Below are 1,153,433 nucleotides of genomic sequence, written 5' to 3'. Positions count from 1 at the left end.
CTTGGAGCCACAGCACTTGGGATACCCAGCCTCCACTGGGCACCAGGCTGCCAGGCTGTCCTTCCATGTTCCCAGCCAGTCTGAGTCCACCACCTCATGGTGTAAATGAGACAATAATAGGTTCTTCCCTGGAGTCGGTGCTGTTGGTGCCTCTTCCAGATCCCCGTACTTGGTCAGCTCATCCATTTCCCAGGCACTGTAAACGCTGGCTGCAAATGGCGTGCAGATTGCAAATGGCGTGCAGATTGCAAATGGCGTGCAGATTGCAAATGGCGTGCAGATTGCAAACGGCGTGCAGATTGCAAATGGCGTGCAGGTACCTCCTTTCCCAAAGACTTGTCTTCTGCCAGTGGACGCTGCCCTGCCTAGGAGTTACACAGCTTATGCACGCACCCCCAGAGAGGGCAGCCCACATCAGTGACTGACACTGGTGTACAAAGGCTGATCTTCTTGCCTCCAGCTGTGCAATAGAGTTTAGACTCCAGAGTCTTCCTTGGATCAAGCCAAAGCTAGACTTTCTTGAGACCACATCCTCTCCTGGCCCCTACTCCATGACCTCACTCCCCTGTCTCTGAAGAGCAGGCCCTCAGTAAATCCTGGCCACCTGAATCCTTGACTCAGAGTCTGCTTCCTGAGAACCCAACCTAAAGATACTATCTCATAAGGTTATTGTGAGTATTAAATGAACTAGAGAGATATGTACATATCTTCCTACAGCAAGGAAACTCTCCAAATCTGTGAACTTCTATTGCTTTTAAGTACCGTTAGTATTGCTACACAAGAATTCTGTTTGTCTACCAGCTAACACTCAGTTGAGAAAGTGCTACATTGGGTGAGTAGGGAATCAGTCCAGAGGAAAATTAATTAGACAGAAAGTAGGTTTACTTTTAAATACAAAGAATCCTGGTATTATCCCCAGAGAAAATGTGGAGGAAACTGGTGATGTTTGATTTGAAAAAACATGGTGACGTGTCTCCATTATCTTCAGATTGAGCTATCTCTAGGGCTGCGGTCCTGGGGGGCCAGGTCGGCGGGTTCCTCTTTCTGTTCAGTGTAAGGAAGAATTTCCAACAATCAGAACTTTCTAACAAAGGAGGCGTGGTCTCACTCCACCATGAGCTCCCTTTCACGGAAGCAACTAAGTGGAGGCTGGAAATGACAAAAATTCCAGCCCGGGGAGGGAGTTGAATGAAGTGACCCCTACAGGACCTCGTGGTGCTAAGACTTCTGAGTTTTTTGAATTCATGGGTTCCCAAGAGAGGGGGTTCACTGTCGGCGGCTCCACCCACACAGTGTGTCCTGCCCCGTTTCCTTCTTCCCCACAGAGTGTGCTCGGGTGTTCCACACGGGTGGGGCAAGGCTGGTGCTATGTGGAAAGAACTGGGAGAGGCTGGAGAACCTATACGACGCCTTGATCAGCGTGGCTGACCCCGGCAAGGTAAGGTCTTCCAGCAGTCGGCGTGGGTAACTCCTGGGCACTCCCAGCCTCCACTGATCATTCAGGACCAGCTCTTGGACCAAGTGGAGGAAACTTGGTGATTGCTTTGGGGAATGTGAGGTAATGAACTCAATGACCTTGGCATAGGGTCATGTTTGCCATTCATAAGGGGTTGACTTGTTTTGACTACCCACCATGACAAAATCGTGTTCTGTAGCCACAGCCCCTTGCCCTGACCCTATATAACTCAAACTCAAGAAGGATCCAGAAGACAGAGGATGTTACAGGTATGGGCTGTGATTACAAACACAGCCATTTTTTTTTTAATACCTTAACTGACATCTCCATCAAAGAAACCAGACAAATGAGATCCCTTCCCGAGAAGTCTCCCAGAAAGTGAACACTTCTTTCAATGAGGCCGCAGTTTCCAAAGGTTTTTCTGGAGCATTGGTCAAAGAGCTCCCTTCAGGATACTTTTTTCGAATCTTTACCTTTGAGGTTGCATTTGGTGGTTAGGAACAGCTCAAAGTAATTCAGGGGTAAGTCTGATATTTGAGGAGATGAATCAAACAGGACAACACAGAATGCCCCAAAGTGTGTTTCTAGGGATGTGATGAGGCACTGGGTAAAAGCGAGGGTTTGTGGTCAGTTGTGTGAGAAACACTGAGTTAAGCTAAGCTTGTCCAGTTTCTTCACTGCAGGACTTTTCAGAGCCTTTAATATGCCAATGTGCACTGTGTATCTCCAAGAAGAACTTGGAGAACAGTCTGTGTTTCCCAAGCAATTTTGACCACAGAACCCTCTCTTCAAGGGCATATCTCAGGACTAGTCTTTGTCAAACACTGGGATTGCATTTACCACTCGGTGTCATCAATTTTCCCATCTGTCCACCCTCCTACACATCCCTGGATCAACAGAGTCAATGCAGCAAGTGTCTGGCTAAACACAATGCCTGGCACTTAGTAAGCAGATGTTTCAAAAATATTGTGTTGAGTGTATGATTTTAGTTTTCTAAAATGTGGCTATGAAGTCCTGTGATGGATTTATTTATTTATTTATTTTGCAACTTGCAAGCCAGGTTGAAAAGCAATTTCCACAAAGGAGCTCAGAACTGTTAAAAGTAATGATGTCACCCCTGGAATCATTGCCAACCTGCAAAGGGACTGCTGCGAAAGGCGATATTCGTTTATCAGTTCTGGAACCTTGGCCAAGAGTTTAGACTTATTGCTGCATATTCACGTCAAGATTTGTTGTTTTTGCCCTGGTCCCCAAGAATGAATTCTCTGGCAATATCCTCCATCCCAGAATCATTTCTGCTTCTTCGTCTTTTTTTTTTTCAGTCATTTCATGATCTTTGAATTTCAAAATGGGTGGCTTTTAGATCGAGGGCTCCCAAGGTCTGCAAGAGGGAGGAGATCCCACATACCCTGACTCTGTCATTGGTTCAGCAGACATTCACTCCAAAGCTGGTCCTGTTGGACCTCTCAGACATCAGCTGCGTCCCAGATGTGGCAAAAGAAGTCCTGGATTGCTATGGCTGTGTAGACATCCTCATCAACAATGCCAGCATGAAGGTGAAGGGGCCTGCCCATAAGATTTCTCTGGAGCTCGACAAAAAGATCATGGATGCCAATTACTTTGGCCCCATCACATTGACAAAAGGTCTCGTAAGTTTGACTTTCCAATGGGTATCTGGGCCACCAGATTCCACAGAGGGCTCTGTTAAATAGCCAGACAGTCATCCTATTCTGTATGGAATTCTCCAGTCCCCTTAGAAAATTCCCTACCTATTGGGTGAAAGCTTTCAGCATTCCCATTTTCAATGTTTATGTAGGAAAAGGAACCCAGGAAGTATCTGATTGGCATATTTCAACCACCCTCTCTGTGAAACCCCTCTCCCCACCCAAGCTTTGCCCTTTTACTTCTCTTTCCTTATGTCCCTGGCTTCCCTCCAATTCGACGTCTCTGAACAATTGTCTCATCCTCCAACAATTGTCTCAACAACTGTGTACATTCTGCTGTATCAACCTTGCGGTTGATCTGCTTCTAACCATGACAGTTGGTCAAAGGTAAAGATTCTGTCCTCAGAAATGAAGAAGAAAAAGGACTTATTACCAAATTACAAGAGACCCAGTATTCTGTCAATCCCTCCACAGAAACAGGGAAGGCAGGAGGCTGTCTCCCTTTAATGAATAAGACGGTGATTCCTATGTGAGCCTGTCTGAAGGGCCTAGGAGACACCCAGGTGCAGATTTCTCACCACTAAGTTCAAACGCCGGTCTGAAGCCTGGGAAATGGGGCTGGAAATGACCACAGAGTAGAATGAAAAGTTGACAGATCATGAGGTCAGAAGTTCGAGACCAGCCTGGCCAACATGGTGAAACCCCGTCTCTACTAAAAATACAAAAATTAGCCAGGCATCATGGTGGGAACCTGTAATCCCAGCTACTCAGGAGGCTGAGGCAAGAGGATCATTTGAACCCAGGAGGCTGAGGTTGCAGTGAGCCGAGATCACGCCATTGCACTCCAGCGTGGGTGACGGGCTGAGACTCCGTCTAAAAGAAAGAAAAGTTGAAGCCCCTGCTCTCCAAAAAAATAAAAGTTTATCAAAGTAGAAGCTCAGGGGGAATGTAATGTGGAGAACGTCTCCATTTAGGGAGTGGGGTGTCCTGGCAAGGTCTAAGATCTAGCATGATCTTGCAATTACCGTCTCTACAACCAGCTCCCATGCTGGACACCTCTAACAATCGGATTCCGAGTGCTAAGACAGATGAAGAGAAAGAAGCATTTGGGGCAGAAAGATGACTTTCCAGAGCTTCTAGAATGGTGTCCCAGAGACAACAGTTTCCTCCAGTCCAGTCCCTGTGGGCACAGCAAACAGGCCAGCACAAGTGTGTCATCTATCAACCTTTAACAGAGACTGTTCACTGGCATCAAAGCAATGAACAAAGAAAGTGGAGTGGAAAAGGGCCAGACCTGGTTTCTCTTCCTGGTTAGCCCTCACTAAGGACCCTGGGTCTAGTCCCTAGCTCTGGACCTCAGTTTATCCATCTTTTTTATTTTTTTTTCTTTTCTTATTTTTTTTTTTTCCGAGACGGAGTCTCGCTCTGTTTCCTAGGCTGGAACGCAGTGGCATGATCTCAGCTCACTGCAACCTCCACCTCCCGGGTCCACCTCCTGGGTTCAAGTGATTCTCCTGCCTCAGCCTCCTGAGTAGCTGGGACTACAGGCACCCGCCACCAAGCCCAGCTGATTTTTTGTATTCTTTTAATAGAGACAGGGTTTCACCGTGTTAGCCAGGATGGTCTCCATCTCCTGACCTCGTGATCCACCCGCCTCGGCCTCCCAAAGTGCTGAGATTACAGGCGTGAGCCACTGCGCCCGGCCCAGTTTGTCCATCTTTAACATGGAGGTGCTGGGTTTCACAGATCATTCTGAAAGTTGACTCTTTGAGTATTGTCTTTTCACTTTTTGCCATATCCCCATTCCGCCTGTACTATTATTAATTTAATATCTTTCTCTGAATTTTCTCATTTTTAAACTAAATTCACTTTAGGAGGAAATCTGTATAAAACCAACACAAATTTAAAACCTCTTTCATTCTCAATAAATAAAGGGCAACCTGAAAATTAAACAAAGTAAGTTCTCCCAAGGTAGCCTGAGAACGTCAGAATCTTCCCTCTCTTTGTTAAAAGATTAGCACGTGCAAGAGAGGTGTTAAAGACGTACTAGAACCATTGTGAGACTTCCTTCTTCCTTCTGGAGGCCATAGTAGGAGAATTGAAATGGGAATGACTTTCTCACTACTGAGATCAGCATCTGTTCTATTCTATTGGGTACCACACGCACTACCTGAGTGCAATATGCCCATGGAACAAATCTGCATGTGTTCCCTCTGCATCTAAACAAAAGTCGAGAGGAAAACACAATAAATATAAACATGCCTTTAATAAAAAGAAATCAGTGTCACTAAATGCACATTGGTGGGAAAGCACCAATTTAAAATCACCCAGCAATTCACCAGCCCACACTTCAGGAACGCTGGATAAACGATTGCAGGGTTCATTCCATCTCTGCTGCCCTGCTGCAATCTAATTACCACGGAGGGAGCGGAGCCCCATGATGGAGCGGAGCCGGGGGAGGGGTCTGCCGGCGGCTGCCTAACTCAGTCACAAAGTTTTAACCATGACTCTTTGTCCTGTGTTTTCCAGCCCTGCTTCCCAACATGATCTCCCGGAGAACAGGCCAAATAGTGTTAGTGAATAACATCCAAGGGAAGTTTGGAATCCCGTTCCGTACAGCTTGTAAGTTGCTAAGATAAAAATATGAATCTTCTGTTGTATGTCTTATGGTATAAGGCAGGAGCTGTTATGTCTAAGACTAGGCAGATGGTCACAGGGGAAAGGGTCCAAGGATGACACCATCTGCTGTGTTTTCTTTCATCCCTATGGTTCCTATTTTTTGAGCGCCTACAGCATGCAAGTGGCTATGGGAGATACTGAGATATTAAAGATAAGCTCCCTCTGTCTGTGAAGCTCCCAGTCTCCTATGTGGGCAGGACATGCACTAGGTGAACCTGACAATGCCAGGTGAAGGTCACGCTCCTGACAAAGATGCACAGTCATAGCTCCAATGCCCCTTCCTCCATAAAGATGCCCTTGAAGGTCAGGGAAGATTATCATTGGGAAAGAGAAGGATGGGTGCACATCACAAAATGGGAGGGCAATGGAGACCTGAGGAAGGAACCAGGAAAAACAGAAAGGGGCAGAATTCAGGGTGGGGGCAGCTCCAAAAATGAGTGTCCTTTCAAAAGTTCAAGGAGAAGGACTTCTAGGTGTATGTTCCTGGGATCTAGCTGGAAAAATTCTGGAGCCATTTCCACATCTGATGAGCTAGTTCTAAGAGGCAGGGAACATGCCATATACATTTCTTCATGACCCACACTACCATGTGCAAATTAGGGGCTCAGTAAATATTTGATGGGTACAAGGGTAGAAGGGAAGAAGGGAGGGAAAAAAACGAGTAGCTCCCCATATGAATTTGCTCAGGCTGCCATAACAAAATACCAAGGCTGGGGCTTACACAACAGAAATTTGTTTTTTCATTCTGGAGGCTGGAAGTCCATGATCAAAGTGTCGGCAGGGTTGGTTTTCTCTGGAACCCCTCTCTCTGGCTTACAGATAGCTACCTTCTTGCTGTGTCCCCACACAGTCTTTCCTTTGTGCATGTGCATGTCTGTTGCCTCCTTGTATGTCCAAATTTCCTCTTCTTCTTCTTCTTCTTTTTTTTTTTTTTTTTTGGAGACAGAATCTCACTCTGTTGCCCAGGCTGGAGTGCAATGGCAAGATCTTGGCTCACTGCAACCTCTGCCTCCCAGGTTCAAGCGATTCTTCTGCCTCAGCCTCCTGAGTAGCTGGGACTACAGGCACCCACCACCACGCCCAGCTAATTTTTGTGTTTTTAGTAGAGACAGGGTTTTACCATATTGGCCAAGCTGGTCTCAAACTCCTGACCTCAGGTGATTCATCTGCCTTGGCCTCTCAAAGTGCTGGGATTACAGGCGTGAGCCACCACACCCGGCCCCAAATTTCTTCTTCTTATAACAGCACCAGTCAGATTGGAGTAGGGCCCAGCCTAATGGCCTCATTTTATATTAATTACCTCTTTAAATATCTCGAAATACAGTCACATTCTGAGCACTGGGGATTGGGTTTCAGCATACAAAATTTGGGAGGATTGACAACAGAATTCAGCCCAGAACGCCCCCTCTAGTAGTGTTTTACCTTCCTTTTCCCATTTGCCTTAGCTAGTTTAAGCCTACTGTGCTGTGAGCCTGTGATGTGGGAAAACTTGATTACTCCTCCATGTAGTAACCTCAATGGGAATGGCGCCAGGCAAGCAGGTGGCACCATGCCACAGCGTCACTGGGGGCCCAGGGTCATGCTAAGTCATTCCATCAACACCATCTTCTGGGTGGTCACAGCTAGGTCCCTGCTGGCAAGAAGAGGAAAGAGACTGTGGAGGATCCATGCCCAATGTCCAAAACCCCAGGCTGGCATTGGACATCCCATTGCCCCCAGGCTGGCATCACCACTGCTCACGTCGTACTGGGAGAACTCAGTCACACCTAAGTGCAAGGGACACTGGGGAGTGCAGTGCACTTGGGGGCCCAGGAAGAAGGGAAGAGTGAATGGGCCACATACAGCAGTCTTTGGCACATCCCGCATTTTCCTCTCTTCCCCAGCCCACTTAGGAATCTCCCCACTGCTCCTTGTATTTTTAAACTTTGTTATTTTCAGCAGCTGGGTGACTTTTCACCTTCCTTGCTTCCTGCCTTCATTCATTCAACAAAGTGTTTCAATGCCTAAAGCCAGGTGATGGGGACACAGAGACAACATAACATAGCGAGGCATGGGCATGACAATGGGCCCTTTGACCACTGACCCGTATTGGACAAATGCACGCATTTCCTGGGAATATTTGCAAAACACAGCATTGGGGACTCAGAATTCTCTCAAGGCTGTCTCCACCCCCATCAGCCACGGTCTGGCTTCTCTGCACTGAGAAATTGAGGGGCACAGAGTTTCCCACGTAAATGTCATAACTGAAGCGATGCCACCCTGGACTGGCCCCAAATTCTCTTCTTCCTCTGAATCTGGCTTTGGACAGACACAAGGGGCTGGCGTGGGAGTGACCTGGGGTCTGCTGACTCAGAGGTTTCTTTCTTTTGACCAAAGGAACGCAATGTCCCTGAGCACCTCAGCACAGTTCCTTTACCATCCACTCAGGCAAGGAGATGGGGGCTCTCAGGCTCAGAACCTGGCACACAGACTCGAAAGGGGATGCAGCCTGCCATGTGTCCCTCCCGCTGCAGGCACCCACCCTTTTCCTGCATCAACCATGCCACATGGGGCCGGGCACAGTGGCTCACACCTGTAATCCCAGCACTTTGGGAGGCCGAGGCGGGTGGATCACTTGAGGTCAGGAGTTTGAGACCAGCCTGGCCAACATGGTGAAACCCATCTCTACTAAAAATACAAAAATTAGCCAGGTGTGGTGGTGGGCACCTGTAATCCCAGTTACTCGGGAGGCTGAGGCAGGAGAATTGCTTGAGCCCGGGAGGCAGAGGTTGCAGTGAGCTGAGATCGAGCCACTGTACTCCAGCCTGGGCAATAGAGCAAGACTCCCTCTCAAAACAAAACAAAATAAAACAAAACAAAAAACACCACGTGGAAAGTCACCTGTCCATGTATCTGCCCCACTGATGAACTGAGTACTCCGTGAGGCCAGAGCTGCCTCTGTCCACCTCTGGGTCCCCAGCTCCTCACCCACCAGAGCAGGGGCTTCACTGTTGAATACTGAAGGAATCAAGGCATGGTGGATGAATGAAAAACAAGCTGGTAGACCTTTTTTTGTTAACACTTGCATTGGCGGGTGTAATTCACATACCACACTATGCATCCATTTAAAGCGCATGGTTCTGCAGGACACGGTGGCTCACGCCTGTAATCCCAGCACTTTGGGAGGCCAAGACAGGCAGATCACCTGAGGTCAGCAGTTCGAGACCAGTCTGGCCAACATGGTGAAATCCCATCTCTACTAAAAATACAAAAATTAGCTGGGCATGGTGGTGTGTGCCTGTAAACCCAGCTACTCAGGAGGCTGAGGCAGGAGAATTGCTTGAACCTGGGAGACGGAGGTTGCAGTGAGCCGAGATCGCACCACTGCACTCCAGCCTGGGCGACAGAGTGAGACTCCGTCTCAAAAAAAAAAAAAAAAGGCCTCATTGGAGAGAACTGGAAGCTTGCTGGTCATGATGTCAGGGAGACCAGGAAAGGGTTCTGGTTGAAGGCATCTGGGCACGGTGGTAGGAACCACAGTACATCCACCTTCTGCCCCTTCCGCCTCTGACTGACATCCCTAAAATGTGAAGTTGGGGTGCATCACACCCCAGATGTGGCTCTAACTTCCCAAAGGTCTAAGCAATGTCCACTCCCTTCTTTTTGGAATTCCTGGAATGATCCTTTTTTGCCCAACCCATGGCTTCTATGATTTGAACTGAATTTGGTGAGTGGATGACTTGGATGGGCTCTCGGAGGAGAAGGGAAACAGGAAGGGAGAGGGGATATCTGTGATTCAGGCTCACTGCAGCCACCAGCTGGCCCCAGACCCTGGACAAGTTTCGTAGGCATCAGCCTTCCCAGGAAGGAAGGGGAATTCATGTTGGTGCCAGCATTCTGTATGTTTTCTCATTTGATCTTCACAGTAATTTGGCAAGGGAAATATTACTCCCATTTTAAAGATAAGAAAACTGAGTCTCAGAGAGGCAAAGTGATTTGCCCAAGGTCAGGTCACACCACCAGCAAGTGGCTAAGCTCAATTCAGTTCCAGCTCTATGTCCACCACTCCCGAGGGCTCTCTGTGCTCATTTGTAAAGTGAGGGGCAGATTCCTGAGGACCCTCTCAGCTCTGAGCTTGCAGGAAATGTGTCTGTGGGCCCCCCTGCTTCCAATGCGCATGCCCACCGGGAAGCCGGGCCCGGGAGTGTCCTGCGCCCACCTCCGGATGGTTTCTCCTGCAGACGCTGCCTCCAAGCACGCAGCCCTGGGCTTCTTTGACTGCCTCCGAGCCGAAGTGGAGGAATACGACGTTGTCATCAGCACCGTGAGCCCGACTTTCGTCCGGTCGTACCACGTGTATCCAGAGCAAGGAAACTGGGAAGCCTCCATTTGGAAATGTGAGACTTCAGAGGGAAGCTGGGGCCCCTGGGAGCCTCGGGAACAGTCCGGTGTCACTGGGGGGTGAATGACCTTCAGATGGGTACTCCTGAATCATGAGTCTGGGGGTGGGAGTGGAAGAGGCTCAGCAACCCCCAACAGCAGGGCGGGGGCCGCAAACCTTTAGGCCCGAGGCACCCGGTAGACAAAATCCTCCCTGCAGCCTACGGCCCATGCGCCCGCTGAGCTCAGCCACTCGGCTTCCTCTGCCACCTCGGCAAGCAACTGCCTGTCTCTGGACCTGTTTCCCAGATGTCATGGGATTGAAGAACTTTCCTGCTCCCCCTTTCCCGTGCACAGAGTGGAGACCGAGAGTCTAAAGCCAGGCCACCTGGGCCCGGCGCAGTGGCTCACGCCTGTTAATCCCAGCCCTTTGGGAGGCTGAGGCGGGCGAGGACCACGGGGTCAGGAAATCGACACCATCCTGGCCAGCATGGTGAAACCCCGTCTCTACTAAAAATACATAACATTAGCCGGGCATGGTGGTGCGTGCCTGTAGTCCCAGCTACTTGGGAGGTTGAGGCAGGAGAATCACTTGAACCCGGGAGGCGGAGCTTGCAGTGAGCCGATATCGCACCACTGCAGTCCAGCCTGGGCGACAGCGCGAGGCTCTGTCAAAAAAAAAAAAGTCTGCACTGGAAGCCGGCCTCTGCCACATATTAGAGGGTTGGACGTGAGCAAGTCCCTTAATCACTTCGTGCCTCCCTAAGAGGTAGGTATTGCTATTGTTATTTATTAGTATTATTATTTTCATTTTAGAAAATGACGGATACTAGCAATAGCAATACCTACCTCTTAGGGTTGTTGGGAGGACTGAAGGTTCTGGAATAGCAACCAGCCCTTCTATCTATCAGTGCACCTTATTATGGCCACTACTCTAGGATACTCTAAGCGTACAGGCGCTACACCTTGCCCAAGGCTTCCACCTTGAGGAACCAAGATGATCCAAGATAGGGGGCAGACCAGGGGTTCCAGGATGCTTTTGACACACACAGCTTCACGACCGTCACAAACAGCCCCTTAATCCACCTGGCACCTTCTTAGATCCTAACCTCTTTTGCATCCCTTCCCCCACACATAACCGCCCTGCGAAATTATCAGGGCAGGACACCAGGTCCACCTTATTTAAAGACGAAGAGGCAGAAGGAAGCCCAGAGAGTGGAGTGTCTCCCGCTGGGCGCCGTGGCCCGCAGGTGACGGAGGGGGCCTGGAACCTGTGACTCCGGGGACAGCCCACGCTTCCCGCCCCCCAGCCTTTGTGCACGTGCAGGGCTCTGACCAGCCGGCTCCCCACTGAGGCCATAACCCCACCCCCAACGGGGGCCGTTCAGTCTTTTTCAGGAAGCTGACCTACGGCGTGCACCCCGTGGAGGTGGCAGAGGAGGTGATGCGCACCGTGCGGAGGAAGAAGCAAGAGGTGTTCATGGCCAACCCCATTCCCAAGGCTGCCGTGTACATCCGCACCTTCTTCCCGGAGTTCTTTTTCGCCGTAGTGGCCTGTGGGGTGAAGGAGAAGCTCAATGTCCCGGAGGAGGGGTAACTGCAGCAGGCCAAATGGGCCACCCCTTGGAAATAAAGGTTTTTCTGGAAGGTGCTGGTGCTTCTGTCCTGTGCTCTGCACTGGGGGCCCTTGCAGCCCCACCCCTCATCTGTGTGGGGTCTCTCCTTGACAGTGAGGATGGCCTGGAGCCAGCCCAGAAGCTACGTAGCCTGGGGTTCTCCACGTTCCCAGGTCAGACTTCCAGAAGCTTCCCTGCTCTGTAGGGTGACGACTCAGCAGGAAACAGGAGCTGCAATGCCTCTAACCCCCACATACACACACTCACATTGTATGCCTATGTGCTCAGGAACTCAGTCTGAAAACCACCTCCATTGTATACAAGGCTGACCTGGCCACTTCACCTCCACCCACGAGAGCAGGACTGGACGACCCTTTAGAACAGTGCTGCAAGGATGGAAATATTCTATAATCTGCGTTGTCCAACATGGCAGCACTGGCCACATGTGGCTGCTGGGCACTCGAAACGTGGCCCTCTGTGTCTGAGACACTGAATTTGTAATGCTATTTAATTATAATTAATTTAAACTTGAATAGCCACGTGTGGCTAGCAGCTCTAGAGTTAGGGGTGTGTGAGAATCAGCCCCTTCCAGACTGATTTCATTGGCCTCAGACCCCTCCCAACCCCATCCCCAGCTCTCCCCTGCACCCCCGCCCCCACCATCCCCACCCACGCAGCTAAGCTGGAATTTTAGCTTCCACATTGCTTCTAACAAATGCGGAGAACCTCTGCCCAGGTATCCACCTTATTTCAGCCTTTCCTTCAATTCTCAAAGCAAAAAGCATTTAAAACGCCATGCTCTCCTTGGAGGTGGGCACTTCGTGTAGTCTCCTTTTTCTTATACAAAACCGTAAATGAGGGCGGGCGCGGTGGCTCACGCCTGTAATCCCAGCACTTTGGGAGGCCGAGGTGAGTGGATCACCTGAGGTCAGGAGTTCGAGACCAGCCTGGCCAACATAGGGAAACCCCGTCTCTACTAAAAATACAAAAATTCCCCGAGTGTAGTGGCATGTACCTATAATCCCAGCTACTCAGGAGGCTGAGGCAGGAGAATCTCTTGAATCCAGGAGGTAGAGGATGCAGTGAGCCAAGATCGTACCACTGCACTCCAGCCTGGGCGACGGAGCGAGACTCCATCTCAAAAAAAGAAAAAACAAACCAACGAAAACCAGTAAATGAATCTTGGACACTCGGAAAGCATAGGGTACCTTTTTGCACTAATATTGTAACGACTCAAGCTTTTCTAATATTTATAGATGAAAGAGGGCAAAAATTTCTTCCCTGAACCTAAATCATTTACAAAATGACATATATAGGGTACACATATGCACATCTGTAAATCCTGATTTAGAAAGCAAAATGCCCAGGATCACTGATCACCTGGAGCCCAGCCTACCCCAGGACCAGGCTGGTGGTCCCGTCCTGCGACCGTGGAGGCATGATGTCAGGTCAGAACTTAGGGGGTCACCGAAGCAGGCAGGCAAGGCAGGCCTGGAGCCTGCAAGGGAACTGTCTTTTGAGAGGTTGTTGTTAGTGGGTGGAGGGTATATTGGGGTGCTCAGGACAAAGCCAACAGAGGGTGGGTAGGGGCTGCAATCGCGAGGAGAGAGGCCTGAAACTTACTTGGTGACCAGAGAGTAGGGATCCAGCTTTGGGACAGGAGCAGCTGGGGCCAGGGTCACAGCAGCCAATCCTGGGACACACCAAGGGTGGTATGCCAGCAGAGCATGGCCACGACCCAGATCCAGGCTGTAGGGTCCTTACCTGTTCCCTTTAGGACTCTGCCTGGTCACAGGTGAGTTCCAGGCTGAGAACACCCCAAAGGGATGGAGCAGGGGCAGGAAGGGACTGTGTCGGGAATCGTCCACACTGGCACTGAAAGCCACGTTCTGGGAGAGTGAGGACTCTGAGGCAGGGTGACAGCAGACACCTGGGATTCCCCAAAAGAAGCCACCTGGAGCAACGGACCACGAAGGACTCTCCGGTTTAAGTGGCTCTGCTCCACTGATCCCCTGCCAACTGGCAGAGGGAGGTCAGAGACTTGCGGGTGGACCTGGCCAGTCTACCTGGTGGGCAGCCTAAGCGCCCTGCCGTTAAATTTCCTGTCCACGGGCTTTGGCCTCCCTCTGACTAAATGCTCCCTGGTGATTTCAGATGTCCCTGCGCCCACTCAGGCCCTGATGCGCTCTCAGGATGGGGTAGCTCATTGGCCTATGAATGAAAATCCACAATCCTTATCTTGAAACATAGTGGGGGTAAAATAATTAATTAATTAATTAATTAAATGCCATGCAATATGACAAATAGCCACCAGGTGGCACTGTGTCTCCAAACCAATTTTACAGCTCATCTCTCCAGGAAACCCTTCAGCACAGCAGCAGTAACCCACCTAATTACATTCACAATTTCCAATGGGCCTCCCCTTGCAAGATTCCATTAGGTCTTCGCATCAGCCTTAAGTCATTGGAAGGGCTGACAGACCCATTTCACAACAAGACAACTGAAGGTGATTATGTTCTATGAGACACAGCTGCTCTGGGCAGAACAAGGGCAGTTAGCTCCTGGGACCCAGGAGGAGTGGAATCCAGACCCCAGTAACTGCCCCAGACCTTAAAGGGACTGTGCCAAGACACTGCAAGGTGTGAAGCAGTCCTCACACTCCACATAGAGAGAAAGACAGGCGGTTTTCTCCTCCCACCCCAACCACCCATATCTACAAAAGGTTTAACATTAGAAAATGTGGGTAACCTAAAGAAGCAGAGAGACAAAGCAATCAGTTGCCCTGACAGCCACTGTTCACAGCTGGGCTCTTCTCTGGGGAGACCACACACAATCTTTTTTTTTTTTTTTTTTTTGGCTGCAGTGCAATGGCGAGATCTCGGCTCACCACAACCTCCGCCTCCCGGGTTCTAGGGATTCTCCTGCCTCAGCCTCCTGAGTAGCTGGGATTACAGGCATACGCCACCACGCCTGGCTAATTTTTTTTTTATTTTTTATTTTTTAGTAGGGACGGGGCTTCTCCATGTTGGTCAGGCTAGTCTCGAACTCCCAACCTCAGGTGATCTGCCCGCCTCAGCCTCCCAAAGTGCTGGGATTACAGGCATGAGCCACCACGCCTGGCCTTTTTTTTTTTTTTTTTTTTTTTTCAGACAGAGTTTGGCTCTTGTTGCCCAGGCTGGAGTGCAGTGGTGTGATCTAGGCTCACTGCAACCTCCGCTTCCTGGGTTGAAGTGATTATCCTGCCTCAGCCTCCCAAGTAGCTGGGATTACAGGTGCCTGCAACGATACCCATTTAATTTTTTGTATTTAGTTGAGACAGAGTTTCACCATGTTGGCCAGGCTGGTCTTGAACTCCTGGCCTTGGGTGATCAACTCCCGCCTTGGCCTCTCAAAGTGCTGGGATTACAGGCGTGAACCACTGCCCCTGGCCCAAGACCAGAATCTTTACAGAGAGCACACTTCTTGGAGCCTCAGGGGCCACCCTAGATGTGGCTGTAAGAAGACCACACAGATGAAGACACACAGCTGGGCATAGCCACAACCAGCGCCTGGAACCGTCTGTGCCCCTCCAGATGCTGTGAGCACTCCACCTCAGTGCTGGCACTTGTGGCCGCTGCAATAGGTGCCCTTGTCTGTTGGCTACTGACCGGGCTCAGCCACTGGGGCCTGGCTGGCAGGGAGAGACTGAGGCTGCAGTGGCAACCTGCCATTGAACCACTGGTTACCCTCAGGAGCCACTCCTGCCCTTTGCCTCTTAGGGCCTAGGGGCATTCATGGGTCCTGGCTGCTGCTGGCCCTGGGTGCTTCTTTGTCCTTTCTTGGAATCCCTTAATCTTGACAAAATCTTTGCGATGCCCCTTCATTAAATGATCCCTAATCACCTCGTGTTATAGGATGAATTCTGTCTCTCCTATAAAAAAAATAGGATTTTCTAACCTCCAGTACCTTAGAATGTGACCTTATCTTTGTGAGGCTGAGGCGGGCGGATCACCTGAGGTCAAGAGTTCGAGACCAGCCTAGCCAACATGGTGAAACCCCATCTCTACAAAAAATTAGTAGAGCGTGGTGGAGGGCGCCTGTAATCCCAGCTACTCAAGAGGCTGAGGCATGAGTATTGCTTGAACCTGGGAAGCAGAGGTTGCAGTGATCCAAGATCGCACCATTGCACTCCAGGCTAGTGACAGAGCAAGACTCTGCCTCAAAAAAAAAAAAAAAAAGGTTGGTGTTCCTTAAGTTTAGTAGTCGTTTCATAAGTAATCTTTTATTATTCTTTAAACCATTTGCATGCATGATTTACACTTTCATATTTATGACATATTTATAATTTCCTAGGGTCTCCATCAGGTCTGCCTCATCCTATGTATCTTCAGTAAGGACATGCTCATTTTAGATAATGATATACTTCAAGGGGTTACCTAAGGAATAACCTGGGGTGTGCTTAAATATCCTCCACCTTTGATCTGTCTACAATGTAGACCCTGTAGTCATGCCAGGCCAGCTACGTGTACTTGTTCAACTGAGAATGTTCCAAATGCTTTGAAAGAAAGCTGTTCAAAAACTTGATTTGGCTAAAAATTTGCACTAATCTCTAGCCACTAAAAGGGCCATACCTCCCTACAGGCTCTAGAACCTTCTTTCAGATCAGCCACAAAATTTCACCCTTCTTCGCTTCAAAGTCAGCTCTTCACCCACCAGTTCTATCTACTAAGTCCTTCCTGCTTCTCTGAACTCCCCAGAGACTCAACATGTTCCCAGAAATTTAAACTGAAGGCCAGTAAGGAAAAAATCTAGTGTATCACATCCTAAGTGCACACGGCCTGTTTCAAGGGCTTGATCTGTACTTGGAGGAAAATGCTGAAAGGGCAAGTTAAGGCTCGGAGGAGTGAACAGTGGAACTTGGCAAAGTGCTGTGAAATGGGAAGTGAAGGGCAGGGTGGTCTGTGCCAGCGTCCCCACTGGCCTCTCCTCGGTCAGAACTCCTGCCGCCATGCTTCCACAACACCCCAGAATGACACGCTCAACTCTCCTTGACTCCTTCCATGAAAATAAAAAAAAACTGTCCACCTAGGAAAAGTATGCCTTTTCATTTCTCTGCTGTATATAACAGGACTCTCTCTCTCTCCATATATATGTGTGTGTGTGTGTGTGTGTATGTGTGTGTGTTTGTGTATATATATTTATTTAATAAAGAAATATATCATATATAAAATATATAATATATAAATATATCATATATAAAATATATGATATAGAAATATATGTGTATTTAATACTATTTTATGTTAAATAAATATATGTAAATACATAATATAAATATGTATTATTTATACAATATATAAATATGCTATTATATAATATATAAGCATATTTATATATTTATGTATATGTTTAATTAATATTAAGTATATATTAATATTAAGTATAATATATATAAAGTTATATTAAGTATATATAAATGTGTGTATATATAAATACATAAATATACATATATATATTTGATTACTTCAAAACTTTTAGATCACATCTTGCCAAAGTCTTCCAGGGTCCCTAGGCTCTGCTTCCACATCTTAGTGCTGCTGCAGAGGTGTGCTCACCCACCAGAAAGCCAGGGTCCCAGGTGTCTTCCTCCAGACCTCAGGGTAGGTGCTCCCCAAAGGAGACCTGACTCCTCTCACGCCCAGCTCTGCAACTCATGGTATGTACTCTGCAGCTTCCTGAGCGCATTCAGGTTCCTCCCTCGTTGACAAACTTTCCAGCATCCATAGAGGCAACTGAGGACACCGAGGGGCCTTCCTCCCAGCTCGGGAACAATGAGGAGGAGTAAATAACAGACATCACATCGGGGGGAAAATGCCATCTTTGGTATGTTTTTAAATGGAGCTATTTCTTATACACCGTAAAGCGCACAAACTGTACATATAGAGCTCAGTGGATTTGTCCACGTGTATGCACCCATGTAACCACCATGCAGATCAAATGATGGAACTTTCTGTCACCTCCGAATATTTCCTCATACCTAGTCAACCTCCGCCCTCAGAAATAACCACCAGTTTGACATTAATCACCCACAGGTCATTTTTAGCTGTTCTTGAATTTTGCATAAGTGGAATCATAGAGTATACACTTTTTTTGTGCTTTGCTTTCGTCACACGATTTCTACATGAGTCATTCAGGTTGTATCAGTGGTTTGTATTTTTTTGTTTTTTGTTTTTTTGAGAGGTATTCCATGATACGAATATTTCACAACTCATTTACCTCTTCTAGGGATATTTTCTATTGACCTGTAGTTGTATTTATTCGTTGTGTCTTCTGCTGTGTCCGTTCTGCTGTTAAAAACTATCTCCTCAGTTCCTTAATTTTTTTTTTTTTTTTTTTTTTTTTTGAGATTGGGTCTAGGTCGGTCACCCAGGCTGGAGTGCAATGGAGCAATCTCGGCTCACTGCAACCTCTGCCTCCTAGGTTTAAGCAATTCTCCTGCCTCAGCCTCCTAAGTAGCTGGGATTACAGGCACATGCCGCCATGCCCAGTTAATTTTTGTATTTTTAGTAGAGATGGGGTTTCACCATGTTGGCCAGGCTGGTCTTGAACTCCTGACCACGTGATCTGCCCACCTCAGCCTCCCAAAGTGCTGGGTTTACAGGTGTGAGCCACCGCCCCCAGCTCCTTAATTTCTTTTTATACAGAGTCTGGCTCTGCTGCCCAGGCTGGAATGCAGTGGCACGATCACAGCTTACTACAGCTTAGACCTCCCAGGCTCAAGCAAACCTCCTGCCTCAGCCTCCCAAGTAGCTGGGACTACAGGCACACACCACCACACCTGGCTAATTGTTTTTTATTATTTGTAGAGACACCATCTCCCTATGTTGCCTAGCCTGGTCTTGAATTTCTATGCTCAAGTGATCCTCCTGCCTTGGCTTCCCAAAGTGTTGGGATTATAGGCATGAGCCACCACACTCAACCTGAGTTCTTAATTTCTGACACTGCATTTTTTTTTTTTTTTAGATGGAGTCTTGCTCTGTTGCCCAGGCTGGAGCGCAGTGGCACGATCTCGGCTCACTGCAAGCTCCACCTCCTCGGTTCACACCATTCTCCTGCCTCAGCCTCCCGATTAGCTGGGAGTACGGGTGCCCGCCACCATGCCTGGCTAATTTTTTTTTTTGTATTTTCAGTAGAGACGGGGTTTCACTGTGTTAACCAGGATGGTCTCGATCTCCTGACCTCGTGATCCGCCCACCTCGGCCTCCCAAAGTGCTGGGATTACAGACCTGAGCCACCGCGCCTGGCCTCTGACACTGCATTTTAATTTCATTTTTAGAATTCCCATTGGCTATCTTTATTTTTTTTATTTTTTATTTTTTTGAGATTTGAGTTCTCTGGTAAACTTCTCCACTCTTTCATCTGTTTTCCTGAATTAATTCAAGTTATTTTAAAGTCCTTGTCTGCTTATCCTAATATCTTATTGAAAACTACATTGTAGGCCGGGCGCGGTGGCTCAAGCCTGTAATCCCAGCACTTTGGGAGGCCGAGACGGGCGGATCACGAGGTCAGGAGATCGAAACCATCCTGGCTAACACGGTGAAACCCCGTCTCTATTAAGAAATACAAAAAACTAGCCGGGCGAGGTGGCGGGCGCCTGTAGTCCCAGCTACTCGGGAGGCTGAGGCCGGAGAATGGTGTGAACCCGGGAGGCGGAGCTTGCAGTGAGCTGAGATCCGGCCACTGCACTCCAGCCTGGGCGACAGAGCGAGACTCCGTCTCAAAAAAAAAAAAGAAAACTACATTGTATATGTTCTTCATTATACAAAAGTTTCACTGTAGCATCCAGCTCAAAGCAGTTAAGTTCGAACCTGAAACTGCTGAGTTTCTCTGTTTAGAAGTTCTAACAAATCACTCTGGTTGCTTCACAAATTTATCAAGGGGTTCTTTCAAAGACTAAATGACCCATCATTTCCTTAAATAAGCCATTTCTTATTAGGGTGATGTGGTTGCCATGTTGTGCTTGAGAACATTCTGGCTAGCGGCATTTCAGGGCTCCCATGAGGATGTTCAAAAATGAAATAGATGGGCCGAGCACGGTGGCTCACGCCCATCATCCCAGCACTTTGGGAGGCCAAGGCGGGTGGATCACGTGAGGTCAGGAGTTTGAGACCATCCTGGCCAACATGGTGAAACCCCGTCTCTACTAAAAATACAAAAATTAGCCAGGTGTGATGCTACTCAGGAGGCTGAGGCAGGAGAATCGCTTGAACCCGGGAGGCAGAGGTTGTAGTGAGCTGAGATCGTGCCATTGCACTCCAGCCTGGGCGACAAGAGAGAAACTCCACCTCAAAAAAAAAAAAAGAAAAAGAAATGGGTGATAGTTTTGCTACAGTGAGTCATAAAACAGCAAAGTCAAAATATTCCATTCCAAAGTATGCCTGTATCTCTACCCCCACCCCAATTCTTTACCCAAAGCTTTACTCTATACTCCAGCCTGGGTGACAGAGCGAGACTCTGTCTCAAAAAAAAAAAAAAGAAAGAAAGAAAAAGAAAAAGAAGAGCTCTGTGAGCTCTGGCTGTACTTTACTCCCTGATTATACTTGGCACTAGAACATGGTGCTCATTATGAATCTAAGAAGCTTGTTGCCCTGCCTCACATTGATACAGAACGTCTCATTTGAAAAGGTAGATCGGTCTATTTTCGCATTCACTTCTCCACATCACGAGGAGGCAGAGAAATCAAATATTAATCCAGCCTAAAGAGGTTAAAAGTCACTTAACTAGTAAATAGCCCACTCAAGAGCTTTGATTTCTAATCTAGGCTCTCTTCTCCCCAACTAATACATTGTCTCTATGGAAAATTCCAATAAACATACTTTTCATGTCACGGTGATAATTTAGCCCATGTTGATGAGGAGCTTACAGTCCAAGGTTAAAAGAAGTTAGATAAACATCTCAATATATTTTAACTGTACAAGGCTGCATGCTGGATATACCAGACATACATAGAAACCTAAATGTATAACAGTATGTAGGCTTTCACCAGATAAAAGGAAGTGACTAGAAAGTGGCTTGTTTAGGTCATGGAAGAAGATCAGAAGGGATGGGAGAGATGGATGGAGCACTGGAGGATTCAGAGAACGGTAGAACTGGAAGGGGATGTGGCAAGAGGGCAGTTCTGTTTTATAGATGAACAACTCAAGGGCTAAAGAGGAAAAAATGGCATGCTGAGATAAATCTGTTGAGTAGATGAAAGGGAAGTGGTTGGGCTGGGAAAAGCAGGATGCAAGCCATCTAATGAATGGTTCTGTCTAAACTTGTGTGGGAAACAAGAAGGACTAGAGAAAAAAACGAGTGTAGAATTAAATAAGGGGGAATGGGTGGGAAAATGGCAGACTCACTGAGGGTGATGGTCACTGTTTCTGTGTTGAGGGCTGTCAGCAACTGTGTCCTTTGACAGGGCAGGAGCATCCAGCGGACATCTGTTTCTGGCGTCATCTCTGGAACCAGAGTTTTCTCCTCCTCCACTCTCTGACAGTCCCCAGTTTCTGCTTCCTGTCCACTCCTTTGACTGAGTTGTTTTTATCCTGACCCACATTAATCAGCCTGTTGCCTTGGATCCTTCCCTCGCATATCCTATCTTTATCGTTTGTCTTTCCTTCCTGCCTGATAATCCTGGAGGAGTCGAAACTTATAAAAAAAAAAATTTGAATTAGAGGCTCTTCATCGGTTGCCAGGTAAGGTCCCAATGCCTTAGCCAAGCACTTGGACATTGACTGGCCCAAATATGCCAGCTTTGTTCCACTCCATTGCCCAGTACATATTCTACATCCTTATCAAAAGACATGATTTCCCCTAAACAATCCCACCCTTTCATAGCTTCATGTCTTCACTCCACCCAGAGTGTCCTCTGCTATAATCCCCATCTTTTGGAATCCATGATTTTAGAGATAAGCACAAACGATAGATGTCTATTGCTCTTACCTGCCCAGCATTCGTTTTCCTCTGATTTTTCAACAGGAAACACATCTTTCTTCCTCTTAGTCATATTGTCTGCATGTCACTGATCCTACTCCTGAATCCAGTGGTAACCCATCACTCAGACCTAGCATTTCAGCATACTACTCTTGGCCACGGTGTTGAAAAAAAAGGGTGGGGTGGGGGGGGTCATCGGAATTATCTCAGGCTCATCAATACCAATCTCAGGACTTTGACTAAAATTTTAAGAAAAATAACCACAACCTTTTTTCCTTTGGGGTGGCTGATTTGGCAGAAGTAAGTCTAAGCAAAAGGAGAAATTTAAAGATGTAACTAGGGCATTGGACTTGCTTTTGCCCTGAGAATATGTGCTGATTCTAGGTCTTCAGTTTTCATGACTTTTGGAGCATGAGAAGCAGAAAACAAACCCCAGAAACCCCCAAATAGGCAGGCATATTGTGGTAGACTAGATTATCAATCATGTTGTGATAGACTAAATAATTATTCACAAATATTAACTTTCTTCCTGTAGTGGGATTGTAAATCCATGCCCTTTGCCATGGAACTTTGGGATGCCATCCAGTAAATGAAGGAGGGTGAACAATTCTGTCTTTCTGATTTGAGCTTTGGGCAAGTGATTTGCTTGGATCAACGTCCGGTGAAGCCTGCTGTGGCTGACCTGTAGATACATGAACAAGAAATAAATGACAACTTCACAATCAAAAATAAGCCCACAATCAAAAATATAACAAGTCATAGTAAGTGAGAAACCATAGACAACAGAAACACAAATTAGAAAACAACTGTGCTTAGTATGTTTTAAAAAGTAAAAGATGAGTCTAACAATGTCTTTAGTGAATAACAAACTATAAATGACTATTATAATTAAAAACCAAAAACTTCTAGTAATAAAACAACAAAGAAAACCCACAATATGCTTAAGCAGAAAATATTGCATAGTTGATTAGCAGACTATTAGATACGTCATAAGAAATTATCCAGAATATAGCCCAGAAAGGCAAGGAGATGGAAAATACAAAAGAGTGTTTAAGAAGTGTTGAGTAGGCCGGGCGCGGTGGCTCACGCCTGTAATCCCAGCACTTTGGGAGGCCGAGGCGGGCAGATCACGAGGTCAGGAGATCAAGACCATCCTGGCTGACACGGTGAAACTCCGTCTCTACTAAAAATACAAAACTTAGCTGGGCATGGTGGCAGGCGCCTGTAGTCCCAGCTACTCGGGAAGCTGAGGCAGGAGAATGGCATGAACCTGGGAGGTGGAGCTTGCAGTGAGCCGAGATGGCGCCGTTGCACTCCAGCCTGGGCAACAGAGCGAGACTCTGTCTCAAACAAACAAACAAAAAAAGCATTGGGTAATCCAACTTTTTTTTTTTTTTTTTTTTTTTTTTTTTTTTTTTGAGATGGAGTCTAGGTCGGTCACCCAGCCTGAAGTGCAGTCGTGTGATCTCAGCTCACTGCAACCTCTGCCTCCCAGGTTCCAGCAGTTCTCCCGCCTCAGCCTCCTGAGTACCTGGAATTACAGGCACACATCACCATGCCTAGTTAATTTTTGTGTTTTTAGTAGAGATAGGGTTTCGCCATGTTGGCCAGGCTGGTCTCGAATGCCTGACCTCGGGTTATCCGCCCACCTCGGCCTACCAAAGTGCTGGGATTACAGATGTGAGCCACCACACCCAGTCTCCAACATATTTCTAACTGGAGTTCCAAAAAAGAGAATAGATAGACATAACAGGGCAGAGATAATATTGGAAAACATAAATTAACCAGTGCAGGACACAAATCTTAACAAATTACTTCCTTTTATAAAAAAATTATTTTGACTACTCCTGGATCTTTCTAAATACATTTTAGAATCAGTTAGTTAATTTATACACACATACACATACAATTGCTAGGGTACTGATTGGGATTTTATTTAATCTATAGATTGGTTTGGGGAGAGTTGACATTATAATAGTATTCAGTCTTCTAATCCACAAACATAGCCATTCAGCGATTTAGGTCTTTAAAAATTTCTCTCAATAACATTTGTAGTTTACTGAACAGAACCTTTATATTCTTGTTCCATCAAATAGCAAATAACTAAGAATAAACACAATAAAATATAAAGGTTCTATTCAGTAAACTACAAATGTTATTGAGAGAAATTTTTAAAGACCTAAATCGCTGAATGGCTATGTTTGTGGATTAGAAGACTGAATACTATTATAATGTCAACTCTCCCCAAACCAATCTATAGATTAAATAAAATCCCAATCAGTACCCTAGCAATTGTATGTGTATGTGTGTATAAACTAACTAATTGATTCTAAAATGTATTTAGAATTAGAAAGATCCAGGAGTAGCCAAAATAATTTTTTTATAAAAGGAAGTAATTTGTTAAGATTTGTGTCCTGCACTGGTTAAATCTAACCACTGATATAAAAATATAATAAGTAAAATAAAATGTTAAAGTAAACAGTAGGATATAAATAAGACATAAATTTTTAAACTATTATTGAAGAAGGAACAAAGGACATTTGATCTGACCAATAATAAAAGACAGAAAGGAAGTAAAAATAAGTCCAAACTATCAGAAATCACAGTACATGAGATAGAGTTAAATTTCCCATTAAAAGATGGAAATCATCTGATTTAGGTTTAAGAAAAAAAATCAGCTGTATGGTACTACAAAAGACTCACCTTAAAAATGAAATATTGAAAGATACACTCGTCAAATGCTAACAAAAAGAACACAGGTGTAACAAAATAATGAGCAAAATAAAATTTAAGTAAAAAGGAGATATTTTATAGTGACAAAATACAAGCAAAATAGATAAATCAGGCATCTGATAGTGTTTTTAAATATATAAAGCAAAAACATAAGGAAATACGGTGGAGAAATCATAATAATATCGAATAATAGTCTTCTCAAAAATCAATAGATCCAGTAAAAAAAAGTAAAGTGTTATGAGTTTTTGATTAATCAATAAATTTGATGTAATAGTTATTTATAAAACTTGTACTCACAGAATACACATTTTAAAAACACTTTAAACATTTACGAAAAATAACACGATCGTTTCATGTTATTGAGAAATTAACATTTATTCCTAATTTAAGAAAATATTAGGCAAAGGTCTCAACTTCTTAAAGGAACATAAAGGAAGGATATTTACAACCAATATCATTCCTAAAAGGTAAAACACTAAAGTCACAAACTAGACGTGAATGTTAGCTTTCATCACCACAAATGAGTCAATACTGTTGGTCATAACTAGTACAGAGAAACAAGAAAATTAGAAGTATGGACACTTAAAAGGAAGACACAAAATTAGTATTAATAAGAGAATCACTTATTTAAAAAAAGAAATGAGCCTGTAATCCCAGCACTTTGGGAGGCCGAGACGAGCGGATCACGAGGTCAGGAGATCGAGACCATCCTGGCTAACACGGTGAAACCCCGTCTCTACTAAAAAATACATAAAACTAGCCGGGCCAGGTGGCGGGCGCCTGTAGTCCCAGCTACTCGGGAGGCTGAGGCAGGAGAATGGCGTAAACCCAGGAGGCGGAGCTTGCAGTGAGCTGAGATCCGGCCACTGCACTCCAGCCTGGGTGACAGAGCAAGACTCCGTCTCCAAAAAAACAAACAAACAAAGAAATGAATAGCAAAATCAAATTGACCAGACACAAGATCCAATTTAAAAAAGAAAAAAAAACAAAAAAAAGAAAAACAAAAAACAGCCGGGCATGGTGACTCACACCTGTAATCCCAGCACTTTGGGAGGCCAAGGCAGGTGGATCACTTGAGCTCTGGAGTTTGAGACCAGCCTGGGCAACATGGGGAAACCCCATCTGTATGAAAAATACAAAAATTAGCCAGGTGTGGTGGCTCATGCCTGTAGTCTCAGCTACATGGGAGACTGAGGTAGGAGAATCGCTTGAGCCCAGGAGATGGAGGTTGCAGTGAGCCAAGATCGCGCCACTGCACTCCAGCCTGGGAGACAGAGTGAGACTCTGTAACGCATGTACAAAAAAAGCCATTTGAAAATGTAATAGAGAAAAAGATTCCCTTTCCAATGGCAATGAAAACTATCAAATATGTGGGAATAAATATTAAAAGTCATGCGCAAGACCTAGGTGAAGAAATACAGAAGGACATGAATAATTTTCTCATTCATGAAAACTTGAATTAAAGAAAAGCATAACCATTTCCGTTGCTCCCTTAAACGAAACAAAAAATGGGATAAAATGAAATGCCCATCAATAGGAGTTAAGTAATCCTTGCTACCTGTAGTACTATAGGACACAAAGCATCAGTTTTTCTTCAAATTTTAGTCAAAGTCCAAGATTGGCATTGATGAGCCTGAGACAATTCCTATGACCTCCCACCCCTCTTTTTTTTTTCCAACACTGTGGCCAAGAGTAATATGCTGAAATGCTGGGTCTGAGTGATGGGTTCACTGCTGGATTCAGGAGTGGGATCGGTGACATGCAGACATATGACTAAGGGGAAGAAAGATGTGCTTCCTGTAGAAAAATCAGAGGGAAAAGGATGAGGTATATCCATAAAAGACAATATGAAAACATCTCCAAGTTATAAAAGCACGTTGCAAAAAAATACATGCATCATGTTCTCATTTATGTATAAACATACCTACAAATGAAAATTACATTTTCCTTTATACAAGAGGAGTGCACAAATAAAACATAGAAATATGGAAGAAACACTCCAAACTGGTGATAGTGACTTCTGGGAAAGGTATTGGGACTCTGGCTACATTGTGCGCATGACATTATTTATTCTTTCAACTCTTCCATGTATTTGAAATTTTTTACTATGGTCATACATTGGTTAATAGTTAATAAAAAGCAGTAAACATTTCGTATAGAATATAGGGCATTTTCTCTTCTTTTGCAAGGATATTCACTTGTTTAGGAAATCAAGAGGCCAATTCAGACGCAAAGTTTATCTGGTTTATGAGAAAAATACTAAGAGGCGGTTCCGTCTGTTTTTGTGTTTACAAAACCACATCGTGACTTTGCAATACCAACATATAAGATATTCTTTTCCCCTTCTCTGTGTCTGTGTTCATTTTCTTTGCTGCCCACTACTTCTGAGTCAACTTCCAGCCAATATGGCAGGCTGAATGGAATCAAAGGACTTCTTCCTCTGATTCCAGAAATAAAACAACAAAATTTTTAAGATATAGGAAAGCTCAAAATTAAGAAAGGGATCTCTTCAGGTGCCAGTAAAAAAGGAGAATTTCAAAGTCAGACCAGTGAACAGAAGCCGAACAGCACAAAGGACTATTGGAACTGAATACCAGTTGGGCATTTTGTCCCTACAGACAGAGTTAAAGGAGTATTAGCTCTGGAAGGCTGGAGGACAGGACACAGAAATTGAGCTACTTACAGAAAGATGAGACCCTGTAAGAGATGCCCATTCATTTATAAAATAAGAATGGGAAAAAATTTACTTGTTGCCAGGTATCAATGTATTGCCTTCTAATTTAGGCTTCACTGTCGGCTCTATGAAAATTGATCTGTGCCCTGTCTGGGCGTGGTGGCTCCACCTGTAACCCCAGCACTTTGGGAGGCCGAGGTGGGTGGATCACAGGGTCAGGAGTTCAAGACCAGCCTGGCCAACATAGTGAAACCCCATCTCTACTAAAAAAAAAAATACAAAAAATAAGCCAGGCGTGGTGGCAGGCGCCTATAATCCCAGCTACTCGGGAGGCTGAGGCAGGAGAATCACTTGAACCCGGGAGGTGGAGGTTGCAGTGAGCTGAGATTATGCCATTGCACTACAGCCGGGGCAATAGTGTGAGGCTCTGTCAAAAAAAAAAAAAAAAAAAAAGGAAGAAGAAAAAGAAGAAAAAAAAAATAAAAAAGAAAACAACAAAAAAAGAAAATTGATCTGAGCCCTTCAGGTATTTTCCATTTCCAGATAGTATGATGTCAAGTTTTGTCAGTAGAGGGCGCTGGAGAGGGATTTCAGCCTGGGTGCTGGGGTGCTTCTCTCAGCAAACCCCTGCAGTACAGACAGGACTTCCCCAGTGCCCAGCTCCTGCAGCAGAGGCAGCATGTCCAACAGCAGGTTGCCTTAATGCAGGTGGCTTTTCCAATATCCAGCTTGTGCGGTGCATGGCAGCCAGCAGCTTCCCCAGCAACCTCCTTGGAGTACTGTATTGGAGTGCCTCACGGGAGATACCTCCTCTGAATAGCTTCCCCTACAACATCCTGGAAGGCAGATTTCAAGCCTGCCAGGGTGCAGTACCACTCAACTCCCTCCAACCAGTGGACCATAGATTGGCACCCCAGTCCTGGGGGGATGTAGGGTCTCATCCCTGAATACTCTATCTGAGCCCCTAGAGGTATATCTGCTATTCCCTCCCTCCCTCCCTTCCTTCCTTCCTTCCTTCCTTCCTTTTTTTCTTTCCTCCTTCCTCCCTCCCTTCCTCCCTTCCTTCCTTCTTCCCTTCCTTCTTCCCTTCCCTCCCTTCCCCTCCCTTCCCCTTCCCTCCCCTCCCCTTCCTTTTCTTTCCTTTCCATTCTTTCTCCGAGTGTCACTCTTGTTGCTCAGGCTGGAGTGCAATGGTGCGATCTCAGCTCACTGCAACCTCCACCTTCCAGGTTCAAGCGATTCTCCTGCTCAGCCTCCCAAGGAGCTGGGATTACAGATGCGTGCCACTACTACGGGGTTTTACCATGCTGGCCAGGCTGATCTTGAACACCTGACCTCAAATGATCCACCCACCTCAGCCTCCCAAAGTGCTGGGATTACAGTCGTGTGCCACTGCACCCGGCCCTCCCACATTCTTTACAATCTTCTTTACTTATTATGAGCCAATTCCTCAATAATCTATTATAGTATTGTTATGCTGTAACATGTTGTAATTAATAAGGTATATTTATATTAAGCTTGTTTGAATTACTGTGTGGTTTCTGTCTCCTAATTGGACTCTGACTGATACTTGTAGCGCCAAGATCAGGGACTGAGTAAGGGAGTGGAAAGGAAACAGTGTCACCTTTCTCTGTGCCAGTCTGGTTCCCAGGAGAAAATCCAACATCCACACAAACAGGAGAAAGTCGAAAAGTGTCCCTCTTTCCTTCCCCTTTGAAATCCAGGGTCCTGGCAGGGAAAACACATCACAGCTGAATTGAAGAGCTCTCTCGTTTTAAGAGAAAATTAAGTTCTTCCCAAGTTTTCCTCATCATAGAAGAATTCCCTCTGCAGGTGCCTTATGTCCCAACCAAAACACTCATTTTTGTTCCACATTCTTCCTAAGTCCCTTAAGATTTACAATGCTCTCTTTGATTAGAAGGTTATAGACACAATAAAAATGAACATTTTTATATGTTTGGCACTATTGTGAATATTTCCAATGAGTGTAATCCTCATCACAATCAGTGAGGCAGGTTGCCTCATCAACCTCATTTTATACATGAGCAATTTTCCAAATCCTGCATTTAGTAAATAGTGGATCTGGTCGTCGAATCCAGAGCCTTAACCACTTCCCAGTACAATCAAACAGTTGTCCGAGCTAGAAGATCCTCCTTCTACATATGCCATATAATGAAAATAAGACACAGGGGGATGAGGTGACTTGCTCAAAGTCACTGCAATGAGCACGTGTCTGGGACAAAAACTCACCTCCCATTCTTTGGTTGGTCTCTCTCCAGTAGTCGCCCAGTCCCCTCAGTGCTGTTCTAAGCCCTGTAACTTTTCTTTTTTGAGGCAGAGTCACACTGTTGCCTAGGCTGGAGCGCAGTGGCCTGGTCTCGGCTCACTGCAAGCTCTGCCTCCTAGGTTCACGCCATTCTCCTGCCTCAGCCTCCTGAGTAGCTGGGACTACAGGCGCCGCCACCACACCTGGCAATTTTTTGTATTTTTAGTAGAGATGGGGTTTCGCCATGTTAGCCAGGATGGTCTCGATCTTCTGACTTCGTGATCCACCCGCCTCAGCCTCCCAAAGTGTTGAGATTACAGGCGTGAGCCACTGTGCCTGGCCTAAGCCCTGTAACTTTTGTTTAACCTCTTACATGAGGTTATCATAAGCCCTTTACCTAATAGAAGCCCTACTCTGAGATTCCTTTATCTTCAGGAGTATTCTGAAGCAATGCTTCTTGTGTTTCACGGGGCTTTCATCAGGAGGCGGCTTGCCGGGTTTTGGGTATGGATGCGGGTGTCTGGTCTTCCCCTAGGCTGGTAAGGAGCCTTGTGTTGACGGTGTCTCGCCCAGCATCCTCAGTCCCTGAAAGGAAAATGAAGACACCGGGTCACCTACAAGAGGTTGTCGGCCGGGCACGGTGGCTCACGCCTGTAATCCCAGCACTTCGGGAGGCCGAGGCAGGTGGATCATGACGTCAGGAGTTTGAGACCAGCCTGGCCAATACGGTGAAACCCCATCTCTACTAAAAATACAAAAACTAGCCGGGCGTGGTGGCACGTGCCTGTAATCTCAGCTACTCTGGAGGCTGAGGCAGGAGAATCACTTGAACCTGGGAAGTGGAGGTTGCAGTGAGCCGAGATTAGGCCATTCCACTCCAGCCTGGGCGACAGAGTGGGACTCCGTCTCAAAAACAAACAGGTTGTCGTGGAGAATATGTTGTCTAGGTCTCAGGGGACAGCACATGAGAGAAATGGGAATGTCAAACCCAAGCAGACACATGCCATTCTGAAAAGCTTATCATTGATACTCAGCTCAAGTGGTTCATTCATGGCAAACATCGGAGAAAATTACAAGGCTAATAACACACAGCAGTAGTCGGCATCTGCAAAAGGGCAGGCCACATCCCCAAGAAGCTCCCTTTACATTCCCGCATAACCACTCTCTTTCTCCAATACAAGATATCTTTAAATATGCAAATTCCTTCACACCAGAACATAATTTAATGTAACAAGACAAAGATTTTCTCCTAGAAGATATATATAAAGAATGATGTTCAGGACACTATTTCTTTTTAGGACATTTTTGTTTTCAGTGACAAAAGCTTAGAAACAATCTACGTCCAGGCACGGTGACTCATGCCTGTAATCCCAGCATTTTACAAGGCCAAAGCGAGAGGATCCCTTGAGACCTGGGGTTCAAGACCAGCCTAGGCAACAAAGTGAGACCCCCCCCCCTTCAATCCCTACAAAAAAAATTTTTTTTAATTAGCCAGGTATGGTGGTGCATGCCTGTAGTCTCGGCTACTCAGGAGGCTGAGGTGGGAGGATTGTTTGAGCCTGGGAGGTCAAGGTTGCAATGAGCCGAGATCATGCCACTGCACTCCAGCCTGGGCAGCAGAGTGCAACCCTGTGTCACAAAATAATAATAATCTAAATGCTCCTGAATTGGGGGATAAACTATGGTTCATTTGCATTAAGAAGTTATAAGCAGCATTTGAAAATAATCTATAGGGCAGATCTGTAGAGATCTGGGAAAAGCTCCAAAATTTTAAGTTAAAAAAGAAAGCAAGTAGCAAAACAATAACTTTAGTATGGTGGTACGTAACTAAAAACCAGTTAGGCTGGGGGCGGTGGCTCACGCCTGTAATCCCAGCACTTTGGGAGGCCGAGGCGGGTGAATCACGAGGTCAGGAGTTTGAGACCATCCTGGCTAACACGGTGAAACCCCGTCTCTACTAAAAATACAAAAAATTAGCCAGGCGTGGTGGTGGGCGCCTGTAGTCCCAGCTCTTCAGGAGGCTGAGGCAGAAGAATGGCGTGAAGCCGGGAGGCAGAGCTTGCAGTGAGCTGAGATTGCGCCACTGCACTCCAGCCTGGGCGACAGAGCGAGACTCCACCTCAAAAAAAAAAAAAAAAAAAAAAGAAAAAAAGAAAAATTACAAAAGAAGGTAGAAATGTCTAGGACAGCATGGTGAGTGAGGTGTTCATTGAACTGGCCCCTCCAGCCTGAAAACAACTTCACAGATTTCCGCCATCTAGAAGCCAGATTGAATATGCGGACTGATCTCTGAAAGACAACTGAAAGCAAAGAGTCACGCATTAAAATTGCCAAACTCAAAGATCACTACATCCGTGGAAGTAAGGAGAGCAGGAGGTTGGGAACTTATCTCTGCTGCCAGATTTGTACTTCGCCTCTCTTGTCTAGATAGCTCCCTTTTGTGGCAAAATCATGCTGAAATAGTTTAAAAATTTACATACAACTTATTATTACGTTTTTCTCTATTTTTATATCACTTGTGTTTCAATAATATTCATTTATCATAATATTTTAAACTTCCTTTTTTTTTTTTTTTAATATATAAAGTCTCACTCTGTTACCCAGGCTGGAGTGCAGTGTCATGATCTCAGCTCACTGCAACCTCCACCTCCCAGGTTCAAGCGATCCTCCCGCCTCAGGCTCGTGAGTAGCTAGGATTCGAGGCATATACCACCACGCCTGGCTAATTTTTTTTATATTTTTAGTACAGACAGAGTTTCAGCACTTGGCCAGGCTAGTCTCAAACTCCTGACCTCAAGTGATCCACCCGCCTTAGCCTCCCAAAGTGCTGGGATTACAGGCGTGAGCCACCGCAACTGGCCAATATTTTAAGTTTTCAACTGTATTTTATCTCTTTATAAAAAGATTAGATTTGGGGGTACAAATGCATGCTTGTTACGTGGGTATATTGTGTAACAGTGGGGACCGGGCCTCTAGTGTGCCCATCACCCAAATACTGAACACTGTACCCAACAGGTAATTTTTCTTTTTTTTTTTTTTTTTTTGAGACGGAGTCTCGCTGTGTCGCCCAGGCTGGAGTGCGGTGGCCGGATCTCAGCTCACTGCAAGCTCCGCCTCCCGGGTTCACGCCATTCTCCTGCCTCAGCCTCCCGAGTAGCTGGGACTATAGGCGCCCGCCACCTTGCCCGGCTAGTTTTTTGTATTTTTTAGTAGAGACGGGGTTTCACCGTGTTAGCCGGGATGGTCTCGATCTCCTGACCTCGTGATCCGCTCGTCTCGGCCTCCCAAAGTGCTGGGATTACAGGCGTGAGCCACCGCGCCCGGCCAACAGGTAATTTTTCAACCCTCAGTCTCCTCATGCCCTCCCTGCTTTTAAAGTCCCAGTGTCTATTATTTTCATCTTTACATTCATGTGTATCCATCATTTAGCTCTCACTTATAAATGACAACATGAGATATTTCATTTTCTGCTTCTGAGTTAGTTCACTTAGGATAATGGTCTCCAGATTCATCCATGTTGCTGCAAAGGATATAATTTCATTCTTTTTTTCTGGCTGCATAGTATTCTGTGATTCAACTGTATTTTATCTCGATTTTTATCATTAAGATTTAATGATATAAATGATGAGACTCATTGCTCTTCACTTTTTTCCTGCCCTCTTCATCTTTCATGATATCTGTTAGAATTCTATGGTCAGCCAGGCACCGTGGCTCACGCCTGTAATCCCAGCACTTTGGGAGACTGAAGTGGGTGGATCAACTGAGGTCAGGAGTTTGAGATCAGCCTGGTCAACGTGGTGAAACCCCGTCTCTGCTAAAAGTACAAAAATTAGCCAGGCGTGGTGGCAGGCGCCTGTAATCCCAGCTACTCAGGAGGCTGAGGCAGGAGAATTGCTTGAACCTGGGAGGCAGAGATTGTAGTGAGCCAAGATCACACCATTGCATACCAGCCTGGGTGACAAGAGCAAGACTCCATCTAAAAAAAAAAAACAGGAACCCTATGGTCATTTGCTTAAACTGTTGCCCTCATAGAAAGCAGATTCTGACCATCCTACAACCAATTGGATGACCCTGATCATGTTATTATGTTGAACCCCATGAAACTGCCATTTTGGTAGGTCAAAAATAGTCAAATATATGGCTAGGCGCGGTGGCTCACGCCTGTAATCCCAGCACTTTGGGAGGCTGGTATTTTTTCTTTTTCTTAAAAAAGAAAAAAATAGTCGAATGTGATCCAAAAGCAGAATATAAACTCTCTGTGTCTCCACCTCTACCCCTGCAAAGTGGAGCTACCAGTGTTATTTGTGTCATAGGAATGTTTGAAGCATAAATGAGTTCATTTATGTAGAGCCCTGGTAGCAGGTCCTGGCATGTAGTAGTAAACGTTTGTTGGTGATACTAGTGGTGGTGGTGACATTAGTAGTAGGAATACTAAAGTACTTTCTGAGGCCTTGCAGAAAAAGGAAATGACTGGATCACCAGTGAGACCTGCCATCTGTCAATCCCCACCCATAGAGGCTGGAACTAAAGAAAGCAACAGTTCCACGGAAACTTTTTTTTTTTTTGAGACCGACTCTCACTCTGTCGCCCAGGATGGAGTGCACTGGCGCAATCTCGGCTCAGCGCAACCTCCACCTCCCAGGTTCAAGCAATTCTCCTGCCTCCGCCTCCTGAGTAGGGATTACAGGAGTGTGCTACCATGTTCGTCTAATTTTTGTATTTTTAGTAGAGACGGGGGTGTCCCCATGTTGTCCAGGCTGGTCTCGAACTCCTGACCTCAAGTGATCTGCCTGCCTTGGCCTCCCAAAGTGCTGGGATTACTCGCGTGAGCCACCACACCTGGCCGAGATCATACCTTTGTAATCTTTTCCAAATAAATGGTGTTTTATTCTTTGCAAAGTGTAGTCAGTTATTTATTCAGTGTTAACAGTTCGCACTGTTAACTAATTTCCTACCTCACCACTGCTTGATGGGTATTACCGTCACTTCAATGTAGAGGAAACGCTGGCTCAGACAGAAGAAGGAACTTGTCAAGGTCACAAACTAGGGAGTAGCAGGGCAGGATGTGAGTCCACGTGTGGCCGATTCCAAAGCACGTGCCATCATCCCTTTGCAAATGCAAACTCTTCAGCTTTAAGAGATGTGTTCCTAAAACACCCTGTGAGGTGTCAAATGACAGTACCGTAATTCTAGTGGTGTGCTGGTCTTGTGCTCTCCAAGAAAAAAAAAAGTCCCAATTTGTAACGTTTGCTGATTTTATTGCCGTAAATAATTCCGCCATGGCTGATTTCAAGACGCATGAAGCTCCTGAATCTTTAACACGTGGTTCTCAGGAGCTGCTATGAGCCCTCCACAGCTCATCACTGCAGAGCTGCCGTTTTACTGATGAACAAACCAAGGCCCGCGAGCATCCATTTACTTGCCATAAGGCCACATCACTGATAGCTAACCCTGGATGGAACTTAGGACTTTTACTAAAAGACCGTTGAAGGCTGCCACGACTCCCCTGGTAGACACCATGCCACGTAAGGAAAGAAAAGCACCGCTACTGAAGACAAACCCCAAAATACCTCATTGCAAAGGGGACCGGCCGGGCGCGGTGGCTCATGCCTGTAATCCCAGCACTTTGGGAGGCCGAGGCGGGCGGATCACGAGGTTAGGAGATCGAGACCACGGTGAAACCCCGTCTCTACTAAAAATACAAAAAATTAGCCAGGCGTGGTGGCGGGCGCCTGTAATCCCAGTTATTCGGGAAGCTGAGGCAGAAGAATCACTTGAACCCGGGAGGCAGAGGTTGCAGTGAGCCGAGATCGCGTCGCTGCACTCCAGCCTGGGCCACAGAGCGAGACTCTATCTCAAAAAAAAAAAAGAAAGAAAAAAGAAAAAAGGGGGTGGGGGACATGTTCTTAAAATTTGATCTTTTTTTTTTTTTTTTTTTTTTTTTTCAGTATTCTCTCACTAACTGGGGTTCTTCATCCAGAAAATGGACTAAATGGAGGGGCCTAGATAAATGAGCAAAGCAAAGAGAACATCAGAAGAGAAGAAGAAAAAGATAAGATGGGTGAAGATGAAGAAATGTCAGCACAGGTGGGAACTAAATGGACTAAGAGAATAATACTTCCCGTGTGTCTCCCACCTCTTCTCCCTGCAGCTCCACCTCGCTGTCTTCCGATGAAGACCAGCATTTCCACAGGGTGGGCACGTCGTCATACACAACATTCGAATCTCACATTTCCACCACCAGAGAGGAATATGGAGTCACCACTTCTGGCCCTCAGGCTAAAAACATACTTCCGAATAGCCCATGGGTCAAGAGAGAAATCAAAAGGGAAATCAGAGGGTACTTTGAACTGAATGGAAATGAAAATACAACATGGAATTTGGAGAATCAGGGAAATGTATGACACTAAATGTCTATATTAGAGAAGAAAAGGGCTGGGCGCAGTGGCTCACGCCTGTAATCCCAACACTTTGGGAGGCCAAAGTGGGTGGATCACCTGAGGTCAGGAGTTCCAAGACCCGCCTGGCCAACATGGTAAAACTCCATCTCTATTAAAAAATACAAAATAAAAAAAAAAAAACAGCCAGGCGTGGTGGCGAGTGCCTGTAATTCCAGCTACATAGGAGGCTAAGGCAGGAGAATCACTTGAACCTAGGAGGTGAAAGTTGCAGTGAGCCTGCACTCCAGCCTGGGCAATAAGAGCAAAACTTCAAAAAGAAAAACGAACGAACGAATGAACGAACGAACGAACGAACGAACGAACGAAAGAAAGAAAGAAAGAAAGAAAGGAAGGAAGGAAGGAAGGGAAAAGAAAGAAAAGAAAGAAAGAAAGAAAGAAAGAGAGAGAAAGAGAAAGAAAGAAAGAAAGAAAGAAAGAAAGAAAGAAAGAAAGAAAGAAAGAAAGAAAGAAAGAAAGAAAGAAGGAAGGAAAGGGGATCTCAGATCAATTACATCAGTGTTCACTAAAAAAAAATAGAAAAAGTAAATTAAATCCAAATTAATTAGGAGAAAGGATGTAATAGACATAAAAACAGCAATCTCAGAAATGAGATATAACTCACACACACACACACACACACACACAAATATCAAGGAAACCAAATGCTGGTTCTTGAAAAGATTTTTTAAAATTGATAAACTTCTAGCCAGAGTAATCAGGCAAAAAAGAGAGAAGACCCAAATTCCCAATATCCAGGATGAGAGAGGTAACATTACTACAGATTAGACAGATTCCCACAGAATAATATTGGGATTTTTTGTTCCAGTACATTGAACAGCTTAGACAAAATTTGCAAATTCCTTGAAAGATACAAACTACCAAAAAATATTGATAAATTGGACTGTTTCAAACTCAAAAACTTTGCTCTTCAAAAAACTATATTAAGATAATAAGAAAGCAAGTCACAGGCTGGGAAAATATATTTTCAAAGATACTTATGAAACAAGACACAGGCTGGAAAAATATACTTCAAAGATACTTATGAAAAGGACTTGTATCTAGAGTATGCTGGTTGAACTGGCCATTTTTCCAGTACCTGCCTCAAAAGTTTATCATGTATTAAATGAGTTAATATCATAAAGTACTTAGAAGAGTGTCTTGCCCACAGTTAAGTACTATATCAGTGCTCCTCAGCGGTAATTATTAACTGCGATCTCTGCAGCTCTAGGATGAAATCAAGTCAGGACGTGCTTGATTAGCTCACCATTCCTCAGGACATCATGCTGGTGGTGCCTCACTGCAGGTGATATCCTACTGATGAGATGTAGCTAGAACTGTAATTATATGACTCCTATGGGCTATGGCCTCTCCTCCTCGAGACTTCCTGGCTTTCTTCTCTGACCCTGTGGGCCCTTGGAGCTTTTGGCACTACCTGTATGACTGCTCAGCCCAAGATTCTGGACTTGCAAGACCTTCCTTCCACTAGTGGAAAAGAGCAGGAGTGGAGGATTAAGGAGGCGGGCCTCAAACCTGGGAGACACTTTAGGAGTCAGGAATGGGCTGTGACCATCAGACCAGTGACCAAGTGTAGGAGATTGGTCACGGTGATGGGGAAAATTGTAGAAAGATGCAAAGTTTCTTGGAAGGCCAAGAGGTTTTACAAAGCTTCGGAAAAGGATTTGGCTGAAGGCAGCCAGGTTCTCTTATTCGTTGCCTGAAAGCTTAGGTTAGATAATAAGGGGATGTAAAGAAACTGATCTAGATAAGTTCGTTTACTTAGGCCTTGGAACCTGGCCTTTTAAAAATGTTATTATTATACTTTAAGTTCTAGGGTACATGTGCACAATGTGTAGGTTTGTTACATAGGTGTACATGTGCCACGTTGGTTTGCTGCACCCATCAACTCATCATTTACATTAGGTATTTCTCCTAACACTATCCCTCTCCCAATCCCCACCCTACAACAGGTCCCAGTGTGTGACGTTCCCCTCCCTGTGCCCATGTGTTCTCATTGTTCAACTCCCACTTATGAGTGAGAATATGCGGTGTTTGGTTTTCTGTCACAAGGAACCTGGCCTTTAAAAATCCATGCAGGACTGCTCTCTCTGGGGAGGGCGACCATGCTGATTACCCACAAGTGTGTTGACTCAAAGCCTTTGTCATTAAATCTGTGCTGAACAAATGCCCACAGGGCCAGCTTGTCGAGGCCGTGGCTGCTGACTCTTCACAGCACCCTCCTCGGGGTCTGTAAGTGGCCCGGTCCCCTAGCCTGCTCTTTCAGTGGATATCTGTGTCTGAGTGCCTTCCTTCATCCGTCATTCGGCCAGGGTCTGCAGGTCGGACCTGGCAACCAAGCCTCAGACAGCAGGAATAGACTCAGGTGAGGATCTGAGCTTCCAGAGAAAGAATGGGAGGCCCCTTTGGCCATCCTGAGCTAGCTCCATTTCTGGCTATGCTCCTCTCTGGCTCAATGGCTTTCGACTTTTCTCTAACTCCTAGCTGGAAATCCCCAGGAGGATCTTTGTGATAGGAAAAAAGCATCCAATGGTTCTCCCATGCTTTCTCCTAAAGGATCACTTGACCAGAAGCCTGCAGCCTATCATCAGATGCATGGCCAAGGTTGGAACCATGACCCAGGTTGGAACCATGACCCTATTGCTTCCAATCCAGGCAGAAATTGGACTCGACCATTTCCCATGCTCTGTTCTCACAGCCTTCTACCGGGTCCTTCTAGAGGGAGAAGCGACCTCAGGGAAGGGGATGCAAGGGTGCCTCAGGCATCCTTGTTGCAGACCCCAGATGGATAGATATCTATCAGGGGTCAAGTGTAATTACCTCTTCCTGAACCTCCACGGTTCAGAGCCTAGAGTAAATGTGTTACAGAGAACACTGCTAAGGCCTGGGACCCTCTCATGATATCCCAACAAACCAAGACTATTCTAAAGGCTGAGTCCTTAGCAGAGAGAAGCCAGGGAGGTGCATCTCTGCGTTCCAATCCAATCTCTTGGAGGAGGAAGAAAGTGAGACTGAGCTTAGGAAGAGCATGGAAACTGAATGTGACAAATTGCTCTGAGAGTCAACAGAAGAGAAAGAACCAGATAAAGCAGAAAGACTCCCAGACTCCTGTTCACCCAAGAGGACTTGGACAACCATGTCTTCCACAGTGCCTAAGTGTACATCGGCGTAAGACTTGAAGAGAACATGGACTTCTTTTGCAATGCAAACACACAGGTTTACTGGTGTCCATATTGCCCTCTGGGGTCAAGTGGCTGGATCTTCTTGCTTTCTCTATTATCTCAGTTCTACCTTCTAACTGTTGCTTTGATCAAAGGTAAGTTGTCTTTTTCACTGGGGTAAAAAAATGGACTCCATTCTTCCTTGTTGTTCTGTTTTTTTGGTTTTTGTGGTTTTCTTTTTGAGACGGAGTCTCAGTCTGTCGCCCAGGCTGGAATGCAATGGCGCGATCTTGGCTTGCTGCAACCTCCACCTCCTGGGTTCAAGCAATCCTGCTGCCTTAGCCTCCTGAGTAGCTGAGATTACAGGTGCACGCCACCACGCCCAGCTAATTTTTGTTATTTTTAGTAGAGACAGGGTTTCACCATGTTGGCCAGGCTGGTCTCGAACTCCTGACCTCAGGTGATCGGCCCTCCTTGGCCTCCCAAAGTGCTGGGATTACAGGCGTGAGCCACCACACCCAGCCCATTCTTCCTTCTTATGAAAAAAAAAAAAAATGTAGCAGAGACATGTCAATGAGTCATACTAATATGTATGAGGGAAGACTTAATTCTTGGGATCAGGTGTCTTGAACAAATGTTTCCCGTCAAAAAAGGAAGTATTTGCAGAAAAAGGACTGTTTAAGTACAAGTGACCTCAACTGTTGGGCCCCAGGCCTGGGGTCAGGCTTAGCAGCTTCTAAGTCAGAAATGATAGGATATTTGTAAGAGTCGCTACTGAAGAGTGTGCAGACCTTTAGGAAATGAGACAGTCCACTAATTATCTGTCAGGCAGATGTGGAACTCACGCCTTTTCAAGTACAAGCCCTCCAGAGAGAGGCCTGAGGAGGCTTCCGCTTCTTTAGAAAACAGCAAGGCATTGGAACGAAAAGCACTTTTAGATTTTAGAAAGAATTCAAGTAACTACTTTCTGATAGCAATAGCAAGCAACGAACCAAGTTTACTCAGCAGGAATGAAACAAGGTCATTTATCAAACCTGAATAATTCAGACAGCCATGTGTGTTTCATGGACAGGATTTTATTAAAATTGTACATAGATCTCATATTTAAATTAAAAAAATGAACATTTTTTTCTAGTATCAAAATAGTTATTTTTAAAATACCTTGAAAAACTTTAATACAATTTGTAATATATTAAATATTCACCTGAACTCTCAGCCATTTATCTCCCATCTCTGTCTGCTAGAATCTTGGCTTACCATCACTATCATTCTTTTGTTTTTTTCTCTTTTTTTGGTATCTTTAATGCTTATCCCAGAAAAGCATTAAAAATAAAATATTTTTATTTAAGTCCACAATGTTTAAAAAAAAAAAGAAAGAAAGAAAAAGGAAAAGCCAATGACAGTATTTGACATGACATTGAAGATTCTTAATTAACCAGGCTCACTTTGTTTGCCCATATCCAAAGCTCTTTAGCAAATATCAGTTCTTGCCCTGAAACTGGTAATACTGACCCAATAGCATCCTCTAGTGGCCAGACTGTAGCAAAGCACCCAATGATACAGGAAGGTTTTGGACCTTGGGTTATGTGGACCTTGGGTGTTAGAAGTCTAGATATGGAGACCCCCCATACACACACACACACACACACATTTTTAAGGGATTACAAGACAACTGGCCTCCTGGAAACCCACTTTCAACACAAGCTGCCTACAGTTGCTTGGCAAAGTCCCCAGAACGCCAGCAATACTGATGACGCTCCATCAAAAGCTGGACTCAGGTAAGGTTTTCTTTCGACCTAAAGAAAGAGTGTGGTATTTGACCCTCTGAAATGTGCCATAAGAAGCCTGCTCCCCTGGAACAGTCCTTTGTGACATGCCCAGTGCACTGCCTCTCGGGGCCCTGCTGGCTTTACGAGGGAGGCGGAGAGAGCTGGGAGCTGACCACACATCCCTCTCAAGCCGGCTGCCCAGGCCCCTGGCCAGGCCCTCTGGGATCCTGAGGGCAGGAGGTGAGCCTGGAACCTGCCCGTCCACGGCAGGACTCAGCCTGCCACTCACCAGGGAGACGGGGGGCACTTGTGGAGAGACCTCTACCCTCTCACTCCTCCTGTTCTCCTTCTTCCGAAACACAGACCTCAGAAGCGTGAGTGTCCCCTGCAGGGGTCTGTCTAGCTCAGAGGTGCCTCGGCGACTGTCTTTGCTGTTTCCAGAGAATCCCACATAGGGGGAGGGGGGGCTACTCTTGCTTCCCATCTGGAAGCTCTCCTTCCAGTTCATGGCCTTCTGGCCCTCCGGTCGAGCTGGTTTCTCATGCTCCGCTGAAGGCATCACAGTGAGAGGCAGGTCAAACTTTCTGGGAAGCTTGATGTCCTGCCCTGCATTTTCTTTGAGTTTCCTTGCTGTGTTTGGACCATCCGAGTTTCCAGGGGCCAGACAGTGGTTGGGTTGAGCTGAGGGACAGGGCACCCCGGCTGGACCTCTTTCGATGGCCCGCCCACCATCTTCGCTGTTAGCAGGAAGGGTGAGGTTGGACCTCGGCGATGCTGACTTCTCATCCTCACCTGCAGTGCCCGTCAACAGCGACACAATGGACTGGCTCGTGGACCGAGGCCTTCGTCTGGATTCCAAGTACTCCACCAACTCGACAGAGGCGCCTGATGGTTTCTCCTTGGATCCAAAGGACCACCGCAGAGGCATGGTCTTGAACGGTCCCTGCTTGGCTCGGGAAGCGGTAGGTGCCTTCATGCTAATGCTTCTGCCTTTCACGCCCCGCACCAAACGCCTGGGCTCCAGCCCTCCTGAAAGCGACAGAAAGACTGTCAGTGTACAAGCCACCCTACAGCTAAATGCCAGTCATCTAACGTTCACTGAGCACCGCTGATGTGGGGGGCGCTGTGCTGGGCACTGGAGACACAGCAGTGAAGAAGCCACAAAGGGTTCCCGCCTTTGGGGAACAGCCATGGTTTCACCCACTCTCCCTCAATATCCACTTACACGTTTGAAGCCACAGGGTAAGCCAGTGCCAAAGAAGGTATCTACATGCTGGGCAGCACAGACACCTGGCAACGCTCAGTCTCACGGGCATCTAGCCCTAAGAATGAACATGAGTTTCATCCATCTTTAAATATTCCCAGGAAACGGAATGCCCAGCAAAATTCTGCTTTTCTAGGTCATATTAGGTCCTTGTATTTTTCAAATGCAAGAAATTGATCTCCTACCCCGGGCTAAAAAAGAAAAAAAAAATTGTATTTAAAAAAAAAAAGGGCAAAAACCGCAATTACTTTTGCACTAACCTATACAACTTGTAAAAATATATACACGTGCATGTATTATGCATGCATGTGAAAACATACAAATAAGAATAGAGAAATAGATGCCAAAAACAAGGTGTGGATAGGGCCATGGCAGTGCTGTTTGTGATGGATTTTTTTTTTCTTGTTTCCTATATCTCAGCATTTCTAAAAGGAACATGTACAACCAAGGTTATGTATTTTTGCTTAAGAAATTCTCAGTCTTGGGAGGCTGAGGCAGGTGGGTCACAAAGTCAGGAGTTTGAGACCAGCCTGACCAACATGGTGAAACCCTGTCTCTACTAAAATACAAAAATTTGCCTGGCATGGTGGCACATGCCTGTAATCCAAGCTATTCAGGAGGCTGAGGCAGGAGAATCGCTTGAACCCGGGAGGCGGAGGTTGCAGCGAGCCGAGATCATGTCACTGCACCGCAGCCTGGGTGACAGAGCAAGACTGTGTCTCAAAAAAAAAAAAAGAAAAAAAAAAAAGGAAAGAAATTCTTAGTCATCAGTCACTGTACCACCATTAAAATGCCTTGTTTTGGCTGGGCGCGGTGGCTCACGCCTGTAATCCAAGCACTTTGGGAGGCCGAAGTGGGCGGATCACGAGGTCAGGAGATCAAGATCATCCTGGCTAACATGGTGAAACCCCGTCTCTACTAAAAATACAAAAAAATTAGCCGGGCGTGGTGGCAGGTGCCTGTAGTCCCAGCTACTTGGGAGGCTGAGGCAGGAGAATGGCGTGAACCCAGGAGGCGGAGCTTGCAGTGAGTGGATATCGTGCCATTGCACTCCAGCCTGGGCAACAGAGCAAGACTCCGTCTCAAAAAAAAAAAAAAAAAAAAGCCTTGTTTTACATGATGCCTGCAATCACTGAGAAAGAAATCTTCAGCTGAAACACACAAAATTCACCTGGCACAACTGAAACACACAGTCCACATGGCACAAGGACAGTCACACACATTTGGAGAAACGTTGCAAGGTGACCTCTGAAGTCTGCCCCACGGGTGGCCACTTCACTGTGCCACTTCATCATAGTGTTTGACGGTGCTGTGGACTGAAGGTTTGTGTCCCCTGAGATTCATACATTGAAACTCTATTCCCCAAGATGATGGTATTATAAGGTGGTAATTAGGTCGTGAGGGTGGAGCCCTCGTGAATGGGATTAGCGCCCTTCTAAGAAGGGGCTAAAGAGCTAGTCAGCTCTCTTTCTGCCATGTGCGGACACATGAAGCTGTCTGCAGCCCGGAAGAACCTCTCCAGAGCCCCATCATGCCGGCACCCTGATCTCAGACTTCCAGCCTGCAGGACTGTGGGGAAGAAATGTCTGTTGTGGATAAGCTGCCCAGGCGTGGTATTCTGTTCTAACAGCCTGAACGAACTATGAAACAGAGAAGCTCCAAAAGGGAGCAGAACTGCTGCCATAAAAAGCCCCCTGTTAGCGGCACAACCAACACGATGTGTGACACAGAGGGGCCAGGGATTGTCAGGTGCGCGGGTGAGAGCTCAGGAAGGGCAAAGGAACGAGGTGCAGGGGAGTGAATGCTGCAGGAACGCAGGGGAGGCAAGGTGCACATCAACCAAGCACCCCTGGAGAAATGGTGGGAGTGGGAAGAAGCAGAATGCCCATTATCTCCGAAAGGAGTTAGAAAGCATCTCAAGGATTTGACTTTCCAGGTTTTTCATAGAGAATGTTTTATATATATATATATATATATTTTTTTTTTTTTTTCCTTTTTCTCAAAGCATTTCTTTTTTTTTTTTTGAGACGGAGTCTTGCTCTGTCGCCCAGGCTGGAGTGCAGTGGCCGGATCTCAGCTCACTGCAAGCTCCGCCTCCCGGGTTCAGGCCATTCTCCTGCCTCAGCCTCCTGAGTAGCTGGGACTACAGGCGCCCGCCACCTCGCCTGGCTAGTTTTTTGTATTTTTTAGTAGAGACAGGGTTTCATCGTGTTAGCCAGGATGGTCTCGATCTCCTGACCTCGTGATCCGCTCGTCTCGGCCTCCCAAAGTGCTGGGATTACAGGCTTGAGCCATCACGCCCAGCCCTCAAAGCATTTCTTTAGATTAGCCAGTCATAGACACAATTTTACCCAAAATACTCTGTAATTTTGGTTTGGATTGACCTTATTAATTCGCAGCCCTTCGGGCGGAAGAAATGTTCTGCGGTCTGAGATGTGTGTGAAGTTTATTTCTTTTTCTTTTTTTTTTCTCTCTTCTACAGCCCTGGGAAGGGCAGAAAGGGATGCTTTGTATTAGCAGGACAAAGCTGTGACTTTTAGCCTTTCAAAATGAGAGCATGTTGCCTGGAGCCCCAGCAGGTGGCGAGAGGAGTTGGCAGCTGCCCGAAATAGCAGTTCTTCCTTTCTTCCTGGTAGGACAGGGTCTGAGGCCAGGGCTGACATCAACGCCTGAGCTCCATTTCATGGGAACCACAGATGCCCACGGAACTCGCGTCTCCTCTTTCTCAAGACGGCAGTGAAAAAGCACCCCTATCTTTATTCTCCTTCCACTTATTGGGCTATGATAACAGGATCTGAGACAGTGACGGCTTTAATAAAATTGAGAAATAAACAGCGTAAGAACAGAAGGGAATAAGAGGCCCCCATGCGCACGTCACACTTCCTCTCTACTAAGTCACTTCCTGCCCAGGGTGGGTGCAAGTCCCGGTACCCCTCCGCTGGGGAGATGGACGAACCTTCTGAGATGCTGGGAGACAGAGGCTGAACACAGTGGTGTTCGGAGACCCCTGGGCACTAATTCTGGTTCAACCCCCACCCCACCCCACTCCACCCCAAGAAGATTCTGTTTCCAGCCAGTCTGGCTTGAATGAGAACCAAGAAGAACCTGGAGCCTCACACTGCATTAAAGACACAGGCAGTTACCTTCTTCCTGAAGGTAACATAAGCCCCGCAGCATTCATAATGTGCTTCTTGGACCCCACAAGAGCCCCCCTACCCATGCAGATGGCGCCAGTGCAGCTGACAGGCACAGTCCCCCGACATCCCCTCCACACCGCAGCTCTGGAGCCAGCAGGTGCAGCTTTGAGAACAGCCACGTCTGTTCCTCTCCCTGGGTGGCCACCTTGATTTCTACATGACTTTTTTATTTTTGCCTAACGAAATACGCATCCATCCAAACTCATGTGTTTTGCGAACAGGGCTGGGGACCTCTTGGTGCCATGCTTAGCATCCCCCCTGCCCTCCCGCGACAGAACAAGACTTTTCCTAGTTGAGTACCTTCTGTTTCTTCAAGGGCTTCCATCATGCTTCATACATCCACCTTCTTACTCCTTCAAAAAATATTTAATAAGCACCTACTATGTGGCAAGGACTGTCTTCAATACTTGGGATACAGTTGAAGGAAAATAATATGATGCACATGTCTTTGTGAGGTTTGGCAAAAGCAGGAAGAATATATGATACCATACGATGCTTCTTTGCTTTTTTTCTCTCTCTCTCTTTTTTTTTTTTTTTTTTTTTTTTGAGATAGAGTCTCGCTCTTGTCCCCCAGGCTAGAGTCCAGTGGTGTGATCTTGGCTCACTGCAACCTCTACCTCCCGGGTTCAAGTGATTCTCCTGCCTCAGCCTCCCCAGTAGCTGGGATTACAGGTGCCCGCCACCACGTGTGGCTAATTTTTGTATTTTTAGCAGAGATGGGGTTTCACCATGTTGGCCAGGCTGGTCTTGAACTCATGACCTCAAGTGATCCACCCGCCTTGGCCTCCCAAAGTGTTGGGATTACAGGTGTGAGCCACCGTGCCGGGCCCCATATGATGTTTCTTGAGCCATGTACAATTACTTCACAGCCTGATGACCATTTCTGCATGGAGGTCAGGGTGCAACCCGGGACAAGCCTACCCCCCAGCTTTCCTCTGGTCCCCATAAGAAAGCTACACCGATGAGTTGAAGCTTCTCCACCTCCGATATTGAACCAGCAGGATGAAGCAGGGAAGAAAAAGGCTGGCTGTCACACCACCAGCCCTTGAGAGCCAAAGCCACTGCCCCTTTCATTACTCCAAGAGCCACTGTCATGCAAGAGAGGGTGGGGCAGAAAAGAAAACAGCAACACGCATGAGGGGGTCTGGCAGTCCGAGAAGAATCAACAGAACCATTGGAGCAGGCCGCTGATGAAACAGAGCCACCAGAGGAAACGCGATGGCTTAAAATGATCAATAAACTTGCATCTCAAGGAAGATACTGAAAAAACAGGGACTGAAAATCGTGACTGACCAAGAGATAAAAACTACAAGGGAGGCCGTGTGCGGTGGCTCTCGCCTGTAATCCCAGCACTTTGGGAGGCCGAGATGGGCGGATCACGAGGTCCAAGTGGCAATTATCAAATTGGATCAGAGCAGCAGAGTTCAAGACCGGCCCGACCAACATGGTGAAACGCCATCTCTACTAAAAACACAAAACCCCGACTCTACTAAAAACACAAAAAATTAGCCGGGTGTGGTGGCGCGCGCCTGTAATCCCAGCTATTCATGAGGCTGAGGCCGGAAAATCGCTTGAACCCAGGAGGGGGAGGTTGCAGTGAGCCAAGATTGTACCACTGCCCTCCAGCCTGGGCCACAGAGCGAGACTCCATCTCGATAAAAGAAAGAAAGAGAGAAAGAGAGAAAAAGAGAGAGAAAGAGGGAGAGAGGGAGAGAGGAAGGGAGGAAGGAATGAACTACAAGGGAAAAGGCAGGAGACTCAGAAGACAGATCCAGGAGACTCAACAGCAAATCACAAAAACATCAAAAGCAGGAGAGACAATCATTAAACAAAAACCAAAAGACATTTCTCTAAAGACAGGCCCGAGTCTGCAGAACAAAAGGCACCCCCAAGTTCTAGGTAAGGTTGAAGAACAAAAACCTGTGCCTAGGCATATTCTGGGAGAATTTCTAAACTCCAAGGTCAAGGGGAGGATCTTAAAAAGCTTCCAACCAGAAAAAACAAATGACTCTCCCATAAACCAAAAAAAAAAAAAAAAAAAAAAAAAGGCCTGGGCTTCTCACCTGCAACCCTGGGGCCAGGGAGGCTGTGGGAAAACAGCTTCAGATGCCTGAGAGAAAATAACGGCGACCCAAGAGTCGTGCAACCAGCCAAGCTGCCATTCACTCCCAAGTGAAAGGAAATACTTGCAGCTGGGCAAAGATTTTGAGAACATATCACACACACTCGAATGAACCAGACCTACCACCTCAACACGGGGGGGTGACAAAGAGGAGAAAAATAGTGGTGCACAGTGGACCCTGCAATCCGGGTACCGTCCACCACCCTATATGCAGGACAGACGGCCCAGAATGCGTCACGTAAAGCTAAGTGCTGCGAGGGGCGTTCTGATAACCGTCTGGAGTAGAAAGTACTAGGCCCTGTCAGCAAAATCTAAGAGTTTGCAAAAGGGACCAGAGGGGGCATGTGAAAGCCTTTCGAAGCTCTCATTTTGGGGGAAATGACAGGGAAAAGAGTGACAACAGATATATATTTCTCATCTTATGGGGGGAAGGAGAGAAGACAGTAGGGAAATAGAGCACCTTGCAGGAAATAATTGGCTTCTAAATACTGAGGCAGAGAAAGCAGCAATTAACAAATTGCTACTTTGTGACCTGAGCAGCAGAACTTCCCAATGAACCAGGAAACAAAGAGCAACACGCTCACATCAGCAACAATAAGGAAAGGAAAAGCAGCAGCAGCCATAGAAAATCTTTAAAAATGAAATGAACAAAATCAAGTTTTGCAGCTGTTACATTAAGTCGGCATGAACTGAAGCCTCCAGTTATAAGACAGCCTCTGAATTTTTGGTAAAAAGAAAACAAAAAACCCAGCACCAGGCTGTTGACCAGAAACCACTTAAAACTAACTCAAAAAGAAAGGCTCGTAAAGCCCAAGAGAGGGGCAAAAAATGATAGCAGGCAAATGGGAAAGAGAGAAGGCAAAAAGAAAGAAGAAAAGGGTGGGATTATTAAACTTGGACAAAGTAGAATTTAAGGTTGAAAACATTAAGCAGGGATAAAGAACCACATTATAATGATAAAAAGCACAATTTATAAAAGAGATCTAATAGTCATAAACCCGTAGACAGTAACAAAGCAACTAACAAGATAAAGCGAAAATTATTAAAACGCAAGGATTTCTTGATTAAAGATACAGCTAGGCTGGGTGCAGTGGCTCACGCCTGTAATCCCAACACTGTAGGAGGCCAAGGCAGGTGGATCACCTGAGGTCAGGAGTTTGAGACCAGCTTGGCCAACATGGTGAAACCCTGTCTGTACTAAAAATACAAAAAAAAAAAAAAAAATTAGCTGGGTGTGGTGGCAGGCGCCTGTAATCCCAGCTACTGGGGAGGCTGAGGCAGGAGAATCGCTTGAACCTGGGAGGTAAAGATTGTGGTGAGCCTAGATCGGGCCATTGCACTCCAGCCTGGGCAACAAGAGCAAAACTCAGTCTCAAAAAAAAAAAAAAAAGATACAGCTATACAGGAAGGTTTCAATATATTTCATTCCTGCCAGGATTCCCAGAGAAGGTACATTTAATAGTTATGACATAAAGTTCACATCCCTCAGATAGACAATATACATTAGTTTGCATGTGCACAGAGCATTTACAAAATAGTAATCATGTACTTGACCACAAAAAGGGACTAATATGTGATCTTGCGGCACGTCTGACTCGAAAAAGGGAATAACTTTTGAAAACCACGTTCTTGGATCACAACCCACAAAAATCAAAGAATAAAGTTGACCAAAATAGTCGAAATAGTTGAGACTTCCAGATAACCTCTAGATCAAAGAAGAAATCAAAACTGAAATGAAATACTATCTGGAAAGTGCTTAAAAAGAGAAAACCAAAACCTTTGAGGCCCAATAAAACCAGAGAGGAAATTTATCATCAGAAGCGCCCATACTGAGAAGCTATGAAAGCTTAACTTTCAGGGCCCCTTATTACGAGGGGGTCTCTGGGAAGGACCCCTAGCCATTTTTTTTTACATGGTCATGATTGTATAAAAATTGCAAAAGTAAGATGTTTCTATGTTCTTTTTCTTATAGAACCTTCCCCTACACCCACCTCAATTATATAAGTTGCAGTCTCCAAAATACTTGGATCCATTCATTTTGATTTAAGATTCCTTCATTATTATGATGTTCATAACCAGGGCTACCAGAAAGGTGGTGTTCTCAGGCTACCAGCATTTCTATACAGAGAGCTGCTGGTGTTTTGCAGTGGTGACTTTTTACTGAGCGGGACTGCTCCTGGGCATTGCAGGACACTTAGCATTCCTGCCCCCAACCTGGGGAATAAATGCCAGTAGTCCACCTCCACTAATTTCGACAGTCAAAAAAACCCAGCTGGGCGCGGTGGCTCACACCTGTAATCCCAGCACTTTGGGAGGCCCAGGTGGGCAGATCATCTGAGGTCGGGAGTTCAAGACCAGCCTGAACAACATAGAGAAACCCTATCTCTACTAAAAATACAAAATTAGCCAGAAATGGTGGTGCATGCCTGTAATCCCAGCAACTCGGGAGGCTGAGGCAGGAGAATTGCTTGAACCTGGGAGGTGGAGGTTACAGTGAACAGAGATTGCGCCATGGCACTCCAGCCTGGGCAACAAGAGCAAAACTCCATCTCAAAAACAAACAAAAACAAAAAAACAACAAAAAAAACCCACTCTCTCCTACATATTTGCAAACTCATGACGGTGGGAAGGAGAAGGGCTACCCACCACTATTTGAAAACTTATATGCTAGATTTGCTAGATTTTCATCTTGCCCAGGTTTAGTTTAAAAAAAAAAAAAAAAAAAGCTGGATTTTTCTTTTTCTTTTTTTTCTTTCTTTTTTTCTTGTCTTTTTTTTTTTTTTTTTTGAGATGGAGTCTCACTCTGTCGCCCAGGCAGCAGTGCAGAGGCGCAATCTCGGCTCACTGCAATCTCTACCTCATAGATATAAGCGATTCTCCTGCCTCAGCCTCCCAGGTGGCTGGGATTATAGGCACGCGCCACCATGCCCAACTAATTTTTGCGTTTTTAGTAGATGCAGTTTCACCACGTTGGCCAAGCTATTGAGAAACTTCTGATCTCAAGTGATCCGCCTGCCTCGGCCTCCTAGTCTTTCTTTTTTTTTTTGAGACAGGGTCTCACTCTGTCACTCAGGCTGGAGCACAGTGATGGGATCTCGGCTCACTCCAACCTCCACTTCTTGGGCTCAAGTGCTCCTCCAGCCTCACCCTCCTGAGTAGCTGGGATCACATGTGCCATCATGCCCAGCTAATTTTTGTATTTTTAGTAGAGACAAGGTTTTGCTATGTGGACCGGGCTGGTCTGAAACTCCCAGTCTCAGGTGATCCACCTGCCTCGGCCTCCCAAAGTGCTGGGATTACAGGCATGAACTACCACGCCCAGCAAACACTGGATTTTTCAAGCATCTCAGAACTTCTAAAACAGGTTTCAAAATCTGTCACCATGTTAGTCAAACCCCAAGAGGAAAAGCTCTCTTAGGAAGCAAGGCGCTTGCAGTCTCTCTCCAAGTGAAAGCGACTCTAGTCTGGAACGTATGTCTAAAAAGCCTGACAGCCAAGACCTGGCACCCAGAGGGAACGGGTCCATTTCAGTCCCACCACTTTCCAGGGGGGAGCTTTACAACCAGGTGCAACTGGCTGCTTCACACCGAGTCTCAGATTTCCCCTTGGTAGGGCTATAAGATCATCTCTCCCAAGGGTTTTGAGGACTGAACTAGTGAATGTGAGTAAAATGCCTGCCAGGGTCTGCAGGACAGTTACCATCCCTCCCCCAGCCCTCTCAGAGGTCTCTGAGGAGTTTTTCTAGAGGTGTACCTGACACCTGTCTGAATGGCATGTGAAAAACTTGGGCCATCCTTTGAAATCGCCTCCTCTTGGGACGGTGTCGAGCACATTTCTCCTTGGGAGAACCGAGAAATGGCCTGAGGGACTTTGCCGTTAAACAGAGCTGGGATGAATTTTTGAGCTTATCATAGGTGGTGCTGACAGGGATGAATGAGCTTGAGAAAGAACATCTTTTTTGTTGTAGACACTATTTTTCTTTTTTTTACATGGAGTTTCACTCTTGTTGCCCAGGCTAGAGTGCAGTGGTGCGATCTCAGCTCACTGCAACCTCCACCTCCCAGGTTCAAGTGATTCTCCTGCCTCAGCCTCCCGAGTAGCTGGGATTACAGGCATGCGCCACCATACCCGGCCATAGACACAATTTTAAATGTACAATCATGAAAATATAAGGGGAAAAGAAATGTCCAGCCAGGACAAGTCAAAACATACTGCATGAAATAGTATACCTGCACAGAAACAGATTTTTTCTTTTTTGAAATGGAGATTTGCTCTTGTTGCCCAGGCTGGAGTACAATGGCACGATCTCGGCTCACCGCAACCTCTGCCTCCTGGGTTCAAGCAATTCTCCTGCCTCAGTCTCCTGAATAGCTGGGATTACAGGCATGCACCACCACGCCCAACTAATTTTGTATTTTTAGTAGAGATGGGGTTTCTCTATGTTGATCAGGCTGGTCTCGAACTCCCAACCTCAAATGATCTGCCCACCTCGGCCTCCCAAAGTGCTGGGATTACAGGCGTGAGCCACTGCTCCCAGCCCAGAAACATTATTCTAAGGAAATCAGACAACTCCAAGATGCACAGACACACTATGAGTGTCATGTCTACTCGTGAAATTCTGGCAGCCCAAATACCACACACTGGGGAATGAATGAACTAACTCTGACACACAAATCACTGTAAACCAGAGGGGCGGACTCAGTGAGAATCTAAAACCACTTGTAGCTTTAAGATCTATCATCCTCTCTATTCAACTCACAAATATGTAACCAGAGTTTGGTACACGCCTGGTACAGTAAGTCTTTGCAGCATCATTGATAGGCCCTTGATAACTTGAACTTGAATCAAAACAACATATAACGAAACCAATTTTCCCATAGACTAATTGATATAAATAATAGTTAAGCTCCTACAGAATATTTCTGGTCCCAAAAGCATCGCCAAACTTCTAAATGAAGACCCAAACCCTTCTACTATTAAACATTGAAATAAACGTGAGCTACGGCTAGGCGCAGTGGCTCACACCCTGTAATCCCAGCACTTTGGGAGGCCGAGGTGGGCAGATCATGAGATCAAGAGATCGAGACCATCCTGGCCAACATGGTGAAACCCCGTCTCTACTAAAAATACAAAAATCAGCCGGATGTGGTGGTGCGCGCCTGTAGTCCCAGCTAGTCGGGAGTCTGAGGCAGGAGAATTGCTTGAACCTGGGAGGTGGAAGTTGCAGTGAGCCGAGATCACGCCATTGCACTTCAGCCTGGCGACAGAACAAGACTCCATCTCAAAAAAAAAAAAAGTGAGCTATACATACATTTAAGAAAAGTAACGAGTAAGATAATGATTTGCCCACTTATTCCAGCTCAGGGTCATGAATGGCAGGAACCAGTCCTGGACAGGCCCCCTCCCATTTCAGGGAGGCTCACACTCACACTGAGACCGTGCAGACAATCAGATCACCTGACGGTCCATCTTTAGGATGTGGGAGGAAACTGGAGCACCCGGAGAAAACCCACGCAGACATGGGGAGAGTGAGCAAACTGCATTCTCCAGTAGTCCCGGCCAGGAATCAACTATTTTTTCTCATCAACATTATAGCGAAATGAGCATTGAACAAAATGACACTATTTAAGGACCTGCTGTATTGCACTGGGTACTTGGATACAATGATGACATAAAGTATAAAGAAATAAGCAGCTGATGGATACACACACACACACACACACACACACACACACTGTGCCCAAGCAATTCCACTCCTAGGCATACACCCAACAGAAATGCAGAGGTGTGGACACCAAGGACATGATCAAAAATGTTCGTAGCAGGACTACTGGTAATGGCTGCAAACCAGAAACAGCTGCGAAACCTAACCACAATACAAAATGTCAACTATTCTTACAACGTAAGGACTTTTTAAATTATTATCATTTTTTGTTTTTTGAGAAGGAGTCTCGCTCTGTTGCTCAGGCTGGAGTACAGTGGCACGATCTTGGCTCATTGCAAACTCCGCCTACTGGGTTCAAGTGATTCTCCTGCCTCAGCCTCCAGAGTAGCTCAGATTACAGGCGCGTGCCACCACGTCCAGCTAGCTTTTGTATTTTTACTAGAGACGGGGTTTCACCATGTTGGTCAGGCTGGTCTCAAACTCCTGACCTCAGGTGATCCACCTGCCTCGGTCTCCCAAAGTGCTGGGATTACAGGTGTGAGCCACCGCACCCGGCTCAATATAAGAAACTTTAATAAGGGAGACGATGAGATTTGTCAAGCAGCAGACGTTGCAGATGGCTTCATGACGAAACTTGCATTGGATTTTTGGAGAATCCATAAATAACTCAAGAAATCATAAATCTGTAACAACTCAGGGTGCTCCCCTTGGTGACCAGGCCAGATTTCTCCAGGTCAGACCACGAGGCTAGCCTCCACAACAGACTCCAGCCCATGGATGAATCTGCAGAAAGGAGGACATGGCTCCCCCACCTCACCCTGCAAGCCCTCTTCTCCACACCCCTGTGTTTGCTTTTTTATTGACAATCGTCAACAGACAACAGTTCGCTCTCTCTCATAAGTAAATTTCTGTGCAGAGAACTATGTATCTGCAAGCTGTTTTTTATTTAAAACAGTATGATTGAGAGAGATACACAGGAGCAAGGTGCTAGAACATTCTGTTTTTTAATCTGGTACATGAGGATGTTCATTTTATGAAAATTTATCAGATGTGTACTTAATATACTTTAAGTAATGAAGGATTAATATACTTTACTTACATATACTTATATATTATATATAATTGTATGCGATATGTAAAGTATACTAATCACAACTATATATAATACTTCTATTAAAATTGTATTTAAAAAAAGAAGTTAGGACCTAACAAGAAATAAGGAACTAAAAAAATAATTTGAACATGTTACCACTTTCTGGCTGAAGGAACACAAAGGCTAAATAAAGATCACACACACACACACACACAAAGACACACAGACACACAGACACACACACACAGGTACAAACAATACACACAAAAACACACACGTACACACTGTCACATACACAGACATATACACACGGAGACACACACACAGACACACACAGAGACGCAAACACAGACACACACACACAGACACACACACACACAGACACACACACACACACACAGACACACAGACACACACACAGACACACAGACACACACACACACACACACAGACACACAGACACACACACACACAGACACACACACACACAGACACACAGACACACACACATACACACACAGATACACAGACACACACACAGACACACACACACACAGACACACACACACACACACACACAGACACACAGACACACACACACACAGACACACACACACAGATACACAGACACACACACACAGACACACACACACAGATACACAGACACACACACACACAGACACACACACAGAGACACACACACACACACACACACAGATACACAGACACACACACACACAGACACACAGAGACACACACACACACAGACACACACACACAGATACACACACACAGACACACACACAGATACACACACACACAGACACACAGACACACACACAGACACACACACAGAGACACACACACACACACAGACACACACACAGATACACAGACACACACACACACAGACACACACACAGACACACACACAGAGACACAGACACACACACAGATACACAGACACACACACACACAGACACACACACAGAGACACACACAGACACATATACACAGATACATAGACCCACAGAGACACACACACAGATATACAGATACACACAGACACACACAGACACACACACATAGACACACGGAGACACACACACAGACACACAGACACACACACGGACACATACATAGAGACACACACAAGACACAAACACACACATAGACACATACACAGGGACACACACACACACCCAAAGACACACACACACAGACACACACAGAGAGACACACACAAAGACACAGACATACACACAGGCACAAACACACATACACAGACATACAGTTCTCATATAGTAACGCTGGTTTTTTTGTTTGTGTTTTTGAGACAAACTCTCGCTGTGTCACCCAGGCCGGAGTGCAGTGGTGTGCTCACAGCTCACTTTAACCCTAACTTCCCAAGCTCAAGAGATCCTCCCACCTCAGCCTCTGGAGGAGCTGGGACAACAGGCACATGCCACCACGCCTGGCTAACTTTTTATAGAGATGGGGGGTCTCACTATGTTGCCCGGGTTAGTCTTGAACTCTTGGACTCAAGCGATCCTGATCCTCCCACCTTGGCCTCTCAAAATGCTGGGATTCCAGGTGTGATCTGACAATGCTCAGCCTTAAGGACTTTGTTTCTGTGGCTCTCCCCTTGTTCCCAGCGCTGTCATCAACGTCTCCCTGGAGACCTGATCATCTAAATGCATCTCTACTATCTCCTACTGAGCTGTCAGCCTGCCTTCCTTCAGTCACCTTGCCTGGTGGGGTGTGCACGCACTGCCACTGCCTCCACCCCAGCCTCTGGGCCACCTGCTGCAGGAAGGCCTTCCTTCTCTCCAGCCACAGCAGATGCTCCTGGAGCTTCTGCCGGAGGGAGGAGTCACCAGAGAGCTACCAGCCTGATGGACTCTACCCATCCTCACCTTTCTCAGCCTTTCAACAGCATTCAGCACAGTTGGATGCTTCCTTAAGATTCTTTTTTTTTTTTTTTTTTTTTTTTGCATCTGTCAACCACGCTCACCTGGTTTTCTTCCCCTCACTGGCTGCTCCTTCTCAGTTCTTTTCTTGGCTGCTCAACCCTTAGATGTTGGAGAGCCCCCAGGTTTGGTCTCGGGTCTTCATTTTTTTTTTTTTTTTTTTTGAGATGGAGTCTTGCTCTGTTGCCCAGGCTGGAGTGCAGTGGCACGATCTCAGCTCACTGCAACCTCCACCTCCCAGGTTCACGTGATTCCCCTGCCTCAGCCTCCTGAGTAGCTGGGATTATAGGCACCTGCCACCATGCCCAGCTAATTTTTTTGTATTTTTAATACAGACAGGGTTTCACCATGTTGGTCAGGCTGGTCTCAAACTCCTGACCCTACGATCTGCCCACCTCGGCCTCCCAAAGTGCTGGGATTACAGGCGTGAGCCACTGTGCCCAGCCTTCATTCTTTTCTAGCTGTACTATTTCCCCAGGGGAGCTCAGCCAGCACCGTTCCATCCATGTGCTGATGACTCTCAAATATTTCTCTCCACTCCCCAGTTATCACGTTGATGTGATGATGTCTTAGCAGGGTCCCCCAACCCCTGAACCCCTGGGCTGTGGACAAGTAGTGATCCACGGCCTGTTAGGAACCGGGCCAGCGAGCAGGAAGTGAGTGGTGGGCAAGTGAGCAAAGCTTCATCTGTACTTATTTATTTATTTATTTATTTTTTGAGACGGAGTCTTGCTCCGTCGCCCAGGCTGGAGTGCAGTGGCGCAATCTCAGCTCACTGCAAGCTCCACCTCCCGGGTTCACGCCATTCTCCTGCCTCAGCCTCCCGAGTAGCTGGGACTACAGGCGCCCGCCACCACGCCTGGCTAATTGTTTTGTATTTTTAGTAGAGACGGGGTTTCACTGTGTTAGCCAGGATGGTCTTGATCTCCTGACCTCATGATCCGCCCGCCTCGGCCTCCCAAAGTGCTGGGATTACAGGCGTGAGCCATCGCGCCCGGCCGCTTCATCTGTATTTAAAGCTGCTCCCCATCACTCGCATTACCGCCTGAGCTCCGCCTCCTGTCAGATCAGCGGGGGTATTAGATTCTCATGGGAACACGAAGCCTATTGTGAATTGCGCACATGAGGGATGCAGGTTGCAGGCGCCATATGAGAATCTCATGCCTGATGATCTGAGGTGGAACAGTTTCATCCCAAACCATCCTCACCCCGAGTTGGTGCAAAAATTGTCTTCCATGAAACTGGTCCCTGGTGCCAAAAAGGCTGGGGACTGATGTCTTCCAGGATTCTCAAAATTACTATGTCAAAAAACCTTGACTTCCCTCCAAAATGAACTGTTCCTACCCAACTTTCTCCCATCTCTTTAACTGTGCAGCTCTTCCCCTCGTTATTTAGACCCTAAGCAAGGAGTTATCCTTGACTCTTCTGTTTCCTTCACACCGCACACCCCACATTGGCAAATCCTAGCAGCTCTAGCTTCAAAATATATCCAGTTTGACCATCTCTTACCTAACATGCTAGTTCAAACCACCACTGTCTCCCACCTGGATATAACCATGTTAGTCTCCTGAATGACCTTTCTACGTCCCCACTCTTGCCTCCCTGTGATGTATTCTCCACACAGTAGCCAGAGTAGACTCTCTAAAAACTAGGAATCAGATCAGCCACTTTCCTGCTCAGAACTCTCCAGCAAGCTAAAAAAGTCCATTTTATGGAGGTATGGAGTATAATGATGGTTGCCAGAGGCTGGGAATGGGGGTGGATGAGAGAGGTGGGTTAATAGATACAAACAGGCCAGGTGCGGTGGCTCATGCCTGTAATCCCAGCACTTTGGGAGGCGGAGGCGGGCAGATCACGGGAAGTCAGGAGTGTGAGATCAGCCTGACCAACATGATGAAACCCCGTCTCTATGAAAAGTACAAAAATTAGCCAGACGTAGTGGCAGGTGCCTGTAATCCCAGCTGGAGGCTAAGGCAGGAGAATCGCTTGAACCCAGGAGGCAGAGGTTGCAGTGAGCCGAGATTGCGCCACTGGACTCCAGCTTGTGCGACAGAGTGAGACTCTGTCTCAAAAAAAAAAAAAAAAAAAAAAAAAAAAGTACAAATACACAGTTAGATAAAATAAGTTCTTATGTTTCATAGCACGGGAAGGTGACCACAGTTAATATAAATAGCTAGAAGAGATTTGAAATGTTGCCGGCACAAAGAAATGGTGTTTGAGGTGATGGATATTGTAAATACCCTACTTTGGCCATTACACATTGTACGCATGTATCAAAGTATCACATGTACCCCATATATATGTACAGTTATTATGTGCCAATTTTTTAAAAACAATGACTAAAACAGAAGCATTAAAAAAACAAAACAAAAAACACACATCTCCACTCGCTATCCACTACACTTAGAAGAGTTCAAACTTTATACCTCAAGCTCAGAAAGGTAGGTTCAGACATGGCCTCTGTCCACTCCTGCTCTCTCTACTCCTGCATGTCTCTGCTTCGGCCACAGCTCTGGTTTCTTCAGTCCCTCACACATCCAGTGCTCACTCCCAGCCTTCACCCTGGAGGGTTCCTCTCCTGGAACAAACCCCTAGGCTTCTATATAAGTCACTGTGTCTCACTCAGGGCTCTGCTCTTGTTATCCCCTAGAAAGATATTCCCCACCCACCCTATCTCCAGGACCCTGTGCACCCTCCCTCCTCCACCCCGGGCCTGGATACCCTCTTCCCTGATTCTCTTTGCCATTCTTCCTTCTTTAAGTACCATGTTCCCAGGTTTACTTATTTATAACAGTAAGCTACACAGGGGCAGAGCAAAGGTACCTGTGGCTGGAGGGTAGAGGATGGGGAGAAGCGGGCAAGGAAGGGCAGGTCGTAGAAGATCCCATTTAAGGGATGAACAAACCTCTCGTAATGATGGACGCTTTCCATTCGAGGCTATGAAGTGACAGGGCTTTCATACAGAGCAATAACAATGGACGTTACAGGAAATGAAAATAAACCAAGCACACGTAACCAACGTACCCTTTTCCTGGTTGCAGAGGCTGTTGGTGAAGATGGGAGAGTCGGGAACCTGCGGCAGGGAGGGGCAGGGGGCAGAGCTCCAGGACAGCAGGCTTCCCCTTGTGCTGCCAGCGTAGCTCCCGAGCCGTAGGAGCCAGTGATCGGACAGGGAGGAGCTGGTAGAGCCTGTGGAGGAAACACAGAGAGGGAGGCTGAGCCCAACCCTAGACCTTCAGAGTTCTAGGGGAGCGCTTCACAGCCAGATCCCCATTCCGGCCCCATCCTTCAGCCCCAGAACTACAGAACCAGAGCAGAACTGCAGAAACCAGTCAATGACGAGGGGGGAAACCTGTGATTGGGTACCCATGTGACGAAGCTTACAAGTTTAGGGAGAGGCATTTGAGCACAAAAGGAAAGTATGGGCCGGGGCGCAGTGGCTCACGCCTGTAATCCCAGCACTTACGAAGGCCTAGACGAGCGGATCACCTGAGGTCAGGAGTTCGAGACCAGCCTGACCTACATGATGAAATCCCATCTCTACGAAACATACAAAAAATTAGCCGGGTGTGGTGGCGGGCGCCTGTAATCCCAGTTACTCAGGAGGCTGAGGCAGGAGGATCATGTAAACCTGGGAGGCGGAGGTTGAAGTGAGCCAAGATCGCGCTACTGCACTCCAGCCTGGGCAACAAGAGTGAAACTCCATCTCAAAAAATAAAAAACAAAACAACAACAACAGCAGCAGCAAAGGAAAATACGTTGACAAGCTTTGAAATGCTTTCCATGAAATTCCTTGTCACCAGCTTTGGCATCCTAAATATGTTTTTTGTTTCTTTTCCAGAGTCAAAGGACTGTATTACTCAGAGCTGTAGCCAGAGGCAGAGTAACAGTATTTTATTACCAGTACCAGGGCCCCAGTACACAGAGTTCAACAGGTAATAAGTCATGTTATAGGAGTGTATCCCAAGTTTAGGGAAACCAAATCTTTTACAACGGGCAGTAAGGACCTTTTGCACCACAGAGATACATTGTCTTTTTTTTTTTTTTTTTGAGACGGAGTCTTGCTCTGTCGCCCAGGCTGGGGTGCAGTGGCCGGATCTCAGCTCACTGCAAGCTCCACCTCCCGGGTTTACGCCATTCTCCTGCCTCAGCCTCCTGAGTAGCTGGGACTACAGGCGCCCGCCACCTCGCCCGGCTAGTTTTTTGTATTTTTTTAGTAGAGACGGGGTTTCACCGTGTTAGCCAGGATGGTCTCGATCTCCTGACCTCGTGATCCACCCGTCTCGGCCTCCCAAAGCGCTGGGATTACAGGCTTGAGCCACCGCGCCCGGCCACATTGTCTTTATTACACTGGACAGTTAGAAAACCTTCTTTTCTCTAATAGGACAGGTTTTTACTTCTTTTTTCAATATCTCCTTCTATAAATGGAAGCTGGACTTGCGTTAGGATTGACTTAGACCTGCTGAGGACTCTTGGATTTATTTGGCCATTTTCTGATAACTGTTAGGAGAAAATCTGCTTAATTTTTTTTTTTTTTAATGCTCTCTTGTCCCAAAGATAAGGACAGTTGGTTTGCAGCATGAAACAAATCACACGAAAGGGTCAGCTTTGGCACTTTCTTTCTCCAGTTCCAAGCAAGTTTGAGGCTGTCTAATAAACGAATTTCTGGAGTGCAGCAGGTTTAAACAGCTCCCTTTGAGAGGCTGAGGTGGCTGGATCAAGAGGTCAAGAGATCGAGACTATCCTGGCCAACATGGTGAAACCCTGTCTCTACTAAAAAAAAATTAGCCGAGCATGGTGGTGGCATGTGCCTGTAGTTCCAGCTACTTGGGAGGCTGAGGCAGGAGAATTGCTTGAACCCGGGAGGCGGAGGTTGCAGTGAGCCAAGATCATGCCGCTGCACTCCAGCCTGGTGACAGAGCGAGACTCCCTCTCAAAAAAAAAAAAAAAAAAAAAAAAAGCTACCTTTCCTAGAAAAGTCCAGGATCCTATATAACTGCCCTGCCTTTCCAACAGGACTGACATCAGTTTATATTACACACACCTAATAAAACCTGCTGTGATATGAGACTAGGAATATGGAATTCCACACTGCCAAGTGTCACCTGCCCTGAATACAAATAATTATCCTTTTCCCCTTTCCTGAATTATCATCTATCCATCCCACACCCTGGCAAATGAACAACTAGTCTGTGCTGCTCAGATTCTACAGCAGCAGCCCGGGCTTCCTCTTTCAGATCCTTGCCAACCTCTCCTGGTCCTGCTGAGCCTCTTCCCAGTTCTTTAAGTGACTTCACCACACCCCCTCCTGTCATGAGCAGCAGCACCTACCTCTCATGGAGCTGCTGGCTGACCAGGGAGGGATGCTGTTCCGCTTCTGATAGAAGAGGATATAAGCCCCTCTGGTGTTGACCTCATCTTCTCGAAGCGGTTCCACCGTGCTGTCATCGTAACTGTACCACTGGCCATCCAGAGAGTTCCGGCAGTAGGCTGCAAAGGTCCCAACCCCAAGTCTCAGTTACTGGAGCCCCAAAAGGTAGGAAGACATTTCCCACTGGCAGAGCTGAAAAAGCGGTACGTTTAAACCAGAATGAGAAAAAAAAAAAAAAAAAAACCAGTCCATTTTTGGCCAGAAACGAACTTTTCTGGAATCAGAAAAGATCAATAGGTTATACCCACGGATTCTTACTGATAACAAGTGCTGTTATTATTTTTATTTTTGTTTATTTATTTATTTATTTTGGAGACAGAATTTCGCTCTTTTACCCAGGCTGGAGTGAAGTGGCACCTTCTCGGCTCACGGCAACCTCCCTCCCCCAGGTTCTAGCAATTCTCCTGCCTCAGCCTCCTGGGTAGCTGGGATTACAGGTGCCTGCCACCACACCCGGCTAATATTTGTATTTTTATTAGAGATGGGGTTTCACCATGTTGGCCAGACTGGTCTTGAACTCTTGACCTAAGGTGATCCACCCACCTCGGCCTCCCAAAGTGTTGGGATTACAGGCGTGAGCCACCGCGCCCGGCCAAGAGTACTGTTATTGTAAGTTGAATATTCTACCCCTTCCTCAGGCAAAATCTCTGATAAAAGGGAGCTCCCAAGTCAGGTAGCCAAACAATAATGTCAGCATTCACCCCATTTCTTCTGAGAAGCTTCAAAATGCTTATCTCTGATTACGTATGCAATAAAAGTGAAGACGAGAATCACAATTGGGCTCATGGCATACCTCTTTCTAAGAACTGAAGTCAAACATCTAAGGAAAGTTCATACATATTCTCACCACTTCTCAAACAACCACAACAACATATCCTTTTCCTTGCCCTCTACGTGTCAGCAAATGACAGCATAACCCAGTAATCCGGAGGTTTGCAAACTTCTCCCGTAAGGGACCAGATGACAAATATTGAGGCTTTGCAGGTCACATATGGCCACATATGTTCTCTGACACACGTTCTGCATGCCTTTCTCCCACTTTTAAAATTGTAAAAACCGTTTTTAACCCATAAATTATTAATAAAGTAAAAAAAAAAAAAAAAACCGGCTGGGCACAGTGGCTCACGCCTGTAATCCCAGCACTTTGGGAGGCCAAGGTGGGCAAATCACAAGGTCAGGAGTTGAAGGCCAGCCTGGCCAACATAGTGAAACCCCATCTCTACTAAAAATACAAAAAATTAGCTGGGCGTAGTGGTGGGCGCCTGTAATCCCAGCTACTTGGGAGGCTGAGGCAGGAGAATCGCTTGAACCCAGGAGGCAGAGGTTGCAGTGAGCTGAGATCGTGCCACTGCACTCCAGCCCCGGCAACAGAGTAAGACTCCATCTCAAACAAAAACAACAACAAACAGGCCCTAGATTGGATCCGGCCCGTGGGCCACAGTTTGCTGACCTCCACAGTAATCCAAGCCAGCCACCTAGGAGTTCGTCTTTGCTCTTGCTTTTCCTTCCACTCCACACCTAGTCCAAAAGCCAGACCTATTGATTCTACTTTCAAAATATGTCTCGAATATCTTGATTGTCAACACCAGCATCTCAGCCAATGGCGTCTCTCACTCAGCCCCTGAAGCACCCTCCGAACTGGAATTCCAACTTCCACTCTAGATCCCTTCTACATATTCTCCATACAGCAGAGCAACTAGTTTGATTTGTACACTAGATTATGTCTTCACTCCTCTGCTTAGAACCTTTAAATGATTTATCATCCCTTTGGAAAAAATGCAAACTCCCATCCATGGCCTAGAGTGTCCTGCCCACTTCTCCAGCCCCACCCTTCGTCACTTAGCCCCAGACGGCCGCACTTCATCCAGGCTCTCATCATGTCTTAAACACACTGAACGCTTTCTGCCTCAGGGCCTTTGCACGTGCTACGGGCTCTGCTCATAATGCGATTCCTCCCATTATTCACATAGCTAGTTGTATCTCATCCTTAGCTCTGAGCCTACCTGTGACATCCTTGGAGAGGCCTTATTATCTATCACAGACACAGTCAATCAGTCGATCAGTCGCCCTTTCAAAATGCCAGGTAGTGAAAGTGCTAAAACGATAAGCATCCTTTTATTGTCTGTCCCCAAAGTGAGACTGAAGCCCCATGAGGGCAGGTCTCGTATTTGTCTTGTTCATTACTGAAGCTCCAGGACCTAGTGCAGGGTCTGGCACAGAACGGGTACTTAATAGATATTTGTGCAATGAATTAATGAGCAAAGATCCTGGATTTCTTTCTAGTTCAGTGTCTTCCAAACTGCCAGTCATCAGCCCATCAGGACACTGGTAATCAGTGCACTTAAAAAAATGTTTAATAAATAAAAAATAAAATATTTTAAAGCTTTTTTTTTTTTTTTTTTTTTTGAGACGGAGTCTCGCTCTGTTGCCCAGGCTGGAGTGCAGTGCCACGATCTCAGCTCACTGCAAGCTCTGCCTCCTGGGTTCACTCCATTCTCCTGCCTCAGCCTCCCAAGTAGCTGGGACTACAGGCGCCCGCCAACACGCCTGGCTAATTTTTTTGTATTTTTAGTAGAGACGGGGTTTCACTGTATTAGCCAGGATGGTCTCGATCTCCTGACCTAGTGATCCGCCCGTCTTGGCCTCCCGAAGTGCTGGGATTACAGGCGTGAGCCACCACGCCCAGCCAAAGCATTTTTAAAATTAATTAATATGTTATTCCGGAACAGAATGGACTAAGGTATATCACATGTAGCAAATGTAATTATCGTGTCATGAAATTCTGTTTTGTCTTAATCTATGTATGTACACATAAACACACATACGCACATATGTAAATAGATGTGCACACCAGGAGGTCATGATGGAACCCAGTGTTTCATTTTGCCATTTAGTCAAGTGCCTCATCATAATATTTTATTTCATTTAACATCTTTTAAGTTTATTTTGATATGTAAAATGGCAAACAAAAATCCACTAAAAACAAAAAATACATCTATGGTGTGACAGCATTTATGTAAAAGTATACGGCAACTTGAAAGCTACCAATTGTTGGGGCCTACAATATGAGAAGCCTCTTACATATTTTAGTTCTAGTCATAAAAATCCCGGGCTGGCCACGGAGACTCACGCCTCTAATCCCAGCCCTTTGGGAGGCCAAGGCAGGCAGATCACGAGGTCAGGAGTTCAAGATCAGCCTGGCTAACACAGTGAAACCTCGTCTCTACTAAAAGTACAAAAAATTAGCTGGGTATGATGGTACGCGCCTGTAGTCCCAGTTACTCAGGAGGCTGAGACAGGATAATTGCTAGAACCCGGGAGGCAGAGGTTTCAGTGAGCCGATATCGTGCCATTGCACTCCAGCCTGGGTAACAGAGTGAGACTCCATCTCAAAAAAAAAAAAAAAAATTAATATCTAATATGGCAGATGGCATCTCAAGGAATAAATCTGGCTTTTCCATGAGTAGTGATCTTGGGACAAATTGGCAACTCCGGGGGGATAAAGTTGGACCTCTTTCTCTCAAGAACATTAAGAAACTCCAAATCAAGGATTTAAATGTAATAAGCTAAAACCAAGTAGAAAACTCAAGAGAAACACTTTTTAATCTTAGAGTGAAAAAGGCTTTCTAATCATGACTCAAAATCCAAATGATTGACAATTTTACCTAGAAAAGCAAAAATAAAAACTTTCTGCATGGCAAAAAATTTCCACAGGAATAGCCAACTGACAGATGTTACACAGGGAACGAATACTTGCAATTTATATTACAGAAAAGAGGTGAATCTCATAGTCCATTAAGAATTAGAGCATCTAGAAATTGATGGGAAAAAGACTAATAATTTATTTGAAAAACAGTCAAGGACACGGATAGACAGTTTACAGGAAAGGAACCACAATGACTCAAACATACAAAAAGATGCTCAAGCTCACACTATTAAGACGCTAAATATTCAACTTACACTGAGATACCATTTTCCTCCTATTAGATTGGCAAAAATCCAAAAGTGTGATTGCACACTCTACTGGAAAGGCTACAGAGAACCAGGTGCTCTCTTACTCTTATCAGAGTGCAAACTGCTATGACCCTTTGTGCAGGACATCTTGTTCATGCTTGTTACAACACAGACACAGCTATTCCAATTCTGAGAATTTATCCCACCAATAAACTTCCATATCTAGAAAATGACATTATCTAAAGGGTTATGACAGCAATATTTTTTTGTGTGTGTGTGTGTGTGTGTTTTTAATTGAGAAAGAGTCTCGCTCTGTCACCCAGGCTGGAGTGCAGTGGTGCAATCTTGGCTCATTGCAATCTCCACCTCTGGGTTCAAGCAATTCTCCTGCCTCAGCCCTCCTAGTAGCTGGGACTACAGGCAGATGCCACCACGCCTGGCTGATTTTTGTATTTTTAGTAGAGACAGGGTTTCATCACGTTGGCCAGGCTGGTCTTGAACTCCTGACCTCAAATGATCTGCCTGCCTCAGCCTCCCAAAGTGCTGGGATTACAGGCGTGAGCCACTACACCCAGCCGACAGCAACATTTGTAATAGTAGAAGAATGAATTGGTCCAACGTCCATCTACAGAGTATTTAATAAATTGTTATATTTATTTAGTGCATTTACATTTATAAAAGAAGATGGAGAAGCTGTCTAGAAATGAGGACATGAAAAGATTTCCAAGATAGATTTTCAGGGAAAAAAAAAAAAAGCCAGGTGCAACACAGCAAATAGTACTTTTACTTAAATCAGGGGGAGGGGAGAAAATACATAAAATCAACACATATATATGTATATATAAAAATATACTCACAATTGCTTGTATTTACATAAAGAAACTGTGGAAGAATAGTACACAAGAAACTACTAAAAATGGTTACCTATAAATGAGGAGGAGGTAGATGAGGAACAAAGATAGAATCAAAACTTGTCACTGTCCATGTTTTTTAGGCTGTGTGAATTTTGAAACATAGGCATGCATTACCCACTCAACACATTTAAAATGAAACAAAAGGCATTTGAGATTTCTAAAACCCTGAAATGTGGTAGAACTATCATACTTCCAAGAAGCAAATAATTAAAAAGGAATAAAAATGTCAAGAGATGAGATAGAAAGCAACAGCTCAGCTTTGAGGGCCCAGCAAGCAGATAGAGTGGAGGTCACACACTTGCCTTTGGCAAGGAAGGGGTTCAACACAGAGTGCCTGGGGGAGGTGGAGGGGTCCAGGGGGGCAGGAAGGGGGCCACCCACCAGCTGTAGCCCCAGAGGCTCAGTATTGGATGTGTCAGGAATCACAAGAAGTCAAGTCAAGTGAGGACTCAAAACAAAACCAAGATGCTCTGAAAAAGAAACCTAAGACTAGGCCAGGCACAGTGGCTCACGCCTGTAATCCCAGCACTTTGGGAGGCCGAGAAAGGGAGATCATTTGAGGTCAGGAGTTCAAGACCAGACTGGCCAACATGGCGAAACCCCGTCTCTACTAAAAAATACAAAAATTAGCTGGGTGTGGTGGCAGGCACCTGTAATCCCAGCTACTCAGGAGGCTGGGGCAGGAGAATCACTTGAACCCAGGAGGCAGAGATTGCAGTGAGCCGAGATCGCTACCACTGCACTCTAGCCTGGGTGACATAGTGAGATTCCATCTCACAAAAAAACAAAACAAAAAAGCACAAAGATTATGTCCCAGACCTGAAGATCACATGTCTGCAGACACACAGGTCCCCTGAACGCAGGTCCCAACACAAGCAACGAGAAAGACCCACAGGGAAGCACACTCTGTGAAATTCCAGAGCACCTGTGATAAAGAACCTGAAAAAGCTTCCAGAGAGAAAAATATATCCTATCCTAGACAAAGGAACAGAAATCAGACTGGCCTGATTCATTCTCAACAGCAAAACCCCACTCCAGACCCCACTCCACATGGAGCAACATTGTTGATTTTCCATCACGGACTTTATGTCCCACCAGGCTATCAATCAGGTGTGGGAATAAAGGTATTTCCTGACACGTAAGCACTCCAGAGGTCAAGCTCCCATCACCCTTTCCTAGGAAGTCACCGAGGGTGTGCTTCCCCTAAATGAGGGAGTTGACACTCATCGACAACACCCTACATGGCTTGGAGACTTGTTCCTATCAAGAATCACTCATCTCGGCAGGGCAGAAGCTACTGAACCTGGAGCCAGGGTGACCCAGGTTTGAAGCCCAGGCTCTGCCATTTAACGGGCAGTGCACACTGTCTTGAGGGAAAAGATGGTGTATGCTGGCACAGACGAGAACAAGTGGCCCGGGTCTTACCCAGGGCTGTGCTGGCTGCAGACACTGCCCTGCCTCCCACCTCGCCAGTCCTTTATTCCCCTTGGACTCTTCTCCCTTTGGTTTTAGTATTAAGTAGGTTCTTTCCTGGCAGGTGGTGGTACACTGTGTGTACAAACACAGACCCAGGAGATCTCTGCAAGGGGAACCTCCCAGGGACTGTGTCCCTTCTGCTGCCAAACCACCGCCCCCCAAATCGGGCATTCTGCTCTGTAACGCTCACCCCAGGAGGGGCCTGGATCTCGCTTTTCATAAGGCAGACACCAACGCTTCTCACGCCTATGCTACTTCTAACTCCCTGCTGTGGTTTTACATCACTGCCCTTAATTTATGTTGGGGCCACCCCGTGGGTTTATAGATGGGGAGGCAGCACGTTCAGCATGGGAAATGACAAGGTCCAGGTTCCAGCTGTCCTTATTTTCACCATTCATGTGTGCACGGGGACTCATTCAGCCATAACACTCTTAGTAAAAAAAAAAAAAAAAAAAAAATCTGAGTAACAGAGATGCCTCCCAAGATACATATGGGCCTCAAGGGATTCCTGCTGAGCTATTTTCAGCCCAGAGAAGTGAGACAGGGGAAGTGGCTGGACAGAACGGTCCCAGCAGTTACAAAGGTGGCAAGGCCTCATCTGGAGCAGGACAGCTGTGGAAGAACAGGCTGGCACCGCACAACAGCATAAGGCGGCCACTGTGAGCTGAAAGCGGTTTTGGTGGCCCCCATAACCCTCACCGTGACCAGCCCAGGCTGGCCCAGTGTAACCCGGCCGTCCAGTGCATCTCTGTCCAATCAGGTGGTCCCCAGCCTGTAACGGCATCCTCATTTCTCTTTCTCCATGGGGGCCTGTTCCATCCATTCTCCAATGACGGAAATCATGCCCTAAACCCCTTAGACTACTAAGGCTCACCCTGATGACCCTCCACGCTATCTGCATGGTGGAGACACTCAACTGCTGCAGCTACCAATAGGCTTCTCACCGTCACTGAGATGCCCTGGTCGGGGAGAAGCAAACAAACGAGACATAATCGAGAAAAATGATCCGTCATGACACTCTCTGAAAGCCCTCAAAGGGATGATTATAAACAATTGAGAAAATCGTCTGGTCATTTGTTTCTGCCCTTCCCTTCATCCGCTGCTCTCAAGTTCCCCAGAGGAACAAACGTGGAAAGTACACCACAGAATACAAGGCCACCAAATCCGGTAAGTAAGATTCCTCACGCTGAATCGCAGATGAGAATGAACGTCACTCTCTCGGTTCCAATAATGACCTCCCATATTTCATATGGTTGAAAATTTGGGTGATAACTAACCTCTGTTTGTTGGTTTATTTGTTTTGGAGACAGGGTCTCACTCTGTTGCCCAGGCTGGAGTACAGTGGTGCAATCATGGTTCACCACAGCCTCAGTCTCCTGGGCTCAAGGGATCCTCCCATCTCAGCCTCCTGAGCAGCTAGTACTACAAGTGTAAGCCACAATGCCTAGTTCATTTTTTTTTTTCTTCATTTTTTTTTGTAGAGACGGGGTCTTGCTCTGTTGCCTAGGCTGGTCTCGAACTCGTGGCCTCAAGTGATTCTTCCACCTCAGCCTCCCAAAGTGCTGGGATTACAGGCATGAGCTACCGCATCAGGCCTAACTTTATATATTCCAACCTCCAACCTAACTCAACGTCAACTCTGTAGCTGGGACAAGGTCCCTTCTGCTCTGGCACATGCCCTGGTGTGCAGTGGGTGAGGGGTCAGATCTCACTAAGTGCCCCAGGGAGCTCAGCATCCGAGCGGCACCCATTCCGGGGACATCTCGAGGCTGTGGCCACAGCTGCATTGGCAGAAAGGCAAGGCAAGGCTCACCTGTGTAATGCCCACCTTGCAGGTTGCCGTGGTGGTTGCAGACGGCGTACAGGTCGTACAGGAAGTCCAGCGGGCAACTGGTGGGCAGGCAGCCCGGCGGCTTCCAGGAAGGCCAGGGGCCCAGTCCTGCCTCGGGGCTGGTGCTTCTCTGGGCCACATGGGGAGCCATGTTGAGTCCAGAAAGCGGAAACTTCACCAGCGTGGAGAGCTTGTTTCTTCTCTCGCCCACCTGGCAGAACCTCTTGAGGTGGATGATGAGGATGTCAGGCAGCGTCCACAAACTCAGCTTCACCATCCCCTGCTGCAGGACTTGGCAGTGCGGACACTTCCAGGCGTCGTCCTGGGCCAGCTGGAAAGGAAACCACCCGGACTGTGAGGCCCCCGCGGCACGTGGCCAACCCACCAAAGGCAGCCAGCCCCCTTCCCGGCCGGGGCGTGGACCCCCAGGGCAGGACCTGCTCCTCCTTGGTGTAGAACTGAAAACATTCATCCAAGGTACAGCTGTGCTGCTGGTGCGCCTGCTGCTGCTGCCACACGCTGTCGGCATCCTGCGCCCGCTCCTCCTGGAGGTTCCCGAACAGGCTGCACGGAGAGGACACCCACGGCGTTCAGGACTTTCCCGCTCCGAGACGGGCTTCGCCTATGTCTCTACTCACAGCAAACCCGCCACAAGGCATCGGCCAGGCGACGCTACCGTGCCCTGTCTATGGGTTCCTGGGGAGCTGCAGGCATCCTTCGGACTCAGCACTATATTCTACTGGAATTCTCTCTCCCCCACCAGCTCCTACAGGGACCAGGTCCTTGGCTTATTCATCTTTGTTTTCCTCACCCTAGCACAGGGCCTGGCACCTAGTAGTTGATCAATAAATACTTGCTGGAGTGAACAATGTCCTTTCTTAAAGCAAGGCTGATGCCCTCAGTGTTACAGAGGTAGCCAAGTGTGGTAATGAGGAGCACGGACTCCAGCCAGAGGGTCTGGGTTCAAATCCCAGCTCTACCAGTGTATGAGCTGTGTGCTCTCCAGCAATTGCTTAACCTCTCTGTGCCTCAGTTTCCACCTCTGAGAAATGTGGATTACAGAAGTACCCACCCCAGACCACCCACACATAGGGTGTGAAGAAGATTAAATAAATCCCCTATACACACGTAAAGTGTTCAGAGCAGTGACTGGCACGGGGTGAGTGGGTGGGTGCTGCGTAACTGTCTACTGTGACTGCGGTTACTACTCTTGACATCACCCACCACCACCACTGTCACTCCATTCCTGTCACTGTTATTTACATACAGAAAATTCTCACTCAGGCATCTCGCAGGAACGGGTTACACTGGCTCAAAGATGTGGGCACCCTGCCTGCAGCCATGCTGGGGGAAGCTGCATCCAGGGAAACCTGGGCACCGAGAGGCCCTGTCTCAGCTCTGTGGGAGGTAAATTCCCTTGAACTCACCGCTCCTTGACAGAGCTATCCCACTCCACCGCCAGCTTGACATGTGGAGGGCCTCCCGGCCTCCTGAGATGCAAAGCCCTGAGAAGAGAACAAGGGAGCCCATCAGAAAACACGGGACCTCCTTCCCGCAGCTCTTCAGGGCTCAGCAGTCTCCCTGCAACCCGGGGACTGATGTTCCAAACAGAAATACCCAAACTGCCTGTAAGCCAAGGTCAGCCATCCTCGGAGGCTGCTAAGTCGGCTGAAGGCTCCGTCTCAGACCTTCAGACCTACCTCATAGTGCCCTCCCCTCACTCCCATGGCAGCCTGTGAGCTCTATAGATTTGGGATTACTTTGAGGAGACAGATCAGCTGTTCCACTGCAGCCGCAGCTACCCTCTCAGCGTCTCCAGGGCACTTCCACTTGACCATCCTACACAAATACCCAATACTGAGGAAGCCCAAAGAGCTGCTACCTTGCCCCCCACTGCAGTGCAGAAGGAGCACCCTTAAGCCCCCCTCCACGACCTAAGAAGTCTTCTGCCTCCAAACCCTCCAGTGCATAGAAAATCCCAGTGCCCTGTCAACCTGTAGCTCTTTCCAACCACTTGGGCCCAGCCCATTTCAGAAAAGGTGGATCAGCCTCAATACAGAAAAGATGGGAAGAGAGCAAAGTGGAGGACATGAGGTTTTATCCTGAAATCAATAGGAACAGACACAAGTGATGGCAACGTCCGCACCCAAAGGAGTGTTTCGAATGTGTTGCAAGGAAAGGGGGATGTCAGATGAGTCCCAAACTATCACTAAGATGATCTGGTAACAGGTTTTGAGCTCATGGAAGGCACAAAGTCCTATGGCTGAGCACGGACAGGTCGGAGCTGGAGTTGTGGCACCTTCCTGAGTGAGCCAGGAGGGAGCGAGGAACAAGGTATGTCTGGGAGTTCTCCCAGCCCGGTGAGCCCTGATGGGTTGGGACAAACACTGATTGCCCCCTCATTTTCCTGTAGATGCAGAGAATCATGCTGCCTCCTCATCCTCACTCCTTCCAAAGGAGGAGAAGTGCCTTATCTGATTGGTGGGATTGTAGAAGAAGGTGGGCTCTACCTCCTGTCATTAGGCCTACCTATGTCCTACAACCTAGCCACCCGCCGTTCTCCCCCATCCGTGCCTTGCGTTTCTTGGAAGCAGCTCTGTCTGGCAGGCGGAAGACAAAGTATGTGACCAATATTCCATTCTGAGGAGACAAACTGGGGACCCCTAGATCTAAGCTTCTTTCTTTAGGTCCCCCAAATTTTCCATTTCCACAATGACGGAGACCTGCCATTGGGGAGATCTGCCTTGGCGGAGGTCAGTGGGTGCATCATTTAATTCTGGGGGAACACATTTGAAAGCCCAAATTGGACTCATTTAAGGATCTAAGCAGGATCCTTAAATCAGTCTTACTAATAAACTTAAAATGTTCATCTCTTTCTGCCTCAATCCACAGTCTACTCTTCGACTGGAATTTAAACATGGAAGTGGAAAAGGAAAACAGGTACCTTCATGCTCCAAGTTTATTGTACAAAACTCCTTAGGACAGGGAAAGAAAGAGGTGTGGCTGTCGCCCAACTTCCCTCTTTACATGGAAATCAGATTGTCACTAGAGGGTGAGATTACCTCCCCCGACCACAGCTCTGATACAAAAAGAAAGAAGGCCTTATTCAATGTTTATGGAGATGCTATTCCAAGAAATGTACAAACCTAACAATCCCCACCCTTAACGGGCCGATAGGCTAATGGGAGGAGCCCACAGAGATCATTCTAATGCACTCAGGAGTCTGGGGACACACACCCCGGGCTGCTCTGAAGGACAGATAGGCAGGACCTGGCCAGAGGAATGACTGAGACCTTAAAAGCAAATGTAACATAAACAAACATTGAAAACTGGGACTTAATTAAACTAAAGAGGTCTGCACAGCAAAAGAAGCTATCAACAGAATAAAAGAGGCAGCCGACAGGATGGGAGAAAATTTTTGCAAACTATGCATCTGACAAAGGACTAATATCCAGAATATATAAGGGACTTAAGTCAACAAAAACAAATAATCCTATTAAAAAGTGAGCAAAGGACATGAAAGACACCTCTCCAAAGAAGACATACAAGTAAGTGGCCAACGAACATATTAAAAACTGCTCATCATCGCTAATCATCAGGGAAATGCAAATGAAAGCTACAATGAAATACCATCTCTCATCAGTCCAAAGGCTATTATTAAAAAGTCAGAAAATAGGCCGGGCGCGGTGGCTCAAGCCTGTAATCCCAGCACTTTGGGAGGCTGGAGATCAAGACCATCCTGGCTAACACGGTGAAACCCGTCTCTACTAAAAAATACAAAAAACTAGCCGGGCGAGGTGGCGGGCGCCTGTAGTCCCAGCTACACGGGAGGCTGAGGCAGGAGAATAGTGTAAACCTGGGAGGCAGAGCTTGCAGTGAGCTGAGATCCAGCCTGGGCGACAGAGCGAGACTCCATTTCAAAAAACAAAAAAGGTCAGAAAATAACAGATATTGGTGAGGATGCAGAGAAAAGAGAACGCTTAGGCACTGTTGGTTGGAATGTACATTGGTTCAACTCCTATGGAAAAAAGTATGGTGATTTTTCAAAGAACTAAAAACTCAACTCAGCAATTCTGCTCCTGGGTATCAACCCAAAGGAAAATAAATCATTGTATCAAAAAGACACCTGCACTCATACATTTATCACAGCACTGGTCACAACAGTAAGGCCATGGAGTCAACCTGAGTGTCCACTGATGGTGGACTGGATAAAGAAAATGTGATACGGGTACACCATAGAACACTACACAGCCAAAAAAAAATGAATTCCTGTTTTTTGCAGCAACATGGATGAAGCTGGAGGCCATTATCCTAAGTGAATGAATGCGGAAACAGAAAATCAAATACCACATGTTCTCATTATAAGTGGGAGCTAAACCATGGGCACACATGGACATAAACATGGGAACAATAGACATTGAGCACTGCAAAATGGGGGAGGGAAAAAGGGGGAGAGGAAAAACTAGTACTGAGTACTACACTCACTATTTGAGTGATGGGTTCAATAGAAACTCAAACCCCAGAATTATATAATATACCCATATAAAAACCTGCACATGTACCTATGAATCTTTAAAAAAAACAAAAGTATATAAGTGAGAAGACAACATTCACCCAAGAAAGTTATAGAAATAAAAATAAATAAAAAATACAAATTTAAGAAATTTTTATCTTTATTATTTATTTTTGAGACACAGTCTTGCTCTGTTGCCCAGGCTGGAGTGCAGTGGAACAATCTCGGCTCACTGCAAGTTCCACATCCCGGGTTAAAGCGATTCTCCTGCCTCAGCCTGCCAAGTAGCTGGGATTACAGGTGTGCGCCACCACGCCTGGCTAATTTTTGTATTTTCGGTAGAAATGCGGTTTCACCATGTTGGTCAGGCTGGGTCTGAACTTCTGGCCTCAAGTGATCCACCCGCCTCGGCCTCCCGAAGTGCTGGGATTACAGGCGTGAGCCACCGTGCCTGGCCCAAAAATTTAATGAATTTTTTACAAAAGTCAGTCAGGGGAACCAGAGGGGAAAGGACACACAGGTGGAGAACTCAGCAGTAGAAGGCAGGGTGTGTGCTGGAAGATCCCAGCACAGTGAGGGACAGGCCACATGGGAGAGGGAGGGCTCTGTAGGCCACCCTCACAAGTGTGGACTTTAGCCTGTGGGCACCGGGAGACCACCCAGTGGTCTCTAACACCAAGGACACTGGACGGATTCAGGTAAGTGAAACAGGAGGCTGCCAGAGCAATCCAGATAGGACATGATCAGGGCCTAAATTCAGGCAACGGTGTCAATGTGGAGAGGAGTGGAGAGATCTGGGGAAGTGCCAGGATAGGGAACAGATAAGACCTGAAAATGGACTGAATGGAAGGACAAAGCAGAAAGAAGGGATCAGGGGTGATGCCAGGTTCCTAGCTTGAGTCCCTGAGTAGATGGTGGTGTCACCATTTAGACACAAAGATGGGAAATGAAAAGCTTTAAGCAAGAAGAGTTCAGACTCACAAGTGTTTAGTTACCCGTGCCTATGAGGCATGTAAGTAGGACAGGCGGGTCTGCAATCTAGAGAAAAATCTGGGCAGGAGATATGGATCTGGGAGACTTTGGCCTAAAGGCGGTAGACAGAACCAAGAGTAAGACCATCCAGGGATGGGGCCAGGCACGGTGGCTCACACCTGTAATCCCAGCACTTTGGGAGGCAGAGGTGGGCAGACTGCCTGAGCTCAGGAGTTTGGGACCAGCCTGGGCAACACGGTGAAACCCTGTCTCTACTAAAATACAAAAATTTAGACGGGCGTGGCAGCGTGCCCCTGTAGTCCCAGCTACTGAGGAGGCTGAGGCAGAATTGCTTGAACCCGAGAGGCGGAGCTTGCAGTGAGCCGAGATCGCGCCACTGCACTCCAGCCTAGGCGACAGAGTGAGACTCTGTCTGAAAAAAAAAAAAAAATCGTCCATAAATGGAAACCAGAGGGCCAGGTGTGGAATGCTGAGACCCAATAATGTTTGAGCATCCAGAGAGGGAGAGGAAGATTTCAAACAGACAAAAAAAAAAAAAAAAAAAAAAAAAAAAAAAAACTCATAGGAGATATATTTCTAGGTGGTGCATACATACAATGGAATATTATTCACCCCTAAAAAGGAAGGAAATTCTAACGTGTGCTGCAACATGGGTGAACCTTGAAAATACGGTGCTTAGTGAAATAAGCCAAACACAGAAGGATAAACACTATGATTCCTGCTACCTGAGGCACCTACAGTTGTCAAATTCATAGGACAGAGAGTAGAGTGGTGGTTTTCCAGAGACTAAGGAAGACGAAGGGGAGGGATGCTGTGTGATAAGTACACAGTTTCCATTTTGCAAGATGAAAGAGCTCTGGAGTTGGATGGTGGCAATGGCTGTATAACAAGGTGAATGTAACAATTCCACTGAACTGCACACCTTAAAGTGGTTATAATGTAATTTTGGCGCCGGGTGGTGGCTCACGCCTGTAATCCCAGCACTTTGGGAGGCTGAGGCGGGCGGATCGTGAGGTCAGGAGATCGAGACCATGCTGGCTAACACGGTGAAACTCCATCTCTACTACAAATACAAAATATTAGCCGGGCGTGGTGGCGGGCACCTGTAGTCCCAGCTACTCGGGAGGCTGAGGCAGGAGAATCACTTGAACCCGGGAAGTGGAGGTTGCAGTGAACCGAGATTGCGCCACTGCACTCCAGGCTGGATGACAGAGCAAGACTCCATCTCAAAAAAAAAAAAAAAAAGGAATTTTTGTATTTGTGTATTTTATCAAAAAGAAAATAAAGAATTTCCTATAGAACAAAGAGATGTTGGGATAGGCATGGAAGAGGCAGGGCAAAGGCTAAATGGAGAGCCCTGTGAAAGAGGTAAAGGTCACTTCAGATGCCAGAGAGAGCTGTACCAGCAGGGCTGGGACTGGGATTGTGGGGTGGGGTGGGGATGGGGATGGGGTGAACAAGGGCCAGACTGTAGTGAGGTGTCCAGTGAATGGAAGGTGTGGGCCAGGAGAGGTGTGATCTCAAGAGGACATCCTTTAGGATGGTCAGCTTGCTGGACAACTCTACTCAATTCTAGTGCTTCTCAAACTACCTATGATAAAAGACTAGTTTGACGGTTTGTTTCCAAACCACTGCAGACCAATACTTTTATAAAAAGAAATAACGGGCCGGGTGCGGTGGCTCACACCTGTAATCCCACCACTTTGGGAGGCAGAGGCAGGTGGGTCACTTGAGGTCAGGAGTTCGAGACCAGCCTGACCAACGTGGTGAAACCCTGTCTCTACTAAAAATAAAAAAAATTAACCGGGCGTGGTGGCACGTGCCTATACTCCTAGCTACTTGGGAGGCTAAGGCAGGAAAATTGCTTGAACCCAGAAGGCGGAGGCTGCAGGGAGCCGAGATTGCGCCACTGCACTCGAGCCTGGAAGACAAAGGGAGACTCTGTCTCAAAAACAAACAAACAAACAAATAAATAAATAAATAAATATAAAAAGTAATGGGGGGTGAGGAAAGACATACAAAATATAAGTTCCTTTTTTTTTTTTTTTTTTTTTTTGAGACGGAGTCTCGCTCTGCCGCCCAGGCTGGAGTGCAGTGGCCGGATCTCAGCTCACTGCAAGCTCCGCCTCCCGGGTTCACGCCATTCTCCTGCCTCAGCCTCCGGAGTAGCTGGGACTACAGGCGCCCACCACCGCGCCCGGCTAGTTTTTTGTATTTTTTAGTAGAGACGGGGTTTCACCGTGTTAGCCAGGATGGTCTCGATCTCCTGACCTCGTGATCCGCCCATCTCGGCCTCCCAAAGTGCTGGGATTACAGGCTTGAGCCACCGCGCCCGGCCTAAGTTCCATTTTTAAAAGAAATTATTTTATCCACCATATTATAGATTACTCTTTGCTTTAACATTCGTAAGTGCTTCCTCTCAAGTTCTTGTCATGGGCTGGTGACAGTCAGTTCATAGGCTGGCAGTCTACAGAACCACTTTGGGTGGCACAGTTCTTATCTCCAAGACTGAGTGTGGGAAGGGGGTTCCTCTTCCTGGGGCTCCCTCTCCCTGGGAGACCCAAGCAGGCCCTTGAGGATCCTTCTCCTGCCTCCCTAACTCTGTAAAGCAAAAGCATGCATCAGCCAAGGAGGATGTGGATGGGGTGTAGGCCACAGAACCTTCTGGCTCACCCGCTACCCTGGTTCCTGGTCTCTTTAGAAGGGGAGAGGCCCATCTCAGTCAGGCTGAATTTGGCTGACCAAGTCAGGAAATCAGAGGACCTTACTGAGAACCTGGGGTCTATGGAAAAATAAAGAGAAGTGCCAGACATTCATTTATAGAGCGGAACTGTCCATAGATGCTGCAACGACCTGGGGATTGTTTTGCAAGGCCACACGCACCGGAAGGCTATCAAGGTAGCAACCAGAGACACAGCCACACTGGCTTTAAGCCTCAGGCACAGTCCACAATCTCTTACAGTTTAGGACCAATGAATTAGCTGTAGAATCTTCACGTATCCTAGGGAGATATTCCTGTTGAATTCAGGAGCACGGCCGGATTGAACGAATTCGGTGTTCTGTTTTTTTTTTGGTTTTGGTTTTTTGAGATTGAGTCTTGCTCTGTCACCCAGGCTGGAGTGCAGTGGCGCGATCTCAGCTCACTGCAACCTCCAACTCCCTGGTTCAGGCAATTCCCCTGCCTCAGCCTCCTGAGTAGCTAGGATTATAGGCGCATGCTACCATACCTGGCTAATTTTTTTGTATTTTTAGTAGAGATGGGGTTTCACCAAGTGGGCCAGACTGGTCTCCAAATCCTGACCCCAGGCAATCCACCCACCTCAGCCTCTGAAAGCGCTGGGATTACAGGCATGAACCACCATGCCCGGCCGAATTTGGGTTTTAGTTAGATCAATCTGGGTTCAAATTTGGGCTTGCCTATTAACTAGCTGTTTAAGTGTGATCAAGTTAACTAATCTCTGAGAACACTGGTGTCCTCCACATCTTTGAAGTGGACATAGTAGTGCCTCTTTAGACACAAGAGTTCAAAGCACAGAATATGCCCAGTGATCTAACATAGCGGCTGGTACTGGAGAGGTAAATGATCAAGAATAACGAACACTACGAGCAATCTCATTGACACATACCCTCAAAGGACTCTAGTAAAATAAGATAGGGTTCATTAACTTACTGAACCTGGACCTTCCCCCTTACCTGTCAACTGCCCAGTGACACAGGGGCCGACTGTCCTTCGGAGACAAATAGCTGCAGGCTACAGAGAGTCCCACAACACGAATGGAGAACAGAGATCCCAGGTTCTGCCAAGACAAAAACAGACATAAGTCATTATGTAGCCCCTATATTGATTTAAATTAGACTCTAAAGTGGCGCATACATTAAAAAATATAATCATTATTTTCCATAGTGTATTTTGAATATTCCCGTAATAATTAGAATTCAAAATTAAGAGACAAAAACCTCATTTTTTTTAAAAGATTCACACTATACCTTGTAACGCAGTGATCTAATACTGTGTTTAATACGTTAAACCTTCCCCCCAAAAATGAACACGGTGTGTTTAAATAGCAAATGCTTAACTGGGGCAGATACTGGTACATTTAATGGAACATAAATCAATCATGTTAATTAACTTTTTTTTTTTTTTTTTTTTTTTTTGAGACGGAGTCTCGCTCTGTCACCCAGGCTGGAGTGCAGTGGCCTGATCTCAGCTCACTGCAAGCTCCGCCTCCCGGGTTTATGCCATTCTCCTGCCTCAGCCTCCCGAGTAGCTGGGACTACAGGCACCCGCCACCTCGCCCGGCTAGTTTTTTTTGTATTTTTTTAGTAGAGACGGGGTTTCACTGTTTTAGCCAGGATGGTCTCGATCTCCTGACCTCGTGATCCGCCCGTCTCGGCCTCCCAAAGTGCTGGGATTACAGGCTTGAGCCACCGCGCCCGGCCTCATGTTAATTAACTTTTAATAGGTAACTTAACCTACTTTATGAAGATGATTATCATCCCCACAATGAGGCAATTTTCTAAAAGCCAGTTCATGTATATTTTACAGGCAAAGTAAATATTTACACATTTTTAAATAAGCCACATAAAGAGATAGCACCTTAGTTATTATTCTAAGATATGTGTTTATCATATTCGAACTTTTCTGAAATTGAAATGAGGCTTACAATGACATATTTAATGGAAGATGCCTCTTAACAATTCAATGCAATGAACAACTCAATTTAAAAAATGGGCAAACATTTGAGTAGCTACTTCTCCAAAGAGGTACAGACGGCCAAGAAGCCCATGAAAAGATCAGCAACATCATTAGTCATTAGAGAAATGCAAATCAAGACCACGTTGAGGCACCACTTCACACCCACTGGGATGGCTATAATTAAATTTTTTTTGAGACATTGAAGTCTCACTCTGTCGCCCAGGCTGGAGTGCAGTGGCACAATCTTGGCTCACTACAACCTCCCCCTCCCGAGGTCAAGTGATTCTCCTGCCTCGGCCTCCTGAGCAGCTGGAATTGCAGGCGCCCGCCACCACGCCTGGCTAATTTTTGTATTTTTAGTAGAGATGGGGTTTCATCATATTGGCCGGGCTGCTCTCAACACCTGACCTCAGGTGATCTGCCCACCTCGGCCTCCCAAAGTGCTGGGATTGCAGGCGTGAGCCACTGTGCCCAGCCTACAACTAAATGTTTTTGTTGGTGGTGGTGGTGGTGGTTTTTTTTTCTGAGACGGAGTCTCGCTCTGTCTCCCAGGCTGGAGTGCAGTGGCGCAATCTCGGCTCACTGCAAGCTCCGCCTCCCGGGTTCACGCCATTCTCCTGCCTCAGCCTCCCGAGTAGCTGGGACTACACCACGCCCGGCTAGGTTTTTTTTTGTTTTTTGGTTTTTTTTGTATTTTTCGTAGAGACAGGGTTTCACCATATTAGCCAGGATGGTCTCGATCTCCTGACCTCACCCACCTCAGCCTCCCAAAGGGCTAGGATTACAGGCGTGAGCCACTGCACCTGGCCTATTTTTTTTTTAAATGGAAAATAACAAGCATTGGCAAGAATTTGGAGAAACTGGAACCCTTATGCATTGCTGGTGGGAATGTAAAATGGATAGTTGGGAATGTAAAATGGATGGTACCGCTGCTGTAGAAAACAGTTCAGCAGTTTCTCAAAAGGTTAAATGTTCAACTACCATATAACCTTCAATTCTCTCAGGTGTATATCTAAGAGTCGCAAGGAGGGGCTTGAACAGATATTTATACACCAATGTTCACAGCAGCATGATTCACAAGTCAAAAGAAAGAAATAACCCAAGTGTCCACCAACGATGGATAGATAAACAAAATGTGGGATGTATACACAACAGAATATTATTTAGCCTTAAAAATGAAGGCAGCCCAGCGCGGTGGCTCACGCCTGTAATCCCAGCACTTTGGGCGGCTGAGGCAGGTGGATCACCTGAGGTTGGGAGTTCGAGATCAGCCTGACCAACATGGAGAAACCCCGTCTCTACTAAAAATACAAAAAAATTAGCCGGGTGTTGTGGCGCATGCCTGTAATCCCAGCTACTCGGGAGGCTGAGGCAGGAGAATCACTTGAATCTGGGAGGTGGAGGTTGCAGTGAGCTGAAATCATGCCATTGCACTCCAGCCTGGGCAACAAGAGTGAAACGCCATCTCAAAAAAAGAAAAAAAAAAAAATGAAGGAAATTCTGAGATATGCTACAACATGGATGACCCTTGAAAACATGACATTTAGTGAAATAAGTCAGATGTAAAAAGATAAATATTATATTATTCTAGTTATATAAGGTACCTAAAACAGGAAAATTCATACAGATGGAAAGTAGAATGGTAGTTACAAGGAGCTAGGGAGAGGAGAAAATGGGGAATTGTTGTTTAATAGGTACAAAGTTTTGTTTGTTTGTTTGTTTTTGAGACAGTCTTGCTCTGTCACCCAGGCTGGAGTACAGTGGTACGATCTCGGCTCACTACAACCTCCACCTCCCTGGTTCAAGTGATTCTCCTGCCTCAGCCTCCCGAGTAGCTGGGATTACAGGTGCCCACCACCACACCTGGCTAATTTTTGTATTTTTGGTAGAGATGGGGTTTCACTGTGTTGGTCAGGCTGATCTCGAACTCCTGACCTCAGGTGATCCGTCTGCCTCGGCCTTCTAAAGTGCTGGGAGTACAGGCGTGAGCCACCACGCCCGGCCAACGTTTTTGTTTTTTAACAGGTATAAAGTTTTTGTTTTGATCGGTATAATGTTTAATAAAGTTTTTGTTGATGATGAAAAAATTGGGGGTATACATAGTAGTGATGGTGATACAATGTTGTAAATGTAATTAATATACACTTATGAGTGGTTAAAACAAATAAAAGTATATATCTTTTACCAAAATTTTTTAAAAAAATCAACGGGGTCTTCATTCAAATAATAGAAACAGATGCTTAAATTTGTCACTGATAATCTCGACAACCAGAAATAAAATAAAATTTTCTTCCAAACTCTGACAAAGGTAAAAGGCAGACGCATTTTCTTAAAAACCGTGGAGGAAAGACAGGTTGAATTAGAGGAAAACAAGAGAAAAGCGTCACAATTCCAGGAAAGAGGAACGACACATGGCAGGACAGAATGACCCGAAACAGACCCAGAGAGCTGTGAGCCGACCCCTTTGGCTGTGGGAGCTGATGTGTGCAGGGAGTATCGGCCACAAGGCTGGTGGGTAAACTGGAACTGGGCTGCAGGGGGTCTTGAGTGTGAAGGGCAGGGAGCTCGTACGTCTAGCCAAACTCTAACCATGTTCTAGTTCATCTACGGCTTCAACAAAGAGGAAATCAACATCTGGAAGTAAGATGACTTCAGGGGCTTTGATTGAAGGTTGGCCACGAAAAGGTGTCCTCCCTAAGGAGAATGTTAACTTAAATCTGGGGGAGAAAGCTCTTTTTCCTCCGCCCCTAATGGAGCCTTGCTGTTTAGATAGCAAAGGCTAGCCACCATCACAGCACCAACGTCTGCATAGAGGCAGCCTACTCTGCCTGCACACAAATAGTGCTGGCCTCACACACCCCCGTTTACAAAATACCATAAAAACGTTTGGGTAGCCAGGCATGGTGGCTCATGCCTGTAATCCCAGCACTTTGGGAGGCCAATGTGGGAGGACTTCTTGAGGCCAGGAGTTCGAGACCAACCTGGGCAATACAGTGAGACCCCATCTCTGCAAAAAATTTAAAATAATTAACCAGGCATGATGGCAGGTGCTTGTAGTCCCAGCTACTTGGAAGGATGAGGTGGGAGGATCACTTGAGCCCAGGAGTTCAAGGCTGCAGTGAGCTACGATCACACCACCACACTCCAGCCTGGCCAACAGAGTGGGACTCTATCTCTTTAAAAAAAAAAAAAAATTGGCAATGACAGCTCTTATTTTTTTCATAACACATGCAAATTAATCCTATCCAGTAAATTGGTCATTTTTGTAAGAAACTTTCTCGTTCTCTATTCTTGGCTAGGGAGGCTCATGTCCAAACCTTCAGTACACATATGTTTAATCTCTTCAGTTCAATGTGGAGACTTCTGAACATATTGTCTTCAAATGACTATATTTGAACCAGTATTTAATACAGTATTAAAAGAATTATGGGTTAAACGGATGAGCTAGGTTGGAAGCCTCACAACCGTCTAGAACACATTACTCCTACAGAAAATCATGTCTGACCATACATTTACCTGTGAAGCTGTGGAAAAGCATCTGCGGCTAAGTCAAAGGTTGTCTGTATTAGGATTTTGCTGGCCTCCTTGATTACTTGATCCATTTCTGAAATTGAAATTGGGCCGGGCACAGTGGCTCACACTTGTAATCCCAACACTTTGGGAGGCTTAGGCGGATGGATCAACTGAGTCCAGGAGTTCAAGACCACCCTGGGCAAAATGGTGAAATGTCTCTAACAAAAAAAAAAATTAGCTGGGTGCGGTGCCACACGCCTGTAGTGCCAGCTACTCAGGATGCAGAGGTGGGAGGACCACTTGAGCCTGGGAGGTCAAAGATGCAGTGAGCCATTACCACACCACTGCACTCCAGCCTGGGTGTCAGAGTGAGACCCTGTCTCAAAAATAAAATAAAGCTGAAATGACTGCAAAGGTATGGAGGCAAAAGTACAGGTGGAGCCGGGCACGGTGGCTCACACCTGTAATCCCAGCACTTTGGGAGGCTGAGGAGGGAGGATCACGAGGTCAAGAGATTGAGACCATCCTGGCCAACATGGTGAAATACCATCTCTACTAAATATACAAAAATTAGCTGGGCGTGGTGGTGCTCGCCTGTGGTCCTAGCTACTCGGGAGGCTGAGGCAGGATAATCGCTTGAACCTGGGAGGCGGAGGTTGCAGTGAGCCAAGATCGCACCACTGCACTCCAGCCTGGTGACGGAGTGAGACTCTATCTCCAAAAAAAAAAAAAAAAAGTACAGGTGTGTGAGCAGGTAAGAGTAAGGACAGCTGAGTTAAATGCTCACATGAAAATGGTTTCATGTATTGCAATAATCAGTAGCTTAAGGTTTGGGAGAAGGCAAAACTCTCACTGGATAGACTGACCTACTTGCAGAGGAGTTTCTAATTTGGGCCCTTTGGTGGATCTGCTCTACAATACATTGAACAAAATGCTTCAGAGATAAAAGTTGGGACAAATGTAGTGAAGGTTTTTAACAAAGTGTTATTTGGTATAAATCCTAAATCAAACATATGGTTTTTGCTGAGCAGGAAGGAGCATGAATTAGGAGGAATTATCTCTGAGATAAGATCTGTGTGTGCTCCAAATAAAAAGCTTTTACTATGGGAATAGTTAGGGGAAAACAGGAATCTGACGCAACTGACCTGTCCCTAAAAATTTCAACATCTTCAAGCAACCATCAGAAAAGTTTCTGACATTATAGGAGCTAAAAAAAAAATCAACAGTTCTTAAACATACTGTTTTTGTTTGGAAACTATCAATCTGAGAATAAATAAACAAGGCAAATATTGTTTTCCTTTGAGTTATCTTAGCTTTTAAAAAATCTGGACAAAATTATTTTAACATCTAGATTTTCATATTTGGACATAATCATTTTAATTTTCCACAGAAATTCTATCTCAAGTCCCTTGAAATTGTTGATTTAAGGCCGGGCGCGGTGGCTCAAGCCTGTAATCCCAGCACTTTGGGAGGCCGAGATGGGCGGATCACGAGGTCAGGAGATCGAGACCATCCTGGCTAACACGGTGAAACCCCGTCTCTACTAAGAAATACAAAAAATAGCCGGGCGAGGTGGCAGCGCCTGTAGTCCCAGCTACTCGGGAGGCTGAGGCAGGAGAATGGCGTGAACCCGGGAGGCGGAGCTTGCAGTGAGCTGAGATCCGGCCACTGCACTCCCGCCTGGGCTACAGAGCGAGACTCCGTCTCAAAAAAAAAAAAAAAAAAAAAAAAAAAAAAAAAAGAAATTGTTGATTTAAACATACAGTTGCAATTTATTACAATATGCTATCTTCTAGGAAAAACTATGGTAAGCCATAAACATACAAAATTGGGAATAATAATGTAAATGCTTAGCGAGTGATGGAAAATGTGAAAAAAAAAACTTTTGTAATGTAAATGCCATTTTCCCAATGGTGTTTTGAAAGATTTAATAAGAAAAAGCTCTGTCCATGAAAGGTATTTTATAATGGCACAAAAGTAAAACACTACAGACTATAAGATGGTTACTTCTACTTGCACACAAATCTAAGTCATTTTATAAAACAGTATGAGCACTCCTTAACAGCAAATTCTCCTCTCCTGAGCTACCCTAAATTCCAACCCTCCCAATACACACACCCACACTCACACATGCACGCACGCATGCACACACACACACACACACCACTGACCTGTACAGGGGCCTCACTCTTCATAAGATGGCGGGCCTTGCTGAGGATAGACTGCTGGAGCTGGGCCCAGGAAACAGCTCTATCTTCCCTTATCAGGAAGGGCGGCCCAAACCTGAAAATCCAAGGAAATCAGGTTATCCCAGCAAAGGAAAAACCAGCAACATCCACCAGTCATGAGTGGTTGTTCTACCCCTGGCTTCCTCTCAATAGGATAAGTGACGAGTTAAGAGCCAAGCACAAAAACTCAACAGCGAAAAAACAAAGAACCCCATTTGAAAATGGGCAAAGGATCTGAATAGACATTTCTCAAAAAGACACACGTAGCCAATAGGCATATGAAAAAATGCTCAACATGACTAATTATTAGGGAAATGCAAGTCAAAACCCCAATGAGATATCATCTTACCCCAGTTAGGATGGCTATCATCAAAAAGACAAGAAATAACAAATGCTGGTGAGGTTATGGAGAAAAGGGAACTCTTGTACACTCTTGGTGGGAAAAGAGACGCTGTGGAGAATAGCATGGATGTTCTTCAAAAAACTAAACATAGAACCACCATACGACCCAGCCATCCCACTACTGGGTATTTATCCAAAGAAAAGATTGTGCACTCCTGTGTTTATTGCAGGGCTATTCACAATAGCCAAGATTCTAAATCAACCTAAGTATACATCAGTGGATGAATGGAAAAGAAATGAAAAAGGAAACGTAATCTATATACATAATGGAATACTATGCACCCATGAAAAGGAATGGAATCCTGTTGTTTGCGGCAAGATGGATGAGGCTGGAGGACATTATGTTAAGTGAAATAAGTCAGGCACAGAAAGATAAATACTGCTTGTACTCACACGTGTGGAATCTAAAAAAGTTAATGTCATAGAAGTAGAGTAGAATAGTAGTTCTACTAGAGGCTGGGAGGGGCTGGTGGGAGCTAGGAAAAGGTTAGGTAATGAATAAAAATTATAGCTAGATAGGAGAAATAAGCTCTAGTGTTCTATAGCAGTACAGAGTGACTATTGTTCACAATAATTTATTGTGTGTTTTCAACAGCTAGAGGATAGGATTTTCAATCTTCCCAACATGAAATGATAAATGTTTGAGGTGATGGCTATGCCAATTATCCTGATTTGATCATTACACACTATATACATGTATCAAAATATCACTCTGTACCCCGTAAATATGTATAATTATGTGTCAATTAAAAATAATGTAAATGGTTTTTAAAGCTAAACACAATCCAAAATTGCCAATCAGAGAATCTTGTAACAAATGGAGACATTGCAATGTAAACAGAGGCCCAGTGATACAAAGCCAGATAGATACTGCTATGTAAACAGATTACTCCAAATGACCAGCTAGCTGGCAAAGTCGCTTCCCCACAGCAGGGAGTACAGTAAGAGAACCTTGGAGCCAGGGGAAGGCAAGACAGAGACATAAATCCAGATGACACAACCGTTGGTTTGGGGTATCAGGAACATTCTCATCACTGGGGATGGTATCCATGTCCCAACATAGTAAGCGCACAGCAGTGAGCTCACGGTGTACAGGATGCTGGGTGAGGCTGCACCTGCAGGCCCTAACTCTGCTGTGGGTACTCCTGGACGAATCACTAGCCACTCACTGCTTCCTGGCCTCGCTGCAGCCTGTGTGAAGACCCAGTGAGGTAAGAATGTGAAACTGTTAAATAAAATTGGCTAAAGCAGAGCACAAGTATGAGGTGATCTGTCTGGACAGGCAAGGGCACTGTGCGTCCATTGTTGTGTGGACAGATCAGTTTACTTAATCCATCCTGTACTGTGCGGCGTTCCAAGTTTTTATTTAAACAATGCTTGCTTATCGCAGGAACTAGATATAACCTTGAACATAACCTTTGAGTGCACAATTATTCCCTTAGGGTAAAGTTCCAGAAGTAGAAAGGCAAGACTAAAGCTCTTTCTTCCCAAATTGTCCTCCGAAAAAGCCATACCAATTTACCTGATTTCCCGGACCCCGGCCCAGAATGAGCATTATCAATTTCTAAAAATTATTTAACAATCTAAAAGGTTAAGAATAGTATCTTGCTATTGCAACCAGAATTTCTTCTACTATAAATGATGCTGAATTTTGTTTCTTTTTTTTTTTTTTTTTTGGAGACGGAGTTTCACTCTTGTCGCCCAGGCTGGAGTGCAGTGGCGCAATCTCAGCTCACCACAACCTCTGCCTCCTGGTTTTAAGCCATTCTCCTGTCTCAGCCTCCCGAGTAGCTGGGATTACAGGAGTGCACCATCACACCTGGCTAATTTTATATTTTTAGTAGAGACAGGGTTTCTCTACTTGTCAGGCTGGTCCCCAACTCCCAACCTCAGCCTCGGCTTTCCAAAGTGCTGGGATTACAGGCGTGAGCCACTGTGCCAGGCTGATGCTGAATATTTTAACCTATGCTTGTATTTCTTCTGTGAACTAATGTCAATCTCTGTGGTTCATTTCACCAAGGGTATTTATCTCCTTAATTTTCGAGAGCTGGGATTTATAGGATGGACATAAATCCTTCGCCTCTCACATGACATAAATATCTTTCCTCATTTGCCCTTTGCCTTTCAAATTTGCTTTTAGTTTAAATTTTTAAATATATTTGAAACATCAGCCTTTTCCTTTACAGCCTCCTGACTTTCATGTTAAACTAGCCCCCACCCAAGGACATAAATATTCTCCCATGTTGTCTTTGTTTTTTTAATTTATTAATTTTTTTTTTTTTTTTTTTTGAGACAGAGTATTGCTCTGTTGCCCAGGCTGGAGTGCAGTGGTGCAATCTCAGCCGATTGCAACATCTGCCTCCTCGGTTCAAGCGACTCTCCTGCCACAGCCTCCCAAGTAGCTGGAACTACAGGTGCATGCCACCACCCCCGGCTAATTTTTTGTATTTTTAGTAGAGACAGAGTTTCACTGTGTTAGCCAGGCTGGTCTCGAACTCCTGACCTCATGATCCACCCACCTCGGCTGTCTTTAAGTCATATTATGACTTCCTTTTCTAGAGTTACCTCTCTAGTCAACCTGAAATTTATACGTGTGAATCCATAGCAGGAGTTAAAAGTTGACTATTTAAAATAAAAAGAAACAAAGAAATCAATTAGCCCAATTAGCCCAGCCTTACCTTTGAATAATTCATTCACTCTCTAGTAATATGAAATAGACCATAATTCTGAAATTATTAAAATATTGTAATACAGGCAGAAGAATATACAATTAAATCAGTCAAACAGAATAGGCCACCTGTCTATAAGTATTTATTGTATGATAAAAATGATATATTTCATATTACTAGAGAGTTGATGAATTAATAAGTAAGGCTGGGCTAATTGATTTTTACAAGCTGAGCTAATTAATAATATTTTAATTATTAGAATAATCTATCATTTTGTTTTTACCAGTTTCTTATTCAAGATACATTTTAGAAACATTTCATCCATCTAACTATAACTTAATGTAATTCTGTCTTTTAAACACTTTATTGGGGCTATATAAGAAAGCTATCTGTTTTTGTATATTTGTTATATAACCCATCAATTTCCTGAACCCTTTCCTTACTGCCAATCAGTTTCCAGTTCTTGGTTTTCTGGACAGACAACCAAAGTATCACCTCTTTTCTTATAGCCAGTTTCTTTTAGCACTGCACCGCCTAGGTATTACAATATAGAATAATAGTGGTGAGGGCAGTAAAAACTGTTCCTCTGATTAATAGGAAGGCCTCTGATGTTTGATGGTTAGGAATGATAATGTTAGCCAAACGCTTAAGGCAGATATTTCTAATCCTCTTAGTCAGAAAGGACCCTACTTCCGGCTCCTACTTGATTAACCTTGGGAATAAATATTTAATTTTACTCTAGACAGGCTCCCAAGCACAGGTCTACAAATCCCAGACACCACATGAAAAAAGAATAAAGTGAAACATACCTGCTAGCCTGCTGCCCTGACCCCACCAAGTTACAGAAGAGGATTAGCACCTTGCTCTCACTGTGGAGAGAGAGGGAGAATCGCTGGCCCTCACGGGCTGCCAGGCGTGGGGAGACCGACAGAGCCAGTGCATGAGCTGGAGGAGAGAGAATGACATTCGTTCATGTTCCTAAAGGAACTGATTTCCTGGGTCAGAGCCTTAGCTTCTCTAGTCCCTCTTTCTCTTTGAGCATCTATTAACCACCAACGGGGGGCCACTAGAGGGTTTTAAGGGAGGAGATAACAAGGTTCATGGCATTTGTGCCATCTGACACCTGGCATACGAACATCAAGAATATGGTAGTGAATTTGCAATTGTGTTCACCCAATAGTTTTTTGTGTGTTTCTTTGAGACAGAGTCTCGCTCTGCCCACCAGGCTGGAGTGCAGTGGCGCAATCTCGGCTCACTGCAAACTCTGCCTTACAGGTTCCAGTGATTCTCCTGTCTCAGCCTCTCCAATAGCTGGGATTGTGGATGTGCGCCACCACACCCAGCTAATTTTTTTGTATTTTTGGTAGAGATGGGGTTTCACCATGTTGGCCAGGCTGGTCTTCAACTCCTGACCTCCAGTGATCCTCCTGCCTTGGCCTCCCAAAGTACTGGGATTTCAGGCATGAGCCACTGTGCCCGGTCATCACCCTATAGTTTTAAAACAGGAACAAGAATTTAACTAATATTTTTCAAGGCACCTGAAAAATACTCCAAAATAATTTTGGTTGCTTTTATGACTTCATTACAGAACCCCAGGGTATCCACTCTCTTAGAAAGCCAACAAAAGAAGTATACAGAGATGGATGAGAATCTCTACCAATGAGGAAGTAGAGGAATTGGACTATCGTCCATTTGCATCTCAGTTCTGAACTGTTGACTTTAAAGGAAAAGATGTGTCCGTCATGATTGAATTTGAAAGGAGAACTTGTTTCACTGGGTTGTAACATAGTCAGTGTCAGTTAATGTCTTGTCCTAGATTCCAATGCCCAGCATCTCCCTGTCAACTCAGAGAACTGCGAACATCCAGTTCCTATAGGCTGCTACCTAGGCCGGCTAAAACATGGGGCCAGGGCATAGGAAACATCTGGGGTATAATGTAACACTGACATAGGGTCCTTTAAATATGGGCCTTCAGGTTGGGCGTGGTGGCTCATGCCTGTAATCCCAGCACTTTCAGAGGCCGAGGCAGGTGGATCACCTGAGGTCAGGAGTTTGAGACCAGCCTGGCCAACACGGTGAAACTCCGTCTCTACTAAAAATACAAAAATTAGCCGAGCATGGTAGCAGGCACCTATAGTCCCAGCTACTTGGGAGGCTGAGGCAGGAGAATCACTTGAACCCGGGAGGCAGAGGTTACAATGAGCTGAGATCGTGCCACCGTACTACAGCCTGGGTGACAGAGTGAGAAACCATCTCAAATATATATATATATGTCTCAAATATATATATATTTATATATGGGTCTTCTTCACTAGCAACTTGGCCAACATGTATCCTGACCTACAAATAAAAAGGACTGTTAGAAACTGACCATGTTAGCCAGTCTATGGTATAGGAAAAACAAGCATTAAGAAGTGGAACTATTTTGTTAAAAAGTCATTTAATAAACTCTTTAACCATGTACTGCTCAAATTTGTAGACATTTTACTTCACACACAAACCTTGACCCATAGGAATCCTGACGGCAAAGATGACTCCAGCATTTATACCAAATGGTGGTTCTCAAAGTGTGGTTCCTGGACCAGCAGCATCAGCATCACCTGGGAACTCGCTTAGATGTGCAAACTCTTAGGCCCCACCCCAGGCCACCCAAATCATATAGTCTGTGGGTAGGGTCCAGAAATCTGCTTGCGCACGTCCTCCAGGTGATTCTGATATTCACTAAGGTTTTGAGAATCCCTGTATAAGCTAAATAATTTTTAATATCAACCATCTGCACACAACAAATGCCAGGGATAATAAGTCTGACTGTTCCAAGTGCTAAAACTGGATGTTTTACGCCTTTGCACCTAAAGAGTATCCTCTGAAACCTGTAACTCATCATAGCCAAATAAAATTGTGTAAAGCACCTGTTATACCTGAGAGAGTCCCCTGGCTGGGTGAGGGAGGAACTTGAAAGGCATACACATTATCTCCCTCTGCGATAGTATTCAGGTCCTCTTCATCAAAGAAAGACCGCTGGAATCCACTGGGATACAGTTCAACTAAGATCACCTGAAATGAGAAAGATCATTTTCCCTCTTGATTTCTGAAAGAGAAATCAACAGGTAAGAAATCTAAAAGTGACTGATAGTCAACACCCATTTTCACCCTTTCCTTCCTTCTAATTGGCTACTTATTTTTAGTAGTAAGGCATAGTAGATATAACAATTAGATTGTCCACAGACATCTCAAGTGCGACAAAAAAAAGAAACTGAAGAAAAAAAAAATCTAAGTTTTACACCCAGCTAAACAAGCATAGAAAAATGACAACAAAATAAAGCCCTCCTCATGTGAACAAAAAGTGAGTGTTTACTACGGAGTGAAAAAATTTCTGAATAGGTTTACTAACCTTTTTCACATGATTGCATATATAAAAAAATATTTTTACCAAACTTTGAAGTAAATAGGAGATGGTTTGGTAGCAGAGTAGAGGGGTGACTACTGTGGTGGCCCTGACTGCCCTAGACCCAACTCTGCTACCCCGAAGGCTGAAGAAATCAGTATCTTAGCACACATAACCTATTCAAGGTACACTGCCTGGGAAGTTCTCTTTCAAAAGATGCATTTCAGGGCTGAGCACAGTGGCTCACGCCTATAATCCCAACACTTTGGGAGGCTGAGGAGGGAGGGTCACTTGAGCCCAGGAGTTCAAGACCAGCCTGGGCAACATAGCAGGACCCCATCTCTACACAATTTTTATTTTTTAAATTAGCCAGGCATGGTGGCATGAGCCTGTAGTCCCAGCTACTCAGGAGGCTGAGGTGGGAGGATCCCTTGAGCCCAGCAGTTCAAGGCTGCAGTAAGTTATGATCACACCCCTGCACTCCAGCCAGGGCAACAGAGGAAAATCCTGTCATTCATTCATTCATTTATTCATTCATTCATAAATAAATACATAGATTTCAGGATTTACAAACCTGAATCAAAGAGAAAACTTGAGTTGTAGGAGAAATGATGAACCAAAGAAAATAGTAAATATTATCGACTATATAAAGCTAAAATAATAACTATTACTACTATTACAGTTGGAGGTAGAGAAGGGATTAAAATACTGGACAATAATATCTAAATCAAAAAGGTATAAGGGGATTTAATGCCATGCCAAGATCCTTGTGTTACATGGGAAGATTAACATTAGACTAGTAATTATGCAAGTTGACATTTTAATAACCACTGAAAGAATGGAAATATAATGTATATGTACTTCATCCCAGAAGAGACGAAATAAAGAAAAATTGCTCAATCTAAAAGAATCATCTTCTAAAAGAAAAAGACTGCTCAATCTAAAAATTGGGGGGTTGGGGGCAATACAAAATAGAAAAACAGGGTAAATAGCATAAGATGACATAAATAAATCCAAATACAGGCCGGGCGCGGTGGCTCACCCCTGTAATCCCAAAACATTGGAGGTTGAGGTGGCCAGATCATGAGGTCAAGAGATCGAGACCATCCTGGCCAACACGGTGAAACCCCGTCTCTACTAAAAACACCAAAAATTAGCCGGGCGTGGTGGCAGGCGCCTGTAGTTCCAGCTACTCAGGAGGTTGAGGCAGGAGAATCACTTGAACCCTGGAGGTGGAGGTTGCAGTGAGCTGAGATCGTGCCACTGCACTGCACTCCAGCCTGGTGACAGAGTGAGACTCCGTCAATAATAATAATAATAATAATAATAATAGAAAAATAAATCCAAATACATATATCTATGATTTTAGATAATATATATGCAATACACTTGCCAGCTAAAGAAAACAAAGCATCAAAACAGATGACTTTAAGTTTCAGTGGAAAATGCTCATCCCGCACTGGCATCCCCAAATGATTCTCATCTCCCTGAACCAACACATCACACCTCTCAAATTCCTGCCGGATTTTTCATGCTCTTAATTATTCAAACGCTCCCTCTCATAGACTTCTCCCTTTTGATCTTTTCTTACGGCCACTTTCTCCCCAGGACTCTCACCCACTGTCCCCGTCTCTCTCCGTCTCTTTCAATAACTCCCCATAGTGCCCTTTAGAGTTTACAAAGCAAGATACACACATTTCCGCCGCTACCTGGGAGAGTCATAAATATTCTAGGAGGGGCGATAGAGGTCAGAGGGATTGATTGGGCAGGGTCAGAAAGGAGCCCACTGGGGTGATGGGGAGGCTGAGGAAGCGTGGAGGTTATAGGAATATAGCTATGAATGTAGAGAAAGCCAGCAAACCACAATCTTCAGGTAGGTAGACGTTATTGTATGCGTGGCATGTCTTCCCAACAAGGTTAAAAATAGTTTTTGATTTGAAAAAAAATCCCATGAGATAGTCAGGGAAGTGTCAATTTTCCATTTCACAGTTAAGGACACAGAGCCAATCGCGTACTGCGTCCAGGCTCAGAAACCTAGGGAGCTACTGAATCACCCTGAGGGCTGTCCCATCCTGCCACATGGCTTAGCGCCACCATGGCCTCCTCCCTGTTCCTCATGAGGGCCCCTCCAGGCACCGTGAATCCAATCCCTTTAGCAGGACTCATTTGAAAAGAAAACAAGTAGAACACAGCCATCCCAGCTTCCCCCAGATGTTCTCTCTCACGTCACACATCCTCAGTTCTCTCAGCAGGTCCTCCTGTTTCATTCACCGTTCCTTTAGTGTCCTGGTTTATATTCCCAAGACTGAAAATACACAGTGGTGACTTGGGCTATGAAGTCAAACCATCGAAATCCAAATCCTGGCTCAGCCACTTACTAGCTAGTGACGTTGGGCAAGTCACTTAACCTCTCAGGGCTTCTTTATTCCCCATTAGTAAGAGGAGGATAATTGTAATGTCTACTGCACAGGACACCTGTGATTAAACCAGGCGTGAATAGAAAGGTCACAGAACAGTGCCTCACAGTTAGTAAGCACTACCTAGGGGTAGCTATTGTTGGAATTATTATGATCATAATCGTCATCGCCTTCTTGGAAGGCAAAGGTGTTCTTTTCGGGTCATTCTGTGTCAATTCAGGGAGAAGTCAAGGCCCAGTCATCCCAGACGCCAGGCACTACTAATCAAACAGAAACTCATGAGTCATGCTGGAGTCACCTGGGAACCACAAATTGGCCTAAACAGCCTAGACAGCTGGCTCACTTAGTATTCTGTCATCCAATGACCAGGCCCCAGTGCAATTCTTTTTTTTTTTTTTTTTTTTTTTTTTTTTGAGACGGAGTCTCGCTCTGTCGCCCAGGCTGGAGTGCTGTGGCCGGATCTCAGCTCACTGCAAGCTCCGCCTCCCGGGTTCCCACGCCCCAGTGCAATTCTATCACACCTCATCTGCAGGAACGCCTCCTTCCTCTGCAACCATCCTCCTCAGGACTGCCACTGTGCTGAGGATTGGCACGGCCAGGCCAACCCGCAGGAACCGCTGGCTCTTAGAGGGGAAGACCAAGGTGACACTCAAGAACCTGGAAAACAGGAAGGGGCAACACCCTTAAAGGACTGACAGGAACTGTGAACGACATTGTTAATGATGGATCAAGGCCGGGCACGGTGGCTCACACCTGTAATCCTAGCACTTTGGGAGGCTGAGGCGGCTGGATCACCTGAGGTCCAGAGTTCGAGACTAGCCTGGCCAGCATGGTGAAACCCCGTCTCTACTAAAAGTACAAAAAAATTAGCTGAGTGTGGTGGCAGGCACCTGTAATCCCAGCTACTCGGGAGGCTGAGGCAGGAGAATCGCTTGAACCTGGGAGGCGGGGGTTGCAGTGAGCAGAGATGGCACCACTGGACTCTAGCCTGGGTGACAGAGCGACACTCCACCTCAAAAAAAAAAAAAAACAGAAGAAAGATAATGGATCAAGTTCAGCACGTAGTTAATCTCTACTTCCTGGTTGTGTCCCTGTACTTGGTACATTGTCACCAGGTGGCAGGGTAGAGCCAAATCTTCTAAGCTACTTTTCCAGCGAGTTGGGGGGAAAAAAAGTATTCGACTAAGAATCACCATAGAGATGTCCGATCTCAAGGCTCTAGTTGTTAAATAGATAAGCTTAAACAAAAACAAACTCCACAGTTTGAAAATTAAAGCAGTCAAGGTGTTTTTCTCAGTACAAACCAACACTACTGATGACATTCTCCTTAGTGAGAGTCTCCTTTGGAAATCGCTTCTCCTTCCCACCAGCATATGAAGGCCCAGTCTTGCAGCCACTGTTTCTCTTGATCTGTACTCCACTAACTGCCCAAGTCACACAGGTAATTAATTAATAGAGCTGGGATTTGAACCTGGGCCGTCTCGCTCCTGAGTCAATGGTCTTAACCCCTGTGCTGCGCTGTGTTAGGCTAGGAGTCTTAGATCATCACATCTATAAGTTGACATTATCTGATGGTGTCACTGATGATAGACAGCATGAGCCATGTTCTAGTATAAGCCAATAGTTATATTTCTAGTGCAGAATATCAGCAGCACAGGATTTTACAGCAGAAAGGGAGATTGAGTTGCCGAGGAAGGCCTTCTGAAGATGTCATGTCTTCAGCTGCATCTTAAAGGCAGGAGATGTCAACAGGCACAGGGTAAGAGAAATGGCACTTCAGGACGTGGGAAACATAAAGAGGAAATGCCTCTGTTCCAATGCCAGAAAAGACGCCCCACATAGGAGCTTACCCACATGCCAGGACACAGTCATTGGCCATTTGCCTTCCTGGTCACTGCGAAGGTTTGGGCTTACCTTTTTTTTTTTTTTTTTTTTTTTGAGGTGGAGTCTCGCTCTGTCACCCAGGCTGGAGTGAAGTGGCCGGATCTCAGCTCACTACAAGCTCCGCCTCCTGGGTTTACGCCATTCTCCTGTCTCAGCCTCCCGAGTAGCTGGGACTACAGGCGCCCGCCACCACGCCTGGCTAGTTTTTGTATTTTTTTTAGTAGAGACGGGGTTTCACCGTGTTAGCCAGGATGGTCTCGATCTCCTGACCTCGTGACCCGCCCGTCTCGGCCTCCCAAAGTGCTGGGATTACAGGCTTGAGCCACCGTGCCCGGCCTGGGCTTACTTTTATAGAACTTGGCCCATGGTGCCTGTTACCCAGCCCTACCTCCACTTTTCTTTGTCACTCATCTTCCCCAAACAACCCTTTTCCTCTTGCTTTGCTCCTTAAAGATATCTTTTTCCTACACCTTCCCAGAGAAGAAAATAGATTTTTGAAATTGAAATAAAGCTGGGGAAAAAAAAAAAAAAAGCAGGTGGCCACAGATTTTCTCTAGTTTGCCTCCGTGTGACCAAGTGAGACCAACGGGTCCGTGCCAGCTTCTGAATGGGCCACAGACCTAAGTCTGGCAATTGTGCCAAACATTCATAATTCCTTCCTCAGTTAGAGAAGGGACACAGTAACCTTTTACTCTGTCAATTTCAATAGTTGAATGTCATCCAGCTATAGGGCTGGTTTCCAGAGAAATGCTGGCTGAGAAGCAAAGGAGAGAAAATGGCAGGTGTGAGGCCAGAAGGTTCCCCGTAATGAGTAAGGATGGAAGTCAAGTTCACTGGGCAAGCCGCGACACTCACGTACCTCGTCTGGCGCAAGGGGATAGGTAGGGACACACACAGGAAAGGATCGAAGGTGTTGCTCTGTTTCAGGCAGTGGGGACAAGTCAAGGAAGATCTGTGAGGGTGAAGAACAGAGGCGAACGTTTAATCACACGTAAACAATTTGGCAGTAAAATTCAATACAGAATTACCCTTGCATTTCCACTCCCAGTGATTCCACTCCTAGGTACATACCCAGAAGAATTGAAAACAGGTGTTCAAATACTTGTATACAGGTGTTCATAGCTGCTCCATTCACAATAGTTAAGATGGGAACAATCCAGCCATCCATCAACAGACAAATGGGTAACAGAATATGGTACATCCACATAGTGGGATACAACTCAGCCATAGAAAGGAATGAACCCCGGTCTGTACAACAATGTGGATGAACCTTGAAAACAGTAAGTTAAATGAAAGCAGCCAGGCATGAAAGGGCACATATTGCATGATCCCGCTTATATGAAGTATACAGAACAGGTAATGCCATAGACACAGAAAGCAAATTGGTGGTTGCCAGGAGCTGAGGGAAGGGAGGATGAGGCTGACTGCTGACTGAGTACCGGGTTTTATTTTGGGGTGATGAAATGGTTAGGAACTAGGAGGTGGTAGCTGCACAACACTGTGAATGTTATGTCCCTGAATTGTACGCTTTAGAGTGTTTAACTTCATGTTACAGGACTTTCACCTCCATTTTTTGTAAAAGGGAAAAGAAACTTTAGGACATATATAAATGCACTGACTATGGGAAGGGAAGCTATAACCCGTCCCCGCCATACAAACCCAGCATGCCAACTTCCAGGCTGAAGGGATCTCAGGGCCACCTCTTCCCCTGCTTCTCAGCCTCACTGTGCCCCAGAACCACAGGAAGCTTTTTTTAAAAATTCCCATGTCCAGGCCCCACTCCCAGAGATTCTGTTTCAAGGTGGGCGGAGAGGGGTCCGGACATCAAAATCTTTCTAAAATCCTGAGAGCTTTTAAGCTCCCCAAATGACCCCAGTGTTCACCCATAGTAGAGAACCACTGACACCACCCACCCTCCTTACTGTACAGAAGAAGAAACAACAGAAGTCACTCCTTAAAGTAATAACTAACATTGCAATAGCATTTACTAAGAATCGAGCATCATTCTGAGCACTGAGCATAGATGAACCCGTTTACCACCCATAGCAACTGATATTATGCCCATTGTACAGAAGAGAAACCTGAAGCACAGCGAGGTTAAGTAATCTGCTGAAGAACACATGGCTCTCAAGTAAGAAAGCTAGGCTCGGTTTCCAGACTCCATGCTCATATCATTCCTGTGTTCTTTAGCAGAAATCAGTGAGGTGTCAATTGGTTCAGAGTAGATACATATAATGTTCATTTATATTCTTTCAACTCTTTTAAACTTAATACTCCCTTACTTTAAAATGGAGCTCTGAAAATGAAATGCAACTTTTTTTTTTTTTTTTTTTTTTTTTTTTTTTTTTTTTTTTTTAGAGACAGAGTCTCATGCTGTCACCCGGGCTGGAGTGCAACGGTGTGATCTCAGCTCACTGCAACCTCTGCCTTTTGGATTCAAGCGATTCTCCCTACTCAGCCTCCTGAGTAGCTGGGATTACAGGTGCCCGCCACCACGCCCAGCTAATTTTTTGTATTTTTTTCAGTAGAGATGGGGTTTCGCTATGTTGGTCAGGCTGGTCTCGAACTCCTGACCTCGTGATCCACCCACCTCAGCCTCCCAAAGTGCTGGGATTATAGGCCTGAGCCACTGTGCCCAGGTGAAATGCAACTTTTATATTCCACATGTACGTACCAACTTTCTTTCTCCTATCATATGATGCAAGGGATTTCTCTGCATGCTACGTTACTAATTGTAAAAATCTACATTAACTTCTCTGAGGACACAGAACAAGACTGCCCTGGCAGTCTGACTCTGAAGTCCATACTCTTAGCACTGTATGACATTCCCGGGATAAGTCAGCAAGTAAAGCCAAAGCTGGTATCAGAACAGGTTTCCTGAGTCCTTGTGGAAAGTGCCCGTCTTGTTTGATTGGTTTTCCACTGAGCAGACAAATAGGAAAATCCAGGGACAAACAGGAACCTAAAGGGGAGGGTGCCGCCTGAGGCACTCCTGGGTGATCTGTCCATTACAAGTCAGTTATCTTGGATACAACTTATCAGACCATCAGCCTGATTACAGAAAACAGGCCCCAGTACTGGACATTCCATCGCCCCTGCTGCCTCAGGTCATTTGCCTTTGGGAGACCCATGGTAGTTAGTGTTTTTGTTGAAAGCACTGTATCCGACAGTGAGCGCCAGCCAGCCAGAAACCCAACATTTCTAGGGTCTCCTCTGCCACTGCATCTCTCCTCCAATCCTTCTCCACCTCTGTCCGTCACGTACCTAGGCAAAAATTGGCCTGAAGGAGATACTTGGGTCATTGGGAAATCCCCAAATTCCCATCTCACAAGTATATAAACCAATGAGAGAGAATGTTTTTCATTGACGTCTTCGTGTTTTTCAGCCTGCTAAAACTGTGCCGGGTTGCATTCTTCTTGAAGCATTGCAACATATGAAACCAGTTCAGGAATATGACTTTTTACATTGAGCCACCAACTGCTATCTGCTAGCAAGCGATGAGTGGTTTGTAGAAAAACAAATAGAATGGGCAGATTTTGTATTGAAAGAATGAAAATGGGCCGGGCGCGGTGGTTCATGCCTGGAATCCCAGCTACTTGGGAAGCTGAGGCAGGAGAATCGCTTGCACCCGGGAGGTGGAGGTTGCAGTTGCAGTGAGCTGAGATCATGCCATTGCACTACAGCCTGGGCGACAAAAGCGAAACTCCGTCTCAAAAAAATAAAAATAAAATAAAATAAAGAATGAAAAAGTATAATGTTTTCATAAGAAACTACAGGAAAGATGTGAAATATATCCACGTGTCAAAGGTTGAGAAATGAGGACAGACTGATGTGACCAACATCTGGAAGAAGATGGAGAGGCAGCTTCACTTTTTTTTTTTTTTTTTTTGAGGCGGAGTCTCGCTGTGTCTCCCAGGCTGGAGTGCAGTGGCGTGATCTCGGCTCACTGCAAGCTCCGCCTCCCGGGTTCACACCATTCTCCCGCCTCAGCCTCCGAGTAGCTGGGACTACAGGCGCCCGCCACCACGCCCGGCTAGTTTTTTGTATTTTTAGTAGAGATGGGGTTTCACCGTGTTAGCCAGGATGGTCTCGATCTCCTGACCTCGTGATCCACCCGCCTCGGCCTCCCAAAGTGCTGGGATTACAGGCTTGAGCCACCGCGCCCGGCGGTAGCTTCACTTTTACAAAAAGCTCTGGCCACGTTGCCAGGCTACAGCAATATACCCCAATGTGGCCTGACGGATGCCTCCGTTCTCCCCATTCGCTCCAGGACATTCACAGTCCTGCCGTGCTGTCTTGCAAGCGCACTCACGGGGCAAAGGAACACAAAATCACCCCACTGCCTTTCAATGTTCACAGGCCCATTTCCCTAAGTTATTCATTCTCCTTGTCAAATTGCTTCTGTTACAAAGCTAACCCTGTCAGTGCTACTAAAACTCAGGGCTGCGGTTTGCTTTTCCACCTGCTACAAATGCCCAGCAATGAGCCCTAGGCTTTGCCCCTGAATTTCTTGTCACTCTGCCCTTTAACTGCTGCCAAATACACACACATCTTTCACCTCAAACCCAGTCCACTTTACCTGCTCACTGGACAGTGGATCTGACGTCTACGCAAACAGCAGTAATTATGCCAATACATAAGCAAGGTCTCACCTTTCGGAGATCTGTTCTGAGGAAGCCTTCAAGAACATCCTTAGAGTTTCTGCGGATAAAGGCTATGAAGGACATGAAGAACTTGCGCGCACACACAGACACACTCCTCCAGCCAAAACTCCAACATAGCCACAATCGTTGGTTGTTAGACTTGTAGACATTCTTAGACTGTGATGATAATCACATAGAATAACTAAATATCTTTGCTACGGTCCAGGATCTTCCACACTCTAGTACTGGAGGTTCCTCTTCTCTCCCTCAACCAAAGTCAACAACTCAGCCCCTTAAAAGGGGTTTAAGGGACGATGCCTCTGAATTAACCCATAATAACACATCCGTCAATTACATCAAGAAGGCTGATGCCATCCCAGGCAAGCCCTCCCCAAGGAGAGGAAGCCAGGAGAGAGTCAGGGACAGCAGGAGCCGCCAGCCAGGCACTGCCACTACCGACCACTGCAGGAAACCACCTCACAGACCTCAAGGCATCCCTGACGGCACCTTGTCTTTATCAGCAGGCACAAAGCAGGCATTTTCAGCCACTGCCAGTTCATCTTTAGCGTGAACACCTTACCTCTTACTCATCGTGCTATAGGAAAAATACCCAAAGGGCACTGATGGTCCATAATATCCAATCAGCTCAAATGTCACTTCCTCGGAAGTCCTCCCCACCCCCGATTCATCCCACGCCAAGTCAGGCATGTACTTCAAAGCACCCTCGAGTGCTCCGAAGCACTCATCAGTTATAATCATAGAAAAACCCAAGAGTCACCGTAAATCCTAGATTCTCATCTCTCCCTTAGTCCCTCTACCCCTCACCACGTTAGCAAGACTGGGGTGAGGGGTTAGGGGTAGAGGGACTAATGGAAAGATGCTGACTCTCCATCCAAACACATACTCCAAACCCCTCCACTTCCCTCCATCTCTACCACCACCTCTGCCGTTCCAACCACCATTGTTCTCCCGCTGGGACCACAGTGGCAACACCAACTGTTGCTCCTGCCTCCTCTCACCTCCCTGCATTGCTCATAAAAAGCAGTTGCTTCTGGGCCGGGTGCAGTGGCTCATGCCTGTAATCCTAGCACTTTGGGAGGCCGAGGCAGGTGTATCACTAGAGGTCAGGAGTTCGAGACCAGCCTGGCCAGCATGATGAAACCCCCATCTCTACTAAAAATACAAAAATGTGCTGGGCATGGTGGTGCATGCCTGTAGTCCCAGCTACTTGGGAGGCCAAGGCAGGAGAATGGCTTGAACCCGGGAAGCAGGGGTTGCAATGAGCTGAGATCATGCTACTGCACTCTAGCCTGGGTGACAGCATGAGACTCTGTCTCAAAAAAAAAAAAAAAAAAAAAAAAAACCAGTCACTTCTGAAACTGATGAACTAGATCACTCCCTCCTTTAACTCTGCAGTGTCCTCCTGTGTCCTTGAGACTAAAACCCGCACACTTGGACTGAAAACCTGCCCTACCAGGTCCCCACCCAACTCTCCAGCCCATCTCCAGTGCATGCTTGTAATCCCAGCTACTCTATTCTTTGGCAGCTACCCTGGGCTTTCCATTCCTTGAACTTGCCAGGATTATTCCTACTTCTGGCTCTTAGCCTGTGCTGTGTCCTCTGCCTGGAATACTCTGTCCCCAGTTATTAAATGGTAGACTCCTTGTCCCTCTGTTTTCAGCTCCACCATCCCTCCGATAAGAAACCTTCCCTGCCCGCCTTATGGAATGTTGGCCACTCCCCCGCCTCCCAAGTGACTCCTTATCTTTCTGCTGATGGCTGTCACAGGTTGTTGTTTACTTGTACATTATCTAACATTCCCCCAGGTAGAATGTGAGCTCCCTGAGAATGGACTGAGTCTTGTTCACAGCACCTACGAGACAACCCAGCACACAGTAGGGCATGAATGAAATCTCTAAAGAATCAACAAGGATTCAGCCGGGAGTTCTCCTCCTCATGGTAACTGCTGGACCAAGCACATTAGCAGGCACTTGAATATTTGAAAGAAGGAAAAAGAGTATGGGGACGAGAGGGGAACTGAACAGAGAAATAGGTGAATGAATTGTACAAGGACACAGATGAATTTGACCTGCTGGCGATGATCGGCGATCCCTCCCCTCTCTCTAACACGCCTTCACCTTATACTCTCCCCTTTCCCTCGTTCTAAATGTTCTTCTTTCTCTTCCTCTATGCTTTTCCTCTGTCTCGTTATTTTTGGTTCTAGCACCCTCTGCGTTGGGCACCTGAAGATAAGACAGATGCCCGGTTGGGCACGGTGGCTCACCCCTGTAATCCCAACACTTTGGGAACCCGAGGCAGGTGGATCACAAGGTCAGGAGTTCGAGACCAGACTGACCAACATGGTGAAACCCCATCTCTAATGAAAATTTAAAAAAAAAAAAAAAAAATTAGCCGGCGTGGTGGCGCACACCTGTAATCCCAGCTACTCAGGAGGCTGAGGCAGGAAAATCACTTGAACCCGGGAAGTGGAGGCTGCAGGGTGCCAAGATCGTGCCATTGCACTCCAGCCTGGGCATCAGAGGGAGAGTCCGTCTCAAAAAAACAAACAAACAAACAAACAAACAACAACAACAAAAAAACAGATAAAACAGATGCCCTACAAGTGGCTTTCATGGCCAGTAGTTTTCAAGACTGGTGACCACAAAATCTAGGTTTCCTCTCTGCATACCTCCTCCTGGAGAGGAACCACATCCCTCAGGAAATGAGAAAGGCTTTCTTCAGGCATGACAGAGAAATCTGAGCTCAAGGGGTGCGATCCTCTTTGCTCTGTACGCTAAACAACCGCAAACAGGAACGGAGAGCCCACAGTCACCCCGGCTGTTTCATCAGGGTCCCCCCGTCCCTGGTGAGGCAGAGTGACAGAACTTATCAAGTGCTATAGATTTTTCTTCACCAGTGGAAAGCAGCTTAGTTTCAAAGACTATTTGGTCTTCCTAAATAATCAGCCTCTAAAGACAGTAATTATACCCTATTTATCTTTTCAGTGGTTATTGAATAGAATAGGAATCCTAAATCAGGATAGTTTCCGGGCAGTTTTAAGTGACCTCTTGCTGTGCAAACACAAAGAAGACACGTCCCCAGAAAGTATGGAAGTAAATGGCTCTAAGTAAGGAAATTCTAGAAGACGGAATAATTATTTCCTCGTTTGAAGATAAGTCAATAAGAGAAGAAAATCACCTGGAGACCTCCAAGAAACCACTGCAGAGCAATGCAAAGGGAAGATTATCCAGACGACTCAGAGAAAAGCACGGCTTTGAAATGATTTACTGCAACATCCAGAAGAAAAATACAAAAAACTATTTTTGGTATCCATAATAGAGAACAGAGTTTCTGTGAAACTGAAGGAGCAGCAGAGAATCACAATGAATGGACAGGGTTAGCTGGAAAAACAACAGAAGAATTGCAAAGAAAGCAAAAAGGCAGGACTTGTACTTTAAAGATATTTCAGGGGACAAATCCTGGTTCTGCCACTTATCATATGTCCGTAGAAAAAGCCCAACCTCCCAGATGTTAATACTCACCCCCTGAGACGTTTTGTAAGGCTTAAAATATCTATAGACACACACACATAGATACATATACATGAATACATATATTGGCAACACACAGACACACACACACACACACACACACACACACACACACACACAGAGGCAAGCATCTTAGAGGTGGCTCTTTGTAACCAATGACTTCCTCATCTAAATCCTGCCTGCTGTGCTCATTCCCACCTTTAAGCTTGCATTTGTTCTTGTTGAATATCTTCCTACCCATTCGTACTTCTATTCATCCTGCAGAGGCCAACAAAAGGCACACTTCCTCTGAGAAGCCCATGGGGTTTTCTCCCCTTTCTGACCTTTCACTGCTGCTGTCAGTGCTTTCACTGAACATTATAATATTGAAACTATTCTGCCTTGTATGAGTCTCTGCACTTTCATATAAAAAAAGCTCAAAGAGAACACATACTTTCTGAAGTCAAAGGCTGCATACGTTTTTTTATTGTTTGTTTATTTACTTATTTTTTTGAGACAGGGTCTCACTCTGTTGCCCAGGCTGGAGTACAGTGGTGCGATCACGGATCACTGTACTCCAGCCTCGATCACAGCCCCGACCTCCTGGGCCCAAGCAATCCTCCTTTCTCAGCCTCCCGAGTAGGTGGGACCACAGGCACGTGCCACACCCGGCTAGGATTTTTTTTTTTTTTTTTTTTTTTGGTACAGATGGGGTCTCCCTATGTGGCCCAGGCTGTATATATATTTTTATATCCGCCATAATGCTTGGAACTCTTGAGCTCAGAATGACTTGTTAAGTTGGGCTCTCTGGAGAGAGAACAAACAGGAAGGGTCTCCCCAACTTCAGAGTGACTGCTTGCTAGTGAGATCCCAGCTCACATTTACCTTCTATAGAATCACCCTCTTATCACCCCCTCCTTCAAGTAAGGTGGAGGGCCCAGGAGCCAAGAAGAAGGAAAAGAAGAAATACTAAAGGTCAACAGGAGTGTGTGCTTAGTCAGGATTTCTAATGGGAGAGAGAAGGGTGTTTGTGGTTTTGTTGTTTTGGCAATGGGAGACTGGTTACCAGGAATTGAGTGTGTGGGCTTGGGTGATACATTCTAAACACATCCCCGTCTTACCTATATTGTGCTTGAAAGTGGCTTTGCACAAAGCTTTCACCTAGAGGAAGCTGAGCTGATGGTGACAGGCAGTTCTCAGAGGTTTTATTGGCTTCAGGTGGAAGCTGCAAAGAAATGAGGAAAGGAAGCCGGATTAGATACACCTCTCGTCACTCAACTGCTTCCAGACCACCGAGCCCATGCTTCCTCTCCTGGGCCCACATCATCCCTTTCTGGGCTTCTGTAGAGTCTCAACCTTCAGTGCTGCCTTTACCATAACTCAAGTTTCTTTCAATCCCCTGACCTCCCAAATTCTCTGGGACAAAAAGTGTGCGTGTATTAAAAGAGCAAACCTGAGCCTGAACCTTGGCGGATGCTCGCTCATTCTCATCAGCCTCACCTGTTCCCCCTGGATGGACGGCCCTGTGCATTATCTCTGTCCCACTCAGCTTCAATGTCTAGGTGCCTCTTGTATATTTCACAGGGTGGGCTTGCCATCACCTCAAATGCATCCACACCAAATATCTCCACCTTCCACCTGCCTGCTAAATCATTCCTGCCCACATTTTCCAAGGAGCCAGTTTCACGTAAGTATTCTCTTTTGCAGGCAAATGAGTCTTTTAGTTTTTCAATTTGGTGCACAAGCTTCCTTCACTCCGTCCATCAGTGCTTGTGTCCTTTACATTCCCCTTGCGTTTCCTCGTTTCCTGTGGCTGCGATAGCAAACTATCACAAACTGGGGGCTGTAAACAATAGCTTATTCTCTCACAGCAGCCATCCAAAATCAGTATCACTGCACTGAAATCAAGGTGTGGGCAGGGTTGCACTCCCTCCAGAGGCTCTAGGTGAGAGTCTGTTCCTTGACTCTTCCAACTCTGGTGGCTGCCAGAATTCCTTGGCTTGTGACCACATCACTCCAGTTTTCAATCCTAGCATCTTCAACTCTCTCTCTGCTCTGTCTTCACATAGCTTTCTCCTGTGTGTGTCTCAAATCTCCCCCAGCCTCTCTTTCAGAAGAACACTGGTAGCATTTAGAGCCCACCTGGATAATTCAGGTTAATGACCCCATCTCAAGATTCTTAATCACATCTCCAAAGTCTTTACCATAGAAGGTAACGATATGATGTGGCTGTGTCCCCACCCAAATCTCATCTTGAGTTGTAATCCTCACAATCCCCGCATGTCTAGAGAGAGACCTGGTGGGAGGTGATTGGATCATGAGGGCGGTTCCCCTATGCTGTTCTCATGTTAGTGAGTTCTCATGAGAGCTGATGGTTTTATAAGGGGTGCTTCCCTTTGCTGCTCACTCTTCTCTCTCCTGACGCCTTGTGAAGATGGTGCCTGCTTCCCCTTCCACCATGACTGTAAGTTTCCTGAGGCCTCCCCAGTCATGTGGAACTGTGAGTCAATTAAACCTCTTTCTTTTGTAAGTTACCCAGTCTCAGGTATTCCTTTATAGCAGCGTGAAAACAGACTAATACAGATTAACATCTACAAGATGCAACGATTAGGACCCCATGTCTTTGGGAGTCATTTTTTAGCCTATCTCACCTCAGGGCTTCTGTGTGCCCTAATGCCACCAACCTCCTCTGGACCCCTACCACTTCCAGAATGAGTTAATCAACCTTTCTCGTTTCCCTAAATTTATTCTTCACCCCCTGTCCGTTCCCTACCACACATGGGACATGATTTTTTGATTAAGGCCCTGTTATGCCAAAATTTCTGTCCTGGAAGATGTCTGTCCCTAAGGGCAATCCCAGAATCAAAGCCACTCATAATACAACGCTATTTAGTAAAATATAAACTTACCTATATAAATATCTATGCAAGGCCCCACATAAAATATGCCCTAGAGCAGCATCTCTCAACTTTTTCATCATTACTCCCCTCATGGAGTCTTTTTAGACAATTTTTCCTGACATTCCCACCATGAAACTCGAATACCATTGATACACTGTGCATGTGTCTATATATACCTTTAGAAGAACAGGCAGGCAGTGAGGTATATGTAAAGACCTGGGTGAAATTAGAGGTAAATGTTGAAGGATTTTAGAAAGCAGATGACAGAACCAGGCAAAAGGAACGCATGTGAAGCGTCTGGGGTAAGGTGTGCAATTTACTTCAAAGTACATCCAAAAAATAAGATGAGGGGAAAAAAGATATGAGTAATGAGTGGATAGAGAGACAGATGGGTAAATGTGTGATAAAGCAAATTTAGTACAACATAAGTTGTAGAATCTAGGTGATGGGGAGGAGTGTTCACTTCATAATTAATTCAACTTTTCCATATGTTTGAAATTTTTCATAATAAAATATTGAGATGAACAAGTTATGAGTGCTCAAAATGGTCATTCTTATATGTCCTAATATTTTATGACACCCAATTTGCCTAGGATACAGGATGTGCAAAGAGAAGTAGAAAACAGGGCTAGAATGTGAGTCTGGTGCCACAATGGGTGGGGACTTCTATGTCCTAAGGGAGACTACCTGGCTCAGTGAACAGCATTGTAACAGGGTCAAGAATGTCCAAATCAGGCTGGGCACAGTGGCTCACACCTGTAATCCCAACAATTTTGGAGGCCGAGATGGGTGGATCACCTGAAGTCCGAAGTTCAAGACCAACCTGGCCAATATGGCGAAACCCCATCTCTACTAAAAATACAAAAATTAGCCAGGCATGGTGGCAGGAACCTGTAATCCCAGCTACTCAGGAGGCTGAGGGAGGAGAATCACTTGAACCCTGAAGGCAGAGGTTGCAGTGAGTCGAGATTGCAGAGATTGCGACACTGCCCTCCAGCCTGGGCAACAAGAGCAAAACTCCATCTCAAAAATACAAACAAACAAACAAACAAACAAACAAAAAGAATGTCTGGGCATGTGCAGTGGCTCATGCCTGTAATCCCAGCACCTTGGGAGGCTGAGGTGGGTGGATCACCTGAGGTCAGGAGTTCAAGACCAGCCTGGCCAACATGGTGAAACTCTCTCTCTACCAAAAATACATAAATTAGCCAGGCATGGTGGCACGCATCTGTAATCCCAACTACTTGGGAGGCTGAGACAGGAGAATCGCTTGAACCTAGGAGGCAGAGGTTGCAATGAGCCGATATCACACCACTGCATTCCAGCCTGGATGACTGAGCAAGACTCCGTCCCAAAAAAAAAAAAGAATGTCCAAATCCCCACACCGGTACTTGATTACAAGTTACTCGACTGCTCTGATCCAGCTAAAAAAGTTACTTAATCTCTTTGCTCTATGATTTCCCAACTATAATAAAGGGATAATGACAGTACCTGTCTGATAGGGATTCTCTGAGTATTTAAAGAGTTTCTATATATAAATCACAAGGCTGAGTACGGTGGCGCAAGTCTGTAATCTCAGCACTTCAGGAGGCTGAGGTGAGCAGATTACTTGAGGTCAGGAGTTCAAGACCAGCCTGGCCAACATGGTAAAACCCCATCTCTACTAAAAATACAAAAATTAGCCGGGTGTGATGGTGCACACCTGTAATCCCAGCTATTCAGGAAGCTGAGGCAGGAGAATCACTTGAGCCCAGGAGGCGGAGGTTGCAGTGAGCTGAGATCGCACCACTGCACTCCAGCCTGGGCAACAGAGCAAAACTCTGTCTCGAAAAAAAAAAAAAGAGAGCATATGTACAAAACACTTAGAACCATGCCTGGCACAAAGCACAGTGTAGGTGGTGGTTGTTATTACACAAGGGGGAGTACCTGATGAGTTTTGAACTCAGGTGGTAGCAACATGTTTGGAGAGATGCTTTAACTTGACAGCTACTGACTCCCAGATGAAGAAGTATAAGTTTGGAGGTTAGGACACAGATTAGTAGGCTCAAGCATTCAGGAAACAACAGGATAAGGTAGAACAGGAGCCATAAAGATGAAAAGGAGGGATGGATTCCAGACACCCGAGGACGTAGCTTCATCAATCAGCCCCTGACTGTGGGAGTGGAGGAACGTGATCAACTCCAAGGATCCAGTCTGGTGCCTGGCAAACCCCGGCTCCATTCACAGAGAGGCAAAGTCAAAAGGAGAGGTGTGTTTGGGACGGGCATGCTGGGTTTGAGGTGACCCAATATCCAGGCAGAGACATTCATGACAAATAGGGGAAGAGCACTTGGAGGAGCTAACTTGGATGCATAGCAGACCCTGGCATATTTTGGCTGCCCTGTATACGCTACTCTTCCTTTGGTAGTAGCAACCTCCGTTTTAGAACCCTGAATCCAGTCCATGCATGGAGAGGGGTCTTTAATCAAGGGTCCTGCCCTCACCTACCAAGGGATAGGCCCATGGCCCAAGCAAGCCACACTGAGATGCTCCTACTCTGAATGTGAATCATGACCAGAGTGGCCAATGGCTGAAAACATTTCTGCAGACTGTGCTGTCCAGGGAAGAGAACGGAGCAGTTCCTGCTGCTGCTGAGATACCCTTAGAGCTGCCTGATTCTTGACAGTTCCAAGTTGGTCCTTCAGCCTTCCCTGTCATCCAGCGTGAGGCTCCTTGGCCTTCTCCTAAGTCCCCTTTCTTGTCTGAGTCAGCTCAAGTCGTTTGCTGTTGCTTGCAACCCAAGAATTTACAATGACACTGAACAGCATCGGGAGAGGCTGTGGACAGGATCACCCAGGGAAGGGCATGGAGAAGGAAAATCCTGAAAGAGGCTGGAGTGAGGGGCAGCAGGGGGTCATTCACAAAGCACAGACAATGAGGTCAAACGCGCTGGCTCTGCTCTGTTAGCTGAATGATACTCAGCCTCTCTCTCTGAGCCTCATTCTACATCTAACACATCAATTTCATGGAGCTACCATTAAAATCACAGGGGATGACCTGCACAGTGGCTCATACCTGTAATCCCAGCACTTTGGGAGGCCAAGGTGGGAGGATTGCTTGAATCCAGGAGTTTGAAACCAGCCTGGACAACATAGTGAGACCTCGTCTTTACAAAACTAAAAAATTAACCAGGTGTGGTGGTGCATCCCCATAGTCACAGCTACTTAGCCGGGAGGCTGAGGCAGGAGGATCACCGGAGCCCAGGAGGTCAAGACGGCAGTGAGCTATGATCACTCTACTGCACTCCAGCCTGGGCAACAGAGTGAGGCCCTGTCTCAAGAAATAAATAAATAAAAATAAAAACAATCTCAAGAGATGACATATATTGTGTATCTTCCCTGCACATAGTCAGTGCTTAATACATGTCAGCTTCCCGATCCTCTCCCCAGCCTCATCCCCTACTTAATTCTGCAAGAGCGGCATATTCTGGAAAGCGAACTGATAAAAACATTGTGTTAGGGTTTCTAAAAGGGTAATAAAAATGTGCCCTCTTTGCAGGATGAAAACATTTGAGGATCAGTAAATTAACAGAAAAGAAAGCGGCCCTTATGGTTTTTATTCCCATTTCAAATAAATCTAGCTACATGGCTTTGCTATGTCTTGAAAACAGAAATAACCTCAAAGAGAAAAAAAAAATCAGAGTTTCACAGAGGACAGAGGCTTTCCTTCTAGGAAAGGGAAAATGAAGTTTCACGCCGGATAATCCCAACAGCTCTGTTCTCTACCTTCAAGCGTACACAGCCGGGCCTCTGCAGGCAGCCCAATTTTCTGAGAGCAAATTTCAGGAGAGGCTTTGACCCAGAGAGATCTTTTCTGGTTTCAATCAGGTCAAACTAAGGGCGGCGTAAGCTCCTCTCTCTAGCCAATAGCCAATAGCTGGTCTTGCCTGGCTGGTCTACTCCTAACACGCCTGGCCCCTTAAGGAATAGAAAGTAGCTGGAGAGATCAAGGCCAGGGAGCCAGGGGTGGAGGGGTCTGGAATCAGGCTGGGCCCTGTCAGCCACATGGGAGTCTGATTTTTGTTCTACGTGCTATTGGAAGCCAGTGGGGGAATTTAAGCAGAGGAGGGACAAGCTCTTACTTCCTTTCTATCTGGCGGTAGTGTGGAGTATATTGCGATAGGACATATTCGAAACTGGAAAACCAATTATGGTTGCTTTTACTTGTGTTTTGAAGTTGTTAAAAAGAATTATTGGCCGGGTGCGGTGGCTCACGCCTGTAATCTCCGCACTCTGGGAGGCCGAGGCAGGCGGATCACGAGGTCAGGAGTTCGAGACCAGCTTGGCCAACATAGCAAAACCCTGTCTCTACTGAAAATACAAAAATTAGCCAGGCATGGTGGCGCACGCCTGTAGTTCCAGCTACTCAGGAGGCTGAGGCAGGAGAATCGCTTGAACCCGGGAGGCGGAGTTTGTGGTAAGCTGAGATTGCGCCACTACACTCCAACCTGGGCAACAGAGCGAGACTCCATCTCAAAAAAAAAAAAGAAAAAGAATTATTGCCAGGCCTTCTTGACTTAAATAAACACAATATTATCTTAAAGAAAGGTCTAGGGGTGGTGCACCACAATGAGGAACAAAGGTTCTAGAGCAGTGGCTCTCAACTGGGTTGGGGGAATGGTGATTTTGTCACCATCCCCATTCCCATCCCAGGGGACATTTGGCAATCTCTGAAGACATTTTTGGCTATCACAAATAGTCAAATGCCTAGTCTAGATGCCTACTAGACTGGCATCTAGGAGGTAGAGGTGCTACTAATGCTACCAGGAACAGGACAGCCATCCTCAGAAAAGAATCAACTGACCACAAACATCCAACAGTGTCGAAGTTAAGGAAGCCTGTTACAGAGTTGAGTTTACTGGATTTGGGTCCTAGCTGGATTTGGGTCCTAGCTCTCTCACTTAATAACTGCGTGACTTGGGGCAAGTTACTTAACCTCTCTGTGATCTTCTCCACCCTTAAGCCCAATGCTTTTTCCTGCTACCAAGAGATAAAAAAGGAAAATGGAAAGGCTATCTATCCCACCTACCTTAGAAGTAGGAAGACCTGCCTGGTATAGCCAGGGAGAGGGGAGGGAAAAAAACAGGATAAGGGCCTTCCTAAGCAGCCAGCAGGAAGAGGTACCACCTATCTCTAAGTCTCCTCTCTCCGCCATAGGAAATTGAGAAAGCACAAGGAATGCTTTAGGGAAAGGAATCTGACACACTGGCTTTGAAATAGACAGAGCCAGGTTCAATTCTATCTCCACCAAGTAGAAGTTGAGTGGCCTTGAGCAACTTAACCTAAATTTCCATTAACTGTAAAATATGAGTTATCCTTGTAATAGTAAAGCATGATGACTAATTTAGTCAATCACTTCAAGAGTTTATTGTCTACTCCGTGTCAGGTAGGGAAAGAAATTGTGCAAAGCATCAAGTTAGATCCCTGGCACATAACAAACATTCAATAAACAGTATCTTTTTGACAAATATATCCTTCTGATTTCAAAATGTGTTCACTATAAACTTGTGGAATCTACAGTATAGTAGACATATGTTTATCTGCTCAGCATTCCTTTCTTTGGGGAAGCAAACTGTTCCATTTCTATAAAAGCTCTCCTTGGCCCACGTTCACCCCCACAGGCATGCAACCCAGCTGCACCCAATTAGAATATTCCATTTTTCTGGCCACATGCCCAGGAATGGACATGTGAACCAAGCTGAGACAATCGGACTCTTCCCTGGGCTTTTTCTGGAATCCCAAGCTCTAAAGACTACACGAGCGTTGCAGAAGGCCATCTTGTTACCATCTGGGCAGAGTCAGTCTGAAAATGGATTCGGAGACAAGGGATAGAGACATAGTCAAAGACCTGGTGATGTCATCTGAGTCCCTGGATCCAGCCCTACCTGAAGCTGGTCTGACCCCTGGACTCGCAAGTTATAAAAGTCAATAAATGCCCTTTTGTTGAGTGAGACTAAGTTAAATTTCTGTCACTTACAACTAAAAGGCGTCAGAATAAGATAAACAGGAAATCATGGCACCCCTAATCTCAAAACCCAGAGAAAACACCATGACCTTTGAATGTGTGGTCCTCCCAGGTTTTACTGGGGTGATTGTTTGCTTTGTTTCATTTGTATGTTTTGGGAATGACTGGGGTGATTATTTTTAAAATAAGAAAATAGGTTTTCAAACCAGACCCCTTGGGCTTGAATCCTGACTCTGTCCTTTACTTAGCTGTGTGGCTTTAAGAAGGTTACCCAATCTCTCTGATACATGAAACATATATAGTTATGTTCTCCTTTTCTTAAAGTTGTAAGTTGACATTTTAAGAGAGAGAGAAAAAAAAAGAAAGATAACAGCTGGAAAACATAAAGGAAACAGACAAACTTCAGGAAAATAATACTAAGCTTCCTGAGCTGTTCATTCTTTATTACGCTAGAATGACGGGCTCCAAGCAAACACTGAAGGGATGGGAAGGTGACGGTTGAAAGATCTAAGCACTTTCCAAGGGTTTTTTTATTTGATTAATGAAAAGGATGAGAATAACGTGTCCAGATTTAAAACAAAACCAAAAAACTGGTAAAACAGTTCTCATGGCTGCATCTGGATCAGCCATGTGATACATCAAAAGGTATGTGTTATTGATTAATTATCAAAGCTCATGAAACTTTTCTTCTATTACAGCAGATTATTCGTGGATGTTGTTAAAATAACTTTGCTCACTCATTGATATGGAATTATCAAAGTTCATGAAACTTTTCTTCTGTTACAGCAGATTATTCACAGATGTTTTTAAAATAACTTCGCTCACTCATTGATATGGTTCGGCTGTGTGTCCCCACCCAAATCTCATCTCAAATTGTAATCCCCATAATCCCCACATGTGGAGGGAGGGCCTGGTGGGAGGTGATTGGATCACCGGGGGCAGTTTCCCGCATGCTGTTCTCGCGATTGTGAGTGAGTTCTCATGAGATCTGATGGTTTTATAAGGGCTCTTCCCCCTCACTCTCTCTCTTTCCTGCCACCTTGTGAAGGAGGTACTTACTTCTCCTTCCAACATGATTGTAAGTTTCCTGAGGTCTCCCCAGCCATGTGGAACTGTGAGTCAATTAAACCTCTTTCCTTTATAAATTACCCAGTCTCAAGTATGTCTCTTTTTTTTTTTTCTTTTCTTTTTTTTTTTTTTTTGAGACCGAGTGTCACTATGTCACCCAGGCTGGAGTGCAGTGGCGTGACCTCAGCTCACTCCACCTCCCACATTCAAAGGATTCTCCTGCCTCAGCCTCCCGAGTAGCTGAGATTACAGGAGCGCGCCACCACACCGGCTAATTTTTGTATTATTAATAGAGATGGGGTTTTGCCATGTTAGCCAGGCTGGTCTTGAACTCCTGACCTCAAGTGATCTGCCTGCCTCGGCCTTCCAAAGTGCTGGGATTACAGTCATGAGCCACCACACCCGGCCTCAGGTATTTCTTTATAGCTGTGTGAGAATGGATGAATACTTTCATAATACAATAACTTCATTCGCTTTTACTTTCTTAAGTGGGAGACAGAGGACTAGCATTAGAGCATAAGCCATCATTGAGCAAAGTCCATAAAGACTGCATCTGAGGTATCAATCAGCTGTTCTTATGACAAATTATTGTAGTGCTTTCCTCCTCTGAAAGGTTTGGGGTTTCATCAAAACCTGGGGATGCTAAATGCACATGTGTAAAAATCATCCACCTGTGTCGTGAGAGGAAAAGTTAACAGTGCTCTGTAGAATACATAACTGAGAAAGCAACGGTAGAGTTCAAATGGTACCATCTGCAAATAATAGGGAACAGTACTCATGGCCTTGGATGACCACACTAATGTACGGAATACAAACCAAAGAAAAGACTTTTCATATTTTGAGCCAAAATGAAACTCTATTCATTATATCACTGGGACAAAGAGAATGAGAAATACTGGAATGGAAGGAAATGCCTTGTGTAAAACAAACACAGCTAAGAGAAGGGTGCAGGGAATGGACTGTGGATATAGTAACCAGACTATATAGGAATCTAAGAATCTCAATTTCAAGATTCAGTTTTGAGGAGCTGAGTCAATATTTAGAGGAAAAAAAGAAAACCCAGTACATTGTGTTGTTTTGAGAGTAACCGACCTTCTCCAACACCGGCCCTCGGGATGAACCCTCCAGGTCCTCGTGTACACGATCCAGCAACCAGAGCAGGAATTCCAGGGCGTCATGCTGGGAATTGCCTTGGAACTGAGAGCCATACTTGGAAACTGCATTCTGAAAGGAAAAAAAGGAAATCCAGAGGTGAATTTGGCCCCTTATACAACCAAACGAAGGCTCTGTGAGCACCAGGTCTACCAAGTGGTCATTATTCAGCCCTGACCTGGGATGACAGCATGCAAACTGCTGGGGTGGAAATGTTCTTTCATGCCAAAGCCCGCCCTTTTGGGGCAATGTCCCCAAACAGTATGAGGGTCTCTGTATATAGGAGAAGATATTTTCTTTCCAGAGGCCTGCTAATGTATGTTCTATCCTTTGAAAACCCAGAGGGTGGTCTCTGTTGAGTATTTTGATACTGTTGACCATCTGACCCACCGAAGCTAACCCTGTGACTGCTGGGGTATGATGCTCCACTAGTCTTCCCTCCATTGGTCTATTCTCATGCTCTCTCTCTCTGTTCACCTAGATGGTGAACAGCCTTCTCGCCCTACTTGCTCTCCCTTGCTGATTTCATTCATTCCCATAACTTCAACTCTTTCTTCTATCAGAATACTGACATTTGCAGTGAAGTTGATTTCCTTAAGTACCATGCATGTAGCTCCTCTACTGTCGCTTTCTAACATGTATGAAATTTAAGGATACAAACTTGTTTCTGTGGTTAGGTCATCAAATGGTTGAACCAGCCGTTCACTACTTTGATAAATACGTATTGAGTGCCAACCACCTGCCAGGCACTATTCTAGGGACCGGGGATACAACAGTGAACAAAACGGATGAAGACTCACTGCCCTCGTGGTGTTTGCATTCCTGGTCCCCCTTGCGCTGTCCTTCTATTAAATTGTGTAGCAACTTTGTCATTTTCTGCATAAATGCACACTCCAGCTTTTAAAAAGTTTATTGCAAAGAGTAATATATGCACATACTAAAAAACAATAATGCAATAAAAAAGGATGATAATGAACTCTTCCTTCTACCTGGCCTTCATCCCATGGTACCCATTCTCAGGGGACAGCCACTTTCAGCACTTCCTTCAGCATCTTTCCAGGGACTTTTGCTATACATGTGTGAGCATGTGGGCATCTGGATGTAAGCAAATCACTTGTCTATGTGTTCACACATGCACATGCACACAGCACACAATGGCTGTGGTTCTCTCTTAGACTGCAGAGCCAAGCCTCCAGTCTCATCCCACGCAGGTCTGTTCTCTGCTCACGCCTGCCAAAGGGACTGGTCTTAGCCAGGCTGAGGACCAGGACAATCCTTAACACTGCCAATCAAATCAGGCGGGCTGGGATTTTTTTTTTTTTCCCCTTTAATTTTCCCTTGAGATTTAAAGGAGCCTTTAGAGGCCAGGTGCAGTGGCTCATGCCTGTAATCTCAACAATTTGGGGGGCCGAGGCAGGTGGCTCACTTTAAGTCAGGAATTTGACACTAGCCTGGCCAATATAGTGAAACCCTATCTATACTACAAATAACAAAAATTTGCTGGGCGTGGTGGTGCACGTCTGAAATCCCAGCTATTTGGGAGACTGAGGCAGGAGAACTGCTTGAACTTGGGAGGTAGAGGTTGCAGTGAGGAGAGATTGTACCACTGCACTCCAGCCTGGGTGACATAGTGAGACTCTTGTCTCAAAAAACTAAAAATAAAAATAAAGGAGACTTTAGGATGAGACAAAGCAAAAATGCAAGATTTAATTAACTGAAATGCTGGGTTTGAGTCTTTTTTTTTTTTTTTTTTTTTTAAGACAGTGTTTCACTCTTGTTGCCCAGGCTAGAGTGCAATGGCACGATCTCAGCTCACTGCAACCTCCACCTTCGGGTTCAAGTGATTCTCCTGCCTCAGCCTCCCAAGTAGCTGGGATTACAGGTGCCTGCCACCACACCCAGCTAATGTTTGTATTTTTAGTACAGATGAGGTTTCCCTATGTTGTCCAGGCTGATCTCGAACTCCTGACCTCAGGTGATCTGCCCGCCTCAGCCTCCCCAAGTGTGGCTCTGAGTCTTTATGCCAATCACATTAGTTTGGACTCTTCCCCCAGGCTTCTCTGCGTGTTGATTCCCAAGTAGGGCTACCAGATTTAGCAAATAAAAATACAAGATGCCCAGTTAGATTTGAATTTCACATAAACAATGAATACGTTTTTAGTAGAAATATGTCCCATGCAATATTTGGGACATATTTACACTACAAAGTTATTCATTTTTTATCTGCAATTAAAAGTCAGCTGGGCATAGTATATTTTTCATCTGGCAGTTCTACCCTCAAACAACCCTCAAACCTATCTTCTTGTACCAACACATTCTCTTTGGGGTGAGCAGCTGGTCCTTCCAACTCAAAATCTCTAAAACCAGCTCATCCTTTTAATGTAGGTGTCGTCTTTCAGGTTCTCCTTCATATCGGTCAGCTGTCAAGCAGTCTGGATGCTGGCTCCCAAATGTCTCCACCCTTCCCCTATAGAAGAGTCTCATCCCAACTGTTGAGTTCCACCTGTAGCTGACCCAGACAATAATATGTACCTAAGGAGGGGCCCAGCCCCTAGGTTCTCCCCTTGCCAACCCACTGACTTCATGGTAGACCAGACCAATTTTCCTACAGCTCAGCTGAATAGTGTCATGCTCTGACTCTAAATCCTTCCTTACTCTCCTGCTCACCACCAAATAGTCCAAAAACCCTCTCTGGTTCAGCCCCAAGCCATATCATTCCATGTTTCAAAGCTCCAGGTAAGTAATCCACCTAGCTGCCCCAAACATGCTTTCCTACTTCTACGGTCTAGACCTTTCCTTTTTTTTTTTTTTTTTTTTTTCTTTCTTTTTCTGAAACAGAGTTTTGCTCTTGTTGCCTGGCTGGAATGCAATGGCATGACCTCGGCTCACTGCTACCTCTGTGTCCTGGGTTCAAGCGATTCTCCTGCCTCAGCCTCCCAAGTAGCTGGGATTACAAGGGCCCGCCATCACACCTGACTAGTTTTTGTATTTTTAGTAAAGATGGGGTTTCACCACGTTGGCCAGGTTGGTCTCGAACTCCCGATCTCAGGTGATCCACCCACCTCGGCCTCCCAAAGTGCTGGGATTACAGGAGTGAGCCACCGCACCTGGCTTAGACCTTTGCTTTTGTTCTTCCTTCCATGTGAAATCCATTCCTCTCCAGTTAATCATGATGATCCTTTAAGCCTGACACTCTTCATCTTAGCCTGGCTATAGTACCTGACACCCTTTTCAGAAAGGAGGTGACAACTTCAAGAAGCCAAGACAAGATAGGGCCTTAAACATGTCCCTCTCCATAAACAGCAATTCCACTTTGGGGGATTTTGCCTTAGGAAATGGGAGATACGGCCGGGCGCGGTGGCTCAAGCCTGTAATCCCAGCACTTTGGGAGGCCGAGACGGGCGGATCACGAGGTCAGGAGATCGAGACCATCCTGGCTGACACGGTGAAACCCCGTCTCTACTAAAAAATACAAAAAAAACTAGCCGGGCGAGGTGGCGGGCGCCTGTAGTCCCAGCTACTCAGGAGGCTGAGGCAGGAGAATGGCGTGAACCCGGGAGGCGGAGCTTGCAGTGAGCTGAGATCGCGCCACTGCACTCCAGCCTGGGCGGCAGAGCGAGACTCCGTCTCAAAAAAAAAAACAAAACAACAACAAAAAAAGGAAATGGGAGATACAAGAAGACATGTCTTCACACATCAAAGTTATCTGGGTGAAAACTTATGACACAGTCAGATGGCCTTAAAATTTATGACTGATGAAATACAAGTGATAAAGAAAATAATAATCTGGTCATAAGAAGAAAAAAACTCAAAAATACATATTGGAGATTGTTTTATGTATATATTTATAGATAGAAAAGTAAAAGACCAGAAAATACATGGCAAAATAGTAGCAAATGGTTATCATAGAATAATGGGATCATGAGCAATTGTTTTATTTTCATTTGTAAATGACAAAGTTTTTTAAGAGTGAACATTGTTCTTTATTTGTCTTTTTCCAGTTATAAAGTATTTGGCAGGTATTTCTCAGAATTCTTTTTAATAACCTCCTGATGACTAGAGAAGTCATTCCCCTAGAAAGTCTATGGAAACAGGCCAGGGGTTGTGGCTCATGCCTGTAATCCCAGCATTTTGGGGGGCCAAGGCGGGTGGATCACAAGGTCAGGAGATCAAGACCATCCAGGCTACTAAGGTGAAACCCGATCTCCACTAAAAATACAAAGAATTAGCTGGATGTGGTGGTGGGTGCCTGTAGTCCCAGCTACTCAGCAGGCTGAGGCAGGAGAATCACTTGAACCCAGGAGGTGGAGGCTGTAGTAAGCCGAGATCATGCCCCTGCACTCCAGCCTGGGCAACAGAGCGAGACTCTATCTCAAAAAAAAAAAAAAAAAAGTCAGTCTATGGAAACATAACTAGAACTGCACAAAGCAGTTCCCAAAAAGTTAATTAGCTTGGGAAGAATGAACTGCAATATTTGGTTACTTATCCCACATTTTTTTTTTTTTTTTTTTTTTTTGCTGAGGTCTGCTATGTTGACCAGGCTGGTCTTGAACTCCTGGCCTCAAGCAGTCCTCCCATCTCGGCCTCCCAAAGTGCTAGGATTACAGGCATGAGCCACCGTGCCCAGCCCTATATTTGGTTATTTCTCTCCTTCAACATGGCATAACTCCATCTGTGTGTATGTTTTCTTTCCCAAACATTGACAATTTTTAACATTTCTTATTAAAATTATTCCTAGTTATTTCATATTTCTGGTTGTTTTATGAATAAAAATCTAATTTTATATGTTCCAAATGGTTATTCCTTTGATTTTCTACCTTCCATCTGATGTAACTAATGACACTAATAAAGTTAAAATAAGGATTTCTAGCATGTTTTAGCAATTTTCTTTCCATTTAATATTTTTTACTCCCTTTCCATTTTATGTCTGTTTTGTCCAGAACTTCCAAAACATAAGAGTGGTGAGGAAGGCATCCTTGTTGTTAAAAAGCCATGTCTCCATTATGTCACTGTTGACCTAAAATGGATGCTTAAGCACATAAGAGAATATAAATTCCAGATGGCTAAAATGTTTAATATAACCATAGAAAAGCTGGTACATAAAATCAAATATTTATCACAAGGTATGATATAAATAAATCTAAATCTTCCAATATTGGGGTAGGGGGAAGAAGGAGACAGTTTTGAGGAAATATTTGTAGCAAATATGCCAAGACCTAAGGAACTTACGGAAACATAAAAACATTGAGACCAAAGCAGAATAGAGAGATGCATAAGAACATTGAGCAGATGGGCCGGGTAAAGTGGCTCACTGGTCAGGAGTTCAAGACCAGCCTGGCCAACATGGTGAAACCCCGTCTCTACTAAAAATACAAAAATTAGTCAGGCATGGTGGCTACGCGCCTGTAGTCCCAGCTACTCAGAAGGCTGAGGCAGGAGAATTGCTTGAACTTGGGAGGCAGAGGTTGCAATGAGCTAAGATTGCACCACTGCTGCACTCCAGTCTGGGTGACAGAGCGAGACTCTGTCTCAAAAAAAAAAAAAAAAGAACATTGAACAGATGATTGATTCCAAGAGCAGACTCGCAACTAGTAAGGAAACATGGAAAAATCTTCCACCTCGCTCCTAATCAAAGAAATAAAAATAAAAAACTATTTTTAGAAGTTTAGAAGATAATGCTATTTCTTAGGATGCAAAGGCACAAGAGCAACGTAATGAACTTTGGTGACTCAAGGGGAAGGGTAGGAGGTGGGTGAAGGCTAAAAGACTGCACACTGGGTCCAGTGTCCATTGCTCGGGTGATGGGTGCACCAAAATCTCTCAAATCACCACTAAAGAACTTATCCATGTAACCAAATACTGCCTGTTCCCCAAAAACCTATTAAAATTTTTAAAAATATGCTATTTCTTTTTGTTCAATAAATTAATAATAAGGGATGAAGATTTATTAACAGCCTGGTGATTATAGTTAATAATAATATATTATATACTTGAAAATTGCCACGGGAATAGATCGTAAATGTTCTCACCACAAAAACGTAAGTATGTTGGCCGGGCGCTGTGGCTCACACCTGTAATCCCAGCACTTAGGGAGGCTGAGGCAGGCGGATCACTTGGGGTCAGGAGTTTGAGACTAGCCTGGCCAACATGGCGAAACCCTGTGTCTACTAAAATACAAAAAATAGCCGGGCATGGTGGTGCACGTCTGTAATCCCAGCTACTTGGGAGGCTGAGGCAGAAGAATCACCTGAACCCAGAAAGTAGAGGTTGCAGTGAGCCGAGATAGTGCCCCTGCACTCCAGCCTGGGTGGCAGAGCAAAACTCCATCTCGACGACAACAACAGCAACAACTCAATATTTAAAATTGAGATGGTGACTACACAGGTTCACACATTTGTTAAAACTTCCTAAATTTTATGCTTATACTGGGTGCATTTCACCATATATAGTTTAGACCTCAATAAAATTGATTTAAAAAGTAAAAATAGATAATAAAACAGCCATACCTTTGCTTTGACTATGTAATTCCATTTGTAGGAATTAAGCTTATGGGAACAATCACAGCTAAGGACAGTGATTTAAATACAAGAAACTTCAATACAGTGTAATACTGGAAAATGGAAACTCTATTTCCATTTTATGTCTTACTGTTTTGTCCAGAACTTCCAAAACATAAGAGTGATGAAGAAGGCATCCTTGTTTTTAAAAATCTCCAGTATATCACCATAGATCTAAAATTGATATGTAAGCACATAAGCTAATATAAATTCCAGGTGGCTAAAATTTTTAATATAACCATAGCTCTCCATACAGAATTGGTTCATTTAATAATATATTAATTGTTAAAGACGCAATTATTAATGATTGTTGTGTATTATTAAGACTAGGAAAATGTAACAGTGCTTAAATGAGAAAAGCAGGATATAAAACTAAAATTTTCAATTGTTTATACTTTGAAACATATCAGTATATTTACAATGGTTATCTCTAGGGGTTAAAATTACAGATGTCTTTTTTTTTTTTTACATTTTAACTTTTTTTTTTTTTACAATGTGCAACATTTAATTACATCATTAGAAAAGCACAGAAAATCAAATATTGCATGTTCTCACTTATAAATGGGAGCTAAATCTTGCGTACACATGGACATAAGGAAGGGAGCAATAGACCCTGGGGACTCCAAAAGGAAGGAGGGAGGGAGAGAGGCAGGGGGACAATGGCTGAAAAACTTCCTATTGGGCAGCGTGTTCACTATCTGGGTGACAGGGTCAAGAGAAGCTCAAACCTCAGCATCACACAATATACCCTTATAACAAACCTGCACACGTACCCACTGAATGTAAAATAAAAATGTAGAATTTTAAAAAAGAAAAAAAAGAAAAGAATTCTAGATAATACCAAGGACAGGACTTTTCTTTCTGTTTTTCAAAGGGAGTCTCACTCTGTCACCCAGGCTGGAGTACAGGGGCACAATCTTGGCTCACTGCAACCTCGGCCTCCCAGGTTCAAGCAATTTGCCTGTCTCAGCCTCCTGAGTAGCTGGGACTACAGGCACACGCCACCATGCCCGGCTAATTTTTGTATTTTTAGTTGAGACGGGGTTTCACCATCTTGGTCAGGAGGCTGAGGTAGGAGGATCACTTGAGCCCAGGAGTTGAAAACTGTAGTGAGCTATGATGGCACCACTATACTCCAGCCTGGATGACACAGAGAGACAGAGAGAGAGAGGAGGGAGGGAAGGAAGGAAGGGAGACAGGGTGGGTGGGAAAAAAATAGAAAGGGAGAGAGAGAAAGAAAAAGAAAGAGGAAGGAAGGAAGGGAGGGAGAAAGAGAAAGAGAAAGGAAAGAAAAGGAAAGGAAAAGACAAGACAAGACTCCTTTAACACAACCTGACGTGGTGTGTCTGCAACTAATTCTCCAGCCTTTCCTCCCCAGCCAAGTGGGCTTTTATTCATTTATTGAACAGAAAGTCTCTCGGCCCCACCTCCTTCCCTGGTTGGCATTTCAGTTCCCAGGTCCTGGAATGCACTCTCCCATCTTCCCAAGCCCTTCGTTGACACCCAATCCTTCAAATTTCAACTCAGTGGCTGGTTACCTCTCCAGGGAAGCTTTCCCTGCCCACCCCACAGGATCTCCCCCAATCAAATCACATTTTCCTGCTGTCACTATCATAGCACCTTGCATTTGTCCTTTCTAACATGTTTCTGTTCCAATCATGTTCCTGTGTGATTATTTCATTAACATCTATTTCTACCTCTAGACCATAAGCCCCTGGAGAGCAGCCCCAGAATCTGGGTTTGTACTCATCACTCATCATGCATTCCATGCATTCCCAGTCTAGTCTCTGGACATTCAATAAATATTTGTTGAATGAATGTTTCCCTATCTGTAAAATAAGAAGAGCTCACCTAGATTTCAATCCATAAGCCTGGATTCTGGGATCCTCCACTCCTCCCTCCAAAGCCGACTACCCAAAAATCCCAGGAAATTCCAGATTGTATCTTCCTCATTAACATATTACAAACTTGATTATCCTTCAATTCCCTGAGGCTTACTGGGAGCTCCCAGACCCTGGGGATTTGACAGCAGGAGAGAGATAGGAAATCCTGGTGAGTCACTGAGGGCTACTCATTTCGGAGTTTGTTTTTTTTTTTTTTTTTTTTTTGAGACAGAGTATGGCTCTGTCGCCCAGGCTGGAGTGCAGTGGCGCAATCTCGGCTCACTGCAAGCTCCGCCTCCCTGGTTCACGCCATTCTCCTGCCTCAGCCTCCCAAGTAGCTGGGACTACAGGCGCCCGCCACCACGCCCGGCTATATATATATATTTTGTATTTTTAGTACAGACGGGGTTTCACCGTGTTAGCCAGGATGGTCTCAATCTCCTGACCTCGTGATCCGCCCACCTCGGCCTCCCAAAGTGCTGGGATTACAGGCGTGAGCCACCGCGCCCGGCCAATTCCGAGTTTTTTCAAACTACTGCAGCCTCTCCCATTGCTGTGGTAACTGGATGGAAATGCATCTAGCACGAGAAAATGTACATAAAGATTACCTCCCTCCCTCCTCTAGGTTTCTGCAGGTGAGAAGGTGTCATGATAGAATAACGAACATTTCCCATGAGGCTGGCACTGTGCTCTACATTCGAACTCACTTAATACAACAACCCCATAACAAGGTAGGTACCACTATGGTTCTATATTAAAGATGAAGAAAGTTGCAGCACAGAAACATCTGGTAACCTGCTCAAGGTCACAAAACTCCAGAGACCTTGCTCTTAACCACTATACCACACTGCCTCTTTCTTAAAAAGCAAATATCACCAAAAAGAGACATTTAGTGACAACCATTTGTCCCACCGGCTGCTGCAGAACAGTGCTTCGCTAATGGAGGCAGGAGGGAGGAAGGTGGGGGTTGGCATCTCACGGGTCACATGGCAAACACTGCTTTCTCAGGCTGAAACTCAAGAGCGGTGATGCTTGTGGAATGAACACTGACAGGTTTCCCCCTCCTCCAAGAACAATCACTAGTCTGTAGGGAGCTTCAGTTCTCTGCCCAGAGCTGCGGGTTTCTTTTTTTTTTTTTTTTTTTTTTTTTTCCAGGAAGTAAACCATGTGCATCAATTATCAGGAACCCTTTAATTCAACTGGGACCCCAAACAAACACCCCGCTTTAACCCCGGGTGATGTGATACAAACAATTTACAACGCCTCAAGACCCTGCAGCATCCCGAGTAAGTAGACCGTGATCTAGCAGACAATAAAATGCAAGCCCGTGCTCATACATTGTAGGGGATTGAATGCGCCTTAAACAAAAGGATGCTATCTCCAAAATAGCACGCTCGCTGCCTTTGCTGGGCACTCAGCACGGTACCTGGCCTGCAGGTTGTCAGATTCCACCGGGCTTGGAATAAAATCCAAACTCTTTACCGTTGCCTCCTACGTCTTACATGATCTGGCGAAACTCATCTGCCTCCTAATCTCCAACGCCACTGGTTTTCTTTCCATATCCCCAGTACTCAGCTCCTTTGGGTCTATGGCAATTGTACTTGCTGTTCCCCCTGCCTGCATCAGTCCTAGAGCTTGCCCAGACCGCATCCTTCTCATCATTCAGATCTCAACGCAAGCATCACCTCCTTCCCCTGAGGCCTTGGGCTTTCAACGTCCCATTCCCCACCCCACATCATTCTAGACTGGAAGCTCTAGAGCGGGCGTTAGAACACTGTCCGGCCCTCAAGCCTTCAATACTTCAACAAATGCTTGTTGAATCCAAAAACTCTGATTACCCTTCAATCTGCCAGCTCACCCCACTCCCTCTCAAAATACCTAGGAGAATTCATTTATAAAGAAAACATAAGCAAGCGACAGCGTAACACATCGACTCAAAACAAAGCCGGTAATCCGGGGCTGAACTGGTCAATGGCATCTAAAGAAGGCCCCAAGAAAACCCCTTCCTGATCGTGCACACACTTTTCAAGAGGCGAAACCAGGGGGCCAGGGCGGCCGCCGGCGCAGCGCTGCCTACCTTGAACTCCGCGGAAAGTTGGGGCGTGTATTCGCGAGTCCAGAGCGCGCGCACCAGCGCCGCCAGCTGCTCGGTGACCTCGGCGCGGCCTGGCGCCGCCCGGTAGCGCCCCAGCGCCAGGAACTCAGCCAGCAGGTCGGTGTTGCTGAGACACTGCACCACGGCGTTCATGAAACAGGTGTTGCCGTGGTTCTTCAAGCCCTGAGCGCCCGGCGGCCGCGCCCCATCGCCGGCGGGGAGCTGGAGCTGGGGCTGGGGTCCGGGCGGGCGCTCCTCCCCGGGGCTCCCGGGGGCCGCTGGAGCCGGGCCCGGGGCGCAGGCGAAGCCCCCCTCACCGTCGCCATCGCAATATCCCGGCTGGGGCCGGGGCGGCGAGTCCCCGGGGCGGGAGCGGCTGCCCAGTGCCAGCAGGAAGCGGCTGAACAGGCGGCGCAGGGAGCGGCGGCGGCGGGGCCGGGGCGCGGGCGGTCCCCCTCCTGCCGCGTCCCCAGGGCCCGGGTCCATGGCTGCCGCCGGCGCAGCTCCAGGCTCGGAGCCCCCGGGCCCGAGGCGGACGAGCGGCCAGCAGGCCCTACAGCTTCGCTAAGGCGCCTGGTGCCGGCTACCTGCGGGCCAGGTGTGCGGGGACGGGGCGGAGGCGGAGCCAAGGGCGGGGCAGCCCCGCCCCGCGCGGGAATCCGGCCGCACGACCAGCCCCCTGCAGGGCAGCGCAGGGCCACCCCTACCCCTGCCTGGTGCCGCCCCCGCGGCGCTGACTGGGAGTCGTCGTGGTCGGGTTCCCCACCCTTCCTTACCTCGTAAACCGACAGACCTGGGTTTCGCCTCTGCTGCTGTTCCTCGAGCAGCCTTCGAGCAGTGGAAATTATGGAGGAATGAACATTCTGAAAGCGCCCAGTAAATGGCAAAGGCCTGGCTACTGCAGGAAGAAAAGGGCAAGGCAGGCATCTCCAGAGCACAGCCTCGGGCGTGGTGAGAGGCGCGCGCTGGGTGCTGTGTGGGGGTGGGGAGCGCTTTTGTGCACCGCTGGTTCCTCCGCAGGCTCAGGTGTGTGCGGACAGGTGTCGCCACCCCCTTTCAGACCGTCTGCCCTTTTAGGGGAGGCAGAGCCTGTGCCTGCACCCGCCCACTCAGGACCCGAACTGGGAGCCACGTGTTGCCCTGTAAAAAAAAAAAAAAAAAAAAAAAAAGCCCCCGAGTGGTTGTGGTTTGCTTTTTTTACACCACAGATTGGGTTAGAATCATTTTCCAAACACTTGTGAAACTTGATCATCCTTGCTTTAATCGGCAAGGAAGGGGGCTCAGAGGGGTTATCGCAACGTAGGGAGGCCGCCCGACCCGTAAGCAGGGAAACCGGAACTCGACCTGGATCTCTGGACTGCCGGGTTCAGGCCCTTTCCAACCTCAGTATTTGCTTACCAGGAAGTTTTCAAGCTCTCAGGCGCGCCCCCTACGCGGTTTCTGGTTCACTCCTTAACGCACAATCCTTGCTGAATGATTGCCCAATCAGAATTAGTTTGGCCTTGTCCCGCCCTTGATTCCCTGGGTAACACTGGGCCCCCCGCCCCCTCTTGATCCCATGCAACTGTCAGGTTTATAATTAATCTGGCAAGATCTTGCAAAATGAGTTTCTGGTCAATTTCTAGCTCAGAAAGAGATCAGCACCATGTGAGACGCAGTATTCTAACGCCCTGAAATGTTACTTGTTGTTTAATAAGTGATAATCATTTATTAAATATTCTTGATCCTGGCCGGACTTGGTGGCTTACACCTGTAATCCCAGCAGCACCTTGGGAGGCCGAGATGGGCAGATCACCTGACGTCAGGAGTTCGAGACCAGCCTTGCCAACATGGTGAAACCACGTCTCTACCAAAAATACAAAAATTAGCCGGGCGTGGTGGCGCATGCCTGTAATCCCAGCTACTTAGGAGGCTGAAGCAGGAGAATCGCTTGATTCAGTGAGCGGAGATCGCGCCATTGCACTCCAGTCCGGCCACAAGAGCTAAACTCCGTCTCCAAAAAAAAGAGTCTTGATCTTTCAAACCGGGTTGCAGCAGTTACCTCATGCAAAAAAAGCAGCATTACTTAAAGAATAAATAACATGCTTAAAACATCAGACTGTACTGTGAATCGGAGACTTGTGTTCTGGAAAATGCCATTATTTACCCCTCTCTGGAAAAAGATACCCGGTTGGGTGATTAATACACAAGGACATAAGGTCCATTTCATCACCCTTCTGGTGGAAAGCACGGAAGAAAGATGTAATGGCCAACTCCAATAAAGCATCTCTGAAATTTCATCTTTCTTTGGTAATTGTCCTGAGATCCCAACACCACACATTTTCTTTGAGAAAGCATGCATGTTTCACTCTCTACCCTGTCAGGAATTCTGCCCATGCTTTAGTACATTCATCACTTAATTCTCACAATAACCTTTTGAGCAGGAACTTACTCTTGCTTGACAAAAGAGAAAATTGTGGCTCAGAGAATTTTTAAGAAGCCTGCCCAAGATCTGGATTTAAATCTGAGGCTAGTCCCGTATAGCTTGACCAATGAAATGACAATTAAGAAGGCAATTCACTTTGCCTTATTTTTACAGGATAATAGCAATGCTGTCTGTGCACAGATCAGGAGGAAGGTCTGTGGGTTTTGCAGAGTTGCAGACAACAAATTATAACAGAAAACCGACAACTGAGAATTTATTCAAAATGTAAGAAGTTCTAATTAGAGTCTGCACAAATTATTCTTGAACATATTTCAATTTTAATATACAATGTAGGAATACAAAATGCATTCTATAAAGAAAAAAAAGTTTGGACTCAAGAACAAAAACAGAGCTGTGAGAAATGAAGACGAGTGTTGGAGTTATCTAAAATCGGTCTTCAACAGGACTGTGTGCAACGCCGTTAGTTTCAAGAGGTGTATGGGTACTTCCATCGCAAAATGGCCCCGTCGGCACTTACGCTAACGATATATTGATTTCCTGGACTTATGCGGATGCGTGTGATGTTGCCACTGTGTCCCACCCCAACGTGAGTCACTTCACCCTCATTATAATCCCAAACTTTGACCAGATGGTCATTTCCACCTGAAAAAGATAAACACGGATATGGCATTGCTGCAATACAAGAGAGAAACAACCCTGATTTCAAATAACTGGATCGTTTTCCACACGGTCCCCGTGTACCTATCTTTGTAATAACACTTTTACTTGATTATAAAAATCTATCTGTTGCGGTAAGTTTGAAGGGGAGGGGGAAATACAGAGAGGTAAAAGCACATTTCATCCCACTACCCAGAAATAACCACTAGTAAAATGTTGACTTGGTTCCTTCCAGTCTTTTATCTGTGAGTATACTGGTATACATATACATTATATATGTGATTGGTATTACACTATGTCTAGTTTGATACCTGCCTTATAGTCAATGTATTTGTGAAACAATTCATTTAGTGCATTTATTTATTTATTTATTTATTTATTTATTTAATTAATTTTTTGAGATGGAGTCTCTGTCGCCCGGGCTGGAGTGGAGTGGCGTGATCTCAGTTCACTGCAGCCTCCGCCTCCTGGGCTCAAGCCATTCTCCTGTCTCAGCCTCCTGAGTAGCTGGGATTATAGGTGCACACCACCATGCCCAGCTAATTTTCGTATTTTTAGTAGAGACGGGGTTTCACCACGTTGGCCAGGCTGGTCTCGAACTCCTGACCCCAGGTGATCCACCTGCCTCGGCCCCCCAAAGTGCTGGGATTACAGGCATGAGCCACCGTGCCCGGCCGCATTTATTTGTTAATATCCTGATGAATCAAAGAGCTTGGCAGGAAATGATAATGATGTTCCAATCGGCGTGTTTGGGCGGTAAATGCCTCTTTGAAATAATGGCTAATTCATTTGTTTTGGTGGGGGGGGGCATCGCATCATGCAATAGTAAAGTGGAATTAACAGACACGTTTAAGACTTCAGAAGGATGCTGGACAGCCCAGGCCATTTAAAGGCCGCATTTCTATTATCAATGCCTACCACAAAAAGCAAGCCTAGCAACCTACGTCTTAGCCTTTATTTGCGCCCTTAAGGCTCTTGTGCAAATGTTTCCCCTCATTGAAATGTGACTTCTGGATTTTTCTTTCTCCGCTACATTGGCTGCTGTATTGGTTGCAGTCTGATTCTAACCAAGTTGCCTTGAGACACTTTTGTGATCTTTTCCGATTCCCTCTGGCCTGGGAGTTCCTTCTAGGTCCTCGTCTAAATAAGCCAGGCTTGGCTTTTTCCTATCCCAGGACTCACCTGTGACAAAGTGCACCCCTTCCTGTGTGATATCCATGCCATTTATCGACCCAGACAGGGAACCTTCCAATTCTCTGATTACTGTCCCATCAAATACTTCCCAGTAAGCAATCTGGAATTCAGGAAAGAAGCATTAAGCAGGACTCAGCTCCGGAGAGTCATCCATGCACACGCTAACAAAAGATGGCTCTACTTTATATAGAAGGGAGCAAAAATACACCACGGGATGATACTGGCTGAAATTATAAATAGACTACAGCAGGGGGTGGCAAAACCATTTTAATATTTTTAGTATTGGTTTTAAATTTGCATTCTATTTAAAGAGATGTTGATGTGCTGATAAACCTGGATTAAGGCAGAAAGGGCTTTTGATAAGACTAAGCAGATTGAGCCTGAAGCAAGCTGTAACAGAAAGAACAGCCTCTGCATCCACAGCTAAGCTTCAGGCCTAGAGAGAGGAAAAGCATTTTCTTCCTTCCCACGGGGGGATGAGCACTCCCCACTCCCTAGAGTTCTAGAGACTGGGCCCTCCCTCTTCCTCACCCCACCCTTATTCCCAACTTTCCCTTCTGCTCCAAAGCACTGAGATATTCCACAGGGTGGAGTTTAAAGAGGAACTGGTAACCTTGGTTCCCTGTTGGGGAGCAGAACTACCTTAGGGGTGGAGAGACAGGGTGCCTAAACGAGGGTAATTTTTTTCCTGAATATACTACCTTTGTACCTTGAACTTTGTGAATGCACAATCTATTCAAAATTTAAATTTCCTTCTCAGGAAAGAAAGCTTCTATTTATGATAGCAAAGACAGGGAATCAACCGAAATGCCCATCAATGATAGACTGCATAAGGAAAATATGATACAGCCAGCCGGGTCCAGCAGCTCACATCTGTAATCCCAGCACTTTGAGAAGCTGAGTTGGGCCCTTTGCTTGAGGTCAGGAATACGAGACCAGCCTAGGCAATATGAGGACACCCCATCTGTACTAAAAATACAAAGATTAGCTGGATGTGGTGGCACACACCTGTAGTGCCAGCTACTTGAGAGGGTGAGGCATGAGAATCACTTGCACCCAGGAGGTGGAGGTTGCAGGAAGTTGCAGGGAGCCAAGATTGTGCCACTGCACTCCAGCCTGGGCGGCAAAGTGAGACTCTGTCTCAAAAAAAAAAAAAAAAACAGAATAAACTTAAGAAAATGTGGCACATATATACCACGGAATACTATGCAGCCATAAAAAGGGACAAGATCACGTCCTTTTGCAGGGACATGGATGGAGTTGGAAGCCATTATCCCCAGCAAACTAATGCAGGAGCAGAAAACCAAACACCACCTGTTCTCACTTACAAGTGGAAGCTGAACAATGAAAACACATGGACCCATGGGGGTAAACAACACGCTCTGGGCACCTGTCGGGGGGTGGTTGGGGAGAGGAAGAGCATCAGGAAGAATAGCTAATGCATGCAGGGTTTAATACCGAGGTGATGGGATGATCTTTGCAGCAAACCACCATGGCACATGTTTACCTATGGAACAAACCTGCACATCCTGCGCATGAACTTAAAATAAGGTTGAAGAAGAAAAAGAAAAGAAAAAAAACAAAACAAAAAGAGTGCTTGACCAGGAATCAGGAGTGCAAACTTGCATGTGCATTTCATTCATTTCTCATTGCTTCATGTTGGAAACGTGCTGTGTTCCAGTCACCAGTCACTATGCCAGGAGTCTGTATTCCTCTGAATCTAGCTAGACATTGTGCATACTATTTCTTTTTAATTTTTGTCTTTTGCTTTTAATGTCTGTTGATGCTTGATCATGTTAACAAAAAAATTCTGGTTTCATAGTAAACGCCTAAAGAGATAGAAAACCATGCCAGAGCCCATGTTTCTCAGGAATCACACCCACAGAAGTACTTGGAACTTGACTGCCTGCCTTCCCAGCCAAAGAAGCCAAACTGATACTCTTCTGGGCAGCCCTAGTAGGGCTCCATCTTACCGGAGTGTCCTCTGCCAGAGATGCCCTTCCCTGAGGTCTTGGCATTGGGTGGGTCTTTCTGTAATTCAGGCCTCAGCTCAGAGGCTGTTCCTTAAGGAGGCCTTCACCCACTACCCTAGCTGAAGGAGCTTCCCCCAGCCCACCGGTATCATATCACCTGTTCTATCTCCTTTCTCAGTCCTCTCACCATCTCATGTCTTGTTCACTTGTTACGCATCGTCCACTCACGGATTGGTTCATGTGTGTATTAGCCAATTCCATCCCCTCCTGCCCAAAATAAATTAGGGAAGTAAGGTTCATGACAGCAGGGACCCCTTGCTTGCTCCAAGGGTGAACATTCCCCCAAACAGAAGCATGAACCTTCACCTTCCTCTTTAACTGGGAAATCTATACCATATGTAGAATTTTTTTTTTTAGACAGAGTCTTGCTCTCTCACCCAGGCTGAAGTGCAGTGGTGCAATCTTGGCTCACTGCAACCTCTGCTTCCCAGGTTCAAGCAATTCTCATGCCTCAGCCTCTTGAGTAGCTGGGATTACAGGCGCCCTCCACCACGCTCTACTAATGTTTTGTAGAGATGTGGTTTCACCATGTTGGCTAGGCTGGTCTCGAACTCCTGACCTCAGGTGATCTGCCCGCCTCGGCCTCACAAAGCGCTGCGCTGGAATTACAGGCGTGAGCCACCACGTTTGACTCCGTGTGTGGATTTTTAGTGTATTGATGAAGTACAGTGCTGAGAGATGAGGAGCTCTATTGCCTTTCTGTTTGAATTTAGTCAAAGTAATAACCGGTTTGGGCACAGCAATTCTACTCCAGTCTAGAAATTCCCTAATAATAAAAACCAATCTATTGAGTACCTACTATGTGCCAGGCCCCCTGCTATAAGCCCCACAGGTAAGCATGACTTTAATCCTCACTCTGTGAGGTTAGTGGTACCATTTCCACTTAACAGGCAGGGAAGTGAAGACACTGGAAGGTGATATGACCTTTCCAAAGTGACATGGCTGATTGATGACAGACACCATTGGAACCAAGATGGTTTGACTTCAGAGCCTGCAGCCTCCACCACAATGCCTCACTGCTTCTCTCTTGCACTGGAAAGATCTCAGCTCTCGCTGGGAGGACTTACCTTTCTGTCTGTTCCGCTGGTGATGATCTGGAACTCCTCGGGGTGATAGCACACACACTGGAATAAGGTGTTGGCTAGTATCATCTGATTCCTCCTGAGACGCCTGGAAAGTAGATTCAAAAGCTGCGAAAGTCGACTTTCTCTTCCCTAGGAAATGTATTCACTATTCAGGCTGGATTTGGTGCAAGTTGGGATTTGGGTTGGTGTATCTCTGTGCCAAACATCTCGTGCTGCCCAGCATGGTGGGGCCTGTATTTCTTCAAAACAGACTTCAGGTCACCCCTCTCCTCTCTACTTCTATGTACTCTCGTTGACCTATCATTGACCACCAGAGGACAACGGGAAGGGCCCTCTCCTAAAGACAGAGCACAGAACTCAACGAGAACCCTTAAGTTCTAGTGAAAAAGAAGCAGAAGAGGCTGAACTCAGAGCCAAACTGCCACCTCCCACACAATGTACTTGATTCTTGAGGCCACCATTTGGAAGTGGAGCTCCTTACAGTCTGAGAAGCAGGATGTGGGGAGAGGTATTTTATTTTATTTATGTTTTCACCATCGATGTATCTTTAATTCACAAATAAAAGCTGTAGCAAGATGTCACGTACACATTTGTACACAGCTTTGGACATACCAGATCATGCATAACCCTCAGAAAACACAAGCCTGTCATGTGGGGATGTCGCAAAACCTGGCACGCTCAACCCTTGTCTGCCTATGGTAAGAAGTCCCTCCCAAGACACCCCCCATCCCGCCCAGGGTGCCCCCAAGAGGGAGCTGGCCTCCTGCAGCTGAAGAGAGCCCGGCCTGGGAAGGGTATTTTAAAAATGGGTATTATGGGCCGAGTGCAGTGGCTCACGCCTGTAATCCCAGCACCTGTGGGAGGTCAAGGCAGGCAGATCACCTGAGGTCAGGAGATCGAGGCCAGCCTGGCCAACATGGTGAAACCCCCTCTCTACTAAAACTACAAAAAATTAGCCAGGCATAGTGGCGGATGCCTGTAATCCCGGCTACTCGGGAGGCTGAGGCAGGAGAATCACTTGAACCCAGGAGGCAGAGGCTGCAGTGAGCCAAGATCATGCCACTGCACCACGCCTGGCCAAGATCTGCATTTTAAACCAGCATTTCAGTTGATTTTTATGTGCATAATGGAACCCCTGCCTTAGATACTGTACCAAGAACTATGTAAATATCACTTCTCCTTCCATAGACGATGTGGTGGGTGGCCATCTCACAGGCCAGGCTTTCCTGGCTAAAAAATGCACCTTCTGCACAGTTGCTTCTCATTATGGAAGTTTTCAAACCTGGTATCTGAGCTGAGCATTTTTAAAGATTTTGGCACGAGAATTCCTGCTACACAGCAGAACAGCTTTAAGGATTTGAGGCAGTCACAAACCATCCATAGAAATAAGTTGAGACACGTCCTTCTAGTTCTATATTTTCCCGGGAGGAAGGTCAGGTATATAGCCTAACACTTCCTACAAGTGTGGTCCTTGAACCAGTGCCCTCAGTTGGGAGCTTCTCAGAAATGCGGAATCTCAGGTATCACATTAAATTTATTGAATCAAAATCTACGTGTTTAACAAGATCCCCAGGAGACACACAGGGCTAGAAGACAAAAGCTTGCTTTGTGGGGGCTTTTTGTTTGTTTGTTTGTTTGCTTGCTTTTTTAAGACGAAGTCTCATTTTGTTGCCCAGGCTGGAGTGCGGTGGCATGATCTCAGCTCGCTGCAACCTCTGCCTCCCGGGTTCAAGCGATTCTCCTGCCTCAGCCTCCTGAGTAGCTGGGATTACAGGCATGCACTACCACGCCCGGCTATTTTTTGTATTTTCAGTAGAGATGGGGTTTCACCATATTGGTCAGGCTGGTCTCAAACTCCCGACCTCGTGATCCTCCCACCTCAGCCTCCCAAAGTGCTGGGATTACAGGCATGAGCCACCGTGCCCGGCAGTGCTTTGTGTTTTTTTAATGTGTTAAGTACACAGTGAGTTCTCATTCCCATCAAGTGTATCTCATATTCTTTGTCATGCATACCTCCTTCCTCCCATCTTTGCACTTATCCTCGTCTCTCTTATGCAGTGATATAAAGGCAGTGCCTCGTAGGAGTGGTAGAGGGGTGATAGGTGGGTGGGAAGAGGGGTTGGAGGAATAGGGTCTGATTCTAAAATAAAAACACAGCAAAAGTGCTTATAGTCAAAAATTCAAAAAGCCACTTTTCAAAAATCCTTTGAGTTACTCCTACAATAAAGTTCATATGCTTCGGTCTAGTTAGTTTGAAGTTAGTCATTCTATGGGGGTGTGATATGCTCAGGGCATAAGAGGTCCCTGGGAATGTGGCCAACCGAGGAGAAAGGCAAATATATGTCCCACCAGCATCCCTCCCCTCCATGGGGAGTTCATGCTGGGCTTCATCTAACTGACTGGAATGATAAGAGGCACTGCCTGCATTAGTTATTTTTCTTTTTTCTTTCTTTCTTTCTTTTTCTTTCTTTTGAGACAGAGTTTCACTCTTGTTGCCCAGGCCAGAGTGCAATGGCGTGATCTCAGTTCACTGCAACCTCCGCCTCCTGAGTTCAAGCCATTCTCCTGCCTCAGCCTCCCAAGTAGCTAGGATTACAGGCACACACCACCACGCCCAGCTAATTTTTGTATGTTTAGTAGAGAAGGGGTTTCACCACATTGGCCAGGCTGGTCTCAAACTCCTGACCTCAGTGATCCGCCCTCCTCAGCCTCCCAAAGTGCTGGGATTACAGGCAGGAGCCACCGTGCCCGGCCTTACATTCGTTATTTTTCTTGCCACCTTTCATTTGGGACACTTAGGGTTGAATTCGTGTTAAGTCAAACCATGCTTCACCGTGTGGACACAGAAAGCTATTTCCCTATCTCACCAGAAACTTCTAACATTCAGTTCTTCCTGGAAATTTTAACCCTTCCCACCAGCATCGATAAACCATGGACAGTCATGAACGGCTTCTGATGAACATCCCTTTACTGTGTTGCCTTCAATAAGATTTCTGGCCGGGCGCGGTGGCTCAAGCCTGTAATCCCAGCACTTTGGGAGGCCGAGACGGGCGGATCACGAGGTCAGCAGATCGAGACCATCCTGGCTAACCCGGTGAAACCCCGTCTCTACTAAAAAATACAAAAAACTAGCCGGGCGAGGTGGCGGGCGCCTGTAGTCCCAGCTACTCAGGAGGCTGAGGCAGGAGAATGGCGTAAACCCGGGAGGCCGAGCTTGCAGTGAACTGAGATCTGGTCACTGCACTCCAGCCTGGGCAACATAGCGAGACTCTGTCTCAAAAAAAAAAAAATTAAAATAAATAAATAAATAAATAAGATTTCTACGCTTCATTTGAATCTTCTCTCATGTTCAATAAACTGTTGGCATGATTGGATTTTGGAGGTAGCACTGCATCCTCCCCATCAAGGTACCTACACAAGGTCCCAAATGATACAAGTCCCATCGGTGCTGGCGGTGACACACTCCTCGTTGTTCCTCTTCACCCTAATGCAGGAGACTGAGGACTTGTGTTCCTTCAGGGCCTCCTCCAGCTTCTGGGTCTGACAGCCTATCTGCCATACCCTCACCTGAAAGCCACAGAACACAGGATCTTGATACATACTTGGGACTTCTGAAGGGATAGGAAAAGGGTCCAAGAGCTTTTTCACCTTTGCTATGCTTGATTTGTGTGTGTGTGGTTTTTTGGTTTTTTTTTTTTTTTTTTTTGAGGTGGAGTCTCGCTCTGTCGCCCAGGCTGGAGTGCAGTGGCACGATCTCGGCTCACTGCAAGCTCCGCCTCCCAGGTTCACGCCATTCTCCTGCCTCAGCCTCCTAAGTAGCTGGGACTACAGGTGCCCGCCACCACGCCCGGCTAATTTTTTTGTATTTTTCGTAGAGACGGAGTTTCACCATGTTAGTCAAAATGGTCTCGATTTCCTGACCTTGTGATCTGCCCGTCTCAGCCTCCCAAAGTGATGGGATTACATGCGTGAGCCATAGCACCCGGCCCGATTTGTGTTTTTTTTAATTCCCTGTCTTCGTCTCGGTTGGGTGGGGTGGGAATGCTAAGTTGAAGGACAGGAATATTCATGTATAAGATGTGATCATCTTCAACAGGGCTTGAAAAATGCTACTAACAATCCTGTACCTGCTTGTACATACAGGCTGAGAAATTTAATCAGACACCTGCTATGCAAGTTGATAATGCAAGGGCCAACACCAAACCGAGTGAAATAATGTCTGTTCACTTCTGCTGATCACTGCTCTCAAATTTCTGGTACCATTGGGAAATTTTGTGGGTACCCAGAGCCATATTTAAACTTTCATGATCAGTTGTTCAATTTTGATCATTTAAAAGCAATGGTTCCCAACTTGACTGAATCCAATACCTATTTTATATCACAAATATTTCCAAATGCCTGTATATCATCCTGGAGTAAAATTCATAGGTAATACAACTACCTACACACAAAATTTAAAATCATCAATATGATGCTTTAATAAAAGGGATAGGTAAAAGGAAAGTTGTTTAGTTAGTATAGTATTCCTTTATTTATTTTTTTTTTATTTTTTGAGATGGAGTCTTGCTCCATCTCCCAGGCTAGAGTGCAATGGCGTGATCTCAGCTCACTGCAACCTCCGCCTCCTGGATTCAAGCAATTCTCCTGTCTCAGCCTCCCAGGTAGCTGGGACTACAGGAATGCACCACCACACCTGGCTGATTTTTTTTTTTTTTTCTTTTTTTGAGACAAAGTCTCGCTTTGTCACCCAGGCTGGAGTGCAATGGTGTGATCTTGGCTCACTGCAGCCTCCGATTCACCGCGCCCGGCCTAATTTTTGTATTTTTAGTAGAGACAGCGTTTGGCCATGTTGGCCGGGCTGGTCTCAAACTCCTGACCTCAGGTGATCCACCTGCCTCGGCCACCCAAAGTGCTGAGATTACAGGCATGAGCCACCACTCCTGGCCAGTATTCTTTTAATGGACAAAGGATATGTCACAACTATACCAGAAAACATAGTAGTCAGACGCTTACACCTTCTTATAATGACTATGTTGGATTTATGAAAAATAAGATGAGCACAAACTATTCTGTTCATCCTATGACAGGGGATTAAGAAAAGGAAAAGAAAACATCTCAAAGAAAAAGGGAAGACTTTGGGGTAGGAAAGAATCTGGGGCACAGAGGAGGAGAGATTCAGAGAAAAATGTGCAAGTAAAAAGTGTTACAGCCTCCTCAAAATAATGGAAAGAAAAAGCTGAGCGTGATCGTTTAAAAATAATGGTCAAAACGTCTGGGTGTATTAAAGAATTGATGCTAGGCCGGGTGCAGTGGCTCACGCCTGTAATCCCAGCACTCTGGGAGGCCAAGGTGGGCAGATCACAAGGTCAGGAGATCGAGACCATCCTGGTTAACATGGTGAAACCCCGTCTCTACTAAAAATACTACAAAAAAATTAGCCGGGCATGGTGGCGGGCACCTGTAGTCCCAGCTACTTAGGAGGCTGAGGCAGGAGAATGATGTGAACCTGGGAGGTGGAGGTTGCAGTGAGCCGAGATCGCGCCACTGTACTCCAGCCTGGGCAATAGAGTGAGACTGTCTCAAAAAACAAAACAAAACAAACAAAAAAAAGAATTGATGTTAAAACCATCACCTGCTTTGAAAGATAAGATGAAGACAATTTATACAACTACGATTCTTGGAGGAAGAGAGCAAGCAAGTCAAAACACTGGCAAAACACCCACATGAATTCATTAACTCTAGTCCACACAGAACACTTTCATGTCTGTATTGTATATGTCCTTTCTGTACACAAATGTATATTCTGTGCACAAATATATATATTTATAGGCAGGGTGCGGTGGCTCATACCTGTAATCCCAGCACTTTGGGAGGCCAAGGCAGGTGGATCACCTGAGGTCAAGAGTTTGAGACCAGTCTGGCCAAAATGGTGAAACCCCATCTCCAGTAAAAATACAAAAATTAGCTGAGTGTGATGGCGGGCGCCTGTAATCCCAGCTACTCAGGAGGCTGAGGCAGGAGAATTGCTTGAACCCGGAAGGAGGAGGTTGTAATGAGCCAAGATTGAGCCACTGCACTCTCCAGACTGGGTGACAGAGTGAGACTCCATTTCAAAAAAAAAAAAAAGGTATATATTTATAATATTAGAACTTTTATTTATGACATATTTTCAGATCTCATCAGAATGTTAATTTGGTCCTGCTTGAATCCTAGCACAAGTGTGTATTTTTAAAAGCAAATAGATGGCTTCCTATAAGGCAGTTGTTCTAAATACAGCGTTACTTTTTCCAGTTTCTGCTTTCAATACCTCCCCTTCCCCACCGCCACTGATGACCCTTTTACAGTCACTGGTGGTGGCGATGGCGGTGACGCCGATCCTGTGAGCACTGTTAATGACATACATCAGTCGGCCTGTCTCTGGGGCGAAGGCTCGGATTTTACCGTCGTTCCATGCTGGCATGAAAGGGAAACAAAAGGCAGGCAGGATCAGTGCACGCACCCTCTCTCCGCAGGCTGCTGGCCTCACTAAGGAGAGGCAGGCCTGGCAAGCGGCGCTGTGGTAGAGGGAAGAGACCAGCTCAACTGAATGGTGGTCATCATAGGCCCCTTTCCCCTCATACCCCACACTGGTCACACCTGGCTGAGGGAAAGGAGTGGTTTGTCTTGGCTAAACCTACCTATAGGTGCATCCCATGCCAAGTGAGGGAGGATGGGGAGAGGGGAAATGAGGGAGGCCCACTCCCACCTCTCCCACAAACCGCAAGACTTGTACACCCAACTAGCTAGATGATACTGTGCCTGAGATATATAATTGAACATTTCCAAATAATTGTTGTCATCCCACCTACCCCCACCTACCCCAGTCTTTCAATGGAATGCTCCTCCTCCGCCTTCCACTATCTTTCCCATCTCAGTAAAAGTTGCCACCACCCAGCCAGTTGCCTAAGCCAACAGCCTGAGTCTTCCTTGATTACCCTCAATTCCACCTACCCAACTCAATCCAATATCCAATCCATCAGCAAGTTTCACCAGCTCTACTGTTAAAAAACATTCAAACCTGACCACCTCTCAACAGCTCCAACGGTACCTCCTTCATCCAACGCACCACCATCTTTCTCCTGGATTATGATAACAGCTTATGCTTGCTTCCATTCTTGCTTACAACCACCTTTTAAAAATCATGTCACTTTCTTGATCAACAACTTCCTTTTTTTTTTTTTTGAGAAGGAGTCTCACTCTGTCACCCAGGCTGGAGTGCAGTGGCATGATCTTGGCTCACTGCAAGCTCCGCCTCCCGGGTTCAAGCAATTCTCCTGCCTCAGCCTCCCGAGTAGCTGGGACTACATGTGCGTGCCACCATGCCCAGCTAATTTTTGTATTTTTAGTAGAGACGGGGTTTCACCATGTTGAACAGGACGGTCTCGATCTCCTGACCTCGTGATCCATCTGCCTCAGCCTCCCAAAGTGCTGGGATTACAGGCATGAGCCACTGCGCCCATTCAAGAACTTCCTTTTTTATTCAAAAAAAAAAAAAAAAAAAAAAGGCTCATGTCTATAATCCCAACACTTTGCACTTTGGGAGGCCAAGGTAGGTGGATTGCTTGAGTCTAGGAGCTCAAGACCAGCCTGGAGGACATGGCAAGACCCAGTCTCTACAAAAAATACAAAAAAAAAAAAAAAAAAAATTGCCAGGCATGGTGGCGTGCACCTATAGTCCCAGGTACTCAGGAGGCTAAAGTGGGAGGATTGCTTAAACCTGGCAGGTAGAGGTTGCAGTGAGTCAAGAGTCCACCACTGCACTCCAGCCTGGGCAACAGAGCGAGACCCTGTCTCAACAAAAATAAAAATAAAAAAGTGGGAGCTGGGCGCAGTGGCTCACACCTGTAATCCCAGCACTTTGGGAGGCCAAGACAGGTGGATCACTTGAGGACAGCAGTTGGAGACCAGCCTGGTCAACATGGCAAGACTCCATCTCTACTAAAAAATTTACAAAAATTAGCTGGGCCTGGTGGCAGCATGCCTGTAATCCCAGCTACTCAGGAGGCTGAGGCAGGAGAATCACTTGAACCTGGAAGGCTGGAGGTTGCAGTGAACCGAGATTGCACCACTGCACTCCCGGCCTGGGCAACAGAGCATGACTCCATCTCAAACAAACAAACAAACAAACCCTTCCAAAACATTTGCCCACTGCATTTAGAATTAAAATCCAATCCAAATTCCTTTATCCTCCACGGTAACTAGTATTTGCACCCACCCCCCCCAAACTCATCTCTTTTAACTTCTTTTACTAGCTCTCCCTGAACCCTTAGACCAACTACCCACTAAGCCCCAGACACACTGGCCCTCTTGCTATTCCTCAAATATGCCAAGTGATCTCCCACCTCAGGGCCTTTGTACTTGCTGTTCCCTCTGCCTGGAATGTTTTCCCCCCAGATCTTCATGTAGCTGGCACCCTCTCATAAGCTTTAATGCCACCTCTTGACCTTAGCAATTTAAAATAGAATGCTAAAGGTAGATCCCATTCAGCAAAGATTTGAGGAAGTGAGGGGATGAGGGAGTGAGCCATGGGGATATCTGGGGAAAGAATATTTCAGGCAGATATAAGAGTCAGAGCAAAGGCTCTATCTAGGCCCAGTGCGTTTGAGGAACTGCAAGAAGAAAGTATGGCTAGAAGGGGTGAGAATAAGAGGAAGAGCTCCAGGTAAGAAGGGGAAGGTGAAAGTGAAGTCACAGGGAGCCTCGCAGGTGACAGGGGGAACTTGTTATTTACTCTTAGAGGGTAAAAGACTTTTGAGCCCTAAATATGGCATATTTTGACTTATGTTTTGTTTCTTTCTTTTTTTTTTTCTTTGAGATAGAGTCTGCCTCTGTTACCCAGGCTGGAGTGCAGTGGTGCAATCTCGGCTCACTGCAACCTCCACCTCCGGGGTTCGAGAAACTCTCCTTTCTCAGCCTTCCAGGTAGCTGGGACTACAGGTGTCCACCACCACACCCGGCTAATTTTTGTGTTTTTAGTAGAGATGGGGTTTCACCAAATTGGTCAGGCTGTTCTCGAACTCCTGACCACAGGCGAAACCCCATCTCTACTCAAAAAAATTGTAAAAATCCGGTCGGGCACGGTGGCTCATGCCTGTAATCCCAGCACTTTGGGAGGCCGAGGAGGGCAGATCAGGAGGTCAGGAGATCCAGACGATCCTGGCTAACATGGTGAAACCCCATCTCTACTAAAAATACCAAAAAACTAGCCGGGTGTGCTGGCGGGCGCCTGTAGTCCCAGCTACTCGGGAGGCTGAGGCAGGAGAATGGCGCGAACCCGGGAGGCGGAGCTCGCAGTGAGCCGAGATCACATAACTGCACTCCAGCCTGGGCAACAAAGCGAGACTCCGTGTCAAACAAACAAACAAACAAAATTACAAAAATTAGCTGGGCGTGGTGGCGCATGCCTGTAATCCTAGCTATGTAAATCAGGTCCAGGTGCGGTGGCTCCCACCTCGGCCTCCAAAGTGCTGGGATTACAGGCGTGAGCCACCGCGCCAGGCCCTGACTTACTTTTTTTTTTTTTTTGAGACGGAGTCTCGCTCTGTCGCCCAGGCTGGAGTGCAGTGGTGCGATCTCGGCTCACTGCAAGCTCCGCCTCCCGGGTTCACGCCATTCTCCTGCCTCAGCCTCCCGAATAGCTGGGACTACAGGTGCCCGCCACCACGCCCGGTTAGTAGAGAGGGGATTTCACCGTGTTTGCCAGGATGGTCTCGATCTCCTGACCTCGTGATCCGCCCGCCTCGGCCTCCCAAAGTGCTGGGATTACAGGCGTGAGCCACCGCGCCCGGCCCTGATTTACCTTTTAAAACAGACCTCTGGCTTCTGGCTTCTATGTTGAGAACAGACTGCGGGAAAATATGCTGGGTGAGAAGAGAAGCGAGGAGACCTGGTAGGAAGGTACCAGAGCAATCTAGGGGAGAGATGCTGGTGGCTAAGATAAGCCGGGAGATAATGAGGAGTGACGGACCTTGGATGTACTTTGAAATGAGCGTCATCAGGAGATGTGGATGTGGGCATAAGAGAGAAAGGGGAGGCAGTGAGGACTCCAAGATTTCTGTCCTGAGCTGCCTTTGCTCTAGATGTAAGGTAAGCCCAGAGCTCCTGGCGGCACCATGTGGAGAAGACATGCGCAGGGTGGGGTAGGGACGCTAACAAGGAGGAGACAGGGCCAAGAAAAGAATGGTGAGGGCCGGGCGCGGTGGCTCACGCTTGTAATCCTAGCACTCTGGGAAGCCGAGGTGGGTGGATCACCTGAGGTCATGAGTTCAAGACCAGCTTGGCTAACATGGCGAAACCCCGTTTCTACTAAAAATACAAAAAAATTAGCCAGTCGTGGTGGTGCACGCCTGTAATCCCAGCTACTCGGAAGGCTGAGGCAGGCGCATGCCTGTAATCCCAGCTACTCTGGAGGCTGAGGCAGCAGAATCGCTTGAACTCGGGAGGCAGAGGTTGCAGTGAGCCGAGATCGTGCCATGGCACTCCAGTTTGGGCAACAAGGGTGAAACTCCATCTCAAAAAAAAGAAAGAAAGAGAGAGAGAGAGAAAGGGATGAAGGGAGGGAGGGAGGGAGGAAGGGGGAAAGAAGAAAGGGAGGGAGGAAGGGGGGAAGAAGGAAGGGAGGGAGGAAGGGGGGAGGGAGGGAGAGAGGGAGATGGGCTCCTGGTGTCACCATTTTAATAGCTGTCCCTAAAGATCCACTGAACTTTTCATTGATGTGCAGCGGCATATGTACTTTCTGAGCACTGGGGAGATTTGCAGATAGATTCAGCATAAGACAATACTAAGAAATTACTGTTTTAAAGGAAAATATTTTTAGAGATACATGCTGAAGTCTTTAGAGGTGGAATATCATGCTGCCTATAATTTATGCTAAATGACTTTGGCATAAAATAATAAATCGAGTTAAAAATAAATTCCCGTTGAAGCATCACTTCGTTTGAGTCAGGTTTTTATCTCTTACACAACAAAAGGGGTCCTCACATGGGGGGCCCTGTCCTCACTGAGGCCACAGAATCCTTTTCAAAATTGAATTTCTAAATCTTCCTACTAGAGAGAAAGATACACGCTATATGCAGCAATGTGGGAGAGGAGAAATTGCTATTTGGTCCTTCCTAGCTCAGAAAGTCTCCCAGCTGGAAGGAAACTCCAAAGAGAGGCTAGATTAGAAGCAAGAAGGGGGTGGACAGTGGGAGGCTGTTCTAGGTTATCCACGCGTAGAGACTAGTATGGGAGGAGAGTGACAAGAATCCAAACCGCAGCTGGAGCCCCGAGCCAGATCTTGACATGTGGACCTTACCTGAAATGATGCTCTTGCCGTCCCTCATGAAGTCGATGCCGTGGCAGGTCATGTTGGGCACGGTGACCCGCAGTAGCTCCCTGTTGGATGATGTGTGCCACACCCTGATGTCCTTCTTGGCACAGGTTGCAAATAGCTCAGCAGTGCCACTGCAAGGAAGCCATCAAGAGATGCAACCACAAAAGACGCAGTTTCCCACATGCATATTTGACACCAAAATGTGTTTCACAAAAATATAGGGAAAGGCTGGGTGCAGTGGCTCAAACCTGTAATCCCAGCATTTTGGGAGACCAAGGGGGCTTGACAGACCAAAGAAGGGTTTTTGGTGATCTGCAAACATGAATTCTGGCACCATTGTCTTTTTCTTTTTCAAAATTTTAATAAAATTGTCTACTTGGCCAGGCACAGTGGCTCATGCCTGTCATCCTAGCACTTTGGGAGGCCAAGGCTGGTGGATCACCTGAGGTCAGGAGTTTGAGACCAGCCTGGCCAACATGGTGAAACCCTCTCTACTAAAAATACAAAAATTAGCCGGGCATGGTGGCACATGCCTGTAATCCCAGCTACTCAGGAGGCTGAGGCAGGAGAATCGCTTGAACCTGGGAGGCAGAGGTTGCAGTGAGCCGAGATTGGGCCACTGCACTCCAGCCTGGGCAACAGAGCCAGGCTCCATCTCAAAAAAAAAAAAAAAAAAGAAAAAAAAAAAAGAATATAGAGAAGGATGCCTTTTATTATCTGAAGGCTTAATGATTGTCTTACAGACCATTTGACACATCATATATAAAATGGTATGTAATGCCCTCTAATCACCTGTGGACCATCTTTTGTAGTCCTTTCTCTTTAGGAAGGCTTGAGACAAAGTTACTCAAAAAGAATAAACTGATTTAAAATTCTCACAAAGTCTTGGTAGACTGGAGGATAGTAAGTAACATTTGTCTTTTTATAAAACTACTTTATTTAGGCCCAATGTGGTGGCTCGCACCTGTCATCCCAGCACTTTGGGAGGCCAAGAAGGGAGGATCCCATCACTTGAGGCCAGGAGTTCAAGACCAGCCTGAGCAACGTAGTGAGACCCTCCCTTCACACAAAAAATAAAAATATATAAAAATTAGTTGGGTGTAGTGGTTTCATGCCTGTGGTCCTAGCTTCTTGTGAGGCTAAGGAAGGAAGATCTCTTGAGCCCAGGGGTTAGAGACTGCATTGAGCTATCATCATGCCACTGCACTCCAGCCTGGATGACAGAGTGAGACAAGAGAACTTGCCTCTAAAAATAAAATGAAATAAAATAAAAACCACTTTATTGAGGTATAATTGACAAACAAAAAGCTGTACATATTTAATGGATATTACCTGAGTTTGGAGATAAGTAGACAGCTATAACATTTCTTGAGATAAATACGCCCTTGGATTACTTGTATTAAAAGAGAATAAAGAAACCTTTTCCTGTAGACAATCTTTTTATTTATTTATTTATTTATTTATTTATTTATTTTTGAGATGGAGTCTCGCTCTGTGGCCTGGGCTGGAGCGCAATGGTCCAGTCTCAGCTCACTCCGCCTCCTATGTTCAAGCAATTCTCCTACCTCAGCCTCCCGAGTAGTTGGGATTACAGGCATGTGTCACCATGTCCAGCCTATTTTTTGTATTTTTAGTAGAGACAGGGTTTCACCATGTTGGCCAGGCTAGTCTCAAACTCCTGACCTCAGGTGATCCACCCGCCTCGGCCTCCCAAAGTGCTGGGGTTACAGACGTGAGCCACTGTGCCCAGCCAAGTAGACAATCTTATTAAAATCTTCAAAAAGAAAAAGACAGAGGTGCCAGAATTCATGTTTGCAGATAACCCAAAACCCTTCCTTGGTCTGTCAAGCTAAAAAAAAAAAAAAAAAAAAAAGGCAACCTGTAAATACAATGTAAATTGCCAATATGTCAAAAGATTACAGATTATTCCAATTTGAATAAGAAGAAGGAATAATATTGGGGCAAAATAAAGTCCAGTTGGTTTATAAGTATAAATTTCTAGCTTGTCTCTGTGGAGACTGAAGCTACTTTTTAGGTTTCAGTACCTGTCAAGCAATGCCTACATTTTTTCATGAACACATTTCAAAAAAGAGTCCTTTTCTCTTATTTTAAGACCTACTCACTTTAGAATTAAAAGAAAAAATAAGTGGATCCCTTCCACACATTTAATGTTGGGGCTCAGTGTTAAAGTTATGATGATGGACTACTTAGAAGAGTAAGTGCTGGAATGAGACAGCAGATGTGATGGGGCTTCTTGCTAGAAATCTTGATTAACATAAATCAAGTCAACATTAGAATGTTAATATTTATTTAAAATTAGAGGCATTTATATTAGATAATGCCTTCAGTGAATGAGCTCCTCCTTCGAGGGAAGTAAGCTCTTAAGGAGGTGTACTCACGGGCCACTCATGAAAATCAAATATCATGAAATGAATGCCCCCTAAAGAACATTCCGGGCCAGGCACGCTGGCTCACACCTGTAATACCAGCACCTTGGGAGGGCCAAGGTGAGTGGAGCACCCGAGGTCAAGAGTTTGAGACCAGCTTGGCCAAGATGGCGAAACCCTGTCTCTACTAAAAATATAAACATTAGCTGGTCGTGGTGGTATGCACCTGTAGTCCCAGCTACTTGGAAGGCTGAGGCAGGAGAATAGCTTGAACCCAGTAGGCGGGGGTCGCAGTGAGCCGAGATCATGCCATTGCACTCCAGCCTGGGCAACAAGAAAGAAACTCCATCTCAAAAAAATAAAAGAACTTTCTTCCCCATCCTGGTTAACATGGTGAAACCCCGTCTCTACTAAAAAATACAAAAAACTAGCCAGGCGAGGTGGCGGACGCCTGTAATCCCAGCTACTCGGGAGGCTGAGGCAGGAGAATGGCGTGAACCCGGGAGGCGGAGCTTGCAGTGAGCTGAGATCCGGCCACTGCACTCCAGCCTGGGTGACAGCGCGAGACTCCGTCTCAAAAAAAAAAAAAAAAAAAAGAACTTTCTTCCAAACTCTCTACCCTTGATGGCCTATCCACTTCCTCAGCAGTCAAGCCTAGTTCAAAACTGAACCATTCAAGTGGTAGATTGTTCTTAGTTTAGGGTCTGAGAGGTTAAGTTCCAGAAAGAACCCAATTGATTGGATCATGATGCAATACCAGGCCCATGTGCTCCCTCTCTCCCACCTAAAATCCCATGAAATGAAGATATTTATATATATAGATGTAGCTATAGATGTACATAATTTTGCCCTTAACAGTACAGGAAAGTAGGAAAGAGTATCATCACATAGGTCAGGAACATTGTGGATAAATAGAAATCAGACAGATAAGACCTGTAGAGAAAAACTGAGCTCAAAAGCATAAGCAGAGAGTACATCTTGTAAGACTGGAGCACTGAACTGGTCACACACATTTTCTCACAAATAACAATTAGAAAAACTGGATGAATTAAAAACAATGACAAAAATCTTAATGACACTAAAAACCTCTAAAATTAGATAGAAATCAAGAAGAGTTTGCTCTTCTAAGAGTGCAACCAACTGGTAAGGGTTTAGAATTGTTAGCATGTGGCTTTCTCACATGTGGGAGCCTCTAACCCCCACAGCTATGGTGGCTGTAGAAAAAGGTGGCAGAAAAACCATAGCCTTCACAGCTAACAATGCTACAGATCAGAGTTAAGGGCTAGAAAATCAGCTGGAATTTAAAGGGGGAATGTCCTATTGGCAAGAGAACCACAAGAATAAGATGTAAATTCTGGTTATAAACACTGCCCAAATCTCTGTTGGGTAGCTAAATTATACATGTATTGGGGGGAATACCAAGAGAAAGAACAAGCAGGCAGAGACGAGAGAGGATTCTACTGGTTTTTTAAATTATTATTATTGATTTTTTTTAAGGACTCTACTTTTAAAGACAGCTACATGGGGTCAATCTCAGAGATTTTTTGTTTTCTGTTTGTTTGCCTTTTTAATTAAATACATTCCCCAAATGAGCTCAGCTTGGATGGCAGGAAGCTGAACCTTGCAGGCTTCAAGTGACACAGCTTGAGGTTAGCATAATATTTGGAAAATAGGGAGAAGTCACTAAAAGAAAGGAAATCATGGAAAGGATGAGCTTCATCTCTGCATAAACCCCTGGGTGACTGCCAGATAATGCAAGCCCACAGAAGAACCCAAGGCCAGGCTAAAAAAGCAGCAGTGGGAAGTCACGAGAATATCAGCTGATGCATACTATGGGGAGGCAAAATTTGCAGTTTGAGTCCATGCCAACAATCCTCAGAGAACAGACTTGCTATAGTGTATTCTATATAATACTGAGTTTTCAACAAAAAAATTATCAAACATGCAAACAAATAGGAAAATGTGACTCAGAAAAAAAGGCAGTCAGAAGCAACTGACTCCAAGTAGACCCAGGTGTAAGATTAGCAGACAAAAACTTTAAAGCAGCTATTTAAAAATATATTCAAAATATTAAAGGAAACTGTCATATCAATAAGTGAACAGATAGGTAATCTGAACAGAGAATTAGAAACTATATATGTAATATTATAATTATATACCTTATAGCAATAATATATTTTTCTATAGGTAAGAAGTACAATAACTAAAATAAATTGACTAGGTGGACTCAATGACAGATTAGAGATGGTTAAAAAAAAAAAAGTCTGTAAACTGGAAGGTAGATTTAATAGAGATTACATAATTTTAAAAAGAGATTTAAAAAATTGAAGAAAAATGAACAGCCTAAAACTAAACACAGATAATTTGAATCTCAGGGGAACAGAAGTGAGAAAAGGTGAAAATTCTGAAGGAATTTCTGATGGTCTTCATTTTTATATATCTAAGTTGCCATCTGTTATCTTTTCCCCCCCTAAAGAACTTTGTTCAGCATTAAAAAAAAAAAAAGAGAGAGAGAGAGAGACAGGGTTTCACTCTGTCTCAGCTTATATATCAGCTAAATATCAGCTTATAGATTCAAAAAGTTTAACAAATCCTAAGAAGGATAAACACAAAGAGAAAGAGAGATCACAGTCAAACTGATGAAAGACAAAAGCAAAGAAAAAATCTTGAAAAGTAAGCAGAAAAATTACATATTACAAAGAGGAAAATCCTAAGAATACAGAATGACTTCTCATTAGAAAGTCTGGAATGATGTATTCAAACTAATGAATAAATAGAAAACAATTGGGCAAGAATTCTGTAACCAGTGAAACTTTCTTCAAAAATAAAATCTAAAAAAATGTTTCCAGATAAATAAAAACTGAGATAATGCTTCACCAGAGGCTTATACTTTTAAAAGATGTTAAATGAGCCAGGCAAAATGGCATGCACCTGTAGTCCCAGCTACTCAGGAGGCTGAGGCAGGAGATCACTTGAGACCAGGTGTTTAGGCTGCAGTGTGCAATGATCATGCTTGTGAATAGTCACTTCACTCCATCCTGGGCAACAGAGTGAAACCCTGTCTCTCTCTTTTTTTCTTTTTTTTTTTTTTTTAATGCTAAACAAAGTTCTTTAGAGGGGGAAAAGATAACAGATGGCAGCTTAGATATATAAGAATGAAGACCATCAGAAATAGTCAAATATGTAAGTAAGCACACAAGACATTTTAAAAGTTTTCTTCTCTTAATTTCTTGAAAATGTTTATGATTCTTTAAAGCAAAAATTATAATATTGCATTGATGAAGTTTTATGCAGTTTGTAAAAAGATTTAATACAAATGTATGAAAGATTACATTAAATGTAAATGGATTAAACATTCCAAATAAAAGCAGAGATTATCAGACTGGATAGAGAAGTAAAAACCAAGTATATGCTGTTTTTTAAGAGATGTACTTGAAATATAAAGACAAATGGAAAAAATAAAAGGGTTAAAAAAAGATTTATCCTGCTAAGAGTAAGCATAAGAAAGCTGTAATGAGTATATTAAAATTATACAAACATACTTCAAATCAAAGAGAATTACTAGAGACAAAGAGGAACACTTTAATAAAAATGTCAATACAGCAGAAAGATATAATAAATAATTAACAACACCTAATAATAGAGCTTTAAGATATGCAAAACAAAAACTGTGAGAAATAAAGGTGAAACTCTATATTTGTTGCTTGAGATTTTAACATTTTTCTCAGTAACTGATAAAAGTGGACTAAAAATCAATAAGGAGAAGATCTGTATGACACTAACTACATTAAAAGCTTCCACAGAGAAGAAAAAATATCTCCAAAGTATATATTGAAATATTCTATTTACATAAAGTTCAAAAGCAGGTAAAACTAATCTATGAGACTAGAACTTCAGGTAGTGATTAAGTAGGAGGGTGAGAGTAGTGATTGGAAGGGGTGTTTGGGGGATGATAAAAATGTTCTATTGCTTTACCAGGGTGATAGTCATATAGGTGTGGTAAGTCACTGAGGTGCTTATTTATGATTTATGTATTTTGCATATATGTTATACTTTAACACAAACTCCATTAAAATTCTTTTTATACTGCACCAAACTATTATTCAAGTTTGAGGGTAAAACAAACATATTTTCAGGTAAGCAGAGACCAAATTTTCTTTCTTTCTTTTTTCTTTTCATCTTCTTCTTCTTGCTTTTTGTTTTGTTTTGTTTTGTTTTGTTTTTTAATAGAAACAGGGTCTCACTCTGTCACTCAGGCTGGCATGCACTGGTGTGATTGTAGCTCATGGTAGCCTCAAACTTCTTCCCACCTTAGCCTCCCGAGTAGCTAAGACTAGAGGCAGTGCCACCAACATGTCCAGTTTATTTATTTAGTTTTGGAAGGATGAGGAGGGGGTGTCTCACCATCTTACCCAGGCGAGTCTCAAACTGCTGGGCTTGTTATTCTTCCTGCCTCAGTCTCGCAAAGTGCTGTGATTACAGGCATGAGCCACTGCACCTGGCTGAGACCAAATTTTCTGTACATAGATTGTTTCTGAAAGAATTCCAAAAAAAAAAAAAAAAAAAAAGAATCCAAAGGGATTGATGTGTTTAAAAAAAAAAAAAAAAAAAAACACGAGAGAGAGAGACTGATAAAACCAAAGATCTAGAATTCCAAATAATTTCAACATAGGACATGGTGGAGGAAAGGTAAAATAAAAATATGCTGAGACTCTTGCCTTTTTGGCAGATTGGATACAAACATTGGTTAACTGTAGTCTTCGATGAAAAACTATATTTAAATATGTATATTAAAAATTTAGAGGTTGACTGCAGTGGTTCTTGCCTATAATCTGAGAGGCCTGTGCTCTGGGAGGCCAAGGTAGGAGGAGTGCTTGAGGATGGCAGTTGGAAATCAACTTGGGCAACATAGTGAGACCCTGTTTCTGAAAAAGAAAAAAAAAAATTTTTTTAAATTAGCTGGGCATGGTGGTGCATGCCCACAGTCCCAGCTACTCCAGACCAGGGGTTAAGGCAGGAGGATTGCTTAACCCCAGGAGTTCTAGGTTGCAGTTAGCTATGATTGCATCACTGTGCTCTAGCCTGGGTAACAGCGCAAGACCTTATCTCCTAAAAACAAAACAAAACAAAACAAACAAATAAACAAAAAAATTCAAGGGTAACCACTAAATGAATACAAATAAAGTAGATAGTTTCCAAGTTGTATGCAGCAAAGATTAAAACAGAACCAAATAAAACATGATGACTACAAGAAAAGACAAAAAAAGTAAACACATTAAATAGAAAAATCTATAAACTTATCAGATAGTAAAAAGTATGAATGAATTAAATTCTATTAAAAGACTAAGACTTACCTAAAACTAAACACTAATAGGTTGAAAATAAAGAGTTGAAAAAAGACAGTACACTCTCTTTTGCTACAATGCACGTTTCTGTAATGAATATTAGCTTACATGCAATTGGCAAAAAGGCAAATGATAGTAAAACCGCAATTATTTTTGCACCAACTTAATAGAATATTACAAAAGTTTCATTGGTTCATGCATGATTTATCTCAGTATAATAATGCTTTGTTATATAAAATAATAGCAACTGAAAACAAAGAACATTAACACAACTAAATTAGTAAGTAAAGGAAGAAAGCAGTTCCATACATTTAGTCTATGTTCTTCCTCTTAGTTTAGTTCATCTCCACAACTCAGCAGCCTCAAGTCTTTTTAAATCTCCTTTTAGAAAGTTACCCTTACTTATTAAAAAGTGAAGTCCTACATTTACTGCAGTATTTCTTTACTTATTAGGAAGTTAATAAACCCTTTCTAACCATGCTAATATTTTATTAACATTGTGACTGGTTTGTTAGTGCTCTGATTACAAAATTGCATCGGTGTTAAGAGGTCTGGCCTAACCACAGTGATTCTCAGCTACGGGTAATTTTACCACCAGGGGAAGTTTGGCAAAGTCTGGGGACGTTTTTTGGTTGTCATAATTGCAGGGAAGGAGCTGCTACTCGCATCCGATGGGTAGAGGCCAGGGATGCTGCCAAACATCCTTTAACGCATAGAATCACATCCACAATACCAAGTTATCTAACTCAAAATGTCAGTAGTGCCGAGGTTGAGAAATCCTGGCCTAATTCAATTTTTCCCAGAAGTCCTTTTGTTGTTGTTGTTGTTTTTAGTACATGAAGTTTAGGTTTTCCAATGAATTTGTTTATTACATTATAGCAAAAATAGCTAATTAGTAAATGTTATTTTAAAAGAATGAAGATGTGGTAATCTTAATATCAGACTAGGTAAAATTGATGGCAAGAGAAATATTTTGAGAGGCCAGGCGTGGTAGCTCACGCCTATAATCTCAGCACCTTGGGAGGCCGAGGCGGGTGGATCACCTGAGGTCAGGAGCTCGTGACTAGCCTGGCCAACATAGTGAAACCCCATCTCTACTAAAAATATAAAAATTAGCTGGGCATGGTGGCACACGCCTGTAATCCCAGCTACCCGGGAGACTGAGGCAGGAGAATCGCTTGAACCCGGGAGACGGAGGTTACAGTGAGCTGAGATCGCGCCACTTCACTCCAGCATGGTAACAGAGCAAGACTCAGTCTCAAAAAAAAAAAAAAAAAAAAGAAAAAAAGAAAGAAAGAAAAGAAAAGAAAAAGAAAAGGAAAAGAAAGAGATGCAAAACCCAAACAGATCAATACCTATGTAAGCAATTGAAAAGATAGTTTAAAATTTACCCTTAAAAAAAGCACCAGGGCCAAACAATTTTACAGATTAATTCTACTAAACTGCTTATTAACAAAAAAAAAAAAAAAAAAAGAGGGGAAAAGGTGAAACCAAAAGAAAACGACCAACTTGCAAATAAAGATTCACCTAATGGGAAAGCACCAGCCATTTTCACTGTTGGAAATACGTGGAAATACCTAATCACAGGGATTCAGGGAACCGAAACCACAGCTCAAGGTCTCAAAAACTGAGGTCTGAGGCTGGGCGCGGTGGCTCACGCCTGTAATCCCAGCACCTTGGGAGGCCGAGGCAGGTGGATCACTTGAAGTCAGGAGTTCAAGACCAGCCTGGCCAACAAGGTGAAACCCCATCTCTACCAAAAATTTAAAAAAATAGCTGGGCGTGGTGGTGCATGCCTGTAATCCTAGCTACTCAGGAGACTGAGACAGGAGAATCACTTGAAGCCTGGAGGCGGAGGTTGCAGTGAGTCGAGATTCTGCCATGGCACTCCAGCCTGGGTGACAGAGCAAGGCTTCATCTCAAAAACAAAAACAAAACTGAGGTCTGAATATAAGTCTTGCTGAAAGTTGAGTATTATAAATTCAAGCTAAGTATTGAGGAAGTTTAGAGCAAAAACTGACCAACTTCATGAAATGAATCTCACCAAAGACAAAATGTGTTACAAAATCAAGTACTGGAACATATGACTGAAGCTCCTTTTGATACCAAAACTGCCAGTAGTTCTTTGTTTTACTTGTGCTGGGTGAATCTAGAAGACCTCAAGAGGTACAAACAAATGACAGGAAAGAAATTTTAAAACAAGTACCACAGATACTTCTTGTCTTAAGACGGGGCTATATGCCTGATAAACCCAATGTAATTGAAAATATCCTAAGTTGAAAATGCATTTAATACACCTAACCTACTGAACATCCTAGCTTAGCCCAGCCCACCTTAAACATACCCAGAACACTTCCATTAGCCTATAGCTGGGCAAACTCATCTAACACAAAGCCTATTTTCTAATAAAGTGTTGAATATCTCATGTAATTTATGGAATACTGTACTGAAAGGGAAAAACAAAATAGTTGTATGGGTACTTGAAATATCGTTTCTACTGAATACAGTTCACTTTTACACCATCATAAAATAAAAAAATCATAAGTCAGGGACTGCCAGTACTAAGCTTTTCCTGGATGGCATTAGGAAAACAGAAAGGTTTTGTCAGGTACTTACCCTTTCCAGGAGGGGTTGATTAGAAAAGTCAGTAGTCTAAAGAAACCCAAATTTGAATTGGAAAGCTAATATAATTGCATGGCGAAGACAATGGAAAGTCTATTAAAATAATTCATCACATTAGAAAAATTTAAGGAGACAAAATCGTAACTGTGTTAATTGATATTGAAAATGCATTCATAAAATTAAATGTCCTTGCATACCGCACCAAATCTCCACATTCTTCTTTTTCTCTTCTACTCACAATGGAAAGACAATATCCTCCACAGCTTCAAAGTGACAAGTTGCTATGAGTGTCTCTTTGAAATCCGTGAAGCTGACACGATAAATGTGCGATTCTTCTGTTCCTACGAAAAACTGGTGTCCTTCTCCTCGCAGTGTGATAGAAGTGATGCCGCCTTGCAACTGAATCTTCCTTTAGGGAGAAGCACAAAGGTAAAGGAGACCCACTCAACCAGTAAGTGGTTATGAGTCGTCTGAAGCCTGTCAGAGGATACAAATCAGGCGTCTAATTTCGGACCTGCCCTCACAGAAGTGACACAGTTGAAAATGCAGGAGTTACTCACAAGTTGGTGGACACATGAAGAGCAAAGCCAGAGGTCAGCGTAGGTTAAAGTAGTCAGGGAAGATTCTTCAGTGAGATAACATTTTGACATGGGTTGTGCAATGCAGGCAGGATTTGGGTAGAGGGAATATTCCAGGCAGGCCTATGGGTACAACTGACCACAGCAACTAACCCCTTTATTAATTTCACTTCTGAAAAATAATCCTAAAATCAGGGGGAAGATGCTTTACGTCAAAGGATGCTATGATAACCCTATCTGAAAGTGTAAAAGGTTGGAAACAACCTAGATAGCCAGTCGTAATGAAATAGTTAAATGATCTTTGGAACATCAGCTTCATAGAATATTTGCTTAAAAAAATGTTCAAAAGATTATGTAGTATGCGTATATGTTACCATAATAAAAAGATTACATCATAATACTCAAAATGTTTATGATGCTTGCATTAAGTAAAAAAAATAGAATACAAAATTTTATTTATAAGTAAAATCATTTCAGAGCTTGTACAGTGGTTCATGCCTGTAATCCCAGCACTTTGGGAGGCTTAGGCAAGGATGACCACTTGAGGCCAGGAGTTTGAGACTAGCCTGGGCAACATGGCAAGACCCTGTCTCTAAAAATAAAAAATAAAATAAAATAAATTAGCCAGGTGTGGTGGTGTGCACCTATAGTCCCAGCTACTTGGGAGTCTGAGGTAGAAGGGTCACCTGAGCCCAGGAGTTGGAGGCTGCAGTGAGCCACAATGTCATCCCTGTCCTCCATCCTGGGTGACAGAGTGAGACTCTGTCGAAAGAAAGAAAGAAAGAAAGAAAGAAAGAAAGAAAGAAAGAAAGAAAGAAAGAAAGAAAGAAAGAAAGAAAGAAAGAAAGAAAGAAAGAAAGAAAGAAAGAAAGAAAGAAAGAAGGAAGGAAGGAAGGAAGGAAGGAAGGAAGGAAGGAAGGAAGGAAGGAAGGAAGGAAGGAAGGAAGGAAAGAAAGAGAGAGAAAGAAAAAAAGTAGGGGTTGCCTTGCCAGAACCTTTAGGAGTTGGTTTCTCCTCTTCTACATTTCAGATTTCTCCCTCTTCCCTTTATAATGAGTATGAATTTAAAAAAAAAAAAAAAGCATATAAATCAATGAGGCCCTAGGAATACAGCCTCTCTCTGTAAGTAATGTAGTTTGAACAATGAAGAATTCAACGCGGGTTCTTGTGCAGGAAGCCAGCATGGGAAGTGCAGTGTTTTAGAGGTTTATTTGGTGGGACACAGAACAGTTAATGGAGAAAGGAAGACAAGTTAAATCCCAGTTCCTGCACTAACTAGAGGTCTGTGACTCTAGGCAAATTGTCAGAAACCTCTGACCTCAGTTTACTCAACCACAGAATAATTCCTCCTTTACAGGGGTTGCAGCGAAGGTAAGGTATGCTAGCCTACAGATGACAACCTCAAGAAATACTGGCTATTGGCATCTGGGAACTTCAGAAGACAAAGTGAAGCCTAGAGATAAAAGGGGAAGAACAGGCTGGGCGCGGTGGCTCACGCCTGTAATCCTAGCACTTTGGGAGGCCAAGGCGGGCAGATCACCTGAGGTAACGAGTTTGAGACCAGCCTGGCCAACATGGTGAAACCCCGTGTCTACTAAAAATACAAAAAAATTAGCTGGGCTTGGTGATGGGCACCTGTAATCCCAGCTACTCTGGAGGCTGAGGCAGAAGAATCGCTTGAACCCGGGAGGCAGAGGTTGCAGTGAGCGTTTTGATCATACCTCTTCCCTTTCTAGTCTCCATGACTTCTCATGTGAGCTGCCTTTTCAATCTACAAAAAGCCCTGGAGGTGGAAATCACATCTGATTTAAGTCTGCACTGTCACACAGGGTTATTTTGGAAACAGTGATGACACAAACCTTGTAATAATTACTTGGAGTTTATCTTCATCATAACGGGATCATATGCACATTAAAAATGAGGGGTTAAAAAATTAGAGGGTTAATTTTCTGTATCTACTTCATACAGCCAGAGACAACCCAACATAGTTTTTTTTTACTTGATTTTATTTTATCTCTTGCATCTTGTATTATTGATAATACTTGAATGTTATTTCTTTCCTCTCCTGGTTTTTGCTATCTTAAGGTTAAGTTTCTCATCACTCCTCTTCTCCACCTCACCTGTATTAGGATTCAGGTTCGGTTGTAAATTAAGAGAGGATCTCTCTCTGTCTGTCTGTCTCTCTCTCTCCAGAAATCAGATTCCAGGTTTTATAAGTGTCTATTCCATGAGGTTGTCCAGGCACCAGGCTCCTGATGAAACGCTGCTCCCAGCATTCTCTGGGGCTGTGGCTTTCAAACTTGAACATGTATAATAACCTGGAATGCTTCCAATATTGTTCTAAAGTCTCCTCCCTCCCTCATTCCCCTTCATACAGGCATGAAACTGGTCCAAAACATTCTCAATAAGCCCTACCTTGACCACTGAATTTAAAATGGCAAAGTATACACTGCTTTTTTATTTAAACAAAAAAATTGAGACAAGGTCTCGCTCTGTCACCCAGGCTGAGTGCAGTGCTGCAATCATGGCTCACTCCAGCCTCAACCTTGAGGTTGATTGATCAACCTCAATCAATCCTCCTGCTTCAGCCTCCTGAGTAGCTGGGACTACAGGTGTGTGCCACCACATCTGGCTAAATTTTGTATTTTTTGTAGAAATGAGGTTTCACTGTGCTTCCAGGCTGGTCTGGAACTCCTGGGCTCAAGCAATGCACTTGCCTCGACGTCCTAAAGTGCTGGAATTACAGGCATGAACCACTGCACCTGGCCTCCCCGCTTCTATTCAAACTGTAATCCCCTTACTCTAACTCCTAATTCATTTTTCTCCATTGTATTTGTCACTAATACTATGTACCTTCCGTGTTTATTTTGTTTCTTATTTATTGCCTTTTCCTTCCTGCTAGAACGTAAGCTCCATGAGGGCAGGGATTTTTTTTTTTTCGCCTTTTTTGTTTTATTCACTGAGATATCCTAAGCACCTAGAATGGTGCCTGGTACACCACGAATGTTCAACACAGATTTCTTTGAATGAAGACAGCTGATGCTCATTTCTACAATGTGTATGCAACTACCCCTGGCTTCCTGGGAGGTAGCAGAGGCCATACAGAGCATGTGTGGGGTATCTCGTTTTGTTTAAGCCCATCCCTCTATGAACTGTCCTCCCTGATCTCTCCATCCCAAGAAGGTCATCCTCTTCTCTGATCTCTACAACATTCATAATATATTTTACTTTATCTGGACCATGTGCTAATATACTGTCTTGTCTGGTAGTGACTTCTTTCATATGTATATACCTTATCCCCAAACGAGTCTGTACGTTCTGGGAGGACAAAGATCATAGCTTATGTTTCTTTATTTTATTAATAGCATCTAATACATTGATTTTGTTGGAGGAGGTGCTGAATAAGTACTTGTTAATGGCAATACATAAGGTTTGGTTTCATTTTATTTTGATTAAATGAGCCAAGAAATGTACATAGCACAGTATCTGGCATATAGAAATGGCTGGTGAATGTTGGCTATTTCTATTATAAATTGTATTCAAATGCATGACTAACACAAAGCTTTGCACATAATAGGTACCCACTGCATAATAAATTTCATTGAATTAACCAATTTTGAACATTTAACATTGGGGGTTATTTGTTGGATAAGTTTATAACATCCCATTCCTTTCATCGCGGCTCAACGTATTAGCTAAATGCAAACTTATGTATTTATTAAATGGGCAGTGTCCCTCTGGATAATAGTGGACTACTTTGGTTTGATTCAACATAAGCTTTTGTCTTTTCATTGGCAAAGAAGCCACCATCTATTGTGATTCCAACTACTCATTCTAACAGCAAGATGAAATTTTTTAACCAAATATCACTTTTGCCAATAGCATCGAGTTGCCGGCTTTAAGCAAACCTCCCTTTAGTGGGTCTCTACCCAGCCCCACTCTGTGAGGCCCAGAACTTACTTGATGGGTTTGTAGCTAGGGCTTTTACAGAAGACCAGGAGTCCGGCTCCAGAGCCCACCAACAAACCCCCCATCTTCAGGCACCTGATAGCTGACACTCCCTGCGGGGAGAAACAGTGTTAAGAAAAAGGCACCAAAATCTCACAAATTACCACTGAAGAATTTACTCATGTAACCAATAACCACCTGTTCCCCCAAAACCTATGGCAATTAAAAAAATTCAAATGTTAATTTAAAAAAAAAAAAGAAAAAGGCCAAATGAAAGATGAATTAAAAGATGGCCAAAGTCATGCCAGTGCCGCACACATTGCCTGGAGGACGTTCATGAAGGTTCTGCTCACGATGCACCCCCAGGCTGACCAAGGGAATTCAATGCCAACACCGAGCTCACTTGCCAGGAAGTAACCCTCCTGGGCCTGCAGGATGCAAAGAGGCTTCATCATGCTTCCTCCCTAAAACCACTGGTGCATTTTGAATATTTTAAAAATTAACACTTTTGGCCGGGCGCGGTGGCCCTGTAATCCCGGCACTTTGGGAGGCCGAGGCGGGCGGATCACAAGGTCAGGAGATAGACCACGGTGAAACCCTGTGTCTACTAAAAATACAAAAAATTAGCCGGGCGTGGTGGTGGACGCCTGTAGTCCCAGCTACTGGGGAGGCTGAGGCAGGAGAATGGCGTGAACCCGGGAGGCGGAGCTTGCAGTGAGCCGAGGTCGCGCCACTGCACTCCAGCCTGGGCGACAGAGCGAGACTCCGTCTCAAAAAAAAAAAAAAAAAAAAAAAAAATTAACACTTTTACATCCACTCAAATACGGCCAAGAGAAGGTATAAGCATAACCTCAGCAATGCTAGTCTCTCAGCTGCCACTGTTTTCACCAGAACTTAATTCTCACAAATGCAAAGGGACCATATTTAACATCCCAAGAAAGCACAAAAGACTCCTTATTGTTTGGTGACTGTATTATCTGAACTACAACATGTACTACGTAAGAGGGGGAAACATATTTAAAATTTAAAGTGCTTTTCAAAGGTTGGGGTGCCCCCCACTACTCACTCCAAAGAAAAAGTCTGATGATGTATGCTGGTTGTTTTATAGCATTCACTGTGAAGTTCTAATTTTAAAATGTGCATGAGCAACATTTTATTTATTTGTTATCATTATTATTTTCTTGAGACAGAGTCTCTCTCTGTCACTCAGACTGGAGTGCAGTGGCATGATCTCAACTCACTGCAACCTCTGCCTCCCGGGTTCAAGCGATTCTCGTGACTCAGCCACCAGAGTAGCTGGGATTACAGGCAGGCGCCATCATGCCTGGTTAATTTTTGTATTTTCTTTTTTCTTTTTTTTTTGAATCGGAGTCTTGCTCTGTCGCCCAGGCCTGTCTTGGCTCACTGCAAGCTCTGCCTCCCGGGTTCACGCCATTCTCCTGCCTCAGCCTCCCGAGTAGCTGGGACTACAGGCGCCCACCACCATGCCCAGCTAATTTTTTGTATCTTTTTAGTAGAGATGGGGTTTCACCGTGTTAGCCAGGATGGTCTCGATCTCCTGACCTCGTGATCCACCTGCCTTGGCCTCCCAAAGTGCTGGGATTGCAGGTGTGAGCCACTGTGCCCAGCCAATTTTTGTATTTTCAGTAGAGATGGGGTTTCGCCATGTTGGCCAGGCTGGTCTCGAACTCCTCACCTGAAGGGATCCTCCTGCCTCAGCCTCCCAAAGTGATGGGATTACAGGTGTGAGCCACTGCACTTGGCCACAACATTCAATTTTAAAACTATCAATATAGCTAATGACTGTATAGGTTTGTGTCTTAATGAATTTTGAATATTATAAAACAAATACCATGCTCTTTCAAGTTACTTTAAACTGAATTTAGCCTGTTGTGGCTCAAAAGACATTTTGTGACTGAGAAGAGAAACCAAGGCTCGAGAATGTGAAGGCGAGGACCAGAATTATATGCTCCCCGGTTTCCACTCCTCACCCCTAACTTCCAAAGTGCCTCAGCAGGACAACAGGATGAAGGCTCGGCCTGTGAGGGGACAACCTGGAGTGAATCTTTGTAGCATTTGTTTGGGGACTTGGGGATGCGAGCGGTAAAGAGTTCAACAGAGCCTCGAAGCTACATATGTGTGATTTCTAAATAAACTTTTTAAAACTACAACTGACGTCATTCAAGTGACGTCATTCAAGTGCACGAGTTCTGGAGCCAGTCGGCCTGGGTTGAAATCTCAGCTCTACTACTTGCGAGCCAGGAGATCTCCAATGGTATGAGCCTCAGTCTTCTCATCGGTAAAGCAGGGATGAAAATGGTACCTATCTCATTAGGCGTTTATGAGGATCGAATGAGATCATGTAAGGAAGGGGTTTTGCACCATGTCTGACACATCAGCATTTATTGACACACACCATTTTTTTGTTTGCACGTTCATGTGTGTGTGTGTGTGTGTGTGTGTACTTTGGAGACAGGGTCTCTACCACCCAGGCTGCAGTGTAGTCACACAACCACAGCTCACTGTAACCATGAACTCCTGGGATGAAGCAATTCTCTGCCTCAGCCTCCCGAGTAGCCAGGACTATAGATGTATGCTACCATGACGGCTAATTTTTAAAAACTCTTCATAGAGATAGGGTCTTTCTATGCTGCCCAGGCTGGCCTCAAACTCCAGCCTCAAATGATCCTCCTGCCTTGGCCTCCCAGAGCACTAAGATTACAGGCATGAGCCACCTTGCCTGGCCTATTTTTGTTTTTACTAGGCTATTTTTTTTAGAGCAGTTTTAAGTTCACAGCAAAATTAAACAGAAGATACAAGTATTCGAGGTTTCCCCAGTACTTCTTTACCCCACAGCTAAAGAGCCTCTCCCATTATCAATATCTTCCAGCAGAGTAGATATATGACAGCTAATAAACCTATGTGGACACATCATTATCACCCACAACCCATTGTGTACATTAGGGTTTCCTCTTCGCATTGTATACTCTCTGTGTTTGGACAAATTAATAGCCACATATATTTACCATGATAGTGTCATACAGAATAGTTTCACCATCCAAAGCATCCTCTGTGTTTTACCTATTCACCCTCCCTCCCCACTAACCCATGGCAAGCACTTATCTTTTTTTTTTTTTTTTTTTTTTTGAGACGGAGTCTCGCTCTGTCGCCCAGGCTGGAGTGCAGTGGCGCGATCTCGGCTCACTGCAAGCTCCGCCTCCCGGGTTCACGCCATTCTCCTGCCTCAGCCTCCTGAGTAGCTGGGACTACAGGCGCCCGCCACCGCGCCCGGCTAATTTTTTGTATTTTTAGTAGAGACGGGGTTTCACTGTGGTCTCGATCTCCTGACCTTTGTGATCCGCCCGCCTCGGCCTCCCAAAGTGCTGGGATTACAGGCTTGAGCCACCGCGCCCGGCCTTTTTTTTTTTTTTTTAAGATGGAGTCTCACTCTGTCGCCAGGCTGAAGTACAATGGCGTGATCTCAGCTCACTGCAACCTCCACCTCCTGAGTTCAAGCAATTCTCCTGCCTCAGCCTCCTGAGTAGCTGGGATCATAGGCACACGCCATGACGCCGGCTAATTTTTGTATTTTTAGTGGACATGGAGTTTTACCATGTTGGCCAGGATGGTCTCGATCTCCTGACCTCGTGATCCGCCCACCTCGGCCTCCCAAAGTGTTGGGATTATAGGCGTCAGCCACCATGCCTATCCTGATCTTTTCATTGTCTCCTTAATTTTGCCTTTTCCAGAATGTCATATAGCTAGAATCAAACGGTGTGTAGTCTTTTCAGACTGGCATCTTTCACTCAGTAATGTGCATCTCAGTTTCCTTCTTTTCCTATAAAGACTTTTCCTGACTTTATAGCTCGTTTCTTTTTAGTACTGATTAATATTCCATTGTTTGGATGTATCCCTTTACTTAGTGAAGGACATCTTGGTTGCTTCCAAATTTTGGCAACTATGGATAAAGCTTCTATAAACGTCTGTGTGCAGGTTCTTGTGTGAACGTAAGTTTTTAGCTCCTTTGGGTAAATAGCAAGGAGTGCAATTGCTGGATTACACGGTAAGAGTATGTTTAATTTTGCAAGAAACCACTGAACTATCTTCCACAGTGGCCATACTATTTTGCATTCCCATCAGCAATGAACAATGGTACTTATTGCTCTCCATCTCTGTCAATACTAGGTGTTGTGAGTGTTCTGGACTTTGGCCATTTGAAAAGGTATGTAGTGGTGTCTCATTGCTGTTTTAATTACATTTCCCGGCTGATATAAGATGTAGAGTATCTTTCCATATGCTTACTTGCCATCTGTGTATCTTCTTCTTCTTCTTTTTTTTTTTTTTTTTTTGAGACAGAGTCTTGCTCTGTCCCACAGGCTGGAGTGCAGTGGCGCAATCTCGGCTCACTACAACCTCCACCTCCCGGGTTCAAGTGATTCTCCTGCCTCAGCCTCCCTAGTAGCTGGGATTACAGGCTCGTACCACCACACTTGGCTAATTTTTGTGGTTTTAGTAGAGACAGGCTTCACCACGTTGACCCCACTGGTCTTATACTCCTGACCTCAAGTGATCCACCCACCTCTGCCTCCCAAAGTGCTGAGATTACAGGAGTGAGCCAACATGCCCAGCCACCATCTTGTATATCTTCTTTTTTTTTTGAGATGGAGTCTCGCTCTGTCCCCTGGGCTGGAGTGCAGTGGCCGGATCTCAGCTCACTGCAAGCTCCACCTCCCAGGTTCACGCCATTCTCCTGCCTCAGCCTCCCGAGTAGCTGGGATTACAGGCGCCCGCCACCTTGCCCGGCTAGTTTTTTGTATTTTTTAGTAGAGACGGGGTTTCACCGTGTTAGCCAGGATGGTCTCAATCTTCTGACCTTGTGATCCACCCGTCTCGGCCTCCCAAAGTGCTGGGATCACAGGCTTGAGCCACCGCGCCTGGCCTCTATATCTTCTTTAGGTGAGGTGGCAGTTAAGGTCTTTGACCCATTTCTTATTGTCGAGTTTTAAAAGTTCTTTGTATAGGCTGGGCACAGTGGCTCACACCTATAATCTTAGCACTTTGGGAGGCCGAGGCAGGTGGATCACGAGGTCTGGAGATCGAGACCATCCTGGCTAACATGGTGAAACCCTGTCTCTGCTAAAAACAAAACAAAACAAAACAAAATATTAGCCAGTCGTGGTGGTGGGCACCTGTAGTCCCAGCTACTTGGGAAGGTGAGGAAGGAGAATGGCGTGAACCCAGGAGGTGGAGCTTGCATTGAGCCGAGATCACCCCACTGCACTCCATCCTGGGCAACAGAGCGAGACTGCGTCTCAAAAAAAAAAAAAAAGGTTATCTGTATATTTTGGGTAACAGTCCTTATTCAGGTATGTCTTTTGCCAATATTTTCTCTCACTCTGTATCTTTACTTTTCATTCTCTTGATGGTGTCTTTCATCCAGCAGAATTTTTGATTTTAAGAAAGTCCAGCTTTTCAATTCTTTCTTTCACAGGCCATGTCTTTGGTATTATAGCTAAAAGTTATCATCAAACCTTAGATCTTCTGGATTTTATCTTTCAGGAGTTTTAGTGTTTTGTGTTTTAGGTCTGTAATCCATTTTGAGTTAATTTTTGTGAAAGGTATAAAGTCTGTATCTAGGCTTTTTTTTTTTTTTTTTTTTTTGGTTTTCCAGTTGTTGAGCATTATTTATTAAAAAGACTATCTTTTTTCCATTGTATTTGCTTTGCTCCTTCACCAAAGATCAGTTGACTGTATTTATGTGAATTCCTTTTTGGGCTCTCTATTCTGTCCCATTGATCCATTTATTTATTCTTTCACCAACACTACACTGTCTTAATTACTGTAGTTTTCTGACAAGTCTTGAAATCTGGTAGTATCACTCCTCCAACTGTGTTCTTCAATACTGTGCTTTCCTTTTAAAAAAATTATACTTTAAGTTCTGGGATACATGTGCAGAACATGCAGGTTTGTTACATAGGTATACACGTGCCATGGTGGTTTGCTGCACCCATCAACCCGTCATCTACATTAGGTATCAATATTGTGCTTTCTGCTCTGAGGCTTTTGCCCCTCTGTGTAAACGGTAGAATAAGTTTGTCTATAGCCACAAAATAACTTTCTGGGATGTTTATTGGGATTGCATTAAATCTATAGTTCAAATTAAGAAGAACTCATATCTGAACAATATTGAGTCTTCCTATCCATGAACATGAAATATCTACTTAGGGCCAGGTGCAGTGGCTCACGCCTGTAATCCCAGCATTTTGAGAGGCCGAGGCAGGCGGATCACAAGCTCAGGAGATCGAGACCATCCTGGCTAACACGGTGAAACTCCATCTCTACTAAAAATACAAAACATTAGCCGGGCATGGTGGCGGGTGCCTATAGTCCCAGCTACTCGGGAGGCTGAGGCAGGAGAATGGCGCGAACCCGGGAGGCAGAGCTTGCAGTGAGCCAAGATCGTGCCACTCCAGCCTGGGCGACAGAGTGAGACTCTGTTCCAAAAAAAAAAAAAAGAAAGAAAGAAAGAAAAAGGAAAGGAGAAATATATATTTAGTTCTTACTTGATTTATTTTGTCACGGTTTTATAGTTTTCCTCACACAGATCTTATACAGCATGTACTTTTATTATCATTGTCATCATCATCATCTTCGTTTTAGTACTGTATGCCTAATAGGTCAATTTTAGTTTAAGGTTTTTTTTTGTTTTAGTTTTCTTTTTTTTTGTTTGAGACAGGGTCTCACTCTGTTGCCCAGGCTGGAGTGCAGTGACGTGATCTTGGTTACTGCAGCCTCCACCTCCCAGACTCAAGTGATTCGCCTGCCTCAGCCTTCCGAGTAGCTGGGATTACAGGCACATGCCACCATACCTGGCTAATTTTTGTATTTTTAGTAGAGACGCTGTTTCACCATGTTGGCAAGGCTGATCTTGAACTCCTGACCTCAAGTTTTCTGCCCATCTCGGCCTCCTAAAATGCTGGGATTACAAGCATAAGCCACCGCACCTAGCCAACAGGTCAGTTTTAAACCTTTCCAATTATTTGCCTTTCTAACCATAAAGCAATTTTTATTTATTTATTTTTTTGAGACAGGGTCTCACTCTGTCACACAGGCTAGAGTGCAGTGGTTTAATCTCAGCTCACCGCCTCCTCTGCCCCAGCCTCCTGAGTAGCTGGGACTACAGGCATGCTCCATCATGCCCAGCTAATTTTCATATTTTTTGTAGAGAGGGGGTTTCACCATGTCACCCAGGCTGGACTTGAACTCCTGGACTCAAGCAGTCTGCCCACCTCGACCTCCCGGAGTGCTGGGATTACAGGTGTGAGCCACCGGCCTGGCCTGAATAAATATTTAAGTAGAGTTTCAAAGTGGGTAAGATCACTTGATATTGAAACGAAACATCTTCAGTGACACCTCCTATCCCTTCATTCCACAGGAATTATTTTCTTTTCACCCATGGAAAAGGTGTCTTGGAACCATTGCCTTGTGGAGTTGACCATCAGACCTGCATGGTTAAGAATTTCAGCATCCACAGGTGACTTAAGTGCAAAAGGTTTGAGAAACCCTAAGACAGCCAGCATCTTTGCTAGAGAGATATTTAGTTCCCAAGTGCTAGGAAAACAAAACAAAACAAAAAATCCAGTAGTTTTCAGGTAGTGTTATATGGAGCCCTTTGGTGGCATCTCAGGAGTTGGCACTGGCAGGCCTCTAAGACTTGCTCTGCTTAACCTGATGTGCTTTGTTTTTATTTGTTTAATATATTAGAATTCCTATCCTATATGAACAGACAATTTGCAAAAGAAGACATTTCTGCGGCCAACAAACATATGAAAAAAAGCTCATCATCACTGGTCATTAGAGAAATGCAAATCAAAACCACAGTGAGATACTATCTCACACCAGTTAGAATGGCGATCATTAAAAAGTCAGGAAATAACAGATGCTGGAGAGGATGTGGAGAAACAGGAACACTTTTACACTGTTGGGAGCGTAAATTAGTTCAACCATTGTGGAAGATGGTGTGGTGATTCTTCAAGGATCTAGAACCAGAAATACCATTTGACCCAGGAATCCTATTACTAGGTATATACCCAAAGGATTACAAATCATTCTACATGCATACGTATGTTTATTGTGGCACTACTCACAATAGCAAAGACTTGGAACCAACCCAAATGCCCATCAATGATAGACTGGATAGAAAGAAAATATGGCACATATACACCATGGACTACTATGCAGCCATAAAAAAGGATGAGTTCATGTCCTTTGCAGGGACATGGTGAAGCTGGAAACCATCATTCTCAGCAAACTAACACAGGAACAGAAAACCAAACACCACATGTTCTCACTCATAAGTGGGAGTTGAACAACGAGAACACATGGACACAGGGAGGGGAAGATCACATACTGGGGCCTGTCGGGGGTTGGGGGCTAGAAGAGGGATAGCGTTAGGAGAAATACCTAATGTAGATGACGGGTTGATGGGTGCAGCAAACCACCATGGCACATGTATACCTACGTAACAAACCTGCACGTTCTGCACATGTATCCCAGAACTTAAAGTGTAATAATAAAAAAAGAATTCCTATCCTAAAAAGAATTAGAAAAACACACTTGAAAAGCTACACTTCAATCTCTTGTAGAATTATTTCTTAACTCTTCTCTACTTACACTATAGTTTTCCCCTCTTGTTATGCATCTCCTTGAATGCTTGAATATTAAATGATTATGTGACTAAGAAAACTCTGACATTTTCCCAGGAACACAGTGCAGTATTTCAAAGTTTCTTGAGAATATCTGCTACGTGGAAAAGTATCTAAGCTTAGTTAGAACCATCTGTTCTGTTATCAGAAATGAGATAGGCAGGTGCAGAACCTAGTACAAGCTTTTAAATTCAAAGTTTAGTAGAAAAAGCCCTAGTGAGTTTCTGGGCTGCTGGAAATAGCAGCACTTATTATATAAAATGATCCTTTGATGGTAGCTTTTTATTTTGGTGTAAATATCAAAGTCTCTAACTGTCCTTTTAACTAGAATTGCGAGGAATTCTGTAAATATAAACAGTTGACTATTTATAGGTCTTTTTCGCGACTTATAATGTCAGCTGAGGCTAAAATCTAAGATCTAGTTAGTACAGTAGACAAAAATTTTTATATAGTTTTATAGATCAAAGAGCACACTTATGTATGGCAATGGGGCTGGAACCAATGTGGTTTAAAATCACAAAGCAACGGGCCCTATGCTTTGAAGAGGTGAACATAAATGTGGTTCTGATTCCCTAATTCAGGACACCTAGAAATGTCTTTACCCTGAATAAAAACCAGGGATGAGGGCATAGAGAACTGGCCAATGTACCTTGCAAATTGAGATGTGGCTTTGGGTCCATCACTGACTTTTTATGTTTTCCCACAAACTCTTTCTTCATTAAGAAAGTGTGCTTTGGCCAGGTGCGGTGACTCACACCTGTAATCCCAGCACTTTGAAAGACCAAGGTGGGCGCATCACCTGAGGTCAGGAGTTCAAGACCAGCCTGGCCAACATGATGAAACCCTGTCTCTACTGAAAAATACAAAAATTAGTCGGGTATGGTGGGGCACGCCTGTAGTCTCAGCTACTTGAGAGGCTGAGGAGGGACAATCGCTTGAACCAGGGAGGCGGAAGTTGCAGTGAGCCAAGATCATGCCACTGCACTCCAGCCTGGGCGACAGAAGAAGACTCTGTCTCAAAAAGGAAAAAAAAAAGAAGTACATACTGCTAGTGAAGGGAGAAAAATGGCAGGGCAGTGGTGATGGTCTCTACTCACCAAACTGAATTTGTCCTTCGCAGGCCCTGCATCTGTCAGCAGTTTAGTCCTGGGGTTCATTTTTAGAATATCTCCAGTCGTGGTGCCAAGGTAGAAAAAGCTATCATCGTCGGCCATCTGAAGAAGCAAGAAAAAGAAATCTTGGCCAGGCGCGGTGGCTCACACCTGTAATCCCAGCACTTTGGGAGGCCGAGGCAGGCGGATCACCTGAGCTCAGGAGTTCAAGACCAGTCTGACCAACATGGAGAAACCCTGTCTCTACTAAAAACAGAAAATTAGCTGAGCGTCGTGGCGCATTCCTGTAATCCCAGCTACTCGGGAGGCTGAGGCGGAAGAATCGCTTGAACCTGGGAGGCGGAGGTTGCGGTGAGCCGAGATTGCTCCACTGCACTCCAGCCTGGGCAACAAGAGCAAAACTCTGTCTCAGGAAAAATAAATAAATAAATAAATAAATCTTGAAGACCCGGATGTCCTCAGTGATGCCCATGAACCCCTGCTCAGGAATGGGATGAGGTTCCTCTGGCACCCCAGGAAGACTTGTAAAGGTGCTCAGGGCTGCTTCTATTTCCTCAGGCTCAAAGATGGGTCAGAACAGCTGAGGGGAGCAGGGTTAGGGCTACACATAGGATGGGAGGAAATATCCAACTCCAATTAGCCTGTGCGTTTCACTTGATGTCTGTCTAGGTCTGATGTTAACAGGCATCCTCTGTCAGTTCAGACTTTTGAGACATCTCTTAAGGGCTCCTAGGATAAAGGTGTGCTCCTCCAAAATTTTGCTTTATCTCATATTTTCCAAAGTCTAGATTCATAAAATGACTATGCATTAAACCAGAGGAATCAGTCCCTGGAGAATGAAGTTATACAGGCTGAGTATCCTTAATCCAAAAATCTAAAATCTGAAATGCTCCAAAATCGGAAATGTTTGAGTGCTGATGTGACACTCCAAGGAAGTGCTCACTGGCACATGTCAAATTTTGAATTTTCAGATTAGAGATGCTGAACTGGTAAGTGTAATGCAAATACTGCAAAATCTGAAAAACATCCAAAATTCAAAACACTTCTGGCTATAAGCATATCAGATAAGGAATACACAACCTGAATATATAAATCCACATTTAAAATATGTTAATAATTTATCTGTATGGAAGAGACTGCATTTCAACAATGGATTTCTTGGTCAGAAACTTTATTTTCAGTAGCAGAAATAGCATCAGTGACATAGGAATGTGCTGTGGGCCCTGAGTGCCACGGGCTACAGTGCTTTCGTCCAGGTGAGGCAGGCTTTGGGTGTTTAATGACAGCCTAGATTCCAGTAAAACAAGGTTTACCTGTGCTGTGTCTAGGTGACTCTTCCCTGACTCCTAAAGGGTGTGGCAGAGGTGAACTTCTTCTTTTTTTTTTTTTTTTTTTTTGAGACGGAGTCTCGCTCTGTCACCCAGGCTGGAGTGCAGTGGCCAGATCTCAGCTCACTGCAAGTTCCGCCTCCCAGGTTCACGCCATTCTCCTGCCTCAGCCTCCCAAGTAGCTGGGACTACAGGCGCCCGCCACCTCACCCGGCTAGTTTTTTTGTATTTTTTTAGTAGAGACGGGGTTTCACCATGTTGGCCAGGATGGTCTCGATCTCCTGACCTCGTGATCCTCCTGTCTCGGCCTCCCAAAGTGCTGGGATTACAGGCTTGAGCCACCACGCCCGGCCAACTTTTTCTTCTTTTTGAAACAGAGTGTCACTCTGTTGCCCAGGCTGGAGCGCAGTGGCGTGATCCCAGCTCACCTCAACTTCTGCCTCCCGGGTTCAAGCAATTCTCCTGCCTCAACCTCCTGAGCAGCTGGGATTACAGGCACCCACCACCACACCTGGCTAATTTTTGTATTTTTGGAAGAGACAAGGTTTCACCATGTTGGCCAGGAGACAGAGTTTTGCTCTTGTTGCCCAGGCTGGGGTGGAGTGGTGCAATCTCGGCTCACCGCAACCTCCGCCTCCCAGGTTCAAGCGATTCTCCCCCCTCAGCCTCCCAAGTAGCTGGGATTACAGGAATATGCCACGACGCCCAGCTAATTTTGTATTTTTAGTACAGATAAGGTTTCTCCATGTTGGTCAGGCTGGTCTTGAACTCCTGAGCTCAGGTGATCCACCCACCTCTGCCTCCCAAAGTGCTGGGATTACAGGTGTGAGCCACCGCGCCAGGCCAAGGTGAGCTTCTTCAGTCAACACCCCCTATGTCTATTCCCCACCTTCCTATCCCCAGCCCCATGTACACACATACAAACACCTTGGCCAGTACTGCTAACAGGTATGTGTGCTAATTGTTACTTAATGCTTGATTAATACTTACTCCAATACTCATGACTATTCTCTTCATCTGTCCTGTTTGGCACTCAGTTGGCCAGATTTTTCTATTTGGAAGATCCAGTTCCCATACTCGAATTGTCCCACTATAAAAGAAAAAAAGTCACAATCAAATGGACACCCATGGAATAATCACTTCATCCCTGAAACTGAAGGGAAGAGATCTAAACATTTTCAAGGCTTCGTTATGGCCTAGTGCACTATGAAAGATCTTTTATTTGATTCTCATAACAGCACCATGAAGCAGGTTTTGTGATCCCCCCTCCCAAATAAGAAAGTGCGGAGCTCGAACACAGCAGAGCAGGATTCACACCCATCTCCCTCTCACTCTGAAGTGCACACTCCCCGCTGTACGGAAAACAAACACACACGTAAGCATGAGAACAAGGGCAGAGCAAATCACAGCTTCTTAAATTTCTTCCTCTTTGTTCTTTTCTTTCCTCTTTCTTTCTTTCTCTCTCTCTCTCTCTTTCTTTCTGGTTTAGACAGAGCCTCGCTCTATCGCCAGGCTGGAGTGCAATGGTGCTATCTCGCCTCACTGCAACCTCCACCTCCCAGGTTCAAGCCATTCTCCTGCCTCAGCCTCTCGAGTAGCTGGAACTACAGGTGCCCGCCACCATGGCCGGCTAATTTTTGTATTTTTAGTAGAGGCAGGGTTTCACCATGTTGGCCAGAATGGTCTCAATCTGTTGACCTCATGATCTGCCCACTTCGGCCTCCTAAAGTGCTGGGATTACAGGCATAAGCTACCACACCTGGCCTTCTTTTCTTTCTTTCGAATTGACAAGTAAAAATAATATATATTTATGGTGTACATCATGAGGTTTATATACATATACACATTGCAGAATAGCAAAATCAAGCTATTGAACATATGCCTTACCTTGTATAATTACCATTTTTTTTTTTTTTTTTTTTTGAGACGGAGTCTTGCTCTGTCACCCAGGCTGGAGTGCAGTGGCCGGATCTCAGCTCACTGCAAGCTCCGCCTCCCGGGTTTACGCCGTTCTCCTGCCTCAGCCTCCCGAGTAGCTGGGACTACAGGCGCCCGCCACCTCGCCCGGCTAGTTTTTTTGTATTTTTTAGTAGAGACGGGGTTTCACCGTGTTAGCCGGGATCATCTCTCGATCTCCTGGCCTCGTGATCCGCCCGTCTCGGCCTCCCAAAGTGCTGGGATTACAGGCTTGAGCCACCGCGCCCGGCCATTACCATTTTTTTTTGGTGGTGAGAATACTTAAAATTAATTCTGTTAGGAATTTTCAAGTATACAATATATTATGAACTATACTCACCATGATGTACATAACCTGTGTCCATCAAAAGATGGATGGACTTTAAAAATGTGGTATATGTACACGATGAAAAGAAATTCTGTCATTTGTGACAACATGGACAAATCTGATGGACATTGTTTTAAGTGAAATAAGCCAAGCACAGAAAAACAAATACTGCGTGACTTTATTCAGCTATGGAGTATAAAAACGCCTAACTCATAAGACAGTAGAATGGTGGTTATCAGAGACTGGGGGTGGGAGAGTAGGGAGATGTTGCTCAAAGGACACCAAATTTCAGTTCAACAGGAGGAGGAGGGCCGGGCACAGTGGCTCACGCCTGTGATCCCAGCACTTTGAGAGGCAAACGTGGGTGGATCACCTGAGGTCGGGAGTTCGAGACCAGCCTGGCCAACATGGTGAAACTCTGTGTCTACTAAAAATATAAAAAATTAGCCAGGTGTGGTGGTGGGTGCCTGTAATCCCAGCTACTCGGGAGGCTGAAGCAGGAGAATCGCTTGAACCTGGGAGGTGGAGGTTGCAGTGAGCCGAGATGGTGCCATTGCACTCCAGCCTGGGTGACAAGAGCAAAACTCCGTCTCAAAAAACAAAACAAAACAAAACAAAAAAACCAGGAGGAGGAGTAAGTTTAAATGTGTTTTTTTTCAAGATATTGAGTTGCAAGGAAAATTTTAAAGGGAAGACCTGTGATGTGGAGTCTTGTCTTCAAGGAAAGAGAAATGAGACCAAATGACTAAAAGCTAAATCAAATAAGCATCTAACACAGGACTTGATCCATGGTCAGTGTTGACTCATTATATGTTGGATTAATCTGAATTAATAATTGTATAAAAATTTCAAGGCCAACATCACAAAGACTTCAGCTAATATTTTAAGGCAGAAAAGATTAATAATCTAAAAATATATCAAGTTTTGGGCTGGGGCAGTGGCTGACACCTATAATCCTAGCCCTTTGGGAGGCTGAGGCGGGTGGATTGCCTGAGCTCAGGAGTTCAAGACCAGCCTGGTCAACATGGTGAAACCCCATCTCTACTAAAATACAAAAAAATTAGCCAGCTGTGGCAGCATGCACCTGTAATCCCAGTTACTTGGGAGGCTGAGGCAGGAGAATTATTTGAACCCAGGAGGCAGAGGTTGAAGTGAGCTGAGATCGTGCCATTGCACTCCAGCCTGGGTGACAGCGTGAGACTCCATTTCTCTCTATATGTGTGTATATATGTATACACACACACACACACATATGTGTATATATGTGTATGTAGATGTGTATATATGTGTATATATATACACACACACATCTATATACACACACATATACATATATAACTATATGTGTGTGTATATATATAGTTTTTGTTTTTTAGCTCCCAGAGTTATGTATATATAGTAAGCACTCAGACATATTTTAAACGTACTGAACTTTTTTTTATTTTTTAAACAAAGAGCTTTTTTCACGGTGTTCCTGGTAGATGTTCTTTGGATTCTGAAATACTGAAACTTGCAGGCTATCTCGCGGGGACAATATGGTGGAACACATGGCATTGGGACCAAGTTAGAGAGCCCGGCATACGTAGGTGCCCTGTCAAACATTTTACTTAAGAACGCTCACTTTCTCAGTTCTCAGTGTCACATGAAATCAAGCCAGACACAGAATGCAGATTGCCGTAAAAAACTTCTTTTATATAAAATTCAAGATTTGAGTCCTGAAGAAACGTTGCTCATGGACATCAGAATGGACCCAGGCCTGCTGCTGAAGGGGTTGCTAAGGAGCAGAAAGAGCCTCATGAAACCCTGGCTGAGTCAAATCGCTCTGCAAACCTGAACAAAGTTGAAGAGCGCCGCCACAGCCCCTGGTCAGTTGCTTTAGGTTGCTTGGTCAATTAGCTTCATTAGCTTCATGGCCTCTCCTCTGGATGAATCGTTCCTCAGGATTAGCCATGGAGCAAATGTAAGTTGCATATCATAAAGCGGGGATAGGAAACAATACAGATGGGGAGCTGCACAAATTCTCTTCTCTGGCTGGAAAGGTAACCAACCACGTGTAACTTTCCCAGATGGGAGGCCACACATGGGTTGAAAAAAAATAGTTCTACCGAGCACATACTTCAACTCTGTATTTTCTGATTTCTTTCCCTTTGGACTGGTATATAAACATTTAAAAAGGATTTCTTCTTTTTTTTTTTTTTTTTTTTTTTAGACGGATTCTTGCTCTGTTGCCAGGCTGCAGTGCAGTGGCGCGATCTCGGCTCACTGCAAGCTCCGCCTCCTGGGTTCAGGCCATTCTCCTGCTTCAGCCTCCTGAGCAGCTGGGATTACAGGTGCCCGCCACCACACCTGGCTAATTTTTGTATTTTTAGTAGAGACGGGGTTTCACCCTGTTAGCCAGGATGGTCTCGATCTCCTGACCTCATGATCCGCCCACCTTGGCCTCTCAAAGTGCTGGGATTATAAGCGGGAGCCACTGTGCCTGGCCCCAAAAAAAAGGATTTTTAAAATTCTTGTTTAACCTTCCCTTCAAACTCCAAACAGGCATCTGTGGTCAGGAGTTGGAGACCAATCTGGCCAACATGGTGAAACCCTGTCTCTACTAAAAATACAAAAATCAGCCAGGTGTGGGGTGCCTGTTATCCCAGATACTTGGGAAGCCGAGGCAGGAGAATCGCTTGAACCTGGTAGGTGGAGGCTGCGGTGAGCCAAGACCACGCCATTGCACTCCAACCTGGGTGACACAGCAAAACACTGTCAAAAACAAACAAACAAACAAACAAACAAAAAACCCTCCAAACAGGGTTCTAATTAGTGAATCTGTAAATTAATTTATTCCCTCCCTTAGGCAGATACTGGCCTCTGTTCAAACTTTGAGCTGGGTCACCATTAGCTGGTTAAAGCTGATCCTGCCTGTAATTATCTTATATGGCTAACAGTCTAACCATCTGAAACTTCCTGGCAGAATTCATTTGCAAACTATCAGATTATGAGACCTCAGTCAAGAGCAGGTGGAAAGAAACATCCATCAGTGGGTGAATTTGTGCAATTGTGCAAATTATTTCTGTGAGCATGGATTGGAGATAATCCCGTCACAAACAAGCACCTGAGAACAGTTAAGCAGGTAAGCAAAATCTTTTCATCAGTAATCACAGAATTTTAAAATAACTGTAGTTAAAAGACTTCCAGCGAAGAGAACTTTTAATGAGTACAAAAACACAAAAACTATGATGTAAGGTATTTATCCAGGACTAAAGACACGTTCCCCCAGATTAAAATGACCACGTTTTCTGTGCAAGAAAATAAAGCAATGTATGAGTTCTGAAAACTCTGAAGGCAGACACGTACTTTCCAGCAGTCACAAACATCTCATCGCGGCACCTGGAGAAGATTACATTGGTGGCATTCCCAACATTGAGGCCGGCTGCAGGGCTGCCGCAGATGGCATCTCTCTTGGCTATGCTCCACACCACCACACTGCCGAAATAAGAAGGACCAAAAAAAACGTCAAAGGGAAAATAGGCTTTCAAAATAAGAAACAACGATCTTAGTGGTTCTAGAAAGAAAAAAACACAATAGGTTACTTAAAAACGAACAATGAAATTACCCCACCCCAACATCTCCTGAACCACACCTCCCAAGTAGCTGGGACTACAGGCACACACCACCACACCTGGCTAATTTTTCAGTTTTTGTAGAGACAGGGGTCTCCCTACTAGAAGACACAACAGTGACACATTAAAAGTTTTTTGTTGTTGTTGTTGTTGTTTGTTTTTGAGATGGAGTTTCGCTCTTTTTGCCCAGGCTGGAGTGCAGTGGCATAATCTCGGCTCACTGCAACCTCCACCTCCTGGATTCAAGCGATTCTCCCGCCTCAGCCTCCTGAGTAGCTGGGACTGCAGGCATGCACCACCACATCCGGGTAATTTTTGTATTTTTAGTAGAGACGGGGTTTCACCATGTTGGCCAGGATGGTTTCGAATGTTGGCCAGGTGCGATGGCTCACACCTGTAATCCCAGCACTTTGGGAGGCCGAGGCGGGAGTTTGAGACCAACCTGAGGTCAGGAGTTTGAGACCAACCTGGCCAACATGGTAAAAACCCATCTTTACTGAAAATTAAAAAATTAGCCAGAAGTGGTGGAGTACACCTGTAGCTCCCAGCTACTCAGGAGGCTGAGGCAGGAGAATCAGGCTAGTCTTGAACTTCTAGGCTCAAGTGATCCTTTTTGCCTTGGCCTCCCGAAGTGCTTGGATTACAGGTGTGAGCCACTGCTCTTATTGCCTAGGCTGTGTGACAACAAGCACAAAACAAATTTGTTTTAAAAATAGATAAAACAAAGGGCACCAACATAGAGAGCTGGCCAAATAGATTCCAGCATATCTGTACAATGGACTACTATGCTATTATGGCAAAGAATGAGATCTATATCTACGTGTACGTACATAGATGTCCTTGGTATAAAGTTAGGCAAAAAGCAGGTTGCATTACAACATGAATACCATGATGACATCAATGCCAAAAGTTTCATAAATAGGTTACAAAATTTAAAAGATACATGCAGGCCGGGAGCAGTGGCTCACGCCTATAATCCCAGTACTTTGGGAAGTCGAGGAGGGTGAATCACCTGAGGTCGGGAGTTCGAGACCAGCCTGACCAACATGAAGAAACTCCATCTCTACTAAAAAATACAAAATTAGCCAGGCGTGGTGGGGCACATGCCTGTAATCCCAGCTATTTGGGAGGCTGAGACAGGAGAATCACTTGAACCCGGGAGGCAGAGGTTGCAGTGAGCCAAGATCATGCTGTTGCACTCCAGCCTGGGCAACAAGAGTGAAACTCTATCTCAAAAAAAAAAAAAAAAAAAAAAAAAAAGGCATGAAAACTATAGGATGTCCACTATAATTGGCAGCTTCCCTTTTGTTTCTTTTCCTCTGTGTAGAAGCTAGATGGGTTGGGTAGAATAAACCCCTGCCATCCATTCAGGGTTGATCCCCTGACTATGCAAACCAGTCAGCAGAACTCCACCCTTCTCACCACAGACACTATCCAGGGCTGGGCATATTGCATTTTTTAGTACAGCAAGGTTTGTTTTCTTTTCTTTCTTTTGGCTTTTCAACATTCTCGAATGTTCTGCAAGCAACTTTTAGGCAGCTTAAAATTATAGAGGAGATTAACGGTTTTGCCAGATTAACCTTGGTTAAGGGGCCATTTCCCCCCCCAAGACCTAGTCTCTTTGACAGGGGGTGGGATGGGGGTGGCCTAATGACCTAGCTCCAAGAATCTCTGGGGGTGGGACCCAGGCATCAGTGTTTTTTAAATCTTTCTAGGTGATTTCAGTGTGCACCAAAGGTTGAGAATAACTGCTTTAAGTTGAGCAAAGGATGTTGGAACTCTTTCCTTTTACTGCAGTGGCCAAAGCCGTGAGGATGCTCAGGCTTTAGACGGGGCTTTCCTCTAGTGCCAAGAAGGTCTAGTTGGATCCCAATGAGACCAGTGAAATTGCCAAGGCCAACTCCCACCAGCAGATCTGGAAGCTGATCAAAGACGGGCTAATTATCCATAAGCCTGTGACTGTCCATTCCCTGGCTGGATGCTGGGAAAACACCTTGGCCCACTGAAAGGCAGACACATGGGCATAGGTAAGCCAAAGGGTGCAGCTGTTTGCCAGAGAAAGTAACCTGGATGAGGAGAATGAGGATTCTGCGCCACCTGCTCTGAAGATACTGTGGATTCAAGAAGATTGATCACCACACGTATCACAGCCTCTACCTGAAGGTGGAGGGGAATGTGTTCAAAAAACAACTGGATTCTCATGGAACATATCCATGAGCTGATGGCAGACGAAGCCTGCAAGAAGCTCCCGGTTGACCAGGCTAAGGCCCACAGATCTAAGACCAAGGAAGTACACAAGCGCCGTGAAGAGCATCTCTGGGCCAAGAAGGAGAAGATCAAGACTTGTCCAAGGAGGAAGAGGCTAAGAAATAGAAGCTCCCCATTTCTTGTCTGTAGATAGCAGTCTTGATGATTACATAGATCAGTCATTAAAATAAAACAAGCCTTTTACTGCTTGCAAAAAAAAGTTGAGCTAAGAACATTAACAGAGGATTTCTGGATACATTTCTTTTTACTGTTTTTTTTTTTTTTTTTTGAGATGGAGTCTCACTCTTGTCCCCAGGCTGGAGTGCAATGGCACGACCCTGGCTCACTGCAACCTCCGCCTCCCAGGTTCAAGCAATTCTCCTGCCTCAGCCTCCTGAGTAGCTGGGATTACAGGTGCCTGTCACCATGTCTGGCTAATTTTTGTATTTTTAGCAGAGATGGGGTCTCGCCATGTTGGCCAGGCTGGTCTCAAACACCTGACCTCAGTTGATCCACCTGCCTTGGCCTCCCAAAGTGTTGGGATTACAGGCGTGAGCCACCGCACCTGGCCAATACATTTCTTATCAGAAAGTCAAGTGGTAATGGGCCAGGGAAGGGGTGACCACTGATGAATGACAAGAAAAGGAAGAAATCTCATGAAAATTTTGTTGACTTGCTATATAGTAAGAGAAGGATTATCGTTATATAACTATACACAAATATAAATTTCCTTTGTAATAAACCTATGAAGCTCAAATAAGAAAATATACATAGAAGTGTACTGAAGTATTAAATCCCATACAAACCTCAGGTGTTATTATTTTTCTTCTACAGATTGTGCTCCTTTGACATTTACATAGGAATATGTACTGCATTGATTGTTCTTCCTAATATATTTTGTTTGTTTTTTTATTTATTTATTTTTAGCTGGAGTCTCGCTCTGTCGCCCAGGCTAGAGTGCAGTGGTGCGATCTTCACTCACTGCAACCTCTGCCTCCTAGGTTCAAGAGATTCTCCTGCCTCAGCCTCCCAAGTAGCTGGGATTACAGGTCCCAGCACTACGCCCGGCTAATTTTTGTGTTTTTAGTAGAGCCAGCGTTTCACCAGGTTGACCAGGTTGGTCTCGAACTCCTTACCTCAGGTGATCTGCCTGCTTCGGCCTCCCAAAGTGCTGGGATTACAGGTGTGAGCCACCACACCTGGCCGGTTCTTCCTAATATACTTTAAATATACTTCTTTTTTTTCAGTTTCCTTTCTGTTCTCTGCCTACCAACTTGACTGTGAGTTAACTCAAGGGCAAAGATCATGTCTTGGCAATGCAAGCTCAAGGCGTAGCCTCTGGAGTCATGCTGCTAGGGTTTGTCTTCCAGGTCTGTCACTCAGCAGCTGGCTCCTTACTTGTCACCTGGCACCGATAGCTTCCACCTCTTGAAACTGATGTGGGACTTAATTTAGATGATGCAATAAAAACCTTCAGGTCATGCCTGCCACATGGTAAGTGCTTTAAAAATGTAGCTGTTGTCTTTCATGACAGTGATGGTGGGGATGGTGTCCTTCTTTTCAGCAATGGATCTCATATCTAATGCACGTTAGAATCATCTGGGACACTTTTTTACAGCTACACCAGAGCTGTACATATTTGTGGGATACAGGGATATTTTGATACCTGTGTACAATGTGTAATGATCAAATCAGAGTGGTTGGGATATCCATCACCTCAAACGTTTATCTTTGTGTTGAGAATATTACAATTCTTCTGGCTATTTTGAAATATTCACCGAATTATTAACTATCATTTTCCTGCTGTATGATTGGATACTAGCATGTATTCTTTCTATGTAAGTGTATGTTTGTACCTATTAACCAACTTCTCTTATCCCCCCACCTCCTTCGCTTCTGCTAACCACTCTCTCCCTCTGCTAACCACTCTCTCCCTCTGTGAGAACTACTTTTTTTAGCTCCCAGATATGAGTGAGAACATGAGATACTTGTTTCTGTGCCTGGCTTATTCCATTGAACATAATCACCTCCAGTTACATTCATGTTGCTGCAATGACAATAGCTCATTCTTAAAAAAAAAAGAAAAAAAGTCTTGGCCAGGAACGGTGGCTCACACTTGTAATCCCTGCACTTTGGGAGGCTGAGGCGGGTGGATCACCCGAGGTCAGGAGTTTGAGACCAGCCTGGCCAACATGGAGAAACTCTGTCTCTACTGGAAAAAAAAAAAAAAAAAAAATTTACAAAATTAGCCAGGCGTGGTGATACATGCCTGTAATCTCAGCTCCCAGCTACTCGGGAGGCTGAAGCAGGAGAATTGCTTGAACCTGGGAGGCAGAGATTGCGGTGAGCCGAGATTGCACCATAGAACTCCAGCCTGGGCAACAGGAGTAAAACTCCATCTCAAAAAAAAAATTCTTTTCTGTGGCTAAAAAAATATTCCGTTGGGTATGGAATATGGAAGGAGCATACCTCAACATGATAAAGACCTTATATGACAAACTCACAGCTAATATCACACTGAATGGGGTGAAATTGAAAGCCTTTCCACTAAGACCTGAAACAAGATATGGATGCTGTCAGATCCCAGGGTCCGGGTCCAGCCCATGCTGAAGTCCGAGGGGAGTGGGTGGATGAGCAGGAAGAACACTTGGGGACTGTAGGCAGGTGGAAGATGATTTTATTCAGCAGCAGCTCTCATCAACAGCTTTCTCACACTGTCCGCCCTGCCTGTGCTTCTTGAGCTGGCAGCTCCCACATACAGCTGCGCAGCCAGCTCTACCCTGGCTTCAGGGTCAGCAGCTTAACTCTTTGTCTCTCTGGGCACGAGTGAGCTGAGCTGTGTCCTGGCTTCCCTTTGTCCATCTGCAAAGATGGACAGCTCTGGCTCTCTCTCTTTTTCTCTGGGCGCCAGGGCACCTGCACAGTGTCCACAGGACAATTATACCTTTAACAGATAATAGTGGTGTAGAGCCAAGTGATGGCCTTTCCCATGTTATGGCTACAAGGCCTGTGTTAGCAGTGGAATTATACGCCTGCGCTCTAAACTTGCTGAGTCACGCAGGATGTAAACATCCTTCCTTGGCCTCTCCTTGACCAAAGCACAGCCATGTTCCTTACAGATGCTCACTCTGGCCACTTTTGTTCAACACAGTACTGGGAAGCTTGTATAACTCTTAGAGCTCAGGCCAATCAAATTGGACTCTCTGAAGGCACATCCAGGCACCAGTGATTCCCTAAAGCTGCCCGGGTGATTTCAACAAGCAGCCAAGTTCGAAAACCACTTTCTTAGGGTATTTTTCTCAGAGGCTTTTCAGACAATGCACACTGAAATATAGACGGGCCAAGAGAGAACATTAGAGGGGACAGGACCCTTGTCACTTCTGGAAATACACCTGGCAGAAAATACGCAAATATTGCACACTTGGCATCTGAGAAAGTATCTTGCATCTGTACAGAACTTAAATAAATTTATAAGATAAAACAAAAACCCCATTATAAAGCAGGCAAAGGACGTGAACACTTTGCAAAAGAAGACATACATGCAGCCAACAGGCATAGGAAAAAAGGCTCAATATCACTGGTCATTAGAGAAATGCAAATCAAAACCACAGTGAGATAGCCATCTCATATCAGTCAGAACAACTATTATTAAAAAGTCAAAAAATAACAGACGCTGGCAAGGTTGCAAAGAAAGGGGAATGCTTATACACTGTTGGTGGGAGCGTAGATTAGTTGAACCATTGTGGAAAGCAGGGTGGTGATTGCTCAGAGAGCTGCAAACAGAACTATCATTAAATCCAGCAATCCCATTACTGGCTACATACTCAAAGGAATATACATATTCTACCTTAAAGACGTATCTGATTGTATATGCATCACAGCACTATTCACAATAGCAAAGACATGGAATCAACCTGAATGCTCATCAATGGTAGACTGGATAAAGAAAATGTGGTACATATACATCATGGAATACTATGCAGCCATAAAAAAGAATGAGATCATGTCTGTTACAGGAACGTAGATGGAGCTGGAGGCCATTATCCTTAGCAACCTAATGTAGAAATAGAAAACCAAATACCACATGCTCTTACTTATAAGTGGGAGCTAAATGATGAGAACACAGGAACGCATAGAAGGGAACACAGACACTGGGGACTGCTTGAGGGTAGAGGGTGAGAGGAGGGAGAGGATCACAAAAAATAACTACTGGGTACTAGGCTGAGCACCTGGTTGATGAAATAATCTGTATAACTGTGACTTAAGTTTACCTATATAAAAAACCTGCACATGTACCTCTGAACCTAAAATAAAAGTTAAAAAAAAAATAAAGAAAATAAGTAAATATGTTTAGTTCATTACCTTCCGTCATCTGGGCCTCCTAGTGATACCAAGTACAAATCATTTGGAGAAAAGGCCAGAGCTTCAATTTTGCCCTTGTGAAGGGACAGCCGAGCAAGCAGCTCTCTTTTCTTATAATCCCACAAAATGATATCTGCCTGGGGGCAAGAACACACCGTCAGATCATAGGGAGGCATTAAAACCATCTGAGGAGATGACTACCCTTCTTGGTGAAAAACAATTAGTACTGTCACTTTTCTTTTTTTTTTTTTGAGACAGAGTCGCGCTCTTTTTTGCCCACGTTGGAGTGCAGTGGCGCGATCTCTGCTCACTGCAACCTCCACCTCCTGGGTTCAAGCAATTCTCCCTATCTCAGCCTCCTGAGTAGCTGGGATTACAGGCACACGCCACCACTAATTTTGTATTTGTAGTAGAGATGAGGTTTCACCATGTTGGCTAGGCTGGTCTCGAACTCCTGACCTCAGGTGATCTGCCCGTCTCGGCCTCCCAAAGTGCTGGGATTACAGGCGTGAGCTGCCACACCCGGCCCGTTCTATCATTTTTCTAGAAATCAGATCAGGTTCTACAAACGTGACAGCAACACAATGGAAACAGCTTTAAGCGGGAACTTTTGTTTGTGAGCATTATCGGTCGCAAGCTGCAACCTCGGGTGTAAAATCATCAGAGTCCTTCACTCGCGGTCTGACAGAATGAAGATGAGTTAAAAGAGAAGTCGAAAGGAAGAAGAAGGAAGAATAAAGCACACTGCCACACAGAACTAGCAACTTGTGGCGGGGTAGTTCTTCTAGGGAGGCACCTCTAGATAAATTGACAATGAGTCGTTTTCACTGTATTCACCTTGAACCCCATGAATGTGACTTGTCCGGAGGCGATGTACCGTCCGGACCTGGAGATGGCCAAGCAGGAGACGTTGTTGCCGTGACCCTGTAGGAAGTTCTGCTCTTGAGTATTTATTGCCTGAATGAGGATTGTGCAACCAAGAGGAAAAATCAGATGCTCCTGGTCAGGATGGCATTTGAGACCAGTGGGCACATGTCCTGAAAGAGAGAGATGCACAGTAATAATAATCAGCTGCAGAAGTGGCTGGGAATTTTCTACTTGAGTACAAAAGACAACACTTTTTTTTTTTTTTGAGACGGTGTCTTGCTCTTGTCGCCCAGCCTGGAGTGCAACGGTGCAGACTTGGCTCACTGCAACCTCCATTTCCTGGGTTCAAGTGATTCTCCTGCTTCAGCCTCCCGAGTAGCTGGGATTACAGGCACCTGCCACCACATTCAGCTAATTTTTTTTTTTTTTTTTTTGTATTTTTAGTAGAGACGGGGTTTCACCATGTTGGTCAGGCTGGTCCTGAACTCCTGACCTCGTGATCCGCCCACTTCAGCCTCCCAAAGTGCTGGGATGACAGGTGTGAGCCACCATGCCCAGCCAACACTTTTAAAATAAGCCTTAGTTCAGCTAAAATAAGTTGGGGAAATAGGTAATTTTATTTCACTGACAACAAGGTTTATCTAGTAATCACTTCTTAAACTTTGATGTTTATAAAAATCCCTGATGGATCTTGTTAAAATGCAGATTCCTATTTCAGGTCTGAGAAGGGGTTGAGATTCTGTATTTCTCATAAGCTCCTAAGTGATGGTGATGCTGCTCCAGCAAGGCCTACGGCCAATTCTCGTAATCCTAAAAAGCGTGAGTGCATGGAGCATGAGCAGCCTGCTTGGGTGAACGCACAGGCATAGGGATAACGGGAGTCAGCTACCTCAGGCAAAGGTTGGGTAAAGATAAAAATTTGGCCTATTTTACTTCACAAAGCATAATATTCTCCAGGTTCATCCACGTCTTTACAAATGGCATGATTTCCTTCTTTTTAAAGGCTAAGTAATATTACATTGCGTGGCCAGGCGTGGTGGCTCACGCCTGTAATCCCAGCACTTTGGGAGGCCGAGGCGGGCGGATCACGAGGTCAGGAAATCGAGACTGTCCTGGCCAACATGGTGAAACCCCGTCTCTACCAAAAAATATGAAAAAATTAGCCGGGCGAGGTGGCGGGCGCCTGTAGTCCTAGCTACTCGGGAGGCTGAGGCAGGAGAGTGGCGTGAACCCGGGAGGTGGAGCTTGCAGTGAGCCGAGATTGCGCCACTGCACTCCAGCCTGGGCGAGAGTGAGACTCTGTCTCAAAATAAAATAAATAAACAAACAAATAAATAAAAAATCAGAGCGAGTCTCTCTCTCTCTCTGTGTGTGTGTGTGTGTGTGTGTGTGTGTGTGTATAAAACATTGTGTGTGCCTGTGTGTGTGTGTGACATTTTCTTTATTCATTCATCTGTTGATGGGCATTTAGATTGTTTCCACATCTTGACTATTGCAAATAGTGCTGATCATAGCGCTGAACGGAACATAGAGGTGCAAATATTTCTTCCATATACTGATTTCATTTCCTTGTACCCATAAGTGGGATTGCTAGATCATCTGGTAGTTTTCTTTTTAATTTTTTGAGGAAACTCTATACTGTTTTCCATAATGGCTGCACCAATTTACATTCCCACCAACAGTGGACGGGGGATCCCTTTCTCCACATTCTCGCCAGCTTGTTATCTTTTGTCTGTGTAATAATAGCCATTCGAACAGGTGTGAGGTGATACCTCATTTGGGCTTTGATTTGCATTTCCCCGATGACTAGTGATGTCGAGTACCTTTTCATATACCCGTTGCCCGTTTGTATGTCTTCTTTTGAGGATTATCTATTCAGGTCCTTAATTCTTTTTTTTTTTTTTTTAATGAACCTGGAGGACATTATGCTAAGTGAAGCCAGAGACAGAAAGGCAAATACTGCATGGTGATCTCACTTAGATGTGGAATCTGAAAAAGCCAAATGTATAAAAGCAGAGAGTAGAATGGTGTTTGCTAGGGGTGGGGGAATGAAGAGATGTTGGTCAAAGGGTGCAAAGGTCCGCCACGCAGGATAAAGAAGTTCTAGAGACCTAATGTACAGCATGGTCACAGTTAATAACATAATAACACTGCATTGTGGCCAGGTGCGGTGGCTCACTCCTGGAATCCCAGCACTTTGGGAGGCCAAGGTGGGCGGATCACCTGAGGTCATGAGTTCAAGACCAGCCTGGCCAACATGGTGAAACCTCGTCTCTACTAAAAACACAAAAAAGTAGCTGGGGGCGGTGGCGGGCGCCTGTAATCCCAGCTACTCGGGAGGCTGAGGCAGGAGAATCACTGGAACCTGGGAGGCGGAGATTGCAGAGAGCTGAGATTGCATTATTGCACTCCAGCCTGGGTGACAAGAACAAAACTCCATCTCAAAAAATAAATAAATAATAATAACAATAATACTGCATTGTATATTTGAAATTTGCTAAAAGAGTTGATCTTGTTTTCATTGCACACAAAAAGTAACTATGTGAGGTGAATATGTGAATTAGTTTGATTGTAGACATCATTTCACCATGTGTATGTATATCAACACATTATGTTATACACTCTGAATTGAGACAACTTTATTTTTTTTTTTTTTTTATTTTTTTTTTTTGAGACGGAGTCTCACGCTGTCGCCCAGGCTGGAGTGCAGTGGCCGGATCTCGGCTCACTGCAAGCTCCGCCTCCCGGGTTCACGCCATTCTCCTGCCTCAGCCTCCTGAGTAGCTGGGACTACAGGCGCCCGCCACCGCGCCCGGCTAATTTTTTGTATTTTTAGTAGAGACGGGGTTTCACTGTGGTCTCGATCTCCTGACCTTGTGATCCGCCCGCCTCGGCCTCCCAAAGTGCTGGGATTACAGGCTTGAGCCACCGCGCCCGGCGAGACAACTTTAATATGTCAAGTATGCCTCGATATAACCAGGAAAAGAATTTTTTTTTAAATTTCGGTTTCATTCTGTGTGCCCAGCAGGTGCTCTGGAGAGCCTGGGACCTTTCATGGTCACGCCTCTTTCCACAGGCAGCTCCCGTACTCCAAATATCTGCCAAGGTAACACTACTGCTACCGTGTTAGAGAAAAGTTTGTTTGCTTGAATGCAATTATTGTTTTGCTTGAGTTGGTAGATTATTCACTAAAATCAGTTTCAGGAGAACAGGACCTTCGGCAAAAATAAAAGACAATACACTGACCAACAACTCTGGGAATGGGCTGACCAGCCTGGTAAGAACAGGGTAGATGACATCTGCAGAAGGCCCCAGAATATTGACTAACTGCCTACCTGAGACTGTGCGAGTTTCATAAAAATGCTTTGATCATTATTTCCTCTAATTTCCCTGATCTAGAGACTCAAGTCAGTGAGGTGATCTTTGAACCCCAGTTTATTGCCTCCCCTGTGTTGCTGGCTTCTCCAATAAAGCTAACCTTCCTTTCACCAAAGCTCATCTCTTGAGTTTTTAGCTTTCAAGTGACAAGTGGCCCAAACCTGATTTTGGTTACACCAAGAACCATCTCAACAATTATAAACCCTCGTAATATGTTTTAATATGAAACAGACCGAGGTCCTCCATTATTACTCACCTATGGTTAGAATTTTTTTGATTGCTCTTCGTGTTTATTTTACAATGTAAACTTTCATGTCACCTTGGCTATTTAAAATTCATGATTGTGTTTTTAGTGAGATAGTATTAAATGTACAGATAAACTTAAGGAAAAGTGATTTTTATAATAATATAAAATACCTCTATTTTAAAAACAGGGTATGTTTCTTCATAAGTCCCCTTTTATGTCTTCTAGTAGCATTTTCCATTTTTTTCTCATAAAGATCTCACTCATTTCTTATTACATTTATTCTTGGGTTTTGAAAAATCTTTTTTGTTGCTATCTCTTTCTCCATCAAAAGAGTCATAAATATTTATTAATATAATCTTCTTGTTCTTAAATGAATGCCTCTTTTATATTGAACTCCCTCTGGAATTTATTTTGGTGCTTTATGTGATTCCTGTAACTAAATGGATTATTTTTGCTCAAATGGCCAAATGTAATTATTGAATAAATGATTCTTTTCATTTTAATTGAGCATTCCTTTTTTATGCAGTATGTTCTTATAATACTAAGGTTTATGTCTTTGGGGTGATCTACTCCTACTAAAAATATTTTTACTTTTTCTAATTGCAGGTTCTTTATAAACAATCATATGGCTATCCATATGGAAAAATTAAACTTAGATTCACAATTCACACCTTACGCAAATAATATCTTCCAGGTAGATCAAAGACCTAAATGTGAAAAACAAGATGATGTATACAAAAAGTGTAAGAAATGGCTTTCTAACTACGACACAAAAAGAGCAAATCATAAAAGAAAGGGCTGATATATTTACCCAGTTATGTTAAAAATGAAAAACATCTAGGCCGGGCTGGGTGGCTCACGCTTGTAATCCCAGCACTTTGGGAGGCCGAGGCAGGCAGATCACTTGAGACCAGGAGTTTGAGACCAGCCTGGCCAATATGGCGAAACCCTGTCTTTACTAAAAATACAAAAATTAGCCGGGTGTGGTGGTGGACACCTATAATCCCAGCTACTTGAGAGGCTGAGGCAGGAGAATCGCTTAAACCTGGGAGTTGGATGTTGCAGTGAACTGAGGATTGTGCCACTGCACTATAGCCTGGGTGACAGAGTGAGACCCTTTCAAAAATAAATAAATTAATAATTAATGACAAAAGACATTGTTATTGGGAGGATGAAGAGAAAAACACAAACAAGAAGATATTTTCAATGTATACAATAGATCATCTCCATAACATACGAAGAACTCCTACAAGGCAATAAGGAAAACATAGGCTTCTCAATAGAAAAATGGGCAAAAGATATGGATGGCCAGTTTATGCTGAAGGAAATTCAAAACCAAATAAATATACAAAAAGAGATGCAACATCATAAGTAACCAGGAAAATGTAAATTATGTCCGAAATGAGATACCATGTCATATCCACCAAAATGGCTAAAATTAAGATGGCTGACAGTACCAGGCATCACTGTTGATGCGGAACAAAGGGAACGCTCACAAAATGCTTGGTGGGAGAGTAAATTGGTCTAATTGCTTTGGAAAACAATGTGTCTTTGTTGATGATGCTTGAACGCGCACATGCCCCAGGACCCAGCTACTCTACTCTTAGGTGTGTAACCTGCCCAGAGATAACTTTGTAACATGCAGGTGTGTATTTCTTCAGAATTATTTTTGTTTTTGCATTGAATAATTATGGTTCTTGGTTGTAAACTAGAAGAGTCAACTCTGGCTAAATGTAGCAGAAAAAGAATTATATGGAAGGAATACATACTGCTCACACCACTGGCAGGAAGTTTGGATCACACTTGAAAAACAGGCAGAACTAATAGCAAGGCGAGACCAAGTGACGTGAACTAAGACCTCTCATGGCCACACTGCTCAATGCTCAATGCAGTATTTGACTCCCAAGATGCTCTGCTCCTTTGCATCACTCCTATAAGAGTGGAACTGCTGAGTGGGAATGTCTGATTGGCTGAGCCAATTATGTTACATCTCTCAACTGACTGCCAAGGAATTAGGAGAGAAACTATGTGCCCCTTTTAGGCTCTCACTAAAGCAATAGAACCAGCTCCTACCTATCTTGGGATACTTGTCAAATAGAATAGTATTCAGATATGGAGTAACTAAAACTACGCATGTCCACTACAATTCATATTCTTTGCTGTCTTCTCCAGACTTACTCACACACACTCCATTTTCTCTCTCTCTCTCTCCTTCTCTCCCTCCCTCTCTGTCTCCCTCTGTCCCTCCCTCTCTCTCCTCTCTCTCTATGCCCTCTCTCTCTCTCAAACATACGTACACTTTAAACTGTAATAGGCTCATATCATACACACTGTATGGCAAATTGCATTTTATACTTAACATGTCTCTAACATCTTTCCTCATTGGTTTATACACATCTATCCCATTTTTCTTAAGGATTATACAGTAGTGAATTGCACAAAAGGAATACAATTTTTAAAATTATTGGAGTGAAATTCACACAACATAAAATCAACTATTTTAATGTGAACAATTCAGTGGCATTTAGTACCTTCACAATGCTATGCAACCACCACTTCTGTCTAGTTCAAAAACATTTCAGGGGCATAATTTTTTAAAACTTCTTACCAATGGACATTTGGGTTGTTTCTTCCAATGTTTCAGCTATTATAGAAACTATCACAGTGAATTTCATTGTACATAATTTTTTGAAAACTTGAATAAGTGATTCAAGTTCTTAAAAGCTCAAAGATTATCCTCATTAAAAATTGTAATAGATACCATAAAACTGGCCTTCAAAAAGGTTGTAAAATTAATACTGGCAATAGTAATTGAGAATCATTTCTTATTCTCACCTTACTACATTACCTTTTTTTTTTTGACAAGGTCTCACTCTGTCGCCCAGGCTAGAGTGCAGTGGTACAATGATGGCTCACTGCAGCCTCTACCTCCTGGGCTCAGGTGATCCTCCCACCTCAGCCTCTCAAATAGCTGGGACTACCGCCATGGCTGGCTAATAATTTGGGGTTTTTTTTTTTTTTTTTGAGACGGAGTCTCGCTCTGCCGCCCAGGCTGGAGTGCAGTGGCCGGATCTCAGCTCATTGCAAGCTCTGCCTCCCGGGTTCACACCATTCTCCTGCCTCAGCCTCCCGAGTAGTTGGGACTACAGGCGCCCGCCACGGCGCCCGGCTAGTTTTTTTGTATTTTTTAGTAGAGACGGGGTTTCACCGTGTTAGCCAGGATGGTCTCGATCTCCTGACCTCGTGATCCGCCCGTCTCGGCCTCCCAAAGTGCTGGGATTACAGGCTTGAGCCACCGCGCCCGGCCAATATTTTGTGTTTTTTATAGAGATGGGGTTTCACCATGTTGCCCAGGCTGGTCTCGAACTCATGGCCTCAAAGAATCTTCCTGCCTCAACCTCCCAAAGTGCTGAGATTACAGGTGTGAGCCACCGCTCATGATCTTTAACAGCATTTTTTAGCTTTTTGAGCTAATAGCCATTTATATTTCTTTGCCCATTACCTATTTACAGGGTCTGTCTGGCCTTTTTTTTTTTTTTTTTTTTTTTTAATAAGGCCCAGGGAGTAAATATTTTAGGCTTTGTGGGCAATATGGTCTCTTGCAACTACTCATCTCTGCTAGTGTGGTATAAAAGCAGCCATAGACAATACATAAACAAACGGGCATAGCTACATTCCAGTAAAACTTTATTTACAAAAACAGGCAGTGGGCCAGATTTAGCCCATGGGCTATAGTTTGTAGACTCCTGATCTATTTTGTTGTTGTTGCTGTTTTTAGTTTATAAGAACTCTTTGTATACCATAATAGGAAAATCATGGGCTACCTACTCCAGTCAACGGATGAATATGACCAAATCCTTAATAACTATAATTTTATTAAATGTTTTTAACACAAATATATTTGGTTTGCTTAAGTAATTCCTGTCAAAATACAATACCTACAAGTGTCTAGTACAGTTACATATTGATACTATAAAGTTAAAGTTCAAGTTTAAGGCCAGTTGCGGTGACTCATGCCTGTAATCCCAGCACTTTGGGAGGCCCAGGTGGGTGGATCACCTGAGATCAGGAGTTCAAGACCAGCCTGGCCAATGTGGCGAAACACCGTCTCTATTAAAAATACAAAAGTTAGCCAGGCGTGGTGGCAGATGCTTGTAATCCCAGCTACTTGGGAGGCTGAGGCAGGAGAATCTCTTGAACCCAGGAGGCGACGGTTGCAGTGAGCCAAGATGGCATCACTGCACTCCAGCCTGGGCGACAGGGTGAGACTCCATCTCAAAAAAAATTCAAGTTGAATAATATAACACTACAGTGAGTTTCAGTGTCGCAATGATAAAAGGGGCCTTGCTTTTGTTTCTAATTTGTTTCCATCTGAAGTCTAAACTCAATCACTTGGCATTTAAGGCCTCTGAAATCTAATTCCAGCTTTTCTTTCCTGTGTTATCCTGCCAGTCCCTGATACTGAAGCCACACCAAGCTATTTGCTGTTCTGCAACCAGGCCCTGCACTCTCCACTTTTCGTCCTTTGCCCCCTCCACCCCCCATAGCTATAACCTGAAATATTCTGCCTTCAATCTTTACCTGCTGACTCCTAGTCAAAATCTTTTCTCCCAAGCCTTATGAAAGTTCTGCCTTTTCTCTCTCTCTTTTTTGAGAGCTAGGATAGCTTTTTAACATAAACACTTTTCAGTGAAGACAAAATACAGAAAACTCAATAACTTTTGTAAACTAAAAATAAAATCCTAAGCTCTCCAATCCCCATGCTGCCCCACCCCAGCCACTGACTGAACAGATCCCCTTTTGGACAAAGGGACCCCCAAAACACCTTAAAGCTGAGTTCCCAGACTTGAAGGAATGGGAGGTCAGACATGCCTCATTATACCCCCTCTCTTTTGTGGTTTAGACACAACTGATCAGCATTAATGTTAAAATAGAGATCATAAGATTGACAGAAACAGACTCTTTGTGGCAATAAGATATCAAAGTATAAACAGGACCTAAGGCCATGCACCCCTCCACCCTATGGCTGGGCGTGGTGGCTCACTCCTGTAATCCCAGCACTTTGGGAGGCCAAGGCGGGTGGATCACCTGAGGTCAGGAATTGGAGACTAGCCTGGCCAACATGGTGAAACCCCGTCTCTACCGAAAATACAAAAATTAGCCAGGCGTGGTGGTGGGTGCTTATCATCCCAGATACTCTGGAGGCTGACGCAGGAGAAAATTTGAATCCAGGAGGTGGAGGTTGTAGTGAGCCGAGATCGTACCATTGCACTCCAGAGCGAGACTCCGTCATCTCAAAAAAATAAATAAAATAAACTATGCACTGTCACAAGGTTTTTCTTTTCCTCTGGCAGCTAAACAAGCACTTATCTCGAGATAAGCAATACGAAAACAACTGCAACCCGTCCAGTTCACAGGCACTTACTAACCGAAGCCCTGTTCAACCCGCCATAAGAACAGTTTTGATTGGACAACAGACTGATTTCCATAATATTCTTCCTGGTAAGAAGATCACTCACCACAGACTGCCTGTGGCCAGTTTACTGAGGCTTCCCACTTAATGTGTCTTCATGTTCTGAAAAGGCCTTTTGACATATAGGACCTAATTGTAATACATTTAAATGTTAGGTCTCCATCCCAAGGTGAACATGGGTCATATATTACATCAATGTTTGTTCAATACACATGTGTTGGGACCACTTTCACGAGTATTCATAGCTCCTCCTATAACCTGATGAATATGTATGTTTGTTTGTTTATTTATTTACTTATATATTTATTGAGACAGAGTCTTGCTCTGTCCCCCAGGCTGGAGTGCAGCGGCATGATCTCAGCTCACTGCAACCTCCGACTCCCAAGTTCAAGCGATTCTCCTGCCTCAGCCTCCCGAGAAGCTGGGGTTACAGGTACCTACCACCATGCCTGGCTAATTTTTGTATTTTTAGTATAGATGGGGTTTCACCATGCTGGACTAGGATGATCTTGAACTCCTGACCTCAGGTGATCTACCCGCCTTGGCCTCCCAAAGTGCTGGGATTACAGGTGTGAGCCACCACAGCCGGCATGAATATGTATGTTTAGACAATCAGTTCAACCTAAAGCTCCTACCCCAACTCCTCCTCCTTTGAAGTGCCTGTCTCTGGCCTTGGCCTGAGGCACGCTTCTCAGCCTGTAGGATGACCACCTTACAGGACACAACCCTTTACAAGAAATAAGTCTCCTCTCCTTTTCTAAATTTGTAGATCTTGTGATTTTTTTTTGTTTTAAGTAAACACACCTGTTTATAGCCCAGATCAAGAAGTAGAACATGAGCACACCCAGAGGTCTCCCGTGCTCCTTCTCCCCGTCTCTATCTCCTGAAAGGTTGTCACTGTTCTGACTTTTATTCCTGTAGATCCAATTCCCTCCTTTTTTTTTTTTTTTTTTGAGATGGAGTCTCGCTCTGTCGCCCAGGCTGGAGTGCAGTGGCGCTATCTCGGCTCACTGCAAGCTCCGCCTCCCGGGTTTACGCCATTCTCCTGCCTCAGCCTCCCGAGTAGCTGGGACTACAGGCGCCCGCCACCTCGCCCGGCTAATTTTTTTGTATTTTTAGTAGAGACGGGGTTTCATTGTGTTAGCCAGGATGGTCTCGATCTCCTGACCTCGTGATCCGCCCGTCTCGGCCTCCCAAAGTGCTGGGATTACAGGCTTGAGCCACCGCGCCCGGCCCAATTCCCTCCTTTTAAAACTTTATATGAATGGAACAATACAATCTGTACTCTTTTGTATCTGGCTTTTTTGGTTAATATTATTTGTTTGTGAGATCCATCGATGTTGTTGTATACAGCAGTAGTTCATTCTTTTCAATTCTTGCAGAGGAATTAAATTGTATGAATACAATATACTACAATTGATTTGTCCTTTCCACTTTTGATGAAGATTTTGGTTGTTTCTAATATTTAGTTATGAGAAAGAATGCAGCCAGGCACGGTGGCTCACACCTGTAATCCCAGCACTTTGGGAGGCTGAGGCGGGTGGATCACCTGAAGTCAGGAGTTTGAGACCAGTTTGGCCAACATGGTGAAACCCTGTCTCTACTACAAATACAAAAATTAGCCAGATGTGGTGGTGGGCACTGGTAATCTCAGCTACTCGGGAGGCCAAGGCAGGAGAATCACTTGAACCTGGGAGGTGGAGGTTGCAGTGAGCTGAGATCGAGCCACTGTGCTCCAGCCTGGGTGACAGGGTGAGACTCTGTCTCAAAAAAAAAAAAAAAAAAAATGCTATTAGAAATAATCCTATATATATTTCTGTTGTGTATAGGATATAGCACTGGAGGATACATCAAAAATCTTTAGGATATAGCCAGGTCAGTGTACTAGCAAGCCAGTCATCCCAGCTACTTGAGAGGCTGAAGTGGGAGGATTGCTTGAGCCCAGGAGTTTGAGGCCAGCCTGCCCAACACAGTGAGATCCCATCTCTAAAATTTAAGAAAATAAAAATCTTCAGACTTTTTTAGACATTTAGATTTTAGACATTCTAAATGTAGGGGATAGAACGAAGGGGAGAGAAGGATGATTGGGGCGAGGTGTATGAATATTAATATGTTTTCTCGTGTGAAGGGGGGTTTTATGTTAATTATATGGTGCGTGAGTGTTCCTCGTTGCATTGTGATGAATATGTGAAGGGAATAGAGGGCTGTGATTAGTATATTAAGTCCTGTTAGTATAATAGTAATATGAGATCAGGAAAATGAGGTTGCAATTACGAAGAGTTCGCCTAGTAAGTTGATGGTGGGGGGGTAGGGCAAGGTTAGTGAGATTTACTGTGAACCATCAAAAGGCTATTAATGGAAGTAGGATTTGAAGTCCTCGGGACAGTAGTATGATGCGGCTGTGGGTGCGTTCGTAGTTTGAGTTAGCTAGGCAGAAATATATGGAGGAGGTGAGTCCATGGGCAATTATAAGGATGGTTGCGCCAGAGAAGCTTCAGGGGGTTTGAATGAGGGAGGCTACGATTACTAGGGCTATGTGACTTACAGAAGAGTATGCGATGAGTGATTTTAAGTCTGTTTGTCGGAGACATATTAAGCTTGTTATGATTATGCCTCATAGGGATAACATAAGGAATGGATAGGCTATGTGTTCTGTTAAGGGGTTAAGAATGGAAGTAAGTCGTATTATGCCATAGCCGCCTAGTTTTAGGAGTACTGCGGCGAGGACTATTGATCCTGCAATGGGGGCTTCAACATGGGCTTTGGGGAGCCATAGGTGTAGGCCATATAGGGGCATTTTTGTCATAAAAGCTATTATGCATGCTAGTCAGGTAAGGTTGTGAGATAAGGTGGTTGTTAGTTTTTGGTCTGTGAGTGTTAGTAGTATAATGTTTAGTGAGCCTGTGTTGTTGTAGGTGTGGACTAGTATAATGAGTAGGGGTAGAGAGCCGGTTAGTGTGTAGAATAGAAAGTATGTGCTTGCGTTGATACGTTCTGTTTGGTTGCCTCATTTAGTGATGATAATTAGGGTAGGAATGAGGGTAGTTTCAAACAGGATGTAGAATATAATTAGTTCTGTAGCTATGAATGTCAGAATTAAGGTGATTTGTAGGGAGATTATCATGGAAAGATAAAATTTCTTTTGTGAGGGGGGTTCGTTCTATCCCCTAATTTATTCTAATAAAAAAGTTAAAGAGCTAAAAGACTTAGCTCTGCAGATGTTCTTAGTAGCATTTTAAAACAAATGCAAAAATGCAAATTATACTAAATTCTCAATAACAGGGCCTTATTTAAATGAATTACGGCATATGTATGTAATATAATATTAATATTATGTTAAAATTATGGCAAGGAGTATATTATTATTTATTTTATTTTATTATTATATTTATTGATAAGGAAAGACTTACATGGCATACTGTTAGGTGAAAAAAAAGTCTGGTTATAACAGAATATATACAGCATGAGTGGACTTTTATTTTAAAAGACTATTTGTATGTAAGTGTATATTCAAGCAGGTCACACCAAAAGTTTACAGTGATATGTTTGAAAAATATAATGAGGCTGATTTTTCTTTCAGTTTTACTGTATTTTTTCGGTTTTCTAAACTCTTCTTCATAAGCATGGCTATGGAATTATCCCTGTATTCTCAGTCCATAGCGTATTATTTTGTGTAGAGGTTATATATAAATGTATATTTGACTGTATGAAAGAATATACATTATCGGCCGGGCGCAGTGGCTCACGCCTGTCATCCCAGCACTTTGGGAGGCCAAGGCAGGCGGATCACCAGGCCAAGGCAGGCGGATCACCAGGTCAGGAGATCGAGACCATCCTGGCTAACACGGTGAAACCCTGTCTCTACTAAAAAATACAAAAAATTAGCCGGGGATAGTGAGTGGCTGGTGCCTGTAGTCCCAGCTACCCGGGAGGCTGAGGCAGGAGAATGGCGTGAACCCCGGAGGCGGAGCTTGCAGTGAGCTGAGATAGCGCCACTGCACTCCAGCCTGGACGACAGAGCAAGACTCCATCTCAAAAAAAAAACCAAACAAACAAAAAAAAGAAAGAATATACATTATCATAAAGCCACCAAGGTAAAAACAATTTGATCATATGGGGTCATTCTAAAAGGTAAAGAAAATCAGTAACTGCCATGGAAGACATTTACCATACGTTTGCGCTTGGAACTCTACAACCACAGCACGAATTCAGTTGTAGAGTTTTCTTGTTTTGTTTTGTTTTGTTTTTGAGACAGAGTCTCCCTCAGTCGCCCAGGCTGGAGTGCAGCTGCGCGATTTCGGCTCACTGCAGCCTCCACCTCCCGGGTTCAAGCGATTCTCCTGCCTCAGCCTCCTGATTAGCTGGGATTACAGGTGCCCGCCACCACGCCCGGCTAATTTTTGTACTTTTAGTAGAGATGAGGTTTCACCATGTTGACCAGGCTGGTCTCGAACTCCTGACCTCAAGTGATCCACCGCCTCGGCCTCCCAAAGTGCTGGGATAACAGGCATGAGCCACTGCCCCTGGCCTCAGTTGCAGAGTTCTATGTGTGTGGTTCTATATTGGCTTAACAAATGACGCTTTGCAACTCACTGTAGGCTGCTCAATTCTTTCTCAATGATGTTGTAACCAGCTCTCAAGATATCTAATGTCCGAAATGTATAAAGCACTCACTTTCTATTGGAGACTGTTAAAGTAAAACCAAGAGTCAAGAGCTAAGTCCTAGAGTACGCTTTAAACTTTAAACAGTGATTGTTCTGCATCCACATTCTTAAAGCTTTCAGGCATCACAACACACATTTTTGAAAAGTTTTGTTTCTCCTAAAATCATTCATTGTTTTCTCATCCCTCAAAAAACCAAAACCCCTCAAAACGAACAATAAAACCCCACAGCTTTTCCCTCCCAGAATCTTCAAAACAATAGGCAGTCACAAATAAGATATCAGCGGAGTGTCCCAGACCCTTTTTCTCTCCGCTTCAGCTCCCCCTGACGTCCCCTTCCCTTCTGTCCTGGTCTGAAATCCTCACCATTTAGAAACCTTCCTTAGGATTAGAGGACCAAGATCATCCCTCAGGGGGTTGCTCAAACACACGTTCCGTCCTAGCCCCTTCTCACGGGTACGCCAGTTGGGATTTTAGCAGATTTCCTAGCTAGTCCCGGGGCCGACACAGACAGCATCCTTCTGTGTGGTTACGAAGGAGCCTAGGGCTTTGTGGGCGGCGTAGAGCTCAGAGCCAGGAAGGGCTGACCTAGTGGCAGAAGGGTTACAACCACCCGTACCCATCCGGCCCGCCTGGGGAGGAGGCATTTGGTCCCTTTTAGGAGCTGGCGCTTGTCAGAGCTGGTAAAAACCATCCCACTCCCTGAGGCTCTCGGATCGAGGAAGTGACTCTCCAAGGCCTTGGGGAGGGTCAGGCTATGCGGGTCCTCCGTGTGTGTCCCTGACCAGGGCTCCTGCCGTTGTCCCACACTGAATTTCAGGTGTCCCCGGTGTCTCACTATTCCTGTTTGCACTACAGGTCCTCCGAGTTCCTAAACCAGCCAGCCCAAAGATGCTGGAGGCCTCACCATTGAAGCCGATCACGGCGTCAAGTTCCAGCTCCGCCACTTGGGCCTCCGGCGAAATTTTGTTATCCATCCCTGGGAGGTTCTGCTTACTTTGCTCTCCGCCCTAGTGGGTGCAGCGTCTTCTGGTCGTTATGGTAACGGACGAGCGCATGCGCGCCAGCTCCACGCCCGCGCAGAAACCCAGCCTGCCGAATTCGAGTTCATTAGCATTCTTGGAAATGAAGGGAGATAGGGACTGGGAGGGAGATAAGGTGGGATTCATCTTTTTTGTGTCTGCTGTTTCTCTGGAAATTTAGGAGATGGCACTAACTGCACAGAACTAATTCCTCCATCCCCTCGTGTTGAGTCTGTGACTTCTTAGTAACTCTAAAATCAAGCACCAAATGAATGGCATTTTAAAAAATATGTAATCAAGCATAGAGGACTGATGGGAAGGCTGCTATAAAATAAATAAATACATAAATATATATATATATATAATTGATACTTCTTTGGGCCCCTGTTTAAAGCAGCGTGAAAAAATATTTTAAATATATTTTTTAAAAGCGTTATTGAGGTATAATTTACATATCATAAAGTTAACTTAAAGTAGGTTGTAGTAAGTTTACGAAGTGTGCAAGTCGCACCGCAATCTAGTGTTTTGTTTGTTGTTTTGTTTTTTTGAAGCAGGATAAATTTTTAAGTAACTGCTACGGAGGTCTTGCAAGCGCTCCCACCTTCCTGGGAAAATGGTTAGTTTCTATTTAACAATTTTAACTGAGCTCAGCTGTTCGCGTCTCTTAGTGGGAGTAGATTGCGCCAGCCAACTGTTCCCAGGGGAGCACTTTCCTTTCTCTGATCATGGTTCTTAGGCTCTAGTTATTCACTTTGCAAACTCCAGGCTCCGGTCGCGCACGGGACGAACTGCGGGGAGTGAGCCGTGCGGGCCGCCGTAGTCAGCTGCTAAGAGCAGGAAGAGTCCGAGCGGCGGGCGGAGTCTGCAGGATGGCACCGGACCCCTGGTGAGCCCAGGGTGAGGGTGGCGATGCGCGGAGGGACCTTCGGGGAAGCCGGGCTTCCGGGGAGCAGGCGATCACTTCGCATTGCCCCTGGAGGTCTTTCGAGATGAGGGGAGGGGCAGCGAGACCCTTCCTCTACTGAGGGGACTCAGCCACATCCCGCCACCCTTGGTCCTTCCAAGGGTAGCTGGGGAAGGAGACCGGGTGGTCAGCTGGAGAGCTGAGGATTTGAGCCAAATCTCTGAATATTTCTCTAGCTTTTCTGGGCTGCATCTCGCTGCGGGGATTTCCCGCCCATCCTGGTTGTGGAGCTGGCCGGTGCAGGCTTCCTTGGACTCCTATAAAAGTGAAGTCGAAATAACCTTTTTGTAGCATGTCTGTCCATCTCGGTAAACCCCCTTATTTCACAGGTGGAGAAACCGAGGTTCAGAATCCATGGTCACCAGCCAGTTAGTAACCAGCTGGGTCTAAGACCTAGATCCTGGGGGCCCTTCCAGATACAGGAACCTGGGAGGGAAATTGTGCGCTTGTTTATAAGGCATTTTGCACTTTCTTGAGTTAATATCATGAAGTCTTTTCATTTAGCAGTAGCTTCTGCAGTAAAACAATAGGTGATAAGGGTCATTTATTTAGCAGTCAATCCCAAGGACTGCTTGATGAAAGATGCAACTTTTGATCTCAAGGAACATATTGTTTGATCCCAAGGAACATATTGTTATTGAACATAGACTTGACCTTTCTGCTTAATAATTAAAAACATTACAGCTCTATAGCGTTCTTGTTGGAATATATGTCTTATGTTGTTATTTCTAATATAGTTTATAATTCTTTAAGTTACCCTCAGCCTGGATGTTAGAAGAATGGGTTCCAAGAACAAAGTTGAGTTGCCTGGAATCTAGGTTATTTGGGTCAATTATTTAATTTAGCAGTGACTTTTTTAGACCTAATTTTAGGCCGGACGCGGTGGTGGCTCACGCCTGTAATCCCAGTACTTTGGGAGACCGACGCAGGTGGATCACCTGAGGTCGGGAGTTCGAGACCAGCCTGACCAACATGGAGAAACCCCCTCTCTACTAAAGATTACAAAATCAGCTGGGCGTGGTGGCGGGTGCCTGTAATCCCAGCTACTCAGGAGACTGAGGCAGGAGAATCGCTTGAGCCCGAGAGATGTAGGTTGTGGTGAGCTGACATAGCGCCATTGCACTCCAGCCTGGGCAACAAAAGCGAAACTCCGCCTCAAAAAAAAAAAAAAAAAAAACAACCAAAAAACCCAAATCCCTAATTTTAACAGTTATATACACCCCTTGATAGAGAATATCTAATTTAGAGAATATTGAAAATTTGCAGAGGAAAATAAATAGCATCTTTAACTCTATAATTTGGAAATAGCCATTGTTTAATTTTTAACAATGAATTTGTTACTTTAATCTGTATTTTATATATAGTAAAACAGCATTTCTCTATGTCATTGGACATTCTTTGAAAACATAATTTTCTTTCTCTCTCTTTTTTTTTTTTTGAGATGGAGTCTTGCTCTGTCACCCAGGCTGGAGTGCAATGGCGTGATCTTGGCTCACTGCAACCTCCACCTCCCGGGTTCAAGCAACTCTCCTGCCTCAGCTTCCAGAGTAGCTGGAACTACAGGCTCATGCTGCCACACCCAGCTAATTTTTTGTATTTTAGTAGAGACAGGGTTTCGCGGTGTTGCCCAGGCTGATCTCGAATTCCTGAGCTCAGGCAATCTGCGTGCCTCGGCCTCCCAAAGTGCTGTGATTACAGGTGTGAGCCACCACACCCGGCCTCATAATTTTCTAATGTTGCATAATAATGCATCACATGAATGACCATAATTTATTTTTCTCCTTATATTAGTTTTTTGGTTTTTTGATGTTTTGTTTTGTTTTATGATTGCAAAGGCAGTTCCTCTGTTCCATCTCTTATTTCCTTGGGCTCCCTGTCTAGAAGTAGGAATTAGAACTGTTGAAAGTGAAAGCATTTATTATTTTTTTTTGTTATTCTCAATTAGTTTGACTAAGTGGCTTTCTCATTAGATTGTTGAAAGTGAGGGCTGAAGGGTACGAACATTTTTAAGGCCCTTGATACTGTGAACTCCAAAGTATCTGAGACAGGACTCAATCAATTTAGAAAGTTTATTTTGCCAAGGTTAAGAATGCACCCGTGTGGATCACGAGGTCAGGAGTTCGAGACCAGCCTGGCCAACATGGTGAAACCCCGTCTCTACTAAAAATACAAAAAAAATTAGCTGAGCGTGGAGGCACGCGCTGTAATCCTAGCTACTTGGGAGGCTGAGGCAGGAGAATCGCTTGAACCTGGGAGGCAGAGGTTGCAGTGAGCCGAGATTGCGCCACTGCACTCCAGTCTGGGCGATAGGGCGATACTCCGTCTCAAAAAAAAAAAAAAATAATAATAACAAATGCACCCGTGACACAGCCTCAGGAGGTTCTGAAGACCTGTGCCCAAGGTGGTTGGGGAACAGCTTGCTTTTATACAATTTAGGAAGAATAATACATGAGTTAATACATGTGAGATTTATGATGGCTCAATCCAGAAGGGCGGGACACCTTGAAGGGGGTGGGGGAGGCTTCAAGGTCATAAGTAGTTTGAAAAATTTTCTGATTGGCAATTGGTTGACTTATTATCAATAGAAAGGAATGTCTGGGTTATGATAAGGGGTAGTGGAGACCAAGATTTTATCATGCAAATGAAGCCTCTGGGTAGCAGGCTTTAGAGAGAATAGATTGTAAATGTTTCTTATCAGACTTAAGACCTGTTTCAGGTTAACTTTGGAATGCCCTTGCCTGGGGGGTGGGATCCATGCAGATGGCTGCGGGTCGAGGAGGCCTTAGAATTTTATTTTTGGTTTACAATACATATTCCTAAATTGCCCTCCACCTTCTTTAAAAACCTATAAAAGGCCAGGTGCGGTGGCTCATGCCTGTAATCCCAGCACTCTGGGAGGCTGAGGCAGGCAGATCACAAGGTCAGGAGTTTGAGACCAGCCTGACCAACGTGATGAAACCCCCTCTTTACTAAAAATGCGAAAATTAGCTGGGCATGGTGGTGCACGCCTGTAATACCAGCTACTCAGGAGGCTGAGGCAGGAGAATCACTTGAACCTGGGAGGCAGATGTGCAGTGAGCTGAGATCGCACCACTGCACTCCAGCCTAGGTGACAGAGTGAGACTCCATGTCAAAACAAAGCAAAACAAACAAACAAAAAACCTATAAAAACAGATTCAACTACAGTTTTACCTTTGTGTTGCTAAAGTCATAGGTCATTGGCACCTCCCTCAGTGTTTAGAAATGGAATAGAGCAGTTACTATTTTAATGGCCTATCAAAACAAGTGGTAAGCTGGCTGTTTAACAGAAGTAGCACGTGATACTGTCTCTAAACTGGTTCTTTGCTAACGTTAATTAGCTTTACCGTCAGGGTAACTTATTTGTTGAAAATTACACTTAAACCTTAATAGTTTTATATTCCTGACTGGACTTTTTATGTTGGTAGCATGGTCTTCTTTTTGTTGATTTGCTTTTTAAAAACTTTATTTTGGAAGGTAAAAGATACACAAACTAGAATAGTACAATGGGCCCCTTCCATACTCACCACCCAATTTCTGTAATTATCAATATTCTGCCATTCTTGTTTCATCTCTGCCCTCCACACCTTTTTTTTTTTTTTTTTTGAGACAGAGTCTTGTTCCGTTGTCCAGGCTGGAGTGCAGTGGCACGATCTTGGCTCACTGCAGCCTCTGCCTCCTGAGTTCAAGTGATTCTCCTATCTCAGCCTCCCAAGTAGCTGGGATTACAAGCACCCACCACCACACCCGGCTAATTTTTGTGTTTTTAGTAGAGACAGGGTTTCACCATGTTGGCCAGGCTGGTCTTGAACTCCTGACCTCAGGTGATCCGCCCATCTTGACCTCCCAAAGTGCTGGGATTACAGGTATGAGCCACCACACCCGTGCCTGGCCCAGATTATGTTTTTTTTTTTTTTTTTTTTTTTCTTTTTTTTAGACGAAGCCTCTCTTGTCTCCCAGGCTGGAGTGCAATGGCGCGATCTCGGCTCACTGCAACCTCTGCCTCCCGGGTTCAAGCGATTCTCCTGCCTCACCCCTCCGCCAGATTGCTTTTCTAAACTAGTACTTCAGGCACCTCTGTGCTTGATAGTGTAATGAGGTTGTCTATTACCCCAGGCCAAGGGTTCCAGGACTTTGCCACAGATTTCAATCTCTTGGAAAACTTTTAAAGCTCCCCACGCCCAGGACAAACCCCATACCAGTTTGATCAGAATGCTGAGGTTGGGACCAGGCATTGTTATTTTTTTAAAGATTCCCCAGTGATTGCAACTTGTTTCAGAACTACTGCTCTTTAGGGCTAAAATAACAACACAAGGACTGGAGTCAGGACACCTGGGAGTTTGTGGCAGCTGTTACATTTCTCATAACCTCTTTAGGGCCTCTCTCTGTGTGTAAAAGTGTCCTCTATGGCTCTAAAATTCTCCTTGAAGTCTAACCTTGTTAGACTGGTGTTCAAGGCTCTGCAGAAACTAGCTTCTACTCATGTCTACCATTTTTTACTTACCAGGCTTCCAGGGCCACCACGCAGCCAAACGTGCCGGACACGTTCCTTTCTGTTCATCTTTGCTTGCTCTGTCTTTCACTACGTCTAGAATATGCTCCTGCCTCCTGTCTGAATAAGAGACCTGTTTTAACCTTGTGGTCATCCAGATGTAACCTCATGGACCTTTTCCATCTGAGCGCCTTGGCCAACAGTAATCTCTCCCACCTCTGAACTCCAGACATACTTACACTTAGATCCCACATTTGGCAGGAGGCAAAACTTACTATATGTGGTTCATTTTTATATGTATGGTCTGGACCCCAGAGCCAGACCTAGGCTCCTCTTTTCATGATAATATGGAGGAAGAAAAGGTGAAATGTGGCAAAGTTGGGAGCAGGACCCAATTTTCCTTATTTAGCCTCCTATTTTCTTAATTCTGTGTTTTCTTATATACTGCTATTTTTCCATACACACACATACATGAATACATATATGAATGATGTACATGTGATATATATGAATATATAGTATATATGGATATCAATGATACATATGTGATAGTATGAATATATGTATCAGTGATATGTATGATATATGTGAATGTGTATGATATATATATGATATATATGTGAATGGTGCTGCTTTAGAGTATAGTGGTTAGTGGTTCAGGATCCTCCCTCAGGATCCTTACAATATGAAGCTCTTAGCATAGGACCTGGCTCAGGTCAGGTACTCAGCTGTGACTATTGCTATAATTACTCTAGTAAGATTCCTAAGGGAATTGATGGGTACATTTTCCTTCATTTAAAAAAACCACTTATCAAGTTCCCTCAGTGTTCAAATGATATGTGGGAATTGGAAGGTTTCAAAAAATATATTGTTTACTCAAGCAAAACTTAGGACATTAGGGCTAATGGGAGTTTCCAATATTTTGTAATAGACTAGTCCTGGAAAAGAATGCTGGTCACGTTAGTCCACAGAGTCCCTGCTTTTTAGGAGCAGACTGCCTGGTAGGAGAAATGAAATGTGTATCCCTGCTTAAGTATTTTCATTTTTTTGTTTGTTTGTTTGAGACGGAGTCTCACACTGTCGCCAGGCTGGAGTGCAGTGGCGCGATCTCAGCTCGCTGCAACCTCTGCCTCCCGGGTTCAGCGATTCTCCTGCCTCAGCCTCCCAAGTAGCTGGGATTATAGGCACCCGCCACCATGCCTGGCTAATTTTTTGTATTTTTAGTCGAGAGAGGGGTTTCACTATGTTGGCCAGGCTTGTCTCGAACTTCTGACCTCGCGATCCACCCGCCTTGGCCTCCCAAAGTGCTGGTATTACAGGCATGAGCCACTGCGCCTGGCCTGCTTAAGTATTTTCTATATGATAGAAAGTAAAAATGCTCTGAGAGAAGCAAAACATCAGGGGCTATTGGGAGTTCACTGTGAACCCTTCAAAGCCTCCAACCCTGAATAACAACTAGAAGCTTATTAAATATTTTGAGAGAATTCTGGCAAGCTCAGATGTCAGGCGGGTGCGGGGCCTTTGTCCCCAGAGCATTTGGTTTTAGGCTAGACAGTACTTGCTGTTCCTGCACCCTAGAGCTGTCCCCCAGGCATCTGTGAGGCCAGCTTCTTCACCTTGCCTCAGTGTCACCTGAACGTAAGTAGCAGCTCCTCATCACTCTCTGTCCCTTTATCCTGCTGCACTTTTCTTCTTAGCACCTGTCAACACCTGACATACTATGTATTTATTTGTCTTATGACTTTCTTTCCCTAAGATATGGGCTTCTTGAAAGAGGGACTGTTTTCATTCTGTTCACTGCTGTACCAGTGCTCAGAACATGCCCAGTGCAGCGGAGGCCCCCACATTAAGAGCCTCGGCTCTGGGGCCAGACAGCCTTGGTTTGCAGCGGGCAGAACCACTTGGGCAAGTCACTTTACCTCCTTGTGCCTCCTTTTCTCCTGTGCGAGTTGGAGATGGTAATGGTACCCACTTCATAGCGTTCCTGTTTAGATTAAGTGAGTTATTACTAACGAAGCCTTCAGAATAGTGCCTGGCACATGGTAAATAACGCTCCAGTCCATGTTGCTTTTACTGGTGATGTTATTCTTCCCTTCTGTTCGAATTCTTTGGCTAGAATGAAAATGTCAAACTTAGGGCAAAGATTTCTTCTAAAGAACCTTATATATTTTCTCTTTTTACGACTTTGATGCAGGTTCTTCACATACGATTCTACTTGTCAAATTGCCCAAGAAATTGCGGAGAAAATTCAACAACGAAATCAGTATGAAAGAAAAGGTGAAAAGGCACCGAAGGTAATATCAGGAGAGAATTAGTACCCAATGATTTGAGTTTTGAGGTCCAAAAACCCTATCTTCCTTTGAGGCTCTCTGTGCACATGTGTGTATGATGATCTCTCTGCTTACATATGTTGAATTGGCAGAACAGCCAACCAGTTAGTAGTTATTTAAACATTGAGACTAAATGAAGCATAACACATTTAAGTTCTCCTGTTTTACTTTAAATATTTCTAACAATTTTATAGTCTAGTTCAAGGGTTAGTAAACTTCCTCCAGATAATAAATCTTTTAGTTTTTGCAGGCCAAGAGACAATGTCTTCAAGTCTTTGAGTTTCTATCCTCACCACAAGGATAGTTATAGTTTTTACATTTTACATTAAAAATGTAAAAACAGGCCAGGCGTGGTGGCTCACACCTATAATCCCAGCACTTTGGGAGGCTGAGGCGGGCAGATTGCTTGAGGCCAGGAATTCAAGACCAGCCTGGGCAACATGGTGAAACCCCGTCTCTACTAAAAATACAGAAATTAGCCGGGCATGGTGGTGCACACCTGTAGTCCCAGCTACTCGGGAGGCTGAGGTGGGAGAATTGCTTGAACCCAGGAGGCGGAGGCTGCAGTGAGCCGAGATTGCACCACTGCACTCCAGCCTGGGCAACAGAGTGAGACTCTGTCTCAAAAAAGAAAAAGATGTAAAAACCATCTTTAGTTATGGGCTGTATAAAAACAGTGATGGGATTTGGCTAGGAAATAGATTTTTGTGAAATCACAAGTTTATACTTGTGATTATGATTAAAAATGTAAGCCTTCGATTCAAATCTAACAGCACACCTTTCTTCCTTATTTTCCCCATTCCAAATTTGTATGTGCTTTCTCTCACACTGAGAATCCTAGTTTCCAAAAGCATCAGTATGTTTTTACTCATATGGTCTATTTTACAGTTTACAGAAAATGGTTTCCGAATGACTGTAAAGTACCGCGACGAACACTAAGTTCAAACTTTGAGTCTTTTTAAGTTTAGATTAATCTACTAAGAATACTGAGGTTATTATGTTCCGAAGTTATGAGAATTTTTTTTAAAGAGTTTAGCTTTCAAGTTCAGGGGTACATATGCAGGTTTGTCGTATAGGTAAGCTTGTGTTATGGGGGTTTGTGGTACACATTATTTTGTCACCCAGGTATTAAGCCTAGCACTTCCTATTTTTCCTGACCTCTTCCTGCTTCCGACTTCCTCCCTCTGCTAGGCCCCAGTGTGTGTCATTTTCCTGTATGTATCCATATGTTCTCACCATTTAGCTGTCTCCTGTATCAACAGAGTGAACAACCAACCTACAGAATGTGAGAACATGTGGTATTTGGTTTTCTGTTCCTGCATTAGTTTGCTAAGGAGAATGGCCTTCAGCTCCATCTATATTCCTGCAAAGGACATGATCTCGATCTTTTTTACTGCGGCATAATATTCCATGTTGTATATGTACCACATTTTCTCTATCTGATCTACCACTGATGGGCATTAGATGATTCTATGTCTTTTGTTATTGTGAATAGTACTGCAGTGAACATACACATGCATGTGTCTCTTTCTGTTTTTGAGACGGAGTTTTGCTCTTGTTGCCCAGGCTGGAGTGCAGTGGTGCGATCTCGGCTCACTGCAACCTCTGACTTCCAGGCTCAAGCGATTCTCCTACCCCAGCCTCCTGAGTAGCTGGGATTACAAGCGCCTGCCACCAGGCCTGGCTAATTTTTGTATTTTTAGCAGAGATGGGGTTTCGCCACATTGGCCAGGCTTGTCTCGAACACCTTCCCTCAGGTGATCCACCCACCTCGGCCTCCCAAAGTGCTGAGATTACAGGTGTAAGCCACTGCACCCCGCCCACATGCATGTGTCTTTATGGAAGAATGATTTCTGTTCCTTTGGGTATATACCCAATAATAGGATTGCTGGATCAAATAGTATTTCTCTTTTTAGTTCTTTGAGGAATTGCCACACTTTCTTCCACAATGATTGAACTGATTTACACTCCCACCAACAGTGTATAAGCATTCCTTTTTCTCTGTAACCTCGCCAGCATCTGTTATTTTTTGACTTTTTAGTAATAGCCATTCTGACGGGTGTGAGATGGTATCTCCTTGTGGTTTCGATTTGCACTTCTCTAATGATCAGTGATGTTGAGCTTTTTTCCTATGTTTTTTGGGACCATGTCTGTCTTCTTTTGAAAAGTGTCTGTTTATGTCCTTTGCCCGCTTTTTAATGGGGTGGATTTTTCTTGTAAATTTGCTTAGGTTCCTTATAGATACTGAATATTAGACCTTTGTCAGATGCATAGTTTTCAATTATTTTCTCCCAGTTTGTAGATTGTTTGTTCACTCTGTGGATAGTTTCCTTTTCTGTGCAGAAGCTCTTTCGTTGATTAGAGCCCATTTGTCAGTTTTTGCTTTTGTTGCAATGGTTTTTAGTGTCTTTGTCATGAAATCTTTGTCTGTTCTCATGTCCAGAATGGTATTGCCTAGGTTGTCTTCCAGGGTTTTTATAGATTTAGGTTTTACACTTAAGTCTTTAATCCGTCTTGAGTTAATTTTTGCATATGGTGTGAGGAAGGAGTCCAGTTTCTATCTTGTGCACGTGGTAGCCAGTTATCCCAGCACCACTTATTGAATAGGGAATCCTTTCCCCATTGCTTGTTTTTGTCAGGTTTGTCGAAGATCAGATAGTTGTACATGCAGCCTTATTTCTGGGTACTCTTTTTTTTTTTGAGACAAGTGTTGCTTTATCACCTAGGCTGGAGTGCAGTGGCATGCTCTTAGCTCACTGCAACCTCTCCCTTCTGGCTTCAAGTGATTCTTGCATCTCAGCTACCCAAGTAGCTGGGATTCCAGGTGTGTGCCACCATGCCCAGGTAATTTTTGTAGTTTTAGTAGAGAGAGGGTTTTGCCGTGTTGGCCAGGCTGGTCTCGAACTTCTGACCTCAAGTGATCTACCCGCCTTGGCCTCCCAAAGTGCTGGGATTATAGGCGTGAGCCACTGTGCCTGGTCAACTGGGTTCTCTATTCTGTTCCATTGGTCTATGTCTGTTTTGGTTACTGTAGCCCTATAGTATAGTTTGAAGTTGGGTAGCATGATACTTCCAGCTTTGTTATTTTTATTTTATTATTATTTTTTTGAGACAGAGTCCCGCTCTGTCACCCATGCTGGAGTGCAGTGGCATGATCTTGGCTCACTGCAACCGCCGCCTCCTGGGTTCAAGTGATTCTCGTGCCTCAGCCTCCTGGGTAGCTGGGATTACAGGCATGAGCCACCACTTCCAGCTAATTTTTGTAGTTTTAGTAGAGATGGGCTCTCGCCATGTTGGCCAGGTTGATCTCGAACTCCTGACCTCAGATGATCCTCCTGCCTTGGCTTCCCAAAGTCCTGGGATTACAGGCGTGAGCCACTGTGCCCGGCCCAGCTTTGTTCTTTTTGCTCTGGATTGCCTTGGCTATTTGGGCCCTTTTTTGGTTCCATATGAATTTTAAAATACTTTTTTCTAGTTCTGTGAAGAATGTCAATGGTAGTTTAATAGGAATGGCATTGAATCTATAAATTGCTTTGGGCAGTATGGCCATTTTAACGATATTGCTTCTTGCTGTCCATGAGCATGGACTGTTTTTCTATTTGTTTGTGTCATCTCTGATTTCTTTTATTTATTTATTAATTTTTTCTGAGACTGAGTCTTGCATTGCTGCCCAGGCTGGAGTGCAGTGGTGAGATATGGGCTCACTGCAAGCTCCACCTCCTGGGTTCACGCCATTCTTCTGCCTCAGCCTCCTGAGTAGCTGGGACTACAGGCGCCCGCCACCACGCCCGGCTAATTTTTTGTATTTTTAGTAGAGACGGGGTTTCACCTTGTTAGCCAGGATGGTCTCGATCTCCTGACCTCGTGATCCACCCGCCTCAGCCTCCCAAAGTGCTGGGATTACAGGTGTGAGCCATCGCACCTGACCCGTGTCATCTCTGATTTCTTTGAGCAGTGTTTTGTAGTTCTTCTTGTAGAGATCTTTACCCCATGGTTAGCTGTCTTCCTAGGTATTTTATTTTCTGTTGGTAATTGTAAATAGGATTGCATTCCTGATTTGGCCCTTGGCTTGACTGTTGATACACAAGAATGTTAGGGATTTTTTTGCACTTTGATTTTGTATCCTGAGACTTGACTGAAGCTGTTTGTAAGCTTATTGAGCTTTTGGACTGGGAGTATGAGGTTTTCTAGATACAGGATCATGTTGTCTGCAAACGGGTAGTTTGACTTCCTCTCTTCCTATTTGAATACCTTTTCTTTTCCCTCCCTCCCTCCCTCCCTCCTGTCTTTCTTTCTTTGTCTCTTTCTCTCTTTCTTTCTCTCTTCTCTTTTTTTCTCTCTTCTCCTTTCTCTTTCTTTCCCTCTTTCTTTTTCTTTCTCTTTCTTTCTTTCTCTCTCTTTCTTTCTTTTTCTCTTTCTTTCTCCTTCCTTCCTTCCTTTCTTTCTCTCTCTCTCTCTTTCTTTCTTTCTTTTCCTTCCTTTCTCTCTTTCTCTCCCTTTCCTTGTCCTTGTCCTTTCCTTTCCCTTTCCTTGTCCTTTCCCTCTCCTCTCCTCTCCTTTTTCCTTTCTCTTCTCTTTTCTCCTCTCCTCTCCTCTCCTCTCCTCTCCTCTCCTCTCCTCTCCTCTCCTCTCCTCTCCTCTCCTCTCCTCTCCTCTCCTCTCCTCTCCTCTCCTCTCCTCTCCTCTCCTCTCCTCTCCTCTCCTCTCCTTTTTCCTTTCTCTTCTCTTTTCTCCTCTCCTCTCCTCTCCTCTTTTTCTCTTGCCTAATGGCTCTGGTCAGGACTTCCAATATATGTTGAATAGGAGTGGTGGCAGAGGGCATCCTTGTCTTGTGCCAGTTTTCAAGCAGAATGCGGCCAGCTTTTGCCCATTCAGTATGATGTTGACTGTGGGTTTGTCATAGATGGCTCTTTTATTTTGAGGTATGTTCCTTGAATACCTAGTTTATTGAGAGTTTTTAACATGAAGTGGTGTTGAATTTTTTCAAAAGCCTTTTCTGCATCTATTGAGATAATCATGTGGGTTTTGTCTTATTTCTGTTTATGTGATGTATCACACTTTTTGATTTACATATGTTGAACCAACCTTGCATCCCATGGATGAAGCCTACTTGATCGTGGTGGATAAGCTTTTTGATGTGCTGCTGGTTTCGGTTTGCCAGTATTTTTTTGAGGACTTTTGCAATAATTGATTCTTTCTTTTCTGTCTTATGTTATCGTTTGTTTCTGTTTTTATTCATTTTCAGGAGTTGCTTTTTCCAACTTTTTAAATTGAATTTTAAATAAGTAAAACATTTACATCGTTCAGAAGTCAAAATTATATAAAAGTGACACTTAAAGTCTTGTTCCCATTCCTCTCTTTTCTACTTTTTCTTAACCTACTTCTTCTAAATAACCATTTTCATTTAATTTTTGGTTTATTCTTCCTGTGTTACTTTTTGCAGAAATAAGCCTCTATGCATGTGTATGTGTGTGTGTCTGTGTGTCTGTGTGTATGTTCTTCCTTCTATATAAAAGATACTCTTTCAGGCTGGGCACGGTGGCTCACACCTGCAATCCCAGCACGTTGGGAGGCCTAGGCGGGTGGATCACCTGAGGTCAGGAGTTTGGGACCAGCCTGGCCAACATGGTGAAACCCTATCTCTACTAAAAATACAACAAATTAGCCGGGCATGCTGGTGAGCACCTGTAATCCCAGCTACTTGGAAGGCTGAGGAAGGAGAATCACTTGAACTCAGGAGGCGGAGGTTGCAGTGAGCCGAGATTGTGCCATTGCACTCCAGCCTGGACAACAAGAGTGAAACTCCATCTCAATAAATGAATGAATGAATGACACACTCTTTCGTATCTTGGTCTTTTCACTCTACATTTTATTTCATATTCCTTATTCTTCTTTAGGGCTGTGTGGGTACTCTACTGCATAGATGTAACATTCTTTATTTAACATGTCTCCTAAGGAAGGGCAATTAGATTGCTTCCAGTCTTGAGCTGCTGTGAATAATGCCGCAGTAAATAACCTTGTCCTTTAAAAAAAATTATGTGCATAGGTGTCTTTGAAAGGTGAGTTCTCAGAACCAGGGCATATGTAATTTTTTTTAAACCTGTTGTGAAATCCCCCCTCAAAGGGGTTGTCACCCTGGGCACCCCACCAGCAATGTGTGAGCGCTTCTGTTTCTTCACAGCCTGGCCAACAGAGGGTGTTGCAAGTCTTCTGAATTTTTCTTAACCTCTTAAGTGAGAAATGGTATTTCAGTGTCGTTTTCAATTTGTATTTCTCATATAATGAGTCAAGTGGAGTGCGTTTTCATATGCTTGAGGGCCATTTACATATATATTCTTTCTGTGAACTGTCTTGTCTTTGTCCATTTTTCTACTGGATTATTAGGCTTTTTAGTCTTGATCTTTTAAGAGCTCCTCATGTATTAGGGAGATTAGCTCCTCGTGATAAATTGCAGTTATTTCCTTTCCTTTATCATTTGACATTTGACTTGCTTCTGGTAGTTTTGTCATGTGAAAGTTTCTTTTGTTTTTTTGCTTTTTTTCTGAGACGGAGTCTCACTCTTGTCACCCAGGCTGGAGTGCAGTGGCATGATCTCAGCTCACTGCAAGCTCCTCCTCCCGGGTTCACGCCATTCTCCTGCCTCAGCCTCCCGAGTAGCTGGGACTACAGGCACCCGCCACCACGCCCGGCTTTTTATATATTTATAATTTTTTGTATTTTTAGTACAGACGAGGTTTCACCGTGTTAGCCAGGGTGATCTTGATCTCCTGACCTCGTCATCCACCTACTTCAGCCTCCCAAAGTGCTGGGATTACAGGCGTGAGCCACCGCGCCCGGCTGAAAGTTTTTTTTTTTTTTTTTTAAATGAAGTTGGCTGTCAATCTTTAATTCTTCCGTATATTTAGTCATATCTAAGTTTTTGCTGTTTCCAGGTTATAAAAAATTTATTCCTGCTTTCTTCTAGTAAATATATGGTTTCATCTTTTGCATGAAGGGCTGTTATCTATTTAACTAGTGTCATCATCTTAGACAGTTAGATTCTTTCTAATTGCAAATGATTTTTAAGTATAGCCAAATGTTGAAATAAATTCTTCAACGTAGACTTTCCGGATTTGGGTTGTATAACATTTTAAGCCTTTGGAACACATATATTGCAGAATAACATTTCTATACCAATTTTGATTATCTTTGAAAAAATCTCTACTAGGTAAAAATCCTATGTTACAGTTTAATATGCATTTTTTGTTACGTCTTGAACATCTTTTCTTTTCTTTTTTTTTTTTTTTTTGTCCAGATGGAGTTTTGCTTTTGTTGCCCAGGCTGGAGTGCAGTGGCACAATCTCGGCTCACTGCAACCTCCGAGCCTCCCAGGTTCAAGCGATTCTCCTGCCGCAGCCTCCCAAGTAGCTGGGATTACAGGCACCCGCCACCATGCCTGGCTAATTTTTGTATTTTTAGTAGAGACGGGGTTTCATCGTGTTGGCCAGGCTGGTCTCAAACTCCTGGCCTCAAGAGATCCTCCTGCCTTGGCCTCCCAAAGTGCTGGGATTACAAGCATGACCCACTGTGCCCAGCCTTGTTTCTTAATTTCAAAGTTTTCTTTTTATATATATTAACTATATTAATTGATCTGGCATATTTAGTATAAATACTTTCTCTATTAACTTGATTTTGTAAGTGACATTGTAAAACGTGTACCGGTTTTTAAATTTTATTTGAAATTATCAGCATGTTTATTGGTGATCTTTTCTAATGAGGGGAGGAGATATCATGCTTAAAAAGGCCTTTTACATACAGAGGTTATATAAATAATTATCTAAATTTTCCTTAAGCTTTTTTCTGTTATTTTGTTTTGTTTGTGTAAATCTTTGAAATACTTGGTGTTTACTTTCGTGTGTCATAGGTGTCTAATGTTATTTTTTCCCCATTTGCTCAATTATGAATTTCTTTCCTTCCCTCATATGAAATAGTTCGTATTTCATTCACTGAATTTTTTTTTTTTTTTGAGACAGTCGCGCTCTGTCGCCCAGGTCGGATCGCAGTGGCGCCATCTCGGCTCACTGCAAGCTCCGCCTCCCGGGTTCACGCCATTGTCCTGCCTCAGCCTCCCGAGTAGCTGGGACTCCAGGTGCCCGCCACCATGCCCGGCTAATTTTTTGTATTTTTAGTAGAGATGGGGTTTCACCATGTTAGCCAGGATAGTCTCGATCTCTTGCCCTCGTGATCTGCCCACCTCAGCCTCCCAAAGTGCTGGGATTACAGGTGTGAGCCACGGCGCTGGGCCTCATTCACTGAATTTTTACACACCCACATTGTTTCTGGGCCGTTTGTTATGTTGCACTATTGAAGCTGTTGGTAATTGCCAGCGTCAGCTATTGTAGTTTTTTATAATCACTTTATTTCTGATTAAGGCCCCTATGAACATGATACATATTCATGGCTTTTATCTTCCTTCATTTATCTTTCTGTCAGAATAATTTTGTAAAACTTCCTTATAAAAAAAACCGACAACTGTGCTGTGCCTTAATTACCACCTCTTCTGCAATAAAAGAATTCCAAATGGGATTTCAAATAGACATGTATGTTTATAGATTTAAATTGGGGAAAAACTTAACATTTTTACAATATTGAGCGTTTCCTTTTGTTTCTCTCAGCAGTATTTATTGCACAGTTACTATGCGCCAGGCACTGTGCTAGATATTTTTTAGATTTTGTTGGTATTGTTAATGAAGTTTTAAAATAGCAATTTAGTCAGGTGCAGTGGCTCACGCCTGTAATCCCAGCACTTTGGGAGGCCGAGGCGGGCAGATCACAAAGTCAGGAGATCATGTCCGTCCTGGCTAACATGGTGAAACCCCGTCTCTACTAAAACTACAAAAAAATTAGCCGGGCGTGGTGGCGGGTGTCTGTAGTCCCAGCTGCTCTACCCGGGAGGCTGAGGCAGGAGAATGGTGTGAACCCAGGAGGTGGAGCTTGCAGTGAGCCGAGATCACGCCACTGCACTCCAGCCTGGGCGACAGAATGAGACTCCATCTCAAAAAAATAAAAATAAAGATAAAATAAAATAACAATTTAAAAAACTCTTCCTAGGTATTACTTAAACTTAGGAATGCCCTTGATATTTTTTCACTTCTTTATGACTAATGACCATACTGAATTCCTCTGCTATTTCGGTTTTTTTTTTTTTTTTGAGATAGAGTCTTGCTCTGTTGCCCAGGCCGGAGTGCAATGGCGTGATCTCAGCTCACTACAACCTCCGCCTCCTGGGTTCAAGCGAGTCTCCTGCTTCAGTCTCCCGATTAGCTGGGACTACAGGTGCCTACCACCACGCCCAGCTAATTTTTGTATTTTTAGTAGAGACGGGGTTTCACCATGTTGGCCAGGCTGGTTTCGAAATCCAGACCTCGTGATCCTCCCACCTCGGCCTCCCAAAGAGCTGTGATCACAGGTGTGAGCCACCGCACCTGGCCTCCACTGTTTTTAATAGTCTTTCAGCCCAGCCTCTACTGTTTTTAATAATCTTTCAGTCCGGGCACGGTGGCTCATGCCTGTAATCCCAGCACTTTGGGAGGCCAAGGTGGGTGGATCACCTGAGGTCAGGAGTTCGAGACCAGCCTGACCAATATGGTGAAACTCCGTCTCTACTAAAAATACAAAAATTAGCTGGGCGTGGTGGCGGGCGCCTGTAGTCCCAGCTACTCGGGAGACTGAGGCAGGAAACTCGCTTGAACCCAGGAGGCGGAGGTTGCAGTGAGCTGAGATCACGCCACTGCACTCCAGCCTAGGCAACAAAGCAAGACTCTGTCTCAAAAAAAAAAAATAATAATAGTAATAATCTTTCAGTTGATTCTCTTAACTTTTCTAAGTAGACTATTATCAATCTGCAAATAATAATAATCTCATCTTCCCTTGTCGTCCTTATATTTTTCATATTGTATTGGTTAGAACTTCTAGAGCAAAACTAAATAATATTGCAGTTAAGGCAATAGTGTTCTATTCTTAGTTTTTCTTTCTTTTTGTGTGTGTGTTTCTTTTGTTTATCATTTCCCCTATACTGTACTAATCATATGTTTATTCTGTTTTTAATCATTAACACCATGAGCTTTATTGCTAGATTTTTCTAACATCAAACTGTTCTTAAATTACTAGAATAATTTCTACTTGTTGATGGTATATGGTCCTTTTTAATGTAATTCTGAATTTGCTACTTTTTTTTTTTTTTTTTGAGACAGAGTCTCGCTCTGTCGCCCAGACTGGAGTGCAGTGGTGCGATCTCGGCTCACTGCAAGCTCCGCCTCCTGGGTTTACGCCATTCTCCTGCCTCAGCCTTCCGAGTAGCCGGGACTACAGGCGCCCGCCACCTCGCCTGGCTAGTTTTTTTTTTTTTTTTTTTTTGTATTTTTTAGTAGAGACGGGGTTTCACCGTGTTAGCCAGGATGGTCTTGATCTCCTGACCTCATGATCCGCCCGTCTCGGCCTCCCAAAGTACTGGGATTAGAGGCTTGAGCCACCGTGCCTGGCCAGCTAATATTTTTGAAAAGATTTTTACATTTATAATTCCTAAGTAAGATTGACATGTGGTTCTCTTTGTCGTGCTTGTTACCAAGGTTATGGTAGCTTAAAATGTGAATTAGGCTTTCCATCTTTTTTTGTGCTCTAGAAACTGTCTTTAATTATGATAATGACACTTTTTTCCTGATTACAAAAATCATTTTCTTATAAAATGTTAGAAAATCCCACTACTTAGATAGAACCATGGTGCTTTCATGTGTTTGTATTTAGTTCCTAGGTTGTTTTTTCTCTGTTTGGGTGATATTTTATTTTATGACTTGATTTTTTTTTCCTTTTCATAAGTTGTGATGGATATCTTTCTATGTGAACAAATTGAGATTTGAGCCATAATTTTTAATGGCTACATACTGTGTCTTTTATCTCCCAAATGATTTTGGTTTTTGATTTTGTGGACTCCTCTTCATAGGCCTGGTGTGTGGGGGCTTTTTTGTTTGCTTCTTTTGCCCTTTTCTCTTTGAGTGTAGAGAGATCTGTTTTCCTTGGTGTTTCCCTACAACATTGTAGGTGGTTCTTCCTTGGTTCCCAGGAGCATGGGGATAGTTCAGGTTCGACTTTTCTTGGCTGCTGGTGCCTTGGAGGTCTGCTGGATGTGTGCAGTCTGGGCCAGCCTCTGGCACACTGGCTGGTTTTCCTTGGTGTGATTCTGCAAATCCAAGGAGGGAGTCCACTTGAGTTATATAATTACTGCTTTTGACAAGGTAGCAAAGGAAACCTGTGGTATTCTGTCTTTTTAACATGTCTCTGATTTCATCCGTGGGTGAATATGTTTTAACTGACACAGGCGGTTTTTTCGCGTTTCCAAATTCCTGAGAGGCCTCTTCTCACCCTCTTCTCCATCCTTTAATGTAACAGGTTAGAGTCACAGACACAAATTTCCTCTGGGATGATTGGAGAAAATTCACATACTCCTGGGAAAAGAGTCATGTGTGGTTAACATTCCTCTTGCATAAAAAGAACACATTGCCGTAAAACGTTTCATTGGGTTGTAAATTTTACCGGTTGTTTAGAGAGCCTGGTGGGGATGGTAATGGGACTTCATGCTTTGTCATTTGAAGCCTGATTGAGAGAACTGTGGGTTTTTGCTCTGGAATGAAGACTTGGGGAACACAATTTCCTGCATAGTTCCAAGGCAGATACATCGGATCAATGGGTAGAAGCTCAGGCCACAGGATTCAGCTGATGGTGAGAGCTCACTGACAGTTTCTAGTCAGTATCGGTGTTCCAGTCTGGCTTGGCTCACCACTTGGCCAGGATGTGGAGCGGGTATGAGCTGTAAGTGGGCAGCTGGGCCAGGGCACCACTGAGCCTCCTTCCAGCCCCGAGTTTGTCGTGAGGGGCTGAGTATCTGTCTCTTCCAGCCCTGGCTTGGTTGAATCATAGCCCGTGAAGTAGTGTTTATGTGATGTAATTTCATGGATTCTGCGCTGTGGACTAGAATACTTAGGATGTGTTCTTTTCTTTTCAGCTTACCGTGACAATCAGAGCTTTGTTGCAGAACCTGAAGGAAAAGATCGCCCTTTTGAAGGACTTATTGCTAAGAGCTGTGGCAACACATCAGATGTATCCATGTAAACATTTCCACCTCTTTTCTAGAGTGGGAGGAAAAGCAGTCGTATTTTAAGAAAGGAAGGAATCTGGGCCACCCAGATTTTCCCACAGCTTGAGGAAGACCTGGTTTCCAAAATATTGCCTGTAATCTTGATTTCTATTTTCAGTGTCTGTTACATGTTTTACAGTGAATATGCTGGCAAAGCAAGACCTACCGAGGGAATTAACTTACTTGGGTGTAACCTGTACAGTTCAGGAAGCTAATGCTTTCCATCAGTGCTGTATTTACGGAGCCCCGCACTGCTCCCTGTCTAGACCGCCTTGACCGTAGCTGGCTACTCCTCCAACAGGAAAACTTCCATGATCATCCTAAGCTGTGATTCTGCTTCTGGGAGTTTTTAGTGATCATTTCTTTTCAGAGAGGCCAATACCAGTAGAAACCATACATCTCTCCCTTCCCCACCTACCCCGGTGTTTATGTAGATGATTGAGATATGGCTTGTTTGCCTTATTTTTCCTCCAGAGGCACAGACACTGCCTCTAGTATGGGAGTTTGAGGGGAAGGGGTGGGGTGGGACTTCCTTGAAGCAAGTTATGCCATCATCTTAACCTCCTACCAAGTGGTAAAATATATATATATTTTTTAGAAATTCATAATCTGGGCCAGGTGCAGTGGTTCACGGCTATAATCCCAGCACTTTGGGAGGCCGAGCACTTGAGGCCAGGAGTTCGAGACCAGCCTCGTCAGCATGGTGAACCCCATGCCTACTGAAAATATAAAAATTAGCTGGGCATGGTGGCGCACACCTGTACGCCCAGCTACTCGGGAGGTTGAGGCAGGAGAATCACTTGAACCTGGGAGGCGGAGATTGCAGTGAGCCGAGATAATGCCACTGCACTCCAGCTTGGCCAACAGTGTGACCGTGTCTCAAAAAATAAAAAAAAGAGAAATTCATAATCTGATCAATTTAGGAATATATACATGACTTGTTACCTATACTAACCCTTTACACCGGAGTGTATATTGGTTTGAAAACTTACCTCAAACTGGTCTTCTCTCATCATTTCTCTAAATTGTCAGTAGTTCATGCCAAAGACCCAATTTTTCATATTTCAGGGAGTGGATACTTCCAGGTTTTAAATATATGGAAATACGGGAATACAACTTTTTAGATAAAACAATGGAAAGTGTTCTAAAAATTATTTTCCTCCATTGTTACCCCTTTATATCACTAGGAAAGTTGGCTTAGTCGCATGATTTTCTAGATATTCAATTATTGATCCACTAAGGTTTAAAATCAGAGTTTAATTTCAAACAATTAGGGCCTTATTTTTAACACAATTGGAATATTCTGAGGTACTTCACCTTCCATGTCGTGTAATTTGTTATGGCACAGTTGGTCTATCATATAAAGGGTTTTTATTTTACCCAAATCAACAAGTCCTAATATACAGACCTCACTGCACCATTGTGCCCAGCTAATTTTTTTTTTTTTTTTGAGAGGGAGTCTCACTCTGTTGCCCAGGCAGGAGTGTAGTGGTGCAATCTCGGCTCACTGCAAGCTCTGCATCCCAGATTCACGCCATTCTCCTGCTTCAGCCTCCCGAGTAGCTGGGACTACAGGCGCCCGCCACCAGGCCCGGCTAATTTTTTTGTATTTTTGGTAGAGACAGAGTTTCACCGTGTTAGCCGGGGTGGTCTCGATCTCCTGACCTCGTGATCTGCCCGTCTCAGCCTCCCAAAGTGCTGGGATTACAGGTGTGAGCCACCATGCCTGGTCTAATTTTTGTATTTTTAGTAGTTTCAAATGGGCAGTTCTATTTCCTCTTCTTTCAGTACTAAGCACTGAGAAGTCTACACATGGCAAGATGTGTGAATTCATGTTAGTGTTACCTAAAGCATATATATTAGAAAGGTAACTACATATTGTTTCATGATATCATATGCATTTGCTTCCATTTAGATAACATTATTAGTCACCTTGTTTATGTGCTAAACCTACTACAAGAAAAATATACAAATTAAGAGCTTTTTCTTTTTTCTATTAATTGCTGCTAGTTATTACAGAGTACTAAGCATACCACAGTTATAATTGACTCTGTTCTAAATGCTTACAGTCTCATCATCTGTTGAAATCTCACAGGTTTTTGGTTTTGTGGTCATCTCAGAATTACTTCCCAAATTATTGAATTAAGGAGTAAGCATCAAAAACACTGAACAAAAGTTATTTAAAACATTACAAAAATATTTAGGGGCCTTAATGTGGATAATTTAGAATTTACTAGGAGATATCAAAAATTCAACTGGAATACAACAACTTTCTTTAAAAGTCTATTTATTTTTTCAAATAATTGATCTATTTCTACTGTAACAACTGCAGCCAATACTAGGGATGGCATTTAACTAATCCACCCCATGAGGGCGCTCATAAACCTGTGTATTTTTAGGGAGGCCACCTTTTTTTTTTTTTTTTTTGAGATGGAGTCTCACTGTCGCGCAGACTGGAGTACAGTGGTGCAATCTCAGCTCACCGCAACCTTCACCTCCCGAGTTCAAGCGATTTTCCTGCCTCAACCTCCTGAGTAGCTGGAATTACAGGTGCATGCCACTGCACTCAGCTAATTTTTGTATTTGAGTAGAGACGGTTTCACTATGTTGGCCAGGCTGGTCTTGAACTCCTGACCTCAGGTGATCTGCCCGCCTCAGCCTCCCAAAGTGCTGGGATTACAGGCATGAGCCACCGCGCCTGGCCACGGAGGCCACTTTTGATGTAAGGGAAAGGAGGTAGTGTATATATTATGAAGGCTTCTTTTTAATTCTCCTTCTGTTCCTCCCATCTTCCCTTCCCCTAACCTCCATCTTCTTCCCAAACATTTAAAATAATTCTCTGGCAGTTATCCTCCAGATTTAAGATAGATAGCAATCTGTGAGTCCTAATAATCTCATATTATTAGTTTTTTTGGTGTTTCCTTCTCTTCTTTACAAAAATAGATACTGAGGCCAAGTTAAACTTTGCACCAAAAGTCACTGATGAAGTTGGAGAGATAACCCAGAATTCCAGCAGAGGATGTTTTTTTGGTTTTTTTGGTTTTTTTTTTTTTAGACAGAGTCTTGCTCTGTCACCCCGGCTAAAGTTCAGCGGCACAATCTCGGCTCACTGCAAACCCCACTTCCCGAGTTCAAGTGATTCTCCTGCCTCAACCACCTGAGCAGCTGGGATTACAGGCATGTGCCACCATGCTCGGCTAATTTTTGTATTTTTAGTAGAGATGGGGTTTCGCCATGTGGTCCAGGCTGGTCTCGAACTCCTGACCTTGTGATCCACCCACCTCGGCCTCCCAAAGTGCTGAGATTACAGGTGTGAGCCACCGCGCCCGGCCCCAGCAGAGGCATTTTCTACACTGAGGAGAGGATTCTTGGAGAGCTTTAGTCATTACCCAGGACCCCACAACTAGGAAATGGAAGAACCAGGTTCAAACACAGGACTGGGTGGCCCCAACGTGAATTGTTTAAAAGCTGAATTTTACAGGCTGGGCGCAGTGGCTCACGCTTGTAATCCCAGCACTTTGGGAGGCCGAGGCAGGTGGATCACCTGAGGTCGGGAGTTCAAGACCAGCCTGACCAACATGGAGAAACCCCGTCTCTACTAAAAATACAAAATTAGCCGGGGTGGTGGCACATGCCTGTAATCCCAGCTACTCGGGAGGCTGAGGCAGGAGAATTGCTTGAACCCAGGAGGCGGAGGTTGCGATGAGCCGAGATTGCGCCATTGCACTCCAGCCTGGGCAAAAAGAGTGAAACTCTGTCTCAAAAAAAAAAAAAAAAAAAAAAAAAAAAAAAAAAAAAAAGCTGAATTTTACTTGAGTAGAAATAATACAGTCAGCTGTCGCCTGGCATGTCTTCAACTCGAATTCTCTATTAATTGTTGTGTTGCTGGACTGCCAAGACAAATCTTGTTTATAACACAAATCTTCAAGAACCTTCTTAACTATCAGAAGATTAGACAGTGTTAACTGTGGTTTATTAGGTATACTTTATGATGCTGAGAAAAATGTTTGTTCATAAATCACCAATGGAGTGACTTTTTAATCCTTTTTTTGAGGCATAATGAATGTTTGGTGACTTTTTTAATGTGAATATTTGAACACCACATTTCCTTACTGTGCTGGGTAGTTGAGAGTTTATGATCCTTAATAAATTTATGCCTTTCTACATTTGTGAACGTGTCCAAAGAACACTAGGAGTTGCCAGAAAGATAAGTCCTATGCAAATGCTTTCTAAACATTGAAATTCATGGAATTAAGGCATGGGATGTTATGCTCTCCCCTGAAAAAGTATTTTTCTCCTGGCAGGAGTAAAAGTCAAGTTAAAATGGAAGTTCTGTGCTTTTGAATCCGTTAGTATGCAATTAATAATCGGAAGTCTTGCAGTCAGAGAGTTTAAATTCTGAAAGGCCTTAACATCTGTTCACAGTGCTCTTTAAGACAGAAACTGTAATTGCCTCACCAGCTGAGAAGAGGTGTATGCTATGGGAGGCCGCATGTGACATTCCAGATAGTACTAAAGAGACTTAGTACCATCTTCTTAGAGTTGGCTTCACAAGAAACATCCTTTTGTTGGCATTTCAAAGGAGGCCGCACCTTTACTTATTTTAAAGAGAATAAAGAAAATCTCTTTACAAAGGGGTTTGATGTCAAAAAGTACTTTGGTGTCTTGGGAGAAGGCCTTTGGAAATAATTTTTAAAAATCTATAAAAGATAGGTAAGTAGGGCCAGGCACGGTGGCTCACGCCTGTAATCCCAGCACTTTGGGAGGCCGAGGCGGGCGAATCATGGGGTCAGGAGATGGAGACCATCCTGGCTAACGCAGTGAAACCCTGTGTCTACTAAAAATACAAAAATTAGCCAGGCATGGTGGCGGGCACCTGTAGTCCCAGCTACTCGGGAGGCTGAGGCAGGAGAATGGCGTGAACCTGGGAGGCAGAGGTTGTAGTAAGCCAAGGTCGAGCCACTGCACTCTAGTCTGGGTGACAGAGCGAGACTCCGTCTCAAAAAAAAAAAAAAAAAAAAAAAAAGATAGGTAAGTAGATAGATAGGTGCATAGACAGATGTGGTGATTACTATGTAACAAACCCCAATGGATGTGGTTGTGGAGAGGCTGACTGAACAGATTTTTTTGTTTTCTTTGTTTTTTTTTTTTTTTTTTTTGAGACAGAGTCTCGCTCTGTCGCCCAGGCTGGAGTGCAGTGGCCGGATCTCAGCTCACTGCAAGCTCCGCCTCCCGGGTTTACGCCATTCTCCTGCCTCAGCCTCCCGAGTAGCTGCGACTACAGGCGCCCGCCACCTCGCCCAGCTAGTTTTTTGTATTTTTTAGTAGAGACGGGGTTTCACCGGATTAGCCAGGATGGTCTCGATCTCCTGACCTTGTGATCCGCCCATCTCGGCCTCCCAAAGTGCTGGGATTACAGGATTGAGCCACCACGCCCGGCCGACTGAACAGATTTTACAGGTATCCCCTGGTAGCTCCAGTGGAGGCAGACTGGCTCTCAAACTCTGTGCCTGTCCATCGGTTTACACTGATACTTGGTAACGTGAGAAAAATAAGGAGAATATAGTGTTTATGTAGTGGAGGTTTTCTGATATATAAGAACTTTTTTCTGACTTAAGACAGGATCTCACTGTGTTGCCTAGGATGGAGGGCAGTGGCAAAATCCTAGCTCACTGCAGCCTCAAACCCCTGGCCTCAAGTGATCCTCCTGCCTCAGCCTCCCAAGTGGCTAGGACTCCAGGTGTATGTCACCATGCCCAGCTAATTTTTTGTAGAGATGGGGTCTTGCCATTTGCCCAGGCTGGTCTCGAACTTCTAGCCTCAAGCGATCCTCCGCCTCGGCCTGCAAAATGTTGGGATTACTGGTGTGAGCCACCATGCCAAGTCTGTTTTCTGATTTATACAGAACTGTTACATGGTTCTTTCTAGTTTTTGGTGTTAAAATCTCCTTGCTTTTTCACCATGGTAGTAAAAGTAGACCGTTTTATTTCTTGTTTTCTTGAACACCCATACCTGGCAAAATGTATAATTGGTAATTCTATGTAAGTTACACCCCCTCAGTTTTTTTGGACATATTACTGGTCCATGAAACCTGAATGTCTAGGCACCACTGGTATAGTGGGAACAACATTGGCTTTGAAAACAGACAGATCTGAGATCGAAGACCAGCTCTGCCACTTACCAAGGCCAAACAGCAGTTTAGCCTTTCTGGACCTTAGTTTCATTATCTGTAATGTAGGAATAATCATGCTTTGCCAGGTTATTGTGCAAGCTGAAGAAAATCTTTTTAAAGCCCTTCACAGGACTAGCCCCCATAAGGGTGGGTGGTGAATAAAAGGTGGTTACCAACACTTACCCTTGGGGAAGTTACCTAACCTCTTTTTGCCTCATTTGTGGAATGGGATGCTGGAAGTCCATCTGGCATAAAGGCTGTTGTGTAAGGATGAGATGATATGCATACAGGGTGCTTCACATATACTGAGTCCTCCTTGAGGATTAGCTGCTACTGATTATTTTATCATTATTGTAAAGATTTCAGCTACCGTTGAGAATTTACAGGTCATCCTTTCTTTATAGAGTTTTTAATCATGCATGGTGGTTATATCAAAACACACAAACAATGATGGTATTAAAATAGTACTTGCAAAATGTGATCAGTGCTTTCAGGAAGGTAAGGACTTGGCCTGGTACATCATAAATATTTATTAGAGTTTGTTGACTTAAAAAAAGAAAGCTGGAAAAGTCTTTTGACCTCTAAAACCTTGAACAGTTCTTTTTTTTTTTTTGGCATGGAGAAGTAATTATCTGCAAACTTCTTCCTTCACCAGAGCAGCTCTTTCACAAAATAAGGCTTACCTAAATTCTATTTTTTTTTCTTTTTCGAAACGGAGTTTCATTCTTGTTGCTCAGTCTAGAGCACAATGGTGCAATCTCAGCTCACCGCAACCACCACCTCCCAGGTTCAAGCGATTCTCCTGCCTCAGCCTCCCAAGTAGCTGGGATTACAGGTGTGCACCACCACGCCTGGCTAATTTTTGTGTTTTTGGTAGAGACGGGGTTTTGCCATGTTGGCCAGGCTGGTCTCAAACTCCTGACCTCAGGTGATTCGCCCACCTCAGCCTCCCAAAGTGCTGGGATTACAGGTGTGAGCCACTGTGTGCCCGGCCTAAATTCTTAAGCCTTATACCAAATATATGAGAAAATCCAGGAGCTGGAGTGGGATTGGGTGTCCTGTGGATCCAGTTGCATATTCACCCTGCTCCATCTGTGGTTCAAATGCTTACCAGGTTACAGCAGAGAAACTGGGCTTATGCATGTTGGTAGTAGGTATTAGTAATATGAAATCAGGATCCCGTTTTATTTACAACCTTACATATCCATGAATTGGCTATAATTACATGTAAAATCAGCATAGCCAAGGACAAAGTACTATGATAGTTAGCTCTTCTCTTCCTTTTCTTTTTTTTTTTTTTTGAGGCGGAGTCTCGCTCTGTCGCCCAGGCTGGAGTGCAGTGGCGCGATCTCGGCTCACTGCAAGCTCCGCCTCCCGGGTTCCCGCCATTCTCCTGCCTCAGCCTCCCGAGTAGCTGGGACTACAGGCGCCGCCACCACGCCCGGCTAATTTTTTTGTATTTTTAGTGGAGACGGGGTTTCATTGTGTTAGCCAGGATGGTCTCGATCTCCTGACCTCGTGATCCGCCCGTCTTGGCCTCCCAAAGTGCTGGGATTACAGGCTTGAGCCACCACGCCCGGCCCCTCTTCCTTTTCTTTATCTGTCTGTTCTCTTATCTTCTTGCTTGGCTGTTCACCAGGTTGGTGGAAGAGGGAGGGAATCCCCAGCACTGGCCACTGACTGTGTGCTGTCCTTTTTTTTGTCTTGAGATGGAGTCTATGTTGCCCAGGCTGGAATGCAGTGGCACAATCTTGGCTCACTGCAACCTCTGCCTCTTGGGTTTCAGTGATCAGCTTCTGCCTCAGCTTCCTGTGTAGCTGGGACTACAGGTGTGTGCTATTACACCCAACTAATTTTTGTATTTTTTTTAGTAGAGACAGGGTTTCACCATGTTGTCCAGGCTGGTCTCGAACTCCTGACCTCGTGAACCGCCCGTCTCAGCCTTCCAAAGTGCTGGGATTACAGGCGTGAGCCACGGCGCTCAGCCTATGTGTCCTACCTTCTGCTTGTCCTTAGCATCACTCAGGCACACTCTTTCCCACTACCCTACTTTACCCAACTGCTACACACCTGTCCACATACATGCTGTATAGATTGTTTCCTGGATGATCCTTTGACCTCTTACTAACAACAACCCTCATATAGCAAGGGTGGTCCATTCATCAATTTATTCTCATTCCATCTCCCTCCTCCGCATCTCCTTATGCTCTGTTCTCTCCATAGATTAAAATAAAATATAAAACAAAGAGGCAGAGTGTTCCTAATTGGATTGTTTTCCAGATTTACAGAGTCCCTGGGAATATGCTGAATTCATATGCACAGTATTGTTTTTATCAGGATTCTAAGAAGTGGCAAAGTTAAGTCAGCACCTCAAGGTGGAGAAGTCCCCGGAATGTTTGGTGGAAAAGCCGTGAGCTAGGGTAGAAAGACCTGGGCTCTCACCTAGCATTGCTGTTAACCCATGCAAGTGACTTAGCCATGCTAGTCCTTAATTTTCTGGTCAGCAAAACAAGAGAATTGGGATTAAGGCCTCTTCTAGCATCTACTGTGTGGGTTTCCGTCCTTTGGTTACTCATCGACAAAACATCATCATCAAGTTTTACTGTTTCTGAAACTGATGTTCTTTGTTTAAATCTGTAACTAGTATCTGCTGATTTTAAAATGTACCTTTATTGTTTTTATTACAAAGCGTATTATACTTTCTACTGATACATTTCTCATTAGTTGTTCCCAGTGACTCCTCTTTCTCTTCCTTATTCTTTTCTGTCTCATCTCATTCTTCATAGTTAAGTGTTGATGGTTGGTAGCTAGTGTCTCAGGCTTTTCTAGGCTGGAAATATATGCATATGTAAATAAGAAATTCTTTTGACTATAAAGGGATTGTATTATACATATGGTTCTGAAGCTTGTGTTTTTATTGATTAGCAGATGATAGAGACAAACATTAGGAAACAATATTCAGTGAAACATCAGTCTCCCTTATACCCTTAATCCCTAGTTGTCTTTCCTTAGAGGCAATGTTTATATATCAGAAATGTTCTGTGTATATATACACACGTATACAGATACGATTTTTTTTTTTTTTTAACAAAGTGGGAGCATACTGTTCACTGTTTAGCTCCTTGCTGCTGCTGTTGTTTTTCCTCTTTTGGTTTAATGTTATGTTTTGTAGATTACTCCATGTCAAATAATTCATGTAAACACTTAGTAAGTGCTCAGAAATGTTAATTATCATTATCAGCCCCCTAAGCAGCTTTCCTATTCTTGGTTTAAGGCTACAAAACATTCCATTATACAGATACACTAGTTACTTACTGATATTTCCAGTGTGGCTATTATAAATAATAGTTCAGTGGACATCCTTGCTTCTAAGTCCTTGTATGACTGTATCTGCAGGAGAAATGTCTGTTGAAAGACTGTACCTTTTACATTTTGTTAGGTATTTAGAAGGCAGTTTAGCAGTTGGTTGAACCTGTTTGCATTACTATCAAGAATATATGAGGCAGCCGGGCGTGTGGTGGCTCCTGCCTGTAATCCCAGCACTTTGGGAGGCCGCGGTGGGTGGATCACGTGAGGTCAGGAGTTCGAGACCAGCCTGGACAACATGGGGAAATCCCATGTCTACTGAAAATACAAAAATTAGCTGGGCATGGTGGCGTGCGCATGTAAGCCCAGCTACTTGGGAGGCTGAGGCAGGAGAATCGCTTAAACTCCAGAGCTGGAGGTTGTGGTGAGCCAAGATCATGCCACTGCACTCCAGACTGGGTGACAGGGAGGCACTGTCTCAAATAAAAAAAAAAAAAAAACGGAAAAAAGAAAAAAGGAATGTATGAGGTCAGGTGAAGTGGCTCATGCCTGTAATCCCAGCACTTTGGGAGGCTGAGGCGAGCGGATCATGAGGTCAAAAGATCGAGACCATCCTGACAAACATGGTGAAACCCCGTCTGTACTAAAAATACAAAAATTAGCTGGGCATGGTAGTGGGAGCCTGTAGTCCCAGCTACTCGGGAGGCTGAGACAGGAGAATCGCTTCAACCCTGGAGGCGGAGGTTGCAGTGAGCCGACATCACGCCACTGCACCACTCCAACCTGGAGACAGAGTGAGAATCCATCTCCAAAAAAAAAAAAAGTAAACACTTTTGTACTTTTGTAGTTTGCATCAAGAAAGCTAGTATGTAAAACTTTGTACTTAGTCCAAGGGTAGCGGTGCCGGTTGTTGACAGACGCCACTTCCCTTTTTGCTTCATGCGCGCCTCTGCGCACGCGCCGCACTCTCGTCCACCTATTGGTGAATTGTAGGTTTCTTTGCGAAGACTACATTTCCCAGAAGGATGGTTTTTGGTTTTAACCACCACTTATGAACTGTTGTGGAAAAGATGTTAGAGATTATCTAGTGTTACATATAAAGAGAGAGAGATCCAAAAAGGTGAAATAACTGGTTCAAGAGCATAGATAATGGTAAGAATAGGGCTACAACTCTGCCTTTGGGGCTCCTGGTCCAGCATGTTTGCTAGAATCACACATTAAAATTATTCTCTTTATAATTTTCTTTACAGATCATGCAATGTATTTAAATAGTGAACTGATGGTAACAATTTATAGAGCAAATCTGTTGCATAAAGTAGCACTTTATAAATATTCTAGGTGTGTTAATAGATATTAACATGGAAGAAAGAGAACAATATAGAGAATTTCTCTCCCCCAGCGCCCCCAGTTTTTTAAACAGAGCATCTTAGGGTATTAATATGTAGGAAAACGCCCTGCAACACTGACACATGTAACTCAAAACCTAAGGAATCACTGAGCCAGGTTGCACCACTGGCAGGAAAAGTCATTTAAATTTGGTCACTGGGACTGGGCATGGTGGCTCACGCCTGTAATCCCAGCACTTTGGGAGGCCAAGGCAGGCAGATCACCTGAGGTCATGAGTTCAAGACCAGCCTGGCCAACACAGCAAAACCCTGTCTCTAATAAAAATACAAAATACAAAACTTAGCTGGGTGTGGTGTTGCATGTCTGTAAGCCCAGCTGTTCGGGAGGCTGAGGCAGGAGAACTGCTTGAACCCGGGAGGCAGAGGTTGCAGTGGGCCGAGATCGCATCATTGCATTCCAGCCTGGGTGACAGAGCGAGACTCTGTCTCAAAAATAAATAAATAAGTTTGGTCACGGGGAGCAAAGTAATATTTACCTGGTATGTTTCTCAGTGAAAGAACTTGTGTCGTGATCCATATCAGTGTTTGTAAGTCCCTCTGTGACAGTCCTGCCAAGGTCCTTTACCTGATGACCTGATGAAGGTGAAAGTCAGAGTAGGAAAACCACAGGAGTGAAATGGTGAGCATCCCTTCTGGGTAGTAGTGATTACAGTCTGTAAAAGCCACAACTGACTTGAAGAGCTAACTTAATAATGTAATAGTTAAAACGAGGTCATTTATTCACCATTGGACCTTAACAAGATGTCTGCAGAACACAGCTTGAAGGGGACCGAAGACAGAACCTGTTGGATGATCTTGTAACTCGGGAGAGACTACTTCTGGCATCCTTTAAGAATGAGGGTGCCGAACCAGATCTAATCAGGTAGGATGTTTTCATTTACAGGGATTACTTGGTGGGCGAAGACTTCTTTGCAGATATTACAGCTGTTTCCTGAATGCCTTACTTTAGGCATTAAATCAATCAAAATCTATTCTATTCATTTATGGTGTTGGACTATAATATTCTACTCAATTTAGTTTTCGTTAATTTTCTAGGTTTAGGAAACCAGGTATGTTCAGCTGAATCCCATCTTGGGTGGAACATACTAAGGGAGACTGTGGGTGAAGTCAGAACATGTCTTTGGCATTCTTTGGTTGAATTTTCTGCTTTGTTAACTGCCTTGTAAACTCCCGAAGTCAGTACTTCTCTGTGTGGGCAAAGGAGTGTTTTGTTTTTTTTTTTTTTAATTGGCATATTGAAAAAATGAGTCCTAATAAGACTGGGCCGGCACCCACAGAGGCAGAGGAGTTGGACCCTCCTCCCCGTTCTTCACCAGTGAGTGATTCACACTTCAAAGAGCCGACAGCTGCTCTGAGCCCGGCTCTGCTGGAAGACCCCGTGGACGGGTCCGGCTTTCCAAGGCTGAGGCTGATGAACCGTAAATTGCTACATCTTTAAAATTGGCCTCCCCCTGTTTCCAGAACTTCCTGAGCTTCATCATGGGAACCATCACAGAAGGCAATGAGCTTGGGTGGAAAGCCGCCTCTCCTCGTCTTCCACGCTAGGGACGATGCGTGTATCTTGGAGAGGAGCTTGTTTCTAGTTAGTTCCCAGTTAGGAGTAGTATGGCTTCCCAAGGGCAGTGGTTTTGGACCCTAGCCATGCATTATCAGACTCCACCTCAGACAAGTGAACCCGAGTGGGATTGGGGTGGAGGGGCAGGGGGCAGGGAGGTCTCAGGTGATTCTAATATACAACCCGGATTGCAAACCACTGCCTAGAACAAGCTGAAGAAAACGAAACTGATTTTCCCGTGGATCCCAGTCTTCTCAGGAGCAGTTTCCAAGGTTCCGTGAAGAAACTGTGAAATACGGAAAGGTAGCTGGGATGTTAAGTTGCTTCTGTGAAGAAAGGAACCTAAGGAGTCGTGAGGGGAGGGTGATACTCTTGGCAGTCTCCTGGGCGGGGTTTAAATGAAGACAGAAGCTTGTGGCGGGCCAATCTACTGTGGTTCCCCATATTTCCCTGGCATATTCAGTCCCAGGGTACAGGGGTGGAGTATGTGGATGAAGGTGGTGTTCCAGGTTGGTCAAAGAGAACAGGGGAGCAAAGGAATCCCCCAAGGTGGAAAGAGTACTGGCGTCTGGGCACAGTGGCTCACGCCTGTAAGCTTTGGGAGGCCGAGGTGGGTGGATTGCCTGAGCTGAGGAGTTTGAGACCAGCCTGGGCAACAAGGTGAAACACCGTCTCTACTAAAAAAAAAAAAAAAAAAAAAAAAAAAAAAAGTAGCCGGGCGCAGTGGCGGCCACCTGTAGTCCGAGCTACTCAGGAGGCTGAGGCAGGAGAATTGCTTGAACCTGGGAGGCGGAGGTTGCACTGAGCCAAGATTGTGCCACTGCACTCCAGCCTGGGACAGAGCGAGACTCTGTCTCAAAAAAAAAAAAAAAAGAACTATCTTTCAGAAGGGGCTTTACACTGAAGACAGTCTTTTTAGTCAAGATATTAATAAGGGCATAGTTAGGACGGGAAGCTTGTTTCATGGAGGAATAGGGGTCATGTAGAGACATGATGGTCAGAAGGGGGCAAAATATTCAGACTGTTCTGCTCGGTAGTGATGAGGCAGTCGTGATAAATAGTCAGTTCCCATTTGAAAAGAGCGTGGACTCTGCTCTTTGCTTGTCATTAATGATGCTGAAGGAGCCAACCTCGGAATTTAGGCCAAGGACCTCTGAAGTTCTCCCACCAGGTCCTTCTGTTTTCTGTTTTTGGACCCAACTTGCCTTTGTCACCTTTCTTCTCTAATCATCTCTGTGTCCTTTGAACTGTAACCGGCTGATAAGCAGCGTCAGCATTACCTGGCAGCGTGTTGCAAACTCAGAATTTCCAACCCCAGTCCCAAAGTACGGAATTAAAACTTGCATTTTAACAAGATCATCAAGTGATTTGAATGCACACTATAATTTGAGAAATATTGCTTTGTATCATTCTTTTTTTTTTTTTTTTTTTTTTTTGAGACAGAGTTTCGTTCTACCACCCAGGCTGGAGTGCAGTGGCACAATTTCAGCTGACTGCAACGTCGGCCTCCTGAGTTCAAGTGATTCTCCTGCCTCAGCTTCCCGAGTAGCTGGGATCACAGGCGCACGCCACAACGCCTGGCTAATTTTGTATTTTTGCTAGAGATGAGATTTTACCATGTTGGCCAGGCTGGTCTTGAATATCTGACCTCAGGTGGTGTGCCCGCCTCAGTCTCCCAAAATTCTGGGATTATAGGCATGAGTCACTGCACCTGACCTGTGTCATTTATTCTTAATCATGGTAGTTTGCATCAGAACACAAGAGAGAATGGAAAAAAAAAAAAGAAATACAAATGTCTAGACCATATACTTGCAGAGTCTCATGCATAGTCTTGAGTGAGACCTGGGCAGCAGTAAGGCTGGGGAGACTGCTGGGTGGATTTAGTAGATGGCAGGGTTAGAACGACTGCTCTATGTCATGATGTACTAGTCATGAGACCTATAGCATGTGTCTGCTATTTGTTTTCTATATGGTAGGCACTATGCTAAGCTCTTTATGTGCTTTTGCTCAGGAGCTCTTTATAGTATCCCATTTTGCAGAAGAGAAACTGAGGCTCAGAGGGTTCAAGATTCTAAAGCTAGTCAGTCACAGAACTTAGATTTTAGCTCTGAACTCGTAACCATTGCACCATAAAAAGAGCTGGATGAGGTGTTAGAAGGACCCAGTTCTGTAGCTTTCTAGTCCCTCAGTCATCTGGGCTTCCAAGTCATTGACCTTAGACTGCGGGTACATGTGCTGCCCATTTTTCATTGTTGTTAGGACCAGATGAAGTGATTGCTATGAGATGGGCTTTGTAAACTCTAAGACCTTTGTAAATACAAGATGTTATTACTGGAGCATTGTGTCTCCATCAGGCTGGGAGGGAGCTCATGCTGCCTCATTGCTTTGGAGATCTTCTGTCCCTGGTGTCATGCCCCTTGAGTGCTCTACAGGGGCCTGGTCTGTGTGACCCCATCATATGCTGCACCTGGTCCTCTGCCCTCCATTCTCCTCTTCCACATCTCGTTTGTTCCGTGTCTGCTTGCCTCCGTGCCCAGCTTGCTGCCTATTGTCTTATTAGTGAACAATCTCGTTAATTCTAGCAGTGGAATCAACGGCTGGCAATGTCCTGTCTTCTGGAGGTATTTTAACCAAAACCTCCTTAAACCCTAGGATTTAAACCACAGTGAATTAGTTGATAGGAATGTTTAGGGAATTTGGCAGGTTATTGTCAGGTGGTGTTTTTGGATAGAGGCCTTCTGAGGAAGACCTCTGGGTCCTGCCCCTGGGACTGCCTTCTGCTCTTCATGCCTATAAGGCTGATCCATGTGGTGGACTACAGCTGTTGCTTGTTGGTGTGTTGGTGAGTGGCTGAGTGGCATGGGGACAGAGATCATACTGGGGAGACACTGTCAAGCAAAGGTAACTGAATCCCTGAGGGTTGAAATAAAGTAACTGGCCAGACCTATTTACATGCTGTCAAGATGAAACCAAGGGCAACATAGAGATTGGTGTATCTTTTCAGGACCAGAAGTCTAGGATAGATCAGAATAAGCTTCTAGAAGAATTCTTTTTAAAAAGAATGTAAGCCCTGTCAGGGAGAAATGACTCCTGTGGAGTGATTTGAAGAAGGTAGACATGGACATAACACACAGTGATGGTCCGTTCCGGATGACGTGGAATCTGGCCAACAGCGGGAAACCAACGTGGCGACTGGACATTGAGCACCATGAAGAAAGAAAGTCATTGCAGATATAGAGAGGAAGGAGAGGGATGTCGGTGGCCTGGAAGGTGAATTTCCCCTTCACTTCCATTGGTGAATCCTTGTTGGGCTAGGATTGCTTTAGACCCAACACCCTAACGGGAACGTGTCTACATATGCTTGTCCAAAAAGTGTAAGTCCTGTGGACATTCCAGAGAAATCTGATCAATAAGAAAATTCATACTAGAAAAAACCACTGTCAAAAGCTATGTAGAAAAGTCCCTGGGAAATCTGCTCAAGGGCCACGAGAACAAATACCCAGCTAGCGTTGCTCCAACTGGTCAGGGAAGATGGCACCATGTGGACTTATTGAGGACCAGCAAGAAGTGTGTGGCTGAGTGAATGCTAAAGCCTAAGTGGACTGCCAGAAGCGGATTTTCTTAGATTTGAGGTCAGAGTTGCTGGTCTTGGATTTCCTTCACCTGCCTATGTGAGAGTATTATTTTTGCCTTCTTTACCCCTAATCCCCATCCTTGAGACCTCCCCTTCTTTCCCCAACTTCTCATACCTAATAGTTCTGTTGCTTGGACCTAGCCTTCTGAGGACCGTAATTCAATTGTAAACGTGACTTGTGCATTATATGACATGTTCAATTACAGTTTGATTGTATCCCCTTCCTCGCTGATTGTCAGTTGCCTGGTCATTTCTAATACCAGCTGTTAGGGAACGCTCAGCTCTATCTATCTTTGGAGAAACTCATTCGTTTCTCTGCCAGTTGGTTTCTGTAGTATCTCCAGTGACTTACAGAGATTTCCTTAGACCTCTCCACAGTTAATTCCCAGTCCCAGGCTCCTCCAAGATTTTCGTTTGCTTCTCTAATCTCGGGATTCCTCCAGCATTTTTCTTTGCTTCTGTAGTTCTTGGTTTTTGGGGGGGTCAGTTGGGTTGCTTTGTCACTTTGTGGGTGGAGGGTAGGTGTCTTTCTCTTAATTCATGACGTCCAGAAGCACAGTGGCCAGAAAGCCTTGTCAGAACTTTGAAATGTTATAGACATGCTCACTGTGGCACATTTTGTCATTAATGCTAGACCATGACCACAACACATTTACTGTTAGAGAACTGGAGTTAATCTGCTAATCAGCATTTCTCTAGTAACTGACAGCAATGCCACAAGATCAGTTTACCTTAGCAGGACTCGCTTGGGACCTGGTGAGCCTTCTTTCCTTCCTTCCTTCCTTCCTTCCTTCCTTCCTTCCTTCCTTCCTTCCTTCCTTCAGCCCCTACCTCTGTTTCCCTCTTTCTCGTTACTTTGTGCAACCCTCTTTTCCTCTCTTTCTTCCCCATCCCTCGTTCCTGAGAACCTTTCCATCCCTCTTTTCCCTCCTTTCTCTTCCTCCTCATATGTGGCCTTATTAGGGAGAGTCAAGTATGGTTGGACTTCAGTTTGGATTAGCATTTCCTTTAAATAGACATTAATGTGGCAATCACACAATTGAATGCGTAACTGGTCATGTGACAGAATCTTAGTTTTACCTTACGGATTACTGGTCATTATTCTAAAGCAGTAAGCCTTGGTCTCAATAAGCAATGGTTGAGTAATTTAGGTTATTTGGAAACTTGTTAAAGAAGTCGCTGCAACAGTGTCTCTTAGAAGAAGATAAGCCCTGTCTCATAAAGCAATGACACAGCTTCTGATTTAAAACCTTCCCGCCCTTTATATTCGAGAGCATTGCTAAATCTCACAATTAGTTAAATCTTTGCCTGTAAAGAGAGGGAAAAAAACAACAAAAACCATTGCATACTCCACTGCTCTGTGACCATCTCAAAGATTATGTGATTAACTCGGCTGCAGTGGGTGGCTAATTGGCTGAGCTTTAATCTTCACACCACCAACTATGCAGAGGATTATAGGGAATAGGAAGTTGTTTAGAGTTTGAGGTAGTAGTTGTATGTCAGGAAGGATATATTAACAAGCAGACCAATTGCTAAAATCAAAAGAAGGTGATAATGAAATGGCTACATTTTCTCAGAGTGCAGATTTTTAAAATTTGATTTTAGAGGTAGACTTTTCTCTTGCACTACTGACAAAACATGATTATTTCCAGTGTCTAATTCGTATCACTGTATTGGTCGTCAAGATGGGCAAAAGAAAAATGTACATTAAATTCTGACATTAAAAATGCTCCTCCCCATTTTAAACCGTTGAATGTTTTATTTCAATTTAAATCTTGGTTTATAAGAAGGACGATTTATGTCCCATAGTACTTAGATTTCCTAAAGAATCATTGATTTGTGCTTCATATTGCTTAATGTTGTTAGCACGTGACCAACCTACTCTTCTGGAAGAAGGAAGTGGCTAAGGAATATACATCCATATCATAAACCCCCTTCTCTCTTTTATTTACGTCCCTGAAATACAGCGACTTCCTCGCTTTTCTGACATGCGAGGGTGTGCTGAAATCAGTACGGATCTGCTTTGTCCTCTTAAGTGAATGTAGGGATAGTTGAACCCCAAGAAGTTATTAAGTGCAGTGAAGAATATTATAATTTCCTGCTAGTTTAATGAAAAATAGGTAAGGAAGCAAAAACGTGGTGAAGCAAACCTTCCTTCATAAAGTAGATCTTTATTGAGTGCCTGCTATGTGCTATACACTGATACTGGAAGTGTAGTGGTAAAAAAAAAACCCAAAACTACAAAAGCACCTACTTTTTGCAGTTGAGCTACGTACGGTCCAGGGAGAGAGACAGGCGTGAAATAAAGAACCATATAATCAGTAAAATATACTCAAAAAAATAGATTATATTTTGAGAGCATGTTAGTGGGAAGCTGATTTAGCTAGGGAGACTACGGTTAATACTTAACTGTTTTGCTTTTTTGGAAGTGTATATTTTGTCTCTTGGTCTTTATTTTAAATACCTCAAGGACAGAGACCAAAGCCTAGCACAATTTTTAATAAATAATTGCGCAATGAATGAGCGTCTTCACACACGTTTCTGTATCTGCCGTAACATCCAGCCCAGAGTTGGGTATATACAGCAGGTGTGTTGTTGATGCAGCACGTTTTTGTTGACGGAAAGGTTGACTGAGCCAGGAGGCGATAGACTGTGTTAACAAACCTGCAAATGTCACACTTTTAATGAAAGCTTTTTTGCCTGCCTCGTGTAAAGTCTGTCACGTAAAGCTGCCTCCGAGATTCAGGTTGCTTCCGTCTCTGGGCTGTGCTCTCATGACACAAGGCCTGCGTGTTCCCCATGACTGGAGAAGAATGAGGGTGTGGAGAACTCACATCCGTCTTCTATGCTTTGGCCTGCAAGTTTCACACACTCAGCCCCTTGGCCATAACTAGTCACGTGGCTCCAACCTAGCTGTGAGGGCGGCTGGGGGATGTAATCTTTCTGTATACTCAAGAGGAGGGTCTGGTGAAGCATGCAGCTTTGTCTCTGCCTCCCTGATTATTTTGGGTAGTTTGATGGAAAGACAAATAGCTTTGGTACATAGTCTTGCTGCTTTCTTCTTGAGCAACAATTAGAATCAGAAGTTACTGAAACCACGCAAGGTGGGCTAAGAGGTGTCCATGGGGGGATCAGTTTGTCATTTATAATGCCTGTTCTTGGCCGGGTGTGGTGGCTCGCGCCTGTAATCCTAGCACTTTCGGAGGCCAAGGCGGGTGGATCATGAGGTCAGGGGTTCGAGACCAACCTGGCCAACATGGTGAAACCCCGTCTCTACTAAAAAAATTAAAAAATTAGCTGGGCATGGTGGTGGGCGCTTGTAATCCCAGCTACTCGGGAGGCTGAGGCAGGAGAATCTCTTGAAACCAGAAGACGGAGGTTGCAGTGAGCTGAGATCGCGCCACTGCACTCCAGCTTGGGCAACAAGAGCGAAACCCCGTCTCAAATTAAAAAAAAAGCCCATTCTTTCAGAGTTCAGAGTTTACTCAGGAAGGGGAAATGTACACAAAGACAGATCACAGCACAGTGGAATTAGTGCAGATGGGTGTGTAGAAGTGTGATGAGGACCAGAAGGGAAGGTTGCTTCTTCAGCGTTCGGGGGAGGAGGACAAAGAAGTCTGGAAAAGAAGGTTGTGCTTATTGTCCTGACCCCACTCTGACTGACGTTTGTTAAGGGGGTGCCTGGGTTTAGTTCTCAAGACTAGTGTAGCAGTTGGCTGCCCTCAACCACGTATAACAGATAACCCTACTGAAAATGGCTTAAATAGGGAAAAATGTCCCATGAAATAAGTTGCAGGTTAGAGAAGTGAGAGGGCTGATTGACAGCCCAGTGGGGCCGTCACGGCTTCAGGTTCTTGCTGTCTCTTCATTTCCCTTCGCCTCCCAATACTCAGTGTTGGCTTTGCCTTCTGAGTGACTCCTCTCGTGGTCTCAGAATAGCTACAGCAGTTCCCAGCCACACTCCAGGCATAACGATAGAAGAGAAAGGAGAATGTGTCTTGCATGAGTAATATAATTCATATGGCTAAGACATCTACAAAGCATTGAACAGGATTCAGTGAAAAATCTTCCCACTATGTCTCCTCCTCCTCAACATAAGTAATTACTCTCAATAAGTTTTGGCATATCCTTCCAGGTTTCTCTTAAGCGCATAGCAGCAAATAGGAATGTATTATTTCTCTCCATCTTTTACACACTTGATAACGTATCATACATAGCATTCTGCAACATTCTTTTGTCACCTGATCAAATATCTTGGAGATTTTCCCAATCGTGACATAAGGTTTTGTCATTAGTTTTTGTAGCCTTATAATATTTCATTGTATGCATTTACTGTCATTTATTTAACTAGTCTCTTATATATATGAGTATTGTTTTCAGTCTTTTCTATTACAAAACTATAGTAGTGAGGGATTTTGCATATGTGAAAGTATATCTCTAGGTAAGTTCTTAGAAGTAGGATGACTAGAGGCTGGGCATGGTGGCTCACGCATGTAATCCCAGCACTTTGGGAGGCCAAGGTGGGCGGATCATGAGGTCAGGAGATCGAGACCATCCTGGCTAACACAGTGAAACTAAATATACTAAAATACAAAAATCTCTACTAAAAACACAAAAAATTAGCCAGGCGTGGTGGTGGGTGCCTGTGGTCCCAGCTACTTGGGAGGCTGAGGCAGGAGAATGGCGTGAACCCGGGAGGCGGAGTTTGCAGTGAGCCGAGATTGTGCGTCTGCACTCCAGCCTGGGTGACAGAGCGAGACTCTGTCTCAAAAAAAAAAAAAAAAAAAAAAATGACTTTAATATTAATAGCAGACATTAATTATCAACAGTTTTCAGATAAACAATAGAAAAGTACAATTTAAAAAACTTGGATTTAAAAGAGCAACCAAAAAGATTTTAAAAACAAATAAATTTGATGAGAAACATGTTACACTTTTTTGAAGAAAATGTTACTGAAAGACCTGAAAAATGCCTTGGAGAGAAAAACAAACAAAAAAATCCCATGATCTTCGATGAGAAAATTCAACATTGTAAGGGATTTCAAGATTTAACACAATCCCAATTTTTTTTTAAAGAATTGTTCTATCTTATGGAATTACATTAGCTGATTCTAGAATTCGTGTTAAAAAATAAGCAAAACTCGGCCAGGCGCGGTGGCTCACGCCTGTAATCCCAGCACTTTGGGAGGCCAAGGTGGGTGGATCATGAGGTCAAGAGATTTGAGACCACCCTGCCAACATGGTGAAACCTCGTCTCTACTAAAAATACCAAAATTAGCTGGGCGCGGTGGCGGGCACCTGTAATCCCAGCTACTTGGGAGGCTGAGGCAGGAGAATCGCTTGAACGCAGGAGGTGGAGGTTGCAGTCAGCCGAAATTGCACCACTGCACTCTAGCCTGGCGACAGAGTGAGATTCTGTCTCCAAAAAACAAACAAACAAACAAAAAAGCCAAACTCTTAAAAAGAAGTTTAATGGCAGATTTGTCCTGTCATATATGAAAACAAAGTATCCATATTTTAAAAATGTGGTACTAGCATATAAGTAGACAGAAGGACCAATGGAACACATTACAAAGTCCAGACATAGATCAAAATACATATGGGAATGTATTCTATGATAATGCAGCATCTTACATTTGAAGATGAGAAAATGAACTACTAAGTAAAAAATGTAGTCAGTCACAAAAATAGAATAGAGCTAAGTAGGAAAAATGTAGGATTCATACTCTTCACCAATTAAATTCCAAATGGATCAAAGATTTAATAGTTATAAAACCACAAAAGTACCAGAAAAAAAACACGAAAATTTCTTTATAACCTTGGTTCACTATAGTTATATATAATAATTACATAAAACTCTACTAAGATATTACTATATAAAGCTCTCTTTATATGTTAGTTTGGAGTAGGATACGAAAGTAACAACATTCTTTGGGAAAGACTGTTGGGAAACAGGCACTCACATAAATTGCTGGCACAAGTTTAGACTGGTTCTACCCTGCTAGAAAATAACTTGTGAAATGCTATAGCAATTACAAATGCACATACCCTCTGACCTAGCCATCCTACTTTTTTTTTTTTTTTTTTGAGACAGAGTCTCGCTCTGTCACCCAGGCTGGAGTGCAGACGCACAATCTCGGCTCACTGCAAACTCCGCCTCCCGGGTTCACGCCATTCTCCTGCCTCAGCCTCCTGAGTAGCTGGGACTACAGGCGCCCGCCACCACGCCTGGCTAATTTTTTGTATTTTTAGTAGAGACAGGGTTTCACTGTGTTAGCCGGGATGGTCTTGATCTCCTGACCTCGTGATCCACCCGCCTCGGCCTCCCAAAGTGCTGGGATTACAGGTGTGAGCCACCTCGCCCGGCCTAAAGTCACTTTCTTAATTCTCTAATAGCTTTTGGCATTTTTTTGTCTTTTTTTTTTTTTTTTTTTTTTTTGTATTTTTCAGTTATTTGTTTTTAAAGAGCAATGAGACACTTCCTGGAAGCTTCCTAATTGACTTTGGCTCAAAATAGAAATAGACTATTGTACCACATGACCATATTATACCAAAAATTATGGGAGAATGGGGTTTCTGTGATTGACTAGCTTAGTTCAGGAGGGAGATATTCTTGAGCTGAAAATGAGGATGAAGTTATGGTCTCTGAGCAGTGGAGCCCTGAAGAAAGTTGAGGTTCTGATAACAAGGAAGATGAGACATAATGATGCTGGGTAGGCAAGTTGTAGTGTATCATCTCTTCTCTGCAACTCCCTAAGCAACTGCAACTCTCTTCTTGAAGTTTCTTCAAGAACCAGAGACTCAAGGTTCAATTCTTTGACCTCATTAAGAACCTTCATTTCTTGTCACTTCTCTTTTCATTGAAATCCCAGAGAGGTAGTGACTCGTTGACCTTTTGGGTTATTTTATTTAGGCTCAAATGAACCTAAGTCATTACTTTGTCTCCAATTCACTTTTTTTTTTTTTTTTTTTTTGAGACAGAGTCTCCCTTTGTCATCCAGGCTGGAGTACAGTGGCACGATCTCGTCTCACTGCAAGCTCCGTTTCCCGGGTTCACACCATTCTCCTGCCTCTGCCTCCTGAGTAGCTGGGACTACAGGCGCCAGCCACCACGCCCGGCTAATTTTTTTGTATTTTTAGTAGAGACGGGGTTTCACCGTGTTAGCCAGGATGGTCTCGAACTCCTGACCTCGTGATCCGCCCGCCTCGGCCTCCCAGAGTACTGGGATTACAGGCGTGAGCCACCGCGCCCGGCCTCCAATTCACTTTTTAAAGAAGCTGGGATGTTTACACCCATCACTTGTCTTCCTGAAGAGGTTTAGGAGAAGTACTTTCGAAGTGCAAGCAGTTTTTTTTTTGTTTCATTTGTTTTGAGACGGAGTCTCGCTCTGTCACCCAGGCTGGAGCAGTGGCGCGATCTTGGCTCACCGCAGCCTCCACCTCCGAGGTTCTAGCAATTCTCCTGCCTCAGCCTCCCAAGTAGCTGGGATTACAGGCACATATCACCATGCCCAGCTCATTTTTGTATTTTTAGTAGAGACGGGGTGTCACCAAGTTGGCCAGGCTGGTCTCGAATTGCTGACCTCAGGTGATCCACCTGCCTCGGCCTCTGAAAGTGCTGGCATTACAAGGCGTGAGCCATCGTGCCCAGCCTGCAAACAGTTTTAACGTGACACATTTATACAGTTTCATAGAGCTGGTTTCTTCTGCAGACAGATAATCTTGTATATATTTTGTTAATTCTTGTTTAATTCTGTTTTGAGAAGTAGTAGCTTCTGGCTTTGTCTACATGTTCTGGAGAGATGTTAGTAGATAATTTGGTGCAAGGACTAATAGAATGACAAAGGGAGTATTTGAAATAGGAACTGACCAGAAACATGTGGAATATATGTTGCCTTAGCACATTTTTTCCACTGTTGATGCTGCATCATCTTTTTTGCTTCACAGTATATCTTGAAGATGATGAGGCAGAATGTTTAGGGTAATACTGTTAACTAATGGTCTGATACTAGCCATATAATGTATATCGTGACCATGTTTTCTTGGAGAGAAAAACTAGGTATGTCATATGATGAAGTATTTTTTTGGGGACTCTTCTTGGTGGAGGAGGCGGTTTGGTTGATAGTGTTAGGCCAAAATGTTGACCATTCCAGTGGTTTATGGGAATGAATGTTTGTTTTTGAAGAATGTTTTTTAAATAGAAATTTATTTTTAAAGTAATTTATTACATTGTTAAACTGTACAAAAGCATAATCAATGAAAATTCAGGCTCCTCCTACTTCTCACCTACAATTTCCCAATTTCTTCCCCAGAAGTAACCACTTTCAACAGCTTTCTGTTTGTGTGCCCTTCTGGAGGGATTCTACATGTGTCCAAGGATATATGCACAGGCCCGTATCCCCAGTCTCTGTTTCAACTTGTTTGTGTGTTTTTTAAAAAAACAGAAATTATAATATAATATGCATTCTTTACTGCACGTCATCTTTTTTGCTTAACAGTATATCTTGGAGATGACGAAGTAGAAGGCTTCAATACTCTTAAATATCTTGAAACTACCTTAGAACTTGACAGTGTAACTATTTGAAGTTTTTAGGTTAAGTATGTTCTCACAAGACTGATTATCACCAGAAGAGATCTCTGTAGCTACTTAGTCCGGATTTTTTTTTTTTTCCCTCACCATGGGATAGGAAAGGAAGCTCTATTAACAGCCTGACTTCCAAATAGAGACTAAATGTAAAGAAAGATTATCTGTCTGGATGACTGATGGAGCAAAGAAAACCAGAGACCTTGAGATCTGAACAAATGGTCATTGCAACTCCATGTCATTGATCAAGTCAAGAAAGGTATCCAGCCATTATCATGTGAAAGAGAATGAAGTATAGCCCGTCCACACGTGGTTAGCAGCGGCAACCTGGTAGTTTTTCTCCTCAGCAGCTTTTAAAAGCTAGGCAACAAAGAAAAACCAAATGAAGAAATTGTAAGGCTGCTATCATAGTACCTTTTTTTTTTTTTTTTTTTTTTTTTTTTGAGACGGAGTCTTGCTCTGTCGCCGAGGCTGGAGTGCAGCGGCCGGATCTCAGCTCACTGCAAGCTCCGCCTCCCGAGTTCACGCCATTCTCCTGCCTCAGCCTCCCGAGTAGCCGGGACTACAGGCGCCCGCCACCTCGCCCGGCTGGTTGTTTGTATTTTTTAGTAGAGACGGGGTTTCACCGTGTTAGCCAGGATGGTCTCGATCTCCTGACCTCGTGATCCGCCCGTCTCGGCCTCCCGAAGTGCTGGGATTACAGGCTTGAGCCACCGCGCCCGGCCCATAGTACCTTTTTTTAAAAAAAATCATGAAATCTGGAGAAATAAGTAAAATGAAAGATGTGTGAGACTTCTACACTGAAAACTATAAAACATTATTTAGGGAAACTATGTAAAACTGAATAGATATAGAGTAGTCCCCTGCTTAAGTGCAGAGGACACGTTCTAAGACCCTCAGTGGATTCTTGAAAGCTTGGGTAGTACTGAGCCCTGTATATGCTATGTTTTTACTTGTGAATACTTACCCATGGTAGTTTATCAGGTAGGCACAGTAAGAGATTACCATCCATAACTAATAGTAAAGTAGAGCAGTCATAACAGTATACTGTAGTAGAAGTTATGAGCGTATAATCTCTTGCTCAGAATATCTTATTGTCTGTAATGTTTTCAGAGTGTGGGTAACTGAAACTCTGGAAAGCAAAACTTTGAATAAGTCGGGGTGGGGTCTTACCATGCTCAGATCTCTTCAGTCTCTGTACCTTGTTCAAAGAGTGGGAGACTCAATATTGTAAAGTCGTCGGTTCTCTCAAGATTGATTTATAGAGTTAGAACAAACCCACTTACAGTCCCCAGCCAGATTTTTGTTTCCATTTTGTCACTTGAGAAGCTGACTACAGCCACTGTTTATATGGTTAATGCAAAAAGACAAGAGCTGAGACAATTTTGAAGAACAAAAGGGCCGGAGGACTCACGTGACCAGTTATCCAGACTCACCTTAAAGCTGTAGTGTGGTGTTAGCACAAGGATAGGCAAATAAACCAGTGGAACAAAAGAGAGGCCTCAGAAGCAGTTTCACATACATATTGTCACCTGATTTATGACAGAGGTAGTCTTTTCAATAAATGGCATTATGTCAACTGGATATCCACATGGAAAAAATGAATCTCTGCTATCACCCTACATAAGAAATAATTCCAAAAGGATTATAGATCTAAATGTGAAGGGTTGAACCAGAGACCTTTTGGAAGAACACAAGAGAACATTTTTATGATCTTGGGATAGCCAAAGATTTCTTAACCAGGCTGGAAAACATACTAACCGTAAAGGAAACAAGTGATAAGTTGGATTTCATTAAAATAAAAAATTCTTTTTATCGAAAGATACCGCAGATATTGAAAGATAAGCCACAGAATGAAAATCTGTATTTGCAGGACATATATTAATATTTGACGTAGGAAATCTATCTTGGATATATGAAGAATCCCTATAAATCAAGAAAAAGGCAAGCAACCTGTTAGAAAAACATAGGGAAAAGACTTGAATTTCACAAAAGAGGATATTGAATGGCTGATGAACATAAGAAAAGGTATTCAACTTCACTAGTCATCAGGTAATTGCAAAGTCAAGTCATGATGTCATACCATTATAGTACAAGAATGGCTAAAATTAAAATGACGGCCATATCAAGTGTTGCTAGGACGTGGAGCAGCTGGAGTTCTCATATACTACTGCTGGGACTGTAAATTGTACAACCTCTTTGGAAAACCATATTTGCTGAAATGAGAAACTATTTGCTGAAATGGAACTATACGAAAGGCATGTACAAGAATGTTTATAGCAGTGCTATTTTTTTTTCTGTTTTTTCTTTTTTAGAGACAGGGTCTTGCTATGTTGTCCAGGCTGGAGTACAGTGGCTATTCACAGATGCAGTCATAGTGCACTGTAACCTCAAGGTCCTGGGCTCACGTGATTCTCCCACCTCAGCCTCCAGAGTAGTTGGGACTACAGGTGTCTCTTTTTACAGTGCTTTTCTTAGTAGTCCCACCTGGAAATAACCCAATGAACATCTATAGTATAATGAATGAATACATCATGGTGTGTTGATACAATGATGTCACACAGCAAATGAGAATTAACAATCTGCAACTATACACCACACTATGGATGGATCTCAGACATCATGTTGAGTGGACTAAGCCAGATAGAAGAGTTCATACAATTTATACTGTATGATGCCACTCCTATAAAGGCGAGACTTACAGTGTTATAAATCACGAAAGTGGTTCTCTTTGGGGAAAATAGTGACTGGCAGGGCTCCTGGGGTTCTGGTAATACTCTGTTTCTTGCTGTGGGTAGTGGTTGACTGTGGATATTCACTTTGTGAATCGTCTTTGAGCTGGGGATTTTCTGTATGTTCTACTTGAATTAAAGAATAAGTACAAATATATGCATTTATATACTACATGTACATGTATTACATGTGTGAGAAGATATGGTTATATTTGAATACATACATACATATACACTTGCGTGCATATGCGTACAGATAACTGCACGCGTGCATGCGTGCACACACACGCACACACTCTCTCTCTCTCAGAGCTATGTCCTGAACAGACCACAAGATGGAGATGTCAGTCAACAGAAGGGCAAACTTAGCCCATCCTAGTTGCTAGATTTTGAAAAGTTAGGGTTTTTCTCCCTGTAAAGTTAAGACAGATTGTTAAGATTGCTTGTATTAATACTTGTTAACTTTAGGATGGGAATTATATCACCCTCCAGTTCTTTCTGTAACCTTTCCCTCGTCCCCCTGTGTCACTGTAAGCCCGTTGGTCATTTTTATATTTCCCCTGTAATGACTGTAGATTCTGCCCCATCCCCACTTCATTTACTCTTGTTTCTTTCTCTCTCTCTCGCCTTCTTTTCTTGCCTTTTTCTTTCATATTTTTTTCTTGTATTTCTCTTTCCCTCTGGAAAAAATGCTTGATTTTGGCATTTCTTGATTTTAGTTTTTATCTCCTATTCTTGATTTTTTTTTTTTTTTAAAGAAGAGGGATGCTTTTAATACCTCTTTCTGATAGTTTCTACTTGAGTTGTCATTTACTTTTGTAGATCTTTGTTTTCCTATTAGCTTCCCTTTCCATATTCCCTCCCTGCTTCCATCATGGGAATAAAATAGGTAATCCACATGATACATGCTCATTATAACAAGTCAAAAAAGCCGGGCACGGTGGCTCATGCCTGTAATCCCAGCACTTTGGGAGGCCGAGGTGGGCGGATCACAAGGTCAGGAGATCGAGACCATCCTGGCTAACATCGTGAAAACCCGTCTCTACTAAAATACAAAAACACAAACACTTAGCTGGGCGTGGTGGCGGGCGCCTGTAGATCCAGCTACTCGGGAGGTTGAGGCAGGAGAATGGCGTGAACCCGGGAGGCGGAGCTTGCAGTGAGCTGAGATCACGCCACGGCACTCCAGCCTGGGCGACAGAGCAAGACTCCGTTTCAAAAAAAAAAAGTTTCCAACTTGTGTTTTCAAGTAAAAATTTTTAAGAAATTAACCTGTTCTTTGTTGAAAATAAAGTAATTATTTCTCCTTTCTTCTCTATTTACCAATCAATTTCTAATATATTACAGTTATCCCTAAGCATACGTGAGTGTTGGTTCTAGGACATGCATGTAGGATACATGTGGAGTGGGGGGTTCTTAGGCCTCAACACTCCCACATGTGTATTACTTTTTTCTTTCTGATACAGTGTTATAACTCAAGAGATCACTTTTTTGGTTTACAAATGAGGAGACTGATTCTTAGAGAAGTCGTTGTGCCCAAGGTAAATCAATGGAAGAGAGAGAACCAGAACTCAAGTCCTCTCATCCTTTGACCTGGGTTTTGTCTCTTGGGCTTTGTCTCTCCTACTTTTGAAATCTTACCGTGATTCCCTTTTATGGCCTCTCATGTATTCCTTTCCCACTGGCTTTGAGTACTTCATCTTTCACACTTGCAGAGACAGTATTACCCTGTTCGTAGGGACGGTATTCCACCAGGTGTTCAAGTGGCGCATATTGCTCAGTTTGCCTTGTGTGATTCTGTGGAAGGAGCAAAGGATTTGGTATTCGGCAACCAGGGTTTGAGTTTTAACTACGCATCATTTTCAGGAAAATGAAGGTAACCATGACTCCTCAAATGGTTGTGACATCCAAATGAGATAAATCTATGTGGAGGCTCTTTGTGAACTGGAAAGTGTTCCATAGACGTTAATGAATGATAGCACTCACCATCTTAGAAGAAGGGAGTACAGAGATAGCAGGCCGTGTGGGGATGTCTTTCTATCTTGCACAGAACAACTGTGGACCATACATGATAGCGTATAGTGAAATGCCACTTTGTGTGGTATGAGCCATAAATGATCTGGGCGATTAGAAAATGGAGAAATCAGTGTGAGGGGGAGGAAGCTGAGAAGATCACGTATTTATACCACATACTTTCTGTCTTGTGTAGTTTCTTGAATCCTGCTCTTTCAAGGGTGGTAGTTTCCATACCATTCTGCACATTGGTGCCCAGCTGATGGCATAAAACTCACCCGAGGGAGCTTATACATTCCTGGGCCCGGCTCGCATAGGGAAAGGATGGCATGGTTAAAAGCATGGTGTTGGCCAGGCACGGTGGCTCATGCCTGTAACCCCAGTGCTTTGGGAGGCCGAGGCGGATGGATCACTTGAGGTCAGGAGTTCAAAACCAGCTCGGGCAACACGGTGAAACTCCGTCTTCATCCAAAATACAAAAAATTAGCCAGACATTGTGGTGTGTGCCTGTAGTCCCAGCTACTAGGGAGGCTGAGGTGGGAGAATTGCTTGAGCCCAGGAGGCCGAGGTTGCAGTAAACCAAGATTGTGCCACTGCACTCCAGCCTGGGTGACAGAGTGAGACCCTATCTCAAAAAAAAAAGAAAGAAAGCATAGGTGTCCATCTTGATAATTTGCTTTCTTCGATATGAAGTAGATGAATTGGTGTAATAATGGCAAGGTTATAGAGGTGGAAATGATGGCTATGTAGGCGGTCCTTGACTTTTGTAAGTCTTGAATGGTATGCATTATTCGTTGACACCCTTTGCCATGGTCTGAATGGTAGTGTCCCCCCAAGATTCATATGTTAGAACCTAATCCCCAGTGTGATAGTATTAAGAGGTGAGACCTTTGGGGAAGTAAGTCATGAGGGCTCTGCCCTCAAAAATAGGATTAATGCCCGTATAAAAAAAGATTGAAGGGAGCTTCCTTGCCCCTTTGGACATGTGAGAACATGTGGAAGGCACCACCCATGGTGCAGAGAAAAAGTCCTCACCAGACATCGTATCTGCTTATGCTGTGCTCTTGGACTTCCCGGCCTCCAGAACTGTGAGCAGTACATTTCTGTGGTTTATAAATTGCCCAGTCTGAGGTATTTGGTTATAGCAGCCTGAAAGGGCTGAGATAGAAACTGGTACCAGAAGTGGATACAAATTTGTACATTGTGTGTTGTTTCTCTCCCTTGTGTACCTTCTTGAATCCTGTCTTTAGAACAGCAATTTCCATATCAGTCTGCACATTGGCACCTAGCTGGTTGCATAAAAGTTACCCGAGGGAGCTCACACCTTCCAGAGGGAAAAGATACCAGGATTGAAAACGTGGGTGTCCATCTCAAAATGTGGTGATTTTAGACATAAGTTAGATGAATTGGTATAATAAAAATAAGGTCACTTAGGTGAAAAATGATGACGATGTAGGTGGTCCTTGGCTTTTGTGCATCTTGAATGCATAAGCATTATTCACTGACGCTCTTAAATGGCCTTTTCATGCCTAATTTGGATTTTTGTATATCAGGTGCCAAACACACATTTCTATTAATATTATTGATGGTGGCACTGCCTGCCAGCCGATAATTTTGTTTCACTGGACTTGCATCTTTGTTCATAGAACAGTGTTGATGTGCACAATTGGTTGAATATTTTATTGCATTTTATCTTTACTTTATAAAATGAGCGAGAATGGAAACAAGTACAATAAAGTGAAAACAGTAATGTTGAGACAAAGATGGAAATCATTAGGCATGCCAGATGCCTAAAGCAAATGTAGATTGCTCATCTCGACTGGACACTCATCGGATTTATCATAACTGGGTTTGGTTGTGAAGAACCAACTGGAAGAAGATGCAGAGTTGTTATTGCAGATGGTGTCAAAAAGGCATGGCTCTAGGAACACCAACTCCTTCATATTATGTAAGTTCTGTTGACCTCTGCACATCTGTTTCTCTTTATATATGTGTATGTATATATATGTACATATATATTTAATTGACATATAATTGTACATATTTATGGGGTACAGTGTGATTTTTTTTTTCCCCCAAGATAGAGTCTCGCTCTGTTGTCCAGGCTGGAGTGCAGTGGTGCAATCTCGGCTCACTGCAACCTCTGCCTCCCTGGTTTAAGTGATTCTCCTGTCTCAGCCTCCCAAGTCGTTGGGACTACAGGCACATGCCACCACACCTGGCTAATTTTTTGTCTTTTTAGTAGAGACGGGGTTTCACCATGTTAGCCAGGATGGTCTCGATCTCCTGACCTCGTGATCCGCCCACCTTGGCCTCCCAAAGTGCTGGGATTACAGGCGAGAGCCACCAAGCCTGGCTTACAGTGTGATATTTTGATACATGTATATATGTGTAATGATCAAATCGGGGTAATTAGCATACCCATGACCTCCAACCTGTATCATATCTTCATGTTGATAACATTCATAATCCTCTCTTCTAGCTATTCAAAAAACACTAAGTTTTCATTTGCTATATTCACCTTAGTATGCCGCAGAACACCAGAACTCACTTCTCCCATCTAGCTGTTCGCCTGCATCCCTTAACCAACCTTTCCTTTCCCCAACCCCCTGCCCTTCCCAGCCTCTGGTAACCAATCTCCTACTCACTGCTTGTATGATATCAACTTTTTTTTAGCTTCCTCATAGGAGTGAGAACCTGTGCCTTGTGTTTCTAAGCATGTTTTCGAGCATGCATCACGTAGTAGAGAAGCTGTTTGCAATAGTTGGCCCTCCTGGATTGTTGTAGCTGAACTGTAACCAGCAGATGGCTCTCAGTCACCATAAATTTGGTAGAGCAGCTCATTCATCTTTTACTTGGAATTCTTGTTTTTTGTATATGGCCCCTTTTTGCCCCGCTTCTACTTTTAAGGTACCATGACCTGCACATATTTAAGGTACAGAAGCTTTCCTTTTGGTTTTGGTTTTTTTTTTTTTTTTTTTTTTTTTTTTTTTTTTTTTTGCTTAAGGTGGCCTGTGTGACTCTGAGGAGCAGTGCTCTGGGATTTCTGAAATTTGAGTTGGAGACCCATAAAAATGATGGCCTTTTCCACCCTGCATTTGTATTCTGTGAACTGTTTCATGAAGGTTTTCATTTAATGTGAAAACTTTTTATTGGTAAATTTCGTGAGCAACGAATAGGAAAAAAATCGGGTTGCTTTTAAATTAGAACAATATTTGATTGTAATAGATTTCAAAGGCGCTATAGTGAAATTTCCTTGGATATTTTCCTTGTTCTAGTTCTTGTTTGTTCTGGACTAATAGGGGAGATTATTTATTCAGTTTGAACAAAAAATATTTTGAGTATCGACTTTGCAGTACACACAGCATTAGGCACTTATTGTCCTTTGAGTATTACCTCCATGAGGTCAGGTATTTATGTGTCTCTTGTTCACTTACGAGTCACTAGATTAGTGCCTGATACATAGAAGGTATTCAGTATTTGTCAGATGGATGGATGGATGGAAGGATGGATAGGATACGGAAAAGAACAGGACAGAGTATTTGACTGAAGGACGTTCACAGTTTAGTAAATATGGCTCCAAATATTCCTATCTAATCATGATCTCTTGAAGGACCAGTTTAACTTTGGGGTTGTTATTAGGTGCTGTGTTGAAGATGGAAAGGTAATGAAAAATTTCCCTTTCCCGAAGTTGTGTCAATTTCTCCAAGTCACACAGGTTTGACAATCTTTATTCCCTATATCCAGTCTATTCACCAACACTTGTGGAATTTCCCTGGAGCCACTATGTTAATTGTCCCTTTCTCTCTGTTCCCTCTTGTCACTTCCCTTGTCCAGACCCCTGTTACCTCCCACCTAAATTACCGCACTGGCCTTTTGGCCCGCCTCTCTGACTGCAGCCTCTCTTCCGTGTAATCCAGTCTGTGTATTGTTGCCAGACTTCGTCTCTAAAGAATTTCTGTCAAAGAATCTATTTCTAATTGAAATTTGAGCCTCTGTGCATCTTTATATTCACAGAAAGAAACTACCAAAAAAAAATTCTGAAAAAGAAATTACCCTTTTATATCATAGGAGCATTTTCAAATCTATAGGCAAGTCTAGTTACGAAACTTTGCAGACTCAGCTCACTCACACCCCAGCAATATCTTCTCTCGTCCTAACTGTAGTCCTCCCTGTGGTCTGTGAATGCTCAAACACTGATATTTTTTCCAGACAAAACAAACATTTTATATAGTCACTTTGACATCTTTTTGAAACGCTAAGAAAGGCTAAAGAAAGCTCCTTCTTGGAATTCACTGCTTCTTCAATTCTGTATTCAGTTGATAAGAACGCCCTTCCTATGAACTCTAACAAGCTTCAACTTCATTTGTCTGTAGAAAGACATGGATTGTCTGTGCACCCCCCCCCGATATTATCATAATTTAAATAATGTACATCATTTTCTTTGGGAGATGAAAATGACATCATTTTATGTCTTTAGAAGTGATCGTGAAACTTTTTGATGAAATCTTGATAAGACAAGATATCTCATGTATTTACTAATGTGGCATTTATTTGATAAGTTTCATTTATTTGAAAAGTTCCATCTTGAAATAATATGGATAGAAATCATTTATTTAAAAAAAAATTCAAGTCTGTTCTAAACTCAGAAGCATAGTATTTAGCATTTCCTTTCTTTAATTTCCTTTGCAGAGGAAAAAATGCCTCTTAGTTGTCATTCCAAAAGTGAGGTTGAGCTACAAGGTGTTTTACTGACTGAATCCCCTTTCAAGTCATTCCATCTGCTCGAACAGTATCAGTCTTTGCTGCTGAAGTCTTGAAGGCAGGTAGCACTTGATTAAGTTTTGCTTTGCTTGCTTTTTAAAACACATTTCAAGATAAAAATGTGAAATGCTTCTCTCATTTTGTTTTTAAGCAAGAGAGCTTAAAAACCTCAGTTGTTTTCCTAGTTCTGGTTCATAAACATTTACTGAATGCTTAAGCTCTGGCATATTCCGAGGCTCTGTTTTCTGGTCCTGGGGATATAAACATAACTGTCATGTGGCCTCTTCCCTCACAGAGCTCATAATTTAGGAAGGGAGACAGATGAGTAAATAACTAACTACAATCCCGCTTGATAAATGCCACGTTAGAGGTTGTGAACGCAGCACCATGGGAATACCAGCGAGTGATTGATTCAAGGGAAGGGGGATGGGGCTAGGGATCAGGAAAGCCTAAGCAGCAGAATTGACATTTGAGTTGAACCTTAGGGGAATGAATAGAATTTTGCCAGATGGACAAAGCGGGTGGGGGTGGGGACACTCCAGACTCATGCAAAAACATGAGAGTGTGAAAGTTTGTGCCTTTGTCTGAGCGGTGGGGAGCAGTCTGTAGGGCTGAAGAAGTAGGGTGTGGAAGCGGGGATGTTGAGGAGATGTCACAGAGATCACTGGGGCCATGTTGTAGCTTCTGGGGAGTCAGGGAGGTTTTTGAATAGGGAAGTGAGAGAGTGAGATCTCTGTGTTAAGAACAATAATTCCTGTAGCAGAGGTAGGGTGATTTGAACGAGGGTGACTGGGGACAAGGAGACCAATCAGAAGGCTGTAACCACGTTGTGCATGAGAGGTGATGGGTGTCTGAGCCACGGCAGTACCAATGGGGAAGGCAGTCAGGGCTTGGATGTGAGAACCATCTCTGAGGGAGGCCTTGTTGGTTGATGAGATGTGGTTAGAGGGAGACCAGAAAAAAAAAATGGCTTGGATGACTTGAGAATACAGTGATGCTGCTCACCAAAAGAGAGAGCATACGAGAAGAAACAGCTTATGGGGTGAGAACAATGGATTTGATTTTGGATATGTTGAGTTTGGGGAGGAATACCCAGTTGGAGATTTTTAAATGAAAAGTCACAAGTGCAGATAAAGAACCTGTAGGGAGATATTATAGGTAGAGACAAATTTGTAAGTCTCTTTAGCACCGTGATTTTCAATCAGGGTAAGGGGTGGGAGGACATGCTTTGCCTGAATGTTTTTGTATGTGGGGCTTCTGTTTAACTATTTGTGTGCTACTCCCCGCAACCCCTCCAGATTCCGGTATTGTCCTGCTAGGGAGGAGAGCACGTTCCTCCCCACCCCTAGTTCAGAATTCACCACCATAATGACTCAAGGGAATGTGTCTGATTTCATTTGTGCTGGGCACAGACTGTCTTTAGGCATTGTTAGCGTCTATTTTTTTTTTTTTTTTTTTTTTTTTGAGTTGGAGTCTCACTCTGCCACCCAGGCTGGAGTGCAGTGGCACGATCTCGTCTCACTGTAACCTCCGTCTCCCAGGTTCAGGCGATTCTCCTGTCCCAGCCTCCCGAGTAGCTGGGATTACAGGCGCCCACGACGACGGCCAGCTAATTTTTTGTGTTTTCAGTAGAGACAGGGTTTCACCATGTTGGCCAGGCGGGTCTTGAACTCCTGACCTCATGATTTGGCCACCTCGGCCTCCCAAAGTGCTGGGATTACAGGCGTCAGCCACCACGCCCAGCCGCTAGCATCTATTCTTAGAGCCTGAAGCCCCTAGCACAGATAGACTTGCCCAGAGAGAGACAATACTGTGAGAGGAGCGGATCTAAATCAAATTCCCAGGGAACCCACATTTCAGTGGCAGGCGGGGGAAGAGGTACCTGCAAATTATAGAGAAGGAACTGTCAGTGGGAGAGAGTGGTGTGGAACTGTCAGTGGGAGAGAGTGGTGTGGAGGAAGCCAAGAGAGGAGAGGATTCACGGAAAGGGGATAATAGGCTTAGCTGTGACACATGAGGCCTGGAAGAGGGGTCTGGTAAGGCCTGGGAAGAGTGTTTGGCAGTGAGGAGGCTGTGAGGGTGAAGATTTTAGTTGTGAAGGGGCAGAAGTTGACTTCAGTGGGTTGAGGAGTGAACGGGGTCAGGAAGTGGAGTTAGTGAGCGTAGGTTAATAACTCTCCATGGAAGTTTGGCTGCAAACAGGAGAGAAGGTCATTGCTTGAGGATTTATAGGATGGAGAAGAACTAGCAGAAAGCTAAAATGATGAGATCCTGGGAGAGTAGGAGGATGAAAGTTATTAGGACAAATGGAGGGCCACTGTAGCTACCTACCTCAGAATTAATTCTAAATCCAGGCCCCCCAGATTTTGCCCACTCTCCACTCTTACGTCACACATGTTTATGTGATAACACATTCCTGGTCCTGGAGCCTCATTCATGTTTTTGCCTTTTCTTGGAATGCCTTACCATCTCTTCCTTTCTTTGCTAAACCTCATGGATTCTTCAAGGCTGCCTTAAATCTCCTCATCTCTTTTCTTTTCTTTTTTAAATAGGGGTCTTGCTCTGTTGCCCAGGCTGGTCTCGAACTCTTGGGCTCAAGCAGTCCTCCTACCTTGGCCTTCCAAAGTGCTGGGATTATAGGCGTGAGCTACTGTGCCCAGCCTCCTTACCTTTATGAAACCTCTGAAGTGGTACAAAGGAAATGCCTTGGGTGAAGAATCACAAGATGTGGGCTGAACCCTTAGCTCTGCCACTAGGTTGGTGGCCCTGAGGAAGCCACTGAAGGTCTCTTTGCCTTAGTTTTCTTGTCAGTAATACCTCTGCTGACTTACTCACAGGGCTGTGTATGATTCACATGAGGTAATGTTTGTGAAATGCCTTTGAAATCACAAAACATATTATAGCACCAATGCGTGATACTGTAATTTACTGACAACTCTCGTTATTGATTTCATTCATTTATTTATGGGTTTTGCTAAAAAAATAATTAATTCCATGTTTTTCTTTCAGTGTCCATTATACCAGCCATAATGTGATAAAGGATGGAGTGATAGATAAGACCTGGTCCCTGCCCTCGTGGGGCTTATAGTCTAGCGTGGGAGACAGAAAGCAAACAAATGCATAATGGCTGGTGACTTCAGTCCTATAAAGAAAAATTAAGCAAGATAAGGAGGAGTGGGGTGAAGGAGTGACAGAGACAGATGCTATTTTAGATGGAGGAGTCTGGGAAACCTCTCTGGGGAGACAACATTTGAGAGGAGATTTAAAAAACCTAATTCACAATTTGCAACAATAGGAAATCATCTTTTGCAGGATTAAAAAGAATATCTGCTTTCTCCCACCAAGATGAGTCTTCCCCACTTACTCGCCAATGTCACTATTAACAAGGGTATCATATCCTCAAGTGTGGGTCAGAAAGAAGGTTGAAAACCATCGGGCGCGGTGGCTCACGCCTGTAATCCCAGCACTTTGGGAGGCCGAGGCGGGCGGATCACGAGGTCAGGAGATCGAGACCATCCTGGCTAACACAGTGAAACCCCGTCTCTACTAAAAATACAAAAAATTAGCCTGGTGTGGTGGCGGGCGCCTGTAGTCCCAGCTACTCTGCTCAGGAGGCTGAGGCAGGAGAATGGCGGGAACCCGGGAGGCGGAGCTTGCAGTGAGCCGAGATTGCGCCACTGCACTCCAGCCTGGGCGACAGAGTGAGACTCTGCCTCAAAAAAAAAGGTTGAAAACCATTGGCCCATTTAGTTTGCTTGTTTTATGGATGAGAAAACCAGAGTTGACAAGGTTTTTGGAATTGCCCAGGAGGGATACAAAGCTAGATGCTCTCTTATTTTAACTAGCATGCTTCATGTTGGTTAGTTTCTCATTTCAATTTGATTATAAACTCCTTGAAAGCAAGAATTGTATTTTCATATTTTTTTTCATATTTTCCTAGTACCTAGAACCATAATAATAGGCACCATCCCAAATGTGAAATTGAACATAAAACCAAGTGAAAAGAATCAAGTGTGCATCCAGGGACACCTACGATCTCATGATCTTACCTACTTTTCTGAGTGAAGGTATATCCATTGCTGGATTTCCTCATAGTTTTGGAGCATCAGCAAAGTAGAAACACCAAACCAGAGAGAAGTGAAGTTAGATAGTTCAGCCTTGGGAATCAGATAACCCTGGGAAATCTTTTCTATGTATGTCCGTGGTGATGTATGTGTGATATTAGTATTAAGTTGTGCCCATATTGTCACTTTTATTTTCTAATAGGTGTTTATATACACGTATGACTGTGGTTCTAGTGTGTCATTTTTGAGATTGTGAAAAAAATATTTTTGCATTGTTTTTCCCCTTTAATAACAATTTTTTAGAAGTATGCACTAGGGCTCACGAGAGCTATCAGTGAATGGGCCAGGCACGGTGGCTCACGCCTGTAATCCCAGCACTTCGGGAGGCCAAGGCGAGCGGATCACAAGGTCAGGAGATCGAGACCATCCTGGCCAACACGGTGAAACCCATCTCTACTAAAAATACAAAAAAATTAGCCAGGCATGGTGGCGGGCGCCTGTAGTCCCAGCTACACAGGAGGCTGAGGCAGGAGAATGGCATGAACCCGGGAGGCGGAGCTTGCAGTGAGCCGAGATGGTGCCACTGCACTCCAGCCTTGGCGACAGAGCGAGACTCCGTCTCTAAATAAATAAATACATAAAAATAAACAAAAAATAAAAATAATAAAATTTTAAATTGTGTATCCCAAAAGCTATATTAATTTCACTTTCAGTTTAGAACTTGAAAGCCTTTGGAAGAATATTGTATATATCAAGAGACAAACCCAGGCAAAACTGGAAGAAAATTTTTGATTCCTTAGACTAAGATTTTAAGCACAGAGTTGGTCTCAAGTGTACTAATTAGCATGCCAAACAGAAGTATGACTTTCTTCTTGTGCCCATATTGTCACTTTTATTTTCTAATAGGTGTTTATATACACATATGACTGTGGTTCTAACATTAAGTGACTCATTCCACCATTAAGTTTAGAGGAGCAATATCACCTCAGGAGCAATATACTCATTTGGATGCTCATAGCTGGTCACTGATGCACTTTCAAAGTATCTTTACATACCTGTGACCCACGTGCATTTGCAGTAAACCATGAACGAATCCCATGTAATTCCTGATTTGAAAAATGGCTCTTGCAAGATGGTGTAAGAGTTGGGATAGGCTTTGATTGTAAATTTTCTTCTTTCCTTCCCTTTTCTATTGCATTCTTCCCCTTTATTTGAAGGTATGTGAAACTGAATAATTATTATAGAGAAGGAATCCAAAATCGTGGCATCTCAGATTCTTGGTACCAATCACATAAAGTAAGGCTTCAGGCTGTGTACAGTGGCTCATGCCTGTAATCCCATGCCTGTAATCCCCGAGGTGAGAGGCTTGTTTGAGCTCTGGAGTTCAAGACTAGCTTGGGCAACATAGCGAGACCCCATCTCTACAAATAATAAAAGTAATTAGCCAGGTGCAGAGGCATGCACCTGTAGTCCCAGCTACTCAGGAGGCTGAGGTGGGAGGATCCCTTGAGCTCTGGAGGTCAAGTCTGGGGTGAGTGATGATTGTACCACTGCACGTCAGCCTGGGTGACTGTGTGAGACCCTGTTTCAAATAAATGAATAGGTGAATGAATGAATGAGACAGGGAGAGAATGATTTCAAAGAAACACGTCTGCCCTTTTGGTAAAGTGGAAGAAAGTCATACTTCTGTTTGGCATGCTAATTAGTACACTTGAGACCAACTCTATGCTTAAAATCTTAGTCTAAGGAATCAAAAATTATCTTCCAGTTTTGCCTGGGTTTGTCTCTTGAAACATATAATATTCTTACAAAGGCTTTCAAGTTCTAAACTGAAAGTGAAATTAATATTGCTTTTGGGATATACAGATTTATTTCAATTTTTTAGTGCCTTCTGTGTAAAAAAAAATGCAACAATTGGTGTTATGATAATAGTTAACATCTTCCAAGTACGACATTAGACAGTGTGCACACATTTTACACATTGTGTCATCCCACGAGAATGCAAACAGCACCTATAACAAGAATCTATGCTTTGTATGGGTGGAGATTTTGGTCTGTTTGTCTATATTCGATTTTTTCTTTATGCCCATTAATGAGAGCAATGCCAACTATGTAATAACTACTAAGTAAATGTTTTTGGAATGAAAAGTTATTGAATCCTCCAGCAACTTTCTGTTCGTATGTTGCCAGTAGGTGATATGGTGTTAGGTGTTCACTCCATATTGTGGGACAGTGTGCATACAGTGAAGGATGATTTTCAGTTTCTGCCTTCTGTCTAGTAGATATGAACCTTATCTATATACAAGGTTAAATAATAGGGTAACAGTTGTTTCTGGATGATATGGGAGATGTGAACAAAGCTAGAAGAATTATGTGTAATGGAGATACGATTGAATATATATACATCACCTGGAGGTGTGCCTGAACAGGGCAAATGTTTAATGCATGTTTATTATTGTCATTGCTACTGTAACATCATTGTCATCATTTGTTTTTCGTTTTTGTTTTGTTTTGTTTTGAGACGGAGTCTTCGCTTCATTGCCCGTGTTGGAATGCGGTGGCGCGATCTCGGCTCACTGCAACATCCACCGCCTGAGTTCAAGCAATTTTCCTTGCCTCATCCTCCCGAGTAGCTGGGATTACAGGTGCCTGCCGCCATGCCTGGCTAATTTTTGTATTTTTAGTAGAGACGGGGTTTTATCATGTTGGCCAGGCTGGTCTCAAACTCCTGACGGCAGGTGGTCCACCTGCATTGGCCTTTCAAAGTGCTGGGATTACAGGCGTGAGTCACCGTGCCTGGCCTATCATTTTGTTTTATTTGACATTTAATAATTATACATATTTATGGGATACCTAGTGATGTTTTCCTACATGTAATATATAATGAGCCAGTCAGGATAATTAGCATGTTCATCATCTCAGACATTTCTCGTTTCTTTGTGTTGGGAACATTCTACATCCTCCTCCTAGCTACTTTAGACTATTATTGTTAACTGTAGTCATCCTACACTGGTGAATAGAACACTCAAACTTATTCCTCCTGTCCAACTATAATTTTGTGTCCCTTAACAAATCTCTTGCTCTCCCCTTCTCCCTACTCTCCCCAGTTTCTGGTGTGCTCTGTTATACTTTTTACTTCTATGAGATCAACTTCTTTTTAGCTTCTGCATATGAGTAAGAACATGCAGTGTTTAGCTTTCTGTTCCTGGCTTATTTTACTTAAGATAATATCCTCCAGTTCCATCCATGTTGCCGTGAATGACAGGATTTCATTCTTTTTCATGGCTAAATAGTATTCTGTTGTGTGTCTATACCACACTTTATCCATTCATCTGTTGTTGGATAGTTCGATTCCATATTTTGCCTACTGTGAATAGTGCTGCAGTAAACATGTGAGTGTGGAAATCTCTTCAATATACTGATTTTCTTTCCTTTGGATAAGTGCCCAGTAGGGGGATTGCTGGATCATATGGTAGTTCTAGTTATAGTTTTTTGGGGAACCCCCATACTGTTCTCCATAGTGGCTCTACTAGTTTACATTTCTACCATCTGTGTCTTAAGAGTTCCTGTCTCTCAACCTCCTCACAAGCATTTGTTGTTTTGTGTTTTTGATGATAGACATTCTAAGTGGAATGAGATGATACCTCATTGTGATTTTGATTTGCAGTTCCCTGACAATTAGTAATGCTGAGCAATTTTTATATATTTGTTGGTGCATTTGTATGTCATCTTTTGAGAAATATTTTGTCAGATCATTTGTCTTTCTTTCACATATTTTGTGTATTTATTTTTTTTTGAAATAGAGTCTCACTTTGTTGTGTAGGCTCAAGTAACCCTCCTACCTCAGCCTGAGTAGCTGGGACTAGAGGTGCATGCCACCATGCCTAGCTCACTTGCCCATTTTTCAATCCATTATTATTATTATTTTTGCCATTGAGCTATTTTGAGTTCCTTATATATTTTGCATATTAATCCCCTGTTAGATAAACAGTTTGCAAATATTTTCTCCTACAGATTGTATTTTTACTCTATTGACTGTTTCCTTTGCTGTGCAGAAGCTTTTTAGCTTGATATAATCGCATTTGTTTCTTTTTGCTTTTGTTGCCTGTGCTTGTGAGGTCTTACTCATAAAATCTTTTCCCAGATGAACATCCTGAAGTGTTTTCCTTGTTTTTGCCTGGTACTTTTGTGGTTTCGGGTTTTACGTTTAGGTCTTTGATTCATTTTGAGTTGATTTTTGCATAGGGTGATGGATGGGTGTCTAGGTTCATTCTTATGCATGTGCATATTCAGTTTCCCAGCACCATTTATTGAAGAGACTGTCTTCCCCAGTGAGTATTCTTGGCACCTCTGTCAAAAATCAGAGACTTGGCTTGGCTGTGTTCACACCTGTAATCCCAGCATTTTAGGAGGCTGAGGTGGGCAGATTGGAGTTTGAGGCCAGCCTGGACAACATGGTGAAACGTCATCTCTACAAAAGTTGTCTGAGTGTGGTGGCATGTGCCTGTAATCCCAACCACTCAGGAGGCTGAGGTGGGAGGTTCACTTGAGCTTGGGAGGCGCAGGTTGCAGTGAATGAAGATCGTGTCACTGCACTCCAGCTGGGTTACAGAGTGAGACTCTGCCTCGAAAAAAAAAAAAAATCAGTTGGCTCTAGATACATGGATAAATTTCTGGGTTCAGTATTCTGTTCCCTTGGGCTGTGTGTTTGTTTTTATGTCAGTACCATAAAAACAGCGTTGTAGTACATTACTACAGCTTTGTAGTATATTTTGAAGTCTGGTAGTGTGATGCCTCCAGCTTTGTTCTTTTTGCGTAGGATCTCTTTGGCTCTTCAGGGTCTTTTGTGGTTCCTTGCAGATTTTTACGATTTTTTTTTTCTATTGCTGTGAAGAATGTTATTGGTATTTTGATAGAGATTGCATTGAATCTGTAGCTTGCTTTGGGTAGTATAGTCATTTTAACAATATTAATTCTTCCAATCCATGAGCATGAAATACCTTTCCTTTTGTCTGTATCCTCTTCAATTTCTTTCATCAGTATTGTGTAGTTTTTCTTTTAGAGATCTTTCACCTCCTTGGTTAAATTTATTCCTAGGTAATTTTGGGGGGGATTGCTATTGTAAATGAGATTGTCTTCTTGATTTCTTTTTCAACTAGTTCATTATTTATAGAAACACCACTTTCGTATTTTCGTATGTTGATTTTGTATCCTGCAACTTTACTGAATTTGTGTATCAGTTCTAAGAGGGTTTTTTTTTTTTTTTTTTGGTAGTTTTTAGGCTTTTGTCTCTATAAGATCATGTTTTCCGCAAATAGAAACAATTTGACTTTCTCCTTTCCAATTTGAATGCCATTATTACTTTCTCTTGTCTGATTACCATGGCTAAGACTTCCAGTACTGTGTTGAGTAAGAGTGATGAGAGTGGGCATCCTTGTCTTCTAGTTCTCAGAGGGAAAGCTTTCACCTTTTCTATATGATGTTAGCTGTGGGTTTGTCATATATGGCCTTTATTGTGTTGAGGTACTTTCCTTCGATACTTAATTTATTGAGAGTTTTTAATTGAGATGTTGAATTTTATCAAATATTTTTTCTGCATCTATTGAGATTATCATATGGGTTTTGTCCTTTATAGTTGATGTGACGTATCACATTTATTGATTTGTGTATGTTGACCCATCCTTGCATTCCTGGGATAAATTCCACTTGATCATAGTATATTATCTTTGTGATGTATTGTTGGATTTGATTTGCTAGCATTCTGTTGAGGATTTTTTGTGTGTATATTCATCAGGGATATTGTCCTGTACTTTTCTTTTTCTGTTGTATTCTCATCTGCTTTTGATATCAGGGTTATTCTAGCCTCTTAGAATGAATTAGGTAGAATACCCTCCCCTTTGATTTTTTGGAATAGTTTGAGAAGAATTGGTATGCATTTTTCTTTAAAGGTTTGGTAGAATTCAGTATGAAAGCCATTTAGTCCTGGACTTTTCTTTGTTGGCAGATTTTATATTATTGATTCAAACTCATTACTTGTTATTGCTCTGTTCAGGTTTTAAAAAAACATGTCTTCTTGGTTCAGTCTTGGTAGGTTGTATGTGTCCAGAAATTTACCCATTTCCTCTAGGTTTTTGAATTTATTGGTGTAGAGTTGTTCGTAGTATCCTGTAATGATTCTTTGTATTTCTGTGGCATCCATTGTGATGTCCCCTTTTTCTTGTCTGATTTTATTTGTTTGAGTCATATCTCTTTTTTTCTTAGTCTAGCTAATGGTTTCTGAATTTTATCTTTACACAAAACCAACTTTTATTTTGTTGGTTTTTTAAATACATTTTTTATTTCAATTTCATTTATTTCTCCTCTGATCTTTATTATTTCTTTCCTTTATTAATTTTGGGTTTGGTTTATTCTTGCTTTCCTAGTTTCCTTGAGATACATTATTAGGTTATTTGAAATCTTTCTAGGTTTTTATCGTAGGCCTTTATTGTTATACAGTTGCCTCATAGTACTACTTTTGCTGTGTCCCATAGGTTGCGGTATGTTGTGCCTCTATTTTCATTTACTTTAAGGAATTTTAAAATTCCATTCTTAATTTTGTCCTTCACTCATTGGCTGTTCAAGAGTATGTTGTTTAATTTCCATGTATTTGTATCATTTTGCATGTTCCTCTTGTTATTGATATTTTCCACTGTGGTTAAATAAGATGGTATGATTTCAATTTCAAAGTCTAAAAAAATTTTTGAGACTTGTTTTGTGTCCTAACATATGGTCAGTCCTGGTGAATGTTCTGTGTGCTGTTGACAAGAATGTATTTTCTGTAGCTGTTGCGTGAAATGTTCTGTAAATGTCCGTTAGGTCTGTTTGTTCTGTGGTGTAGTCTGTCTGAATAATCTGTCCAGTGCTGCGAGTGAGATGTTAGAATCCCCAGCGATTACACTATTTGAGTCTCTCTCTCCTTTTAGAGCTAATAATGTTTGCTTTATATATCTGAGTGCTCTGGTATTGAATGTGTATATATTTACAGTTGTTATATTCTCTTGTTGAATTGATCCCCTTATTCTTATGTAATGTCCTTCTTTGTCTGATTTCACAGCTTTTGACTTGAAGTCTGTTTTGTCTGATATAAATACAGCTACTCCTGCTTACCTTTGGTTTTCGTTTGCATAGAATATCTTTTTCCATACCTTTGCTTTCATTCAGTCTATGTGTGTCTGTAGGTCAGGTGAGTTTCTTTTAGGCAGCATATAGTTAAGTCTAGTCTTGTTTTTTGTTGTTGTTGTTGTTTGTTTGTTTGTTTTTTTTTTTTTTGAGACGGAGTCTGGCTCTGTCGCACAGGCTGGAGTGCAGTGGCCGGATCTCAGCTCACTGCAAGCTCCGCCTCCCGGGTTCCCGCCATTCTCCTGCCTCAGCCTCCCAAGTAGATGGGACTACAGGCGCCGCCACCTCGCCCGGCTAGTTTTTTGTGTTTTTTAGTAGAGACGGGGTTTCACCGTGTTAGCCAGGATGGTTTCGATCTCCTGACCTAGTGATCCGCCCGTCTCGGCCTCCCAAAGTGCTGGGATTACAGGCTTGAGCCACCGCGCCCGGCCTGTTTTTTTTTTTTAATCTAGTTATCCAGTCTATGTCTTTTAATGAGTTATTTAATTCACTTACATTCAAGGTTATTATTAATAGGTGAGGACTTATCTTGTCATTTTATTGATTTCTGGTTGCTTTGTATATCCTTTGTTCCTTACTTCGTCTTATTTATTTTTGTGGTTGGGTAGTGTTCTGAAGTGATAAGGCTTGATTTCTTTCTTTCTGGTTTTCCTTGGCATTTTGGCTCCACCCATGAGTTTTATAGTGTCACATGTTTTTATAATGGCTGTTATGATCTTTTCACTTCCAAGTATAGTACTCCCTTGAGCATTTCTTATAAGACTGGTCTAGTCGTGATGGATTACCTTCGTTTTTGCTTGTCTGTGAAAGATTTTATTTCTCTTTCATTTCTGGAAGATATCTTTGCTACATGTAATATTCTTGGTTGGCAGATTTTTTTTTTTCTTTTAGTGCTTTGAACATAAAATCCTATTCTCTCTTGATTGGTAAGATTTCTGCTGAGAAATCTGCTATTAGTCTAATGGGAATTCCCTCATAGGTGATTTGATGCTTTTCTCTTGCTGTTTTTGTTGTTGTTGTTATTTGTTTGTTTTTGAGATGGAGTCTTGCTCTGTTGCCCAGGCTGGATTGCAGTGGCGTGGTCTCAGCTCACTGCAACCTCCGCCTCTTGGGTTCAAGTGATTCTCCTGCCTCAGCCTCCTGAGTAGCTGAGATTACAGGCACCTGCCACCACACCCAGCTAGTTTTTTGTATTTTTAGTAGAGACAGAGTTTCACCATGTTGGCCAGGCTGGTCTTGAACTCCTGACATCGTGATCTGCCTGCCTCTGTCTCCCAAAGTACTGGGATTACAGGCATGAGCCACTGCACCCAGTCCTTCTCTTGCTGTTTTTAGAATTCTTTGTCTTTGACTTTTGATAATTTGACTCTAATGTGCCTAAGAGGGGTCCTGTTAGAATGGAATCTATTTGGGATTCTTTTGGCTTCCTGGATCTGGAAGCTCCCAAGACTTGGGAAGTTTTCAGCTACTATTTCATTCAGTGTTTTCTGTACATTTCCCCTTCTTTTGTCTTTCTGGAACACCTACAATGTGAATGTTCACTTAATGGTGTTCCCTGAATTATGTAGGCTTTCTTCATTTCATTTTACTTTTTTCTTTTTCCATTTTTCTGTGTTATTTCACAAGGTCTGTCTTCAAGTTCAAAAATTCAGCCACTCATGGTGGCTCACACCTGTAATCCTAGCACTTTGGGAGGCCAAGGCAGGCAGATCACTTGAGGTTAGGAGTTTGATACCAACCTGGCTAACATGGTGAAACCCCATCTCTACCAAAAAATACAGAAATTAGCTGGATGTGATGGCACACCCTGGAGGTGGAGGTTGCAATGAGCTGAGATAATGCCACTGCACTCCAGCCTGGGTGACAGTGAGAACCTGTCTCTAAATAAGTAAATAAATAAATAAATAAATAAAATTCTGCTTGGTCTATTCTTTTGGTAAAGCTTCTAGCTTGTATTTGTTTATTCATTGAATTATTTTACTCTAGGATACCTGTTTTGTTCTTTTTTATGGTATTTATCTTCTTGTTGAATTTCTTATTCAAGTCATGAATTGTTTTCCTGATTTCATCAAATCGTCTAGCTCTATTATCTTGTATCTCACTGTAACATTACTATTTTGAAATCTTTTTCTGTCATTTTGTATATTTCTCTATCATTGGGGTCTATTACACAGGAATTATTGTATTCCTTTGGAGGTGTCATGTTTCCTTACTTTTTCATGTTCGATGTATCCCTATGTTGATTTCTATGCATCTGGTGGAATAGTTGCTTCTTCCAATTCTATGCAGTAGGTTTTGCAGGGAAAGAAATATTCATATGAATGGATCTTGGGGTGTTGGTTTAGTGGGATGCATTGGATTTGGTTCCAGGTGGGCATAGTAGTGTAGTTTTTGTATAGTTTCTTCAACTGTAATCCATGCTAGTGATGTTTGTGAGTGTCTCAGTGGCCTCAGCTGAGAGGCTTTGTGGTGGTGGTGGCATGACTTTGCCAGGGATGTGCTCACTGGGCTATTTGTCAGGTCAACGATGCATGCATTCACATGGTGGGTTGTCCAACTTGGGGTCTCACTTGCTGGGGTTGGGGTTGCTTCCCTTACTCTGGCTGAGGGCACAGTTGCTTGGTTGCTTGGCCAGGCTGGGAGTATGCCTGCCAGAGGTGGCCTGTTGGACTGTTTCTCAGGTTTGGGACATGGGCACACTGCTGCTCAGCTCTCCTGGGGGGAATGCCTGCTGCAGACAGCCCACAGGGCTATTTCTCAGGCATGAGAGGTGGGCATAAGGCTGCTTGACAGCCCTCTGGGCATGTCTGCCGGGAGTGGCCTGAGGAGTTGCATCTCAGACCTGGGATGTGAACACAGGGCTGCTCAGCTGGCCTAGGGGAGTTGCTGCTGGGGGTAACCCATGGGCTGTTTTTCAGGCCTGGGATGTGGACATAGGGCCACTTGGCTGACTTGGGGTTATGTCTGCCAGGGGCATCCTGCAGGGTTGTTTCTCAGGCCCTGATTGAGGTGGGGAGCCTTTCGGTAGGCTGGGGGCATGTCTGTAGGGGGCTGCACTGCCCGACTGTGTCACAGATCCTGGATGCAGGAGTGTAGTCACTGTGCTAGCCTGTCAGTTGCACAGGCCTTCTGCTTGCAGGGGGGTATACAGCAGTTTGGTTGGCTCGAGAGTGGGTTTGCCCTGGGTGGGACTGTTTCTGTGGCTGAAAGTGAGGATGGTGGTTTTCCTTCAGTGCAGGACCAGAGTCACAGCCATTCCTGGGGCCTGGGGTGTGGAGTTCAGCCACCTGTGTAGGTTTGGTGGCATGAAGATGGAGTCCCAGTGCTGGAAAGGTGCAGTGGCTACTGGCCCCAAGAGGAGGGCACACTCCAGAGGGAGCTGTGGTCTGAAGATGGCGCCGTGCTGTAGTAACTTGGCTCATGGGGTGGGTGGGGAGTGGGGTGTACGCCTAATCTGGGGCAGTGCAACTGTACGAATTCCCAGCAGCTCTCCAAATTGGGCTCAGAACTTGCAAGGACTGGGGGATCCTCCTGTAGTAGGGACTGTAGGTATTTGCCGCGGCAGTGGAGGCAGGTGGAAATCTCCTGCTTACCTTTTCCTCAAAGGGAGAAGGCCCTCATATGTCCAGGCCTACCCAATCCTGGTGGAAGAGATGGGGCCACGGAGGCTGGGGGCCTTCATGCTGCCCTTCTAGACTTTCAATCACCACAGGGGCCTCTCCACTTCCCCACTGCAGTCCGGTGCTTTCCCACACTGAAGTCAAATCTTAGCTGTTTATTCATTGCCTTTGTCCTTCCGTAAGAAAGTGGGGGGGCAGGTGAGCACCAGGTGCCTCTAATCAGCCATCTTGCTGATGTCCCACCCACCATTTATTCTATGATTTTTCATGAATCTGATGAGAGCTCTAAAGTGAATGTTCATCTCTTCGTTGAAGTGGTCAGAAGGTGGTGTCCTGGACAAGATGGTCTTCTCAGCTTGGACAGAATGTGGACAGGCAGGGAGAGGAGAGGAGCTACTTGAGAGGAGGAGAATCCTGAAAACATGGGGATTGAGGTGGAAATCATGTGTTTCCTGATCCTTAGATAGCGAGACCAACTGATCTGGTGCAGAAAGGGCACATGGATTGTTAGAGGGAGTAAGGTTAAGATTGACAAATCAGAATGTGTTTATTCTGTTATGAATGCTACATTAAAGTCACAAAATTGGTATTGAAACCCTGCCTGTGTCTGTGAGCAATCAAATACTCCTTTTTTTTTTTTTTTTTTTTTTGAGACAGAGTCTTGCTCTGCTACCCAGGCTGCAGTGCAGTGGCGCTATATTGGCTCACTGCAACCTCTGCCTCCCAGTTCAAGCAGTTCTCCTGCCTCAGCCACCCAAGTAGCTGGGATTACAGATGCCCACTGCCAAGCCTGGCTAATCGTTTTTGTGTTTATTAGAGACAGGGTTTCATCGTGTTGGCCAGGGTGGTCTGGAACTCCTGACTTCAGGTGATCTGCCTGCCTCGGCCTCCCAGATTGTTGGGATTACAGGCATGAGCCACTACGCCTGGCTCCAAATATCCTTTAATGGGAAATTATATGGTCTCTAAAAAAAAAAAAAAAAAAAAAAAAAAAAAAACATTGTAATCTGTAGTGGCAACATTGTATCTGCTTGAGAAATAATATTTGTACCTTTGGGGTCACATAGCCTCTGAGACAAACTTTGTCCTAATAAAAAGGCTACTGTTCAGCCTTCTGTTTTTGAAATTTAAGAACCTCATTTATTACCAACTTCTCTTAGGATTAACTCAAACATTTCTTAGAGGATTAGTACAAATATTATGTTCTCTCATCATCTCTATAACAGGCTGTAATTCTGAGGACCAAGCTTGTGCCTTATTCATCCCTGTATCTCTTCCAGCACTGAATACAGTTCCTGGCATAAACTCAGGATGCAATAAATTGTGTTTGAATTGAATTTTCAAAGCATTCAAGGCTGGCCACCTCTGCACTTGGTGGGAGTAATTTGCATTTGAGCTGCATGTTTTGAGATATATCAATATCGTTTAATATTGTTCTTTAGGTCCAGCCTGATGAGTGAAGAGGCTAAGCGAGGAGCACCCAACCCTTGGCTCTTTGAGGAGCCAGAGGAGACCAGAGGCTTGGGTTTTGATGAAATCCGGCAACAGCAGCAGAAAATTATCCAAGGTACCAAATACCCTGAGGAGTGTGGGCTCAGAAACCTTGCCAGAATTTTTTTTGTTTTTTTGAGACAGAATCTTTCTCTGTCACCCAGGCTGGAGTGCAGTGGCGTGATCTTGGCTCACTGCAACCTCCACCTCTTGGGTTCAAACGATTCTCCTGCCGCAGTCTTCCGAGAGGCTGGGACTACAGGCGCGTGCCACCATGCCTGGCTAATTTTTTGTATTTTTTTAGTCGAGACAGGGTTTCACCCTATTAGCCAGGATGGTCTTGATCTCCTGACCTCATGATCCTCCCACCTTGGCCTCCCAAAGTGCTGGGATTACAGGCGTGAGCCACTGCGCCCGACCACCAGATTTTTTACTGGAACCTTGATTGTTCCTCATCCCCATTGAAAATTGGAGTGAAAACTGCTGGTCCTTTAAAGCTTTTGGCGTGTGCCTCAGGATAGCTGGGGAATAGACAGTTGCTGTCACTCATCTTGGTGGCTCATGGAAGTGGTGACTTTCCATTGGGTAACAGCAGAGACAGCAGATCTGAGTCGAAGTCCGAGTGAATTTGATGCCTATGCTCTGTGCTTTAGCTTCACGACTGGGAATTAGTCTCCAAACTCAAGACTCCATTTTTTGGTGGTTGTTGTTGTTATAAAATATGTCAATTTGGCTTTTCTTTTTTATCTTTTGCCCTGTGGCTTTTTTACTTTTTTTTTTTTTTTTAACTTTCTTATATTTGTAAAATTTCAGAAGTAATGCATGATTGTTATACAAAGTGTAAACAATATAGGAATGTATAACATGAAAGCCCTCCATATTGGTTCTCCAATCTCAAACTGGAAACAGATTAATATGTATTTCCTTAGACCTTTTGTATATATTCACATACATATATTCAATATAAATATACTTACTTTACATAAATGAAATCATGAGATAGTTAGCTCTCTCCATATATATATAATTCCACACCTTTTTAAAACTTAGTATGTGTCGGCTGGGTGTGGTGGCTCACGCCTGCAATCCCAGCACTTTGGGAGGCCAAGGCGGGTGGATCACCTGAGATCAGGAGTTAGAGACCAGCCTGGCCAATGTGGTGACACCCAGTCTCTACTAAAAATAAAATAATTAGCCGCATGTGGTGGCACGCACCTGTAAACTCAGCTACTCGGAAGCCTGAGGCAGGAGAATCACTTGAACCCAGGAGGCAGAGGTTGCAGTGAACTGATATAGCGTGCCACTGCACTCCAGCCTGGATGACTGAGTGAGACTTCAGCTCAAAGAAAAAAAAAAAGACTTAGTATGTGTTATGAACTTTATAAAATGTCAGTATGTACAGCTATATTATTCTTTCTAATTCTGCTTTTTAAAATCAGCTTTATTGCCAGGCCTGGTGGCACACACCTGTACTCCTGACACTTTGGGAGGCCAAGGTGACAGGATGGCTTGAATGTAGGAGTTTGACACTAGCCTAGGCAACATAGTAAAATCCCATCTTTAAAAAAATTAACAAATAAAAAGGAAGAGGGAGGAGGAGGAGGAGAAAATAAATCTAAAATCAGTTTTATTGATATATAGTTGATGTGATCATAAATGGCCTATGTTTGAAGTATATGATTTGATAAGCTTTGACATGTATATATGCCTGTGAAACCATCACTACAATAAAAATAATGAACCTAATCGTTACTCCCAAAAGTTTTCTTCATGCCTCTTTGTAATTCTTCCTATTGTTCCTCCCCGCCATGCTCAGACAACTGCTGAACTGCTTTTTGTCACTATAAATTAGTTTCTATTTTCTATAATTTTATGTAAATAGAACTATACAGTATGTATCTTTTGGGGAAGAAGGGGCTCTGGCTTCTTTGTCTAAGCATAATTATTTTCAGATTCATTGAACTGGTTATGTATATCAGTATTTCACTCTTTCTTTTTGAGACACAGTCTGGCTTTGTTGCCTAGGCTGGAGTGCAGTGGTACGATCTTGGCCCACCACAACCTCCACCTCCTGGGTTCAAGCAATTCTCCTGCCTCAGCTTCCCGAGTGGCTGGGATTACAGGCGCCCACCATCGTGCCCAGTTAATTTTTTTTGTATTTTTAGTAGAGATGAGGTTTCACCATGTTGGCCAGGCTGGTCTTGATCTCCTGACCTCAAGCAATCCACCCGACTCAGCCTCCCAAAGTGCTGGGATTATAGGCGTGAGCCACCATGCCTGGCCTGCATTTCACTCTTACATTGTAGATTTGTATTCCATTGTGTGGATTTACCTCAATCTGTGTATCCATTCACCTGTTGATTAATATTTGGGTGGTTTTCAGTTTTTGGCTGTTACAAAGAAAGCTGCTATTTGCATTCATGTATAAGTCTTTGTATGGACATAAATTTGCATTTTTTTCCTGAGGTAAATACCTACAAGTGGAATGACTGAGTCATATAGTTAGCTGTATGACTTTCTAAATTTAAAACAATTTTTAATTTGCAAGTAAAAAATTATATGGTTTTTTTTTTTTTTTTTTTTTTTTTTTTTTGAGACGGAGTCTCGCTCTGTCGCCCAGGCTGGAGTGCAGTGGTCGGATCTCGGCTCACTGCAAGCTCTGCCTCCTGGGTTCACGCCATTCTCCTGCCTCAGCCTCCTGAGTAGCTGGGACTACAGGCGCCCGCCACCTTGCCCGGTTAGTTTTTTGTATTTTTTAGTAGAGATGGGGTTTCACCGTGTTAGCCAGGATGGTCTCGATCTCCTGACCTCGTGATCCACCCATCTCGGCCTCCCAAAGTGCTGGGATTACAGGCTTGAGCCACCGCGCCCGGCCGCAACACAGCTTTACATGCAGCACAACCACTCTTCAGGATTCACAGTTCCTGAATGGAGCACCTTATAGCTGATACTCATGCATTTTCTGGCATTGTTGCATTTTGACAAGAGAAGCTGTTTTCAGTCGGGAAGAGGATGCTTGTCCCGGAGAAGGTGCTACTTTCAGGGGTTGCTTTAGGTTGGTGTGAGAGGATGCTCCTCAAAGTGTTTGTCACAGTCTCCAGAACAGAGCTTCCTTATGAAGATTCTCACCCTTGGGAAGCCTGCTGGCCGCTGGGGTGTGGGTGGAGTTTAGGGGGAGTGGCAATGCACATTGCAGGTCAGTTTCTTTCCACTGATCTTACCTTTGTGTTTTGAAATGCTATATTCCGGTGGCTCACACCAGCACTTGGGGAGGCTGAGGCAAGCGGATCACAAGGTCAAGAGATTGAGACCATCCTGGCCAACATGGTGAAACCCCATCTCTACTAAAAATACAAAAAATAGCTGGACGTGGTGGCGGGCACCTGTAGTCCCAGCTACTCGGGAGGCTGAGGCAGGAGAATGGCTTGAACTTGGGAGGCAGAGCTTGCAGTGAGCTGAGATCACGCCACTGCACTCCAGCCTGGTGACAGGGCAAGACTCTGTTTTGAGAAAAAAAAGAAAAAAAAAAATGCCATATTCCTCTTTGCTAGCGAGCTTTCAAGGACAAATACAAAAACAGAAGTAATCTTCACACAGAACCCTTATTAGCCTTTTCTCTGCCTCAAGAATCTTGACAATGTGCTGAGGTTGCTATGGCTTTGTCTGCGTCATTGCCAGGTCCTGCATTAAGTGAAAATAAAGAGCCATAAAAGGTCATTTCTAACTTCCTTTAGCCTGTGGAATCCCTTAGCCATTCTGCACTCTAGCTGACCCTTAGAAACTTTGAAAATCATCCCAAAATAACAGTTCACTGGTAGAACATAGTCCGAAGGGCAGGGAATATCTTCCTTGCCTAACCTAGAAGTGAGGCCTCATCATAACAAATTAGCCAGTTTGGCTTCTGTGCCCCTTAAGCTGTAATTTGAAGCGTGAAATGGGCGATAGGCAGAAGATGGGTGGGTGATGACAATCACTTAATGCCTGAAAGATCCCTGAGATAGAAGAAACAAAGGTACTTGTTTCTTGTTTCAAAACGTTTTGGTTATTGTAGACCCTTGTCCCTGAGTCGGATGGATCGCAGACCTTGGGGAAGTATGAAGTGTCTTTCCGCCTTTACCCAGGAGGTCTCTGTTGATGGGGTTTCTTCATCAGCTCCATCTAGTCCTATGGTTTTTCTATAGATGTTCTTTCCAGACTCTAGCAGGAAATTGTACAGTCGTTCTAGATGTCTGCGTTCTTAGGTCTTTCGGTGTTTGCATGTGAAATAGGGCTGTGGAAGGTGGCTAGTCAGACTCCATTTCACACCTGGGAATCTTAGTAGCTAACTTTTGAACCCTTGTAGTCACAGCTTCATGGACAACTTTCTTTGAAGATACCCTTTCTTGTAGCTGTCACCAAGACTAGAAGGATTCCTTTCCTAAAATCTTTTTTTTTTTTTTTTTGAGACGGAGTCTCGCTCTGCCGCCCAGGCTGGAGTGCAGTGGCCGGATCTCAGCTCACTGCAGGCTCCGCCTCCCGGGTTCACGCAATTCTCCTGCCTCAGCCTCCCCAGGAGCTGGGACTACAGGCGCCCGCCACCTCGCCCGGCTAGTTTTTTGTATTTTTTAGTAGAGACGGGGTTTCACCGTGTCAGCCAGGATGGTCTCGATCTCCTGACCTCGTGATCCGCCCGCCTTGGCCTCCCAAAGTGCTGGGATTACAGGCTTGAGCCACCGCGCCCGGCCTCCTAAAATCTTAAAACAAAAATAAAAACATCTATTCTTAAACTTGCTCTGAGTCTTCTAACATAGTGATTAACTTTTTTTTTTTTTTTTTTTTTTTTTTTGAGATGGAGTCTCGCTCTGGCGCCCAGGCTGGAGTGCAGTGGCATGAGCTCCACTCACTGCAAGCTCTGCCTCACGGGTTCTCGCCATTCTCCTGCCTCAGCCTCCCGTGTAGCTGGGACTACAGGTGCCCGCCACCACACCCGGCTCATTTTTGTATTTTTAGTAGAGATGGGATTTCACCGTGTTAGCCAGGATTGTCTCGATCTCCTGACCTCGTAATCCGCCTGTCTCGGCCTCCCAAGTGATTAACTTTTTATCTAGCTTGACCTAATTTTTTTTTCTCTTTTTTTGAGATGGAGTCTCACTCTGTCACCCAGGCTGGAGTGCAGTGGTGCAATCTCAACTCACTACAACCTCCGCCTCCTGGGTTCAAGCGATTCTCTAGCCTCAGCCTCCCAAGTTGCTGGGACTACAGGCGCATTCCAACGCATCTGGCTAATATTTGTATTTTTAGTAGAGACGGGATTTGGCCATGTTGGCCAGGCTGGTCTCGAACTCCTGACCTCAGATGATCCACCCGCCTCAGGCTCCCAAAGTGCTAGGATTATAGGCGTGAGCCACTGCACCCAGGCGACCTAATTTTCTTCTCTTTCATTCATGTATATGTTAAATGTGAAAGGTTCATTGCTTCTCTGTGGGCATTGGGCAACACGACATCAACTATGTTTTTGACTGTGTAAACTCAGAGCGCTCTCTAGTATTGGCCAGGAGGCTTTCTGTCTGGCAGAGACTGTATTCCTTTCTTTTGTAAACCTGGAGGGCCCTCTGTGGTCATTCATTGATTTAAACAAGTGGTGTACATTTCAGTCCTTGATTTAAATATGTTGGTGCTCCGTGCCACTAGCTGGGCTCAGATCTGGGGCAAAGAAATAGGAAAAGAAGAAGTCTCATGTATGTCAAAGACATAGGAGAAGACAGCCATTGGGGTCTGGATCTTGTACTCAATCCAGGAACTGTGGTTGCAGCTCTTAGGGTTGTCCCTTTTTTTTTTTTTTTAAAGACAGAGTCTTGCTCTGTCACCCAGACTGGAGTGCAATGGCATGATCTTGGCTCACTGCAACCTCCACCTCCCGGGTTCAAGCTATTCTTCTGCCTCAGCCTCCTGAGTCGCTGAGATTACAGGCACCCGCCACCAGGCCTGGCTAATTTTTTTGTATTTTTAGTAGAGACAGGGTTTCACCATGTTGGCCAGGCTGGTCTCGAACTCCTGACCTTAGGTGATCCACCCGCCTTGGCCTCCCAAAGTGCTGGGATTATAGGCATGAGCCCCCGTGCCCGGCCTGATAACTTTTTACTGTGGAAAATTTCAAACACGTAAAAGTAGTAGAGAGTGTCAGATAATGACTTTGTCCTACTCATCCTCCAGCCTCAGTGATTTTCAACTTATAGCCCATCTGTTCACATGTATATACCATCCAGTAACCTACCCATCCTACCCGTCCCCTAGGTTATTTTGGAAGCAAATCCCAGACATCGTATCATTTCATCAGTGGATATTCGAGAATATATGTCTAAAATATGTTTGGAAAACTATAGTCACATGCCATTGTCACCCTTAAGAAGTTAACAGTATTTCCTGAATCTAATCAAACACTCAGCGTCCAGGTTTCCCTGATCGTGCTGTGATGTTTTCTTTTAGATAGTTCAATTCAGGATCTAAATATGGCCCATACATTGCAACTAGTTATGTCTCTTAAATTGCTTTAATATATAGGTTCTTTTTCCAACTCTTCTTTTTCCTTCTGCGCAGTTTCTTCTTTGAAGCTGCCTTTGCCCTTTAGTTTCCCACAGTCTAGATCCTGCATTTCTGAACGTCTACAGATGGGAAGTATCCAAACACCTAATAATTTCAAAGATATTTTTTTAAAAAAGATTGTATTGGTTTTCTATTGCTGCTTTAATAAATTAGCACAAACTTAGTGACTTAAAACCCATTTTAAGTCCAATGCGGGTCCCACAGGGCTCAGATCAAGCTGTTAGCTTGATTCCTTTCTGGAGGCTCGTTCTGGAGAATTCATTCCCTTTGTCTAGCTTCTAGAGGCCTCCCACATCCCTTCTTCCATCTTCAAAGCCAGTGAGTTCTCTCTCTCTGACCCTTCTTCATGCTCCCTCTGACAGCAGCCGGGAAAGGTTCTCTGCTTTTCAGGACTCATGTGATTATGTTGGGTCCACCTGGATGATGCCGGCTACTCCCCCACCTCAGATTCTTCCACCTTAATTACATCTGCAAAGTCCCTTTTGCCGTGTGAGGGAATATATTCATAGGATCCAGGGATTAGGACGTGGACATCTTAGACATGGGTGATATTATTCTATCTGTAACAATGATCCATCATTTTTAAAAATTCAAATCATTGTAAGATAGAATAATGACTAATAGAGTATCCTCTTGTGATATCATAGTGACTTGGATTATGTGAAAGAGTAGGGCAGATTTTAGCAGTTATGACATGATGGTAATTTTGTTGGTAAGAAACTACATGGTGGCCGGGCGTGGTGGCTCACACCTGTCATCCCAGCACTTTGGGAGGCCGAGGCGGGTGGATCACCTGAGGTCAGGAGTTCGAGACCAGCCTGGCCAACATGACAAAACCTCATCTTGACTAAAATTACAAAAATTTGCTAGGCGTGGTGGCGGACGCCTGTAATCCCAGCCACCGGGGGAGACTGAGACAGGAGAATTGCGTGAACCTGGAAGGTGGAGCTTACAGTGGGCCGAGATCATGCTATTGTACTCCAGCCTGGGCAACAAGAGCGAAACTCTGTCTCAAAGAAAAAAGAAACTACGTGGTATGGTTTCTTCTTCTTTTTTTCTTTTTGAGACAGGCATCTTGCTGTATTGCCCAGGCTGGACTTGATCTTCTGGGCTCAAGTAGTCCTCCTGTCTTAGCTTCCCGAATAGCTGAGACTACAGGCGCACACCACCATGCCCATGCATGGTTCTTGATTATTTATATTTTTGCAGTCAGCAGCATTGTATTTTGATCCTTGTCTCCAAGATAGCCATACCACCTCCCGTTAGAAATGCCTCTTCAGGACTTGGGGAAGCCCAGGTTGTGAAAGTGATTATTATTACCTCTGCAGCATATTGATTATCTGAATCTTCTGTGTCTTTGGATTGTGAAATGAAAATTTATTGCAGCACTTAAAGATGTGGAGAGAATTGCTAAGCTTCTAAAAATTATTAGAGTGGAACAGAACTTTCAGCTCTCTTTCTCCTGTGTAGTAGATGATCATCAGGTTGCTAAGTCAGATAATGAGTCAAGTTTGAGATTAAAGAGTGTTATTAGTGTATTTTTCATTCATCATCTATGTCTCTACTAAATAAAGCAATTTTAGGAGTTTAATGACTCTTTTCCTAATGGAAACTGGAGGAATCTCCTTTCCTCTTTTTAAATGGTTTTATCTTTTAATCCACATTGACACTTGACCCTCGGTCCTATATATATAGATTATTCATCAGATGCATTTAGAATTTTACTATAACATCAGTCATCCTGTAGGAGCACTTGGTTGAGGATGGATTTATCTTGGAGGCCATCCAGGAGGTTGTTATTAAAGACCAAGAGGACCTCATTATAAAGTGATTTTACTATAAAATGGTCCTTTTGAATGATCCCTAAAGACGGCAGGTTATTTGTATAGTTAAAAAAAGTTCAGAGTGTCAAACAATGTCACGAAGGGGTTCTTACCTCACACCGTTAGTTTAAATAAATTCCAGATGAATTAAAGAGCTAAGTTTAATGGTTTAATTCCATAAAAAGACTTGGAAAAAAATATAAGTAAATGTTAATGCAACCTTGAGTAAGACCTTTGTGATTTCTGCTTTTGTAGATATGCCTTTATGTGAAACAGTCATTTCAAAAACCCTGTAGACAAATGAAGCTGCGAGGGGTATAATGTTACCTTCATGTGGCGTGTTGCGTGGTGAACAAGAGTCATTACACTCAGCGTCACAGTGTTCTCAAAGCACCTGAAATTAGAGGAAGAAAATTTTTACAAAGAGACGACCGAGACCCTCAGTTAAAAAAAAACATATTAAATTTTAAAGAAAAGATCTTGAGTGACTTGAGTTAAACTCACCTTTTTCTTTAAATTTCCAAAAACTCACTTTGCTCTTTAAATTTGCAGAAAGTTTCAAAGTAATACATTTTCATTTTTAAAACAAAAGCTGTTTTACTATACTTTGTTTTGTATCTTTTTTTTTTTTGAGACAGGTTCTCACTCTGTTACCCAGGCTGGAGTGCAGTGGCGCGATCTCGGCTCACTGTGACCTCTACCTCCCACACTCAAGTGATCCATTCTTCTCTGAGTAGCGGGGACTATAGGCACATGTCACCACACCCAGATAATTTTTGTATTTTTAGTAGAGATAGACATTGTTGCCCAGTCTGGTCTCAAACTCCTGGGCTCAAGTGATCTGCCCGCTTCAGCCCCCTAAAGTGCTGGGATTGCAGGCGTGAGCCATTGCGCCCAGCTTCCTGCTTTTCTACTTAAGAACATATGAACTTCTTTCAACATCAAAATATATATAAACAATGTGATTTTCAATGGCTGTATAGTGTTTTACTATATGGATATACTATACATTTTTAAACAAATCTCTGTTGGGCATTTAGGTACTTTCTAATTTTTCACTGTTATAAATATATCACTCTGGGTCTAATCGGGAGAGAGAAACTTGACAGGGAAAGTTGAATGTAAATTGTTAACTATAACAGAGATTAGAGTAATGAGGTATTAGCTAACAAGAGGTCAGAATAACTCTGAAGAATACAGAACTAGCAGGGATAAGCTGCAGTCACCAAGTCTCAGCCTGAGACAGAGTGTCCAGGGAGGAGCCCCAGGCCCCCAGGGCTGAGAGAGGGCTCAGCTGAGGGTCCCTGAATTTCACGGAAGCCCCAGGGGTGCCCTGCTATCAGAACCTCCCGGAGATCTGCCCTCTGGGATACTGGGGGCAACTCTTCATGGGGAAGAACCTCCATGGAGGCGCCTCTGTTATAAACCTGCCCCAGGAGGGTGTGTGCTGGGAGAAGTTGCTGGTTCCGGGTGTTGCTGGCCACTGTGCACTGAAGGGGCCAGGCACTGAAGGAGCTGCAGTTGCTAAAGGAGCCTGCCAAGAGAGCAGGCTGGAGCCAGGAAGCAAAAACTCTGACAAAGGAAAAAAATCTTCAAGGGGCCTTGGTTCATTTTCTTTTTAAAAATTTTTTTAAATTATTTTTATTTTTTATGTAGAGACAGAGCCTCCCTCTATCACCCAGGCTGGGGTGCAGTGGCGTGATCATGGCTCACTGCAGCCTCGAACTCCTGGATGATCTCACCTCAGCGTCCCAAGTAGCTGACACTACAAGTACATGCCGTCGTACCTGTCCAATTAATTAATTAATTTATTTATTTTTGAGATGGAGTCTCTCTCACCCAGGCTGGAGTGCAGTGGTGCAATCTCAGCTCACCGCAAGCTCCGCCTCCCGGGTTCACGCCATTCTTCTGCCTCAGCCTCCCCAGTATCTGGGACTACAGGCGCCCGCCACCAGGCCCGGCTAATTTTTTTTGTATTTTTAGTAGAGACGGGGTTTCACTGTGTTAGCCAGGATGGTCTCGATCTCCTGAGCTCGTGATCTGCCCACCTCAGCCTCCCAAAGTGCTGGGATTAAAGGCATGAGCCACCACACCCAGCTGCCTGGCTAATTATTTTAAGAAAATTTTCTAGAGGTGAGGTCTTACTTTTGACCCAGGATGGTTTTGAACTCCTGGCTTCAAGTGAACCTCCTGCCTTGGCTTCCCAAAGTGTCTGGGATTACATGAGCCACGGTGCCCAGCTTGTTCCTTTTCATAGAACAGCCAAAGAGAGTGAATCTGGAGCTGAGAGGCACTAAGTTGATACCTGGCACAGGAAACAAATGTTTCAGGGAATATCCTTGTATATCTATCATTGCATGCTATCTGAATGTTTTCTTACATACATTCCTAGACTTAGAATTGGCAGGTAAAAAGGTGGTCACAGTCTACACTTGAGAAATACGGCCATCAGTAAAACTTACTCACCTATTATGTAGTATTTGGGAGCTTCTAGATAGTCACAATTTAATTAAGCTTAGATATTGTCATTCTTTCTAATCCTTATAAATCTGATAAGCCAAAGGAAGTTGTTTTTTGTTTTTTAAAAAAATTAGTAGCGATTTCAAAACTTTTATTTGTTCATTTTCTTTTATATTGTGAAGTTCTTGCCTGTATCCTCTACTGATTAAAAAATTGGGATATGCTAGGCGCTGTGGCTCACGCCTGTAATCCCAGCACTTTGGGAGGCCGAGGCAGGTGGATCATGAGGTCAGGAGATTGAGACCACGGTGAAACCCCGTCTCTACTAAAAATACAAAAAATTAGCCGGGCGTGGTGGCGGGCGCCTGTAGTCCCAGCTACTTGGGGAGCTGAGGCAGGAGAATGGTGTGAACCCGGGAGGCGGAGCTTCCAGTGAGCCAAGATCACGCCACTGCACTCCAGCCTGGGCGACAGAGACTCCGTCTCAAAAAATAATAATAATAATAATAAATAATAAATAAATAAATTGGGATATTTAGTCTTTTTCTTATTGATTTGTACATGCTCTTTATATATTAAGTGTCAGAAAGTTTAAGTGTTCATGTTTCCAGATCTTACTTTGTTTTTCATATTTAAAATCTTAATTCTTTTGGAAAGCAGTTTAGTTTAAGGTGTCAGGTAGGTGTTTAATTTTTAAATTTTGTTCAAGTAATGTTAACTCTTTTATCTCTTTTTTCCTGACTGATTTATATATTAAGTTGTGTTACATGCCTGGGTATACTTATGGATTTTAAGTTGTTTTCTTCTAGTTTCTAGTTAGTTGTTTTTCTTTTTTCTTTCAGAACAGGACGCAGGCCTTGATGCCCTTTCTTCCATCATAAGTCGCCAAAAACAAATGGGACAGGAAATTGGGAATGAATTGGATGAACAAAATGGTAAGAATAAGTCTGAGATTGACCCGATTTTCCGTTGACATAAATGCTAAAGGCTTGAGCATTCATTGAATGAGTTTAATATTATACTCATTCATGTACATATACTCACATGTATAATATGTGAGCACATATACTCACATGTAAAGTGGTTTGTCAATGATTGTTACAGTTTAATGCATTGGAATGGGGGTTGTGGCAGATTTAGATTGTAGTTGTTAAATACTATGCAAAGAAATTTGGTTAAAAAGTTTTCCGTTCTCAGTAGCTACTTTTAACAATACTGTGTTTTATGATCCATTCATCCCAAGAGCTTTTCTTTTATGTGGCAGTGATACGCAGTTGCTCAGCACTTTGTACACTGAGGCTGTGTGGGCCTCATATCATCCCCACACCCGGTGGGGTTTGCTCTTCTTCGATCCTGTGTACCAGGCTTCAGGGCAGAAAAGGGTTTGAATATCTTTGTTCAGTGTTTGATGTGACAAGTCTGGTTGGAAAAATCTGAATTTGCAAACTGCAAGCAGGATGGATTGGAGAGAGTTTAAGATGTGGAGGCATCTGCAAGGCTCTTGTGCTTGAGGAGGGCCTGGATAGGTTGTAGGAGTGGGAATGGGGAAGAAATATGGGTGCACGGGATTGCCAGTGATTTTACTGTTAGGGACGAAGTCAGGGAACTTGAGAGGAGACACTGGTTTGGGGGTAAGATGGTAAGTCCGATTTGCATGTGTCTAATTAGAGATGCCGGCGAGAGATCCGAATGGAGGTGTCCGGTTGGCAGTGGGAGATGTACCAGAGCTCAGGGGGAGGGTGGAGCCAAAGAGAAGAGATGGGAGCAGCTGTAGGGTAGAGGTGACGTGTGACAGCGTGGAGTCGTTGAGTGGCAGTGAAGCTGGCATTTACGGAAAGCCTCCACTATGTGCTAAGCGCTTTCATCTGTGTCATTTCATTTAATCTCCATACAACATCACGAAGGCGGCACCCTCCTCACGTGTGAGAGGCAAAACTCAGAGTGGCTTTGGGCCCCCTGAGGCCACATCATTTGTGAGTGACAGAGCTAAACTCCAGCTCACGTCTTCTGATTCTAACGTGACTGCTTTTGCTGCTAAACCAGCTTCCTCTCTAAAGAAGACAAAGTAGGAAGAGAAAAAGAAAAGGTAAAAGATTCCATCTAAGGTTTTAGCTTTTAGTAATACTACCATGATGGAATGGCTTTCAAGAAAGGTTATCAGGTGGGCGCAGTGGCTCATGCCTGTAATTCCAACACTTTGGGAGACCAAGGCAGGTGGATCACAAGATCAGGAGTTCGAGACCAGCCTGGCCAACACGGTGAAACCCCATCTCTATTAAAAATACGAAAAATTAGCTGGGTGTGGTGGTGTGCGCCTGTAATCCCAGCTACTTGGGAGGCTGAGGCAGGAGAATTGCTAGAACCCAGGACGTGGAGGTTGTGGTGAGCCGAGATTGCACCATTGCACTCCAGCCTGGGTGACAGAGCATGACTCCATCTCAAAGAGAAGTTATCATCATGTATGAGCAAGCATCGAAGCCCTGGGGATAGATGAACACCCGCTCTGAGGAGAGGGCTGCACTTCTCAGAGTCCTACAGCAGGCACTTCTGTTCTCCATCCTTGGGAAGAATAAGTTAGTTTATTCCCACAGTGCTGTTCCATTTATCTGTCATAAATCAATTCCATCTGTTTATCATGTCATAAATAAATAGGTTACTAAACCCAATGGAGAAGCCTTCTCTCTTTACAATTCTAATAGTTTCAGCACAGAGAGGACAACTTAGTTCTTGTCCTGATGGTACCAACATGAACAGGCCAATTTATGTATTTGCATATAATTCAGTTATTGGTCAGTTCCTTAAGTGATAGTATTGATAAGAAAGTAAGCTTTATAGGCCAGGCACAGTGGCTCATTCCTGTAATCCCAGCACTTTGGGAGGCCGAGGCGGGTGGATCACGAGGTCAGGAGTTTGAGAGCAGCCTGGCCAACATGTGAAACCCCGTCTCTACTAAAGATACCAAAAAATTAGCCGGGCATGGTGGTGTGTGCTTGTAATCCCCGTTACTCGGGAGGCTGAGGCAGGAGAATTGCTTGAACCCGAAAGGCAGAGGTTGCAGTGAGCCGAGATCATGCTACTGCGCTCCAGCCTGGGCAAAAGACTCCATTTCAAAAAAAAAAAATAAAGGAAAGTAAGCTTTATAGAAAATCTGCCTATCTGATATGCAATTGTTCCTCATCCCAAGGAAATTTAGCCTATTCAGTGGGTGAGACTAGATAGGGCTCTGGCCACCAAACTGATGATCATGTATTGTGATATACGTGCAGGTAAGCTGCAGTGCCTGTGGGTGGATGGCTAACAAGTGATGGTGCGTAATTTGGTGGGATGATTTACTAAGTTCCCAGATGAAAGCACTGTTTCTTTGTCCAGCACAAGGCAATCACGCCACACGTCTTTATCTTGTCTTTCCTCTGGTTTAGTCATTATCATACTTTGCTACATATTAGAATCATCTGGGGTGCTTTTAAAACTCTGAGAGACCAGGCCATACCTGTGTTAGTTTTTTGTTGTTGTTGTTTTCATTTTTTAAATTTGATTTGTAAAATTAGCTTCCTCAGGTTGAAGTATGTTAGTTTCCTATTGCTGTTGTAACAAATTACCACCAGTTTTGTGGCTTAAAACAACGCAAGGCTGGGTGCAGTGGCTCGCGCCTGTAATCCCAACCACTTTGGGAGGCCGAGGTGGGTGGATCATTTGAGGTCAGGAGTTTGAGACCAGCCTAGCCAATGTGGTGAAACCCCACCTCTATTAAACATACAAAAATTAGCCGGGTGTGGTGGTGGGTGTCTGTAGTCCCAGCTACTCAGGTGGCTGAGGCAGGAGAATGGCTTGAACCCAGGAGGCAGAGGTTGCAGTGAGCTGAGATCACACCACTGCACTCTACCTTGGGTGACTGAGCGAGACTCTGTCTCACCACACACACACACACACACACACACTCACGCTGTTAATGTCTTACAGTTCTGTGGGCCAGAAGTTTGATGTGAGTCACACTGGGCTAAAATTAAGGCATGGGCAGGGTGGCTGTTCCTTCTGGACGATGTAGGGGAGAATTCATGTCTTTTGATTTTCCATCTTTGAGAGGTCCAGCCACATGCCTTGGCTCATGACCCCTTCCTCCGTCTTCAGAGACAACAATAGGTTGAGTCCTTCTCATATGGCATCACTTCTACCTCTGACTGCTACCTCCTTCTTTTACTTTTAAGGACCCCTGCGATGACATTGGGCCCACCCAGATAATCCAGGATCACCTCCCCATTTTGAGGTCAGCTGATGAGCACCCCGTATTCCTTCTACAAGCTTAATGGCTCCTTTGCCATTTAACCTAACATATTCACAGACACCAGGGACTACGATCTGGACATCTTTAGGGAGCCATTGTTCTGTCTACCACAGTAATTTTTTTTTTTTTTTTTTTTTTTTAAGACGGAGTTTTGCCCTTGTTGCCCAGGCTGGAGTGCAGTGGTGTGATCTCAGCTCATTGCAACCTCCACCTCCCGGGTTCAAGCGATTCTCCTGACTCAGCCTCCTAAGTAGCTGGGATTAGAAGCGCCCGCCACCACGCCCGGCTAATTTTGTATTTTTAGTAGTGACGAGGTTTCATCCTGTTGGCCAGGCTGTTTTCAAACTCCTGACCTCAGGTGATCCACCCGCCTCAGCCTCCCAAAATGCTGGGATTACAGGCATGAGCCACTGCGCCCGGCCTACCACAGTAATTTATACCAAGTGAATCACAACCTCCAGGGTGGGGCCCAAGCATCAGTAGTTTTTGAAGCTTCCCAGATGATTTCAAGGTGCTGCCAAATTTGAGAACCAGTGCCCTTGTTGAATATGCGGAGTATGTATTTAGTGCTGTACTTTTTATTGGTTCTCATACGCTCACATTACAGATCGAAACCCCCCACATGCACAGAAGCACATCCACATGGTGACATGTATATACACAGCATCACAGTCACCGTCAGAGGTCCTTCGACTCACACATTTTGCCCCCATCCCTTTTGCTGCTTCCTCCACGCCTCCCCTATCCTCATCTCCATTTCATACCCGGATGGCTACATGTGTACATATACACATAGGAGGTATTTTTCCATTCGTTGCCAATGCAAACTTGGTTTCCTCTGCGGTGGCCTCCTGGAGAGAAGGCAGCTATGCTGGTGGTTTGCTAATGTGCACATTCGCTCCTCGGAGATAGGGCAGAGTCAGCCATTTTCTGTCACAGGAACACAGACTCACTGAGGATAAAAAACTATATCCCTGCCAGGACCATCATCAGCTTTTATTCCTTTTGTTAGAGTGAAAAAAAGGCCGTGATAGCTGTAGGTGTTAAGAATGGGGTTGCAGCCCCGTCTGGAGTTTTATGGTGACCTGAGCAATAGGGAGTCAGGGGGGCTAGAAAAGGGCAGCACATTGACTGCAGATATCTGCATGTGATTGACCGGCCTGCTGAATTATTCTCTTGGTTTTCATTAAATGAGGAAAACAATAGGCTAGGTCATTTTGGAATCAAGTCTCGAAATCTTACTAACAAAATACGTTGTACTTAGAGCATAACCACAAAGCTGAAAGGTTGAATTATCTTCAGTTTTGGAATTCAGTTTCCAATCTTCTCATAGAGAATTAAAAAGGGCCCGACCAACCCCAGTAATTACCCTGTTCCTCTGCCAGTGACCAAGCCAAGCGAGGAAACGGATCAGCAGTTAAGTGAAAATCCCAGTGATGACAGACCCTAATGGCCACTGACTAGGGGCGTGGCGAGTGGAGCGCTGAGTGGATGACGTCCCCTCTTGCAGCCACAAATTCTAGTGCTCTTCAGTTCCAGGTGGCCTCTATGGGTGGGAGGGCACACAGGGCTCATGACTGACCACCCAGCTCTGCTCCAGAACCCAGAGTTGTGGTTCTGGTCTCACTCTGTTGCCCAGGCTGGAGTGTAGTGGCACAGTCATGGCTCACTGCATCCTCCATCTCCCAGGCTCAAGTGATCCTCCCACCTCAGCCTCCTGAGTATCTAGGACTACAGGCCTGCACCACAGCACCCGGCTAATTTCAACTTATTTTTTATAGAGATGGGGGTCCGGTGCCCCTGTGTTGCCCAGGGTGGTCTTGAGTTCCTGAGTTCAAGCAATCCTCCCACCTCAGCCTCCCGCAGTATCGGGACTACAGGCTTGAGCCACCACCCCCAGCAGAGCTTCTTAAAAAGAACAGTAAGACAGGCCGGGCGCGGTGGCTCAAGCCTGTAATCCCAGCACTTTGGGAGGCCGAGGCGGGCGGATCACGAGGTCAGGAGATCGAGACCATCCTGGCTGACACGGTGAAACCCCGTCTCTACTAAAAAATACAAAAAACTAGCCGGGCGAGGTGGCGGGCGCCTGTAGTCCCAGCTCCTGGGGAGGCTGAGGCAGGAGAATTGCGTGAACCCGGGAGGCGGAGCCTGCAGTGAGCTGAGATCCGGCCACTGCACTCCAGCCTGGGCGGCAGAGCGAGACTCCGTCTCAAAAAAAAAAAAAAAAAAAAAAAAAAGAACAGTAAGACAAGAAAATGAACAGAACTGGTTTTCTGAGACCTTTTGGTCTGAGCCACCGCAAAGAATCACACCACAAGGAATCACAGAGACACGATCTGAAGGATGACGTCGCACGAAGAATAAATCTCTGCTGGTGCGTGCAGGTCTTTGCCGTCCTTTTGATGCCCAAATATCCCAAATTGGCCAATCCTTTGGGATGTTTCCCTGACAATCTATGAGCAATTCGTTGCTTTCTGGAAGCATAAAATGTCCCAAGCTCTCCTTTTTTCTCTATCCTATCCCTGGAATCTGCTGTTCCTTCAAGGATCCCTGTTTCCTTTGGGAAATGCTGTTTGGAATCTAAGATCTCGGTGCATACTGTACTATACCCATTGCCACTGGGGTCTTGTTCCTTTTAGGCCCTTCATTATCATGATTCTTGACCTTGTATAGGTGACTTATTTCCTTCTCTCTGGAACATGTTAGGATCTTTTATTTATGAGCATGCCTCAAAGCAGGTATATTTTCATTCATTGTGTTGGACGCTTGACACCCCTTACAATCTAGAGATTCCATTCTGGGAAATTCTTTTGTCATTCCCTTCCTTCTGTTTTTCTGTATTTTCTCTTGCTGCAACTCCTACTGGTCAGATTTAGAACTCCTGGATCAAGCCTCTAAGTTGCCTATTTTTTGTCTCTGAGTTACTATATAGTTTTTTTTTGAGACAGAGTTTCACTCTTGTTGCCCAGGCTGCAGTGCAATGGCGCCATCTCGGCTCACCGCAACCTCTACCTCCTGGGTTCAAGTGATTCTCCTGCCTCAGCCTCCCGAGTAGCTGGGATTACAGGCGTGCGCCACCACGCCTGACTCATTTTGTATTTTTAGTAGAGACGGAGTTTCTTCATGTTGGTCAGGCTGATCTCAATCTCCTGACCTCAGGTGATCCGCCCGCCTCAGCCTCCCAAAGTACTGGAATTACAGGCGTGAGCCACCGCGCGTGACCCACTATCTGGTTTACTCATTGTTCTCCTTTCTAATTTGAACAACAGCAGGCCTACATTTTTTACTGAGAGTTATTTCTCTTCTATTTATGAAGCAGAATAGGTATATGTATATATGTAATGGAAGCCAGGCCCAATGCTCCCCTCTCCATGAATGCCTTCTCTGTCTGCCCAGTTACTCCTTCCTCATGAGGTGAGTCACCCAGTCCTGTCGGCTGTGCTTGCTATATATCAGCAGAATCTGTCCATACTGGTTCCTCACCGCCCCTGTCGTCTGGGTCACTGTCATCCTTTAGCTAGATTACTGCAATAGCCTGCTACCTTGCCTCGTGTCTTACTTCCTTCTCAGCCTTTCTCTGCCTTGTTTCAGAGTGTTGTCTTCAGAACACAGATGTTATTACATTATTAGGTTTTTTTCTAAGAGACAGGGCCTTGCCATGTTTCCCAGGCTGGACTTGAATTCCTGGGCTTAAGCAATCTTCCTGCTTCAGCCTCCCCGCTAGCTGGGACCACAGGCATGTGCCACCACACCCAGCTACCTTATTAATTTTAAGTTAGTCTCCTGATGTCTTCCTGATAAAGTCCAGACTGGTTCTCAGTGGTCTAGTCATTGCATTCCCTGTCACTGGAATTACACACCCCACCATACCGACCCACTTCATCAGTTGCACCGGAATGCTAGGCCTGGCCTCTGATACTTTCTTTTTTTTTTTTTTTTTTGAGACAGAATCTCGCTCTGTTGCCCAGGCTGGAGTGCAGTGGCCTGATCTCGCCTCACTGCAACCTCCACCTCTCGGGTTCAAGCGATTCTTGTGCCTCAGCCTCCCGAGTAGCTGAGATTACAGGCACACACCACCACACCCGGCTGATTTTTTTTTTTCTTTTGTATTTTTAGTAGAGACAGGATTTTACCATGTTGCCCAGGCTGGTCCCAAACTCCTGAGCTCAGGCAGTCTACCACCTTGGCCTCCCAAAGTGTTAGGATTACAGGTGTGAGCCACCACGCCTGACCCTCTGATGCTTTCATTAAGCTTTTCCCAGTGCCTAGAACACCTTCCGCCTCCGCCAATTACTATTCCTCCCTCTCTGCTCCCTCCTTCAATCCTTCATACATCTTGCTTTAGCTACTGTCTTATATATTTTTTAGCTTAGGTTGGGCATCATTTTCTCTAAGAAATTTTTCCTTCTTTCGTGCTCCCCTAGAATCCTGTATTTCCCCAGTCATAGCATCCCTCGCTCACTGATTGACATTTACTTGTCTGTGTTCTCCACTGCACTGGAAGCCCCTTGAAGGGAGGCACTCTATCCTATTCATTGTTAGATCTCTAGTGCTAACTCACGTGGCAAATAGTGCTTGATGATATTTGTTAAATTAATGAATATGAATAAGGCTTCAGAAACTGTTATTTTACATGTTTTTCCAGAAATCAGGATCACCATAGCTACCTAAAGTGAACATGTAGAAAGTGTTTACTAACATGGTTGCTAAATTGCATTAAAGCATTTTGTTTGTTTGGCATTGATGAAGATGAGACTATTGCTCATGAAATAGCGATTCAGCCCCACTGTAGAAACTGGCAGACATAGGGCGATACCTTACCAAAGGGGGCCAGTCTCTTATTTTTGCCTAAAAGTACTTGCCATTCCCACTCTGCCTGTGCCCAAGATGCTGGATTATTGAGATCTTACAGTGTAGGCACCACGGGCCAGGCGGGCGTCTCCTGTCTGCTTTGTGTGCCACACCGGGAATCAGAGTGACCAGGAAAATCACTTGTCTCTATAGCGTCAGTCCTGGAATTGAGGAGACCAGCGTGTCCTTTGAATGTGCTAGAAAATATGACTGCTCCTCAAAGGATAAAATACGACTGTGCGCCTCCAAAAAAGGATCAGATAAAGCTTCCGCATAGACGTCAGTGAATTACCATGGTAAGGGGCTGTTAGAACTGCTCAGCTGAATTTTTATGTTGAAAAATTAGAAGAAGAGCGTGGTAGGCTGAATAATGACCCCCAAAGATATCCTAGTCCCGATCCCTGGAATCTGTGAATGTTGCCTTATATGGCCAAAGAGACTTTGCAGATGGGCAGAGTTCAGGTTGCCTTGATGGGTAGATTATCCCGGATTATCCCAGTGAACCCTAAGTGCGATCCCAAATGTCCTTACAAAGGGCAGGCAGAGGGAGTTTGACACGGAAGAATCGGACAGTGCAGTGACTGAAGCAGGATGCTACGCGGCTGACTCTGAACACTGTCCTTTAAAGGAAATATGGAATGATTTGAAGTGGAGGGAGTTCCTGTGACTGCTTGGCAGGTGGAACGTGAGCAGGGAGACACCCTCGTCCACAGCCCAGAGCTGTAACCCAGAAGAGCTATGCTGAGGACTTTGAGTGCATTTCCTGGTGGCATGAGGCACTTCATGGGTCAAGCAGGCTTTTAGAAATTGGCATAGGAGGCCGGGCGCAGTGGCTGACGCCTGTAATCCCAGCACTTTGGGAGGCCAAGGCGGGCAGATCACAAGGTGAGGAAATTGAGACCATCCTGGCTAACACAGTGAAACCCATCTGTACTAAAAATACAAAAAATTAGCCAGGCATAGTGGCTGGTGCCTGTAGTCCCAACTACTCGGGAGGCTGAGGCAGGGGAATGGCGTGAACCCGGGAGGCAGAGCTTGCAGTGAGCTGAGATCACGCCACTGCACTCCAGCCTGGGTGACAGAGTGAGACACTGTCTCAAAAAAAAAAAAAAAAAAAAAAAAAAGGAAAAAGAAATTGGCATAGGAACCTAACACCTGCCCCCTCCAAATGTGGAGTATAGACAGACATTGATGTCAGGTGAGGAAATGGTTTTCTCTATGTGGCTGTGTTGGTCTGAATTCAGGTTTTCTTTATTGAGGTTTCATTCAGTGGACTTTGGCTGGCTGCTAGGATTCATGGAGTGGCTTCTCAAGTCTGCATTTCATTCACAAATAAACTTGCAAATTGCTTTGTCTCAGAGAATTTTGGACTGGAATGAGTTTATGAAGTCATCCTTCTCCCCTACCCCATGCCATCTTTCCATCTTTTGGAAGGACTCCTATTTAGTGATCTGTGACCTAGAGAGTCACCTGTACTTTCTAAGATCTTCCCGGAAGTTGATGTGCAAAGTCAGCAGCAGTGGCAGCAGCTCACCTTTCTCCTGTCCACATTTGTACACATATGTTTGAACGTTTTACTGACTAGCTCTGTAGCTATCCTTTTTCTAGATTAAATAAGCTTTTTCTTTTCCTAATAAGAAAAAGCTTTAATAAACATAGTAAGGTATTTTTCCTAAATCCAAAATAACATATTTGCTTCCTCAGTACATTCTCCAAATTGTTTATTCGCTAAACAAATGTTGAATGCCCATTATGTGCTAAGCACTGTGCCAGAATCCACATATACAGCCGTGGCAACAGACATGGCTCCTTCCCCTCCTGGAGTTTCTGTTCTCATCAGGGAGGCAGCTGCTGGACAGATACTGCACAGATACACAATTAGAGACGGTGGTAACACAGGGACCTATTCGAATGTGGAACAGGAGAACTGGCATAGTTTGAGGGTTAGAAAAGCCTTTCCTGGGAAAATGATATTTGTTTTTCTTTTTCTTTTTTTTTTTTTTTTGAGACGGAGTCTCGCTCTGTCGCCCAGGCTGGAGTGCAGTGGCCGGATCTCAGCTCACTGCAAGCTCCGCCTCCCGGGTTCACACCATTCTCCTGCCTCAGCCTCCCGAGTAGCTGGGACTACAGGCGCCCGCCACCTCGCCCGGCGATTTTTTTTGTATTTTTTAGTAGAGACGGGGTTTCACCGTGTTAGCCAGGATGGTCTCGATCTCCTGACCTCGTGATCCGCCCGTCTCAGCCTCCCAAAGTGCTGGGATTACAGGCTTGAGCCACCGCGCCCAGCCTGGGAAAATGATATTTGAACAGATTGAAAAGGATAAACAGGAGTTACCTGTATGAAAAGCAAAGGGAAGACCCTTGCAAATAGGGAAGGGCATAGGTGAAGGCCCTTTATGCAAAGGAGCATAACATGGTTGAGAACCTTGAGAGAAGGCCAGTCAGTCTGTGTACCCAGGGTCTAGAAAGCAAGGGCAGGAGAGGGGCCAGGACAGCTGGCAGGAGGCGGGGATCAGGGCTTGTGGTATCGGCATGACCGTCACTCTGTGCTACAAAGTAGAGTCAGTGGTTTCAATGTAAAATTACTTAATTTGCTACTTACCGATTCTGCAATTTTGTCTCTATAATTTACTGAAAATCAGGGAGACATAAAATTCTCCCATGCATATAATTTATAACATATATCTATACTTAAATTTAAAATATATGAATATATACTTAATATATATTTGTATATATAATACATGTATATTATGCATACTTTATCTATAACATACATTCCCAGGCTGGAGTGCAGTGGCACGATCTCGGCTCACTGCACCCTCTGCTTCTTGGGTTCAAGCAATTCTCCTACCTCAGCCTCCCAAGTAGCTGGGATCACAGGCGTGTGCCAACATGCCCAGCTAATTTTTGTATTTTTAGCAGAGACGGGTTTTCACCGTGTTGGCCAGGCTGGTCTCGAACTCCTGACCTCAGGTGATCCGCCCACCTCAGCCTCCCAAAGGGCTGGGATTACAGGTGTGAGCCACCATGCCTGGCCTATATACAGTATAGTATATATTAAGTATATTTATTTTTTCATTGTCCCACAGCTGATAGCGTATCTAAACTGAAAGAGTTCAGCCACTTTTAGGGAGAAGAAATAGCCATATTGGCAAGGGGGCATTTATCTGTTCAACAGGTGTTTACCAAGTACCAGCTGCATGTGTGGCTGGCCCCCTAGATAGTGAAAAACAGCAATAACAACTAAAAGTCCCTTCCTTTATCATTCCTACAATCTAGTGTGGGGAGGGAGACATTAAACAAATACATCTCAAAATAAGGCATTTTATCGGATTTTATTAAGTACTGTCAAGGAAAAGGACAGGAGGCTGTGGAAGGGATGGTGAGGAAGAGGTGGCTGTGACTTCAGTAATGGGCCGAAGGGAGCTGATGACGAGGTGGCCAGGGAAGAGTTGCAGGGAAAAAGGGGGATATCTCCTGTGAGATCTCAGAGGCTACAGAGAACTTTGCAAGCTGGAGAAATCAAAAGGCTTTATATTTCTGTATAAATGTATAATGTGGCTGGAAAACAGCACGTCACAAGGATCATGTATGCAGATGAAGTTGTGGAGGAGTCACGAGCCAGGGCGTGGAGGGCTTCGCAGTGTGAAAACCTCACAGGCCCTGAAAACGATGAGGGATTTACATCCTAGGAAGGACTTTGTTTTTTTTTTTTTAGTCAAAATCAGTATTTCTCAGTCAGCATTACATTTATGCGAATAGTAATTTAGAACAGGACTAGGGCTCCATGCTAATTTATACTGTTTCTCCTTTTCATGTATGCAAAGGACTGTAAGTCGGCCTTCAAATAGCATTTCTGGGCTGGGTGCAGTCGCTCGAGCCTGTAATCCCAGCACTTTGGGAGGCCAAGGAGGGCGGATCACCTGAGGTCAGGAGTTCGAGACCAGCCTGACCAACATGGCAAAACCGCGTCTCTACTAAAAATACATAAATTAGCTGGGTGTGATGGCACGCACCTGTAATCCCAGCTACTTGGGAGGCTGAGGTCGGAGAATCGCGTGAACCTGGGAAGCACAGGTTGCAGTGAGGCGAGATTGCGCCACTGCACTCCAGCCCGGGAGGCACAGCGAGACTCCATCTCAAAAAAAAAAAAAAAAAAAGCACTTCTGCGTTCTACAAATATGGATATTTGGTGATTTTATTATCATTAATTTCCTTATATTTTATAATTGCCATTGATTTTTTTTTTCTTTAATCCATTTAGATCCATTAATCTAAATTTCCAAACTTGCATTTTAAACCATCTTCTTCTTCTTGATTTTCTCATTCAATTGCATGGGGATGGGAGAATTATGTTTTGCATGATACCAGTTCTTTTGAACTTGTTAAGGTCTTCTCTGAGGCTTAGAAACAGCTCCAAGTTTGTAACTGCTCAATGTGGGCTTAAGAGAATGTGTGTCTCTAGTCTGGAGGAGACAGGGTTTTACATACATTTATTAGGTCAGGCTTGTTCATTATGTTGTTTACATCTTGCATATCTTTGCTACCTCTATGCATCCTCTATCAGTTTCTGAAAGAGATGTGATACAGCCAGGCGGGGTGGCTCACGCCTGTAATCTCAAGACTTTGGGAGGCCGAGGTAGGCGGATCACAAGGTCAGGAGATCAAGACCATCCCAGTTAACATGGTGAAACCCCATCTCTACTAAAAATACAAAAAATTAGCTGGGCGTGGTGGCGGGCGCCTGTAGTCCCAGCTACTCGGGAGGCTGAGGCAGAAGAATGGCGTTGACCTGGGAGGCGGAGCTTGCAGTGAGCCGAGATTGCGCCACTGCACTCCAGCCTGGGTGACAGAGCAAGACTCCATCTCAAAAAAAAGAGATGTGATAAAATCTCCTTCAAAGTTTGTGAATTTAGCAATTGTTCCATATAATTAGGTCAATTGGTTTTTTTATAAAATACAAGGAAACGTTATTAGGTACATATATGTCCACAATTATTTTATTTTTGGTGGTTATATTTTTTTAACATCCTGGAAATATCTATCTCTGATGCATCTCACCTTTAGGCCTATTGATCTGATCTGATACTAATTTTACAACATAGGCTTTCGTTTGGTTACTCTTTACCTAATAATTATCAAACTTTGTGGTCTAGGCCCTTTATATTCTTTTTTTTTTTTTTTGCTTTTGAGACAGAGTCTTTCTCTGTCACCCAAGCTGGAGTGCAGTGGCACCATCTCGGCTCACTGCAACCTCCATCTCCTGAGTTCAAGTGATTCTTGTGCCTCAGCCTCCCAAGTCACTGGTATTACAGGCGTGCACCTCCACATCCTGCTAAGTTTTGTATTTTCAGTAGAGATGGGGTTTGGCCATGTTGCCCAGGCTGGTCTCAAACTCCTGGCCTCAAGTGGTCTGCCCACCTTGGCCTCCCAAAGTGCTGGGATTATAGGCGTGAGCCACCATGCCTGGCAGGCCCTTTATATTCTTAAAAATTGTTGAATTCCTAAGAGCTTTTGTTTATGTGGGTTATATCTGTTGATATAATGCCATTAGAAATTAAAAGAGACATTTTAAAGTATTTATTTACTTTGAAATAACAGTAAATAATCCATTATATGTTAACATAATTTTTATGAAAAATAGCAATATCTTCCAAAATAAAAAAAATAGAGGAGTCAAATCACATTATATTTTTACAAATATCTTTTATGTCTGACTTTATGAAAGATAGCTAGATTCTCATTTTTGCTTCTGTATTCTATCTGTTGCAATATGTTGTTTTGGTTGATGTATATGAAATACATGTTACACATAAATGTAGTTGAAAAAAGCAGGAGTTTTTTTTTTTTTTTTTTTCTTGAGACGGAGTCTCGCTCTGTTGCCCAGGCTAGAGTTCAGTTCAGTGGTGATCTCAGCTCACTGTCAGCTCCGCTTCTCGGGTTCACACCATTCTCCTGCCTCAGCCTCCCGAGTAGCTGGGACTACAGGTGCCTGCCACAAACTCCCAGGATGGTCTCGATCTCCTGACCTCGTGACCCGCCCACCTTGGCCTCCCAAAGTGCTGGGATTACAGGTGTGAGCCACTGTGCCCGGTCAAAGCAGGAGTACTTTAATAACCTTTCTGGATATTGTAGATATTCTTCTTTGATACTGCACCAGAATTTGACAAGTAGTAATTTCTTAAAGTTTAGTCACAATGCAGAATTGGAAACCATTCCAGTTCATGTTTTCTGCTCTCTCCCATTACAGGCTATTGGTCTGCGTTGCACTTCAGATGAATCTTTTACCCGTGTGTGATTTTGTAACATCATGCATTGAACATTTGGAAAATATTGGTTTACTGAGTTAAGCAGATCTTCCAAACGTTGACACATTTTATTATATGATATTAGAAAAAAGTCACACTTATCTCATCGGGAACGCCTTTCAGTATTGAGAAGCTTCACGTTTTTGGTGGCAGATGTAAGGCTCCCGAGATTCTAATTTCCACTTGAAAACTCAAATTTTATTAGCAGCAGCTGACACTGTCGATTGTTTTCTTCAAAGCCACGGGCTATCTCCATTCATTTACAAGAAAATGTCAAGCAAATATCTAAGCTTTTTAGCTTCCAGTTTTGTCACTCTTCTCTTCCACCTTTTTTGACTTTTATGTCTTTAAAACAAAACCTCCATGCCATCATTTTCAGGGACTTTACAGGAAAGAACAGAGGCTAATGAATGAGTGTATTCAGAGTTGGATCTTTAACCAGAAGTGTATTTGAAGTGTACTGTCAAAATCATTTGTTCTTATTCCACAATGCCCTTTTCTTGCCTTACAGATTCTATTCCTTTCTTGATCATATTGAGAATTTTAAGCAGTTAAATTCTTTTCTGATCTTGCTATTATTAGAAAGTTACTTGAGATGGACTTTCCCTTCGTTGTTTTTGCCTACGTCCCTCTCTCATGTTGATTTTCATTTACTTTGTAATTTTTCTGTCTGTGAGTTAGATTTCTGTATGATTATATGCATTTTATCTCCTGCATTATTTTCTGTAGAGGGTCCCACAGTGGATCCTGGATCATAGAATCACTCCTGTGGTACAGTTTCATGGTTGCTACTGCTAGTATCTTATGGGGACCATTGGTTGCAGACCAATTTTAATATTAGTTTCTTGGATTTGGTGAAAATTCGATTCGTTAGCTTTAGAGAGCACTGGCTGTGACACAGGTTCTTCTGATAGCACTACTGGTTTGGAAGTTATAGATTCTGTTGTTCTTTTAGTGAACTCCTCCCCACCCCACCCCCACTTTTTTTTTTTTTTTTTTTGAGACAGAGTCTAGCTCTGTCGCCAGGCTGGAGTGTAGTGGTGTAATCTCGGCTCACTGCAACCTCCGCCTCCCGCGTTCAAGTGATTCTCCTGCATCAGCCTCCTAAGTAGCTGGGATTACAGGCATGCACCACCACGCCTGGCTAATTTTTGTATTTTTAGTAGAGATGGGGTTTCACCATGTTGGCGAGGCTGGTCTCGAACTCCTGACCTCATGATCCGCCCACCTCGGCCTCCCAAAGTGCTGGGATTTTAGGCGTGAGCCACCGCACCCGGCCCCAGCTTTTTCATTTAGAAAAATAGTTGAGAGACTATATTCATCAGGATAAGTTAGGTTGTTCTGTGGCAACAAATAGCCCCCAAATATGAACAGCTTAAAACAATAAACATTTAAAAAAAATCTTTAAATATATATCCATTATGGTTCAGTGGTGGCCATAATTACTCAAGATCCCTGGTAAGAGGGCAGCCATCATTTCAAACATTGCTGGATACTCCGCCAGAGAGTAAATGAACTCTAGGGGTCTTGTCCCAGCAATTAAATACCCTGACTCAGAAGTGACATGTTAATTTCATTCTCAGCTCATTGACCAGCACTCATCATGTGCCTTCATCCCACCACTGGGAGGTATAATCCTACCAATACGTTTGTTGAGGGAGGAGGGGGACTGGAAACGTTGGTTGAATGGCACCAATGAATATCACAGTGATAATATTTAGTAGTGAAGAGCCAGACCACCTCTGGTACTTTCTAGCTGTGTGACCTTGAGCCAGTCAATTTTTCTCTATCCTAACTTTCTTGTCTATAAGATGGGGATTCATAGTACAGGTTGAGTATCCCGAATCTGAAAATGTGAAATCCCAAATGCTCCAAAATCAGAAAACTTTTGAGCATTGACATGAGACCACAGGTGGAAGCTGTCATATATAAGAACTCAACACAAACTTTCATGCATGCACAAAACTATTGCCAATATTTTCCCTTCAGCCTATGTATATAAGGTGTATATGAAACACAAATAAATTTTGTGTTGAGACTTGAGTCCCAGCCTCAGGATCGTTCGCTATGTATAGCAAACGTTCCAAAGTCCACGATCCCAAGCGTTTCAGATAAGAGACACTCAGCCTGTACCCATGTTACAGTGTTATGAAGATAAAAGAGGTTGATAATGTGTGAATCTCTTAGAATAGTGCCTCAAGCATTCTCAGCACTGCAAAGCTGTTTTCGTTGTAAACTGTGTTCACAATACAGACTTCTTGGTTAAAATGATAGACTGAGCTGATGGCTGAGCCTCCCTACTCCTCTTTCCTTTTCCATGGAAATGTTAGATAAAACATAAAAAACAAACAAACAAACAAACAGTTTTAGGCCACACGCAGTGGCTCACGCCTGTAATCCCAGCACTTTGGGAGACCGAGGCGGGCGGATCACGAGGTCAGGAGATGGAGACCATCCTGGCTAACATAGTGAAACTCTGCCTCTACTAAGAAATATAAAAAAAAAATTAACCTGGCGCGGTGGCGGGCGCCTGTGGTCCCAGCTACTCGGGAGGCTGAGGCAGGAGAATGACGTGAACCTGGGAGGTGGAGCTTGCAGTGAGCTGAGATTGCGCCACTGCACTCCAGCCTGGGTGACAGAGCGAGACTCTGTCTCAAAAAAAAAAAAAAAACTTTTAATATTCTTAGCTGAGCTTGAAGGCAACAAAGGGAGTTCTCCAGGTGCCACAAATGAAGAAACTTACCTACACCAGTGAGTGATTGAAGCCTCATGACCCTCAGAGATAACCAAGCCAGATATGTAGCTTAGGGACCTGCATTCCCACACCCACGTGGAGATGGGAGTTGAGGTTATGGGGCCTACGCATTGCAGGCAGCTGAAAGTGGGCTTTCCAAATAAAGCTAGAAGCTGGGAAATGACAGCTTTATGGGAAAACTAGTTTCCCTCTTCCCCACCCAAGAATGGGATACTCAGGCCACCCACCTTGGGCCACAGCCACCCCCACAGATTTAACATGCATACCTACGTTTACATTTTTCTAACAAAGTCTAAAGAAAATAAATACCTCAGAATAAATCAAGTTTAGAATTCTTAAACTTCACTTTAAACTCTTCGTCTTCTGTTTTGTTTTCAACTGAAGCCGCCTTTTTTTTTCTATAGTCAGGATTTTATTTACATTTACCAACATGTTTTACTGACTGCTGTTATAATTGCTGTATCCATTTCATTACTCAGCTCTTCTCACTGAGTTTTAAAATTTTAAGAATGATAGCTTTAAACACCAAGAAGTTTTAATGTTCATGATTGCTTTTTTTTTTTTTTTACACAAGTGTGTTTATAAGGTTGTGCATTTTTTAATCCTTTGAATGGTACTAGTTAGAACTTTAAAAAATGGTAAGTGTTTTGGCTCCTTTTGTTACTTCTGTTTCTTCTCTAGGTAAGTTTTGGTTTGTTCATCTTAGTCTTTCTCTTTATGCTGCTGTGGACTGAATTATATGTCACCCCCCAAATTCAAATGTTGAAGTCCTAACCCCCTACTACTTCAGAATGTGACTTTATTTAGAGATGGGGTCTTTATAGATAATTAGGCTAAAATGGGGCCACCGTGGTGGGCCCTAATCCAGTATGCCTGGTATCCTTTTAAGAAGAGGAACCTGAAGCCGGGCACGGTGACTTGTGCCTGTAATCCTAGCACTTTGGGAAGTCGAGGCAGGTGGATCTCTTAGGCCCAGGAGTTTGAGACCAGCCTGGGAAATACAGGGAGACCCAATCTCTATAAGAAATAATAATGATGATAATAATAATAATAATAATAATAATAATAATAATAAAATTAGCCGAATGTGGTAGTGTATGCCTGTGGTACCAGCTACTCAGGAGACCGAGGTTGGAAGATCACTTGAGCCTGGGAGGTCGAGGCTGCAGTGAGCCACTGCGCTCCAGCCTGGGCAACAGAGTGAGACCGTGTCTCTCACAAACACACACATACACACACACACACACACACAAAGGCACATGGAACAAAGACACATGCAAAGGGCAGGCCACGTGAGGACACGGAGAAGACAAGCCAAGGAAAGAGGCTTCAGAAGAAATGACCTCTGGCGGGGTGTGGTGGCTCACGCCTGTAATCTCAGCACTTTGGGAGGCCGAGGCAGGCAGATCACCTGAGGTCAGGAGTTTGAGATGAGCCTAGCCAGCGTGGTGAAACCCCATCTCTACTAAAAATATAAAAATTAGCCAGGCGTGGTGGCGCATGCCTATAATCCCAGCTACTCGGGAGGCTGAGGCAAAAGAATCGCTTGAACCCGGGAGGTGGAGGTTGCGGTGAGCCGAGATCGCGCCACTGCACTCCAGTCTGGGTGACAGAACAAGATTCCATCTCAAAAAAAGAGAAAAAAAAAAAAGAAAAGAAGAAACGACCTCTGCTAACATCTGTACCTTGGACTTCTAGCCTCAAGAATTGTGAAAAAGTTAATGTTGTTTAAGCTCCTTAGTCCGTAGCACTTTGTTCTGGCAGCCATTACAAACTGATGCACATGCTTTGGGCTTTTCCTCACGTCTGCTAATTCTTCATTGATTCTTCATATTTATGAATGAAGGACCACGTTGATTCGTATAGGAAACTGCAGTAGGCTTTCTTTGTTCGGGTAGGTTTCGTTTCGTTTTTTGTTTTTTGAGACGGAGTCTCGCTCTGTCGCCCATGCTGGAGTACAAGGAGAGCGATCTTGCCTCACTGCAACCTCCGCCTCCCGGGTTCAAGCGATTCTTCTGCCTCAGCCTTCTGAGAAGCTGGGATTACAAGTACGCACCACCATACCTGGCTGATTTTTGTAGTTTTAGTAGAGACGGGGTTTCACCGTGTTGGTCAGGCTGGTCTCGAACTCCTGACCTTGTGATCCGCTGACCTCAGCCTCCCAAAGTGCTGGGATTACAGGCATGAGCCACCGTGGGTGGCCATTTAGGCAGGTTTATTTACCCACAAGGCTTCTTTCTTGAGTGGGAAGACAGGCTGTGACGTGTACTCTGTAAATGGGCAAGGTATGCCAGTCGACAGGTTTCTTTCTAGGATATACAGTTAGGTAAAAGAGGGCACAAGCAGATTCAGGACCATTTGCTATTACGAAACTAATAACATAAGGAGAACTCTGACCTTGGGGTGACATCTTTTATATGTTTTATTTCTTTTTACCCCTGTGTCTATCCCAGAGGCTCTTGTTTGACTCATTGTCTAGCCTGGACACCAACTCCATGGGCACTCTGCAGGCAAACCTTCCTCTCCAGAGAAGGCTGTTCTGGGGGCTCCAGCTGGGAGCAAGTACTGCAGACTGCAGTGTACACGGGGCAGGGCTGTGGGCAGACTGGCTCAGCTGTTCTGTAGACAGCTCTCCACTCAGATGCCCTGATTCCTGCCTTATAACCACTTCTTTGTAGGCCATCCTGTGACTGCCAATAGCCATTGACTCTAAGCTTGGAGCCTCTCCAAGGTTCCGTCAAAAAGAAAGAGCTGCTTATCTGCACCCGTTCCCCACCCCCAGTTTTGGCTTATTGGTCAATACAGTCCCAACTCTATTCTTCAAGAGAGTCTCCAAAATGATGTCTTCATTGATAACGCTTCTTCGTGTCTTCAGTGCCCCCATGGATTTATTCTTTCAAAAATATCTTGACTGCCATTTCATTGTGCTCTTTGGAATGAAGGAGGCAACCATGTGTGCTTTCTCTACTGTTTTGAGCTCAAAGTCTCTCTCTTTTGCATTTTTTACCAGGTCATAGGATCTATAGAAATCGTTTTGCTAAAACAGCTGGTGTTCTGGAGGCTTCAGTAACACAAGTTTGTTTGTTTGTTTGTTTTTCTATAGAGTCTCGCTCTGTCGCCCAGGCTGGAGTGCAGTGGCATGATCTTGGCTCACTGCAACCTCTGCCTCCTGGGTTCAAGTGATTCTCCTGCCTCAGCCTCCCGAGTAGCTGGGATTACAGGCATGCGCCACTATGCCCAGCTAATTTTTATATTTTTAGTAGAGACGAGGTTTCACCATGTTGGCTGTGCTGGTCTCGAACTCCTGACCTCGTGATCCACCCACCTCAACCTCCCAAAGTGCTGGGATTACAGTCATGAGTCACCGTGCCTGGACACAAGTTTTTTAATATAGTCCGTGAGAGTTGTTTTCTAGGGTTTCTGTAAGTTGAATGATATCTCCACGTTATCATCTGATATGTTCACAGATGAATTTCTCTAGTGATGAGACAATATAATTAGAGATACAGAAGGTGGTTATTTTTCATTCACTTATGGCATTAAATACCTAGGAGTGTAAAGTCAGGTTTTTTCTGGAACATTCATCATTCAGCTATAGGAAGGGGCCAGATTACAGTAACAGGGGCTGATGGGAAAGAGAAAGAGAGTGAGTATGTTATTCCACCAATTGTTCAACATCAACGGGGTATCCAACAATTCAATTCTGACATTACCCAGAGTTAGCGTCAGACTCCACAGTTTTAAGGGCTTGATCCCACAAGACCGTTCCAACTTCAGATACCAGCCATTAACAGCAGTAAAAGTGCCTGGTATCCCCAGGCACTTTTGTCCAACTGGCTATAAAGTGAAGGGTTCCCTGCCAGGTGCAGTGACTCATGCCTGTAATCCTAGCACTTTGGGAGGCTGAGGCAGGCAGATCACGAGGGCAGGAGATCGAGACCATCCTGGCTAACACGGTGAAACCCCGTCTCTACTAAAAATACAAAAAAGTAGCTGGGTGTGGTGATGCGTGCCTGTAGTCCCGGCTACTCGGGAGACTGAGGCAGAAGAATCACTTGAACCCGGGAGGCGGACATTGCAGTGAGCCAAGATTGCACCACTGCACTCCAGCCTGGGTGACAGAGCGAGACTCCGTCTCAAAACAAGAAACAAACAAACTGAGGGGTTCCCATGACCCCCCTTCAGGATTTGATAACTTACTAGAATGACTCACTGAATTCAGGAAAGCACTGTACTTACTATTACAGTTTTATTAAAAGGATCCAATTCAGGGACAGTCAGATGGAAAAGGCATAGTATAGAGGGCAAGGTATAGATAGAGGTTGGGGTGATGGTACAGAGCTTCTGTGCCCTCTCCATGTACCATTCTCTCCTTGTCCTCCAACTCCTGCCACAGCACACTGATGTGTTCACCATCGCAGAAGCTCCCTGAACCTTGTTCCAAGGTTTTTATGGAGACTCCTTTCCATAGGCACGATTGATTACATCATTGGCCACTTGACTGACTGACCTTGATCTCCAGCCTCCCTACTCTCCCTGGGGCATCTTTGGGAGTTGGCCTGAAAGTTCCAGCCCTCTACCCATTGGTTTCACTAGCCCTTTCTTGGAAACTGTCTAAGAGCCTACCATGAGTTATTATCTGATGTGTTCATAGATGAATTTCCCCAAAGAAATTAGCCGGAGTCCAAAAGGACTCATCATGAATAACAAAAGATGCTTCTATCACTCAGGAAATTCCAAAGGTTTTTGAAGCTCTGTGCCAGGAACCTGGGGTAAAGACCAAACATATGTATACTTGGCCCTCTGTGTCTGTGGGTTCCGCATTCATGAATCCAACCGAGAATCAAAAATTTTTCTTTTTTAAATGGATGGTTGAATCTGCACTGAACATGTACAGACTTTTTTCTTGTCACGATTCTCTAAACAATACAGCATAGCATCTATTACATAGCATTTGCATTGTATTAGGGATTATAAGTAATCTAGAGATGATTTAAAGTTATATGGGAGGATATATGTAGGTTATATGTAAATGCTACACCATTTTATATATGGGACTTGAGCATCCGTGGATTTTGTCTATGGAGGGGGTGGTCCTGGAACCAATCCCCCAAGACACCAAGGGATGACTATATTTTTATTATATTACAGTAAGGAAATCAGAGTCTTTGAATCTGCTAACTGTGTAGAAAAGATCCTGAGACACGGCTGGGCGCGGTGGCTCATGCTGTAATCCCAGCACTTTGGGAGGCCGAGACGGGCAGATCACTGGAGGTCAGGAGTTCAAGACCAGCCTGGCCAACATGGTGAAATCCCGTCTCTACTAAAAAAAATACAAAAATGAGCCAGGTGTGGTGGTGGGCGCCTGGAGTCCCAGCTCCTCGGGAGGCTGAGGCAGGAGAATCGCTTGAACCCAGGAGGCGGAGGTTGCAGTGAGCTGAGTTTGCGCCATTGCACTCCAGCCTGGGCGACAAGAGCAAAACTCTATCTCAAAAAAATAAAATAAAAAAGATCCTGAGACACATGCATGGTGTTTCTCCTGTGATTTTGCTGCTAGCTTTAGCTCTTATGATGGGTTTGGCCAGCTTTGAGTCACAAGGACCTTTTGCCCCTTCTGCCCTAGTTCCTCCCTGACTTCTTTCTTCTAGGCCCATATACTGATCTTGACCCTGGCCACGCAGCCAGGCTGAGAAGCCATCTAACTAGAAAGGGATGAGGGTTTTCCAAAGGAAAAGCTGTGGAAACACTTGTCAAGGAAAAGGCCATCTCTCTTCAGGCTCTGGGACAGCTGGCCTGGGTGACTCACCCGGCTTCCTTTCCCCTGAACTTCATTCACCGCTGTTCCTATTTGACCTCCAAGAGGGAGGCTACCACAGGCCCATCCAACTGTAGCAGCTGAATTGGAGAAGGGACTTCAAAAAAGCAAGCCAAAAAGAGAGGCCAAAGAGAACCTCAAAGGAACAGCCAAAGTAATCACAGATGCAAAGAGCAGGTCGCTCTGGAAGTTCTGGAAGCTCTACCTCTTGCCACTTTGGCCCTAATCATACTGTTTCTCCTCCTCGGTGCCTTTGCAGGAAGGGGAAACTTGGTCTCTTCTTGGAGGCTATGGTGGGGTCCCCAAAACAACCTCCAGGTTTAGCGATTTGCTAGGAGGACTCAAAGGATTCAGCTTATACTCACCTACCCACTAAAATGTACTTAAAACCCCCAAGTGAATACTAGCAGTACTCCCGCATTTACTGAGGGACGTGGATAAAGTGGCAAAAGGTTTGACTCACCCCACAAGCACGTTCCCAGCCGAGGTCGAACAAGGTGATGCTCTGACTTTTGTTTCGGCCTCAGAGAGGGATGAGCGGAGGATGGACACTCTGGCTCTGGGGCCAGACAGGCAGGCTTGAATCCCAACTCCGGCTCCTCTTAGTGGGACAGTCTCAAGCAAGTTATGTAACACTTCAGAACCTTGTTTTTTCTTTTGGAAAAAAAGAAAAGAATCTACCAGGATGAGCTGTTTTTAGGATCTAATAGTATAATCTGTGTGGGGTATGTATAGATAGATGTACATGTCTCCCTCAGGAACATCGGTTGAGTCTTTGCTAATTCAGGGTTCATGGTGACTTTATGAAACATAATTACTGTGACTAGCGGGAATTGACTGTAGTTATCCTCATGATTACGATTTATCATAGCAAAAGGATACAAAGCAAAATCAGCAAAGGGAAAAGGCTCCCGGTTGAAGTCCCGGGGAAACGAGGTGCAAGCTTCCAAGCATCCTTTCCCAGTGGGATCCCACAGGGTGCACAGAATTACGCCAACAATGAGTTGTAACAGCATGTGCGACATATTACCAACCAGGAAGGCTCATTAGCAACTCTGTGCCCAGGGATTTTTGACGGTGTTGGTCACCTAGGCACCCTCTGTCTAGCATGTACCCAAATTCCAGACTCCCAGAAGGAAAGCAGGTATTCAGCATGAAACAGAGCATTGATACAGTTTAGGCACAGGTTGCCACTCTTATCAGTTAATAGTGAGTCCCACCCAAAATCCAAGCTCCCGGATGCCAGCCAGGGAAGGGCCACCTTGGCAGCAGTGCCTTGTTAAGAAAAGCAGTTAGAGCCGAGCGCAGTGGCTCATGCTTGTAATCCCAGCACTTTGGGAGGGCGAGGTGGGTGGATCATGAGGTCAGGAGTTCGAGACCAGCCTGGCCAAGATAGTGAAACCCCATCTCTACTAAAAATACAAAAATTAGCCGGGTGTTGGCGGGCACCTGTAATCCCAGCTACTTGGGAAGCTGAGACAGGAGAATTGCTTGAACCCAGGAGGCGGAGGTTGCAGTGAGCCAAGATCGCGCCACTGCACCCTAGCCTGGGCGACAGAGCAAGACTCGCAAAAAAAAAAAAAAAAAAGCAGTTAGATGTTAGGCGTGCTATGTTAGCTTTTTCTGCACAGAGGCCTCCACCAAATATAACTTATTTATCATGTTACTTTTCCTGTGTTTGGAGAATCAATGAAAGAATGAGAATGCTTGATTCCTGAGAAAAGTAGATGCATGCTCTTCAGAAGGAAAAGGATACAGAAAGAAGGTGAAAGCTGCTTAAGACAAATTGTAGCTCTTCAGTTTCATTCATTATTGAAGACCTTTAGCTGAGCTTGGCTCCTCCTCAGAGTTCTCTGAGAATGTGCTTCTCAGAGTGGAAGTTGTTTAGCATATGGGGTGGTGAAAAGGACCGAAGAACTTTGGTAATAAAAACCAAAGCGGCAGGAAGGAAGTGGTCTGATTAGAACCAAGTGCCTGAGCAGGGAAAGACAGCATAAGAAAGGGACTAAAACTGCCGAGCCGTTGTTTCAAGTGATTTCAAATCCTTAAAGGAGCTTGAACCGGAAGGTAATGTGGTCTCCACGGTTTATTTTGGGAAGAGACACGACCTTCTCTTTCCATCTAGACAGTCCTGCCAGGAGGGTGAAATCTTTGAGAAAACATTTTGAATGCAGCGATAAGGACTCTTTATTATTATTTCTGTTGTTGTTTTTATTGTAACCATCTCCAACAGTACTTGGGGAACTGAACTGACATCAAGGTAAAACAGTTCTGTCAACCAATTTGGTTAGTTTGAAATCCACAAGCACAATTAAACAAAAATTATTATGTACTGAAGAATTAACAACTAGTGGTTTAGAGTATGTTTCAGTGATAAGCGTTTTGTGTCTATGAACAAGTGAATTTAGGAGACCCTCCAAGATGTTTCTGTATTCTCTTGGGTCATCTGAACAGCATAATTTGAGGTCCCGTGTCCAAGAGTGACCCTCCTCTCTGCTTCTGGATTCACTCCTAGCTCGTGTAGGATTCATGTTGCTAAACTCATTCCAAACTTGGCCATCTCTAGGGGTGACAATAAGGTGAAGACTCATTTTACCATTTTCTTTTGTCAACCAACCAAAAAGCCCAAGAGTAGCCTTTTTTGTTTTGTTTTGTTACATAAACAGGATTTTCTCTGGTACTTTTTTCTTGCCAGAAATGGACGGAGAGCTTTAGGAAGAAGAACTGGTTGTGTTTATGGGAGATATATTTAGGATGGGCTCCTGGAGAGTTTAGCCTTGAAGCAATGATTTGGGATGTACATTAATAAGGTGATCCTAGTTCTTTTTAATCTTATATCACTTATGAACATGTAACCTGACTAATACAACTGTAATCAGGCCTCAGTTTTCCATGGAAAGGAAGAGAAAGAGACATGGAATATTTTTAGTGATAGGTGTGTGTGTGTGTGTGTGTGTGTGTGTGTGTGTGTGTGAGAGAGAGAGAGAGAGAGAGAGAGAGATATGAAACAACAGATGAGAGACAGACATGAACTTAGATTTGAATGGGAATATATCTAATGACCTAGCTTTAAAGTGGGTCAGGACAGCACTCACCTTGCTCCAGGGAGATTGGAGGCTGACCACGTAGCTCAACGTGCCTCCCTGAGAGTTCTTCTGTGCTCCTTTATCTCCTTGGAACCGCGCAAATGATCACCTCGGCTAAACTGCCCAGCCTTCCCCTAGGTTGAGTTTTAACCATCTGTTGGAGGTGTAGCTCCTATAGAGGAGGAAAATTCCCAAGATAACGATGAAAGCTTTTTTCCTAACCATCTGGCTTAACCTGTACCACTTACCTTGAACATTGAATTTCTTTTTCTTATCCATAGAGGCATTGAGGCACTGGTTGGATTCTCTGGGGAGCAGCCTCAAGGGGCTTTTGTATGCAGGATGCCTATGAGGAGCACCAATGGGATCAACATTTGTGGGAGGGAGCTGGGCAGCAGGATTGGCAGAGGGAGCCGCTGGCATTGATGACAGCTCCCTGGGAAGTGCAGGAGCCGAAATGGCCTTCAGGATTGTCCCACGTTGAAGTCACGTTCCTGGGCTTATATGCCCCAGTCTTGATCAGTCAGTGGATGGGGAACACCCTGGGAAGGCCGTGTCCTTGGGCAGAGCAGCTCTGTGCCCTTGAGAGGCTAGCAGTTGAAGGCGCACTCCCAGCAGCTGAGGCAAAAAGACCTTCCTTGAAAGAGGAACTGTGTGGTGCGTCTCCGTGCCCGCCACACGTGGGATGCTGACCTGCCAGTTTTAAGCATTTGAAAATTGTTAGGTATGGAGTATAAAATCAACCGGGTTGGATCGGGACTGAGTTAACTAGAACACAAGTCTCTGGACGTTATCACCCCATTCCTAACATTTTCGTAAGATGTTTATAAATCCTTGAGATAAAACCACTATATTCCTGGGCGCAGTGGCTCACACCTGTAATCCCAGCACTTTGGGAGGTCGAGGCGGCTGGATCACCTGAGGTCAGGAGTTTGAGACCAGCCTGGCCAACATGGTGGAACCCCGTCTTTACTAAAACTACAAAAATTAGCCACGTGTGGTGGCGCACGCCTGTAATCCCAGCTACTCGGGAGGCTGAGGCAGAAGAATCACTTGATCCCGGAAGGCGGAGCTTGCAGTGAGCCGAGATCTTGCCACTGCACTCCAGTCTGGGTGACAAGAGCAAAACTCCATCTCACAAAAACCAAAACAAAACAAACCCCGCTATATTGTTTCTACACTATTTCTAACCATAGCTGTGTTACATTAAAAATGTGTAATATTGAGTCTTTTCCCCTTGACCTTTTAGAGTTGCATGTGTAGTATTATGGGAGCTATATATTTTAGGACCTTCTGTATTTAAAAACTGTTATTCAGTTACAGCTTGTTTCAAAACAACTGGAATCTGTCTTATAGCTCCCACTACTTCAAGATCCATTCTGAACTAACATTCGTAAAAAAAAAAATAGTGGGAGATGGTAGTTGCTGTGCTGGTTAAAGGCCCTCGACATGACTAGAACAACTGGGAGGGTCAGAGCAAGCGATCCTGGTCCCCGGCCACCTGGAGTTGTTCCTTGTTTCTCTTCCATGCCCTGAGCCACTCTGGAGAGCGGATATAAGCAGCACAGCACCCTCGTCAGGGGAAAGGGTGTCCCTGCACTTTGGTGAAGCAAGAGTGCGTGGAAGCCATGGTTTGGTCACCTTCGTGGTGTTCTTTTCTTCCCCCTTTCCTCTTCCTTTTCCAAAACAAGCGTTTCTCCAGGATGCTCTTCTCTCGATTAACCAAGCATGCTTCCCATTCCTTAAGGGGAAGGGAGAGGTCTTCCTGGCTGGTTTCCTCCAGTCACGGTGTTGTCAGGGAGGGGCGTGGATGGCTATTCACTCTGTTCCTTAACCCAGGGGAGAGTGGAGCCTCTGCAACACTGTTGCAGAGTCCTGAAGCTGGGCACTGCTTTCACCCTGCAGACTCTACAGCAGAGCCTTAGTGATTAAGACAGAGAGCTCTGGAAGCCTCTAGGATTTGGCAAATTACTTAACTTCTGTACGCCTCAGTTATCTCATTTATAAAGTAGGGAAAATAATAGAACCCACCTCACAGGGTTTATTGTAAGGATTAAATGAGTTAAAAGCATGTAAAGGGCTGGGTGCAGTGGCTCACTCCTGTAATCCCAGCACTTTGGGAGGCTGAGGTAGGCGGATCACCTGAGGTCAGGAGTTCGAGACCAGCCTGGCCAACATGGTGAAACCCCGTCTCTAATAAAAATATAAAAATTAGCCAGGCGTGGTGGCACATGCCTGTAATCCCAGCTACTTGGGAGGCTAAGGCAGGAGAATCACTTGAACCTGGGAGGTGGAGGTTGCAGTGAGCCAAGATCATGCCACTGCTCTCCAACCTGGGGAACAAGAGCCAGATTTCGTCTCAGAAAAAAAAAAAAAGCATGTAAAGGACTTAGCATACCACCTAGCATATAGTAAACGCTCGGTAAGTGTGCATTGTTATTGTCAACAGAATGCCTCGTGCTTCGGAGGTGGTTGGTGAAGGTTGGTTGAATTGAGATTCTGCAGGTTCTCATGTAGCTGCCTGGCCACAACACTGTCCTGGTAACCCTACCAGGCCAAGTTTGATGAGAAGAGGGCATATTGGACACAGGCCTGTGTGACTTTTGATATTGGAAATGGGTTTGAGGATTTAATATCACTATGCCTTTTAAGATGACACTGGCTAGAAATCTGTAGCACTCTTCCTGAGTTTTTGCTGTTTGTATGGATTCTGAAGAGCTAGCAAATGTCTCTCCAGTGCTTGTTTCCATGCCTGTGTTAAAATGTGTAAATGTTGGGCTTTCTCAAGAGCCAAAAATGCCTTTCATCTTGGAAGTAGTACTTATCTCCCAGGGCGGTTAATGAATTTAGTCCGCTCTTGGGAAACAGTTTGCCATGTTTTCCAAGGCATCCCACACAACCAGTACCTATTTATGTAATGTTCCTTCCATCTAATTTCCAAGCTTTTTACCTTTCCTATGAATATGAGGGCATGCAAAAGAAGAAAAGAAACTAAAATAGCCGGGCGTGGTGGCTCACGCCTGTAATCCCAGCACTTTAGGAGTCCAAGGCGGGTGGATCACGAGGTCAGGCGATGGAGACCATCCTGGCTAACACGGTGAAACCCCATCTCTACTAAACATACAAAAAGAAATTAGCCGGCCATGGTGGTGGGCGCCTGTGGTCCCAGCTACTCGGGAGGCTGAGGCAGGAGAATCGCTTGAAACCCTGGAGGCGGAGGTTGCAGTGAGCTGAGATCACACCACTGCACTCCAGCCTGGGTGACAGAGGGAGACTCCATCTGAAAATTTAAAAAAAAAAAAAAGATTACTAAAAGAGTATGGTGGTTAAAAGCAAGGGCTTTGGAATCAGAGATACTCACTTCCTCCATTTTCTAGGTGTGCAAGCAGGAGCAATTCACTTAATCTTCTCAGACTTCATCCCTTGTACGTAGACCAGAGGTGATTGCACCTACCTTACGGTTTGGGAGGATTAAACTCAATGGGATCGAAGATATGCAGGGCTCAGCCCAGTGACTGCCCCGGCTCCAGTCCCGGAAGTCCTCCCTAAAGACAGCTATTGTTGCTGTTGTTGTTAGAGTGATCAGATACCGCATAGCGCTGTTCAGTTTTTCATTCTCTGTGATGACAGGCGTGCTGCTTGAAGAAATGTTTGAACTCGCCTTTTCTCAAGTTCAGTTTCACCAGGTGATCCTGCACACCTGTGATATGGCTGATCTCAGCGTATAAATTTCTCCAGCGCACAAAATTTCCTTTTCACCACGCACAATTCATCCCTGATATTAGTCACCGAACTTGGAACCGTCTGGTTTTGATTGGCTAGTCAGGGTTCACTGAGGCAAATTCCTTCCTGAGACTGCTCCATATGTTCAGGAAAGGGAGTGTTTGTGAGCTGCACAGGCAGTAACGTAGACACGAAGCCAGAGGACAGCAGCACGTTGCCATTTTCAGCTATTCCCAGTGGGCAGCTGGGCAGGATGATTAATATTTTAGCATCTTTTTTCTTTGTTTAGTTATAACACAAGAGCTGTTTAAATCACTCTGAAAATAACATGCCTGACATTTCCTCAGTTAAAAAAAAAAAAAAAAAAAGCAACTTCAAGTAATAATCTTCTGCCTATTACTGAGGAAGTGTTTTTGGTGAGAAAGGAGGAAAAATTAGATGACTTTGGGGAGAAGGATAATTCTGAAGAGCTTCATGGTGGAGAATACATTAAAACCTAAAAATCTCAAAAGTGTGACCCAAAGTGTGTGTATAAGAGCTTGAGGCCCGGCGTGGTGGCTCACGCCTGTAATCCCAGCACTTTGGGAGGCCAAGGCAGGCGGATCACTTGAGGTCAGGAGTCTGAGACCGTCCTGGCCAACATGGTGAAACCCCGTCTCTACTAAAATACAGAATTTAGCCTGGCCTGGTGACGGGCACCTGTAATCCCAGCTACTCGGGAGGCTGAGGTAGGAGAATTGCTTGAACCCAGGAGGCAGAGGTTGCAGTGAGCTGAGATTGTTTCACCGCACTCCAGCCTGGGCGATAGAGTGAGACTCTGTCTCAAAAAAAAAAAAAAAAAAAAGGATGAGATTGGCATCAGAGGACACCATATATTCCAGAGGTAGTCCTTGCATGTAGGTCCCTCCCACACACTTGTTTTGAACATTTATGATCTGCTCACTTCTGACACTCTTCATTTATGACACACCCTTGAGATACTTGAGATTTTTCAGCACATAAAGCCCTGAAGAAACCTCAGTGTTTTAAGTACTAGAGCCCCGTGATCATGGTTGGATCTCCTGTTTCAGTACTTTTCCTCCCTTCTTGTGCTATTTTGCTAAAGTTACTCAGCAATCATTTATTCAGCCTACTCTGTATAAGGCATGGAGCCAATTTTCAGACTTTAAGGATTATTCCTAGCGGCAGATTTGTGATATAGGTGTAAACATTTGCCTGGTATCGTAGCTGAATTTCTAAGATAATTGCATGTCATAATTGAAAGATCACAATTGCAGATCATAATTTACATCCCTCACCAACCTTTCTATTTATAGAAGTGCCTGAGAAAATCTTTCTTTCTAAAGCAACTGCTCTTTATGATAATTGCCTCTTTCAGCTGCTGATGTTTAAGAATCATTTAGGAAGATGTGGAGCATATATGGTAACTGTCTCAAAGCAGAATATTTCAATCTTGTGATCAATATTTGACTTTTTTTTTTTTGAGACACAGTCTTGCTCTGTCACCTAGGCTGGAGTGCAGTGGTGCTATCTCGGCTCACTGCAACCCCTGCCTCCCAGGCTTAAGTAATTCTCTTGCTTCAGCCTCCTGAGTAGCTGGGACTACAGGTGCGCACCACCACACCCAGCTAAATTTTTTTTCTTTTTTTTTTTGAGACAGAGTTTCGCTTTTTTTTGCCCAGGCTGGAGTACAATGGCACGATCTCTGCCCACTGCAACCTCCGCCTCCCAGTTTCAAGCAGTTCTCCTGCCTCAGCCTCCCGAGTAGCTGGGATTACAGGCATGTGGCACCACACCTGGCTAATTTTGTATTTTTAGTAGAGATGGGGTTTCTCCACGTTGGTCAGGCTGGGCTCAGACTCCCAACCTCAGGTGATCTGCCGACCTCGGCCTCCCAAAGTGCTGGGATTACAGGTGTGAGCCACCGCGCCCGGCCTAAATTTTGTATTTTTAGTAGTGACAGAGTTTCACCATGTTGGCCAGGCTGATCTCGAACTCCTGACCTCAAGTGATCCACCTGCCTTGGCCTCCCAAAGTGCAGGCGTGAGCCAGCACACCCAGCCTATAAATATTTGGCTTTGAATAGGTGAAAGAAAAGCATTTTGATTTGGAGGAAAGAACTTAATACTAAAAACAGACTCAATGGACTAGATGACAGGGATACCTGTTATTATCAGTAATTCTGTGATAGCAAAACAAACATATGATTGTTACTGTGTATTGGGTGCCCACTCTGTTCCAGGAAAGTACTATAAAGTATTTAATTTATGTAAATTATTGTATATAATATTCACAGTGTCCCTGTGAGTGGTAATAACATCCCCATTTTACAGATGAGAAAACTGAGACTCAGAGAATTAAATACCAGCCTCAAAGCACATAGCTAATAAAGAGGTGAATCTGCTCAAGCTCTAAACCATTAGGCCAGCTCGGCATAGGGATGTGTTCTGGGATGAGGATTCTTTTACATTCCTCGGTGAGACCCCCCTCCCCTCTTGTTAGAACACCAGGGAGTTCTTGCTTTACTACCTTTCCTGCCAGGGTGGATGAATATTCCTCCTTGGACTTTATAAGGCTGTGGCCTAGATATCGAGTCCCTGTCTTCTGGTGTCTGGGAAGTGTGGCGGACCCCTTGGCCACTCCATTTCTTTAGTAGTTCTGTGTCTCTTCCTCAACTTATACTGCGCCAGTGTAGAGGAATCCAGAACGTGCCCCAAGCAGTCCCTCCCTGTACAGATTCACTTTATTAAAAGGGTTATTAATTAGGGTTTCATTGGATGTTTTATTATTCCCCATGCTTTTTTCCTGATGGAAATTATTTCGTCGTCGTTGAGACAGAGTCTCTCTCTGTTGCCCAGTGCAGTGGTGTGATCTCAGCTCACTGCAACCTCCACTTCCTGGATTCAAACAATTCTTGTGCCTCAGCCTCCTGAGTAGCTGGGATTACAGGGGCCTGCCACCATGCCCAGCTGATTTTTTGTATTTTTAGTAGAGACAGCGTTTTGTCGCGTTGGCCAGGCTGGTCTCAAACTCCTGTTTTCAAGTGATCTGCCCACCTTGGGCTCCCAGAGTGCTTGGATTACAGGCGTGAGCCACTGCGCCCGGCCTCCTGGTGGAAATTTTTGAAAGAGAAAAGAACTCAGGGTTGAAATGAGATTTCTTCTTAGAGTAGTCACAAATGACGTCTGCCTTGGTTTGCTTAAAACTTTTAAAACCACAAGGTGAGTTTGTCTTTAGATCACTCCAGAGGCTCCTTTCTGCCTTTTTTGTCAGCCTCAAGTTTCCTTAGGTGAAGGTCTCAGGCACTTGGCCTCTGTGTGACTTAGCAAGAGACTTATTTGTACCTCTCCTCTGAAAGAACCAGCCACTGTCGTGTTTGTTCCCCTGATTCTCTAACCCAGGGGTCCCCAACTCCCAGGCCATGGACCAGTACTGGTATGTGGCCTTCTAGGAACCACTTTGCACAGCAGGAGGTGAGCGGTGGGCAACTGACTGGAGCTTCATCTGTATTTACAGCTGCTCCCCATTGCTTGCATTACCGCCTGAGCTCTGCCTCCTGTCAGATGAGCGGCAGCATTAGATTCTCATAGGAATGTGGAACCCTACTGTGAACTGCACACACAAGGGAAATCTAGGTTGCACGCTCCTTATGAGAATCTAATGCCTGATGATCTGTCACTGTCTCCCATCACCCCCAGATGTGACCATCTAGATGCAGGAAAACAAGCTCAGGGCTCCCAGTGAGTCTACATGATGGTGAGTTGTAGAATTATTTCATTATATGTTATAATACAATAATAATAGAAATAAAGTGCACGATAAATGTAATGTGCTTGAATAATCTCAAAATCATCCCCCACCCACTAGTCCATGTAAAAACTGTCTTCCACGAAGCCAGTCCCTGGTGCCAAAAAGGCTGGAGACTGCTGCTCTAACCCACCACAGGCACCAACTCTCTCTGTGCAAATTCACACTTTCTCCTGGCAGCTGAGCCTGGATAGTTTAGCTACCCTTTGGGCTTACTGCGAATCCACACTTCCTAGAAAGTCAAGACTATCTCTTTACTTTATATTGGCTTCTGTCTCTATCTCCAGCACCCAAAGGAGCAATGTATTCATACTTTTCTTTCTTTTTTTTTTTTTTTTTTGAGACGGAGTCTCGCTCTGTCGCCCAGGCTGGAGTGCACTGGCTGGATCTCAGCTCACTGCAAGCTCCGCCTCCCGGGTTCATGCCATTCTCCTGCCTCAGCCTCCCGAGTAGCTGGGACTACAGGCGCCCGCCACCGCACCCAGCTAATTTTTTGTATTTTTAGTAGAGACGGGTTTTCACCGTGTTAGCCAGGATGGTCTCGATCTCCCGACCTCATGATCCTCCCGTCTCGGCCTCCCGAAGTGCTGGGATTACAGGTGTGAGCCACTGCGCCCGGCCATATTCATAATTTTCTGAGGAAGCTGAACCAGAATCTAGGGTGGTGGTAGGTGGAGGGTGTGCACCCTTGAAAAAAGGTAATTCTGATGCGCACCCTCTCACCTGCCTACCCTCCACTGAAAACCACTCCTCTCCATGTTGACCTCCTGGATTGCCTGCATCCCCTTCCGCTTTGGGATTCTGGGTGTCTGCTTGTGTGTTGGATTGGTTCACTGTTTGGATCTGTCGAGGAAGATAACCTTTTTTTTCAGGAGCTGTGTACATGATGAAAAATATACGGTTCTGGTTGTAAGGAACTCTCACTTTGCTTGGGAATATTATTATTTAAAAACTTATACATTGAGCTCAGTGCTGTCACAGAGGTAAGAATACTGTGGAAAGGCTATAAACATTTTTCCCAAAAGCAGGGGTTGGAAACATTTTTCTTTCCTAGACTGTTGAGACTCACAGGGAAAAAAAAAAAAAAAGCAGTTGATGGCCAAATTAAGTTTTACAGTGGTAATTAATTTAATTTTCCCAACTACCTTATGAGGTTAGTATTATTATTATTATTCCCATATAACAGCTGGGGAAGGTGAGGCTGAGGCAATTTAAGTAACTTGGCCAAAGGCACACAGCTACCAAGTGTCAAAACCAGCATTTGAACCCAGATCAGTCTGGTGACAAAATATGTTCTTTTAACCACCATATACATATTGACTGCCTTTCTACATGATAAAGATATGTTGTTGTGAATTTAGTAGTTTTTTTTTATTTTTTATTTTATTTATTTATTTATTTATTTTTGAGACGGAGCCTCACTCTTGTTGCCCAGGCTGGAGCGCAATGGCATGATCTCTGCTCACTGCAACCTCTGCCTCCTGGGTTCAAGCTATTCTCCTGCCTCAGCCTCCTGAGTAGCTGGGATTACAGGCATCCGCCACCACGGCTGGCTAATTTTTGTACTTTTAGTAGAGACGGGGTTTCGCCTTGTCGGCCGGGCTGGTCTCAATCTCCTGACTTCAGGTGATCCACCTGCCTCAGCCTCCCAAAGTGCTGGGCTTATAGGCATGAGCCACCATGCCTGGCCAAATTTAGTAATTTTTTAAAAAGGTATTCAAAATACAAATACAAATATGACTATGCTTGTCTACCTCCTTTCCCCAGAAAGGCATGGGAGCGATAGTAACATCCAAGAATTACTAGTGAATATTGTGATACGATTGTAGCGTGAGGGAACAGTTGCATTCCCAGAAGCTCAATAAGCATTTCCGAGCTATGAAAGTTTGTTTTTAACCCTTTCATACACTCGGAAGCCCCTTCATCTCCTTTATCATTCCCAAAGATGTATACTCAACTGCAAAATAAGGAGACTTTGCCACTGGCATCACAGGATAGTTACTTGTTGTGTCCATTGTCTCTCAACCCCGAACACGACCTTCTGTGCTCTCCTGTGTGATGCTGGAGCTCGGCCTCTGCAAGCCACATTTCTGCCTGGCCAGCTGCCTCTGTATTTGGCTCTGCCAGTAGCGAGTGCTAGAAGGATGCTGCAAAGCTGGAGGACAACGAAGTGATCTGCACTTCCCATTTGCTTCTGGTGAGCTTCCTGTCTGTGGCACCCACGATCTGCTTCTTCACCCTGGCAGCAGCAGTTCTTTCCCTGAGGCAGCAGCTGGCTGAATTCAGTCCACAGTTTTTTCAACACTTGTACGATCAGCCTCTTCAGGTACTCTGGAGACACTTGTCTCACCTTAGCAGCAGCACCTCCTCAGAAGTTTGAGTTCACGTTCATGGGGACCCTCCTCCAGGCTTTTTATTTTAATAATTCTCACCTCTTCCTTTTATCTCTTCTGCTCCCATGATACCTTAGAGTTCCGTTTTTACCCTCTCACCTAGTTAACAACTTTATGTCTTGTTAATGGCTCTCTCTGTGTTAAATTCTTTCTGTTAAAATAACTGGAGTGATTTCTGACTCTTGATCGGACCCTGGCTGATAACGCCCATATAATTCAGGCCTCTGGTGTTTGGCTTCAGCTTCGTTCATCATATGACATTGTCAGCTGGAACAGCAGTCAGTCTTCTAAGCAGCCTCTGAGGCATACTTAATATTGCATTGGGAATGCTGGATTTCTTTGAGGAACAAGAGCACGAGAACAAACTCGAAGTTAGAACCTCTCGTATATTTTCTAGCAAGTCTTGCAGTGGTCTTCTCAAAGTCATGATTACTTTTGAATTATTTTAAAAACTTATTTGATGTGTTTTTGAAGAATGTGGTAGAAAACAATAGATTTCAACTCAACTCGCCTGTGCTTAAGAGCCAGCATATTGGCCGGGTGCGGTGGCTCATGCCTGTAATCCCAGCACTTCGGGAGGCCAAGGTGGGCGGATCACAAGGTCTGGAGATAGGGACCATCCTGGCTGACATGGTGAAACCCCATCTCTACTAAAAATACAAAAAATTAGCTGGGCGTGGTGGTGGGCACCTGTAGTCCCAGCTACTCAGGAGGTTAAGGCAGGAGAATGGAGTGAACCCGGGAGGCGGAGTTTGCAGTAAGCCAAGATCGTGCCACTGCACTCCCGCCTGGACAACAGAGTGAGACTCCATCTCAAAAAAAAAGCCAGCGTATTTACTCCTCCGTATATAATAGTATATGCAGAGGTAACCATCACTAGAATACATAGTAAAATGCAAACTAGCCTTGGTTTTCTTGGCAAGATTGGTTTAAGTACTGGACCTTTAGTTAAAAGTATTCTGTAAATAGTAACTTTCTGCCCTTCTTGGTATTGGCTACATTATAGTGAATATGATGGCTGACTGTCCAACATCCATCCCAAATTCTTAGCCTATGCCAATCACAGTGAACCTATTCTCCTTGTCAAAAACTGGATTGATAATGGGACAGGTAACCCGTTTCAGCCAATTAAACATGAAGGAACATCTGCTGTAGGGCCTCTGGCAAAAGTTTTCTCCCTAGAAAGAAAGCGACCAGAAAGAGATGTCTCACCTTTTTCTTCCTCTAGAAAGTATGTCTGGATGTGGCACTTGAAACTTCTCTAATTAGTACCTAATGATCATGAGAACAGCCAGCCTGAGGGCAAAGCCCTCATTGAGGCTGGAAGAGCACAGCGACTATGGTAGGCAGAATTATAGCCTCCCTAGAGATATCCATGTCCTAGTCCCTGTAACCTGAAGACGTGTTACTTTACGTGGCCAGAGACTTTGCACATGTGGCTAAGGGTATGGCCTTGAGATGGAGAGAGAGTTTTGGATTATCTGATGGGCCCAGTGTAACCACTGGAGTTCTTTTTTTTTTTTTTTTTTTGTTTTTGAGACGGAGTCTCGCTCTGTCGCCCAGCCCAGGCTGGAGTGCAGTGGCGCGATCTCGGCTCACTGCAAGCTCCGCCTCCCGGGTTCACGCCATTCTCCTGCCTCAGCCTCCCGAGTAGCTGGGACTACAGGCGCCCACAGCCACGCCCGGCTAATTTTTTGTATTTTTAGTAGAGACGGGGTTTCACCGTGGTCTCGATCTCCTGACCTTGTGATCCGCCCGCCTCTGCCTCCCAAAGTGCTGGGATTACAGGCGTGAGCCACCGCGCCCGGCCACCACTGGAGTTCTTAAATGTGGAAGAGAGAGTAAGAGAGTCAGTGTCAGAGTGATGTGACGTGAGAGACTCATGCAGTCATTGCTGGCTTAGAAGATAGAAGGGGCCACGAGCCAGGGAGTGTGGGCAGCCCCCAGAAGCTGGAAAGGCAAGGAAATGGATTCTCCTGGAGCCTCCAGAAAGGAAGACAGCCTTTCTGACACTTTGATTTTAACCCAAGGAGACCTGCATCAGACATCTGACCTCTAAACCTGTAAGATGATAACTTTGTATTGTTTTAAGGCACTAGGTGTGTGGGAATCTGTTATAGCAGCCACAGGAAGCTAGTAACGAAATGGAAAGAATGATTGGTACTTGATGACTTTGCAGAACCTCGGCATTAGCCAACGCCGGAGCAACCCTGCATTTCTTATCATGAGAGACACATTTCTGTGATGTTTAATCCAGTTCGAGTCTCACTTTCTGCTACTTGCAGCCAAAGCTGTCCTAAGCAAGATGCGTACGTACTTAGCAGAGTTCGGTGTCTAAGGCGGACTCTAAATGAGTGTTTGCTGAATAGTGAAAAAATGCAGGAGAAAAAAATAACCCAGAATCCACATCTAAAGAAGCAGGGCTGTTTTCTGATTCATACTAAGTGTAATAACTTAGAACTTTTTTTTTTTTTTTAATAAAAGACACAAAAGATGTTTGGAAAGATGGATAAATTATTTGAATGCTGAGATGGCCTAGAACTTCAGCAGGTGCACTTTCAAATTACCAGATTCATTTCCCATAGTGACCTCCAGGCATTCAAAGTCTCTTTTGTGAAATAACATTTCAGCAGACTCTGTGAACACGCCAGGAAGTGATTATTTTTACAAATCCAGATGATTTCCTAATTTAGGATAGCTCAAGCATAGGAAGAAATGAAGGGAAACATAGACTCTTTTTCCATCTCCACGGAGTGGGAACAGCCCTGGTACTGGCTTGAAGCACATGTTGCTGACAACTATGAAAGCGGTTATCACCGGACAGCTGTTCAGTGGCCTCAGTGAACTCAGCTGGAGGCCCAGCCCAGTTTCAGATCAGAGAGGCCAAAGGTCAAATGGTATTCCATTTGGTTTCCATGCCTTTTCTTCACTACCTCTGGGTTTCAAATTAGTTTTGGTAATTTCTGTTCCAAAGACCGTCCTGAGACCCACAAGACTTGCTTCATCTGCCACCCCCCAAATACACTTGCTTAGCCCCACTTCCTCCCTCTCCTCCCTTTCACCAGCAAATTGTTGTTTTTTTTGTTTTGTTTTGTTTTGTTTTTAAGTAATTCATTTCTGTGGGAAAATAGGGATTCTCTTATCATGATGCCCAGCCCCTGCCCATCTAGTGAGGGCCTTCTCTGAGGGTTGCATATTTAAAAGCCTAACCGCCTTGATACTTAGAATCCCTCCCAGGAGCTGAATCCTGTGTGAAGCACAGTTGGATCGTCAAGGTAGGGAGGAGGGTATGCTGGGAGAGTAAATGGTGCCCCTAGATCCCAGATGAGGATGAGCTGTACACTGCAGATGGGTTCGCTGATATGCCTTCACATATGAGAAATGGTTAGAATCCTAATTAGACTTATTGGTTTCATATCTCCCCCTTACAATATCAATTTGTAAAATTTTATAAATAATTTTGAGAGACTCTTGGCTGGAAGGCTGTTATAGAGTTAGCCTACTTTGTGAATAATATTGTATGTACTGTCTGCAGAGGACATTGACTATTGCTGAAATGTCTGTGTTCCTGTCCGTATTTTAGGTTTCTCCTTTTCTTCCCTTCCTGATACCATAGTCAAAATCTTACTGTTTTTATTTGGTTTTTAAAAAATTATTGCATTGTGATATTTTCATTTGTGCTTTTTTTTCACACCAAGATACCAAAATATTTCCCTTGTGCCTTTTCTTGTATCCACCAAAGCCTTCGCTATTTTTCTTTTGTTTTGTTCTTATTTTTATTTTTTTTTTGAGACAGAGTCTCACTCTGTTTCCCAGGCTGGAGCGCAGTGGCGTGATCTCAGCTCACTGCAACTTCTGCCTCCCGGGTTCAAGCGATTTTCCTGCCTCAGCCTCCCGAGTAGCTGGGATTACAGGCGCGTGTCACCATGCCCAGCTACTTTTTTGTATTTTTAGTAGAGATGGGGTTTCACTGTGAGGCAGGATGGTTTCGATCTCCTGACCTCATGATCCGCCGCCTCAGCATCCCAAAGTGCTGGGATTACAGGCATGAGCCACCATGCCCAGCCTTGTTTTGTTTTTTAAGAGATAGGGTCAGGGTCTAGCTCTGTCACCCAGGCTGGAGTGCAGTGGTGCCATCATGACTTACTGCAACCTCAAGCGATCCTCCCACCTGAGCCTTTCAAGTAGTTGGGACTACAAGTGCACACCACCACACCTGGCTAATTTTTAAATTTTTTGTAGAGACGGGGTTTTGCCCAGGCTGGTCTCAAACTCCTGGCCTCGAGTGATCCTCCCACCTTGGCCTTCCAGAGTACTGAGATTACAGGCATGAGCCACAGTGCCCACCTTAAACTATTTAATCTACTGTTGTAGAAGCATGTACCTGAATGTATTCCTGAGTGTAAGATAATGTTTTGTGTTTCCAAAGAGATGATCCGTCCTCCACCCCCTAGAAAAGTTTCTTTCCCCCTACAATAGTTCCCCCTTATCTGCGGTTTCACTTTCTGCGGTTTCAGTTACCCGTGGTCCACCGCAGTCCAAAAATACTAAATGGAAAATAGCAGGAAAAACAATAAGTTTTTTGTTTGTTTGTTTTGTTTTGTTTTGTTTTGTTTTTTGAAGACGGAGTCTGTCTCTGTCGCCCAGGCTGGAGTGCAGTGGCGCGATCTCGGCTCACTACAAGCTCCGCCTCCCGGGCTCACGCCATTCTCCTGCCTCAGTCTCCCAAGTAGCTGGGACTACAGGTGCCCGCCACCATGCCCAGGTAATTTTTTTGTATTTTTAGTAGAGATGGGGTTTCACCGTGTTAGCTAGGATGGTCTCGATCTCCTGACCTCGTGATCCGCCCACCTCAGCCTCCCAGAGTGCTGGGATTACAGGGGTGAGCCACCGCGCCTGGCCCATAAGTTTTAAATTATGCTCTGTTCTGAGTAGCATGATGAAATCTCTTGCCATCCTTCTCTGTTCCACCTGGGACATGAATCATCCCCGTGTCCAGCATCTCCATGCTGTACGCACTCCCAGTCTATGAGTCATTTAGTAGCCCTCTTGTTTATCAGATTGAGAAAGGATTTGATGCTTTCTGAGGTTTCAGGCATCCACTGGGGACCTTAGAATGTATCCCTGAGGACAAGTGGGGACTACTGTATGTACTTTTAGGGCTGCAGCTGAAATAATCAAATATGATATTCAGTTTATTTAATGATGTATATATAATAATATAGAAAACATATTTAGAATATAGTCATTCCACTTTAACTTCATGACATAGTTTCTTATATACGCCTCCTTTGCACCAGTGTCTGAAGCCACTGAAAGCAGCTTCCCATGGCCTCGCCTTCCCTCTTCTTCAGTTGCCATCCATGGTTCCCCATCCAGACTGAAGATTTTTACAGAGTCTTACCCGTAAGTCCCCTTAGGATAGCAAGAGACTCATGGCACAATTTATTTATTGACTCAACAAATAGTTATTAAAAATCCTCCATAACAAAGACGAGTAGCCGGGAGCAGTGGCTCACGCCTGTAATCCCAGCACTTTTGGAGGCTGAGGTGGTGGATCACCTGAGGTCAGGAGTTTGAGTCCAGCCTGGCCAACATGGTGAAACCCCGCCTCTACTAAAAATACAAAAATTAGCTGGGCGTGGTGGCACATGCCTGTGGTCCTAGCTACTTGGGAGGCTGAGGCAGGAGAATCGCTTGAACCCAGGAGGCGGAGGTTGCAGTGAGCCGAGATCAAGCCACTGCACTCCAGCCTGGGCCACAGAGTGAGACCCCGTCTCAAAAAAAAAAAAAAAAGAGTGGTGACAGGAGGTATACAGTGTTCTTGAAGGTTCTGTACAGCTCCTACCTTCCTGTCTAATTCAGATCTGAACATGGTGGGTATCCTTCACCATCTGTCCCACAATTAGATTATAAATTGGTGTTAATAACAATAGTGTTTTCTCCATGGGGTAGACATAATGATGGTGAGATTACTATCGCAGTAGCAGCTGAGCTGATTCATAATGATCTTTCTTGATTTTCCTGGAGTCTCACAGTGGATTGGATGAACCTACCCTATCAACCAGGGTCAGTGAGTTTCCAGTCATAAGAAATTAACCTTTTGGATCCTCCCACCATTTTCTAGCCATATTGAGTACTAAAGATGAGAATTGTCTAAAAGAAGGCCCATCCTGGCCAGGCGCGGTGGCTCACGCCTGTAATCCCAGCACTTTGGGAGGCCGAGGTGGGCGGATCACCTGAGGTCAGGAGTTCAAGACCAGCCTGGCCAACATGATGAAACCATGTCTCTACTAAAAATCTCTACTAAAAATACAAAAAGTAGCCGGGCGTGGTGGCAGGCACCTGTAATCCCAGCTACTCTGGAGACTGAGGCAGGAACCCGGGAGGCAGAGGTTGCAGTGAGCCGAGATCGCGCCACTGCACTCCAACACTTCAGCCTGGCAACAGAGTGAGACTCTGTCTTAAAAAAAAAAAAAAAAAAAAAAAAAGAAGGCCTGTCCCACTGGGATACTTTGTTATCCGAGTTCCCAAGTAGATTTTTAATCTTAAAATCATCAACAACCGAGGCGGTGCAGAAGTTTATACGTTGAGAACACCCGTCACATGACAACCTTTCAAGGGTTTCAAGTGCTCGCCTACACCCGAGAACCCTTAGTTATTCTGCTTTGTCACACAGAGAGCCAGAGCCACCGCCAGGCTGGGACACCATCTGCCCCAAGTGTTCATTTGGCTTCCGCTGCATCGAGTTCAGCACCATCTCCAAAGCTGGGCACTTCCTGTCATCCACCTGAACCTTTCAGAGTGGCAGTGTGTCGTAGAAGACTCGTTCCTTCTCGCAGGCTGTATCATAGTTGAGTAAGAACTAGTGTCCGGAAATAGAAACACACATTTAACTTCCAGTTGAGCAAAGATTTTTTTTAATTTTTTTCTATTTTTGGTAACTCATGTCATTAAAGATAGAAGAGATTTTTCTCTCATCCCACCTTTCTCCGACATCAATTTTCTTTCTCGTAAGTGCTCTTGTGTTCGAAAGCAGGGAAAGTTAAGCTAATCGTTTCAGGTATTTTTCGATAAGACATGGGCTCCACCAAGAAGCTCTCAGTTACTCGGAGTGTCCAGGGTGAAAACGTCATCAGAAAAAAAAAAAAAAAAGTCAAAGAAGTTACTAAATTAAGTTATAGTTACGAAGTAACTAGAGTTTGAGTCATATCTCAGCCAGGTCATAATGGGGAAATTGCCATTGGAAGGTAGCTCACAGTTACACATTATTATTTGACTCCAGTAGGACAATTCATGCACTTTATATTAAGAGCAATTGCAATCAATGCTTCTATGTTTTAACTCAAACCACCAAGGTAATTTAATTGGATTAAGAGAAAAACATAAAGCAGATGCAGCTCGAATTAAACCAAATACAAAAGAGGAAGCAAATATCAAACTCAAATGTTTTGTTTTGTTGAGATGGAGTCTCGCTCTGTCACCCAGGCTGGAGCGCAGTGGCACAATCTCGGCTCACTGCAAGCTCCGCCTTCCAGGTTCACTCCATTCTCCTGCCTCAGCCTTCCCAGTAGCTGGGACTACCACGCCCGGCTAATTTCTTGTATTTTTAGTAGAGATGGGGTTTCACTGTGTTAGCCAGGATGGTCTCGATCTACTGACCTCGTGATCTGCCTGCCTTGGCCTGGCAAAGTGCTGGGATTATAGGCGTGAGCCACCGCGCCCGGCCAAAACTCAAATTTTCTAAGCAGTGAAACTTTTGTTCAGTTTTCTGAGAATTCGTGGTGTCTGTCTCTCTCTCTCTCTGTGTGTATGTATATGTATATTTTTATGTATATATGAATATACTTAAATTGCACATTTGTTTCTTATGAAGTATTCAAAAATCATTAATCATTTTTGGAAAAAACTAGCAACTTGGATATTTTTCTATTTTTCTTCATTGTTTATTGAAAGGAAAACTTAGAGAAGGGCTTCTTTATAAAGTTATAAAAATAATTTGGACATATGTATCATAGGAGTTAAATTATATCTCTTGGAACAGCAACTTTTACTGGATGCAAAGTATATGTAATATTTTCACTTTTATAAGGCATTAGACACCATGAACCCTGGTACCATTTTATTTAGAAAAAAATTTAAAAACTATGGTACCCAAAGGGAATGAGTGCTTACTTTGGAAAGTTACATTAAACATTGAGATGATGCCTTGTGTAAGTTCTCAAACTGAGATGTCTGTCACCATAGATCACACACTTCGTAACGAAGTGTGATATGGAAAGATGGGACGAAATGGCATTGACTTATGGGACCGTGAGAGAGATACATGTATGTGGAATCAAGTTCTGACCACTCCAAGTCTAGCTTGAAGATGAAGTTAATGGGATCATGGTGTGGATTAGATCTGGAAAAAGTGAATAATTCCCAAGATAAATGCTGGAAGGGAGGGACATTATAAACAAAGGAGAGAATTTTAACATATACGCCAGAAGATTTGAGGGCTTATGTTTGTGTAAGCACCATTGCTTTAAAATAGAGTGAGGAAGTGATATCAGTAAGGCTGTCTTACTCATTTTTGTGTTCCTGGTATTGAGCACAGAGCCCAGAACACAGTCCATGCTTGGCAAACATTTGTTGTGTTACTGGAAGATGAGAAAAGGTAGGACCTCTTATGGAGGAAGGCTGCAAAAGAGGCCTTGTGTCAAGATGTCAGTTGGACTTCCTCCATTGCTGGTTAAGAGCAGGTATGTCTACAAAGTACTGAGAATACCACCGAGAAATAAAATTCCTTCATGCGAAATACTGCTGTGTGAGTGGGAAAAAAGGACTGACTTGAAATTGATCAATGGGTCCTACCTTGCCAGATTATCATGCTGGTGTTTGCTGGAATGACAGAATTAATTAGATTTTTATAAAATAAAACAAATAATCAATTTATGTTATAGCTAGATAAAAATGTGCCTATGCACATCGGTAAAAATTAGAGGAAGTCAGGCACAATTGCATGCTTCGCAGCTACTAGGGAGGCTGAGGCTGAAGGATCGTTTGAGGTTAGTCTGAGTAAGATAGGGAGATCCTATCTGTAACACACACAGACACACACACACCCCTATATATGGGGGCATGGAGAATTTGAAGGAATGTCTATCATTAAAGCATTATTATTTTTTACTACCTTTTTTAGTGTTGGGTTTATTTAGTTAAATTTACATGTAAGGCCAGGCGTGGTGGCTCACGCCTGTAATCCCAGCACTTTGGGAGGCCAAGGAAGGCAGATTACTTGAGGTCAGGAGTTTGAGACCAGCCTGGCCAACATGGTGAAACCCCATCTCTACTGAAAATACAAAGATTAGCCGGGCGTGATGACACATACCTGTAATCCCAGCTACTAGGGAGGCTGAGGCAGAATCACTTGAGCCTGGGAGGCAGAGGTTGCAGTAAGCCAAGATTGCACCACTGCCCTCTAGCCTGGATGACAGAGTGAGACTTCACCTCAAAAAAAAACAAAACAAAACAAAACAAAAAAAACTTACATATAGCAAATTTCATCTTTTTTTAATGAATAATTTCATGAGTTTTGATAAACATGTACTCAAGATATAGACCAAGTCCATCACCTTAAACAGTTCTTTCATTCTCCTTTATTTTTAAATTAATTTTTGAGATGGGATCTCACTATGTTTCCCAGGCTAGCCTCAAACTCATGGGCTTGAGAGATTCTCCAGCCTCAGCCTCCCAAGTTACTGGGACTACAGGCGTGTGCCACCTGTGCTTGGCTCATTCAAACCCCTTTACAGGCAGACCTTCTTCTCACTCCCAGCCCCTGGGCATCACTGATTTGTTTTCTGTCCCTCGAGTTTTGCCTTTTCCGAGATGGAATATAAATAGAATTGTGAAGTTTGTAGCTTTTTGTATCTGGCTGCTTTCACTAAGCATAGTGCAGTTGAGATTTATTCACGTTGTTGCATACGTCCGTAGTTTGCGCCTTTTTGTTGTGGTGGAATAAGTTTGTTGTCTAGCTGTACCACAATTTGTTTATTCATTTACCAGTTGAAGGACATTGAGTTGTTTTCAATTTCTGTCAGGTTTGACTAAAGCCACTACAAATGTGTATGTTTGGATTTTTGTGTGAACAATTGTTTTTATTTCTCGGGTAATCCTGCCTAGGAGTAGGATTGCTGGTTTATATAAGCATACGTTTAGTTTTCTAAGAAACTGATCAGCTGTTTCCAAGGTGGCTGGACCATTTGCATTTCCATCAGTGGTGTATGAGAGTTTCAGTTGCACCTTATTCTTGCCAGCACTTGGCATTGTCGTTTTTTAAAACAGTTTTTTTCTTTGTATCTTTTAAAAAATTGATTGCATTAATATATATTCTTTAATAATGTAGGGAGCTTACCCTTACCTTTCAAAAGCAAAATCATCTGTCTTTCTCTGAGAAGCAAAAAGTTTTGTATTAAGGTCATTTCTGAAAACAATTAGAGTTGGTCCTCATTCATTTGTGGTGCTCACGTTCTGTAAAGTCACTGTGAACACCGAGTGAGCGCATACTGGACCACTGTTCCTAGGGGAAATACAGTGTTAGGGTCCCTCAAGCTCACAGCATTTTCATCAACCAAGTAATGAAACCCTGCTTCTAAGTGTTTCTGTGAAGGACATCTTATTTTATATACATGGATAGGTATAGATAGATAGTGGGTTAACATTGAACTCCTGGGCAACAGGTTGAATGAAACTGACCGAATACATGTATTTTCTCCATGAGGCACATCTCAGCCTTCTTGTGCTTAGGAACACCAAACAGCACTTCAGCAGTACACTTAGGGGCCATGCCATTTAAAACGGCAGAATCACCAACAAGCAACAACAGAAATGTGAAAGACTAAGCAGGCGGTTGACAGGACACTCGTTTGCAGGATGTGAGCTGAGACAAGAAGGCAGGGCGTCGCCTTGCTCAGCCTCAGTTAGGAGTGTGCAGATTGGGTGACTCAGACTTTTTGCAGTTCTGTGCATGTTCACGAATGGCTCTGAAAGTTCCTCAAATATTGTCTTGGTTACAAGTAAGTTTTAGCAAATAGGCAAATTCATAAATATGCAATCCATGAATAATGAAGATCAAACTTTTTTTTTTTTTTTTAGACAGAGTCTCATTCTGTCACCCAGGCTGGAGTGCAATGGCACAACCTCTGCCTCCCGGGTTCAAGCAGTTCTCCTGTCTCAGCCTTCCAAGTAGCTGGAACTACAGGCGCATGCCACCATGCCCAGATAATTTTTTGTACTTTTAGTAGAGACAGTTTGATCATGCTGGCCAGGCTGGTCTCGAACTCCTGACCTCGTGATCTGCCTGCCTCAGTCTCCCAAAGTGCTAGATTACAGGCTTAAGCCACCACGCCTGGCCAACTGTATTCTTATATTTTAGAAAGTACTTAAACTTAGTTCAGTTTAAATGATCTGTAATGATTTGGTTTAATGCCAAACATCATTCATTTTTTTATTGCAATAAATTGATGAGAACGTTAATTTGCCAAACCAGGACCATTTGGTATGAAGATTGCTTTAAAAACTTCTCAAGGCCAGGTGCGGTGGCTCACGCCTATAATCCCAGCACTTTGGGAGGCTGAGGCTGGTGGATCACTAGAGGTCAGGAGTTTGAGACCAGCCTGGCCATCATGATGAAACTCCATCTCTACTAAAAATACAGAAATTAGCTGGGCATGGTGGCGGGCACCTGTAATCCTAGCTACTGGGGAGGCTGAAGCAGGAGAATTGCTTGAACTCAGGAGGCCGAAGTTGCAGTGAGCCGAGATTGCGTCACTGCACTGCAGCCTGGGCGACAGAGTGAGACTCTGTCTCAAAAAAGAAGAAACAAAAAAAAGAACTCCTCAAAATCTTCCCAGGATTTTATCCCCAGGCAAGTGCAAAGACATGCTCTTGATTTTATATTAGAAACTCTTGTGCACCATTCTGCCCTATTACGCACACACTTCATTCTTATAAAGTAATTTAAAATGTTGAACTCTAAAATTTTGTCATAGTAATAGCTAAGGAGTATGTGTTTAAATTCAGAGACAGATTAACGCACTTACCAAACCTCCATTGCCTAAAAATAATTATAAGTTTTCTAGATTGACTGCCAATATAATATAGGCCCCAAAGAAATCACCCCTCTTTACTGAGACAGAACAATAAATTGGTTTTCCTGAATACGGTGGGTAAAGAATCCAAGTTCTTGACCTCGAATATTTCACTGGTAGTGTTCTGTGCAGTGGGGAACAATCAGGATGACATTTGCTGAAATGTTTGAGATTTATAACATAATAGCTTGAGCATATGTGCCAAAAAATGGAAATCTTAAATCCTATCAAATCAAGATTAATTACCTATTAAAATACTAACAAATAGTACAGTACAGGTGGTGTAGTAAGCTGTCTCTCTTCATATATTGTTACAAAACAAACTGTTTTGGCGGTGACATGAAGCATCATGGATCTTCTATCTCACTCTCGGTGGGAAAACGGAAAAAACTGCTACTCAGTCATTCTTGGTGTGGATTTTGGCATTTCATTAGGAAGTGCTATCTCAAACCTTCTCACTGAAAAGCACGTGCAACTCTCTGGAAACTGCTAAATTTCCTGGCTTTGTACTACTGCCAAAAAAACTGTTGCTTCTCCTCGTCATTAACTACTACATATTTATTCCTTTCTTTCTTTGTGGATAGTAACCCGTATAGCACTCCCGTGAAAAAGGAAAACAGTAGTTTGCTTCCTGCTCCTCACCAGCCTTGAAGAAATTAATCCCCTGAGCTAAATGTCTTCTTTATATCCAGCTTTCACTTCACACTAATAGTTTCAACTGTGGACCTGGTGGTAATAGCAGAAATGGTGCAATTATGTTTGTGTTTCTTCATTAAAATGATTTTTGAAAGTTGTGGGAAAATGCTCATGAAATTTTATCATTAAATCTGAGCTAGAATAATAAAGCACAGTGTTGCTAAGCTGGCTTCCAATGAATCGTCAGTCAGCAAATATTTAGTGAGGATCTACTGTGTGCCAGGCGTTCTTCAGGGCTTTAGTGACACCATGGTGAATAAAATAGTCCCTGGCCCCCATGTAATTATTGTTTTGTTATTCTAGATGTCTTTGTTTAAAATATTCTTTAAGGAGGCCAGGGGCAGTGGCTCACGCCTGTAATCCCAGCACTTTGGGAGGCCAAGGCAGGCGGATCACAAGGTCAGAAGATCAAGACCATCCTGGCTAACACGGTGAAACCCTGTCTCTATTAAAAATACAAAAAATTAGCCGGGCGTGGTGGCGGGCACCTGTAGTCCCAGCTACTCAGGAGGCCGAGGCAGGGGAATGGCATGAACCCGGGAGGCGGAGCTTGCAGTGAACCAAGATTGTGCCACTGAACTCCAACCTGGGAGACAGAGCAAGACTCCTTCTCAAAAAAAAAAAAATATATATATATACACACACACACACACACACACACATACACACACACACATACACACACACGTATATTCTTTAAGGAAAGATGATAGAAAAGATGTCAGAAAACGACTATTGAAATAGTAGTGTGCTTAATGTATCTTCATGGTTTATAGTTTGGAAGTGGGTCTTTTATGGTTTAAAAAGCATGCAGAATCTTGGAAAATTTAATGACTCAAACTTATAAAACACGGTACCTGACTGATCTATTATTCAGATTTACAATACAGATTTACTTATGTACCAGTTTTCTTAAGCAAGTAAATATGGCTTCCCTGCTTGCATGGTGTTTTAAAGCTCTTCATTCCGTGAGACCTCCTCCCCTCCCCGCCCTACCCCCGCCACCACCCTTCGCATTCTGAAAGAAACCCAGCAGCATCCCATTCTTCTTTCTGAGGCCCTGAACTGTCTACCTCTGAGTGGCATTAACAAGCTGTACCTTTTCATTTGTTTTTTTACCAGACTCTTTAGCAGTGACATGAAATATCATAGCTCTTCTTTCTCACTAGCAGTGGGAAAAGGACAAACAAAAAAAATGCCCCTTGGTCATTCTCTTTGTGGATTTTGGCATTTCATTGGAAAGTGCCAATAGGTATTCATGTTTTATGTTACTCTGGAAAGCTGTAAGCCAGCCTTCCAAGTCACAAAGCAAACTCAGTCCCTCACGGTTCTCCACACTCAGGTCAGTAAGTTGGGGAACTTTATTCTTCTAGGCAGAGAGCGCATGAATAATACACTTGCAACCTGCTCAGCTTCCCTAAGTTCTCTTTAGCCAGCTTCTCCACTCAAAGAACTACACATCAATCTGTCACCAGTGGTCAGCAGCGCAGCAGAGAGCCAGCGTTATTGTGAACCTACGGTGGAATGACTTGCTTCCCAGCTGGTGATCAATCTGTGTTAGACGGCAACATGTTTGCCTCTACAAATGAGCTGGACCCCTCTGTAACATCTCTCTGCCAACTTTTGAAAGAAAGAGTCTGTTTCAGTTCTTTTCAGGGGTAAAGACAAAAAGTGTCTCCCTTTGCAAAAGCAGCTATTGAACAATCCGTGCAAATATTTACAGCCAGTATCCTAAGGAAATGGTTTTCAGAGGTCAGGAAGTTGCGCTAACAAAAGGAAGAAAAAATATATGTATGTGTGCATACGTAGAAGATAAATCTATTTTGCTTTTCTTGAGTAAAGATGATGTGCTCATGGTTGCACCCTCTCTGGAGACTTCTCCCTTATATATAAAGAGATCTCGAGGTTTAGGACTTCAGCTGACTTCTCCAAGCTCAAGGTGAAATTAGCATCGTGTTACTGCTATGGAAAATGCTCTACAACTTTAATTGAGGTTTATTATTAACTAAGGAATGACCAGATCTAAACCGGAAAGAATTCCACCAAATCAGCGCTAGTCAGAACACACATGATTTGTCTTGCTGATTGTGAACTTTTAAGAGAGGCCTTACTTAAGATTCACTAGGGCAGAGAGGGGCAGGATAATCCAGAAATCATGGCCTAGCAGATGGGCTTTGCGTTGACAGAGTTGAAGAAGTAATAAAGAGAAGAACAGGCAGGGAAGGAGCTCATGCCTGTAATCCCAATGCTTTGGGAGGCCAAAGTGGGAGGACCGCTCGAGGCAGGAGTTTGAGACCAGCCTGGACAACATAACAAGACTCTACGTCTACAAAGGAGAGAGAAAGAGAGAAGAATGTGCAAAAGTACGTGTGAATGAAGAACGGGATGAGGACTGGTGGACAGGAAATAGAAGTGTAAGGGAGGGCTCTGTGTCAAACTAGGTATGATACGGTGCTATGGTATGTTCTGCATAGGTATGAATGAATCCATGATGACAAGTTATTCATCGTGTCACGGGATGACACAGGAAGTTCTTCATGAAAAGGGCAAGGCAAAGTGGAAAACTTTGAGGAAGGGTCAAAAAGGATGGGTGCATATGTGGTATTTGGTAGTAAGAGTTGATGGTCCGCCTTGTCTGTGATCACGTCAACCCACCAGACACACAGATTCTGTTTAGTTGTCATTTAGTCGAGAAATACAAAGGAGCATGGGAATGTTTTGCACCTAGGGTAGGTGGGGTTCCTCATTTCTCCTTAGAGAGTAGGGGTTCCAGACCCACAGAGGAGCCAGTAGAAATAATATAAATGAGTTCGGAAGAAGAGAACTCTGGAAAAGGAGGGTTGGAAATTACCTTGGCCTCAGATTATTGCGCAGTTGGACAACGACTGTGGTTCTGTGGCTCAAGGGAATGGCTCTGTGGCTCAGGGGGAGCCCTAGAAGGGTTTTTTTTTTTTTTTTTGAAACCGAGTCTTGCTCTGTCTCCTGGGCTGGAGTGCAGTGGCGCAATCTCGGCTCACTGCAAGCTCCGCCTCCCGGGTTCACGCCATTCTTCTGCCTCAGCCTCCTGAGTAGCTGGGACTACAGGCGCCCGCCACCGCGCCCAGCTAATTTTTTGTATTTTTAGTAGAGACCGGGTTTCACTGCGTTAGCCAGGATGGTCTCGATTTCCTGACCTCATGATCCACCCGCCTCGGCCTCCCAAAGTGTTGGGATTACAGGCATGAGCCACTGCGCCCAGCCCCTAGAAGGGATTTCTGTGTTAAGAAGTAGTTATTAGATGAGCTTAATGGTACTCTCCAATATCATACCACATGAACCCGCAGCAGACTGTCCCACATTACTGAATTTAAATTTCCTTTGGGATGGGAGACTGTATGTGGTCTATCTTGGTGCTCTCCATTATATACAGTAGGTACATTGTAGATGCTTGATGAATGAGTGACTCTCTCTAGTTCTGTTCTGGGAAAGAGAAAAGAGTTGAAGGGCCCTATAGCTGCTTTCAGTAGTTGATGTAATCATTCAGCTCCAATCGTGAAGATTAGCAACTCATAAGAATAGTGGTGGCTGCCCTTTTGAATATATGATCCTCCACATTCCCAAGCCTGTGTTTGAAGGTAACCCGCAAGGAGGACGCGTTACAGAAGGGCATGATTGTCTTCTCTGATGTTAACTGCCATGATGACTAGTATCTTCCAAACATCAGAGCAGCCCTCCATAGCACCCTGTAGCCCTTTTATCTATGAGATTATCTTGTTCAATCTATAACCAGAATGTCTCCACATTTCATCAGCTTTGGACTATAAATGCATAACACTGACGCCTATGAGGCCATATTAACATTATCATCCATACCTCACTGACTCCCCTCTCTAAATGTTTTAGTGAGTCCCAAGAGGATATCTCACACGCTCTTAGGAGTCCGGCTGCTAATATGCTGTACCACTGCTACTCGTCTCTACCACCTGGAGACAATGCTTGCCCCTCACTGCTGTAACTTGGGACCTCCACTATTCACCTCTTTTGCTCCAAGATGACCGCTTAAGTTTCAGTAAAGAAAATACAGGCTGGGCACAGTGGCTTATGCCTGTAATCCCAGCACTTTGGGAGGTCGACTTGGGCAGATCACCTGAGGTCAGGCATTTGAGACCAGCCTGGCCAGCGTGGTGAAACCCCGTCTCTACAAAAAATACAAAAAATTAGCCAGACATGGTGGCACATGCTTATAATCTCAGCTACTCAAGAGGCTGAGGCAGGAGAATCACTTGAACCCAGGAGGTGGAGGTTGCAGTGAGCTGAGATCACCGAGATTGTGACACTGGACTCCAGCCTGGGCAACAGAGCGAGACTCTGTCTTAAAAACCAAAACAAAACAAAACAAAAAAAGAAAGAAAATATGGCTTTGGAGTAATGTGGATGATGGATAGGAGGGGGTTGGGATGGTAGGTAGGGAAACCAGTCAGGAGGTGGCTTGAAGTAGTTCAGTCATAATATGATGTTGGCCTAGACTGGAGTGGTTAGGGTGAGAAGATAGGGAGAGAAGTGGATAGATTGAGAGTAGGTTTTAAAAGAGGTGGCGGGCGTCTGTAGTCCCAGCTACTCGGGAGGCTGAGGCAGGAGAATGGCATAAACCCGGGAGGAGGAGCTTGCAGTGAGCTGAGATCTGGCCGCTGCACTCCAGCCTGGGCAACAGCGCGAGACACCGTCTCAACAACAACAAAAAAGTAATCGGACCAGTGATTGATTGGGTTCTGCCTCAGGCAGCTGTATAGATGACAATGGCCTTAACTGCCAGAGGGCACACAGGAATAAGACCGTGTGTGACATGTAAAGTGAGAAGACGCTGAGTTCGAAGATGCCTGGGGTGCCCTCAGCTTAGGTATGTCCGAAATAGTATGCTGCTTTTCAATCTGGAGCTCAGGGGAGAGCTATAAACTGGAAATTTAGATCTGAGAGTCAGCCTGTGGATGGTAATCAAAGCCATAGTGCTGAGTATAGATGGAGAAGAGCTCAGGGTCTTAGGGCAGTGCTCTGGGGAGCACCATTATTTACAGGAAGGGTGGTGTGAAGTAGCAGTCAGAAAGGAATGAGGACGACCAGGAGAGAGTGATTAACAAAGTCAAAGATATTTGACTCAATTTCTTTTTTTTTTTTTTTTAGACGGAGTCTCGCTCTGTCGCCAGGTTGGAGTGCAGTGGTGCGATCTCGGCTCATTGCCACCTCCGCCTCCCGGGTTCAAGCGATTCTCCAGCCTCAGCCTCCCAAGTAGCTGGGACTACAGGTGCCCACCACCACGCCTGACTAATTTTTGTATTTTTAGTAGAGACAGGGTTTCACCGTGTTGGCCAGGATGGTCTCGATCTCCCGACCTCGTGATCTGCGCGCCTCGGCCTCCCAAAGAGCTGGGATTACAGCTGTGAGCCACCGTGCCTGGCCGTATTTGACTAAATTTCTAAAGGTCCTGTCTCATTTTAATCTTTTTGCACTCTGTTGTACTCATCTTAGCATTTGCCCCCTTCATACTCAGGGTTACTGATTATTTGAGTACATTTTCATCCCTCTCGTTTGGCCTGAGTTTGAAATGTGAACTCCAGTTTGGAGGTGATGAGGGAAGCATGTGAGAAAGGGTGAGGCACAGGAGTGGAATCAACCCCGGGAGCTGGAGATGGAGAGGAGTCCAGCCATGGTGAAGTGAAAGAGGAGTGGGTGATAGCTTTAGCTTCGGGGAAACTGAAATGCTTATAGGATATGGAGCCAGCATTTGAAGTGTCGGGAAATTACTGAAGACTGTTTAAAATGACTGTAACTGTGCTTTTAAAAAAAATCAGGCCGGGCATGGTGGCTCACGCCTGTAATCCCAGCTCTTTGGGAGGCTAAGGCGGGTGGATCCCCTGAGGTCAGGAGTTCGAGACCAGCCTGGCCAACGTGGCAAAACCCTGTCTCTTCTAAAAATACAAAAATTAGCCAGGCATGGTGTTTCATGCCTGCCATCCCAGCTTACTCAGGAGGCTGGTGCAGGAGAATCACTTGAACCCAAGAGGCGGAGGTTGCAGTGAGCCGAGATCGCACCGTTGCACTCTACACTGGGTGACGGAGTGAGACTCCGTCTAAAAAAAAAATAAAAAATAAAAAAAATTCAGTGATTCACTATGATTGTATTGGGCAATAATGTGAAATATCATGGATGTCATTGACCAGTGGAGATGACTGCAGTGAATTGGGGGTGAATCGTTAACTAAGATGGTGACAATGAGAATTTGAGAGGGATTATAAAGGAGGAATCAGCAGGTTTGGGGGATGGATCTGAAGGGAAATTCAAGGGGAAGGGATGAATCAGAGATGACTCCCGGCCTTTGAGCACATATAACTAGGTGTGTAATGGTACCAATGACAAATCTCCAAATTTTAGAGTTAGGAAATATCTTTCAAATCATCCGATTCCGTGTTTCCCAAATAGGCTGTAAGGGAGTACCCAGATTGGAAACCATTAGATTATAGAAATAATTCCCAACTCTTCTTTATGACTTCCCTTCCTTTTGCCCTGTTCCCAGTGGTATTTTCCATGGTTCTGGAAATGACCTACTTTATGCCACCACTATATTTAGGCTGCAGATTTCCCCTATCCATCCTGACCAAGATTTGAAAAATCCATGTGAAGGGGAACTTAATTACAGAATGCCCTTTGCCATGTGTCTCTTTATTTTCCCTATAAGCTGGGGGTACTTTTGGGGTGAGAATTGAAAAGGAAAAAATGGTAATATGTGGGAGTGTGTTCCAGCTCCAGACTTCCTCCTCACCCCACCGGGAAGGAGTATTGATGGTGCTTTCCTGAATAGAAATTGCAAAAGTTGCCGGGCGCGGTGGCTCAAGCCTGTAATCCCAGCACTTTGGGAGGCCGAGACGGGCGGATCACGAGGTCAGGAGATCGAGACTATCCTGGCTAACACGGTGAAACCCCGTCTCTACTAAAAGAAATACAAAGAACTAGGCAGGCGCCTGTAGTCCCAGCTACTCGGGAGGCTGAGGCAGGAAAATCACTTGAACCTGGGAAGTAGAGGTTGCCGTGAGCTAAGATCGCACCACTGCAAAAAAAAAAAAAAAAAAGCAAAATTTGGCAGAAAGTACAGTAGTGATCATAACAGTTATTATAGTGTAGAGAAGATATGACTATTGAAGATATAAGTAAATTTTGCAGACTGATAACAATTTTTTAATTGTTTACAAATGTCCAGCCACGTTGTATGCTGCTACATTCAAATAAGTATGTCGTTAGACCTTGGTCTTCACCAAAACAAATGCTATGTTCAGATCATGAGAAATAATGGTCTTGCTCTGCTCGGTACTGTTGAAAATTCATCTGTTTTATTTGATTCAGTTATGCCTGCCGCATTGATGAACTAGAATACCTTATCTAGAATTGGGAACAGGCCCAGGCGAAACCAGCAAATGATATCATGTGAAGGACCAGAGTACAGACCTAGGATCAGCAAGCTATGGTTTATCCCATTTTTGTACAGGTCATCAGCTAAGAATGGCATTTATATTTTTAAATGGTTGGAAAAAAAATCAAAAACTATTTTGTGACACATGAAAATTATATGAAATCCAAACCTTAGTGTCCATAAAACTTTTTGTAAAAAAAAGCCATGTTTGTTTGACTGTGTTTTTGTTGTTGTTGTTGTTGTTTGTTTGTTTGTGTTTTTGAGATGGAGTCTCGCTCTGTCGCCCAGGCCGGAGTGCAGTGGCGCCATCTCGGCTCACTGCAAGGTCCGCCTCCCAGGTTCATGCCATTCTCCTGCCTCAACCTCCCGAGTAGCTGGGACTCCAGGCGCCCGCCACCGTGCCCGGCAAATTTTTTGTATTTTTAGTAGAGACGGTGTTAGCTAGGATGGTCACAATCTCCTGACCTCGTGATCTACCCGCCTCGGCCTCCCAAAGTGCTGGGATTACAGGCATGAGCCACCGTGCCTGGCTGTTTGACTATGTGTTACCTATGGTTACTTTTGTACCATAACAGCAGTTTTGAGTAGTTTCAAAAGGGACGTATGACCCACAAAACTGAAAATATTTACCACCTGGCCCATTGTAGAAAATGTTTACCAACCACTGGTCTAAAGCTGTGTTTCCCAAACCTTGATGTGCCAGTGAATTACCTGGGGATCTTGTTAAAAGACATACTGGTTCAGGAGGGCCCAGGTGGGACCTGAGAGTCAGCATTTCTGACCAGCTCTCAGACGATGCGAGAGTTGCTGGTCCGTGGTGCACACTTGCATTTATAAGATATTTAGGAGGTGGGGAAGGGAGACGGGGGTAGTGTGTTGTAGAGGAGAGATGATCAAGTTTTTTAAAGTAGAAATGGGCTTTTTTTTTTGAGATGGAGTCTTAGGCTAGAGTACAGTGGCACAATCTCGGCTCATTGCAACCTCCTCCTCCTGGGTTCAAGCGATTCTTCTGCCTCAGCCTCTTGAGTAGCTGGGACTACAGGTGTGTGCCACCATGCCTGGCTAATTTTTTATATTTTTAGAGATGGGGGTTTCACCATGTTAGCCAAGCTGGTCTCGAACTCCTGACCTCGTGATCTGCCCACCTCAGCCTCCCAAAGTACTGGGATTACAGGCATGAGCTACTGTGCCCAGCCAGAAATGGGCTTTTTATACCTTATTTCAAAGGCCAGAATAAGGACCAGTTGGTGCCAGCTCTGATTTTTACCTTAGGAAGAACTTTCTAATGATTTAAATTCATCATAGAATCACGGCAATGGCCACAAACAGAGGCGTCTAAGAGACTGGGAAAGCGGCCGGCCTGGTGAGATCTCCAGCTTAATTTTTTTGACTGACAATGAAAAGCCAAAGCGAGAGTATGAATTAGCAAGCCAGACACTGAATTGCTTAGAGATATGTGAGGCCTAGCCTAGCAGGGACAGTATTAATTGAATTAATCTCTCTTAAATGGCACAACTGCTGGTTTACCTTTGTACCAGGAATAAGACACTATTGAGGCCTAACATTAAATCAACTCATAAAGAGTAAATGTGTAGCTGTGGGTTTATAATTTAATTTGTGCTTACTGAAAAAGCTACAGTTGTCAGACATCTGCAATTTCATTTTCTCCCTGAGGAGCCAGTTAAAAGATAATCCCTGCCCTTGTTACTCTTCACTTATGTTCATTTCATGCACATCCCCTCCCTGAAAGCTGTTGTATCAGCCTTATGAATGGATGTGTATTTGTAGTTGGATCTTCCAGCTGCAAGTCATTTTAGGCCTGACGAGTGAATCCTCTTGTTAATAGCTCCTTTAAGCAGTACTTTCGGTGGGGGAAAGAAGAGAGAGAAAGAAACTAGCCATTTTGAGCAAGCCGATCAATGTTGGAGACCGTGGCGCATTTAGACAGATGAGTGAGTAATGGAATATTTAAGCAACCTGATATTTGCTATTGATGAATACTTTTAAGACCATAAAACTCATTAAATTAATAGTACAACTGTCTGCTCAAAATTCAGCTAGTGCTTCTAGTTGTGGTTTCATTGTATTTCTCTACTTTGAACGCTTTTCATTTCAGCTTGTCACAGGCCTTTAAAGGCATGATTTATGCTTCCTAATACCCCAAGGAGGTTAAGTATTTTCGTATTTATTGCACAGAAGAGTATTCTGTGATTGCTTGCCTGTCCTAAAATCAGTTTGGCCGGAAAAGGACCTAAGAAATTCTGACCTCAGCTCTGTATCCAAACCAGGAGTCAGCGTTTGAAAAATGTGAGTCAATATCTTGCCCAGAGAGTGTGTTTCATTCCACTAACCTGGGGCAAGAACAGATGGTGGGAGGCAGCAGACAAACAATGCTGCTTTTTCTTTTGTAAATCCGCCTAGATCCCCACATCCCGGAGCTGGGCCACATTGATACAGGCCAAACATCTTTCAGCTCTTTCAGATGTTTCAGGCAGCTCTTCATCATCCACCACGTTACGTTGACCGTGGTCGTAATTGTTATCCTGATGACTAAAACCTGAGTAGGTCAAAGTGTCTCTGTTCTGTCCAAAGCATGTTGGCGATCTTACCTTCACCAGTATTTTTGTGTATTGATATTTTTAAAAATCAGAATCGCTTTACATGCCCAGAGACCTTAGTGTACTTTCCCCATTCTACGTGCCCACTTCCGACTTGCCTTTTATGCAGTCCTTGGTTGTCTCTCTTTTGGCAAGTCAAAAGTGGGGTACATTTTTTTTTTTTTTTGAGACGGAATTGCTCTGTTTCCCAGGCTGGAGTGCAGTGGCGCAATCTCAGCTCACCGCAAGCTCCTCCTCCCAGGTTCACGCCATTCTCCTGCCTCAGTCTCCTGAGTAGTTGGGACTACAGGCGTCCACCACCACTCCTGGCTCTTTTTTTTTTTTTTTTTTTGTATTTTTAGTAGAGACGGGGTTTTACCATGTTAGCCAGAATGGTCTCAATCTCCTGACCTCGTGATCCACCTGCCTCAGCCTCCCAAAGTGCTGGGATTACAGGCGTGAGCCACCATGCCTGGCCAAGGTGGGGTACATTTTAAGAAAAGCATTTCAGGACCAATGTATGTTGTTTCATTCACTTAGCTGGATGGATTATATCCCTTTTGGCTCTTGCTTGCCTGAGAACCAGTGGCTTGATTCCCACAGTCAACCCCTAATGGGTTCCTTCCCTACAGAGTCTGTTTTTCTTTCATCCCCCGCATATACCACTCTCTCTTTTTTAATTGTTTTTAAAATTTTTATAAATTGACAAAAATTGTATATTATTAGGTACAATATATTGTTTTGAAATATGTATACATTGTAGAATGAATAAATGGAGATAGTTAACATATATGTTACCTCATATACTTAAACCTTTGAAAATACTGCTTCTTGTGGCATGATTTGATGCTCAAAAAACTCTGGTTGTTTTCTTATTATCTAAAGGATGAAGTTAAAATTCCTTAGGCTAAGTTGGGCATGGTGGCTCACGCCTGTAATCCCAGCACTCTGGGAGGCCGAGGTGGGTGGATCATGAGGTCAGGAGATGGAGACCATCCTGGCTAACATGGTGAAACCCCATCTCTACTAAAACTACAAAAAATTAGCCGGGTGTGGTGGCGGGCGCCTGTAGTCCCAGCTACTCGGGAGGCTGGGGCAGGAGAATGGTGTGAACTCGGGAGGCGGAGCTTGCAGTGAGCCGAGATCGCGCCACTGTGCTCCAGCCTGGGTGATAGAGCGAGACTCTGTCTCCAAAAAAAAAAAAAAAAAAAAAAATGTCTTAGGCTATTACTGAAGGCCCTCTTTAATCCAACCCTAGTTTTCTTCTACTCCATGTAAGTTTCCTCTATTTCAATTCCACATAGGTCTTCTATTTACCTATTATGGTTCTAGGTGTTCTTTAAGCAGTGGGTATAAAGCCTTATGTTTTTAATTTATCTGGGGAAACAAGGCATGTTTTCACAATCCAGGTAACTAATGATGAAAGGCAGCATGCATGTCGTTAAGCAGAAACTGACATATATGGGTGAACATCACTTGAATCCTGGTCTCTTCAGGACCCTGTCTTTGGGTCTCTCTCACTCTGCATGCTCTTATTGGGGTCCTCTCCTGTTTCTAATGGCTAATGCACATCCTAATCTGCTCCTATGCTCCAACCTTGTTTAGATGTTGATAACATTTCAATCTGTACTTTTCTACATTCCTAGATCCATAGTTCCAACTTCACTCAGCATCTTCACCTGGAATGGTCCTTTAAATGCAACACATCTAAAACCCAGCTCAATATCTTTCCCCACAAACCTCTTCCATTCATTATGTTCTTTATCTTGGTTATTAGCATCACCCTCCAACTTATTTTCAAGGTTATGAGGTAGGAGATCAGCACCAGTTTTCTGAGCACCAGTCACAACCCACTGATTGGAGAAAGATGTGGTCAAAACAGGGGGTGGGGTGGTGCAGTGAAGAAGCCAGCTGAAACCAGCAAATGGTGATGAAAGTGACCTCCAGTTGCCCTCACTGCTTATTAACATAGAGGCACTCCCACCAGTGCCATGGCAGTTTACAAATGCTGTGGAAACATGCATGGGAATGGCCTGAAAGTTATCTTATATGCATCTAGAAACGCCCCACCCCTTTTCTAAAAGATCTAAATAACCTGCCTCTTAATTTGCATGCAACTAAAAGTAGGTATAAATACAGCTAGCCAACAGCCAATACGCTGCTCCTCTGGACACACTACCTGTGGGTTAGCTCTGCTCTGCGAGGAACAGTACCTCTGCTGCACACTGCTGCTCACCTCTGGCTCACCCTTGAATTCTTTCCTGAGTGAAGTGAAGAACCCTCCCAGGCTAAGCCCGCCTTCCCTGTATCAGTTAGACATCTGCAGCCTGACACTGAATTCAGTTGATTTCACCTCTGAAACTCTCATGTTTTTCTTCCCACCTCTGCTGCCTTAATCTGCTTTAATCCCAGACCCTGTCTTCTGTGCCTTGGAAATATGACTGTACCTAGCTGGGTTTCCTGCCACAAGTCTTTTAGTGCTCCACTCTGTCTTCCCCTCTGCTAATGCAATTTGTCTTAAAAACAAATCTAATTGTGTTATTTTCATGCTAAAATCCTCTAGTGGCTTCTTGTCACATTGAGGATGAAATAGCAACTTTAAGATCCTGACATACTGGCTGGGCGCAGTGGCTCATGCCTGTAATCCCAGCACTTTGGGAGGCCGAGACGGGCAGATCACGAGGTTAGGAGATCGAGACCATCCTGGCTAATACGGTGAAACCCGGTCTCTACTAAAAATACAAAAAATTAGCCTGGCATGGTAGCACGTGCCTGTAATCCCAGCTACTCGGGGGGCGGAGGCAGGAGAATCACTTGAACCCAGGAGGCGGAGGTTGCAGTGAGCTGAGATTGTGCCACTGCACTCCAGCTTGGGCGATAGAGTGAGACTCTGTCTCAAAAAAAAAAAAAAAAAAAAAAAAAAAAATCCTGACATACTAAAGCCCGTTTTACCCCCAGGCAGCATCATCTCTTCTGTAGCCAGGCTGACTACAGCAATCCATCTCACCACTGCTTCCCTGCTTCCCTGCTGTTCTCCTTGCTTACGATGCTCAAGAAGAGCATCTTTCTTACCTAAAAGACACACACAGCCATAGTTCAAATATTCTCTTCCCCATTAAACTCTTCCTCACTTTCCTAGGAAGAGGTGGCCCCTTTCTCTGGGTCCTCACAGTCCTCTGTGGAGCAGCTAAAGTTTTCACTATTTTGGATTCCCACCCTCCCTTCCCCCGTTTTAATATCTGTGACCCCCTGAAGGACTTTGTGTGTCCCTTAAGAGAAGGGGCTAAATTTTTTCCCATTCTTTTTTCCCCCACATACAAAAAGCGGTATAGATTTAATACATACAACATGAGGAGTTTGGAGATGGGTGTCTGCCCATGAAACCGTCTGCACAATCTACGGAGGAGGAACTTTTTATCTTCAGCAGGACCAATAGGTAGCTTTTGACTGAGGGAAAGAATGAATGAATGCTTTTCATGAGTGATATTGTGGGCCGAAGAGATTGAGAAAGGCTTATAGTGATGAAGGATCTTTGATTTCATCCCAAACCACTAATTGAGCATCTGTGCAGTGCCAGTGCTCACGACAAAGCTATAAAGTGGAAATTACTATTTCCGTTTTGCTGCTTTTGAAACTGAAGACTTGGGTTATTCGGTTAAGACCGTCTAGCTCATAAGTGAAGGAGTCGTGATTTGAACCCACACTGGCCTGGGGTTCAAGCGTATGCCTTGTCTTCCACATCAAAACGCAAGTGTCAGAGACTAACTCTTAGGAGTGCATTATGAGGGTAGTGATTTTGAGATTATAAAGCACGTGGGAGCTCACAAAGGAAGCCTGTGGTTTTGTAGAGGACTAGAACTATTTTCACAACTGGTTTCCCTGACTGCATCCGTATCTGTGTGGCCTTAATATTGTTTGACTCACGGAGGAAACTTGTTGATCCAGAGTGAACCAGTTCAACTTTCTTCTCCTCAATCTCAAGAGTATTCCATGAACGAAAATGTTTTAAACTGCACCTGAGCTATAAACAATTTACTCTGAAGGTAACAGTGTTAGTATTCCAGTACGTAAACCTTTAGCTAATAAAAATCAAAGTAGCCTAATTTGGAAAGTACACAGAAGGTTAGAGGGAAAGCTTGTAAATGTTTTCAAAGACTCTGTATTTAATTCTATCACCAGCTAGCAAAATAAATAGTCCAGCTGCTAGCCCTGAAACAGACACGTGTTGGAAATGAAATGTTAATAGTTGAAATACATTGGTCATTTGAAATCAAAAGGAACATGAAGTACGCTTTTCTAGTTTATGAGAGACAAGGTGAAAGTTCCCAAAACACATTTGTGGTAACTGCATTTAAAATTGCTTCCTCATCTTTTATTTTAGTGGCTAATACTTTAGTGTGGCGTGTGTGTGACTAGGAGGGTATTTGTTTTTCTTCCGATTTAGATGCAAGGTTTGGAAAGAATGGAGAGTGGAAATCGGGAGATGTTAAATTCCACTTTTCCATGTGTCTAAGTTGTTTGCTCTAGTTTGTAAGCTGCGTGCCAGACTTTTCTGAGGAATGGGAGGTTACTTTCAATAATGTGCTCAGATTGACCTGAGATATTTAGCCAGCACATCTGCTTGCAAACCCTGGCCGTATGTGAGGAGGTTATACTGGAATTAATTAACTCTGTTTGGTATTCTGAAATGTTTGCTTCACATCTTGTTTTACCATAACAAAACTTATAAAATCAATTGGAACTTTTTTATTTTTCCTTAAGAACTTTAAAAAAAAAAAAGGCCAGGTGAAAAAGAGAATCTGAAAAGCAGTTGTTTTCCTGCCTGAAGCAAACTTTCAAGAACAAGCATTAGAATTAGAATTTATTTCTTCAACTTCAACTTCTTCTTTTTAACTTAAAATGATGGTGAAGTTGTAAGTCTTTCATCCATTACGTTAATGCCATTTTTGAAATGTTTGATTTTATTAGAAAATAAGGAGATTGAATTGAGAGGGGTATCCGGTCTGCTGAGATAGTCAGAGCATTACAAAATGTTTTGTGAACCAAAATGTTGTCCTAGGAACACTCTGATTTCAGAAAGGAAAAGGAAGGGAGGTTTCTGGGAAAGCTCTGCAAACATAGCCTTGACCTGTATTTGGAGACAGTACAGCACTCGTGGTCTTAACACCACAATGTTAATGCCAGAACGTTTGGCACTATGTTGTGGCTAACCTACTATTCTTAAATCATCCTCATCTTATTACTTTTCTTAGTAAAACTGGGAAGAGGACTACCTTCTAGAACTCAGCCACAGTACCAGTGTCATGACTGTCTTATCTCTTCCTTAAAACCTGCTACCTGGGGCCGGGCGCAGTGGCTCACGCCTGTAATCCCAGCACTTTGGGAGGCCAAGGCGGGTGGAACACAAGGTCAGGAGATGGAGACCATCCTGGCTAACACGGTGAAACCTCGTCTCTACTAAACATACAAAAAATTAGCTGGGCGTGGTGGCGGGCCCCTGTAGTCCCAGCTACTCGGGAGGCTGAGGCAGGAGAATGGCATGAACCTGCGAGGTGGAGCTTGCAGTGAGCCGAGATCGTGCCACTGTATTCCAGCCTGGGCCACAGAGCGAGACTCTGTCTCAAAAAAAAAAAACAAAAAAACAAAACCCTGCTACCCTTGGCTGCCCGCTCTGGTTCACACCTGTAATCCCAGCACTTGGGAGGCTGAGGCAGGTGGATCACAAGGTTAAGAAATCGAGACCATCCTGGCCAACATGGTGAAACCCCGGCTGTACTTAAAACAAAAACAAAAACAAACACTGCTACCCAATGAGATGCTCAGCAACTCATGATTTATTAAAAACAAGCCAAAAATACTGAGCCCAAGTGTCCATCAACAGATGAATGTGTAAACAAGTTGTAGTATGTACTTACAATGGTCTATTATTCAGCCATAAAAAGAATGAAGTTTTGATATGTGCGATTACATATATGAACCTTGAAGACATTAAGTGAAATAAGCCAGACACAAAAAGACAAATATTGTATGATTTCACTTATATGGAATATCTAGGATAGGCAAATTCATAGAGAAAGTAGATTAGAGGTTACCAGAGGCTAGGGGCAGGGGGAAATGGAGAATTATTACATAATGATTAGAGTTGCTGTTTGAGATAATTTTAAAGTTTTGGAAATTGATAAGTGGTGATGGTTGTACCACACTCTTAGTGTAATTAATGCCACAGAATTATACACTTTAAAATGATAAAATATCAATTTTTAAATATATAATATATATTTTATTGGCATATATAAATATAATTTATATGCAAATAAAAATATATTTTATTTATATATTTATAATATATAATATATACTATGTATAAATATTTATATATGTTATATAATATAAACTTATGTATATAAATATAAATATATATTATATATTTTATAATATAAAAATTATATATAAATATATAATCTTTATATATTATATAATATATAAATAAAATATTTATTTTTTATTTATATATAATAAAATATAATTTTATTTATATATAATTTATTATATATAAATAAAATATATATTATATATAAAACAAAATGTGCCATTTTACCATTTTAGGTATATACATTATATATATATATCTTGAAACAACTTAAAAAATTAATAGTATAACTTTGCAAAAACTATGTAATTATACAATTTAAATGGGTAAATTTGTGGCATGTGAATTATGTCTCAATAAAGCTGTTTTAAAAACCCCACTGAGTATAGTAAGGGACTGGGATGTTCTGGTTTACTGAATGTTCTGGGTAATTAAGGATTAATATGTTTGCACTGAAACTGACCAAGTCAAAGGTACCCTTTCATGAAATATGGGGCTATGAACTTGAAAAACATGTTTTGTGCCTCACTGATTGCATATTCTTTGAATTATGTGTCTCTAGAAATATGACACTTTGCTATCAACAGAGCCTCTGAATAGACCTGTGCTGTCTACTATAGTAGCCACAGGCCACTTGTAGCTATTAAGCACTTATAATGTGGCTAGTCTGAATTAAGATGTACTGTAAGTACAAGGTAACACTGAACTTGGAAGATATGGTGCCAGAAAAAAGGATTCAAAATATCTTGCCAATAATTTCTATATTGATTACATATTGAAATGATAATATCTGGATATATTGGGTTAAATAAAATATGCCATTGTTCCTTTTTACTTTTTCAGAATTACAGACATGGTTCACATTACATTTCTGTCAGACAGGCCTTGTCTAGAAATCAGACTGATCCACTCAGGGTGAACACACCTCAAGAGTGATTCGAATCATTTCTGGACTGGGCACAGTGGCTCACCCCTGTAATCCCAGCACTTTGGGAAGCCGGGGAGTGCGGATGATGAGGTCAGGAGATCGAGACCATCCTGGCTAACACGGTGAAACCCTGTCTCTCCTAAAAATACACAAAACTAGCCGGGTGTGGTGGCTGGCTCCTGTAGTCCCAGCTACTCAGGAGGCTGAGGCAGGAGAATGGCATGAACCCGGGAGGTGGAGCTTGCAGTGAGCCTAGATCGCGCCACTGTACTCCAGCCTGGGCGACAGAGCAAGACTCCATCTGAAAAAAAAAAAAAAAAAAAAAAAAAAATTCATTTCTGGTGACTAAGTAGAATACAAAACAATTGCCTGAATTGGCATGAATGTCAAGAGAATTTACCTCTCCCAGGATGGTTGCCCCTTCTTCTCTGATTCAGAGTTTTTAGAAATGGGAGACTTCGGAAAGGGCCTTCTCTAGCCAGGTGAGAACTCTGAGGAGTCAGCAGCCACTGGTCCTAGGAGTGCAGTTTTATGTGCTACAGCGCTTGGGTCCATAGCACGAGTCAGCTCAACTGAAAAGCACAGGAATGATGTCAGTATATCCTGGAGGTTAGATTGATCCAGAAGCAGTTTTTCTTTGGCCAGAGGAGCAGGAATTGCTGGAGCAGAGTTACAGCCTTCAACAAGAAAGGAAAGAACCTCACAGGCAGCAGATGCGCTTTTCAACTCTATTTTAAGAAAATTAAAAACGACCGCCTGCACCCAGGGCTGTCTCTCCAGGCCAGGCACCCCCCAGCCTCCTAGGACTCTGGGCTCCCGGCAGGCCTCTTCCCTCTGTGTCCACCTTAACAGAGCTCCTGGCTCAGAACTCCACTGTGTCTATAAGCCAGCAGTTGCCACTCTGTCGTTATTTGTGTGTTTAATATCCCTCGAGGCAGCCGCAGCCACGGCCAAGCTGCTTGCCTAGGCTGTCCAAGCATCTCCCTCGGTATTAATTATTCTTTTGGTTAGTGCTCTGGTTACAGAGTTACAGGGGGATTGAGTAGGTCTACCCCAACAGCATTTTCCGCCCCGTTATTTTTCAAGTGCAATTTTTTAGGAGGTGAGATTTTTCAGGAGCATATATATCACATTAGAGCAGACATACCGACATGGATTTTTGTCCTGCTCCTTCAGCAGACAGGTCTCAGGATGTCCAGGCGACCGCCTGCCACACTGGGGAGGCGTATTCCTGGCATCACACAGCAGACTCGGGTTCAGACTGTTGTGCATAGTGATCAGGTGTGGCTGGATCAAGACTGCTACCCCTGTGACATGGTGTGATAGATCTCATGGGCCGCCTGGGAACACGGGTCTGCCACATATACAACGTTATTTCTATGGGAACATGTATTTAGGCATTCTTGAGTTCTAAACAACTAAGCCACGAATACACTTTTGGAATTCATTCTCTTTGCAAATTGGCGAATACCCAGAAGCCTCCACATAGCAACTCTCTTACTTCCACCTGAGGAAATAGGAAATGTGAACTTTGGGAAGCTGAAAGGAGTTATAAAAATCACAGAAATTCAGAGGTAATTAGTGGTGAAATGAGAATTTCAGATTATCTTATTTTTTTGTTTATTTTTATTTTTTTTACGACAGAGTCTTGCTCTGTCGCCCAGGCTGGAGTGCAGTGGTGCGATCTTGGCTCACTTCCACCTCTGCCTCCCAGGTTCATGCCATTCTCCTGCCGCAGCCTCCCGAGTAGCTGGGACTACAGGCACCCACCACCATGCCTGGCTAATTTTTTGTATTTTTTTTAGTAGAGACAGGGTTTCACCATGTTAGCCAGGATGGTCTCCATCTCCTGACTTCGTGATCCAACCGCCTTGACCTCCCAAAGTGCTGGGATTACAGGCGTGAGCCACTGCGCCCAGCCTATCTCTTAACCAGTAAGAGATACACTGGTAATACTAGATGTGTCTCTTACTAGATATAACTTATATTGAATTATTTTGTTTGCTCAGTGTAAAACCTCTGAAAATCTTCAGAGGATAAAATTTACCACCGCCATTTTTTATTTTACTTTATTTTTTGAGACGGTCTCGCGCTGTCACCCAGACTGGAGTGCAGTGGCACAATCGTAAGGTCACTGCAGCCTCTATCTCCCAGGCTCAAGTGATCCTCCCACCTTAGCCTCCTGAGTAGCTAAGACCACAGGCATGTGCCACCATGCCTGGCTAATTTTTTAAATTTTTACTAGAGACAAGGTCTCACTATGTTGCCCAGGCAGGTCTTTAGTTTTTATTTTTATTTATTTATTGTTTTCGAGATGGAGTTTTCCTCTGTGAACCAGGCAGTACAGTGGCACGATCTTGGCTCACTGCAACCTCTGCCTCCTGGGTTCAAGCAATTCTCCTGCCTCAGTCTCCCAGGTAGCTGGGACTGCAGATGCCCACCACCTTGCCCAGCTAATTTTTGTATTTTTAGTAGAGACAGGGTTTCGCCATATTGGTCAGGTGGGTCTCAAACTGCTGACCTCAGGTGATCCTCCCACCTTGGCTTCCCGAAGTATTGGGTTTACAGGCGTGAGCCATTATGCCTGGCGTTGGGCAGGTCTTGAGCTCTTAAGCAATCCTCCTGCCTTGGCTTCCCAAAGTGCTAAGATTACAGGTGCCAGCCACCACGCTCGATCCCCAGTTCTTTATTAGCATAGAAGAAATCCTTCAAAACGTTGAATTCAGCATTTTGGGGCTACGTAGGCCTTGTATCAGAGTAAAAGACAGATCATCTAGGCTCTAATTAACAGGGTGCTTTTTAGTGGTTGGCTGATCGTACTTAAGAGGAGAGAGACAGTTACAGGATGAAGGATGAGATTTGGAGCCATGTTTCAGCTGTGTGCGTGCGTGTGTGTGTATGCGTGTACGTGTGCTTGCATACATGCATGCAAGAGAGATTGAGATTGGCTCATCTGTAGACGTCTAAGCCTTTAGATGTGTATACTGAGCTTTTTTCTGGCCTGGGCTGAAGTCCCTAGCTCCAATATGTGCTAGGGATCTGAGCTTGGAGGGACATCAGTGGACTATTTCAGATTGTCGTCCATGCTTAGCAGAACTTGCGAAGCTGTACAGTTTGTCACTTAACTAGAAGAACTAAATGCTGTACCGCAATTCTTTTGCAACTGTTACTGAAGATAACATCTTAATGCACGGAGATTTTGATCATGATCGATTGTAATGAACATTTTTTACTTGGTTGGCTGTTCACCGTGAAAACCTTTTGGCTGGTAACGTTTAAAGTCCACGTCATGCTCAGTAGCTGAATGGTTGGTAGCAATTATCATTAAGTGAAATTATTAAGTGGAGTGCCCCCACCTTGCTTCAGGTGCACCTCTTAATGACAGAAGAATCATGTCATTTACCATTCAGACATTAACAGTATACATAATTTTTTCAGATATTAACAGTATATATAATTTATAAATACAAATAAATCATCATGTATTATATGATTAAAATGAATGAACCCAGACAGGAGCCTGTGTGATAAGTTATTGAGGTTTTTGTAAATCTAAAGTATTGAGATTTTTGTGACGTTACTGAGATTTTGTTGAATGATGACCTACCTAGAAGACATTATTTCTCTGTACCGTGTTGGATGATATAACGTAGTGTTGCAGACAAAAAGCCAGCTGATTAGAAAGAACATATTGACAAGAGGCCAGATTTGCTCATTATTTAATACAGAAGATTTGAAAAAATATACTTTCTCTTAGAAACTGTGGCCTGCATCCCACCCTATAAAAATCCTGGTCATTCATCAGTATCAGCCACAGGTACTGCCTCATTCATGAATCTTTTCCTGTGTTTCCCCAATTGGAGATGATCTCTTCATCCTCTACACTGTGGCACTTTTAATATCTCTTTTTTTTTTTTTTTTTTTTTTTGAGACGGAGTCTCACGCTGTCACCCAGGCTGGAGTGCAGTGGCCGGATCTCAGCTCACTGCAAGCTCCGCCTCCCGGGTTCACGCCATTCTCCTGCCTCCGCCTCCCGAGTAGCTGGGACTACAGGCGTCCGCCACCTCGGCCGGCTAGTTTTTTGTATTTTTTTTTTAGTAGAGACGGGGTTTCACCGTGTTAACCAGGATGGTCTCGATCTCCTGACCTCGTGATCCGCCCGTCTCGGCCTCCCAAAGTGCTGGGATTACAGGCTTGAGCCACCGCGCCCGGCCCCACTTTTAATATCTGTTGTGTTGTGTGGTGTACTTTGCTTTGGATGATTTATAGTTATTAGAAGTTCGTTTTTTCTCTACTAAATTTCAAACTCCTTAGGGGAAGGGGACTGTCAGATCCTTGCATCCTCGGAAGATACACCAAGGATGTATGTACCTAGGCATGCTCTGTACCTAGGCAGCACCGAGAAAGATGATATTCTCGGTTTTGGATTGATTCCTCAGTTAAATCTGTGTGTAACTTTTTGAAGAAAATGCACTACAAGTATCTACCATGCCCCAGTGACCTGTCCAGAATGCTTCTATGAGAAAGCTGATTCTGTAACTAGAGGTTGATCAAGAATGGGCCAGGCATGACCTCGAGAGAAGAGGAATAAGGATCTGGAAACCAGAGTGTCACAGTGAAAGAAGACGTGATCGAGGGAGAATGGAGATCCTAACTGGAGGCAGAGACAGGAAGAGGCCAGACGCTGCACTTCAGGCAGGTGTAACACAAGGCCCCAGGCAGAGAGAGGGCCTGGAGGCAGGGTGAGTGGGTGTCTGTAGTGCGTTGATCATCTGCCTGTTGATAGGGAGCTTCAGCAGCACGTTTTGGGGACTGAGGGAGAGGGTTGAAGGATAAACTGGTTGAGAAAGTAGGCAGGGCTCCAATCTTGCCAGGGACCCAAAACAGAGCAGAAGCTTAGGCCCTAGGGAACGAGGAATGCTGTCTGTTCCCAGCACTGGGCGGATGCAAAAATGCCTTGCTGCCTGGCCGCCCTGCTGTTATTCTGTTGTCAAGGCTCAGGACTGACGGCCAACCCAGCTTCATACCTTAGGGGGTCGCCCAGCCAGGGAGCCCAAGGTGTTGCTAGAGTTGAGGGGTGGGAAAAATATGGTCTTGGAGCAATTCTTTCACAGCCTGTGGTAGGTGGCAGTTTTATGAGGTCAACACATCTGGAAAATGTTTAGAGGCCATCAGGATGCGTAGATAAACCCTACAAACCAACCTGTCATGGCTGACTTGTGTGCTGAAGACTAAGTCCTCGCCATAGTGAGCTCTGTGGCAGTAGAAGATTTGCAGCGTCCTGTGGCTGACAGATGTTGGTATGCTTCTCCGTAATAATCAGCAGAAAACTAGGATCGAAACTCAGCCCGTGACTGACACGGACGGTGTGTTAAAAGATGGTCTGGTGCAGCGTCTAGCTTTCTGGCAGAAAAAATTCTAACCTATGGCACAGTGTTTTTCTTTTATCTTTGGAGGATCACTGACCTGCTAAGGGTAAAAAAATAAAATAATTGAAAGCTCGTAAAAAGACATAACTCATGTCCGGTTTTAACATAGCATTTTGCTTTGAATTTTCTTCCTTAAAAACATAACGTTTGGCTGGGCGCGGTGGCTCTCACCTGTAATCCTAGCACTTTGGGAGGCTGAGGTGGGCGGATCACAAGGTCAGGAGTTTGAGACCAGCCTGACCGACATGGTGAAACGCCATCTCTACTAAAAATACAAAAATTAGCCGGGCATGGTGGCGCATGACTGTAATCCCAACTACTCAGGAGGCTGAGGCAGGAGGATTGCTTGAACCCGGGAGGCGGAGGTTGCAGTGAGCCGAGATCGTGCCACTGCATTCCAGCCTGGGCGACAGAGAGAGACTCCATCTCAAACAACAACAACAACAACAACAAATAACATTTTCTTCATTATTACTTCTAAAAACAGACTTATAAAGAAGAAAACAGACCACAGTTTCCTCATTTAGCTAACACTTATTGACAGTGCTAATAAAGAAATGCATATTTAAGGTTAGGAATTACACGGATAGTACAGAAAGGTACAAAATGAAAAGTGAACGTTTCTTGTGATTCTGGGGAAAGTTTTACCCAGATATGTACGTATGCACTTATTTATGGGTTATTTTTTAAGGGGAAAGGAATATATACAACAGGCATTGTATGCTTTTGCTTTTTTAGCCTAATTAATCCCAGGGGTGTTTCTTTATCACCACGTACAGATTTACTTGATTCTTCTGAGGAGCTGCGTGGTATCACATAGTATGTATTTGCTGTAATTTAACCAGTCCTCTAATGACAGACATTTTATTTCCGGTATTTTTCTTCTCTAAACAGTGCTTCAGTGACCATTAACACAAGCTGATTTGGAAAATCGCCACTTCTGAAGGTAGATGGTGTAAACTAGGGGTCAGCGAACTTTGTCACCAAAGGGCCAGATAGTAAGCTTTGCGGGCCAGGCCGTGTGATCTGTGTTGCAGCTATTCCCCATTGCAGTTATAGTGCAAAAGCAGCCATGGCTGCAGAAACAGAATGTGGCCTATCCGTACAATGTCATATTATTCAGACATAAATAGGAATGAATACTGACACATGGAACAACACGGATGAACCTTGAAAACATCCTGCCAAACATCCTGTGAAAGAAGCTGGACACAAAAGGCCACGTATCGTATGATTCCATTTATATGAAATATCTCTACCAGGCGAATCCATGGAGCCATAACTCAGATGGGTGATGCCAGGAGCTAGGGAGAGGGGGTGTTCTCACATTGCTGTAAAGAACTACCTGAGACGGCCTTGGCCGGGCGCGGTGGCTCACGCCTGTAATCCCAGCACTTTGGGAGGCCGAGGTGAGCAGATCACCTGAGGTCAGGAGTTCAAGACCAGCCTGGCCAACACAGTGAAACCCTGACTCTACTAAAAAAAATACAAAAATTAGTCAGGTGTGGTGGTGCATGCCTATAATCCCAGTTACTCGGGAGGCTGGGGCAGGAGAATTAGTTGAACCCAAGAGGCGGAGGTTGCGGTAAGCCGAGATCGCGCCTTTGCACTCCAGCCTGGGCAACAAGAGTGAAACTCTGTCTCAAAAAAAAAAAAAAAAAAAAAAAACACAGAACTACCTGAGTGTGGGTAAATTATAAAGAAAAGGGTTTTGATTGGCTCATGGTTCCACAGGCTTCACAGGAAGCATGGCTCGGGGAGGCCTCAGGGAACTTACAATGATGGCAGAAGACAAGGAGAAAGCTGGCACGTCCTACATGGCTGGAGTAGGAGGAAGGGAGAACAAAGGGGGAGGTGCTCCGCTTTCAAACAGCCAGATCTTTGGGAACTCAATCGGAACAGCATGGGGGAAGTTCACCCCCACGACTCAGTCACCTCCCAACAGGCCCCTCCTTCAACATGTGGGGATTACAATTTGACATGAGGTTTGGGTGAGGACACAGAGCCAAACCGTGTCAGGCAGCCATGGGGGAGCAGCTGTTTAATGGGTATGGGTTTCCTTTCCTAGTGAGGAAAGAAGAGTTTGAAAATAGATAGGGGTGGTGGTGGTTCAGTGTTGCGTATGTACTAAATGCCACTGATTTGTTCAGTTTAAAAATGGCCAATTACATGTTATACGAATTTCACCTCAATAAAAGAACACCTAGTTCACAGCCAGGAGCAGGGGAAAGGATAAAGCAGCCAGGGAAACCGAGGAAAGGCATAAGCATGGCTGTGTTCTGATACATTGTATTATAAGCCTTATTTACAGCAAGAGAAGGCATGCCAGCTCTGGCCTGGATGATCTGCCAAAAAAATTTTTTTTTTTTTTTTTTAGATGGGGTTTTGCTCTTGTTGCCCAGGCTGGAGTGCAGTGGCGCGATCTCAGCTCACCGCAACCTCCGCCTCCCGGGTTCAAGCGATTCTCCTGCCTCAGCCTCCTGAGTAGCTGGGATTACAGGCACGCGCCATCACGCCCGACTAATTTTGTATTTTTAGTAGAGACGAGGTTTTTCCATGTTGGTCAGGCTGGTCTCGAATACCCAACCTCAGGTGATCTGCCCGCCTCAGCCTCCCAAAGTGCTGGGATTACAGGTGTGAGCCACCGTGCCCAGCCAAAAAAATGCGAAGGTTAGGTTAGGGACAGGTATAGGATTGAGATGCAAGGACTCGAGTCGGGGAAATGAATTAGGAGGCTATTGCAATAGTCCAGTTGTGTTTCTTCATTTTGGGCGAGGTCACAGAGCCCTCTGAGAAACTGGTAGAACATTGGGACTCGTCTCCATTTCCACCCGCTAATGTACTTACACACATGCACGTCAATGTTGCCTATGAAAATGACCGTCCACAACTCTAAGTTGAGAGACTCTGTTCTGGTTGGGTAAAACGAGAGTGCAAACTCTCATCAATAGACTGAAGACTGAAAATTAGCCTTTGGAATTTTCAAGTAGGTCACTGATTACCTCGGCAGGAACACTGTCCCCGGAATAATCGCGCCTCAAGCTCAGTTGTAGTGGGTTGTGAGTGTAGGAGGATTCAAGTTGTGGGGGCAGAATTGTAGACTTAAGCTCTCAAGAAAGTTGGTGTTGAAAGGAAGAAGGAAGCTTAGTAAGCATGAGCGTGAGGGCTGGTTTAATAGAAGGGAGAGGCTGGAGCATGTCTATGGACTAAGAAACGGGCCAGAACCGAGAAGGTGAAGATGCAGGAGAGTGCTGTGGGTGGGCCACGGTGGCAGCAGATAAGTGAGGGTCCTCCCTGGAGGCGGAGAGGGGACATTTAGAATGGAACTGATAGGCGCCTATAGGTATGGTTACCAGTGGAAGGAAGAGAACTAACTTGGCAGAGTCTTGCCCTTGAGGAAATAATTGATGAGAACACCTGCTGAGAAAAAGGGAGGTGGCTGTGGGGTCACAGGCTTCAGAGAACTGCAGAGGTTCAGGGCAGCTGCTGTGGGCAAGGATTTCTGAGTCCCTGGTGGCTGATGTTGAGTATAATTGATGAGTTCCCAGGACTCCTTCAGTCAACGAATATTTCCTGAGTGTGGTCCCTGTGCCGTGGGGTTACCCATCTAAGAATACGCATTGAGCTCATGCTTTTCTAATTTTTCACCAAGAATGTTGTAAGAGAGACTGTGAGAAGTGTGACTAATTCATCTAAACAGCCCAACACTAATATTACAGAACAGGTTTAAGTGGGTTCCGCAGATTGGTTCTTGATAGTTTAATGCCACTGTACAATACCATGGTAGTTTAGTCAAATGGACAATGAGGGTAACCTTTACACCATTACTGCAAAGTTAGCCTATGTCAAAAGAAAAGATTTCTACACAGATAATTTCCTATTTCCTCTGAAGTTTCCGTGAATCTTACAGGATTTTGCAGTTAGACTGGATATGTATTTCTGCTCACTCTTCTCACCACCTGTTTTAAGCAAAATTCAGGTCCATAAGAGCAAAATAGAGGTCAATGAGCTCAAAAAATACAGTCTTCTCAGTGGAGATTAAGTTTGGGGCCTCATCCTGAGGCCATGACCGTTTATGGACCCAGTGACCAACTCTGCTAACAGAAAGGTTTTCACCCTGCAATGTAAGAAGCTGTTGGAATTCTTAGATAGAGCGTTCTTGATACTTAATATCTACCTCCCATTTGTTGTCCTTTTTGCTGTTGAAATTCAGCTTCCACCCTTCTCCTCTGAATAATCCTAGCCGGTTCCATGTATTTTCTGGGATCTGTAGTCCACTCCCCAAAACACACCTTGTTGAAAAGGTGATTGAATTTAATTGGCCTCTTATAAGGTAAATTCGAAACCATTAATTCTAAAAGCCATTAATGGTGGCTTATGCCTATACAATCCCGGCTTACTTGGGAGGCTGAGGTGGGAGGATCACTTGAGGCCAGGAGTCTGAGATCACCTTGGGTGACCTCAACATAGTGAGACCCTGTGTCTAAGAAAAAATTTTTTTAATAAAATAATGAACTGGGCATGGTGATACATACCTCTACCCAGGACTTTGGGAGGCTGAGGCAGGAGGATCACTTGGGGCCAAGAGTTCTGGACCAGCCTGAACAACATAGTGAGATCCCTATTTCTTTTTTTTTTTTTTTTTTTTTTTGAGACGGAGTCTCGCTCTGTTGCCCAGGCTGGAGTGCAGTGGCTGGATCTCAGCTCACTGCAAGCTCCGCCTCCCGGGTCTATGCCATTCTCCTGCCTCAGCCTCCTGAGTAGCTGGGACTACAGGCGCCCGGAGATGCCTATTTCTATAAAACAATTTAAAAAATGGCACAGGTCTGTAGTCCCAGCTACTAAGGAGGTTGAAGTGGGAGGATTGCTGGAGCCCAGGAGGTTGAGGCTGCAGTGAATGGTGATGGTGCCACTGCACTCCAGCCAGAGGTGACAGAGAGTCCATCTCTTAAAAAAAAAAAAAAAAAGAAAGAAAAATGGGGGGGCAAAAAATGAAAGCATTAATTCTCAAATGTCCCTCCACCCCCCCCTTTTTTTTTTTGAGACAGAGTTACACTGTGTCGCCCAGGCAGGAGTGCAGTGGTGCTATCTCGGCTCATTGCAAGCTCCGCCTCCTGGGTTCAAGCCATTCTCCTGCCTCAGCCTCCTGAGTAGCTGGGACTACAGGCACACGCCACCACGCCCAGCTAATTTTTTGTATTTTTAGTAGAGACAGGGTTTCACCGTGTTGGCCAGGATGGTCTCGATCTCCTGAACTCGTGATCTGCCCTCCTCGGCCTCCCAAAGTGCTGGGATTACAGGCGTGAGCCATTGTGCCTGGCCTATTTTTTTTTTTTTAGAAAAATGGACAGAACGTGGTAAAAGGGCATTTTCCGAGGAGAAAGTAGTCCCTTGCACTTAATTTCTTGAATAAATCCTCTTAGATGGTCTCTGCTGGCACATCGTTAGAACCATCTCCTAAAGGGGATGTATCCTGTACTTACTGTTAGTTCTCAACTTTCACTGCACGTTCGAATCATCTTGAGAGTTTTAAAATCCTAATGTCTGGGCTGCACCCTATACCAATGAGATGTTTTTCCCTCCTGACAGCAAATATGTGGGGATTTTTCCAATACCACTTCTTTGATTCCTTGCCATCATTTGGTTGTGCTACAATCCAGTTCAATTCTGGCTCTAATTAGCATCAGACTCCACAGGTTAAAGGGCTCCATCTCACAAGGCTGCCCTCACTTCAGATACCAGTTGCAAGCACTGGGTCTCCAGTTTACCCGTACTTCTGTCCAACGTGGCTACAGACTGGAGGTTCCCACAACCTTCTGCCAAGTCTGATGATTTGCTGCAACAACTCACAGAACTCAGGAAAATGCTATACTATTTTGTTATCAGGGATACAAGGAACAGCCTGATGAAGAGGCACTTAGGGCAAGGTCCAGAAGGGTCCTGAGCGCAGGAACTCCTGTCCCCGTGGAGTCAGCATGTGACCCCCTTCTGGCACAGGGATGCATTTGCCTACTCAGAAGCTCTCTGAGTCCCATCATTTAGGGGTGTTCGTGGAGGTTCCATTACGTAGGCATTGATTACATCATTGGCCATTTGTGATTGACATCAGTCTCCAGTTTGACTCACCCACCTAAGGAGGTGAGTCAAGAGGTTGGATTTGGGGGCTGAAAGATCCAACTCTCTAATCACATGGTTGGTTCCTTCTGGAGACCAGTCCCCATCTTGAAGTTATCTAGGGCCCCACTGAGGTTCACCTCCTTAGCATAAACTCACATATGTTTATACTGCGGACTTAACAAGGGGTTTGTTATGAATAACAAAAGACACTCCTATTAGTAAGGAAATTGCAAGAGTTTTAGGAGCTTTGTGCCAGGAGCTGGGGACAAAGACAAATAGATTTTTTATTATACCCCACTAACTAAATCAGAATTTCTGGGAGTAGGAAACAGGCAACTGTAATTTTAAAGCTCCTCTAGGTGATTCCAGTGTGCATCTAAATTTGAGAAGCATTGTCCTTGGCAATGGTTTTGTAGGCTTAGCATTAAATGAAAAAAAAAAAAAACCAAAAAACTAAAGCTTTGGCCCTACCTGTGTAATCACCCAACATGTTCTTTTTGCCCACTACACGGACAAAACCAATTCACTGAGACAGCGTTACTGCAATAGAGAAAGAGTTTAATGCAGAGCTAACCAAGCAGAAAGACAGAAATTGATGACTCAAATCAGCTTTCCAGAAAGCTTGGGTTTTCAAGGATAGTTTGGTAGGCAGGGGCCTAGGTAATGGGCGCTGCTGATTGGCTGGAGAGGAACACATGGGGGTGTGGAAAACAGTCCTTGTGCGCTGAGTCAGCCTCTGGGTAGGGGGCCACAGGACCTGCTGAGTCATGAGTCACAGGTCTCGGTGGAGACAGTTGGTTGCCAGAATGCAAAAATCTGAAAAACATCTCAAAAGATCAATCTTGAGTTCTACAATAGTGATGTAATCTATCGGAACAATTGGGATAGTTACAAATCTTGTGACCTCCAAAACAGTGGCTGGTTTTCCTCTAACTATGCCTACATTTTAGTGGAATTCAAGCCCCTCGCATCATCCTAATCTCATGGGATTTCATTAGTTTTTTTCAAAGGTGGTTTCAGTCCCTGAGCAAGGAGGGGGTTTGTTTTAGGGAAATAACTATTATCATCCTGGTTTAAAAATTAAACTGCAGGCCGGGCGTGGCGGCTCGTGCCTGTAATCCTAGCACTTTGGGAGGCCAAGGTGGGCAGCTCATGAGGTCAGGAGTTCAAGACCAGCCTGGCCAAGATGGTGAAATCCTGTCTCTACTAAAAATACAAAAATTAGCTGGGCGTGGTGGCACACGCCTGTAATCCCAGCTACTCGGGAGGCCGAGGCAGAGAATTGCTTGAACCTGGGAGGTGGCGGTTTCAGTGAACTGAGATGGCGCCACTGCACTCCAGCCTGGGTGACAGAGTAAGACTCCATCTTAAAAAAAAAAAAAAATTAAAGTACAAACTAAATTCCTCCCATAGTTAATTTGGCCTGTATCCAGGACTGAGCAAGGACAGCCAGCCTGTGAGGCTAGAAGCAGGATGGAGTCAGCCACGCTACCTTTGTCTCAATGTCATCATCTTTGCAAGGCAGTCTCACCCGAGTCCAATCAAGTCGGGATCTCTGAGAATGAAGCCTAGGTAAGGTATGACTTACAAGAGCCCACATGCTTTTAATGTGCAACCAGGGCTGAGAAGCGGGTGTAATGTAACAGGAAACCACATCAGCACAGCTCCGGAGACACTTGGAGATGGGGAATGAGCGCTCAAGGGAAATGACTGCCTGGAGTGGCCCAAGTGGGGTTCATTATGAAGTTGTAAATAAATCCAGGAGAACTCATTACTGTTACAAGCAAGAGGGGCTAGGACAAAGACTTGAGAAAACTCCAGAAGAGGCCGGGCGCGGTGGCTCAAGCCTGTAATCCCAGCACTTTGGGAGGCCGAGACGGGCGGATCACGAGGTCAGGAGATCGAGACCATCCTGGCTAACCCGGTGAAACCCCGTCTCTACTAAAAAATACAAAAAAATAGCCGGGCGAGGTGGCGGGTGCCTGTAGTCCCAGCTACTCGGGAGGCTGAGGCAGGAGAATGGCGTAAACCCGGGAGGCGGAGCTTGCAGTGAGCCGAGATCCGGCCACTGCACTCCAGTCTCGGCGACAGAGCAAGACTCCGTCTCACAAAAAAAAAAAAAAAAAAAAGAAAACTCCAGAAGAAGAAAGGGTGCCAGCATAGAAGCTGGAAATGGGTTAGTATGTTATCTTGGGATTTGTAGATGAGTTTCAAAGGCTGGGCGAACAGCCTGTTTCAAAAGCCACGAAGAAGCCGGATAAGATGATCCAGAAGAAAAGCCACTGCTTTTGTAACAGTCATGTCCCAGGGTCACTGATGGGTTCACTGGAGTATGTAGAGTAGAAGCCAGGTTCTAGGACCTTATTTGAGGCTACAGATACCAGGAACTTATTAATGAAAGGAAGGTGCAAACTAACACAGGAGAGCACTAGGGAGGGAGTCAACATCAAGTGAAGGATCTTGAGGTTCCATTTTATAATTAGGTTATGACACAAGGAGAGGAACCCAGGCTGATGTGTTTAAAGGCAGAAGGAAAGATGCCTGGAGAAAGGAAAAGAGGTTTGAAGATGCTAGAAAAAGAGGCTGTTGTCCACCAACCTTGTTACAACTGTGTATTGAGGCCTATTGTCCTTCTTCAGGCTGTGGGATGGGGTGGAATGCAGAACTCAGGCCGGGCGTGGTGGCTCATGCCTGTAATCCCAGCCCTTTGGGAGGCTGAGGTGGGTGGATCACCTGAGGTCAGGAGTTCGAGACAGGCCTGGCCAACATGATGAAACCCCATATCTACTAAAAATACAAAGATTAGCTGGGCATGGTGGCGGGCACCTGTAATCCTAGCTACTCGGGAGGCTGAGGCAGGAGAATTGCTTGAACCTGGGAGGCAGAGTTTGCAGTGTGCCAAGATTGCGCCACTGCACTGCAGCCTGGATGACAAGAGAGAAACTCCGACTCAAAAAAAAAAAAATGCAGAACTCAGATATCAGTTTCCAAACAAAGCAAGTATCAAAAGCTGTGTTTTATGACTGGGTAAGAAAGAAGATACAAAATGGACACAAACAGATGGGTGCCTGACTGGTTCTTGTGGTTGACCCTGGGTAGAGCGGTCTCACCCTGTGACAGCTGGGTATCAGCTCTAGTTCTTAGCACCTCAGACAGTTTACTCTGTCAGCTCACCTTCACATAAGTCCCCTAACCCAAAGCATGGTTACGAGACAAATGCCTGTCCTTGAGCTGTTTGTTACCAGTTTGCAATGAGGTAAGTACAACCCTGAGAATAAGAATTCAGACTTTTATAACATTTGGTATTGCCATGACATCCAATTATACTGTTAATGGGCTTGCATTTTGTGGGTTTTAAAAAAATTTAATTTTCCTATTAAATCATTTTTGTTGTATTTTGCAAAAGCTTTTGTCTGTGACAGATTGAAAATGAAAAAAAAAAAAAAAAAGGTCTGCACCACAGAGAGTTTGAGAAGCAGTGTTCCAGCTCCTTCCCTCCAATTTGACTGATGCTGTCTGTGCCTTTCTTAGGGAAATTCTGTAGCTACCACTTACCTTCACTCAGGAGTCTGTGCTGGATTTTTGCCACCTCTTGGATGCTGGCATTTGCTTTCACGGATGGATGGATGGATGGATGGATGGATGGATGGATGGACGGACGGACGGACGGATGGACAAATGGGTAGGTGGGTGGATGGATGGGTGGATGGTTGAGTGGATAGGTGGGTTGGGTGGGTGGGTGGATAGACGGATGGATGGACGGATGGATGGACGGACGGAGGGATGGATGAATGGATGGATTGATGGATGGACAGATGGGTAGGTGGGTGGATGGATGATTGGCTGGATAGATGGGTGGATGGTTGAGTGGTAGGTGGGTTGGGCAGGTGGGTGGATGGACAGATGGTTTGATGGACATATGGATGGATGGACGGATGGAGGGATGGATAGATGGATGGATGGATGGATTGATGGATGGACAGATGGGTAGGTGGGTGGATGGATGATTGGCTGGATAGATGGGTGGATGGTTGAGTGGATAGGTAGGTGGATGGATGGATGGATGGATGGATGGATGCATGCATGCATGCATACATATATTTACAGCTGTCCCTGCAAGTTTTTTTCTGTTGAGGTATACACGAGCCCAGCCTTCCATCTCTCTTGGCAGTCTGCTTCTCACAGTTCCACTTGGCCCCACCTTCACTCAGATGCCCTTGTTCTCTGGCTTCTTTGTATTCATCTGTTTGTTCTGTGGATATATGAGGTGTGGAGGTGTTGGGATAGTTGAAACACTGGAAACTTGGTGGTAGTTTCTCAAGGATTGAAGCTTGTTTCTTTAGATCTGAGGTAGATACGAGTAGGGAAAAAAAAACAATGGAGAGATAAAGGCTGCCATTGAAAACCCTTAGCTCCTATCTGTGGAATTACAATCTGATGCTCAGGAAGCCCTTTTCTGGGTACACAAATGTAAATAACCTACAAGTCTTGAGAAACAGCTCTCCTTTACATTCACAGCTGTGTTCCTAAGAATTCCCAAGAATCACAGCTCCATGTCCCCATGTCCCCCAGCTATCAGCCTAGGTCGTCGACCTGCGGGTCCACATTTTACCTTTGGTCAGTGCTTGCCAGTTGATGTGCAGTAACAGAGGAGGGGGGTTGAACTGCCATCCTCTCTGTCTCCAGTGAAAATACCCACTTAGCCCTGGTCAGTCTGCCTGTGAGAAAAGAATTTCCTACTCATGACAGTTTGGGTGAGTTCGGCTCCCCGATGTTGCTCTTGGCCTGTCTTCCACCACTGGCCTAGTTCAGCTCCCTGTTACCTCTCAGTGCTGTTGCACAGCCTCCTCTCTGCTATTTTTTTCTCTAGTAAGCTCCTTGAGGGTCGGGTTGTGTCTCCATCAGTCATTCTTACACATCTAGGACTTAGCCCAGTATCTGACACATAGTGTCCAGTTACTATTAAGTAGGCACCCTTTGTCCTATTGCAACTTTTCTTCCTAAAGCAAACATCTCATCATGTTCTGAAATCCTCATGAGTTTTTTCTTTCATCATGCCCGTTCTCTACTTCCTTTACACCCCTCAATCTATAGTTCGGCAGTTCTCAACCTATTTTTATCTTCTATCAGAACTCTGAAGACAAATTATATTTACATGCAGAAAGCACTCTGTGAACAAATATGTGTTTTGACAGAAACTCTCAAATGCTGAAAGGAATGAGGGCGCTGAGATAATGTCGAGAGCACATCAGTTATGGTGATCTATGGCACAGAACAGAGAGCCTGGGTGTGGGGGAATGCACATGAGTAACTTCCCTTTTAGGGTAATTTTTAAAATTTGCTGCTATGAGGCCGGGTGTGGTGGCTCATACCTGTAATCCCAGCACTTTGGGAGGCCGAGGTGGGTGGATCACCTGAGGTCGGGGGTTTGAGACCAGACTGACCAACATGGAGAAACCTCGTCTCTACTAAAAATACAAAATTAGCCAGGCATGGTGGCGAATGCCTGTAATCCCAGCTACTCGGGAGGCTGAGGCAGGAGAATCACTTGAACCCGGGAGACAGAGGTTGCGGTGAGCCGAGATCGCACCATTGAATTCCAGCCTGAACTCCGTCTCAAAAATAATAATAATAATAATAATAAAGTAAAATTTGCTGCTGTGATTAGTCACTTTCAGTGTTTATTCTGAACCAATTTTAGATTTATGGAAAAGTTGCAAAAATAATGCAAAGAGCTTTCTTACCTCCCTCACCCCAGTTTCCCTAATATTAGCATCTTACCGCTGTGTTCCTTGGACTATGTATTTGTGTATTTTTTAATCCTCCCTCAACTCAAGTTGACTGACTACTCACTTTTTACTATTAGGACTTTGATATTTTCTTGAATAATGACAAAGATATTTAACTTTTTAGACTTTTGGGTTCCATATACTTATATTCTTTTATAGCTTGTCTATACCACTTTTAATACAGTGACTTCCAACATTTTTAGATCATGCATCCCATTAGTAGAAATTATGAGCAACCCTCTCGAATATTTTTATAATTGTATTTGGAAAATTACATATACTACTGTTCTATATGTTACCTTGCTTCTAAAAAGGCTGAGAGATTAAGGAGTAAATGCAGCATATTAATGAAAATGTCAGTATTTTCTTTCCACATTCCAATGAATCATCTTGTACAACCAAGTTTGCAGATTATTGGCTTGAATTACTATTTTGGCTTAAAATTCTCCCTCCTTTCCTGACAGAAATGGAACCTAGTGAGGAAATGATCCTGTTATGTATATTGTTTTAACATTGATTATCCCAGACCATGTAACATAGGAATTTTTCTGATGTGCAATTTGGAAACAGCTGAACTGCTTTTGAGAATTTTATAAACCAAGTTTACTTGAAAACTTTGTGATGAATTAGGCAAAACAGTTTCTCTTAAAGCAAAGCTGTGGACTGTGTTTTTCCTGGTGTTGAGAACATTAGTTTTATAGCCGGGGATTTTAGGGTCTTCATGCTACAACAAAGACTTTTTTCAGATCTAAGCACGGTATGAAAAATAAGACACTTTGCAAGGTGCTTGGGAAAGTTCTAAGCAGCTCCCAAGTGGGGAAGCCTTTGTTCTGGAGGAAGAGGCCTGACTTCAAGGGTTAATCAGAGAGACATTGAGAACATCATTCACTGCTAGTATAGGTCAGAGAGAAAAGTTCACATCTGGGTGTTACTGACCACCAAGCCCTTTCTTGTGGTCCTTTCAGAAGTGATATATTGTTAAGTATCCCAAGAGTACAAACCTCTAGGGTAGATTTATTGGAGGAAAATGTTCCTTGTCCACATGATAAAGTATATATTTGTTTGCCTTGAAACTCAGGTAGGAAGAATTATGGACTTTGCGGTGGTTGTTATTTGAGCAAATAATGCTAACAAGTAATACTTGCTAAGTGTTCAGATTAGCACCTAACACAGTGCCTGGCGTATTGTAAATGTTTGTTGATTGCCCATGGAGTAAATGAGTTGAGATTTTTTGAGACTGCTTGGTTTTGCTGTGTAACCATTTGTTAAGCTGTACACATAAGTTTTGCTTTTCTCTTTGCGTGTGACATCTCATGATAATGTTTTTAAAACATTTTAGGAAAAAAAATGTAATGAAGTTAATATATGGAGTTTGTTTCCTTTAGAGGTTTATGGATAATATGCTTAAATTTCTTTTGTCAAGTTGAAACACAAACATTAGAGTGTTTGCTTGTCAACACATGGAATTTGGCAATTAATTTACATTTGGAAAACCCATTCCAATTGTGAACATTTTAGAGAACAAGGTTTCCAAGTTTATCTTGCTAACAGCCAAGAACAGCTGCGCTATGCGTAGCATTTCAGATGGCTTCTCTGTGACATCTGCGAAAATAGACAACTCCAGTAACCGAGCGTGCCTGATTGCATGGCACGTTACTTACGACGTATGGGAGCCAGTCTCCACTGTAATGGAAGACAAATGCTGATTTGTACAAAAACACTTATTTGACTTAAATATAAACTCTATTAGATAATGAATAGTAAGGAAGGAAACTTACAGTTTTAGCAAAAAGTGTAAAATTCGCTATTTAATTTTTACTTATACGTGCTTTGAGAATAAACAGATGATTCTTTATCGACAGATGTAATTTGAAATACAAATGAACAAATCAATAATAAGCAATGATGACTTGTCTGGTAGTGATGTTATGACCATTATTATCAGAAATGAAAGAGAAATTCAGAATCCGTGCCATTCATGCAAGCATGAAACAGAATGGAAGATATTTGGGTGGGATGAAGGTAGAGGGAGCAACACCTGCACAGCCATCGCTTTTGTCTATTCTCTTGCCAAAGTGGTTTTTGGATTTCTTTCCCTTGCATTCCATTTCTCCCTCCCCCACCCCCAATCCTTTCGTGCTTACGATTCATAGGAAAAGACAAGATCAATCTTTTAAAAATCAGCTGGCTAATTAGAGGTGACCATGGGGCAGTTTCTAAGTTTATAGATGTTCCAATGATTAACTGTGGTAAAGGAGATTTCTTTTACTCTTGTACAGACTGTTTTAGTTTTCACTAATAAAAGCATTCACAAGGGAGGAACCACTGACCTGACTTCCCCCCCCCCCAGTGCTTCCAATTAGGGATCTATTATCTCATTCCAGATAATTGGAAAAGGATATTCAAAACACGACTTCGTGTAAATATGGTTTTTGCCTGCATTATATTACTAGGAGTTCCGAACACATCTGGAGTGAAGGCGGCCCCAGGGACATTAAAGTGTACTGTTTTGGTTGGCACAGTGACATAATAATATATGCCAATTTGTAATGGCTTTTGGAAACAGGCAGTTTTAAACTCTCCCTGAACTATTCCCCCGAGAAATTATTCAATTAAGTACAACTAAAATTAATGTTTAGCATTTTTTGTTTAAATAAAATAGGCGGCTATAAAGGGAAATCCGTGATTCATGCTGTGTTCTTATTTAACTCCAAAATCAAGCTCCTAAGAAATAATTGAGTGTCCTGGCATCAGCGCCTTTTCCAGAAGATACGTAGCTGGCAGATTCTCCTTAGCACTTTCATGGTATACAAATGATTCTGTTACTATCTAGACAGCTTTAAACACCAGGTGTTTGCCTAGTTTCTACGCCTGCAGGCACCATGGGGGAAAGACTCCTTTTTCTCCTAAGTTGGTGCTGCCCAAACTTAATGGGCATAGGTATCACCCCCAGGTGATATCTTGTTAAAATGAAGATTTCGATTTGTTAGATTTGAGGTGTGGAGTCTGAGATTCTGCAGATAACCAGCTCCGGTGGGGGTGGGGATAATCAGTGGCTGTTGCTGGCTGAGGACCGCACTTGAAATAGCGAGGTTCTGAGCAGTGGGTGGGGGTAGGGGGAACCTGGACTTAACTCTGATTTCCAGTTTGTGGCTTGGCCCGAGTGCATTCCAGTTAGGTAACGATTCTTTCTTCTGTTCCTAGTGTACGTCTTTCCTTATTTCTCAGAATCCCCAGTTCTCCTGGACCTGCACAGGACCCTCACGTAGACTTTTCTGGAAGAGGGTGTTTCTGATTCATTAATCACAGGAGTAATGGCTTCCGTTCTTTTGTTACATGTCTTCCCGAAATCCAGATACATTGTCTACCCCATTTTCTCTGTCCCATCTTTTTGTAGCTGTGATATAAAGAAAAACATTAACCTGACATTCCTTAGTCTATGTTACTAAACACGTAGACCAGAGCCCTGGTGAGTGAAAGGGTGTGTGAGTAAGCGTGGCTCTGCGGTGTTTATCCGAGCATCATTACTTCCAAGGTTTGGCTTCTCAGCTCTTAGGTTCAGAACTTTGATGGTCAGTTTACTCAAGCATGGTCTGATGGAGACATGGCTAAAAATCCACAGTAGGTGAAAGCTCTTGTAAGACTGAATCATAACCCAGGGTGGTTTTTATCCGTATATGAGATATGGTATTCTACAAGAAAGATTATGATGTTTATGACTACCTCACTGGCTATCCCTTTCCTGCGGATAACTAATTTATAGAGAATTACTAGATGGATAAAGATTGAGGCATCCTTATAGTGATCACTGCTTATACCCTTCTGACCTTCCCACCACAAACAAGAGTCCAGAGTGCTGTTTCCTCAGTTCAGTGTGGTGTTCGCTAGACATTTGAGGGCTAAACTATGATTTTTTTTTTATCTTGCCCAAATTCCTATATAAGGGGTCTGGAGAGTCCATACCCCATAAATCATAAATTCTCGTCAGATGGGTTTTATTTTTACATATATCATGACTTACTTTCCAACCTGACTCTGGCATAACACTACAAGACAAGGAAGAAAACTAAAATATTTTACTCCAAAACGTGTCTCTTTGCCATATTTTGAAATGGCCCTGCAAAGCTGTTCTTTGTGGGGGGAACATTTGCATCTGTAAAGAATCTCTATTAACATAGCTGGACCTTTTTTTCCCCCAAACCCTCCCAATCCTAAAGAGATTAACTAAGATCTGAATAGGAAACATTTGTCGTCTCTTGTCTCTAAGGGCAGCTACTATAAGACTTCAAAAGAACTTTGGTCTCCACAATCTTGATCTTAACCTGAACATTCCCTTTCTATCCATCCCAGGTCTTTAGACAAACTCAACCAATTGTCAACCAGAAAATGTTTAAATTCACCTGTAGCCTGGAAGCTGCCGGCCCCCGCCAACCCCGCCCCCTGCTTTGAGTTGTCCCGCCTTTCTGGACCAAACCAATGTATTTCTTAAATGTGTTTGATTGATGTTTTATGCTTCTCTAAAATGTGTAAAACCAAGCTGCACCCCAACCACCTTGGACACATGTTTTCAGGATCTCCTGAGAGCCGTGACATAGCCATGGTCCCTCATCATTGGCTCAGAATAAATCTCCTCAAATATTTTATAGCGTTTGACTCTTTTCGTCGACACATTTCTGTTGTCTGGTTGTGGTTTTTGTTGTTGTTTTTAATTCAAGCTCTCCTTCTTTCTGTTTATGCTTTGTTTTGTCTATCTCCTTCCTATTCTTTGTAAAATACAGTGCTGGGGTCAGGTGAGGTGGCTCATGCCTTTAATGCCAGCACTTTGGGAGGCCAAGGCAGGGGGATCGCTTGAGGTTAGGAATTCGACACCAGCTTGGGCAACACAGCAAGACTCTGTCTCTATTTTAAAAATTACAGATATGAAAAATGTAGTTCTGATCATGGCATTTGCTTGCTAAAACCTTTCAGTGCGTTGTCATTGCCTAAGCAGGGCTTCAGGCCTTTGTGATTTCTGTCATATTGACCTGTTTATTATTCAGTGTACATTCTTCTTTGGACTTAATTTTTTAACATTTAATTTTCACTTTTATCAAAATAATACCTCTATATAGTATGAAAAATCAGAATTAGGCAACTTAGGAGAAGCAGCTCTCCTCGCCTCCAAGTCTTAATCCCCAGAAACAGTGCTTCTGATTCTTTTAGTGGTTTATAGTAAAGTGTCTATAGTCCAATATACACTTGACCCAGGAACTATGCAGCTCTGCTTATACATGGATCTTTTTCAATAAGCATATTGGAAAATTTTTTGGAGATTTGTGACAATTTGAAAAAACTCTCAGATGAATTGTATAGTCTAGAAACATTGAAAACAATTAAGAAAAAGGTATGTAATAAATGCTAAAAATATATGCAGATGCTAGTCTATTTTATCATTTGCTACTATCAAATATACACAGATCTACTTACAAAGTTAAAACTTATCAAAACAAGTACACACAAACACTTACAAATTATGTATGGCACCCTTCACAGTGGACAGAAATGTAAACAAATGGAAAGATGCAGTATTTTTTTTTTTTTTGAGATGGAGTCTCGCTGTGTTGCCCAGGCTGGAGTGCAGTGGCGAGATCTCGGCCCACTGCAAGCTCTGCCTCCTGGGTTCATGCCATTCTTCTGCCTCAGCCTCCCGAGTAGCTGGGACTACAGGCGTCCGCCACCACACCAGGCTAAAGTTTTTGTATTTTTAGTACAGATGGGGTTTCACCGTGTTAGCCAGGATGGTCTTGATCTCCTGACCTCGTGATCCGCCCGCCTCGGCCTCCCAAAGTGCTGGGCCTGAGCCACCACACCCTGCCATGAAAGATGCAGTATTAAATCATACTGCACAAAATGAACTGTAATACATACTGTGATAATGCAATAATTTCATAGTCACCTCCTGTTGCTATTGAGGTGAGCTCAGATGTTGTGAGTATCTGCTTAAAATGCTACTGTATGATGTTAATCATCTCTGTCTGAGCAGTTATCTCTCCAGTAAATTTTTTTACGAGAGTAAAAAAAGTGACCTCTTGAACTTCTCACTTTTTGTGTTTAGTGCAATTATATAAACACTGAACAACACCATGGGACCCATACAATGTGATACTAGTCTCACAATGGACATGCTCGCAAGAAGTAAAGTTATGACATTACAAGGAAAAGTTGAATTGCTTGACATGTACTGTAGACTAAGGTCTGCAGCTACAATTGCCGGCAATTTCAAGATAAATAAATCCAGCATAAGGATAATTATAAGAAAAGGAAATACATGAAGCCATCACTGCAGCTATGCAAGCAGGTGCAAAAACCTTGCACTTAGACCTTTTAATCTCATATTGAAAATGCAGCTATTCTGTGGGTGCAGGATTGCTATAAGAAAGGCATATCTGTACTCTCTAATATAATTTGAGAAAAAGCAGTGTCATTAAATGACAACTTAAAGCAAAAGGAAAGTGAAGGATCTGATCTAAAGCTGGAGAACTTAATGCCGGCAAAGGATGGTTTGATAATTTCAAAAAGAGGTTTGGTTTGAAATATGTCAAGATACTAGGTGAAGCAACTTCCGCCAACCAAGAGGCAGCAGACAAGTTCCCAGATGTTATTAAGAAAATTACTGAGGAGAAAGGATATCTGCCTGACAGATTTTCATTGCAGGTGAGTGACCTGTTCTGATGGGGGCAAAAGCCATACATGACATTTATTAGTAAGGAAGAGAATCCAGCATCAGAATTTAAGGCAGGAAGGGTTAAGCTAACTCTGTTTTGTGCAAATGCATTGGGTTTATGATCAGGACTGCCTTTATCTCTAAAGCTGCTAACCTCCAAGCCTTGAAGCGAAAAGTTGCTCATCTTTTGGTTGTACAAGAAGAAGGCCTGGACAACAACAGCCTCTTTTCCGGATCGATTTCATTGATGCTTTGCCCCTGAAGTCAGGAAGTACCTTGCCAGTAGGGGACTGCCTTTTAAAGTTCTTTTAATACTGGACAATGCCCGTGGTCACTCAGAACCCCAGAAGTTTAACATTGAAGGCACCAATGTGTTCTACTTGCTGCCAAATCCAAGGTCTCTAATTCAGACTCTAGATCAGGGGGTCTCAAGGACCTTTAAGTCTCGTTCCACGTGGTACTCTACCGAAAGGATCGCCAGTGTTATGGAAGAGAACCCTGATAGAACATCTTGAAAGTCTAGAAGGATGACACCATTGATGATGCTATTGTTATGATAGAAAAAGCTATGGAAGCCGTCAAGCCCAAAACAATAATTTCCTGCTGGAGAAAACTGTGTCCAGATGTTGTACATGACTTCACAAGATTTACAACAGAGCCCAACAAAGAAATCATGAGAGAGATTGTGGAAAGGCCAAAAAAAAAAAAAAAAAAAAGTTGGGGGTGGGGGTAGAGGTTGAAGAGTTTCAAGGTAGGGATCTTGGAGAAAATCAAGAGCTAATAGACACCACACCAGAGGAATTAACATAAGTTGACCTGATGGAGATGTCTGCTTCCAAACCAGTGCCAGACAATGAGGAAGAAGACAGAAGCAGCAGTGCCAGAAAACAAACTGATTAAATGATCTGACAGAAGGGTTTCAGGGATTCAAGACGGCTTTTGACAGGCCAGGCACGGTGGCTCACGCCTGTCATCCCAGCACTTTGGGAGGCCGAGGCGGGTGGATCATGGGGTCAGGAGATGGAAACCATCCTGGCCAACATGGTGAAACCCCATCTTTACTAAAAATACAAAAATTAGCTGGGTGTAGTGGTGCGTGTCTGTAATCCCAGCTACTTGGGAGACAGGAGAATCACATGAACCTGGGAGTCGGAGGTTGCAGTGAGCTCAGATTGTGCCACTGCACTCCAGCCTGGCGACAGAGCAAGGCCCCGTCTCAAAAAAAACAAAAAACAAACAAACAAGACTACTTCTGACTTCTTTCATGACTTGGACCCTTCTGTGATAATGTGCACTGAAACTAAAGCAAACAGTGGAAGAAGGATTGGTATCATATAGAAACATTTTTAGAGAAATCAAAAAGCAAAGATGTCAGGCAAATTACATTGTATTTCCATAAAATTACACCAATTGTGCCTCCCTTTCCTGTCTCCCCTTCTACCTCCTTCACCTCTTCCACCTCTACCACCCAAGACACAAGACCAACAACCCCTTTTCTTCCTCCTCCTCAGCCTACTTAATGTGAAGATAACGAGGATGAAGACTTTTATTATGATCCACTTCCACTTAATAAATTGGAAATATATTGTCTCTTCCTTATGATTTTCTGAATATTTCCTTTTCTCTAGCTTTATTGTAAGAATATAATGTATAATACATATAACATACAAAATACGTGTTAATTCACTGTTTATGTTATCCGTAAGGCTTTCAGTTAACAGTAGACTGTTAGTTAAGTTTTGAGGGAGTCAAAAATGTTGTATGCGGGCTGGGTGCGGTGGCTCATGCCTGTAATCCCAGCACTTTGGGAGGCCAAGACGGGCAGATAATGAGGTCAGGAGTTCGAGACCAGCCTGGCCAACATGGTGAAACCCCGTCTCTACTAAAAATACAAAGAATTAGGCAGGCATAGTGGCGAGCTCCTGTAATCCCAGGTACTCGGGCGGCTGAGGCAGGAGCATTGCTTGAACCCAGGAGGCAGAGGTTGCAGTAAGCCAAGATCGCGTCACTGCCCTCCAGCCTGGGCGACAGAGCAAGACTCCATCGAGTAGGGGGGAAAAAAGTGGTGTTCAACTTTACAGGGCGTTGGCACCATAACCTCCAAGTTGTTTAAGAGTCAACTGTAGTTGAATGTCTCTATTTCTAAATAATATGCTGCTATTTCTTAAATGTTTTCAATCTTCGATATCTGTTGACTTCCTCCTAAGGAAGATGTTAATGTAACTTGAAGTAAGCCTACACACACACATTTCCCACTTACCCCATCGCACACACGTCAGTGTTTTCAGTCTTCAATCAGTGTTGATTGTTCTATGACTATGTAAATGTCATTCACAGCTGAGCCATAGTGTGTGTGTACTGCAATTAGATTTTATTTCTTTATGCCCTTTTCTCTAAAGTCATTGATTGCTGCTGTTTAAAACTTTGCTTAGTTGTGTTTATCGACACTTTCACCACCAGTCCCCCATACTTCTGATAGAATTGTGAAATTCCTCTCTATGTTGATAGATTGTTTGTAGGGAACCTGTCAGTTTTGTCTTTTAATTGGAGACTCCTCCCTCCCCTGAGTCCTTTATCTCCCTGGTCCAGTCTGGACAGACTCTTCCGGAGTGTCCCTGTACCACCAAATCCCCTTGTCCCTACAATGCCCTTTGTCTCTTATGGATGTCAGTCCTCTATGTGATGGGTGGGTGATGTTCGTGTCAGGAGGGCTGTGGTGAGGCAGTTACCAGACCGAGGCTGTGAATTCGTGAGGCTCTGCTCGTTGTCTGCTGTGAGCTCACACTTGGGATGGAACACCCGTGGGTATTCTCCGTATCCATAGTCACTGAGACAGCCTCGCATTAGCAGGAAGAAGCAAAACAGGCAGGCACCCCAGATTCCGGAGCAACCCTTTCCTGTTGCATTTTCCCTCTATCGCCCTCTGCTGCTAGAGTTTAGCATCATGCTCACTGCAAAGGAGGAATTCTCAAGAATTCAGCCAGTTAGTGCAGAGTAGGTATTGAAGGGTGAATTTGGAGCTGAGAGGCAATTAATTGTTCACTGACATAGACGAATAAAATACAATGCAAAGTGTCGGTCTCTTGATACATTTTATAAAATTGGGACATTTTCAAGTCAGCAAGTATTTAATTAGTGGGACGCCCCTACCTCATTTTAGTTGCACTGTATTATGTGTAGTGCTTTGTATTTGGATTTCTTCTCTATGCTTGGAAAGAAATGCAAGAAGCAGTGTTGGGATAAAATGAGATATATTAGTAAATGATTTAAAAATACATAAAAAAAAAAAACAAAATACAAGGGCAATTGAAAACGTACATATAATCAGAAAATCAAAGATACATGGGCCAACTGTGGCTCTAAGAGAGCTACCTGTAAATCCCTGCCTCTGGAAAGTGGTGGTACAGAGCTCTTCCCTTCACATCCCCCTTTTAGAAAGGTGAAAACACACCTAAAAAATGTCTGAAGTGTGAAGACTAGGTAGAAAATGGTAGATAAAGGAGGAATGCTCTCTTGTGAAGTAGGGAAAACTTCTTCAAGTTATTTATTTCTTTTTAAAGCAAGAGCACATGGTTAACTTCAGCTTTCTAACTGACAGATGTCATGGTACTGAATCTCTCAGCATCTCAGTTTTACCCAACTATCTGGGCTTCGTCAGAGATCTCCTATAAGAAAGAGAAATACGGGGAAACCAAGGTGATGTTCCTAAGGAATGAGAAAAATGCAGACTATGTTTAGTCTAGAGTTAGACCTGAAATTTGAGACAGGAGAGGCACGAGCTTCTGAGTAAAGCATTCGCATTGAAATCCAGAGACCCGTCTTCTCCTGCCCTAGCACTTATTAGTGGGGTAACTTGGACAAGTTACGTAATCCGTGTAGGCCTCTTCTGACATCTATAAAATACTCTAACAGCTCCCTGTATATTATTCTGGATTGACAGGAGGATCAGATGAGACAATAAACGATTTGTAAAATGGTTAGAGTGCTTCAAAATGGTATTACCATCATCATAACTATTTTTGAAACTATTCATTTATCTGAAATTGAATGAAAACAGAGTATAAGACCTAACTTAGAAATAACATAAACTTTATGAATTTCATAAAAAGCTAGTCTGTTTCGTTGAGATACAAGAGGAAGAACCCTGAAATAACATTCTAGACTTTCTCAATCTCTAATTGTTTTTAGGTTTAAATATTCTGTTCTAACTATAAGAATTTGAAATTAGAATTTGCTCTAAATATTCAATAGCAGGGGCAGATACGGCAATGTAAGGCTGTGATCCTGTTAGCATTTCTGAGTTCAGAAGGAAAGGAAATTTCTCAGGCTGACAGATCCTATTGGATTTGAAATGCAGGCTATCTTTCTTTTTTTTTTTTTTTTTTTTGAGACGGAGTCTTGCTCTGTCGCCCAGGCTGGGGTGCAGTGGCCAGATCTCAGCTCACTGCAAGCTCCACCTCCCGGGTTTACGCCATTCTCCTGCCTCAGCCTCCTGAGTAGCTGGGACTACAGGCGCCCGCCACCTCGCCCGGCTAGTTTTTTGTATTTTTTAGTAGAGATGGGGTTTCACCGTGTTAGCCAGGATGGTCTCGATCTCCTGACCTCGTGATCCACCCGTCTCGGCCTCCCAAAGTGCTGGGATTACAGGCTTGAGCCACCGCGCCCGGCCGGCTATCTTTCAAAGAGAGCAGAGTTCTACTAGTTTAGGTCTAGATATTTCATGAGAGACTCTCTAGAAGCTGGAATGATAAAATAGAGATACAAAAATTGTACAGGGTTTTCTATAATTGTGAGGGGGGAAATGTTAACAAATGACCTTGGCTCACCGTTGGGAGTTGTATTCTTTTTTTTTTTTTTTTTGAGACGGAGTCTCGCTCTGTCGCCCAGGCTGGACTGCAGTGGCGCGATCTCGGCTCACTGCAAGCTCTGCCTCCCAGATCCACGCGATTCTCCTGCCTCAGCCTCCCGAGTAGCTGGGACTACAGGCGCCCACCACCACACCCGGCTAGTTTTTTTGTATTTTTTTAGTAGAGACGGGGTTTCACCGGGTTAGCCAGGATGGTCTCGATCTCCTGACCTCGTGATCCGCCCGTCTCGGCCTCCCAAAGTGCTGGGATTACAGGCGTGAACCACCGCGCCCGGACTAGGGGGGTTGTATTCTGATCCAAGACTTGAGGTTAGATAATCATGATTATAACCAACAAGATATAGCAGAACAAAAGTAACCACTGTACGTTTTTATAACAATTGAAATAACATAGTTTTACTTTAATAGCATTTAAATAATTCCACTGACTAGGCCGGGCGCGGTGACTCATGCCTGTAATCCCAGCACTTTGGGAGGGCGAGCCAGGTGGATCATCTGAGGTCGGGAGTTTGAGACCAGCCTGACCAACATGGTGAAACCCCGTCTCTACTAAAAATACAAAAATTAGCCAGGCGTGGTGGCGGGCACCTGTAGTCCAGCTACTTGGAAGGCTGAGGCAGGAGAATCGCTTGAACCCAGGAGGTGGAGGTTGCAGTAAGCCGAGATCGCACCATTGCACTCCAGCCTGGTGACAGCGTGAGACTCTGTCTCAAAAAATAAATAAATAGCCGGGCGCGGTGGCTCACGCCTGTAATCACAGCACTTTGGGAGGCCAAGGCGGGCGGATCACGAGGTTAGGAGATCGAGACCATCCTGGCTAACCCGGTGAAACCTTGTCTCTACTAACAATACTAAAAATTAGCCGGGTGTGGTGACGGGCGCCTGTAGTCCCAGCTACTCTGGAGGCTGAGGCAGGAGAATGGCGTGAACCCGGGAGGTGGAGGTTGCAGTGAGCCGAGATCGCGCCACTGCACTCCAGCCTGGGCGAAAGAGCGAGACTCTGCCTCAAAAAAAATAAATAAATAAATAAATAATTCCACTGACAATGCAGAAGCCCCCAAGTTATTATAAAATGTATACACAACATACAGACACACTCAACTGGATCATAAATTTGGCCTCATAAGCTAACATGTTCATTTTAGTAACTATTTATTACATATTTACTTAATATTTTGGAAGACACGGGGGAAACGTGAGCGATCTCATCTTTCAAACAAAGCAAAAAAAAAAAAAAAAAAAACAAACCAAAACAGGACAAACAAGACAGGCTTGGGATGTTTGAGCTAATGTCCTCTTTTTCTTTCTTCGACATTTGTTTCTGAATGTTGCAAGAAAGCTGCCAGAATCAGACAGGTTGCACTGCAGACCCAGCTTTGCCACTCCTCAGCTGTGTCACTTTGCGCAAACCGCTTAACCTTGTTGAGCTTGACCTTTAGTAACACTTGCCTCACATGCCAGCCTAAGGAAACAGTACCTTGCTCATAGGAGCCACTCGGGAATTGCTATGATCCCTTAGTAGGTTCTCATTCTTCCATGTAAATAGGGATGCTGGGAGAATGGAAGAAATGGGCCTGCTGAGATTTCTTCTGGAACCTGAAGTTCATATATGTCTATTTGGTGGAAAATCAGTTGGCGATACACCTGAATCTACTGCTGCACTCTTTACTGTTCCATTCATTATCTTCTCTGTTCATATGTGAATACTGTCTTGATTACTGTAGGGTTTTTTTTTTTTTTGAGCTGGGGTCTCGCTCTGTCACCCAGGCTAGAGTACAGGGGTACCGTCTCGGCTCACTGCAACCTCCACCTCCCAGGTTCAAGCGATTCTCGTGTCTCAGCCTCCCAAGTAGCTGGGATTACAGGTGCACACCAGCATGACCAACTAATGTTTGTACTTTTAGTAGAGACAGGATTTCACAAGGTAGGCCAGGCTGGTCTCAAACTCCTGACCTTAAGTGATCCACCCGCCTTGGCCTCCCAAAGTACTGGAGGTTCCTTAAGTGAGCCACCACACCCAGCCAGATTACTGTAGCATTATAGGAGGTCTTGAAATCAGATAGTATGACTTTATTTTTTAGAACAGTTTTAGATTTACAGAGAAATCAAATAGTACAGAGGGTTCCTGTATATCCCACATCCATTTTCCCCTATAGTTACTGTCTTACATTGGCATGATATATTTGTGCAATTAGTGAGCCGATATTGATATATTATTATTAGTTAAGTTTATGAATATTTTCTTAATTGTGACCCAATGTCCTTTTTATGTTCTAGGATATGGCATTATATTTAGTTGCTGCATCTCCTTAGGTTCCTCTGAGCTGTGGCAGTGTCTCCGACTTACCCTTGTTTTTGATGTTGACAGTTTTGTGGGGTACTGCTCAGGTATTTTGTAGGATATTACACAGCTAGAATTTGCCCAGTGTTTTTCTTATGATAACACTGGGGTTATGAGTTGTTGGGTGGAAGACCACAGACAAAGTACCATTTTCATCATATCGTATCAAGATATGTCACATACTGTCAATGTGATTTGTAACTAGTGTTGACCTCGATCACCTGGCTGAGGTGGTGTTCCTTAGGCTTCTCCACTGTGAAGTTACTCCTTCCGCATTTCCACACTGTTCTTTGAAAGGAGTCACTACATGCAGTCTACACCTAAGAAATAGAGAGTTATATTCCTTCTTCCTTGACAGTGGAGTATTTACATAAGTTAGCTGGAGATTTGTCTCTTCACCCTCATGTATTATTCAATCATGTTTTTTTGTTTGTTCGTTTTTGTTGTTGTTGTTGTTGTTTAATTTTTGGAGACAGAATCTCACTCTGTCGCCCAGGCTGGAGTGCAGTGGCGTGATCTCGGCTCACTACAACCTCCGCCTCCTGGGTTCAAGCGATTCTCCTGCCTCAACTTCCTGAGTACCTGGTATTACAGGCACCTGCCAGCAAGCCTGGCTAATTTTTTTTTTTTTTGTACTTTTAGTAGAAATGGGGTTTCACAATGTTGACCAGGCTGGTCTTGAACTCCTGACCTCAAGTGATCCACCCCCCCTTGGCCTCCCAAGGTGCTGGGATTACAGCCGTGAGACACAGCGCCTGGCCTCAATCATTTGTTTTTATCAATATGGATTCATGGATATTTATTTTATACTTTGGGTTATAATTCAAAACGATGTTGTTGTTCAGAATCTTCCACCTTTGGTTATCGAGAACTCTTCTAGTTGGCTTCTGTGCTCCTCTGACATTCAATGTGGGTTTGTTCTCAAATCCATCGCCACATGGATTGTTCTAGCCTCATCCTCTTGCTTGTCTGTAGACTATCACTCCAACAGTGAGAGTTTGGCCCCCACTGTCTGCTAGTCATGTCCTTAGTTGCTTTTGTTGTTGTTGTTTTTCAACACGGAGTCTTGCTCTGTCCCCCAGGCTGAAGTGCAGTGGCACGATCTCGGCTCACTGCAACCTCTCCCTCCCGGGTTCAAGCAATTCTCCTGCCTCAGCCTCCTGAGTAGCTGAGATTACAGGCACGTGCCACCACGGCTGGCTAATTTTTGTATTTTTAGTAGAGACAGGGTTTCACCATGTTGGTCAGACTGGTCTCAAACTCCTGACCTCATGATCCGCCCGCCTCAGCCTCCCAAGGTGCTGGGATTATAGGCGTGAGCCACCGCGCCTGGCCCATGTCCTTAATTGTTTGGTGCCAGTGTACATGTATAGCAGTGTCAGAATCGTTAACCTGTACCCCCATGGGAAACAACTTTACCAACTAGAATTCAGGGCTTATGTGCAAGTCTTTTCGCTTTTAGTCTTATAGATGCCACTCATTTCCACAGCTACTTAGGTCAGCACCTTCTCTTCCCACCTCTTTCAGTGATGTTGTTGCATGCGTTTGTAATACAGTTTGATGCCCTTATAGTCTGCATTTATTTCTGGAATATCCAGACTTCCAAATGATTGTTTTTTTCATGTACATTTATTAAGGTTCACTCTTTGTGCTGTACAGTTCTGCGGATTTTGATACATGCATAATGCCACCTGTCTACCTTTACATATCGTATGGAGTTTTTTTTTTTTTTTGAGGCAGAGTTTCACTCTTGTTGCCCAGGCTGGATGGAGTGCAATGGCCAGATCTCAACTCACTGCAACCTCCGCCTCCTGGATTCAAGCGATTCTCCTGCCTCAGCCTCCCAAGTAGCTGGGATTACAGGCATGTGCCACCACGCCCGGCTAATTTTGTATTTTTAATAGAGATGGGGTTTCACCATGTTGGCCGGGCTGGTTTTGAACTCCTGACTTCAGATTATCCACCCGCCTCGGCTTCCCAAAGTGCTGGGGTTACAGGCGTGAGCCACTGCGCCCGGCCCATATAGATTATTTTTACTGTCTCCCCCAAATTCCTGTGCTTCCTCCTATTTATCACTCTCCCCCTTTCTCCCAAACTCCTGGCAACCACTGATTATTTTACTCTCTCTATAGTTTTGTCTTTCCAGAATGTCATATAATTGGAATCATACGATATATTGTACCTTTTTATGCACACAGGTTGCTAAGAAACACATGTTGATCATCTGTAAATTATTTCATTCAGAGCTGAACACATTATCATCAGGATTCCAGTCTTCTAAAATAATGGAACGTGTTACTTTTTTTTCTTTCCGTTCTTATTGTTGTTACCTTATTAAGCAAAGGTTTTGATGTGGCTTACATTTTTTTAAAGTAAACTTTTCATTGAGGGGCTAGGAAAACGGATGAGGTCTTTATTTATTGAAGCTATTGTAGGGTTGTTTAATGCCTAAGTAATGTACGTAAGGCTTTTTACACTGTTTCCTCAACTTAGAGCTGTTCTACATGTTTTGTTTTTATGCTGATGATAATATTTTAAAATTAAAAGAATATTCTGGGTCATCTGGAGGACCACTGCATTGTGTCTTGCTGTGCAGTTCCAGCCCACATTTGAACTTCTGTGTATAATTGTGTTGGATCTCAGTCATTCTTGGCTGTTGAGAAAAGAAGATATACTTAATATGTAATGAAGTATTTGCTTCCAAGACAAGGCCAAAGCCTGTCACTATGTGCCATATAAAGGACGTCTTCACAGCTGACATAAAGAACAGCAGGACAAACCCAAAGGACCCGTACATTAGCCTGTACCATATTCGTGGATTTTTTTGTTTTGTTTTGTTTGAGACAGTCTCACTCTGTCCAGGCTGGAGTGCAGTGGGGCGATCTGGGCTCACTGCAACCTTGGCCTTCCAGGTTCAAGCGATTCTCATGCCTCAGCCTCCTGAGTGGCTGGGATTACAGGTGCCTGGCTGATTTCTTGGTATTTTTACCATGTTGGCCAGGCTGGTCTCAAACTCCTGACCTCAAGTGAGTGATCTGCCTGCCTCAGCCTCCCAAAGTGCTGGGATGACAGGCATGAGCCACTGCTCCCAGCTGCCATATTCATGTTTTAAGCACAATTTAGGATTCCCGAAACATGCATTGTCTTCAACATTAAATTATTGTGGTTAAATAGAATTTGGATTTTGTAGTTTTCATTTTTATATGAATATTTGTTTTGCACTGTAAAGAGCTGTAAACATAATGAATGTATACTTACATTTATATTTAATTAAATAAATACAGTAACATCAATACCAAGAGGTGTGGAAGAATTTGTTTAAACTTTTTTTTTTTTTTTTTTTTTTTGAGACAGAGTCTTGCTGTCATCTGGGCTGGAGTGCAGTGGTTCAGCCTCGGCTCACTGCAACCTCTGCCTCCTGGGTTCAAGCGATTCTCCTACCTCAGCCTCCCAAGTAGCTGGGATTACAGGTGCCCGCCACTACGCCCAGCTATTTTTTTGTATTTTCAGTAGAGATGGGGTTTCATCATGTTGGCCACGCCAGGCTGGTCTCGAACTCCTGACCTCGTGATTCACCTACCTCGGCCTCCGAAAGTGCTGGGATTACAGACGTGAGCCACCGCACCTGGCCAAATTTTTAAAAACTTTATAACTGTTTGTGCCTCCAGACTGAGAAACAATGGCTTAGCACATGGCAAATTTTTACTAAACATTGGCAGTTGTTGTTATGGTTTTAAATAATATGAGCTTTTCGGCTGGGGGTGGTGGCTCATGCCTGTAATCCCAGCACTTTGGGAGGCTGAGGCAGGCAGATCACTTGAGTTCAGGAGTTCAAGACCAGTGTGGCCAACATGGTAAAACCCCATCTCTACTAAAATGACAAAAATTAGCCGGGCATGGTGGTGGGCGCCTGTAATCCCAGCTACTTGGGAGGCTAGGGCATGAGAATCACTTCAACCCAAGAGGCAGAGGTTGTAGTGAGCCAAGATTGTGTCACTGCACTCCAGCCTGGGCAATAGAGTGAGACTCAGTCTCAAAAATATAAAATAGCTGGGTGCGGTGGCTCACACCTGTAAACCCAGCACTTTGGGAGGCCGAGGCGGGCGGATCACGAGGTCAGGAGATCGAAACCATCCTGGCTAACATGGTGAAACCCCGTCTCTACTAAAAATACAAAGAAGAAAAATTAGCCAGGGGTGGTGGTTGGTGCCTGTAGTCCCAGCTACTCAGTAGGCTGAGGCAGGAGAATGGCATGAACCCGGGGGGCGGAGCTTGTAGTGAGCTGAGATCACGCCACTGCACTCCAACCTGGGTGACAGAGCAAGACTCCGTCTCAAAAGGAAAAAATAAAAAATAAAATGAAATTAAATAAATAAATAAAATGAGCTTTTGGTAATACACTAGTCCAGACTTGGCTGTTTTCCCATTCCCACACTTTGGGAATACATATACATTCCTGCAATTCAGACATTTTGCTCTCTCTCCCCACCCCTCCCACATCCAAAGCAGTGCTTAGCATGGTTGACACTGACTGCCCAGTTGCCCACGCAGTAGACATGGCAGATTCCACACTCCCTTCCTTGCAGTGCTGCCCCCTGTGACAACAGTGTGGGGTTTTTTCTTTGTTTTGTTTTCGTTTTTGCCACTTGCTTTGCTTCTATTGTTTTTGCTCCTCCTGTTCTTTACATACTGTGTTGTCTGAGATTCCACCTTTACCGGTATCTCTCTTTGTTGTATATTTTTAAATTTTAATTCTTAAATTAACACACAGCAAAATTGACTGTGTTTGTTGTTCTGTGAATGTTTACACATGAATAGGTTTATTTAGCCACTACCCATAGTGGGACCCAGAACCATTCCATGGCTCCAGAAACTTCCTTGTGTTTCTTTTGTAAACTGTACTCTCACCCATTCCTAACTCCTGACAACCGCTGGCTGAACTGTCCACTGTCACTAAGCTTTTGTCTTTGGGAGAATGTCATATAAATTGCATCATACATATGAACTTCTTAGTACTGCATTTTTATTTTTCTATTTTGTTATTTACCATAGCCTTTTGTATAGATTGTTTAGTGGTAACTAGGGATGACAATGTACCTACTTAAAAATTTACAGTCTACTTAGAGTCAATATTTAATCTCTTCACATGGAATGTATCAACCTTATACCCTATAGGCCCTTTTGCCTACCCTGCTTTATGGTATATAGTTGTCTTATGTATTATACTTATGTGCATTGAAGATCAGACAGTATAAGTTTTGTTTTCATCCACCAAACATATTAAAGAAGGCAGCTGGAGAATATTTATCCAAATGTTTACCATTTCTGTTGTTCTTCCTTCATTTCAGGTTTCCTGCTGGTATCATTTTTCTTCTGTGTGAAGAACTTCCTTTAGCTGTTCTCTTAGAGTAGATCTGTTGACAACAGATTTTCTTAATACTTCTTCCTCTAGAGAATCTTTATTTCACCTCGGTGCTGAAGGATATTTTTGCTGGTTATAGAATTTTGTGTTGATAGCTCTTTTCTTTCAGCACTTTAAAAGTGGTGTTGTATTTCCTTCTGGCCTCTGATTTTTGATGAGAAATCCAGTCTTTGAAAGCAATGTGGTGTTTTTCTTTGGTTGTGTTCAATTATTTTTTTTTCTTTTTCTTTAGTGTTCAGCAGTTTGGATATGATGTGTTTTGGCCTGGACTTCTTTGTGTTTATCTTGTTTGGGGTTTGCTGAGCTTCTCAAATGTGTTTTTTGCCAAATTTAGAAAACTTTCAACCATGATTTTTTCATGTATTTTTTCTGACCCACACTCTTTTTTCCTCTCTTCTGAGACTCCAGTGGCATGAATGTTTGACCTTTTCCCATTGTCCCTTAGGTCCCTGAAGCTCTATTCATTTTTTTTTTTTTTTTTTTTTTGAGACAGAGCTATCTGTCGCCCAGGCCAGAGTGCAGTGGTGCGATCTCGACTCACTGCAACCTCCGCCTCCTGGGTTCACTCCATTCTCCTGCCGAGTAGCTGAGACTACAGGCGCCTGCCACAACGCCCGGCTAATTTTTTGTGTTTTTGGTAGAGACGGGGTTTCACCAGGTTAGCCAGGATGGTCTCGATCTCCTGATCTCGTGATCCGCCCGCCTCGGCCTCCCAAAGTGCTGGGATTACAGGCGTGAGCCACTGCGCCCGGCCAGCTCTATTCATTTTTGTTAGAACTATCTTCCAGTTCACCGCCTCTTTCCTGTATCATATCCATTGTGCTATTGATCCCATCCAGTGAGTTTTCAAATACGGTTATTGTGTTTTTCAGTTTCAAAATTTGCATTTGATTCTTCTCTATATTTTTTGTTTCTCTGCTGAGACTGTATTTCAAGAGTGTTCACTGTTACTTCTTGGAGCATTTTTATTTTTATTTATTTTTTATTTTTGAAACAGAGTCTCACTCTGTCACCCAGGCTGAAGTGCAATGATGCAGTCACAGCTCACTGCAGCCTCAACCTCCTGGGCTCAAGTGATTCTCCTTTCTTAGCCTCCTGAGAAGCTGAAACTGCAGATGCATGCCACTATGCCCAGCTCATTTTTTATTTTTTGTGGAGACAGGTTCTCACTATGTTGTCCAGATTGATCTTAAACTCCTAGGCTCAAACAATCATCACGCTTCAGCTCCCAAAAATGCCTGGCCCAGTGTTTTTATTATAGCTGCTTTAAAGTCTTTGTCAGATAATTCCAACAACTATGCTGCTTAGCAATGGCATCTTGTTGTCTTTTTCCAGGTTTCTTATGCAACTTGAAATTTTCTGGATGTTCATATGCTGCAAAATTTTAGGTTGTATCCTGGACATTTTGATTATCATTTTATGAGACTCTGGCTGTTGGTTTAAATCCTACAGAGATGTTAGTATTTTTTATTTTAGCAGGCAATTGCCCTGGTTGAGTTGAGGCCACAGGTTCCAACTACCTTTGAAGAAGTTTTCAAAGTCTTTACGGTACTATTTGGGTCTGTCCTACATGTGCAGTAGCCAGTGGCCAGATTGAGAGTTGGGTGGTTTTCTGTCCTGTAGCTCAGTTCTCAATGTCTGTGTATATTATTTGGGGTCAGTTCCATGCATGCACTTCTCAAAGGAGAATCCAGGACTTCATGAACAACTTTAAGGGGTTGCTTTTCTAAGCTCTTCCCAGTCTATGTTCTTCCTGGTACATTTTGCCTCCTGAGGCTCCCTTTTTTTTCCTCCAGCTGAAATATAGGACTTTAGTTATCCTACTCTGCTATATACTTCCCATCTATAGAGCAATAGGTTTCTTTTCTTTCTTTCTTTTTTTTCCCTGTAACCCAATCTAAGTCTGTGGCTTTTTTTTTTTTCCTTGTCTTTTTATTTTAAAGGTTTTTCTAAAGCTACAGAAAAGTTAACAGTATATTCTTCAGGCATATCTGGTCACCCTTCCTTTACTAGATTCACCAATTGTTAATGTTTAACCACATTTGTTTTGCTTTTTTGTTGCTGCATGAGTGAGTTTGTGTGTGTTTATGTACTTTTTGCCCCCAGAGCAAATTATTATTATTTAATTAAAAAAATTTTTTTTGAGATGGAGTCTTGCTGTGATGTCCAGGCTACAGTGCAATGGCATGATCTCAGCTCACTGCAACCTCCGCTTCCCAGGTTCAAGCAATTCTCCTGTCACAGCCTCCCAAGTAACTGGGACTACAGGCATCCACCACCGTTCCCGGCTAATTTTTGTGTTTTTAGTAGAGACAGGGTTTCACCATATTGGCTGGGCTGGTCTCAAACCTCTGACCTCAAGTGATCCACCCGCCTCTACCACCCAAAGTGCTGAGATTACAGTCGTGAGCCACTGAGCCCAGCCTGTAAATTATTTAAACTAAGGTGAGGGTGTCTCCTAAATGCTTCTATATACTTTGACATCTGTCTCCTAATCTATCTCCTAATATTCTCCTGTGTAGGATGTTTTCCTATACAACTGCAGTGTCATTACCATATCCAAGAAATTTAACTTTGATATGGTAATAATGACTAATATGGAGTTTCTATTTAAATTGCTCCCATTGCCCCAATCAAGTCCTTTGTCACTTCTTTTTGAGGGGGTGCTCCAGCAATCAGAGATTACAGATTGCATGTAACTGTTTTGCTTCTTTAATGTCTTAATTTAAAATACATACCCCCCCTTTATTTATTTTTTATTTTTGAGATGGAGTCTCGCTCTGTCGCCCAGGCTGGAGTGCAATGGCGCGATCTTGGTTCACTGCAACCTCCACCTCCCGGGTTCAAGCGATTCTCCTGCCTCAGCCTCCCGAATATCTGAGATCACAGGTATCTGAGAGCCTCCCGAGTATCTGAGATTACAGGTGCTCGCCACCATGCCTGGGTAATTTTTTTGTATTTTTTAGTAGAGGCAGGGTTTCACCATGTTGGTCAGGCTGGTCTCAAACTCCTGACCTCAGGTGATCCGCCTGCCTCTGCCTCCCAAAGTGCTGGGATTACAGGCGTGAGCCACTGCGCCCAGCCTTCCCCCGCTGTTGTTTTTTTTTTTTTTTTGCCATTGACATTTTTAAACAATTCATGCCAGTTGTAGGATTTGTCACAATCTATATTTGTCTTAGTGTTTCTTTATAATTATATTGATGTGAAATATTTTTGGCAAAAAGACCACATAAGGAGAGCTGTATACGATACTTCCCGTTGTGTTGCATCCCATCAGGAGACCTAGGTGAGTTGGTCCCATTCTCACTGACGCTGTTTGCTCACTTGGTCAAGGTGCTATCTGCCATATTCCTTCATTGTACAGGTATTGTTTCCCCAAAGTGCTGGGATTACTGGTGTGAACCACTGCGCCCGACCTGTACATACACTTTTTGTACTTTTCTGTATGTGAGTTATATTTCATAACAAAAAGGTTAAAATTTTAGCATTAAGTATAATAATATACTTAGATTTATGTTTAATAGGTTCATTGCTTATCTTTATATTATTAAAAAGGGACTCAGCCAATTTTGATTTTTTTTTTTCCCTATTCTTTTCAGAAATGGTTATTGAGTTGTATACACACATACTTTGGGTGACTGTTATAATGTTGTTTGTCTCTGAAATATTTTTCTAAGATATATACTTGTGTGCCTGTATCTCAGAAAAATATGTATCTCCTAGGATGGGTGCAGTGGCTGACTCCTGTAATTCCAGCACTTTGGGAAGCCACTGCGAGTAGATTGCCTGAGCTCAGGAGTTTGAAACTAGTCTGGGCAACATGATGAAACCCTGTCTCTACTAAAAATATAAAAAATTAGCCAGACATGGTAGTGCATACCTGTAGTTTCAGCTACTCAGGAAGTTGAAATGGGAGGATCACCTGAGCCTGGCAAGTGGAGGCTGCAGTGAGCTGTGATCACCCTACTGTACTCCATCCTGGGCGATGGGAGTGAGACCCTGTCTCAAAAAGTGTGTGTGTATATATGTGTGTGTGTGTATGTGCTATATATGTATGTATATATGTATATGTAAATGTGTATATGTATGTATATGCATGTGTATATATGTAGATGTCTAGATATGTGTGTGTATGTATATCTCCTAATATATTAGAATAGATATATACATGTGCATATAGATACAAAAGTTTTTGTATATCCATATATGTTCATACACCTGCACATAGAACAGTCTTTTTTTTTTTTTTTTTTTTTTTTGAGACAGAGTCTTGCTCTGTCGCCCAGGCTGGAGTGCAGTGGTGCAATCTCAGCTCACTGCAACCTCTGCCTCCCAGATTCAAGCAATTCTCCTACCCCAGTCTCCCTTGTAGCTGGGATTACAGGCACCTGCCACCACGCCTGGCTAATTTTTGTATTTTTAGTGGAGATAGGTTTTCGCCATGTTGACCAGGCTGGTCTTGAACTCCTGACCTCAGGTGATTCACCCTCCTCCGCCCCCCAGAGTGCTGGGATTACAGGCGTGAGCCACCACGCCTGGCCAGGCGCATTTTTCACCCACAGTTCATGTATCTTTTCCTCTGAATACTTACGTATGTTTTCTGCAAATGGATGTTAGCCCAGCAGGTTCCATCCTCAGGCAGTGCATGTTGGTGCAGCATGGGGCAAATACTCCCAGCCACTGTAGTCCCCCTCCTGAATCGAATGCGTTTTGTGTGTGTTATCTCCTCTCCTTAGTCCTTCTGCCACTTGTTTTGTGTTCTGGCCGTTTGGAGCTATAATGGCTGACAAAAGTGTGCAGGTAATATTGTGTATCTGTCTTGAAGAAATGTAGGCAGACCATTTTGCTGGATTTAAAAATGCATGTTTTATGGCAGCTCAGGTGATTTTGAGTATACAGAGACTAAAGATAGAGAAGCAGTTTAGGGATTTGGGCAACCCTTTGATGTTGTGAAGGGTATCACAAACCTCACTGCAACACGGGAAGAATAAACAAAAAAAGCGGCTGAATGATAGCTAGGAGAAAACTCTGGCCAGAGGCCTGCCTGCCATGGCTTCAGGGCCCCCAAGAGATGCTGGTGTGTGTTGCTCCAAGCACTTTACTGTAACAAACCTATGTAGATGGATTTCTTTTTCTTTTCTTTCTCTTTGAGAAGGGTCTTACTTCGTTGCCCAAGCTGGAGTGCAGTGGCATGAACATGACTCACTGCAGTCTCAACCTCCTGGGCTCAAGTGATCCTCCCACTTCAGCCTCCTGAGTAGCTAGGGCGATAGGCATGAGCCACCATACTTGACTAATTTTTTTAAAAATTTTTTTTGTGGAGATAGGATTTCACACTGTTTGCCAGGTTGGTATAGAACTCCTAACCTTAGCCGGTCATGGCGTCTCGTGCCTGTAATCCCAGCACTTTGGGAGGCCGAGGTGGGCAGATCACCTAAGGTCAGGAGTTTGAGACCAGCCTGGCCAGCATGGCAATACCCTGTCTCTACTAAAACTACAAAATTAGCCAGACATGGTGGGACGTGCCTGTAGTCTCAACTACTTGGGAGGCTGAGATAGGAGAATCACTTGAACCCAGGAGGCGGAGGTTGCAGTGAGCCAAGATCATGCCATTGCACTCCAGCCTAGGTGACAAGAGCGAAACTCCGTCTCATGGCCGGGTGCAGTGGCTCATGCCTGTACTCCTAGCACTTTGGGAGCCCAAGGTAGGCAGATCACCTGAGGTCAGGAGTTCGAGACCAGCCTGGCCAACATGGCGAAACCCTGTCTCTACTGAAAATTCAAAAATTGGCTGGGCGTGGTGGCAGGCGCCTGTAATCTCAGCTGCTCGGGACACTGAGGCAGGAGAATCCCTTGAACCTGGGAGGCGGAAGTTGCAGTGAGCTGAGATTGCACCACCGCACTCCAGCCTGGGTGACAGAGCGAGACTCCATCTCAAAAAAATAAAAATTCAAAAATTAAAAAAAAATAGAACTCCTAACCTCAAGTGATCCTACTGCCTTGGGCCCCCAAAGTGCTGGGATCACAGGCGTGAGCCACCAGGCCCGGCCCAGAAGGATTTCATTCAGTGCTCCATTTCCATGACCTTGTTGCCTGCATTCATGAGATGAGTGAGTGGTCTCTGGCTCCTTGTATGGTTATGTCTTTCTCTTATCTGTGAGTATCCACCTTGGCATGGCTGGATTTTGAATCCTTTGGTCATGGTCTTTGTCCTCACACCTTTTCCACTCACTGTCTTCTAGTGTTTCATGTTTCACAGCAACAGTCTGATGCCAGGTTAATTTTCTTCCTTTGTTGGTAAGCTTCCTTTCTTCCTGCCCACCATTTGAATAGTTGCAGAACTTTGGATTCCAAAATTTGGAAATTTCATGAGATATTTCTAGATCCTTTTTTTTTTTTTTTTTTGAGATGGAATCTCGCTCTGTCTCCCAGGCTGGAGTGCAGTGGCGCAATCTTGGCTCACTGCAAAGTCCGCCTCCTGGGTTCACGCCATTCTCCTGCCTCAGCCTCCCGAGTAGCTGGGACTGCAGGCGCCCGCCACCACACCTGGCTAATTTTTTGTATTTTTTAGTAGAGACAGGGTTTCACCATGTTAGGCAGGATGGTGTCAATCTCCTGACCTTGTGATCCGCCCGCCTCGGCCTCCCAAAGTTCTGGGATTACAGGCGTGAGCCACCGCACCTGGCCAATCCTTTCCATCAGCGTTGCTCAGTGAGATTGTTTTATTAATATGAACACTCAAGTGTTTTATCATTTCAAGGAAAATATTGTTTATTTGGTTATTGTTTTTCCTCCTGTTTTTCTTTGTTCCTGTCTCTTATTTTTTTCTCTCTCTCATTTGTCTTCTCTAACCTTCCTCCGGTGACTTCTGGGAGACTACTCAAGCTTACATGCTAACTCTGTCTCTACTAAAGTTTATAATCTGTTTAATTGCCTTCATTGTGATTTTCACTTGGACAATTATGTTTGTATCTGTGTGTATTTCTGGTAATCTTCACTGTTCCTTCGTGGTGTCTCTCTGTTCTTGTTGCATTGACTTAGTGTGTTTTTAAATCTTGTTTTAAAAGAAGTCAGACATTTTTCAAGGGTTCTTCTCTTTTTTGGGTTGGGGGGATGGATTTTCACTCTTAGGCTGGAGTGAAGTGGCGCAACCTAGGCTCACTGCAACTTCCACCCCCTGGGTTCAAGCGATTTTCCTAACTCAGCCTCCCAAGTAGCTGGGATTATAGGCTCCTATCACCATGCCTGGCTAATTTTTCTATTTTTAGTAGAGACAGGGTTTTGCTATCTTGGCCAGGCTGGTCTCGAACTCCTGACCTCAGGTGATCCATCCTTGGCCTCCCAAAGTGCCAGGATTACAGGTATGAGCCACCCAAACCAGCCAGTTTATTCTTTTTTTTTAAAGGAATTTTATTTTCTAAGGCACAAGGTGAAAGGGAAAGAGAACCTTCTTTTGAAAACAATTGAGATGTTCCTTCATTCTGAGCTGTTTCTTTTTTTTTTTTTTTTTCTCTTTGTTTGTTTGTTTGTTTTTGAGATGGAGTCTTACTCTGTTGTACAGGCTAGAATGCAATGGTGCGATCTTGGCTCACTGCAACCTCTGCCTCCCGGGTTCAAATGATTCTCTTGCCTCAGCCTCCCAAGTAGCTGGAACTACAGGCGCCTGCCACCTCACCCGGCTAATTTTTTTTTTTTTTTTTTTAGTAGAGACAGTCACTGTGTCCCCAAAGCCTGGGTGGTTCCCAGAGGCTCCACTTTGATCTGCTGGAGTTCCTTGCAGCTCCCTGCCATAGGGTGCCCTAGGCAGGGTATTACTTTTTCTTTACCAAGTCACAGATTGGTTTGTCCTTGTGTCCCTGTTCTCTGGAATGTATCTTTTCCTAGCGTACAGTATTATTAGAGGTCACCACCACCCCCCGTTTTTGGTTTCCATTGATAAATTTGAGTATGATATCAATTATAGGGATCAGAGGGAATTAAACTAGTACCCTCAAGAAAAACTCTTTCTTCACTATAGTTTTTTTTAACATTTGTCTTCAAATATTAAAAACATAAGCAAAAGGCATAATAACATAATGACTTTACTACTGCCATTATGAGTCCATTATAGCATAAAAAGACACCAAATTCATCTGAAAATATATAGCAAACTCTCTCCCTTTGTATACAACGTATTGAGGCTGTAATTGAGAGTAGAAAAATGATGAAGTTTTATTGGAGTCAGGTATTTTGACACCATATAATATTTCTTAATCCTTGTGATTCCGTCATTTTTCTGGTATACTTTACATTGTTCCATTTTGTCCATTCTGTGCTGGAATGGCACTCGGTATCTCAAATTAACATGTGATTGAAATACAAGCTCCCGCATGAAACCAAATGCAAGTACTGACCAGGAAGCAAGGTATCAGTTTCTCTTTGGAGGCTCTCTTGTCAGGAATCTGAACTTGTCAGCTGGTTGTTTCACAACCTATACTCTGAAACCTGTATTTAATTTGCTCTTAATAGACTGTGGTTAGGGGAATTCCCACCTTGGTAGTGCGTGGTCTGCAGAGTGGGAATTTCCCGAGGCTCTCTGGCCTAGGAAATCTTCTGAGGTCATCATAACTGACAAGTGGAATGAATCCCATCAAACCAACAGTGGCACTGTAAGTCTATTAAAAAATAATTTGGCAATCTGTTTCAAAGTTTATGAGGCAGTCATAATCACACTTTGTTAAGGAAATGATTAAAAAGAACACAATGATAATGGAGGAAAGAATTTGTAGACTCATTATTTAGAAATACAGAAACCTAAGTGACCGGGCGCAGTGGCTCACGCCTGTAATCCCAGCACTTTGGGAGGCCAAGGCGGGCGGATCACGAGGTCAGGAGATCGAGACCATCCTGGCTAACACAGTGAAACCCCGTCTCTACTAAAAATACAAAAAAAATTAGCTGGGCATAGTGGCGAGCGCCTGTAGTCCCAGCTATTCGGGAGACTGAGGCAGGAGAATGGCATGAGCCTGGGAGGCAGAGCTCGCAGTGGGCCGAGATCGCGCCAGTGCACTCCAGCCTGGGTGACAGAGTGAGAGTCCATCTCAAAAAAAAAAAAAAAAGAAACATTCTAAGTATCCAACAATGGGCCATTATTATTTAAGGAATGGTTATTTTATGGAATGAATATTTTGTAACCATTAGAAATTATAACTGAAGACTGTGTAGCTACATGAAAGAATACAAATGATATCATTTGATGGGGGAGACTTATATATTGCAATTACATGAAAATGTATGTTTTGTTTTTTTTTTTTTTGAGATGGAGTTTTGCTCTTGTTGCCCAGGCTGGAGTGCAGTGGCGCGATCTCAGCTCACTGCAAGCTCCGCCTCCCAGGTTCACGCCATTCTCCTGCCTCAGCCTCCCAAGTAACTGGGACTACAGGCGCCCACCACCACGCCCAGCTGATTTTTTTGTATTTTTAGTAGAGACGAGGTTTCACCGTGTTAGCCAGGATGGTCTCGACCTCCCAACCTCAGGTGATCTGCCCACCTCAGCCTCCCAAAGTGCTGGATTATAGGCATGAGCCAGTGCCCCCGGCACAAATGTATGTTTATGTCAAATTGTAGTGAACATATAGGGGGAATTATGCTATTGTTATACTGGGGTATTTGGATAGTGTTTACTTTTTTACTTTTTTCCTTCTTGTTTATAAACTGCTATTAAATAATTTTTATAACTTAAAAAGTAGAGTTGTTTAGGCCGGGCGTGGTGGCTTATGCCTGTAATCCCAGCACTTTGGGAGGCTGAGGTGAGTGGATCCCCTGAGGTCAGGAGTTCGAGACTAGCCTGGCTAACATTGTAAAACCCTGTCTCTACTAAAAATACAAAAAATTGTCGTGGTGGCGGGCACCTGTAATCCCAGCTACTCGGGAGGCTGAGGCAGGAGAATGGCGTGAACCCAGGAGGTGGAGCTTGCAGTGAGCTGAAATCACGCCACTGCACTCCAGCCTGGGCAACAGAGCGAGACTCCCTCTCCAAAAAAAAAAAAAAAAAATGCCCACTTTTACATACGCTACTATATATAAACTTAGCTGTGTTCAATGCTGAGACAAAGACTGAAGCGATGTGTCCAAGTCCTCCCATCACATTTTTAGGACCAATATTATGCCCAGAGCATCAGGATGTCACAAGATCTGGAAATCACTTCCTGTGAGGATTTGCTAAAGTTTGGATCTAAGTATCTTTAACCTAGAGGAGAAGACCAAGGAGATATACGAGGAAAATTATGGAGGAAAGAACACTGATGCTGTGTTGGTCTAGAAATACTTAAGGGGCGCCTGAAATTTCAGCTACTTGAGAGTCTGAGGCAGGAGACTTGCTTCAACGCGGGAGGCAGAGGTTGCAGTGAGCCGAGATCATGTCACTGCACTCCAGCCTGGGCAACAAGGGTGAAACTCTGTCTCAAAAAAAAAAAGAAAGAAGAAGAAAAAGAAATACCTAAGGTAGAAATTGAGAGCAGGCAGAGTTTTAGCTCAGAATAAAGGACTTTATAATTACCAGAATCACCCTGTAACTCAGCCATGGAACTGATTTTCTCATGAGTTTCCATGTTACCAGTCTCTGGGAGTGTTCAGTGAAAGATTAACCGTCCCACTGCCAGGGATGTTACAAGAGGGGAGGGAACTACAAGGTGATTGCACGACTCTTGCAGGTCTGAAATTTTGTTATTCTAAGGCATTTGTTTTGTCTTGCCTGCCTGCCTGCCTGGCTCCCTCCCTCCCTGTTTCCCTCCCTCCTTACTTCCCTTCCTCCCTTCTATGTGTTTTGACAGCTGTACCCATTTGCATGAATTTCTGTGACCTTTAGAACATTTCCATCATCCCATAAAGTTTCTTCATGTGCCTTTCTAGTCAAGCACACCAGAGGCAACCACTTTCTGATGTCTATTTTGTAGGCTAGGTTTATCCTTATATTTCTTTTTCTTTTTTTTTTTTTTTTTGAGATGGAGTCTCGCTCTATCACCCAGGCAGGAGTGCAGTGGCGCGATCTCAGCTCACTGCAAGCTCCACCTCCTGGGTTCACGTCATTCTCCTGCCTCAGCCTCCGGAGTAGCTGGGACTACAGGCGCCCACCACTGCGCCCGGCTAATTTTTTTTTTTCTCTTTCTTTTTGTATTTTCAGTAGCGACGGGGTTTCACTGTGGTCTTGATCTCCTGACCTCATGATCTGCTGCCTCGGTCTCCCAAAGTGTTGGGATTACAGGCACTAGCCACCGCGCCCAGCCTATCCTTATATTTCTTATAAATGGAATCATAAAGTGTATAATGATTTTCACTTTCTTATTTTTAGCCAACAAAACTCTTTTTGAGATTTGGACAGTTGTGGCATGCATGAGTGGCTCATGCTTTCTGTTGCTGAATAGTATTCCATTTAGCAGATATACCCCAATTTGCTTTCCCATTCTCCTAATGATGGATATGTGGGTGGTTTCTAGTTTGGGGCCCTCGTGAATAAGGTTGCAGTGTATATTTTTGTACAGGTTTTTTTTTGTTTTTTTTTTTGAGAAATAGGCTTTTATTTCTGTTTGGTAAATACCTAGGAGTGAGCTGGGCACAGTGGCTCACGCCTGTAATCCCACCACTCTGAGAGGTCGAGGCAGGTGGATCACCTGAGGTCAGGAGTTCAAGGCCAGCATGGTGAAATCCTGTCTCTACTAAAAATACAAAAATTAGACGAGTGCAGTGGTGTGTACCTGTAATCCCAGCTACTCGGGAGGGTGAGGCTGGAGAATCGCTTGAATTCTTCTGAGTGGAAGCGGAGGTTACAGTGAGCGGACATCGCGCCACTGCAGTCCAGCTCCAGGGCAATAGAGCAAGACACCACTTCAAAAAAAGAAAAAAAAAAAAAAAAAAAAACCTAGGAGTGAAGTTTCTGGGTAAGATGGTTGATACATGGTTAACTTGATGGGAATTGACAAATGCTTGTACAGCACCCTTTGTGCCAAATTTTCCCCCAGCCATTAGTATTGTAAGTCTTTAGTTTGCACACTGTCGTGAGTGTGAAGCAGTATCTTATTGTGGTTGAAATTTGCATTTCCCTAATGACTAACAATATTTGAGCTGTTTTTCATGTGTCTTATGTGCCATTTGTGTATCTTCTTCTCTAAAACATCTGTTCAGATCTTTTGGCTATTTTAAAATTAGCTTTTCTTTATTGTTAATATGTAGGAGATCTTTATATATTCCAGGTACGAATTCTATGTCGGCTATATGTTCTACAAATATTTTCTACCATTCTGTGGCTTATTTCTTAATTTTTGTAATAGTATCTTTGAATGAGCAGAAAATTCCTCTTGATAGAGAATGAGCCATGGATCATAAAAATGCCCACTTTTACTATATATAAACAGCTGTGTTTAGTGCTGATGAGACAAAGACTGAAGCGATGTGTCCAAGTCCTCCCATCACATTTTCAGAAGAATAGTATGCCCAGAGCATCAGGATGTCACAAGATCTGGAAATCACTTCCTTTGAGGATTTGCTAAATCAGATTGACCAACTTGTTTTCTTTTGTGGATAGTCTTTTTATGTCCTGTCCAAGAAATTTTTGCCTACCTACTCCAGGCTATGAAAAATTTCTCTTTTTTTCTTTTAGAAGCTTTGCAATTCTAGGTTTTACAGTTAAGTCTATGAACCATCACAACTTTTTTTTTTTTTTTTTCGGTATAGAGAGAAGAAAGGGTTGAGGTGTTTTTTATTTCCTCATACATATATCCAGTTTTTTCCAGCACCATTTGTTGAAAACACTTTTCTTTCTGTATTTGATTGACTGTGTTGTAGATACCTTTGTTGAGAATTGAGCGCTCACGTGTGCAGGTGAGTGTGCACACACACACGCACACACACAAGTCTATCTGGACTCTCTGTTTTGTTCCATCGATGTGTTTGTCTGTCCTTATTCTAATATCAGACTGTCTTTGATTAGTATATATTTATAATAAATGGTGAATTTTGGTAACATAATACCTCCAACTTTGTTTTTCTTTTCTTTTTTTTCTTTTTTTTTTTTTTTTTTTTTTTTTGAGACGGAGTCTAGCTCTGTCGCCAGGCTGGAGTGCAGTGGTGCGATCTCGGCTCACTGCAACCTCTGCCTCCCAAGTTTACACCATTCTTCTGCCTCAGCCTCCTAAGTAGCTGAGATCACAGGCGTCCACTACCACGCCCAGCTAATTTTTTGTATTTTCAGTAGAGATGGGGTTTCACCATGTTAGCCAGGATGGTCTCCATCTCCTGACCTCATGATCCGCCCGCCTCAGCCTCCTAAAGTGCTGGGATTACAGGCGTGAGCCACCGTGCCTGGCCTGTTTTTCTTTGTTAGGATTATTTTGGCTATTCTAAATAATTTTCTTTGTGAATTTTAGAATTGGCTTGCAGGTTCCATTTTAAAAGCCTGCTAGAATTTTGATTAGGATTGCATTCAATCTATAAAATTCTGTACAATATCTGTCAATTGAAAAAAAATGAACCAATGTCTTTAAAATATTGTGTTCTCTCTTATAAATGACCAACCAATATATGAAAAAAAAAACAAACAAACAAATGAGGGTGAGGATATGTGGAGAGAAAAAGGAACTCTTATATACTGTCGGTGGGAACGTGAGCTAGTATAGCTATTACGGAGAACGGCGTGGGGGTTCCTCAGAAAACTACAGATAGAACTACCATATGGGCCAGGCCAGTTCTCCTTTTCTTAGGCTTTCTTTCATTTCTCCCAGCAATGTTTTATAGTTTTTATTATAGAGGTCTTACACATCTTCAGTTAGATTTATTTCTAAGTATGTAATATGGCTTTTGATGCCATTATAATGAATTTTTTACTTTTATTTTTTCTGCATTGTTTATCACTGGTACATAGAAATATATTGCGTTTTACTATTGACTTTGTACGTGCAAATTTATTAGATTTCCTTACTAGTTCTTATAGTTTTTAAATAGACTTTATTGTTTCTGGGTGTACAATCATGTCATCTGCAAATACAGCTTTACAGCTCCCTTTCATACCTTTTTGCTTTTTTTTTCCCCCTGCCTTATTGAACAATGTGGGACTTCTAATAAAATGTTTAACAGATGCTGTCGGAGCAGACGTCCTTGCCTTGCTCCTGATCTTAGAGAAAAAATGTTCCATGTTTCACCTTTAAGTATGATGTTAGCGCTGAGTGTTTTTTAAATAGATGCCCTTCCTCAGGCCGAAGAAGTTCCCTTTCGTTTCTGTTTTGCTGAGAATTTGTATCGTGAATGGACACTGAATTTCGTCATACCCTTTTTCGGCATTTATTGAGATGATCGTACTATTATCTGCTTGAGTCTGATCATTGTTTTTACATCTTTCTTCTTTACTAATATATGCATTTAGAGCAATAAATTTCTCCCTAAGTACCGCTTTAGTAGCATCCCAAAAACTTTTGTGCTACATTGTTGTCTTGTTCTATTCAAGCTGCTATAGTAAAATGCCATCAACTGGATGACTTATAAACAACAGAAATTATCACCGTTATGGAGGCTGGGAAGTCAAGATCAAGGTGCCTACAGATCTGGTGTCTGGTGAGGGTCTGTTTCCTGGTTCATAGACAGCTGTCTTCATTGTAACTTCACTTGGTGGAAGACATGAGGGAGCTCTCTAGGAACTCTTTTATAAGGTCATAAATCTCATGCATGGAAGGGGATTCATTCATTCATGCGGGCTTTACTCTCCTCACCATTCACCTCCCAAAGGCCCCACATCGAAATATCATCACTGGTGATGAGGCTTCAACGTAATTTTGAAGGCACGCAAACATCCAGTCTATAGCAGTTGTCCTTCGTGCTCATTTCAGTATATTTTCTGCTTTCTCTTGTGATTTCATCTTTGCCCTGTGGGGAAATCGGAGTTGTTTTCCTTGATTTTCAAATAATGACAGAATTTCCCATTTTTGACATGTGTCCTTTCATCATGATGAGAAGTTCCTTTTTATATCTAATAATACTCCTTTTCTAGAAGTCTGTCTGGTCTGTCTTGCCAACTTTCTCATACAAACACTGTGCCTTATAGTGAGTTCCATAGCAAAGTATATAGTTGTGTCATCTTTTTAAAAAAATCTTTCTGAGGGAGGGATAGTGTTAGGAGAAATACCTAAAGTAAGTGACGAGTTGTTGATGGGTCCAGCAAACCGACATGGCACATGTATACCTAGGTAACAAACCTGCATGTTGTGCACATGTACCTAGAACTTAAAGTATAATTAAAGAAAGGAAAAAAAGGCCGGGCGCAGTGGCTCACGCCTATAATCCTGGCACTTTGGGAGGCCGAGGTGGGCGGATTGTGAGGTCAGGAGATCGAGACCATCCTGGCTAACATGGTGAAACCCCGTCTCTACTAAAAAAGACAAAAAAATTAACAGGGCCTGGTGGCGGGCGCCTGTAGTCCCAGCTACTTGGGAGGCTGAGTTGGAGAATGGCGTGAACCCGGGAGGCAGACCTTGCAGTGAGCCGAGATCGCGCCACTGCACTCCAGCCTGGGCAACAGAGCAAGACTCCATCTCAAAAAAAAAAAAAAAAAAAAAAAAAAAAAACCTTGCTTGATATCCTTTGTTTTTTAATTGAAAAGTTGAGTCTGTTTACATTAATGCAACTATTGATACAGTTGAATTTAAGCATGCCAGATAGATATTATATTTCCGTTCTTTTTGTCCCATCTATTCTTTGTTCCTCTTTACCCCTTTCCTGAATCATACATTTTTAGTATTTAATTTTATTTCTTCTGTTAATTTTTATTTTAAAACTGTACCTCTCGGTAGGGTGTGTGTGTGTGTTTTCTTGGTTTCTTTTTTAAGTTCTTGCTTTAGAGCTGAGTTGTTCGATACATGTGGCTATTTAAATTTTAATTCATTGAAATATGAGAGAATTAAAATATGCTCTGAGTATTGTATGGAAAATGAATTAAAATGAATCAGGACTAGAAACAAAGATAAGTTAGGACATTGTTTGTTTGTTTGTTTTTTCCCCAAGACAGAGTCTTGCTCTGTTGCCCAGGCTGGAGTACAGTAGTATGATCTCAGCTCACTCCAAATCCTGGGTTCAAGCAATTCTCCTGCCTCAGCCTGCCAAATATCTGGAATTACAGGCATGCACAACCATGCCTGGCTAATTTTTGTATTTTTAGTAGAGACGGAGTTTTGCCATATTGGCCAGGCTGGTCTCAAACTCCTGACCATGTGATCCGCCCACCTCGGCCTCCCACAGTGCTGGGATTACAGGCATGACCCACCAGCCCATTCATTGTCTTTATCTTTTCATATTTGTTTTATCTTGCTGTATACAAGGCATTCTCCCAAGTGTGGGAGGTATAAGGATGAATAAAAATTAGTTTATATCGTAATCTTCCTGTTAAAGACATGTAAACAAATCGGTGGAATGTAACTATAGGGTCTGTAAGTAAGAGGTTTGTAGGAAGTGCTGCAGGAGGCAAGAAGCAGGAGCGCCCAACTCCTTCCTGTGCCTTTCAGATACGATTCTTTTTGCATGGGTTGCCCTTTTCCTGCTTTTTCACCCATGTAGCTTTCAGAATTCAGCTCACACATCATTCTGGAAACTTCATTTGATTTCCTTGTTTGCTTTACTTAATGCTTTAAGAAAAATGGTGACTGGTATTGAACAACATGTCTCCAAAGCAGTTACTATAAAAACAGGAACGAGGGAGAAGGAGGGAGGGAGAAAAAAAAGAAAAATGTAATAGTCATACATTCCTTGACAGGGATATGTTCTGAGAAATGTGTCATTAGGTAGTTATATCATTGTGCGAACATCATGGAGGGTACTCACACAGCACTAGATGGTAAAGCCTGCTACACACCTAGACTGTATGTATGGTATGACCTATTGCCTGTAGGCTAAAAACCTATACAGCATGTTATTGCATGTAAGCAGTTGTAACAAGATGGTAAATATGGCCAGGCGCAGTGGCTTATGCCTGTAATCCCAGCCCTTTGGGAAGCCAAGGCGGGTGGATCATTTGAGGTCAGGAGTTCGAGACCAGCCTGGCCAACATGATGAAACCCCCATCTCTACTAAAAATACAAAAATTATGAGTCGTGTGCACCTGTAATCCCAGCTACTTGGAAGGCTGATGCAGGAGAATCGCTTGAACTTGAGAGGCAGAGGTTGTGGTGAGCCGCTATCACGCCACTCTACTCCCGCCTGGGCAACAAAAGTGAGACTCCATCTCAAAAAAAAAAAATTCTGTATCCAAACATAGAAAAGATACACTAAAAATATGGTATTATAACATCATAATACTGTACCACTTATGGTACCACTGTCGTAGATGTGGTCCGTCATTGACTGAAACGTCATTATGTGGCACACAAATATATATGCTCACTGTAAGAAATTCAGGCCAGGTACAGTGGCTTGTGGTTGTGATCCTAACACTTTGAGAGGCTGATGCAAGAGGATCTCTTGAGGCCAGGAGTTTGAGACCAGCATGGGTGACATAGCAGGGCCTCATCTCTACACAACATTTAAACAATTACCTGGGAGTGGTGGCACATGCTTACAGTCTCAGCTACTCAGGAGGTTGAGATGGGAGGATTGCTAGAACCTTGAAGACTGCAGTGAGCTATCACGGTACCCTGTATCCCATCTGGGTAACAGAGCAAGACCCTGTCTCTTAAAAAAAAACAGAAAGAAAGAAATTCATGCAACACAGAAAAATGCAAGGAAGCAGGCAGCAGTCACACAGCATCCTACCATCTAGAAATAATCATTATTAGCATTAAATTAATATTATTCACATATATCCCTATAGATTTGTAAATATAAAAAGATGGATACAAATAATTTTACATAGTTAAGATCGTACTATATATGCTATTTTAAATGTTGTGAAGGGCTCAGTTTCACTTAAAAGGATTAGGGTTAAAAAGGAAACGAATTTCACATCAAGGATTCTTTTCTTTTCTTTCTTTGTTTTTTTTTTTTTTTGAGACTGAGTCTCTCTCTGTCGCCCAAACTGGAGTGCAGTGGTGCTATCTTGGCTCACTGCAACCTCCACCTCCCAGAATCAAGCAAGTCTCCTGCCTCAGCCTCCCTAGTAGCTAGGATTACAGGCATGCACCACCATGTGACCAGCTAATTTTGTATTTTTAGTAGAGACTGGGTTTCACCATGTTGGTCAGGCTGGTCTCGAACTCCCAACCTCAGGTGATCCGCCTGCCTCAGCCTCCCAAAGTGCTGGGATTATAGGTGTGAGCCACCACACCCAGCCCACATCAAGGATTCTTTACAAGAGATAGTAATTACTAAAAGATCCCTCAAGCTTAACAAAAAACATTAAAGTTTTGGTGATTTTAAAAGGCTACACATTTCTGTATGATTAACTTTTCAACTGCTCAATATGCCTCACTGCGAGAGATGAAGAAATTAGCACTTTCAACTTTTCACCTTCCTTCCCCACTGGCAACCACTGACTAATTTTTCAGTTGGAATTACATTGTTACTGTTGTGACATTTCTGTAGCTTTCTGTTATCTAATCCACGTTTTGTTTACTCTTAGTTCAGTATTTAAATGGATTTAGTTCTCTCCATCATCTCTTTATTTATCTTTTGATTGGCTTGATTTCTTCATCATGTAGTTTTCTCAAGAAGGGCCCAGGTAGTCCCTGAAGTCTACTATGCTGTCTGTTCCTTTTTTTTTTTTTTTTTTTTTTTTTTGTCGCCCAGGCTGGAATGCAGTGGCGGCTCAGTGCAACCTCTGCCTCCTGCGTTCAAGCAATTCTGCCTCAGCCTCCCAAGTAGCTGGGATTACAGGTGCACACCACCACACCTGGCTAATTTTTTTATTTTTAGTAGAGAAAGGGTTTCCCTATGTTGGCCAGGCTGGTCTCGAACCCCTGACCTCAGGCAATTCTCCGTCCTCGGCCTCCCAAAGTGCTGGGATTAAAGGCGTGAGCCACCGCACCCGGCCTGTCTGTTCCTTTATACTTGAATGACAGCTTGGCTAGGCATAAATTCGGTGGGTCATGCTTTCTTTCCTCTGAACATGGCATTTCTCCTGTCTGCTGGAATTGTGTTAAATCAGTTTTCTTCTTTACTACTATTTTTTTTTTCCTTTTACAATCAGTATTGCCGTTTTCAAAGAATCGACCTGAGTTCTGTGCCTTTTCAATTACTGCACTTGAGATCATTATTGCTAGGAAGAACAACCACAGCTGTGATACTGTGATGTGAACCAGGTGATTTCAGGAATAGTAATCATGTATCTTTCCTTTCTAGAGATAATTGACGACCTTGCCAACCTGGTGGAGAACACAGATGAAAAACTTCGCACTGAAACCAGGCGTGTAAACCTGGTGGACAGAAAGTCAACCTCTTGTGGTAAGAGATAGCTACTGTTTACGGCTCTGTGTCTGTCATAGCTTGTGGATTTACTCTGCTCTGAGTTTCCTGTTTGTCTCATCGCTGCGGGAATTTGGTTGCTCTTCTGATACAGGCAGTGCCATTTGATGCAGCACTGAAATTGCTAAACGAAGGTTAAATCTGGTCAGAATGAAATGAATTGTGTGGAGTTCAGAGGGCGTATCATTCATTTTTTTTTTTTTTTTTAATTTAAAGGAGTCCTTTCTGTATGTTTACAGAGATTAATGGTTTGGGAAATTGTGTAACATTATACTGGTTGGCGGGTTTTAAAGGGGATCTCACTTGCTTTTGTGCTGTCTTAAAATAACCACAAGCTTAATTGAGTTCAAATCCTATGTTTCGTGATGCTGTCTTTGTCAAGTTACTTTACCTCTTGATACCTTGTATGTAAAATGGGGATTCATATGCCAAGATAAAAATCGCTTGGAGGGCTTGCTTAAAATACTGATCCTGAGGCTTTCCCCTAGGGATTCTGACTGACTAGATCTAGGGTGGAGTTCAAGAATGTTCGTTATTTAACAAGCGTACCAAGCAGTTCTGCTGCAGGTGCTTGTTCCGCAGAAATTCTGATGCAGACTTTGGTGAGGTTTAAATTGTGTATTGCCTGTGCACAGTGCCTTGCCCAAAGGTACATGATGATAAATGATGGGAACAGCAGTAGTAATCACAGTGATTGTTTTTCGGTGGTTCGTCTCACAACGGTGCACCAAGTTTCTAAAGCTGACATATTTATGAAAAATAGAATCACAGGCCGTGTGCGGTGGCTCAGGAGTGTGAGACCAGCCTGGGCAACATAGCAAGACCTCTGTCTCTGTAAAATAAATTTAAAAATTAGGAGTCTGGGCAACATGGCGAGACCCTGTCTCCACTAAAGATACAAAAAAAATAGCCAGACATTGTGGCACACACCTGTAGGAGTCCCAGCTACTCGGCAGGCTGAAGAGGGAGGATTGCTTGAAGGTTGCAGTGAGCTGAGATTGTGCCACTGCACTCCAGCCTGGGTGACAGCGTGAGACCCTGTCTCAAAATTAATTAATTAATTTAAAAAATTAGCCAGGCATGGTGGTATGTGCCTGAAGTATCCAAGTTTAGGAGATAAATTTTAGCATCATACTAGCTTAGATGAATTTAGCAAGAAATAACAGATAACCCACCTCCTACAAACTGTTAATTCTTTGTCTAGAAATGTAATGGCTTTGTGAGGCAGCGCCAAACTCTGCCCTAAGCATTGCATGCAGATTCCTCTGGAGTCATGCACGTGTGACCTCAGAAAGCATTGCTGTGTTTCTGGCTCTGTGAGTGTGGACTGGCCTTCCCGCTTGAGTAGGTCCTGGTTAAGCCAGTTTTGTAACACTGTGTCAGGAGTATCACTGGAGCCCAGGAGGTTGAGGCTGCAGTGAGCCATGATCCTGCTACTGTACTCCCACCTGAGTGACAGAATGAAACCTTGTGTCTTTTAAAAAAAAAAAAAAAAGCAATTAAAAAAAAAAAAAAAACCTAGAGATCTGAACAGATATTTTGCCAAACTTTCAGCCTTTTTTAATGTGAAAAATGTAGTGAATCCTCTTGATCGATCCACTTTAGAAGCTCTGGGCAAGGGTCCTTGAGATGTGCAGCTTCAGAAGCATCACCTTCCCTGGCTATGTTTGCTCAGTAAGAAAGAAGGCTAGAACAATGGGGTGAGAGAGAGTCAGGCACATAGAGACTCTGGAAGCTCAGAGGTAGTGGAGCCCCATGGGGCCTCCTTCAGACCGTTTATCACCTCTGTCCTGCCCGACCACCCCGCCCTGTGCTTCTGCTCCTCAATTTGGCTTTATCAATCTTCTCGCATAACTTCTGGCCACAGGGACTTTATTATCTATGCTGGATCCTGAAGCTTTAAAGATGGCGAGAGATGAATTCACTCCCACCTCTCTCATTCTCTGGACCTCAGTTTCCTCATTAGAAGAAAGTGGAGAACTTGGTTGTCAAAATTCAGTTGTATGGACTGTGTCGTGTCGAGTGCTGGCCACCTTCCCCAGCTTTCCATACGTGTGTAAGAGGTGCCAGAGCGTAGTGTCACGAGAGTGGGCTCTGGAGCCTGGCCTCACACCCAGGCTTCACCTCTCATAGCTGCGTGACCTCAGGAAAGCTCAAATTCCCTTCTGCCACGATTTTCCCTTCTTTGAAATGGGGATAATAAAGACATAGACCTCAAAGGATTGTTACGAGAAATTAATGAGTGCCTGTATATAATATATATGTATATATTAGGTTGGTGCAAAAGGAAACATGGTTTTTGCTATTACTGCAGAGACTGTGGCACCAATCTAATATATATATCACTTAGAACCATCTTTGGCACATTGCAAGTGCCATGAGCAAGTACTGGTATTAGCTCTTGTTACTATATGTCTAAAGCAGGAAGACATACAATGTTATATATGTTGTTTTTCTCAGCAATTATGTTGCTAGTTTGGAATGAATATATTCATAGACATGTTGGGATGTTTTTGTGTTTGCAACATAGTAACTCACATGTCACTCATGAAGTCATAATGAATGTAGAATGTTTCTTACACTGTTGCCAATTTCTAATTTGATGTTATTATCTGGTGTGTAGTATTTTTACCCAGAAGTGTCATGTCTTCTGAACTAGACTCTTAAGTGCTGTTTTTTTTTTTGAAAATAGAGAAAAATTTAAGGACTCCCAGAAGTACTAAAATACATTTTTAAAACTTACGTCTATATTTTAAAATAAGTTAACTATACATTTATCTCATGCCTCATTTAATTATATATATATAAATAATCTGTCACAGAATTATATGTAATGATTCAGAAGGAAGTTCATTGGTATAGCAGTGTTAAGTAGATACTGAAAAAAGGAAATTCTTTATTCTTTTTTTTTTTTTTGAGACAGTCTCACTCTGTCACCCAGGCTGGAGTGCAGTGGCACAATCTCAGCTCACTGCAACCTCTGCCTCCCGGGTTCAAGTGATTCTCTTGCCTCAGCCTCCACAGTAGCTGGGATTTGCAGGCATGCGCCACCACGCCCAGCTAATTTTGTATTTTTAGTAGAGACGGGGTTTCTCCATGTCAGTCAGGCTGGTCTTGAACTCCCAACCTCAGGTGATCCACCCTCCTCAGCCTCCCAAAGTGCTGGGATTACAGGTGTGAACCACTGCACCCAGCCACTTTTTTTTTTTTTTTTAACATCCCAAACTGAAATTTATCCAAGACAGTAACTCCCTATTCCTCCCTCCTTCAGTGCCTGGTGACTTCTTTTCTACTTTGTCTCTATAAATATTATTCTAGGTACCTACTGTAAGCGGGATCATATGTATACTTTTGTATCTGGCTTATTTAGGATAATGTCTTCAAGATTCATTCATGTTGTAGCATGTATCAGAATTTCAGTCCTTTTGAAGACTGAATAATATTCCATTTTTATATATATCACATTTTGTTTATCTGTCAGTGGACACAGATTCCACTTTTTGGCTATTGTGAATAATGCCACCATAAATGTTGCTGTACAAATAGCTGCTCAAGTCTTACCTTTTTTGTGTATATATCCAGAAGTAGAATTGTTGGATAAAATGGTAATTCAGTGTTTACATGTTTGAGGAACCTTCATACTAGCCTGGCTTGGTTTTGCTTTCAGCCTCTAAACTCTTACATACTTTCCAATGTTTTCTTTTTTTGTTTGTTTGTTTTGTTTTGTTTTTGAGACGGAGTCTCGCTCTTGTTGCCAAGGCTGGAGTGTAATGGTGTGATCTCAGCTCCCTGCAACCTCTGTCTCCCGGGTTCAAGTGATTCTCCTGCCTCAAGCTATTCTCTCCACCTTTAACCCAGGAGGTGGAAGTTGCAGTGAGCCGAGATCGCGCCACTGCACTCCAGCCTGGGTGAAAGAGCAAGACTCCATTTCGGAAAAATAAATAAATAAATGTGAAAATAATTTTTTTTAAAACTGATAAAGTCAGAGACTTCTGTAGCCTGAGAGGGGCAGGCAGGTGGGATGGAAATTAAGTCCCTGGGCACCCACTCTAATTAGGAAGTGTAATGGGAGACTCTTCCCACAATAAACTGGGACCCCAAAGAGCTATATCCTCAGAGTAAAAGTGAACTAGAACTAAACTTGGCGTGAGGGGTTGTGGAAAAGGCAGGGTTGGCACTGAGCAGAATAGGAGAAGAAAAAGGGGAGAAAATACAATTATTGGAGAAAATACAATTATTGACAGCTTGTGGTCATAGAAAGGCCCACATATGAATTTGCCCCCTGGGCGTACATACTCAGGGTGGACCAGGAAACATCATACCATTAATTTGGTTTAAGGCAGACTCACCTGTTATAGCTCGAGGTGCATTTGGTTTGAGGCAGACTCACTTGTTATAGCTGGAGGTGAATTTGGTTTAAAGTAGATTCACCTGTTATAGCTGGAGGTGAATTTGGTTTCAGGCAGACTCGCCTGTTATAGCTGGAGGTGAATTTGGTTTGAGGCACACTCACCTGTTATAGCTCGAGGTGAATTTGGTTTGAGGCACACTCACCTGTTATAGCTGGAGGTGAATTTGGTTTGAGGCACACTCACCTGTTATAGCTTAAGGTGAATTTGGTTTGAGGCAGACTCGCCTGTTACAGCTCGAGGTGAATTTGGTTTGAGGCAGACTCACCTGTTATAGCTGGAGGTGAATTTGGTTTGAGGCAGACTCGCCTGTTACAGCTCGAGGTGAATTTGGTTTGAGGCAGACTCACCTGTTATAGCTCGAGGTGCCTGGCAAAAACAAATGAAATGCCTCTGGAGGAAAGCATATTTGTTCTAAGATGCTAGGAGTTAACTAAAAATAAATTTCTAAGGGCGATGACCAGCACATGGTCAAAGATACTCTAGCATACCCAGAGACAGCACAGCATGAGTGAGGACCAGCAGTAGACCATGGACATGAATCTGAACAGAATTGCAGTAGTAGGATTACCAGACATTGATTTATAAACTCAATTCCACTTTTTAAAATATATTTTTAAAATGACAAGCTTGAATGCATCTTAAGAAACCCGAAAACTGTAAGTAACATAGAAATTTTGAAAAGCAACCAGATAGAACTTCTAGAAATAATAGGTAACTGAAATAAAAAACCCAGTGAACATATTTGGTATCAGCAAAAGAGAGAATCCACCAGAGGACAAATCAGAAAAAAAAAAGGCATTTTCCATTTAATAAATGTTAGCATCTTGAAGAGAATGCCCAAATGCCAGGCCGTTAAATTATGATCTTAATAAGAAAGACGTTTGAGAGGCAGGGGGTTGGTGCAAGAGCTTCGAGATATAGCGAAGAGTTAACCAACCACCTGCTCTTCTCAAGTGCAAAGCCACATTGGCCGTTTTATATATGAACACATACACATCCTTAATGAAACTGTGCAAGCAAGGTGTACTTTAACTTTGGGGCGGGGGGAAATTAAGCAGCCCAGTCGAGTGTAACTCAATTGCTGTTCACAGGACATTCTATCACTGTTTAACTAAGAGGACTCAGGTGCAGTGTGGATAGCAGCCACCACATCATCATTTTACACAAAGGAGTGTGAAAATAGGTTGTGAATCATGAAATGGCCTTTTGTTTCGCCACCCTTGGCATATCTTCCTTGATGGCCCGATATATCAGTCATAGATGCTTGAGCAGTGAGAGAATTTCTAGTTATGAATACAGACTGAACTGCAAGGGGCCACACAGGAGAGAGGCCCGATGATGAATTTGTTTGTTCAGTTCTTAACAAGGGATTCAAGTACCTCTTTGTGAACCTTTCACTCAGGAGCACAGGCTTTAAATTTTTTACCGAGATCTTTGTGTGGATTTTCCTCCCTTTTCCTCCCCCAGTCCCACCCCAGTGATAGCATCAAGTAGAAAACAATACTGTGTTTTTTTTTTTTTTTTTCTAGCTTCTCAATGCAAATTAGACTGATATTTTCCACGGGTACCTCTATGTATTTTCAGATCTGTTACTTCCATTAAGGACATTTACATAAAAGTAGGATCTTTGTAATTGCAGTTTAAATATTCAGTGTGCCTGGTCCTCATTAGAATTCAAAATAGAGCCTTGTCTGAGTCTGACAGAGGGCGCCAATTGTGAAAGACCAGACTAAGAATTCTGAATGACTCGGCTGGACGGACAGTCTTGCTTCTCAGCATATTGACTATTACGTAATGTTGTCTAAGCACATTTATTGTGATTTTAGTAGCATTTCAGTGATGTGGTTAGAAATCAACCCAGCTGACGTTGCACTGATGCCGTCTCAATCGACGACCATGGGATCTGCCTTTAGCTCATCAGAATGTGATCTTAGGCCGGCGGGGCAGGACCCTGGTTAAGAGCATGCAGCACAGGTGTGGCATCCGACAGTCCTGGGGCACAATTTGGGATCTGCCACTTACAGCCTGGGTGACTTACAGAGCTGCTTGCCCTCTCTAAGTCTCAGTTTCCTTCACTCTAAAAGGAGGGTAGCAATGACTAGTACACGTGATTGTTCTGTAGACTAAGTGAGAACAGTTAGGTGACACAGTGACCAGTACTAGTGAGTCCTCTAGAAATGCCAGCTATGATAAGATGTGGGGTTTAATTCATTTTTGTTTTCTGAGACAGAGTCTTGCTCTTTCGTCCAGGCTGGGGTGCAATGGCGCGATCTTGGCTCACTGCAACCTCCACCTCCTGAGTTCAAGTGATTCTCCTGCCTCAGCCTCCCAAATAGCTGAGATTACAGGTGTGCACCACCATACCTGGCTAATTTTAGTATTTTTAGTAGAGACGGGGTTTCACCATGTTGCTTAGGCCGGCCTCAACCCCCCAGCCTCAAGTGATTGCCTGCCTCAGCCTTCCAAAGCACTGGGATTACAGGTGTGAGCCACCACAACTGGCTTGCTTTTTTTTTTTTTCTTTTTTCCTTTTTCTTGGGACAGGGTCTGTCTGGTCTGTCACCCAGGCTGGAGTGCAGTGGTATGATCTCAGCTCACTGCAACCTCCATCTCCAAGGCTTAAGTGAGCCTCCCGCCTGAGCCTGCTGAGTACCTGGGACTACAGGCACTCGCTATCGTGCCTGGCTAATTTTTATTTTATTTTTTATAGACAGGATTTCACCATGTTGTCCAGGCTGGTCTCAAACTCCTGGACTCAAGCGTCTGCCTGCCTCAGCCTCCCAAAGTGCTGGGATTACAGATGTATGACACTGTGCCTGACCAACATGCTTTTTTTCATATTAGCTCTTTTGAACCTTATAAAACAGGTCAGAAACTGAGTTGTAAGTAGTCTAGTTTATTTAACAGACTTTAGAGCTACTTTTGTCTCTCAGAGAATTATTTTTAATGTTTTACCACAAGCATAAGCAATTAATCTGGAACAAAGAAGGATCTATGCCAGTTCCTTTATTTATCATACTGTTTATCAAGTATATTTCTATTTGTCTATTGCTTTAACTTTTTCTTCTTTCCCTTATCATGGTTCATTGAGGTAAGCTAGTTAAATCACTCGGCCCCCTTTTCCTTTACATTCTAATGTGTCTGTTTCTGTACCCGCTGTGTCATCCTTAATTCAGTATCAATGGAGAAATGCTTTGTCCTTCACCAGTGCCTATCTGCCTTCAAAACCGTCTTGTCCTCAGGTTTTCCCATTCATCTGTTCTCTTCTTCATCCTTTTGCCAGCACAGTTAGTGGATATCATCTGTGTGCCAGGGACTGGGCTAGAAACTGGAGCTAAAAATGTAGATAGGATTGGGCACAGTGGCTCACGCCTGTAGTCCCAGTTACTTGGGAGGCTAGGAGGGGAGGATCCCTCGAACCTAGGAGTTCAAGGCTACAGTGAGCTGTGACCGTGCCACTGCACTTCAGCCTGGGTAATGATGAGACCTTGTCTCATAAAAAGGTAAAAGGTAGATAGGACTTAGAGTGTAGGAGAGAGGGGGACACATGCCGTAAATCACTGACTGCAGGTGGTGCAGACAGGTCTGAGTCAGCCAAGGGCTGAGAGGTTTCCAAGAGGCTGTGACACAGGAGCAGAGTTCTGAAGAATTAGGTAGACAAGCTGCTTCTGAGTCTGGTGAGTGAAAAGCCAAACCAAAATGAGCAGGGAGTATATATACTATGGTCCCACTTAAGGAAAAGGAGGGAGGAAGGGAGGAAAGAAAAGGAGGAGAGAGACGTACATTTGCAGTGTTGGTTAGAGTCTGAAGAGAGGTGTGGAGGGGCACACGGTCACCATTGGTGATGTGGGAATGGGGGGCATGGGCAAGGCAGGGGGCTGGGTGTTGGGATCATCAATGTTTTCTTTTTTTTTTTTTTTTTTTTTAGATGGAGTCTCGCTCTGTCACCCGGGCTGGAGTGCAGTGGCACAATCTCGGCCCACTGTAAGCTCCGCCTCCCAGGTTCACACCGTTCTCCTGCCTCAGCCTCCTGAGTAGCTGGGACTACAGGCGCCCGCCACCAGGCCTGGCTAATGTTTTATATTTTTAGTAGAGACGGGGTTTCACCGTGTTAGCCAGGATGGTCTCAATCTCCTGACCTCGCGATCCGCCTGCCTCAGCCTCCCAAAGTGCTGGGATTACAGATGTGAGCCACCGCGCCCGGCCCATCAATGTTTTCTTTCTGTGCCTTCAGAATATTTTACAGTAAGCCTGTATTACTTTTGTAATTTAAAAATTAAGTAGAATTTTTAAGGAAAAATACTTATTTGCCTAATGTTTTATAACTCCTAGTCATTTTTTCTGCAACTAATTTTTTTTACAAGAGTATGATAATACTGTATTTTTAAATCCTTCTTTTGGCTGGGCATGGTAGCTCACACCTGTAATTCCAGCTCTTTGGGAGGCTGAGGCAGGTGGATCACCTGAGGTCAGGAGTTTGAGACCAGCCTGGCCAACATGGCAAAACCCCATCGCTACTAAGAATACAAAAATTAGCCAGGCGTGATCGCAGGCGCCTGTAATCCCAGCTATTAGGAAGGCCGAGGCAGGAGAATCGCTTGAACCTGGGAGGTAGAGGTTGCAGTGAGCCGAGATCGTGCCGCTGCACTCCAGCCTGGGCAAGAGAGCAAGACTCTGCCTCAAAAACAACAACAACAAACCTTCTGTTTTTTAACATTATGCTATATTTTACTTCTAATGGTGAGTACCATTTTATCAAGTAGCCATACCATCATTTACTTATGGTTTGGGGGGCCTTAGTTTATTCCCACATTTTGCTATGTAAATCATGCTGCATTAAATGCATAGCACTTTTTTTTTTTTTTTTTTTTTTTTAGGATCTTTTTCTCTCAGGTAGGATTTCAATTAGGATACTTCCAGGAGCCAGAATCAGAGACAGGCCCTGGCTGCACTGACTAGAAGGTTATTTGAGGCCCAGATAAGTGACAGCTGCAGGGCCAGGGCACAGAGCAGCTGTACTTGGCAAGAAGGTCCTGGTCTGGATGGTGAGGCCAGAGTTGCTGAACGGTGTCTCTGCCTCTCTTAAGGGAGTCTGAGGAAGAATCTGGTGGCTTTGGCGTCCTCTATGGCAAGTGAGAAGCTGCCCCCTACCAAGAGGTCATGTGACAGGAGCACCTTCAAAACAGAAAGCTTGGATCTGGACAGGGGAAAAAAAAAAAGCAAAAGCAAACAAAAAACCCCCCACATTGTCCATTACAGATGTGTTTCCCAAGTAGATGTATTCAGCCTGAGGGTGTGAACAGTGTTAAGCCTTTTGATATATATTTCCAAATTGTGTTCCAATGATGTATCAGTAAACCATCCCCCACCCCAACCTTATGAGTGGCGGATTCTCACTGAAATCCAGCACTTCTCATCAGCCCTCATTCTCCTGGAATAACTTCTCGTATTTGAGATGGTTCTGTCTGGCAGAAATAGCTCTTCTTCCTTGACTTCTGTGACCCAGCGTTATGTCGAGATTTATCCCGCCACATCGGTTGCTCATTCCTTCCCTTCCTTTTTTCTGTTGAACACCATCGAGAATAAAATGAAGATGTCCTGGTCCCTGACCTCACGGAGGGCTCAATCAAATGGGAAGGCAGCAAACTCAGGGCGATGTGACGGTGTTGCAGGGGATACTGTGACAGGCATCTCTTGGGCATTTGGGGCATCTCTTGGGCTCATTTTTTGCCTTTTTAAAAGATTTATATATATATGTAAATATATAGTTACAGACTACAAGTGCAGACTTCTTACATACGTATATAGCATAGTGGTGAAGCGTGGGCCTGAGCTCATTAGAGAAAGGTGAATAGAAATGTAACGCAGGCCGGGTGCGGTGGGTCACACCTGTAATCCCAGCACTTTGGGAGGCCGAGGCGGGCGGATCACTTGAAGTCAGGAGTTGAAGACCAGCCTGGCCAACATGGTGAAACCTCGTCTCTTCTAAAAATACACAAATGAGCCGGGCGTGGTGGTGCGTGCCTGGAGTCCCAGCTACCCGGGAGGCTGAAGCAGGAGAATCACTTGAACCCGGGAGGCGGAGGTTGCAGTGAACCGACATCACGCCATTGCACTCCAGCCAGGCGGACAAAGCGAGACTCCATTTCAAAAAACAAACCAACAAACAAAAACGTAACACAGGCAGAGAGGAGAAAAGAGCATTCCAGGCAGGGGGAAATAGATGTGAAGAAGGCATTGACAACACCAGGTTTCCCTGAGACAGCCTGTCTGGCTGGGCTCAGCAGCCTGTCTGCTTGCTGAGAGGTGTGGAGATGAAGCTAGAAGGGCTGGGACCAGATCATGGAACCTGTGGTGCTCGTTTTGTTCTCCATAGCCTCTCATTTTTCCCCTCTTCCCCTCTCTCTCTCTCAGAACTACTCTCTCTTATTTATTTATTTATTTTTTTCCCGAGACAGAGTCTTGCTCCATTGCACAGGCTGGAGATCAATGGTGTGATCTCTGCTCACTGCAACCTCCATCTCCTGGGTTCAAGCGATTCTCCTGCCTCAGCCTCCTGAGTAGCTGGAATTACAGGCGCACACCACCACGCCCGGCTAATTTTTTGTATTTTTAGTAGAGACAGCGTTTCACCATGTTGGTCAGGCTGGGTCTCGAACTCCTAGCCTCATGATCCGCCCACCTCGGCCTCCCGAAGTGCTGGGATTACAGGCGTGAGCCACCGCGCCCAGCCCTCCTGTCTTTTGAGAACAATACGTAAGGCTCAGTCCTCTGCTCTCTTTTCCTTGATACATTTTCTTTAAGCCACTTCATCTGCTTTTCTGTTTAACTTCATGGGTAACTCACAGTTCCACATCTCAGACCCAGACTTCACTTGAATCTACCAGCTAGTTTCTCTTGATTGCCCGAAACACCCTTTCCATCTCCACATGTTCTTTATCCCACAATAAGCTTCCTCTTCCAGGCTTCCTATTTTTTCAGGTCCCAAACTTACTTCATCTCTTTAAATGCCTTCAAGGGCCAGACAGGGAAGCCTTCATGCACGAAGTGGGCAGCTTTGATTATCTCCAGTGGCAAACTAGAGCCGTTAACAGCAGATTTTTACTAAGTGGGAATGCAAGCTGAGAATTCCTACCTCATCTGTTTATTGGTTTTAAGAGAAGCCTGAAATCTGGATCTCTAAGTGAAATGTCCCAATATTTTAATGTTGAAAATAAATTCACATTTTAAAAGAATACCACGTGGGCCAAATAAAACATGTCACAATATACTACTTTGGGATCTCATATCTATCTAGGCAGCCACCAGGCCTGTTTGTTCGAACTAGGAACTCTTTTCTTTTCATTACTTTCTCTTCTCCTCATCACTTTCTCTTCTCCTCATCCTTATTTCTGGTTCTTTGTCACAATTAGGTAGTCATTTAAAATAATAATGAAATCTATTTATTAGTACAGAAAAAGGTATAAGACTGTAACTGTGACCATATTTATATAAACTGCAACCCCCACAGGGTTATAGTATAATAATAAATATCGGCCAGAGGGGGCAGCTCATGCCTATAATCCCAGCTCTTTGGGAGGCCGAAGCGGGTGGATCACCTGAGGTCAAGAGTTCGAGACCAGCCTGGCCAACATGGTGAAACCCCGTCTCTACTAAAAATACAAAAAAATTAGCCGGGTGTGGTGGTGCACACCTGTAATCACAGCTACTCAGGAGTCTGAGGCAGGAGAATTGCTTGAACCCAGGAGGCAGAGGTTGCAGTGAGCTGAGATCGCGCCACTGCCCTCTAGCCTGGACAACAAGAGCAAACCTCCATAAAAAATATATATAAACAATAATAATAATAATACAGCAAATATCTACCTAGCTATCGTTTTTCCAAAGATAAATAAGGCGGGTCCCACTTCTTAAGTTGCTCTTATTTTTTTTTTTTTTTTAAAGCATGTCTTCCTCAGTCAGTTTAAACTGTTCCCCTCCCCAGAGATACCTGGAGTATTTTCAATAAATGACTTCTCCATGATGAAGATAATATATACTAAGTAGTGAAACGGTATAGCATAAAACTCTTAGGAGACCTGCTTCTGCTATCTAAGAGAATACTGTGGCACTCTGATGAAGATATTGGCATTGCTGGATATTCGTTTCAGGAGCTAACATGTTTGACTCGCTGACCTTTCTCTCTCGGCGCACTGAAAGCTTCACTCCAGCCTGTGCCCTGCGATTGCTCCTGGGGTTTGGATAATGCGCATGTTAAATGTTTGTGGTCAGAATATCTTTTATATGTGACCACATCGCTGTTGTCTGCTTTGATTTTGCGTCCCTACTGTGGAAAAGCCTGTTTTTCTGCTAACAGCATTTATTCGGGGAGTGGGAATAGGAGCCGTAAGTTCAAATGTTGACGCTTCAGCTTAATCCAGGCAAATTGAAGCCTTTGAGAGACGTGCAAAATTGGAAAACCTTTATTTATAATAGAAGGTGATTGATAGGGGTTGACAGCCTCAGAGCTGTCACCGTGGCCACCTCGGACACCTCCACGCTCTTTGTAATCTGTTAGAAGGCAGTGATTTTTGCTATCATCAAGGGGTCAGAAATGATCACAGAGTAGAATCTTTTTTTGATTATTGTTTTTGCTTGGTGTGGTTTGGAAAGATAAGGTATGATTTCTAAGAGTGGTTTCTGTTCTTATTGAGTAATAATTACACCGTATGGGCCTTGACTGATGATATGACTGATGGACGTGTTTGTGCGTGTTTATAATCCACCTGCTTTCACCCACCTGCTGGGACCAGCAAATGAGGGCTGGGTTTAGAAGTACAGTCAGTTGTCCTGGGACAGACTGAGTTTTGCATCCCCATAGTATGCATCCCTGACACTATCTGTCTACCTACTTAAAGGAGAAAGAGCATCCCAATACCCGCTCAGTACATTTTGTGAACCCAGCCTAACTCGTCAGTTTTCATTACACTCAAGTGCTCACTATTTAGATAAAGATTTTTCTTTCCTATTTGTAAATTGAAATACAATGAAGAATTGGATTCTAGTTGGGACCGAATTTACCAAAGCTGGCTAAGCCTGGCTGGGGAGAGAAGAGGCAGAATCACTTTATGTCTTTTCATACGTAAAAATCAATGGTCCCTGGCCTCAGATGGTTAATTTTGCATCGTACGTATTTTGCCACTGGATGGTCTTTGAGGTTCCATCCACCTCTGTCATCCTCTTTCCTTACTCCTTTGAAGAGAATTAACCACCACCCTGTATACACACGTGCACACACACTAAATCAGTTATGAGCTAGGGGGATAGGCAAGACCTTTGCTCATCCTCTCCTGTCAAACAGGGTAGCCAGCACCAAATTAGATACATGCAGAGTTAAATCATACCTGAATAGGGACTTTTACCTTCAGTGTGTTTTGTATTATTTGAATTTTTTTTTTTTTTTTGCAAACATATATAGTTTTTCTCATTAGAACAAAACAAGAAAGAGAGAATTTTTAATGGAAGATAAGGAGAAGATTTGGTGGGTTTTTGTATGTTTTAGGGCAGGAAAATAAAGGAATAGAATTACAGAGAATCTCTACTTCTTGGTTCTGTGTTCAAAAGTAATTGGTAGATAGAGAGATTCCTTATGTTTTTCTCCCAAGTTGGCGTTATAGCTCTAGGGCTGTTTTTTGTTTGTTTGTTCGTTTGTTTTGAGACGGAGTCTGGCTCTGTCGCCCAGGCTGGAGTGCAGTGGCATGATCTTGGCTTACTACAACCTCCACCTCCCGGGTTCACGCCATTCTCCTGCCTCAGCCTCCCGAGTAGCTGGGACTACAGGTGCCCACCACCACGCCTGGCTAATTTTTTGTATTTTTAGTAGAAACGGGGTTTCACCGAGTTAGCCAGGATGGTCTTGATCTCCTGACCTTGTGATCCGCCCGCCTCGGCCTCCCAAAGTGCTGGGATTACAGGCGTGAGCCACTGCACCCGGCCAAGGCTGTTTTTAGTTACATGTTTATTTGTCTTTTGAGACAGAGTCTCATGCTGTCATGCAGGCTGGAGTACAGTGGTGCGATCTCACTGCAACCTCCGCCTCCCTCGTTCAAGCGATTCTCATGCTTCAGTCTCCGGAGAAGCTGGGATTACAGGCGTGGGCCACCACCCCAGCTAATTTTTGTATTTTTAGTGGAGACGAGGTTTTGCCATGTTGGCCAGGCTGATTTCGAACTCCTGACCTCAAGTGATCTGCCCACTTCGGCCTCCCAAGGTGCTGGGATTACAGGCATGAGCCACTGCGTCCAGCCTAGTTACGTGTTTAAAACTGAGCTGGTAGACACTTTTAATTTTTGAATAAGTTCCCTAAAATTGATGTTTTAGATGCAGATTTTATGCCTTTCCTTCCTTTAAAATTGTAACTATAAAATGAATCAAGTGGAGGCATGCATGGTTTGTAGGGTTATTAAAGTCACGGTTGATCACACATGGATTGTCTTCTTTGGATACTGTCTACATGGAAATGCAAATATCAGATTACCTTCCTGACTTTCCAGTGCTTGCCACTCTGTTTCAGAGGCGCCCAGCTCCTGCCAGTTACTGGTGCACGCTCAGAGAATGAGGCACAGTTTTGCTTGAATCTTAGCTGTGACATCTAACACGGCGTACAAGAAACAATCACTGTTAGAAGTTGAATAGAACTAAACAAAATTAAAGGTGGACTTGTAATATCTTTAGAAATTATAATAATACCTGGCTGCACTGATTTGTGCAGCACAGCTCTGTGCAAAGCATCTCTGCTGGCCACATTTATTGTTCTGTCCGTGAGTAAATCCCTACTCCTGCCGCTCCTCACCATGAAGCCTGCCTTATGGTGGTACCCACGTGAAGAGGGCAGCCCAACTGCAAAGCAACGCCTGCAGTCCAGAGACTCTGCCCTTGTGTCTTATTTAATCCAATGCAGTAGACGCCCACTTGAAGCTGCACATGTTTGAATGAAGCAGGAGGGGTTGGGGTAATTTAAGGGAATCTGTGGTATTTAGAAAATAGATAATTCTCTTTTGCCAAGTCCCTTGGAAATTCAGTGGCATAAGCCCTGGTATTAGCTTTGAAATAACTCCAGATGTTGAATTAATCACTCTTTTTTTTTTTTTTTTTTAATCAGCTCTAGGGATCCATTAATTGACTCCAACAGAACCTGACCAATGACTCGGTATTTATTTTTTTGGCTCACCTTTCCTTTCTGTTTCAGAGCCAGGCAATGACAATTTTCAGTCATTGAACCGGCGTTAAATTCCTTAGAATAGTTGATTTGGGGTTCATTTTTAAATCACTGTTGGCTTTTTCAGCCCATGAGTCTGAACACGAAGGTCAATTTCTCTGGATTAGCAGCAGATTGATCTTTGTATTTAGTTGGGTATCAGCTGTTGGGGACCCGTAGCAGGCACCGGGGTCTCACTGGGTCTCACTTTCTGCAGCCCTGGAGCTGACTGCCGAGCGCTGGGTGCTCAGCCATGATTCCGCCATGCATGCATCTCAGTTGTCCTTGAGAGAGTGCATGTCTGCTGAGCCGCCTCCAAATGTTCTTCGACACTTCGATTCGCGCTCGAAACAGCCCGTATTTCTCTTTTGGCCCTTAAAACGGTCGTTGCTTTCAAAATGACTTTTGGATTTCTACAGTCTTTTTTTTTTTTTTTTTTTTGCAATAATAAATATTGTTTTTCTTGCAGACATGGAATCTTTAAAATTTTTCACCATTTTGTTGATATTTTGGCTGTTATAACTTCTTATCTGGAAGGAAAACAGAAAAGGGTTCTTTTTAAAGTGAGTAAATATAGTAGAGATGGTGGCTCAACACTGTAATCCCAGCACTTTGGGAGGCCGAGGCAGGTGGATCACCTGAGGTCAGGAGTTCGAGACCAGCCTGGCCAACATGGTGAAACTTCATCTCTACTAAAAATACAAAAATGAGCTGGGCATGGTGGTGCACGACTGTAATCCCAGCTACTCGGGAGGCTGAGGCAGGAGAATTGCTTGAACCCGGGAGGCAGAGGTTGCAGTGAGCTGAGATGGCGCCACTGCACTCCAGCCTGGGTGATAAGAGTGAGACTCTGTCTCAAAAAAAAAGGGTTAATTTTACATTATATGTATTTTGCCACAATAGAAAGGTTTTAATTTAAAAAATGAAAAAATACTTGGTATTCCCCATTTCTACTAAATTATGGCAAGGTTAAAATAGTGTAATTTCAAAATTCCTTGGCATCTTCAAAATATTGTGCCATCCTGTTCCATATATCAGGCTCAGGAAACCATACCTCAAAATATGGCCCTTTGACATGCTGAAGTAAAGACACCTCAGGGGCTCTTTGACCTTCTCCCCACTCCTGTCCCTCCATCTTCTGTCCCTCCCAAAGCCAGAAGGAGGCTCTTCTCTGAAGCTCCCTTATCTACCTGGAAACAGGACCCACCAACGAGAAATAAAATTGCCTTTGATCCCTTCCCTGAAATTTCATTAACCAGAGAAAATTAAAACTCCTATCACAACCCGGGCACGGTGGCTCACATCTGTAATACCAGCACTTTGGGAGGCCAAGGTGGGCAGATCATGAGGTCAGGAGATCAAGACCATCCTGGCTAACATGGTGAAACCCTGTCTCTACTAGTAAATACAAAAAATTTAGCCAGGCGTGGTGGCGGGCGCTTGTAGTCCTATCAGGAGGATCACTTGAGCCCTGGAGTTCGTCCCCTGTCGCTGGAACTACAAGTGTGCACCACCATGCCCAGCTAATTTTTATTTTTTGTTGTTTTTTTGGTAGAGATGAGGTCTCACTTTCCTACCTAGGCTTGTCTTGAACTCCTGGTTTCAAGCGATCTACCTTCCTCAGCCTCCCAGAGTGCTGGGATTTACAGGTGTGAGCCATTGCACCTGAAAATTGAAGACTGAAGCACCTTTCTCCCAAGTCGCTTTCAGCTGCTTATTAACAGATGTTTTTGTGTTTGGTCATCTTAGCAGCATGCAAACCAGTTGTCTTATTTTTGTAGCCGTCAAACTTTACAGAGAGGGCTGTTGTGCACTGAGCTACTTATTCTGGAAACTAATGGAAATCCTCTTGAATTTGGGACTTCATGTTAGAGAAACTGTCATCTTCTAGAGATGTATAACTTTATTAATAAAACAATTGAAATCAGTTTGTACTTTTGCAATCATAGCCATAGATGAGACATTGCACCCTTCACTCTTTCTGAAAATGAAGACTTCTGGAGTATTTTAAAATTTTTTTTTAATTTTTTTTTTTTTTTTACCAGTCATCTTTTATTTGGAGGTTAATTCCCATTAGGACATGAAAGGATTCAGCAACGATCGAGATTGTGTTCCTCACGGAGGGGCTCAGGCCAAGGTCATGGGGTCAGGGGGTGGTGCATAGCGTGTCCTCTTCAGTGGTATTTGCGGAGCCGCTCGTGAGATGCTTGTAGGAAATGCTGTAGTTGAAGAGCACGTAGCATGCCAGCACCATGGTAATCCCCGAGATGCTCCCCTTCTTCACGTTAATGTACTTGTTGTAGTACTGGTAGTAACCTCTTCGAAATGCTCCGAGAATGCCACTAGGGCTGAAGTCCCGCATCGAGATCCAGTTTGGCAGCTACCCCAGTTTGACCTCCAGAAGTTTCTTGTCCTTCACTGGGCGACTGACGCCATCTTGGAGTCCTGGTGTCCGCTGTGCGTAATTTTTTATTTTTTTTGAGACAGAGTCTCACTCTGTTGTCCAGGCTGGAATGCAGTGACATGATCACGGCTTCCTGCAGCCTCAGCCTCCTGGGCACAAGAGATCCTCTGGCATCAGCCCTCCCCAAGTAGCTGGGACTACAGGTGCGCACCACCATACTCAGCTACTTTTTGTATTTTTTGTAGAGATGGAGTTTTCTGCAAAACCACAGGCTAGGCTGGTCTCGAGCTCCTGAGCTCAGGCCATCCACCTTGCCTTGGCCTCCCAGAGTGCTGGGATTACAGACGTGAGCCACCGTGCCTGGCCCGTCTTTTTTTCTTATTTTTTAAATCCCTCAGAGAGGTTCTGTCAATAGGGAGCCAATCAGGAAAAAGAGTAACAATACTAGGTGTTTCACTCAGAGGAGACTGAATGCAAACAACTTGTTAGAATACTGTTAGAAGGGTTGGGCACAGTGGCTCACGCCTATAATCCCAACAGTTGGGGAGGCCAAGGCAGGCAGATCACCTGAGATCAGGAGTTTGAGACCACCAGCCTGGCCAACATGGTGAAACCCTGTCTCTACTAAAAATACAAAAATTAGCCGGGCGTGGTGGCACATGCCTGTGATCCCATCTACTCAGGAGGCTAAGGCAAGAGGATTGCTTGAACCTGGGAGGTGGAGGTTACAGTGAGCTGAGATCATGCCACTGCACTCCAGCCGGGGTGACAGAGCAAGACTCTGTCTTTAAAAAAAAAAAAACAAACTGTTAAAAGGATGGAGAGAATGAAAAGGGGAAGGTGCCGTAATCCAGAAATTAGTCCTTGTGTGAAGCAGCTGCCACGCTTAAGCCTAGGAGAACAAAGGTGCGAACGTGCTGCGGCACACCACAGTACTCCTGGGATTGCCGCTCAGCCGGTGCTAGAGATGCCTGGGACCTGGCTCCTGGGCTGCGGCAGAAGCAGACCTGCCTTGCTCGTTCTGGGACTGCCAAAGAGAGGCTGCCACTGCCATGGGGAACGCTGAGGTTAGAGTACAGACACTTGCAGAGAAGCTGCCAGAAGCAGATGGGGAAAGAGAGAGGAAGGAAGAACAACTTCACCCCTCTTCTTGCTTTCTGAACTCCTGACAGTGCCTTATTTTGGCAGAACATAACAGGAAGCCAGCCGGCAGGGGAGCCTGGGAAGGGCAGTTCACAGACTCCAAGCCCCAGCATGACTGAGCAGAGAAGGGCAGGTGTTGAGCTGGCAGACACCAGGTAATACCTGGCGTATAGGCGGCTTAATGGGCACCACTGAGATGTGCTACATGGTTTTTACTGACAATCATCTGAGATGTTTTTCCAGCCTTTGATGTTTCTTTCAGAATTATTAGGTTCTTCATGGACCTGTTGAACTGCAAAAGGTTTTTATGTATTGTCAAGGACCATTTGATTAGAGCCATTCTTAAAGTCATGCCAAACGGTGTGAATTTCTGCAAACCCCAAAATGCAGACCTTGTTTTAAGAGAAGAAACAGTATTCTCACACTGAGCTACTGGAAGGAATGATGCTATTTCTACTGCTTGACAAATGGACCTACCACCTACATATTATGTAATTTTAGATGTGAACAAATGTAGAACAACCGAACTTAATGTCTTCTAGTTAAGTTGGCTTATATCCCTCAGCTACTTCCTTTCTTTCTCTGTAAAAGAGAGAACTGAGAGGTGGTCTGTGAAAACCAATGAATGGGAAGGATCATTGGTCACTCCTGGAAGTTTCAAAGTTGGAGAGATCGGCTGGGCACGGTGGCTCATGCCTGTAATCCCAGCACTTTAGAGGACCAAAGTGAGTGGATTGCTGGAGCCCAAGAGTTCAAGACCAGCCTAGTCAACATGGTGAGACCCTGTCTCTACTAAAGCTTTTTAAAATTAGCTAGGTGGCTGGGTGCAGTGGCTCATGCCTGTAATCGCAGCACTTTGGGAGGCTGAGGTGGGCAGATCACGAGGTCAGAAGTTCGAGACCAGCCTGACCAACATGATGAAGCCCTGTCTCTACTAAAAATACAAAAATCAGCCGGGAGTGGTGGAGCACACATGTAATCCCAGCTACTCGGGAAGCTGAGGCGGGACAATCGCTTGAACCCGGGAGGTGGAGGTTGCAGTGAGCCAAGATTGCACCATTGCACTCCAGCCTGGGTGACAGAACGAGACTCCGTCTCAAAAAAAAAAAAAAAGAAAAAGAAAAGAAAAACAAACTAGCTAGGTGTGGTGGTGCATGCCTGTAGTCCCAGCTCCTCAGGAGACTGAGGCAAGAGATTGCTTGAGCCCAGGAGGTCAAGGCTGCAGTGAGCTGTGATTGTGCCATTGCATTCCAGCCTGAGTGACAGGTGAGACTGCGTCTCAAAAAAAAAAAAAAAAAAGTTGAAGAATTGTCCACAAAGTAGAACCAAAAGACACAGGAAGATATCAAAATTAGAGGATCCATCCAAGATTGAAAGAGCAGGAATGCTACAATGAGAAGACAACAGTGAAGATTATCAAAAGAAACAATGCCAGAAATTTCCCAAGAACTGAGAGGCAGGAGTAACCATATTTATTGAAAGAGTCCATTATCAATATCCAGTTTAAGAAATGAAAAAACAATAAAAGACCCATGTCAAAGCATAACATAATGAAATTTCAGAGCTCCCAGATAAAGAGAAGTTTCTACCCGTCTCCCCAGGGGTGGGGGGTAGGGGACAATAGATTGCTTTCAAAGGATCTGAACTTAGAAGGGCATCCAATATCTCAGCAAAAACAGGCGTGGTAGTTCTGCTGGAAGCAACTGACCCATATTAACCCTAGAAAGAAGATCTGGGAGGCCGGAAACAAGGGAGAGAGGTAAAGACAGCTCCCAGGATGACAGCAGTGGAAGGCTGCACAACAGACCCAGAGAACAGCTGTTCTAGAATAGAGAGCTAGAGCTAAGGGGGAAATAGACGATATGTTTTCCTGCATGAAAAATTACACTGAACGATTGCTGGAGGTTATGAGATTTAGTAGGAGGGATTTCAAGCAATTGACAAAGTGAGGCAATTATTAATTCCAGGAAAACAAGAAGTAATACAGAAATGGAAGCATGATTATAGTATGTTAAGAGTAAATGTAAGCTGGGCGCGGTGGCTCACGCCTGTAATCCCAGCACTTTGGGAGGCCGAGTCAGGTGGATCACGAGGTCAGGAGTTCAAGAACAGCCTGACCAACATAGTGAAACCCTGTCTCTACTAAAAATAAAAAAATTAGCCAGGCATGGTGGCGCGGGCCTGTGATCCCAGCTATTCAGGAGGCTGAGGCAAGAGAATCGCTTGAACCCAGGAGGCAGAGGTTGCAGTGAGCTGAGATCTTGCCACTGCACTCCAGCCTGGGTGACAGAGCGAGACTCCATCTCAAAAAAAAAAAAAAAATGAAATGAAAAAGTGAGGCAATTATTAATTCCAGGAAAACAAAAAGTAATACAGAAATGGAAGAAGCATGATTATAGTACGTTAAGAGTAAATATGTACATAACCATAATAACGTAAATGTTAGATGTTTGATTTAATCAAAATATATTATTCACCTATAGGGTAGATGGGAGATTGAAGAGGTGGAGTACAAGAGAGCTAAATTCTCCTATAATGAAAGAGGAGGTGACTTTTTAATATTTAAAATTGATGGAATTTAAAGATTACGTTACGGGCGTATAGTTTAAAAGTGTGGAGATAAGTAACAGAAGAAACAGCCAAAATACGTGAAAAGTGAATGCCTTTGATGAGAAGGGGAGTCAGAAGGAGCAGGTAGAAATCACTGGTTTTTATTATAACCTTTTTTAAGAATTACTTGACTTTAACTTATACATTAATCATTTTGATAAAATAATTTTTTAAATGTTGAAGCTCTTTGCATTTGAAGGTTCTGTTATATCTTGAGGAATAAATGTACAAATAGGAAACAAAAATCTGTTAATTTAAAATACAGAGAAGGTATTCAGTAAGGAAGAATTTAAGTGACTTAAATATACTTTACGCACCTTAGTTGGATATTTTTAAGGACACTGAATTGCAGAAATCTTGAATTCTACTAAGCAGATTTATAGTTTAGAGCGATATTAGTAGAGTAATTCTGGATCTGGTTTGTGTGTTAGTTGGGGAGAGTAAGTGAGTAAATATATTGATGTTATTGGGAGCTAGGGAGATAAATAGTGAATGAGAAAAGTAATAATCATCTTTATGGTGTTTAGTTAGAATTGGAAGTATCATTGTGGGCACCTAGTTTAAATAAATAAATGAATTGCCTACTTTAACCACTGAAAGCACGTAGAAGCAGTGATACTCCCTTAGTAGTGAGCACAGTTTACACCCAGTTCTTGGTTTCTAAATACTGTTCACCCCCAAAAGAAACCAAGACTCTTTGCAGGAACAACTGAGTCTAAATCTGGGACAGGAAGATATAAGGCAAGCCTAGAACATCTTGTGTCTGAGATCAAGGAAGTGCACAAACAATGGTGGAGTTATGTAAAAGAACACAGGAGCTGACTTATAGGGACTCCCACAGGTAAAATTTGGGGCAGTCACGCCTGTAATCGCAGCACTTTGGGAAGCCAAAGTGTGAGGATTGCTTCAGGCCAGGAGTTTGAAGCCAGTCTGGTCAACATAGTCAGATGCTGTCTCTACAAAACAAAACTTTAAAAACTAGCCTGGTGTGGTGGTGCATGCCAGTAGTCCCAGCTACCAGGGAAGCTGAGGCAGGAGGATCACTTGAGCCCAGGAGTTCAAGGCTGCAGTGAACTGTGATCACACCACTGCACTGTTGCCTGGGCAACAGAGTAAGACCCTGAAAAAAGGGTCTGAAAAAAAAAATGGAGGCAATTGGAGCAGTAGAAAGAATAACAATGATAATGGATTATAAATATTGAACTTGAAAAATGCATCCAGGAGTTCATGAGTTTGCGTATCCACAGTGATACTTAAAAAAAAAAAAAAATGAGAGTAAGGATGGGGAGAGGCTTTTTCTCCCAGCTAAGAGATATTTAAAAAAAAAAAAAAAAAAGAAAAACAGCTTTTGCAACCACCAGTATATTGTTTCAGGATTGACCATCAATGCCGAAACTATTGGGTGAAAAGATATGGGAAGCAGGATAACCACAGTCTGAAAGTATCACCACACAGACTATTAATTATTAAGGAGGAAAGATCCTTGAAAAAAGTGATCAAACTTAGCATCACCAGGAGTATGACAGCCTGGATTATGAGGCCCCAAGTTGTTTTTTTGTTTTTGTGTGTGTGTGTTTTTTTTTAGACAGGGTCTTGCTCTGTCATCCAGGCTGGAGTGCAGTGGCACAATCATGACTCACTGAAGCCTCTATCTTCCAGGCTCAAACGATCCTTCTGCCTCAGCCTCCCAAGTAGCTGGGACTGCAGGCACGCACCACCACGCCCAGCTCATTTTTTGTGTTTTTTGTAGAGATGGGGTCTCACCATGTGGCCCAGGGTGGTCTTGAAATCCTGTGTTCAAGTGATCCTCCGAAGTCGGCCTCCCAAAGTGCTGGGATTACAGGACACGGTACACTGTTGCAAATTTCATGCAGTGTAATTAACACAACACCTACTGTATTTATGCCAAAAATGTTAACTTGAATGAAATCAACAGACACGATAAGAGTAGTTCAGATTGATGGGTGTTGTGCGAGACAAGGAAAGTATCAGTGTCATGAAGGAAAGAAAAAGGATACAAGAATTGTAGATTAAAGGAAACTAAAGAGGCATGGCAAGTAAATACAGTTTCTGGTTTTGATTGGATTCCAGATTTTAAAAACACACACAGCTAGAAGGGGACATTATTGAGTAAATGAGGGACGTTTGAATATGGACTGTGCACTAGATAATGTTGTATCAGTGTTAAAATTCTTTAGATTAACAATGATATGATTTTGTTGGAGAATATTCTTGTTCTTAAGAGATGCATGTTTAAGTTTTTAGAAATGAATAGGCCGGGCATGGTGGCTCATGCCTGTCATTCCAGCACTTTGGGAGGCCGAGGTGGGTGGATCACCTGAGGTCGAGTGTTCGAGACCAGCCTGACCAACATGGAGAAACTCTGTGTCTACTAAAAATACAAAATTAGCCAGGCATGGAGGTGCATGCCTATAATCCCAGCTACTCGGGAGGCTGAGGCAGGAGAATCGCTTGAAACTGGAGGCAGAGGTTGCGGTGAGCCAAGATTGTGCCATTGTACTCCAGCCTGGGCAATAGGAGTAAAAATTGTCTCAAAAAAAAAAAAAAAAAAAAAAAGAAAAGAAAAAAGAAATGAAGTATTAGGTTGGTGTAAAAGTAAGGTGTGGTTATTGCCATTACTTTTAAGTGGCAAAAACCACAATTACTTTTGCACCAACTATCATGTGTTTGCAGCTTACTTTCCATAGTTTCAGCAAAACACACACATTAATATACAGAGAAAATAACAACATTATAATGTCATTGGCCAGGCATGGTGGCTCACGCCTGTAATCCCAGCACTTCTGGAGGCCGAGGTGGGCGTATCACGAGGTCAGGAGTTCGAGACCAGTCTGGCTGACATAGTGAAACCCCGTCTCTACTAAAAATACAAACAATTAGCCAGGTGTGGTGGTGTGTGCCTATAATCCCAGCTACTCGGGAGGCTGAGGCAGGAGAATCACTTGAACCTGGGAGGTAGAGATTGCAGTGAACCGAGATGGTGCCATCACACTCCAGCCCGCGCAACAGTGTGAGACTCTGTCTCAAAAAAAAAAAAAAAAAAAAAAAAGACAAGGAAATAACTACATTATTATGTCATTATTACATATAACTACATTAAAAACATTCATTATTCACCATTTAACATTGGTCTATATAGGTGTTCATTATACTATCTTTTCTGCTTTTCTGTCAGGGGTTGAAATCTTTCAACATAAAGAGTTGGAGAGAAAAAAAAAGGTGGAAAGTATAGACGACAAAGCTGCTTATGGGTTAGTGCTTTAGTTCCCATGTTAATATGTTTAATACGTCTAAGGAGTGAAGGAATGCCTGATGAAATTTCTTTCCAGGTCTGCTACTAATGAGCTCTTTTATATCTCGTCTTGAACGATAGGAAGATTTTAAAAGATAAAAACATTTTAGGCTGGGCGTGGTGGCTCACGCCTGTAATCCCAGCACTTTGGGAGGCCGAGGCAGGCAGATCACCTGAGGTCAAGCATTCAAGACCAACCTGGCCAATATGATGAAGCCCTGTCTCTACTAAAAATACAAAAATTAGCCAGGCATGGTGGCGGGCACCTGTAATCCCAGCTACTTGGGAAGGTGAGGCAGGAGAATCTCTTGAACCTGGGAGGCGGAGTTTGCAGTGAGCCAACATCACACCACTGCACTCCAGCCTGGGCAACAGAGTGAAACTCTATCTCAAAAAAAGAAAAAAAAAAAAAACAAAAAAAACACTTGAGTGTGAGCAAGATGTTGCATTAGGCAAATAAGATAGAGGCTAACTTCTAGGGTCAATCAGAGGAGCCCAGCTACTCAGGAAATCAACACCAACTGCTCTCATTACAGTAGTTCCCCGTTGGTCTTGGCTTTCCACAGTTTCAGTTACCTGTGGTCAACCACAGTCAGTCCTAAAATATTAAATGGAAAATTCCAGAAGTAAACAATTCATAAGTTTTAAATTGCATGCTGTTCTGAGAAGTGTGATGAAATCTCACGCCATCCCACTCCATCCCGCCCTGGATATGAATCATCCCCTTGTCCAGCGTATCCACGCTGTATACGCGGCCCAATCATTAGTCATCACCGCGATCTGCCCCTCACATCCAGCTATGGCCATCATCAGGGCTCTGTGATTCGGGATCACTCGAACCAGATGATCTTGCTTCTGACATATCAGCAGGAGGTCAATAGTAGCCTAACACAATGTCACACTCACCACATCATTCACCCCACTTCCTCTCGTCCCGTAGGCATTTCATCCTCTCACATTATCACAAGAAGGAATACAGTACAGTCAGATCTGTTGAGAGAGAGAGAGAGAGAGAGAGAGACCACATTCATATAACTTTTATTACAGTATATTGTTATAATTGTTCTGTTATTAGTTATGGTTCTTAATCTCTTACCGTGCCTAACTTAGAAATTAACTTTATTGGCCTGGCGTGGTGGCTCATGCTTGTAATCCCAGCACTTTTGGAGGCCACGGCAGGTGGATCTCCAGAACTCAGGAGTTCGAGACCAGCCTGGCCGATGTGGTAAAACCCTGTCTCTACTAAAATTTCAAAAAGTTAGCCAGGCATGGTGGCGTGCACTTGTAATTCCAGCTACTCAGGAGGCTGAGGCAGGAGAATCACTTGAACCCAGGAGGCGGAGGTTGCAATGAGCCGAGATCACGCCAACGCACTCTAGCCTGGACAACAAGAGCAAAACTCTGTCTCAAAAAAAAAAAAAAAAAAGGAAAAGAAAGAAAATAAATTTATTGGCTGGGCATAATGGCTTACCTTACATCTGTAATCTAAACACTTTAGCAGGCCGAGAGGTAGGCAGATCACCCGAGGTCAGGAGTTTGAGACCAGCCTGGCCAACATGGTGAAACCTCGTCCCTACTAAAAATATAAAAATTAGCTGGGCATGGTAGTGGATGCCTATAATCCCAGCTACTTGCGAGGCTGAAGCAGGAGAATCACTTGAACCCGGGAGATGGAGGTTGCAGTGAGCTGGTATTGTGCCTTTGTACTCCAGCCTGGGCAACAAGACCTAAACTCCGTCTCAAAAAGTTAACTTTATCATAGGTATGTATGTATAGGAAAAAAGATAGTATTTGTAGGGTCAGTCCTATCCCTGGTTTCAGGCGTCCATTGGAGGTCTTAGAATGCGTCCTTCACGCATAAGGGACGATTAATGTATAAGCTTTTCTCTGAAGACCTTGGCCATCAGGAAGGTAGGAAGCCAAACCAAAGCATTTCTGACCCACATATTAAGCTTGCATAAGCTCCCTCAGCTGGAAAACTTTGTGAACTTGAGTCCTTACAGTTTAGATTTACATCCTGAAAGTTATCACAGTGTGGTGAAACTGTATGGATGTTTATCTTCTCGCTAGACCTTGAGCTTCCTGTGTGCAGGGACTGTATCTTGCAATTCTGATTCCCAGCAACTAGCAAATGACTGCCTTTGAATTGGATTTATTTGAAAGGCAACTGAAATCATGTGGATGAGGATTTTCTGAGCCTTCAGATTTTTTTAAAGGACTTCCCAGTCTGGAAAGATGAAATTTGAATAGGGATAGATAGTTTATTAGATTACGAATGGTTTGGATAGGCTGCACTTGGATTGGTTCCCATATTCTACAATGTTCATATGTAAAAGAAATACCACCTGTCACACAAGAGAGATTCCTTCAGTTTAGTAGTTTGCAGTTACATACTATCCAGCCACCATTATTTATTTCACAAAAGCCTTCACACACACCATACAATGGAATATTGCTCAACCACAAAAAAGGAATGAAGTAGTAATATGTGCTAAAATATAAATGAACCTTGAAACATTATGCCAAGTGAAAGAAGCCAGAAACAAAAAGCTGTATATTATATGATTTAATTGATATAAATGTCCAGAGTAGGCAAATCTATAGAGACAGAAAGCAGATTAGTGATTGCCGGGGGTTGGGGAGTTGGAAGAAATGGAGAGACACTGCTTAATGGGTATGAGGGTTCCTTCTGGGGTGATGAAGAGTTCTAGATTCAGCCTGGCCAACATAGTGAAACTCAGTCTCTACTGAAAATACAAATATTAGCTTGGTATGGTGGCAGGTGTCTAATCCCAGCTACTTGGGAGGCTGAGGCAGGAGAATCGTTTGAACCCAGGAGGCAGAGGTTTGCAGTGAGCCGAGATCGTGCTACTGCACTCCAGCCTGGGCGACGGAGTGAGACCCTGTCTCAAGTAAAAGAAAAAAAGAAAAAGTTCTGGAATGAGTAGTAGTGATAATTGCACAACATTGGGAGTGTATTTTGCCAATGATTTTATACTTTCAAAATGTTAAAATGGTAATTTTATGTATTTTACAATTTATTTTTAAAAAGGAAAAAAGCTTCCACATATAACTGCTCCATTAGAAACAAGTACGACTTTTCATAAAGAGTCATTTCTCTAGGAGACTCACGGTATTGAACAGCTCAGGCAATTTGGGAAGGCTGAGGGCTTCCTGGTATAAAAGATTCAAAACAGTTTTATATAGAATGGCAATGGGTTATTAAAGTAAACTAGGAGATGTTGGGGATACCTCTAACTTCTGAAGGTGCTGATAAGGAGAGGCATTTCTTTTTTTGTTTGTTTGTTTTTTGAGACAGAGTCTCGCTCTGTCACCCAGGCTGGAGTGCAGTGGCGCGATCTCGGTTTAGTGCAAGCTCCGCCTCCCGGGTTCATGCCATTCTCCTGCCTCAGCCTCCCAAGTAGCTGGGACTACAGGCGCCCGTCACCAGGCCTGGCTAATTTTTCTGTAATTTTAGTAGAGGTGGGGTTTCACCACATTAGCCGGGACGGTCTTAATCTCCTGACCTTGTGATCCGCCCGCCTCGGCCTCACAAAATGCTGGGATTACAGGCGTGAGCCACCTTGCTCAGCACTTTTTCTTTTCTTTTTTGAGACGGAGTTTCTCTCTTGTTGCCCAGGCTCTGAAGCCTCAGCCTCCCGAGTAACTGGGATTGCAGGCACCCGCTACCATGCCCTGCTAATTTTGTATTTTTAGTAGAGGGGGGTTTCTCCGTGTTGGTCAGGTTGGTCTCGAACTCCCGACCTCAGGTGATCTGACCACCTCAGCCTCCCAAAGTGCTGGGATTACAGGCGTGAGCCACCTGTGCCCAGCAAGGAGAGGCATTTCTTTGAGTACATCTCTTCATGTCACTGTCATAAAACTGGCACGACCATAAAACTGGCAAGAACATTTGACCAGATTCAATGTGGCCATCCCTATGGTGTCACTGTGGCCAGTCAGCAAGTTAGAAGCTCTAGGGAGTCTTCTTGCTTCCTGGCCTCCTGGCTTGTGAGTTTATTTTCTTTTTCCTAAAATACTTTATTTGGATGCGTGTGAAATCGACCCTCAGACCTGCATGCATAAGCCACAGGGGACCCCCATTGAGTGTTGGATCAAGTTTTTGAGTTTTGTCAAGAACAGTGACCAGATGTGACCAGGGTTAGTGGTTTGTGGTCATTGCTTGCTAAACTTTTTCTTTCCATGGTACTTCTCAAACGTTCTTAATTTTCCATGACACACCAGAGGGCTGAGGGTTGAGGTTAAGTGGGATGGACAGGCAGAGTGCTGTAAGATGTGTGCTCCCGTGGTAATATTTGGTTTAGTCAAGGAGAGAGAAATGAGGAGGGATAGACAGAGAGATGAAAGAGAGGAGATATAAAAGTTGAGAGAGGAGGAAAAGGAGCCAAGAGTGATACTGAAAGGCAAAGACGAGATATCTCCTGTTGAGAATGCCCTCTGTGTTACTATATGGGATCTGCTTTCCTATGCCATGATTCCTCTTCCTGGTCTTAATAGTCAGGGGCCAGCCAGGCATGGTGGCTCACGCCTGGAATCCCAGCACTTTGGGAGGCTGAGGCAGGTAGATCACTTGAGGTCAGGAGTCCGAGACCAGCCTGGCCAACATGATGAAACCCCGTCTCTACTAAAAATGCAAAAATGAGCCAGGCATGGTGGCGTGTGCCTGTAATTCCAGCTACTCAGGAGGCTGAGGCAGGAGAATCACTGGAACCCAGAAGGCAGAGGTAGCAATGAGCTGAGACCGCGCCCCTGCACTCCAATCTGGGCAACAAGAGCGAAACTCCGTCTCAAAAAAAGAAAGAAAAAAAAAAAAAAGAGGGAATGCATAACCAGGGAGGTAAAATGCAAATATTCCAAGATCCAAAGTTCAAAACATTTCTGGTCCCAAGCGTTTCAGATAAGGGATACTCAACTGTATTTCAAAGTAGCTAAAAGAACAAATTTTAAATGTTCTCACTAAAAAAAAAAAAAAAAGTATGTGAGATAAGGTATATGCTGACTAACTTGATATAATCATTCCACAATGTGTGCAGATATTGCAACATTACCTTGTAACCCATAAATATATACATTCTTTGTCAACTAAAAATAAAAATTTTAAAAAAGATATCTTTGTCTCTACTTCTGTGAAATTATTTAATTGTGCTCTCATTTGGAGAATTTTTTTTTTGAGACGGAGTCTCGCTCTGTTGCCCAGGCTGGAGTGCAGTGGCCGGATCTCAGCTCACTGCAAGCTCCACCTCCTGGGTTTACACCATTCTCCTGCCTCAGTCTCCCGAGTAGCTGGGACTACAGGCGCTTGCCACCTCACCCGGCTAGTTTTTTGTATTTTTTTTTAGTAGAGACGGGGTTTCACCGTGTTCGCCAGGATGGTCTCAATCTCCTGACCTCATGATCCGCCCATCTCGGCCTCCCAAAGTGCTGGGATTACAGGCTTGAGCCACCGCGCCTGGCCTAGAGAGTTATTTAAGCCAGAAGTCACAAATTCAAATGGCAACCAGGTAAAGAAAATGAGAGATGTGCCCAGGCGCGGTGGCTCACGCCTGTAATCCCAGCACTTTGGGAGGCCGAGGCAGGCGGATTACCTGGCATCAGGAGTTCGAGACCAGCCTGGCCAATGTGGTGAAACCCCATCTCTACTAAAAATACAAAAATTAGCTGGGCGTGGTGGCGCATGCTTGTAATCCCAGCTACTCAGAAGGCTGAGGCAGAAGAATCACTTGAACCTGGGAGCAGAGGTTTTAGTGAGCCGAGATTGCGCCATGGCACTCCAGCCTGGGTGACAAGAGCAAAATTCCATCTAAAAAAAAGAAAAGGAAAACGAGAGTTGCAAACCAAGTATATGACAGTCGGGAGTGGCAGGTGCCCCTGGGAACTAGAGCCCACAGAGAGCTTGCTCTTCAGCCCCTCGTCTGCTGCCCCGTGGAACTGTGGCACCAGGATGCCAGATCACCTGCCTCCTGCGAGAGCAAGAGAGAGAGATGATTTTGTGTAAACTTTGCCGATTTTTAAAACACTGACCAGGTTAAAACAACTGCAAATCGGACTTGGCTCCCTGGCTGCCAAGTTATGACCAAGGATTTAAGCATCTGGTTTAAGATGCAAAGTCTCAGTGTGTTGTGTGTGAGACAGTGGGAAGTCAACGAGTTTGTTATTCACCTTTTGGAGTCGCTTAGTTTGATTTTTAAAAATATCACCAGGAAATCATCCAGGAAACTGGAGCTTTAATGGGAAAGTGATATTATGACCTGAGTTGGGGGTGTGGGTGGGCAGGCAAAGCAGGCCCGCATGAGGTGGCACTGTGCACCTTGGCAGGCCGGAGATAGCAGTGTGGGGTCTCAGGGTGCCTGGGCATTGAACAGAGGAGGACTGGGTGATGGGAGGAGAGCAAAGAAAGAAAGAAGTTGGGTGGCTCGCGCCTGTAATCCCAGCACTTTGGGAGGCCGAGGTGGGCGGATCAACTGAGGTCAGCAGTTAGAGACCAGCCTGACCAACATGGCGAAACCCTGTCTCTACTAAAAATACAAAAATTAGCTGGGCGTGGTGGTGGACACTTGTAATCTCAACTACTCGGGAGGCTGAGGCAGGAGAATTGCTTGAATCTAGGAAGCATAGGTTGCAGTGAGCCGAGATCATAGCATTGCATGACAGCCCGTGCAATAAAGCGAGACTCCGTCTCAAAAAATTTAAAAAAAAAAAAAAAAAAAAGGGAGTTTAGTATCAAAGGCAGACTGCCCACCTACAGCATTTTACCTGGAGCCTCCGCGGTCTCGACCCCTTCCTCCTTCCCAAATCAAATGAAGAACATCTCCTCAGCCTAAACGGTGAAATTGTGAAGTACATGCAAGGAAACATCCCGTACTGAGGCAGCGAAAGTCCTGGACTGATGAGCAAACTGGATGAACTTTGCTTTAAGTGGTGGTTGTTATATTTTGTAACTTATTTCATTGTGCCTCTAATCAATTCCTGGTACTTGGGTCTCCTCATGTAACCTATTTATTCTTTTTTACAAAAACAACATTTTTTAAAAGTTAAAGGGAACGGGCGCGGTGGCTCAAGCCTGTAATCCCAGCACTTTGGGAGGCTGAGACGGGCGGATCACAAGGTCAGGAGATCGAGACCATCCTGGCTAACACGGGGGAACACCATCTGTACTAAAAAAAAAAAAATACAAAAAACTAGCCGGGCGAGGTGGTGGGCGCCTATAGTCCCAGCTACTTGGGAGGCTGAGGCAGGAGAATGGCGTGAACCCGGGAGGCGGAGCTTGCAGTGAGCTGAGATCCAGCCACTGCACTCCAGCCTGGGTGACAGAGCAAGACTCCATCTCAAAAAAAAGAAAAAAAAGTTAAAGGAACCTGGGTGAAAATTAACTTGAATTTTTAATTAGGTCAGGCTTTTATTTTTTTACGTCAGTATTAACCTGGAATTAATATTTCTCACCAAAGAACACAAACCAGGACGCTACAGGAGTGGAAGCTTCGCAGCAGAAGGGAGGCCCTATCCGGCAGATGGGGAGGGCCAAGGGAGCAGGAGGAGCGGGTGGGGCTGGCTGAGTTGGTAACAGGAGCAGTCTGTGAGAAGTCTGCTGGCTTATCTGTTCCCAATAGGGAACAGATCTTCACTTTCCCCATCGCAGGTTTGACATCCATCACCACCATGCCTGCCTCCCTGATCTGATGGCGGGATTTTTATAGTGAGGCTCTGAAAAAGTGGAAAGGGAGGTGCATGGGAACCAGCTGTGAAATGATAAATCAAGATCTCTTTAAGATCCAGGATTATTTTGGCATCTTTCACATGAGAGGCTTTAAGAAGCAGGAATATGGCTGAAAGCATGGGATTTCTTTTTTTTTTTTTTTTTTTTTTTGAGACGGAGTCTCGCTCTGTCGCCCAGGCTGGAGTGCAGTGGCGCGATCTCGGCTCACTGCAAGCTCCGCCTCCAGGGTTCACGCCATTCTCCTGCCTCAGCCTCCCGAGTAGCTGGGACTACAGGCGCCCACAACCGCGCCCGGCTAATTTTTTGTATTTTTAGTAGAGACGGGGTTTCACCGTGGTCTCCATCTCCTGACCTTGTGATCCGCCCGCCTCGGCCTCCCAAAGTGCTGGGATTACAGGCGTGAGCCACCGCGCCCGGCCTAAGCATGGGATTTCTTTTAAGAGAGAAAACAGTTACAATGATCAGTTTGGCTGTTTAAATAGACGTAGCTTCATCATGGCTCCAATGTGGCTGTTTTGCACCTGGCAGTAGAGAGAACAGTTCTAATTAACCCCTTTCATCTGATTTTACTGTCTCTGGGTAAACTGAGCCCCATCCGTCATTCCAAAGGCTCCATAAAATCTTGGAGTTGTTGGGAGTACCCAGGGCAACAATGTGGTTTGGTTTCTACGGCTACGTATCGAAGAATCATATCTCCACTGTTTCTTGAACTGGAGCTAAAGCATTTCTGGGTTTTGTGCCCCTCTTGGGGCATGTTTTTCTTAGAAACCTTCTCCAACTCCTGGCTCCAGCTGTCCTTACCACTCAGTGCATCCCGACATTTGCACCTTTTTTTTCTTTTTTTTTTTTTTGAGACAGAGTTTCACTCTGTCGCCCAGGCTGGAGTGCAATGGCGCGATCTTGGCTTGCTGCAACCTCCGCCTCCCGGGTTCAAGCGATTCTCCTGCCTCAGCCTCCCGAGTAGCTGGGACTAGTACAGCTATTACGCCTGCCACCACACCTGGCTAATTTTTGTATTTTTAGTAGAGATGGGGTTTCACCATATTGGTCAGGCTGGTCTTGAACTCCTGACCTCATGATCTGCCTACCTCCACCTCCCAGAGTGCTGGGATTACAGGTGAGAGCCACAGTGCCCGGCCATTTGCACCTTTTATCTGCACATCTGTCTCTTGATCTCCCTGTCATTTCCCGGCACTCAAAAGGTTTAAACCAAATTCATCGTTTGCAACTCCTCACCCCACTATCATAAACACACACGCTACACACACTTGAAACCCAGACAAGAAGCCAGCCCACACCAGTATTTGTGTTTGGCACCACTGTTCTTCCCATAGCTCTAGCTGGACAATTCCTTTCCTATGTGGAGCTCTTTCTCCTCCTCCAATGCCTTCTGCTCCTCAGGCCATAGCACTCCTTGCACACTCAAGGCTCTCGCTTTGCATTTTCTCTGTCACCATTCTCTGGAGGGCTGGACTGCTACAACTGAACCTTCCCAAGTGGGCTTCTTTCCGCTGGTCTCACTTCAGTGCATTCTAGATGGCAGCCACCCATTTGATCATCCTGAAGAGCTACTCGTATCTTGCCAGGCCCTTGTTAGTGTAAACCTTGGAGAGCTCCAGCCTGGCTCTGGAGCCGGGGGTCCCTCACCCCTAGGCCAGGACTGGTACTGGTCTGTGGCCTGTTAGGAACTGGGCGGCACAGAAGCAGGTGAGCGGTGGTTGGGTGAGCATCACCACCTGAGCTCCGCCTCCTGTCAGGTCAGTGGCGGCGTTAGATAGACGGGCGCGAACCCTGTTGTGAACTGCACATGTGAGGGATGTAGGTTGTATGCTCCTTATGAGACTCCAATGCCTGATGATCTGAGATGGAACAGTTTCATCCTGGAACCATCTCCCCCTCCCCCCAGGCCGTGGAAAAATTGTCTTCCATGAAACTGCTCCCTGGTGCCAAAAAGGTTGGGGACAGCTGCCCTAGAGTACACAGCCCACAGTCCCTGGCTCTGGATCTAAGGCTCTCCATGGTCTCTCTACAGGGTCTTGTCTGCCACCTTGTTCCTCTACCCCTATGGAGACCTCCCACTACAGCCAAATCAGTTATTTCTCCTGCCTCAAACCTAGCTTGTCCATTTCTGCTTCTCAGCGTTTGCTCACACAGTGGGCTCCCCTCAGTTGCTGTTCTACTTCAAATCTTGCTTCAGCTGCACTTAAGAGCCATGTATTGGACGGGCGCGGTGACTCACCCCTGTAATCCCAGCACTTTGGGAGGCCGAAGCGGGCGGATTACCTGAGGTAAGGAGTTCAAAACCAGCCTGGCCAACATGGTGAAACCTCGTCTCTACTAAAAATACAAAAATTAGCCGGGCCTGGTGGCACACACCTGTAATCCAAGCTACTCGGGAGGCTGAGACAGGAGAATTTCTTGAGCCCAGGAGGCAAAGGTAGCAGTGAGCCAAGATCACACCATTGCACTCCAGCCTGGGCAACAAGAGCGAAACTCCATCTCAAAAAAAAAAAAAAAAAAAAATGCAACATTGATATGACACAGCAATATATTCACTGAACAAATGCAAAGCCTGCCTTTCAAGATAGCTTTGGAATTCATAAGAGTAGATTTTCTGGAAAATCAGGAGTTAAATGTGCCATCTTGTGAATTTAGAATTTAAAGGATAGAAAGCCATGCTAGTGTTCATCGTGTTTTCCTTTTGCAGATAGATTTAAGTACTATAAATTCCCATTCATTAACATAGCCAGATGCCTTTAATATCTTCTGCTTTTCATTTTGTGAAAATGTTCAATGAAACACATTTTTCAATGGCATTTTCCCAGATCGATGTTAGAGGACAAGTCTGTTCTGAGGGCCATTAATCGCTCAGAGTCTGCATGTTGGGGAAAATCACAGCCCTTTCCAGCTTCGATAAATGAGAGAAGGTCACGGGAGGGAAAGGAGCAGCTGCCCTCTTTGATAGGCTGAGAAAACAGGAGTTACTGGCCTCGGCAGGTGTTTGGAGAATTCCCACACAGGTGCAGATTCCAAATGAACTATTTATTACACTTGGGCTTCTGTGGCATGGTCATCTTTCATCCATTCATCACATTTTTATTGAATCCCTTCAGCAATGCTGTGCTAGGGGGGGATCCCGCGGTGCGTCAGCCTTAGAGTCCTACCTTCAAGTTGCTTAAAGTCCAGCAGGAGAGAGAAAGAAACGCCACAACCACGCTCGTACAAGACAGAATCTCATCAGTGTTTCTTAGTTTCTGAATGACCGATTTAAAGCATTCATAATAGCAGTAAGAGTAAGCAGTATCCATGGCGCTTTCAAAGGTACATAATGTCTCTTTTGGTGCTTCCGTCAATTCTGTGGGCAAGTTTGATTCCAGTCTTGTCTGTCTTACATACGTGATGAGAGAAACTGGGCACATTCCTGGCTCGTAGAGAAAAAGCCCTTTCTGACCATAGGCCGATAGACGGAGCACACAGCAGGAATGAGGAGTCCTTTTACACTGGAGTTAAGTTCCTAGAAGTTTTCTTGATTGGTTGGTTGGTTTTTGGAAGAGCCTTGATTAGTTATGTAATCAAGGATGAGTAGAGAAAGGAATCTAAAGGGCAGCCACATGCCAAGGTTGTAGACAGAGGTGCAGTGTCCAATTCTAGGATTTCTGGGATGGTTCTGGGTCTCAGGATGCTGTAGGCTTGTACTGTGATTCTCTGGCTTTCATATTCAAGAGCTTCACCTGGAATTATTTTTTATTTATTTATTTTTTTGAGATGGAGTCTCACTCTATTGCCCAGGCACGATCTCGGTTCACCGCAAGCTCCACCTCCTGGGTTCACGCCATTCTCCTGCCTCAGCCTCCGGAGTAGCTGGGACTACAGGCGTCCGCCACCACGCCCAGCTAATTTTTGGTATTTTTAGTAGAGACGGGGTCTCACCGTGTTAGCCAGGATGGTCTCGATCTCCTGACTTCATGATCCATCCGCCTCAGCCTCCTAAAGTGCTGGGATTACAGGTGTGAGCCACCGCGCCCGACTGGAACATTTTTAAAAATGCAAACATCTGGGCCCCACACACAGAGATACCGATTCAGGGGGTCTTGGGCCTTGGAAACTGATTTTATCAGGTACCCTCAGATGATCCTGAAATAGGTGGTCCTTGGAAACTGTTCTCTGAAAAGCTGTGCTCTAGCAGTAGAAGAGAATAGACAGAAATCTCACTGTAGAAATGGAGTGGCCATGACAGAGACCGTGTGAGCGGTCCATCCACAGTGCTGCAGGAGTTTAGGGTTGAGAAACAAAACAGATCAGTTCCAGCCACCGTGACTGGAAGACACTTGAGTTAGTGCAGACAAAATGGCTGCCCTTTTGGTAATTTGAAATGAGTAAGGAATTACTTAGGAGTGGAAGGAGCTGAAGCACTGAGGCAGGGGACAGCGGTGTGTCTTCAGGGGATCTGATCAAGTCCCTCCTCAGCTTAAAAACCCTTCAGAAGAGCTGGGCGCTGTGGCTCATGCTTGTAATCCCAGCACTTTGGGAGGCTGAGGTGGGCGGGTCACCTGAGGTCAGGAGATCAAGCCCAGCCTGGTTAACATGGTGAAAACCTGTCTCTACTAAAAATACAAAAGTTAGCCGGGTGTGGTGGTGGGTGCCTGTAATCCCAGTTATTCTGGAGGCCGAGGCAGGAGAATTGTTTGAACCCGGGAGGCGGAGGTTGCAGTGAGCCACCATTGTACAGCCTAGGTGACAAGAGTGAGATTCCATCTCAAAAAAAACAAAAACAAAAACAAAATTCTTTCAGAGGTGCCCCAAGGCCGTCAGGATAAAGTCCAGACTCCTCAGCACCAGTTTCCGTAGCCTAGCAGGATCTAGTCTCAGGCCGAATCTTCCTTCGCTTCCCCCTCCCTTGACCACACCGCACCCTTTCTCAATACACACTTTCTTTTTCTCTCCCATGGACTGGGATCCAGCCACCCTGACAGTTGGCATCCCTGGCCTTCCTTGATTTTGGTGGCCTTGTACACATTCCTGCCTCTACCCGGAATACCTGCCCTCTTTTCTGTCCCACATTTCCCTTTGCTAACTTTTCAGTCCTTCAGGGTCGATTTGGGATGTAGAGCAGCTCAGGTGCAGTATCTGGGGATCTTGTTAACGTGCAGGTTCTAGCCGTGCACGGTGACTCGCGCCTGTAATCTCAGCACTTTGGGAGGCCAAGGCAGGCAGATCACCTGAGGTCAGGAGTTCGAGACCAGCCCAACCAACATGGTGAAACCCCGTCTCTACTAAAAATACAAAAATTAGTGGGGCATGGTGGCGTGTGCCTGTAATCCCAGCAGAGGCAGGAGAATCGCTTGAACCCAGGAGGTGGAAGTTTCAGTGGGCTGAGATCGCACCACTGCACTCCAGCCTGGGTAACAGGGCAAGACTCTGTCTCAAAAAAAAAAAAAAAATGCAGATTCCAGTTAGTAGGTCTGGAGGTCCTGCATTCCTGAGTAGCTCCCAGGTGATGTGGAGTGGAGGCTGCTGGTTCAAGGGTGACACTTCGAGTGGAAAGGTCTAGGCCAGCAGTTCTCTACTCAGGCTACACATGAGAATCACCTGGAGAGCTTTAAAAAATCCAGTGTCTGGATTCCCCCTTCCTGTAAATTCTGATTTAATTGCTCTGGGTATAGTAAATTGGGGTTTTAAAGTCTGCCAGGCAGCCGGGCGCAGTGGCTCACACCTGTAATCCCAGCACTAAGGGAGGCCGAGGCAGGCAGATCACCTGAGGTCAGGAGTTCAAGACCAGCCTAGTCAACATGGTGAAACCCCGTCTCTACTGAAAATTAGCTGGGTATGTTGGCAGGCACCTGTAATCCCAGCTACTTGGGAGGCTGAGGCAGGAGAATCACTTGAACCCAGGAGGTGGAGGTTGCAGTGAGCCAAGATCGCACCATTGCACTCCAGCCCGGGTGACAAAAGCAAAACTCCGTCTTAAAAAAAAAAAAAAAAAAAAGAAAAACCTGCCAGGAGGTTCTGGTTCAATATTCAAATTGAACCAGTATGCTAGAAATTCTTCCCCAAGCCTGGGTGATGATGGACACCTGCGGGGTCCATCGTATAATGTACTGACTTATACTTGCCTGTTGACTGTATCTCTGACTGGACTCTTAGTTACCCAAGAGCCAGAGACTATGTCTTGTTCATTCTTTCATTCATTCATTCAAGAAAGGTTTATGGGGCACCTGTTGTGTGCCATATACTGTGCAAGGTGCTGAAGATACAGAATAGACCTAGTTCCTAGACTCAAAGAATTTTCAATACAGGAGAACCATTGTTTAGCACAATGCCTGCCATGGTGGGCCCTTATTTATTGAGTAAGTGAAGGAGGAGGAGACAGGGGAAGGAAAAATGACAGGGAGACAAGGAAGAAGTAGCTGTCACCAAAGCACTTTGAATACTCAGGGTACCCTGTATTTCTGGATCTGGCTTGAAGATAGGAGGCAGGTGTCAACCAACCCTAAATCACAAAGTTAGACGATTAAGCATTTGGAAGGAGGACCAACCATAGGAGAGAAAAATGTGGCTTAGCGTATGCATACCTGTAACTAAGCAGAATAAATGGACTGGAAACTGCAAAGGGAGGGAGATTCTGAAAGATCTTGTGAGCAGGATTGGTAAATGGAAAGTAATGGTATGGTACCAGATATTACTTATCTCCAGTATGTAAAAGGTCCTTGATAGTCTCTATCTTTAGACCTCTTTTGTAGTCCCTTTTATAAGGGCTTTCTTAAGTTCACTCACCACTTTAGAAACTTTAATGCTCATTCAGGGAGATGTTGCTGTATTTGAATTATTATACTGTACCTGAAAAGTTGATAGTTAGAAGCTTAACTATCAATAAATGAAGCAAACACATCAATAAATAAAGCAAATAATAAAAAGAGGGAGGAGCTCCTAGCCGACGTGAGATACCCAGTAGAAAAATCAAGGCAGTCACACGGAAGGAGAAACAGGAGCCAGGCACAGTGGTGCATGCCTGTGGTCCCAGCTCCTCGGGAGGTTGAGGCAGGAGGATCACTTGAGCCCAGGAGTTCAAGACCAGCCTGGGCAACAGAGTGAGACCCAGCCTCTAAAAAATATAATAATTTTTAAAATAATTGTATTATTATTTTTTGAGACAGAGTCTCACTCTGTTGCCCAGCCTGGAGTGCAGTGGTGCGACCTCAGCTCACTGCAACCTCTGCCTCCTGGGTTCAAGCTATTCTCCTGCCTCAGCCTCTCAGGTAACTGGGATTACAGGCATGTGCCACCACGCTTGGCTAATTTTTTTTTTTTTTTTTTAAAGTAGAGGCAGAGTTTCGCCATGTTGGCCAGGCTGATCTTTAACTCCTGACCTCAAGTGATCCGCTCAGCCTCCCAAAGTGTTGGGATTACAGGCGTGAGCCGCCGTGCCCAGCCCTAATAATTTAAAAAATAATTTTAAAAAGAGATGGGAGGCTGGGAGCGGTGGCTCACACCTGTAATCCCAGCACTTTGGGAGGCCGAGGCGGGCAGATCACGAGGTCAGGAGTTCGAGACCAGCCTGACCAACATGGTGAAAACCCGTCTCTATCAGGAATACAAAAATTAGCTGGGCATGGTGGCACCTGCTTGTAGTCCCAGCTACTCAGGGGGCTAAGGCAAGAGAATCACTTGAACCCAGGAGGCAGAGGTTGCAGTGAGCCGAGATTACACCACTACAGTCCAGCCTGGGTGACAGAGCGAGACTCCGTCTCAAAAAATAAAAAATAAGAGATGAGAGAGAAGAGTAAATGGTCCCTAGGATTTTGAGGCGTATGCTTGGCTCATCCTCTATCCCAGTATGGACATTGAAATAAGTTATCAACCTCCTTTGAAATACTAATGAGCTCTTTTTCTTCCACAAGTCAAGCAGTGTTTTGTGTTCTGGGAAAAAGCCTTTTCTCTTTAATTTTTGTGCCTCAAAGTTTCTTTTTGAAACGGATGTATATTTTCCTGTGGAATTCTCAAGATATTTTTTCATGTGTTTCTAGGGATGACATATTTTAGAAATTTCTTTCCAATCCTCTTAGGCATTGTCTGAGAGTTTTTCTGATGTGTAAAGCTCTCAGTCCTCTTTTATTGCTTCCTGAGCTGTTAGGACTACCTCATTCCATTTTACGTTAAGCTTAACATCTTCCAGGGAATGATTGGAATTGCAATAGGCATTCATTCAAATGTTCAGAACTTCATTTCTCCTACACCCACTTCTGGCTGTGGCCTTGTAGGAATAAGAATGGAGACTAACAAAAAGTGATAGTAAAAGGGAAAACCTTGATGCGTAATTATCAAACATACCATTTCGCCCTAAAGCCTTTTTTTTCTAGCTGTATTTACTACCCATCTAAATACCCAATTAGAAATCAAAAGTAGACCGGGCGCGGTGGCTCAAACCTGCAATCCTAGCACTTTGGGAGGCCGAGGTGGGTGGATCACAAGGTCAGGAGTTTGAAACCATCTTGGCCAATATGTTGAAACTCCGTCTCTACTAAAAATACAAAAATTAGCTGGATGTGGTGGTGGGTGCACATAGTAGTCCCAGCAACTCAGGAGGCCGAGGCAGGAGAATTGCTTTAACCCAGGAAGCAGAGGTTGCAGTGAGCCGAGACTGCACCACTGCACTCCAGTCTGGGAGACAGAGTGAGACTCCATCTCAAAAAGAAAGAGAAAAGAAAAGAACAGAAAAGAAGGAAGGAAAGGAAGGAAGGAAGGAAAAGGGGAAGGAAAAGGAAAGGGAAAGGGAAGGGAGAGGGAAAGGAACCTGAAGTGTAGTGTCTGTTTTCCTAATTCCTGGCATGGTAATTTTGCACCTATCCCCCTGTGAAGTTGTTCTTGGCAGATGGATCTCAATCATTCCCTTAGGCTTCTACTCCCAGCAGAAAGGGTTTTCACCTTGGTTTGCATTCAGCACTTGCTTTTCTACAAGGTGCTGAATCCTCATACCGATAAAGTTCATAAGTCAGGTTTAGAAGGGGTTTGAAATGCTAATTCACAGCTGTTGACAAGTATGAATTCCCATCAGCCTGGAATGTTTCGCCTATTCAAAGTAATAGAGCATCCTTGAATATAATCTCTTTTAAAACCCAGAAATGTGATACCTGGTTGCTTCAAGCTAAGAAAGAGAAAACTTCTCTGAGATGCCCAGAGCAATTTTGTCTCAAGAAATCAATAAACAAATAGCCACATAACCCCCCAGAAATGTTCCTATTGAGCTTTATGTATAGCTTTAGGTATGTATGTTCATGTGAGTTTGTGTGTGTATGTATGTGTGTATGTGTGAGACAGAGAGACCACCTTGAATGCCAGGGTTGTATTAGTGTGACTGTAATTTATTTTTCAAAATTCTTGAGGTAAAGATCTAGCTCATAAATTATCTTTTTTTTAAAAAAAAGCTTATTGAAGGTTATTTCTGATTTTAAAAATAATCAATTTACTGTAGAAAAAATGGTACCATAAAGAACTATAAACAAAATAAAAATTCACTTCCTACAAATCATGACTGTTAACAGTTTGGGTGTATCTTTCTAGTCTTTTTTCTATGCATGCATATAGTGTACCTACATGCGCAATGATTAGAATGTCTCTACCAAAACTCATATTGACATTTGATTGCCATGATGATGGTCTTAAGAGGTGAAACCTTTAAGAGGTGATTTAATTAATCCACTGACCTCATCAGTGGATTTTTTTTTTTTTTTTTTTTTTTTTTTTGAGACGGAGTCTCGCTCTGTCGCCCAGGCTGGAGTGCAGTGGCCGGATCTCAGCTCACTGCAAGCTCCGCCTCCCGGGTTTACGCCATTCTCCTGCCTCAGCCTCCCGAGTAGCTGGGACTACAGGTGCCCGCCACCTCGCCCGGCTAGTTTTTTGTATCTTTTTTAGTAGAGACGGGGTTTCACCGGGTTAGCCAGGATGGTCTCGATCTCCTGACCTTGTGATCCGCCCGTCTCGGCCTCCCAAAGTGCTGGGATTACAGGCTTGAGCCACCGCGCCCGGCCTCATCAGTGGATTAATGCTGTTATCACAGAGTGGGTTACTTATGTTAGAAATAGACTTCCAGTGCTGCAAAAGAAATAGCACTCAAACATACATTTGATTTTCTCAGCAAGGCAATTTTACTTCTGTAGAAGGGTGTGACTCGCAGATGGAGCAATGGCGACAGCACACCTGAACAAGAGAGGGGAAGGGGTTTTTATTCCTGACACAGATAGCCCCTACTGCCGTGTTGTTCACCTATTGGCTGGGGTTGGATCACACAGTCTAAGCTAATTCCGATTGACTGTTTTAAAGAGAGCAGGGGTACGAGTCAGAGTGACGGGGTGAGCAGTTTGTTGGGAAGAACAGTTAGGAACAGGTGACTCAGGTGAGGGCAGGTGACCAGGGGAATAGATGTGAACTACTGATTAGAAATGGTGGAAAAGGTTGTTTATTGAAACTAGGGGCAAGACGGTGAGGAGAACGAGAAAGTTAAACTTTAATTTCTTTTTTTTTTTTTTTTTTTTTTGAGACGGAGTCTCGCTCTGTTGCCCAGGCTGGAGTGCAGTGGCGCGATCTCGGCTCACTGCAAGCTCCGCCTCCCGGATTCACGCCATTCCCCTGCCTCAACCTCCCGAGTAGCTGGGACTATAGGCGCCCGCCACCACGCCCGGCTAGTTTCTTTGTATTTTTAGTAGAGACGGGGTTTCACCGTGTTAGCCAGGATGGTCTCCATCTACTGACATCGTGATCCGCCCACCTCGGCCTCCCAAAGTGCTGGAATTACAGGCGTGAGCCACCATGCCCGGCAAAAGTTAAACTTTAAAATGGAGAACAAAGAACTGAACATGCTGACATATTGATTCTTTGAAGAGAAATTTAGAACTTACTGTATTTAACACTTATCAAGGGAATTCAGCCCCCTTTTCCTGTCTGTTTGTGCTCATTTATGCCTTCCACCCTTCCACCATGGTTTGACCCTCATCAGAGTGCCATGCTCTTGTACTTCCCAGCCTTCAGAACCATGAGCCAAATAAATTCTTCCCTTGATAGATTGCCTAGTCTGTGATATTCTGTTATAGCAGCGACAAAACTAAGCAAACATGCATTGTCTTTTTTATTCCTTTCAACTATTTTCGGATCATATCCTGCATAATTCAAGTCTTCCTTTTCTCACTTCTTGGAGTTGAAACCACCTTTGCAAAATTATGAATGAGACTGTCAAAGAGGTCTAGTTTAAACGACTCCATCTTGCCTCCAACCTCCAAGCTGTCCTTGTTCATTCCTGGGTGTAGGCTGAACTAACTTTGGGAGGAACTTAGTTTATAGTTTCAAAAGTTTAAAACAAAGATGACAGTAGAAAAAATTCCCTTCTTGCCTGGGGACTAGAGTGCTAACATTAACCACAAGATTAGAAGCTATGATTTAGGAGTCATGTAGCTGGAGACTACAAGATTCTGACCCTCCCTAAACTGCTCCTAAGATCAGGGCTTGAGATGGTTTGCAGACTACCCTTGATGGATCAACCGGCACCACCCAGATCGAGAAACCAGTCCTTCTGATCTTATGACTGCCCCCCACCCCACCCCACCCCACCCCTGCGCCCAGGAACTGACTCAGTGCAAGGAGACAGGGATGCCCCATGATTTCGCCTTCAACCCAACCAATCAGCACCCCCCAGCTCACTGCGCTTCCCCTCCCACCAAATTGTCTTTAAAAATTTTCATCCCCGGCCGGGCGCGGTGGCTCAAGCCTGTAATCCCAGCACTTTGGGAGGCCGAGGCAGGCGGATCACAAGGTCAGGAGATCGAGACCACAGTGAAACCCCGTCTCTACTAAAAAAAATACAAAAAATTAGCCGGGCGCGGTGGCGGGCGCCTGTAGTCCCAGCTACTCAGGAGGCTGAGGCAGGAGAATGGCGTGAACCCGGGAGGCGGAGCTTGCAGTGAGCCGAGATCGCGCCACTGCACTCCAGCCTGGGCAACAGCGTGAGACTCCGTCTCAAAAAAAAAAAAAAAAAAAAATTTTTGATCCCCAAATGTTCAGGGAGACTGGCCTGAGTCATAATAAAACTCCAGTTTCCCACTCAACCAGTTCTGTGTTAATTACTGTTTCTCTATTGCCATTCCCCTGTCTAGAGAAATCGGCTCCATCTAGGCAGCGGGTAAGGTGAACCCACTGGGCAGTTACAAATTGGGTAAGGCAAACCCATTGAGCAGTTACGCAGTCTGAAAAATTTCTATGTCTTCCATGTTTTCCAACCAAATGACTGTATAACTTTTAAAAAACGTGTGTGCATTGTATCTATTGACATGACCTCTTGCTTGAAGTAAGTGTTTTTAAGCTTTTATTATAAGTTATTTTGAAAGCTGAAGGAACAGAAAACCAAATACCATGTGTTCTCACTTATAAGTGGGAGATACACATTGGATACACATGGACATAAAGATGGGAACAATAGACACTGGGGACTATTGGCGGAGAGAGGGAGGGGAGCGAAGGCTGAAAAACCACCTATTGGATACTGTGCTCACTGCCTCGCTGAGGGGATCATTCGTACCTTAAACCTCAGGGTCACACAATATACCCATGTAACAAATCTGTACATGTACCTCCTGAATCTAAAATAAAAATTGAAATTATCTTTTTAATCCCAAAAGAGAGCACGGTTAAAAAAAAAATTGAAAGCTGGAAACTTGGACACATGTGTTCATTCTCGGTAGGGAAATACTCTGCTTTAAGAAGTATTGCGTCTCATTCTCATCTTGAAGCCCTTGGGTGTGGCAGCTGAAAGCTTTTAAAGATGGGATGCATTTCCCCAAAGGTAGCCAAAAATATCATTACCTCCCTAGGCAAATACGTCTTGGGTGCTAGGCGCTGTGTTGGGTGAGGTAGGATACAATGGTGGTCCCTGCCCTCAGGGAGCTTACATTGCAATTGAGGGAGGGAAGCGAGATAGTGAACAGTAAGCAGGCACAGATCAATGTAATAATTACCAATTGTGATACAGTCTAGATAGCCAGAAGGCCCTCTGGATGTGGAGACTGAAAAAGGATCCTGTTCTGCATTACTGATTTCATTAACATCATTAAGATTGTCACTAGGCAATGGTTTGGATAACATAAGAATGTTTAAGCACTTATGACAGATGAATGAAACATAGCACCATTAGCTCCATTTGGATGCATTATAAAATAGTCTCCAGTTCCTTGTAACCTTGGGAGAAGTGAAATATCATTACAGATCTAGGTGTCTAGAAGAAGAAAGCTATTTTTGTCCCTTCCTTTTGTGACTCTTGTCTTCCTTACTCGGTGGCTGATGTTGGTTAAGTTAACCAAAGTCAGCACGTCGATCTGATGATTTGTTAACTCCGTCCGCATTGTTCTTTGGTGTTTTGGATGAGGGGAAAATGATGAGATCTCTGCCTCTTAGTCATTCTCCCTGACTCCAACTCAACCCTCGTTCCAATTCGCCCATTTCCCATTATGGAGCAGAAAAGACTGCTTAAGACCTGGTTTATTTACCTAATAAACTGGCTCTTGTATTGCCTGGGAAATGCTAAAATTTTTCAGCCAAGAAATCCTAGTAACAAGCAAACAGAGGTTCAGCAGTCAGGTCTGAAGAAACAACAAAATGAAGGTCAGCTAATATCGCCATTATTCTCCTTCCCGGTGGCCATGACAGCGCTGGGGTTTATTTGAAGATCCCAGACTCGGAATCATTGCCCGCATTGTTAGCCGCCCAAGTATTTTAGGCTGTGCCAACAGTTTCAGATATTAATGTATTCTAGAGATCAGTGAATGAAGAATTCCTCTGCACTTTTTTCCTTTTTAATTTTTTTTTTTTCCTTTCCATACACTTTGTTTGCAGTGCCTTTGTCTGCCAGACGTTGCTGGGCATTTCTAATGAGAAAGCAAAGAATTGCAGAAGGAAAAAGGCAGAGGGCGGGGGAGGGAGAGAGAGAACAGGCGGAGGAAAAACAGGGCGTGTTTAGCACTTTAACAGTAAGGTGACATTTTTACAAGCTAGTCAGGTGCACAGGACTCACTGGGGAAAGCAGCACTGGCGATGCCAATTGAGAGCGGAAAGCGCATTTTTTGGAAACGTCCAATTCATTGATTAGCTTCCCCCAACAAAAACGCACTTTTATTTTTGAACATCATTTTCCCTGCAGGACACCCGGCCTCGGTCCTGCTTTAGTATTCATCCCAGCTTCATTACTGCAGCCACCTCGCAACCCATCCTGGGCAGCTGCTAAAAGGGGGAAAAATTAAAGCAATTCATACTCCTGGTGACTTACTGCTGCAGAATAATTGGTTTCTGTTTGCAAAGAACATTATCACAGCAAAGCCCAGAAAACAGAAAGGTCTGTCTGAGAGAGGGTTTCTGGGGCTAGGGGGGAGGGGGGAGGGAGGGATGTGAAAAATCACATTTCTGAAAAGGCAATTAGCTAATAATTAATTGTTTAATATCGTTCCGTACCAGGATGTGTCCTTATGTGATATACGTACATATGCTGGTTTCGCAGCGTATCCTTTGATACCTCATGGAAATGGTAATGAGACTAAACCAGCTAAAGAGCTCTTTAGACAGTGCCGTGCTTTGGGGGAAGGCCGGAATGAAATGCAGACCCTCTGAGGGCTTCTCCGACACACAAGAAGTCCTTTTGTTTCCTGTTTTATAAACCAGAGGCATGTCTAAAATTGCAGGGAAAGTGAGAGGGGGTGGAAGAGTTGGCGCCGGAGGCCTGGCTTTTCTATATTTAAAAAGAGAAAAAATTGCTAGCTAGTTATTCGTGCCTGGATTTGATAGGCAGCCTAGGCTGTTTTTGAAGTTCTGAAGGAAGGTTCTCTGAAGATGTAAGCGGGATCTGTCTTTCACTTAGACTTAATTAAGAAACTTGCTGGCTTTGTCTGTAGGGGGCCCATTACGCGCAAGCTGCAGCCCCCTCTGAATAGGGGCTCAGCCTGGAAAGTGTATACAAGCCACACCGCCTTTGTATCGTGTTGCCAAACTGGAGGCAGTTCCGCGAGTGCGAACGAGGCTCTGCCAGGGGCCATCCCTTGTTCGTAAACGTGAACCCACGTCCCAAACAGAAAGCCGAAGCCAGTGCACGGGCATTCCCGAGCGGCCTAGAGCTAATACACCTTTTAGAAAAAGATGATCATCCACAAAAAAAATTGGTAGGGGGCAGAAGAGAGGGTATCTTGTTCCCCAGAGCCCTGTTCATACATCGCAAGGACAGACTAACGCACCAGGGTAACCAGCATCCTCGGATCTTGTTCCCCAGAGCCCTGTTCATACGTCGCAAGGACGGACTAATGCACCAGGGTAACCGGCATCCTCGGAGGCTTTTTGTGTAGCCGGGGTCGGGGGAGTGGTTAGAGCCTGGCTCCAGGCACAACCTCACTCCCAACTTGATTTCATCCAGGCCAGGGCCTAATTTTGCCTTGGTCGCTGTTCTCGTAACCTTGAGAATAATTTCCCCCTGGTGGGCTACTGTGGCCTACCCTATTTAGAACAAAGTTGCTGAATGCTGGAGAATAAAGAACAGTTGGAAGGCTGTGAGCAGTGGTTAATCAGCTAATTCGCATTTCAAAAGACACTAATAAGAGGTGATAAATTCAAATAAAGCCCTGGGTATGAGTACTTTACTCACTTGGGAAATCTTACAGAGGGGTTCTCCCTCCTGTGTGTCTCTCCCTGCCCATCCTCTCCCTTTCCCTTGGAAGCCGTGGGACCTCCCAGGGTATCGCACCTCTGCCCTCCACTCCCCTCTTGAGCAAGGGGCTTGCACACCTTCACCTTCCTCTTAGCTATGACCAGCCGTACCCTCTGCTTCAGGATCAGCCCCCTTCGGGGTCTGCTGCTCCCAGTCACTCTGACCCTGGGTCCCCTGAGCCTTCTCCCTCCCCTCCACCCTATTGCCTTTATAGGATCCAACCTCTTTCCTCCCAGATAAATGACAGCTACCTTATTCCCTCATCTCTGCCTCTTCCCCTGCTCTGTCTGGCAGCCCTTGGCCAACTCTGTCCAGTTGCCATTTTCTTGGCTGTGACGGGCCCCTACTGCTCACTTTGGCATTACCGTGCCTCAGGCAGGCAGCTCCAACTGCAACGGCCTGAGTGGTCCAACGGGACTCGAAGTGGCTGGACGTCCTCCCCCATTTGGCACCGAGGTTTTTCTGCCTCTGCTCACATGCCTGCCATTCAGATGGGTGGGCTACCTTGTGGGCTCTTCATAATTGGGTCTTTCTGCTCTTAACAGGCTCATGGCCCCATCCTGGATCCAGCATCCCTCACCCGGTGGCTGGAAAATCACCCAGCCAGCCAAGTGGCACTGTAGAAATAGCCGTGATGCCAGAGAGCGAGTGATTTAGTTTCAGCCAGGAGTTCGTTTCAAGTGTTGGAACATGAGCTTGTCCTGACTCTTTTCTCTTCCTTCAGCCCTGAGCAAAATGTGGAATGCTGTTGCCATTGATTGAACATGCCTGTAAAAGGAGGTGAAAGTAATTTCCTGGAGCATCCTCGATCCAGATGTTTGGTACTTCTGGTTGTTTTTGTTTTTCGTGTTTTGTTTTTGCGAAGGCCGTGATATTTGTGTGGGAACTTTTCTAGGTAGTCTCTAGATTTCAGAATCCCAGAGCACCTTAGTCCCATCATGCTCTGGAAATTCATTAGGGACTCAGCCACCATCTTTTTTCTTTTTCCGTTTTCTTTTTTTTTATGAGACGGAGTCTCGCTCTTGTGGCCCAGGCTCACGTGCAGTGGTGCGATCTCGGCTGACTGCAACCTCCGCCTCCCGGATTCAAGCCATTCTTCTGCCTCAGACTCCCGAGTAGCTGGGATTACAGGTGCCCGCCACCCTGCCTGGCTAATTTTTGTACTTTTAGTAGAGATGGGTTTTCGCCATTGTTGGTCAGGCTGGTCTCGAACTCCTGACCTCAGGTGATCCGCCCACCTCAGCCTCCCAAAGTGCTGGGATTATAGGCGTGAGCCACCGCGTCCGGCCTCAGCCACCATCTTAATTACATGTCCCGAAGGAATGACATTTTATATTTGGCCATGAGTGAGGTGGATTTCCCTGAACTTCAGCCTTGACAATCTGATGACAGTTAGGGATATCCTCACAGCCCTAAGAGGGCCATTGACCCTGAACAGTACAACTGCGAGCTGGCCAACCTCAGCGTTTGTCACCCGTGATCAAGTCTTTCTGCTCAGCACACACCGTGGTTTTCAGTAGCATCTTTCGTTGAATGCTGTTCAGATCCTGAATTATTCATAAAGGATTCCCACGTTCAGAAGGAGTGTGGACCAGATGACCTTGCTGGGACTCAGAAAACGATACCCCAAAGTATAGCACTTTGGCATGCTGAGTACTTGGAACCAAAGGACTTTGGAAGGGCCTCAAAGGCTAAGTCTCTTTCTGACCTTCTCCTGCTCTTTTTCTTCCTTCCCTTTTCCCCCAAGACAAGGCCACAGAAAGTAGAATCTCTCTTCCTGAAGGCAGGCCATGGAAACTAGAACCCAACTTCTCCAACACCAGCCACAAAAACCTAGGTCTGTAACTCTAACCTATCCCCGCTTTTCTGCGTAAGTGCTGGTTATAAATAAATTCTCTGGAGGTGTGGAGGATCGGTTGAGGCCAGGAGTTGAAGACCAGCCTGGACAACATAGTTGAGAGCCATCTGTAAAGGAAAGAAATAAGCCTGGTCAACTTGGAGCCATCTGAGAAAGAGAGAGAGAGAAAGAAAAAAAAGAAAGAAAAGGAAAGAGAGACAGAGAAGGAGAGGCAATGGGGAGAGAGAGGAGGAAACAGAAATAATTAGAGAAGGAAAGATAGAGAAAGAAAGAAAAGGAAAATGAAGGCAGGAAGAAGAGAGAAGGAGGGAGGAAGAAAGGGAGGGAGGGAGAGGAGGGACTGAAGGAAGGAAGAAAGGGAGGGAGAAAGGAAGGAAGGAAAGCGAGGGGAGGGAGGGATGGAAGGAAGAAAGGGAGGAAGGAAGAGGAAATTAGCTGGGTGTGGTGGTGCACACCTGTAGTCCTAGTATTTAGGAGGCTGAGGCAGGAGGATCACTTGAGCCCAGGAAGTGGAGGCTGCAGTAAGCCATGACTGCACCACTGCACTGCAGCTTGGGTGACAGAGTGAGACTCTATCTCAAAAAAAGAAAGAAATTCTCTGCCCTACCTTGTCTGAAAGTAGGCCATAAGACCCGTTTCCAGAGAGGTCCCGCCCTGTATCCAGGAGGAAGGAATGCCTCGGTCCCTGTATCCAGAGACCGAGAAGAATCCAAACTGATGGGCCTTACTGTGCTCCATCCTTCCGCTCTCTGTCCATCAACATTGGATCATACCGCTTTTTTGTCCCATCACATTTCTGCATAGCTGTCCATTCACATCCAGCCTAAGCATAGAAATCGACAGTTTTCCCTGAGTCTTTGGATCTTCTTTTTTTTTTTTTTTTTTTTTTGAGACGGAGTTTAGCTCTTGTTTCCCAGGCTGGAGTGCAATGGTGTGATCTTGGCTCACTGCAACCTCTGCCTCCTGGGTTCAAGCGATTCTCCTGCCTCAGCCTCCCGAATAGTTGGGATGACAGGCATGCACCATCACACCCCGCTAATTTTGTATTTTTAGTAGAGATGGGGTTTCTCCATGTTGGACAGGCCGGTCTTGAACTCCTAACCTCAGGTGATCTCCCGCCTCAGCCTCCCAAAGTGCTGGGATTATAGGCGTGAGCCACCGTGCCTGGCCATTGGATCATCATTTTTGAAGGCTCCTGTGTCATGTAAAACATTGATTAAATAAATCTGTTATGCCTCTGTCTTCTTAACCTATCCTTGTTATAGGAATGTCAGCCATGACCCTGCTAACGGGTGAGGAAAGATACTGGCCTTTCCACCCCTGCAGTCTCCCATATCCCTTCGGTGTTGGAATGCATAAGCACTAGTGTCTTATCACCAGGGACATGTGGCCGACAAGTTCTGCCTCAGGACACAGGACCTGTTTTCTGCCTCTCAGCCAAAGGTCTCAGGGTCGTAACTCCACGAGACTCCACCTTGATATCAGAAAAAGCTCATAGCTATAAGCAACAGAAACCATCTCTGACCACATAAGCGCAAAAAGAATTTATTGAAAGAACACTGAGTAATTTGAAAAGCAAATCACCAAGAAGACTAGGTGATCAGGCTGGAAAACAGGAAAGGAGGCTGGGCATGGTGGCTCACAACTGTCATCCTGGCACTTTGGGAGGCTGAGGCAAGCAGATCTCTTGAGCCCAGGAATTTGAGACCACCCTGGGCAACCTGATGAAACCCTGTCTCTACAAAAATTATCCGGGCATGGTGACAGGCACCTGTAGTCCCAGCTACTCGGTAGGCTGAGGTGGGAGGATCACCTGAGCCCAGGAGGTCAAGGCTGCAGTGAGCCATGATCGTGCCATTGCACTCTAGCCTGGATGACAGAGTGAGACCCTGTCTCAAAAAGAAAAAAGGAAAAGGAAACAGGGAGGAACCAAAGGTGGCTAAAACCAAGACTGCAGCCTCATCACAGACCCATCTAGTGGAGGATCTCATTGACACACTGCTGGATGCCTCTCCACCCCCAACCTTTTCCCACTAGCTAGTGTGGCTAGCGCCGGACACCAGAGACCATAGCTGGAGGCTGCTATTCATGTCCCTAGATAATTGATGCTGCTGCTGCCATCACCAAAATGAATTTTCCACTCTCCTTCCATACTTTAAGCATTACACACTCCAGAGTCATTGCACCTGGCTGGCCACACACTAGCTGGTAGGGAGGCTGAGGAATGCCAGTGTCTGGCCCGTGAGACCCTGCCTCTTGCCAAGACCCGTATGGTGAAGCCTTCCTCAAATGTAAGAAATGGGTTCAGCTGGAAAGCAAACACATGTTCACTGCAAACTTCCAGTCTACTGGGAAGTATTTGCCAAAGACGGAAACCTTCCTGGGCTCTTCCCACTGAACCAAGTGTCTTTACCCAGGACCAACCATGCAATTTGCGCAGCCCATTGCAAAATGAAAATGCAGGACCCCCTTGTTCGGAAAGTATCAAGAATGTCAAGATGGCAACCGCAGAGCATTGAATCAAGCATGGACCCCCCTTTATCATGGGAACCTTGTGTCGTTGCTGAGGTCACACACCCATAAAGCTGGCCCTAGCTTTACCTTAACAGGGCCACAAGTCCATAGTTGGGTCTTGGGGCCCTTATAAGCCCTTATGAATAGTTTGGTTTATCACCATAGGAATAAACAACAGTTGGTTTATTCCTATTCACAACTTGAGGTGTAACTATAATTACAGATGCTCTTTGACTTGTGAGGGGGTTATGTTCTAATAAACCCATCTTAAGTTAAAAATATCATAAGTTGAAAATGCATTTAATGCCTCTAATCTAGCAAACATCATAGCTCGGCCTAGCCTATCTTCAAGGTGCTCAGAACACTTATATTCGCCTACAGTTGGGCAAGATCATCTGGCAACACAGTACATCACAGGGTACAATACTGGTTGTTTACTCCCATGATCACGTGGCTGGCTGGGAGCTGTACTTGCTGCTGCCACCTGGCATCACAAGAGAGTACTGTACCACACGTAGCCCAGGAAAATAGCAAAATTCAAAATTCATTCTCTACTGAATGCATATTGTCTTTGCATCATCGTGAAGTCAAAAATTTATAAGTCAAACCATGGTCAGGGACCATTCGTATCCCTATGTTATAGCCAGAGCAACTGAGGCCAAATAAGAGTGGAGCTGTGATGATGATCCAGCTCTTCTCTTTTTTTTTTGAGATGGAGTTTTGCTCTTGTCACCCAGGCTGGAGTGCAGTGGTGCGATCACGGCTCACTGCAACCTCCACCTCGCGGGTTCAAGCAATTCTGCCTCAGCCTCCCGAGTAGCTGAGATTACAGGCATCCGCCACCACGCCCAGCTAATTTTTTGTACTTTGAGCAGAGATGGGGTTTCACCATGTTACCCAGGCTGGTCTCGAACTCCTGACCTCAGGTGATCCTCCTACCTCAGCCCCGCAAAGTGCAGGGATTACAGGCAGGAGCTGCCGCACCTGGCCTCTTCTGACTCTTAGGTTTCTCTTTCTTTACACCACATCACACTGTGCGCCAGGAGCTCACAGAGTGGAGAGCCGTCAGCATTCCCTGGAATGTTCACCAGGTTCTCTAGGAATCACCCTCCAGATTTGTTATTGTGGAGAAAAGACCACTCACTCAATTTCCAATGAGACTTTGCTTTTCACTGCCAAGAACTGCACTGCAGGCAGGAAGAGCAGTGCTCGTGGGCTGGTACCTGGATGACCCTCATGCTCTAGTTCCTTAATTAGAACCAAAGCACAGACTTCCTTGTACATACACGTACATCCGGGGGTGTGTGTACGTGAGAGACAGACAGATGCCCTGAGATGTTGAGCAAGTCTTTTACTGAAATCCCCATTGTTTCCGTTTTCTCATCTGTTAAAATCCTTGGCCATAATGTCAGATCCACAAATAGGACTGATACCTCTCTGCCCCACTGCGCCCCGTTCCGCCACCTCATTCTTGGGATCAGGGCTCGCCTCCGGCGCCTGCATGCATTCCCATTCTTCGGGTTCCCTTTCTGCCACCTGCTCTGGCCCTCAGTGTCCCCCTTGGGCCTAACTCCTTGAAGGCTCAGCATATGGACTCTGCCAACTCCTGCTAATCTCCGCTTCTATCAGCAAGACGCTCAGGACAGGCTTCCTCCCTTCAGTGTTGTCTAGAGCATTCTGGAGTCACACAATCTCCCTTCACAGTGTTGTCTAGAGCATTCTGGAGTCACACAATCTCCCTTCACGGTGTTGTCTAGAGCATTCTGGAGTCACACAATCTCCCTTCACAGTGTTGTCTAGAGCATTCTGGAGTCACACAATCTCCCTTTCTCTCTTCCCTTCATTTTTCTCCAGCGCTGTATGTGTATGTCTTTTTCTCTTTCTGGTGCCCTGAGAGTCTACCACGGTGCCTTATACAGAGAGGCATTCGGCGATCCCACCATTCTTATTGATCCCACCATTCTTATTGATTGCCTTCTGCAAGGTCCGTCTCTGTCTCCTTGTCTGTTTTTCTACCCTTTCCCCCTTCCCTTTGCCTGGACACAGTATGAATGAAAGACACGTTTTAAGAATATTTGTGGTGTTTATAAAATACAGGGTTATTTGACGTGTTTTTAATTTAAAAATCATAGCTCTTGAAGAAAATACAGCTCTGTTAAAAAGTTATAATGAATTTAATTGATTTTTATTGCTATGTAGACTTTAATTGATTTTTCCCCCTAAGGTTTTCTTTTTCTTTTTTTTTTTTTTTTCCTATTTTAAACCCAAGGAAGGAGAAATTTCCAAGGGTTATTAGTTCATTAGCTGTTAGAAAGAATAATTGATCTGTCAACTCAAAGGATTTATAAGGATTTAGCTCACAAAATTCATGAAAGCACTGGCATCTGTTTAAGTTGTGCCTCAAAAGGAAACATTTTCTGAAGGGACTTCCTTTTACTTTCTGCAAGATAAAAATTAGCATCTCTCTAGCAATGAAAAGGCCCTCTATTTTTTAAGATCTTCCCAATCTTAAGGAGCTACAGTGTTTGTACCTACACCTGAAAAAAATCGGATATAGATTTTGATCACTGAAAGAATGGATCATACATATTATAAAGTTTTTGGTTTCTTCCAGTGTTTTTTTTTTTTTTTTCCTCATAAAAGGAATGGAATATAACTAACATTTCTTCAACCTCAAATGAGAGTTTTGCCTTTTTTTTTTTTTTTTTTTTTTTAGCAAATGCACCCAAATTGGGTTTGGTTCACAAAGGAAAGGCTGACTGCAGGGCTAACAGACCCATCATTAGCCATCCCTGCCCTCTTAAATGGCCTGTCCATTCCACTGCTCACAATATAAGACTAAGGCCGTAAACAAGGGATCCAAGAGAACTCTGGGCAAGAAGCATACAATGCAGTGGGATACATTTCTTTAGCATAAATAGCAGTCTCCAAGGGTGACTGGTGTGAATGGATCCCTGCTGTGAGGGTCTCTGTGCCTTCAGAGGAGATCTGTGGCTTTAAGAGCTCTGGTCCCACCCCCTGGGCTGGGGAAGTGCTCAGCGTCCCCTGCTGGGCTTGGTCCTCAGGCCCCCTGTGGGCCTCCTCCTTCCTTTCAAGCTGTGAGTCCTAAGGAACTCAGTGACAGCTCCTCTTTCATTCCGCTGTGCAAATCCTTGAGCTGTTCCTGGTGCTTTCAAAAGGAAAATATCAGACATTTTACTTATTCTGTCCAGCAGGACCATGGAAGTCTGGCAAGACCCAGGGTTATTCCTGCAGTGAGCCCAGGGGAGATCTTCCTCTTTGTGATGACCTAGAGTAGAAATTCCCTGAGATGACCGGTAACCCACCATTTATACTCCCTCCATCCTTCACATCATGCCCTGTGGGATGCCATCTGGGTACTGTTCTGCTGGCGACTTGTGTACTGCTGGCCGGGGTCTGGATAGCCCGGGGACAGAATGTATACTGATAGAAATAAGTGAATCCAATAGTACATGTCAAAGGTTAATTTCTTAGTCATGAGCCAAAAAGTTCAGGTTCCAGAGTACTTGTTTACTCTGTGAAAATCTTTTAACAGACTTAAATAATACATCTACACAGTTAAAAAAAAAAAAAAAAAAAAATCAGCTGGCCCCTGCTCCATCTCTTCTTATCCCCGTCCTGATCTCCAGAGTCAATCACTTTGAACCATTTTTCCTTTTCCTGTTTTTGGCGATGATTTGCATAGTAATAAATGGTATAGTTATGCTGGGCATGGTGGCTCATGCCTGTAATCCCAGCACTTTGGGAAGCCAACGCGGCCAGATCACAAGGTCAGGAGTTTAAGACCAGCCTCGCTGACATGGTGAAACCCAATCTCTACTAAAGATATAAAAAATTAGCCAGGCGTGGTGGCAGGCGCCTGTAATCCCAGCTGCTCAGGAGGCTGAGGCAGGAGAATTGCTTGAACCCGGGAGGCGGAGGTTGCAGTGAGCTGAGATTGCGCCATTGCACTCCAGCCTGGGCAACAGGGCGAGACTCTATCTCAAAAACTAACTAACTAACTAACTAAATAGTATATTTATATGTGTTATTTTTTCTTTTTCTTTTCTTTTTTGAGATGGAGTCTCACTCTATCACCCATACGGGAGTGCAGTGCCACTGTCTCGGCTCACTTCAACTTCCACCTCTTGGGTTCAAGCAGTTCTCCTGCCTCAGCCTCCCAAGTAGCTGGGATTACAAGTACCTGCCACCACGCCTGGCTAATTTTTGCATTTTTAGTAGAGACAGGGTTTTACCCTGTTGGCCAGGCTGATCTCGAACTCCTGACCTTGGGTGATCTGCCCATCTCGGCCTCCCAAAGTGCTGGGATTACAGGAGTGAGCCACTGCACCTGACCTATTTGATTTTTCAACTTTAGACATTACCTATTGATTTCCTGATATAGATAGGGGTTCGTTCATATGCTATGCATACCTCTCCCCTTTCCCATGACATTATTTTTATTCCTCTGTGTATTGCTATTGTAACTTTAAGTAATACACTTGAAGCTCTATTTCCTTTTCCTGTATCACTGATTATAGACAGTATGCCGTCTCACCTTTCTTCTCCCTCTTCTCTCATCGCTCTGCCCTTCATTTCTATCAGCTGTTGATAATGTTTGCATTCCAATTTAACTGTAGTTTTTTTTGGAGGCCCCACTGGGAACACGTTAAGTTTTTGTTTTTGTTTTTGTTTTCTTGGAAAAGAGTCTTGCTCTTGCTCTGTCCCAGGCTGGAGTGCAGTGGTGCAATCTTGGCTCACTGCAACTTCCGCCTCCTGGGTTCAAGTGAGTCTCCTGCCTCAGCCTCCCAAGTAGCTGGGACTACAGATGCATGCCGCCAGGCCTGGCTAATTTTTGTAATTTTTTTTTAGTAGAGATGGGGTTTCACCATGTTGGCCAGGCTAGTCTTGAACTCCTGACCTCAGGTGATCCACCCACTTTGGCATCCCAGAGTGCTGGGATCACAGGTATGAGCCACCATGCCTGACCACAATGAAGATTTCTATACTGTACCTTTAAGTTTGTTCCAGAAATTAAGAGCCAGTAAATCACTTTCATATTATTATGTCTATATGAATATTATACACTGTAGTACCAGGAAATGACCTATGGTTAATGATATTTCCCTCTCTTTGATTCCCAAATCATAGTCCTTGTGGCAATCAAAGGAGAATGTTAACCTTTATTGTCATTTCTTTCCATCGTTGGTTTCAAACCATACCATGTTTCAATTTGCTAAAGTTTTTTTTGTTTTTTTTTTTTTTTTGAGATGGAGTCTCGCTCTGTTGCCCAGGCTGGAGTGCAGTGGCGTGATCTTGGCTCACTGCAACCTTTACCTCCCGGGTTCAAGAGATTCTCCTGCCTCAGCCTCCCCAGTAGCTGGGATTACAGGTGTGTCACCACACCCAGCTATTTTTTGTATTTTTAGTAGAGACAGGGGTTTCACTATGTTGGTTAGGCTGGTCTCGAACTCCTGACCTTGTGATCTGCTCGCCTCAGCCTTCCAAACTGCTGGAATTACAGGCATGAGCCACAGTACCTGGCCGATAAAGAGTGTGTGTGTGTGTGTGTGTGTGTGTGTGTGTGTGTGTATGTGTGTTTTAACACTGCCTTACGTATTTCTTGGAGTTTCCAATTTGCTTTCATTTTATTTTGAAATTTTTTTTCTGAACCGAATCTTCCTTTTTCTCCTTGGAGACCAAGATCCTCAAACCCTCTGACTTCTTTTTCCAATCTGGGTGGGATATGACTGTAAATCTTGTTTCCTGTGGAACTAAGTGATGCACTGCTATTGCATTTTCTATATTGTATAACTTAAATTTTCCAGGTATTGATAATGCAGTTTTTGCTTTTCTTTAGTTTTTAATGCACTTATGGGTAATTTTTTCTTAATATGTCAACATCTCTTAAAATGCTGCACGATACTAATTTCCACATGGGAAAATTCGTCAGAGAATCTCTAGGGGGATGTATTTATTCATTCATTTATTTCTTGGACTGTTTGCTAGTTTGTCCTTTACTGTTTATTGATTTTCCTGGAGAGCTCCCTTCTCCATACTGTTTTCTGCTCCAGTCCGAACTGGCTCTGCACCACCGTTTTTGAAAGCTGCGTGTCATTCTGGTATTTCTATTCATTGTTATCCTATGTGATTATTCCGTTTCTCAGATCTCATTTCTTTCCTTTTCTCACAGTTTTCACATTTAGTTGAACTATATTCTCAACCTTCTAAAACACGGGGCAAGGCTGGGTGCGGTGGCCCACGCCTGTAATCCCAGCACTTTGGGAGGCCAAAGTGGGTGGATCACGAGGTCAGGAGATCAAGACCATCCTGGCTAACACGGTGAAACCCCATCTCTATTAAAAATGCAAAAAATTAGCCAGGCATGGTGGCAGGCACCTGTAGTCCCAGCTACTCGGGAGGCTGAGGCAGGAGAATGGTGTGAACCCGGGAGGTGAAGCTTGCAGTGAGCCGAGATTGTGTCACTGCACTCCAGTCTGGGTGACAGAGCGAGATTCCATCATAAGAAAAAAAAAAAGTAAAACAGGGAGTAAGAGTGGTATGCCTTATGAATTCTCACATGTGGAAAAATGCTTTATTCCTTCCTCATGCTTGATTGATAGTTTAACTGCGTATAGAATTCTAAATAATAGTTTTTCTTCGGAGCTTTAATGTCTGATCATATCCAATGCTGATGAGAACTCTGACACTGGTCCAATTGGTTTGTGACCTGTATTTATTTATCTTGTTACTGCCATATTGTTAGTTTTTCACTCTGGAAGCTTTTAGGGCCTTTCTTTTGTTGCTGTTCTGAAATGTCAAAACATGGTTAGGGTGTGGGTCATTTACTTTCCCAAGAGCTCTTTCTTGTTCTAGATTATTCCTTCTCCATTGGATGCTGCCATTGTTTTTAGGGGTACAATTTTTTTTTTCAAGTTTCTTCAAGAATACGAACAAGAGTCTTCAATGTGTTGTATTTTGTTTTCAAGTTCTCTTCTGTTATCAGAATTATTTCTGTGTCCTGGGTGGGGAACATCACACACTGGGGTCTGTCAGCGGGTGAGGGGCTGGGGGAGGGATAGCATTAGGAGAAATACCTAATGTAAATGATGAGTTGATGGGTGCAGCAAACCAACATGGCACATGTATACCTAGGTAATAAACCTGCAGGTTGTGCACATATACCCTAGAACTTAAAGTATAATAATTAAAAAAAAATTATTTCTGTGTCTTCTAGAGTCAGTTTTTCTATTTGCTTATTCTGTGCCTTCTGCAGCACACCATAGACGTTGGTCAAATGCATGATGTATCTTCAGGGCGAGTTCATATGTAAGAATTGGGAAGTAGAAAGGCCCATGGGAAGCTCTATATGAATGTGGATGGAGCTGGCTGGCTGATGGGCCTCGCATCCAGGTTGCTGGGGAAACCCCCCATTGCCCCAACCCTGACATGATCCGGAAAGCAGAGGACTCGGTTCTAGGACAGCAGCACCCACCTACACTAGCAGCTCCAGTCTCCCAGAGACAGTTTGCTCGATTTGTGCAGAGGAAACAGCCCTGCTTTGCGGGGACAGATAAGACATGGGCTGCTGGCGTTTTTATCACTTGGTAAGCGGGAGGGTCTGTATAAAGATCTTCAGTGAATCCTGTTTTCAGCCGCCTTTCTCACTCTTGCTCGCCATCTCTACATCTCAAGGGTGTGCTTGGCAGGTTGGTGCTCTCTTCAGTGCGGACTCTTCCTCATGTGTTTTCTAGGCCACAGCTACTTCCTTGGTTTGAGTAGTCAGCCCTGTCTCATTTATGTTCTGTCTCCCAGAAATGTGTAGAGCTCTTTGTTTCACCGCTGGTTCTTTTTCAGTTCTCTTCATTGTTACAGAGCTATGGCTCTCTTATGCCTCTTGTCCTCTCTGTGTTAAATCATAACTTTTCCAGAGTAAATCCCACCTAATGTCCGTTATGCCTTTCATCTGCTCAAATATATCATACAGAAATCTTATAGACACCTTAGTGCGTGAGATAGGAAAAAAGAACCGACTGTCTTGTCCTACTCCACTCTCCTCACCCTCAGTGCTTCACTTCTGACACCAGCTGTGAATGATTCTCCTTGCTCGTCAGTTCTCTGGCGGACACCAATGAGATGTCCTGTAATTTAATTCAATGGACACTATCTACCTGGAATTAGAGTTAAATCTCACAGGGCCCCTAAGACTGTCCTCTACCTTCAGATGTCAATCACAGGTTCAAATGTCCGGAATTTCTCACTGACCAGCTGTAAATTGGGGGTTCCCATAACCCTTTCCTTGGGTTTGATTATTTGCTTAAAATGGGTCACAGAACTCCGAGAAACACTTCACTGACTTTACTCATTTATTGTAAAAGGATACAATGAACAGGCAGATATAAGAGATGCATAGGGTAAGGTATGGGGAGGGACGCAGAGCTTCCATGTGCTCTCTGGGCATGCCGTCCTCGCAGTACTGCCACGTGGTCAGCAACCTGGAAGCTCTCCAAACCCTGTACTTTTGGGTTTTTGTGGAGGCTTCATGATATAAACATGGTAGATGAAATTATTGACCATTGGTAATCAACTGAACCTTCAGCTGCTCTCCTCTTCCCGGAGGTCATGGGATGGGACTGAAAGTTCGAACCTTCTAATCATATGGTTGCTTCCTCTCTTCCCCCATCCTGATGCTATCTAGGAGCCCCCAGTCAGCCATCATCTCATTAGCATTCAGAAAGACGCTTACCGCTTTAGAGATTCCAAAGGTTTTAGGATCTGCTGCCAGGAAATTAAACAAGGCCAAATATATACTTCTCATTATAAATCACAGTATGATACTTAGACAAAGTTCAGGGCCCATCCACATGTCCCAGAGAACATCTGAACTTAGACAAGTCATCAACCGTCCTTTGAGCATGTCCTACAGTAGACATTATAGGGGTGTCAACTGGTGAATCACGAGGTTCATATATTTGGAAAAGGAGATATTTATTACTTTTTTTTTTTTTTTTTTTTTGGAGACAGAGTCTCACTCTGTCACCCAGGCTGGAGTGCGGTGGCATGATCTCGGCTCACTGCAACCTCTACCTCCTGGGTTTAAGCAATTCTCCTGCCTCAGCCTCCCAAGTAGGTGGGACTACAGGTACACGCCGCCACACCCAGCTAATGTTTTTTTGCATTTTAAGGGAGACACAGGTTTTCACCATGTTACCCAGGCTGGTCTCAAACTCCTGAACTCAGGCAATTTGCCCACCTCAGCCTCCCAAAGTGCTAGGATTACAGACATGAACCACCACACCCACCAGCTTTATTTCTTCTAAATGGTTGCAGCCTGTAGGCTGGCCATCCTGCAGGCTGGGAATCATAGCCTCAGATAGAAACCAAAAGCAGGCACTTTGAGAGAGGGAAGCATGAGACAGGAATTTATGCTGAACAGGTTGGCTAAATATACATACTCACCATATTATAGGAGTTATGAATATTTATGAAAAGGGGTGCGTGTGTGTAGTAAACAAATGCATGTGACATGCATCCCACGTTTTCCCTCGGGGGTGGAGACTTAACATTTAAATGCATTAGAATTGGGCTCCTTACATCAAAGCGTGAGATGGAAGACTCAGAAGCATGCTGTGTGCAGCCTCTGTGAACCAGCCAGAACCTGTCCATGGTCCATGGTCTCTTATCAGAAAGGAATGTTGGTCAGTTGGGTAAATCAGCAGTGGAGCAAATCTCTCAAAAGGTTTGTTTGTTTGTTTGTTTGTTTGTTTTTAACTCTTAGGAAAGAAAGCTTTATGGTGGTGATGGAGGGGGTATAATGAGATGTCTGACTTCCCATCTTGTCATGGCCAGGAACTCAGTTTTTTGTTTGTTTTGTTTTGTTTTTTTGTTGTGTTTTGAGACGGAATCTTGCTCTGTTGCCCAGGCTGGAGTGCAGTGGCACGATCTCAGCTCACTGCAACGTCCACCTCCTGGGTTCACGCCATTCTCCTGCCTCAGTCTCCCAAGTAGCTGGGATTACAGGTGCCCGCCACCACACCTGGCTAATTTTTGTATTTTTAGTAGAGATGGGGTTTCACCATGTTAGCCAGGATGGTCTTGATCTCTTGACCTCATGATCTGCCTGCCTCGGCCTCCCAAAGTGCTGGGATTATAGGTGTGAGCCACCGCACCCAGCCAGGAACTCAGTTTTTAAGGCTTCTCTGGGCTCCCCTTGGGCAAGGGGAATCCATTCAGTCACTTGGGGGGCTTAGGATTTTCTTTTTATTCCTTAGGGTATATACAGATATAAAAGATATATTCTCAATCTCATGATCTAATGGGAAGTCTGTAGTATATAAAGTAGAGCAAGACCCAGAATTATGGGCATTTTTAGAAGTTTAGCATTTTGGTTGGAATAAACCTCAAACAAATTGGCTACCTGGCAATCCTTTTCCTCACAGACATTAGAAATCACCAAATGATACAATAGAGGGCATGAAAGTATTAATTCATCCTTCATTCATCAGACATTTTTAGACAGCAAGGAATTACACTGGTTGCTGAGAAAAAATACAGAAGTCAGTAGATCATATTCACTGCCTTAAGAAGCTTAGTTCAGTAGGGGAGTTAAGACATGTATATAAATAACTCTTAAACACAAACCAAAATGAGATCAGTGATGTCAGAGAAATATAGGTAAACTCTTATGGGAATTTACAGTAAATGGAGAGGCCTATAGGTAAACTGTTACGGGAATTTAAAGGAAAGGGAGAGGCCGGGCGCAGTGGCTCAAGCCTGTAATCCCAGCACTTTGGGAGGCCGAGGCAGGGGGATCACGAGGTCAGGAGATCAAGACCATCCTGGCTAACATGATGAAACCCCATCTCTACTAAAAATACAAAATACTAGCTGGGTGTGGTGGCGGGCGCCTGTAGTCCCAGCTACTCAGGAGGCTGAGGCACAAGAATAGCTTGAACCAGGAGGTGGAGGTTGCAGTGAGCCGAGATCGCGCCTCTGCACTCCAGCCTGGGCAACAGAGGCAAGGTGAGACTCCATCTCAAAAACAAAAACAAAAACAAAAAAACTTAGAGATAGAAGTGACCCTTACGGGGTGTTAGCTGTGCACAGGGGATCAGATCTTGTGATGGGCATAACAGCTGGGGGGCATTTGGATCTTTGTGTTCAGCAGATTCCAGCACCTAGTTCCTACTGTTCTCTGTAGCCCTTGGCAGGCAGCTGCAGCAGTAGCATTTCTGTAGGAACTGTCCTGTTGGATTATTGGATCTATTGGTGCTGATTGTGAATCCTCAAAACTTGGTTAGGCCGGGCGCGGTGGCTCAAGCCTGTAATCCCAGCACTTTGGGAGGCCGAGACGGGCGGATCACAAGGTCAGGAGATCGAGACCATCCTGGTGAACCCAGTGAAACCCCGTCTCTAGTAAAAAATACAAAAAAAAAAACTAGCCGGGCGAGGTGGCGGGCGCCTGTAGTCCCAGCTACTCGGGAGGCTGAGGCAGGAGAATGGCGTGAACCCAGGAGGCGGAGCTTGCAGTGAGCTGAGGTCGCGCCACTGCACTCCAGCCTGGGCGACAGAGCGAGACTCCATCTCAAAAAAAAAACAAAAAAAACTTGGTTGGGTTTTCTGTTTGTCCTGAAGGTTTTATAAGCTCCTAATTCCCCTTTTTATAAAAGTCCTCTTTTGCTAAACCAGCTGCAGTGGCGACATCTTCAGTGAAAACCCCTCATCGATATAGTATGTTTTGACTTTCTAATCACCCACCCATGTTCCTTGAGGATTTTGACACTCAATTCACAGTGACCTCTTTTTTTTTTTCTTTTTTTCTTTTTTCTTTTTTTTTTTTTTTTGAGACAGAGTTTCACTCTTGTTGCCCAAACTGGAGTGCAATGGCGTGATCTCGGCTCACCGCAACCTCCACCTCCTGGGTTCAAGCGAGTCTCCTGCCTCAGCCTCCTGAGTGGCTGGGATTACAGGCACGTGCCACCACGCCTCAGCCTCCCAAAGTGCTGGGATTACAGGCGTGAGCCACTGCACCTGGCACACGGTGACCTCTTTAACCCATTTCCCTGGAGCCACGCTAGGGGATGCAAGATTCTACCTTGACGATCTACCCAACACTCTAGGTCATAATTTCTCCATCTCCATGACTGCAGCATGGAGTTAGTACATCTGGACCTGTTCTACCTCTAACTCTAAAAATTCCTCTCTGTGATGTGACCGCCTGTCATGCCACTTTCTCACTCCACTCAGACTTGCTCTTTAACCCGAGTGACCTCCGTCTCATAGTCCTGCCTTGCTCTCCTAACAAATCAGTCCAGCTTGTGTGATTTCTGCATAAGCCTCAACCCAGTGAGTATTCAACAGCCTTCCTACCAGCACTGAATTTCCTCACTCTCTTGACCTGTGCATTTACTATCTTTTATGATATCCCTTAAAATGTCTCATGCTTGCTGGACACGGTGGCTCACGCCTGTAATCCCAGCGCTTTGGGCGGCCGAGGCAGGTGGATCACCTGAGGTCGGGAGTTTGAGACCAGCCTGACCAACATGGAGAAACCCCATCTCTACTAAAAATACAAAATTAGACAGGCATGGTGGTGCATGCCTGTAATCCCAGTTACTCGGGAGGCTGAGGCAGGAGACTCGCATGAACCCAGGAGGCAGAGGTTGCTGTGAGCCGAGATCACACCCCTGCATTCCAGCCTGGACAACAAGAACGAAACTCCATCTCAAAAGAAAAATTAAAAAAAAAAGTCACATGTTTATATAGGTTTTTTATGTGTTGAATAAGAATTTAACACTAACGCTTATAAAGTACTTACCATGTACCAGGCACTGTTTCAAGTACTTTAATGTATTAATTTGTTGAATCCTCACAACCATCCAGTGAGATAGGGTCATGTAATATCCACATTTGCAGATGAAGAAACTGAAGCGCAGAAAGGTTCAGTGATTTACCCAAGGCCACACAGCTGGTAAGTGCTTGAACTGGGCTTCAGACTGACCGTGTTCTTAATAACTAGACTCTATTTATATTCCGTCAGTCTGTTTTAATCACATTTCAAATAGGGATGCCAAGATGTTTGTGCCTCATTTAGTGGATATTAAAAACATTTCTTTCTATTTAAGTATAAATGTGGTTATTAGCTCACTGTTAATATTATATATTGCAGTTTCTAAAAGCAATTATTCATTAATATATACACCAAGTTTTTTTTTTTAGTGAAAATTGTTTCTTTCTCACTTTCCATATTACTTTCTTGCTGTGCATTCTCATTTGAATGTCATTTCTGTTGTGAAATATGTGTCATTCCATTGCAGAAAAATGTTTCAGGCAGCCGCGAAGAGCTAGGAGGATGGATTTTCTGTGTCACCCCACTGACTCCTCCTCTTTCTTTTTTCTGAGATGGAGTCTTGCTCTGTCACCCAGGCTGGAGTGTAGTGGCGCAATCTCAGCTCACTGCAACTTTCACCTCCTGGGTTCAAGCGATTCTCCTGCCTCAGTCTCCTGAGTAGCTGAGATTATAGGTGCGCACCACCACACCCATCTCATTTTTGTATTTTTAGTAGAGATGGGGTTTCACCATGTTTGTCAGGCTGGTCTCGAACTCCTGACCTTGTGATCCGCCCACCTTGGTCTTCAAAGTGCTGGGATTACAGGTGTGAGCCACTGCGCCCAGCCAACTCCTCCTCTTTCAAAATCTCAATTCTGTTCCATCCAGGAATGTCTACTTCCCTAAGTGAAGTATAGCAATTTGAGACATCAGCTAGGGTTGTTTTCTCTACTGTCTTCCAAGATAAGTCAAGTGTAGTATTTAGACTTTGGGTTCCAAAATCAGTGTAGATTTGAATCCCAACTCTAACATGGAGACCTTGGGTAAGTTACTTAACCTCTCTAAGCTTCAGGTATTTCATTTATAAAAATTGGAATAGCCATACTATAAATCAAATGTGAAGAGATCGCCATGGACCATCCCTCCCCAACCCCACAAGATTTATCTCAGCCCATCCTGTCCCACTCTCCTCCCAAGACAGGTGCACACTCTGCTCACACACAAAAGCAGCTCCAAGAATTTTGATAAATTATAACCTTTACTGAAGGTTTTGTATTGAGACAGGGGAGCAGGTTACATTGTACCTCACAAAGCAGATCTTCACTTAAAAACAAAAATCACTGCCTTTTCATCCACTGCTCTTCCCCCAGTACCCTGCTTCTTTGGTCCTTATTCTCCTGGCCCACCCCGACTCACACTATCCTCTCTCCAGTTCCTCTGCTTTATCAGACAGGTGGGGACAAGACTGAATTCCTCCAGGTAGTGAATAGTCTATTAAAGCAGGAAGCAGATGTGTTTCACTCTATCAAAAAGGCTCAGCTTTACTTAGAGAGTTAGCGATTCCTCGTGTATTTCCAAGAGTGAGTTTGAGTGAGTGCACAGCTGTATTTTGGAATGCCTGAGGTTGCAATCTGAATCTGCAATTCAGTAGCTGGGAGTAGAAAGTCAAGGCTGATACTAACAGTCTCAACCATGAAGTTCTCTTATTAGGATTTTGGTTATCAGGGTGCCTTTTTGTGTGTGTGTGTGTGTTTGTATGGTGTTGTTTTTTTCCCCCCCTCTTGCCAGAAAAATGAGGGTTCATTTTCTGTCTCCAGCTCATGGTTACATTCATTTAAGTTACTTTCCTAGACTTTTTCATTCTGAAACATCATTTCAGGCTGTTCGTCAATTCGACTAAGAATTAGAGTCAAGTTAACTATTGACAAATATTTGCTATAAGGAAATACTTCTTACAGAGTATATGTATTTTGTCATATAGATTTGAACATGACTGTTAATCAAATATGAGATGGTTTCTGTTGATATGGAGTTTATGGAGTTAATACAGGGAGGTCAGTAAGACCCTGTTTTCCTAGAGTTATATGTTTACTGGTTTTACTATTTTTACTTTCCTATTTTAGCAAAACAGGACAATATTTAAAAATCTTAACAAGTCTCATGACTCCTTCCCTTTCCTTTAACTTGCTTCATATATGATGACTCTCACTCATCCAAACGACAGAACTCACTGTTTAAAAAGTTAAGTGAAAATTCAGCAGAGTGGGAGTATGTATTGCCTCTAAAGGAGGTTCTTCATTGTCCATTACCCAGGATCCAGTAATGAATGTGTACTATCAGGGGCCAGGGATTTAGGGGGATGAATTTCCCAGAGTTTAATCATTTCAGAAGGCCTCTGAGTGTGACTTTTTCCCCAATAATCTACTTATCTCCGTAATTTACCCCTCCCACCGCATTGCAAGGAAAATGAGTCTCCCAGGTTGTTTGCATGATAAGTAGCTGGGAATTGTGTGAGCCTTTCAAGAAGCAGCCCTGAGTTAATTGTTGCAGCCTGAGCTAATGGTTTCCCATGTTAGCTGGCAGGTTAAGTGAAGAAGAGGGCTTGAAAACACCCTTTATCACAAGTACCATGCATTTGAAAGCTGAAATCTCAAAAATGTTTGCTTCATGAAAGATATTTTCCCTTACAATATAAATGGGTGAGAAAAATGTCCTTCTAGAGATAGGACTAAGTTTTGCGAAGAGCTCTGGATATTGGCTCCTTGGAAGAACTGGGACGGTTGTTGTTTTCTTTTCTTTTTCAAAGTATCCCTCTAATTTGCCACCCCTCACCCCCCTTATTAGCCAAGTCAGAATTTAAAGAATAAGCTGCTTATTGGAAGCAAACAACTAGAAAAATCACTTTTGAAAAAAAAAAAAAAAAAAAAAAAAAAAAAAAAAAAAAACTAGGCTTCCTGAAAATTTCTAATTGTATTTTTTTAGGTTCTTTTTATGTTTATCCTTGGGGTGTTTAACACCACGTCAATTATGTTGGGGCTTTGCAAACGATATCCCAAAATACGGTGCTTTGGCATCCTGTGTACTTTGAACTGAAGGACATTGGAAGGGCTTCAGAAGCAAAGTCTGTTTCTGACTTCTCCTGCTTTCCTTTCTCCCCAAGGCAGGCCATAGAAACTAGAATTTCAGCCAGGTGTGGTGACTCACGCCTGTAATCCTAGTACTTTGGGAGGCCAAGGTGGGTGGATCACTTAAGGTCAGGAGTTCGAGACCAGCCTGGCCAACATGGCAAAATCTCATCTCTACTAAAAATACAAAAATTAGCCGGGTGTGGTGGCGGGTGCCTGTAGTCCCAGCTACTCAGGAGGCCCAGACACAAGAGTCGCTTGAACCTGGGAGGCGGAGGTTGCAGTGAGCCAAGATTGTGCCACTGCACTCCAGCCTGGACAACAGAGTAAGACCCAGTCTCAAAAAAAAAAAAAAACTAGAATTCCTTTTCACAAAAGTGAGTCAGAGGAGCTAGAACCTTTCTCCCCCAGAGGCAGCCATAAAACCTAGAAATATTCCTCTGACTCTACCTGCCTTTCTGGGTAGAAGCTGGCCGTAGAGAAATTCCCTGACCTACCTTGTCTGAAAGTAGATCATAAGACCTTCATTCCAAAGGGGTCCTGCCGTATCCCCGGGAAGGAATGTCACACAGAGAGGCCCAGAAGAATCTGAGCAGACGGGCCCTGCGGGGTTTCCCCACTCAGTCTATTACTATTAGATCATACCCTTTTTGTTTGATCACATTTCTATGTGGCTGTCCACTCTTCATTGAATCTAAGCATAAAAATGGACATTTTCCCCTTGTATCTTTGGGTCTTCGTTGCTGAAGGCCCCCATGTCATATACAACTTTGATTAAATAAATCTGTTGTGCTTTTCTCTCGCTAACCTCCCTCTTCTTGGCCTCTCTGTGTAGCTTTCCTTCCTCCCAGGTGTGGGGCAGAAACCCTTTGGAATGAGGGTCTTCAAGGGAGAAGGATGAGGGTGAACTTTCTAGGTTTTAGAGCTTGCTTTTGGGGGAGAAGAGTTCTAGCTTCTAAGACCGGCTTCTGGGAAGAGGAATTCTGGCTTCTGTGACTCAGAGGACAAAGAGGGGCAGGAAACAGGAGGATGGGAAAAGGTCAGAAAGGCCTTGCTTTTCAGATGCCTCCCAGTCTCCTTCAGTTCGAAGGACTCAGCATGCCAAAATGCCATCCTCTGGGGTATGGCATTCTGATCCCTGATGGAGATCTAAGAATAAGCGATAGTGGGAAACTGTTAATTCCATGCCCCTTCCAGGCCCTAAGAAGTAAGAGGGAGTAAACAGTGTTACTGGAACTCAGTAGGAGAGCACAGCAGACGGGAAACGTGCTTAAAAGGGGATGCAGCCATTGCCAGAACCACTGCTGATGGAAGCAGAGAGTAGGAGAAGCTACCCCAATCCCCCAGCTTTACCCTTTTGACCTCTGACTTCCAGCCAGTGCCTCCACTGGCTGACGCGAGAGGAAGCCCGAAGTCAGGGGAGCCCAGGTGTTGCAGTATGCAGTTGGGGTCAGCCCTCCCCCAAGCAGGGCACAGAAAAGGGTGGAGAAACTGGCCGGGGAGGCAGTCAGGATCATCCGCCTAGTGATGGAATTCACATTTATGGTTTTTTAATTTGTTTTTTTCGGGGGGATGGCAAAAAATAGTTGTAAGTACATAAATTATGCATCACAATGGCATTCATGATTTATAAGACCTTAGTAAATGAGTCATTTTATTTATGTATTTATTTATGTATTTATTTATTTTTTGAGATGGAGTCTTGCTCTGTCGCCCAGACTGGAGTGCAGTGGTGGGATCTCGGCTCACTGCAACCTCCGCCTTCTGGGTTCAAGAGATTCTCCTGCCTCAGCCTCCCAAGTAGCTGGGACTACAGGCATGTGCCAGCATGCCCAGCTAATTGTTTTTTGTTTGTTTGTTTTGTTTTGTATTTTTAGTAGAGACGGGTTTTCACCATGTTGGCCAGGTTGGTCTTGAACTCCTGACCTCAGTTGATCCACCCGCCTCAGCCTCGCAAAGTGCTGGGATGAGAGGCGTGAGCCACCGTGCCTGGCCCTTAATTTGTTCTTTTATTTTGAGTATATACTTCAACCACCACTACGATGAACAACATCTACGCTCAGGAATTTGATTCCCCTCTCCCTGTCTTCTCCACTCCCTCTCCTTCCCTATGTGGGTAACTGCTCTGATCAGGTTTTCAGGTCTATTTCTAGTGTTTATTTTTGCAGATACAGTCACGCATCGCTTAACGACGGGGGTGTGCTCTGAGAAATGAGTCATTAAGTGATTTTGTTGTGTGAGCATCACAGAGTATACTGACACAAACCCAGATGGCATAGCCTACTACACACTTAGGCTATATGGTATGACGTGTTGCTCCTTGGCTCCTGAACAGTGTATTACTATGCTGAATATTGTAGACAGTTGTAATGCAATGATAAATATTTTTGTATCTGAATGTAAATAGTACAGTAAAAGTACAATATAAAGGATTTTAAAATGGTGCACCTGTGGCCAAGCACAGTGGCTCACGGCTGTCATCCCAGCACTTTGGGAAGCTGAGGTGGGAGGATCACAGGGTCAGGAGTTCAAGACCAGCCTGACCAACATGGTGAAACCCCATCTCTACTAAAAATACAAAAATTAGCTGGGCATGGTGGCGCGCATCTGTAATCGCAGCTACTCAGGAGGCTGAGGCAGGACAATCACTTGAACCCAGGAGGCGGAGGTTGCAGTGAGCTGAGATTGTGCCACTGCACTGCAGTCTGGGTGACAGAATGAGACTCCATCTCAAAAAAGAAAAAAAACAAAAACAAAAAACGGTGCACCTGTATTGTAATCTTATGGGCATCTCCATTGTAATCTTATGAGACCACCATCACATATGCTGTCCATTGTTGACCACAACATCACTACGCATACATGACCGTACAAGCAAATCAGATGCATATAGAGGTGTTCCTCAACTTACAGTGCAGTTACATCCCAGTAAATCCATCATGGGTTGAATATACCATTAATTGAGAATGCATTTAATACACTTAACCTACGCAACATCATAGCTTAGCCTAGCCTACCTTAAATGTACCTTAAATTTAGCCTACCTTAAATGTAGTCAGTACAATGACATTAGCCTACAATTGGGCAAAATCATCTAGCACAAGTCTTTTTTATAATATTTAATATCTTCTTTTTTTTTTTTTTTTTTTTTTTTTGAGACAGAGTCTCGCTCTGTCACCCAGGCTGGAGTGCTGTGGCCGGATCTCAGCTCACTGCAAGCTCCGCCTCCCGGGTTCACGCCATTCTCCTGCCTCAGCCTCCCGAGTAGCTGGGACTACAGGCGCCCGCCACCTCACCCGGCTAGTTTTTTTGTATTTTTTAGTAGAGACGGGGTTTCACCGTGTTAGCCAGGATGGTCTCGATCTCCTGACCTCGTGATCCGCCCGTCTCGGCCTCCCAAAGTGCTGGGATTACAGGCTTGAGCCACCGCGCCCGGCCAATATTTAATATCTTATGTAATTTGGTCGGGAGCAGTAATCCCAGCACTTTGAGAGGCCGAGGCAGGTGGATCACGAGGTCAGGAGCTGAAGACCAGCCTGGCCAACATGGTGAAACCCCATGTCTACTAAAAATATAAAAATTAGCCGGGCATGGTGGAGCGTGCCTATAATCCCAGCTACTCGGGAGGCTGAGGCAGGAGAATCGCTTGAACCCAGGAGGCGGAGGTTGCAGTGAGCCGAGATCACGCCACTGCACTCCAGCCTGGCGACAGAGCGAGACTCCGTGTCAAAAAAAAAAATTAATAATAATATTTAATATCTCATGTAATTTATTGAATACTATATCGAAAGCGAAAAACAGGATCGTTCTGTGAGTCCTCACTGTATACAGCTGAAAGCACCATACTGAAGTCAAAAACTCGTTAAGCCAAACCATTGTAAGTCGGGCTGTCTATATAGATATGTAAATTATATAATATACATTATATACAATCATATATAAAATAATATATTTATATATAATTAACATATATCATATATAATATATATTATATAATTGATATATAATTATATATATAATTTTTTCCCCTGTATATAAAAGGTAGCATCCGTACCTAGCACATACCTTCTTTTATATGTGTATAAACTCATACTCATCCGTACCTAGCACATATCTTCTTTTATATGTGTATAAACTCATACTCATCCGTACCAGCACATACCTTCTTTTATATGTGTAGAGGTATAGCTAAAGGATGAGTTCCCAGAGTGGAAATTTTGATCAATTTTACCCGATTGCCCTCCAAAGTGGTTTTATACTCCCAAAACCATTGTATAAGACTGTCGCCTCACGGTCTTGTGGAAAGATTGTGGCACTCAGCATTTGGAATTTTGCCAGTCTGATAGAGGAAAAAATATTATTTCATTGTATTAGGTTGAACCACGTGAAATTACCATTTGTGTAGATTAGAAATCGTAGAACATTGGTAATTCATATGATTAAACCTAAGAGCTTTATTTTGTGTTTTTCTTTTTTCCTTTTTTTTTTTTTTTTTTTTTGAGACAGAGTTTCACTCTTGTTGCCCAGGCTGGAGTGCAATGGCACGATCTCGGCTCACCACAAGAGATTCTTCTGCCTCAGCCTCCCGAGTAGCTGGGACTACAGGTGTGCACCACCACGCCCAGCTAATTTTTGTATTTTTAGTAGAGACGGGGTTTCACCATTTTGGCCTGGATGGTCTCGATCTCTTGACCTTGTGATCCACCCACCTTGGCCTCCCAAAGTGCTGGGATTATAGGTGTGAGCCACTGTGCCTGTCTCTTCCTTTTTTTTTTTTTTTAAATGTATATTAGATCTAATTCACATATAATAAAATTCACCATTTTTCGGTGACCAATTCTATGAGTTCTGAGAAACATAGATAGTTCTACAACCACTACCACCATCAAAATACTGAGTCTTTCCACTACCCTGAATATGAGTTCCCTTGTACTCCTTTGTGGCCGGTGCCTTCTTCCCATCCCCCAGATCCCCAGACCCTGGGAACCACTGACCTGACTTCTATCGCCGTGGTTTTGCCTTTTCATGGAGTCATTCTCAGCCCACTTTCTCCCTGTCTTGTCTCCACCAGTGCTCTGTGGATCCTCGTCTACTTGGTCAAAGTTAGGTCATAGGCACCTTATGGCTGCACTTCAAAAGTGGAAAAGAGCATGAAGTGTGTGCTGCTCGTGTGTCCATGCCTGGGAGTAGGCCATGCCACTTCTGCGCACTCTTAGAGCTTTTAGAGCAGGGTGGCCATTTAAGCACAGTTATGAATTCAGACCATCCAGGGAGTATACAGATACAAATGCAAAAAAATAAGAATAGGTAACTTAAGGATACAATTCAGGACTTTAGATTAAGCCAATTTAAGGAATGCAGGACAAAAAAAGAGGTCAGTGCATTTGAAAGCATATAAACAGTAGGTTGATTAATAAACATAAAAGCTATCTATTTGAAAAGGCAGATTAAATAGGCAAATGTATGCCAAGTATTATGGCAAAAGAGAAAACACAAAAGCACCATATTAAGGATGAGAAGGGGGATATAAACACAGATGCTGAGTTAAAAATTAGAGAATACTATTTATAAATTTATACTAATTAACCGTTCAGTGATCTTCTAGAAAACTTCAAGTTCCCAAAATAGTTTAAAGAGTAATTAGAGATCTTAAATGGAAAGTAACTGAGAAAGAAAGAGGAGGAGTGTACAAAGAATTATCCTCCCCAAAATAGTCTGGTACTAGGCAGTTTTTTGGGCAAATGATTTCAAACTTTCCAGGAAAAAAAATGTCTATGTTATATAAACTATTTCAGAATAGAGAAAAGAAGGAAGGCGTCCTATTTCACTTTATGAATTTAGAATAACTCTTAATAGCAAAACCCAACAAAGATAACATTCACATACAAATCTAGATGCCAGTCTCACTTATGAATATAGTTACCCTCAAATGCCCTAAATAAAACAATAGCAAAATCAATCTGGTTTTCTATTTAAAAAGTAAAGCGCTGTGCCCAAGCCAAATTAATCTCAAGTGTACAAAGAGAGGTTAATATTAGGAAACATATTAACATAATTCACCTCATTAATAAATGGAGTAAAGCCTTATAATCACCTTAGTAGATAATAAAAAGGCATTTAATAGAACTCAGTATCTGTTCTTAGTTGTTGTTGTTACTGTTTTTTTAAAATTACTCTTCAGAAACTAGGAATTGAACGACACTGTATTATGCTAAATAATAACTATCACAAACTAAACATTACTAATCATCTTGCCTAATGGTGAAAAACTATAGGATCAGATCAAGAACAAAGTAAGAATGTACCATCTCATGACTAATATATATCATTAATTTGGAAGGTACAACCTCTGCAATACGCAAAAGAAAGAAACAGAAGAGTAAAAGCCAAAATTAACATCTTACTTGCAAATATTTCCAGTTGTCTACTTGGAAATTTCAAGAGAATCAACTGAAAAACTAAGAACGGCAAGTCCTTTGCCAAAGATAAAATGAATATCCAAAAATTGTTTTCTCGTATAGCACTCATAACCAGGTAGCAAATGTCACAGATAGAGAACAGATTGCATTCACGGTGGCTACAAAAACTCAACAAGAAATAGATCTACAAAGAAAACTACAAAACATTTCTAAGGTTCAAAACCCAACTCAAAACTAGCTGAAGCAAAACAAAAGGGGGAGGGGAGTTTATCATAATTGTGATTTGGGGAGGTTATGACTCAGTTTTTTTAAATAATTGGGGAAATTTTCTTTTTCTTTTTCTTTTCTTTCTTTTTTTTTTTTTTGGAGATGGAGTGTCGCTCTTGTTGCCCAGGCTGGAGTGCAATGGCACTATCTCGTCTCACTGCAACCTCTGCCTCCCAGGTTCAAGTGATTCTCCTGCCTCAGCCTCCCGAGTAGCTGGGATTACAGGCATGCACCACCACGCCCAGCTAATTTTGTGTTTTTAGTAAAGACGGGGTTTCACCATGTTGGTCAGGCTGGTCTCAAACCCCCAACCTCAGGTGATCCGCCTGCCTCGGTCTCCTGAAGTGCTGGGATTATAGGCATGAGCCACTGCACCCTGCCTCATTGGGGAATTTTCAACCCCGGAAATGTATAAACATTGGTGAAACAAATGTTTATCTTGGGTAATTCATGTTCATGCCCTGCCTAGGTTCCAAGATCTCGACTGGATAACCACTTAAAGCTCTCTACATCTCCAAGTGTTAGCAAGCTTAGTTGATTGAGGCAAACTCAAACTGAAAAGAAAGGAGTTTACATTACATTTAGAGTAACAAATAGCCTAAAGTGGTAGCTTCTAGACACAGCAGTAACTCGGCTCCACTGACTGGAAGCAGGAAGTGGTGTGACCAGTATTAAATAGTGTAAGAACAGGCCGAGCTTGGTGGCTCACACCTGTAATCCCAGCACTTTGGGAGGCCGAGGTGGGCGGATCACGAGGTCAGAGATCGAGACCATCCTGGCTAACATGGTGAAACCCCATCTCTACTAAAAATACCAAAAATTAGCCGGGCATGGTGGCGGGCACCTGTAGTCCCAGCTACTCGGGAGGCTGAGGCAGGAGAATGGCGTGAACCCGGGAAGCAGAGCTTGCAGTGAACCGAGATTGCGCCACTGCACTCCACCCAGGGAGACAGAGCGAGACTGTTTTAAAAAAAAAAAGAAAAATGTGTAAGAATGAAGACGGACGCAGGCAATCCCCTCTTTTCCTTCCAAATCATCGGGGTTTTGTAGCTGAAATTCAGTTCCTCAGTTTGTTTGGGAAATGACATACAGACATGGTAAGGTCAGCATTCTATATAGCATATGTTGGGAATTAATCATGTGAGCACATTTGCACCATCTGAAGTTGAAATTCACAAAAGTGTGGAAAACGATTATGAGATATGCATCCAAGAGAAAAGGTCACTGTGCCTACGTGAGTGTGTGTTGGTCAGCAGTGCCATCTGAAGTCCAGAAGCAGATGTGAACCCAAGATGGCTTCAGACTGCAAACTCCCAGGTCAAAGAGAAATGACCTTCAGCCAACAGAGAGTGAACGAAAGTGAGAGAGGGCTCGCAAAACACCAACAAGAGAAAAACCAGGTGGGAAGGTGAGCGCATCTGGCTAATTGGTCACAGACTGTAAATTCTCCTCAAGAATATTGTTTTAAGCCACATCTGCCGCTGCTGCTTAGAAGAGCCTGGATCTTCTGAGGAGTTTCAGAGGAATGCTTACAAGGACGGATGCTACTCAGGCTTTTTTTTTTTTTTGTGAGATGGAGTTTTGATCTTGTTGCCTAGGCTGGAGTGCAGTGGCGCGATCTCGGCTCACCGCAACCTCCGCCTTCTGGTTTCAAGCAGTTCTCGTGCCTCAGCCTCCCAAGTAGCCGGGATTACAGGGGTCCGCCACCACACCCGGCTAATTTTTGTATTTTTAGTAGAGCCAGGGTTTCACCATATTGGCCAGGATTGTCTCGATCTCCTGATCTCAGGTGATTCACCCACCTTGGCCTCCCAAAGGGCTGGGATTACAGGCATGAGCTACCGCGTCTGGCCTGGTTTTTTGGTTTTGAAAGTGGAATAACAGAAGTACATTTGCTCACAGAGAGTTACTTGGAAGAGGGAAAGACAAAGCAGGATGCATGCGGCCGTGGAAGGAAGATGTTGGAAGAGCACTTAGGAAAACCTGAGCGGATTTACTCATCCGCCTTTCCATTGCCAGGAGCTCTCCTGGGCCTGCGGGTGCCAGGGCTGGGCTGGCAAAAGTACAGAGGTCAGAAAATTCCACCTCCACCAACTCACGCTCCACATGTGCTCACACCCATGCTTCCTTCAGTCACTGACACTTTTACTGTTCATCTTCTTATGCTCAAGAGGAAAGGACTCCCATCCGTTCATCCGTGCTCCCACGTCAGAGACACAGTGTGCCTTCCCCGCCAGTGACATTTCCATTTGAAATGGGAACGGAGGAGGAGGCTGACTGTGACAAACAGGAATCTACCAGCAGTGGAATTTTGGGTATCCTGAAGCTGTTTTGGAAGACACTTGGGAAAAGAAAGGACTTCTCTTTACCCATCAGGTCATCTCTGTTTCGGTAACCACTTGATCCACCCTTGAGAGGTCCATGGAGTAACTCTGTTTATAGGAACGCTGCTTAAGATCCAGTGGGGTCCCAAATTGCCCTTCTTTCAGAAGATGCTTCTGTTGCATCCCCAGCTAACAAACACTCATTTATTAAGAGACAGACACTCGCTGTATCACCCAGGCTGGTCTTGACCTCCTGGGCTCCAGTGACCCTCCTGCCTCAACCTCCCAGGTAGCTGGGGCTACAGGTGTGTGCTACCATGCCTGGCTAATTTTACTGGTTTTTTTAAAAATTTCTTTAGAGATAGGGTCATGCTGTGTTGCCCAGGCTGGTCTTGAACTCTTGGGTTCAAGCAGTCCTCCTGCCTCAGCCTCCCAGGTAATGGGAACCATAGGTGTGAGCTACTGTATCCAGCTAACAGACTTTCATTGAGGACTTGCCGTTGCCCAGCCCTGGAATGATGACCTCTACTCAGCTTGTATGAGAAGGCACAAAATGCTGAAATAAAAGAGTTCTTTCTCTCTTTCATGTACCAACCAAGGAAGCGTTTCCACATCCATTCTGTTGCCACCTCTAGTCCTGCTTATGACTCTAAACTTCCTTGGCATTTTAAGTAGATGAAGAATCATTCCATTAAGTGAGAGTGGCAGGAAGGGTGACAGTGATGAGATTCTCATACTCAGTTCTAAAGATGACTTTCTATACTCACTAAACTGCATTAGGAGCAGGATTCACTTTTTTTTTCTTTTTTTTTTTTTTTTTTGCATACCCTCGGCATATCCTATCAGACCGTATGCAAAATGATACAAGGTTTGAACATCTGTCCATCAAATTAGGATTTCAGTTTAATGAGGTAAACCTAAATGAGAGCTGACGTTTTTGGAGGTTCCCTGTGCATTGGACACCGTGCCAAATGCTTCAAAAGCATCCTGTCATGAAGCCCTCCTACCTTCCCTGTGTGACAGATGCCTTTATTCTCTCCATTTACAAGATAGGCAACTAGTAAATGCATTGAGCTTGTCTCTTGACAACTTACATAATATTCTATATGTGTATTATGCTCGAGTAAGATTTATGTTGAGAAACCATAATGAGACGAGGCCCCGAGAAGTTTAGTAACTTGTCTAAAATCACCCAACTAGTGTTAGCAGAGGCCGGATTCAGCTACCACCTTTGTCTCACTTTGGAGCTCACACAGCCCCTGCTCTGTACCGCTCTCCTTTACATTTAATTATAATTAAAATGATGCGGCATGGTAAGCAGTTACTGCAAACAACTGCTTTATATTCACTTACACAGCTAATCCAGCTAATTCTTCATTTTGTCATGTCTTTGCTATCTAGAAATGCCCTTGAATTTTTTTTTAAGTCTTTCCTTTGAACAATTTACTTCCTTTTTTCCTTTCAACCATTTACTAGTTTATTGTTGAATGAATGAATGAATGAATAAATCATGTCATAACATTTACATTTAGACTAATATACATTTTTCGGTTTGAGATGGAGTTTCACTGTCATTGCCTAGGCTGGAGTGCAGTGGAGTGATGTTGGCTCACGGCAACCTCCACCTCCCAGGTTCAAGCCATTCTCCTGCCTCAGCCTCCCGAGTAGCTGGGATTACAGGCATGCACCACCACGCCTGGCTAATTTTTTGTATTTTTAGTAGAGATGGCGTTTCACCATGTTGGCCAGGCTGGTCTCAAACTCCTGACCTCAGGTAATCCACCTGCCTTGGCCTCCCAAAGTGCTGGGATTATAGACTTGAGCCATTGCACCCAGCCTACCTTTTTTTTTTTTTTTTTGAGACAGAGTCTCACCCTTGTCAGACTGGAGTGCAGTGGCACGATCTCGGCTCACTGCAACCTCTGCCTCCTGGTTTCAAGTGATTCTCTTGCCTCAGCCTCCCGAGTAGCTGGGATTACAGGTGCCTGCCACCACACCCAGCTAATTTTTTGTATTTTTAGTAGAGACGGGGTTTCACCATGTTAGCCAGGCTGGTCTCGAACTCCTGACCTCGTGATTTGTCTGCCTCAGTCTCCCAAAGTGCTGGGATTACTGGCGTGAGCCACCACACCCAGCCCCAGCCTACATTTTTAAGATAATATCCTAGATTTGTTCATTTCTTCCATTTGTCCATAAACAATTATTTAAATGTCTGCTGCATGCTAGGGACCAGGACTGTAAAGTTGACTAAGGTAGTCTCTTCTTTCAAGGGGCTCAGAGTCTAATAGGAACAGTTGGGCTTGTTTTAAAAAAAAACTAAGTCAATAAAGTGTTATGGGTTCTAAGATAAGATCCCTTCACATAGAGAGGAGGCATCAAGGGAGAAATGGCCAGGGTGAATGAGAAAGACCTCATAGAAGAGGTGACTCTGAGTTTTCAAAGATGAATTAGTGTTGGCCAAGGGCCAGGGAGGTGGCAGGGCCAGCAAGGCTCACTCCATTAGTCTGCTCAAGCTGCCATAACAAAATACCAGGCCAGGCGCAGTGGCTCACGCCTGTAATCCCAGCACTTTGGGAGACTGAGGTGGGCAGATCACAAGGTCAGGAGATGGAGACCATCCTGGCTAATACAGTGAAATCCCGTCTCTGCTAAAAATACAAAAAATTAGCCGAGTGTGGTGGCAGCGCCTGTAGTCCCAGCTACTCAGGAGGCTGAAGCAGGAGAATGGCGTGAACCCGGGAGGCGGAGCTTGCAGTGAGCCGAGATCGCGCCACTGCACTCACTCCAGCCTGGGTGACAGAGCAAGACTCCGTCTCAAAAAAAAAAAAAAAAAAAATACCAGACGGGGTTGCTTAACCAACAGAAGTTTATTCTCTCAGAATTCTGGAGATTAGAAATCCAAGATCAGGGTACCAGCAGGGTTGGTTTCTGGTGAGGCCTCTGTCCTTGGGTTGCAGACGGCTGCCTTCTTGCTCTGTGCTCACATGGCCTTTCCTCTGTGCATGCTCAGAGTGCAAGTTCTGGTGTCTCTTCCTCTTCTTATGATGGCGTCAGTCCTATTGGACTAGTACCCCACTCTTATGACCTCATTTTTACTTCTATTACATTTTTAAAGGCCGTGTCTCCAAATACAGTTACATTGGGGGTTTGGGCTTCAACATATGAACGTTGGGGTGATACAGTTCAGTCCGTGATACGCTTACCAACACTAGAGTTTCCCTGGCCCCCAGTTCCTCCTGATGTTTCATCAATGAAGTACCCTCCTCTGCACACACGTTCGTAGAGCCCTTTCCCATGCATTCTTCCTGTCCCTGGAAGTCTCTAAGGAGCGATTTCGGATTCCTGTCTGCTTTAAAGAGTGTAAGACTGCCAAAGTGCTTGTTTATGAAACGCCTGGCTTCAGATGTTCCACCCTCACTCAGAGCTGATCATGATGGAGAAGCAACAGTTGCTTTCCATGCAGGAATCTTCTCTTTCAGTGATTCTGTTGTATTTCCACTTTTCCTGAGCCACTGAGGCCCACCGTAGGGTTTTGCACATAGTAAGGGCTCAGAAAATACAAGTTCTCTTCCTCTTTCACTTTATCACCATTAGGCCTTACAGCCAGACTTCATATCTTTCCTTTCCTTCGTTTCTTATGTTATACCACCTCTCTCACTAAGAGTTCTTTGCTAACCCTGGGGCCAAATTAGCAAGATGTGGCCAACAGCACTGCAGTAGACATCAGGAGACCCAAACCCTAGGCCATCTCTGGGCTAGCCATAGAATCTTCATCATTTGCTTCATCTATAAGATGGAGAGAATAAGACGTGGTACTACAAATTGTGACCAAATAAAAAGTTAAACATGACATCTGGGGTTACTGCAAAGCTCAAAATGGATAACATATGTGTCACGGTTCTTTGCAAAGTACAAAGTACTTCAAAATGAATGGCAGTATTCTATTTTTATGCTAACATTTTCTGGGTAGACGGTTGGACCTTCTTACACCTCCTGTCTCACTGTCATCACATATCCAAGGACCTTAATCAGGTCTCTGAGAATTCTTCAAAGCTACCTCATGCCCAAGTTATAATGTTCTCATTTAAAAAAAAAAAAAAAAGTCTCTAAAATTCCACATCTTCTGTGAGGTCCTCATGAGCTGATTACAGGTAGGGGATGACTTCCCCAGGAAGCCGTGTAAGGCAGTGGCTTCAGAGGTTATTTTGAGGGGTCTACAGTCTGACTTTCTGGATTGGAATCCGGCTCCATTGCTTACCAGCTGCGTGACCTTGAGCATCCCTTTGCTCTGTTTTCTTACCTGGAAACTAGGAGTATTCATGGGATCTACCCAACATTAGGATATTTGTGAGGGTTAAATGAATTATAACATGTGTATTCTTCAGAATGATGCTTGGCACTTTGTAAATGCTCTCAGCATTCATTATTATTTTTCTTTATCTACCCGGGAGACATGGAGATCTCTGGCTGCTGTCTCTCAGTGGTTATTTAGTGATTGTACCCAATTCAGTAATATTGGTGAAATGAATTTAAATCTGCTTCACCGACCAGTATCCATGATGAAAGTCATCAGATATTTGTGTTTTGTTCCATTTTCTGTCAGGTTACTTTAATCTGTCTTGAAAATAATCTTCATAGAGTTGCTTGCTGGTTGGGTGTAAGGCCTTGTGTTTGGAGAGAAGATGGCGGGCATGATACCTGAATAGCTAGTGGCATCTGAGGACTTGGGGCATGGGAACTGGGGAGCACATTCTTAAAAACAGCCTGAGAACATTCAGCAAGGGGAAGACTTGTTGGCCCAAGAGGAAACTCTGTCGCTTCCAAACCAGCTTGGTGAAGCAAGATGATTCTGCAAGCCCTAGTAAGCCAGGGCCAGGACTGCGAGCTGTACTGCTGAAGGGGTTCAATGCCAAAGTAAAGAAAGGGGATTCTTTTTAATTGGAGGTGAGAGGAGGAAGCTCCTTCCTGTAGGCCTCCGAATAAAGCATGCTCAAGATTAGCCATTAGCAGGTAGCTGTAGAAATATGAGTGCCTCCTCTTTATTTTGTCTGCTGTCAAGTTATCTTTCTGAAATCTGTGTTGTGTTATGAAAGAGACAAGTTTAATAAACAGATTCTATTTTTGTTCAAGCCGTGGCTTGGAAAAGCACCATAAATCTCTGAACCGGGAACCCACTGGGTTCTGTGTGCCTGTCACTCTCGCTTCCACCACACGGTGGTGACACACCTAAGCGCAGGTCTCCCACGCCAGCAAACACTGAAGCCCCACGGACAGGCCTCCACGGTGGAGACCGTGACACTGACTTCCAGGATGCCTTTGCCCTTCCCTTATATCATTCATACGTTTAGTGCCCATTTCTTTGGCTGAGGTTCTTTTTTGTGTAAAAGAATTGCCCTGTGGGCAGGGACAGAGTCCATCCACCTCTGGGCCAGTCCTGTATCTCCTGGATTCCCAGTGTCTCTGCCCCAGCTCCAGCAGCTTCTTCCTTAGCTCTAGTCCTGGTCTGGTTAGCTGGCAGCACCCCATCCAACACTCAGGAACACATCAACATAGGAGAAAATCCCACTTCTCCTTAGTTCAACTAAGGCAAGGCGGGAGGATTTGAAAGAGAACTTTTCCTTGGAAACACCACCAAAATATACACAAAAGCATAACACAGAGTTTAGCCGGCAGAACCAGACTTAAGATAAAACAGCAAGCAGTAAAGACTGGCTAGTGGAGCTTGTGGACTGTCCAAAGCCCAGTTTCTTCCCCGAACTCAGTCTCTAGGAATCTTGTAGGGCAGTTTAGCAAAGATAGCTCAAATCCTATCCCAAGATAGATTTTATTTATAATTTGTGACCTATGTATTCCAAAGAGGACATGGGTGGTTTACAATAAAAGATGTATGTATATATAAAATCTCAAAGCTGTTAAAGAATAGAAAATGTTGACATGTAGAGGAGAACATAAATAAAATATGTCAAATTCCTAAACTAATACCATATTTGAGCATTAAATTTAGCACTGACAATAGAATCTTGGAAAACCAACACAGAAAGTGAAATATGATGTGTACCACCATGGAATTATTTAATAGGAAAGGAAAGAAACGTACTTTTTTTTTTTTTTTTGAGACCAGGTCTCACTCCCGTCACCCATGCTGGCGTGCAGTGGCGTGATCATGGCTCACTGCAGCTTCAAATTCCCAGGCTTAGGTGATCGTCCCTCCCTCCTGAGTAGCTGGAACTACAGGTACCCACCACCACACCCAGCTAATGTTTTGTGTTTTTAGTAGACACGAGGTTTCACCATGTTGCCCCCGTTAGTCGTGAAGTCCTCGGCTCAGGTGGTGTTTTTGCTTCGGCCTCCCAAAGTGCTGGGAGGTGTGAGCCACTGCGCCCAGCCACAACATACTTTTTAAGAAAGGCAAGCTTTTCCCTGATACTGAATATTTAATCTCAGTAATCGAAGCATGTAATTCTACAGTGATTTTATAGAACACACACAAACTCTATTTAGTTGACAGTAATATTTGTTTGATTCTACTTCTGGATCCTCATTTCTTCCTAGAATTTGTTCCATGTTCACCATGGCTATGCAACATTCCCTTTTTGAAGCTGACCTTAGGAAGTGAGGAAACCCCCAAAGCGTTGTCTTTGTCAGCAGAGGACGCTAGACAAGAATGAGCCTCCCAGGGAACAGGGTCACCGCACCCAAATAAGAAGGATGTACGCCCTGGACTGGGTGGCAACTTTGAGCCTTTCCCCCTTTCCAAATAGGAGCTTTTGGTAGCATCATCAGGGTGTTCATCTACAGGTATATATTGGATATATTGGAAATAACTAAGTTACTTGGTCATAATCTGGAGAACTACGTATGAACTGGATTGAGAAGATGCCCATTAACCAGAGATCTGCAACTTGTACAAAAGAGGCCCCTCTTTCCCTCTCTATACAGTAGCAAGATGTGATTTGAGATTTTTCTCCCTTTGGGAAGGAAGTGAATGTAGTTTTTGGTTGTGCTTGTGAGAATTATGTTTTCATAAATGTAATGTTTGCTTGATATTGTATATACCTGTGTGTGTTTGTGCGTATATGCACACACGTGCTTGCTGAGCAGCCAAGAGGAGAGGGTAATGACTGCATATTCTCTTCTCTCTCTAGCACCCAATACCTGCGTGTTCCATAGCATTCAGATGCAGGTGGCGCTCACCCCCATCCTGCCCTACACCTGCCCTCAATCCACATGCTAAGGCACAGTGGCATGCGTTTGACATAGACTTCCACCTGGTGATGAATCAAAATAACATAATTTAAAAAGACAAATAGTAGTGCAGGGTGTATTTCAAAAGCGAAAACAGAAAGCAAGAGTTACCGGTTTCACCTTCCTTCCCCTACGCCCCACTCTCCAAAGGAAAATACTTTCAACTCTTTCACACTCTCTTCTGGGTTTTGCTTTCTTATTTCTAAATAATGTACTTGTACTGACGTGACTTGATTTGCTTGCAATTCTAGAAGCTGTCTCTTAACTTCCTACTGTGGGACATGATTAATTCTTTCATTGCCCACCCACACACATGCTCAGGCACTCACACTTCTTTCTCTGTGCTACCAGTAAAGTTAAACTATAATTGTTAGTTATCACTCATTGTTTTCATTTTGACCATATCGATATCATTAAAGAGCTGTGTAGTTTATTGTAATTAGATCTCCTTTCTTATGCAATATTTTGGGTTTTATGGAACTTACTGTCATTTTTCCCCTTTTTTTTTTTTTTTTTTTTTGAGACGGAGTCTCACTCTGTCGCCCAGGCTGGAGTGCAGTGGCGCAATCTCCGCTCACTGCAAGCTCCGCCTCCAGGGTTCATGCCATTCTCCTGCCAAAGCCTCCCAAGTAGCTGGGACTACAGGCGCCCGCCACCGTGCCTGGCTAATTTTTTGTATTTTTTTGGTAGAGACGGGGTTTCACCGTGTTAGCCAGGATGGATTTTCCCCTTTGTTTATTATAATTCTTGCCCTAAATTACTACCAAACTAAAAAAAACAAAAATTCTGGGTATCGTCAGATGCACATCAAATAATCTTTTTTATATTTTCCTTGGGGTCAGCTCTCCTGGAGTCCACGTCCTTCTAAACCAGTCCAAACTGGTAGCTGTCTAGGATAGCACTCCTCTGCTAGGCATTCTTCTCAATATCTTCTGGAGACTTTCCATCAACTCTTTCTTCTTTTGGATCCCTTCTTTCCTGGAACTCATTTTCTTGCCTGGTTTACCCCCTCAGTCCTCCCCTAGCTTTCCAAGAAAGAGTACCTGGGAAATAAATTTTCTTAAGATAGTACATGTCCAAAACTGTCTTTATTATCTCCGTTGCTGTTGATAGATTGACTGCATATAAAATTTTAGACTGGAAACAATTTGCACTCCAAATTTTGGAGGCATTTTGCCTTGACTGCTAGCTTCCAGTATTGCCATAGAGAAGTCCAGTGCCTGTCTGATTCTGGAACCTTGTTGTACATCCTGTTTTGCTTTTAGGAGCATCTCTTTAGTCTCAGGATCCTCAATTTCACACAGAAGGCCTTAGAGTAACTTCCCTGCTTACCCCCGTTATTGTGTTGGGCATTTTATGAACCCTTCAGTTTGAAAATTCATATCCTTCAGTTCTCAAAATATTTTCTTATAGCTTTCATGATTATCTCCTGTGTTTTTTCTTTCCTTCTGCTGCACCCCTTAATTGGGTATTGGGTTTCCTAGTTTAATCCTTGAATTTCCTTATTTTCTCTTCTTTCATTTTTTGGTTGTTTTGTTCATTTCTTCAAGTGAGTCTTAAAAATTCTTCCATTGAATTTCTTTATAGCTGCTGTCTTCTTTTTTCACTCTAAGGCTTTCTGATTTTTAAATTTATTCTGTTCTAATTTCATAGATATTATATATTTTATCTCTATGAGAATCATAATTATTCTTTCACATTTTCTTGTGTTCTTTGCATTGTGTTCTTTGTCATTGGATTCCTTTTTCTGTTTTGTTTTTTTCCCCTGTGGGGTTTTTTGTTTTTTGTTTTGTTTTGTTTTTTGGGTTTTTTTTTTTTTGCTTCCCCCCACGACCCCCCCCCCTTCTCAAATGTCTAGTGATGCTTGGCTACCCATTAATGTTAAAGAATGTAGGCCAGGCGCGGTGTCTCAGACCTGTAATCCCAGCACTTTGGGAGGCCGAGCGGGTGGATCACAAGATCAAGAGATCAAAACCATCCTGGCCAACATGGTAAAACCCCGTCTCTACCAAAATTACCAAATTAGCTGGGCATGGTGGTGCACGCCTGTAATCCCAGCTACTCGGGAGGCCGAGGCAGGACAGTGGCTTGAACCCAGGAGGCAGAGGTTGCAGTGAGCCGAGATTGCGCCACTGCACTCCAGCCTGGCGACCCAGTGAGACTCGACTCAAAACAAACAAACAAAAGAATGTAAAAAGACATATGAAAGTTCTATAGGCGTGGGTGGGGTCTGTTGAATTGTAGATTTCACAGAAGCATTATCAGACAGGGGAGGACCTCGTCATTTGATTGGGGATCTCAAATAGGACTATCTGCATTTCTTTTCTCTTTGTTTAGTCCATCGCTGCTGAGAGGAGCCCTGTAGTCTCCCCTAATGAGTGGAAACTTGGCTGTTAAGTGTGTGGGAGCCCAACAGGAGAAGGGGACAGCCAGCTTCTCATGCCCTATGAAACCAGGATTTCATCTCCCTATCTCCAGCCTCTCATCATATCCCTTTCTTCTTCTGTGCCTGTTGCCCCCATGTTTCAAGCTCAGTCCAGTTTCACCTGTGAACCTCTCTTCTGAGAGGATAGGGGAGCGGTAGTTTGCCTGATTGTGTGCGGCGGTGGCGGGGACCTGGGGTGCATCTAGCCCTCATATAGTCTTTAACTGGTCCCCCTGTTTTTAACCTCACCTGCAGAAGAACCTGATGGGACCAGCCCCGCCCCCAAATCTGCTGTGTAGGTTTCTTATCTACTGTAAGGCACTGATGACTCATCCATCTGCTTTCCATCTCCTAACATTTTGTTGCTGTATCTGATTCGATGTCATTTTCTCTCCTGTTCTTTTGGTTTATGTATTTATACCATTTCCTACTAGTAGAGTTTGGGGAGCGGGGAGAGATAACCAAGGGTGTTCAGTTTCCCCACATGAAATCAACACATGACATACACCATTCTTCCAGGCCTCATTACAGCCCCGTGAGATACGTAATGTCATTCCCATATCACAGATAAGAGGCGAAGACCCTGAGAGGTGAGGGCCAGTGCTCAAGGTCACATAGCTGGTCAGTGGCAGAGCCTCAGCTCAAACCCAGGTTCACCTCTGAAGCCCACTTTTTCTACCACATCACCCTTTTTCCTGATTCTCTGGGGTTTCGCTGGGATTCCTTTACCACACTGAACAATATTCGTCAGGAATATACACCACACACAGACCCAAGGGGCCACGTAGTTCAGCTAACAGGCCTTTTTTTTTTTTTTTTTTTTTTTGCTTCCCTTTGTTCCCTGAAGCAATTATTTCTTTATTTCATTTAAAGACTCAGCCTCCGCAGCTGCTGTGGCCAGCTTAGAGTTGTCTGAAGGTTGAAGACGAGAACCAAAGCCGTGAGCTTACAAGCTATCAAACTTGAAAGATGTATTGAGGTGAAGCACCGCTGCAAGAGCCTCCCCACCAAACCTTTTTAAAGTGCTTTTTCTTTCCAAAATGAAAAAGAACCGTTTGTACTACACATGCATAAAATCGTCAGCTCTGGCAGTGTTCAAGACGATATTTTTTGGTAACTCCCCACCCCAACATAACAGACAGTGTCATCTCAAAGCCAAAATAATTGTGTGTGTTGTGCCCTGATATTTAGAAGTCAAAGATCGGTGTATGTGTGTGGGCCGAAACACGTGCCCAGGTTCCTACTCTCTTTCGGAGAAGAGGGCCCGTGCTAACAGTCAAATCACTTTTGTTTTCATACCGAAAATTTAAGTTGCAAATTTGAGCCATGTGGGCAGGGGTTTGAAATCAAGACAGCTGAACTGCTAAGGTGCTTTTGGAGTTCAACCATTTGGATCAAACGTAGACTGACTTCATGGGGAAGCATTCAAGTCGAGTTTTTTCATCCCATCTATGATCTTGCCTTGTTTTTTTTTTTTTTTTTTTTTAAGCCTTACCAAGTCTGCTATTTCCCTCGGCGTTTCCAAAGCGCTGCATATAGCTACTGGCAAGTGTGCGATGCGGTAATATGGGGATTCCAGAAGAAGTTCGTTACAGTTTTTCAGAAGTATCGAGTAAATTAGTCACTTTTGAAGGGAAAATGTGAAGGTATTGTTTGTCTTTAAAGTATTTGTTTTTCTAAGCACAAGTGCCTTAGCAACTGTATGTGAAGACAGGTTTATTTCAGCAGAATTTGTAGTAAACAATGTGTTCATTTATGGCCAGGCGTTGGTACATGTACTAGTTTCATTTGCGATTTTCAGGCATGATATAACCAGCACACAACCATTCCAAAAGACGTTTTGCCTTTTTGTGTTTATTTAACCAAGGTGATCACTGTTTGGGACTACCAGGCTTGGATCAGTAGGCACCCTCGGTCTGCCCCATGCACGAACAGATGGGCATCTCGTTGTCCGTAATGTTCTGGGCTTAGCCCTGGCTTCTGGAGGCCGGCCTTAGAGAAAAGGCCCATCTAGGTCAGACCAGGAAATGCAGTGTTGAAGACACTGAGCAGTCCAGGGCCTCAGGTAGACGGAGATGTCTCAGATGTTTCTCCTTTGTTTTTGTTTTGTTTTGTTTTGTTTTGTTTTATCACTACTTTGGACCTCTACACTGGTTTCTGCTGATTCTAGTTGTTTTATATCCAACACCTGCAGAATAGAGTTTGGTGGCTCAACACCAAAGACAGTGTTTCTGTCCACCAGATGTTGCCTGCGGTGTGTCTGTTAGAAATACAGATTCCTGAGTCCAAGCCCAGGCTTCCTGAAGCTTATTCCCTGAGCCTTGGGGCCTGGGAATCTGTTTTTCTCTCTAAGCCCTCTCCACAACCTGTGATTCGTGGGCAAATTGTTATTATCCATAGTGTCCAGATTTCCCTGATGATAAGAATCACATGATGTTCTTACTAAAAATACAAATTCCTGGGTCCTCTCCCGGAACCGCTGAATCAGAATCTCCAGGGGGGTGGGGCCTGCGAAGCCGGGAGAATGGAACCTAGCATTTCAGAAAACTTAAGGTCCTGAGGCCAAGGTCCCCGGCTGGAAACCATCAGACGAAGTAAAGCAAGCCCCACCCATGACTTTGAAAAACTTTGCATCTGTTAATTAAAACATCGGACTAGGGGAGAGACTGAGAAGGGCCTTGCGTGTTTGGCCCCCAAGAAAGTCAAGTCAGAAACTTGTTGAGGTTCATTTTACCCATTTACCTGTGATATTTCTAGGACTTTTGCAGTTTTCTAATTCTGCTCAGTTGAAGTCTCGATATAAAGTCAATCCTTATTATTCTGCTGATTAAAAGATCTAGAGGAAACTTTAAACTTATTTTTTCCCTGATTATTTCAAAAAGTATGTTTCATTTGCCTTGACTTTTCAAAAACAAGAGTAGCTTTATACGCTTTTAAAGAAAAAAAAACTTCTAAACAACTGTCGTTGCTCATATCTTCTGAACTTTTCTACTTTATCCATATGTAAACTGTGAGCTTCTGAGGGCCAGAAAAACATGTATTGTTTATCTGCATATCTCCAGGGTGCACACTATTGCCTTAAATGAATGCTACATGAATTGAGAAGAAAATATTTTATGTTCTCTGTAGGTTTATTTTGTTTAGCCAAGACGATCAGAGTTAAACCTAACCTTTTTCGCTTATTTGTTTTGGTGGGCCGTCTTGTAGTTAATTATTGGTTTATTAATTTGAAGATTTCCACAAGGCAAAATGCTGATTTTTTAAAAAAGTAAAACTTAGAGACAAACCACACAATTGTACATACCTGAAAAGAGCTGTCCAGATCCCCTGTATCCTGCTGAGGAAATTTCATTGCATAAATGGGTTACTATTAGTTGATGGAAAAATTAAGTTAACTGGAATCCCCAGTTCACTGACTGTGCCAGTTAACTGAGGTATTAGTGTCCTGTTTAAACTCTCCGAGCTATTAAATTAAACGGTCATGACATGAAACCTCAGAAAAGTCTTATTGTTGTCTAGCAAGATTGTGTACAGGTGTTGCTAGCCCACTTTAGAATAAAAAAGGTTTCAGTATTCTCAAAAATCATTTCCTCTCCTGAGGAAATACACCACAGTAAAACAGCCTTTTCCAGTACTGTAATTGCTGGCTTTCTGCTTCAAAAGAAAATCCTCGGATATGATTCAGGTTACAATTTCCATCAGACTTTTCTGAGTAGACTATAATAATTTTGTGTTTGATTAATAAAATAATTCCAGAAATGAATTTCAGAACTCGAATTTAATCCATAGAGACCGAGGCTGTTGGAAACATGTAGTTATTGAAAAACATTGCTTTTAATTTTGAAAGATGCATACAGTTCAACCTTATTAAATGAAAAGAATGTCGTTCTATCCACTGCAAAAGCTCCACGTTCCAAGTTCTGCTGCTACTTTTCTTGAGTTTAGACTTGAACCACAGTGACATGAAAACAGTGAGAATTCTGTTTCTTTTATTTGTTTGTTTGAGATGGAGTCTCGCTCTGTCGCCCAGGCTGGAGTGCAATGGCATGGTCTTGCCTCACTGCAACCTCTGCCTCCCAGGTTCAAGCGATTCTCCTGCCTCAGCCTCCTGAGTAGCTGGGATTTTAGGCACGCACCACCATGCCCGGCTAATTTTTGTATTTTTAGTAGAGACGAGGTTTCACCATGTTGGCCAGGCTGGTCTCGAACTCCTAACCTTGTGTTCTGCCCACCTCAGCCTCCTACAGTGCTGGGATTACAGGTGCGAGCTGCCGCTCCTTGCCTCAGAATTCTATTTCAAACACAGAAGGTTGAATATTTATAGAAAGGAAAAAACCCTTTAGTTTAAGAAAAGTAATTTCTAATTGTCCACAGCTTTTTGTCAGAGTAAAGATATTATTTCATCCGGGGTCACTCAACATCTATAATTGTGAATGCTCTGTTTTTCCTCTCAAGGATACCTGTCAGGTGTCCTGGGCTCTCTTGTCCCCTAAGGTTCTACAGCAAATATGTAAACTGTCTTGCTTCTTGACTTTCTACCCACCTATTCTGGTGTCTTTAGGTATCTACTTGTTAGAGGATATACATGCGCAGTTCTTCAGTTTTGGTAAAGAAAAAAAAAAAGATTCATCTCCATAAAGTGACTGTCTTATTTCAAGTATTCAGATTTGCAAGTTTAGCTCTTGCCTGGATATTTTCTCTCAGAAATTTTCTTTAGGCTGGTTATGCGGCCACCGGGTGAGCAGGAGAATCTCAGTTCTGCCCTTTGTGGCCATATAGGTTGGCCAGAGGAGTGTCTCACAGGGAAGAAGGCTCATTTTCCGTTGGCTGACTTTTTCTTTCCACTGTGATGAATAGCTAAGTCTGAGTTATAAGATGATGCCAGCAGTTTTAAGTGAAGAAAACAGACACCTGGAAACACTAACGTTTCATTCATAAAAAGGATAGCTTCCAGTTGCACCAATTGCGTCCCTTTCTGTTGAACCCTTTCTTACCATGCTTTCAAACAACGTAATATTGGAAGGAATCATGAATGAAGGAATGTACTCTACCGAGGCAAAGAGGAGGGATTATAGTAAGAAAATATCATCAGGCCAGGCACGGTGGCTCACGCCTGTAATCCCAGCACTTTGGGAGGCTGAGGCGGGTGGATCGCTTGAGGTCAGGAGATCGAGACCATCCTGGCTAACACGGTGAAACCCCGTCTCTACTAAAAATACAAAAATTTAGCCGGGCGTGGTGGCGGGCGCCTGTAGTCCCAGCTGCTCGGGAGGCTGAGGCAGGAGAATGGCGTGAACCCGGGAGGCGGAGCTTGCAGTGAGCCGAGATCGCGCCACTGCACTCCAGCCTGGGCGACAGAGTCAGACTCCGTCTGAAAATAAAAAAAGAAAGAAAGAAAAGAAAATACCATCAGTACCAAACAAAAATTTATCAAATGTACAAAAACATAAAATGTCTATCTGGGATTCTCAGATAGAGTGGGGAAATGGAGAAGTGGCATCCGATGGGGCCTCCAACAGGAGACTGGGGAGAAGGCTCCAGGAGATTCCTGGTGGAGAGGCCTCCACCAGCTATCGATGCTAGACCCATACCTGAGCTCTTTTAATTTTTTTTTTTTTTTTTTTGAGATGAATCTCACTCAAAAAGTAGAAGAAAAGTAAATATTGTGCTGTCAAAACTTGCTGGCAGCAATTCCAAGATGTCCAGAACTAGGCTCATGATCTTCTCCAGCCCTGCTTTTCTTCTGTTTTCTATCTCGATGAGCAAGACCACAAACCACTCCGTTTCTCAAGCTAAATACCCAGGAATCATCCCTCCTGCTGCTCAGCCCCCACATCTCGTCCGATGCCAGTTTTCACCGATTCCACCTCCTGAGGATCCATGGAATTCACCCACGCACTGCTTTTCCTTCCCGCAGCGTCACCTTGACCTCAGCTTCTGTCATCTTCTGGATCACTCCTGTCGCTTCCTGCATTGCCTTCCTGTTCCAGTTCTGCCCCCTCTAGTCCATTCTCCACATTGAAGCTGGGAGGAGCTTTGGAAAATGCAGATTTGCGTCTGTGAACCCTCCCCCTCCACCATCACTTCTCCCCGCTGAAACCTCTCAGAGCCTCTCTGTTGCCCAGATTCCTTGTGACCACACCTCGGGCCCTGCGCGATCCACTCTCCTCCTTATCTGCGGCCCACACACATAGACACACAACTCTGCATCCAACATCTTTGTAGTTGTAACTGAGTTGTGCCTTACTGTGCCTCCACATCAATTTCCTTGGAACAGATTCTGCTTTCTTAACCTGTCTAAGCCTTAGTTTCCTTGTCTGCAGAGTGAGAATAGTCCTAGTTGCCTCACAGTAATTTGGCAGGTTCCTGAAAGGTTCTGTTGCTATTTGAGTTAAATGTTTATATTAACATGGAGAGCTGACAGGCACACAGCTCTGAGTCTTCCCATCCAGAAATATGGTATGGATCTGTGTTTGTTCATATTTTCCTTTATGTTCCTCAGGAAACTTGTGGAATTTCCAAAAAGTCGTTCTGTCCATTTTTGTTTATTCCTTTGTTCTCTGTTCATTAGTTTTTTAAAATTTTGTTTCTTTTTTGAGATGGAGTTTCACTCTTACTGCCCCAGCTGGAGTGCAATGGTACGATCTCAGCTCACTGCAACCTCCACCTCCCAGGTTCAAGTGATTCTCCCGCCTTAGCCTCCCAAGTAGCTGAGATTACAGGCGCGCACCACCACGCCCGGCTAATTTTGTAGTTTTAGTAGCGACGGGGTTTTTCCGTGTTGGTCAGGCTGGTCTCGAACTCCTGACTTTAGGTGATCCACCCACCTCGGTCTCCCAAAGAGCTATGATTACAGGTGTGAGCCACTGTGCCTGGCCGTTCGTTAGTCATTAATACATTTTTTTCATTGTATTTTATTTTTTTCTTTCTTCTTCCTTTTTTTTTTTTTTAAGACAGGATCTTACTCACTGTGTCACCTATGTGGAGTGCAGTGGCATGATCTCAGCTCACTGCAGTCTCGACTGGCCAGGCTCGAGCCATTCTCCCACCCCTGCCTCCACAGTAGCTGGGACGAGAGGCGTGCGCCACCACACCTGGCTAATTTTTGTATTTTTTTGTAGAGATGAGGTTTCTCCGTGTTGCCCAGGCTGGTCTCAAACACCTGGGCTCAAGCGATCCACCACCTCTACCTACCAAAATGCTGGGATTGCAGACATGAGCCATCACACCCCGTTGTATTTTCTGATTGATTTTAGCTGCCTTATGAGAAAGGAGTTGGAATTTACTGATGTATTTTAAACTATCCTTTTTACTTTAGTTCAAAAAGGTTTTCTGTGGATTATTTTGGTATTTCCAGGTTAGGTATTCTTGTTATCTGCAAATAATAATTTTGTCTCCTGCAGTTCTTGAAGAGGAAAACCAAAGAGCAGATGGGGTCAGGCTTGTCACAGTGAAGAAGAGGGTTGTTGTTGGCAGCATGAGGGAGACCTGTTGCTACTGGGGACGTTCTGTAGTAGGGAAGACAGTGAGAAGTCTATCATCGTCTAGTCTAGAGCTGGGCACCTGGGTGTGAAAGCAGAGAAGATGGTTCGGAAGCTGTGTTATTGATATCTTAGGTCTTTTTCTACTTCCGTACAACCTTTATTGTTATGACTATATGTTCGAGTTAGTCAACTCTGACAATAAACTTAGAGTTAGTCAAAGCTGGGTTCATATCCCAGGCCCAACACTGAAAAGCTCTGAAACCTTAGGAAAGTTACTTACTGCTTCTGAGCATCAGGTTCATTAATAATAATAATAATAATGGTCAGGCGCAGTGGCTCACACCTGTAATCCCAACACTTTGGGAGGCTGAGGTGGGTGGATCACCTGAGGTCAGGAGTTCGAGACCAGCCTGGCCAACATGGTGAAACCCTGTCTCTACTAAGAATACAAAATTAGCCAGGCATGGTGGTGGGTGCCTATAATCTCAGCTACTTGGGAGACTGAGACAGGAAAATTGCTTGAACCCGGGAGGCAGAGGTTGCAGTGAGCTGAGATCGTGCCATTGAACTCCAGCCTGGGCAACAACAGTGAAACCCCATCTCAAAAAAAAAAAAAAAAAAAAAAAACCCACACACACACAATAATGACAATGATAGTAACCCCAGTTTACAGTGTGATGTGGGGATTAGAGAGGGGATCTGGAAGATCAAGAGCACAGTGCTTGATGTGCAGCAGACCCTCCGTAAATGCTCGCTGTAGTCACACTGCTGCTGTCCTCATCAGATAGTGACAGAGCCAGAGCCCTCCCTTCCAGTGCCCCTTTAGCAGCTCTGGGCCCTCGTCACAGAAGCCCCCACACTCACGCTGCCTCCTGCACCCACCCTGCCCGATCTCCCTCCCGCACCCACCCTGCCCGATCTCCCTCCCGCACCCACCCTGCCCCATCTCCCTCCCGCACCCACCCTGCCCCATCTCCCTCCCGCACCCACCCTGCCCCATCTCCCTCCCGCACCCACCCTGCCCCATCTCCCTCCCGCACCCACCCTGCCCCATCTCCCTCCCGCACCCACCCTGCCCCATCTCCCTCCCGCACCCACCCTGCCCCATCTCCCTCCCGCACCCACCCTGCCCCATCTCCCTCCCGCACCCACCCTGCCCGATCTCCCTCCCGCACCCACCCTGCCCCATCTCCCTCCCGCACCCACCCTGCCCCATCTCCCTCCCGCACCCACCCTGCCCCATCTCCCTCCCGCACCCACCCTGCCCCATCTCCCTCCCGCACCCACCCTGCCCCATCTCCCTCCCGCACCCACCCTGCCCCATCTCCCTCCCGCACCCACCCTGCCCCATCTCCCTCCCGCACCCACCCTGCCCCATCTCCCTCCCGCACCCACCCTGCCCCATCTCCCTCCCGCACCCACCCTGCCCCATCTCCCTCCCCTGCTCTCCGCCTCCCCGTAATCTTTCCTCTCTCTGCTCTTCTTTGGGCTCTCAACCTGTCACCATCACTGCCACCGCCCAAGATCTCTCTTCTGAGCTCCATTATACTGCATATCCGAGAACTTTTTGATATGTCAGCTTAAATCCCTCTGCAGCATATCCAGAATGGCCCCTACCCCTAGTTTTCGGTCTCAATAAATAGCACGCCATTGACCCAGTTATTCAAGGTAGAAATTTTGTTTCCTCCTCTCCTCTCACCATATCCCCCCTTACTTATCCAAAAGGAAGCCGTGTTTCTATTCTAAACTATGTTTCTTTTTTTTTTTTTTCTTAGATGAAATTTCACCCTTGTTGCCCAGGCTGGAGTGAAATCCTGTGATCTCGGCTCACCACAACCTCTGCCTCCCAGGTTCAAGCAATTCTCCTGTTTCAGCCTCCCGAGTAGCTGGGATTAACAGGCATGCACCACCATGCCCAGCTAATTTTGTATTTTTAGTGGAGATGGGGTTTTCTCTATGTTGGTCAGGCTGGTTTCAAACTCCCGACCACCTGCCTCGGCCTCCCAAAGTGCTGGGATTACAGGCGTGAGCCACTGCACCTGGCCCTAAAGTATGTTTCAGTCCCTCTATCTCCGCTGCCACCACCCCATTTCATGTCACCCTCTTACCCGAATGCTGGGATGGTTCTCTCAAAGAGGTCTTGTTGGCTTTACTTGTACCTGGACACCATACCCTCCGGTCCAGTCTCCACACAGTGACATAAATGACTGTCTAACCTAAAGGAGATACTGCCAGTCCCTGCTTAAACCCTTCACTGGCTTCCCTTGGACTTAGGATAAAGTCCAGCTCCTTACCATGGCTTCCAGGGCCCTGCAGGACTTAGCCCTGACACTCTCACCAAATTTGTCTTGATTTCTCTCCTTACCGGCCAGTTCTAGCCACAATGGGTTTCTTTCCATTCCATGAATCCCTAGCTGCTCTGTGCCTACCACTCTGCCTGGCTCTGGCTGGCATGGTCTTCACCCAGCTTTATTTACTTTTAGATCTTAACAGATCACCTCATCAGAAGGCCATATCTGACCACCTCTTATCATAACATCTTGTTTGTTTCCTTCTTAATGCTTCTCTATGATTTATAATCATTTTACTGTGTGGTTGTTTGAATGTCTGACTCCCCCATTAGCCTGTCAATTCCTCAGGGACAGGTTTCATGTCCATCTTGACCCTTGTTGTATTCCCAGAAGCTAACATGGTACCTGGTACAGGGTTGGGTAGAAGCAAACGGAGGCTGACTGGCTTCTGTGTATTCAGCGTAGATGCCTTCATGAGCCATCGAGAGCCTGCCCTCACTCATTCACACCCTGCCCTCACTCATTGAGACCCTGCCCTCGCTAACCCTCAACCACTGTCATTTCCAGCTATCCCTTTTCTTATACCTCCACCCACACCCTGTGTTCCAGAGGACTTCAGGTCTTCTCATATGAGAAATAGCGGTAGGGACATTCTCCAGCGTGACAAGGAAGTTAACCAGAAAATAGTGTATTCCTTACTCATTTTTAAGTCATGAAGATGTTCATCCCCGTTAAACCTACTGACACTGTAGACTCTAGATTTGAAATAGCTGTGGATGTTAAAAGGTGATTCTGGCTAGGCACAGTGGTACGCACCTATAGTCCCAGCTACCAGGAAGGCTGAGGCAGGAAGATCGTTTGAGCCCAAGAGGTCAAGGTTGTAGGGTGTTATGATCACACTTGTGAATAGCCACTGCACCGCAGCCTGGGCAACATAGCAAGATCCTGTCTCTTTAAAAAAAGAAAAAGTGGCCGGGCTCAGTGGCTCACACCTGTAATCCCAGCACTTTGGAAGGCCAAGGCGGGCAGATCACGAGGTCAGGAGTTTGAGACCAGCCTGCCCAACATAGTGAAACCCCATCTCTACTAAAAGTACAAAAAAATTAGCGGGGAGTGGTGGCGGGCACCTGTAGTCCCAGCTACTTGGGAGGCTGAGGCAGGAGAATGGCTTCAACCTGGGAGGTAGAGATTGCAGTGAGCTGAGATCGTGCCAGTGCACTCCAGCCTGGGTGACACAGCAAGACTCTATCTCAAAAAAAAAAGAAAGAAAGAAAAGCTAACTAAAAATAATTTTGTTGATATCTTAGATATCTCAGTAGTGGCCTAAAAGTTCTAATTTCGAAAGTGATGGAGAGCCTTTCAATCATCTTGCTGATAACCCAAAATTTAACAATTAGGAATGTATTCCTCCCAGCACTTTGGGAGGCCGAGATGGGTGGATCACAAGGTCAGGAGATCGAGACCATCCTGGCTAACCCGGTGAAACCCTGTCTCTACTAAAAAATACAAAAAACTAGCCAGGCGAGGTGGCAGGCACCTGTAGTCCCAGCTACTCGGGAGGCTGAGGCAGGAGAATGGCGTAAACCCGGGAGGCAGAGCTTGCAGTGAGCTGAGATCCGGCCACTGCACCCCAGCCTGGGAGACAGAGCGAGACTCCATCTCAAAAAAAAAAAAAAGAAATGTATTCCTTTAGTCAAAATCTGTCCCTCGTTTAAAGCACATACATCGTAGCCGGGCGCGGTGGCTCAAGCCTGTAATTTCAGCACTTTGGGAGGCTGAGACGGGTGGATCACGAGATCAGGAGATCGAGACCATCCTGGCTAACACGGTGAAACCCCGTCTCTACTTAAAAAATACAAAAAATTAGCCGGGCGTGGTGGCGGGCGCCTGTGGTCCCAGCTACTCGGGAGGCTGAGGCAGGAGAATCGCGTGAACCCGGGAGGCGGAGCTTGCAGTGAGCCGAGATCGCGCCACTGCACTCCAACCTGGGGGACAGAGTGAGACTCCTTCTAAAAAAAAAAAAAACAAAGCACATACATCGTTAGCATAGGATATATATTAATTAAACTTCTTTTCTTTGGGACATCTTTTGATTGGGGAAAAAATGAAACAATTACTCACATTTCCACAAAAAAAGGTGGAGTTACTCTAAAGAAAAGTTCCCTTTGTTAGAAACCACGGCAGACTTGGTACCAGCTTCAGAGAAAATAATCCATATCCAGCTCAGTCGCATGTACTGGACCAAAATCACTCAGGGGCTGCTGGCCAACCTGTGGATCAGCTGAACTTGCCCTGCATGCCCGGGGCCCTGTGGCTTGATGGATAGGATCATGGGGTAGGTAGAAACCATAACCGCCTTGACTCACACCTCAGCCAGAACTCTGATCTAGAAAGATGCCGTTTGAAAGGGCTGTAGGCACACCATGAAGCATGACTGGCGAAGCCTTAATAATAACAAAAGTGAGTGTTTATTGAGCATTTACTATGTCACTGACGTTATTGCAGCACATTATATATACTACTTTATACTATTCCCATCTTATTTTGTTTTTTTTTTTTTTTTTGAGATGGAGTCTCACTTTGTCACCCCGGCTGCAGTGTGGTGGCACAATCTCAGCTCGCCTTCTCTGCCTCCTGGGTTCAAGCAGTTCTCCTGCCTCAGCCTCCCAAATAGCTGGGATTACAGGCGTGCACCACCACACTCGGCTAATTTTTGTATTTTTAGTAGAGACAGGGTTTCTCCATGTTGGTCAGGCTAATCTCGAACTCTTGACCTCGTGATCTGCCTGCCTCAGCCTCTCAAAGTGCTGGGATCACAGGCGTGAGCCACCCCACCTGGCCTGTTATCTTCATCTTATAGGTGAGGTCCAGACGGGTTAAACGGTTGGCTCATGATCACACAGAGGGGAAGTGAAGTAGCCAGACAGTCCACTCTCCAGCAGACTTACACCTCTAAGCAAAGAGAAGTTGCCAGGGTATGTAAATAGGTAAGGGTGGGAACAGTTGAACTCTATTGACCAGGGAGAAGGCACTAAAGGAAAGACAGAGAATAGCAATGTCTCCCTGCGTCAGTGAAGCCAGCCCTTCACTTAGAGGTGATGGGGGAAAATAGGAAGGCAGAAGAACTCCACCTAGGAGGTAATAGACAAAGGAAAGAAGTTTTCATGGACGCTTGGAGTGAAAGTGGAAATATACCAAGGAAGGGACCCCAGAGGTCCTGGTGAACCACTCAGCCCTGGTAGGCTGGAGCTCAAGAGGATGGTTGAGTCATCAGAAGTGAAAGAAGTGGAAGTTGTAAAGAGACCCTTGACTTGAACAGCCAAGTAATGATGATTTTGTTGGTTTCTGTGACTTAGGGACATTATAAAGAAATTGTTGGGCCAGGCGCGGTGACTCACGCTTGTAGTCCCTGCACTTTGGGAGGCCGAGGCGGGCACATTACTTGAGGTCAGGAGTCCAAGACCAGCTTGGCCAACATGGTGAAACACCATCTCTACTAAAAATACAAAAATTAGCCAGGCATTGTGGTGCGCACCTGTAGTCCCGGCTACTTGGGAGGCTGAAGCAGGAGAATCGCTTGAACCTGGGAGGCAGAGCTTACAGTGAGCCGAGATCGTGCCACTGCACTCCAGCCTGGTGACAGAGCGAGACTCCGTCTCAAAAAAAAAAAAAGAAATTGTTGTATTCTTGAAGACTTTGTTTAAACAAATGTCTATATCACTCGTGCATTTGAGTTTTTTAGGACTTTTCTTTTTACTGGAGAAAGTTATGAACAAAGCCAAGGTGATCAAATCCCTTCCAGAACAGTGGTTGAGATCTGACCTCCACCCAAGCCAGCAAGCAGGTAACAGATCTGGGCAGGAAGGCCTTATCTGTACCTTAAGAAGACCAAGTGAGGTTAACATGCAGAGGAGGGATGGCAAAACCAGAGTAGGTGGCACATTTGACACTTTTCATAAGAAAATGACTTTCTTGTCTGACTTTTTGGTAGAAAATTCTCATGAGTAAGTACCGGTTATGGTCATTTCCCCAGAGCTAACATGAGACTGTAATGATTAAAATATGAATTGTGATTCAGTTACTCTAATCTTATATTCAGTACCATTCAATGAGACTGGAAAAGAAGCACCCCTTTATATCCAGGAAACTGTCAGAAAGGACCACTGAGAGCAGACTGCAGAGCGTGTTAGACTAGACAGCAACAGAGCCACTGCATTGAGGCCTGCCACGTAAACACACGCCCACTCCCAAACAGCTTGGATTTCCAATGTGAGATGGGAATGGGTGGGAAATCGCCAAGGCAGAAAGGCCTCAAGCCAATTCTGCAATTAGCCAATAGCCCGTACTGGCCTCCACGTTCATTTAGATAAATTTTGAAATCATCGGCAAACTGTGGAGCCAGATTCTTTCTTTGCGAGGAGAAAGTCAGACGGTGTAAACCTGCGTAGCGCCATGAGGTAAGCATGTGGAACAAGCTCTGCTTCCCACCCCCTGCAAGGACACCCCTGACTGTGTGTGGCCTGGCGTGGTCCTCGCTGGCAGTGGGGAGAGGGGTCCCTGCTGGGGCTGGCGACTGGATCCAGGACCTAGCAGCCCTACCTCGAGGCCCTGCTTCCAGGCTCACCTCCATCTTAGCGAAACCTGCAGAGGGGATGTTAATTAGCGAGGACTGGCGCTCAGGGAGTTGGGGGAGCTCTTAGCCCTCTCCCTTCCAAGAAATATGACCTTTTGGACCCAAAAAGGGGAATTGGGCTCCAGTCGCTCTCATTCGAGGCAGTCGGAGTGCTTCCCACGTATCTCATTTATCCTCATGACACCCCAGAGAGGTAAGTTTGTTTGAGATTTATACAAAGTTATGATTATGCCTATAGATTCCAGTTCCTGCCTCTATGTCATTCTAAACCTCAAGTCTCATCCCCATCTCACTTTTCCTAACATAACTAAACCCTTCGGGGAATGAAACGTCTCAGGCTTTCGCCTCGCCAAAGGGCAGTTTCCCCCCCTTCCTTCTTTGTTGTTGTTAAGTTTGATTTATTGCTTCGCATTCTAGCCAGGCTCGATGGATGTTCGGAATATTATAAATAATGTGGATTGAAAAGATTGTGCTGAAACGTTTATTGCATTCTTAGAAAGAGAACAAGGAATGGTGCGGAGAGTGCGGCAGTGGGGAAGGAGGGGCGTGAGGAAGGTGGGAAGGGGAATCCTGCTCCTAGGATAGTTTAGTGTGTCAATAAAAGACAGTGCTCAGAAGGGAAAGAACTTATATTGCAATCATGCTATCAAGAATGCACAAGTGTTCCAGCGGGCGTAAAGAATATACTTCAAGAATGTAAGGACCATAAGGAACTAATCATTAGACGATTCTCTGTCTCATTTCCTCACCCACGGTGCTCAAAGAAGGCCAGCAATAGAGAGGCTGTCTGTGCTTTAAAACTAGCTCGCCAGCACACTAGCTTCGGGGTACCCTCTGGGAGGGCAGACAGCTGTGGCTAGCTGTGTGTGAGTGACAAGGCATCTCCTTGCAACTTATTTTGCACCTTAAAATCTGGAATCTTTATTCTTCAGGTGCTCTAGAAATATAAATGTTATCCAAGGTTGGGATCCCTGATGCGGGGAAATCCACACTGGCTTGCGGGCATCCAGAGATCCCATTTCAAGCTGAAATCCTACCAGCTATTTCCTGCCAGGTAGTTCTCTGGTCCTTGTTCCTTCTCAGGGCCTTTCCTCGGGCTTCTGTGAGGAAGAAGGCAGCGTCCTTAGCGGCCAAGGCCATCTGTGTCAGCCTGATGCGACATAGAAAAGCCCGGCAATCTGGCAGAGATCATTCTTTGAATCCCTCTCTATTCTAAGCAAGAGCGGTCATTTGGCCACCCCAGCTGCTGCTGTTGGTCCCACACACCCCCTCAGAACAGAACTATCTTTGTCAAGAGGAAATGAGGCTGAGGGATATTGGCGTGGGGGTGGATTAGGACAGCAAGAGAGCTTTGTGTCAAACACATCCCAGGCTGCTCCCCTTCTCAGGGTGCGTCATCAGCGGGGACAGTCACTGGGTACCTGCTTTGCCCCCAGGACAGCGACTTTCCCACCAGCTAGGGAGCCCTGGCCCATTATCCATATTTATAGTAGCCAGAGAAAGCCACAGCTGCTTCCATCATGGTAATAGGTGATATTTTACTGTATGGTGTGAAGAATTGCTTCAGCACCAGAGGAGTCACATGGAGGGCTTGTTAAAACAGGTTTCTGGGTAGGACCCTTGGAGTTGAATGTCTGTCTTTTCTTTTTTCTTTTTTTTTTTTTTGAGACAGAGTCTTGCTCTGTAGCCAGGCTGGAATGCAGTGGCACGATCTCGACTCACTGCAACCTCTGCTTCCCGGGTTCAAGTGATTCTCCTGCCTCAGCCTCCCAAGTAGCTGGGACTACAAGTGTGTGCGCCACCACACCCAGCTAATTTTTGTATTTTTAGTAGATTCAGGGTTTCACCGTGTTGGCCGGGATGGTCTCGATCTGTTGACTTCGTGATCCACCCTCCTCAACCTCCCAAAGTGCTAGGATTACAGGCATGAGCCACTGCACCCGGCCGCATTTCTTTCTTTTTTGAGTCAGGGTCTCAGTCTGTCACCCAGGCTGGAGTGCAGGTGTGCCTCTCGGCTCACTGCAACCTCCACTTCCCGGGTTCAAGCGATTCTCATCCTTCAGCCTCCTGAGTAATTGGAATTACAGGCACACACCATCATGCCCAGCTAATTTTTGTATTTTCAGTAGAGATGAAGTTTCACCATGTTGGCCAGGCTGGTCTCGAACTCATGACCTCAAGTTATCCGCCTGCCTCGGCCTCCCAAAGTTTTGGGATTACAGGCATGAGCCACCGTGCCCAGCCTGAAGTTGTATTTTTTTGGTTGTTGTTGTTGAGACGGAGTCTCGCTCTGTCGCCCGGGCTGGAGTGCAGTGGCCGGATCTCAGCTCACTGCAAGCTCCGCCTCCCGGGTTTACGCCATTCTCCTGCTTCAGCCTCCCGTGTAGCTGGGACTACAGGCGCCCGCCACCTCGCCCGGCTAATTTTTTTTTTGTATTTTTAGTAGAGACGGGGTTTCACCGTGTTAGCCAGGATGGTCTCGATCTCCTGACCTCGTGATCCGCCCGTCTCAGCCTCCCAAAGTGCTAGGATTACAGGCTTGAGCCACCGCGCCCGGCCCTGAAGTTGTATTTTTAACAAGCTCTTTGGTGATCTGTGCTCCCGGTCCCAGCTCACACTGTGAATTGCCATGCTGTAAACATAAACCTTTCTGTCATTAGGTGATTTTTGGTAGCTTTTTGAGAACGTCTCCCAATAGAGAGTGATAAAAAAGTACAAGGAATGAATGAAACGTGAACTGAGGCGGTTTGTTCAATACAAAATGGGCCCATTTGGTTGAAATTCTGAGTCTGCATCACCTCTGATAGGAACCCATGAGCATCTGGTGAAATCCCAACATTTCACTCCAATGCAACGCTGTTCATTTAATTGCAAAGTAAGTACAGAACATATTCTCCTAGAATTTTAAATTCAGATCACTAATGGAGAATGTATTGATTTTGAATTTAGCAATACCAACTGTACTTACTTTACTTGAACCCTTTATAGTTCTTTAAAACCACTACTCCTTGATTACCTATTCTGTTGATAGTTTATATGCTTTCATTTGTTCATTTCTTCAATCATTCATTCATTTCTTTAACACATATTTACTGAGCACTTAACTACGTGCCAAGTACTGTTCTAGCTGCTGGAATGTTCCCACGTTAACTACCATCAAGTAAGAAAGTCCTTTGAAATTCCTACTGCTGACTACTCATATTCCAGGTATTATAGTATTTGAGTCTAAGCTATGAGCTGCTATCCAATCAACAAAAACATAAATATATGTTGCATATGTATTATGTGGCCTCTGTGCTAGGCACAAGAGGAGACACAGACATTGGAAACACATGGCCTGTTATTTAACCCCAAAGAATTTATGGGCCATCAGGGAAGGTAAATCATGAATCCAATTAATTGTTAGTTTAACCAAATAGCATGTTAATTTCTGCACTGCGTGTGTTTCGTATACAGAAGCAGCCTAGAAAAGCAGTCCTAGGATTGCCCTGGGCATGGGGGAAGAGGTGTCCCTGAGGGAGGCGTGTTTTCAAGCTGAGGCCTCAAGCCAGTGCCGGTGTGCTGGGTGCGGAGAAGCTGGCAGAGGGCCCCAAAGCAGTGTGAACGATCCCTGCCAAGGCACAGAGGTGTGAGAGAGTGTGGCATGCTCGGAGAGGGAGGCCAAGGCGGGGAAACTGGATCGTTTCGTTAGGAATGTGTCGTAATTCAACTTTTTAATGTTGCTTTGAAATGACTTCTGAAATCTCTGACAGACCATGTTTAATATAAGCCAGCCAATATTGCAAAGCCAAATCTGACCTTTTGGGTTGCCTATCCTACTTTTTTCCAGAAGAGTGGATCAGCAGAAGGTGATGACATCATTTTAATATTATCCTCAAACACCTTTTATTATTTGCACTAGCAGCAGACATTGGAAGGGCAGATATTTTGTGTTCTTTGCATGGCATGTGATACACACGTCCCTGGTATGAGCTCGAATATGCTAATATGTAACCTCTGACACTCAGCTGTGGCCATCAATCTGCCTGTTTCCAGGACGGTGTCTTGAGAGTCTGTTTAAACCCTTACTCTGAAGCATCTTATGGGAAAGGAAGAGGAGAAGGATGTGTAACCCAGTTGCCTCATCCTCAGAAGCGACGCTCCAGATGCACTCATTTCCCAGTCTTTCCGCTCTGCCACAGTGACTCCTTGGACCTCAAATACTTCTACGGATCCTTCTTGCCGATAGAATCCATGCACAACAGCTTTTACACCAACCGCGTTCTAGAATTGATGGCTTGGGATCTTGTCCACTTGTTTTCAGTAGGCTCAGTGGTGGCACTGTTGAATCTGCCCACATCGCCTGCAGGTCTGCGTCTCAGAGCTGAGTAGGGGTTGGAGGGCACCAGTTCTGGCTCTGACTTTTCACTTAGGAACGCCAGCTGTTTGCTGCCACACTAACAGCCAACTATTTGCTGCCACACTGACAGCCAACTCCAAAATGGCAGCCTCCCTATATGAAGGACCAGTTTTAGGGATCCTCAGATAATCTGCTGTTCACAGGAGGATATAGAGTGGCGAATTGTTTGAGGATAGTACTGAACGGGGGGACATCACTGCGGCCTCATCCCCCAAGATGATGGACAGGCTCTTGCACTGTGGAGTGTGAATACACCTGTTTTCCTACCATATGCTCGAGGTCAGGGCTCAGCAGCCTGACCGCCCCTGTTGCCCTTGTGTATTTCCTAGATCAAACTCTAAGTCCCGATGCCACTTTTGGTAAAAGGCCCCTTTTCCACGATCCGGTGACAAGCAAGTTTGAAGTCTGTTTTTTGTTTTTTGTTTGTTTGTTTTTTGTTTTTGTTGTTGTTGTTCTTACTCCACCAATCTTCGTGGTGCCCACGGGGCTCACAACTCTGAGGCTCTCGTGCTGCTCCTAGTGAAAAGTTAGCAGTTGACCAGTGTGCCGGGTCGGTTGCGCCCTAGTTCTGCCATTAAGCAACTCACTGCAGCAATATCCTTAAGTTAGGGTTCCAAGGCCTAGAGAGGAGAGGACATGAGAGGGTCTGGGTAGAAGATGCATATTCCCGTCTGTGAGAACAAATCTGAATGGCCTTTTATTGAAATCCTCTTAATTTAAGCTTCTTTTTTTCTTTGTAGGCGGAGTTTTGCTCTTGTTCCCCAGGCTGGAGTGCAATGGCGCGATAGCTCAGCTCACTGCAACCTCCGCCTCCCGGGTTCAAGTGATTCTCCTGCCTCGGCCTCCTGAGCAGCTGAGATTACAGGCGCCGGCCGCCACACCCAGCTAATTCTTTTGTATTTTTAGTAGAGATGGGATTTCACCATGTTGACCAGGCTGGTCTCGAACTCCTGACCTCAGATGATCCACCTGCCTCTGGCTCCCAAAGTGCTGGGGTTACAGGCGTGAGCCACGGCGCCCGGTGAATGTAAGCATTTTTATACATATAGGTATACAGGCTGTTGGAGAATTTTGTGAGTGCATAAATCTCGAAGTCTGTTTTCATGATAGAGTCTGTAGAGTGAGGTAGAGGAGGTTTTCAAGAAGAGCCTGGCAGCCACGTTTGGTTGCGCTGAGAGCCGTCACGCCCGGCGGCGGGAGGCTGCTGCGTTCAGCTCAGAGGTCCCGCTGGTGCTGTGGTGTCACACAACAAGGGGGATGTGGGCGGCATTGAGCACTGAAGGCCATCACACACGGCTAAGGGTCATAGCACCTTCTATCCAAAGATTGGAGGTCGGGAATGCCACGCTGGTAGCAAGAACAGTTTCCAGCAGGCGAGACTAGCAGCTAATCTCGGTTAAGAAGATACCATGAGCCGGGTAGTACGCTCGGCACTCAGCATTTTATCTCTTTTTGTCTCCGTGATGGCTGTGAAAGCGGAGGGTTATGATTCTCCCGCTTTTCGGCATAGAGGACTGGGTCGCTTACTCAAATGACAGCGCCATGGTCTGAACACGTGCAGTCTGCCCCCGCAGCCCATGGTGTTTCAGCTCTTACACCATACAGCTTCCGAAGACGGAAACCCTGTACTCACACACGCGTTCACCCTTTCACCCTTTCACCCTTTCACGCTCTCTGTCATTTTGCCGCATACGTGGGAAGTGACACACAGTGTTGGAAGCCAGTGGGCCAGGGAGCTTCAGACTGCGGAATGTTGACCACTTGAAAGTAGAGATGACCTTTTGAACACAGGAAAGCCCATTTTTTCTGCCTCGACAAAGGGGACAGGCTTCAGAGGCACACTGAATAACTATGACAGATGTTGTGGTTACTTGGGAAAAGACTCGGCTGAAAGCGAAAGGCCCACGTCTGGCCGCTCTCTCGCCAGCCCCTTATTTTTCTTTTCTCCCACGGCCCTTAAACAGTCATCTTTCTTCTGCCCTCGCCACCGTGGCCGTTGGTTATATATAGTTCACGTCACCTTGGAGGCCAAAGGAATGTGGAGATGAGTTGGGGGCCGAAGTAGCCTCCAGGATGACAGTGGCTCTCCACCCAGAGCACCAGAAGTGGCACTAGTGATCCCACCTTACTGGAAATGCATTTACCCGAATTCTTATACACTCTTGGTGACATCGCGTGTCTACTATTTCATCCTACTTCCACCACCATGACCTGGCTTCCTCTCGATTTCAGCCACCAGCTGGTGGCCAGCACTTTGCAGCTCTCAGCCAGCACGGCACTGAAGTGAAACGGCCACTAATACAGGCAAGCGTCATCAGTCTCAGAAGCACACTTCTCATCTGGGCGTAGAACAGTCCAGAAGGGCCATCTGAGGAAGAGCTGCTGTCCAGGAGGTGGCTCACTGCTTCTCACTTCAGAAAGGACCCCATGTCCTCACAGACCAAGCAGGCTTCAGTTCGCTGGCTGGGGCACCCCTGTTCTGGAAAGTGCTGGCACCCACTGCCAACTTCTTCCTGTCCAACTCTCCTTTTTCTCCACTCCATAATAACACCCCTCTCTGTTTCCAGTTGTCATTACATCACCCTTCATTCCAACCAACTTTCGTAATGTGTTATTTCTTAGCCTACATCTTATTAACGTTTAAGGATGGCAGTTGCCTGATGGCGTGTAGGAAGGCACCCTAGTCTTACCCGCAGCGTTTCCAAATCCCACTCTAGGGTGTCTGGTTTCTGGACCGTATCAGCACTCCCTCCCCAGTACCCCAGGACTCAAGGGAAAGGGGGTGTGTGACTTTCAGCCACTCCGTGTGATGCACAATAGGGCAAGAGGAGCTGGATTTTCATTCTAGCACTTACCACCTTCTAGTCCACTACATTGGTTACTGATTGGGGTTTTTGTCTGTCTTCACACACTGAAGCCCCCCTCCAACGCCCCCAACAAACACACACTAGGATGTCAATTCGGTGAGGCCAGAGCTTCTTGTCTGGTTCATTGTTGTAGCCCCAGTGCCTAGAACAGTGCCTGGTAGGTGCTTAAGCAACATGTGTTCGATCAAAAGCCACAAGGGACACAGAGCATACCAGTGTTATTTCTGCTTTCCCAACCGCGTCAGGAGTGAGGACCTTCTGTTTCATTTGTTGAAGAAACGTGTATGGAGCTGGTCAGTGTGTAATGTGTATATAATGTATACAACGTGGATAGCAAGTGCCTAGCGCCAGTCATGGTGCCGGGCATGGCTCTTGTTAGAAGCACTGTGGTGGCAGGGGCAACATGCATTTGCCCGGGACCTGCCTGAGCCAGGCCCCCAGTCGGCCCGTACACAGTGTGCCCAGGGAAGGAGGGATCCCCAGTGGGAAGGCTCTAAGCGACTGGCATGTTCCATCCAGAGTGCTCTTGTTAGCTTCGTTTCAAGAGGGGGAGCTCTCCTGCCCCCATCTGGGCCCCAGATACCTCTTGCCCTAGAACTGGAGCTCATCTCATATTGACTTTACGACATCTATAGTATGAATCAAAGATTGCTTATAAAATAATAGGATATGTGATCCTGAAAGAGAAGAGTCTGGAATTTGGGAAGGCGGCAGCCTTTTTTTTTTTTTTTTTTTTTTCCTTTTCAGACAGGGTCTCGTTCTCTCACCCCAGGCTGGAGTGCACCGGCACAGTCATGGCTCACTGTAGCCTCCACCTCCTGAGCTCAAGTAATCCTCCCACCTCAGCCTCCTGAGTACCTGGGACCGCAGGTGTGTGCCACCACACCCAGCTAATTTTATTCTTACTTTTTGGTAGAGACGAGGTCTCCCTGTGGAGCCCAGGCTGGTCTCAAACTCCTGGGCCCAAGCGATCCTCCTGCCTCAGCCTCCCAAAGTGCTGGGATTACAGGCGTCAGTCACTGCGCCCGGCCTTTCTTTTCTCATCTTCTTTATTTTCCAAAGTTACTATGATATAAGCATATTGTTTTAAATGCTTTTTCTACTTTAAAATTTAAAACCATGTGAAGCATTACTAGTTCACCAAAGATGCCCAGAAAAGGATTTGCCTTCTTGTTCTTATATTACTGCTGAGAACTGTCGTTTGCAATTTGGCAGAACTTCCCCATTCTGGTTATCTGTTGCTGTGTGTTAAAAATCAGGCTGGGTGCAGTGGCTCATGCTTGTAATCACAGCACTTTGGGAGGTCGAGGAGGGAGGACTGCTTGAGCCCAGGAGTTTGAGACCAGCCCTGGGAACACAGGGAGACCCCATCTCTACACAAAATCTAAAAATTAGCCAAGTATGGTGGCATGCACGTGTGGTCCCAGCTTCTCAGAAGGCTGAGGTGGGAGGATCACTTGAGCTCAGAAGGTGGAGGCTACAGTGAGCCGTGACCATGCCACTGCACTCCAGTCTGGGTGACAGAGTAAGACCCTGTCTCAAAAAAGGTAAAAGATCACCCCAAAATTTGGCAATGCAAAACAATTGTTTTGCTACGCTTCTCAATTCTGTGGGTTAGGAATTTGAGAAGGGCTCTGCTGGCTGGCTCTGGCTCAAGTTTTTCATGCAGTTGTAATATAGTCGGTATAGTGGTGAAGCTGGAACCCAGTGGGGCTGGCTGGGCATCTCTTGACTGTCTCTTCTCATGATCTCAGGGTCCTTCCATGTGGTCTCTCCATTTGGACTAATTGGGCTTCCTTGCAGCATGGCAGCCTTATGGCAGTTGAACTACTCACAGGGTGACTGTCCCAAACGAGCAAGGTGGAAGAAGGGTGTGTCATCTTTATGACCCAGAGTCAAAAGTCACAGAGTGTCACTTCTGCCATACTCTATTGGTGAGGTAGTCACAAAGGGCTTATCAGGTTCAAGGGGAGGGGACCCAGATCCTACCTCTTGATAGGAGCAATGTCAAAGTCACATCGTATGAAGAGTATCTGGATTGGGAGAGATAAATGCCGTCAGAAAATATAATCAGCGAGACTATCAAAATAAAAAATGCACGTACTCTTTGCTCCAGGATTCCATATGTAGGAATCTGTCCTACAGAAATTCGTGTACACATGCACAAAGGTTTATGTTCAAAGATGCTTACTGCAGCATTCCTTTTCATGGCAAAAATTTTGAAATAACCTCAAAGTCTAGTAACAGGGTATCTTTTGAACAAATTAAGGTATAAAATAGTCTGCAGCCACTAGAAAGATTGAAGGTAGGTCTGTGTAAAAGACATTTAAGACAAATTAAGTGAAAAAAGCTAGTCATTAGATACTACTTATATTAGAATTCCACATGAGATGGAGTTTCATTCTTGTTGCCCTGAAGTGCAATGGCGCGATCTCAGCTCACTGTGACCTCCGCTTCCCGGGTTTGAGTGATTCTCCTGCCTCAGCCTCCCGAGTAGCTGGGATTACAGGCATGTGCCACTATGCCCGGCTACTTTCTTTGTATTTTTAGTAGAGGATGGGGTTTCTCCATTTTGGTCAGGCTGCTCTTGAACTCCCAACCTCAGGTGATCCGCCCGCCTCAGCCTCTCAAAGTGCTGAGATTACAGGCGTGAGCCACTACACCTGGCCCTATTTGCTTTTTTAGAGACAGGATCTCACTCTGTCGCCCAGGCTGGAGTGAAGTCAACAGTTATTTCTGTTGGGACTTTAGCCCCTTCAGAGTAAGGAGGTGCAACCGAGACTGGGTGTCCTCAGAGGCAACATCTTGGGACTGTCCTTTCAAGACTAAAGTAGCAAAGCAAAAGCATGCTAGTGTGACTTTTATGTTTTTCCAATTAACTAGACACAAATGGTGATTTTTGCTGATCTCTCTGCTAAAAGATCTTGGTTGCAAAAAAGCAGAAATGACTTTGGCTCGTTTAGGTTAAAAAACATGTCATTTGGGGCCAAGCGTGGTGGCTCATGCCTGTAATCCTAGCACTTTGGGAGGCCAAGGAAGGTGGATCACAAGGTCAGGAGATCAAGACCATCCTGGCCAACATGGTGAAACCCTGTGTCTACTAAAAATACGAAAATTAGCCGGGCGTGGTTGCACACACCTGTAGTCCCAGCTACTCAGGAGGCTGAGGCAGGAGAATTGCTTGAACCCTGGAGGCAGAGGCTGCAGTGAGCCGAGATCTCGCCACTGAACTCCAGCCTGGTGACAAAGCAAGACTCCATCTCAAAAACAAACAAACAAAAAAACATGTAATTTATCTGAGTGATGTTATTTGCGGGAACCCGAGGGATGATTAAGCCAACCACGTATAAGGACAAGTGTGAACAAAGGCAGGGCCTGGGACCTCCTGAGCTAAGTTTGTGGCCCACCCCTCAAGTGTTACCATTACTGTGACAGCCTCAGCTGTGCTTAGTTCAAAATCCAAAATCTCTGGAGAAGAGAACCTGGTTGGCCCCACTTGAGATCCATCACATCAGCTATGCATATGGAGGCAGGGTTAAGTTGAACACACATGGCTACTGGACCACCCCAGGAATATGTTATTTCGAGGTATGGAACCCAGGGGCTCAATTTGGATCTGCCCCATAGTCTTTTGTGTCTTGGTCAAATGATTTCCTTTTAACCACTCAGATAAGCATTTGGTGTATAGACAAAGCCTTATCGTAGCAGCGGTGCCTCTCTGCCCTTGTAGAACTTTGGTACCAATGCCCTGGTGTCTGTCGCCCTGCCAGGTGTCCCTAATTGGTGCCAGGTAAAGTATCCAAATAGGACAAACGGAGGGGTTTGTCATGCTGAATCCACAGCCTGACTGGAAACTTGCAGGAATCTTCTGACAGTCAAGAGGGAATTGTCAAAACAAGATATCCATCACAGAGTTCCTAACTGTCTTTTCAAAGACACTTGAATTTCTGCCAGATTCCAGACAGATTCCCATTCCCAGGGGTAACACACAGCACAATGAAGGGATATTTCTTAGCAAATATTGACGTGCCAGAGAATTGGCATTAAATTACTGGCTCGACAACTCCTAATCTGCTGCTCTCGGTGGCCGATAGGAAGGATTGTCTATTTACAATTGAATTCTGCCCTTGTGGCAATCGCTGAGCTGAGCTAATTTCAAGGATGGGAAATGAATAACACCTTAAGAACACAGATGGGGCCTAGAAGCTATTCAGCACTTTCTGTGCAGGAAGCGGCAATAGTGGCAGAGTTCTTACACGCTCCCTCTAAGGAACGGCTGTCATATGCAGAGTTTCCTGTTTGTGTTGGGCGTGGGTAGAGATAGGGTTGATTTTCTGCCTTTCTCATGAGACCCGCAGATCCATGAAGAACGAGGTGTGCGTCTTTGCACCCATTGGACTCAACACACAGTAGGCGCTCAACTTGTTCAGTTCAGTTCTAGTGTGGGTGAGTCTAAGTCTCTTGGGTAAATCTTACCGGGGCTGTGCTGCTATTCAGCACCGGGGCAGCTTCACCAGCCACTCTGACCCGACTCGCCCTGGCCTGGCTGTGAGCTGTCACCTGTGGTCTCCACTGACGAAGCAGCTGCCTCACCAGAGTCCTGTGGCCATGACATTTGCTGCACGGCCACCTGACGCCCGGCCAGGTGCTCGTGCCTGGATCCCAGACCCCAGATCCCAGGAACCTGCCTTTCCCTCGGCTGTCGTCCAGCTCTCTGCCCGGTCACCCGCAGTCTTAATTCCTTTTAATTTCCTGTTTCTAGGCCAATACCTTTTTTCTCTCATCCCAACCCCCACCCTTTCCAGGTCACCTTCTCCTGATTCTCTTGCTCCCCCTGGCCCCCAGATGTCTCTCTTCACACCATTCTCTTTTCTGACAGTTGCTGCCTTCTTTCCAGTCGATTCTTTCCACGTTTCTGTGTTCCCGCAGAGCAGTGCCTCATCAGCCTGATGCTGGGCACCAGTTCAGGCTGAGGGAATTCTCTCTAGGTGGGGGCCTGGCCTTCTGGGGAGAGGGCTGAGTTTCCAGGGTGAGGAGGGTGCCGGGTGCCTCTCTCTTCCTAGTGTCACCTCAGCACAAACCCGCCCAGGCACATGAGGGACACTGGCCTGGCTTCTCTAAAGGCCACCCCAAAAGATGACAGTTTTGTTTTTTGTTTTTTGTGTTTTTTTGAGATGGAGTCTCACTCTGTCGCCCAGGCTGGAGTGCAGTGGCGCGATCTTGGCTCACTGCAAGCTCTGCCTCCCGGGTTCACGCCATTCTCCTGCCTCAGCCTCCTGAGTAGCTGGAACTACAGGCACCTGCTACCACGCCCGGCTAATTTTTTTTTTTTTTTTTTTTTTTTTTTTGTAGAGACGGGGTTTTACCATGGTCTCAATCTCCTGACCTTGTGATCTGCCCACCTCAGCCTCCCAAAGTACTGGGATTGCAGGTGTGAGCCACCGTGCCCGGCCCTTTTTTTTTTTTTTTTTTTTTTGAGACAGAGTCTCAGTCTATTGCCCAGGCTGGAGTGCAGTGGTGTGATCTCAGCTCACTGCAACCTCTGCCTCCCAGGTTGAAGCGATTTTCCTGCCTCAGCCCCCTGAGTAGCTAGGATTATAGGTGTGCGCCACCACACCTGGCTAATTTTTGTATTTTCAGTAGAGACGGGGTTTCACCATGTTGGCCCTGCTAGTCTCGAACTCCTGGCCTCAGGTGATCCACCTGCCTCGGCCTCCCAAAGTGCTGGGATCACAGGCATGAGCCACCATGCCTGTGACCTTCAGGAAGTTCTGACCTTCAGGAAGCTGGTACTTTTCAGAAGAATTTAGCCAGCCTACATTAAGCCAGCACCGGCCATGTGTCAGGCCCTAGGCTGTTACAGACATCATGCCATCCTCTCGCAGCTTTGGGAAATGTATGTGTTATCCTACGTGGCCCCTGAGGAAGCCCAAAAGCAGAGGTGTTGGGTAACTTGCTCGCAGAGGCTAGAAAGGGCGGGCTGGACTCTGCAGGCCCTTCCTCAGCCCACTGTCCTGTGTTCCTCGACCGCAATGTTGTCTAAAGGCACAGACTGTTACATTCAGTCAGCATGATACAAAACTTGAGATCCAGCTAAGATTCTATTTGGGCGCTGATTGTTTTGCCCTGTAACATGTTTCTTTGAGGAGTCACAGGCACATGTCACAGTTCGTGGCTTGCCATCTTCACCGTGCAGGACGTCCGGGGCCCACCCCGGTTGCCTCCTCCCATCCTAACCTCCCAGCTCCCCCAGTCAGGCCGAGCTCCCTGGTGCTCCCTCCCAGAGAACATGGCCATTCACCCAGCGCCACTCCTGCCGCTGGCCTCTGCCTTCCTGGGCTCACCTGAGGGAGTGTGGGATGGTCAAGCCTTAGGGGTCTCGGCTCTTCTTTTCACCCTGCTTAACTTCAGAGTCCCTATTTTCTCACTTCTAAACTGGGGGAAATTGTTGCCCTGCTAGCCTCATTGTCTGATGGTGAAAACAATATGGGAATTGAGTCCTGTCAACTTTCTGAGCGCACGTACCTAATGGCATAACAGTATGTTGATTCTTTACTTTTCTTTTTTTGTTTGTTTTTGTTCTTTCTTTCTTTCTTTCTCTTTCTTTCTTTCTTTCTTTCTTTCTTTCTTTCTTTCTTTTTCTTTCTTTCTTTCTTTCTTTCCCTTCCTTTCTTCCTTTCTTTCTTCCTTTCTTTCTTTCTTTCTTTCTTTCTTTCTTTCTTTCTTTCTTTCTTTCTCTCTCTCTCTCTCTCTCTCTCTTTCCTTCCTTCCTTCCTTCCTTCCTTCCTTCCTTCCTTCCTTCCTCCCTCCCTCCCTCCCCTCCCCTCCCCTCCCCTCCCCTCCCCTTTTCCTTTCCTCTCCTCTCCTCTCCTCTCCTCTCCCCTCCCCTCCCCTCCCCTCCCCTCCCCTCCCCTTTTCCTTTCCCCTCCCCTCCCCTCCCCTCCCCTCCCCTCCCCTCCCCTCCCCTCTCCTTTCCTTTCCTTTCTGACAGAGTCTTGCTCTGTCGCCCAGGCTGGAGTGCAGTGGCATGATCTCAGTTCACTGCAACCTCTGCCTTCCGGGTTCAAGCGATTCTCCTGCCTCAGCCTCCCGAGTGGCTGGGACTACAGGCACCCGCCACCATGCCCAGCTAATTTTTGTATTTTTAGTAAAGACAGGGTTTCACCATGTTGGCCAGGCTGGTCCCGAACTCCCGACCTCAGGTGATCCACCCGCCTCGGCCTCACAAAGTGCTGGGATTACAGGTGTGAGCCACCATGCCCGGCCTTCTTGACTTTTCTAAGAGGCAGGATCTCACTCTGTCACGCAGGCTGAGGTGCGGTGGTGCAATCACAGCTCACTGCAGCCTTGAACTCCTAGATTCCAGCAGTCCTCCCACCGCAGCCTCGCGAGTAGCTGGGATTATAGCCACGCATCACCACAGCCAGCTAATTTAAAAATATTTTTTGTAGAGGGTGGGATCTCGCATTGTTGTCCAGGCTTTTTTCTTGACTTCTGTTCCTGTGACACTACTGCTATGAATATTATTCTTTTTCTTTTTTTTTAAATTTAAATTAAAGACAGGGTTCCACCATGTTACCCAGGCTAATCTTGAATTCCTGTGCTCATGCGATCCACCTGCTGTGACCTCCCAAAGTGCTGGGATTACAGGCATTAGCCACCATGCCCGGCCACTGTGACTGTTATTTTCATTGTCATTGTTGTTATTTATGCAGCATGGCCGAACGCCCAGGCTCCCCTGCCCCTGGGTTCCTCGCCACCTTTTCTCCCACATAGCTGAATGTGTTATAAAGCCGGGTGCACCTTGTGGTTTGCTTTAACCTTCTCCTCCTCTGCCTGTGACCCCGTCCTGTGACCCCCCCCCTGCTCTGACCTCCACTTCCTCACTGGCTTTAAAAAAGTCTGGGCCTTTCGCAGTTCCTCTCACCTGATGTCCACTTGGCTGTGCTCTGCCAGCCTGCCGACCGCCGCCAGCGTTCCGCCCAGCACAGCTGCCCTTCCTGTAGCTAATAACTGACACAGAGGCTGCCAGGCATTCCACCCTGAACTTCCAACCTTTCCCGGACGCCCGCATCACCGCCGGGCCGCAGCGATTATTGCTCCCTCTGCTTCTACACTAAATGCCACCCAGGTGTTCCTCTGTTTTTGCTACTCTTCCTTCTCTTTTTGGAGAGAGTGACGTTGGATTTCTGTTGTTAAGCTGAGCGACTGGCTCTGGTGCAGGACATTTACGGAGTACCTGCCACCACTAGGCACCCATTTCAGGCAGGGTGTAATTATTATGAGGAGTAATAATTATTGTTGGGAGAGTTACCATTTATTGAGTGCCAGTTATGTTCTAGAAGTTTCATGTACTGTATCTTTCCCCAATCCTCACAACAAGCCTGTGAAGTCAGGATTTTTCACTCTTGTTTCAGAGATGGTAGAACTGAGTCCCAGAGAGTTAAACTTTCCCAGTGTGTCACAGTATACCAGTGGCAGGTTAGAAATCAGATCTTCCTGACTGTAAAATCAGTGCCCCTTCCACCACACCAGACTGCATTGATCTGTTTTTGGAGATTCTATGGCCTAAGGAAGGAATTATTAATAAAAAAAAGAACCTGGTTGGACATGCTGGCTCATGCCTGTAATCCCAGCACTTTGGAAGGCTGAGATTGGCGGATCACCTGAGGACAGGAGTCCGAGACCAGCCTGGCCAACGTAGTGAAACCCCGTCTCTACTAAAAATACAAAAATTAGCCGGGCACGGTAGTGTGCATCTGTAATCTCAGCTACTTGGGAGGCTGAGGCAAGAGAATCACTTGAACCCAGGTGGCAGACATTGCAGTGAGCTGAGATCGTGCCACTGCACTCCAGCCTGGGCAACAGAGGGAGACTCTTGTCTCACAAAATAAAAATATAATAAAATAAAAAATAAATTTAAAAGATCCTAAAAGGTGGAAGGGAGTCATTTAAGAGCAATGGCTATGCTGCAGATACCCTTCGATTCCAGGGCAGGCTGGCTGTGTACGGGCTGAGCAATCTTCACGGCCAGCATATTCATGAAATATGGAGGACAAGCCTTCAAGGCTTCGGCCCTGCCCTGGGGCGGGTGGCAAATGGGCCGAGGCTACACTCAGAGGAGAGCGGGCAGAGACTCCATTGATGAGTCAGATGCAACCCCGCGGAGCTGCAGAGGAAGGCCGGCCCGCAAAACAGAGAAAGGAAACCTGCAGAGTTGGATGCCAGGCTAAGAACAAAACAAACTCAGACAACCAGAGATGACTTTTGCCCAGTGTTTAGAAAGCATCCTTCGGGGGAAATTAAAGTGTAGAACCATGGGGCAAGATAGATTCAAGAAGGGCGTGATCAGAGGCAGGTAGGTCCTCCTCTCCACACCCCCAGTGCCTGGTTTCCCCTAGCGCAGCTGAGCAGCGGCTGCAGGAAGGCTGCCACTGTCACCCCCTGGGTCCCCCGGCAGAGCCCACGCAGCCCTGGAGTGGGCAGGTCTGGGCAGAGACCTCAAGCATAGCCACCATTCTCCAGCCGCTCAATCTGGAAATCAGAATGTAAATACGCTCACCTTCTCTGCACGGCGTCTACTCTTTTCTCCGTGTATTTGCCCAGTCGTGGGATTAAAGGGAACATTTACATGAACTTTTGAAGATAAATATTCCAGTTTTGTCTCTTCTCCTGCTTATTCCCCACCTCAGCTCAGGAGTCTGCTGTGAAAAGTCCGTTTGATCAGTGAGAATCAACTGGTTAATACATAAGCAAATGTCACCTATTGACAGGCACAACTGCCCAAAAAAAAAAAAAAAAAAAACTGTAGGAGTTGTCCCTAAGAAGTGTACTCTGTTCACCTTTAGAGGTTAGGAGCTACAGGCGGGTTGTCAGTTGGCCTAACTCTTGTGGTGTGAAAAGCGAGGCAAACAAAAAGAATATACTTTTTTTTTGTTTTTTGTTTTTGTTTTTGTTTTAAACAAAATCTTACTCTGTCACCCAGGCTGGAGTGCAGTGGCGCAATCTCAGCTCACTGCAACCTCCGCCTCCCGGGTTCAAGCGATTCTCCAGCCTCAGCTCACCAAGTAGCTGGGATTATAGGCACCTGCCATCACGCCCGGCTAATTTTTGCATTTTTTAGTAGAGACGGGGTTTTGCCATGTTGGCCAGGCTGGTCTCAAATCTCCTGACCTCAGGTGATCCACCCGCCTTGGCCTCCCAAAGTGCTGGGGTTACAGGTGTGAGCCACCACGCCTGACCAGAATATGCATTTTGGTTCAAGACAACCAAGAGTAATGGGCAGGTAAAGTGGCTTTCCTTGCAACAAAACCAGATATAAAGATTCCTGGATAAAGCGTCCTTCTTTATCCTCCTCCTTTCCCATCAGCCTACCCACCACGTTCCCCTGTAACTACAGGGCAAAAGTGGCCAACGCGGAGATCTGCTCACTCTCTCGAAAAGTCAGCCTCCAGATTTCTTTCCCCTCCTTCCCCTCCTCCTCCGTGTCAGTAAGCCCTGAGAGCTGTTACCTACACCCAACTTGTGGCAGGGGCGTTGGCCGTCCAAGCTCCGTATTTTGCTGGTTTCCAGCGTCTCACTGGAAAAAAGTATGGACCATGACTCCAGATGAACAATCTTCAGAAAACACCGTTCCTGAGAGACTGTGTTTAATATCCTTTCCCAGTTTGAAAAGGAGTTTGTTTTCTTACATCTTTTTTTAATTGCCATGAGCTGGACTTGTAAATATTGTAAGTGGTTGAGTAATACTCATCTGGTAAACTGACCAAAGGAAATGGACATTTTTTTCCACTCTTGGAACCCTGGCATCCCATGCCTGCCCCTGAAAGGGACTCTTGAGTTATTGGAAGGGAAAATACGCCTCGCCAGGTGCCAGCGGGCCCAGGGCAGGAGCTGAGTGAAGCGCAGAGAAACGATCTCGAAGTCGGGAGTCACACCAGGTGTTCTGTGCTAGGGCTGGGGGCAGAGAGCATTCATTGTTTGAGAAGTTGGCAGCCTCCCAGAAGTTCAACTGTCTTTCCTTGTTCTGAAATGTCAAACATTTCCTTAGCTGGGGGAATGGATGAGTAGACCCCCCTGAGGTTTAAGAACTATTCTGAGGCAGAATAAGTTAAGTTCTGCCTTTCACACGTGACCAAGTACGATGCGAGATCCCATGTCCCTCCAGCAGGAGGGTCGGCTGCGCCCCCAAAACTGGAGCCACCTTCCTACCTCAGAAGAGTCGCAGGCTCTTCCCTGCCTCTGCCTTTAGGAACCGTCAGACCCTTTGTGGTTATGTAGGGGGGAGTGTGTGTGTCTCTTTTTAATGGTGCCTGTTAGTGATACTTACTGAAATATTTGTAGATGACCTATGTCTGGGATTTGCTTCAAAATAATATGCAGGAGACAGGGAGCAGGTGAGGGTTTGCATAAAGCCAGACTGGCCATGAATGGATCCTTGTGAAAGCTGACAGATGGGCTCATCACCATTCCACGTGCCCTTCAGTCTGCTTTTGTATATGTTTAAAATTTTCCATCATAAAAGGTTAAGGAAGGGAAGGAGGGAGGGAGAAAGAAAGAGAAGAGGATGAAGAGAGAAGAAATTCTTTATCCCAGTGTTCCAGCCCCAGCGAGTCTGGGCCTCTCTCCCTGAAGGGACCCCACGCTGTCTCGAGTCAGGAGGCCTCCACTCAAGCTGCACTGGTGTAGGGAAGGGTTAGCGTGTGGGCAGAGGGGTCCTACCCACCTGGATTCCAATTCTAGTTCTTCCTCTTAGCAGCCAGAGGGCCTCAGGTAGGAGAGTTCACCTTCCAGAAGCTCAGCTTCCTCAGATATAAAACAGAGATGAGGGTTACTTACTGTGGAGAATTAAGCCAAGCAGTATACCCATAGCATTTAGCGCCAAACCTGGCACGCGTGACTGTTTCACGAACGGCGTGGCTCAGCTTTCCCTGGCTTCAAAGAGATCCCTGCTTACTCCTTCTGAAACATCCTTCAGAGGAGAGAAACGCCATTCAGCAAGGTGCCAGAGCTGGGATCACATTCCTAGAAAGCCAAACTTCTTAAAGAAAAAGGGATTGCCATGATAAGGTAGATAAACACCTTCTCTTTGACGCAAAGAATCCAAAAGACAGCAGTTGGCTTTTGCTTATCGCTGCCACCTGCCATCTGAAAACGACCTCCTCAGTTGACCCTCAGTATACACCGGTTTACTTAAGCCTGTTTAAAGTCTCCCGCTGTTTGCTCTGAAAGGGTTTGAAATTTAAAAACCTTATTTGTCATGGCTCTTAAAATCCCCCTTTCAATCTTTGGACAAGAACCCAGTTTATCACATCTTATCAGCTTACTGTCCAAGATGTCCGTCACTCAAGTTCATTTTCATTCATTCATTCATTCATTCATTCATTCATTTTGAAATGGAGTCTTGCTCTGTTGCCCAGGCTGGAGTGCAGTGGCACAATCTCGGCTCACCACAACCTCCACATCCCAGGTTCAAGTGATTCTCCTGCCTCAGCCTCCCAAGTAGCTAGGACTACAGGCGTGCACCACCACGCCTGGTTAATTTTTGTATTTTTAGTAGAGACTAAAAATCTGGTCTCAAACTCCTGACCTTATGATCCACCCACCTTGGACTCCCAAAGTGCTGGGATTACAGGCATGAGGCACTGCGCCTGGCCCATTTTCTTTTTTTTTTTTTTTTTTTTTTTTTGAGACGGAGTCTCGCTCTGTCGCCCAAGCTGGAGTGCAGTGGCCGAATCTCAGTTCACTGCAAGCTCCGCCTCCCGGGTTCACGCCATTCTCCTGCCTCAGCCTCCTGAGTAGCTGGGACTACAGGCGCCCGCCACCTCGCTCGGCTAATTTTTTGTATTTTTTTAGTAGAGACGGGGTTTCACCGGGTTAGCCAGGATGGTCTCGATCTCCTGACCTTGTGATCCGCCCGTCTCGGCCTCCCAAAGTGCTGGGATTACAGGCTTGAGCCACTGCGCCCGGCCCCATTTTCATTTTTTATAGATACTGTGTGCCCTGTCATGCCTTTACTGGGGCGTAATTTGTCTAATTTACAGTATCTGTGGTAGAAAAATTAGCAGCTTAAGCACCACTGTATTAATAATAGTTCCAATAGACCCACCCACCGTGTGCTAAAACCGTACTCTGGAAGGTCTCTGCAGCTCTCCTGCAGAAGAGCGTTCTTCTGTCTTCTTCTCTCTGCAGTATTGTGGGTTGGCATTGACCACTTTTTGAATGTTCTTGCACATTCGCCTTCTTGCCACGTTTTCTCAGCTTCTCCCTCTCTGCTGACCACTCCTTCTGTGCGTCTCTTGTCTCTTCTTATCCCTTCCAAAAATTCAACACATTTACTCATTTGTCTTATACACACACACACACACACACACACACACACACACACACACACACACACACACACACACACGGTGTGTTTTCCTCTTTCCTGTGCCAGGGCTCTGTTCTAGGTACGGCGGATATGGCAGTGAACGAGAACCCACAGTCCCTGGTGTAGACGTTCATGTGCCCAAGAGGACAGTCAGTAACTGAGTATCTAAATGATGATTCAAGGCCAGGCGCGGTGGCTCACACCTATAATCCCAGTACTTTGGGAGGCTGAGGAAGGCAAATCACTTGAGGTCAGGAGTTCGAGACCAGCCTGGCCAACACGGTGAAACCTGTCTCTACTAAAAATACAAAAATTAGCCGGGCATGGTGGGTGGGCACCTGTAATCCCCGCTACGTGGGAAGCTGAAGCAGGAGAATTGCTTGAACCTGGGAGGCGGAGGCTGCAGTGAGCCAAGATCGCACCACTGCACTCCAGCCTGGACGACAAAGTGAGACTCCATCTCAAAGAAAAAAAAAAAAAACAAGATTTAATGAGGGTTACCATGGAGACTTAGGGGGGGCAAAGGGGGCACAGGTAACTGGAGGACAACAAAGAGTTCCTTGGGAAAGTGCCACTGAGTTTGGGGGATTAACTAGACCAAGAGTGGGGAGCTCCTGGATGGAAAGGATAGCGCGTGTCGAAGCCGGGAGGCAGGGCCCCTACCTTCCGCATCGGCCTGCCAGGGGCTCCGAAGACAGTCAGGATAGCCCAAGCCCAGTGCGCAGTGTGCGGCCGCAGGGTTGCTTGGTTAGGTTGTACAGAACCCCCTTGGACATTGTAAAGTTTGGATCTCAATTTCAGCCACTGGAGGATTTAAGCAAGGAGGTGGCCTGATCCGCTTTACATTTTGAAAAGCTTGCTGTAGCCCCATCATGGAGCCGGGACCGAGGAAAGCTGTCCCTCACTGCGGGGAGCCAAATCAGGGATGGCAGTGACTGTGGATGCCTTGAGGCCTCTTCCCTTGGACTTCACGCTCGGGGTGTACGAACTAAAACCAGATGTGTGTTTTCCTCTTCCCAATCCGTTGTTGTTCTTGATCTCTTCTTGTCACTTGTTCCGCTGTTCTCATAATCACCCTGATTTGACAATTCACGGTCATTCGTATGGGCCTCTGCTCCGGGTCGTCAGAGCCTCAGTGTGGAGCCTGCCTTGCTGCAGAGAGCTTCTGGGCCCAAGTGTCCTCCCAACTGTGATCCCACCGGAGCCTCAGGAGCAGTACCTCTTCCTAAAACACCTCTCATCCTCTCCCTCATCTCCTCAGCTGCCGGCCCCTCCCTCTCATCTTAGGGTGAGCCCAGGCCCTGGAGTGCCAGGGATTGCCCCCTCCACCCATCCCCGCCTGTGCCTGCCTCCTCATTCCCATTATCTTCTGCTGTTGTGCAGCGTAAACCTTCACCCAGCCAGGACCAAGTTGTCGGCCAAACACCACACAGGCACCAGAATAACCGAGAACTAGTGATGGTCCTGCCCAGGGGAGCTTTTGGTCAACCTGAAGATGTTTCTGGAGCAGAAATCAGTGAAAAGATTTGTTCTTCTGCTTCTGGCAAGAAGATAGACTAAGATATTCTCACATACACACACATACACACAGACACACACCTAACCCTACCTTCTCGCTGCAAGCATCTTGAAATGTTAGGTAAAATAGCGTAACACCACCCACAAATGTTAATGCAGAACTGAATTTACAAGGAAGAAAGACAATCCCTAGACGAAAGAAACGAAGAGCGCATTGAAAGCCAGCGCCTAAGTGGACGAACTGATGCTGCAGATGGGCCATTATCAGTCACCGTGATGGAGAGCAGGAGCTAGCAAGCCTCTGGAAGAGGCCAGGTCGTAAACGGTTTAGGCTGTGCAGACCACAGACGGTGTCACATCTTCTTTTACTTTTTTGGCAGCCCTCCACAAATATAAAAACCATCGTTAGCTCATGGGTTGCACAAAAAGCACACCTAGATTTGGCCCATGAACCAAAGCTGGCAGAGCCTTGAGGTAGACTAGGCTGAGGTTTTCGCCTACAGGAAGACGGGGAGAAACCCTGGGCCCCCGAGAGAAGCGTCTCTCAATAGATTGGATCATCAGAGAAAGAGCCCATATTAGACAAATTCAACCACAGTCACAGGTAGATAACAAAGTAGCTTGCTGTACTTTTTTTTTTTCTTCTTTTCTTTTTTTCTTTTTTTTCAAGACAGAGTTTTGCTGCTGTTACACAGGCTGGAGTGCAGTGGTGGGATCTCAGCTGGCTGCAACCTCCGCCTCCCAGGTTCAACAATTCTCCTCCCTCAGCCTCCCGAGTAGCTGGGATTACAGGCGCCTACCACCACACCTGGCTAATATTATATATATATATATATATATATATATATATATATATATATATGTATTTTGTTTGTTTGTTCTTGTTTTTGTTTTTTGAGACAGAGTCTCGCTCTGTCGCCCAGGCTGGAGTGCAGTGGCACTATCTCGGCTCACTGCAAGCTCCGCCTCCCGGGTTAACGCCATTCTCCTGCCTCAGCCTCCTGAGTAGCTGGGACTACAGGTGCCCACCACCATGCCCGGTTAATTTTTTGTATTTTTAGTAGAGATGGGGTTTCACTGTGTTAGCCAGGATGGTCTCAATCTCCTGACCTCGTGATCCGCCCACCTTGGCCTCCCAAAGTGCTGGGATTACAGGCATGAGCCACCGCACCTGGCCTATTTTTTAAATATATTTTTAGTAGAGATGGGGTTTCACCATGTTGGCCAGGCTGGTCTCGAACTCCTGACCTCAGATGATCCGTCCGCCTCAGCCTCCCACAGTGCTGGGATTACAGGCGTGAGCCACCGCACCCAGCCACTTGCCATACCTTTTTAAGTCTTCTCCATATTCAAAACCATGATAAAGTGCCTCCATGGGTTGAGCTTAAGATTGATACGACCTGATCCACACTGAACCCTGAGGATCTGGGGAGGGGATTCAGGAAGTCTGTAAACTTGGACAGAAAAGCAAATTGCACTCTTATTTTCACAAATGGCTAATTGAAACAGCATTTTCTTTGCTCATGAATGTATGCCACAGACTACAGTAGTGTTGAGCAGTCCTGTTGGCCACGCAACCACGTGACCCTGCACACGTGGCTCTCCCTGTTACTTTCTGAAGCATTTTCATGGACCTCTCCTCCTCTGCTACCCACCTCCCTCGTGGGGCCTTGGCAGGTCAAGGACTCTTCAGTGAGCAAACTTTTCTTGAGTGCTTGCTTTGTAGTAGGCGCTCCCCATCTGTGTTACGCTGCACCTTGTCTCCGCTGGTACCTGGCGCGTGGTTAAGCACTCACTGTTAAATACTAGGCAAGCGAACGCGGGAGACAGTGAGCTCACTGCACTAAGTGAGGGCTGTGTTCACTGGGGCCCACTTCATCAGCATCAGGTGAAGGAACAGGCAATGGTCAGTCCAGGCGCACGACCCAGAGGAAGCAGGGCAGGGCCGGCAGGCAGAGCGGGACCCAGCGTGGGCTGGCGGGGAGGGCCCGTGCTCTCCAGCCAAAAACGTCAGGAAATGAAACTAGCAAATACTAGCAGAAAAAGTGTGTATTAAAGCAAGCACCTCTATCTGTGAATATTTGTAGAAATGGGTGACTTAAGGATCTTAGACTCAAGACAAGGTGAAGCCATGTGGAGAATGGAGAAATGGGTTCTAGAAAGTTCTCCTGGCCGGGCGCGGTGGCTCAAGCCTGTAATCCCAGCACTTTGGGAGACCGAGACGGGCGGATCACGAGGTCAGGAGATCGAGACCATCCTGGCTAACACGGTGAAACCCCGTCTCTACTAAAAAATACAAAAAACTAGCCGGGCGAGGTGGCGGGCGCCTGTAGTCCCAGCTACTCGGGAGGCTGAGGCAGGAGAATGGCGTAAACCCGGGAGGCGGAGCTTGCAGTGAGCCGAGATCGCGCCACCGCACTCCAGCCTGGGTGACAGAGCCAGACTCCGTCTCAAAAAAAAAAAAAAAAAAGTTCTCCTAAGCCCTTGGCCTTATCAATGCGTCATCAATGCATAAACTGATTGGGTAGCAAGGGTGACTGTTGTGAGCAGCTTTTGCCCTCCCCTGTGGTCCACGGTGTTCACAGATGCTAGGGTTGTACACAGAGTTAGGGGCATAGCAGGCACCCCGTCCTGGCCTGAGTGCTGCCTGGGGAGGCCTGGCCACACCCAGGCCCCTGCCTTCTGCACTCACCATCCTGCAAAACCAGAGCTGTGCAGCAGCAGCGCCCCAGGCCGCCGACCACCCCTCTCCGCCTCGTACAAGCCGAAGGTTCAGAGGGAACTGCATCCCTCTGACTCTCTGCAGACACTCAGAATGTGTGAAGCTTTTCTGGCAGGAATCATTAAAAGTAGTATTTTCTGCTCCTCTTTTTCAGGGATGATCATGGTGATTTTACTGCTGCTCGTGGCTATCGTGGTGGTTGCGGTCTGGCCGACTAATTGATGGCAGTAAAGAGACCACCAGCTGTGACGCCTGCCAATGACAGATACAAGCCCAGCACCCTTTTGGTACGCAAAACCTGCTCTCAATAAATTCCCCCAAAGCTCCGACCCCTTGTGCATTGCTTCAGTAAAGACTTAAAGCTCTGGCCGGGCGCGGTGGCTCACGCCTGTAATCCCAGCACTTTGGGAGGCCGAGGCGGGTGGATCACCTGAGGTCAGGAGTTCGAGACCAGCCTGACCAACATGGAGAAACCCCGTCTCTACTAAAGATACAAAAAAAAGTAGCTGGGCGTGGTGGCGGGCACCTGTAATCCCAGCTACTCGGGAGGGCGAGGCAGGAGAATTGCTTGAACCCAAGAGGTGGACCATTGCACTCCAGCCTGGGCACCAGAGCAATACTCCGTCTCAAAAAAGAAAAATAAAGCAAAGACTGAAAGCTCTGGAGAGCTGCCTAGAGCACCGGGCCCAGCGTGGCCCTTTGGGTTTTGACTTGGGTCATTTTGGTGCTGGCCAGAGGTCCCTTGGGGTCCCCTGCCTCATGGCGGCCAGTGGTTTCTGGCCACCCCGCAGTCCTCTGGGCATCCTGAGGCCACTGGATTAATAGGCAGTTTGAAACCTTGACGTCCGGCCTGCTTGTGGAAGCCACGTGTCTGTGCAGGAAATGGGTGTACATTCAAGGCCACGTGTGTCCAGGTAGTGGGGAAGGAGTGAGGTGAGGGCTGTGTCTGAGCGTGGAACCACAACCCTGCTGCCCTGCCCCACCCGAGTCACCCCGCCAGGCTCAGCACTCCTCCTAGGGGTGCCAGCCGCCACTTCACAGAAATATTCCTTTGGGAACTGCCATTGGCCCCGGAAGCACCTTCTTTTTCATTTCCTTGGTGACAATCAACTCTCATCTTCCAGGGCTGACACATCTTTATAAGCAGCCGGGATCAAGTCTGTGGAATAAGGCAGGTGGGGCAGGAGGTGGTCACACTGGAAAGCACTGTGGAGGGTTCAGAGGGATGAGATTGCAAAGTCAGGAGAACACGCTGTTACCTGGCGCCTCGCCTGGCTCCGACAGCCCCGTGTGTGTTCGCGCAGCGCATGTGTACGTGTGTGTGTGTCTCAGAAAGGGCAGACAGATGGGGCAGGCCTGCGGAAGACGCCAGGCCCATGGACGGCTGAGTTCGTGTTAGCAGGGGTCAGGGGGCCAAGCACCTTGTGCTCTCTCTTATCCGCGTAGAAAGCAGGCTGGGCCAGCTGGCCTTGCTCTGCCCTCCCTGACGAAAGGGGAAGGAATTAGGGTTGATGATGGGTGATTTCCAAAGCACAAGATTTCACTGAGAAGAAGGTAGGGGATTCAGAGTTTCTGGTGGATTTGCTCAAAAGGGCATGACCTGAAACCCCCCGTGGACAGAGACACCAGAGAGAGCGCCACGTGTAGCCTGGTGTAATGTCATTTCCTAGGGACTGGGGGCTCCAGGGGTCCCGGGAAGACCTAGGGTCTGGGGGCCCAGACACCTGCCCAGCTCTGACCCCCGCAGACAGGAAAGCCACCGACCGTGGTCTCTCTGGCAAAGGACAAGGGAGCTTTGGAAGCTCTCACGCCACAGGGACATGTGCGGCCCAGAAGCACACCCATTGGCTCTGCTCACAGCTCACTGGCCAGAACTCGTCACCTGGCCTGCTTCACCATGAGGGGACCAGGAAATGTCTGGAAGGCCAAGAGCCTGAAATATGCAGTGAATGACCCTAATGACAACCACACCACTTACCAGCTCAGAGACCACGGGCAAGTTACCTTCCTCTGCCTCTGCTTCCTTGTCTAGGGCATGGAGATGAGGTGTCCTTCCTATTCACAGGGTTGCTGTGAGGACAGAGTGAGTTGGCACACACAAGCACAGAGCGCCCTGCTTGGCTCCGCTGAAAGAAAGTTCCTTCTGGCTGAGGCGGGCAGATCACCTGAGGTCGGGAGTTCGAGACCAGCCTGACCAACATGGAGAAACCCCATCTCTATCTCTACTAAAAATACAAAATTAGCTGGGCGTGGTGGCGCACGCCTGTAATCCCAGCTACTCAGGAGGCTGAGGCAGGAGAATCGCTTGTACCGGGGAAGCGGAGATGGCGGTGAGCTGAGATCGCGCCATTGCACTCCAGCCTGGGCAACAAGAGCGAAACTCCATCTCAAAGAAAAAAAAGAAGTTTCTTCCCCAACCCAAGCCTAAGCCCAGTGGGCCAGATGCTTCCAAGTCTACATCCTGGGGATCCTGCCACATGCTTCCACCTAGTGCAATAGGACGGACTGTTGTGAGGATGTGAGCGTGCACCAGGGCCCAGGAGAACCGCTCTCCTGCCTCTACAGAGCCTGATCCCTGCTTCCAGGAGCTGCCAACACATGCAGACCCAGGCTAGCCTTGGGATGTCGAGGCCCTTGAAGCAGAGTTAGAAGAATGAAATGGGCTGCGTCGATACAGGAGGTGCGAAGGGCTGAGAGGATAAAGAGCAGAGGCAACAGTGAGGATGAGCCATACCACCGGGGACCTGGATTGTCGCAGGAAGAAGGAGGAAGGGAAGCGGGCCTGTTGTAGGTGCATGTGTTCCTGAAGGACAGGAGCCACGCTGGACAGAGGACCAAGGGCTTCTGGCTGGTAAGTCGCCCTGGGATGCGCCTCCTCGTCGGGGTGGGGTGGTTGCTAACGGATCATCCAACAGCAGATCAAGAATCTGTAGTGCCTCATCTTCCAGTCTTGCGCGAAACCCCAAATCTCTACAAACAGCGTCTCCTTGGAGGGAGCCCCCAACTTTGGGGCTCAGGGGAGGCGGCATTGACAGTCTGTTTGACTTTCTCACCTCCTCTTGACTTGCTCAGCACGGAGCCCCGGCAACTCGTGGGGGCGTCTTTGAACCAGAGCCACAGAGTCCTGGCTCAGTCAGACTGAAAGGCCTTTTCAAGCAAAACACTGAGCCGATGTCTGCACACAGCGGCTTCTGTTCTTTTGGCTGAATGGGCTCTAGGCCCGACCCCAGCAGTGCTAGCTGTGTGACCCTGGACAAGTTACTTCACTTCTCTGGACCCACAGGCAGGGCAGGGCAGATAAAAAGCTACCCAGTAGGTTAGAATGCACGGACCTGCCCTCCAGGCTTTGGGCAGCGCAGGCCACACAGGGTGGCAATGGGCCAGGCAGGAAAACCCCGGCTCCCCTTTGCCTTCCTCAAGGGGTGGGTGACATATGAGACTCCCACCCCAAGCAGGCCAGAAGTGGCAAGCATACCCAAGTGGCTGGGATGCGTCCCTTTTGGGGATTTGATGCCTCAAGAGCCACCCTAGAGAGCGTGGCTAATGTAAAGATGGCATTTTCAAGCATGGTTTGAAAGGGTTGGCTTTTCCCCCCTCAAAGCTGCCAGGACCACAGTCCTGGGTGACCCACAGTGAGTGCTTTGGAGTTGGCTGGGCAAGCCTAAAGCCCTCTCTCCAAGCATAGAGAAGAAAGGCAAGGCAGGGCCTTAGTAGCCACCAACCTCGGGTGCCTTTTCAATGAAAAGAAACGTGACTAAAATAACAGTGTAAGTACTGTTTAACTTAACCGATTATTAATTATAAGCATTTTAACTCTTGATACCATATAAAGAAATCCAGATACCTGGGTACAGCTGGTCCTTCTGTTCCATTTAAACTTCATTTTTATTAGTAACTGTAACTAAACCTTAGTTATCATTAGCCCCAGGGTGGATAGCTCCTTTCCAAACCCGCAGGGCCCCCGCCTGGGCACGGCCTCCACCAGTCATTTGTGACTTTGATAGGGAAAATTCTTTCTCTGCTGCCTGCAGCCTTCGGCCTGGCTGGGATTGGGCTTTTTCCATGAGCTAGATCCCTGAAACTCTCCTTCTACATGGCTGATGCAGGTTCCCGATGGCCCCTCTTCAAAAACTGCTGGCAGTTCGAGACCAGCCTGGCCAACATGGTGAAAATACAAAAAATTAGCTGGGTGTGGTGGCACGCACCTGTAATCCCAGCTACTCAAGAGGCTGAGGCGGGAGAATCACTTGAACCCAGGAGGCAGAGGTTGCACTGAGCCAAGATCGTGCCACTACACTCCAGCCTAGGTGACAGAGGGAAACTCTGTCTCAAGAACAAAATAAAACACAAAATAAAACCTGCGAGGCTCCCTCCTGACTAGTCAGAGAGAACTGCTGGCTGGCCAAACAGCTGCATTGTTCCTCCTAGTCAGGAAAGAGTGCCTTAGCCTCCTTAGAATTGTATGCCCTGCTTCTTGAGGTTCACAGTGACACTGACATCTTAAGCAGAGACTAGTTAAGGATCATCTCTTAGCTACTTGGATTTTCTAACCCAGCCTTGTTGAAATTAAGTGGGGTTTTGCCCCTTATTTTAAAAAGGGGGCCAAGACCCATCTTTCCTCCGATTGCTTCCTACAATTTCACAGACTTCCTCCCAACTCCATGTCAATAACAAAAGACACTGACCTCTTTCCAGAAGGGACTTGCCGTCCCGCTGAGGCTCCAGTCAGATAAAGCAGGCGTGTAATCCGTCCATATCCTCTATTTCTTACTGGCTCCGTTATTCTTTTCATTCCCCATTTTTCTTGGCCTGTTTCTTATGTGTCTTTATTTAGTTTTAAGACGAGTGGAGAAAGAGATGTCTGTTCAACAAAATCTGAAACCGAGGGGTGTGTCTGCCACGAGTGGGCATCCCATGCCAGGGCGCTGTCTCTGAGAGGCGGAGCGGGAATGGGCAGGGGAGAGCCTTATGAATGAGTGAGGCTCCCCAATCGCAGCTCGGATGGCTGGGCAGGCCCCACGAAGCCCTGACACTCGCAGGGCTCTGACGTACCTGCCCGCCCACCATCAGGCATTTTTTAATGGATGGCACTGGCTTCTGGGTCCCTGATGGCGATCACCCAGCTTCCTTGTGACTCAGCATTCCCGTCTCTAAAATGGGCTTTTCCCACTACCTTGGGCCAGTCCTTAGCAGCAACCCAGCTTATTTCCTGCATTGAGTTTTGGCAGATGCCCTCTCTCCCCAACTAGAGCATAATGTCCTGGAAGGCAGAGGGGCTGGTGACAGTACATGTTCTAATGTGTCTCTGAGCAACAGTGTGTTTCCTTCTGGCCTTGGGCCTGGGGCTGCAGCCACCCTCACACGGCCTGACTGTGGTGGCGTCCCAAAGGAAACGCGGGCTCTCAGACACACACCTTTTTAAATTTTTTTTTTTTTTTAGTGGACAGAAAAAAGCCACATCATGAAAGTCCTTGAGAACTGGACCCTTGACCTAAAAGGACGAAAGCTGAGAATGAAACTGCCTCAAGTGCATCACAGGCCTCTTAGTCCAGTCTCTCGGTGGGTCTTAAATGCCACCAGTGGCCCCGCTGGCCCTGGGGACCACCGGAGACCCCTGAAAAGGCTTGTGTTTCTCCTTAGCCTGTCTGACCAGCTGAGACCTGGATCTCATCCCTGCCCACCCGCTGTCAGGCACTGTCATTTCAGCAGGGACTTACACCTGAGACTGGGACACCCAGAGACCACTCATGTATCTACCTGCCCTGGCTTTGACCCCAGGCTCTGACAGCCCAGCTCCCTTCCGCAGAGCCAGACCCCCGAGGCGGCAGGGCTGGCCCTGTTTCTTCCTGAGCAGAAGCGAATGGCATCTCCAGTCAGCTCGCTCACAGCAGCGAAGGGGGCTCTCCATACCTTCCAAGGAAGGGCCTGTTGAGCCTGCGTTGCTGAGGGGCTAGACCGGGCCCATTGCTGAGGCTTGCCTTCAAAACAGCTGGGTGCAGAAATTATAGCTTCCTGGTGACGATCGGCCCCACTTTTCATGGCAACACAATATGTTCCTAATGACTGAATTGTTTGTTTAATAAAGAAATCACAACCATTTGGAGGTTTAAATATAGCCTCTCAGAAACCAAGTGAGCTCAGCTCTTGGTGGCTGCGTGATGCTGGCACTGGCCCAGTCTCTGCACCGCACGAAGCCTTTAGCAATCGCTTGGAAAAAAATATTTTGCAAGATCTCTTTCACGAACCCTGCTGTAGTTTCTTGAGTCTACTTGGCTTTCATAGAAGCGGCCAGTTATGTAAAAGTCAGAAACGACCTGCAGGTTCTGAATCAAATGGAGAGGGTCAAAGGTGGCTCTCCGCCCCGGGGGTTGCAGGCAGGGCAAAGTGGAAAGGGACCCCTTTCCCTTCTCTCCGTCCTGGAACTCCAGGGAATGGCAAGGATGGGTCCCTGGAGTGGGGTCCTGCAGCCTGCAATAGACTGTCCCATTCCAGAGCCTTTTAGTTCAAAACAGCATTCACGGCCAGCAAGCCCCTGGGACATTCCAAGCAAAACTGCTCTTTTCCTGCCTTTGAGGGGGTTAGCGCTCTGTCTCTGAGGCTTTGGGTAAAACCCGGGCTCTGACTTGCCAGGGAGTTCTTCGGCCTGAAGCCATAGTCCTCAAACTCCATCCTTCCCCTACCTCCCCACACACCCGCCACCCACAGCCCAGGCCACCAATCAAGACTGCGAGACGGCACAGTGTACAAGAGTTTATTTAATGATATCTGAATTTAGTTCTATCATGTGAGGCCCACATTACAAGTTCCATCTGGGTCCATTACAACTCTAACCACCGCCCCCCCCCGCCCAAAAAAAAGGAAAGAAACTTAAAAAAAAAATCCACAACTTTTTCCATGTCATTAAATATATTCATATATAATAACCATAATATATTAGTATGCATCGGAAAGGGATATTGACGCAAACAATACGTCGTGGTCACAACTAAACATTTACAATTCTGAGTGAACAGAAATCCAAAACACAGGAGGGGGCCGAGGGAGGAGGGGAAGTGCATTTGGGAGGAGGGAATGGGAAGAAACGTCCAATGTCGGGACTGGTTTGGCTTTTGGCAGGGGGCGAGACCCCACAAGTACACATTTTGATCCCCCCGGGTGTGCCGTGGCTGTGGCCCACAGGAATGACTTGTCCATGGACCATGGCCCAGTGGCCCCATCAATGGGTCTAGTCTGTCCACGCTCTGGGCTTCAAGGGGGCGTCCTTTAACTGTTGAGAGCCTAAGCATCTTTCACTTTCCTGAAGGTAGGAACCATTCCCCAGTCCCTTAGGGTCTCTTCTTGAGTTCAGTCTCATTCCAACCTGGGGCAACTCCAAGAAAGTCCGTACCCTTCTCCAGCATGCCGCGAATAAGGCAGAGTTCCAGGGCCTTGGAGCAGCTCCCAGCCTCCCTGGGCTGTGACCCCAGGTGTCCATCCCTCCCACCTAGAGGCCCCTGGGGATGCTGCCTCCTGCCCTGCTTTCCAAGGACAGATGCAGTGGGCAGAGACCAGCCAGCAGGTGAATCCCAGGGGCAGCTCTATGTCCTCCCCCGCAAATCTCCGGCATTACTGCGCGTCCGCAGAGCAGGCGGCTGTCAGGGACACCAGACCACCCAGCTGCTAAGAAAAAGGACAGCTGGGGAAGCCGTTTCAAAAACAAAGACTAATCTGGTATGTTTTTCTTCAAACACCTACATAGCACAATTCTGGTTAATACACTCTTCAAAATCTAGTTCCGTTTTACATCCCTTCCTAACTGTACAAACCGGAACACCTCAGTTCCCATTTCCCTCTGCTCCTAGGCGTGGGGCTCAGGAGTGGAGGACCGCAGAGGCCGGGGATTGCAGTCGGGAGTGGTGGGCTGGGTTCGGGCTGGGTGCGTGGATAGGAAAGGCAGCTCGTGATGACCATACAACCCCAACCATGACCTGGCCCCTAGCCTGGTGAATCTGGTCACCCTGACGCATTCCCCAAGGGCCAGGCCACTGGGTGGACAGCCTGTGGCCTTTGGGGTGCTGAGCTGAAGGGAGGGGCGGGACACTGGCTGAATTTTCCACAAGATGCCTTGTTGCTTGGCGCGTCGCTGGCTCCGTTGCTGACGGGGCCTCAGAAACCACAAGTGCAAGCCCCTCACAGGACACCGGTGAGACCCAGACCCAGGGTGGGATATCGTGGGCCTGCCACAGCCTTTCTGGGCAGGGTGAAGAAACCACACTGGCATAGACAGAAACAGGACAACCGCCCCAGCAGCGTAGTGCCTTGTGATGCCAATGGCACCCAGCAGACCACCTGGGCATCCGAGGGGCACTGACAGCTTGGAGAGGGGCCCTGTCTTGCAGCCTTAGGCTGAATTCAGGGAAGCCAAATGCCCCTTCCCCGGGCAGGTCTGTCTGCTCCCTGCCCCTGAGGCACCTCTGCCAGTCTGTCCTGGAGTCTCTCCAACCACCCCGAGGCAGCCACAACACCTTTCTACCACCTCTTCAGAGCAGCCAAGGCCTGCCTTCCTGGAACCTGGAGCTGCCATGTGGCAAGTCCGTCCCTGTGTCCCCCACCACTTTTCTGCCCCCTCTGAAGATGTGATAGTCCCCATGCCCTACCCCACCCCGGGCTCCTGTTCTCCAGCCCAGATGCCAGTGTCCTCAAGAGGCAGTGGCGAGGGGCTCAGTGGTCACTCCCCCAAAAGCACCTCCCGGGATGCACAGGGATTGGGCGGGTGGGCTGCAGAGCTGGAGTGCGGTGAGGGCCAGCGTGGCCCCGGGTCAGAAAGTCGGGCTCTGGAGTCTGAGCCCCAGTCCTGCCACCAATTTGCAGCATGACCTTGGGCACGTGTACTCCAGTCTCCTTGCTGGCGACAACGGGTCCCTGTCCCACAGGGTTGTCATGAGTACAAGCTGGGAGCATGTGGGTAAAGTGCCTGGCTGCCCAATAAATGGCAGCCGTGATGCGGGCAGAAGCGGGGAAGGCAGAGGGAAGCCACACCACCGGGGGCCGAGCTTCATACTTGGTATGACCCTTTTGAACAGCCAAACTCTGGCCGGGAAAGTGAAACCAATTTCCTGACTGTGAGGGGAGCCAGGCCTCTAATTCAGTGCGCCGGGTGTGAGGATGTGGGCCAGAGGCCCTGGCAGTGCACAGAGCCCAGAAAGGCGGGGAGCCAGGAGGCCCGAGGGCACAGGAATGGACCCGGTGTGAGGAGGTCGGAACAAAAGGGGCTGCCTGCTTGAGGACAGTGTCTCTAGGAGATTTTGGAAGGAGGGCTGGGGCACAGTGGAGGGCACGGGCAGACTCCACAAAGAGGCTGGCTGGAAAGGTATGGTTGTCAAGGTGTGGCCCAGACCAAACCAAGACAGCTGTAGGGGCAGGCCCGGCAGCCTCTGTGCCTTTCCTTGGAGAAGCCAGCATGGCCTCCTTGGCCCCCAGGAACCTGGTCATTCCTGCACCCCCGCCCACCCATGGCTCAGGCACTCTGGTACCTCGCTGAGCCAGCAAACCCCATCCCAGCTCAAGCAAGCCCCCTGCCCCAAGCCAGGCCCAAATGCCTTCGCAGCCTGCAGATTCCAAGCCCATTCAGGCCCTTTCCAGCTGTTGACATTGCTGAGGGGCCTTGCGGGAGCTGATGTCATTACATAAATAGTGTCACTGCCGTAAACCCAGCCAGTGCCCCTTCCCCCTCCCCTGGAAAATGTCATAAAAGGGGCTGGTTCCAAGTTTCCAAAAGGAAACTCTCTGGGAGGTTTTGCGTTTGCGATGCCTCCTCCAACAGGCAGCTCCAGCATGAGGCGGTGACCACCCGGCTTGGGCTTCTCAGGGGTGTCGCTGGGCCCACTGCCCTCTGGATGGGCCAGCATCCTGGGTGAGCCCCACGCTGGGCAGAGGCAGCAGCAGGGGCTTCCTCTCCTCTCTCCACAGGTGAACCACCCACCCCACCCCCAAGACCCCACCCAGGAGGACCCACTCAGCAGGTGGCAGTGGAGACAGAGGCCGCCTGGGGCGTGCTGGCCGGACAGGAGCTGTCCGTTCCCCAAATGCTGCCAGAGCCCTTCAGATGGAGGAGCCCAGGCTGTGACAGCCAGTTGGCCCGCGGGGAACTGCTAGAAGGAAGGGGCCGGGGAGAAAGCGGGGATCCCGTCTGCTGCGTGTGGGGTGGTGGTATGGTCGGTGCTCAGCACCCCGCCCAGACGGCGGGCCTGAGAATTCACAGTTCTCCTCCCGTCCCCGTCTCCGCGCCATCCACGCCCCGCGCCCCAGGGCAGGCTGCCCCCAGCCCCTCCACGGCGGCCGCGCCCAGCCCCAGGGAAGCGCGTCTCTGCTCTGGAAAGAGCCCCGTGAGGTAGCTACGTCTCGTCCTCATTTCTCCAGGGCCCGGCCGGCGACGCACCCCGCCCCGCGCGCACGCGGCTCTCGCCCGGGGCGCGCAGGGTGGGGACCGGGGGAGGGGCCGCCGAGGGCCCCGCCCCCCGCGCCGTGCGGCCCCGCCCCCTCCCTCCCCCCACCTGGGAAAGCCCTCGCGGGCCAAGTCCGCGGCGGCCGGGCCCAGGCGCCCGCTCTCGCTCGGCCCCGCCCTGGCGCCCGCCCGCCTGCTGCCTCCGCGCTAGGCCTTCTTGCACTTGCCCTTCTTCTCACGCTGCTGGAACTTGCGCAGCCGCCGCGCCCACGTGTCCCGCCACTGGATCACCAGGCTGCTTTTGTCGGCCACGATGCCGCTCTGGTCCGGAGAGTCCTCGGCGTTGCCCAGCAGCAGGTACTTCTTGAGGGGCTTGATTTTGGGACATTTGCAGGCGATGTCCCGCGAGCGGATCCACAGGCTCTGGTCACCGCGGCGGATGCGGCTCGTGCCCTGCTTGTACACGGAGATGATGTTCACCGTGAACTTCCACCAGTCCCCCGCCTTGTCCGCCTTCAGGATGTGAATCTGGACGGCTGCAAGGAAGCACAGGCAGGCGGGTGGGCCCCCAGATGCTGTGGCCAGGTCCACCCTGCCTGAGCCTGGAGAGAAGGGAAAGGAGACCCAGCCCCAGGAAATGACTGCAGTGTGTGTCCCATGGAGAAGCGCGTGGGTGGTGGCAAGCTGATCGTAGACCCCCCCCCCACCTGCTAACACCAGGGCCAAGGCCGCTGTTCCAAGAGGCTTCGCCACCCACGCTTTGAGGGTGCCACCCAGCACTGCCGTCGGGACAAGCCATCTCCTGGCCTTGTCGAGACACACTTTGTCCAGGAAGCCTACAGGTGCTGCCCATGCCCCCAGCACTGCGCAAGCTGTCTGCCCAGGGCAGGCGCTCGGGTGAGCGCAATGCTGGCGGGGGAGAGGGAGGTTCCTCAGGGGTACGCTTCTTCAAAGACCCAAGTCACTTTACACCAGACCTCATGACACTCCACACACACAGCCTGGTCCTCCAACCAGTCTCAGAAAACCATAATGGGTCCTCAATGCTCAGGGGCAGAAGATGAGAACCCACCCTTTGGGGTGGCTGTAGTGCCTTTTCCAGAGCCCCGGGGTCCTTGGACTGCCGCTTCCCATGTCTAAGCCATCCCTACCAGGGGGCCTCCCTTCCTCTGTGCTGCCCAAGGTCCCCAGACCATTCCTCTTACTCTAAGTTCTCTGCCAGTATTTTCCCTAGTAGAGGACTTCCCCAAAAGGAGCATGCATCAGAATGCCCTGGCCGGCTTGTGAAAATACACTGCTAGGCCCTGCCCCAGAGCTTCAGATTCAACAGATCTGGGTGAGGCTCTAGAATATGCATTTCTCACAAGTGGTGAGACGCTGTTGACTCAGAGGACAAATGTTCCCAGATGTCATTTCTGCAAGATAGTAAGGGAGACTTCAAAAATAAGAGATGCTACACAAACAAATAAAGGAGAAACTTTGCTCTTACTGCAGGACTTTTCAGAGCCTTTAACCTAAGAATCCTGTATATATATGTTGGTTTCTCAAACAACCCTGACTGCAGAACCCTTTGGTTGGTGCATCTCGGTCACCAGAGCCTCATGGAGCCTTCTTGGGGACCTGCTGGAGGTGGACACATGATCATTGCCCCCAGGCCAAGGGGGTACCTGGAGAGGCCTACTGCTGTACTCAACCTCTGTTCAAGAGAAACAGCCATCCACTCACTCCCCTGCCCCGCACTGTCAGAGCAGGGTCCCTTCCCCTCACACGCTGTAGCCTTCACTAGGCGAAGCACTTTATTCCCCAGGCTGGCCCATGAAGCAGACTTGAGCCCTCCGGAGAAAGGAGCAGCAGCTTGAAGAAACCAAGACACAGGCAAGCTCTGTGGCTTCAGCAGTCACAAGCACATGTCCCCAGGGAACGCCCAGCGATCACTTCCCCACTTACCCCTCCACACAATGGACCCACCCCAACTCAGCCTGCCTTCCCACGCTGGCTGGCTTCTGTCTACATCTCTGGGGGCCACTCTGCTCCTTCACTCGCAGGGCAACCCCCTGTACCCACACATGGACCAGGGGATGGGGAGGGGCAGGGACAGCCAGGCGCAGGAGAGCACTGAATGCCAACCGACTCATCTTTCCAGGGCGAGGGAAGCACATTTTCCCATATTTTCATTTCAGCTGCCCCTGGGCATCCTGAACTTTGCACTCCAGTCTGAGAGCTCCAAAGAATGGCTGCCATGACAACCGTTTCCATGTTTTTGTCACCAAGGGACTCAACAGTCAGTGTGAACTGTGGGGTGGGGGGAGCCCTCCAGCCCAGAGAAGTGGCTGGGCTGAGTGTATTTGACTGGGCAGACAGAGGTCACCGTGGCAACTGAGAGCCCCTTAGCTAAGCAATGGGGGAGCCACCCCAGGCATCCCTGAGCGCCCCACTTTCCTCTCCCCAGGACTGAGCTGAATACGAATGAGCTCAGGATACGGCTGTTTCTGCCGTGCTGGACACCTCAGACCCTTTGCACAGCCACAGTGTCCCCAGCCAGCATGGGCTGAGTGGCCCAACAAGGATGCTGTGGGACGCACCCTGGGCTGGGGCTCTGGGAGAGCACAGCTTTGATCCCAGGCTTAGAGCATCTGTTGGTGCTGTGTGCTAAATGGTGTCCCAACAAATTCCTCTGTTGAAAGCTTAACCCCCTGGGCTTCACAGGATGATTTTACTTGGAGATAGGGTCTTTAAAGTATAATTAAGTACCCATTAAAATTTTACAACATTTAAGTATAATTAAGATGAGGTCATTACGGTGGGCCCATGACCCGTGTCCTTATAAGAGGAGATAAAGAGACAGACACACAGAGGGAAGATCCTGTAAGGACGCGAGAAGGTGGCCATCTACAAGCCAGGAGAGAACTCAGAGGAAAACAACCCTGCTGACACCTTGATCTTGGACTTCCAGCCTCCAGAGCTGTGAGAAATACATTTCTATGGTTTAAGCCACTCGATCTGTAGTACTTTGTTCTGGCAGCCCTAGAAGCTAATACAATTAATCTTGAAGATTCTGGGGATGTTGGGCCTCTGCTCAGGGCCAGGCAGAAGGGCAGAGCTGGCAGAGTCTCACGTTTGCTGAGAAGAGCCTAGAGAAAGAGCTGACTGGAGAAGGCCAAGCCTTAGACTTCCTGCAGAGGCCTCCCAGGGACCTTCTCACTCCCTGGGGTCATAGCAGAAGGGCCGCTGAGCCCTGCCCAGCCCTCTCTGGTCTCTGAGCTTCCCCCCATCAGTGAATGCCTTGGAAACCAGGCGTCGCATCCAAAGCAGCCCCCTGTGCATCTCCAGGCACAGCCACACAGGCCTGAAGGGGACCTGCTTAACTGCGTAACACCAAGCGCAAAGCCCTGAAAGGTACCCTCCCCTGGACACCTTGCTGTCGGGAGTCCAGAGGGATAGAGCAATGGGCATTGGTCAGTCGGGAGAAAGCAACCAGCCTTTGTCCTTCCACCCCCATCAGATCTCAGCAACATCAGGGGTGGGAGCTGTCCTGGCCACAGGGGGCAGGGGCACGTAGTGGTAGGACTCATGATTATGCTGGAAAAAGGCTACATTTCCGCTGCCCTTGGCAACCCCTCTACACATTACACAGCCCACCAAGTATGAGCTACACATGCAGTGCCTGGGCCAAGCCCCTGCCGTGCACATACAGCTGAAAATATTCAAAATGTGCATTGCAACAGTGACCTCAGACAGACCTGCCCTGCAGGTCTGGGAGCACGAGCATCAGCAGCCACACAGCACTCCACCAGGCTGCTGTCACGTCCAACCTACCTCTGGCTTGAAGTGAGGAATGATTGGGATCTCTGGGCTACATGGAACCTGGGGCCCCTCCCAAGCCAGATGTACCCGTGATGTCACCCAACGAGGGGGCTTCACACAGTGGGCTATGGGCAGTTCTGCTCGTCCTAGGACCATGGCCTCAAGGATGAGCCTCTTAGACCCTATCATGGTTTTAATATTAGTATCCCCCCCAGATTCGTCTGTTGGAACTTGATATCCAGTGTGAGAATATGAAGTAGGGTCTTTGGGACATGATTAAATCATGAGGATTTCACCCTGTGGATGGGATTAGTGCCCTTATAGAAGCTGACTGGGCACAGTGGCTCACGCCGGTAATCCTAGCACTTTGGAAGGCCGAGGCGGGCAGATTGCCTGAGCTCAGGAGTTCCCTGGGCAACACAGTGAAACCCTGTCTCTACTAAAATACAAAAAATTAGCCAGGCGTGGCAGCAGGCACCTGTAGTCCCAGCTACTCAGGAGGCTGAGGCAGGAGAATTGCTTGAACCCAGGAGGTGGACGTTGCAGTGAGCCAACATCACACCACTGCACTCCAGCCTGGGTGACAGGGCAAGACGCTGTCTCAAAAAAAAAAAAGGAGGCATACTTCCCATGCCCTTTCCACTGTGTGAGGACACAGCAAGAAGGCAGCATTTCTGAAGCAGAGAGCAAACCCTCACCAGACTCGGAATCTGTTGGCACCTTGGTCTTGGACTTCCCAGCCTCCAAAACTATGAGCAATAAGTTTCTGTTATCAGTCACCCAGTCTAAGGGGTTTTGTGGCAGCAGCCCAGAACTAAGACACACCCATACGATGAAACTCACCCCAAGCTAATTAGCCTCGGCCCTTAGCATGCCTGCATTCCCACTGTCCTTGCACTGATGTCCTAAAAATTGTCTTCAAGAACGCTGGAACTGGGGGCTCTGCTGAGGATCCCCCACCGTGTATTCAGAAAGGAGAGAGATGAGATTGCTCTCAGAAAGGCAGATGGTGAGGTCAGACCAGGGAGATGAGAAGTGTGCCGACAGTCCTTAAATTAGGGACTGCTGGCTGGGCGCGGTGACTCACGCCTGTAATCCCAGCACTTTGGGAGGCCGAGGCGAGTGGATCACCTGAGGTCAGGAGTTTGAAACCAGCCTGGCCAACATGGTAAAACGCTGTCTCTACTAAAAATACAAAAAATTAGCCAGGCGTGGTGGTGGGCACCTGTAATCCCAGTTACTGGGGAGGCTGAGGCAGGAGAATTGCTTGAACCCGGGAGGCGGAGTTTGCAGTGAGTGGAGATCACACCACTGCAGTCCAGCCAGGGCAACAGGAGTGAAACTCCATCTCCAAAAAAAAAAAGAGGGACTGCTGTTGTACAGGAAGAAGTTGCCACCTTAAGTCAGAATGGCCATTCTCTGAAGTGGAGACAAGGAAGTCAATGAGGCAGATGTTAACAGAGCTCCTCAACCCTCCTGCCTGGGGAGGGGAGCCTGGCCTCTGCCTGCTGGTGCTTCTGGTTTTACATAAGTGCTCAACGGCTGCATCCCAGGGTCCACAGCTCAACTTCATCCTCCCTTCCTCTGAGCCCTTGCTGCCGCAGAGCTGACTGCTACAAGTGAGTTGGTGCGCTCTTCCCAGCCGACTCTGCTCAGGGCAGGGATCTGCTGTCAGGGCAGACAAAACCAGGGCTGGGACGTGGGAACTGGAACCCTGGATGCTGAATGGGTTGGGCTGACTGGAAGCCTAACTGAGCCCTGGTGCTCCACCATGGGGAGGCGGCGGGTGCCTAGAGCAGATGCCCAAGGGAAAGCAAGAAGAGAGAGTGCAGTTCCAGGGTGGCCAGGAGTGGCCTCCGCTGTCCTAGACACCTGGCTGAGCTTTGTCTCCTGCCCTTGCAGCCCACGGGCCACCCCACTTCTGTGCAGTAAACCCTCCTTTCCTGCAGCCAGCCACAGAGCTCGGTGAAAAGGCTGCAGGTGGGGTGGGGTGGGGCAGCAGCGGCCCTCCCTCTCAGCATTTCTGGGGTTCACAGGAAGGTCTTTCATGCCCAGAACTCTCAGCCACCAGGGCAGTGTGAGCCAAGAGGACTGGCTTCCCTTGCCCTAACCCACACCTTCCTCTGCCCCACAGCAGACGCCCACATGGGGCTCTGGAGGGCTGGCCGTGGCTCCGAGGAGGTGACAAAGGGGCTGAGGGCCAGGTCCGTGGGGGCCAAAGTCAATAAGGGCAGCCTGCAGCAGTGTGGAGTTGGTTCCGGCCGAGGGGCCAGGGGGCTAGGAGGCAGGTCCAGGGCAGGCTGAGTGCCTTGAGCACTTCCCTTGGTTAAGGAGGGCAGTAGAACCAGAGAACCAGACCCCGGGGAGACCAGCCCGGTCCCCTGGGAGGTAGGCACAGTCAGGCCTGGCCTGTCCAGCCCTGGGTGGCTTTTCAGATGCTGCTTCCTGCGTCCCTGGCTGCAGTGCAAGGTACCCAAGTGAGCATCTAGGTCTCCTTCCTGGGGTACCTCAACTTCCTCAGAGTCCCAGTGTTGACCCATTACCAGGCCGTCAAAGGCAACCTGAAAAATGGGGAGCTCCAGGTCACAGCCTCTGCTTAGATTCCTCCAGAGGGCGACTTGTTGCCCCACGGGAGCCCTTGTCCTCTGTCCAGACCCCAGTCCATCCAAAACCTCCCTCCCTCCCCAGCTCCAGTCCGGGCCCAGGAGCCACCATAGCCTGTGAGCTCTAGGCCTTCTGAGGACCCTGCATTGTCACCACCCCAGAAAGTTAATGGCAGGAGTAGATGGGAACTGACAGATGCCCCTCCTTGCAGATTTGGGGGACCTCCTGCTGGGATCAAAGCTCCCCGCCCAGGCCAGGTTGTAGGAGCTGTCGGGCTGGTGCAGAAGCTACAGATGCTGCTCATTCATCTGCCTGTTGGGAACTGACACATGGCAGGAAAGGCCCAGCCCGGAATAAACAACTTGCAGGCTGGGCCCTGGGGGAGTGGCCGCGGCACAGACTCTGGGGGCTGCTGGCCCTTCTCCTTTCCCTGGCAAGGCCTGAGTGTGTGGGACACCTCCCCGGGGAGGCTTCCTGCCTCCTGGAGGTCTCAGAGATTTATGGGCTGCTCGAGGTGGGCCCCCAGTGGCTCCCAGCAGCTTCCCCCTCCGAAGGAGGCTGAGGTGGTCAGCCTCACCCCTCCCCCACCCAGCCATACCTTCCTGTTGGGCCGGTCCAGCTAGGGGAAGCTTGTCACCCATCTGCCTCAGAGACAGCGGCCAGGACAAATGGGGGGGAGAATAGGAACCCCACAGAAACCATGAAAGCCGCGCAGCCCCATAAATCTCCCGCTGTGGAAAGCATGTCACGAGCTGCAGCTGCTTTCCTGAAACGCAACTCAGCACATGCTTCCCAGGCCCTGCGAAGGGAGGAAGGGCCGCCAAAGCCAAGGTTTGGTCTCAGTGATGCTCATCTGCCCTCTCCCGACTCCCTGCCGGGAAATGTAGGAGAGGGGCCGCCACACCTGGGACACGGGGTCACCGCAAGGGGCCGCCACACCTGAGATGGGGGCGGTCACTGTGACCCCCGCCTAGTCTACATCAAACAAGACAGAGGGCTGGAGGCTCACTGTGGCCAGGCCTGGCAACTGCCACTGCTGCCCTCAGGAGTCCTCAGGGATCTCCTGCCATGTGCCCGCCACCTGGGCCCTGCCCCAGGACTTGAACAAGATGAGGATACCCAACTTAGAGCTGGCTGAAGGTTTCCCCTCAACCATAAGAACAGGATGACCCTCTCTCAGGGAACTGAAAGCAGTGTGGACGCTGCCTCAGTTTCCCATGCTAGGTCCTGGTGCTTGGGCTCTGTTTCTGGGAAGGGAGAGGAGTTAGCTACCTGAGACCATTTGTCTACCTGGGGGTCCCCGGAGGACAGGACATTAGGAGGTCTTAGAATCAGAGAGCCAGACCCCTGGGAAGGAGACCAGCCCTGTCCCCTGGGAAGTGGGCACAGTCAGGCCTGGCCTGTCCAGCTCTGCACCCTGAGGCTCATCAGTGAAGAGATCGGGGGCTGGCACCCTTCTTTGCAAGAGGCTTAAGAAGGGGAGTGGATCTGGGCCCTGCCCCAGCTGGGGCGCCCTCGGCATGGGGGCTGCTGCCTCCAGCACAGCAGCCCCGGGGAGAGCCTGCTGCCCAGGGAGGAAGCTGCAGCCGCCTTCTCCCGTTAGAACGAACTGAAACAGCCTGGCTGCCTCTGAATTCCACGCTTGTTCCCCCGACCCTTTAAGGGGCTGGGCCCACCAGAGGCAGGGACATGGCTGTCAAGAGTCACCCTGGAGGGTGGATAGTGCTCCCCTCCGCCAAGGCCCTCCCACCTCTGGCTCAGCCCCAGTGCTCCCAGGCTGGCTGGATCAGCCAACTAGCTCCTTGCACAACAAAGGCATCGGTGAGGGCAGGGCTGGTGGGACATGCCATCGAGAACCACCCAGGAGGAGGATGGAGCAGTGAGCATGCCCCACAACGCCCCGAGGCCGGCACCCTCAGCAGCAGTGGGGGCCCAGCCTCCAGAGGAGGGAGAGTGGGAAATCCATCCTCCCTTGGCGTGGGCTCAGTCCAGTCCACCTTCAGCTCCCTCCGGGGCTCCCAGAAGGCTTGGTATGGAGAGTGTTTCAGCCAGAGGCCACCAGACCTGCAGATGTAGATTAATACCACCCCCAAAGAGCGGGAGTGGCCTGGCTGAGAACCTCTCAAACACTGCCCATTTCCCCACCAAGGTGCCACCTCCAGCAAGCCCCTTTGCCTGACAGCCAAGAGCATCCCCTCTCCACAAGGTGGGCTGGCATTTCCAGGCCGCTCCCGGGGCACCCTGGTGTGGAGCCCTGTCCCGTGTGGGATGAGCATCCATGCACCCTCTACACACGGGACTTGGCTCGGAACTCCTGTCGGCTCCTAAAAGTCAAGCCATCTTCAAAATCTGCTTCCCTGAGGAGACCTGAAGGAAGTAGCTGAGACCCGGGGGCCACAGCAGGGCGGGGGCGGAGCTGAGTGCTGCTGGATGAATTGACTCAGGGGCCAGGGCTTGCAGAGATGCCTCCCAAAGCTCCTGTAGGCTTCTTGGGAGGCTGGGGTCCCCCCCCCCGGGTACCCCCACAGTATCTCAGAGGCCTGAGCCCAGCACACGCAGAGCTGAGCTGGCAGGTATGTGAAGACTTTGGGACAGGCCTTGGGGAGGAAACCCAGGAACAATGACAGAGGTGCTGAGGTCCTCAGTACCAAAGGCACTCATGCCAGGGGAGGGCCACCCGGAACACCTCACAAAATGCCCACCTGTGCTCTGCGTCGGCAGAAGTGCTCTGTGGTCAGACACACACAGGGCATGGCTGAGCCAGAAGACTAGCCTTTCCTGCCTGGTGTCCCCAGCCGCACACTCCGGGCACCTTGGACAGATCCCCACCCCACCCCTACTCTGAGCTTTGGTGTCCCTATCTGTAAAAGGGCAGGAGATACCATTCATCAGATGCTTCTGTGGCCCCTTACAGCCCTCCCTCTCCACCCCTCCTTCCTAAAAACAGGATGCTCAGAGAGGAGAGGAAAACAGCATCGGGAGAGACAAGAGGAAGCTCCAGGGAAAGGGCAGATGAGGGCCAGGAAGCTGCCCAGATCCCAGGGAGAGCCCTTCTGGGGCCCACCTCTCCCCTGAGGGCTCCCCCTCTGCGGGATGGCAAGTCACTGTGCTGGGAAGGGCCGCATCCCCCCCAGAGCCGCCTGGGCTAGGAGGCCCCAGTATCGCAGCACCCTGCCCCCACCGGGCTCACACCAGAGCGGCTTCCTGTGGGCTCTGGGGCTTTTCTGTCGAGCTGTCATGGGGACCGACTGGCCCTCCCTGGCCAACCTGGTGGTCACCCACATTCCACGACCTCAGGCTGACTCACATGGGCCCAGCTCCACATCTGGCCTCCATATGGGCCTGGCACTCGGGGAGAGGGGGGTCACATCTGGTGGGGGAAATCAGAGGATTCCCCAGGGGCCAGTGACCCCAGGGAAGGGTCAGCAAGCCTCCGAAACACCGTGCCACGTGCTGCTGGCTGGTCTTCGTCCTGTCCCTGGACAGGGGGGCACTGCTCAGGGGAGGTGGCCTCTCGCAGCCATCACATCAGCTGCCTCTGGGCCCACAGCAGGGGCCCTGACCTTGGGGGACAGCCCCCAGGGTGCTCCCCTAACATCTGTGCCCACATCCAAGACATAGTAACTTCATTCCTACAAAGGGGCTGATAACCTGTCCAGCTTTCCGCACTTGAAGGAACTGAGCCTGATCAAGAATAGCCATTGACTCCAAGGTCAAGAAAAGAAGAGAGGGTGCTACTGAAGGGGAGACGGTGCTGCTGAAGGGGAGAGTCCATCATTTGCTGTGAAGCCCCGTGTCCCTGAGGCTAGCTGGAGACAAGCAGTGGGAATGGTGAGACCCTCCCCACTCCGGCTCATTTGATTCCCAGCCTGAGCGACCGGACAAGGGCTGAGCCAAGAGCGGGATCCATCCACCAGCACCTCCACCAGCCCCAGTCACCACTGTCCGCCACGCTCTGACCCACATCAGCTCCGCAGTGAGCCACGGCCATCCCCTCACTGCCTCTTCTCCACGCCCGCCTCCACTCCAGCTGGTCTCCCCACTCACCATCAGGGGTCTTCCTGGAAGCTTCCTCCAACACGCAGCCATGCCCATCACCGATTCCACCTCTGCCGTCACCACCCACCACCACCACCGTCCCTGCCACTATGCCCAGTGCCCGCGCTGCACCATCTCGGACATCCCCAGCACCACGGTGCCCGCTCCCGCCTGTTTGCCCACGAAGATGTCTGTGGCCTCTCCTCCAAGGCTCCTCCAGAGTCAGGGGCCCCGTTGGGGTCCCAGTTCTTGAGTGTTCTAAAGGACTGCCGCGCCTACTCCTGCTGCCAAAGCCTTGCCTCCCGGGTGTGGGAGAGAAGCAAGGTCTCAGCTGTGGAGTAGCTAACCCTGCACATGGTATTTTATCTTGTTGAGTCTCAGTGTTCCATTGACAGGAATGAAAATCCCTCCCTCGCAAGGTGTGTCCGTGGAGATTAAATAAGAATAAGCACCAAGGCTGTGATGTACCCGGTCCGGGGCCCAGCAGCAGGAGGGAACAGTTCTTGGATGGGCAAGCCCCCTACTTGGTTTCCACTGGCTTGGGAGGTGCCGGGGCACACGGAGGGTACGGGGATGCAAATCAGAATTCTGCTCAGGTCCCCAGGCCCACTGCTTCCATGGACCCCCAAGAGAGCACACAAGCACATGCACGTGTGTGCACAGTCACAGTCACACAGTCACAGTCTGTCACAGTCAGTCACAGTCACACAGTCACAGTCACACACGCATAATCACACAGTCTCTCACACTCCTCTCTCTCTCTCTCTCTCACACACACACACACACACACACACACACACACACAGCTGAACAGACTCGGCTCCTCCCCACAGATGCCAACAGAACATCCTCCTTGAATTGTATCCTCAGAAATCATCCTTGTGGGATGTCAGGCGGAATACTTGAGACGAATCATCCTGTGAGAAGCATTTTGATTTTTCCATCTGGTGGTGCCAAAATGTCTTTCAACAAAAGGGGTGACTAATAAACATTTCTGGGAACGAATAACTTTTCCAAGAACTGGCAGAAGTGAGATGATCTCACCTTTCAGAATGGGAGCTGTCTTCCCCCCTTTCTGAGTCCCAGGGAGTAGGAAGAGGCCAGCGGCAGCACCCAGGCCACCTGAGGCAGGGGGTGGGGGGGGTGGGGGCGTGGGTGGGAGCCCCCGCGTGTCCACGTGAGCCGGAGGGGTCAGAGTGGCTTCGGCGCACAGATGCAACTCATGAGGCCAACACCGGCCTCTCTCCAGCCTCCCTGGGCCCCACAGTGCACTGAACACCCGGCTCATACTCTTCTCCCATTTCCCCGTGCTATGCCTAGCTTCTTTCTTGGAGACGTTCCTCCCTCCACCTGGGAGCCTTGCTTTGCCCAGTGAGCACTGGTTACTCAGGCTCCCTCCTCCAGGAAGCCTTCCCACCCTCGCCCTCTCTAGAGAATGGACGACACTCTGTGTGCGCCCACCTCAGGCTGCAACCCGGCCACACCCTTCCTTCTGTGGCTTTTGTCTGTGTCGGTCTCCCCTCCTAGACTATAAGCTCTCCGAGGGTCAAGACTGAGCCTCACACAGATCTACAAGCACAGCACCCAAGGCAAGACGGGGCTCACAGCAGGCGCTCAATGAACGGGCGTGGAGGGGCAGCTGGGGGTGGAAACGGGTGTGCGAGGGGCCAGGACTACTTCTCGGGATGTGCATTGCTGTGACGGTGTATGTGTAATGGTGTGTGCATGTGCGTGATAAGTTACGCCTGTGTGATGCTGTTTGTGTGGTGGTATGTGTGTAGTGATGGGGTGTGTGTGATGGGGTGTGCATGTATAATGTGTGTGATGTGTATAGTGGTGTAGTGTGACATGTGTGTGATATCTAATGTGTATGTGGTTGTAGGCATGTGTGATGGTGTGTGTGATGGGGTGTGCATGTGTGTGATAATGTGTGATGTGTGTAGTGATGTGTGTGAATGTGTGTGATGTGTGGTATGTGTAATGTGTATGCAATTGTATGCATGTGTGATGGTGTGTGTGGTAGTTGTGGCTTGTGATTGTGTGTGATGGTATGTATATCTGATGTATATGGTGTGACGTGTGTGATGTATGTGTGGTATGTGTGCCTGTGTGATCAAGTCTGTGTGATGGTGAATCTATTTGATGTGTGTGGGGTGTGCACGCATGTGTGGTACGTGTGCCTGTACAATAGTGTGTATGTGTGATGGTGTGTGTATCTGATGTACAGGGTGTGAGGTATGTGTGCATGTGTGGTATGTGTGGTATGTGTGCCCGTGTGATAAAATGTGTGATGGTGTATCTATTTGATGTGTGTGGTGTATGTGTGCATGTGTGTGGTACATGTGCCTGTATGATTGTGTGTGGTGTGCATATCTGATGTGTGTGCACGTGTGCCTGTGTGATAGTGTGTGATGGTGTATCTGATGTGTGTGGGGTGTGTGTGATGGTGTGTTTGATGTGTGACGGTGTATCTATGCATGCATGTGTGGTGTGTGCCCCTGATAGTGTGTGAGCATGCATGTGTGATGTGTGTGATAGTGTGCGTGCCTGTGATAGTTTGTGTATCTGTGTTTGATGTGTGGTGTGTGTGTGGTGTATGTGTATGATGTGTGATTGTGTGTGTGCGCGTGTGGTGTCTCTGATAAAGTATGTGGTGTGTGATGTGTGTGGTGTGATGGTGTGTGCATGCATGTGTGCCTATGTGCGTGTGTGCCTGATTGTGTGTGCATGCATGTGTGGTATGCGTGTGATAGTGTGCGTGCCTGTGTGTGATAGTCTATGTATCTGTGTTTGATGTGTGTGGTGTGTGTGTGCCTGTGTGATAAAGTGCGTGTGGTGTATGTGATGGTGTGTATGTGTATGATGTGTGACTGATAGTCTGTTTGATGTGTGGGGTGTGTATGCGTGTGGTGTGTGTGCCTATGTGATAGTGTGTGATGGTGTGATGTGATTGTGTATGCGTGCGTGTGGTGTGTGTGTGTGATGGTGTGCTTATGTGTATGTGTGACTGTGATAGTCTATCTGTGATGTGTGGTGTGTGTGTGCCTGTGTGATAGTGTGTGTGATGGTGTTTGATGTGTGTGGTATGTATGATGGTGTGCATGCGTGTGCGGTATGTGTGCCTGTGAGTGGTGTGGACGTGAGCACAGTGGTTGTGTGAGATGTGGGAGGCAGTGCAGACAGGAGGAGGTGAGTGAGGACGGAACAGTGGAGCTCCCCACAGGAGCACAGGAATGGGATGGGAAGAAGGGGGTGGAAGGGAGATGGGAAGGGAAGAGGAGGAGGCAGAGGGGCTCCGCCAAGGAAGCCTCTTGGCTTGGTGGGGTGTGAGGCGGGGCCTCGTGGGGCAGGGCTGGGATGCTTCAGTCCCCTGGCGGTGGTTTCCGGGACCATGGTTTCAGGTGTGTGCTGTGTGACCGCAGGGCAGGTGCCTCCAGCAGGGCCGTGCTCCGCCTGTATCTGAGCTGCCCCACCGGATGCCAGCTGTGTGGTGGGCACGTGCACACCCACCCACTCCACTCGCCACCTCCTGGCAGAGGAAGGGTCCCTCCAAGGCTGGGCTTTCCTGAGAAGCTGGTAGGAATCACGAATGCGCTTGAAAATAATAAAACCTGTCTTCTGGGAACAACTGCTCCCCGCTCAGCCTCCCTGGCAGCTCTCCTTCAAGCATTTGCAAGAAGAGCCAGATCCCCTAGAGGGCAACAGAGGACTGAGTGCCCCAGGAGAGGGCGGCCAGGTGACCTGAGACAGCCTCCCCACGGCCCCCGCCCCTTAGACACGGTGCCTGCTGTGGGCAGGGGACACGGCCAGGGTCTCACTTAGAAGGATATCATGTGCCCTGGACTACACCTCCATGTGACATGAGGAAACCGAGGCCCCGGCGGCAAAGCTCCCTGTCCAGTCACACAGCAAATTAGTAACCTGCGTCTCCAGAGCTCCCTTCGGTCCTGGGGTCCCTCCAATGTGAGTGGCATGGCAGGGCCTTGGCACTGAGGCCCCCCCACCCCAAATCCCTTTGCCTTGCTTTGTGCCTCCAAGCCCACCAGAACTGGGCTCTGGCTCACTAAGTGTGTGCCCGAGAGAACACGGGGCAGGGCTGGTGCCCCGAGCCCGCAGGCCCCGTCTCATCCGCCCCCACTGCCCCGGTCCGCGGAGCCCCAGACCCGCGCTCTTCAGCCACACAAGGGCAAGGCCCAGCCCGCGAGGCATGGAGGAGGAAGGGGGTCCGGGGCTGCTAGCAGCCAGGCCTGCTCTTCACCCAGCAGGGGCAGCAAACCCGAGGTTCTAATTAGCGGCTTCTGGAACATCCAAGTGCCCTGGGTGAAGGAAATATGCTTCTCCTAATTGGCCCCCTGCCGGGTGTCAGTCAGAGAGCGGGGATTACGCAGCCTCCGAGGGAACCCCTGCCCGGCTCGCCCTGGCCCGCCCGGCCTGGCCTCCCCTGCTCTCTCATCCCCAGGCCAGCTCCCACCTGCCCTCCCCCTGCTGGTCACCTTCTCCCTGGGCTGGCCCAAGTCTGTGTGGGAGGGACACCCCCTTACACACCTTCTCAGAGGGGCCAGGGGCCCAACACATGACTCATGGGAGATTCTCCATAGAGGCCAGCAGAGCCCACTGGGGGCCTCGCCCCAGCCTCAGAGAAACCTGTGGGCCTGGCGTTGTCCTCAGGGCCCCTGCCAGCCCCTGTGGGGCCACTCACTCCTCTCTGACCAAGCACGCTTCCCGAGGCCCTGTCCCCCAACTCTGCAGGACTCCTCTGAGCCCTCCGCAGAAGCCCGTGCAATCCCTTTCCAGACACTGTTCTTGGCCTGCCTCCTGCCTGAACACACAGCCGGAGCTGGCGGTGGGGAGGACTCCCCAATTTTTTTTTTTTTTTTTTTGGAGACAGTCTCACTCTGTTGCTCAGGCTGGTGTGCAATGGCACAATCTCAGCTCACCGCACCCTCCGCCTCCCCAGTTCAAACAATTCTCCTGCCTCAGCCTCCCTGGGATTACAGGGTGCACATCACCACACCCAGCTAATTTTTTTTTTTTTTTTTTTTTTTTTTTTGAGATGGAGTCTCCCTCTGTCGCCCAGGCTGGAGTCCAGTGGCCAGATCTCAGCTCTCTGCAAGCTCCACCTCCCGGGTTCACGCCATTCTCCTACCTCAGCCTCCCGAGCAGCTGGGACTACAGGCCCCCGCCACCTCACCCAGCTAGTTTTTTTGTATTTTTTAGTAGAGACGGGGTTTCATCGTGTTCGCCAGGATGGTCTCGATCTCCTGACCTCGTGATCTGCCCGCCTCGGCCTCCCAAAGTGCTGGGATTACAGGCTTGAGCCACCGTGCCCGGCCAATTTTTTGTATTTTAAGTAGAGACGGGGTTTCACTATGTTTGCCAGACTGGTCTCGAACTCCTGACCTCGTGATCCTCACGCCTCAGCCACCCCGAGTGTCCCCAACTTTTAAGTGACCACAAGAGTCCCAGGAACAGTCCTGGAACCGGAAACACCCCACCACCGCCAGGGCTGAGGAATGCCAGGGACAGTGTTAGTCCTGGCTGTGGAGTCACAGGCTTGGAGCGTGGTGAGGAGGACATGAAAGCTAGCGGTGCCAGAGCCCCAGCCCCCATCATCTCCCCGGGGGGATTCCCACTGTGTTCCCCCCGCCACCTGCTCTTCCTCCAGCCTTGTCTTGCAGCAGAAATGTAGACAGCCAGGTGAGGCGCCTGGGCCGTGGGTGTCGGGGCAGGAACCGGGTAACCACCATGAGGTCTAGAAAGATGAGCATGTGGGGCTGGCCCGCAGCTCTCTGCAGGAATTGTGATGGGAAGGAAAAGCTCAAGGAAGGCCTCTGTGGAAGGAGTGGGAGGCCGGGCCACTGCCTGGCTGGGTGACTGGGCAAGTCACCTCACCCAGCCAGGCCCGTGTCACTGCCTATGACCTGAACCTGAAGTCCACCGTCCCTGCCACCTGCTTCGCTGATAACCCATGAGGGAGTCGGGTGTCGGGCAAAGGGAAGGCTGAGTCAGGGAACAGAGGGTCTGATGACACCTGAGGCTGTGCCCCACCCTTCCCCGACAAAGAGAGATGCCCCCCATTGCCCAGGGCTGCTACAACAGGGCAGGACGCAGGGAAGGCCTAAGGGGCTCCTTCGAGTCTATGAAAGGAGGGTGTCAGGTTCAGCAGAGAGAGGCTGCCTGAAGAGAAGGGGTGAGGGGCCAGGAGAGCTCTGAGGGGCCAAAGTGCCCCCTGGAACATTGTTGGGGAGGCAGAATTCACTGGAAGGAACAAAGTCAGAGGACAAGAAAACCAGGTTGAGTCAACTAGAATCCGGTGGAACACAGGATCGGCTTTGGGCAGTTTTACAAGCCTCATTTTCACGATTTCACTTAAAATCATGAAAAACAGAGCAGAGGCTGCGAGTCGGTGCCTTCCTCCCTGCTCCTAGCTGCCTCTCCACAGTGTAGCTGCTGAAACGGTTATTCAAGACGAAAACCAAACCAAACAGGCGATCAAAACAATCCATCCCCCAAGCAAGCCCACCTAAATCCTCTCCCTTCCCCTCCTACTTCCTTGCTGAGGTTACCCCCAGGCCTTGTGCAGGGAAGGATGGGGAGAAGAGAGGGCTTTCCCTCTGCAACCCGTAACTCCTCGGGGTCCGCTGCTTTGCTAGGACGACAGTGCTGTGGTGCCCAGGTCCGAAGCCTAGGAAAGCTGCAAAAGCCTTGGGTCTCCTGCTCAAGTCCTCATCTCACAGGAGGGCTGCCAAGGGGAACGGGGAGAGGCGTGCCCCATGGCCCACCTCACAGTCCCCAGGGGACACTGGAGACCCAGGGCTGGGAGGATGCAGTCCCTGCAGCTCAGGGGCCGCATGTGGTGTTTGGTTTTTTTTGTTTTGTTTTTTTTGAGATGGAGTCTCACACTCTGTCGCCCAGGAGGCCAGGCGGGAGTGCAGTGGTGTGATCTCAGCTCACTGCAACCTCTGCTTCCCAGGTTCAAGGGATTCTCCTGCCTCAGCCTCCTGAGTAGCTGGGATTAGAGGTGCGCGCCACCACACCCAGCTAATTTTTGTATTTTTAGTAGAGACGACGTTTCACCATGTTGCCCAGGCAGGTCTCAAATACTCACCCTCAGGTGATCTGCCCACCTCGGCCTCCCAAAGTGCTGGGATTACAGGCGTGAGTCACCACACCGAGCCCTGAGCTCCTTTCATAACAACCCGGGGCCCCTACTTCCCTGGCGTGGAGACAGCACTTCCTTTAACTTAATGTAACTGCAAGTTTGATTTCTAAATCCAGGTTTGTTTTCCCGTGGGAGTCGGACGTTTCTGCACTGCCCTGGGATGTATACAGCTTAACGCAGCTTTTAGGAACTGACTGTGGACCCCTGGAGGGCCTTGAACGTCGATGTCCATGGCCTGGCAGCTTCTGAATTGATGCATAATACGTGCCAGCTGCTCTTCTTCACCCTGTGGGAGGCCAGACAGCCTGTGGGGAGTGGGGCTGGATGACTGGGGTCTTACCCTGGCTTCAGTGTGTGTGTTGGGAGTGTGCGTATGAACTCTCACATACACACATACAATAAATGAGAACATTTTAGAAGTTCTCTAGATTCCTTTGGATACCTTTGGGCCTCGTCATTTATTTCACTATGCTAAAAGGTCCTGACCACTGTCCTTATTAAAGAAGAAAGCCTTGTTTTCAAGCAGCTGGCCCAGTTAGGATCTCCATGAGGCCCGAGTCCCAGGGCAGGGCCGCCGGACCCTCACGGGGTCAGGGAAGGGACGGAGCTCAGATTCTGGGCGGTGAGGCCTCCTCCACAGGTGGCCTTCATTTCTCACCCCACTTCTTCCACCGCCATTTCCTCCTTCCTCCCCTTTCCCCACCAGCTTCCTTTGGATGCAGAGGTCACTGTTTTCTGGGAGCAAATAGCATCATCTCCATCTTATGGATGAGGCAACTGAGGCTCAGGTAAGCAACGGGACTCATCCCAGATCCCCTGAGAAGCATATGATTAGGACAGTCTTGGGAAGCTGAGCAGAACAAAGAGGTGGTTCTGCCTTCCCAGAGGTGGCCAGGAGGTACTGGGGCTGGCAGGGCCACTGAGGGGATGGGGGCTCCACCTCCTGGGGCCAGCTACAGATGGGACAGGAGAGGTGGGCTACGTCCAGCTGGAGTGAGGAGGAGGACGGAGGGAGGTGGGCAGATATGGATTGTTGTGGGCCCAGAAGAGGGTGACCAGCCCCAGGCTCAGTCCCCGGCCCACCAGGTCAAGGAGAGGCCCCATGCTAGAAAGAACCACGCCTGGATTCAGGAGCCCTGGGCCTCCTTCCTGGTCTATGGTGGCAGGGCCTCAGCCACCCACGTGCATGCCCTGGCTGTATGCAGGGGCCTTGCCAGTGGTCAGCTGGACAATACTTTTGGGGTTTCTGTTTGCATCCCCCATTCTGAAGAGCCCCCACCACCAGCCCCAGCTCTTTACACACACCTGCCTGCTGGCCTCTGCGGGGCCCTCCTCCTGCAGGCTCCCAGACCGTCTCCGCCCTCCACAACCACCGTGAGGGCAAGCGGACAGGACACACCCTTCCCGGGAAGGGAGCCTGAGGTCACAGGTGACAGCAATGTCTGCAGTCCCCCAGGACTGTCTGCCCCGTAGGTCCGGGCACTGGAACTTCCGGTGCATAGGAATGAGGGCTGAGCCGTTTACAGCGCCGACTTCCGGCCCCGCTACAGCCTGGCGGAACATTTGAAATGCACCGGGGAGCTCCCAGTCCCTGTCTGATCCCCAGAGAGCTTCCCTTTGAGCAACGTGGACTCGGTTCAAATCCCCGCAGTATCATGCAGACACAGAAGACCACAGAGGTACAGCCACTGATCTGTGGCCACACAGCCCATCAGGGGCAGAGTCAAGGCCAGAGGCCAGCCTGGGTGTCCCAGGCTCGGGGCGGTGAAGGGGAGAAACCAGGCCGCTGGGCTCCTCATGCCCCCTGTCTCTGAGGGCCAAGGAGGAAAAGATGAGAAATTCCCAGGCATGGGATCCGTCCGGCTAGTTCCCATCGGTCACAGGGTCTCCACGACCAACACCCACCGGGAGCCAGCTGCACCCCAGCCCCAGCGCCTCGCTGGTCACGTGGCCCCTTCCCATCCTCCCCACACAAGGGGACTCTCACTCACCATAGTCCTTCTTGCAGTACTTTTTCATGTTAATCTTCAGCTTCCCCTTGGAGGCCTTGCAGTAGGAATCGCAGTCTGCAGTGGGGTGGGGGGAGCACAGACAAAAACTAATTAGGCTGGCGATGAATAGGCTGGCGGGCAGAGTAGGAGGCCGCCTCCCTAAATAGCCAGAGGCCTGTGATACCCATGGGCCAGGCCAGGCGGGCAGGCGGCCATTCAGGGCAGGACTGGGCTTCTAAAGAGGCCTGAGGGACAAAGGGCCCCCATCTGACCCACCCACCCCCTCCCTGGCCTGACGAATGCTTTAGCCACCGCCTGCAGCCGCCCTGGCCTCCGTGAGAGTCTCGGGGGGCTCCTGCCACCCAGGGCTTCTGAGCGCCACACAGAATCTCCCTATTCTTAAGACGCAACTGGAGCCTGATTAAAGCCGATAGAGGCCTCATTGTCACCCCGCGCCCCGGGTCTGTGTCAGGCGCTGGCTTTCATGGCGCAGAGCCTCTGGCTGGGGTCAGGTCTCAACAAAAGAGGTCACGGGGGAAATTAGCAGCTCATGAAGCATTAGAAAACCCCTTTGGTGTCCACTCTACTGGAGTGTGCAAATAAAATGCCTGACGAAGACGAGTTCAGTTCTAATGGGCCCTACTGCTGAGAGGCAGGGCTGCTGGGCCTGCGTCCACTGGGTATCACTGGGCGATTCCAGGGCCCAGCCGAGAGCCAAGCAGGATGTGCGGGGCACCAGGGCCTGCCAGCCCTTGGGCCTGTGTCAACCCCCAAATGCAACTTCCTCACTTCAGCCCAACCATGGCCTTTCCCTGCCAGCCATCGCTGTTCTTTGAACAAGGAGACACAATTCCTTCGCTAAGTCTGTGTGTGACAGCTTCACGTGACAGCACAGCCCATCGCAGAGGCCCAGCAAATCTCCCCTGGTCTGCCCTGCCCCCAGCACTCAGCAGGCAGGATCTCCCTTCACTTCTCACAACCCTTCTTTGATGTGTAGGTATCATTCCCATTCTGCAGACGAGAAAACTGAGGCTCGAAGAGGGTAAGCCACCTGCCCAGTGCACGCCGGGTAGCTACTGTCAAGGCTGGCCTGAGATGCCGAGATCCCTGCACTCTTGGTTAGGCGATACTCTGACAGATATCCCCTCAGTGTGAGCGGAGGTGAGCTCAGAGCCAGGGATGAGGAATGCCCTGTATCTTAGCAATTCCCAGACTGCCGAGGGGAAGACCAGCCAGGCTGGCCATGGGGAAGGAGTGGGGAGCTGCAGGGGGCCCAGCCTGTTCTAGAAGCAGTGGTGGCATGGGTTGGTAAGAAGTCGGCTGCGTGTGTGTCCCGGTGAGGGATCAGGAAAAGAGGACCAGGCGGGGAAAGATTCAACATACACGTGCACACACGGGTGACTGCTCCAGGGGTAGGTGGCAGCCTCTGTCCCGCAGACGGAAAACCAAGGTCAAGGTAGGCGAGGAGTGATTTGTGTGGGAGCACAGGGGGAAGCACAAGCAGGAAAGCCGAGGCCTCCTGGTGCCGTCTGCACCCCAACCCAGGGCTTAGATCTACAGGGAGTGTTCAGGCAGCCCTCTCCAGAGCTGGCCTCTAGCGGCTGCTGCCTCCATCAAGGTCATGGGATACACTGACTGATGCCTCAATGAAGATCAATGCAGCTCCATCCCACTACCTTGGGGGCCATGGGTGTGGTAGCCTCCCACTGCTTCCTGTGCCAGCCTCTTGGGGCCCCCAGTTAGGAACCAGTCTGAGGAAATGGGAGAAAAACAGCCCTGCTTCCTGCTGCCTATGATCTGAGCCCTCGGAGCCCCTTCATGACACCCCGGCTCCACGACGCTGGTGGCCACAGTATCCATCCCTTCTGCCATCTGGATGGCTGCTTGGTTGCTGGAGTAGGGATTTCTTGAGGTGCAGGGACTGGGCTGTCCAGAGAGAGTGGCCCTCACTCTACTGTGGCCAAGCCTGAGAGGTTGGATGAAAGTGACGGCAGCCCAAACACGCAAGTCAACGGCGCCATCAGCACCACCAGCACCGTGGCCGCACTTCCCTGTGGTGAACAGCCGCTCTGGGCCGCCTCTTTGCCAGCTCAGGGACAGATGACGCTCACAATGAAGCCACTGCTGGGGCTGAACCCAGGTTGTGCGTAAGTCCTGGCGATTCTGCGTGAGCTGGCTGAAATCCCTTCCTGCTTTCTCCACTTAGGGAAACGCATTGGAATGCAAGCGGTGCCCAGTGACGTTCTCGCAGGGGCGGCCTTGAATCCATTCTCCTTGCCTTGTTATTTGATTGTATTATTATTATTATTATTATTTTACAAAAGCCATCATCCCACACCAGCGCTTTCATTTCCAGTCAGGAGGAAATCCCTTTCACCTGCCTCCTCGCCATGGGCCAAGGCGCACCCCTTCATCTCAGCCTCGTAGATAGCACAGGCTGGGGCAGAGAGGGGGCCTTTGAGCATGTCAGCTCTTCCGAGCCTCAGGGATGTTTTGAGGGAGGGACTGCAGTGCCTGGCTTAGAACTGAGAGCGCAGAAAGGTTCCAGAGCAGGCTGCCCAAGGTAAGCTCCGCCCCAGGGAGGCAGCAGGGAGGCAGATGACTCCTGGGACAGCCTGCCCCTGTCCCTTCGGCGTCACTGTCCCAGCCTAGAAACCTCTACAGCTCTTCTCTCCAGAAGCAAGTGTCTACCTGGGACAGAGACTGCCCTAGAATGTGTGGCATCCATCACTGCCTAATTAGATTGCACTCCCAGGCCCTGCTTGACAAATCACAGTCATCACCCATGAATATCCAGTGTGTACCTCACTAATGGCAGCGACTCCCACCATACTAATGAGGCGCTGGGCACTGTTCTCACGGTTGATGAACTCGTCTTGGCCCTTCAATCAGGCCCCATTTTCTAGATGAGAATCTAAGGCAGGAGATACTGGTGACTCACCAGCTCAAGGTCGTGTGCCCAGTGAGGCAGCCTGGCGGCCGAGCCCCTGCTCTTAACCTCCTGCTCCCAGTCCTGGCTATGCAGCGGCATCACGATGCCTGGGTCCCGCTCCCAGGACTTTCTGATTTCTTTGGTTAAGGGAGTGACCTGAGTGTCTGAATTTTTTTAATGTTCCCCAGATGGTTCTAAAGCACAGCCAGGGTTAGAACCACAGTCTGAACCAGTTGTGAGAGATGGGGACAGTCTCTGCATCCATGATTAGCACTGAGCACCCAGTGTGGCAGAGGAAAGATCCAGATAAGGTGGTTGCTGAGTCCAACTGGAGAGTGCTCAGAGAGAGAACCTCAGGCTGCTTGCCCTTACAGAAAATGACATCAGCCTCTGAGCATTTGGAGTTGCATTTGCTTTTTTTTTTTTTTTTTTTTTTTTGGTGTCTTTCCTGTCAGCTGGAAATTCTTGTCAGATCAGTGTGCTTGTTGCAAAATGTCCCTTACGCCCTTCGCCCTTCGGATTTGCTAGGAAAACAAAGACCAAGCTTGCTAGAATTGTATGTAAAATACAGGTAACTAGGCTTGGAAGGAGAGGCTGAAACATTCTCCCTTGGGTAAAGTAAATAACCTTCAGAACATGGACACTGTGACAGCTATTTGGCTGCTTGTGGACTCTTTGTTTAGGTTGTATTCCAGATAGCTGAGGTCACTGGACAATGGCCCCCGAACAAGGAAAACGTTACTGTACGTTCTCTCTTTATGGTACACACAAAGCTAGAGAGTGCTTCACGACGGACAAACCACAGCTTTAAAATGCAGCTTTGACTCCTTCTTCAAACTGGCATCTACTTGGCAGCCTCTCGTGTAGCTCCTCCTTGTTTTGTTCCAAAATAGCCATAAAGACAATGAGAAAACCTGAACATTCACACTAGTGCCAAAAAACGAAACTGATGATGACCCAACACTGGGATCTGGGAGCAATCTCTAGTAATTAAAGGCAGATGGTGGTGGAATAAGCAAAACCTGTTCAGGTTTTACCTCAGGACACAGCTCTTTGTCTGATGAGCAGAAAGGTCCTGAAAAAAGGGAGGAGGACAGACTGACAAGGACCAGAGAACAAATAAGCAGGAAGTGAGTGGGGGCAGTGGGGACGATCCCTCCTCCAGGGACGGGAAGTTTCAGAACTGGTAGGGACCAGAAGGACGGTAGTACAGCAAAGATCTCACCTTGTATTTCTTTCTTTCTTTTTTTTTTTTTTTTGAGATGGAGTCACGCCCTGTCTGTCATCCAGGCTGGAGTGCAATGGCATGATCTCGGCTCACTGCAACCTTCGCCTCCTGGACTCAAGCGATTCTCCTGCCCCAGCCTCCCAAGTAGCTAGTACTACAGGCACACACCAGCTCGTCCACCTAATTTTTTGTATCTTTAGTAGAGACAGGGTTTCACCAAGTTGGCCAGGCTGGTCTCGAACTCCTGACCTCATGATCTGCCCGCCTCGGCTTCCCAAAGTGCTGGGATTACAGGCGTGAACCACTGCGCCCAGCCTCACCTTGTATTTCTCTCTAAATCATTGCAGAGAATCAGAAAATCAGGCAATGCAGAGAAGGGAAGAGCACTACCTCCACAGAGCAGAAGGAAATCCAGGGAAAGGCTGGTAGGAACAAGGAGCTGAAGACGGAGCTCTGCACCTTCCTGGCCATCCTCCTTAAATCTGAGATGGGAATCCAGCCATTGCGCCAGTACGTGGATCTGCAATTTTTTTCTTCTTCAAAGGACCAAACAGTGAATACTTTAGGCATAGAGGACCATACAGTTGCTGTTGCAACTATTCATCTTTGTCATTTTATGTATGGCTTAAAAACAGCCATACACAATAGGTGTACATGCCAAATGGGCATGGCAGACTAAAAAGAGTAAAATGACACAGCCTCTATGAACTAGCACAAGAAAGGCAGTAAGGGAGATGAAGCTGAGCTGAAACAAAAAGGATGTGTGAAAGAAAAAGTTGGAAAAAGATGAAATCCCTGTAGCACAATTAAAATCCCCTTCAGAAGGGCTGGGTGTGGTCTCACACCTGTAATCCCAGCACTTGGGAGGCCGAGGCAGGAAGATCACTTGAGGCTAGGAGTTCAAGACCAGCCTGGGCAATGCGGCAAAATCCCATCTCTTAAAAAAATGAAATAAGACAGACAAAAAGACCATAGCCAGGTGTGATGGCCACTCGGGAGGTTGAGATGGGAGTATCGCTTGAGCCCAGGAGTTTGAGGTTATAGTGAGCTGTGACTGTACTTTAGCCTGAGTGACACAGCAAAACTCTGTCTCTAAAAATAAATAAGTAATCCACTTTGAAAGCAGCAAAGATTCATGATACTGTAGAAAACTGATCCAGAAACACGGAGAATAAATTGGAGAAACTCTTACAAAATTTAGAGGAAAAAGACAATGTACATATTTAGAAGGAAAGAGCTCACTGAAGTTTTGCAAAAATCAACGAAAGGGGACCAACATCCAGACACAGCTCTGCAAAACATATGAAATACCAGAATAAGAAAAGAATATATACAGATTAAAAAACAAGAACAACAAGCCAGTGAGATGATCATGGAGCAATGTCTATAAGGTCTTAAGGGGAAAAATTTGTGACTAAGAATTTTATACCCAGCTAGACTGTCTTATATGTATGTAGGCCACAATAAAGAAAAGACATTCTCAAATGCGCAAGGGCTCAGAAAATGTTCCAATTATGCATCCTTTTTGAAATAAATACTTGAGAATGTTTTCCAACCAACTATGAAATGAATCAAAAGTAAGAGTTTACAGGGGAAAGTGATGGCATAAACACAAGGTGATGTGATTGACATCTCTGTGCTTACTGGTGATGAAAACTGAAACCAGTCAACACAGAGATGCCAAATTTGATTCTAAAACATAACGCAAATATCAAAATAGTTTTTAACTGTTTGAAAGGGAACATCAGTGTCTCTCCTCCTCCGTCCCCGTGTGTGTGTGTGTGTGTGTGTGTGTATCTATCTAGTTATGTATATATAAAATATTTAAATTTAGTTTGAAACTTCAGATCATATTAAAAACTATGAAGTAGAATGAGGTGGGGAATAAAACCCTTTGTCTTAAGTATAGAGAATGTAAAAGATGCTATTTCATGTTCAATTCTGACAAGTAAGAGCCATTAGATCAACTAATGTTTCTGAAAAACCCAAAGATAATCACAGAACTCTGGCAAAAACAGAATAAAAATTATAGCTAATATGCCAAAAGATAAAACAGAAAAAATGAAAAATATAAAAAGCAATTATGATAAATTAAGAGCACAGAAGAGCAACCACTAAAGACAAAACAATGAAGGTAAATGGATCCAACTGCTCTACTGAAAAACTGAATTTAAAACAGAGTGCTATTTAGGGTAATATAACCAAATAAAATGATTTTTTTTTTTTTGAGATGGGAGTCTCGCTGTGTTGCCCAGGCTGGAGTGCAGTGGCATGATCTCAGCTCACTGTGGCCTCCACCTCCCAGATTCAAGCAATTCTCCTGCCTCAGCCTCCTGAGTAGCTGGGACTACAGGTGCCCGCCACCACACCTGGCTAATTTTTTGTATTTTTAGGAGAGACAGAGTTTCACCGTGTTAGCCAGGATGGTCTTGATCTCCTGACCTTGTGATTCACCTGCTTCAGCCTCCCAAAGTACTGGGATTACAGGTGTGAGCCACCGTGCCCGGCCTAAAGTGTTTGTTTGTTATGAGACGGAGTCTCACACTGTCACCCAGGTTGGAGTGCAGTGGCATGATCTCAGCTCACTGCAAACTCCACCTCCCAGGTTCACACCATTCTCCTGCTTCAGCCTCCTGAGTAGCTGGGACTATAGGCGCCTGCCACCACGCCCAGCTAATTTTTTGTATTTTTAGTAGAGACAGGGTTTCACCGTGTTAGCCAGGATGGTCTCGATCTCCTGACCTCATGATCTGCCTGCCTCGGCCTCCCAAAGTGCTGGGATTGCAGGCGTGAGCCACCGCACCTGGCCTAAAGTGTTTTCTTTTTTTTTTTTTTTTTTTTTTTTTTTTAAGAGCTCACAACTTAAGCAGTAGCAAAGGTGTATCAGCAAATGAAAACAAAAAAATGAACCAAGAGTGGAAATGTTAGTATCAGCAAAGTAGAATTCAGGGCAGGCATGCTTATAGTGGAAAAAAGAACATCACCTAGTAATTAAACAGGGATTTTTTGATGTAGAATAACATCTCATTGAAATATATTAAGCAAAAATCAATAGTAATACAAAATGAAACGGACAGAAATCCTTAGTGAAAGAATGCTAAATTAATCCCAAGAAGCCAAAACTATACAAGCCACATTTCCTGACCACAATGATATTATTTGTTATTAAAGAAGAAATAATGAAAATAAATGAAATGCATTCAATTCTAGGAGTTAGAAAATGAGCAAAACAAAACTCAAAGAAAGCAAAAGGAATGAATTAATAACAACAGAAGTAGAAATTAATATAGTGGAATACAGGAAAAAAATATATAAATACATCCAAGAACCGATTCTTTGAAAAGTCCAAATACAAGCTTAAAAAAAAAAAAAAAGATGAAACACTGTCATGTTTAACTGCAAATAAAATAAAAAGAAAACAGAACTTTAAGAAGTAACAAGAAATAAATTACAAGGCTAGTATATACAACTTCAGCCTAGAAATCTTGGAAATCTGAATGAAATGCAAAATGTTAGGAAAACATAAAGGACCAAGTTAAACTGAGTAAGAGACATGGAATCTGAATGGATAAATAGTCATAAGAGATGTCTGGATAGAGATGGTTTCAGAGGTAGGTCCGTGTAAACATTGAAAGGACACATCAATTTCACGCTATTTGATCTGTTCAGAAACACAGAAAAAGATGGAAAGCGATTAAGACGAAACAGATGACAGTGCTAAAAACTGACCATTTTGCAACTTAAGAAAAGCAGTTTTGTATGATTCAGCCTTAATATAAAAGCTGGCATAACCATATATACACACAGACTATATGGGCCAATTGATTAGCCTCATTTACCAGGAGACCCAATGTTTTATGCCCCCTAGTTTCCCATCCTACCCCCACCCAGCCACTGGGACCCCATCCACCCTGCCAGGACACACTCAGGAGTAACAAGTAAATAGTAGGCAGGATGCCCTGCTGCCCTGCTGTCTCAGTGGAGCCTCTGGAGCTAGGATTCAGGGCATAGGTAAATACTGGCAGCTCTGCAGGGGGTCCTGCACCAGGCCTGCTCTTCTAGCTCACTCTACTCCCCAAAAAGAGACAGAAGCTGCCAGGGCTGGACACAGGCACCGCCTGGCCCCCTACTCGGACGTGCTCTGTCCCAGGGAGAGCCACTGAGACCTGGAGGTCGCCATCTGCCTGGCTCGCAGCAGGCCCATCCTGGCTAGCTGGCATCCTGGCTCCTCCTGGGAGCAGGCTACCCTCCCTTTTATTCCTCCCACCTGCTCCCCTGACCCACCCCCAGCCAAGAGCCAAGAGGTGGCCTGCAGGCCCAATCCCACTGCACGAGACCAATCCTGCCTCTTCCTCCACCTTGGGTAGCTGGCCCCTCTGGTCTGCCTCCTGTGCCCCAGGTGCCAAAATCCTGCTGGGCCAGCCTGCTCGCCGGATCGAGGCTCATCTCTGAGCATATGGCAGGCAGAGACCGGCAGCCATGGTTGAAGCCAGGGGCACCGCATCTGGCACCTCCCCTTGGAGCAGGGCGGGGAGCTGGCAAAGGTCTCGCTCTCAGCAGCCCTGGCCCACTCGCTCGCAACACCTCTGCCGCTCTGCTTCTGGGCTGTCGGGCTTGGGAAGGTGGGGCAGGGGGTGTAATGAGCGAGGGACACCCAGCCAACATGGTCCGTCCTCCCAGGGCAGAGAAACCTGGAAGGGTTGGGTAAGTTGCAGACGCCAAGGGCTGGGCATAGGGGAGGAGCCTCTGGTTCTCCCTGGGCCAGGGTGAAAGAGTTTAAGGGGAGAAGAGCTGGGGCGAACAAGGGCGCCCAGCCAGCTCTGTCCATTTTGGCTGGGCCATTCTGCCCACCAGCAGGTGACAAAAGGTGAATGAGGCCAGTCTGCCCAGAAAGTATGTTTGGTGCTGCCTGACCTGGAACCAAAAAGCTGCACGGAACCCCCGCAGCCAGAGAGTCCAGGTTTCCATGTATTTGGTTTTCAAGGTGCTGCAGGTGTCCGTGGGTTTCATAAGGGGCCATCATGGGTGAGGCATGATGAGAATGGAGGACACTCTCTCCAGGAAGCTGGTTCTTACCTCTTGGTCCTAGGCTGCAGGTGACTTCGTGACTCACCCCACCCTGCCCCAGGTAAGAACACCTTCTTACCACCCTCACCAACAGCACCTCATCCAGGGGTAGAGCCACCTGTCAGGGAGATCTGGGGCCCACAGGCAGCTCTTAGCCCCCACCCATCACTCGAAGCCTGTACTAGTCTCACTGACCCAATCCATCACCCTCAAGCCATACTGGCCTCAAAAGCAAAATGCCCATTTGACTTTGGAACTCTGGGACTTAAAGGTTAAGGATGCCCCAAATGAAGCATCTTCTAGCAATGGGCTGGCCAAGAAGCTTAGCAACCTATGGAAGTAAGTGTCTAGAAGAAAGCCCAAAATGTTTGCAACACAGAAAGCCAAGGATTGGTGTCTTTCACATATAAAGAACTCTTCTGAATCAATAAGAAAAAGACAGCAACCCAAAATTCAAAGGAAAGGAACAGACCATTCACAAAGGAGGAAATAAAAAGGGAACGAGGACATGTGCCCATGTTCAATCTCAAATCATCCAAGAAACAAAACATAAACCAACAAGAATATAGCACTTCCGCCTAGCAAACTGGCAAAGGCAAGCATACACACACTCACACGATGTGACTGGGGCGCAGATTAAAATACGAACTTTCCCGAGCGTGGCTGGCATGGAGTGTCAAAACCCTGAGAACACACACACGCACACTCCAACGCAGCAACCCCACTTCTAGGAATTTATCATACATTCATTCAAACGTTTGATTAAGCACTTCCCACATGAAGCGTTCTGGGAGGCACTGGGTGTTCCCCGAGGCTAATGGAGCAGTGGGTGGCACCACAGCAGGAGGGGAAAGGCCAAAAGCACGAGTGTCATCACTCCCATTCCTGACAGTGACACTCAGGAAATGACAGTGAGCCGCGCACACTGGGAGAGGATGCGCAGGGGCAGGGGGCACAGGTGGAGACCTACTGAGACCCGTTCCAGGAGGTGACACTCAAATGACAAGGAATCAGCCCTGGGAAGTGCAAGGAGGGGCATCCCAGTGCTCAGCAGGTGCAAAGGCCCTGGGGCAGGAAAATGTGAGGAACCAAAAGGAGGGGAGACTGGAGCTGGCAAAAGCTGAGGGTTGCCCAGCCAGAGATGAGGCTTACAGTCTGCAGGGAGTCCCTAGGGCCTTTTCAACAATGGCAGGGGTTTGGATTTTGTTCTAGAATAGCATGTGCACAGAAATGTTGGGTGGTGGGCCTGGGGTTGATTTTTATACTCTCGCTTTATTGTCTTATCTATATTTTAAAATTTACTGCAATGAGGATACAATTCTTGTGTTAGAAACACTAAAAATAGTCTAAGGTGAGGCTCTTTTAATTATTTTTATTTTTTATTTTTTTTGAGACGGAATCTCACTCTGTAGCCCAGGCTGGAGTGCAGTGGCGTGATCTTGGCTCACTGCAACCTCCACCTCCCAGGTTCAAGCGATTCTCCCGCCTCAACCTCCCAAGTAGCTGGGATTACAGGCACCGCCATCATGCACAGCTAATTTTTGTATTTTTGTAGAGATGGGGTTTCACCCTGTTGGCCAAGTTGGTCTGGAACTCCTGACCTCAGGTGATCCGCTTGCCTCGGCCTCCCAAAGTGTTGGGATTACAGATGTGAGCAACCAGCCAAGGGGAGGCTCTTCTTAGTGAGGATGAGGACCATTTACTTACAAGGGGTGGGAATCCTATAGTAAATGACATTTGTATTCAACAAAGTGACATTTCTATTCCCAACCTATAGGGCTTCTGCTGCGGAGAAGTGCTACCCCCTCCCCAGGAGACAGCAGAAGTGTGTGTGTGTGTGTTTGTGTGGTTTCATCCTCTCCCTGAACGCCAACTGTGTGCATGGTAAGGTGGCTGGAAGTGAGGACAGTGCCCTAAGCAGGGTGGCTGGGGACAGCTCCCTGAGGGGTAGCCCATGAATGAGACCTAAACAGTGCAAAGGAGGCAGGGCAAGGAGGTCTGAGGGAAGAGGGTTCCAGGCAGGAAGAGCAGCCTGTGCAAAGGCCCTGAGGCAGGACCAAGCCCGGCATGGTCCAGGGACTGGAAGAAAGTTGGAGTTCCTTGCACGGACGGAAGGAGAGGGGCAGCTGCTGAGAGATGAGTCCAAGCTTGAGGGGCCATGTGAGCTGCATAGGGTTTGACTTCTTTTTTAAATGTCATGCAAAGCCACCTGAGGGGCCTGGCCCGGCCCAGGTCACCTAGGGCTACCAGGTTTCATCACATAGGGCAGAGGCTGGCTTTTGCTTTCTCCCTCTCAGGGACGGGTGCTCCGACTGCCCAGGCCCCACCTCATGCCCAAGGTTGCCAGAACGTGCTCTCCACTCTGTACTGTGGTCACGAAGAGCCAGGGTCAGGGCTCTCAGGAACCTAGACTGTCATTCTGCTGCCTGAGCCACATTCTGTCTCGGGGACTGCAAATACGTATTCAGGTGAGGAAGCATGGATGTGAGTTCTTTATACTGGTGAACTGAAACACTGGGGCCCCTTCCTGCACTAGGCTGGGGTCCTCAGGGCTCTGCTGGTCAGAGCGGGCCCTGGGGCCCTGGCCCCCATCAGGTGCTGCTCAGGGAAGCCCTGCCCTTTCTTTCTGCTGTCTCCCCAGTTGTGGCCACCTTCTTAGAGGGTTCCCTTTGGTGCACCCACAAGGGCAGAAGCAGGGCTTCTGGAGGGTGCACACAGCTGTGCAATGCACACCCAGGACCAAGGCCTTTCTTCCTGTATACTCTGTCCTAGAGAGTCACCCACTGGGATAGCCTCAAACACCAGGCCTGGATCTGACAGGTCCGCTCTGGCCCCCTGCAATATGGATTTTCCATTCTTCCTCAAGAGCAAACCCTAATGTCTCCAATCTAGAACACTCTTCTTCAAAGACTCCCTTGCAGCTCACCATGGCCATGAATCTACTTCTGGCCCCCAGGACGTAAGTGGAAACCTATTGAGCAGGGCTGCAGGGAAAGGGTTTGTATCATCCCATCTGTGATCTGGGGCCATTCACCGTTCCAAGTCTCAGCTTCTTCATCAGTAAAATGCAGTAGTGATGACGGTCATAACTGCTACCCATTCACAGGACTGAGGAGGAAATGACTATGGTGCCGTGAGATGGGGAAGGGGAGGTCAGAGATGGTCTCAGCTGTGTCCTGAAGGATGAGAAGGTGCTGCCAATGGCATGTGATGGGCTCCAGGTGGCCTCTGACTCTGCAGCTGAGAGTGGAGGGTGAATGATGGCAGGCCAGTGGAAAAGGCAGGGCCAGATCCCGGGGCCTCGTGAGGCCAGGAGGAGAGCTGAGATCCCAGACGCAGTGTCCTGGGCCCAGTCCTTAGCAGACACAGGCAAATGGGTTGGTGTGGTGGGATCTGAGTGATGCAGCCCTGTCTCCGGACAGGAGCAAGGTCCATTTACTGGCTGTGCCACAGGCCGAGAGCCCGCAGGGCTGGGGATCAAGAGTCCATCAGGCCCACGGGGGCATCTGCTCCTCCCCTGGAGTGCAAGGTGGTAGAATCCTATTATTTGCAGAATAATATCTGGAAAGAATAGGACCTAAGCCCTTGGGTATTAGGAGAAGCCGGAGGCCATGAATGCCTTTCCCCTTGGCAAATGTGCTTGGAATCGGTCCCTGTGCCATTTCCCCGTGCAGCCTTCCTCTCAGCCTCGGGCACAGGTGGGAAACCTCCGGGTTCTTAGTGCCCATCTCCTGGTCTGGGATTTTATGTCTGCCTCCTCCCCTGGCAAATCAGACCTTGGTGTCCCAGCACCTAGCACAGTGCGGGTCACCACTGACTGCGCAGCGAACCCCTGGCACATACACTCTAATGTATGTGGACATATAAGCTAGACAATTAGCCGACTGTGGTTGCCGCTGTGAGATATCAAGGCTGCCTGGACCAACACACCCACAAACGCAGGCTCCGTAAACAAAAGACATCAGTCAGCACCCTTTGCAATTATTCTGATGATACCCCTGAGACAGCCTGGGTAAAGGGCTTAGGCTTCATTTATTTATTTATTTAGAGACAGAGTCTCGCTTGTTGCCCAGGCTGGAGTGCAATGGCATGATCTCGGCTCACTGCAACCTCCGCCTTCCGGGTTCAAGCAATTCTTCTGCCTCAGCCTCCCGAGTAGCTGGGACTATAGGCACGCACCACAACGCCTGGCTAATTCTTGTATTTTTGGTAGAGATGGGGTTTCACCATATTGGCCAGGCTGGTCTCGAACTTCTGACCTCCTGATCCGCCTGCCTCGGCCTTCCAAAGTGTTGGGATTACAGGCATGAGCCACCGCGCCCAGCTGGCTTAGGCATCTTTTAAACCTGCCAAACTCTTTGACAACAAAGAGGGCACGAGTTGGGCTGGAGAGGGTTTGAGTGGCACCAGAAATCAGAAGGCCATGACACCTTTGACAGATGCTAATATTTGAAAAACCTAGAGCTCTGAATCAGAAGGCTTTTCTGCAGACCTCAGCCTGCTGTCTACGGGGTGTGGGGTATTAGTTGGACAAGAACATCTCTTCCTGGACCCCAGGATACAATCCACGGCTCTGGTGGCAATGGTCTCAGACTACTGATGGGCTTCAGGGCTGCAGGATGCTGGGAAGCGGGAAGGATCCAGCAGGACAGTGGGGGTGGCAGACAGGCAACCAAGGAACTCAAAATGCTGGCTCTGTGACTTACAAAGCTGTGTGCCCTTGGACACGTTGCTGCACTTCTCTGAACCTCTGATGCCTCATTTATTAAGTGGGGGTGAGAGTTTGTAACCATCTTTTAAAGTTCTAGCGAGATGAAGTCCGACATGATAGGCGCTCAAAAAGGTTGGCTCTCGTGATCTTTAGGAGCCACGGCAGAAAACCAATTTCATTGTATGACTGGCACATCCAATTATTTTCAACCCAAAGATATTTCTCACTCAAGTATGTCCTTGATTCACTGAATAATGGCTGACCTCTGGCTGTTTGGAAAAGCAACTCCATCTGCAACGGATGTGGTTCCTCCGCACCACTTGTCACCGTGTGCAGTGATACATTTCTCAGTTCGGTTTGTTTATTGTCTCTCTTCCTCCCTGAAGTCTTCACTGCTGTATCCCCAGGGCCCGGGACACAGAACAAGCCCTCAATAAATATTTGTTGAGCAAGTTCAGTAAAAACGGGCGCAGCTGCCACCACCGTGCGGCAGGCAAAGTGACCCTCAGCCGAGGCAAAGTGACCCTCAGCTGAGCAATTCCGGCACTCCCCTACTCCAAAGGTGGAAGTCACCAGGCTCTGCGAGGGAACCCGCTCAAAGGAGCGAGTCTCTGTAAACAGCAGAAAAGTAAAGGCTCCAGGCAGGATTCGCAAGGGCGGAAAAAGGCCATTTTGGAAAATGCTGCAAAACATAAAAAGCAAAGCTTGGAGAGTGTGGCTCCGTGCCTGGGGAGGAGAGCAGGAGCCGATAAATCTTCCCTCTCCGGGGAGGTTTGAAGGGCTTTCGTGTTTTGTTTGGACTTTAATAACACAGATCCTAAATCCACTGCCTTATGATGAAAATATATTTGCAGATTGAAAAATACGGGACCTTGGATTCCGAGGGAGGCTCTCACAGGAGGAGCCAGGAAGGTTCCGAGGCTGGGTGACCCCCCGAGGATGAAATCCCCTCCCAGTCTGCCTGGCTTGGAAGCCCATCCTGTGTCATTCCTGCCTAGTGCACCGGGACCCCCAAAGGGGAGGCAGGGGGAGGCACTCTGGGGTGGGCTTCTGGGAGGGGAACAAGCCTGTCTGGCTTTTTCTACCTGAGCCGCCCCAGCCCCCTCCCCCCAGGGCAGGGCAGTCTGCAGCCTGGCTCAGGGCTGGGGTGGCAGGGCTGGGAGAGGTCGGGGGCTGTACTGACCATGTGAGATGGGAACTCAACCCCTCTCCTCCACTTGGAACAAGAGGGTGCAAATGAGTCCCCAGCAGGCTCTTTCTTTTTGCTGAACAAGATGGATTGGAAAACAAATTGGCTCAAATAAAGCATGTAATTAGATTAAAGCCTCTTGCCCAGAGCCTTTGGGACTGCAGAAAGCCCTCCCGACTGGAGGCAGGAGACCTCAGCCGGCTGAACCAGCTCCTGGACATCCAGAATGTTCTCTTGACCCTCAGCTGCTCAGCCCCGGTCCTCCCCAGCCAGCGTCAACTCTGCTGAGGAAACTGATTCTACAGAGAAGTCACCCTGCTCTGCCACCAGTCCCAGACCTGGGGTTCACCCTGTTCCCAGCCTGCAGATGCTGCCTCAGCCTCAGAGGGTGGCTGTGCCTCATCCACGTGCCCCAGTTGGAGCTCAGCCCGTCTGCAGCAGGAGCAACCGGAATGGTGATGAGTCTACACCTGCAAAGCCCTCACCAAGGTGCTTTCCACCCAGTGTCCCGGGTAAGCTGCATAGCCACATAGGAAGAGGCAGTTCAGGTGGTATTAGGATGGCAATGGCCATTACACACAGGAGAAAACAGAGGCACAAGTGTTCAGCATCCAAAGTCACTGGCCGGTGGGGGCCCATTCCCTAACACCGGCTGCCTTCCACTCCAGCACAGGATAGAGGGGTCTCCTTCCAGACACAGAGCCATGGGCAACCTGTTCACTCGTGAGTACTGACCCTTAACCTCCCCCCATCGCAATGCAGGAGACGCCCCTTCTCTCTCTCGAGACAGGGTCTCGCTCTGTCACCCCAGTTAGAGTGCAGAGGTGCCATCACAGCTCACTGCAGTCTCGAAACCCTGGGCTCCAGTGATCCTCCTCAGCCTCCCACGTAGCTAGGACTACAGGTGCACACAACCAAACACAACTAATTTTTTATTTTTTTGTAGAGACGAGGTCTCCCTATGTCACCCAGGTTGGTCTCGAAGTCTTAGGCTCAAGTGATCCTCCTACTCTGGCCTCCCAAAGTGCTAGGATTACAGGCATGAGCCACTGCACCTGGCTGCCCCTTTACAAGGGACCACCCTTTCGGCTTCCCAGCCCTCAGGCAGAACCTCTGGGTAGCTTCCCCTACCCCCATCTATCCTTGCCACCATACCCTTCCCCAAATAGTGCCCTCATGTCCATGATGCTTCTTGCCCCTCCTCCCACCGGCCAAGCCTTTAGGAGATAAAGTGGTGTTCACAGCCTTCCAGGGGAAGTGGGCCACATTCAAGAAGTTGCCGCACTGAGAGAGCAAATTTCTCTTCCTGCACCTGTTTCTGAAGTTCCCCATCCAAACGGCAGATGAGTTCTGGCTCTTAATGGTAATGAAAGCCCAGGCAGGGAAGAGGAGAAAGAAAAAGAAGAAAATATGAAACTTGGAGTTCCTATTTTGAAAGGTCTGATAATGAGCAACATATCTCCAGGAAAAAAAAAAAAAAAGGGTCAACAGAGGAAGCACTGATTGACAGCAAGTGAACAGGCAGCACACAGACCGCCAGTTTCCCTACCCAACCTCATGGCAGGCATCACTAATCAACCACAGCACCCTAAGGGGGCCCAGAACTCAGGTATTCCTTACTGATGTCCTTCAACTTCTAAGCTCTGCACCCTACAGTGGCTATTTGGGAGGGTAGCTGTGTCTCTGCCTGGTATGTGAAGGGTAGGGAGTTGCTTAGTGGGGAAGCTGACGCATCCTTGCTATTCCTGATTCACTGTCATTTGCCACCGACTGACAGACTGGACACAGGCCACGGAACCCACCCCCTTGGAACTGAAAGGGTTGCTTGGCTCACGCCTGTAATCCCAGCACTTTGGGAGGCTGAGGCGGGCAGATCACTTGAGGCCAGGAGTTCAAGACCAGCCTGGCCAATGTGGCGAAACCCTGTCTCTACTAAAAATACAAACATTAGCCAGGCGTGGTGGTGGGCTCCTGTAGTCCCAGCTACTCAGAAGGCTGAGGCAGGAGAATCACTTGAACACGGGAGGTGGAGGTTGCAGTGAGCTGAGATGGCGCCACTGCACTCCAGCCTGGGCAACAGAGTGAGACTCTGTCGAGAGACAGAGACAGAGACAGAGAGAGAGAAAGAAAGGGTTACTAAGGGTGGTCTATGCTTGCCATTCCCATTCTCTCAGTCTCCCTGAATCTCCCTCATCACCGATCCTAGGACTGGACAGGACTGCCATCAGCTGAGCCTCACCTGACTTCTGTTCCCCACAGATGGCCTTACTTCCACTTTCTGGCACAGCCCAGCACAAGCCTTCCATCTGTTTCACCCTCAGAACAGCCTTCAAAACTATTGAAGAAGGAGCCCCTCCCCTTCCAAGGCATCCTGGTTCCTTAAAACTTAGAGGGCATGGTTTTTAGAAATCCCATTATGCTGGTTCCTCTTCCTAGCCTCTCTGGTCCTTGGTTCTTTTTCTTTTCTTCCTTTTTCTTTTTTCTTTTCTTTTTTCTTTTTGAGACAGAGTCTCACTCTGTTGTCCAGGCTGGAGTGCAGTGGCACCATCTCGGCTCACTGCAACCTCCGCCTCCCAGGTTCAAGTGATTCTCCTGCCTCATCCTCCCGAGTAGCTGGGATTACAGGTGTCCACCACCACGCCCGGCCAATTTTTTTTTTTTTTTTTTTGTATTTTTAGTAGAAATGGGATTTCACCATGTTGGCCAGGCTGGTCTCAAACTCCTGACCTGCAGTGATCTGCCCATCTCAGCCTCCCAAAGTGCTGGGATTACAGGCATGAGCCATCACACCCAGCTGGCCCTCAGTTCTTGATATGAGAATTGAAGAGACCAATGCCGTTTCCTCCCTACTTTACAGACATCTATGTTGAGTCTGAAAGTGCTTCAGATTCTTTGGAAGGTATGACAGAAACCTCGAAGTGTTGTAAACTGGAGCCACTTATCTGTTTATCTTCATTCTCTGGAATACAGGTGAGAACTAGGCAGTAAGAGGTTCAAACAGTCAAACTACTATCACAAAGGAATTGACACGTTGGCAGGAGGAGGGAACGACTGGCAAACAGGGCAAAGAAGAGGTGGAAAACTATGAAACCACGAAACGCAGATGTAGAGTAATGCAACATCATTTTGAACAGAGGCGAACAGTCCCAACACAGTTGAATAAGACTTGAAACTATAACTGTGAAGACAGCACGATTCCTTCTGCCACGGCTGAATCATCCTGTAAAGTCAAATTATGTTTGTTGTGCATTGCTTAATAAGGCAAAAAAGCTGGTGATACATTTGGAAAAGATTTCCACTCCAAATGTTTTTTACAGTTTTGTGGCATTTCAATGAATAATGTGTCTCAGGTTTCTGGGAACCCTATTTATGGGGAACCACTCAACCCACAACAATGTCACACCATGGTAGATACTGAAGTCCCCCACCCGCAAGACCAAACTCTGCTACCTCCTCACATGGAGAATAAAGGTATCGAGTTTGCTTTAGGAATGTAATGAATTCTCAATACACTCCAGGTACCCACAGACTCAAATGACCCTGTGTGGAAGGTGCTAGCAGAGACACAGCTACCCTTGCAAAGAGCCACTGTAGGGTGTGGAGCCTAGAGGCTGAAGGATGTCAAGAGGCCAGTGGATAGCCTGGACTTCATCCCTGCTCTGCCCAACTCAGCGGGACATATCTCAGGCTTTAACAAGATGCCAAGTTCATCTTTTACACCAATTTTTTTTTTTTTTTTTTGGAGACGGAGTCTCACTCTGTAGCCCAGGCTGGGGTGCATTGGCATGATTTCTGCTCACTGCAACCTCCGCCTCCCTGGTTCAAGCAATTCTCCCACCTCAGCCTCCCGAGTAGCTGGGACTACAGGTGTGTACCACCACGCCTAATTTTTTTTTTTTTTTGTATTTTTAGTAGAGACTGGGTTTCACCATATTGACCAGGCTGCTCTTGAACTCCTGACCTTGTGATCTACCCACCTTGGCCTCCCAAAGTGCTGGGATTACAGGTGTGAGCCACCGTGCCCGGCCCAGTCTTTTGTTTCTTAATCATCTTTTCTCTCTCCAAGAACTCCCCAGATATGGGATTTCTAACTGTTTGCTGCTCCATACTTCCTTCCCAGTTTTAGAGCGCATCCTCCGAGTCTGTTTCCCTGACTCCCTGTCATCCACAGACCAATGGATGAGAGAATCGCAGCCCAGGAGATCAGGCATGGCTGTGGATCCCACAGATCCCCAAGTACTGTATCTGATCTGCTGCTAGGAAGTTTACCTACAGGCCTCCCAGAGAGACTTCCAAAACAATGCTGGTGGACAAAGGACTAACTAGCTTTCTCCTACAAGGGAGGCCACATGTGTGAGAGGCACCATTGAGCTCTATTCCCAGAAGCCAACATGTACCAGCTCCCGTTAGAGCTGGGGAACAGTGGCCTGAGTCCCCTCGGGACAAGTTAACAGGGTTAATTCAGAACCCTCTGGTCTCATGTTCTTCTTCCCTTGGAAGTCAGGCCTTATGGTAGCCCTGAGGTCCAAATCACCCGCTCCATGCTCTTCCTCATGGGAACATGCTCACCAAAACCTTGAGCCACACAGTAAGTTCAGAACTCTTGCAGCAGAGATGAGCTCTGTAAACCCAGGAGGTGAACACAGAGGTTTCTGCCTGCTAAAATGAGCTACCTCCCTGGATGAGGGGTGTCTGATCGAGGGAGTTCCCATCTCTACGAGGGAAAGACATAGAGATCAAATCTGCATCCCAGCCAGAGAAACACCTGCCAGCAGCCTCCCACACCTTCTTCAAGATGCAAACTCTGCCTCATAAGATGAACTTCCTAGAGTTTTTTTGCTAGAGGAACTCAAATTTCCAGCTATGCCACCGGTCCTAAGTATCATCCTCTATTATCTGCCATCTGTGCCGTTACAAAAACAGCAGCCCATCCAGAGGGGCGACAAGACACCTGATTGGACTTGAGGCTTCATTCACTTGGGCCCCAAAGGACTTCGCAGTCTCTTAGTGACGCCTGCCACCGGCTCAGGCCCACGGAAGGTTATGTTGGTATCTGCTGACATGTGTGGATTTAGTTAACAATTAACAATCTGAATTAGAATATTCTATTTCTGTGTCTTTCTCACACAGTAAACCAGTCCCTTGAGGATAAAACTCCCTGTTCTACTCAGCTCTGTAACCCCAGCACCTAGCACAGGCTGTTGGTAAATGTGTGAGTGATGAATTAATGAAGAGAAAATGAATAAATGGACACATGCATACATCCTCTGATCAAAATTCCCAGGGAATTCTAGGAGTTGGCAGGGAGCAGGGAAAATACTAAAAGCCACTATCAAGCCTGGCTGAACAAGAAATCCCCCATTTTCAGCCTGTAGCCCAGATGAGGTCAAGGGAAGGATTTACAGAGCACAGGATCAGTATTTCATAAACCCTTCCAAATTGCAGAAAAGGCTGCACCTGCCTCCATCCGTCTGCGGCCGCTAATCCGCTGTAACAGCTCTGTGCCCTCCATTCTATCTCCCACTCGGCGGGCAGAGTTATCCTGTGTATTCGCCTTTAATAAGCTGAAGCCATTCGGGCGCTGCATTCACTGGTATCTGCTCCCACCAGGCCAGCCCCATGGGGTCTCCTTGTCAGCTCTCCCAGTGAACAGGGGATTTTGTGTTCAGCAGGGAAAACAAAGCTGTCCCAATAGGGAACCAGTTGGCTCTCTATAGGCTTCTCCAGCGAGAGCCAACAGTGGACACAGACTGGAACTGCTGTCAACACTAAAGGGTGATTCAGCTGAGCTGAGCGGGGCTCCCTGGGAAGGTCATGAAAGAAGGATGCTTGTAGTCCTGTAGCGTTCACCCGGCTGCTTGGCTAGCCAGTGCCAATGAGGTCATGCCTTGGAACCCGATGTTGCCTTTGCTTAGCTTGCCTACACCCCAAACCTAGGCAGCTGTCGGGCAAAATACACACCCCGGGGCTAAGACTGGGCTAAACTACTTCCTATAAACACACACAAAGCTCCTCAAAGCTCACCACCACTTCCTGATGCCAAAATGGCAACACCATGATGACAGGTGGCCGCAGATGTCCCTGAAGTCAGCAGAGTGATCAAAAAAGATCTACAGTGAAGACTGTATGTGGTTACCAAACACTACTCCATTCCCCGACTCCCAACCAGGCATAGAGACTACATTACCCAGCAACCCCCTTGCAGTTGGGGTGGTCATGTGACTTGAGTCTTGGCCAATGGGACACATGTACAAGTGATCCTCAACATCTTCAAGCCCAGCCCATAGGTTTCCCATGAGCTCCCAATGTTCTCTTTCCCTGACTGTGGCTGGATGCAGAGAAACCCACAATGACAGGCCCTAGAAGATGGCAGAGCCATGTGATAAAAGGGGCCTGAGCCCCTGAGACTCGGTGCTTGGAAGGGAGCCACCCATCCAGGGCTGTGATGGACTGTGGTATAAGAAAGAAATAGCAGGGCTGGGTGCAGTGGCTCATGCCTGTAATCCCGAGGTGGGAGGCAGATGTGGGTGGATCATTTGAGGTCAGGAGTTCAAGACCAGCCTGGCCAACATGTTGAAACCCTCTACTAAAAATACAAAAATTAGCTGGGCCTGGTGGTGCATGCCTGTAATCCCAGCTACTTGGGAGGCTAAGGCAGGAGAATTGCTTGAACCCAGGAGGCGGAAGTTGCAGTCAGCCGAGATTGTGCCACTGCACTCCAGCTTGGGCGACAAGAGCGAAACACCATCTCAAAAAGAAAGAAAGAAAAAAAAAAAAGAAAAGAAACAGATGGACTATACTATCTGAGCTGTTTGTTACAGCACATAACCTTTCCTGATGAATACAGGGTTGTGAGAAGTAGAGAAAGAGTCTGAATTAGGACAATAGTGGGTGCAGCTGTGGTGGTACGCCTGTTGTCCTGTCCCAAGGGACCCAGGTCACTGTTTCCCAGCCTCTAACAGGAGCTGTCACTTGTGGGTACCAGGAATGGAGCTCAATGGTGCCTCCCACACATATGGCCTCCCCTGTAGGTGAAAGCTAGTTAGTCCTTTGTCCGTCAGAACTGTTTTGGAAGTGTCTCTGGGAGGTCTACGTGTGACCTTCCCAGCAAAAGGTCAGATACAGTACTCAGGGATCTGTAGGATCCACAGCCAAGCCTGAACTCTTGTGCTGTGATTCTCTCGCTCCAGTTCCCCTTGGTCTCTGGTCTTCTAGAGAAGAGATGCGAGAGATATCAGTGAGACTGTCATTACTGAGACCAGCTGGACACAGGAGGGAGGACACGGGACCTCAGAGAATAACCACCAGGTTTTTCTACAGTGTAGGGCTCTTGGAGAGTGGACAAAACAGAAATCCACAGATGGTCCCCAGATTCCAGTAAAACTTCCTTTCCCACCAAATCACTTACCAAGTATAACAAAGGTGGCTAGTGCCCCGCCCAGAGCCCCTTAACTGGGCCTACGCACCCAGCTGCACGCAGCTCACACTTGCACCCTTCTCTGAATGTTTGCCCTTGACGGATGGACACTGCTTTCCCTGGAGAGATCTGGGAGGTTACATATGCCCTTCTCCAGGGCACAGTCCATAGCCAATGGCTGTCCGACTTGGGCAGGTATCACTACCCAGCCCTTTTGCCTGTAAGTATGACAACTTCTTAGATATGATTCCCGAGCTCCCATGGGATCAGGCTGAGGCTAGACTTCCACTGTAGCCTTGTTTTCCCAGTTTCTTCCCCTGCACTCTCCTGCTTCCCTCATGCCCTTACTGGTTTCTCCTGCAAGCACCCCCTCAATAAATCACCCACACAAGAACCCCTGTCTTGGGCCCCCTGAGGCTCTGGGGAGAAAGAAAGCCAAAGACAGCAGGGCCCCGATAACCTGGGTGGATGGGCTGGCATCCCACCCACAGCCATCAACTAGCCTCAAAGAAGAGGAGGGAAGGGATAAGTCCAGGACAATCCCAAAAGGTTACCACCTTCTTGGAGGCTTCTCTGTCTGGTGAAGATGGAAGCTACTCTGAAGATATCTTGGACCATGGGAAGATTTTAGATGCTGAAATGCAATTTCCTAATCCTTGGGCTGAAGGAGGTGGCCTCATAGGACAGAAGGAAAGCTGGTCCAGGAGACTAGGGGAGGGGAAGAGGGACGCTGGTAGATGCCTAGGGCGGCTTCAGCCTGAAGAAAATCTTGAAGCAGTTGTCTCTAAAATCTATTTCCCCTTCCATGAATTTCTTTTCTTTCTTTCTTCCCTTTTTTTTTGTTTTTTGACAGTCTTGCTCTGTCATCCAGGCTGGAGTGCAGTGGCGTGATCTCAGCTCACTGCAACCTCCGCCTCCTGGGTTCAAGTGTTTCTCATGCCTCAGCCTCCCAAGTAGCTGGGACTACAGGTGCCCTTCACCACGCCCGGTTAATTTTTTTTGTTGTTATTAGTCGAGACAGGGTTTCGCCATGTTGGCCAGGCTGGTCTTGAACTCCTGACCTCAAATGATCTGCCCACCTCGGCCTCCCAAAGTGCTGGGATTCCAGGTGTCAGCCACTGCGCCTGGCCCATGCCATGAATTTCTAATCCCTCTTCTGGAGAAGGAAGCTTTTCTAAGCCTCTGTGTCACTCCATAGCTTCCTGCTTAAAAGGACCGTGGTTAAGTGGCAACACTGGTTCTGCCATCGACTCACTGCATGACCTAAAACAAGCCACTGTCCTCCTCTGGGCCCCAGTCTCCCCGTCTGTGAGATGTGCAGGCCCGATCGGATGACCTATCTCTAGGTTCCTTGTGATACTAAGATCCTGAATTTCACTCTCAGGATGCCTTTTTGACAATGCTATGCTGAGGAATGTCTAACAACTGGCTCTGTGGGGAACTTAAAAAAATGTGCTTTGATTTTACCATTTGTCAGCTTCCGAAGTGTAAATATTCCCACCGTGGCCAATTTCAAACTCCCAGCAGGACACCCAGAACGCAGAATTGGGCAGAGATGCACAGTCGGCCCTCGTGAGCCAGTGTGAGCAGGTGTGAACAGGTGTGAGCCAGCTCCACACACCACCAAGCTTCACGTGCCTCTCTGTGCAAAATAATTTCAGACCCCTGCTTCATTCCTGATCTCTGCAAACAGAAGGATTTCTCCTTTCCTTAATCCCACAATACACTGTACTCTCGAGCAGAGACCGCAAAACTGTGCAAATGACACCTGTCACAATCTACCTTAGGAAGGCACTGACCTCTGGAGAAAGGAATGGGGAAGGGCAACGCCCCGCTAGCCGCCTCCCTCCTAGACACCATCCACTGCCCTTACTGAAGCCCTGCCCTGGATGGCAAAGACAAGGCCCATGAACCATGCCCCAGGGCAGAGGCAGGAGACTTGTATCATGTGGCCACACAAACAGCTTTAGGAGCAGAGGGAGAGAGCTGCCAGAGGCAAGTCCTGCTCAGCAGGAGGTGGGGCTGGGGACAGTCTGAGCATAATCACACCAGCCACAGGAGGCAGCCGGTAGCCTCCCGGTCACACCACCACTGTGCTGGTCCTTCCAACTCTGAAGGTCTATCTCCACAAGAGCAAGGCTGCCTGGCAACCGGCTAAACAATGTCCCCACCAATCCCTTCTCCTCTTCTCTTTCCTCCCCTAGGGTTGAGCACCCTCCTTGGTCCAAATTCCCCATAATTTCTTCAACATAGCCCTGAAAGAACCTCCCAGGCACCCCCGCCACTGCCCAGGTGCTGTGTCTGAGACCACGAGGCTGCCTCTGCACCCCAAGCCCTGCCCAGCTGCTGACAGAACAGGGGAGGACAGCGGATGGGGTCTGGTGGCCACAGTGGCCTCCAAACCAGGCCTTCCCAGGCCCCAGCGATTTTGAGCTGGGAAGGGGCCAAATTTATCCTTTAGCCCAACTCTTTCATTTCGCTGGGAAGGCTGGGTCCAGAACTACCAAATGGCTTGCAGAACGCTTTAACTAGAGTGGGGTGAAATACTCAAAACCCATGATCTGCAGTAAAGGATTGCAGTGATGGTTGTTATTATTTAAGTCTGGAGTGGTTTTAGATCTGGCAGGGTATTTAAGTAATGAGACAGACCACTGTGGGTCCTGTCCAACCCCCTGCCTCTGGGACTGGAGGGGGGCTTTACTCACCCCAGTTCAGTGGCTGCGGAGATTAGGGGCGGAGAGACTGTACGCTGAGGGCCTCAGGCCAGGTGTGACCCAGTTGCTACAGGTCCCCTCCCACCACAGCCCAGGACCTCTACAGGACTCTGCAAGGGGTTTCAGGCCGAGCTCTGAGCCTGGGCCACCTGGGGGGGGGGTCTCTGCATCCACCCCTGCCTCAGCCTAGCTCCACAGCCTGCACTGCCCCAACCCCTGCCAGCCTCTGCCAGCAAGGTCACTGTGACAGCTGTGTGACATGGAGGTAGGTCCCAAGGACTCCCATCCTCTCTCTCCCCCTGACACCTGTCACTTGTCCCGTTCCCATCAGCCATGCTCCTTGATCCCCCAGTGGGAAGCGCTCCCAAGAAGGGCTGAATATTCCGCCCCCACTTGCTCCTCTGGCCTCCCAGCTCATCCCTTTATCTTCCTCGAGGCTGGTGGCAGCTCCACCTGCAAAGGCCCAGAGACAGGGGAACAATGGGGGTCCTGAAACCCACCATGCAAATGGCTTCTTTGTGTTCCTTGGGGTGATGGAGGCCCAGGGCGGAAGGGTGGGGGGGCGGTAGAGCTCGCCTGGCCCCACTCACCCCCAGCCTGACCTCTGCCCTGGCCCTTTGTGCACGTCCCAAAAGGGAAAAAGACAGGAAAGAGATGGGGGTGGGAGACGGGGGTGGGAGACGGGGGTGGGAGACGGGGGTGGGAGACGGGGGTGGGAGAAGGGGGTGGGAGAAGAGGCCAGGGAAAGTGAGGGAATGAGGAAGGTGGGGGGTGTAGGAGAGAGATTGAGGGAGACAGACAGCAGAGCGCGAGAAAGAAGAGAGGGGAAACTGACTTGCACAGGCCGCTCAGAAGCAGGTTCTCCTGGCCAAGGGGAAGTAAATGTTAAGCTGAACCCTAGGAAACTGCCATTTTTGTGGATCTCAAATGGTCATATACAGCGGCAATTCCGCACAGTCGGACCTAATACACATGGGCTGTCTGATCTCAAGGCGGGGGGCAGTGAGCAGGTCCCCCGCACCAGAAGAGCCCCATGGCCCCTTGGCTTGGGCTCTGCCTTTCTTTCCTGGACCAGAGTTCTGGGAACCTGAGCTGATGTCAGAAAACCTGGGTTTGATCTAGTGCTTCTTAGCCAGAGGCTCTTCTGTCTCCCAAGGGACACTTAAGTATCACAACTGGCCAGAGGGCAGGTGCTGGCATCCAGTAGAAAGAGGCCAGGGATGCTGCTTTATATCCTACAGTACACAGGGCAGCCGCCACCTCAAAAAGATCTCCAGCCCCCAGGTCAACAGTGCGAGACCGAGAATCCCACGGTTTAAACACCTTAAATAACTGTTGAATGTCTTCCCTTTCCACACCTTCTGACCCCACCGCTCACACCCCACGAAGCCACAGGACTGGAGATGGCAGTGCCTCTTCAAGGGTAGGTGACGTTAACAGGGACAGCATGTACCACACGGAGAATACCTTCCATCTTACATGCCACTTTGCATCCTCAAAAGCAGCCCAGGAATGGCACCCAGATGCATTTCTAAATAGAGTACTTCATATATCACAACACTACATGTTTTGTTTTGTTTTTGAGACAGAGTCTCGCTCTATTGCCCAGGCCAGAATGCAATGGCATGATCTCGGCTCACTGCAACCTCTGCCTCCTGGGTTCAAGCGATTCTCCTGCCTCAGCCTCCAGAGTAGCTGGGACTACAGGTACCCGCCACCACGCCCAGCTCATTTTTTGTATTTTTAGTAGAGATGGGGTTGGATGGTCTCGATCTCCTGACCTCATGATCCACCCGCCTCGGCATCCCAAAGTGCTGTGATTACAGGCATGAGCCACCGCGCCTGGCTAATATTTTATCTTCCAATTTAGACATTCTTCCCACATCATTATATGGCTATCCCATTGCCGAGTAACTCAAGCTTTACTCAAAGACGCGTAGGTTGTGTTTCTCTTTTGTTATTATAAGCAATGCTGCAATAGTCATCTCTGTAGCTAAATTTTGGCACACATTGCTATTTCCTTTGGCTAAATTCCTAGAATTGAACTGAGGGGGTCACGGATACCTTTGGATACACAATGCCAAATTACCCTTCATACAAGTGCCACCAGGTTACCCTCCCACCACCAGAGTAGGTGAGTATCTGCTTCCCCAACCCTTTTCAACACAGAGAATAATTACTTTTTATTTTCCAAAGTGTCATTCTAATCTCTATTATTTTTTGAGACACGTTCTCGCTCTGTCACTCACGCTGCAGTGCAGTGGCATGACAGCTGGGACTACAGGCGTGCGCCAGCACCCCTGGCTTTTTTATTTTTTAGTAGAGATAAGGTCTCATTATGTTGCCCAGACTGGTCTTGAACTTCTGGGCTCAAGCGATCCTCCCACCTTGGCCTCCCAAAGTGCTGGGATCACAGGCATGAGCCACCATGCTCCATCCCTAATAAGCTTTTAAAAGAGTATTCTTGTTAATGTTATTTTTTATTACTAGTAAGTTTAATGCTTCCTATGCTTATTGCCATTTGTACAAATTCTCTAAATTTCTAGTTTGCTTTTTTAACCCGATTACGTATTAGGATCTCTCTCTTATTGAACTGTAAAAGTTCTTTATTACCGAGGACATTAATCTTTGGTCAACCATGTCATAAATATTTATCTCACCTTCTAATTTGCCTTTTATTTTGCTTATAGAGATTTCTGAGATATGGAAGTTTTCCACTCATTATTTTTCGAGATGGAGTTTTGCTCTTGTTGCCCAGGCTGGAGTGCAGTGGCATGATCTCAGCTCACTGCAACCTCCGCCTCCCAGGTTCAAGCGATTCTCCTGCCTCAGCCTCCCGAGTAACTGGGATTACAGGCATGTGCCACCATGCCCAGCTACTTTTTTTGTATTTTCAGTGGAGGATGGGGTTTCTCCATTTTGGTCAGGCTGCTCTTGAACTCCTGACCTCAGGTGATCCGCCCGCCTCGGCCTCCCAAAGTGCTGGGATTACAGGCGTGAGCCACTGCGCCCTGTTCCACTTTTTATTCAAAATCTTTCCTTTTATGCTTTTTGACATTTGTATCATGACTAAAAGGCCTTCCTCACATCAATATTACATTGATATTCCTCTATATGTTATTCTAGAACATTTAAGGACTTATATATTGAAAGTATATAAATCTTTAATCCATTGGTGATATACAGCATATTTTGTTATTATTGTAAATAGCCAGTTTTCCCAGGACAATTTACTGATCGATTCATCCTTTTCCACACTCACAATCACAGCTTTACCATATGCTAAGTTCTTATGTTTACATTTGAGTATGTTTCTAGACTTTTTTTTTTCTAGACACAGTCTTGCTCTGTTGCCCAAGCTGGAGTGCAGTGGTGTGATCTCGGCTCACTGCAACCTCCACTTCCCGGGTTCAAGTGATTCTCGTGCCTCAGCCTCCTAAACAGCTGGGACTACAGGCGCGCACCAAAAAACCATGTCCAGCTCATTTTTGTATTTTTTGTAGAGATGGGGTTTCACCATTTTGGCCAGGCTGGTCTCAAACTCCTGGCCTCAAGTGATCTGCCTACCTCTGCCTCCTAAAGTGCTGGGATCACAGGTGTGAGCCACTGCGCCTGGCCTGTTTCTAGACTTTCTACTCAGCATTAGTGATCTCTCTATTCCGACACCAGTACTACACTCATTTAAATAATCCTGTTTACAATATCTTTAAATATCTGGTAGGGCAAATCACCCTTCATTAATCTTTTAAAAAAATTATTGGCAATTCTCACCCATTTATTTTTCTGGCTGAATTTAGGAATCCTGTTTCATGTAATTAGGATTTTGACCAGAATTATGCTAATATACAGATTATTTCTGGGAGAACTGACAGCTTTACAATTTTGGGTCTTGCCTTCCCAGAACGTGGCAAGACCCTGCTTTTCTTGTGTTCTTTTGTGTTCCTTGGAAAAGTCTTGTTCTTTTCTTTATAGACATTCTGTACTTTATTGCTACATTTATTTCTGTTTCATATTTTTACTGGTTTTCTAGTTGAGATTTTGTTTCATCATAAAATTGATACGCATTCACTGAGTACTTACTACAGGCCACGTTGACCTTTGCATGTTCATTTTTAATGGCTCCTTGCAGAATTCTCTTAGTTCTAACAACCTTCAGCTGATTCTTTGCCGGTGGAGGCTTTGGGTTTCTTTACGCTCACCCATTCTGGGATTAGCTAATTTGCCTGGCCGGTCTCACCCTGGCTACCTTGTGGCCCCAGGGTCGGAGCTCTGTTAACTGTTCTCTAGTGCTCACCACCTGTAAGCCTGGTCATGCCAGCTCCACGCGCCAACCAACCACACTCACCAGCACCCCTTTAGCTGGCACCTGTAAAAAGCAGGGGCTTTTGACTGGCTGTCCCCTCCATGTCTCTTTGGTTTCAGGTCACCCCTCAGTGGATACTTGAGTTTGTCTTCTTTCCTAGTAGGATGTTACCACATAGGATTTTTTTTTTTTTAATCTAAAATTGACCAAACAACTTAACTTTGGCTGGACACAGTGGCTCACCCCTGTAATCCCAGCACTTTGAGAAGCTGAGGCAGGCAGATCATGAAGTCAGGAGTTCGAAACCAGCCTGGCCAACATGGTGAAACCCCATCTCTACTAAAAATACAAAAATTAGCCAGGCATGGTGGCGTATGCCCGTAATCCCAGCTACTCAGGAAGATGAGGCAGGAGAATTGCTTGAAACCAGAAGGCAGAGGTTGCAGTGAGCTGAGATTGTGCCACTGCACTCCAGCCTGGGTGAAAGAGTGAAACTTCGTCTCAAAAAACAAACAAAAACGTAACTTCTGTGAGAATGGCATGGTAGCCAGCACCACTCATGGACTCTGCACCAGGGCAACCACGGCCAGAATCAGTGATGCTGCCTGCTAGGGCTCGCCAGTCTCTGTGCCTCAGTGTGCTCCTCTGTAAAATGGGGAGATGACGGTACCTAGCTCCGTGCATGGAAGAGATGATTAAATGGTTAATAATATAGAGCATTTGGAACAGTACCTACCACAGAGCAAGCATCTTATGTATATAAATGTTGTCTCCTTCTTCCCTGAGCCAGAATCCATTTATCTTTTATTCTGGGTCTGGTCCAGTCTTCTCTCAGGATAATACTAATCTGATGGTGTGTTAATGACTTCACTGGTCATTTATCTAAATGGCTAACCCAGGACAGCCTAACATCCCATTTCATACCACCCTTTGAAACCAGTGCCTTGGTCAGTGACTGGGCCTCTTGACCAGTGGCCTGGGCTGTCTGCACAGCCAGTGATCCCTGCTCCTCCCAGGGGTCTTATCTGTGGACCCCACAGCTCCCTTTCTGCTATACCGAGAGCCTGAAGCCTCCCTACCTGGGACTCAAGGAACCAGATCCTTCTCAGATGCTTCCAAAAGGGGAGAGAGGCTCAGGCTGTGTAGCCAGAACTCGAAGCCATACACCCACAGCCAAAGGGCTGGAAGACAACAGAGGACTTCCGCCATCCCCTCCGAAGGTTCCCAGTGAGGCGACAGGAAGGCAAGCACGTCCCCCTTGCTGCCGATGCTCCAGTGCCTTGTCTCCAGGACACTCACTCCAGCCCCAGACAAATCAGACTCACTTTACCCTTGGACTGTGACCCAAAGCACTGTTTTGTTTTTTTTTTTTAATTGTGGCAAAATATACATAAGATTTAGCACTTTTTTTTTTTTTTGAAATGGAGTTTTACTCTTGTTGCCCAGGCTGGAGTCCAGTGGTGTGATCTCAGCTCACTGCAACCTCCACCTCCCAAGGTTCAAGCAATTCTCCTGCCTCAGCCTCCCAAGTAGCTGAGATTACAGGCGTGCGACACCACACCCAGCTAATCTTGTACTTTTAGTAGAGATGGAGTTTCACCGTGTTGGTCAGGCTGGTCTCGAATTCCTGACCTCGGGTGATCCGTCCAGCTTGGTTTCCCATAGTGCTGGGATTACAGGCGTGAGCCACTGCACCCAGCCGGATTTAGCATTTTTAAGTGTACAATTCAATGGCATGAAGTCCATTCACAACACTGTACAACTCATCACCACTATCAAGTTCCAGAACTTTTTCATCACCCAAAAAGGAAAACCTGTACCTATTAAACAGCTGCTCCCCAGTCCCTAGCAACCCCTAATCTGCTTTCTGTCTCTGGATTTGCTTATGCTAGACATTTCAGATACACGGAATCATGATATGCAGCCTTTGGGTCTGGCTTATTTCAATCAGCATGATGTTTTCAAGGTTCTTCCGTGTTGTAGCACATGTCAGAACTTCATTTTTTTTTTGAGACATGGTCTTGATCTGTCACCCAGGCTGGAGTGCAGTGGTGCAATCACGGCTCACTGCAGCCTCAACCTCCTGGGCTCAGGTGATCCTCCCACCTCAGCCTCCTGAGTAGCTGGGACTACAGGCGTACATCACCATGCCTGGTTTTTTTTTTTTTTTTTTTTTTTTTTTGTGAGATGAGGTTTCAGTATTTTGTCCAGGCTGGTCTCAAACTCCTAGGCTCAAGCAATCCATCCGCCTTAGCCTCCCAAAGTGGTGGGATTATGGGTGTGAGCCACCGCACCTGGCCATTCATTTCTTCTTATGGCTAAATAGTCCCTGTATAGATATGCCACATTCTGTGTATCTGTTCATCTGACGACGGACAGGTGGGCTGTTCCCACCTTTTGGCTATCATGAAGTCAAGCTCTTGACCTTTAACTGGTTTCTAGTTCTTACCTCTCTGCTTGGTTCAGGCTCTACCATGAGCTGCTAGAAGGCTCTGATGAGCCCACCATGCGGCTCCCTCAGTTGCTCCCTGCCTTGGGCAGTCCAACTTGTGACTTCCTGAGGTCTTCAAAAGCCAACCAAGCTGACTCTCCACACCTGTCCTCACGCCAGCAACTCCCACCCCAATCCCACCTTTCTGGATGGAGAAGCTGGCTCAACCCCTCATTATACCGTGGCATTTGTATTTTTCATGTCAATTTACTGGTTTTTCTTAATTGAGCACTTTGAACAGGCCCTCCACTGAGTCACAGGCTTTACTGAGATCATCCCATTTAATCCTCACAACAGCCCTAGTGGCAGGGTTGCGATTACCCCCATTTCACAGACGAAGAATCCGAGAGAGGGATCAAGCAGCCCTCAGGTCTCAGCCTCCCATTTTAGTGCCCTTTTCTCCCTCTTCTCCCTCCCCACAACCCCTTGTCAATACCGCAGTCAAGTCTCATTAGCTCATTTTCCTGTATTCACCCAACTGATTCCCTATCCTGGTAAACAAAAACCTAAACAAGAGAATAATCCGTGCTTATCCAGGTTGCAGGTCTACATAAACCCAACTTCCTTCCATGAAGTCAAGAGGCCACCGGATGTGACTTCTCTAATGTCAACCCCCACCCCCACCACACAGGCCTGGTAGCACCTGAGTGCTGAGCGTCTCAGAGCGGTTTGGCTGCCAGGCTCTGCGGTGTTTTCCCTTCAGACTACCATTAAGGTAATATGCAAGGGTGCCCATGGTAGCCACGCCCACCCCAGGCTGGGACGGCTGAGGCAGTTAGCCAAAGGCACCAGGTAAGGCCCCGATGGGGTGAGTACCTCCAGAAGACAGGGTTGGGAGAGAGGACCTGGGATCCCTGATGGGAGGTGGAGGGAGCTCAGAAGTTGGCCAGCTCCATGCTCCTGTACCCCCAGAGCCCTGGGTCCAGCTCCCACTCAAAGGCAGCTGTGATCCCTCAAACCAAGGAGGCCAGCACAGGCAGCCCTTCCTGCCTCTGGACCTCTTTGCTGTGTTTCTGCTGCAAGGCCCATGGGCAGTGGGGAGGTGGAATTGGCTGCCATAGGCTCTGAGGGCCAATCATGCACCTCTCCCAATTTCACATTCAATGACATCTCATTGGGTAGCCAGAAACCGGCCAGGGAGGGAATATTGACACCAAGGGAAGTGGCAGATGCTACACATTGGCCCCACCCCCCGCCCCAGGCAGTTGCTAAATATTTACCAGCACCTCCACCCACACACAGGCCTCTGCCTGGGATGTGGGAGAAGTGGACCCTCGGGGGCGGACCCAGAACAAGCAGGCACTTCTGAAGAGGAAACCCCAGCAGGAGGAGCTCACTCCTGCCACAGCCAGCCAGGGAGGGAAGGGCCTGTGGAGCACTGGGTCCGCCCCTTCGTTCTTCCAGAAGGCAGAAAGGAGACGCCATTGCATTGTCCAAGTTCTTAGAGTCAGTGAAGGGCAAACCCCTGGTCTCCTGGCTCCACACCAGTCTCCTCCCACCAAACCAAGTGGCCACCACAAAACCGAACAAACAATTTGCAAATCAAGAACTCCCCTTGAGCTGATAGGTGGGGAACGGGTTGGGGAGGGAAGGCAGGTGTCTGTTTTATCCTTGAGTGCTGAGGTCTCTACAACCAATAAATAGGTGAGTGCCGGGGGAGCTTTGGGCACCATGCCCTTCTTGAGTGGGTGGTCCCTCTCTCCTTCCTCCTTGTTTCCCTCCTGGTCTCCCCGGCCGCAGACCCCCCCCCCCCGCCCCGCAGACACTACGTTCCTTGTCTCCCTGGCCCATGACGGTTTACCAGCTAGCTCTGTGAGCAGGTAAAGAACATTCCGGGAGTGAGCTGGCCCTTCAAGGGGATGAGTTCAGGGGAAGGTTATGTCCATCAGCTTTCACAACAAATTCTCAGCTTATTAATTCTCCTCTGGTACGCAGGCAAAAGCAAACAAGCTTTTCTCCGGCAGCCTCGCACAGAGGCCTCCCCTGTTCAAACACAGCAAGAGTGGACAGGTTTGGGAGCGCTGAGCTCCCAGGCCCCGCTTCCCAGGGGGCCCTCCTGGCCTCCTGCCTGCAATGTCTCAGCCGCTGAGACAAGGTACGCCCGGCCTCTCTGTGGCGGGAGGCCCCACGGTCCAGCACTTGTTGTCCCAGAGATGGTTCCGGTTCTCTGGAACATTCTCTGGGACAGACACCCTGGGTATCCCAGGACCCCCAGAGTAGGGCAGCGCGGGTCTGGTCAAAGCTACAAACATTGCTCCAGGCTTCCAACCTGCTCACTCAGCCTCTCTCTGAGGAAGATACTTTATAAGGATGTTTATTTACTGCTCGCTTCAGTTTAAACCATACTTTTAAAGGTTCAGAATGAGGAAAGGAAATAAACAGTAACAAAGTCAAGCAGTCTGAAAAGTTAAACAACCCAAAGACGACATTTCAAAGGAGGAGGCTGCAAGTATTTATAAGCAGCTGCTCCAGAATCTTTTGTCTGGCGGAGCCAAGAACCTTGGACGTTTTATACCAGCTTCTTGCAGCCTATGTGGAAACCTCATGACATCCCTCCCCTCCACATCTTTCCCCATTTGCCCATTTCTGACTTGGAAGGGAAAAACTCAAAGTCAAGGGTTTGTGAGAAACCCAGAGTCAAGCTACAAGGACTAGAGAAACGGGGGGAGTGAGAGACAGAGACGGAGATGGAGATGGAGACAGATCTTTAAGGTCTGTCTTGCTTTTGCATGAGCTGTGGACGCAGCCCCTGCTCAGAAGCCTCAATCCCCCGCAGTGTGCACAGCCTTAAGATCTCGTCCAGGTACGTCTCAGTTAGGCAAGGACGAATGTCACATCAAGGAGAGCAAGAATCGAAGTTCTATTTAAGTCTCTTCTACCTTCAAAACTGCTCTCCCCTAGAGCTGAACTAATTGAGGATGTTCCTGTGAAATGTGCTGTGACACAGACAGCTTCCTCCTTGGCTCTGTCATCTAGTCTCCCTGTCATGCCGCTTCCTTCAATCCCTTCTCTTCGCCATTTCCCCTGCGTGGGGCTCAACCAAAGGCCCCTGAAGGCTCTGCAAACAACGCAAGACAGAACTGTCTCTGGCTTTCCCCGCGCTGCCTCTGGCACTCCCTGAAATGCATTTCTGTCCTTTCCTGTTTGCTGGCTGTTTGTGGACCATGCCTGTACAAGTGCCGAGTCTGTCTTCTCTCAAGTTCCCAGTGCACTGCCAATACTCTCCAAAATCCAGTCTGTATCCTAAAATACTCAGGCGGCCACGCGGGTTTGCAAGCTCCCCCATACCTCTCTACAGTCGTTTCTCAGGGAGGGAAAGGGTCCCCAGCGCCAGCATGAATGTCCATGCTGGGGTGCCTGTCACTTTCTGCCCTCTTACCCCAAGGACCAGTACACAAAAGCCCTGTGTGACCCCAGGACCAGGACTGTGGGTACAGGCCTGGGCTGCTCTCAGCAGGGCATCCGGCAGGGCTGTGCCCTCTGAGTGCCCAAAGCCAGAGCTATGCAACCCTTCTTGTGTCAAGGACTGTTGAAGCCTGTGGACCCTTCCTCAAAAAAACATTTCTCCATGCTAAAATAAAACACACAGGTCTACAAAGGAAATTAATAGTTCTGAAATGCCGCTGCCCAAATATCTTGAAAGAACCAGATGGATGGTATGGTTACGTTACGCGAGTGCTTCCTGATTAACGATTATAAATCAGGATCTAGCAGCGGGTCTAGTAACTTCTGTCGTTTTGAGAAGCAATAACCAGCATGAACAGTATTTATGATATCTGCAGCAGCTAGAATGTGATGTGAAAACCGCCGTGACCTCTGCTGGTGACCAAGGTGCAGGCTCGGCCGCATGCCGCGGTCTGCGGCCTCTCTTTGCCATGGAGGAAATGCTAAATTTTCAGTTGGACGCGAATGAAAATGAAGATGTGATTCTCCCCCACGCCCACCTCCCAGGCCCCCTGCATTCTGCTTCTGTGCTCCTGTGCCCAAGCCTCCTCCTGTATCCCCAGCACCTGGCTCCTTCCTTCTCTGCAGCCCCAAGAAGCAGTGACAGGCCCTCAGCTTGGAAGGTGCTGGGCTGGTGGGCAGCTGGTGGACAAAGAGAAGGAGCTCAGTTTTTAGGGTTCCAGGCTTGGGAGAGAGGCACCATTAAAATCTCCTCCATTTGATTCTCAGAGGGAAAGTCACAACATAGCGTCCTGTAGCTCCAGCTTCTTCAGTGCAACCCAGGGGCGCCAGTCATTCGGAGCAGACCCCAGATAGCGGTTAGAGGAGTCTGGGCTTCTGAACGCCCCTTCCCCGTTAACCCACCCCACCACCCCGCCACACAGCAAGAGTGGGAAATTAGAAGCGAAGGGGGCAGTTTACCTTCAGGCTCCTCCACGCTGCTGGCTGTGGTCGTCGGCGGCGCTACGGGGATCTCTTTGTGAGGTTCAAGACAGGAGTGAGGGGAGGGGGATGGTGGAGAGAAAACAAGGTAAGACGACATGATTTTTTGACTTTAGAATGAGCCCAGCACAGACTCCTCCCAACCTCCTGGGACCCTCCCCTCCATTTCCCATTCCCTGGCTCAAGAAAAGTCAGAGGAACAGAAATCAGCAGCGGCATCCTGGGCAGGTGGTGTTTTTCTCCTTTCGCCTAGCAGGGGGGCGTGAAGGCAGGAGGGAGGCGGCAACACAGAGCCTGGCCTTGCCCCCACCCCCGGGCCTGACATCAACTCAGCTCCACCCCTGGAGGGGTGGAGAGGGGTTTCCCCAGGCCACTCTCCTCATCGTGATGTGGCTACTGGGCCCTGCTCATCTCTAAGCTCAACTCACAGGTGGAGAAGGAGCCATGGCAGGACGGCACGCAAGGCGCTGGGAATCTGCCCAAAGGAAAAGGTTTCTCCCACATGCAGAGAAGTGTTGGCAGCACGGCCCAGGTTCCGGCGGCCTCACCTCTCAGGTGCTAAGGCATTTTCTTAGTGGGCAGCATGGGACCAAGAGTGCAGATCCAAGGGCCTCATAAAAGCTTGTGTGCTTCGTGTTGATTATTCTCTATCTAATACTGCAATTTGGCCAGGTGCAGGGGCTCACATCTGTCATCTCAACACGTTGGGGGCCCAGGGTGGGAGGATGGCTTGAAACCAGGAGTTTGCAACCAGCCTGGCCAACAAAGCAAGACTTTGCCTCTACAAAAAATAAAACAAATTAGCCAGGCGTGGTGGCACGCACCTGTAGTCCCAGCCACTCAGGAGGCTGAGGCAGGAGGATCCCTGGAGCCCAGGAGTTTGAGGTTGCAGTGAGCTATGATGGTACCACTGCACTCCAGCCTGGGCAACAGAGCAAGATCCCGTCTCAAAAAGTATATATAATAATAAACATTTAAAAAGCAGTTGGTTCCTACTACCTGCCGGACCCCACCCTGTGCTCAAGAAAGGAGAGGAGGTTCATCCAGTCCCCACTGTTCATCGGTTCAGCAGCCTGGCACTGAAGCTCCGGCTTCCTCTTTCTGGACAAGGCCAAACCATGGACCAGAAGTCCCTAAGAGGAAGGGACTCACTTCCCCTGGTGAGTGACCACGAACCCCACTGATGGTAGCCACCGTCTGACTCTTTGCAGTAAAACTCTGACTCCCAGATTCTAGATGAGCTAGGACTTGAGGCTTGGTGGAGGGACATGGCCTACTCAGGCTGGGAGGCAAATCTGAGAGGCACCGGAGGCATCCTCTGCTCCTTTAGGAAGTACAAGTGGGGGACACAGCCCTCAATGTGGGGTCAAATCTTGACCTCAGGCAACTGTATTAGCAACAACAACCCATAGGTGCCCTGTCACAATGGGTGATTAGGAAGCTGGACCTAAAAAGCCACCTGGTCCCAGCAGAAACATCCCGGAGGCAACATCTGAATGGTCCAGTCTAATCCCACAAGTCTACAAATGGAGCCGAAGCCAATGGCCGCAGAGCCACTGTGACCACCACCCTCAGCGCCTGAGGTCGGCCTGGCTCTGGGACGCCCATGCAGGGCCCATGGCTACGCAAACTGGGACAAAACAGGGCACGAGTCCCTCAGGCACTGTCTGGGACCTGTAGCTCTTCCCTTGGGAAGAGCACGCGAAAATTCCAGGATGGAGCCCCAGGTTGCCCGGTAGGGAGCAATGCTCTCGCCAGGCATCAGCCCGCCCTTTGTGAGAGGAGAGGAGAAGGCACAGGCTGGGAAGTGTGAGTTCCCAAGGGTTCAGCCTCTGATTCAGAAACACCAGCTCTCATGTCTAGGCTTGATTTTTCCACTTGGGGATTTGAAATGTTGGTTCTAACCATTTCTGAGCAACCTGAGAACGCCTAACTCCCTGAAGAAGACCTCAGTTTCCACCCCCGCCATGTTTTCCGAACCCCAGATCTCCTCCCAGCTGTCTAAAAATGTTCACCTTGCAGAATGTGGATGGACAGAAGGATTCTGACAAACTGTAAGGCTGACAATTGGAGGTTGTCGTGAAACCATTTCAACCTGCGCTGCCCTGGATGGGTGCTGAGCCCCCTCTACCGAGGCGTGGATCCTGGTCATTTGCTATTAGCGAGCCCCTGAGAACAGCTGTGTGGAACGCCGCAGGGTTGCTATCATCCTTCATTAGGGCCACAGGTGCGGTGCATGGAAGCCCTGCCTAGCTCCTCTCGAAGGCCCTGGGCTGTCGGTCCTTTCTGTTCTGAACCCACCAGGGGCAGAGGGAATGCCGACATTCCGGCAATAGTGACAGCAGCACGCCTGGAACGGACCCACCCCAGATCCAGGGTCCAGGTAGACAGTGAGAATGGGGCCAGTGCTGAGGACAGCGGCTTGCTTTCCCCCAGAAACAGGAAACTCAGTGTTTGTCAGATAGACAGCCTCAGACGGGCTGGCTCTGCTGAGCCCCCAGTGGCTTTTGTAAGAACTTCTATGAGCTTGCGGGGGGTCTCCCACGTGGACTCAATGAGCGTGAGACCGTGAATGCAGGAATGCACACTGACGACAGAACCCACTGAACGGGCCAGGCACGGTGGCTCATGCCTGCAATCCCAGCACTTTGGGAGGCCAAGGTGGGCGGATCACCTGAGGTCAGGAGTTCAAGACTAGCCTGGCCAACATGGCGAAATCTCATACTCTATTAAAATAAAGACAAAAATAAGCGGGACATGGAGGCATGCACCTATAATTCCAGCAACTCGGGAGGCTGAGGCAGGAGAATCACTTGAATCCAGGAGGCTGAGGCAGGAGAATCACTTGAACCCAGGAGGCAGAGGTTACAGTGAGCTGAGATCGTGCCACTGCACTCCAGCCTGGGCGACAGAGTGAGACTCCGTCTCAAAAATAAAAGAACCCACTGAACATCAGTGACCAGCATCCTCAAAAGCTCACTGTCCTCCCACAAAGCCAGAGACTTGAAAAGCTGGTGTCCTATACATACTTATGCAGGGGGCGATGGGTGAGCGGCTCTGCTGGTAGCCTTTGGCGCAGCGGTTGCAAGTGATACCCGTCACGCCGTCCTTACAGGGACACTGGCCGGTGGTCTGGTTGCAGGTTTTGCCAGCGGCACCCACGGGGTGGCAATCACAGGCTGCAGAGAACACAAAATGGGAGGGTCAGACAAGGGGGAAGGGGCCAGTGCATCCCCCCCCAGAGCCCTCCCTACCCAGGGGTGCCTCCATGGACCCTGCCCTAGAGGAAGAGCAGCAAGGGAGAGCAGGCCCAGCCAAGCCCAAACACACTCCGGAAGCTCTGACACTGGCCACCCGCCTACCTGGAAACGGGGACTGAAAACTAAAATGGACCGACCTGAAGAGACTGCTTTGGCAGCAGGAAAGTGAAGTGCGGGAGCCCTTTGGAAGCCCAGGAGGAAGGCTTTCAAATACTTTCTGGGGAAGGCAGAGCCCGCAGCCCTGATCGCGCCTGGGTGGAGGAGTCAGGATGTGAGGGTACACCTTCCCTTGACAGGGTCAGCCTATGCGTTTTCACTCTGTCCTCAACCAGCTCCCCGCCCCCAAGTTTTCTTGCCGACCCAGGGCGTGGGAGGAGTGGGGTTTGAGGCCTGATGAAGCTCTGGGGTTTGCCAGGTTAGAGGGAGTCACAGGTTCTCAACCAAGAACGCAGGTGAGAGCAGTTTAAAGGAGCCAGATTAGGCTCCCCCAGCTGCTGCCCCCCACCCCTGACCCTGCTTTGCAGTCAGGCAGCCAAGGCAGCCTTCTGAATCACAAAAACCATACACTGTAGCACTAGAAAGGGTCACAGTGATCGTTTAGTTTAAAGGCTTGATTAAATGTGCAAACAAAGACGGGAGAGGTAAAGGAAACTCCCAGAGCCTCACAGGAAGGGAACAGCCAGGCTGGGAGGCGAAGCAAGGCTGGGATTCTCAGGCCAGCAACTACGGCTCCACAGAGCAGGGCCCCCCACCTTCCTCCTGGGCTTAGAAAGGGTGGAGAGGTAGGGTTGCCCACCCCGTCATGCTTCACGGAGGCTCTGTCGCTGTGTCCTAAGGAGCCAGTTCCAGTAAGAGAGTAGCCACAGGACCGCAGGAGGATGTCCCGCCAACACACATGCTCTGGGCATAGAACAGCTATACCTGTAGGCACAGGACGCCAGCGTTCCCTGCTAAGTCCTGCCTCCCTGAAGCTAGGCGGTGGCCTCAGAGCGGTGGGGAAGGGGAAGACCGAAGGAAGGAGGCAAACGTCCTAGCCACACCCCGCCCAGGAGGCTGGAGGTGGGGAGTCGTCTGCAGCAAGGCGTCCTGCAGCCAATTCCAGGTGTCCCCTGGTGGCTGCTAACGTGTTCCTCCTCCAAAAGGAGGAAAAAAAACCAAGAACGCAGGTGAGAGCAGTTTAAAGGAGCCAGATTAGAACTTCCCAGCAAGCACTGCTGGGCGTGAGCACGGGAGTCCGTGGCTCAAAACGTGGCCTCTCCCAGCCCAGCTGGCCTCGGGCCCAGGAGTGGCCAGTGAGGATAATTACGAAGAGGAGGGAGGGAAGAAAGTGGAAAGGAGAAGAATGTGAGGAACTGTTTGTTGAAGTTGTGTTTGGACATGCAAAAGCTCCTGGAATCACTTGGAGTGATGGTTCTGGGACTGGGGGTGCCCCCGTCAGGTGGGAGGAGGGTGGGGGCACAGGCCCTGGCACAGGGGCAGCCTACAGGGCTCCCTGCCTGTGAGGCAGATGGAACTGCTGCAGTCTCGCTACTACTTCTCATAGAAGGCCTTTTTTTTTTTTTCTTTTGAGATGGATTTTCACTCTTGTTGCCCAGGCTAGAGTGCAATGGCACGATCTCGGCTCACTGCAACCTCTACCTCTTGGGTTCAAACGATTCACCTGCCTCAGCTTCCCGAGTAGCTGGGATTACAGGTGCCCACCATTACGCCCGGCTAATTTGGCTAATTTTTTTGTATTTTCAGTAGAGACAGGGTTTCACTACGTTGGGCAGGCTGGTCTCGAACTCCTGACCTCAGGTGGTCTGCCCGCCTCTGCCTCCCAAAGTGCTGGGATTACAGGCGTGAGCCACCGTGCCCAGCCAGAAGTCATGCCTTTTGCTAGGAAATCGTCTTAGATGTACCCTAAATTCAAGTTCATTCTCTGTTGTCTTTTTCACTCAACACTAAGAAAAGATTCAGCCTTGACGGCCCATGGAGGCGTGCAGAGGGGGAGGAGGGGAGAAGGGGAGGCTGGAGACGGCCTCTGACCTTTCCCTATGGCCTCTTCAATTCGTCCGTGGTAGGAAGGGAGATGGAGGCAGTGCCTCTAAGTCGGCCGTGCGAACGCAAAGGGCCACAGCACAGGCTCCTACCGCCTTCGAAGGCCCTGATGCAAGGCGTGAGCATCAGGGGCTCAGGCCAGCTGACCTCCCTTAGCCAGCTGGTAATCCTAAGATTCATGCCAAGACATTCTCCCCTCTGAGCTGATGGAACACAGCTGTGGACCAGTAACTTCTGAATCCTTGGACTTGGCTGAAGGGAGGTCACCAAATCTTGCTCGGTCACTGCACGTTCAGAGCCACGTCACACGTGGACACCACCATTGGCCCAGGTGGTCTTTATCTTGGCGGCGGCCGACCCAGAGCGGACTCTGGGTGGAGTCAGGATGGTGCATTGTTCTGCCCCACGGCCCCTGACAGCTGGTGACCTGCTCAGCTGCCTGGGCTGGCACCGGCCGAGGTCTGGCGGAGTGAGGGCCGTCCTGGGTAACGGCAGCGCCACTGTATCGGCTGTGTGCAGCAGGCGCTTCCTAAGGGCCCACCCTTTGGTTCAACACAAGCTGATGCTTGCTGCTGATGTGTTCCTCCTCCAAAAGGACCAAACCATTTCCAAATCACTCCAAATCGCTCTCCGAAGATTTTGCAAGAATCTGCCCTATCTGTCTGGCGTATGGAGGCAGCAGGCTGACTCGTGTTTCCACACCAGCAGATCATTGCTCTAGGAAGGGAGGCAATCAGGGTCCTAAAGGGTCTGCCCAAGGCAGAGTCTTCTTCAGCAGTAGCCGCCCCGCGCAACTCCTGCAAACTCCTTAGCACATCCACACTCTCTCATACGCGTCGAATCCCTTGGTCCTCGCAACAGCCCTCTGAAATGTGCGTGACGGCACAGAGGAGACCACGGACGGGCAAAGAAAACTGCAGGAGAAGACCGGGGGCCGTGCAGAAAGGGCCTGGATCTCTGAGGGAACCACCCTTTCTAAACGGCCCCCTTTGTATTTCTTGTTCTGCAAGGAGAAATAAGCTATCTTACAATACGAAGTGGGTTTTCTGTTACCTGTACCCAATGCAATCCTAACAGACGTGCCTGGAATTCATTCTCAATCCCCAAAGGTCCAGCCAAAGGACCCCAAAGTAAGAACTTTTCCTAAAAATTCACTAATTGAGATGGCCCCCATTATACCCTCTGTGCAAAGGGTGAGTTTCAAGGTGTAGGCAGAGTTGACAGATGACAATGCCACACTATGGCCTGGAAAGGGAGAATCTGACTGGCTGAGGCCAAGGGAAGGGTCAGGCCCTGGCTCTGAGGAAGAGAAGGTCAAAGTCACCTCGCTATAGCGCTTGACCCTGAAATACACACAGACACAGACACATCAAAGTGCCTACTAGGCCGGGCGTGGTGGCTCACACCTATAATCCCAGCACTTTGGGAGGCCCAGGTGGGCAGATCACGAGGTCAGGAGATCGAGACCATCCTGGCTAACACGGTGAAACCCCGTCTCTACTAAAAATACAAAAAATTAGCCGAGCGTGGTGGCGGGCAGCTGTAGTCCCAGCTACTCAGGAGGCTGAGGCAGGAGAATGGCGTGAACCCGGGAGGCAGAGCTTGCAGTGAGCTGAGATTGCGCCACTGCACGCCAGCCTGGGCAACAGAGCAAGACTCCATCTCAAAAAAAAAAAAAAAAGTTCCTACTAACACAGAGAGACTCACGCATATTCCCAGAAACACACAGATACAAGCAGACTCCTACTAAATCTCCCTCCCTCTCTCTCATCTACACACACTGACACAAACACACAGATTCTTATCTACAAACTCACCCACACACAGACATATACTCAGATCCACAAAGCTACACACACAGATACAGACACACACGAGGCAGGGAAGGGGAGGTGTGGAGTGAGCTGGGGAGAAGGTGGAAGTTAGGTGAGTGGAGGTCTTTTCCTTTGCAGGGGAGGGGGCGGTCCGGTGAAGGAGACAAAGAGAGAGCCTCCCTAATTCCTCTGAGAACGTGGTCTGGGTCAGAATATCTTCCACCACAGGAAGCCGCTGGGTGGCTTCCATGTCCCTGGAAGTCAGCCACTTTTTTCAGAGGTCGGTCAATCCCTTCCATGGCAGGTCACCCCGTGTGCTTGGAGCAGGCAGCACCTGGCCATGGGAAACAATGTACCCGGGGAGTTTTTCCATAAAGAGAAAGGTGAGGCCAGACGGAAGCCCAGGTCCCTGAGAATGCGGCAGGATCAGGTTTCCCATGAACACGGCAGGCTGGAGAGCCTCCCAGTGAAGCAGAGAACCCAGGCGGTTCTTGCTCTGGGTCATGAGACAGGGACAGACAGCTCAGGTGTCCCAGGTGCTTTCAGACAGGTAAGAGGGGATCCGGGTCTGGCCCTCACCCTCCCAGTGAGCCTGGGTTAGTGCCTTTCTCTCTCTGGACCACCGGTGGCTCATCTGTAAGGACAGGGGTCTCCCTCTAAAGTCCCACTGAAGCGACTTACAACTTAACAGGCTACGGTTTTTGTCTAACTGCTGGGTCCAAAGGAACCAGGGTGGCAGCGCCCACCCTTTGCCCATTGCCCCTCCTGCTGCCGTTCCTCAGTGTCTTGGCAAGAGACCAGGGGAAAGGGATCCTGTTGCAGGGCACAGCAGGCCTTCCGTACACCCCTACTGCTGGCCCTGCCTGCACCAGCACCCACCTGCATGGTGTCAGAATCTTGTTGAGATTTGGTTTGTCGGTGAAGAGAGGGGGTACCTAGGGACTTCTGAGAGCCCTGGCAAAGCTGACCTGGATGGCAGGTGCTTCTCATCCTCAGCTTCTTGTGCCCAAGTAGCTGCCTCTCCTCGCTCCCTCTGACACTCTCTGAAGGGATCACTGAGGCTCCTGGGCTCTGCCAGGGAGGACACGTACTCCTGAGCCTGGCACTCTCTCCACTGAAGCACATGCTGAGGCTTTCCCGAAGTCTGTCCTGGGCTCCTATCCAGAGGTCTGGCTGCTTTTCCTGAGGACTCTGGCTCCAGGGACTCTTGGGGTCGGGTAGAATCTTCAAATGGCAGCAGTCCAAGGCCATGTGCCCATGGAGGACAGGAAAGCCAGCTTGGCATGAGCCCCTCTGGAGCAGCTTCAGGTAGGACAGGGGAGACAGGACAGCCCCAGCCTCCACCCCCACTTCAGATACCACCACGGCCACCACCCAGGCCTCTGGCCAGTCTTGAAGTTCAGCTTCTGGCCTGACCTTGTGCTATGGGCTAAACTGTGTCCTCCCTTCCACACACATGCTGATGTGGGAGCCCTAATCCCCAGTACCTCAAAGTGGGATGTATTTGGAAATAGGGGCTTTAAAGAGCTCATTAATTTAAAGTGAGGTCACTGGGGTGGACCCTGATCCAACATGACTGGTGTCCTTATTACAAGAGGGCATCAGGACACAGATGAGTGCAGTGGAAAGACCGTGTGAAGACACAGGGAGAAGACGGTCATTTGCAAGCCAAGGAGAGAGGCCTGGAGCAGATGTTTCTCGGAACAAAACCAGCCCTGCTGACACCTTGGTCTTGGACTTCCACCCTCCAGAACTATGAGACATAAACTTCTGTTGTTTAAGCCAATCAGTCTAAGGCACTCTGCAGCCTGTGCTGACTAACACACCTGTGTGGAGCCTCAGGTAAGCATCTTCTTCTCCAGGACCCTCCCAGGCCTGTCCTGTACTCATGAGAAGGAAGACTGCCCCACCACTCCACCAATGAACTCTTTCATCCCCTGGCTCCCTGTGGAAGTCACCAGCTTTGTGGGAGGAGGAAAACCTTCTCCATGGTAGGCCATGTCTCTGAGGGCCCCCCAAACCCCCCGCAGGCCAGCAGAGCAGCTCTCGGCTTCCGTGATCTCTAGAGCCCCTGCTGGCTCTGATTCTCAACGGGACTCACAGACCATCTGAGGGCTGTTCTCAAAAGGGTACTGGCTGAGGCCTTGAGCAGGAAGTGCTGCAGGTCCTAACGGCCCTCGGAAGGCTGGCATGGGCTCAGAGAAGGTAGCCCTGCATAAGAGATTCTGCCAGGAGCCCTACCCCCTCAGCAGCGCCCTCCTCACCTGTACAGCATGCAGGAGATGCCCTGTTCCAGTCCAGAAGAAGAAAGGGCTCACACAGCAGGTGCTGAAGGCATCCCTCCCAAAGTCTGATGGGAAACTCCCTTCCTCGTCCTCACAAGACTTCCAAGGGACAGAGGAACACAACCGACAGATAAACCACCCTGCCCTGAATCCCGGGACATTGCCCCAGCAGTGAATGTGGAAATCTTGTCAAGTTTCCCCAGGGAGGGCTGATCCCTGGAGCCTACTGTGAGGCTCCATGTGACTCCAAGGGCTGCACCTGCCTATGGCCCTCCTGGGTTGGGGGGAGACAGTCTTCTCTGCTTTGAGTAGGACCAGTCTGCATAGGTAGACACGATCCGCAAAGAAAGTAGGGGTGGATGGGGCCCTGTGGACAGGTCCCAATGCGTGGGCCTGGCTGCTCTCTGGCTGCTTGTGGAGCTCAGGGAGGGCGACCGCAGCAGCATGCTTGGTGTAGTGAGGACAGTCCGCAGAGAGAGCAAGGGCCAGCATCTTCAGAGAAAAGCAGGATCCAGAGGCTCCCCAGGTCCCCTTATCTCTTGTGGGTGTCAGGCCTCTTGGGGGAAGCCTGGTGGGACCCCCACTAGAGGTGACACTGGAGAGATTATATCAGGCACAAAGAGGTGTCCAGGCACCCATTTCTTCCCCACTCCCCAAAACAGGGGTGAAGGATCAGCAACCGAGAGAAGAAACACGGGAAAGCCAGCAGGGCACTCTGGAATGGAGGGGACCTAATGTAACGTGGCAGCGAAGACCAGACAGGCAGAGCTTTTGGAGGCGGGGCAGAGAGGCCAGGGGAGGGGAGGGAGTGCTGACCCAGGGAGACTGGTCTCAAGTGAGTTCAGAGCTTTGAGGTATGGGAGATGGGGAACAAGGAGGCCCAAAGACGCAGTGTCAGAGAGTCCTAGGGAAGGAGTTTCTTCTTATTGCTATTATTTAATTTGCATAGAATAAAATTCACTTTTTTGGTGAATGCGTTTTTTTTTTTTTTGTTTTTTTTTTTTTGAGATGTAGTTTGACTCTTGTTGCCCAGGCTGGAGTGCAATGGTGCGATCTCGGCTCACTGCAACCTCTGCCTCCCGGGTTCAAGTGATTCTCCTGCCTCAGCCTCCTGACCTTAGGTGATCCACCACCCTTGGCCTCCCAAAGTGCTGGGATTACAGGCATGAGCCACCGCGCCCAGCCCTCGTGATGGTTTTCACCTGCAGTTCCCTAATGACTAAGGGCGTTCCATGTATTTATTTGTGATCGGCCCGTCTTTGACGATGTTTCTGTTCAAGCGTTTTGTCCATGTTTAATTGGGTTGTTTGTTCCTTGTTGTTGAATTTTGAGAGTTGTTTACATATTTGGGATTCAAGTCCTCCATCAGATGTGGGATGTGCAAGTATCTTCTCATCTGTAGCTTGTCTTACAGAAGGAGCTTCTTAAAAGGTGAGCCTGGCCAGGGGTGGTGGCTCACACCTGTAATCTCAGCACTTTGGGAGGCCGAGGTGGGTGGATCACCTGAGGTCAGGAGTTCGAGACCAGCCTGACCAACAAGGATAAACCCCGTTTCTACTAAAAATACAAAATTAGCCGGGTGTGGTGGTGCATGTCTGTAATCGAAGCTACTCGGGAGGCTGAGGCAGGAGAATTGCTTGAACCCGTGAGGTGGAGGTTGTGGTGAGCTGAGGTCATGCCATTGCACTCCAGCCTGGGTGACAGAGCAAAACTCCATCTAAAAAAAAAAAAAAAAAAAGTAGTGAGCATGATACATCAGTCAGATCACTTTTCTCCTTCCAGCCTTCCAGTGCTGAGTATGGAACCTACCTCCTCTTCAGACACCAAGGAGCTAACTACCCACCCCTTTCTCCATCTCTTCTCTTCTGACCAAGGGCCCACCAAGCCCTTTCCTGTTTCCAGACTTTGGTTCTTCCTGGAATGTTCTTCCCTCAGCTTCCTCGTGGATGTTTTCTCCCCAAGTCCCAGGTCTCATCTTAGATGTCCTGTTCGCAGGAAGCCCCTCCAGGGCCACCTCGTAGTGCAGCTTGACCAGTTACTCTCTCCTTCCACCCTGCTGCTTTCCTCCATGTAACTCGCCACAATCCGTCATTATCTTTCTTCTTTTCTTTCAACTTTGAGAGTTGTTTACATATTTGGGATTCAAGTCCTCCCTCAGATGTGGGATGTGCAAGTATCTTCTCCTCATCTGTAGCTTCTTAAAAGGTGAGCCTGGCCTAGCACGGTGGACCAACATGGAGAAACCCCGTTTCAACATGGAGAAACTCCCAACCTCAGGTGATCCACCCGCCTCGGCCTCCCAAAGTGTTGGGATTACAGGCGTCAGTCACCGCACCCGGCCAAGATATTTAAATTAAAAAAATTTAAATGCCCACCCTCCCGGTTTTCATCAAGAGAATCATAAAAACTATTTAAATTCATTGATGATCAATCTCTCTCTTCTTTGTTTATTGTCAACTTCCCATCAAAAAGCAAGCCCAAAGGCCCGTGTCTAGCACGCAATAAGCGCTACACAAACATGTGCTGAATCAAATGAACAAACAGTCTTGTTGCTAATCTGGATGTAACTCAGGCCAATCTGCCGTCCTTTCCTGGTGGGGAGAGGGAGCATTTTGCTGCCCCTTGCACATCTGGAGGAACGAATGAGGAGGCAGGTGGGACGACAGTCCCCTCACATCCTAGGTCATCTGCAATCCAATGCCCCTGCACTCTCCACTCTTACATTCTCTGTGTTAAGGAGGGAGGGAGGATTGCTGAAATCTGAAGATAATCCCCAAACGTCATTTCAGCTGTCTGTGTCAACCTCCTCTGAAGCTATGCTTTCCTTTGTCCCCGCAGTTGCTAATGAGGCACAAAAGAATTAATGTTTCAAGTTGCACAACCTCTCCTTTCCCTGCCACTTTCGGATCAAGGTGCAGATGGCAGGAAGTGGAGGGGGGAGAGGAGTCCCATAATCCCAAACTGGGTTATTTGACACTTCGTGATCTAGTTAACTATAGTCACCCTGCACCTGTTTTACAGCCAAGGAGAAAAGCACAGGTCTTGCAAATGATTCCGTGTGTGTGTGTGTGTGTGTGTGTCACACAAGCTTGGGGCAGGAAGGTAGGGCTGTATGACACAGTGGGGGAGGAGCAGGAACCTGGGTTCTGTGTCTGTGCCACAAGTGAGGCAGCTCAGGCCAGCTCAGGCCTCCCATTAGCCCTAAGTCCCAGTCCAATCAAGGAGTCCCTCAGATGCTGCCTGGTCTTTCTTGGCACTTCCAGAGTCAAATCTGGATGTGCACAGCCCGCCCCCACCTCTCTCTGCTGGGTCTCCACAAGCAGCTGTGGGGCACATCTCTGCCCTTCGACTTGCCATCTTTGCTCCCAAAGCATGGAAATCCTTTATTGAGAGTGTGCAACAGCATTAGGGCCAATCCTCGGGGCCCCGCCCAGTCCCGTGGGAATTGGCTGCCAAGTCCACACCGGGGCTGAGCCCTTCAAGCAAGAGGGGCCGGTTCTCCCGAGGGCCACCACGCACAGAAAGAACTAAAGCAACCAGAGAGTCAAAGGAAGCATATCTGCTTTGTGTGTGTGCCGACAATGGCAGTGCGTTCTAGTTTTTCTGTTTTCCCTGACTTGCACAAATAATCCTAAGAGCTGCCATGTGTGGAATGCATGCTACATGCCAGGACGTCCTCCACATCATCTCATTTAATCTGCACCATAGCCCTAGGAGGGAGTAGGGGCTATGATCCCCATTTGCAGATAAGAAAGCGGAGGCTCCCAAGAGTAAGTGTCTTGCCTCCAGAGGTGGAATCTGGACTCTCGTCTGAGTAACTCCAAGTTTCATGCTTTTCAAAGCTCTGCATCCCAAACCTGTTTACTACCCCCCTGCCACCCGCCCCCGGCCCCACAAGGGCTCTCCTGGCAACAAAAGCCTGAAAGACACTATTTCCTCAAGTAAAATTCCCTTAATGCTCTGGCCAAACCCAGAACTTCCATTAACTTGGGGAGCTCAATAATCAGGAGCCTTTTCTGCTCAAACACAGGAACCCCTGGAAATCCTCCAGGAATTTCTTTTTCTTTATTTTTCTTCTTTTTGAGACGGAGTCTCGCTCTGTAGCCCAGGCTGGAGCGCAGTGGCGTGATCTCAGCTCATTGCAACCTCTGCCCCGCTCAAGCGATTCTCCTGCCTCAGCCTCCTGAGTAGCTGGGATTACAGGCACGCGCCACCACGCCGGGCTAATTTTTGTATTTTTAGTAGATGGGGTTTCACCACTTGCCCAGGCTGGTCTTGAATTCCTGACCTCAGGTGATCCACCCGCCTCGGCCTCCCAAAGTGTGGGGATTATAGGTGTGAGCCACCACGCCCAGCCAATCCTCCAGGAATTTCTATGTGGCATCTGGAGATAAGAGTGGTCCTGAGAGATGAGAGAACTCACATCCAGGGAGGTGAAAACGTGGACGGCCCAAGGACGCCCAGGGAATGAGCAAGCTGGGCCAGGAAGATTCCGTTTGGCACAGTGTGCCACATGGGCCGAGTCACAAGATCAGGGACTCTTTTCATCTATAAAGCCTGCAATAAAACCACCTCCACCTAATTTCCTGGCTCTACCAGCTCTTCTGAGTCACCAGATCACACACTTCACTGCTACAAAGAATCGTCCTATTGTATCCTTACGTTCTCCTAAGACCTTGACTACTTAAGAAGCAGGTGGAATGTGGAATGTCAAAGCTGGAAGGGATTCAGAGGCCAGCAGCCTGAATATAATCCCACAGATGAGGAGACTGAGGTCTCGAGAGGTCACCAGACTTCTCTGATACCCTATAGACTTTGAACATGGAGCCAAATATGTAGGTAAGGTTTTTGATGCCCATGTCTTCCAAGGGAAAAGATGCATCCACAGAGATCACAGTTGGAGTGAAACTCTTTCAGTGGGAATTCTCTCTCCCTAATGCAGTATCTACGGTGTCAGTTTCTCCCAGTAGGTACTAACCTTACCTGGCCATAATGAAGGCCACTCCTTATGTTGGGGTCTCTGTCCTCAAAGCTGGAGCCGCTCCAGCCACTAAGTACCTTCCTGCCCCAGATGACCAACCCTTTTCCCTGTACCCCCCCCCAAAAAAAAAACATGAAAATGGAAATACAGGTAACAGAAATGTGACAAGGGACCCACATATTGAAATGGTGCCCCTGAGGCTTTTATAGGGTGGGTGGATAATGACTTAGAGTCAGGAAAGCCAAGAAGGGTGGGGGCCCGGGAACTTTGCTGCGCTGTGAATAAATCCACAATTGATCAGATCTAAATATACATATTCACGCACACACATGCATGCACCATCTATCTGGCACTGAGGACTGTCTGATCTTGTGCCCTAATCAGGCTGCACTAGCTAAGCTCCCAGCCTTGCCCTGTAAAACTCTTTTTTTTTTTGACACGGAGTTTCGCTATTGTTGCTGAGGCTGGAGTGCAATGGCGCAATTTCGGCTCACTGCAGCCTCCACCTCCTGGGTTCAAGCAATTCTCGTGCCTCAGCCTCCCAAGTAGCTGGGATTACAGGCATGTGTCACCACGCCCAGCTAATTTTGTATTTTTAGTAGAGGCAGGGTTTCTCTGTGTTGGTCAGGCTGGTCTCAAACTCCCGACCTCAGGTGATCTGCCCACCTTGGCCTCCCAAAATGTTGGGATTACAGGCATGAGCCACCGTGCCCGACCAAGATTTTTAAATTTAAAAAATGTAAATGCCCACCCTCCCAGTTTTCATCAAGAGAATCATAAAAAATATTTAAATTCACTGATGATCAATCTCTCTCTTCAAAAGAATAAACCTGGGGTCTAGGCTGCCTACAAGTCTTCCCTTAATGCCACCAAGAGCGACTCACCATCCTCATTTCTTATTTTCTGTGGTTCTCAGTGTCAGTGACACATTAGAATCTCCTGGGAAGCTTTTCCAATTCCCAATGCCCAGATCGCATCTGGACCCATTAATTAAACCAGAATTTCTGGGGGTGGGTCCAGGCAGCAGTATTTTCAAATCTCCCCAAGCGGTTCCAACATGTAGCCAAGGGTGAGACTCAGAGCCTAAGTTACAGGCAAATAATGTGACAGACAAATACTGCTGATGACGCCATACAGTGAAGGCAGACAATCACGAATGAGAAAGTCATGGGGCGCTCCCTGTACACAGTGGCCCAGGGAAACAGAGGGCGCAAGACTGTGGTGTTCATATCCTCCTCATTCCGCAACCCTTGACTGAGCTGCTGGAAGAAATAAGGGGTGGATGGAAGTAGCAAGAATGTCCTGGCAAACATGTGAGGATGACTGCAGGCTTTTGCCCTGGCTAATTATTGCATCTTCTTGCTTGGGACTCAAGCACCTTCCTAGCCTTCATTTAACCACATGGGCTTGAAGCAGGGAAAGACAACGAGAGAAGGAAACAGGCAGCTCAGTGAGATGGAATGCAGGCCCTTTGTACAGGGATGCTGGATGCACTGGTTAATTTCTTAATTCTCATCACAATTCGGTTCACAGGAGACTCCTGGAATGTCTTTATCCATCACAGATGGTTTGGGAAAATGATAAATTAATATTGTTATCAATGGGGGCAGGGCTGAAATGGTTAAATAGTAACGTCGTCTTCGGTCGTCTTTGCCTGCTCAAAAGAGAAAACGCCCCCAAAGTCCATAAAGAAGATAAATGGTAAACAAAACCTCCTGTCTTTTGACAGATTCCAAGACGAGTATCATTCACAAACAATCCAGCGGAGAAAAGGGAGAAATTTATCTCATCTGACTTTATATAGGACAACAGCTCGCACCATAACGAGGCCATCCCAGTGCTGTGAAATCGCACTGAATAGCTGGAGAGTGCAGCCGCCTGTTCCCTGGGTACGTTTATTACAGTCCTTTGTACGCGCCAACCCTGCCAGCTCTGGTTTGCTTCTAAACCAGGGGAGGCGAGAAATAACCCAACAAATTTGTTGCTACGAAACCACCCAAATGGGGCAACTACATAGTAACGTTTGGAATCTGATGCCCTTACTCCAGGCTGTTCTTGTCTGGGTCCAACCCTGCTCTACACTGGACAACGTCCCCTAGTCAGCCAGTCACCAGCAGAATATGGGTGGCCTCGGCTCCCTGCCCAGGCTCTGAGAAGTCAGGGGTAAAGAGGCCCCAGAGGCCGTTCCCAAGCCAATTTGGGAGTCAAGAACCCCTGCCCTTTGCCCCTGTTCCCCTGTGAAATTCATCTGAAACAAAGCAAAGAAGTGCAGCTCTCACCTGAAGGCCTATGGTGGGGCTCTGGGAAGTCAATCTCAAAAGCTGGGGCCTAACCGGCCAGACACGGTGGCTCATGCCTGTAATCCCAGCACTTTGGGAGGCCAAGGAGGACAGATCACCTGAAATCAGGAGTTCAAGACCAGCCTGGCCAACATGGTGAAACTCCGTATCTACTGAAAACACAAAAATTAGCTGGTTGTGGTGGCACGCACCTGTAATCCCAGCTACTCGGGAGGCTGAGGCAGGAGAATCGCTTGAACCCTGGAGGCGGAGGTTGCAGTGAGCCGAGATTGCGCCATTGCACTCCAGCCTGGACGACACAGCGAGACTCCATCTCAAAACAAACAAACAAACAAACAAACAAAAAAATGGAGCCTGGAGGCAGCACCATACCTACAAAATTTCAGAAGCCTCTGAGAGAAAACGGTCAAAGATCAAATACTGGGGAAAAAGTGCTTCCACCCAAGGAACCATTTCCTTGAACCATCTGGCCCTGGGAACACAAGGCAGGAGGCGCTCGTGGTGGTGGTGATGGAAGGGGGTTGACCAGGAGACCCCTGTGTGAAGATCTCAAGGGTACACATCCCTCCCGCATCTGAACTTCTCCTAAAGATGGTTCCCACCAAGATCTCAGGCTCTCTTTTTGGTGGGAACTGTCCCACCTCCCGTAAGAGCTTGACACCAGGAAAGGAAAGAGCTGAGGGGAAAGATCCGGACTTTCCAGAGACGTCTATCCTGACCAATCAGATGACTGGACCTCCTGAGTCAAATTTTTCCTCACTAATCAGAGAGCAGATATTTTCTCGCCAATCACGAAGCAGAGACCTCCGGGCAATGCTTTTTCTCACCAATCAGAAAGCAGAAACCTCAAAGTGCTGTCTTTCTCACCAATCAGGTGGCAAGTTTTTTAAAGTGTAGTCTCCTATCACCAATCAGGTGACAAGTTCCTTGAAGCACTGTCTTTCTTCACCAATCAGATGGCAGTTTCCTTGAAACACTGTCATTCCTCCCCCATCAAGAGGCACTAAGAGTCCCAGCCTTTCCTGCCACATTTCCTCAGTAGAATTTGCCTGTGTCTTTCTGAGCAGAATCCATCTGTAGATTTTCCCGTCCTGTGATTTATTCTCCCAGGGTTCCCACCAAGGCCAACGCAGCTGATGTACAGGGCTGGGAAGGAAAACACAGCCACCTAGGCTGGCCACAGTGTTGGAAATCATAAAACAAGAACGCATCCTCATCTATTTGCATCTGACCCTCCTAGAAACCAGTAAAGGAAGGTGGGCAATAACATGCCATTCAGCCAGAGTGGCAGAGCCCCAGAGAATGGCCTGCGGGTTCCCGGGACCCTGTGGCTTCCTGCCATCTCTCAGTCTGAGTGGTGAGAGGCTGCAAACAGCTCTTGTCCCTACCCACAGCAACAAGGGGTAGGTGGAGGTGACCAGGGCCCTGCCCCTTTTTACCTCTCCGGGAAACATACATTTCTAACCGGGCAGCAGAAACTGGCATGACAGGAAGTGACCAGTGCCCTTTCTCACCCAGACCTTCTCCCTCTCAGGCACAGGACTGCCCACCTGAGTGGCTGCTGTTGGTATAGTTTCTTGGCTGAACTCCCAAGAAATCTATGTGCAAGACAGCTGTTTACAAGACCCCTGGCCTCAATTTCTTCTGTAAAAGAGAGACAACAAACACTCTGGGCACAGGCAAAGGAGCTGGATACCTTCCAACTATGTTCTCTGAAAGGCCAGAGCCATCTCTCCCGAGGCTTGTCCTGGTCACACCTTTCTGCCATTGCAGATGTTTCTCGGGCCCCTTTGCCTGGGCCACCTTCCCATTCATTCTCCGCTCAGTCTTCTGGGGAATTCTCACCTAAAACCGTGATTTTTTTAAAAACATGGAAGCAGCCCAGCTACCTTTCTGCTCATGTTTCTCTTGGCAACCACCAGAGGCAGCCGTAAGTCCACAGACACAGAAGGACACCTTGCTTGAACTAGGGCTCATGCCTGTGCATTTGCAATCAAAGGGATTTCTCCTGGAGGAGACAGACTGGGAACCTGTTTATTTTATTTTGAGAAAAGTGTTCCACATAAGCAGGGCTGGGTTGGATTCACGAGCCCTGGGCTCAGAAGGGCACCAGCTTGGTGGAAACTCTGCTGTCCTTGTTTCAAAATTCTTAATAGCTTTGGAATAAGAAGCCCCCTACTTTGTTACTTTCTTTTTTTTTTTTTTCCAAGACAGGTTCTCTCCTTCTCCTCCTTCTCCTCCTCCCCTTCCTCCTCCTCTTCCTCCTCTTCTTCCTCCTCTTCTTCCTCTTCCTCTTCTTCCTCTTCCTCTTCTCCTCTTCTCCTTTCTCTTCCTCCTCTCCTCCTCTCCCCCCTCCCCCTCCTCCTCCCCCTCCCCCTCCTCCTCCCCCCTCCCCCTCCTCCTCCCCCTTCTCCTCCCCCCTCCCCCTCCTCCTCCCCCTCCTCTCCCTCCTCCTCCCCCTCCTCCCCTTCCTCCTCCTCTTCTTCCCCTTCCTCTTCTTCCTCTTCCTCTTCTTCTTCTCCTCCTCTTCCTCTTCCTCCTCCTCTTCTTCCTCCTCCTCTTCCTCCTCCTCCTCTTCTTCTTCTTCCTCTTCCTCTTCCTCTTCTTTTTTCGAGACTCTCACTCTGTCACCCAGGCTGGAGTGCAGTGGTGTGATCTTGGCTCACTGCAACCTCCGCCTCCTGGGCTCAAGCTATTCTCCTGCCTCAGCCTCCCAAGTAGCTGGGATTACAGGCGCGCACCACCCGGTTAATTTTTGTATTTTTAGTGAGGACGGGGTTTCACCATGTTGGGCAGGCTGGTCTCGAAGTCCTGACCTAGGGTGATCTGCCCATCTCGGCCTCCCAAAGTGCTGGAAGCCCCTGTTTTCATTTTGCACTGGGCCCTGCAAATTATGTAGTCGGTCCTGCACACAAGTGCCCAACATCTGGTGGACTTCCTGTTAAGAAGATGATACTTTTGCTTCATCCACACGCTAAGCAGTGGCCACAGAAGGGTTTCTCTCCTGCAGCGCACCACCTGGGCCTGTCTGCCATGGCTTGGGACCCTGCCGTGTCAGAGTCTACACAAGTCCAGGTCAGGACCCCACCCATGCTGAGGTGTTGCCCACCAGCCCTCAGAGGTAAATATCTTCTGGGAAGCCGTGTTCATGGCAGGCCCTGGCCCTAGGCCATAAGTTTTGGAGCAGGAAAGCCTTGGTTCCTGGAATTACCAAAAGCTTTTGTGGGGTGGGGGGCCCCACTTCTCACCCTCCAGCATCACTGAATTCCCTGGCATTTCATCAGCTTCTCTGAATCATCTGGCCATTGCTTCATTTTTGTTGGTAGGAGAAAAACAAACAGCAGAAAGTTAAAACATTAGTGCTTGCTTCAGTGGACAAAAATAGAGTCTCCCGTCTCCTTTTAATTTTTTTTGTTTTTGTCCTAAGAAGTAAAGCTATTTGCAGATGGATTAAATGTTCCTTCTGAGACCCTGCCCCTGAAACTGCCGACCTCGCTGGGACTGTACGTGTGTGTGTGCGTGTGTGTGTGTGTGTGTTTCGGGGGTGGGGGAGCGAGGGGCGGTGCGCGCACATCCAAAGAAGTGCGTCTGCGTGCATTTGGTAAAAGAGAGTCCTTTGTCCCGACGGTAAGCCTGGCGAACATGACTCGCGGTCCTCTGGTATGCAGCACACCTGTGCAGAGCAGAACCCCAGGAGGGGGAGGGAAGGGAGAGGTGTTGGCGGCTGCAGCCCTGCACCCTTGTAGGGGATCACACCTTCTCCTTTCTTCTCCTTTGAGCCATGTCTCCATCGCCCCTTTGTTTTGGCTTACACCTCCAAATACCAGGGAGGCCTTTGTGTGCGTGTGTCTGTGTGTGTGTGTGTGTGTGTGTGTGAGAGAGAGAGAGAGAGAGAGAGAGAGATGACCTCAGTCAACGCCAATTTGTACACAGACTGCAAGAAAATAGAAAAGGAAGCGAGGAAGGAACGGGAGGACTGATATTCCCAGGGTCTCCCCAGCTCCCCCCGCACCCCGCCACGCGTCGCCCACCTTTGCAGGCCTTCCGGTGGCTGATGGGCTTGCCCATGTCGCGGTAGTAGCCCTCTTTGCAGTAGTGGCAGTGGCGGCCGGCGGTGTTGTGGCGACAGTTGAGGCAGACACCTCCGCTCTTGCGCCCCGAAAGCTTGTAGAGCTCCATGTTGAAGCGGCAGCGCCGGGCATGCAGGTTGCAGTTGCAGGCTGCAGGGGAAGACCGAGAGAGGTGTCAGCTGCAGGGGCGCGGGGAGGACAGGCACCCATGGGCGCCGAAGGAAACCCCACCCCCCCCACTGCTCCCTTCTCCACTAGCAGAGCCAGGCAGGCAGACGTGGGCTCCAGGAGCTCCTCCTCGGCTCCTCCTGTTTATACCCATAAGCATGTATTGGGCACGTAACAGTACCACGGCTGAGGTTCTCCCAAAATTCCTATGTTGAAGCCGTGACCCCCAGTACCTCAGAATGGGACTGTATTTAGAGATAGAGTCTTAAAACAGGGCCCTCAGAGTGGGCGCTACGCCAGTATGACTGTGTCTTTGTAAGAAGAGGAGACGAGGACACAGAGGGACGCGGGGAAGCATGTGCACGGAGGAGAAATCCCATGAGGACATTGCCAGAGGGCAGCCATCTGCAAGCCGTGCAGAAAGGCCTCCAGAGCAACCAACTCTGCCAACACCTTGATCTTGGACTTCCAGGCTCCAGAACTAGGAGAAGTAAACGTCTAGCGTTTCAGCCCCCAGCCCGTGGCACTTTGTTGTAGCAGCTGAGCAAACTACTGAGGCTCCTGCCACCAGCCTGGCCTCCCCTTCTCCCCCTCCTCCTCGTCCACTGAGGACTCTGGGGCCTGCACACCATCGTTCTTCCCACCTCAACCTGGCCGGCTTCCGGAGGCTGCCCAGCCCTGCTCTGGGGAGAGGACCCCCACATCGTCCACGATGGCTCTGCTCCACCTGTTCCCTCCCCATGAGCATTGCTCAGGACTCAGCTCCCTTTCCCCGCCCACCCCTGTGCCCTCCTGGTCTGTCTCCTTCACCACTCATCATCTCTGCGCTCCCAACTCCCAAATCAGTATTTCCAGTTTCAGGTCTGGGGTCTCCACTTGAACCCAGAGTCACCTCCTCTACATCATTGACTCCTTACCATCCTGCCCTCAGGTTCCCTGTGGCTTGAGCTGAACCTCGCAGGCTCCCCTCTGCATAATCAGCAGAAGCAGGATTTATTTTTGTTTGTTTGTTGTTATTTTTGAGATGGGAGTCTTTCTCTGTCACCCAGGCTGGAGTGCAGTGGCCCGATCTCAGCTCACTGCAACCTCTGCCTCCCGGGTTCAAGCGATTCTCCTGCCTCAGCCTCCTCAGTAGCTGGGATTATGGGTGCGCACCACCACGCCTGACTAATTTTTGTATTTTTAGTAGAGACGGGGTTTCACTATGTTGGTCAGACTGGTCTTGAACTCCTGATCTTGTGATCCTCCCACCTCAGCCTCCCAAAGTGCTGGGCTGACAGCCGTGAGCCACCACACTCAGCCCAGAGCAGGATTTCTAAGCACCAAAATGAGGGTGTCCATTGGGATCAAGTTGAAAGCACTCAGCATGGCCTTCAGGGCTCCAAATAAGCTGGTCCTGCCTCGCCGTCCAGCCCCTCACTCTTTATGCTCCAGTGATTCCAAACTTTGGTCTGTTTCTAGAGCCATGTGCGAGGACCCCTCGCCTGCCTCTCTGGGGCTTTGGACATGCTGTTCCCTTTCTCCCAGGACACCCCTGTTTTATCTGGCTGCCTCCTTCTCATCCCCCAGGTCTTGGTTCCAATGTTACTTCCCAGCCCCGCTCCACCCCACAAGCCTGGCATAGGCACCCAGCATGGCCTCACATAGCTTTCCTTGCGCCACATCAGGATTGCCTGTCACCTGCCTTCTTCTTTAGGCTTCCAACCCCAGGGTACTCCAGCACAGGTCTGGCCTCTTCTTGTTCACTCTACAACATGGTTTCATGCTCAGTGTGTTCTAAATCACATTTGATGGAATTTCTAAAGAAATACATGTTGGGATTTTTGTTTTGTTTTTTGTTTGAGGGAGGGTCTCACTCTGTTGCCCAGGCTGGAGTGCAATGGCACGGATCTTGGCTCACTGAGACCTCTGTCTCCCAGGCTCATGAGATCCTCCCACCTCAGCCTCCCGAGTAGCTGGGACCACAGGCATGTGCCACCATGCCCAGCTAATTTTTTTTGTATTTTTTGTAGAACCAGGGTTTCACCATGTTGCCTGGGCTGGTCTTGAACTCTTGGGCTCAAGAGATCTGCCTGTTTCCGTCTCCCAAAGTGCTGGGATTACAGGCCTGAGCCACCGCACCCAACCTAAGAAATATATATTTAATTCATGCACTCGATAAACAAAAGCAGGAAGAGAAAGGAATACACTCCTATTTCCACCAACCACAGTTGCTGCAGAGATCTTTCCTTTTAGGCTTAATTAACATTTGTTCAGTTGTGGAGCTATTTAATTCTTTCCTACAGACATAGAAAACGTAGATCATACTTTTACACATCTAGTTTTATAGGTCTTTTTTTTTTTCATAATAATGAACATTTTCTCATGTCAAATACTGTTCTTCATGATGTTTAAAAGTCGTCTGGGCTGGGCATGGTGGCTCACACCTGTAATCCCAGCACTTTGGGAGGCTGAGGTGGGCAGATCTCTTGGAGTCAGGAGTTTGAGACCAGCCTGGCCAATATGGTGAAACCTCATCTCCACTAAAAAATACAAAAATTAGCCAGGCATGGTGGTTTGTGCCTGTAATCCCAGCTACTTGGGAGGCTGAGGCAGGAGAATCTCTTGATTCTGGGAGGTGGAGGTTGCCATGAGCCACCATTGTACCCCAGCCTGAGCCACTGAGCGAGACCCTATCTCACAAAAATTAAAAACTAAAAAATAAAAGTCGTCTGGCACTTTTAAATGCCTTGGAGTCGAAGTGGAGGCATTTAAAAGAAGGACCTCCCAGGGTTGGACAACTATAGGCCGTTTCCCATTTTTCACTATTATAAATGTTAACTACCTTTGAACGTAAAGGTAACCACCTTGAACCACCTTTGAACATACATATTTGTGCTCTGCTCTGATGAGTGTTGTAGCGCAAATTTCTCTAGATGGAATTACTGGGTTGAATTTTGAATCTACATGTTTTTATATTTTTATTATTTATTTATTTATGTATTTATTTTTTTGAGATGGAGTCTCGTTCTGTAGCCCAGGCTGGAGTGCAGTGGCATGATCTCGGCTCACTGCAACCTCCGCCTCCTGGGTTCACGCCATTCTCCTGCCTCAGCCTCCCGAATAGCTGGGATTACAGGCACCTGCCACCACACCGGACTAATTTTTTGTATTTTTAGTAGAGACGGGGTTTCACTATGCTGGCCAGACTGGTCTTGAACTCCTGACCTTGTGATCTGCCCGCCTTGGCCTCTCAAAGTGCTGGGATTACAGGCATGAGCCACCGTGCCCAGCCCTTCTACATGTTTCTAACATTGGCTCCAAACTGCCACACTGCCCTCAAGAGAGGCTGTATGGCTTATACTCCCACCAGCAGGATATGAGAGCTCCTATTTTACCACGTGCTTGAAAAGAATAATATGCATTTGGTATCAGCATTCTTTTTAAAAAATCTTGGCCAATCGGTCTGAGAAAACACATACACATACACACATGATTTTAATTTGCGTGTCTTTGATTACTAGGAAGGTTGGACATTTCCCCATGTATTGTTTTTCTATTTATATTTCTTTTTTGTGCATTGCCTGTTCATGCCATTTGCCCAGTTTTCAAATAAGGTGGGCTTTTTTTCATGCTGTCTAGTGATCTTATGTGGGAGGATTAAACATCATTTGTCTTTTCTGCCATATAAGCTGTAAATATTTTTAACAGTTTCTCATTCACATGTTACTTTAATTTGTGATCTTTAGAAAAACATGTGCCTCTTTAATTTTTCTCTCTGATGTTAGGACAAGCTTCTTTAAGTGCTCTTCCTAGAGTCACTGCCAAGTCACTCACCCATTAGTCATTCCATTTACAAATAGAGGTGGACAGGGCTCTAGAGAAAGCAGTGGGGGATGCAGGAGAAACGACAGCTCCTACCCTGAAATCTGAAAGCAGCCAGAAGCCAAATTAAACCAGGGGATGAGTCCCAGAGCCTTGCTAAGTGTCCTCCAGCAAGTGTCCCCAGGGCTGAGTTCAACCAGGTGCAAAGTAAGAGGCTGCAGCTGCACCTTGCCCTCCCACAGACAACTGTCACGCCTATGCACACTCACTCTCTTTGGACTCACCCTGCCAGACAAGGGTGACAGGGGCCTGCTCAGAGAGTGAAATGACCAATCAGCCCAGGACCACGGAGCTAGTAAATTCGGGGTACAAGATGGGAACCCAGGCCTTCTGGCTCCTGGTTCACTGGCTCAGAGGAAAGGACCCTTATCACTGGAAGTAACAGCTGGCCTAGACTACAGTCAGAATCTAGATCTTCCCTACAAGCACAGAAATCACAGGACCTGGAACACCTGCCTGGGGACAGGGATCTGGAAGGATCACCCAGGCCTCACTTCCTCAGGCCTCCCTTGTACCAGGAAAGGCCTGGTAACAGCATCATCCCGTCCTTCTTGGAGGCAAACGTCCTCCTCCTGCATTTCCCAGCGGGGACTGCCCTAACCTTTGAGCCCCGTCTGGGAGCTCAGCCTCCACTTTTCCCACCCCAAGAGGAAGCTGGGGGCTGGTAGCTCTCTTCCATATGCACCTTATGCCAACAAAAGGTTTTTCCTAAACAACTGGTCACACAAAAGAAAACTCTGAGGCGAACATCAAAAGGCAGGGGTCCCTTCCCTCCCCTTCTTCTTGGAGCTGTCAAGAGACATCAAGTGGCAAATGCCCATGCTCAGACTTCTGCAAAGTATTTTACAGCTTGTTTTCTTTTCTCTTTGTTTTATTTTCTCTGCACAGATGGAAAAAATGCATTGGGCGAAGCAGCTCACATCTGGATCCCTCAGCTCCACAGAGAGGCGTCACCCAACTCCCGGCCTGTCCCCAGCCCCTTCCTCAGAGAGACACCTTAATCCTTCGTGCCTTCCTGTTTATCTCCTGCATCTCTTGGAGGCAAAAATATTGGGTATTAGTTTCATTATCAGATTTCAAGGCAGGGAGGAAAGGGCAGCTTTGTGAGAACAGAGAGGTCAGCCCAGAGAAAAGGGGGTTGGGGGCGGCAGAGACACTCTGAGGGACCAGCAGGGGCAAGAACAGAAGCCCTGCCTAGGCCTTTGAGGCTCTGCCTCTTATCCAGGGGTACCCCAGCCACCCGAAGACACCCCAAGCTTTGTGCTCCTCTTTGGCTATCATGTGAGGATCACCAAGGATACATCACATGTGGCTGCATTTCAGACCCAGGGCATAACGAGCTAAGGAAGGTAGGAGGGGGAGAGTCCCCACTTTCCAACCAGAAACCCAGTAGGGAGACAGGCCCAAGAGGTGGGTTCCTATTTTCTTCCCCCATCAAAAAGTTCTCTAAGTCCTATTTCAACACATGCCTGTGGCCACTCCTTACCTCTCAACATTCCTGCCTTTCTGCCCCTCTCCCTCTCCCACCAACCTGGAACTGCCCAACCCCTTCCCACTCCCCTAGGTCAGATCAATTCAGTGCATACTCACAGTGCTCTAGCTATGTGCCCAGTTCTGTGCTACAGGCTATGTGAGATACACAGGTGGACAATGCACTCTCAACTATCCATGAGTTCCCCATCTAATGGAGGGAACAAACTCATGTCAGAAAATATCTGATCAAGTGGGACTAATCTCTCATTAACTGTGTTGGTTTGTTGAGGAAGGGATAGTGTTTGCTCTTATATCCTCCAGCCCACAGAAAGCCTTCATTCATTTTTGTTGTGCAAATGAGAGAGAGAAAGCAAACAAGAGAGAAGATGGATGGATGGATGAATGAATGGAAGGATGAAAAGGTGGATTAATAGACAGATGGATAGATGGAGGGAGAGAGGGAGGGAGGGAGGGAGGGAGGGATGGATGGATGGAGTTGATAGGTGGGTGGATGGAAGGATGGATGGATGAATGGAAGGATGAATGGATGCATGAAATGGATGGATAGATAAATGGGTAGACAGATGCATGGATGGATGCATGGATGGATGGATGGATGGATGGATGGATGGACGGATGGATGGATGGATGGACGGATGGACGAAAAGGTGGATGGATGGACGGATGAATAGATGGAGGGATGGAGGAATAGATGGATGGATGGAATTGATAGGTGGGTGGATGGATGGATGGAAGGATGAATGGATGTATGAAATGGATGGATAGATAAATGGGTAGACAGATGCATGGATGGATGCATGGATGGATGGATGGATGGATGGATGGATGGATGGATGAATGGAAGGATGAAAAGGTGGATGGATGGACGGATGGATAGATGGAGGGATGGATGGATGGATGGATGGATGGATGGATGGATGGATGGATGGGGTTGATAGGTGGGTGGATGGATGGTATGAATGGAAGGATGAATGGATGGATGAAATGGATGGATAGATAAATGGATAGACAGACGCATGGATGGATGCATGGATGGTTGGATGGACGCATGGATGGATGTATGGATGGATGAATGGAAGGATGAAAAGGTGGATGAATGGAAGGATGAATAGATGGAGGGAGGGAGGGAGGGAGGGATGGATGGATGGATGGATGGATGGATGGATGGATGGATGGAATTGATAGGTGGGTGGATGGATGGATGGAAGGATGAATGGATGCATGAAATGGATGGATAGATAAATGGATAGACAGATGCATGCATGGATGCATGGATGGATGGATGGATGGATGGATGGATGGATGGATGGATAGGTAGGTGGGCAGGTAGACAGGCAAGCAGGTATGTATAGAGACAGTTAGATAGTTAGACAGGTAGGGCAGACAGAGGATTTACTGCCTGAACCACTCCCTGACAAGGCATGGCCTTGTGACATCTGATTGTTGCTTTCAACTATTTTAACTCATCAATTTAACTTCTGTCTGCTCAAGCAGACTGCTGTGCTTCAGAGAGAAAAACCCACATCTAAGTCCCCTGGACCCTTCCTGGAAATCTGAGTAGTGTCCTTGCCCACAGAGACTGAAGTTGCATCCATTGCTTTTGATGAATTTACCAAACCATAGGTGTTGGCCCGCCCCAAAAGGCCCTGACGAACTCACTCTCAATCCTATCAGGACTACACCAGGCCCAGAAAGCATCCAGCAGTCATTGGTGAGCAGTTTCCAGACCATGTCTCTCAGGGACTCTGGTCCTGACTCCCCCAGACTTTACATGGCCCAGGGGCTTCTCACTGGAGCAGGAAGGCCATTCAGTGATGAGTCTCCTCAAAGGCTCTGGTCTGGGCCCCGGTACCCCACGGCAGCCCTCCAGCACACAGGATCACCATGTCCTCTCCCTTTCAGAGTGGTTCTTTTCAGAAGACTGACCATGTTATCTCTGTAGCATAACAGCTGAATTCTCCAAAAAAAAAAAATTAAAAAAAATAAATAAATAAAAACTCACATAGGCACCATCACAGGCTGGAGGCCCCAGCCGTTGGCTGCCTGCGCACCGGGACAGGCACTGCTCTCAGATCTGTCATGATTGTTGACACATTTCCACATGTCCAGGCCACATGAGCAGGTTGGGGCATGCATGGCAAAAACTTGCAGGGCTGGGGGCGGGCACTGCTTCCCTCACCAGCTCCTCTGCTAGGTAAGTCCATGGCTGCTGGGTAAGGACCAGGAGACCTACTCAGCATGTGCAACTCACAAACTCCCTGAGGGAGATGGGGCAGTGGTTCTCAACCGGTGGCAATTTTGTCCCCCACTGGACATTTGGCAATGTCTACGGACATTTTTGGTTATCACGACTGGGGAGGGAGGGGCTGTTTGCATCCAGGGGATAGAAACCAGAGAGGCTGCTAAACTTCCTACAATACACAGGACAGTGCCCCGCAAACGGAGTCTGCCAAATGTCCACAGTGTTGCGTTTGAGAATTCCTGGGTCAGGGAGATCATGACGCTCACCGCCTCCGGGGTATGTAAATATTTATTTCCCACAGCCTAAGATGCTGTCCTCTAAGTGCAAACTCTGAGGCTTAGAAAGCTGCGCCAAAAGGGCCGGGCGCGGTGGCTCACGCCTGTAATCCCAGCACTTTGGGAGGCCAAGGCGGGCAGATCACCTGAGGTTGGCAGTTCAAGACCAGCCTGACCAACATGGAGAAACCCCGTCTCTACTAAAAAATTCAAAATTAGCCAGGCGTGGTGGTGGGCGCCTGTAATCCCAGCTACTCGAGAGGATGAGGCAGGAGAATCACTTGAACCCGGGAGGCACAGGTCACGGTGAGCCAAGATCATGCCATTGCATTCCAGCCTGGGCCACAAGAGTGAAACTCCATCAAAGGAAAGGAGAGGAGAGGAGAGGGGAGGAAAGCTGCTCCAGGAGGTGACTGTCATTAACTCCTTCAACAAAGCTTTGACTGAAGCCTTTAAAAGGGCCAGGTGCTGGTGTGACAGACGCAGGCAAGATGGAGTCCTGTACCAGGGTGCTTCCTGTCTCAGGGGGAGGCGGACACTGGTCTAGTAATTGCACTGTTTTCAACGGTGACCAGAGCTGTCAAGACTAACACTCAAGGAGGCCGTTCTTCTGAATCTGTCTGGAACAACGGGGAGAGGACAGGGCCTGAGGAGAGTCGGAGCACAGACAGGATATTCTGCCAGCACTGCCCCAACTATAATGTGCCTACGGTCACCTGGGGATCCTGTGCAAATGCAGACTCTGATGGGGAGGGATGGAACTGAAACTCAATGGAAAAGAAACCAGTTGGGACGTGACCCACTGTGTGGACAGACAGCCTCTGCAGGGAGGTAAAGGGAGGTTTGACCGCGGGGGTCTGTGATGGGGCAATGGGTAGAAGCCTGGTTTCAAGAGAAACTTCTCCTTAAATGACTGGCTCAGAATCATAAAAATACTTGAGAGTTATTTTTAAGACTTTGAGGTAGTCTGTATTTCCTTTATTACCCTGCTACTCCATTTGGTATGCTGTTTATTTAGAAATTGTTCAGCTCCTGTTTATAAATTTCAGGTATTCCGCCCCCAGTGTGTTTTTCTGAGCCCCATTTTCAGCGTCTCCTGAAATGGCTGGGTTGAGCAACCCTGGCTGCCCACACACCTAACTCCTGCCCACACCTGGGGATCATTCTGAGCCAGCCTCTCAAAGGGCTCCTTTAGGAAAAGGAGCCGAGGCAGGACTGGCCCAAGCATTTCTGGGACTCACAGCCCTTTGTGTCTACAGGTGAGCTGGGCATAAGAGAAACGATCATATACGTACATACATTTATAAAACAATCCGAGCCTAGACTTAGGTTTTACTTCACTATTAGCAAATCTGGTAGGGCATGAATTTATCGAAGCATTCAACGAGTATGTACTGAGCCCCTACTTGGTGCATTCTGGGCACCATGCAAGGTGCTGGGGACGTCACAGTGAGCAGGACAGACATGGTCCCTGCCCTGGCAGGGTTGGTGGAGCTACCTGGGCATGCTAAAGTCTGGTTAATGCTGCTTCTGCTGTGGCCTCACTCCTAGGTCCACCACTATCCCCCAAACACAGGCTTCAAGTTCGTCACTGGAGACATCAGCCAGCCAGACACAATGCAGCAGTGACCAGCCAGAGGGAGTCACGAGACTGGACGACTCCTACGAGGACCGTGAGGACATCACACAGGAGTAATTGGTTCCACTCAAGGCTCTAGGGTTTGCACTCATTGAGGGTGCCACGTTTCAACCATTTTAAAAACCACTGACAAACATCTCCTAGAGACGGCCAGGAGAACTGCACAACTCGCTTGTGTGAAAGAAAAGTCAACAGGCAGAGTCAGTCTACGCTGGGCATGAGAGCCAGGAGAGGTAAGGATGTCCCATGGGACTCTCTGGAGTCCCAGAGACCATGTGAGGGAAGATGTGGCACTTCAAGATGCCACAAGGGCACCCAAACAGGACCCGCTTCTGCCTGACTGCCCATTTGTTGCTTCATTCAACAAACATGAACAGAGACCTTGGAAGTGCCAAGCTCTGAGTGGGAAGCACACCTGCCATAGGGCTGGCGTTGCTGCATTTTCCTCTCTCAACAGACCACGGCCCCTTCTTCCTTCTCTTGAGCTGTGGTTTTTAATTCAAGCAGCTACCACACCCCTCTCAAGGCCCCAACCTGTGATGCTTCTCCAGCCTGGGTGCACAGATTCACCAGCATTCCCTCCTAAGACACAGGGAGCTGAGAAAACCCTGGAGTTTCTTTTTCTTTTTTTGAGACGGAGTCTTGCTCTGTCACCCAGGCTGGAGGGCAGTGGCAGGATCTCGGCTCACTGCAATCTCTACCTCCCAGGTTCAAGCGATTCTCCTGCCTCAGGCTCCCAAGTAGCTAGGATTACAGGCACCCGCCACCACACCTGGCTAATTTTTTTGTATTTTTAGTAGAGACGGGGTTTCACCATGTTGCCCAGATTGATCTTGAACTCCTGACCTTAGGTGATCTGCCTGCCTAACTGCAACCTCTGCCTCCCGGGTTCAAGCGATTCTCCTGCCTCAGTCTCCCAAGTAGCTGGGATTACAGGCACCCGCCACCACACCTGGCTCATTTTTGTATTTTTAGTAAAGACACGGTTTCACCATGTGGGCCAGGCTGGTCTCGAACTCCTGACCTCAGGTGATCCACCCGCCTAGGCCTCCCAAAGTGCTTGGATTACAGGCATGAACCACTGCGCCTGGCCACCCCCCAGAACTTCTGATTCTGTAGGCTGTGCGTGAGGCATGATGATGGGCACCTCACAAGCTCCCAGGTGGTGCTGATGCTGCCCATCTAAGGGCCATACTTTGAGAACCACTAGTCTAGATCACGCAGAGGAGAAAAAAGCTACCGGAAGACAAGAACCTAGGATCTCACAGTGTAGAGAGGCAGGGCATAGGCGAGTGTAACTATTACTAACCAAGATCAAACACAATGGCTACACAATGGCTACAACCTCACAAGCAAGCGAGAGGAAAGAGAGCTTGGGCCTGATGTGGGAAGCCTGGACTCTAGCTCCGGCTCCACGACTCCCCCATGTATGTGACCCTGGAAAGTCCAGTGGGCCCCTCTGAGCCCATTCTCCTATGTGAAAAATGAAGACATTTGGGTCTGATGATTTCTAAGTTCTTTTCTGGCCCTAAAAGTCTAACTCATGATACTCGAAACTCCTGCAGGGTAGGGGACAGATCACAGACTCACATCAGCATGGAGGCCTTTGGGAGGGGACCCTGGAATTCAGAAGTGGGGTGCTCCAGGCTAGGTAATGATGCTGTAAAGAAGCCTCAGGGTGGGACTGGATCAAGCAGGTGACAGGGCTGTGGAAAGGACACTAAGACCACCTCCAGGCAGGGGGTAGATCACAGCTGGGACTCGCCATGGCCCTGGGGTGGTGGTGAGAGGATCCTACAGGCTTCTCCCTTGCTGAAAGTGGAGGTATGGGAGCCTTTCCAGGGAAACCATCAGAGGGGTGTAGCCAACAGGACTGATGACCACCTGGGTCTTTCAGAGAGAACGGGTGTGCAGGATCTTCTCCAGGGAACTGGGCAGAGGAAACTATTTTGGGGGAGAAGAAAGGAGTCTACTTTTGGGCATGTGGTGGCATAGCAGGGGGATTTAGCAGAGGGCAGTGAGCAAGAGTGTGTCCAGAGTTGGTTCCTGCCGGTGGATTTGTGGTCTCGCTCACTTCAAGAATGAAGCCGTGGACCTTGGCGGTGAGGGTTATGGCTCTTAAAGGTGGCACGGACCCAAAGAGTGAGCAGCAGCAAGATTCACTATGAAGAGCAAAAGAACAAAGCTTCCACAGTGCTGAAGGGGACCCGAGTGGGTTGCCACTGCTGGCTGGGGTGGGGGTGGCCAGCTTTTATTCCCTTATTTGTTCCGGCTCATGTTCCATTTCTGTCCTATCAGAGTGCCCTTTTTTCAATCCTCCCCGTGATTGGCTACTTTTAGGCTCATTGGTGTGTTTTACAGAGCACTGATTGGTGCGTTTTACAGAGCGCTGATTGGTGCATTTTACAGAGCACTGATTGGTGCATTTTACAATCCTCTTTCTAGCTACAGGGCACCTATAGGGGCGTTTTACAATCCTCTTGTAAGACAGAAAAGTTTTCCAATTCCCCACTGGACCCTGGAAGTCCAGCTGGCTTCACTTCTCAATAGGGACCCTCCGTGGTCAGCCTTGGAGGCCCCTGAAGCCAAGTTCTCCCAGAGAGGAGCCCACACACTTCTCTTAAGTCTCTCTTTCAGAAGCAGGCCTGCCGGGCCACGCCATTTCGTTTTTAGGGTCCAATTTGAAAACAAAATTTCTGTCCACCCTCCATTCCCCCTCCCCCCGACCACCTGTGCTTTAACGCTGATACCAGAAATGACGTGGAAGAGGGGTGGATCCAGGTGGTAAGAAAAATGAAAGAAAGTGGGAAGTGTTTTGGAACCTCAGTGCCTGGAGTCACAGTCGGAGTGGGATGGGAGGCTGGAGTTCCCGGCCTGCCAAAGACAGGCTTAAGATGGTTTCTGATAAAGTCCCGGGAGATAAGTGGCCTGTGTTTGTCGAGGGCTTAGGGAGCTTTAGCCAAGTCTGAACACAAAGGGGCCTTCTGTCAACAGTCCTTCAGGCCACTAATAGGGCTGAATAAACACTACAGTAACAAGTTCTTCACACCTGTGGGGCTTGGGAAAGGCCCCAGTCCCTTTGTCAAGACGTCAGACAAAAGGGCTGCTAGGAGTTTGCCTCCCGCCCCACAGCCAGACCCTCCTGGGCTTCTGGGGGAAGGGACTGGGGTGGGGGGCAGATAAGTCTTAAGTCCGGTGAGTCCTGTCCCCTTCTTCAAGCAGAAATGTCCAGGGGAGACCAACTGATGAAACAGGCTGGCAGCAGACAGACGGGAGAGGGCATTTCGTGGGGTTTGGGATCAGGGCCACGGGCAGGATTAAGCACACGGAGGTCACAGGCTCGGCTCTCCAAAAAGCACAGCCCAGGCCCTGTGGCTCTTTCTCCCGCTGTGCTGGGCACCCGCCACCCCCCCCCCACAGTGAACAACGGGGGCCATCCCCCAAATCTGCCTGACCTCGTCATCATTTTTTCCACTGTCTTTTTTTTTTTTTCTCTGTAAACATCTTAGCCTTTTCTATCCCCTGCCTTTTTTTGGCTGCCATGCCTCCCCCTAAGGCTTTGAAACAATCCCTTCCTAATGAACATCTCCCAGGTCCTTGCTGCAAAAGAATCACTCAGGGTTCCTCCCGCACAAACATCCTCCTCTCGGCCTGCCCGGCGGGCCAGCCCCTCTCTTAGAGGAAATGCCGAGGAGGCTTCGGTAAGCCCTGAGCAGTCATCAGTTCTTTGTCTGCTGCGTTCCTCAGATCCTCCCTCCACGTTCCAGTCCGGAGCCTCTGCCCCAGGCAGCGGGTGGGTGCTCTCCCTACCACCTCCTTCGGGGACTTCAACCCGGCCCTCTATGTGCCATGCGCACCTCTACGCCTTCTCCACCTCCAACCAGCCCTCCACTCCAAATCCCTCTTCAGACATTCCCCTCATTTGTCACTGCCCTGTTCTGGAACCTTCCATGGCTGCCCACTGTCTATGAGATGCAAACTTTCTTGCCTTTCAGGACAGAAACAGTTTCACAATGGAGGTCCAGAGACTGGAGGTCTTGCTCCTTACTTCCTTATTTATTTATTATGTATTTTTTGAGACGGGATTTCACTCTTGTCGCCCAGGCTGGAGTGCAGTGGCGTGATCTCAGCTCACTGCAACCTCTGCCTCCAGGTTCAAGTGATTCTCCTGCCTCAGCCTCCCAAGTAGCTGAAGATTACAGGCGCCCACCACCATGCCCAGCTAATTTTTGTATTTTTAGTAGAGACGGGGTTTCACCGTGTTGGCCAGGGTGGTCTCAAACTCCTGGCCAAGTGATTCACCCTCCTTGACCTCCCAAAGTACTGGGATTACAGGTGTGCGCCAGCACGCCTGGCTAATTTTTGCGTTTTTAGTAGAGATGGGGTTTCACCATGTTGGCCAGGCTGGTCTTGAACTCCTACCTCAAGTGATCCACCCTCCTCAGCCTCCCAAAGCGCTGGGATTACAGGTGCGTGCCACAGCGCCTTGCCCTGCTCCTTCCTTACAATGGGACCCTGCATGAAACCTCACCCCATCCCACCCACTCCTCTCCAAGCTCCAGATCTATCAGCAAAAGGAGGAAGGGGGACAGTGTTCTAAGGGCAAATCCAGGGTCTTGGGGCTGGTGCAGGCTTCCAGAGTTTCCTCGTTTACCCTCTTGTAGAAGAAGAGATAAGAAAAACAAGGTCCCAAGAAGCAAAGAGATGTTGCCAGGGACCTGGCAATAGTTAGACTAACTTTTCACCAAACTAATTCGGAGCTCTTTCCAGACCCCCAGCAGCATGGTGAGGGTGACATGGTCTCAGGCAGAAAGAAGCCCGATAAAACCCTGTGACTGCTGGAATTCACTCCTGAAGGCAGAAAGTTTCAAACTGGAAGAGGCTGTCTGAGCAAAGTTCTCCCGGAAGCTTTTGTTGCCATGAAATTCTCTTTGCTCTGTGACTTGTCCGCCCTGCCCAGATGTCTGGTTAGCAGCTCGGTGGGGTGGCGGCGGGGTGTGTGTGTGTGTTGAGGGGGGGGTTCCTTCCAATCTCTTTTCCCCAGAGGTGCACAGGAGTGCACACACTCCCTGTGCTTTATGAAATGGACACATGAGGGCTGATTTGCCAGCCACGCCGGCCAAGCCTGGCTCCTGGCTCCCTGGAGTCATTTCCCATCTGTAATGGCTCCCGTCACTAAGCCAGGCACTTGCCAGGCTGGAGATTCAAGGCAGGACTCCAGGGCAGTGGGAGAGGCTGGCGCAAGGGATACTTAATGATTTGCAGTTGATTCTGCTCTCCTGACACCAAGCAGCAAAACATGCAATTCCCGGGACACCTTCCCCAGCCCTTTGTTCCCCACGATCCCCATAGGCTGTATCCTCCCTGCTTGACCTTTATTTAATTCATCTCTTTAGTTAACGTTGACTTGGGTTGTAAGCTCCAGAGACCAGCCCGGACTGCAGCCGAAACTATTGCAGGGTTCGATACTGCACACCAGACCCCCGTGTGACCAACAGATCGAGGTTCCTGCTCGTGGACAGGGACAGGGTAAAACCAGGGTCTCCATCTGCACACCGGACCTCCGTGTGCCCAGAAGAAGAAACCAGTGTCCCAATGGGCCACTCCAGGACAACACCAAAACGCCTTCTCAGTCTCCTAATTCACTCTCCAACTAAACTCGGGTTGCCAGGTTGAGCAAATAAAAATACAGAACACCCAGTTAAATCTGAATTGCACAAATCATTTTTAGTAAAAGTATGCCCCAAGACTGGCATGGCAGTGCTACCTCCAGCACACACCAGATCCCTATCCAGCTTGTGCTGTGCCTAAGATGTACGATTTCACGCAAAGGTTTTTTATCAATGGCCACTCTAATGTCCTCAGACTCCACAAGTCCTAGAAGAGGCTAAAAGGGCTCCTCAACTCAACAGGTCCAGGAGAGAATAGTCCTGTTTGGGTTTTTCTTAACTCAAAGGGTTGTCTGATTCTTCAGTTCCTATTTGCTTAGCACCAGCTTGTCCCTCCCTTATCATTTCCCTCTCTCAATCTGCTAAACAAGATCAGAAATCCCGCGCCCAGGAGCACGTGGAGATTCGCGGGAAGGGAAAAGACCCTGCCCATTGGATGACCCAGAAACTGCTTTCCAGTTGCAGGGCCGTCAATGCCAAGCAGACCGACCATGGCCCTCTGCCCCTACCCAGCCTCTCAAGAGGCCCTGTCACTCGCTAGCATGCCCCCACTTCACATGCAAAGATCGCCATGTGGAACCAATCACACTCCAGTTCCAGGAGACACAAGGGGGAGGAAGGCAAGTATGGTCAGAGTGCCCCCAAATCTCTACCCAGACAAAGCCATTTTCGTCATGATATGCTTCGTGGTGAAAATGATCAAAATCTGAACCCCAATTCTGAATCCAGTTATTTCAATCAAACCACTAGGTACAATTCATTTGGAGCTCAGTAAAGTGTCTATGAGATTATAATGAAAGATTTTAGGTGGCCTACCATCAAACAGGATAAGACAGGGAATGGCAGATTCCAGCTGGCCAAAGGAGCTAGAATGGGCCACCCCTGGGAGAGAGTCATTTTGCCATCCCTGGAGACGTTCAAATAGAGGAATACAGTACAGGAGATTCTGGCTCTGGGGAGGAGGTGGAACTAGACGGATCAAGTCCCTTCCAACTCGGAGAGCCTTAGAAGACACACTTTCCTCCTCTGGGATGTCAGATCCTTACAGGTTTGAGGCTAGCATTGGCTTTGCTAATATTCTTTTTTGAGACGGAGTCTCGCTCTGTCACCCAGGCTGGAGTGCAGTGGTTCGATCTCAGCTCAGTGCAAGCTCTGCCCACGGGTTCACACCATTCTCCTGCCTCAGCCTCCCTAGTAGCTGGGACTACAGGTGCCCGCCACTACGCCTGGCTAATTTTTTTTTTTTTTTTTTTTGTATTTTTAGTAGAGACGGGATTTCACCGTGTTAGCCAGGATGGTCTCGATCTCCTGACCTCGTGATCCGCCCGCCTCGGCCTCCCAAATGGCCTTGCTAATATTCTTACACATGAGCTAGTGGGAGGGATGTCCAGTCTGCAAATGACCCTGAGTCCTCGCAGGGAGGGACTGTGCATGCACGTGGCAAGGAGAAGGGCAGTAGAGCTTCCCTGTGGGTAAACGTGGGAAGAATCCAAATGGTCCTTCTGGAATGATGTCCTGAGTTATCTGGTACAGCCAGGGAAAACAGCCTGGGGTCAACTACAAGCTCTTCCTGGTGGAGAGATAGTGGCTCTGCAGCTCAACGTCTTCGGAACAGGCCTTTGGGGTTCAAAAGCTTTAGGGCAGGCTGATCTTTCACAGAGAGGTACTAAGGCAGCTGTCTACCGCCAACATCTCCACACTGATGCCCGGGGGTATTACCCAGAAGTACCAGCTACTGAGTGTTTTGGACATCTCCTCCACATATGGGGACAATAAGCGACCCCAGTGGTTTGCTGGCTCTGAAACTCCCAGGCAAGAATCCAACAAGGGACTGACCAGAAGAGGAGAGTCCTGCGGTGAGTTGGCCCCTTCACTTTCCTCCTCCAAATTGTTTTGAAAGCCAATAGCACGGGCCAAATCCCTCGCTCACTAGCAGTCAGAGACATTGTCCTGCCTCACTCTGTCTCAGCACCCAGAGGGCATGGCTGCCAGGAGCCTCCGGGTGTGTCTAAAGACCTATAGGTCCCCTCCAGCCCTGGTCACCAGCAGAAGGCGATGGGAGGTAGGAGTGGATTGGCTGCTTGTTTCAGGACTGAAGACCATGCACGGTGCTCCCCTCCCTTGAGACCTCACCCCCAAATTGGGCCCAGAAGGAGTGAGGGACTTCTGGGAGCTCTAAGAAAGAAAATGCAGAGAACAATGAGATGAGCAGAGGGCAGGAGGTGCAAGCTGAGGACAGCCTTCAAAGCTGGGGCGGTTCACACCTGCCACTTCCACTTAGCCACCGTAACAGTGACACGTGACTCACCTGGAGCAGTCTCTGTGCACCAGGCACCCCTGGGTCATTATGCTTCAAACCTCCTCATGAACCCTGGATCCTAGTGTCCCCTCCCTGCACCTTACTCAGCTGTTTCCCTCCTGTCTCTGTCCATACATGCCTGCACCACCACTGAAGGTACGGCAGGAAGAGAACTGAGGGATGTGCTTGAAAGGGCATAAGGGCCTCGCAGAGGTCTCCCAAACCCTAGACAGCTCAAGCTGCCCAATTTGTGACTTCAGAAACAGTCTCCTTATCTTCTTTCTTTCAGCCCGCAGAGGCTTGGATGGAAAATGAATACAAACACATCTGTTCTAAACATCCCACATTTTTTTTTTTTGAGACGGAGTCTTGCTCTGTCCCCCAGGCTACAGTGCAGTGGCCGATCTCAGCTCACTGCAACCTCTGCCTCCTGGGTTCAAGCAATTCTTCTGGCTCAGCCTCCTAAGTAGCTGGGACTACAGGCGCCCAACACCACGTCCGGCTAAATTTTGTATTTTTTGTAGAGACAGGGTTTTGCCATGTTGGCCAGGATGGTCTCGAACTCCTGGCCTCAGGTGATCCACCCACCTGGGCCTCCCAAAGTGCTGGGATTACAGGCGTGAGCCACTGCGCCTGGCCAACACCCCACACTTTACAACTTTCCTTTCATCTCATTAAAAGAAGCCAGAACATAAAAAAAGTTGGAGACACTGAGGGCTGAACAGACACTGGGTGAGGATGGCACTCTCATCCCCATTTCGCAGATGAGAATGTCGAGGCCCTGGCTGGGCTCACACACTTCACAGGAGCGACAGGGACTGGACACCTGGCCCACTCTGCTCAGAAGCCTGGCCCTTTCTTCTCCTCCAGCTGCAAATGGGGCGGTGGGGGATTAGTCCTCCCCAGACCTCCACCCTGTGACTCGGTTGGTTTTGTGAGCAGAATAGATCTATTTAAGATACACACTGGGCCGGCTGGGGGCTGTTTTATGACATTAGTTCCCTTCAGGTAGTCTTTGAAAATGTTTTTCCTTACCCTAATATTAGGGGGCTTGGGAACCAGGCAGGTTCCTAGTACAAGTCGGGGTTGGAGGGAACCCACATGTGAACGCCCCACATTTCTTGGCCCTGGTGCTCCTGGCTGCTGTGGATGTGGCTAATTCCCCGGGCGTCCTCTGTAATTCCACAGTAATGTGGATTTAATTGTCCCCAAAGCAGGCCATTCGTCCTTTATTGTGCAGTAAATTTCCCTCCAGAGTTCGGATTTCATGCGCCTGCCTCAGCTGGGGAGCCGGCCAGCCTTGGGGGGAGGCGCACTGTCCTCGACACCGGCGCCCCCCTCCACCTTCTGGCCCTCCCTGGACCTGGAGCTGGAGACAGCTGTGCGGCACAGACCACAGACCAGCGTGTCTGCCTCCTCCAGTGTGCCTCTCCAGGGGGTCCTGGGGTCCCTCCCACTCTTGAGGAAGCAGGGACACTGGTCTGTGGTTCTGTCTGGAAAGCAAATTAACTTGACAAATGCAAACAGGCTGAAACAGTGGGATTCATTAGGCAAGAGTTGGACCGCATTTCCTCCAAGTGCTTGCTTGTTTTGTCAGCAAACCCCACTGAGGCAGGGAGGCAGGGGAGCGAGGTGCTAAGAGGGGGCCTGTTCCAGCCTTCCATCCACCTGTGCGGCCTGCGCCAGTCACCCAATCTCTCCTTGTCCTCTTTGCTATTCAGTGAAAGAACAGTAATTACAAGCACCCTCTTATCAGATGAGATAAGGCCTATAAAACACTTAGCCCAGGGCCCACACCCTCTGGGAGCCTCAGCCTCAGCTTCAGCACAACTTGGAGGTGACAAAGGGGAGCCAAGAGCCGATGCAGGAGTTCAAATCCTGTGTGTCTCAGGCTAGCACTGTGCACTTGACCTTGGGTGTGTTTGGTCACCTCTATGCCTCAGCTTCCTTATCTAGGAATGAGGACAGTAATGGTGCCCAGCTGTCAACAGCGGTTGACCCAGGGAACGGCAGCTGACGTTACGATGGTCACTCCTGATAGCTACGGGAGACCTACTAGATGCTGGACACATGCGGCTACGGGAGGGTCTGTGCACTGGATGGGTTCATTATGGGGAGATGGATATAAAAGAAGGTAACGGCTGGGCGCGGTGGCTCATGCCTGTAATCCCAGCACTTTGGGAGGCCGAGATGGGTGGATCACCTGAGGTCAAGAGTTCGAGACCAGCCTGGCCAACATGGCAAAACCCTGTCTCTACTAAAAACACAAAAATTAGCCGGGCGTGGTGGTGTGTGCCTGTAATTCCAGCTACTCGGGAGGTTGAGGCAGGATAATCACTTGAACCCAGGAGGTGGACTTGCAGTGGGCCGAGACTGTGCCATTGCACTCCAGCCTCGGCAATAAGAGCGAAACTCCATCTCAAAAAAAAAAAAAAAAAAAAAAAGAAGAAAGCAGGTAACGGTGTATTTAGGATCCCATGCCAGGGGAACATCACAAACAGGGTGACCCAGGGGAGACCCTTGGCCTCTGCCGGCCTTAGTCCCTGAGGAAGTAAAGCTAACTCATTGCAAAGGGAGCTCCCAGTTAACACAGACTGTTTTAGCACAGGCGTGATATGGTTTGACCCATATCCACCATTTTAAGAGATTCTCATTGTGACACCCTCTCCTTCCCAGAACGGAAACCATCTAGAACACAGTCAAGGACAACACAGAAGGAAGGACGCTTCTCTGAGAAGCCAAAACAGTTGTCACCAGGAGAGTCCCATCCCTAGATCGTCCTCACTCTCCGTTTACACGGAATTCAGGAGAGAGAACCACAATTTGATCATGAGGTAGAAGACAGAGAAGGTAATGTAAAAACCAAAAAGAGGCCGGGCGCGGTGGCTCAAGCCTGTAATCCCAGCACTTTGGGAGGCCGAGATGGGCGGATCACGAGGTCAGGAGATCGAGACCATCCTGGCTAACACGGTGACACCCCATCTCTACTAAAAAATACAAAAAAAAACTAGCTGGGCGAGGTGGCGGGCGCCTGTAGTCCCAGCTACTAGAGAGGCTGAGGCAGGAGAATGGCGCAAACCCGGGAGGCGGAGCTTGCAGTGAGCCCAGATCGCGCCACTGCACTCCAGCCTGGGCGACAGAGCGAGACTCCGTCTCAAAAAAAAAAAAAAAAAAACCAAAAAGAGCACGGCAAAGTGAGGATGCTGGAGAAGGTGCAGGCTGCCTGGCATGTCTCAATATTCCCCTGTTGCAGGCAAATAAAACAGCTGAGATATATGGAATGGAATGGAGGGCATGATGGAGTCCCTAGAGATGGTGTCATGTAGCCCTTACATTACAGCCCAGCAAAATGCACCCCCGTGAGCTCCCAGGGGATTCCTCTCCCCACCCAGGGCTCAGGCCGGTCCCCCTCGTCCCAAGCTCCTGCCTCCCAGCTTCCTGGCCATGCTTCTGCTTTCTCTCCACTCCTCCCCTTGCTGCCATCCAACGGCATCCACTTGAATAAACAAGCCAGGGCCCCGGGCTCTGGTGTCTGTGGCCCTTTATCGCTACCTTTTTATCCTCTACTCCCGTCCAGACAGATAGCCCTTCTGGACAAAGCTACATAGGGCGGATGGACACTTCCAGAAAACCATGACCACCAGTCTCCCCAGACAGCCGCCCTTCATCCCTCATCACCTCCAGGTCTTAGCCCATCTCTCACTTCCCAGCGAGGCTTGCCCTGACCATGCCACTTAGAACACCAAACCCGCACCCTCCTCTGCTTCCCTTTTCTTTACCGCACATAACCTCTTAGAGTGTACGTGTACTTTAAATATTGATTGTATTACGTCATCTAACGGCAGACACGGACTTTACGTATTGATTTCATTACATCAGCTTATAGCATCTACATACTTTACATACTGATTTTGTTGGTTGTATTATAGCACATGCATACTTCCTATACTAATTTATCTACTGTGCTTCTCTCATCTAGAATGTAAGCTCCATAAGGGCAGACTTGTTGGTTGGCTGGTTGGTTGGTTGGTTCACAGATTAACCCCAGGGCCTAGAGGAGTGCCTGGCACATAGTAGGTACCCAGTAATATCTGTTAAGTCCATGAATGAATAAATCGGTCCTTGAGATTTGTCAGTTTCACCTACCTCCCTATTCCAAACCTTCCCTGCCCCCTTCAAACCTCTACCCACTTCCTAACATCTTCCTTCTCCAGGTCCACACTCCAAAGGTGTGTCCTTACCTCCTATTCTCAGAAGAAAAGGAAGCGGCCAGACAAGAACCCCGGCCACCTGCTGCTGGCTGAGCCTGAGCCTCCTGGTGAAGGTGTGGCCAGCAGCAGGTTGCACGCCTCTGCTGTGTAAGATGTGCAGCAGGTTGTACATCTTCTCTGCCAGCATACCTTTCTTCCCTGATTTAGGCCCATTCCTCCAACTGTTAGTTTGTTTTCTGAGATGAAATCTGGTTCTGTCGCCCAGGCTGGAGTGCAACGGCACGATTTCAGCTCACTGCAACCTCCACTTCCCAGGTTCAAATGATTCTCCCACCTCAGCCTCTCGAGTAGCTGGGATTACAGGGGCCCACCACCACACCCAGCTAATTTTTGTAGTTTTATTTATTTATTTATTTATTTATTTTGTTTTTTATTTCTTTTTTTTAGTAGAGACGGGGTTTCACTGTGTTAGCCAGGATGGTCTCGATCTCCTGACCTCGTGATCCGCCCGTCTTGGCCTCCCAAAGTGCTGGGATTACAGGCGTGAGCCACCACGCCCGGCTAATTTTTGTAGTTTTAGTAGAGACAGGGTTTCACCATGTTGGCCAGGCTGGTCTTGAACTCCTGACCTCAAGTGATCTGCCTGCCTCAGCTTCCCAAAGTGCTGGGATTACAGGCGTGGGCCACTGCACCCAGCCCCAACTGTGTTTTGGGTCTGACCCCCTCTTGCCTCTTCAGGAAACATAAACCATCACCTCTTCCTTCTCTCTTACACATACATCCTCTTCCTCTTGTCCCCTTTCATCCCAACTCCTATCCTAGTTAACACGCTCAGATTGCTCCCCTCTTTGCAAGGCCTCCTCCAAACCCACGTCTCCCTAGGTACTGTCTCTCCCCAGCTTCCATGGTTCTGTCTTCCACTCACTTTTCCGCCCACTCAGGTGTGCCTTCTTTGCCCCGTTATCCCACCAGGATGCCCACACTAAGGCCACCTAAGTCTGCTATATTGCAAATCCAGCCTATGTTGGATCCACCTCTCTCACTAGGCGCCTCGGCAGGCTCGACGGGGTTCCGCAGCTCTCTCTTCCTTTGACTTTCCTGGCAGCACATATGCCTGGTTTTCCTCCTCCAGGGCTGCCTCCCTTTCATGCTTGCCCTTCTCTCCCCACTCATTAAAGCTGGCATTCTTCCAGCTGCACTTGGGCCTTCTCTCCTCTTGCTTCGCTATCTCCCTCGGTGATCTCCCCCAATTCAATGATCTGTCTTCTCAGGGAGAAATGACTCCCAAATTTATATCTCCAGTCCCCAATTCTTCTTTGAGTTTCTGATGTGTCTATCCAACCACCCACCCCACATCTCAGATTGCTCAAAAGCACTTCAAACTTAATGGTGTCTAAGATCAAAGCCATGATATTCCCTCCCAAATCCAGTTGTCTTCCAGGAAACGATGCTTTCATCTACCCACACGTGCAAGCTGGAAATCCACAGTCACCACTGTCACCGCCCACTCCCCTGACCCCATTACCTAATCAATCCATCACCAAGTGCTGCTTACTGTTAATTCTCTCCCAAATCTCGCTCCTTCTTTCCCTAGTCCAAGTCACCATCATCTTCAACTGGCACAGGGGTCACAAATGTGGGCTTTCAGCCTGCCTGACAGCTGGCTGGTGGTAATGAATTCTAGGGAGGGACCACCTTTTCCCTCCTGTGCAGGACAAAGGTCAGAACGCACTGGTCTCTTCACTCTCCCCTCCTACAGGACAGGTTCATTTCTCACTGGCCCTTACGTCGAGAGTGCAATCCTTTAGGGTTGACATTTTGCGTGGCCAACTCCTGTTGGACTTCCCGCTGGGGGTGGGGGAAGCCCTGCCTTTATCTCTGGCCTCCTGGGTCCCATAAGCTGTCAAACAGGGGCTCACTGTCATAGGGGTCTGACCCACACCTGCACACGCACATCTGGCTTCGGTACTTGTTCACCTCCATGAACTCTGCTTTTGCTTTGGGGAACTCAACAGATGCCAGCTCAGGGGTGCATTTTTTCATTTAAAGTTTATGTTTTTGTTTATTTTTCAAATAGTTCAGCCTGTGCTTTGCTTCTATCATTTTCAGAGGCAAAGCACCCATTCTGCTACAGCACCAGGGCGAGGGGTGCAAAGATTGCACTGCAGGTAACACCATTCTTACTTCAGAGCTCCTGCTCTGTGCCACGGTCCTCACAATGACCTCCACCTTTCCTGGTGGCCCAGAGCACACACAGCTCACACTACCCAATAGTCTTTCAGGAGCAAACAGCTCTCCTAGGCAACCTGACAACTGGTCTATGTATGCTGGCTTCAACTCTCCAGTGTGGCCACCACTTATTAAACTGCAGCTAACAACTCATTTGCAGGTCATGAGACCAGTTTAGTGAATCGTGGACAGCATTAAAAAAAAATAGAAGCAAACTGAAAGTATAAGAGTGGACCACAGAGTAAGGGTTGATTAAACTTTTATTTTGGATAGACGGATGAATGAATGGATGATGGATGGATGGATGGATGATAGATTGACGAATGGATGGATGGATGATGGATGGATGAATGGATGAGTGGATGATGGATGGATGGATGATTGAATGGATGGATGGATGAATAAAGGATGGATGGATGAATGGATAGATGGCCGAATGAATGGATGGATGAACAGACGAATGGATAGACGAATAGATGGATGGATGATGGATGAATGGATGGATGGATGAATAGATGGATGAATGGATGGATGGATGAATAAATGATGGATGAATGGATGGATGGCCGAATGAATGGATGAACAGACGAATGGATGGATGAATAGATGGATGAATGATGGATGGATGGATGGATGAATAAATGATGGATGAATGGACAGATAGATGGCTGACTAATGAACAGACAAATGGATGGATGAATAGATGGGTGGATGATGGATGAATGGATGGATGGATGAATAAATGATGGATGAATGGATGGATAGATGGCTGAATGGATGGATGGAGTACACGGATAAGTGAGTAGGTAGGTAGGTAGGTAGATGAATGTACTAGATAATAATTCATAATGGTAAATACATTTTTACTGTGGGTCACAGTCCGAAAAGGTTTAATGTAAATTCCATGGTGTATAGTTATGGTTAGTCCCTGAGGACGAGGGCCATGTCTTCTTTCTCTCCTATTCTCTCACTGAACTTAAAAGCAAACTGGGCTCATAGCAGGCTCTTGGTAAGCACTGAGAGGTGTTATATTAACTGAGTTTCTGGAGATGATGAGGAAATATTTGGAAAACTGGAGCCTCAGAGGGCAGCGTGGACTCCTTCTCTTGGAACTGAAGCCTGTGGGTCCCAGCAAACTCTGTGCCTGGACCATGCCAGGGTTCAGTGAAATATGGTTTTGCTTGGTGCATTGCCTCAGAAGGAGCCAATGAAGCTGAGGGAAGGTACCAGGTGTGACTTCCTGTTAGGGTCTCCCTCTGCCCTCATTCTGCCCACTTTACACCCCCATGGCGTCAGGCCTGGTGCTGCCCCAACTCCTTCCTCCTGCACCTGCTCCATAGCTGGTCAACAGGCCTAAAGCACCTCATTTACTGTCTGATCAGAAAGCCTCCCCAGCTCCACAGAGCCAAAAGGACATGTCTAGATTCCCAAGTTCAGCATTCAAGGCCCCCACAACCTTCCCAATCCCTTCATTGGCATCACCCCCGTGAGCCCCTCCACGAAAGACTATGCTTGGGCCTTGCCTACTTAGTCCCTTTCCCCCAAAGACCTTTTAACTAAATGCCCTCCTCCATGGTGTCCACAGACTTGCCCCAGGATGGCCTTCCCAACCCCCACCACACGCCACGCTGGAAAATGGCCATAGGAGAATAGCACATTCAGGGATGTCGGAGGGGACTTGAGCCCTGGATATATCTGCTCACTGCTGGAGGCCCCAGCCACCCAGGCCCCAGCCAGCAGCCGGAGGACCAAGGGGACTGGTGACCCTGAGCCACCTTGTGAGAAGGTCACCCGTAGAGGGGTCCTAACCAACCACCCAGACTCTCTTCAAGCCCCCATTTTCAGCCTACAGGTCCCAGGTTCACCAGTCCCCCACTCCCCAGCCCTAACAGCCCTGCCCCTCCCTGGTACCTAACACAGCTGCCTGGCCTTATCTCCTCCAGTCTCATCGCGGCACCCGGCACGCAGCTGTCAGCACACCCAATAAGTAGGTGCAGATGGATTGACGGACAAGGAGATGCCAGAGCCCAGATGGGAGTGAGGGTCTGTCTGGCTTCCGTCTCCCATCCACGCAGGGCACTTGGTGACAGCGTGCGGAGAGTGGGGGGACAGGCTGAGGTCAGGGAGAGGCAGCATCTGGGGTCCGGCCACCGAGCCTCGCAGAACACCAACCCCCTGGAAGTTGCACATTCTCGTCCTTCTTCCAGGCCCGCTCCTGCCGGGACACAGCCTGAGAACATCGCAGACACGTGGTCTGGAGAGACGGAGCCCCCACCACTTGTCTCTGCTGCCCCATTATGAGGTCTATTTGAGCTTCCTAGGCCTGGGGCAGTATCTCACCACTAAAATTTATGCAAATGAAATAACGAGCAATTTGGGAAAAGGAATGAAATGCAGCACAGTGATCCAAACCACCCCAGACACCCGCCCAGAGGGGTTTTCAAGTTGAGCAATCATTCTAAAGACGACTTAAAAGTCACTCGCTGGAAAAAAGACATGCCGGGGATTCCTGCAAACTAGCAGGCCCTGTGGCTTCAGAGGGCCGTTCTCACCTCATGGTGGGACAGGGGAGGCTGGGCTGGGAGGGGAGGCGGAGCACATCTGGTTGCCCACTGCACTTCAGGACTGGACCAGCGGGACTTTGGTAGAACCCACCCTGAGCTCACTGCAGGCACGTGGGCCCTGGCCTGGGCATCCCGAAACATCCACCTCATTCCCGAAATCAGACACAGGAAAAACACCAAGTCCAGCCGGGAAGGCCGGAAATGCCAGAAGTGCCCGAAATGCCCGTCAACTTTTTTTTGTTTTTTTTTTTGAGATGGAGTCTCACTCTGTCACCCAGGCTGGAGGACAGTGGCACGATCTCAGCTCACTGCAACCTCCACCTCCCGCGTTCAAGCGATTCTCCTGCCTCAGCCTCCCAAGTAGCTGGGATTACAGGCACATGCCACCACGCCCGGCTAATTTTTTTTGTATTTTTAGTAGAAACGGGGTTTCACCATGTTGGCCAGGCTGGTCTCGAACTCCTGACCTCAGGTGATCCACCCGCCTTGGCCTCCCAAAGTGCTGGGATTACAGGCGTGAGTTACCATGCCAGGCCGCCCGTCAACTCTTACAGGTACAGACAAATGTCCCCCTCCTCCCCGGGGATAGGGCACTCTGTGCATCTGTTCATTGGTTCATTCATTCACGCCACAATCTTCACTGAGTGTCCACCCCATACCAGTTCTGTTCTAGGCACTGGGGACACCGCAGGAATCCAATATTCGCTCAGCAGACATTCACTGCCCACCAGCTTCGCATCATAACTGGCATGGGGTGGGGGTGGGAATACAGAACCAACAGGAGACACGGTCGCTAGTCCCCGGGAGTTCGCAGCCTGGTAGGAGCAGGGGACAATGCATGAACAAAACTCAAATTCCAGGCACTGACGACATGGGACAAAATGCAGAGACGATTTCTAACCCAGCCATCGGAGAGGTCTTCATGGAGGAGGTGTCATTTGAGCCAGGTCTTAAAGCATAGATAGGAGCGGGGTGTATGGAAGAGGGGAGAAAATGAAATTCCAGGCCAAGAAAACAGCATAGGAAAAACGGAGACCACCACCAGGAATCCGGACTGAGGAGTCGCCTTCTGTATTTTTCTCAACGATCCACGCACACCCCTTTTTGTGCGCTGAAGTGATGGGGGCTGACTGTCAAGGCCCTCCCTCTTTCTGCCACGAGGGAGGAGCTGGGCAGGAGTGAGGAAGGAAAGGTCTGAACGCTCGGACTGCAAAGAGCCTGAAATTGTGGCAGGAGGAGAGGTGAGGGCTTGACCTCTGGTCCTCTCCACAGTGTGTGTTCCTGGCTTGCAAGGCTAGGACAGGGAGGAGGACTTCATAAAGACCAATTTCTTCAAAAAAACAATAAAAGAATGAAGCGCACACACACAAAGGAAGCATAATATTACAATCTGATAAAGCTAAGAGCTGGCACGCGGGCGTTTGTTACACTATGCTCTTTTCTTTTCTTTTTCTTCTTTGTTTCTTTTTGAGACAGAGTCTCGCTCTCTTGCCCAGGCTGGAGTGCAGTGGTGCAATCTTGGCTCACTGCAGCCTCCACCTCCCGGGTTCAAGCAATTCTCTTGCCTCAGCCTCCTGAGTAGCTGGGATTACAGGTGCATGCCACCATGACTGACTAATTTTTGTATTTTTTTTTTTAGTAGAGACAGGGTTTCCCCATGTTGGCCAGGCTGGTCTAGAACTCCTGACCTCAGGTGATCCACCTGCCTTGGCCTCCCAAAATGCTGGGATTACAGGGGTGAGCCACCACACCCAGCCACACTATGCTCTTTTCTTCACAATGTTATTATCCTCTACTCTGAAACATTTCAGAATAAAGTAAAGCTAGGCTCCGTTTGGTTTGGTTTTGTAAAGACTGAGGTGTGCAGGGCAGCATTCGCTCTGCTGCCCCCAGCTGCTGGTCTGGTGCTGGAACATTTCCTGCCCAGTCTTGTCAAGCTGTGACTCAGTTTCCCCTCAGTGGGGACTGACTCTAGGAAGATTCCAGAAAGCGGCCTGAGTCATCGCACCAGGGGGACGTGAGGAAATGGGCTTAGAACTTCCCAGGCGGGAGTGAGGAGGATGGGTGTGGAGTGTGAGTAGGCACGTGCACACAGACGTGTGGGCTGGGAGTGTTCATGAGTATGGGCTGGGCTCAGTCAACATGTGCGAAGAGGAGCTCAGGGAGTGAATGGTGGACTCAGGGCTGGAACCCTGGTCTCCTAAATGCCCCTTCCAATGCCCTGGAATGCTGGAAGCCAGAACAGATTGCCAAGAAAGGGCTCTAAGGACAAGTGTCCCACTGTGCCTACTCCAGGGAGCCCTAGAACTTCAACCTGGAGATGAGACAACAGCTAGGAAGAAGTAAGGGTCCAGTCTCTACAGGAAAAGCAGACTCCACACACTAGCTGAACCCAACAATGCTGGGCCATCGTTACAATTCGGGGGAAGTCAGTGGGCTCCAAGAAGCATGGATCTCAGCCAATCCTCTGCATTCGGGACTTGGGAGAGTCTGATGGTCAAGAGGACTAAGCGGTTGACCCCGACAGTGGCGAATGAACTATTGCTGGGAACAGGAGACAAGCCGAGAATAGGAGGAAGGACGTCCAAAGGCTCAGAGGCCAGAGGAAGCCGTGCATGAGAACAACGTTAGTGTGGTCTGGTTGGCGGGAAGGCTGCACGGGGAGCCGCAGCCAGACACGGGTTCAGGACTATGCGAAGAGGCATTGGGTCTGGGGGGCACATTCAGACCCAGGTGGCAGCTGCTGTCAGACATTTTCCAGCAGAAGAGTCACCCTCCTGTAGCCAGTACAGGGCAGCCCAGACAGGAGATAAGGGTGGAGATGGGAAGAACTGGCAAGGTGAGCAAAGACAAAGGAATGGGGTAGAGAAGGGAGGATGGGCCGGGAGCATCAGGAGCTGGGGGACAATGTGGCCCCTTGGTGTGGATGGAGACACCACTGTCCAGGTGCAGCACTCGGAGAATTTGGCCTGGGTATGGGGGTTGGAGGTATCAGGGTGCATGACGATGGGGGTGTCCATTCAGGAAGCAGCACCCCCTGGGTCTGGAACTCAGGGACAGGCCTCCCAAACAAGACCACTGAGTTCTGGAATAAGCTTTCTCACCTTTCTCAAGACCCAGAACCAAAGGAAGGGCAGGAGGAAGACACTTCATTGAGAAGCCCTGGTAGGTTCATTTCAAGTCTGCAAATACCTAGAAGGCAACAGCCATGGAAAGACCTCAGGCCCGAGGCTTAAACTCAGCGGGCTCTGTGATCAGTGACTGTCTCTGCACATTCACCTCGCACCTAGAAGGGTCCCTAGAAGGGCAATGGGCAGCCAACATCTGTGCCCTGAACCTTTGGAACCCCTGAAAGCTCAGGGCTGCCCAGAGCAGAAAGACCATCTATTCTCATGGTTCTCTGCCCCCCGGCCGCATGTTAGACTTACCTGAAAAGGTTTTTAAAAAGTGTGGTCCCCATCGCAAGAACAGAAAACCAAACACCCCATGTTCTCACTCATAGGTGGGAACTGAACAATGAGATCACTTGGACTCGGGAAGGGGAACATCACACACCGGGGCCTATTATGGGGAGGGGGGAGGGGGGAGGGATTGCACTGGGAGTTATACCTGATGTAAATGACGAGTTGATGGGTGCAGCACACCAACATGGCACAAGTATACATATATAACAAACCTGCACGTTGTGCACATGTACCCTAGAACTTAAAGCATAAAAAGAAGAAAAGAATCACACACACACAAAAAAGTGTGGTCCCCACCCCAGAGACTCTGATTAATTAGTGTGGAGAGAGGCCCTGATGTGAGTAGTTCTGTTACAGTTCCAGGTGATTCTAATATACAAGGACCATGCTCCCAATCTAGTCAATCACTGATTTTCCAGTAAGGTCCAGAGAGAGGCAGGTGCAACCCCAGCCGGGCGCAGACACCGGAGGGAGTGCTCTGGGCGGAGAGAGGGTGAGCATCCAGTTATCACTAAGAGGGGCTGGCAAGAAATCAGTCATCTGGGGAAAAGAGGAGCGCTATTATCGGCCCCAGGAACAAACGGGTCCCGGCAAACATATTCTAAGGGGATCCTGTTTATGAGATGAGTGGGGCTTTTAAACATTCAGTGAGGGCCAGGTGCGGTGGCTCACGCCTGTAATCCCAGCACTTTGGGAGGCCGAGGCAGGCAGATCGTGGGGTCAGGAGTTCAAGATCAGCCGGTCAACACGGTGAAACCTCATCTCTACTAAAAATACAAAAAATTAGCTGTGCATAGTGGCGGGCACCTATAATCCCAGCTACTTGGGAGGCCGAGGCAGGAGAACTGCTTGAACCTGGGAGGCAGAGGTTGCAGTGAGCCGAGATCACACTACTGCACTTCAGCCTAGGCAACAGGTGAGACTCTGTCTCAAAAAATAAATAAATAAATAATAAATAAATAAATAAATAAAAGCTGGGTGCAGTGGCTCAAGCCTGTAATCTCAGCATTTTGGGAGGCCAAGGCAGGCAAATCACAAGGTCAGGAGATCAAGACCATCCTGGCCAACATGGTGAAACCTTGTCTCTACTAAAATGCAAAAATATTAGCTGGGTGTAGTGGTGCGCGCCTGTAGTCCCAGCTACTTGGGAGATGGAGGCAGGAGAACTGTTTGAACCCGGGAGGCAGAGGTTGTAGTGAGCTGAGATCATGCCACTACACTCCAGCCTGGCGACAGAGCAAGACTCTGTCTCAAAAAAAAAAAAAAAAAAAAAGAAAAAGAAAAAAAGAAAAACATTCAATGAGAAGGTCCCTGCACACAATGGAAGACCACAGCCCACTTGCTTTCCAGCCAGGACAAGAATTACGCACGGGCCCTGGCTCCCAACGCTGCATGGTTGCCACAGGTGTAGACACTAACTGCTGAGTAACCTAAGGCACCAGCTCAAACACAGCAAGTCACCTGGGAGCGAGGAGGAGAGATGGCCCCGTTCCTGCTGGGCTGCCCAGATCCTTCCTCGGCAAGCCCTTAGGCGAGCACTTGACCTCCTGGTCGTGGCACAACAGGTCCTGTGAATGAGAATCACAGCCAAACTACCTCTCTGGAAGCCTGGAGCTGCCTTCCCTGAGGCCTCTAGTAGATTCTTAACAGGCCAAGGCAGTGAGTGGCATCCCTCAGACTCCTCTAGGGGCAGCTGGCGATATGCACTGTCAGAGATCCCTGATGGGGAAAGGAGAAGGACTAGACAGTTGCCCAGGGCTTGGGAGAAGCTGGTAGGGCTCTCGGTGGCTTGCAATGGGTGAAGGTGTGGTCAGCCATTAAGGTGGAGGGGAGGAGACCTCATCTCAGGCTGTGAGCGTCTACAGTCCATGTAAGGTTTTGGCCAGAATGCTGAACCAACAGCATTTCAAATACTCCAGGCACCAGGCTGGGCCATACTCAGCTCATTTTGACCCTCAGTTAAAGGGAGTTTTGTATTATCATTGTGGACGTGTCATTCTTTTCTTTTTCTTGTTTTGTTTTTTGAAATGGAGTTTCGCTCTTGTTGCCCAGGCTAGAGTGCAATGGTGTGACCTGGGCTCACCACAACCTCCGCCTCCCAGGTTCAATCTCCTGCCTCAGCCTCCTGAGTAACTGGGATTACAGGCATGTGCCACTGCGCCCGGCTAATTTTGTGTTTTTAGTAGAGACGGGTTTTCTCCATATTGGTCAGGCTGGTCTCGAACTCCCGACCTCAGGTGATAAGCCTGCCTCAGCCTCCCAAAGTGCTGCGATTACAGGCGTGAGCCACCGCACCCGGCTGGACGTGTCATTGTTTTCCTTGCTGATTTATTAAACATCCAGGACAGCCTCATGCCAGACACAGTGCTAGGGCTAAAGGGTACAAAGATGAACAGGTTGTGGCAGCTGCACGTGAAAAGTTCACATTCGAGCAAAGGAGTAGGCATGAGAAAGGGAGTAGGTCCCTGCTGGAGAAGACGGATGTACAAGGTGTGCGCTGGGTAGAAGATTCAAGGCTGGTGAGAGATGCATAGGAGTTTTCCAGGATGTCAGGAGTAAGGACATTCTAGGCAAGCGGAACAGCAGAAGCAAAGGTTTGGAGGTGGAAACATGTAATGTTCATGAAAGTACATGGCTCGTTAGTAGACAAAGTGAGAGCAGAATGAGCCCAGAGTGTGAGCGTGAGGGGTAGAGGAGAAAGTGTTCAGGCCATGGCCAGGTGACGAGGGACTGGATGAGCGCTCTGAAGAAACCAGCTAGGAATCTAGCCTTTCAGAGGCCAAAGTGACACGGTCTAACTCCTGCGTGGACAGGGAACTGAAACGGAGGCTGAGACAACCAGTCATTCATCAAACAGGCATCAAGGCCATCCTGGCTAACACGGTGAAACCCCATCTCTACTAAAAAAAAAATTACAAAAAATTAGCCGGGTGTGGTGGCACGTGCCTGTAGTCCCAGGTACTAGGGAGGCTGAGGCAGCAGAATTGCTTGAATCCAGGAGGTGGAGGTTGCAGTGAGCCGAAATCGTGCCACTGCCCTCCAGCCTGGGCAACAGAGTGAGTCTCCGTCTTAATAATAATAATAGCATGAGGGGCCAGCATGGCATAAACCCCATCTCTACTAAAAATACAAAAAATTAGCTGGGCATGGTGGTGCATGCCTGTAATCCCAGATACTTGGGAGACTGAGCCTGGGAGGTAGAGGTTGCAGTGACTAAGATCGCACCATTGCATAGTAGCCTGGGCAACAGAGCAAGACTTCACCTCAAAAAAAAAAGCATCAAGGGAATACCATGGCCGAAACACAGACAAACCAAGCACAGTCCAGCCCTCAAGCAGGGCAGAGGCTAGTGGAGGAGAGGCCAAAATGGACCATTTAAAAGTAGGATACATGCCGCCCTTCCTTCCTTCCTTCCTTCCTTCCTTCCTTCCTTCCTTCCTTCCTTCCTTCCTTCCTTCCTTCCTTCCTTCCTTCCCTCCCTCCCTCCCTCCCTCCCTCCCTCCCTCCTTCCTTCCTTCCTTCCTTCCTTCCTTCCTTCCTCCAGCAAATATTTCTCAAAAGCCTATGTGCCAGGCACAGGGGATGTGGCAATGAACAAAACAGACAAAAACCTCTGTTTTTCATGATTGAAGAGAAACAATGAACACAGCACATTAGGAGACCACAGAGTGTGTAAGACGAGGTTAAGTGTCATGAAAAAATCAGGCAGGAGAGGAGGAAAAGGCGTGCTGAGTGTTGGAAAAGGTGTTGTGGTTTTGTATAGGGTGGTCACAGAGGCCTTGTTGAGTCAATGACATGAAGATAAAGAACTTAAAGAAGGTAAGATGTGAGCCGTATAGACACAGGAAGGGGGAGCATGTCAGGAGAGGAAATGGCCAGTGCAAAGGCCCTGAGGTAAGAGTATGCCTGGCAGAGAAGAGAAAGAGCAAGGAACACACACAGAGAATTAGGGAAAGTGTGGACGAGGGGTGTACACAACCCAGCCTTAGGCAGAGGGGGAACAGAGCAAACTCCCTGGTGGAGGAGAGTCTGGCCTCAGTAGCAACTTGAGAATAAAGCACTCGAGACTCTAAGAGAATCAAGAGAGAACGCGTGTGATAGGTCAGGACAACCATCACGCCACCAGGCTTTGCAAGGTGGGGAGATGGTGTGGGGCTTGGGACACCATTCAGAAGTGGGCTGAGAGCCTGAATCAGGGTAGGGCAATCAGAGAGGAGGAAGAAACCATTGGAGGGGTCCCTAGGCAGACCTAGGGCTAAACACCAGCATGTGAGGAAGAAGGAATTGTTTGGGATGACCCTGGGGTCTTTAGGGTGTCCAAGAGATGTCACGAACCAAGGAAGAAACCCAGAGTGGGGGCGGGTCTGGAAGAACGGACAGATCTGGCTCTGAGTGGATGAGTTTAAGGGGCACCCAGGGGAAGGCTGCCCAAGAGGCAGCTGGCCACCCCCGGTGGGGCTTTGGAGAACAAAGAGGTCTCCAGGGAAGACTGTGAACTCCGCGGGACAGTCACAGAGCCTCTCACACCTGATCTTTAATCACCTCCCCCAGTACTTAGGAAAGGGAGGGAAGGGGTGCACCGTTCCCTGAGCAGTTTTCACCTGCGAGCAAGGCACGGGACTCCTGCCACCTCCCTTAGTCCTCAGGATGATTTCCACCTGACAGTGGAGGGGCAGGGACACAGAGAGCTGGCCTGAGGGACCCACGGTGCTGGGATGAAACACACACTGGCCTCTTGCAAAGATTCTGCCCCGCTCACCTCACCATCTGCCTCGGGGAGCTGAGAAACCCACACGTATGAGCTGACTGCTGTCAACAGCTAGAGAACAGGGAGACAGCCACTGACCACCCTGACCCAGGTGTCACCGGGCTCCCCTGCACATGTCCCAGCAAGCCCTCGATGGTTTTCAGGCACCGAAACATAACTTCCCAGGGCCCCTGATCACCAACATGCCAAGAAGCCACTCACAGATAAGGCCCCTTCCCCCAGATCCAATGCCTGGGCGGCTGGGGGGCTGGAAGAGGCCTACACACCATCACTGGCCTGGGGAAGTCGCAGCTTCCAGACTCTGTTGGGTTGAGATTTTCTGTATTTCATCAATCCCGAGTTGCACACATTCCCACACCTTGCCAGGTCTGCGACCACCAGACAGGAAGGGTGGCTCAGGAGTCACTGGCTGCACACACACGCCCACAGCTGCAGAGTGGGAGACGGCAGCCGGGAGGTCCAGCGACAGCGTGCAACTCTCTTGCACGCTGCGTTATCCACATTCCAAATGGCACGGGAGGCGACCGTGTGGAACACACGGCATCCATAACTGAGAAGCAAACGGAGATTCAGGGGAGGCAGACGCCGAGAGTGACATGCTTTTGTGGGGGGGGATTCCTGATTTCATTTATACTTTCCTTATGACATACGCAGAAGCTTTAGCCTGAACGGAACGTTAGATGGGATGAAACTCGGTCTGTCACTCAGAATGCTGGTGCTCAAAAGGACCATTTCCTCCCCAAGAGGAAAAGCAATCAGACAAATAAGAAGGACCAGTGAGCGGAGGCACTCAGACCAGAGCCAGACGGAGACTCACAATTCAGCAGCTCAGCCATTCCAGCTCCGCCACCTCCCCTCGGCTGTTCCCTCTGCGTGGACCCGGGCTCTGGGGCTTTCCAGGTAAAGTACCTTTTAATGAGGCCGGAGGAGGCCCAGCCTCCCCAGCCACTCGGGAGCCTTGGAAAGTGCAATTCCCTGAATGGCGTCCCCAGCAGACCCCCTCTAAACCCAGTCCCACGCTGGCTTTCAATTTCCTCAGGTCTGAGTTCTGCAAAGACGTAATTGAGGGTGTTAATCTCGCCCTCTCTTTTTGCTGGCCGAGGCAACGAGAGTGAGAGCTGCCTTGGATAGTGTTACCGCGGAGAGGGGCTCGGGGATCACAGAGCCAAGCCCCGATGCTGCAAGCAGAGAAACGCAGGCCCAGCCTTGGGTTACACAGGGCAGCACTGGGGAAGGAGCTGCAGGCCCCTTGGTTCATTTTAAAGTGCTCTTTCTTCTGTTCTGCAACACTTGGGATAAACGGCAAATGGGCTTTTTGCTTCACTCCAGGGACCATTTCTTTTTGTTCTCTCGGTGCATGGAAATCCTACGAAGATTCTGATTTTTGCCACGCTCTGTACTCGGGTTGGGTGAACGTTAGCCAGGCGGCCCCGAGAATGGAGCCAGGAACCCCTCGGAATGGGCAATGGGTCTCCCTCGGCACACCACAGGCACCCGGTATGCCAAGGATCCTGGATTTGTCTTCCTCCCACGATTTGAATCCAGGGAAAACCACCAGGTTCAGCTTTCGGTTTAGACAGAAAAAACGAGTCCAAAAATGGTAGTGTGAGGCAAGAGGGCACGTAGGAGAAGATGAGGTCCAGTCTCACTGCTTTGCACTGGGACAAGGAGAAATGCATGGGCCAAGCACAGCTGTGGGCTAGGGAAGCCCCCCTCGCTGTCCCTCCAGCTGGCTCCCTTGGCTCAGGACTGGCTGCCAGAAGCATCATCATCATTACCCACCTCTCAACACTCCTCCCTGCTTCACAGGTGAAACACAGGAACAGCAGAGGTCGGGCAGCCTGGAATGTTTTTTGTTTTTTTTGAGACAGTCTTACTGTGTTGCCTAGGCTGGAATGCACTGGCACGATCTGAGCTCACTGCAACCTCCGCCTCCCAGGTTCAAGTGATTCTCCTGCCTCAGCCTCCCAAGTAGCTGGGATTACAGGCATGCGCCACCACACCCAGCTCATTTTTGCATTATTATTATTTTTGTTTTTCAAGACCGAGTCTTGCTCTGTCGCCCAGGCTGGAGTGCTGTGGTGGATCTCAGCTCACTGCAACCGCCTCCCGGGTTCAAGGGATTCTCCTGCCTCAGCCTCTTGAGTAGCTGGGATTACAAGCGTGTGCCACCATGCCCAACTAATTTTTCTATTTTTAGTAGAGATGGGGTTTTGCCATGTTGGCCAGGCTGGTCTCGAACTCCTGACCTCAGGTGATCCGCCCAGCTCAGCCTCCCAACGTGCTGGGATTACAGGCGTGCATCACCACACCCAACCAGCCTAGGACACTTTTAGAGGAACCTGAGTTCTCTCTTTCTGAGTCCTAGAATTAGCTCCAACCCAAGCCACTCATGGCTGGTCTATCAATAGAATCACTGGTGGTAGCACATGTTTTCTCAGAGGACTGTCTAGTTCCCCCAGCTGAGCTGCAGGAAGCCTGGGTACCTGGTAACTTGCCTCTCCAGCCCCCTGTGCCCACTGTGGCTTTTAAGACCAAGCACCCAGTGGACGCTGAGTGTGTCCAGGGCTCCCCAGCAGCAGAGCCTGGCCTCTTCTCCTCTGAACCTGCCACCACTCCAACCGTCCCTCACTCCAGCTGCACCAGGCTCCCCAGTACCACAAAGAAGGACCAGGCAGCCATCGTGCCCGCCTTCATCACAGGATCTGTGTCCTCTAATGAGTGGCACCAAGCTCCTCAGTCACATAACCCCCTGAGAAGGACTCATGAGTCACTGCTTTCCTTCTTTTCACTCCCACAAACAACCCACCTAGTTCCAGTGACACTGCCTTCCACATGGATCTCACAGGGCGCCACTTCGCACCATCACCTCTCCTCCAGCCAAGCCCCCGTCATCTCCCACCCGAAAACTTCCAAGGCCTCCTGGCTGCTCCCAGCTTCTACCCCTGCCTCCTACAGAGCGACCAGGACAATCTTATTAAAACACAGCAGGTTCATGCCACCACCCAGCTCAACACACACCCCCTTAGCTTCCCTTTACACCTGGAATAAAATCCTAACTCCCTGTCCTGCCCCCTACAATCTCACTCCCGCCCACTGCTCTGATCCCATGTGTCTGGGGCCTCCCTCGGCCTCCCTGATTCATTCACAGTTGCCCTCTCTCAGGCATTCTCCAGGACATGCATGAGACACATGGTACCCTGCTAACAGCCTCCCTTCTCCCCTCGAAGTGAAAATGAGCCCATGAGTCCTTCAATCAAACACCATCCTGGCTCCCCATTGCCAACTCAGCCAAATACAGCCCCCTCGAGCTGGCATCTGTAACTGTCCACACTGGGATCCCCTCAAGGCCACGACTCCCAGTATGCCTGGTTTGTTCCCCCTATCTGTGCTTGACTCCGCTGATTCCCACCTGTTCCTCTTTAGCCACAGCTCTCCTACCCATCCTCAGAGCTGAACTCCAAGCCCTGATTCTTCCAGAACCTTTCCCCAACAGCTGCCAGCCACACTGAGCCAGGGCAGAAGGGGCCAGGCACGAGCACCAGCCTGGGGAGACCAAACGCAGCGTTCAAACCCTTTCAATGTGCCCAGCACTTTCCAAACTCTCTCTCCTCTTTCTCTCTCTCTTTTGAGATGGAGTTTCGCTCTTGTCACCCAGGCTGGAGTGCAATGGCACGATATCGGCTCCCCGCAACCTCCATCTCCCGGGTTCAAGCGATTCTCCCGCCTCAGCCTCCCGAGTAACTGGGATTACAGGTGTGCACCACCACGCCTGGCTAATTTTTTGTAATTTTTGTAGAGACGGGGTTTCTTCATGTTGGTCAGGCTGGTCTTGAACCCCTGACCTCAGGTGATCCACCCGCCTCAGCCTCCCAAAGTGCTGGGATTACAGGTGTGAGCCATCACACCCAGCCCTCTCTTTTTATTTCCTTTGCAAACCAAATGATAATGAAGTAGGTCTGTGTCACCCACTGCTCAGGATCCTATTCAGTTCATTAAGTGCTATGTTGTTCTCTAATTCTTTCTTAAGGATTTCTCTTGTCTCCACCCCATGTATCCTCCATTCGGTCATCCTGACTCTGCTTCTGCAGCCAGGTTGGCTGGGGACCATGCCTGGCCCTGGCCCTTGTCAGCTAGACAACCTTTGACAAGTCCCTCAGGCTCCCTGAGCTTCAGGTTTCTCATCTGTAAAACAGACAAAACGTTTAATGTAAAGGCTCTGTGAAGATTAAATCAGATAACGTGATAAAGATCCCAGCACAGTAAGGGATGGTAATAACCCACATCAGTATCATCACTTAATACACATTTATGGAGCATCCACGCTGCAGAAGGTCAAGTGATCACAAATATAAAAAAGGATGAAAGAGCCAGGCATGGTGGCTCACGCCTGTAATCTCAGCACTTTGGGAGGCTGAGGTGGAGGGATTGCTTCAGCCCAGGAGTTTGAAGTTTCAGTGAGCTATGATGGCACCACTGCACTACAGCCTGGGTGACAGAGTGAGACCCCCTCTCTTAAATAAATAAATAAACAAATAACCCTCAAATAGGTTCCAGCCTGGGCAACATGGTGAGATCCCATCTCTACAAAAATATTTTAAAAATTAGCCAATCAGCCAGGTGCGGTGGCTCATACCTGTAATCCCAGCACTTTGGGGGGCCTAGGCAGGTGGATCATCTGAGATCAGGAGTTCGAGACCAGCCTGCCCAACATGGCGAAACCCCGTCTCTACTGAAAATACAAAAAATTACCTGGGCATGGTGGCGGGCACCTGCAATCCCACCTACTCAGGAGGCTGAGGGAGGAGAATGGCTCGAACCTGGGAGGCGGAGGTTGTGGTGAGCCGAGATCACACCACTGCACTCCAGCCTGTGTGACAAGAGCAAAACTCCGTCTCAAAAAAAAAAAAAAAAATTAGCCAAACATGGTGGCACGCACCTGTAGTCCCAGCTACTCAGGAGACTGAGGTGGGAGGACCGCTTGAGCCCACGTGGTTGAGGCTGCAATGAGCCATGATTGTGCCACTGCACTCCAGCCTGAGTGACAGAGTGAGACTCTGTCTCAAAAAAATAAAAGGTGGAGGCCGGGCGCAGTGGCTCAAGCCTGTAATCCCAGCACTTTGGGAGGCCGAGATGGGCAGATCACAAGGTCAGGAGATCGAGACCATCCTGGCTAACACGGTGAAACCCTGTCTCTACTAAAAATTACAAAAAACAAAACAAAACAAAAAAACTAGCCGGGCGAGGTGGCGGGCTGTAGTCCCAGCTACTCGGGAGGCTGAGGCAGGAGAATGGCGTGAACCCAGGAGGCGGAGCCTGCAGTGAGCTGAGATCCGGCCACTGCACTGCAGCCTGGGTGACAGAGCGAGACTCCGTCTCAAAAAAATAAATAAATAAATAAATAAATAAATAAATAAAAGGTGGATAAAAGGCCCTCATGGAGCTCCCCATGTGCTAGAAGTATACAAAAGAAACACACATACACAATAACAAGAGTCACTGCTAACATGTAGCATGTGCCAGGCTCTATAAAACGCACACACATGCCAACTCACTGAATCCTCACATCAACTCTAAGAAGCATTATCCCCATATTACAGATGAGGCAACTGAGGCACACAGAAGCTAAGCAATCCATCCAAGTGTCATAGCAGAGGCGGATCGGGGTGTAAACCGATGCCGTCAGATCCCAGGGTTTTGGGAGCTCAGTCCCTTGGCTCTGCCGTCGTGGCTGACCAGGCAAGGACAAGCACTGCAAAAACAGGTTCCTTTTAACTCCCCACGGCATCTGTCACCCTCTATGACGTGGCACAAAGTAGGTAGGTGCTCGGTAAATTAAGCTGTGACTTCTCACTAGGAGGCCTATGTAGGATTCCCAGTTCACCATCAGAGCCCCCCATCCTCGTCACTGTCATCATCGTCATCACTGTCGGAAAGGAAAGCACAGCTGAGTGTGGTCTGAGTGTGGCCCAAGCCCATATTAGGCCCTGCACAAGGTGTGGCCAAGCATCTCTTGGAAGTCTGGGCAGACCACCCAGCCGGCTTCCCACCCACAGGGCCGCTCGGAGTTCAGGAAGTGGAATCCGGAGAGAAGCCGGAGGGAGGAGGGCACACCACGACATGTCTGTCCAACCGACTGTCATGGCAACAGCCCAGGGACGGAGCGAGGAAGCCCCACGTCCTCTGCCACATTTCCACCCTGCATTCCCACCTCGGGAAGGAAAAAACAAGGATTATGCCCGGCACACCCAATTATGGAAGAAAAGCGTCTAGGAGTCAGAGAACATGAGTCAGCAGAGTGAGCCTGGTGATTTTTAAGAAAAATCGATGTGATGATGAGATGTGGTCATGGAACAGAGGGACCTGGTGACACAGACCCAGGCTTTCCTAGGTGGCAGGCACTGCACGACGGTTGGGGTCAGGGGACAGGCCAAAGGTTCCTAAGAAGACTTGAGCATTTGCTGGTTCAGAAGACAACGCCACTGTACTCAGGATCCCTGAAGAAAAACTCTAAAAAAATAATACAGGTGACTTACTCTCACCAGCGAGGACAGTAAATGCTCCCAGTGTTTTCAAAGATCTGGTATAACAACATGAATAACCCTTCACATTTTTCATGGTGTTTTACCACTCACAAAGCCTCCAGACATCCTAAAATGTATCATGAGACTACAAGAATCAGAACTGTGATAGGAACCAAGAGGAAACTTAATCAAACAGAAAGTCCAAAATGAGACCCCCCCGAAATGGGGGAGGGGGGAAAATGGAGAGAAAATGACACACCAGGTAGTAAGTGGTGTAACCATCCGAGAAGAACAATAGTTATACTTGACTTTCATAGCATGTACCGAGATATTTAAATGTAAAAAGTGAAACTGTAAAGATTACTGGAAGAAAATGTAAGTGAACCTTTATGTAATCTTAGGATCAAGAAGGCCTTTCTGAAGCATGATACCAAAAGTAAAAACTGTAAAATACATATCTGATCGATGACAACTTTAACTTTTATATGTCAAAAAGCACCATACATTTTTAAAAGTCAATTACAACCTGGGAGAAATAACTGTAGGACAAAAGATGGATGACAAGTTACTATCTTTCATATGGAAGGTGTTCATCTTTTTTGTAAAACTTATTAATGCCCCCATGGGTGATTCACAAAATACAAACTTGTGAAAAACACTCAACCTTTCTTGTTAATTATCAAAGACAAATCAATGAAAACAATCAAATATCATTTTTTATCTTCCACGTTGGTCAACAGCTTTTTTTAGAGTAATTAATATGCAATATACCTGAGGAAATAAGGAAAAAAATTCACACTCTATAAACTGGTATGGTTTTGCGGAGAGCAAGATACAACACGCATCAAAAGTCTTAAACGTGCTTATTCCTTGAAGATGTACAGTTGTACATCTAGGAATTTATCCTAAGGGGACACCGAGAATGGCACAAAGATCAACTTAAAAGGGCACTCAGCCCAACAAAGCTTAGAGTGGAAAAAATCTGAAAACAACAAAATGTCCACGTTTAAATGCCTGAATAACTGAGTCATGGTACACCTACAAAATGCAATGCAAACACTATGCAGCCATGCAACACTACGAAGCCCACTATTTAATAAAGTGGAAAGATGGCAACAATGTATTAAGTAGAAAGAAGTATGACTGCATATAGGCCTACCAGGCAATAGACACACCACAGGGTATTAACATCCTCACTCTGGCTGGTGGGATAAACTGTTACTTGCGTTTTCTTCTTTTTGTCCTAATCTATATCTTATCATTTTTCTACACCAAAAAGAGCATGAAACATACAATAATAGCATAGTTTATTAAGCAAAAACAAAAGCACAAGATGAGGGGCTGGGGCGATGGATGCCTTAACAACCCAACCACTCCTTGGTGTTTACTAATGCTTCCCGAGACCCACCCTTTCACTAGGTCAAACTTCATAGCACCCCTTTAGTCTGGTCAAGAGTAGCACTGGGAAATAAAGACATTGCCCCAATCCCAAAGCCTCTGATTCAAGTCACCATTTGCTAGTTATGAACCAAACTGTAGAGGATTCTAGAGTTTAGGGGAGTGTTGCTGCTTTCAAAAAAAATGTAACTCAGAAACTAACTCCCCAGAACCCCAAATGCACACAGAGAAAGACAATATCCCCTCTGCACTGACCAGATCATATTCCAGCTCTCCCGTATCAAGAAGGGCACTGGCAAATTGGAGGGTATTGGGGGAGGTGGCTGAGACAACGAGAGCTCTGAAAAGGTCACAGGAGGACTGATTTGAGGAAGTAGGTGTGGGATTGCCTGGGGAAGAAAAGGCGCTATGTGGGGAGGCTCTTTTTTGGAAGTGGGAGCGCAGCTGTGGCATCCAAGGGGGTCAGTTCAGTTCCACTCAGGGACGAACACGTTACTGACCAGAGCTGCCACCCCTGGGCTGGGGCCTTAGTGCAGCTGACCAGCTGACCAGGTGGGGTATGCTCCAGGCCACATTCCTAAGGAGTGGGGTATGGATGGCTGCATGGCTCACAGGCACAAAAAATGTGGGGAGAGGCAGCGGGGCCTCTGCAGAGAGCATGTGAGTGAGCGCCAATAATCACAGTGCCAGAATAATAGTAATCCTGCATATGCACAGAACTGCCCAGAGGTCATAGAGAGAAAAGGAGCACCGGGGCTGAGTGGGGAAACTTACCAAGGAAGCAGGCATTGAGCAGGCACGGGTGAACAGAGAAGATGGGGGAGGAGAGCAAAAATAGAATGAGGTGCAATTGCCAGATATGATACTGTGGAAGGAAAAATCAGCTACCCCCCAGCCCCCTCCCCACACATCAAGGAGAGGGAGCAGCCGGGGAAAAGAAGTGAAAGTCACGGGGAACTTGAACCTGAATGTACACGGCCTCTAGGAAAAGAAAGAGAAAACTATCTTTTGGAAGGAAATGGGAGTTTCATCCCCAGTGAGGGGTTTCATGAACAAGCGGCTGCAGGGATTTTTAATGATGACATCCAGCTCTCCCCTCGACGCTTCCTCCTTTTTCCTCGCACCACATAGCCCTGTATTGAGACAGGGGCAGCCCTCCATTCTGGTCCCACCACTTGGGATAACATTCACCTGGAGGCTTAGTCCTTGAGGTCCCTGATGGTTTTCTCTCTCCAGGGGAGCCAAATGCACCTGAAATGCTGAGGTCAAATCAGAGCTGAGTTCAATCATCAAGGACTGAAGTGACTCTTGGGAAAACCTGAGTATTTTTAAGCAAAAAGAAAATGGAAAGGAAAGCTTAATATGAAGCCGAATGGCCACCTGGGTAGCAAGCAGCTTCCGGCTGTACAAAAACAACATGGGGTTGATGTAAGCACCAGACCACGTCGCTATGATGCTGGGAAGGGGCTGGGGAGTCTCCCTGGGACCCCCACCAACTCTGCCCGCATCAACCCACATTGCCACCAGCAGCCTCTTGGGGGCACTTGCAGATGAACAGGATCCAGATACTAAGCAGCACTGAAGTCATCACTAAAGGCAGCCAGATGTGGGCAGCAGGTGTACCCCACCATAGGGACTTGGGGGAAATCAGATCAGAAAGGGTCAGGTGGGAGTGTGACCTGTTGAGGGGGCGGCAAAAACCATCCCCGTCTCTCCCCAAGTAGGGGACTATCTGAAGAAAACTAAAGAAAATGTGAAGTCATCATGTTGCCTCATGCTTGGACATTTATTCAGGGCCCCCAAAATCCTTAACGTGGGGGAGAGAAACCTAACTTGCCAAGTCTTGGTGCTCTCCCTAATAGGAACTTGCACAGCATTTCCCACGTGCAAGGCACTCCTTCCAAGCACTTTTTTTTTTTTTTGAGAGAGAGTCTCGCTCTGTCACCCAGGCTGGAGTGCAGTGGCATGAGCTCGGCTCACTGCAAGCTCCACCTCCCAGGTTCACGCCATTCTCCTGCCTCAGCCTCCTGAGTAACTGGGACTACAGGCACCCGCCACCATGCCCAACTAATTTTTTTTTTTTTTTTTTGTATTTTTAGTAGAGACGGGGTTTCAGCGTGTTAGCCCGGATGGTCTCAATCTCCTGACCTCGTGATCCACCCACCTCGGCCTCCCGAAGTGCTAGGATTACAGGCGTGAACCACTGAACCCATCCAGACAAGCACTTCTAAGAACTAACTTGTCAATTAAAACTGCGCAAAAGACCTGTATAGATACATCTCCAAAGAACATATGCAAATGGCCAGGAAGCCTGTGAAAAGATGCTCACAATCATTAGCCATCAGGGAAATGCAAACCAAAACCACAGTAAGACATCACATCACACTCACTAGGATGGCTAAAATAAAAAAAGGCAAGGCCAGGCACGGTGGCTCATGCCTTTAATCCCACTACTTTGGGAGACCAGGGCAGGAGGATTGCTTGAGGCCGGGAGTTCAAGACCAGCCTGGGCAATATAGTGAGATTCTGTCTCTACAAAAAAATTTAAAACCTAGCCAGGTGTGGTGTAGCATGCTTATAGTCACAGCTACTTGAGAGGCTGAGGCAGGAGGATCACTTATGCCCAGGAGTTTGAGGCTGCAGGAAGCCATAATTACATCACTGCACCCTAGCCTGGGTGACAGAGACCTTGTTCCTAATAAATAAATAAATAAGCCAGGCACGGTGGCTCACGCCTGTAATCCCAGCACTTTGGGAGGCCGAGGCAGGTGGATCACCTGAGGTCAGGAGTTCAAGACCAGCCTGGCCAACATAGTGAAACCCCGTTTCTACTTAAAATACAAAAACTAGCCGGGAGTGGTGGCATGTGCCTGTAATCCCAGCTACTTGGGAGGCTGAGGCAGGAGAATTGCTTGAACCCGGGAGGCAGAGGTTGCAGTGAGCCGAGATTACACCATTGCACGCTAGCCTGAGGGAGAAGAGCGAGGCTTTGTCTGAAAAATAAATAAATACATACATACATACATACATACATACATACATTTTTAAAAAGACAAATAATAACAAGTGTTGGCAAGGTTGTTGAGAAACCAGAACCCGCATGCATGGCTGGTGGGAACATAAGATGGTTACAGCCACTTTGAAAAACAGTCCAGCAGCTCCTCAGAAAGTTAAAGAGAGTTATGTATGACCTGGCTATTCCACTTCTAGGCATATACCCAAGAGAAATGAAAACACATGTCCACCCACAAATACTCATAGCCAGTATTATTCTTAATGGTCAAGAAATGGAGATAACTAAAATGTCCCTCACCTGGTGAATGAATACACAAAATTCAATATAGGTCTACGATGGACTATTACTCAGCCATGAAAAGGAATAAAGTACTCATAGATGCTACAACCTTGAGACTGGATAAACCCAGAGAATATGATGTTGTGGGGGAAGAAGTCACACATAAAAGGTCACATATTATATGATTTCATTTCTATGAAATGCCTAAAATAGGCAAATCCAGGCCGGGCGCGGTGGCTCAAGCCTGTAATCCCAGCACTTTGGGAGGCCGAGACGGGCGGATCACGAGGTCAGGAGATCGAAACCATCCTGGCTCACCCAGTGAAACCCCGTCTCTACTAAAAAAATACAAAAAACTAGCCGGGCGAGGCGGCGGGCGCCTGTAGTCCCAGCTACTCGGGAGGCTGAGGCAGGAGAATGGCATGAACCCGGGAGGCGGAGCTTGCAGTGAGCTGAGATCCGGCCACTGCACTCCAGCCTGGGCGACAGACCGAGACTCCGTCTCAAAAAAAAAAAAAAAAAAAAAAATAGGCAAATCCAGACAGACAGAAAGTAGTGGAGTGGTTGTCCAGCGCTAGAAAGGGGGGTGAGTGGGAGGAAATGGGGACTGAGTGCTGATGGGCGTGGAGTTTGTTTTGGGGTGATAAAATCTACCGTGGTGATGGCTGCACAACTCTGAATATACTGAAAACCACTGAACTGTATATTTTAAATGGGGGAATTATGTGGCATGTGGATTATATCTCAATAAAGCTGTTAAAAACACACACACTTCATCCTCACATCGCTTTGAGGTAGACACTGACATCCCCCTTTTACAGGTGAGGAAACTGAGACACAGAGCGAGTCAGTAGTGTACCCAAGGTCACACATACCTGGAAAATGGCATAGCCTGGATTTGAGGCCAGGTGGCATGGCCCCATGAGCCATGCTCTTGAGCTTTTCTAGAAATTGCTTGCAGCCCTGAGATAGGGCACCTGTCCCTTTTCACTTCCAACATGAGGGGGACAAAAAGATGGCAGATGGTACCTCTCGGCCCTTTCCAACAAGCAGAGACTCTTTTTCCTACTGTGGACTCTGTCCTCCACCCACCAATGGGGTGGTAGAGGCAGGGGATGACATGTTGTTCACATGGAAGCTTCTTTTTTTTTGAGACAGAGTCTTGGTCTGTCACCCAGGCTGGAGTGCAATGGTGCAATCTCGGCTCACTGTAACCTCTGCCTCCTGGGTTCAGGCAAGTCTCCTGCCTCAGTCTCCCGAGTAGCTGGGACTACAGCTGTGCACCACCTCACCTGGCTAATTTTCGTATTTTTAGTAGAGACAGGGTTTCACCATATTGACCAGGCTGGTCTCGAACTCCTGACCTTGTGGTCTACCTGCCTCGGCCTCCCAAAGTATTGAGATTACAGGCGTGAGCCACCACGCCCGGCCCACATGAAAGCTTCTTGAGGTAATGCTTTACTTGGTCCAGGTGCAGACCCAGGGCTAGTGACCCTGCGAACCGCCTGTCCTCATGCTCCTGAAGAGCACATGTCCAGCTACTGGTGTCATCAGTCATTCCGCAAGTTTCCACCCCAAGGCTGGGTCGTTCCCGGGGAAGCAGAGTGTCCTCTGCCATCCTTCCTCCAGTCTGCGGCCCCTGCCGCCAGGCAGCTCCTTCCCCTGGCTGCCAATGTCCATCTGCTTTATGTCCTCTCTGTCTCCCTGCCCCGTCTCTTGGCTTTCTCTCTATTCACGCGCTGTTTCCTTAGACGCTGCATTTTTTCCTATAACATCATGTCTGATCCAGACTTTCCTAAAAGCACCCTTTCACGCCTCGCAGCTTCCCCGGGTGTCGCTCCCGGAGGCACCCCTCCCCGCCCAGTGGGGCCATCCCAGCCCTCTCCCACCTCCCTCATTCAGGGAGCCACAATGCACATTTTCATATCAAAAGCCATCCCTTGTACCTCGGCCACAAATCCTTCCTGAAAGCAGACAAGATATCCGACATCAACCGTTAATAGGATGTGCTCCATGCTTAACAAATATTTCAATCCCATACTGGTCCTTTCATAGAATGGAATATGCCTTCACCATTCTCTGTCCTGTCTACCTTCTAAATAATACCTTTCCCATCACCTTGGCTGGAGAAGAGAAGAGGTATTTTCCCACAAGTTCTGTGAAAGGACAGTCAGTCCCCAAACAACACAAATGAGCTCTGTACTGAGAGGCAACTGGAAGCTGACCTTCTGGGCCCTTTCTAGGTGACAATGAGAACGTGATGGATGGCAGTGTTTTCTGGGCCCGGTTTTCAAGCCGAGGCAGGCACCGTCTTCCGCAGCCCTGCTATCTACAGAAAGGCCTGGGATTTTAAGCTTTGTCAGTGAAATAAGGGGAAATCAGAGAGATGTGGGAAGAGAAAGAGGGCAGGGACAGGAGGGGGCCTCAGAAGGGACCTCCACCATCACAGCTGCCCCTCCCCAGGTCACAAAAACAAACAGCTAGTAGAGACCCCAGAAATCACCCAGTTCAACGTCTGGAGCAAAAGATGGGTAGGCTAAGGCCCAGGGATGAGAAAGACGTGGTAAAGGCCACACAGCAAGCTGGTGGGTGGGTGGGTGGCTCAGAACTCCGTAGCTGCTTCCTGACCCTCCTGGGGACTCTGCCCACCCCACCACGCTGCCTGCCCACGCCAAGAGGCACCTGTTCTGCGACCCCCATGGAATGTTCCGCAGAGTCACTCGCCTCTGTGGACAAGGGTCTAGCTGGCCCACAGCGGCTCCTCCAGGAACAACAGAGCCCTGGCCGGGACCAAGAGGCAATGTGTTTGGTTAACCAAACAAGATGACGACACCCACAGGCAGCTTTCTGGGGCTCTAAGAAGCTGCCACAATCTGCCCCCGGAGAAACAAATGCAGAGAGGTTGAAGGAAAGGGCCACCCAGCCTGCCCCTGGGGCCTCCGCCCCTTCAGCTCATGTTTGTTTTGTTTATGAGAGGAAAATTCTCCGACTGTTCATAGAGGGCGAAACACGAAGTTCCTTCCTCCACGGCCTGGGAGACGGCGAGTCCGCGGCTGCTGTGGCCTCGCCGGCCCCCCTCCACCGCGCGCAGCTGGCCAAGAGCAGCAAGGCCCATCCAAGGCTGCCCCGGCGCCTCCAGAGACTCTGCCACGGCCCCATCCGTTCGTTGTCTCTGGGGGCTGCGGCCCCGGGAAATGTCAGAGCCGTTTGTCCCCGCCCCGGGTGGAAGGATGAGTCAGGGCACAGACCTTGGCTCTTGCCTGCCCTCTGCTTTCCTTCTGAGGCCTCTGAGTGTGTTTGTGAAGCTGGTGTTTAAATTAACTCCAGTGAACACAATGGGAGGGTTTAGAGCATTTATCAAATCCCTCTCCAGATTTCAGCCGGGATCTGTCCAGCTCCAGGAACCTCATGTGGATGAGGACACTGGTCCAGCCAGGAGCCCGGCTTTCTCTTCCCGACAATGAGCTCTGAGAACGAAAGCCTTTAACTGGTGAGCAGGATGCCTGCATCCCCGGGAGACCCTGGAGAATGCATGTGAGGCTGACGCCAGCTGACGCCAGCATTGCGGGTCTTCGGTGAACACCTCAAAACCACTTCCATTGCCTACTTGCTCACCCCAAAGAGTTGAACATCCTTAAACTCACAATTTTGTCTCTCTCAAAGGCTTGAAGTTACTGAATCGGTTTCAACGTGTTGTCTGTCCCATCCAAATGAATGAGCTCAAGTTCACTAGTTTTTCATTCACCCACTTTCACAGTCCTTTCCCTCAAGAAGCTGAGGCAGATGGAGAGGGGGAGCTGTCACAGAAGAACTGACGAACAGGAGTTTGCACAGGATAGAACGTTCTACTGCTGCCCCGGCCTGGCGCCCCAGCTGCCTGCCCCATCTTCCAAGACTACCATTCATCCACCCAAGAAAAATGCAGGTGGCATCTCACGCAAGTCTCCCATCATGTCAGGTTCTAGAAATACAGACTGCCCTCAGGTGGTTCACAATCCAAAGGCAGAGATGAACAGACAGATGGGAACAGCAGTTTCAAACCAGGAGCTATGAGAGAAAAGAGGAAGAAGTGCTGCCCAGCAGTTTATACTGGTAACATCTTTCATCCCACTTTTATTTATTTATTTATTGTTATTACTTTTTTTCTTTTGAGACATAGTCTCGCTCCGTTGCCTGGGCTAGAGTGCAGTGGCACGATCTCGGCTCGCTGCAACCTCCTCCTCCCGGGTTCAAGCGATTCTCCCTGCCTTAGCCTCCCAAGTAGCTGGGATTACAGGTGCCCGCCACCACGCCCAGCTAATGTTTGTATTTTTAGTAGAGACAAGGTTTTGCCATGTTGGCCAGGCTGGTCTCGAACTCCTGACCTCAGGTGGTCCGCCTGCCTTGGCCTCCCAAAATGTGGGATTACAGGCATGAGCCACAGTGCCTGGCCTCCACTTTTATCTTTTTTTAACTCAAGTAAAACATCAATATATTATTTTGCAAAAAACTGAAACACTACAGAAATAGATGCATTTTATAATTAAAAGTAACTTTTATATACCTTATACACCCTAAATACTTTAATAGAATCATGCAGAGCTTTTTCTAAGTAAGCACATGCACATTTTTTTAAAGTATCAGACTGGTCATACATTTGAATTTTGCCTTTTTTCCTTTACTCCTTTTAAGTCAATAAATAATACACAATATCTGAATAGCTGAATCGTATATATTTCTTTTCTTTTCTTTTCTTTTTTTGAGATGGGTCTGGCTCTGTCACCCAGGATGGAGTGCAGTGGCGTGATCTCGGCTTACTGCAACCTCCGCCTCCCAGGTTCAAGCGATTCTCCTGCCTCAGCCTCCCGAGTAGCTGGGATTACAGGCGCACACCACCACGCCCGGCTAATTTTTGTATTTTTAGTAGATACAGGTTTCACCATGTTGGCCAGGCTGGTCTCAAACTCCTGACCTCAAGTGATCCACCCACCTCGGCCTCCCAAAGTGCTGGGATTACAGGTGTGAGCCACTGCTCCTGGCCTGAATCATACATATTTCATTTTATGTCTATATTAGAGTTTATTTAGCTCATCTCCCATTGTTGGACGTCTTTTTGCTGTTATAAACAACACTGCAGTGAACATCCTTGAACAAAATCTGCCTGTTATTCTGTACCATATGGATTTTGATTCTGCAGCTGGCTTTTTCCTATACTCTTTCCCTATATGACATCTCTATTTCCATGTCACTCTGCTGCCTTCTAGTCTCGGACTGTCCTCTCCTGAGCAAAGTCAGCTTGGATTGCACAAAGGAAGTGTCTTCCTGCAGTCAGAGGGTGCCAATCTCCTGACATGTTCTCCTGGAGCTTGCTGTATAATCATTTTCAGAAGTGGGCTCTTTCAGATACAGCTGATGCTCATTAGTTGTGGTATTTACATTCTATCAAGTTGCTGTGAGTAGTCAGCAAATAATGAACCACTGCTCCCAGGGAAAATACAGGGCTAAGTTCCTGTGAGCCTTTAGTCACAACACTTTCGCAAACTGGTCAGTATATACCCTTGTTTTATGTGTGTTTCTGCTTTAAAAATACCATATATAGGCCCAGCGCAGTGGCTCACGCCTGTAATCCCAGCATTTTGGGAGGCTGAGGCGGGTGGATCACGAGGTCAGGAGCTCAAGACCAGCCTGGCCAAGATGGTGAAACCCCATCTCTATTAAAAATACAAAAATTAGCCGGGCATGGTGGCAGGCACCTGTCATCCCAGCTACTCGGGAGGCTGAGGCAGGAGAATCGCTTGAACCTGGGAGGCGAAGGCTGCAGTGAGCCGAGATCACACCACTGCACTCCAGCCTGGGCGACAGAGCAAGACTCTGCCTCAAAAAAAAGAAGAAGAAAAAAAATTCTATATACAAAACATATCGCTGATTCACCAGCATGGAACTCACAGCCAAAAGCACTACAACTTTTTACCTGAACAAATTGTATCTAACACGTTTTCTCCGTAAAGCAAATCACAGTCTTTTTTTTTTTTTTTTTTTTTTTTTTGAGACGGAGTCTCGCTTTTTTGCTCAGGCTGGAGTGCAGTGGTGCGATCTCGGCTCACTGCAAGCTCCGTCTCCTAGGTTCACGCCATTCTCCTGCCTCAGCCTCCTGAGTAGCTGGGACTACAGCTACCTGCCACCACACCCGGCTAATTTTTTATGTTTTTAGTAGAGACGGGGCTTCATCGTGTTAGCCAGGATGGTCTCAATCTCCTGACCTCAAGTGATCCGCCCGCCTCGGCCTCCCAAAGTGCTGGGATTACAGGCATGAGCCACCGCGCCCGGCCGCAAATCACAGTCTTCTTGAGCTTGGGGATGTTGGACAGCACATTAGTACTGTGGAAGGCGGGGGCGTGCATTTTAAACAGCAAAATCACCAAAAAGCAGCATCAAAATGTGAAAATCGTGGCACCGAGCAGACATTGAAAAGACACTTGTTTACAGTATGAAAGCTGAAATAACCTCGCTGGGAACACGCACACCAGGTAACTCAAATTTTTCACCTCTCTGTGCTCATCGAGAATGACCATGAAATGGCCCTGAGTATTTATTTTGGGGTTACACACATTTTAACGAATAGGTGAAGGAAAGGAATAGTACTGCTGAACCTCATTATCTGTAGATTCCATAACTGTAGAAATGTACTTGGTGTCTCTTTACTTATCTTCAAAAAGGCAGGATCTACAGCAGTAGCTCACAGAGCATCCTGTCCTTGGCCCCATGGAGACGCCCTTGCAGAGGATACAGCCACAAACACAGCTTCACAGCAGTGGGGCACATTGATGGGCACCGCTAGGTTTTGCCTGGCTTCTACCTGTTCATCCAAGAGGCATCTTCCTGGAACCCCCATTGTCTGTTTTCTGGGGACTCTCAATAGATGAAAAATGTGAAAATCCACAATGGCCGTTGACCACTGAATTTTAGTTCAATGGTCAACTAAAATGTTCAGTTAACCATTGAACAACATGGGTTTGAATTACGGGGGTCCACTTACAGGTGCCTCTGCCACCCCTGAGACAGTGAGACCAACCCCTCTTCCTCCTCCTCCCCCTCAGCCTATTCAACATGAAGGCAATGAGGATGAAGACTTTCATGATGACGCATTTCCCCTTAATGAATAGTAAATATATTTTCTTTATGATTTTCTCAATAACATTTTCTTTTCTTGGCCGGGCGAGGTGGCTCAAGCCTGTAATCCCAGCACTTTGGGAGGCCGAGACGGGCGGATCACGAGGTCAGGAGATCAAGACCATCCTGGCTAACACAGTGAAACCGCGTCTCTACTAAAAAATACAAAAACTTAGCCGGGCGAGGTGGCAGGCGCCTGTAGTCCCAGCTACTCGGGAGGCTGAGGCAGGAGAATGGCGTGAACCCGGGAGGCGGAGCTTGCAGGGAGCTGAGATCCGGCCACTGCACTCCAGCCTGGGTGACAGAGCGAGACTCCGTCTCAAAAAAAAAAAAACAAAAAACAAAAAACATTTTCTTTTCTCTAGTTTATTGTAAGAATACAGTATATAATACATGTAACATGCAAACTATGTGCTAATTGACTGCCGATGTTATCAGTAAGCCTTCTGGTCAATGGGCTATTAGTAGTTACGTTTTGGGGGAGTCAAAAATATCCAGATTTTTTACTGCAGAGGGGTAGTCAGTGCCTCTAAACCTCCTAAGTTGTTTAAGAATCGGCTGTATTGGCTCTCTTCTCTGGAGGAACTGTGCCTCCCAGAAGAACCTGCTTCTCCCAGATGCATTTTTCTTCCTTGACACCCCCTTCACCTCTCCTACCACCACCACCACACACACCTACACTTCACTTTTAGGCTAGCTATTCTCTGAGATTCATAGCATTTGCCTAGTCTAGTGGGTCAAATAACGACCCCCAAAAAGACATGTCCATGACCTAATTGCCTGTAAACGTGACCTTACTTGGAAACAGGATCTTTGCAGATGTAATTAAGTCAAGGATTTTGATAAAAGATCATCCTGGGGAGGGTGTGGTGGCTCACGCCTGTAATCCCAGCACTTTGGGGGGCCAAGGCAGGCAGATTATGAGATCAGGAGATGGAGACCATCCTGGCCAACATGGTGAAACATGGTCTCTACTAAAAATGCAAAAATTAGCCAGGCATGGTGGCGCATGCCTGTAATCCTCCCAGCTACTCGGGAGGCAGAAGCAGGAGAATCACTTGAACCAGGGAGTTGGAGGCTGCAGTGAGCCGAGACTGCGCCACAGCACTCCAGCTTGAGCAACAGAGTGAGACTCCATTACAAAAAAAAAAAAAAATCATCCTGAATTTAGGATGCTCCCTAAACCCAATAATGGGTGGCAGAAAAGGGACAGACACACTCAGAGGAGAAGGTCGTGTAAGAGAGAGGCAGAGGCCAGAACGGTGTGGCTACAAGTAGAGAATGCCAGGGGTTACCCGGCAGCCACCAGAAACTGGGAGAGAGGCAAGCAGCAGATTCTCCCTCAGAGCCTCCAGAGCAAACCAGCTCTGCTGACACCCTGACTGTGGAATTCTGTCCTCCTGAAATAGGAGAAGACACCTTTCTGCGTTATTAAACCACCCACTTTGTGGTAACTTGTTACAACGGCCCTAGGAAGCAAGCACACCTAGATAGAAAAGAGGCACGAGGCCGGGCGCGGTGGCTCACACCTGTAATCCCAGCACTTTGGGAGGCCGAGGCGGGCGGATCACAAGGTCAGGAGATCAAGACCATCCTGGCTAACACGGTGAAACCCCGTCTCTACCGAAAATACAAAAAAATTAGCTGGGCGTGTGGTGGTGGGCACCTGTAGTCCCAGCTACTCGGGAGGCTGAGGCAGGAGAATGGCATGAACCCAGGAGGTGGAGCTTGCATTGAGCCGAGATCACACCACTGCACTCCAGCCTGGGCAACAGAGCGAGACTCCGTCTCTAAATAAATAAATAAATAGAAAACAGGCAGGAGGGGCTGGGTGCAGTGGCTCAGGCCTGTAATCCCAGCACTTTGAGAGGCCAAGGCAGGTGGATCACCTGAGGTCAGGAGCTGAAGACCAGCCTGGCCAACATGGTGAAACCCTGTTTCTACCAAAAATACAAAAAGTAGCCAGGCGTGGTGGCAAGCGCCTGTAATCCCAGCTACTCAGGAGGCTGAGGCAGGAGAATTGCTTAAATTTGGGAGGTAGAGATTGCAGTGAGCCGAGATTGCACCACTGCACTCCAGCCTAGGCGACAGAGCAAGACTCTGTCTCAAAAAAAAAAAAAAAAGAGGAAGGAGGTAGGGGAAGGAGAAGAAATTCTGCTCACCCCACCTCACCAGGCAGCACCTCAAGGGATGTCGTCAAGTTTTCTCACGGATACACATCCTGGATACTGAGTCAGGTTGCACCTGGTGGGGAAGCATCATTCTGCATTCGTTTAAGCACTTGATGAAGCAAAAATCAGGTCAGAGGATACAAAGGACGGCAGGGGAAAAGGACAGGAACAGACTGGGAGAAAATAATGGCACCACATACAACAAAGGACTTGTATCCAGAATATACAAAGAACTCCAACAAATAAATAAGAAAAAGACAACCCAAGAGAAAAGACACACACTAGCTATGAATATGCATGTCACAGCAAAGGAAACCTAAATAGCCAATAAACATATGAAAAGATGCTTAACCTCACCAATAATCAGACATATGCAAATTAAATCAACAATGCAAATGCAAATTTAAACCACACACCATCGGAATGGCAAAAACACACAAGTCTGACAATACCATGTGTCAGCCAGAATATGGGCAGATGAAAATTTCCATGTGGAGCTGGTGGGAATTGCTGCAATCACCTCGGAAAACAATTTGACAATATCTAGTAAAGCTGGAAATGACCAATTATGCCTCTTGGTATCTACCCTTGAGAAATCTCATTCATAACCCCAGGAGATAGGGACAAGGCTGCTTACTGCAACATTGTTTATAATGGGAAAAGACTGGGGAAAAGCTGACTGGCCATCAACAGAAAATGGATACATTGTGGCTTGTTTATACAATGGCAACCATATATTGCTTATAATGAATGAAACTGAGTTCTACCTAGTAACATGGATCTATCTAAAAGCACAGCAAGTCAGGAACTGGAACATCTGCTAAAATACCACTTAGATAAAGTAACTCACAGACAACACTGGATTGTGCAAAGATGCATACATGTAATAAAAGTGAAAAATAGAGAAAGATAACAAACTGACTATACTATTTGTTTCTGGGAAGAAAGAAATTGAATGGAACTAAAAAGGAAAATGAAAAGTATTTCAAACTTGGCAATGTTCTCTTATTATTTAAAAAAAAGGTCAAAAAGAAAAGCATTGCAGGCCGGGCGCGGTGGCTCACGTCTGTAGTCCCAGCACTTTGGGAGGCCAAGTTGGGAGGATCACGAGGTCAGGAGTTCAAGATCAGCCTGACCAACATGGTGAAGCCCCAGCTCTACTAAAAATGCAAAAATTAGCTGGGGCTGGTGGTGTGTGACTGTAGTCCCAGCTACTCGGGAGGGTGAGGCAGGAGAATCGCTTGAACCCAGGAGGCGGAGGTTGCAGTGAGCCGAGATCGTGCCACTGCACTCCAGCCTGGGCAACAGGGGGAGACTCCGTCTTAAAAAAAAAAAAAAAGAAAAGAAAAATGTTGAAGAGAAAGATACAACTATCCTGTGAAGGAGATTATTGTAATTTCCTGGACAGTGGGCAGATAAGACAAAGTGTTCTAACAATGCTGAGGACAGAGACGACCACCAGCCAGCCTTGGGACACCTTCCTGAAGGAGTGGCACCAGAGCCTTGAAGGATGAACGGGCAGGATTTGGAGATGGACCTGAGGATGCCTTCTACACCACCCTAGATCTGCTTTCCTGGCATTCTGGACCAGTCTCACTTGCTATGTCTACTGAATAATGTTTTCAGTTCTCGAATCTTAATATAAACCGTAAATGAGTTGAACACTCTCTTTCAGGATATAATGACCTGTACCATGGGGTGGCTGTGGATTATATGATGAGCATCCAAAGGCTGGAAAGCAGAAAACCCTCCCCAAACTTCCTCACAGTAGCCTCTGCATGTGACTCCGGCTCTGCCGATCAGACTTCGACGTGAAGCAGTAGGGAGAGGGCCGGTGTATGAGGCATCCCTTCCTGGGGTGGACTGTGCCAGGGTCATGGTTCTGTGACTGGCTACATGATAACAGCCCCACCACCTGGTTCTGTGACTTCCTGATTGAAGCAGCCCTTGGTGATCTGTTCAGGGAGTGGGTTGGGGAGTTGGTTCCTGAAAGCTCAGCCTAGAGTCTTTTCTTCAGCCTTCTCAACAATTCTGAGAGTTAGCCCAATTCACATGAATCCCTTTCTCCTTGAATCAGTGGATTCAGTCATTTGTAGAACCCTAACTTACACAAGTTCACTGAATGTTTCTTTGTGCCAAGCCTATAATCCTTGATTACATTCTTTTTACTCATGAGCCCACACAGTCCCTGAGCTAAGCAAGATTTCTTACCACTGTGATCAAACTATGTTTGATGAATGAGGGAGCCAGTGAATAGATGGGTTTCAAGCATTTATGACATACAGCAGAAAGAAAATTTAGGAAATGCTATCCAAAAACGTATCAGGCCAGGGTTTGGCAAACTTTTTTCTGCAAAGGACCAGAGAGTAAATATTTTGGGCTTTTGGGGCCATGCAGTTTTTGTTACAATGACTCAACACCGCCACTGCAGTGTGAAAGCAGCCATGACAGTACTTAAACAAATGGGTGTGGCTGTGTGACAATAAAACTTTACTTACAAAAGTAGGCAGCCAGCCAGATTTTGCCCATGGACCATAGTTTGCTGACCACCACCCACTGTAGGCTAAAAATACAATAAAACAATTACCAGAATGACCCCAGCCTGTGGAGAAGTTCAAAGAAGTCAGCCACAACCTGGGCTTCTATATCCTATTTCCAGCTGAATGAGCCAGGGGTCTAACTCAGTGGTTCCACGTTCACACAGGGTTTCTCCCGCACCCCCAGACTTTTTTTCTTTCTTACAGTGTATAATCTGGAAACAGTCATAACTGGGGAGTAAGTGCCCACAAGTCTTTCACATTTTTTTGCAACAGCATAAATCACATTTTATCTGAGCATCTAAGATTCCTTTCTCTCAACTGACTGAGGTGCACAGAATTTCCATTTCAGTCTTTAATTAAAATACAATTAAAACACAAAATGCATATGGAAGTTAAATTGGTACAGACGTTAGTGTTGGGATTACAAAATGTCTCGAAACAGTTTCACATATGGTAAAAATAGCTAGACAAATTTGGCACTTAAAGGATAACTTCTGCCTCAGAATCAGAGAGTTGGAGAGTGTCACAAATACAAATGTACTACAGTTTTACCTAATACCCCAAGTATAAATAAGTATGCTGCTGGGGTCACATGGGGCCTTGACCCAAATTCCACCTCCCTTCTTTTTTTTTTTTTTTTTTTTTTTTGAGACAGAGTCTTGCTCTGTCGCCCAGGCTGGAGTGCAGTGGCGCGATCTCGGTTCACTGCAAGCTCCACCTCCTGGGTTCACGCCATTCTCCTGCCTCAGCCTCCCGAGTAGCTGGGACTACAGGTGCCTGCCACCACGCCCGGCTAATTTTTTGTATTTTTTAGTAGAGACGGGGTTTCACCGTGTTAGCCAGGACCCCTTCTTTTATCCAGATGAGGGACCATGAGTACGTTATCTTTCTGCTGCTCGGCTTCCTCAGCTTTAAATGCGATCAGTATGTGGTTGGTGTGACAAAGGAAATAACCTAAGTTAGCATGGGGTATGGATCCCAGTAAGTGCAAAATAAAGGATCTCTGCTGTGGTGATGATGATGATGATAGTGGTGACGATGAAGATACAACAAAAGGTTTTGAAATGTCATTTTGGGGCCGGACGCAGCGGCTCATACATGTAATCCCAGGATTTTGGAAGGCCGAGGCAGGCGGAGTTTGAGACCAGCCTGGCCAATATGGTGAAATCCCGTCTCTACTAAAAATACAAAAACTAGCCGGGCATGGTCGTGGGCACCTGTACTCCCAGCTACTTGGGAGGCTGAGGCAGAAGAATTGCTTGAACCCAGGAGGCGGAGGTTGCAGTGAGCCGAGAGTGCACCACTGTACTCCAGCCTAGGCGACAGAGCGAGACTGTGTCTCAAAAAAAAAAAAAAAAAAATAAGAAAGAAAGAACTGCCATTTTGCCAGACGGCGAATCAGTGGTCAGAACCAAAACTACACATAGGATATTCCACTCCGTGTGCTAACACCGAGGCAGGCCTACAACTTCACAGTTCAACCATCTTTGGGTGATAATAACTCACACAAAAATTCTGCCCCCAAGATACAAAACACAACCAGATTCGCCATGGCACAAATCCTGAGTGCCAAGAGTCAGGCATGACTGCTCCATCTCACCTGCAAGGCAGGTGAGGTAGTGGGCTGGAAGTCCTTCTCTGCAATTAACCACCTGTGTGATCACAGACAAGTCACTTCCCATCTCTGGACCAGGAAGTGTAGTTTATTTAGCGCTTCTCCAGCTTTGATGTGCAGATTCTGATTCAGCAGGTCTGGGATGGGGCCCAGGAGTTTGCATCACTAATAAGTTCCCAGGCGATGTTGATGCTGCTGGTTGGTGGCCACGCTTTGGGAGTAGCTGGTCCAGATGGTCTCTTGGTTTCCCCACTCCCCATCCCCACCCAAGACTGGCATTTCTTTTTTTTCAATCAGAATACCAGGGTGTGTCTGCTCACCATTCATTTCCTCTTCCTTCCCTTCAACCCGCCTCCCTCTGTCTTTATGCTGCCTACTTTTCCAGCTCACCTGCACATTTGGGGGGATTTAGGGGAGGGGAGGATTCCCACAGTTCCTAAAGAACCATTGACAAATTGGCTGTACTCTATCAACTGCATGAGGTCAAGGAGGAGAGAAAGAGAGACAGAGAGACAGAGACAGACAGAGAAAGAGAGAGAGAGAGAGAGAGGAAAAAAAAAAAAAAAAACAGATCTCAAGGAACCAAACATCTTTTAGAAGCAAATCCTGTTTCTCAGCTAGGCGCCCTCACTCCCACCCCTCTCCCCACAGGAGCCGGGGATAATATCATGAACACTGAAGAACTCCCACGTTTTGATAGATTTATAACAAAGCCGTCTCCGCAGGAAAAATGACTCTGGATTAATGCCTCCTCCATCCACCTGCCAGCTGGGAGCATTCTTTTCTCAGCTCCCAAGTGTTCCTAAGCCTTTTAAGGCCACCACGCACACACACACCAGGCTCCAGATACCTTCAGAAAAGGCCCGGAGAGGCGACAGGCCACCTAACGAAGAAGCCTGGGGTGGGGCGATGCGAAAGGAAGAAAAGCTGGACTTCCTAGGACTGGGCAGACAGAGCAGACCAAGCTGACCCAAGGGGGCTGGCCCGGGAAGTCCAGCCCAGGTGTGATGTCTTCCTGGGGGGTGCTTCCTAAAGCCCAGGTGTCAGAGGGCAGCTTCTCTGGGAATGTCCCTGCTGGGAAGGGGGCTAACGCCACGTCTTTTCATTCTGAAGTGGACGCTCAAAACAAAACACCGGTCCTTGGACTGCCGGGTCTCTCACGGCCCCACATGGCCAGCAGCCTGCTCCCACAGCGAGACCCAGCCATGGGTCACCCCACCCCTGCCCCACTCAGAGGCACTTGCCATCACGGGGGCCTCGGCCTGGCACAGGAACACCTCGTAAGTGTTGAGGAATCTGGCTCTGACTCTGAAATGTCCTATGAGCAGCAGGCCCCTGGCTGTCAGGTCAGGACTGTGGCCAACCTCACACTCCCTAGAATAAAGCCCACGTGGGAAATCCTGCCCTTTCGTGGGCCAAATCGCCTCGCCTAAAGTCTCCCTGTCCCCAGGACCTGACGGGAATGCCGTGCAAGTTCAGAAAAAGGCCAGACCAGGGTGTCGTGGTGTTGGACGTTCGGCTTTGACGCGCCAGCAAGAGAGAGCGGTTTCATGCCAGCTGGACCAAGCACCCTCAAATGTGTCGGGCCTGCAGGTCGGCCTTGTGCCCAACAAGGCTGACCCTATTGCCACCTCCAAGGTCACGCTGGGTCCTTTCCACGTTTTCCAGACCCCTCTGCTCTGCCCTCACAGCTCCCCTGCTGGGCTCCTTCCTAGGTCCCGAAGCACAGGAAGCTTTGTAACGCCCATTGCTTCTGCTCGTGTGTCTTTGTCTGTGTGTATGTTGTGTTATTACTCGGAACCGTCTGTTGCAATCACCTATCGTTGTATTATGGTAAAATGCAAAAGAAATTTACCACCTTAACCATTTTTAGGTATACAGTTCTATGGTGTTAAGTACATTCACATTGTTGCACAATCATCACCACCTCCATCTCCAGAATGTTTCCATCTTCCCAAATTGAAACTCTGTACCCATTAAACACTAACTCTTCATTTCCGCTCCCCTGATGTTGGGCAATCACCACTCTGCTTTCTGTCTGTATGAACTTGACTACTCTAGGTGTGTCCTATAAGTGGAATCATACAGTACTTGTCTTTTTTTTTTTTTGAGATGGAGTCTCTCTCTGTTGCCCAGGCTGGAGTACCGTGGCACCATCTTGGCTCACTGCAACCTCCGCCTCCTGGGTTCAAGCAATTCTCGTGCCTCAGCCTCTCGAGTCTCTGGGATTACAGGCGTCCACTACCACACCTGGCTAATTTTTTGCATTTTTTAGCAGAGACAAGTTTCGCCAAGTTGGTCAGGCTGGTCTTGAACTCCTGACCTCAGGTGATCCACCCACCTCAACCTCCCAAAGTGCTGGGATTACAGGCTTGAGCCACAGCACCCAGCGTGGTACTTGTTCTTTTGTGTCTAGCTTTTTTCACCAGGCATAACGGCTTCAAGGTTCATCCAAGTTGTAGCATGTGTGAGAATTTGCTACCTTTTTAAGGCTGAATAATATCCCATTGTATGTTGTATTAGTCCATTCTCAGGCTGCTAATAAAGACATACCCAAGACTGGGTAATTTATAAAGGAAAGAGGCTTAATTGACTCACAGTTCAGCATGGCTGGCGAGGCCTCAGGAAACTTACAATCATGGCAGAAGGGGAAGCAAACATGTCCTTCTTCACATGGCAGCAGCAAGGAGAAGTATAGGCCGAAGAGGGGAAAAGCCCCTTATTTTAAACCATCGGATCTCATGAGAACGTACTCACTATCATGAGAACAGCATGGAGGTAACCTCCCCCATGATTCAGTTACCTCCCACTGGGTCCCTCCCACCACACCATGGGGATTATGGGAACTACAATTCAAGTCAAAACTTAGGTGGGAACACAGCCAAACCATATCACATGTATAAACCACACTGAGTTTGTTCATTCATCAATCCATGGACATTTAGGTTGCTTCCAACTCTCAGCTCCTGTGAATCATGCTGCTATGAACATGGGTGGTACAAATATCTGTTCCAGTTCCTGCTTTCAATTCTTCTGAGTATATACCCTGTCAATCACTTTTTAGCTTTTTTTTGATATATAAAATTGATTAGAAAATTGCTCACAAAGCATACTGCTCATGGAATTTTCACAAACTGAACATATCCATGTGAATCAGCCTCAGGCCAAGAACCAGAACATTATCGCCCACACACTCACCATCAGAAGCCACCTCATGCCACCTCCTCCACAGTCATTACCCTCCATCCAGCCAGGGTAGCCAATATTGTGACTACCAACAGCATACACTAGCTTTGCCTGGTTTTGCACTCGACATAAATGGAATCATAGAGTATGCATCAGGATTCTTTTACTCAACATTATGTTTCTGAGTTCTGGCCACTTGTTGCATATAGTTATAGGCTATTCATACGTATTCCTGTGTAGCATTCCACTGTATGATATATCACAAGCTATTTTTCTATTCTACTGTTGATGAGCATTCATGGATAGTGTCCAGTTTGGGGCTATTACAGGAGTGTTACAATGAACACATGTCTCTTGGTAAGCATATGGGCACATTTCCAATGGGTATATACCCAGGAGTGGAATTGCTGCGTTATAAGATGGGCACATGTCAGCTTTAGTAGACGCCGCTGATATGGTTTGGCTGTGTCTGCACTCAAATCTCATCTTGAATTGTCGTTCCCATAATCCCATGTGTTGTGGGAAGGACCAGGTAGAGATAATTGAATCATGGGGGCAGTTTCCCCCATCCTGTTCTTGTGATAGTGAGTTAGTCCTCACGAGATCTGATGGTTTTATAAGGGATTCCCCTTCACTGGGCACTCATTCTTCTCCTTCCTGCTGCCACGTGAAGAAGGACATGTTTGCTCCCCCTTCTGCCATGATTGTAAGTTTCCTGAGGCCTCCCTGGCCATGCTGAACTGAGTCAATTAAGCCTCTTTCTTTTATAAATTACCCAGTCTTGGGTATTTATTAGCAATGTGAGAATGGACTAATACAGCCACAGAACTCTTTTTTATTGAAATGTTTATACCCCATGCCAGCAGAATATTTTATCAACACCTGATATTCTTCGTCTTTTCCCATTTTAGGCACTCTGATAGTGCCTTGTGGCTCTAATTTGCGTTTTCCTGATGATTAACAAAGTGGAGCACTGGATCATGTTTATTATTTTCTCTTATGTTTTATTTTGTTGACATAGTCTCTCTCTCTCTGTTGCCCAGGCTGGCGTGCAGTGATGGGTGCAAATATAGCTCACTGCAGCTTCCAACTCCTGGGCTCAAGCAATCTTCCTGCCTCAGCCTCCCAGCAGCTGGGACTACAGGCACCACCTGGCCAAATTTCTTATTTTTTGTAGAGATGGGGTCTCCCTATATCAGCCAGGCTGCTCTCAAACTCCTGGCCTCAAGCAATCCTACTGCCTCAGCCTCCCAAAGTGCTGGTGTGAGCCACCACACTGGGCCACCTCTTATGTTTTAGGTGCAGTTCACAATCCCCCAATAAGAAGGCAAGGCAGAGATTAGGAAGTAATTCTGGCTTGTGCTGTGTTGTATAAGACAAGGCTAAAATCCCCACTCACCTGACCAGGTTGCTGTCATGGGCCCTGGGCTGGATTAGTCTCAGGTGGTCTGCTTCTCAGTCACTGTGTTTGCTCATAACAGGGTCCCAAGGACCAGGACTTCTGCCAAGAGTGCCAGACGTCACAAGGTTGGCAGTGGCGGATACAAAAAGCCAACAATGCTATAAATAAAAGTGTGCAATTCTTCAGAAAACAGTTTCTCTTTGGGACACACATCTCAAACAACAAGGGGAATTCCACAGTCAGTAGAGGAACAAAGAGTAACCCACGTCTGGTCTTGTTTAAGAGTCTCACGAATCAACTCCCCGAACCAGACTGGATCCTTTGGTCCACCCAAATCCAATTTGATTCAATCCAGCAAAAATGTATTGAGGCCCTACTGTATGACAAGCATTGAGTTAGACAATCTCAGGGTCACAGACGTGGAAGACGGTTCTAGCCCTCTGAAAGCTGACAGTCTACATGAACATAACTATGAGATGAAACGTGATAAACACCACAAGTAAGGTATTAACATAACCCAGGCAGAACATAAAAAATTTAATAAAGAGAAAACGTTGGGTTATAGAGAATCAAGGCAACTTCATGGAGAAAGAGGAGTTTAAGATACTCTGAACTACCGGCAGGAGATCTCAACAGTGGGAAACTGGCAGGAAAGGCCCTCCAGAAAGGAAGGAACAGAATGAACTAAAACAAAGAGGTCAAGAAAGTGAAGATTGGCTGGAGAAAGTTTCAGTTTGGCAGCAGAATGACAAGCGCAAACCCCATGAAGAAAGATACTAACTGACAGGATGACATAAAAACTAACCATTAAAACAACAACAACAACAAACTCTATAAACAGAAATAAAAGGCAAACATCACATTGGAGAAAATGATTTGCATCCAAAGGAAGACAAAGGAGATTGTTTACATGAATTCTAGCAATCCTCAAAATGATGAGGTAGTGCCATACACATGACATAGTCCTTACTGACCAGATAAGATATACATGACAGGCTGGGCGCAGTGGCTCATGCCTGGAATCCCAGCACTTTGGGAGGCCAAGGCGGGCCGATCACGAGGTCAAGTGATCAAGATGATCCTGGCCAACAACATGGTGAAACCCTAAAAAAAAGACAAAATTTGGCTGGGCATGGTGGCACACGCTTGTAGTCCCAGCTACTCAGAAGGCTGAGGAAGGAGAATCACTTGAACCCAGGAGGCGGAGCTTGGAGTGAGCCGAGATCGTGCCACTGCACTCCAACCTGGGCAATAGAGCAAGACCCCGTCTCAAAAAAAAAAAGAAAAAAAAGAAAGATATGCATTACATATTGCTGAGCAGGAAAAGCAGGTTACCAAATAACAGAGAGTAAAATGCATGCAAAATTATATAAAATTATACATATACACACACACACACACACACACACACACACACACACACACAGAGCATATATAAGACGTCAAGCAAGATGTTTTGAAGATCTTCCATCAAAATGTTAATGACACTGGGGGTGGTGGCTCATGTCTGTAATCCTAGCACTTTGAGAGGCCAAAGTGAGAGGATCACTTGAGTTCAGAAGTTCAAGACCAGCCTGGGCAACACAGTGAGACCTTGTCTCTATTTAAAAATAAAATAAAATAAAAACACTTTAAAATGCTAATTATCATCGTTCCTAGGTGGAAAGGATTACTCAGTACATTTTTCTTCTATATATTTTTTCACATTGTTTATTTAAAATAATGTATATTATTTTAAATTCAGAAAAAGGTGATTTAATTTTTTGAAATAACATGTGCAGCAATTATTTTGCCTATTACATAAGCGAAGATTTTTTCATAAGAAAGAGTTCAAGATATTCTCGTAATATTTCTGGTAGAAACATAAATGCTTTAAAATCTTTTTGGAGAACAAATTTAAATTTAAAATATGCTTATCTTTTGAACAGACATTTTACCTCCAGGAATTTATTATGAGAAAATTATAAAACTATACAAATATGTATCTATGATGTTCATTGTAGAATTTTTTAGGTAGCGAGGAAGGAAGGAAAGTAGGTAGGTAGGTAGATAGGTAGGTAGGAAGGAAGAGAGGGAAGGAAGGAAGGAAAAAAATGGAAATAACTGAAGGTCTTGGTCAAATAAATTACACTCATAAAGTAAGAGACAATGGGACTTTTTTTTTTTTTTTTTTTTAGATGGAATTTTGCTCTTGTTGCTCAGGCTGGAGTGCAATGGCGCGAACTCGGCTCGCTGCAACCTCCACCTCCCGGGTTCAAGCAATTCTCCTGCCTCAGCCTCCCAAGTAGCTGGGATTACAGGCATGAACCATCACACCCAGCTAATTTTTTGTATTTGGTAGAGACAGGGTTTCACCACGTTGTTCAGGCTGGTCTCGAACTCCTGACCTCAGGTGATCCACCTGCCTCGGCTTCCCAAAGTGCTGGGATTACAGGCATTCGCCACTGTGCCCGGCCAATGAGACTATTAAAATAATGTTATAGAGTAGTTAACAACACGGACAAAGTGTTTCTCATATAGCAAATAAAAAGCCCAGGTTACAAAACAATATGCAAAGCATACTTCCATTTCATTTAAAAAATTTGGCCGGGTGCAGTGGTTCATGCCTGTAATCTCAGCACTTTGGGAGGCCGAGGCGGGTGGATCACAAGGTCAGGAGATCGAGACCATCCTGGCTAACATGGTGAAACCCCCTCTCTATTAAAAATACAAAAAATTAGCCAGACGTGGTGGCATGTGCCTGTAGTCCCAGCTACTCGGGAGGTTGAGGCAGGAGAATTGCTTGAACCCAGGAGGCGGAGGTTGCAGTGAGCTGAGATCGCACCACTGCACTCCAGCCTCGGTGACAGAGTGAGACTCTATCAAAAAAAAAAAAAAAAAAAAAATTCAAGTATAAAGGAAAACGAAAATGGAAATATACCAGAAGAATATATGCTCAATGTTACTAGTGTGTTCCCTAGAAGGAAAGATTTAAGGTTATTATTTTTCTATTTTTCTATATTTTCTTAAATTTCTAAAATTAATATGCATTGTTTTTGGAGTCAGAAAGAAAATGAGTACTAGAAGTTAAAAACAAAAGCTGTCCTGGCCAATGGAAAAGTGAGAGAAAAATCGCTTATCTCCCTAAAAACCATAATCTCCCCCACAACTTACATTCCCACCAGCATCTCACTAACCTCTCTCTTCTCCACACCCCAGCTACTGGGGGTGCTTGTTTTCTTCATATGCAGGTGTGGCTAGAAACACCCAGCATCCACCCACAGGCTGCCCCAGTCCAGATCATATTTGGCCCTGGCTGTGTCTGACACCACAGGAACCTCACAGATGAGGTTCTCACCAGTGCCATGGTTTCAGCAGTCTCTGTTTCCACCTGCAACATCAGACAGGCCAGATATGCTGCAATGACCCTTCCCAGCCATCCTGCAAGACCTGCTCCACAGGCTCCTTAAGGCATTCACCTGCCCCCTCTTACCTCCCAGGGCCTGCAGTTGAGCTCATTGTGAACAGTGATCTCCCGACTGCACAGGTGCCTCCCAGGACATCTGGCTGCAGGCCTTGCTGGAGACCCTGCACTGCCAGGTAAGGCCAGTAAGCCTGTATGGGACGCTGATAATGAAACTGCGAATAAATAGGTAACAAATACGGCGCATCAGGGTCACACGAACGGGTGGCATCAACCTTATGTCTGGGAATGGGCATGGGAGGCATCATTTATCCAGCAAACTTGGAAGTAAACGATGCCAGGTGACAATAAAGAATTGAGCAAAACGTCCACTCTACAGTCACGATAACGGTAGGAAGTCCTTGACTAAAACCCATTCACGCTACTCAACAGAATCATCTGATCCTCATTCAGAACCTATTTATTCTTAGTTTACATTCAGTTTTGAATATTTCTCTTTCTTGGGAGAGGTCAGAGTAAGTCAATCAGGAGCAGAAAATTTGCAAAGGAGAACAAAGACTTACATTTACATGGATGTTCACTGCAGCTGGAACATCTGGAGAAACCTAGGTACACAGGGGACTGTTTCAATAAATTATGTTACATGCATTCAGTGGCATACTAGGGAATCCACTGATTTAGAAAGATTGCTACAATATATTAAGTGATAAAAGCACTTAATTGCACGAATAGTGCGCTTTCTATTTGTGTTCTGGTACAGGACAGATGTGAATATATATCTTCATTTTTTTTGTTGTTTGTTTGGATTTTTGTTGTTGTTTGTTTGTTTGTTTGTTTGTTTGTTTTGAGACAGAGTCTCACTCTGTCACCCAGACTGGAGTGCAGTGGTGTGATCTTGGCTCACTGCAACCTCTACCTCCTAGGTTCAAGTGATTTTCCTGCCTCAGCCTCCTAAGTAGCTGGGATTACAGGCACACGCCAACACACCCGGCTAATTTTTTTGTATTTTTAGTAGAGATGAGGTTTCACCACGTTGGTCAGGCTGATCTTGAACTCCCGACCTCGTGATTTGCCCACCTCAGCCTCCCAAAGTGCTGGGATTATAGGCTTGAGCCACCGCACCAGGCATATTTTCATATTTTTTAACATAAATAGAAGCACACTGCATTTAATAGGTCTGGAAGGGTACAAAATGTTACATTTTCCAGGGTGAACAAGCGTTGACATAGGAGGGAAACATATCTTACAGCAGTGTTTGAATTTCTGACTTTTGACTTCTTATTTTTGTACTATTTGAAATGTTTTCCACGTCTACAAATTATGGCCTCAATTAAAACAATGGTTTATTAAAAGAAAAAGGAGAAAAATAACAGAAATAATCGATAATAGACAGCTTGGGAGCAAGAGAAGAGAAACAAGGAAAGTCTCAGTGCATCAGTAGTGCAAAAGAGAGAGGATGAGTGAGAAAAATAAAACTTGGAACCTGCAAGCAAAACAGATTAATAAGCTCCACTGATTGCTGATGGTACGACTGTATGACAGAATGTTTTTCAATTACGTATTACCAATGACTCTGAAACATCAAAATAAGATTCAGTTGCATTTAACATTCCTTAAGCAGAGAAATTTGAAACACTAAAGACATTCCCATTTAAGTCAGAATTAAAACAAAGACGCCTGCTATTATCATCCCTACTATTTAGAATTGTTCTCAATGGTGTAGCCAGTGCAAGAAGACAAGAAAAGAGAATGAATGGCAGAAAAGAAAAAGGCATAATTATTGTTATTAAAGATGCTATGATGGGCCGGGCATGGTGGTTCATGCCTGTAATCCCAGCACTTTGGGAAGTCGAGGCGGGTGGACCACAAGGTCAGGAGATGGAGACCATCCTGGCTAACCCAGTGAAACCCTGTCTCTACTAAAAATACAAAAAAATTAGCCAGGTGTGGTGGTGGGCACCTGTAGTCCCAGCTACTCAGGAGGCTGAGGCAGGAGAATGGTGTGAACCTGGGAGGCAGAGCTTGCAGTGAGCCGAGATTGCACCACTGCACTCCTGCCTGGGCGACAGAGTAAGACTCCATCTCAGAAAAAAAAAAAAAAGATGCTATGATGATCTATTCATAAAACCCAGGAAGACAGCCCCTATTCAGCGACTAGGCCAGTCACTGAATAAATACATAAAAGCCAGTTTCTTTCATATATAACAATAGCAAACCATTGGAAAATATACTGGAAAATGACACCATTCACCATGCTACAAACAATTCAAAATGCCCATGTATAAACTTAAGAAACATTCAGGGACCTAGATAAGGAAATCATGTGGATACCTAATGGACATATCGAAGTTTCATATGAGAAGATTCAATATTTTAAAGATTTGGCTGGATGCAGTGGCTCACACCTGTAATTTCAGCATTTTGGGAGGCCGAGGTGGGCGGATCACCTGAGGTCAGGTGTTCAAGACCAGCCTGGCCAACATGGTGAAACCCCGTCTCTACTAAAAAATACAAAAATCAGGCGTGGTGACACACGCCTGTAATCTTAGCTACTCAGGAGACTGAGGCAGGAGAATAGCTTGAACCCGGGAGGCAGAGGTTGAAGTGAGCCGAGATCATGCCATTGCACTCCAGAGTGAGACTCCATCTCAAAAAAAAAAAAAAATTATAAAGATTCTCATTCCCTCCACATTCACCTATAAAGTTAATGCCATTTTAATCAGAAACACAGAGGAATTATTTTTTAAGGTGATCCAATCAGTCTAAAGTTCATTTGGAAACAAAATGCAAAAGACCAGCCAAGGAATTTTGTAATCATGGGATTCATGCCCTAAAATAATTAAAATATTAAAACAGTGTGGCACTGGCAAAAGAACACAGATGTGTATCATTGGACAGAAAGAACTCCAGAAACAGACCAAAGAAAATGAACAAACAGACCAATGAGAATTAATACATGGCAAAGAAGCATTTCGGATGGGTTAGGGGAAGGGTAACACTGACAAAGTGAAAGGTTGGATTCTTTACCTTACATTAGCTATCAGATCATTTTAGGAATGGATTCAAGATTTAAGTATAAAATATTAAGCTATGAAAGTGCTAGAATAAACTAAAAAGTAAATGAATACCTTATAACCTCTTACAGAAACGACACCAAAGGCAGAAGTTAAAAATAAAATACTTTTATAAAACTAAAAAGCATTTTTCCACATGAACAAGCACCAGAAGCAAAACTGAGAGGCAGGAGACAAACTTGGGAAAACTGTTTGCAATTGAAATAACAAATAATTTACATCCTCAATATTCAAAGAATGCTCACAAATGAGTAACAAAATATTCATCCCTCAATGGAAAAAATACACAAAGGTCCTGAATAAGCAATTTCCCAAAAAGGGAACACAAGTGGCTAACAGACATATTATTTTAAATGTTCAAAGAAATGCCTACTTTTAAAACGAATATGCTATTTCTTTTCTTTTTTTTTTTTTTTTTTGAGACAGAGTCTCGCTCTGTTGCACAGGCTGAAGTGCAGTGGCGTGATCTCAGCTCACTGCAACCTCTGCCTCCCAGGTTCAAGCGATTCTCCTGCCTCAGCCTCCTGAGTAGCTGGCATTACAGGCACGCGCCACCATGCCCTGCTAGTTTTTGTATTTTTAGTAGAGATGGGGTTTCACCATGTTGGCCAGGCCAGTCTCGAACTCCTGACCTCGTAATCCTTCCGCCTCAGCCTTCCAAAGTGCTGGGATTACAGGTGTGAGCCACCGCGCCTGGCTTCAATATGCTATTTCTTACCATTCCATTTAGCAAAGATTTCATAAAGGACAATACACAGCCTCAGTGAGGTTATAGAGAAACTGCCACTCTTTGATGCTGCTGATGAAAATACAAATAAGTAAAACTTATCTGACAAGCAATTTGCCAATACGTATAGAAGACTTAAAGGGTTTCAAAATGTGTATATATACACACATTTTAATATAGCTACGTTTAATATGTATATACACATTTATATGTATATATTATATTCACACATATATATACACACACACATACCCCCTGACCCATCAAATGTGGTTCTAAGACTCTATCCTCCAAAAAGAACTAAACAGACACACAAAGGTTTAGCTGCAAGAATGTGCATCACTGTGCTATTGGTAACAGAAAAAAACTGGAAATAACCTTCAGACCCTACAGTGGGAAACCCATCAGAATCTGTGGTACATTCATGTACTAAGATGCCAAGCAGTCATGAAAATTACGTTGCAGCAAGAGAGTCAAGATATCAGTAAGTTTTAAAAAGCAGGTTACAAAATAGTATATGTTTGAATATAAAATCCTGTTTGTAGAAACTGAATGTTTGTATGCATTAAAAGGTAAAACAGAAGTGTATATAACAAAATGGAAATAGTACGTATACTAGAAGTTTCTCTGGACAATGGGATAATGAGTGATTTTTTTTCTTTTAACTTGTCCACATTTTCTTTTTTGAGACAGGGTCTCGCTCTGTCTCCTAGGCTGGAGTGCAGTGCCGTAATCTCATCTCACTGCAACCTCCATCTCCCGAGTTCAAGTGATTCTCCTGTCTCAGCCTCCCAAGTAGCTGGGACTACAGGCGCACGCCACCACACCCAGTTAATTTTTGTATTTTTAGAAGAGACAGGGTTTCACCATGTTGGCCAGGCTGGTGTCAAACTCCTGACCTCAAGTGATCCACCTGCCTCAGCCTCCCAAAGTGCTGGGATTACAGGCATGAGCCACTGCACCCGGCCAACTTGTCCACATTTTCTAAATGTTTTAAAATTTACACTGCCAGGCACAATGGCTCACTCCTGTAATCCTACACTTTGAGAGGCTGAGGCGGGAGGACCACTTGAGCCCAGGAGTTCAAGATCAGCCTAGGCAACATAGCAAGACACCATCTCTACAAAAAATACGAAAATTAGCCAAGTGTGGAGGCTCTCATCTGTGGTCTCAGCTACTCAGGAGACTGAGGTGGAGGATCACTTGAGTCTGGGAGGTCAAGACTACAGTGAACTGTGATCGTGCCACTGCACTCCAGCCTGGGCAACAGAGTGAGACCTTGTCTCAAAAATAAATAAATAAATAAATAAAATTTAGAATAAGAAAAATATTTCTAGTAAGTTATTTGTTACTCAAGCCTAGTCAAGAAAGCTTGAGTAACACCTGTGTACATACTATTATTCACAACAGCAAATAGCTGGAAGCAATCCAAATGTCCATGGATGGATGAATGGATACAGAAAATGTGGCTTATCAGGCCAGACATGGTGGCTCATGCCTGTAATCCCAACACTTTGGGAGGCTGAGACAGGCAGATCACTTGAGGCCAGGAGTTCAAGACCAACCTGGCCAACATGGCAAAACCCCATCTCTACTAAAAATACAAAGCTTGGCTGGGCACGGTGGCTCACGCTTCTAATCTCAGCACTTTGGGAGGCCAAGGCGGGTGGGTCACGAGGTCAGGAGATCCAGACCATCCTGGCTAACATGGTGAAACCCCATCTCTACAAAAAATACAAAAAATTAGCCGGGCGTGGTGGTGGGCGTCTGTAGTCCCAGCTACTTGGAAGGCTGAGGCAGGAGAATGGCGTGAACCCGGGAGGCGGAGCTTGCAGCAAACTGAGATCGTGACATTGCACTCCAGCCTGGGCGACAGAGCGAGACTCCGTCTCAAAAAAAAAAAAAAGACAAAAATTAGCCAAACATAGTGGCGCACACCTGTAATCCCAGCTATGGGTGGCTGTGGCATGAGAATCACTTGAACCCAGCAAACAGAGGTTGCAGTGAGCTGACATCACACCACTGCACTCCAACCTGGGTTATACCTGAGTTATACCTGAGTTATACCCTGTCTCACAAAAAAAAAAAAAAAAAAAAATTGACCTATCCAGGCTGGGTGCCATGGCTCACACCTGTAATCCCAACACTTTGGGAGGCCAAAGCTGGTGGATCACTGGATGCCAGGAGTTCGAGACCAGCCTGGCCAACACTGTGAAACCCCATCTCTACTAAAAATAAATACAAAAATTAGCCGGGCATGGTGGTTTGCACCTATAATACCAGCTACTTGGGAGGCTGAGACATGAGAATCGCTTGAATTTGGGAGGTGGAGGTTGCAGATGGAGTAAGACCCTGACTCAAAAAAAAAAAAAAAAAAAAAAAGTAAAGAAAATGTGGCCTATCCATACAATGGAATACTACTCAGTCTTAAAAAGGAAGGAGATTCTGACATATTCACACACATTGGGTGAACCATGGTGACATGATACTAAATGAAATAAGCCAGTTGACAGGTGTGGTGGCTCATGCCTGTAATCCCAGCACTTTGGGAGGCTGAGGCAGGCGGATCACTTGAGGTCAGGCTTGGTTCAAGACCAGCCTGGCCAACATGGTGAAACCCCATCTCTACCAAAAATACAAAAACTAGCCAGGCGTGGTGGCGCATGCCTGTAATCCCAGGTACTCAGGAGGCCGAGGCAGGAGAATCGCTTGAACCCAGGAGGCAGAGGTTGTGGTGAGCTGAAATCACGCTACCGCACTCCAGCCTGGGCAACAGAGGAAGACTCTGTCTCAAAAAAAAAAAAAAAAGAAAAAAGAAAAGAAAAGAAATAAGCCAGTGACTGAAGGACAAATACTGTATGATTCCACTCATATAGGTAGCTAGAATACTCAGATTCCTAGAGACAAAGTAGATTAGAGGTTTCCAGAGTCTGCGGCAGGAAGAAGTTGTTTGAGGTGTGTAGAGTTTCAATTTAGGAAGATGAAAAAGTTCCGGAGATGGATGGTGATGATGGTGAATGTACTTCATGCCACTGAACTGTACACATAAAAGCGGTTAAATGGGCCAGGCGTGTTGGTTCACATCCGTAATCCCAGCACTTTGGGAGGCCAAGGCGGGCAGATCACCTGAGGTCAGGAGTTCGAAACCGGCCTGACCAACATGGAGAAACCCCGTCTCTACTAAAAATATAAAATTAGCTGGGCATGGTGGCGCATGCCTGTAATCCCAGCTACTGGGGAGGCTGAGGCAGGGGAATCACTTGAACCTGGGAGGCAGAAGCAGAGGCTGCGGTGAGCCGAGATGGTGCCACTGCACTCCAGCCTGGGCAATAAGAGAGAAACTCCATCTCAAAAAAAAGTGGTTAAACGTAGGATCCAGTTTAACTTTGGTCAGGCACTGTGGCTTGAGCCTGTAGTTCCAGCTACTGGGGAGGCTGAAGCAGAAGGATCCCTTGAACCTAGGAGTTTTGAGGCTACAGTGAGCTGTGATCCTACCACTATGCTCCAGTCTGGGGGAGAAAGCGAGACCCTGTCTCTAAAAAATAAAGAAAAATGGTTTAGATGGTACATTTTATGTTATGTATATTTACCACAATTGAATAATAATAAAAAGTTTGACACATAACATGTTTCAATTTTTAAAGTTTGGGGGAGGAAAAGTCACTTGAGGGAACCAGCTCATTCTCTGATAATGCCAAATAAATGAGGTGTTATTGTAGGCAGACATAAGCAGCTCTCCAGAGACCTTGCACTTGGCACTGTCAACTCCTCCGCCTGGCAGCCAGTGCCCTCCTCAGCTGGCTGTTTTTCAATCCATCTCCCTTTGGTCAGCTTCACACGCCCTGCGTTTCCCCGCTGCGCCCAGGCTGAGGGTCCCGATGGAGGGGAGGACATAGTCAGCGAGGCCGCCCGGCTCTTGCTCACCCAGCTCCAGGCCTGCCTTAGATGGGCACCCACCCTCAGAGTGGCCAAGCCTCCTCAAGGCCCTGCCAGCCTCCCTGCCCCCTTCTCTTGGCTCCCAGTCCATAGGAGCATTTGACTTTCTAATTCTTCCCTCCTTACAACAAAAAGCTAAATGTTCCCCAGGCATTTGGCCTGGTTTCTGTACCCAAGCAGAAAAATGGCCAGAGAAGGCGGGCATCGGGAAGCCTGCCTTAGCAAGGTCTCCTGAGTGGCTGCCCCCTGCACTCTCAAGCTTTATACACTGGCATCGGTGTCCCCCTCTTTCTGCTCCTAAATGACCAGAAACATCCGTGACTTTCTTGCTCAGTGAGTCACAGAGTCCTTTCCTGCTTTGGGAAGTAAGAAAGATAAAGAGTTAGGCTGGGCGCGGTGGCTCACGCCTGTAATTCCGGCACTCTGGGAGGCTGAGGCAGGCGGATAGCGAGGTCAAGAGATCGAGACCATCCCGGCCAACATGGTGAAACCCCATTTCTACTAAAAATGCAAAAATTAGCCGGGCGTGGTGGCGCATGCCTGTATTCCCAGCTACTCGGGAGGCTGAGGCAGGAGAATCGCTCGGACCCAGGAGGCAGAGGTTGCAGTGAGCTGAGATCGTGCCACTGCACTCCAGCCTGGGCGACAGAGTGAGATTCCATCTCAAAAAAAAAAAAAAAAAAAAAAAGAAAGATGAAGAGTTTGGTAGCCCGGCTCCTACCAAAAGATGATCAATGCCAGAAGTTGGGAGGAGACAGGTGTCAACACCATTCCCCACTCACATACCCATTGCCTGTCCTCCAGCCTCAGCCTCTCCCACTATGTCCTCAAAAGCCCATCTCTCCCTCTGGCCTCAAAAGGATAGACAGGCATATGGGCTTCAGGACTTCTGGGGCATAGAAGGGAGCAGCGATAATTTTGCTTGGTCACTACGCTACTGTGTCCAGATAGCTTGTTAGTGTGAAAGAAAAGAAGTTTGTTTGGCCACTCTAACAAGTCCCCGCCAGAAACTGCAGGAGGTTGGTAGCAGGAGCCAGGCTGTAAAAGGGAGATGAAACCCCCAGCTGGAAAAAGATGATCACAGGCAAGTGGCTGCAGCTGTAAATGAAAAGCTTTGTCTCCAGCGCCGTGGTGTTTGGGGTGAGCGGAGGTAGAAGGGCCCTGAGTGTCCGAAAGCACCCATCATGTTCAAGGTGGTCTCTGCAGGCAGGGGAAGTACAGAGCAGGCGTCCTCAGAAGGGACAATGAACATTTAGGTTCCACCCAGCAGTGAAAAACCCAGCACGGGCAGGGAACAGGGAACATCTGAGACAGTCTTCTGGCAAAACTTGTGCTTTATCAACAAGAAATTGTCACCCAGGACATGGCTCTAATGTGTTTATTAAGGTATAAAAAGTAGAAATTGGAAAATAGCCAAAACATATGCCCTTAACTTTTTTTTTTTTTTTTTTTTTTTTGAGATGGAGTCTTGCTCTGCCACCCAGGCTAGCGTGCAGTGGCATGAACTCAGCTCACTGCAACCTCCGCCTCGCGGGTTCAAGTGATTCTCCTGTCTCAGCCTCCCGAGTAGCTGGGACTACAGGCGCCCACCACCACGCCTGGCTAAGTTTTTTGTATTTTTAGTAGAGACAGGGTTTCACCATGTTGGTCAGTCTGGTCTCGAACTCCTGAACTCGGGTGATCCACCCGCCTCGGCCTCCCAAAGTGCTGGGATGACAGGCGTGAGCCACCAAACCCGGCGCCCTTAACTTAATAGTAAAGCTAGAGCACAGATGAAGCTCCTCATACCTGGTCTTCTCAGCTCTCCACGACACAGGAGAGTCTGTACCCTAAGCTGAGGATCCTGACACCACATCAGTCACCAGCACTCAGATGGCAGCCACCCAAGATCCAGGCATGAGGCTGAGGAGAAATTAATCAGTAAACCCAACCGTTTAAATAGTTCAGACACATCACGCTTTGCAGGGTGAACAGGTGCGAGGGTTTCGTGATGGCTGGCCGCAAGGAACCCGGAGAGAGGTTGTTTCTCTGTATTTGGAATCGTTCAGACTCTTGACACTGGAAGGAGAACAACAGATTGAACCCTGAGGTCCTCCATGCCTGCTTCCAGCCAGCTCGGAAATGGTTACTGTGGCCCAGCCAAGCTGCCAGCCCCGTCTGAAAACCCAAAACCTGCAAAGAAGATAATTGAAGCAGAAAAATCCTCCATCTGTGGCATCTGAACGTGTTCCAGGCTTCCGGGTCTGCCCTGGGGTCTCAGTCCTCAAATGAACAACCCACTCAGGAGCGGGTGGAGGTGGGACTCAGGGAGCCCATCCACCCACCTGTCTGTGGCAACTATTTGGCGTGTGTCATTGGGGTGCTAGGAGCTCCAGAGAACATAGAGCTCACTTGGGAGGGACCTCAGAGAACGCCTAAGGCCAATCCCTTGTTTCATAAGAAGGAGCCTGAGGCCCAGAGAGGAGAAAGGACTGGCCCAACCCTACCTAGTGAGTTGGTAATAAAGCCACACCCAGAACCCAGAACTCCTGATCCCCACTCACTAGGGATCCTCAAAATCTTTAAGAGCAGGACAAGAAGAAATTCCAAGTCATGGAAGAAGTGGCCAAAAGACCCTGGAAACCTACTTGCAGATGGACGCCCACTGCGCACCCACAGCCCCTTGGCACGGCCGTCGGGAGCTGGTCCCCTGTCTCCTGCCTCCTGCCCCCTGCCTGTCCCCACTAGGTGGCTTGTGCACCACCAATGCCAGCTTGGTGAGCTGGGGTTCTGGCCTACTCCTTCCAGCACAGCAGTATGCTCCCCAGCTCTGGATGTGGTAGTCTCATTCCTGTCTCTGGGGAGGAAGGACAGCAGTGGGGAGCATGGGACAAAGTGGCTCCATTCAGCCTCCTGGTCGAATTGGGGTTTCTACATCTGCTCTTGGGTAGACCACAGCCTCCCTGGGGGCAGGATGTCCAAGGAGCATTCAGAGGAGGAATTCGATCTAACCTCTCCTGTTTTGTATTCTGCAAGGTCACGGCCCTCACACAGGGTCAACTGTTTAGAAAGCACAAGTCTGGCTTTATGTGAAAGCCATTCTCGAAAGCTACCGGGCAAATCGGCACAGGCCCAGGGTTCCAAACAAAGGATGAGCAGCTGTCTTGAGAAAAGAGAGCTGAGAACACTCAGCTTGATTCAATCCTCTGGGTAATTGTGGAGAAGAGCACCTGGAGGGAGCTCTGAGGATGGCTAATGATCCCAGGACTCCCGTATGTGGGAGCAATGAATGCTTCAAACTCCTCCACCAAATGACGTCTCCCTGCCTCAGTCTCCCCCTTCTCAGCTCCACTGCCCACTGGGTGCCCAGAGTGATCTTCCTACAGCACAAGCCAATCACAGTCCCCTCCCACTTAAAACCTTTCAATATGGTCTTCCTGTTGTCATCAAGGTGAAGTCCAAACATTAGAAAATGCCAATCAGGGCTTGCAGGATCAGACCTTGCCCTACCCTAAAGCTTCATCTCTCATCCCTCACACGCAGCACTCCAGTCACACAGACCCTCTTTGGGTCCTCAAATGCCCCCAGCTCTCTGTCTCTGTGTGGTTCTGTGCCTGCATCTCCCTTCTCCCAGAATGCTCCTGGATCCTTGTCAGACCCCAGCTCACCTGGCCACCTTCCACTCATCCTTCTAGGGTGGTGGGTAAAATAAGGTTCCAGAACAGACAGCCTGAACTTGAATCCTGAGTCTAACACTGAGAAACTCACTCTGCGACCTTGGTCAAACTGTGTAACCTTTATGAGCCTCATTTTCTTCAGCTCTACAATGAGAATGACACTTGGCTTCATAGGGTCATGGTGGAAATTAAATGAGACAATGTGTGCAAGGAGCTTCGCATGGTGCCAGGCACATAGAAGGTGGTCAAGCATGCTAGCTGCCATGATGCTGGTGGTGGAACTGGTGATGACGGTACTGATGCTGATGGTGATGGTGAAGCTGATGGTAATATTGAGAAGGAGGTGGGAAGTGAAGATGATGATGGTGACAGTAATGGTGATGATGAGAGCAATGATGATGGTGATGATGGCGATGGTGCAGGTGGTGATGGTGATGAGGACGGTGAAAATGACATGACAGTCATGATGACAGCATGATGATGGCAGTGATGGCAAAGGAGATAGTGATGTTGATGACAGTGAGCATGATGATGATGACATCAATGGTGACAATGGTGATAATGAAGGTAGGTGGTCACAGTGACAGTTTGTTTGGTGATGATTTCATTTCCTCCAGGAAGCCTTCCCTGATCCTGCCCCGCAAGTGGCTCAGGTATCTCTTCCTCCTGCTTCCATAGTACCCGTTCTAACCTCTTACAGCCCTATATTGTGACTGCTGGTGTACATTCCCCTCTAGAGTGAGTGCCTTGAGGGCAGGAACCCTATGGTGGTCTCCACTGTATTTCCATCACTTAGCATTCAAACTAACATAAGACAGAGGCTTCAGAAATACCCACCGAATGATCTCAATGTTTGTTTTATTTTTATTTTCAGAGATGAGGGTCTCACTATATTGCCCAGACTGCTGGACTCAAACTCCTGGGCTCAAGCAATCCTCCTGCCTCAGGCTCCCCAACAGCTGGGACAACCAGCATGGACCACTGCACTCAGCTTATTGTTGGTTTTTATTTCTGAAGACACCATAACAACTTAATCTCCCTACACCTACTTCCACTTGCTACAATCAATAAGAAAAACCCTCATAAAAAGAATGGAGAAAATAATAATCTCAAATGAGTAACAAACGGGATACTACCTGGTGTTTATGAAGTGGCTTTCATAAATTATCAACTGGGGCAAAAATGAATCTCACTTAGGCTCTACGGCTTCCCGCAAGAGACCATCTGGGCGATTCCTGCAAAGAGCCCTGACTTGGAAACCCCATGTGTGGTAGCAGTGAGGGCCAGGGAAGAGGAGAGGAGACAGTTCTCCCCACGTGTGCCCCTCTGCCACCCCATGAGAAGCTGAGCTCCGAGAACTGGGGCTTTGGTCTGGTTTGTTCACTGCTGAATCCCCAGCACCTTGAACGCTCCTGGCACATAGCAGGTACCCAAAACCCATTTGCTGATTGGCTGAATGAAAACGGCCGTAACAGCAGCAGTCATTTGAGTACCCAACTGTGTGTAGGCCCCATGCAAAGCCCTCTCCTGTGTGTCACTGAAGTTGGTACTTTTGTTATTTCCATTTCACAGACGAAGTCACTGAGGCTACAGCTGCCGGGATGGTTGGTGATCCTGTGGACATTGATCTGTAGATGGAAGAACTGAGGCACGGTAGCAGAGAAGCTAACTGTCGCCAATATCCATCCTCCACTTCCTTTTAGTTAAGGGACATGCGGCCGGGTGTGGTGGCTCAAGCCTGTAATCCCAGCACTTTGGGAGGCCGAGACGGGTGGATCATGAGGTCAGGAGATCGAGACCATCCTGGCTAACACAATGAAACCCCGTCTCTACTAAAAAATACAAAAAACTAGCCGGGCGAGGTGGCAGGCGCCTGTAGTCCCAGCTACTCGGGAGGCTGAGGAAGGAGAATGGCGTGAACCTGGGAGGCGGAGCTTGCAGTGAGCTGAGATCCGGCCACTGCACTCCAGCCTGGACGACAGAGCCAGACTCCATCTCAAAAAAAAAAAAAAGGGACACGTGATCACCCAGCCAGAGACCATACTTCCCAGGATACTCTGCAGCCAGGTGTGGCCACATGATGAAGTCTGAGGCAATGGGATATGAGTGGAAATGACACGCTCGTCCACTGCACTTCCTTAAAGGAAATTGCTCTCCCTCCCCTTCCTCTCTTTCCCTCTTCCAGCAGGCTGGAATGAAGACAGGGTGCTGGAGGACCAGCTTCCATCAGGAAGCCGAGGACAGCCCCCCAAAGGGTGGCAGAGCAGACAGACAGGGGGCTGGGTCCTGCCCTGGAAGGCAATAATGGGACAGCACTGCCTACTCACCCCACACATCCCCACCACCCAGGCATGAAGTGAGGGAAAGTGGCATCCACCTCGCTTGAGCCAGTGTGTTCTGAGGTCTGGGTGTTACGGCAAATGAGCCTACAGCTACCCAGGAGGTCCTTGCCCAAGTCACACAGCTCACTTCTTTTGTTTGTTTCTGTAGCATCCTGGTACAAGTGCATGAAGCTGCCGGCTCTACTCTCATTGCTCCAAGTATCAGAAAGAAGTGTTAGAAACTGCAAAGAATGGGGCCGGGCGCCGTGGCTCCTGCCTGTCATCCAGCATTTTGGGAGGCCGAGGCGGTCGGATCACGAGTTCAGGAGATCGAGACCATCCTGGTTAACATGGTGAAACCCCATCTCTACTAAAAATACAAAAAATTAGCCGGGCATGGTGGCAGGTGTCTGTAGTCCCAGCTACTTGGGAGGCTGAGGCAGGAGAATCACTTGAACCCAGGAGGCGGAGGTTGCAGTGAGCCGAGATCGTGCCACTGCATTCCAGCCCAGGCAACAGAGTGAGACTCCTTCTCAAAACAAAACAAAACAAAACACAAAAACATTGCAAAGAACACAACCAAAGCCGAAGAGGCCCACAGGAAGGCTGTGGAATGCCCAGAGGTCTCCTCCCACCAATGCTCTGGAGTGGAGCAGGAAAAAGGAGCTGGTGCTTAGGGTGTTGTCCCCCAGATGGAAATCTCTGCAACGAGTCACCCCCACTTCCCAAAGGGCCACCCGGTGACAGCATCCTGTGAAAACAACACTCCGGTGGCCGTTTCTACACTGGAATGAGGACACGTTGGGGTTTGGGTTTCCCTCCCACACAACAACTAGACAAGGCAGCCTCTTTTTATTTAAATCATCCTGTACCTTCATGGAATTTTTCTCTTGCTAACCCCAGCACGTTAGTGAAAGCTACAGGAACATCTTATCTCATGCACGACACGTGCTTCTTAAAAGTTAACAATTCTGCATTTCTACAAACTGTATCCTTTTGGAAACGTATTTCGTAAGCTTTCCATTTGAAAGAATGCTAACATGATCGACAACCAAAAGTGGATCATCACCCCCATGACAGACGCTTTTTCAAACCCCTTCTCCAGCCCAGTGGCTCTCATCAGCCACTCTGCACCTCCTCAATGTGCCTCTCAAAGGCCAGAGCCCAGAAGCAAATGCAATATTCAAAGCAAATCTGTCTCTCCCCAAGGAAGCGAAGATTCATCTCTGTGCCAACTAACAGAAAACTCGACCGCAAATGGCTTGAATTATGTGGGTTTGGGTAACCGAAGGTCCGGAGGTAGAACAGGGTTCATTCAGGGAGGGATCCAGGACTTGGTGTCTCCTATCTGTCCTTCTAGGTCCTCTATGCCTTCGTGGTCTCAATATCATCCTTCAGTGGGTGTTCCCAGTGATAGCAAAGGGGATGTAGCAGTTCCAGGCTTCGTAACTACACACCACAGCATTCAAGGTGAGAAAGAGGGCTAGTTTCCAGAATCCCCCACAGAAGAGCTAGGTACCTTATTTACAAAAGCCTTCAGCCAATGTCCCTTCATGCTTCATTAGACCGAACCAGGTCACATGACCATCCCTGAACCAATTCCCATAGCCAGGAAAATGCTGTGTTTTGATTAATCACATGGCAAGGATGATGGACTCATCCTGACTGGATTACAAAACCATGGACAATCGGCTGGGTGCAGTGGCTCACGCCTGTAATCCCAGCACTGTGGGAGGCTGAGGTGGACGGATCACCTGAGGTCAGGAGTTTGAGACCAGCCTGGCCAACATGGTGAAACTCTTCCTCTAAAAATACAAAAATTAGCCAGACGTGGTGGTGCACGCCTGTAATCCCAGCTACTTGGGAGGCTGAGGCAGGAGAATCACTTAAACCCGGGAGGCGGAGGTTGCAGTGAGCCGAGACCACGCCACTGTACTCCAACCTGGGCGACACAGCAAGACTCCATCTCAGAAAAAAGAAAAAAACACACACACAGACAATCCCCCAACACCAATGGCAGAACACGGAGGACAAGGGATGGAAAGGGTATTGACGGGGGTGGTCAGTGTCCTCTACAACCTCCTGTCTCTAGACACTAGATAACTACGATGACTAAAGCTTACATTGACTTCCTTTGGCAACCACATCCATGGTTGACTCAAATAAATCCACCCCTCAGCTAAAACCCTTGAATCTCACTGCTAATATAAGTATCTATAACATGGTAATGGTAATGGTGCAATTCATTCTTTAGACCTAAGGAAGACTTCAGATTTATCCTCCCAACGTTTCATGGATTTGGTTGGTTCCATCATCTTAGCCAATCAAGATCATTTCATAAACTGATTCTGTCATCCAAAATTTAAAAAAAAAAAAAAAAAGCAAGAAACTCTCATGGCCAATCTCTACTCAACGCACTCGTAGAGTAACGCAGACCTCCTATCCTCTCTGTGAAGCCCCCTGTCCGGCGGCTGCAGCAGGCGGTGTGGATGTGCTGCTCACGGTCCCACACTCTGCCTCGTGCCGGAGCGCAGCTGCCCTCACCAGCCAGTTGTACATGTTTTCAGCCCATTTAAAACAGTGTGAAAAGTGTGGTTGTTTCCATGAAAACTCAACTGTAAAGACTCAACAAAAGCCAGTTACTACATTTACAAAATGCAGCTGTCAAATGAGGTGTAGAGGAGATATCCAAAAAAGATTGGGGCAAAATCATTTTTAAAAATACAAGATGCTGGCCGGGCATGGAGGCTCATGCCTCTAATCCCAGCACTTTGAGAGGCTGAGGCAGGAGGATCACCTGAGGTCAGGAGTTTGAGACCAGCCTGGCCAACATGGCAAAACCCCATCTCTACTAAAAATACAAAAAAATTAGCTGGGTGTGGTGGTGGGCACCTGTAATCCCAGCTACTCAGGAGGCTGAGGCAGGAGAATCACTTGAACCCAGGAGGCGGAGGTGGCAGTGAGCCAAGATCACACCACTGTACTCCAGCCTGGGTGACAGAGCAAGACTCAGTCTCAAAAACAAACAAACAAAAAAACAAGATTCTGAACTCAGATAACTTCAAGCTTATCTGAGGAATCACATCACTTTCATGAAACAAACTGCAGACTGGAGACAAGGTTTGTGCAGGAGACAACACAGAACCCACCCAGCAGACCCAAAGTCGGAGAAAATGTCTTGGCCCTGCAGCAAAGTTGGCAAATGGAAGTGCCCTTCCAGGCCTTACGTAAGGTTAAAAGTGAATTTTTGAATATTTATCTGACTTTCTTCATTGTCCAGCCGACTACTGACTTAAGGCTGAAGGCAACCTTAAGGCATGAAAGTACTTCCTCTATGGCTATCCCACCTCCGACCCCTAGCCTCCTGCCGTTCATATCTGCAAGGGACTGTCATCAATCTCCTCCCAGGAGTGAAGATGTTGAGAAAGGCCCACCTGAGGCCAGAGCTCTCTCTCTGTGACAGCAGTCTTCTTCCAACCTGTCTTGATGGAAGGTGGCACTTCATGGCAGGATGTGTGGATGGGTGGGACAGGTGGGACAGGTGGGTTTGAGGGTGGAGGACAAGAGGTGAGGAGACTATCTGGGTGGGTACGAAGGTCTCCATGCGAACAGAGCTTGGGTGTTGGTGATAAATGGAATGAAACAGGTGCAAACCAAACATCGCATGGGGATAATCAACAAGATTAGGTGACTGGTTGAGACATCAAAGATTAATATGGGCTCCTGGGTGATCTTCATTGGCATAGAGATAACCACAGAGGAAGTACGTTTCCGTCATTAAGATGAGTCTGTAGAAGAAACAGTTTCTCCTCACTCTCACCCTACAACAATCAACACCTCTGGTCACCAAGAAGTGTGAGAGGATTTTCTTCCCCAACAACAAAGCAAACAACTGTGCAATGGACACCAGTTGGGTGTCCTCCAATTTAATTCCGACGCTATCTACCTGGATATAGTGTCAAATCCCATCTGTTGAGGGCTCAGTCCCACAAGACTGCCCCCACCACTTCTGATGCCAACCACAAGCCCCAGGTTGTTTAACTTGTGCTTCTGACCAACCAGCTATAAGTCAAGGTTCCCTTGAGCCCCTCCTCAGTTTCAATTAATTTGCTAGAGTGGCTCAGGGAAACACATTTGCTGGTTAATTATAAAGGATATTACAGAGAATACAGGTGAAGAGATACACAGGACGAGACATGCTCCATGCCCTCCCTGGGACCATCACCCTCCAGGAACCTCCACGTGTTCAGCTATCAGAAGCTCTCCAAACCCTTTCCTTCTGAGTTTTTATGGAGACTTCATTACACGGGCATGACTGATTAAATCATTGGCCATGGGTGATCAGCCCAACCTTCAACCTTCAACCCCTCTTGCTTCATCAGAGGTGGGGCGGGGAGAGCCAAAGTCCAAGCCCTCTCACCCTGCTGTGGTCTTTCTGGTAACCATCCTCCATCCTGAAGCTACCTGGAGGCTGCCAGCCACCAATCAATCATTAGCATACAAAAGACATCTGATCGCTTTGAAGTTCCCAAGGATTTTAGGAGTTGTGTGCTAAGAAACAGGGACCAAGACCAAATATATATTTTGCAATATTACAATCAGATTTCAAACGTTCTAAGTCAGAGATAACACTATTGGATGCTTCTAGAGAGACTGGAACAGAGATGGATAACTGGAACCATCCATCTCTTAACTCTAACGGCGAATGGGATCGCTGAGACCAGAAGTATAGAGGGCTCCAGGGAAGGCAGCAAGGAGGACCAGTCAAGGAGGGAGGCAGACGAGGCCTGAGCAGCAATGAGGAGAGAATTCCAGAGGGGATAGAGAGGTCCATGTGTGCCGTGCTTCAGAGGTCACACAGGGGGCTGCATTTAGCTACCAAGGTCATTGGTCACCTCAGTTACAAATGTCAACAATGTGCCAAAGACACTGGGGAGACGGCAGGGAGCCTGGAAACAGGCCTGCTGGGGAATCTCTTCCTCAGGGAGCCAGGAAACAGGCCCACTGGGGAACCACTTCCTCAGGGGAACCACTTCCTCCAGGGCCAGAAAACAGGCCTGCTGAGGAAACACTTCCTTGGCAGTTAGGAAACAGGTGCGCTGGGGAACCACTTCCTTCAGGGCCCATTAACAAGACTGCTGGGGAACCACTTCCCAGGGGGAACCACTTCCTTGTGGGGGCCAGGAAACAGGTCCACTGGGGTACCACTTCCTGCAGGGCCAGGGAACAGGCCCACTGGGGAACCACTTCCTCAGGGGAACCACTTCCTTCGGGGCCCATAAACAGCTGGGGAACCACTTCCCAGGGGGAACCACATCCTTGGGGGCCAGGAAACAGGCCGACTGGGGAACCACTTCCTCAGGGGAACCACTTCCTTCGGGGCCCATAAACAGGCCCGCTGGGGAACCACTTCCCAGGGGGAACCACCTCCTTGTGGGGGCCAGGAAACAGGTCCACTGGGGTACCACTTCCTCCAGGGCCAGGAAACAGGCCCACTGGGGAACCACTTCCTCAGGGGAACCACTTCCTTCAGGGCCCATAAACAGCTGGGGAACCACTTCCCAGGGGGAACCACATCCTTGGGGGCCAGGAAACAGGCCCACTGGGGAACCACTTCCTCAGGGGAACCACTTCCTTCGGGGCCCATAAACAGGCCTGCTGGGGAACTACTTCCCAGGGGGAACCACCTCCTTGGGGGCCAGGAAACAGGCCCACTGGGGTACCACTTCCTCCAGGGGGAACCACATCCTTGGGGGCCAGGAAACAGGCCCGCTGGGGAACCACTTCCTCAGGGATGGGGACCAGCTAGAAGGGGTGCTAGAGGAAAGAATAGTGTTAAGGAAAAAAGAGACACTGCTCACTATCAAAGCCATCAATACAGACGGGGAGGAGAAGAAAAGCTCCCCAGCCTATCTCATTGTACAGACACATTTTTAAAGGGACTAGAAAAAAGTCCAAAGCTGAGGAAGAAGTGTTTCAGACATTGAAAAAGCTTCCAGAAGGCACAAGAGATGATGTACAAGTTGCTGCAGCTCATCCCCTGGGCATCTCCTACCCCCAAGAACGGTGACCCCACCACCCTGGAGCAGGGTTCTACTCCCTCAGCATAGCAACAGGGGGTCTACAGAAGGGGTCCTTCCATCACAACCTCAGCTCCGGGCTGCACAAAGGATCTGGGGCCCTGTACCATCAAACTTCTGCTGCTTTGGCATCTCAGGCCCTCTTCCTGCCCGTGGGTCTCCTCCCCCAGAACCCAAGGCTGGACGTGGAGCAGAGGGAGACACTGAGGAGTCATTAGGATTGTAGAAGCCATGGGGGCATCCCTAGATGTTCCATTTCTTTCCAGATGGATGCACTCCAGACCTACTAAATCGGCTTCTATGTTCTTCAAAGAATGGGTTCAAAGTAAAAGAGAAGCGTGGAAAGGGGGCTGAACCCTGTCTCCTGGAGCAAACCACATCATTTCTCCAGGATATCGGCTCCAGGAAGACTTTTGTCTGCCTGACTCACTAAAACTTGTTGGAGAAGTTCAGTGGGGCGACTCAGGAGATCACCTTTTCCTTGGAGACGCTCCAGGGACGGCTTCTCTATCCTAGAAGCCCACAGAGTCTCACTTTTCTATCTTATTTGCCACTGCAGGTTGCCCAGAGGTTAGGCCCAGGTACCCTGGTTGACTCCTTCTAAAAGACACTGGGCAAGTCATGTTCTGGAACATAAAACCTCAGCCATAAAGAAGATCTAAGAACAGAAGCTACCCTGAAATGTGGTTAAGGCTGAAGCTGAATGTTTCTGCCAGAATTCGTGGAGACTCTCAGGTACTCATCTTTAAAATGCAGTCGGAAGCCAGAGATTCCAGGGGACAGGATGCTCACGCTCCATCCCTTACCTGCTCCCAGATGTACCAGCCTTTGTGCCAATTCATTCTCCCTCTAGTAAAGCAGCCCCCGTGCATCTGGCTAACTCCTCCCTGTCCTTCCTTCCAGAGGTTGTTCCTAATGATCCCACTGCCCCACCCCCAGGGAACTGCTGCCTGGTATTGGATAGCAACCTGTGCCTCCCCACTGCTTAATCACAGCTTATGATACTTACCTGTCTAACTCTAGACTGGACTGTGAGAGCCCCACGAAAGCAAGGGATCGCCATTCTTCTGCTCACTACTCTCCGCATCACCAAGCACAGTGCCTGATGTAGAACGAGGATCAGTAAATCTTAGTTCACTGGGTGGGTGGGTGGGTGGATGGATGGATGGATGGATGGATGGATGGATGGATAGATGGATGGGCGGGCAAATTAACAAACAATTCTGAGTGTTGACAAGCACTGCTTAACCACCATCTGGGAATGGGAACACAGGAGAGGAGTAATGATAATTAAACCTGTCATGGCAAACATCTTCCTCAGGATGTCCTCCACACTCCCCATAGGGAGCCCAAGACCCCCATAAGCCTCCACAAATACTGACAACCAACAGACGTTCATTGAACACCAGTCCTGCCTCACCCGCTCAGAGGGATTCTTAACTCTCCTGCATGGCTGAAGTTGTGGAGACCTTGATTAAGACTAGAGAAACGGGTGGTTTATACATTTCTTCTGCCTGAAGTTTCTTCCAATGACTCTCCATCATCTTTCCAATTTTCCTGGATATTTTATTAGCAGTAAAGTTCATCTTTCTCAACCTTTTCCCAGTTTGTTTCCAATAGAAGTGTACTTTACTTGTTGTTATTATTATTCTTATAGCACTTAAAGCATGTCCTCTTTGCCTTGGCTTATTTGGTCTTCACAACTACCTTGTAAGGGAATTGGGGATTATTATCTCCATTTTATAGGTGAGGACACTGAGGCTCAGAAAAGCAACATGAATTGCTCAGAGTGCTAAAATGAGCTGATGGTATATGGCCTGGATTGGTAGCCAAGGCTTTTGATTCTCAGCCACTGCCCCACCTCCAATATCCTGTTGCCTCTGGATGCCTTCCCTCTCACCTCTGATTTATCTGAACTTCTGTTCTCCTGGGGCCGTTCCTCAAACAACATGTAGCCCCAAACCCTGTCCCTCTTCCTGGCCAAAATCTACATCATTACTTCCATTTCTTTTTGTTCCTTTTTTTTTTTTTTTTAATCTTTCCATTCCCAACTGGAGAACTGGGGCTGGACATCCATGTTTTAGAGACATTGTATCACCAACTGTTATCGTTCTTTCCTCTGTCTCCTGCTTTGTTAATTCCAAGATGCCCCAAACAGGAAAAAACATGAGACCACAGCCAGTCTGCTGCTCACCCACCTGTCTGATCGTTACCTGCTACAGAGTGGGGCGGGAAACATTTCCAGGAAGGAAAGGGCCAGGCAGCAGCAGGGCCAACTTTCAGCCGCAAAGACACAATCCTTCCCCTCTGACTGCTACACAATGTGAGCCAAATGCTCAGATTCACACTCAAGACACCACACTGGGCATCAAGGTGCTCTAAGTCACCAGGATTTAGGGAAATATGGTGGGTCTACACTGGGCTTCCTAGAATAACTGTAGGGGAACTCCTCCAGCAAGAAGGCACCTCTGACAGTGTGGAACCAAGAGGCAGGGGCTGAGTCCTCAGGGGCACCCCATCCCGGGTGGAGGCACACGGTTGATAAAGTCACACAGAAGGTAAAAATAACTGACTGTCAAAATACCCTGGAAAGTCACTTAAATCAATAATTATGCAAAGTGTGTGGTTTTGTGTATTCAAGTTGAATTCTAATTGTTAGACATGCCAAAGGCTAAGAAACTGTGAGTTAATCTAAAGTAGGGAACCTAGGCTGGGCATAGTGGCTCATGCCTATAATCCCAGTGCTTTGGGACACTGAGGTGAGAGGATCGCTTGAGCCCAGGAGTTCAAGTCCAGTCTGAGCAACACAGAGAGACTGCTATCTCTACATAAAGATTTAAAAATAATAATAATAATAACTGGGCATGCTGGCGCGTGCCTGTGGTCCCAGCTACTCGGAATGCTGAGGTGGGAGGATTGCTTGAGCCCAGGAGTTCACTGCTGTAGTGAGCTATGATTGCACCACTGCACTCCAGCCTGGATGACAGAGTGAGACCGTCTCTAACAAAAAAACAAAAAACAAAAAATAAAAATAAAATTAAACAAAGTAGAGAACCTAAAGGGTCCATGTCCAGGCATTCCCATCCCTCTGTCTTTAAGAAATTCCCAGCTGTGGTCAGTGTGCAGGCTGGTGTGGATGGAGGATGGAGGACTCTGCAGATTCCCCCAACCTGGGTGGATTCCACTACACTTGGACACTGGGCTCATGTTTAACAAAGGTAGTGGCTGTCACGAGGCTTAAAGGGCACACAGTACGGTCGTGCGTCTTCCACAGGGGTCAGGCTCTCAAATCAACTCTCACAAACGCAGCCAGCTGAGGGACCACGGGGAATCACCTCCTTTCTCTGACCAGCAGTTTCTAAAAACGACCTCAAGGAGCCCCAGGATTCAGTGGCCTCACATCAAGGGTGAGCCTGGGGTTGAGGGGTGGGCCAGCCCATGGGGCCTCCCTAATGTCAACCCAAGCAACTCGGCTTTCTTCTGCCCTATCTCATTAGATTCCATGTAGGATTCTGTCGGCTAAAAGGGAGTTTGCCAACCACTGACCCGTTCTAGGGTGGGTTTATTTTCCCCCTGGGGAAACACATCTTCCCCTCACTTCTGTCCTGCCTCTTCCCTGCAGCGCTGGGACTGGCACAAGGCCACATCTCCGGGGACTGCAGGGCCACACACACATCCCTAGTCTGAGGCCACAGGTCTCAAAGCTTTCCAGTCCCAAGCAGCTAGGAGGGGCAATGACGATGAGCTGGGGAGGGTGACAGGCCGTCCCCTTTCATTCCTGTGACACACCAAGGCCAATTCGTCCTAACACCAACCAGACGGGACTCTCACAGAGCCCTATTTTATTTAAGTTTTTTATTTATTTATTTTTTGTTTGCTTGTTTTGTTTTTGTTTTCGTTTGAGATGGAGTCTCCCTCTATCGCCCAGCTGGAGTGCAGTGGCATGATCTTGGCTCACTACAACCTCCACCTCCCAGGTTCAAGCGATTCTCCTGCCTCAGCCTCTTGAGTAGCTGGGATTTACAGGTGCCCACCACCACGCCCAGCTAATTTTTTTTGTATTTTACTAGAGACGGGGTTTCACCATGTTGGCCAGGCTGGTCTCGAACTCCTGGGCTCAAGTGTTCCGCCCGCCTCGGCCTCCCCAAGTGCTGAGATTACAGGCGTGAGCCTCCGCACCCAGCTGAGCCCCATTTTACAGATGGAAGAACTGAGAGAGGAGGTAATTTGACCAAGGCTATCCCATCTCTAAGTGGTGAGCCTGGGATCTGAACTCTAGTAGCCTGGCTCCAGAGTCCCTGCTCTTACTCACCGTGCCTCTCAAAGAGACTCGGTACACAAACCCACGAGGCCCGACCACAACATGTTGAGGCTGACTTTCTGACTTTCTAACAAGCTAGAACATTCCACATCCACACTCACATGCACACATCCCGTTGGGTAAGACCCCCGTGTGTTGGGAAAGGCAGAGTGAGGACGGCTCACTTATTCCAACAGTATTCCAACGGGCCCAACACATTCCTGAGACTTGCTTTTGGGAGTTGCCCTCGGGGACTCCTGAATTTCCCAGATGGTGGCAGCTCCTCAGCCCCTGGACCTGCAAAGGACTTTTGCATCCAACCTCAACCCTTGGGTGTCAAATCTGGTGAACAGGCTCAGGGATCATGCCTGGGTGATGTTGTCTTTGGATAAAATCTGAGGCCGTAAAGGAACAAGACCAGCTTCCCCCCGTGGGGCTGGTAAAATGGCCCTCCAGGCCAGTGGAAGAAGTGTTTCACCTCCCCAGGTGGTTCCTAAATGGACAGGAGAGTCATCTGGATCCGTCCACTTGGGTGTGTTGGGTGAAAAAACAAAAATGTCAGCTCCATTCTTCACAGTCACGCCTCCGAAGCCAACGAGTCATGAACTTGGAGTTGTTTTTCCAGCGGTGCGGATGAATTTCCACTGATTTGCACACTCACTCACCCGCTCCACAGCTCTGCCTCACAAGGAATGACACACATTTTCGAGAAGGCTGGCCAGGTGAGGAGTTCAGCCCAAGGCCACGCGCAGAGAGACGCTCAATGACCTTTGATGAGAATGAGTCACAGCACCAAGCTCCAACCAGAGCGGGCTGGCCGCGTCCCATCCCTAATTCCTCCGAAAAATGCAGTTGCTGAGCTTACACGCCGTCTTGCAAAAAGCCACCTCGCCCCCGTCAGGCTTCCCTCCCGCGCTGGTTCGCGAGCAGCCAGCATCACCGCCTTCTCTCCAACGGTTCCTCTGCTGCCTAAGTGGTGCCAAGACTAATCCCCTAAAGTCTTCACCCACTGATTCCTGGGCCTCCCAGGCCGGTCACTGTCCCCAGACAAAGAGCTCAAGGTACCGAGACACCAGCAACAAGAACCGAGCATCTTCCAGGTCCTGCTTCCGCATGGTTTCCCACTCCTCTGATGTCCCTTGATTGAAAAATGGTAGGGGCCGGGCGCATTGGCTCACACCTGTAATCCCAGCACTTTGGGAAGCCGAGACGGATGGATCACGAGGTCAGGAGATTGAGACCACCCTGGCTAACACTGTGAAACCCCGTCTCTACTAAAAATACAAAAAATTAGCCGGGCGAGGTGGCGGGCGCCTGTAATCCAGCTACTCGGGAGGCTGAGGCAGGAGAATGGTGTGAACCTGGGAGGCGGAGCTTGCAGTGAGCCGAGATCAGGCCGCTGCACTCCAGCCTGGGCGATAGAGTGAGACTCCATTTCAAAAAAAAAAAAGAAATTAAAATGGTAGGAAACAACAGCCCAGGAAAACACCCACAAAGAGGGAGTGCTGAACCCACTACACGAAAGAGGGCCAAGAACCCCAACAGGCTGCCCATGACAAAGAGAATGCCACATTCACTTTGTGTCATTTTCCGAGCCAGGCACCCACCCAGTGGGACCACGGATCTCCATGTCTCCGGAAAGCGCAACCTGGATCAACAGGTGCAATTCCCAGATTCTCTCTTCAAAAACTGACCTTACAAGAGGGCAAATGTTTGCCCTGGAGGGAAGGAAGCAGAGGCTGAGCATTCTTTGCTGGGGTCAAGTATACAGGAGACTTCTACACTCGGCAGGAGGGCAGATGCTGGAGGATCTCTAGGGGTCCTCTCAACCTCTAAATTCAAATGAGTTCAGGAAGACCTGGCACAAGGAAAGACACGTACAAACATCCCTCCAGCTACCACTGAAGTTAGGCTGTGAAGTCGGATTTCCATCCCAGGCGATTCTGATGGGAAAGTTGCCCTGAAATTTGTGCCCTGACTCAATGAACTCCCAGAGTGGGAGGTGATGGAGAACTCTGGTGGGGACTTGTTTGATAAGTTCAATTTCTTCCCAGATGACTCATGTTCAGGTTCAACTCTCTGAATCACCTTGCACCCACCTTCACCGGTGGCTTTGATTCCCACCTTCCACCCCCAAGTCTCGGCGCTCAGGAGACAGGTGTCTGGGGCCCAGGTGGGATACGCGACTTCTCCCAGCCACTGTTTGCAAACACGGCCCCTGTGCACGGCTGCTTGGGCCTTGCCGGGCCTCCGCTGTGCAAAGTGAATCACAGCTGCCAGGCTGCTTTCAATATCCGCTCGTCCTCGCTGGCCTACCAGCCAGACGTTCCCCCCACCCCTTTCTCTTTGAAGAAAAGTGATTTAATTTCAGGAGACTTTGGGGTAATCATGTTATGATCTTCAACATTAACCAGAACCAACTCCCTGCTACAGGAGGGTGGGGAAGGAAAGAGGAAGAAAAAAGTAAACAGTCCCCATTCAGGATTGCCAGAAATGAGAGGAAAAAGAAAATCACAGCAGCTGCTTTGCTGGTTCCCCGGCTAGGACAGGCCTCTGCCAGAAACGGGGCCTCCGTGCCAAGGTTTCTGGAAACAAGGAAGTTGGGCTTGGCAGGGCCTCCCTTTCTACAGGTTAATCAACTCAATTCTGGGGGGAGAGATATTGGTTTTCATTCTTTAGCCTATCTTCTCCTCCCACTTATTCCCACCCCTGCCTCCCACTCACTTCCCATCACCGCTGCATTCCCCAACTTAGGTTACCTGACAGCCTCCTCTGCCAGAAGGCAGGGGGCCTCCCTGCCTCCTCTCTGAGGCGGGCACACAAAGCTACTCTGTGACCAGGTCAAACAGCCACTTTCAATTTTCCTGAAGAGCTTCACCTCCACATCCCTGCCCACCTCTCGAAGCTTTCTGGGCAACAAAATGAGGTTTGATGAGAAGGCCGAGTTGAGAGAAGGCAAGAATAAGTTGGGTAGGGGGTAAGGGTAGAAGTGAGGCTTAAGAAAATAATAATTCAAACCCACAAAATCAGAATAGTGCATCTAAGGGTTAGCTGGAGCCAGGGAGGAATTCTCACGAACAATGGTCCTTCTTGGCAGACAGTCCAAGGGTGTGGTGCTCGCTTGAAAAAAAAAAACAGCAAATAACCCAGGCTCCAGGGCCACCCGGGAGGGGCTGGTGTGAAGCTGGAAAGCTGGGGCTAAGGACTTCATGAAGACCCCCACAAAATGATGGATCACGTGGAGAAAGTGCTCCCCTCGGGGTTCCTGCCCAAGAAGCATCTTGCCAGACCTCAGCTGTGCAAAAGGCAGAGCTCCTACTCCCAGCCCCTGCTCCCCTCCCAACTCTCGGGGCTGCCTGTGTGCTCAGATCCCACAAAGGCATCTACAGCATCTCTCACCCCTCCCCAGGGATGTGGAAACTGCAGCATCTGTCAGGGGCTGTGAAACGTAGCGGCCACCATATAAGGCAACTTCTCACAGTCCCCATCACCTGATCAGACCCCAGCCTCCATTCATATTGCAAGCTGGGACTCGGAGTGTCTTTAGGAATTCTGGAGGGAAAGAAACCCTGGACATGACTTTGGAGACATATGTTTGCCATTTGAGTCACTTTCCAGGGTATGGGTAAAACAATACAAGTGTCATCGGCCACCACCTGACAAGCTCATCACCCCTAGCCTCCATTTGATACTGCTGGCGAAAGGGCATGCGGGCAGGGCCTCCTGCCCATGGGCAGGCAGGTGGGCACACCTTACCTGCAGCTGTAGGACTGGCCCCAGGGGTGGGTCTGAGCCAAGTCCTTTGGCTTCCACCAGGCATGACAGCCTAGGGCTTAGAAACTATACTTCATTTTAGTACATTTTTTGTAAACATTGTTTTATGGGTTTTTTTTTTTAATTTTTAAACTTCATATTTAAAAAAATGTCATTTAGGATAAAGATCAGACGGAGTAGAATGGAGGGATTACAGAGTCTAATTACTGAGAATGTGAAGAGATATCATTATATTAGAAAAGTGATCAAAATAGGCTTAGAGCAAGCCGTGGACCGTGTCAGGAGCTTAACACGGTGGTTCCAGAGGCTGCCCTTTAAATGCCTGAGAAACATGGAAGAAAATCACTCTGTCCGAGGGTATCAGTGTTCGCTCGATCTGTGTTACACCAAAAATAGATCTGTCCCCAGAGAGAGCAGGCTCCCTCACGGCCACTGACAGAGGTGAAAAAGAGCTGGACTCCTCGGTGCTCCGGCCTCTGTGGTTTGTGGTTATTCTCTCAATCTGGAAAGTTCCAAGAGGTTGGAGGAAGTGAGGTCTGTGGGGAATTGGAAGAGCCGTGGACCACAGAGAGGCTCTGTGAAAGCAACGTGGCGGGCACGCCGCTCGGGAATGGTCTGAAACAGTCCCCAACACTATCGGGAAGACCGAACTGTGGGTCCAGCCCCCACAAAATGATGGCTTCGCTCCACAAAGCACATGTGGCTTAAAAGTGAGCTCCAGGACCAGGCGTGGTGGCTCACGCCTGTAATCCCAGCACTTTGGGAGGCCGAGGCGGGCAGATCACCGGAGGTCAGGAGTTTCAGATCAGCCTAGCCAACACGATGAAACCCCTTCTCTACTAAAAATACAAAAATTAGCCCGGCGTGATGGCAGGCGCCTGTAATCCCAGCTACTAGGGAGGCTGAGGCAGGAGAATCGCTTGAACCCGGGAGGTGGAGGTTGCAGTCAGCCGAGATCACGCCATTGCACTCCAGCCTGGGGGAGAAGAATGAGACTTCATCTCAAAAAAAAAAAAAAAAAAAAAAAAAAGTGAGCTCCAAACTAGTGGCAGCTTAGATGAGCTTACTACAGCTTACTTCGCAATAGCACTCGACAAGTAGGGCAGGAGACGAAGGTTCTAATTCCATCTTTTCATCACACTTCACTTTTCCAAAGTCTCGGGGGTTTAGGCTCAAAGAGCCATGACTGCTCTCAGTCACTTCCTGTGCCTCTCTGACCTCTAAATGGTGAAGACAGTTTGGACAAGAGTAGAATAATTTCCTTTCTGGGGAGAAACAAGCATGCATGACATTTTCTGAGTTGTCCCAACCAGTGGCTGAAGTGAGATCCACCCGGAAGGCTCATGAGTGACATTTACTGAGTACTTGCTTTGAACCAAACACTGTTGTAAGTCCCTGAATTAACTCACTTAACAGCAATCACACGAGGGGGGGCAATAATAATAGACAGAAAGAGAAACCGAGTCACAGTGCACCTAAGACATTTGCCCAAGGTCACAGAGTTAATATGTGGTAGAACTAGAGTTTGAACCCACTCAGTGTGGTGCAGGGTCCAACCTCTTAACCCACTAGTCTACACAACCTACTAAGAAGAAGGTGGGTATGTGCCCCAGCCATGACCGTCCCCAGCCATGTGCTGGGGAACACGACCAGACTAGCTCACCCTTTTCTCCCAAAGGCTACCCGCTGGTATCCAGGTTACCCACCAAACCCTCCCAGGAGGATAAGCCACAGGTGGTTCATTTGGCCTGTGCTGTGACATGGGGTCTTGGTACCCTCGCCAAGCAGGCAAAGGTACAACACATCAAGGTCACAAATAGGAGATGAAAACTTTAAATATGTTGTGAACGTGGGGTCAACCTCACTAGCCTTGTCCTAAGGAGCAACTGGAAGCCCCTGCCACGTTGTCCTCGGGCACTTCACACTCCTTACTTCGAGATGCTCCCACCTACTGGTCCTTCCGTCCCCAAATCCCAGTTGGTGACAAGAAGCAGAGTCCCTAAAATGCAGGCAAGGCGAGGCCTCCAAGGTGAAGACTCTGAGCAGTTTAAGGGAGAAAGCTGCTCAGAAAACTCAACCTCCTCTTGAAAAGGAAAGAACCTCCTCAGCTTCATTATTTTGTTTTTAACACAGTGAAAGTGATTAATCCATAGTCAAACCAAAATAGTTTATACACAGGGTCTGCTAAGGGTTTCCTCATTACGAAATATGAAAACAAAAAAATGTTCATTCTTCTGCTTTAAAATAACCAAAAGCCAGTGAAGTGGAAATTAAACTGATTCTTAAAGAAGACCAAAAAGAAATGTCCCTAAAACTTAATTTCCATTCTTTTTTTTTTTTTTTTTAATTCCCATAGCTATAAACTAGTTGAATAGACTTTTAAACTGTTTTAATAGGAAAATTCCTAGGAGGGGAAGTGAGATCTCGGTATCTAAAAGGTTCCAATTTAACAGTTGGGAAAAGTGTTTTAGCAGCTTATTATCCCCACAGGATTGTGAAATTCATCAACACGGTGCTCCTGGTACTGAAGTCTTGATGAACGGTGGAGGAAGCCAGGCTAGGAGGCAAGAGGCTATTTGCAAGGATAGGACAATTCAGCTCTATACTTTGAAGAGCAGATGAGCTGATTCCTGTACTCATGGAGGGGTGGATGCATGTTGAGTGCAAGGCACCAGCTGGGAAGAGAGCCACAGGTCAGTCTGTACTGCCGCCATATGGTGTGGACACCAGACCCCAGCCACTCTCTTTCTTGTGTCGTAGAGCCCCTTTTGGAAATATGATGACACACTATTCCCTCCCAAGGGTCTAACATAAGAAAAGGCCTATTTTTTAAAAACTTGGGCCGGGCGCAGTGGCTCATGCCTGTAATCCCAGCACTTTGGGAGGCTGAGGTAGGCGGATCACCTAAGGTCAGGAGTTCGAGACCAGCTTGACTAACGTGGAGAAACCTTGTCTCTACTAAAAATACAAAATTAGCTAGGTGTGGCGGCACATGCCTGTAATCCCAGCTACTTGGGAGGCTGAGCCAAGAGAATCGCTTGAACCCAGAGGGCAGAGGTTGTGGAGAGCTGAGATTGCACCATTGCACTCCAGCCTGCGCAACAAGAGAGAAACTCCATCTCAAAAAAAAAAAAAAAAAAAAAAAAAATCACACGTACACACACACATAATCTGGCCAGGTGCAGTGGCTCACACCTGTAATCTCAGCACTTTGGGAGGCCAAGGCAGGAGGATCCCTTGAGCTTGGGAGTTCAAGACCAGCCTGGGCAACAGAGTAGGACCCCATCTCTACAAATTTTTTTTTGTTGTTTTTTAATTAACCACCTGTGGTGTACATGCCTTTGGTCCTAGCTCCTCAGGAGGCTGAGGAGAGAGGATCACTTGAGCCTGGGAGGTCAAGACTGCAGTGAGCCATGATTGTGCCACTGTACTCCAACCTGGGTGACAAAGCAAGACTCTGTCTCAGAAAAAAAAGAACATAATCTAATTCCAGTCACACCAAAGAGACATTTCCCTACTCATCAATCCCTTCTAGCCTGGTAGTTTATTCATTCATCCAATGAACATTTATTAAGTGTCTGCGATGAGTTAGACATTCTGGGAGGCCCTAAGGCACTGTGCTTGGAGACGGCGCTATGTTGCTCAGGCTGGACTCCAAACTCCTCAGCTCAAGTGATCCTCCCACCTCGGCTGGGATTACAGGTGCACACCAGCATGCCCAGTTGATGATATCTTCAATACAATCTGAACTCTATGGAGGCAAAGGCTAATATGTGAGTTTGCACGAGAGGTTTTTGGCACCTGAGTCTGGGGCCTCCTGGCTGCCGAGGGATGGACCTAGCTCCCATCCCCCAAACCCAGAGTCCTCACCCCGAGTCACCTGTTGAGGGGCTAGATGGGCAGAGATGCCTGGAAGAACTAACTCCCGATCCAGACCTGAAGATGCTTGCACAGCATAAACACGATGGGGCATGGGAGGCGACTGAAGAAGTGAGGAAGATGAGTGGGTTGGGACAGACCAAGAAGGGCCTCAAATTCCATGTAAAGGAGTTTGGACTTAATTCTGTAAGAGACAGGGGTGGAGAATGGAGTCATAAAGGAATGCAGCTCCGGTGGCTGTGTGAAAGGCTGTGTAAATAAATGCACTGGGGGGCCGGACGCAGTGGCTCATGCCTGTAATCCCAGCACTTTGAGAGGCCGAGGCAGGCAGATCACAAGGTCAGGAGATCAAGACCATCCTAGCTAACAGTGAAACCCCGTCTCTACTAAAAATACAAAAAAAATTAGCCGGGCGTGGAGGTGGGCACCTGTAGTCCCAGCTACTCGGGAGTCTGAGGCAGGAGAATGGCATGGACCCAAGAGGCGGAGCTTGCAGTGAGCCGAGATTGCACCACTGCACTCCAGCCTGGGCGATAGAGCAAGACTCCATCTCAATAAATAAATAAATAAATAAATAAATAAATGCATCCCGGGTGCATTTAAGTCAAATGTACCTTATTCCACTGACAAATTTATTTAATACAGTGAAAACTGTTATCTTATTGTAACAGGAGGCTCAAAGAAACAGATCCAAAACATTGATTATCTTCTATGGCTCGCTCGCAAACCCAGAACACATACTCCTACTTCATACTCAACTTCCACACTTGAAGCTGTATTTAATAGCCTTAGGAGTCATTATCATGTCCACATCCCTACCAACATGCTGTTTTTTCTTTTTTCTTTTTTTTTTTTTTTTTTGAGACAGGGTCTTGCTCTATCACCCAGGCTGGAGTACAGTGGCACAATCTCGGCTCACTGCAACCTCCGCTTCCTGGGTTCAAGCAATTCTCATGCCTCATCCTCCCAGGTAGCTGGGATTACAGGCATGCGCCACCATGCCTGGCTAATGTTTGTATTTTTTGCAGAGATGCGGTCTTGCCATGTTGGCCCAACCTCATTGATCCTCCCACCTTGGCCTCCTAAAGTGCCGACTCCGGCTCAAAAATGTTTTTTTTTTAAATGCAGTCACTCTGTCACCCAGGCTGGAGTGCGACAGTGTAGTCTCAGCTCACTGCAACCTCCACCTCCCAGGTTCACGTGATCCTCCTGCCTCAACCTCCCAAGTAGCTGGGATTACAGACATGTGCCAACATGCCCAGTTAATTTTTGTGTATTTTTAGTTGAGACAGGGTTTCACCATTTTGGCCAGGATGGTCTCGAACTCCTGACCTAAGGTGATCTGCCTGCCTCGGCCTCCCGAAGTGCTGGGATTAAAGGCGTGAGCCACTGCAACCGGCCACAACGTGCCATTTTTAATATTGCTTACTAACATGATCCGTGGTTACATTCCACCATTCTGTATATCTGCTATTGAATTTTTTTTTTTTCTTTGAGATGGAGTCTCCCTCTGTTGCCCAGGCTGGAGTGCAGTGGCACCATCTCAGCTCACTGCAACCTCTGCCTCCAAGGTTCAAGCGATTCTCCTGCCTCAGCCTCCTGAGTAGCTGTGATGACAGGTGCCCGCTACCACACCTGGCTAATTTTTTGTATTTTTAGTAGCGACGGGGTTTCACCATATTGGTCAGGTTGGTCTCCAGCTCGTGACCTTCTGATCTGCCCGCCTCAGCCTCCCAAAGTGCTGGGATTAGAGGTATGAGCCACCGTGCCCGGCTCTGCTATTGAATTTTCTACTTGATCTATACTAAAAGTAGCCAATGGAAGCCTATGATGTCTTTATGATATCTTTTTTATTTATTTTTTTTTTTGGAGACAAAGTCCTGCTATGTTGCTCAGGCTGGACTCAAACTCCTCAGCTCAAGTGACCCTCCCGCCTCAACTCCCCAAGTAGCTGGGATTACAGGTGCACACCCCCATGCCCAGGCTTATGACATCTTTAATACAACTAGTGACTTTCTTGACCAGACAATAATATACATAATTGCATTTAACTATATTCTTAATGTCTTATTGATACAATTCCATTGGAGTGTCCATCCTACTGCTTTCCTCTACATGTATGCATTGTACATATATTTTATACTTTCTCCAGATACATATGAGTGGATTTAATCTTTGGCTAAAGGTAGATATTCTAGTGGGGAAGCCAGGGTTAACAGAATGATAAATGAGGGTTTTGTTCATTCTATGGTCAACTCTGTTAAAGATAATAATGTATTTAAATTAAGCTTTCCTTCTTTTCTTGGATCAGTAGATGATAAAGTGATTACGTTTCTCCGTAATTCCCTAACTTGAGCACAGTCCACAATCTGAGAGGCCACAGAGCCCAGCACAGGGTCCTGCTTGGGGTATTCATGCCTTCCTTCATCCACTGCCGTTTTACTGAGCTCACCGGCTATACCCAGGCCTGGTCTGGAGGCTGGGGCACAGCATCGCAAAGCAGACTTGGTGCTTGCCCTGGGGGAGTTCACAGTCCAGTGTCAGGAGACAGGCATTCAGTGAGTGGACAAATACAAGATCATTTCAGACTGTGAAAACAAGAGACTGTGGTGATAGGAGTGTGTGGGGGTCACTATTTCAGACCAGGTGTCAGGAAGAGCCTGTCTGAGGAAAGCAATTTGAGCCCAAGCCTGAGGGATGAGAAAGAACCAGCCAAAAGTGGACAGAAGAGTGGGAAGAACAGGAGGGCAATGTGGCCAGAGTGTGGGCAGGAAACCAGGAGAGTCAGGCGGGGGTCAGACTGGCAGGGAAGGAATCTGTGCCACAGTCCAACAGAGCCACTCTGGGTTTATAGTAAGGGTACTGATTTTTAACAAGATCACTTAAGGCTGGGCACAGTGGCTCACACCTGTAATCCCAGCACTTCAGGAGGTCGAGGCTGGCAGATCACCTGAGGTCAGGAGTTCGAGACCAGCCTGGTCAACATAGTAAAACCCTGTCTCTACTAAAAATACAAAAATTAGCCAGGTATGGTGGTGCACACCTGTAATCCCAGCTACTCAGGAGGCTGAGGCAGGAGAATTGCTTGAACCTGAGAGGTGGAGGTTGCAGTGAGCTGAGATCGTGCCACTGCACTCCAGCCTGGGCGACAGAGCGAGACTCCATTTCAAAATTAATTGATTAATTAATGAAAATAAAATTAGCGGGGCATGGTGGTGCACACCTGTAGTGCCAGCTACTTGGGCAGCTGAGGTGGGAGGATTGCTTGAGCCTGCAAGGTCAAGGCTGCAGTGAGCTGTGATCAGCACTCCTGCCTAAGTAACAAAGCAAGACCCTGTCTCAAAAAAAAAAAAAAAAAAAAAAAAAGAGATCGCACTGCTGTTGTGTGGAAATGGATCAAACTGAGGAGCTAGTGGAAGCAGGAAACCAAGGAAGGAACTACCACAGCCATCCAGGGGGATGGTGACTTGGCAGTATGAATGATGTGAATGACGTCATGGAATACACTGTGAACAATGTGTGAATGATGACAGTGTGAAGGATGACGTGAAATACACCGAGTAGGGGATGGTGCTCATCAGACTCAGGGAGGAACTGATTGGGGATGGGGGAATGAAAGAAAAAGAGGGATTTGGGACAACCCTCCTAGGAATCTGGCCTGAGCAGCTTGAGGTGCCCATGAGGCATCCATGTGATGGTGAGAAATGGGGAGCTGTGGGGTCTGAAGCTCAAAAGAGAAGTCAGGGCCAGAGAGGTAAAACGGAGAGGTTTGGCATCGCTTTATGTAAAGCCATGAAAATGGCAGAGATCATTTACAGAGAGACCGTGTAGAGGGAAGGGAGGGGAGAACCCTGGGGCGAGCTCCTGGATGTGGAGGTCAGTTAGAGGAGAAGGCTGGCCAGTTAGAGGAGAAGTGGGTGGGTGGATGGATGCATGGATAGAGCATGGAGGAATGAATGAATGGATGCAAGGATTTACATGCAAATGACCCTAAACAGCTACTCACTTTCTTCCCCATGGATTGTTTGGTTTCCACGTACCTACAAACAATATAACCCCTTTCCTGTTCCTCCAAGCAGTGCAATCAACTACAGCTACCCACCAGACCTTGAACAAGCTATTGTAACAAAAAAAGGGACCATTACAATTAGGATGCTTGCATTTCTTACTCAGTAATTCAAAAAATAAATAAATCATACTGGAAAACCCAGTAAGGAAAAGCAAATGAGATGGGTTTCCCTCATTCTCATAAGCAGGTGGAAGTGACAACAGCTCCTTCCTCGAGGCATGTATCTGCCTTGGCTAAAAAAAAAAAATCTTTGTGGCTCACGCCTGTAATCCCAGCACTTGGGGAGGCCGAGGCGGGCGGATCATGAGGTCAGGAGATCTAGACCATCCTGGCTAACACGGTGAAACCCCGTCTCTACTAAAAATACAAAAAACTAGCCGGGCGTGGTGGCAGGCGCCTGTAGTCCCAGCTACTCGGGAGGCTGAGGCAGGAGAATGGCGTGAACCCGGGAGGCGGAGCTTGCAGCCACTGCACTCCAGCTTGGGAGACAGCGAGACTCCGTCTCAAAAAAAAAAAAAAAAAAAAAAAAAAAAAAAAAACCTGCACTTACCTCTTTCATAGCTGAATGTGGAACTTTTGGATTATGGAATAAATCCTGACTTTGAGCTTGGACCATGGAGAAACACCATTTTGTGCTTATTGTAGCAAAATACAACAAAGCTTTAAAAGTCATTAATGGGCCGGGAGCGGTGGCTCATGTCTGTAATCCCTACACGTTGGGAGGCAGAGGCAGGTGGATCCCCTGAGGTCAGGAGTTCGAGACCAGCCTGGCCAACATGATGAAATCCTGTCTCTACTAAAAACACACACACACACACACACACACACACACACACACACACACTCAAATAGCTGGGCCTGGTGACGCATGCTTGTAATCCCAGCTACTCAGGAGGCTGAGGCAGGAGAATCGCTTGAACCCAGGAGGCGGATGTTGCTGTGAGCCGAGATTGTACCACTGCACTCCAGCCTGGGTAACAAGAGCAAAACTCAGTCAAAAAAAAAAAAAAAAAAAAAAGTCATTAATGATAATACCTGTAAAAGACTATAGGATAAATAAAAAATAGTCTTTCTCTTTGAAAAAAAAGAAAACATAGTCTCATCTCTGGGAAAGGATTTCTCAGTGGAAAATAGGAAAAGTAGAAGCTCAAAAAGATGTACTTTCAGATTTTACATAGGCATACAACACATTCTGAAAATGTTTCCCACAATCTTGTATTATTATTATTATTTTTTTTTTACTTAAGGGCGAAGCTGGCAAATGCTGTTAGATTTCTACTACGAGCTGACATTGTGACACCTACAGACAGGCTGGGTGTCAGAGCACCCCATCACACGATACATGAAATGTAATCCCCGAACATAATTTTATGTGCTATTTTTCTGAGGTTTCTCTTGAAAAGCTGGGTGACTTCTTGGGTAGCAGCAATTTACCTTTCACACTTCTGTAATAATCAAGGTGCCTGATTGCCCCGAATAACATTCCAGGTTGTCAGAATGCTTCATGGCTGTGAATTAGCATTTCAAAACCTTTTGAAACCAAGGGTAGGAGGGCTTTTTTTTTTCCTTAGCTAAAGGTTCCCCTGGCTGCAAAGAAGCGAGCGTTAAGTGCACACCTGGAGGAGACTTATTTCTGTATGGGAATACTGGATGGGGGGGTCTCAAAAAATGTGTCAAAAAGCTAGAGCAACATTCTGGCTCAATTATCATACAGCCTGACATTTGCAGAAAGGGTCTAAGTTCAAGTATGCCACTCCGTGTGTCTATAACTCACAAAAACAATCTGAAAATCCCAACACTTTAGGTACAGAAACAGCATTTTCCTAGATGGCTTCTCCAACCCGGAAAGGGGAATAAAAATCTTGTATTAGGCTGTGGCCCCTCATTTGGAATTGGGACAACTTCATTCCAAGGAAGTCTGTGGTCATCAAAATATTACAATGCCCTGAAAGATTTTTTGTTGGCAGTCTGAGCCTCGGGGACTAAAAATCTACTGAGATGCAAGATTGATTCAGGAACAAAACCACCTGATTTAATGAGTGACTGCTCTCACAGCCATATCCAGTGGCCATGGTTTATGCCATTCCGTCAGGCCTGTCCCCTGCTAAAAACTGCTCCTGGCCGGGCGTGGTGGCTCACGCCTGTAATCCCAACACTTTGGGAGGCCAAGGTGGGCGGATCACGAGGTCAGGAGTTCAAGACCAGCCTGGCCAACATGGTGAAACCCCGTCTCTACTAAAAATACAAAAATTAGCCAGGCGTGGTGGCACGCACCTGTAATCCCAGCCACTCAGGAGGCTGAGGCGGGAGAATCGCTTGAACCCAGGAGGCAGAGGTTGCAGTGAGCCAAGACCATGCCACCGCACTCCAGCCTGGGCGGCAGAGTGAAACTCCATCTCAAAAAAAAAACAAAAAACAAAACAAAAAACTGCTCCTGGATGCCTACCGCCTACCAGTGGTTCTCCAAATGTGGACAGACCAGCAGTATCAACACCACCTGGGCACTTGTTAGACATCAAATCCTAAGGCCCCAGTCCAAACCTATCTTTGAGGAAGGGCCCAGCAATCTGTGGCTCTGAAGCAGGCCAAAATGTAATAACCACTTGCCTAGATAAACCCCATCTTCCTTAGCCAGGCCACCACCTTGCCCACACCCGGTCTCTGCTCCATCTCCTCCTATACTCCCCCTGGGAGCCAAAGTTCCAGCCAACTATCTCACTGACACATGTTCCCTAGAAAGGCCAGACTCCCCTTTACCCTTTGGGCTACTGTCACTCATTCCACTCGTCTGCCTAGAATCAGACACCTTTCTCACTCTATTTTTCAACTGCCACTCAAGTCCTCTATTTTCCAGAAAGGAACTGAGCCCTCCCCTTCCTCCTCCACCAGGCCTTCTCCACCTCCCTAGAAACCATGGGGCTCTGTTGGTTGGACCAGAGGGTTCTACCACTACAAAAGAACATGATGATCTTTCCCCTGTGCAAAGCAAACAACCTAACGTGATTCAACCGAGGTCACTGCGGTTGAGTAATTTTCTCAACTTCATGCTTTTTAAATTATACCTTCATCCTAAACCTTTGTTGCCTACTTTTTTTTTTTTTTTTTTTTTTTTGAGACGGAGTCTCACTCTGCTGCCCAGGCTGGAATGCAATGGCGCAATCTCGGCTCACTGCAACCTCCGCCTCCCGGGTTCAAGTGATTCTCCTGCCTCAGCCTCCTGAGTAGGTGGGATTACAGGTGCCCGCCGCCACACCCAGCTAATTTTTGTATTTTTAGTAGAGACAGGGTTTCACCATGTTGGCCAGGATGGTCTCGATCTCTTAACCTCGTGATCTGCCCACCTTGGCCTCCCAAAGTGCTGGGATTACACGTGTGAGCCACTGCACCCAGCCTGCCTACTCCTTTTTATCCCCCTTGAGAGCTAGCTGGCTAATGGCAAAACAGATATTATGATTCCCTGTGCTGTTTGCTACACACCTCCTGAAGCCCAACGTTAATACCATTCATTTGACAGTTACCATGGACATCCTCCACTGCTGGTTATCTTCTGTTATAATATTTACAGTTGACCCCTGAACAACACAAGAGTTAGGGACACCAACGCCCCATACAGTAAAAAACCCACGTATAACTTTTAACTCCTCAAAAACTGAACTGCTAGTAGCCTATTGTTGACTGGAAACCTTACAGATAACATAAACAGTTAATAATACATATTTTATATGTTTTATGTATTAGATACTATATACATATATATACATATATATATATATATATATATATTTTTTTTTGAGATGGAGTCTCTCTTTGTCACCAGGCTACAATGCAGTGGCACGATCTTGGCTCACTGCAAGCTCCGCCTCCCGGGTTCACGCCATTCTCCTGCCTCAGCCTCCCAAGTAGCTGGGACCACAGGCGCCCGCCACCACACCCGGCTATTTTTTTTATTTTTTATTCTTAGTAGAGACGGGGTTTCACAGTGTTAGCCAGGATGGTCTCGATCTCCTGACCTCGTGATCCACCCCTCTCGGCCTCCCAAAGTGCTGGGATTACAGGCGTGAGCCACCGCGCCTGGCCCTAGATACTGTATTCGTACAATAAAACATGTTAGAAAAAAGAAACTGTTATGAAGAAAACTCTAAGGAAGAGAAAACATATTTACTATTCATTCAGTGGAGGTGGATCATCCTAAAGGTCTTCATCCTTGTCATCTTCACACTGAGTAGGCTGAGGAGGAGGAGGAGGAAGAGGAGGGGTGGGTCTTGCTGACTCCGGGATAGCAGAGGAGAAAGAAAATCCACGTATAAATGGATCCCCGAAGTTCAAGCCCATGTTGTTTGAGGGCCAACTGTACGTCTATCATTATGTATCCTACTCTAATGATAATGGCTAGTATTTTGCATATATACACACACTCCCATTTGCACACAAACACACTGTATGCAGTAAGTGTAGTTTCTTCTGACAGGTGCCATTTTTGCTACCGTGACCCTCTCCTCCCTGGCCCCCAGTGCTCCCAAACACGCTCACTCAGCCATACGTGGCCCTGGTGGTTTAGACTTGCCCTCATGAGTCTTCCCATCGGCAAGTGTCTTTTTTTTTTTTTTTTTTTTTGTAATTGAGGTGAAATTCACAAAAGATAAAACAAATCATTTAAAATAGACAGTCCAGTAGCATTTAGCACATTCACAATGTTGTACAACCATCACCTCTGTCTAGTTTCAAAATGTTTTCATCTTCCCTAAAGGAGACTCTATAACTCATCAGGCAGTCACTCCCCATTTCCCCTTCCTCCAGCCCCTGGCAATCACTAATCTGCTTTACCTCTTCTGGACATTTCACGTAAATGTAACCATGTCGTATGTGACCTTTTGTGTCTGGCTTCTTTCACTTGGCATACTGTTTTTGTGGTTCCTCCATACCGTAGCATATCTAAGTTGTACTTCATTCCCTTTTATGGCTGAATGATATCACGTTGGGTGGATAGACCACATTTTGTTTATCCATTCATTTGTTCATTCATTTGTTCATGGACCTGTGGGTGGTTTCCACCTTTTGGCTATCGTGAATAATGTTGCCATGAGCATTCATATAAAAGTATTTGTCCGAATACCTATTTTCAGTGTGAATACCTAGGAGTGGCATTGCTGGGTCACACTGCAATTCTAGGTTCAGATTTTTGAGGACATGCATAAGTTACTCCATCTGCACCTGCTCCATTTTCCCCAGGGTTATTTGTGGGCAGGAACCACACCTCAGTCACCCTCATAGTAAACCCAGGATTCAGCATGTGCCGGCCATGTAGTAGATAGGCATCACCATGAATGATAATATAGAGGGCTTACTGTGTACCAGGTGCTGTTCTATGCACTTTTACATGCATGAAATTATTCAATGCTCATAACAGCCCTCTGAGACAGGTGCTATCATTATCTCCATTGTTGAAAGGAGGACTCTGAAATGCATAGACTTAACTTGCTCAGAGTTACAGGCAGGAAGTGGCTGAGCCTGGATTCAAACCCAGGTAGTCTAACCCCAGAAGGTAGGCTCTTAAACCACTCTACCATCTGCCTCTCTCATGTTTGGCTCCCTTCAACTCCTTAAAGACAAACTCTAGGTGGGGGCAAGCTTCTCGTTACCTGGGGCTAAAAAAAATAAAAATGGTCAAAGCCAGCAAAAGAACTCATGATGGAAAATATCTAGCTCCTAAGAATCTACTGCTATTTTCCATTCTCTTCTCTAAGCTACTTCTTCCCTCCCTCCCTCTTTCTTTCCTTCCTTCTTTCCTTCTTTCCTTCCTTCCTTCCTTCCTGCTTTCTTTCTTTCTTTCCTTCTTTCTTTCTTTTTTGAGTGCCTACCATGGGCCAAGGATCTTACGTGGACCCTAAGCCTTGCAAAAATCCTAAATCCTATAAGGTATCCTATAAGGTCGATATAATAATCCCCATTTTATGGATAAGAAAGGTGAGACTTTTAACACACAATGTTAACTCTTAAGACTTGGCCATGTGGGGCCACTTAGGGCCAGAACACAGAAACCTACATACTTCTATATACAGCATTCAATAGGATGCACTAACTAATGTTCGTATGAATGACCTGAGTCATTAAGAAAGGGTTAGATGACATTTGAGCTCTGTTTAAAAAGGCAGGTAAATATAAAAATGCATTTCAGAAAAATTGTTGTTCAAAAATGATTCAGATGATGCACTAAAATCTCAGAAGTCACCACGACAGAATTCATCCATGTAACCAAAAACCACATGTACCCCAACAGCTACTGAAATAAAAAATAAATAAATAGGATGGACATGGTGGCTCATGCCTGTAATCCCAGCACTTTGGGAGTCCAAGGCAGGTGGATTTGCCCGAGCTCAGGAGTTTGCGATCAGCCTGGGGAACATGGCAAATCCCCGTTTCTACTAAAAATACAAAAAATCAGCCAGGCATGGTGGCATGTGCCTGTAGTCCCAGCTACTCAGGAGGCTGAGGCAGGAGAATCGCTTGAATCCAGGAGGCGGAGGTTGCAGTGAGCTAAGATCGTGCCGCCGCACTCCAGCCTGGGCAACAGAGCGAGACTCTGTCTCCAAAAATAAATAAATAGATGATGGGAGAAACATTTAAAAATTTTAAAAGTGAATTGGCAATGTTTTTACCTGGCCAAATAAGTAGTCTATAATATTTGACCTGTAAAAATACGATTCCCATGAAATTAAAAGTGTGGCACTTAAAGGAGCCACGTATCATTTTCTGCAAAAAGTCCTTACGTGGAACCTGATCATGGGGCCAGCTTCGTGGTGGGGCAGCAATCCCGACTTCCTGCCTCATGGTTTAAAGGAGGATGTTTTGTAAACAGAAACCAGCAGATGAATTTTCTAAAAACAAGGAACAAACGGCAGCCAAAGTATTACAGAATGGAAAATACCTGAGAAATCAATGAAAACAGGGAGATGAAGGAGTGTTTCCCAGAGTGAAAAGGAGGTCACCAAGAGGCAGGCAGGTCGCACAACTGCCCCTGGAAAGCAAACCCCGGGGAAGAGCAGAAAGCAAACAAGACAGTGATAAGCCCGGGCAATCACGAGGAAACAGACTCAGGGGTCACAGGATCTGTGTGCAATCAACCAGTCACACGTAAAACTGAGGATTAAGTGATGAAATTATTTCAGCCAACATACCCCAAATGCTAGCTGTTTATACAGCAAATTCAGTGGGAGCAAAATAAGGTTGCATATGTTGGTCCCAGGCCTCTCTTGACAAACTGTGTCCCTGGGAACCACAGGGGTCCTTTGGTCGTGCTGGGGGTGAAGTGGGGGAGCAAAAAGAAGAGGACAGGGTTCTGCGGGGTGAGGGGGAGAAGGGGGTACACTCCAGCCCCCACCTCAACAACACCTTCTTCAGTCACAACAGTCCGAATTTTGCTTGTTTTCCCCACTGAGTTTCCACTTAAGATTTTGCATGGAGAAAGAATCCTAAGGATAAAAAGCGCTTGCCCTTATAACATCACAGAAGGGCCTCTGTTGAAGGGACGAGACAGGGGGCACACAGCAAGCACGTAGGCATGACAGGCATTATCTTCACTAGCTCATCTCTCCAGCATCTCTTCATCCGTGATGCTGGACCAGTCCCACGCCCCATTAGTTCTTCCTTCAAAAAGCCACTGCCACATCTCACGGGGTAGAGCTCCTGCTTCTAGCTCTGAGCAGAGCCTGGGTTAAGTGCTCACATCATACCCCAGGACATCCCACTCCAGGGTATGTTTCCAGTGAGCTGGGCTGTGGCCTCATTCTGGACGGTGCTCACAGATCAAGAGTGCCCTTCCTTGGCCCCAAACTGCCCCAGGCCATCACTCAGCACCTCACACACTCTACCTGAGGCTGACCAGCTACTAGATCAGAGCTGTTGAGCCAGACCTACTTGATGGTCTCTAACTCAAGATTGTCCAGCCCAGGGACCTTCCCTGCTTCTGCTTTGTACCCAATAGCCACCAACAAACAGAAAGACAGACCACCATCCTATCTAAAATTCTCTCATGGCTTCCCATAGACCTCAAAATTAAATCTAACTCCTCACCATGCCCACAAGATGGCAGCTCCCCATCAAAACCATCAAGATGGCGGCACTCAGCTGGGCACAGTGGCTCACACCTGTAATCCCAACACTTTGGGAGGCTGAGGCAGGCAGATCACTTGAGGGCAGGAGTTTGAGACCAGCCTGGACAACATGGTAAAACCCCGTCTCTACTAAAAATACAAAAATTAGTTAGGCATGGTGGCACATGCCTGTAATCCCGCTACTCGGGAGGCTGAGGCAGGAGAATCACTTGAACCCGGGAGGTGGAGGTTGCAGTGAGCAGAGATCACACCATTGCACTCCAGACTGGGCAACAAGAGGGAAACTGTCTCAAAAAAAAAAAAAAGAAAAAAAAGAAAAGAAAAGAAAAAAGAAAAGAAAAAAAAAAACACAAAAAACCAAAAATTAGCCAGGCATAATGGTGCACACCTGTAGTCCCAGCTACTCTGGAGTCTGAGGCAGGAGGATCACCTGAGCCTGGGAGGTTGAGGCTGCACTGAGCAGAGATCATGCCATTGCACTCCAGCCTGGTCAACGAGAGTGAAACTCAGTCTCAAAAACAACAACAACAAAAAACAAATAAATAAAAATGAGCCAGGCATAATGGCATGCACCTGTAGTCCCAGCTACTCTGGAGGCTGAGGCAGGAGGATCACCTGAGCCTGGGAGTTTGAGGCTGCAGTGAGGCATGACTGCGTCACTGCACTCTAGTGCGGGTGACAGAGACCCTGTTTCAAAAAAAAAAAATGTCTGCCTTCCCATCAAACCCATCAAGATGGCACCCATCCTGCCTTCCTCTCCTCTTCCCACCTTCCTCCCCACTGGCCTTTCCTCTGTTGCTTAAACGTGGCAAGCTCCTTCCCGCACCAGGACCTCCCCACGTCTTCTCTTGACCTGAAATGGTCTCACCTCCAGTCTCCGCAGGGCTGGCTCCTTCTCTTCATTCAGGTCTCGGGTCAAATGGCCCCTCCTGAGATAGGCCTCACCTGGTGCCTTGTCTAAATGCTGCCCTCCAGTCACTACCATCACTTCTTTTACTTCTGCTGCTCAACCCGGATACAGCATCAGCTTTATGAGAGCAGAGATGGCCTGTCCATCGTGGTGCAGGCAGTGGTTCCATTCTGCCTGGACGCAGTGGGTGTTCAATAACCAGTTATTGTTTGAGTGAGTGAATGGATGAGTCATGAATGAAGGAGAGAATGAATAAGTGAATGGATGGACTGAATAAATGAGTGCATGAATCAATACAGCAAGATGGGCAGAAGTGTCTCGGATCAGATAGGACCCACACAGCAGTCCTCAAATCAACACTGTTGCCCTTTCGCTCAGAGAGGCTGAAACCCAGCAAATTCCAGGCCAGCCTCTACCGAGCCGCTCTGTTCGCCATTTAACCCAACCAAGAAGCTGCCAAGAGGGCATGTGTACCCTATTCCTCTTTTTCATAACGCAGATAAAACTTTTACACTGTCCATTTAAACCGCCATTGTTTAGCCCTCCCCTAAGGAAACTTCAAAACTAAAATTCCTTTCTCCCCTCATTTTGCCCCTTTGTTGCGACAGAAATGCTCCATTTAGCATTCCTAAAGGGCCATTAGCATCCCAAAGCTTTCGTTGTGCTGCCCGGCTGGGGGCTTGTGTTCCTGATGGACGGACTCCGGCTCCGGGCCCACCGAGAGGCTCAGGCTGAAACGCAGCCCCTCATCGCCCCTGCCACTTGGCGTAATCTCCCTGCGAGCTCGCCAAACTCACGGTGCTCTCTTATTTCAGATATTTAGCATGTCTTCTCATTCTCCCACTCTTGTTCTGAACGATTTCTCTCCCTCCTCCTTTCTTTCTGCCTCATAAGGGCACCTTTTGATGGATACTGTATGGGGGAAACTTTTTCATTCCAGTAAAAGACCCCCCTCTACAAGGCAAGATGAATATCCCCATTATAGAACAAACAGGGGGGTTTAATCCTTCCCTCGCCGCCCCGCCTTCCATTCACCCTCCATCCTTGTTCAAAGAGAAAGTAGAAGCCAATTCTCCCGTGAGGCAGGTCGGGCCAACCTGGGCAAGCGGCTTCTCACAAGGCGGGCTCTCGTGTTTCCATGCCTCGGGCAGGCCTGAATAAGTGATTCCTCCTGAACTGAACATTTCGGCTCGTCGGGGATCCACTCTGTGTGGCACATTGTTCTAGATAATCACTCTGCTGCTGAAACCAGCTAGTGAATCAGACAAAAAGCCTTCTGGAAATGCTAACCCAGTTGCTAGGTTCTTTCTCCGGGAGAGAGAATCAGTGTTCACTGTCCGCCCTTCGTTCCCATCAGGCGGGAGTCTCCTTTTTCACAGCAGCCTCGCATTTACCATCACAGTATCTAAAATAAATCAGATGTCAGGCACCCCACGGGGATCCCTTTCAAGGCAAACGCGAGACCACCCAGTCCCTGGGAAAGGCAACTCCGCAACCCAAGGCACTCAAGCACATGTCCTTGAGTGACGGGGACTATGTGCCTGACCTGGTGTGGCTGAAGCATGGCCCACCTTCATAAGCCCCAGTTAAGGGAGGCTAGACACTCCCTTTTCACCCGTGAAGCCACAAGCTCCATGAGCCATTTGCTGGCCCTTTGTACAACTGGTCATCATTTCATTTGGGTTAACAGATTTCCTTCATTTCTTTTTCCTTTTTTTTTTTTTTTTTGAGACGGAGTCTGGCTCTGTCGCCCAGGCTGGAGGGCAGTGGCACAATCTTGGCTCACTGCAAGCTCCGCCTCCCAGGTTCACACCATTCTCCTGCCTCAGCCTCCCAAGTAGCTGGGACCACAGGCGCCCGCCACCACACCTGGCTAATTTTTTGTATTTTTAGTAGAGACAGGGTTTCATCGTGTTAACCAGGATGGTCTCGATCTCCTGACCTCATGATCCGCCCGCCTCGGCCTCCCAAAGTGCTGGGATGACAGGCGTGAGCCACCGTGCCCGGCCAGATTTCCTTCATTTCTTATTCGTGCTCTCTAAATAGCCTGCCTCAAAAGCAAGAAGCTGAAGGTGGCTGTCTCTTTTTTCATATTGGTCATTGATGTATTTATCCACTGTCTATGTATTAAGCATCTGCAATGTGCCAGCATCCTGCTAGACCCTGAGGACACAAAGATAACAGTCGGAGTCCTTGTCCTCCAGGGAACCCAAATCTGCTGGAGGAGGGAGGGAGGGGAGAGGTACTCATTTTCAAAAGTTCTACAGCAATGTCCACAGGGGACCTGCTTTATATAGAACTTCTGCTGCAAGACTTAAATTTGGGTGTTGGAGAGGCAAGGGAATGCAGTGACTTTCTTAATTGATTAATTTCTGACAAAGTAATCATTAGTCCAGAGCTTTTAGAACAGCTCTCCCAAACCCCCTGAGTAACACAGTAGCAGCAGGAAGGGCTAATTCCTTTCCATTTTCCCCAGTATTGGAAGAAAGAGAGCGGGTCTAGGAGAAAGGCTTAGGAGAAGGGTCAACACATTTTTCTGTAAAGAGCCAGATAATAAGTATTTTAGCCTTTGGAGGCCACATGGTCTCTGTTGCAACAACTCAGTCCTGCTGTTGTAGGGAAAGCGGCCATAGACAATACATAAACAAATGGGCGTGGCTGTGTTCCAATAAGAGTTTATTTACAAAAACAGGCAACAGACAGAATTTGGCCCACGGGCTACAGTTTGCCAAGTGCATCATCATCCAAGTTCAACAATGAGAAAGAATCAACTTTGGGCCTGGTTCTTAATCCACATAATAACAGCAAAGTCAGTGAAGTCATAAATTCCCTGAAACCAATGCTATTTCAGAAGCAGCTATGAGAGGCCAGAGCTGCCACAGGAATAGAGAGGTGGTAAGGATGTGGCCCCTCAGCCCAAGGGCTCTGTGTCCATCATGGATTAGGTAGGATTTTGTCTGGATACACAAGTGGTACCATACTCTGTACATCATGGAGTCCTGTCCGTGAGTACACAGATGGGTTTATGGGTTTATGTTTATTTGTCTTAGAGACAGGGTCTTGTTATGTTGCCCAGGCTGGCCTTGAACTCCTGAGCTCAAGCTATCTTCCTACCTCAGGCTCCCGCATAGCTGGGACTACTGACATGTGCCACTACACCCAGCTCTAGATTTATATTTTTACCTGCAGCATTGTATTCTAAAGCATGAATACACTGATTTAGTGTACAACCATTTCCTTATTGGTAGATGTTAAGGTTTCTCTCTCCTTCTCTCTCATATATATGTGCAAGTGTGTCTGTCCCAGACTTACTGGTGATTGATTGATGTATCTATTACCAACAAGTCTGGGACAAACGCACTTGCACATGCCTTTTTGTGCACATGTGTGTTTCTCTAGGGTGGGTACTAAGAGGTGGACCTGCCGGGGTCACAGGCAAAGCACATTTAATATGCACTCCGTCATTTCAGTGTTCAATGATTATGCCCTTAACTCAGGCTCACCCTCTTACAAATGTGTCTTTGGGACCAGGAGTGGTGGCTCATGCCTGTCATCCCAGCACTTTCGGAGGCCGAGGCAGTCGGATCACCTGAGGTCGGAAGTTCGGGACCAGCCTGACCAACACAGAGAACCCCGTCACTACTAAAAATACAAAATTAGCCAGGCATGGTGGCGCATGCCTGTAATCCCAGCAACTTGGGAGACTGAGGCAGGAGAATCGCTTGAACCCGGAAGGCAGAGGTTGCAGTGAGCCGAGATCGCACCATTGCACTCCAGCCCAGGCGACAAGAGCAAAACTCCGTGTCAAAAAAACAACCATGAAAAAAACCAAATGTGTCTTTGGTCACATGGGAGACTCAACTAGCAGAACATGGTGGGCCTATATAAAAACATAGATGGGAAGGCTACCTATTTTGCTTTACTTTATTTTTATTTATTTATTTATTTTTTTCTGAGATGGAGTCTCGCTCTGTTGCCCAGGCTGGTGTGCAGTGGCCGGATCTCAGCTCACTGCAAGCTCCGCCTCCCAGGTTCCCGCCATTCTCCGGCCTCAGCCTCCGGAGTAGCCGGGACCACAGGTGCCCGCCACCACGCCCGGCTAGTTTTTTGTATTTTTTAGTAGAGACGGGGTTTCACCGTGTTAGCCAGGATGGTCTCGATCTCCTGACCTCGTGATCTGCCCGTCTCGGCCTCCCAAAGTGCTGGGATTACAAGCTTGAGCCACTGTGCCCAGCCTGCTTTACTTTAAAATAATCAATTAACTGGGGGATGGATAGACACTGGTCAAAGGCTACAAAATCACCTCTCAGTTAGACAGGATGAACAAGTTACAAAGATCTATTGTACAGTCTGGTGACTATAACTAACAAAAATGTATTGTATACTTCAAAATTGCTGGGAGTAGATCTTAAATGTTCTCACTCAAAAAAAAATAATTATGTGAGGTGATGGCTATATTAATTAGCTTGATTGTGGTCATCATTTCACAATACATATGTACAGCAAAACTTCATGTTATATATTGTAAATACATACAGTTTTTGTCAATTATACCTCAATAAAGCTGAAGGAAAAATAATCCATTAAGAAAACCACCCCGGCACATACACATGCTGCAAAGTGGGGAGGGGTTGGAATTGAAAACAGGTACGAGGAGCCCCACCCTTGGGCCTGTTGCACAGTCCCTACTCTGGGAGCACTGGTTCTTATTTACCTCTAACGAATCCGGACCCAGGGTCAGCAACAGAAGCAATCCTGGGAGGGGAGCTCTAAGGCAGGTTCTTGGCATTCCTAGAGTGTTTACCGGGATGGTGGGGCCTGTCTGCGAGCTCCAAGGAGTTGGATTTCTGAACTCAAATACCAAGCCAGGTCTGGCACTGGCCAGGTTGAGCCTTCCTTTGTGTCTGCAAACCCTTTTTGTTTGAAGTCGGTGTAACTTTAAGTGGTCTGCCAAGGAGAGCCTGTGAGAAAGCTCCCAGGCCAGGCTGCCTTCCTGAGGGCCCCCAGGGTGCTCTCTGCCTGCCAGAGCCACTTTCCATCTCGACCGGGGTCAAAATCCCCTCTCTCCCAGGATGCACCTCTTCTCAGCTAACAGGACAGGGGGCTTCAATGGCTCCTTGCCAAGCTGAAACAGCCTAGTGGAGAGGATTGGTTCTCTTGCTCCAGGGCAAGAGGGAGACTGGGAGCTGACTCATGGAGAAAATGCCTCTGGGTGCTTGAACCACAGGGGAGGGCCGGCATTTCCTGAGGACCTGGTAATGCAGGCACTGCAGTTAGCATCTGACATACATCATTTCATTTACCCTTCCAGTGATCCTAGGCGACAGACATGGTCATCCCCATTTCACAGATGAGGAAACCGAGGCTGAGAGGCTCTGGATTTAGCTGGTAGCTGGTACATGACGGAGCTGGAAGTCCAGCTAGGGTTTTTGTTTTTGTTTTTGTTTGAGATGGAGTCTCACTCTGTCACCCAGGCTGGAGTGCAGTGGCGCAATCTCAGCTCACTGAAGCCTCGGCCTCCCAGGTTCAAGCAATTCTCTGTCTCAGCCTCCCAAGTGGCTGGGATTACGGGCGTGCACCACCACGCCCAGCTAATTTTTGTATTTTTAGTAGAGATGGGGTTTCGTCCTGTTGGCCAGGCTGGTCTCGAACTCCTGGCCTCAAGTGATCCACCCTCTTCGGCCTCCCATATTGCTGGGGTTACAGGCGTGAGGCACCCCACCCGGCTCCAGCTAGGGTTTGTATGATTCCAAAGCCCAAGTTCCTTCTACACCAATAGCTTTCAAAGCAGGACTTACGATGCTCAAGGGCAGTGACATTTATTATTATGATTATTTATTTTTATTTTATTTTATTTATTTATTTTTTGAGACGGAGTCTTGCTCTGTCGCCCAGGCTGGAGTGCAGTGGCGCAATCTCAGCTCAGTGCAAGCTTCGCCTCCCGGGTTTACGCCATTCTCCTGCCTCAGCCTCCCGAGTAGCTGGGACTACAGGCGCCCACCACCACATCCGGCTAATTTTTTGTATTTTTAGTAGGGACAGGGTTTCACCATGTTAGCCAGGATGGTCTTGATCTCCTGACCTCGTGATCCGCCCACCTCGGCCTCCCAAAGTGTTGGAATTACAGGCATCAGTCATCGTGCCCGGCCTAAGAAATGCTTATTTTAAGAAGCATTTTCCATTCCCAGAAGGCTTCAAAAAATAAATAAATAAATAAATAAGAGAGAGTGAGACAAGGTCTTGCTATATTGCCCAGCCTGAAGTACAGTGGCTAGTCACAGGCACCATGTCACTACTGATCAGCACAGGGGTTTTGAACTATTCCATTTCAGACCTGGGCCAGTTCACTCCTCCTTAGGCAACATGGTGATTCCCTGCTCTCGGGAGATCATCATATTGATGCTAAACTTAGTGCAGACATCCAACAGGCACAGTGCATGACAGCCCAGAACTCCTGGGCTCAAGCAATTCTCCTGCCTTAGCCTCCTGAGTAGCTGAGACTAAAGGCCAGCCCACAAGACTTTTAAAAAATGAGATAGAATTCACATACCCTACAATTCACCCATTTAAAGTGTACAATTCCATGGTTTTTAGCATGTTCAGAAGGTTATACATCACCACTATCTATTTCCAGAATATTTTCATCACCCCAAAAAGAAATCCCATACCCACTAATGGTCATTCCCCATTTTCCTTTTCCCTCAGTATCAAGCTACCATTAACCTGCTTTCTGACTGTGGATTTGCCTATTCTGGATATTTCATATAAGTGGAATCATATAATATGTGAGTATATGATTGCAATTGGCTTTTTTCAATCAGCATGGAGTTTTTAAAGGCATATCCATGTCCTATCTTGTATCAGTCCTCCATTCCTTTTCATGGTTGGATAATACTTCATTGTATGAATATACCATATTTTATTTATCCATTCATCAGTTGACAGACATTTGAACTATTTCCACTTTTAGACTATCAAAAATAATGCTTTAGCGAACATTTGTGCATAGGTATTTGTGTGGGTATATATTTTCATTTCTCTTAAATATACAGGCTATCTCATTTTTTGTTTGTTTGTTTTTGAGACTGAATCTCGCCCTGTCGCCCAAGTTGGAGTGCAGTGGTACCATCTTGGCTCACTGCAACCTCCACCTCCTGGCTTCAAGTGATTCTCGTGCCTCAACCTCCCGAGTAGCTGGGACTACAGGCGTGCACCACCACACTCAGCTAATTTTTGTATTTTAAGTAGAGATGAAGTTTCACCATGTTGGCCAGGCTGGTCTCGAACTCTGACCTCAAGTGATCCGCCTATCTTGGCCTCCCAAAATGGTGGGAGTACAGGTGTGAGCCGCCGTGCCCGGCTGCATATCTCCATATCTCATTTTATTGTGTTTCACAGACACTACACCTTTTTTTTTTTTTTTTTTGAGATGGAGTCTCACTTTGTTGCCCAGGCTGGAGTGCAGTGGTGCAATCTCAGCTCACTGCAACCTCTGTCCCCCAACCCCGCCCCGGGTTCAAGTGATTCTCCTGCCTCAGCCTCCCGAATGCTGGGATTACAACCGCCTGCCACTGTGCCCGGCTAATTTTTTTTTTTTTGTATTTTTAGTAGTGATGGGGTTTCACCATCTTGGTCAGGCTGGTCTTGAACTCCTGACCTCATGATCTACCCGCCTTGGCCTCCCAAAGTGCTAGGATTACAGGCATGAGCTATCGTGCCCGGCTGCACAGATACTACATTTTTTATGAATGGAAGGTTTGCATCAATCCTGTGTCAAGAAACTTCATCAACACCATTTTCTCAACGACATGTGTTCATTTTGTGTCTCTGTGTCATTTTGGGAATTCTCCCAATATTTCAGACATATTTATTGCTGTTATACCTGTTATGGTAATCTATGATCAGTGATCTTTTACATTACTATTGTGATTATTTTGGGGTACCGCAAACTACATCCATATAAGAAAGCAAACTTAGTTGATTAACGTCGTGTATATTACGACTGTTCCTCTGACCAGCCATTCCCCAATCTGTCTCCCTCTCCTGGGGCCTCCCTATTCCCTGAGACATAACGATATTGAAATTAGGCCACTTAATAACCCTACAATGGCCCCTCAGTATTTAAATGAAAGGAAGAGTTGCATATCTCTCACTTTAAATCAAAAGCTAGAAATGATTAAGCTTAGTGAGGAAGGCATGTAGAAAACCAACAGACCAAAAAGCTAGGCCTCTTGCACCAAACAGCTAACCAAGGTGTGAATGCAAAGGTAAAGTTCTCAAAGAAGTTAGAAGTGCTACTCCAGTGAACACATGAATAACAGGAGGGCAAAACAGCCTTATTGCTGATATGGCGAAAGTTTTAGTGGTCTGGATGAAGATCAAACTAGCCACAACACTCCCTTAAACCAAAGCTTAATCCAGAGCAGGGGCCTAACTCTCTTCAATTCTATAAATGCTGAAAGAGGTGAGGAAGCTGCAGGGAAAACAAATCAGAAGCTAGTAGAGGAAATAATCCATCTCTATCACATAAAAGTGTAAGGTGAAATAGCAAGTGCTAATGGGGAAGCTCACAGCAAGTTCTCCAGAGGGTCTAGCTAAGATCATTGATGAAAGTGGCTAGGTTGGGCATGGTGGCTCACGCTTGTAATCCTAGCACTTTGGGAGGTTGAGGTGGATGGATCACCCGAGGTCAGGAGTTTGAGACCAGTCTGAACAACATGGCGAAACCCCGTCTCTACTAAAAATACAAAATTAGCTGGGTGCAGTGATGGGCACCTGCAATCCCAGCTACTTGGAAGGCTGAGGCAGGAGAATTGCCTGAACCCAGGAGGCAGAAGTTACAATGAGCCAAGATCGCGCCACTGCACTCCAGTCTGGGTGACAAAGCAAGACTCCGTCTCAAAAAAGAAAAAAAAAAAAGTGGCTACACTACACAACAGATTTTCAGTGTAGACAAAACAGCTTTCTATCAGAAGAAGATGCCATTTCATAGCTACAGAGGAGAAGTCAATGCCTGCCTTCAAAGGACAGGCTGACTCTGTAGGGGCTAATACAGCTAGCTGGTGAGTCTAAGTTAAAACCAATGGTCATTTACTATTCTGAAAATCCTAGGGCCCTTGAAAATGTGGCTAAAACTACTCTGCCTGTGCCCTATAAGTGGAACAACAAAGCCTGGATGATAGCACATCTGTTTACAGCATGGTGTACTTAATATTTTAAGCCCACTGTTGAGACCTACTGCTCAGAGAAAAAAAAAAAAAAAAAGATTCCTTTCAAAATATTACTGCTCATTGACAATGCATCTCATCACCCAAGAGCTCTGATGGAGATGTCCAAGGAGATGAATGTTGTTTTCATGCTTGCTAACAACAACATCCATTCTGCAGCCCATGGACCAAGGAGTAACTTCTACTTTCAAGCCTTTATTTATTTGTATTGGCTTTAAGAAACACATTTTGTAAAGCTTTGGCTGCACAGATGGTGATTCCTCTGATGAATCTTGGCAAAGTAAATTGAAAACCTTCTGAAAAGGATTCACCATTCTAGATGCCATTAAGAAAACTCATGATTCGGTTGGGTGTGGTGGCTGGCTCACGTCTGTAATCCCAGCACTTTGGGAGGCCGAGGTGGATGGATCACCTGAGGTCAGGAGTTCAAGACCAGCCTGGCCAATATAGTGAAACTCCACCTCTACTAAAAATACAAAAATCTAGCCAGGCATGGTGGCAGGCGCCTGTAATCCCAGCTACCTGGGAGGCTGAGGCAGGAGAATCTCTTGAACCCATGCAGCGGAGGTTGCAGTGAACCAAGATCGTGCCATTCCACTCCAGTCTGGGCAACAAGAGTGAAACTCCGTCTCAAAAAAAAAAAAAGAAAGAAAGAAAAAAAAAAAAAAAGAAAATTCGTGATTCACGACAGGAGGTCATAATATCAACATTAACAGGAGCTTGGAAGTAATTTCAACCCTCATGAATAACATTAAGGAGTTCAAAACTTCAGTGGGGGAAGTAACTACAGATGTGGTGAAAACAGTAAAAGAACTAGAAATAGAAGTGGAGCCTGAAGATGTGACTGACTCACTCCAATCTCAGGATAAAACCTGAACAGATGACGAGTCACTTCTTATGAATGACAAAGAAAGTGGCTTCTTGAGATGGACTCTACTCCTGGTGAAGATGCTATGAGGATTGTTAAAACGACAACAAAGGATTTAGGATATTTCATCAACCTACTTGATACAGCAGCAGCAGGGTTTGATAAGACTGACTTCAATTATGAAAAAAGTTCTACTGTGGGTAAAATACTATCATGCAGCTACAGAAAAAATATTTAATGAAAGGAAGAGTGAGTTGATGTGGCAAACTTCACTGCTGTCTTACTTTAAGAAATTACCACCCAACCTTTAGCAACCACCACCCTGATTAGTCAGTAGCCATCAACATCAACGAAAGGCCCTCCAACAGCAAAGATTATGACTTGCTGAAGGCTCAGGTGATAGTTAGCATTTTTTAGCAATAAAATATTTTAAAATTAAGATATGTATATGTTTCGGATATAATGCTACTGTACACTTAACAGACTACAGTACAGTGTAAACATAACTGTTTTTTTTTTTTTTTTTTTGAAATGGAGTCTCGCTCTGTCGCCCAGGCTGGAGTGCAGAGGCGGGATCTCGGCTCACTGCAAGCTCCGCCTCCCGGGTTCACGCCATTCTCCTGCCTCAGCCTCCCGAGTAGCTGAGACTACAGGCACCCCCTACCACGCCTGGCTAATTTTTTTATTTTTAGTAGAGACGGGGTTTCACCATGTTAGCCAGGATGGTCTCGATCTCCCGACCTCATGATCCACCAGCTTTGGCCTCCCAAAGTGCTGGGATTACAGGTATGAGCCACCATGCCCGGCGTAAACATAACTTTTATATGCACTGGGAAACCAAAAAATTTGTATGACTTGCTTTATTGAGATATTCACTGTATTGCAGTGGTCTGGAACTGAACCTATAATATCTGTAAGGTGTGCTTGTATGTCTAGGAATGGAATTGCTGGATCATATCATAACTCTATGTTTTTCAGAGGGATTATTTTCTTTTGTTTTTTCTTTTCTTTTTTTTCTTCTGTTTTTTGAGATCGGGTCTTTCTCTGCCAACCAGGCTGGAGTGCAGTAGCACAATCTCAGCTTATTGTAACCTCGACCTCCTGGGCTCAAGCGATCCTCCTCCCTCAGCCTCTCCAGTAGCTGAGACTACAAGCTTATACCACTGTGCCCAGCTAATTTTCATCTTTTTGGTAGAGACAGGGTTTCGCCATGTTGCCCAGGCTGGTCTTGAACCCCTGGTCTTGAGTAATCCTTCCACCTTGGCCTCCCGAAGTACTGGGATCGCAGGCATGAGTCACCACGCCTGGACTCTTATTTGGGGGGTTTTAGAAGGGATTATTTTCTTTTTTTTTTTTCTTTTTGAGACAGTCTCACTCTGTTGCCCAGGCTGGAGTGCAGTGGCACGATCTCAGCTTACTGCAAGCTCTGCCTCCTGGGTTCACGCCACTCTCCTGCCTCAGCCTCCCTAGTAGCTGGAACTACAGGCGCCCGCCACCACGCCTGGCTAATTTTTTTATTTTTAGTAGAGACGGGGTTTCACCATGTTAGCCAGGATGGTCTTGATCACCTGACCTCGTGATCCGCCATCCTCGGCCTCCCAAAGTGCTGGGATTACAGGCGTGAGCCACCACGCCCGACCCACTGGAAGGGATTATTTTCAAGTAGCTATATCATTTTACATTCCCACCAGCAGTACATGAGGGTTTCAATTTCTCCATGTCCTTACCAACACTTGTTATTACCTTTCTTTTTGAGTATAGCCATCCTAGTGAACATAAAGGGGTATTTCATTGTGGTTTTGATTTATATTTCCCTGATGGCTAATGATTTAGTGCATCTTTTAATGTGCTTACCGGCCATTTGTATATCTTCTGTGGAAAAAACATCCACTGAAGTTCTTTGCCTGTTTTAAAATTGGGTTGTCTTTTGTTGCTGAGTTCTAAGATTTATCACATATTCCTTATATATTCTACACTTTCATCACACATGATTTACAAATATTTTCTCCCATCCCATGGGTTGTCTTTTCATTTTCTCGATTGTATCTTAGAAGCACAAGTTTTAAATTTTGTTAAAGTCTACTTTATGTTTTTTTCTTTGATTCCACATAAGAATTTGATTCAAGGGGTCGATGGACTAGTCCGTTGAAATTCTCCAAGGGTTTGCTAAAGATGATATGGAAATGACACTTATAAAATTTAGTTGCATAAAGTTGTTCATCATATTACCTTCTTTTATTTTTAAGTCTCCGCTGGATCTCTAGTTATGTCTCTTTTTCATTCCTAATGTTATTTATGTGTGCCTCCTCTTTTTCTTGACCAATCTTTCCAAATATTTATTGTATTAGTCCTTCCAAACAATCAACTTTTGTCTTGGGTTGATCTTCTCTGCTGAATATTTGTTTTCTGGCTCATTGACTTCTGTTCTTATTTTAATCTCTCCTTCCCTGCCCCCATCTCCTTTTCTGGCTTATTGTATTAATTTTTTTTCTAACTTCTTAAATTAGATACTTAGCTCATTAATTTTCAGCCTTTCTCATGGTTCTGGTATTCTGTGAAACACACTCCTCTCTTTAGCATCCCATCTTTCTTCCATGAATTAATCACCCCTTGGCAGAAGGATGAGGAGAAATGGAGGCAGGCGTGAAGCTGGGTCTCCTGCCCATTTCTGTAGGAAGCGGCCTATGGAAATGCTGTTCCACGGAGCTGAGAGCTCCCGGGGGTGATGTTGGCATATCCCACAGCCAAACCAAGCCATTCGGGGTCATATTTCATGACGGGAGGTGGCACCCCATGTCAGTGAGTCGCTGTGGCCTCGCCATCCTTTCCTTGCAGACTGATTTCTATTTCAGCAAATCCCCTTTGCCAGGCCAAAAGGCAATGAGGCAGATGCTCATGTACAGACGGGAGTGAGCCAAAGCAATAAACTCAGCCCCAGCTGTCGGCTCAAACTGCTCCAGCTTCAGGCTAGGAATCATTCTGGCCTCTTCTTTGCTTCTAATCCTATTCCCAGTTAATTCCATCCCTGGCAGCACTTAGTAGTGAACCCCAAAAACCACCATCCTAGAGTGTGAGCATGGGAAGGAACTGAGAGCCCAACTTCCCCTGTGTACCAAGGAGGAGTCTGAGGTTGGGGTCATAATCCATTCAAGTTCATGACACATTGCATTTTTTTCTGATATCCATACAAAATAACCTAGCTTTGTGTATAAGGCACTCTGCTCTGAATGCTACTTTTCACATACTGTGTTGTGACCCCTGCTTTTACTCTGTGCTAATTTGCCTTAGGTACTTTTGCACGTGTTAATATTTAAGAGGTTGAATGACTTTGTCACTTAATCTGTCAAAGATCGAGTTACGTGTTAAAGACTTCCACTAATATATTTTTGCCCCAAGCAGGCAAAAAGGAAAACAAAAATATAGAGTATCTGAAGAATATAATCACAATTAGATTGAGTCAATACATATAAACATTGTGCCCTACAAACAGGATTCCTCTTCAATTCCTGCCGAACACAGATCTTACATACACATGTGAGATTATTCTAAAAAACAAACAAACAAACAAACAAACAGAAACCAAACTAGAAAATATGCCAGAGGCTGGGGTGTGGTGGCTCACATCTATAATCCCAGCACTTTGGGAGGCCGAGGCGGGTGGGATCACCTGAGGTCAGGAGTTCGAGACCAGCCTAGCCAACATGGTGAAACTCCGTCTCTACTAAAAATACAAAAATTAGCCAGGCATGGTGGCACACGCCTGTAGTCCCAGCTACTTGGGAGGCTGAGGCAGGAGAATCGCTTGAACCTGGGAGGCGGAGGTTGCAATGAACCTGGGCCACAGAGTGAGAGTCCATCTCAAAAAAAAAATTTTTTAAAGTACCAGAAACAGCAAAAAAACTGGACATTTAAAAAAAATTTCTTAAAGGATATAACCCCCTGGAGATGAAAACTCAATTCATAAATAACTCCAGGAACAAAAAGAATATCAAAACTACAATGACACAGTCATTGTAAAAACAGTGACAATGACAGCAGTACAAATCAAAACCTATGGGAAGTGGTCAGCACTACTCTAGAAAGGAAAAGTCATTGTCTTAGTTTTAATGCTCAACAGGAATAAGAAAATAATGTTAGTTAAGCTGAGCATTCAACTCAAAAAATTAGGATAACCACAGAGAAGCCTAGGTAAGAAATTAATAAAGATAAAAAAATGAAGAGAATTAGAAGATGATGCCGGGTGCAGTGGTTCACGCCTGTAATCCCAACACTTTGGGAGGCCGAGGCAGGTCGATCACCTGAGGTTGGGAGTTTGAGACCAGCCTGACCAACATGGTGAAACCCCGTCTCTACTAAATATACAAAATTAGCCAGGCGTGGTGACACATGCCTGTAATCCCAGCTACTCGGGAGGCTGAGGCAGGAGAATTGCTTGAGCCCGGGAGGCGGAGGTTGTGGTGAGCCAAGATAGCGCCATTGTGCTACCTCCAGCCTAGGCAACAAGAGGGAAACTCCGTCTCAACAACAACAACAACAACAAAAAAAAAAACAGAGAGATGGAGAGAGAATTAGAAGATGATAGGAAGGCATGAAAAAATAAGCAGCAGTCTGGAATAGCAGATAAAAGAACCCGCTTTGAAAGCTGACAGATCCTTTTTAATTCCAGCCCTGGGTTTTGCAGCTCTGCGACTCTGGGCTAAATTTCTTAACTACTCAACTATATGTAAAATGGGAATAATTTTGCTCAATTCACAGTGTGGTAGATTTTTTAAATTAGAAAGTGTGTCCAAAGTATTTAGCATAGGGTCTAGCACACAGTGAGTGTTCGTTAAATGTGATCAAAAGTTATTATTATAACTTTCACAAATGTACAAAAAGCAAACAAACCTAGGCAACGAGAGAGTGAGGAAAAAATGTTTGCTAATAGAAATTAGAAAGGTGATATAGCCATATATGAACATTAAAAAATATTTTAGTGATTATTATATACAATGCTTATGCTTGAAAAAGGAAAATCTGGGTAAATGAGTTTTTTTAAAAAACAAATTACCAGGCCGGGCGCGGTGGCTCACGCCTGTAATCCCAGCACTTTAGGAGGCCGAGGCGGGCAGATCACGAGGTCAGGAGATCGAGACCATCCTGGCTAACATGGTGAAACCCCGTCTCTACTAAAAATAGAAAAAATTAGCCAGGCGAGGTGGCAGGCACCTGTAGTCCCTGCTACTTGGGAGGCTGAGACAGGAGAATCGCTTGAACCCAGGAGGCAGAGGTTGCAGTGAGCCGAGATCACGCCACTGTACTCCAGCCTGGGCAACAGAGCGAGACTTCATCTCCCAAAAAAAAAAAAAAAAAAAAAAAACCAGATTTGGCTCAAAAAAATTGCCAGATTTGTCTCAAAAAACAGTTGAAAAATTTCTGAATAAACACATAAGTATGGAGGAAATAAAAATGGTTGTCAAATAACTACTTTCAAAAATGACACAGGGCCCAGGTGGGCTAACTCTAGCAAACCTTCAAGGACCAGCTATTTCTCATGTTACTTAAACTATTCCAGAGCATAAAATAGAATGGAAACTTCCCACTTCATTTTATAAGGTTAAAACAGCCTTAATACAAAAGGCAATAGAAAGTGAGAAAAGTTCAGATAAATCTCACTTTTTTTTTTTTTTTTTTTTTGAGACGGAGTCTTGCATTGTCACCCAGGCTAGAGTGCAGTGGCACGATCTCGCCTCACTGCAACCTCCGCCTCCTGGATTCAAGTGATTCTCCTGCCTCAGCCTCCTGAGTAGCTGGGACCACAGGCACACGCCATCACACCCAGCTAATTTTTGTATTTTTACGGAGATGGGGTTTCACCATGGTGGTCAGGATGGTCTTGAACTCCTGACCTTGTGATCTCCCCACCTCGGCCTCCCAAAGTGCTGGGATTACAGGCGTGAGCCACCAAGCCTGGCCTCACATTTTTTTTTGAGGGACAGAGTCTCACTATGTTGTGGAGTACAGTGGCTATTCACAGGTGCAATCATAGTGCATTACAGCCTCAAACCCCTCACTCATGCAATCCTCCTGCTTCAGCCTCTCAAGAACTGAGACTAAAGAGGCGTGCCATCACACCCAGCCCAAATCTCACTTTTGAATATAGGCATAAAAATCCAAAATAAAATGTTAGTAAAGAATAACACATCACCAAATAGATACATTCCAAGAATACTGGAACATTTCAAACTTAGGAAATCACACAACCACAAGAAGATACTCCTTCACACCCTCCAGAATGGCTATAATCAAAATGATAGATAGTAAGTGTTTTCAAGGGTGTGCAGAAACTAGGATCCTCATATGTTGCTGGTGGGTTCTAGGGTCCTAGGATATATTAAATAAAACAGTACAACTGCCGGAAAACCAATCTGGCAGTTCCTCAAAAAGTTAAACACAGAGTTAGTTGTCTTTTTTTTTTTTTTTTTTTTTGAGACAGAGTCCCACTCTGTCGCCCAGGCTGTAGTACAGTGGCCTGATCTCAGCTCACAGCAACCTCCACCTCCCGCGTTCAAGCGATTCTTGTGCCTCAGCCTCCCAAGTGGCTGGGACTACAGGTGTGTACCACCACACCCGGCTAATTTTTATATTTTTAGTAGAGATGAGGTTTCACCACATTGGCTAGGCTGGTCTCGAACTCCTGACCTCAAGTGATCCACCGGCCTCGGCCTCCCAAAGTGCTGGGATTACAGGCATGAGCCACCACAGCTGGCTGAGTTAGTTGTCTTATAACCCAGCAATTCTACTGCTAGGTGGATACCCCAGAGAAAGCAGATGTCCACACAAAAACCTGTACACCAATGCTCATTGCAGCATTATTCATAAGAGCCAAAAAATGGACACAACTCAAATGTCCATCAACTGATGAATGAATCAAAATTTGATATGTTTACATAATGGAATTCAGCTATTAAAAGGAAATGAAGTACTGATATAACATGGATGAACCACGAAAACATTACGTTAATTGAAAGACGTCAGTCACAAAAGGCCATATATTACATGATTCTATTTATATGAAATGTCCAGAATAGGCAAATCTGTAAAGATCAAAAGCCTACTTAGGGTGTGGGTGCAGATCAGGGTGAGGGATGGGAAGTGACTGCTAATTGGTAGAAAGCTCCTTTTGGGGATGACAGAAATGTTCTAGGATTAATTTTAGTTATGGTTGTACCATCGATGAGCATACTAAAAACCACTTTCCATGGGTGAATTGTATGGCATGTGAATTGTATCTCAGAAATCAATTAAAGAAATTCATTACATTAATAGTCAAGGTAGAAAAATGATATGATCATTTTGATTAATATCTAAACGATTAACATTCCACATATTCTTGAATTATTTTTTAAAAAAGAGCATACTTTGGGAGGCTCAGGCAGGAGCATCACTTGGACCTAGGAGTTTAAGATCAGCCTGGGCAACATAGCAAGACCTTGTCTCTACAAAAATTTCTTTAAAAAATTAGCTGGGGCTGGGCACAGTGGCTCACGCCTGTAATCCTAGCACTTTGGGAGGCTGAGGCAGGCAGATCATGAGGTCAGAAGATCGAGACCATCCTGGCTAACACGGTGAAACCCCATCTCTACTAAAAATACAGAAAATTAGGCAGGCATGGTGGCGGGCACCTGTGGTCCCAGCCACTCGGGAGGCTGAGGCAGGAGAATGGCATGAACCCGGGAGGCAGAGCTTGCAGTGAGCCAAGATCGTGCCACTGCACTCCAGGCTGGGCGACAGAGTGAGACTCTGTCTCAAAAAATAAAAATAAAAATAAAAATAAATAAAAAATTAGCTGGGCATGGTGCACACCCATAGTCCCAGCTACTCAAGAGTCTGAGGTAGGAGGATTGCTTTAGCCCAGGAGGTTGAGGCTGCAATGAGCTATGATTGATCATGCTACTGCACTCCAGCCTGGGCAACCAATCAAGATCCTATCTCTCCAAAAAAAAAAAAAAAAAAAAAAAAAAAAAAAGGTAAGAAAGAGCAACCCTCGCAATAAATCAGGAATAGAGGTCTCTCCATTGAGTACAATAAAGAACATCCATATGAAACTAGCAACAAACAACATATTTAACAATGAAACTCTAGAAATGTGCTCACTTAAATCAGTAGCAATACAAGAGTACATCTTACCATTATTATATATACGATTACTTTGAAGTTCTATCCAATGCAGTAAGACAAGAAAAATAGATAGTACAAGTATTGGAAAAGAAGGGCTAAAATATTCATATATACAGGTGAAGTCATGAGAAACTGAAACAATGTGAGAACGAATCTAAAAAGAGTTCAGTAAAGCTGAAGGTTGCAAAATACTTACATAAAAATGTATATATAGTGCTTAACTTTTCTATACATTGTAATATCCACTTAGAAAATAAAATGAGAAGGAAAAAATTCCTTTCATAATAGTAATCAAAATTATAAATATATAGAAGTAAACTGTTCTGAAAAAATGTGTGATGCCAATATAAAGAAATTTATAAACCTTACTGAATAGCATAAAAGAAGACATAAAGAAATGTAGATGTTCTATACTTCCGAATTGTAAGACTTAAAATTGGAAGGGTATCTACCACACATCTATTGGAATGGCTAAAATTTATAAAAGATCGGCCACATCAAATGCTAATGAGGAAGTTGACTAGAGAAACTAGAACTCTCATACACTGCAGATATAAATGTAAAGTGGTACAACCATTTTGGAAAACAGTTTGACAGTTTATTAAAAAGTTAGACCTACACCTACTGTATCATCCAGCCAATCCACTCTTAGGTATTTGCCCAAGACAGATGAAAGTGTATGTCTATGCAAAGACTTCTAAAAGAACGTTCACAGATGCTTTATCTGTAATAGCCAAAAACCAGAAACAAGCTAAATGTCCATCAGCAGGTGAATGGACAAATTGTGGTATAGCCATACAATGAATACTCCCCAGAAATAAAAAGGATTGAACTATTAATGCACTTAACATGACGGATGAATAAATAACCCAACTAAGCATGGAAGGTGAAAGAAACCAGACCATACATACTGTATGATTCCATTTATACAAAACTCTAGAAAGGGCAAACAGATATATAATGACAGAAGGCACCATGATGGAAAGGGGCAGGAGGGATTACCAAGAAACAGTAGGAAACATTTTGGGCTGATGGATATGTTATTTGTCTTTATTGTGGTGATGGTTTCATAGGTGTATACATAAGTCAAACTTACCAAATTCTACTTTTTATATATGTGCAATTTATTGAACCACAATTATATCTCAATAAATCTGTAAAAAAAATCATCTGGAAGAATCAAAGAGAAACACATATGTACAATTCATGATTTTGACCAGACTTAGAACCTACTTTTTTGATATCCTAAAAGCCCTAATGGGTACATTTAAATAATCGAATCACTACATACAACAGATATGTTGATACAGTTACAATGTTTTCAACTATCACCAAGTTCATTTTAATAACGTTGTCAAATTACTAATGGCATTTGTACTGAAACTTGACAAACTCATCTAAAGCAATAAATAAATATATAAACAAACAAGCAAGCAAGAATAGCAATGAGAATAAGTGAAAATGAACAGATGAATAATGAGTGAATACTGAACCTACCAGATACTGAAATATCCAAATAGATAGGAAGTGGCAGGAAAACAGATTTGTGAAACAAAATGGAAAAATCCAGAAAACAGATCCAAGTTTACATAATACTTAAGCATTTAATAAATATGGCATCTCAAATCAGTGACAAAAAATTATGTTTCTCAATAGTTGTCACTGAATAACTGGCTAAATATTTGATGAAAAAAACGGATATCCTTACCTCACACCATATGTCACGATTAATTCCAGATGTGTGAAAGATTAAAATATATGACTTCGAGTTCTGGCAACAAGGTGGACTGAGGTAATGCAGAACCCCTACCCCTGCAAGCATCTAGAAATACTAGATGAAATGTAAGTTTAAAAAATATTTAATGAATAGCAGATCTCATAAGAAATAAAAGGAAATCCCCAGGTGCTAGAGGGAAGAAAAATCTGAAAGCCAAAGTGTTAAGAGAAACCCTGAGACCCCAGTGATCATGAAGTGTGTGGGAGGAGGGAGGGAACAGCAGGGAGGACAGAGAAAGGGAAAAGACAGACTGATTATTAGACCTGGAAACAGGCTTTAATGCCCTGAGCTTAGGTTTTAGCACCCACACACAGACTGGAGATGAGGCCTCAGGTCTTACAAGCCCAGGAGTTGCAAATGGGACCCCTGCTTTCTTTATCAAATATTTAATGAGCACCTACTTATGCCAGGCCCCCTGTGAACAAAAGAGAATTCTTGGTCTTATGTACCTTAACATTCCAACAAGTGATAGAAAGGAACAAATGGGAGGAGGGGAAAACAGTTAATAACATAATAAATAAGTAAATTAAATAGTGTGTTAGGTGGTATGAGTGTTATGGGGAAAAGCAGTTAGTAGGGGAGGATAAGGGTGATCTCGGGGTGTGTGTGTGTGTGTGTGTGTGTGTGTGAGAAAGAGAGAGAGACAGAGGAGAGAGAGAGAGAGAGAGGAGAGAGAAAGAGAGAGACAGAGAGAGAGAGAATCAGATAGACACAAATAGGGGAGCTGTTTGCATTATAATTAGAATAGTCTGGGTAAGCCTCACTGAAATGATATTTGACCAAAGACTTGAAGGAACCTATGGAGTCATCTATTTGCATATCTGGCCCAGATTTGCATATCTCAAGCCCAGAGTCAGCTGCTGTACCAGGGCTACAAGATGTGTACCCACTAACAGCAAGGAGGCCTGGGTGCTGGAACGGAGTGAGTGAGCAGGAAAGTGCTAGGAGATGAGAATAGACAGGAAGCAGGGGCCAGACCACACAGGGCTTTGCAACCATTGTAAGTGTTCTGGGTGTTCCTCTGGGTGAACAGGGAACTAATACACAGGCAGTTACCTCTGGTTGCTGTGTTAAGAAGAGACCAGGGAGGTTGAGGGACAAAGATAAAGGAAAGGAGACCAGTCAGGAAACTGCGGCTGTAATTGCAGTGGCAAAAAAACCTGGACCTTCCAAATGCCCCCTGGGTCAAAAGGGGACGAAGAATCTTTGTCCATCAGGCTAAGGTGACAGCAAAAGTTTGTCTCTACCCAGAGCTCTGGGTAAAGGGAGAAAAAGCCCTCAGTGAGGGAGAAAAATAAACTCCAGGCCTGGGAAGGTTTAAAGGCCAAGTACATACTCCTCATTTGGTAAAATAATTTTCAAGATGATTAATTACTGGAAAATTTGGTCCTAGTCCAGTGATACCTCTAGAATGTCTGGCAGAATTAATGCAAAATCATATGGATAGGGGCATTTCCATAACTAACAGCAGTGGGATTTCCACGAAATCCCAAATAAAGATAAGCTCACAGTCAGAAAGTACAAAACACATAAGCAAATCATTCATGAGCAAAGGTCAGCAGACAAAACAAGCGAGAGGATCAGTATCCCCAAGAAGTTGAGATCATCCATCAAACTAACAAAGACTACAGGATAAGTTATGTTTAAGACTATTTACAAGGAAATAAGGCTGAGCAAAAGAAACCAGATATTGAAGAGAATATACAGTATGATTTCAATTATATAAAGTTCAAAAATAGGCATATTAAATCTATTGTGTTAGAAGTCAAATGGTGGTTACCCTGGGGGCTTGGTGGTTGGGAGGAGCCTTCTGGAAATATTGTATTTCTTCATGTTAGTGCTAGACACAGAGGTGAGCTCACTTTGTGAAAATTCATACACCTGAGCATTCATGATTTAAAGAGAGAAGACCAGCTAGCCAACACACTGGAAGGAAAAGAAGGGATAGTCCCATGTCCCCATCCCTGCAAGTGGAAGAGCTGGAGAGTGGGAGGTGGGGAAATTGTCAGTAGGGTTGGAGGGTAGGTCCAAGTGAGGTCCCCCAGTTAGAGCCTGAGCAGTCTTTTGAGGGAACCCCAGTGGAGGGGTAGGGTTGGAAAATGTATAATTCAAGTTACAGAGTTGCTTCTGGTTCCGCAGGGAATGGGGTTAGGTGGTTAAGGAAAGACTGAAGAAGTCCTCAGGAAAGCAGTATATTCCACTTGACCTATAGAATATCATTACATGACCTTTGTAACCCAACCCCTCATTTTACAGGAGAGAACTGAGGCCCAGAGAAGTAAAGAGACTTGTACAAAGTCACCTTTGCTTCCCCGTATTATTAGTTTTCCTGACAGGGAGTATGTAGATTAAAGATAAGTGGCAGGCCAAGCAGGTGACTCATGCCTGTAATCTAAGCACTCTGAGAGGCTGAGGGAGGAGGATTGCTTGTGCCCAGGAGTTCAAGGCTGCAGTGAGACGTGATCGCACCACTGTACTCTAACCTGGATGACAGAGCGAGACCCTGTCTCTACAAAAAAAAAAAAAGATAAGAGACGACCTGGCCCAGTGGTGAAAAGCAAGCTTCGAGAGCTGCACTGCCTGGATTCTAATTACAGTTCTGCCATCTGCTAGCTGTGTGACCTCAGACAACTTACCTAACCTCCATGTGACTCAGTTTCTTTGCCTGTAAAATTGTATACAGATATAAATTTGTACAACCACTTTCCACTAAACAGCGAATTTAACCACTGTCTATCAAAGCTGAACAGGTCAGCCATGGTGGCTCACACCTGTAATCCCAACACTCGGGGAGTCTGAGAGGGAAGGATCCCTTGAGCCCAAGAATTCAAGACCAGCCTGGGTAACATAGCAAGACCCCCGTCTCTACAAATAGTTTTTTTCTTTTTTGAGACAGAGTCTTGCTCTATTGCTCAGGCTGGAGTGGAGTGGCACCATCTTGGCTCACTGCAAACTCCGCCTCCCAGGTTCAAGCAATTCTCATGCCTCAGCCTCCTAAGTAGCTGGAATTATAGGTGCACGGCACCATACCCGGCTAATTTTTGTATTTTTAGTAGAGATGGGGTTTCAACATGTTGGCCAGGCTGGTCTTGAACTCCTGACCTCAGTGATCCGCCTGTCTCAGCCTCCCAAAGTCCTGGAATTACAGGCATGATCCACCATGCCCAACCCTCTACAAATAATGTTTTAAAAATAGCCAAGTGTGGTGATGTGCACCTGTGATCCCAACTACCCAGGAGGCTGAGGCAGGAGGATCACCTGAGCTCAGGAAGCTGGATGACAGGAGGCTGGGTGACAGAGACCTTGTCTCAAAAAATGTTATAAATAAAAGTGGGCCGGGCACGGTGGCTCAGCCCTGTAATCTCAGCACTTTGGGAGGCCGAAGCGGGTGGATCACAAGGTCAGGAGATCGAGACCATCCTGGCTAACATGGTGAAATCCTGTCTCTACTAAAAATACAAAAAACAAAAATTAGCCGGGCATGGTGGCGGGCGCCTGTAGTCCCAGCTACTCGGGAGGCTGAGGCAGGAGAATGGTGTGAACCCGGGAGGCGGAGCTTGCAGTGAGCCAAGATCGCACCTCTGCACTCCAGCCTGGACGACAGAGCAAGACTCCATCTCAAAATAAATAAATAAATAAATAAATAAATAAATAAATAAATAAATAAATATTAAAAAAAATAAAAGTGAAACTGAACAGATGCCCAAACCCTAGGACCCAGCAATTCCCCTTCTTGACACACACCCAGTAGAAGTGCATTCAGATGTGCATCAAAAGACATGGACAAGTATGGTCACAGCAGTGCTACTGTTAATAGCCAAAACCTGGGAACAGCCCAAATGCCTGCCATAAGTGCAGTGGAGAAATGCCCTGTGATACATTTATATCACACAATACAGGCCAGCAATGGAAGCTAAGAAACTACTACTACACATGGATGAAGACCACAAATGTAACATGGAGCAAAAGAAGCCGGAATATGATTCCATTTATACCAAGTTCAAAAATAATCAAAATCCATGTACGGTGGGCAGGGGGCATGGTAACTGGATGGAAGCACAGGTCAGCTTCTGGGTTGCTGGTATGCTCTTGACGGGGGTGCTGGTTATGCAAGTGTGTACATATCATGAATAGTCTTTGCACTGGACACATAATTCATGGGATTTTCTTTACATGTGTTACACTACAATAAAGAAGTTTACTTAAGAATAACAAGGCCAGGCGCCGGTGGCTCACGCCTGTAATCCCAGCATTTTGGGAGGCCGAGGCGGGCGGATCACCTGAGGTCAGGAGTTCGAGACCAGCCTGGCCAACATGGCGAAACCCCGTCTCTACTAAAAATACAAAAATCAGCTGGGCATGGTGGTGCACACCTGTAATCTCAGCTACTTGGGAGGCTGAGGCAGGAGAATCTCTTGAACCTGGGAGGCGGAGGTTGTAGTGAGCTGAGATCGTACCACTGCACTCCAGCCTGGGTGACAGAGCAAGACTCCGATTAAAAAAAAAAAAAAAAGAATAACGAGCCCTGATAGAGCTATTATGAGGATTAAATGAGGTAATACGTATAAACAGCTTAGAACTGTGCATAAATCTCACTAATAAAGGCTATCTCACTTCGATGAAGGCTATCGAAATGTGTGCTGATAAAATCCCAAGGTGTAAGATCAGAACCCTACCTCTGGGTCTCCTTCCTGTAACCCTCCTCTGAGCCCTCTTTCAAGGCAGAACACCAGGCTCCTCACAATCCCCACCCCACCCAATCTATCAAGGTGGTCTTGAGGTGAGCCCCAGGACACCAAGGCATCAAAGGCATAGACAGCTTAAGTAACTTACCCAAATCCACACTCCTGGTGGAACTGGAATTTAAACCCAGCCAGTCTGAAGTTCTCTCACCATTGCCCTAATACATGTATCTTGGTATTTCACACTTTAGTAGATAGAATGTTCTGCTCTCTGATCTTGACTTAAAACTAAGTAACTTTCTTTTTTTTTTTTTTTTTGAGCCAGAGTTTCACTCTTGTTGCCCAGGCTGGAGTGCAATGGTGCGATCTCTGCTCACTGCAATCTCCGCCTCCCGGATTCAAGTAATTCTCCTGCCTCAGCCTCCCGAGTAGCTGGGATTACAGGCATGTGCTACCATGCCCAGCTAATTTTGTATTTTTAGTAGAGATGGGGTTTCTCCATGTTGGTCAGGCTGGTCTCAAACTCCCAACCTCAGGTGATCCGCCTGCCTGAGCCTCCCAAAGTGCTGGGATTACAGGAGTGAACCACCATGCCCGGCCAACTAAGTATTTTCTTTTTTTATTTTTGTAGAGACGGGAGTCTCACTATGCTGCCCAGTCAAACTCCCAGGCTCAAGCAATCCTCCTGCCTCAGCCTCCCAAAGTGCTGGGATTACTGGTGTGAGCTACGGTGCCTGGCCAGAACTAAGTACTTTCTACAGATCAGGAAAATCGCAACTTGACTTTCACTTACACGTGGCTCATTTCTTCTGCAGACATCTTCAATTAAAACAAACAAACAAAAAAAACAGCTCTCTACCCCTCACTCAAACAATAAACTGAGGTAAGAAATAGGACTGTTCAGCCCCATTCTTCTCTAGCATTTCCGGGTACCAGGATGCAAGTCTGCCCAAAAACATGGTTTAAGAAGGATTGGGCCGGGTGCAGTGGCTCATGCCTATAATCCCAGCACTTTGGGAGGCTGAGGTGGATCACCTAAGGTCAGGAGTTCGAGACCAGCCTGGGTAACATGGTGAAACCCGTTCTACTAAAAAAAAAAAAAAAAAAAAAAAAAAAAAAACTAGCCAGGTGTGATGGTGGGCACCTGTAATCCCAGCTACTCAGGAGGCTGAGGCAGAAGAATCACTCGAACCCAGGAGACGGAGGTTGCAGTGAGCTGACACGGTGCCACTGCACTCCAGCCTTGACGATAGAGTGAGATTCTGACAAAAAAAGAAAAAAAAAAAGAAGGATTGATTTCTGTGGATTGGAGCGAGAAGCAATTTCCTTCCTCATGGCAGCTCAGAAGGCCAAGCACTTTCTCACCGTGAATTCTCTCCCGGTTCTGAACTATAGAGTGAGACAGGGCTGGGTGTGGGAATAAAGAGTTGGCTGAGATCGACCTGCCCACCTCTGAGGTCTGGCTTCGGGAAGAGGAAAACAAGCCGGCCAAAGGGCTGAGGGCAGGGGGGACGGCCGTGTCCAACAGCTCTGCGCTGGGGCCGCCCAATCCAAAGGTACTTTCATGTTTCAGATGCCAAATTCCGTATCTGTAAACACAATGTGTTTTCTTTTTCATGCTGGGATTGGAACTATTCTTGTTCGGCACTTTCTGCACCAGCCCAAACGTAAGCAGAGCACTGAGGGCAGTGGTTTGTGACGGAGATGAGTCCTTGTCCCGCAATACCACACAGACGTGGTTCTGAGTGGAAGGAAGGACCTTCAGGTGTGAGAAGCCCCAGGAAGCCTCAGGCACCAGGGTCCTGGCCCAGGTTGGGGCATAATTTCTTTTGAGTGTAGGGGTAGTGATAAGCTTTTGTTTCAAAATCCAAGGCAGTTCTGGAGGCCTTGCCCAGAAACGTCAGGGCGCACATTCCGGGGGGCACCCCTCTTTTCAGGGAACCATGGTCTCTCCAATTCTTGGCATGGGAGAAAACAAAAACACTACAACAGAACAAATGCAGAAGGAAAATGTGATGTGGACTAAAATCCAATCCTTCCATGGTACAGGAGCCAAATCCAAAATGCGCTTCCTCTCAAGACCCTCGGCCCCTCCCTGCGCCCCAGACACTCAGCAAAATGCCTCACTCGGGGCACCCACCCGCGTTCAGGGTTAGCGCAAGTGGACACATCTGCACCTTCTCACGTGCACAGCCTCCTCGACGGAAACATATTTCACCTGCAGGGAGGGCATCCCCTTTACACTTCTTTTCTTTTTTTTTGTTTTGTTTTTGAGATACCGTATCGCCCAGGCTGGAGTGCAGTGGCATGATCTCGACTCACTGCAATCTCAGCCTCCCGGGTTCAAGAGATTCTCCTGCCTCAGCCTCTGAGTAGCTAGGATTACAGGTGTGGGCCATCATGCCAGGCTAGTTTTGTTTTTGTGTTTGTATTTTTAGTAGAGATGGAGTTTCACCATGTTGGCCAGGCTGGTCTCGAACTCCCAACCTCCAATGATCTGCCTGCTTCAACCTCCCAAAGTGCTAGGATTACAGATGTGAGCCACTGCGCCTGGTCTACTTTACATTTCCTTACATGCCCAGACCAAACAGAGCCACCTGAACAGTAAACGCTCCAGAATTGTCCATGTATACAAAGCACTTCTCTGTCTGCAGGTTGGAGAAGGGAAAGGGGAAGGTCTTCAGAAGGGGACCAAAAATGGCTGGCAAATAGCTTTCAGTTCATGGGCTAATTCTGCCTAAGGAGTTAGTTATTTTGAGGAGTCTAATATTATAAGATCATTTCTGGACTTCGGAGGAAAGCATGCTGCAATTGATTGCCGTCTGCCCTGGTTTTAGAATGCGGGAGTGGTGGTGCATTTATTTGCTGGGTAGTCACCACGGCCACCCCAAGCAGAAACAGACGAAATCAGAAGCCCTGACAATGGCAATCAAGCAGGCAGGAAGTGTCCCTCACTTGGGGACTTCAAATATGGAATGCAGCACAGCATACAGGCCCTCAGGAAACTCAGAGATCTATCTCATTTCCTTATATAGGACTCAGTTATTTAAAGCCAGCCCCTTTACAGGTCCCTGTAGTCCTCCAGATTGTCTTACTTAAGTGTGGAGTCTCTGGAATGTGTGAAAATTGGACACGACAACCAATAATCTCTCTTATCTTTAGGCAGAAAAAGACGCGGGAAAAATCTAGGAAATCTAGCAATAGCACCAGCCAGGAGGGGGCACGGATGGGCCCCCAACTAAAATATGACCATGTGCACAGAGAGCTGAGACCTCACATAGGCCAGTCCTGAATCCTCCAGGGAGACAGACTTCTAGCACCTTCCTCATCAAGGCACTAGCTGAGTTGGGAAGTGAACTGGAGTGTTACTTTCTGCTTTTAAAGTTCTCACCCAACAAATCTACTTGAACCCTTTAAATAACCCAGAGGTCTACTATGCTTACAGAACCATCTTTCTTCTTTTTTTTTCTTTTCTTTTTTTTCTGAGTCTTGCTCTGTCACCCAGGCTGGAGTGCAGTGGTGCGATCTCGGCTCACTGCAACCTCTGCCTCTCGGGTTCAAGCAATTCTCCTGCCTCAGCCTCCCAAGTAGCTGGGATTACAGGCACACACCACCACGCCTAATTTTTGTATTTTTAGTAGAGAAGCGGTTTCACCATGTTGGTCAGGCTGGTCTCGAACTCCTGATCTCATGATCCACCCGCCTCGGCCTCCCAAAGTGCTGGGTTTACAGGTGTGAGCTACTGCACCCAACCACAGAATCATCTTTCCTCTAGGTCTTCTTCACATGCACCAGTGCACTGCAGTGTGAATTCATTTCACCCTAACTGTAGTTAGTACACTAATCCCAATGACAGAAGGACGGGGGATTGCTGGGGGTGGCCCAGACACAGGCAAGGATGGAGCACAGCTTTCTATTGCTTGGCAGTACTCCTAAACCATAGGTACCCTTTTCCCCCTTGGAGGGTATCTTCCTTCGTGCTCTGAGTGCCAGCAGCTGCCTCTGATAGAACTGTCCATTGTGGAAGAGGCTTGGGGCAGGAACTTAAGCTCTGGGAGAAAAAGAAACGGGTCTGATGGGAGACATTCTGCCTCTCATCAATCACATGACCACAGTCCCTTCTCTCCATCAGAGGGGAGAACTGGCACAAAATAATGTATTTGAGGCTGAATACACACCTAGCCAAGGCCTCCCAGGAGCTGGGGATGAAGAGGGAGCCATATCTCCATAGGCAAAGACTGACAATTGGAATGGGTCTCTGCCTTTTGACAAGGGGGGAAATTCACATAAATTGTGTAACTTTTTTTTTTTTTTTTTTGAGACGGAATCTCGCTCTGTTGCCAGGCTAGAGTGCAGTGGGGCAATCTCAGCTCATCGCAACCTCCGAGTCCCTGGTTCAAGCGATTCTCCTGACTCAGCCTCCCCAAGTAGCTGGGATTACAGGCACGCGCCACCACACCCAGCTAATTTTTGTATTTTTAGTAGATACGGGATTTCACCATGTTGGCCAGGATGGCCTCCATCTTCTGATCTCACAATCTGCCCATCTCGGCCTCCCAAAGTGTGGGATTACAGGCGTGAGCCACCGTGCCCAACCAATGATGTAACTTTTAAAAGGCAAATTAAAATCTACTTCTTACTTTACAACAGAGATCCATTTTTGGAGTAAGGAGGCAAGAATGCAATACTGAACTCACTAAGTTGTGCTACACAAGTCAAACCTCATGAGAGCAGATAGCTTTGAGGTGAACGGCCGTGTCCAGAGGACTGGCCCAGGCAGCTCACTTTCTTTCAAGCACTATTCAGAACAACCGTCCCTCCGAGTTGGCTATAATAGGACACGGCTTTTATGTGATCAGGCTTCCAAACAAACGCTCCCGATACCCCCTGCTCTCTCTGTATGCAACAGTGTCACAGAATAAGCCGAGATGTGCCCTGCAGACTTATCCACACTTAGTCCCGTTTGTGTAAAAGCTGCCCTTTGGTGGCCAGGACGTCTGTTTTTGAAAAGCTTCCGTTCCTTGTGGCAATCTGATTAATTGAAACAAAGCACAGATAAAGCACCTAGGACAATGCCTGGCACTCAGTAGGAGTTTGTGGTCTGTCTTCAGGACGCAACCCCACAACCACCTTCGACGGACATTTTAAACTCCGCAGCTCCCAGGCCACCCAGACCAACACCATGCCTTCTGAGCCTGCAGAGACTACAAGGGCTTCCAGACGACAGGCAAAATGCTGTGGGCTGCTCTACAAGTATTAGGCTTAAGTCCTGAGCATTTCAAAAGCCCTCCGAGACCTCCCGTCTCCCTATAATGAAAGGCACTGCAGAAACCCAAGGTATGATTAACACTTTTGAAAGGATGAAAAAAAAAAATCCTGGCTCACAAAATATCCGTATTTGTGCATCCGTAGATAAGGCTGTTTTATAATCCAGTTCCCCAGAGAGTCATTTATTTTGGTAAAGGCGGTGTGCATCGCAGACACGGTAGAAGCCATCAAGATAACATGAGCAACAATCCAGTGGACTTTTGAAGTGTAAACATAAAAGTCTATTAAGAATACAATGTTGGTTTAATCCCAAGACAAAAAATTTACTTAATGAAAAGCACAACTCATCTCAAGAAGGAAATATCGATAGCAGCTGTGAGCAGAAAACGAGGGGATTCCTTCCTGGGAACATCTGAATTTCAACCCACTGCCTTTCCAATATTTACTCTGGACATAAAGTCTCAAATACTTTTCCGAGGATCTCATTTTTCTACAGGAGGAGGAGGTCAGAGAGAAGACTGGGCAGGGCTAACAGAGAGCGCGGCAGAGCCTGGAAACACGCAGACCCACCCCAGAAGGTTTCCCTGACAAACCTGTCTCCCCACTCTGGGTGGACCAGGGAGCGGCCTCCTTGCCTGGAGGTCCCCGGTCACCAGGTGCTAATGAGGACCCCAGCAGAGAACCTCACTCACGACAGCCCTGTGCCACTGACTCATGTCAACTGTACCTAGCAGCACCACACCAGTGGCCGGGACACACCATCCCCCATCCACCTCCTCTCTTTGGCAACAATACTTTTAGCCACTTCCTGGATTTTTTTCAATACATTCTGGTGAAGCAAAGGGATGGTGAACACTAGGGTAAAAAGAGAAGGCCTTTTTTTTTTTTTTTTTTTTTTTTTTTTTTTTTTTTGCAGACAGAGTCTCACCAGGGCTGGAGTGCAGTGGCGCAATCTCAGCTCACTGCAACCTCCGCCTCCTAGGTTCAAGCGATTCTCCTGCCTCAGCCTCCCTAGTAGCTAGGATTACAGGCACCCGCCACTACGCCCAGCTAATTTTTTGTATTTTTAGTAGAGACCGGGCTTCACCATGTTGGCCAGGCTGGCCAGCTTCACCACCTTTGAGGGAGATCACAGGCCCTGAAATCAAGAAAGACTAGGCCATCAGCAACACCTGTGGATGTCAAGAACCCCCAGGAAAGTATCTAAACCCTCTTATTTCATAGTCCCAGCTCCCAGCTCCCAGCTCCCAGCAGGCCTGATGGCTAAAAGAAAACTTCTTATATACAACTTCATGTTAAGTATGTATGAATATAATATAACAAAATGTAATAAATATAATGTGATGTAAAATATATAATGCAACACAACTAGGGAACCATGCCCAGTTCTAGCAAGAAGTAATAGGTGTGCCAGCTCTTCTCCTACACAGGGATGTATTGCTGCCATTCATTCATTCATCCATTCTTCCATCCACCCATCCATTCATTCTATGGCAAAGCAGCACAGTGGATGCAACAAAGCAAAGCACAAACGTCAGGCTGGAGTCCCAGCTCCACCATCCAGTAGCTCTGTGACTTTGGGTAAACCATCTAATGTCTCTAGGCCATGGTTTCCTCATCTCTAAAAGAAATACAATCACAGTCCCTATAATTAGTATAGTCACAGTGATTAAATGTCTAAATTAATGTGAGTGCTTGGCAAAGAATAAGTCCTCCAAGGTTAATCATAATGACAATAATCACAATAATTACTATAACTATTGAAAACGTTCACTCATCTATAGCTATGTGCCAGGCTCTGGACTAAGCAGCAAATAATTTTAGCCTTCTGATTTTTGCAAGAATCTTTAGTGGGGCATCGGATTTCTCACAGCAACACCTCCAATATAACCTCCCTCTCTTGCCAGGGATGAATGAGGGTGGACGGAAGCACCAGAGCTATTGACAGCATGAGGACATGCCCCCGATCCCCAACCCAAAGCTATGTTTAAACAATTACGAGCATTATGTTGCGGGTACCTACGACTATAAGAGGCCAACCCAGCACGGTGCTTGTCTTGCAGATACATCTTCCACGTGGGTTTTGGGTTACAGCTGGGCAATGCAACGCCACAGAGTGAGTTGCAAAACAAGTTTTCATAAGCTCAAGCCAGGCACAGGCTCATGCTGACAACTCCACAGTAAGATTAAACAGCATGCTTCGTCAGGCACTAAATGCTAACACAGCTCCGACGTCAGGGGGACAATGATTGAAACTGATGTCAATAATTTATGAAACACAATATGGTCTTCAGATGCTCTTTTGAAAAAAGGGAAGGGCAGGGAGGGGGGAAAGGGGCCTAGCAACCCAGGTGGTTTAAAACTGTTCATGCATTTTGCCTTGAATGTACACACACCCCCACCATGCATGGGTACTTCTTTACACAATGAATGTGAATGCACATGTGTATAAAAGCATGTGAACACTGCCGATACATATGGGCGGAAGACAGTATTTAGTTATTCCACTGAGAGCTGTCAAGGCTGTAACGTTATACATAGTCTTGTCTTCCATATTGTTTTGAGGGTTGTTTCTTCCCCCCCTCCGGAAGAAATCCAAAATTGCATTTAAAATATAACTGGGCTTTACGAAAGTTCACATTTTATTCCATAGGGAGCTTGACTTTGAAACAACACCAAAAAGAAAACTGGACCAAAGAAAACATACAGACATGTGCATTTCTTAGTCATCTATAAGGACCATGGCCCTAGGTTGAAGGACTGTTCAGTCAAATGATAATATTGGTAACTTGGTAAATGTTAGGGGGTTTTTGTTGTGGGGGGTGGGAGGGTGCAGGGTTAACCTAGGGAAGGTTACCATTTCAATTTATTATAAATCATGTATCATTATTTTATAAAAGCAAAGACCGAATAGCACAGTAATAGGCCCACTGTTATTAAGACTGATTACAGGAATTTAAAAATATATACTTCTTGACTTTGACGTAGTTGTAAATACTCTGGGTAGCTTGGCTTTGTATGTCAACAGTGTGAAATTCACAAGAAGAGATTATGTTGGGAGGAAAATCTGAGCCTCTGATAGTCCAAAGTTACTTTTGAAGGATTTATTAATGCTTTTTCCTAGCACCGTGCCCTTTAGTATCTCAGAACACCTGTCAAATACTAATTCATTCGCATATCTCCACTACAGGGCCTTTTCATAAAATGCTCGACCTTTCATTGTAAATCACCCCTAAATTGTCCTTGCTGTCTTTCTCTTTTACAGAATGATGGAAAAATCACTAAGACTTCAATTAAGACTTTATGGGAACTTCAATCTGATGTTCCCAGCTACATCTACAAGGTATCAGAACATCTATTCAAAAAGGAAACTATAAATAACTTTAACATAGTTCAATTGGCTTTGCTTTTATGAGATGACTGAATAATTGGCAAGATTTAAAGATACTTTAACTGCTGGGACTTAAAATAACTTCAGTAAAACCCAGAAAAATATTGTTAGCCAATCATTTGTCATGTAGATTATGTACTTATTAAGCCTAATTAAACTTTTTGAACAAAAACGGTTACTAATTACATTAGTTAATATGTTGATTGCTCAATTTAGCCAATAAAAAGAAAAAAGGTCAATCCAATTTGTGTGCATAGTTAGTGTTTTGGTCAAGAGACAAAATCCTAAACTGTAGAGATTATTTCAAGGGCATGACCATCATGATAACAAACGCAGGTTACGTGTCCACATCCAAAGTGACAGCAAGACCTGGGGGTGGATGGTGAATCTGAACAATACCAACGCTAAGACAGATCTTCAAGCCAGTGAAATTTCACCACCGCATCAAGCTTATTCGCCTAAATGTATTCACTTGCATTTGTCCAATTAGACCCTGCTGGTGACAAGACAAAGTTATCTTTCATATGCACATACAAACTAAAACTGATAGCAAAACCCTGGGAATCCCTTTAAATGTCAATAAAGGGCTTTTACGCACAAAGGGAAGAAAAGAAAAGAGGAAGGAGGGGGAAAAGAAGAGATGGGAAAAACCAACATTTCTGAGGGAATTGAGCAGATCAAAGGAATTTTATTCTAGAAGACCACTAAGTCAGAGTGTAACTACTTTCCTCTCTCTCTCTCTCTCTCTCTGCGAAATCTTGAAAAGTGTCTTCAGACTAGTTCTGATCCTTAAAAGAAAGAGGACACACAACAGAGCAGGACACGAGTGTAAAAATGGAGGCCTCCCGTGCAACAGGAGGCGGGAGGCCCAGCGTCTTCAGACCAGGACGTCTGACTGGGCCTCTGCGGCCACCCGGCCCTCCAAGACATGTTTTCCATTCCCTTGCTCAAAACTCTGCATCCACAGTCATGAGGCACAAACTATTCGACAACAACATGACACAATTAATCAGAACCAGATCTCAAAACGTGTGTTTGTGGGGACCAGCAAACTTTGTAATGTGCCTCAGAGGGCAAAGCAATGGAAGAGCCTCACACTGGCTGTTTGAGATGGGGAGAGGGAGAGGAAAAATCTGTACGTTCATAAAGGATGCACACCCAATGGGACATTTACAGACTAAATAATTTTCACTGAAATAAATGTGGGATTTGGAGCTTTGCTTCCCATACTGAAAAAAGTAAGGCGTAGTCTTGCTATCTCCCCTCACCCTTTTTCTTTCCTTTTTTTCTTTCTTCCTTTTTTTTTTTTTTTTTTTTTTTTTTTTTTTTTTCTGGGGAGAAACTGATTCCTGAGAGCTTCTGCAGCAGCGAAGTTGTCCAATTCAGAAGCAGAACGTATCCTTCTTAAGCCTCATTTCTGACCCAGCCGTATTTACCCGGTTTTGTCAGATTTCTCTTTCAGGAAATGAAACCCTATTTAAACAGTGAGAAGCTGGACCCTTAGTTAATTCAAAACTGTTTAATTTCACCAAAGCCTGAAGCTAACAAAAAAAAAAACCTGGTATACTTTTTTAGACTAAAATTGAATTCATTCAAAATAATTACTGAACGCTCCTTGGTAATCGGTAGATAGTAATTAATTGAAATCACATCACTCTTCTTTTGCTAACACAAACACGCTGTTCAAGAGAGACAACAAAATAGTTTCAAACCATGAAGACAAATGGAGGGCAGGAATGATACTCGTCGGGCATCGAACTGACCCCAAACCGCAAATAGTTCTTTGCCATCTCCCAAGGGATTTGTAGATGTGGAGTTGGAACTTCCCGGGAACAGGGCCGGGGTCCCCAACGGCGAGCCCAGCTGCAGCCTTGGGAAAGGGGGGTGGGTGGAGGTGAATCACAGCGTCCAAACGAGGGGGAAGGCAATGAATGTTTGCGTTTGGATCCAGGGTCAGCGGAGACCTGTCTGCAAATGTTCTGCCAAACCCCCTCCCGGGAACATTTCTCCTGCTGCTTCTTGGCTTCGCAGAGAGCACTGGGCCCAAATTCAGGCGTCCACCACGAGGGCCACGCGAGGCGAGTGAACCTGCTTTCAGCCCTCCCGGGTCCCGGGCATCCGCGAACGCGCCTCCCCCAGTTCCCACGACCCGCGCTCCTAAGAACCCGCCGCTGCGAGGCCCAGCACCTCCTGCCCGCGCCCCCACCCGCCGCCGGCTCCGCCGCCGCACCCCACTCACCCACGCACTCGTTGGCTTCGCGGGCCGTGGCGCGCTGCCAGGGCCGGTCGTAGTGGAAGGGCTTACAGCGGTCGCATTCCGGGCCGGCCGTGTTGTGCCTGCAGTCGCACACCAGGCTGTCGTCGCGGTCGCGCACGCAGCGGGCCGCGTGGCCGTTGCACTTGCACCGGCCGCCCACCTGCAGGTCGGACACCGCGTAGAAGTACGAGTCGCGCGCCAGCTCCGAGTCGTCCTCGTTCTCATCGCCGAACGTGTGCAGGCGGCTGAAGGCCACGCGAATGTCGGTGGCCGTGACCCAGTCCTGCAGCACGGGCGAGTTGTCGAAGTCGTGCGCCGAGGGCCGCCCGTCCAGCGTGCTGAAGGCGATGAGGCCGCCCGAGAGCGGGCGCATGTCGGTGTGCGAGTCGGTGCACACGGCCTCCTGCTCATTCTGCTTGGTGATGGGCGCGCGGTGCGGCCGGTTGTACATCTTGCGGCACTGCGTGGAGTAGAACTGGAAGGGCACCCACGTGCGCCCGTAGTCCATGGACTTGTAGATGGCCATGGACTCGGGCCGCGGCGAGCAGAACTGCAGGCTCACGTAGGTCACTTCGAACTTCTTGCCGAGGGACAGTGTGAGCGTGACGTTGTGCGGGAACTGCAGGTAGTTCTCGGACTGCCAGCACGTCAGGTTGTGCGGGTTGTTGAGGTCGGTGAGGTAGGCGGGTGGGTGCGCCTTCTTGGGGTCGGACGCGTTGCAGAGGTGGCACGAGCGCAGCCGCTCCTCGCCGCGCTCGCTCACCACGCAGTAGCGCGCCGGGGGCCGGCCGCAGGTGCTGGACACGCGCACGTCCTTGCCGAAGGCCGCATTGACAAAGTCCGGGATGCAGCGGCGCGGGTGGCCGTTCTCGTCCGAGCAGGGGTCGGGCTGCGCCGCCTGGCCCGCGAACATGCTGAGCCCGGGCCCGCCGCGCACCGCGCCCACCAGGCACGACACCGCCGCCAGCGCCGCCAGCGCCTCCCACACTGCGCGCATCATGCTGCGTCCAGCTTGCCCCGGCCCTGCCGCGCCGAGGATCGGTCCGCCTGCCGCAGAAGGCGCCTGCGGAGAGAAGAGAGCTGCGCTCAGCCAGCCGGCCCCGCGCCCTCTAGTTCTCGGCGGGGTGGCGAGCGGGGATGCGGCCGAACGCCCGGCTTCCTGGGCACCCACCCCGCAGCCGACTGCCCGCCTCTCTCCCACAAAGTCCCGCGGGCGGCGAAGCCGGGGCCCTCCAAGCCCGCACCGCTCGCGCCCCTTCTTCCCCGCCCGGCGGGAGAACGCTCTGCTTCCCCGCCACCGCCGCCTCCACGCCGCCCGAGGGGCATGCCTGAGCCGATCTCACCGTCCGCAGCCAGCCCGCCTCGCACCCCAAGTTTCGGGCGCAGGAGAGCTGGGGGACCCCGACTCCGGACGGCCCGCGTCCCTTCCTCTCGCAGCCCGGGGTCCCTCTCAGATGCCCCCTGATCGCGTCCCCACTGGAAAGTCCGCGTTGGGGACTTTACCTCTGGAGGGGGCAAAAGAGAAAGAAAAGTTTGCCTGGCCCCGCCAGGGAGCCCGCGCGCCGGTCGCCGGAGAGCCTCTCGCTCGCTGCTAGCAGGCGCGTCCCGCCTCAGCGCGGGCTTGCCAGCTCCATGCCCGGCGCGGCCGCCGCTGCCCCAGCCCCGGCCCCGGCCCCGCCGCCGCCGCCGCCTCTCTCGCCCGAGTGACTACGCGGCCGCCCGGCTCCCGCCGCTCCCGCCGCGCTCGGAGTGCTGCCCTGCCCGCGCCCCGGGCGCACACACTCACGCTGGCCGGCGCGCACTCACACACACGCGCGCTCGCCCCCGAAGGCTCCGCCGCAGCCGCCGCCGCCGCCACTCGCGCTGGGAGTGAGGGGCGGAGGGGAGCGCGGGGGCGGGGGGCGGGGCCGCCGGGCGGGGCGCCGGCCAATAACGTCCGCGAGCTGCCGCCAGCTCCGAGCAAAGTTTTCACCCCGGGAAAGAAGAAAGTTAAAGAGAACCCGCCCGGGACGCCCAAGAGGGAGAGCACGGGCGGGTGGGAACCCGGGAGCCCGAGAAAGAACAGCAGAGACAAAGAGAAAGCGAGGAGAGAGCCCGGGGAAACCCCGGAGAGGGGGCTGGGCCGGGCCGGGCGCGCACCCCGTGGGGGAGGAGGGGCCGCCGAGGACTGTCAGCCTCGCCCCGGCCCCGCGCCGCCCGGAGAGCCCCGCGCCCGGGGGAGCGCGCGGGCGGGGGGAGGGGGCCACTCTCTCCCTCCGGGTCCCAGCCAAACACATCTGTGTTTGTTTTCTTTGCTGCGCGGAGGTCGGGCCTTCCTCTAACCCAGTCTGATGGCCCCGGTGGCACCGCGCACAGGGCCGTGCCCCTGTGGGCACACAGCCCGGGAGCGTGAGGAAGAGGAGGAGGATGTGACCTCTGCCTGCTCTCCATTCTTTCCCGAAGCCCCGGGGGTCCGGCAAGGAGGGGCTGCTCGCCCGCACTCCCACGGATGTCACCGTGCGTGAGCCTGTCTGTCGGGAACGCGGCTTCGTTCTGGCCAAGGGAGCTGTGGTGGGCCGGAGGCTGAAGGGGTAGGAAGCCGGCAGCACCTAGACGCTAGCCACAGCCCCTCCGAGACGGGCCTGCCTGGTCTCAGGCATGGGGACAGCCCAGCCCTCCCCAGATCCCCTGAGGCAGGCCTATTGGTACTTTCTCAACCGCATTTATAAGGGTGCAACGCCCTGTACTACTCATGGGACCTCCACAGCAGCTTTGCTGTTGTATTAACTCCATTTTGCAGATGAGGAAACCGAGTGTCTCGGGAGCTGAAGAAATTCGCACAAGATCAACCCTCAAGTAAACATCAAACCCAGGAAGAGAAGCCTGGGCTCCTTCCACTGTAGGGCATGTGTCAAATGGATAACCCTGCCGAATGATGGTGTCATGGGGCATCTGTGGGACCACCCAGCCCCTCCTTGCCTCATTCTCCGTCACCCCAACAAAAAGACTGAGGACAGTGACAGCATCCTTTGGCCATCTTGCAACAGCAGCCAGAGAGCTCTGGGAAAGGAATACACTGGGCCAAGAGTTTGGAACGGAATCTCTGCTCGTTTATTTGTTAGTTGTAGATGTGTGGTCCAGTAATAGACCCGGATGAAAAGCCCCAGGTCCTAGTTCTGACCCAAGGGCTGCCTTGCTGCTTTAGTGCCTCAGTTTGTCTTATTGGCATTTTCATAAGCCCTGAGAATCTAAGAGGGGGCCTCGGGGCTCATCTGGCCCAGCTCCTTCTCCTTGGAAGAAGGCCTTCCCCAGTCTCCCAGAGAGACGGCCACCCAAGCCAGCTCTTCCAGGGATGGGAGCTAACCACAGCCCAAGAAAATACATCCATTCCATTGCAGGATAGCCTGGATTCATCTTCTCACCACCCAGGGTAGCACTTTAGCTTTGCCTTCTTGTGCCATTTACCACACTCCAGACTGTTTATTTATGCCTTGCCTCACCTTGTGGCAGAAAGGATTTCAGGTAACTTACAAGGGTACATAAAATATGACAAAATAACAAAAGTGAGGTCAAGGGAAATAAATGAAATGGCTAACCATGGTGGCCTGTGAAATCGCAATGGTATACTGAAAGGCAGCGTAGCTCTTAGGAGGAAACGCTTTGGAGCCAGGGTACCTACGTTCAAATTCTGCCTCAGCTGTGTGACTATGGCAAGTCTATGCCTTGGTTTCCTCCGTCTGTACAAGGGAGATAATACAATCTACCTCACTGGGTTGTGAGCATCACGTGAGTTGACACATTAGAATATTATAGCTGATGAGATATAGACATACAGATTGCAGTTCTGTAACACATATAAATATGCCTTCTCATATATGCAAATGTAAATATGCATAAAGCCAGCCACATAGTACATGCATTTAGAAATGTTAGCTGCTAGTATGAGATCACTTGATACATACAGAAATTTTAAATCATTTAAAGAACACTTAATTACAGGGAAAGATGTTCATGACATAATATGAAAAAAGCAAATTAAAAACATATGCACAGTATAATCTCATTTTTATTTTTTAAAAAGTATGCATAAAAAGACAACACAGTTAATTGTGGTTATCTTGGGATAGTGAGATTACAGGTGATTTTTATTTACCTTTGCTGTATGTTCTCAATTTTGCACAGTAAAATATGAAGTAAGAGAACAAAGAAAAGCTAAGAAGGGAGACAGAGTCAGGATGAGAATGCAGGTCGAATGCACCCTGGAGTTCCAACCTCTACACCTCTTCTGGGTGGGCCACAAATTTGTCCTTAAGCTTTCCTGCAGCTAAAATGAGGAGACCATGTTCATTACACAATTCCCAGAGTCCATGAGATACAAGCAGACCTACTGCTCAAGGGAATTACAACTATTCTTGGTACTAAAATCAGATAGGAATTTCTCGTGGGGGCGTGGCCCAGAAAGGGAACACAGTGCCGGGTAATAAGCTTGGTGGGACAGTTTCTGTGATCCCCCTGAATGTAAGCTGATGGCATCGCACCAAAACCCAAGTCAGGAAAAGACATTCCAGCAAGGAGGAATGGAAAAGAAGCAAATTGGGGTGCTCAGTGCCACACACCTGACTGCGGTACATTTTGGAGCATCTACAAGACTGGATTGTGAGGTACCTTCCTCCTGAATGTTGTTTCTGTCCACAGAGCTTTTTTTTTTTCCTTTTTTTTTTTTTTTTTTGAGACAGAGTCTCGCTCTCTTGCCCAGACTGGAGTGCAGTGGCGCAATCTCAACCTCTGCCTCCCGGGTTCAAGCGATTCTCCTGCCTCAGTCTCCCAAGTAGCTGGGATTACAGGCACCTGCCACCACACCTGGCTAATTTGTTTGTATTTTTAGTAGAGACGGGGTTTCACCGTGTTGGCCAGACTGGTCTCAAACTACTGACCTTAAGTGATCTGCCGGCATAACTGCAACCTCCGCCTCCTGGGTTCAAGCAATTCTCCTGCCTCAGCCTCCCGAGTAGCTGGGATTACAGGTGCCCACCACCACACCTGGCTAATTTTTTTTGCATTTTTAGTAGAGACGGGGTTTCACCATGTTGGCCAGACAGGTCTCAAACTCCTGGCCTTGTGATCTGCCCACCTCGGCCTCCCAAAGTGCTAGGATTACAGGAGTGAGCCACTGCGCCTGGCCTATGTCTGCAGAGCTCTTGATGGCCTTTGCATGGCAGTGAGTTTGAAATGGCTCTCGGTGGACTGTGGCTTTTCTATGTTGCCAGCTGAGCTTAGGCCAGGGGTCTTCAGGAGAGGATAAGCAGGGTCACCTTCCAAATTTATTGTGGTCATTTAGGTCTATTCTTATCATCTTTAATAGTTCCTGGTGGGCAGAACTGTCTCACTCACCTTGTATCCAGGAGGTCTGGAACCTTCTGTAATACAGTGGAACTCCTCTACGTCCATTCAAAACCCCCTCTCTGTTAAGTCTGCAGGTGGCTCAAACGCTACCCTACACAGCAGCCCAGATCAAGGTTCTCTGCCTCTTCAGATTTTTGAAACCAGTCCTCTATCACCCCTCGGTTTTCTCTCTTCTGGGCAAAATGTTCCCAGTTATCTTAATGATTTCCCATGGGACATTGTTTTCTGACCACTCTACAGCCTCTCCCATCCCCTCTAATTCATCAGTGTCCTTTCCTAATGCAGCCTGTCTTTTGAGGGGACAAATGAAAAAAACAGATGTCCAAGTGTTGTGAGAGCTTCTCAAAGTGGCGGTGATAAATACACACCCGCGAAGGCATGTCAGGCTCTGAGCAGCGGGATCCACGGAGCAAACTGGAGTTCAAAACCCAACAGTGCAGATTTTGGGTGAGAAAGCAAATCCCCGGGGTGTTTCTTCAAGGAATGTGTTGAGAGGCGGAAACGCCCTTGCTGGCACACTGTCTTACCTGTGAAGCCAGACGGATCACCCTAGGAGGGGGAGAATGCGGCAGTTTCAAGAAAACTTTTAAGTAGCCAGAGTAGGAGGAGGAAAACCAGGAGACTCGGATGTTATAGAAACCAATGGGTAAGAGTGTTGCAAGGGAGGAGGTGGTGTTGAGCAGCGCTGAGTCACATGCCTTAAAGGTCAAGATAAGATCTGAAACAAGTCCTTTGGATCAAACTACAAGGAAGTCATTGGTGACCTTGACTAGCGGTTGCAGGGAGTGGTAGGGACAGAAGCCAGGCTGCCTGGGGTTGTGGAGTGAACAGGGAGGTGAGAAAGTGGAGATAGCAGGTGTAGACAACTTTCAAGAAAGTGTGAATATAAGTGGCAGGAAAGATATAGGGTCACAGCAGGAAGGTGACATAGGATTGAGGGAAGGTTGGGATTTTTTATTGTTGTTTGTGAGATAAGGCTATTTGACCATGCCTAAATGTTAATAGGAACTGGAGCCAGCAGGAGGAGAGAGGTGGAAGGCAGATAAAACTATGCTTGTAAAACTGGTGGTCAGGTGGTCTCCAAGTATCTCTTGTTTCAATGAAATAGGAAGTGACACCATCTGCTGAGGATGGGTGGGGGAGCTGGGAGCACTGGAGGTTTGAGGTCATTACAGAGAAGAGGATAATGCTTGCCGGGCAGAGTCAAAGGATCTATTGAAGTTTGTGACTATCTATGAGAAAGAATGGCAGCCAGCAAGGCCATGGGACACACATACCCCAGCAGCGCCCAGCAGACTTTGGATAGACCTAGAGAAAGAGACAGTTGGATTAATCTCAAGTTGAGAGTGTTTTCCAGGAGGTGGGACAGAAGGAAAGGGGAGTGGGTGGCTGATGTGATGGGCCAGGGCGACAATGCCAAAGAGAGAAGGAAAACAGGACAGGATGGAAGAGGAAACAGAGAGGCCAGGGGCTAGAACTTGCTGTTCAATATGGCAGCCAGTTGCCACATGTAGCTACTTCAATTTCAACTTGAATTAATTAAAAATGAGTAACGTGGAGAGCTTACTTTCCTAGTTGCCCCTAATTTGGACAGCACTAATAAAGAAAAATTCCCTCATCACACGAAATTCTGTTGGATAGCTAAAGGATTCAGGAAGAGAGAAGACATGAGGTGGGGAATAACTCGGGAGGTTGTGGTCCAAAACTGGAGCATTCCAGAGGTGGAACAGCTCTGGGGGATGACAAGGCCTTCTGAGGACAATAAGAGGGGGGCTTCTGCTGTGAGGCAGAGTGAAGGGTGATTAGAGATGAGAAGGCCACAGTGCTGGACGGGCTGTCCACCTGGGCTCTAAAGACCTTTGGAACCAGTATCAGAGTTTGGGGCAGAGACGAAGACTGACCAGTGCTGGTGTCTTCAAAGAATGAAAAGAGTGAATTTGGCTGGGAGGTCATTCTAAGGATGAGATGTGGAAGGTAAGACAGCCGTGTGGTTCTGGCCTTAAAGGAACAGGAGTTTTGTGGGGGTTTTTGTTTTGGCTTTTTTTTTTGAGACAGAATTTCGCTCTTGTCGACCAGGCTGAGGTGCAATGACACTATCTCAGCCCACTGCAACCTCCCCCTCCTGGGTTCAAGCAATTCTCCTGCCTCAGCCTCCCAAGTAGCTGGGATTACAGGCGCCCACCACCACACCTGGGTTTTTTTTGTTTTTGGTTTTGGTTTTTTGGTTTTTTTTTTGTATTTTTAGTAGGTTTTCACTGTGTTGGCCAGGCTGGTCTCAAACTCCTGACCTCAGGTGATTCGCCCACCTTGGCCTCCCAAAGTGCTGGGATTACAGGCGTGAGCCACCACGCCTGGCCGGGAGTTTTGTTTTGTTGTTGTTTTAATGAAGAGGGAAGGAGCATTGGGAATGGAGGAGGACAACAGCGCCCCACTCCTGAGTGTTAGGGATGTGTGGTTTGGAAGAAGGACAGCACCACTGAAGAGGACTGCAGTGCAACTGGGGTGAGCATGAGGGTGGGAGGAGCAATCAGTGAGGAGGGCAAGGATACAGGGGAGGGTACACTCCAAGGACGGGGGCACCAGATGGCACAGGCTAATGCTTGTGAGGCAGGAGGACAGGAAGAGAGCAAGGGATTAGGAGAAAAGGGGTGGCCAGGGGTGCCTTTGTCTTGGGTGTGACCAAGGGTTTTTCTTTTAATTTTTTTATTGTATTTATTATTATTATTATTTTGAGACAGAGTCTTGCTCTGTTGCCCAGGCTAGAGTGCAGTGGCACGATCTTGGCTCACTGCAACCTCCACCTCCTGGGTTCAAGCAATTCTCCTGCCTCAGCCTCCCAAGTAGCTGGGATTACAGGTGCGCACCACCACGCCCGGCTAATTTTTGCATTTTTAGTAGAGATGGAGTTTCGCCATATTGGCCAGGCTGATCTTGAACTCCTGACTGACCTCAAGTGATCTACTTGCCTCAGCCTCCCAAAGCGCTAAGATTACAGGCGTGAGCCACCGTGCCTGGCTGGGTTTTCCTTTTTAAATCAAGCGTTATGTGTAACGTTTACTGTGTGCCAAGCATCTAGTAAGCACTTTGGTTTTCCTTAGCTCACAATCTTCATAAACACCTTGTAAGATAGGTATATTATTGTGTGCATTTTACTGGAGGAGGAAACTGAGACACAGAAGTAATTTGCTGAACATCACATCAGTGGTAGGTAGAGAAGCAGGGTGTGAACTAAAATAATCTAGGTCCAGAGTTTGGAGTTCTTAGTCAGAACCTGTGGGTGAGATGGGCTTAACTGAATCCCAATCATCCGTGAGAGGAAGGATGGGCTTCTAGTCTACCAAGATCATGAGCTGTGTGGCCTGGATGGACTGTGCTTCTTAACACCTCTGGTCCATTTAAGAGGACAGATCCTAGATGACTCAGTTCCCAGTACTCCCAATACAGCCTGGGAATTGCAGTAGGCAGAGGTGACCGGGAGCATTTGCCCTCTCCAGGAGGGTGAGCAGTGGCCTGGGTTCATAGTGTTTCCTTCCCAAATTGAAAGAATTTGACCTAGACAGGCCTTGGTTCCAGCGCACCACTTCCTAATGGCGTGACTTTGGGCAAGTTTTTTTGCCTTTCTGAGCATCCATTTTTTCATGGCGAAACTGGGGTCACTGCATTCACCTTTATAGGCTTGGTTGGCGATTTTAAAAGTTGGAAAGGAAAGACCCTGGTAGACAGTAGATAGATGTTCAAGGTATAACAGGTTTTGGGGTTTTTTTTGTTTTTGTTTTTGTTCATATTTATAATTCTGAGGTCTGCCTACCAGATCTCTTACCCTAGAAGAACGAGGGACATTTTTTCATTTCAAGACGTCTAGAGCCCAGCTCACCTGATAGGCCGCACTGGTGGATTACTCAAGGAATCCCAGGTCCCTGGACAGGAATTCAGGAGATGTGACTGTCCTGGAAAAGGTTTTAGAACATGGGGAGCAGGTCAGCCTAGTGGGAAGGGTTCCTGGAGATATCCATTTCCCCAATATTGTTTATCTGTATCTTCAGCTCAAGCCTCCCCCTTTGCAGGTGTTTTGGCTAAGAACTCAGGAGCTGGGCATAGAAGCCCATACAAACCCCAAATCCTACAAATCCTTTAATCTACCAGGGCTCTTTGAAGGGGTGAAAATGCCTGTGGATGGGGGAACCAGCAGATGTAATTTATTTTCATTTGCAAAAAGCTTTTGACAAGGTCCCACCCCAAATGCTATTAAGGAAAATGGGTCACTGTGGGAGGAGGCTTTGTCATGGATGGAAGACTGGCCTTGAGGAAGGAACAAAGGGTGAAATAAAAGGATGTTGCTCCGGGTGGAGAAAATAGTGGGGGCCTCTGAGCCAGAGTTGGGGCTCAGCTCGTTTACCGTTTACACCGACTCTGAAGGAGGGAATCCCCTTGGTGAAACCCCAAGGTTTAGAGATGACACTGCACTGGTGGCAAGAGCAAGAGGATGAACTGGAGAATCTCAAGACCTTGTGTGAATGGGCCAGGGAACAGGTTAGCAAGTGACGGATCTGGGGAGACATCATTTAAAATACTCTTAGAGAATGAAAGGTTATCAGTGAAGGTGATAGAAAAATATATTACTGTCTGGGCGTGGTGGCTCACACCTGTAATCCCAGCACTTTGGGAGGCCGAGGCGGACAGATCACCTGAGGTCGGGAGTTGAAGACCAGCCTGACCAACATGGAGAAACCCTATCTCTACTAAAAATACAAAATTAGCTGGGCGAGGGCTGGGCGCGGTGGCTCACACCTGTAATCCCAGCACTTTGGGAGGCCAAGGTGGGCGGATCATGAGGTCAGGAGATTGAGACCATCCTGGTGAACACTGTGAAACCCCATCTCTACTAAAAATACAAAAAAATTAGCCGGGCATGGTGGCGGGCACCTGTGGTCCCAGCTACTTGGGAGGCTGAGGCAGGAGAATGGCGTGAACCCAGGAGGCGGAGCTTGCAGTGAGCCGAGATGGCGCCACTGCACTCCAGTCTGGGCGACAGTGAGACTTTGTTTCAAAAAAAAAAAGAAAGAAAGAAAGAAAAATTAGCCGGGCGTGGTGGCACATGCCTGTAATCCTAGCTACTTGGGAGGCTGAGGCAGGAGAATCGCTTGAACCCGGGAGGCGGAGGTTGCAGTGAGCCGAGATTGTGCCATTGCACTCCAGCCTGGGTAACAAGAGCGAAACTCCATCTCAAAAAAAAAAAAAAAAAAAAAGAAACAAAAAAGAGTGTTTCTCTGTAGAGGTGGTATTGGCATTTGGGGTAGGAAGACACTTCCCTGGGCAGAACAGTCTTGGCTACCATGGGACATTTAGCATTCCTGACCCTGTCCACTAAATGCCAGCAGGTTCCACCTGCCCCCGACACACACCACACACATCATACACCAGTCATTGTGACAACCGAAAAATGGCTCCGTGAATGTATACATTCCCCTTTAAAGAGCCATCCCACCCCCATTCTGATTTACTTGAAATTTAGCCCAATATGCTACTAAGAAAAGTAAAAGAAAATAAAAAGCAAACTACATTCTCAGGAAGAGAATGGGAAATAAAACAGGATGCATTTAGGATCTTCTGAGAAGTTCTAGTTATCACATCTCAAAATCCTCGTGGTGGCTGAGCTGACTCAGAAAATAGCCACTCCACTGTGGTGTGTCAGGAGCACAAACAAAGCAGGGAAGGGAACAGGATGTGCCAGGAGGGTAGGTGGATTTTAAGCAGGTACTTAGGCGGGGGGCTCCCTAAGAAGGATCCGGTAGAGCAGAATGAGTGAAGTGAAGAAGGGAGCTCTGGGGACAGATGTCATTTGGGGGAAGGGTATTTTCGTGTGCAAAAGTCCCAAGACAGAGCTTGTTTTGTTTTGTTTTTGTTTTGTTTTGAGATGAAGTCTTACTCTGTCACCCAGAATGCAGTGCAGTGGCGCGATCTCGGCTCACTGCAACCTCTGCCTCCTGGGTTCAAATGATTCTCCTGCCTCAGCCTCCCGAGTAGCTGGGACTACAGGCATCCGCCACCACACCCAGCTAATTTTTGTATTTTTAGTAGAGCTGGGGTTTCACCATATTGGCCAGGCTGGTCTCGAACTCCTGACCTCAGGTGATCCACCCGCCTCCGCCTCCCAAAGTGCTGGGATTGCAGGCATGAGCCACCACGCCTGGCCCAGAGCTTGTTTAAGGAATTAGATGGGGAGTGGTAGGGGTGAGCTCAGAGGGGAGGGTGAGAGCTAGGCCAAGCAGTGCCTTGCAGACTTTGATGGGGAATTTGAGCTCATCAAGATCCATCCTGGATACCTTTAAGGCCCAGATTCCTTCTTTTCCACATACCTGTGATCTTCATAGCGTCTGAGGGATGAACTATTCTTTTCCCTCGGAATCCCCAGCGTTTAACAGACTGCATGGCACAAAATAGGAGCTCACTACAAATTAATGGGCTAAAGACCACAGAATTACAGACAATTAAAGTGGTGATCAGTTCTGTGCGGTAGGCTAACAAATGCCCCTCAGGGCTGGGCACAGTGGCTCACACCTGTAATTCCAGCGCTTTGGGGGGCTGAGGTAAGTGGATCACAAGGTCAAGGGATCGAGACCATCCTGGCCAACATGGTGAAACCCTGTCTCTACCAAAAATACAAACATTAGCTGGGCGTGGTGGCATGCACCTGTAGTCCCAGCTACTCAGGAGGCTGAGGCAGGATAATTGCTTGAACCCGGGAGGTAGAGGTTTCAGTGAACTAAGATTGCACCACTGCACTCCAGCCTGGCAACACAGTGAGGCTCTGTCTCAAAAAAAAAATACCCCCCAAAAGATATCCACATCCTTAATCCCTGGAACCAGTGAATGTTACCTTATATGGGTGTAAAAGGCTTAGCTGATGTGATTAAGGGTCTTGAGATGGAGAAATTGTTATGGCATATTGGGATGGACTCTAAATGCGATCATAGGTGTCCTTACAAGAGACAGGCAGAGGGAAATCTGACAAGACAGGAGAGGATAAACCTGTATGAGACAGAGGCAGAGATTGCAGCCATGCAGCCACAAGCCAAGGGATACCAGCAAGCCATGAGAAGCTGAAGGGCAAGGAAAGGATCCTCCCCTACAGCAGGGGTCCCCAAACCCCGGACCAGGAACCAGCACCAGTCTGTGGCCTGTTAGGAACCAGGCCACACAGCAGGACGTGAGCAGCTTGAGCAAGGGCAAGCGAGCTAAGCTTCATCTGTATTTACAACCACTCCCCATCACTCGCATTACCACCTGAGTTCCCCCTCCTCTCAGATCTGCAGCTGTGTTAGATTCCCATAGAAGCACGAACGCTGTTGAGAACTGCACATGAGAGAGATCTAGGTTGCACATTCCTTGTGAGGCCCTAAGGCTTGATGATCTGTCACTGTCTCCCATCACCCCCAGACAGGACCGTCTAGTTGCAGGAAAGCAAGCTGCAGCCTCGCACTGATGCTACATGATGGTGAGTTGTATAATTAGTTCATTATACATTACCATGTAATGATAATAGAAATAAAATGCACAATAAATGTAATGCGCTTGAATCATCCCAAAGCTATCCCCTACCCCCAGGCCCATGGAAAAACTGTCTTCCACAAAACTGATCGTTGGTCCTAAAAAGGTTGGGGACCGCTGCCCTACAGCCCTTAATTGCAACCCATTGATACCAATTTCAGACTTCTGGCCTCCAGAACTGTGAGAGAATAAATTTCTGTTGTTTTAAGCAACCATTTGTGGGAATTTGTTACAGCAGCCACAGGAAACTAATATCCCAGCAAATCTCAGAAATGCCAGAATTAAGAGTCTTCTTCAAATCTTAAAAGACATGCTTGGGGCAAATGAAAGGAACAAAATGAGAGACCACTAACACTCTGGTCTTAAAACATTCATGAAGTCTTCCTTTGGGTTTTCTTCTTACGGGAAGTGACCACATCTCACTGCTCCTTCCCTCCCCACAACACTGAGTTCAGAGCAGTCAACAGAAGCTTGCCAAGTGCTTGCTGTTTGTATTAAGGTATTGTAAACCTCTTTTCTAGAGGCCAGGGTTGCAGCACCCTTTACAACCCAGATCACAGTCCAGAAGTAAGTGAATAGCCTCCTAGGCATTTGAGAGAACAGCAGCCAAGACATAGGGGACTTCAGTCTGCAGTGACCCCAGGAGTTCTTCATTTACAAGTCTTTGTAACCTTAGGTCAGACATCTTTTGTTCTTCCAGGGGACTGGAGAGCCACAGTTTAAGATCCCTGGGGACACGGTGACTGCTGAACATGGATGCACTGAGAAATGACAGCTGACAGTAGAATCTATCCCAGCCACCACTCAGGGAGGCAAGACTGGTCCTGCAACCCCCCAAAATTCCCAAGGGCATTGCTGTATGAGCGCCCAGCAGAGTTAGAGAAGGACAGAAGCGGCACTTAGAGAGTACCTCGTCCAAAGTTCCCCAGATTACGAGTGAGGAAACTGACGTCAGGGAGGTTGAGCAAATTGCCCAGGAGCTGATGTTTCCAGAGATGGCTGTGAGTCATCAAAATGGGTTGTGGGCCACTCATTCAGCCACACCTAGGGAACACCTGCTGTATTCAATTCCGCTAACTTAGGCGGGGGAAAAATGTCATGATTTTGATGGAAAAATGTTTTTCATGAAATATGATTCCATAAAAAGTTTCTATGCTTCAAGGAGTAAGCTACTGTTAACTGCAAAAACCAATTATGTAGAACAGCCTATTTTCCCCAAACGTCAGTAAAATGAAGTATTGCTGGTTTATACATCACACAGAAAGAAAATTTAGAGGATTTAACTCCAAGGATGAAAACAGAAATGGATCACTGATTCCAAACAGAATGGGTAAGTTTATGGATTATTCAACCAAAATAAGATGTCAAAGGAAACTAAGATTTCGGGGGGGCCGGGGGGGGAAGGAAGGAATGTTTCCCTCACACGTAGATGCTGACGTCAGACAGGAGCACACCATGCCAGCCCCCAGAATAATGCCAGAAACTACGCAGAAGGTGGGATGGACATGACCTCGTCCAGGGAGCCACTTCCTAGCCTCTGGCCAAGCACCTGCTTTATGGGGTCTCCCAGGGAGCCCTGGTTTCCAGCTTTGCTTGCAGGGAGCTCCATGGGTGGTCAGCAGGGTGATGCAGGCCCAAGAGGACTGTTTGGATTGTACTCTAGTCATACATAGTCCCCTCCCTTAACATCTCTGTGATGCTGGGCAAATCATTTCACCTCTGTAAGTATCAACTTCCCCTTCTGAAAAATGTGGATAATAATCTTCCTTCCTTTTTCTCCCACCCTCTCTTCCTTCCATGGATATCAGGAGTATTGAGTAAAAAATCATATTCAGAAGACTCTGAAGTGTCTAAAGCCCTAAACAGCTTTCATAAAGTTGCATAGACTGCTGGGCACGGTGGCTCACACCTGTAATCCCAGCACTTTGGGAGGCCAAGGTGGGCTGATCATTTGAGGTCAGGAGTTTGAGACCAGCCTGGCCAACATGGTGAAACCCTGTCTCCACTGAAAATACAAAAAAAAATCAGCTGAGCATGGTGGTACATGCCTGTAATCCCAGCTACCGGGGGAGGCTGAGGCAGGAGAATTACTTGAACCCAGGAGGTGGAGGTTGCAGTGAGCCGAAATCACACCACTGCACTCCAGCCTGGGCAACAGAGTGAGACTCTGTCTTAAAAATAAATTAATTAATTAAAGTTAAAAGTTGCATAGAACCAGCTAATCCAGTGATACTACCATCACCAAGGTTACCACAGGGCAAACAGAGATCGTGTACAAGACAGTGATGATTGGCACCACAGAGACACTGGGCTTTAGTGTTAATGAGCATCAATAATGTATTGAGCATCAATAATGTAATGTAAGCCATCAATAATAAGACAATGAGAATGAATTGTAAAGATCAATACAAAGTATCCACTTCAGCTCAGGGTCAGGTAGGTCACTCAAGAACAGAGTCTAACTCAAGTGTATTGGCTCACACCTGTCATTCCAGCACTTTGGGAAGCTGAGGTGGGAGGACACTTGAGGCCAGGAGTTTGAGACCAGCCTAGGCAACACAGCAAAACCCTATATCTACAAAAATAATAATAGTAATAATAGATTATTTGCCAGGCATTGTGGCTTGCACCTGTGGTCCCCGCTACTTGGAAGGTTGAGGTGGGAGGATTGCTTGAGGCCAGGAGTTGGAGGTTACAATGAGGTATGATCACGCCACTGCACTCCGGCCTGGGTGACACAAAGAGACCCCATCTCTGTAACAGGAAGAGAAAAAGAAGAAAGAAAGAAAGAAAGAAAGAAAGAAAGAAAGAAAGAAAGAAAGAAAGAAAGAAAGAAAGAAAGAAAGAAAGAAAGAAAGGCAGGGAGGGAGGGAGGGAGGGGAGAGAGAGAGAGAGAGAAAGAAACAAGGAAGGAAGGGAAACAAGGAAGGAAGGAAGGAGAGAGAGAAAGAAAGAAAGAAAGAGAGAAAGGAAGGAAGAGAGAGAAAGAAAAAGAAAGAAAGAGGAAGGAAGGAGAAAGAGAGAAAGAAAGAAAGAAAGAAGGAAGGAAGGAAAGAGAGAAAAAGGAAGAAAGAGAGAAAAAGGAAGGAAGGAGAGAGAAAGAGAGAAAGTAAGAAAGGAAGGAGAAAGAAAGAGAGAGAGAGAAAAAAAGGAAGGAAAGAAGGAAAGAGAGAGAAAGGAAGGAAGAAAGAAAAAGCAAGAAAGAAAAAGGAAAGAAGGAGAGACAAAGAAAGAGAAAGGAAGGAAGGAGAAAGAGGAAGAGAGAAAGAAAGAAAGAAAGAAAGAAAGAAAGAAAGAAAGAAAGAAAGAGAAAGAAAGAAGGGAAAGAGAATGGAGTCTCGTAATCACAATCGTACTCGTAATTACAACCATGGCGGCTGACACTTCTTGAGCACTTACTGTCAGGCGCTGTGGAGGAAGCTGGTATGCTGGGTCTTGGCCAGAGGGCTTGGTGAGGCGATGATGGTGTGGAGAAGCTGGAAGTGAAATTGTGAATAACCTCTCTTCTTAGGGGAGACAGGGAAGGAGAGGATAACCCAGAACTATAGGCCCCAAGAGTGGGTGCTACTGACGTATCTTTCTTGTTCCCTACTGTAACCCTGAGTATCCAGCACAGAACTTGACACATTGTGATCACTCAAAAATATTTGCTAAAGGAACCAGAAGGGCCCTGTCAGGGCATCCATATGCAAGGAACGTGGATTTCTCATTGTCCAGGGCCATATCTGGGCGTAGCATTAGTTGGGTTAATTTGGTTCTGCATCCATGAACCTTCATTTCCCATTAATTCTTCTCCCACATAAAGAAGATTCACGTCGCACATCATGTTGGCCTGGCCCTAGAACGCGGATGATGTCCTTGCCATCATCAAAATCTCACAATCTGCCGGGCGCGGTGGCTCAAGCCTGTAATCCCAGCACTTTGGGAGGCCGAGACGGGCGGATCACGAGGTCAGGAGATGGAGACCATCCTGGCTAACACGGTGAAACCCCGTGTCTACTAAAAAATACAAAAAACTAGCCGGGCGAGGTGGCGGGCGTCTGTGTTCCCAGCTACTCGGGAGGCTGAGGCAGGAGAATGGCGTGAACCTGGGAGGCAGAGCTTGCAGTGAGCTGAGATCCGGCCACTGCACTCCAGCCCGGGTGACAGAGCCAGACTCCTTCTCAAAAACAAACAAACAAACAAACAAACAAACAAAACCAAAATCTCACAATCTGTGATATGCACAAACACACCTCACATCTCCTGGCTCCAGACTGGGAGTCCAGCCTTTTCAACAGAGCCAAGGCCCCTCCATACACTGGGTGTCCTCACTCAGCATCCACAGGGCTCGGGAGACCGCTGCCTCCTGCCTGGGCCCCCTCAGCGAAGATCTGATTTTCTCATCATCTGGATAGTCTCAGCGACTCGCAGCAAAGGGATGAACCAAGCTGACCTTTCTGGAGGTTTGTTTAAAGCAGAACAATGTTTGTCTTGTCCAAACACTATGAATTACTCCAGAGAAGCCTGCCCAGTTTTACAATCCGCAGCTACAAACGGCTTACATAAATAGGGACTTGTCCCCCCACTGCCCACCACCCCCGTGCCTGATGGCTTCTCCTCCCCCTACCCACTTTCTTCTACTTTTCCAGGCCTTCTCTTTGCCCCTCCACCCCCGACTTCACACCTCCAAACCCCAGCACGCTGAAGGGGCAGATGCTGGCGTTCTGGGCCACAGCTCGCACCTGCGTTATTGCTGGCATGGGTTCCCCTATGGCCGGCTGCTCTGTCCCTGGCGTGGGCGGGTTTGCCTTGCCAAGGGGGGCCTCTGGGCACATTTGTACTGTCTGTGTGGGGCCTGCAGTGTGCAGTGTTAGGTCCAGCTGTGAAAGCACATTGGTAAGAGAAGGCCCCTAGGTTTGGGGGCTCAACATCCAGGCAACCTGCGGTGCACTCGGGCCTCTCCTCACCTGGCTGGGTGCACAGTTCACGCCCTGCCACTCCCTCATTGGCTGCACATTCTGGAGGATACTGAAGCATCTCCTAGAAATAAACCTCACCCACTATGGCCTCCAGTCTGGGAGGACGCAGAAAAGACTGTTCTGCCAATCACATGTGAAGCACATAGAACAAGCAAAGCCCATGGCCCTGGGAGAGAAGGGGCTGCTATGTCAAGAGCCCGATGTGGGCGGCATTCCCCTAAATATGGTTCTTATACCACCTGCAACAACATGCTTCAGGATGCTTGTTTAAAATGCAGCCTTCTGGGTCCCTCCCCAAACCTAGGGAAGCTGTAGGGCAGGGGTGGGGAGGAAGAGGTGTGTGTGTGTGTGTTGTGGGGGCGGGGGTGGGAAGTCTGATGCCCAGAGTCCGAGATTCACTGTCTGCCATGAAATCCGTTCTGGCCCAAGCCCTCTAATTAGCTGGGTGACAACTGCAAGTCCCTGTAGGCCTCAGTGTCACTACCTGTATAATGGCTCTAGAACCTTTGAAAGGATGCTTCCAACTCTTAGAAAGCATGATTTCAAGGAGAGCTGGATGTCAGAACCCCAAAGCCACAAGGGGTGGGTGGAGGCAGCCTGAGAGAAAATCTGGGAGTCGCTAAAGCTCGCAGGAGAGTTGTTGGTGAAGACGTGGAGACATGCGGGGGAGGTGTAGCAAGGTTGCTGGTCAGCGGTGGGAGCGGTGCCTGGGATCCTTCTACTGAGAACCCGCACTTGGGGCCACATGTGATCTCATTTTATCCTTGTTGTGCAAATGAGGAAACAGACTCCGGAGGGGAGGAGTGACTTCCACTCAGAAGTTGATGAGTAGTGCGGCGATTCCATCTCCCCTACACGCCTGGGACACGCATCTGGCCATTTCAGAAACTCCCCTTCGTCCCAGCTCTGTCGGGTGCCAGTTCCGCCTCTTAATCCAGCTAAGATTTCGCCCCAGAGCCACAGCTCTTTCTCTTCCCCCAGCGGCAGGATTCCACCGGGTGAAAGGGCCACGGGCCAAGTCTGCCAGGTGAGGTGGATACACGCTGAGCCCCGACGACGGGAAAATCCAGCGCCCGGAGCTTCACCTGCCTAGAGCCGAGCCAGTCCTACCCACTGGAGGCGCCACAGCCTGGCTGGAGGCGCTGGCGCAGCGCGGTCCTCCGGATTAGGGTTGCAGCGGGAGCGCACGATCCCGCTGCACCAGTGGGCTGGGGGTGCCGCAACAGGAAGGCCCCAGCATTCAAACTCCGTAGGCCGTTTGTCCCCAACACTCAGCGCGTCACCGGATCCAGATGGGATCAAAGGATAAAGCCTCCATCACCGGCTCAGCAATTGTCCCCAGGCGGACCCGAGGGTCCGGACAGGGGTGGCGAGCAGGAGGCCAGGGAAGACACCGTGTCACCTTCCAGAACCCGAGGGTGAAGGGGCTGATAGCACAAGGAACCCGAATAAAAAGTCTGTGCAGGTCGACCCTGTTTCTACTATCTATGCTTGTGCAATGAACTCCATTCACAATTTGGGAGCCCCAGAAGCTTGCTGTGTCGCCTCGGGCACGCTCCGGATGGTCTGGGCCGCGGGCCCTCCTCTTTGGCGAACCTCGGGGGTTTTGGACGGATGCTCCCGAGCCCCAGCTCCACCGTCCGCGCCTTGAGCAGTCGCCTGCGCCTCCTTCTAGATGCGCGTTTGATTTTCTAATCAATCTCTTTGTCCCCTGCGGCCTTCACCCGAGTCACCAGTTTCCCGATTTCCCTCGGCCCCCGCCTGGTCCTGCTCTCGCCCGACTTTCCCGTCGAAGGCACTCGAGTGAGTGATTCCCGGGAGCCGAGGCCGAGGCCGGCGAGTCCGCGGCGCGGGCCGGGGCTGTATGGAAATGGCCAGAGGAGCCGGCGGGCGCGGCGGCGATTTATTCTGGGAGTGACAGCCCCTTTGAGCGCTCGGCGAATGGCATTTTCTGTCTGTGAAAGCCTTTCTTCCCACCTCTGTTCAGATTAGCCCGGGGGATGAATGCGCCCATTATCCAGCCCGCTGACCATTCTGAAACGCCAAATTAATTACTAAGCACTGAATCAGGCGCCGGGGCCGGGGCACTGGGAGGTGTGAAAATAGCGAGCGGCTGGAGATGGGGAAAGCGAGGGGTGCAGCGCCGAGGGGGCCGGGCGGGGTGGCCCGGGGCGCGGGCGCGGCGGGGCCGGGGCGGGCTTGGCCGGCCGCCGAGCGCGACCTGCCGGCGTGACCGTGCGCGACCGCGGGGCGAGCGGGCTACAAAGGACCCGAGCGGGCAGGAAGGCGCGGAGCCGGGGTCGCGGCCCGGAGCAGGCAGGGGCAGGCAGGGGCTCGCCGGGACCGCGGCCAGAGCGCGCCAAGTGCGCAGGACGCGGGGCTGGGGCTCGGGCGTGCGCCCCTCGCCGCGCACCAGTGCCTACTCTTCCACGCACCGCCTGGGATGGCCGCCCCCAGACGGCCCGGGCCCGCGGCCACCCCCACCATCCCCGCGCAGGCTCTACGCCGCTCCAGCTGCCCTCCGAGGCCTTCAAGAAAACTTGGGCGCCGCCCTCCGACCGCAGCCCCAGCCGGAGCTTCCCGAGCGCGGGGCAGCAGCGGGCCACCCCCACCCGGCCGCGACTCGGGATCCGCGGGTGGCACTTACCTCCCCGAGGCGCCGGCGGCAGCGGGAGGCGAGCTCTCGGCGGCTCCCGCTCGAGTGCGCGGGGCACGGAGGAGCGCGCGCCTTTAAGACTCTTCCCCGAGACTCCGCCAGGTGGTGTCACGCCGGCCCGGCCCTCGCGGCTCCTCGCCCCGCGGCCACCCGGCTCCCCTGCCCATCGCGAGCAGAACCCCAGCCTCCCGCTCGCACCCTGCGCCCCGCCGCGCGGGCTCCAGCGGAGTTGGGCCAAGATAGGATGCGTGTAACTTGGGACACACAGCTGTCCAAGAGAAAGCCACCCAACCTACACACTCTAGCTTTGGGTTTTTTTGTTTGTTTGTTTTTGACTGAGTGCTGGGGGTAAAAATGGGGAGGAGAGAGCTGAAAAATCTGACCCAAGGACATGCGATCATGTCCCCACTGCCATCACCAGCGACAAACCTCAATTCCATGCTAACTGGTCCTTTTGCCCTTCATGCAAGATGGTCCGCTGACACGCCTCCCCCAATTACCATTAAAATGACTGAAGAGATAAAATAGAGGGAGAACTGTCGCCACTTAACACTAGGGGAATGCGTCATTCACACTCCTGAAACTTAGAAAAGTTTAAGAGGACCCGAGGGATGGCTGAAGGAACTCCACATTCATCAGGCGAGAAGCAGGAGCCGGCCTGGGAAGCTCCAGCACGACCCTCCCCGGGCGCGCCTCCTCCAAGCTCTGGGTACGTGTGACAGTCCACCCGCGAGGCCGGCGCCTGGGGAGCTCTGCCGAGCTCAAGGCTGCTGGAGGACACAGGTTTGCCGGCATAAGCTAGGATCCTAGCTTCAGGCCATTATTAAAATTTTACATCATATGATTTCTCTTTGAAGAATCATTTTTTGACATTGGTATTGTGATTTCAAACTGCATTAATAATTAACTCAGTTTTTCTCTTTTTTTTGGTGGTGGTGTGTGTGTGTTTGGGAGCGGGGCGGGGGCGCAGGGTCCTACTCTGTCATCCAGGCTGGAGTGCAGTACAGTGGCGGGATCACGGCTCGCGGCAGCCTTGACCTCCCAGGCTCAAGAGATCCACCCAACTCAGCCTCCCGAGTAGCTGAAACCACAGGTGCATGCCACCACGCCCGTCTAACTTTTAAAACATTTTTTATTTTGCAGAGACAAGGTCTCACTGAGTTGCCCAAGCTGGTTTGAAACTTCTGACCTCAAGTGATCCTTCCATCTTGGCCTCCCAAAGTGTTGGGAATACAGGTGTAAGCCACTGCACCCAGCCTTCTAACTCAATTTTTCTGCCTACATTGTTTATTGTCATCTCATTTACATAAATGACTTCCTCATTCCCGAGTTCCTTATTTTGATTAATTTCTCACACCACTGAAATGCTACTTTGAGTAACCCTTGGGGGAAGGGTGGATGGATGGTGGATTTTTTGAGTCTTTGCATGTCTCAGAATGTCTGTTACTTTATAAACAGACACTAGTTAGATATAAGAGTCTAGGGTCATAATCCTTTATTTACACTTCAATTCTCTAAACTAAGCATGTAGCTAGCATTGAACAGGGAAGCAAATGTAAAGCACTTACGGTGTTCTGCTGCTGAGACATAGTAGAGGATTCATCACTGTAGCTATTGACGACTATTCTTTATTAGTTATTGATTCATTATCTTGTGCTTTTTTTTTTTTTTTTTTTTTTTTTATCTTGACAGGGCCTTGCTCTGCCCCCAGGTTGGAGCTCAATGGTGCGATCATAGTTCACTGAAGCCTTGAACTCCTGGGCTCAAGGGATCCAAACCTTGGTCCAAAATGGTCCACTGACACGCCTCCCCCAATAACCATTAAAATGACTAAAGGGATAAAATAGAGAACTGTCACCTCCTGTGTAGCTGGGACCACTGTCATGCTTGGCTAATTTTTTGATTTTTTTGTAGAATCAAAAAATCATTTTAATTCTTTCTTTTTTTTTGAAATGGAGTCTCGCTGTGTTGCCCAGGCTAGAGTGCAGTGGCACGATCTTGGTTCACTGCAAGCTCCCCCTCCCAGGTTCACATCATTCTCCTGCCTTAGCCTCCTAGGTAGCTGGGTCTACAGGCACCGCCACCACACCTGGCTAATTTTTCGTATGTGTGTGTGTGTGTATATATATATACACACACATATATATATATACTTTTTTTAGTAGATACTGGGTTTCACCGTGTTAGCCAGTTTGGTCTCAATCTCCTGACCTCGTGATCTGCCCACTTCCCAAAGTGCTGGGATTACAGGCGTGAGCCACTGCGCCTGGCCTTGATTCTTTCTTTGTTGCCCAGGTTGGTCTCAAAATCCTGGGCTCAAGTGGTCCTCCTGCCTCAGCCTACCAAAATGTTGGGATTATAGGCATGAACTGCTGCACCCAGCATCTTCTGGTTTTATAGTTAAAGAAGTTTATCCTAGGTTTTATAGAAGACTTTCTTTCTCTCTCTCTCTTTTTATGCCATTTGACTTTAATTTCCTTTCTTTCTTAAAAGAAAAAAAAAATCTATAGGTTCTGTTACTGCCTCCTTTGCTAAATGTGATCTTGAGATAGTTTCTTATTCTCTTAACACGTTCATTGCTTCTCCTATAAAATATACAAATCGGATCACATGGTTGTTGTGGTACCATCCAGCTTTTATAGGCTGGGAGTTTATTTGCCCATGATTAAAAAGCAACAGGCCTGCCACAATGAAAAACCAATTCACAATGATTAGGATGGCTATAATAAAAAAGACAGATAATAACAAGTGTTGGCGAGGATATAGAGAAATTGGAACCCTTACACCTAGTTGGTAAGAATGTAGACTGGTGCAGCCATTGGAAGCACTCTGGCAGCTCCTCTAAAGTTAAATGTAAAGTGGCATATTTATATATGGCCCAGCAACTGCAATCCTAAGAATACATCCAAAAGAAATGAAAACGCATGTCCACTCAAAAACTTATACACAAATGTTCATAACAGAATTATTCACAATAGCCCTAAACTGGAAACAACCCAAAGGTCCATCAACTAATGACTGGATAAACAAAATGCAGTACATCCATACGATGGAATATTATTCAGCCATTAAGAAGAATAAAGTATTGATACATGTTGCAAAGTGGATGAAACGTTAAAATATTATGCTGAGTGAAAGAAGCCAGTCAAAAAAATACCACTGTGGGCTGGGTGCAGTGGCTCACGCCTATAATTCCAGCACTTTGGGAGGCCAAGGCGGATGGATCATGAGGTCAAGAGATAGAGACCATCCTGGTCAATATGGTTAAACCCCGTCTTTACTAAAAATACAAAAATTAGCTGGGCACGGTGTCACATGCCTGTAGTCCCAGCTACTCTGGAGGCTGAGGCAGGAGAATCTCTTCAACTCGGGAGGCGGAGGTTACAGTGAGCCGAGATCACGCCATTGCACTGCAGCCTGGCAACAGAGTGAGACTCCGTCTCAAAAAACAAACGAACAATAACAACAACAAAAACATTGTATGGTTCCAGTTATAATGAAATGTCCAAAATAGGCAAATGCATAAAGACACAAAGTAGATTTGTGGTTGCCAGGGCTAGAGAGAGGAGTTGGGGGTAACGGGGAATGAATTCTAATAGTAACCTGGTTTCCTTTAGGGGTAATAAAATTGATTATGGTGATGGTTGCAGAACTCTGTGAATATACTGGAAACAATTGAATTGCAAATTTTAAATGGATGAATTGTATGGTATATGACTATCTCAGCACAGATGTTATGTAAATAAAAATACTTACTTAACACCGAATACCTGTCATGTCCTGGGGTAAGTACTGGTGACACAGAAGTGAACAGGAGATGTGCGCTTTTTCTTCACGAAGCTTACAACATAATTAGGGATCCAGCCATTCTAGAGCCCTTCGTTGCCAAAAGAATAAAACACCCTCCTCACACAGCAGGCACAAAGATTCCTGTGGCCCATACAATGGCAAGACTCTTCTAGATCTTACCATGTCCTAATACCTAGGTATTCTCTTTCTAGTCTTCTTCTTATGTATGTATCTGTTTGAGATGGAGTCTCGCTCTGTCGCCCAGGCTGGAGTGCAGTGGCGTGACATCGGCTCACTGCAAGCTCCGCCTCCCAGGTTCACGCCATTCTCCTGGCTCAGCCTCCCGAGTAGTTGGGACTACAGGCGCCCACCACCACGCCCGGCTAATTTTTTTTTTTTGTATTTTTAGTAGAGACGGGATTTCACCATGTTAGCCAGGATGGTCTCGATCTCCTGACCTCGTGATCTGCCCACCTCGGCCTCCCAAAGTGCTGGGTTTACAGGTGTGAGCCACCGCCCCCGGCCTTTTTTTTTTTTTTTTTTTTTTTGAGATGGAGTTTCGCTCTTGTTGCCCAGGCTGCAGTGTAATGGTGCGATCTTGGCTCACTGAAATCTCTGCCTCCTGGGTTCAAACGATTCATCTGCCTCAGCCTCCCGAGTAGCTGGGATTACAGACATGCGCCACCACGCCCGGCTAATTTTGTATTTTTAGTAGAGACAGGGTTTCTCCATGTTGGTCAGGCTGGTCTTGAACTCCCAACCTCAGGTGATCCGCCTACCTTGGCCTCCCAAAGTGCTGGAATTACAGGCGTGAGCCACCGTGCATGCGCTTCTTTCTCTCTGTCTTTGTAACCCTACTGTCCTGGAAGAGATGGCTGAAGGTAGTCCTATGTTCACAGTACAGCCTTTGACTCTCAGAAGAGTGTCTCCCAAGAGAGCAACTACTTGCAAGTCCATAGCAGACTGATTACTTTTTTAATTGTATTATTATTATTTTTTGAGACAGGGTCTCACTCTGTTACCCAGGCTGGAGTGCAGTGCTGCAATCTTGGCTCACTGCAACTTCCATCTCACGGCCTGAGTGATCCTCCCACCTCAGCCTCCAAGGTAGCTGGGACTACAGCTGTGTGACACCATGCCCAGCTTATAGCAGGGTGATTAAAAGCAGCAATTGTGGAGCCAGACCACCAGGCTTCAAATTCCAGCTCCGCCTCTCTACTCACTACTTGCCTCAGTTTCCTCATGGGCAAAATGGAGATAACAGTGACTATACGTCATCAAGATTTGTGAGTACCGAACGAGTTAATGCACTTATAGGATGCCTGCCTTATAGGCATCCTATAAGTGCATTTGCTGATAATATTCACGTTATTATTGCCTACCCATCTGCAACGAAGGTGCCTCAACCCACGTCACGTATCTGCTGCTTTCCCAAAGTCCACCAGGTGGCGCAGGCGCACCACCTCGGGCAACAAAAATGGCCCCCTGGGTGGCTCGCACAGTAAATGCTGGGCTTAGAGAAACGATGCAAAGAGTTTGCTAGTGCTGTGGGTCTATCTGTGAGTTATATATAACAATATCAACTATAATGGAACAATTTTTTTCTAATCAGCTCCACTCACTAAAAAAAGTTTTCTTCTATTTAGAGAAAATAGTGAATGTCTACAAATATAGGGCATGGCTTGGGTAAAACGTTAGCTCCATCTGGACTCATGTACTGCCATCCAACCAAGGCAGTGATGCACCTGTCTGAGTTTTCCCACAGCACCATCCTCTTTTTTTGTAACAGATATTCTATAACACACCCTCAGCCAGGTGTGGTGGCTCACTCCTGTAATCTCAGCGCTTTGGGAGGGCGAGGCAGGTGGATCACTTGAAGTCAGGAGTTTGAGGACAGCGTGGCCAACATGGTGAAATCCCATTTCTACTAAAAATACAAAAATTAGCCGGTGTGGTGGCAGGCACCTCTAATCCCAGCTACTTGGGGGCTGAGGCAGGAGAATCGTTTGAACCCGGGAGGCAGAGGTAGCAGTGAGCCAAGATTGCGCCACTGCACTCCAGCCTGGACGACAGAGCGAAACTCCATCTCAAAAAAACAAATAATTAAAAATATATATATATATGATACCCCTTTATCATATTGCCTTCCAACATCCATAATTTCCTCCACTATATCAACAAAATGTAAAGAAGAAGCCATGTATAATAAAATAACATGGGCCAGGCACAGTGGCTTACACCTGTAATCCCACCACTTTGGGAGGCCAAGGCGGGTGGATTGCTTGAGGTCAGGAGTTCAAGATCAGCCTGGACAACATGGTGAAACCCCGTCCCTACTAAAAATACAAAAAATTAGCCTGACGTGGTGGCACACGCCTGTAGTCCTAGCTACTCAGGAGGCTGAGGCAGGAGAATCGCTTGAACAAGGGAGGCAAGGGTTGCAGTGAGCCGAGATTGTGCCACTGCACTCCAGCCTTGGTGACAGAGTGAGGCTCCATCTCAAAAATAAATAAATAAAATAAATTAACATGCATTCCAATATGTAAATGCTTGGGTGCAACTACATTAGATGACATACTGCAGTACTCAGCTGCTTGCATCTATGTGTAGCATTACCAAGAACACCATAGTAACAAAAGAGGTCTGATGGAGATGTGTTGCTCTGGTAATTCAAACACCTAGAGCACCTAGAGTGGCATTGCCCCAGGCGACATGATTTTCCAAAGTGGGTAACAGTACTTGGTACAGTTGCCTTCCTGGAAACTGCAGTGCATGTTAAAATTGTGAAAACCTGAGCAAACCAAACCTTTGTGTCCATAGACAAAATAAAGTTAGGCTCTGAGCACGGATTGTATTTTATCTACGTGAATGTCCAGTGGTGTATCTAAAAGTTGTAGGGGAAGGCTGGCAACCCTCTGTTGTGCACAATTGTCACTTATATGCATTGCAGACATCTGGCACCTCTGGTCCCTGACAACTAAATGGTAGTAGTGATTGCCAATCACTGTGGCGGCCAAAGCCACAGCCCCCAAATCTCTGATTGAACAATAGCATCTCCATTGAGAACCACTAGTCCAGGGTCAAAATCCCTTTGGACATGTCTACCAAAGCTGGCACTTGGTCTGCTTGAGGCTAAATTTGTAAAAGACATTTGATTTGTTCTAGCTGTCACAAATACACTTTGCCAAAACTCAAAGGGGGCTGCAGAGAAAGGGAGGCTGTGGGATGGGACCTATTCCTCTGAGTATCTCCCTTCGTGTTAGCTTTTTGTCCAGAAAGCGGAGACCCGAGGGAAGCTGGCCTCTTGTGCCAATCTTAGGCACGGCCCTGTGGTCTTTTTGAGGCTTTTCCTGAAAACCAGCTGGGAAGTAAATCAGTACAGACATAATCCTGATTTTAGCCACAGGGGCCAGGGCCTCTGACCAAACCCCTGGCTTAGGAGAATTTCCTGCTATTCATTTGCGTGGCATGTCAATCTCAAGCTATTCTTACTCTGCCCTCTCAGGGATGGGGCTAGTGAGACCATGTCTCCTTGGGATGAAGTTTTGACGTTGGCATGTGCAGGCTTGCTCACTGGGCTCCATTAATTACGCTCACCTCCACCTGCTACAGGGCTTTTTCCGGTCCGTACATCTGGCCTTTCCTTTCTCTCCGCCGTTCCAGCACCTCCCTGCCCCCTTCGGCTTTCGGCTTGCTTGTCTTGAGAGGCAGGTATGACATGACCCAATCCCCTTGCTGGTATTCCTGGAATTCAACTGGTTTAGCAAACCAAGGATGAAGTCCCTCCCGAGAAGGGCAGCTGCATCTTTCTGCACACATTCCATCACTTCTGCCAATTGATGTCTCCGGGCCAGCTGGTCATCTACGACATGGATTTTGATGCCTCAAGAATTCCCTCCCAGGCTCCCTGGCCTAAAGAGGGCAGCTGAAGAGCCCAGAAGCCCTTCCTAGAAGCTCATCATCAAACAAAGGGGTCAGAAGCCTGTGACTTTGTATTTATGCCATTAGACAAGAGTCCAGATGGCCTCTGACCCAGGCATCCATGCACCTGCAGCTGTAAACCTATGTGATTTATCCAGTGCACAGACATTTATTGACCACCTTTGGTATGCCAGGCACTATGGACACACCATGAACCAGACAGACACAGTCCCTGCTCTCCTAAGGTTTACGGTCTACAGGGAAGGGCAGGCAGATGTTCAATAAACTGTAACACAAACAGCTGTGCAATTGCAACTATGATGAGCATTACAAGGAAGTGCAGGGGCCATGTGAGAGAGTATAACAAAGGCTGGGTAGGCTAGGGGTCTGGGGCTTGGGGCCATCACTGAGGAAGTGACATTTAAGTTGAAACATGAGGGATGAGAAGGTGTTACCCAGGTGCAGAGAGTGGGAAAGAGCCTTCCAGTGCGGGGAATGGCAGAGGTGAAAACTCTAATCTGGAAGGCAGCTTGACATGATCAAGAAATCATAATAGTTGACATGTATTGATTGCTCACTCTATGCCTAGCTTGTTCTAAGAGTTTTCTTTACAAGTATAGTTTTTCTTTTTCTTTTTTTTTTTTGAGACGGAGTCTCACTCTGTCGCCCAGGCTGGAGTGCAGTGGCCGGATCTCAGCTCACTGCCAGCTTCGCCTCCCGGGTTTACGCCATTCTCCTGCCTCAGCCTCCCGAGTAGCTGGGACTACAGGTGCGCGTCACCTCGCCCGGCTAGTTTTTTGTATTTTTTAGTAGAGACAGGGTTTCACCGTGTTAGCCAGGATGGTCTCGATCTCCTGACCTCGTTATCTGCTTTTCTCGGCCTCCCAAAGTGCTGGGATTACAGGCTTGAGCCACCGTGCCCGGCCACAAGTATAGTTTTTCTAATGGCCACTGTGCTACGAAATAAGGAACTAGCATCCTCATTTTACAAATGACGAAATTGAGGCACCAAGAGGTTGAGTAATTGTCCCCAAATCCCACAGACTACCATCGGATCCAGGTAGTCTGACTCCAGAGACTGTATCCTTAACCCCTATGTCAGACTCCCCTGTGAAAAAGTTATGATGCCGTAGCAGCAGTATGTATTGTTGGACATGTATGAAGTGGCTAATGAAACCACATTCATAGTAGAAGGGTATATTAACTACATCTTCTTATTTTCTGTATTCTTGATGCTTTGGGATCTGGGGTTTGCTGATCCTGGAGGGACTGTCCCTTCTAGGGTTAGCTAATCCCTAGAGATGGCAAAGACTAGGCTGTGGGCACACCTTTGATATGCAAACCAACCAATCCAGAGCCGATACCCAAACTCTCACAACTTGAGCTGCCATTGTCCTGTCCTAATCACCCCAGGGCCAGGTATCAGACAACTAGAGACATCCCCTATACCTCAGAGCCCGCCAAAATTACTCACACTCGCCAATCCTAAACCTTGCCTTGCCTGCCTTTCCCTCCCAAACCATAGCTAAGGACCCTACTCTGATTTTCTCTTGCTCTTTCTGCCTCTTGCCCAACCCTGGGCTCCCCGTGTGGCCCTGTGTGGCATGGCATGTCCCTTCCACTCGGGAACTGTGAGTAGCAAACTCTTTTTTCAATGGTAGTTGTCTCCTGATCTGTTGTCCTCAGCATTACCTGAATAATAACACAACCTATATTTTTTTTTGTTTTTTGAGACAGAGTCTCAGTCTTATCACCCAGGTTGGAGTGCAATAGTGAGATCTTGGCTCACTGCAACCTCTGCCTCCCAGGTTCAAGCAATTCTCCTGCCTCAGCCTCCCGAGTGACTGGGGTTACAGGCGCCTACCACCATGCCTGGCTAAATTTTTTGTATTTTTAGTAGAGACGGGATTTCACCATGTTGGGGTTGGCCAGGCTGGTCTTGAAAACTCCTGACCTCAGGTGATCCGCACACTTCAGCCTCCCAAAGTGTTGAGATTACAGGCATAAGCCACTGCACCTAGCCAACACAGCCTACATTTTTAAAACAAAGGGACCTCTGGATGTTTAGCTGAGGCTCAGGGACAGGAAGCCCAGAAGTGGAATTAAAGCCCAGGTTTCCAGGCTCCTGCCCTCATGCATGTTTTACTACACTTCCCAGGAAGATCATGAGGGAGGGACAGGGACAAGTTTGGAGTGAAAAAGAATAAACCTTGTTTTTTGAGACAGGGTTTCGCTCTATCACTCAGGCTGGAATACAGTGGCTTGATCACAGCTCACTGCAGCCTCCACCTCCTGGACTCAAGCCATCCTCCCACCTCAGCCTTCCAAGTAGCTTGGCTAAAGGTGTGTGCCACCACTCCAGCTAATTTTTTTTTCCATTTTTTGAAGAGATAAGGTCTTGCTATATTGCCAAGTCTGGGAAATCAGACTCTTTCTTTAAAAAGGGAAAAATAATCTGATTTCTAGGATGCAAACAGAGTCATGATGAGAGAAAGAAAGTGGAGTTAGTGTTTGGGTAAGTGGAGGCAAGGAAAGAAAGAAGTATTTTATTCATTTTATCAATTTCACACCAATTTGCAATTAATAATAGCGAAATCTCACTTGGTACTTACTATGGGCTGGGCACTCTTCTAAGTGCTTTCTGTGTAGTATGTCATTTAATCCAAATAACAACCTTATAAGGTCAGGGCTGTTGTCTCCACTTGGTAGATGAGGAAACTGAGGCACGGATTTTAAATGACTCACCGAAAGTCAAATGGAACCTAAGTAAGTGGCAGGGGTGGGTTTTCTTTTCTTTGAGATGGAGTCTTGCTCTGTCTCCACGCTGGAGTGCAATGGCACGATCTCGGCTCACTGCAACCTCCACCTCCTGGGTTCAAGCAATTCTCCTGCCTCAGCATCCCCAGTAACTGGGATTACAAGCATGTGCCACCACGCTTGGCTAAATTGTGTAATTTTAGTAGAGATGGGTTTTCACCATGTTGGCCAGGCTGGTCTCGAACTCCTGACCTCAAGTGATCAGCCCCCCTGGACCTCCCAAAGTGCTGGGATTACAGGCGTGAACCACCATGCCTGGCCTCAGGGCTGGGTTTTCTGACTCAAGCTGTCTGGAGTCTCCTTTCTTTGTCACTCTGTCACACTGCCCCTCGAGTGGTTTCAAAGCTGGCTCTCTTACCAGTGAGAGCACAAGGTGGGAATAGCAGACCTTTACTGTTTTGCCTACAGAGGATGACATAGTAACATCATCAAAATCTGCCCAGAAAGAAAGTTATTTCCACTCTCATCCTGAGAGGAATCAGGCAGGAAATCTGTGAACACTTGGCAGCTCTGACTACCACGGTGTCTCAGCTCAAGATGCAGGTAACTTGCAGACCATTACTCAGTTCTACTGGGCCCCCAATTATGGAAGGGAGAAAGGCTGGTGACCCTCCTCAGGTTTTATCAGGACCTGCCTGGCTGCCCACCAACTGCAGAAGGAAGCCGGGCAGGGCCTGAGGAGTAGGCTCAGAACCAGAGCCTGCAGTGTCTTGTGTGTTGTTGCTGGCCCCGACGGCCTAGAGGTGGGACTGTGGTTATCGCAAGGACCTAGGCGCAGGCACTGTGAGTGGTACCCACTGGGCCGTACACCTCTCTGAGTGCTAGTGGGCAGAGGATTCACCCAGGAGGCCTCTGCATGAGTTACAGGTGGTCATACCAAGAGTTGCACCTCCACTGAAAACAGGATGTGCGTGTGAGGATTTGGAGGTGATGGCAGGCCAGGAGGAGATGTTCCAGGGCTGTGAGTTCTGAGGCCCGCCAGAGAAAAGGGCGAGAGATTCAAAGAGTTCACCCTCCCTCCTCTGGAGGAGCAAACGCCTCTTTCTAAAATACCAGCACCCCCTAGTGGCAGTCAGTATCCAGTGACACGTCTGGGTTCTTAACCTGGAGTCCCTGAACTTTGAGAGGACCAAGATAGTCATCTAATTTTTCACTCATCTTCAACTGAAATTCAGCATTTCTATGAATAATCAATGTAGGCAACACATCACAATAGTGTCAACAAACAGCACTTGTGATTTTGTCACCAGTAGATTTACAGGTATTTTTACATCAGGTTACAGCAGTTGGAGGTAACTCAAAATACCACTTGCATCTGTCGCTATTTGGAAATTATGCCAGTTATTAGTTCTGCCACGAGATCGTGTTATTTAATGCATTAATAAAGAAGCACATATATTACCAGATTTCCAATTTGTTTTTATTTATGTTAAAGCTGTAACGTAATTGTTACGGTATAATTGGTTTCCTTTATAATCCTGTTTATTTTGTTTTACAGATTTAAAACATTATTCTGGCCGGGCGCAGTGGCTCACGCCTGTAATCCCAGCACTTTGGGAGCTCGAGGCGGGTGGATCACGAGGTCAGGAGTTCGAGACCATCCTGGCTAACACAGTGAAACCCTGTCCTTACTAAAAATACAAAAAATTAGCCGGGCGTGGTGGCAGGCGCCTGTAGTCCCAGCTGCTCGGGAGGCTGAGGCAGGAGAATGGCGTGAACCCGGGAGGCGGAGCTTGCAGTGAGCCGAGATTGCGCCACTGCAGTCCAGCCTGGGCCACACAGAGCGAGACTCTGTCTAAACAAAACAAAACAAAACAAAAAACAAAACATTATCCTGAAACGAGGTCCATGGGCTTTATTGGGCTGCCAAAGGGGTCCATGACATAAAAATGGTGAAAGACCCTGCCTCAGAAGGAGCAGGTTTAATCAGATCCTCTTCTGCCACCAAGGTAGGCTCTGCGGTTGTGGGATTCAGAAGAGCCCAGAACCAAGGAGGGCTGGGGGTGGGTGACAACAACAATGTTTTTTACCTTAGACTGATTCTCTGTTGACCCAGTGGTTTGAACTGAGAGACATTCATATTCAGAACCCCTAAATCCTGCTGATGTTGGTGCACTGGGGAGGTAGCGGGGCTTCTCCCAAGGGGCAACGGATGTTGTCAACGAGTTTGCCTTTGGAGAAAAGTGGTAAAACACTCTGGTGAGCCAGAGTTGAGTCTACTAGAACTAGGCAGTTTCACCTTTTGGAGAGAAAATGGCTTCTAGGTCAAAGAGGCGTATACCATTGTTGCCTATGTTGATATAAAGAAAAGAGATGCCTACTAGTTTTTTGTTTTTGTTTTTTTCTTTTTGAGACCAAGTCTTGCTCTTTTGTCCAGGCTGGAGTGCAGTGGTTCTATCTTGGCTCACTGCAACTTCAGCCTCCTGGGTTCAAGCGATTCTCCTGCCTCAGCCTCCCCAGTAGCTGGGACTATAGGCGCCCGCCACCACGCCCAGCTAATTTTTTGTATTTTTAGTAGAGACGGAGTTTCACGGTGTTAGCCGGGATGGTCTCCATCTTCTGACCTCATGATCCACCTGCCTCAGCCTCCCAAAATGCTGGGATTACAGGCATGAGCCACTGTGTCTGGCCAAAAGATGCCTACTTTTAAAGAACATGAAAAATTATTTTTACCGTAGACTGCAAATATATTTAGAAAGGGCACATAGCATGCATGTATGGTTTAATAAATAATTATAGAATTTGTAATGACCACCAGGAAATAAAATGCCACTGCCTCTCCCAACAAGCCTGCCGTGGACTTCTCCCTGATCCTGATCTTACCCCTTTCCAAGAGGCTGCCACTCTCTGAACTTCTGTGGTTTCAACTTGTTGGTTACTAATGAGATTGTTCATCTTTCTATAAGTTGATTGGCTATGAATTTTTTTCTGTGAAATGCAAGTTTATGTCTTTTGCCTATTTCCTACTCAGATGTTTTCCTTAACTTACTGATTTATAAGAGTATCTTATGTATTTGGGGTGTTGAATGTCAGTTATATGTGTTGGAAACATATTCTCCAAGTTCAGGGTTTGCGTTTTTACATTTTGTTGTTGCTTTTGCCCAGGCTGGAGTGCAATGGTGTGATCTTGGCTCACCGCAACCTCTGCCTCCCAGGTTCAAGCAATTCTCCTGCCGCTCCTCCTGCCCCCAGGAAGATGAAAGCATGTGTCGGTGCCAAGACTTGTACGTGAATATTCATAGCAGATTTATTTGTAAGAGACGAAAACTGAAAAAAAAAAAAAACCTAAATGTCCATCAAAGGTAAATAGATAAATTAGGGTACATTGATACAACAAAATATTATTTAGCAATTAAAAGGATGAAGTTATTTTATTTTATTTTATTTTGGAGAGGGTCTCACTCTGTTGCCTAGGCTGGAGTGCAGTGGGGTGATCATGGCTCACTGCAGCCTCGACCTCCTCAGCTGGCTCAAGTGATCCTCCTGCCTCAGCCTCCTGAGTAGCTGGGACTGTAGATGCATATCACCACACCCAGCTAATTTTTAATTTTTTTTGTAGAGACAAGGACTCACTATGTTGCCTAGGTTGGTCTTGAACTCCTGGGCTAAAGCCATCGTCCTGCCTTGGACTCCCAAACTGTTGGGATTATAGGAGTGATCTGCCGCACCCAGCCAGGATGGACTTTTGACACATACAATGGCATGGATGAATCTCAAAATAATTATGATGAATGCAGGCATCCGGACAAAAAAGAGTACTTACTGTATGATTCCATTTATTTACAATTCTAGAAAATGAAAACTAATCTATAGTAACGGAAAGCAGGTCAGTGGTTGCTTAGAGGCAGCGGATGGATGGGAGGAAGGGACTAGAAACGGCCACAAGAAAACTTCTGGGAGTAATGGACATGTTCATTATCTTGATCGCAGAGATGTATTTTCTTTCTTTTTTTTTTTTTCTGAGACAGAGTTTCACTCTTGTTGCCCAGGCTGGAGTGCAATGGCGCGATCTCGGCTCACCGCAACCTCCGCCTCCCGGGTTCAAGCGATTCTCCTGCCTCAGCCTCCCGAGTAGCTGGGACCACAGGCGCGGCCACCTCGCCCGGCTAATTTTTTGTGTTTTTAGTAGAGACGGGGTTTCGCCGTGTTAGCCAGGATGGTCTCGATCTCCTGACCTTGTGATCCGCCCGTCTCGGCCTCCCAAAGTGCTGGGATTACAGGCTTGAGCCACCGTGCCCGGCCAGATGTATTTTCTTTCTTTTTTTTTTTTGAGACAGAGTTTCACTCTTGTTGCCCAGGCTGGAGTGCAATGGCGCGATCTCGGCTCACCGCAACCTCCGCCTCCCGGGTTCAAGCGATTCTCCTGCCTCAGCCTCCTGAGTAGCTGGGATTACAGGCATGTGCCACCACCCCGGCTAATTTTGTATTTTTAGTAGAGATGGAGTTTCTCCATGTTGGTCAGGCTGGTCTTGAACTCCTGACCTCAGGTGATCCACCTGCCTCGGCCTCCCAAAGTGCTGGGATTACAAGCGTGAGCCACCGCGCCCGGCCAACAGAGATGTATTTTCATGGGTCTGTATGTATGGCCAAAGTTCTCAAATTACACTGTTTACATATGTGCACTTTATTGTATGTCAATTATATCTCAATAAAGGTGTAAAAAAAGTTTTTAATCCTACAAAGGAAACTCTAGGCCCAAATGACATTACCGATAAATTCTTTCAAACATCTACGGAAGAAACAGTGCTAATTTTACGTAAACTCTTTCATAGGATAGAGGAAGAGGAAACACTTTTGTTGTTGTTGTTGTTGTTGTTTAAATAATAGAGATAGGCTCTTGCTATGTTGGCCAGGCTGGTCTTGAATCCTGGGCTCAAGCCATATTCCCACCTTGGCCTCCCAAAGTGCTGGGATTACAGGTGTGAGCCACCATGCCCAGCTGGAAACACTTTCTACGTCTTTTCATGAGGCTAGTATAACTGGATACTAGAACCTGACGAAGACATTATAGAAAGAGAGAATTATAGGACAAATTCTGTCATGAATATAGATACAAAGTTCTAAACAAAATATTAACAAATTCAACCCACAGTGCACAAGTAAGATAATATGACAAAGTGGAGTATTTTCTAGGATTGGAAAATTGGTTTACTATTAAAAGACCAATCGATGTAATTCACCATAAAACAATACAAAGGATAAAAAGACATATGATCATCTCAATAGATGCAGAAAAAGCACTTGATAAAATTCAACACTTGTTCAGAAAAAAAAATTCATCAAACTAGAAAATCTCCTTTAGCCGATAAAGTATAATTCATGTGGAACTAATTTTGTGTTAGGTACAAGATAGAAAGTATTCTATTTTATTTTTGTATATGAATTATCAATTATGCCAGCAACATGTATTGAATGGGCTCCCCTTTCACTTCTGACTTGTAATGCCATCTCTGTCTTAAATCGTACTTCGACATATGTGCAGATCTGTTTCCACTGACCTGTCTATACCTGCACCAATACCACCCAGTCACAACTTGAGGACATGTTTTGATCCTTCATAACGAAAAACCACACCACCACCTCTGCCCACCCACTTCCTTTTTTTTTTTTTTTTGAGACAGGGTCTCACTGTGTTGCCCAGGCTGCAGTTCAGTGGTGCAATCTTGGCTCACTGCAGCCTCAACCTCCCACCTCAGCCTTCTGAGTAGCTAGGACTACAGGCGTGAGCCACTGTGCCTGGCCACACTTCTTCCTAGGAGTATCTTGTATATTCTCAGTCCCTTGCTCTTCCATATACAATACCGAAAGACCTTAGCAAATTCCATTTGCAACTTTGTTGGGATTTTTTCTTGGGGTTGGTCGTATCAAATTTGGCGAGACTTCATTCTTATACTTTGCTGTGAGATATGTTTTTCTTTTAACATGTTTATAAAGGCTGATTTAAAGTCTTTATTTAGTATGTCCAACATCTGGCTTCCTCTGGGACAATTTCTATTGACTGTTTTATTTCCTGTGTGTGGGATATACTGTTTCTTTGAGTGCCTCATAATTTGTAGTTGAAAACAGGACATTTTAAATTTGGAAATCACATTCACACTCCCTTCCCAGTGTTTGTTGTTGTTGTTGCTGTTTGTTGATGTTGTTGTTGCTGCTACTGTTTAGTTTGTTTAGTGGTTTTCCTGTACTAATTCTATGAAGTCTGTATTATTTGTTTTGTGTGGCCAAGGAAGTCTGTGCTCCTTTAGCTTGGTGATCAACTAATGTTTAGATAGAGGTTCCTTAAATGCCCAGACCAGTGGCTCTCCCCGCACTTTGCCAGGGAACTGTGCGTGTGTGTTGACAAACACTCTGATTGCCCTAGTTAGTTTACATCTCTGCCTTAACTTTCACTTCCTGCTTGAGCAGATGCTGAAGGTCAGCCTGAGGTGAGAGACAGGGGCCTTGTTAGGTCTTTCTTGGGCATGAACATGTACCTACCCTTCTAGATCTCCAGGACTATGTCAGAGCTTTCCAAAACTCCCTAGCTCATTTCCCAGATTTTGCCAGAGACAGCTGCACTGTTAAACAATTGCTGTTGATTGCTTTCAACAAATACTCTGGGAATAGGGCACGTGCTGAGTCAGGTCAAATAAAAACACTTGTGAACGGGGATTTTTCCAGGGAACTGCCAGCCCAGTCAAATAGCGACGGTTCTCTGGGATGAGACCTTTGGGGGTGCCCCTAAACCATCTGCCTCCTCCAGTGGCTGCAAGGTTGCTGCTTTGCACAGCTACCAGGGTCATGAGCTTTTCAAGTCTACCTCAGAGTTGGGAAGAGGGAGATGAGAACAGGGGAAGTTAAAAGTGCCATAGAACTCGCTGTTCTTACTGAGAGTCAGCAATTTTTCTTGAATAAATACTCCTGAGATTGTTGCAAGTTTTTGGTTAATTTACAGAATTCTAAAAAGGTTAGTTTTAACTTTGTTTTGTTAATGTTCTCACTGCTTTTATGGAGGAGTGAATTTTGGGGGGTCTTCACTCTGCCGTTTTGGAAGTGCTTCTCCAGGATTGCATTGAATCTTATAGGTCAGTTTGGAAAGAGTTGATATTTTTATAATACATTTTATTCACAAAACAGGATAACTTGCCAATTATTTGTATGTTTTTCAGTGAAGTTTAACAATATTCTATATATTGTACGTGTTTTATGTTTACTGTCCTAGCTTATGTTGCAACAATTATCTTGTAATTTTAAAAAATAAGTATTTTGTTAGTTGCTGCTGTACAGCAACAAAATCCATTTTTGCACAGTGATTCCATAGCCAGTTATCTTGTTAACTTCCACTCTTATTTCTGATTTTCCTTCCTTCCTTCCTTCCTTCCTTCCTTCCTTCCTTCCTTCCTTCCTTCCTTCCTTCCTTCCTTCCCTCCCTCCCTCCCTCCCTCCTTCCCTCCCTCCCTCCCTCCCTCCTTCCCTCCCTCCCTCCTTACCTCCTTCCTTCCTTCCTTCTCTCTTTCGAGATGGAGTTTTGCTCTTGTTGCCCAGGCTGCAGTTCAATAGCATGGTCTCAGCTCACTGCAACCTCTGCCTCCCAGGTTCAAGCGATTCTCCTGTCTCAGCCTCCCAAGTAGCTGGGATTACAGGCACGCACCACCACACCCATCTAATTTTTATATATTTAGTAGAGACGGGGTTTCACCTGTTGGCCAGGCTGGTCTTGAACTCCTGACCTCAGACAATCCACCTGTCTCAGCCTCCCAAGGTGCTAGGATTTCAGGCGTGAGCCACCGTGTTTGGCCTGTTTTTAATAATTTCTTTGTGTCTTCTTTTCAGTTTTCTGTATAGACAAGCATATAATCTTTGAATAATGACCTTTTCTTCTTCCTTTACAATGTTTTAAAATTGTGTTATCTTAATATTCTGGCTGGGATATACGATATAATGGTGAATAGAAGTGGTAACAAGGCACGTCCTTGTCTTGGGCCTGATCACTTTTATTTTGAATCCATAATATGTGTTTATTCCAAATTAACTGCTCTTGGAAACACCCTGCTCTTCACATGCTTTTTCAAAAATACCTTTATTGAGAAAAAAGTTACATCCCAGACAAATCACTCATTTAACGTGGTTTTTAGGATATTCAGAGTTGTGCAACCATCACCCCAATCAGCATTTTCATCACCCCAAAAACAAACCCCATGCCCATTAGCAGTCACTTAACTATTTCTTTCCTACCATCCCTAAGCAGCCACCAGTTGACTTCCTGTCTTTATGGATTTGACTATTCCAAACATTTCATACAAATGCAATCACATAATATAGGGCTGATTTGCAGCTGGCTTATTTGTTTCACTTAGAATAAAGTTTACAAGATTCGTCTATGTTGTAGCTTACGCCTGATTTTAAAAAGGATGCTTCGGCCGAGCGAGGAATTACCAGCGGCTCACGCCCGTAATTCCTGCACTTTGGGAGGCCGAGGTGGGTGGATCACGATGTCAGGAGATGGAGACCATCCTGGCTAACATGGTGAAACCCCGTCTCTACTAAAAATACAAAAATTTAGCCAGGAGTGGTGGCACGTGCCTGTAATCCCAGCTACTCGGGAGGCTGAAGCAGGAGAATCGCTTGAACCCAGGAGGTGGAGCTTGCAGTGAACCAAGACCTTGCCCTTGCACTCCAGCCTGGGCAACCGAGGAAGACTCCATCTCTAAATAAATAAATAGGAGTCTTCCTAATATTTCTTTGTTAAAATTAAGTGTTTATTATAGTCATTTACTAAATACTCTGTTTCAGGTTAGGGAAATTCTATTCTTAGTTTTCTAAGAGATTTCTGCCCCACCCCCACCCAAACACTGATAATTTTATGAAATGCCTTTTAAGTGTCCTATCGGACATTCCCCCTTTTCCATGTTTAATATGATGAATGACACCATAGAATTTTCTGCTGTCAAATTACCCTTGCATTCCTGGGATGAACCCAAGTGGTCATAATGTATAATCATTTTTGGTTTCCTATCTTTGCATCTAGCTTCACAAATAAAATTGGCCCTGTAATTTTTATTTCTTCTGTCTTTATCTAGTTTGGATATCAAGGTTATGGTGCCCTCATAAAATGAGTTGGGGACTATTCCTTCTTCGGTTTTCTGAAAGGATTTGTACATAATTGGAATGAGCTGGTTTTGTTATTTTTTTCTAGGAAAAAAATGCCCATTTCATCTAAGTTTTAAAATTTATGAGCCTAATATTGTTCACAGTATTATGTGTTATTTTCATAATCTCCACTGCATCTGTAGTTATGTGTCTTTTTTGGCCCTGATATTATTTACTTGTACTCTCTATTTCTTATCTGTCTTGCCAGATATGTGTTTATGTTGTCAAATAACCATCTTTTGGCTTTATTTGGTTTTGACAAATATTTATCATTTCATTAATCATGGCTCTTATTTTTATTATTTCCTTTTTTGAGGAAGTAGGGACTAATCTATTGTCCTTTTTTTTTTTTTTTTTTTTCCTTTTTGAGACAGAGTTTTGCTCTGTCACCCAGGCTGGAGTGCAGTGGCACAAGCTCAGCTCACTGCAACCTCCGCCTCCTGGGTTCAAGCAATTCTCCTGCCTCAGCCTTCTGAGTAGCTGAGGTTATAGGTGCCCACAACCATGTCCAGCTAAGTTTTTGTATCTTTAGTAGAGATGGAGTTTCATCATGTTGGCCAGGCTGGTCTTGAACTCCTGACCTCAGGTGATCCACCCACCTCGGCCTCCCAAAGTGCTGGGATTACAGCTGTGAACCACCACACCCAGCCTCTATTGTCCTTTTTCTAACTTCTTAAACAGTTTATTAATTTTCAGCCTTCTTTTCTCAGATTAGCATTTAAGAAGCTACAAATTTCCTTCTGTGTATGGTTTTTACTTGTGTCTCACGAGTATTGATATGTAATATTTTCATTGTCATTCAGTTCTAAGTATTTATTTAACTTATTTTTAGGGATGGGGTCTTGCTATGTTGCCCAGGCTGCAGTACAGTGGCTATTCAGAGGTACCAACATATTGCATTACAGCCTTAAACTCCTGGGCTCAAGCAATCTTCCTGCCTCAGCCTCCGGAGTAGCTGCGACTACAGGCATGCACCAATGTGCCCAGCTTCAGTTCTAAGTATTTTTAAAATGTTTCTAGTGTGATTATTTTTCTTTGATCTAGAGGCTATTTAGAAGTGTCCAGTTTTATGATAATTTAAAACTATTTTTGTTATGGCACCGTGGTCAGAGAATGTGGCCCGTATGACATCAGTTCTCTGAAATTTGTTGAGACTTGAGTTGTGGCCTTGCCCATGATTTATTTCAGTAATTGCTCCAGCTGGGCTTGAGAAGAGTATGGTTGTTTTTCAATAACTGGGTGTAAGATTATATATATGATTATCAAATTCAGTTTAATTGTTTTTGATGAAATCTATAGCTTTACTACACTTTATCTTTTGAGGTTTTGTTTTTCTTTTTTTGAGACAGAGTCTCACTGTGTCACCCAGGCTGGAGTGCAGTGGCCTGATCTTGGCTCACTGAAACCTGTACCTCCTGGGAGGTATTTTTGTATTTTTAGTAGAGTGATTCTCGTGCTTCAGCCTCCAAAGTAGCTGGGATTACAGGCATGCACCTCCATGCCCGGCTAATTTTTGTGTTTTTTAGTAAAAACGAGGTTTCATCATGTTGGCCAGGCTTTTCTCGTGGACTCAGGTGATCCACCCATCTTGGCCTCCCGAAGTGCTGAGACTACAGGTGTGAGTCACTGTCCCTGGCCTCTTTTGAGGCAGTTATATTTCAGAGAGGCTTGTCAAAACCTCACAATGATGATTAATTTCTCAATTTCTCCATGCGATTCTATTAATTCTTGCTTTATGTAATTTTTAGATTTTTAAAATTTGTTTTGTACAAGTTTAAATTTGTTTTATCTGGTGATGAGTTAAAACTGTATCATTATATCATATCTCTACTTCTAATAACTCCTGTCTATTTTAATCTGAAATTGACACAATTAACCACCTTTATTTTAGTTTTCGCTTAATATTTCTTTTGCCATCCTTTTGCTTTCAGCACTTTCATGTCTTCATACCTTAGATATACCTCTTAGAAACTGCAACTGGCCAGGCACAGTGGCTCATGACTGTAATCCCAGCACTTTGGGAGGCTGAGGCGGGCAGATCACTTGAGGTCAGAAGTTTGAGACCAGCCTGGCCAACATGGTGAAACCCCTTCTCTACCAAAAATACAAAAAACTTAGGCAGGCCTGGTGGCGGGCACCTGTAATTCCAGCTACTCGGGAGGCTGAGGCAGGGGAATCGCTTGAACCTGGGAGGCGGAGGTTGTGGTGAGCCGAGATATCACACTACTGTACTCCAGCCTGGGTGACAGAGTGAGACTTCATCTCAAAACACAAAAAACAAAAAACAAACAAAAAAAGAAAGAAAGAAAGAAAAAGAAACTGCAACTAATTGTGTTTGATAAGTTTTCTTCAATCTAACAATCTCTTGACTATTAATGGCCATGATTATTGATATATTTTGGCTAGTTCCTAGGCTTTTGGCTTAATTTCTGTTTGTCCCATTTTTTCTGTTTCTTTTTTCCTCCTGTCTTTCTGTTTTTTGTAGTATGTGTGTATGTGTGTGTATTAGCTTTTTTTTTTTTTTTATGTTTTCTCATTGGGGGAATTTCATTTCTTGGTTTTCAGTTTGGTTTTGTATTTAGCTTTTTAAATTTTTTTACTGTTGCAGTGAGCTGAGGTCATGCCATTGCACTCTAGCCTGGGCGATAGAGCGAGACTCCGTCTTAAAAAAAAAAAAAAAAAAGATTTGAAGTAGAAAACACACACTTATTCTTTCCCCAATGATTAGTTAGTTACCCCTAGTGGTCAGTTGTCCTATCCCATTATTGAGTAATTGATCCTATCTTCTTTAATCTATATTAAATTCATTCAGATATTTGTGTTTGTTTCTGACAGATCAATTTAGTCCCATTGATCTGTTACACTTCCTCCATCAGCACCACAGCTCTGTAACTCTGTGGCTTTACAGAACATCTTCATATCTCACATGGAAAGTCCTCCCTCATCGCTCAACCTTTGAAAAAGTTTCTTGGTTATCTTCACAAGATTATTTTCTATGATGAAATGTAAAATCATTTTGTCAGTCTCCTTCCTTGCCCCCAACTCCCCTAAAAGCCTTATTTGGTTTTGATTGAAACTATATTACATTTTAAAACTCAAGTGGGGGAAAATGGACATCTTTTACAATATGATTATATTTTTGAATCCAGGTATATGAAATATCTCACAATTTATGCAAGACTTATTTTGTGTCCCATAGTACAATTTATAAATTTTTAATAACAATGTTATTGAGATATAATTCACACACCCTGTAACTCACCCATTTTAAGTGCACGGTTCAATGGATTTTAGTATATTTAGTCACACAACCATCATCACAGTCAACTTTTGAATATTTTATTTCCCCCCAAATAAATCCCATCCCCATTAGCATTCACTCCTTATTTTCCCCCTACCACCCCAGACTCTGGCAATACTAATCTACTCCCTGTCTCTGTGGGATTGCTGACTCTGAACATTTCTTTTTTTTTTTTTTTTTTTTTTTTGAGATGGAGTCTTGCTCTGTCGCCCAGGCCGGAGTGCAGTGGCCTGATCTAGGCTCACTGTAACCTCCGCCTCCCAGGTTCAAGTGATTCTCCTGCCTCAGCCTCCTGAGTAGCTGGGATTACAGGCATGCGCCACCATGCCCGGCTAAATTTTTTTTGGTATTTTTAGTAGAGACGGGGTTTTACCATGTTGATCAGGCTGGTCTTGAACTCCTGACCTTGTGATCCGCCTGTCTCAGCCTCCCAAAGTTCTGGGATTACAGGTGTGAACCACTGTGCCCGACCTGAACATTTCATATAAATAAAATCATATAATATGTGGTTCTCTGTAATTGGCTTCTTTCACTTAGCATAGTATTTTTAAGGTTCATTCACATTGTCGTATGTATCAGTAATTCATTTCTCTTTATGGTCAAGTAATATCCCATTGCATGGATATACTACATTGTATTTATCCATTCATCAGTTGAAGGACATGTGTGTTTTTTCACTTTTGGGCTATTATGAATAATGCTGCTACAAACATTCATGTACAAGTTTTCGTATGGACATATGTTCTCATTTATCTTGGGTATATACCTAAGAGAATTGCTGGGTCATACGATAACTGTATGTTTAAACTTTTCAAGAAATTGACAAAGTATTGTCCAAAGTGACTGTGCCATTTTACATTCCCACAAGGAAATAGGCATGAGGGTTCCAAATTCCCAACATCCTTGTCAACACTTGTTATTATCTGTTTTTGTTTTTTTTTTTTGATAGTGTATGATATTTTATGGTGGTTTGACTTGCATTTCTCTGATGGTGTTGAGCATTTTTGCACATGCTTGTTGGCTATTTGTATATTTTCTTTGGAGAAGTGTCCATTCAGATCCTTTGCTCATTTTTTAAATTTGGTATTTGTCTTTTTATTATTGAGTTATAGTAGTTCTTTACATATTCTAGATTCAGATCCCTTATCATATGTATGATTTGCAGTATTTTTCTACTATTCTGTGGGCAATCTTTTCAGTTTCTTAATGGTGTCCTTGAAGAACAAAATTGTACTTTTCATAGTGTCCACTTTATTTTTTACTTATTTTTTTGAGATGGACTTTCGCTCCGTCACCCAGGCTGGAGTGCAGTGGTGCGATGTTGGCTCACTGCAACCTCTGCCTCTCAGGCTCAAGCGATTCTCCTGCCTTAGCTTCCTGAGTAATTGGGACTACAGGTGTGCATGTGTCACTACACCTGACTAATTTTTGTATTTTTAATACAGATGAGGTTTCGCATGTCGGCCAGGCTAGTCTCAAACTCGTGACCTCATGTGATCCACCTGCCTCAGCCTCCCAAAGTGCTGGGATTATAGGCGTAAGCCACTGCGCCCGACTGATGATATCCACTTTATTTTTCTTCTTTTGTTGCTTGGGCTTTTGATGTCATATCTGAGAAACTATTGACTAATCCAAGGACGTGAAGATTTACACTTATGTTTTCTTCTATGAGTTTTGTAGTTTCAGCTCTTAGATTTAGGTCTTTGATCCATTTTTGAGTTAATTTTTGTATGTGGTATGTCCTAGGGACCCAATTTTACAATTTTGCATATGGATTTTCAGTTGTCTCAGCACTATTTACTGGGATGAATGAGCTCATTTTCTATCTGGTCATTGCTGGTATGTAGAAAATTATTGAATTTCATCTTTTTGTGTCTCCAGCTACTTTATTGAACTCTCTTGTTAGTTCCAGATATGTCTCAGTCCATTATCTAGGGTTTCTCAGGTAGACAATCATATCACTTACAAATAATGACAAACTTGACTTTTGCTTCCCAAATTTCTGACTCTCTTTCTTCTTGCTTTGAATTTCACAATATTGTTGAAACTATTCAAGTTGCGAGCACCCTTGTTTTATAGGAATTCTTCTGTTATTAAGGACCGTAGTTTGTCCCTTTGTTTCAAGTCATCATTAGCTATCACATAGTCTGCTGGATTGAGATAGATGTCATTTATCATGTTGACAAAGTCTCCTTTTATTCCTAACCACAGAGAATTTGCATTAGGTGGCCTCTTATCAGGATAATTACAAAGCTTTTCTCCCCATGTCCTATTCATGTGATGAACAACATGAATACACTTTTACAGTAATCGCTGTTTGTATAAATGAAGTGTCTTCCAGCCAGCGGGAAGATTAGCTCACATGAACAGAAAGAACTCAGGTTTCACTGCTGCATGCTCCCACCTGTGTAACAGAAAACAGATGTCACAAACTGAAAGCCAGTAGGTCATGTCTAGTTTGGCCTGTAAGGCATTTTAGAATGCTGTTTTGAATTAGTTGCCAGCATTTAACAATCAGGAGATTTCTCATATGAATTCCAATTTCTAGTTTCTCTTTTAAAATCATAAGATCTAGCCACACTAATCTTGCATTTCCACATGGCCACCGTGGGTTGGAGCCGGGCCCCAAGGGGCTCCTTTTAGCAGTCTCTCCATTTACCTCATTAGTATTCCATCATACCCTATTGTCACCATACCCTATTGTTTCCCAGATATCAGGATGAAGGCTCAGTTGCCAGTTTTTGCATTTGTGCAATTTTTTTAAAGTAATGAAATAATGATATTAATGAAATATTTCTTGTAATCACATCTAGCAAATGTAGAAAAAAATGAAAGAGGCAAAGAGGGCCATGTGCTTCTAAGAGAAAAAGGGGAAAGCATATTTCTAGGTAGAAGTAAAGAATATTGCTATATGTTTAATATGCAAAGTGTGTCTGCTGAAAGAATAAGATGTAAGGGGCTACCAGAAATGAAATCTAAGACTATGGAAAAGCTGTGTCAGGAAAGAGAATCTTATTGCACTGGGGGGAGAAAAGGACTGACCTTTTAACAGGGTTTATTTCAGGAGGCACAGAGTATAAACAATGCTGTTACAAAATGTCAGAATATATTAAGTGAACACCATCTCACCCGTTCTATCCCTGAGTTTGACCTGCCTGGCCCTTGGGGATGTTTGAGTTTCTGATCCCTGCTCCAGGTCTTCCAGCTTCCTTCAAAGCCTCCTCAGTTACCCCTGGGGTTCCCCAGGTCTATCTTACAGTGGTGACTGTGCTGGGGTCAGTCTCCTTGTATTTCCCAAGGTAGAAGGCTTCGTGGTTTCAAAGCAACGCTTTTCCACAGGCCTACAGGGGCCAGAGCCATGGCATGTTCCTGCCCCTTTCACTTGGCTTCTCGGCCCTTAATGAAAAGGTATTTTTGCTTCTTCCTGAAGCTCTTTCCCCATAAGGTTCAGATGGCTTTTCCCCCATAAGGTTCAACCTATGAGGCTGGACTGGGATAGAGATCACACTCTCATTGGTAGCAACAGCAAGGGACTGGCTTGGGAGAGGTGTGGGTGCAGGTTGGTTCTATCTCCTTTCGCTCCTCCCCAAACATCCAATGTAAATTTTGCAACGGTGACCCATTGGTCAGACTCTACCCCTCTCCTATGGTGACATGCTGGAATTTCCACTGGAGGTCACTCCCCATCTTGCACCCCAGGGCCCACCTGTAAACGCCTCTGCACAGGCCCCTGACTTTTTTAACCAGGTCAATGTACACAGTGGATTCTTGCGGGTGACCAGTCCAGTCTGCATTCCTTTGGGCTTATCCAAGATGTCAGCATTCCTTGAACAAACCCTTCTTTGTCACAGTATATTACTATTATAATTAAAGGCTGGATATAACTTGCATTTATTTTTAAAAATTATTTTATTGATTGATTTATTTTCGAGATGGAGTTTTGCTCTTTCACTCAGGCTGGAGTGAAGTGGAGCGATCTCGGGTCACTGCAACCTCCACCCACCCCGGCTTCAAGTGATTCTTCTGCCTCTCCTGCCTCCTTCCGAGTAGCTGAGATTATAGGTGCCTGCCACCACATCTGGCTAATTTTTGTATTTTTAGTAGAGACAGGGTTTCGCCATGTTGGCCAGACTGGTCTTGAACTCCTGACCTCAGGCAATCTACCCGCCTCAGCCTCCCAAAGTGCTAGGATTACAGGCATGAGCCACCGTGCCCAGCCAAACTTGCACTTATACTATTTCAGATTTTATATCTGTATCATAGAGAGGAATTCACCTGTAGTTTTCTTTTTGAGTTTCAGTATCAGGTTAAAACAAAATGGGAAGTTTTTCCAAAGTTTGTAAGATTGGCAACTTTTAAGTTTTGCTTTTTTAGGTCTGTATTTTGAAATAATTTTGGATTTACAAAAAAAGGCGCAAATGTAAGAGTTCCCATAAACCTTTGACCCAGCTTCCCTAAATATCAGCATTGTATATAACATAGTATGATTCTTGAAATCAGAAAATTAACATTGATACAAAACTATTAACTAATCTACAGACCTTATTCAAATTTTGCCGATAGTCCAACTCAATGTACTTTTTCTGGCCCAGGATCCAAGCCCATATCCCTCATTGCATTTAAGTGTTGTATGACAATCTGTGACAGCCCTTTTGCCTTTGTTTCCTGACCTTGACACTGCTGAAGATTTTGTAGAATGTCCCTCAATTTGAGTGAGTTTGATGTTTTCCTTTTTCTTTCTTTTCTTTCTAGAGACAGGTTGTCATCTAGGCTCTGTCACCTAGGCTAGAGTGCAGCAGCATAATCACAGTTCACTGTAACCTCAACCTCCTGGGCTCATGTGATCCTCCCACCTCAGCCTTCTTAGTAGTAGGGACTACAGGCCCATGTCACTGCACCCAGCTAATATATTTATTTATTTTTGGTAGAAAGAGGTCTTGCTATGTTGCCCAGGCTGGTCTTGAACATCTGGCCCCAAGCAATTCTCCCACCTTAGCTACCCAATGTGCTGGCATCACAGGTGTGAGCAACCAACACCAAGGCCTGATGTTTTCTTTTTTTTTTTTTTTCTTTTCTTTTTTCTCTGTTGCCTTGGCTGGAGTGCAGTGGCGCGTTCTCGGCTCACTGCAACCTCCGCCTCCTGGGTTCATGCCATTCTCCTGTCTCAGCCTCCTGAGTAGCTGGGACTACAGGTGCCCACCACCACGCCCGGCTAATTTTTTGTATTTTTAGTAGAGACGTGGTTTCACCGTGTTAGCCAGGATGGTCTTGATCTCCTGACCTCGTGATCCGCCCGCCTCGGCCTCCCAAAGTGCTGGGATTACAGGCGTGAGCCACTGCGCCCGGCAAGGCCTGATGTTTTCCGTGATGAGGTTGATGTAAGACATTTTTGGCGAGAATGCCACAGAAATGATGTGCCTGTCTCAGCATCAAATCGTGAGATGAATGTTATTGCTGTGTCTCCTTATGATAATGTTAACTTTGTTCACTTGGTTAAGGGTGTGTCCGTCCAGCTTCTTTGCTGTAAGGTTTCTATTTTCCCTTTGTGACTAGAAAGTATCTTGCTGGGCACGGTGGCGCATGCCTGTAATCCCAGCACTTTGGGAGGCCGAGGTGGGCAGATCACTTGAGGCCAGGGGTTTGAGATCAGCCTGGCCAACATGGTGAAACCCCGTCTCTACTAAAAATACAAAAATTAGCCAGGTGTGGTGGTGCACCCCACTGGGTGGCTTATCAACAACAAACATTTATTTCTTACAGTACTGGAAGCTGGGAAGTCCATGATCAACGTGCTGGCAGATTTGATGTCTGGTGAGGGCCCGTTCCTCATATGCAGCACCTCTGACTGTGTCCTCACGTGGTGCAACACATGGCAAAGGGAAGTTCCCTTAGGCCTCTTTTTTTTTTTTTTTTTCTGAGATGGAGTCTCGATCTGCCACCCAGGCCGGAGTGCAGTGGCGCCATCTCGGCTCACTGCAAGCTCCGCCTCCCGGGTTCATGCCATTCTCCTGCCTCAACCTCCCGAGTTGCTGGGGCTACAGGCACGTGCCATCACGCCCGGCTAATTTTTTGTATTTTAGTCGGGATGAGGTTTCACCATGTTGGTCAGGATAGTCTCGATCTCCTGACCATGTGATCCAACTGCCTCGGCCTCCCAAAGTGCTGGAATTACAGGCAAGAGCCACTGCGCCTGGCCCCGTAGGCCTCTTTTCATAGGAGCACTAATTCTAATCATGAGGGCTCCACCCTCATTACCTAGACCTAATCACCTCCCCAAATGCCACACCTTCTAATACCATCACCTTGGGGGTTAGGCTTCAATGTATGAATATCTGGGGGGACACATTCAGACCACAGCACCATTATCATCATATTTTTGCTCACTGCATTTAGTATCTTTTTTTTTTTTTGGAAAGAGTCTTGCTCTGTTACCCAGGCTGGAGTGCAATGGCGTAGTTGGCTCACTGCAACCTCTGCTTCCCAGGTTCAAGAGATTCTCCTCTCAGTCTCCCAAGTTGCTGGGATTTCAGGCACGCACCACCACACCCAGCTAATTTTTGTGTTTTTAGTAGAGACAGGGTTTCACCATGTTGGGCAGGCTGGTCTCAAACTCCTGACCTTAGGTGATCCACCCGCCTTGGCCTCCCTAAGTGCTGGGAATACAGGTGTGAGCCACCGTGCCCAGCCTGTTGATGATTCTTACCTGCAAAAATTATTACTGTGATGTTTACCAAATGCTGATTTTCTGCTTCCATCTTCCTTCTACATGTATTCACTGGCATTACACTGTAAGAAAGGGTTGTCAATTCTCCCCCATGTATTTATCCAATTTTTTAAATGTCATTATGGACTCTTGGATACTTATTTTATTCTATAAGCTATAATCCATAACTGTCATTATTGTGTTACTCAGCTTGTTCTGGATTTGGTCACTAGGAGCCCCTTCAAGTTGGTTATTGCATTCTTTTGACAAACATTAAACATTTTTTGAGCACTTTATTATTTTCTAGTACCACAAGATGTTCTAGATTCATCTTATTCTTTCCCTGTGGCCCTTCAATCAGACATTCCTCTAAGGAGCCCTGTTTCTTTTTATTGGAGAATGATATTTAGAAACCAAGATCTGGAAGCTAGGTGTGCTCGTTACTAGTGGGATATCATTACCTCTAGGCTCCATTATCAGAGCTGGGAAATATACATACATCTATATCTCTTTATATATTTATCTATATATTTATCTATTAAAAACCAAGAGTATATACTGATACCTCCATGAGTATATACATGAGTATATACTGATACCTTCTCATCTAATGCCACAACATTCATTCTAGCTTTCCACCTTTCCTTATTTGTAACTTCCTTCCTCAACACCGAAAAACTTGGCTCTCACTATTCACAATATATTTACTTATTTGTTCAATCTTCACATATATATAAAAGAGTTTCAGAATTTCTAACCCATATACCTGTGAGAAATAGATTTGCTTATCAGAGAACAGACCCCTTAAGCAGCAATACCAACACAATGTGGTACAAGTTGTGATTTTTTTTTTCTGTCTTTAGCCTTTGTATTAGTCTGTTCTCACATTGCTATAGAGACTGGGTAATTTTTATAAAGAAAAGAGGTTTAGTCAGTTCAAGGTTTTGCAGGCTGTGTAGGAAGCATAGTGGCTTCTGCTTCTGGGGAGGCCTCTGGAAGCTCACAATCATGGTGGAAGGCAAAGTTGGGGCTTGAATGTCACATGGCCAGAGCAGGAGCAAGAGAGAGCAAGGGGCGAGGTACTACACACTTTTTTTTTTTTTTTAGATGGAGCTCTGTCGCCAGGCTGGAGAGCAGTGGCATGATCTCAGCTCACTGCAACCTCCAACTCCCTGGTTCAAGCAATTCTCCTGCCTCAGCCTCCCAAATAGCTAGGATTACAGGGACGTACCACCACACCCAGATAATTTTTGTATTTTTGGTAGAGATGGAGTTTCACCATGTTGGCCAGGATGGTCTCAGTCTCCTGACCTTGTGATCTGCCCACCTTGGCCTCCCAAAGTGCTGGGACTATAGACATGAGCCACTGCGCCTGGCCAGTACTACACACTTTTAAATGACCAGATCTCATGAGAACTCACTCTCAAGAGGACAGTACCAAAAGGGATGGTGCAAAACCATTCATGAGAAATCTGCCCCTGTGATCCAATCACCTTCCAACAGGCCCCACCTCCAGCACTGAGGATTATATTTCAATATGAGATTTGGATGGGGCACATACTTATAGTATATAGTCAAAATATGGTTTTCTATGTTACTTGGTTAGTTCCTTTTGTCTTCTCCTTCCTCAGTGCGGTTATATCATTCATTTGTAATAGAGTTAGGTTCATTTGTTACTGTTCATATTCAGTTTTGGATTCCCATCACATCCTGATTGATGTAAACTTACTATTTTAGGGTGAGACGGGGATATGTGTAGCATTATCATGGTCCTCAAAGTAAGAACTGTACAAACAGCACACTCAGAGAATTGTCATTTCTCCCATCCCTTCTGTCCTCACCCCCAATCTCCCATTCTTTCCAGACTATCCCTACCTATCCACTGTAGCTAACCAATCTCATTAGTCTCTTGTTTATCCTTCCTATACTTGTTTTTCTACACATGACAAGATACATGCATATTTTCTTATTTCTCTTTCTTTTTTACATGAAAGTTTAGCACACTGTATTTTTCATGGTAGTATTTTTAAAAGCACGGTAGAATTCTGTCCTTTAAAATTTGATAGAAGTCACCTATGTAACTACCAAGACCTGGACTTTCAAGAGAGATGTTATTTGATAATTTACACAACTCCATGGTTATTAGTCTAGTCAGGGTGTATCTCTTCTTAGGTCAATTTTTGGTAATTTATATCTTACCAGGAAAGTTAAGATATTGAGTAGAAAATGCAAATCTTTCTTTAGTTCAGAGAAAATTTCTTCTGCCATATATTTTATTTTCTCTTCTCTCTCCTTGTGGAATTACTGTTATACACATATTAAACCTCTATAATCTAGCTATCACAGACCATCTTTTCTCTTCTGAATTCTAGGATAAATTTTCAAACTTGTGTTCTGGGTCACACATTCAGCTTTCCTCGGTTCCCAATCTTCTGTTCATTGTTTCCACTGAGGTTTAAATTTAGCAAGCTAAAAATGTTTCCTAATTTCGGTCTGTAATTTCTTAATGATTTTTTGTAATTTCAGTTTGTAATTTCTTAATCCACTACACTTGCAATTACAATATTCTCCCAAATGTTATTAAAAACATAAAAGAGAAATATGTTTAAAATTTTTTTCCTCTTCTTCTTGTGGAAATTTCATTTCAAAGGAAACTAATTTTCTCTTATCATGTCCCTTTCTGTTGAAAGTCTGAATCTTTTTGTGTTTTCATAGGATTGGTTTTTCTCTCTTTGCTTATTTTTACCAGGCAGGAGTCTATATTTATTCTGGAATAGAATTTGAGGTGGTTCTGCTGATTATCATGAATAGTCAGTAAGCATTCAGTCAAACAAATAAGTGGAGAGAGGTATTTTAAGCAGAGGGGACAGAGAGAGAAAGGGCATGAAGATATAAAAGCCCAATGTCAGCTAGGCACAGTGGCTTGCACCTGTAATCCCAGCACTTTGGGTAGCTGAGGTGGGAGGATTTTTTTTTTTTTTTTGAGACGGAGTCTTGCTCTGTTGCCCAGGCTGGAATGCAGTGGCCGGATCTCAGCTCACTGCAAGCTCCGCCTCCCGGGTCCACGCCATTCTCCTGCCTTAGCCTCTGGAGTAGCTGGGACTACAGGCACCCGCCACCACGCCCAGCTAGTTTTTTGTATTTTTTTTTTAGTAGAAACGGGGTTTCACCATGTTAGCCAGGATGGTCTCGATCTCCTGACCTCATGATCCGCCCGTCTCGGCCTCCCAAAGTGCTGGGATTACAGGCTTGAGCCACCGCGCCCAGCCAGTGGGAGGATTGTTTAAGCCCAGGAGTTTGAGACCTGCCTGGGCAACATAGCAAGACTCCATATCGACCAAATAATAATAATAACAATAATAATAATAATGATAATAATTAGCTAGGCACACCTGAGGCAGGAGGATGGCTTGAGCCCAGGAGTTTGAGGCTGCAGTGAGCACTGATCATGCCACTGCACTGGGTGACAGGAAGACCAACGTGGATTTTCTTTTCTCACATATTTTATGTACTGGGATATAATTTACAAAGAGCAGAATATATAACTTTTAAGTGAACATCTCACTAACTTGTTCATATGCACACACCATTTAACCACCATCAAGATGAAAATACCACCCCAGAAAGTTCACTCATGTCCCCTTTCTGGTTAAATTTTTCTCTTCCCCCAAGATAACCATCATTCTGACTCCTATCACTGTAAGTTAGTTTACTGGTTCTTGAACTTCATATAAATGGAATCATGCACTATATTTTCTTTTGTGTCTGGCTTCTTTTGCTCAGCATAATTTTCGCGAGATCCACATATGTTGACACATGCATCAGTCATTTATTTATTTATTTTTTTACTACTGAGTAGCATTTCAGTGTATGAATATCCCACAATTTAACAAAAAATGCATTCTACTATTAATGACATTTGGGGTGTTTCCAGTTTGGGGCTATTATAAATAAAGTTGCTATAATCATTCATATATATGTTTCTGGGGGGATATATACATTCATTTATCTTGGATATATACCTAGGAGTGGCATTTCTGGGTCACAGGGAGATGTATATTTAACTTTATTAGTTACTGCCAGTCAGTTTCCCAAACTTGTGCCATGTTACACTCCTACAAGCAATATATGAGTGTTTCAGTTGCTCCACATCCTCACCAGCATTTGGTGTTTTCAGTGTGAATTTTAGCTATTCTAATGACTGTAAAGTGGCAACTCATGGTTTAAATTTGCATTTTTCCCAAAGACTCATCATGTTAGCACCTTTTCCTGTGTTTATTGGCCATTCGCATATCTTTTTTTGTTGAAGTGTCTGTTCAAGTCTTTTGCCCATTTTAAAATTGGATTCTTTGTCTTTACTACTTTTGAGTTGTGGGAGTTCTTTATATATTCTGGCTATAAGTTACTAGAAACCTTACTATCCATTGGTGATGTCAACTGAGATAGGGAAGGCGGGAGAAGGAGTTTGGGAGAAGATGAAGAATTTATTTTAGGGCATGGAGTAATTAAAATGCTTTTGGATGGATTATCTAGACACGGATGTACAGAAAACACTTGGAATTACAGATCTGGAGCTCAAGAGAGAAGTCTGGGTGATACTTTGGGAGGGATCAGTACGATGGGAATGGATAACATTGCCCAGGGAGAAGAGAAGCAGCCTCATCTGAAACCTCAAACATTGTAATGTTTAAGGGATGACGAAGAAATGAAGCCAGAAGAAGAAAACAGAAATCATGGTGAGAGGTGGAGGAGAAGCCAAGGAGGGGATTTTCAAGAAGGAGTGGTGCCAAATGCTCTAGTGAGGTAAGAAAATGAAACCATTGGAGTTGACATTTGGGGTTTCCCTGGTGGTCTCTGTTCAGAGAATTGAGGAATACATGTAAGATGAGGAAGTAGAGACAGGGTTAGACTCCTCTTTGAAAACATTAGGCAGTGAAAGGAAGGAGAGTGATTTCAAAGAGCCATAGAGTTTAAAACAAAGCAACAAAGGAGTTGTAGAAAGAGGTACATAATCAGATGCTTAATGAGTGACAGAGGTACCTTTCAGAGTCTTTCAAGCAGCTTTGGGGAGGTGGGAAATGGAGGATGCATAGGTGTCAGGTCCTGATCAGATCTGACAGAACTCAGTGTTGACGGGGTGGCAGAACATGCGGCTCCATATCTGGGTCACAGCTGCAGGTGGAGAGGAGAATGCCTACTTCTGAGGGGATGTAGGATGGGAGAAAGTTAGCTTCCTGGGATGCTCAGCGCCCTGGGAGTAAGCACCAATGAGCGTCTCTTTTGCAGTTTTCCTCCATTTTCAGAAGCCAGGCATCCCATAATTTCTCTGACAGATTATTTACCTTTCCAAGTGCTCTCCTAATCCAACATTTCCATCTGGCACACACTGTGTCATTCTTGCTCCTGAATTCCTGGTTCCAGAACAGTTCTGCCATTTTCTTCCTTTGCACGGTGTGTACCTTCAGTCTTCTCCTCTTCCTCCAATGTCCATATTTTTGTGGTGGAAAAGGTGCGGACAGGGGAGACAGGACACTAGAATCCTTATCAAGTCCTCTCTCAGTCCTTGGTGTCTCTGGTTCCTTCTCTGTGAAAGGGTGACGTGTTGGGGAGGGGTGGGGGATGAGGTAGGAGAGGGGGTCTGAGTTCCTTCCCACTTCTAACGATGGCTGGAACCAGGCCTCTGTGTTCAACCAAGGGTACTTTCTGTTTCTGTCCATTTGGGGAAGTTGCTTTTTCTTGGTATTTCGGGAGTCAGGAAAACAAAAGTCATTGGTGTTCATATTTCTCAAAGCCTCAGGTAGGGTTGCGGCTTTTGGCCAGCAATAACGTATGACCATGACCTTGTGGCCGAGTTTGCACGCCTCTAACAGATATTATGACACAGAGTTCCATTCAATAGTGGAAGTGGAGATTTCAGCGTTGCCCTTTGTTAACCCTCAAATGAAGTGCTTCTCTTCCATCGCGAGGGCTGTCCAAGCAGTAGCCAACCTTCTTATCCCTATTTTGTAAACGAGGGGGAAAGGATGCATAGGAAGCACAGAGTCTCGTGGGATTCCCTGAGGAGTCCTTCCAACTCTTGGTAGAGCATCATCTGCAACGTCGTCTGGGAGAGAAAAAGGGGAGGCAAGAAGAGGGCCTTGACCCAGGAGGCAGGAACTCCGGCACACCCCCATTCCCTTCCCCAGGGGCTGGGGAGACCACTCAGGTGACAGTAGCCCTGGTGCCGGCCAGGGGGGGCAGGAAGTCCAGCCAGAGGCTGGAGCAGCAGTGCTGAACTCCAGGACTGGCTGGTATTTCTATGAAGGTTCCTGCAGGAGGATGCGGGTCAAGGTGCTCGTCTGCAAAGCAGGAATGCAGGCATTTTAAGGGTTAAGGGCACTCAAAGAAAATAGAAGTAGGTGGCTCACGCCTGTAATTCCAGAACTTTGGGAGGCCGAGGTGGGCGGATCACGAGGTCAAGAGATCCACACCATACTGGCCAACATGGTGACACCCCGTCTCTAGTAAAAATACAAAAAATTGGGCGAGGTGGCGCGCGCCTGTAATCCCAGCTACTCAGGAGGCTGAGGCAGGAGCATTGCTTGAACCCGGGAGGCGGAGGTTGCGGTGAGCCAAGATCGTGCCACTGCACTCCAGCCCGGGCGACAGAGCGAGACTCCGTCTCAAAAAAAAAAAAAAAAAGAAAAAGAAAATAGAAGTAGGAAGAGGAAGTGGGTCCTAGTGAGAGAAGGAAGCAGCTCGTCGGAACTTCCTCTTTCTCGTCTTTCCCCGAAGCCCCCACCCCAGACCTGCCCCCGGCTCCGCTCAGCCCTCCTGCCGGGCCAAAGCCGCGCTTCTGACGCGGGGGCCTAACCTCCCCTTACTCCTAGGGGGTCGCTGGTGCTCCGCGCTGGCGCCACGGCCGTGCACCGGCCAGGGTCTGCTTCCGCGGGCTGGCGGGTCAGAGCCGGGGCTGCTTCTCAGACGCTTTGCGGACTCGGGGGCGTGACCCAGAGGATGCGGGGCCAGGCGCGCACCTGGCTGACGCGGCCCCGCCACCAGGTGGCTGGAGAGGCCGGCTCCGCGGTCAGCCCCGCCCCACAAGGCCCCGCCCCCTGACAGGCCCCGCCCCCCGCCCTCCGGAGTAGCTCAGGCTGGGCAGATGCTGCGGCTCGCCGCGCGGCTCCAGCTGGGGCGCGGTGGTCCCGAGGGTCACCCGAATCGTAGGGAGTCGCCGCTGGACAGGGGCTCGGCGCCCGGCAGGGACTGCAGGTGTGTGACTGGGCAGCCGGGGTGGGTGCGGAGGGCACGCGTGGGAGCTCCAGGCAGACCTGGAGCAAGCTGGGGACAGTCGGGGAGAGTAGGCTCCGCGAGCAGCCGCCGCAGCCCGGGGGCTGGACAGATCCTGCTGTCTTCCGGCCCCATGGACCGGGCCCACCGCGGGGGCAGCAGGTCTGCAAACCTGCACTCCAGATAGCCACAGAGACTTAAGGGGCGGCGCGCTGACCACTCATCGTTATCCGGGTAACCTCTGCTGGGCGCTTCTGTGCAGCTGTGTCCTCAGCCTCCTGCCTCCAACACAGGTCGCCCTGTGTTGTGGGGTCAGGGACCCTGTCCGCCCCTGTGGGGAACTGTCCGTGAGCGTGGGCGTCAGGGCTCCTGTGCCGTCAGAACCTGGGAGTCATGGAAATGCCCGCGTAAGGCGCCCTCCGTCGAGCCTCACTCAGCCTGCTAGTTAGCCCGCGTTGGCTCCAGACGCGGCTGCTGTCCTAGAGAACTGCACGCTTTCTGCTCTCAGAGGTTCTGTGTTTACACACTGGGCATCCCCGCGTGACTGTGTGTGTGTGTGCGTGCATGCGCGTGTACGCGTGCTGGCCCATCCCGGCCTGGGGTAAATACACAAAAAGTTCAGGTCAGTAAGAGGAAGGAGATTGTTCAGAAGGAAAAGGAAGGCGAGATTAAAGCAGCAGGATGTGGTATAAAGCGAGTTAACAAGACTCCGAGTAGAGAGGAGGGGTGGGTTTAGGCAGAATGAGGGCTAAAAGTAGGCCAAGCCTGCCTCCAAAGTCCTCTCTGGACTGACACCCTCGTTTTCCTTCCGTGTCTTCTCATCACCCCACACTTTCCTTCCTACCCTCAGGACCACCTCTAAGGCACTGGCTCCCAGAGCTGACTGCAGGTTGGACTCTCTTCCAAGCAGTCCTACAACATGGCTTTCCAGGGATGGGATCTGGAATCTGTATTTTTCGAAAATTTTAATGAGCTCCTTAAGTGGTGATGCTGAAGCCATTGCTTGGGAACCATGCATGATGTGGAAAAGAGATCCAAGTTCCAACCAGATCCAGCTGTGTGACCTGCAGCATCACACTGTCCCCCAACCCAGCCTCAGTCTCCTTATCTGTAAAATGGGCTCTCATATTGACCCATAGAGCTGTGTGGAATTATTATTATTATTATTGACATAGGGTCTTGCTCTGTCACTCAGGCTGGAGTGCAGTAGCATGATCATGGCTCACTGCAGCCTTAAACCCCCAGGCTCAAGCAATCCTCCACCTCCGCCTCCCAAGTAGCTGGGATTACAGGTCAGCACCACCATGCCCAGCTAATTTTTGTATTTTTTGTAGAGGCAGGGTTTTGCCATGTTGCCCAGGCTGGTTTCAAATTCCTTGAGCTCAAGCGATCCGTCTACCTTGGCCTTCCAAAGTGCTGGGATTATAGGCATGAGCCTCTGTGCCCAGCCCAGTGTGGAAAATTAAGTGAGGCGTGTATGATGAGAATGGCTGCATGTGGGAGATGCTCTGTGGATGTTTGTAGAACGCTGGATTCCGTGTTTCCTCGGTATGGCTGCAGGGGTGTGGTCTTCACCAGGGGATCCATGGAAGACAAAGAAGACAGTTTTGGATGGTGGAGCTGTCTTCCTGCTTCAGGGCTCCCTCCCCTGCTTTTTGAAGCCTTACAAGCCAGGACTGTGGGGGCAGGAAGGCTTGGGGTCTTTGTGTGCTGAGCCTCACTGGGGTTTTAAGAACCTCCCTCCTTTCATTTCTAGCTTAGAAAAGGGATGATTCATTATCCTCCCTCCTCAGGCTGGAGTAGAAGCAGACAATCTCTGCCTCCCTGCTTGTCTTTCTTCCCTCCCATTCACTGTTTATTGTTGCCCTCAAGAATAACAGGTTGCCCAGCTACTTGGGAAGCTTAAGTGGGAGGATTGCTTGAGCCCCGGAGTTCAAGGCTGCAGTGAGCTATGATCGCTTCACTGCACTATAGCCTGGAAGACACAGAGAGACTCTGTCTCAAACAAACAAACAAAAAACAAGCAAACAAAAAAAGAAGAATAGGTTGGACGCTAGTGGCAGTGGGTGACAAGAGCATTAGGGGTTGATGTTGGCATGAGGATGAGAAGGCCGGGGTGCAAACTGCTCCATACCCCTGTGTTAGCCATCCATCAGGGGCCTGCTGGCTGAGGAGTGGGAGAGGAGGAGAGCCAGGAGCCTTTTTGCCTGGGTAGCCTAGAGTTTGGAAGCCCCAGCTTGGGTTCCGCTGAGCACTCAAGCTGTGCTGACTTGGCCTTTCTTCAAAGACGCTCATCCCAAGGGACTGAGCTGGCTGGCCCCGTGGGACCTCTGAGAACCAGAACACCTGTTTGGCCTCAGCTGGTGAGCTAAAAGCCTGAACCAATGTATTAAGAAAGAAAGCTGGCCAGGCGTCATCGTTCACACCTGTAATCCCAGCACTTTGGGAAGCCAAGGCTTTGAGGCCAGGAGTTCAAGGCTGCAGTGAGCTATGATCGTGTCACTGCATTCTAGCCTGGGCGATAGAGTGAGACCCTGTCTTTAAAAAAAAACAAAAAATAAAATTTAAAAAACAGAGAAAGCTCCTGGAAGAACAAGATAGAGTGATCCTTAGCAAGTCAAGGGAGAGGTGTTTAATTTGATTTTTGAGCCTCAGATATAGGTGGGGTGGGAGGAGAGAAAGGAAAGAGTACATCTGACTTCTGCCCAAAGGGAAGATGATACCTTCCCATAGCAAACATGTATTACATAGTAGGATATTTCATCAATTTGAAGATGTACATATTTTCACATTTTGGCAACACTGAAATCAAGGTGCATGTTACCGTTTATGGCATCTTCCAATTATAATAGGCAACACTATTTCTTCCTTATTGCCACACAAAATAATGGTGCATCTTACAATTGATGGCATCTTAGATTCTGTTAAATACAATGTATTTTTCACAGATTTGGGGGTATGTGTTAGCGATACACAGGTTCACATAGAATTATGTTGTTCTCATAGCTTTCATACATAAATTTTTCTAGTAGCTCTCTACTCAAAGTATCAGAACTTTTCAACGTATTCTGTTTTAAAATATATCTTTGTAAAGTATGTTGCTTTCATTTATAAATGTGGCTTGTCGGATATGATTGAATAATTTCTTGAAATTTTCATCAAATGGTTCTGGACGGCCATTCTCTTTTGTACCCTGTGTCTTTTTGTACATTCGTGCTTCTTTCTCTTTCATCCTTCTCCTCGTCCTTTTCTCCTTTGGCTATGACTTCATGGTGTTGGGTACTGTGCTAAGTATGTCATGTCCTTTCATCTTCACAGTCACACTCTGAGGTAGCTACAATTATTGCCCCCATTTTACCTATGAGAAAACCGAGGACCAAGGCCACACACGTAGGAGGTGCCGGAGCTGGGCTGACTCTAGCGTCTGCTCTTAACCAGAGTTGGCCAAGCCTAAGTGATGGCTTAGGTGTTCCTGTGGGTGTCAAGCACGTACCCTATACAACACAGTTTTGGGGGCATGAATTGTGGCCACCAGATGCTTTTGTTTGTTTGCTTACTTCTAGGATAGTAGCTAGATTTTAGATAGTTGAGGTTATTGGTTAAGTGACTTCCAAATAAGTGAGTCACAGCTATAAGAAGTTACACCCAAAAGGGGGTTGGAGGCTGATGAATGGGAAGAAATGGATGACTTTCATGGCACAGAGAAGATCCTGGGTCCTTCTTGAGTCTTCTGAGTCTATCCAGTGGTATGCTAGACTTCGGGTCCTAGAGTTTGGCATCCATGGGAGACGGCTGCTTCCATGGGAGCTTCTCTCATGCTGCCATGATGATGTAAGATAACACATCTGCGTGAGTCACTTTTCTTTTTTATTTCTTTATTATTATTATTTTTTAGACAGAGTTTTGCTCTTGTCACCCAGGCTGGAGTGCAGTGGCGCGATCTCGGCTCACTACAACCTCCGCCTCCTGGCTTCAAGCGATTCTCCTGCCGCAGCCTCCCGAGTAGCTGGAGTTACAGGCGCCCGCCACCACGCCCAGCTAATTTTTGTATTTTTAGTAGAGATGAGGTTTCGCCATGTTGGCCAGGCTGGTCTCGAACTCCTGACCTCAGGTGATCTGCCCACCTTTGCCTCCCAAAGTGCTGGGATTACAGGCGTGAGCCACCGCACCCAGCCTGCGTGTGTCACTCTTCAGCTGAAAACGCTGCAGAGCTGCATGACTTTCCAGAGATGGCTCACACCCACCACCCATCCCAGGTCCACCCCTCCTGCTTCCTCTCTGGTAGCCTGAGCAGATCTCTGCACCTTTGTGTGTGCTGTTGCTTCTCCCCAGATTGCCCTTCCCCGCCTCTGCCTGCCTGGTGAACTGCCAGTTCCTCCTACAAGCTCAGCTCAAGCCTCATCTTCTGAGGCTCTTCCTTTGCCCCTCAGCACTAACCATCTCCTCCTTCATTGTGCTTTCTATGTTTTCGCACCATAGGGCTGACCACCCAGGCCTACAGGGCGACCAGTGACCCGGCACAGCTATGGCCTGCTCACCCTAGCCACCTGATGTTCAGCATGGCATCAAGCTGTCATCCTGAAACTCCCTGGGATCTCATAGGCAAGGTGCCCAGGCACAGCAACGGCAGAAGTTGCCAGATCACAGGATGGGGTGGGGGGCTGGGGGTGGGGCCCGGAGGGAGTGGTGTGCTTTTCATTTTCATGTCCTCGGGAGTCTTGTTGTTGTTGACCTAGGCAAATGAGCTTGTGTGGTTTCCTTGTTAGGGGGCAGGGCTGGGGTGTGAAGGCTGAAGGTGGCCTCACATGGAGCCAGGGGGCCCAGTTTCTGCCTAGCTCCCCCACTCCTAGCCACGTGATCTTTGCTAAGTCCATCTACCTCTCTGCGTGTCTGTTTCCCCATCTGTAGGATGGAAATCTGGCACTCAGTACTTTATGTGGCCCCTGCCTAATCGCTAACATTTCACTTGTTCATTCAACACTTCTGCATGGAGGACACCTTCTGTGTGCCAGGCATGTGCCAGGCTCTGAGGATGCTGAGCAAGACAGGCAATGATCCTGCCCCGTGGAACTCACAGTTTCATGGACAAGATATGCAACACACATATTGTTTAATTACAACTGTGAGAATTATGGGATACTCTGAGATTATGGAAAGGGAACTCAATATAGTTGAGGGGTTAAGCAAAGGTTTCTCTGAAGAAGTCATATTTGAGTTGAGACTTGAAAGATATAACATAAAAGAAAATAATAACAATAATGCCTACCAATTAGGAAATACTTGCTAAGGGCTCTTTGGGTGCATTATCTCTGGCATTCTTTTCAACACCTGGTGTGTGGGGTATGTGGGCTCCCTCTCCTGTAAGGATCAGGTGATAGCACTACTGGCAAGCACCCTTCTCGGTTTCTGACACAGACCAGGGACTCATCCCCACCTTCCTCACCCCTCCCGGTATTCCAAGGTCCAGCTTATGGATGCTGAGGTCATAAATACTAATGTGCGGGCTCTCTTCTCCCTTCCACTGACACAGATAGCATGTCCCGCTCAGGAGCCCTCTGCATTTGTGCATCTCCGTCAACAGCTCAGGGAGTTGAGTCCCCATCCACAGAAAACTCCATCATGTTGATTGCCGGGCCTTGGTTCTGTCCCTCTTAGGAGCCGCTGTCCTGGGAGGGTTCAGAAACTCTGATCCGGATGGTCTGTCTCATCTAGGAAGTCCCTTGTCCAGCTTCCATATCCTTCTTCCACGAAAGCTGTCTCCCCAGAACCATGGAGTGTGTGCAGATGTATCACTGGGTTTTTGGTCTGAGTATTTGTTCCTGCATGGCTTGGTGGTTTGGCTCTTGTCAGGCAAATCTCCATGCAGCCACTTCCACTCAACCTGGCCGAGCCAGCCAGCCTCCTGCGGGAGGGTTCTGCAACAACCAGATCGCATCTACACTGACAGCTCTTCGAGGGGAGTCTCAAACTCTCTTTAGATAGGGGGCCCCTTTGAAAAACTGATGAAAGCGATAGATCATCTCCTCTCTCGTCACCCATAAGCACATATGTACATGAGAATGCATTTGTACGTGTGCACGCACACACGCAGTCTCTCTCTCTCTCTCTCAAAGTTTTGCATAGAATTCTAAGGTCTTCTTGGATCTCTGCAGTTCACCGAGGGATTCAGGTTAATAACCCCTGTTCTAGAAAACATGACTTTCTCTATGCTGATTTCTTTGGATTATCCCCAGCACAGCTCCCTGTGGGAGGAAGCTGCTGTCAGAAGGAAGCTGGGGATGGTGATGAATAATGAAAACTGTACAGAGGACGCCGGTAGCGACTCACTGGTGAGAACCCAGAAGTGACATGCTGGGGGCCGGCTCCTGACTGTACACTGGGCCACCGCTGTGCTGTTGGATTTCTCACCAAGTTTTGAATTCAGCCCATTTTCAAGATGATTAAAGAGTGAGAGAGAAGGCCGGGCATGGTGGCTCACACCTGTAATCCCACCACTTTCTGTGAACGAGGCAGGTGGATCACCTGAAGTCAGGAGTTCGAGACCAGCCTGACCAACATGGAGAAACCTCATCTCTACTAAAAATACAAAAATTAGGCCGGGCGCGGTGGCTCACGCCTGTAATCCCAACACTTTGGGAGGCCGAGGCAGGTGGATCATGAGGTCAGGAGATCGAGACCATCCTGGTTAACACGGTGAAACCCTGTCTCTACTAAAAATACAAAAAATGAGCCTAGCATGGTGGTGGGTGCCTGTAGTCCCAACTACTCAGGAGGCTGAGGCAGGAGAATGGCGTGAACCTGCGAGGCAGAGCTTGCAGTGAACCAAGATTGCACCCGTGCACTCCAACCTGGGTGACAGAGTGAGACTCCATCTCAAAAAAAAAAAAAAAAAATTAGCCAGGCATGGTGGCACATGCCTGTAATCCCAGCTACTTGGGAGGCTGAGGCAGGAGAATCATTTGAACCCGGGAGGCGGAGGCTGCGGTGAGCCAAGATCGCACCATTGCACTCCAGCCTAAGTAACAAGAGGGAAACTTCATCTCAGAACAACAGTAACAAAAAAAAAAGAGAGAGAGAGAGAGAAAGAGAAAGAAAAGTTGTCTGTGGCCATACACATGAAAATAAACAGTCTACAGATCAGAGAGGCAGGCATGGCTGTTTCTTTGCCACAAAAGTCTGCAACCTCCCGAGTTCCCAGGCACTGGCATGAGCTTGGGGCTTTGTTTCTCTGATGTGGTCGTAGTTCTTTAGAACCAGTGCCTTGATGTAAAGGGCCATGTGTGAAGGATGTTTTCTTCAGTTCTTCTTTTCTAAGGATTTTTAAAAGCATGAATGGTTGTTACGTTTGTCCAATACTTTTTTAAAGCATCTACAAGGAAACGCTTATATTCTTTCACTTTGTGATAGATTTATGTGACACATTAGGTCATGAACTTCCACGTATTGAACCCTTTGCATTTCTGGAATAAACTCGATTGGGTCAAGGTACTTTATTCTTTCAGTACTGTGCTAGGTTTGATTTGCTGTGATTTTCTTTAGGAATTTTTTTTTTTTTTTTTTTTTTTGAGACAGTCTCACTCTGAAGTGCAGTGGTGCGAACCTCCACCTGCCAGGTTCAAACAATTCTCGTGCCTCAACCTCTGAGTAGCTGGGATTACAGGCATCCACTACCACACCGGCTAATTTTTGTATTTTTAGTAGAGACGGGGATTCACCATGTTGGTCAGGCTGCTCTTGAACTCCTGGCCTCAAGTGATCCACCCGCCTTGGCCTCCCAAACAAAGTGCTGGGATTATAGGAGTGGGCCACCGCATCCCGCCTTTCTTTAGGATTTTTGCATTAAATGAATTTGGCCTCCATTTTCCTTTTCTGTGCTGCTGTTGTCAGTTTTTGATATGCCGACTTTGCAAACGACTTTGGAAGCATGTTACCTTCTCCCGCGCCCAGTGACAGCTTATAGAGTGGGGAATGAGCTGCTCCTTGGAAGCTGAGAGAACGGCTCTGGTCTTGAGGTCTTCCACTGTGGGATTCTTGGCTTCCCACTCCCCAAACTTCCTTCTCTTCTCTCTTCCTCAATCCTCCCAGGTACACACCTGTAAACCTCAGTGCTCCCAGGCTCATGCCCAAGAGCCATCTTTGATTCTTGGCTTCTGATGTTCAGCCACTAGGTCCCATGGGTCCTTACTTTATATGCCTTTCAGCTTACAAAAATGCCTATTTCTACACGGAACTGGGCAGATCCACATTGAGTGCATTCCAGGTGCTGCATTTGGAGGATGCTGATCAGCCACTTCATACTCAGAGAAAGGTAACCAAGATGGCGATGACAGAATATGAAGTAATTAAGAAGTAGAGAGGTTTTTCTCCAAGAAAAGACAGAGGAGAAGTAGTATCTGTCTTCAGATGTTTGATGAGCAGTGTCCTTTGAAAAAGGTGAAGACGCCTCACCTGGGGGTCATTCTCCAGGATGGAAAAGGGATAATGGAAGAAAAATTGTCAGAAAATAGACTCTAGCTCACTAGAAGGAAGATCTTAGAGAAACTCAGAGCAGATCAACAATGGAATGGGAGGCTTTGTGGTGGTGAGTTTACCGTTGGGGAAAGTATGCAGGGAAAATACGTGTTATATATTATAGAAATGATAGCCGTGGGAAAGGAGACCAATATAGCTCATTTTTAAAGAGCCTGTAGTTCTCTAAATCATGGTGGCCATGTCTGACTGGTTGTGTAAACACTGGTTGTTCTGAGAACATAATTCGAGTTTAAGTAGTTCAGTGACCTTGAATAAATACGTCCCATAGCTGGGCAGTTTGCTCAGAAATCCCACAGCCCTGCTTCACAGCCCATTCCCCGGAGCAGAAGCACCTTGGCTGTTAGAAAACCATAGCCATTCATGGACACTGGGATCCTCGCCCACATCCTCTGCTGGGAGCATGGGTTTTTCTTGGAGTCTCTTGTTCTTGGCTCCTTCAGATACCTGGTAAAATAAACTAATTGAACCCAATTTCAAAATCGCCTTCCTCTGTGAGTGTCCCAGATAAGATCATGGGGCCAATGTATCTCACCTCCAGTTTGAGCTAGGAATTAATGTCCTCTTGTTCTTGGGGTTTTCAAGTCAACGTTTCATAGGTCTTTGCACCATGCATTCACTTCTGTACCATGTTGAGAGTTTCATTTTGAGAAAACAAAAAGCTCTGTGTTCTCTTTGGCCTGTTACTGTGCTTAAGAGAACACAGGGGGCTGTGATGTGATGTACGGGCTACAGGATGGGAATAGAAGGTCTAATCTCTAGTCCTGGTCCCTAATTACCTCCTCGTCTTGCTCAGTCTGTTTCCTCCTGGACCAGTTGGACTCTATGATTCTGACCTCCTGTGAGTTTTCAAAGCCTGCTCTCCAAGAGTTGTCTTGTGGGAGCTGCTCTCATGGGCTGAGCAGAGAGGGGACCTGCTCCTTCCCTCATGGTGCCACCTTACGACAGGACCCCCAGTGACTATGAGTCCCTCTTCAGACCCCAATGGCAGAAACCCACCCTCCAGCCCGTGATCCTGCTGGAAGGCTTCCTTTCAGGTCACTGGTGGTTCTGGAATGAAAAGTTCCAATAGTCTCTTCCCAAACTGCATCTTTTTTTTTTTTTTTTTTTTTGAGACGGAGTCTCGCTCTGTCGCCCAGGCTGGACTGCAGTGGCCGGATCTCAGCTCACTGCAAGCTCCGCCTCCCGGGTTCACGCCATTCTCCTGCCTCAGCCTCCCGAGAACCTGGGACTACAGGCACCCGCCACCTCGCCTGGCTAATTTTTTTGTATATTTAGTAGAGACAGGGTTTCACTGTGTTCGCCAAGATGGCCTCGATCTCTTGACCTCGTGATCCACCCGCCTTGGCCTCCCAAAGTGCTGGGATTATAGGCATGAGCCACTGGTCACTGGTGGTTCTGGAATGAAAAGTTCCAATAGTCTCTTCCCAAACTGCATCTTTTTTTTTTTTTTTTTTTTTTTTTGAGACGGAGTCTCGCTCTGTCGCCCAGGCTGGACTGCAGTGGCCGGATCTCAGCTCACTGCAAGCTCCGCCTCCCGGGTTCACGCCATTCTCCTGCCTCAGCCTCCCGAGAACCTGGGACTACAGGCACCCGCCACCTCGCCTGGCTAATTTTTTTGTATATTTAGTAGAGACAGGGTTTCACTGTGTTCGCCAAGATGGCCTCGATCTCTTGACCTCGTGATCCACCCGCCTTGGCCTCCCAAAGTGCTGGGATTATAGGCATGAGCCACCGCGCCCGGCCACATTTTTTTTTTTTTTTTTTTTGAGACAGGGTCTCACTCTGTCACCCAGGCTGGAGTGCAGTGGCACGATCACAGCTCACTGTAGCGTCAACCTCCCCAGGCTCAGATGATCCTCCTGCCTCAGCCACCTTAGTAGCTGGGACTACAGGTGCATGCCACCATGCCCAGCTAATTTTTTGTGTTTTTTGTAGAGACAGGGTCTCACTATTTTGCCAAGGCCGTTCTCAAAGTCCTGGGTTCAAGCAATCCACCTGCTTTGGCCTCCAAGTACATGCTGGTTATTTTCACTTGATGCCCTATTTCAACTTAAGCAATGTCCAGAGCCCAACTCTGCATCTACAAAGCAGGCTTCCTCTGCAGACTTCCCCATTTCTGTCTCTGATGAAACCAGACTCCCAGCCTTGAAGCCTTGGACTCATCTCTGAGTCCTCCCTCCATCTTCCTTGTTCCCCACTCACCAGCCACTTTTGATGGTGCTTCCTTTCTCCATGGTTCTTGTTTCTCTCACTTCCCCATTGCTCTCTCTGCTACCCAATTTGGCTTTCTTTACCATATGCCTCTGGTGGGCTTTTTGGACCACAGGCTCTTCCTCTCTTCACCAGGAGATTCTTCTTATGAAAACTTCTGTGTCACTGTGTTCAGATGCCTTTGCTGGCACCCCACTGCTTAGGGGGAGTCCAGAGTCCTTAGTCTTCTGTTCAAGTTTTGAAGTTGGTTCCCACTCCTTTCTCCACAAATCCTCACGCTCTCCTCCAGCCAGACTGCTTGACTCAGTTTTCCCAAGACCTAATGTGTGTTCTTGCCTCACTCATCCCCTTCCCAATGAGGGAAGCTTTCCAACCATTTTGTTCAGTGCTGACTCTCCAGTGCCTTGCAGGGACCAGCATTTGTCATTCAATCAGTGCTTGCTGAATGAGTGATTGCTCGGTTGAGCAGCCAGCATGGAAGAGGCCCGGGCCTCAGCTTTGGATGACTGATGATCAGGCAGGCTGGGCTGCTCCCCATCTGAGACCTCTGTGGGGTTCAGTCATCCTCCCCCCATGGACCCTTCAGGTATGTCACTGGCCTTCTGTGCACAACTGCAGGGGCTTCAGACACCTATGGCTTTGTGATCCACTGTGGGACAAAGCAGCTGTCCTCCTCTGGGCTGCTTCAGACCCCTGAGCCTCTGACAAACTCCAGGTGCAAACTCCAGGTGCTGAGAGCCCTCTGCTTGGGATTTTTTTTTTTTTTTTTTTTGAGATAGAGTTTTGCTCTTGTTGCCCAAGCTGGAGTGCAGTGATATGATCTCAGTTCACTGCAACCTCTGCCTCCTGGGTTCAAGCGATTCTCCTGCCTCAGTCTCCTGAGTAGCTGGAATTACAGGCACCCGCCACTACGGCAAGCTAATTTTTGTACTTTTGGTAGACGTGGGGGTTTTACCATGTTGGCCAGGCTGGTCTTGAACTCCTGACGTCGGGAGATCTGCCTGCCTCGGCCTCCCGAAGTGCTGGGATTAAAGGTGTGAGCCACTGCGCCTGGCAGGGAATTTTCTTACCACCCTCCCATTTAGTCAGATTTAAGATGAGCAGTTAGCTAAGTCTGAGAGCAGGGGAAGCCCTGGTAGGGGGAAGCCCTTCCCCCAACAAGCCACTCCCAGTCTGGTGACAGCTTCTGCACAAGAGCCTAGGGAAGTGTCTGTTTGCAACACGGTGTTTACAAGGCAGAGGGGCTTCCTGTCCCGCCCGTGCCAGGCTGTGGGGCAATCAGGGCAATCAGGAGCTATGTTTTCAGAGGGAGTAAGGCAAAGAAACTGTTGAGGGATTTCTGGGGATTCTTTGAACATCACCAGGGGTTGCCTGGCCTACTTGACCCTGGAGGACAAGGAAGATGTAAAACTCAGGTTTAAAAATTGGGAGCAAATTAAAGTATTGCTAACAATGATTAATTTGCTTGTGGTCCTTTGCAGCTTGCAAAAATACGAAGCATTTTTCACAAAAGTGGCCCTCCCTCTGAGTCTAATGTGGAAATCTTTAGAGCAAAAACCTTCCTTCCCTCACTCCCAAGCAGGGAGCATGGGTCGAGTAAGCAAGGACAGAGTTCTTTCTTTCTTTTTTCCTTCCTTCCTTCCTTCCTTCCTTCCTTCCTTCCTTCCTTCCTTCCTTCCTTCCTTCCTTCCTTCCTTTCTCTTTATTTCTTTCTTTTTTTTTTTCTTTTGCAGAGGAAAGAGTGCTTTCTGGGGGAAGGGGAGAGCAGTGGAAATGACTCCCCAGGAGAGATAACTCCCCCATTCCAATTCAGAGCTCATGCATGATGGAGAATGACACTCTCTCTGTGCATATCTGAGAAATGGGCTGAGGAGGCTGATACTGGCCCCTCCGCCTCCTCCAAGGACTGTGGCAGCCCTAGGGCACACACCTGCCAACCTGGAACCACTGCTATGGCACCCACAGAAACACGAGCTTGTGTCCAGAGCCCTTGTTGTGTCTTGGGCCTCAGTAAAAGTATCTGGAAAGGTCTTGAAAGGTGGGTTGGGCTTTCTTGGCCCTGGGGACAGGAATATAGTCCACTTCCCCTCTTCAGTGGGTGGGTAACCCAAGCGTGGGTGATCAGAAGATGGGGCTCGCTCTTCCCAACTGACTTCTGAAGACCTGAGGTTGTTTTTAGTGGTGAATCCTTTCTCTGAACCCATTTGATGCCAAGTGTGAGCTGCCCAGCTGTAGGGCCAAGGTGCAAAGGCTCCTGTGAGATCAACACATTAGCCTGTGGGTCAGGGTGCTATGATAGTTGTTGTTGTGAGGGGATTTGCTTTACTGTGCAAAACAGAGAAAAATAAGGGTGTGGCCCTTTAAAGAACTTGCTAATAAAAACCTCCCACTTGAGAGAGGCAGAGGTTGGCCTGAAGGGTGGGGTTGAGGAGGGAGATGATGGGTGGAGTTGAACAAGGACTAGCCTTGTGTAAGCATCAAGAAAACACATTTCTGAACTAGTGAGGCGAAGTAGCTCAGGTCCAAGGCATGTGAGATATTTGGGAGTTGGTTCAGAAGGTTGTTCTAGATGGTACTTGAGTTGCCTAGCAGAACAGATGATGGGGACTTGTGGAAGTTGATGGAAGCAAGCCCTCAATGCTGGACCATGTAATGGGTGCAATGAATAAACAGGAGGCGTCCAACTTCCCATTCCCTCATTCTCCCAGCTGTGGCCCAAGGCACTGTGCCATCACAGTCCAACGCTCTCCTCTGAGATGGATGTAGCTGGTCAAGAATGCTCCTTCTTGGACCATGGCTCAACTCTGCTAGGTTCCCTTCAAGGCTCCTGTCCAGGGGCTGTTGAAGGGATGGGGTTGCAGCCATGGTCAGCATATGATAATGGCCACAGTTGCACCTTGGGTCCAGAGCTCAGTGGCCTCAGAGGGTCCCATCTCCCCTCCTCCCCCTACCTTTCCTTCCTGCATTTTCAAAGCTGGGGGTTTACTTCTCATTGGCTGTGTTACTCCTAAGATCTGCTCAGTAGATGGAGGTGAAAATGGTATTTTTCACTAAAATATCTGACCTTGTTTAAGGAGAAAAAATTTTGTAATGCCCATAACTTATTCTCATAGTACTTTATCGACCAGTAAGAGATTACCCCTAATTCATTTATAAAAACATTACTCTCTCATCTTGAGTTGCTTCAATACTAACTGGCCAGCCCAGTTTGCTCCAACGAGTGTCTGGTCTTTAAATAGCTCAATCCCTGCTGGTCACCCTAGAGTAGGACATGCAGTGGTGGGAACTCCATGAAGAAAACGTATGCTCCAGAAGTCATCTCTGGAGGATGACTTCACCTTTTATGAGGTGTCTCTATCAAAATTTTGGGAATACCATGTGGTCTTTAAGTCAGACCATAAACCACACTCTACAAATTCAGGAGAAACTCACCAGGTGTAACTAAATGACCCAGTAACAGAAAAACAAAAACATAATTTCTCTTTTTAGATAACTCAGCATTCACTGAAATAATAGTTGGTCTACTGGTTTCTCTGTTGGATTGGAGAGACCCAAAATAATAGTGGCTTAAACAAGATAGAGGTTTATTTCTGTCTCATGTAGCAAGCTGGGCATAAGTGATCCAGACTTCACATGACAGTTTTATAGGTTGGGAACTAAGGTTCGTTTTGTGTTGTTGCTCTGCCTTCTTCAACATGTAGCTCTCATGGTCCATTATGGCTGCTCTAGCAATTGCCATCACATCTGCATTCCAGCTAGCAAGAGGGGGGTAAAGGGGAAGGGAAGGGCATGCCTCTTCCTTCTAAAAGCATGATTTAGAAATTGCACTTACCAATGTCTATTCATATTCCAGTAGCCAGAATGTAGTCATATGGTCATACTTAGTTACAAGAGTCTGGGAAATGTGATCTAAAATTTCTAAAAGTTATATTCCTATAGAAGGAAGGAGAATACATATGGAAGAACAATTATGAGTATCATCCACACCTGAACTTTGTGAATCTTCATTGTTATATGGATGTTCTTTATCCTTTCTGTTGTGGAGTAAGCATGACTTCTAAGCCCTACTGAAAACTGTTGATAAAAAACAGCATGCTACACCAAAAGGTGGAATTAACCCAAATGTCCATTGATGGATACATGGATAAACAAAATGTGTATATACATTCAATTGAATATTATTGATCCTTAAAAAGGAATGAGGTTCAAACACATGCTACAATATGCGTGAACCTTGAAGACATTGTGCTAAGTGAAGTAAGCCAGACACAAAAGGACAAATACTGTATGATTCCACCTATATGAGGTAGCTAGAGTAGTTAAACTCATAGAAACGGAAAGTAGATTAGAGGTTACCAGAGGCTGGGGGGAGAAGTTGTAGAGAGTTAGTGTTTATTGGGTATGGAGTTTCAGTTTGGGAAGATGAAAAAGTTCTGTGAATGGATGGTGGGGATGGTTGCACAACAGTGTGAATGTACTTGTCACTGAACTGTACACTTAAAACTGTACACACAAAACTACACACACAACCTGCAGAATGGGAGAAAATATTTGCAGACTATGCATCTGTCAAAGGTCTAATATCCAGTCTATAAGGAACTTAAACAAATCAACAAGCCAAAACCAAATAACCCCATTTAAAAACAGGCAAAGGACATAAACAGACATTTCTCAAAAGAAGAGGTACAAACAGTCAACACACATATGAAAAATAATGCTCATCATCACTAATTATGAGGGAAATGCAAATCAAAACCTCAACAAGATACCATCTTGCACCAGTGAGAATGCCATTATTAAAAAGCCAAAAAACAACAGATGCTGGCAAGGCTGTGGAGAAAAGGGAACTCTTACACATTGTTGGTGGGAACGTAAATTAGTTCAACCACTGTAGAAAGCAGTTCGGAGATTTCTCAAAGAACTTAAAACAGAGCTATCATTTGACCCAGCGATCGGATTACTGGGTATATTCCCAAAGGAAAATAGCTCATTATACCAACAAGACACATGTACTCACATATGTTCATCACCCCACTATTCACAATAGCAAAGACATGGAATCAACCTAGATGCCCACTGATGGTAGATGGGATAAAGAAAATGTGCTACATATAAGCCATGGAATACTATGCAGCCATAACAAAGAATAAAATCATGTCCTTTGCAGCAACATGGATAGAGCTGGAGGCCATAATCCTAAGCAAATTAATATAGGAATGGAAAACCGAATACCACATGTTCTCACTTTTAATTAGGGGCTAAACACTTGAGCACACATAAACATAAACATGGGAGCAATAGACATTGTGGACTATCAGAGTGAGGAGGGAGGGAAGGGTGAGGATTGAAAAACCTTCTATTGAGTACTGTGCTCAGTACCTGGATGCAATATAACCGTATAACAAACCTGCACCTGTATCTAACATAAAAGTTGGAATTTAAAAAATACTTACAATGTTAAATTTTATGTTGCATATATTTTACCACAATCGTGCTATGAAGGACCAAAGGCAGGGTTCTCTGACATTTTAGGAGCGATGTCCCTACAGATGAAGCTACTCAACACCCTTTGGGTGAGGTAATTAAGCCAGTAATGAATCCATCTGTCTGTGTTATCATTCATGATCATCATCATGAGACTATATAGCAAGACTCGCTAAAATTCAGATATGCTATTTTTGTGGCTGTTCTTGTATTACCTCTTTAGTCAGTGAATCCATTGATCCCTATGGGCTCCTGGTGGTTCCTGGATCCTTCCCTTGGCATTCACAGACTGTCTCTTAATAATGTATAGAGAATGTTGCCAGGGGACTGGTGGACTCAGACATGTACTTTTAAGAATTGCACTTAAAAGTTTTTTTTTAAATTTTTTTATTTCCATAGATTTTTGGGGAACAGATGGTATTTGGTGACATGAGTAAGTTCTTTAGTGATGATTTGTGAGGTTTTGGTGAACCCATCACCCAGCAGTGTACATTGTACCCAATGTGTAGCCTTTTATCCCTCACCCGCTTCCCGCCTTTCCCCTGCCAAGTCCTGGAAGTCTTGTATCATTCTTATGCTTTTGCATCCTTATAGCTTAGCTCCCACTTATAAGTGAGAATATATGACGTTTGGTTTTCCATTCCTGAGTTACTTCACTTAGAATAATAGTCTCCAATCCCTTCCAGGTTGCTGCAAATGCCATTAGAGAATTCCCCCTTTTTTTCTGTTCCCCAAGATGAGAACAACATTTTCTAGTCTGTCTTGGTCTTTCTCTGTCTGTATCTGTCTCTTATACATCTTTCATTTTCTCTGATTCTTCAAAGATAATCGGTAGCAGCTCCCTTTCACAACCTCAAGTTTCTGTATGACTCTGAGATGCCTTTATTCTCTTCTGCAATCCTAAACTCATTTTCAGCAGCAAGCCTCCCTTTTTGGCATCAGATGTTTCAATATCAGACCCTTTCGCCGCAGTCTACCTTTCACCCTGTGGCTGGTGCAACCTTCCAAATCCCAAAGCTGATGTGTCATTCACCAGCTCGAAATTTAGCAGTGGCTCCACATGGCGCTTGAGTAAACCCTTAAGCACGTAACTTGGCAGATAAGGCTGTTCACAGTCTACCATGCCAGCCCAAGCAGCATCATCTCCCAGCATGCCCCATGTCATGCTTACCCTTCAGTAGGGTTGAACAGCCAGCAGTTCCCTAAAGGAACCGTGCTGTCTCCTGCCTCTTGCCTCGGTTTATTTTCCTACCACCACGCCTGAATCTCGGCCAAGGCAGCTCCTCCTTCCTGAAATGTTATCTCAGGAGTCACCTTGTTGGAGAAGCTTTGCTAATTGACATTCTCCCTCCTCCAAGTTCCTATGACACCTGTCCCATATTAGCCTCCACTGGGACACCTAATCCGCTGGGTAATTTCTAGTTTGAGGGTTATGTTGGATGGTGCTGCTCTGGACTTCCTATTGCATGCCCACTTGGTATGTAGCTAGAAGGCATATACCTGGGGCCTAGAGCATGCTGAAGCTGAGCTTTTGTAGGGTCTGCTAGAGGATCTTCCATTGGGTATGTTGTCGTACCAACGTACATTCCCCGCAGCAACCATGAGGGTTTGCGTGGCTTGACATCCTCACAACAGTGTTTTTCACCTTTTTCATTTTGGCCCTTCTGCTGGGTGTGTAGTGGTATTGCCTTGTGGTGGGAATGTGCGCTTCCCTTCTGACTAAAGATGCGGAGCACCTTTCCACGTGTTTAGTGGCCATTTGGACACCCTCTTCTGTGAAGCGTCTATTCAAGCCTTTTGTCCAGCTTTCCATCGGGTTGTCTTTTTCATATTTTTCTGTTGCTCCTGCCACATTGTGTAGTGACCTCTCCATCCTCTTCCTGACCTCGAGCTCTGTGAGATTTCTGGACCCCCAGTGCCTAGTGAAGTCCCTCAAATAGTAGACCCTCAATACGTATTTTCTGCTGACTAAATAAAACATCTGTGATTCACGCTTTTCAGTAGGTTAACCATTCTCCTTACAACGGTAAAGCTTATCATGGTAAAGCTTTAGCTCCTACTTATAAGTGGAGGGAAAGATGAAAGTAGCATAGGAGTGCATTTCGGCTTTCTCTCATGCATCAGTCACTGTCTTGAGTTATTGGCCTGATTTCTCCTGGTTTGGGCTCTGAAAATAGCTTTACGGGTCCTTTTTGATGAATGCTGCATTTTTATTTTTATTTTTATTTTTTTTAAACGGAGTCTCGCTCTGTTGCCCAGGCTGGAGTGCGGTGGCCTGATCTCGGCTCACTGAAAGCTCTGCCTCCCGGGTTCATGCCATTCTCCTGCCTCAGCCTCCCAAGTAGCTGGGACTACAGGCACCCACCACCACACCCGGCTAATTTTTTGTATTTTTAGTAGAGATGGGGTTTTACCGTGTTAGCCAGGATGGTCTTGATCTCCTGACCTTGTGATCCACCCACCTCGGCCTCCCACAGTGTGGGATTACAGGCGTGAGCCACCGCGCCCGACTGCTGCATTTTTCTTAAGGCTTGCTTTCATGAGATGCTCACTCTCTCTCTTTTGTATCATCTTACGTGGGGACCTCGATTCCATCTTGACGTATGCCCCAGGAAGTCACGCTGGCTCCTTCACATTTCCCCCCTTTTCTCCCTTATGACACTCTCTCACTTGCCTTCAGAGCTTGATTTTCCATTTTGTTTCCCTGTTAAGCCACCCTCTCTGACTTCCAGCCTCTTGTTGTTGTTGTTGTTTTACTAGACTAGATATGCACGGAAACAATTCCCAGCCCCTTGAATAGCTGCTTTCATAAAGTCTATGACTCACGTCTGAAGATGTCTAGCATTTTCTTCCATGATTACTACAAACCCCGAAGTCATGGGTCCTTTTTGCCCCACTTTTCTCTCACTTCTATTTTACAAAGCTTTCATTGTTCTTGGTGAGAATTAAAGGCAGAAGATAGGATAGTCATCTTCCTTATCACTAACTGCACCTTCCAACAGATGAGATGACCAAGGGAGCAGGGATTCATTTAGGAACCTGGCTTTAACCTAATGAGCCACCCAGCTGCTGTCCAGGCAAAGATCCTGCCAGCCAGGTTGAGAACCCAACCTTGGCTCTGGGTTCATTGTTGGATGCACGCGAGAAAAGCCACATCCGTATCTCAGTCAGGCGGGGTGTGTGATCCCATGTGCTTCTCACTCATCTTCCTTCAGACCTCTTCATCATTCATTCATTCATTCGTTCAGCAAATATGTGCCAGGCACTCAGTTGGGTCCTCATGGAGCTCACATTCTAATGGGTCTGGGAGTTAGAGAAAGGTAATGAGAGCAGTACAAAAGCAAACTGTAATCGTGTGTCCGTTGCTGAGAGAGATGCGGGAAGAAGTAAGGCAGGAGGCAGCAGAGATGGGGCTTGTCAGGAGTCCTCCTTGAAAACAGAAGATGGGAGAGAAGTGAAGGAGTGAGCCAGGAAGACACATAGGAGAAGAGCACTCAGGCAGAGAGAATGGCAGGCGCGAAGATCCCGAGGCAGAAGAGTCAGGAGTGGGCTGTTGTGCTGCTGTGGTCATTCGAGTCCTCAGAACGTGGCGGGGCACATGCTGGCATGTGAGCAGCTCAGCATTTGAAATGAAGGACAGCATGTTAGCCATCTTTGCAGCTACCACGGCATGCAGCAAAGCATCTTATGGTCATATTCACTTGGTAAGAAAGGTTTCTATTTGAGTAAACACACTTAGGTTGCACAGCCTCTGAGGGCTCTTCTGCCTCTGAATTGCTGTGATTATCTTAGATGCCTTGTGGATGGTGCCATCTCCTAGTAGTTTTCTTAGAAGCCTGGCAGACGGCGCTGTCTCCTAGTAGTTTCTTTAGGTGCCTGGCGGATGGCACCGTCTCTTCATAGTTTTCTTAGGTGCCTGGTGGATGGCACCGTAGTAATTTTCTTTCTAGTAGTTTCCTTTCTAGGTTTTCCATCTGCACTTTTTGAACACATGGTCTAGTGGCTTCTGGGCATGTGGCCTGATCTCAGTAAAGGGCTGGCACTCACACCAGTGGACCTGGTCTCAGTAAGGGGTTGGCACTCACACCAGATGTGCATGTTCCAGATACTATTGCTGTGTAAGTACCTACCTACCCCAAAACGCAGCAGTGTAAGATTGCAACCGTTTTATTATGCCCATGTATTCTGTGGGCCAGAAATTTGGGCTGGGCACAATAGGGATGACTTGTCTGTGTTTAGGGTTGTCTGGGGTCTCAGCTGGGAAAACCAAACAGCTGGTAACTGAAACTGTAAATGAGAATGCCTACAAGGGGCCTCTCCATGTCGTTTGGGCTTCCTTACATCATGGCAACCTCCAGATGGAGAGTCTAATTTCTCACTCGATGGCTCAGAGCTCCAAGTTCAAACCTTCTAGCAAACAAGACAGTAGCTGCATTGTCTTTAGTGACCTAGCCTTGGAAGCCACACAACATCACTTCCACTGTAATCTATTGATTGTGGCAGTCACAAGCCCACCCACGTTTAAGGGGATGGGAATAGATTCCGCCTCTTGATGGAGAAGTGGCAAGGCTGCGATGTAAAGGAGATGTGGGATGGGAGCTATTGTTGGGATCGTCTTCAGGACATAAAATCTTATAAGTACTTTCTATTTTTCTGGGGAGGAGTTCTCATTTTCTGTTGTTTCTGGACTACAGTGGATTTGAGATGTCTGCTTTGCCTCCTGTCTAGCAGAAACTCCCAGTGCCAGGTGGTTGCTGTGATGCCCAGCCTTCCTCTTCTCACTGCTGCTAGCAGTCCTGTCCCAGGCTCTCTCTGGGTCACCAGTGAAACCTCTCTTATGAAGAAGGAGTAGCCAAGGGGCCGCCAGGTGGAGGGAATACAGCGCTGGGACCAGTTTCTCATCCCCTGAAGGGTGTGAGAGTATGTGTGGCTGGGGTGGGAGGCAGACCTACTGATTGTTAGGGAAGAATCTCTTGGAGCTAGTGTCAATCAAATGCCCCATCCCAGTGGCTGGTTTCCTGGCACAACTCCTGGGCCTTAGCTGTGCCTCTTGAGTGCGTAGGAAGCCAGGGCCTGCCAGGGAGTGAGTGTTCTTGCAGCTGGGGAAGACTCAGATCCTTGCTTTGAAGCAGGGTGAGGGGCCGAGCTAGGGTTTGGCTAGAAGCCTGCCACAGCTGAAACAGTGAGAAAGCTTTGCCAGCTTGCTGGGCTGCTCCACAGCAGGGCTTCCTGGACCCCCAGGCAACAGCATCTTCCTGGAGAGGAAGAGCCTCTTCCACACCCTGACCTTCTCAAGCGTATTCATTTGCTCTGGCCTTGCTGGACATTCATCTGCTAACCTCAGCAGGAAATTGCAGAACTAACACATTAGGGCGTACGTGTAGGCCGTTTTTCCCCAGTCACAAGTCTTGGTGCCTAGGTGTAGGTCCCTGTGTGCCACTATCACAAAGCTCCTGGCCCAGGATGGCTAGATATAGGAGGATCCCAAGAATTTCACTTGAGAAGGCTGAGGAACTCTCCAGCTTCCTGTCCTGGTATTTCTCTTAGGATCACCCGTGTTCCTGCCCTAACCAGGTGCTTTTGAAGCCTGAAGACAGGTCTGGAGAGTAAGGATGGATATAGGAGTGGTCCCAAGTTCCCGTTTCACCAGAGAATATGTTCCCACTCTTCATTCCTCAAGGAAGGAAAAACGCAACCTCCTCATTCCAGAATAAAATCATGGAATGCTAGTGCCTGAAGGAACTTTATACATAAATTAATTCATCTTGCCTCCTTTGCAGAGGATGTGCCTCTGATGATGGGCACACAACAGATGCTCAGTGAGTGTGTTCACTGTTTGAGAAATCACCGCAATGCATCATTCTGCATGAAGACACATGCACGCATATGTTCATTGCAGCACTGTTCACTGTTTGAGAAATCATCACAATGCATCATTCTGCATGAAGACACATGCACGCATATGTTCATTGCAGCACTATTCACAATAGCAAAGACATGGAATCAACCTAAATGCCCCTCAACAGTTGACTGGATAAAGGAAATGTGGTACATATACACCATGGAATACTATGTAGCCATGAAAAAGAACAAGATCATGTCTTTTGCAGCAATGGGGATGGAGCTATTATTCTCAGCATAATAGATAATGTAACAGAATAACAGGATGGCTGTTTTTCTCAGCAAACTAATGTAGGAACAGAAAACAAAATACATGCTCTCACTCGTAAGTGGGAGCTAAATGATGAGCGCTCATGGACACGAAGAGGGGAACAACAGGCACTGGGGCTTACTTGAGAGTGGAGGGTGAGAAGAGGGAGAGGATCAGAAAAAAATAACTATTTGGGCACTAAGCTTAGTACCTGGGTGACGAAGTAATGTGTCCAACAAACCCCTATGACATAAGTTTATCATAACAAAACTGCACATGTACCCCCGCACCTAAAATAAAAGTTAAAAAAAAAAAAAGGGTGTATTCCCTAGGGTGCGGCAGACAATATTTCAGAATTATTGTTGATTTGCTAGGTGTGATCAGGTTGGAAGGTTGGAGAATGTCTCTTTTCTTTTTTTTTTTATTTTTCTTTTTTTAGACGGAGTGTTGCTCTGTCTCCCAGGCTGGAGTGCAGGGGCGCAATCTCGTCTCACTGCAACCTCTCCCTCCTGGGTTCCAGCGATTCTCCTGCCTCAGCCTTCTGAGCAGCTGGGACTACAGGCATGTGCCACCAAGCCCGGCTAATTTTTGTATTTTTTAGTAGAGACGGGGTTTCACCATATTGGCCAGGCTGGTCTCGAACTCCTGACCTGGTGATCCGTCCGCCTTGGCCTCCCAAAGCGCTGGGATTACAGGTGTGAGCCGCCGCACCTGGCTGAGAATATCTCTTTTCTTAAGAGATTGTGCTCAAGTATTAGATTGAACCTCATGAAATTGCTAATATCCTCTCATGTTTAATATGATTCAGTCAAGGCCAGGCATGGTGACTCACACCTATAATCCCAGCACTTTGGAAGGCCAAGGCAGGAGTATTGCTTGAGGCCAGGAGTTCGACACCAGCCTGGGCAATGTATTGAGACTCCATCTCTAAAAAAAAAAAAAAAAAAAAATTAAATTAAAAATTAGCCAGGCTTTTTAGTGCACACCTGTAGCCCCAGCTACTCGGGAGGCTGAGGTGGAGGATCATTTGAACCTGGGAGTTCAAGGTTGCAGTGAGCTGTGATTGTGTCACTGCACTCCAGTCTGGGCAACAGAGCGAGACCCTGTCTCCTAACGGGGGAAAAAAAAAAAAAGAAAAAGTTTCAATCTGATGTTTAGGAGTGATGTGCCATGATGTCCACAGCCTGCAACTCACTTTCAAATGTTTGAGCAAAGCGCACGCGTGTGTGTGTGTGTGTGTGTGTGTGTGTGTGTGTGTGTGTGTATGACGTGATCTGCTCTGACCAGCTGGGGCAGCAGCCAAATAAGAATAAGGCTGACAGGAGATGAAGGCTGCGGAGCTTCCCTCTGTCTTCCTTCCTCCCACCCAAGACACCCCACCCCCTCCCGCAGACTGTCTTTTGGCTCTGTGCCTGTCGGGGTGCTGGTGGGGCTGAGCAGGGCCCCTGCAGATGGGGGTTTGTGATGTGGGTGAGGTGGCAGGAATGGTTGAGGCAGGAGTGGAGGCAGGAGCTGCGAGGAGGCTCCGACTATGGGTGGAACAGAGAAGAGGCCGCAGGGTGGGGGCGGGGGCAGGGAGGGGCTCTCCAGGGGCAGCTGTGTATTTCTGGATGGCGTCGGGCGGGCAGAGGCCAGGTGTGGCTTCCTGGGAGGCGGCCGAGATGAGAAGGGGCACAGATTCCAGCCCCAGCTCAAGGGTCTGCTCATTCCTCCAGGGGCTTTTGAAAGACCCCAGGACACTGTGAGACCCTCTGCGATGAAAGGGAGAGAAGCTGGAGATGGGATGGGAGATGAAGGCCCCGTTGTGAGGAGCTGGCGGGGTGACCTCGCCTCTACCTGGGCTATCAGCTCCCTGTCTCCAAGGCAACCCTGCCCCCCGAGCCTCCCTGAAGCCCCCACGCCCGCCTAACGGGAAATTCTCAGATAATTCAGATGGTCATGGGAAAGCCCATACACGTAAATCCTCCTGAAGGGTCATCTGAGTAAATAGGGGGATCTTTCTGTTTACCACTGTCTTACTGCCTGCATCTCGATGCCTGCCTTAGTGCAGCAGGCGGGATCGAGGGAGACCACAGGATGAACTGGCTGACAGGTGGTAACAGGTTGATATCCACAGGCCGCAGGCAGCAGGGACCACCACGGCAGGTGGTTCCCTAGAGGGCTCCTGGGATCCTTGCGCTGCAGACCCTGCCGCCTGCCCTGCCACATCCTGTGCCCCGTCGCCGCGTGGGCCGCTCTCGAAGCACAGGCCAGATGTGCAAATTCTGCGGCTGTGCCTGGGGGCAAGCGCAGCACAGCTTGCTTTTCTTGGAAATCACTGGTGATTTGTTAGAAAAACAGGAAACATTGGGGCTGCTGGTGTACATTTTGACTTTTTTGTTTTTGTTTTTGAACTCCTTTCATCTGTCTCCGTATCAGGGTGTTTTAAGGGTATTTCTGCTCAACTCAGCCCTTCAAGCCATCTCTGGTCACTCTTCCCTCTCTGTGCATCCGCTTTTTCTCTTTCCCCTTCTTGTCTTCTGCTACCTTTGTCCCCTAACCCCAATCACTGCGTGGGGAGGGGGCCAGATCCAGGGAACCATGGAAACGTGCTGGTGAGTCACCTTGGCCACGTGCTGCTGTGGAGCCTGGCCTCCCTGCACCTGCCTCCCCACTCTTTGCCTCCCCACCAACCCTGCATTTATCCCCCTACACTCCTCAGTCATGGTGGTTAGACAGGAAGCAAAGTGGTCTGCACAGTGGGAACTGCTGCAGCTGGGACAGCTGGAGTGGCTGCCACTGTCCTGCTGCTGACACTCAGGGATGATGTGGCTGTGATCAGAAGTTGTTCTTCCCTGCTGGGTCACAGTGGAGCTGGAGAGGCCCTCATTGCTGTACCCACTGGAACACTGAGGCTGAGAGGAGCAGGGATGCCTTCAATAAAGAAGAGGAAGGAGTGAGGAGGTCTGGGTCCACGCTCTGGCTGTGTCCCAACCCAGCTCCTCCCTGGCTATGTCTCAAAAACACAGCAGGGGCCGGGCACAGTGGCTCACGCCTGTAATCCCAGCACTTTGGGAGCTCAAGGCAGGCAGATCACCTGAGGTTAAAAGAGTTTGAGACCAGCCTGGCCAACACGGCAAAACCCCGTCTCTACTAAAAATACAAAAATTAGCCGGGTGTGGTGGCTCATGCCTGTAATCCCAGCTACTCGGGAGGCTGAGGCAGGAGAATCACTTGAACCTGGGAGGCGAGTCGAGATTGCGCCATTACATTCCAGCCTGGGCAACAAGAGTGAAACTTCGTCTCAAAAAAAAAAAAAAAAACCCCACAAAAACAAAAAACAAACAAAAAAACCTCAGCAGGCAGGAGGCTGGGAACTGTGGTCGTTTTGTGTATGGGATCTTCAGGAAAGTGTTACGAGGCTGCTGTTTGCTGGTGTCCCTTGGTGAGTTTTCCTGGGTCCTGTCTTGTCAGGGGTGAGCTCTGAGGATGGCCAGTGGTTGCTTTGGGATTGTTCTTAAGCCTTCTTGCAGCGGCTCTGAACTTCATAATGTACCACGGTGGAGAGAATCCTCTCCCATTTTATGGTCAAATAAACGGGTCCAGAGAGGTTCCCCATTCCCTAAACGGTCCCCAGTGAGGCGAGAAGGGCAGGGCCTCCCATGTGCCCAACTGCTTGCCCCAGGTGGGCTGAGCTCTGCCCCTGGGTTTTCATCATTGCAGGGGTCCTGATATCACACCTTCAGCCAGGCCCCCATCTCCCAGGGGAAGCAGGCTTAGGGGCTGCCCTCCTGAAGTCATACAAGAAGTCTGATATGAGCGATTAGAAACTCCCCACAGCTCTCTGGGGGTTGTTTTTAAAAGGAATTAAACTGTCCGGAGAGAGATGTGTAAGACTAAGCTGAGATGGGGGCCAGCGTGAGAACTGAAACACTATTTGGAGCTTTCCAGAAATACTCAGATTGGAGGAATCTGGAGTAGGGAAGGATATTGGGGCAGGAAGGTGACCCCTTCTCACACCAGGGCTCCTGAATACATGAATATCAAAAGGCAGTGACAGGCCTTGGGAGAGGGAGGGGCCATGTTGCCATTCCCCTGGATTGCACAGCTTCTCGGGAGCAGAGATTCTCAGCCAGGCATCTGTGAACTTGGATGGGGAACACGTGGCATTGTTATTTTCACTCACCTGTAACTGAAGTTCACATTTGAACGTAGGCAAAAACCACAGTCATACCAGTAGCACCTGTGACTTTGTCACCAACAGAAATCCAGATGTTTTTGTGTCACTTTGAGGTTGCAGATACCTCAAATGTCATTCATGCTCTTCACTACGTTTAGGTGATCATAGTAATTAGACTCCCTGCTGGTCTTTTGTTATTTCATGTGTTAATGAGAAGAACATAGACTCCCATTTCGTAAAGCTGATGATTTAAAAATAGTTTGACCATTGTATTTCAACGTCAGTCATTTCCTTTGCAATTCTGTGTATTTTATTTCATGCATTTAAAGCATTATTCTGAAGAAGGGTCTGTAGATGTCAGACTGCCAAATGGTCCCACAGTGCAAAAAAGTTTAGGAATTCCTACTCCTGGAACAATTAGGTAGAGAATTCGAGGTGTTCCTTGACAGCTGGGGAGGGCTTTGGTGGTCGGCAAGCCTGAGTTAGCATCATCGCTCTCACTTGCTGTAGATCCTGAGAAAGTGACTTTATCTCTCAGAGCCATCATTTCCTTATGTATAAAATAGAGATGAAGAATGACTACCTGAAAGGATTGTCCTATGTGAAAGTGCCTGCCTCTTCCAGCGTCTGACAGGTAGTAGGAACTCACTGTAGGTAGTAGCTGGTGGCAGTAGCACCAGCTTATATAAGCCCATGAGACTCAAGCAGGATTCTCTCTTATTACAGAGGAAACTCCAGGCTACATTCATTTCTTACCTGTGCCTCATGTAGAAGGGTAAACTTGGGTCATACCTGGATACTGTCTCTCATCTTTTTTCTTTTGCTCTGAGCAGGTAGCTCCCACGTATCCAATATGAATCTTGGTCCATAAATTCAAGTATTTGAGAAATGAAATTTCAAATATATACTTGAAATGCTTCAAGTATATTTGAGAAATGCTTGGTATGTCCACACAGTGAAATATTACTTGGTCATAAAAAGGAGTAAGTACTGTTACATACTACGACATGGATGAACCTGGAAAACATGCGCTAAGTGAAACAAACCAGATGCAAAAGACCACGTATCATATGACTTCATTTATATGAAACGTCCAGAATAAGCAAACCCATAAAGACAAAAAGTAGATGAGTGGTTGCCAGAGTTAATAAGGGGAGGGAGAATGGAGAGTGATTGCTAATAGGTATAGGGTTTCTTTTTGAAGTGATGAAAATGTTCTGGGATTAAATAGTTGTGATGGTTACATACTTAGTGAGTATACTAAAAGCCACTGAAGTGTATACTTTAAAATGTAAAGTTTATGTTATTAAGTACAGCTCAAGAAAAAAGGTAAAAATCATTCTCTAACCTATGGACATTGAAAAGATAATAAAAGAATATTATGAACAACTCTATGCCCACCAGTTTGGTAACTTAGATGAAATGGAATAATTTCTTATTTCTATTAAAACTCATACAAATAGACGTAGATTATCTGAATAGGCCTGTATCTATTAAATAAATTGAATCAATAATTGATAATCTTCCAAAACAAAAAGTTTCAGGCCCAGAGGGTTTCACTGGTTAATTCTACCAAACATTTAAAAAAAATGGCTAGGTGCGGTGGCTCACACGTGTAAGCCCAGCACTTTGGGAGACTAAGGCAGGCAGATCACCTGAGGTCAGGAGTTCAAGACCAGCCTGGCCAACATGGTGAAACCCCATCTCTACTAAAAATACAAAAAAATTAGCTGGGCATGGTGGCAGGTGCCTGTAATCCCAGCTAGTCGGGAGGCTGAGGCAGGAGAATTGCTTGAACCCGGGAGGTGGAGGTTGCAGTGAGCCGAGATCACGCCATTGCACTCCAGCCTGGGCAACAAGAGTGAAACACACACACACACAAGAAAAAATGGTGGCAACTCTCTACAGTCCATTCCAGAAAATAGAAGAAGAGGGAATGCTTCCTGACTCATTCTATGAGGCCAGCATTACCTAATACCAAAACCAGACAAAAATATTACAAAAAAGGAAAACTACAGATCAATATCTTTCATTAATATAGATGTGAAAATCCTCAACAAAACATTAGCACATTGAATCCAACGATACATGAAAAGAATTATAAATCACAGCCAAGAGGGATTTGCTCTGGATATGCAAGGCTGATTCAATATTTGAAAGTCAATTAATGTAGTTAATTACATCAACAGGCTGAAGAAGAAAAATCATAAAACTAGACACAGAAGAAACATTTGACAAAATCCAATACCTGTTTATGATAAAAATTCTCAGCACACTAGAAATAGAGAGGAACTTCTTCAGCCTGATAAATACTTACATGAAAAACCTACAGCTAACATTATGGTGAGAAACCAGATGTTTTCCCATTAAGATTGGGACCAAGGCAAAGGTGTCTTCGCTTACCACTCATATTTAACATCGTACTGGAAGTCCTACCTAATGCAAAAATATAAGAAAAGGAGATGAAAGGTATACAGATTGGGAAGGAAGTTTCTGTTCACCAATAACATGATTGTCTATGTATAAAATCCCAAAGAATTAACAACAACAAACAACAACATAACCTGGAACTAAGCAATTGTAGTAAGGTTGCAGAGTGCAAGACAAATACCCGAAAGTCAAGTGCTTGCCTATATACCAGCAATGAACAATTGGAATTTGAACTAAAAATACAATACCATTTACATTAGCACCAAAAAAATGAAATAATCAGATATGAATCTAACAAAATATATGTAAGATTTATATGAGAAAACAACAAAATGGATGGAAAAAATCTACAAAAATCTAAATAAACGGAGAGGTATTCCATGTTCATGTATAGGAAGACTCGCTGTCAGTTCTTCCAACTTTATCTATAGACTCAATGCAATCTCAATCAAGACTCCAATAAATTACTTTGTGAATATTGACAAACTCATTCTAACACTTATATGAAAAGAAAAAGACCTAGAATAAACAACACAATATTGAAGAAGAACAAAGTCAGAAGATTGACATTACTAACTTACTAAGACCTGCTATAAAGACTTACAAGACTTACTATAAAGGCGCATCCATACAATGGAATATTATTCAGTAGAAAAAGAAAAGAGCTATCAAACCATGAAAAAACGTGGAAGAACCTTAAGTGCATGCATATTGCTAAATGAAAGAAGTCAATCTGAAAAAAACTACATACTGTACAATCCCAACTATGTGATGTCCTGGAAAAGGCCAAACTATGGAGGCAGTAAAAAGAAGAATGGCTACCAGACACTGGAGGGAGTAGGATGAATAGATGGAGTATAGGGGATTTTCTGGGCAGTGAAAATATTCTGTGATACTGTAATGTGTATTGATGTGATATATTTGGAGAAACCCATGGAATTGTACAACACAAAGAGTGTACCCTAATGCACACTGCGGACTTCAGTGACTACTCTTATATCAATATTGGTTTATTAATTTTAACGAATGAACCACGCTAATGGAAGATATTAATAATAGAGGAAACCGTGGGCAGGAGGGGAAAGGAAAGGGACTATATAGGAACTCTTTGTACTTTCTGTTTAATATTTCTATAAACCTAAAACTACTTTAAGAATTAAAGTCTATAAAAGAAAAAGAAATAACCACTTTCTTCTTCTTCTTCTTCTTCTTCTTCTTCTTCTTCTTCTTCTTCTTCTTCTTCTTTCTTCTTTCTTCTTTCTTCTTTCTTCTTTTTTTGAGATGGAGTCTCGCTCTGTTGCCCAGGCTGGAGTGCAGTGGCGCAATCTCAGCTCACTGCAAGCTCTGCCTCCCGGGTTCATGCCATTCTCCTGCCTCAGCCTCCTGAGTAGCTGGGACTACAGGCGCCTGCCACCATGCCCGGCTAATTTTTTGTATTTTTAGTAGAGACGGGGTTTCACTGTGTTAGTCAGGATGGTCTCGATCTCCTGACCTCGTGATCTGCCCGCCTCGAGCTCCCAAAGTGCTGGGATTACAGGCGTGAGCCACTGCGCCCAGCCTTGTCTTCTTACATTGACTGAAATCTGATGCAAAGCCCCATCCTGCCAGGAGCTGTCCAGGAGCTCAGAGCTATTCACTTTCCTGCCACAAACCTTCCTCAAGGTGGTTGCCTTCTTAGTTAGCGTGGAGATAGAGTAAGGGGAGGGCACAATGTACAGAAAGAAATACATTCATAGAAATATAAATTGTCCTGTATTTGTACTCTGAGGTCTTAGGAACAGCTCTGGGGAAGCTTGGGTTCTGACCTGAATTTCTTCCTTTGGCCTCTGGCAGAGGAAACACGGAAGGAAGCAGGTCTCCCAGGCAACCTGCCCACACAGTGGGTGGCCAAAAACGACTCGTTCAACACCTCTGAAGACTGACTCACTGGGACGTTGCAATAGACGTGATTTCCCCTTGAAGCCAGAGGAATATCCCCGATTGCTCATATGGTCATAACATCATGGGCACATATTTGGGCGGGGCTTTGGTTTGCACACTCATGTAACTTTCCAGGGAGAATCTGCCCAGACCCTCTGCCAGGCACTGGGGTTAGAACCATTATGGTAGATGGGACACTGACGTCAGAGCTGAAAGCCCGCTAGAGAAATAGGCGGTTACAATGCAGGCACAGTGGAACCAGAGAGGCTCTGGGAGCTGAAAGGGTGGGGGTGGACATGCAGCCAAGCCTGGGGGTCAGAAGTTCTCCCCTGAAGAAGTGACCTGGAAATGGAAGACAGAAGAATGCATGTTAGGATCCACATCAGAAGCAGGGAAACATGGGCGAAATGTTTCAGGCAGAGGCAGCACATGCAGGAAGAAGTTGTTATGGAGAGGAAAGGTAAAGTTTTGATACTGGCCAGGGAAGAAGGGCACAGACCTCTTGGAGTCTACTGAGCCATGTTATGGGCTTGAGTTTTGATTCAAGGCAATGAAAACCCATAGGAAAGGTTTCAGAGGGCCAGGAGAGAATGATGGAATCAGATAAGCTTTCTCAGAGACAACCGTGCAAAGAACAACATGTATACTGTGGTTCTATTTATATTAAAGAAAACCCATGATACGACTTATTGTGTTGATCTATGTGTGCTTAAATCATCAGTACCAGATTGTCTTGATTACTGTAGCCCTAGAGCAAATCTTGAAGTCAGATAGGATGAGTCGTTCACCTTTGTCCTTTCCCAAACCGTGTTAGCTATTTTAAGTCTTCGGTATTTCTGTATACCAAAGGCGTATTATCCATTTCTATTTTTTAAGGTTTGCTGAGATACTGACCGGGATTGCATTGAATCCATAGATGAACTTGGAGGAAAACTGTCATAATATCAATATTGAGTCTTCTGACTCATAAGTATGGCATATCTCTCCACGTATTCATTGATTTATCTTAGCAATGTCTTGTAGTTTTAATGGTGGGGGTTTTCCACATTCTTTGGTAAACTCCCTAAGAATTTCAGCTTTTTGATGCTATTATGAATAGTGTTTCTAAAAGCTTCACTTTCTAATTAGTAGTTATTAACACATAGAAGTACAATTGACTTTTAAATACTGACTTTGTATTCTGCAACCTTGATAAATTCAAGTATGGTAGTTTTTCATAGATTCCTTAGGATTTTCTAAGTATACAGTCATGTCATCTCAGAGTAAAGACGGCATTACTTCTTCCTCCCTGATATATATGTGTTTTTTTCCTTGCCTCATGGCAATAGCTATGACCTCCAGTACAATGTTGAATAGAATTGGTAAGAACACACATCCTTGCTTTGTTCCCAATAGTAGGTGAAAAGCGTTCAGTTTTCACCTTTCAGTATGATGTTAACAATAGATTTTTCATAGTTGCTCTTTATAAGTTCAAGCAGTTCCCTCTTACCGAGAGTTCTTATAAACGGGGGTTGAATGTTTTCAAAGGTTTTGTATGCATCTATGAAGTGGCTATGTGATTTTTTTTCACTCTTCTTTATTAATGTGGTGAATTACATGAATTTTTGAAAGTTAAAGCAACTTTCCAAATACAGCATTCCAAGTGGATAAGTCCCATTTGGTCTTTTTATATATTTTTACTTATTTTGGAAATGATTATATTTATGTATCTCTAGACTTCATTTTTAACTGTGTTGTTAGGAATTTTTGCATCTTGAAATGTAAAATTAGAGATATTGATCTGTAATATTCTTTGTTTGGTAGTGTTCTTGTCTGGTTTCAACATCAGGATTATGCTGGTTTCTTCAATGAACTGGGAAGTGTTTCCTCCTCCTCTATTTTATGAAAGAATTTGAGTAAGATTGATAATATTTCTTTCTTAAAGATTCGATAGAATAGCTTTTTAAAAAACATTTTTAGTAATACATGTCTGCTGGTGACCATCTCTTCAGCGTCTTTTTGTCTTTGAATGTCTTTATCTTCATTATTTAAAAGTAGTTTTATCTATGACTCTCTTCACTTCCCAACCCCTTTGATTATTTTTATAGTTATTTTCATGAAAAATTTGCAAACATTAAAATGTAAAAACTTTAACTGTACAATTTCAACAAATGTATATATCCATGTCACCCACAGACCTAACAATATATAAAACATTTCAATCATACCATTAAGTTTCCTAATTTTTGTTTTTGAAGAATATTTCCACTGGATATAGAATTTTAGGTTGAAAGTCCTTTTGTGTTTTGTTTTCCTTTAAGCGCTATAAAGATGTATATCACTGTATCCTAGTTTGCGTTGTTTCTAAGGAGAAGTTAGTAGTTTTTCTGATTGTTGTTTTCCACATACAATGTGTCTTTTTCTTCTGGCTGCTTTTTGAGATTTTCTCTTTATCTTTGATTTTCAGCAATTAACTGTGATGTACCCAGGTGTGGTTTTCTTTGCACGTATCCTTCTTGGGTTTTTAGAGCTTCCCAGATCTATGGGTTCATATTTTTTATTAAATTTGGGAACATTTTGGCCATTATTTCTTAAAATATTTTTCTGCCGCCATTTTCTTTCTTCTCTCTTTTTGAGACATCAGTTACGTATCTCTTAGAACTTTTGGTTGTGCTCAGAGGTCACTGATACGCCGTCCATATTTTGAAAACCTTTTTTATTTTCTATGTTTTAGTTTGAATGGTTTCTATCGTTTAGGTTCACTGATCTTATTTTTGCATGAATGGTTTCTATCGTTTAGGTTCACTGATCTTATTTTTGCATGTCCAGTCTTTTATTCAGTCCATCCAATGAACTTTTCTTTTCAGAGGTTGTGTTTCCCTCTGGTAATAGATTTCCATTTGGTTCTTTTAAAATAGCTTCCAGGCTGGGCGCAGTGGCTGACGCCTGTAATCCCAGCACTTTGGGAGGCCGAGGCGGGCAGATCACCTGAGGTCGGGAGTTCGAGACCAGCCTAACCCACATGGTGAAACCCTGTCTCTACTAAAAATACAAAAATTAGCTGGGCATGGTGGTGCGTGCCTGTAACCCCAGCTACTTAGGAGGCTGAGGCAGAAGAATTGCTTAAACCTGGGAGGCAGAGGTTGCAGTGAGCCAAGATCGCGCCACTGCACTCCAGCCTGGGCAGCAGAGTGAGACTCTGTCTCAAAAAAAAAAAAAAAAAGAAGGTTTCCAGTTCCCTTCTGAGATTTCTCCATCTGTTAACTTGCTCTCTCCATTTTTCCTTGAAATCTCCAAACATATTCATAATAAAGTCTTTGCCTCCTAATTTCAACATACCTACTGTCTTTGGGTTTATTTTATTCAATTACTTCCCTAGTAATGAATTGCATTTTTCACATTTTTCTTCATTTTCATCTGTCTAGTAATTTTTTCAGTGTATTCTAGGCATTATGGATGCTACACTGTTGAGCATCTGGATTTTCTTGTTTTTCTTTAAAGAATTGTATTCTGGCAGGCCGGTGGATAAGCAGGATCCTTTCAAGTGTTTCTTAAAATTTAATGGATGTCTAGATGTCAAGCATTGCCTTTCTAGGATCTCAGTTGAATACCTGAGGTATCCAGTGAGATTCCTCCACCCTGGCTGATTGGAAATCTAATGTCTTCTAGCACTGTGCAACTTGTAGAACCTCTGTTCAACTCCAGGCTTTCCAGTAGCTGTTACTGCCAGGCTTCATGAGGTCTTACCCTGCATGCACAGCTTAGTATTCAGCTAATGTCTTCTTGAGCTCTTCTTTTTCACATTTCCCTCTTTTCCAGTTCTTTGCCCCACACATTCCAGCCGTTTCTAGAGTTCCAAACTCCAATTTCTGTCTCCTCAACTCGGAAAGCCCTCCGTACTCTGCTTGGGTTCTACCTCTATGCTTCAAACCATGGAAGTGCCTTCCAGCAGAATCCCAAGGAAATCAAGAGGCTCCCCTTGTGTGTTTCCCTTCCCTCAGGGATTACAGTCCTGCGTTTGCCTGTTGCCCAGTGTCTATAAACAGTTGCTTCAACTGTTTTGAGTAGTGTTACAATTGTCCATGGAGGGAGGCTTAGTTCTGTGCTAATTATCCCTTCTCGTCTGATGGTGAAAGTACCCCTTCTTTGGGGTGGACTCTCGAATATCACCTCTTTTATGAGATAAATCTATTGAGTACGATCTGTGGGATTTTAAAAAATAAAGTTTTTAGAAGGATAAAGATCAGAATATTGGCAGTGGTTATTCTGGATAGTTTTAAAGCTTATATTTTAACATTCTAAACTTATCTGTACAAGACTTTGAAGTTTGGTTTTTAAATTAGACCTTTACATTTTGAGATAAATCATGGATTCATATGTAGTTCTATGAAATAATAAAGAGAGATCCTTTGTACCCTTTTATCAGTTTACTCCAATGGCAACATCTTGCAAAACAAATAGGACAATATCACAACCAGGATATTGACCTTGATACAGTCAAAATACAGAATATTTCCATCACCATAGGGATCCCTCATGTTGCCCCTTTTTAGCCACACCCACTTCCCTCCTGCCCTTGCCCTAATGCTAACCCCAGCAACCACCAGTATGTTCTCCATTTCTATAATTTTGTCACTTCAAAAGTATTATGTAAGGAAATAATATATTATGCATTCTTTTGCATTGACTTTGTTTTTATTCAGCATACTTTTCTGGACGTTAACCTAGGTTGTTGTGTGTATCAATAGTTATTTCCTTTCGATTGCTGAGTAATATTCGTAGTATAGATGGACCATAGTTTGTTGAAGACGTTTAGTTTGTTTTCAGTTTTTGGCCGTTTTGAGCAAAGCTGTTATAAACATTCATGTATAGGTTTTTGTATGAACGTAAGTTTTCCTTCTTTGAGATAAATGCTCAGGAGCGCAATTACTGGGCCACACGGTAGTTTTAATGTACGTTATTTAGTGTTATAAATTTGTCTCTCAGAACTGCTTTAACTGTGTCCCACCAGTTTTGATACATTGTATGTTCATTTTCATTCCTTCAGTGAATTTTTGGATTTCCCTTGAGACTTCCTCTTTGGCCCATGAATTATTTAGAAGTTGGTTTAGTTTTTGAGTATTTGGAGATTTTTCTGTGATCTTTCTATTATTGATTGCTAGTTTGATTCCGTTGTGGTCATAGAATGCACTCTGCATGATTCCATGATTCCAGTTATTTTTAAGTAATTGAAATTTTGGTTGTTTTAAGGCTCAACTTATGATCTATCTTGGTTTATGTTTCACAGGTACTTAAAAAAATGTATGTTCTGCTGTTGTTAGGTGGAGTGCTCTATACATGTTGATTAGATCCTGTTGATTGATGTGTTGTTGAATTATTATGCATCATTGCTGATTTTCTTTTTTCTCTTTTTCTTTTCTTTTTTTTTTTTTTTTTGAGATGGAGTCTCGCTGTGTCACCCAGACTGGAGTGCAGTGGCGCGATCTCTGATTTTCTTTATAGTTGTCCTATCAGTGGTTGAGAGAAGGATGCTGAAGTCTGCAATTATTTCTTGTTTTTTATTGTTTTAAAATTCGATCGCTTTTGGGGTACAGGTGACTTTTGGTTACATGGATGAATTGTATACTTGTTAAATCTGGGATTTTAGTGGACTCACCATCTGAGTAGTGTACATGGTCCCCAGTAGTTGGTTTTTCATCCCTCACCCCCTTCCATGTCTCCCCCATTCTGAGTCTATGATGTCCATTATACAACTCTGTATTCCTTTGCAAACACATAGCTTACCTCCCACTTATAAGTGAGAACATGTGGTATTTAGTTTTCTATTCCTGCCTTTAATTTACTTGGGATAATGGCCTCCAGCTTCATCCATGCTGCTGCAAAGGACATGATTTTGTTCTTTTTTTTTGACTGCATAGTATTCCATTGTGGCAGTCCCCATTTATAATTATGAGTTTCTCTATTTTTTCTTTCTGTTCTCTCGGTTTTTGCTTCACATATCTTTTTGTTGTGAATACATTTAGGTTTGCTGTGTCTTTTAGTGAATTGAGCTTATGTCATTATATAATGTCCCTCTCTGCTTCTGGTAATTCTCTTTGCTCTGAACTCCACCTTATCTGATATTAATATAGCCATTGCTGCTTTCTTTTAATTAATGCTTACACGATATATATTTTCCCACCCTTTTACTTTCGATTTGTCTATATATTTATATATAAAGTGAGTTTCTTATAGACAGCAAATAGTTGGGTTATGTTTTATAATTCACTACAAATCTCTGTCTTTTAATTGGCTTATTTAGTCCATTTAAATATAATGTAATTGTTGATATGCTAGGGCTCAAGTCTGCTATTTTATTATTGGTTTTGCATTTTTTCCTATGGACTAATTGAATGTTCTTCAGAATTCGTTTTTTATTTTATCTATAATGTTTTTATATGTATTTTGAATGGTTGCTCTATATATTGTTACTTACCACAGGCCACTGTTATCATTTTGCCAGTCCTAGTGAACTATACCTCCCTTAATTTCCCTTTACGTGCCCTCATTGATAATATGATTGTCTTAAATATTTACTCTGCATGCATTTAATGCTACATCAGACTGTGTTATTTTTTATTCAGCCATCTAAGATAACTTAGAAAACTCAAGAGGAGAAGGAAAGTCTATTGTATTTACCTGGATTTTTGCCTTCCTTATTACTTCTTCCTGATATTCCAAGATTTCTTTCTTTTATCATCCTTTTTTTCTGTTTAGAGAATTTCCTTTGGCTATTCTTCTAGAGTAGGGATGCTGGTGACAAATTCTCTCAGTTTGTCTTCCTCTGATAATATCTTGATTTCCTCTTCATTCCTGAAGGATATTTTGCTGAATATTGGACTATAGGCTGACAGTGCTTATCCTTCAGCAATTAAAATGTTATTCCACTTCCTTCTAGCCTTCATAATTTTTGATGAAAAGTACACTGTCATTCAAATTATATGTCATCTAAGGTAAGGTGTTATTTCTGTCTTGATCCTTTCAAGATTTTTTCTTTGTCTTTAGTTTTCAGAATTTTGACTATGAGATGTCTTGGTGTGTATTTCTTAGCTTTATCCTGTTTATGGTTCACACAGCCTCTTAAAACTGTAGTTTTATATATTTTGCCAAATTTGGCAAGTTTTAGGTGATTATTTATTCAAGTACTTTTTCAGCCCTGCCTTCTTTCTCCTCTCCTATTGGGACTCCAATTATAGACATTTTGTTAGATCCCCTGTTTTAGTCCCACAGGTGTCTGAGGCTTCGTTCATTTTTCTTCATTTGTTCTCTGTTGTTCAGATTAGATAATGTGATTGTTATATATTCAAGTTCACTGATTCTTTCTTCTATCCCCACCATTCTTTTTCCTATACCTCTCCATTGAGCCCACCCATTGAGGTTTTTTTTTTTTAATTTCAGTTATTTTCTTTCTCAATTCTATATTTTTATTTAATACTTACTTATATCTTCTATTTCTTTGCTGAGACTTTCCTATTTTTCATTTGTCTTAAAAGAGTTTAAGCTCATTGAAGCATTTTTGCTGATGACTGCTTTAAAATCTTTGTCAGGTAATTTAAAAAATCTGTCACATTGGTGTTGGCATCCATCATTATCTTTTCCCATTCAGTTTGAGATATTCCTTCTTCTTGATGTGACAAGTTATTTTTTATTGAAATGTGGACATTTTGGGTATCGTGATAGTTATGAGGCTCTAATTTTTGTTTAAACCTTCTATTTTATCTAACACATCTCCAACAGGAGAAGAGTGGGGGGCACTGCCTCATTACCAGGGGTAGAAGTTCAGGTTCCACACTTAGCCTCCATTGCCAAGTTTTAAGTGATTATTTCTTCAAGTACTTTTTCAGCCTGGCCTTCTTTCTCCTCTCCCACTGGGACTTCAACCACATGAATGTTAGACTTTTTGTCTGACATTACTAATGAGTGGCATGAGAGTTCCAGCTTCCTATTAGGTTTTGTCTTTGTTTGTGCTGCTATAAAGGAATACCCGAGGCTGAGTCATTTATGAATAAAAGAGGTTTATTTGGCTCACAGTTCCACAGGCTGTACAAGAAGCATGGCGTCAACATCCACATCTGGTGAGTGCCTCAAGCCACATGCAGTCATGGTGGAGAGTTAAAAGGAGCTGGTGTAAAGAAATCACATGGTGGGAAACTGGGTGCAGGGGAAATGTGCCAGGCTATCAGGGGAACTAAGCTGGTTCCCAACCAGTTCTCAGGAATGAAGAGTGAGTACTCACTCACTCCCATGAGAATGACACGAAGCCATTCATGAGAGATTGGCTCCAACCATCCAAGTAACTCTCACCAGGCACCACCTCCAACACTGGAAATCAGATTTCAACGTGAGACTTGGTGGGGCCAAGAAAACATATCCAAGTTCTAACAGGCCTCCACTGAGAAGTCTCTGGCTAGAAAGGGTAGGAGTGCCTCATTACTGCTACATTGCCACCACAGCAGAGGGGATGAACTCATTACTTTTGGGCAGTGTTAAAAGTCTTGACTCCCTACTAGGCTTCCTCTGACATCATCTTATCGTGGAGGTGTCTCTTTACTGTCTGGTGGGGGTGGAAGTCCAGACTCCTCATTGATGTCTACTAACACTGTGAAGTGGGAGGGGGCGCATTACCACTAACGGAGATAGAAGACCTGGCTATCTACTTGGCTTTTTCAGACAGTGCCCATGGCAGGGGATTTGGGGAACCTCATTACAGCCTGGCCAGAGTGGACGTCTAGGCTGATTAATTGGCTTTTGCTGGTGGAGGTGGCACCACAATTTTCCCTGTGGAGTTTGGCTGCAATAGAGCAGGTATTGTCTAAACGTGTCTGTTTTGCTAAGTTGCCTCTTTCTTCAGGCGTTGGCTAGAGAGAGAAGGCTTTTGTGGGGGCTTTATTTTAAATCTGCGCCCATTGGTTTTTTTCAGATTGTGGGCTCTTCAGCTCCAAGTCTGGAATATATAAGGCAAAAAGAAGCCAGGGAACTCACCCACGCCATTCCTTGTCCTCAGGGTCCCTAGCCTGAATGCCTTCTCTCTCTCTTTCAGGGTCTCTTATGTTAGTTTTATATGTAATCTTCAGGGCTTGTAGTTGTATTTTAAATGGAATAGGGAAAAGCATATCTACTTCATTTGCCCAGCACCATTTTTAAATTTTTATGTACATTATCTATGTGATAAAAAACACATAATACTACTATATATTATATGATATATAGTATATATATCATATTATACTATATATAGTGTATATATATAATACTATACTATTATCTATGTGATAAAAACAAGGCATAAAATGTGTATTATGAAAAATATTTATAAAAAATAAAAATTATTCCTATTTTTACCTCCCAGATATAATTGCTGTTAGCATTCTGACGTGTAACCATGTCGGGTAGTGACATGGTTTGGCTCTGTGTCCCCACCCAAATCTCATCTCCAATTATACTCCCATAATTCCCATGTGTTGTGGGAGGGATCTGGTGGGAGATAATTGGAGTCACGGGGGCAGTTTCCCCCATACTGTTCTTGTGGTAGTGAATAAGTCTCACGAGATCTGATGGTTCTATCAGGGGTTTTTGCTTTTGCATCTTCCTCATGTTTCTCTGGCCGTTGCCATGTAAGATGTGCCTTTTGCCTCCTGCCATGATTCTCAGGCCTCCCCAGCCGTGTGGAACTGTAAGTCCAATTAAACTTCTTTTTCTTCCCAGTCTCAGGTATGTCTTTATCAGCAGCATGAAAATGGACTAATACAGGTAGTTTTCCTTTTGACATCGATATAGACATTTTTTTTCAAACTGGAAGCACCTGAGGGTTCTTTTGGTCACCATGACAGCAAATGAACTTGTGCTAGGTAAAGAAAAACAAAAAGAAACTTGACAGAAGGATCCTGGGGCTTCTCATAAACCCAGCTCTTCTGAGCAAAGCTTCCCAAAGCAGTTGCCTCTCTGTCACTTATTCTCTCTCCTCAGCCCATTCCATTTGGTCTTCTCTTCCTGCACTTGTTCCTTCATGGTCACTCAAACCCTCCACGTCACCAAATCCAGTGGTCACTTCTCTGCCCTCATGCTGTAGATCTTGCAGCAGCATTCCTTACTCCCTCCTTGAAACATGCTTGTTATGAATCCTGTGACATCATGTTCTCCTCCTGCTCATGAGCTGCATCTTCTCAGTGTCCTTTTGGTGATACTTCCGGGGCCAACTCTTAACACTGGAGGTGTTCTCCTCACTCTTCTCACATCACATGGTTCACAGCCTCAGTGGTCACAGCACGATGTGAACTCCCAAATAGAGAGCTGTAGCCCAGACCTCTCCACTGGGGTCTGAAGGGGATAGAACTCGGACAAAGCAGGACTCTTCTTCTCCTCTCCCAAATTGTCCTCTCCCCAAACTTCTCCATCTTAGTGAATGTGATGCATCAGTCTGCATTAAAGGAAAAGAAAAAAGGGGATGAAGCATCCAAGGAAAAAGTGCACACCCACTCGGGGACCAAAGTGTACTCAGCCATGATGCAAGCTGTACCAACTTATTATAGAGATTTTGGCCTGAGCCTAAGTCTGGATTGTCTTAATCCATTTCCATCAGACTTAGACATAATGTCAATCCCTGATTCTGGTCTGTCAGTGTTGGTTTCAGTTTGGATTGTATGCATTCCTTTTTTCTCTATCTATCTATCTATCCATCCATCCATCCATCTACTATCTATCATCTATCTATCTATCTATCTATCTATCTATCTATCCATCTATTATCTAACTATCTATCTGGTATGTTTGGTGAGAAGTTGGGAGAGACTGCATCAGTGCCTGATGCCCTAATGTCATAGTAAATGGTCCTTTAGAGTTCTAGAGAGTTCTAGACTGGGCTAAACGGGACTCTTGACATCAGTGTTTGTTTCATAAAAAGTTGCAAAAACCACACCTGGCCAAGTATCAGGAGAAGTGTCTGATTTCAGTTCTGTCCACAAACGCTGAGGAGTGTTTGTTTTCTTGTTAGAGAGGTTTCGCTCTAAAGCATATTCATGAATGGGATTGGCGGGGCGGGGAGGGGAGAAATGGAGAGATTTTTCTTGCATAATTGAGCAAGAGTTCAAAGAGAGTAAAAAGGAGACTAGAGAAAATGGGTGTGCCCATGTCTGAAAACAATGACCTGCTGTCAGATTAATGGGGAGAAGATGGGGTGGTAAATCGTTTATCACTCTGGAAGAGAAGAAAGTCTGTGCAAGGGAAAAGATAATGGATTGGACTGCTCTACCCCAAACTTATTCTGATAGTAAAGCATCTAGAAGTCACAGTGCTCTGGAAGAATAAAAATCTTCCTTGCCCAAAACTATGAAATATTCATGTCTGTCTTACAAACTAGAAATGATTCTATCTGTAGAAAGTGAGCAGCCCATGTCAGACTGCAGGTGGCTCACGCCTGTAATCCCAGCACTTTGGGAGGCTGAGGCCAGCAGATTGCTTGAGCTCAGGAGTTCAAGATTAGCCTGGTAACATGGTGAAACCCCACCTCTACAAAAAATAAAAAATAAAATTTAGCCAGGCATTGTGACATGTGCCTGTAGTTCCAGCTACTTGAGAGGCTGAGGCAGGAGGATCGCTTGAGCCCAGGAGGTCAAGGCTGCAGTGTGGTATGATCACACCACTGCACTCCAGCCTGGAAGGCAGAGCAAGACCCTGTATTGAAAAGAAACGAAAAGAGCAAAGAAAAGAAAAGAAAAGAGAGCAGCCTGCAATAAAACAAATTTGTCACAACCGCAATCTTTTTCCACATCCAGAAAAACCAGAAAGCTGCCAATATATGTGTAATTGGCCTTTCTTGAGTTTTTACATTTACATTCATTTGCTGCTTTATTCTCCTGTGCACATTTGCTAACAATTAAGATGGGTTCCATATTTAAAGGTGGCAGGATTAAACAGTCTCCAGTGTAAGTGCCCATGGATTAGTCCAAGCACCCAGAGAATTTGGTTGCTGCCTGGAGCTTATTCCTTGTTTTATTGTTATAGTCTTCCTCTGGTTTCTCAGTTTGGCAGTAATTTCAGTTTGCCCACCCCTGGCTCCAGTATAGCTGCTCTTACTTGCATGGAAAAGCTAAATTGCCTAGAGCATACTTCATTTACCAGCTGAGAGAATGCTCTGTACCTCAGTCTCCTCATCTGTAAAATGGGGGTAAGGAGGATCTACCTCACATGGATTTAATGACTGAATTCACAGAAACACCTAGAATGGTGCCTGCCACGTAGTAAGCTTTCAATTCCTATTAGCTGCTATTCTTAAAATTACATGAAAAGGCGACATTATACATCCTATTGTCTTTTCAGTACTCTACTTGGGTAGAGTGGACCAGATAGACCTTAGTTCAGATCCTCTCTGTGCTATCCGTATGTCCTTGGGAAAGTCTTTTAGTCAACAGGAGCTGAACTTCCTCATCTCTGCAAGTTCAGAGTGTTCTAGAGTAGCTCAAAATAAATGGGATCATGTGCTTCAAGCCCTAAGCACGGTATCTGGCCCAGGGTCAGTACTGTGTACATGTTAGCATCTTTCTCCTTCCCCATCCTTCATCCTTATCCCATTTCTTCTTGGTCTTGACCACAACTGTGGTCTTGGTCTTCCCAAGCATTCCTGTGTCCCTTCCTTGGTAAAGAAGGGCTTGAGCAAAGTTAGGGGGAGGTGGGCAGTCTTACCTCTGCTTCTTCAGTGGTTCTTTCTTTTGGTACATCTCTGCTTCATCTTCTGCCCTCCCTGGACCTCCATGCCATGTCCACCTACCTTTTCACATTTCCTCCCTCTCCTGGCCCCAGAGTCCTTCTCCTGCCCACTAGCTACCGTCACTGCTGTAATAGACTCATCTGGTGGCTAAATCATCCTCCAAGAATCTTACATCTTGAAAAATAAGCTAGGACAGAGGAAGTGAACAGCCCTAACCCAAGGAGAATGAATCACTAACAATGGAAAACTCAGCCAATTTTTATGCAAGACGTCTTCCCTGGAAGCCTCAAATTACAACACTGAGACCAAACAGTACACTCAGCCCTTTAAGTCTCTAGAAACCAGTAGATATGACTTCCTATTAACACGACATAGGAAAGAACATGGGCTTTGAGAGTCACGCCAACTTTGCATGGACTTCAAGCTCAGGCCATAGGAATTGTGACCATAGGAACTTGAGTGAATAAATGGCTTACCTTCCTTGAGCTGCAGGAAATGTAAATAATTATGACAATGTCAAAGGGTGCTTGTGATTATCAAACTAAGTAATCAATGTCTTGGGGATTGACCGAATGTTAATTCAGTTTCAATGTAAGTAATCAATGTCTTGGGGATTGACCGAATGATTGATAATTTGATAATCAATTATGATTATCAGACTAAGTGAAAACGCCCACATAGTACCTGACACAGATCAGCCACTCAATAATTACCTTCCTCCTTTTCTTCCTTCCTCCCTCCCTCCTTTTCTGTCACCCTCCCACCCTCCCTCCTTCCCTCCTTCCTTCCTATTCTCCAGGCTGAAACTTACAAAGAATGAACAAATCGGGTGGTTTGTTTTTGCTGTTGAGTTATATAGGAGTTCTTTATATATCCAGGATGGTAGCCCTTAATCAGATATATGATTTGCAAATATTTTCTTCCATTCTGTGGCTTGCCTTTTCACTCTGTTGATTGTATCCTTTGATGCACAGAGTTTTAAATTTTGACATTTAACTATTTTTTCTTTTGCTGCCTGTGCTTTTGGTGTTATATCCAAGAAATCTTTGACAAATCCAATGCGATGAAGCCTTCCCCCAATTTTTCTTCTAAGAGTTTTATAGTTTTAGCGCTTTACATTTAGATCTTTGATCCTTTTTGAATTAATTTTTTATGGTATTGAATCTTCCTATCTAACAGCAGAATATGTATTTGCATTTACTTTTGCTTGTTTGTGTCCCTCAAACATTTTCTTTATAAAAATCTTGCATATTTTTAAAGTTTTTTTTTTAAATTTGTATCACTTTTGTTGCTGTTAGAAGTAGAATCTTGTTTCCCCAATATAATTTATTTGCATAGTTAGATAATATTGATTTCTACATTAATTTGTGCCCAGCCACTTTACCTAACTCTGTTCTTTGGTATGACCATTTTTCAGTTGATTTTCTTGGGTTTCTATGAACATTTTGAGGGTGAAAAATTATGAATTATGCCAATTCTATAATTGGCAAAGCTGTAATTCCTGAGCCAGAATGAATGACACATGACATATAAAGTCTCAGAAAGTACCTCACCCACACATCTGTCCTGAAATTACTCAAAATACTTGAGCTGAGCAAGAAATGAACCAAAATAAAGGACTTATAAATAGGAATGGTAGGGTACAAAACAGTGAGTAATAAAATAAATGAAACTCAAAGCCACTGTCCAAAACTACTGCTGTTATCACAGTTATTACATTTAATGTAAATGTCAAAAACATTTAAAGAACTATAAAGTAGTATAAAATATTTAATACAGGCCGGGTGCAGTGGCTCATGCCTGTAATCCCAGCACTTTGGAAGGCTGAGGCGGGTGGATCACCCGAGGTCAGGAGTTTGAGACCAACCTGACCAACATGGTGAAACCCCATCTCTACTAAAAGTATAAAAATTAGCCAGCCGTGCTGGTGCATGCCTGTAATCCTAGCTACTCGGAAGGCTGAGGCAGGACGATAGCTTGAACCTGGGAGGCGGAGGTTGCGGTGAGCCAAGATTTGCACCATTGCACTCCAGCCTGAGCAACAAGAGTGAAACTCCATCTCAAAAAAAAAAAAAAAGAAAGAAAAAAGAAAAAATATTTAATACAAATATGGATCTGTATTTTGAAAGAAAACATGTTACATTAAAAGAAGGGCTAAAATTACAGAAGTAATTATAAAAAATATATAGGAATTTCTGATTCTTGCTAATGAACTTTAAAATCTTGATTAAAGTGAAAGATATTGTCAGAAAACCTAAATTTGCAAAGTTGACACATAAAGTTCAGTACCTGAACAGACCAATAACTCTGGAAGAAATTTGAAAAGGGATTCCAAAAATAGCCTTGAGAAGAGCAGCTGAAGTCACTCACTGCTGGGCAGCAAGGAGAGTGCGATCCTCATCCAAGCAGGAGGATGCATGATTATCTTTTGTTCCAGGCTCAGATTCTACTTACAGATTTGCTGGGGTCTAATCTGGGCAAGTCCTTTCACCACTCAGAGCCTTTGTTTTCCTGTCTGTAGAGTGGGAGTGTTGTACTAAATGGTACCTAAGGTGCCTTCCCAGTCTTAGAGTCAAAAGTGTGTGTGTATGCATGTGTGTACACATGCATGTGTGCATATTTGTGTAAAATAAAAAGCATGACTTTCCAAGCCTAACTGTGCATCAGAATCATGCAGGAGGCGTTTTATTTCCTGGCCTAGTCCCGAAGACATCAAGAGTTGGGCAGCTGAGATGTGAGTGTTAAGAAAGCACTCTGGGCCGGGCACGGTGGCTCATGCCTGTAATCCCAGCACTTTGGGAGGCTGAGGCAGGCGGATCACTTGAGGTCAGGAGTTCAAGATCAGCCTGGCTAACATGGTGAAACCCTGTCTCTACTAAAAATAGAATAATTAGCCTGGTGTGGTGGCACACGCCTGTAATCTCAGCTACTTGGGAGGCAAGAGAATTGCTTGAACCCGGGAGGCGGAGGTTGCAGTGAGTCAAGATCACGCCACTACACTCCAGCCTGGACAAAAGAGCAAGACTGAAAAAAAAAAAAGAAAAGAATAGAATAGAATAGAAAAGAAAAGAAGGAAGGAAGGAAGGAAGGAAGGAAGGAAGGAAGGAAGGAAGGAAGGAAGGAAGGAAGGGGAAGGGGAAGGGAGGGAAAGGAAGGAGAAGGAGAAGGGAGGGGAAGAGAAGGAAGGAAGGAAGGGAAGGGAAGGAAAGGAAGGAAGGGAAAGAAAGAAAGAAAGAGAGAGAGAGAAAGAAAGAAGGAAAGAAAAAGAAAGAAAGAAAGAAAGAAAGAAAGAAAGAAAGAAAGAAAGAAAGAAGAAAGAAACTCTGATAGCTAACAGAGAATATATAGTGAATGCTTATTATGCACCAGGAATGTTTCTACACATTTGCCTTTGTTAACTCATTGTGCTTAACCTTGAGCTCTTGCAAATCCCAAGCACACACATGGTGTGCCCTGTCCTTTTAGGTGACACCAACATGGTATGACACAAATGCAAACTAGGCACGGACATCTGGTAACATTTGGTCATGAAGTGATCATCAAGATGTTCCATAATATATTAACTATGAACTGTATCTAGACTGACATTAAAATGAAAACATAACTTGAACATTCTCAAAGACAGCCCTTATCCCCCACAGAGCCCCAGAAATTCTCATCCCCAGTTTAGGAACTTTAGGTTGTGGGCTTTTGAGGCAGCCAGCCCTGCACTGGTCCACTGTGACTGCAGAAGAAATAGCAAATATTCAAGAAGTTCATGTAAGGTAGTGAATCATTTGATAACTGCCTGGAAAGGTACTGAAAGGGCATAAGGCTATGTAAATATATAAAGGATCTTAGAGCCATGTCTACCATTCACTCAGCTTCCTCTAATGAACAACTTACGTAAACATGGTGCAGTTATCAAAACCAGGAAATGATCACTAACAGAGTACTATTAACTAAACGACAGACCTCATTTGAATCTTAGCGTATTTTCCCCCTAATGTTCTCTTTCTGTTCTACAATTCAGTACAGGATCCCACATTGCATTTAGCCTTTGTGTCTCCTTCGTCTCTACCAATCTGTGATAGTTCCTCTGTCTTTCCTTATCTTTGATGACCCGAACACTTTGGTGAGTACTCCACATAGTGAATGTCTGTATGGTGAATACTCACTATATAGAATGTCTCCAAACTGGATTTTGAATGGTGTTTTCTCATGATTATGGTTATGTGTTTTTGGCAAAACAAAACAAAAAACAAAGAAGTGACATGTCCTTCCCTCTTCAGTGCATTACAGCAGGTGATACATGATGCTGATATAGCTTATTGCTGGTCATGCTAACTTTGATCATATGGTGAATGTGCTGTCTGCTGGGTTTCTCCACTGTGAGGTTCTTGTTTTCCCCTTTATAAGTGGTAATTATTTGGGGGGAACTACTTTGAGGCTATACGAATATCGTATTTCTCCACAGATTTTCACTAACAGATTTTTAGCATTACAATTATTACCATGGTGTTTGCCTAGGGGCAGTTTTCTATTTCTCTCATTCCTCTCACGTTTATTAATTGGAATTCTTTTGTAAAGAAGGCCTGTCCTTTCTCCTCCATTTATGTTTTTATTCAAGTGTCTATAACATTTAACTATCTATAATTATCTATAGACTTGTGGATGTTTATTTTATCTATGAGTTATAATTCATCACTTTCTTTGTTCATTCAAATTGTCCCAGCTGTGGCCATTGGAAGCGCCTTCAGGTTAGTCCCTATGTCCTTTTGACACTCCCCATGGCTTTTCAAATATTGACTTATTTTCTGGCACTACAAGATGTGCTGGGTTTATGTTGTATATTTCCTGTTTCAATCCTAGGATCAGCCATGTCTCTAAGGAGCTCTGGTTCCTTTTATTGGAGAATGGTATTTAGAAACCGAGATCTGGGCACTAGATCTTAAGGACACTCCCGTAAAGACAGGAGTGGGCAGAAGTGGTGTTGGCTGAGAACGTTCATTTGCATCTTGGGTTTGCATCCATTACAGTGTGGGACACATAATGAGTGAGCGGGATGACTCACTCCTGGTTCATGGCATAGCCAGCTTGGCCATCGCAGCAGGGGCTGGGCAGAGGGGTCTTAAAACCCAGATCACACGGTTCAGCCCATGGGAAGAAAGGTCATCTAGGACGGAAGTAGCTTGTTGCTACTGGGATGTCATTGCCTCTGGGCTTTCTCTATAGACAGAACTAGAAAATGTATGTGTATTAATCCAAGCACATACATCTTTTTAAAATTTTTCTATATGTATCTATCTGTATGTACATTAAAAACCATGAGTTCATACTGATTCTTTCAAGTCTGGCCTAACTCCACAAGGTTCATTCCAGCTTTCCCCCTTCTTTATTTGCCACTTCTTTCTTTAGCTCTCATTATCTATGGTTTATTCACGTATCTGTCTAATCCTAGTGTACACATAAAGAACTTTCAGATTTTTTTCTTTTCTTTTTTTTTTTTTTGACATGGAGTCTCGCTCTGTCACCTAGGCTGGAGTGCAGTGGCACAATCTCAGCTCACTGCAACCTCCACCTCCTGGGTACAAGCAATTCTTCTGTCTCAGCCACTCGAGTAGCTGGGACTACAGGCGCCCACCACCATGCCCGGCTAATTTTTGTATTTTTAATAGAGACAGGGTTTCACCATATTGGTCAGGCTGGTCTGGAACTGCTGACCTCAGGTGATCCACCCGCCTTGGCCTCCCAAAGTGCTGGGATTACAGGTGTGAGCCACCATGCCCGGTCCGGAACTTTTGTAATTTTTAACTCACATTCATATGAGAAACATATTTAATAACCGGAAAACAGTATTTGTCTATAGTTTTTATTTTTGTTTTTGACCAGTATCCAGTCAAAGTACCATTTTACAAAGTTACTTAGGTTAGTTCTTTCATTGCCTATCCGCCTCCGTGTGGTTGTGTCAGTAATTGATTATACAGTTAGGTTAATGTGTTACTGCTTGTCTCCCATTTTCGGTCCCCTACCGCCATATCCTGATTGATTTCGATTATTTATTTAATTTTAGGTATGTAAAATATCGCCATAGTTCTAAACGTTAAAGCTGTACACACAGATAATCCTCAGAGAAGTGCTGCTCCTCCCTCATCTCCAGTTTCATTCCTTGATCCTGTCCACCCTTTTCTCACCTCCACCTCCTGTAGTAACTAATCAATCTCCTGAGTTTCCGGTGTATCCTTCCTGTGTTGCGAAGAATTCTTTTACGTAGGTCACCGTGGAGATTCTGCTTTATGAAGGCATGAAGAAGGGAGTGGGGCAGAGAAGGGAGAGTCAAGTCTTGGAGGGTAGGAAGCAGGAGAGGGAGGAGTCATCCAGGACGGAAGCAGCCTGGGTCAGCCCAGGACTGCATGGGCCTAGAATATTCCAGAACACCAGGAAAGCAATGTGGAGAGCCAGCCAGAACCTGGAGGCCCCCTCCATATGAGATGCGGGCCCTCTAACTCCTCCCTTCATCACTGTTTAGAAACCCCCAAGAAGCTCTCCTCCCTGCCCCATCGTGGGCTGCCTGGGGAAGCTGGACCCAGGTGGACCCCACGCCTTCTCTGACCAGTGCTGCACCAAAGGGAAGATGAGCCCTCCACATCATGACATCCTATCAACATGGGAAGAAAAGGTGGAAGCAAGACTGGCTCTCTCTGTGCCCTCTGGGGTCCCACCAACTCACCCCAACTTCAGGCCTTTCTGCCCCATGCAGGGTCCCCAGCAAGCACTATGAGTCCTCTTTGCTGGCTCAGAAGAGGAACTTGGATATGGGGGAAGGCCCCGTTGTTGGATGTTTCAACACCACCTCACTACTGGCAGGGGAATTGGTGGTGGTGGCGGGGGGCATTCCCGGCAGCAGCTGGAATTTTACAATGGGAGCTCTTCTCAACAAGATGGGGGGGGGGCTTGGGAGAGCAATGCCAGGGAAGCCAGGCCCTGCTTGCCCAGCTTTTGAAAAAAGGCGTCATGCTGGGAGAGCGGGTGCCACTGCCTTCCCCTGTCACCTCTGCCCCAAAGCCCGTGAGGTTCTGCTGACAAGTCATAAGAAACAGCTGATGACTGACTCAGACGGAAATGAGCGTTCAAAGGGCTGGGTGGTGAACCCGGTGTGCTGGGTTAACCCCCAGGGCAGCACGACTGAGGGTCCCCTGGCCGGCCTCCCTCTCCCCGTCTCTCAGGCTCCCAGGGGCTAGTGACTCGGGCAAGTCCTGCCTCTGAGAAGAACTTGGGGCAAGCTTGAGAAAGCCTTGGAATGCCAGGGAGGCTGGCACACCAGAATTCCACCAGTGCCTGAGGATATCCTGCCCTTCCGTGGAGAAGGCTTTGATGTGTCCCTTGAACAGGGTGGGGCAGGGAGGGGGCACACTGAGGCCAGGAGATGGGAAAGTCACAGGCGGCCCTAAGATGAGAAGGAGAAGCCATGGGCAGGCAGGCATTGGGCGGGGTGTGCTAGCAGCGGCCCCATGGCACTGTGTTCTACCCGCTTAAGGACAGGAGTGTGCAGAAGTGATGTTGGCTGAGAACGTTCATTTGCATCCATTACAGTGTGGGACATGTAATGAGTGAGCAGGATGACTCACTCCTGCTTCATGGCATAACCAGCTTGGCCATCGCCGCGGGGGCTGGGCAGAGGGGTCTTAAAACCCGATCACATGGTTCAGCCCATGCTCCAGGCTAGAGATGCCTGGGCCCTGTGAGCTGCCACAGTCATCACCGGTGCAGTCCGAGAGAGTGTTGCTCGGTATCCCCTCTGGCACATACTCCTGTGAGCCTCGGCCCTTTCTCTGGAGGATGCAGGGCTGTGAGGGGCACCTGGTGTAGATAGACGTGGCGGGGCTCAGAATCCCCAGCAATTGAGAGTCTAGATCTTTTTTTTGGAGACAGAGTCTTGCTCTGTCATCCAGGCTGGTGCGATCTTGGCTCACTGCAACCTCCACCTCCCGGGTTCAAGCCATTCTCATGCCTCAGCCTCCCGATTAGCTGTGATTACAGGTATGCACCATCACACCCAGCTAATTTTTTGTATTTTTAGTAGAGACAGGGTTTCCCCATGTTGGCCAGGCTGGTCTCGAACTCCTGACCTCAGGTGATCCACGCACCTCAACCTCCCAAAGTACTGGGATTACAGACATGCCCAGCCTACCTCTTAAAGCAAATCAAGTCTTCACTTGTTGAAATAGAGACGTGAATTGGTGTTATTTTTCTTCCTGTAACTGCCTCTGACTGTGCTGAGGGGCAATGTATTCTAGTGGTTGAAACCCCAGACTCTCTGGGTTTATACCCTGGCTTTGCCATCTCCTAGCTGTGTGACTTTAGGCAAGCTGTTTAACCTCTCTGTGCCACCAATTTCCTGTCTTCAATCTGCCCCATCCAGCTTCCTGCAAAATTGGTCCAGCCTTCAGCCTCCTTCTGATAGGTTTCCCTCGCCTAGCTGGCAGCCCTCTAGAAAAGTAACAACAAAAGGCTCAAGCCCCGCTTTTGTTCCACCTCTCACTCCCATCTGGAGCTCAAGTCTTTGACTTGTCCAACAGTGGGTCTGCAAGATGGCCCCCTCTGCCCCTTGTCTCAGCCCTGCCATGGTTCACAGGCAGCACAGGAGCAGGCAAGTGAGGAACAAAGGGCAGCACCCTCACCTTTGGGCATCCCAGTCTGTGTCAGGACTTCTCTGAAAGCCCTCTGCCCTCAGCTTTGGGGAGAGAAGGAAGAACCTTCCAGAATGGTTGAAGACCCTTTTTCTCTTCCCAATCTTATAACAACAGGGGTTGGCGGATCACTGTGCTGGTTCTGCACTGACACCTCCCAGCAAGCCCACTGGGGTGGTTGCGCCCACATCCTTGACAATACCCCATGGCTCTTAGAACTTTAGAATGCAGAGCATTTAGTACTTTTTGTCTCTAGAATTGGGTCTCAGCCACAGTTGGAAAATAAAAAGTCCTCCCTGATCCCCTTGTCTGTTTATACCAGTGGCAACTCTCTCCCAGCTGCCTTGAACAAGCCCCTTATCCTTACTGGACCTCAGCCTCCCCTTCTGTAAAATGAGGTCTCTGAGCTCCCTCCAAGAACCTGCCCGGGGGGTAACCTGGGAGATCTCAGCCTGAGGACAAAGGGTCGTTGATGACATCTGGGCCAGCCGTTTATGCCCCAGGCTCATCCATGTGAAGGTGCCTGGTGTTCTACCTCCTCCAGCGGGTGCCGTTAGCCCTGAGCTGGAATAGGACCCACCTCCAGAGAGTCTTATGGTCGGGCTGCCACGGGAGGCAGAAAGATGAGCTTTCATCACAGGTGTCAGTCCCCACAGATGCTCATCAATGCCAGGTAGCAGCACAATCCCAGGTCAGGGCGGGGTCTGCCCAGTCTGGCTCAGGGTCAGTGGACTCACTACCTGAGCTGCCTGTGGAGGTGTTAACAGAAGCCCCAAAGGCAACTGTAAAAGTCACACGGAGGGGCCTCAGGATGTCTCTGGGCATCCAGGTGCTGCTAATGGATACACCCAAGGTCTTGAGTCACCAGTGAAAGGTTTTCTATCTTTTTTTTTTTTTTCTTTTTGAGACGGAATCTCGCTCTGCCACCCAAGCCAGGGTGCAGTGGCGTGATGTCGACTTACTGCAACCTCCGCCTCCCCGGTTCAAGCGATTCTCCTGCCTCAGCCTCCTGGGTGACTGGGATTACAGGTGCCCACCACCACGCCTGGCTAATTTTTAAAAATCTTTTTTAGTAGAGATGGGGTTTCAACGTGTTGGCCAGGCTGGTTTCGAAATCCTGACCTCAGGTGATCCGCCCACCTTGGCCTCCCAAAGTGCTGGGATTACAGGCATGAGCCACCGCGCCCAGCCACCCGTGAAAGGTTTTCTGAACTCAGCTCTTCACCTCCACAGCCAGAAGGCATGGGACCTAGTGGGTTAGTCTGTCTCCTGGGCCAGCCCAGCACCCTGGCTTATGCTCCTGGGTCCAGGTCCTCAGCGAGCTAATTCCTGCACCCAGACCATGGCATGGGCTGGCTCCCCTTCCTCCAACACTCTTCCCCATCACTTGTCCTGGCTTCCTCATCCAGCTTAAATGTCCCTTCTTCAGAGAGACCTCCCTGACCCCCCAACACCCTGTAGCGGGGTCCCCACTTGTCCCACTCCCAGCACTATCCTTTACAGTACGTTTCACTTTCTGGAATCACGTCTTTCTTGGTTCCATTGCTCAGGGTCTGTGTCTCCCACCAAGGAGCACAGCTGCTTGGTTCACTGCTATCTCCCTAGTGCCTGGCACATGGCAGACCGTCAGTGAACCTGCGATGGAACCAAGGTGCGTGTGCCGCTTCCTGTGTGCCCGCTGCTGCACCGTCCGGCTTTGGCATGCATAGCCTACCACAGACACCGTGAAAGGATACTGGAGAGCTCACAAAGGGCTTAGTTTTCACTCGGCCAGTGGTGCCTCCCAGGCTGGGGAAGCAGGAGGATTTGCCTGTGTGGGACCTCCGTAAGCTGAATACTCCAGCCGCACAGCTGAACCCAGGTTAGGATTTTATCCTTCTTTGTATGTCATTTGCATGGCTCAGCTCTGAGCTCTGTGCTTCCTCGTCTGGCTTCCAGAGCTGAACTGCAGCTTTCTCGGCATCCCTCTACGGCCTGGCCTGACTGGCCAGTGAAGGGGTCTGCCCAGAAGGGGTGAGTGCAGTGACATGCCCTGGGACCAGGGGCGATGATGGCAATGACTGTAGCAGGACAGCTCTCGCGTGTTGGAGGCTCACTCAGCGCATCTGCCACAGCATTTTATCTTCCCAAGAGCCCCATGAGGCTTTAGCACCACTGTCATCCCATTTTACAGATCCGTCAACGGAAGTTTGGAAAAGTTAAAGTATTTGCCCAAAGTCACATGGTTAAGCAAATATCAGAGTCCAGGTTTGAGTGTAAGTCTGTTGGATGCCGGAGCCAGGCTTGCTCACTGTGCCAAATCACCTTCCGTGGCTTCCCCAGAGACCCGGGAGCCCTCATACATAACTAAGAAGCTGGGCTGGCCTTGCTGGGGGCTCTCAGTTCCCCATACGGGGCTAAAACCCTCCTGAAATTCCCACTTCAGTGACTTTCCAGCTCAGCTAACCACCCCTTGGATTCTCCTCAGTAGGATGAGGAAGGAGGGCAGGGTAGGTCTTTGAATGACAGGTAACATTGCCAAGCCCCAGGGGAAGGAAAGAAAAATGGCAAAAGTGGAGGTTAGGGCAGAAAGGAAACAGGTGCCTGTGACCTGGGCACCCAATCAGAGGGAGCTCCCTCCAAGCATATTGAGGGAGTTCCTGTGGCCTTCTCATCAGGAACACGCTCCTGCCCCATCCCTGGAGGTTTGGAAAACACAGCCCTGGAAATTCAGAAAAAGTCCTCCAAGTGATTCTGATTTTCCCCTCAGGGTCTTCCTGCCCAGCCCATTGGGGTCTGACCAGTCCCTGGGCACTTGGTGACACTCCGCACTGCCCAGTGTGGAAGGCAGATCCCTTTCTACTTCTCTGCTCCCATCCCTGACCCCTTATTTCCCACACCTCTGTCCTGTTCTGCTGCAGGGGTGCTCTGTCCTGCCACTCAGATGTGGCCCTCCAGACGCCGTTCCTACCCTGGAGGCAGCTGTAAGGCCCCTGGTGCTGTTTCCACAGCACCTGATCTGTAGTTGGGCTGGGCTGATCGCGCTGCACTGTGAGTGCCCCTTGTCTTTACTGGACCAGGTGCTCTCTGGGAAAGGAACTCGACAAGTTGACCGGTGTCTGTGCCCCATGCAGGCAATGACCCAGGATGCAGCCAGGGGCCACGACATGCACGGAGGACCGCATCCAGCATGCCCTGGAACGCTGCCTGCACGGACTCAGCCTCGGCCGCCGCTCCACCTCCTGGTCAGGTAGGTCTGAGGGAGCCCGGGAGGCGTTTGAGGGCTCAAGGAAGCCTCAGGGGCCACAGTGGGCTCTGGACCAGGCATGGAAGCTGGTAGATTCTAGGTCAAACCCTGTCTGTGTGACTTGGGCAAGCCCCAGGCTTCACCTGGGCAGGTGCCCGGCACAACACTTGATGTCGTCAAACCTCAGTATCCGGCACTTTCTCCCTTCTCCCGTGGCATCTTCCTCATCCTACTCAGGGCTGCCTTTTGCTTCTGGAAGAATCTATTGAATCTGCTTAGAAAACCACAACTGCTGATTCTGAAAAAGCAGCTGGGAATCCACAGGCAGCTCTCCCCAGAATTCTCTCGTTGGTTTGTTTCTGGTTCCCTCATAGCCCTATCCTTCTCTTCCCTGTAGAATAAGGGAAAACTCAGTAGAGCTGCGGAGAGCAGGAGGGCTCTGTGTTTCCCATCTCCCAGGTCTGAGAAATAGGATGTCTGCAGTCCCAGGCAGTTGTGTCTCTGAAGGCTGGCGCCTGGCTGTAAATAATTCCTTATGCTTGTAGAGCTTTTTCATGCTCCGTATCTCACTGGCCTCCCTAACTTCTCCGTGAGTAGCCACCCAGTGCTCCTTGAACATACCTGGTTCCTCCCTACCCCAGCACCTTTGCACCTGCTGCCTGCAGTTCTTCCCTGGGAACTGCACATAGCTGGCTCCTTCTCATCCAGGTCTCAGCTCAAATGTCTCTTCCTCTGAGAGGCTGTCCTTGGCTTTTGGAATGAGACAGACCTGGATTAAAGCTATCTCCCATTAAAGCTATCAACCCTACGCAAGCCACTCACCCTCCCAGAACCCTGGCCCTACTTGCCTTGTCTGCAAAATGGGAATAATAACAATGGAACCACTTTCCTGAAGGGACAGTGGGAGCCTCAATGAAGATAATGTATTCAGAGGCCTAGCACTGTATTGGCACATGGTAGGTGGTCAATAAATGGTAGTTTTCTTTCTTGCCTCCTACCCAGGTTTTGATGGAGGCTAAGCTCATAGGGCTGGGGAGAGGGATACCATTAAGCAAAAGAATATAAAAATATCTGATCTTTGCAAATTATCTGACAACCTGTGACCACATGGACACATTATTAGAAGCCTCCAGAACTTTGGAGGGAGCCTGTACACGTGAGAGGTCCTGGAGCCTGAGCTCCACGAAGTTCAAGTTCAATCCATTTCCACTCCTGGGGCTCTCACTCCCCACCCCACACACACATACACACAGCCCCTCCCTGCTCTTCCGCCCCGGGCCGTCCCTTTAATTTTTAGGGGTTTACCCTTGCTGACTGCAGGGAAACAGAGATTGACAAAATAAGAAAGTCTGGGGAAGTTACAGAGTGACACAGTGCTCATGGCAGCTTTTAAAATAGAACTTATTTAGCTTCCCCTTCCTGGGCTCCATTGCCACTCCTGGGAAGCTCCACGGCTGCTGTAGACTCAGTCTTGTGTCTTGGGACGGAACTCACCGTGGCTCCTCTCTGTATTCTTACAGCAATTTCTGCCTCTGTTCTAACCTCCCTGCAACTCATAGGTACCAGAACCCACTGTAGGAAACCAGGGCAGAGGAGGTTGTGGAAGAACTGGTACTCCCACAGGGAACAGAGTCGTGGTGAGCTCATTATCCTCCAACGTGGATCCCAGCCCACATCTCCAATCCCTGTGTCTCTTGCATATGCAGGAACAGGGAACTTGTCATTATGTCTTGATGGGGCATGGTAGGGTTGAATGTTGATCCAGCATCTTCTCCTAGATTCACTTACTTTAGAAAGGAGTGTTCCAGGCCCCGTGCGGTGGCTCATGCCTATAATCCTAGCACTTTGGGAGGCTGAGGCGGGCAGATCACAAGGTCAGGAGATTGAGACCATCTTGGCTAACATGTTGAAACTCCGTCTCTACTAAAATACAAAAATTAATCGGGCGTGGTTGCGCATGCCTGTAATCCCAGCTACTTGGGAGGCTGAGGCAGGGGAATCGCTTGAACCCGGGAGGCGGAGGTTGCAGTGAACTGAGATTGCGCCGCTGCACTCCAACCTGGGTGATAGAGCAAGACTCTGTCTCAAAAAAAAAAGAGAAAAAAAAAAGGAGTGTTCCGGTGCAATTCCGCAGAAGAATGTTCCAGCATAAATGCCCCTTCTCTACAACACCTAATTGAGTGTGGCCGGAAGACACCAGAACTGACCCCCTTGCCTCTCTCTCCTTTTCAAGCTGGGCTGTGTCTGAACTGCTGGAGCCTGCAGGAGCTGGTCAGCAGAGACCCGGGCCACTTCCTTATCCTCCTTGAGCAGATCCTGCAGAAGACGCGAGAGGTGAGGGCGAGTCAGGAGCTGAAGGGCAGAGCTGGGGTCGGCCTCGTAGAGTGGAGAAATGGGTCCCAGAAAACATCATTCCTGGGTGCCTGGACCTCCAGAGGGGCTTGGCAAAGGCTCTGGGAACCTGTGAGTTTTGTGTTTCGGTAGTGCTTGCATGTGAGGGGTTTCTAGGAAGGGGTGCATTCCGTAAGAACACATAATACGCAAGCTAGGGTCCTGAGTTCAGCTACAGACATGGCTGGTAAGTCCAAGTATTGACTAGGGGGAGAGAAGACACTTTACCCAATTCCTTTCCTCAAAAAGATCCATAAAAACAAAGACACGAAAGAGAAAACTGATCGGAAAGGTAAACTGAGGCCTCCTCTCATTGTTCAATCAATGGCTTTCATGACAAAGAAGAGGAATGTGTTTAGTGCTAAGCTGGGCTTGGGTTCCAGAATAGCTGTGAGTCCCGGAAGAGGATTTGTATAAAGAATTCTCTTTTATAAAGAATTCTCTTTTATGGTGTGTGTGTGTGTGTGTGTGTTTTAATTATTTTAAATACATGTGATTTGGAAAACATGTCACTTTCACTCTCAGTTACCTATCCCTGTAAGAAGATGCCCAAGGTTACACAGTTCTGACCCCACTATTTACCTGGTACTTTTTAACTCTCATCATAAGCCAACCAGCTCAGAAGAGCTGAACCGCCTCTGGAGTGCATAACATATAAACCCACATGGAAAGTCTAGACCACCATGTAGCAATACAGAAGGGTTTCATAGGAAGGTCTGATCTGCAAGGCTTGGTAGACACATTGTCTATTAAGGGTAAAGAAAAGGAGAAGTCTCAATTTGAGCCTACTGAGCTCATCTAGCACAGAAGGCGTGATGGGGCTTTCTCTGTATCTCCAACCCCTACGAGTTCCAAAATGGACCGAGAAACCTTCTGACCAATGAATTCTAAATCGTGTGGTGTGCACATGTGTGCATATGGTGTGTTAGGTGTGGTAGGTGTATCAGAGAGGCAGTTCACAAAGGGATAAATAGAAGTTGTAAACTAATATGAAAAAGCGATAATAAAATGCATGCAAATGAAAACCATAATGAGACAAACTTTGCCTAACAAATTCGCTAAAAAACAAAAGGTAAGGCCAGGTACAGTGGCTTGTGCCTGTAATCCAAGCACTTTGAGAGACTCAGGTGGGAGAAATGCTTGAGCCCAGGAGTTCAAGACCAGCCTGGGCAACATAGCAAGACCTCGTCTCTACAAAAAAATACAAAAAGTAGCCGGTTGTGGTGGTGTGCACCTGTAATCTCAGCTACTTGGGAGGCTAAGGCAGGATTGCTTGAGCCCAGGAGGTCAAGGCTGCATTGAGCCAAGATCGTACCACTGCACTCCAGCCTGTGCAATACCCTATTTCTCTCTCTCTCTCTCTCTCTCTCTCTCTTTGTTAAAAAAAAAAAAAGATAAAAACCAATGCAGGAAGAGCATGGTGAAACTGGCACTTTTATATATATAGATAGCATAAATGGCAAAATCCTTTTGGAAAGCAATATGACAGTATGTCTCAAAGGTCATAAAAGTCTATAAACATGTTGACAATCTTTGTTGACTACACTTCTTGAACTCTTTTCTAGATAAATAACCAAAATTATAGAAAAAGCAATGTGCTGCATAATAGTGTTCATTGCAAAATATGTAAAATACCAAGACAATAATCTTGAATGTCCACAATGAAACTAATAAGATGCCGGGCACGGTGGCTCACGCCTGTAATCCCAGTACATTGGGAAGCCAAGGTGGGCAGATCATGAAGTCCAGAGATCAAGACCATCCTGGACAACATGGTGAAACCCCATCTCTACTAAAAAAAATACAAAAATTAGCTGGGCTTGGTGGTGTGTGCCTGTAATCCCAGCTATTTGGGAGGCTGAGGCACGAGAATTGGTTGAACCCAGGAGGCAGAGGTTGCAGTGAGCCAATACTGCATCACTACATTCCAGCCTGGCGACAGAGCTAGACTCCATCTCAAAAAAAAAAAAAAAAAAAAAAAGAAACTAAGAAACTAATAAGTTATGGAGGTCTACCACAAGGAGTATAATGCAGCTAAAAATGATGGATATTATCCAAGGGCATAAACAAAATTTAATATATGATACAATTACATCAGTAAGATTTATTAAATGGTTTAGGGAAAATTGACTAAACATTTGGAAAAAGATAGAGTGAGATCCCCAACTGACACCATACAGCAGGTGAAATTCTAGTTACATGAAATATGTCTCCTTTTTTTTTTTGAGGCAGAGTCTCAGCCTCCTGAGTAGTTGGGATTACAGGCGTGCGCCACCACGCCTGACTAATTTTTGTATTTTTAGTAGAGACGGGGTTTCACCATGTTGGTCAGGCTGGTCTTGAACTCCTGGCCTCAAGTGATCCACCTGCCTCGGCCTCCGAAAGTGTTGAGATTACAGGCATGAGCCACTGCGCCCAGCCTAAATATTTCCATTTCAGAAAAGAAGTTTCAAAGAAAATAAGAAAGTATATATGAATATTTACATGATCCTTGCATGCAAAAGCGAAAATCCATGAAGGAAAAATCGACACCTGTAATTTCTGTACATGAAAAATATTTATAAAATCAAAAGGCAAACAACCAACTGCAAAAAAAATATTTATAACACAAATAACAGGTAAATGTATAACAAGAAGGGAAAAAAGGGGGTCTTAGAGACCCTATAGTAAAACAGAAATTTACTTATAATACTATATGTAAAATACATTAGGAGTAAAAATATACACACAGCTTATAGCTTCGCAGACACAGGAACAGAAAACCAAACACCACATGTTCTCACTCATAAGTGGGATTTGGACAATGAGAACACATGGACACAGGGAGGGGAACATCACACACCGGGGCCTGTTGGAGGTTGGGGGACAAGGGGAGGGAGAGCGTTAGGACAAATACCTAATGCATGCAGGGCTTAAAACCTAGATGATGGGTTGTTGGGTGCAGCCAACCACCATGGCACACATATACCTATGTAACAAACCTGCACGTTCTGCACATGTATCCCAGAACTTAAAATAAAATTTAAAAGAAAAGAAAATACACAGGGCAAAAATGGTGTCAGGAGAGGGACATTCAAACAGCTGTGGTTGGGTTTGGGAGGGGAAATTGTGAGTGTTTTTGTTTACGTCTATTTTCCAAATATTTGTCATGTGATTACACTACTTTTCACTTAAAAAAAAAAAGCAAGGCTAGAATGAGGAAGAACCACTGTATTCCGCTTCAGGGAGCCCTGGACCCCGTGAATGAGTCTCATTCCCTTTCTCGTCCTCTCCACAGGTCCAGGAGAAGGGCACCTACGACCTGCTCACCCCCCTGGCCCTGCTCTTCTATTCCACTGTTCTTTGTGTAAGTCCAGGTGGGCCAGGATGCGGGAGGTGAGGGAGGAGGGGGAGGAGTGACCTCTCTCTGGGGCGCAGACCTCACACCTCTGGAGATAAGCAGAGAGAGAAACTGTCAAGCAGCGGCATGTGAAATGGGTTTCAACCTTTAGATGGTTTCAGAGCAGCCACCATGAAAGGCTTCCTGTGACTCCATGTGGCCGCCATAGTGCCTGGCATCTCTGGGCTCCCATGGAGGAACTGCTGCCACTGTCTGTTCACAAGCCACAAGAGATATTCTATGTCCACCTCATTCTTCACCCCAGTGGTCGGTCACCCAATGTGATCACCTGCTGTATTCACCAGACAGGGGGCACCAAATGTATACACTGACTGAATCCATCCTAAAAAATAAACATTTACCTGTAATGAGGCTATTTAAGTAAAGATGGTTTAGGCATTGAAGACCGTTATCCATAACATAACATTGAAGACCACTGAATCCACCCTCAAAAAATAAACATTTACCTGTAATAAGACTAATTAAATAAAGGTGGTTTAGGCATTGAAGACCGTTATCCATAACATAACACTGAAGACCACTGAATCCACCCTCAAAAAATAAACATTTACCTGTAATGAGACTATTTAAATAAAGGTGGTTTAGGCATTGAAGACTGTTATCCATAACATAACATTGAAGACCATTGAATCCACCCTCAAAAAATAAACATTTACCTGTAATGAGGCTGTTTAAGTAAAGGGGGTTTAGGCATTGAAGACCATTATCCATAACAATGGTCAGCAATGGCACCATTGACCAGTAAGGGGACAGCCTTTCAGAGAGGCTCACTCAAGCATTGGGTAAAGCAAGTCCCTTCCAGTAGAGACACCCCGGGTGCCATCTTGCCCATCTGAAACTCGCTCCCTGTGGGTAACTTCCAGTTCCACCTGACCTTGTCCTGGGACACACTGCTGCCAGGAAATGTGTGTCTTTTGTGGAATATTCCAGAAAGGGAGCAGAGGCTGTTTGGGACTATCTGAGCCTTTTCTCACCTAGATCTCTTTGCTTGTTGCCTGCCTCCATCCTAGACACCACACTTCCCACCAGACTCGGATCTTCTTCTGAAGGCAGCCAGCACCTACCACCGGTTCCTGACCTGGCCTGTTCCTTACTGCAGCATCTGCCAGGAGCTGCTCACCTTCATTGATGCTGAACTCAAGGCCCCAGGTAAGCATTGAGGCAGCTGGCACGGGGGGCAGGATTCACAAGGTCAGAATGTTTCCACCTCCTCTGAAACTGTTCTTTGTGACCCTCCTTACCTTGCATCCTTTGGTTCATCTCTGCCCATGCCTTGGTTCACAACCATGGAGTCTCCTCTTCACAGCACCATCAAGCATCTGATGGTTGAATCCACACAAGATGAAAGTAAACAAGGGAGGTAACTCGAGGAGGGATTCTTAGGGGAAGCAGGAGCGAGCACTCAAGGCAAGGAGACCCCAGCCCTTGGCCTGTGCCTCTGATCTGGTTAGTCAAGGGGTCTCCAAGGCTGCCCAGGTCAGACAGAGAAGCCCCCAGGATGCTGACAAGAGGCCTTTGCATGTTCTCTGTGCCCCAGGAACAAGTAAGTAATTCCGTGTGTGGGTTGATGCAGTTTGGGTCGGGGAAGGTGGCTGGTGCTAGGAATGATGGCCACTGTGACAAGTGTGGACAAGACCCGGGACTCAGTTTTCATGTGTGGGGTCTGAAAAGTAGGAGCTCAGAAATTGCAGGTGCTGTCATAAACATGAAAATCAGGTCTAAGGAAGCTATGATAGTGCAGGAGAAAACATTATCAAGTGTGACTTACTGAGAAGTGGCTCAGTGAATCAGTACTCAAAGGAATAAATTCACAAAAGCACCTCAATAGATGCCTCTAAAATATTTCATAAAATTCATCACCATTCCTGATATTCAAAACCCCTCAATATATGGAAACGATTACTCTAGAAGTGCTTTTAATATGGCAGCAGCCCAAGGTAAAATACTAGAGGCATCTTCTTTAGAGCCAATAATCTTCCCCTTTTGGCTTACCGGTATTTTGCCTATGCAAAAAGACAAAAATAAAGAATGCTTTCTCTTCTGAAGACGAGAAATTTTAATTAGTTGGAGCTCAAACAATTGGTTTTCTGTCAAGACTGAGAGAATCCCCTGAACGAAGAACTGTCAGAACTAGAAAACAGGTAGCTAAGAGCTTTTTTATAAACCAGCATTAACCAGGAAGAAAACATAATTTAAAAAAATTTACAATAGCAATAAAAAATAAAAAATAAAATTTTAATAACCTATATAGAGAAAACAAACTTTGCTGAAGAATGAATAATTGAAGAATCGTATTGCTGGGTTGAATCGATATTGTAACGAGACCAGGTGTTAGGAAAATAAACATAACCACAATCGAAATAACAAGATATTTTTAAAATTTATAAAATATATGTAAATAAAAAATAATATATAAATGTTTTACATATGAATAAATTTATATATAAATAAAATAAAGAAAATAAAATCTATTTGAAAGATTTATTTATGCACTTAGTATATATTCATTCATGTATTTTTAAAGGAGAGTAAGAAGGAAATATTTCCATTTTTTGAAGGTATTATAGGACTATAGTTATTAAAATAGTACACTATGGGTATAAGAATAGGTAGGTAATGGAAGAAAATGTAATATCTAGAAACAGATTAAATATACAAAATTATATTATATGATAAAGTGGCATCCTCAAATTACTGATGAAAAAATCAGTCATTTCATAAATGATATCAGGATAATTGGTAGACCATAAAAAAAATTGAGTGAGAAAACTATCTAAACAGGCCAGGTGCAGTGGCTCACACCTGTAATCCCAGCACTTTGGGAGGCCGAGGCGGGCAGATCACCTGAGGTCAGGAGTTCGAGACCAGCCTGGCCAACATGGTGAAACCCCATCTCTACTAACAGTAGAAAATTAGCTGGGCTTTGTGGCATGATCCTGTAATCCCAGCTACTCAGGAGGCTGAGGCAGGAGAACCCAGGAGGCAGAGGTTCAAGTGCCTCCCAGATTGTGCCATTGCACTCCAGCCTGGGCAACAAGAGCAAAACTCTGTCTCAAAAAAAAAAAAAAAAAAAAAGAATTCTATCTAAAAAATAAAATTAAGAGTTCTAACTCAAACATAAAAATAACTTTTAGATACATTAGCGGTTTAGGTGTAGAAGACAAGACCACAAAAACTACAGAAGAAAAATAGGTTGTATGAGCCTGGAGTGGAGAAGAACTGCCAAACATATTCCCCAGGGCAAAAATTATAAAGGAAAAGACTAACAGATATGAAAGCAAAAAATTTAAAGCTTTTCATATGGCAAGCCCACTTTGAGTGAAAGGTAAATGACAAACTGAGAAAAATATTTGCGATAAAAATTAATATATCAGGCTGGGTGCTGTGGCTCAGACCTGTAATCCCAGTACTTTGGCAGGCCGAGGTGGGTGGATCATGAGGTCTGGAGATCAAGGCCATCCTGGCCAACATGGTGAAACCCCGTCTCTACTGAAAATACAAAAATTAGCTGGGTGTGGTGGTGTACACCTGTATTCCCAGCTACTCGGGAGGCTGAGGCAGAGAATTGCTTGAATCCGGGAGGCAGAGGTTGCAGTGAGCTGAGATTGTGCCACTGCACTCCAGCCAGGTGACACAGCGAGATTCCGTCTAAAAAAAAAAAAAAATTAATATATCAAACCCATGAAGAGTGTTTTTTTTTTTTTTTGAGTCCATTAAAAAATAGGCAAGCACACTTATGGAAATATGAATAAATATGATTCAATTACATCAAAAAAGAACCCCCTCAAAATATTCACCCTCACTACTCATACAGAAAATGCAAAACTAAAGAGCAAAACTCTTTTTCCCCCTATCAAATTGGCAAAAATAAAAAAGAAAGAACAAAAATGCCAGCGCTGGTGAGGAATGGGGGTTTGTGTTTGCTAAGGAATCAGAAAAAATATCCTTTCACCCAGCAATTCTATTCCTGAATTTTATCCTGATGAATCCCTATGGATGTATAAAGATTCAGCTACAAAGATGTTCATCAATGCATTCTTGCTAATAATCAACCAATGCTAAAAAACCTAAATATTGAACATGGTTGAGTACCCTGTGGCAAAGTCATTTGGTGAAATGTTATTCAATTATTAAAAACGATATTGTAGAAATAGTTACTGAGCTCAAAAGATGTTGAGTAACTAGTCGAGCGAAAAAGCAGTCCTCCCAGTACTAAGTATGTTATAATCTCATTTTTATTTTCTCTCTTGCTAATGGACACATGCACCAGACCAGGTTTAGTACTGGCAGTGTTTCATTCTCACCTTACACATTAAACACACACAGAATGGAAGTACCAAATCTTATTCCCCAACAACTTATGGACCCTAGAAAGCTCAAGACTGGCTTGTACATTTCTTTGGAAGGGTTCGTAACTTGCCTAACCCAACCAGTTACCTGATCTGTCTGCGCCCTACGCAGTCAGCTGACCTGTCTGTGCCTCGTCCAATCAGCTGATCTGCATGTCCCCAGTCAGTCAGCCATCTGCTGTTGTCTGTCGTTACAAAGAACAGAGCAGGTACAGCTAGGAATGGCCAACCCCCAAGTCTACCTACAACCAGGTCCTCACCTTGTGGTAGAGACTTGGGTGGAGATTCAGGACGCCAGGAAGACCCTTAGGAGACGCTGGACTCTGGAAGGTAAAAGGTGGGTCTGCCAACCCAGCTTCCCAAGGAAAGGAACAAACCAGTTAAAGGAACAAACCCTAAAGGAACAAACCAGTTTAAGGTCACACTCCTTCATTCCCTCCCACTGTCCCCCAAAACAAACAGACTTGGATGTCTTCTGAGCTTCTTTTCTTCCTTTCTACAATGCTCAGAGAAAGAATTTAAAATGCAAATGTCTTGGCAGGGCCTTGGGTTTCTACCCAAGACTGAAATGATTCTTTTTTATTTTGAAAAGGATAAGGGAGTTGTGGGGTTGGGGGAGGGGATTACCTGTGGGGAGACCACTTCCCAATTTCAAGTAGAACCAGCTGTCCCTCCTCACCTCAGTGCACGCTATGCCTTGAGATATTTTTGCAGGCGGCTGGGTAGAAACTCTGTTCTGGGCAGACAGAAAGCAGATGTGCCATGGAGGGGTTGGCGGTGGTGAGGCCCAGTTCCTGGAATGATAAAATGTAAAGCCTGCAGCACAAGGACCAGGCAGGGCAGCGACTGGAGCCGGAAGTAGAATGAGGGTCCTTTGGCCTCAGAGCAGGGGGGATCCTTGGAACCATCACTCACTGCTGACGGCACATCCTTCCCGGGACCATGTGAAGCCTCAGATATCCTGGTGACCAATGAGAAGTCAGATGCCCCAAGAGGGCAGCTCAAGCCAAGTACCCATGGTAGGAACCTCTCCTCTTCCAGGGAAAGCAGAACCAAAATAGGAAACCATCAATTCTCCCTCGTTTCTGGGAATCATTTTCAAACAGTTCCAAAACCTCACACATATATAAATATATAGTAAGCCTGTGCCCACTCATTAATGAGGATAGCAGCACGATGATACAGCTGGGTTATAGGAGGATACAAGAAACTGAGATGAGCTCCTCATGGAAACTAGAGTAAGATTCAAAGTTAGATACCAAACAGTTAATATCACAGAGGGGAAGAAAACCATAACCTTTGAGGTTATCTTTTCTACTGAACAGAAATCTCTTGCTACTTATCTCACATCCACCAGTTAACCTTCAATTTTAAAGAAGCTAAGCCCTAATCCATAACAAATAGTTAAACAAAATTACCTTCTACATGACCCTTAAATGAGCTTTTTGAAAAATGCTTTCGTATGATTTTTTTTTTTTGAGACGGAATCTCGCTCTGTCACCCAGGATGGAGTGCAGTGGCGTGACCTCGGCTCACTGCAACCTCTGCCTCCTGGGTTCAAGAGATTCTTCTGCCTCAGCCTCCCGAGTAACTGGGACTACAGGCATGCGCCACCATGCCCGGCTTATTTTTGTATTTTTTGTAGAGACGGGTTTTCACCATATTGGCTGGGCAGGTCTTGAACTCCTAACCTCATGAGCCGCCCACTTCGGCCTCCCAAAGTGCTGGGGTTACAGGCGTGAGCCACTGTGCCCGGCCTTTCCTATGATTTTTAACAGGCCTGCAGTCATCTTTGTACTCAATTCCTGAGTCCCTCCCACCCCCAGTTAAGTGGAGAGAGGGCTAGGATGGAGGCCAGGGAACTTGAATGCTTGAAGGAGAGGCCGAATAACTTAGTGGCTTCTAGTCCTTGGGGCCAGATCGTTGTACTTGCAAATTCTGGGTCTGCTACTCACTAACTGTGGGCCTTCAGCAAGACATTTAGCTTGTGAGCTTCAATGTCCTCATCTGTAAAATGGGTGTATAGCAATGCCTCCCTGTCAATACAGTTCGTGAGGATTAATGTTGGCCTAATTGATTTCACAGTGCTGGGGGCAGTAAGGGTTGCAGTGGTGTTAGCTTAGAAGGTAGGTCCTGGTAAAGTCACAGGAAGAAATGAGAAGGGACGCGGGGAGGTGAGGCCCCCACCCGTGAAGTCTTAGGGACCCAGTTGCCATGGAAATGAATGAAACAGTTTATCTTGCTTTGATGTGGCTGGGTGGCAGAGGAAGTGGGCCTGTTATCAAGGCTGGGGGCCTCCCCCTGCTTCCTGACTCCACCCCCATCTGATCGTCCAGTGCCTCGATTCTGGAGGTAGCAGGAAATCTCACGTCAGTGCCACCGGGTCCGGCCCACCACAGCCCTCTTGGAGTCAGCCCACATGTTTATTGAATATTTACTCCATGCCTGCATAGCTGTGCCGACCACAATACTTTCCTGCAAAGAATGTATCTGTAAAGCTGGGGGATGACACTGGGCATCTTACGTGCAAACCACTCTGCAATTTTCAAAGCACACAAACTTCAAGGATCGCGTCTCGCCTGTAAGGGAAGAAGGAAAAGTCATATTCTTCTCATTATAAAATGGGAAATGATTTTGAGAAAACCAAGTTGAGTATTTCTTGTTCAAGATACAAAGTGGGCTGGGCGCGGTGGCTCAAGCCTGTAATCCCAGCACTTTGGGAGGCCGAGACGGGTGGATCACGAGGTCAGGAGATCGAGATCATCCTGGCTAACACGGTGAAACCCCGTCTCTACTAAAATAATACAAAAAAACTAGCCGGGTGTGGTGGCGTGCGCCTGTAGTCCCAGCTACTCGGGAGGCTGAGGCAGGAGAATGGCATAAACCCGGGAGGCGGAGCTTGCAGTGAGCTGAGATCCAGCCACTGCACTCCAGCCTGGGCGACAGAGCGAGACTCCGTCTCAAAAAAAAAAAAAAAAAAAAAAAAGATACAAAGTGAAGTATGAAAGAGGCAACATGAACCCTCGTATGACAAAGACCTGTACTTCGCCACTTATTAGCTGATGATCTTGGACAAGTTCCTTAGACTCTCTGAGCCTCCTGGTCAAAAGCAGGATTATAATTATCATTGATGATGATGAGGAGGAGGACAGCAATGATGCCAGGGTTGTCTACGGCATATGAAGCACTGTCACAGGTTCGTCCCATCTAACCCTCAGAACACCTCCATGGGTAGTTACTATTATTCCCATTTTTCAGATGCTGAAACTGAGGGCTCGACATTTATGTAACTTGCTCCCAGTCACAGAGCTGACAAGAGCTCTACCACTCGAATCCATATCTCTTTGATACCAAAAGTCATATCATATCCTTTTCACATTTGCATAAATCTGTGTTTCTACCCAGAGGCCTGACAGATGGCTGCATGACCCTGGGTTACCCAGCCTGTCTTTTTATAAACATTCCCCCTTTGGGGAATTTCTCCTGCCCCTTTCCCTTTGGGATACTTAATATGGCTTCATGCCCTTTGATCTCCTATCAAATGAGGAACAAACCTGGGTTAGGTCAGTTTTGCTTATCAACAGGTGGCAGGTGAATTCAGAATGTTCTTCAGTGGTGAGACGTTTCTCTTGGGACATTACTGATCACAGACATTTGCGTTTTATACTTTTTGTCTCTGGTTATGGAATGAAAGGTTAGACCTCTTGAAGGATGTCCAACATCATTGACTAGTAGGTGGGGGAGGTTTAGGGAAAAGAGTAGAGGCCGGTGTTCCAGAAATCACAGGGTGTGATCAGTTAGGACTGAGTTGGCTGCCTATAGCAGAAAGCCCCAAACAACAATGCCTTAAACTCATAGGGGCTAGTTTTCTCTTACACACACACAGACACACACACCACACAATCTGTAAGAAGGCAGGCCAGCATCGGCATGGTGGTCCCATGAACATCCTAGACCAGCCTTCTCTCATCCTTCCGCTCCACCATCCTTAGCAAGAGGCACCATCTTCAAGGTTGCTTCATGGTCTAGGATGGCTGCTGGAGCGCTGGCCATCATGTCCACATTCCAGTTAACAGAAAGAAGGAGGTGAGGTGGGTTGCACCTAAAACATTCTGCAAGGGAGGTTGAGAAATTGACTCATCAACTAGGTACAATGCCCAGTGTCTCACTTGTAAAAAAACGAGGAATGGATATTGAGTGGATGCCTAGAAGTCTCTGCCACATGTGACTTACTCGTAAGAGTAGCCCATAAGGCCTGGATTGGTCCTGTTAGGGTGACTATCACTAGGGTGCTGAAAGGGTGTTATGAAAGGGCCTCATCTCACTTGGCCCCCACTAGCCTGGTGGCTCTGCAAAGCTGCAGACCTCATCCCGCAGGCATTTCCGTGGGGTCATTGCACTTGTTCAGAGCAGCATATGTCTTGTGGTGGCACTGAACTTTCATTCCAAGAACTCACATCTCCTCTGCCTGCATGGAGGCCTGCCCAGTGGGTTCCTTCTCCCCAGTATTTTCCTCTTGGCTTTCTAGCCACATTCCCTCTCACCTTCCACGTCTCTGCTCCTGCACTCCCGGTGGCCAGGGATTCCAGCCTCCCTTGTTATGTCCTCTCCTCCTTTGTCTATTCACTTGAAAGCTGTGCTTCACCTTCCTACCCAGGCCCTGCTGAGGCCCACAGCCATGAGTTTCCAATTCCTCCAGTCACTCTGGAGTCCAGGATCCTGGAGATGGGGAGCAGGAAGGCACTGCACATGGGACCCCCAGTGAGGAGGGAAGTGTAAGAGAAACCAGGCTGTGGAGAGCGGTGTGCCTGGTGTTTGCTTCAGGGTATGACGTAGGTCAAACTGTCCACTGTGAGTTGATATTAATCGTAGATGCTGGAGAACCAAACCTGACCGAGTCTCATTTGGAGACTGCATTGCCGTTGGGGCCGGGCCCTGCTTCCATCCTGTGGATTCCGTGGAATCTTGGTGTTCCCCTTGTAAGAGGAAACTGAGTCAGATGTGACTGCTGCCTGCCTCCCCCAGGCTCAAGTACCCACATGACCCTCAGCATGGACCTGTCTATCAGTGTGTTGTTAATACCAGTGCTGCTTGATGGCAGATGTGGTGATTTTCATGTGTCCTGGATCTTCACAGTCAGCTGTTCTGTGCAGAATCCCTATCTATTTGCAACTTTGAAAAAGAGTGGAAGCTTTGATGGGCAAACAAGGCTTGATGGCGAAGGGTCTTGGACAATTGGGCCAGGAGTTTGACCTTCACTATGACTGTATTCTGCCCACCCACCCCATTCGTTGCCTATATGGGGTGACTCCTCTCGATTTCTTACTTGCTAGGGCCTGATGCAGGAACAACCCAGGCAAGGTTTTTGTTTAGCCCTTGCACCAATCTAGATCCAAGAAGCTAAACTCAGAAAGTTGTTTCCCTCTGCTAAGGTGACCAAGGAAGGCTGTGATCTAAGATCAAAGGGAGAGAGGAGTCTGTTGATCCGAGGCTCCCCAGTGCAGCTTCCCTGTTTGGGGAGTGGAGGGTGGAATTAAGGGTGATCCCGAAACTGATATTGCACACCCCACTTAGCATTCATGGCCTCCGTGGCATCACCAGGTAACACTGTGAAAACCAAGCCCATGGAGGATGCTGGGAGATATTTCCAGCCTCACAGCATAGACCAGCAAATGGGGACTCAGCAGTACAATTTCTAAGCCAGGTTCAAAGGAGTGAGTCTGTACAAAAGTTTGTAGGATCAAAGCCTCCTCCACACTGCACAGTCTTTTCTAATTTGTTCCCAGCTCAGGCCCCAGCCCACCAGTTAATTACCCAAAACTCCACACCCCATGCTAAGAAGGGGGATCCATTACCAAGAGAGGCCAAGGAAGGGGGTTGACGGTGTTTTTGGGGTGATGGCGGGAGTTTATCTGATGATCGTAGGCTCTGCTTGGAAACTGTTGGTACCTTGGGTATTCAGCACCAGTCAAACAACTCGGAAAATAACTCTCTCTGGGTCAGGGTGTGCCAAGAGGTACAGGCAACCTCCTAAATATCCCCTGTTAAAGCAACAGGATACATAGAGCAACAGTTGCGAGGAGTCCACGTAGCTCATACGAAGCAGCTTCTTGTTCTAACTGTAGCACAATCCGAAAATGAGACGAAGGCACATGAATGTAGATGTGAGAGATTGCTCCTCATCCTAGAGATGAGAGGAAATGAAGGAGCTTCAAGGCTGTCCACAGTACCAGGCACTCCAGAACAAAAGTTCAAATAGCGTGATGATGAACCGTTGGGTATGGCGACAGGGAAAACGTTGCCAAGCTTCAGGAGAGCAAGGTCAGGAGGGCAGAGGCATTGGAAGCCAGTGGCTGGGCGTTTTGGAACAAAGCTGATGTGGAGGGAGAGCGACAGCACAGTCCACTGCTTCCTGGAGTGCGACCGCCTGGATGACCTGGGTCAACAGAGGCAGAAGTGGCGGTGACGAAATGGGGTCAGCGGGGTGTAGGTTACCTGTTAAAAGCATCAAATAGTAAAAGAAAAGAGAAATAAGGTCAAGAGAAGATTTTGCGTGTCTGTGTGTTTTACGGTCAGGGAGATGGGGGATATCTGTATGTCTCCACTACGGTAACTACGGTAACTACGGTATTATGTTGGGGTGGTTGGAGAGTGGGTGAGGATCTCTTCTCTGTAATGCATGTGAGTGGCCACCAGATGGTGTCCCAAGTCCTGATGTAATAGCCACTGTGTCAAGGACTTTCTTGGCAAAACGGACCAAATGTTAACTTCTAAATATGTGATGATTACATAAAGTAAACATCACACAAAAGGCCCAAAATCAAAGCAATTAGGTCCCAAGTTAGAAGAGCATTATATGGTAATTTTCTGCCTTTCACAGTCTTTCTATTTATAGCTGTCTTTAACCCCCCTCCCCCCCCCCCCCCCCCCGGTCCAGACTTGCACTTCTGAGGGGACGTCCTGCAGGTTCCCAGCTCAGTCCCAGTTCAGGGTGGCCCTGCTCTGGATGGGGACTACCCCGGGCCTATTTCCAAGCTATGACAAGAAGGCGGCCCACCCCGCTGGGTCTCCAGCCCCTGCTCTGTGAGGGAGTGAACTTGTGCTTCCTGTTTCACCTCCTCATCGTGGTGGAAACAGAACTGAACGCACGCTGTAAAGCAACTACTGTGCAGAACGGAGTCAAGTTGCAGAAACAAAAGGAAAACCTTTGGTGTGTTTCTTCTCAGCATTTGGAAGTCAGAGGAGACAGAGAGGGGGAAGGGCCGGGGAGAAAGGGGATGTGGGCTGGGAGCAGAGCCTAGGATGCAGCTGCCTCAGAGCAGAGAGGCCAGACCGCGATCCTTTGAGAGGACTCGGGACTCCAGGCAGAGATGGGGAGGCGCAGGTGTGGAAACTCGAAACCCGCTGCCTGGCTGGAGCTGAGGCAAAGTGGATGACCTGACAGGTGCCTGGCATAGCGGGAAGGCACCCAGGGCCGGGAGAGGGGACAGCGGCAGGGACGCAGGAGTAGCCCGGCGGCACGGGACGCGGCAGCCTCCTGGGCCCAGGTTCTGCCTCCCACGATGCTCTCCCACCCAGTCTCTGAAGAGAGAAACTTTAAATTGGTCAAGCTGTGATGGGGCCTGGGAATCACAGACTGTTAAAGGCCTCAGAGACCACTGATCTAATCTGCCCCTTCCCGGGAGAAACTGAGGCTCAGGGATTAAGTGACCTGGCCAAGAGCTGGAAGAGAACTCAGGCTTCTGACCCGGGCTCTCACCCTGGATCCCTTTCTCTTTAGCTAGGCTGCCTCCAAGCCTGGGGCCGGGACCTGAGCCACGAGGGGAGTGGCAAGCTCTAAGGAAGGGAGGGCAGTCGGAGAGGCCACGGGAATCCAGAGGACAGCGAGGCTCAGGACCGAGTTTTGGTGTTGGAGGCGAAGGTGGGGATATGACTCGTGAGGTGTAAAAGGATGCATAGAAGCAAACTGCTAGGCACGCTGGAGGAGCCACTGAACAGCCCCTCTCCAGGTTCTCCTGAGCTCCATCCGGGAACTTCCAACCTGATTGTCCGGTGCTTGGCTCGCCACGAAGCACAAGGACGGTGCTGAAGGAACTGACCAGCCCATGAACTCTTTTCTTGTTGGCCCACAGGGATCTCCTACCAGAGGCTGGTGAGGGCTGAGCAGGGCCTGCCCATCAGGAGTCACCGCAGCTCCACCGTGTGAGTGCTCTTGGGGGACGGAGAAACAGGGGGGAGGGAGTTTGGGACCCCTGCACTGCTCCACCTTCACCCTCCTCCCCCACTCAAACATCCAATACCCTGCCCCCCGCCCCCCGCCCCCCACCATCCACCCCAGCCAGCAACAAACAGGCTTCCAGGGATCTGGGAACTCCTGGCACTGCTGGTGATATTTTGTGTCCAGGTTTGTTTTTCTAGGCTGAGGGTCTTTCACCAGATTCTTAAAGAGGGCCGCATCAATTGTGCCAGGTGTTAGGCACACAGTTCCCCCACTGTATCTATTCTTTTCAGATGAGGAACTGGAGGTCAGAGAGGCCAAGCAACTTCCCCAAGGTCACACAGCGAGCAAGGGTCTGAGCCACAGTTTAACTCTCAGGCTTATTCAGAAGCCCATGGTATTTCCACAGTCTCTTTCTGCCTGTTACTAAAACAGTGTTTCCAAACTTTTTTGACCAGGACCTACAATAAAAATCCATTTTATACAACATCCTGGTACACACACACACACACACACACACACACACACACACACACATATACACACACACACACACATATATACACACACACACACACACACACACACACACACACACACACACACACACACACACACACACACACACACACACACACACACACACACACACACACACACACACACACACACACACACACACACCCCTGAAACGAAATTTATCCCTGCTACGTAGGATGAGCGCTATCTATTCTATTTCATTTAAGAAACAAATTCAGCTCCCCCAGATGACTTCATTACTCACTCCTGGGTCCTCACCTGCAGTTTGAAAAGCACTAGAGAGGGGATGCCCATTCGGAGGACCCTCTGCAGGCCTCGAAGAGTTGGGTGCTGCCTTGCCTTGACATGTTGGGAGCCCAGGGACCCCAGGCTTCACCAGCTCAGAAATTATAGGCCCCCGGCCCTCCCCATTCCCAGCCTCAGGGGTTCACTTCCCACTCACTCCCCTGAGCAACACTTCTTGATTTCCCTCTAGGTAAAAACAAGCACAAACAAAATGATAGATGTCGAGAGAGGGAAAGGATGCTAACATGTTGTAGTTTAGTAAGTAAATAAGATGCCTCTGGGGGAGCTGGGGCAGGTGGGCTGATGAAGAATCATCAACGCCTCTTAGACCCTTTCTCGACCTCCAGGCGCCATTCTAAGCGCAGTTACGTGTGCTGACTCATTTAATCCTCACGTTAACCCTGTGAGAAGGGGAGTTTTCAAATCAGGGAAGTGAGGCACTGAGAGATTTGTAGAAAGAGCTTACAGTTGGGAGATGGTCTCACTTTCATTATCTATAAATTGAGAATGATGATAAATTATGCGGCAGAGAAATTATGTGAGCTGGTGAGGGCAGGGGCTCGACTGGGCTCGTTATAAGGTTATAAGGCGCTGCTTATGCAAGCCCACCTCCTTTTTCTTACAGATAGAGAAATCAAAGTTAGTTTCTTCCCAAATGATGGGGACTTTAACAGAGACTAGTCCTGTCTCTGCCCTGTCCCCGGGCACCGATGTCCATAGAGTCTGGAGGGAATGCTGCCTGCATGGGGCTCCTCTGCACTGGGTTTAAATGCAGAGTGTGGAATTGAGAGAGCAAGAGCCATCACACGCAGCTCATACGAAAGCATTTATGGATACAAAGCCACGATGGCTCGAGTTTGCTTCGAGGTCATGCAGTGATGCAGGGGTTGGCAGGGGGGAAGTGAGAACAGCCGTGCGTTGTTAACTGTAAACAAAGTGATCAGTGCCTCAGAGCCCACGATTCTTTTAATTTGGGGTATGTTTGAAAGTTTCCACAATAAAGAAATGTAAACACTGGCACCAAGAGTGAATCTGGGTGTCCATCGGGAAGGGAGGTAGCAGTGGCCAGGCACACACTCCCCTCCCAGCCCACGAAAGCCTGTATCACGACTTTGGGCCAATTAGAAAAGGTGTCCCTCACGAGCGCAGGAAGAAGATGCACTCTGACTTGGCACCCTCTCCTCGGGGCAGAGGCAGCCCCATGCCACGAGGAATTGCATGTCCCTTTTGCCCCAGAGCACACTGCACAGCACCACGTGGCTGCCCAGCTCCCCCCGAAAACTGGTCACTTGGCTTCAAGTCACCTTGTTGAAAATAGGATCCTCATTTGAGTAATCTTGCATCCACTCAGCTGTCTCATAGGAAAAAAATGTTTTTGTAAAAATTAAGTAAATTTAGTTTTAAAGAATTAAGTTCCATTTTGAAAAGATCTTTGAAAACAACAGCTGAAAAATGCTCAGCAGTGAACCCCACGCTTTCCCTGGGAACCTGGGTCCTGGAGCTGCTGCTTCTGTCCTGGCCTCCTGTGGTCACCTCCTCAAGCTCTGCCTGGGCTTGAGGAGGCCCTGGCCTCAGCAGAGCTGAGCACCAGCAGGCACGAGGTGGGTGGCTGTGCCGTGGCATGCTGCCCACCCCCAGGTACCATAGCCGGTCCCCTGTGTCCCCAGCACCGTGCTGTTGCTGAACCCAGTAGAAGTGCAGGCCGAGTTCCTCGCTGTAGCCAATAAGCTGAGCACCCCCGGACACTCGCCTCACAGTGCCTACACCACCCTGCTCCTGCATGCCTTCCAGGCCACCTTTGGGGCCCACTGTGACGTCCCGGGCCTGCACTGCAGGCTGCAGGTATGTACCTGGGGCCTGGGGCTCTGGTGGAGTACCTCTTCGAAGAGGTAGCGCCCTCTCCCTGCTTCATCTCAGCCACGGTCTCCAGGGTACACTAGTCTCCGGCGCCCCAGGTGACACGGCAGGGTGGTGGCTGGAGGGCGGGCCTCGTAGAGGGGGTTTCTGGTGCGCTGGATCCTGACCAGTGGGGTGGCAGCCTGGGCAGTGGGGCCGGGTGCTGATAACTGGTGCCTCAGAAGATGGCATGTGCCATAAGAACGAGAATGAGCTTCGGGTTGAAGACCTGGCCTCTAGGCCTGGCTCTGTCACAGGTCAGCTGTGTCACCCCACACAGCTTCTTCCCCTCTCTGGGGCACAGTGAGGAGCACTGAAGTCCCTCCTGACTGCACTGCCCCATGGCTCTGGTCCTTTCTCTCCTGACCATTTCCTGAGAATGGAAGGGCAGGGGGAGGCCTGGCTGCCTGGCCAGCTGTGGGTACGAGATGGGTGATGAGGCTGGGAGGGGACAGATCCCTGCCTGCCTCAGTAAGAAGCTAGGAACTGGAACAGGTGGACAGCTAGCTCACGGTCCAGGAGCAATGCCCATCTCCTCCTGGGGTTTCAGGCCAAGACCCTGGCAGAGCTTGAGGACATCTTCACGGAGACCGCAGAGGCACAGGAGCTGGCATCTGGCATCGGAGATGCTGCAGAGGCCCGGCGGTGGCTCAGGACCAAGCTGCAGGCGGTGGGAGAAAAAGCTGGCTTCCCTGGGGTGTTAGGTGAGGCTCTTGGGAGAGTGAGGTTCTCCCACATTCCCCATGGCCTATTCTAGGTCCCAAGGTGCACGGTCCAGGTGGGCCTGGCGGCTCTGCTCCACACAGTCACTCAGGGACTCAGCTTTTTCAGTTATCTCACTGCTCCGTCATCCCCTGGGGTGTCTGTCATTCCTATCTATAGGGGCAGGGGTGGGGGTGCCATCATGATGGCAGCTTGCGGGAAGAGGAAAAGAGAGTGCTTATGAGGGCAAAGCCTGGGCTTTTCTGTTGAAAGTGATGCAGAAGCTGGGCACGTCACTTCCGCACATGTTCCTTTGAGCCCGCCTTGGTCACGTGGCCACATCTTGCCCCAAAGGATCCTGGGAAACATCCTCTCTGCAACTCTATTACCGTAGAAGGGAGCACAGATTTTGAGGAGCCGTTCTCATTCCCTGTTACAATATTCCTCATAAAAACCTTCTGGACTAGTACCATTATTCTCCCATGGGCACATTGTAAAATGAGGCTCAGAGGTTGTGGCTTGGCCACGTTCGCACAGCTCATAAAGGGCATGCCTTGAAAGAAGGGCCCTCTGGCTGGGAGCCCGCACCCTGGCTCTAACTCAGCCTCAGCCTATCCAGCTATGCATCCTTGTGCCGATGCTGTCCCATCTCTGGTCTCTTCTCCAAGGCAAGGGGACTGGACTGGCCAATCTCCAAGGCCTCTTCCCAGCCCTCTTCTCCTATCCTCCCTGTTCTTACAGACACTGCAAAACCAGGGAAGCTCCATACCATCCCCATCCCTGTTGCCCGGTGTTACACCTACAGCTGGAACCAGGACAGCTTTGGTAAGGAGCCGGGGCCCTGGTGACACCCATGCCCCACACTGCCTGAGCTGTCTTTCTGGTCCTGGGTCCGTGCAGCTCCCACCCCGTCCCCAAAGCTCTCCCATCTGAGCAGGCTCCAAGAAGAGCAAGGGGCAGTGCTAGGAGTCCTGGGCTGGCCCTGAGTCCTTCTGCTGTCTCACCTCCAAAGGGAATATGGAAGGGGATTTGGGGGCCCAGACACCCAGACAGTGCTGGCCTTGCTTCCCTGCAGACATCCTGCAGGAAATCCTGCTCAAGGAACAGGAGCTGCTCCAGCCGGGGATCCTGGCAGATGATGAAGAGGAGGAGGAGGAAGAGGAGGAGGAGGAGGAGGAGGACTTGGAAACGGATGGGCATTGTGCCGAGAGAGACTCCCTGCTCTCCACCAGCTCTTTGGCGTCCCACGACTCCACCCTGTCCCTCACATCCTCCCAGGCCTCAGGGCCGGCCCTCTCGCGCCATCTGCTGACTTCCTTTGTCTCAGGCCTCTCGGATGGCATGGACAGCGGCTACGTGGAGGACAGCGAGGAGAGCTCCTCCGAGTGGCCCAGGAGGCGCGGCAGCCAGGAACGCCGGGGCCACCGCAGGCCTGGGCAGAAGTTCATCAGGATCTATAAACTCTTCAAGAGCACTAGCCAGCTGGTACTGCGGAGGGACTCTCGGAGCCTGGAGGGCAACTCGGACACGGCCCTGCCCCTGCGGCGGGCAGGGAGCCTCTGCAGCCCCCTGGACGATCCAGTATCGCCCCCTTCCCGGGCCCAGCGCTCCCGCTCCCTGCCCCAGCCCAAACTCAGTACCCAGCTGCCCAGCTGGCTTCTAGCCCCCGCTTCACGTCACCAGCGCCGCCGCCCCTTCCTGAGTGGAGATGAGGATCCCAAGGCCTCCACGCTACGTGTTGTGGTCTTTGGCTCCGATCGGATTTCAGGGAAGGTGGCCCGGGCATACAGCAACCTTCGGTAAGAGCCATAACGGGAGGCATCGCTCTGCCCTGGGTAACAGCATTGTTCTGCTGGTGGAATCTGGGGCCTGAGGCTTAGGCCCCAGAGGAACCAAAAGTTCCCTTATTTATTTATTTATTTATTTATTTATTTATTTATTTATTTATTATGATTACTATTATTTTGAGACAGAGTCTTGCTCTGTTGCCCGGGCTAGAGTGCAGTGGCATGATCTCAGCTCACTGTAGCCTGTGGCTCTCCGGTTCAAGCGATTCTCGTGCCTCAGCCTCCCAAGAAGCTGGGATTACAGGTGCACGCCACCACACCTGACTAATTTTTTTTTTTCTTAGTAGAGATGGGGTTTCCCCATGTTGGCCAGGCTGGTCTTGAACTCCTGGCCTCAGGTGATCCACCCACCTCGGCCTCCCAAAGTGCTGGGATTACAGGCGTGAGCCACCATGCCCGGCCCCCTTCTCACTATCTTCTTCTTGCCAGGCGGCTGGAGAACAATCGCCCACTCCTCACACGGTTCTTCAAACTTCAGTTCTTCTATGTGCCTGTGAAGCGAAGTCACGGGACCAGCCCTGGTGCCTGTCCACCCCCTCGGAGCCAGACGCCCTCACCCCCGACAGACTCCCCTAGGCACGCCAGCCCTGGAGTACGTCCCCAGCCTGGACCAGTGGGGTGGTAATGTAGAGATCTGGCTACCTGAAGGAAGCCGATTGGAAGTCATGAAAAGCAATCCCCTGTGTTGACAGGGCACCTGCCCCTGCGTGGCCCTCACTCCCTGCACTTGGACGTGACATTTTGCCATATGACAAAGACTGAAAGTTGTCATACTTCCCCAAGGGCAGGGAGAAGCTCAGCTTGGGGCTGCAGGTGCCATCCAAGGCCCTGGAGCTAGGATGGGCAGGCCTCCTGGGGAGCTGGGAATGACTCTTGTCCCTCGCCCTAGGAGCTGGGCACCACCCCATGGGAGGAGAGCACCAATGACATCTCCCACTACCTCGGCATGCTGGACCCCTGGTATGAGCGCAATGTGCTAGGCCTCATGCACCTGCCCCCTGAAGTTCTGTGCCAGGTAAGTGGCCCCTGGGGTTGTGGAACAGGGCCCACTGGCCGCAGTCACCCAGCCTCACTTAGAAGGCCCTGGATTTGGGGAATCCAGCTTGAGGCCCCCATGGAGGACCTGGGCCCTCTTGGAAAAGATCTGGGAGTGTGAGTGAGAAGCAGGACTGAGCCTGAACTCAGGACACTGAGGGCAAGAGCTGGGGTCACTGCAGTGATGGAGGAGGGGCCTCAGAAGGGTCCAGGGGACCTCAGATTTCAGCCCCCTTCCTCAACTCCCGCCCTTGTCTGGCTAAGCCAGAAGCCTTCCCCGAGGCCGGTGGGTCAGGTGAGGGGCGTGGAGGCTGGGCACCGGCCCTCCCCTGCTTCCTGCTTCCACCTCACCAGCTCCCCCTGGCTGGCTGCCTCTATGTCTCTCTTCTATCTTCCTCCCTAATTCTTGCTCCTTCTTGCCATCTATCCACCCACCCATATGAATTGGCTGCCCCTTCCCTCTGGTCACAGCAGTCCCTGAAGGCTGAAGCCCAGGCCCTGGAGGGCTCCCCCACCCAGCTGCCCATCCTGGCCGACATGCTACTCTACTACTGCCGCTTTGCCGCCAGACCGGTGCTGCTGCAAGTCTATCAGACGGAGGTAAGGCCTCCCTGACCCGCACCATCTCTCCCCCACCTGCCGGGCCTGCAAGTCCCCAGCCCTGCCTTGGGACAGCCAGCAGGTCTACACTGGAGGAGCCGAATGGGCCCCTCCAGGGGGTTCACACTGATGTACATGCTCCTGCACTCTCCAGCTGACCTTCATCACTGGGGAGAAGACGACAGAGATCTTCATCCACTCCTTGGAGCTGGGTCACTCCGCTGCCACACGTGCCATCAAGGCTTCGGGTGGGTACTGCCTGAGCAGAGACAGGCGGGGAGGCGGGGCCTGGGACGCGAAATGCGGAGCTCTGGGGAGGTGGGGTTACCTGGGAGGTGGGGCCATGGGAAGGCGGGGTTGCACCGGAGGTGGGGCCATGGGAAGGCGGGGTTGTACCGGAGGTGGGGCCATGGGGGGGCGGGGTTACCTAGGAGGCGGGGCCACGGGGAGGCGGGGTTGCACGGTAGGTGGATCCCTGGGGAGGCAGGGTTACTGGGAGGCAGGGCCGTGGGGGCCGGGGTTACCCAGGAGGCGAGGCCATGGGGAGGCGGGGTTACCCAGGAGGCGAGGCCATGGGGAGGCGGGGTTACCCAGGAGGTGGGGCCCTGGGGAGGCGGGACCCTGGGAAGGTGTGATCACAGCGGAGATGAGGCCCTGGAGTGATGGGGTCACTGAGGAAGTGGAGGCCCCCGGAAGGTGGAGTCAGAGAGAGATGCAGGGCCTTGGTGAGACAGATCCCTAGGGAGTCACGGTCAGTGTGGCAGGGGATGGGGAGGTAAGTCCCAGGGAGGCAAGGCCACTGTGTTCGTGAGGAGCCTGGGAAGCCAGAGGGAGTGAAGGGTCTGTCTGTGTGTGGCACAGGTCCTGGCAGCAAGCGGCTGGGCATCGATGACGACCGGGAGGCTGTTCCTCTAACACTACAGATTATTTACAGCAAGGTAAGACCCGGGCTGGGGCTCCTTCCCCTCCAGGATCTGCTACTGATCCTTCCTCCGCCAGAGCCTGGGCCCAGAGCTGGACTTGTGTGTTCCTGGGCCCCAGTCTTTATGCTAGAAGGCCACAGCAGGCTCCCCTGGATGCTCAGAGAAGTAGAGGGAGTGGATATCTCTGTGCTTCTTGGCCTCCAAAGCCTCTCTCCCACCATGTGCTCTGCCCTCACCTGAATGCGCTCAGCAGCAGCCCAGGGGTAGGGGTCTGCTGGGCCTGGCTACAGGGCTGGGGCTGAGAGGGGGCAAGGGAAGCCTTCCAGAGGCACTTGAGGGAGAAGCCAGGGTCTCGGGGGGGCCAATGTGCCTGGCAGGCTGCATGCAAGGTGGGATTGGCATGAGAAAGGAGTGAGGAGAGTTGTAGGGAGGTGGAGGGCTGTCGGTGACAGGCCAGAAGACGTGAGTTCTCTGAGCAGATCACATCCCAAGTTCTAGGCTGAGGGAAGCTTGGCCTCACAGGTGGGCTCCTTCCTTCTTTCCTGCCTCCTTCCCTTTCTTCCTTCGGCCATTCCAAAGATATCCTCTTAGCACCTGCCCATGCCACCTCTGTGCTTGGCAGAGGAAAAGAGGGGTTGAGCAGGGAAGCCTAGGCCTCACTTTAGCTTGTCCAGAGGAGGGAGACAGACAAGAAATGAGGAAACAAAGAAATAGCCAAGATAATTCCAGACAGTGGCAAGTGATGACAAGGCAATAAAACAGCAGATGGACGGTGGCGTTGGGGCTGCGGTGCATTTGGCAGTGAAGAAGGTGGGCAGGAGGCACCAACACTCACTGCAGCCACATGCCAGGTGCTTGCTAGACATCTTCCATGGCCCAGGCACTGTTCTAGGCCCTGGAGCCTTCCTAAGAGTGAACAAAGGACTGACATGGTCCCAGGAGACATGCTGACCCCCTGGAGTGGGCGGTAGGCATTGGTTAGATGATGCACACGATGTAAAATTACAACTGTGACACACAGATGGAGGAGAGGGACACGGGATGTTCCTAAATGGTGAACTGAACCCAGTCAGGAGAGTTAGTAGTGAAGGCTTCCTTGAGAAGGGACCTGAGTTAATATTGGAGTGAAAACCAGGAGTTAATTAGGCCGAGAAGAGAGGTGAGTGCTCTTGCGGCAACAGGAACTGCATGTGCAAAGGCCCTGTGGTGGGAGGCAATGTGAACACCTCAAAGCACTCTGAAAGAAGATACCTGGGCTGGAGCAGAGACAGCCAGCGGGAACATGATGCCGAGGTGAGGCTAAAGAAATGGGGGAACCAGCATACCAAAAGCCTTGATTGCAGTGAAAGGAGTTTTTTCTTTTTCTTTTTCTTTTTTCTTTCTTTCTTTCTTTTTTTTCTTTTCTTTTCTTTTTTTTTTTTTTTGTTTTTTTTTTTTTTTTTTTGTTTTTTTTTTTTTTTTTTGAGACGGAGTCTCGCTCTGTCGCCCAGGCTGGAGTGCAGTGGCCTGATCTCAGCTCACTGCAAGCTCCGCCTCCCGGGTTCACGCCATTCTCCGGCCTCAGCCTCCCGAGTAGCTGGGACTACAGGCGCCCGCCACCTCGCCCGGCTAGTTTTTTTTTTGTATTTCTTAGTAGAGACGGGGTTTCACCGTGTTAACCAGGATGGTCTCGATCTCCTGACCTCGTGATCCGCCCGTCTCGGCCTCCCAAAGTGCTGGGATTACAGGCTTGAGCCACCGCGCCCGGCCTTTTTTTTTTTTTTTTTTTTTTTTTTTTTTTTTTTTTTTTTGACACAGTCTCACCCTGTTTATCAGGCTGGAGCGCAATGGTGCAATCTCAGCTCACTGCAACCTTCACCTCCCTGGTTCAAGCAATTCTCCTGCCTCAGCCTCCCGAGTAGCTGGGATTACAGGTGCCCGCCACCACACCCAGCTAATTTTTTGTATCTTTAGTAGAGACGGGGGTTTCACCATGTTGGCCAGGCTGGTGTCGAACTCCTGACCTCGTGATCCACCTGCCTTGGCCTCCCAAAGTGTTGGGATTACAGGCATGAGCCACCACCACGCCTGACCCAATGAAAGGAATTTTATCCTGGTCCTAAGAGCAGTGGATATCCATTAAGGAGGCTTACGTTTGTGACATGATCAGATCTGAGGCTTGGAAGCTCCCTCTGGCCGCTCTGTGGAGGAGAGGCTGGGAGGGTCCGCAGGTGATGCGGGAAGGCCAGTTAGGAGGCTGCTGCCATGGTCCAGAAGAGAAATGAGGGCAGCAGCCTGCACTAGGGTGGTGGTGGCGGAGCTGGGAAGGAATAGGAGACAGATGGGAGTGATGTAATCAGCAGGGCTCATGGGTGGGTTAGGAAAGGAGAGGCCAGACTCCTGGAATCGCGCCTCTGTGACTGGCAGCACCGTCTTCTCAGGTGAGGACCACGGGAAGAGACCCGGGTCCAGTTGGGGAAGATCCTGAGTTTGGATCGGGTCATATTATTGAGGTGGAGAGGCCTTGAGAGGTATAAGGAGACAGTGAGAATAGGCGGCTGGCTGAACGGGCCTGACTTTGTGGTGAATACGAAGATGGGTGGACAGCTGCTGTGGAAAAAGGTCACGGAGGAGACTCCTGAAGGGGGGAAGCAGGGAATACAAAGAGCAGAGGACCAAGGGGAGAGGCTTGAACCCTTCTTCATGATGAATGGTGGGCAGAGGGCGGCGATCCAGCAAAGCAGAGAGGCACCAGCCAGAGAGGCGCTAGGGAAAGCAGGAAGGTTCCATCACGAAAGCCCAGGAGAGGCTTTCAAGGAGGGGAGAGCCGAGAACTGTAAGGTCAAGTACGCTGAGGACCAACAAGTGTTCTTGGGTTTAACAACAAGGAGATCCCTGATGACAGAGACATTCACACAAAGACTTGAAGAGGGGGTTCGCGTCTGGCTGTGCCTGAAACAGCATGTCTGTGGGCCCGTCCCTTCCTCACTCTGGGCCCAGCAGGACCACCTCTGCAGGTGCTCTCAGCTCTTGTACCTTTCAACCTGGTCACAGAGGCTAGACCAAACCAGTGATGTGAGCTCCTACCTAGAGTCATCCAGGTCCATCCAGAGTGGCACAGGGGCCCTGGTGAATAAGAGAGAGCTTTCTGGGGACATGCTGACTAGAAGCAACCCCCTGTCACTGATGGGCCTTCAAAGAGAAGGTGGCAGGCGTGGGAGCCTCTGGACTCAGAGGGTCTGGCTATGCTGCATTTCCAGGGGGCTATCAGTGGACGAAGTCGCTGGAGCAACCTGGAGAAGGTCTGTACCTCCGTGAACCTTAACAAGGCCTGCCGGAAGCAGGAGGAGCTGGGTGAGTGGGGTGGGCAGGGTGGGGTCACAGTAGGGAGGTGCTCTGAGCCTGGCCTGAGTGCCCTTGCCCTTCAGATTCCAGCATGGAGGCCCTGACGCTAAACCTGACAGAAGTAGTGAAAAGGCAGAACTCCAAATCCAAGAAGGGCTTTAACCAGGTACCAGCTTCCCTGTCCTTCCAGCCATACCCTCAAGAGACTTATTGGAGCATGCATGTGCGTATGTGTGTACGTGTGTACGTCTGTGTGCACATGTATGTGTGTGCATGTGTGCACATGTACGTCCATGTGTGTACAGACGTGTGTGTGTGAGAGAGAGGAGAGGTGGGGGAGGAGAGGCAGAGTGAGGGGTGTGATGTGGGGATGTTTGAGGGGTGTGGAGTGTTGTGGGGTGTCGGGGAGGTAGGGGTGCCCTGTGAGAGGATGCATGTATGTAGAAAAGTTATGGGGTGGGTGCCAGGAGAGTCCTAAGACTCTGAGACCAAAGAAAGCAGGCTCTGCATCAGGGGACCTGGGGCTGCCCCAGTGAGGGCAGCAGGCAGGGCAGAGTCTCCTCAGGGGGCACTTGATTCTTCCAGATGCTGGAGAGGAGGCAGGGGCTGATGGAGGCCTCAGGCTCCCTCCCCTGACCTGGCCATTAACCCTGGAGCGCGGTCAGGCAAACCCCTGCCCTCCCACACCCCTAGAAGCAGATGGGCAGTTCTGAGAGAAAGAACTGCCAGGGGCTGCCAGTGTTGCGCAGCCAGGGATTCGGGGCTGACCTGGACCTTCCTTCCAGATTAGCACATCGCAGATCAAAGTGGACAAGGTGCAGATCATCGGTTCCAACAGCTGCCCGTTCGCTGTGTGCCTGGACCAGGATGAGAGGAAGATCCTGCAGAGTGTAGTCAGGTAGGAAAGGGGCGTCCCAGGGAGGGGAGCAGTTTCTGCTCCCACCAACCCAGAGGCTTGGAAGGAGCTGGAGGGATGGGGGCTTGCTCTGATCCCTGGCCCCTGCCCTGCCCCACAGATGTGAGGTTTCACCCTGCTACAAGCCGGAGAAGAGCGACCTCTCCTCGCCAACCCAGAGGCCTCCCGACCTGCCGGCCCAGGCCGCGCCTGATCTCTGCTCCCTTCTCTGCCTGCCCATCATGACTTTCAGTGGAGCTCTGCCCTAGTGTGGGCCCAGCACCAGACTGGACAGAAGCCCTGGGGCAACCTCCTCTGTGAGCCCTCCGGGACAGTCCTTGTCTGTGGAGAACGGAGTGGTCCTGTGCAGAGACAGTCCCACTGTGGGTCCTGCAATGGGCAGGGTGTGGGGGTACAGGGTTTCTGGGGTCTCAGCGTTCTGGGAAAGGAACAGCTATCAGGGAGAGAAGGGCCAGACCCCATAGCCTCTCAGATTCCTCGCAGTAGAAGGAGAAGAATGGATAAATTGACCTCCGAAGTCCCTGACCATTAGCATGGTCTAGGATGCTTTCTAGAAGGAAGATCTGAGGCTCTGGTGCTCAGGGGGATGGCTTGGGCCTTTTCGCTCAACCTTGGTTGAGCCTACCCCTTACTTTGTCAAAGACTTGAGGACCCTGTATGTCTGGAGTTCAGTCCCCTCCTCTCTGGGGGCTCAGGTGACTGAAATGTGGATGAAATATTTCTCTACTTCAAGACCACCTCTCCCTCCAAACACACACACACACACACACACACACACACACACACACACACCCCAACAATTTCTCTCTGTCAGGTTTCCTGATTCTCTGGAAGAACAGCACTAATGCTGCACCTGTCTACTCTTAGAACCCAGCACAGATTCTCTCTTGATCTCCTTTTTGGATCTGAGATTCTTGGAAGACAGTATAGGCTGAAATTCAGTAGCAGCTCCGTTCTAGCTAAATCACCAGAGGAAGTTAATTACCTTTGAGCCTCCATTTCCTCAGCACTAAAATGGAGTGGAGAGTTGGGGTGGAAATAAGACATCCTGAAAAGGTGAAATTGTCTGCAAAGCACCTAGCCCAGCGCTGAGCTCCCAGTAGGTGCTCAGTAAAGCTTAGCACCTGACTTTCTGAACACCGATTCCTCCTGTTTGGAGCCACTGGGATACTCTCACCTCCGTTGGGATGCTCCTCACTCCTTCCCAGTTCATGGCTGAGGCAGAACCCAGACTGAAGGGGGAAGAGACGTTCCAGACATTCCAGAGACCTTCATCAGGGTAAGGGGTGGGCTGCTCAGGGGCCCCACCCTTCAGCCCCTTCTGTATCACATTGGCCCTCCCACTCCCATCTCAATCTTTGTGTGCAAAATCTTCCATGCCCGCAAATTCACTGGCACTCTTCTGGCACCTGGGCAAGATCCCAGAACAGAGGATGGAGTGACCGGTCTCACAGAGCTTAGTGCCCAACTCAGGGGAAATGGCACTGGTGCCTGGGACATGGTCAGCCTAGGACAGGACATGAGAGTCTAAGATTCAAAGAGAGCAGCTTGAAGTGGTTTAAGAAGCTAGAAACCAACGTGGACTAGAGAGATGGGGCAGAAGTCAAGACCAGGGTTTGGACTGACAGACGTGGAGAAAGCAGCCATGGAAGCGTGAACTGTATCGCACACAAAGTCCCTCTTCCCCTCCTCCTAACTCATTATGCCTAAAAGGTCTTACATGAAATTCCAGCCCAGAGTACTCATGACTTGAGAGATGTGGACAGAGCCAGCTTCTACCTTGCCTGGCCATTTCTCCCGTCTTTTTTTTTTTTTTTTTTTTTTTTTTTTGACAGAGTCTCGCTCTGTCGCCCAGGCTGGAGTGCAGTGGTGCAATCTCGGCTCACTGCAAGCTCCGCCTCCTGGGTTCACGCCATTCTCCTGCCTCAGCCTCCCGAGTAGCTGGGACTACAGGTGCACGCCGCCACGCCCGGCTAATTTTTTGTATTTTTAGTAGAGACGGGGTTTTACCGCATTAGCCAGGATGGTCTCAATCTCCTGACCTCGTGATCCGCCTGCCTCGGCCTCCCAAAGTCCTGGGATTACAGGCGAGAGCCACCGCGCCCGGCCTCTCCCCTGTCTTAATATCTGCTCTTGCTCTAAGCTCCAGAAGAGTGGCAGGCCATGTATCTTCAATACTTTTTTGCTGTACGGGCAGGTTGTCCTGTTACATGATCAACAGATGTCCAGGAATTAATGGGTGGAATTTAATATTTTTGTCCAATAAAACTTGATTTGTCTTATATCTAATGACCAATAGTTATTTTGCTGCATGACACCTGCTAGTTGGACAGTTTATATAGATCATTTTATTTATACCAGAAACAAGCTTTATAGGGGATTGTTTTATTTCTCCTTTTGTAATTTTCCACCCTATAGAAAATATATTTGGGTGAAAATTTTCCCCAATACTGTTCTGCTTAAGCCTCATCATACTCACCGACCCACAGAACAAAATATCCTACACCTAAGGACTCAACATTTGGGGTTTCTTGTGCCACTTCACTTGAGAAATATACACCCATATATCCATCTGTTCCCTGTACCCCAAGCCCCAGGGAGGAGATGGGCCTCAGGCTGTTGCTGTTGGTGGTGGTGGCAGAGTGGATCCCGGACCTACCATGCAGCTGAGAGCGAGGGAAGAGAGCTCAATAATGGCCCTCTGAATCTGGGACTGCCTTTAGACTTGGGTGATAAGGAGGGAGAGAAGAAGTGGAGGGATGGTAGAGGACACCTGTGGTTTGGGAGAGGGAGGTAAGTACCAGGTTCCCAGAACGCTATTCAGGATGGAGAGAGAAAGAACTGTCAGCTGGTTCAGCTCTGCATCAGCTGGCTATTGCAAACAATGAAGCACGCCTTCAATTCAGGGGACTAAGTCTCCGATCGTTTGTTCTCGCTCATGCATCTAGAGGTCATCTAGGGACCAGCTGATCTAGGTGGTTCAGGTGGTTTGACTTAGGCCCCGAGTGGTTTGGCTCCAAGCTGCAGGATGGGTGCAGACCTGCTTAGTTGGCCTCTCAGACATATTGGACCAGCCTGAGAGGCCAGCAGAGGCACGCGATGCCTCCTAGGAATGGAGCCTGGAACGGGAACAATATTCCTTCTGCCAATAATTGGCTAACACTGAGGAAGCACATCAACCCGCAGACTTAATAAACCCAGCAAATTTTACACAGGAAATTTGACACAGGAATCTCCACACAAGAAAAAAAAACAAACCAAAATCACATGAGAAGTGCACTTTACCTTTGATGTTCTTTCCATAACTCCAGTCTAATCAAGAGAAAAAAACATCATATAAACCCAGACTATGGGACCAGATAACCTGACCAGTACTCTCTTAGTGTCACGAAAAATAAGGAAAGACTGAGAAACAGACAAAAAGAGAAGGAGTAAACCTGAAAACTAAGCAGTGGACACTGGCTTGAATCCTGAACATTAATCCAAAAACTGGTAAAATCTCAATACAATCTGGAGTTTAGTTTTTTTTTTTCTTAAACCACACACACACACACACACACACACACACACACACCCCGCTTACTGTCAAACTTCGAAAGAAAAAAATGTAATGAGAAAATATTAAAGACAGAGGAAAATAATACACTTTATCTTCAAAGTAGCAACAATTAAACTGAGAACTCCCTCCTTCAACAGAAACAATGGAAGCCAGAGATGATGAAATGATGTCTTTAAAGTATGAGGGGAAAAAACAAACCTACTAACCTGGAATCATACACCCAGAACTGTCTGATAATTACTTTTTAAAAAAATCTTATAAACTGCAGCGGCCAGGTTTGGTGGCTCATACCTCTAATCCCAGCACTTTGGTAGGCCAGGCGGTGGATCACAAGGTCAGGAGATCGAGACCATCCTGGCTAACACAGTGAAACCCCGTCTCTACTAAAAATACAAAAAAAAATAGCGGGGCGTGGTGGCGGGCACCTGTCGTCCCAGCAACTCGGGAGGATGAGGCAGGAGAATAGCGTGAACCCGGTAGGCAGAGCTTGCGGTGAGCCGAGATCGCGCCACTGCACTCCAGCCTGGGTGACAGAGCGAGACTCCATCTCAAAAACAAAACAAAACAAACAAACAAAAAAAACAAAAAAACTTATAAACTGCTCACAAGGGACACAGTTTAAAGATAACATCACAGAAAGGTTGAAAGCAAAAGGACGGAAAGAATCACACCATGCAAAACCAGACCAAAAAACCTGGTGTTAATACACTAATATCCAAAGATTTAACAGCAGAAGCATTATGGAAAATAAAGAGGAAGATTTCATAAAGATTAAGGAGTCCAACAAAAGGTATTACAGTTATAAAGCTATATACACCAAATAACAATGGGAAATTATATATAAATATAAATATATGTAACTATATATAAATATAAACTATATATAAATATAAATATAAAACAAAAATTGACAGAATTAGATGTCTCCATAACCACAGCGGTCAACATGCCTCTCTCAATAGCTGATAGAACACATAGACAAAAAAAATTAATAGAGATATACAAGATCTGGACAACACAATTAGCAAATTTGTTGTTATTGAAATTGATAGAACATTGTGGTGCGATCTCGGCTCACTGCAACCTCCATCTCCTGGGTTCAAACGATTCTCCTGCCTCAACCTCCCAAGTAGCTGGGACTACAGGCACCCGCCACCACACTTGGTTCATTTAAAAAAATTTTTTTAGTAGAAACGGGGTTTCACCATGTTGGCCAGGCTGGTCTCGAACTCCTGACCTCAGGTGATCCATCCACCTCGGCCTCCCAAAGTGCTGGGATTACAGGCGTGAGCCACCGCGCCCAGACAGAAGATTCTTTAAACCATACTTCACAAAAATCACTGGCCGACCTAAGAATGGATCCCCCATTGGTCAGACACATACCCTGGATACAATCACCATGATCTGTAGGCGAATCCATGGGCCAAGTGATTATAGACTAAAGGGGCTGTGAGCCAGAATGTCTCATCCAGTCCATAAGCTTTTGTAATCCGAGTCATTGAACACTGAGGAAAGGGGCCAGGGTAGGGGACTGAAACTAGAATGCTTACTGGGTCCTGCTGTTGGCAGATGAAGAGAAAGGAGGAGGCTGTCCTTTTCAGCACCCCACCCTCCTCCTCAAGGTGGCCCCTCTTCCGTGTGGTACCTCAGCATGAGCTCAGGAGCTGGCCATAAACTTGAAGACTCTCACCGCCCACTACTCAGAGTGGAATTACTCCTGCCCTAGGGGTGTTGACCTCCTAGTCTTGCCATCCCTGGAATGGGTATATTTCTCCAGCTTTGGAAGGAGATGGGTGTCTCCCTTTGCCACTTCCTGCTTCCTAAAAGGCTGGGCAGGCCTCCGTTAGGGGGACCAAAATCAAGCTGTGCACTGCGGGTCTCAGGGTGTGGGGCCGTAGAAGGGAGAGCTCTCTCGGCCCCCAGTTCCGTCATTCCTTCCTGCACCTGCTGGAACCCCTGTGGCCCCACATTTCCTCCGCTCCCTTTGCCGGATGCGGCACTCTCTCAGGCCAAACCTTGGATCACAGGGAGGGCAGGGAGGAGCGGGAGCACTCAACCTTGGAGTGATCCTGGCCGCCTCACAGTGTCTCCAAGCCTCGGTTCCCTGCCTGTGAAAATGACACGGTGTCTACTTTCCAGGGAGTGTGTAGGGCTTATCAGGGGATGCAATGTGAAAGGGGATGACGCTGCTGAGACTGTAGTCCAGGTAGCCTGCCCAGCCCCAGGGCTCCCTGTGAGTAGAAGCCTTACCGAGAAGGGGGCTCCTCCAGACACAATGGCTTACACCTCTTTGTTCTCCTCAGGCAGCTGGGAGCTTCCTCTAGGGGCCGGAAGGTAGTGGTCTATCACCATCTTCACACCTCTCCCTGAAGTCCCTGGCATCCCAGTCGTGTCTCCACCAGGAGAAAGGGCTCTAAGCAGAGGCAGCACAGTTTTCAGCCCCGGCAGGTCCAGGCACACCCGAGATGCTGTGTGGACCCAGCCTGCCTGGTGCCTGCCCTGGGCCTTCAGACTGCCCCTCCCTCATTGCCACACTGCCACCCACTCCAGCACCGGGAATGTTCACAGCTTCCCTGGGAAAAGGGCTCCCCCGTTTTCTTGAGGAAGAATCCACTTCCTTCTTTCCCCAAGTCTCTGAATCCTTCTCTTTCTTCCCCCAACCCTACCAGTAAAATCAGGGTAAAGGAAACGCGTGCTGGGAAAGGGTGCCATCCCCCATCCCTCTGGAGGCAAAGTGAGGCAGGTGGCAGACTCCGTCCCCAGGCGTGCCAGCTTATTTCTCTCTGTTCTGTGTGTAGGCATGCCTATGTCCTGGCTGGGACCACAGCCCCGGAGACTCTGAGTGTGGGCTCCCTGGAGACATGGCTGTGATCACAGCAGACGCATGTGTCTGCCCCTCTTTGCACAGGGGGAGTGGGAAGGAATGGCGCTTGTTCGAAGGATCTCAGCTATTTCGAGCTCAAAGGTGCAGCGTCTCAGTCATTGCCACCTGCACAGGGCATCACCTGTGAATGTCCGCGTCGAGTGAACTGAGCTATCAGCAGTCACTTTCAGCACTTACTGAGCACGTGTCAGGCGCTGCTCTGTGTGCTTTACGTGCTTATGTTAACTTGTTTGTGCCGCAACCCCATGAGCTAGGCACAATTATGCCCCCTTTTACAGGCAGGGAAACTGAGGCAGAGACAGGTAACTTGTCCAAGGTCACCGAGACAGTAAAAAGGGGAATCCAGGATTTAAGCACAGACAGGTGGGCTCCGGAGTCCCTGCGCTTAACCACTAATCTCTGCTGCTCTGTGGAACCTCTCGTGGGTGGTGGCTAAGCTGAGGCCGTGAAAAGGATCACACAGATGTCTGAGAAGGATGGCTTCATTTCTAATGGATCGCTGGAGACGCTCTGATGGTTTCAAAATAGAAACTGTGTTCACACACCCTCAGGAATGGTGGGAGTGGCAGGGGTGGAAAAGTTGGCGGGGGCATAGAGGAGGAGCGGAAGCTGGGGCCGGACTGGGTTGGCGGGACTCCAAGCTGGTCTGCACTGACCACTGCTGAGGGGAGGGCAGTCAGGAAGGAAGCCCTCAGTGAATGGTGAATGTCGCTCCTGGCTCCAGAGTGGACTGAAGGGGGTCCCCCGAGACCTCTGGGGAGGAGGAGGGAGGGAGCGGAGCAGCCCCCACCCCCACACACCCAAGGAAGGGGCCCTTGCAACCAGGGACCAGAGACCTTCTCTGAGCGAAACTGTAGCCGAAAGTCTCTGAGGCCAGAACAGAATAGTTTTGGGGCTGAGAAAGCTGAGGAGGGCTTTGCACACCCAATCTGCAGCCCTTCAGGTTACAGAGGAGGAAACTGAGGCCCAGAGACTGGGAGAGGCCTGCACAGGGTCACACAGAGTGAGAAGCACGTGCCAGGATGAGGGCCCAGCCAGGTGGCTTGGCTTACTTTTGGGGGTGTGTCTCAGAGTGTGTGTGTGTGTGTGTGTGTGTGTGTGTGTGTGTGAGTGAGTGCGTGTGTGGTCCTGCACATATGTGTGGAGGGCAGGCAATTTGCATAAATAATGAGAAGTTGGAGTCTTTTCGTTTTCGCACTGATCTCCTGGTTGACCCCAGCCATCTTGATTTGTTCCACTTCCTGGTGTGAGTTCATTTGGGAGAAGAAAATGGAGAGGGTGATATACATATCATGCAGATCAAGAGACTCCTAACACCTCCCCAGCTCAGCTCCGCCAGCAAAAGCGTGTCTAAGGAGGAACCTGTGGTATTAGGGGCTGAGGGAGAGGAAGCAGGGGTCTACTTGGTCTCCCTCTCAAGGCAGCCATGAGAACAGGGGAAATGAGAAGAGACCAGGCCCCACCCTTCACGGCAACCCCAAGATGTCTGCCCTCTCACACCATCCCAGAGCTGCCAGTACCAAGGAGTTTGGGAGAGGGGACAGTTGCACCTGCAAAAGAGAAGGAGGAGGTCACAAGGTTTTCTTCACCAACTAAAGGATGGCTTTCGGAAGAGGGAGTGACTGATTTTCTCTGTGTCCTTCCCATTTTGAACCCTGTAAATGTGTGACTAGTCCAAACAAAAATGTACACTTATATTTAAGGAAAGAATGCAGTTGATCCTTATGCACTGATATGTCGTGATCTTCCAGTAAACAAAGCAAGTTGAAGAGCAGTTTCTATGGCGCTTATGTGTATAAACCATCCCAGGCGATTTACCATGGTTACCAGTGGGTGGGAGGGTAAAGAAATTGGGAATGGGGAGGAGAGAGACTCTCCTGTTTAACTCTTAGGTTCCTACAATGCTTGAGTGTTTTTATAATGGAAATATATTTATGGATTACCTAACTAGTTTTTGTTGTTGTTGTTGTTTGTTTGTTTGAGACGAAGTCTTGCTCTGTTGCCCAGGCTGGAGTGCAATGGCACAATCTTGGCTCACTGAAACCTCCGCCTCCCAGGTTCAAGTGATTATCCTGCCTCAGCCTCCCGAGTAGGTGGGATTACAGGCGCTGGCCACCATGTCCAGCTAATTTTTGTATTTTCAGTAGAGATGGGGTTTCACCACATTGGCCAGGCTGGTCTCGAACTCCTGACCTCAGGTGATCCACCTGCCTCGGCCTCCCAAAGTGCTGGGATTATAGGCATGAGCCACCATGCCTGGCCTACTTGACTAGTTTTTTAAACTTTACAGCTTAACGAAAAAAGAACATTGATGGCATTTAAAATCAAAACTTCCCCACCACCACCAAAAAGAAGAAGAATGGCTGAGAGGGTGACTGGTTGGATATGAAGCATAAATCTGCTTCTTCTATCACACCAATTAGCCCTGATTCTGCATGCACCCTGCCAAATAACACTGATGGAAGTAAAGGATGGAAGATTCCCGAAGTGTGCACTGTTCCTCCCTTTCTACAGCCACAGCAGACAGTACTAGTTGATTACAGATTTCCAGGGCAATGCTGATGCTACTGGTCCAGGCATTACCCTTAGGGAACCACTGGCTTAGAGCATAATGCTGTCCTGCCTGCCCCTGGACCGTGGGCAAGAGCTGGAGGGACTGCACCAGAGGCAGAGGTGCCCTGGAGGTGGGTACTGCCTGTGCCACTACCTTGGCCTTCCTGGACTGAGGTCAAGTGATTCAGGATTCAGGCTGGCTCAGCCTACAGATCTTCCTGGGGTCGGGTGGGAAGTCCTAGGACTGGGGGGTCCTTGGTTGGAGTCTCACCTCCACCAGGGATGTGAGCTTTTAAACTTGACCTATCTGTATAACTGTACCTGACTCATGAGGTGATTGTTTAAACGAAGCAAAATGTGTTTTCCTAACAGCTCTTTTCTGGTTTATTACCTTTCACAGATTTCTAAAAATGGGACCTGCCAACCAGAGAGCCATCTGTGTGGGTGGTGGTGATGAGTTTGGGGTAGAAAAATGAGGAGCTGGCCGGGCGTGGTGGCTCACGCCTATAATCCCAGCACTTTGGGAGGCCAAGGCGGGCGGATCACAAGGTCAGGAGATCGAGACCATCCTGGCTAACACGGTGAAACCCCGTCTCTACTAAAAATACAAAAAAATTAGTCGGGCATGGTGGCGGGCTCCTATAGTCCCAGCTACTCGGGAGACTGAGGCAGGAGAATGGTGTGAATCCGGAATGCGGAGGTTGCAGTGAACCGAGATGGGGCCACTGCACTCCAGCCTGGGCAACAGAGCAAGACTCCATCTCAAAAAAAAAAAAAAAAAAAAAAAAAAAAGAGAGAGAGAGAGAGAGAAAAATGGGGAGTTAAGAATTGGAATGGAATTGAAGTGTTCTAAATGCACGTCAAAGACAATTCAGGTATGTCTGTGAAAAAATCCGAGATGGAGGAACCAGCACTCGTGAGTCAGGGTCATGTGGAGAGAAGAGAGAAAGGAAAAAGCACAAAACTCCACCATATTCCAGGCTGCCCGCTCCCATGGCACGGCTTCGAGGAGGGACGTCGGGATCCTCTGAACTATCCACAGCGGATTTTTGAATAGTTTGCCAAGAGATGTGTGATGTACTCTCCCTTCATCCTCCCACATAATCTTTAGTAAAATCGACTTTGCTTATTAGTATTACATGTAAGTGGATTCCTTAGAAAACAGAAATGACAAATTCTGCTGCCTTCAATGCTGAATAATCCCAGAGCAGGTCCCCTGGTGGGCGGCACTGCAGGCGAGGACACAAGCGACCCTGGGGGCCTCCTGTTCTAAGCAAGTAATTCTTGCCTGACTCCAATACTGTGGTCCTGCAGACCTCCCCAATGCCAGTATCTGGCCCCCCTCACCCATGGCTCAGTCCGCAGTGGCAAGAATATTTAATTTTGGTTTAAAGTTCTCAGTGGCTTTGTCATGGACTGGAAAATGGATGAGGATGGAATAGAAGCAGTGGTTCATCTGTAGAGAAAGTAACTTTGTAACCCCAAGGCGAGTTATGTGAACAGACTTCCAAACACCCGGGCTGAGATAGAGGAACCCGAGGAGAGGCCATTGCAGCTATGCCCAGAAGGGTTACCAGGAGTGGGGACCCTCACTTGGCAGAGGAGGGTGGCAGAGGGAGGAGGAGGAGGAGTGGCAATAGATGGTGAGCCTTCTGCTTCTGTATCTTGGGCATTGATCATTCTGGGGGGGTCTTTGCCTCCATTAGCTGACCAGGTCGTCTGAGACCTAGTACAATGAAACCAGGGAACCCTAATTTTTACAGTTCTGATGCTGATGGATCGTTTGCCTTTTGGCAGGGAAACAGGGGGCTGCTCTTGGGAGATTGGCGCAGATGAGAAACCTGGTAAGAGCACAGCCTGGAAAACTCAGATTAAGCAAATCCTAAGAACATGGTCTGGAGAGGAATGACATGGCTGGAATTGGTCAAAGGGGTAGTGCCGCCTTGCCTTGGTGATGGTAGGGACGGTGCACTGGGGGCCGTGGGGGAACTGGGTCCTTCCTATTGTCACCTCCTCCTCCCACTGTCCTTTGTTCCTGGCTGGCTATCAGCAGTGTGCACTCAAAAATGAAAGCACCCTAGCTCTTCTTTGCAAGGGACAGCTCTGGGGGCTCTCTATGGTCACCAAGCTGCCCCCTCCATGGCTACCAGAGCCAATGCAGCTGCAGAAATGGCAGCTGATGATAAGGCAGCAATGCACCCACAAGAAGTGACCTCAGCTTGTGATTTCCGATTCAGTTAAAGTCAAGGCTGATAAGGAGAGGGGCTGCCCAGGGTGGCCACACTGCCCGGGTGCTGCTGAGTCTGGAACCTGCAGGGGCTGAGTTCTTGGTCCTTTATTCTGTCCTAGGCATATTCATTTCCTTCATTCAGTCACCCATTTGCTTCACAAATAAGCCAAGCATTCTCTTAACACTCTTTCACCCTGTGATGGATGGAATAATGAACAACACCCTAGCCCCTGCTCCTTCAGAACTCACTGAGGGAGGGAGGAGGAACAAGGCAGACATGTGAGCTGAGAATATTAATACGAAGATGCGAGATAGAATGTGACTTCAGTCACATGAAGGGGACAGAAAAGAAGCAGCTGTGGGAGGAAGGCATAGCTGTAGAGTAAATGATTTACATTTCTGGACTTTTTTTCCAAATAGCTTCCTCTGCAAAATGAGGGGTCAGCATAGAACCTAGTCAAGCCCCTACAGAAAAAGATCAGTGACTTCACAGCCCCCAAAGCTCTTTAGGTTGAGTTAAGTGACAAACTCCAACAGGCTTAATCCAAAAAAGAATGGAATTTATTGGATCATATACAATGAACAGTCCAAGAGTAGATTTAGCACCAGAATTTCAGGCATAGCTGGATCCAGCACTCAAACCATGCTGTCAGTAATCTGTCACTTTCTAGAGCCATTTACCCATTAGGCCCAACGGGATGACAGCACAGGATCTGTGAGTTTTTTGAAGCTCTAGAAATGTGTCAGAGACTCTCCCAAACAGTGTTTGGCTTCAAAATGTGAAAAAAAGAAAGAAAATGACAAAATAGCAAATGTGTCACCATGCAGTTGATCGACTTCCCCCAGAAGCTCTACTGTCCCTGCCAAGCACTGCTGTCTCCTAATTGCCAAGGACAGCAGATGCTTTTTCATTCTCTTCACCTGTGTCCTCTCTGCAATCATTCACATTGTTGACCATCATCTCCTCCTTGGCATTCTGTCTTCTGCCAGCGTCCCTGGCACTCCACTTTCTTCCTGCCTCTTAGGCTTGCTTTTTGTTCTTCTCTGATAAATAACAAATGACAAGGGGTGAGCCAGGAGAAGGGCTGGGAAGCGGTTCCCACAGCCTGGATCGTTAAGAGACTGCAGTACTTCTGGGAGGGGCTGGAGTGAGGGATAAAGCATGAGGTTGGAGTTTAGGGAGGGACCAGGTCAAGCAGGGTCTGGCAAGTCACAATGAGGAGTTTGGTCATTCTCTTTAAAGTAATAAGGAGCCATTGAAGGTTGTAGCAGGACTGTAACATGAAGAAATTTGTGTTTCACTCTTAGAGACCTTTGGTTGTGGGGTGAAGGACCTCAGGCTATTGTGGTGTTTCAGGAGAAAGATCATGGTAGTCAGGTGAAACAGTGACAGCCATAGGGAGGGAAGAAAGTGGAGGATTCATGAGCTATTGACAGGGCTTGGTGCAGTTTAGACGTAACAGGTGAGGGAGAGGGAGGCGTTGATGACACTGAGGTTGCTGATTCTGAGGCGGGAAACAGAGAAGTGAGCTTAGAGGGGGAAATGATGAGCTCAGTTTGTACCTGTTGAGATGGAGGTGCTTGAGGGACACCTGACTGGCCATGTCCAGGAATGGGGGATGGTTGGTGAGTCTGGAGCTTGAGAGAGAGGTCAGGGCTCCCTGCATCAATCCCTCCCCCGTCAACACCAGAGGGAGTCTCTTGGGAGGTGTCCCTCCCGTACCATAAAATTGGTCGCATTTGATCAGAATAAAGGACCTCCAGTGACCATGGGTGACCACAGATGCTTCTTTAGAAAGCAGTCTCACAGCAGAACGCATTCTGGGAGGAGCTTCGAGGGCCACAAGGAAGGGGAAGGAAGAGGAGGGGACAGAGCTGTGAGACATCGAGCTTTCCTCTGCAGATCTGAAGAGCACAGTCAAGACCACAGACACCCGTGGAGGCCCTCCCAAGACATCTGCTTCTCTGGGACTGGGGGCCTTGCACAGGACTGTAAGGAGTTGGTTGAAGGACTTGGGGAGCCCAGAAGCTACCACTGAGCCAAGGTAAGTGCTGGCTTGGATGGAGCTCGCCAGGCAGGCAGATCTGAGCAGAACAGACAGAGGGGCGGAAAGGAGGGAGCTGGAAGGGGAGCCCTGAGGGGGCTGAAACACCCCTGGCTCTTATTTACCCAGGCTCGGGGCTGCCATGGCCACCTTTCTGAGAAGGGTGACCTCAGACACTGCAGGGTAACTCTGCCAAGTCAAGACTGTTTCATCCCATTTTCACAAGAAGAAAGGACACAGGACCCTGTAAGAAGGATTCTCCTTTCTTCTGGAATCCTGTACATGCCGTTAATAATAGGACTAATGATTTATGCCCGTGCTGCAGAGTACACTCATTTTCCCATTTGATTCTCACCAGCAGTTACAGGTTGACTGGATAAGTGTTTTAGTGCCATTTTATAGGACAGAAGACTGAGGCATGGGGAAATGAAGCAATCTGCCAAAGATTGCAGAATGGGGTAGCAAGGAGCAAGACTCAATGTGAAACATCTGGGTCTCAGTCCGTGCCCTTTCTGGGACATCATCCGTCCATCACTTTCCTGGGGAATTTGGTGACAGTCATGCCGGTCTGGCCGATTCTCTCCCTACACACGAATCGGGTATCTTCTATGTGTGCCAGCATCTGACCGAGGCCTGGTCTCTGTCCTTGAGGAGCTGACTGCCCGCAAAGAGGGTCTGAACACAGCTGCGAGTGACCAACCCAGAAAGTAATACCTGCCAGGGTCCTCAGCGAGCCAGGCAGTGTGTGGTGGGTGCAGGATGAAAGAGAGAGACTGCAGGGTATGGGCTCAGGGAGGTTCCCATGGAAGGTGGCTCCTGGCTGAGGCTCAAGGGAGGATCTGGTGTGCAAAGAGGTGGCAAGAGGCACCCCAGCAATGGGGAGCAAAGTGTGCAAACCCCCAGAGGCAGGAAAGCAGGTGGGAAAGTCAGGTGTTGGGGGGAGCACAGCTAGAAGGGGTGTGTGTCTGCTACTGGGGGGTGTACAGAGCACTCACGGGTCGGTCCTTTGTTGTTGTTGTTGTTGTTGTTGTTGTTGTCGTCGAGACAGAGTCTCACTCTGTCACCCAGGCTGGAGTACAGTGGCGTGATCTCAGCTCACTGCAACCTCCATCTCCTGGGTTCAAGCGATTCTCCTACCTCAGCCTCCCGAGTAGCTGGGACTACAGGCGCGCACCACCACACCTGGCTAATTTTTTGTGTTTTCAGTAGTAATTTTTTGTATTTTCACCGTGTTAGCCAGGATGGTCTTGATCTCCTGACTTTGTGATCCGCCCACCTCGGCCTCCCAAAGTGCTGGTATTACAGGCACGAGCCACCGTGCCCGGCACGGTCCATTTATTTATTTAGCTCTAAGTGGTTTTCAAATATCATCTCATTTAGTCTCATGACAAGCCTGTGAGGTAGGCATTGTTGTCAAGTCCCCTTTAAGATAGGGAAACTGAGGCACGGAGGTTTTAAGCAAGCAGCTCAAGTTGCCCTATGGACAGGATTGGAATGCCACCTGCCTGGCCACCATGCCCCGCTGCCTCCCATTAGAACCTGCTGTGGGCCCTCTACTGTCTCCACGCAAGTGCTTCAGCTGACATGGTGGCTGCAGATGCCAAGCTGCAGTCGTCGCCCTCTGCTCCCTGTTGCATTCGGGCCCCATCAGATCCCGTCAAGCTTCCCTGCCCCTGGGAACAATGCTCCCCCACCCCACCCCACTGGCTCTTTCATATCCAGGTGTTTCCTTCCGGTCAGAAGCAGACACAGCTGAGGAAACAGGCCTGTCCCTGTCCACAGGGGCCAGCCCGGGCAGCAGGACCCTCACCTCCCGGTCACTTGGGAATCTGAAAAGTAGACCTCATGGGGGCAAGGGCTAAAGGTTGAGGGGCCCCCTCAGGACCCAGAGCTCTGTCTTCTCACTCCCTTACTCCCTCACTGCCAGCTCACTCACCACACGCTCTGATCCAAAACAAAAAACAAAAACACAGCTATGGTGTCTGGTAAGCCTGAGCTGCCCCTGAAACCCTGAGGGCATGAGGCAGCTGTGGTGGGAGAAGAGGGGAGGCAACAGAGGCAGGTCACCCAGGCTCTGCAGGTCCCCTGTCTCTGTGCCACAGGAGCGGCTGGAGGACAGGAGGCAGAGTGTGGCCCTGGGAAGCTCCGCATCTTGTCTGCCCGGGCTTTATTCCTGCAGGTACAGGGAGGCCTAGGTGGTGGGTTCTTCTGTCTGAACAGCTTGTCCCAGGAGCCAGCAATGAGGGGCTGGGGGGATGGGGGGACAAGGGACTATCAGATCTGGAATCTTCATGACAGAAACACTGAACCTGAGCCAGGCTTCCTCGGATCCTCCTCCAAGCCCTCTTACTTCAGTATTCTCTTCTATCCAGGAGGTCACCCCCACTTTATCTCACACCAATGACAGGGAGCAGCACCTATGAACAGGTGGCCCCCATTCGCTTCTTTCTGCCGTGTCCATAGAATGCTTCTATGGTTCTGTGGTCGGTCCTTGGGCTTGTTGTACCCCAAGGGAGTGATGAGCTGTGTGTGTGCACCTGGCTTGCGACTCATTCAATGCTGATATTCTGTGTTTAAGGAAGAATGGTCTCTGAATCCCAATTCACTCATCCCTTTGTTCGTTCATTCATTCTTTGTCTCCGATCTCATCCCTCTGCCAAGAACTGTGAAGGGGAGGGGCACGGTGGCTCACGCCTGTAATCCCAGCACTTTGGGGGGCCAAGGCAGGTGGATCATGAGGTCAGGAGATTGAGACCATCCTGGCCAACATGGTGAAACCCCGTCTCTACTAAAAATACAAAAAATTAGCTAGGCGTGGTGGCAGGTGCCTGTAGTCCCAGCTACTTGGGAGGCTGAGGCAGGAGAATCACCTGAACCCGAGAGGTGGAGGTTGCAGCGAGCCAAGATTGTGCCACTGCACTCAGCCTGGTGACAGAGTGAGACTCTGTCACAAAAACAAACAAACAAAGAGTGAAGGGCCTGGGTTACAAGCTAGAAGGATCTGTTAGTTATAAGTTAACTTAGAACTAACAAGTTAGCCCACCACCGTTTCATGGTCACCAGCAGAAGACATGAGACTCCAGAGTTAAAGACAAAGAACTCTATTACTCACAGCACAACTAGCAGCATGAGCGTCGTGACAGTAGGTCCTGCTTGCCCCCAAGTCCCAGGGCTGCTGCAAGGAGCCCAACCCAAGTGGACTCTGTGCATCACAGCCCAGGAACCCTGAGCCTAGGAAACCCCAAATTTTCACGACGAGCTGCAAACAAACCTGCCCAACTTTTACCCTGAAAGGAGCCATTATCTCTATTCTATTGACAGCAAATTAATCTGCCTTCTGTCCTAGAACGGACAGTATCTTCCAAGGCCGTTTGCTGTACAAACGTATTTGAAAAGATGATACAGAAGAATGCTCACCAGGCATGCACAAACAGAAACCTATGGAGAATTGTCTCCCAACATCTTCGTAGTGTCCCCCACTCATTGCGCCCCAACCATGCTGTCCCTTAAAAACACTGGGCACCCTCGCAACTCAGGACTTGGCTATTCTCTTTGCTTAGAGCGTTCTTCCTGCAGATACCGCATGGCTTGCTGTTGGGCCTTTTTCAGGTTCCCACTCAAATGGCACCTCCTCAGGAGATCTCCCTGATCATCCTTTTAAAAACCAGCTGGGTGCGGTGGCTCACATCTGTAATCCCAGCACTTTGGGAGGCCGAGGCGGGAGGATCACGAGGTCAGGAGATGGAGACTATTCTGGCCAACATGGTGAAACCCAATCTCTACTAAAATACAAAAGATTAGCTGGGCGTGGTGGTGTGCGCCTGTAGTCCCAGCTACTCAGGAGGCTGAGGCAGGAGAATGGCTTGAACCTGGGAGGTGGAGGTTGCGGTGAGCCGAGATCGTGCCACTGCACTCCAGCCTGGGGGATAGAGCGAGACTGTGTCTCAAAAACAAACAAACAAACAAAAAACAAAACACATACAGACTTGGGGATTGGGGGAAATAAGGATATGCTGGTCAAAGGGTATGAAGTTTCCATTAGATGGGAGGAATACGGTTTCTGAGATTCATTGCACAGCAGGGTGACTATAGTTAATAGTGGTGTATTATATACTTCACAACTGCTAAGAGAATAAATATTTCAAATGTTTTCACCAGGAAAATGATAAGTATTCAATGGATATGTTAATTAGCCTTATTTCATCACTCCACGTTATATATGTCTATCATAATATCACTTTGCACCTCATAAATATATGCAATTATAATCTATCAATTGACAATCAAATTTAAAAGTTTATATTTAAATATATATTTAAATATATATATATCCAAATATCCATATGTAGACACTGCACACTCCTCCCCAACTCTAGAACCCCCCCTTCCCAAGGTTATTCTTATACCACTATCTTTATCTAATATACGATTTAATTATTTGGTCGATTTTCTGTTCCCTACACACCCACTAGAGTGCAAACTTTCCGAGAGCAGGCATTTTGTGTATTTTAACTTATTGTCACATCCCCAGGACCTGGAACAGTGTCTGACACATAGGAGGTGCTCAGGAACTATGGAATAAGTGAAATAATGAGTGAATGCTGTGGGCAGTGTAAGTGAGAGGCCACGGCGGGGGTGACCACAGGGCGTCTCCCAGGTTGTTGGGATTTGTCCCTTGGTCACTTTCCTGCTGCCTATTTTGGCTGCCAGGAGTCTTGCTGACTGTGGGTGGAGGCTGGTGTATCGCTCTCCTGTAATGTCTTATTCTTGCGCTAAGGCGGGAGGGAGAGGAATTTTTAGATGAGCCCTGACATGCTCATCTAAAACATGTTCATGACATGTTTGGTTGGTCAGTACCTTGCACATTGCCCTTGTGGCACAAAAGCAGCAAACATTGCAGCCTCAGCTGTCCATGATAGGGCCCGAGAAAGATCGGCCACCCCCAGGTGACAGAGGTAGCTGCCAGGTCAATGTGGCACAATGTCCTTCTCACCATTGTGTCTGTCTCCACGCTTCCTATGGGACTGCTGTCTTCTCTGCAGTATTCTGAGCATCAAACTAATCTCTGTTTCCTGTGTCGTTTATTGTAGCAACCATACCCAACAGACGTGTTTCTGTCGTCTAGCCCAAGGGTAGCTTTGGGACAGTGTCCCTGCCTTGTCTTCATATGAGTGCCTGACATTCATTCATTTATTCAAGCATATTTATCAAGGGCCTTCCATGTGGTATAAACAGTGTCAGGTAATGGGGACTCAACAGTGAGCAAAATGGAGCCCCTGCCCACGGGGAGCTTATATTTTAGTGGCGGCAGCCAGATGATAAACAAATGCAATAGCATAGTCCCCTTACCTGCAGGGGACACACTCCAAGACCCCCCAGGGGATGCCTCAGACGTCCAGTAGTACTGAACTTGGCTGCTGTCAATCAGAACACATTTCTGCTCAGGTCTTGCACCCACACATTTAATATCCTTTCTATCTTAATGAAGCACTGTGGCCACAACTTTGCAGTTTCAGATGAGACAGCAAAACTAGCAAAAAGGTCTTTTTCCTTCACAATTTCATGGCTAGAAGATTTGTCCTTACCACAGATCTTAGCTACTTCAACATACAATTTTTTTCTTTCCTTGTTAAGATGAGAACTTTTGCCTTTTCACTTCAAGGGAGCACTTTACAGCTTCTCCTTGGATGATTGACGGCAGGCAGGTTCAGTACTATCGGAGGTCTTAGGCATCCCCTTGGCATATCTGAATTGCCAGCCTCACTTCTCTTGCACCTTGGGGCCATGAGTAAGTAAAATAAGGGTGACTTGAACACAAGCACTGCGACACCACCACAGTTAATCTGATAACCATGATGGCTTACAGTCAGGTAGCACACACCGTGTACACCTACTGAACCAAAGGACGCTTCACATTCCGGGCGGGACAGACCAGAACGGTGAGAGGTTTCATCATGCTCCTCAGAACAGTGTGCAATTTAAAATTTAGGAATCATTTCTTTCTAGAAGTTTTCATGTAGTATTTTTGGACCACAGTTGACCTTGAGCAACTGAAATTGCAGAAAGTGAAGCTGCAGATAAGGGAGGATTACTGTACAGGGCGTCGGGTGCTAGGGAGAAGTACAGAGATGCACCGTGTTTGTTGAAAGACGTCTATGGGCACTGTGTGGCAACCCTAATGCCCAGCCCATTTCAGAAATTCTGTAAGTAACTTTTCTCTTTGTGAACTGCAACTTGAACCACAATATAGAACATGGATTGCCAACATGTCTGCTTTTTTTTTTTTGAGACAGAGTCTCGCTCTGTCACCCAGGCTGGAGTACAGTGTGGCACAATCTTGGCTCACTGCAACCTCTGCCTCCCAGATTCGAGCAATTCTCCTGCTTCAGCCTCCTGAGTAGCTGGGACCACAGGTGCACGCCACCACACCCGTCTAATTTTTGTATTTTTAGTAGAGACGGGGTTTCACCACGTTGGCCAGTCTGGTCTTGAACTCCTGATCTCGTGATCCACCTGCCTTGGCCTCCCAAAGTGCTGGGATTACAGGCGTGAGCCACCATGCCCGGCTCATGTCTGCTTTTAAGAGCCCAATAGGTAGCATAAATGGTGATGTGGACAGGCTGATAGTGCTGGTGTGGTGTGCCTGGCACTGCCCCCGGCTTCAGTGTCCCCATTGTGAACTCAGCAGGGACACTGAGATCCTGGGGAGCACATGGCCCTTCTTCAGGGAAGCTGCATGGCAACTCCAGCTAACTGTTGCCACACAGGATCGTGGGTTTGGTGTCGCTAGATCTTCCAGTTACTCCTTTTAAATAAAAGCTGGAAATCTTGATTTTTAGATGAAATACGACTTTTAAATGTTGGCCACAGATTCAAATTTCCAAAAACGGTGGCATCTCCTGGGGAAGGAAACCAATGGGCCAGAGCAGCGGTCCCCAACCTTTTTGACACCAGGAACCAGTTTCATGGAAGACAATTTTTCCACGGACGGGGTTTGGGGGTGGGGAGGGGTTGGCTGGGTGGGGAAGGGGGCTGGGGCTGGGGATGGATTCAGGATGAAACTGCTCCACCTCAGGTCATCAGGTATTAGATTCTCTTAAGAAACAGGCAGCCTGGATCCCTCGAATGCACAGTTCACAATAGGGTTCAAGCTCCTATGAGAAGCTTACGCCCCTGCCGCCACCCCACCGCTAATCTGACAGGAGGTGGAGCTCAGGCGGTCCTCGTGGCCCACCAGCCACTCACCTGCTGCTGTGTCCCTAGTTCCTAACAGCCCATGGATCAGCGCAGGTCCGCAGCCTGGGGTTTGGGGGACCCTTGGGCCAGAGGATAGCTAAGAAGGAGCCTGGCCTTTCACTGCATAGCTATCTGTGCCTTTTAGAGTTTTGCCATATGCATGGTTTTTTATGTGAAAAGTGAATTTTAAAAATATACTAGACAGAGCACAGTCTCTGAGAGTCTCTTACATGAGTCTGCGAAATGGGTAGTCTTCTTAAGCACTGTATTAGTCAGGTCACTCCAGAGGAACACAACAAATAGGATAGAGAGAGAGAGATTGGGAGGTGGGTAGGGGGTGGATAGAAAACAAAAGGATGTATTAGCAGGGATTGGCTCCTGTGATTGTGGCTGCTGAGAAGTCCCTCATCTGTGGTCTGTAAGCTATAGAGGCCCGGGAAAGCCCGTGGTGTGATTCCAGTCTGAGTCCAAAGGCCGAGAACCAGGGAAGATGATGGCGTCAGTCTCCACCCAAGTCCGAAGACCGGAGAATGAGGAGCGCTGATTTTTGTCCAGGGGCAGGATGGAGGTCCCAGTTGAAGCACAGAGAGCACATCAGGCCCTTCCTCCTCCCTCTTGTCTATTTCAGGCCCTCAGCAGATCACGTGATGCCCACCCACATGGCTGAGGGCAGATCTTGACTCACTCCCTCCATTCAGATGCTCATCTTTCCTGGAAACACCCTCACGGACGCCTCCAGAAATAATGCTTCCCCGGCCATCTGGGTTTCCCTTGGTCTGGTCAAGTTGACACCTAAAATAAACCATCACAAGCATGCTGCGTGCATGGGGCGGTGAGACAGTTTCAGTGTGCTAATGGTGGGCCATGGGTGTGTGAGGTCTGTTCCAGGGGTCTTGGGCAAGTTCAGCCACCCTGCGGTCATTACGAGGTGGCAGACTGGTAGACCATGCAGCCCCAAGGGGCAAGGACTGTGTCTCATTCATTCATCTCTAACCTCTCAGGTCTTGTGCGATTTCTGCCCCATGGATTATGTTCTGAAGAGGCTCTTTGATTTACTCAGCAACCTCAGCCACCCAAAACACTGCCAGGAACTCAGAAGACAGCCAGAGGGCCTTCTGAGCAAATAGAAGTTGCAAGTCCATGCATGGAAGTTTGATGCTCTTTTCATTGATCAGTTCTCAGGCTTTGTTTCTTCATTTTACATACAAGACAATTACATGTGCTTATCCAGCTTCCCAGCCTTCAGCAAGTTGGCAGTTGGGTGGAGGAGCAGACACAGCCCAGGCAGGGCTGCAGCCAACACAGAAAGCACTTTGTTCAAATCAGAAAGAGGCACCCCTCTGAGCAGACAAATTACAGCAAGTTCCTCTTTGGATGGATGAATTGCAAAACCTCACCCTCCCTGCCCGGGTAAATTACAAAAAGGCCAGCAGAGCAGTGGGCTGGACTGCAGCCTCCACTCACCCACTAAGTGCAGGACACAGTCGGTGCTGCTGAAATGAGGAATCACACATGAGAAGTCAAACAGTAACAGCCACTCAGTGTAGGGTAAGGTTGTCCTCACCTACTGATAGCTCCTGCCATCGTCACCGTTTTATGGCACGGTGCATGCAATCAGCTTCCATCAAGACTCATTGAGAAAACAGCCAGGCGCCATGGCTCACACCTGCCTCTAATCCCAGCACTTTGGGAGGCCAAGGCGGGTGGATCACCTGAGGTCAGGAGTTCAAGACCAGCCTGGTTAACATGGCGAAACCCTGTCTCTACTAAAAATGCAAAAATTAGCTGGGTGTGGTGGCAGGTGCCTGTAATTGCTAGCCTCAAGGAGGCCGAGGCAAGAGAATCGCTTGAACCCAGGAGGCGGAGGTTGCAGTGAGCCGAGATCACGCCACTGCACTCCAGCCTGGGCGACAAGAGGGAAACTCCATCTCAAACCAAACCAAACCAAACCAGATTAATTGAGAAATTAATTAATTAATCATTCAGAGGCATGGTTTGGTGCTTGAAAGGGCAAGCTTTATTTCCTAAAAAATTCTTCTCATTCCTGAAGCAAAGACACATGAGATGTTGATGCATTTTGAGAATGAGCTGCTTCTATTTCCATTTCCTGTCTACGTGCAAGCTTGTCCCTTGGGGGCTCTTCCCCTACACTGGTGTGGCCAGCAGCCCCAAAGGACAGGAAATCGACCACAAAGGTCTCCTGGGGGAGGAGCAAGGAAGCAGCACCTGCACAAATATATAGAAACGCTGAATAAATGTTTGATGAGTGAATGTGTGAGTGACTGAAGGAATGAATAAATGATCAGGGAGGCTTTCTGACAGTTACTGGTAGAGTTTCTTAGAATTTTACTTTCCTTTTTTAATTTAATTTTATTTTATTTGAGACAGAGTTTCACTCTTGTTGCCCAGGCTGGTATGCAGTGGTGCGATCACGGCTCACCATAAGCTCCGCCTCCCAGATTCAAGCGATTCTCCTGCCTCAGCCTCCCGAGTAGCTGGGATTACAGGCACCTGCCACCATGCCCAGCTAATTTTTTTGTATTTTTAGTAGAGACGGGGTTTCACTATATTAGCCGGGATGGTGTCAATCTCCTGATCTTGTGATATGCCTGCCTCAGCCTCCCAAAGTGGAATTTTAGTTTCAATTAAAAATCAGCCCAGAAGCACTCTCCATTTGCCACAAAAACTCCTGGGATCTTACACTTTTCTCTTAGTCTTTATCTGTGAGATTTCTTTTCTTTCAAGGCTGCCCCACATTCATTATTAACCCACGCCACCCCAGACAGAAGTTTGCGTTCATTTTATTTCACTAAGACAGAGGGGGACTCTGTGAGGTTTAGAGAGGGGAAAGGAGGGCATGTGGAGGTCACAGGAAGTGGCCACAACCCCATGACCCAGGTTGAGATCTGGGCTCTAGCCCTGGTTCTATCCTTCACTGGCCATGTGGCTTTCAGCAGTAGTCTTCACTTTCATTCGTTCATCAAATATTCATCTAAAATAGGTATTCATTGTCCACTAAGTGGGTGCTGCCCTAGGTGCTGGACATGCTGCAGTGAACAAGACACGCCCCATCCCAGTATTTGTGGAGTTCACATTCTAATTACTAGCCAAGAAAACTAAGCCTGACAGCAAAATTTTCCATACTGATAAATGCTATGAATAAAACAGAGTGTGCTGCAGTGTGACAGGGAGGGCTATTTTGGACAGGATGGTCAGGAAAGGCCTCTGAGGAGGTGACGTTGACAATGAGACCTGAATGTTGACGGGGAGCCAGCTGTGGGGAAAGCTGGGGGACGGGTGCTTCAGGCAGGGGCGTGCAAAGGCCCTGAGGTAGGACCAACTTTGGCGGGACGAGATGCAGCTGGAAAGGTGCGCTGGGGCCCGATCAGGTGAGCTTGTCAGCAGCGTGGAGTTCACTAGGAGATCGAGGAGAAGCCATTGGAGATCTTGAATCAGAAAATAGATTATAAGGGGAAAGAACGGAAGCTGGGAGACCCTGTAGGGGTACTGCCATGATCCATACGAGAGATGATGGTGGCTTGGACCTGGTGGGGCAATTCAGGTGGAGGTTATAATGATCATTCTCCACATCCACACAGGTCACACAGGGGGACCTGGGAACCCCAGCCTCCTGCACCCCGTCTGGAAAGCTCCTCGTGGCTTCCCTCCGCCACTGGATGTGGGGTCAGGACCTGAATCTACCTCATGCCCACCTGCCTGTCTACCCCACACAGTGGCTCTGCTCACACTGTCTTGTCATTTTCAGCTCCTCCCCCTTAGACTGGAAAAGACTCAAACTCAGCTAGAGTCTCATTTTCATGAAATAAAATTTCAGGAAGTTGGAGTTTTCATGTTTGAATTTTCATCATTCACTCCAATTTCGATGCCTACTTTTATTCACAAAAACAGGCCAGGGAGCATTTTCAGACAGCATGGCACGGATGGTTGACACGTTCCTCTCTGTACTGGGGTTTCGGGTCCCTGATCTCCAGGCCCAGCCCTTTAGCTACAGGGTGTTGTTCAATAGTCTGACATTCTACCTGGCGCTTTTGGGTGTGTGATCTCACAAAGGAGGTGACTGAGGCTCAGAGAGGCCAAGAAAAAATGAGCCACACAGGCTAATGGCGGGGGAGCCCGACTCGAACCCAATTCTTCAGACTCCAGTCAGTCACGTCCACAGCACAGCATGAATCAGCTTCTTAGAGCAGCCGTCCCTGAAGCTCAGGGAGGGAAAAAGGGGGATTATTTTAATAACTTTATTGTTGTTGTTGTTGTTATTTTAAAAGTTAAACCCACAGCACAATGTTCTTAAATTGACCGGTGGGCTCCCAAATGTTCATGTTATTACGACATTCCTGAACATAATATGTTAGCTCTCTTTTGTGTGTGCCATCTGTCATACAAAAATAAGGTCAAATGTACTTAATATTAAGAAATCAGAAAATGTAGAAATGTATTAAAATAAAAATTACCTGCGACCCCACTGTTTATGGGTAAGTAAGTCACCTTTTTTGTAGTTTAGTGTGTATCATTAAGAGGTAAGAGACTGACACACACACAAGTACAGTTAAAACTAGGGGAAATCGGAATAAAATGTATCGACATCAATATCCTGGGGTTTTTTTTGTTTGTTTGTTTTTGAGACGGAGTTTCACTCTTTGACCCGGGCTGGAATGCAGTGGTAAGATCTCAGCTCACTGCAAACTCCATCTCCCGGGTTCAAGCAATTCTCCTGCCTCAGCCTCCCGAGTAGCTGGGATGACAGGCACCCGCCACCATGCCTGGCTAATTTTTGTATTTTTAGTAGAGATGTGGTTTCACCATGTTGGCCAGCCTGGTCTCGAACTCTTGACCTCAAGTGATCCACCTGCCTTGGCCTCCCAAAGTGTTGGGATTATAGGCGTGAGCCACTGCGCCCAACCAGTGTCTTGGTTTTGATACAGTAACATCATTTTGCAAGATGTGGTCACTGGGGGGAAACTGGGTAAAGGGTACCCAGGAACTCTGTATTATTTCTTGCCACTGGATGGGAATTTACAGTTATCTCAAAATTAAACGTTTGCTTTAAAAAAGAGATAAAGATTCCTTTATCTGACACTGACCTATTTTCTGACCCTGTAGTTTTTGTTTTTTTCTTCTTTTCTAGAATGTCATATAAATAGAACCATACGGCACACAAGCTTTAGAGCCTGGCTACCTTTACTCAGCATAATGTCTCTAAGATTCACGCACGTCGTTGCACGTAGTTCTCTTTTTAATGCCGAGTGTTTCGCTGTGTGGGTGTATCACAGTTTGCTCATCCACCCACCCACTGAAGGCATTTGTGTTGTTTCCAGTTTGGGGCCATTCTGAATAGAGCTGCTCTATATATCCACGAGCAGGTGTTCGTGTGGAACACAAGTTTTTATTCCTCTGGAGGAAATAGCTAGGGATTACAGGATCATGCAGTAAGTGATGCGCAACCTTATGAGAAATGGACAAACTGTTTTCCAGAATGGCTGTGCCATTTTGCATTCTCACCAGTAACGTCTGAGAATTCCAGTTCCTCCTGACGGGTTGATGGGTGCAGCAAACCACCATGGCACGTGTATACCTATGTAACAAACCTGCACGTTCTGCACGTGTATCCCCGAACTTAAAGTATAATTTTTTTAAAAAAAAGAGACAGAATTTCAGTTCCTCCGTGTGCTCTCCAGCACTTTCTATTGCTCATTTTAAAATCTGAGTCATTCTAATAGGCATATAGTGAGACCTCGTGGTTTTTACCTGCCTTTCCCAAACTGCTGATAGCATTGAGCATTTTTTCATGTGTTTATTTGCCATCCACATAGTTTTTTTAGTAAAGTATTTATTTAGATCTTTTGCCCATTTGGGGATTATTATTTGTTTTCTTACTGTTGAGTTTTGAGAGTTATTTATTTATCCTACATATATATATATTTTTTTGTCAGACGTGATTTGCAAATATTTTCTCTAGGTCTATACTTTGTTTCTTTATTTTATTTTATTTTATTATTTTATTTTATTGTTGTTGTTTGTTTTGTTTTGTTTCTGAGATGGAGTCTCGCTCTGTCACCCAGGCTGGAGTGCAGTGGCATAATCTCAGCTCATTGCAACCTCTGCTGCCCAGGTTCAAGTGATTCTCCTGCCTCAGCCTTCTGAGTAACTGGGATTACAGGCGTGCACCACCACACCCAACTAATTTTTGTATTTTTAGTAGAGATGGGGTTTCAATATATTGGCCAGGCTGGTCTCGAACTCCTGACCTCAGGTGATCCACCCACCTTGGCCTCCCAAAATGTTGGGATTACAGGTGTGAGCCACTGTGCCCGGCCTGTTTTTTCATTTTGTTGAAGGCATCTGTCACAAAACCGAAGTTTTAAATTTCGATGAAGTCTAATTTGTCATTTTTTTCTTTTATGGATCATGTTTTGGTATTGTATCTAAAAACTTTTTCCTTAACATGAGGTTACAAGGATTTTTTCCTATGCTTTCTTCTAAAAGTTTACTGTTTTGAATTTTACATTCAAATCTATGTCCACTTTTAGTTCATTTTTGTGTAAGGTCTGAGGTTTATGTCAAGGTTTTGCTTCTTGTTTTGCATATTAATGATCAATTGTTTCATCACCATTTGTTGAAAAGATTCCTTTCTCCATTGACTTGCCTTTACAACTTTGTCAAAAATCAATTAACCATATCTGTGTGGTCCTGCTTCTGAACTCTTTGTTCTGTTCCATTGATTCATGTGTCTAGCCCTTCACAAATAACTTTAGAGTAATTCTTAAAATAAGGAGTGCGAGGCTGGGCGTGGTGGCTCATGCCTGTAATTCCAACACTTTCGGAGGCCGAGGTAGGAGGAACATGAGGTCAGGAGTTCAAGACCAGCCTGGCCAACATAGTGAAACCCCGTCTCTACTAAAAGTACAAGAATTAGCTGGGCATGGTGGTGTGTGCCTGTAGTCCCAGCTACTTGGGAGGCTGAGGCAGGAGAATTGCTTGAACCCAGGAGGCGGAGGTTTCAGTGAGCCAAGATCACGCCATTGCACTCCAGCCTGGCGACAGAGCGAGACTCCGTCTCAAATAATAAATAAATAAATAAATAAATAAATAAATAAATAAATAAATAAATATTTAGAGATAAATCTAACAAAACATGCAGGAGCCATATGATGAAAACTATAAAATGCTGATTAGATAAATCAGAGAAGACCTAAATAAATGGAGAGAAATACTGTGTTCATTGATTACAGGCATGAGCCACCGTGTCTGGCCTAAATATTTATTTTTTAAAAAATATTTGCGGCTATTGTAAATGGTATTGTGTCTTCCGAATTCAGCCAATACAGATGTATACCATAATTTTATAACTGCATGGTATTTTGTTGCACAGATTAATTTATTTACTTGGTACTCTATAATTGTGCCTTTATTTTTTTAATCTGGTTTTTCTCTGTTGTTAACAATGTTTTAATGAATATTGTTGTACATATCCTTTATCCATTTGTCCAATATTTCCCTTCGGATAGGTTTCTAAAAGTGAAATTGCTTGGACAAAAAAGTATGAACATTTTGAATTTTGATAAATATTGTCCAGCAGTCACCCAGAAAGGCTATACTAATTTCTCTTCTCACCAACTATGTATGACTGGAAATTTTCTCATATCCTATCCTTGCCAATACTGGATGTCATTATCTTTTGTCATAATCTTTGTCACTCTAATTTTTTTTTTTTTTTTTTTTTGAGATGGAATCTCCCTCTGTCACCCAGGCTGGAGTGCAGTAGCAACATCTTGACTCACTGCAACCTCCACCTCCCAGGTTCAAGCGATTCTCCTACCTCAGCCTCCCGAGTAGCTGGGATTACAGGTGAGTGCTACCATACCCAGCTAATTTTTGTATTTTTTAGTAGAGACAAGGTTTCATCATGTTGGTCAGGCTGGTCTCAAACTCTCGACCTCATGATCTGCCCACCTCGGCCTCCCCAAGTGCTGGGATTGCAGACATGAGCCACCACGCCCGGCCTGCCACTCTCATTTTAATATTCATTTCTATGATTGTCAGTAGGCTGAAATTGTAGTACATTATAATTACAATCCATTGCTGAATTCAATTAGTTGATATCTATTTTTAAATGTTATATGGATATTTGTAGGTGAGCAGCGTGGTCTATTTTGCTATTTTGGTAAAATATGGATGTATAAAATTTACCATCTTAGCCATTTTTAAGTATATAATTCAATGGCATTAAGTACATTCACAATATTGAGCAACGATTACTGCTATCCATTTCCAGAACCTTCTCATCATTCCAAACAGAGACTCTGTACCCATTACACAATAACTTCCCTTTCATCCCTTCCCCAGTCCCTGGTACTCTGTCATACTTGCTGTCTCTGCCTCTGTGAATTTGCCTATTCTAGGTATCTCATATAAGTGGAATCATAACAATATTTGTCCTTTTATGACTGACTTACTTAACTCAGCATAATGTTCTCAAGGTTCATCCATGATGTAGCATATATATGAATTTCATTCCTTTTTAAGGCCAAATAACTTTCCACTCTATGTATACATCATATTTTGTTTATCCGTTCATTGCTTCTCTGTTGATGGACATTTGAGTCGCTTCTACCATTTTGCTGTTTTGAATAATGCTTCTATTAAGATTGGTATGCAAGGATCTGTTTGAGTTCCTGTTTTCAATTCGTTTGGGCATTTACCTAAAAGTGAAATTGCTAGATCATGTGATAATTCTATGCTTGACTTTTTGAAGAACATGCCACACCATTTTCCACAGCAGCTACGCCATTTTGAATTCCCACCAGCAATGCACCACATCCTCCCAGAGTCTGCGCCCCAGAGCAATAAACTCAAGGACTGGAAAGCAGGGGAACTCCATACAAATACAGTTCTCCACACCCTTGCCAATGCTTGTTTTTTTTTTTTTTGGTTGGGTTTTTTTTTTTCTTCTGTATATATAAAACGGTCATTCCAATGGGTATGAAGTGCATGATCTGTTTTTTTAAAACTATCTTTATTAGATTTTAGTATCAAGGTTAAGCCATCCAATAAACTGAGAATCTTCCCTTCTATCTCCATGTTTTGGAACAGATTAAATAATATAGATATTTTCTTTGTAGGTTTGAAAAAACTTATCAGAAGAACCATCTGAGCCAGACATCACTCCCTCGGAGCTAGTTCTTTGACAACTGTCTCTATTTCCTCACTGGTTACAAATATAAGCAGTTTTTCTGATTCTTCTAGAGCCTTTTGAGTCATTTTTATTTTCCTAGAAAACCAGGTGTGACACAGGGGACTCAGATTTTCTTTTTTGGTATAAATAAATATATATATATGACATTTATCATTTCTAATATTGTCTCTTTTTTATCTCTTTTGAGATTAGCTTTCCCAATTATATGTTTGTTTGTTTGCTTGTTTTCTCTCCAAAAACAAGCTCTTGGATTTGTTTGGAGTTCCTCTGCATTCTGGTCATTGGGTTTATTGCTCTGGGGAGCAGATTCTGGCAGGATCTCCCACTGGGGTCACAGTGGGACAGCCAGAGGTCGTGCTTAAGGGAGGGCTCTAGAGCCAGACGGTCTGAGTTCAAGTCCTCATTCCTTACTTACTAGCTATTTCACTTTGAATAGTTATTTAGCCTCTCTGTGTTTCAGTTTCCCCGTCTATAGAACTGGGGAGGGGGGCAGAGATAGAACCTTCCTCATAAGCTTAATATTAATATTAAAAAGTTGATATTTCTTAAGTGCTTAGAAGAGTAATGCCTGGCACATAGTAAGCACTATATAAGTTTTCTCTTTTCTCTTTCTTTTTTCAGCCAAAGTCTTGCCCAGGCTGGAGTGCAGTGGCACCATCTCAGCTCACTGCAACCTCCGCCTCCCAGGTTCAGGCGATTCTCCTGTGTCGGCCTCCTGAGTAGCTGGAATTACAGGCACCTGCCACCATGCCCAGCTAATTTTTTGTATTTTTAGTAGAAATGGTTGGGCTGGTCTCGAACCAACCATAACCATGTTGGTTGGGCTGGTCTCGAACTCCTGACCTCAAGTGACCGACTCGCCTTGGCCTCCCAAAGTGCTGGGATTACAGGTGTGAGCCAACGCACCCAGCCATAATTTTTCTTAAATACAGCTAGACTTCCCCCCAGCGTGCTAGAAGCCTAGGTCGCTTAGGAGCTTCTCCATTTCCCAAGGTGCGTTCTGCACCTTTCCACTGCTTCCACTAATTAACTGCCTCTTATTTTACAGAACCACCTCTGTGCAGAAAAGCAACCACCTTGTTTTCTATTCTGCTGCCTGAGACAACCACATTCTCCTCCTACACCCAAAGGTTCCCATGGAGAGCTCAGGTCAGTGTGGTGGGGGGGAAAGGGGTCTAGTGAGCCTGCTGCTGAGTGGGGAAGGCCCTTCTCATGGGTGAGGATGCCTCTAGGGCTGGCAGGACCCCCTGCACGTAGACAGGCTGCAAGGCCACAGTTCAGGGATCCTGCCTAAATGTGAGAACATCTTGAGAGTTGGACATCTACACACTTGCACGAGGCTCCAACTGCTCACTGGACACTGAGCTTAACAACGGGAATAATGACAAGAATAGTCACAATTTATTGCCAAATACTTGTGACTATTTAACAAAAACCTATATAGCACTTATAATGGATTGAGGAGGGATAAAAGCACTTGACGAATATTAACTCATTTAGTCTTGGTTAACCCCCTAAGATAGGGATTATTACCCTCGTTTTACAGAAGGGGAAATGGAGGCATGCCAGGGGCAGGTACTTTTCCCCTAGTCACATAGCTATTGAGTGGTCAAATCAGGAGTGGAACCCAACGATCTAGCTCCAGTGTCTAGGCTTAATGATTTCAGTATGGATTGCCTTGCACAAATGCCAGAAGGATTCTGTGAGGTGGGGCTAGCACTATGATTATCCTCATTTTTCTGAAAGGGAAACTGAGGCCTGGAGAGGTTATATAATTTGCTCAAAGCCACACAGCTAGTAAGTGGCAAAGCCAGAACTGGGGCCTAGTCTGGCTGATTTCAAAGCCTGGACTCTTCACCCTATGTCAACTTGGGACAACAGGGAAAGATGACCGACCCCCAGCAAGGTGTGCATCATCTATTGGTCACCTGGAAAGTCAAAGATCACACCTTAGGCCACCAAGCCAAGACTCTAATTCCCCTAAAGATCCCTGTCCTGAGGAAGGGAAGGGCACCCCCTAGGCATCAGCTGCTCAGTTGTTAATATTCCTATGACATAAATTCTTTTGACGTCCATCCATCCATCCATCCACCCATCCATCCATCCATCGAGAGCCTCGTCCAATCAGAAGAAGCTCCACGGAGTCAGGCAACCCCAGTGAATCCTGGTGTTACAATATTCTGGGTCATCCATAACCAGCTGGGGTTTGGAGTGGGAGGCTTGGGATGGGGAAGCACTGTGAAAATCTCCTAAATACAGTCAGGCACTGCATATTGGCAACGTTTTGGTCAATGACGAGCCTTATAAAAAGCAGTGGTCCCAAGACAGAGTACCATATTTTTACTGTGCCTTTGCTATGTTTAGATACGTTTAGACACACAGAAACCATTGTGTTACAGTTGCCTACAGTACTCAGTGCAGTCACACGCTGTGTAGGTTTGTCGCCTAGGTGTGTAGCAGGCTATGCCGTGTAGGTTTGTGTAAGTGAGCTCTGCGATATCCATACACTGATGAAATTGCCCCATGACATATTTCTCAGAACATATCCCTGTAGTTAAGTGACACATGAAGGTATTTCAAATCCAACTTACTTTGCACTCACTTTGGAACAATAATTACATGCCATGCTGTCTTTTAGGAAAAGAGGTGCACCAATAAAGGTTTGTTGTATGTAAGCAATAGAAACTAATGTGGCCAATTTAATTTTTTAAAAATGTGGCCAAGCATCAAAGGAAAAGCTGAAGCACCAGACACCAGAAAGGGCAGGGAAAGCGTAGCCCTGCCACCAGGACAGAGAGAGGTAGGCAGTGTCCTTGGAGAGCACATCAGGCATCCTTCCCTCCTGGCCATTCTCTGCCCAAGCCTGAGAGAGAGACAGAGACAGAGAGTATCCGTCCTTGGGCAGCCTGGTCCTGTGCCCACACCAAGGTTGAAGCTAAGTAGGCACCTGGGTCACAGTCCCACCAAGACTGCAATGAGCAGGGAGGGACGCTGGGCAGGTGAAGCCACTGACTTCCCCCTCCAAAGGTATGGCAGATGACTCCCAGATCCAATGGGTAAAAGGAAACATCCCCAAATCAGAATGATTACCCTGGCAACTCAGAAGAGGAGTTCATCATGACCAGGACTGCAGTTGTCTTTCCACGTTATGACTTTTTTTTTTTTTTTTTTGAGACGGAGTCTCTCTCTGTCACCCAGACTGGAATGCAATGGCGCCATCTCGGCTCACTGCAGCCTCCGCCTCCTGGGTTCCAGTGATTCTCCAGCCTCAACCTCCCAAGTAGCTGGGATTACAGGCGTGCACCACCATGTCCAGCTAATTTTTCTGTATTTTTAGTAGAGACGGAGTTTCACCATGTTGCCCAGGCTGATCTTGAACTCCTGATCTCAGGTGATATGCCTGCCTCGGCCTCCCGAAGTGCTGGGATTACAGGCGTGAGCCACCGCGCCTGGCCTATGATTGTTTTTAACACTCTCCACCTTCTCACAGCTCTTAGAGTCCTCCCGTCCTACAGTTAAGAAGAGGGGTACCTGAGAAGTAAAATATTTATTTCAGGGTATGCAAAAGAGCAATATTTCAGGGGCACCAAGCTGTTGTTATTTTGCCATGCCTGCAAACAGGGGTAAGATTGCAAAGGTTTTCCAAACAATCTGAGCCTTTATACTGCATAGGGGTAAGGAGGATCAGGTGTAGGCTGGAAGAGGTGCATCTGGGTACTGGAGGCCCTCTAGGTGTGGCTTTCTGTGATTGGAGAGGCAATATGTGACAAAGGGAAGGGCTCTAGACCTGGAATCTATCAAACAGGGAGAGAATAGTATTTGTCCTGCCAAACTCACAGGGTGCTTGTCAGAATCAAGTGAGATAAGACATTGGAAAACACTTTGCATATCCATGAGTCAGTCAGAGAACAGTAGCTGCTTTAAAAGCAAACGGCCCCAGATGTCAGAGGATTAAGACAAAACATGCTTATTCTTATTCTCACTGCAGTCCAATTTGAGCTTCAAGCAGACAATGAGACTTATTCCGTCTTGTGCAAAGGGAAGGCGAGTATGGAGGACAGTGCAGGGAACACAGGCCTGTGAGTGACTTACATCATTTCCACCACATTCCATTGGCCAGAATGCAGTCACATGGCTTTTATCTAACTGCAGAGGAGTTTGGGAAATGCAGTATTGCTGTCTCTTGGCATCAAAAATGAACTTGGTTTGGTGAGCACATAGCATCACCTTACCATACCTATGGAAGACTCTCTGTGTGTACGCCTTTCAAGTGCTATTTAAATGTTATGTATTCAAGGAGGTGAAAGATCTTTACAAGTACAAAACACTGCTAAAAAGAAATTATAGATGACATGAACAAATGGAAAACAATTCCAATGCTCATGGATTGGAAGAATCAATATTGTTAAAATGGCCATACCACCCAGAGCAATCTACAGATTCAATGCTATTCCTACCAAACTACCAATGTCATTTTTCACAGAACTAGAAAAAAGTATTCTAAACTTTATATGGAACCAAAAAAGGGCTCAAATAGCCAAAGCAATCCTAAGTAAAAAGAACCAAGCTGGAGGCATCACATTAACCTCAAACTATACTACAAGGCTACAGTAACCAAAACAGCATGGTACTAGTATAAAAATAGACACATAAACAATGGAACACAATAGAGAATCCAGAAATAAAGCTACATGCCTACAACCACCTGATCTTTGACCAAGCTGACAAACATAAGCAATGAGGAAAGAACTTTCTATTCAATAAATGGTGCTGGGATAACTGGCTAGCCATACGCAGAAGAATGAAACTGAACCACTACCCTTTCCCCATATACAAAAATTAACTCAAGATAGATTAAAGATTTAAATGTAAGACCTTAAACTATATGAATCCTAGGCAATACCATTCTAGACATCAATCTTGAGAAAGAATTTATGGACTAAGTCCTCAAAAGCAATTGCAGCAAAAACAAAAATTGACAATTGGGACCTAACTACACTAAAAAGCTTCTTTTTGTTTTGTTTTGTTGAGACAGGGTCTCGCTCTGTTACCCAGGCTGGAGTGTAGTGGCGCAATCTCAGCTCACTGCAATCTCCACCCCCCAGGTTTAAGTGATTCTCGTGTCTCAGCCTCCTGTGTAGCTGGAATCACAGGCGTGCATCATTACGCCTAGCTAATTTTTGTATTTTTAGTAGAGATAGGATTTTGCCCTGTTAGCCAGTCTAGTCTCGAACTCCTGGCCTCAAGTGATCTGCCCCTCTCTGCCTCCCAAAGTGCTGGGATTACAGGCATGAGCCACCACACCTGGCCTACACTAAAGAGCTTCTGCGCAGTAAAAGAAATTATCAACAGAGTAAACACACAACCTACAGAATAGGAGAAAATATTCACAAAGTATGCATTCCAACAGAGGTCTAATATCCACAATATATAAGGAATTTACGCAACTGATTATGCAAAAAACAAATAACCCCACTTAAAAAAATGGGCAAAAGACATGAACAGACACTTCTCAAAAGAAGACATACAAGCAACCAACAAATATGGAAAAATGCTCCATGTTACTACTTATCAGAAACATGAAAATCAAAACCATCTCACAGCACTCAGAATGGCTACTAGTAAAAAGTCAAAAAACAACAGATGCTGGCAAGGCTGTGGAGTAAAGGGAATGCTTATACACTGTTGGTGAGAATGTAAACTAGTTCAGCCACTGTGGAAATCAGTTTGGAGATTTCACAAAGAACTTAAAACAGAGTTACCATTCGACCCAGCAATCCCACTACTGGGTATGTATCCCCCAAGAAACAAATCATTCTATCAAAAAGACTCATGCACTTGCATGTTCATCGCAGCACTATTCACAATAGCAGAGACACAGAATCAACCTAGGTGCCTGTTAACAACAGACTGGATAAAGAAAATGTGTTGCGTATACAACATGGAATACTATGCAGCCATAAAAAAGGATGAAATCATATCCTTTGCTGCAACATGGATGGAGCTGGAAGCTACTACACTAAGTGAATTAATGCAGGAATGGAAAACCAAATACTGCATGTTCTCACTTACAGGTGGGAGCTAAACTTTGGGTACTCATGGACACAAAGATGGCAACAATAGAAACTGGGGGGTACTAGAAAGGGGAGGGAGGGAAAGGGGAAAGCGTTCAAAAACTAGTTAGTTTGGATACTAGTACTACTCACAGTTGGGTACTATGAGTAGTACTATTATTAGTAATAGTACTCATAGTACATAGGTGATGGGATCATCCATACTACAAACCTCAGCATCAAGCAATATACCCAGGTAACAAACCTGCACATGTACCTCTTGAACCTAAAATAAAAGTTAAAAATGTTTTAAATAAAAAATAAAAGCTTTAATATTAATAATAATATTAATACCTAATTAGTAATATCCCACATTCCTGGATGCAGAGGAGGATAATAATAATGGATGCCATTTATCTATTGACTATTTGAGTCATCAAGGATGTCAGACCTGCATATCATATATCAACAATGCTGAGTCACTGGAGATACAGGAAATATCCCATTTCTTTCTTTCATTTAATCAAATCAAAACCAGCTTCAGTCTCTCATTTTCCAAGGTTAGGATGAACTCTAGCATCATTCACTTGGAGTGCTTTCCCCTCCGTGGGAGTTTGTAAAAGCTCAGGGTTTATAAAGTCTGGGTAGTTGGAAAAGGCTGTGGTCTCCAGTCCATGATGGCTGCAGCCACCAGAACTGCTTGGCCAGACTTGCAAGGTCCAGAGGGAGATAGAGCCTGCCTTGGGGGACAGTCTCATGCTCTGGTGAAGATGGCTCAGGAGACCATTGCTGTGGCATCAGAGGCACAGGGTTCAGTGCTTAGCGGCGCTCATTTGACCTTTGCCACCACTGGTAAACTTTGTCCCAGCTGGTCTCATTTTCCTCATTCCCTGGAACCCTATATCTCTTGTGCTCTCACAGTCTTAGGGAATCCAACCTCCACCCTTGGGCTGGGCCACTCTCCTCTTTAAAAGCATCAACCTTCTTCTGCACTTAGACAATCCAGCTTGATTGGCTCAATCAACTTGCCAGGAGCCTCAGACTGAAGTGCCTCCAGGGGCCAGGCAGAGGATGTCAATGAGTGAAACCGAGGCATGGGGAACTAGAAAGACCTAGAGAAGCTGTGCTCATCTAAGAGGGCAGTTGCTCCCCACCCCCTACAATTGTCACCTGTGAGAAGAATCTAGGTTCAGTGTCAACAGATTGTCAGATTTTCAAGAGATGCCAGAAACCCAAACTGTTATGCAAAATCTCCTGACTTGTAAATGTTGGCAGCTAATTCATTGCTTTCTTTTCTTTTTTTTTTTTTAAGACACTATACAAGCCCAAACAAAACACATAGCAAGCCAGATGTGGACCAAAGCCTGAGAGTTTGTTTTAGCTACCCAGACATTCAAAAACAAAATTTATTTGAAGTGGTCTCCCAGGGCTACTGGCAACTTCTCTATTTTTGTGTGAAACACAAAAACTCAACTTCCCTTGCAAAGCAAGGGGACCTAGGCTCAGAAGACAAAGGCTTGGCTGCACTTCTGATGAGGGGAATGAGAGGAAATCACGTTTGTCACAGTTTTCAGCCTTTCCGTGCAAATATGCAGTGGAAGACAGAATAAGAAAGAGTAAGAAGGAAGGAAAAAAGAAAGGAAGGAAGGGAAGGAGAGAGCGAAGGAGGGAGGAGAAAGAAAAAAGACTTAGCACCAGCTAATGTTCTAATAACTCATCCTGCATTAACTCATTAAATCTTCATGCAAGGTAGAAATGCATAGACGGAGGAAAGACTGTCACTAACCTTCAAGCCAAGATAAATGATTTCCTCGACAGTCTGGGGAGATGATGCTCTGCCCAGCAGAGGGACCAGGTGGGCAGATGCGGCTGTAACACCCTGTCCACGCTCAGCCTGGAGGAGATTCAGGACCAGGCCTAGCCAGGGACAAGTGTCTCACAGGGAACATGTGAGAGCCAGGAAGAAAGTGGGGGCTTCAGGGATGTGACCCCCATAGGCGTTGCACGGGTCTGAGGAGGGGCCAGACCATGGGCACTAGCATCTATGGTGACTTGGCCTAAAAAAATTTTAACTCTTGGATTGCAATCTGCCAATTTTTAAACATGTTATCTCTGTTCTACTTACTTCCAAAGGAATCTGAGACAATTCAGATGTAGATTAAATAGAATATAAAGCAGGAGCACCAAAAAGGACCAAGAAGAGAGATCCCTGTCACATGAGATGAGCTAATTTTTGAGACTGGGCCCCAATTTGACCATAAGTTTCCTGATAGCCAAGTCAAAGAGGAACCCTTGAGGCACGTGGTTTGTGTTGTCTAACGATTAGAGAATACACACTCACCTATAATGGCAAACTCTTGGTGGGAGCTAATTGCAAAGAGGAATTTATTGTGTGAGGAGTGTTTCCCATACTTCCTGTCTGAGTCCGGATCTGCCAAGAAGCAGACACCAAGTTCAAGGATTTATTCGGGGAAACACTGGTGTGACAGAAACGGAGAGGGACCTGGGAGAGCAGCTGTCAGACCCTGGTACAAATCTGACTCCGAATGAAGGAGAAAAGGAAGAAGGAGCAGTGGAAATGCCTTGGACTGATGGGAGTCCAAGAAAAGCTCAGCAGGGCAGTTGGAGAAGCTTGAGCATCTCCTGGGGAAGGGCCTGCTTTAGAACCCACTACCATACCCCGTATTGGCTGGGAAGTGTGGCTCAGCAGAAAGTGATGGATTTCACAGCTGTCTTAGTCTGTTTGCATTGCTATAATATAAAGGAACACCTGCAGCTGGGTCATTTATAAAGAAAAGAGGTGGCCGGGCGCGGTGGCTCAAGCCTGTAATCCCAGCACTTTGGGAGGCCGAGACGGGCGGATCACGAGGTCAGGAGATCGAGACCATCCTGGCTAACTCGGTGAAACCCCGTCTCTACTAAAAAAATACAAAAAACTAGCCGGGCGAGATGGCGGGCGCCTGTAGTCCCAGCTACTTGGGGGGCTGAGGCAGGAGAATGGCGTGAACCCAGGAGGCGGAGCTTGCAGTGAGCTGAGATCCGGCCACTGCACTCCAGCCTGGGCCACAGAGCCAGACTCCGTCTCAAATAAAAAAAAAAAGAAAAGAGGTTTATTTGGCTCAGTGTTCTGCAGGCTGTACAAGAAGCAGAGTGCCAGCATTTGCTTCTGATAAGGGGCTCAGGGCTCAGGAAGCTTCCACTCCTGGTGGAAGGGAAGCCAGCATGTACAGATCACATGCTGAGAGATGAAGCAAGAGAGAGGGGGAAGGTGCCAGGCTCTTTTTAACAACCAGTTCTCAGGGGAGCTAAAAGAATGAGAACTCACTCACTACCACAAGGATGGCATTCATGAGGCATCCGCCTCCATGGCCCTAACACCTCCCATTAGGCCCCACCTCCAACACTGGGGACCAAATTTCAACCTGAGATTTGGAGGGTCAAATATCCAAACCACTACAACAGCACAACAGCTGGGGACCTGCGTCCATTAAACTCCCGGTCGTGGGAGATGAGCGAGGTACATTCTCACAGCTACCACACTTCCCAAATGTCAGTTGCTTATTCTTGTACCACTTTCATGGTTGTTTTTTTGTTTTTTGTTTTTTGTTTTTTTTTCCATGTCAGTGTACCACTGTTAAAGAAAAAATTTATTCTGACACTTGTTAAAATGGTAAGGAAGACTTATCCAAGGCTATTGCATTAGGAAAGAGAAACCAGGCTCAACGTGGAACAAGGAAAAGCCAGTTGGGGATTTACAGCCAATGGGCAGAGTGAAGGGGTCAGTGGATGGTAAATTCCTAAGAGGGGACATCAAGGGTTGGGGCATTCTTGCTAAACTGAGCTAACGGGACTCTTGCTAGAGGTAGGACAAATTCTCGTACATGTATAAATTATTGTACATGAAGGGGTGCAGGAGATATCAAGGGTGGGGGATTCCAACCTAAACTGATTTGGCAGGATTCTTGCTAAAATTGGGATGGGCAGGCCAAAGACAGGAAAGGAGCCAAGGCTGAGGCCCGGTGAAGACGAGGGCTAAGAGGGGGCCGAGTAAGGTTTGGTCCAGGAGAGAGTCTTTGTTATCACCTGTCCGGGTATGGATCTGACATGATTCTTCAAGTTGACTTTAGATTTTAGCTTTATACTTGGATGGAAGACTACCGGAAAGCACAGGGTGCTGTAGGCTTCAAAAAAATAAATAAATAAAATAAATAAGTTTTAGCTTCATGCATGGATTGAGGAACTATTAAAAATAATGGCAAAGGCCGGGTGTGGTGGCTTACGCTTGTAATCCCAGAACTTTGGGAGGCCGAGGCGGGCGGATCACAAGGTCAGGAGATGGAGACCATCCTGGCTAACACGGTGAAACCCAGTCTGTACTAAAAATACAAAAAATTAGCCAGGCGTGGTGGTGGGCATCTGTAGTTCCAGCTACCTGGGAGGCTGAGGCAGGAGAATGGCATGAACCTGGGAGGCGGAGCTTGCAGTGAGCCGAGATCGCGCCACTGCACTCCAGCCTGGGCGACAGAGTGAGACTCTGTCTCAAAAAAAAAATAATAATGATAACAAAAACTGCAATTACTTTTGCACCAACCTAATAGTTTTTTATATATATAATATATCTATTTGGAGGATATATATATTTCATACATATATTTGGAGGATATATATATTTCATATACATATTTGGAGGATATATATTTATGTATATTGGGAGGATATATAATTTCATATACATATTTGGAGGATATAGATATTTATATACATATTTGGAGGATATATATTTCATATACATATTTGGAGGATATATATATTTCATATACATGTTTGGAGGATATATATTTATATATGTATTTGGAGGATATATATATTTCATATACATATTTGGAGGATACATATATTTATATACATATTTGGAGGATACATATATTTATATACATATTTGGAGGATATATATATTTCATATACATATTTAGAGAATATATATATTTCATATACATGTTTGGAGGCATATATGTTTCATATACATATTTGGAGGATATATGTTTATATATATTTGGAGGATATATATTTCATATACATATTTGGAGGACATATATATTTATATACATATTTGGAGGATATATATATTTCATATACATATTTGGAGGATATATATATTTCATATACATGTTTGGAGGCCATATATGTTTCATATATATATTTGGAGGATATATATTTCATATATATGAAAATACATGTATGTATTTTCGAACATGCATTACAATAAATGCATAACTATTCAAATTTTAAGGTTGGTTGTATGCCATCTAAAATTGTCCTGCATACCACCAGTGGTACACATACAGCACTTTGGGAAATGCTGGTTTTACAAAGAACACAGAAATGTGGAAGGAAAGGCTATATTCCAGCCCTGGCTGGCATGCTGGCTGTCAGCTCTTAGTAGATTACTTCGGGCACCTCTTGAGGCTCAGAGAAATGGCTAAAGACATTCTCAGGAGGAATGGAGGTGGGACGAGGGTGAGGCTCAGTGGACTGAGTTTCCTCCCACCCCTACTACTTCCCAGACGTGGAGCTGGACCTCCAGAGGAGCGTGCATGCTGTGCTCCGGGAGCTCAGCACCCAGGCCCCTGCCCTGCAGAGCAACCAAGGTAAGAGCCAGCTGGCGGCAGCGGCTGGTCCCACTGACCTCCACCCAACCCCAGCCAACAACACACACACATACAGGAAAGGGCCCCGGCCTGGAGCTCATGGGGCAAGGGTCTTCTCGCCAAACCCCTTTCCTGCTGGAAATACCTAGAGCCTGAAGGACTGAGAAGGCTTCTCTGCTCCCTAGTTCAACCCTCCCAGCAACTGCCGCAGAGCACGTTGGGGATCTGCCACCATTTTTCTTTCCTTTTTTTTTTCTTTTGTTTTTTGAGATGGAGTCTTACTCTGTCACCCGGGCTGGAGTGCAGTGGCGCAAACTCGGCTCACCGCAACCTCTGCCTCCCCGGTTCAAGTGATCTGCCTGCCTCAGCCTCCCGAGTAGCTGAGATTACAGGCATGCGCCACCACACCTGGCTAATTTTTGTATTTTTAGTAGAGATGAGGTTTCACCATGTTGACCAGGCTGGTCTCGAACTCCTGACCTCAAGTGATCCGCCCGCCTCAGCCTCCCAAAGTGCTGGGATTACAGGCGTGAGCCACAGCACCCAGCCTGCCACCCTCTTTGTTAACCACCTTCCCTAGCTTCACTTTCTTTTTTTTTTTTTTTTTTTTTTTTTTTGAGACGGAGTCTCGCTCTGTCGCCCAGTCTGGAGTGCAGTGGCTGGATCTCAGCTCACTGCAAGCTCTGCCTCCCAGGTTTACGCCATTCTCCTGCCTCAGCCTCCCGAATAGCTGGGACTACAGGCGCCCGCCACCTCGCCCGGCTAGTTTTTTGTATTTTTAGTAGAGACGGGGTTTCACCGTGTTAGCCAGGATGGTCTCGATCTCCTGACCTCGTGATCCGCCCATCTCGGCCTCCCGAAGTGCTGGGATTACAGGCTTGAGCCACCGCGCCCGGCCCCTAGCTTCACTTTCAAACTTAATTCCCCTCAGCACTCCAGGCCTGCAGGACTTCCAGAATGTGGCTGGGGGCACACACCTGCAAGCACTGCTGCTCTGTGATCCACATGCATACACCTGTCACAACCTGTCCCCACTGGTGTCCCACCTGCCTTCCTTTCTGCCCTGGGAATTCACTGTCCACAAAGAGCTACAGATCAGAACTCCCACCTTAGGAGGAGCCCACCCAGGTGCCCAGGTGCACCTGGAGCCAAGCGCTGGTGGCAGGGTCAGACCTGCGGCTGGTCGGAGCTGCGGCTGGGGCTCCAGGGCTCAGGGTCCTGCTCAAAGGGGTCTCCTCTAAGAGCTCCTTCCCACCTGGTCATGCTGGGCTCCCCTTTCTCCTGGCCCAGGCATGTGGAGGTGGTCCCTGCACAAGAAGGTCGAGCGAGATCCTGGTAAGAGCCCGGCGCTGGTCCGCATTCTGCTCAGAGAACTGGAGAAGGTGAGTTCCTGGACCTCAGGAAGGAAGACGGGGATGAAAGGAAGAGAGGGGCCAGTTGGGCAGGGGCTCAGTCCTGGCAGCTGTATGTCTCCCAAGCTTTGGTTGCCTGCATAATTTTTATCATATGCATCTCCCTCCTGTACTTTTACGTAAGCAATATTTTCTTTACATCGACTCTCATTGTGTTACTTGAATAAACATCTTTCAAAAAGAAGCGCCATAATGCGACCACAAATGGAAAATCCATATCACTTGTCAGAAACAGAAGGTGCCTATACACATCAATATACGATTGTTGACGTTTCTCAAAATTATCCTCGGGCCACCTACATTATCCTCCACACCACCCAATGTCGTGCTTGCAGCTGTGTGGGAAACACTGCACTCAAGGATGGCTCGAAGCTGGGGACTTGTTTGTGGCTTTGCTGCGACTCCTACCCTAACTGAATTTGGGCCCTCACCTGCAGAGTTCTCTGAGGCCCCCCCGATGCTCCCACACCCTCCCCAAGGGGCTTCCTCACCTGTGTGCCCTTCCCTCCCCACTCCTCTATCCAGAGCAGACAATGGCCCTTTGCTCTCCCCCTGGCTGCCTTCCACCCCATCTCCTGCCCACCCCCAGCCTAGACTGCCTCTTGCTAGGAGGTGGGGAGTCCCCCAGCCCAATACCTGTCACGTGATCTCCTGTTTTCCAGGCGGAAAGCGAGGACCTCCGGCATGTCATCATTCCCTTGCTGCACACTGTAATGTACGTGCTCACCAAGGTGAGCCGGGGACTGAGGTCGAGGTGGTACTGGTGACCTGCACGTGGCCGGGCCGGAGACTGTCCTTTCCCCTTAGTGGGCAGTCAGTCTCTGCCAGGATCAGCCTAGAAAATCCCTTGGATTACCTGCCCTAAACTGGCTTCTAAGCGCCAGCCACCCCCTTTCCCTCCTATATGGAGAGAGAACTTTGGAGAGACAATGGCCTTGAATGGCAGGATGAGGTCTTTGCATTTGCTCCCGTGTGCGGTGCAACAGGAGACATCGCTGATCCCTACACAGAGAAGAGACATGATACAGATGCGGTGAATGTTTCAGGAAGACTAATCGGGAGCTGTGTGTTGTCGCAGGGGGTGGGAGTGGTGGTTAAGGAAGGCAGGAAGAGCAAGTCTGGGGTTGCCGTAGAATCCAGGGTCAAGACGGGGCTTAGCTCCGGCAGAGGCAGAGGGCACAGGGAGGTGGGGAGGGAGAGGGGGGCCTCCTGGGCACTGTGGAGCCCAGGCCTGTGGGATGCAAGGAGGAGCAAAGGAGACTGAGGAAGTGCCTCCGAGGTTTTGAGCCTGGAGAACCGCAGGAATGTGCTTCCCTGATAGAGCAGGAGGGCTGGGAGGAAGTTGATTTGCTTGCAGAATTGATGCAATGAATTTTTATCTTGGTAAGTCGGGGCGGGGCAACAAGGGGATGTCTTACAGGTGCTGGGAGAAGAGGCTGGAAGGTGTGGGTTTGGGAGAGAGCTGTGAGCCCAGGTCTGGCTGTTAGGCCTGACCTTTCACCTCTTCTCCCAAGCCCCGCCCCGGAAACTCCCCTGGGACCCTTCACCTCCCCCTCCTCCCTCTCACCTCCCCCTCCTCCCTCTCGCCTCCCCCTCCTCCTTCTCACCTCCCCCTCCTCCCTCTCACCTCCCCCTCCTCCCTCTCGCCTCCCCCTCCTCCTTCTCACCTCCCCCTCCTCCCTCTCACCTCCCCCTCCTCCCTCTCACCCAGGCCACAGGAATCACAGAGGAGCTCTACCAGAGAATCTACGCCTTTTGCACGAGGTTACTGACCCTGCCCACCCCCTACTGCACAGTCGCCTTGGACTGCGCCATAAGGTTGAAAACAGAGACGGCCGTCCCAGGTGAGAGTCACCGGGCATCTTTGTCTCCCTGCTGCACCTCCAGCACTGCCCGGGGTCTTTCCTTTTTCTCCAGGATACCAGGGGGCTCAAAAGCCTCCACACGTTCTGTAGGAAGGTGGAGAATGGGAATCAGAGAGACCTGGGGGCTGGTTGGCCAAAGTGGTCTGGTTTGCAGGGACCCTCTACCAAAGGATGGTCATTGCCGAACAGAACTTGATGAATGAACTGTATCCCTACCAGGAGAGGTGAGTGGCCCCACAAAAACTGCTCCCTTCAGCCTCCTAAAAGTGTTGTGGCGTTAGTGACTGCTCCCTGGCAGGAGGACAGAAGAGGAGGCTGGATTAAGAAGAGCCCTAGCAGAACTCCCCAGCCCTGGCATTTGTCCAGCAGTGGAGTGCGTTTGCAGTTCCAGGTTGGCGCCATATTGTTTTCTGGAGACCACTGAACACAGCATAGGTTTTTCTTCTGAGGCTGGATTCGAAGCTACCTGGCTCACGTGCAGAAGGTGGACATGACCTCGGGGCCACTTTGGAGCTCTGTCATTGCACCTCCATCCTGCCCTTGGCCATGATGCAGCATCGTACCAGCCAGGCAGCCAGAGGAGACTGCAGAATAGCCATAGCGGAAGGGCTCAGGCGCAGGTGCACAGTGAAGCCCGAGGGCTTCCATGGGAGACGCCCAGCCCCTTAGATAAGACTGAGGAAGTGTCCCCTGCTCGTGCTGGGGAGAGGGGTGAAGAAATTGGGAGTGGCACCTCCCTTTTCTACAGGCACCTCCACTAACTTGGCCCTAAAAGGCACAGCTTGAGTTTGGGGTGTGAGGTGCTATGTTCATGAAAGATGCAAGGATGCCCAGGGCACCCAGAGGACTTAGCATGGGAGAGGTGGGGAGACACAGTGGGTGAGGAGGAGGGAGTAGGGGAGGTCGGATCTCTGGTGTGATAAGAGTGATGAGAGAAGAGGGGATCCACTCAGAGCTCAGAATTCCAGTTCTGGCAGGAAGGATTTGGAGTCCCTCCTAGAGGGTGACCTGGTCCCTGGGCCAGGATGCTGAGAGAGGGAGCAGAATTGAGGCTGGAACTTTCCTAGACACGGGACTAGGCCTGCTGTCCTCTGTGGACAGTGATTAGAGCTGCCCCTCTAGAAGGGCAGTGCATGCTCTTATTTGCCACAGTCCTCACCATTCCCTATTGTCATCCTACCTAGAGACTTTCGAATCTGAGACCCCTCTTTTCAGCAGGATTAAATCACTTGGGGGTACTGCACAGCTCTGACAGCGCCCATCCGGTGGCCCCTCTCCCATTAGTTACTATCAATCCCACCGCTCCCCTCTGCCTCTGCCCTCAGAGTGTTTCTCTTCGTGGATCCTGAGCTGGTGTCTGCCTCCGTGTGCAGTGCTCTGCTACTGGAGATCGAGGCGGCCCAGGAGCAGCAGACACCAGAGGCCTGCATGCGCCACGTGGTCTCCCACGCCCTGCAGGCGGCTCTGGGGGAAGCCTGTCACGCAGGCGCTCTGCACAGGAAGCTGCAGGTAATGGCCCTGCCTGCAGCCCCTTGTCAGTTCCAGCCCTGGTCCCTGGATGCCCGTACCAGCTGCTCACCCTGCTCGTCCTCCTTCTCCTGTTTCATATCACCTTTTCCCCCAAATCAAAAATTCATACATTTTGGCTGGTCACGGTGGCTCCCACCTGTAACCCCAGCACTTTGAGAGGCTGAGGCGGGCGTATCACCTGAGGTCAGGAGTTCGAGACCAGCCTGGCCAACATGGCGAAACCCGGTCTCTACTGAAAATACAAAAACTAACTGCCGTGGTGGCACATGCCTGTAATCCCAGCTACTTGGGAGGCTGAGGCAGGAGAATAGCTTGAACCTGAGAGGTGGAGTTTGCAGTGAGCCAAGGTTGTGCTACTGCACTCCAGCCTAGGTGACAGAGCGAGACTCCATTTCAAAAAAACAAAACACAATAATAAGATATAAGATAACACCAGTATTCCTAGCAGCAGGGTGAATACATGTCTCAGTCCTGAAAGCAGGCATCTGGGTCACCACAACAGTAGCTACTACATCATCTCACTCGGAGTCAAAGCCACAGTGATTGCAGTGACCTATAAGAGCCTGGTGTGGTGGCTCATGCCTATAATCCCAGGTACTTGGGAGACTGAGGTAGGAGGATTGCTTGAGGCCACGAGTTTGAGACCAGCCTGGGCAACATAGTGAGACCCCATTTCTACAAAAAATTTTTTAAAATGCCAGGCGTAGTGACATGTGTTTGCAGTCCCAGCTACTCAGAAGGCAAGAGGATCACTTGAGCCGAGTTCAAGGCTGCAGTGAGCTTTGATTGTACCACTTCACTCTAGCCTGGGCAACAGAGAGGCACCCCATCTCTAAAAATAAAACTGTCTACAAGAACCTCATCTTGAGGGCCTTGATCTGTTTCCACCTCTCTTCATTTCCTCTCTGGCCTGTCTCCTAACTTTCCCTCTCATTTCCTCTGCTCCAGCTAAACAAGCCTCTTCATTTTTCTCCCAACATGCGCACGCCTGATACAGTTGCACCCCAGGGCCTTTGCACTCACTGCTCCCTATGCTTGGAACATTCTCTCAGATACCTGCATGACTCACTCTTTCACTTCAAGTCTTCACTTTTTTTTTTTTTTTTTTTGAGATGGAGTCTGGCTCTGTTGCCCAGGCTGGAGTGCAGCGGCGCAATCTCGGCTCACTGCAAGCTCCGTCTCCCAGGTTCACGCCATTCTCCTGCCTCAGCCTCCTGAGTAGCTGGGACTACAGGCGCCCGCCACCACGCCCGGCTAATTTTTTGTATTTTTAGTAGAGACACGGTTTCATCGTGTTAGCCAGGATGGTCTCCATCTCCTGACCTTGTGATCCGCCCGCCTTGGCCTCCCAAAGTGCCGGGATTACATACGTGAGCCACTATGCCTGGCCAAGTCTTTACTTAAAAGTTACTTTCAACCGAGTGCGGTGGCTCACGCCTATAATCCCAACACTTTGGGAGGCCAAGACGGGCAGATCACTAGATCAGGAGATTGAGACCATCCTGGCCAACATGGTGAAACCCTGTCTCTACTAAAAATACAAAAATTAGCTGGATGTGGTGGTGTGTGCCTGTAGTCCCAGCTACTCGGGAGGCTGAGGCAGGAGAATTGCTTGAACCTGGGAGGCAGAGATTGCAATGAGCCAAGATCACACCACTGCACTCCAGCCTGGGTGACAGAGCGAGACTCCGTCTCAAAAAAAAAAAAAAAAAGTCACTTTCTTAGGGAGGCTTCCCAGATCTCACAATTTAAATAATTTAGCCCCTCCCTCAAATTCCACATCCTCCTTCTCTGCTTTATTTTCTCTTTGGTGCTTACTGTTGTTATGTACCATACCATAAATTTTACTTATCTTGTTGATTGCCCGCTCCTCCTGCCATATACACACACGACAATAGGAGCTCCCAAATTTTTGTCTTTTCGTTTGCTGCTGTTATCCCAGGCCCTAGAACAACGCCTGGTGCAGTGAGCTGTTCTAAGTGCCGGAGACGCAGCTGTGAACGAAACACAAAATTCCCTGACTCCCGGGAATTCACAATCTAGTGGGGGCTAGAACATGGATCCAAGTGCTGGGTGACACTTTCAGGAGGTGGGCGTCAGCGGCCATCTCTGCCCCTCTGGGTAACAGATGATACAGACCAGCAGTCTCCCGCTATTAGCCTGTGAGGGGCAGAGGGGAACCCCCACTTGCAGGGCAGGTGTGGGGCCCTGAATGTGAGATCCAGAAGCCTTGGGGGGAAGCTCTGCCAGTCCACCAGGGGCAGCGGGGAGGTGTCACCTTGGGCTGCCAGGGCCCTGTCGACTTGGCTTAGGAGCTGGGGTGCATGGGCGCTGGGCCAAGACCCAGGCTCTGCGCCCCTCCCGGACAGGCCAGCCCTCGCCACACCCTGGAGCAGTATTTCCACGCCGTGGTGGCCGCCGTGGAGCAGATGGCCAGTGAGGCCAGCCCGAGCCGGGAGGGACACGTGGAGAGGCTGGAGGAGATTTACTGCTCGCTGCTGGGGCCCGCGGCGGGGCGCAGAGGTGGTAAGCGATGGGCGATTGGGGGACCCTGCCAAGGGTCCCGCGGGTGCAGCTCACTGCACCGCAGGGGGCGCCAGAGAGCAGTGCTGGACCTGCCTCTGTCTGGGAGGCAGGAGCCTGGGGAGCGGGGGCAGCCTGCGGATTTGCTAAGACCGGGACTAAGGCGGCCGGTAATTAGGCCGGGAGCGGTGGCTCAGGCCTGTTATCCCCCCATTTTGGGAAGCCGAGGCAGGCGGATCACCTGAGGTCAGGAGTTCGAGACCAGCCTGGCCAACATGGTGAAACCCTTTACTAACGTAGTAGAGGGTTTAGTCAGCCGGGCGTGGTGGCGGGCGCCTGCAGTCCCAGTACTCGGGATGCTGAGTTAGGAGAATCACTTGAACCCAGGAGGCAGAGGTTGCAGTGAGCTGTGATCGCACCACTGTACTCCAGCCTGGGTGAGAGAGCGAAACTCCATCTCAAAAAAAAAAAAAAAAAGAAGGCGGGAAATTTGGTCCTGATAACAGCTGTTGCCCACAGAGCCCCTACTATACTCCAGTTGCTGTTCTAATCACCTTACATATATTTAAATATATTGCCTATACTGTATTAAATCAATGAAACCTCACAGTCAACTTATAAGCTGGAAACTATTATTATCCCCATTTTACAGAGGATGAAACTGAGTTAGAAAGAGGTTAAATATCTTGCCCAAGATCACCCAAGGCAGTAAGTGGCAAAGGCAAGATACAAATCCAGGCTGTCTAGTTCACCACTCAGCTGTAGTAATCAAAGGATTTGATCGTCCAAGGACCAGAGTATCTAAAAGAGCAGATGAGTCAACGTCGTCTATATCTGGTATCATAGAGTTTTAGTCCTCACCCTTCCCTATTTGCATATTTATAAGATAATGCCTTATCTCATGCAAGGCATAATGTAGGTAAGATAATGCCTACCCTGACACAAGCCCCATGTGGATGGGGGCATCTGAAATAGCCCAGAGAAACATCCCGAATATGTGTTTCCTGGCTGTTGTAGGATGGTTCTGATTTGGGTCCCGTTTCATGGTCACCCAAAGTATCATGGAATGTGTCAGCCTGCATGTCCCAGATACGCATCGTCTCTGATCGTGCACCTGTAGTTATAAGGCATGGGGTTAAGGACTGGAATCCACTGGAAGAGGTTAGTGTGCCAGGCCCTGGGTTTGAACTTGGCAGCCCAGGTTGGGTGAAGGCCCCAGCAGTTGGGTGAGGTGGGCGGGATAGTCCCTGCCTCAAGACTCCATCTTCGAAGTTTTCCACTCTTTTGCTTTAATATTCTACACTGCCTCGGATCCCACATAGAAAAAGCTGCTCCTGCACCCCAAGCTGGAACAAACCGTGGGGCCAATCTGGCTTTGCTCCCCTTGTGGGCCCCTTGCTAACACTCACCAGTGACTCTGCGTGGATCAGGCAAGATCATCTGGGCTGCCCCCAAGCCACATCCAAGGGCACCTGTCTCCTGCCCAGACTTGCCCTGTGCATTTATTTTATTTTATTTTATTTATTTATTTATTTATTTATTTATTTATTTATTGAGACAAGGTCTCACTGTGTCACCCAGGCTGGAGTGCAGTGGCGCGATCATGGCTCACTGCAGCCTTGACCTCCTGGGCTCAAGTGATCTTCCCACCTCAGCCTCCCGAACAGCTGGGACCACAGGCACGCGCCACCACACCTGGCTTAGCCCTGTGCATCTGAACGACCAGGCAGCAGCCCCGTCAAGCCCCTGTGGCTGTAGGGGGCAGTATGGAGCAGTGGTTATAAGCACTGTGTTGTGGGTAAGAGCAGGGACTCTGGAGCTGAGCTGCCTGGGTTCAAGTCTTCACTGTGCTATTTACTATGTGACCTTGGGCCAGTCATTCAACCTCTCCGTGTCCTGGCTCCTCCCCTGTAAATTGAGGATAATAATGTCACCCATTGCCCAGGGCTATTGGCAGGATCCAGAGAAATGATTACACTGTGTGCCAGGTGAGTAGAATAAGGCCTGGCAGGCAGTAGGTGCTCAGTGAACACTAGCTGCTCTCCCCTAAGAAGCTTGCAGCCTCAGGAGGGGGAAGCCACAGCAATATAGAAATAAAACAAGAATACAGAGCCAAATCCTAAGGCCACATGTGAGGTGTGCCCAGTGTGCAGACAAAGTCTGCTCGGAGGGAATGACCACCATGGGCCGCTGGAGTGGTCAGAAAATATTCTAGAAAGAGGAGCAGGAAGAAGCGCTGGTCTTGGTCTCTCCCCTGGACTGCCCGGGGTTCCTACTGCCCCCAAACTTTGCTGATGAGTTCTTGTCAGCATCACTGACAGCAGCGAATGTTAATTGAGTGTCTGCTGCGTGCAAGATATTGGAAGCAGCCCTGAGAAGGGAAGGGGTCTCTCTTGCCTCATCTGGATGCAGGCAGGGCATTTTAAGAACAGCGGGGAAGCCAGTCTGGTGGCTGCACAGGGCTGAAGGCGTGGCCAGCATAGGAGAATAGGTTGGAAAAGGCCTTGTGAGCTGGTTTGTGAAGACCCCCTAAGGGCTGAGCTAGGCTTAAGGAAACATAGCTACTAAGCATTGTTGGACAGGGAGGGGACAGCTGCACTGTTGGGCCCTGGATGGGCTGGTGGTGGCAGAGATGGAAAGGCAGATCAGATGTGGAGAGAGTCCCTGCCACCCCTTTAAGACCCCGCACAGGAGCTGAGCAGGATGGGGAGGGCAGATGGGGAGGGTCCCATGGCCTCCTCCATGGCCTCCATAGCCTGTTCCTTTCTGCAGGTGACCCTGTCCAAGAGCGGCCACCAAGCATTCCCCTGCCCAGCCCCTACATCACCTTCCACCTGTGGACCGGCGAGGAGCAGCTCTGTACGTGCCCCTGCAGCTGTCTGGAAACAGTGGTATATGTCTGTGTCTGTGTGTGTGCATATGTGTGCATGTGTGTGTTTGTCAGTGTGTTTGTGTGTGTGTGTCTGTGTGTGCATGTGTGTGTCTGTATGTCTGTGTCTGTACATGTGTGTGTGTGCATCTGTGTGTCTCTGCGTCGGTGTGTGTGTCTCTGTGCATGTTCATATGTGTGTCCTTATGTGTCTGTGTGTCTGTCTGTGTTTCTGTGTGTGTGTGTATCCTCTGAGGAGGACTGGTTGGAATCAGGAACATAGCCCTGCCAGCCTTACGCGTCCTCACTGCCCTCGTTCCCCCATCCCAGGGAAGGAACTGGTGCTCTTCCTCCGCCCAAGATCCCAGCTGCGTCTCAGTGCTGACTTGGAGGTCTTGGATCTGCAGGGCCTCCGGCCAGACCGGGAGTTGGCCCGGGTTTCCGTGCTGTCCACGGACAGCGGCATCGAGCGGGACCTTCCCCCGGGGGCTGATGAGCTGCCTGCACCCAGCAGCCCTGAGATGGAGCGAGCTGGGCTGAAGCGCAAAGGGGGCATCAAGAAACGTGCGTGGCCCCTGGACTTCTTGATGCCTGGCGGCTGGGACGGGCCCCCAGGGCTGCACCGGAGGACAGGCAGGCCCGGTGGGGATGGGGAAGTGCTGCCCGGTGTCTCCCGGCTGCACACAGCCCGGGTACTTGTGCTGGGAGACGACAGGATGCTGGGGCGCCTGGCCCAGGCCTACCACAGACTCAGGTGGGGCTCCAAGGTGGGGACTGGTGGCGGGCGCTGGTCAGGGGCACAGGTGGGCCTGGCATGGGCTGGTGAAGGATCACAAAGCGGGAAGAGAGGGTCGGGAGGCAGAGGCCAGGGTGGGACAGAGGAGGATGCCACACAGTGGCAGCAGCTGTCACAGAGCACCGCAGTCCCTGCTTTGTGTTTGTTAGCTCCGTGAACCCTCATCGCCATCCTGCGAGGGAGACATTACTGTACCCATTTTGTAGATGAGAAAGCAGAGGCTCAGAAAGATGACACAAATTGCCCAAGGTCCAGAGATAACAAATAGCAGAGCCGAGTCTCTTTGAAGCCAAGCCCCGCCCCTAACCTCCTCTGCTTTGCTGCCCGTTGCTAGGAAACGGGAGACCCAGAAGTTCTGCCTCACTCCCAGACTCAGCCTGCAGCTCTACTACATCCCCGTGCTGGCACCTGAGGTGACTGGACCGCGGGGAGGCGGTGGCGGGGCAGAGACAGGGCAGGGTGGGCAGGGACACACCTGCAGCCTCGCATCCCCCACATCCCCGGCGCAGGGACTAGGAAAAGCATCCTTAGGATGTGGAGACGGGACAGACGTCAGCAGTCTTCTGTTTCAGAGGCTGCAGACCGTGCTCTGGGGGCTGAATGTGGCCAGAGATTGGGTCTTTCTCGATGGCAGCCTGCTTGCTGCTGATATTCATTTTGTTTTTGTAGGTAATGGAATTAGTTGCAAAGTTCTCAAACACAGGGCTCTCTCTCTCTCCCTCCTTCCCTCCCCTCTCTCATACACACACATACACACAAACCCCACACTTTCTGGTATGACATGAAAGGAAATTTCAGGCAGTGAAGTCCATTGATCTAGTAGGGGGGACAGACCCACACTTGCAGGTCTTACTTCCTACTGCACACGCCACTTCCTACTGCACACGCCACTTCCTACTGCACACGCCACTTCCTACTGCACACTCCACTTCTACTGCACACTCCACTTCTACTGCACACTCCACTTCTGCTGCACACGCCACTTTCTACTGCACACGCCACTTCTACTGCACACACCACTTCCTACTGCACACGCCACTTCCTACTGCACACACCACTTCTACTGCACACGCCACTTCTACTGCACGCTCCACTTCTACTGCACATGCCACTTTCTACTGCACACTCCACTTCTACTGCACACGCCACTTCCTACTGCACACTCCACTTCTACTGCACACTCCACTTCTACTGCACACTCCACTTCCTACTGCACACTCCACTTCTACTGCACACTCCACTTCTACTGCACACTCCACTTCCTACTGCACACACCACTTCTACTGCACACTCCACTTCTGCTGCACACGCCACTTTCTACTGCACACTCCACTTCTACTGCACACTCCACTTCCTACTGCACACACCACTTCTACTGCACACTCCACTTCTACTGCACACTCCACTTCTACTGCACACTCCACTTCTACTGCACACTCCACTTCTGCTGCACACGCCACTTTCTACTGCACACTCCACTTCTACTGCACACGCCACTTCCTACTGCACACGCCACTTCCTACTGCACACTCCACTTCCTACTGCACACTCCATTTCCTACTGCACACTCCATTTCCTACTGCACACGCCACTTCCTACTGCACACGCCACTTCCTACTGCACACACCACTTCTACTGCACACTCCACTTCTACTGCACACTCCACTTCTGCTGCACACGCCACTTTCTACTGCACACTCCACTTCTACTGCACACGCCACTTCCTACTGCACACGCCACTTCCTACTGCACACTCCACTTCCTACTGCACACTCCATTTCCTACTGCACACTCCATTTCCTACTGCACACGCCACTTCCTACTGCACACGCCACTTCCTACTGCACACACCACTTCTACTGCACACTCCACTTCCTACTGCACACTCCACTTCTACTGCACACTCCACTTCTACTGCACACTCCACTTCCTACTGCACACTCCACTTCTGCTGCACACGCCACTTTCTACTGCACACTCCACTTCTACTGCACACACCACTTCCTACTGCACACGCCACTTCCTACTGCACACGCCACTTCTACTGCACACGCCACTTTCTACTGCACACGCCACTTCCTACTGCACACTCCACTTCCTACTGCACACTCCACTTCTACTGCACACGCCACTTCTACTGCACACTCCACTTCTACTGCACACGCCACTTCCTACTGCACACTCCACTTCCTACTGCACACTCCACTTCTACTGCACACGCCACTTCTACTGCACACGCCACTTCTACTGCGCACGCCACTTCTACTGCACACTCCACTTCCTACTGCACACTCCACTTCTACTGCACACGCCACTTCCTACTGCACACGCCACTTCCTACTGCACACTCCACTTCTACTGCACACACCACTTCTACTGCACACTCCACTTCTACTGCACACTCCACTTCTGCTGCACACGCCACTTTCTACTGCACACGCCACTTCTACTGCACACGCCACTTCCTACTGCACACGCCACTTCCTACTGCACACGCCACTTCTACTGCACACTCCACTTCTACTGCACACTCCACTTCTACTGCACACTCCACTTCTACTGCACACACCACTTCCTACTGCACACACCACTTCCTACTGCACATGCCACTTCCTACTGCACACGCCACTTCCTATTGGGAAGCAGTAAGGTCAAAGACATACTTGTCTCTCCCCTTTTAAAGTCGGTGATCATTTTTCAATGTCCCTGGTGAGTGAACCTCAGCAAAATATATTCTAGCTTCATCTGAGTTTATAAAACAGAACAACGATGTGGCTTCACATGCAGAAATTGAGGCCCCAAGAGGTTAAGTGACTTGACCATATTCACACAGCCTAGGCTGATGGCAGCTGGAAGGCAGAGCTGGAGAGAGGGCCTGACGGGGTCTGCCCTATCCCCTTTCCCCCAGAAGCCTGCAGCATCCAGGCAGCCAGAGCTGGGAGAGCTGGCTACGTTCCTGGGCCGCGCAGACCCGTGGTACCAGAGCAACGTCAACACGCTGTGCCCCGCCATCCACAAGCTGGCTGAGATGGTAGGGGAGGGTGAGGGTACCTGGGAGGGAGAGAGGGAGGGGAGCGGGGTCTGGGCAGAGGGGAGAACGGAGGAGCCCAAGTGGGCAGCGAGGGTGAAATGGGGGTGAGGGGGGGGCTATCTTTTCGCTGCTGTACTTGACCCTTGACCTTAAGAGTTGGGTGGGATGAGGCAGGAAGGGAATTCGAGAGAGGGGCCCTAACCAGCTAGTGGCTTTGAACTCACTCGGAACACTTACCAGGCACTTACTTTGGACCAGACCACCGTGGAAAAGATCAAGTAAAATATTCTTTCATAAGTGTGTAGGGCAGTTATATTCCTTCTTGTGTGAGCTTCCTGTGATCTTTTTCTTTGTTTTTAACAATTTATTCATTTATTTTTGTTTTACTTCAAGTTCTGGGATACATGTGCAGAACATGCAGGTTTGTTACATAGGTATACATGTGCCATGGTGGTTTGCTGCACCTATCAACCTCTCATCTAGGTTTTAAGGCCTACATGCATTAGGTATTTGTCCTAATGCTCTCCCTCCCCTTGTCCCCACCCCCAGACGGGCCCCAGTGTGTGATGTTCCCCTCCCTGTGTCCATGTGTTCTCATTGTTCAGTTCCCACTTATGAGTGAGAACATGAGGTGTTTGGTTTTCTGTTCCTATGTTAGTTTGCTGAGAATGATGGCTTCCAGCTTCACCATGTCCCTGAAAAGGACATTACCTCATTCTTTTTTATGGCTGCATAGTATTCCATGGTGTATATGTGCCACAATTTCTTTATCCTGTCTATCATTGATGGGCGTTTGAGCTGGTTCCAAGTCTTTGCTATTGTAAATAGTGCTGCAATAAACATACGTGTGCATGTGTCTTTATAGTGGAATGAATCATTTTTCTATGATTGTAATAGCTGATGTTTCCTGAGCACTTATGCTGCACCGGGCACTGTTCTAAACACTTACACACAGGGCAGCTCATGTAATTCCCACAGTAGCCCAGAGGCAGGTGCCCCTGTTGGTCGGTACTATTGTCACCATAGCCCAATTTTACAGATCAAACAACTGAGGCACAAAGAGAGTAAGTATCTTGCCTGAAGTCACAAAGTGAGTGGTGGAGTGCCACTTGGAACCAGGCAGCTTGACTCCAGAGCACCCTCTCCTAACCACAAACCCAGCTGCCATATCCCAACCGTGGCTGGCAGTGGAGAGGGAACTCATCTTTTACTGATTCGAAAGGGCTTTTATATAGTAAGACAATTCTACCCTTTTTGTCGTCACATATGTTGCGAATTTTTTTCCCACGGTTGTAACTTGCCTATCCACTTTTTGACTTGCAGAAGTTTAATACTTGGATGTCGTCAGACATACCACTTTTATTCTTTACAGTTTCTGCCTTTGGAGTCATGCTTTCAAAAGCTTAAATAAATGTTCACTGATAATTTACTCTAACACTTTCCATGTCTCGATTTTTACATTTAATTAATTGCCTATCTGCAATTAATTTTAGTGTTTAGTGTGAAGTATGTCATTTTATTTTTTCCAAATGTTGAGCAAGTTGTCCTAAAGCTATTTTGCATAAACCATCTTGCCGCAGCAATTTGAAATGCCACTTTTATCATTTGCTAAATACTTACATGTGCCTGTATTTAGTACATGATACTTACATGTGCTTGTATGTAGTACATGATCCTTACATGTGCTTGTAAGTATTTAGTACCTACGTACTCTCTCATTGATTTATTCATTTCTGTACAAATTAGCCTTTTGATATTTTAATATCTGACTATAGAAGCCTGCCTACCCCATTATTCTTCTTTTTCAAAACTTTTCAGAATATGCCTATTTATTTATCTTCCTGATAAACTTTAGAATTCCAAGTTTTGTTTTTGTTATTATTTTTAATCCTATTGGATTTCAATTGAAATTTGGGGAGAATTAGAATCTTTAGCATATTGAGTTTTTCTCTCTAGGAGCATGGTATAGCTCTTCATTTGTCAAAGTGTCCTTATATATCCCTCGGTATAAGTGTAAAGTTTGCATCATACAGCTTCTGTCCAATTCTCACTAAATTTATTACTCGTGTGTGATAGTGTTTCTTACTATTGCAAATGCTATCTTTATCCCATTATATGGGTAGTGGCTGAAGCTAAAAGGAAGCTATTGATTTATACATATTTATTTTAGTTTTAAAAACTGCAGTAAAAAAATGTAACATTAATTTACCACTTTTACATGTCTGTTTTTTAACTTGCCACTTTACTGAGCTCTCCATTTTGCTTTATCATTTGATTGATGGGGGTGTCTTCTTACATATTTTATTCAAATAAGGAGATTTAGGGATGCACATTTTCTGGATTATACCTTATCGGAAAATGTCTTTGCATACACACAGAGACCATTTAGCTGGGTATTAAAATACTTTTTCCTTGAAACTTGGAGGATATTACAGTGGAAACATTTGATGCAGGCCCCATTGGTTCTCCTTTGCTAGTAGCTATTTTTCTCTGCCAGGACACTGTAAGATTTTGGGTTTCCCTTTCTCCTTGTACTTAACAATTTGAAAGGCCCTATGCTTACTCCAAAAGCAATTGCCATATGAAGAGACCAGAAACATTGTGAGCAATGACAGCATTATTAGAATACGTTCATAGCTCCTCAGTGTGACCCTTTTGAAAGGAACAATATTTCAGTACGCCAGATGTGAGAGTCAGAAGAGCTCTTACAGGACCGGATATGAGTTGGATGAGATCAACTCTGAGCTTCCTTCTAGCCCTGACACTATCACATTCCATGTAGATGTTCTGAAAACCCAGTCACTATGCTGTATCATCATATGGGACCAGGGAAGGACTAGAAGACAAGATGCATAGTCCATTCCCAATGACACGCAAACCTGAATTATTTTATTTTATTTTAAGATGGAGTTTCACTCTTGTTGCCCAGGCTGGAGTGCGATGGCACAATCTTGGCTCACCACAACCTCCGCCTCCTGGGTTCAAGCAATTCTCCTGCCTTAGCCTCCCAAGTAGCTGGGATTACAGGCATGCGCCACCACGCCTGGCTAATTTTGTATTTTTGGTAGAGATGAGGTTTCTCCATGTTGGTTAGGCTGGTCTCGAACTCCCGACCTCAGGTGACCCTCTCGCCTCAGCCTCCCAAAGTGTTGGGATTACAGGCGTGAGCCACCGTGCCCAGCCAATTAGTTTATTAATAGATGCAGGGACCACCAGAGCTGAAAGAGACATCAGATCATCTGGTTCAACCTCTCACTTTCTCTAGAAGGACATTCAGGCCTCAACGAGTTTGAATAACTTGCCCACACCTGCCTGGCCAATGGCAAGTAGCCCATCCAAGCCTAGAACCCAGTCCTGGCTCTCTCATTAGCTTCACTCTCTAGCATCTTGTCTCCCCCAGTCACTTAGCACAGTGCCTCACACATAGCAGTGCTCAGTAGTCTCTGTAGAACTGAAATTAGATTCCCTAGGGAGGCAGGGCTCTGGACAGGAATATTTTGATTGGGAGTGGAAATTCAGTGGTAGGAAAGGTTTGGAATGTGTTGAAGGATGCACTGGGTTAGTGCATCCCAGAGATGTAGGGGCTTGGAGTTTCTCTCTGAATAAAATGGCATCTCCCACAGTGGCCTTGGGGGAGATGGTGAAGACATTCCCTGTCTCCCTCACAGCCTCCTTCCCTGGACTCATCCCAGACTGTGGACCCCTTCATCCTAGATGTCATCACCTACTACATCCGCATGGGCACCCAACCCATCTATTTCCAGATCTACACAGTCAAGGTAATCATCCCACTGAAGGCTCCAAGGGATCCCAGGACCCCACAGATTAAATACCCAGGCTCAGGGGAAGCACTGGTTATCAGGCCACAAATCAGGAACACACCCAGACTCTCTTGGTTATTAACGTTACCTCCTTCATCTCTAAATGAATCAGATCGTTATTAATTTCAAGACCTCAAATCCAAGAAGTAGGTCTTCTTTATGTGGAAGGGTTCTCCATGGCCCTGGATCCCTAGAAATCAGGGATAGAGTGATTTGGAAATCACACCAGGAAATGCCACCCTCCCTTCCTCTCTCCAGATCTTCTTCAGTGACCTGAGCCAAGACCCTACCGAGGACATCTTCCTCATTGAGCTGAAGGTGAAGATCCAAGATTCTAAATTCCCCAAAGGTAAGCATCTGCCTCCCTTTTCCCAAAGGTCATCCTGACTCAGCTTCTCCAGACTCTCATCCTCTCCCCTCTCACCTGATGATGCCTGGACCCCCACACCCTCAGTGTTCGTCCCTGCTCTGTTCCCTACCTCTACCGAATGCCAAGGCTGCCCTTGATCCCCTCCAACCCCCGAAAGACTGAAAGGCAGCCTGGCCCCCTGAGGTGTCGCCTTTCCATCCAGGGAGATGGAGGGATGGGTAAACCCAGCAGCTCAGCTCCTGCCCTCAGAGAGGTGGGGAAGTCAGGGCGAGAGGGCTGGGAACCTCTACCCCAAGCCTCTTCTCATCTCCCCACAGATGGCTTTTCACCCAGGAGGAGAGGCGTGGCCGAGGGCCCAGGGGCGGAGCTCTCCCTGTGCTACCAGAAGGTCAGCGTGCATGGGCGTGGTCAGTAGGTGGCCAAGAGGTACAGCTGGAGAGAGCGGGCCTCGAGGACAAGCAGGGAAGCAGACAGAGCCAAAGGAAGCTTCTACCTCTTTTCTTGAAGCTGCCTGCAGAGTTCCCAGCCTTCAGGGAGTTTTGCAGGGATGAGTGGGTTAAGTTGGCCTTACATGTAGACCTAGGAGGTGATCTGATTTAAAGAACAAGGGGCCTGACTCCTTGTTAAAAAATATCTTCCTCGCTAGCTGGCCAGATGCTTGAACTGATTTCACTGGAAATTTATTCTTTGGGGTCTGGAAGGCTGAACATACTTCTAGGGCTGGGAGTGCTGTAAACCTTTATCTGCTAGCCCTTATGGGACCGTAGTGACATAGACAAAACAGGGTCTGGCACAGTGGCTCATGCCTGTAATCCCAGCCTTTTGGGAGGCTGAGGCAGGAGGATCACCTGAGCCCAGGAGTTCAAGACCAGCCTGGGCAACATAGTGAGACCCCCAGCTCAAAAGAAAAAAAAAAAAAGACGCTCATGGCAGGGGTGGAAAACAGGGGAGAGAGGCAAGACTGTGGATGTGGGGATGCGTGGGGAAAGGGTATGTCCTGAGGACCTCCACCTGTTCCTTGATCCCCCTCCCCAGGCCTTGCTCAGCCACCGGCCCCAAGAGGTCACTGTTTCCCTGCGGGCCACTGGGGTGGTCCTGAAGGCCATTCCAGCCAGCGATACAGAAGGTGAGGAACGGGGAATGCAGAGCAAAGAAAGAGACAAGAGATGAGAAGGGCAATGCTGGGGAGAGGGCAGAGTGGCAGGAGAAGGGGGAGCCCTCCCAGTCACGGAACTGGAGCCAGGTCCAGGGCTTGGTGACTGCCTTCAAGCTGCTTGCTGTGGGGTCCCCCAGACTCTAGCACTGGTCGCCGGCTTGAGCCTCAGCAGCCTGGTGAGACATAGCTGGAAGGTGGAGGACTACAGGGAGGGGTTACAGTTGGCCTCCTGCCACAGAACTGGGCCTGCAGGGCTAGTTGTCTTTTGTGTGAAAATTTTGGACTTTGAATGTCATTCCAAAAAAAAAAAATGGAGACAATAGCAGATGCCAATTTATGTGCATATAGTAAATTATAAAAATTAGCTCATATTGTGAGCTCCCTGGTCTCCTAGAATAATGCAAAGGATGGCAATATGGATTACTAACATTGCAAACATGCACCAGAGGCCAGGCAGTGAAACATGTGAACCCCAGGAAATAGATATTATTAGTATTAGCAACTTTTTACTAGAGAGGAAACCGAAGGAAAGAGAATAACGCACCCAACATCACGTCTGCGAGGAAGAATCAGAACTGGAATTCAAACCTAGGTATTCTCATGCAAGAGCCTATGTTCCTTACCGCTACCTCCCCTAGAATTGCCAACTCTCAACAGACTAGACTTAGGGGATGTTTATCCAGTGATGCTTGTAGAAGACCGTTTTGGAGCAAACAAGAAAATTCACCCAGGCAGAATTATATCTGGTTTGCCATCTTTTCCATTTGTCCGTGATATGTCCTGGCATATAGTAGATACTTGATCAATATTTGGAGAATAAAGGAAATGCTACTTTACACTAAAAAATTTGTTTTAAAAATGAGTGAACACATTTGGAATATTCCAGAAGAAAAACGGAATGAAAATACACATGAGCCAGGCTGGAATGCTTACGGGGAAGCCAACTCTGATCCCTCCTCTCCTCTCCAACCATGAGTATTTACTCCGTCTCTGAAATCCACTGTGGCTTTGCTAGCACTCCAATGATGACACCTTTCTGATTTCTGACAATAATGCATTTGTGTTCATGTGTGGGTATCCTAGTGTCACAATTTCCTTAGCATCTGGCACAAAGAAGAAACTCAAGAAATTATATCACTTCCTAATGAAATTGCTTCCAGGCAAGTTGAATTCGTGGATGATGACATACGAAACTCCATCACAGCAGGACACTCTTTCCCTGCAACTCTTTAACACCATGAAGGAGACGCGTACTCGTGGCAGTAGCTCTTAACCTAGAGGTGCTCAGGAGCAGGTTGTCAAGGGCGCGGGGCCAGAGCCAGATGGGTAGGGCTCACACCCCAGCTTTGCCACTGACTATCTGTGTGACCTTGGATGTGTGACTTGTGTCCTTTCTACCTGTTTTTTTTTTTCTAAAATGGAGATAATAAGTAGCTACTAATTTGTGTGCATACAGTAAACTATACATGTTAGCCCTTATTGTTCAAACTGTATTCCTTCCATTTCTCTCACAGACTGTCCCCACTCCCAGCCCTACTCTAGACCCTATCAGTACCAGTCTGATGATGCCACCCTCGGTGGAGCAGACTTCTACAAACCCTCTTTAGTCGGCAGGGAGGGATGAAGCCTACCAGCAGGCACACAGTAATGATTTTTGACACATTATACACTATTAAGCAACCCCATCTCTACTAAAAATACACACACAAAAAAAGTTAGCTGCGTGTGATGGTGCTCGCCTGTAATCCCAGCTACATGGGAGGCTGAGGCAGGAGAATCGTTTGAACCTAGGAGGCAGAGGTTGCAGTGACCGAGATCATGCCACTGCACTCCAGCCTAGGCAACAGAGGGAGATTGTCTCAAAATATATGTATATAATATATATGTGTATATATACACATGTATATGTGTGTATATATGTATATGTGTGTGTATATATATGTACATATATGTGTGTATATATACACATGTGTGTGTGTGTGTGTGTATATATATATACAAAAAAAACTGTAATAAAAAAAGGAAGTAAAAGAAACACTCTAACTGTTGGCACTACTGCCCTCCTCACCCACTTGGAGCCTCTGTCCTGCACAATATCCCTGGGCAGGTGCTTCTTTCATTTGTTGCATGCCCAAGAGCTGCAGGAAGTTCAAGAGAACTTCTAGAACTTTATTCCTTTTAAAAAGGGTTGCAGGAGGACATAATGAAAGGGTGGGGGTGTGGATTTGGGTTGGTGATGGCCGCTGACCTGAGGATATAGAAACTTGCGGATTCACCGGGGAAGGAAGAAGGATGATTGAGAAGGAACCGTAACTTGGCTGGGACCAAGCAGATTCAGGAAGTGGGGGCCCAAGGAGGAGTGAGAGGGCTGGGGGTGTGAAGATGGGTTCATGGAGATCTTGAGACCTAGAATCTCAAACTCCCCTACTTCCCTGGAGGTCCATTTACAGCCCCACCAATCTCATTCAGTTTCAGGGTCTCGCCATTGCCCCCTGCCTGCTGCTCCTGTCACAGACCACTCGTGTCTGAATGTCAGCGTGACAGAGGTTGTCAAGTCCTCCAACTTGGCGGGAAAGTCCTTCTCTGTAAGTACTGAGTAGACTGGGAAAGGGAGACAGCTGGCCGGGGGCTCAGAGTAGACTGGGAAAGGGAGACAGGTTACTGGGAGCTCAGAGTAGACTGGGAAAGGGAGACAGGTGGCTGGGAGCTCAGAGTAGACTGGGAAAGGGAGAGGTGGCTGGGGGCTCGGAGTAGACTGGGAAAGGGAGAAGTGGCTGGGAGCTCAGAGTAGACTGGGAAAGGGAGACAGGTGGCTGGGGGCTCGGAGTAGACTGGGAAAGGGAGAGGTGGCTGGGAGCTCAGAGTAGACTGGGAAAGGGAGACAGGTGGCTGGGGGCTCGGAGTAGACTGGGAAAGGGAGAGGTGGCTGGGAGCTCAGAGTAGACTGGGAAAGGGAGACAGGTGGCTGGGAGCTCAGAGTAGACTGGGAAAGGGAGACAGGTGGCCGGGAGCTCAGAGTAGACTGGGAAAGGGAGACAGGTGGCTGGGGGCTCAGAGTAGACTGGGAAAGGGAGACAGCCAGCTGGGAGCTCAGAGTAGACTGGGAAAGGGAGACAGGTGGCCGGGAGCTCAGAGTAGACTGGGAAAGGGAGACAGGTGGCTGCGAGTGCAGAGGGGAGGGTATTTAGAGAAGGGAACTGACTTCCCAGCCTTTCTGAGCCGTTGCTATTGGAATGGGTCTTCCTGTTAGAAGGAATCTGCTTTGCAGTCAGTCTGTCTGAAGTGCAGAGTGCCCACTGGTATAAGGAAAGCACTTTAAGAGTCAAAGCCCTGCCCTCCAACTGCTGACCATTTGAGGACCTAAGACATACCCAGATGACTGCAAAATGCACCTACGTCCTGTCATCCCAGGCGCCACACCACAGCCAGACTCCTAAACAACAGCCCAACCTTTGACCAGGTCAAACCAGCTCTCTCAATCCCCTTGCCCTTTGCCCTTTTGCCTTTGTGCATATCGATACTTTTTTTTTTTTTTTTTTCTTGAGACGGAGTCTCAGTCTGTCGCCCAGGCTGGAGTCCAGTGGTGCCATCTTGGCTCACTGCAACCTCCACCTCCCAGGTTCAAGCAATTCTCCTGCCTCAGCCTCTGGAGTAGCTGGGACTACAGGTGTGCACCATCATGCGCCATCATGCCCTGCTAATTTTTGTATTTTTAGTAGAGACAGGGTTTCACCATGGTGGCCAGGATGGTCTCAAACTCCTGACCTCAGGCAATCCACCTGCCTTGGCAAAGTGCTGGGATTACAGGCATGAGCCGCCACGCCTGGCCGATACTTACTGATACAGACATAAGACTATTCATTTCCTTTCTACCCAATGGCCTCTCTGGACTTCACTTTCCCGCTCAGCTTGGCTTTGGTGCCCCATCACTGCGCGTGAACCGTGTTCTCACTGATGTCCTCACTCCCGTGCACCACCCAGCAGGCTGACACTCCGATTTAGGTCAAGCCACTTACTCAGTCTGTATACCCAGGTGGCCAAGTGCTTCTGGAATAACCCCTGCATCCTCACTGATTAGATCCACAGCAAACTCATGACTTCCCCCTCACCTGGATCCTTGGGATCATGTAGCCCTTTCCTTACCCACCCCCTCCAGGCTCTTCTCTATCTGTTTGCAGTTCTCTCTCCCCAGCTTTGACCTCTTCCTCTCCACTGCTCCTTCCGCTTAGCCTACATACACTCAGGTCTTTTCCATCTTAAAAGAAAAAAAAAAAAAAAGGCCAAAAAAAAAAAAAAAAAACTCTGCCATGACCCAACTACCTCTCTAGCTACCCACTGCATCTCTTTCCTTCCCTTCTCAGTCAAGCTCCTTGAAAGGTACTTCTAGAAGAGTTTCCAGCCCCTTATCAATAACTCTTCTACCCACGACCACCTGTTTACATGCGTCCCACTGTGGCAAAGTCACCTCCATGTTGCCAAAACCAGTGGTCACTTTTTAGCCCTTATATTTCTTTATCCTTTAAGATAATGTTTTTGTTTTTTTGTGTTTTGTTTGTTTGTTTGTTTTTTGAGACAGAGTCTCACTCTGTTACCAGGCTGGAGTGCAATGGCGCGATCTTGGCTCACCACAACCTCTGACTCCCTGGTTCAAGTGATTCTTCCGCCTCAGCCTCCTGAGTAGCTGGGATTACAGGCATGCGCTTCCATGCCCAGCTGATTTTTGTATTTTTAGTAGAGACGGGGTTTCACCATGTTGGCCAGGGTGGTCTCAAACTCCTGACCTCGTGATCCACCCACTTCAGCCTCCCAAAGTGTTGGGATTACAGGTGTGAGCCACTGTGCCTGGCCAAGATAATGTTTTTACCTATAAACAAAAGTTTCATTATTTATTTTGGAAAATATAAAAAAGCACAAGAAGTACATTCACCAGTAGTCGCAATCCCTGGAGAGGATGAATATTAACATTTTCAGGTGTAAACACCCAAGTCTTTTTTTCTAGCTATTTTAAGATGATTAATTGATAGCTACACTACATACTGGTCTGTACCTTGATGTTTTTTACTCAAAAATGTACTAAAGCCTCGTAAATAGGTCTTGATGGGACCTTGCTTTGGTCATTAAATATGTTTTGCGTCATTAAGTATATGTCAGTATTTATTATATGATGGTTCCATATACCTATATAATTCTAATAATTCTAATAATAAATTCTAAGACGACGTTTAAGTAAGTTCTCATTTTTCCCCATTACGAGCATGTGAGCAATTTCCTTAGGGGTAAATATGTGCTAAAAATCATGGTTATGTCTTTTTAGAAGAATGCCTAGAAGTGAAATCATCCAGTCAGGTGGCATCCTTTTTATATATTTTGCCAAATTGCCCTCTAGAAAGTCAATACCAAGTTCCTTCCAATCTGATTGTAGTGTTTGAGTGCCAATTTTGCAGTACAATTCGCATATTGATTGATTTTTTTTATCTTCACAAATTTGATGATCAAACTTTTCATTATTTTGTTTCCTTTATGACCAATTAGTAAAACTGAATACTTTCTTGTATTTCTATTTCTTCATTCATATATTTCCTATTCATATTCTCATCTCATACTAATATCCTATTTTATAGTGTGAGGACATTAACCCCTTCTTTGTCATAAATTTTGGAAATACTTTTCCCAGTTTGTCTTTTGATGCTTTTTTTAACCTAAAATAGCTTTATATTTTGACATAACAAAATCTACCATTTTCCTTTAATGGTTTCTGACTCTGATATAATTAAACATGATATATGTCTAAAGACCCCATCTCCTTGAATTTAAGGCATACCACAATTTTACATACTACTAAGAAACAAACAATGCTTCCTAAACTATGGACAATGCTCTCTTATCACATTGGTTACAAAATACTCCCTGATTTTAGAGCTGTTAAAACATGTTTTAGAATCAATGAAAATGGCAGACCTGTTTAATAGTAGTATGCTGTTCCTTCCTTGTGGTTTTATTCTTTTGTTTCTTCACTCATTCTAAACATCTTTATTTTATAATCTGATTTGTGTAATTCCATTATCTATAATTACTGGGAGTCTAATCCTTCTGTTTATTGGGTTCACTGACCCCCTCCCCACAGTAGCTTAATTCCTTGTTTTTCAATTATGAGTTCATATTTCTTAGGGCTTTATCTGTGGGAAAACTGGGTGGAAAAATTGTCCTTCTAGAGAAATTCTGAATTTGTTTTTGCCAACTGCCTCGGAGATGTTATCAGCTCAGAATCATATTCTGAGTTCAGTTTTGGCTGAGAAATTGCCAGACCACGAAGATAGTGTACATGTGTACCCCAGATTCACATCCGGACGGGCTCGTAGCTAAGAATCTCCAGGAAAGACTTGCCTTCCTCACTCATCGTACAAGCCAAAGCAGATGGGCTTTTTTTCTGTGGTTTTCCCTATTTCTGTGTTTGTTTTTTCGTCCGTTTGTGTCTTTTGCTTTATTTTGCTTTCTAGTCTTTCACTGAGAGTGTAGCCTTCAAGAGTCCCTGCTTCATGTAACTCCACACCATTGCCTCCCATCCCCACGTGACTATTTAAACCCAAGCCCTTTGATTCCTGAGATTATTAGCAAATGCTCCTAGGACAGCCAAAGCATCCGACTTATACAATTTCAACTTCTTTGGAATGTACTGACATTTTTTTTGTTGCCTGGTACATGATCAACTTTTTTTTTTTTTTTTTTTTTTTTTTTTGAGACTGAGTCTCACTCTGTTGCCAGGCTGGAGTGCAGTGGTGAGATCTCGGCTCACTGCAGCCTCTGCCTCCCGGGTTCAAGTGATTCTCCTGCCTCAGCCTCCCAAGTAGCTGGGACTACAGGCGTGTGCCACCACGCCCAGCAAATTTTTGTATTTTTAGTAGAGACAGGGTTTCACCATGTTGGCCAGGATAGTCTCGATCTCTTGGCCTCGTGATCCGCCCGCCTTGGCCTCCCAAAGTGCTGGGATTACAGGAGTGAATGATCAACTTTTTGATATTCAATGGCAACTAAAACTACATGTTTGTTTTCTATCTATAGAATATATAAAGTATGAAGTTTAGTTATTAAATCAAACACATTATATTACTGTAATCTACAAATTTAAAATATTTTTTGTCTACTTCATCTGGCCAAAACAGAGAGGTTTGTGGATGTTCCTGCTGTGGTTTTGATTTTGTCAATTCTATCTGGATTTCTTTGAAGGTGAACTTTCTTCTAGTTTTTGATGCTGCTGTTGTATAATATGATGCCTTCTTATGCCTAGTCTTTGTATGAGACTGTTTCTTTTCTCTCTCTCTCTTTGGAAGCCTTAAATACTTAGTTTCAGTGAAGAGTCTGAATGTCACAGGAATATACCTTGGTGGCATCTTTTTTTCATTCATCATTTTGGACCTTTGATGGACATTCTCAATCTGGAGACTCATATCTTTCAGTTCTCAGATATTTTCTAATACAATCTTTAAAATAGTTTCCTTCCCTTTATTTCTTTGCTTTCTCTTTCTGGAACTATGAATAGTAGGATGTTTGACCTTCTAAATTAATGCTCTAATTTTCTCATCTTCTTTCTCCCATTGTCCTTCTTTGTCATTTCTTCAATATTGGGGGAGTTTTCTTCAAATTCATTTTTTGAAAATTTAGGCTATTTAAGAATTCTTTCTTGTTTTCTCGTTATTTGTTGTCTCTCTTAATATGGTCTCTTGGCTGGGCACGGTGGCTCACGCCTGTAATCCCAGCACTTTTGGAGGTTGAGGAGAGCGGATCACGAGGTTAGGAGATCGAGACCAGCCTGGCCAACATGATGAAACCCCACCTCTACTAAAAATACAAAAATTATCTGGGTGTGGTGGTGGGTGCCTGTAATCCCAGCCACTTGGGAGGCTGAGGCAGGAGAATCGTTTGAACCTGGGAGGCGGAGGTTGCAGTGAGCCAAGATCGTGCCATTATACTCCAGCCTGGGCAACAGGGTGAGACTCTGTCTCAAAAAAAAAAAAAAAAAAAAAAAAAAGGTCTCTCTCTTAACTAAAGAGGGGGCACTAAAAACCTGGGTCAATGGTGGGCTTCTCAGTGGGCAGTCAGAAGGCCATGGTCCTTTCTGTGGGGGGAACCCAGATGTCAGTATTTGCAAGTCTCTTTGCTAGGACAGTTTTATTTTTCCAGAAATGAGTCCTTTGGGCTCCTGCCTCAGCAAGTAAAGGGGGCCAGGCATGAGGGGTGGATAAGCCTGCTTATTATGCCTGTCAATCTGGATCTGGGATAATTTCACTTTCTCTTTTCCAATTTGGATGCCTTTTATTTCTTTCTCTTGTCTGATTGCTCTAACTAGGACTTCTGTCATGTTGAATAGGAGTAGTGACAGTGGGCATCCTTGTCTTATTCTAGTTCTTAGAGGTAATGCTTTTAATTTTCCCTCACTCAGTGTGATGTTGACTGTCAGTTTGTCATATATGGCTTTTATTATTTTGAAATATGTTCCTTCTATTCCCACTTTGGTAAGGGCTTTTATCATGAAGAGATGCTGGATTTTATGAAATGCTTTTTCTGAATTTATTAATACAATCATATGATTTTTGTTTTTAATTCTGTTTATGTGGTGAATCACATTTATCGATTTGTGTATGTTGAACCAACCTTGCATTGTTGGAGTAAAACCCACTTGATTGCAGTGCATATCTTTTTGATTCACTGTTGAATTTGGTTTGCTAGTATTTTGTTGAGGATTTTTGCATCTATGCTCATCAGGGATATTGGTCTATAGTTTTCTTTTTTTGTTGTGTTCTTGCCTAGCTTTGGTATCAGAGTGACCCTGGCTTCGTAGAATGAGTTAGGGAGGATTCCCTTCTTCTCAGTGTTTTTTGAACAGTGTCAGTAAGATTAGTATCAGTTCTTCCTTGTATGTCTGGTAGAATTCCACTGTGAACCCATCTGCTCCTGGGGTTTTTTTTTTAGTTGAGAGATTTTTTTATTAGTAATTCAATTTCATTACTCATTATTGGTGTGTTCAAGATTCTACTTCTTCTTGGTTCGATCTTGGGAAGTTGTACGTCCTAGATAAATGGAATTTATCCATTTCCTCTAGATTTTCCTGTTTTGTGCATAGAGATGCTCATAGGTCTCTGATGATCTTTTGCATTTCTTTTGTATTAATTGTAATGATACCTTTCTCATTTCTGATTGTGCTTATTTCATTCTTCTCTCTTTTTTTCTTGGTTAACCTAGTTAGTGGTCTATCAATTTTGTTTATCATTTCAAAGAACCAATTTTTCATTACATTGATCCGTGGTATTTTTTTGTCCCAATTCCATTTAGTTCTGCTCTGATCTTTGTTAGTTATTTTCTTCTGCTAGCTTAGGGTGTGGTTTGTTCTTGTTTTTCTAGTTCCTTGAGAAGCAACATTAGGTTATTGATTTGAGATCCATCTTTTTAATATAGGTATTTAACACTATAAACTTCCCTGTTAGCACTGCTTTTGATGTATTCCTTGAGGTTTCGGTATATTGTGTCTCTATTTTCATTCATTTCAAAAATTTTTTTATTTCTGCCTTAATTTTATCATTGATGCAACAATCATTCAGGAGCAAATTATTTAGTTCCCATGTATTTAAGTAGTTTTGAGGGTTCCTCTTGGTGTTGATTTCTAGTTTTACTCCACTTGGTCTGAGAAGGTACTTGATATGATTTCAGGTTTTTAAAAACTTTACCGAGACTCACCTCGTGGTCTAGCATATGGCCAATTTTTGAGACTGTTCCATGTGCAGATGAGAAGAATTACGTTCTGCAGTTGTAGAGTAGATTGTTCTGTAAATGTCTGTTAGGTCCATTTGGTCTACAGTCCAATTTAAGTCCAGAGTTTCTTTGTTGATTTTCTGCCTTGATAATTTGTCTAGTGCTATCAGTGGAGTACTAAAGTCTCCCTCTATTATTCTATTGGTGTCTGATGTGGTTTGGCTGTGTCCATACCCAAATCTCATCTTGAATTCCCACATGTTGTGAGAGGGACCCAGTTGGAGGTAATTGAATCATGGGATCAGGTCTTTCCTGTGCTGTTCTTGTGATAGTGAGTAAGTCTCACAAGATCTGATGGTTGTATAAGAAGGAGTTTCCCTGCACAAGCTCTCTTTTTGCCTGCTGCCATCCATGTAAGATGTGACTTGCTCCTTCTTGCCTTCTGCCATGATTGTGAGGCCTCCCCAGCCATGTGGAACTGTAAGTCCACTAAACCTCTTTCTTTAGTAAATTTCCCAGTCTCAGGTATGTCTTTATCATCAGCATGAAATGGATTAACACAGTAAATTGGTACCAGTAGAGTGGGGTGCTGCTGAAAAGATACCCAAAAATGTGGAAGCAACTTTGGAACTGGGTAACAGGCAAAGGTTGGAACAGTTTGGAGGGCTCAGAAGAAGATAGGAAAATGGGAAAGTTTGGCACTTCCCTAGAGACTTGTTGAATGGTTTTGCCCAAAATGTTGATAGCGATATGGACAATAAAGTCAAGGCTAAGGTGATCTCAGATGGAAATGAGGAACTTTTTGGGAACTGGAGGAAAGGTGACTCCTGTTATGTTTTAGCAAACTGGTAGCATTTTTGTGGAACTTTGAACTTGAGAGATATGATTTATGGTATCTGGCAGAAGAAACTTCTAAGCAGCAATGCATTTAAGAGGTGACTTGGGTGAGGTTAAAGGCATTCAGTTTTATAGGGGAAGCAGAGCATAAGAGTTTGGAAAATTTGCAACCTGACAATGCAATAGAAAAGAAAATCCCATTTTCTGAGGAGAAATTCAGGTCGGCTGTAGAAATTTGCATAAGTAATGAGCAGCCAAATGTTAATCCCCAAGACAATGGGGCAGATGTCTCCTGGTCAGGTCAGAGGTCTTCACAGCAGCCTCTCCCATCACAGGCCCTGAGGCCTAGGAGGGAAAAATGGTTTCATGGCTGGGCCCAGGGTACCCATGCCATGTGCAGCCTAGAGACTTGGTGTTTTGCATCCCAGCTGCTCCAGCCATGGCTGAAAGGGACCAATGTAGAGTTCGGGCCGTGGCTTTAAAGGGTGCAAACCCCAAGCCTTGGCAACTTTCATGTGGTGTTGAGCCCGCAAGTGCACAGAAGTCAAGAATTAGTGTTTGAGAACCTCCATCCAGATTTCAGAGGATGTATGAAAACTCCTGGATGCCCAGGCAGAAGTTTGCTGCACAGGCAGGACCCTCATAGAAAACCTCTGCTAGGGCAGTACAGAAGGGAAATGTGGGGTCAGAGCCCCCATGCAGAGTCTCTACTGGGGCACCACCTAGTAGAGCTGTGAGAAGAGAGCCACCATCCTCCAGACCCAGAATGGTAGCTCCACTGACAGCTTGCATGTGCACCTAGAAAAGCCACAGACACTCAACACCAGCCCATGAAAGCAGCTGGGAGGGAGGCAGTACCCTGCAAAACCATAGGGCCAGAGCTGCCCAAGACCATGGGAACCCACCTCTCACAACAGCGTGACCTGGATGTGAGACATGGAGCCAAAGGAGATCATTTTGGAGGTTTAAGATTTGACTGCCCTTCTGGATTTCAGACTTGCATGGGGCCGGTAGCCCCTTTGTTTTGGCCAACTTCTCCCGTTTGGAATGGCTGTGTTTACCCAATGCCTATACCCCTGTTGTATCTAGGAAGTAACTAACTTGCTTTTGATTTTACAGGCTTATAGGCAGAACGGACTTGCCTTGTCCCAAATGAGACCTTGGACTTTGGACTGTGGACTTTTCAGTAAATGCTGAAATAAGTTAAGACAGGGGGGCTGTTGGGAAGGCATGATTGGTTTTGAAATGTGAAGACACGAGATTTGGGAGGGGCCGGGGTGGAATAATGTGGTTTGGCTGTGTCCCTACCCAAATCTGATCTTGAATTCCCACATGTTGTGGGAGGGGCCTGGTGGGAGGGAATTGAATCATGGGGACAGGTCTTTCCTGTGCTGTTCTCGTGATAGTAAGTCTCACGAGATCTGATGGTTGTATAAGAAGGAGTTTCCCTGCACAAGCTCTCTTTTCGCCTGCTGCCATCCATGTTAGACATGACTTGCTCCTCCTTGCTTTCTGCCATGATTGTGAGGCCTCCCCAGCCATGTGGAACTGTAAATCCATTAAACCTCTTCCTTTTGTAAATTTCCCAGTCTCAGGTATGTCTTTATCGGCAGTGGAAAATGGATTAATACAGTGGCTATCTCTTTGATGTAGTAGTATTTATTAATCTGGTTGCTCCAGTGTTGGGTGCATATATATTTAGAACTGTTATGTCTTCTTGTTGAATTGATCCCTTTATCATTATAAATGACCTTGTCTTTTTTTACTGTTGATTTAAACCCCGTTTTATCTGATATAAATATAGCTACTCCTACTTGCTTTTGGTTTTATTTGTGTGAAGTATCTTTTTCCACCCCTTAGAGTGTAAATGTCTTTAACAGTTAGGCAGATTTCTTGTATGCAACATACAGTTGGATCCTGTTTTTCTTATCCATTGCAACATACAGTTGAATCCTGCTTTTCTTATCCATTCCACCAGCCTATATCTTATTGATCCCTCTACTTCAGCCTCCTGAGTAGCTGAGACCACAGGTGCTAGCCACTATGCCCAATTAATTTTTAAATTTTTTTGTAGAGAAGAGGTCTCACTATCTTGCCTAGGCTAGACTCAAATTCCTGGACTCAAGTGATCCTCCTATCTTAATGCTTGGAACTCAAGCATCTCAAAGTGCTGGGATTACAAGCATGAGCCACTGTGCACAACTGGGCCTATATCTTTTAAGTGGAGCATTTAGTCCATTTACATTTAAAGTTAGTAGTGATATGTGAGGTTTTGTTCCTGTCATAATTATTACCTAGTTGTTTTGCAGTCTTGTGTAATTGTTTTATAAGACCTACATGTTTTATACTTTCCTGTGTTTATATGACAATGAGTATCACCCTTTTGTTTCCATGTTTAGAAATCCTTTGAGCATTTCTTGTAGGACCTGTCTAGTGGTGACAAATTCCCTTAGTGTTTGCTTGTCTGGCAAATACTTTATTTCTCCTTAATTTATGAATTTGTGTTTAGCAGGATACAAAATTCTTGGCATCTTTTTTCTTTAAGAAGACTGAAAATAGAACCCCAGTCTCTTCTGGCTTGTAAGGTTTTGGGTGAGAAGCCTGTTGTTAGTCTGATGGGATTCTCCTTTTAGGCAATTAGACAAAATATATATATTTGAAGTTATATTTATATATTAATACTCCAATGAAGCTGGCTTCTAGCACTGTCATAAATGTTTTACCCAGTTTTATATTCCTTTGGTCAATTTTGAGTGGAATTCCATTACTAGAACTGAAGCCCTGTTCTCTGAGTCTTTAAACACCCTAAATCTATAAATTCAGAGACACCACTTTCTTATAGACTTTTTTCTACACGCCTGACTATTAAGTGTTGGCCTCGATCCCTGAACTCCTTTTCCTAGATCCTTAAGTAGCTACTGTCCTCAATTTCTATCCATGTCTCACTTCTGTTCTCATTTCCTGGGCTATCAAACTCACAAGGATTTAGTTCCATTTGTTAAGTCCTCCCAAATCTGTATCTTCTGCTCTGACATTCATACCTGAGTTTTTGACTCCTGCACTGAACTAAGTTAGCATGAACTGGATGTCCCACAGTACCACAAACTCAAGATATTTAAAATCAAAGCCAGTACTTTCTAATAGTTGAGAGCTCTCTAGAGCCAGATTGTCTGGGTTCAGATCTTGCCTCTGTCGTTTGCCAGCTATATGATGTTAAGCAAGTTAATCTCTCTGTGACTCAGTATCATTTTATAAAATGAGGAGACAGTCATTCTTCAGTATCCATGGGTGATTGTTTCCAGGACCCCCAAGGATACAAAAATTCGTGGATGCTAAAGTCTTTTACTGTTGGCCCTTTGTATCTGCAGTTTCCACATATGCAGATATGGAGGGCCAGCTATAATAACATTACCTACCTCATCCAGTTATAAGGATTGATTGTTGCATGTGAAGCTCTTAGAAGAGTGCTTGGCTAAAGTAAACATTATGTATGTGTTAGCTGCCATTTTTATTTCATCTCCTCCTTATATCCCCTATCTCGTTTAATGGTACCATCATTAACCAATCACCTCTGCCAGAAACCCAGGAGTCATCCCCGCTGCCTCCTCTTCCTCACTTTCCTTTGTCCTGATGGAACACTTCTCAAATATCTCCCTTCTTTGTCCTCTCTCTTCTGGTCCAGCTTGGTTGACCAACTGTCCCTGTTTGCCTGGGACTAAAGGGGTTTCTTGGACTTGGGACTTTGAGTGCTAACACCAGGAAAGTCCCAGGCAAATCAAGCTAATTGGTCACCCCAAGTCTGACCTTCATCTATCTCCTTCTAGCTGGTCTCCCCGGCAATACTCTGATCCTCCTTAAGTCCACCTTCCTGCCCATGTTATTCCATACTGAAAACTCCTCCATCATCTCCCATTCTCCAAGGGCAGAAAAACTCTTCAGTGTTGCATAGCTTCACTCCTCTTCTTCTCCATCTGCAGCTTTGGGCACTCCCTGGAGGCTCTTCCCACCACGTGTTTGGAAGTGTTCCTGAAGTCACATCTCTGTGCCTTTGCTCATGCTAGTTCCCGGACCTGAAACCTCATTCCTCCCTTCCACCTGCCCACCTTCTTTTTATAATTCCTACTCATCCTACAAGTTGAGACTCAGGTATCATCTCCCTCAGGAGGCCTTTCCTACTGCTTTTCCCCCTTCTTTCCACATCCTCCACCCTCCTCCTCTCACCTAGGTGAGCTAAGCGCACCACCCCTGTGCTCCCATAGGACCCTGGGGACGTAGCTATGGAAACATTTGTGACACTATAAATGGCATGATCTTTGTATGTCAATGGCCTGCAAGCTCCCTAGGCTCAGGACCCTCATCTTAGTTGGTGTGGTGTCTGGCCTGCAGCGGGGTCCCACCAGATGTTTGTTGAGTCATCTAATCCACCTTCCACCTCATTCTAGATCTCAAGCCGGAACTGGAAGCTGACTCTGAGGCAGCCTATCCACTGCAGGAGAGCTCTGATTGAGAGGTCTGCCTTGAGCTGAAATCTCTCTTATTATAGGGCAGTCCAATATTGAAGTTTTAGGCTCTAAAGTGGACCTATTTACCCCTCTGTTGCATTTCCTCTTTCAAAGTCAGTTCCTTAAAGTGGTTTCTGTTTTTAACGACCTCTTTAGACAACCTGGTCAGGGGCTTTTTGAAAGTCTAAACTTACCACTTCAGCAAGTTCTGTTTTATCCCTACAGGGACTTGCTAGGGGAAAATTCCAGCAGCTGTGCTTTCCTCCTAGAACCGGGCAGGTCCACGTATGTGTGTCGTCCAGATAGACTGGATGATAACCACTGAGCAGGAAGGGGAAGCTCATGGTGAGCTGCAGTGAAAAGGCAGAGACAGTTTGAAGAACAGTATGGGGCAAGGGTATTGTGGCTGGCTCTGTAAGTTTAAGGGTCAGATATGACCTTAGCTGGATTGGAAGTTTGAAATAGAAAAGAAGTGGCAAATAAAGCAGAAACAGAAGAATTGGGGCTTTGGGGTGTGGAAAACAAGAAGCCGCCAATAGGGAACAGGAGACAATTAGCAGCACTTTGCCCATTCCTTAGTCTTACGGAGAGTGGGATCCTTTGCAAATTCTGCATCTGGCCCTTTCCACTTGCTCCCCTGGCTTCATTTATAGACTAAAATCTAAGACTCTTGTGGTCCTTATGGGCCAAAGCCAAGCAGGTAGAGTGTGTCTAGGTGTGCAGACCACAAAGGGAAATGAAAGGCATCTGCCTACACCGCAGGCAGAGTGGGAGGAGGCTCAGAGACTGTGTGTGATTACTTAGAAGGCGGGACCAGGTCCATGGGCAGGTCATGCAGGCCCAGATCCTTGATCCTTGATCATGGAGCCAGAGACGCCTAGAGCAGCCTGATGCTACAGAAAGAACACCAAGTTGAGAGTCAGAGAGCTGGCCCCATAGCTACCACTGTGCACACTTCAGTGGGTCACATTCAATCCCCAGTCTCCTAACCTATGGAAACCGTGCATCTCTCTCACCAGGTGCAATCAGTTCAGGTGCAATTCCAGTCACTATGGCAAACAGAATGCACCTGGCTTTCCCCCACCCCCAGCTCATGCAGCACTTCAGCCCCCTGCAGTCTCTCCAGGTATTTTTGGAAGGTCACGAGTGACATTCCTGTATCAACGGTCATTCCGTTAGCTGTCCATTCAGTGCCCACTAGGTTCCACTGCCTGCCCCCTGACCACAACCTCCCACCGTGGCTGACAGCTCCAGAGCACAGAGCGCTAAAGGTGCCACAGGCTCTTTTTTTTTTTTTTTTTTGAGACAGAGTCTCTTTCTGTTGCCCAGGCTGGAGTGCAGTGGTGCAATCTCGGCTCACTGCAACCTCCACCTCCCAGGTTCAAGTGATTCTCCTGCCTCAGCCTCTCAGGTAGCTGGGATTGCAGGCATGCACCACCATGCCCGGCTAATTTTTTTGTATTTTTGGTAGAGATGGGGTTTCACCATGTTGGCCAGGCTGATCTCGAACTCCTGACCTCAGGTGATCTGCCCACCTTGGCCTCCCAAAGTGCTGGGATTACAGGCGTGAGCCACCGTGCCCAGCCAAGGTGCCACAGGTTCGGTTGGCACCAGGGGAGAAGCCCCCTCTCCCCTGAGTGTTACCCTCTGTCATGGAGTCGCCCCGTCCTACAGAGATTTTGTTAGATCTGTCTTTACTCACAGCTCACCCATTCAGACGCACAGGAGTCTATGCATAGTGGGATGATAGGCGGGGCTTGGCCTAGGGCACAAACCAAGAAGAGAAAGAACCCACAGTAGGTTCCCCTTCCCCTCTGACACCTGGGACTTCATTGCTGAGTCCATTAGTCATGCTTGGCTCCTTCTTGGAAAATTATAATTAATAAGAGTTCTTAACAGTGTCTTGGGCTCTGTTCCAAGCACTTGATATATACGGTCTCATTTAATTTTCACAACAATCCTAAAAGGTAGCACAGAGAGATTAAGAAACATGCTTAAAGTCACACAGCTAGTAAGTGGCAGAGTTAGGATTAGAGCCTGGGCAGCCTGGCTTTGAGACTATGCTCTTACCCTCCTCCTGGAGTATCCCACACGGCCTGTCCACAGAATTCTGGCTGGCCTACCCCCATCCCCGAAAAGTTCAGCTGAAATGCCTGGGCATGTGTGAACCCCCGGTTTAGGCTGCTGCTCGTGCCTCTGCTAGGTGACATGGAACAACTCAGTGGTTGTTCTCAGCCCTGCCTACACTCAGGAGCTTTTTAAACAATGCCCGTGCCTGGGCTCAACTCCATGCCACTTGAATCAGAATCTCCAATATTATGTTTTTGAAAATTGATTCTTATGGGCAGCCAGGGTTAAGAACACTTGAATGAGATGGTCTCTGAGGCCTCTGGCAATTCCAAGGTTCTGTGGTTGTAAATTACCCAAAGTTGCTTTCTGTGCGTGGAATGAGCCACAACCTCTGAAAGCTCCACCTGAAACCCACAATCCTCCTAGTTCTCTGCCCAATAGGAGGCGACCTCTCTGGAGCTACTCCCTCAGATTAGGAGTTATAAGGATGCCTGGGGGGCCGGGCGCGGTGGCTCAAGCCTGTAATCCCAGCACTTTGGGAGGCCGAGGCGGGCGGATCACAAGGTCAGGAGATCGAGACCACAGTGAAACCCCGTCTCTACCAAAAATACAAAAAAAAAATTAGCCGGGCGCGGTGGCGGGCGCCTGTAGTCCCAGCTACTCAGGAGGCTGAGGCAGGAGAATGGCGGGAACCCGGGAGGCGGAGCTTGCAGTGAGCCGAGATTGCGCCACTGCACTCCAGCCTGGGCAACAGCGTGAGACTCCGTCTCAAAATGAAAAAAAAAAAAAAAAAAAAAAAAAAAAGGATGCCTGGGGATGCTTTCCTTTGGCCTGGTCTGAGGCTTGGGGTCTTTGTCTGCTTTCTAGACCCTCTGTGTCTGCGGCAGGTAAATAATGTTGTATGCGATTTAATGCTGAGAAGCAGGGTCAAGACTTTTAAAATCCCTGAAATATCCCCAAATTCCATATACATTAACACGCCTGGCATAGAGGAGATGCTTGGAAAATGTTGAAGAAATCAGCACTCAAGTTCGGGTAACTTGGCAGCCTGGCAAGCACTCTCCACAGCATTCCCATTTGTGTTCAGAATCAAGGACAACAGGTTGGGAAAAGAATTGGAGAGACGATGTGAGATCCAAGGGCAAGGGCAGCCTCGAAGCAGTTTGTGCAGGGTTGTCACTCCTCCGTCACTTGCAGGAGGAGAGCTGGGGACTCCGTGTGCTGGACTGAAGAAATACACCAGATTCCAGGGTAGGAGACGTCGGCAGGGCCACCTGTTGAGCAAAGGTAGCACTCACGTGTGCAATCTCTCTGCTGTAGATGGTGACCAACACCTTCAGGACGAACCATATCCAGATCCAGAGCCAGGACCAGAGGCCGCTGACATTGTCACTGGACAAGGACGATCAACGCACTTTCAGGAACGTGGTCAGGTGAGGCTGGGCCTGCCACCCCTAGAGGTCCAGGGCCCGTGGGACAAACCGAAGCAGGAGCCAGCTCCTGCCATCTCCCGCCTCTAGCTCAAGGCACCTCATCGGAGGTAGATCCTGTGGCCAGGCAGGTGTCCTTGGTGAGGATGGACTGAGGCCACTGCCCTATGCCTTGAATCCAGGAAGTTGAGGCAAATGAATGGCAGACCCAGGGCAGCAGCTGCTACTGCATTTTCCCCAGATGCCTCTGCATACACTCAATCTGCAGCCTCCTGATCCAGCCCCCTCTGCAGGCACGGGCCCCTCCCACACAGGCTCACCTTCAGTGGCATCTGTGTCCCAGTTAGCCGACCCTTACTGGCTTCCCCTCGGGAGGTGTGTTCGGGTAAGGGAGGCATATGCAGAGTTACTTGCTCCAAGTGTCTCCTCCTCTCCCAGTGAGCCCCAGGCCCAGGTTGTTCTTTCTCGTCCTGACTCTTCCTCTTTCTTCTGTAGGGCTACCTCCTCCATGCCCTACAATAGCAGCTCTGCCTTTCAAATGCCCTAGGCAGATCTGATCCCTGAGACCGGTCACCTGAGCTGGTCTCTCTCCACCCACAGATTCGAGGTTGCTCCCTGCCCAGAACCATGTTCCGGGGCCCAGAAGTCCAAGGCGCCGTGGCTCAATTTGCACGGGCAACAGGAGATGGAAGCGACCAAAGCCACACCCAAGCCCCTTCTGATGCCCATCAACACATTCTCTGGCATTGTCCAGTGAGCCTGCAGGGACAGCAGGCCCAGGAGGAAGGATACACTACCCCACCAACCCCAAACACTCACACCAACAGCCAGAGCAAGGCCCAGCTCCACACGGCAGCTTTGGCCTTGACCAGGAGCCAGCGAGTGCCTGGGAGCACAGGGAGCCTGCCGTGGGGGCTGTGACGAGGAAGGGCCCACACGGAGGTCTACAGATAGTCCGGGCAATGCCACAGCTGCTTGAGAACACGCACACCAAGCCCAGCTTCTCACACAAATGTCTATGCCTTCATTTAACTTCAATTCCCACTTCTCCCACTGTCTTCTCCCACCCAAGCTCCCCACCCAGCCCGTAAAACCAGGGTTAGAGTTGCTGTCTTGGCCAGAACCCTGTGGCCTAGGGGAAAACGGGAAAATGGAAAGCAGGGAACAGCAGTGGCACCACCTCCCTCCCAAGTCTCTTCCCTTCCCACTCTCAGGCCACTGCCCACCTCACCCCGTCCATGCAGGTATCTCTATCTGACATCAGAAAAATGTCAGATTCAATAAATGTACACAAAGTCTTTCTGCTTTCATTGCACACCTGGCAATCTTTATATGTTAATAGGAATCATCAAGGCAATCCTTTATATAACCCATTGAGTCCACTTGGGCCAGGTCAGAGTTCTGTGAGGTATAAACTGGTGTGTTCTGTCTCCTGCCCCTTACTTGCCCTGTCACTGCTCTGGAATGCAGTGGCGCAATCACAGCTCACTGCAGCCTCGACCTCTCGGGCCCAAGCGATCCTCCCACCTCAGCCTCTCAAGTAACTGGGACCACGGGCGCATGCCACCATGCCCTACTACATTTGGGATTTTTTGTTTTGGGGCTTTTTTTTTTTTTTTTTTTGACAGAGTCTTGTTCTGTCGCCCAAGCTAGAAAGCAATGGCATGATCTTGGCTCACTGCAACCTCCACCTCCTGGGCTTAAGCGATTCTCTGTGCCTCAGCCTCCCAGGTAGGTAGGATTACAGGCATGCACCACCACGCCCTGCTAATTTTTGTATTTTTAGTAGAGATGGGGTTTCACCATGTTGGCCAGGTTGGTCTCGAACTCCTGAACTCAGGTGACCTGCCCGCCTTGGCCTCCCAGAGTGCTGGGATTACAGGCATGAGCCAGTGCACCGGGCCATTTGGGCTTTTTTTTTTTTTTTTTTTTTTTGGAGAGATGAGGTCTTCCTAAATTGCCCAGTCTGGTCCTGAATTCCTGGGTTCAAGGGATCCTCCCACCTCGGCCACCCAAAATGTGGGGATTACAGGCATGAGCCACCACACTGGCTAAGCCAGAGATTAAAGACATCAAAATTCTTGGCTTTTATATTCAAAAACTTACATCCAGGTGTAAAATAGAAAGATCAATGACACATCTTCAGTTTCTTCATCCCCAGAAATAGGTATGGTGTGGGGGGAAAATAACAGAGAAAACCAAAACGCCTGGACTTGAGTCCTATCACCTGGACAGAGTGCCAGGGGAAGACGGTGGGCATGGGGGTAAGGTGAGGATGGTAGAGGATTCCCTTTTAAGTTTGGGAATCCAAGAATAGAGAATAGGGCACTTTGCTTTGGGCCAAATTGCCCCAGGAGTGGAAGCAAGTCTGAATGGCAGGACACCATCTCAGTGAGTGTAGGATGGACCACCTGGCGTGCAGAGCCAGAGGGGTCCGAGGTCAGTCTTAGAGAGAGTCCCTGTGCCTGTACAGGACATGGGAAGCAGGCAGAGATTTTCTCGGGTAGCTGAAAGCAGGCAAGCTCAAAGGGAAAAGGGTGCAGCTGCAGGCAGCCGTGTGGAGCATGGCACCTGAAGGCCAGGTGCAGAATTGTGGGCACCTCCACAGACTCCAGCATGGCGCAGTGAGAGAGGGAGCCTGGGGGATGCCATTCACTCCATTCTCACTGCCCCCACCCTGACTGATGGTTTTACTTGCCTGAAGCAATCCAAGAGTTCAGCCCAAGTTCCTGGGGCAACGTGGGCAGCCAGAGGCTGGGCGGGGCCCATGGTCTAGCTCAGGGTGCATCCTGCAGGCGTCAGGACATGCCCCTCGCACACCTGCACATGTCCAGGCACATTGGAGTCTGACACCTGCCTCCCAGTGGAGATGAACCCAGGACAGGTCAGGACTGAGAAGTGGATGGATGCGCTATCTTCCACTGAGGCTGCCCACAGCAGAACCCAGGGAGGGGCGGGAGTAGGGCAATCATTAGTGTGACTGAGGTGGTTTTAAACCTGAAATGATTGCAGTAGCACTGAATTGGAGTGAGTTTACCTGGAGGAGACTAGATTTTATTTTTCCTGCCGTTGGCGCGATGTAAACGGATTCATACCAATTTGATCGCTTAGTCATTAGGTTTTCAGTAGATGTCTGCAGAGTTTACCAGTTATTTAGGTTAACTGAGGCCTCTGGGCCTCCCTCCAACATACTCTGTACCAGCTGATAATGAAGGCAAGTCACAAGTCGAATTCCGTTACACATACACATGTGTTGGCAAGTCATTCCGCTCCACCCCCAGCCAAATTAGGTGCTCTGAGCAAACCCTGTATGAAAAGTTTACCGAATCAGGGGCTGCACACTGGACCATTTTGAAGCAAAGCCTACAGCATCCTTCCAGAGGGTTTGGACTAGTGACATCTCTAGATTATTATACCCTGTTCCAGCAAGAGAGGAAGTGCCTTCAAAAAATTATACCCAATCCAGGTGACTTGGACACCACCAATTTCACCAGTGAAAAACTATTTCTAATATCTATTATGTTCATTAGTGAAGACACTTCTGTTGATTTAAGATTGTTGACGTGCTTGTATTAGCTGTCTCTGTCTTTTTGATGAAATGCTAGCTGACCACCTCAGGTGTGTGGACTCTTAAACAGGGCACCTGAGTACCCTTAGGTGTAGGTTAAAACCGTGCACCCGGGGACTGCCATGTGCTGGCGGATCGGCTGCAAGGAGTTCCCCTGGACGACTGCCATCAGCTGTCAGCCCTCCTTAGGGATTGTCCCAGCTGGAGACAACCGTGTCACCCGAGGTCATGCCACTTCCGAGGGCAGTGCACATCCAATGAAACAATTCTAGGCTCCTGGGACAAAAGCACCTTCTTTCCTGGAGCTTGGATTCTGGTGGAGACAGACAATAAACAAGGTCAACACATGAAATATAAGCCCGTAGTGCCTTGGACAGTGATAACGTTCTAGAGAGAACGATTAAGTAGGGCAGGGGAGTGGGAGTCTTGGGGGTGGGGTGTGGACAGGGGTATGGGATTTGCGATGTCAGAGTGGACCGGGTTGATCTCTGTGGTTGGTCACTGATCAGGGTGCATTCGAATAAAGACCTGAGGAAGATGAGGGAGAGAGCCTGGTGGATACCATTCATTCCATTCTGGTTCCCCGCACGCCGACTCTGACGGTTTTACTTGCCTGAAGCAGTCCAGGCGGTTAGCTCAGGTTCCCGGGCTACACTGGCAGCCAAAGGCCGGGCGGGGCCCACGGCCTAACTCGGAGCGCACCCCGCAGGCGCCCGGACGCGCACCTCGCGCACCTGCGCACGTCCGCGCAGGTGGCCAGCGGCGGCGGCGGGACGTGGCAGGTGCGGCTCGCAGGTGCGCCGGCCCCGCCCCCACCTTCGCCTCCGCCGCGCCTCTCCCTCCGGGCGGGGCCACTTTCGGGCCAGCGGCAGGACCTGGGGGCGGTGGCCGGGGGCGGCCGTTGACCTGGTGACCGCGGCGCCGCCCCAGACCGGGGGCGCAGTCCCACTCGCTCCGAGCCCCGGGCCCCCGAGCCTCCCTCCCGGTGGACATGGGGCCGCGCCCGCCCTGCGCCCAGCTCCGCCCTGCGTCGGCCCGGGCCTGACAGAGCCCGGCAGCCATGAACGCCAACCCCCGGTGGGACATCAGCAGGGCGCTGGGGGTGGCCAAGCTCTTCCACCTGGTGTGCGGGGTCCGGGAAGCCTGCGTGACCCCATTCCTGACTCTCTACCTGAGGCAGCTGGGCTTGGCCGCGCCCTGGGTGGGCATCCTAATGGGAACCAAGCACCTAATCGCTGCCTTCTGGGCTCCGGTCTGTGCCTTCCTGGCCAAAAGCTACCGGAAACGGAGAGTGCTTCTGATCGGCTCCCTGCTCAGCTCGGTGGGGGCCAGCCTGCTGATGGTCCTGATCCCAGCGGCGGACAAAAATCGGATGCACCTCCCTTGTAATGGAAGCAGCGGCGTGACCAGCACAGACGCACTCCCGGGGGTCACACTACGTGTGAACATCACCTCGGCCCAAGGGCCTGCCTCCAGGCACCCAGCCAACAGGACTGCAGAGGTGGAAATGCCTGGTTTCAGAAACCCACCTGGTGAAAGTGACCGAGAAACTTTCCGTGATCCGCACGGCTACGTAGCGCCCTCCGTTGAAGGAGCTAGGACCACATCCCAAGTTCTCCTCCATCCTGTCACTTCGGGGCTGAAAGATCATCCCTGGGAAGTTACTTTTGAGATGGTCAAGACAGCCCTCCCCTTGCTTCCTGGGGGGAAAGGGCCCGGAAATCCAGCCAATTTGTCAGGGACCAAGGGGAAAACCTGGGCTTTTGACCTGTCCTTGGGAGGGTTGCGGTGGACTTTCATCCTCTCCTTGGGGTCCATGGCGTTCTGGGAGCTGCTGGCAGCACCTCTGGAGCAGGTGGCCGATGACAGCCTTTATGAGTATCTGGATTTTGTGGATGCCACTGACCGATACAGAAGCCTGTGGGTCTGGAGGTTACTGGGCATGTTGGCAGGCGTGTGTGGCATCACAGCCTTGGTGGGGCAGCTGGACTGCTTCCTGATGAACAGCGGCCCCCTGGGTGTGGTCCACTTCTATGGGTACTCGGTGGTCAGCACCCTGGCCTTACTGGTGAGCATTTTCTTTCCCATTCCCATCTGTCAGCGGTGGGAGCCCAGCTACAAAAGCGTCAAAGCACTGTCTATTGTGGGGAGCGACCCCCGCCTCATTCTCCTCGCCTTCACCGTTGTTTTGACAGGAGCCATCGTCAGTACTGTCCAGAACTTTCTGTTCTGGCACATGAAGGACCATGGGAGTGGCGAGCTGGTCATGGGTTTCTCGGTGGCCCTCAGCTTGCTGGGAGAAATTCTGCTTCATCCGTTCAAAACTGCATTGCTTAGGAAACTGCCCAGGGTGGGCCTGGTGGGGCTGGGGCTGAGCTGCCTCGCTGGGCAGCTGCTCTACTACTCTTTCCTCTGGAGCTGGTGGTCTGTCCTCCCGGTTCAGATCTTGAGTGCCATTAGCAACGGGGCTCTGTGGTGGGCTGTGGGGGCCTCAGTGGAGGACCTGGCCACTCCCCGCATGGAGAGGGCTCTGAGTGCCTTGTTCCGAGGCCACTTTTACGGGAGTGGCTGTAGCCTGGGCAGCTTTGTGGGGGGTTTCGTGGTGATGCGCTTCAGCCTGGCTGTGCTCTACCAGGCCTGCTGTGTGGCCCTGTTGCTCTGGTTGGCCTTGCTCCTGTCCATACAGCAGAGGCTGCCTCAAGAGCGGAAAATCAAGTACTCGAAGCTGCTGTCCATGGAGGTGAGTGACACCAGTGACTCTGAGCAGGGGACAGAACGTGACTGGCTTGTGAAGGCCATGAGGGAGGAACACTCAGACTGAAAGGGCTGAGAAATCCAGAGTGTGCTGATCGAGGAAGGAATGAATGGACTGAACAAAACTCAGCCTGCTGAGGGCAGAAACCTACCTGGACTGCAGGGAGTCGGGGAAGAGAGGGTGGGTCTATGCTGGAGGCCCAACAGGATCATCTCATTGCATGATTTTCTTTACTTTTGAAGTAAAAGCAGATTTAACTTTTTGCCATTCGATCTTTTTTAAATAATGGAGGAAGAATATATTTGCTTTTTTAAAAGTTCCCTGTGTAGTCACTCTATGTTGATGTATAAGGTTTGCAAAAGTCCTGACTTGGGTGCTGTTGAATTCAGCAATGGCTGAAGCGATCAAATCAAACTGTCACTGCCAGGAAGACCACGGGGACCTTCAGGATTCAGTTGGCAGAGAGGGCAGATGACTTGGATGAATCATGGCATTCCCAGGGGTCATAAAGGCATTAGCCTGCTTCTATAAAAGCCATGCTGTAGGCAGGTAAGAATGGTAATGAAGGGCCGGGCGTGGTGGCTCTTGCCTGTAATCCCAGCACTTTGGGAGGCCAAGGTGGGTGGATCATGAGGTCAAGAGATGGAGACCCTGGCCAACATGGCGAAACCCCGTCTCTACTAAAAACACAAAAATTAGCTGGGCATGGTGGAATGTGCCTGTAGTGCCAGCTACTCGGGAGGTTGAGGCAGGAGAATCACTTGAACCCTGAAAGTGGAGGTTGCAGTGAGCTGAGATCATGCCACTGCACTCCAGCCTGGCGACAGAGCGAGACTCCATCTCAAAAAAAAAAAAAAAAAAAAAAAAGAATGCTAAAGAAAACAAACTCCTTTCTGTTCCCACAGATCTACAAGTGCCCGCATTCACACCCAAGTGCTTCCGATGGGAGAAAATAATGGGAAATATATGTGTGTTGGGAGGAAGTGGGAGGTTAATAGGTTTCATTCTTACCTTTTCACAACTGTGTGTCCCACTTAGAATCATCATCTATGTTTACATCAGAGCAAGGGAAATTTCATGTCTTTTGAACTCACATTTTGCATGCTCTGCCTCACAAAGCACATGGAGATGTTAACATCTGTTTTATTGGGGTGCAGACGTCTCCATAGGTCAAGGTGCTATAGGTTCTCCACACTGTACCTGTGCCCAGGCACTTGGTGGGGTTTTGGGAGTGACATACTAGTGCTTCTGCCTTCTCAAACTCTCCCAGGGGAAAGGCCTGGAATAAAGGGCCCTTTATTCCAGAGGGCAGCCCCCAGGGCCCAATTCTTCTACCTTATCATTAGTTAAATATAGGATATTGAATTTAGAAGAAGCCTCACTGCACAAATGCAGAAAATGTCTCGTAGCTGGAGAGGCGGAAGCAGACATATGAATGTCCACTGGGTCAGACATGGTTCTAGGATCTTTATTTGTTGTTGGTTTTGTTTGTTTGTTTTTTGTTTTGTTTTGAGACGGAGTCTCGCTCTGTCGCCAGGCTGGAGTGCAATGGCGCGATCTCGGCTCACTGCAACCTCCAACTCCCTGGTTCAGGTGATCTCCTGCCTCATCCTCCCGAGTAGCTGGGATTACAGGCACGTGCCACCACGCCCAGCTATGGTTTTGTTTGTTTGTTTTTTGTTTTTTGTATTTTTGTATTTTTAGTAAAGATGAGGTTTCACCATGTCACCATGTTGACCAGGATGGTCTTGATTTCCTGACCTCGTGATCCTCCCACCTCAGCCTCCCAAAGTGCTGGGATTCCAGGCGTGAGCCACTGTACCCGGCCCTTTATTTGTTTTTTGTTTCTCCCTAAGAATCTTTAAGGTACAAATAATCAACAAAAAAATTACCTCCACCCTAAACAATTAGAGATTTCTCACATATATATATATGACATTCAGGGGTGAGCAGCCTAGAGATGGTGCCACTGCTGGATGATGCCACTGGGGATCTACAATCTTTTCATCTCCTCACACTGTCGTACTCAGCCTGAGGCTACCTTCCCAGATTTGTACCCTCATAGGAACAAGATGGCTGCTGCTCTTCCAATCCTTTCATCCGTGTTCCAGGCAGGAAGAAAAGGGAAAGACAATAGGGCAAAGGGAGAAACAGGAACAAGTGTCTGTATCAAGAAAATAGGCTGCACAGTGGGTGGCTCATGCCTATAATCCCAGCACTTTGGGAGGCCAAGGCAGGAGGATTGCTTGAGCCCAGGAGTTGGAGACCAGCCTGGGAAACATGGTGAGACCTTGTCTCTACCAAAAAAAAAAAATTACATTAGCTAGATATGGTGGCATGCACCTGTAGTCCCAGCTACTCAGGAGGCTGAAGTGGGAGGATCACTTGAGCCCAGGAGTTTAAGGCTGCAGTGATTTGCGCCAGTGCACTCCAGCCTGGGTTACAGAGCAAGACCCTATCTCCCCCCACCAAAAAAAAAAAAAAAGGAAAGATAAGCCCCCCCCAGAAACTCCTCAGCTGAGTGGCCACTCTAGCTGCAAGGAAGTCTGGGAGGAAGTATTTTCAGCAAGGCACAGTTATACACCGAGCAAAATCAGGGTTGCATTAGGAAGAGGGGGCTGGATATGGAACTGGCAACTAGCAACATTTACAGCGGCCTCCAGGATGGAACTCACAGCCAGGTCCAGCTTATTGCAAAGCCTGTATTCCTTTCACCCCAGTAAGCCAGCTTCCTCCACAGAAATGACATTAGCAACCCCAAGAAATACTCTATGAATAAATCAAATTTGTTATCGGCATTTTACAAATGAGAACATGGATTCTCAGAAGTCACACACTGGGTCACTGGCAGAAACATCATCAGAATCCTGGATCTCCTTACTCCAAATTTGGGGCATTTTCTTCTGTGCCAGTAGTTCCCCAGCCTCGCTGTCAATCCAAGTATGAGGAGCATATCCTAAAAGCCAGGTTCCTGGGTTCCATCAGAATCTCACAGGTGGGGCTCAGCAATCTGCATTTTTGGAGCAATCTCCAAGTGATTCTGATGTGGTTAGCCAAGCACTGTCTACTCGGTTACCCTTTCCAGCTCTATCTGTCTCAACACTTCTTTGCCAAATGTTTCTATTTGCAGTGAAGCAAATAGCAACTATTGAGTGGTCACTCTAGACCAGGCACTGTTCTAAATAAAGCACATAGTGTATTCGTACTAGCTCATCAAGCGATCATAGGATGTAGTCACTATTAGCATCTCCAGTTTCAGATGGCAGAACCGAAGGTTCAGTGACTTGCCTGAGGTCACGCAGCTAGTAAGTGGCAGAGTTGATATTCAGATCCAGCCTGGTGGCTCCTGGGCCTGAGATTTTAATCACCGTGCTCTATGGTGGAGAAATTGAGGTGAAAGCCAGGGCGGGGAGTGGAATTAAATGTTAAGATCTAAGGTAGCTATCACTTGAAATTGACTGGATAGCAGATAATGTTTACTATTTAGACAGAACATACAGTAGTACCAAAAAACAAACACGTGTATGTCCTCTTAAACAAAAGGATGAGGAACAGGAACTGGCTTAAGAAAAGAGTTAAGTAAGTAAGTGTGATTTAGCCTGAAGAAGAGGAAGAAGGTAGAGAAAAAGAAGCATGAGTTGGGGGAAGGGGCTGTAGAGGAGGAGACTGAAGACAGAGGGAGGTGACGACTGATGGATCTAAAAGGTTTTATGGGAAGGATGGGAGGCCGAGGCATTCGTTTGGGCTATTTAGTTAATGTTTGACTTTATGTTTTCTTTAATGAATGAAGCCCCTTTTTCCAAAGGGAAAAAAAAAACGTTATGCTACTTGCCATGGGGAATTCAAGGATGAATGAAATGCACAGTCCGTGCCCTCAAGAAGCTAACAGTCTAACTAGAAGATTTACTTACACACACACACACACACACACGCAAACACACACACACGGAAGCACAGGACAGTGTGGGAGATGTCACAGAAAAAGTATTACTAGAGTTTAAGAAAGAGATCATTTCTGACTCAAGAACTCAAATAAGGTTTTGTGGAGATTATATTTAAGTCTAAGTCTTCAAAGATAGCTAAACTTTATTTTATTTTGTTTGTTTGTTTGTTTGTTTATTTTTTGAGACGGAGTCTCGCTTTGTCGCCCAGGCTGGAGTGCAGTGGCGCGATCTCGGTTCACTGCAACCTCCACCTCCTGGGTTCGTGCCATTCTCCTGCCTCAGCCTCCCGAGTAGCTGGGACTACGGGTGCCCGCCACCACACCCGGGTAATTTTTTCTATTTTTAGTAGAGATGGGGTTTCACTGTGTTAGCCAGGATGGTCTTGATCTCCTGACCTCGTGATCCACCCACCTCAGCCTCCCAAAGTGCTGGGATTACAGGAGTGAGCACCCTGCCTAGGATATGTAAACTTTTAACAGGTAAGGTGAGGGTGGTAACCTGTAAACTGTTAACAGGCAAAGTGAGGGTGGTAACCTAGGAGAGGGCATTCTATGACTATATAAACAAAGCTGCAGAGGTGAAAAAAAGCATGAAAAATACTTGGAGGGTAGCAAGAAATACAGTTTGGCTAAAGCGAAGGATTTGTGTAGGACGGTGCTTAAATGCAAGGCTGGAAAGAGAAACGGGACCAGGTCAGGGAAGGCCTTGATCCAGTAGACTTTGGATAAGACATGGAGGGCTCTGGTCAGGGTTGTAAGAGGCCACACTGAGCTTTTTTTTTTTTTAAGTAGCTTTATTGAGGTATCGACATGTAAAAAACTGCACACAATCAAACACTTGTGACATGCCTCCTGCCCCTTTATAATCCCTCCTCCCTAGCCTGCTCCACTTTGGTCCTGGGCAACCACTGATCTACTTTCTGTCACCATGTGTTAATTTGCATTTTTAAAGACTATAGTATGTCCTCTTTTATTCTGACTTTTTTCACTCAGCATAATTGCAATGACTTCTGACACCAACGACCAGGAGCTAGACTCAAGGTTAAGGGCTCAAGACTGCCCTCACTTCAGATGTAGTCACAAGTTTAAGGGCTTCCCACTCCCCTCTCAGGTTTGATAATTCACTAGAAAACCCCACAAGACCCAGGAAAGAACGACACTTACTATTACAGTTTTGTTATAGCCAAAGGTTACACATCAGAACCAGTTAAAAGAAGAGATGCACAGGGCAACGACTGGGAGGATCCCAAACATGAAGCTTCTGTATCTTCTCCTTGTGGAGTCAGGACAAAGGACCCTCCTAGCACACTGATGTGAGCCAAGACAGAGTGTAGCCAAGCAGTCCGACTCACCCAAGCTCTGATAGCCATTGTTTTTATTAGGGGCTTCACCACATAGGTGTGACTCATTGGATCACTGGCCTGTAACTCAATCTTCAGCCCTTCTCCTCTCCCCAGAAGTCAGGCCTATATCAAAAGCTCAAAACCCCAACCTTCTAAATCCATGGTTGGTTTTTCTGGTATGGCCAGCCCCCATCCTGAGTCATTCCATTTGCATAAATTATGTAAGGTCCCATCATGAGTCACCTGATCAGCATAAACTCAAGTGTGGTTGACGGGCCAACCACCAATAACAAAGACACTCTTTGACTTGGAAAATTCCAAGGATTTAGAGCCCATCTCCCAGGAACTGGGGACAAAGGCCAAATTCTTTATTACGCAGGATAAGTAATTTGAAAATCAGCAATGATCTTAAGTATATTAATAGCTTCTTCCTTTTCATTACTGAGTAGTATTCCATCGCATGGATATACCACAATTTATCCATTCATTTGTATTGTATTATATTACAATGCATTTCAATTCCAAAGATGTTATTGTTTTCAGTTTTTGATGATTACAAATAAAACTTTTTATGAATATTCATGTCTAAGTCTTTGTGTGAACACACACTTTCATTTCTCTTGGGTAAATACCAAATCAAATGGTAGACATATGCTTAACTTTTAAAGAACTGCTAATAGTTTCCCAAAGTGGTTGTGCCATTTTACATTCCCACCAGCAGGGCATGAGAGTTCCAGCTTCTCTACAACCTCGCCAACACTCTGTAAAATCGATCTCTTTAATTTTAGCCATTCTAACAGGCACGTAGTAGTAGAGTTGTGTCTTGGTATCCTGGGGGAATTGGTTCCAAGACCCCTCCCCCAACAGATACCAAAATCCAAGGATGCTCAAGTGCCTTGTATATAATGGCATACTATTTGCATATAACTTATGCACATCATCCCATACACTTCAAATCATTTCTAGATTATTTATAATACCTAATATAATGTAAATGCTATGTAAATAGTTGTTATTCCCTATTTTTGCATTTGTATTATCTTTGTTGTTGTTGTTTGGATTATTTTTGATCCACGGTTGGTTGAATCAGCAGGTACAGAGCCCACAGATGCAAAGGGCAGACTGTATCTCATTGTGATTTTAATTCACATGTCCCTAATAACTAATGATGCTGAGCCTCCTTTCTCTGTGCTGTGCTTTTGAAAATTAATCAGCACCATAGAAGTACGCAAGAATAAAAACAACCTCAGGTGACTATAAGAGCACATTACCTATCAGAAGAGTAAATGCTTCAGAGCAGTGGTCTTTGTTTCTAGAATACTTTAATGGGGGGAGTGGGGGGTGGAACCAGAACAAAACAAAAAGTCTTGATAACTTCGTGTCTTGGATAGTTTTATGTACTCACAAGCCTAAAGCTATTGAATCAAGCCAGATGATCTCTAGAGGTCCCTTTAAGAATTCTTTGTTTTTACATTTTTTATTAGCAATGCTTTTGGAGAAAGACATTAGAGAATTCTAATGTATGCATGGGGATATGGCCTTTGTAGGAAAACGCTGACACCATTGACTACTTTCAAAGTTTATAAAAATGTAGAAGTACAAAAAATTAGCCAGGTGTGGTGGCAGGTGCCTGTAGTCCCAGCTACTCAGGAGGCTGAGGCAGGAGAATGGTGTGAACCTGGAAGGCAGAGCTTGTAGTGAGCCGAGATCACACCACTGCACTCTAGCCTGGGCGACAGAGCGAGAATCTGTCTCAAAAAAAAAAAAAAGTGGAAAATGATCTTCAGTGCAAATTCCTTCGTTTAAACAAAGCCTGTCCCTGTCGCTCTGTTTGCCGCATGGGTCTCCAGATGCGGGATGGGAACAGTAATCTTCCTGACAGGCACATCTCTACAGGAAGCCGTTCCTGACCAATACCCTACTTTTTCATTTCTACTAAAGTTGGTTTACCATTCTCCCTCTGACCTTGTTTAAAAGAAGTGGCTTTTCACGTTTTAGGGCATATCGTTTCCTTTAATAATCTGATGAATGTCACAGGGGCTGTCCTCTGAAATATGCATATCAGATTTTTCAAGCTGGTCACATTTCATGGATAAAACAACAACAACAACAACAACAACAACAAAACATTCACTGGCCTCAGGTTAATTAAACAGATGAACCTACTTGAGGCAGATTTTCTGCCAAATATCTTCCCAATGGCCCAAATTAGGAAACCTCCTTTCTAATTTCATCTTCCCTTTACTCCACGACCTGTGATTTTGCTATCACGAGCTTCCCAAATTCTCTTCACTTTGCTGCTTCTCCTTGTTCAGCCCTGCAGGCTTCTGTCTTTACGCCGGCGGCACCCCGGGGTGAGGTGTTGTAGAGTCAGAGGCTGCGATAGAGGGAAGTGGGTTCAGAGTGAAGGCCCTGGGCTCAAGCATTCTTCAGGTCACCCTTCCTTCATAAGTATGTATTGAGCAAGGCTGTGATCCGTCAGGGTGCTGGGTGAGTCTTTAGGAATGAGTCTACCACTCCCTCCTGCATGACGTCCCCGGATGCCTCCCACATCTTCCCGGGGTAACTAATGTCACCTCCCCATGGCTTTATGCCATTCTGCACATTTTGTTCCCAGGGCCACAGTCATTGTTTGGCAATGCACATGTGAACTACCCTGTCCAGTCAGAGTAACACTCAACGGACTCTCTCCCTTGGATATGAGGCCAGTGCTACCCACCCTGTCGATTTGTGCAGACGTGAAACCTCGAACTGCACTTTGCTTCTATGACAAAGCCTGCCTGGGAACGATACTGACAATTTAGAAGGAAAGACCTAACCACAAAAGCATGTCCACAAACAGAATGGGACAGGACAAGGTAAATGTCAAGTGAGAAGTTCAAATAGTGAGCGTTTTTCTCTGGGCAGACGGGACAGCTGAGTGCAGGGACCTTCCGAAAAGACCCTCATGGAGTTTATGAAATAAGCCTGCGTGTGAAGGAAGCACTGGGTCATAAAGTCTTAGACTTCAAGCTGTGACTTTCACTGTCTTACCTACTTTACCAGTAGGTCAGTTAAGCTTCAGAGAATCAAAAGTAAACACAATTCTTAGCTCCTGATCTTGTAGCTGTTAAAGATATTGAGTTTGACACTCTGACATGTCTTGGTTCCAGCTAAGAGGAAATTAAATATTGACTGAGCCATTAACCATTACGCTAAGGTATACTTAGACCATTATTTCCCAAGTGAGTTTTGTAGAACATGCAATCCTAGTGGTGTGGAGGGTGTGGAGGGTTAGGGAGAGCATTACATAAGGATTCTGTCTGTGGTCAAACAACTGTGGAAAATGACGCTAATTATTGTCACCCTTTAGAAACTTGTGATGCCTGTTAGCAATTAAAGACTCTCAAAAGCCTGCAGTCAACAAACCTGTTTCTCTCTCTCTGACCTATAATTCCCCTTATTTGGTGTCACAGCTTTCTTCCCATGTAACACTAATCACAATCTTTCAGAACTAGTGTTCCCTGGAAGACCCTTTGAAAAATGCCATTTGTAGTATTCTGGATGATCTTTTCAACCCAATAGAGTTGATGCCAGGGACAAATCTGGGCTCCCACACCCAGACTAGCAGGAATCTTGTGCATCGTGCTAATAAGAGCGAGATAAAGCTTATCTCATTAAGTCAGAGCATCGAATGTATGAAATAAGATATTAGTACGGCCTCATTTTACAGGTGAAGTGACTAAGGTTCAGAAAGGTTAAAATTCAAAACTAGGTCTCTCTGACCACAGAGTCCATCCTCTCAGCTGCTACGTTCAGCCAACTCAGGCAAGCGAAGAGGCTCTTCCTAGCAGGGGAGCAATGATCAGGGGCAGGGGCACAGTAGAGATAACACATCAGATATGTGTGTAGATTTCATAGGAGATTCATGGAAAATAAAGTTGGAAAGATGTGTTGGAACAGACTGTGAACCCCCCAAGCCTCAGTCTAAGGGAAACAGAACTCACACGGGTTGAAATTTGCTTCTGCTCTCTATGCCTCACACCTGCACACAGCAATACTCATAATTCTCATACGAATCTCAGTTTACAGTAGGGGAAACTGAAGCTCCGAAAGGTTAACTGACTCAGTTACCCATGGTTGTGACTATTAAATGGTAGAACCATAGCTTGAACCCAGATCTGGCTACTAGAAATCCACGGTCCTTCCTCTGAAGATTATGGGGCCTCTAGAAGAGAAGATTTGACCAGCCAGTGGAGAGGACTGAAAGCTTTTATAACTCTTGCCTGTTGCAAAGTGAACAATGAGTCTGAGTTAATGGAGATTATGGGTGCTGAGACATTTGTTTTGGACAGACCACCGCAATTTTCCAGGCAAGACGAGGCTGCATCTCAAAAGGTATGGGAATCAAATGACAACACGGCACATGTATTGGAATTTCAGAAGTGGAATCAACAAGACAGCTCTTGGGTGTTGATTGGATAACAGGGCCGGGGATCATCCAAGAAGGAGTATCAAGGATCGCAGATGATTTTGTAATTTTGAACCCAGGTGATGAGGGGGAAATTCCGCAGAAATGGCAGAGCCCAGGAGCCCATGAAGCTGTCCATCCAAAACCTGAAACCAAAGTACAGACCGTAAGAATTATAGACAATACAGGTCGGGCGCGGTGGCTCATGTCTGTAATCCCACAACTTTGGGAGGCCAAGGCCGGTGAATCACCAGGTCAGGAGATGGAGACCATCCTGGCTAACAGAGTGAAACCCCGTGTCTACTAAAAATAAAAAATAAAAAATAAAAAACAAAAAATTAGCTGGGCGTGGTGGCGGGCTTCTGTAGTCCCAGCTACTCAGGAGGCTGAGGCAGGAGAATGGTGTGAACCCGGGAGGCGGAGCTTGCAGTGAGCTGAGATCATGCCACTGCACTCCAGCCTGGCAGCCTGGGTGACACAGCGAGACTCTGTCTCAAATAAATAAATAAATAAATAAATAAAAGAATTACAGACAATACAGCAAAAACTCCTCATCTGCTACCTTCCTTCTACAATTGCTGCCTGTCACTGAGACCAGAAGCCCTGCCACTTGGTGACGCCTGTGACATGGAGCAAAGCAGAAGGCAAGCTTGGCATCCAGTGGCTTTCTACAGCCGTGTTCATGAAACCTTTATCTTTTTGCAAGCCTGGCTGTGAAATGGCCTGGAGACATGAGTCTCCACTGGACTGAAGTTCTTTGCAATCCTGGGAGCCTGTGGTCCCTGACAGAAATGTGACTGGTGAGGTGTTGCTATGGTTTGAATATCTGTCCCCTCCGAAACTCATGTTGAAATGTAATCCTCCATGTGGCAGTATTAAGAGGTAATTGGTTTAAGAGGTGATTGGTTCATGAGGGTGCTGCCATCATGGATAAGTGAATGGGTTAATGAATTAATGGGTTATTATAGGAGTGGGGCAGGTGGCTTTATAAAGAGAGAGACCTGAGCTAGCATGCTCAGCCCCCTTGCCATGTGAGGCCCTACAACACTTTGGGACTCTGCTGAGAGTCCTTCCCAGCCTGAAGGCCCTCCCCAGATGTGGCCCCTTCACCTTGGACTTCTCAGCCTCCATAACTTTAAGAACTAAATCCTTTTTCTTTCTTAATTACCCAGTTTCAGGTATTCCACTATAAGCACCAGAAAACAGACTAAGACAGTTGTCATTGGCCGCAGAAGTAAAACTTAAAATATGGTCCCTGGGTAAGTCACTTACCCCACTGGGTCTCAGCTCCCATGTCTGAAAAATGAGGGCCTTGGCCTCTACGACCTTCTAAGTTTGTGCCTCTCGGCCTTTACGTGATTCCCTCCTTTGGGCCAAGGTCACGCCAGCCCTTCTCACCCTGCAGAATAGCACAGCATTCTGGAACCCGGGATATGCTGGGGCCTGGAATGAATGTTCATCTCCTTCCCCGGAACCTAGCAGCAAGTTCCTGGTCTGTGTGCAGAGGCACTACGTTGAGCCCAAGACACCAGCCCTATAGGCCAACCTATCTGCTCTCAAAGCCAGGGTCTAGGGAGTGGTGGGATGAGCCAGAGGGGGCAATCTGTGGTGATTGGAACTTGGTGTCTGTGGTCGAGGGCTGCAGCATGGGGACTACTGCGGAAGGCGGAGGTCTGGGTAGGCATCTTCAGGGCAGGGGCACCTTCCTACTGGCACTCAACGCTCCCTTCAGCTTTGTTCATGTCGACCCCCTTAGGCTGCAGTTTTGGACACTTGCATCCCCTCTGCCCTTTGCAAGGGGCGAACCATGCTCTCGGGCCTGGAAAGCTATTTTCTGTCTCCACACGGGGGTGGTACGGCTGTAAGCGGGCGGGGGGGGACTGAAGAGAGCTTCTGAAGGCAAACCAGGACAGGAAGGGAGAAGCTTCGACCCGGGGGTTCCGAAGTTCTCCACCAGGGGGCGCCAAACACATGGGAAAACTAGCGTCCCTCTTCCTTGTGCAAACCCGGTCCCTATGCCCTTCCCAAAGCTGCGGCTCAGGATGAGGCCGGCAACCTGAAGACCCTTTAGTTCTTGGAGCTTGGAATTGCAGAAAACCCCGCGGATCAGGTGCCGTTGCTGAGCTAGCTTTGTGAGAGACAGGAGGCGAGTCCAGGCTCTGGGAAAAGGGAACGGCTGCAAAGGCTTCCAGTGGAATTGGCAGATCGACCCTGATGCTACCTTCGTCTTGATCAGTGTAAATATGAAGAAACAGGATACACAGTTGCGTGTACTTCTTGAGTTTCCTAGGGCAGACGAAGGACCACCTGAGGTCAGAGTCACAATAATGAAACCAATTTCACAGACCCTCGCCTCCTGTGCCTCAGCCCCATCGCCTTCCAAGCCTGGCTGCCCAAATCTCATCAGTGTATATTCCAGGGCGTGCAGAGAGAGCCTCGCAAGGATTTACAAATAAGTCCTATCTCACCAGGCACTCACTGGATCTCTGTCACCGTGGAAAAGATGAGAAGATTTGTCATGGGAAGCCTCCAAGAAAATTCCAAGACCCTCCACTATCATATCAATATGTTACAATTTTCCTCTTTCAGGAAGCATGTAGCATCTAGAAACAGTGTTTCTTCCTATTGTTCTTGGCAAATTACATCAAAATCTGTGTGCCCTTTGCCCAGAAAAGAGATGACACTTCCAAGAAGGAGAGAATATAGCACCTGCTTTTGGCTAAAAACCCTCTTCTCCAAGGTTGTACTGGCTTGTTTTCTAAATTTCAGTTACAGAATAGTGAGAAGCTTGCCCTTGGGATGGTGAATTAGGTAAGAGAACTATGATTGGATAGTTCTCTTGAACGATCCAACTATCAATGAACCTACCTGAAATGAGGTTAAGAGAGTTGGGAATGGATCCCACCAGAGGCCTATCATCTTTACGGCAAGTCCTAAGTGGGATCTGAATGTCTTTCCCCATGACACTAGCTGTCCCACCTTGCCTTGGAGCTTGGCTGTCAGCAAGCAAATAAACCTCACTGTGTCTGTCCCTGGGACTAGTGAACCACCTGGGGACTCAAGGTGTTTGGATATTTGAAGAAGTCTTGCCTTCCACAGAAGATCAGAGGTTGTGTGGTGTTATCTGAATTTTGCTTAGCATTGTCTTGAACAGGCACTAAAGAAGCATTTCAAGAAGAAAACAATTGTTTTTAAAAACTTAACTCTTCTTTGTCATTTGGTGCTCAGAAATCTTTGTCTCATTGCAAACAAAGGAGCCTAAGTAAGGGCAGTCTTGGAAAGAAGAGGCACCAGGTACCATTACTGCATTCATACTAAGACCCACCACCACCATGACCACCACCAATGGAAACGAGAGATGGGGTTCACATGTGGATGACAAAGATGTGAATGACAAAGGTCTAGCATCAAAGGACAAAATCAACAGAAGAGAAGAGGCAACCTATGGAATGGGAGAAAATATTAGCAAATCATATATCTGATAAGGCTTTAATATGCAGAATATATGAAGAACTCTTAAAACTCAACAACAGCGACAAAAAAACCTGGTTTTTGTTTTTGTTTTTTGTTTTTTGGTTTTTTTTGAGACAGAGCCTCACTCTTTCCCCCAGGCTGGAGTGCAGTGGCATGATCTCAGCTCACTGCAACCTCTGCTCCCGGGTTCATGCCATTCTCCTGCCTCAGCCTCCCAAGTAGCTGGGACTACAGGCGCCCACCACCATGCCCAGCTAATTTTTTTTTTTTTTTGTATTTTTAGTAGAGACAGGGTTTCACCATGTTAGCCAGGATGGTCTCAAATTCCTGACCTCATGATCCACCTGCCTCAGCCTCCCAAAGTGCTGGGATTACAGGTGTGAGCCACTGTGCCCGGCACAACCTGATTTTTAAATGGGCAAAGTACTTAAATAGACATTTCTCTAAAGAAAACATACAAAAGACCAGCAAGCACATGAAAAGATGCCCAACATCACTAATCATTAGGGACATGCAAACCAAACCGCAATGAGATACCATCTCTCACACTCATTAGGATGGCTGCTATGAAAAACAAACAAAAAATAAACAGCAACAACAAAACAGCACTGTGGCTGGCCTGTAATCCCAGCACTTTGGGAGGCCAAGTTGGGCTGATCCCTTGAGGTCAGGAGTTCACCTGGCCAACATGGTGAAACCCAGCCTCAACTAATAATACAAAAATTAGCTGGGCCTGGTGGCACACACCTGTAATCCCAGCTACTCAGGAGGCTGAGGCAGGAGAATCACTTGAACCTGGGAGACAGAGGTTGCAGTGAGCTGAGATGGCATCACTGCACTCCAGCCTGGGTGACAGAATGAAACTGTGTCTCAAAAAAACAAACAAACAAAGAGTAATAACAAGTGTTGGCAAGGATGGAGAAATTAGAACTCTGTGAACTGTTGATGGGAAAGTAAAATGATGCAACCACTATAGAAAACTGTAGGGTTGTCACTAAAACAATTAAAAATAGAATTACCATATGATCTAGCATTCCCATTCCTGAATATATACCCAAAAAATGGAAGGCAAGGTCTTGAAGAGATATTTGTACATGCATGTTCATAGCAGGATTATTCACAGTAGCCAAAATGTGGAAGTAACCCAAGTGCTTATCAACAGATGAATGGATAAAAAGTGTGGTATATACATACAGAGGAATATCATTCAGCCTTTAAAAGGTTTCATATGTTTCCTCTGTTCTTTTCTTTTATGCTTCTCCTGCTGTGTTCTCATTACATGTATTTATGTGAACAGCTTTTGTAGCTATCCCACAGTCCTTGGATGCTGTGTTCGGGTTTTCTTTTTTTAGTCTCTTTGCACTTTGCTTTTTTTTTTTTTTTTGAGATGGAGTCTCACTCTTTCACCCAGGCTGGAGTGCAGTGGTGCCGTCTCAGCTCACTGCAACCTCTGCTGCCCAGGTTCAAGTGATTCTCCTGCCTCAGCCTCCCGAGTAGCTGGGATTATAGGCACCCACCACAACACCCGACTAATTTTTGTATTTTTAGTAGAAACAAGGTTTCACCATCTTGGCCAGGCTGGTCTAGAACTCCTGACCCACCTCAGCCTCCCAAAGTGCTGGGATTACAGGCATGAGCCACTGCACCCGGCCTTGCACTCTGCTTTGTAGTTTTGGAAGTTTCTTTTGAGATATCCTCAAGCTCAGAGGTTCTTTCCTCAGCTGTGTCCAGTCTACTAATTAGCCTATCTGGGTGGTCTTTATTTCTGTTACAGTGTTTTTGATCCCTAGTGTATCTTTTTGGTTCTTTCTTAGAATTTCTATCTCTTAGTTTAAATTGCCCATCTGTTCTTGCATGCTATCTGCTTTATCCATTAGAGCCCTTAGCATATTAATTATAGTTGGGTTAAATTCTTGATCTGATAATTCCAACATCCCTGTCATATGGGTCAGATTCTGATGCTTTCTCTGTTTCTATGTTTTGTTTTTTCCTTTTAGTATGCCTTGTAATTTGTTTTCCCCAGACATAACCTACTGGGTAAAAGGAACTTCTGTTCATAAGCCTTTAGTAATGTGGTGGTAAGGTGTGGGGGAAGAAGAGTATTCTATAGTCCTATGAGTAGGCCTCAGTCTTTTAGTAAACCTGCCCCCGGACTGTGAACTTCACACATGCTTCTCAATTGTTCCCCTCTCCCCATTAGGTAAGCTAAGAGGGTTAGAGTGAGCTGGAATTGGGAATTTTCCTTCTCCTGCATGGAAGGTTAGAGGAAATTAGAGTTGAGTGTTTCCTTTCCTCCATGTGGAAGGCTACAGCTGGTTGGAATTGGATATTTTCCTTCCCCTAAGTTAATTAGCCTCTGATAAAATCCCAGCAGGTTCGACTCTGGTTAAATAGTTTCTCCTAGAGGAAGGCTTTGTTGAAAAGAAGGGAATGCATTGGTATTTCCAAATAGCTTCTTTTCCCATCCCCAGGATGGAAGCATGAGGGAAATTTTCTCAGATTATTCACTGTGAGAACCTAGTGGAGCTCCAGGAGGTAAAATTCACAAGAGTATAGGGACCCCCTTATGCGTGGGTCCCCCTGGAATATTTATCTCTCAGACTTGTCCATGCCAAGCCTCCAGCAACTCATCAAGTACAATGCTGGTTTCTACTTGTGAATTTCTGCTTCAGTATGTTTTGATTCTCTGTATCTACCTGTCTGTCTCTCCAATCTTGGGGGCACTGGTTTATCCTGTGACATCACTTGTCTCACAAATCTAAGAAGAGTTGTTGATGTTCCCGTTTTTTCAGCTTTCTGCTTGTTAGGACACAGTAGCACTTGGCTTTGTAATGTCTCAGTATTTGGTAAGTCCTCTTTACTCTTCTTTCTTTAGGCTTTATTCTCCCTTATAAATCTTACAGTAACTGTTTCACTTTCCCCCAAAAAAAATTCTGAAAATTTTATTGGAACTGCATTGAATTTGTATATTAATTTGGAGGGATTTGGCATCCTTACATTGTTAAGCCATTTATCCATGAATATAGTATGTATTTCCATTTATTCAAAACTTTATTTATTTATTTATTTATTTATTTATTTTTTGAGATGGAGTCTTACTCTGTCGCCCAGGTTGGAGTGCAGTGGCGCCATCTCAGCTCACTGCAAGCTCCGCCTCCCAGGTTCACGCCATTCTCCTGCCTCAGCCTCTGGAGTAGCTGGAACTACAGGCACCCACCACCATGCCTGGCTAATTTTTTGTATTTTTAGTAGAGACGGGGTTTCACCATGTTAGTCAGGATGGTCTTGATCTCCTGACTTCGTGATCCACCCGCCTTGGCCTCCCAAAGTGCTGGGATTACAGGCATGAGCCACCACACCTGGCCTCAAAACTTCTTTATGTCCTTTACTAGTTTTAAATTTTGCTCCATAAAGATCTCATGTAGTTTTCATTACATAAGGTCCTAAGTACTCAATAGGTTTTTATGCTATTGTAAAAGATCATTTTGTATATTTTTATATTTTCTAATTGGTCATTGACAGTGCAAACAAACCCTATCAGTTTTTTTTTTTTTTTTTTTTTTTTTTTTTTTTTTGAGACGGAGTCTCACTCTGTCACCCAGGCTGGAGAGCAGTGGCGCAGTCTTGGCTCACTGCAAGCTCCACCTCCCAGGTTCACGCCATTCTCCTGCCTCAGCCTCCCAAGTAGCTGGGACTACAGGTGCCCGCCACCACTCCTGGCTAATTTTTTTGTATTTTTAGTACAGGTGGGGTTTCACCATGTTAGCCAGGATGGTCTCGATCTCCTGACCTCATGATCCACCCACCTTGCCCTCCCAAAGTGCTGGGATTACAGGTGGGAGCCACCATGCCTGGCCTACTTTCTGATTTTTAAGTAAACATGAATTATTAGATAACTCTAACTTGATCCTCATAAATTAGGTTTTAAAAAATACACTGTTGGATTGGGGTAGCCAATATTTTATTTAAAATTTTTTGCATTAATATTCATTCTGTTTCTTTTCTTTCACTTTTCTTAACCTGTTTTCTCATTATAATTATACTAGACTCATAAAATAAATCAAGCAGCTTTCCCTCTTTTTTCTATTTTCTATTTTATGGAACAACTTGTATAACATAAGGCTTATCTGTTCAACATGTGGTAAAACTTTGTGCCTGGAGTTCAGTAGAGCCACTTTTCTTGTATCCAAGAAAACTTTATATACAAATGTTTATGTAATTTTCTATTTCTTCATATGACATTTTACATTTTCTGGAAATTTATCCTTTTCTACGCAAGTTTTCAAATATATCAGTGTATAGTTCTTGAGACTGTTGCTTGCCTACCTAATATACATTTCCCCTCTTCTTTACCCAAGTTATGTACCTGGCAGCAATTGTGTTCAAGTAAAATGTTCACCTTACCATACTCTGCATCTTAAAGTGTTCACCTTACCAGAAATTCTGCAAAGGATGTCTGGTAAAGAATTTTGCTTTCCAGATGTAGGCTCTACCTCCTTCTCTTCCCCTTCCTTAGAGGAGAAACAGCCATCTTGCAACCATGAGGTGAAAAGCATGAGCAAGAAAGTGCTATCCTCAGCTGAACACAGTCCTTTTTGCTCAGTTACTCTTACCAGGTTTGTGTTTAGTGTTCCCCCTGCACCCCGCCACAAAAAAGGCTAGTTTTGGTTTAGCTAATTTTACCCATTGTGTTTGCTCTCTCTTTTTATTTCTGCCATGATTGTTATTAGTTCCTTCATTCTCATTTCTGTGGGTTCACTCCATTGCTCTTTTTTTTAACTTCTTAAGTTACACACTTACCTTTTTGTTCTAAGTATTTTTTATTTTCTAATAAGCATAGTCACAAATTTTAAATTCTCTTGTGTACTGCTTTAGTATAAATTTTGACATTGTGATTCAACACACATTTTGACATTATAATTTGGTTCTAAGTATTTTATAATTTCCCTTGTCATTTCCTCTTTAGCCCAAAGTTAATATTAATTCTTCCCAGAAATGTGGTATTTTTAAGTGCCCTTTTTATAATGAATTCTAACTTTATTTCACTATAATTGAAGGATGTAATTTCCTCATAATTAATTTTTTGTAATTTATGGATTTTCCTTTGTTAAGTATAAGAGCATATGTTTGTGTATGTTTTAGTTCAAAATTATTAAATATATTATTCAAATATTCTATCTTGCTTATCTTCTTGATTCATATACTGAAAGAGCTGTGCTAAAATCTCTGCATATAATTGTTCATATATCTATTTCCCCAATATACATTTTGAGGCCACATTGTTGGATGCATATATGTTTATGATTGTTATTTCTTCTTGATTTATTATCCCTTGTTAGTATATAACATCTCTATTTGTCCTGTATGTTATTTTTGCCCTAAATTCATTTTTCTTCTGATGTTAAAATTGCTACCTTGGAGTTCTTTCTTTTCTTAATGTGCTTAGATTTTTTAACCTTTCATTTTTTAATTTTGCATAAATTATCTTTTGCTAACAGTATTTTATTGAATTTTGTTTTTATATTCAATCAGAGTCTCTTTATTTTGATTTCTGCATTTAATTCACCTACATTTATGTCAATTAATGTTATCTTGGGACTTATTTCTGCTATCTCATTTTGTGTTTTCTATTTACTGTACTTTCTTTCTACTGCTTTCCATCTTCTTTGGGATAATTCAAAATTGTTTTCTTCCATTGAAATGTTTGGATTTTATACTTTCCATTGACTATGTCAAATTTATTTTTTAGAATATAATACATTCTGTGTATACTCTTCTCATTGTTGACCCTAACATTATGACCCTTACTTACGTTTATTCTTTCCCTTGTCAACTTCTTAAGCTTAACAGCATCTTAAGCTTGATAACTCTTCCTTAAACAGAACAAGTACATTAGCATACTCCCATCACCCTCTAGGCTTTCCTACCAGCAGTTTCCCACTCCCCTTTCCCACCACGCTTCTGGTTTCAGGTTGTATTTCTGAATTATCTATGATATATAAATTTTGCAGGAGAAGGCATTGCTAATTTAGGTAACAATATACTTTTGTAAGATATGTTTCTCCCCTTTACCTTGCGTATTTCATTACTTCATCCTGTATTCATTTCCCATATTACTGGGGTACTTCTCTTTTTAAAATGCTATCAAGGGAGATTGCCTTATAAAATGGTGAAATGAGGACTTTGGTGAGCCATTATCCCTTAAAAACAATAAAAATACTGGCGAAACAGCTAAAATCAACCATTTCAGAACTTTGGAAGTACACCAAAGCCACAGAAGGAACTGAAAATCATCCATCCAAGAGAAAAATACTGAACTTCAATAAGACAGTGGTGTCTGTGGGATTTTAACTTGAAGCTATTCCCATCCTCTCTCCCTCTCCAGCTTGGTGGCCCAGTAGCCATGAAAGGCCAGCAGACATGGAGCTAATGGAGATGACTGACTCTTTTGGAGCTCCATTAAAAGCCCCACGCCTAGAGCACACTCAATATTTTGTCCAAATTAGCAGCTACCTGGAAAATCTCTATTCCCAAGATGTTGCGGCTATTTCATTTGATTCACAACTCAGCTCATGGACAAAAACAACAACAACAACAACAACAACAACAAAGCTGTCCCCAGGACATTGCCAAAAACAATAGCAATCTGATGGCAATATCTCAGCTGCCTAAGTCTGTGATTCTGGTTGCAGCAAACAAGAGCCTGGCCAACAACAATAAAAGTTTAAAAGGAAGTTCTTGAGAACTAGAAAACCACAGGGAACTTTAAAAAACTCCAATATATTCCTGGGGATCTAGAAGGCTGTACTCATATGCATGCTTGGGAAAGACCTTGGAAAGAAGAAGGCCCCAGTCATTCACCTCTGGGTGACCCTGAGTCCCTGTACAAGCAAAAAGTGAAAGTTAAGGCTGTCTTATAAACTGCCTGAAGTGTGAAGCTGTGCCTTCAGATACAGCTCCCCTTGGCAAATGGTGAAAGATATACAGACAAAGCATTTAGGGAAATCTTCTGACCAATCATTTTGGCTGACCACTAAATTATACTGACCTAGGACTGAACCCTAGGAAACCAGACTTAAAAATGAAAATAATAACCCTTCTTTAAAATGCAAACAGAGAACTCAGGACCTGCATATTGCAGGGAATATAGAATCTACAGAATTAATCCAGGAAAGGCACTAAGCACATAAGAAGCAAACAGCAAAACAATGACATAAAAAGCAGCAAGAGCAACAAACCTGGGGGGAGGGTATCTCATACCATGTTGTTACAATATACTATCTATCTTAGTCTGTTTTGTATTGCTATGACAGAATGCCTGAGACTGGGTGGGTAGCTTATTTTTAAAAAGATAGTGGGCCTAGTGGCTCATTCCTATAACCCCTGCACTTTGTGAGACTGAGGTGGGTTTAGTACTTAAGCCCAGGAGTTCAAGACCAGTCTGGGAAACATAGTGAGACTCCATCTCTACAAAAAATAAAATACTAGCCAGGCATGGTGGTTCACATCTGTAGTCCCAGCTACTCAGGAGGCTGAGGTGGGAGGATTGCATGAGCCAAGGAGGTCAAGGCTACAGTGAGTTTTGATCGCACCACTGCACTCCATCCTGCGTGACAGAGCAAGACCTTGTCTCAAAAAAGAGAAAGGAAAAAGAAAACAGGTTTATTTGGCTCATGATTTTGGTGGCTAGAACGTTCAAGATTGGGCATCTCTATTTGATGAGAACCTTGGGCTGCTTCAGCTCATGGCAGAAAGCCAGGGGGAAGTGAGGATGTGCAAAGAGATCACATGGTGGGAAGGGGAGCAAGAGAGAGGAATTGAGGAAATCAGACTATTTTAAACGACATGCTTTCATGGGAACTAATTGATTCCCACAAGACAGAAAACTCACTAACTCCTGTGGGAAAGTATGAATATATTCATGAGGAATCCACCCTCATGACCCAAACATCTCCCACTAGGCCCGCCTCTCAACACTGCCACATTGGGGATCAAATTTCAGCAAGAGTTTTGACGAAGACAAACTACAACCAAGCCATGGCACTACAAAAAATGTTCTGTTTCAGCCAGGCACGGTGGCTCAAGCCCATAATCCCAGCACTTTGGGAGGCCAAGGTGGGCAGATCGTGAGGTCAGGAGATGGAGATCATCCTGGCTAACATGGTGAAACCCCTTCTCTACTAAAAATACAAAAACTTAGTAGGTGCCTGTAGTCCCAGCTACTCGGGAGGCTGAGGCAGGAGAATGGTGTGAACCCGGGAGGCAGAGATTGCAGTCAGCCGAGATCACGCCACTGCACTCCAGCCTGGGCAACAGAGCAAGACTCCATCTCAAAAAAAAAAAAAAAAAAAGTTCAGTTTCATCAGTAATTTACAAGACATGCAAAGAAACAGAAAAGTATGCCACATACACAGTTAAACAGCCATCAGAAAATATCCCTTAGGGCACACAGATGTCAAGTTTAGTAGACAAAGACTTCAAATCACCTATTAAAAATATGTTCAAAGAATGAAAGAATACCAGGCCTAAAGAATTCAAGAAAAGGATGACAACAATATCTCACCAAATAGAGAATATCAACAAAGAAATAGAAATTACCCCAAAAAAGCCAAATAGAAATCCTAGAGTGGAGAAATACAATAACTGAAATGAAAAATTCACTAAAGGGGATTGATAGCAAATTTGAGCTGTCGAAAGAAAGAATCAGCAAAGTTGAAAGTAAGTCAGTAAAGATTATCTATCTGAGGAACAGAGTAAAAACAGAATGAAGAAAAATAAACAGAGCCTCAGAGACCTGTGGGATATCATCAAGCATACCAACATACATATAATGAGTGTTCCTGAAGAAGAAAAGAAACATAAAGAGAAATAAAAAATATTTGGGGTAATGACTAAAAATTTCCCAAGTGTGGTGAAAACCACTAGTGTACATATCCCAAGAAGCTTAACAAACCCCAACTAGAAAAACTCAAAGAGATTCACACCTAGACACATTATAGTCAAGTGGGTGAAAGTCAAAGACAAAAAGAAAACCTTGAAAACAGCAAGAGGAAAACAACCTATTGTGTCCAAGACATCTTCAACAAGATTGACAGCTAACTTCTTATTAGAAATCATGAAGGCGGGAAGACAGTGGGATGACAACTTCGATGTGTCAAAAGATTCTCAATCAAGAATTCTCTATACAACAAACCTCTACTTCAAAAATAAAGATGTTAAGATATTTCCAGATAAACAAAAATTGAGAGCACTCACCACTAGTAGAGCTTATCAGAAATACAAAAGGGAGTTCTTCGGGCTGAAATGAGAGGACATGAGACAGTAACTTGAATCCACATGAAAAAATAAAAAGCACCAGTAAAGGTTATTAAATGGATAATTATAAAAGGCAGTATAAACATATTTTTGTTTCTAACTCTTCTCTTTTTCTGATTTAACTTTCTCTTTTTAAAATCAACTACATAAAGCAATAATTATAAAACTGTACTGATAGCTGTATAAAGATGAAATTTGCATAACCATATTGGCACAAAGAAGCAGGGAGGGAATGGAGGTATATTGGAGCAAAGAGTTTGTAGATTACTGAAATTAAGTTAGTATTAATTCAAAGTAGATTTTTTTTTTAAATTAAAATACTAATTGTAATCCCTAGAGCAGCCACTAAGAAAACAATTTGTTAAATGGTTTCAAAGAAGATCTTGATGTGGTAAACGTTTTGAGAATTTATGTGCCTGAAAATATTTTTAATTCATGATCACATTTTAATAGTACTTAGAATGCATACAAAATACTGGGCTTTGAAAAGCTCTTGTCCTTCAGTCATTTGAAAATATTACTCAATTGTTTTAAGTTTGATGTTGAGAAGTCGAATGCCAATATGGTTATTGTTTCTTTTTCTCTGGGAGCTTTTAGAATTTTCTGTCTCAACAACGACTAAATAATAGCATATTTAGGAATGAACTTAACAAAAAACGTAGAAGACCTATATAAAGAAAACTTTAAAATTCTGTTGAAAGACAAGAAAAAGAAGACTGAAACAAGTGAAAAAGTTTAGTTGAAAAGAATGAATAAGACTTTGTATTTGATAGCACAATAGGATGGCTATAGTCAATAATAATTTAATTATACATTTAAAAATAACTAAGAGTATAATTGGATTATTTGTAACACAAAGGATAGATGCTTAATAGGATAGATAGCCCATGTTACATGATGTGATTATTATATATTGCATGCCTATATGAAAGCATCTTGTGTACCTCATAAATATATACACCTATTATGTACCTACAAAAATTAAAATTAAAAATTAAAACAGGCCTTGGCCGGGCACAGTGGCTCATGCCTGTAATCCCAGCACTTTGGGAGGCTGAGACGGGCGGATCACTTGAGGCCAGAAGTTCGAGACCAGCCTGGTCAAAGTGGCGAGACCCCGTCTCTACTGAAAATACAAAAAATTAGCTGGGCGTGGTGGTGCATGCCTGTAATCCCAGCTACTCAGGAGGCTGAGGCATGAGACTCGCTTGAACCTGAGAGGTAGAGGTTGCAGTGAGCTGAGATTGTGAAACTGCACTCCAGCCCGGGTGATAGAGCGAGACTCTGTCTCAAAAAAAAAAAAAAAAAAAGAAAAGAAAAAAGAAAAAGTTTACCATTTTCATTAGGTGATTCAGCATCACAAAGATGGTCTACATTCATTTGTACATTTAATGCAATACTGATAAAAATATTAGCTGGCTTTTGTTGTTGCTGCTGTTTAGTTGATTGCTCTACTTGGAACTAGAAAAGCTGATTCTAAAGTTGATATGGAAAAATAAACAAGCATAGCTATGAAGACTAAAAGAGAAGTACAGTGAGACTGGACCAGCCCGAAAAGATGTAAAACCACATGAATAGACAGACTGACAGAACAGAAAATTTTCATGAAGAAAAGGACTAGTCAGTAAGTGATTTGGAGACAATTGGGCAGTCATAGGATGGGAGGGAAAAAAATGGATCACTATCTCACACCCTACACCAGGAAAAACTCCAATTGGCTCAAAAACAAAAATGTAAAAAGTGAAACCATAAAATGATATGAAACCAGGCTGGGCGCGGTGGCTCACACCTGTAATCCCAACACTTTGGGTGGCCGAGGTGGGAGGATTGCTTGAGCCCAGGAGTTCAAGACCAGCCTGGGCAACATAGTGAGACTCTGTCTCAACCAAAAATACAAAAATTAGCCAGGAGTAGTGGCATGCACCTGTAGTACCAGTTACTCAGGAGACTGAGGTGGGAGGATCGCTTGAGCCGGGGAGGCAGTGAGATGAGATCATGCCACTGCACTCCAGCCTGGGTGAGAAAGTGAGACCCTGTCAAAAAATAAATAAATAAATAAAGTACATGAAACCGTGAAAGCATTTAAAGAAAACATGGAAGAATTCTTAATAGCTTTGTAATAGAGAAAGCTTCTCTGACTATGACTGAAAATCCAGAAGCCATAAAAAATATTAGTGCATTTGAATACATAAAAATAAAAAAATTTTACTGACCAGGTATAGTAGCTCATGCCTGTAATCCCAGCACTTTGGGAGGCTGAAGCAGGAGTATCACTTGAGCCCAGGAGTTTGAGATCACCAGCCTGGGCAACATAGTGACACCCCATATCTACAAAAAAAAAAGAAAGAAAAAAATAACCAGGTGTGATGGCACATGCCTGTAGTCCTAGCTACTTGGGAGACTGGGGTGGGAGGATCACTTGAGCCTGGGAGGTTGAGGCTGCAGTGAGCCATGATTGGGCCACTGCACTCCAGCCTAGGTGACAGAGCAAGACCCTGTCCCCCCCAAAAAAAATTCTACCAAAAAAAAAAAATCCCACCTCAGCATAAGTCAAAACACAAACTGGGAAAAATATTTGTGACTCATGTCCCAGAGGCTATTTTCCTTGCAAATCTCCTACAAATCTCTAAGGAAAAGGCATAGATTTGTAAATAAACTCAATAAACTGATAGGCAGAGGATATCACAGGCGGTTCACAGAAACAGAAAAACAAGTGAATAGACCCAGGAATCCTACTTTGTGGAATGTATCCTACAGATACACCTGCCTATTCATTAAATGGTATTTATACAAGGTTATCTATTACAAAAAAAACTGGAAATAGCCCAAATGTCCATCAGTAAGAGACCAGTTACATAAATTATGGTTTGTCCACACAATGAAAAAAAAATCATGCAATTAAAAGCGCCTTTTGTGTATTGATATGGAAAAATCCCTAATGTATATTAACAAAATAAAGAGTGATAAAAATATAGAACAGGATCTATATACCACTTTTTGTATAGAAAGAAAGGAAGCTAAGATTATATTCAAGTCTGCTCATATTTGCATAAAGAAACTCTGCAAAACATGCCAAAAGTAATAAAAGTGGTTATCTATGGGGAAGGGGTGGGAAATGGATGGATAAAAGAAGAAATGCAATTAGAATTTTCACTATAAGCTCCTTTTTTGAATCTTTTGACCATGAGAATCAACTATCTGCCCAAAATTAAAAACTGAATTAAAAAGAAATTTTCTGTTTGTCTTTGCTGTTCTTAAGTTTCACCACAATATGTCTAGGTGTGGCTAGTATGTTTTGTTTTGTCTTCTTAGACATGAGATTTTTTTTTGGTGAATCTGAAGTCTCTCTTGGAAATTCGTGGTCACTTTTTATTCAAATTATTTCATCCCTCTCCATTTTCTTTTCATGAGACTCATCTTACTACTTAAATCTTACATTTTTGCCTCACTCCTCTTTCCTAGCTTTTATTCTTCATCTCTTCCTGATGTCTCTAGGAGAGTTGCTAACCTGGCTTTCCACTCCCTAGTCGCTCTTTGTCTGTATCCATCCTGCCATTCAACGTATCCATTCAGTTCTTTCATTCATCAGTCTTCATATTCAGGATGTCCATCTGATTTGTTCGACACCACTGGGGCTTGCTTCCGCTTCACATTTCTGACACCTTCCCTCATGTCTTTAAACACATTTGTTATGCTTATTTCAAATTTCGATTCCATTAATTGATTGGTTGTTTCCTTTGATACAGGTTGTTCCATTTATCTTTCTCATATAACCGTTGCCCTTCATATAACCGTTGCCCTCCTCAGACATCCCATTCTTTTTCCTTATGAGTTCTTGTCCTTGGTACTACCAACTACATCAGCTGCCAGTGCATACGTGTCCATTGAGAGAGCTTCTGGTGTTGCAGTCTGAAAGCAACCACTTCCCTTTTGTCTTCCCCAACCAGGCAATACTTTTCCTCAGCAAATCTTCCAGAGCCTCTTCCTCAGATATTATTCTTTTCCAAGGGCTGCCTCCCTCTGTTGCAACTGCCTGTCCCATTATATTCATCGGCTCAGACTGCTATAACAAAATATCACAGACTGGGTGGCTTCCATAACAGACATTTATTTCTCACTGTTCTGGAGGCTGGGAAGTCCAAGATCAAGGTGCCAGCCGGACTGGTGTGTGGTGAGGGCTCTCCCTTGGGTTTCAGATGGCTGCCTTCTCACTGTGTGCTCACATGGCCTTTCCTCTGTGCGTGAACACAGAGAGAGGGAGCAAGCGAGCTCTCTGGTGTCTCATGAAGACACTGATCCTATGAGATCAGGGCCAACCTTTACAACCTCATATAGCCTTAATTACCTCCTGAAGACCCTGTCTCCAAATACAGTCATATTGGATTAGGACTTTAACATACAAATTTGGGAGTCGGGGGGTGGTCACAATTCAGTCCATAGCACCTGTGGAAGAGGGTACAGTCAGCCTTCTCCCTCGTATCTGCTGTAACGCTGCTTCCTTCTCACCTCGCTGCTCCCAGTTGGCATTAAGTTGGCCCTAGGCTAATGCTGTTTTTTTGTCGCACAGTGGCAACAGGGTGTGCCAGGGTCTTGCCACGGCAAAACGAAGGCGAGAGATCAACAGTCTGACGTCCCCTACTGTTAGGAATAACGCTCAAAATCCTAAGGAAATTGAACACTCGAACAAAGGGTTCTTAGCAAAGCAATTTTACTTCTGCGCAGAGGGGTGCCTCCTTGGCCAGTCGCCATGAGAGTACACCTGAACGAAGGGGCACGAGAGCCTTTATTCCTGACGCAAGTCCTACCCCTGTACCCTTTCCCCATTGGCCGGGGTCAGGTCGTACAATGTAAACTAATCCCGGTTGGCTAAAACATTTGATTTTTTAGACAGGGTGGGCACGTAAAAGAAAGTGGAGGGAAAGGGGAAGGGGTGTCTGTAAGGAGCCAGAAAGTTAGTCCTCTTTCCAAATAAGGAAAGGAATGTGAGCTGGTACTGATAACACCTGGTACTGTGGCATGCCTGGGCATCTAACAAAGGCAAGAAGGAAAAAAAGAGAAAAAAGGAGAAAAATGGGGGGGGGGGTACTATAAATTAAAGAATAAAAGATTGATCAGATTATTTGCAGAGAAACCTCATCATATCCCACACTAGCCCCCATCCATACCTGTTCCTATTCTGCTTTAGACTTACATTACACACATACACTCTTTCTCTCTCTCTCTCTCTCTCTCTCACACACACACACACACACACACACACACACAGAGGCATCTAACCATATAACTCCTCAGGGTTCCCTCTTTGTTTTCTGTTCAGTTCCAGGACCCGTTAACCTCCCTCCCACTTCTGCAGCTCTCCAGGAACAGGAGCTGAGAGCCTTTCCTGGTTGCAATCTCGTGGGAAGCCTGAAGTTAGCCTCATTTCAGTTCCCAGCTTTGCCATTGCTGGAGATGAAGTTGAATCTCCAAGCCTCCCTCCACTGTTTTTCTTCTATTATCATGAAAAGCTTGGAATCGGTGATCTCGGGTGGTTCTAGCTCCAAACTTCTGGGATTCTGTGTGGTAAGTGAAGAAGTGGCAGGTAAGGAACATTGAGATATTTTAAGACTACACAGTTTCCAAGGAGATAAAGAGACATAGTGGGGGAATACCCAACGAGAGAGAGTTATTAGCAAGCATGGATGTCAAATATAGAAGGTAGAATGTCAATCAAGTTTCAGGGAATGAGAAGAAGGCGAAGGATGTTAGTGGAGATTCACAAAAGAAAGGGAAAATGACTGATTGAAAGATTTGGAGGAGAATCTGCAAGACTGAAGAATGACAAAAACGATTAACCACCGTATAAGCAATTATAGTATTTTCTTTGTAATTTATTATTAAATATTGCAGATATAGCAAAAGGTATACAGAATAATAATGAGCACTTTGTCCCCAGAGCTCAATCTAAACTATTACTCATTACCAATATAGAGTAAGCCTCCCCGGTGCTATGTCCTTCCCTCCACCGTCACCAGGAGATGGTAATTATTATGCTAAATTTGTTATTCTTTACATTTCCACTACACAGGGATGTATTCAGGGTCAACATTTTCTTTTTATAAATCAAATTTGGGCCAGGCAAGGTAGCTCATGCCTGTAATCCTAGCATTTTGGGAGACCGAGGCAAGAGGATTCCTTGAGGCTGCAAATTCAAGACCAGTCTGGGCAACATGGGGAAACCCCACCTCTGCAAAAAATACAAAAAAAAAAAAAAAAAAAGCCAGGTGTGGTGGCATATCCCTGTAGTTTCAGCTACTTGGGAGGCTGAGGAGGGAGGATCACCTGAACCCAGGGAGATCGAGGCTGCAAGGAGCCATGATTGTGCCACTGTAACTCGTGCTCCAGCCTGGGCAACAGTATGAGATGCTGTCTCAAAATAAATAAATAAATAAAAGGAAATAAAATTTGATGTCTGAAGACTGAGAAGTATGACTATTGAAATGCTTGAGATAAAGAAAGGTGTCCTCACTGGAGGGGTCTGGGCAAGGAGAAAAAGCAAATGGATGGAATAACTTGGGGCAGAGTGTGAGAAGCTTCCTTTTACCCACTTACGTCTTTCTAGGTGAAGAGGTTACTAGTAGTCACTTCCATATGTAGACTTAGAGCATCGGTCAGCTTCCTGGTGAAGGCAGAGAGCCACACTCCCAGAACACCCAAGGTCAGAAGGAAAGGCGTTATTTCAGCTACTGCCTAGTAGAGCTGTTAGTTTGGACAAATGGGAGTTCTCTTCTCAGTAATCCCAGCATTGGGAAATTGGTCATGACAGAGAACAGGAGGCCATTTAACACATCAGGGACAAGTCACAGAGCAGGCTGAGGTTTGAGGCTGGTCTCCAAGACCAGACTCAGCCATGACTGCCCAGTGAGATGAGTACAACCAGTGTTCTGCCTCATCCTTTCCCTGAGAGTGGCCCTTGAAACTGCCTCTGAGGGGTTCTGTCTTCCTCAGCCCCAGCAGACCGCCAAAATGGAATCATAGAATCATTCCATGAAAAGATGGCTGGGTTCAGGGAGGCCACCGGCCTTGCATCATTGTATTACTGAAAACCCACTGCGGCCATCTTTAGACAACCCAGCCCTGCAGCAAACTTAACTAAGCCCTAAACGCTGCCATAACAAACAGATTAAAATTCACTCTCATCGACATTAAAAATCATTTGGGAGGAAAAAAAAGGCAAAAAGACTTTTCTAATTTTGCTTTTGAAATTATTTGTCTGAGTAACTCATTTAATTCACAATTTGCTTTGCTTATTTTCCCCCAAAAATCTATGCATAATTGGGAATTCTCGAGAAGTGAGGAAATGAAATCCACAGATTACTTTCAAATGTGTGAAATGCTGTATGAATGCTAAAGTTAGCAATTCAGGAAGCTGGTGTGTTAACATTTGTAAGCATCGAACTCAACATGTATTCTTCATTTTGTGACTTCCTTTTTGCATTTTAGAGCCAGCGATTATTTTCAAGCTGGAAACATTGGTATAGGCTCCTGAGAAGCTCACAGGGCCTAGGCCCTGTCCCCAGAGGCCTGGAGGATCAGCAACCCAGTGAGAAGGTTTTATGGGAGGTACTTGTGTCTGTGGGCACTGACTGGTTCCTTTGTCTCAATTCCCAGACCTCCCCACTCATGTTCCTTGGTTGTTTTCTCCTCCCACTTGCCATAACAGTGAGGAGTTTGTGTTGTTCACTGCTGCATCCCCAGCCCAGAAGAGCATCAGGCCCATCACAGATACTCGACATAAGTGTTTGTTGAATGCACGGTCACCTCTGGGAATGGGATTGGGTGGTGGACAAATAGGGCTTCAGATGTATTTCTATTGTTCAAATGATGTATAACGAGAATGTACTCACTTATTAGTTTTGTAATTAAAAAATAACATAATTTTACAATGAGATGTCACCTCACATCCATCAGGATGGCTACTATTAAAAAAAACAAAAACAAAAACAGAAATAACAAGTGTTGGCGAGAATGTGGAGAAACTGGAACCCTTGCGTGTGGTTGGTGAAAATGTAAAATGGAGCGGCCACTGTGGAAAACAGTACGGTTTCTTCAAGAAATTAAAAATAGAATTACCATATGACCTAGCAATTCCACTTCTAAATATATACACTCCAAAAAATTGAAGCCAAGTCTCAAAGAGATATTTGAACACCCACATTCATAGCAGCATTATTTGCAATAGCTAAAAAGTGGAGTCAACCCAAATGTCCATCAATGGATGAATGGATAAACAAAATACAGTATTAACAGAAGGGGATGTTATTCAGGCTTTAAAAGGAAGGAAATTCTGACATAGGCTACCCCATGGATGAGCCCTGAAAACGTTATACTAAATGAAATAAGCCAGTCACAAAAAGACAAACACTGTATGATTTCATTTATATGAAGTACCTAGAGTAATCAAATTCATAGAGACAGAAAGTAGAAAGGTAGTTGTCAGAGGCTAGGGGAAGAGCAAAATGGAAAGTTATTCATTAGTGGGAATGAAATTTCAGTTTTACAAGATGAAAATCTTCTTTTTCTTTTTTTTTTTTTTTTTTTTGATGGAGTCTCACTCTGCCGCCCAGGCTGGAGGCCTGGAGTGCAGTGGCACAATCTCGGCTCACTGCAACCTCCACCGCCCGGGTTCAGGCCATTCTCCTGCCTCAGCCTCCCAAGTAGCTGGGACTACAGGCGCCTGCCAGCATGCCTGGCTAATTTTTTTGTCTTTTCAGTAGAGATTAGGTTTTACCATGTTAGCCAGGATGGTCTCGATCTCCTGACCTCATGATCTGTCCACCTCAGCCTCCCAAAGTGCTGGGATTACAGGCGTGAGCCACTGCACCCGGCTGAAAATGTTGTAAACATTAGTGGCACAAACGTGTGAATAATACTTAACAATACTGAACAGTACACTTAAAAATGCTTAAGATGGCAAATTTGTTGTTATGTGTATTTTACTACAGTTAAAAATAAACAACACTTAACAATACAGTTCTAAACGTAAATATATTTATAATTTTGAGTGCAGGAGACTTTTTTAAAGAAAACACAAAACTCAGGAAGATAGAATGATCAACAGATTCAGCTAGATAAATATTTTACATTTCTATGATAAAAGACAACATAAAATTAAAGACAAACAGCAGGCTGGCAGAAAATATCTGCATATATATGTTGGACATTATTCATCATACAGGAAATCTTTTTTTTTTTTTTTTTTTTTGAGACAGAGTCTCACTCTGTTGCCTGAGTTGGAGTGCAGTGGCGCAATCTCTGCTCACTGCAACCTCCGCCTCCTAGGTTCAAGCTATTCATTGGCCTCAGCCTCCCAAGTAGTTGGAATTACAGGCACCTGCCACCGAGCCCAGCTGATTTTTTTGTATTTTTAGTAGAGACAGGGTTTCACTATGTTGGTCAGGCTGGTCTCGAACTCCCGACCTCAGGTGATCCACCAGCCTTGGCCTCCCAAAATGCTGGGATTACAGGCATGAGCCACTGCATCTGGGCCATACAGTAAAACTATTTATGGGAGGAGGTAAGTATATTTGGTTTAGTTAGCATAAATCAAATTACTGAAGTCAGTGAACTCTGAGGACACCTCTGACAGACACACAAAATAAGGAGGAGGAGGTTGCAAAGTGTTGATGTTTGTGTAACCGCAAGCATGGCTGAACCTAGAACACAATTAGTATTCAAGCAAATGGAACCGTGCGGGTATTGATACAGGTTACCTTCATTCTAGGACCCTTCCTTCTGTCACTAATACCATAAACCACATGCAAATGAGGCAAGTAAGATCTGGGAGGAATTTGAGAAGCGTTTGTGCAATGTCCGAGAGTGAACTTACAATAGGATGAACTTAGGGAGTTAACAAGAGTCTGCACTGACCCTGAACCCTCCAAACATTCTTGCGATGGCCAGGCACAGTGGCTCATGCCTGTCATCTCAGCACTTTGGGAGGCCCAGGTGGGCAGATGGTTTGAGCCCAGGAGTTCAAGACCAGCCTGGGCAACATGGTGAAACCACACCTCTACAAAAATACAAAACTTAGCCAGGTGTAGGGGTGCACACCCGTAGTCCCAGCTATTAAGGAGGCTGAGGTGGGAGGATTGCTTGGGCCTGGGAGGTCAAGGTTGCATGAGTTGTGATCATGGGTGCACTCCAGCCTGGGCAACAGAGCAAGACCCTGTCTCAAAAAAAAAAAAAAATTCTTGGGGACTGCAGATATGTTGTATCTATCTCTCAATGATGTAGTCACAGGGTAAACAAACCAAATATTGCCCCACCTCTCCTCTTTAGTACCATCTCTGCTTTTAGAGAATCCTGAGCCTAGAAGGAGAGAAAGCTAATTCTTCTGTTGACTTGGTGAATCAGCCTGGGTGCCTCGCTATTGGTCAGCCTGCCACGGATTGCTGTGTTGATTGCCTTCCCTGTCCCTTGTTGCATCCAATGATGGTCCAACCAATCCATTCAAAAGTATTAGGATGAATAGAAGTGAGCATCAAAAATATAGGATTATGTTCGAGAACACAGAAAGGCCTTCTATAAATCAATAAAAATGCAAAGCAACTTGATTTTTAAAATATGCATCAAACATGAACAAGATACTCACAGAAGAAGAAATGGCAAACATTTAAGAGACTGGTAATATACCATATTGGTGAGTGTCTTAGTCAGTCTGAGCTGCTCTAACAAATTATCATAGACTGGGAATCTTAAACATTTCCTTCTCACAGTTCTGGAGGCCGGGAAGTCCAAGATCAAGGTGCCTGGAGAGACAGTGTCTGCTGAAGGTCGGCTTGCTGGTTTGCAGATGGCTGTCATCCTATTGCTCCCTCACATGGCGGAGAGCAAAGAGAGAGAAAGCAAGCGCTTTCTTTTCTAAGACAGAGGACACTAAACCCATCGTAAGGGCACCACCCTTAGGAACTAATTACCTCCCAAAGGCTGAATATCCAAGTACCATTACATTGGAGATTAGGGTTTGATATGGCTTGTCTGTGTTCCCATTCTAATCTCAACTTGAATTGTATCTCACAGAATTTCCACTTGTCATGGGAGGGACCCACGGGGAGGTAACTGAGTCGTGGGGGCCGGTCTTTCTGTGCTATTCTCCTGATAGTGAATAAGTCTCAGGAGATCTGAAGGGTTTATCAGGGGTTTCCGCTTTTGCTTCCCTTTCATTTTCTCTTGCCGCCACCATGTAAGAAGTGCCTTTCACCTCCCGCCATGGTTCTGAAACCTCCCCAGGCATGTGGACCTGTAGGTCCAATTTAAACCTCTTTCTCTTCCCAGTCTTGGGTATGTCTTTATCAGCAGCGTGAAAACGGACTAACATAGGGTTTCAACATATGAATTTTGGGGGCAGGTATTCAGTTCACAGCAGTGAGGATATGAAGACTCTCTATACTTTGGGTTGGAATTTAAACTTGTAAATTAGACTTGTAAAGTCTTCAGAGGCTCAGATATGACATGTGAGCCTTGTGACTTCTGAGGATCAAGGCTGCGTTCTGGCAGCTCTCTCACCATTGGCAAAACGACAGAAAAGTATCATTTCCATTGGATATCCTGCTACATACTGAATTTTCACATTGAACATTTAATTTCCCATTTAAATAAACCCATCTGGAGTTTGATTTGTATATGTCTTTCTATTTTCCAAATAATGAGCTAGTTGTCCAGCGCCATTTGTGGCATAATCTCTACTTTCCCCACGGGGATATGCCATGATAGCATATAATGCATTCCTATAGAAACTTGGGTTTATTCTGAACTTTCTATTCTCTTTATTGTATCAAGGATCATAAATTGGGGGCTTGTAGCCTATTCCAGGTCTCCAGATGTGTGTTTGGTCTTGTTTTGGTTTTGGACTGAAGTATCTTTGAAAATTGTGCGTTTTCATGCCTTTAGGCAGCTCACAAAGTCAGGCCTGTCTTAGAGCAAGGTACTTGCCCAAGCCCTTAGAACACTTGAGGTTTTTTGCCTGGAGTGACACTAGCAGCATGCTGTTTTAACACTTTCACCTTAGAACACATTTTGGTGTCTAATAGTGGACATTCCCTCTCATTTTTCTTTTGGGATGGTTCCTTAAGTACTTAATTCTCCAGATGAACTTTTACACTGTTTTGTCAACATCTGTGGGGGAAAACTCTCTGAGATTTTGATTGCAATCGCATAAAATTCCTAAATTCATTTGGATGGAATGTACAGCTTTACCACATTGAACCATCATTTAGACATTTTGTAAGTCGCTATTCAGTTCTTTCATATTCTCAGTTAAAATTTTTAGTGTTTCTCCTTTTAATGGAGACGTGGTCTCACTGTCACCCAGGCTTGAGTGCAGTGGCGCTAACTTGGCTCACTGCAGCCTTTGCTTCCCAGGGTCAAATGTTCCTCCCACTTCAGCCTCCCGAGTAGCTGGGACTACAGGCAGGCGCCACCACACCCAGCTAGTTTTTATATTTTTGGTGGAGACAGGGTTTCGCCAAGTTGCCCGGGCTGTTCTTGCACTCCTGCGCTCAAGCAATCCTTCTGCCTTGGCCTCCCAAAGTGCTGGAATTACGGCTGTGAGCCAATGTTAGGGGGCTTGTCAACCAGCACACAGGGGGCTTGGAGGCTGCTTCAGAAGTTCCCGCTAAGCCAAGGATACAAAGCCTGGTGACGGCGCTCCCATGTGAGGCCCAGGTCTTCTGTACCTCGCTCAAAAAATCTTTCCTGCTCATTTCGTTTGAGACTGATTTTGCTGTCTTCGGGATCTCTATTGCGCGGCGTCACCCAGAGAGTTCCATATCTGAATGGACTCCAATGATGAAGTTAAATCAGCCCTCACCTCAGTCCTTTGGAATTAGAATCTATGGGGCTGGGTCCTGACATCTGTATCTTAATGTTCCCAGTTGAGATCCTTAGACTGAAAGACTGGTATTTGCAAAGCACTTCTTTTCCTCCAAACTCAGCCTCCGAACTAGCTGGGACTACAGGTGTGTGCCACCACACCAGGCTAATTTTAAATTTTTTTGGAGAGACGGAGTCTCACAACGTTACCCAGGCTCGTCTCCAACTCCTGGGTTCCAGTGATTCTCCCGCCTTGGCCTCCCAAAGTGTAGGGATGACAGGCATGAGCCTGTTACTGTTACAACAGTAACGCCCTTCTGTTTCACTCTAACGATATTTTTGGTGCATACCTACAGTCATTGTTGTATTAACCTGCATCACTGAAGGAAAAGAGAAGGGGAGAAGTGATAGTTTTGCTTTTCCCTGAACATATCAGATGAAACCTGGGCTGTTTAGCCCATTTTTGGACAATATATTGACATAATTTAAGATGGCTGTCTTATTGTAGCCTGTCTAGAGAAGGTGCCTAGAAGACAGAGGAATATGCAAAACTGGCTTGAAGAGTGATTAATCAGAACTCTACATGATACAGAAGATAAATTTTAATGGCAACAGAATATTGATCTTCTAATATTTGAAAGCCCATTAAATAGGAGAGAAAGATGATTTTCTGTTTTGTTGTAAAAGGATCCAACCAGCTCTGGTGGTTCAAAGCATCATGAATGCGAAGGTCTAGTCAACATAAGCAGAGCTTCCTGACTATTGGACTTCCACAGGGACAGGATCTGCGTCCTCATTCAGTTGTGCCTTTCCCATCAGCAAGAGACTCCTAGGAGCCCATTAGGAAGCTGTGCCAGAATTCACAGGTTTTTTGGATGGTATCTGAGATAGTATCCAGCTCTTATATTTTTACTTTTTCTTTAAAAATTATTTTTGAGACTGAGTCTCACTCTGTCTTCCAGGCTGGTGTGCAGTGGTGCAATTATAGCTCACTGTGGCCTCAAACACCTGGGCTGAAGCAATCTTCCTGCCTTAGCCTCCTAAGTACTGGGACCACAGGGGTGTGCCACAATTCCTGATTACTTTGTTTATATTTTGTAGAGATGAGGTCTTGCTATGTCACCCAGACTAGTCTTGAACTCCTAACCTCAAGTGACGCTCCTGCCTTGACCTCCCAAAGGAGTGAGATTATGAGCAGGAGCCCCTGGGCCTGGCTGAGATTTTTCCCCTTTAGTCTTTCTAGACACAATATTTTATTCATAAAATATATAAATAGTAGGAAATTTTAGGGTCAAGTGAAATAGATATGTTGTAATAGTTGATCTATAGACCAGAGTTCCTTAGCTGAACTGGAGGGGCAGGCTTTAGGTGATCCATGGATGCTCTGAACTTGTGGACACCATTGAAAATCTGTGCGAACCCATGGACAGTTTCCTATGATTTTCATTCCTCAAAATGTCTCTTGGACTCAAAGATCCTTGAGAGCAAATGATGCGTGTTCCCCAATATAGGATCCAGGATAGTGAATATCAGTAAACATTCAGCCAAAAAGCTTTGCCACATTGAGTGCTTCGACATAACGTCTTCATTCAACAAGTCAATGTGCCCGGAATCTCCTACATATGCTAATCTCACTCTTGGAAGCTCTCATCATTCTGCTTACCCTAAATTTCCTTCCACCTTCCTCCCTCTCCCACCAGACTGGACTCTGAAATGGGAAGGAACGGCGGGGAGGAGAGCCCAACACTTCTCAAGTTTAGAGTGGAGAAGACACAGACTCTGCTGGGAAAGGGAAAAGAGGAATACGGAGACCCTGAGGATGCTTTTGGACAATGCTCAGAGGTTGGGACATTGCCAGGAGATACCGTTCACCCCGGGTCTCCAAGAAAAGAGATCAGTCTGGCAGTTACATGTGTTTTTCTTCAAACTGGTTGCCAGGTTGGAATGACCGATGACATCAGAGATTCCGACCTTCCTGATTGGAAGGACCGGACTCTGGGTGCTTGGGAGCTCAGGTGGACAACAGCAACTTCTCAGAGCTGTTCTTCACTCCTAACTTCTCCCGAGCCTCTAAAAGAGAAATGCGCTCTTCTGGGTCCTAACGGAGTCTGGAAGAAGGCTCTGGACAGAACAGGGACTAGGTTCTGTGGACAGAAACAAAGCGTTTGGGAGAGACTATGGCCAGTGGTCAAGCGCACCCTCCATTTGAGGAGGAGAGCCCCCAGCCTAGCACATCGGTGCAGTCCCCCCAGGTGGTGGCGGATGATGAAGTGCCAGGACCATCAGGTGAGGTGACTGGAGGGAGAAGTGATTGGAGACGATTGACTGAGGAGAGGGAAGGGGGCCAGTTACTGGAAATCCAGAGCACCTGAGTAGGGTGTGTGGGAAAGAAAGGAGGGACTCAGAAAGCCAGGGATCAGGGAAGGAGGGTGCAGGGAATGGGGCTAAGCATGGCCACGTGGAAAGAAAGCCTGGGGAGCAATGAAGGGGGTCAGGAGATTCGCTCAAAAGATGAGAGAGGAAGGTCGAGGTGGGCGGATCACGAGGTCAGAAGATCGAGACCATCCTGTGGGTTTCACACAGTGAAACCCTGTCTCTACGAAAAGTACAAAAATGAGCCGGGCATGGTGGCGCATGCCTGTAGTCCCAGCTACCCAGGAGGCTGAGGCAGAAGAATCATTTGAACCCAGGAGGCGGAGGTTGCAGTGAACCGAGACTGCCCCACTGCACTCCAGCCTGGGCAACAAGAGGGAGACTCCGTCTCCCCACCCACCCCCCAAAAAAAAGAGAGAGAGAGGAGACAGAAGAGCTCAAGGGAAGGTTTCCGTTTTCTCCAGTTGAAAGTTCTTATCTGTGATGAGAAAATGTTTTGAGGACAGAGCTGGAAGAACGGGGAGGTTAGGGAGAGGCAGATGGGGATCAGCAAAGGAGAAAGGTGGAAACATGGCTTGGAGAAGCCGACAGTCTGCGAGGCTGGGGAGGATGGAAGAGTAGTATGAGGTTTTTGGGTCGGGGTCTAAGGTGATCAATGGCAGAAACACGACACTATGGCCTGGTTTCTTCACTCAGTCCCTTGGGTAGATCCCAGCCCCCAGCCTCAATCTCTTGGCATGAAAAAGAAGAGGGAATGGTCAGACGAATCCGAGGAGGAGCCGGAGGAGGAGCTGGAGTTGGAGCGCACCCCTGAGCCCAAGGACACCTGGGTGGTGGAGATGCTGTGTGGGCTCAAGATGAAGCTGACGCGCAAGCGAGCATCCTCCGTGCTCCCTGAGCACCACGAGGCCTTCAACAGGCTGCTTGGTAGGAGGATACCCCAAAGAGCACCTCCAACCCAGTTCTTTTTTAAAAGCAGAAACTTTCAATAATTACTATTTCCCAATAAGAAGAATATGCCCTCCTAGGGGGTGAGTGATCCATGTGGGAGGAGGATGCTTAGGAGATAGAGGATTAGGCTGGTATTTATAAAGGTCTGTGCTTGAAATAAGAAAGCCTGGTTTCTGGCCAGGTGCAGTGGTTCATGCCTGAGATCCCAGTGCTTTGGGAGGCTGAGGTGGGAGGATCTCTTCTCAGCAGTTTGAAGTTGCAATGAGCTATGACCACACCACAGCACTCCAGCCTGGTTGACAGGGAAAGACCTTGTCATAAAATAAATAAAATAAAATAAAAGACAAAAGAAAGCTTGGTTTCAGCTGAACCCTCTGAAACTCTCTCTTGCTGACTTTTCTAAACCTAAGTGTCTCCATCCATGGAGGGGGATGACAAGGTCATGGGCACACCCAGCTGTGACTATCTCCGGAAGCCATGATGGGAATTCCATTATGACTTCTGCGGTGGTCCCTTCATGTATGATGGGAGGACATCATGGCTTATTCACAGCTCCTCATCCTGTAGACTCTGACACCAAAGGCCTCCTTCGGCCTCTCCTCAGGGCAGTCTCAGAGCAGGAGCCTCCCTCCTTGCCCAGTGAAAGTCCTTCTCTCCTCTCCCATCCACGTAACCCTTGACCACAATCCTGAGACTTCCCCCAGAGGGGCACAGTTCTCCTGTCTGCTCTGTTGCTCCCACGGCAATCCTGTTCCACTTCTTACCCTGACACAGGCTCTCTTTTCACAGAGGATCCTGTCATTCAAAAATTCCTGGCCTGGGACAAAGATCTGAGGGTGTCAGACAAGGTAAGGTTGTTCTCCACTCAACTGTGTTCCTGTTTTAACACATGTCCTGGGGGAGGGTGCAGCATCTAAAACCACAGTTTCTCTCCTCTCTCCCTCCACCATCTCCCACCCGCTGATCCCATAGTCTTGGGCGCCCACATTTTGATTTTTATTTTTTCGGAGAGAGGGTCTCGTTCTGTTGCCCAGGTTGGAATGCAGTGGTGCCATCATAGCTCACTGCAGCCTCAACCTCCTGGGCTCAAGTGATCCTCCCGCCTCAGCCTCTCCAATAGCTGGGACTCCAGGCGTGAGTCATCACACTCCGGCTATTGTTAATCTTTTTATAGTTTGTCAGCATCCCCTCAGGGCTCTAGTAGCCTATTGCATAGAGGACGGGTGGCCCCTGCCTCTGCCCAGGGCTTGAATCCCTGGGCCACAGTCCTGAAACTCCTGACCCCTATCCTCTCATATCTTTGGGACAGTCCTTTGCTCCAGCTCACCAAGACCCTCCTGACATTAGCCGACCTAGACACACTCCCTCCAATGATCCCATCGGAGCTCATCATCATGGGAGCATCACAGACCTCCCTTCCCCTGACTTCCCGAATTTGCAGCTGACTTTGAACACCTCTCCACCCGCAAGCCTCCAGTGAGCATAGCCACCCAACACTGAGGTTCCTTCTGTGATAGGCAACTGCGCCCCAGCCCCTGTTCCCTTATCTCCACCATCTTCCTCTTCCAGGATGTGACCAACCTTTTTCTCTCTCTGTTCCCTTCTCTCCATCAGTATCTCCTGGCTATGGTCATAGCGTACTTTAGCCGTGCCGGCCTCTTCTCATGGCAATACCAACGCATTCATTTCTTCCTGGCTCTGTGAGTAGTTTGCTTCTTCCCACCCGTCAATATCCAACACCCTGGGACAGTGGAGGAAGTGGGATTCCAACCTCTCGTCTATTTTTTGACCCTAGTTCCCCTCTTTACTCTGTGTATAAAAACGTTAAGATTATACTACAGCGTACTTAGTCTGCTCTTTCTAAAAACAAACACAAATGCAGTTGACAAACAGTAGAATCAAACAAAAGGAAACATAAACTCGTCCTAAGGGGAAAGCCGTGGACACGACCCTGCCCCCCAAGCAATCAGCCATTTCTGGTTTTTCTGTCTCTCGCCTTCCCATATCAACACCAAATGCAATTTTCCATCCTCCTCCTCCAGGTTCCCATGACAGAGGCCGAAATTCAGGTCGTCCTTGCATAACACGGATCCATCATCAAATACTCCCTGATGGGGCTTCCTGCGAGTCCCACCCCAAGCCAGGGGGCTTCCTAGTGCTGCCTGAATAGCTCCCACCCCTTCACTGCCCACCTGAACAACTTCCTTAGCTGATTTGCCTATAAATGGAGGCCTGGGTCCACAGGGTGAATCCAACCCTCTCTGCAATCCTTCTACCACCAAACCTGCCCACCATCTTCATGTTTCATGGTTTGCTTTCGCCGCTCCTTCCAAATGCCCTCCACTCCATTTTGATTTTGTGTTTTCTGTCTGGGTGTCCTGCACCCATATGGATCTGAAGGGAACGACCCATTTGTTGAAGTCAGTTCAGCCCCCACAGCCTTTCCATGCCTCCTCTGATCTGCCAGCGTCTGCATGCCTGCAGCACTTCAGTTACATCCTAGGATAATGTGCCACTTTGGATTCGTTGATCTGCCCTCCTTTTCCCCAAACCCATCAGACTAGACCCCTGTTGAAGGCAGGGTCTTGTCAAAATATCAAAGTTTTTGTTTTTGTTTATACCAGACAGAGACTTGCTCTGTCCCTCAGGCTGGAGTGCAGCAGCCAGCATAGCTCACTGCAGCCTCCATCTCCCAGGCTCTAGATCCTCCCACCTCAGCCTCCCAAGTAGCTGGGACAACAGGTGCACACCACCACATCCAGCCAGTTTTTATGGTTTTTAGTAGAGATGAGGTTTTGCTATGTCACCCTGGCTGTTCTGGAACTCCTGGGTTCTCACCTCAGCCTCTCAAAGTGCTGGTACTACAGACATAAGCCACCCAATCAACCAAAATATCAAAGTATTCCTAAAACACTCAGCACAATTCTTTTCATTTTGCAACTGTTCATGTTATATTGACTCTGTGAAATGATTCATATGGCATTTGCGTATAAGATAAATCTTTCCTTCTTTCCTTCATTCATTCATGTATTCATTTATTCAACAAAACCTTACGAAGTACATGATACGTGCCAGGGTAGGAAGGATGGGAAGAGAGAGTTCACAGCAATGCTTGTTGAATTAATGCACCAAGATAAACAAAGCCCTCTATTGGCCATTTGGTAGGCAAGAAATGATTTACAGAAACAAACCAGTCAGTTCCTGTCCTTGGGGGCACTTACGATGGAGGGGGAAGACAGGTGTGTGCATACATGAGAAGGAAGGGGGGTGTGGGAGGAACATGGATGGGGACTAGGATGAGGTGATGTCATCTCTCTTGTATAAGGATGGCAGGACACATCCTTAGGATAAGAGCTGGGTTGTTTTTAAATTCAGAGGGGGTCTTGCCATATTACCCAGACTGGTCTCTAACTCCTGGCCTCCAGTGATCCTCCTGCCTGGACTCCCAAAGTGCTGGGATTCCAGGTGAGAGCCACCACTCCCAGCCACCACTTGGATCGTCGCCTTCCTGAAGGTGTGAGAGGTGCCCTTAGCAGGTCTCTGTCCAGTGGGGCCTCCTGAGGAAGGCGGGGCTCTCTGCAGGGTGGGTGTTGGTGCTGAGCTGAGGACGGTCCCTTCCCCTCCTCTCTGGGAAGCTGCCCTCAGGCAGGGGTCCCTCCTGGTGGGGCCCCTGAGTAGCCACCTGATCTCTCTCCCCAGCTACCTGGCCAGTGACATGGAGGAGGACAACCAGGCCCCCAAACAAGACATCTTCTCCTTCCTCTACGGCAAGGACTACTCCCAGCGACCTTTGTTCCACAAGCTTCGCTACCAGCTCATCTGCTCCATGCGCTGGAGGACGTGGGTGTCCCCAGAGGAGATGGAGGAGGTAAGTGGGGCCATATGAGGAGGTGGGGGTGGGGAGGGATGGGGTGGATTGGAGGCTGGAGGAGGGCAGGGAAGGGTCTTGCTGGGGAGACCCTGGCTTCTCAAGTGGTACGTGTTTCTCCAGATCCAGGCTTATGACCCAGAGCACTGGGTGTGGGCCCGAGATCGCACCCTCATTTCCTAGAGCTCCGGGGATGTGGAGGCCTGAGGTCATCGGCCTGAGGGAAGGTACGTGTGTATCCTTCGAGGTAAAGGCAGAATAGTCTCATCTGTAAGAAAATCCGAGGAACCCAACTGCTTGATCCGGCTTCAAGCCTGGTCAATATGGCAACACCCCATCTCCACAAAAAATACAAAAATTAGCTGGGCATCCTGGTGGGCGTCTCTAGTCCCCACTACTCAGGAGGCTGAGGCGGAAGGAACACCAGAGCCCCAGGAGGTCAGGGCTGCAGTGAGCTGTGATTCTGCCACTGCACTCCAGCCGGGGCGACAGAGTGACACTGTGTCTCAAAAATGAGACTACTACCTAGGTCCAGGGAGGTTCATTATGGTTGACACACTTGAGTTACTGATTTGGGGAAAGGATTCGGTGAAGATTTGGTTGACATCTTGTGCAGCTAACCACATTTAGGACCGAGCATTAGACTTAAACATGAGAGATTAAGGTTCAGGATTAGGAATCTGGTCTGCTGGTTCGTGAGGTTGTCATGTTAGACATGTTTGTAGCATGGTTAAAAGTTTAGATCTTAAGCAACACAAAAGGCCCCAAGTGTGACGAAGTCCAAAGCCACATTCTCTGAGGGTGCTCTACTCCCTGGGTGGACCCACCCAAAGTCCTTGCTATGAAGCAGATCACTGGGGCTGGCCTTGGCTGTATTAAGTGATTTTTGGAGTCAAGCTCACCAAAGTGTGAGTGTCAGAAGCAAAAATGATGGCTCAGAATCAGGGTTTACAATGAAGGGTTAGAGATAAAATCGGATTTATACATTGCTCTGAACTCTAGCTAGGATTGATGTGGGATGAGAATAACCTTCTTGTCTGGAGATCTGCCTATTTGAAGTGTGACATCCTGTCTCTCACTTTCAGAACACTGGGCCCAGGGGAGAGGGGAATTTTCAGCAGGAAGTTTATCCCAACGCTAATGCCAGACACCAGGAGCCTCCTGTGCAGATCATCTAGAAGAACCTGGACTCTTCTAGAAGGAGCAAAATAGAATGACCAGGTTTTCCTCCTAGGAGCCGTGGAAGTACTTCTAGGAGTCGGTGGAGGGAAAGTGAGAAACCAGGGGTGTTTCTGGTTCCACCCCTTCCTGCGACACCACCTCCCTTTTCACATTGCTGAATCCCAACCTCCCCTGGGCTGGAAGCTGGAGTTCCCGTTTCCTATGGACTTTGTTGCCACAGTCCAGAGCATTTGAAGGCACAGCGCAGGCGCTCAGATTGTCACAGAATTCTTTGTTAAATATGAAATTACTGCCATAGGATTTTAAAAGATAGTTTAATAGATACTATACATTTTATTGGTTTATTTTGAAAATGTTGGCCATAGAATTATTACTATGTTGATTTGAAATAGTTTGGAATTTTTGTAGTTTTGAAAACATGCTGTTCCTATAGAGTTCTGTGATGGTCATTATATACATATAAATATAATTTAGTTTTCATTTTTAAGAGAGAATTCTTTTTATCACAAATGTTTTCTCTTTAAATCGTTTTATCTATTATTACATGTGCTCCCGAAGTGAGCGCTCTTGTTAGCTATGATACTGACCTAATATATCCATTATATTTATAGCTAGGTGGTAGTTTCCCTATGTTCTTATAAATTTTCTGTTTAGTGTTTGTTACTGGACTGTGAGAATTCAGTTGTGATTTTTAACATGCCTTACGTATATACTAACATGTCCAATATACACTAGACATTTTATTTGTTTATTTTGAAAATGATGGGCATGGCATTCTTACTACATTTATTTAACTAGTTTAGAAATACAAGTATTTTTTAAAAGACACTGTTCTTATGAAGTTGATGGGTGTTATACCTGTTATATACATAAAAATATAATTCTGTTTTCATTTTTAAGAGAGGATTCTTTTTATCCTAAATGTCTTATTTTTAAATCTTTTTATCTATTATTACATGTGCTGCTGAAGGGAGCACTGTTATTACCTAGGGTAGTTACATAATGTATCTATTATATTTATAGCTCGGTGGCATTTCCCCGAAATTCTTGTAAAAATAAATTTATATTTGATGTTGAGTGTTATTGAATTGTGATAATTCAGATGTAATTTTGTCAGCTTGTATTGAAAGGTTTGTATGTTCCTTTAAAGAGGGCATGTGTTTGAAAGGAGGACAGGAGCTGTGTGTTTGAAAGAGGACAGTGCAGTGTGCTGCCCGCGAAAATGCAATAAAGATGAAGTTTTCTCATCTTCACAATGATTGTGACCATATTGGTCTGGATTGCTTATTTGTTGTCCAGTGATATTTTTGTTTAATGGGGTTTTAGTTATTTGAACGAATTAATTAACCCTGGAAAATAATGCTGAATCTTTCTTTTTTTCTTTTTTTTTTTTTGAGATGGAGTCTGGCTCTGTTGCCCAGGCTGGAGTGCAGTGGTGCAATCTCAGCTCACTGCAAGCTCTGCCTCCTCCGTTCACGCCATTCTCCTGCCTCAGCCTCCCAAGTAGCTGGGACTACAGGCAAAGGCCACCACGCCTGGCTAATTTTTTGTATCTTTTTTTTTCCTTTTTTTTTTTTTTTTTTTTGAGACAGAGTCTCGCTCTGTCACCCAGGCTGGAGTGCAGTGGCATGATCTCAGCTCACTGCAAGCTCCACTTCCCGGGTTCATGCCATTCTCCTGCCTCAGCCTCCCGAGTAGCTGGGACTACAGGCGCCCGCCACCACGCCCGGCTAATTTTTCATATTTTTAGTAGAGATGGGGTTTCACCGTGTTAGCCAGGATGGTCTCGATCTCCTGACCTCATGATCCGTCCGCCTCGGCCTCCCAAAGGGCTGGAATTACAGGTGTGAGCCACCGCGCCCAGCACTTTTATTTATTTATTTATTTATTTATTTATTTATTGAGACAAGGATCTTGCCCCATTCCCCAGGCTGAAATGCAGTGGCTCAATCTCGGCTCACAGCAACCTCCGCCTCCCATGTTGAAGCAATTCTCTTATCTCAGCCTCCTGAGAAGCTGGGATTACAGGTGCCTGCCACTATGCCCAGCTATTTTCTGTATTTTTAATAGAGCCACCATTTCACCATGTTGGCCAGGCTGGTCTCGAACTCCTGACCTCAGGTGATCCGTCCCCCTTGGCCACCCAAAGTGCTGGAATTACAGGCGTGAGACACTGCATTCGGCCCATACAGTAAAACTATTTATGAGAGGAGGGAAGTATCTTGGGTTAGTTAGTAGAAATCAAAATACTGAAGTCAGTGAACTCTGAGGAGACGCTTGACAGACACACAACCTAAGGAGGAGGAGGTTGCAAAGTGCTGACATTTGCGTAACCACAAGCATGGCTGAACCTAGAACGCAATTACTATTCCAGCGAATGGAACCGTGAAGCTATTGTTACAGATTGCCTCCATTCTGGGACCCTCGTGTCGCCAGTACTATAAACCACACGCAAACGAGGCAAGTAAGATCTTGGAGGAATTTGAGAAGCGTCTGTGCAATGTCCAAGAGTCAACTTATAATGGGATGAACCTAGGGAGTCAACAAGAGTCTGCACTGAGCCTGAGCACTCAAAACATTCTTGGGATGGCCACGTGCAGTGGCTCATGCCTGTCATCTGAGCACTTGGGGAGGCCCAGGTGGGCAGACTGTTTGAGCCCAGGAGTTCAAGACCAGCCCGGGCAACATGGTGAAACCACACCTCTATAAAAATACAAAACTGGGCCAGGCGTGGTGGCTCACACCTGCAATCCCAGTACTTTGGGAGGCCGAGGCAGGCGGATCACGAGGTGAGGTGATTGAAACCATCCTGGTGAAATCCCGTCTCTACTAAAAAAAAAAATTGCAAAAAAAATTAGCCGGGCATAGTGGCATGCGCCTGTAGTCCCAGCTACTCAGGAGGCTGAGGCAGGAGAATCAGTTGACCAGGGAGGTGGACGTGGCAGTGAGCCTAGATCACGCCACTGCACTCCAGCCTGGGTGCAACAGAGCAAGACTCCATCTCAAAAAAAAAAACAAAATCAAAACACACACACACACACACACACACACACACAACTTAGCCAGGTGTTGCAGTGCACACCTGTAGTCCCAGCTACCCAGGAGGTTGAGGTGGGAGGATTGCTTGGGCCTGGGAGTCAAGGCTGCATGAGTCATGATCATACCACTGCACTCCAGCCTGGGCAACAGAGCAAGACCCTCTCACAAAAAAAAAAAAAAATTCAAAACATTCTTGGGGACTGCAGGTCTGTTGTATCTATCTGCCAACGATGTAGTCACAGGGTAAACAGACCAAATATTGCCCACGTCTCCTGTTTAGTGCCATCTCTGCTGTTAGAGAATCCCAACCCTAGAAGAAAGGAAAGCTCGTTCTTCTGCTGACTTGGTGAATCTGCCTGTGTGTCTGGCTGTTGGTCAGCCTGCCACGGATTGCTGCCTGAGTTGCCTTCCTGTCTCTTGCTGCATCCAATGAGGGTCCAACCAATCTTCTCAAAAGTATTAGGATGAGTAGAAGTGAGCGTCAAAAATACAGGATTACTTTCCAGAATACATAAAGACCTTCTATAAATCAATAAAAATGCAAAGCAACTTGATTTTTAAAATGCATATGAAACACGAACAGGAGACTCAGAGAAGAAGAAATGACTGTATGCAGATGAGTAACTTCACCTATCAGACTGGCAAAATTTAAGAGATTGGTAATATACCATGTTAGTGAGTGTCTTAGTCAGTTTGGGCTGTTCTAACAAATTCTCATAGACTGGGAAACTTAAAACATTTCTTTCTCACGTTTCTGGAGGCTGGGAAGTCCAAGATCAAGGGGCCATGAGAGGCAGTGTCTGGTGAGGGCCCATTTGCTGGTTTGCAGACTGGAAATCTTAAATATTTCTTTCTCATAGTTCTGGAGGCCGGGAAGTCCAAGATCAAGGTGCCAGGAGAAGCAGCATCTGCTGAAGGTCGGCTTGCTGGTTTGCAGATGGCTGTCTTCCTGTTGCTCTGTCACATGGCAGAGAGCAAAGAGAGAGAAAGCAAGCTGTCTCTTTTGTTAAAAGGGCACTAAAGCTATCATGAGGGTACCGCCACCCTTAGGAGCTAATACATCCCAAAGGCTCTATATCCAAGTACAATTATATTGGAGATTAGGGTTTGATATGGTTTGTCTGTGTCCCCATTCAAATCTCAACTTGAATTGTATCTCCCAGAATTCCCACAGGTCATGAGAGGGACCCAGGCAGAGGTAATTGAATTGTGGGGGCCAGTCTTTCCTGTGCTATTCTGATATCCAAATAAGTCTCAAGAGGTCTGATGGGTTTATCAGGGGTTTCCACTTTTGCTTCCCTTTCGTTTTCTCTTGCTGCCACCATGTAAGAAGTGCCTTTTGCCTCCCGCCATGACTCAGGCCGCCCAGCCATGTGGAACTGTAAGTCCAATTAAACCTCTTTTTTTTCCCATTAAACCTCTTTTTCTTCCCAGACTTGGGTATGTCTTTATCAGCACCGTGAAAATGGACTAAGACAGGGTTTCAACACATGCATTTTGAGGGGGGCACAGATTCAGTTCACAGCAGTGCGGATGCAGGGAAATGAAGACTCTCTATGCTTTGGGTTGGAATGTACACTTGTAAATTAGACTTGTAAAGTCTTCAGAGACTCACATACGACTTGTGAGATCAAGGCTGTGTTCTGGTAGTTCTCTCACCATTGGCAAAAAAACAGAAAAGTATCATTTCCATTGAATACCCTGCTACATAATGAATTTTCACATTGAACATTTAATTTCCCATTTAAATAAACCCATCTGGAATTTGGTTTGTATATGTCTTTCTTTTTTTCCAAATAATGAGCTAGTTATCCCAGCACCATTTGTGGCATACTTTACACTTTCCCCACTGGGATATGCCATGATAGCATATAATGCATTCCTATAGAAACTTGGGACTATTTCTGGATTTTCTATTCTGTTTATTGTATCAAGGATCATAAACTGTGGCCCTGTAGCCCATTTCAGGCCTCCAGATGTGTTTTTGGTCTTGCTTTGGTTTTGGTCAGAAGTGTCTTTTTAAATTGTGAGTTTTCATGCCATTAGACAGCTCACAAAGTCAGGCCTATCTTAGAACAAGGTACTTGCTCAAGCCATAAGAGCACTTGAGGTTTTTTTGCCTGGAGTGACACCAGCAACATACTGTTTTAACACTTTCACCTTAGAACACATTTTGGTGTCTAACAGTGGACATTCCCTCTCATTCTTCTTTTGTGATGGTTCCTTAAGTACTCAGTTCTCCAGATGAACTTTTACACTGTTTTGTCAACATCTGTGGGGAAAAATTCTCTGAAAGTTTGATTGCAATTGCATAAAATTCCTAAATTCATTTGGATGGAATGTACAGCTTTATCATATTGAACCATCATTTAGACATTCTGTAAGTCACTATTCAGTTCTTTTATATCCTCAGGAGAGGGGAGGGGAGGGGTGGAAAAGCGGGAGGGGGAGGGGGAGGAGGAGGGGAGGGGGAAAGGGAGGGGACAGGAGGGTGAAGGAAGAGAAGGGAGGGGAGGGGGAGGGGAGGGGAGGGGGAGGGGAGGGGAGGGGAAGGGGGAGGGGAGGGGAAGGGGAAGGGAAGGGGAAGGAGAAGGGAAGGGGAGGGGAAGGGGAAGGGAAAGGGAAAGGGAGGAGAAGGGAGGGGAGGGGAAGGGGAGAGGAAGGGAGGGGAAGGGGAGAGGAAGGGAGGGGAAGGGAAAGGGAAAGGGAGGAGAAGGGAGGGGAGGAGAAGGGAGGGGAGGGGAAGGGGAGAGGAAGGGAGGGGAAGGGGAGGGGAGGGGAAGAGAGGGGGAGGGAAGGGGAGGGGAAGGGGAGAGGAAGGGAGGGGGAAAGGGAGTGGAAGGGAAGGGGAAGAGAAAGGGAAGGGAAGGAGAAGGGAGGGGAGGGGAAGGGGAGGGGAAGGGGAGAGGAAGTGAGGGGGAGGGGAGGGGAGGGGAAAGGAAGGGGAGGGGAAGGGAAGGGGAAGAGAAGGGGAGGGGAAGGGAGAGGAAGGGAGGGGAAGGGGAGGGGAGGGGAAGACGAGGGAAGGGGAGGGGAAGGTGAAGGGAAGGGGAGGGGAAGGTGAAGGGAAGGGGAGGGGAAGGGGAAGGGAAGGGGAGGGGAAGATGAGGGAAGGGGAGGGGAAGGGGAAGGGAAGGGAAGGGAAAAAATGGGGATAGGACAGACCTCTGTAAATCCCAGACAGCCCTGCGTCTTGCTCAGGGCCCCGAGGAGGGCAGTAAGACTCCAGAAAGGGCTGGTGGTGTGCGAGGATCAAGACCACGAAAATTCCCATGATAGGCACCAAATCAAGCAGCAGAAAGAGCTTCCAGATACGAGGAAATCCCTGGGCAGGAGCAGAGGATGTCTTACAGCTACCTCTATGGACCAACCTGGCCCTGGACCACCTGATTTCACGGACAATCAGGGATATGCCTCATATACCGGGGGGACCGGTGATTCCAGAAACAAATGGCTTCCTCCTCAAGGGCTGGTGTTGCACAGCCCCCAGGCTGAGCTACGACCTCAGAGAAAGGGAGGGGAACCCCAGATTGGCTGTGCCAGCCTCTCTGGATAAACAAGGAAACGTGCCCCTCCCAGGAGCTTGCATCGTGGGGTGCGGGCTGTCTTGCTTTCTCTGCTGAGCCCACTGGGCTGGCTGGAATCGACAGGTGTGTGTGATGGCCCGCTCTGGATGGAAGGCTCCGGCGGAGCGTGGGAGGAAAGCAGGGCTGGAGTGGGCCGTGCCACCCCACCACGTCTCCTCTTCCTCCTGGGCGAGGATGGAGGGGGCGGCGCACGGCCAGCAGGGGGCGCCAGACGACCGGCAATGCGGCGGGGCGGGCTGGGCGCGCTCGGGACACGCCCCCGCCCGAGACCCCTAGCCCACGCAGCCCACGCACCCCACCCCGCTCCGCGTCCCAGACAGAGAGGAGCGGAACGGGCGGCGTGGCCGGCGTGGGAGGGAGGGAGGGAGGCAGAGAGCACAGGAAGCCTGCGCTCGGTGGGAGCATGCTCAAGGTCACTGCCAGAGTCCAGCCAGAGACCCCAGGGCGTCCGCCGCACACCCGCCGTCCCACGCGAAGACGTCCGACCTCCGGCCAGATGAGTTCATGCAGCCTGACGGGATCAAGGAAGGCGGCCACCACGGAGTCAACATTTTAAATAGGGTCATTTCCGTTACCGTGTTTTGGCGTTTCTTCCTATTTTAAGTTTCTGCAAACAAAAACGCGCAGGGCCGGGCGCGGTGGCTCACGCCTGTAATCCCAGCACTTTGAGAGGCCCAGGCGGGCGCATCACCTGAGGTCAGGAGTTCGAGACCAGCCTGGCTAACATGGCGAAACCCCGTCTCTACTAAGAATACAAAAATTAGCCGGGCGTTGTGGCGGGCGCCTGTAGACCCAGCTAGTCGGGAGGCTGAGGCAAGAGAATCGCTTGAACCCTGGAGGCAGAGGTTGCAGTGGGGTGAGATCTCGCCATTGCACTCTAGCCTGGGCGACAGAGCGAGACTCCGTCTCAAAAAAAAAAAAAAAAAAAAAAAATTGGCGCAGGCCCCGAGTCTCTTCCTCCGAGGGGCCTGGACTGGGCCCTCCTCCTGTGCCTGTCCCTGCGCACCCGCCACCTGTCCCCCCTTACCCTGCCCCGCCCCTCACCACCGCGTGCTGGGCCCGCCGCCGCCTGGTTTCTAACCTCCGGCCTCCTCGCGACTCCACCCCTGCTGCCGCTAAGGGCCTCCTTTCTTTCTCCGCTCTTCTTCACCGCCATCCGACCAAGGCCCGGCCCCTCCCTCACCCTCACCCACACCTGAACCCCGGGGAGGCCCCAAGAGCAGGGCGCCCGCACAAGACCACTCCTCTACCCAATGCCCCTTCTCAGCCACACTCATCCAAAGCTGCCTCCTGGCTCTGGGCTCCATGGCAACTAGCAGCTAAGCAGGCCTAACGCCTTCCCAGAGTTCCTGAGGGCTAAGGGCAGGAGCAAGAGCATGACCCCAGCAAGGGGAGGACCAATGGGGGCAGGGGGCAGAGGGCAGCGCCTGGGCTCCATGTGTGGGCCACAGAACCAGGCAGCCTGTTGCTAGGTAACCACATCTCCCATCACTGCCCCAGCGCATCGTCTTGAGCGGCCCATCCTGTCTCCAGCCACCTTCTGTGGAGTCTCGAACACTATCATCTGTGGGACCCTGAAGGCCGAAGGGAGAAGCAAGAGCGCAGCCAGCACCCCTGAGCCACCTGTGGCTCTGCTACCCACTATTTCACTGTGAAGAGTCAGCTGCCTGGGCTGTGAGGTCACTGCCACCATGAGTCTGGGTATCATGGAAGAGGAAGACCTGGCCGAGTACTTCCGGCTGCAGTATGGGGAGCGGCTGCTGCAGATGCTCCAGTGAGAGTCTGAGGCCTGGCTTGCCCACCCCTCTGTGCCTGGGACCACTCACACCCACCCCATGCCTCATCTTCCAACCTGTCTGTCCCCTCCTCTCCTGTAACCCAGTGCCCCAAATAACCCTGGCACCAGTCCACCCCATCACGCTGGTCTCCACCCCGTCACCCTCCCCAGCTCACTCCTACATGGCCCTCTGTGCTTCTCAACACAACACTCCTTCCCTCGGAAAGGGAGAGAGGCCCCTCTCCTTCCCCATGGGTATCTGTCTCCACGGGTTACTCCCAGCCCCAGCCTACCCCTTCTCAGAATACACAGACCTTTTGTGTTCACATCTTGGACAGGAAACTCCCCAATGTTCAGGGACAGTCGGAGTCCCCATCCATCCGGCTACTGGAGAAGAAAAAGGAGACGAAAATCATGCATCATAATATGCTGCAGAAGAAAAAGGTGGAGACTCGGGGATGGAGTGCAGAGGGGCAGGAAAGGAGGAGAGTGGGCTGGGGCACCGGGAGAGCCTGTAGACAGCCCTCCATTGTCTGGGTGGGGTGGCTAGAGCCAGGAGTCCTCTATGTGGTCTGGTCTCTTTGGGGAGAACAGAAAGGATCTGGGCCTTGGGGGTACCACTGTCCAGGTATGCTCTGCTCTGAGCCAGGCATGGAATAGAAAGTGGGAGGCTCCTACGGACCCTCTTGGGCCTGGGAATGGAGCCTCTGGGGCAGGGATGCTGGGGTCTTCCTCGGTACTCATGTTAGGGGCCCTCCTGACCTCTCTGCTCCCCCACCCCCACCCCACCCCAAAGATGTTTCAGCGCAGAATGGAAACCCTGAACCTGCGCTGGGAGGAACTGGGCGTCAAGGAAGCCCAGCTGAAGGCTCACATCCAGAAGTTTGAGCAGTTCATCCAGGTTTGAAGGGGTGTGGGCAGCCACAGTGGCCGGGGGATCCACACTGTGCAGGTGGGCAAACTACCGCTCCTCCTCCTCCTCGCTTCTGCTGACTCCTCGCCCTGAGTTAAAAGCATCCTTAGTGCTTCAACATTGCCTGGCACCTCCCTAGGCATCCTTTATGTCCCCTACCTGTCTCCGTTTGTAATTTTCCATTTACCTGTCAGTCTGTGCTCCCTCTAGATGGCTGTTTCCTATTTCCTTTCCAGTACCTAGGACATACAGTTTCTCCAGCAAATGAACGCATGGATGAATGAATGAAGATGCTACAGTCAGGACTAAACACTTGGGGAATACAGTGATGAATGGGACAGTTGTAGTCCCTCCACCCACCCCACCCCTCCATCCTTGTCCTTGCACTGAAGGTCTGGGCAGGGGATAGTTGAAGGACCAGGCACTAGAGTCCATCCCAAGACACCCTCTCTCACTTCAGTCCTTAGTGGAGCAATTTAATCATCTTAAAAGTTCAGATTTATCCAGACCCACTCCAGTTTGCACTTCCGTGGCCCTGAAGGGCCTGGTCCAGCTCCGGGAGTGGGTAATGATTGCCGTCGACCACACAGAAGCCTCACTCTGAAGCACCTTCCTTCCTGCTCTGTGCCTAAGCCATGTGGGACAGGAAGTCCTTGGACTGGCACATTCTCCAGAGGTCTAGTTCTTAGCAGCCAGAAAAACACTTATGGAATGGTTGGGACAGAAGATTTGGGCATGATTTCTCCAAATGGCTCTCAGAGGGTCGGTAGCTTCAATTCCCAGAGAGTTTGCTACAAATACAGACCCCAGGGGCTTCCCTTGTTGCTTTCAGCACGTCTGAGGTTGGGCCCAGGCTTCTATAATTTTTTAAAAGCTCCCCAGGCAGTTCTGATGACCAGGTGGATTTGAAAGTCACTGGTTTAGACCCCCTCAGTCCTCTCCTGGGCTTACAGGGCAGCATACAGATCCTCCATGCACCTCCCTCAGTGGCCTCCAAGTGCCACCACCACATACGCCCGTCCATGTGGAATCACAGGAGCCCCTGAAGGGAGAAAGGAGCCACACAGGGCGAGGGGTGGGCTTGCCTCTAATCTTAGGGGAGGGCTCTGCAGAAGAAAGAGGCAGGATTGGATTGATTGCAGTAACTGAGCCTCGTTCTGTCCTCTGGGCATCGAACTGCCTGTTCCATCTCCTCCCTCAGCGGGATGCCAGTCTGAGCTCCTAGGAGCATGCTCTCCCAGTGGCCTTACTCCCCAGGCCCTACGGTACCAGGCACATCGCATCTCTCATCTTCCTAGAGCTCCAGGCCTGTTGCCCCAGCTTGTGAAAGGGAGAGGGGCTCCTGCCTCCCATCTCCACAGCTGGGAAAATGGAAGCACCGAGTACCAAATCGGGAGAAAATTCCCGCCTCCCAGCTCTGGTCTGGGAGTGGTCCTTCTGCTCCATGGAAAATGGCCACCGCTAAGAACAGAAACCACAGAAGCTTTGTCAGGAGGGTTCCCGCTCCCACTTCTGGACTTTCTTAGTCTTCTCAGGGGGTTGAGTTCTTCCAGACTCTGGGCCCAGCGCAATGTAGGTCTTCCCCAGTCCACTCTCTGAAGTCCAGAGCCCAGGAAAGAACCATTTCCCATCTGCCCCCTCTCGACCCCAGGTCACCTCTTTGGATTAAACCTCTGTCCTCACAGCCCCCTGAGCCCCACCCCAGTCCACAGAAATCTCTTCAACCAGGTTCAAATAACCCTGGAGAGTCTTTTCCTTCACCCCTCTTCTGCCCCATGGGTGGCCCAGCAATCTCTGCCTGTTGCCAGGATGGTTTGTGCAGACAGAGGGGTCTGAGGGCACCACCAGCCCCAGGAAGGCCTGGGCCCCGGGAGGGCCGGGAGAGGCTTCCTGACCAGCACCGCCTCCCCCGGCCCCAGGAGAACGACCAGAAACGGATCCGCGCCATGAAGAAAGCCAACAAGGAACGAGAACTCAAGCGCCAGCACATGCAGGAGCTGAGCAAGGGCAAGCAGGAGATGGTGGCGCTGCGGCTGGAGCACCAGCGGCTGAGTGCCAAGCTGCAGGACTACTCCATCTTCAACAAGTACCTAGAGAAGGTGGTGGAGAACTCCGAGGTGAGTCCAAGGAGCCTGGGAGTCCGGCCCTGGCACCTTCCTCAGTCCCACCTCCTCCTCCCCGGGCCCTGGGGTGGAGTTCAGGCTCAGCTGGCTGGGGACTGTGGACCCTCTGGGCCCCACGGGCTCTGCAGGATGGGCACCCTGCTCCGAGGAGATGCAGCCAGCCCTAGGGGGCAGTGGGGAGCAGCTAAAAGAAGCCTCTGGTGAGGCTGGAAGAGTTTCTCAAGGGGTGGGGCCTAGAGCTGTGCCTTTGTGTGTCTGTGTGAGTCACAACTGTGTATCTATCTTGTGAGTTACATGTTTATGTCTACATGTGTGTCCATGGCTGTGTCTGTCTACAGGGGTGTGTGTGTGTGCGTGTGTGTGCGCGTGTGTGTATCAACACGTGGCCTCCCTGTATCCCTGCGTCCCCTCCTTTCAGCGTCTTCTGTTTACTGGAGAGTAAATTGGGGAGAGGAAGGGAGAGGAGTTGGAACAACACCCAACCCCCTGCAGAACTGGGGTACCTGGTTCGTGCTGGGCCCCGGGGTTGGTGCTTCACACGGGTAGCTTCATTCAGTTTGCTGGTCAGCCCCAGGGAGAACCCAAGCTGACCATCCCTTCCAGAGAAGGAAATGGAGGCTCCGAGAGGTTAAGTCACCTGCTCAGAGTCTCACAGCTCTGTCAGTGAGGAGAGCCTTTGCTTTCAGCCACCCCTCAGTGGGCCCCACAGTGCCACTGACAAGGGCTCTCCCTGCAGTCCCTGCGGCCGTAGCCCAGGGAACTTCTTAGTTCCGCTGTGCCTCTTGCAGCGTCTGACACTGCGATGTCCCTCCCAGAAACCCCCCTCTGCCCTCAACTCGGTGGCACCTCCCTCTCTCCCCTACCTCTGCCCCCTTCTTCTCAGGCTCCTCGGGTGGGGGCGCCTCTTCCCAGGTCCTTCTTTTATTTATTTATTTATTTATTTATTTATTTATTTATTTATTTATTTTTGAGACAGAGTCTCGCTCTGTCGCCCAGGCTGGAGTGCAGTGGCCGGATCTCAGCTCACTGCAAGCTCCGCCTCCTGGATTCATGCCATTCTCCTGCCTCAGCCTTCCGAGCAGCTGGGACTACAGGCGCCCGCCACCACGCCTGGCTAATATTTTGTATTTTTAGTAGAGACAGGATTTCACAGTGTTTGCCAGGATGGTCTCGATCTCCTGACCTCGTGATCCTCCTGCCTCAGCCTCCCAAAGTGCTGGGATTACAGGCGTGAGCCACCACGCCCGGCCTCTTCCCAGGTCCTTATGTGGTGGGTCCAGGTTCTCTGTCTCAGATCCTCCCCGCCCCCCCCCCTTTTTTTTTTTTTTTTTTTGAGACAGAGTTTGGCTCTTGTTGCCCAGGATGGAGTGCAGTGTCTTGATCTCAGCTCACTGCAACTTCCACTTTCCCATTTTCAAGTGATTCTCCTGCCTCAGCCTCCCGAGTAACTGGGATTACAGGCACCTACCATCATGCCCAACTAATTTTTGTATTTTTAGTAGAGACGGGGTTTCACCATGTTGGCCAGGCTGGTCTCGAACTCCTGACCTTGTGATCCGCCTGCCTTGGCCTCCCAAAGTGCTGGGATTACAGGCATGAGCAATCCTACACTTTTCTTCTGAGCAATGTCCAGAGCCTCCCATGGATGCCACTCATGTCACATCTCCTCCCCCATGTGACCAACAGCCGAGAGGGCCCCTCACTAGGGCAGATGGAGGCACCCGCCCCAGGGGTGTGGATCCATGTCCTCCGAGGAGAGGGGCGACAGGATGCACAACTGTTCACAGTTCCCACAATTTCCATATCACACCACTAACCTAATTTACTCATGCGTGAGTCCCACCTCTGCATTATTTCCTCTACTCAAAGGTGCTACGTACTGTAAGGTCAGGGGTTCATTTCATGGTTGGGGTTTGTTTGAGGGGGGGCGGGCAGGAAGTAAGGAGGGACTACCAGATTAAAACTGCAGATAAATTACAAGATATGGCCAGGCACTCTGGCTCACGCCTGTAATCCCAGCACTTTGGGAGGCCAAGATGGGTGGATCACCTGAGGTCAGGAGTTCAACACCAGCGTGACCAACATGGTGAAACCCCGTCTCTACTAAAAACACAAAAATTAGCCGGGCGTGGTGACAGGCGCCTGTAATCCTGGCTACTCAGGAGGCTGAGGCAGGAGAATCGCTTGAACCCAGGAGGAGGAGGTTGCAGTGAGCCGAGGTCACGCCATCGCACTCCAGCCTGGGGGCCAAGAGGGAAACTCCGTCTCAAAAACAAACAAACCAAAAAACATTGTAAGATGTGTCTTGAATTCAGAGTTGGTAAAATATGTATCTTAGAATGGAGGAAATTGGCCTGTGTCTCCCCGCTAAGCTTGAGACCCCCACATATAACTCATCCCGTGCACACTCATCTCATCTGCTTCCTGCCACCCCCAGGACAGCCCTGCCACTGGCCCGTCCTGTGCTGGTGAAAGGCAGGACCACCCACTCACAGCCCCGCCAGAACTCGGGCCTCCTTGGCTCCTCCCTCCTGCTCAGTGCCACAGCTATCAATCCGCAGATCTGGTCTGTTCTGCCTTGGAAGTATTTCTGGAATCCAGCCCCTGCCCCTTCCTCATCCAGGCCACCAGTGGTACCTCGTCTGGAGTTCAACTCCGCGTCATTCCTGACCAGCCTGTTTGGCATTCCCCCCACCCCCCTCTCTTTCTCTTTTTTCTTCTTTATTTTGTTCAAAATACTTTAAGCATACTGGAGAGTATAGAGACACACATAACAGCAACCAAGTACTCATCACACAGCTTTGCTAAATCTTCGTATTTTTCCCATCTGCCCCCAGTTCTTTTGTCTTAAATCAAACACTACCGATAATTGAAATCCAATAAATGAAATCCTTTGTGTCCTTCCAAATCTTATGCTTCTTCATCTCTCCTCAGACATCAGGAGTATCCCACTTTTAAAAATTCTCCTCATGCTTGTGTTTATTATTTTGTAACATTTAACGTTTTGTAACTTTTTATTTGAGTATTCTGCTGTCAAAAATTGTCAAATAGCCAGGCACAGTGGCTCATGCCTGTAATCCCAGCACTTTGGGAGGCCAAGGTGGGCGGATCACGAGGTCAGGAGTTCAAGACCAGCCTGATCAACACAGTAAAACCCTGTCTCTACTAAAAATACAAAAATTAGCTGGGCATGGTGGCGGGTGCCTGTAATCCCAGCTACTCTGGAGGCTGAGGCAGGAGAATCACTTGAACCCGGGAGGCAGAGGTTGCAGTGAACCAAGATGGTGCCATTGCACTCTAGCCTGAGCGACAGAGCTAGACTCCATCTTAAAAAAAAAACAAAAACCTCAAATCATGCTTCTTTTTATTATTTTGTCACATTTAATGTTTTGTAACTTTTTATACGGAATTTTTTAAGCATACACAAAAGTAAAGACAATAGTCTATTGAACACCTGTTGCTCATTACCTGATTCTAATAACGATTAATTCATAGTCATGTCCCCCACACTTTCCCACCTCTGCCATTTTGAAGCAAACAATATATTTTCATCCATTTGTGTCTCTCTGCAGTATGTATCTCTAAGAGATGAGAGCTCTTTTTAAAATAACCACAACACCATTGTCACACCTACTATAAAATTGATAGTAATTCCTTAACATCAAATATAGTATCATTTATTGCACAAAATGGGCCAAGTGTAGTGGCTCATGCCTATAATCTCAGTGCTTTGGGAAGCTGAAGTGAGAGGATCACTTGAGCCCAGGAGTTCAAGACCAGCCTGGGCAACAAAATGAGACCCCCCAACTCTGCAAAAAATTTTAAAAAAATCAGTCAGGATTGGTGGTACACACATGTGGTCCCAGCTACTTGGGAGGCTGAGGCAGGAGGACTCCATGAGCCCAGGAGGTCAGGGCTGCAGGGAGCTGTGTTTATGCCACCATCCTCCAGCCTGAGCAATAGAGTGAGACCTGTCTTTTAAGACAGATTATTGCACGGATGCTTTTTGTACAGTTGGTTTGTTCCGGTGAGAGTCCATATAAGGTCCTCACACTGCCCTTAGTTGATATGCTTCTTAAGCCACACATAAAACAGGTTATATCATATGATTCCACGGATGTGTTTAAAAACAGGTAAAATTAATCTTTATTGATAGAAGTCAGAATACTGGTTTCCTCAATGGTCGAGGGAAGATACTCACTAGCAACCTTTCCTCATTTCTTTGCTAGAATACTACCGTAAAGAAAAGGACTTCATAAAGAAACCCTTTCCTTCATCAACCATTTGATTACTACGTGGGTCTCACAGAGAAAGTTTGTTAAACGCTTTATTTAGTTTTCAGAATAATGAATTGGTTCTGTAGCACTGACCTGTAATGCTTCTAGTATCCTTATGAACTTAGGGATTTTTAACATATTTGATATGTTTTAATCCCTTGCACTTATTCTTACTAATGTTCAAATCATCTCATCTTTGGGCAGTGGGAAGCTCTTCGATTTGGCACCTAAATCCTTTTGACATCAGCATTAAGTTTTAGAGGTGTGTTCCTAGTAACTCTGATGTGGTCCATTTATTTGAACTGTGGTATGCTGTTGCACTGTGTGCCAGATGAACTTTCAGAAATGCAGACGTGAATTGTCTCTTTACTTCTTAAAATCCTTCAATGGATAAAGTCCACACTCCTTCCCAAGGTTTACTGAGCTTGCTTGCTTGTTTTCTTTTTCTTTTTTCTTTCTTTCTTTTTCTTTCTCTCTCCTTTCTTTCTTTCTTTTTTCTTTCCCTTCCTTCCTCCCTCTTTCTTTTTTTTCTTTTCCTTCCTTCCTTCCTCCCTCCCTCTCTCTCTTTTCTCCTCCTCCTCCTCCTCCTCCTCCTCCTCCTCCTCCTCCTCCTCCTTCTTCTTCTTCTTCTTCTTCTTCTTCTTCTTCTTCTTCTTCTTCTTCTTCTTCTTCTTCTTCTTCTTTTTCTTCTCCTCCTCCTCCTCCCCCCTCTCCCTTCTTCCTTCTCCCTTCTCCCTTCTTCCTTCCCTCATTCTTTCTTCTTCTTTCTTCTTCCTTTCTTCTTCTTCTTCTCAATCTCTCCCTCCCCATCTTGAACTCAGGCTACCTTGAGCATCCTGAACAAACCACCCCATATTCCATTCATCTTTGCCCAGGCTGTCGCCTTCACCTGTAGCACTGCCTCACCTCCCTACACCTGCTTTTGCTGGCTATCTTCTATTCATACCTCCCATCTCATTTCAGCCACCCTTTCTCCCAAGAAACCTTTTCTGGCTGTTCCTACCTCCTTCAGTGCTGGGCTGTGTGGCCCTTCCCCAAAGAGGCATATTTGGGGAAAGGCCAGCAGGGCAGTTCCCAGGACATGCATCCATCACTGGAGATGTCATGAGATGGAGAAGGTGCTCGGGAAGTTTCCCCTGGGTGGCTGAAAGGTACGCTTTGATAAGCCCCTAGGAAGGCAACTTGGCATCACAGAAATGGGGTTCGTGCTGCCTTCTAAAAAGCGTGGGTTTCAGGACTTCTGTTCCACTGAGTGGGACCTGAGGGTTAGGGCTGGACTGGCATGATTCTGGACCAGGCTGGGGGAGGTGAGCTGAGTCTGGCAGGCCACCTGCCCCACCAGCACCCTCTCCAGCCCCTGCTTCTCCTTCAGCAAATGAATAACTACCAGAGATGACCAACTTGAAGGTTTTCCCAGAGTCCCGTCCTGCCCCATCCCCCAGTCATAGGGAGGGCTTTTCTTGCTGTTGTAACTGACTGTTTCCTTGTCTGTCTGTCCTCCATGCCACCCCTCAAGCTGTAAGCTTCCTAAGAGCAGAGTCTGGTTTTCCTATCTCCTGCTATTTCCCTAGCATTTAGCACAGCTCCTGGCTTGTAAGTGGTTCCTGGTACAATCTTGTTGAATAGGAAATTCTTGCCTCGGGAGACGTTGCAAATTGCCTTCCATCAGCAATGATCAACCTGGCTGTGCCTAGAACCACCTGGGGATCTTTTGCAACATTCAGATGCCAGAGACCACAGAAGACTTGTTTACTCATCCGAATCTGCGGGGGTGGAGACTGGCAGGTGTCCTTTTTAAAGCCCCTGCAGGTGATTCTCACATGCACTTAAAATCGAAAATCCCTGGCCCAGTTGTACATCCCTCTGCCCAACAAATGTACCATGGCCCATACAAACCCAGGAGAAGCAGGCGGCAGGACCCCAGCGTCCCTCACAGCCTCTGGCCATGACCCTGGCCAAGGGCTTGCCTGCCCAGGTGTCCAGGTGTCCGGGCATTCCAGGCTGGGGGTCGGCAGGACTGAGTGGCTCCCTCAGGCCCCCGGGGCTGGCTGTGCATTGACCTGAGCCCCTGACCACAGTTCGAGGAGATCCATGAGGTGATCGCGCGCTACAAGACGCTGGTGAGCATGCACCACGACCTCATGCAGTCTGCGCAGGAGGGCCAGGAGAAGATTGAGCGCGCCAAGGCCCGGCTGGCGCGCTACATGGAGGAAAAGGATGATGAGATCCTGCAGCAAAACAATGAGCTGGCAAGGCTGCAGATGCGCTTCGACCATGCCCGCAGCAATGTCATCATCTGGGTGAGGGGCCTGGGGCGGGCCAGGGGGCGCCTGGGCACTGGGTGAGTGAGGGCCCTGAGCATGCATACACACACACACACGCACACACACACACACGCACACATACACCACATGCTGTGCTCATGCCCCGTCCTTATCCCCTCCCCAGGAATCTCGCTGGGCACACATCCAGAACACCGCAGCCAAGAAGACGCTGCTGCTTGGCACTATTAAGATGGCCACGCTGAACCTCTTCCAGATCGTGAGCAAGCAGCTGAAGGAGGTGACCGAGGTGGCCCTGGAGGACACCCACAAGCAGCTGGACATGGTAGGAGGAGGGGACAGGTACTGGGCCCGTGGGGTCAGCTGGGCCGAGGAGGTTGCCAGTGGTTGGGTAGAAGAATGAACCCGACAGAGCAGCAGAGCAGGGACTCTCAAAATTTAACAACATCAGGATCACCTGGGAGGGTGAGCAGTCTTACTGGGCCCCACCCCCAGAGTCTCTGACTCAGTGGATCTGAGATGAGAACCCAGGAATTTACATTTTCAGCAAGTTCCCAAGTGACACGGCTGGTTCGGGAACTTTGAGAACCGTTGCATTAGCAGCAAAACCCTTTTTAGCCCCAGTCTAGAGAGCAGTAGCAGGAACCCACTATTGAATCCATTAGTTGTACAAAACAGCCTTATTAAATTCTAGTGAGATACTGTGGCCTGCTGAAGGCTTGAGCTTGAGACCCACACTTTGTTAAAAGGAGAAACTGGGGCCGGGCACGGTGACTCACACCTGTAATCCCAGCACTTTGGGAGGCCGAGGTGGGTGGATCACCTGAGGTTGGGAGTTCAAGGCCAGCCTCAAAAAAAAGAAAAAAAAAAGTAATTGACTGAGAGACACTTTCCCTACTTTAAAAAAAAAAAAAGTGAAACTCATGAAATATACACAACTAGGAAAAAGGAGTTCCCTAAAACAAATTATTAGCCTACATTTTAAAGCATGTTTGAACAGAATTATTTTATAGCCCAAAGGAGGGCATTTGTAAGCAAGTGTGTTCTAGAAGTAGCAATTCTCATCGTTTCGCCTTTACATGCCTACAGTTTATCGAGGACTCCCAGAGAGCTTTTCTTTATGGGATTGTATCTATTGATAATTGCCATCCTAGACATTAAAACAGAAAATTTAAAAATATTTGTTTAATTCATTCATTTTTAAATAATGATAAAAAGTACGTTAACAGAAATAGCATTTTTTATGAAAAAAAGTTTCGAAAGTGTTTTGTGAGAAGAGTGGCATTACTTGCAAACTCCTTTAACGTCTGGTTTCACAGAGGACAGGCAGGCGCTCACGTCCACTCCTGCGTTCATTCTGTTGTGACAGCATGTGTCATGAAAACTCGTCTCTGGAAAATGCCACTGTGTACTCGTGAGAGAATAAGAGCGACAAAAGGCAAATAACATGTTAATATTATCGTAAAAAGAGTTTTGGCCTCAAAAACCCCTGTCCCCCAGAATAGGGTCTACAGAGACTCCCAGAAATCCTCAGGCCCCTCCCCTCAGCCTCCCAGAGGTCCTCAGGCCCTTGCCCTTAGCTGTTGTAAAGAAAGATGCAGCAGGAGTGCCCAGCACGGTGGCTCACACCTGTAATCCCAGCACTTTGGGAGGCCGAGGTGGGTGGATCACCTGAGGTCAGGAGTTCGAGACCAGCCCGGCCAACATGGTGATATCCCATCTCTACTAAAAATACAAAAATTAGCCAGGCATCGTGGCAGGAACCTGTAATCCCAGCTACTCGGGAGGCTGAGGCAGGAGAATCGCTTGAATCCGGGAGGCAAAGGTTGCAGTGAGCCGAGATCGTGCCACTGCACTCCAGCTGGGTGACAAGAGCAAGACTCCGTCTCCAGGTTCAGTGGGAGATGCCGCCCTCCAGCAGCTTACTCCCACAGGCACATCTCCTGCTGAGACCATAGCTTCTAGTCCATCCACTCCAAATTTTGAGTACCTGAATCCCTCTCGATTCACCTCTACAGGAGAACTTCAGATTGCCCAAAAGTTATTTGAAAATATCTCACTTCATTCCCATAGGAGATGAACCTACTCACGGAAATACACATGACCAAGTAGCCTAAAGATTTAAAATTGAGGACCTGGGAAAGTACAAGTTGAAATCAGAGGTCGAGGATGGAGAGAAATACAGACTGCCCTTGGTTCTTAAGGGTCTTAGACAGGGGCTCTGAGCTTGTCGGTAACCTAATGAAAAGCCACCTGCAGCTCTTATACCAGAATAAGAAAATATAAGGTTTCCTCCGAGACAGCGCACCTTTTCCCGGCACTTAGTTCTCACTGAAATTTCTCGATGAGCCTTCATTCACACTATGAATAATGTTCTCAACAGCTTCCCTGCAACCAATGCAGGCACTGGCTTTGTAAGGCAGCTGCTCATACAGAACAAGGAACGTGGTACACAGGACAGCTTAGGAAAAGCGATTCTGCAGACGACCAAGTCATTTGAATTCCATAGAGCGTGTCATGGAAGGTTTGGCATTATCCCTGAAGAAAAGCCAAACTATCTGAACAAGCACTTTCCAAACTGAATCCTGAGATATTGTGTCCTGGGGGAATAAAAGGACTCCGTAGACTACTACATTTAGAAACTCTAAATTAAACGAAGATAAGTTTAAAAACACAAAAAGGACCTGGAGTCTTTGCTATAGTTCTGTGCCCTGAGATGCTCCCAGCAGACAGCGTTTCTAGAACTGACTTGACCACAGAACTCCTTTGGGGCACGTGACCACTTATGACAAGAACATAGCTCAGGAAATGCTGACCTGTCTTCTCTGTCATCTTGGGAAAGCCACTTTAATTCACTGACTCTCTGTTTTCTCATTTGCAAAATGGGAATGATACTGGTAATGGTAACAGTATCAGCAGCTGACAGTCGTCGAGAGTTTTGGACAGTCTGAGTAGTTCCATCTTCAGAGACAGCCTTGAAAAGGAGAAGTTTTAGAACTGAAATCCTTTAATCCTTTTTTTTGTTTAATTTTTTTTTTTAATTTCAGATTCAGGAGTGCATGAGCAGGTTTGTTTTTTGTTTTGTTTTGTTTTGTTTTGTTTGAGACGGAGTCTCGCTCTGTCCCCCAGGCTGGAGTGCAGTGGCACAATCTCGGCTCACTGCAAGCTCCACCTCCTGGGTTCATGCCATTCTCCTGCCTCAGCCTCCCAAGTAACTGGGACTGCAGGCAACCGCCACCATGCCCAGCTAATTTTTTGTATTTTTAGTAGAGATGGGGTGTCACTGTGTTACTCAGGATGGTCTCGATCTCCTGACCTCGTGATCTGCCCCCTCGGCCTCCCAAAGTTCTGGGATTACAGGCGTGAGCCACCGCGCCCGGCCAAGCAGGTTTGTTATGTAGGTAAATTCACATCACAAGGGTTTGTTCTACAGGTTATTTCATCACTCAGGTATTAAGCCTAGTATCCAATAGTCAGTTTTTCTGATCCTCTCCCTCCTCTCACTCTCCACCCTCAAGCAGATTCCAGTACGTGTTGTTCCCCTCTTTGTGTCCATGTGTTCTCATCATTTAGCTCCCACTAATAAGTGAGAGCACGCAGTATTTGGTTTTCTGTTCCTGCATTAGTTTGCTAAGGATAATGACCTCCAGCTCCATCCATGTTCCTGCAAAGGACATGCTCTCATTCTTTTTTATGGGTGCATAGTATTCCATGGTGTATAAATACCACATTTTCTTTATCCAGTCTACTACTGATGGGCATTTAGGTTGATTCTCTTTGCTATTGTGAATAGTGCTTCAGTAAACATCCCCATGCGGCCAGGCGCGGTGGCTCAAGCCTGTAATCCCAGCACTTTGGGAGGCTGAGACGGGCGGATCACGAGGTCAGGAGATCGAGACCATCCTGGCTAACACGGTGAAACCCCGTCTCTACTAAAAAATACAAAAAAACTAGCCGGGCGAGGTGGCAGGCGCCTGTAGTCCCAGCTACTCGGGAGGCTGAGGCAGGAGAATGGCGTGAACCCCGGAGGCGGAGCTTGCAGTGAGCTGAGATCCGGCCACTGCACTCCAGCCTGGACGACAGAGCCAGACTCCGTCTCAAAAAAAAAAAAAAAAAACCAAAAACAAAAAAACAAAAAAAACACCCCCATGCATGTGTGTTTATGATAGAACGATTTATATTCCTTTGGGTATATACCCAGTAATAGGACTGCTAGGTTGAACGGTAGTTCTATTTTAACTCTTTGAGGAATCGCCATGCTGCTTTCCACAATGGTTGAACTAATTGCACTTCCACCAACGGTGTATGAACGTTCTCTTTTCTCCACAACCTCAGCAGCATCTGTAATTTTTCTGACTTTTTAATAGTAGCTAGCCATTCTGAGTGAGATGGTATCTCACTGTGGTTTTGGTTTGCGTTCGAACTGATATCTTAGAGGCTGTCTGGGCCAATCTTTTCTCCCTCTCTCCTTATTAAAGATGAAGAAACAGTCCCAGAAAGATGGAGTGATTGTCCCAGAACCGTGACGGGGGCCCAGCTAGGTCATCTGACTTCTGGAGCAGTGCCCTTTTCTGTGTCACGCTGACTGCGTGCTCTTTAAAACAGAAGCCAGTGAACAGAGTTCACATTCCTTCTCATGACTGAAAGTTATCATGATGAGCATCAGCCCTGGGTTTCGAGTGCACGACCACATTGAGGGTGGTGAAGTTGTGGAAGGCGGTCTGCCCACGCTGACAGGACCCTGCCTGCGAAATCCTTTTCACCCACTAGCCTGCTTGTGACCCTTTCTTTCTTCTCCCTCCTGCTCGACTCTCAGCCTGGACTTCATACATCACCAGGTCTGCCTCCGGGAGTTCCTAACTCCATCCGTTTGTTGCTTCTAATTGCCTACACCTGACACTCAATTTCACCTCAAAACATTGTCATATGAGAGAAAGTGGCCTCCTCAAGAAGTCAGTCATGGCCGGGCACAGTGTCTCATGCCTGTAATCCCAGCCTTTTGGGAGGCCGAGGCGGGTGGATCACTTGAGGTCAGTGGTTCGAGACCAGCCCGGCCAACATGGTGAAACCCCATCTCTACCAAAAACACAAAAATTGGCCGGGCATGGTCGCAGGTACCTGTAATCCCAGCCACTCAGGAGGCTGAGACACAGAATCGCTTAAACCCAGGGAGCGGAGGTTGCAGTGAGCCTAGATCGCGCCACTGCACTCCAGCCTGAGTGACAGAGCAAGACTCTCATATCAAAAAAATAAATAAATAAAAATTTAAAAAGAAGTCAGTCACAGGAAAGCAATGGTGAACTCTTTAAAAGTGAATGCCTGGGATGCTCCGTCTTGGGACGGGGGAGGCCTCTGGGGGGCGGAGTTAACTCTGGGCTCCTTGCCTTTCTAGATCCAACAGTTTATCCAAGACCTGTCAGACATCTGGGCAGAGGTGAAAAAGAAGGAACAACAGCAAGTCCGGGTTTAAGGAGGCAGCCTGGTTCCAGAATGTCCTGAGACAGAGGTCGTAAGAGAAGAAGTCGTGAGCCTGCGGTCCAGCCAGTCCAGCTTGGGACCGACGCCCGCGGTGCCTTCCTGCTGAGGAACACCTGCTTATTTTCCCCCCTGGGCCTCACTCTATCCCTGAAAACAGTGAATGTTCTAAGAAGTTTGTTCTCAAGTTCTCTCTAGCCCTTGGTAGTTTATTCATGGGGAAGAGTGTAGCGATGGGGGGACCCACACCACAAGCACTCACTCTCAAAGCTGGTCACCTGGGCTGCCTGGGAATCAGAAACCACATCTTAGGCCTGGTGTCCCCTCGGCTTTGGGCTCACACACAGTCAGTGTGCAGGTGGGCAGCAAACCAGTAAGGTCCGTACAGAGGACTCTTCTGTCATCTACAACTTCAAATTTTTATTTTATTTTATTTATTTTATTTTATTTTGTGATGGAGTTTTGCTCTTGTTGCCCAGGCTGAAGGGCGAGGCACGATCTCAGCTCGCTGCAACCCCTGCCTCCTGGGTTCAAGCGATTCTCCTGCCTCAGCCTCCCCAGTAGCTAGGATTACGGGCACCCACCACCACGCCCAGCTAATTTTGTAATTTTAGTAGAGACAGGGTTTCACCATGTTGGTCAGGCTGGTCTTGAACTCCTGACCTCAGGTGATCCACCCGCCCCGGCCTCCCAAAGTGTTGGATTACAGGCGTGAGGTGTTTCTAATTTGGGTGCAAAGACCCACTTAAAACTACGAAGGCAGCTTCCCAGGTCAAAGCTGCAACAGTGCTGAGTCGAGAACTCTGCCCTGACTTCAGGAGCAAGCTCTGCTCCCCTGCCCCACTGTGTGCGCTAAAACGAGCAAGCCAGTGTCAGCAACGCGAAGGAAGGAATAGCCCTAGTTACTGCCCTAGTTACTGGGCAGGTCACCAGTAACTAGGGAGGGGTCACTCATGTGCCAAATGACAAGCTCAAGGCTCAGGAACGGGCTGGGATGATGGATTAAAACCAGCCAAACTCAACTCAGTCCAGGTCAATGTAAAGTCTCAAACTTAGGTTCAACGATTTTTAAATCAATAGCAAAAGCCAAGTCAGAGAGCCGCGGGGAAGTAACATTTATTCAACAGGGACTTCGTTTGTATCCGCCTCTTGAAAACCCAGTGAGGCATCGTTATCCTGACTCACAGAGCAGGATGCTTGCCTGGGAACACGGGCTACAGGACGACAGGGCCAGGACTCACCCTTTTGTCTGCTCTTCCTGAGCCTGGTCTCTCCCCCTCGCCAGTCTGCCTCCCAGAAGGCAGAGGCCCTGTGCTTTTGTCGCCAAAGCAGGCTGAGGTGCAGACTCGAACAAGGCTCTGTGTCTCCTCCCTGGCCCTGTGATCCTAGAGGGCCCTCAGACTGCTCGGATTCCTGTTGCCTCAGGAAAGGCACTGCTGCAGCTGCCCTGCTGGGATCGCTGCGTGGCCGCAGTAACCCCTCACCTTCACATACAACACCTTACAGTGGTGGTTCTCAGGCGTGGTCCCCGGACCAGAAGCGTCAGCATCACCGGGCAACTTTACCAGTTAAATTCTCAGGCCCCACTACAGACCTGAGAACCAGAAACTCCAGGGGTGGGATCCAGCACTCTGGGTTTTAACAAGCCCTCTGGCCGGGCGCAGTGGCTCAAGCCGTAATCCCAGCGCTTTGGGAGGCCAAGACGGGTGGATCACGAGGTCAGGAGATCAAGACCATCCTGGCTAACACGGTGAAACCCCGTCTCTACTAAAAAATACAAAAAAAAAACTAGCTGGGCGAGGTGGCGGGCGTCTGTAGTCCCAGCTACTCGGGAGGCTGAGGCAGGAGAATGGCGTGAACCCGGGAGGCGGAGCTTGCAGTGAGCTGAGATCCGGCCACTGGACTCCAGCCTGGGCGACAGAGCGAGACTCCGTCTCAAAAAAAAAAAAAAAAAAAAAAAAAAGCCCTCCACGCGGTTCTGATGCATGCTCAAGTTGAAGAACCACTGCTCTACAGTGACCAAACACTTTCAAGCATCTGGGTTCCATTCATTTCCTACCTCATGAAGCAATACGTGTCTACCTGGGTCAGCGTTTAGCCAGAGAAGTAAATAGATAGATAGATAGATAGATAGATAGATAGATAGATAGATAGGATAGATAAATAGTAAATAGAAGATAGTAGGTAGGTAGATAGATAGATAGGAGATAGACAATAGATAGTAGATAGATGATGGATACATAGAGATAGAATATAGATGGTAAATTAGATAGATGATAGATAAATAGTAAATAGAAGACAGTAGGTAGATAGGAGATAGACAATACATAGTAGACAGATGATAGATACAGATCGATAGATGATTGATAAATAGTAAATAGAAGATACATGGTAGATAGGAGGTAGACAAAAGACAGTAGATAGAGATAGATAAATACATACATAGATAGATAGATACATAGACAGATAGATAGATACGTAGATAGATAGATGGTAGAGAGAGAGACAGAGATTCTTCTGGTACATGTGAAGGGCTTTGTTTCAGGGATTTGACCGTAGGCAGTTGTGGACACTGGATAAGCAGTGTCTATAAAGCGGCTGTCTTCCCATCTGATGCTGGGGCTTGAAGTTCTCTGGGGAGATGGTTGGGAAGGAAGCATGGAGGTAAAGTGGGGGAGGTCAAGGGCAAGTCAGAATCCACAGCACCGGCTGGAGACCCGAGGACAGACGGGCAGACAGAAATCCATGTCAGTTCTTGCTGCTTCTGAAACTGGTGGTGTGGGCGTTCTGCCAAAGCCAGGATCCTTCGTCCTGGAAATGAACACATACGCCTGGCCCAGGGGCAGGAGACTGAAGGAGGCTCCAGGGGAGGGCGGCCAGATGCAGGCCTGGCCACCGCCTCACACCAATGCCGCGAGTCAGCAGGCATTGAGTAAGTTTGTGGATTTGTGGCTTCTCTTGTACTCAAGAAATCTGCCTAGACCCACAGAATTTCTTCTGTCCCAGGGCTGGGCCCCTTTTTAAGCCTGAAAAATGCAACAGTATCAGAATGAATCCACCCCCAAATCCCCCATGGGAAGCTCTCTGTGACCCACGCTAACAGGACACACCCAAGAAAAGGAATTCTGAGAATACATTTCAGCCTGGGCAAGCTGACTCATCCGGAAGCCTCCATGCTACCATCATCTCCATTTCACAGGTGAGGAAACCGAGGCAAAGCTGCCTTTGGAAGAGAGGAACGGATGCTGGAGGCTGCAGTCCCGCGGGCTGGCCCTGGCCAAACAGGCGTCTCTAGCGGATGGAGGGCAGAGGTCATCTCACACACCCAGGATGGCGAGTGCTAGGGTGGTGCTCGGAGGGGCATGGAGGGGTTGGGGCTCTCCAGAAACGGTCGTGGGTGAAGGATATGCTGCTGAAATAACTTCCCCACGTTCAGCCTCCTGGGCTGGGTCCTCGGGAGGTAGGAGAAGGCACAGAACAGGCAGTTCCTCCAACTCCCCAGTATACACATTTTCCCCCACAGCCCCGTCTTCTGCTGTCTCTGTAAGGTGGTGTTTGAGAAGCCCAGGCTGTTCGGCCTGAACACACTTCCTCCCGGAGTGTCCAAGGCCCCCACAGCACCACCCCCACAGCACCACCCCCACAGCACCACCCCCACAGCACCACCCCCACAGCACCACCCAAGGCCCTGTGCCAGAAGCCAAAGGCCCTCCCTCTGCCTCCTTCCTCTGCACTCCCTCCTCAGCTTCACCGCCCTGCACCACTAAGTTTCCAGGGCTTGACTGACACAGGGACTCCTCGGGGTCACACGCAGAATTCCTGTGATCACACATAAGCTCATCCTGAGACACATGTGTTTACACATGTGTATATAACCTACGCTGATATTGCCTGTGTGTAACTATGCATGTGCGTGCTGTCAGTGTGCATAACTCACCCTGATACTGCAGATATATAACTAGCAGAAGCATATTATATATGTGTATAACTCACTCCGATATTGTTGCATATTTCATGCTTAAAAAGGGGTCCAGCCCTGGGGCAGAAGAAATTCCGTGGGTCTAGGCAGATTTCTTGCGTACAAGAGAAGCCACAAATCCGCAAACCTACTCAAGCCCACAGAAACAGGGAGAACAAATCCAAAAGGCGCAGGGATTCCCAGGCGCCGGAGTGACGGGGTCTTCTCATCGGGAGGGTAATGGCAGTCACAGACAGGCCCTCGCTCCTTCCCTACCCCACCCCAGCCCCTTCTCAGGCCTTCAGCATGGCTACCCAGGGCCCTGCAGCCGCATAAAGAAGCCAAGATGGCCCGGTCAAGAGGGATTCTGACTCTCAGATGCATGAGATCACGCTCCAAGAACAAGAAGATGAAGTTAAGGGCCTGCCTGGAGTTTTTCCCAGCAAGAAAAGACACTAACTCAGGAGAGCAGAAATAACTGATTTATTCCAGAAATGAATGGTTCTCATCAGCAAAGGCAGGAAGTAGGGCTCTGGGTGTTTTATGGATAAAGGGAGGGAAGAGGAAGGAAGCCCTTCAGGAACTCGCTCTCAGTGTAGAGCACTCGGTTCCCCTCCAAACCCGTGAGCCCTTCCTGATGGGTGGGAGTAGGGGAAGGACAGAAGCGGGGGTTGGAGGAGCTTGGGGGACTAAGAGCTGAGCCCGCAAGCAGGCAGGTAGGCAGACAGCTGCATGTCTGTTCCAACGCCTTGCCATACACACAACCTCCAAACTGCTGCTGAAGATGGGATTAGAACCAAGCTTTGAGCACCCTTCCATTAGAACCAAGCTTTGAGCACCCTTCCAGGTGATCTCGGTCTCCCTGGAGTAGCTGAAGAGCCTCTGCTTCTGTGAGATCAGCTGTTAGCCCTTGGGATCAGCCCCCTTCCTCACACGGTTTTACCCCCAAAGCCCTTTTCCCAGCTTCCAGGCCAGAGTCCCACATATTACAGACAAGGCTTTCTGTCAGCTGGAGGGGCTCTAGAACCTTCTGCTTCTCCTTTCAAGCCATCTTAGGGTTGATCACTTGGGCATCTGAGTGAGCTTCTCTATTCCTGGACTTTCAGTCCCAGCAATGTTTACTGGAAGCCTTCCATGTGCATAGCAGGGTGCTGAGGCCAAACGGAGTCCCACGAGAGCCCTGTCTCAGGCCAGTCTTCTTCTCTTGGGAGATCAGAGCTGCTGAGAGCTGTGACACCAGCCCAGTGTAGCTTCCTCACCTGCAATGGCCTGATGTTCCCCTTAGCTTTCACCTTTGAAACACCAGGAAGAGGTTCCCAGTGTAGGCCATGGAGTGCGGAATGATAGGAGCCAGGCTAAGAGGCAACTGGAGTATGACGTCACCCTCAGGGAGTAAAGGGGGCACAAATAACCATTTTAGGAATCTTATGAGGAAAAGAGGTGGCTCTAGAAACATCCAACAGAAAGACAGCCAGCTGCACAGTGATGCGAGGCTGATTGTGTTAGTTTTCTAGTCTGCATAACAAATTACTGCAAACTTGGGGTCCTAAACCAACACTCACATGTTATCTCACGGTAGCAGCTCAGAGTCCTCATGGGCTGGCCTGGCTCCTGCTCAGGGTGTCACGAGGCTGCAAGCACGCTGTGCGCTGGCTGGGCCTTCCCCTGGAGGCTCAGGGGAGGAATCCACTTCCAAGCTCCTTCAGGTTGCTGACAGAAACCAATTCCTGAAGCTGTAGGGCTAAGGTCCTCACTTCCTTGCTGGCTGTCAGCCAGGGGCCCCTCTGCTCTTAGAGCCCAACGGCATTCCTCATTGCACGGCTTCTTCCATCTTCAAAGCCAGCAACAGCACGTGGAGTCCCTGTCAGGCTTTGAATCTGACTCTCCTCCAATACCAGCTAGAGAAATTATCTGCTTTTAGAAGGCTCCTGCGATTAAATTAGGCTCACCCAGATAATCTCCTCCTTTTGCCCCAACACCAGAGGGCGAAGGTCATGGGAACTGTCTTAAAACTCTTCCTACCACACTGATGGAGAAAAGGGTGTCAAAACAGCTTGTGAAGGAAGAGAGGGAGGGAGCAAAGAGGGACTATGACAAGGATGGAAAAAAAAATTAGGCTGGGCATGGTGACTCACGCCTGTAATCCCAGCAGTTCTAGAGGCCAAGGTGGGTGGATAGCTTGAACCCAGGAGTTCAAGACTAGTCTGGGCAACATAGCGAGACCCTGTCTTTACAAAAACTAACTAAAAATCAGCAGGGCACGGTAGCTCTTGCCTGTAGTCCCACCTACTCAAAAGGATCGTTTGATCCTGGGAGGTTGAGGTTGCAGTGAGCCGTGATCGCACCACTGCACTCCAGCCTGGGTAACAGAGCAAGACCCTGTCTCAGGAAAAAAAAAAAATAACTTTCAGAGGTGCACCTGAGCTAACATTTACTAATGATAGTTTTATCAAGACAGGTTTCCACTGGGATTATAGATCTCTAGGGAGTCAATAAATGGGCTTCAGACTGGGAATCGCCTAATTTTTTATGAAACTTTTATATACAAGTATATGTGGATTTTTCATGCCTGAGGCGGGTGAGGATGGAGGTGGGGCAAGAGAAACTCTACAGCTTTCAGTCAATTCTCCCAGAAATCTTAACTCAACAAGGTTAGGAACTACTGCTTTTTAAAATAATTAACAGGCAGGGTGTGGTGGCTCATGCCTATAATCCTAGCACTTTGGGAAGCCGAGGTGGTCAGATCACAACGTCGGGAGATCAAGACCATCCTGGCTAACACAGTGAAACCCCATCTCTACTAAAAATACAAAAAATTAGCCGGCTGTGATGGTAAGTGCCTGTAGCCCCAGCTGCTTGGGAGGCTGAGGCAGGAGAATCACTTGAATCTGGGAGGTGGAGGTTGCAGTGAGCCAAGATCATGCCACTGCACTCCAGCCTGGGGAATAGAGCGAGACTCTGTCTCAAAAAAACAATAATAGGCTGGGTGCAGTGGCTCACGCCTGTAATCTCAGCACTTTGGGAGGCCAAGGCAGGCGGATCATGAGGTCAGGAGATCAAGACCACAGTGAAACCCCGCCTCTATAAAAAATACAAAAAATTAGCCAGGCCTGGTGGTGGGCACCTGTAGTCCCAGCTACTTGGGAGGCTGAGGCAGGAGAATGGTGTGAACTCAGGGGGCGGAGCTTGCAGTGAGCCAAGACCACGCCACTGCACTCCAGCCTGGGCGACAGAGAGAGACTTCATCTCAAAAACAAAAACAAAAACAATAATAATAATTAACATAATTAATATTTAATAATATATTATTAATAATTATATAATATATAATTTACATATTGTATAATCCATTTAAAGTGTACAATCCATGATTTTTAGCATATTTACAGAGTTGTTCAATTCTCAACACACTTTTAGAACATTTTCATCACCCCCCAAAAAGGTCCATTAGTAGACCCAATAGTTCATCTCATTTCCTCCCAACCCCCCAGCCCCATTCATCTACCTTCTATTTCTATGGATTTGCCTGTTCTAGATATTTCGCCTGAATGGAGTCATACAATCTATGATCTTTTATGTTTGGCTTAGCATGTTTTCACTTAGCATGATGTTTTTGAGGTTCATGTGTGATATGTATAACATGTATCAGTACATCACTTCTTTTTAGGGCTGAATACTATTCCATTGTATGGATATATGATAGTATATTTTGTTGATCAAATAATCAGTGGATGGACATTTGTGTAGTTTCTGCTTTCTACCTTTGGTGAATAAGGCTGCTATGAACCTTCTTATACAAGTATTTGTGTGAACACATGTTTTTATTTCTCTTGTGTAAATACCTAGGAGTGGAATCGATTGGTCCTATGGTAATTCTATGTTTAACGTTTTGAGGAACTACCAGACCATTTGGATTTTGAGATACTTCAGGAGCATTTCTGTTTCAGGGATTAATAGCAAAGTAGTACAAAGGAAGATTAGCCTGGCGGCCGGGTGCAGTGGTTCACGACTGTAACCCCAGCACTTTGGGAGGCTGAGGTGGGTGGATCATGAGGTCAGGAGATCGAGACCATCCAGGCTAACACAGTGAAACCCTGTCTCTACTAAAAATACCAAAAAAAAAATATTAGCCAGGTGTGGTGGTGGGCACCTGTAGTCCCAGCTACTCAGGAGGCTGAGGCAGGAGAATGGCATGAACCTGAGAGGCGGAGGTTACAGTAAGCCGAGACTGTGCCACTGCACTTCAGCCTGTGCAACAACAAAACAAAACAAAACAACAACAAAAAAAGAAGATCAGCCTGGCAAGAAATAGAAGCAAAATCAGGATTTGAAGCAATGATTGAGGACAGTTGAAGATTGATAAATACGGCCAGGCACCATGGCTCATGTCTGTAATCCTGGCATTTTGGGAGGATGAGGCAGGAGAATCTCTTGAGCCTAAGAGATTGAGATCAGCCTGGATAACAGAGAGAGGTCCCATCTCTACAAAAAATTAAAAAAATAGCAGGTATGGTGGTGTGTGCCTATAGTCCCAGCTGCTCGGGAGGCTGAGGCAGGAAGATCACTTGAACAAGAGAAGTTGAGGTTATATGAGCTGTGATCCCACCACTGCACTCCAGTGTGGGTGACAGAGACCCTGTCTCAAAAATAAATACATGGGCCAGGTGCGGTGACTCACACCTGTAATCTCAGCACTTTGGGAGGCCAAGGCAGGCGGATCATCTGAGATCAGGAGTTCGAGACCAGCCTGGCCAACATGGTGAAACCGCATCTCTACTGAAAATACAAAAATTAGCCAGATGTGGTGGTGTGCGCCTATAATCCCAGCTACTCGGGAGGCTGAGGCAGGAGAATCACTTGAACCCGGGAGGCAAAGGTTGCAGTGAACTGAGATCATGCCACTGCACTCCAGCCTGGGCAACAGAGCGAGACTCTGTCTCAAAACAAATTAAATAAATAAATAAATGATTGATGAATGCAATCCCCAACTATGGCTGCCAGTCTTCAAGGGGAGAGGAGCCTTGACCATGCATTAGAGACCAGGCAGCCGTCTCAGCCCACCCCATAATGCACTGTATGAAGTGACAGTTTGCCTCAGAGCCCCCACATGCACCATCCCCCCTCCCACCTCAGGCCCCCGTCCTCCACCCTCACATTGGACCTCGGAACCCTCTGGGAATCAACAAACAATGATTCTATCGAGTGCCTCCTATATGCAAGCACCAAGCAAAGCGGAGGGGACAAAGTAGTAAACAACTGATCTGGGCCCTGCCTCTTGGAGCTTTTGGCCTCTTGGGAAAGAGAGACATTCCACCCACAGATATAAATAGCTAAATTATTAAATAATCATCACTGCACTGGCTGTTGAGAAGTTCCGGTGCTAGGGGATCCTATGAGGGAAGGAGGTCGGGAACCAATCAGGTCTTTTTGAGGCGGCAAGGTGAGGTTTAGCAAGAAACTTGAAGAATGAATAGACATTATTTTTGTTTTGTTTTGTCTCCGCCAGACAATGGCGAGAAGGAGGAGAAAGAGAGGGTGTCACAGTGTCCTGACACAGAACGGGAAGAGACCGGTTCCGGAAAGGGTGTGCCAAAGGTCAGGGTAGCTGGAATGGAGACGGTGAGGGTGAGAACAGAAGCAGGCAGGGGCTAGATCATGTGAGACCTTTCAGGGAGGCCTTTTCCAGGATTTTGGCTTTTATTCTAAGGGGACTGGAGAGCATTGAGGGTTTTTTTTTTTCTTTTCTTTTCTTTTTTTTTTTTTTTGACAAGGTCTCACTCTTGTCACCCAGCCTGGAGTACAGTGGTGGGATCACGGCTCAGTGCAGCCTCAACTTCCTGAGCTCAGGTGATCCTCCCACCTCAGGCTTCTTACTAGCTGAGATTACAGGCACACGCACCACACCCAGCTAATTTTTTGTGTTTTTTAAGTACAGACAGAGTTTCACCATGTTGACCAGGGTGGTCTTGAACTCCTGGCCTCAAGCAATTCCACCTAGCACCAAGACCCACCTCAGCCTCCCAAAATGTTGGGATTATAGGCAGAAGCCACTGCTCCTGGCAGTACTGAGCTTTTACTAAACGAAAAAAAAAAAAAAAAAAAAAAAAGAAAGAATAAGAAACCAAAGATTGGGCTCTGGATAGGAGTTTATTTGTTTTTTGTTTTATACTGCTAGGCTTGGAAACCCAATTTGGCACAGAATCTAGGATCTGGAGAATGAGGTTTGGGGGAGAGGAAAGGGGAACAGATCTTTAAATCTGGAGACAAGAAAAAATAAGATAAAATAAAACTCACAAACTTTCTCTGTCCCCAATTAGAAAGGCAAGTGAGTGCTGCTGGTAAAATCTGGGCTGGTCAATCAGCGTGTTGTGGACACCTGCCTTGGGCCCTGTCCGAGCTGTTTGATGTCAGGTGAGGTGCCTGATTCAGGATGATGGCGTCCAGCTGTCCTAGCAGAAGCCAGGTTTGCACTGTTGTCAGCAGGCTCTACCGCATATCACTTTTAAGCTGGGGAGGAGCATGATCAGGTTTGCTCTTGGAAAAGATGGCTCTAGCTCCTTCGTGGAGAATGGACTGGATAGGGGGGCAAGAATAGGAAGAGGCCAGAATGAATGCGGGAAGACCATCTTGTTAAAGGGTAAGTTTCTTAAAGTAAAATTATGACTGCCATATAAATATAAACATAAATGGAGATGTCACAAAGATTTTATCTAACTCGCTGGGCGTGGTGGCTTATGCCTGTAATCCCAACAGTTTGGGAGGCCGAGGCGGGCCGATCACCTGAAGTCAGGAATTCGAGACTAGGCTGGTCAATGTGTTGAAACCCCATCTCTACTAAAAATATGTTAAAAATTAGCTGGGCATAGTGACGCACGCCTGTAATCCTGGCTACTGGGGAGGCTGAGGCAGGAGAATCGCTTGAACCTAGGAGGCAGAGGTTGCAATGAGCCGAGATCACGCCATTGCACTCTAGCCTGGATGACAAAGAAAAACTCTGTCTCAAAAGAAAAAAAAAAAAAAAAGAAAAGAAAAAAAAAGATTTTATCTAACTCATTAGTTGAGATAACCAGTATGACATAAAACTGTGTTCAAAGAAGAATCCACAGAACAGAGACGCATATACACAATCAGGAATGCAGAAACTAATTTGCTAATGGATAACAAAAATGATGTCTTCTACAGAGCAGAAACCACTTACTACATAAGTTAACTCTTGTCTCGACAGAGTTCAGAGTTGCAAAATGGTAAAAAGAAAAACAAAAAGAAAGGCACAAATCTCTATAGAATCAAATAACCCCTGAAAGGTTTTCTAGAGACAACATCATCTAAAGGAAACCCAGTAATGTGTTCAGCCACTTCAAAGCCATTTGCAAACTTCCCTGATAATCTGAGGCTGTGGTCCAGGCACACTTGGACTTGTGCACAGGAAAACCCTGTGAAGCAGATCCTGGTGGGTGCTGTGGTTGAATTGCGGTGGTGGAGTCCAAAGATTTCTTTCACTCCTGGACAAGCAGATCCAGAGATACCACAAGAATCCTGGGACTCTTCAGAATCCAGTTTGAAAACTTATGACCCCGGTATTTCTCAAGTTCCTTCCTGCTTAGCATTCTATGTTACCTGAACTTTCTAGTCCCTGAATCTTATTCTCAATTATTTCTATTATTTAAGTACCACCTCCTGCTCGTATTTAGATATCTTCAAATGTTAAGGATGAATTGTGCAATTTTTAAGAGACAATCTAGCATAGCAGTTTTAAACACATACTCTTGGAATCGAACTCTGAACTCTGACCTTGGGCAAGTTTCTTAATCTCTCTGTGCCTCTATTTCCTCATCTGTAAAATGGACGGATTCGTAGTTCATAGCGTTGCTTTGAGGACTAACTCAATTAACATGTGTGTCTACCATTTAGAACAGAACCCGGAATAGGAGATATATTAAGTATTTTTATTACTGTGATTCTACTGATTGAATGAAACCACAAGCCATCATTCTGGCTCACTTTGCTCACCAGAAGCCTGCTGGTTGGTTGAACTCATGATACCAGTCTCTCATCAAAATTGTTATCCTTGGCCGGACGCAGTGGCTCACACCTGTAATCCCAGCACCTTGGGAGGCCAAGGCAGGTGGATCACCTGAGGTCAGGAGTTCAAGACCAGCCTGGTCAACATGGTGAAACCCCATCTCTACTAAAAACACAAACATTAGCCAGGTGTGGTGACTCACGCCTGTAATCTCAGCTATTATGGAGGCTGAGGCAGGAGAATCACTGGAACCTGGGAGGCGGAGGTTACGGTGAGCCGAGATCATGCCACTGCACTCTAGCCTGGGTGGCAGAGTGAGACTCTGTCTCCAAAAAAAAAAAGAAATTGGGATCCTTGATCCTTAACTAATCAACAAGCACCAAATGTGAAGACACAGACGGGAAGAATCAGCCAGCCTCTGAGAGTCTTTAAGATCATCATCATCACATACTCACTGAATGTCCACAGTGCCTACAGTGTGGTGTGGAGGTTCCAGAGTGGGGCTGCTGAAGACAGTGGATGCTCCCCAACCATGCTGCCCATGCCATCCTTGGGGAGGGAATTCAAGAATCTGCAGGCTATAGAAGAAACCAGGAGCTCTTCGTGGCCTCTTCCTTCCTAAGGCAGCAAATGTGATGAAGGGACAGGTTAAAGGCTGTTCTCACGCCAAATTTTTGCTCAGTCTTCTTTCTTTCCCCACAAATTTGTCCTGCATGTCCCTTCTCAGGCTTTGCTCAGGCCCCTAATCACAGAGAGAAGGTTGAGGGCGGGTTAGAGGAAGGTCCTCCTGGAGGTATCTGTGGAGTTAAATATATTGATAATAATAATATTTACAATAACAAATATTGTATAGTATGTACCAAGAGTTTCTTTGCTCTTCAAGAGATGCAGCTTAATTCCCCTCCTCCGGAGTGTGGGCTGGACTTAGTGATTCACTGATAATATTAGAACATGTCAGAAGTGAAGGTGTGCAACTTCCAAGACTAGGTCGTAAAAGGCCTTGTGGCTTCCTCCTTGCTCTCTTTCTGGGTTCATTCAATCTGAGGAAAGCCAGCTACCATGCCCTGATGTAAGGGCGCTCAACACTCAAGCAGGCCTACGGGGAAGACCACATGGTGAAGAACTGAGACCTCTCGCCAACAGCCATGTGAGTAGATTTTTTTTTTTTTTTTTTTTTTTTTTTGAGACGGAGTCTCGCTCTGTCACCCAGGCTGAAGTGCAGTGGCAGGATCTCAGCTCAATGCAAGCTCTGCCTCCTAGGTTCATGCCATTCTCCTGCCTCAGCCTCCCCAGTAGCTGGGACTCCAGGTGCCCGCCACCACGCCCGGCTAATATTTTGTATTTTTAGTGGAGATGGGGTTTCACCATGTGGGCCAGGCTGGTCTTGAACCCCTGTCCTCAGGTGATCAGCCCACCTCGGCCTCCCAAAGTGCTGAGATTACAGGTGTGAGCCACCACACCCGGTCATGAGTGGATCTTGGAAATGCAATCTTCTACCTCAGATAAGCCATCTGATGGAGGCCCTGGGGAAAACATCCTAACTGCACTTTATGATGGACCTGGAGCCAGAATCACGCGGCTGAGAGTCTCCCAGATTTCCGGCCCTCAGAAATCATGTGAGATTGGCCAGGCGCAGTGGCTCACGCTTATAATCCCAGCACTTTGGGAAGCCAAGGCGGGGTGGATCACCTGAGGTCAGGAGTTCAAGACCAGCCTGGCCAACATGGTGAAACCCCGTCTCTACTAAAAATACAAAAATTACCAGGTGTGGTGGTGCATGCCTGTAATCCCAGCTACTCGGGAGGCTGAAGCTGGATAATCGCTTGAACCTGGGAGGCAGAGGTTGCAGTGGGCCAAGACCATGCCACTGCATTCCAGCCTAGGCGACAGAACGAGACTCCATCTAAAAAAAAAAAAAAGGAAAAGAAATCATAATCTTTAAGCCCCTACATTTGAGGTAATTGTTACTCCATAGATTAGCCTTCTAGGGCTGCCATTACAAAACAGCACACAGACTAGGTGACTTAAACACCGGAAACTTATTTTCTGGCTGTTCTGGAGGCTGGAAGTCCAGGATCAAGGTGTTGGCAGGTCTGGTTTCTCCTGAAGCCTGTCTCCTTGGCTTGCAGACGGCTGCCTTCTCACTGTATCCTCACATGGCCCTTGCTCTGCACACATACCTGGTGTCTCTCCCTCTTCTTAAAAGGGCACCAGTCACCTAATTAGGGCCCCATCCTTATGACCTCATTTAACTCCAACCTCCTTAAAGATTCTGTCTCCAAATACAGTCACACGAAGTTAGGGCTTCAACATATAAATTTTGGGGAGCACGCAATCTCATTTATAACACTCAGTAATGGGTAACAATGACAAATGGTTAGATTTTTTTCCTTTTTTTCCCAATCACTTGAAAATAAGTTCTAGATATCGTGACCCTTCACCTCTAAGTACTTCAGCATGTTTCTTCTAACAGTGACACCTGTCATAAGTCAGCTGGGAGGCTGGGATGTCCAAACTTAAGGTGCTGGTAAAGTGGGTTTAATTCTGAGGCCTCTTTCTGGCTTGTAGGTGGCTGTCATCTTGTAGTATGCTTGGAGAGAGGAAGATCTAATGTCTCTTCATCTTTTTATAAAGGCACTAATCCTGTCCTGGGGGCCCCACCGTCATGACCTGATCTAACCCTAATTACCTCTCAAGGGGCCCAACTCCAAATACCATCACATTGGAGGTTAAGCCTTCAACACATGAATTTGGAGGGTGGAAAGACACAAACTGTCAATTCATACCAACACCCAGGAAAATTATTTCAACTTATTGAGAATTACCACATCCACCAACTTTAATACTGATTAAATAATATTTAACATATAGTTCCTGTTGGAATTTCCCCAGTTGTCCCAAAAGTGCCCTAATAACTTCCCACTTCATTCAGAGTAAGAGCCAAAGTCCTTACAAAAGCCACGAGACCTTCCATGACGCTTCTCTGATCGCATCTCCTACCCTCGCGCTTGTTCTCTCCAGCCTCACGGGCCTCCTCCACATTCCTCCGATGTGTCAGGAACACTCCCAGCTCACAGTCCTTGCACTTTCTGTTCCCTGTGCACAGAATGCTCTCTCACTTCCTTAAAGTCTTGGCTCAAATGGCTGACATGTCACCTTCTCAGTGGAGTGGCTACCCTTTCTAAAATTCTAATCCTTACCCCACCACACCCATCTTTCTGCCCTGTGCGTTTTCTCTATCAACATATCCTCTTCTAACATACTGCGTAATTCACTCGCCGATTTTGTTTAATGTCTGTCTCCACTATTAGAATGTAAGCTCCATGGCTGGGCGTGGTGGCTCATGCCTGTAATCCCAGCACTTTGGGAGGCCGAGGCGGGTGGATCACAAGGTCAGGAGATCGAGACCATCCTGGTTCACAGGGTGAGACCTCGTCTCTACTAAAAATACACAAACTTAGCCGGGCGTGGTGGTGGGCGCCTGTAGTCTCAGCTACTCAGGAGGCTGAGGCAGGAGAATGGCGTGAACCCGGGAGGTGGAGCTTGCAGTGAGCTGAGATCAGGACACTGCATTTCAGTCTGGGCAACAGAGTGAGACTCTGCCTCAAAAAAAAAAGAAAAAAAAAAAAAGAGTGTAAGCTCCATGAGGGCAGGGTTGTCTTGTTGTTGTTTTTCTATGCTGTTGGCTCCACTATCCCCATTGCCTAGAATGGTGCTTGGTACAAACATCAATTGTTTGTAGGATGGATGGAGTGAAAGAATGAGTGACGTAGGAAAAATGCCTTCCATGGATCTTAGCAAAGGGCCACTGGGTGATGCAGTGGTAATGAATTGCACACACCACCCCTGCCGGAGAAGCTGAACACATCTTGGGGAGACCCAGACAAGATAAGGCGAGCCTTGTTAGCCAGAGAGGGACTGAGGGGCAAAGGTGTGTGTTGTATATCTCACCTCTGCCACCAGGATTATCTGTGCTTTGGGTCACATCTTATCCCATATTCCCTCTCATTTCTAAACATCTTTATACTCTCTTTTATTTACTTATTATTGATTGATTGATTGATTGATTGATTGATTTAAATTGAGACAGAGTCTCTCTATGTTGCCCAGCCTGGACTCGAACTCCTGGGCTCAAATGATCCTCCTGCCTCAGGCTATCTAGTAGCTGGGAGTACAGGTGTACATCCCCATGCCTGGCTTTACGCTCTCCTTTAAGGAAGACTTAATAATATTAATAAATGCCATCATATATCATGCTTACCATGCGACAGGCACAGTGCCAGACCCTTTTAAACTAATGTCTCATTTAATCTTCTCGATGATCTTACACGGTAATTACCACCATAAATCTCATTTCATAGATGATTCAGAAGTTTAGCTGACTTTTAAAATTAATATTTAATTTATTGAAATTACAATTCAAAATCATAGCTCTTCTTCAAGTTTCAGCTTTCTAATCTTATTCTGTTGATATCCAACATATTTTACCTATCAATTTCAAAAGGATTTTGGATGTGTGGTTCCAATTACAAGGTTAAATTCCTTTTAAAGATTTAAAATTGCATTGAGACACTTATTATGTTCCATTTCCCTTTATGTACTTTAATGGCCTGACTTAACAAACAAAACCTTTTCAAGTATTTAAATTTAGATTATTCATGCAATAAATTAAACTTACAAATGGCAACCTTAGGGTTCTCTTAAATGTTCCAATACTATATATATGCTTAGGAAGTTTTCAGTTTAAAGTCATAAGTCTGAATCAATTAAATACTTATTAATTTTCAACTGGAATTTTGAGATTTTTGCTCTAAATAGGCTAAATTCTATTAAGCATTATATATACATAAATATGCATAGATTCTTTTACATGAAAACATTAATATCATGATTCCCTTCAACTTTCTATACTTAATTTTAAACCCTCCTGGGGTTAAAAGATTCTCACTCACCAAGGAAAATGTCATATCATTTCCAGTTTTGGGAGTGCCTCCTCCACTCTCCTGAGATTACATAACAACCACTCTGCCGTGTCTATCATTGCTGTGTCAGTGACCCCATCATTCAAAAAAAGTGCCACATAGACCAGACACCTAGATTTCAGTTGTATGTTACACCTCTACCCAGCAAGCTCTACCACCTGATTTGATTTTACTCATCTTTGGTTTTTAAAACTGGTAAAGTTGTTTATGTCTAACACTAAAGCTCTTTGAACCAGATGGAATCCAACATTCTTTCAAATTCTACTCTCTCTTTCTACTTCACAAGTCTTAGAGATAATAAAACGATCGCTGAAGAAATCATGGCTTAGGAATGAGCTGTTTTTCATCCACTGGAGGAACTTCAGACATCTGTCCGCCATGGGAACAGACTTGGGATTCATTAGTTCCTTCCTAGGTTTGTGACACCCTGTACTTCCAGAGTTCAAGGTCAACCAGTTCTTAGGGCAGGAAATAGGGAGACTTTCTGCAGGAGTCCTGTTTGGATTCTCTCCTGCCTGAAAGTATAAAGGTCACACAGATGGGACCAGGAACACACAGAAGCCACGATCTACAATTAGATATGCTCTGGAAGGCATGTCAGAGCGCCTGAGTCATTCATCACCTCTTTTGAATTACAAACCTCGGGTCGGGTGCAGTGGCACACACCTGTAATCCCAGCACTTTGGGAGGCCAAGGCAGGCGGATCACCTGAAGTCAGCCTGGTCAACATGGTGAAACCCCGTCTCTACTAAAATTACAAAAATCAGCTGGGCATGGTGGTGCCCACCTGTAGTCCCAGCTACTCGGGAGGCTGAGGCAGGAGAATCGCTTGAACCCAAGAGGCAGGGGTTGCAGTGAGCCAAGATCACCTGGGCAACAGAGCCAGACTCCGTCTCAAAAAACAGACAGACAACCTGGTTATACTGATATGGGAGGTGACATTGTTCCTTTTTTTTTTTTTTTTTTTTTTTGACAGAGTCTTGCTCTGTCTCCAGGCTGGAGTGCAGTGGCGTGATCTTGGCTCACTGCACCCTCCGCCCCCTGGGTTCAAGCGATTCTCCTGCCTCAGCCTCCCAAGCAGCTGGGACTACAGATGCGCATCACAACACCCAACTAATTTTTGTATTTTTAGTAGAGATGGGGTTTCATCATGTTGGTCAGGATGGTCTCGATCTCTTGACCTCGTGATCTGCTCATCTCAGCCTCCCAAAGTGCTGGGATTACAGGTGTGAGCTACTGCGCCTGGCCTTGTTCCTATTTTTCATTCATTCATTCATTCATTCATTCATTCATTCATTATTGCTTATGTATTATGAATAATGTCATTGTCTTCAAGAAGCTCACCATCTGCCAAGAAGACATACCAGCCAGGGCTCCCGGCTGAGTGTAACCTACATTGTGGGAAGAGTTGATAAGGTGCAGTGGGAATCAGGAGAGGGAGGGGTGGTGGCAAGCTGATGGAATGTCATCAGAGAAGGCTTAAGGAAGGGGATGTTTGATATCCAATTGTGTTGGCTGAGTACCTATTATATGCCAGGCACTGCTGTGAGAGGGATTTAAGGATGAACAAGAAACAAGAAAAAAATTAAACAAGTTAATTGGAGGTCGTGACGAGTTAGTGTTTATTGCGATCTTGCCATGTGCAGACACAATTCTAAGAGCTTTTCATAGATTGACTCACTTAATCCTCCCAGTCCTTCTGTGAGGCTGGAGACCATTATCCCCATTTTGTAGGCGAGGAGTCTGGTTCAATTATCTATTGCTATGTAACAATCTACCCCAAAACTGAGCAGCTTAAAACAGCAATTTTATTTGTTTGCAATTTGGGGGTTCAGAAACTCAGGCAGGGCTTACTGGAAACAGCTCATCTCTACACTGCAGTATTAGCCCTGATTGGGGATCAAGATGGCCTTACTCAGTTGACTCGGGTCATAGGGTTAGCTGTCAGCTGGGGCACATCAGTTGTCCTTTCTCTGACCCCTCTCTGTAGCAGGATAGCCAGCACTTCTGTATATGGTGGCCAGCTTCCCAGAGTACAAAAACAGAAGCTGCAAATGACATAGCATCATGTCCACCACATTTGATGGGCCCATGAATGTCACAGAGCCAGCAAAGATTCCAATGGAAAGGAAACTGACATGGAGAAGTGGTAAACTCACCTTGCAAAGGGCACACACGATGGAAATGATTGCTGAGGCCATCTTTGGAAATGGTCTTTGCAGACATGGAGTTTAAATAATTTGCTCAAGATAATACAGCTAATAATTAGGCTACGGGGGTCAGTAGGATAAAAGTCAGATGTGCAGAAATGTGGAGAAGGACATTTCAGATTAAAGGATGCATGTGAACGGGGGCCCATTGACATGAAAACCTGGAGTGTGATTGTTCAGTTTGCTGTGTGAGAAGAAAAACTTCAGACAAATGAAATTTAACAGAGTTTAACTGAAGAAAAAACGTTTGAGAATTGGGCAGTCCCCTGAACAAGAGTGGGTTCAGAGCAACTGCTGGGACTGCCATATGGTCGGATAACATTTACGGACAGAAAAAGGGAAGTGACGTACAGAAAATGAAAGTGAGGTATAGAAACAGCAGGGTTGGTTACAGCTGAGTATCTGCCTTCTTTAAATATGGCTTGAACAGTTGGCTGCCTGTGATTGGCTGGAATTCTGTGATTGGTAGAAGAGTAGGTTACTGACTATATACACATCCAGTTAGGTTACAATTCACTATGTATGGAGAAACCTTTATGCCGAACTTAAAATATGTAAGAAGGCAGCTTTAGGCTACAGTTAATGTAACAGCTGGAAGAAGTAGGTGGACAAGAATGAACAAAAGAGATAGGCTGAGGCCTGATGGTGGATGACTTTGAAACCAGGCTAAGTGATTTGGAATTGGTTCTGCGGGCAGTGGGGAGCTATGGAAAGGCTTTGAGCAGGAGAGTGTCTTGATCAAAATCATGCTTTAGGAAGATTAGTGCAGCACTGTGTATTCTGGGTCAATGGAGGCAACCCGATAAATGAGGAGACCCCCATAGGAGCAATGAAGACCTGACCTAGATAGCATTTGTGGAAATAGGGGCTGGATAGAAATGCGGGAAACATCACATGGGTGAATTTGACACAAATGGTTTGTTTTTGTTTGTTTGTTTGTTTGTTTGAGACAGAGTCTCACTCTGTTGCCAGGCTGGAGTGCAGTGGTACGATCTCTACTCACTGCAAGCTCTGCCTCCTGGGTTCACAGCATTCTCCTGCCTCAGCCTCCTGAGTAGCTGGGACTACAGGCACCTGCCATCACGCCCGGCTAATTTTTTTTTTTTTTTTTTTTTTTTGTATTTTTAGTAGAGACAGGGTTTCACCATGTTAGCCACGATCCCCTGACCTCGTGATCCACCCGCCTTGGCCTCGCAAAGTGCTGGGATTACAGGCATGAGCCACTGCGCCCAGCCCACACATGGTATTTTATAGATGAGGAAATTGTTACTCTGAGAGGTTTATCCTCCAAGACCTCTTAGAGCAAATGGCAAAGGCAGATGGTAAGAGCTCAACGGGTAAAAAGAATAAGTGGAGGGTGGAGCCCACATTGGAATAGAGTCTTTGAGCCCCTAGTCCATTCAAGCACAATGAGAGTGTTCACAGTAGAGTACCATAAAACTTGGGGACAAAAGTGGCTAATCTCTGGGGCACATTGGCATCAGCATAGTGTTGGTGGCAATCCCACGAGTTGGCCAAGGAGGAGATTAGTTGGCTTGAGCTAACAGGAAGTGTCTGCTCTGGTAGATAACCTGCAGGATTCCTGCTCTGAACTGCCCACTTACAAGGGAGTGAGGCTTGGTCCATGCAGGGTTAGATTGAGGCTGGGTGTGGAGGGGAAACTGGGGACTTAAAATTTGCACCTTCCACATCCACCCTGAGTTGCTTTGAAGATCTTTTCAAGTAAGAACACATGTTAAAGGCAGCAGGGAAGAGAGAAGAGGAGATGTGATATTCAGTTCTTTCAAAGTTTTTAGTTTGAAAAGACACTAAGGTTTTTTTAAAAGAGAAGAAGAAGTTATTTGATCTCATTATTAGCATCTCTAGCTGAAAGGAGGGCCCTAGCCTCCTCTTCTAGTTGCTCTTTGGGAATTGTATCTTCTGTTCTTCTGACACACTTCATACGAGGAGAGCTCATTTTGGCTTCCTCAAAAATTGGACTCTAAATTTAGAATTGGCCTCAAAACTTCTGATCTTTGAGCTCAACTTGTCTGGGTTGGCTCAGCCTGCAACAGCCACCTCTTATCACCATTAATGTTGTTGTTCTTATTTGGTTCGCTGGTTGTCTTAGAAACACAGATTGGTATGAGCTGTCACAGCCAAGAAACATAAGCCAGAGCCCACCAGTCTACCCAGGCAGGACCCTGTTCCTGCTCTGTTCTTGTAAATAATGTTCTCTCCAAGCAGAAAATATTTCCCCCTTATTTTCTAAGAGCTGGACCCCTTGGGTCCATTCCAAATTCCTTCTGGTCTCCCTTCCATCTGTTGCAAGTTCCTTCCCTGCCTCCTCACCCTTGGAATCACCAGAAAGTAGAGGAAGTAGTCATTGGTGTGTGCCTCGGCCCAGCTGCCTGCCATCTGGACTCAGGCCCACAGACCCCTGATCTTCCACCATAATCCTGCCCTTCTCCTCACCTCCCTCCTCATAGCCATGTCAGAAGAAGGAACCAAGGGCCAAGGGACCTCCCAGTCCCCACCGGGTGGTCCTTCATGTTTCTGTTTCTAACCAAGGAGCCATCATCTTCCTGAGGGTCCAGCAGTGTCCATTCAATGCACAACAGCTGGATCTGAGTTCTGACCTCTGCCCCTCGTTCTGTCTGTCCCTGGGTGAGTCACTTGATTTTCTAACTGGATCTGTTTGCTCATCTACAAAATGAAGAGGTGAAACGAGCTGGCCTCTAACCTTCTGTGCACTGTAAACATTCCATGCCGCTATGACCATGACCAACTTTGACTGCAGAAAGGGTCCGTTAGCATTAAAGAGAGGAACATCACACGATGTATGTCATCCACGACACCCCTGCAGAGCACACAGTGACAAACATGTTGGAGAGTTCCCGGATTCCTCAATGAAATCCAGAGATACAACCCCCTCCAAACTCAATTCAGAATGGTTTTTCAGGAGGCCAAAGCCATCTGGATCTTATTTGTGGTAGTTTTGAAGGTCCACAGTGATCTAAAGAGAAGCGTTTCCCAAACTGCTTTACAAAGAACACCAGAATCTCGTGTGTGGTTGTGCTTCACAAACCTGCTGCCAAATACGCTTGGGGAAAGCTGGGTTTCTTCACTGCAGGATTTTTCAGAGCTACTAATAGGCTAATGTGTCCTGAACTTGGAGCCACTACTGGAGACATTTTGCTTCATCTTCATAAGTGCTTGTTTGGTTTTGCTATTTTGCTAATTCCATTTTAGAGATGAGAAAAGGGGGATCAGAGAGGTTAAGTAACAGCCCAGGGTCCTAGAGCTTGGAAGTGAAGGGGCTGGGATTTGAACTCAGGTCTGGTCTGAATCTACGGCCCTGTTTCTAACGCTGCTGTATTTTCATTCCATGTGAGTAAGCTCCAGGAAGAAGTTTCCAGACCTGAGATGCTGCCTTTGTCTCAACTAAAACATCTCAGGGAAAATGAAACAGAGGGCAGGTTTCCGTGGAAGCAGAGGGGGTGCTGCTGTGTTTGTGTATTTAAAGCCTCAGGCATAAGGACCTGTAACTATTCCCTGGGGGCAATTCATGTTGGAGGGATGAGGACTCACAGGTGTCTGCACTACTCCAGTCTAGAGACTGCACAATTCTAGTCTCTAGAAGATGAAGTCAGGTGAAGGAGTGCCATGCTTTTACCAAAAAAAAAAAAAAAAGATACACAAAGACTTTGTGGCGGTTCCAAGGTACTCATTCTAGAGAAATCCACTGTGGCATCCCAGATTTGTAACACAACTCCCCTCCCGCACGTAACTGATGGACGGGGTCAGCATCAGCCCCTCGGTGTCCCACGGCCTGAGTAGAAAAGGTGAGCTGGGCCATCAGATTCTGTTTTGTGAATTAGGACTAGGGAATGCAGAGAGATTGGCTTGGTCACGAATCACTCACTCATTCTTTCATTTTTTTCTTGCAGGCATTTATTGAACACACTGTGTCATAGCTGAGAGACACAATGGCCAGCGGGTCCATTGTCCCTGTTCTCAAGAAGAGACAGACCTTCAATAAAAATAACGCTCACAAGGGGTATAACTGCAGCCCAGTTCCGTTCTCTGAAAAGAGGGAACATTGTCCTATGACTATATGTATCAAAGGAACACGTTCTGGTTTAGGGAGCTGCTGTGTGGCCGTGGAGGGGTGCTATGCATGTATCCCTTGAAGAGACCTTTTTGTGAGGCATGTGGTTGGCTGACAGCTTCCAACTGCTACGCCTTCAGATCTCCCCCAGCGTGACACCAAGACTTCTCCTTCCCCAGGTAGCTCTGAGCCAATGACCAAACACAGAAAGGATACTACCAGCGGGTCAGCTGTTCATCCTTCACATCATTAACCCCCAATAAATCTCCTGCATATCTAATTCCTTTTTGATATCCGCTTCTCAAAGGACCCAAACTGGCACAGAGGTTAGGGGAGGTGCTCCCTGGGAAGTGAAACAGAGCTGGGATCAGAGAGACAAGTGGGCCAGGCTCGGTGGCTCACGCCTGTAATCCCAGCATTTGGGGAGGCCAAGGTGGGTGGATCACCTGAGTCAGGAGTTCGAGACCAGCCTGGCCAACACGTGAAACCCTATCTCTACTAAAAATACAAAAATTAGCCCGGCGTGGTGGCAGACACCTGTAATCCCAGCTACTCGGGAGTCTGAGGCAGGAGAATCACTTGAACCTGGGAAGCAGAGGAGTCAGTGAGCCGAGGTCACGCCACTGCACTCCAGCCTGGGCAACAGAGCGAGACTCCATCTCAAAAAAAAAAAAAAACAACAAGTGGACCTGAACCAAGGAAGAGGATAGTTGGACAAAATTGGGTGCAGGTGGAAGAGGAACATTCCTTTCAGGACCAACAGTATGTGCAAAGACCCTGCAGTAGAACGGGGTGAATGTGGCAGAAACGCAGTGAGTGAGGGGAGACTGTGGAGATGGGGGTGGGGTGGGGTGGGGTGGGGTGGGGCGGGGGGGCAGGGCCAGAGCACACAGGGTCTCATGGGCCGTGGGAAAGATTTGAGCATTATCTGCAGAGCAATGAGATGCTAGTGAATGATTTTAAGTGGTCAAGTGTGCAAGGGGTAAATGATAAGATTGGGGTTTTTGCAGCCTTACCCTGGCTGTTGTGTGGAGAATGAAGTGGAGAGAAGAGCAAGGAGGTACTGCAGTTGTCTAAGGGAGGGATGATGGTGGCTTGCCCAAGGGTGGTGGCAGCACAGATGGAGGTAAGTGGATGGATGTGAACTACATTGAGGAGGAAAAGCTGGGATTGGAGCTAGACTGGATGTGGAGACAGCAAGACAGAAAAAGTCCTGAGGGGCTGGGCACGGTGGCTCACTCTCGTAATCCCAACACTTTGGGAAACTGAGGTAGGTGGGTCACTTGAGGTCTTCGAGACCAGCCTGGCCAACATGGTGAAACCCCATCTCTACTAAAAATACAAAAATTAGCTGGGCGTAGTGGCACACACCTGTAATCCCAGCTACGCGGGAGGCTGAGGCAGGAGAATCACTTGAACCCAGAAGGTGGAGGTTGCAATGAGCCAAGATCGTGCCACTGCACTCCAGCCTGGGTGACAGAGTGAGACTCTGTCTCAAAAAAAAAAAAAAAAAAAAAAAAAAAAAAAAATTAAAAAAAGAAAGGAAAGAAAAAAAAGAAAAAGGCCTGAGGGATGACTCCTAGGTTCCTGGTTGGGGAAACTGGATGGATAGCAGAGGCGCCATCCACGGCGATGAAGAACCTTGGAAAAACACCAGTTTTCTGGGGAAAGATCATGAGTTCATTCTCTTCAATACTTAATTTGAAGTGTCTTTGAAATATACAAGTGAAGATGTATTGTATACAGTCAGATATGGGCCTAGAGCTCAGAGACTCAAGGCCAGAGATACAGATTTTATGGGCTGTGTTAGTCAGGGTAGGCTAATATATACAGCGGCTAAGGAAGAAAAATTGTAAGAAAGAAAAAGACAGAAGATCTGAACAATGCTGTCAACCACTAGACCTAACTGACATTTGTAGAACACTCCAAGTACACATTGTACATTCTCCAAGATAGACCATATGTTGGGCCATGAAACAAGCCTCAATACATTTCAAACTATTGAAACCTTTGATAAATCTTAATTTCTTGAAATTAGAAGTCAATTACAGTAAGATATCTGGCACAACCCAAATATTTGGAAATTAAATACACACTTCCAAATAACCTGTGGGTAGAAGAGTAAACCACAAGGAAAACTAGTAATTAAAAGTTATTTTGCACTGAACAATAAATAAAAATATAATCTATCAAAATTTGTGATTTACAACTAACGGAGTGCTTAAAGGAAAATATTTAGCTTTATTAGGAAAGAAGAAAGATGTAAAATTAATGGTTTAAGGTTCCACTTCATAAAGCTAAGATATAAAAGAGCAAAGTGAACTTTAAGTAGAAGAAAGGAAAAAGTCATAAAAGCAGCCAATATTTGTGAGGCAGAAAACATATAAGCAGAGAAAATTAACAAAGCCAAAAGTTGGGTCATTGAAAATATCAACAAAATTGGTAAACTCCTAGCTGGTTAGGTTGATTAAGGAGAGAGAGAGCGAGCATGCAAATTAAAAATTTAAGGAATGAAAGAAGAGATATCGATAGTGACAGGAGGCAGCCAAATGCCTAGGCAGACAGGAGCAGGTCCCTGGTGAAACCCCACCTCTGAGCCAAAGACAGTTTAAAGCCTGAAAGCCAAACTACAAGTTAAATCCTTGGACAGGATTGAGAATTTGTCTTGTTTGACGTGTTTTCCTCTGATTGATCGCCACCTTTCACCTATTTTACATATACCCACTCTTTCCTAATTGGTTTTCTACACTGTCATGCCCACTTTTGAGTGATCTCTTCATTTTAACCTTTTTTACACACTCACAAACCAATCGGCACACACTCCCCATCATCCTGTGCCCATAAAGACTCAGTCAGTAGAAGGGGAGATGGCTTGACTTTGAGGAAGAGACAACCTGACTTTGGGGAAGACAGCCTTCCCTTCCCATCCCCTCTCCAGCTCCCCTCTCCACTGAGAGCTGTTTCCATCACTCAATAAAATTCTCTGTCTTCACCCACTCATTGGGTCCCATGCTCTTGTCCAGCATCCAGGAAGAATGAGGTCATGCGGATGATTGAAGATTTTCTTCTTGGGTGCTGGACAAGAGCTCAGGAACCATCAAGTGCAGGTACCCAGAAAAGGCTGTCACAATGGCCCTTTGCCCTCAGCAGCGGAGGGCAGCTGCCCCACACGACAAGGCAAGGGGCCAACTAAATTGCTAACACACCACTGTCCATCAGACCATGGACAGTGGAACTAAAAGACCACTATAACACACCCCCTTTGGGGCTTTGAGGTCACGGGTAACCTCACCTGGGCGCCTCTGTGTTCCCCTCAAGGCGACACACCTGGTCCGGCCACAGGCCCCCCGGAAGTGGTTAAATATAGAAGAGAAGTGAGTCACCCATAGTATAAGGTTCCCGGAAGGTGGGGGCTGAGAGTTGACAGTGAAGAATGCCACGAGGTGGAATGGGGAGGCCATGGCAGGTGCCACATCTCAGCAGGTGTGTAGCGAGAAAAGACAGCCCCTGAGAGACAGGCAGACACTCACTGGTCCCCGGGGCTACTTCCACTCTGACTTCCAGTTCTGGCTCCTCTGTGTGTCCTTACAACAACCTCCTTTTCCCTGACGATATGTATTCATTCAACAAATATTTATGGACCACCTACTACATGCCAAGCCCAGTCCTGACAGCTGCAGAGAGGGCAGTTGGCAAGACCGATGCCGTCTCTACTCTCAGAATCTCTTCTTGCATCCGATGAAGCTGAGTGGCCAATCCCTTTGGCAATGCAGGTGCTCTCCATTTGGATTGATTTATTGGAGAGCAACAAAGAGAGGCAACAGATATGAGGGTCAGAAGATAGTGCACTTCGCATAACAGGAAGGGGGCTCTTGGACAGAGCTCATCATCTGGAAGGTCTTGGGGGCTTTGTGGGGAGGAGGTGTCCAGATGTGCCTCCGGGACAATGGGATGCAGAGAATCGCTGTCTGCTGTGAGGGTGCTGATCAATGTATCCACACGAAAGTGGAGCATCAGACAGAACCCCAGGACATATCTCCCTCCCGGACCACACTGGAGGGCTTTCTCAGGGACCTCCTGCAGCCAGTGTCCACCACTATGGTCAGCTAAAGGAGGAACCACGGTTCCCGCCGGCGAGGCGTGAGGGGACACGCATCCAGGCTGGATGGCGGAGGCTGGGCTCTAGACTCAGTGCTTCACTCCCTCCACTCCCACCACCTCTGCTGACCAGCTGTCTCCACTCCTGTCTGTGCCTTTCCCCTTGGGGAGAACCCAGAGCATTCTCGAACTCCCTTTCCATCAACAGCCTCCTGGCTCTCCCGCCCACGCACTTCCCACTTCCACTCCTCTTCTCCCCTTCCTGGCTGAGTGCCTTCCCCCAGGCCTGCCATCTCTCCCTGGTTCTCATTTGAACATCATTTTTCTTTTCTTCCCTTTTGCTAAATGTCCTTGCTCATGTGATGTGGCATTGAGTATACATCTCCAGGCACATTCGTGTGTGTGTGTGTCTGTGTGTGTGCGTGTGTGTGTCTGTGTGTGCGTGTGTGTGTCTGTGTATGTGCGTCTGTGTGTGTGCGCGCACGTGTGTGTGTCTGTGTGTGCACGTGTGTGTGCGTGCGTGTGTCTGTGTGTGCGTGTGTGTGTCTGTGTGCGTGTCTGTGTTTGTGTGTGCGTGTGTGTGTGCGTGCACGTGCGTGTGTGTGTCGTGTGTGCGTGTGTGCGTGTGTGCGTGCGTATGTGTGTCTGTGTGTGTGTCTGTGTGCGTGTGTGTCTGTGTGTGTGCGTGCGTGTGTGTCTGTGCGTGTGTGTGTGTCTGTGTGTGCGTGTGTGTGTCTGTGTGTGTGCGTGTGTGTGTGCGTGTGTCTGTGTGTGTCTGTGTGTGCGTCTTTGTGTGTGTGTCTGTGCGTCTGTGCGTGTGCGTGTGTGTGTCTGTGTGTGTGTCTATGTGTCTGTGTCTGTGTGTGTGTGTCTGTGTGTGTCTGTGTGTGTGCGTCTGTGTGTGTGTGTCTGTGTGTGTGTCTGTGTGTGTCTGTGTGTGCGTGTGTGTGCGTGCGTGCACACGTGTGTGTGTCTGTGTGTGTGTGTCTGTGTATCTGTGTGTGTGTGCGTGTGTGTGTCTGTGTGTGTGTGTGCACGCACACACGTGCCTGACCTGACCCGTGCTCCACAGTGGAGGGCTGAGCTGTGAGGAGGCCGGGGGTGGGGGATGGTGGCAGAGACCCGGTCCCTTTTATGTCTCCTAGAAAAAGGCTCCATGCTCTAGACCCTGTCCACCTCCAGCCTCACGTCTCTCCGGAGGCACTCAGCCCTGTCTGGTCTCTCTTCCCCACTTTCTCTCCTCAGCCCGGGGTTTCCGGTTCTAATCCCCATCCATCATTAGGCTAACTACTGCTTGTTCTTTAAGATTCAGCTCAAGTGTCGCCTCCTCCCAGTAGCTTCCTTGAGGCCTCACGTCTGGCAGGATGCCCCGTATGGCAGCGGTCCACTGCCTCATCCAGGACAGGCTGCGTGAGAGCCAGGATCTGCTCTTTACTGGTCACCTTCCTCTGGCCTCCCGCACAATGTCTGGCCCAGAGTGGAAGCTCACTGCAGGGTGGTGCACGCAGCCATGCATCGGGTATGGATGCTGGGGACAGGGCAGAGCGGAAGTAAGGAAGAAAGAAAGTTTGGGGAGAGAAAAATGTGTGTGTGTGTGTGTGTGTGTGTGTGTGTGTGTGTGTTTAAATTTTATTCTGTTTTGTTCCCCTAGATAAGCTATGTGGACTGAACTTTTTTCCTGGCAGGTTAAGGTTCAAGGGAATTTAAGGGATGTTGGGGGCCATTTGATCTTTGGGATTGCGGGTGGACAGAACCCCAGTGAGACTGTGCCCCCCACCTCCTACCCACATACATAGTGGCGCCACACTAGGCTGCTTTCTGGAAAGAATGTGAGTTATCGCTCAGTTTCTAATCTTCCTGGTTTAAGGCCAGGGACAAACACACTGGCAGCTCAGGCCCTCGCTAATTATCCTCCCCACCCTAAACAAACGTTCCGGTGAACGGGTGAAGGGATGGCAGCCCCGCCCCCTGGCTCCCCGTCGCCCCCCCCCCGCTCCCCGTCCCCCCCCTCCCCCCCCCCCCCCCCCCCCGTCAATCTCTGAGCCCCTTGGTTTCCGGAGCAAAGGTGGGGGGCAGGAGGCTGGGAGAGAGGCTGGAAGGGGCTCGAGCCAGGCAGGCCGCATGCTCCAGGGGCTGACGCAATTGGGGAATTTGGCTTCTTTTTATCACATATATCATTTTGCCATATATGGTCACCGAGAGCTACTGGCAGCAAGGCCCAGGTCCAGATGGTGGGCTCCTAGAGTGAAATGAGCTACATACCAGCCCAGAACAAACAGACCATCGCTCACTCCACTGGACAGGTGGGTGGGCCAAGGGAGGGGTTAGATGGAGTTCTGGTCACATTCCTTCACTCACGCATCTTGGTCCCCAATTCACAAACAATCTCCCATTTCTAGCCCTTTTTACAGAATTTGCTAATTGCTATTCTTCTATAACCAAGGGAACGAAAAAAATCCCAGAAGGAATGTGGGGGTAGAGACACGCAGTCCCTCCCGTCCCTGCCTTGGTCCGCAGCCCTTCTGCTCCTCCCCCACCTTCGCCTTCCTCCCTGGCAGGTCCCTGAAGTCCTTCCCCTCCTCACCACCCCCAGAGGGGCCTCTGCTGCTGACTCTCCTCCTTTCTCCCCTCGCCAACGCCCCCGCTCTTTCCCGCACCCCTCCAGCCCAGGTGAGCTGCCCAGGTGCAGACCAGGCCCTGAGGCTGAGCAAGACTCCAAGAAGTGTGGAGTCACCGCAGACGACATCCGCCAGCTCCCAGAACCTTTCCTTGCCAATGGTTAGAGGCTCACCCTTCCCACCTGCCCTGACCAAGCGAGAGATGCTCTCTCCAGCCTTCCCAGGGTGCAGTGTGGCCTGCAGGTATCAAAAATGGCGACACAGGAGGCCAGCCCCTGAGATGTTAAGAGACTCAGAAACCCCACCAGAAACTCTCCTCTGAGCCCCTGGGCCATCTCCCACCCACTGTTGAGACTCTGCTTTCTGTTTCTAGCCTGAGGCAGTCAGGATTTCCCAGGCTTACACCTCCAGCCCAGACCCTCCCCTGAGCGCTAAACTTACTCATCAGAGGTGACACTGTTGACCCACCAGGGCGGTGGTGCAAGCCTGAAATATAAACCAACTGGACAGGGTTTAGAGTAGTTCTTGAGTGGTAGGGGAAAGCTTGGGGATACTCAAAGGAGCAGCTGCACCTTCGACGTCCCAGGCAAGGAAGGCCACCAACCTCTCCCCTGATCTCGTGAAACCATCCTCAGAGAAACCACACCCTGGGCAACATATGGCTTTGGTGACCGCTGTCTTCTAATTCACTCCACTTAATAGGAATGGTTCCTCCAGCATTGCACTCCCTGGCCCTCTAGCACAGGGGCACTCAATCCTCACTACACAGGAGAAACACAAGGGAGCTTTGCAGTAAGACTGGTGTCTGAGCCCAGTCCAGAAATTCTTATGTCATGATCTCAGGCAAGGATATAACACGCATCCCAGGTGATTCTGGTGTGTGCAGACCAGACTGACTCTGGATTGTCTGACCTGAGACCACCAGCTCCTGATTCTCCAGCCTGGGGCATCCTCCAGTCTCCTAAGTAAACCCACTGGCCAGAGTGCTAAAGGCGTCTCTTGTTGGAGGATTAGGATGAGCCTTGGCCTGGGAGTTGGAACCCTAACTCTTGCCTGGCTCTGTCCTGAATGACCAGGGGCCCTGCTATTCATGCTTCTGATTTCTTTTCTTTTTCTTCTTTTGAGACGGAGTCTTACACTATCACCCAGGCTGGAGTGCAGTGGCACAATCTCAGCTCCCTGCAACATCCGCCTCCTGGACTCAAACGATTCTCCTACCTCAGTCTCCGAAGTAGCTGAGATGACAGGCGACCACCACCAAACATGGCTAATTTTTGCATTTTCAGTAGAGACGAGGTTTCACCATGTGGTCCAGGCTGGTCTCAATCTCCAGACCTCAGGTGATCCACCCGCCTCAGCCTCCCAAAGTGCTGGGATTACAGGCATGAGCCACTGCGCCCAGCCTATAATTTCTTAAAACCCAGTTTCTCTTCAACCACAAAATCAGGAGGTAGAGAAGTTTAATAAAGATCAAATAAAATCCTTTATATAATAGTTATACTGCTGAGCAATTGCTATGCACTGAACCATATTTGGCAAGGAAGACATGTTATTTCCTTTGGTTCTGTTACTCTGCCCACTTTAAAGATAAAAGAACTGAGGCTCAGAGAGGCCAAATCCCTTGGCCAAGATCCCACAACCACTACGTGGGGAAGCTGGAATGCAATCCCAGAACTTGCCTGCATAAGCAACACCGTTGCCTTCCATACCACTCAACTATGAAGGGACTCACTGCCATTTGTCTTTTCCTGGGAGGTCGAGGCTAAACCTGGCAAGACAATTCCAAAAGGGCACTTCAGGTGGTGCAGAGAAACACCTTCAGTGACTCCTTGATTTGGCACAAGCAACGTGGTGTTCCCCTTGTCCCCATTGTGGGCCACCCAGAAGTGGGTTTCCATGCGTGCTCCTTCATTTAATAGGAGCACAAAATTGCGCTGGTCCAAAGATTAGGTGGGGAAGGCACAGGGAAGGAGGCCAGCAACCACTCTTGCCCAGCAGGAAGGAAAAATAGAAAAGGAGGATGGCTGAGTGAACGGTGGGGTGTCTCCAACCCAGAAAGCAAGCAGCGTGTGGGTTCAAGCCCCTGCACATTTCACCACTCCACTTTCTACATTCTTTTGAGTAGAATCAGAAGGAAGAGGAATTTGAGCCTAGAAGAGGGGTGAGGCCGGGTGTAGTGGCTCACGGATGTAATCTCAGCACTTTGGGCAGCCGAGGCGGGTGGATCACTTGAGGTCAGGAGTTCGAGACCAGCCTAGCCAACATGGTGAAACCCCGTCTCTACTAAAAATCCAAAAATTAGCTGGGTGTGGTGGTGGGTGCTTGTAATCCCAGCTACTCAGGAGGCTAAGACAGGAGAATTGCTTGAACCTGGGAGGCAGAGGTTGCGGTGAGCTGAAATCGCGCCACTGCACTCCAGCCTGGGCGACAAGAGTGAAACTCTGTCTCAAAAAAAAAAGAGGAGTGAACATGAGGCGAGTGTCTTTAGAGGAGTGAAGGTAGAAGCAGCATGAATCAGAAAGCCGGGGTGTGGGAACAGGGGTTGGCAAATCCAGGAAAAGCCAAGAGGCCAGGCGAGAGAGCCCAGAGACGGGGTTTTACCCCTGTGCGTTCTCTGTTGACAGCTTTAATGGAATTGGACTTGAGAGATTAGAGTTCAAGAGGCTGCTGATGTCTACTGAGGCATCTGGCCTGGATGTAGGGAAAGCTGCCACCCGTGGGACTTTTGTCACAGTGCCGGGACAGTCCGACTGCAGTTGTGTTACTATGAAATTATATTTCTATAAGATAGAATATAAAGTATAAATATAGAATATAAAATAACCTAGAAAAATACAAAATTATAGTTTTATGGCATAAAATTATATATTTTTCCTTTCCTCTCATCCTCTTTATTAAATATACACACATAGAGACAACCCTTCATTTAAAAGTCAAGAGAACCAAGTTGGGAAAGCAGTAACTTTTTAAGACAAAATAGAGAGAAATCAGTTCCTGGCTACCCTGGGGCTCCTTTATCACTCAGGCCGGATTAGAATGATTCTTGTTCCTCTCGCTGATGATTTCTTTTCTTTTCTGTTCTGTTCTTTTTTTTTTTTTTTCTGAGACAAGGTCTCGCTCAGTCATCCAGGCCGGAGGGCAGCGGGTCCATCACAGCTCACTGCAGCCTCGACTTCCTGGACTCAAGCGATTCTCCTACCCCAAACTCCTGAGTAGCTGGGACTACCGGCACGAGCAATGATACCAGACTCATTTTTGTATTATTCTGTAGAAACAGGGTTTTGCCATGTGGTCCAGGTTAGTCCCAGACTCCTGGACTCACGTGATCTGCCCGCCTTGGCCTCCCAAGGTGCTGGGATTACAGGCGTGAGCCACCACACCCCGCCTCCCTGATGTATTTCAGTAAGAGAACACTTTGTCTTTTTGTTTCAACTGCTTGCTTTGATGACACCACACTCCCCTCTCCCCTACAAGGAATTTGTACAAGGCTCAGCTCCACAGCTGCTCCTGGAATTCACACTCCTGCCGTTCCAACCAAGCACTCACGCGCCGCACCACGGGCAGAGCGGATAGAGGGGGAGGTCTAGGCTAGGTTTGCAGGTGGGTGAGTCGCCCTGCTCTGATACCAACACCCAATGTCACTGTGTTACAGAGGATGTGAAGCACCCACAACAAACTGCCTCTCTGGCTCTGGTTTTCCACTGCACTCCCAGGGGCAGGAAGCAGGCAAGGAGGAAAAGTTGGTATAAAGTTTCTTGATCCAAGCAGGTACGTCCCAGAGGAACTCAGGATCCACCAAAAGGAAGGGCTGACAAGGCCTGGGGGAGTCTGGATCGGGAAAACCAGACTCAGGAGGAGTTCAGGTCTTCAAATCCCTATGGAGGATGTCATTGTTTTAAAATGTTTTTATTATCGAAATGTTCAAACATATACAAAAGTAAATAGTACTAAGAACCTCCTCATACCTGTCATCCCAGTTTTCACAGTTATCAACACTGTGTTCTCGCTTCGTCATTTTCTCCCACATGGTTGTTTCTTTTTTCTTTCCATAAGATTTATTTTTTTTAACTCTCTCTATATATATATATATTTGTTTTGTTTTGAGACAGAGTCCCGCTCTGTCACCCAGGCTGGAGTGCAGTGGCATGATCTTGGCTCACTGCAAACTCTGCCTCCCGGGTTCAAGCGATTCTCCTGCCTCAGCCTGCCAAGTAGCTGGTACTACAGGTGAGCATCGCCACACCCGACTAATTTTTTTTTTTTTTTTTTTTTTTTTTTTGAGACGGAGTCTCACTGTGTCGCCAGGCTGGAGTGCAGTGGTGCTATCTCAGCTCACTGCAACCTCCACCTCCCGGGTTCAAGCAATTCTCCTGCCTCAGCCTCCCAAGTAGCTGGGACTACAGGTGCCCACGACAACGCCTGGCTAATTTTTGTATTTTTAGTAAAGACGGGGTTTCACCATGTTGGCCAGGCCGGCCTTGAACTCCTGACCTCAGGCGATCCACCTGCCTCAGCCTCCCAAAGTGCTGGGATTACAGATGTGAGCTACCAAGCCCAGCAAATTTCAGATACATTATTTCACCCATAAATTCATCAGTATTTCGCTCTAACAGATAAGGAATTTGTTTTTCAATCACTGTGCCAATATCATATCCAACAAAAATAATTCCTTCCTATCAAATAATCTTGTGTTCCATTTTTCCTAAGTGTCTCAAAAATGCCCATTTTCGGTCTGTTCAGATCGGGATCCAAATAAGGTTTACACGTTTCAACTTGGTTGACACATCTCAAGTCTTTTGATTTGTGACAGTTTCCACCTCTCTGCTCCATGTATCTCATGGCATTTATTTGTTGAGGAAACTGGGCCATTTGTCCTGTAGAATTAGTCACATTGGCTGACTGTATCCCTATGGGGTCGCTTCTGTTCTTCAAAGATAAGGCCGTGTGTTAAAATACCTGGGGTATTCTCAACTCTGCACATCAGAGTCACCTGGAATGATTTTAAACGTTTCAGAGTTCCTGACCCTTCCCCCCCGATTCTGATTCCTCAAATCTAGGGTAGAGCCCAGGAGTGTATTTTTTTTAAGCTGCCCAAGCGATTCTGATGTGCATACCCCTACCGAGAACCACTGACCTTGATCATCGGGCTTTTCTCAAAAGGGCTACTGACTATCCAGAAATAATAATAATAATATAAAAGAGCAGAAGGAAGTGGAGGAATAGGAAGAGGAGGGGTTGTAGACAAATACTTAGTACCCAGCACTAATTTAGATTAGGATGACTTAGATTGGGATGGTGTTAGTGTGAGAAAAATGAGATTCAATGTATGGATTTATACATTTAAACAAAGCCAGGCACAGTGGCTGACGCCTGTAACCCCAGCACTTTGAGAGGCCAAGGCAGGTGGATCGCTTCAGCCCAGGAGTTCGAGACAAGCCCGAGCAACACAGCAAAACCCTGTTTCTACAAAAAATTAGCAGGGCATGGTGCAGTCCCAGCTACTCAGGAGGCTGAGGTGGGAGAATCACCTGAGTCCGGGAAGCTGGGGCTGCAGTCAGCGGTGGTGCGCCATGGCACTCCAGCCTAGACACCAGGAGTGAGACCCTGTCAATAAATAAATGTAGACTAAGAAACCAAAACCCTGCATGTAAAACTGCGATAGACTTCTAGTCCAAGACCTAACCTGTTTTAACTCCTTATTCTCCCAAGCAAATATAATTGAGAGATTCCAGATCATTGGTGGGAGTAAGACCCTCCCCCTAGAATGGGAGTCTGACCTCCCAAGGGCCCTTTGGTTCCCTCATCTTTCCTGCCTTTCCTGATGGTCTGAATGCCCTCCCTTGAAGATGGATCCACTTAGTAGTAGAGATCAATTTCATCCTTCGTAAGTCTACCTGTGAACAACAGAAAGACAGAAATGAAAAGTAATGCCAAATAAGTTTTAAAACTTTGTTACATTTTGCACATAGGAAAAATCCCTTATTTAGCATACGAAGAAAGCCATATTCTACTAGAATTAAGAGAAAACTAGGATCTTTCTGTCATCATAAATAAATGTGTAACAGGTATTTAAAGAATATCAATTTGAAAAGATATCCTTTCTGGTTGCTACATTTCTCACTATTCACCAGATGTGAGTCAATAAATATTAAACGAGATTTAAGTTGGAAACAAAACCCAATAAATTTGACTCATTAAACTATAATTTAGATAATACAGACTGAAGAGATACCATAAACAAAATTAAGTCAAAAGCAACAGGTTAGGAGGAAATATTGGCCAGATATTTGGCAATTTTTTTTTCCAAAAAAAATTAAAATCTCCCATAAATTAGTAAGAAAAATACAAGTAACTGAGTAGGGGAAAAAAAGACAAAATGTACCAACAAATAATTAACAGAAAAGGATTTCCAACGCACCAAGAAACAAAACAGGATCAATTGCAGTAGTAATCAAAGAAGTACAAATTAAAACAACAATAAGATTTTCTTTTTTTGGCAGGGGTTGGGGGATGGAGTCTCGCCCAGGCTGGAGTGCACTGGTACAGTCTCAGCTCACTGCAACCTCCGTCCCCCAGGTTCAAGTGATTCACCTGCTTCAGCCTCTCAAGTAGCTGGGACTGCAGGCATGCACCACCGTGCCCAGCTAATCTTTGCATTTTTAGTAGAGATGGGGTCACAATGTTGGCCAGGCTGGTCTCGAACTCCTGGCCTCTGGTGATCTGCCCGCCTCAACTTCCCAAAGTGTTTGGATTACAGGCGTGAGCCACCTGGCCAGATACTTTTTTTTTTTTTTTTTTAGAGATGGGACCCTGTCACCCAGGCTGTCACCCAGGCTGAAATGCAGTGGCATTCAGGCTGTCACCCAGGCTGAAATGCAGTGGCACCATCACAACTCCTGCAGCCTTGAACTTCTGGGCTCAAGCAATTCTCCCGCCTCAGCATCCTGAGGAGCTGGGACTACAGGTGCTAGCCACTGTGCCCACCAAGATACAATGTTTTAAACTCATAAATTGGATTAAAAGTTAAACTAGTTAATAACATATGTTGGCAAGGGTATGAGGAGGTGGATTCTTTTGTATGTTACTTGTGGAAGTACAAACTGGTCAGACTGCAGGTCAATTTGACAGAATCTATCAAAATGTTAAATGCCTACAACCTTTGACTCAGCCCTTCCACTTCTAGCACCTAATCTGAAGAAACAGTAGCATGTATCAAAGAGCCTTTTACAAAGGTCTTTCATTTATTAGTTTAGTCAGTGAACATTTATGGAGTGCCTACTATGTGCCAGACACAATTTTAGGCACAGCAGGAACAGGACAAAAAAAGGTTTTGCTTGGAAGAAGTTGAAGTTCTAATGGAAGGAAACAGAATAGTAAACAAATGAACAATCCAACAAATAAAAGACAAAATCAGATAAAGTTAGGCAGTAATAAGTGTTATGATAAAATAGTTAATACAGAATCATAATGAAGAAAAATTGGAACCCACTTAAATGTCCCTCAAGCGGGAAAGAGTTTTAAATTAGAATGTCTATATTATGGAATACTATGTTGTATTTTAAAAGGAAGAGATAAGTCTACATGTATTGACATGGTGAGTTCTCCAACACATAAATTTAGGTTTAAAAAATGCATAAAACCAGGCACAGTGGTTCATGCCTATAATCCCAGCACTTTGGGACACCGAGGTGGGAGGATTGCTTGAGCCCAAGAGTTTGAGACCAGCCTGGGCAACAAAGGGAGGTGATTGCTTGAGCCCAAGAGTTCAAGACCAGCCTGGGCAACATAGGGAGACCTTCATCTCTACAAAATTAAAATTTAAACTTTAAAAAACTAGCTGAGACTACAGGTGTGTACCAGCTCAGGAGACTTGAGCCTTGGAGGTTGAGGCTGCAGTGGGAAGTGATGGCACAACTGCACCAGCCTGGGTGACAGAATGAGATTCTGTCTGAAAAAGAAAAAAGGCTCAGTGGCTCATGCCTGTAACTCTGGCAAGCTGGGAGGCTGAGCTGGGCAGATCCCCTGGAGTCAGGAGTTCGAGACCAGCCTGGCCAACATGGTGAAACCTCGTCTCTACTAAAAATACAAAAATTAGCCAGGCATGGTGGTGCACACCTGTAATCCCAGCTACTCAGGAGGCTGAGGCAGGAGAATCGCTTGAACCCAGGAGGCGGAAGTTGCAGTGAGCTGAGATCCCGCCACTATACTCCAGCCTGGACAACAAAGCAAGACTCTGTCAAAAAAAAAAAAAGGAAGAAAGAAAATAAAGAAAGAAGAAAGAAAGAAAAGAAAGAAAGAAGAATGAATGAAAGAAAGAGAAGGAAAGAAAGAAAGAGAAAGAAAGAAAAGAAAAGAAAGCACAAAACATAAAAACTTGTAATTTAGTGTGTAAAATTTAATCCCATTTAGGTAAAGAAAAAGTACCAAATCATAGACAGCTACATGTATGTATAGAAGTGAAAAGCTCTAGAACACACAGCACATGGCTAACAGTGATCATTTCTAGACAGGGATTAGAATATAAAGGGAAGTCAAGGGGAATTTTTCTTTTTCTGCATGGTTTGAATGTTTTTTACAATGAGAATGTTTTTATAAATGCCTCGCAAATTAAAAGGAACAAAATAACTGTTAAAGAACATAGAAGAGCATGGAAAGCTTCCCAATTCAATTTACAAAACTAGCATAACCCTGATATTGAAACCTGACAATGTTAGCACAAATAAAGACGACGAGATCAATTTCACTCATGAATATGGATGGAAAATTCCTATGTAGAACATTAGCAAATGGAACCCAGCAGTATATTTTTTAAAAACCATGACTAAGCAGGGTTTATTCCAGAATCACAAGGATGGATGAATATCAGGAAATCTAGTAATACAATTTATCAAGACCATCAGTACTGCCCTTGGATCTGGGCAGCAAGGCCCCCCACTCTGGCTCTCCTCCTGCTTCCAAAGGGTAAAGGATTCTTCAGGACCAAAGGAGGGGAGGAGAGGTGGGCAGGGGGAAAGGGGGAGGGGGGAGAGGGGAGGGGAGGGAATGGAGAGAGAGGAGAGGGGAGGGGAGGGGGACGGTAGGGGAGGAGAGGGGAGGAGAAGGAAAGAGAGGGGAGGGAACGGGAGGGGAGGGGAGGAGAGGTGTGGAGAGGGGAGGAGAAGGGAGGAGATGGGGAGGGAGAGGGGGTGGGAGGCGAGGAGAGGGGAGGAGAGGGGAGAGTGGGGAGAAGAGGGAAGAGGAAGAGAGGGGAGAAGAGGAGAAGGCAGGGTAGGAGAAGGGAGGGGAGAGGGAAGGGAGGGGGGAGGAGAGGAGAGGGCAGGGGAGAGAGAGGGAGGGGGAGGAGAGGGGAGAGGAGAGGAGGAGAAGGGAAGGGGAAGGGGCAGAGGGGAGGGAAGGGGAGAGAGGGGGAAGAAAGGAGGGGAGGAACTTGTTCTGTGTTCTTGCTCCCTTTTAGACCACACTTCTGGTACCAGGACCCCAGAATTCTCTGTCCATATGGCCTCAGGCCCATTTCCAGGGCTTACAGAGGCCTGTTGCCTTATTCTATCCCTCAAGGGTGACTCTTACAGCAGAGTGGTACCCACCCTGGGCCGGAGGGGTGGCCAAGATGAAGCTGGTAGTAGGGATGGAGGTGCAGGAGTATGGAGGCTAAACTTGTGTGCTGGGTGTGCACAGCTGTGCACAGGAGGCTCCTTGTGGTACCGGATGTTGCAAAGGGTAGTAAGAGAAGGGCGGAGGGCTGCAGCCAGAGGTCGGCGATGGCAGGCTCTCTCTGCGCTTCCATATTCTAGCATGATTTTTCAAGAAGTATGAGAATTCTGAATTCAAACCTGGCCTCTCAGGTTGTTATGAAGGTGAATACCATGGTAAGAAACAAGAACCTATTTTATTTAACAGTTTGATGCCTTGTTTTACAATTTCTAAATATTTAGAAAGATAACAGGACAGGCCTCCGTTTGTACTGTTGGCCTGGAGCCCAGAGTCATTCATGGCAGCCAAACAATAACAGAATCCAGGAGATGGCCGGGCAGTGGCTCATACCTGTAATCCCAGAACTTTGGTAGGCTGAGGTGGGTGGATCACCTGAGGTCAGGAGTTCGAGACCAGCCTGACCAATATGGTCAGCCTGACCCTGTCTCTAATAAAAATACAAAAATTAGCTGGGTGTGGTGGCACACACCTGTAGTCTCAGCTACTCAGGAGACTGAGGCAGGACAATGGCTTGAACCCAGGAGGTCAAGGTTGCAGTGAGCCAAGATCACACCACTGCACTCCAGCCTGGGTGACAGAGAGAGACTCCATCTAAAAAATAAAATAAAAAGTTAACTAACATTTAGAAAAATAATGGAACCCAGGAGGGAAAAGCACGATGGTAACCCAAATAGAAACGATGAACTGGGGAGATGAATTGAGAGGAAGGAGACAGGGTAGGAGGGAGGACAAAAATGAGGACATTCTAAAACGACATCACTGGCCACTGGAGGTGTGCTTGCCAATGCCTTCCCTTGGCCAGGTGGGGTGAGACATGCCAATGTAAGGAGGTGTGAAGAGGAGATCCTATAAATTGTGAAACTTTGAGGCAGCAAGAGTGGGGATTATCAGCTAAAAGTTGGAAGCAATTTTTTGTCTCTAGAAATAGAAATGTCAGTTTATATTTTTTATCTCTAGAAATAGAAATGTCAATTTATACTTAAGGCTGACCATTTCTATCATTGTTTGTTTTGACAAAATTCACTAGAATTGAACCTTTCTTACTCAACGATGAAGCAGGTACCCATCTATTGTTCTTAATTTTTTTTTTTTTTTTTTTTTTTTTTTGAGACAGAGTCTTGCTCTGTCACCCAGGTTGGAGTGCAGTGGCGCTATCTTGGCTCACTACAAGCTCTGCCTCCCGGGTTCACACCATTCTCCTGCCTCAGCCTCTGGAGTAGCTGGGACTACAGGTGCCCGCCACCACGCCCGGCTAATTTTTTGTATTTTTTAGTAGAGACAGGGTTTCACTGTGTTGGCCAGAATGGTCTCGATCTCCTGACCTCGTGATCCACCCGCCTCGGCCTCCCAAAATGCTGGGATTACAGGCGTGAGCCACCACGCCCGGCCCTATAGTTCTTAAAGAAACTGAGACACCACCACAATCCAAAGGCATTTGTTAACTGTTGTGGTTTCTTCGGGTCAGTGTCTGTGTCTGCTGAGTCACAGCGTGTAAGAATGTGCCATTACTTTGCCTTTTACTACAGAAACGTGGTTTTGTGTTTATTTTTAAAGCAAGATTTGATTTCCAGAGATGAGAATCCCAGGAACAAAGCAGAAGGCTTCTAAATGATCTTCTATCTTTAACCTTGCCCTAACCCCATCATTTTTATTTTCTACACAGAATGATCTTTTTGCTTTTTAAATAACTTTATGAAGGGCATAATTTACCTATCATAGAATTCACTCATTTTAAAGATACAGTTATATGAGTTTCAGCAAATGTATCATTAGGCAAACATTACCAGAATCCAGTTAGAATATTTCCATCACCCCAAAGATTGCCTTTGTGCCCACTTGCAAACCATCCTTGCTGCCACCCTGAGCCCAGGCAACCACTTGTCTGCTTTCTGTCCTCTGGTTTTGTCTTTTCTAGAAATTTTGTGTCAATATCACACAACATATGCTTTTTCATGTCTGGCTTATTTCACTTAGTATAATATTTTTGAGGTTCATCCTTGCTGCAGAATGTATCAGTACTTCATACAAATATAGTATTTATACTATTGTTCAGTATATTTGTGTATAGTATATTAATATTACAGTGTATTACAATAGTATAACAGTGTATTACTCAATATTCTATTACTCAATCCACTTCTGCTGCATGGACATACCACATTTTGTTTATTATCAGTTAATGGACGTTTGGGTTGTGTCCGGTTTTGAGCTATTATGAAAAATGCTGCTACAAACACTTGCTACTAGTCTTCGTATGGATATATGCTTTAATTTCTCTTGGATACATACCTAGGAGCGGAATCACTCGGCCATATGTGTGTCTGTGTTTATTTAAGAAGCTGCCAAGCCGTTTTCTAAAGTGGCTGCATTATTTAAATTTCCATCAGCAGTGACTAAGGGTTCCAGTTTTTTCACATCCTCACCAACGCTCACTATTGTCAGTCTCTTTGACTATTACCATTCTAGTGGGGCATTTCCTGGGTTTTTTAACTTGTATTTTCCTAATGTCTAATGATGCTGAGTGTCTTTTCATGTGCGTATTTGCCATATAAACATCTTCTTGGGTGATGTTCCTATTCAAATCTTCTGTCAACTTTTAAATTGGGTTATTTATCTTCTTATTAAGAACGATCTGTTGCTGGCCCAGCGAGGTGGCTCATGCCTGTAATCTCAGCACTTTCAGAGGCTGAGGTGGGTGGATCATGAGATCAGGAGTTCGAGACCAGCCTGGCCAACAGGGTGAAACCCTGTCTCTACTAAAGATACAAAAAATTAGCCGGGCGTGGTGACGTGCACCTGTAGTCCCAGCTACTCTGGAGGCTGAGGCAGGAGAATCACTTGAACCAGGGAGGTGTAGGTTGCAGTGAACTGAGATTGCACCACTGCACTCCAGCCTGGGGGACAGTGCAAGACTCCATCTCAAAAAAAAAAAAAAATGTTCTGTTAAGAAAAGAAAACATAAATTGGGTGGATTACCTCCTTGTTGAAAACCTTTCACTGGTTTCCACCACTCTGAGGATGAAGACTCAGAGCCTCCATCTGGCCCTGCATGGTCTGGACCCTGTCTGATCCTTCAGCTTCATCCACTCCACCATCCCTACCTTGCTTTGCTCTTCTGTCCGAGTGTTCTTTGTTCAAGGAAAGTACCTCCGTTGGGCGCAGTGGTTCACATCTGTTATCTCAAAACTTTGGGAGGCCGAGGCGGGAGGATCACCTGAGGTCAGAAGTTGGAGATCAGCCTGGCCAACATGGCAAAATCCTGTCTCTACTAAAAACACAAAAATTAGCCAATTGTGGTGGCGGACGCCTGTAATCCCAGCTACTAGGGAGGCTGAGGCAAGAGAATCTCTTGAACCCGGGAGGCAGAGGTTGCAGTGAGCCAAGATCGCACCAGTGCACTCCAGCCTGGGTGACAGATGGAAACTCAGTCTCAAAAAAAAAAAAAAAAAAAGGAAAGCAAAATAAAAGCAAATATGGTTATATCTTACATATAAAAATATACATAAAAGGCCACATTAAACATTTTGCAAAACAAAGAAACACAATGATCAAGAATGGTTTATTCCAAGGCTGCTAAGAAGCACTGATATTAATAAACATACCACTATTATTCATCATATGATAATCTGTATTTATTTATTTATTTATTTATTTATTTATTTATTGAGATGGAGTCTCACTCTGTCACCCAGGCTGGAACGCAGTGTGCAACCTCGGCTCACTGGAGTACAGACAAGTGTGGCAGGGGGAGCTCTACCATAGATGGAGAGGATGAGGGAAAGCAGCATCGCTTATCCGTACTCCAGTGAGCCAAGATCACGCCACCGCACTCCAGCCTGGGTGACAGAGCAAGATTCCGTCTCAAAAAAAAAAAAAAAAAAAAAGAGAGAAAAGAAAAGCATCCAGAATATTCTCTCCTGGAGCCTTTTGCATGTCAATCTCTCTCTCTTACTCCCTCCTCCTCCTCAGGTTGACTTCCACCCATCCTTTGTCTCGGCTCATTCATTCCTCTCCAAGCTAAGTCGGGAACCTCCTACATGAGATACTTCGTCATATTTCCCAAGACATCCACTGCCTGGCACTTAGTACTATTATGATTAAATATTTAAACATGTAACTTAAATATCTGTCTCCTGTGCCATTCAAAAGGCTCCACACAAGGGGCAAGGAGGCTGGGTGTGGTGGCTCACGCCTGCAATCCCAGCTACTCTGGAGGCTGAGGCAAGAGAATCACTGGAACCTGGGAGGCGGAGGTTGCAATGAGCCAAGATCGTACCACTGCACTCCAGCCTGGGTGACAGAGCGAGAATTCCGTCTCAAAAAAAAAAAAAAAAAAATAGAATAAAAAATAAACACACACACACACAAAAACAAGGGGCAAAGAGTTACCCAATTGTTCCCTTAGCATTTAGCCAGTGCTGTGCACTCAGTGGGCACTTTGAACAGATTTGTTGGATGAATAATTGAAAACAGAATCCATGCTTCCCTAAGGAGTGAGGTCCCGGCAAAACCAAGTTTATCATAAACCAGGGGAGGACAGCAATGGGAACTGAAAAGAGAGTCAGCAGAGGCTGTGACCAGAACCATGGCCACAGTCAGAGCCACAGGGAGGAACTGCGGATTGGAAAAATAGCAGATGTCACTGAGAGGAAACTTTAAACCATTAAAGTGTATGTACCAAGAGCCTGTCCCAGGAACCAGCCTCCAACAATAATTTGTACACTCAGCATTCCTTCCTCAGGAACCGTAATCTTCTTTTTGAATTGAGAATAGATGAGGAATTGCAATGGATAAGTGTTGGAGGGGGAGCTCTACCATCAAACAAGAGGCTGTGGTAAAGACCTCTGACTCAATCTTGAAAGAAAAAATTCCCTCTCTCCATTCCCCTGGACAGAGCTTTAAAAGTTAACTGGAGAGGCCGGGTGCGGTGGCTCATGCCTGTAATCCCAGCACTTTGGGAGGCCAAGGCGGGTGCCTGTAATCCCACCTACTCAGGAGGCTGAGGCAGGAGAATCACTTGAACCTGGGAGGCAGAGGTTGTAGTGAGCCGAGATTGCACCACTGCACTCCAGCCTGGGCAAGAGAGCAAGACTCTGTCTCAAAAAAAAAGTAGCGTCAGGAGACCCAACAGGGTCCTCGATGCCAGGCTGTGCATGAAATTTTCTCGCAACCTTTTTCTCTTTCTCACAGTCAGTATTTCCTTGTTTGTCTCTCTTTATTTTAACTTAGAATGAAAACAGTCATAGGTAATTGTATTTGCTTGAAGTTACCCCGTGTTAATCAAATAAAGTTTGGATAAAATGAACATTTTGAAGTATCGTTCTCAAAAACAATCTAAATGTCCCCAAAGGAGGGTCTTACAATTATATTTTTCCCATGGGTTGGTGGCCGTTGGTAAATGAGCTTTGTGATCAGGAATCACTTTTCTTTCTTTCTTCTTTAAATAAATTTTTCCCCGGTTTTATTGAGGTATAATTGACAAGTAAAATTTGCATATATTTACAATGTACAACATGACATTTTGATATATGCCTCATTGTAAAGTGATTACCACAATCAATCTAATTAACATATCCATCACCTCACATCCTGTTTTTGTTTGGATGTGGCAAGAACATTTAGGATTGACTCTCTTGGCAATTTTCAGGTATATGATATTCAATACATTGTTATTAATTATAATACCATACTGTGCAATAGGATCCCTTTGATTTTTACAAAGCCATGTGACTTGATTACAGAACAGAGAAAGATGGCTGAACTGTAAGTGTAAGTTGCCAACTTGGATAAATTCAACTGTAGGTTAGATGCTCGACACCCTCAGGCTAGTAGGGGCTGTAGAAATGAAGGACAAGGTACCCAGAGCTGGGCTTTGAGCCGTGACAAGTTGCCAAATCCTCATCCGACTGTGATGCAGAGCTCCCTGTATTAAAGTGTGCCTCTGACCGGGCGCAATGGCTCACACCTGTAATCCCAGCACTTTGGGAGGCTGAGGCAGGCAAATCACTAGGTCAGGAAATTGAGACCATTCTGGCGAACATGCTGAAACCTTGTCACTACTAAAAATACAAAAATTAGCTGGGCGTGGTGGCATGTGCCTGTAGTCCCAGCTACTCGGGAGGCTGAGGCAGGAGAATCGCTTGAACTCAGGAGGCGGAAGTTGCAGTGAGCCGAGATTGCACCACTGCACTCCAGCCTGGCAACAGAGCAAGACTTCGTGTCAAAAAAAAAAAAAAGAGTGCCTCTTATGTTGTGGGCATGGCTTATTTATTCCTACAGATACAAAGAAAGTAAAATATCTAAAGAACGTACCAGGATACGTGATTACCCCTCATTGGGGAAGGACCAGGCAGATGAAAGTCAGTGATTAGAGGGAAAATTTTGTACTAGAAATTTGAAACCATTTTTTAAATTTTGAAACAATCTCATATTTACACAAAAGTTACAAGCATGATAAAAAATGTTTTTCTCCTGAGCCATTTGAAAGTAAGTTGTTGATATGACGCCCCATCACCTGTGAATACTTTAGTGTTTAAATTCCTACAAGGAAACCCCCACATATGCACAATACAATCAACAAGATCAGGAAATTAACACTGATACATTTCTACCTTTCGAGTGTCCAGATAATGTCCTTTATAGCAAAAGGATCCAATTCATAATCATATGTTGTCTTTAGTCTCTTTTAATCTGGATCGTTTCTCAATCTTTCCCTAGCCTTCATGATCAGAGAGATTACAGGCCAATAATCTTTTTTTTTTTTTTTTTTGAGATGGAGTCTTGCTCTGTTGCCCAGGCTGGAGTGCAGTGGCACAATCTTGGCTCACTGCAGCCTCTGCCTCCCAGGTTCAAGCGATTCTCATGCCTCAGCCTCCCAAGTAGCTGAGACTACAAGCAGGCACCACCATGCCCAGCTAATTTTTGTATTTTTAGTAGAGACAGGGTTTCACCATGTTGGCTAGGCTGGTCTCGAACACCTGACCTCAGGGGATCCACCTGCCTTGGCCTCCCAAAGTGCTGGGATGACAGGGATGAGCCACCATGCCCAGGCATAGGCCAATAATCTTAAAGAATGTCTTCTAATTTGGATTTGTGTGATATTTCCTCATGATTAGATTCAGCTTACAAATCTTTGGCGGGAATATCACAGGAGTGACACATGACTTTCTCATTGCATCTATCAAGTGGCACACAATTCCAATTTGTCCCATTACTGATGACATTAACATTAATCGCTTTATTAATGTGGTGTCTGCCAGGGTTCTCCTTGGTAAAATTCCTCTTTTTCCCTTTGTAACAAATGAGATTTTGTGGGGAAGCACTTGAAGACTATGCAGATGTCTTGTTCTTTTATCAAATTTTCAATTTATTCATTTTTTGATTTATAGTTTTCTATTTTATTACTATTCAACGTCCCTTGCTTTTTCTGGAACCATGTGAACGTATTCACTATTTTAAGAAATTAATTTCCAAAAAGAAAGGACCTGAAGTCTAAAAGCTCCACTGATCATACGCGTTCACCGAATTCATCCTTTTCCTTTGGCAAAGCTGAGGGCATGTACTACCCAAGGTACCCGGGGGGTGTGTGTGGTGGTGGGGGTGGGAGATAGTGGGGTGTTAGCAACCCTTATGGGTCACAGGCCTGGAAGTGGGGAGGGGTATTCTCCCTGATGGAGATGGGTGACTATTACCAAAAGCAGGAAGAATGGAAACTGGACATCAAAGACAATCAGGGTCGGCCAGGCACGGGTGGCTCACACCTGTAATCCCAGCACTTTGGGAGGCCGAGGTGGGAGAATCCCTTAAGCCCAGGAGTTACAGACCAGCCTAGGCAAGATGGCAAGACTCCATCTTAAAAACAACAACAAAAAATTGTTTAAATTTAGCCAGTCGCAGTGGTGCACCTGTAGTCCTGCTACTCAGGAGGCTGAAGTGGGAGGATTTTTTGAGCCCTGGAGTTCAAGGTGGCAGTGAACCATGATCGTGCCACTGCACTCCAGCCTGGACGACAGAGTGAGACCCTCTCTCAAAAAATAATTAATTAGAAAGACAATTAATGCCAAGAAGAGTTCCCAAAGTGCATATAAGAAAAACAAAACACTTGTGGAAAAATAGGAACACTTTTACACTGCTGATGGTAGTGTGGAGGACAGTATGGCGATTTCTCAAGGATCTGGAACTAGAAATACCATTTGACCCAGCAATCCCATTACTGGGCATATACCCAAAGGATTAAAAATCATTCCGTGATAAAGACACATGCACACGTATGTTTACTGCAGCACTATTCACAATAACAAAGACTTGGAACCAACCTAAATGTCCATCAGTGATAGACTGAATCAAGAAAATGTGACATATATACGCCATGGAATACTATGCAGCCATAAAAAAGGATGAGTTCATGTCCTTTGCAGGATCATGGATGAAGCTGGAAATCATCATTCTCAGCAAACTATCACAAGATCAGAAAACCAAACACCGCATGTTCTCGCTCATAAGTGGGAGTTGAACAATGAGAACACATGGACACAGGGAGGGGAACATCACACACCAGGGACTGTGGGGCGTGGGGGGCTAGGGGAGAGATAACATTAGGAGAAATATCTAATGTAGGTGACAGGTTGATGGGTGCAACAAACCACCACGGCACGTGTATACCTATGTAACAAAACTGCACGTTCTGTACATGTAACCTAAAACTTAAAGTATAATTTAAAAATGAATAAATAATAAAATAAATAAAGTTGGATTGAATCATATTAAAAAAAAAAAGAAGAAGAAGAAGAAAAGAAAAAGGAAACACAAGAAACAGCCTATGACCAGAGGGCATTCAGAGTCTAGTGTTTGAAAATGGGAGATTCTTGGGCCGGGCATGGTGGCTCACGCCTGTAATCCCAGCGCTTTGGGAGGCCGAGGTGGGCGAATCATGAGATCAGGAGATCAAGAGACCATCTGGCTAACACAGTGAAATCCCCATCTCCACTAAAAATACAAAAAATTAGCCTGACGTGGTGGTGGGCGCCTGTAGTCCCAGCTCCTCGGGAGGCTGAGGCAAGAGAACGGCCTGAACCCGGGAGGCGGAGCTTGCAGTGAGCCGAGATTGCACCATTGCACTCCAGCCCGGGTGACAGAGCGAGACTGTCTCAAAAATAAAAAAAGAAAAGAAAAGAAAAAAGAAAAAGAAGAGAAAGAAAAGAAAGAAAATGGGAGATTTATTGGAATGGAAATGGTGCCCAAAAGTAAAGGAACAAGCCCCAAAACCAGAAGGTGATCATGGGGACAGTGAGGTTCCTGTTTGATGGCGTGTAGCATTGTAAGCCAGATCCATTTCCATGGACCACTTCTCCCAAAAACAATTTGTCTTGGTAAGAGACTTTAGATGGAAGAACAACCCATGAATTTGCTAGCAGTTCTTCCCAGAGGTGGACATCAGCCCAGCATCTGAACTTTGGCAGAGATACTGGTATGGAGAAAGTTGTCGGCCGTTGCTGAGCTCTTTATCGACTCCATTTTTTAAACGCAGGAAGTATCTGCCAAATTACCCGAATTATGCTTAATGCCACTCATTCTATTTCTCTCCCCCAGGCTTTTCTCTCTCCACCTCTCAGCCACAGATCTATGGGGTCTGCTTATCATTCCTGCATGCACAGGATATTTTAGGAAACTGTTTGTATGTTGGCAACTGTCCCTGGCCTGACCAGAGCACACCTCCGCAGACATATTCTGCAGATTTCAAACAAAGCAAATATGTTGATTTTGGCATAGGTTACCCCCAACTTATCAGACTATATCACTTGGTCGACTATGAGAAAATATCCAGGGAAAACACATTTTATGACTTTAATTGTTGTTATAGGTGCTTTCAAAAAATAAATCAGTGACCTGTAATATATTTAAGTGAAAGAACTCACATCTGGTTCCGATTAGCTCTGGAGTCTTGTTGGCTGACTTAGCACGGGAGCCTTTTCTGGAAGTCAACTCTGTGTCTAGGGATTTTGTTTTCACCCAGAGAGGCACAGTGAAGACCTTGTTTCAGCACAAAGGCATTAACCGTTAGTGTGACCCCTTGTGAATGTGGAAATGCTAACGAAAGACCTCAAAGTCAGAGTCTTGTCCTGGAGGGCTGAGACCGGCAAGTCTAGAGGCAAGGGCGGAATGGATGAGAGAGAACGTTCCAGCTCAACTGACTTGGCATTGAACGTTGCCACTTTAGCCTCCATTCACAAGAAGGACCAGTAGAAGCTTTTCTGCAGAGAGTGACACCTCTCACCCTCATTCTTAGTAAGAGGATAAAATCAATAATAAATACAGTGGTATATCTCGTTTTCATTATGAGCAAGGTGGTACAACCCATAGCAGACACCGTGGAATCTCTCACTCTCTTCTCACGAGATAATAAGAGCTGTAATAATGGCTTTTATGTAATAAACAAATCAGCATGTCTCACTTTCCTTCTGGGAAATATGACAGGATTCATGACAAAAATGGGTGAAATGAAGCCAACACATCTAATAGCCGCACTGCAGCCCATAGATTCTGAGGATTCCACAAAGCAACGTGTAGAATGAGATGCCTTTGACCTGAATTCTTGGGATTTTAAAATCTGCTGACGGTAGCAGTTTCTGGCTAGCAGGGGCATCACAGCTCTTCTTGGATCCCTCTCTGGAGACAAGAAGAAGATGGCGACAACCTCCAGTTCCTCCCTCTCCAACTCACATTCTCCCCATGGATGATGGAAGCGGTGAAACTAAGCCACCCCAGAGCCATGTAGGAAAACAGCATTCTGGCCTTCTCCTGGGACAGGAATGGATCTGTTTTGGGGTGGTCTCTTCTGGCTTCTCCATCTAGATGGCCCTCCGTCCCCTAATTACACCCTAAAGTCCAAGAGCTCCATCCTTGTTCAGCTGCACCACGTTGCCTCTCAAAGGAGATAGAGACCAGTTTTTACCAGGTACACCACTGAATAGAGCGAGGTAACGAGATCCTTGAACAAACCTAACTTCACAGGGGAAGGACCGTTTCTTTGCCCAGTTGCATGCATATATACATGTAACAGACTTCGGCCTTCAAAAAGTCTTTGACAGGTGGTGCCATGTAAAGCTCCATGAGTCATTGGCTGGCTGGTGGCTTTTTGCCACAGGTAGGAAGCTACCTTAGTGGCAAGGATAAATGGGTGCTTCTCTGGATGGAAACATATGAATAATAATCTTTCAAATAGCCAGTGGGCCGGGCACAGTGCTTATGCCTGTAATCCCAGCATTTTGGGAGGCCGAGAGGTCAGGAGTTTGAGACCAGCCTGGCCAAGGGGGTGAAACCCCATCTGTACTAAAAATTGGTGGTGCACGCTTGTAATCCCAGCTACTCGGGAGGCTGAGACAGGAGACTTGCTGGAACCCAGGAGGCAGAGGTTGCAGTGAGCTGAGATGGCGCCACTGCACTCCAGCCTGGGTGACAGAGAGAGACTCTTTCTCAAAAAATAAAACAAAATAAAATAACCAACGATTATTGAGCTTTTATTATGTGCAAGACATTGCTCTAAGTGCAAGACATTGCTCTAAGCGCATGACAAGTATTAGCTCATCTTAGCCTCACCACAGCCCTCTAAGGGAGGTAATATTATGATATTAATTTTACAGATGAGGAAACAGTTACAAAGAGTTTAAGTGACTTGACTAAGCTAGTTCTAGAACAATCGATGGTGACGTTACAATAATTAATTTTGATTTTGTAGTAAAATTTCATAGTAAATATGGTAAAATTGTAATGTTTGTGAATGACACAAACACACTTACAGGTATTGAAAAGTCCATGAGAATAAATTGCAGAAAGATGGTATTAGGTCCCTGGTCACATTTTTGGCTCTGTCTGCCTTAAGTCTCCCAACAATTCTAACCCTGCGTCATCCCTCAACAATGTCTCCTCCTTCCCAAGCCCTAGCAGCCATCCTTTATTCAGGCCTTTACTATGTCTGCCTTGAACTCGTCTGATGGCCTCTTAACTAGTCTCTTGGCTTCCTATCACCTCCACACCCCAATTCAGTTAACACATCCCTGCCAGATGAAATGAACACACAACAGCTCTGTCCTAGGCAAAGCCTGCCGATACCTACATTCAAGGCTGTAGCTAACTTTTCCAGTGTGACTTGAGTTATGCTCTTTGATTCAATACATTTTTGTTGAGTGACTATCTTGAGTCAAAATGCTATCGGTGGGTTCTGGAAATTCAAAATGGAAAGGACTCAGTACTTGCCCTCAAATTGTTTATCATAGTAAGAAGTCACACTTGTAAACAAACACATGTAAAATAGCAAGATAATCCTGTTCCAACATCGGAATGGACAAAAGAAAGTGGGAGAAGCACCCATCTGTCCAGAGGCGTCAGAAAGGGCTTCACAGAGAAAAGGAGCTTTCAGCTAAAAGGACCAGTGGAAGTTTCTAGTGGACCAGCCTGGGGAATGAGTTCTATGTGGAGGAGACAAAGCACAGTGAGGAGTGTGCCCTGGTGTGTGTTGGTAGAAAATCAAGTGGCTAAGTTTAGTTGGAGTGCAGAGTTTGATGGAAAGTGCAGGAAGTTAGGGAAACAGGTGACAAATAACAGCCCTTCATGGGTTGATTTATTGTATGGATGCAATTCCAACTCCAAACTATGGAATGATTTTAAAGTTTGGAAACATAAGTGTGAGAATTGCCCATGATTTTTTTTTTTTAATGAATAAGAAAGAAAAAAATTTTCTCTACTAAACATTAAAATATGCTGTAAAATTGTCATAGTTGCAACTGTGTGGTCCTGTGAGGATTAGGAAGATAGATAAAGAAAGAGTAGGAAATACAGAAATGGATCCAAGTATATATTACTAGACTTATGAATATAAATGTGGCATCTCAAATCAGGATCAAAGTGATGAATTATTCAAAAGATGGTATTGAAACGATTGCATGAACTCTTTTGAACAGTGTTAGATTCCCTGCCCTTCTGCATGGTTCACAAAATAAATTCTAGATCCGCTCTGTCCAATAGATGTAGAATTTTCTGTGAAGGTGGAGATATTCAACACTTGTGCTTCTCAACATGGCAGCCACTAGCCACAAATGGCTACTGAGCATTTGAAATGGAGCCAGTACACTGAGGAGCCACATTTTTTTATTTTAATTGCTTGAAATTTAAATTTACATAGCCATTAGGGCACAGCATGGTTCTAGAAGAATTAACAGTACTACCCTATGAAAGAAAGAAAAATACTAGAACAAAATATAAGTAAATATTTATATAATCTTGGGGTGAAGGTCTTTAGTATAATATCAAAAGCAGACATCACAAAAGAAGAGATTACTCTGACCAACTAAAAATGTAAAATTTCAGAAGACATGGAAGTCAATGTTAAAAGTCAGAAAAAAATTACCTCACATAGGACAGAATTTATATTTATATAAATGATTTATATTTTATATAAACTTATAAATTAATTAATTATAAGTTAACAATCTTAATATTGTAAATTAACAAAAAATAAAGAAACCTTAAAACATAAACAAAGGACAAGAATAAGAATAACACAAAAGGGTTGGGAGCGGTGGCTTATGCCTGTAATCCTAGCACTTTGGGAGGCCAAGGTGGGCAGATCACCTGAGGTCAGGAGTCCGAGACCAGCCTGACCAACATGGTGAAACTCTGTCTCTAATAAAAATACAAAATTAGCCAGGTATGGTGCTGCATGCCTGTAATCCCAGCTATGCGGGAGGCTGAGGCATGAGAATCACTTGAATCCAGGAGCTGGAGGTTGCAATAAGCCGAGATGGTGCCACTGCACTCCAGCCTGGGCAACAAGAGCAAAACTCAGTCTCAAAAAAAAAAAAGAAAAAAAAAAAAAGAATATCACAAAAGAAGAAATACAATTGTCCAATATATATGAAAAAAACTTCAACCTCACCTCTAATCACAAATTCACCAATCAGAACAACGATGAGGTAATTCCTTGAACTGGTGATACCTTTTAAAATGTTGCTACAGGCCAGGTGTGCTGGCTCACACCTGTAATCCCAGCAGTTTGGGAGGCTGAGGCGGGTGGATCACTTGAGGTCAGGAGTTCGAGATCAGCCTGGCCAACATGACGAAACCCTGTCTCTACTAAAAACACAAAAATTTGCCGGGTGTGGTGGTGTGTGCCTGTAATCCCAGCTACTTAGGAGGCTGAGGCAGGAGAATTGCTTGAACCCAGGAGGTTGCAGTGAGCAGAGATCACGCCACTGCACTCCAGCCTGGGCGACAGAGCGAGACTCAAAAAAAAAAAAAAAAAGAGAGAGAGAGAGAGAGAGAAAGTGTTGCTACAGGTTGAGCGTCCCTAATCCAAAACTCCAAAATCCAAAGTGCTCCAAAATCCAAAACTTTTGAGCATCGACATGATGCCACAAGTGGAAAATTCCACACGTAAGTACTTAACAGAAATTTTGTTTCATGCACACAATTATTTAAAATGTTATATAAAACTATCTTCAGGCTATGTGTATAAGGTGTACATGAATTTCTGTGTCTTTGGGTTCCATCTCCAGAATATCTCATTCGTTTATGCAAATATTACAGAATCTGAAAAAAATCCCAAATCCAAAGCATTCTAGATAAGGAGTACTAGACCTGAATAGGCCTTGTTGGTGAAGGGGCAGGGAGGCCAGGCACTTTCTTACATTGGAGGTGCAAGTATAAATTGATGCAACCTTCCTGGGATACAATTTAGCAATAAAGATCAAATTACATGGCCAGGTGCAGTGGCCTATAGGAGTTTGAGATCAGCCTGGCCAACATGAAACCCCATGTCTACTAAAAATACAAAAATTAGCTGGGTGTGGTGGCAAGCGCCTATAGTCCCAGCCACTCGGAAGTCTGAGGCAGGTGAATGACTTGAACCTGGAAGGTAGAGATTGCAGTGAGCCGAGATTGCGCCATTGAACTCCAGCCTGAGTGACAGAAACAGATCTCTGTCAAAAAAAAGAAAGAAAAGAAAAAGAAAGAAAGGAAGGAAAGGAAAGGAAAGGAAAGGAAAGGAAAGGAAGGAAGGAAGGAAGGAAGGAAGGAAGGAAGGAAGGAAGGAAGGAAGGAAGGAAGGAAGGAAGGAAGGAAGGAAGGAAGGAAGGAAGGAAAAGAAAAGAAAAGAAAAGAAAAGGAAAAGGAAAGAAAAGAAAAGAAAAGAAAAGAAAAGAAAAGAGAAAAGAAAAGAAAAGAAGATGAAATTACAGACTGAACATGGTGGCACCAGCCTAGGCAAAATGGCGAGATCCCGTCTCTAAAAAAAATACAAAAATTAGCAGGGCATGGTGGCATGTGCCTGAAGTCCCAGCTGCTTGGGGGAACTGAGGCAGGAGGATTGCTTGAACCTGGAAGGTTGAGGCTCCCGCCACTGCACTCCAGCCTGGATGACAATGTGAGACCCTGTCTCAAAAAAAAAAAAAAAAAAAAAAAAAAAAAAAAAAGATTAAATAACACATTCTTGGATCAAATTTCAGGTGTTTTTATATCCCTCATCTATATCTTACATGAAAATTCACAAATTAAGACCTCCGACGTAGGCTGTATGATGGCCATAATCTGGGTTGCATCTCAGGTTACCTGGCTTTCTTTGTTTCAAAGGGGAGCCACGTGAAGGTGAGAGAAGTCCAGAGAGCTCCAGGAAATCATGATCATCTCCGTTCCCTGAGCATTTGTTTAACTGTATGCCAAGCACTTTGCACACAGCATCTTGTTTAATTCTCATGACAACCTTGCAAAGTAGATACTCTTCTCCCCATTCGAACAGTGAGAAGAAGATTCTCCCCACTTTGCAAATGCACAAGCAGGCCCAGAGGGATTCAACAGTATCATAGCGCAGCCAGAAAGCCAGGGTTTGAAGTCAGATCTGCTACTCCACGCTGTGCTCCTGTTGCTGGCAAGGACTCTGGGGCCACAGGGAGCATCGAGGCCCCCTTGAGGTGAACCTGTGGCCTGTAAGACCTTCTGATTAGGAGCAGCAACCCTCACCAGGAAGGGAGACAGGCAGACAACTCTGGGGCCATAATAAGAGGATCACTTCAGTACCCCCTTCCTGGGATCCAAAGCAAAGAAATTCGATGTGTGTGTACGTAGGGAGGCTAGGTTATAACTAGTCTGAAAAGACTAATTTGTTGGAGCTGAGACAGGGTAGAGCTCTCAGAAAAGGAATTTGGGGAATTGAGTGTTCTCAGACTTTTCCATCTGCTCTTTGACAAGGACCTGCCAAGTGACGATGGAATGCTGTGTGTGTGCCCGGCCTTGTCTGGGTTCATCCGTCTCAGGCGTTGGGCTGGGTGGCAGGTTCTCCAGCCGGGAGGGTGGGGGTAAGCTCCTTGGGAAGGGAGAACTCCTCCTGCCAGCTTCCTCCTGCAGCATACTTCCAGCCTGAGATGGTCTGACTGCTACTCAGACGGAAATGGGGCGGGCGGGGCAAGTCAAACACCATTTGGTCTCCATCAACGCTCGGAAAGCAAGTTGGATCAACACTGCAGTCAGTTAGGTCTACGGTGAGGGAGACGGCCGGGACATTTTCCAAAGTGGCTAGACCTGCCCGCAGTGAACAGGACAGGGGCAGGAGAGCCCTGAGAAGTGGTCTCCACTGGGCAGGGAGGGATGGAATGCTGTAGGGTGTGCTGGGACAGAGAGAGGAGCATAGAAATCAATTCTTATTTTAAAAATTAGACCTGCCTCTTCCCTCAAAGAAATGAACATTGGGCTTTTGTTTCTGTTTTTGAAGCCTTTAGAAAAAAGTAGCCATGTGAACTTGGACAGTCATGCAGGCTCTGTTGAGACTCAGCTGTCTTATCTGTGGAGCAAGGAGCTGAGCCAGAAGGTATTCTGTTGAGGTCCTTTTTAGTGTGAAGGTCAGGGGTACTCACTCTTCCTCCAAGATAAGATTCCTTGGGATGTTTATTTAAAACATTCCCAAGTTCTGCCCCAGACTTATTCAATCAGAATCTCCAGTAGGCAGGCTTGGGAGTCTATATTTTAATCTGCACCCTGGATGAGTCTTATGTCCTCCGGGGTGCATTACGTTCTTACCTCAGGAAAAGCCAGGGATTGCTGGTCGGTGACAGGATATCTCTGAGCTTCCCTAGCCCTATTTTGGAGAAAGGAGGAGAAAAGGGAGATTGGGGCTTGGAACACTAACCTTTAAGAGGATCTATGATCCCTGAGTCCTTCTGTGCCCTTTGGTGTTCCCAGCGACTCCAGAGCTCTGAGGCTCTTCTATGAACTCACTTTGCTTACACCCGGACACCCAAAAGGAGCATCAGGGGACCGGCATGGGTTTGGAGAGGAATAGCCCAGGACAGGGTTTAGAAAACTGGGGTTTTGGTGTGATCTTGGCAGAGCAACTTTGCAGTACCTTGGGCTAGGGCTTGACTTTCCTGGGCCACAGATTCTTCGTCAATAAAATGGAAACAATTAATGACTAACTCATTGACTGTCCAATGGTCAATAAAGATTCTGGAGGTCTAACTGCTAGGGACTGTCTTTTTGGCTGGCAGGAAGTATTCAGTGAGGTATTAGCAGAGGAAATGCTTTGAGCAGTATGAAACTTTTATCAGCATTTCCCAAGGGGCGCACCATGGATGTGGGCTGTTAATCATGCTCCATGAAAATAAAAAGAGCTCTGTGTTCTGTTGAGGAAATGCTTGATTAAATTGAATTAAATGGTCTTTGATTTAGGACTGCTCTGGGTCTTTTATTGAATGTGCACTGCGACTTGCCAGGGCAAGTGTGTGTGTGTGTGTGTGCCTGTCTGTGTGTGTTTAAGTGTGTGTGTAGGGAAATGTAATCAGACCTCCCCAGACTTGCTTGTTTGGTGATACCATTAATTAGTGAAACACTTCTCCTTTTGTCCTCCTTCTAAAAATTCTGGTAAAATATATATATATAACACAAAGCTTACCATTTCGTGGGCATTAAGTATCTTTACACTGTGACAACGTGCAATCATCACTATCATCCACCTTCAGAGCTTTTTCATCTTTCCAAACTGAAGCTCTGTATCCGTTGAATAGTAACTCCCTGTTCCCTGATCCCCTGGCTCCTAGCAAGCACCATTCTACTTTCTGTCTCCATGGATTTTAACTACTCTAGCTACCTCATATAGGCAGAATTGTGTAATATTTGTGCTTTCATGTTGGACTTATTTCACTTAGCATAATGCCCTCAAGCTTCATCTATGTTGCACCAAGGGTCAACATCTATGTTGGAATAGGAATATCCTTCCTTCCTATTAAGGCTGAATAATTGTAGGGCCATTTGTATATGCTACATGTTATCGATCCACTTATCCATTGAGGGAGATTAGGCTTGTTTCTTCCTTTTGGCTATTGTGTGAATCATGATGTTGTGAACAGGGGAGCATAAATACCTGTTCGAGTCCCCACTTCGATTCAGAAGTGAAATTGCTGGATGGTGGAGCATCTCCTGGGCTAGTGTTTTGTGAAGGAAACTTTGGAAAGGTTGCTGTCTATAAGTCTGAGGGAGGACTACTATTAAGTGAGAACATTACTGAATTTTCCGGGGATGTTCCCGCCCTGGATGATGCAGTGGGAAAGCATGCTGGATTAGGAGTGAGGACTCAAATTCCTCCCTGAGCTCTGCGGGCCTTGGTTTCTGCAACGGTTAAATAACTATGACAAACTGGATGATCTTTTGAAATCTAAGATTCTTTGACCTATTGTGGTTCCCCTCCTACAGACATCAGGGTGGTGGGTGAGGGTGAGGGCGGCGGGAGGGAGAAGTCTGGGAGGGCAACATTAGCTTGTGACGAGGGATAACTTAATGTCTTCGTCCTTCGACCTCAGCGTTTTGTTTAGCCTACAGCTGACTCTTGAACAACATGGGTTTGAACTGTGCAGGTCCACTATATACGGGAATTTTCTTCCACCTCTGCCACCCCAGAGACGGCAAGACCAACCCCTCCTCTTCCTCTTCCTCTTCAGCCTACTCAACGTGAAGGTGATGAGGATGAAGAGCCTTATGATGACTCACTTCCACTTGATGAGTAGCAAATATATTTTCTCTTCCTTACGATTTTCTTTTTTCTTTCTTTCTTTTTTTGAAGAAAGATTCTTGAAGCAATTCTTCCACCTTAACCTCCTGAGTAGCTGGTACTACAGGCATATGCCACCGCCGCGCCTGGCCCCTTATGATTTTCTTAATAACATTTTATTTTCTGTGGCTTACTGTATTGGGGTTTTTTGAGTTTTGTTTTTGGGGGTTTTTTTGGTTTGTTTTTTTTGTTTTTTGTTGTTTTTTGTTTTTGAGACAGAGTCTGTTGCCCAGGCTGGTGTGCAGACAATCTTAGCTCACTGCAACCTCCTCCTCCCGGGTTCAAGATATTTTCCTGCCTCAGCCCACCAAGTAGCTGAGATTATAAGCGCACGCCACCATGCCCAGCTAATTTTTGTATTTTTAGTAAAGATGGGTTTTCACCATGTTGGCCAGGCTGGTCTTGAACTCCTGACCTCAAGTGATCCGCCCACCTCAGCCTCCCAAAGTGCTGGGATTATAGGCGTGAGCCACTGCACCTGGCCCTTCGCTTACTTTATATATATATATATATGTTGGTTTTTTTTTTAATTTTTTCCTGAGATGGAGTCTCACTCTGTCGCCCAGGCTGGAGTGCAGTGGTTCGATCTTGGCTCACTGCAACCTCCGCCTCCCGGGTTAAAGCAATTCTTCTGCCTTAGCCTCCTGAGTAGCTGGTATTACAGGTGCATGCCACCATGCCCGGCTAATATTTTGTATTTTTAGTAGAGACAGGGTTTCACCATGTTGGCCAGGCTGGTCTCAAACTCCTGACCTCGTGATCTACCCGCCTCGGCCTCCCAAAGTGCTGGGATTACAGGTGTGAGCCACCACGCCCAGTCGGCTTACTGTATTGTAAGAATACAACATATAATACATATAACGCACAAAATGTGTGTTAATTGTTTATGTGATCAGCATGGCTTCCGGTCAACAGGAGGCTATTAGTAAAGTTGGCGGGAGTAAAAAAAAATTGTACATGGATTTTCAGCTGTGCGGGGGTCGGTGCCTCTAACCCCCGACCCCGTGTTGTTCCAAGGTCAGTTGTATTTTCTCTTATGAGGGAAAGTCATATTTTGCTCTATCCTCACCTTTGTGCTTCGGGATCCAAAAACTTCTTGGATAGTTCTCTCTCAGTTGTTCTTTCGCCTCTAGAGCGGGTATCATAGTTGTGAACTGCTTCTCTTTTGACCTGTCCCTGCTCAATCAGTCTAATGGCTACTGGGAGAGAGCGAGCTGCTGTGTCTCCTCTTCTACTTTTCTCTGCTTAGCCTGGCTTTCCTTTTCTTCCACTGTTAGAAACACACACACACACAAAGAAAAGTCCCATGTGTTTGTCTCCAGACCACGAGGGTGAACCTCAGGAATGACACTTTCCTCTAGGAGTTAAGTACTTTTCCTCTTCAAAAGTAAAGTCTTCCCTCTCCCAGTAGGAATCTCTGACTGCTGCTTGAATTTTAAATATAATAACCAGGTTTATACATTAAGCAAACTTTGCCTGGTTCCCTTAGCAACAGCTCTAACTTGGATAGCTTGCCATAGCGTGTTCTAAAGGAACTTGTGCATTTCATTATAATGACATCCCACTTATTTAGAAGGGAAGAAATCTTAACCTTTCAGAAAGATGGAAAGCTAAAATTAAGCCATGAACCAAAGCAAAACCCTTCAAGCCCCTTGAATATATAACCTTCACAATGTCCCGCTCTAAAGACAAGAGCGGCCGGGTACAGTGGCTCACGCCTGTAATCCAAGTACTTTGGGAGGCTGAGGCGGGTGGATCACGAGGTCAGGAGTTCAAGACCAGCCTGGCCAAGATGGTGAAACCCCGTCTCTACTAAAAAACTACAAAAATTAGCCAGGCACGGTGGCAGGCACCTGTAATCCCAGCTACTTGGGAGGCTGAGGCAGGAGAATCGCTTGAACCCAGGGGGCAGAGGTTGCAGTGAGCTGAGATTGCGCCACTGCATTCCAGCCTGGGGACCAGAGAGAGACTCTGTCTTAAAAAATAATAATAAAATAAAAAAGACAAGAGCTTTACTTGCAAGAAAAAGTCTTTAGGCCCTGCGATTCTTTTACTTTTTTTTTTTTTTTTTAACACATCCTTCTCGACAGCGACTAAAAAATAGGAAGGGGTTTCTAGAAGTAGACACAGTTAGCACAGTGTCAACCCACATGATACCCTGAAGACAAAGGAGACAGAAAAACTTAAAAAAAAAAAAAAAAACAGACAGAGATCTGTGCTGTGACAGTTTTGACAGATTCCAATCAAAATGGATAAAATAAACGAAGTGTTGGGTTTTGTAGAGCTAATCTTCAGTTACCTGGAAAGCTCATTGTTTTCTGAAGATTTCAGCGCCACCAGAGCTGTCCAGTGGAAGCATCACTGTGTTTTGAACCAAAAAAAAAAAAAAAAAAAAAAAAATCTAGCAAGGCATTCATACAAAGATTTCCAATCTATTCATTGGATGAATCCCCAGTGGTATATATGGTGGTGGGGGAGCTGGTGAGATCTTGGCTAAGACTGAAGCCCTGGATTTTATGAAGGTTTGATGATTCCGTGTAGGAAAAACTGATATATTAAATGCACAAGCAGTCCTTATGTTTAGACATAGACGGGGGTTTTAGCCTGTGGGCAACTTGCAGTGTTGATTTAGGGAAAATACTTTAATGGGCCTTTGATTCTATAAAGTCAACATCCAGTTGTGGAACGGGGACTGCTCTGCTCCGCATAGTAACAGAAATAATTATCTTGCCTGAGGGCGAAGCTGTAGGATGGCCCTATTTCTAAAACTATTGTTTCTTCTGGGGAGAGTGTAATGCAGTCTTGTCCACCACTGGGAGCAGTGAGCAGAAGATGCAGGAAAAACTGCTAGGGCCAGATCTCTGTGCCCAGACTCACAGAGGTCTCCTAAGGCCTGAAGCAACCTGACTCACCTGCTGACGATTCCCCAGGCCAGGTTATTCAAGAACAACTGTGCAGGTGGGGAAAGGGAATGCAGAAATGTAAAGCAGCACCGCTTTAATGGAAAACTGTTTGGCAGTTTCTCGAAAAATTAAAAATAGGCCGGGCGCGGTGGCTCACGCCTGTAATCCCAGCACTTTGGGAGGCCGAGGCGGGTGGATCCCCTGAGGCCAGGAGTTCGAGACCAGCCTAACCAACATGATGAAACCCCATCTCTACTAAAAATACAAAATTAGCTGGGCATAGTGGCGCATGCCTGTAATCCCAGTTCCTCAGGAGCCTGAGGCAGGAGAATCACTCGAACCCAGAGGCAGAGGTTTTGGTGAGCCAAGATCGCACCATTGCACTCCAGCCTGGGTAACGAGAGTGAAACTGTCTCAAAAAAGAAAAAGAAAAAATAAAAATAGAATAAGCATATGATGTAGAATAACCATATGATACAGCAATCCAACTTCTGGTTATTTACCCAAAAGATTTGAAATCAATTTGTCAGAGGGATGTCTGTACTCCCTTGTCACTGTAGCCCTAGGGATTCACAGCAGCCAAATTATAGAACCGACATAAGTGTCCATCAACAGATGAATGGATAAAGAAAATGTGGTATATAGACACAATGGCATATTATTCAGTCTTTAAAAAGAAGGAAATTCTGTCATTTGCGACAACAGGGATCCAAGTAAAGAACATCCTACTAAGCGAAATAAGCCAGGCACTGAAAGACAAATACCGCATGTTCTCACTTACAGTTAGACTCTAAGACAATGGAACTAGTAGAAGCAGAGAACAGAATGGCGGTTACAGAGGCTGGGGATGGGAAGAATGGAGAGATGAATGGTGAAGGGGTACAAAAATCTTAGAAGGAATACTTTCTTTTTGAGATCTATTGTGCAGCACGGTGAATATAGATGATAATAGTGTATTGTATATTCTAAAATTGCTAAGAGAGTACGTTTCAAATATTCTCATCACAAAAATGAAAAGCATTTGAAGGGATGAATATGTTAATTAGCTTGATTTAATTCTTCTGCATTATATTCATAAATCATAGCATCACCTTGTGCTCCATAAACATATACAATTATAAACTGTCAATTTCCAATAAAATAAAATAGAACGGCCGGGCACGGTGGCTCACGCCTGTAATCCCAGCATTTTGGGAGGATGAGGCGGGCGGATCACGAGGTCAGGAGATCGAGACCATCCTGGCTAACACGGTGAAACCCCACCTCTACTTAAAAAAATACAAAAAATTAGCCGGGCACGGTGTTGGGCGCCTGTAGTCCCAGCTATTCGAGAGGCTGAGGCAGGAGAATGGCGTGAACCCGGGAGGCGGAGCTTGCAGTGAGCTGAGACCGCGCCTCTGCACTCCAGCCTGGGTGACAGAGCGAGACTCCATCTCAAAAAATAAATGAATAAATAAATAATAAAAAAGAATAACAATGCAAGATAGACTTCAGGAAACGTGCAGATCCCAGAGTATTGTTCTCATGCCATTAGGAGGCAAAGGACAAGAGCACATTCTTGGGTTGGGAGTTCTCCTGAAAGGAATGGCTATTTCATGATCAGTCATCCTGGAGCCAGAATTAGGGACTTGGAAGGAGGCTTGGACTCTTGGAGGGGAAACTTGCTCCCTGTTCTTGGAACTTTGAGAGTTGAAAAGCCAGGAGGGAGGGTTTCTCCAGGGCTCCCTTATTATGGGAAGTAAGTTGGATTCTGGAAGAGAGGACACGTCAGAGACTACAGAGAGACACCCAGAAGAGGCAGGGTTGCCAGATAAAATGCTGGATGTCGAGTTACATTTGAATTTCAGATAAACAACAAATAATATTATAGTGTAACTATGTTCCAAATATTGCCTGGGACATACTTAAAGTAAAAAAATTATTCATGGCCGGGTGCGGTGGCTCACGCCTGTAATCCCAGAACTTTGGGAGGCCGAGACGGGCAGATCACAAGGTCAGGAGTTCAAGACCAGCCTGGCCAACATGGTGAAACCCCGTCTCTACTAAAAATACAAAAATTAGTTGGGTGTGGTGGCAGGCGCCTGTAATCCCAGCTACTTGGGAGGCTGAGGCAGGAGAATCATTAGAACCTGGGAGGCAGAGGTTGCAGTGAGCTGAGATTGCACTATTGCACTCCAGTCTGGGCAACAGGGCGAGACTCCATCTCAAAAAAAAAAATTAATTAATTAATTTAATTTAATTAATTATTCATTGCTCATTTGAAATTCAAGTTTAACTGGGAGTCCTATATTTTTATTTGCTAAATTTGGCAGCCCTAAAGAAGGGACCTCTGTAAAGACCCTCCATTCTGTCCTTTCTGTCACCTTGGCTTTTCTGTAGTCCCCTTATGTGGCAAAGTCGGCCCCAGCCTTGTTGGGAACACGCGAGGGAAGGTCTGTGCCCCATGCTTGAGATGAAGCCATACTGGAGGGAGGGGCAGCCACTGCCAGAGGAGTCAGACTCCAGACTGAGGAGGGTTCCTTGGAGAGAAGAGAGTGGGGAAGTGTTGCAAAATCACAGGGCTGATGAGGGTGGAGGTGGGGATCTGGGTGGATTTGTAGCTCTCATGAACATTTCTGCTAGTGTACTAGAAGACTCATGGAGGAGAATCTGGTAAAATTGTGTGTTCAAGGGGACTGGGGCCCTTGGCTACTGTGACTCTGACAGCAAATGGTGTGACCTCATAGCTGGTGAAGTCTGGGGCACTTGGGCTACAGGTGCAACTTGAGGCATCAGTTAGGAACGTTTCTAAGCAACAGCCTCCTCTTTTTTTTTTTTTTTCTTTTTTTTTTGCGATCGATGGAGTCTTGCTCTGTCCCCCAAGCTGGAGTGCAGTGGCGCAATCTCACTGCAACTCCCGCCTCCCGGGTTCAAGCGATTCTCCTGCCTCAGCCTCCTGAGTAGATGGGATTACAGGCGCACGCCACCACACCCAGATAATTTTTGTATTTTTAGTAGAGACGGGGTTTCACCGTGTTAGCCAGGATGGTCTCGAACTCCTGACCTCATGATCCACCCGCCTTGGCCTCCCAAAATGCTGGGATTACAGGTGTGAGCCACCACGCCCAGCCAGTAATGGCCTCCTTTAACCTCCAAGGTATCCTCACAGGATGTTAACATCCAAATTTTCCTGTTGTCTCCGTTTCAGATGAGGTCTCAAGCTGAGAACATAAAATGTTAGGTGCCCACATGCTCTAAAGAACAGCTCCTAACCACCTATGCAGAGTTTGCTTAAGAATGATCCAAAAAAGCCAGCGTGGAGACTCTTGAGTATCAGCCTCTGGAGGCTATATAGGGGCTGCTAAGAACTTCACTCAGAGATCGGAAAGGGAATGATTCCCCCAAGTACTGGGATGGGGTACACAGAGCAGCAGGGGATGCCCTTTCTGTCTTCAGGCCAGAGAAGCATACCTTCAAATGCTTAGAGAGCCTGGCCTGTGTGCCGTGGGTGGCCTCACCCTGGAGCCTGCTAGGCCTGGGAAATAAAGGTGAAGCAGCTCAGAGCAGCTGCCCAGAACGTGCTGCACTTGCGTTGAGTGACAGGTCACAGATAGTGGACTTTCCCATGGCCCCTGTGCACCTGTAGAAGGTGGCTGTGCTTAAGTTATCTGGAAAAAAGAGCTCCCCCGCCGACACACACACCCTGTGATGAATCTGAAAGGAATTATGCTGAATGTGAGAAACCAGACAAATCAATGATACCAGAAAGCAAATCAGTGCTGCCTGAAGACGGGGGAAGGACAGGAGGGAGGAAATATTAAGTGCCGTGAAGAAACTTTTGAGAGTGACAAAGTGTTCTCTATCTTGATTATGGTTCACGGGTCTCTTCAAAAGTCAAAAATGACCAAATAGTGCACCCTAATTATGTGCAGTTTATTGTATGCCAGCTGTATCTCAATAGAGCTGTTTCACAAAAAAAGGACTACCTCTGAGAGGGTTTTGTGCCAGGAAAAAGAGGTTGGACGTGGAAGATGGAGTGGAGGAAAGGAAGGTCAGAAGTAGTTAGCCACGTCAGGCATGGTGACTCAAGCCTGTAATCCCAACACTTTAGGAGGCCAAGGTGGGCAGATCACGAGGTCAAGAGATTGAGACCATCCTGGCCAACATAGTGAAACCCCGTCTCTACTAAAAATACAAAAGTTAGCTGGGAGTGGTGGTATACACCTGTAGTCCCAGCTACTTGGGAGGCTGAGGCAGGAGAATTGCTTGATCCCGGGAAGCAGAGGTTTCAGTGAGCCAAGATCGCGCCACTAAACTCCAGCCTGGTGACAGAGCAAGACTCCGTCTCAAAAAAAAAAAAAAAAGTTGTTTCCGGTTTTGCATACCAATGAGTCTGGCTCCTTCAGTAACCTATTATGCTTTTTTTTTTTTTTTTTTTTTTTTTTGAGACAGTTCTAGCTCTGGCTGGGGGACAGTGGTGTGATCTTGGCTCACTACAACCTCCACCTCCCAGGTTCAAGAGATTCTCTTGCCTCAGCCTCCTGAGTAGCTGGGATTACAGGCACATGCCGCCACACCCAGCTGATTTTTGTGTTTTTAGTAGAGACAGGGTTTCACCATGTTGGCCAGGCTGGTCTCGATCTCTTGACCTCGTGATTTGTCCACCTCGCCCTCCCAAAGTGCTGGGATTATAGGCGTGAGCCACCATGCCCAGCCACCTGTTATGTTTTCTTACACAGAGTCATCTACCTGGTCTTCTCTACCTACCGAGAAGCAGACAATCTGCCGGTTATTCTTAATTACCTCCATGGAAAATGAAGAAAAACGGCATGCGTGGAGATACTGTCGGCTAAAGGAGTTTTGAAGGAAAACAACAGACACTTTCAGAGGCAATTAGTCAAGTGGTTGAGAGCATGGACTCTGAAGCCAGGCTGCCCAGATTTGAATCCTAGTTCTCCCACCTCCTGGTTGGATGAGATTCTTTAAGTTGCACAGTCTCTGCCTTGGTTCCTTCGTTTGTTAAATGGTGATAATGATAATAGCTCAGGCTAAGTTTTTCTGTGATAACAAACAACTCCACACACTCGGTGGCTTGCAGGAACAAAGATGTATCTCTTGCTTATATCACATGTCCATTGTGGGTTGGCTTTGGCCTTCCCCTCTGGAACCAGACTGAAGGAGGAGCCCTTATCTAGAACGTCGTTGGTGTTAGGGTAGCAGGAAGAGTGGTTGATGGTGGATCCATGAAATGGCCCTTTAGGCTTCTTCTTGAAAGTGATGTATGTGTCTTCTGTCTTCATTTCCTTGGCCAAAACCAGTTACATGGCTAAGCTTGATGTCAACATGGTAGGGAGGTGTAATTCTCCCACAAAGAGGTACAGAGAATATATGGGACAATAATATAGTCTCTGTACCTATCTATGCAAAGCACTTAAAATTGCACCTAAGAAAGCCATACAAGTGCTATATAAGGGCTCATTAATACTTCTTTTCCATCTGAATTTATTTTGTCATTTTCCTAAGGAGGCTGGTTGCTCTCAGACCCTGATTTAGAAACAGTCCCCACATTGCGAACTACCCAATTTGGCAAGAACCACCAAAACACCCAGGAGGAATTCTAACTAAGAAGTAGTTGGAACCTGGACCTCAAAGCCTGATTTAAGGGTCTTGCTGAGACATTTTAATAAAGAGGAATATATAATGTGTTTTCCCGGGCCAGTCTCTGGAAGTGTCTCCCTGAAAGGCAGGCATCAAGGTAATGGATGATCATGTCTCAGCTATTTCAGGATGACTAGGACTGTAAAGCTCAGCCTCTGCAAAGTTATTCTTAACTCGCTTGTCTCCAGGCAGACAGCAGTAGCTCCTTCTGTTAAATGCTTAGACCACGGATGGAGCAAGCCCAGGCTCTGGGCCAGCCACCCTGTTTCCTGGCCAACAACTTTTCCATGAAGCTCGATGGGGACCCAGACTGCCCCGTGGCAGGCCTGACACAGTGTGTCTTCCGCTTGTGTATTTAGTTTTGAGTTTCCAACAGGGCAGTCAGAGTGTGGGACCGGAGCTGTCACCAGAGCAGAGGGAAGGGGGATTATTCCACCATCCCTGACCCTTGAGGCCAGAGCGGCCAATGGACAGGGCCATTCTTGGGTCTCCAAGACTCTTCTTAGCCCTTTAGAGCATTTCAAAGCTGTCCCATCTAAAGGATGCAAGAGACCAAAACTCCGACTACTGTAAGTGGGGTACTAAAGCAGATGAGCTGTATTTTAGTTCTTATTAGGGCAGCTTTCGTTTTATTTTAATGGCTTGCAAATCATTTCAGAATCTACCATACAGCTAATCTCTCCCTCACCTTATCTCGTTTCTACTTATCAGTTCAATTTAAAAAGGAAAACATTTATAGATTATTTTTTCTTTCTTTCTTTTTCCTCCTTCCTTCCTTCCTTCCTTCCTTCCTTCCTTCCTTCCTTCCTTCCTTCCTTTCTTTCTTTTAAGACAGAGTCTCATTCGGTCACCCAGGCTGGAGTGCAGTGGTGTGATCATAGCTCACTGCAGCCTTGAACTCCTCAGCTCAAGTAATCCCCCAACCTCAGCCTCCCCAGTAGCTGAGACTTTGGTGCACACTCCCACACTTAGCTAATTTTTATTAAAAACTTGTGTAGAGACAGTGTCTTGCTATGTTGACCAGGCTAGTCTAGAATTCCTGGCCTCAAATGATCTTCCCACCTCAGCCTCCTGAAGTGCTGGAATTACAGGGGTGAGCCACCATGCCCAACTTATAGATTATTTTCTGATGAGTAACACAGGTACTGACCAAGGGCTTTGGACCATACAGACAAGGTTTGAGTTCCAGTCCTGTCCCTCACAAACTCTAAATTAATAAGTTCACAAGTATCTCTACCGCAGGGACAAAGGTGATGCGGCTACAGCAGAGACCAGGAGCATCAGACGTTCATGCCGTAGTAGGTGACGGAGACTTCCTGGAGAAGGTGGCAAATTGAGCTGGGCTTCCAAGGATGATGTTGTATGTTAAATTGTGTGCCCCAAATAGATTTGCTCAAGTCCTAAGCCCTGGTACCTGTGAATGTGACCTTACTTGGAAATAGGGTCTTTGTAGATAAAACCATGTTAAGATGGAAGTCACACTGGATTAAGGTCAGTCCTAAACCAGTGACTGGTGTCCTTACAAGAAGAGGGAAATTTGGACACAGACACAGGGGAAATGCCACATAAGAACAAAGGCAAGCCAGGCGTGGTGGCTCAAGCCTGTAATCCCAGCACTTTGGGAGGCCGAGACCGGCGGATCACGAGGTCAGGAGATCGAGACCATCCTGGCTAACACGGTGAAACCCCGCCTCTACTAAAAAAAATACAAAAAACTAGCCGGGCGAGGTGGCGGGCATCTGTAGTCCCAGCTGCTCAGGAGGCTGAGGCAGGAGAATGGCGTAAACCTGGGAGGTGGAGCTTGCAGTGAGCTGAGATCCGGCCACTGCCCTCCAGCCTGGGCGACAGAGTGAGACTGTCTCAAAAAAAAAAAAAAGAAAAAGAAAAAAAAAAAAGAACAAAGGCAGAGATTGGAGTCATTTGTCTACTAGCCTAGGAGTGCCACGGATTTCCGGCAGCCACTAGAAACTAGGGAGAGGCGATGATGAGTCCTTCTCTAGAACCTTCAGAGAGAGCATGGCCCTGCTGACGCCCTGATTTCAGATGTACAGCTTCCAGAATTGTGACAGAATACATTTCGGATGGCACAAGCTACCCAGTTTGTGGTCATTTTCTAGTAACAGCCCTAAGGAGCTAATATAGATGGCTAGGACTTAGAGATGGAGGAAAGGACTCTGTAGACAGCTGTGGTGTGCAAACCTAACAACTCTTGAAAGCATATTGTGTCTTTGGGGAATAAATAGTAATTTGATGTGACTGGAGCAAAGGAGGTGGAAAGAATTCAGAAAGAGCCAAATATAGTGGAAGATGATGATAGAAATACAGGCTAGACAGCGGGGCGCAGTGGCTCACACCTGTAATCTCAACACATTGGGAGGCCAAGGCTGAAGAATTGCTTGAGCCCAGGAGTTTGAGACCAGCCTGAGCAACATAGCAAAACCCCATCTCTACTAAAAATACAAAAATTATCCAGGCATCCTGGCGCACACCTGTAGTCCTAGCTACTCAGGAGGCTGAGGTGAGAGGATGGCTTGAGCCTGGAGGCAGAGGTTTCAGTGAATCAAGATTATGCCACTGCACTCCAGCCTGGGCAACAGAGGGAGACCCTGTCTCAGAAAAAAAAGAGAGAGAGAGAGGAAGGAAGGAAGGAAGGAAGGAAGGAAGGAAGGAAGGAAGGAAGGAAGGAAGGAAGGAAGGAAGGAAGGAAGAAAGGAGGGAGGGAGGGAGGGAGAAAGAAATGAAGGAATGAAGAAGGAAAAGAGAGAGAGCAAGGGAGGGAGGGAGGGAGGGAGGGAGGCTGAAACCATCAGTGCCAGGCTGGGGAGACTGGCCTTTATCCAGTCATGTTTTTGCCTGTCTCAGTGGACACACAGGAGCCCTTTATTCTGTCTCTGATTTGCTCTTCCTCGCCAGTCATGCCTTGCTCTCATCAGAGGTCTGAACGGTGCTCGAGATACATACTTTTCATTTTTCGGGGTAAAACATTGCCATCCCAGCATGACTTTGAGTTTCTTTTTGTCCTTCTCACTGGTTTTGGCCCCAGTAAGGTTAAATGATGCTGGGCTTAGAGCCACAGGATGGATGACTTAAAGGTAGGGACAGGGTCTCATTTGCCTTTGAATCCTCAGCACATAGCATAGTGTAGGTGACATGTATTATTCAGGACTTTAGCTGTAAGTAAGAGAAACATAATTTTGCTCAAGCAAGGAGGAAATTCATTGGCTCACAAAACTGGTGAGAAAAATGAAAGGGCGTATTTGTCTCCTAGAGCTGCTCTAAGAAACAACCACAAACACGTGTTGTTTAAAAACAACAGAAACTTACTCTCTTACAGTTCTGGAGGCTAGAGGTCTGAAACCAAGATGGCAGTAAGGTTGGCTCCTTCTGAAGGCACTTGGGGAGATTCTGTTCCATGCTCTTCTCTTAGCTTTGGGTGTTGCCAGCAATCCTAGGCCTTCCTTGGCTTGTAAACTCATCACTACAATGTCTGCCTTCATCATCAACTGAGGCTCTCCCTGTGTGCCTGTCTCTGTGTTTCTTCTCTTCTTATAAGGACAGCTGTCATCATGGATTAGGGCCCACCCTAATGAAGTATGACCTCATCTTTTTTTTATTATTTATTTCTTGGAGATGGAGTCTCACTCTGTTGCCCAGGCTGGAGTGCAGTAGTGCTATCTTGGCTCACTTGGCTCACTCTGCCTTCCGGGTTCACGCCATTCTCCTGCCTCAGCCTCCCGAGTAGCTGGGACTACAGGCGCCCACCACCGCCCCCGGCTAATTTTTTGTATTTTTAGTAGAGACGGGGTTTCACCGTGTTAGCCAAGATGGCCTCGATCTCCTGACCTCGTGATCTGCCCGCCTCGGCCTCCCAAAGTACTGGGATTACAGGTGTGAGCCACCGCGCCCAGCCTGACCTCATCTTAAGTTGATTACATCTGCAAACACCCTATGTCCAAATCAAGACACATTCACAGGTACCGGAGGTCAGGACTTCAACATACCATTTTGGGAATACAATTCAACCCTCAACAGAGGGATAGCTGGTTTCAGGTGTGGCTGGTTTCAGAGGCTCAAGCAATATCATCAAGGCTCTGTCTCTTTAATGTTCAGATAGGCTCTCTGCCTTGATGACCACTAGCAGCCCAATGATATATGTATACGGTGATGATACCTGTGGGCTTGGACAGGAAGTGGCAGTAGACAGCTCTTATATTTCATGCTTATGGAGGCCAAGAGGGATAATGAATCCGGAAATATGACAGCAAGGCATGCTTGGTGATTAAGAGCAAATCAGAGACAGATTAAAGACAATCTGGATAATACAGAGAGAGAGAGGGGATGAGGTGGTGCCAGTGGAATAGAGCTATTATGTCCGGGTGCCCTGGACAACTTGTTACCTGGCTAGGTGGGACAATTCTCTGTAAAGCGTTCGATAAAGAATAGGTGCCCAATATCAGACTTGAGAAAAGCACTGTTTTTATGTAGAGCTTGGTATCTCCTGCCAGGATGGGTGGGCTGGGATCTGTTTTTTCCCCTATGCAACTTCCATTCCCCATTTCTTTGGTGACAGCACCATCCTTTTCCTTTAGAGTAATCCCCACCACCACCACTGCCTCCACCTCCAGCTCCAGCTCCTGGGGTCTCCAGATAGCACAGGACTGGGTCATCAGGAGACTCCATCCCCTTGACCACCGTGATTGGCTCAGGGAAAGGACTCCTGTCGGTCTAGCAAGTCCTAATCCCTAGACTTTTTCTGGAACTACTGGGGAAGAGAAGTGCTCTTTCCTGCGAGAAGGTTGTTAAACTGGTAGGATGTAAGTGTGAGGCTGCTCAGAACCATCTGTGCCACCACATGGGAGAGGATGCCTGTGAAGGAAATCAAGACAGAAAAGAGCAGAGCTGAGAAACGCAGAGAGAGAACCTGAGGCTCAGGGACATGGTTTGAGCAAATGCATGTGGCCAGGCCTGAAACAATGTCTTACCGGGCACTTTGCAGAATTCACATGGGCCACTGGATTCCCTTCTCTGCTTTAGCTACAGCAAGAGTCCAGATTCCACAGGCATGCTTCTCAAAGGCACCTCAGCCTTTGGTTGGGATGGACCCCAGACAGTTAAATGTAGCCCCGATGCCTGGCACATCCAAGGAGTTGGGGCAGGAGGTTGTTAGGACTCCACTTTCTCCCCTTGCCCTCAAGTGTTTTGTTAAGAAGAAAACAGAGGCTGGGTCAGTGGTCCCTTGAGTTGCTCTGGTCTTCCCCCAGGTTGTACCAGTGGGGACCACTCTTTCTCTGAATTTCTTGGCCTGCTGTGGCTAATACTCAGTCATAAGCAGTCACGTCAGCCGCCTTTGCTAAAAATAGTCTTTATTTAATTCCAGGTGGATACCTTGCATTGAACACTTCTTGCTTTCACATCTCATTTGATCTTTACAGCAATCATGTAAGAAAGGCAAGACTGATATTATCATTATTGTTGTTTCCACCAACATACAGATGAGGAAACTGAACTGGTAGTTTAACAGTGCATGACTACAGTGTGATTGCTGCCGAGCTATAATCACAAAGTGAGACTGGGCCCCATTCATTCATTTATCCACCTATTCATCCAAAAAAGATTTATTAAGGGTCTGCAAGAGCCAAACTCTTTGCTAGTTTCCTTTTTTTTTTTTTTTTTTTTTTCTTTTTTTGAGACGGAGTCTGGCTCTGTTACCCAGGCTGGAGTGCAGTGCAGTGGCACGATCTTGGCTCACTGCAAGCTCTGCCTCCCAGATTCACCCCATTCTCCTGCCTCAGTCTCCCGAGTAGCTGGGACTACAGGCGCCCGCCACCACACGTGGCTAATTTTTTTGTATTTTTAGTAGAGACGGAGTTTCACCATGTTGGCCAAGATGGTCTTGATCTCCTGACCTCGTGGTCTGCCCGCCTCGGCCTCCCAAAGTGCTGGGATTACAGGTGTGAGCCACCGTGCCCAGCCACTAGTTTCAATAATGAGTTTAAAATAAGTAATAAGACGTGAATCCTACCTTCAAGGATTTCATGGTTTCTGAGGAATGATAAAGACATGTTTCCAAATTATAATGTTAAAAAGGAAGGAAAGGGTATGTTTTATGAAAGGCCTTGGTAAAATGCTGTGGAAATTCAGGAGAAAGAGATTATTTCTACCTAGGGGGATTGACATTCGTGGACATCTTTGGAAAGCAAGTAGAATTTGGATGTACAAGAATGAGTGAAGCGGATTCCAGGAGGAGGGAAAGCATGAACAAAAACAAAACCATGGGGGATCAAATTGATGAGCCAAAATATGGACTTGACTCAAGCACAAGTCATGTGAGAGAAGGATAGGAGAGCTTGCAAAGTTGGGTTCAGAGATGGATAAGGCTAAGCTAAAGAGATTGGGCTGTATTCTGTTGATGATAACTTTTTTTTTTAAAGCAGTAACTCCTTCCTGGAAACTAACCTACGCCATGCAGAGGGTAGTTAGAAGGATAGGAGACTGAATGTAGGGATCAGTTTTCCAGGCAAGAAGTTATAAAGTCCAGAGTAGGGTAATGTTCTGGTTATTTATTGCTGTATTAATGTATCACCCCCAAAACTTGATGGCTCAAAATGGCAACTTTTTTTATTATTATTATTTTAGAGACAGGATCTTGCTCTGTCATGCAGGCTGGAGTGCAGTGGCATGATCATAGCTTACTGTAATCTTGAACTCCTGGACTCCAGAAATCCCCCACCTCAGCCTCTCAAGTAGCTAGGACTACAGGTGTGCACCACCACACCCAGCTAATTTTTTACTTCTGGTAGATATGGGGTCTCTTTATGTTGTACAGGCTGGTCTCAAACTCCTGGTCTCAAGCAATCATCCCACCTCAGCCTGCCTAAGTGCTGGGGTTAGAGGCTCAAGTCACTGTGCCCAGCCATCAGCAATGTTATTATATCTCACAATTGTGTAGATCAGGAATTTTGGTAGGGCTCAGCTGGGTGATTCTTCTGTTCCATATAGCATTGTCTGGAGTCACTCAATGGTATTCAGCTGGTAGGCTGGAGGGCCCAAGATAGCTTCCCTCACATGCCTGGCTTCTTGAAAGAAATTGCTGGAAGGTTGAGCTCAGTTGATCTCCTCTGCTTCTCTTTCTGGCTGTCCAAGTAGCTCTAAGAGTGAAAGTTTAACAGAGGAAGTGGAAATTGCTGACCTCTTAAATCCTGGGCCTGTAGAGTGTCACAGCATCATTTCTATCACATGTATTGATTCAACTAGGCACAGAGCCCACCCAGATTCCAGGGGGTTGGGACACATAGTCACTTTTCAATGGGAGCATTGTCAAAACTTTGTGACCATCTTTCTTTCACCACAGGAATAATAGGAATGGAGAGAGGATAACAGGTAGAAGGTGAATTATAAAGGGAGAAGTCACAGGACTTGGCAACTGCTTGGAGTCATTCAGTCATGAAAGATTTATTGAGCATTTATGATGTCCAACAATGTTATAGACACTGAAGACACAGCAGTGACCAAAACAGATAAAAACCCCTGCCCCCGTGGAGCTTGTATGCTAGTGGATTGGAGAGTGAAAGGTGGCACTGACATTTCCAATGTCTGTTCCTGGCAGCACAGTGTGACCATTGTCAAATAGAGGGACCTGGGGAGGCCAATTCGAATTTAGGTTTGGTAACATAACCAGGAAACTCAGTGCTCAATTCTACTAGCACTTGCGTTGAAATCACAACCACAGTAACAGCCCTCCAACTCCAAGCCATTGAGGAAATCCAGGATTTTGCTTCCAACCACAGGCAGTGCCTAGGAGATTACAAAGAGAAAGACAGACACTTTAAAAACCTCATAGATTTCCGGCCTTCCTTGGGCTGGAAAAGCATCTGGAATCATGTAAATCCACAGTTTCACCAATTTTTAATTCATGAACAATCTTGTTTCAACAATAATTCTACCCCTTCCCCCTTCCAGATAATTTTGAATAAATCCCAGACATCATATTGTCTTAAATATTTCTGTGTGTATCTCTAGAAAAAGACTTAAAAAAAAAAAAAAAAACCACAAGGTCAGGTGTGGATCGCTTGAGCCCAGGAGTTTGAGACTAACCTGGGCAACGTGGCAAAACCCCATTTCTACAAAAAATACAAAAATTGGCCGGGCCTGGTGGCACACGACTATAGTCCCCACTACTTGGGAGGCTGAGGTGGGAGGATCACTTGAGCCTAGGAGGCATAGGTCAGTGAGCCAAGGTCATGCCACTGCACTCCAGCCTGAGTAACAGAGTCAGATCCTGTCTTAAAAAATAATAATAACTGACCACCATATCATTATCACACCTGAAAAATGAACGATACTCGATTTCTTAATATCATATATTAAACCAATATTCATATTTTCCCAATGTATGGTTTGTTCGAATCAAGCGCCAAAAACGTTCATACATTATGTTTGCTGATAAGTATTTCACCCCTTGCACTGGGTCTTGATCTATAGGTCTCTCTTCCATTTCTCTTTCTCCTTTCCTTTTACAGTAGCCCCCCTCTTATCTACTGAGGATAAGTTTCAAGAACCCCAGTGGATGCCTGATAACACAGATAATACTAACCCCTATATCTGCCATGTTTTTTTCCTATACATACATACCTCTAAAATAGTTTAACTTATAAATTAGGCATGGTAAGAGATTAACAACAATAACAAATGATAAAAAAGTAATTAGAACCATAGACTGTAATGAGAGTTATGTGAATATGGTCTTTTTGTCTCTCTCTCTTTACAAATATCTTATTGTACTATACATACCTGTTTTTGGACTGTGGTTGACCACGGGTAACTGAGACCTCAGAAACCAAAACTGAAGATAAGAAGGTACTATTGTAATTTCCTTGTAGTTGTTTTGAGATGGAGTCTCACTCTGTTGCCCAGCCTGTTCAGTGCAGTGGCACGATCTTGGTGTACTGCAGCCTCCGTCTCCCAGATTCAAGTGATTCTCCTGCCTGAGCCTCCCTAGTAGCTGGGATTACAGAAATGCACCACCACGCCTGGCTAATTTTTTTTGTATTTTTAGTAGAGATGGGGTTTCACCATGTTGACCAGGCTGGTCTCGAACTCCTGACCTCAAATGATCCGCCCGCCTCGGCCTCCCAAAGGGCTGGGATTACAGGCGTGAGCCACCATGCCCAGCCCCCTTGTAGTTTACTGGGAAGAAATCAGGTTGTCCTGTAAAATTTTCCACAGGCTGAATTTTTCGAGATTGCGGTCCTATGGTGATGTTTAACTTGTTTCTCTGTCCTCTGCATTGCTGGTAAATTGGTAGTGAGATCCAGAGGCTGAATCACACTCAGGTTCCTTGACAAGAATAGTTCAGAGGTGGGATTGGGTCTTTCCATCAGGAGTCATATGTCAGGTTGGTTTCCTTCTTATGACTTTAATATCCATTGGCAATTTTTGTTAAAATGCAGTATTTTCAGGGGTTGTAGAGCAGTGATGTTCCAATTCTATAATTCCTTTGTCATTTTTCAGCTGTGATACTTATATAAAAAGAAATTTCTTTCTCTCGTCAACTATTTGGCCATCTGAGATAACAGTCATACAGGAAAGGCAAGATAAATGCTGGATTTTTTTTTTTTTTTTTGCCTCTATTTACCTGTTTTTAAAATGATAACATCCTTCCCTTGCCCTTTTCAAAGTTAACCAATGAGTTAGATTGTTTCTTTTTGTCATTAAAAACCCATGTATTTAAACATATTTAATATGTTTCAGTTCATTGTCCTTATTATCATTGACACTCACATTGCGCCTCCCACCTTTAGCCAATGGGAGCCTCTTCAAGTTAGCACCTGAGTTCTTTTATCCCAACTTAATAGTTTTTGATATTTTGTTTCCTGGCTTTCTGTTATGGCAAGATGTTCCAAGCTCATTTTGTATATTTCCCACCTCCAGACTGGACCTGGGCATTTCTCCAAGGAGTCTTGGTTTCCTTGGTGGGAATTAAATATGTCTAGACCACAATTAGTAGCCATGAGGGATATTCATTGCTATTGTTTCCAGGCTTTTTCAGTGAGCAGGGCTAGGAAATAATTTTTCTTTTTTCTTTTTTTTTTTTTTTTTTTTTGAGACAGAGGCTCACTCTGTCACCGAGGCTGGGGTGCAGTGGTGTGATCTCGGCTCACTGCAACCTCCACCTCCCGGTTTAAGTGATTCTCCTGCCTCAGCCTCCTGAGTAGCTGGGATTACAGGTGTACACCACTACACCCAGATTTTTTTGTATTTTTAGTAGAGACAGGGTTTCACCGTGTTGGTCAGGCTGGTCTCGAACTCTTGACCTGGTGATCTGCCTGCCTTGGCCTCCCAAAGTGCTGGGATCACAGACGTGAGCCACTGTGTCCAGCCGGAAATTCTTTTTAATGACAAAATATTATCACCAATTCATACTGAAACTTCCAGTTCAATTCAGTACCATCAAGCTTTTACTTAACTTAATCTATCTTGCATATATATGCCTGCTTTTTCTGACACTGAAAATCCTGGTTCTTCACAATATAACAGAATTACTTATTTCTTTTATCTCACAGTATACACACAGTGGTCTCAGAATAACATTACCACCAACAATATGATTACGGAAAATAGGTCACCATTTTTTTCTTTCTTTCTTTTTTTTGGACAGTTCTTTTTGTCCTTAGGATATAGCCCACTAGGAACGCACACTCAAGTTTCTATGCTTTCAAGTCACTTGGAATCATTTTTCTCTGTATGGTTATGCTTCACATTAAAGAGTTACATTCATTTCTTCATTTGCTTTAGACTTCTTTTAAAACTTTATGTTTCTTATATTTATATAAAATATTTACATGGTTCTAAAGTCCTGTCTACAAAACAAGGTATACTGAGAGAAGCTCAGCTTTTATCCTTCTCTCTCTATCCTATTCCCTCTCTTTCCCTTTAGATAACTTTTTTGAAATTATGGTTTATCTTTTGTAAAATATACATATATAAATATATATAGTCATACGTCACTTAACCATGGGATACGTTCTTTTTTTTTTTTTTTTTTTGAAACAGAGTCTTGCTCTGTCGCCCAGGCTAGAGTGCAGTGGCACAATCTCGGCTCACTGCAAGCTCCACCTCCCGGGTTCACGCCATTCTCCTGCCTCAGCCTCTTGAGTAGCTGGGACTACAGGCGCCCACCACCATGCCTGGCTAATTTTTTGTATTTTTAGTAGAGACGGGGTTTCACCGTGTTAGCCAGGATGGTCTCGATCTCCTGACCTCATGATCCACCCGCCTTGGCCTCCCAAAGTGCTTGGATTACAGGCATGAGCCACCGCACCCGGCCCAAACATCCTCTTTCATAACGAACACCATTCAGGCCCCAGGGAAATCCTCCACATATCTCGCCTGGGCCTTGAAACGATGGTGACTGTGTCTAATGCCACGGATATGTGTCGGTTGTGCTGCTGCCAACCCTGGAAATGGACACAACTTTGAGGCCTGGGGAGGATTTAAGCAAGGAAAGTGCTCAAGTAGGAGCAAAAATAAATGACCATGGGCTGGGTGAATCCCAGCACTTTGGGAGGCTGAGGCTGGTGGATCACCTGAGGTCAGGAGTTCAAGACCAGTCTGGTCAACATGATGAAACCCCATCGCTACTAAAAACACAAAAATTAGCTGGCCGTGGTGGTGCACGCCTATAGTCCCAGCTATTTGGGAGGCTGAGGCAGGAGAATCACTTGAACTTGGGAGGCAGAGGTTGCAATGAGCCAAGATCATGCCACTTCACTCCAGCCTGGGCAACAGAGCAAGACTCCATCTCAAAAAAAAAAAAAAAGGTTAACAACATTATTTCATCCTGTCCCCTACTGCAAATGCAGTCGATTATTACCTAACAACATACAGCTCCCCAGGAATATCGAATGTGTCTGCTGTTCTCTCACCTTGCCAAGAATATGTTGTAAAACTTGTGAGGTTTCACCAATCTGATAGGTTAGAAATAGTATCTGTGTCATTTTAATGTTTTATTATTCTAATTATGAGCGAGGTTGAGCTTGTGTGTGTGTGTGATTAGGACCATTTGCATTTCTTTTTCTGCGAAGTATCTATTCATACCTCTAGCCCATTTTCCTGGGGGATTACTGGGTTGTTTCCCTCTCCTCTATTTTTAGGAGCTTCTCATAAATAAGGATATGAACTCTTTGTGAACACCTGGTTCTTTCTCTGTGCTAGACTCCAGATTAGATTTAGGGAATTCAACAAAATATAAGGCACCACCCACGCTCTCAAACAAACTTTAAATCCTACACAACAACAAGAGATATACGTACCTTCATGAAACAACAAGAAAGGAGAGATCTCAGATGAGAACATAATTTGTGAACAACATTAGTTGCTATAACCCAGACGTTCAGAAAAAGGGAGTATTCAGGCTACGGTGCCCAGAAGATCTTATGAAGGTGGAATTGGATCTAAGCTGGATTTTGAGGAACAAATTGGAACCATAGCAGAGAAGTTTGGAAGGTGAGGATCCCACCCCTGGTGGGGAGAGCCGTGAAGCTGGGTGGAAGAGTATGGTCTTCCTGGGTAGGCATAGGAGGAGAATGACGCGTGCTAAGATATCAAATGAGACGATGCAGGACACGGCCCTAAGGGCCAGAGGACATTACACCAGCGACTCCAAAGCTTCCCTCTACCAGCAGGTCGAGTGAGCCCCACACCCTCCCCACACACCCCAACACTCTCTGAGGGTGGGAAACAGCAGGGATGCAAAAAGAGGGGCCATCAGAGAGGCTCTCCTGAGTACTTGTCTTAAGGACAATGAGTGCTACCTAAACGGGCTACTTAAATGATCAGGTCAGACAGATTCTGGTTTTTTTTTTTTTTGAGATGGAGTGTTTTTTTGTTTTGTTTTGTTTGTTTGTTTGTTTTTTGTTTGTTTGTTTTTTTGAGACGGAGTCTCGCTCTGTCGCCCAGGCTGGAGTGCAGTGGCGCGATCTTGGCTCACTGCAAGCTCTGCCTCCCGGGTTCACGCCATTCTCCTGCCTCAGCCTCCCGGGTAGCTGGGACTACAGGCGCCCGCCACCTCGCTCAGCTAGTTTTTTGTATTCTTTTGAGTAGAGACAGGGTTTCACCGTGTTAGCCAGAATGGTCTCGATCTCCTGACCTTGTGATCTGCCCGCCTCGGCCTCCCAAAGTGCTGGGATTACAGGCTTGAGCCACCGCGCCCGGCCTAGATGGAGGGTTTTTTTTGTTGTTCTTTTGTTTTGTTTTGTTTGTTTGTTTGTTTTACAGAGTTTCACTCTTGTTGCCCAGGCTCTGGAGTGCAATGGCGTGACCTTGGCTCTCTGCAACCTCCACCTCCAGGGTTCAAATGAGTCTCCTGCCTCAGCCTCCTGAGTAGCTGGGATTACAGGTGTGTGCCACCATGCCCAGCTAATTTTTTATATTTTTGGTAGAGACAGGGTTTCACCATGTTGGCCAGGCTGGTCTTGAACTCCTGACTTCAAGTGATCTGCCTGCCTCAGCCTCTCAAAGTGCTGGGATTACAGGCATATGCCACCGCACCTGGCCTGGTCAGAGATTCTAATTATATTAGCCACTTAGCTCATTCCACTCCCATCACATGTGAGTGAAGACGATGGGGGCTGAGGAAGAAGCCAGATGAGTTATAGACAAAGTAAAACATTTACGTTGGGCTACCCATCTCAATTATAGTTTGAGCTAACATTTTTGACCTTGCTGTATAAGACTGTAAGGGACAGAATGTGCTCCCCCACCCCAAGTTCATATGTTGAAACACTAATCCTCCAATGTGATGGTATTAGGATTGGGGCCTCTGGGAGGTGACTGGATCAAAGGGTCAAAGAGAGCTCTCCTGCCCTCTTTCTGCCATGTGAAGATACATAGAGAAGTTGCCAGTCTGCAACCTGGAAGAGGGCCCTCACCAGAACCTGACCAAGCTGTCACCCTCATCCTGGACTTCCAGACTTAGAAACTGTGAGAAATAAATATCTGGGATTCTATTGTAGTAGCCCTAACTGACTAAGACAAATACCTATCTCATAGGGCTGTTAGAAGAATGACATGGGCTAACACATATAAGGTGTTTAGCACCTACCTGGCACATAATAATGCTTAACAAGTGTAAGCTATTATTATCAGGTGATCGAAAAATAGTTGCTGAGGGAGTGAACAAATAACTAAGTCAAAGCATGAATGACTGACCAGTTGGTGACAGTCCTTGGTAGGAATAACAAAAGCCTGAGGGTCAGACAAGCCTAGTGTCCCTCACTCCCTGGCTGAGAACCGCAACCCTCCCATGCCTGCACCCTCACTTTGCCCCTAGTAGGAGCCAGCACTGGTCTGGCACACAGATTCCTTGGCTGTGTCTCTTGGACAATTATAACTGAGGAATTCAGCTTATTTTGGGTGAAATCCCTGGAAGTCCAACTTGCGATCTCAATCTGGGCAATGCAGCCACATTTTCCAATGAGTAACTCCCTCCAATATAACTCCTGGCAGACGATGCTATCGGTCGCTGAGAGAATGTGCTGTCATACGTGGGAAATAGTAAGACCACTGCGTGGAACTTGACTCATCTGTCAGAGATGGGGTATTTTGAAATCTTGACCTCATTTGCAAACATGTGTTTGCACATACCTTTCGTCAGATGCAACTTTTCCATTCCCAATTTAGCTCCTCCAAATTTTCCCTGAAATGAAAGATGTGACAATGAAGAGAGATAAAGACACTCTGAATAGGTCTTGATCCAGGTATGTTTTGGGAGAGCTCATCTGTCTCTAACTTCCTGTTGATCCCAGAGCCAGGTCTAGGGAGACGGAGGAGGAAAGTATCAAAAATGTTGACAACTACCACTTACTGTAAGCGTTACCTGTGTGCCAGGCACCATGCTAACCACTGTATGTACAGAGATTCCTTCACGTACATCATGACGCTAGAGACCCAGAGAGTTTAAGTGGCTTGCTCAATGTCATGAGCTGGAATGTGAATTCAGGCTGCCTGTCTCCAAAGCATCTTTGTTTAACCACTTCAGTAGACACTATCTGGATACTACCTTGCTTTATAACATCAGCCCAGAGCCTCTGGCCTTCTGGTTGGAAACATGGACAAAGTTTTTAGCTTTTTTTTTTTTTTTTTTTTTTTTGAGATGGAGTTTCGCTCTTGTTGCCCAGGCTGGAGTACAATGGCACAATCTTGGCTTACCGCAACCTCTGCCTCCCGGGTTCAAGGGATTCTCCTGCCTCAGCCTCCTGAGTAGCTGGGATTACAGCCACACCACCAGGCCCGGCTAATTTTGTATTTTTAGTAGAGACAGGGCTTCTCCATGTTGGTCAGGCTGGTCTCGAACTCCTGACCTCAGGTGATCTGCCTGCCTCAGCCTCCCAAAGTGCTGGGATTACAGGCGTGAGCCACCGCATCCAGCCAAGTTTTTGACATTTTTATAGGCTGTCAGGCATTGTGGGGAAGAGAAGCTAACAGTAAGTCTCTGTGATGTGTAAATAGACACTTCAGAGGAAGAGTGGGTAGCCTTCTGTTTAACCTCCCAAAGGCTTCTAGGTCTGGCTCCCCCATCATCCTGACACTCAATGTCCTCCTCTCCTCCTCTCTCTGAACTGAACATAAGCCCCATGCCCCCAGGTTCTTTCCCATCACTCCCCAAGCCCCCACTGAAACACACCAGCATCTTCTGAATTCTAGCAACCTTTACTGGAATGCGCTGTATTATTTTTCCAGTGTGTGAAACAAGTGCTTCCCACTTGGTAAATGCACCATAAAATTGCCACGACTGGCAATGAGGACACAGAGAGAGATGTGGATGGGGAGCGGGCACATGATTTAGGGCTGAGCTCTGCCTTGACTTGCTGTGTCATCTGGTGCACATCTCCAGCTTGGTACCTCATCCATGAAATGATGTCTAGGTGGCATCTTTGGTCTCCTCCATCTGTAGCGGTCTGGATTCTGTGATTCCACAGGCTCATCTGAAGGGCACACTCCAGCTCTGCTGCTCTTTTGAGAAGGCTGGGTTCCTAGGCAGGGCCTCTGTGTCTCCTGCCTGCAGCCAACTTTCATATACCAGGGATGGAAAATAGTGCTATTATTAGTCGGCTCACAACTGTCAATGTGTTAAATGGAAGGAAATTGGGAAATCTCATTTCATGAGCGCATGTAAGGACAGAGCAGGAACCACTACGTCCTGAGGTGCCAAAAGCTCTGCACAACTAGCTATAAAATTTGGGGTAGCTGGGCACGGTGGCCCATGCCTGTAATCCCAGCACTTTGGGAGGCTGAAGTGGGCGGATCACGAGGTCAAGAGATAGAGACCATCCTGGCTAACATGGTGAAACCCTGTCTCCACTAAAGATAAAAAAATAAAAAATAAAAAAATTAGCTGGGCGTGGTGGCAGACACCTGTAGTGTCAGCTACTTGGGAGGCTGAGGCAGGAGAATGGCATGAACCTGGGAGGCGGAGCTTGCAGAGAGCTGAGATTGCGCCACTGCACTCCAGCCTGAGTGACAGAGCGAGACTCTGTCTCAAAAAAATAAAAGAAAAAAAAAATTGGGGGCATAAAATGTGGGGAAATGAGGGCCTTTTCTTGAGCTCCCCAGTGGTGTTTCTCACACCCAATAGCTGAGGCTGGGCCAAACCAAAGGGAAGGCTTCCCGGCACAATGCACCCAACAGCCCCTTAGGATGGCTTCCCAAACACCTGTGGCCAGGCTCCTTCCAACAAGGAAATTAGCTAACTTGACTAGAAAATCCATCCCCTCACCCTGCATTAGTCAGGGTTCTCTTAGGCGGACAGAACTAACTTTTCTAGAGGGACAGAACTATCAGAACAGGGCTCTCTTAGAGGGACAGAACTAACATATATCCTGTTAGTTTATTAAGTATTAACTTACATGATCACAAGGTTCCACAATAGGCTGTCTGTAAGCTGAAGAGCAAGGAGAGTCAGCCCGAGTCCCAAAACTGAAGAACTTGTAGTCCGATGTTCAAGGGCAGGAAGCATGTAGTATAGGAGAGAGATGTAGGCTGGGAGGCTAGGCCCATCTCGCTGCCTCACGTTTTTCTCCCTGCTTTATACTCACTGGTGATTGATTAGATGGTGCCCACCTGATTAAAGGTGGGTCTGCCTTCCCCAGCCCACCGACCCAAATGGTAATCTCCTTTGGCAACACCCTCACAGACACACCTAGGATCAATATTTCATCCTTTAATCCAATCAAGTTGACACCCAGTATTAACCATCACACACTCCCAAGCGACAGATACCATCTTATGGTGACTCTCCATTGTTATGGTTCAAACCAAAAGAGTCACTTGGATGATGGGAGGTTTGTGGCAGATAGATGGGCAGTGCCACAGTAACCCCATGGGGAAGGGTTTCTGGGCTGATGGGGCCTTGCAGCACGCCCAAGACCAGTGATGGAAGCGGCCACATGCTCTACCAAGACACCAGATCTGTCCTCATGTAGAAAATTGTCGAGAAAGCCCGCAATTATCCCAAGTTGCCTATAAGATGCCATTTGCTCCCACAGATCTACTGTTTGCTGCATGATTGGGTCAAGAACCTTGGGGTGCTGAGGGATATCTAGGACTTAGCCTAGCTTAATACAAAGTCCAGTGTGGTGTTCCAGCCTCTGCCACAGATGCCTCGCAATTACCCTAAGATTTTCAGCAGCTGCACAAATCTGAAAACGGTCCCTTGATTCTGTTCCCTAGTAGAAAAGATGTATGGCCGGGCACAGTGGATGTCATCTGTAATCCCAGCACTTTGGGAGGCAGAGGCAGGTAGGTCACTGAGGTCAGGCGTTTGAGACCAGCCTGGCCAACATGGTGAAACCCAGTCTCTACTAAACATACCAGAAAATTAGCCAGGTGCCATGGCGTGCACCTGTAGTCTCAGCTACCTGGGAGCCTGAGGCAGGATAATCGCTTGAACCCAGGAGGTGGAGGTTGCAGTAAGCCAAGATCGTGCCACTGCACTGCAGCCTGGGTGACAGAGATCCAACACCAAAACAACAACAACAACAACAAAACTGAGCTCAAAGTTTATCTCCTCCCTGAAGCTTCTCTGAACACTTTAGCCAAAATCTTTTTTAATTCAATAGTAAATAACGGTTCAATTTGTGATCCCAAATCTGCCTCAAGTACATTTGCAGCCTCATCTCGTCCCTCTCATGGATAATTCTGAAAACTGGATCAAGCCCAATTCCTTGAACACACCCCATGCTTTCCCATTACTTAGATTTTGATCATGATACTTTCTCTGCCAGGGCCTCTCTGATGCCTCCACCTATTGAAATTCTGTCCATTCTTGGATGCTTATCCACCAAAAAGTCCTCCTCTAACAGCAAGTCTTTCTCTACCTCTACTCCCACCACACCTGCAGCCCAACCAAATGTGATCCTGTTCTTTTAATCTCGAAAACAGTATGTTTTAGTGTTGATGGAAAACGATCACTGAGCACTTTTGTTTTGTTTTTAATTGAGACTCCGTCTCAAAAAAAAAAAAAAAAAAAAAGGAAAAGAAAAGATGTAAAGAAATAAACTGGAAAAGCTACTATGAGCCAGGAGCAGGTTTTAAAAAGCAGGTGGTTGATTAATTACACAATTATTCACATGAATCAATCACCCAGTCAGTCGAATTTGACTGTGCAACAACCATTTTTTGAGAAATTAAAATGGATGCGACATTATGTGAGGTGCTATGGGGGATGCAAACTTTAGCAAAGTATGCTTTTCACTTTAAGATAATCCAGAAGAAGGCCGGGCGTGGTGGCTCCTGTCTGTAATCCCAGCACTTTGGGAAGCTGAGGTGGGCGGATCACCCGAGGTCAGGAGTTCAAGAGCAGCTGGACCAATATGGTGAAACCCATCTCTACTAAAAATGCAAAAATTAGCCAGGGATGGTGGCGCATGCCTGCAATCCCAGCTACTCAGGAGGCTGAGGCAGGAGGATCTCTTGAACCTGGGAGGTGGAGGTTACAGTGAGCCGAGATCGCATCACTGCACTCTAGCCTGGGCAACAGAGTGAGACTCTGTCTCAAAAAATCATCATCATCATCATCATCATCATCTAGAAGAAAACATCTTATTTACAAATAATGTAAACACTAGAAAGATTGTAAGAGTTATATGAAAGGGAACAAGACAGGAATTTAACCTGGGTTCATGAGCCTTCCCCCAGAATCAACTATAACATTGCATGTGCACACACACGTGCAAATGGGAAGGAGAGTGAGGGTCCATAGTTCTCATGAGATTCTCAAAGTGGTCACTGGGTATTAAATGAAATAAGGCAAGCACAGTAAGACCATACTGTAAATTTCATTTATTTGTGGAATCTGAAAAAGCTGATCTTATAGAAGTACAAAGTGGAATAATGGTTACCAGAGGCTGGGGAGGTTAGAGGAGAGGGGATGATGGAGAAAGATTGGTCAACAAGTACAAAATTGCAGCTAGATAGGAGGAGTAAGTTCTACAGCACAGTAGGGTGACTATGGCAAACAATATTGTATTAAATAGTCTATATTTCAAAATAAGTAGAGAGGATGCTGAATGTTCCCATCACAGAGAAATGATACATGTTTGAGATGATGAATATGCTAAATACCATGATTTGATCATTACGCAATGTATACATGCATGGAATCATCACACTATATCCCATAAATATATACAGTTATTATGGGTCAATTAAAAACAAAACAAAAGGGCTCAGTGATTGTTTTCCACCAACACTGAAACACACTGTTATAGAAATTAAAAGAACAGGATCACATTTGGTGGGCTGCAGGTGTGATGGGAGTAGAGGTAGAGAAAGATTTCCTGGTGGAGGAAGACTTTTTGGTAGATAAGCCTCCAAAAATGGATAGAATTTCAATAGATGGAGACATCAGAGAGGCCCTGGCAGAGAAAGTATTGGGATCAAAATCTAAGTAACGAGAAAGCGTGGGTTACGTTCAAGGAATTGGGTTTAATCCAGTTTTCAGGATTATCCATGAGAGGGGAGAGATGATACTGCAAATGTATTTGAGGCAGATTTGGGATCACGAATTGAGCCGATATTTATTATTGAATTCAAAAAATTTTGGCTATTCAGAGAAGCTTCAGGGAGGAGGTGAACTTTGAGCTCAGTTTTGTTGTTGCTGTTGTTGTTGTTATGGTGATGAATCTCACTCTGTCACCCATGCTGGAATGCAGCAGGTGATCTTGGCTCACTGCATCCTCTGCCTCCTGGGTTCAAATGATCCTCCCACCTCAGCCTCCCGAGTAGCTGGGACTACAGGCACGTGCCACCACATCCAACCGATTTTTGTTTTTTGGTTTTTTTGTTTGTTTGTTTGTATAGCTGTTTTGTTTGGGTTTTTTAGAGACGGAGTCTCGCTCTGTCGCCCAGGCTGGAGTGCAGTGGCGTGATCTCAGCTCACTGCAAGCTCTGCCTCCTGGGTTCATGCCATTCTCCTGCCTCAGCCTCCCGGGTAGCTGGGACTACAGGTGTCCGCCACCACGCCCAGCTAATTTTTTGAATTTTTTAGTAGAGAGGGGATTTCACCATGTTAGCCAGGATGGTCTCGATCTCCTGACCTCGTGATCTGCCTGCCTTGGCTTCCCAAGGTGCTAGGATTACAGGAATGAGCCACCGCACCCGGCCTGTTTTCTGTATTTTGGTAGAGACAGGGTTTCGCCATGTTGCCCAGGCTGGTCCGGAACCCCTGGTCTCAAGTGATCCTCCAGTCTTGGCCTCTCAGAGTGCTGGGATTACAGACGTGAGCCACCATGCCCAGCTGGGGTTCAGTCTTGATGGGTGGGGAGGACCAGGCCTGGTGAATTTGTGGAGAAAGGGCCTTTCAACAGGAAACAGTACAAATGAAGAGGGGAAGACGGCCAGAAAGAAGGAAAGAAGATGACAAGACCAATTGGAGGTGATAACTGGGAGAAACATCTGTTGAAGGAGGAGACATCAATTGACAAAGTAGGCTGACACTAGATTATGGAGGATTGTAACATTCAAGCTGAAGAATTTCTTATAATCCCCGGGATCTCATTGTTCCCCACTAGGATTCGGCACTCCCTGTAAAAATCATATCAACCAAAGTAATTTTTAAGGTTTCTTTTATGGAAAATTTCCAATATATCCAAAAATAAAGAGAGAGGGGTGTACTTTTTACTCAACTTCAACATTTCATGAACAAACTTCTTTCTATACCCTCTCCCATGCTATTTCAAAGCAAATCCCAGACACCATATTATTTCATCTGTAATTTTATAGTGCACATCTCTAAAAGGATTCTTTATTTTTATATAACGGTGATAGCATTACCATACATTTAAAAATTAACAATACTTTATTAATATCATCTAATAGCCAGTCTGCATTCAAATTTCTGATTGTTTCATAAATTACTTGTTTTCCATTGTTTCATAAACAGTTCGTTTGTTTGAATCAGTCTCCCAAAAAAGCTTCACACATTGCAATTGGTTGATATACCTTTTAAGTGTATTTTAATCTATAGCATTGGCCCATCTCTTTGTTGTTGTTTACTTGCAATTTATTGGTTGAAGAAGCCAGGCTGTTTGTCCTGTGATGCTTTCTACATCCTGGATTTCGCCGATTGCATTTGTCTGGTATGGTTTAACATGTTCTTCTGTCCTCTGCATTTTCTGTAAATTAGTAGATTCACAGGCTTAATAAGATTCAAGTTTGAGCACTTAAGAATAGCTAGATATGGCCAGGTGTGATAGCTCATGTCTATAATCCTGTCACTTTGGGAGGCTGACGTGTGTGGATGACTTGAGCCCAGGAACTTGAGACCAGCCTGGGCAACATGGCACAATCTCATTTCTAAAAAAAAAAAAAAAAAAAATAGCCAGGTGTGGTGGTGTATGCCTTTAGTCCCAGCTATCCAGGAGGCTAAGGTGGAAAGATCACCTGAGCCCAGGAGATCAAGGCTGCAGTGAGCTGAGATTGCACCATTGTACTCTAGCCTGGGTGACAGAGACTCTGTTCAAGAAAGAGAGAAAGAAAGAAAGAAAGAAAGAAAGAAAGAAAGAAAGAAAGAAAGAAAGAAAGAAAGAAAGAAAGAAAGAAAGAAAGAAAGAAAGAAAGAAAGAAAGAAAGAAAGAAAGAAGGAAGGAAGGAAGGAAGGAAGGAAGGAAGGAAGGAAGGAAGGAAGGAAGGAAGGAAGGAAGGAAGGGAAAGAAAGAAAGAAAAAGAAAGAAAGAAAGAAAAGAAAAGAAAAGAAAGAAAGAAAGAAAGAAAGAAAGAAAGAAAGAAAGAAAGAAAGAAAGAAAGAAAAAAAGAAAGAAAGAAAGAAAATAAAAGAATGGCTTCTTAAGAGCCCAAGGGTAGGCCAAGTCTTTGTACGCAGTGTCTTATTTAATCCTTAAAACAATCTCATTCAGTCTGTGCTATCATCATTGCCATTTTGCAGATGAGGAAACTGAGGTCTTGAGATGTCATATTGCTTGTCTAAGGACACAGTTGTAAGTGGTAGAGCCAATTTAATTGACTGCTGAGTCCAGATGTTTACCCCATATTAGACTGCTCTCACGCTGCTAATAAAGACATACCTGAGACTGGGTACTTTATAAAGGAAAGAGGTTTGATGGACTCACGGTTCCACATGGCTGGGGAGGCCTCACAATTATGACAGAAGGCAAAGGAGGAGCAAAGTCACGTCTTACATGGTGGCAAGCAAGAGAGGTTGTGCAGGGGAATTCCCATGTATAAAACCATCAGATCTCATGAGACTTATTCACTACCACAAGAACAGTATGGGGGAAACTGCCCCCATGATTCAGTTATCTCTACCTGGCCCTGCCCTTGGTGCATGGGGATTACTACAATTCAAGGTGAGATTTGAGTGAGGACACAGCCAAATCATACCATACCACCCCCTGTGCCATCCATCCTACCTGCAACAGAGGATTACCACCCTCCTGAAACAAGGTACATTATGAATATCATGATTATCCCTTATCCCTTCCAATTTCTCTTGCTTAGATATGCAGAGTAAATGCTGCTAAGTGTGTACAGGTATCTGCATGTCTATCAGAGTGGATCTTTCTATGTAAGGGCTGTTGGTACAGTCTATTTTGTTGTACAACTTCTAATTAGCACTGTCTTTCTGTATTACATTTTTTCTTTGCTTTTCGTAAGAACTTTGATTATTTCTTCTGCAGTTATGTATTGCCTCCATATCATTTAAAACTCCAAGCAAGGAACAACGCTCATTAACATACATCTATAGAAAATAACAAAAGAGCACTACACACTTCCTTTGAAAGGCTATGTACAAGTCCTTTCCAAATGGCAATGATAATGATGATGAGTATAATAGCAATAATAAAGAGTGAACTATTGACTGCTAGTTTGTGATAAGATATTTACAAATGCCACTGTGCTGAAACCTTTACAAGTGTTAGTTTATTATATTTAACCCTACAGCAACCTTATAAAGTAGATATTTTTTTCTTGTGTGTGTGTTTTTTGTTTTTGTTTTTGTTTTGGACACAGGGTGTTGCTTTGTTGCCCAGGCTGGAGTGCAGTGGCTTGATCATAGCTCACTGCAGCCTCAACCTCCTGGGCTCCAGTGATCCTCCCACCTCAGCCCCCAAATAGCTGGGGCTATAGGCATGCAACACCAAACCTGGCTAATTTTTAAATTTTTTGTGGAGATGAGGTGTCCCTATTTCGCTCAGGCTGGGCTCAAGTGATCCTCCCACTTTGGCCTCCCGAAGTCCTGGGATAACAGGTGTGAGCCACCGTGCCCAACCTGAAGTAAGTATTGTTATCCCTGCTTTTCTGACAAGTAAATGAAAGCTCAGCGAGGTTAAGGAACTTTCCCAGTATCACAAAGGATGTTTTAAAGCTTTTGACAAAAATATCTTTTAAGAATACAACTGAT

At 46.3% G+C, this 1,153,433-nt stretch overlaps 10 protein-coding genes, 10 long non-coding RNA genes and 2 pseudogenes across 58 annotated transcripts in view; 10 read left to right on the top strand and 12 right to left on the bottom strand.

The window, feature by feature from the left end:
* The window catches only part of DHRS7C (dehydrogenase/reductase 7C), a 19,961-nt gene extending 8,152 nt beyond the window's left edge, over window positions 1–11,809 (top strand). The window contains exons 3-7 of one of the 2 annotated variants that reach the window (XM_015118595.3): window positions 1,326–1,438; window positions 2,890–3,100; window positions 5,650–5,742; window positions 10,020–10,175; window positions 11,547–11,809. In XM_015118595.3, coding sequence (XP_014974081.3) covers window positions 1,326–1,438; window positions 2,890–3,100; window positions 5,650–5,742; window positions 10,020–10,175; window positions 11,547–11,755 — 782 coding nt within the window. In that variant the 3' untranslated portion in view covers window positions 11,756–11,809. Of the gene's footprint in view, window positions 1–1,325; window positions 1,439–2,886; window positions 3,101–5,649; window positions 5,743–10,019; window positions 10,176–11,546 lie in introns of both variants that reach the window. The other variant, XM_015118594.3, reaches the window with a different exon arrangement.
* A 28,264-nt stretch (window positions 11,810–40,073) lies between these two features.
* On the bottom strand, window positions 40,074–126,848 carry USP43 (ubiquitin specific peptidase 43). 4 transcript variants are annotated; one of them, XM_028836011.2, is made up of 15 exons: window positions 126,217–126,848; window positions 115,640–115,771; window positions 105,698–105,801; window positions 97,263–97,355; window positions 95,041–95,176; window positions 91,627–91,771; window positions 89,527–89,662; window positions 85,590–85,701; window positions 78,903–79,006; window positions 71,131–71,208; window positions 70,141–70,267; window positions 69,686–70,034; window positions 61,429–61,587; window positions 59,122–59,286; window positions 40,074–41,815 (listed from the first exon to the last, which is right to left on the bottom strand). In XM_028836011.2, the coding sequence occupies exons 1-15, from the start codon at window positions 126,718–126,720 to the stop codon at window positions 40,779–40,781; spliced, it is 3,381 nt and encodes a 1,126-aa protein (XP_028691844.2). In that variant the 5' UTR covers window positions 126,721–126,848; the 3' UTR covers window positions 40,074–40,778. The 4 variants fall into 4 exon arrangements, with proteins under 4 accessions (XP_028691844.2, XP_028691845.2, XP_014974078.3 ...); XM_028836012.2 differs by having other exon boundaries at window positions 69,701–70,034; XM_015118592.3 differs by having other exon boundaries at window positions 91,636–91,771.
* Window positions 126,849–126,967: 119 nt separating this feature from the next.
* On the top strand, window positions 126,968–128,513 carry LOC144335322 (uncharacterized). The gene is made up of 2 exons (XR_013406097.1): window positions 126,968–127,185; window positions 127,997–128,513. It is a non-coding gene; the product is annotated as an uncharacterized LOC144335322 (long non-coding RNA).
* A 446-nt stretch (window positions 128,514–128,959) lies between these two features.
* On the bottom strand, window positions 128,960–199,219 carry CFAP52 (cilia and flagella associated protein 52). 2 transcript variants are annotated; one of them, XM_001118238.5, is made up of 14 exons: window positions 199,045–199,219; window positions 184,348–184,547; window positions 183,511–183,647; window positions 176,636–176,764; window positions 171,997–172,096; window positions 169,664–169,780; window positions 159,874–159,974; window positions 155,574–155,744; window positions 144,964–145,112; window positions 139,936–140,081; window positions 137,044–137,195; window positions 133,611–133,713; window positions 130,499–130,610; window positions 128,960–129,301 (listed from the first exon to the last, which is right to left on the bottom strand). In XM_001118238.5, the coding sequence occupies exons 1-14, from the start codon at window positions 199,112–199,114 to the stop codon at window positions 129,126–129,128; spliced, it is 1,863 nt and encodes a 620-aa protein (XP_001118238.3). In that variant the 5' UTR covers window positions 199,115–199,219; the 3' UTR covers window positions 128,960–129,125. The 2 variants fall into 2 exon arrangements, with proteins under 2 accessions (XP_001118238.3, XP_077826477.1); XM_077970351.1 differs by lacking the exon at window positions 184,348–184,547 and having other exon boundaries at window positions 183,511–183,643.
* On the top strand, window positions 177,677–179,274 carry LOC144335204 (large ribosomal subunit protein eL19 pseudogene; annotated as a pseudogene).
* Window positions 199,220–199,988: 769 nt separating the features above from the next.
* Window positions 199,989–580,929, top strand: STX8 (syntaxin 8). Of its 11 annotated transcripts, XR_013405823.1 has the most exons (12): window positions 199,989–200,045; window positions 206,828–206,927; window positions 219,001–219,095; window positions 230,768–230,878; window positions 269,582–269,706; window positions 281,338–281,430; window positions 403,638–403,739; window positions 530,781–530,913; window positions 559,364–559,445; window positions 565,156–565,318; window positions 572,173–572,343; window positions 572,982–576,287. XR_013405823.1 is itself a non-coding variant. In XM_077969535.1 (8 exons), exons 1-8 carry the CDS (start codon window positions 200,029–200,031, stop codon window positions 451,860–451,862), a joined length of 675 nt encoding a protein of 224 aa, XP_077825661.1. In that variant the 5' UTR covers window positions 199,989–200,028; the 3' UTR covers window positions 451,863–451,877.
* Window positions 221,541–224,162, bottom strand: LOC144335324 (uncharacterized). Its single transcript, XR_013406099.1, has 3 exons — window positions 222,945–224,162; window positions 222,331–222,614; window positions 221,541–221,702 (listed from the first exon to the last, which is right to left on the bottom strand). It is a non-coding gene; the product is annotated as an uncharacterized LOC144335324 (long non-coding RNA).
* LOC144335323 (uncharacterized) lies at window positions 349,738–362,633 on the top strand. Its single transcript, XR_013406098.1, has 4 exons — window positions 349,738–349,791; window positions 353,477–354,414; window positions 355,732–357,524; window positions 361,240–362,633. It is a non-coding gene; the product is annotated as an uncharacterized LOC144335323 (long non-coding RNA).
* On the bottom strand, window positions 406,729–422,615 carry LOC144335325 (uncharacterized). Its single transcript, XR_013406100.1, has 3 exons — window positions 422,560–422,615; window positions 408,520–410,728; window positions 406,729–408,437 (listed from the first exon to the last, which is right to left on the bottom strand). It is a non-coding gene; the product is annotated as an uncharacterized LOC144335325 (long non-coding RNA).
* On the bottom strand, window positions 421,449–421,983 carry LOC699136 (ATP synthase F(0) complex subunit f, mitochondrial pseudogene; annotated as a pseudogene).
* LOC144335331 (uncharacterized) lies at window positions 432,471–521,940 on the bottom strand. Its single transcript, XR_013406106.1, has 4 exons — window positions 521,866–521,940; window positions 508,307–509,992; window positions 507,650–507,991; window positions 432,471–432,531 (listed from the first exon to the last, which is right to left on the bottom strand). It is a non-coding gene; the product is annotated as an uncharacterized LOC144335331 (long non-coding RNA).
* On the bottom strand, window positions 541,144–786,482 carry NTN1 (netrin 1). Of its 6 annotated transcripts, none has more exons than XM_077970352.1 (7): window positions 786,411–786,482; window positions 765,855–766,935; window positions 617,798–617,986; window positions 600,116–600,265; window positions 597,066–597,119; window positions 560,649–560,723; window positions 541,144–541,585 (listed from the first exon to the last, which is right to left on the bottom strand). In XM_077970352.1, the coding sequence occupies exons 2-7, from the start codon at window positions 766,870–766,872 to the stop codon at window positions 541,257–541,259; spliced, it is 1,815 nt and encodes a 604-aa protein (XP_077826478.1). In that variant the 5' UTR covers window positions 766,873–766,935; window positions 786,411–786,482; the 3' UTR covers window positions 541,144–541,256. The 6 variants fall into 6 exon arrangements, with proteins under 6 accessions (XP_077826478.1, XP_077826481.1, XP_077826479.1 ...); XM_077970355.1 differs by lacking the exon at window positions 786,411–786,482 and adding an exon at window positions 767,659–767,939; XM_077970353.1 differs by lacking the exon at window positions 786,411–786,482 and adding an exon at window positions 767,679–767,737.
* Window positions 727,004–729,657, bottom strand: LOC144335332 (uncharacterized). The gene is made up of 2 exons (XR_013406107.1): window positions 729,599–729,657; window positions 727,004–729,345 (listed from the first exon to the last, which is right to left on the bottom strand). It is a non-coding gene; the product is annotated as an uncharacterized LOC144335332 (long non-coding RNA).
* A 33,420-nt stretch (window positions 786,483–819,902) lies between the features above and the next one.
* LOC144335319 (uncharacterized) lies at window positions 819,903–821,638 on the bottom strand. Its single transcript, XR_013406094.1, has 2 exons — window positions 821,422–821,638; window positions 819,903–821,279 (listed from the first exon to the last, which is right to left on the bottom strand). It is a non-coding gene; the product is annotated as an uncharacterized LOC144335319 (long non-coding RNA).
* Window positions 821,639–823,195: 1,557 nt separating this feature from the next.
* Window positions 823,196–911,561, top strand: PIK3R5 (phosphoinositide-3-kinase regulatory subunit 5). Of its 6 annotated transcripts, none has more exons than XM_077970347.1 (20): window positions 823,196–823,330; window positions 827,828–827,955; window positions 878,739–878,854; window positions 881,085–881,185; window positions 884,520–884,588; window positions 885,653–885,791; window positions 897,124–897,193; window positions 899,702–899,876; window positions 900,481–900,634; window positions 901,374–901,457; window positions 901,708–902,431; window positions 902,909–903,071; window positions 903,369–903,494; window positions 903,989–904,114; window positions 904,269–904,362; window positions 904,976–905,052; window positions 908,277–908,370; window positions 908,445–908,527; window positions 909,147–909,259; window positions 909,378–911,561. In XM_077970347.1, exons 3-20 carry the CDS (start codon window positions 878,752–878,754, stop codon window positions 909,523–909,525), a joined length of 2,643 nt encoding a protein of 880 aa, XP_077826473.1. In that variant the 5' UTR covers window positions 823,196–823,330; window positions 827,828–827,955; window positions 878,739–878,751; the 3' UTR covers window positions 909,526–911,561. The 6 variants fall into 6 exon arrangements, with proteins under 6 accessions (XP_077826473.1, XP_077826472.1, XP_014974075.3 ...); XM_077970346.1 differs by having other exon boundaries at window positions 903,986–904,114; XM_015118589.3 differs by lacking the exon at window positions 827,828–827,955.
* LOC144335320 (uncharacterized) lies at window positions 828,341–830,242 on the bottom strand. Its single transcript, XR_013406095.1, has 2 exons — window positions 830,060–830,242; window positions 828,341–829,924 (listed from the first exon to the last, which is right to left on the bottom strand). It is a non-coding gene; the product is annotated as an uncharacterized LOC144335320 (long non-coding RNA).
* LOC144335321 (uncharacterized) lies at window positions 851,669–865,969 on the bottom strand. Its single transcript, XR_013406096.1, has 2 exons — window positions 865,806–865,969; window positions 851,669–853,065 (listed from the first exon to the last, which is right to left on the bottom strand). It is a non-coding gene; the product is annotated as an uncharacterized LOC144335321 (long non-coding RNA).
* A 10,792-nt stretch (window positions 911,562–922,353) lies between the features above and the next one.
* PIK3R6 (phosphoinositide-3-kinase regulatory subunit 6) lies at window positions 922,354–989,970 on the top strand. Of its 11 annotated transcripts, none has more exons than XM_077970341.1 (21): window positions 922,363–922,548; window positions 937,529–937,650; window positions 940,047–940,147; window positions 950,616–950,699; window positions 951,990–952,081; window positions 952,774–952,842; window positions 953,823–953,955; window positions 954,131–954,200; window positions 955,302–955,485; window positions 957,876–958,029; window positions 960,802–960,888; window positions 961,229–961,652; window positions 962,029–962,107; window positions 964,606–964,725; window positions 968,394–968,504; window positions 968,805–968,895; window positions 969,234–969,304; window positions 969,952–970,042; window positions 972,542–972,657; window positions 988,546–988,658; window positions 989,256–989,970. In XM_077970341.1, the coding sequence occupies exons 3-21, from the start codon at window positions 940,135–940,137 to the stop codon at window positions 989,410–989,412; spliced, it is 2,259 nt and encodes a 752-aa protein (XP_077826467.1). In that variant the 5' UTR covers window positions 922,363–922,548; window positions 937,529–937,650; window positions 940,047–940,134; the 3' UTR covers window positions 989,413–989,970. The 11 variants fall into 11 exon arrangements, 10 of the variants coding, with proteins under 10 accessions (XP_014974072.1, XP_077826469.1, XP_077826464.1 ...); XM_077970337.1 differs by having other exon boundaries at window positions 964,603–964,725; XM_077970339.1 differs by having other exon boundaries at window positions 957,876–958,032.
* A 3,134-nt stretch (window positions 989,971–993,104) lies between these two features.
* On the top strand, window positions 993,105–995,245 carry MFSD6L (major facilitator superfamily domain containing 6 like). The gene is given in 1 exon segment (NM_001194592.3): window positions 993,105–995,245. A coding segment is annotated over 1 exon segment (1,761 nt). The 5' UTR covers window positions 993,105–993,283; the 3' UTR covers window positions 995,045–995,245.
* Window positions 995,246–1,032,368: 37,123 nt separating this feature from the next.
* SPDYE4 (speedy/RINGO cell cycle regulator family member E4) lies at window positions 1,032,369–1,043,659 on the top strand. 3 transcript variants are annotated; one of them, XM_077969651.1, is made up of 7 exons: window positions 1,032,369–1,032,641; window positions 1,033,425–1,033,655; window positions 1,034,469–1,034,527; window positions 1,035,294–1,035,379; window positions 1,037,379–1,037,547; window positions 1,037,671–1,037,774; window positions 1,043,203–1,043,659. In XM_077969651.1, the coding sequence occupies exons 1-6, from the start codon at window positions 1,032,533–1,032,535 to the stop codon at window positions 1,037,728–1,037,730; spliced, it is 714 nt and encodes a 237-aa protein (XP_077825777.1). In that variant the 5' UTR covers window positions 1,032,369–1,032,532; the 3' UTR covers window positions 1,037,731–1,037,774; window positions 1,043,203–1,043,659.
* Window positions 1,043,660–1,046,281: 2,622 nt separating this feature from the next.
* Window positions 1,046,282–1,062,392, top strand: CCDC42 (coiled-coil domain containing 42). Of its 2 annotated transcripts, NM_001194589.2 has the most exon segments (7): window positions 1,046,855–1,047,129; window positions 1,047,471–1,047,576; window positions 1,047,929–1,048,033; window positions 1,049,965–1,050,162; window positions 1,056,524–1,056,745; window positions 1,056,894–1,057,052; window positions 1,062,120–1,062,362. In NM_001194589.2, coding segments are annotated over 7 exon segments (951 nt in total). In that variant the 5' UTR covers window positions 1,046,855–1,047,046; the 3' UTR covers window positions 1,062,198–1,062,362.
* Window positions 1,062,393–1,072,311: 9,919 nt separating this feature from the next.
* Window positions 1,072,312–1,077,258, bottom strand: LOC144335318 (uncharacterized). Its single transcript, XR_013406092.1, has 3 exons — window positions 1,077,137–1,077,258; window positions 1,074,639–1,074,801; window positions 1,072,312–1,072,733 (listed from the first exon to the last, which is right to left on the bottom strand). It is a non-coding gene; the product is annotated as an uncharacterized LOC144335318 (long non-coding RNA).
* Window positions 1,077,259–1,153,433: the final 76,175 nt, after the last annotated feature.

The sequence above is a fragment of the Macaca mulatta genome, chromosome 16 (genome assembly GCF_049350105.2).
Source record: "Macaca mulatta isolate MMU2019108-1 chromosome 16, T2T-MMU8v2.0, whole genome shotgun sequence".
In the NCBI taxonomy this organism is placed as follows: domain Eukaryota; kingdom Metazoa; phylum Chordata; class Mammalia; order Primates; family Cercopithecidae; genus Macaca; species Macaca mulatta.
Note: the sequence above shows the minus strand (reverse complement) of the source record. Positions and strands in the feature narration are given on the sequence as shown.

What these genes read in the sequence shown, in the direction of transcription:
- USP43 (XM_028836011.2), bottom strand. Translation starts at nt 126,720, where the DNA reads ATGGACCCGGGCCCTGGGGACGCGGCAGGAGGGGGACCGCCCGCGCCC. An exon ending in GAGGCGTTCCTGCAGATGAG is followed by an intron (nt 91,772 to 95,040) that starts GTGTGATAGAAT and finishes TTCTCATTTCAG; the next exon opens with GTGATCTTAGTTGAACTGTA. An exon ending in TCAGGGCAGCAGGCTAGCAG is followed by an intron (nt 85,702 to 89,526) that starts GTATGTTTCACT and finishes TTGGATTTTCAG; the next exon opens with GTTTGGGCCGCCCTTCCTGA.
- CFAP52 (XM_001118238.5), bottom strand. Translation starts at nt 199,114, where the DNA reads ATGGATAACAAAATTTCGCCGGAGGCCCAAGTGGCGGAGCTGGAACTT. An exon ending in CGAAGGACAAATTCAGTTTG is followed by an intron (nt 159,975 to 169,663) that starts GTGAGTAGAGAC and finishes TTCTCCCCGCAG; the next exon opens with GGAGTGTCAGCTATCAGGTG. An exon ending in CGGCAAGAGCATCATTTCAG is followed by an intron (nt 140,082 to 144,963) that starts GTAAGGTCCACA and finishes CTTTCATGCCAG; the next exon opens with CATGGAACGACGGTAAAATC.
- STX8 (XM_077969534.1), top strand. An exon ending in GCTGTGGCAACACATCAGAT is followed by an intron (nt 219,096 to 230,767) that starts GTATCCATGTAA and finishes AGATGTCTGCAG; the next exon opens with AACACAGCTTGAAGGGGACC. An exon ending in GCCGAACCAGATCTAATCAG is followed by an intron (nt 230,879 to 269,581) that starts GTAGGATGTTTT and finishes ATTGTTCTTTAG; the next exon opens with GTCCAGCCTGATGAGTGAAG.
- NTN1 (XM_077970352.1), bottom strand. Translation starts at nt 766,872, where the DNA reads ATGATGCGCGCAGTGTGGGAGGCGCTGGCGGCGCTGGCGGCGGTGTCG. An exon ending in CCACCGGAAGGCCTGCAAAG is followed by an intron (nt 600,266 to 617,797) that starts GTGGGCGACGCG and finishes TGTTCTCTGCAG; the next exon opens with CCTGTGATTGCCACCCCGTG. An exon ending in CAGCGTGGAGGAGCCTGAAG is followed by an intron (nt 560,724 to 597,065) that starts GTAAACTGCCCC and finishes ACCCCACTGCAG; the next exon opens with ACTGCGATTCCTACTGCAAG.
- PIK3R5 (XM_015118588.3), top strand. Translation starts at nt 878,752, where the DNA reads ATGCAGCCAGGGGCCACGACATGCACGGAGGACCGCATCCAGCATGCC. An exon ending in TCCTGCAGAAGACGCGAGAG is followed by an intron (nt 881,186 to 884,519) that starts GTGAGGGCGAGT and finishes TCCTCTCCACAG; the next exon opens with GTCCAGGAGAAGGGCACCTA. An exon ending in GCCTGCACTGCAGGCTGCAG is followed by an intron (nt 899,877 to 900,480) that starts GTATGTACCTGG and finishes CTGGGGTTTCAG; the next exon opens with GCCAAGACCCTGGCAGAGCT.
- PIK3R6 (XM_015118586.3), top strand. An exon ending in CTGTATCCCTACCAGGAGAG is followed by an intron (nt 954,201 to 955,301) that starts GTGAGTGGCCCC and finishes CTCTGCCCTCAG; the next exon opens with AGTGTTTCTCTTCGTGGATC. An exon ending in AGATTCTAAATTCCCCAAAG is followed by an intron (nt 968,896 to 969,233) that starts GTAAGCATCTGC and finishes ATCTCCCCACAG; the next exon opens with ATGGCTTTTCACCCAGGAGG.
- SPDYE4 (XM_077969651.1), top strand. Translation starts at nt 1,032,533, where the DNA reads ATGGCCAGTGGTCAAGCGCACCCTCCATTTGAGGAGGAGAGCCCCCAG. An exon ending in GGCCTTCAACAGGCTGCTTG is followed by an intron (nt 1,033,656 to 1,034,468) that starts GTAGGAGGATAC and finishes CTCTTTTCACAG; the next exon opens with AGGATCCTGTCATTCAAAAA. An exon ending in ATTCATTTCTTCCTGGCTCT is followed by an intron (nt 1,035,380 to 1,037,378) that starts GTGAGTAGTTTG and finishes CTCTCTCCCCAG; the next exon opens with CTACCTGGCCAGTGACATGG.
- CCDC42 (XM_077969529.1), top strand. Translation starts at nt 1,047,047, where the DNA reads ATGAGTCTGGGTATCATGGAAGAGGAAGACCTGGCCGAGTACTTCCGG. An exon ending in ATATGCTGCAGAAGAAAAAG is followed by an intron (nt 1,047,577 to 1,047,928) that starts GTGGAGACTCGG and finishes CCCACCCCAAAG; the next exon opens with ATGTTTCAGCGCAGAATGGA. An exon ending in AGTTTGAGCAGTTCATCCAG is followed by an intron (nt 1,048,034 to 1,049,964) that starts GTTTGAAGGGGT and finishes CCCCGGCCCCAG; the next exon opens with GAGAACGACCAGAAACGGAT.